Source organism: Hemiscyllium ocellatum, chromosome 6 (genome assembly GCF_020745735.1).
Source record: "Hemiscyllium ocellatum isolate sHemOce1 chromosome 6, sHemOce1.pat.X.cur, whole genome shotgun sequence".
Taxonomy (NCBI): Eukaryota; Metazoa; Chordata; class Chondrichthyes; order Orectolobiformes; family Hemiscylliidae; genus Hemiscyllium; species Hemiscyllium ocellatum.
In genome coordinates, this window is record NC_083406.1 from 7,504,282 (window position 1) to 8,657,714 (window position 1,153,433).

General features: G+C 40.9%; 2 protein-coding genes across 5 annotated transcripts; both read right to left on the reverse strand.

The window, feature by feature from the left end:
• Positions 1 to 47,781: 47,781 nt before the first annotated feature.
• LOC132816355 (ETS-related transcription factor Elf-1-like) lies at positions 47,782 to 188,958 on the reverse strand. 4 transcript variants are annotated; one of them, XM_060825812.1, is made up of 9 exons: positions 188,875 to 188,958; positions 143,598 to 143,969; positions 123,981 to 124,152; positions 73,574 to 73,681; positions 62,936 to 63,112; positions 61,481 to 61,564; positions 56,537 to 56,729; positions 52,884 to 53,402; positions 47,784 to 49,306 (listed from the first exon to the last, which is right to left on the reverse strand). In XM_060825812.1, the coding sequence occupies exons 2-9, from the start codon at positions 143,667 to 143,669 to the stop codon at positions 48,712 to 48,714; spliced, it is 1,920 nt and encodes a 639-aa protein (XP_060681795.1). In that variant the 5' UTR covers positions 143,670 to 143,969; positions 188,875 to 188,958; the 3' UTR covers positions 47,784 to 48,711. The 4 variants fall into 4 exon arrangements, with proteins under 4 accessions (XP_060681796.1, XP_060681795.1, XP_060681793.1 ...); XM_060825810.1 differs by lacking the exon at positions 188,875 to 188,958 and adding an exon at positions 160,119 to 160,223; XM_060825811.1 differs by lacking the exon at positions 188,875 to 188,958 and adding an exon at positions 144,244 to 144,325.
• A 16,658-nt stretch (positions 188,959 to 205,616) lies between these two features.
• Positions 205,617 to 731,589, reverse strand: LOC132816633 (NALCN channel auxiliary factor 1). Its single transcript, XM_060826457.1, has 3 exons — positions 730,864 to 731,589; positions 211,118 to 211,289; positions 205,617 to 205,921 (listed from the first exon to the last, which is right to left on the reverse strand). Exons 1-3 carry the CDS (start codon positions 731,587 to 731,589, stop codon positions 205,617 to 205,619), a joined length of 1,203 nt encoding a protein of 400 aa, XP_060682440.1.
• Positions 731,590 to 1,153,433: the final 421,844 nt, after the last annotated feature.

Below are 1,153,433 nucleotides of genomic sequence, written 5' to 3' on the forward strand. Positions count from 1 at the left end.
AATTTTGGTAACAAGCTGCTGCAGCCAGGTATTTGGCTGTTCTGTTTGCAATCGAGTCATCGGACTGTGATATCAGAGATTGCAACTTCAATTTCTCATTCGCCACAAGCAACACATTTTACTTTCCCACTGCTACTGACCAGCATAGTATTGCCTTGGCCACAATGCTGAATAGAAGCCACAATAAAACAATGAACTTCGCAGTTTAAGCCACCCACTATTTCACTAGACAGTCAATTGATTATCTAATCCCTTGGAGCCTGTCCCTTGTGGGGTTTTGTCTGCCCCCAGTAATCATTTTAGTATCCATTGGTTTCAGAGTGGTTGGTGGAAGACTTCTGGGGAGAAACTGGTGATGGCCTTGCACAATGACCTTTAGAATGCTCTCAGTCCGAAGGCCCAGTTTAGATTGCATCACTTTGGTATTCCTCTGAATGTCAAATTGACAGCGACCAACAAGGACGTACGTCAAGTGACAGGATAAATGCTGTAATCCTAAGAGAGCACAGGAGGTGCATGCTCCTCAGAGCCACTGTCACTCTCATTGGACAGTTCCTCATTAACCTGAGCACCATATCAGAGGACAGATTGTTGCACTGCTGAGATCCTGCAGATTTCTTTGAACGTTGGTATCCTCAGCTCAAGTCTGATCTTCTGTGACAGCATGTTGAATTTGCAAAACTTTCCATATGCCACTGCAACAGCCAGGGACTGGATAGGTTTTGCTTGCATTACAGTGGAAATTGACACATTAACCATCTAAAGCTGAATCAGAATTGGACTCCAATTGTTCTCATGTAGTTGCCCATTTCTTCCTTGATGGGCATCAATCTTTGCACTAAGCCTTCTGCCATGTTAGTGACAGACTCCTCAGTGCTTCTTGAACAGGGATCGTCAGCTTTCTGATTGGCCGGCTAGTGCATCATGTTTCTCCATCCCACCTTGTTGAGCCCCTCATGGGTATTTTGTAGCAGAATGTGTGCATGATCTGACCTTCCAGCAAGCTGGCACCTGCACTAAACTGATTCCCTGCTCTGACTGCAAGTTGGTGTGTAGCCACCACCTCCAAGTATGTGCTGACGGTGACAGAGTTCAACAAGGAGTCACACCAATCCTTACTGTCGCTCTGCAATTCCATTTCTTGTTGTTCTACCAGTGCCTCATCAGGTCGCAGCTCTTGGCTATCTCAAAAAGGTCACAGTTGTAGAGCTTTAGTGAGGGAGGGGATAAGAGCGGAGGAAGGTAAAGTTCTTTATGCAGAAGGTGGTGGGTGCCTGGAACACATTGCCAGCAGAGGATATGGGCCTTATTTAAGATGTATCCAGACAGATACCTGAATGGGCTGTGAGCAGAGGGATACAGATCCTTAGAAAGTAGGTGACAGGTTTAGAAAGAGGATCTAGATCAGTGCATGCTTGGAGGGTTGAGGGGCCTGTTCCTGTGCTGTAATTTTCTTTGTTCTAAATAAAAACAGCATGCTTTTCTGATGCACAACTGGCAAATCAGGTCACATTGTGGGACTAGGAGGAAATTGGCTCCATGAAAGGGAATTGAATAGGAGAATGCAATCATTTTCATTTCAGTCCGTTCATTAGCCACAGCAATGATGAAGAATATTGTCTTCCCCATGGGTGATGACTCCATGCACCTGTGCCTAGCTCCCACCAGTTTGCCCCTGTTGCCTTTGACATGCAACACTTTCTCCTGCAAAAGAGTGTTGTGCAATCTACTTGGGTGATGTGCCATGGTTAACTAGATGTATTTGCTACTGTTGAAGTCTATGCACATGGCAGTAAATTGTGTGTGCAAATATGAAGTAAAGCTCCAAACACAAGAGAGGAGATGGGTTAGATGGAGATTGATGGCAGGTAACTCAGAGAGTGATCATGGTTGAGCAAGGTGCTGGTGAAGCCACACCTGGAGTACTGTGTGCAGATTTGGTCTTCTTTCTAGGTTGAACCTCCTCTGCACCCCCTCCAGTGCCAGTACATCTGAGTTGAGGGGGTGGCCTTATGAAGACAGGCTGAGTAGATTGGGATTATATTTATTGGAAATCAGAAGAATGGGTGTGATCTTACAGAAACATATAAAATTATGAAGGGAATTGATAAAATAGAAATAGATTGGATGTTTCTGCTGGTAGGTGAGACTAGGACAAGAGGGCATGGCCTCTAGATTAGAGGAAGCACATTTAGAACTGAATTGAGAAGGAGCTTCTTCACCTAGAGAGTTGTTAATCTACGGATTCCTTACCCTGGGAAGTTGTTGGCACTACTTCAGTAATTGCTTTTAAAGCTAAGCTAGGTACTTTATTTGAAAAAAAAGGAATTAAGGGATATGGTGAAAACACGGATAAGTGGAGCTGAGTCCAGGAAAAGATCAGCCATGATCTTATTGAATGGTGGAGCAGGCTCAAAGGGCCAGACAGCCAACTCCTGCTCCTAGTTGTTATGTTCCTAAGCATCTTGAATTTGCCTTCCTAACTGCCAACTGAACCTATATATAAACCTTAAGAATTCTGAACTAGAACTCTCAAATCCCTTGCTGATGTCTTTCCACATTCAACAAATAATCTATGCCTCTATTCTACCCACCAAAGTGCATAACCTTAGAGTTTCCCACATTGTATTTGATCTCCTGCTTCTTTTCCCATTCTCCTAGCATGTCCAAGTCCTTCTGTTTTCTTCCCACTTCCTCAACACTTACTGCCTCTCCATCTAACCTTGCATCATCTGCCAACTTAGCAATACCTTCAGTTCTTTCATTCAGATTGTTAATGTATAATGTGAATAATTGTGGTCCCAATCCTTTATTCATGCCAGTACATTGCCCCTAACACCATGGGTTCTTATCTTTTTTGGCAGCCTTCTGTGTGACACCTTCTCAAAGGCCCTCTGGAAATTCAAATAGATCATGTCCACGAGCTCACCTTTATGAAACTTGCTTGTAACCTCCTCAAAGAATCCTAAAAAGATTTCTCAAGTGTGACCTCCTCTTAAAAGACCATGCTGACGCAGTCCTATTTTACAGTGCACTCTAAGATCTCATCCTAAATAACGGACTCTGAAATCTTACCAGTGACTGACGTCAGGTTCACCAGCCTATAGTTTCCTGTCTTCAGCCTCCATCCCTTCTAAAACAGGGATTTACATTGGCCATTTTGCAGTCCTCTGGCACCCTCCCTGACTTACGATCTTATTACATCTTCAAGATCTTCCTTGGAAATTAAAATGTAGAAGTACTCATGACTGAGAAAAGGAAGGTCTGATCACCTAATTACCCTTCAAGTCTCCCTGTCTGACCAAACTCCAGTTATGCTCTAATACAACAAAGCAACACTCTAGAGCAAACTATAGATCAGGTCACTTTATTGTCAGTAAAGTTCTGGGGACAGATAATGACAGACAATTTCCCCACATCTACTTTCACCAGCGGGATAAAATAACTTGTAGGAGAGCCATCATCACCTGGTCCTCCAGTAGTTTACCTGCAACCCCCTGATGTAAACCCATAGCCTTCTGACTCAGAGGTACTGGTGCTGTCCTTGAGCCAAGGAACCTAATAAGTATAAATTTTATATTCAGAATAGTTGACATGTATGCTAATGAGATTAGGGCCTTGAAATATTTTACTGAATGCAAATTCATAGATGTTGAATTGTCAGCTTTCTTCACATTTAACATTCAAAAACTGTCTTTTTTTAAATTTTAGTTGGAAGATATTTCTGTCATCCAAAGAAAAGGTTTGTGCCACTGTGCAGCTTGCATATTCATTCAAAAAAAGTTAAAATATAATGATAGTGAAGACTGCAGATGCTGGAGAAGTCAAAGTTGATCATGTGTGGCACTGAAAAAAGCACAGAAAGCTCAGGCAGCATCTGAGAAGCACGAGTCAGCATTTCAGGCTGAACCCTTCATCAGGGCCTGATGTCCTGGTGAAAGTTTAAGCCCAACATGTCTACTCTCTTGCTCCAGAAAGGCTACCTGACCTGCTGTGCTCTTTGCAGTGCCACGCTTTATCAACTCTAAAATATAATGATCCATATCTGTAAATTAAGATTTAGGTTGTGTGTATTGAACATTATGCACAAATGTAGAGGGGGGTAGGGAGAAGCAGTGTGTTCAGTTTTGGTAATCTTACCTGAGCAAGGATGTATTAACCTTGGAGAAAATCCAATTGTGATTGTATGTGGTGTAACTGAAGGGAGATGTGATTGTGGTATTTAAAGCATTGAAGTATTGTATCTTTGTGATATGGGTTAGATAATTTATCTAGGGACATGAATTTAAATTACACAAGCATTCAATTAGATTAGTTGACAAAAGAAGATTTTTGTGTTTTTATTGGAATCGGTTGCCAGCTTTCTCAGTGAATATATCAATGCTGCAAACACTCCGAGAGGTGTTGATGTAAAGGTGAACGGGATGTTTGCTGTGCCTCATGGACTGGAATTTAATGTTCTCCCTCAAGATGAGAAAACAATCTTTGATTGAAGAAAAGACTTTCGATGGTAATTTAGGGAAACATTTCTCAAAGGTAAGTTTTTTCTGACCCCTGAATGAATGTGTAGCCAGGGCTCCGGAAATGGATTCCGATACTGAAGCGGAATTAACTAAATCTCAACCCACATTTTAATCATCAAATTTAACACAGGTTCATAAACTGAGGAACGTTTAATGCTACTACACTTTTAATAACATTGCAAAATTTACAAATAACTTCGATCAGAAGCCCATAAATCTTGACACTATACATTCCAAACCATTGACCCATAAAGTTAAAAATCACACAACACCAGGTTATAGTTGTCTGTTGAGTCTTTCATCTGTTCAAACACCATACTAGTTTCACTTCTTTCATGTGTAAATCACAAAACCTTTTTTTAAAAGTTGCATTCTCGGGTTAGCTGTAACAATGGGCATTAGCTATAGTTCTCTGTCTATGCCATGATGTTTACATCGATTCTAATCTAAAAACTGAGAAAACAGGGTTTTACATGAATTCATGCAGTTTTTGAGCTCAGAGTTTTATATGGATTCATGCAGTTTTTGAGCAAAGTACAATGTAACTCTGCAAGTACAAATTAACCCCACAAAATATATGTGTGCATGTGGGTCTTTGTCTGTCTGTATGTGCGGGTCTGGGGTGGGGGATTGTGAATGTCTGTGAGAGAGAGTGTATATGTGCATGCATGATTGTAGAATGGTCTAAGTCTCTGAGAGGATGCCTGTGTGGGTGTGGGAGTGTGTGTGTCTGTAAGGGTGTGTGTGAGTGTCTGTGTATATGTGTGTCCGTGTGTGTGCCTGTGTGTGTGTGTAGTGCAATGGTGGTCAACTGTAATGTGACATGAACCCAAGGTCCTGGTTGAGGCCCTCCCTATGGGTACCGAACTTAGCTATCAGCCTCTGCTCGGCCACTTTCCTCTGCTGCCTGTCCCGAAGTTCACCTTGGAGGATGGTAACCCGAAGGTCCGAGGTCGAATGTCCTGGACCCCTGAAGTGTTCCCCAACCGGGAGGGAACCCTCCTGTCTGTTGATTGTTGTGCGGTGCCCATTCATCTGTTGTCGTAGCTTTTGCTCGGTTTCCCCAATATATCAAGCCTCAGGGCATCCTTGCCTGCGATGTATAAGATAGACAATGTTGCACACACAGATAGACAAAGATCCACATGCACACATATATTTTGTGGGGTGAATTTGTACTTGCAGAGTTACATTGTACTTTGCTCAAAAACTGCATGAATTCATGTAAAACCCTGTTTTCTCACTTTTTAGATTAGAATCAATCTAAACATCATGGCATAGACAGAGAACACAGGGGGCTAACACCTTCAACATATTGTCTAGCTAACACCCATTGTTACAGCTAACCAGAGAATGCAACTTTTAAAAAAAAGGTTTTGTGATTTACACGTGGAAGAAGTGAAACTATCATGGTTTTTGAACAGATGAAAGGGTCAACAGACAATCAAGATACTTTTCAAATGTATAATTTCAGTTACATCACAATGTAAATTTTTGCTATAAATTCTGTGTTACGATCGAGCCCTCCACGATCACCCGATGAAGGAGCGACGCTCCGAAAGCTAGTGTGCTTCCAATTGAACCTGTTGGACTATAACCTGGTGTTGTGTGATTTTTAACTTTGTACACCCCATTCCAACACCAGCATCTCCAAATCATTGACCTACAAGATGCTATTAGTTGTGCTGATTACAACACAGTGGTAACAGCAATCAACAAATTCAGTTTCCAGTAAGTTTTTTTTATTCATTTGTGGGACTTGGGCTTTGCTTCCTGGCCAGCATTGATAGACAGTAAGTCGGTTTGGGTTCCATTATAAAATAAATGATCTATGATGAATGTCAAAAGTTATGATTACAGGAAATTCAAGGCCACAGTGGGAGAACATGCTATATTTATGAAAGTAGAATATTCATCTTCCCCATATCCTGTTAGGCCCAATTAGAAGTAACATATTATCCATTCCAAAAGTGATAATATATAGATTGGGGATCAATTTAGTTCAGTTAGACAGCTGGTCCCTGATACAGAGTGATGCCAATAGTGTGGGTTAAATTCCCTCATTGGCTGAGGTTATCATGAAGGACTCTCCTTCTCTACCTCTCCAGTCACCTGAGGCATGGTGACCCTCAGGTAAATAACCATCAGTCATCTCTCTGTAATGAGAGAGCAACCCTATGGTTTGGAAAGACTATGGTGACTTTACCTTTTTTATATGCAGGTTTAAATGCTTGCTGTGCATTGCCTGGTAATTATTGAAAATCTCTTCACTGTCCTAAATTTGACAACAACCATACAAAATAAATAATACCACTGTACAACTCAGCATTTGGGTTACAATTGGGTTATTTTGTTTCTTTAGTCTTTAACTTATCTGAAATGATGATCAGATCCTACCAAATGCTGAAAGTTTTCACTGACACTTTTAGTATCCTTATGTGGAAATAGAATCATAATGTTTAATGGAAAACTCCTAACTGCTCCCCACCCTCCAGTGACCCTGGAGAGAATCAAAAGTAAGAAATCTACATGTACTGATTTTAAGGTGAAGAACTGGTGTCTATTGTAATTGTGCCACCCAACAACATTCCTGTCTAGGTACAGATATAAATAATTAACATTTTCTTGATGTTTCAGAGGACTATTTATTGTTAATTAAATGGATCCCAAACAAATAGGTTCATGGGGTGATGAGACAAAATTGGGCAGTGGAAAATTTAGTTAATACCTGAAAGCAAGAAAGCAAACACAAGTAGAATTCCTCTGTAATCCATTTTCATTGATATTTCATAGTAAGTAACTTGTGTCACAAAGCTCGTCCCTTTCTTTTTACTAAAAGCTATTCCTTGGCTCAAGGAGACACTGTCCTTGATGTTTTTTCAGTGGGGTAATAAACCGAGCCGGGCTCCGATCAGTCTGGTTTGGTACAGAGATGAAAAGAATTGTGAGAGGCCTTTTGTTCATATTTAAACTAATGAGACCTCTGGCCAAAGTGGTCAAGTTTGAGAAAGGTACTGTATAATGAAAGGGGAGTGGTCAGCTCTCTAGTTAGCTGAGTTGAGCAGTTTAGTTCAGTCTTGAACTGGGAAGTCCAACAGGGAGTTGTGTGAAAACTCTCCCTTTCTTTTCTGCACTTCAACTTCAACCTGTAAGCACGTGTTCCATTTATACTGGTTTTTAAAGGGAATTTGCTTATTGGGACTTTTGTGTGCATTCAGAACAGCATAATTAAGTCTAGTTTGGAGAGACTGGGTTCTGTAGGGGTTCTTTATTCTGTTCTTTGTGTTTCATTGTGTGATTTTGTGAATAATTTTTGTCTGTTTTAAAATTTAGTAATCAACTTAGCTCTCTTACTCTGGGTAATTTTCACTATACACTTATCAAAACAAATTGCTAAGTTATGGTCTAGAGCTGCCTCCTTAAGAATGTTTTGAGTGGTCTGGCCTAGTCCATAACATTTGACCAATAGAGAGGGGCTGAATAGGTTGGGGCTATTTTCCCTGGGGCTTTGGAGGCTGGGGAGTAATCTTATAGAGCTTTATTTAATCATGAGGGGCATGGATAGGGTAAATAGACAAGGTTCTGGATCAGTGGTGCTGGAAGAGCACAGCAGTTCAGGCAGCATCCAATGTTGGATGCTGCCTGAACTGCTGTGCTCTTCCAGCACCACTGATCCAGAATCTGGTTTCGAGCATTTGCAGTCATTGTTTTTACCTAAATAGACAAGGTCTTTTTCTTAGGGTGGGGGATTTCAAAACTAAGGGGCATAGGTTTAAGGGAAAAGGGGCAAGATTTAAAAGGACTTGAGGGGTAACCTTTTCATGCAGTGTGTTTATGGAATGAGCTGCCAGAGGAGATGTTGAGGCTGGTACAATTACAACATTTAGAAGACATTTGGATGGGTTTATAAATAGGAAGGGGTTAGAGGAACTACATTAGGTTAGGATATCTGGTCAGCATAGGTGAGCTGAACTGTTTTCATGCTATACATCTCTATGACATCTCTCTGACATTGTATAACCCATGGTTTCTTATTTCACAGACTTGAGAAATTAGTACTGATTCCAAGATCCCTTGAAGTCCACCTGTTCCAAATTAAATTATTTAAATTATTAATATTATGCTCTATCTATTCTGTAATACATGCTTCTTTTTAAATGAATTGTCAAAAAGTAGTAGTTTATAGCAAATATTTGCTTTAACAGACTCTGAAATGGTGGAAATATTTAGAAATCTAGAACATATATTGGGATAAGGTTGGATTAGGCATGCAACACACCCATTTGTTGTGACACACGCAGCATTACCACTTCATGTTGCTTGCAAATCTGGGTGACAGTAACACACAGTCCAGTGCTATTATACTTGAGTGGCTATGCACTTCCACAAGGGGTCCCAATTGTCAGTTAAAGCTAGCCTGTATATGATATAACAAAAGCTCACCTGCACCTCAGGAAGAGAAGGTGCATTCTGGCTACAATATGTACTTAAAGTGGTTGAGGAAGAATGTACAACCTGCAAGAAGAGTCAATACAATGCAACAAGGAGAATGATTTGCTCCAATATTCCTCTGATGCAGCACTGGGAATCTTGGTGTTGTCAGTGAACAGGAGAGTTATCCTTTGTCCACAATTAATCTATTGGCCTTCAGACAGAACTAGACAGCAGTAGGAGGAGTAACCTTGAAGGTCAATACTTGACATTGAGTAATCGAATATTAGAAAGGACCTGAATGTAATACTACAAGATTAGAAACAGGCCCTTTGGTCCAACTAGTCCACACCGACCCTCCGAAGAGTAACCCACCTAGACCCATTTCTCTCTCACGAATGTACCTAACACTATGAGCAACTTAGCATGGCCAATTCACCTGACCTGCAAATCTTTGGATTTGTTTAACTATTTTTTGTGATTAGTCAAAGTCAGTGCGTGTATCTTCAAATGCTACATTCTAGCAAATGAACCACTGACCTCTGACATTCCATTATCTACCATCAGCTGCCCTCACTCATCTGTTAACATTATCAGTTATTACTCAAAATTCACATTAATAGCTTCAACTGATCCCCATACTAAATAGCATTAATAGCTTCAACTGATCCCCATACTAAGCAAGCCACACACCTACATAGTTGAATTTGAACATCTTTTCAGCTATAAACCATGACATGCACATAATACAAGTACAATGCAGAATACTCAGTGAACAATTTATTCACTCTTGCAGAATAAGGAGGTGCACAAATGCCACAATAGCACCTACCCTTGAAGTGATATGTAGCTTACTTACAGCCAATTCAGATCAGGATCATTTTCCAAATAACTTCTGTCCTCTAAATTCAACCCAGTCAATTCCACAAATGCTTGGTCTTCAGTCCATAGGGTTCATAAATCCATCCCACAGGCGAAGAAGCTGACCAAGAATCTTATCTTGCTTCAAGTAGCCTGCTTCATCCCAGATATTTTAAAGGCCTGGGATTTCTCTCTTCAGAATATTTATTTCCCCAATTAAGGAGTAAATAGGGAGTAGGATACGTCTTCTGTCAGACAGAAGATACAGAAGCTTGAACACAAGCACTAACAAATTCAAGAATAGTTTTTTCCCTGCTGTTATTTAGCTACTGAACGAACCTCTCCAGTTTCAAATCCAGTATTGACCTTGCTTTTGTGTACCTCCTGTGCAGTTGTAACCTTGAATGTCTGGCTCTGTCTGAACACCCTATGATTTGTGTGTCCTTTTATGTTATAATTTGCATGTACTGCTCACAAAACAAAACTTTTCACTGCACGTAGATACCTGTGACAACAATGAATCAAATCAAATCAATGACTGAAATCAAACAGAAAAAACTGAAATAAATAAACAGTGTACTTCATGTAGCTAAGTACAGTATACTGATATTCACAAAGTATCAAAAGAGGTAATAAATAATCTAAGGGAAACTGGTGTGATGTTATTTATTTCAAGAATAGGAATATCTAAGAATAACTAACAATAGAATGTCAAAGAATTGAATATCCATCAACATTTACAGTAATGTTTTACATTCAATTCCTGAGCAAGTAAAATCTATTCTAGAAATTTGAATAGCTGTCAACATAACTCTATTAATACGTAACTACTTTCCACAAAACATTTTCACACTGCGCAGTTGAAAGATCACAGTTTAATTGACAGTTTGAAGAGGATTAGCTGTCTTTGATATGGGATTATAAGTACATATGTTTGTTTTTCTTTAATTGGAATAAGCACTTGATATAATTTAAATATGTTGGATAGGGTTTCAAATAGTATTGCTTAAATTGAAATCTGTAATTGTTGTTAATAAATTTATTTCAGAATTGATATTTCAGAGATGTAAATGAAATACACAAAATAGAATAAAGGGGGAAGCATGAAGAATCATAAGATCCCTTCAGAAAGATGTCATTTAGCCTCCCAAGTCTGCATCAATCCTCCAAAGAACTTCCAACACAGAACCACCAACCCATCCCATGCCCTGAATGAGGTTTTTACCATGGCTAACCCACCTAAACTGCATTTCTCTGGATTCTACAGGGGCATTCTTTTTTAAAGCATGGCCAACCTACCAACTGTGAAACCTGCCTACTGTGAGAGGAAACTAGAGCACCTGGAAGAAATTCATGTGGACACATGGAGAACATGCAAACTCCACACAACAATCACCCGAGGCTGGAATTGAACCTGAGTTCCTGGCGCTACAAAAATGAAAATGTTTGCAGTGATCTGGGCTCACAGATGTTGACTGAAATAACAAGAAAAAGTGCTGGAGAAACTCAGAAGATCTGAAAGCATCTGTGGAGAGAGAAACACAGAGTTAACGTGACTCATCTTCGGATACTGGACTCGAAATGTTAACTCTCTGTCTCTCACTGCAGATCCTTCCAGACCTGATGAGTTTCTTCAGTATTTTGTGTTTTATTTCAGGTTTTCAGTATCTGGAATATTTTATTTTCATTTGATTGATATTGACTGACTTGCTGAGTGCTCCAGGATTTTCTGTTTTGATTTCATATTTCCAGTGTTCACAGTAACTCATTTGAAGAATAAAAAAACATATTTATACATGAATCAGATGGCTAGCACACCAAATCGTAAAATTGGGCAGGACGAAAGAGTTGTACTTCATAAAGAAATTAATTCTCAAGATCTTGAACACTGGGAATAACAGAATAATGTGTGTTGGTTTTCAGCATATATATCATTTCATTAAGAATCATATCTGTGGGAGAAGAAAAAGAGTGAGATAATTTTTCAGAGATTTTTAAGCACTGTTGGCCAGTAATCCATCATATTAATACATGTGCCCGAGGAATGTGTTTGGGCCATCAATAATTCACTGCCATGAAATTATATTTCTGTCAAATATTAAGAAGAGTGGAATTCTTTGTGTATGCTACCAGGAAGGAGTCAGGAAAGTGCAGATTGTTTGAAGGAGACAGTTATAATAATGAATTCCTGTTTGGATGTCTAAGCAGAATACAACTATTAAAAGTCCATTAATGTCTGAGAAGAAAGATAAGTGTTAATGTCTGGGTCAAGGTGGAAGTAGCATCTCTGAAAGGAAAACAAAAGATTTCTGTGTTGGTAATGCCGAGTTGAATACTGACAGATGAAAATACTGATTTAAAGCTGGCAGAAATGATGGACTGTCAGCAACTGAGGCTTTTCAATTTTATGAGGAGAACAGTTCTAGTTCAGGGATTTCAGTGTTTGTCTTGTGTGATCCTAACCAGTGGATAGGTTAAGGAAATGTAATGTCTTTCATGATACTCACAGACATGTCAAAGTGTTTCATCACATTTGCAGGACTGTGGGGAAATAAAAACAGTGCAGTGGGACTAATTGGAAAGCTTCCTCAAAGACCTGTCATAATGAGCTGAAAGAATCATAAAGGTGGAGATAGAATGATGAGCATTTCTATGTTTACCTTTAATATTTGGAATTTGAACTATGTTTAACAAAAACAGATGAGATGGAAGAAATTGCTGATTGTACACTAATTTGCAGGAAATCTTCTACAAATTTTGTGATAATTGGTAAATTTTGTGATATTGGTACTGCTCATATGACATAACCACTTTTCATAATAGTGATTGAATAAGCTTTCACCTTTGCAAACGTTGGACAGAGAGAATTGCCATATACAATATTCAATAAAGTTAACAGGAATTTGAAGGGGTTCAGGTGCAATTCAAAGCACTGCATTTATACCTCAAAAGGTAAGGGAGAGACAAGTCAGGCTGCTAAATCCCTGGAGGATTCTTACAGATACATACCCAGAATCTGACATGCTGTTTTCCAAGTTATGGTCCCTTTCATTGCAGAAGATAGGGTAGGACGGTGGCTCAGTGGTTAGCACTGCTGCCTCACAGCACCAGAATCCCAGTTCGATTCCACCCTCAGGCGACTGTCTGTGTGGAGTTTGTACATTCTCCCTGTGTCTGCATGGGTTTCCTCCGGGTGCTCTGGTTTCCTCCCACAGTCCAAAAATGAGCAGGCCAGGTGAATTGGCCATACTAAATTGTCCATAGTGTTAGGTGCATTAGATAAGAGAAAAGGGGTTTGGGTGGGTTACTCTTCAGAGGGTCGGTATGGACTTGTTGGACCGAAGGGCCTGGTTCCACATTGTAGGGAATCTAATCTAAAAAAGATTGTCATCCAGGAAACTTAGAGATAATTGAAGGGATGAATACTGTTCACGAGATCACAGGATGAAAATACACATATTAAAGAAAACAGCAGGACAACAGAACACTGCCTAGCTAAGGATATTGAGGAGTTTCTTGCTTCAGAAATTGTTGCTCCAATTAAATTTGCCACAAAGTGCTTCCTCAATCACATGGATGTTTTATCTTATCCAAAACACTCAGTTCATTGTGTTAGGCTTCATTTGAACCAGACTGTGATCAATAACCTGGTGAACCATGCACCAAGGGCTGCAGATAGGGCTTTAACCTGAAAAGGCAGGAAGACCAATCACACAAAGGGACATTCTGAAACCTAAAGAGAAATGTTGAGAAAGAGAAAGCAGAAGAGTACTGTTGCAATTTATGCAAGGATAGACTAATTAGGACAGAAATGGACAACTAATATCGCTCAATAAAAAATTACAGTGTGTCAATAAAAAAACCTTCATGCAAAAAATAGTAGTTAAAAAATAAAAGCTTCACTATGAATTCTTTGTGCATTCAGATAATAAGAATCGATGAATTAGCAGCACAAATAGAGCTAAATACTTTAGACCTAATTGTCGTTACAGTAACATTGTTACAAGGTCACCAAGATGGGAATAAATATTCTCGGGTACTTAACATTTGGAAAAGACAGACAGAAATTAAAAGGAATCATAGCCTGGATAGTAAAACATAACATAAGGAATTTATGGGATTTTCCTGGTTATATACCTGAATGTTTACAGAGAGTCCTTGGATGCATCATATGAACAGAACTAATGACCATTTTCTGCTGAAGCTTTTTTGGAATTTTAAGGAAAGTTCCTAGGAAAGATGATCGATATTGTTGGTAATTTACAGACTTTTCATTGTCATTGGAAACTTGTCAAACAATGTTCCATAGTTCTTCAAAAGGTGAACAATTCAGTGTCACTTATCCCTGTTTACAACCACTGTGTAGTAATACGTGAGTATATATCAAGCATTGTGTATTGCATGTGGTTGATGGATTGCACTTTTGTTTCTAAAATTATTGTTCATGGGATGTGTGGACTTCATGTTTTTTGTCTCACTAGCCCTTCAGACAGCGAGTCCTGATCCCTATCACCCTCTGGATGCAAAATATTTTCAACTCTTCTGAATCCTTCTGTCAATTACTCTTAACCTACATGCATGGTTATTAACTTTTCTTTAAAGGAAAATATGTCCTTCCAATTCCCGTTAGACCCCTTCTATTTTGATGCACCTCAACTATCTCTCCCTTTAGTCTGGTCATGGAGATAGAAACATGATTGAGACTGGCGGTGTCTCTTTATCTTGGATGTACTCCATGAGTGTAGCATTTGCATGGACCCCCTCCTTCCTCCCCACCCCTCCCCCCCCCAAATGCTGGGTGAATCTGCCAAAAGCAGTTCACTCACACTTTACCAGTCTTCCTCCCCGTTGCCCCACCCTCAGTCCTACCACCAAAATCTTATCCCAAATCTTGTGTACTATTGCATTAGATCTTACAGTCATCAAACAATACAATATTCCAATATTTCTTTAAGAGTCATGTTCATGATATAGTCACTATTATAATGCACTACCTGCACCACTTGGAGTTTAACATGTTAGTAGAAGCCTGCTCTTTGGCTCTCATTATAAGGGAAAGCATTGACTTGGCTAGATAAAGGTACCAGGTAGAAGCAAAACCCACAGCAGAAGTGGCTATCCCCTGTAAAGTACTCCAAGATCTCAATGGCCAATGTCTGGACAACTACTGAAGATAACAGCGCTGGGCAGCAGGCAATTCAGACAATCAGCAGTATTAATTTCTGAGAGTAGAAACAGTCTTGTAGATGGAGCATTAGCTTTCGATGAAAAGCTAAAGTTGGAAGAAGTTTCTCATGGTGCCTTTTTAAAAATAAAGTCGAGACATTACAATGCAATCAAAATCAAACACCACAAACCTTTCCCAATGAATACTTTGTTGCTTCTTTATAAAAATAAACTTCAAAAGCCCGCAGTTCCCAACTTAAAAAAAGATGTTTAGTAGTCCTGTCAGCATACTTATGAGGTCTCCTAAAACAGAATATAATGTTCAAAACACACAAACCTGGTATTCTTCATTAAGGCAGTTTATCTCTGTCAAGATGTCTTTTGTGTTAATTAGTTTCTTTCTTCAAACCAGCAGCAAGCTATAAAAAGCCTGTAATGCCCTAACTCATTATTAGTGCTAACATTACCTAAAGGCTGACACTGCAACAACAAACCTATAGTTTTAAATGCCAAGTCTCCACTTCTTACAGGACGCTGTGAAAAAGCAAGAGCTAGTAAAAGAGCAGTAACTGGCAGAAATAAAGAGAAACAGTAGAAATAAAAGGAATAATACAAAGGTAAAAGTAGAAAACTCAATTAAAATGCAAAGAGAATGGAAGGCAAGATCTCTACAGATTGGGCAGCCAATGATCTCTTTACTGAATTACAACTTTGCAAACAAAAGGTGCAGCTTATTTAACTGGTCAAGTAAAAAATGATCTTGAGAAGTCAGCTTTGAAAATCTAGTTTGCCATCAGCAAGGAGGAACTTTACAGAAGTATGATATCTGGACTTTCCAATCACAATTTAAAAGATCCAAAGAAAACTGGAAAGTTCTCAAAGACCAGCTAAAAGGAAATTGATTTCAAGATTAACAAACTCATATCACACAGACAGCAATTATAGTGCATCAATAAAAATGCCACTATTATAGAGCATCAATAAAAAAAACCTTCATGCAAAAAATTGTATTGGACGGCACAGTGGCTCAATGGTTAGCACTGCTGCTTCATAGCACCAGGGTCCCAGGTTCGATTTCAGCCTCGGTTGACTGTATGTGTGGAGTTTGCACATTCTCCCCGTGCCTGCGTGGGTTTCCTCCAGGTGCTCCAGTTTCCTCCCATAATCCAAGGATGTGCAGGTTAGGTGAATTGGCTATGCTAAATTGCCCATAGTGTTAGGTGCATTAGTCAGAGGAAAATGGGTCTGGGTGGGTTACCCTTCGGAGGATCAGTGTGGACTGGTTGGGCCAAAGGGTGTGTTTCCACACTGTAGACAATCTAATCTAATCAATTTGTCAGAAGAAAAGCACAAGTGTTATCTCTCTAAAGAGGAGAAAGTGAAGATAGCGGATGCTGGAGATCAGAGTCAAAACGTATGGTGATTGAAAAGCACAGCTGGCCAGGCAGCATCCTAGGAGCAGGAGAGTCAACGTTTCTAGCATAAGCCTTTCATCAAGAATGTGTGATGAAAAGCTTATGCTCAAAATGTTGACTCTCCTAATCCTTGGATGTTGCCTGGCTAGCTGTGCTTATCCAGCCCCACACTTTTCTCTCTGGAGATGAACTGACCAAGGGGTTAATTTAATTAGTTAGCATCTTTACACCAACAAAAGCCTTTCAGAAAGATTGTCTGGGCAAGGAAAAAAGATCATTTAATTGATGCATTACTTAAGAATAAGTGCAAAAATGAAGCCATAGTGACAGTTCAACACTATTGCTATGTCACCAAAGCATATACATTCGTAACAAATGTGGTTTGTTGCACTTATCCAAAAGCAGTCCAGTCTTTCTTTATATCTGTGAATCATGTGATACCAAGGGACACTGGACATAGACGTGCAGGAAATCTTGATCCAAAGGCCATGCCAGACCCCAGAACAAAATACAAGTGACAAAGAAGATGGTACAACATCACAATACTGGCAGAAACAAAAGTATTGAGAAGATTTACAAATGTAAACACATCAATGAAGCTTAGAGTCAATCTGGTGATGAGAAAGTTTAGAAGATGAGCAAGCTTTTCATATTTAAACCTCAAGCACCATGTTGACTGTATATGAGCAATCACTTTTATGACCATTCATATTATATGTCCTGAAAAGGCAGGTGGACAAACGCTAAAATTGACACAGACGTTAGTGCCAACATATTACTACAATACATCCTGAAATAAATATATCTCAGCCAGAGGCACTCCATGGCATAAACTCAAAAAGATTGTCACACAGTGTCTAACATGTCACCATCCTTTACATTAGTACAGCAATGTCAATACACAAGCTCATCTTGATTTCTCCAAATCTTCAACGAGGTAGAAATTAATGCTCCAACAGTGGTAGGCCTAACAGTATACATAGATCTCAGTACGCCACAATTTACCAGATTTAAACTGCGGTGAAATAGACTACACCTGACAAAACATTGTTAAAAACATGCCCCTGGAGTGATTTGACTTGATTAGCAACTTTAAAGGTGATGTAATATTACAATATTGAACAGAGAGGACAGCTAACATGTGAATCCATGAAGTGACTAAAGATGTCTAACTGAGACTATTTTCAACATAACTTGCTACTTTCCTTGGATTCCATGAGTTTTAAATTTTCTGACCAATTTACTTAATGGGACCTTATAAAAAGCTTTGCTGCTATCTGTTTAGAATATATTAAGTACATGATCCTTGTCAGTCATAAAAAACAAAAAGAAAAAGCTGGAAATACTCAGGCAGCACCTGTGAAGAGAAAAACAGCTAATGTTCCAGGACAATGACTTTTCATCCAAACTTTCCTTGACAAATCCGTGCTGACAGTCATCGATTTTTTTTAATGCCTTTGTCACAAAGCTAGTCCCTTTTACTTTAAAAGCTGTTCCTTGGCTCAAGGAGACTCTGTCCTTGATTTTTTTCAGAGCGGTAATAATGGACTCTGATCAGTCAGAGATGAAAAGGATTTTGCAAGGCCTTTTGCTTATATGTAAACAGGTGAGACTTCAGGCCAAAGTGCTCATGTTTCAGAAGTGACCTGTATAAAGATAGGGGTGTGGTCAACTCTTTAGCTAGCTGAACTGAGCAGTTTTAGTTCAGTCTTGAACTGGGAAGTTCAACAGGGAGCTGTGTGGAAACACTCTCTCTTTTCTGTCCTTCAACTTCAACCTGTAAGCATGTGTTCCATTTATACTGGGTATTAAAAGGGGTTTGCTCATTGGGATTGTTGTGTGTATTGGGAACAGCATAATTAAGTCTAGCTGGATAGGTTGAGTTCTGTAGGGGTTCTTTATTCTGTTCTTTGTGTTTCATTGTGCAATTTTGTGAATTTTTTTTTTGTCTGTCTTAAAATTTAGTAGTCAACCTAGCTATCTTACTCTGGGTAATTTTCCCTGTACACACACCAAAACAAATTGCAAAGTTAGGTCTAGGGCTACCTGCTTAAGAATGTTTTGGGTGGTCTGGTCTAGTCCATAACAGACTGGGGGTTCTTTGCGGGATTTTAAACAGTGAGTGGTAGGTGCTAGTGCCTTTATTTCGGCTGTTGGTTTGGTTGGGTAGACAAAGCTTCGGATAAGAATGGTTCTTTCAGTCGCTAATATTTTCTGGATGTGGATGTGATGACTTTGGAAGTTTTGCAAACAATGAATAAGACCAAGTTGCAAGAATTAGCAGAGAAGTTGGAATTGGAACTGCCTGCTTCTGTGAGGGAAGGAGTGATAATTACAGCAGTAGCTCAGCATTTAAACCTGCTGGACAAACCATCATAATCTATAGAGATGGCAAGGATTCAATTGCAAATGAAGCAGCTTGAATTAGGGGTGAGAGATAAGGAAAGGGCAGCAGAAATGAAACTATTTGAGTTATGATTAAAAGCAGAAGAGAGGGAAAAAGACAGAGCAGCAGAAGAGAGGGGGAAAGAGAGAGCAAATAAAGAAAAAGAGAGAGTGTTTGAACTTCAAAAACTGACACTTAAACTCAGCTTAAAAGGCTGGAGATAAAGGCTGAGGGTAGGCTCAATGAGGAAGAGAGTGAGGAGGAGCAAGCCCCTGGTGGTCAGAAGCCTAGTCAGAAACTGTTTAAGTATGTTCAAGCACTGCCCAAGTTTGATGAGAAGGATGTGGAAGCCTTTTTCATCTCATTTGAAAAGATGGCTAAACAATTGCAGTGGCTAGAGGCAATGTGGGTTTTGTTGATCCAAACAAAACTTGTATGTCGAGCTAGTGAGGTATTCACATCACTATCAGAGGAGGCATCTGAGGGATATGAGGAGGTGAAAAAAGCCATTTTAAGTGCAGATGAGCCTGTACCAGAAATCTTTAGCCATCATTTTAGGAATCTAAGGAGGGACCCAGGTCAAACTGACATTGAGTTTGAAAGGATCAAACAGAGTAATTTTGATGGATAGGTAAGAACTCTAAAAATCAAGCCCTTCGAGAGGTCATTATTTTGGAGGAACTCAAAAATTTACTGCCTGAAGTAGTGTGAACTCATGTGGAAGAGCAGCGAGTTAAAACAGGAAGGTTAGCAGCTGAAGTGGCTGATGATTATGAGCTGGTCCATAAAACTCAGTCTGACATCCAGAATCAATTTCAGTCCATGAGGGATAGAAACTGGGGCAAAGAGAAATCCTCATGGGGAAAGGGAAAGGTAGAGCTCAGTGAAGATCATAAGGATAACTTACCACAGGGTAAAAAAGAAACAAAGGGAACAAAGAAGTTAAAAGTCTCCAGTGTTTTCATTGTAATAAATCGGGCCACACGAAATCACAGAGTTGGTGGGCTAGGAGAAAGCCAGATGTAGGAAAACTAGACAAGCCTGGGAGTTTTGTTGGACTAGTAACAAAAAGCACAAGGGAAGTTAGACAACTGCCTCAGAGTGTACAAGATGTTCAGAAGTTGTTTAAGGAGGAAGTATTAAAAAATCTGCTTAAAATATTAACATGCAAGGGTAAAGTTTATTCACATAGGGCAGGAGTAACAGGTAAAGAGGTTAGAATATTGAGGGACACCGGATCCTCGCTGTCTGTGATGCTGAAGGATGAGGAGGTATGCACTCCTGAGGGACTATTGCCAGAAAAGGTACTGGTAACAGGAATTCATGGTGAGACAAAAAGTGCTCCATTATATAAGGTGAGGCTAGAGAGTCCAGAGAAGAGTGGGGAATTTGTGGTAGGAGTTCTGGACAAACTCTCAGCTCCAGGAATACAATTTGTCCTTGTAAATGATATCGCTCACTCACTGGTAGGTATGCTGCCTACTCTAGTTGAAAAGCCAATGGAGACACAGGCAACTGAAGACCTGGAGAATATTTATCCAGGAATTTTCCCAGATTGTGTGATCACAAGATCACAGAGGCACAAGCTGAAGCAGGAGAGATCAAAAGGGACAGATAAGGAAGCTGACATAGCTCTATTCGAAACGTCCTTTGATCAGGTAAGCGGGACAGAGAAGGAGCAAATAGGTAAACATGCAAGTATATTTAGCTCTGCTAAGCTGATTGATTTACAGCAGAAAGATGAGTTAGAACAGCTACATCAAAAAGTATTTACTGAGAAAGAAATTGAATGCATTCCTGTGTGTGATTACTTAACAAATTATGTCTTAATGAGGAAACGGAGACCATCACACATTCAAGCAGATGAGAAATGGGCAGAGATTCATCAAATTGTTTTGCCTATGGGATATAGACAGGAGGTGCTGGGAGTGGCACATGAGCTAACACTTGGAGGTCATTTAGGGGTGAGGAAAACGCAGGCTAAAATACAAAGACATTTTTACTGGCCTGGACTATACAAAGATATGGTTGAAGTTTGTCAGACATGTCATGCATGTCAGCTAATTGAAAAACTACAGTAATAAAACCTGCACCTTTAATACCTATTCTAGCATTTGAGGAACTTTTCACAAGAGCCTTGATTGATTGCGTTGGTCCCCTATCTCAAACAAGAAGTGGGAATAAGTGCTTATTAATAATAACAGATGTGCCAACTAGATTTCCAGAGGCAATCCCATTCCGCAACATCACAGCTAAAAGGGGTGTAGAAAAATTTCTTAATTTGTTGCTAGATATAGATCCAGTCAGATCAAGAATCAAGCTTCATTTCCAAACTATTTAAGGAGGTTATGGATAACTTGGGAATAATGTAATTCAAATTTATTGCATACCATCCAGAATCACAGGGAGCACTACAGAGATGGCATCAAACACGGAAAACCATGTGAAGGGTTTACAGACAGGATTATCCAAATGATTGGGATAAGGGAGTTCCATTTGTACTTTTTTGTGATCAGAGATGCACTGAATAAATCAACCAAATTCAGTCCATTTGAATTAATTTTTAGGCATGAAGTAAGTGGACTGTTAAAATTGATTAAGGAGAAATTAATAAGTCAGAACTCAGAGACCACTCATTTGGACGATGTGTCAAATTTTAGAGAATGGTTAAATAAAGCTGGAGAGTTGACTAGACAGCATTTGAAAGTATCACAGCACACAATGAAACAGGAAGTGGATAAGAAATCATAAATTTGCAATTTGGCAATTGGGGAGAAGGTGTTGGTGTTACTTCCAGTCACAGGTCAGCCTTTAAATCAAAGTTTAGTGGAGCTTATCATATTGTGAAGAAATTGAGTGAACTACTTGATCAGGTCTCCAGAACGTAAGAAATCTCACAGAGTGTGTCATGTGAATATGCTCAAAAGGTATTTTGATATGGAAGGAAAGCAAGAGGAGAAGCAAGAGGCATGGTGGCACAGTGGTTAGCACTGCTGCCTCACAGCGCCAGGGACCTGGGTTCGATTCCCACCTCAGGCGACTGACTGTGTGGAGTTTGCACGTTCTCCCCGTGTCTGCGTGGGTTTCCTCCGGGTGCTCCGGTTTCCTCCCACAGTCCAAAGATGTGTGGGTCAGGTGAATTGGCCATGCTAAATTGCCCGTAGTGTTAGGTAAGGGGTATGGGTGGGTTGCGCTTCGGCGGGTCGGTGTGGACTTGTTGGGCCGAAGGGCCTGTTTCCACACTGTAAGTAATCTAATCTAATTTAGAAGGTGTTAATGATTACAGCACAGAAGGAAGAAACAATACTCCTCAGATGCTGCCTGAACTGCTGTGCTTTTCCAGCACCACTAATCCAGAATCGTAGTCACCTCTTGTTCCAGTCTACAGAATAGAACATGAAGACTCCACTGTCTGGGGGAGAACTCCCTGCTCGAAATGTAATGAGTTCTGTTGGGGTGTTATTACAGTTGAATAGCCACATTTAGGACAATTTCTTTCCAGTGAGCTCATTGTCCTTTACATTCAGGAATGAGAGCAGCAGTCTCTGTTAATGATGTTATCACAATAGGAAAACAGTCAGCCACCTAACTAGATAACATGTTCCATCCATCTTGTTGTTTGCCAATGACTTGAACCATGGAAATATTGTATAACTCCAGAGAGTACCATTTCTGGTATGATGTGATGCAAGACATTTGATTCCATGCACGTAAAGAGCTGGTGAATATGTGTTGTCAACGATTTTACAACCAGCTGTTTTATGCTACAACTATAAATGAATGACACCAACACTTGCAGTGCTCTCTGCTGGCACCAGTTACAAAGAAATGGTTCAGCTGAGCACTTCGAAATAAGGATCAGGCAATTGAGATTACAAGGTCTTCCTCCAGATTCTCTGTTAACCTGACATATTCATCAGATGTTCTCTTCAGCTTTCTTTCTGTCCATCATTCAGACACTTGCTCATGTCCTGCCAGTAAGATGGCCCTGGATGTGTTGTGCTTAAAATGTGTTGCTGGAAAAGAGGAGCAGGTCAGGCAGCATCCAAGGAACAGGAAATTCGACGTTAACCATGATTTTCTCATCAAGCTTGCTGGATGCCAGTCAGTTTTACTACTTCACAAAGAGTAGGTTTTCTTTCCCAGAACAGTTCGTTCTGCTATAATGTGTGTGTTTCGTCAGTGCTAATTGGCAATAAGGGGTAAGATTAAGGAGCTTTGGATGACAAGAACAGAGGAGCTTCTCATCAAAAGGAAGAAGGCAGCTTACATAAGGTGGAGGCAGCAAGGATCAAGCACAGTTTTAGAGGATTACAGGCTTACTGGAAAGGAGCTCAGAAATGGACTGAGGAGAGGCAGGAGGGGGCACAAAAAAGGCTTGATAGGAAGTATTAGGGAGAACCCAAAAGCATTTTACTCATACGTGAGGAATAAGAAAATAATCAGGGGGAAGGTTGGGCCAATCAGAGATAGCGGAGGGAACTTGTGTGTGGAGACTGAGCAGATAAGGGAAGCCCTAAGGGAAGTTTTTTCCTTCAGTTTTCACTAAGGAAATGAGAACTTCGAGGAACTGGGAAACAGGCTTGAACAGATCAAGGTTGATTAAGTTGATGTGCTGGAAATTCTGGCAAACATTAGGATTGATAAATCCCCAGAGACCAACCAGATTTATCCTAGGCTGCTCCGGGAAGCGAGAAAGGAGGTTGCTAAGCCCCTGGTGAAGATCTTTGCTTCCTCACTCTCCACAGGAGTCATACCGGAGGATTGGAGGGAGTTGTTCCTCTTTTCAAGAAGGGGAATAAGGAAATACTTGGCAATTACAGACTAGTTAGTCTTACGTCTGTGGTCAGTAAGGTTTTGGAAAGAATTCTGAGGGATAGGATTTATGACTATTTGGAAAAACATACAGTGATTAAAAGCCATCTGACTGCCTTGTGAGGGGCACGTCGTGCCTCACAAACCTTATTGAATTCTTTGAGTAGGTGACGAGACAGGTCGACAAAGGTCGAGCAGTGGATGTGGTGTATATGTACTTCAGGAAGGCATTTGATAAGGTTCCCCATGGTAGGCTCATTCACACAGTCAGGAGGTGTGGGATACAGGGAGATTTGGCTGTCTGGATTCAGAACTGGTTGGCTGACAGAAGGTAGAGAGTTGTTGTACATGGAACGTGTTCTGCCTGGAGGTCGGTGGTGAAGGAATGTCATTGTTCTCACCCGGAATATGTAAGAAGAAAAAATAAAAATAATGAAATGTTTATGCGTTGACTTGTGTAAATGAATATGTTAATGTCACAGTTTGTTTAATATCTATATAAATCACCATGGAGTGTACGCGAAGGACAATTTTATTATTTGGTAAAGAGCACCATCTACTGGATTGTAATGTTTCCTCTATTGAAGTTCCTGATCTGTTTCATGAAATGTGAAAGCATTTGTAGCATAAAATAAAATTCAGAAATTACCAATGGTTTGATCTATAATATTAAAATTTTTACTGTAAATTCTTATGTAAACATTTTCAATTGAAATTGCATTGTTAAAATGTCAGCACGTACCTCTTACCTGTAATGCCATTTAAATTGCACTCCAAATTGAATTCCAAAGTTAATGTGCTGAGGGTTTAAAAGTTATTTTGTAGTGCACTATCTTCTCCAAAGCAATTGATTTTCATCAGTTCCACTCAGCCTCACTGCAACATCTGTCCCTTTGAGATTTCCACCTGTAGTTTTGTACTTCAAGGTTTGTGCTAATGAATATTGATGATTCCTTGTTCAAACTAACTTATTCCCTCTGCTCCGTACATGCTTTTGCCAAAGGCACAGGTCGAAGACAACCACAGCCTGGAGATTTCCCATGGTATTGCTACAATTTGCCATCTATTAGTGACGAGCAAAATCTAAGCTGTCAGTGTAAGTGATTTAGAAGGAAGAGTTTGCATTTAAAAACCTAGAACGTGTACAGCACAGAAGGAAATTTTCAGCCCAGAAAATAAGCTATCCAGCTTAATCCCACTTGTTAGCTCTTGATTCTTCATCCTGCAGGTTATGGCACATACACTGCACATCCAACTACCTGTTTTAAAAGGCCAGAAAGGTTAATCCCCTAGCACTCTTTTGGACACTCGGTATTTGGATGAAAAGTCTCAATTTCCCTTTAACCTTTATGTTAATTTCCTTATATCTATTCTCCTGATTACTGGCATCTATGCTTTTGGAAAATATATTCTTCCCATCCACCCTCTCATCAGTAAGAAGTATAAAAATACATCTCTCCTCAGTCTCTTTTTCTCCAAAGAAAACAACCTTAAATGTTTCAATCTTGTCTCATAACTAAGATTCTCCGTTCCTGGTAACATATTCATAAATGTTCTCTGCAACATTCATTCTATTATCTATCCTATTATCCTTCTCACTGTGTTCTTACCGATGTTTAATACAGTATTAGCATGACCCTGTCTGCTCTTATGCTCTATGCCTCAATCATTAAAGAGACGCATCCCAGCTGCCTTCATAAATGTATGTGGATTCTAGTGTTCCCTTTGTTGGTTCACTTATCTCATCATTCTACCATTTCTTGAGAACAGCTAACTAGGAAAGTACAGAGTGTTTTAAACTAAAACCTTCTAACCCTCATACTGAAAAGAAACTGTTACCTTAAGGGGGAATGGGAGAAAGAGATCGGGACAAAGAATATGAATGAGAGCAAGAAAAGAGATGATTAGGAATATATATGCAGTGAAAACTCAGATTAAGGTAGATCATCCATACAATTTGAGAAAAGTTGAAGGACTGCTTCATCAAAAACTATTCAAAAGATTATCATGAAATTTCATGCCTTGGAGAACAGCTGGAACATGGAGATGAACCTAAAGTGAATCACAGGGAGCTATGGCATATTTAGATTGAACTCCAAACTGTGAAGTGAATGATCTCTATGGATCTCAATTAATACTTTTGGTAGAATTAGGAAATAAAAAAAAGCTCAAAGCTTTTACATGCCAAATATTAACAAACTATATTGTTAAATTAGTTTATTTAATTTGTTTTATGCACCCACAGTATGTGGTATCTCTGGCCAGGTCAGCATCTATTGCCCATCCATAATAGTCCAAAGGACAGTTAAAAAGTATATGGAATTCACTATAACAGGATTTAATTGAAATAAATGCAATAGATGTAGTTAAAGGTAGATTGGATATGTGTATGATGGATAAATTAGAAAGGATTATTTTGATATTGTTAGATGTTAAAGGACAGCAGGAAGCTCAACTGGACCATAAAGACCAGATGGGGACAGGTTGCACAGAATGGCCGATCATGTATATTTCTTTGCAATAAGAGAACATGCTTTCAAATAGCCTCATGCTTAAGTGACATAGTGAACTTTATGAAAGATATTCCACACATTAAAAATATTTCCTGGTATTGCATTGCGCAAATGCTGTAAAGTTCCTTTAAAATTTCCAATGAATCCTTGGGGTGTAAGTGTTGATTGTACCAGTCTGATGGATATTGAATATAATGGCACGTCGTATGTGTCTATGAATAAAGGTTATTAATCAGGTGACTCTCTAAATCTTGGGTCCTCATGTGTCTCTATGGCAGCAAATGAACAGGAGCAGGCAATTTAGCTGGTCGTGCACACCCCACCATTCAATGGTCTCATCGAACATGGCCGTTTACCCACCCGTTCCCATAATGCATTCGGATGCATTGGGAATCAGAAACCTATCAATGTCGATCCTAACCAAACTCAAAGACTGAGCTTCCACAGCCCTTTGTGATGCAGAATTCTAAAGGATTACAACCAGAGTATAACAACAGCTAAGGGCACATGTGGCTTGTAAAGAGGAAAACACTTGCTTGATGTCGTTAATGTGCAAGGACAGTTGGCTCACCCACAATCGTCATTACCAGATGAATACTCTGGAATCGGATTATCAGAACTGAAACATCCTTCTCACAACAGGAGCTGTGTGATAGGATTCCATCAGCTCATCAGCAGCTGCTACTGTCAGGTGTCCAAACACATCAAGCTTCCTCTGTGACTTGCTGGTGAACCACATATCTTGATTACCCAAGTGGCATATTGGAATAAGTGTATTGTACTATTGTGGTGAGTAATTAATCAGTGGTTGTTGGGACAGAGCTACTGTATTTCAATGGTATGTGATTAACTTCCTCAGTCTTCTTAGAAATGAATTATTTTAGAGTTGTTACCTTCATCTGATTTGATGGTAATTTCAGAATCAATATATGGCGCTCACTTCCAACTAGTCTTTATTGACTCCCCATAAACTGTAGGAGGATAAAACAATACTCTGTTCAAAGTTCAATAGTTTATTTCTTGCGAGTTTGGCTGTAGGTCAGGGGAGGTACTGGTATAGCTGTAAGATCACTGGGAATCTCGAACCCCAGGCTTGTGCTGTGGGGACATGGATTCAAATCCTGCCATGGCCGTAAAAAAATGGCAGATGGCGACATTTACATTCAGTGAAAACCTTGAATAAAAGAAAGCCAGTCTATTGGTGGCCATGTAGCTATTGTCAATTGTTGTAAAAGCTCATCTAGTTCATTAATAACCTTCAGGGAAGGTCTGCCATCCTTACCTGGTCTGGCCTCCACATGACTTGACATCCACAGCAATGAGGTTGACTGTTATCTCCCTCTGGGCCGTTAGGGATGGACCAACACTGCCCACAACATGAACAAATTAGAAAAAGGTGACTGTGACTCTGAGCTTCAGTGTCCAAACACATCAAGCTTCCTCTGCGACTCACTGGTGAACCACATATCTTGATTACCCAAGTGGCAGTTTGGAATAAGTGCATTGTACTATTGTTGTGAGTAATTAATTAGTGGCTGATGGGACAGAGCTACTGCAATACCATTATTGTTGCTCACCACTCTCTGTTCTTTGAATCTGCAGACGGCAACAGCTAAGAGGAAAGTCAGCCATGACTAGTTGTAAATGGTCATGAACGTGAGGAGGATGATTTGCAGACATCAGGGACATGGATGGCCTAAGGTAATGGATGGACACACGGAAGGTGAGGATAGTAAACACTGTCAATCCCACAGTACAAACCTGCCACACCGACTTGAATACATCACTGCTCCTTCACATTAATAAGCTGTCAGGCTAGAAAAGGAAGTTGAACTCAATATGTTCAGCATTGAAATGAAATGCTGAACATATTTTTGCTCTATGTAGTAGCTGATGTCCCTGGCTCCTTCACATGCAGGAAGCATGTCCAGTTGCAGCTCTTGCTAGACGACATGATGGCTCTGGAGCTGCGGATGGACTCACTTTGGAACATACGCGATGCTGAGGAGGCAGTGGCTAGCACATTTCGTGAATCGCAGATTATGATTACGGAGAGAGAAAGGGAGTGGGTGACTGAAAGGCAGTGCAGGTATCACCTGCGGTCATCTCCCTCCAAAACGGGTATACCATTTTGGATACTGCTGGGGAAAATGGCTCACTAGGGGAAGGCAGAAGTAGCCAGATTCATGGCACCATGGCTGGCTCTGCTGTTCAAAAAGGCAGGATAATAAAGAGTGGAAGGGCTATAGTCATAGGGGATTCAATTGTAATGGGAGTGGACAGGCGGTTCTGTGGTTGGAAATGACACTCCGATATGGTATGTTGCCTCCCAGGTGTACGGGTCGGGGAGGTCTCAGTTCGGGTGCAGAACATTCTCAAGGGAGAGGGTGAACAGCTAGTTGTCATGGTGTACATAGGCACAAACAATATCGGTAAAAAAACAGGAAGAGGTCCTACAAGTAGAGTTTAGGGAGTTAGGAGCCAAGTTAAAAAGTAGGACCTCAGAGGTAGTAGTCTCAGGATTGCTACCAGTGCCATGTGCTAGTCAGAGAAGGAATGATAGAATAGAGAGGATGAATGCGTGGCTTGGGAGATGGTGCAGGAGGGAGAGGTTCAGATTTTGGTACATCGGGACTGGTTCTGGGGGAGGTGGGATGATTACAAATTGGACGATCTCCGCTTGGGCTGGACTGGAACCAATGGGGACACTTTTGCTAATGCTGTTGGGAACAGTTTAAACTAATGTGGCAGGGGGTTGGGAACCAAATGGTGTTAGAGGACAGTAAGGAAGCAGTAACTAAAGCCTGCAAGGAAGGCTTTAGTTACTGAATAATGACCTCATACTAAATAATGATGTCAGCATGCCTATGGGGAAGAGAGGGCAGGGAGCAGATGATGAATGCAAAGGGATTGATGGTCTGAAGTATTTGCTTTAATACAAGAAGTATAGTAGGTAAGACAGATGAACTTAGGACTTGGATTAGTACCTGGGAGCCTGTGTTATTGCTATTACTGAGACTTGGTTGAGGGAAGGGTGTGGTTGGCAGCTAAACATCCCAGGATATCGATGCTTCAGGCAGGATAGAGAGGGAGGTAAAAGGGTTGCAGGAGTTGCATTACTGGTCAAAGAAAATATCACAGAGGGCACTCGGGAGGACTCGAGCAGTCAGGCATTATGGGGAGAGCTCAGAAACAGGAAGGGTACAGTAACAATGTTGGGGCTCCCAAGAGCAAGCATGACATAGAGGTACAAATATGTAAACAGATCATGGAAAGATGTAGGGTAGTAGTGAAAGGAGATATTAATTTTCCCAACATTGACTGGGATTCACTTAGTCTTAGAGGTGTGATGGAGCAGAATTTGTACGGAGCATTCAGGAGGGTTTTCTAGAGCAGTATGTAAATAGTCCACCTCGGGAAGGGGCCATACTGAACCTGGTGTTGGGGAATGAGCCCAGCCAGGTGGTTGATGTTTCTATAGGGGATTACTTTCTGAATAGTGATCACAATTCTGTACGTTTTAGAATACACCTGATCAAAAACAAGAGACGTCCTAAAGGAAGAGTGCTAAATTGGGGGAAGTCCAACTATACCACAATTCAGCAGTATCTGGGGAAAAAGATTGGAAGCAGCTGTTTGAAGGTAAATCCACATTTGATACGTGGGAGGCTTTTAAAGAGAAATTGATTAGAGTTCAGAAGAGGTATGTTCCTGTGAAAATGAGGGATCAAAATGACAAAGTTAGGGAACCATGGATGACAGGTGAAATTGTGAGACAAGCTAAGAGGAAAAAGGATGCATACATAAGGTCTAGGCTACTAAAGACAGAAAAGATATTGGAAGAATGTCAGGAATGTAGGACCAATCTGAAATGAGGAATTAAGAGGGCTAAAAGTGGTCATGAAATATTTTGAGCAAACAGGGTTAAGGAAAATCCCAAAGCCTTTTCTTTCATATATAAGGGCAAGAGGGTGACTGGACAAAGGAGGAACGTTATGTGTGGAGTCAGAGAAAATGAGTGAGATTCTTAATGAGTACTCTGCATTGATATTCACAGCGGAGAAGACATGACGGATGTTGAGGTTAGGGAAAGATTTTTGAGTACTCTAGATCGAGTTGGCATTAGGAAGGAGGAGGGTTTGGGTATTTTAAAAGGTATTAAGGTAGTCAAGTCCCCAGGTTACTAAGGGAAGCGAGAGAGGAAATAGTTAGAGCTTGAACAGATATCTTTGCAGTATCCTTGAACACAGGTGAGGTCCCAGAGATCTGGAGAATTGCAAATGTTGTCTCCTTGTTTAAGAAGGGTAGCAGGAATAATCTAGGTAATTATAGACTGGTGAGCCTGATATCAGCGGTAGGAAAGCTGCTGGAGAAGATACTGAGAGATAGGATCTTTTCCCATTTGGAAGAAAATGGGCTTATCAGTGATGGGCAACATGGTTTTGTGTGGAGAAGGTCATGTCTTACGAACCTAATAGAATTCTTTGAGGAGGTGATAAAGTTGATTGATGAGGGAAGGGATGTAGATGTCATACACATGGACTTCAAGTGAGGTATTTGATAAGATTCTCCATGGTAGGCTGACAGAGAAGGTGAAGTTGCATGGGGTCCAGGTGTTCTAGCTAAATGGATAGAGATCTGGCTGGGCAACAGGGGACAGAGAGTAGTAGTGGAAGGGAGTTTCTCAAAATGGAGACCTGTGACCAGTGGTGTCCCACAGGGATCTGTTGTCTGTTGTTTGTGACATACATAAATGATTTGGAGGAAGGTGTAGGTTGCCTCATTAGCAAATTTGCAGATGATACTAAGATTGGTGGAGTAGCAGAAAGTGAAGGGGACTGCCAGAGGATACAGCAGAATATAGATAGATAGGAGGGATGGGTTGAGAAATAGCAGATGGATTTCAATACGGGCAAATACGAGGTGGTGCATTTTGGAAGATCCAATTCAAGAGTGAACTATACAGTTAATTGAAAAGTCTTGGGGAAAATTGACATACAGACAGACTGGGTGTTCAGGTCCATTGTTCCCTGAAGGTGGAAATGCAGATCAGTAGAGTGGTCTAGAAGGCATACGGCATGCTTTCCTTCATCAGTGTTGAGTACAAGAATTGGCAGGTCATGTTACAGTTGTATAGGACTTTGGTTTGGTCGCATTTGAAATACTGCCACTTTACCAAAAGGAAGTGGATGCTTTGGAGAAGGTATGGAGGGCAAATCTATGAAGAGAGGTTCAGCAGATTAGGATTATTTTCATTAGAAAGATGGAGGTTGGGGGACCTGATTGAGGTCTACAAAATCTTAAGAGGTATAGACAGGGTGGATAGCTAGAAGCTGTTCCCCAGAGTGGGGGTCTCAATTACTAGGGGTCACGAGTTCAAAGAGAGAAGGAAAAGATTTGGGGAGACATTTGTGGGAAGTTGTTTATGCAGAGGATGGTGGATGCCTGCAATGTGTTGCTAGTGGAGGTGGTAGGGGTGGGAACGATAGTGTCATTTAAGATATATCTAGACAGATACCTGAATGGGTAGGGAGCAGAGGGATGCAGATCCTTAGAAAATTGGTGGCAGGTTTAGATAGAGGATCTGGAGGGCCGAAGGGCCTGTTCCTGTGCAGGAATTTTCTTTATTCTTTGAAATACAAGAAAGTGCAAGTATGTTCATTATACTTAAGTACAGGAATCATCAGTTTATTCAGTTTATATTCAATTCCCATGAACAGACTTTTCTCGAAGTTTTTAACACAGTCATCAACATGAGTGGATTGAAGACTTGCATGAGATGATGCCAATTAAGTACAGCTGTTCAGAATTATAAAGTTTTACTAGACCAAAACAAATCATAATCAAATATTTTGCAACAGACTTCCTTTCAGCACCTGTGCATATATTGAGAGCTAATTATGAGAATTGCCTCACAAAATCCTACGCTAGCCACTTCCAAGAGAACATAGCATTACCTAATTTAATCCTTAATATATAAACAAGTGTATTTAATATTGTTATTGAATGATGACTAGATACTTGAGAATTCTTCCTGGATCCTAAAACTTATGAATTTATAATGTAGAGTACAGCTGGCCAAGTTGTATGAGTGTTTATGTACTGAACTGCCTACAATGCTTTAGCAACAAGAACAAATGTGGAGAGAGAACCAGCTCTCATTTTGAGTCAAATGTGACATTTCTTTGGAACTCATCAGATTTGACTCGAAACATGAACTCACTTTCTCCTTCTGCCTTTGCTGCCAGTACTGATGAGTTTTTTCCAGAACATTGGTTATAACGTCAATAACATAAACCTTTCCTACAATATATGGTCAAACTGTTCGTACGTAAGAGTTCAGATATCTTGATTAGCCACTATAAGGAAAAAGCTTCAGGAGAAATAGCTTCAGCACATCTAAAGGGATAAAATAGTCATGTATAAATTGAAGCAAAGACAGCAAAACATGTTAAAATGGTGATAGGTCACTTCAGAAAGTCTCAGAGCTATCAGAACCAAGTTACACTAACTACCGTCGAATAAAAGTCAATACTCAGTGAGGCAGGATTCCAGGCTTATCTCCTGAGGTAATGCTGGGATCATTAATTACAGTCCATGCCATATGCTGGAATGCATAATGAAGATAAGAGCAGAGCACTCAAAATCTCAATGCAATCAGGCAGAGTTCACTGGATTTTGTGAAAGGAAAATTATGCTTTCAAAATCTGTGATCACTGATGATGGCAGCTCATCATGAAGGGAGTGTTTGTAGTTCTATTTATCCACTTTGCGGGATCCAGCCCAGCTCTGGCAAAGTCAGAGATGTACAACAATGCCCACTCCTTAAGCCAGAGACAACCTTTAGACTTTTTTTTGAAAGTTCATTAACAACATATATATCAAATTATTTTAATAAAGCTTCATCATTGAGAGAAGTCTTAAAGGGTTTGAGTCAAACAATTATAGCAGAAATTTGTATCCTACTGGGGTGTAACCTAAGGAAGAGGACAATTCAAGAAGCCAATGCATCATGAAAGCTGACAAACTAATTTTAATTGGATCCAAAGTTCTATCACAATCCAAATGTTCCAAGTTTGAACATGAAACACTGGCTGTAGTAAGCAGTATCAGAGGAGTTTATGTATATACAGAATTGTTCTGGAAACAGAACATAAATCACTTCAAATGATTAACAATTCCTGGATGGCAATTGCTTCTGGGATGTTTCTTCTAGGTGCTCCAGTTTCCTCCCACTGTCCAAAGTTGTGCAGGTTAAGTGAACTGACCATGCTAAATTGCTCATAGTGTTCAGGGATGAGTCGGTTAGGTGCATTAGTCAGGGGAAACATAAAGTAAGAGGGTAGGGAAATGGGTCAGTGTGGACTGGTTGGGCCAAATGGCCTGTTTGCACACTGTTGGTTTTCTATTATTCTATGATTCTAGACAGTACAGACATTAAGGTGAGAGTTGTGGGTACAGTTGATTTGATGAATCTTGATCAACACAAACATGACCAAGCTCAGGAAGAATCAATGATCCATAACAAAAGGCATTTGAGAACGTCATTATAAGAACAGTCTGACACAACATCAGAGGGGGCAAACATTCTGATGCTTTTGGGCATATAAAGATTAACACAACATCTCTTTTAAGCTGGTGTGCTCTCAGGCTGACAGCATCATTCTGTCTATGTACATTTTGTCTTTTATCTTTTCTTTATCACCTTCAGGGCAGGTGTGTTAATGGGACTGTGGCTACAGCATTGGCGGTGTGGACCAGGACACCTGGCCGTGGTGGCAGTGCCCAGAGTAAAGCATTCTGACAGCAGTAGGCCCAAAGCCTGGACTCTTGGCAGTGTCTGCAAGGCAGCAGCAGAGCTGGGATCTCCTGGGACATCGGTGTCATCCTTACTGTTCCCCGAGCAGGACGTCTCGAGGACCAAGACACTTTGCAGAAACTTCAAAGCCATGCTTGAGACCCAATTTGAAGGGAAGATGTACTTTTATTTAAGTAATTTCTCCTTCTCATTGTAATTCAAAATGGCACCAGGTGACAAAACACTGTATCCTGAAGATATGTGCGACAATAAATTGTCTGTCAATCTATCCATCCATCTATCAGGAACTGCGTGCTTATGTGGAAAGATTTCTATCTGGACATGTCATCACAGCCACGTCAGCAACATATTGGGATGGAGTGAATACCACACCTAGTACAGGATACTGTACCTTGACCAGGGATCAATGGCTAAGTCAGCATGATGAGAATCCTGGGCAAGAATTGTCAATTTGTTATGCTTCTTGATGGGACACCCCCAAATGGGTAAACTCTTGGGTGAAGACGGACGCACTATTTCCCCTCTTTATTCAATCCCTCCCTCATTGTTTGCAGCAAAGCTAAATTTAAAAAGTGTCCCTTTCCTTGGCGATACCATTTCCAATTCAAATATATTTATAGTTTACAAAAAGCCAAGTCAAAGGACAAGTCAGCTGATTAGCTTCCAAAACACAACTAAAGATAATAAAACATATGTATTCAGGTTAAGAAGAAAATGTGACAGCCCAATAAGTAAAAATAGAAGCTAATTTGCAAATTAGAGTTTGCTTTGCCTATGATGGATAGATTATGAAATGTTGTGATTGTTAATATGGTCACCTCCGGTAGTGCTACCTTTGAGTAGTTGTTTGGAACTAGATAACTGAAGAACCAAGAATATCCATTCAGCAGTAGCTTTGTTGACTTGCTTTCAGCAGAGAGAAACTTTACTTTGTTTTATCTGCACACCCAGATGTGTCTTGTAGATATTCTCTTCACAGCACACTTTAGCCCAATGGAAGGCTCACCTGAGCTAGTACCTTGTCAGAAGTCACATGACACCAAGTTATAGTCCAACAGGTTTATTTGAAATCACAAGCTTTTGGAGCACTGATCCTTCATCCTGGACTATAACCTGGAGTCATGTGATTTCTGACTTTGTCCACCCCAGTCCAACACTGGCACCTCCACATTAAAGCTAATGCTTTGGTAAGACAGCACTTTAGCACACAGATACCAGGTGTTGTAATTCAGCTTTTAAACCCTGGTTTTGCTGTATTCCTGAATGGGTAAACATTTATGTCTTTGACCTAGAATCACCTTTCTTTTAACTCATATAATCTTATTGCACAACCCAGCAGATGGATTTCTGTTGACAGCAGTCAATCAGCCTTGCATTTTCTGTGGCCACAGGAGATAACAGTGGTTTTTTGATGGTATCTCTCCCACTGAAGTGTTGCTATCTGACATTTCCTTGACACTCTTCAGGTGCAATATCAAGTATAAACCACATGGTGGTCTTCCAGACAGCCACTGAAGCTATATACCTAAATATGGCAAGGAATATGGGTCCTTCTTTCTTTGGGGTGTCATGCTGGCTCAGTGGTAAGCACTGCTTCCTCACAATGCCAGGGACCTGGGTTTAATTCCAGCCTCGGGTGACTGTGTGGAGTATGCATATTCTCCCTGTGTCTGTGTGGGTTTCTTCCAGGTGCTCTGGTTTCCTCCCACAATCCAAAGGTATGCAAGTTTGGTGAATTGGTTGTGCCAAATTGAACCTTAGTGTTCAGGGATTGTAGGTTAGGTACATTAATCAGGGGTAATTTAGAGTAATAGGGTAGGGGAATGAGTCTGGGTGGGTTACTCTTCGGAGGGTTGGTGTGGATTTGTTGGGCCTGTTTCCACACTGCCGGGATTCTATTCTATTCTAAAACACATGTCGTATTAAAATGTTTAACATATTGGAGTGTTATTTGGGGTTTTAATCTATTGCCATGACACACCGAGGATGTGCAGTGTCCTCACATGAGGCTACAGCCTCAGTTTAATCAGTCCCTTCATCCAAAATTCAAACAGTTTTATTCCCTAATGCCCTCCTAGTCACTTCCAAATTTTCAGTTGTCACAGTGAAAAAACACTTCAAATGTGTTTCTGGCAAACATAGGAAAACAGTAGTGGTTGATGAAGCTCAGTCAGCTTCAGGATATCTCTGCAGGAATTCCTCAGGGTAGTGTCCTAGGCCCAACCATCTTCAGATGCTTCATCAATAACCTTCCCTCCATCATAAGGGGATGTTTGCCAATAATTGTACAACATTCAGCACCATTTGTGACTCCCTAGTTACCGAAGCAGTTCACGTTTAAATGTAACAAGATCTGGACAATATCCAGGCTTGGATTGAAAAGTGGCAAATAGCACTTGTATTTTGCAAATGCCAAGCAATGACTACTTCCAATAATCAAACCATGATCCCTTAACATTCAATGGCATAACCATCACTGAATCTCCAACTATCAACACCCTGGGGTTTTTACCAGAACCATTTAGCAGAAACTGATCTCACCATATAAATACAGTGGCTACAAGAGCTGACTCAAAAAGTGTGGTGCTGGAAAAGCATAGCAGGTTAGGCAGCATCTGAGGAGAAGGAGATTGATGTTTCAGGTATAAGCCCTTCATCAAGATTGTGATGGAATATTTCCTGCTTGCCTGGATGGGTGGAGCTCCAACAACACTCAGGAGGATTCCTGATGAAGGGGGTTTGGCCAGAACATTGACTCTCTTACTCCTTGGGTGTTGCCTGACCTACTGTGCTTTTCAATGCCATATTTTTCGACTCTGACTCTCCAGCATCTGCAGTCCTCACTCTGTACAAGAGCAGGTCAGAGGCTATAAATATTACAGTGAGTAACTCACTTTCTGACTCTCCAAAGCCCATTCACTAGACATAAGACACCAGGAGTGTGATGGAATACTCCCCACATGCCTGGATGGCCTATCTCCAGCAACACTTAAGAAGCCTGTGATAATTACTGAAAACCTGATCTGCCTTCTGTTAGTCAGCCAATCCTCTATCCATGGCAGCACCTTGTCCCTATACCAGGTTGTCTTATTTAGCAGCCTCTTGTGCAGCAACTTGTCAAAGGCCTTTTGGGAATCCAAGTATCCTTTGTCAAATTTGCTTGTTATCTCCTGAAAGAATTCCAACAGATTTGTGAAGCATGAGCGCTCCTAGATGAAGCTGACGTCTCCATTAGAATAAGCATTAATTGTTATCAAAAAAGTCTAATACATTGAAATTGCTTCAACTAATCCCTGATGTAAACAAATGCGTCCATTCTAACTGTAGTTGGAGCTGTCCATCAAAATGCTCACTTGACAACCGTGCCGTTGAGAATCGGATAGCTTGTGAAATCAGCACAAAGGCTACAATGGCTTCCAACAACTGGAATGCTGAAATACTGAGCACTTGTTTTTCTAATTTCACATATATCTTGGACAGTTACTCAGTAGTTTTGCCCATCCAATCGTCAGTGCTAGCATCAGCATAGTGAGGGAAGGAGTTATTGAAAAGTCGCTTCAGGAGGCATTGCTCAGCAATTACTGCTGAGTTTGGGTTTGCTCCACAGCCATATGGCTCCTGATCACATTGTAACCATGATCCAAAAGTGGACTGAAGAGCTGAACTCCAAAAATAAGGTGAGATCAATTCCCCTTGACATTTGACAGAGTACGACATCAAGAAGACTGAGCAAAAATGGTGTCAATGGGTATTGGAGAAAACTCTCAAGTAGTTTCAATCGGATTTAATACAAAGGAACCTAGTTTGGGTTGTTGGAAACTAAGCATCTCAGCTCAGGACATCTCTGCAGGACTTACTCAGAGTAGCGTCCTAGGCTCAGTGCATCACCAATAACTTTCCCCCTATCATAAGGTCAGAAGTGGGGATGTTTGCTGATAATTGCACAATGTTCAGCACCATTCGCAACGCCTCAGATATTGAAGTAGCCTGCATTCATACAGAGCAAGGCCTGGACACATGTTGGCTTCAACTGACAAGTGGCAAGTAACATTTGAACCACACAGGATCCAGGTAATGATCATCTCCAACAAGAGAGAATCTAATCATCACCTCTTGATATTCAACGGCATTACAATTTCTAAATCCCCCATAATCAGTATCCTGTGAGTTAACATTGACCAGAAACTGATTAGAAACAATTATATAAATACTGTGGCTACAAGAGCAGATCAGAAGTTGGAAATTCTGTGCCATGTCACTTTTCTCTCATTTCCCTAAAGTGTGTCCATCGTCTACAGAACACTCCAGGAGTCCTGGAGCACTGGGCAAATGCAGCTACAACAACTCAAGATGCTGGACGAAGCATTCCAACTGATTGGCACTCCAAATCCCATCTTCTGTACCCATTCCTTTCACCATATTGACTCCCTGGCAGCACCGTGTGTGCAGCTACACTCAATGTACTGCAGGAGTTCAGGTATATAACCAAATTCCGCAACGCACTTAGAGATCAGTAGGAAATGTTGAGCCACCTGGTAACACCCAGGTCCATGAAAGAACAAGAGATTTATGCACATCATACCATCTTGCCTAATTTTTACAATCCCCAAGAGTGTCTTATCTCCAAAGATGTCCTGGGATCAAAGTCTACCTTGCCTCTTCACAAGTGTCCTCTGGCAATTGAAAAGAAATGCTCTGCGAATGGATCTAGTATTGTATGGTCTAATCTCCACACGCTATGGACTCTCAAAATCTGATTTCAGTGGAGGAAGCTGATCAGTTAAATGGCCAGCTTCCACCAATAGCTGCGCGCACACAAATTATGGACCACTCCCTATCCTGCTTCTGCTAAATGTGGGCAATGCTAGATCCAGGGGCAAGGCTTGGGTTTCCTGGCTCCTGGAAGCATTCTCACCATGGCATGGAGGCTCTCCCTCCCAGTGAATACCTGGATCTTGGCAACAAGCACAAATCCCACCTACAATCTGCTAACATTTGTAGTAACCTCCAACATGCCCTTGCTAAAATAACATTCAGTACAACTAACTGGAACACCTCTGTAACAGGCCTGGTTGGCATTTTAGAGAAACCAAGTGTTAAGAAGTTGGAATTTGTGGCAATGATTTCCTACAATCGACCAACAGCTGCACTTCAAAGAGTGTTCTATTGCCTGAGGTCATAAAAATGTTACGCCAATGCAAACTTTTTTTTCTCATGCATAGCCCCAGATTTGGGTACATAGCCTTTTATACTTATCCAAATAATTGTAAGGAATCAAGAGGTATGTCTCAAGATTGTAAAAAATTCATGAAGGTGGAAGCTGACAATCCATTTGCTCAATTGTCCTCATTCTTGAAATTAGGACTTAGCCAACTAACAACAAACTAAAGTCATACATTGTCTGCACAATGAAGGATAATAATGTCTGCATTGCTCTCCCCCAAGTTATTGAAAGTTGGAGAAAGTTTGAGTGGGTAAATAGCCTCCTCCTGATTCTGTTTTAAGATGTTTGATTATAACAAAGCATGGTATGAAAGGAAAATATGATATAAGCTTTAAAGTTAAAATATTGAACAGAGGTTTTTGTCTCAAGTATTTCTCTCAATCTTACCTGATGATAGGTGCCACTGAGTTTGAAATATGACTGTTGGATTTCTAAACTATTTCTCGCTCACTCCTCACCCCTTATCTGCTTATTTTTGACAATAGGTTTTTGAATAGACTGAACATTGTTGGCAGAGGTACAATGTACTATTTGCATTGACAGCTTTTGTCTGATTAACTTAATATCTGGAAGGCTGCAACTCTCAACATCCAGAACAAATTTCATTGACCACAAAGACAATTGAGTGACACCAAGATAGCAAGACAATGTGTGCCTCAGGTAAAGTACGCAGCATCAGTAAAGTTGCTAAGGCAGCTTTTCCAGTAATTTCCAACAGAAAAGACTTCTAATATTTACCAGAAACAATGGAGCTTAATAACACTTCTTTCCAAGGAAATGAAATAAAAAAGATCAACTTGATCTTTACTAAAAGTATTATTGAAAATGGATAACAGAATATTTGGAAAGTGATCATTCCGTATGTTAGTTAAAAATCACAACACCAGGTTATAGTCCAACAGGTTTAATTGGAAGCACCAACTTTCGGAGTGCTGCTCCTTCATCAGGAGCCACACTCCAAAAGCTAGTGCACTTCCAATTAAACCTGTTGGACTATAACCTGGTGTTGTGTGATTTTTAATTTTGTACAGCCCAGTCCAACACCAGCATCTCCAAATCATGCCGTATGTTAGTGAGAGTTTCTTGACTTTGGTTCCAACTTTTCCTTTCATTAGTTTGAAACTGTTCAATATTCAAGTTAATTCACAGATTGCCTGGATTTCCCTTTTGTGTTTCTTTAACAACCATGTATATATATATATACACACACACACACACACACACACACACACACACACACACACACACAAAGTAAGAACAGCCATCTCAGTTTATTCACTAACTCAGGTTATGGGCATGACGAATCAGGCTCATGATGTCGCCCTATACATTTTGTTTTGCTTATACATTAATAATTTTAATTGGGCACAGCATTCAAGACTTTGTTCTATTTGAACATTACACAATCCAAAGATGTGCAGAATAGGTGAATTGGCCATGCTAAATTGCCCATAGCGTTCAGGGATGTGTCGGTTAGGTGCATTAGTCAGGGGTAAATATAAGGTAGGGGAATGGGTCTGGTTGGGTTACTCTTCATGGGTCAGTGTGGACTTGTTGGGCCAAAGGGCCTGTTTCCACACTGAAGGGATTCTGTAGGGATACTAAGATTAAACTGTAACACCAATTCCTCACATTCTATTCGCTTCTACGGTTATTGGGTCTATTAGTGGCTAATCTACCAAGACTGATTTTTGCCTGATGATCCATCTGTAGTTACCTTAATAGCATACACAGGAGGATACGTCACTTCCCTTTCGTGAAATTCATTGCCTGTAAATATATTTGGATATTGACCTGGTGACACAGTTACATCTGGAGCAACATGATGAGCCAAATAGCTTCCTGCTGTGTGATAAATCTTTGTCTTTGACTTGAGCAGGGATGTCCTGTTCAACATTGCTCTCTCAAACAACAGATCAGGTCATTATCACATTGGATGCCATCAACATGGGTTTAATTTCCGCATTGGTTGAGGCTATCGTGATGTTCCTACCTTCTCAACCTCGTCTCTGGTCTGGTTAAACCATCACCAGTTCATTTCTGACTCTAATGAGAGAGCAACCCAATGGTCCTCTGGGACTATGGTGACTTCAACTTTATCAAAGCACGTGGTGGATGGCATAGTGACTCAGTGGTTTGCACTACTGCCTCCAGGCACCAGAGTCGCTTCCACCCTCGGGCGACTGCCTGAGTGGAGTTCGCATGTTATTTCCGTGTGTGCATAGGTTTCTGGTGGGTGCTCCTGTTTCCTCCCACAATGCAAAGGGTTGTAGGTTAGGTAGATTAGCTGTGCTAAATTGCCTCAGTATCCACGGATCAGTAGGCTAGGTGGATTATATCAGGATAAATGCAGAGTTACAAGAATAGAATGGGGGGAGCGGTGTCTGGGTGGATGCTCTTCAGAAGGTCAGTGCAGATTTGATGGGCTGCATGACCTCTTTCTCCACTGTAAGGATTCTATGAATACTCAAGCACACACTCCTGCTGGTAGAGTTCACCAGGCCAGGGCAGTCTGTTTGAGATTGATACTGTTACCCATTGGTGTGAGGTATTCAAACATATGTACTGGAAAGGACTCGATTCCTTTCTCAAACACAAAACAAATATTAGACACAAGAAAATAATTTTTTATGTAACTAACTAGCCCATTCAAATCACAAGAATTACATGAAGTGCAAAAATATGTACTTATTTTTCCAAAATATTGAAGACAGTTTTTATTAAAAAATATCATTTGTTGTCCATTTATCTCAGCTGAGTCATTAGGGGCATTTAAGCAACTGCCACACATGCACATGGATAGCAGTGGGTTGAGGGGTGCGTACGATAAATTATTATATTTTATACTAGGATTAAATCTCAACACAACATCGTGGGGCAAAGGGCCTGTTCTGTGCTGTACTTTTCTATGTTCTAGTGTTTTTGTTAATTCATACTAGAAAAGGTTTACATAACTATGATCTTCTCCCTCAGCTGGCTACATTTCATGTGAAAATTAAGTAGTTCAAGATAGATAGCTCCTTGAGACCTAACATCGCCAAAACAGACCTGATCCTCTACCACATTCATATATAAATGGTGTTTCTAATAAGAGTCTAGCTATTTATTGGATAAATTCATTATATCATCAGTTGAAGCAATGGGATTTCTTGATGAAGCTTTAAGCGGAAGTCTGTTTGGCAGGCATCAACACAAATAAGTAACATTAATGCACAATGACCAAAGAGAGCCAGGGAATTAAATGAACAAGTGGGTCATTCATTGAAGGCCTTTCTGAACAATACATACATTGCTTTCCATTTGTTTTTTCTACTAACATCCTCTTTTCAAGCAGCGTCCATTCAGACTTGGCTACATCCTTTCAGGTATCAGCTGCTTGATCCCCAAAATGGCCATCAAAACGAGAGGCTAATCACAGATCATCAACAAACTATACATTTCAAGAAAGCATTGTGGCAGAGTCAATTCTGCTTGTATTAAATAACCACACACTAATTTCTTGCTGGGGTCACTGGACAGGAAACATCAATAGTTCGTTCACCTTCTTTGACAGTATTAGCGATTAATTATTTTGTAGGGACCCAACATTGATAATTTGTCCTCCTTTTACAGTATTAATTAGTAAATAGGGGCACAGACTCATTGAACTAATTATTTATGCCAATTGCATCTTATTGGTAGCACTCCCCTCCTTGAGATGTTAGCATCATGGCTAGCCCAGCATTTGTTGCTCATGCCTCATTATCCATAAGGTGGTGATGAGCTGTTCTTTTGAATCACTCTAGTCTGCCTGATATACCCAGTGCTCTTAGGGAGTGAGTTCCAGGATTGTTATTGAGTGATAGGGAAGGAACAGCAATATTATTTCACGTCAGGATGTGGAAAAGTCTTGGAGTGAAACTCGCAGATGCTGCTGTTCCCTTTCGACTGCTGACCCTGTTCTTCAGAGGGTACCTATGGGTGTGGAAGGCAGCTTTCCATGATACCGCAATACACCTTGTACATGGGACCCATTACTACAGCTTTGTCTTGGTGGTGGAACCAGTCAATCTTTAAGATACGGGGCGGTGTGCCAATCAAAGACCCTGCATTTAACATGGATGGTGTAGAGTTTGTTGGAACCATACCCTTCAGGGGGTTATTTCTTTATAATTCTGACTTGTGCTTTGGGGCTAGTGAACAGAATTGATGGATACAGATGGTGAGTTACCACTACAATATTTCCAGTCTCTGACTTACTCTTATAGAGACAATATTTATAAAGGCTGATCTGATTCAGTTTCTGGTCAATGGTAATCCCCACAATGTTAACAGTGGGCGTTTCAGTAATGGGCAATAGCTAGATTCCTACCTTATGAAGGGTCATTATTCGTGGGGGTCAAATGTTATTTGCCATTGGTCAGGCCAAGCCCGAATGCTGTCCAGCACTCACTGCAAATGGACATGGCTGCTTCAGTGAGTCAGGAGTTGCAAATGGTACTGAATAATGTGTAACCATCAGTGAACATCCCCACTTATGAGTTTATGATAGCGGGAAGCTCACTGCTGATCAGTTGAAGATGGTTGAGTGAAGGACACTACTCAGAAGTACTCATGCACAGATGCCTGGGGATCTAAGATAACTGATCTCCAACAACTACAACCAGCTTTCTTTATGCTAGAAATGACTCCAATCAATAGTGAACTACCCTCCCTGCCCCCCACCTGATTCTCATTGACTTTGCTGAAAATGTGTTGCTGGTTAAAGCGCAGCAGGTCAGGCAGCATCCAAGGAACAGGAAATTCGATGTTTCGGGCAGTCGAATTTCCTGTTCCTTGGATGCTGCCTAACCTGCTGCGCTTTAACCAGCAACACATTTTCAGCTCTGATCTCCAGCATCGGCAGACCTCACTTTTTACTCTCATTGACTTTGATTTTGTTAAGGCTCTTTGATGTCACCTTACTTCTTCAGGTATTCATATCCTCCATCCATGTTTGAACCAAATCTGTAGTGAGTTTCAGGGGCTATGACCCTGGCAGAACCCAAACTGAATGTCTGTGAGCAAGCTATTGATCAGCAAGTGTTTGCTTGACAGCTCCTTCAATGATGCCTTTCAACATTTTTCCGATGATTGAGAGGATACTGATGTGGTCCAGCTTCAATTTACCCTGCTTGTTGGACACAGGACATATCCAGACCATTACTGGATAGCTGCCAGTATTGTAGCTGTACTGGAACCAGCTTGGCTAGCGGTATAGCTAGTTCAGGAGCACTGCTAGGAGCCATAGATTTGCAGTATCCAATGCCTTCAGCCATTTCTTATTATAATGACGTGTACCTGAGTGGAGTGAAAAGTTCTGTTTTGCGTGAAGGCAGATCGTAACATACAAAGGTCGTAGGGTGATTGAACACCTGCAAGGAAGGTGCACAAAAAGCAAGATCAACATTACATTTGAAATTAGAGAGAGGTCCATTCAGAAACCTAGTAACAGCAGGGAAGAAGCTTTGCTTCAACCTGTTGGTATGTGTATTTAAGCTTCTGTACCCTCTACTGGATGGAAGAGGTCAGAAGAGGTTGCAACGAGAGTGGGGAGGGGGGGTGGGGGCATCTCTAACAATGTTGGCTGCCTTCCAAAGCAGCGAGAAGTGTTGACGGAGTCAATAGGTAGAAGGCTGGTTTTGCATGATGGACTGGGATGTGTTCACAACTCTCTAGTTTCTTATTGTCCTGTGCAGAGCAGTTGCCGTACCAAGCTGTGATGCATCTGTATAGAATGCTGTCTATGATGCATCTGTAAAATTTGGAGAGAGTTGCTATCACATGGAGTGAACAAAATTTACTGAAGACTGGCACTTGTAATGCTGGGCACATCAGCAGGAAGACAGGATGGGTCATCTGCACAGCATTCTGGCTGAAGTTGGATGCAAATACTTTGGCCTTATCTGAAGTAAGTCATAGCTGGTTCAGTGCTGTCTCTGGTCAATGGTAAATCCAGTGAATATTGGTAGTGGGGGAATTCAATGTTAACAGTGTCGAATGTCAAGGAGAGGTAGTTAGATTTTCATATTGGAAATGGCCATTGACTGACACTCATGTGGTTTGAGTGTATAGTTGTGCATTCAGGAAGTTGTGGAACTTGATTCCCATGTTAGAGGTTTAAACTTTTCTCTGTAAATCTGAGGGGGAAGCTGCTTGTCATTGGAGCTGTCACTCAAATGATACACGATAGTGCTTTGGGCTGTCTTCGTGATGAAATTCAGGAGACCCTATGACACAGTGTTCTAATCAATACTTAGCCCTTAAGTATCCACAAAACAGATTACTTGTCATTATCAGTTTGTTGTTTTGTGTGCTGTTGCTGTGTTTATAAGTGAAAGACACTTGGCTGTGAATTAGCTTATCCTAAGGTCACAAACCTGTAAATACATGACTTCCTGTTCTGAAATGCAGTGTTGATCCAGCAGTCATCAAACAACAAAAAGGGATTAAGCTTTGGACTTTGCTAATCAATCTAGTTCAGCAATACACAAAGCTGCATCTTTCTAGAAGAACCGACACTGGAGTTTGTCATGGTTTGACAGAATTGTGCAACCAAAAAAGTTTAGACAGTAAAGGATTTCAGTTAGAGCAGAAGCAAAGTATTGGCAATTGTGTTCCATTACTAAAGTTAAAAATCACACAACACCAGGTTATAGTCCAACGGGTTTATTGGGAAGTTCTAGCTGCTCCTTCATCAAGTGGTTGTGGAGTGTAAGATTGTAGGACACAGAATTTACAGCAAACATTTACAGTGCGATATAAATGAAATTATATATTGAAAAAGACCTGGATTGTTTGTTAAGTCTCTCATTTTTAGAATGGGCATGTTGGTTTCTGTTCTTTCATATGCAAATGCCAGAACTTTCTTAAAGTTACATTCTCAAGTGAACTTTAACAATAGGTGCCATGTTAGCCCAGATAATGCATTGAAGGTATGAGATGCATGTGTGAGGCTGTATGTGCCCCAATGTTCAGACTGATTCGAACCTAAAAACGTGTTTTACAGAATTTTACATGGATTCATGCAGTTTTTGAGCAAAATAACATGTAATTCAGCAAGTTCAAATTCACTCCACAAACTTGTGTCTGTGTGCACGCTGTGTTAGGGGGGTTATGAGTGGGGGGGGGTCTGTGAGAGAGGGGGTGTGTGTGTGTGTGTGTGAAGGGGTATAAGTCTGTGAGAGGATGTATGAGAGAGTGTGGGAGTGTATGTGTGAGCGCATGAGAGACCGTCTCCGTGAGTTTATGGGTCTGTAGGAGTGTATGCGTTTACGCATGCACGTGTGTGTGTGTGTGTGTGTGTGTGTGTGTGTGTGTGTGTCCCTATAGGAGTGTCTGTCGGTGTGTGTGCACGTACGTGTGGTGCAGTGGGATCACCTGTAGTGTGACATGAACCCAAGGTCCTGGTTGAAGCCATCCCCATGGGTACCAGACTTGGCCATCAGCCTCGGCTCAGCCACTTTGCGTTGTTGCCTGTCCCGAAGTCTGCTTGGAGATGGTCACCCGAAGGTCCGAAGTCAAATGTCCCTGATTGCTGAAGTGTTTTTTTTCAGGTAGATTAGATTAGATTACTTAGTGTGGAAACAGGTCCTTCGGCCCAACAAGTCCACACCGACCCTCCAAAGAGCAACCCACTCAGACCCATTCACCTACATTTACCCCTTCACCTAACATTATGGTCAATTTAGCATGGCCAATTCACCTAACCTGCACATTTTGGACTACGGAAGGAAACCGGAGCACCCAAAGGAAACCCATGCAAACATGGGGAGAATGTGCAAACTCCACACAGAAGTTGCCTGAAGCGGGAATTGAACCCGGGTCTCTGGCGCTGTGAGGCAGCAGTGCTAACCACTGTACAGCCCACCATATTCTTCATTTGGGAGAGGAATTCTCCTGTCTGTTGATTTTTGTGCGGTGCCCATTCATCTGTTGCCGTAGCATCTGTTCAGTCTCACCAATGTACTATGCCTAAAGGTATCCTTGCCTGCAGTGTATAAGATAGACACCATTGGCTTCGTCATATGAGTACCTGCCACGTACATGGTGTAATGGTGGTATCTGTGTCAACACTGTGAACATCTTGCAGCATCTATCGTGACAAGGTTGTATGGTGTAGAACTGAAACCAACATGCCCATTCTAAAAGATGAGACACTTAAACAATTCAGGTCTTTTTCAATATATAATTTCAGTTACATCATACTGTAAACTTTTGCTATAAATTCTATGCCCTACGATCTTATGCTCCACAACCACCTCATGAAGGAGCAATACTCCTAAAGCTAGTGCTTCCAAATAAACCTGTTGTACTATAACCTGGTATTGTGTGATTTTTAACTTTGTACACCCCAGTCCAACACCAGCTCCTCCAAATCATGTGTTCCATTGTAACAACCAAGCTTGTAATAGCAAATAATTAATTAGTTAGTACACCTTTGAATAGGATTTAGAATTCAATGAAAAAGGCCCTTGATTTGGCATCAATCAATCACACACAAGCTGAAATTATAAACACACTAATATGTAGCAACTAAAATGGTTTATTTTTTACTTCTGAACTTGGAGCTAGTGAAAATGTCAGTGGTTTTCCTTTAATCAAATCAAAAACAATATAAAATGTACCTCAATTTGTTTTTTAAAAAGCTGGCAGAGTTTTCAAATATTGTTTCAACCTCAAAAATAGAACACGATATACATTATTTACAAAAGCAAAGAAATAAAATGTTTCCTAATATTTACACAATTGAGCTGAAGGTTTCTGCTACAAAAAGAAAACAAAAGCCCTTTAAGAATGAAGTAGGAATAAATGCTTTTCTAAGTAAATACTATCTCCTTCAATTACCCATTAGACTCCCAGTGAAGACTGTACAACAAACAATGAAGAATGAAGATCACAACAAAACAACTTCAGTCTTCTAGCACTTCAGTTTCATTTTAAATTCATCAGGTTAACAAAACATTATTTTGACTTTGTTTAAAATTGAGCAAAAACGAAGCTTATTCATCAGTATCAAGGTACGTAACAGCGCTAACTTTTAAGTTTCATTGAAGCTCTCTTGAGCCTTACCGACAGACCCCATATTTACAATGCAATAAAATTTAACACAAACAATTCCAGTGCGAACAAAGTGGAACTTCCCAAACAAAGGCCATGCTGTGGCAATGCAGAATGACTACAGACATGCAATTAAAGTTTGGCAGGATCAAATTATAGCCTAGATGCAGGGTAGTGTGCTTGATAAGTGTAAGAAATTCAGTTTTTACCACTCCAAACTTCCCTAATAAGAAATTCATACAAAACAGGTAACCAAAACATTGAATGGTTGTCCTAAGATAATGTTTCTCACGTCATCCACTGCCACCTCCTCCAGTTTAGTAGCACCTTTTACCTGCAAACCCTTTATTTACAACGTTAAACTACACACGTTGAGTTGAATCTAGTCAACCAACATGAAATTACATTTTTTTCTAGATCTAGCTTTACTTTAAAGAAAAAAGGTGGGAATGGGGCACGAGAAAGGGAATCCTAACAAAGTCACTGTGTGTCCACCACTCTGTTCTCACCTGCTCTAAATACCATGTGGCTGGGAAGCATACCCGCATTTGTGAGCACTATGACATGGGATTGCTGGGTTCCATGCTCGACTTGCTGGCTGGTTGCTTCCTGGCTCTCCTGCCTGGTCGAAACTTGTTTCGTCTCTGGTGCTTTGATGACCGATGCAAAGACAGTGCCTTGTGGCTGGCTCACCACGTGCTGACTGGTAGCTGCAAAGGTCACGACTGGAGTGGCAGCACTCAGTGCACCAGGTGATGGCAGAGCTTGTGTCTCATTATTTGATATCTGCGAACTGGTTGGAAGAACTTGCTGATCACTGGTGCCACCCAGAGCGAGAGATGTTGGAGTAACTAGCTTGGCAGAGACCGAACTCCCTTGCAAAGCAATGTTTTCTTTCAGCACAGTGACCGGATGAGACGATGGAACTGTTTGGAAAACAAACTTGGGCGAGGACATGGCTAAATCAGTGCTCGTGATCACAGTTGTTAGGGGGACAGTTTGTAACGTGACTGTACCAACTCGCTGAGTTCCTGGTGACACAACCACGGGAACCTGTGATGACAGCTTTATTGTTCTGGGGAAAGAAGAAAGTTAACAGATCAGGATGATATTCAGTATCTTGTGCGACTATACTTTTGTCTTAAAGGAATATTTTTGGCATTTTGGACCATTTAAAGCAGCCTATCAAAAAGACATTATCCTCCTTCTCATTTATTTGTTACTATTTGTGGGAATCTGTGCACATGTGTGCGCGCAACAAATGGATCTATTCTGCTGTCATTCCCCCCAAAAAAACTACTGCTACAAGTCATCTTGTAGCATCAGATGCTCAATGGCCAAAGTCATCACTTGATGTGTGACTTTATCTAATAAAATAAACTTCTTCTAAAATACACTGTATCTGGAAATTTTTCTCTTGCTTCTCCCTGGTTTCCAAATGGCTATTTTTCAAATACTTCGAGTTTGAACCTTTGTTGACTTGCTCACCTCAGACGAGGAACTCGAACACTTTCTGACAGTGTTTAAGTGTTATACATTCAGCGGTAAAGGGGCAGTGGAACTTAGTACCATTTGGGTGTCTTGTTTAAAAAAAATCATAAAACAAGATCATTATATTGTGTCAAACAACTTTTTTGCATAGTTCCATTTCCCTTGAATATCTGGTCCAGAGCATGAACCAACTTGCATACTCTCCTTCGATATCCTGATCACTTCATTTGCAGAATGAATTGTTTCTGTATGAGAAAAATCAAAAAATCCAAAACAGACCTTAATTTCTGGTGGCCCAATCCCAGCTAATGTGCAGTTAGGACACAACATTCAGCCTTTGTTATACCTGGACATTTGCAGCCGGATGGTTCTGAACCAACAGAGGCTAATTTGTCGATTCTCCTGCCCTGCTTCCAGAGAGCTCAATGTAACGAAGTATCATATGGAAGGCTAGTGAAAATACTCTCTCTCTTAACTGCCTCAGAACAAATCAATCTCATGGAGGCATCTTATTCTCATGATTAACTCATGTCTGCATACATCAATACCATCCACCTTTCTAAAAAGACTCTGCAAGTAACAAGTGAGAAATTCAGGGCGAGTTTTCATCTAATTGCGATACACAGTCAAATCACAATCATCCGGCCCGCAAAGTTGGAGATAGTGAGGGCTGCAGATGCTGGAGAGTTAGCTTTGATAAAGCGCAGAGCTGGAAAAAGCCCAGCAGGTTGAGCTGCTCTTGGGGAAGTGTTCCGATCCGAAACCTCGACTCCCCTGCTCCTCTGATACTGCTTGACCTGCCGTGCTTCTCCAGCTCTGCACTTTATTGACCCTGCCCATTAACTAAAAAAAATGCTGGCAATAAATATCCAAGAAATTTCAATCATGTAGGGACACTGCTAACTTTAGAAAAAAATTGTTGTGGTTCTGTTCGCCGAGCTGGGAGGTTTTGTTGCAAACGTTTCATCCCCTTTCTAGGTGACATCTTCAGTGCTTGGGAGCCTCCTGTGAAGCGCTGCTGTGCTGATTCCTCCGGCATTTATAGTGGTTTGAATCTGCTGGTTCTGGTTGATAGAATTTGTTGATATGGCACTCATCCACAAATTCTATCAACAGACACATCGACCTAGACCCTATATACCGGCCACTGCAGCAGACAGCAAAAAACTCCCAGCTCGGTGAACAGAACACAACAACGAGTACCCGAGCTACAAATCTTCTCCCAAACTTAGAAAAAAAAGTGGTATCAAATTGATATGCATTTTGACCACATTAACTACCAATACACTGGCATATTGGGATATATATAAAAGTGTGAGAATCACCAGTCACTAGTGAAGGTCTACATTTCTGGATCCACCTATGGGTAAGGTTGGTTGGTTAACTGTCACTATTCTGAAGTAGAATATAGGAGCTAATTACTGCAGATGCTGGAATCTATAATGAAAACAACAAGTGCTGGAGATCTCAATGGGCTGGACAACGTCTAAGGAGAGGAAGCAAGTTAATGTTTCAGATCTAGCTGACTCTGTATAAGAACGCTAATAAATCAATCACAGGGGAAGAATTATATTTTGATCACGTTCGAAGAATTCAGTAAAACCTACACAATCAATTTTTCTTTTTAAGTACAATTAGTTGCGATGCAATTTAGCACAGCCAATTCACCTAACCTGTACATCTTTTAACTGTGGGAGGAAACCGGAGCACCTGGAGGAAACCCATCAGACCTGGGGAGAATGTGCAAACTCCACACAGACACTCACCCAAGGCTGGAATTGAACCCGGGTCCCTGGTGCTGTGAGGCAGCAGTGCTAACCACCGAGCCACCTCTAGTTTTGGAATTCAGGTTTCATGAGTTCAATTTAGTCCAGAAATCGTTTTAAAGAATCACAGAATCACATAATCTCCAAGATGTGGAAACAATCCATTTGGCTCATCAGGTCCACAGCGACACTCCAAAGAGCATGCTACCCAGACCCATCCCCGTACATTATCACTGAATTTTCTGTGGATAATCCACATAGCCAATCCACCTAACCTACACATCTATGTGACTATGGGAGGAAACCAGAACACCCAGAGGAAACCCACGCAGATACAGAAGAATGTGCAAACTCCACACAGACAGACAGTTACCCAAGGCAGGAATCGAACTCAGGTCCCTGGCACTGTGAGGCACACTTGCTAACCTCTGAGCCACCTGACATTCCTATTAGCCTTTGCGAGTTTGAAGTGATGGATAGCAACACTAATATACGGACAGCAGGCCATTCATCTCCTCAAGCCTGATCCATCATTCTGTTCTATCTTTATTTATTCAGCTTTGCCCATATCCCGCAATAACTTTATCAATCTCAACCTCGAACTAATTGGCTGAGCGTCCAGAGTCTTTTGGAAGAGGTGTTCAAAATTTCATTAAACATTGTGTGAAACATGTTGAAAAACTGAAAGAAAAGCAGGGAACCTTAGAAATGGTCAGGTCAGGCAGCGTGTGTGAACAGAGGCTGGAGTTTCAATTCACTGAGCTGCCTTTCAGAATGAGGAAATGTGAGGTGTAATGTGGGACAGGACGAAGGGAAGCTCTGCAAAAGACAGGGAGAAGACAGGACAAACTAAGTGACATCTCTCCACCCTGCAGGCACCTTGCCTCTATTCCTGATGAAGGGCTTTTGCCCGAAACATCAATTTTCCTGCTCCTCGGATGCTGTGTGACCTGCTGTGCTTTTCCAGCACCACTCTGATCTAGACTCTGGTTTCCAGCATCTGCAGTCCTTGTTTTTACCTAGTTGAAACTAAATGACAGAAGAGTCACGTCTCACAGGGCAATGAGGTGATAAGGAAAGAAAATAAACAAAAGATACATTTCGAGCAGCTATGCTGCTGTCTGAAAAATTAAAGGAAGTGAAAAATTATAGCAAAGAAAAAGAAACAAAATGTGAGGAATGAATTTATGGTCTGAAAACGAACTCAGTATTATGTTTTCATTCTCATTTTCTCCAGGATACTCTGTTTCTAATTTTAAGCTTCTCCCTCTTGGTTTGGAATATGCTCTGCCAGATGACCTTAGGATTTCTTTGTTATTTCATCTAATCAAGAAATGGTGTTCGACCTTTTGTTCTCTTAAGGAACTTCGTTTTAGAGCAATGACTTGTCTTTACCTCACTGACTGAGGAGCTGACACATTCATTGGTGCGGAGACGGGTACGTTTCTGGTGATGACCTTTTGGCCTTCGTGGCGAGGCGATGCTGACTGTACAACCTGTACGGTCTTGAGGACGCTGGTTGGCTGCAGCTTCTGAGTGGGTTGTACACCCTTCACCATTTCCGGTGGCAGTAGGTGTGCTGACCGCTCCTCAACTGCTGCCTTCACAGGCGTGACCACGGGAGTGGGCTGCGGTAAAGCTTTCTTAACACCTGACATCACACACGAAGTAACCCTGGGTTGCTGGGTTTGGACACTACTCATGACGACTGAGGACAGGACAGTTGGAGATGAACAGGATGCTGAAGCTGATGGAAGCACGTAAGCTGCAAGATTAGGAGGGTTCTCTTGGGTTTCCGAAGTGAAGCTGGGGTCATCATCATCGATGTTCACCAGGTTCTTGGGCATCTCTTTGAACTGGTAGACCAACCGCTGTCCCTCCACCTTAGCAAGGATTCCTCGTTGATAATAATACCTGCAAACAAAGCACAGAAGTATTCAAATTTGGAAATATATGCAAATGCATCATACTTAAAATAATTCTAAACTAAGACAAGATTTCTAGAGCTTCTGGACTAAATAGTAAAGGTGACGAAGATACTTAGAGCCATAGAGCTTGGAAACAGACCCTTTCGTCCAACTCCATCATGCCAACTAAGTTTCCTAAATGAACCTAGCCCCACTTGGTGTTTGGCCCATTTCCCTCGAACCCTTTTCTCTTCATGTACTTGTCTAAATGTCTTTTAAATGTACCTGCACTCATCACTTCTTCTGGCAGTTCATTCCACATACGAACACCCCTCTGTGTGAAAGCATTGGCTCTATCGCAGGTACCTTTTATATCTCTCTCCTCTCACCTTAAAACTATGCCCTCTAGCTATAAGCTCCCCTCCTGAATGAAAAGATCTTTGCTCTCTATGACTCTATTCACCCTATCTATGCTCCTCATTATTATATAGAGTCATAGAGAGGTACAGCATGGAAACTGACCCTTTGGTCCAACCTGTCCATGTCGACCAGATATCCCAACCCAATCTAGTCCCATCTTCCAGCACCCAGCCCATATCCCTCCAAACCCTTCCTATTCATATACCCATCCAAATGCCTCTTAAATGTTGTAATTGTACCAGCCTCCACCACTTCCTCTGGCAGCTAATTCCATTCACGTACCACTCTCTGCGTGAAAATGTTGTCCCGTGGGTCTCTTTTGTATGTTTCCCCTCTCACCCTAAACCTCTGCCCTCTCATTCTGGACTCCCCGACCCCAGGGAAAAGACTTTGTCTATTTACCCTCTCCATGCCCCTCATAATTTTGTAAACTACATAAACCTCTAAGGTCACCCCTCAACCTCCTACGCTCCAGTGAACAAACTCCCAGCCCTATCCAGTTTATCCTATTAACTCAAACTTCTAACTTTTTCCACCACAGTCATTCTGTCAATCATTCAGAAATGCAACGCAAATAAAATCCATAAGATACAGAACACAAATTACACCACAGTGAGAAAAATCCTCAAACTCTAAAACTTATTCATACAGCAAATCCTGCCCTCTAATCTACACATTATGCTACAGCATAGAAGACCATTTAGCATGTCACACCCTTGCTAGCTCCAGGCAAGCGCAACTTAGCTAGCCCTATGACTGTCTCCTTCCTCACAGATATGCAATGTTATCCAATGGTACTTGGATAAATATCCAGTTCTTGTTTGAAAGTCAGATTGAATCGGCCTCTGTTACACTCAAGCAGAGCATCACAGATCCTAACCTTTACCGTTAAACGTTTCCTCTTGCTGTCTCTGCTTTTTTTGCCCATCACCTCGAATTGGAGTCCTCTACATCTCAACTTTTTACCATGAACAGTTACTCCTGATCTACTCTGTCCAGTCCTCTCATGATTTTAACACCTCCATAGAAGTTTTCTTTTAATCTTCTCTATGGAGACCAACACCAACTTTCCCAAGCTATCCACAACGACAAAAATACGTGAACAGTAATTAAGGAATGGATTAATTCTGGTTTGGAAGAAATGCAGATGAGTATGGTGTAGTAAGAAAAGTACCATTGAAGCTGAACTGACAAGAAAATGCTGAGAGCTGCCTTGTAATACAGTGTAGGGACTTACAACAACATTGAGAAGAGAGGGGAACAGCGACTGGATGCTCACTGACAGAGATTCTGAGATGGATATGTGGAATAATGAGAGCTCAAAGTTAGGATCTGGTACATCAGGGGACCTATGAAGACTATGGAAGCAATCAACCAAGTAACCAAGAAGGGAGAAGGGACTAAAATGGTATAAGCATCTGTTGCAAATAGAGGCCAAGTGATGCGATGAGTACTGGAGATGGGACAGCCAGCAGGAGATTGAAAAGCAAGGCTTTAACTCCAGATAGATAGATACTGCCATGACAGTAAAATGCAGATGGGTTGGAAGAATGTCTAATCGGCAAGAAGAGATAAAGGAGGAGAATTAACCAGCAGAAGAATTTACTGTACCTGGAATAGGAAACTAGTCTTAATAATTAACCATAAACTACCAGATTATCATAAAAGCCTGTCAGCTTTACCATGTCCTTCAGCGAAGTAGGTCTACCATTCCTATCCTGTCTGAGGCTTACGTGAGACCCATAACGCCCCCTGAAATGGCTGAGCAAACCACTCAAGTTGGATTAAACTGCTCTGAAAATGTCAAAATGTAAAGCCAGGTGGACCACCCAGCATTGAAAACCCAGCTTACACTTGAGGACTTGTGCAGAAACTAGGAGAGCCACCACAACAATAAGGCATGCAACAGCCTGAAGGTTACCCCATACTCAGAATCATATGATTCATCCAACATCCTAGACTCCGTTTCCATCAACACCTCTCAGGCAATGACACATCAGCAGCCCTGACAGTACTATATACAATAGAGTTCAGTGAAGTCTCACAGCATCAGATTAAGCAATATGTTGGTCACCACCTTTATAACGGTCAGCTACCCGCAACGATGCATACCCATGGAATAAACCATTAAATGTGCAACGAGCACAGAAAACACTCGGAATGGAGCACTTCACTGCTCATCACTGAAAGTAGTTTGTAACATAATTTACTGACCGAGCTGACAGAGTAATAGCCTGGGCCTACATCCAGCTGGTTCCATGGAGGAAATGTGCTGCTAGGGGCTTGGAGAGGCAGGTTCTGCAGGCTCAGAACAGGAAGCCCTCAGGAGCAACAGGGCATTTGGTCCATCCTGTAAAAAGCTAGGTCTTACACTTCCTCCTGAGTTTTGGGAGAACCAAGTACATTTTGTTTCATGAAAACCTTTTTCTTAAATGCTTCATGATTTCTCAAATTTTCTCTTCCAGCCTTGGTTTTCAAACCCAGCACAGCAGTTGGTTTTCGGAATGAATACGGCTACATCGCCCACTTTGGGTGTAAAGACCACTTCTCAACATTTCAGAATGCTGCCCCTTCTGAATTTTGCAGGTCAAATTCAGGAAAAGTGAAAATCTAAAATGGCTGCTGGCTACATTCCTCCTGTATACCTACCAGTAACAGACTTGACCCTTCCCTGATATGTGCTGGATTATCACACTCTATCAGTACAACAGAGTAACTTACCGGAGAGCTCGACCCATCGTCTCGTAGTTCATGTCTGGCTTATTTTTGTGTTTTCCCCAAAGTCTGGACACAGCTTTTGAGTCAACTAGCTTGAAGATGCCCTTTTCTCTCTGAGTCCATTTGATGTATCGCGGACATGTACTCTTGTCCTGAAGCAATGCCAGCAAAAATTCCCAGAGGTAGATTGTGTTTCCTGCAATTTTATAATAATGCTGTTAGAGGTTGAGATTGAAGGTGAATGTACATTTGATGAAGGACAGCCAAGTGTAGCAAATGTGGCAATTATTATGTACAAAAGACCAAACCATAAAGCAAAGACAGAGCTGCTTTTTTGATGAAAAGGTTACCTTTTCACAATGTCACGATTCCCCTAAAATGCTTTACAACCAATGAAATAGAACAACTATGGTAGCCAATTTGTGCAAAGCAGACATCCAACCAAGCAATAATAAAACAACCTGATTACCAAAACAGATTATGTTGATTGGGAACAAAATACCAGTCAACACATTGAGGAGAGCTGTTTTCTTCTTTGGATAGCACCTTTGACATCCATCTCAGAGGAAGTCAGAGTATCACATTAACATCTCATCTGAAAAGAAGCATCATTGACATTGAGGCATACCCTGAGTAATGCACAGGAGAGTCAGTCTGCTCCAGAGTAGGACTTGCCGCTATGTCTTCCTGACTCAGAGAAAACAGTGCTATCACTGGGCCAAGAGTGATGATATTGACAGAGGGATAAATGCTGGTAGATGAGAAGAACTGTAGATAGTACGACATGATCTATAATGTTGCCCAAAGGTAGGCCATCGGTTTCAAAGAGGATACCTGTGGCTATGCAACGTTCCTCCCGCCCCAATGCACATGTGCAAAGTATAGGACTGAACATACAATCCTTCAGTTTCCCAAGAAACATCAGTTTTTTAGGACCAAAAACATTTTTGGAATACATAAGAAGAACTGAAGCCACAACCACACTATTAGCCTTTGCAAAAGGCTGGACATCTTACAATTTTCACTGATGGAGAGTTAAAGGGAATGAGAGCAACAGGGCATGTACATTGTCCAAGGGCAGTATTACTGCCTCCAGCAAATCCTCAAAACCTTCTGCAGTAACCTAGTGACCACCCTCCATACTGTTATGGCCAGGAAAGGAAGGTCAATTTGCTCTCCTCTTTTAAATCCTTGGTTGCAATAAACATTTCTATTTTTTAAACATGCAGTATAATACTCAAATGACAAACCCTGCCAACTAGGTTACATGAAAGCCAATTACAAGGTTTTGAGTAAAGCAAAGAAGAATTTTATTACCTGCTCACTCAGAGGAAAAACAAATAATAAAAACACATCAAACACAGACACAAACAAATACAGGTAATATGTTTATCAGCTCAGAGTGTGTATGGTACAGACAGGGAGGATGGAGGCTGCCCAGGTTAAAAGGCTTTGAATACCTTGAGGTTAGTTTTCTTTTAACCCACCAGTCAGTTATTTAATTATTGGCTGCGTTCCTCAGTAGTGACAAAGTTTGAGCGACTGGGTGAACAGTTGTTTATTTTAATTTACATTTCCACTGGCTGCTATAGAGGCTGAAATAGGGGGAATGAATGATTTCACAGCCTTGCTGTTATCAGTCCATGTTTTCCCAGTGTGTGCTGCTGCTCAAACGCAGTTGCTGAAAGATAGTGGTCTCTGTATTGCCGTGTCTGATACTAATGTCCTTCCAAGCTCGCTAGCTCACAAGGCATGCCTTTCATTTCCCCCTATGTGAAAATATGTGATTCAACACAAATGCAGAGGAATTCTTGACACTGACTCAGTTGTGCAGTTTAACTGTCTTCAGATAAAAATGGTAATTTACGTGCAGACAGTTTCCTTTGTTGGATAGTAATCTCCAGGAGCTTGTCCCAATCTGTGGTCAAATGATCACTGAAGCCATCCTAAACCCATGTATCATCCCTTTTTAAAAAACAGCTTCATCAATGAAAGCTATCGGGTGAAACAGTGGCATAATTAAAGTTAAATTTGACCATCTATATTTACCACGTTAAAAATCACTCAACACCAGGCTATAGTCCAACAGGTTTTATTGGAAGCACTAGCTTACAGAGCACTGCTCCTTCATCAGGTGAAGGAGCGTCGCTCCGAAAGCTAGTGTGCTTCCAATTAAACCTGCTGGACTATAGCCTGGTGTTGTGTGATTTTTAACTTTGTGCACCCCAGTCCAACAACGGTATCTCCAAATCATATATTTGCCACCACTGTAACAATATTAATAACACTTTGATTTTCTTTTAGTACTAGGGTGTACTTGAGGGCACTTACAGATTGAGTTCTATAACAGAGGAAACTGTCACCTCCAATCCAGAGGAAAATAAAGGAAAAACCAGGCAATGAAAAATGAGAAAGATGTACATTCTGAGCTGCATCTGTATGGGAAGAAACTTAATTCAGTAAAGCCATTTGTGCAAGCCATTAATGAGGAGTGCATCGGTTGAACTAAGCATTAAAAAGGTTATGAAACACAGCCCAATCTTCTTCATAGGAATTTCCCTCCAGTCAGCTTTTGTATTTGGTATTGCACCCATGTGTTTGAGGAGCAGGGAGCATGCTAACCTTCCCAGAAATTGGTTGAAAACAAAAATGAGGTCTGACTAATTTGAAAGAAGCACGGGGTGTGTCAACCATAAGAGTCACCTTCCTTCTCATTTCAATGCTTAAGCCAAAAAAAAAACTGAAGTGTGAAAATACATCACGAATTCTACTCAGGTACTACGAAATAAAGCAATGTTAGCGATTCTACGGATGAAGAATACATGAGTTATTATTGTTTCAGATTGACATCTAGGCTGTAAGTTTGGTGTCTTCAATCATTACTACCATGGTCATGTAGATGTAAAAACACCATTGCACTGCTCTCCTCAATGTTTAAAGTTTATGATCCATGCTGATGGCCTTTAAAAGCCATGAATTAAAACAATTGCTGGGCACCAGGAAGTCTGATAGAACAAAGAATATTACAGCGCAGTACAGGCCCTTCAGCCCTCGATGTTGCGCCACCTGGTAGAACCAATCTGAAGCCCATTTAACCTACGTTATTCCATTCTCATCCATATGCCTATCCAATAACCGTTTAAATGCCCTTAAAATTGTCAAGTCGACAACTATTGTAGGCAGGCCCTTTCACGCCCCTACCACTCTCTAAGTAAAGAAACTACTTCTGACATCTGTCCTATATCTATCATCCCTCAGTTTAAGGGAATGCCTCCTCATGCTAGACATCGCCATCCGAGGGAAAAGGTTCTCACTGTCCACCCAATCTAGCCCTCGGATTATCTTAGATGTCTCAATTAAGTCACCTCTCAACCTTCTTCTCCTTAATGAAAACAGCTTCAAGTCTCTCAGCATTTCCTTGGAAGACCTTGCTTCCATATCGGATATCCCAGTAAATCTCCTCTGAACCCTTTGCAAAGTTTCCACATCCTTCCTGTAATGCAATGGTCAGAAATGTATGTAATACTCAAGTGTGGCTGCATCAGAGTTTTGTACAGCTGCAGCATAACCTCATGGTTCTGAAACTCAATCCCTCCACTAATAAAAGCTAACACACTGTATGCCTTCTTAACAGCTCTATCAACTTGGTGGCAACTTTGAGGGATGTATGTATATGTACACCGAGATGTCTCTATTCATCTACGCTACCAAGAATCTTACCATTCACCCAGTACTCTGTTTTCCTGTTACTCCTTCCAAAGTGAATCACCTCACACTTTTCTGCATTAAAAGTCATTTGCCACCTCTCAGCTCAGCTCTGAGCTTATTTATGTCCCTCTGTAACTTACAACATCATTCGTCACTTTCCACAACTCTACCGGCCTTAATGTTGTCCGCAACTTTACGAACTCATCCTACTCTGCCCTCATCCAGGTCATTTATAAAGATGACAAACAGCAGTGGACCCAAAACAGATCCTTGCGCTACACTATAGTAACTTCACTCCAGGAAGAACATTTCTCTTCAGGTAGCCAATTTCTGATCCAAACCTTTAAATCACCCTCAATCCCAGTAGCCTACCATGGGGAACCTTACCAAACACCTCACTGAAATCCATATACACCACATCAACTGCTTTACCCTCATCCACCTATTTGGTCACCTTCTCAAAGAACTCAACAAGGTTTGTGAGGCACAATCTACACTTTACAAAACCATGTTGACAATCCCTAATCAAATTATTCCTCTCAAGATGATTATACATCTTATCTCTTATAACCTTTCCAATGCTTTACCCACAACCAAAGTAAGGCTCACTAGTCTATAATTACCAGGGTTGTCTCTACTACCCTTCTTGAACAAGGGAACATTTGCTATCCTCTAGTCTTCTGAGTATTCCTATAGATAATGATGACATGAAGATCAAAGCCAAAGGCTTGGCAACCCCCTCCGTGGCTTCCCAGAGAATTCAAGGATAAATCCCATCTGGCCCAGGGACTTATCTATTTGTACACTTTCCAGAATTGCTAACATCTCCTCCTTGTGAACTTCAATCCCATCTTGTCTAGTAGACTGTTTCTCACTATTCTCCTCGACAATATTGTCTTTCCATCTGGAAACCCTCAACTTCGCTCAAGTGCTTACGTGAGAATCACAAGAATATCTACACTCATTCCTGATGAAGGGCTTTTGCCTGAAACGTCAATTTTCCTGCTCCTCGGATGCTAACTGACCTGCTGTGCTTTTCCAGCACCACTCTAATCTTGACCCTTTTCTCCAGCAAATGCAGTCCTCACTTTCACCTCGCAAGTATATCTACACAACGTCAATAAAACTGGGTTCCAGATTCAATGATGCGCCATCTAGAGGCTGCTTTACAGATTTATTATCTTCAGTTGGAATCCTTACAAACATTGACTCGATGTTTCTGAGACTATACCGGATTACCTTTGCCATCTTTGTTTTTTCTTTTCGCAGGCAGGTCTGGATTTGTCACCGGTGAGGCTGGACGCAAAGTTTTGGGTTTCCTTCCTGGAAGCCAAGTATTGGAAGTTTCAATTAATTTTACACGTGAACAGAAATGAATTAGGAGCAAGAGCAATGGAACTGCAGCGAGTAAAATTTTAAAGGGTTGAACAAAATTACTCCAGAACCACTTCACACATGCACAAAAGTAAAACCATATGTCACTCCGATAACCGAATGTAGCCCCTTGAAATTGCCCTGGATTTGTACAGTACTAAACATGACACAATTAAAAACTGAAAGGCCTGTGGATGCTGTAACCAGAAACAGAAATTGCTGGAAAAGCTCAGCAGGTCTGGCATTATTAGATTAGATTAGATTACTTACAGTGTGGAAACAGGCCCTTCAGCCCAACAAGTCCACACCGACCCGCAACCCACCCATACCCCTACATTTACCCCTTACCTAACACTACGGACAATTTAGCATGGCCAATTCACCTGACCTGCACATCTTTGGACTGTGGGAGGAAACCGGAGCACCCGGAGGAAACCCACGCAGACACGGGGAGAATGTGCAAACTCCACACAGTCTGTCGCCTGAGTCGGGAACTGAACCCGGGTCTCAGGCGCTGTGAGGCAGCAGTGCTAACCGCTGTGCCACCGTGCCGCCCTATGGGGAGAAATCAGGGTTATGTTTCAGGTCGAGTAACACTTCCTCAGAAAGCAGCACTATCCTGATTTCCACTGAACAACTTGCCATAACTCATTTAAAAATAAACATATCCCACATGTTCAAATTGGCTTGCTTACTGCAATGATCTGCTACTGATACGTTCTACTCTAAACATTCCCCCAGGGTTGGAACGATTACAACAAAGCTATCAATTCACGACCAGGCAACTGAAACAATTGTTGATTAAATTCCAACTTCAAAATGGATCAATATTTTATACTTCCATGATGATTTCAGAGAATCCTCTAACGCACCAATTCAAAAGCAAGACAATTCCATCGTGATAATTTATCGCTGGGGATTGAAGTTTGAATCCCACCATGGCAGATGGTGGAACTTGAATTCAATACAAAGAAAATCCGGAATTAGGAGTCTAATCAAATTTTTGCCAATTGTCAGAAAATTACATTTGGCTCATGAATGAAACTGAAGTCTTTACCTGGTCTGGCCTACACGTGACTCCAGGCCCACTGCAATGTGGCTGACACACAATTACCTTCCGTGCAATTGTGGTTTGGTAATTATAGCCTAGCCAATAATACCCGCAACCCCGTGAACAAATTTTTAAAATTCTCATTTTACACTTATGCTCGGAGGCAGTGCCATCATCGGCTCAGTGTATGCCCACCAACTGACCAATCCGACTCATTTGAAAATGCACGTGGAAGGTGACCTCCTCCTTGGTCTGTGCCAAAGACTGACCTTTCCTTTTTTTGGTTTGCTCCAATGATTCGCTGACCACTTCCTGATGGGCAGCTTCCTGCATCAGGATAATCTCTTGTGTGTTCTCCACCACTTCAGGAACTCCATCGTCCCGCACAGAGATGTGTGTGATGGGAGCCGGGTCCACCCCACTTGTTGAAGGCATGAACACATGAGCTGAGGAAGGAGAGATAGGCGGGAAAAGAAAAATCAGTGGGTCTAGTTACCACAGCAAAGCCTGAGCAACAAGCAGAATTTGTGACTGGTCAGTAATTATTGGATTGTTATTTGTCAATTGCTCCAAATACTTATGAGGAAATCAACAACTAATTTGTGGCTCAAAACATAACTGGCATATGACTAGAAGATGCCAATAATTTGTTCCATTTTTAACCCAGAGATGCATAGGGCACATTGTATCTGTACTTAGTTACCCTCTCTGACAATAGGTGCCCTCCAATGGCTAAGGTTACACAGGTTAACTTTAGTCACTGAACAGCCATAGTTCCCTGCACTTTTGCTTATCAAATAAACCAAACCCTCAGAATACAGACACTCAATTGTTACAAGGATCTCGACTACTTCTTTGGAACCAGGTATTTAGTTGTCTTAAGGTAATACTGTGATGTGAATGGGAAAGAGGAGGCAAGCTTTAGTGAGGATAAAACGAGACATAATCGAGAATTGCAAGAGTGTTGTAACTAATAACAAAAAAATGCAAACAATTAAAAGTTGAAAGGATGACAATGAAGATTTTAAATTTCTTACTTAAAAAGTTGCACTTAAAAATTATGAAAGACACCATTAAGTAATAGAGAGACAACTTTATTTTAAAACACAGAACACAAAAGCCCTATTTTTGTTTTGGCACAACTGAGATAATGCACTTCACAGCTGAACATGACCATGTTTTTTATGTGGACATTCAACTCTCCTGACTTCCTAGCCCAATGAAACACCTGGATAAAGTAGCATTAGGGGAACATCCAGGAGAAAATGATCATAGTATAGTTTCTTTTAGAGTAGTTGTGGAAAAGATCGAAGAGTGATCCGGAGTAAGAATAATTAATGAGGGGGACACCCAATTTCAACTGGGTGAGAACTCTGGCTTAGTAAAACTGCAATTAACATTTGGCAGGGAAAACTGGAACAGAGCAATGGTTGTCTTTAAAGAGGTACAGGGACAGTCAAAGTACAATCGTAAGAGAAGCACTTAACACGTGACAAATTGGTAATGCAACTGAACACAAGCAAGAAACTTTAGAGGGGAACTGGAAAAAGAAATATAAGTAGCAAAGACAGAAAGAATAGAACAGGAAATGGATAGCACAATGGAAAAGGGAGTCCCACGTTCTTCCACAGTGACACAAACAATAAAAATATAATTAAAAAGAAGAGGAGGATCAAGTAAGGGATTTACTTTTGGAGGTACAGGTAGTTCTTCTATAACATGCAGTTCACCAGCGTAAATTGGCTGTAATGCAATTGATAAATTGTGGTTGTTGTTTGCAATAACACAAACTTTCTGCTAAATGCTACATCAGGTTTTCCGCAGTGCGAGTTTCTAAGGCAGGAGGTAATGGGTAACTACTTTGTATTTCTGAAAACAAGAAATGCTGGAAATAACAGCGGGACAGGCAAGAGAGCAAGCTAATGCTTCAATGAGGAGTCATCTAGACTTGAAACAATAGCTTGTTCTCTGTCCACAGATGCTGCTTGACCCACTGTGATTTCCAGTATTTTCTTGTTTTCAGTACAGATACCAGCATCTACAGTTTCTTGCTCCTACTTCCTATTTCTCACTGGCTTCAATAACACTTCACCTGAAGAAGGAGCAGTGCTTTGACAGTTTGTGATTTCAAATAAACCTGTTGGACTATAACCTGGTGTCCTGTAACTTCCGACCTTCCACCCAGTCCAACACTGGCATCTCCACATCATCACTTGGTTTGACGAAGGAAAAACTCAGATTCGGGATGGGTTAAAGCTTGAAGAAGGAGAGGTATCCGAAAGATTAGACCCTTGAGGCGAAACCTGGCATGGCCTGGAGTCAAGGTCCAGTGCAGACTGGAGCCAGGTGCCAGAGTGGCCTGGGTTGGAAGGACTGCTGCTCTGAACATTTTATTTCACTACTTCCTAATTTATTCCTACAATCTGTAATGCTGGACTTGTTATTTCTTTATTTCTCTAATTATTTTTCTTAAGAACTTACACTGAAGAATCTGTACCTAGGTACCTTGTACCTAAGATGGCACCGTAAATGGAAACTTGTAAACGTTTCACTGTATCCATTTGAATACATGTGACAACAAAGCTAATTCGATTCAATTCAATGACAGGTCACCAAACAGAATCAGATCAGATTCAGACAATAATGCAAGGATAAGCTCAGCATTGATAAACCAGTCAGTTTAAACTCAGTGGTGGGAATGATCTAGGAACAACAGAATGGAACAAAACTTTATAACCACTTGGACTCAGGTAGATTAATTATGGAAAATATCACGGGATTGTTGAAATCAAAAGGTGTTTAAATAATTTGTGGTTTTTGACAATGTTGCAGATAGGGTTATTGAGGATAGCACAGGTAATACAGACAAAAGTGGACAGCAAAAGGTGCCACATGGACAGCCAAAAAGTGCTTCATAGAACGCTACAAAGCAATAAAATTAAACCCAGTGGAATAACAGCAAACAGAGTGCTGTAAACTGGATTTGTTCCACACTAAACCGAATGTTGTATCTTTGTAATCCACAGCCTCAGAATTGGGCCATTGCCGGACAAGATAATTCGTTGAACCAAGAGAGGTCACCTGTCTAATAAACAGCGCAAGCTCACTGCCTGTGCCATACCATCACAAAATCAGACACACGGCCTGTCTGTCGACATTCCCGAAGAGAGGGAGGTCTCGTTGCTAACAACAGAAAACATTGAGGACTATTTCAGAATATTACCATCTCTTGTCCGGGGTGTGATCACGAGTGGAGGCAGGGGAATTTAACCAGGACACTAAACTAAGTAACCATGGTCCATAACTAGCAGGAAACTCTGGTGACAAAACTTAATCTCTTAGGAACAAGGAGTTACCGTGTGCTGACTTTTTAAAATGGTAGTCACACCTCAGGTAAAAGAAGAAGGTAATGGGTTACTGTCAGGGAACGGAAAGGCAGGCAATGCAGGGGGAAGAGGAGCAGAGCATTAGTCATTGGGGACTCCATAGTTAGGGGGACAGATAGGAGGTTCTGTGGGAACGAGAGACACTCACAGTTGGTGTGTTAGCTCCCAGGTTCTAGGGTTCGTGATGTCTCTGATTGTGTTTTTGGGATCCTTGAGGGGGGAGGACACCAACACATGGGTAGGAAAAGGAAGGGAGATTTAAAGCAGAAATTCAGAGAGCCAGGGTGGAAGCTTTAAGCTAGAACAAATAGAGTTGTTATCTCTGGTTTGTTGCCCATACCAGGAGTTGAACACGTGGCTACACGGATGGTGCAGGAGGGAGGGTTGTGGATTCCTTGATAATTGGGGCTCTTTCTGGGGTAGGTGGGATCCCTACAAACAGGATGATCTTCACTTGAACCAGAGGGGTACCAATATCCTGGGGAGGAGTTTTGCTAATGCTCTTCAGGTGGGTTTAAACTTATTCAGCAGGGGGATGGGAACCAATATTGTAGTTCAAGTATATGGGAGGTTGAGAGTAGTGAAATCAGAACTAAGATTTCAAGATTGCAAGAAAGCACTGGCAAACAAGAAGTTGGTTTGAAGTGTGTCTATTTCAACAGCAGGAGCATCCGGAATAAGGTGGGTGAACTTGCACCATGGGTTGGTACTTGGGATTTCAATGTTGTGGCCATTTCAGAGACAAGGGTAAAGCAGGGACAGGAATGGTTATTGCAGGTTCCGAGATTCGGATGTTTCATTAAGAACAGGGAAGATGGTAACAGAGGGGGTGCTGTGGCATTGTTCGTCAAGGTCAGTATTATAGTTGCAAAAAGGACGTTTGAGGAGTTCTCTACTGAGGTAGTATGGGCTGAGATTAGAAACAGAAAAGGAGAGGTCACCCTGTAGGGAGTTTTCTGTAGGCCTCCAAATAGTTCCAGAGATGTAGAGGAAGGGATAGCAAAGGTGATCCTTGATGTGAGCGGGAGTGACAGGATAATTGTTATGGGAGACTTTATCTTTCCAAATATTGTCTGGGAATATTATAGTTCAAGTACTTCAGGTGGGTTAGTTTTTGTCCAATGTGTGCAGAATTTCCTGACACAGTATGTAGACAGGTCGACAAGAGGAGAGGCCATATTAGATTTGGTTCTGGGTAATTAACCCGGCCAGGTGTTAGATTTGGAGGTAGGCGAGCACTTTGCTGGTAGTGACCAAAATTTGATTATGTTTACTTTAGTGATGGAAAGTGATAGGTTAAAAACCACAGGGCAAGAGTTATAGCTGGGGAAAAGACAATTATGATGCAATTAGGCAAGATTTAGGATGCATAGGATGGGAAAGGAAACTGCAGGGGATGGGCACAATTGAAATATGAAACTTATTCAAGGAACAACCACTGTGTGTCTGTGATAAGTACCTGTCAGGCAGGGAGGAAGTTGTTGAGTGCGGTAGGCATGATTTTATAAGGAAGTTGAATCTCTGGTCAAGAGGAAGGCGGCGGCTTATGTTAGGGTGAAATGTGATGGCTCAGATAGGGCACTTAAGAGTTACAGGTTAGCCAGGAAAGACCTAAAGAGAGAGCTAAGAAGAGCCAGGAGGGGACAGGAGAAATCGTTGGCAGACAGGATCAAGGAAAACCCTAAGGCTTTCTACAGGTATGTCAGGAATAAAAGAATGATGAGAGTAAGATTACAGCCAATTAAGCACATTAGTGGGAAGTTGTGCGTGGAGTCAGAGGAGATAGGGATAGCATGAAATGAATACTTTTCATCAGTATTCACACTAGAAAATGACAATGTGGTCGAGGAGAATACGGAGATACAGGCTACCAGACTGGATGGGATTGTGGTTCACAAAGAGGTAGTGCTAGCAATTCTGGGAAGTGTAAAAATAGATAGGTCCCCCGGGCCAGATGGGATTTATCCTAGGATTCTCTGGGAAGCCAGGGAAGAGATTGTTGAGTCCTTGGCTTTGATCTTTACGTCATCATTGTCTACAGGAATAGTGCCAGAAACTGGAGGTTAGCCATTTGGATACAGAACTGGCTCAAAGGTGGAAGACAGAGGATGGTGGCGGAGGGTTGTTTTTCAGACTGGTGGCCTGTGACCAATGGAGTGCCACAAGGATCAGTGCTGGATCCTCTACTTTTCATCATTTATAGAAATTATTTGGATGTGGGCATAAGAGGTATAGTTAGTAAGTTTGCAGACGACACCAAAATTGGAGGTGTAGTGGACAGCGAAGGTTACCTCGGATTACAACAGGATCTTGATCAGATGGACCAATGGGCTGATAAATGGCAGCTGGAGTTTAATTTAGATAAATGTGAGGTGCTGCATTTTGGGAAAGCAAATCTTAGCAGGAGTTATACACTTAATGGTAAGGTCCTAGGGAGTGTTGCTGAACAAAGACGTTGGAATGCAGGTTCATACTTCCTTGAAAGTGGAGTCACAGGTAGATAGGATAGTGAAGGCGGCTTTTGGTATGCTTTCCTTTATTGGTCAGAGTATTGAGTACAGGTTAAAACAATGACTGCAGATGTTGGAAACCAGATTCTAGATTAGTGGTGCTGGATGAAGGGCTTTTGCCCGAAACATCGATTTCGCTGCACTTTGAATGCTGCCTGAACTGCTGTGCTCTTCCAGCACCACTAATCCAGAATATTGAGTACAGGTGTTGGGAGGTCATGTTGCAGCTGTACAGGACATTGGTTCAGCCACTTTTGGAATATTATGTGCAATTCTGGTCTCCTTCGCATCAGAAGCATCTTGTAAAACTTGAAAAGGCTCAGAAAAGACTTACAAGGATATTGCCAGGATTGGAGGATTTGAGCAAGAGAGCGGGTGAATAGGCTGGGGCTGTTTTCCCCAGAGCGTCAGAGGCTGAGGGGGTGACCTTACAGAGGTTTATAAAATCATGAGGTGTATAGATAAGGTAAAGAGACAAGGTATTTTCCTTGGGGTGGGGGAGTCCAGAACTAGAGGACATAGCTTAGGGTGAGAAGGGAAAGATAAAAAAGAGAATTAAGGGGCAACTTCTTCGAATAGAGGCTGAAGCATGTGTGAAATGAGCTACCAGAGGAAGTGGTGGAGGCTGGTACAATTGCAACATTTAAAAGGCACCTGGATGGGTATACGAATAGGAAGGGTTTGGAGGGATATGGGCCAAATGCTAACAGGTGGGACTAGTTTGGGTTGGGATATCTGGTCAGCATGGATGAGTTGGACTGAAGGGTCAGTTTCCATGCTGTACATCTCTCTGACTCTATGGCTTTAATTGTTGTTCCCTTGTTCAAGAAGGAGAGTAGAGACACCCCTAGAAATTACAATCCCGTGAGCCTTACTTCGATTGTGGGTAAAGTGTTGGAAAGGGTTATAAGAGATAGGATTTATAATCATCTAGAAAGGAATAAGCTGATTAGGGATAGTCACACGGTTTTCTAAAGGGTAGGCTGTGCCTCAGAAACCTGATTGAGTTCTTTGTGAAGGTGACCAAACAGGTGGATGAGGGTGAAGTGGTTGATGTGGTGTATTTGGATTTCAGTGAAGTGTTTGATAAGGTTCCCCACAGTAGGCTATTGCACAAAATACAGTGACATGGGATTGAGAGTGATATAGCAGTTTGGATCAGAAAGTGGCTAGCTGAAAGAAGACAGAGGGTGGTGATTGATGGGAAATGGGAAGCAGCAAGGATCTGTTTTGGGGTCCACCGTTGTTTGTCATTTTTATAAATGACCTGGATGAGGACACAGAAGGATGGGTTAGTAAATTTGAGGATGACACTAAGGTTGGTAGAGTTGTGGATTATGACAAAGGAAGTTGTAGGTTACAGAGAGACATGGATAAGAGCTGGGCTGAGTGTGGCAAATGGGAGCTTAATGAAGAAAAGTGTGAGGTGATTCACTTTTGAAGGACTAACAGGAATGTAAAGTACTGGGCTAATGGTAAGATTCTTGGTAGCGTGGATGAGCAGAGAGATCTCGGCGTCCAGGTACATAGATCCTTAAAAGTTGCCACCCAGGTTGATAGGATTGTTAAGAAGGCATACAATGTGTTAGCTTTTGTTAGTAGAGGCACTGAGTTTCGGAACCAGGAGATCATGCAGCAGCTGCATAAAACACTGGTGTGGTGGCATTTGGAGTATTGTGTATAGATCTGGTCACCGCATCACAGGAAGGATGTGGAAGCTTTGGAAAGGGTTCAGAAGAGATTTACTGGGATGTTGTCCGATATGGAGAGAAGGTCTTCCAAGGAAAGGCTGAGGGATCTGAGGTTCTTTTCATTAGAGAGAAGAAGGTTGAGAGGTGACATAATTGAGACATATAAGATAATCAGAGGGTTAGATAGTGTGAACAGTGAGAGCCTTTTTCCTCAGGCGGTGATGGCTAGCATGAAGGGACACAGCTTTAAATTGAGGGGTGATAGATGTCGGATAGATGTCAGAAGTCATTTCTTTACTCCAAGAGTAATGGGGCCTGGAACACACTGCCTGCAACAGTAGTAGACTCATCAGTTTGAAGGGCATTTAAATGGTCATTGGATAGGCATATGGACGAGAATGGAATAGTGTAGGTTAGATGGGATTCAGATTAGTACCACAGGTCAGCGCAACATCAAGGGCCGAAGGGCCTGTACTGCGCTGTAATGTTCTATGTTCTATAACCTCAAAACCATACTGCTGGGAGTCAGATAGGACAGTAGGAATCCTTTAAGTGGGAAGACTTGCGGTATTGGACTACCGGCAGAGATTGCTGGAATACCAAGTATGCTGGACAGCGGGTTGCCTAGGGCTTGGTTTTAGGACAGCTGCTTCTGTTAATCTAAGTTATTCACCAGATTTGGGTGTATACAGTACAATTTTAAACCTTACCTATGACAAAAAAAAACCCCAAAAGTATTGTGAAGTGCGGAGAATAGTAGTGATAAGAGCTCATGAGGACACAAGCCAGCTGATGGAAAAAGTGTGGATTCATTTCAGATCAAGTTTAATTCAGAGAATCATGAACTGGTGCATCTTGTTAGGAAAAACAGGAAAGGAAAATCATGAGGGGCATGGAGAGGGTAAATAGACATGGTCTTACCCATGGGTTGGGGGAGTCCAGAACTCGAGGGCATAGGTTTAGGGTGAGAGTGGAAAGATATGAAAGAGACCTAAGGGGCAACCTTTTCACACAGAGGGTGGTACTTGTATGGAATGAGCTGCCAGAAGAAATGGTGGAGGCTGGTACAATTACAACATGTAAAAGACATGTGGATGGTATATGAATAGGAAGGGTTTGGAGGGATATGGGACAAGTGCTGGCAAATTGGACTGGGTTAGGATATGTAATGGACCAATTGAACCGAAGGGTCTGTTTCCATGTTGCACATCTCTACGACAGTATCAAAGAAAGGGATCTAAGTTTAAAAGAAACAGAAGGGTCTGTTCACAAATCACTGAAGATGGGATGGCAGCTTGAATGTGTTGTTAGTGCCTTCCAGATTATGGGCGGCACAGTGGCACAGTGGTTAGCACTGCTGCCTCACAGCGCCAGGGACCTGGGTTCAATTCCCGACTCAGGCGACTGACTGTGTGGAGTTTGCACGTTCTCCCCGTGTCTGCGTGGGTTTCCTCCGGGTGCTCCGGTTTCCTCCCACGGTCACAAAGATGTGCGGGTCAGGTGAATTGGCCATGCTAAATTGCCCATAGTGTTAGGTAAGGGGTAAATGTAGGGGTATGGGTGGGTTGCGCTTCGGCGGGTCGGTGTGGACTTGTTGGGCCGAAGGGCCTGTTTCCATACTGTAAGTAATCTAATCTAATTAAAAAAAAATTAAAAAAATAGAGGGGCAGAATGAGTACAAAAGCAGGTCTTTCATGGTCAGCCTTTCTAACATGCAGGCCAGCTTCAAGTGGATGATCATGTCCACTTCTGGGCACCACACTTTATGAAGAATTTGAAGGCTTTAGGGTGAGTTTGTAAAAGATTTAGGAGAAGGATTCGAAGGATAAAACTTCAGTCACACAGATATTTCGGAGATAACGAAGTTGTTGCATTTGGGAAGAAGGAGAAAGTTGAAATGAGATATTCAAATTCATGTGGAGTCTAGAAAGAGCGGGAAGAAAATATTCCCATTGGCAGAAGAGACAAGAACCAAAAGGCAGTGATTTCAAGTGACTGGTTAAAAAATTCAAATGCGACAGGAGGAAAAATCTTTTTAACCAGCAAACGTTTTAACTGCCTTCTTTGCCTGATCACGTGGGGTTAGACACTACTGACTTGAATACTGATGAATGCAACAAGTGAAGTTCATAACATTGAGATGGTGTATCTGCAGGTCTGGATGTTGCCTGAGTTCTATCTACGGGTAAAAAATGAGGTCTGCAGATGCTGGAGATCACAGTTGAAAATGTGTTGCTGGTTCAAGCACAGCAGGTTAGGCAGCATCCAAGGAATAGGACATTCGACGTTTCGGGCATAAGCCCTGACAAAGGGCTTATGCCCGAAACGTCGAATTTCCTATTCCTTGGATGCTGCCTAACCTGCTGTGCTTGAACCAGCAACACATTTTCAACTGAGTTCTATCTACACCTGCTTGGTCTTTGAGGCAACCTACATATGGAAGCAGTGCACCAATGTTCTCATTCTACCACCCAGAAAACAATCCAGATGTGTACCTTGGTGAACCAAGCATCAGCCAAGGTACAATGATGCAATGTAATGTCCCCTCTGATAGCCCGAAGGAGTTTCAGGATGGGAAAAACTCAAGTCAGTGGGGAACCAGAGGGCAGACTGCAGGAAATGCCACCAACTCTGTTCCTGTTAAAACTCTGGCCTGAAAAGGCACATATCTGAAGCCATTTGAAGATGGACATATCTGTAACAGAACTGAGAAAATTATCACAGATGCAGTATATTGGATCTCGATAAAGGGACCTCATTTGTTGCATTTCTTAAAGTAACCAGGCTCCCAGATGAATGAACAATGATTATTCCTTAACAGGTTGATTGAGGGGGGGGGGGGGGGCTGCAATGGCAGAAGGGTAAGTGCAATAGGAACTATCCAGATTTAGCCATCAAACACAGAGGACTGTCGCATTTACAAACTTCCTAGGTGGTAATTGGAAAAGGAACACAACTAAAACTATGCAGCTGAGGTCACCAAGCCAAGAGAGTTGGAGATCAATAAATTCTTGAATGGGCAGGGAATTGAGGATCATTGGGAAAGGGCAGGAATGTGGATGCAAGGAATGCCAGATCAGCCACGATCTTAGTGAATGGCAAAGCAGGCTCGAGGGCCTGAATGGCCTACTCCTGGTCCCATCTCTAATGGAACACAGTAAACTATTGTCATAACACCAAGCATTGGTAACGCACGTGTTACTGATTCCAACTTACCTGCAATCTGCAAGTTACTGATTCCAACTTGTAATATGTTCCGTAATTAAACTGTTGTTAATTTTATTTTAAACATGTATAAAGTGTTTTGGTATAGTACTCACTTATCCTTTTCTCTTCAAAGGCAGGGCCAGGTGAGTCCATATTGAGCAGCGCCTCAGCAGCTTCAATAGTTTCCATCGTCTCATCTCCATTTTGACAGGAAGCCTCCACTGCAACATCAGAAACAAAGATAATTAATGGAGACACATCATAGCATGATGGAACAATGATAGCATAATTACACAGTGGCTGAGAAAGGGAAATGAAATCCCTGCCCTCAACTCACCCCAGCTTCTTCAAGTCACACATTCCTGCGCCTTTCTAACTCTAGCCTCTTATACATTCTGCTTGTCTCTGGATCAGTGTCATCTTAAGCTGCTCTGTCTGCCTACACAAAAGATACTTCAAAACCACATTTAGTGACCCAGCCTTCTATCCCATCACTGCTTAACAGGTATGTACTGCAACAAACTGAAACAGAACATCCAAAGGACACCACAGTAACTGATATGCTTGCGGAGGTACATAGGCTAAAACTAAAGAGTTAAATTGCAAGTACACCTTGGAAAAATGAACAATTTAACCACAGAATCCCTCACATTTTTCACTTAAGTATTACAAAATATTTTCTCCCTTCAAGGGGCTGTACTAACATTCGTTGCTCTTGTGGGTTAACTGTCTTAGTTATGACCTGCCAGGGCTGCTAATTGGTGTCAGAATGATGAACATGGATTGAACAGGTCCCAATACATGGACTCACAAGAGGAAGGCAAAATAGAAAAGTCTTAATGATAGTATGATAAGTAAATCAATAAGAATGAATGGGGAAATGCAGGCATGTCTGGGGAAATGCGGGAATGGCTGGGGAGATGTGGGAATGACAGGGGGATGCGGGAATGACCTGGGGGATGCAGGAATGACCTGGGGGACATGGGAGATGGGGGATGCGGGAATGACTGGGAATGTTTGAGGAGACGTGGGAATGATTGGGGAGATGTGAGACCAGAGCCAGCAGCAAACAGAAGAGAAGCCAAGTGCTTGGAAAGTGACTGATTAGACGAGATATTGACCATGAGTCTTCACAGTTCTCATCTCTCTGTGAAAATCTCTGAGGTAGTATTATCACTTGGAACACTGCACCTCAATAAATACCAATTTTCTATTACCTGAACAGTTGATGATTAAGAAAAGCTTAGGTTAGATTCCCTACACTGTGGAAACAGGCCCTTTGGCCCAACAAGTCCACACTGACCCTCTGAACAGCAACCTACTCAGACCCATTCCTCTACCCTATATTTACTCCTGTCCAATGCAGCTAACACTATGGGCAGTTTAGCATGGCCAATTCACTTGGCCTGCACATCTTTGGACTGTGGGATGACACCGGAGCACCCAGAGGAAACCCACACAGACACGGGGAGAATGTGCAAACTCCACACAGACAATCACTGGATGGAACTCGGGTCCCTGGTGCTGTGAGGCAGCAGTGCTAACCACAGAGCCACTGTGCCACCTCAAAATTACATATTTACTGTCCACATTAGACCTAATAACTCTGTTCAAGAAACCACTGCTCACAGTTTTTATTGGGGATTGGTGCTGACTGGGGAGCTGAGCTGGATTAGAGCCAGCAAGAAGATGGAGGTGGAGTTGGAAAGGATTTCCAACTCTTACACAAAGCTCTCAGTGACCTGCAATATTTAGATGAAAATAAAAAGCAAGCTTGTATTTATGGGATACTTCTGGGCTTTCCAAAATGCTTTCCAGCCAGTTCATTATTTCGAGGTAAGGTTAATGTTGTAAGAAACAGACAGAGAAGTCCAACAAACTGCAGTGACATCATAACCAAATACTATTTGCGAAATTATTTAGTGGGTTCTTGAAGAATAACTGTTGTCTAGGGCTTAAAAGAAAACCCCTCAATTACTCTTCAAAAAAATTACCATGAGTTCTTTTAAACAGACCAAAGTGAATTGGTTTACCAGCTCATCTAAAAAATAAACCTCCAAACCCTTAGCATTTCCCTTCAGTACGTCACCAGAGGGTCAGAGTTGGAGGTACATTCTTTCCATTCAGCCACAACTCATACATTCAATAGTAAAGGGATCAATTTGCACTTAATCCATTTTAAAAACCAGAGGACTACAATATCTCATACCCTTTTGCTTCTTTAAAGAAGTCAAATGTTTTGCAACATCTGAACAACTATTGAAAGTTGCATGTAAACCTTTTGCAAAGCTGCAGCCAGTAGAGTAAATTACTGTAGACTGCTACAACCAGTATTGAAAACAAATGCATAAATGCTACTCCCTCCACACTTCACATCAGCTCTGAAGTAGAGTCATCTAGACTTGAAAAATTAGTTTGCTCTCTCTCTCCATGGATGCTGCCTGACCCGCTGTGATCTCCAGCATTTGTTGTTTTCACTGCAGTCAATAGAGTTTTGTTGGGTAAAGGCAAGGGAGCTAAGGTGAGTAAATGGAATAGTTTACAGAACAGCCATGATTTACCCAACTGGTGTACCAACAACGGATAAAATGGTCGACCGATCAGCTCTTCAATACAGCGGCTGTTCTGCAGTCATCAGTAATTTTTAGAATTGAGTCAGTTCTGTTTTGAGGCTACTGGTTAGAATTCAATAACTCTCTTTGTTAGGGATGTGCACCTCCACTATTGTTCTGCTTAGGAAGTGACGCAGATACATGAAATACGTTAAACAGTTCACATCTGTAACCCAGTTATTTAGTGTGTTTTTTAAAAAATGAATTAAATTAGACATTTTGAATTAATAGAACTTAAGTACATTTGGTGTTCAAATACAGCAGTTAATAGTAGTTGCCTTTATTAGAATATGCAAAACCCATGACTTGTTACCAAAAATCCATCACCAGCTGGTCAGTTTTTAAAATTCTCCCGGCAAACACCATCTGGGTAAATTTTGTGCAACATCTGTTGTTACAGATGCTCCTTACTGATTTGTTATTTAATAATAAACGTCAAAGAGTGGAACTGCCAGATTCATACGTACACAGAGCAATGTCATGATATGCCAAAGCGTTCCCCACTGCTGTCAGAGAGAGAGAGAGAGAGAGAGAGAGAGAGAGAGAGAGAGAGAGAGAGAGAAGGAAACAGAGGAATTGGTGGTGGTGCAGTACACTTTGATACATTCCAGACGTGGATCCTGGCACAGAATAACACATGATAGATCACAGCAACGATTCTCCTGATTTCCCAGTCAGTCATGTCGTCGGACTGGAACATCAAAAACACTGAGCATCTCTAATCAGTCTCTCCATTCGACACTCCTGCCAAGTGTCACCCAAGACCCTGAACATTTACCTTCCATGAATACCTGTTTAACACCGTAGTCAAGTAATAATGATGAAAGAAATCGGGAGATAAAGGACAAAATCACAGAATCCCTACAGTGTGAAAGCAGGCCATTCGGCCCATCGAGTCACACTGACCCTCCAAAGTCATTCCACCCATACCCACCCCCTTCCCCATCCCTGTAATCCTTCATTTCCCATGGCTACTCCACCTAGCCTACACATCCCTGGGCACTACGGACAATTTAGCTTTGTCAATCCATCTAACCTGCACATCTTTGGACCGTGGGGGGAAACTGGAGCACCCGGAGGAAGCCCAGGCAGACACGAGGTGAATGTGCAAACTCCACACGGACAGTCACCCGAGGGTGGAACTGAACCCAAGTCCCTGACGCTGTCAGGCAGCAGTGCTGACCACTCACCCACTGTGCCACCCCATTGCTATCAGTGCACAGCAAAACTTGAAAGCATATTCCTCAAGTGCAAACACATCTCACTCAGACAGTACTGCCTTTACTCTGAACAGAGTAGACAAGCAGGAGACTGGAAGAACACAGCAAACCAGGCACCATCAAGAGGTGGAAAAGTCAACGTTTTGGGATTCCTGAAGAAAGGTTACACCCAAAATGGCGACTTCTCCACTTCCTGATGCTGCCTGGCTTGCTGTGTTTGTCTACTTTGGATTCCAGCATCTGTAATTGTTTTGTCTTTATTCTGAACAAACCTGACAGAGAGCAGAATACCTCTTCACTTCTAAAGTGCAGTTACCGGTTGTAGATTGTGCTCAGCAACTGCATCTTTCAACTCCACATAGTAAACTGAATCCTCCAAAGGCTAAACTTGGTCTACACCAGGGTAGTTCACACGATGGTAGCTCAGTGACGTTTGACAATACGTACATTAACACACTGTGTGATAATACCAGATTTAGCTTTGTACGAGAGATGGGGCTGAGTGCCAAAAGGAACTGGTGAGCAGAAAAAACGTGGAGATGCTGGAAATCAGAAGCTGTTGGGGAAACATAGCAGGTCAGACAGTATCTGTGGAGAGAAAGCAGAGTTAATATTTTGGATCCAGTGACCTTTAATCAATACTGATTTTAGTTAGGAACAGGCACACATGCCAACCTTTTCTTAGCTGAAACCAGTTCTGAAAGAGGAGCCAATGAATCTGAAACATTAACTCTGCTTTCTCTCCACAGATGCTGGCAGACCTATTGAGCGTTTCAAGCTATTTGTTTTCTTTTTGATCTGTTGAGCAAATTCCTTTCTTTCAACACTTACTCCTGCAGCTATGATCTAAATTGATTTTGACAACTGTTTGCATTTTTGGTGAGTCAGAAAGTTATGAATCTAAGCCAGCCCCATTAAGAATTGAGCATGACATTTGAGCAGTAAATGTTGGCAAAGACTAGTCCCCAAGCAAGGACTACATTTGCTGTTTCTACTCGTACACAGGGGGGAGAGAAAAAAAAAGAGTGTCTTGGGGAAATAAAGGGGTCATATTCTCGCCTGAAACAATCCACATGACCAGTGTTTCAAAAATGTTCCAGTTGAAGCTTTTTTCTCCTCCAGCTCTCAGAATTCCTTTTCTGTGAATGTGTTGAATTGAACTCAAAGTGGAACTAATGGCAGAGCTTTGTTAAGTCAGAGGAAAACGTGTGGGAGCACTGATGTCCTTTGTGAAGCTTATGAACAACCATTTAATAAGAAACCTTATAAAATCCTGAGGAGCATAGATAAGGCACAGAGCAAGGGTCTTTTCCTTAGAGTGGGGGGGGTACAAAACTAGGGGGCATATTTTTAAGGCAAGAGGAGAAAGATTTTAAAAGGACACGGGGGCTACTTTTTTGTTTTAAACACGGAGATACTTAGTGTGTGGAATGAACTGCCAGAGGAAGTGGTGGTTGCAGATACAGTTACAACATTGAAAAGATATTTGGGCAGGTACATGACCATGGAAAAGGTTTGGAGGGATAGAGGCCAAATGCAGGAAACAAGGACTAGTTTGGTTTGGGAACATGGTCAGTGTGGTTTTAATTGAACCAGGGTCTGTTTCTGTACTTTAGGACTCAGATTCATCCTAGTGTAAGACCATAAGACATCGGAGTGGAAGTAAGGCCATTCGGCCCAGCGAGTCCACTCCGCCATTCAATCATGGCTGATGGGCATAGTGTAGAAGCAATATGTGAATACAGGTCACTTATTGCAAATAATCCAAATGTGAATTTTATTCTGCAGCTGTTCAATCCGATGGTATTGCAGGGTTCTGAAGCAGAAAACAAAAAAGATAATGCTTTGAATCCATTACATTCAACAAGGAAATATTGAAAGAGATGGTGGAAGAAACATCCAAATCTATTCCACAAGCTGACAATCTGTTTCATTTCTCTACGCCTTGAATCAGTTAACAGAAGATTGAAATTTTCCATCTCTACTTCTTTGGAATAAATCAGAAGCCATCTCAATTTTGCAGCAGCATTGTTTGACACAACTGGTCACTTCAGATTCTGGCATCAACAGCATGTATTTGTTTTCCATGAGATGAGGTGGTAAGGTATGTCCAACTCAGCACAAAGATAAGCTTCAACTCTTCTTGGTTTGTAATGACAGTTTAAATGGTTCCAAACTACTTTGCATGTAGCTAGATAACGCTTTTCTGAATAAATGAATAATTCATTATCGAGCCAAAGCCAGACTGACTATTTAGAGGGCAGTAGTTCCGTTCCACAGATTCAGGATTTGCGCTACCTACCAGTTTCACAACAAGGAGCCAATCATTTTCATTTTGAGGTGCCTGTTTAATGATCAGATGGCAGGAAAACATGCTGTGCCAAATACCAGAGCTGGCATCAATGCCATATTGAGGCTGTCACATCACCTGAATGTCAGTCACTCAACTTGGCAAAGCGAAGCTTCTGTGGAGAGCATGGGTCTGGAATGCACTCCCATGGTGGTCAGAGGGAGCATGACACACACACACCCTGAAGGCAAAACTTAGGACGAGTTCCGATAGCGACTCAAATCTATAGAACAATCTAATTTACAAAACATGTGATATCCTTCGAAGGCAAACACATATGACAGCAAGGAGTGGGGACCTTACTCAGAAACCCCACTGCAAAATCTCATCTTCTTTGCAGCAAAATCTTCCAGGTGCAGTCATCTGTGTCTCAAAAGGATGAGCAAGAAAATGCTAAACTGGGCAGCAAGTTCAATATCACAAGGATTTTCAGTAGAAATAGTGTGTACGTGTGCGCGCATACACACACAGTCAACTAGAAGTATCAAGGACAGAAGAAAGCCATTCACTGTTATGAACCAGACCAAACCCCCTTCAAGTATATCCAGGAGATAACCTGCACCCTAACTTTTCCTATTTAAAGGAAAGTGTTCCAGATGTAATTTGATTGGTTACACTTATTTGGATTTAAGCAAAACTTTATTCTTACTCTTAAAGTACAAAGAAAAGATTAATATAACTTGAACTCAAATGGAAAACTTGGCAGAATCATAGATTAGTAGACAACAACTGCTCCAATACAGTAACATCCCATAAACACACCCTTAGCAAAGGCAAATTCAGTAAAATAGATGGCCTTGCATAGGCCGTTTCTCCAGTCCAGGAGGAAAAGAACACCAAGATAAAACACCAGTAGAGAGGGAGATATGGTAGCTTCCATAATCAACTTCAAAACCCCAACAACTATTGAAAAATAAACTAAAACCCTAGTTCTGTGGGAGCCTGACTCCACCCATTCATGCTGCTTCTATTGTTTCAACTTAAAACACCCCAAAGGCCTCACAGGCTGGTTACTTTATTGGCCTGGAGCAGACCGCTCAGCATCTCTTTCTCAACCTCTCATCAACAAAAAACAGGCAAAATAAAGCCATTGTCGAGTCACATCACACCATTGTGACTGTGTTGGTGCTCAAATGTTACCTATTGAATGTACTCCCTTGTTTTGTCACCATGGCCATATAGAAGTGTTTTTATAAACGATCTAATTTCCTTTTAAAAAGTTACTACCGAATCTGCTTCCACCACCATTACAGGCAGTTTGCTGAATTTAAAGTTCATCTTATTTAATGCCAATTATTTAATGTCTACGTTCGCTGGTTAGCAAGCTACCAGCTAGTAGAGAGTACTCTGTCCCCTGCCTATCTGCTCCACTTACTTTTATACAATGAATACAAATCCCCCGAGTAAAGCAATTGTCTGCTCATTTCAGCGTTTAAAGTGATTGTTGTGCTATTTAGTCTGTAGAGGTGCACTCTTCAGTAATATGTAGGTAGGTGTGTGTGTCTGTCTGTGTGTGTGATCAAGGCTTTACATTGCGACTCCAATGAGGGATGTTGGCTGTACAGGATTCCTGGTTTGGCCCAAGACTATTTAGCAAGGACTACTTTCATCATGGTCATCAAAGCCTGCCCATCAGTGAATGCTTGGGGTTTCTCCCTTAATTGACCCAAAGAATATTTGCAGTGGACTTTGCTCCATACAGGGTGCACGGAGATGGAAGACAGGCAGTAGACAAATTGAACATATCATTATACGACTATCAGAAATAGGAATAGTAAGTCATTCGGCCCCTCAAACCTGCTCTGGTTCCTGGCTGATTTGACACTCATGTTCACTTTACTGCATGATCAAGAATCTATCTCAGCCTTAAATATACACAATGATTCTACCCCCACAACTATGGCAATGCGTTCCAAAGACCCTCAACCCTCCGACTCAGCCTCCAGGAAACCAGTTCAAGGAAAGAACAATGTATGATGGGTAGTCACTTGGCTCCCCTCTCTCTGCCTTTGTGAACAAGGGTATAACCTTTGCAACTCTGTTCTTTGCACCATTCACATATCAAAGCATGCTTGAATGATTTGGACCAAAGTCCACATTAGGTCCAAACTTATCCCCTTCAGAAACCTACGATCCATTTAATCTGGACCGGATGACTTTCATATTTCAAGTGCCGCTATAACTACAAATTTTATAAAACAAAAAATCATGTCCAATTATTTGGCTTCCTTCTACATGACTGAAGAAGCATTCACTGAAAAAGCACAAACAACTTCAGCAAATTCTTAACCTCAACAAGATTTACTTTTTGTACCTTAATCAGTCCAGTCAGTTCTTTTGACTACCCTTTTAACCTTTATTGTATCAAGATTTTTCTAATTACGACTAACCTTCTCATACTTTCTCTTTGCTCATTTCCTTTCTGAGTTCTCCTTTGCACTGTGAAATTAGTTTCGTTTTGTAGCTTCTTATTAACCTGATGTCGATCATGAGCTTTCTGTTCCTGTTAGATTTAAATCTCAACTTCTTCAGATCTGCAATGGGGTGCTTGGTTTGGATACTTTTCCTTTCTCTCCAGGAAAAGAGATTAATGGGAGGGTGGAAGTAAGAAGCCGGTTAGCTGAGCATGAAACTAGTCACATCTGCAAGCGACAAAGACATGGAAGAAAGTGTCAACAGCGGATGGGCTCGGGAAGGTGAGGGGGACACAGGGCGAGGTTATAGGCAGTCGAAACAGCTTCATGATGGAGAAGAACGAGGGGTGAGAAACTTAGCTCAAGGTGAAATTCTTTGCAACTCAGGTAACTTAATCCAAGCTAGGCAGCGGCTAGGAAGGGGATGGAATCAGGAGGGAATGTGGGGGTGTGGGCAGTTCAAGGGGTAAGTGAGCAGTTCAATGGGAAGTGAAGGTAACATTTGTCTTCTTCTCCATGTTTAAGTGCAGGTAACAGCCACTGGATGCCAGGCAGACAGCAGGGTCAACAGCATAGAGGAAGAGGAGCTGGAAGATACCATGGTAATTAGGGAGGTTGGCACAATGTCTTCATCTGCCACAGATGAGGAATGAAGCAAATCAACAATTGATCCAGGAGGCATTCCAGGCAGGGGTTCTCGTCCCCTCGGTCTGTGAAATGGTTTGAAAGGGTCTGCCAAAAATAACCAATTAAATGTCAGAAGAAAAGGTTGAATTCATAACAACTTTCTACCTAGAAGATAAACATAAGTGTCGCAGGGTTAATTTGTCTACTTAGGTGTAGTTGCTGTCTAGCTTTACTCACCTTTCTCTCTAAGTTTCTCTATTCCCAAGAACCCTAACATATCAGTTTTTCCTCCAAAACCGACGTTTTACATTTTAATCATTCCACTATAATTAGCCAGCTGCCTCGATCCTAGGCTTGAGAGTTTCCTCTCAACATCTCTCTAACTTTCCTTTCTGCCTTCTTCTGTAGACACTCGCTTCGAAATCATAACTTTGACCAAACATGGATGCTGAAAATGTGTTGCTGGTTAAAGCGCAGCAGGTCAGGCAGCATCCAAGGAACAGGAAATGCGACGTTTCGGGCCAGAGCCCGTCATCAGGAAAAACATGGATGCATGCATCCAAACATGGATGCACCTGCATTAAGGTCTGAAGTGATACAATCAAAAAGCTTTGTTTGACAATATTCCTATAAAAGCACTTTAAGATGTTCTTCTACATTTATGTTGCTATGTAAGTGCATGCTATTGTTACTGTATTTTAGAATATGACAATCAGTGACTTTTACCATCAGCAGTGACCTTACTGGGATTGTCCCCTTTTCACCAATAATTCCAGTTTGTAAATTATAATTAAATTTATGCTGTTGACTATTCACTACGAGAAAACAATTCATATACAGGGTCAATAGAATCTCAGCTGGACCAGAAACAAATAATGAGAAACAATGAAGTGACATTATTAAGGCACAGAACTTTCCAGGATTTTTGTATAATCAAAGTAAAAGTAAATAAATGCCTACGTGACATTTCTTGTGAAATCAAGTCAGCTTTGTCAAGCAATCATACTAGCAGAAAGTAAGGACTACAGATGCTGGAGATCAGAGCTGAAAATGTGTTGCTGGAAAAGCGCAGCAGGTCAGGCAGCATCCAAGGAGCAGGAGATTCAGGAAGAATGGCTCATGCCCGAAACGTCGATTCTCCTGCTCCTTGGATGCTGCCTGACCTGCTGCGCTTTTCCAGCAACACATTTTCAGCAAACAATCATACTACCAAAGCAATGAAGACAAAAGTAATCCATGACTGTCTGGAGTAATCAATCCTCACTTATTTACTTTGTTTAAAAAAATGTGTTCGATTGAGGTGGTTAACAGAATAGTAGTTAACAGAAACCCCACTTACAGCTGGTACTTCCTACAAATCTATGAGATAACTCACAGATGTTTGAACCATAAATTGCTTGCAGTCAAAACAACAAAAGCAAATTAGAAACTCACAAGGCTTATCAACAAGGTGCAAACATGTACTTTTTCCTGCCCCCCAACCCCAACTGAATGATCATAGGAGAACTGAGTTGCTTTCATGGCAAACTTTAGTGCAGCTACCATTTTGCTGCAGCTCAATTCAAAGCTCAACCCTCAAAATAATTCTATTGTGAATTTCTTGCTTGTACTGAGCTTAAGAATCAAGAGATGCTTCTTACTCTGCTGGGTTCTAAGAATACAAGGGAACAGAAAGTTCCATTTCAAAGCAACAAGTGAGTTTTTGATCATTGATCAGTGTTCAAAACCTCTTTGTTGAAGATATGATGATGAGGTAAGAAGGGGTCCATTGGCTATCCTCTGTTCAACTTCCTACATTTATTAGAACAAAGGTTCAAGCTATTTTTGCATGAGGAAAAATCTCTCTCCAAATTAAATAGTTTAAATAAAAAGTTAACTATTTCCACTATGAGCAATAAGGAGTCAATTATCAATAATTCCTGAGTTAAAAAAATATCAATTTATTGCTATTACATTTAAGAAAAAATAAACTAGCATGTAACTTTCATACAGTAACTTGAACCTTACACCACATACACAAAGTTCACAGTTAAAGGGGAGTGGGTGACCAAAATAATTTAGATGTTTTTTGATGTGGACTTTTTTTTTTGAGGCACAAGGTTTTAACTTGAGCCTGAAGTTGTTCATGACCGGTTCCTTGGATGCTCTCAGTTGTAGAAACGTTGCGGCTATTGAAAAATTTCAGTCCCTTGATAACTTTTCTTTCTAGCTGTTTCCACAGGAACCAGGTGTTAACTTTTTTTTAAAAACAGAGAAGCAATTGGAGACACCAGTTTCTCTTCAAATATCTGCCTGAAATCCTCATGGAAGGTCTACTGAAATGCACCTCTCAGCGTACGTTTCCAAGAGGATTTTTAGTTGGTGGTAGCAATCTTGTTACTAATACTCTGCATTTGTTAATATCCTTTTGAGATCATGATAGGTTTCAATGGGTGAAATCCTGGTTGTTGAACCACAAGGTGACAATCCAGTTTTACAGAGTTTTGACAGTCAGAGTTTCAATGTTAACTGAAAATAACAAACGCTAGAGATCACAGTGGGTCAGGCAGTATCCGCAGAGACACAAGACAGCAAGCTGGGGTAAGTTGGAGTCATGGGTGGTTGCTGAGAAAGGAAACATGAGTGTGGAAGCCAGTTTTGGCAAACACCTTGTTGCGGTGAAATGAAAAGCAACAAAGACGTACACAGTGAAAGAGACAACCAGAATTGCTGTCAGAGGTAAGAGCAAAATATCTTCAGGGTAGGCATTCCTCCAAGAGACGTAGCAGTCAATTAAATCCAAAGTAGGAACAGATTACTGCAGATGTTGGCATTTGTTTTGAAAACACCAAATGCTGGAGATGACAGCAGGTCAGACAGCATCCACGGAGAGAGAGCAAGCTAATGTTTCAACACTAGATGACTCTTCATCAAAGCTGAGTTGCAATGTTAACCTCTGATTTGGGCAGGATGGTAGTGGCAGGGTTGAAATCGCCTCGTTATACAACAAATTTAAGGTTTAAGTCTATATTGCAGCAATCCCTATTGTTAAGAAGTCTTGTCCTATGCAAGACAGTTCAAGGTCTCATGAGCTATAGATTCCAGATGATGAACGTTAATGTCCAGATAATTTGACGGGCTTTTCTGGATATGGTAGTTGGACCCTGCTATCAGACATAGATTTCTACATTCCTGAGAGTTCGGCTACTTTCAGGTCAAATGAGTTCAATGACTACCTTAACGTTTTCCAGCTCATTTTTACCGGTTTTTCTCTCAACCACAAAGTTCCAGAGAAAGGATTTACAGATTCCGATCACAGCCGAATGGAACGGTGCAAGAGACTGAAATGGACAAATGGTTCCTACTCCTAAACTCGATGTTCCAATGTAACTTAGAATAAGGACTTGGATGGGATGGGTTCAATAACTGAACTAGGGAACAGAATGAATCACTACTTTAATTTGATTAATCTGATGAACACGCCACTGGATGACAGAAATGATGTGCATTTATATAACACCTTTAATATCGAAACAGAAATGTGACAAGACACTACAGGGTTGCAGCGGGCGGGGCAAATTTTGTTTTAACTGGCACCTTATCAACCTGCACACTTAATAAACTGGCAAAAATTCTATTCCATGCTGTCTGAGTATTTATGCTCAAAATAAAGTGTATACCCCCTGCGTTAGATTTCTGCTACTGACTGTGTGTTTTTACATTGTGATATGCTGATGTTGTTGCACTGATATTTTGAGGGATGTTGATATCTCAAAGCTTCGTTTGGTCAGGGTTTCCCTGTAGTAATGTGCACCTCTTGCTTATCAAGGACGTTTGATGGAGTAGTGCAGTCCTGGCTGTATAAGGCACTGATTAATATAAAGCTTGCTACATTAGCAAGGGTCAATATGGCAGATTTTGAAAGAAGTAGTCAGTGGAGATGTTCCACCCGGGAAATAAAAACACTCATCGAGCGTCGTTCGTCCCGATCTTAAGAGGATTTCAGATCGACAAAACTTAAGAGAAAATATTGAAGGTCACTGATCCATCTACAGGTCATTACATCCAGAGAAATAGACAAAAGGAAATAAACTCCAGTGTAAAGTTTCTTGAACAGCTACAATTGGATCATAAAGTATACCAAATGCTGACAAGCTTGACCATCACTTCCCACATTGACCACAGACATAGTGTACTGCTTTAGCAATCAATTATGAGTTGATAAAGCCAAATGTTGGCACAAATTAAAATTTTTTCAATATCTAATTGATTTATCTTCATTCACTTGAATGGACTGTACAATAAGAATCTCAACACTTCCTACTTTTACAAGTGGTTTCAAACTTCTTCCTTTATTATTCAGTACACACTCACATCCCTCTCTAAACAAATCAGCCAGAGGATTTATTGCAATGCTAGTTTATGCAATGTTGTATTGTCCCTCACAACCAGGGTAAGCACGTTGCAATCTTCCCAAACAAGGATATCGGCCATTGCTGACCAAGTGACAATGTTCATTTGAAAAACAGACAAGAACAGGAATAGCTGAAAATGTGTTGCTGGTTAAAGCACAGCAGGTCAGGCAGCACCTCAGGAATAGGGAATTCGACGTTTCGAGCATAAGCCCTTCATCAGGAATGGGTCCATTCCTGATGAGGGGCTTATGCTCGAAACGTCAAATTCCCTATTCCTGAGATGCTGCCTGACCTGCTGTGCTTTAACCAGCAACACATTTTCAGCTGTGATCTCCAGCATCTGCAGACCTCATTTTTTACTCGAAGAACAGGAATAGGCCAATTGGCCCTTCGAACTGCCTGATATTTCAATATGATCATGGCAGATCATCAAGCTTAAAACCTTAATCTTGCCCTCCCTAGCCCCCCACCCAACCAATATCCCTTGATCTCCTTGGCCACAAGAACTATATTTACCCCATTCTTAAAAAACACATTTATATTTTCGCCTCAACCACTCTGAAGCAGTGAATTCCAAAGGCTCAGTACTCTCTGGGTGAAGTCAATTCTCCTCATTTCAGTCCTAAAATGTGTACCCCTTAAACTACAACCAGAGTTCTGGACTCCCCTGCCATCAAGAACATCCTTGCTGCATCTACTCCGTCCAGTCCTTTCAGAATTTTATAGGTTTCTAAGAGAAATCCAACACCCCCCTTCATTATTCTAAACTCCAGCAAATACAACTGACTCAATCTCTCATCCCAGAAAGCAATGTGGTAAACCTTCTTGCACTCCCTGTACAGAAAGAACATCCTTCCCCAGATATGGAGACTAAAACTGCCCTCAATATTCCAGGTGCAGCCTTACCAGTGTCCAGTATAATTGCAGCAAGACGTCCTTACTATCTTTTTATCACAAGGCATTGGTATGTAGAGAGTTAAATGGATATTAAGTTATGAGGCAAAGATGGGTTGAAGGAAACCTTAGTTAGAAATAATGCTATATAATTAACCGTACAGCAGCACAATAAAGTCTTCAGTTGCCAAAGTTTTTGAAATCAGTTTATAAAGTTAAGGAGAGTCAGTCAAAACCCAAAAGTATTTTTTCTGCAACAATCTACTGCAGTTCTTTTAGGATAATGTCAGAAAATGCTAGAAATACATAGATTAGGCATCCATTTATACAGAGAGAAATAGAGTTAACATTTCAACTCTTCATGCTCTTACAGTTAAAACAGCTTTTAAGCCGGACAGAGCAAAGGGGACAGGGAACAAAAAGAATAAAAGGTACAGGAGTAATAGAGTGTAGGATAAAGTTAAACAACTTTATATATAACATTGTTAATGTTATAAAAAGGTGCCTCAAAAACATCAAATGACAAAATGACCCAAGATGATTTATGAAACAAAATATCAGACCAAGCCACATTAGCAGATATTAGGGATTATCAGAAGCTTGGTCAAAGAGGGACATCTTAAATAGCATTCTAAAGGAGAGTAATGGAGAGGTTATAGAGAAAGAATTCCAGGAATTGTGAATGCACAAGACCCCAGAATTTGAAGAGCACAGGTCTCTCAGAGAGTTGTGGTGCTGGAAGGAAACGGTGAAGCCATACAGGGATTTGAAAAAGAAGATGAGGATTCTAAAATCAAGCCCTTGCTTGACTCGGGGTCCATGTAAGTCAGTGAACATCTAGTGATGAATGAAAGTTGTTGAAAGATAGAGACAGAAGTTTGGATGACCTCCTCAGGTTTATGGAGGGTGAAATGCAGGAGATAAGCCAGGAGTGCATTGGAGTAGAGGCAGCCAAGGCATGGATGAGGGATACAGAACAAAATATAGCAATGTCACAGAGGTGGACATTGCAATGGCATGAATGTGTGGTAAGAAGCCGAGGTCAGTGTCAAATATCACACCCAAGACTGGAAACAGTCTGTTTTAGGGTCAGATTGTTGTCAGGTAAGGAATATAATCAGAAGCTTGAAAATGTAGGGATAAAAACAATGGCTTTGGACTTCTCAAAAGTTAATTAAGAAAATTTCTGCTCACTCTCAGTCCTCAACAGTCAAGAGGTGGTGGTAAGGTAGAGCTAGAAGTTGTCAGCAGATCTATGAAAACTGAGCCTCTTTTGGATAACGTCACCATGGGGTAAAATGTAGGTGAGAAATAGGAGGGGTTAAGACCAGACCGTTGGGTAACGCTCAGGGGTAATGGTGCAGCAGCAAGAGGAGATGACAATGTAAGTGATACACTGTCTAGGATTACGTAAAAACGGAACCAGCTAGACAGCTGGAATGTCAGCAGAAAAGCAGTGGTCCTGTGGTCAACAGGCAAAGACAAGTTAATAAATGTCAGGTATGACAGTATGCCTTTGTCACAGTCACCTTACAGCTTATTTGTTATTATGATTACAGCTATTTTCATTTTTGGTCATTTTGAAAATGGGTATGAAAAGGTGATTTTTTTTTTGATTCCCCAGCTCACCCAAACGACTTCCGAGTTTTTAATGATGGCAGCAGGGACCATAGTCACATACTGGCCTCTCAAACACAGAACGAGCAGTAAGTAGATTTGTTAGACAACTGGACAGATTTCATACCCGTACTGACTTAAATCAGGACCTTACAGACTAAAACCTGTTTCTTGAAACAATGAAGAGGGACAGGTCTAAATCCAGTGTTCTACTGGGAGAGGAGTAGTCTTTAGACATCGTTGTAGTCTTGTAACTCTGTTACCATGGTACACTGTCAATTGGTCCAAGAGTAAGCAGAAGAGTGGAAATAGTTTAGAAGTATATTAGATGGCTATACAGGTAGTTCTCCTATAATGTGGTAACTGTGTTCCTGACAAACACCATGTTATAGAAAATCACACAATATAAATAACATGGCCCAAGGGAAAAACAGGGTTAAGGCAAACCACCAAATATATCAGTAAACATCAAAACAACTATAGCAATTAGCCTAACACAAACGATAGCACAGACTATATATCAGTATATATATATCAGTTAATATCAAAACAACTACAGTAATTAGCCTACACAAATTATAACACAGACTAAATAAATCTTTAAATCATAGCGTAATAACACAGCAAATGTAATGATGTAACAATACAAATCACTGACCACAGCACTGAACCTTTCACCAAGCTTTTCACCAGAAAGCGTGCGAACTGATTGACCATGTGATCCCAACACAGAATTCCAGCCCTCCCCAAGATTCTCCCCCCAGTTTGAAGTAAAGTTCCTTCTAAATGTAAACTCCAATCCCCTGTTTCAGGCTCAGATCCAAGACTTGCTGAGCTGATTGCATTCCTGCTTTAGCTGAACACACTGAATTTGCATTTTGCAGACAGAGGATCCTGAGGCTGGGTTTTGCTGTTCAGGTAAGTGCTGGAGATGGAATCACGTAACAGCGAACAGGAGTTCACTTTATATATAAAAGAAAAAAGTCTGCAATTCACTAATCGCGTTACAGCCAAATCACATTTAATAAATGTGCTTTAAAGGAGAACTACCTGTAATTTGAGGACTGTTTGCATCCAGTTGGCTTATTTGGGTAAATCTAAGAATAAATGATTTCAATGATAAATCTATGAAGAAAAGCAACTTTATGATTGGCAGGAAGGGTTCATTTTAATAATGAATAACAATAAATGGTTTCTCCAGTACATTCTACACACTGTCACCTATCCTGCCCCACTTTGATGGTTTGCCTGGACAAAGTTTCTTTCTCCTCAAACAAACAAAATCTCCTAAAGATCACAGTGAAGAGTCAATAAAAATGATTGGAGATCTTATCCTTTAGAAAACAGCACCACAGCTGTTGCTGTATTTTTGAGACTCAGAACTGTAGAGAGGGTGCCCGAGTCATTTGGGTATTCAAGCTCATCGATGACTAAAACCTTGAGCACAGTGGCAAAATCAATGCTGGTCTTTATCTCAAGACAGCAGAAATATAAAAGAGGAGGAAGTCTTGGTCAGGCCTCATCTGGACTGTTGCATTTAGCTCTAAGCATGGTACCGCAAGAGATCTCTCTCATCTTTGAAGGCTATTAACTAGAATTATACCAGGACTTAATTAATAAATAGGAACAATACATAAAATTGCTTTGCTTTCCCTGGAGTTTGGAAGTTGATGGGTGACCAAATGATTCGATACAGGAGACACAGGAGACACAAACTTATTGCTAATTCTGATGGTAAATTCAAGACCAAGAAGAGACCATGTCAAAATTAGCCTAAAGGCCATTCCAAAAAAATGGCAATACATTTTCACATGGAGAGAGGGAATTTTGACAACCCTCTAATGCTGCTGAAGCTCATACACTGGAGTTGATACAAGAATGAGGTTAAAACATTTGTGTTAAGTAGAGTTTCACGTCTCAACGTTGGGGAAAGGGTTAAATGGAGATGATATAAGAAAGAAACAAACAGCAGGAGAAGGCCATATGGGCTCCTTGAAACTACTCCACCACTCAACAAGATCATGGCTGAACTTTTACTTCAACTCCACTTTTCTACCAGATCACCATTTCCCCCGGTTCTTTCCAATCCTTTAATCTTTTGCGCATGCTCAACTATTGAGGATCCACAGCTCTTGGTGATCAAAAATTCCTAAGATTCTCTCTCTCCAACTGTGCCCAGTAGCCCACTCCTTAACTTCAGACTAAGACCCTAGTTCTAGTTTCACCAGCCAAGCAAAACCAGGTCTCTGCTCTGTTAAATTCCCTCAACTGTTTTTATTTTAATGGGAGCACCTCTCATCATTCTCAACTTCATAATAAAGGCCTAATTTACTCAACATCTCATCCAGAAACCATTCCAGAAACCTTCAATCCACTGCCTCCACATCAAGTGAAGCCCAAAACACAATCGCCACGGCTCACTGACTTTAGCTCTTGAAAGTTAATACATTTCTTCAAAACCAATAATAGCATTTTACTCAACAAATATTAGACTACCTGGCTTGGTGTTATCTTGCCTTCTCCTTTTAAGTGTTACATTCAGTACCTGCTCATTCACTAAATATACTTCAGTATCTAGCAATATTTGAAGATCACAATCGGTGTGTGCATTATCTCTGCAGCATATTCTCTGATGTGGATCTTCAATACTAAGGGAATTTCTTCTTAGACTTTTTCATTTCATCGATTGTTTCAGTTTTTTTATTGAAAGGGTTCGGAAAAGATTTACAAGGCTATTGCCAGAGTTGGAGGATCTGAGCTACAGGGAGAGGCTGAACAGGCTGGGGCTGTTTGCCCTGGAGCGTCGGAGGCTGAGGGGTGATCTTATAGAGGTTTACAAAATTATGAGGGGCATGGATAGGATAAATAGACAAAGTCTTTTCCCTGGGGTGGGGGATCCAGAACTAGAACGCATAGGTTTAGGGTGAGAAGGGAAAGATATAAAAGGGATCTACGGGGCAACTTTTTCATACAGACATTGGTACGTGTATGGAATGAGCTGCTGGAGGAAGTGGTGGGAGGCAGGTACAATGGCAACATTTAAAAGGTATTTGGATGGGTATATGAATAGGAAAGGTTTGGAGGGATACAGGCCGGGGGCTGGCAGGTGGGACTAGATGGGTTGGGATATCTGTTTGGCATGGACGGGTTGGACTGAAGGGACTGTTTCCATGTTGTGCATCTCTATGACTATATTAAGTACAGCACATTTCTCTCATTAGACACATGGCTTTTCTCAATTGTTGGGTTATTTTTTTTCCTCTCTGTGATCTATCGTTGAAAGACAGATTCAACATTTCACACTTGTGCCATACACTTACTGCCGATCAGAATTTGCCTCAACATTTGGGATAATATTTACTTGCACTGCTTTTAGATTCACAACACAGAAGCAGATCCTTCAGTCCAAACAGTTTCATAACCATAATCCCAAACTAAGTAGTCCCACCTGGCTGCGCATGGCCCATATCCCTCCAAACATTTCTTATTCATGCATTTGCCGAAATGTCTTTTAAATGTTGCAACTGTACCTGCACGCACCACTTCCTCTGGAAGTTGGATAAGGATTCTGGGTAATCTAAGATGAAGGACAGGAAAAAATTCTGGCTGTAACAGCTGCTCCTTTTTTGAGGTATTTTAGGTGTTGGAGGTGATTTCCTCGAATCCCAGGAGCAGTAATTACTGTTTTATATGCTGTTGCATTGTTTTGGAACTTTGGGGAAAAAAAGTCAAAACAGCAGCAGTTTTGAAAGGGAGAAGAACAAACAAAGGAAACACATGGTGAGGTCAGTGCAGGAGAGAGAGAGAAAGAAACTGACACAGCAGGGAACCTGCACAGTTACTGCCTTTGCTGTTTGAATTCATGTATCGCTGGACATTGTTAATTTTCCCAGACGCATTCCAAACAGTGAAATTCACAACTGATCTTGGAGGAACTGATTGGGCGAAGTTCACAGCACAGAAGCAGATAAGTGTATTGGTTTTAAGTGGAACCTACAGAACGTCTGCAGTAGTGAGTAGAGTGGGTTCTTTTTTGATTATATGCTTTTTGAGATATCTCTCTTGATTAAACTTAAAATATAAGCCATAACTATTAACTTAACGTGGGGCAACGTTTTGTAGTGGAATAAGACAATGTTATTTTCTGGGTCTGTAGATTGTGAAGGAGCAAAAATGACCTTTAGTAGAGTGATATGAGCATCTTGTCAGATGTGGGAGTTTAAAGAGAGTTGAAGGGTTACTGCGGATTATATCTGCAATAAATGCTGTTGGTTGTGAATCTTATCACATCGAATGGATCGGTTGGAGAGACAGTTAGAAGCTATGAGGAATTTGCAACAGCAACAGTATGTAATGTGTGGCAGTTATAGGAAGGGGCAAAAAGTCTCAGATATAGTCACGTAGATGGATTAACTCCAGAAAAGGTAAGAAAGGTAGGCAGCCTTCTGTGGCTATCCCCATTTCAAGCAAATATGCTGTTTTGGAAAATGTAGAGGGTGATGGATTCTCAGGGAAACGTAGTACAAACAACCAAGTTTCTGGTATTGAGACTGGCTCTAATGCAACAAGGGGTATGTCAGATTCCAAGAGATCAATTGTGTTAGGGGATTCTGTAGTTAGAGGTACAGACAGACATTTCTGTGGCCAGCAGAGAAAAAGCAGAATGGTGTGTTATTTCCCTGGTGCCAGGATCAAGGATGTCTCAGAGAGGATGCAGAATATTCTCACGGGGGAGAAGGGCCAGCAAGAGGTCATTGTCCACATTGGAACTAACAACACAGGAAGGGAAAAAGTTGAGATTCTGAAGGGTGATTACAGAGAGTCAGGCAGGAATTTAAAAAGGAGGTCCTCAAGAGTGGTAATATTTGGATTACTCCCGGTGCTACAAGCTAGTGAGGGCAGGAATAGGAGGACAGAGCAGATGAATGCATGGCTGAGGAGCTGGTGTATGGGAGAAGGATTCACATTTTTGGACCATTGGAATCTCTTTTGGAATAGAAGTGACCTGTACAAGAAGGACAGATTGCACTTAAATTGGAAAGGGACTAATATAATGGCAGGGAAATTTGCAAGAGCTGCTCGGGAGGATTTAAACTAGTAAGGTGGGGGGGGACCCAGGGAGGAATCTGAGACTGGTACAGTTGAGAACAGAAGCAAGTCAAAGAGTCAGGGCAGGCAGGGACAAGGTAGGACAGATAAATTAAACTGCATTTATTTCAATGCAAGGAGCCTAACAGGGAAGGCAGATGAACTCAGAGCATAGTTAGGAACATGGGACTGGGATATCATAGCGGAAACATGGCTCAAGGATGGACAGGACTGGCAGCTAAATGTTCCAGGATACAAATGCTATAGGAAGGATAGAAAGGGAGGCAAGAGAGGAGGGGAGTGGAGTTTTTGATAAGGGATAGCATTACAGTTGTGCTGAGGGAGGATATTCCTGGATATCCAGGGAAATTATTCGGGTGGAACTGAGAAATAGGAAAGGGATGATCACCTTATTGGGATTGTATTATAGACCCCCCCTAATAGTCAGAAGGAAATTGAGAAACAAACTTGTAAGGAGATCTCGGCTATCTGTAAGAACAATAGGGTAGTTATGGTCGGGGATTTTAACTTTCCGAACATAGACTGGGACTGCCATAATGTTAAGGGCTTAAATGGAGAGGATTTTTTTTAAGTGCGTACAATAAAACTTTCTGATTCAGTATGTGAATGTACCTACTAGAGAAGGTGCAAAACTTGGCCTGCTCTTGGGAAACAAGGCAGGGCAGGTGACTGAGGTGTCGGGGGGAGCACTTTGGGGCCAGCGACCATAATTCTATTAGATTTAAAATAATGATGGAAAAGGATAGACCCGATCTAAAAGTTGAAGTTCTAAATTGGAGAAAAGCCAATTTTGACAGTATTAGGCAAGAACTTTCGAAAGCTGTTTGGGGGCAGATGTTCGCAGGTAAAGGGATGGCTGGAAAATGGGAAGCCTTCAGAAATGAGAATCCAGAGAAAGTATATTCCTGTTAGGATGAAAGGAAAGGCTGGTAGGCATAGGGAATGCTGGATGACTAAAGAAATTGAGGGTTCGGTTAAGAAAAAGAAGGAAGTATATGTCAGGTACAGACAGGATAGATCGAGTGAATGCTTAAAAGAGTATAAAGGCAGTAGGAGTATACTTAAGAGGGAAATCAGGAGGGCAAAAATGGGACATGAAATAGCTTTGGAAAATAGAGTTAATGAGAATCCAAAGAGTTTTTTACAAATATATTAAGGACAAAAGGGTAACTAGGAAGAGAATAGGGCCCCTCAAAGATCAGCAAGGTGGCTTTTGTGTGGAGCCACAGAAAATGGGGGAGATACCAAATGAGTACTTTGTATCAGTATTTACAGTGCAAAAGGATATGGAAGATATAGAAAGTAGAGAAATAGATGGTGACACCTTGCCAAATGTCCATATTACAGAGGAGGAAGTGCTGGATGTCTTGAAGTGCATAAGGGTGGATTAATCCCTAGGACCTGATCAGGCGTACCATAGAACTTTCTTGGAAGCTGGAGAAGTGATTGCTGGGCCTCTTGCTGAGATGTTTGTATCAGTGATAAGTCACAGGTGAGGTGCCGGAAGACTAGAGGTTGGCAAATGTGGTGCCACTGTTAAAGATGGGTGGTAAGGACAAGCCAGAGATCTATAGACTAGTGAGCCTGACGTAGGTGGTGGGCAAGTTGTTGGAGGGAACCCTGAGGGACAGGATGTACATGTATTTGGAAAGGCAAGGATTGATTAGGGATAGTCAGCACTGCTTTGTGTGCGGGAAATCATGTCTCAAAACTGGTTGAGTTTTTTGAAGAAGTAACAAAGGATTGATGAGGGCAGAACAGTAGATGTGATCTATATGGACTTTAGTAAGGCGTTCGACGAGGTTCCCTGTGTGAGACTGATTAGCAAGGTTAGATCTCATGGAATACAGGGAGAACTAGCCATTTGGATACAGAATTGGCTCAAAGGTAGAAGACAGAGGGTGATGGTGGAGGGCTATTTTTCAGACTGGATGCCTGTGACCAGTGGAGTGCCACAAGGATCGGTCCTGGGTCCTCTACTTTTTGTCATTTACATAAATGATTTGGATGCGAGCATAAGAGGTACAGTTAGTAAGTTTGCAGATAACACCAAAATTGGAGGTGTAGTGGACAGCGAAGAGGGTTACCTCAGATTACAACAGGATCTTGATCAGATGGGCCAATGGGCTGAGAAGTGGCAGATGGAGTTCAATTCAGATAAATGCGAGGTGCTGCATTTTGGGAAAGCAAATCTTAACAGGACTTATACACTTAATGGTAAGGTCCGAGGGAGTGTTGCTGAACAAAGAGACCTTGGAGTGCAGGTTCATAGCTCCTTGAAAGTGAAGTCGCAGGTAGATAGGATAGTGAAGGTGGCGTTTGGTATGCTTTCCTTTATTGGTCAGAGTATTGAGTACAGGGGTTGGGACGTCATGTTGCGGCTGTACAGGACATTGGTTAGACCACTGTTGGAATATTGCGTGCAATTCTGGTCTCCCTCCTATCAGAAAGATGTTGTGAAACTTGAAAGGGTTCAGAAAAGATTTACAAGGATGTTGCCAGGGATGGAGGATTTGAGCTACAGGGAGAGGCTGAACAGGCTGGGACTGTTTTTCATGGAGCGTTGGAGGCAGAGGGGTGACCTTATAGAGGTTTACAAAATTATGAGGGGCATGGATAGGATAAATACACAAAGTATCTTCCCTGGGGTGGGGGAGTCCAGAACTAGAACGCATAGGTTTAGGGTGAGAGTGGAAAGATATAAAAAGGGACCGAAGGAGCAACCTTTTCATGCAGAGGGTGGTACGTGTATGGAATGAGTTGCCAGATGAATTGGTGGAGGCTGGTACAATTGCAACATTTAAGAGATATTTGGATGGGTATATGAATAGGAAGGGTTTGGAGAGGTATGGGCCGGGTGTTGGCAGGTGGTACTAGATTGGGTTGGGATATCTGATCGGCGTGGACAAGTTGAACCGAAGGGTCTGTTTCCATGCTGCACATCTCTAGGACTCTAAGTTCATTCCACACTCTCAATGTAAAGAAATTGCCCCCATGACCTTTTTAAATCTTTCCCCTCTCAACTTAAAAATACGCCCCCAGTCTTGAGATCCTCCATCCTTGGGGGGGGGGGGGAATCAAAACATATATGCCGTTCACTTTGCCTACACCTCTTATGATTTATAAACCTCTGTTAAGTCGCCTCTCAAACTCCGATGCTCCAATGATAAAAGACTCAGCCTATCCAGCCTCTCCCTCTAACTCAAAACCTCAATTTCCTGCAACATCCTCGTAAATCTCTTTTGAACGTTTTCCGACTTAATAATACTCTTTCTAATAATACAACTGAAGAACCTTCCAACTTCTTTAAAATCTTCTTGCTAATTCGATGTCATACTTTATTAGACTGATTTTCTATCTGGTTTCCCGTCCCCCTTGACTGTTTAGCTCAGTCAGCTGGATCCAGGACACTGCAGAATGTGAGGTGTGCAGATGCTGGAGAAATCAGAGTCGATAAAGTGTGGTGCTGGAAAAAGCACAGCTGGTCAGGCAGCATCTGAGGAGGGGGAGAGTTGACGTTTTGGGCTTAACCCTCCATCAGCACTATTTTCTATCAATTTTTTGGCAAACCTTTAAAAAACTCAATCTTCAGGCTCACTACCCATCATGACAACATTATAATCCTTTTTTTAAACCTCACGTTAACACTGAGTTAATCACTGATGAATGGATGGATAACTTTTCCTGTTGATTTTTTCTTTCATGCCAGAACATAGTCTCTATTTGTTGAGAATAATGCAATGTTTCTTTAATTTGTTCTTAAAACCAAGATCAGCAATGATTTGATTGAATGGCAGAACAATTTTTTAAGTATGAATGGCTTTTTCCTGTTTCTGCACCGAAATTTTGTTTACTTCTTTAAAAGACAAGACAAATTGTAAAGAAATATTGTTTTCTAAATACTTGTTCCCACTTTACCAACCAAAGCTACACTGATCTTGGTAACAGAACATTCCACCCCACCCTGTCAGATGATTTCTGAGGAATCTACTTAATAAACCAGTAATGCGACATGTATCAGAGAATGAATATTTGCTCACTGAGTCATCAATGTCCTGGAAACATGAAGCCATTTCTCAACAATTCTGTTGCAAGTCTTTCAGTTTTGTTCAGAATAGATGAACTGTGTTTACACAGTCCCCATAATTCCAGAGGAATTATTTAAAACTGACTGATTTTCAGGTCTCGATTATAACAGACCATTATTAGAGTTTAGGGCTTTATGAGTCTGCCTGTAATGAGCAAATATCAGAATGAGTTGTTCTTTGGAACTAATGCCAAATGCACAGCTGAGCAAAAGCAGCAGCAAAATTTTGAGCTAAAATTAGCTGCAAATAAGCAAGTTGGATTAACTATACTTTCTCTGAATAGCTATCTGCATGGTTCTAATAAATTGAGCTGCCAAACATGCACTAGGTGCTAAAGAGCTGAAAGGCATTTATTTTCTCTTTCTCACCAACCTCTGCCCCTCCCCAGCTCTCATTAATCCTTTAGACGTTACAGTTGGTCAAACACAACACTGATTTCGTTGGTTGTACCAAACAGTACGCAGATCATCGAGTCATAGTCCAGTATTGCGCCAACTGCATGTGAAAAACACAATGCTCTTGCCATGAGTCAAGTTTAACCTAAGATCCAGTATGATTGTATTAGTAGGATCAAAGTATGAAGGAAAAATAAGCTTCCAATCTCACCACTCTCACATTTGGATTCCCTTTCCTGCCCCAGTAGCCACGGTTTCACTGGCCACAAATTCTGCATCACCAATAATTAAAATCACACCCTCCAGCTGTTCTGTCAATCTGACAGTTTCCAATTTTGCATAATCTTTAACCTTCAGCTACCAACTGCTTATCTATGCCAAGTTACTCCCCGTAAATACCCAAACTCCTCTTGTCTGATGCTGAAACCCCCAGCATTAACTTTATTATCGATGCTCTCGAGATAGCTTTCCATCCTGAAATTTAGCTCATCCAAAGCTCTGCTGCCCAGGTCTTATCCCTACACCAAGTTTCACTCACCTACCACACTTCTGTCCTTATGAATACCAACTCAACATCCATCAATCAGACCAATTTCAATCTGTGCTTAAATCCTCTCAAGGCTTTGCCTCATCATATTTCAGCAACTTCCTGCTATTGACCAGAAACTGAACTGAACCAGTGATATGAACAGTTATGCTACAACAGTAGGTCAGAGGCTATGACTTATAGGTGGTGAGTAACTCACCTCAACTCCTCACTACCTGCACCCCATCTATATGGCACAAGTCAGGAGTGTATAAAACATTCTCCACTTGCCTGGATGTGCATCTCCAACAACACTCAAGAACCGTGACACCATCCAGCACAAAGCAGGGCATTTGATTAAAAAACAAAAGAACTGCAGATGCTGTAAAATCAGAGACAAAAACAGAAATTGCTGGAAAAGCTCAGCATCTGTGGAGAGAAGTCAGAGTTAGTGTTTTGGGTTGAGCGACCCCTCCTCAGAGCCCATTTGACTGGTATCCCATCCACTCCCTACATCTGTCAATACATAGTAACAATAGTGTGTCCCAGCTAAAAAGATGCATTGCACCATCATCCTCTACAGGCGTGTGATGAAACAATCTCCCCATTTGCCAGAACACTCAAGAAACTCAATACAATCCATGGAAATTTCATTGGTAGCCCATCCAGCACCATAAATTTTCACTCCTTCTATCCCTGATGTACAGAGGCAGCAGGGAGTAGCAACTGTAAGATGCACAGCAGCAATTTTCCAAAAAAATCCTTCAACAGCACTTTTCAAACTCATGATCACTACCTGGAAGAACAAAGGGAGCACCTCCAGCTACATGGTCCCCTCCAAACAACCCAAATCCTAACTTGGAAATACATCACTGTCCATCCTAACACCACTATGGATGTACCTACCTCCACTGTATGGCCAGCTGTTGTTATGAAAAACATGTCACCAGCATATACCATTCAAGGAACTCTCTTCTAAATAGCATTATGGGTGCCCCTCCAACACAGACTACAGCATTTCACCACTATCTTCTCCAGGACAATTAAGGATGGACAATAAAAGGTAGCCCAGCTAGCAATGTCTATGTCATGAGTGAATAAAATAAAACCCTGTACTACCCCCTACTCCACCATTCCCAAATGACCTCTCCTCTAAACTGACTGCGTGTCATTATTGTTCAACCACCAACATCCCATCCATCCTCTGAAATTCTTTCTTTGAACTGCTCCCCCTCCTCTAAACACTCTACTTAAATGCTACATCTTTGACCAAGCCTATTGTCACATGCCATATTAACATCTCCTTCAACTCTGCTAGTCTTAAAAGAAGTGCACCCTATGAAAGCAGCCTGGGACATAATGTTATCTAAACACAGGTTTCTGTTCAATAATCAAAAACATTTATGGACAAAAATAAATGCTAAGTTCTCATTTCCTGTGAGCAATATTTTCATGCTGCATTACTTCAATATTAATGATGACTTATTTAAATTTGAAATTTAGATCAGTAGCTGAGGCTACCAGTAATGGAAATATTGCTGAATTAACACTGAGTAGATCAGGACCCTTTAAAATTACAAATTCCGCAATTCCTCCAAGTTGGTTACCTTTAGTATCAACACCGCTGACTAGGTTTTGAGAAGTTATAAATTACAATGCAAATTTTAAAACAATGTTGATGACTGGGTTGTCTCTAAAAAATAGCAGTGCATTGAAATTCTGTCAATATCTGAGGTACCAGCAATGAAAGGTGCTTACTTCAAAACATCCATTCTGCATATTTACAAGGGGTTGAGAAAACAAGGCTTGCTTTTGCTGAATTCAATCTGCTTTCCCAACTCAAAACAAGTCTGCATGTAAACGGTAGCACTCTCTGCTTTGATCAACTGCCCGTTATTTTGGCAGACTGCAGCCACTCTGCTGCCTGTGCTAACTTTGGAAACTATCATGTTGACATTAGTTCAGTGTACATAAATGGATATGGGCTACCGGAGAAGCTTAGCAAAAATGCCAACACATCATTATCGTTCTCCTCCATAGGGAAGTCAAAAAAAAAATTCCCTGACCTCTCAACTCAGGTCAACATTTAGAAAAGCACAGTATATTAATGGGAGCAGCTCTTATATGTGGGTTGTTGAAGGGATAAGAATTCAGCTCTCACCTGAAATGGGTGGGAATTTTATTTTTTCCTTTAAAAGTGCACATTTTTTGCAGTGAACTTGAGCTCCAATCCAGATTTATGAAAAATTGAATTGATATTGCACCTTCCAGGATTCCCCAAACTGATTTACAACCAATGGAGTCATTCTGAAGCATTGCTATAATGTAGGAAATGTGTCAGCCACCTTGTAAAGAGCAAACGCCCACCAATAGTGTGATAATGACCAGATACCCTGCTTGTGAAGTGCCACAGCAAACGCTCCTCTTTTTCTTTGAAATAACTGGAAATCTTTTTCATCCACCCAACAAGGTACATCGGCCTCAGTTTAACAGTTCATTCAAACACCTTCACAACTGCAGTTCTTGCTCAGTGCTGCACTGTCAGCTTATATTTTGTGTCCAAGTCTAAGCAGTGGGAAGTAACTCTACAGCTGAAAATGTGTTGCTGGTTAAAGCACAGCAGGTTAGGCAGCATCTCAGGAATAGGGAATTCGACATTTCGAGCATAAGCCCTTCATCAGGAATGAGGGCTTATGCTCGAAACGTCGAATTCCCTATTCCTGAGATGCTGCCTAACCTGCTGTGCTTTAACCAGCAACACATTTTCAGCTGTGATCTCCAGCATCTGCAGACCTCATTTTTTACTCGAAGTAACTCTACAGCCTTCTGACTTGCAAGGAACAATACAATCACTGAGCCACAGCTGGGAAAAAAATTGCTTAATTTAAAATCTCACTCTCCATACTGTGAGAGAGTGAGTGCGTGTCTGGGCTGGTAAGATCTATTATTAGAAGCTTGAGAGAAACTTGGGTAACTTGAACATAGGATATATATGTAACAACCATAGAACATGTAAATCCACACCCCATCTAATAAAGGTCCAACCATTAAACATAAAGGTTTCATATACATAGGTTGATGAAATAATTCAAGAATAAAACAGGAATAATTAAATAATATTCAGCACACACTGCAGATGATCGTTTGACAAACCATTTGCAAGAATAATTATTAACCACTGAAAGGCATGAAGCCTGCAAATCTGGCCTTGGATTTTGCAATAGTGCTGACAACATCAACAGGTCACAGACTGAGTATTGATATCCAGTGCATCAAACTCAAGCTAACATTTACTAGAAAATTTAATTTTGACTATCATAAATTCTACTGGACTGTTCACTTTCTACGTTTAAATAGCTTCCACCAGCATCCCGTACACTTTACTTCTGTTTTTGAAACGAGTGAATGTGTTATTTTTTTTCCACCTGTTACAATGTGTCTTCAATATAAAACTTATTGCGAGACATCATTTTGTTTTTAAAAAGTAAAACCAATAACTTGCATTTAGATAGTGCCCTTAACTTTATAACATTTCCCAAGGTACCTTACACTAAATGTAATCTGATCAAGTTGGGCACCATTCCACATAAACAGAGCTCAGGAGAGTACTATAAGCAGTTTAAGGAGGAAGATTACAAAGTGCAGGAGATTTCGAGAAAGAATTCACGAGTTTAGGCTAAATAGTTCATAAAAGCAGTATGCCAGTAATATTTGATTAAATTATATATTGATTTTTCTACATGTGGAACTGGAAGCAAATTAAGTACAACAAAATCCAATAAAAAAATCACAAAGCAATGGCATAGAGTAACTGTCCAACACACCATACAGAATAAGTCCTCTTAATGAACTACACATGCAACACCTGAAAATAGCACTGAATGGGGGAATTCACAAGTCAAAACTCTTGCTTACGGAGAGAAGGACTAAATCTGCAAATGCACTGCACTAAATTTAGTCTTACCCATCACACACCAAGTCATGCAGATACAGAAATCAATTTATACTCTCATCTCTTCCTGTTTGAATCCTGCACAGTGACATTACATGTTCATGCAAACGTGTCTCAAATCCCATTTCCCTTTAACTTCCTGATCTCAAAATTCCCAGCTGGCCTCCCCAAATCCTACCCCCCCCCCCACGTCCGCTCCCAACCTTGTGCACAGTTTCAAACTGCATTTCAGCCCCCATCCCCACACTCTAAGTTCTTACCTGCTTTTATTAACAGATCCAGCTGGTTCCGTCCCTCATAAAGGGCTGTGGCCATTTTATTGCCAGCTCTCCCACCCCCCCCTCCCCTCCCACCCAACCTCTAAAGCAAAACCTAACAGGAACGTAGAGATTTTTTTTATTGCCAGGCTCCAGATAATTTTGTTTTTTTGCAGTCTTCCTCGGTCAAAGTAAGAATTAGAGGAGGGAGGAGTGGGAGGGGAGGGGGGTGAAAGAGAGAGAAGAGAAACAATCCGGAAATTAACTGCACTCCGAAGCTTTGGAACAAGGAGGAAGGGGTAGGGGAAGAGAGGAATAGGCTTTCACTCGTCCTGAAAAAGCGTGTGTAGCCTCAGGAGGAGCAGATACCCCTATCCTGCGGGGATCCCACTGCAGCTTCATCGCTGCATTGATAAGCCGGACCGTCCGCCTGCAGCAGCTCAAGTACAGGCTCCAAGTGGAGAATACCTCCAGCGCTTGGTGCAATGGTTGAAGCCAATGTTTTGCTAGACTTCCTGGATAAAAGGTCGATCCATGTGCAGAAACAGTCGGTACATCGGCACTTCCTGGAGAGGCGGGGTCTGGCAATACTTTCATAGGCTGCCACAGCACCCGGACTTCAAATAAAAACTTGCCTCTCCCAGCTGCTGTATATTCCACCTTGATGGTCCCTGCAGCGACAGGAATGAATTAAAACGAAAACACCCCAAAATGAGTGAGGGCTCCGCCGGCGCTTGCAATCTCACCAGTGTACAGGAGAAAGCAGCACTTTCCTCCCCCCGTTTGCAGTGTTCCACCATCCCACAAATGGTGTGTGGCTGGAGGAGAGCCTCCTCACATGATTTTAGCACTGTGCCTGGTTAATCGGAGAATTATTTCAAGACGCCGCGACCACATTTTTCATCATTTGAGCCATTTCCTCCCCCTACAAAAAGGAATGCTTATTGGAGGAAAAAAAATCTCGCCCATAAACAGTTGTAACACGCTACACTGACCAAGCTGGAGATTTATTTTGATCCAAAGATGATCATGCATTATTTAGACAACACCTACCCTGACCTTCAAATGCTCCAGAATTCTCTTTTGGGTTACTTTTGAGGACCCATTTTTATAATGCAGGCAAAACAGCTAATTCAACATAGCACATTCCTGATGAAGGACTCTCCTGCTCCTCGGATGCTGCCTGACCTGCTGTGCTCTTCCAGCACCACATTTCCTGACTCAATATCGCAAAAACCTCACCCAAAGATGTGGCAAAGACCAAGCAGGTTATTTTATTGATGCAGATAGACGTTCAGATCACCATGGAAACCTCTCCGGAGTTTCTTTTTAGGTATTTTTATATCTATCTAATGTGAAAAGGTAGTCAATGTTTCCTTTAAGTTCTCCTCTGAAAGAATTCTCCTTCAGAGTTGCACTGAAATGTTAGCTTAGATTATGTGCTCAAATTAGATTTGTCTTCCTTCAAGCAAGATGTTAAACTGTGGCCTCCGCTTCCTAAATTCAATACAAAATATAGCCTCATGGAGTTGTACAGCACAGAAACAAACTCTTTGGTCCATACTGACCAGTTATCCTGAATTAATCTAACCCCATTTGTTAGCATTTGGCTTATATCCCTCCAAACCATTCCTATCGTCTAAGTTTTGGACTTACACCAAAGAATTCGAAGGCTGACTGCCTATACACAAGGAGCGTGATGGACAGTTGTCAAAGACATTCATCCTTTGGAGTGCAAAGGTAGGGTTCCCAGATCGAACGTAATGTTGAATCTCCACATCAATGTCAGCCTTAGAGAAGACCATAAGACATAGGAGTGGAAGTAAGGCCATTCAGCCCATCGAGTCCACTCTGCCATTCAATCATGGCTGATGGGCATTTCAACTCCACTTACCAGCATTCTCCCCGTAGCCCTTAATTCCTTGTGACATCAAGAATTTAGCAATCTCTGCCTTGAAGACATTTAGCGTCCCGGCCTCCACTGCACTCTGCGGCAATGAATTCCACAGGCCCACCACTCTCTGGCTGAAGAAATGTCTCCGCATTTCTGTTCTGAATTGACCCCCTCTATCTAATTCTACATCTGTGTCCACGGTTCCTAGTCTCCTCACCTAACGGAAACAATTTCCTAGCGTCCACCCTTTCCAAGCCATGTATTATCTTGTAAGTTTCTATTAGATCTCCCCTTAATCTTCTAAACTCCAATGAATACAATCCTAGGATCCTCAGCCGTTCCTCGTATGTTAGACCTACCATTCCAGGGATCATCCGTGTGAATCTCTGCTAGACACGCTCCAGTGCCAGTATGTCCTTCCTGAGGTGTGGGGACCAAAACTGGACACAGTACTCCAAATGGGGCCTAACTAGAGCTTTATAAAGTCTCAGTAGCACAACGGTGCTTTTGTATTCCAGCCCTCTTGAGATAAGTGACAACATTGCATTCGCTTTCTTAATCACGGACTCAACCTGCATGTTTACCTTCAGAGAATCCTCGACTAGCACTCCCAGATCCCTTTGTACTTTGGCTTTATGAATTTTCTCACCATTTAGAAAGTAGTCTATGCTTTTATTCTTTTTTCCAAAGTGCAAGACCTCGCATTTGCTCACGTTGAATTCCATCAGTCATTTCCTGGACCACTCTCCCAAACTGTCTAGATCCTTCTGCAGCCTCTCCACTTCCTGCCTGTCTGCCTAACTTTGTATCATTGGCAAACTTCGCTAGAATGCCCCCAGTCCCTTCATCCAGATCATTAATATATAATGTGAACAGCTGCGGCCTCAACACTGAACCCTGCGGGACACCGCTTGTCACCAGCTGCCATTCTGAAAAAGAACCTTTTATCCCAACTCTCTGCCTTCTGTCAGACAGCCAATCCTCAATCCATCCCAGTCGCTCACTTCCAATACCATGGGCCCTCACCTTGCTCAGCAGCCTCCCGTGTGTGGCACCTTATCAAAGGCCTTTTGGAAGTCTAGGTAGACCACATCCATTGGGTTTCCCTGGTCTAACCTACTTGTCACCTCTTCAAAGAATTCCAACAGGTTTGTCAGACACGACCTCCCCTTACTAAATCCATGTTGACTTGTTCTAATCAGACTCTGGTCTTCCAAGAATTTAGAAACCTCATCCTTAATGATGGATTCTAGAATTTTACCAACAACCGAGGTAAGGCTAATTGACCTATAATTTTCCATCTTTTGTCTTGATCCTTTCTTGAACAAGGGGCATTTTGGAAATAGATCACCATGCCTTCAGTGTCTCTGGATCAAAATCCTGGAATTCCTTCACTAATGGCATTATGGGACTACCTACTGCTGTGGTTCAAGAAGGCACCTCACCATTAAGGGCAATGAGGGATTGGATTTAAGTGCTGTCCCAGACAGCAGGTGCCACATTCCGTCAATGAATAAGAAACAAAACATTCAATTCTTGCATGCCAAATATGCGACAACAATTTAGATTCAGATTGTGTCTTCAATGCAATGAAACATCCCAAAGTCACCTAAATACACAACAGCACCATAAAACAGACTACACCAATCATAAAATCTAGTCAAAGAGGTGGGCGTGAAGGATGTCTGAAATAAGGAAAGCAAGGTAGTGGAGCTGAGGTGTGAGCAGTTTATTCAAGAACTTGAGGCCAACACAGCTGAAGGCACAGCCATGCAGGGTAGTACCATTGAAACAAAACACCAGATTTAGAATGCTGCAGATACAGAGAGTTATGAAGCTGGAGGGTAGGGGAAATATAGAGAAAGCAGAGTTAATGTTTTAGGTCCAGTGAGCCTTCTTCAGAACTGATGAAGAGTCACAGGACTGGAAATGTTAATTCTGTTTTCTCCCCACATATGCTGACAGATCTGCTGAGATTCTTCAGCAATTCTTAGTTTTGTTTCAGATCTTCAGCATCCACAGTCCATTGTTTTATTTTATCACAATATATCCTGTGGTTGCATGGAAACATGAAAAGCAGGAGATTTCACTTCAGTCTTTGGTCAATTTAATCCTCCGCCTACATCATCAAAAAGAGTATTTAGCCACTAACATTGCTGTTTCCTTAATGCAATTTCAGCACCATGGACTCTGCAGTACAGCAATGACTTCACTCAAACTGTATTGCTGGTGGCAAGGGGTTTTTGGAATCCTATAGTAGTGAAAGGCATGAGATAAATGCATGTTTTTTTCCTTTCTTAGTTATTTCTTCTCATACTCATTTCTTTTCACCAGATTGCTTTTTCCCATTTTCACTATTAAATTGTTTCACACTTACACCATCAATTTAAACTTAAGACTTTAAATAGACAAAAAATTATTAATCGTCCTTACAGTGACTCCACAAATCTGACTAGTTTACCTCAGCTGGTCCACACTTTTTAAAAAGATAGTATCTGCTCCAAAGTCTCTTATTTCCAGCCAATTAAATTTCATAGCACTAACAATAGCCTTCTCATCAAACTGAAGCCAAGCTTATGGGAAAATATTTTTAACATACTTATATCATATATTCCAATTCCCAATGAGTCGTCTCATTGAGATTCGGGGGAGCAAGGACTTTGTGTATTATTTACACCTTAGCTTTATATCATCTATCCATCTGTAACACCAGAAGGCAGCACTGTTAAATTGTACCAAGTATTGTCATACCCTGATGCAAATATAATTTGTTTAGTCAGAGGCGGTGATTATTTGGAATGCTGTAAATCGTCAGTGCTCGAGTATATTCGACACTAGTATCAACAGATTCCCCCATAAAAGCATCAACCAAGGGACTTACAAATAGGGCAAAAAAAAAGCAGAGTTGATACAGATAATCATTTTTCTTGAGCTTTATTTGATTTTTATTGAGTGGCAGAGTAGACTCAAAGGGTTATATGGCCCATTCCTGTTTTATTTCTTAGCTCCCTATGATCTGTTTCCAATTGCACCTTCAACTATTAGAACCTAGAACAGTACAGCACAGGAACAGGCCCTTCAGCTCATGATGTTGTGCTGAACATGACACCAAATTAAACTGATCCCTTCTGCTTGCCCTTGGTCCATATCCCACTATGAGAAAGTGAGGACTGCAGATGCTGGAGATCAGAGCTGAAAACGTGTTGCTGGAAAAGTGCAGCAGGTCAGGCAGCATCCAAGGAGCGGGAGAATCGATGTTTCGGGCATGAGCCCTTCTTCAGGAATGAGGAAAGACTCATTTCTGAAGAAGGGCTCATGCCCGAAACGTCGATTCTCCTGCTCTTTAGATGCTGCCTGACCTACTGCACTTTTCCAGCAACACATTTTCAGCCATATCCCTATATCCCTTGCATATTCATGTGCTTATCTAAAAGACTCTTAAATGCCCCTATCATATCTGCCTTCACCACGCCTAGGAGCTCATCCCACACTCCTACCATTCTCTGTGTAAAACAAAAGGTCTCTGACATCTCCTTTGAACTTTCTCCCTCTCATCTGAAATGCATGTCTCCTAGTCTTAGACATTTCAGCTATGGGAAAAATGTGACCATCAACCCAATCTATGCATCTCAATTTTATAAACTTACAGTATGTCTCCCCTCAGCATCTGTCGCTCCAGAGAAAATAACCCAAGTGTTTTCTAGCCTCTCTATATAGTTCATACTCTAATTCAGGGCAGCGTCTTGCTTAATCTCTTCTGCACCCTTTCCACAGCTTCCACATCCTTCCTGTAATGTGGTGATCAGAATTGAACGCAGTATACTTAGTGTGGTCTCACCAAAGTCTTATAAAGCTGTTAAAAAAAACTGATCACTGTCTCATTTGCAAGTGTTGTTTTACCTGCTCTATGTACCTAAAACTGTGGTGACACATCAGAGAGGTTTATGTGTGAAATGCTTAATAAATGATTAGAATCAATGTCAAATTTAAGCCCGTGTGCCTAATGCTTTCTAGGAAAAGCTTTTGGGATGTTGTTATCACATCAATACGTTGCCAGGGAAGAAGATTTAGACCTTGTAGGTTTTCCACATTTTTCAATGTTGGGAATTTCCTAAACCAGTGATCCAAAACGCACTTATTAAAAATAAGAGGAGATAAATGTTGAAATGCTCTTGTAAATCAGTGGTATTGTCTCTATATCTGGACCAGTAGACCTAAGTTCAAGCCCGATCTGTTTCAGAATATGTCACGACATAAAACAAAAAAAAACCTAAAAGAACTGCAGATTTTGGAAATCAGGAACAAATTCAGAAATTGCTGGTAAAACACAGCAGATCTGACAGCATATGTGGACAGAAATCAGAGTTAACATTTCGAATCCAGTGACCTTTCTTCAGAACTGATGGTGGCTAGGAATACATTGGTATTTATGCAGTTTTGGGGAGGGGGTGGGGGTGCAGTGAGAATAAACAATAAGGAGATGAAGCCTAAAGAGAGTCAACAAAAAAATAGTTGGGCAATCAAAGTAATAGTAAAGGTCAGCCTGGGCCAATCAATAGCTGTTAATAGAGGCTGTTACTGGCTAACACTAGGTTGTGTGAGGCAGCAGCCCATATGATGCCAAGGCCTGGCATGTGGGGTTGGGGTAAGGACATGGGAGAACATGCTTTGGCCCTAAAATTGTTGAACTCGTAACTGGATTCAGAAGGTTGCAGGGTGCCCAAACAGATGTCGAAGTGCTGTTCTTCCAGCTTGCACTAAGCTTCATGGTGTTCCCTGAGACATAGATGTTGGAAACTGGTAACTTAGGCGTTCTGTAAAGCTTCCACCCAAGTCTGTGCTTCATTTTCCCAATGTCGAAAAGGCCACATTGTGAGAAATAGGAATGAAGTTCTATAAATGACTAACTTATGAGAAAATTAAATTTCAACTCTGAGTAACCAACATCACAGAACCATGGAAGGACACCATTTGGCTGCTCTAACTATGCTAGTTCTTTGAAAGATTTCTCCAATTTAGAATCCAATTATCCTACTCCCCTGTTCTTTCCCTATCTCTCTGAAATCTAAACTACGTTATGACATTCGAAGGATTAATTTGAAGAACAAAAATGTTTGCACCTCTCGCTTCTTTTAGCTCACATTCCTTCCTCCATAAATTTGAGTCTTCCAAACTTGCACCTGAACCTCTCCCTTGTCCTGCGTGGTGTACACTGGCTGGTGGTCAAGCAAGACCTTGATTTTTAAACTCTCATCCTTGTGTTTAGATCACTCCCTATTCTGTTGCTGCCTATAGTCTTACAATCTCTGAGCTCACGGCATTTCTCTGACTTTCACCTCTTATGAAAGTCTTGCTTCTCTTAGACCACTATTGACTGCCTTCAGATCACAAGCCCTCAAGCAGGGAAACGCGCTGCGACAATCTTGTGGTTTCTGAATCCATTTCTCCTCCTGTAAGACACTCATTAATACCGACCTCTTTGATCAAAATATTTAATCATTTGTCTCAATAATCGCCTTCTTTGCGTGAATGAGAAACTTAGCTTTTCTTATTATCCCATAAAATACCTCGAAACATTTTACTACATCTAAAGCTCTGTATATAAATACAAGTTGCTGTTGTTTTTAAAAATAGGTCATTTCTAAACAACACGAAATTGTGTGCGCTGTGATAATTGGGTAGTTGCATTAATAAAAAATGATGCTGGGCTCTTCATTCTTCACAATCAAATAATTCTTTGGGGATGTGTAACTTTCCTTTCATGCAGTATGTTCAAAATTACTCAAAGCATCTTTTAACTTCTAGGTTATCACCCAGATTGCATTACAATCCAACTCTCCCACTTTTAGTGATGCATAACAAATGAGAAACAGAGGTTCAAATTCAGAACCATTCTTGAAATTCCTCACAATTACGCATCTGAAAAAGATACACATGAGCCTTCAATGTGCACCTCAGATTACCTTTCTTTCAATATCATTTTACTGTCCAGCTGCAGGCTACTAAAAGTTCAATATATAGATCATGTTACCTGCAACAAAAGATTCTGACTCAGTCTAATAGCTGCAAATGTCCGCAATCCTTTGATGCACAATGGGAAAATAGCTAACTAATGCACTCACCTGAGAGGCATTGTAGTGCACCAGCTATAAATCCTACCTATTACCAAGATGCTCGATTAATTGGAAATGCTGAGGGGTGGAGCACAGCGTTAAGAAAACTAAATTAAATCAGCTAATACTCTCTGGCTTTCACTGATACCCCACAGTCTCACATTGCAGTACCAACTGACTAACATCAGGCAAATCTCTCCTAAGGTAGAACAGAAAGAGAGTGCAATGGATCACTAACAATTCAATTCAAGAGAAGCATCAAGGTTCAAGAAGAATGGTTCACAGGTGGAGAGTGCAAAGCTTAGGAAGCTCACACCACCAACCCACGACAGGTTATTATTATGGCTGAAAATGTGTTGCTGGAAAAGCGCAGCAGGTCAGGCAGCATCCAAGGAGCAGGAGAATTGACGTTTCGGCCATGAGCCATTCGTCAGGATTCCTGAAGGGCTCATGCCCGAAACGTCGAATCTCCTGCTCCATGGATGCTGCCTGACCTGCTGCCCTTTTCCCGCAACGCATTTTCAGCTCTGATCTCCAGCATCTGCAGTCCTCACTTTCTCCTAGAAAGTTATTATTATTACTACCTTATTAAAAGCGAGCTTATGAGGTTGCCTGGGATTTTGCTGTTTCCGAATGTACAGGGGACAAGACAAAGTGGCTGCAGATGGACACCTAGCAGCAAGGCAGGGTGGCAGCATACCTGCCAGGCCTACTATAACAGGCTACCCTGCACATGGACTCCTCCCAACTCCCTCCAAATTATTGATCTAGCTGCACAAAGTCACCAAGTCCCCCTTTATTTACACGTGAAGAGTCCTTAACACTGATCCAGCTCCCTCAGAGCCAGCTCTCAGAATGAACAGAACCTCTGACACTCCTGCTTCTGTCAGCCAGGACTCCCTGATTGGGGCCATTAACCTGATTCAACCAGGGAACTCATTCTGAGAAATCCTCTTGGCTGACCTCATTACAATCACTATGCCCCAATGCTCAAGTCTGAGGATATAGGCTAGTTCTTTCTTTTGTAGCTCCTCTTGGAGGTATTTCAGCAACAGGTTGCGTTGGTGATTATTTTCCAGAGTTCGATAGATTCGGTATCAATTCCTGCGGATTGGAGGGTGGCGAATGTTGTACCATTTTTTAAGAAAGGTGGGAGAGAGAAAGCAGGAAATTATAGACCAGTTAGTCTGACCTCAGTGGGGAGAAAGATGCTGGAGTCTATTATAAAGGATGAATTTATGACACATCTGGATAGTAGTAACAGGATAGGTCAAAGTCAGCATGGATTTATGAAGGGGAAATCATGCTTGACTAATCTTCAGGAATTTTTTGAGGATGTAACTCTGAAGATGGACGAGGGAGATGCAGTAGATGTAGTGTATCTGGACTTTCAGAAAGCTTTTGATAAAGTCCCACATAGGGCTTAGTGAGCAAAATTAGGGCGCATGGTATTGGGGGCAAAGTACTAATTTGGATTGAAAGTTGGTTGACTGACAGGGAACAAAGAGTAGTGATAAATGGCTCCATTTCGGAATGGCAGGCAATGGCAGGCAGTGACCAGTGGGGTACCGCAGGGATCAGTGCTGGAACTGCAGCTTTTTACAATATATGTTAATGATATAGAAGATGGTATTACTAATAACATTAGCAAATTTGCTGATGATACAAAGCTGGGTGGCAGGGTGAAATGTGAGGAGAATGTTAGGAGATTACAGGGTGACCTGGACAGGTTCGGTGAGTGGTCAGATGCATAGCAGATGCAGTTTAATGTGAATAAATGTAAGGTTATCCACTTTGGTGGCAAGAACAGGAAGGCAGATTACTACCTAAATGGAATCAATTTAGGTAAAGGGGCAGTACAAAGAGATCTGGGTGTTCTTATACACCAGTCAATGAAGGTAAGCATGCAGGTACAGTAGGTAGTGAAGAAGGCTAATAGCATGCTGGCCTTCATAACAAGAGGGATTGAGTATAGAAGCAAAGAGGTTCTTCTGCAGCTGTACAGGGCCCTGGTGAGACCACACCTGGAGTACTGTGTGCAGTTCTGGTGTCCAAATTTGAGGAAAGACATTCTGGCTATTGAGGGAGTGCAGCGTAGGTTCACGAGGTCAATTCCTGGAATGGAGGGATTACCTTACACTGAAAGACTGGAGCGACTGGGCTTGTGTACCCTTGAGTTTAGAAGACTGAGAGGGGATCTGATTGAGACATAAGATAATTAAAGGATTGAACACTCTGGAGGCAGGAAACATGTTTCCGCTGATGGGCGAGTGCCAAACTAGAGGACACAGCTTAAAAATATGGGGTAGACCATTTAGGACAGAGATGAGGAGAAACTTCTTCACCCAGAGAGTGGTGGCTGTGTGAAATACTCTGCCCCAGAGGGCAGTGGAGGCCCAGACTCTGGATTCATTTAAGAAAGAGTTGGATAGAGCTCTCAAGGATTGTGGAATCATGGGTTATGGAGATAAGGCAGGAACAGGATACTGATTAAGGATGATCAGCCATGATCATATTGAATGGTGATGTAGGCTCGAAGGGCAGAATGGCCTACTCCTGCACCTACTGTCTATTGTCTATTGTTAGGTTCATCCAGCTCTGCCTCTGATACAGGCACAGGGTATAATATTTGGTACCTCACTCTTGTGCCTGGAGGGTCTCGGAAGAAATTCATTCTCCTCTTCAAGAGGCAAAGGCATTGACATCTGCTGTGCCCATCTCAGATTCTGAGGCATTTTCATCACTTGACAGGAAGGGAGAACCTATGGGTTCTGGAAGAGTCGGAAAGGCTGTCGAGGATCTGGGCATGATTTGCTCCCTCACCATTTGTGAGTTTGTAGCTTTCATATGGTCCACGTGCCTGTTCAGGACATGGCACCGACCCGAACTTCATACATCACTGGGCATGACCTCACACTAACCATCCTCTTACCCATGCAGGGACATTCCCATGGTTGCTACACCAAACATCACCGCCTGAAGTAAACTGTCTGAGTTAGAGGAGTCTTGTGTCCAACATTGGTGTTCCAGATGCCATTTCACTTCCTCCCCCGCCAGGTCTGGGAAGATCAGATCTAGCCTGGTGTGGAGTCTTCTCCCCATTAGCAGGAGCTATCCCTGTCATTGCAGGAGGGATGGTCCTATAATCAAACAGGAACAGGTACAGTTTGGTGTCCAGTGAAGCTGTTGGCTGTTTAAGCCTGCCTTCAAAGTTTGGACTGCTCTTCCTGCCACACCATTGGATGATGGATGGTACAGGGCTGTTCTTGGAGCTCTGACGAAAGGTCATTAGACTCAAAATGTTAGCGTGCGTTCTCTCCATGGATGCTGTCTGACCTGCTGTGATCTCGAGCATTTGTTGTTTTCAGTACAGATTCTAGCTTCTGCAGTAATTTGCTCCTACACAGTATGGAGCTGTTCTTCTATATGGAATGCCATTTGACTTTGGGAAAGACTAATTCCCTGCTGGTAAATGATGGCCCGTTTCCTGTGACTAAAATGTCTGGAGCCTGTGTATTGCAAAACATGCTCACAGCTTTTCCATAATCGTCCCCATGTTTGACAAATTAACTCTATGCATGTCCAGTCACTGAGTGAATGTCCACATCATTAAGAATATATAGCCCATGAAATGACCTGCGAAGTCGATGTTTAACTGAGTCCAAGGTTCACCCAGCCATTCCCACAAACATGAGGGAGCTGCTGAAGGTAATGTCTGTCCATATTGGCACTCTGGGTACTGCTCCACCCACATGGCTATGTCTGTTTCCAATCCTGGCCACCAGTCAAAACTTCTCACCAACATCTCCATTTTGGAGACCCCTGGATGTTGTTGGTGTAGTTCAGCCAGTATCTGGGTGGCAACATTTGCTCAGGCCAATCACTCTTGCTCCCCAAAATAATTTGCCATCCTCTACTGTGGTCTGGTCTCCCCGGGTCCAAAAAGGTTTCAATTCTGGTTATGGCGGCCCTTTGGGTTCCCCCATCATCACCAGCTGTCTCAGTTTAATCAGGATTGGATAGTTCTGTGTGCAAAGTCTGATATTGTCAGCTGTGACTGGACGGATGTCCGGGAAATTTAAAACCATTATGGACTCTTCCAGTTGTGGTACCACTGGTGGTGTATCTGCCAGGGGGAGGCAGCTCAATGCATCCGCATTAACTGGTTGGCGTCGTGGATGGTGTTCCAATGTGTAGTCAAACACCATTAGTATTAGAGCCCACTGCTGAATTCAGCCTGAAACTATGGGCAGCACTGCCTTGTCCGCTTGAAGTAGATCCAGCAGGGGTTTATGGTCCGTTATTATTACAAATTTGCCCTTAAAGACTTTGGTGGAACTTCCTGATTCAGCCAAGCCTTCCTTCTCTATTTGGGTATATTACGCTCTGCATTAGCCAAACTCCTGGATGTGTACGCTACTGACTGTCCCTCTCCGTTGGGCCACCTACCCTGATGCTGTACAGGGAAGCATTGCCCTGTCAATGCCAAGTCTCGCTTGGGATTATTGTGTGTCAACACCTCCACCATTTGATTTGATTTGATTCAATTCATTGCTGTCACGTGTAAGTACAGGAAAAGTTTTGTTTTGTGAGCAGTGCAAGTAGACCATAACAAACAAGGACATGCAGATCATAGGGTGCTTGGACAGAGCGAGGTGTGCAAGGTTATGGCTGCACAGGAGGTGCACAAAAGGTGAGCATCACATTTGAAATTAGAGAGTCCGTTCAACAGGGAAGAAGCTGTTCTTCAACCCGTTGGAACAGGTGTTCAGGATTCTGGATCTTCTACCTGATGGAAGAGTTGGAGGAGTGTATAACCAGAGTGGGAGGGGTTTCTGATGATGTTGGCAGCCCTTCCATGGCAACTAGTAGTATAGATGGAGTCCATGTCTGGAAGGTTGGCTTCTGTGATGGTCTGGGCTGTGGTTTCTAAGGGTCCTGGGCAGAGCAGTTGCCATATCAGGGCATGATGCACCCAGATAGAATGCTGTCTGTGGTGTACCTTAAAAGTTGGCGAGGGTCCTTATGGCCATGCCGAATTTCCTTAGCCTCCCGAGGAAGAAGAGGCGTTGTTGTGGCTTCTTGACTGTCGCTGTATGCAGGAAGTCTAGGATATATTGTTGGTGATCGTCACCACAGAAACTTGATGCTCTCAACCCTCACCACCCCAGCTACATTGCATTTTTTGCAGGAGGTAGGGTGGGAAGAGGTGCAATCCAAGTAGCTGTGAGAGTCGGTAAGTTTGTAAAAAATGTCAGTGTCAAGTCGGTCATCATTAATGGAGATGGAGAGGTCCAGGAAGGGGAGGGAGGTGTCAGAGATGGTCCAGGTAAATTTAAGGTCAGGGTGGAATGTGTTGGTGAAGTTGATGAATTGCTCAACCTCCTCGCGGGAGCATGAGGTGGCGCCAATGCAGTCATCAATGTAGCGGAGGACGAAGTGGGGAGTGGTGCCGGTGTAATTACGGAAGATCAACTGTTCTACGTAGCCAACAAAGAGACAGGCATAGCTGGGGCCCATACGTGTGCCCATGGCTACCCCTTTGGTCTGGAGGAAGTGGGAGGATTCAAAGGAGAAATTGTTAAGGGTGACCAGGGCCTCCAACCCCCCCTGTTTTTTCCTCTCCAGACGCCCCCAACAGTGCCCTTCCACCGACACTCTCATTCGTTTGGCCGAACTGGTCCTCACCCTTAACAATTTCTCCTTTGAACCCTCCCACTTCCTCCAGACCAAAGGGGTAGCCATGGGCACACGTATGGGCCCCAGCTATGCCTGTCTCTTTGTTGGCTACGTAGAACAGTTGATCTTCCGTAATTACACCGGCACCACTCCCCACCTCTTCCTCCGCTACATTGATGACTGCATTGGCGCTACCTCATGCTCCCGGGAGGAGGTTGAGCAATTCATCAACTTCACCAACACATTCCACCCTGACCTTAAATTTACCTGGACCATCTCTGACACCTTCCTCCCCTTCCTGGACCTCTCCATCTCCATTAATGATGACCAACTTGACACTGACATTTTTTACAAACTCACCGACTCCCACAGCTACCTGGATTACACCTCTTCCCACCCTACTTCTTGCAAAAAATGCCATCCCGTATTCCCAATTCTTCTGCCACCGCCGTATCTGCTCCCAGGAGGACCAGTTCCACCATAGAACACACCAGATGGCCTCCTTCTTTAGAGACCGCAATTTCTCTTCCCACATGGTTAAAGATGCCCTCCAATGCATCTCATCCACATCCCGCACCTCCGCCCTCAGACCCCACCCCTCCAACCACAAGGACAGAACGTCCCTGGTGCTCACCTTCCACCCTACCAACCTTCGCATAAACCAAATTATCCGCCAACATTTCCGCCACCTCCAAAAAGACCCCACCACCAAGGATATATTTCCCTCCCCACCCCTTTCTGCCTTCCGCAAAGACCGTTCCCTCCGTGACTACCTGGTCAGGTCCACGTCCCCCTACAACCCACCCTCCCATCCTGGCACTTTCCCCTGCCACCGCAGGAACTGTAAAACCTGTACCCACACCTCCTCCCTCACCTCTATCCAAGGCCCTAAAAGAGCCTTCCTCATACATCAAAGTTTTACCTGCACATCCACTAATATCATTTATTGTATCTGTTGCTCCCGATGTGGTCTCCTCTACATTGGGGAGACTGGGCGCCTCCTAGCAGAGCGCTTTAGGGAACATCTCTGGGACACCCACACCAATCACCCGCCCTGTGGCCCAACATTTCAACTCCCCCTCCCATTCTGCCGAGGACATGGAGGTCCTGGGCCTCCTTCACCGCTGTTCCCTCACCACCAGACGCCTGGAGGAAGAACGCCTCATCTTCCGCTTCGGAACACCTCAACCCCAGGGCATCAATGTGGACTTCAACAGCTTCCTCATTTCCCCTTCCCTCACCTCACCCTAGTTCCAAACTTCCAGCTCAGCACTGTCCCCATGACTTGTCCGGACTTATTCTACCTGCCTATCTCCTTTTCCACCTATCCACTCCACCTTCTCCTCCCTGACCTATCACCTTCATCCCTTCCTCCACTCACCCATTGTACTCTATGCTACTCTCTCCCCACCCCCACCCTCCTCTAGCTTAACTCTCCACGCTTCAGGCTCACTGCCTTTATTCCTGATGAAGGTCTTTTGCCCGAAACGTCGATTTCGCTGCACTTTGGATGCTGCCTGAACTGCTGTGCTCTTCCAGCACCACTAATCCAGAATCCATATAGATCACATCTACCGCTCTGCCCTCATCATTCTTCAAAAAACTCAATCAAGTTTGTGAGACATAATTCCCCAAAAACAAAGCCATGTTGACTATCCCTAGTCAGTTCTTGCCTTTCCAAATCCATGTACATCTTGTCCCTCAGGATTTCCTCCAACAACTTGCCCACCACCGACGTCAGGCTCACTGGTCTATAATTCCATGGCCTGTCCTTAATACCTTTCTTAGACAGTGGCACCATGTTAGCCAACCTCCAGTCTTCCGGCACCTCACCTATGACTATCAATGATACAAATATCTCAACAAGAGGGCCAGCAATCATTTCTCTAGCTTCCCAGAGTTCTAGGGTACACCTGATCAGGTCCTGGGGATTTATCCACCTTTAACCGTTTCAAGACATTTAGCACTTCCTCCTCTGTAATATGGACATTTTGCAAGGTATCACCATCTATTTCCCGACAGTATATGTCTTCCATGTCCTTTTCCACAGTAAATACTGATGCAAAATACTCATTTAGTATCTGCTCCATCTCCTGCGGCTCCACACAAAGACCAACTTGTTAATCTTTGAGGGGCCCTATTCTCTCCCTCGCTGTCCTTTTGTCCTTAATGTATTTGTAAAAACCCTTTGGATTTTCCTTAATTCTATTTGCCAAAGCTATCTTATGTCCCCTTTTTGCCCTCCTGATTTCCCTCTTAAGTGTATTCCTACTGCCTTTATACTCTTCTAAGGATTCACTTGATCTATCCTGTCTGTTCCTGACATATGTTTCCTTCTTTTTCTTAACCAAACCCTCAAATTCTTTAGTCATCCAGCATTCCTTATACCTACCAGCCTTTCCTTTCACCCTGACAGGAATATATTTTCTCTGGATTCTCGTTATCTCATTTCTGAAGGCTTTCCATTTTCCAGCCGTCCCTTTACCTGCGAACATCTGCCCCCCAGTCAGATTTTGAAAGTTCTTGCCTAATACCATCAAAATTGGCCTTTCTCCAATTTAGAACTTCAACTTTTAGATCTGGTCTATTCTTTTCCATCACTATTTTAAGTATTTATAGTCCAACAGGTTTAATTGAAAACACTAGCTTTGGGAGCGCTGCTCCTTCATCAACCACCTAAAGAGCGACACTCCAAAATCTAGTGCTTCCAATTAAACCTGTTGGACTGTAACCTGGCCGTGTGTGATCTTTAACTTCGTACACCCCAGTCCAACACTGGCAACCCCATATTATGACCAGAAAAACAACATGTTCTTTCCACATCCTGGACCCAGTTTTCGATGGCAGGATCGAATGAGTCAAGCATGATACCAGAAATGCTGACCCAAATGCAATGACTGTTGACAGTAAATTTCTTCAGGAATGTGCTTTTTTCTCATCGTCACCGAAATATTTGTACAGAGGCTGGTATCCCATCACCGAGTCACCCTGTATTTACCGAAGGAGAGTTACTGACACTGATCCAGCTCCCTCAGAGCTAGCTCTCAGAGTGAACAGAACCCTGACACTCCTGTTTATAGTTTTCAGCCAAGGCTCCCTAATTGCCCCAGTCCAATCAGAGAACTCATATTCTGAGGTCCATCTGGCTGACATCATGACAATCACGACACTATAATTTTTTCTTAAATATGGGTTTTCTTAAATGTTTTAAGTTGAGTCTGAAAAACATTGACACATTCAACCTTGTACTGTCCTTGGGTGATCTTCTGAAACTGGGCAATCTCTGATCCTCCAGCTTTCACTGGAAGCTACTGATTGGCCTTAATTAGAGACAGAACCTGTCTCAATACCAATTAAGGGGTCACCTCACTTGAAAATTATAACTTTAATTAGTTTCCCAGGGAGTATGTTTCTGACAACTCATATTCCTGTTGCTGTCGAGAAAATTCAGCATCTTTCTCCTCCATTTGGCATGCCGCACTTCCCCCCAACCCTATCACATTCGAAAAAACTGCCAATAAGAAGAAAACTACAATGCCTTCACAGTAAACCTGGCAAACAAAGTGGTCACTGTCTCTGGCAGCACTCTTCATATGGCTGTCTGTGGTGATCCTGTTAATGTTCCTGCCTTATATAAAGAAATAACTTTTGGCACTTTTTTTTGTCAGTCCAGACAGCTGGCCAGCCTATTAATAAAGTAGGTTGTAAAGTGTAGACAGTACAGCATTGAAAACACGGTAGCCAATTCTCAGAGCTCGATTTTATAAACTGCAATGTTATGATCCACAAAAAGAAAAGGAACCCTCACTGTACCAATGGAAATAATGCCGCTGGACAAGATTTCTCTTATGAAAACTTTTACTGCAATAAACAAACTAAAATCAATATTTTTCAGTTACTAATGAACAGGTGAAGTGTATTCTAAAAAGGATACATTTAATTCTAAATAGTTTATAACAAGGTGCACTTGACATAGTTACAAGCATTCACTGTTTTCTGTATGAATTTATCATCGGTATTCTCTATATTTTTCCAAATTGGTTTTAACTTTGTTGAATTTTTCATTTTCCATGGAACCATTCCAGCTTAAGTTGCATTAATCAACAAAATGTTCCATCCAAAGTCCCATGTAATGGCTACCAACAAGATGCACATCTAATGGACAGTCTCTCATTGGATCATGACAGTCCTTATGGAACAGAATCTCCAGAGACTCACTTCTATGACCCCTTTGATTGGTTTGCTGTGCTTAGCTATCCCTTCAACATTTATAACAATCTTCATAAAGACTGAAACGTGAAAAAAATTAATTCAAAATTCCATCTAATAGCTGAATGCATGTCACAAGGGATCGTGCCTTCGGGCCTTTAATGTCACAAAGATGAAAAACATCAGTTTTAAATCAGGTAACAAACATAATCCTCCTTTTCTTTTGCACAATTAAAACAAAAGTTCACAGATAAACTCTACATTGTCCTCTAAAGAAACATGAAAATGTTTCCAGAGTCTATCCAAGGTAGTCTTCCTGTTTTCTTCTATTGTATTTCCTTTTCAGCCTGGAAACTCAATGTCAGAACTGTCACAGAGCATAGAAACAGGCCCTTTAGCCTACCATGTCTATGCTGACCAACAAACTACAACTACATTAATTGCATTTTACCTACCCTTAGCCCACAGTCTACTATGCCCTAGCATTTTAAGCATTCATCCACATACTTTAAAGATGTTGTAAGCGAACTACCTCGACCACCTTCTCAGGCAGCACGTTCCATATTTCTACAATCGTCTAGCTGAAAATATTCCCTCATTTCCACTTTAGACCACCTCCTCCTCATATCAAAATTAAGCCGTCTGGTCTTAACATGCCTGCCATGGGGAAGACATTCGCCCGATCTACTTTGTTGAGACCTCTCATAATTTTGAATACCTCAATCAGATCCCTCCTCAGCTTCCTAGGTTCCACAGAAAACAAACCCAGTCTCTCTTCATATTTGAGGTTTTTCATTTGTGGCACCACCCTGGTAAATCACCTCTGCACCGTCTCCAGTTCAATCACATCCTCCCAACAGTAAGGCAACCAGTTCTTGATTCTAGTCAATAGGCTTCCACCTGTTTAAGATCTTGACATTATTTCTCATGTAAGATGCCAGAAATTATCACAATTTTTCAGCTTGGCATCAGCAATTGATTCATAAAACTTTAGTTTAATCTTTTTTTATACTATGTGCCTTTATTGATAAAGCTCTGACTTCTATATTTTTCTTCAACAGGTTTATGAACTTGACAGAACTGTTTTATTCCTGAAAGCCAATTAGTGAAGGATATAACTGGAATCAATATTTTCACAGTTATGTTTATTTACAGAAGTACATTGTACAAGCATAGGATTCCAGTCCAAGATGGCGGCAGGTTAGAATGCTCCAGCTGGAACTCCTCTGCTCCAACCATTCTTTTGCTGCTTTCTTTCCATCTTCCAACTGTCTACTTACTCGGAGGGGAATGGAGAAAGTGATTCCCGCTTCAGAGGCTGATACAGGAGGCAGGGCCCAGAGGAGAGTCACGGACCGGAGGGTGTAGCGGAGAGGGAAGTCCCTGCCCAGAGGGCACAGTGGAGAGGGCGTAGCAGTGAGGGGCGTACCGGCCCGGAGGGCGTAGTGGGGAGGGCATCCCAGACCGGAGGGCGTAGCGGGGAGGGAGCCCCTTACAGACTGGAGGTGAGACCTCGAGTTTTGAAGTCCAGTGCGGTGTGGAGGCTCAGTGCTGGCACAGACGGGGGCGAAAGGACTGTCAATAGAGTACTTTTTTTCCCCTCTATGTTATACTTTTATTTATTACTTTTTCAATTCTGTACCAATTACTTAACTACCTGTACCTAGGTATCTTGTACCTCAGATGGCACAATTAGCAGTGATATTGCAAACTTTTCACTGCACACATTCAAGTCTGTGACAACAAAGCTAACTCTAACCTCTGTACCTAATGACCAAAGTTCAGTATCTACCTACCTATCAGCAGGGGCTCAAGTCAGTCACCAGTTAATGCCCACCACTTGCATATTGTTAAATATAATTAATATGCAACTGACAATGGCATATTCAAAGTTTTGTGCATGCACCTCATAAGCCTCTTTAATTCCAAACTCTTTAACATTGTATTGTTGATTTTATATCATCTCTGCTCATTCTTGCTCAGACGAAGGGGACAATTTATTTTGTCTTGTCACATTTTTCATTGAAGTAACTTCATTCATTTCCTTGTATTCCAAGGTTATCTTTTCAACCTCTTGTTTTTGTTACCTTTCTTGCTATTGGTGCAGGACGTCTTGCTGTTGATTGCAATGGTACGAAAGAGAATGAGTACAAAAAGAGAACAAACCAACCTGAAAGTGTGATGTCCGTTCCAATAACTTGCTCTTCGGCAACATCCAGTGAGCTGTCATTAATCATTCCATTAGTTTCCTCATCACAAGCAAGACCAGAATAGTCTTGCAGCAGGTTTGCATTGGGTACTTGCTCCACAATGACAGCAGGGAAAATACAAGAACCACCAAGCTGCAGGGAAGAAAATTACAAATGAGTTGTATAGTTAGAAGTTTAAATCCATCCTTATCATTATGGAAAAGGCTGTAGGAATGCACAGGCTGCCTAAAAATAGTTCCAATAAAAATTGCTCATAGTGGGCTAGCAGGGTCAGCCAGTGTAATACAATCCTACCAATACTACAGCTCCAGTAAGAGGTCATTTGTCCTCAGATTTATGGTTCTGCTGTCTCCACAATAGAAAATCCAGGCACTAAAGATCCCTTCTACTAAAAAGTTAAACAGTTACAGTCTAAAATATAGTGCACACTCTAAACATTGTGCTGTAATACTAGTCACTGTTACCACGTGAACTTCAATGTCAAATGACTATATCTATGAAGCCAACTGTTGTTAAGATAAGAAACATTCCTACTTTAGAGCCAATGGGGACTCAAACACCCATTCAGTCTTTAGTTAAGAGGTCAGAAATATATTCCAGTTTCAGAACCATTCCTTCTCCTAATGTATCATATTAGGTCTTAAAACAAATTGCTTTCTAACTTGTAAGGCTGAACTGAAGAGTCATTTTTAAAAACTTTTGCAGTGGAAATAAAATAATTATGCTCCTCTGTAAAAATGTTTTAGTCTATTGTAATCACACTCTAACATTCAAATTTGATAACTAATTAACATCTTATCTCTGCTATGAAATCAATATTTATTTGAGAATGTGTACACAGTAATAAAATGTCAAAGAGGATACATACCCTGAAGTCAGAAATAAAATTCAGACTAAAGTTCCATTTAATGAATGGTCAGAAAAACAGACAACAATACTTTGGGAGAAATAAGATTTCAGGAGAGGGGGCAGGTGCACTTCAGCTTCTCTTGTTTATGGTTTGAAACAAGAGAGCTTATTGAAGTTGTTTCAACTGTGGCACATGTCAGAAGGGAGAGCATTTATTTCCCACTACAGAGATTTGAGTGCCAAGTCTAGGCTTACATTCCTTGATACTAGACTGGAGTGTCAGCCCAGATTACATCTTCAACTTGCTGCTTCAAAAGGTTGTTATAACGTTGGAATTGCTATGTTTTGGAGGAGGTTTAAACCAGGATTTCATCTCAATTGGATACAACAAATCCTATGAACACTCCAGCTGACATCACTGAACAGATATTCTGGTCATTATCTGTTGTTTCTGGGGGCTTCCTGTGCACGAATTGGTGAATGTTACACAGACAATTAAAGCTTAAAAGTAATTGTGGCTGTAAAACATTCGAGGCATCTCGGAGATTATGAAAGGGCTAATATAATTGCAATAGAAATGAAAAAAGGCTGGAAAAACTCAACATTTGCAGCGAGAAACAGAAAATGTGTTTCAGGTCAATAATCTTTCATCAGGACTGCAAGTCTTTGATTTAGAAAATTGTCCCAACAACACTGTCATGTCAACTGTTTGTGTTCAGCAAAAGAAATACTGCTGACTTGGCATTCTGTTTGTGGCGTTGCTTTCACATTGCTGACTACCAACTTGGTACTAAAATTGCCAGAAATCATGGCATACAAAGTTTTATTTTTCTAAACAATGCCACAAACTATAATACTTCCACAAGAACACCAATACAACCTGAATGCACACGCACTTGAACAAAGGCTTCTGCAATACATCAACAAAGGATATTTGTATTCATTTAAAAACTCTTTAAAATGGAGGTTCAAGAACACTCCCAGTTCCATCATTCCAATACTGACGTCAAAAATGGGTATATTCTCAGGTAGAATGTGATTCTTCATCAAATTTTGTTTGGATGACAAAAATATCATCTCCCAAATCATACTTTACTCTCTAAAATCTATATCTGATTCTGTTTGGAAGAGTTTTCCAAAAAGCTGCTTTTTAAAAAATATGTTGTAGTTACCTGTGACTATACAAATACAAACATTATGTGGACTTACCAGTGTTGAATTGGGATGGACAAGCTCAGAAGTCACACAACACCAGGTTATAATCCAATGGTTTATTTGAAATCTCAAGATTTCGGAGCGCTATTCCTTAATCAGATGGAGTGCTGACTTGTGATTTCAAATAAACCCACTGGACTATAACTAGTGTCATGTGACTTCTGACCAAATGCAAAAATGATGAATACAAAACCAAAGACAAATTTAAAAACAAATTTAAGGAAAAATAATACTGGTTGAAGAGATTTGATGTTAAAATTGCTAAACAAACTCTTCATAGCTCACTGAAGATGAATAAAGAATAAGTTAGAACACCAAACTATTACAATGCTACGAGTGTCAGCAAATGAAGTCACCTTTGAAACACTGAAAATCTGTCCCCCAAGAACAGCGTTCAACTTATATACATGGTATAAAATGAAACCTCAGAATGGCTGTGGGTGAAAATGTAATGTTTAAAAAAAATGGGCATAGCTTAATCCAAGTAATATTACCTCTAATACCTGGGTCGATCCTTAACATTCAGTTATAATGTAGCGCAAAAGCTGCATTAGTGAGGCTGCCTTCTCCTGTATGTTTAGCATATCAAGGCTGACAAAGGGGCCATTTGTAAGCTTGGTATATCTAAAAAAAAATGACTATGGGGCCAGAGAAATCTTAGATGTGGCAATTTAAAATCATACCCATAAGAAATGTATAATACAGTGTCTTTATAACAGTTAATTTCTCCACTAGCTTACAAATAAAGCTGTCAAGATTCATTTCAATTCTTTGAAAGTTCAATTGTGCCCAAAAGGGATTGCAATGTACAATTATTGTCCCATCTGTTCAAAGCATTCCAAGCAGAACACAAATTTTGTACTGCCTGCTCGTTTATATTGTATGTCGATGTAGCACAGTGTTAAGCACAACACTGAGTGACTACATACCTGCCACCACTTACAGCTAGTGTGCACCACTTAAATCAGCTTGTACCTGGTCAAGTTTACGTGGAGCAACCACTGGAAGTAGCTGGGGACGATTCACTTACAAAAGAGTACAAACAGCACCTCAAAGCAAATTCTGATACAGCACAGAAGGGGGAAAAACAGGAGGAGTTAGGTCATCTTACCAGAAGGCTCTCCAGCAATAAGTACGAGAACACAGATAGCCATGGAGATTAACACTAACAGTATCACCTGAAGGACTTTTTGAATGCAGCGTCAACAGAAGGTCAATAACTTAATCAGTGATCAGCGAATAAGTCTTCAAATGGCATTATCTTACAATTAAGCCATTAGTTTCACACACTGTTCGACGATCTTGATCAATCATAACCCCTTATTTAATACTCATTGCTTTTCTGGGAAATGATAAATGGGCAGTTGGTCACATTGGTAATGCTCACATCCCATGGATGAAGAAAAACAAATCTCATCCAGTTGGCACTGTTTCTAGCCTCATGCATGAACACAATTAGTTATGTGACCATCACAGCTAGACCACCCAAACAAATTGCGCGCCACTCAATGACACATTCCAGCTCTTTCACAGGACCATGGGGCACATAATCAGAGGTAGTATGAGTGGCTTACTGGTGGGAAATGAGCTTGCCAGCATGCCTTCACTCTCCAATAGAAGACAGCGTAGTCACCACAATTAGTGAAGCCATTGCTGATGTTGGCATTGGAAGTTTGATGTGTTATGTCCCTGCCTAACCCAACTTCCTACATTCCATTTTCCTCTCATCCCAAAGTTGTTGATGATGTAACAATGCAAATGATGTCAGCATGCAATTCTTATTTCCACCAGCCTGTCACCATCAGCCTCCCCTTGGCATTTCTCCTTTCAGTTATCAAAAATCTCCCCTCGGGTCAGGTGGTGATGCAGCAGAGTGAACACTAAGAGGATACTGTCACTCTATTTCACACTGTACAGTAATCAGCTCACCTACAGACAACGTACATACTTCACAATTTGGTGCAGAAACAGGAACCAAATGTGCAGATATCAGTACCCACCGAACAAAGCAGGAGAAAAGGATGGGTTTCCTCCCATAATCCAAAGATGTGCAGGTTAGGTGAATTGGCCATGCTAAATTGCCCGTAGTGTTTACGGATGTGTAGGTTAGGTGCATTAGTCAGGGGTACATGTAGAGTAACAGGGTAGGGGAATGGGTTTGGGTGGGATACTCTTGTTGGTCTGAAGGGCCTGTTTCCACACTGTAGGGATTCTATGGATTCCGTGAATATGTCAGCTCCTTAGAGAGTGCAGCTATCTGTGATGTTAGATGCAGAGGACTGAGATGGGGTTGTAGTGGGATGGTGTTCAGAAGAATGTTGATGAGCACGTACACACAGAAATATTTGACGTGTTGAACAAACAAAGCCCAAAGAATTGCAGATGTTGGAAATCAGAAATAAAGACAGAAGCAATTGCTGGGAAAACTCAGCAGATTTGGCAGTACCTGTGTAGAGAAAGCAAAGTTAACATTTCAGTTCCAGTGACCCTTCTTCAGAAACATTCAGAGCCAGGTGTGAGACTTTTCTTTAAGAGGGATTTGGAGTGGGGTACATAGAAATTGGAGTCCAATGAGATGCTTACAGACAGTCTGGCTGGATCCTTACTGTACCATGCCACCAGAATTGTCGAGATTTTCCAGTAATTGCTGTTTTGGTTTCAGATTTAGGGCGGCCCTGTGGCTTGGTGCAAAAAAACTGCTGCCTCACAGCACTGAGGACTTGGGTTCAATTCCAGCCTCGGGCAACTGTCCGTGTGGATTTTGTACATTCTCCCCGTGTCTGTGTGGGTTTCCTCCGAGTGCTCCGGTTTCCTCCCACAGTCCAGAGATGTGCAGGTTAGGTGAATTGGCCATGCTAAATTGCTTGCAGTGCTCACGGATGTGTCGGTTTGGGGCATTAGTCAGGGATAAATACAGGTGATAGGGTAGGGAATTGGGTCTGGGTGGGTTATTCTCCAGAGGGTCGATATGGACTTATTGGTCCGAAGTATCCCTACAGTCTGGAAACAGGTCCTAATTCCAATTTCCAGCAACTACAGTTCTCTCAGATATTTTTCCTTACTTCCCGTCCCTTCTTCATGATCCATTCCACCCCCTTCTCCTTTTCCTAAGGTTCTAACTAAGTTTATCATGAAACCTCATGATGGTCAGGTTGTGGAGGGTGTGACAGATCAGCGTGAAGAGACGCACATACTCCAGCGACCATAGGAGAACTCATTCAGAAAGACTGTAGCTTCAGCATTCTAGTCACATACTAAACAATATTTCTCAGAACAACATGGCTCTCATTGTCTCAAAGCTAGGAGCAGAAGTAGACCAATTGGCTTTTTGAGTCGATCCTGCCATTCAATATGATCACGATTGAGGCTGTGTGTCAACACCACATTCCCGCTTTCTCTCCATTGCCCTTGGTGCCTTTTATATCTAATCATTCTTAATCTCTTGAATATATTCAGTGACTTGGCCTCCACGGCTTTCTGTGATGGAAAATTCCACAGGTTCATCACCTTCTGAGTGAATAAAGGATTCCTCTTCTCAGTCCTAAATGGCCTACCTCATATCCTGAGACTGTGACAGCTGGCTCTAGACTCCCTATTTTCGGGAGAAAAATCCTTCCTGCATCTCATCTGTCTAATCCTGTTTGAAACATAGAATATTCTATTAGATCTCCTCTCGTTCTTCTAAACCCAAGACTCAGTCAAACCAATCTCTTCTCAAAGCTGGGTTAGCAGGACTGGACTAACCACTGCTGCACTCCTTCGATGGCAAGCAGAATCTTTCTTGCATCGGGAAGCCAAAACTGCACACAATACTCCAGATGTGTTCTGACCAAGGCCCTGTATAATTCCAGCAAGGAATCCCTGCTGTAAACTCAAGTCCTCCTGCAATGAAGGTCAGTTTACCATGTGCTTCCCTAATTACTTGCTGCACCTGCTTACCTTCACTGACTGGGATACAAGGACATTCCTGATGAAGGGCTTATGCCCAAAACGTCGACTCTCCTATTCCTCGGATGCTGCCTGATTTGCTGTGCTTTTCTAGCGCCACTCCCTTCGACTCTGATCTCCAGCATCTGCAGTCCTCACTTTCTCCTGGTACACAATGACATCCGGGTCACTTTGTATATCTACATTTCCTCCTTGTAATCACCAGTTCAGTAATACTGTCTTGTTGCTTTCCCAGACCATTGTGTATAACTTCATATTTATCCATATTATACTTTATCTGTAAAAAAAAACACACAACACTGGGTTACAGTCCAACAGGTTTATTTGGAGGCACTAACTTTCAAAGCATGCAAGCTGCTGCCTCCAAAAGACCCATTGGACTATAACCTGGTGATGTGAGATTTTTAACTTTGTCCACCCAAGTCCAACCCTGGCTCCTCCAAATCATATTTCATTTACCATCTGGTTGCCCACTCACAGATTGTCTAAATCACCCTGAAACTGCCTCACAACCTCAATTAATTTTGTGTTGTCAGCAAATTTGGAAATGTTACCTTTGGTGCATCATGAACAGCTAGGGCCCAACAAACAATCTCTGCAGTATATTATTAATTGTAAAAACAGAAATTGCTGGAGAAATTCAGCAGGTTTGGCAGCATTTTTGGAGAGAAAGCAGAGTTAATGTTTCAGATCCAGTGACCTTTTATTTCAGAACAATTTGTAGTGAGGAGAAGGTTGGTACTTATGCAGAAGATAGGGAGGGCAGGATGGGAGGAGATGAAGCCCAGAGACAGAGAGAGAAACAGCCGGGCAAACAAAGGAATGGGTGAAGGTCAGCCAGGGAGAATCAGTAGCTGCTAATGGCGACCATTATTAGCTGACAATGGGTTGTGTGTGGTAGCTGCCCATGTGATGTCAAGGCCTGGTGTGTGGAGTTGGGTTAAGGACATGGGAGGTGTTCAGATCCTGAAGTTACGGAACTTGATAGAGTCCAGAAGGTTGCAGGGTCCCCAAGTGGCAAATGAGGAAGCTGTTCTTCCTGCAGAAAGCTTTACTGCAGCACTGTAACGAGCCTAAGACAGAGATGTTGGCCAGGAAACAGGGTGAGGTGTTAAAGTAGCAGGCAACTGGAAGCTCAGGGTTATATTTGTGGGCATTGCGGAGTTGTTCTGTGAAGTGGTCTCCCAGTCTACGCTTCATTTCCCCAGTGCAGAGGAGACCACATTGTGAGCAGCGAATGCAACAGCCCAGATTGTATGAAGCGCAGGTAAAGTGCTGCTTCACCTGGAAGGTAAGTTTGGGCCATTTGGATTCTGAGGAGGGAGGAGGGAAATGGGCAAGTGTTACACCTTTGGCAGTTGTAGGGGATGGTGGCATGGGGCTGTGGAGGGGGTGTTGGGATGAAGGAGGAGTGGACCAGGGTGTCCCAAAAGGAATAAACACTACAGATATATAGGTATTTTTGGCTGGTATTAGCATCTTGCTGGAGGTAGCAGTAAGCAGTGGCTAATGCTCCATTAGATATAGATGTTTTTGGGGTGAAAAGTGAAAACTAGGGGTCCCTATTGCTGTTATGGAAGGGAAAGAGGGGTGAAGGCTGAAGTGTGGCTCATGGAGAGGCATGAGGGCTCTGTCAACCATTGTGGGGAATCTTCAGCTGAGGAAGAAGGTGGACATTTCAGAGGGGGCATCACCAGAATACAGATGTGATAGAGACGGAGGAACCGAGAGGACGGAACAGAGTCTTTACAGGAAGCAGAGTGAGGATGTATCGTCAAGGTAACTGTAGGAGTCAGGTTTGTAGTGGATAGTGGTGGCCAGCCTATCCCAGAAATAGAAACAGAGATGTTGAGGAAGGGAAGGGAGGAGTTGAGTCAAAAGACGGACCAGACAAAGGTGACAGCAGGGTGGAAATTGGAAGTGAAAAATCAATAAACTTTTCCAATTACAGATGAGAGAGGGAAGCACCACCGATCATATCATCAATATACCAGACACAGAATTATGGGTGGGGGCTAGAATAGCACTGGAACAAGGAATGTTGCATGTACTCCACAAAGAGACAAGCACAATGGGGACCGATGTTGGTACCCATGGCCACCCCTTTGACCTGAAGAAAGTGGGAGAAGTTAAAAGAGAAGTTGTTCAGAGGGAGGATAACTTGGACCAGGTGGAGGAGGGTAATGGTGAGTGGGGACTGCGTGACCCTGAACTGAGTTCTGAGGAAGGGTCACCGGATCCAAAATATTAACTCTGATTTCTCTTCACAGATGCTGCCAGACCTGCTGAGCTTTTCCAACAATTTCTGTTTTTGGTTTATGATTTACAGCATCCAGTTCTTTCAGTTTACACTTATTCTCACATTCTGCTGCCTATCTGCCAACTAATTCTCAATCCATGTATGTATTACCCCCTATACTGTGTGCTTTAATTACACCCACTAGTTTCTTCTGGCACCAAGAAACACGGTCACCGCTTTGAGGTAGAAATCAATTTTGAACTGGGCTAAGTTACATACAACACCTGCTCCAGCTGGGAAAGGTCCAAACACACAGAACCATGTTCATAGACACTGGTAGCGCTGGGTGTCTTTCACCTGCACTGAGGCTGTGCATCTGTTTTTGAGGCGACAGTGTGCTTCCTTCCGAAAATGCAGGTCATGATGTACACAGTGCTCAGGTCTTAGAAGGGACTAACAGCAGTGTTCCCAAAAAACACACCTTCAGGCAAAGTCTTGTTCAGAGAGAGTTCTTTTTTTCTCTCTTCTCCTCCTCCTCCCTCTGCAAGCAACTTGGTCGCTTCTCTGCAGCCCACGTTCCATCTGCCTCTCAATCCAATTGCAACTACGAATGTGCTGATAGAAAACAAGTACAACCCAAACAACCAGTCACAACTGGGGCATGGTTCAGGTTCAGCATGACTCCCTCATCTTCACGATCTTTAAAGCACTCAGCGCTACCACAAGCTCAAACACAGCCAGTGGAGAACAATTCCTCACTAACCTGGGAGTTGTTCATGGGGAGTCCTCCCTGCTTTTTTTTCCCAAGAGCAGAAAAGTAGCTCTGTTGATGGTTCAACTATCTTTACACACATGAACGGTAAGTCTGTCCAGTCAAGGTTGTCAGCTGAAAGCCTCAACTAAGGATCTCCTGTGGGACAGTGGTAATGTCCCTATCCCTGGGCTAGGAAGCCTTGGTTCAAGTCCCAGCTGCTCCAGAAGTGAGTCATAACACGCCTGAACAGGTCGATTATAAATAGGTAAAGCCTCCACCAAGGGAACATTTAGGAAGATGAATTAAAGTATTTAGTCAGCTACTTTGGAATGGGTTTTGTAATGAAATGTCCTTTCCCCCAGTATGTTTTAAACCAGCAAAAGTCTTCTCAGCATATAGCATCTATGATAGCAGATCCAACTTTGTTTTCAAAAAGTTTACCAATATCAGCACTCCGAATATTAACTTAAAAATTTTAAAATATAGTTAACTTCGTGCAGTCTATTGAGGACAAAGTTAGAAGATTATTCCTTTTTAAAATTGTTTCTGAATATTTTATTGAAATAAACAATTCATAATTACGTATTGATACATGCTATGTTATAGAACAAAGACAGTTATAACATGAACAGCCACATTAAATATATACACAATGTTTAAAATCCATCTTAAAAACAATTGCTATTTAATAAAACAGGTTCAAAGAAAGCTATATTCACAACCAAGTATAAATGTGTGTGTGTGTGTGTGTGTTGTCCATTAAACCTTATGATTTTTCCTTCGTCTTACACTTTTCTACAAACTTAATTTTATTAGTTTCTTAACAGGTGCCTTCATTATCATTAAAGGTGTTAATTAACTTAATATGAATGAATCTTTTCATGAAATTGATCTCTTCCTATGCAGCTGCAGCTTCAAGGTTCAAACAAAATGAATGCTGGCATCATCTCAGTGTTACACATGAACGTTATAATCTATCCACGCTGCATACTTTCAGCACGTAATCCTCAAATAAATACGAACACCCCCACCCCCCCAACCCCACCCCCACAAAGATGACATTTGGTGCAAGCCACGATGGGAAGAAATGTCGAGCAAAGGACACTTACAGCACCAAAACAGTGAGTACTGCGGAGACCAATTTTACAACAATTATACTTTATGACATTTGTTGAATGGCTGGCTTTGGTATTCTTCCATTAACTTTAGGCAGCATGGTGGCTCAGTGCTACCTCATAACGCCAGGGACACGGGTTCAATTCCAGCCTCGGGCGACTATCTGCATGGAGATTGCACATTCTCCCCGTGTCTGCATGGGTTTCCTCTGGGTACTCTGCTTTTCTCCCACAATCCAAAGATGTGCAGGTTAGATGAATTGGCCACGCTAAAATGCCTACAGTGTTCAGAGATGAGTAGGTTAGGTGCATTAGTCAGGGGTAAATATAGAATAATAAGGTAAGGGAATGGGTCTGCGTGAGTTATTCTTTGGAGGGTCAGTGTGGACTTGTTGGGCCGAAGGGCCTGTTTCCACACTGTAGGGATTCTAAATGGAACTCTCTCTCCCAGCAGCACTACTTAATGAAATCAACCCTTAGAAAGTGAACTGAAATAATCTTAAGATATTATAACAGAGCTATCAAATCTAAAAATTGCTTAACAGTATTTTCCCTTCTCCAAATTGCAAGTTTCAAAGTACCCAGGAGGAAGTGAGGACTGCAGATATTGGAGATCAGAGCTGAAAATGTGTTGCTGGAAAAGCGCAGCAGGTCAGGCTGCGTCAAAGGAACAGGAGATTCGACGTTTCGGGCATCAGCCCTTCTTCAGGATTCCTGGAGAAGGGCTGATGCCCGAAACGTCGATTCTCCTGCTCCTTTGATGCTGCCTGACCTGCTGCACTTTTCCAGCAACACATTTTTCAGCTCAAAGTACCCAGCACCATATTAACCTTCATATCAAGATATAACAAAAAAGTTCGCATATTACAAGTAATGTATCCAATTAATTTTGACGTATCAAAGTTCATTCCATTTTTTGAGATTTTTTTCACCAAATGCGTATACAACATCTTAGAGTAGCGATTTCACTAATATTATTTAGCACCACAAACATATCCTTGTTGATCTCACTCACAAGGGTAGAAGGGCACCGCAACTTGACTTCCGAAAACCCCTTATGCAGAGAAATTCCCCAGAATCATTTGAAAGATAACAGCCAGTTATGTGCAGAATATCTGTAATTATGTTCCTTACAGAAAAGAAGCTTCAAGGGCAGTTAACGGAGGTGTTCAAACTTCTGAAGAGGTTTGTTGGAAAAGTGAAGGAAAAATCACTAGCAGGTTTGGGAGGGGATGTTGGTAATACTAACAGAGTCATAGAGATGTACAGGACGGAAACCGATCCTTCAGTCCTACTCGTCCATGCCGACCAGATATACCAAACCAATCTAGTCCCACCTGCCAGCACCCAGCCCCTATCCCTCCAAACCCTTCCTATTCCAAATGCCTCTTAAATGTTGCAATTGCACCAGCCTCCACCACTTCCTCTGGAAGGTCATTCCATACAGTTATCACTCTCTGGCATATGCATGGTTGGCTAAATGGTCTCCTGCTAGATGGCACGATTCCACTTCTAATGTGTCAGTTAAATCTTGCTTAATGCCTCCTCCACTGCTTCACAATTATAAAGAAAAGGATAGTTATTAGCTAGTAAAAGATCAACTAGCAACTTCTGTGTAAGTTATTTCAAGCCAGCTGTTCTGGAATGATAGGTCACATCTCTCAGGAGATGGACTACGGCCCAGAGTTAGGAACACTACCACTGCACCACAAAAGCCCTCAGCAGCTCTCTGTCATGCTGTGTACGTTTCTGCTTTCGAATCACAGAATCCCCACAGTGTGGAAGCAGGCCATTCAGCCAATTAGTCCACACCAAGCCTCCAAAGAGCATTTTAAACAGAGCAATCATATTTTTCAGGTTTATTAGACAGTAAAATAATGTCCAAATTACTTCTTGCCTACAGTCTCTCAGATAATGAGCTAAATGCTCACAACTGTTATACTGCAAGAAAACAAGCAAAAATAAAATAAAGGAAAAACATAAGGTGATATTGGATCTGCATATGATGATATACACCCACACATCACACAGAATAATATTGTCTAGCATAAGGTCCAAAAACAATGAAACATCTAAGGTTATGATGACGCTGACAGATCAGCTAAACCTCCACTAACAGTTTGCGAGGTCAGCACAGTTTATCAATATATTCCAGACTAATGTTAAAAAAGTGCAAGACAATATCAAACACAAAAGTACCATTTATCACAAGATTATTTCTTGAACAATGGCATACAATCCAGTCTATCACAAGCATGTTTGGAAATTTAAACTCCAAACTGAAATTTTTGCATTAATTAGCCTTGTCCCCAGTGAAAAGCAGAATTAACCATTCTGAATCAGCACTATTAATCCCTAGCTGGGTGTCCTCCGCATTTTACAAAATTCTCTTTTTATGGCAGGCTAGTTGAGCATCATTTTATTATTGTTAACCAGTTCAGACACATTAGGACACACCTCTGGGGCAGGTGAGACTTAAACTTGGATCATCTGGTAAGAACGTATAAAGGGTATGAGTAGGTCGGGAAAGAGTTAAGTTCTGAGTTTTGTGAAACAAGAGGTTCAGCTGAGCATGACTCAGATCAGAGAAGAACTTAGAGTGCTGGAGGCAAGGGGAATGGGTTAACAAGGGTGGAAAAGCATTCATTATGTAGAGCCATTTAACAATATTAGAAGTGTTCAGTATATAAGGTCAGTTTAACAAGGTGAAAAGTATTCATTAGGTGAAGCCAGTTAAGGTTAAGAACATTCATAGCATAATAGCAGATGACTTAATCTTTGCTCTTGACACACTCTGATTGTAAAGGTCACCCAATCAATATGTATATTGCCTTATATGTGTGTGTTCCTCCCTGTATAGTCACTGCTATTCCAGAGAAGACAGAGAACTCATGTCTCTGAGCACATGGCTGATCATTCTCTCTCCTTCCAGGGCCTGGAATAAAGATGAAGGAGGTAAAACTACAACGTGTTTCTGAGCATTTTGTTTCAACTGAGGGCGAAAATGGGATGACACTGGTTCAGAGATAGGAACATTGCTAGTATGTCAAAAGCCCCTGTTTGGAGTGCTGTTTGTACATAATATGGTCTAGTCAATTACTAGGAAAAGATTAATTATTTAACAATAGCTATTGATTTAAATTAACAAAACACTTACTTTCATTTAATGTTACATCATCAGGTATTGAACATTAACAGGAAATAATAGATGGATACTGCATTGGCTGTACCTACATATTAATCCTAGATGACAGATTACTTAATAACTTCTATTTAACCATTAATGGCTTTATCAGTATTATTCAAGACTTAGTATTCATTTTTTGGTACATGAAAGTTGAACCCTATGGATTAAGTTTACAAAACATTAGCATGCTTGAGCAAAAAAAAATTACAGATGACTGCCAGGAACTAATTTATACCTAATATGTTGTACAGTCTGTTATTCTCACTAAATTATACACCTGATTAATTTCAACTGTTTGTTAATCAGGAGTTATGAGCTGCTGAAATTAATGTGCTACTGACACTTGTGTTGTGCAAGAGCTTTCAAGTGAAAAATTCAAATCTTGTCAAGTCTTCTAGACTGAACAGTTTTATGGCCATAACAGACAGGAGGTACTTTGTACACTAGAGAGAGGAGGAGATTAGGCTGAGAATGCAACGTGAACATGTGGTGAAAGTGGAGGTAGGTCGGAGATTTGGAGGAGGGTGGAGCAGATAGTTTGCCTTTCCTTTTGTTTACTCTGATCTTTATTAATGCGTTCAAGTTTGTGCATCCTCTTAACACTTTGCTTGTTTCCTGTGTTGTGATGTATTGCTTTGTTGGTTACTTATGTTTTGTTTTGTGTTCGCTGTTGGCCTTCGGAATCGGGACTACCTGTACATGCAAATCCAATGTCTCCCGGTACCACATGCTTGATCATGAAAAGATGGGCATCAATTGGGTAGGTATGACCAATCTTGTTAAAGATTTTGTTGATTTGATGTACTGTGCTGTCCGTAGCTTTCGTGTTGGCAATACCCAAGGCATCCAATTGTTGGTCAAGCTGTCACTATGGCTTCATACGTATGCCTTTCCCCAAGTAATGTCCTTTCTCTTGCCCAAAAGATTCTTCCAAAAGGCTTTAATTGCAACAACTAACTTAATGACCCTCTCTTACAGTCCCTCTCTGAAAAGTTCCTCTCTTGACCTTTTGCTGCATCATCTTTTAATAATTTAGTCAAGCATTCTTAGAATTACTGTCTGTGTAACAAGTTAGAGTCTGGTGATCCTGAGTTAGTTGTAACTTTGGGTTGGTTTTTGAACACCTTCCAAATCTTTTCTGGATTTCTCTCATCCATAGAAAAAAGTAAGATTTTTTTAGATTAGATTCGATTCCCTACAGTGTGGAAACAGGCCCTGCGGTCCAACAAGTCCACACCGACCCTCTGACGAGTAACCCACTCAGACCTCATTTCACTTATTTACCCCTGACTAATGCACCTAACACTATGGGCAATTTAGCGTGGCAATTCACCAACCTGCACATCTTTTGGAATGTGGGAAGAATGTGGGAAGCACCCAGAGGAAACCCATGCAGCCATGGGGAGAATATGCAAACTATATTGAGGTTTCTGCTGTGCTTGAATCCACCTTCAAGATTCTGCATTGTACCACTATAAGCCACGTGTAAATTAAAACTGCTATTCCACTTGGTCCCTTTAAAAGATTCCTTTTTTTAAAAACTATTGTCGACTTGTCATTTATGAATTGCCTCTGGCAGTAACAGGTTTCTGCCTGTAGTTGGTATTCACACTAAAGATGAAATGATGACATCATATAGGTCTGGACACAACTTTTTATAAATGTAGAAAACCAATTTTTTTTGTGTATATAAGCTGTATTCTCTTTCTGAAAGATTTTGGAGCCTTGCTTTCAGGATTATATAGCTACTGTTTTTATTTTAACTTCGATTAGCAGACTCTCAGGTGAATTTTTTCAGAGAGAGAGCAAGGTAAGAGTATTTACTGTGCTTCAGTGCAGATCTAAAACCTTTAGATGTGATTGCATTTGTAACTTCAGGCTTTTTATTTTAAAGTAAAGCATTCTTAATAATTTCTGTTATCTTTAAATAAACTGATACTGTAACAAAAATAAAATTAAGTTCTGTTTTCTCAGTTTTTAATGGTCTATCTGCACATTTGTACAGTCATCTGTATTCAGAGAAGCTGCCACTGCTGATTGTTCAAATTCTCTGATCCTAAGGCTACTGTTTCATTGGCCTTTGATTAGTTTTCCAACTATCAACCATCCAGTTTTGAAGGTCAAATAAATATGGCTGTTGCTACTAATCATCATGTAAGTTTACCACCATTGGGGTGTATTACCTGAATGGTCAAAGTTTTCTAAGCCTAAAGTAACCTATGAAACTGGGCATGCATATCATGATATTGAAAAATCCAGATGTTTGTTTAGGCTAGATATGCTATACAAAAATTACAACCACAGGTACATAGGTCTCTGAGCTAACATTAAGGCATTAGATTAAAACTGAGCAGAATACTTCAAGTAGCGTGTTGTGCATCTCCGAACCAATGCCATCTACAAGCTTACTGATGACACCACCATGAGAGGACAGATATCAAACAAAGAGGAGTTAGAATACAGGAAGGAGATCGAGGGCTTAGTGTCCTGGTACAGTGATAATAATCCCTCTTAATATCAGCAAAACAAAAGAAATGGTCACTGAGTTCAGGAGGAAAGGAGGAGGGCATGCCCCTATTTACATCAACAGAGCTGAGGTAGAGGGGTTCCAAAGGGTCAAATTCCCAGAAGTGACAATAACTGACAATCTGCCCTGGGCTCCCCAAGTGGATGCAATGGTCAGGAAGGCACAACAACACCTCTTCTTCCTCAGGCAGCTCAGTAAATTTGGCATGTCCAAAAGGACCCTCACCACCTTTTACAGATGCACCATTGAAAACATACTGTCCGGGTGCATAACGGCCTGGTGTGGCAACTGCTCTACCCAGACCATAGGAAACTACAGAAAGTTGTGCACAGTCCAAACCATCATGAAAGCCAACTTTCCATCCATGGACTCCATTTTCACTTCCCATTGCCATGGAAAGGCTGCCATCAAAGACCTTTTCCACCCTGGGAATACTCTCTTACAACCTCTTCCATCAGGCACAAGATACAGAAGACTGAACATGCACACCAATGGTTCAAGAACAGCTTCTTTCCTGCTGTTGTTATTAGACTTCTGAATGGACAGGGAGGAAGTAAGGACTGCAGATGCTGGAGACCACTATTCACTCCACCCTTCTCTCTGACCTATTACCTTCACCACCCACTTTCATCTATCTATCTATCTATCTATCTATCTATCTATCGCATTCCCAGCTACGTTCCCCCCAGCCTCATACCCCCCACCACCCAATGAAGGGCTAATGCTCGAAACGTCGATTCTCCTGCTCCTTGGATGCTGCCTGACCAGCTGTGCTTTTCCAGCTCTGAACGAACCTCTCTAACTTCAAAGATTGCTGATCTTGCTTTGTGCACATCCTGTACAGCTGTAACCTGCATGCTCTGATCTGTCTAAGCACCCTATATCTGTATGCCCTTATTTGTTATGGTCTGCCTGTACTGCTCACAAAGAAAACAAAACTTTTCACTGTACTTTATACATGTGACCACAATAAATCAAATTAAACTGATCCAGATGCAAAATGGAGTATGATCCATTTATTCCCTCAGATCAGATATTCTGACACACAGTGATGACATCACACAATGTCCCTTAAAGATACACTAGTATGCTGATAATGAGACAGAACTTAACACAGACTCAGCAAGTACAGTCTTGAAATAATTTAATTTAGAGGTAATAAATACATCTATGATGATTTCAGCAGCAGTTGAGTTAAGGCAGGGTCGGATTCTCAGCACCATCTCAACATGGATCAAATATATATTGTAGCTTTAGCCATTCAGAAGCTATAGCAACCTGGTCAGTTTCAAAACATATTTCAATTCAGAAACTTGATCTAATCTAAGCTGACACTCCTCGTACAGTACCATGGCAATGTTGATCACAGGGTTTGACCACGATAACAATGGAACTTATGTTCATTTTGCATCTTAAAGTAGTTCAGCATCACAAGACAATTTTTTTTTTAAAGAAGTTCAGTCACTAAAGGAATTTACTATGAGCCAGAGGAGGAAACATTATGATAGTGAGCAAAAATTTATTCAAAGAGGGACCTTTAAGGGGCACCTTTAAAAGGAATAGTAAGAGATGGAGAGGTTGAGTGAATTCCAGAGCCTTGGCTCGAGTCTTGAAAGTAGATGCTCTCACAGAAACATAATACAAAAAGATTAACCAAACATATTTCAATTATTGACAAACTCTTGTACACCAAACACAAGACCTTTAAGTAGTTCTGGACTCAATTAGGGCTCACTCAGTCTGGTGCAGCCGAAGTAAATGCCGTGCACACTTTCACAGCTCTGACCTGCATGTGACTTTACAGGGATTTCTGCTTTTTCACATGGTCTCATGTTCACAGTGCAATGTGCAAACTGCAACTGAGTCAGAGGGGAGTGAAGGCAGGCCAGTTAAGGGAGTGTTGTTGCTCTGACACACCCCCAGCTCCCAACATTGTCTAAAGGTCCCATAAACTTCACTCAACCTCTGCACTTCACACACCACCCCACCACTATTTCACATCCTCAACAAGTCCACTTCTGTGAGCCCCATATATCCTCTATGACCACTCACCCAGTAGATACAATCTCCAGAGCCATGAAACATAATGGTAATTACTGCAAAGTAATGGGAATAGGATTTGTGCACTGAAACACACTTCTGTGTGGAGAGGAGGGGAAAAAACAAAATGCAGGATCTCTCAGAAGCCTGGATAGGCTGGGACGTTTTCACTGGAGTGTAGGGAGGTTGAGAGGCGACCTGGTAGCAGTTTATAAAATAATGAGGGGAATAGATAGAGTTAATGGTTGCTGTTTTTTTTTCCCTTGGATGGGGATTCCAAGACTAGGGGGCACACTTTTAAAAGGTGAGAGGAGAGAGATTTTAAAAAGACGTAAGAGGCTTTTTTTTTACAGAGGGGGTGGTTCGCGTGTGAAATGAACTTCCTGAGAAAGTACTGAATGTGAGTACAATTACATTTAAAAGATATTTGAATAGCTACATTAGGAAATATTTGGAGGAATATGCGCCAGGAACAGGCAGGTGGGACTAGTTTAGTTTGGAATTATGTTCGGCATTGACTGGTTGGAATGAAGGGTCTATTTCCATGCTGTATCACTCTATGATTCTAAAAACCATAAACCCTTAGACATGATACAGCACAGAAGAGGGCCATTTAGCCCATCTTGTCCATGCTGACCAAAGACATCTGGATGCCCTTTCTAATCCCATTTTCCTATCCTTAGCTTTGCAGCTTAAAGCACTTAAAGTGCAGATCCAGGTCCTTTGTGAAAAAGAGAGTTTAGAGTCTCTCCCTCCACAGACAGCAAATTCCAGACATCTGCCAGTTTCTGCATGGAAAGAGTCTTTTCTCATGTCCCCTCTAATCCTTCTGCCACTTAGATTCAAGCTATGCACCTAGTTTTTGAAGTCCTTACCAAGGGAAACTCATGTCTACTCTATCTCTGCCCCACAGTTTTGTATACTTCAATCACGTTACCTTTCAGCCTTCTCTGTTCCAAGGAAAACAACTCCAACTTCTGCCATCTCTCCTCGAAGTTACAATTCTCCAGCCCTCGCAACATTCTAATAAATCTGCTCTGCACTCTCTCCAGAGTGATTACCTTCTTCCTTTATAGTATGGTGACTAGAACTGCCCACAATATTTCAGTTGTAGCCTTATCGTTGTCTTACAAGTTAATACATAAATAATGCATAGCACATGTTAGTAAATTTAAGACCAGGATTTTTTTTCTATGCTGAAAAGATATAGCTCTGGCTGTTCTCTCTGGTGCCCTGTCCCCTGAGGAAACTGGCAAACCAACACTGAAGTCAGCACATAAGACTGTTCTGGTTGAGAAGTCCAAGCATACAGCTACACAAAAACTGACAGAGCAAGAAAGTGCTCAGGGAACTACAAGCAGCCAATGTTATTTTCAGATACTTCGGATTTCAGCCAATTCACTGAAATAAAATGAGATTCAATGCAAGGGTTGGGAACCATTGAACATCATTGGTATTTCAAGACTCAGTATAACATTGACACAAACTGACTCATTAAAATGAAGTTTGCTTCACATCGGCCTTCTGTCAGGATTCCGGATCTCAGGTGCTGCTTCATCCTTCCTTGTAAATTTTGGACAACGAGCACAAATAAAATTTTACACAGCTGCACTTATTCTCCTTTATGAATAACCAACTATTTTAATGGCGCTCAAAGAGTCCCTGAGAAAATCTTTGCTATGAGTGTGAAATGATCATCTTACCTCGTGTGTGTCTTCCATGCCATTATTTGTAAATTCAAATACAACTTCATTTTGTCCAACTGCGGTCGCCATGGCAGTGCATTCCTTGTGCTTTAGCAAGTAAGGTGTTCCACTTAATACTGGACAAAATGCAAGGGAGGTCTTTCTCCTCAAAAGGTGTCAGCTTCCATCACAATTAAAACATTTCAGTTCATCGCTACTTTGGAAGAGGTGGCGCACAAATGGAAGCCTTTGGGTTCAATACAAGATCCAAAGAAATGGGGGATTCCCACAATGGCAAAAGGACCGTCAAACTTCAGGAGGAGGGAGCAGCAAATCCTTAACCTGGATCAAATTTCCGCATTTAACCTTTGTTTTGAAGACCAAGTTGTCCTGAAAATAAAAAGTATCATTTAAAACAAATTTCAAATGGAGGAAAGCTTAACAAGAGTCAAATGAATCATGTCGATCTGGTAGTTTCCTTCGTTTCTTGTAAATCAGCAGCGACATATAGCATGGCTAGAGTTTGAAGACCACTGCTTGTTCCAAGTTGAATTAACACAACCAAAACAAAGACAATAATCACATTGTTTTTACACTAAGCAGAGAGAGTTGCCTTGCTCATCAAATGCTGTCAGGGTAACTTTATAAACGTTGTTTTACTAACCTTCTCAGAAGAGTCTTGGTGAGTTTTGTTTGTGCAAAGCAAGCTTGAGCTGTTGTTTCCTTATCTCTGTTCCAACCTTGCAAGAAGCAGGAAGGAAGCAGCACTAGCTACGTCATGGCAAAGCCAAAACTGCAAACAAATTCTCTCTGGGCCCACGTGAGAAATAAAAAGCTGCAGTTCAGGCAGAGTGGAAAATAAGTCATTGGCTAGTTTAACGTTCAACATTTCATAATTTTCCTCTGGGCAGAAGCACGTGGTTAGGTTTGACCAGAATTATACTCTGCAAAGAGAGGTCCAACTGTTAACCTCTCTGGTATCAGCAGTTATTTTTGTAAATTGGCCATGATGTACCACACAGTATGATAAATCCATAACTAAAATAATTTATTTAACAATTTATTCAGTCGTGGGATGTGGACATCACTGGGGTGGCCAGCATTTATTCCCTATCTCCCAGCTGCTCAAGAAAATGTGACAGATTGTCTTAAACCAACTCAGCTCATTTGTGTAGATACTCCCAAAATGTTGTTATTATGGAGGGAGTCCACAATTTTGAACCTGTAGGAACAGTGATAAATTTCCAAATCAGGATGGTATACAAGCTTTGGGGAGACGGGGTGGATGAGGAAATGAGTTACTCACTGCCGTATTCTTAGCCTCTGATCTTGCAGCCACAGTATTGTTATAACTAGTCCAGTTCAGTTTTTAGTTACTGGTAACCTGCAGCATATTATCAGTGGGGTAATTCAGCAATTATGTTACCATTGAATATCAAGAGAAAATGGTTATATTCTCTCTTGTTGGAAATGGTCATTGCCTCACACTTGTAGAACACAGAAAAGTACAGCACAGAACAGGGCCTTCAGCCCACAATGCTGTGCCGCGATTACCCCTAATCTAAGGTAACATAACCTAACCTACGCACCCCTCAATTCACTATTGTCCACGTGCATGTCCAGCAGTATCTTAAATATCCATGATGACTCTGCTTCCACCACCACCACATTCCATGCATTCACAACTCTCTGCGTAAAGAATCTACCTCTGATGTCTTCTCTATACCTTCCTCCTAACTCCTTAAAACCAAGACCCCTTGTGGCAGTCAATCCTGCCCTGGGGAAAAATCTCTGGCTATTGCCTCTCATTACTTTGCACACCTCGAGCAGGTCACCTCTCTTCCTCCTCCTCTCCAGAGAGAGAAAAAAGTCTTAGTCAGCCTCTTTTCATAAGACAAACCCTTCAGTCCAAGCAGCATCCTGGTGAACCTTCTTTGCACCCTCTCTAAAGCCTCCACATCTTTCGTATAATAGGGCGACTAGAATTGGACTAATATTCCAAGTATGGTCTCACCAGGGACTTGCAGAGCTGTAGCAAAACCTCGCGGCTCTTAAACCCGATCCCCATGTTAATGAAAGCCAAAAAACAGCATATACTTTCTTAACAACCCTATCCTCTTGGGTGGGAATTTTGAGGGATCTATGCACTTGAACATCAAGATCCTGCTGTTCCTCCACACTGCCAAGAATCCTGTATTTAATCCTATATTCAGCATTCGAGTTCTACCTTCCAGTATGCATCACTTTGCATTTATCCAGGTTGAACTCCATCTGCCATTTCTCAGCCCAGCTCTGCATCCTATGTTGCGCTGCAGCCTGCAGTAGCCCTCTATACTATCAACAACATCTCCAACCTTTGTGTCATCTGCAATTTTACTAACCCACCCCTCAACCTCCTCATCCAAATCAATTTTAAAAAAACTACAAAGAGCAGAGGCCAAAGGACAGAGCCCTGCGGGACGCCACTCACACTGACCTCCAGGCAGAATACTTCCCATCTCCAACTACTCTGACTTCTGGCAGCCAAACAATTCTGAATCCAGATAGCCAAATCTCTCTATCTCATACCTCCTGAATTTATGAATGAGCCTACCATGGGAACCGTATCAAATGCCATGCTGAAGTCCATGTACACCACATCTACTGTCTAACCTTTGTCAACCTGTCTCTTCACCTCCTCAAAGAAATCAATAAGATTTGTGAGGCATGACTTCCCCCTCACAAAGCCACGCTGACTGCTTTTAATCATGCTATGCTTTTCCAAACAGTCATAAATCCTTTCCCTCAGAATTCTTTCCAAAACCTTGTGTGCTGTTTGTGTTGCTTGCCACTTGTCAGTTAAACATGGATATTGTCTAGATCTTGCTGCCTTTGGACACGAATGGCCTTGATAGCTGACAAGTTGTAAATGGTGCTGAACATTGACTGTACAATGAATTTTGCCACTTCTGACCTGATGATAAAAGGTCATTAATGAAGCAGCTGAAGATAGTTGGCCCTGGGACACTACCTTCAGGCAGTCCTGTAGAGATGTCCTGGAGCTGAGGTGACTGACCTCCAACAACCATCTTCACATGTGCCTGATTTGAATCCAAACAGTGGAGAGTTTTACCTCACTGATTCCCACTGAGTCCAGTTTTGCTCGAACTTCTTCATGCCACACTCAACAAAACACTGACATGGGCATTGATATCAAGGGCTGTCACTCTCCCCTCCCCTGTGAGATTCAGCTCTTTGGTCTAATGTTTGAACCAAGGCTGTAATGAGGTCTGGAACCAAGTGACTTTGGTGGAGCCCAAACTGGGTATCACTGAGCAGGTTATTGCTGAAGAGGTGCTGCTTGATAGTACTGTTACTGACACCTTCCATCACCTTACTGATAACTGATGGTGAGGTAACTGGATAATTTTACATATTGCTGGGTAGTTAGAACTATGCTGTTAGTGTTAGAACTATGAGAACAGCTTGGCTAGACCCTTCAATACTATTGTCGAAATGTTGTCAGTATTCCCTTGAAGTTGCATAAATAGTTAATAAACGTTCATTAGATCCGATCTTTTGTTGTGGGATCACTTAGCTCTCTCCTTTCCTGCTTGTGCTGTTTGACAAACAAGTAGTCTTATTGTATAGTTTCACCAAATTGGCATGCCTGTTTTAGATAAGGCCAGTACTGTTCCTGGCATGCCCTCCCCTCCTGCACTCGGCTATTAATGAAAATGTGACTGGCTTGGATCATCCCTCCCGTTTTAGAAATTATCAATCAGGCAAATTCCCAACTTTGGAAACCAATGCTCAACACATCCTGCCATTTGCACCTTATTCTTGTCTCAGAGATGGGGTAGGCTTGGAAAACATCAGCCTATGTGAAACACCAGCTCCTGGTGCTCTTTGCAATGACTCTGGAGTGAGCTGTGGAAGACAACTCTGAAGATTTGCAGTGCAACGATCAATGTTGATATCACTGATGGACAAAAAAAAAGATTGTTCTGTAAAAGACAGTCCATTAAGAAAACTAGCCTTGGTGTAATCACTAACCCATTGCTGTGTCTGTTGTTTACAACCCGAGGATAGAGATTACCCTGGAAGAAGGTACTCCAGTTAAACCAATTTATTCACTTTAGCACAAAGAGTTAATCACTTATGTTAATATCTAGAGATTCATCATGTCAGATGATCTACATCAACTGGAAAGGAGACCTTCGGGAACACGTTTCTAATTGAATTCTATTGAAGTATTCCCTTGAAGTTGCATAAATAGTTAATAAACGTTCATTAGTATTCACTACTCTGGTTTTTGTAGTAGTAATGATTATACACTGATTCCCGACCAACCCATTGCATCAGTCTCTCCCTGCTCAGTCTGGCAAGTCCCACCATATTTTAAAAAAAAACCATCACAGCTCTCTGCCAGTTGACAAGTTAGCACACAGTTCGAATGCAGTGCCCCTCATCAGAACTCAAACCCTCCACCATTTACCAGCAACCGTGATTTGAATGCAATCTGCCTCAAGGAGACAGCATACTGAACACTCCTGTAGTTACACTGAACTGCACCTCCTCACAGTCCTCTGGCTCTACCAACACTGCCAATGTGGGACATTGCTAGCCACCCTGCCACATGGCATGTAATCCTCAGGCCATCAATCCAGGTCCAAAGCAAACCCTCATCATTTAACACACCATCCCCTTGATAACATTCCACCTCACAAAAGCTAAATGATACAAGGGACAGCAATTGCTCAGATATGAAACGGACTAAGAGAGTGCAGAAAGTAGTTGTCTTTTCCAGACAGGATAAAATTGTAACAGTGTCAGACCACACCTCTGAGATAAATGAATAGGACTGGGATACAGAATGCTCGTATTCAGAGGTCACAATGATTTACACATAGAAACAGTGAGAAGGATAATACCGGGCAGCACCTGCTGAAATTAGCAGACACATGGGCAGATGAAAAATGATGTAATGAAGTGATGTACTTTGGAAGAGAAAATAAGGAATGGTAATATTAACGAAATGATGAAAACAGAATGCAGGAACTCAGACACTCAAGGGCTCATATTGACAGTGTTTGAGGTGGAAGAGGAAGTGAAGTGAATAATGATGTTATATATAAGGATCCTTGTTTTATTTTCCAAAGTAGAGATATCAATTGAAAATGCTTCAAAGTTACAGTAAGTGCTTACAAATTACCATCCAGGCCTCAGCCAGCTTTTGAGCACTGCATTTTGGGAAGAACATCCTGACGTGGAAAATGTGCAGCATTGTATGAGGCACAAATTTACATAGGTGAAAGTGAGGACTGCAATGCTGGAGATCAGAGACGAGAGCGTGGTGCTGGAAAAGCACAGCATGTCAGGCAGCATTTGAGGAGCAGGACAATCGGCGTTTTGGGCAAAAGCACTTCATCAGGGAATGTCGATTCTCCTGTTCCTCAGTTGCTGCCTGACCTGCTGTGCTTTTCCAGCACAAATTTACATGGCCAGCTCTACCGAGAGTTCAAACTTTTAGAGAAGATTTAAACACAGATGCTGAGAGTTATCAGATTTTTCACAGGTAGCAGGATGGTCAATAAACAGAGGACACATGTTTATGATTATTAGCTAACACACTTGGGGTTCAGGGAGTAGATTCTTTTTCATAAGAGATGTATTATATTGTTAAATGCACTGCCTGGAAGCAGATTAAATAGTAATTTTCAAAAGGCTATTGAATACATCTTTGAAAAAGAAAAAATAGGCAATAGCTCCAGGGAAAAAAAGATAGGGGAATGGAATTAGGTTGATATATTTTTCAAAGACACAGAGGGATAATGAATCAAAAGGCCTCGTCAGTGCCATATAACTCCACAATTCTCTAAATGTGCATCAAAGATATTGTCCAATAAAACTGCTTCTGCAAAGAGTAGTCTGTTTCTTGGCATATCTTAGAGAATGAATCAATGCCTCATAAGCACGTTAATTTCTAGCTTCTGCAACACTGTTCTCTGCATGTAATAGATTAAGCAATACAGTCAGCGACAATAGGTTGTATGTAATGAAAGCAAATAATCATTATTAGAGAAGCTCACTGGTGTGGTGTCAATGGATTAATGGGTGTAACATCCCCTGAGGTGATCTGTGGTAGATTCACATCTACTTTTAATACAAGTAAATCCACTAGACTTCAAAATTAAACATTTAACCCTTAATGGGGGAAGTGCAAAATTAAATATGGTTATTCTGTAAACTCTATATGAGAGAGAAAATAAGTTTACACTGTGGCTCAAGTCTGGGCAATGGGCAAGGGGTTGGAAGGGTCCCCGGCTGATTTCAGAATTAAGGCTGTTCATTCTCTACTTCCAGATACAATTCCAGAGCTTATTTTCATTCGGTCAAGTCATCCTAAAACAGAATGATGGGATCAACAGATTTTCCAAAATTTCATGCTGGCATAGACTGCCGCCATTTTAAAATTTTGCATGGTATACTGCCTGACCTTTTAGGTAGTAGGCTTCTGCACATGTAAATCATGATTATAATAGGACATTTAGAAACTTCAATTTCAAGGTCACATGGGTGGATCTCAGGTCTTGTTAAAAGAGGCTGCTGTTGGCCACAAGAAAAACGATCTCAAAAATTCTCTGGAATACATTGTTGTGGAGCGAGGAGCAGCAAATGAGTCCGGGTTTTACCTTCTCGGAATTTGCATCATCTCATTTTGCCAAGTTTTTAGTATCCACTGCGATGACGCTGTGGCTTTAAGAGGCATGTTTTGTCCTGGTTTATTTCAGGGAGGTTGGGGAACAGGTGCTAAGCAGTCTGTGAGAAGATAAACAACTAGGGTGTGATCAGGCTCTCACTCGCAGAACCAGGGATTTCGAGGTTTTAGCTTTCAGCACCAATTGCTGTTGGGGCCGTGAAGTGAAAGCTATTTTTCCCCTCTCTCAATTAGAGCTAAAAGTTGATAGTCTCTTCCTCGGCTGTTGGATTGCATGTCTGACAAATCTGTTTTCTGAATCTGCCTTTTGCTCAGGGTATTTATGTGAAGTTACTATAATGGAACAGTTAATTAGTTAATAGTTACTGTATTCTGTTATGTTTTCCAATAGATTAAGTTATACCAAGTTCCTCTTTCTTTTGTTGTACTTTAACTCTAGTATTTGAACAAAACATGTATTTCTTATCGTCCAGTAAGTTAACATAAATTGCATTGCATTTGGAACACAGCACCTGAAATGTGTCTTTAAATTATGAGAGTTAGGGTCTAGGCTACCTTCTTAATAATATTTTGAAGGGGTCTGGTCTGGCCCATAATAATACTCTTTAACAAATCCACCAGGTAACAGATCATTGTTGACTATTAATTGAACACTGTGATGGAGAAATTGTTTATTGATAACTCAGATGAGCACAAATACTTCTGAAAGTTTTGACAGCAGCAAACCAAATCAGTAGAATTGGATGTTATACTTTTCCCGAACAAGAGAGAGTCACATGAGAAATTTCTAAAATCAGAATAATTAATTGTTAAATGATTGACAAACCAATATAAATATAATGGTGAATAATATACTCTTACTACCTGTGAAATTTAAATATAGGCTTAAACATAGCAAGGCCAAAAATTTGACATTTCTCATTTTTAAATTACAATTGAAGTCCATACACCATTGCACAATATTAAAGATATGATCCCAAAGACTGGGAAGCCTGATATTAGACCATAAGACAATAAGATATAGAGCAGGAGTAGGCCAAATCAGTCCAATGGGTCTGCTCTACCATTGACTGAAATCGTGACTGATCTGATAATCCTCAGCTCCACGTTCCTACCCTTACCTCGTCACTATTGATCACCTTACTGATCCGAAATCAGCCTCTCTGCCATGACTATAGTTAATATGATTAAAATCTGTTGCAATTTTTAATATGATGACCCAGCCGTGACGGCACCCCTGATAGAGAATGACACAGATTGACCATACTCAGAAAAGAGAAATTTCTCTGCGTAGCACGGTGGCACAGTGGTTAGCACTGCTGCCTCACAGCGCCAGAGACCCGGGTTCAATTCCCGCCTCAAGCAACTGTCTGTGTGGAGTTTGCACATTCTCCCTGTGTCTGTGTGGGTTTCCTCCGGGTGCTCCGGTTTCCTCCCACAGTCCAAAAATGTGCAGATTAGGTGAATTGGCCATGCTAAATCTTCCGTAGGGTTAGGTGTAGGGGAATGAGTCTGGGTGGGTTGCTCTTCGGAGGGTCGGTGTGGACTTGTTGGGCCGAAGGGCCTATTTCCACACTATAGGGAATCTAATCTAATCTAAATTCATAATTTGTACTGACTGGAATGTCCCTAACTCTGAGAATAAGCCATCTGGTCCTAGTCTCTGCCCACGAGGGAAACAATCCCTACACATCCTTTCAAGTCTCCTAAGCAGCTGATATCCTAAGAAAGTCTCCAATCAGTACAGACCCATTCAACTCAACCTCTCATTGGAGGACACCCACTTAGATGGCAGTAAAATGAAGCTGCTGAGCCTGGGCACAGCATTTCTGTTTGTTTTTTTTCTTTTTTTCTACCCCACCCTCTCTTCTCTCACTTCTCTTTCCCTCTTCCATTTTAATTTTACTGACGTCCTGTGGAAGAGCTCGGTCAGGGTGGCAGCGAGAGGGCTCCAGGGTGAGCCAGCTGTACGGGAGGCAGGGTCTCCAGAGCGGCCCAGCGAGGGTGGGGGTGGCTCGGCGGTTGTGGAGGAGATGCGTTTAGCTTCCCCAGCGTCTGCGCCCAGTGCAGATTCACAATGATGGCAGCCGGGGGGGGGGGGGGGGGGGGGGGGGGAAAGATAATTTGGGCTCAGTACGAGTTCCCGATAGAAATCAGCAGCTGCTGCATCAGCGAGGTTGGCACAGAATTGACTCCTGGTGGGTTCGGTGTGGCACCCGGTGGTGTCTGCATTGGTGAGGTCCAACGATGTTTCACTGGAGGGGGGACTGATGGAGGCAAGATGGCACAGAAGTGTGGGCAACTTCTATTCCAGTGTTGGCAACACAACGAGGGGGACTCATGCCTGCCCACCAAGCCCATGACAGAGCACTTCACAAGATGGACTATAATGATGGAGAATTACTTCACTTTTCTCCCTTTACATTCTGTGTTTTGGTTTATTTTTCTGTGCTTTAAGATGGCACCAGAGAGGGGCGACATTACACAACACTTCACTGTATTTTGTAATAAAATACATGTGACAATAAAGAAATCAAATAAATCATAAGACCATCCATCCATAGCTTGTATCAGCCCAATGAATATTTTCTAGACTGTCTCCATTGCCAGTCTAGATTTCCTTTGATAAAGTTTCTGAAACTGTTCACAGTATTCCAGCTGTGGTCTGACCAGTGCTTGGTACAGTTTTAGCAAAACCTCATTCCTTTTATTCTCTATTCCCTTTGAAATAAAGGCCAAGATCCCAGTTCCCTATTACCTGCTGAACCTGGATGATATCTTTGCTAGAGTTGATCAGTTTGGTAACTATGTATCTGGAAGCAAGTGCAACAAGGCAGTGAGATATGAATTACTTGAAGCTACAGCCTGGAACAAGAATGGTGCATGTGTGTGAAAGTGCACAGATCATCACAAGTACAATTAAGTAAACCGCTAACTAGTGATTATCGAAATGTTGTGGCCCAACATAACAATGGCATTGAATCATTTTGCCAGCAAGTAACAAAAGCAGTAATTATAACATTTTATTGCTTCAGCTGCCACCAACAATAGATCAGGTTGGCAGACAATAAGTGATGGTTAATTCTGCAAACTAAATGTCTGAAAATGAATAGTGCTCCAGCCAGCAGCCCAAATGGAAGGAAGGAAGGAAGTTTAAGAGGAAGAAGCCCTTTGTAGACAATAACGTTGTCAGTCTGACAATGAAGAATTGGGTTTACAATAATTCAAGGCCATTTGGCATCTTATTCTGTGAAAACTGGGCGTGGACCAGAGGCCCACATTCTGCTAGCGGTGAACAGAGGCACCCCTCACCTGTACACAGACTCTACTCTCGGTATATTCACGTTTTAACTTGAATGCAAGAGAGATAGCTATAGTCATATTACAACGATGCCAATATTTTCAAAGCCCACTATTTTCTGTTAAATACTTTGGGACATGCTGAACTTGTAAGAAAAGGTGCTACCTAAGTGTGAACTATTACTGTGTACTTTTTAAAAATAAAAACATAGCCTACAGTTTACTGATTGGCTGTCCAAATTTAATTCCAATGATTCAGTTCCAGTTCTTGTTGAGTCTCGGTTACGCTCCGAGTGAACCCTTCAGCTGGAAGGTTGGGAACTGGGACACAGTCTCCAAGAATAGTAAACAGGAACTCCTGACGACAGTGTGATTTTAAACTTGCGATCACTCACTGGAAAATATCTCAAACCGGAAATGAATAAAGTATGCACCATTTCTTTGCAGTTCCTCTGTTGAATTCCAGAGCAAAGACCACATTCCCTCAGCAGTTTCGTCCACTCCACTTAACTATTTCATCTCAATTAATGTTGCTTTGTTTTATGCATTAACTGACATTTCAAAAACCCACTTCCCATTGCAGGCAGTGCCCATATGGTGTAATTTTGTAGTAGCTGAAACACATCAATAGGAGAAGTTCTTTCTCATCTATGATGCATAGGCAGAAAGGCTTGCATTTTCACAAACACCTTTCCTGAATTCTAGTTACCATGAATTATGGGGTGCACAATGAAATTATTTCAAAAAGTGTAGTCAATGTAGGAATTGCAATATTCCATAAACACCATTGAGATAATGACCAGATAATCTACATTCCTGATGTTGGTAAAGAGTAACTATTGGTCAAGACACTTGTTGATGTTTTTGTAGAGTGCTGTGGGATAGTTTGTGTTGAAATGTGTGAGAACAGAGAGATCAATCACCTTCATGATGTTCCTACTCATAAATCAGATGACTTATTCAAATCAAACTATAGAATACTAGAATACTAACATCACAAGGGGCGCTCTTTCGGCCTATTATATCCAGAATAACTCTTTGCAAGAGCAACTCAACTGATTCCACTTCCTAGATCTTTCCCCTTAGCCTTGAAATCAGTTTCTCTTCAGATAATTATCCAATGCCGTATTGAATTCACTGCCACAGAAGGCTGTGGAGGCCAGGTCATTGAGTATATTTAAGATGGCGATAGATAGATTCTTGATTGTCAAGGGGGGTCAAGGGTTATGTGGAGAAAGCAAGAGAATGGGATGGAGAAACTTATCAGTCATGATTGAATGGCAGGGCAGACTGGATAGGCTGAATGACCTAATTCCTGCTATGTCTTATGAAAGTCACGAGGCATGAAACTGTCCCCAACCTGCTCCCAGGTGGTGCATTCAAGACCAAACTTCTCTCAGAGTCAAAAGATTTTCTCCCAAGTCAGTATTTGTTCACTTGTCATCATCTGAGTCCTCCGGTTCTTGACTCTTTCCCTCACGGTAAAAGTACTCTCTGTTCACATCACTATTTCAACTCCTTATGATCTTGAACATTTCTAGGAATTCCTAGATTTATATAACTTTCCTCTCAGCCTTCTTTCTGAGGAAAATCATGATTGTTTCTCCTTTCTATCCACATAATAATCCCTTGTCCCTGAAAATTATTTTCTCAAGTCTCCTCTGGAACCTCGATAAGAATGTCACATCCCGCCACAATAGAAGTGCCCAGAGTTCGACACAATACTTCAGTTGAGGACTAACCAGTGTTTTTTAAAGATTCACCACAGCTTCCTAGCATTTATATTCCAAGCACTAAATTGTAGGTTTTCGCAAGGTTTGTGAAGGTTTGTAGCTCAGGTTGAGGTTTAGGGTGTAGGTTTGCTCACTGAGTTGTAGGTTTGATATCCAGATGTTTCATTACCTGGCTAGGTAACATCAGTGGCGACCTCCAAGTGAAGCGAAGCCATTGTCTCCTGCTTTCTATTTATATCTTTCTCCTGAATGGGGTTCCTGGGGGTTGTGACGATGTCATTTCCTGTTCGTTTTCTGAGGGGTTGATAGATGGCATCTAGATTTATGTGCTTGTTTATGGCGTTGTGGTTGGAGTGCCAGGCCTCTAGGAATTCTCTGGCATGTCTTTGCTTAGCCTGTCCCAGGATAGATCTGTTGTCATTTCCTGTTTGTTTTGTGGGACATCACCACAACCCCCAGGAACCCCATCCAGGAGAAAGATATAAATAGAAAGCAGGAGACAACAGCTTCGCTTCACTTGGAGGTCGCCACTGATGATGTTACCTAGTCAGGCAATGAAACGTCTGGATATCAAACCTATAACTCAGTGAGTAAACCTACACCCCTAAATTGTAGTTTTTTTTAGTGAATTATGGATTGCACAGAGTTTATTTGGAGGGATTGCTGCTGCGAGGCCTTAAGTTTCTTGCCGTGCCTTAAAACATGACTCATTAACAACCTCTCTCATCCCATCCCATGGTATCCCTCATGTCCCATTCTATTCCCCTTTTGTCTTCACCATTCCAGGAACAACTCATCACATAGGAGATATCTCCTAAAAGACCAGCATCTTCAAACTGCCATTCTGCGTCCAGACTAGCTCCATCAGAGTGCATCAGGTCTGCATGGCTCCTCAGATTTACGCTGGACATGGGAAAAACTGATACCCTGCTCTGCAGGAAAGGTCCGAGTAGATTGGGTGGGGCAGGCACAGAACATCCACATCATCTCCACTATGCCAGCCTTGCCCCCATACCATTGCAGTCTCAGCTATCTGGGGATTGACCTTCCTCCACACTGCTGGATAATGATCTTCTTCACTCCACCAGCACTCACTTCGCTCAGGAATCTTATACTTTAACATTAACCACTGCACCCAGATTTATGCTCTACCACTCTCGCTGTTACATGCATTATCTCTCCAACTTCTCACCTCAACACCATTAGCTCACATGCCTTCTGCTGTCTCACTTGGAACTCCTTTGCACCTCCACTAAAAGTAACAATGAAACCAACATTCTTTTCCTGTAATACCTTCCTCACTCTCAATCCAGGGGAGAACCGATCGCTAATAGAGTGGGAAAAGTTTTAAAAGGTAGAGGGGCTGCATGACATTCAGCACCAAACTCCATACATGGACAGCATCCCAACCCAGATGGTTCCGAGTTCCTGACTGGCTGTGTCCAAGTCTCTGGACTGATATCAAAGGCTGTTATTGATTTACTGTGTGCTGGGACTCCCTGACTGACGGCTATATCCCTTGACTTGAAAGAGGGTTGCTGACAACCACATCCAGTTTTGTATCTGCCCTAAACAGCAAGGCGTCTCTGTCAGAGGAGTCAAGACCCAAAAAAGACATGCAAAGTGATGCAAGATGGAGATACTGTGAACATTCAGGTATGCTCAGCATAAGCGAGTGTGCACTATGATCGTGAGTGCAGAGGGGACGCAGCCTGATCTAGTCCCTTAGCTGGCTGTATGACCGTCCCCCATCTCTCAGTGTGAAAGGTATCCTTGCAACAGCATGACAATGATGGTACAGCAATCAAGTGCAGAAGCAAATTGTAAATGAATCAAAGATGCAAGGAGACACTTCAGCCAGGCAGAAGAGAATCAATGGAATTCACTGTCACAGAAGATGGTCATGGAGACCAGGTTGTTGATTATAATTAAGAGAGATAGATATGTTCTTGATTGTCAAAGGGACCAAGAGTTACGAGAAGAAAGCGGGAGAATGGGGTTGAGAAATTTATCCATCATAGTGAGCTGAAGCCACCAGGTACCTGCTCCAACTTCCACATTGAGAATTATTGAGATTGCAAACACACCACAGAAGTTCAAAGAGTGGACGGTGAATATTAATGAGGCAGGGTGTAGCATTAATAAAAAGAAAAGGTGTTTAACAAGCGATACTGTCCTCGACTGTGCACTCACCACTGTTAAAGTAGGAAACTCTCCTCACTGCTTAGCATGTGCAGGAAGATGCTCCTGACATCAAGAGATTGCTGGATGTCCTGTCCCATTCTGCCACAAATTCCGCCACAGACCACATCGTAACGCCTTGGCATTTGAAGCTGAGAATCCCATCAGCCTTTGTACCACATTTAGCAGTTTTGGATATATTCCCTCAAGTTGCTTGTCTAGTGCCTGGCTGACAGCTATCACCCCACATCCCTCAGACACCTGCTTGCGATATCTGTGCTCAGACTCAGATGGTGTTGGTATAGGATGCTACTTTGTGCCTAACCCAGTCTCCTTTGAGCTGGACCTAACAGTGCAACAGAGCCACATTTTAAACTCATGCTTATATTTTACACCTTCACGTTGGTGATTTTTAAACTAGGCCTTGGTCTGGGTTCAGTGCAATCGTGATGGTATAAATGATAACCCTTTCTTCCAAGTTGTCTTAGATCCTTACCTACACATAACAGTGCCCTTGTCAGACAAACAGGGATGTTTGTAGTGTCCTCCAAAGAGTATGGCGGCTGTTTGCAATTAATGCTTTAGGCGTAAAACTTATTTTGAATAAGGCATCTATCAATTAACCTGAATGAAATGATGCTCCTTTCTTTTGCCAGTAATTTTTAAAAATTCATTGACAGGATCAGGGCATCACTGGTGAGGCCAGCATTTATTGTCCATCCCACAGGGCAGTTAAGCATCAACTGTTTTGGATATGCAGTCAAGTGTTGCCCTGACCAGGTAATGATGGCAGGTTCCTTCCCCAAAGAATAATTTTGTTTTGAACAAAAGTCAAGATTGCATGAACGCGACCATCGCCTGACAGAGTAGAATCTTGTTTGTACATCTGAGTTATGTTTGTATCAGAGGCAGGCAAATCTCATTGACTGAAATAGGGAAAAAAAAGTGGGCCAAATTTTCCACTCAGCAGTGCTGCTTTGTGCATTGCCATTCCCTGTGGAGATTTCAGCAGCCAACCTATTTGCCATTTTTCAGCCAAGAGTCCAACGGCAGTAACCACCTTAGTCAGTGTAGCCATTTCCCTTGTTGGGGGGAGGAGAGGAGAAAGACACACCTGTTTTTTCCATCATCAACCTCTATATTCAAGTATGATTTTAAAAGACACATCTTTTCATCTTGCACTTACTAAGACAATTAGCAAGAAAGGAAAAGGCCATTTTGTACTGTTTGGTATAGGAACAGGCCATTTAGCCCCATGAGCCTGTTCCACCATTCAATGAGATCCTGGTTGATCCGTGGTCTACCTTCATAGCTCTGCCTTTGGCGCCTCTCATTGGTACAGATGCTGTCATGGAGAATGCACCAGCCAGACGAGAGGTGCCAAACAAAACCCTTCAAGAAACTCTGCCTTTTATCAGCAAGTTATCCTCATGTGATGACACAAACCTTACATTTCTATGCCCTTCGGGTTCTTCAGTGTGTTGGAGTGGATGAGTGGGTGATGACGTAGAGCAGTGGGTGAGGGAACAGTGGTTAAATAGTTGGGGACTATTGGAAGGTTCAAGGTGAGTATGATGCATGAGTAAGACAGAGGCAGGCAGAGGGGATATCAGGAAAGTGGATGGTTTGGGGATGTTATAGTCAGGTTGGGATGGAGTCAATATCAAAACCAGTCACATTGCAAACTCAAAAAAAGAGTGATGAAACTTTTAATTTGTGAGACTTGACATGTCATGTCTAGATTGAATACCACACATAAATCTGGGATGACCCAGGTGTCATTATTGTGGTTAAAACAATATTACAACATGATAGCAATGTGTTTGCAGCTCTCCACTGAATAAAGACACTCCCAGAAGCATGAGGCAAGAGAAGCAGTGAGGTGGCTTAATTCTGCAACCTCATGGATAAAAAGCATGGTGAGGTCATGCAGGTGAGAATTCTAAAGTAGGAGAGTTGGACAAGGGATGCAAATTAGGTACAGGAAGAAGAAATAAAGAAATTGTGATGATGATAAGAAGAAAAAAAAATATAGTTGCAAGCTTCGCTCAGTGCTTTAAATGACTTGTCTTCCTGCTTAGAGGGTGAATGCACAGAATTTACTGAGTTTGGTCACTGCTCAATTCAAAAGCTGATTCATCTTGTGGATCAAAAAGAAAAGAAAAATGCAAACAACAGCATCAGGAAAGAATAAATAAAGCAAGGTCCAGGATCACATATCAAATCAAACTAAAGCTTGATTAAAATTGCTCTTTGACATTGTAACCTTAACTGTATAGTTTGCAACATGCAAGGTTGTGAAATTTTCTGCTTCTTTATTTCCAAATGTTGCTGTTACCCTCATGTCGATCCCAGTCATTCGCTGCCAATACAATATGTCATATGGCAAACATTAATCCAAAAACTACTCCACAAGGATAAATTAGAACATGAAATTGTTACTATCTTGACTCCATTCCTATTACACAATTTAAATATGTAGTTGATTTGTACTGACATGCTACTACCTGACACAGCCCTAGGTTACAGACTAACACTGGTATCAAACACCTAACTGTCGACATAATCAAAATGCTTGCTCCCAAGTGAACAGGAAAATTCTCTAGTGGCGCCAGTATATCTTACCTTCGCAGTACTATATACTCCCCAGCAAGTATTCAAGAAGTTGTTGCGGGATTTCGCACATCTTGCTTATGTTGCCATCTTGTACTTGCAGGTGACGGTTTGAATCTAAGGAACAACAAGCAGTTGTTTGACAGGACTGGAAAATCCAGTTCTCTCACATTGCTTTCTTACCTCCCCTCATTAGCTTACCATTCTGTAGGGGATCCAATTACAGTGCAAGCACAATGCCAGTTTGTCAAACATATCACATACCAACGGCACCTATGTCTGTTTGTGCCTGTCTGCTGGACGACTCAGCCCTCATAACCTGATCTCCTTTACCACTGCACCTTAAATATTACGATTCAATCAGGTAGCTCTTCAAATACCGCATTATAAAAAGTATGATATCGAAAAGTATCGAATACAAAGGCTTTAGACTTATTCTCCAGGTTTCTTACAGATTTAGGTGCCACATTTTTATAAATGCTCCTTTTACTTTCTCAGTTTAATTGTTCAGGTGGGGGTATTATTGAAAGGAAAAAGTGAGGACTGCAGATGCTGGAAATCGGGAGTTGAGAGTTTGGGGTGCTGGAAAAGCACAGCAGGTCAGGCAGCATCTGAGGAGCAGGAGAATCAACATTTCAGGCAAAAGCCCTTCATCAGGAAATTATTGAATATTGTGCAAGCACAACACCAGTTTGCCAACATATCCCATGTCAGCAGCACTTAGATTGGTTTGTGCCTGTCTGTTTGACAGCTCAGCCTTCACAACAAGATCTCCATTACCACTGCACCTTAATGTGAATTATTGAATTGCTCCTCAATATTATTGAAAGGGCCCAGCAATGAGGTGGCGGTTTCATCAAGGGAAACTAGGGATGAGATTGTGTTTTGCTAATTGTAGGAACAAATTACTGCAGATGCTGAAATCTGCACTGCAAACAACAAATGCTGGAGATCACAGCAGGTTATGCAGTATCCATGGAGAGAGAGCACACTAATGTTTCGAGTCTAGATTTCATTGCAACCGGTTTTCAGGAAGGGCCAGACTGATCCCATTTGGAGAGGTGTGTCATATCAAAACCAGCCTTTTCCAAACAGCAATAATCGTGAAATAAATTTATTCCTCAGTCACCTGTTCACACAAGGATTTCGCTGACTTGCTGTTCACTGTTCGTGCCTTTAGTAAAAGATTAAATGTTAGTCAGCACTGTGCTTAATCTTCTCAAATGTTTCAAGAACATCAATAACATTCCAATTTGTTCTGTAGCTGTGTATCCATTGCTATGTCAGTTAAGGCTTCATTTATTTGCTTTTAGAAAATTCACTCAGTTTTCCTTCAGGCGCTAACACAAGTCAATTTTCCCAAATTTGAAAAAAAAAGTGAACAATATTGGAGGTTCATTCACACTTGCTGCTATGCTCTGTCCTCCCACACACAGATGTTTGAAATCATCACTTTTTAAAACATTAATTCGTTTGTGGGATCTGCGTGTCACTGGCTGGCCTGCGTTTTATGGCCCGTCCCTAGTTGCCCCTTGAGAAGGTGGGGGTGAGCTGCCTTCTTGAACCTCTGTAGTCTACCTGCTGTGGGTTGACCCACAATGTCCTGAGGGAGGGAGCTGCAGGATTTTGACCCAGTGACGGTGAAAGAACGGCGATATAATTCCAAGTCAGGATGATAAGAGGCTGGGAGGGGAACTTGCAGTTGGTGGTGTTCCCATACATTTGCTGCCCTTGTGCTTCTAGATGGAAGTGGTTGTGGGTTTGGACGATGCTGAGGATCTTTGGCGAATTTCTGCGGTGCATCTTGTAGATAGTAAATGCTCCTGCTACTGAGCGTCAGTGGTTGAGGGAGTGGATGTAGTGCCAATCAAGTGGGCTGCTTTGTCCTGGATAGTGTCAAGCTTCTTGTGTTTTTGAAGCTGCAACCATCCAGGCAAGTGGGGAGCATCTCATCACCACCACCGCAACAGAAAGTGAGGACTGCAGATGCTGGAGAGTCAGAATCAAGAGAGTGTGGTGCTGCAAAAGCACAATAGGTCAGGCAGCTCAAGGGCAACTAGGGATGCACAATAAATGCTGGCCAACCAGCGACACCCACATCTCAGGAGTGAGTTAAAGCAAAAAGACTGATGATTTCAGTGCAGTCTCAAATGTGGTTCACTAGAAATCTTCCACGTAATAATCAGTTCCAAGCTCTTTAGAGATAATACAATATATAACAATTACCAATATAATTTGAGGACAAACAGCATGACACAAGTATCACAGAGCTATCCAAGATCTTGTTATTGAAATCAATAACTTGATTCTCACCAGAAGATGAAACCTATCTGGTGTTCTTGACACTTCCACCTCCTACAGCACAGATTGCGATCCTGACCACTTTGCTCTCAGCAGCAGAGTAAAGGGGCAGACATTACAGCTCCAAACATAATGTCCAATCATACATCAAGATCCCTGGTACAAACAATATGCCTAATAGTAGCATTCCTGCCTGGTCCATCCACATGAATGTAATGGTCAGGAAAGCACAACTCCTCTACTTTCTCAAACAGCTAAGAAAATTTGGCATGTCCATAAAGACTGTTATCAATTTCTTTAGATGCATCATAGAAAGAATTCTATTTGGATGCATCGCGGCTTAGTAAGGCATCTACTCCGCCCAAGACTGTAAGGAACTGCATGCAAGCCAACCTTCCGTCCACTGACTCCTTTTACCCTTCTCACTGCCTCGTAAAGGCAGCCAAAATCATCAAAGGCCCTCCCACCCCGGTTTGAACCTGTTCCAACCTCTTCCATCGGGTAGGAGATACGTAAGCTTAAACACGCATACCAAAAGATTGAAGAACAGCTTTTTAACCAGTGTCATTAGGCTCCTGAATGGTCCTCTCAAATTTAACGTTGATCTCGCTCTCTGTGCACCTTCTCTGTAGCTGTATTCATCATTCTGTTCTATTACCCTAATGCACTGTGTGTGGTATGATCTACCTGTACTGTGCACAAAATAAAAAACGTTTCACTGTACCTAATCGCTCCATATCAGTCTGAACCAATTGTTTCAGCAAACGCTTATTAAGAAATGACAGAAAGTGAGGACAGCAGATGTTGGACAGTCAGAGTCAAAAAGTGTGGCATTGGAAAAGCACAGCAGGTCAGGCAGCATTCCTGATGAAAGGCTTATGTCTGAAACGTTGACTCTCCTGTTCTTCGGATGCTGCCTGACCTGCTGTGCTTTTCTAGTACCACACTTTTAAATGCTTATCAAGGAATGCCAATATTATTAATGATGTTTGGAAGATGCTGTTTCACAATCAATCAATAGCATTACAATGTGACAAACTTGACATCTTTTCATCAGTGATGACATCTGTTTCTGAAGCAAAACAAAAAGCTGTTTGTGTCCAACCACTAGAACACTATGATCTGAAAATAGCCAAGACAATTGTGAAAAGAGAAAAAGAGGTATTGCACAAATCAATCCTGGATTGACCGCACACCATGAAATTGAAACTGCCCGCGACAATGGAAATCTACTTGATCATGGGATCAAGTAGTTGGTTGGTTCTACCATCAGCAAAGGCTGTTCTCCACCATGAGGTTAACAGATGACACGGCACTTACTGACAGAAGTAAACAGAGGGCACATAAGGTTAAATACCAACCTGTAAAGAGTTAATTGTAACAATTCTTTAACAATTGCTACTGAGCGAATGTATAAGGAGACGTCATGACCACCTCCAGTCATAATACTCTGTGATCTAATGGAAGAGGCACGAGCAAAGACCTGGTCTCCCATACCTCTATCATTTTTATTTATTTTTGAATATCCTAGTCCAGAGGTAGGAACATTACCACCATCCCATAACAGCCCATCTGTACAGTTGTTGCAGCCAGGACGTGTCAGTGGTTTGCGCTTGATCAGTGCCTGGTTCTCATCTGGCTTTGGCTCCATGAAGCTCTACTCCTACACAGTGACAAGCAATGACAAGGGAGTGTGTCGGAAAAACAGCAATGGTCAACAAGGAAAGGTCTGAAGAGGACTTCAGCAACAGCACCAGCAGACAATGAGTCCCTGTCTGACCAAGCATGTGAATTGCTGAGGAAAGCCACAAGCACTACAATAACCAGCAACAAGCACAGACAGCACCACAGGAGACATGAACTTCACCTTGGGTAATGAACTCCAGGCTCCCACAGCCTGGACTATTAAAGATGCTGACTGTCAATGTCTTCATGGTGCGATGGAGAAGATCCACAGGCCAGAAGGCAGCCCTGCCCAAAGTGCCAATAGCTACGGCTGCAGCAATGTTATAAACCAGTGGCTTGCTAACAAACGTGGGTGTGTTTATGAAGCACAGAACAAGTGCATATAAAAGGAAGCCCTACACAGGAAACCACTTTTCTTGAAGAAATCGCAGACATGATTCACCAACACGCATTAGCTAACATTGCAGTTGTTGGATGTCAAACAGACTTCAAATTGGACTTAAAGATTACTCTGTAGCTCTCATTTGTCAACTGTCAAGACTGTATCTTCTTATTTTATTTTTTAACTGAACTGAACTGTAAAAAGGCTCCAAAAAGGACTAGGAAAAGGAACTGCTATACTTCCACAAGGCAAATTACTGAAATTGCATGTGCTGTTTATACCACTGCTTTCATGAAGTTGTTGGGGAAGATTGGTTTCGACAGGCGGCTCCAGGGCTTTGTATAACAAGGTGAGATTCAGCTGGCAACAGGTTGCTGATTGGTGTTTGGCATCCAGAACTGGACACTAATCCACAAACCAATCAACCTGACAACGACTCAGATTGACTCCTGGGTAACTGAAGAACTTGTGGATGCGAACAATACTGGCAGATAACACCGGCCTTTTCAACTGCCCCAAAAGGCATCTCTGTCTCGCTCTTTCTCCAGGAGATTACCTAAAGCCTGAAAAGAACCAGTTTGTTTTGTTTCCTCCGAGCTGGCACTTTTAGTCAGTAAGCCAGAGATTGTACCATTTGTGAACCAGTCACTCTGCACCTCTAGTGAAGAAGTGAGAGAACCTGATGGAGAACATTAGAAAACTGAAGGACTTGTGAAACCAAAAAGAACACTCCATTGAATCCTGAGATACTACAGAACTGTTTATCCAGATCTCGTTCTTCCCCTCCATGCACAAGATCATTTTCTTATGTCTGCCCCTCTCTGGATGTGTGTGTAGAGGAGTTTTTGAAGGGGGTTAGAGTTTTTACTAGTAAAATTACTTGTCAACATTCAAGTTGTTTACCTATGGTTAAGATTATTTAAAAATAAATAACAGTTTTGTTAAGTAGAGAGATCTGGTCCATATTTCCATTTAACCTAGGCCCCTTTAATAGAAAAATGGGGATTATGTGTACTTCCAATATAGACATTTTTAAATTCTCTGATGACTCAATATCAAGTGAGGATTGAGCACCAGCTTGCTCACCCCAGTGAGGCGTGACCAAACGTCGGACATTTTGAAACAAGTGGGAGGTTTGGGTGTGGTAGAACACAAGTGAAGAAAACCACCAGGTTCTGCACCATAGTTAGGAAATGGCACTGGAAATGCAAAGGATTTCCTGCAGATGGCAGAGTTGAGCCAGATAGTCTGAAGTGAGCTTTCAAAACCCAAGCTGATTAAATTGGCAGGTAAACTTGAGGTAATGTTGCCTGACAGAGCTTGGAAGAATGAACCAACTAAACTTAACTGGTACTTGGGTTTAGTACAAACATAAGGAGTAGCGACGTAATGAAATTAAGTAGGACTTAACTTGAGCGTGAAGAAAAGATAAAACTGATAAAATAGTTGAGTATGGAGACACAGAAAAAAAAGGAAGAGAAGGAATTCCAAGCAACCGAAAGAGACAAAGGAAAAGGGAAGAGCATTGAGAAAACAAAAATTCAAATCACAAAAAGAAAGAGTGAGGAAACATGAATATAAGCTTAAAATAATGCAGTTTGAAAAAAATCTTGATACAGGTTCCGCTGGGGAGAATTTGAAACTTGAAGTCCAATAGGGAAATGTTTACATTTATACAGGCACAAAATTTGAGGAAGAGATCCCAGAGGCATTCTGCAGATTCTTTGTGAAAACAATGAGACAAAAGAAACACAAATCACTGGAGAAACTCAGCAGATCCGGCAGTAGCTGTGGGAAGAAAGCAGAGTTAGTGGTTTGAATTGGTGAGTTTCTCCTGCGATTTCTGGTTTGTTTCAGATCTCCAGCATCTGCTTTACTGAGACAAGTGAATGAGGTAAAAGGCAGCGGCTAGCCAAACACATCCAGAGTAACTTGGGTAAAGCACAGTAAATTTACACTTCATTGTCAGCAGACTTGCCTCGGGAGAATGGCTTAAAAATAAACTACACTAGCTGCATAGAAGTTAGTGCCAAGGCATATTGGCAAAAGTTCAGAAACATAAGGAAACAGGCTGGGCAAACCTACGTAGAATTTGAAGAGGTAATTTTGACAGAGTGGATGATTTTCAGAAGCTGAAAAGACACATGAAGCTCTTAAAGGGATTATTCTTCGGTGATAAGTATCCACGTTGAAGTCCAAAGGCATGCAGGGTTGATGGTTTTGAACTGATCCATAAAACTAAACCCTTCTTTTACACCACCATCACAAAGTTAATGAAAAATGGGAGCGTGAAAGGAAATCAAGGAACCAGGGTAAGAAGTGTATCGCTGGGAATTCCCCAAGATCCCCTCCTTAGAACAGGGAAGGAAACAAGGAGGGGAAATAAAAAAAAATCAGACTGTAACAAGGCAAGATGGATTCATTCAGAATGATGGAAGATTTGAAGGAAACCGATGGGACTTGGTGGAGCTTTTAAGGAAGAGTCTGAAAAGGGAACTCAACAAAGAACGTGCCAAGGACCACATTGTCATCAGGCACCTGAACAGGAGGACAAACTGCTGCCATGTCAGTTGCGCCAAGTTATAGATTTAGCTGCCCATGAGGGAAAAACTGATGGCAATGTTTGAAAACCCTTGGAGATAGCAATTCTCATTATGGAGCTGTGGTTTGTCTGTTATTCATGTAAAAAACATGCAGCTGAATGATGATATCTGGGAAGTTATCTCCAAAGAAAGGTAAGAACATCCCGAGGTCTTGTCTGCTGAATGAGGTCAGGGGCTGGGAGCAGTAAATGGAGGAAGGAGATATTAAAAAAAGAAAATCCCTTGAATCATCTTCAACAAAAAGAGAAGCTCTTTCTCCCTGCATTCCAAATCAACTTTCATCCCTCCATCAATACCATCAAAAAGTAATTAGCTAACAATTTTCATCATTTGGAAGAATTTAGAGTTTCCAAGTTGCTGGGTTTGCCTAGCCATCTGCTTTTCTTTTCCCCTTTTTTCTCTCTCTCTCTTTTTCATCCTGTACTTATCTCCTGTGAAGAGCTCAATTGCAGCAACAGTGCCCAGCACTGACTCGTGATGGAAGATTCCAGTAAGGTGGCAACAGAGGGGTGAGCACAGGACCTGGCATTGGCAGTGGCACTGTCGCTGAGGTAGGCCCAGTGGTGAAAGATGGGGCCTGAGGATTGGTGACTTGAACATTGGTTGGGTCCAGTGTCAGTGGCTGTGAAGTGGTGGTAGAATGGGCATCTCAGTGAGGAGGGCAGAGAAGGCAACATCTACGGTCGGGATTGGAAATATTGGGCTTCAGCTGCAGCAATGTATTGGTGTACCAATGCGGAATTGGTATTCGTGGAACGGACTGTGGAGGCACTGGTGGGTCTGGGCCCGCTGTGCAGACCCCTCTGTTTTTGCTTACATTTAAGTCTTATAGCTTAATTAAAATCTCATCTTAATATCTTGTATAAATAAAATTGTGCACGAGCATGATGATATATGACACTTTTCACCGCAATTATTTGTTAATTGCAAGTGACAATAAAACCATTCAATTCAATATACAGTCACAGGGCTTACACCTTAAGACCACCCAGTGGCCGTGAATGGCTTTGGAATTTAATAAGAACAAGACAAATGACAATAAAAGTTAGTCCTTTCTGCTGGGAATCTTTAATGAGAACATTTCCAGTACAGATTTTGTTTAAACAGGGCAACATTGCCATGATAAAGAATGTTACTGCATATAACAGTACCACATTGATGAAATTTTCCAACATGCATGAGAAGAAAATATTGAATTGTACGGCTACTTACACATAGTAATTTATACAGAGTACTTGTGTACAAACTTGATATAGTAGCTATTATGACGGACCGTACCATGTTGTCTAGTAGCAACAGGGCCAACGCTGTTCTCGGATTAGTAAAAGCTATAGCAGCTGAAGATCACATTGTAAGCGATCAACAGGAGGGGTTTAACAGTTCCTAAATATAGCAAGCTGCATTTTCAAAAGTGTAAATGCTGGGAGTACATGTTTGCCACTCATATTACCTCTATGCTTTCACTTCCTGTCAGTTAGACCACCAACAGTATCTGTGCTGCTTTTGGTGAAGAACAGTTTTCACAGCTTCTATATTCACCACAAGAAACAATTTGACATTTTCAGGCTCTGTACATGCTCAAGTAAATAAACCTCTAATCAGGAAATCTTGCCAGATACTAATTACCCTCCACACTGTTTTGCAAAAAGCCTAGAAATCAAAGTAAATCTTCACGTACTTCTGGCATAGTTTTCAAACAGTAATTTGTTGACAGTTACATGTGTACCCCTTTCAGCAGCTGCAGATGTAATTGGATGTGAAAAGACAATTTTAAAATATTCAGTCTGAAACACCTCTTAAAAACTTGTATATTATTCCCCTCTTAAATTCCCTCGTGAGAAGTAACCTGGGCAACTGGAAACAACAAGGATAGCTAATAAGTCACAGAGGTTACTCTTGTTTACTTATTAGACATATTTGAATGATTAATGAGTTGTACACAATGAGTTAAAAGGAGTTCCTCGACTGCTGTACAGAAGTATAGCACGTTCAGCTTTAGATTTCTTCCTTGGAATTTACATACTGTGCAAAAAGCAAGGGAGGCTAAAAAAAAACTCTGCTGTGCTAACACAACCGAAATTATAACCATGAAACTCCCAGGGGAGATAGGGGAAGACGGGCATCCCTTCTTTGCTCACCCACCCCCTTGGATAGTCACAGTAAAGTTCATGTGGAACAGGATTCCTTCCCCTCAGGCCAGATTCAATTATATTTTAAAAGAAATCAATTAAATCAGGATTTCTTGAGCCAAGAGAGTTCATTTAATATTGAACACAAAAATTAATAATAAACGCAACACACATACACACAGGATAGGACTAAGAAATGTAAACATTAATAGATATATCGACGAGTCTCTGTGAATGGTGTGAAGAGTAAATGGTGGAACATTGATCATTGCTGTTGGGATTCTTGGCTTGAGTTAATCAAAATCATTGTCTTCTTTGTGGTGGATGGTTCACAGTATTTGGAGTGAGACAGTTTTTCTGTTTGCTGTTAGCTATTGTCCTGTTAGTTTGCTGGCTCCGAGCACTCAATGAGAATCCTTTTATTGATAGCAAAATGGATGGCTCATCTTTGATTGTGACCTTCCCTGATACAGGGAGCATTTGTTAAATTTGAAAAGGTGCAGAAAAGATTTGCAAGGATGTTGCCAAGACTGGGGAGGTTGAGCTATAGAGAAAGGTTGAACAGGCTGAGGCTTTTATCCCTGGACCGTCAGAGGCTGAAGGGTGACCTTATAGAGCTTTATAAGATCATGAGATTCATGCACAGAATGAATAGCCAAGGTCTTTTCCCCAGGGTGGGGCTGTCCAAAACTAGACAGCATAGGTTTGAAGTGAGAGAAGATTTAAAAGGGACCAGAGAGGCAATTTTTTCACCCAGAAGGTGGTGCTTGTATGGAATGAGCCACCAGAGGAAGTGGTGGAGGCTGGCACAATTATAACGTTTAAAAGGCAGCTGAATGAGTACTTGAATAGCAAGATTTTAGAGGGGTACGGGCCAAATGCAGGCAAATGGGACTAGTTCAGTTAAGTATACCAGGTCAGCACAGACAGCTCTGTGTCCATGTCGTATAACTCCATAATACATTTACACCTTATTCTCTTACCTGTAAATGTGTTGCTGGAAAAGCACAGCAGGTCAGGCAGCATCCAAGGAGCAGGAGAATTGACGTTTCCTGAAGAAGGGCTCATGCCCAAAACGGTCGATTCTCCTGCTCCTTGGATACTGCCTGACCTGCTGCGCTTTTCCAGCAACACATTTTCAGCTCTGATCTCCAGCATCAGCAGTCCTCATTTTCACTTTATTCTCTTAGCAAGATATGTGGCTCAGGTTGAGGTTCTGGATATAGGTTTGCTCACTGAGCAGGAAGGTTCATGAAATGAACCAATCTACATCCAGATCCTTATTCTCTTCACTGAGATGACATTGTTTTATGATATTCATGACAGAAGCAATTCTTTTTCCGGTGATCAGGATTATCTATCAAATAAGTCGCTTTACAGTCCAACAATGGGCTACTGAATCTCGCTTCCAAATCATCAGCCTGCAAAGCCAATATTTCCTCAGCCACTTGAAACATTCTTGCTACGTTCCTTGCTCCCAAGAGTCTTCTTAGAAAGATGGATATGTCCTTTGGCATGGAGGATTCACATAATTTTGTGTTCAGAAGGTTTTCCTCAGTTGATTTGAATGGATCTCTTATCTCAAGACTGCAAGTTAATTCAACTGGAGTATACCCAGGCAGCAAGTACTCAGAAATTTAATCTTGTGTCCCAATGATACGAAGTTAGGTGGACAGGCAGCTAGTACTGAGGAAGTGGGGAGGCTGCAGAAGGATCTAGACAGTTTGGGAGAGTGGTTCAGGAAATGGCTGATGAAATTCAATGTGAGGTCTTGCACTTTGGAAAAAAAGAATACAAGCCTGGACTACTTTCTAAACAGTGAGAAAGTTCATAAAGCAAAAGTACAAAGGGATCTGGGAGTGCTAGTCAAGGATTCTCTAAAGGTAAACATGCAGGTTGAATCCGTGATTAAGAAAGCAAATGCAATGTTGTCACTTATCTCAAGAGGGTTGGAATATAAAAGCAGCGATGCGCTGCTGAGCCTTTATAAAACTCTGGTTAGGCCCCATTTGGAGTACTGTGTCCAGTTTTGGGCCCCACACCTCAGGAGGGATATACTGGCACGGGAGCGTGTCCAGCAGAGATCCACACGGATGATCCCTGGAATGGCAGGTCTAACAAACGAGGAACGGCTGAGGATCCTGGGATTGTATTCATTGGAGTTTAGAAGGTGAAGGGGAGATCTAATAGAAACTTACAAGATAATACATGGCTTGGAAAGGGTGGACGCTAAGAAATTGTTTCCATTAGGCGAAAAAACTAGGACCCCTAGGCACAGCCTTAGAATTAGAGGGGGTAAATTGAGAACAGAAATGCGGAGACATTTCTTCAGCCAGAGGGTGGTGGGCCTGTGGAATTCATGGTCACGGAGTGCAGTGGAGGCCGGGACGCTAAATGTCTTCAAGGCTGAGATTGATAAATTCTTGATGTCACAAGGAATTAAGGGCTATAGGGAGAATGCTGGTAAGGGAGTTGAAATGCCCATCAGCCATGATTAAATGGCCGAGTGGACTCGATGGGCCAAATGACCTACTTCCATTCCTATGTCTTATGGTCTTAATCCTCTGGGTATTTTTGACAAACACCTTAGTCATGGTTTTGGGTGTTGGATGGTATCTCTCCAAAGTTCTGAGTTTGTGGATAATATCCAGTTAACTTCAATTGCTTTTTAACAAACTGCTGATAATGTCTTGAAAAACATGAAGTTACAATCTGGTCAAGGTTCTGTTTCAATTGGTAGGCCATAGTGAGCAATAAAAACAACTAGTTATTGTTACTGCTGCAACCTTAGCTGAAATCGTCATTAAAAGGTATAGTTTCTGAAAACATATGGTTATATCCATAATTGTCAGGATTTGCTGATGTCCTGCTTTCCCTCAGTAATAATCTGACAAAATCTACTAACGCTGAGCTGAAAAATGTGCTATGGGTGTCAAAGGTGCCAGTTTAATTACGTCAATACTTTCTTACTACCTAACATGCTTTACAGAATTGCACTTCACAAAATTTTGGTTCCGTAAAATACCTATTTATCAATGCTTGTGTTTTCCATATTCCTACAATGTCCCAGTGTAGGAATTTGACATGCCACTCACAAATGTCTCCTTACAGTACCTGGGTGGTGCCATTATTCAGTGAACAATCATCCATTCTTCATCTGCAGATCCTTGGGAGTCTCCAATTCCTTATTAGTTTTTACATGTAATGACATTCTGGGCTCACTGAGCCTGAACTTCAGAGTGAGCAGTCTGTGCTAACACATATAAATCTGGTTCTGCTTCTTAAGCCTCAATTAAGAAAACCATTCCCAATATTTCTTTTGAATTATCCTCATTCATAAAGAGGGCTTTGGCCACGTTAACATCTGCTGGTGATATTATTGTAATGTCCCTCTGGTGGTAGACAGTTTGTTCCTGTCACCACACAATGGAAAAATAACTGCTACCCATGTTTACAAACGGTTTGGTGTCTTTACTCAGAGTTGGACTTTGTAATTACAGATTAAGCTATAAACTTTCAATCCAGTGAGAACATTCCCCTGAAATAAATCAACTCTGTCCACAGCTAAGTTCTTAACTACTCTGGCCACTGCTAGTCCAGACAAGATGTAACTCTTCAGTTTGACTTTAATCCAACAGAACTGCAATATACTCTCCATTTATCAACACCTTGGCTTTCAATGCGGAGGGAAAGTTAAATTCTTCTTCAGCAAAGTAGCCTCTGAATATTTTTGTATAGTTATGGGTTTGGTTGCATCAATGGAAACAAAGATTATCATTAATTTAGACAAAAGCTTTAATCCCTCTCACCTAACCAACTGTACCTACACTTACAGCAGCGTTCACCTTCAGTTTCTCTTACAGACAAAGCTACCATTTAATCCATGGTATTTCATTTTTATGTTCCCTTTTCAGATTCATTCTTCCAAATCCCAATGAATTCCATGGACTTACTTCACAATTTGCAGCATGTGTTTCACTTAGGTTTCCATGAAAACGTTTAGGTCGTCAATTCTCACCTCCACCTTCAGGACTTTCCCTTCCCAACAGAGGGGCATTCTCAGCTGCACAAGTCACTTTCAAATTTATCACGGTGAGAGAAGAATGGTTCAATTTTCTGAATCAGTTCGCAATCACCAGCCATTACTTCTGCACATCTAGTAGTTGCAACACTTTGCTATTCAACCTTGGCTCTCATCGCAGAAATGCTTCCAAGTCAGCCAGTCCTCATTATCTCAGCAAAGCTGGAGTAACCACAGGCAGATTATCTTAAATTATGTCACCTGTGGGCCACAATTCCCAAAGACAATCCAAGACTCTGAGGCTAAACAAGGGGGTGGAGCGGATTTTCAATCACCTTGAGTTGTAAATATTTGCAAATACACAAAGCGATGCTACCTGTGTTTGATGATATGTTAGAGGGAGGCATGCTTTTCGTAATCCTGGATCACTTACAATCTCCACTATATTTGAGCAGCATGATTGATGCAAATTCCCCCGAACAACATCAACAATGGCAAAGGTCCTTGTAAAAGGCATTCCAAGTCCTTCCTGCTCAGACCACGTATTCCACCATATTAAGAACCACACTAAACTCTTAGTGGTGATCCATGCAGATTCTGAAAGGTCACATTACTGAAGGGATCGTTTTGTTTTCTGATATTTCCCACACAGGTTCATTGAGGACCGTAACTAATGGCTCAAGCCACAGCAGAGGTTATTGTCACTGTGGTCAGGATGCAGGGAAGGCCTAAAGAAATCACTGAAGATCAAGTACAATCAATCAGCAACCCCAGGAGCAGCATGAACAGCCTCAACATGAAGAAATCGCTGCTGATGATCCGTTCATGAAGTGGTGGCAGAGGAGGCCTAGTATAGATGAGTGAAGTGCATTGCGACCACAGCCTGAAGAATTCCTGGGACATTGTTACAAAGCTGTCATCTGCTGCAGCAAGGCATGCTGGGTTACCACACACTCCCATTGCTATCAAAGGTGAGAGCTGTAACTATAGGTAATGGCTGTTTCCAAGGACACACTGGGCACGTGTATCAGCTCTCTCAAACATCAAGTCCCAGAAATGTCAGATCAGATTGTTGTATCTCGTTTCCCCAGGACAAGTGCAGTACTGTAGCCCAGGAGCGAGCTGGTTTCTCCCAGAGCAAAGCTTAGAAAATACTATTTTATAACCTGCCTGAAAAGAGTTTCAGTCTATCACTTTACATCACTACCACGTCACAGGTCTGCAGCATAGAGCTTGGAACCCACCCAGATGCCTATATCCTTGAGTGTCATGAACACAGCTCAGTCCATCACACAAACCAGCCTCCCATCCACTGATTCCATCTACACTTCCCACTGCCTCAGGAAAGCAGCCAACATCATCAACAACCCCTCCCAGCTTATACTCTCTTTCACCCTCTTTCATAAGGCTGAAGATACAAAACTTTGTACACACATATGAATAAATTCAAGAACAGCTTCCTTCCTGCTGTTATCAGACTTTTGAAGAGACCTCTCAAATATTAATGTTGATCTCTCTCTCTCTCTCTCTGTATGCACCATTTCTGCAGGTGAAAGACTATATTCTGCACTCTGTTCTGCTACCCTGATATACTTTTTATCGTTCGATCTGCCTGTAGAGCACACATACAACACTTTTCATTGTATTTCAGCATATGTGACAACGATGAATCAAATCATTTTAAGGGTGGGATGACTTACAAGGTTGGTTAGTGGGACACAAGGGCTACTCTCTGCAACCATGGTCGATGACTTCAATACACAACCCCCCACAATGGACTGAGGCCAAGTGTAGATACAATACAGCCTAGTCTTCCACCAGGCCCACTATGGAGAAGTTGATATGCTACACGTTGAGAACATGCTGATGTTTGGATCAGCCTCAGTGGGTGGGGGGGTGGAAGGGAAACTCGCAGTAAAGTCCAGGAGAATGCATGTCGCATAATCCTTTTATTTGTGCACAACTGGAGTAAGCAAAGGGAAGGGTGTGATGGATGTTGAAGTGCTGGGAGAACAGCTTCCAAGGAGGAAGATGAGGACATTGATCAGGAAGAACATCACCTTCACCATGACAGTGTGGTGCAGAGCAATGCATCAAAACCAGGTAGGACTTCACTGATGCCTGGTTCCTATTGATCAGAATTAAATGATCAGTTATTGACTGTAAGTTATAGCATCAAAAAGCAAGTAGCCCCTGTTCATTCCTACAAACAAATGAAGGGTTTTTCCCCCTGTTTTTAATAGAAGTTAACACTTTCAGCTTTTGTAAGCTTTGAAAGACAATGCTCCCGCATTGAACAACTAGGCCTTACATAATAGTCATGATGTGGAGGAGCTGGTGTTGGACTGGAGTGGACAAGAGTTAAAAATCACACAACACCAGGTTATAGTCCAACAGGTTTAATTGGGAGTACTAGCTTTCAGAGTGCTGTTTCTTCATCAGGTAACTAGGGGGCAGCATCATAAGTCACAGAATTTATAATAAAAGATTTATAATGTTTTGGATGTACTTGCTTTCGGAGTGCTATGATCTTTTGCTATAAATTCTGTGTCTTATGATCCTGCCCCACTAGTTACCTGATGAAGGAGCAGCGCTCCAAAGGCTAGTACTCCCAAATAAACCTGTTGGACAATAACCTGGTGTTGTGTGATTTTTAACTTACATTATCGTGGGTGTGAAGGAAAGAGTAGCATTCTCTGAGACAAGGTTCGAATATAGTTTGGCAATGAGCACAGCGGAGCTGGATCTTTTAGCTGTAATTATGACAGTCAGAAAACCAGGTGATTAATGTAAGGTAATAAAAATACATTTACAAGTGTGAACTTCTGTTCGCAATAAAGTGTCACTTGAGCCCTCAGTAGGTTTTCTCTTCTGTTACACTCAGACCATTTGCACTGGGAAAGGCCGCTTGTGGTTGTCAGCTTGTGCTGGTGCATAGCTAGGGTTTAAATCAGTGATGGAAGCCCAGGAAGTCCCTGCAGTGGTGAGTAATACTGGCTAGCACAAGATAGAGCAAATGCAGCACTATAGACATGCAGTGCATACATAATGAGGTGAGCAGCAGAGAACTAAGACAACATGCTCCAGCTCATGGAGAGAAACCCACCACAAAACTCCCAGAGATGGATACCTGTTGATTTTTGGTAAAATTCAGCTCATTATGCTTAATCCTTCTTCATAAACAGTCAGTATTGATGAGAAGATAATGCACCCATAAATTAATTAAAACATTATTAATGGAGATGCTTAAGAATTTCCCATTACATTTATAAAAGAATAACTGGAATGGGATATAGTGCATAAATTAATTTACTCAACCACTGCTCCATCCTGACAGCGAATCATTAATCTTATTCCTTACTAATCAATGAATCTAATTTAAGACTTTACCAGATGATACCATAAAGCATTGCTCAGGGAACTTGCTGATTCACTTGTACTTTAGGTTAAAGCCCAGCTCTAAACAAATTACATAATTCTGAAAGGAAGACAGATAGAGCAGTATTCCAGCTCAAACAGGAACATTAATCAAGAGCAGTAGCCCATTCAATCACTCAAGTCTGTTCTACCATTTAAACAGCTTGTATCTTACCTGCACTCGAATCACTCTTCCTTGTTATAGATTTGAAATTGCTTCAGAATTCACATTTCATACAATCTACAATGTGGAAGCGAAGCGCATCCCACCTCCCCCACCCTATCCCTGCATTTCCCATGGCTAATTCACCTCGTCTACACATCCCTGAACACTACGGGCAATTTAGCATGGCCTATTCACCTAACCTGCACATCTTTAGACTGCGGGAGGAAACCGGAGCACCTGGAGGAAACCCTTGTAGCCAAAGAGGAAAATGTCTTTGTTCAGTTTGCACTGTCACGCAAGGGTAGGATTGAACTCAAGTCCCTGGTGCTGTGAGGCAGCAGTGCTGAGCCACTGTGGCACCCTATTTGGGGGAAAAGAGACTTCTTAATTTCTGATTGACTCTTTGTTTATAAAAGAAATTCCTGATTTTGTTTACTTGATAAGTTTACACTCCGCCTCCGCCACCAAGAGAAATAATTTCTGCCTACTTTAACATTTTAAACCGAGCAATGTGCCCTGACATCAGTGGGATCCAAAAAAAAATCAGGTCATATCCCTGCAGCTAAAAGCACTAATGGCAAATGACTCTGGGTTACAGAGACAGAGTGGCCACTGGCCCCTGCAAATTGTGAAATTCTGCAGCAAGCTAAAATTTACCCCAAAACATTGGAATTGTTGTTAACACAAGTGGAAGGATCACAGGGCTTGTGAAGCACCAACTAGTAGTGGAGGCATGCAATAATAGGTCTCTCCCATAATAGGAAGAAAGTGAGGGCTGCAGATGCTGGAAATTAGAGTCAAATAGTGTGGTGCTGGAAAAGCACAGCCAGTCAGGCAGCATCCGAGGAGCGGAAGAATCGACGTTTCAGTCATGAGCTCTTTGTCAGGAAGATGAAGAGCTTATGCTCGAAACGTCAACTCTCCTGCTCCTCGGATGCTGCCTGACCGGCTGTGCTTTTACCACACTCTTCCACTCTGTCCCACAACAGCATGGTTCAAATAAGAGAAAGGATAACATTGATCTTGTGCATCGCCATCACAATAGCAAAAATCTAGCAAGTGCAAAGAAACACTCTACCGAGTCATACAACATTCTCTTGACTGTTACTTTAGACAAGTTATTAAACCATTTAAAAATCAGTGGATGTGGATACCTACATTAAAATTGCAGATTGACATTGGTCTCAGAAATTGGACCTGAAAAAATGCAGAAGCATAGTAATTTGGCAATGGAATAGCTGATCTGGGCAGACGTTGGTTGCACTGCTAAATTAGTGGGGTTCTTTATTGTTGTGTCTGGGGCAGGTGGAGGGTAGGTCCCTTCAGTATGAAAACAAGATGTCTATTCGAAGGAGTGTATCTAGATATTATGTTGATTCTTTGGCAGCAGCTGCCCATTAGAGAAAAAGAAAATCCCTGCTGTGGAGCAGGAGTTCTGTGACTTCACAATTATATACATTTTGTTAAGCATGCCCCAACCTCCCCAGATTAATCCACATTTCTCCCTGGAGGTGTGCCCTTTTCCCCAGCACTGTGCTGACATATTACTCAAGGTGCATTGTCCAGAAGTGTGCGTGTGTGTGTCTGTGTGCCGTGAGAGTGTAATGGGGGCATGAGGTAGGGGTGGGGGTGGGGGCAAGCTCGTCATGTTGATGTCACTGGAGAAGCCATCCAGAATCCGGGCTAATATTGTGGGTGCATGGATGCAAGTCTCGGCACGGTAGATGAATTGAATAAAAAAACTGGAATAATAGTCTGATCTAATGGTGACTGTATAAGTACTTAACAAGTTTTGAGAAGATTTGTAGCTCAGGTTGATGAGAAGCCTGTAAGTTAGCTCTCTGAACTGCAAGGTTTGTTTTCAGATATTTTGTCACAATGACGAGGCAACATCATCAGTGAGTGTCTCTGGTGAAGTGCTGGTGGTATGTCCCGCCTTATAGGTCTTGGTTTCTTTAGGTGGGTGATGTCATTTCCGTTTTTGTTCCCCAAGGGAAGGTAGATGAGATCCAAGTTGATGTGTTTTTTGGAGTTCTGATTAGAATGCCATGCCTCCAAGAATTCTCATGCATGTCTCTGTTTTGCCTGTCCTAGGTTGTGTATGTTGTCCTTCTTTGTATGTATGTGTGGAAACTAGTGTTAGTGTGTAACCACGATAGATTTAGCAGATGTGTTTTTAACAGCAATGTATTTTAGGGAAGGAAATCAGTAGCCTGTAACTAGAAATGGGCAATAAAATGGACTCAACCAGCAATGTACACATCCCATGAGTGAATAAAAAATATGATTGAGCCAGCATTTGTCAAGCTGAACTGAAGATGTGTTGCTGAAAAAGCGCAGCAGGTCATGCAGCATCCAGGGAACAGGAGATTCGATGTTTCGGGCATAAGCCCTTCTTCAGGAAAGTTCTGAAAGCCCTTCTTCAGCTAAACGCCAGTGCGCGGACACCTCCTCCTACTGCCCCGTTGACCATGACCCCACCTCCCACCACCAAAATCTCCTGTTCCCTGGATGCTGCCTGACCTGCTGTGCTTTTTCAGCTCTGATCTCCAGCATCTGCAGACCTCACTTTCTCCTCCTTTGTCAAGCTGAAACCAGACATCATCTCTTTTATGTTAATCCTATAGATAATAAAGCCTAGTGCCTCCTCATAACATTTGAACGATCTCTTAGTTGTCATCATTTCGAAAGTTTTATAATTTTCTGTCCAAAGTGGTGATCTTACATTTGATATATTGATTTCAATTTGCCATCACTTTACCCATTCATTTAATCCACAATAATTAGTTTGTAATCTTGTGTTTCCAAGAGTACCGCTTATAATACTACCTTTGTATCATCAGCAAATGTGCATTTTACAGCTTTATATTGCATCTTTTAATTTATTAATGAATAACTAATATTGGAGAACAAAATCAAGTATTTTGTGGGACACCACATGAAATTTTGCCAATTGGAGTCACTGCCCATTATCCAGTTCTATTTCCTATTGTTAAACCAGTATTCTAAACAGTTCAATTATCTATCTTCAATTCCAGGAGCTTCAATCTTACCCAACAGTCTCTGATTAAATTTCTCCCAGTGATCCATATAAACAGCATCCATTGACATTCCCTATCCACTACTTCAGTCAGCTTTTCAAAACCGTCACAACATGACGTGCCTGTTACAAATCCACACTGGCTCTTTTGGATTACTGTTCATTTCATGGATTCCCAGAATCTGGGGGGTCACTAACAAGTTCTCTAACATTGATCACCCAGGCTGTGGTGAGCCACGTTCTTGAACTGCTGCTGTGCATGCAGTCCATTTGGTACTCAGGCTGCTGTTGGGAACAAGGCCCAGGACTTTGAGCCAGCAACAATGAAATGGCAACGAGATATTTCCAAATCAGATAGTTTATGATAGGGAGGGAAATATTCAGGTGAGCAGAGTTCCTCAGTACCTGCTACTCTGTTCTTAAATGTGTTCAATCACCCTACCCTTCATTACGAACTTCAGCAATTCTGCAAACAATACATTTTAAGTTAACCAATCTATAATTCCTTAGTTACTCTTTGTCACCTTTGTAAAATTCCACATATCACTGTGCTACTAAAGAAAGCTTCTAAATTAAGAGAATTTTGGAAGATTATAGTCAGGGCACTACAATGTTCTCATCTACCACCATCCTGCCCTCTGTATTTTGACACTCTTTAGGATTATTACTTTTATTCATTAGGATAATTTTGCTTACATCGGTTTGGAACGTTTCTGTTCTGATTTAATATGATTTTTCTTATGATGTTGAACATACTAAATTCTTCCTCCCCTCGAAATATTAACACTAAGTAATTATTCAGCAGGCGGAATCTTATAGTGAGGCCCATCTTGACAGTTGAAGCATCTTTCTAACAAGTGGTATGGCGAGTTTCTCCCACAGCAGTGAGCTGCCATTTAAGGGGGATTGTTGCATGTTAAATATCTCGATAGCGGCCCATCATGCTTCATCAATGTTCAGCCTTCTCTCTTACTTTCCAAACAAGCTAAAGGCCAAGACAAGTCATTATGGAACCCAGAGTGCGTACCTGGTGAATTCAGCCCACCGTTCACTCCAAGGGACTTCCATTTTGGATACCAGGCAGCAACATCGCAGGGCACACTCCATGGGCACTGGCCACACAAACCCACAGCAACAGACAATGGCATTCGATATGTGGCATCCTCTCAGAACCTTCATGACACATCTCTTGGTTGAACTCATCTGCACTAATCAGACAGCCCAATCTGACATAGCCTCATTTGCCAGCACTTGTTTCAAATTCCTCTAAACCCTTCCTAATCATGTATCCACCCAGGTGCCTTTTAAATGTTGTATTTGTACCAGCCACTTCCTCTAGCAGCTCATACACCGCCCTCTGTGCAAAGTCGCCGCCTCTCAGATCCCTTTTAAATCTTTCCCCTCTCACCCGAAACCTACTCCCTCTAGGTTTGGACTCCCCCACCCCAGGAAAAAGATCTTGGCTATTCATCTATCTGGTACGTTCATGATTTTACAAACCGGTATAAGGTCACACTTCAGCCTCCAACGTTCCAGGGAAAATAGTCCCACCCTATCGCTCAAACCCTCCAATCCCTGTAAATGTTTTCTGCCCTCTTCAGTAAATATTTTTGTAATCTCTACAACAAGGATCCAGTTCGGTCAGACAGATACATCCAGTTTACGGATTGGACTAGCCTGCATTTCCAGGCTCTTCAACACACACACACACACACTCGGGATTTGGATATAGAGCTCAATGAGCAGCCATGATCATACTAAATGATGGAGCAGGCCTGAGGTGGTTGAATGGCCTGCTCTTCAAGTCTATATTGCTATAAGTGCCCTTGATGGTCCCAAACCTCCATGTAAGCTGCCATTCTCTTGCTCAATTACTTTGACAACTGCTAAAGGCCACCTTTAAATCAATCTGAATTCTTTGCCACTGCTGACTTTAACCTTAAAGATACGATACAATGAAACAAAAGTATTGTATTACTGAGTGTTCGTGGTGTGTAAAGAACTGTGATCCTGCACAGGACATTGAGAGACGGGAAACAGTAAGGACAAGCTGCCGATCTAACCTCGATGTCTCAACCTGCCAGCAGGAAACTGAAACTTGGACTTCTGCCTGATTCGGGTATAATTTTGCATGTTGCACTTGCAGGCTCCAAAACAGTTATCCCAGAATTACCAAGTCAACGTTCCATCATCCAGAACTGGAAATGATGGAAATCTAACAATTTTTATGCAATATGAAGGCAGAGAATTTAGGAACAGTCCACGATAGGATGGAAGATGGGAGCAATTAAATCACAAAATGGTCGATGGTGTAATGTAAAAAGGGAATGGTAATAGAACAGGTAAAGAAACAAAAGATGGGTCTAAGTGGGTGGAAATTGTGGTAACAGAATCATCATCAAACAGGAACAAAAAAATGGGACAAATAAGTTATGGTGTGAAATTATTGCATTCAGTAATGAGTCTGGAAAGTAGTAAAACTTCTAAATGAAATATCAGGTATGATTCCATGAGCTTTTCAGTTCCATTCAAATGAGTGTAGGATGCTGTGGATACGCATCTCAGAATGGATAGGGAATTAGAAACACAGCTGATTGGAAGTTCAGGGTCATGTTAGCAGTATGAACGTAAATGCTTCACTAAGCAATCACCCGACTCGCCTTTGGCCCCTCTGGTGTAGTTCAGAGTAAATCATGAACAAACAACACAATCTCACTGGAAGAAGAGCAAATAAATTGCTGTTTCACCTGGACGGACTGTCTGGACCCGTGGGATATGGGAAGGGTGGAGGCTTAAAGGTTTGTGTAGAGAAGGTGCTCCCACAAGAAAGGAGGGTGAAGGCAGAATTGCAGAAATATGATTCACAATATTGCTGAGTATGGGTGAATCTTCACAGGAGAATAATGGAAGCACATCAGAAACAATACAACAGAAACATGGGAACAGATTAGACCAATCAGCCTTTTGAGGCTGCCCTGCCATCAATAAGATTTGATAAATTAATCAGATTGTAGTCTCAACTCCATTTTTATGTCCACCCACCCATAATCCATCAGTCTATTATTTATCAAAAATTTAACTAATTCAGCCTTGAACAATTTAATTCACCTAGCATTCACTGCTTTTGATGGAAATGGATTCTGCAGAGCCATGGTCCTTGGGGAAAAAAAATCTCCTTAATCTCGAAGTTGGAAAAAGAGAGACCTCATTCTTAAACTAGCTCATCTTCACCATAAGAGGAAACTTTATATTCTCCCCTCCAAGTTCCCTCACAATCTTACATGTTTTAAATAAGATTGTGTCTCATTGTTATAAACTTGAATAGTGGGGGTTCAAAAAGACAAATGATAGATAACTTCCAGTGTGGAAACAGGCCCTTCAGCCCAACAAGTTCACACCAACCCTCTGAAGAGCAACCCACCCAGACTAACACTATGGGCAATTTAGCATGGCCAATTCACCTGACCTGCACATTTTTGGACTGTGGGAGAAAACCGGAGCACCCGGAAGAAACCCACGCAGACACAGGGAGGATGTGCAAACTCCACACAGACAGTTGCCTGAGGTGGGAATTGAACCAGGTCTCTGGCACTGTGAGGCAGCAGTGCTAACCACTGTGTCACCGTGCCTCCCATGTTCTTCACAAGATCAGCCCTTTATCCCAGCAACGAGCCGAATAAACTTTCTCTGAACTGCTTCTAACACAATTAAATAAGGAGATCACAAATGTGCACATTTATGTCTCACTGATGCATTAATATAATAGTAGCAATATTTCTCTACTTTTATATGCCATTCCCTAGCAAGAAAGTCAACATCCCATTCATCTTCGCATCACTTGCTGTGTCTGCACACTGACCTATTCTGATTCATGAGGGCTTGAAATATGAAAGAGTGTATGTGGGTGTGCATGCACGTGCGCGTGTGTATTGGAGTGGAGAGGGAAAAGAATGCTTTCAGAAAGATGTGGAGGTGCCGGTGTCAGACTGGGGTGGAAAAGGTTAACAATCACACAACACCAGGATGATAACCTGCTGTTTTCTAAAATATTTTCAGAAGGAGACATAGATATAGGTAGGCAGGTAGATAGAAAATTAGACAAGTGAGGGCAAAAATAAAGCCATAAGATTGAAGGGTAAGTTGCATGAGACAGGAAAAGACTGAAACAAAGTCAGTCTATGAGAAGCATGTTTGTGGATATTTGGAAGGAAGCAGAACTAGACTGAGATTTTCAGGAACTACGAGTAGGAGACCATGATTGGAAGATCTCCAGAGAAGATGACATTATTGACAGTCTATGTCCATGGGCAGCAGAAGGTGTTGTCCGAGCACTGACATTCAGTATCTGCATCACAAGAGGTCCATTCATTCAGTAGAATGAAGTCCAATGATAATACTTACATTGGACTCAAAAGAATGGAGCGTGGCAGGTTAGGCTTGGCTCAGTATAAAGATTTTTGGACAGTATGGGACTGTTTTTAAACAGAAAGACTCCAGCACCAATCTCTAATTTTCCTTGAATACATTTTTAAGCTCAAAGTGAAACTCTGTGACAACTAGTCAATTAATTCAATTTCCCAGCTCTTCCATCACAGCCCTGTAAATTTTTCCTTTAAGTACAGATGGAATTTCCTTCTGAAAATTGCTGTCAAATCCGTTTCCATCATTCTTTCAGGCAGTGCCCACCCAGCTCATCACAACTCACTGTGTAACAAAACGAAATCCACATTTCCCCTACAGTTCTTTGTTAATTGTCTTAATTCTATGCCCTCTGTTACTGACTACCCGTCATTGTGTTTTGGGTCTTTGTGAGATCTACTCTAATGCTTACAGCTTCTTACTTCAATATAATATCTTGTTCTCTCTGCAAATCCATTCAGGCTTGACTAATAGCACAAAATAATTAAACAACTATTGAACAACTGAAAATTCCACATTGCAAACGGATTGTCCTTACTTATACCATTAGAAGGGCTCATTAGATTTTGTTAATCTCAGCTAGGGTAGTAACAAAGGCATCACAATTTGCCTCAGCAAATAGCTAAGAGGGAGAATACTTACATACCTCTGATTACTGTCCTCTGTGGAATGAAAAAACAAATACATCACAGATTCCGAAGAACATTGGAAGTACGCAGGAGACCGGTCATATTATGGCAAAGACAAGGTACAAAGTAAGCTGAAAGCATGTAATATGCAAATATAGAGAAGCAACTAAAGATCATACCACGAATCCGGAAAAAAAATCTCAAGATCCTTCACAGGAGTAAATTCAGATCAACTAGGACAGACACACAGATATCCTGCTGAAGACGACCTTGGGTATCTGTGGTATGGAGTCCAGCACCTTAAAAGGAGTGCTTTATCTAGAATACAGCTGCATTTTCTGAAAATGACCTAAGTAGAACACAGTTACAGAAAAAGCAAGACAACAAACAGCTACTCATGCAAGAGGCTACAAGGTAAAACAGTCTTTAATTTAAAAAGTTTAAAATCCCACAACACCAGGTTATAATCCAACAGGTTTATTTGGAAGCACTAGCTTTCAGAGCACTGCTCCTTAATCAGGTGATCATTTAAAATTTAAAAACAAAATTGCACAAAGTGGAAGGTGTTCCCGGGGGGAAAACCAAGTGTTTCTGAAGTAGCCTTTTGGTGAGAGAATACAGAAATTATCATTTTAAAATTGCAGCCAGTTTTTCTGGACCTAGACATTGCTTTAGGGGAGAGGTCTTTTCTACATCTTCATGATGGTGGTCCAGCCTGTCTTATCTCTGCACAATGGGTACCAGGAGTTGTCTTGTTAAATCTGCTTGCTGCTTTGCACAGATGTAACTTCCTATCCTGGACTTTCTACTCTTCCTCTTGCTGCTCTTTGCTGGCACTCACTTCACTGCTTTCTTAGTGCCCTTCTTCGGAACTTGTCCTTTCTTTTCCTCAACTGTGGTGACAGTCAACTTCAGGCTATCTTTGTCATCAAAAGAAGTCACAGGCTGGTCTGTTTTGACTTACCTCAGCCTGTGTTAAGGGTTTTTCCTTGTAGCGCTCTTCCCATTTCTCAATGTGGCATTCTATGGGTCTGTCTCCCTCTCCAAACAGCCACTTAAATTTACATTTGCAACTATTTTATGGGTGGCACAGTGGTTAGCACTGCTGCCTCACAGTGCCGAGACCCGGATTCAATTCCCACCTCAGGCAACTGACTGTGTGGAATTTGCACATTCTCCACATGCCTGCGTGGGTTTCCTCCGGGTATTCTGGTTTCCTCCCACAGTCCAAAAACGTGCAGGTTAGGTGAATTGGCCATACTAAATTGCCCGTAGTTTTAGGTGTAAGGGGAATGGTTCTGGGTGGGTTGCTCTTCAGAGGGTCGGTGTTGACTTGTTGGGCTGAAGGGCCTGGTTCCACACTGTAGGGAATCTAATCTAATCTAATCTAATCATTTTTGATTGTATCAGCCCTCTTTTGAAAACAGATTTTTGAGTTTCACTTTGGGGTTCTCACCCCTGGTCAGATCACTGGACTATTCAACACACTGTCTATAGTCAACAGTGCAAATACATGGCCCAGGAAGTGTAGGACTTAAGATAAAAGGTATGCTGCAAGTAACTCTCCAACTCAAGGAATGTCAGAGAACCTACATTTGTACTCCTAAATCATAAAATTCCCACTTTGAGTATGAATGATGTCCTTAATCCCAATCTTAATTTAGAAGGATTCAAATTCATTAAATTCAACAAAAAAAAAGCAGCCCTGGAACAGTTAGTTATGGATCAGCAAACCACAGGAACATTCCATTAAGGAACAGCCAGTTGTGAAATTCCCAAAGACAGACATGCTGGCACAATGGTGAGCATTGTTGGTTCACAGTGCCTGAGACCTGTTCGATTTCAGCCTCAGCTGGCTGACTGTGTGGAGCTTGCATATTCTCCCCGTGTCTGCATATATCTCCATGGAAACCACAGGTCAATATCCAAAGAGCCAGGGTACATCTAAACAAATTTACCTGGTTCTGACATAGAGGAAACTACACACACACACACACACAAAAAAACAGGACAGCGGTTATCTACAAACAGGAGTTCAAAAGCCTTCAAGGTGGAGCAACTGCCACCATTTCTAACATTAATAATTCTAATGGGATGGGAAAAGAAGCTTGAGGAAGATGTTGTATAAGAGTGTAATGCTCTGGGAAGGTCGATACTGAGGAGTACCTCAAATATCACCAATAATGTAGTCACACACATTTACTAGAGAACAGGTTAGGATCTCAAGACAATACGGACCACCATCAAGTCCCCCTCTGTAACAGCGTCTATCATTTCAGTGTAATTTGTACTTAGTTTCTAACATGTAATTAATTAGTTTCTTGAAGACAGTCAAATGGATGACCTCTACCACCCCGGACCACCTGGCTTTTGTAGATCTCTGCTGAAAAAGAAGATGGTGACAACAAAACTAACCACATGGCAAGCAATAATGTAGCCAGCCTTAGATAACAACATGTGGATTGCTTAAAAAGAAACTGGAGAATTCAAAAGATGAACCTCCAAATTAAAGCTTCAGGATGATGTTAGGAAGCACTCTTAGAAAGGCCAGGATAAAGCTAGAGCTCTGTCTGCTTATACAAGCTGAAAGAATGGAAAACAAAAACAGACTGATGAATTTCTGAAAGCAAGAGTGTGAAGGGTGACAAGAGTTAATAATGGAAAATGAAGGTAAGACACAGATCAGCGATGATCAAATGGAATGCTACGGTCGGCAAAAGGGGTGGTTAATGTGATTCTGTGGTTATGCTCCATAATTCTTGCAATTCTTTTAACTCATTCACAGGATGTGGGCGTCACTAGCTAGGTCAGCATTTATTGCCCATCCCTAATCGCCCAGAAGGCAATTAAGAGTCAAACACATTAGTGTGGTTCTGCAGTCACATGGAGGCCAGACCAGGTAAGGATGGCAGATTTCCTTTACTGAAGGACATTAGTGGACAAGATTTATTTTTCCAAACAATTGAGAAAGGTTTTATGGTCATCATTAGACTCTTAATCCAGATTTATAATCAAATTCAAATCCAACCATCTGTCAAGGGGGATGCGAATGGGTGGATCTAGCATTTACCCAGGAGGGACACACACTCTCCAAATGAAAAATGTAACTCAGTGACTCTTTGCATGTGGTGCAATTGAACAGGATGAAATCCATTCATAAATGGCAGAGGTATATACAGACAGAGAAGTAGCTGCCTTTCTGTGCAGTATGTTGGTTCATTGACATTGAGATTCTAGTAGGACAATAATGTGGAATGTTGTGTTGATGAAACATCAGAGTAATCACATCTACTTGACTATGCCACTGGGCTACATCCACCATCTAGAGATACTTTAAGTAAAAAAGCAAAAATCCAAAACACAACAAAACAAAAATCAAGTTCTGCGAGAGCAATCCTTCCCAAGTCAGAAACATTCAACAATGATTCGAGTGCCAAGATTAACTTTTGGTCCCAGTTAGTGATTAAAGCAAACATTAAATTATTCAGGCAATGTTTTACTGCCACACCCTTTATATTCAAGTCCAACCTCTCTCACAATTATTTGAAATAGAAAGATTCGCTGCCCACATTTCCACATAGAACCAGTAGCACACAGTATTGAAAACCTTGATTTCTGCAACAGTACTTAATTCCCAAATACATTCATAGGTTGCACAAATGAATGCCCAATGATGTCAGTTACCTGAGAGGTTATTCCTTCTTGTCATGTTTTAGTATCATTTCTCTTTTCACTTTGTACTGCCTCCCATAACTGCATATGATTTTGATAAGCAACAACAAATCTGAAACTCGATACCATATACTTTTCTCTGACAACTGATAATCACAGACTAACATGGCACAGCGATGTTCTATTAGAGATCAAGGTGTGTTAAACTCACCCAGTTCATATTGCCATTTGCACAATAGGTATAGAGCAGCCCCCTCAATATTTCCACCTCTGAATCAGCTAATTTAATGCAATGTTACTTACATTATCCTCTACATATATCAACTTGTAAAAATCCAAACGAAAATGTGAATTTTCTTGCTGTGAAATATGGCCACTGGAGATTAGGGAAGTACTGATTCTGAGTCACAATCTGTACCAAAGTGTTTCTGGGAGTGTCACACCCATGTTGTTGCAGGCCAATGATTGCACCCAATTGCACACATGCAAATTTTGTAGGTAAGCAATTGGTTTCATGAAACTGCAAATAGGTAAGAAAACAGCAGGGAGCATATCCACAAAGCAAAGAGTAAAAGGCTGGAGCAAGCCAGACAATTCCAGTTACTGACAGCCTGCTGCTCCAGATGTTCCTGTCTGGACATGCAGAAGGTCTGAAAGCTGCCTGATCAGGACATTTTTCAACACTGTGAAAAAAGCAAAGGAGCATGGAACGGACTGGACTTTGAGGTCTCAATGCCTTCTTGAGTTATGAAGTAATAAGTGCCCCTAAACATTTTTCACTTTCAGTTTCCTTTGGTCACAATAACTGTCATGTGAAAGCCTTTTTTTGAGTAAATGTGGTAAATCATAAATTAGAAAAAAAAGACATGGTTTCGTGTTATTAAAATATATAATTATGATTAGGTAGCACCTTTCATAATTTTAGAACCACCCAAACTGCTTCACAGCTGATAAATAGCTTTTGAAGAGTTTTGTGTTGCAATTTCAGAAACATGACAAACAGTAAGATCCCACAAATGCCAACTGAATAATGTCTGGGCACTTTTCAGTGTCTAAGGTGCATCTTGATTCCAAACTCCTGTTGACTTCAAGATGAAGGTGTTGTGTTGAGCCACTGTTGACATTGATTTATAGATAAATGATTAGAAAGTGTAATTTTAGAATTGATATTTATAATCAGTTTGGCTCAGCGACAGACATCACAAAGTCTGTGTTATATAAGGACACAGCTCCGTGATCTGTGGGGAACTAGACCTTGGATCATTGCCATGTGATTAGATCTGGGCCAGTGGAGCAGAAACCTGAACTCACTGGATTAGAATAATGTTTTTGTGCTCTAGGCTGTAATATTTGAGAAAACTGTCTTCCATCATGGAGTAATCAATAACGTCCTGAACGCCTTCAGAATCTGACTGGCGACAGAGAGCTAAAGCACTGATGCAGTAAAAGCAGAAACCTGGGTGAAAACAAAACACGGGCCTGAGGGAAAAACAGAGTTCATGCTGAATTTTCATCTGGGAGGTGGGAATCCAGAGTTGGGGAATCTCCACTCTGGCAGTGCTGGGCAAGAATGGTGACATGGATAAGTCCAAACTCTCGCAAAATATTCTAAAAAGGTAGCCTAGATCCTAACTTATTCTTATTTTGAAGGCAAATGTAAAATGCCATGTTCCAGATGCAGCGCAACTGGTCAAACTACTCGACGTTAAGCAAAACACAATTTATATTAACACTGTCATTAAAAATACAACCAAAGAAAGAGGAATTTAGAATAACCTAACTGTTGGAAAACTTAACAGATTATTAGATACATTAACTATTTCTATTTAACTGTCCCATTTTAGTAACATCTCAAAAACTCACCCCCTGGCAAAAAGGGAATTTCAGACACAGATTCTCACATGCGGTTCTCCAATCCAGGAGGAAAACAATCAAGAGAAAATTCAGAGAGAGTAGCAGCCTGGCGACATTCACTGAAGCTTCCAACTCTGAAGCTCCTGAAAAAAAGCCAAAACCCAGAAATTGGGACTGGTGGGAGCTAGCCACACCCACTAATAAACAAAAACCCAAGACAACCCAAGCTGTTTACTCAAGTGGTCTTCTGTAGCCAGCTCGGTACCTCTGCCTTACAACCTCTCTTCAAACTAAAACCAGGACAAAATACACCTCTTAAAATGATAACATCATCACAATAGAGTGCAATGGAATTGGTTCCTCCCATGCCAAAACAGAGATAAAAATTATAGCATAAACAAAGGTGGATCAAACCATCTTTGGGAATCATGGCAGATAAAATGTCCACTTCTGCTACCATCTTTGTGTCTCAAGAAATGCAAGGTTTCCAGTGAAGGAAATACGACTCTGTACAATGTAGAAACAGGCCATTCAGCCCATTGAGTCTACACTGCCCTTCTAAAGAGCATCCCACATAGATCCCTATAACCCTGTATTTCCCATGGCTAATCCATCTAATTTACGTATCCATGGACACTATGCACAACTTAGCATGGCCAACACACCTAACCTGCACATCTTTGGACCAGGGAGAAAACTGGAGCACCTGGGGAAAACGCATGCAGACACGAGCAGTACACGTAAACTCCATACAGAGAGTTGGCCGAGGTTGGGACCGAACCTGGGTCCATGGTGCTGTGAGGTTGGAAGTGTTGGCTGAACATCCAACCTGAAGTGGTTAGTGAAATAACTCCACGAAGCCCTATATCTCATGGGCTTTATTCACACATGCATTATAAATGACACTCATCCAGCTCCCTCAGAGCCAGCTTTTGGGGGGGTGGAACCAGGATGTCTGACACACCTACCTATCTAAATCTGTCAGCCAGGGCTCCCTGATTGGACCATATTCTTTGAGGTCCACTTGGCTGACTGTGTTAAAATCAGTATAGTTAGTCTATCATTTTTGTCATCAGTTTAATGTTGCTGTGTAAGTCGGCACAGTGTGACCTCACACTCCATTGCATGTCACTTGACTATATGTTCTGATGCCTGAGGAAACACAATTCTGAGTGACTGAACTTGCTTCTGCACTCCCTTGCAAGGAGCTGAACACTCCCATCTGAACTTGTAGCAGTTCACAGCACCTCCAAATGTGCACGATAATTCAGGCAGCTGCCCACTTTATGCCCTCAACTGAACTGCCCTTCCCACCCGCCCTCACCCTACAGAGGAGGCCAGTCACTGAGCACTTCCATCACCAGCACCAATTCATCCCAGGCTATGTGTGTCCCTTTAAGGAGTTCTGGCCCCTGAGAACATTAAGATACAATATTGAAATATGCCACATTACACAGTAGCTCAAAACAGTGACTCAGTGGTTAGCATCTCTGCCTCACAGTGCCAGGGACCCAGGTTCGATTTCAGCCTCGGGTGACTGTCTGTGTGGAGATTGCACATTCTCCTCACCTCTACATGGATTTTCTCCCTCAGTCCAAAGGTGTGCAGGTTAGGTGATTTGGCCAAGCTAAATTGCCTATAGTGTTCAGGGATGTGTAGGTTATGTGGATTAGTCAGGGAGTAAATGTAGAGGAATGGGTTTGCGTGGGATATTCTTCGGTGGGTTGGTGTGGACTTGTTAGGCTGAAAGGCCTGTTTCCACACTGTAGGAAGTTTAGTTAAGCTGAGGCCACTATGCCTGGAAGTAGTGAACACTTGTAACTGGGTGGTATGTTACTACCCTCTCTCCCTATCATATAAGGATGTCCAACAAATGGTGCAACATTAGAGATTCATTGAGTAACTTTGAATGTCTCCAGGGCAATCTCTTAAGATCTTCTCTGGTGTCCTTGTAAGATGTGTCTATCTTTAGGAGCTAAGGAATCACTCATTTATCAGGAGGAGGAGTGCAAAAACTACATGGAGGTCAGAGACTGTGGGTGATAGTCATGAAGGCACATTGCATGTGCTTTCTTAGGTACAGGGATGATGGTGGTCATCTTGAAGCAGGTGAAGACTTTGGATTGTAGGAGTTTATAAAATTCCTTAGGGTGGGGGATTTCAAGACTGGGGGCACATTTTTAAGGTGAGAGGAGAGATGTGGGCAAATCTTTTACACAGAGGGCTGTTCGCGTATAAAATGAACTTCCTGAGAAAGCGGATGATATGGGTACAATTACAGCATTTAAAAGACATTTGGATTAATACATGCATAGGAAAGAGATATGGGCCAGGAGCAGGCAGGTGGAACTAGTTTAGTTTGGGATTATGTTCGGCCTGGACTGATTGGACTGAAGGATCAGTTTCTGTACTGTATAACGCTATGACTGATGACTTTCTGTGGGAGAGAAAACAAAATCTCCTTTTGTCTATCTTAAATGGATGACCACTGAATTTTAGACAATGGTGCCTGGTTCTAGAAGAATGGACCTCCTTCCCACATCCACTCTGCTATTGCCCCCCAGAACCTTATATGTTTCAATCAGGTCACTCTTGACTCTTCTAAACTCCAAAGGTCTGAGCCATTTCGGGGACACAGTGTTTCAGGTTTAATTAGAACTGGAAAAGGTGAGAGATTTTACAGATTTTAGTCAAGGTTAGAGAGAGGGAAACGTGACAGAGAAAAAATGAACTTGGAATGGATAGATTAGGGAGGACAAAATACAAATATTGCTCCTAATGGAGAACAAAACTGGATGAAATATTTACCTCAGGAATTCATAGATTTTATCTCAGAGGATACAAAGATGTAAAACGTGTGCAGTCCTGGTGATGATGTGGATAAGTGGCTGAACTTACTGATGGCAAACACAGTGCCAAAGTTGTGACAATTCGTTTGAATCTCAAATGGTGGCAAGAGAGAGTACTAGGTTTAGTAACTAGAAATTGGAGTTCTGGAAGGGGTCTAAAGAAAATGGCTTTGCTCTTCTGAGCAGTTAGTTGAAGGAAATTGTTGCTCAATTGTTTTTGAATCAATAGTCTACCCTGGCTCTTGGTCATGCAGGCTAGACGACACTTGGTCTACTCTTGGTTTGAGCCCCGATTTAAAAGTCTGAAGAATTTAATAAATTCTTGTCAATTTCTTCATCAATCCTCAGGCTAGTCAGAACTGGTTGGGTACAGGATAAACTCACCTGATTCCTTGTTTGACTTCTGAGCAAGTCTGAAATGGACTGGAACCTGTCGTCATGGTGACACCAGTTCATCTGGTGTATGCGGTGTGGTTGAGGTTCTTTGTGTGGTCCAAGGGGTCAGGAAGTGGGTAAGGCTTTTTTTTATCACTTTGCTTATGTCTTGGGACTCCAGTCATGATTAGTTGCTTCAGTTATTTGCTGTGGGCATTTTCGTGAATGTACTCTGCTGTAGAATCAGCTTTTCACACACCCAACTTTGTTCAGGCTCAGGTAGGACCCTTGGGGTAAACACTGATAATCTGCTATTGCCAAGAATTAAGAGTACATCCAAGTCTTGGATGATTTTGACAGATGAGGACTGAAACCTATTCTAATGCAAACTAATGATGATTTACTAACTATTTACTTAATGATAGCAATATGGTTTTGCGAGACTCCATCAGAAACATCTTCACTCAGTTCCATGTGATGTAACACAATCTGACACCACGAACAAGGCACTCTTGATATTAACGTAACAGTTATTACAAATCACAAGCAGGTGATTGCTGAATTGGTCCATCTCCTTCAAAAGACCCAACTGTCTCACAGCACAATGGGGATGCTGCCACCAGTGAATGTCAAGGCGACTGTCACTCTCAGCTTTGATTATGGTTCAAGCCTTCGGACTAGCAGAAGTTAACATTGCTGACAAATCCCCAACCTGCTGTGGACACCATTGCATCAGGGAGGTGATGCCCGGGCCTGCGTGTGAGGAGAGGAGAGCTCTAACCTGATACTAGCTATTATTCATTTCAGATGTATTTACTAAGTTAACATAGATTCTATAGCATTTGAACTAATGTCTCTGATCATTATTCCAATTAGGCAATTCCTTGGCATCTGGAACCTTCTGAGAGAATCCATAAAATGCCCAGTCCAAAGATATGGATTGACCATGCTAAATTGCCCATAGCGTGCAAGTTAAGTGGATCGGTCATGAGAAGTGCAGAGTTATTGAGAGCGCTCTTTAGAGGGTTGGTGTGAACTTGATGGGCCGAATGATCTGCTTTCATATTCAAGGGGGTCTATGATTTTATGAAATGTAGATAATTCAATCAGTTCTGCTGCAGAAATAGTTGCCCAAGAAAATTCGGATGATAAAACAAAATTTTGTCTAACTCCGCATCTCCCCTGCCCTTCAACTACACCTCTCCCTCATCTACACCATGCCCCCATCTACACCTCCTCCCCTAACTACATTCACCCCCAATGATGTCCCCCCAACTACGTCTGTTCCCCAACTACACTTCCCCCAAACCCTTACATGCCCCGGACCCTGAAAACTATTCCATGCTCCCCTCCACCATCTCCTCACCTCCCCCCACTCCCCCAGTCTACAGCAGGCACCACCTCCCGCATACAACTCAACATGATTCCAAAGCGAATGGGATCTGATACCTATCCCTTGCTACTGCCCCAACATTTCCCCAATGCCCACCAGCTTTAACCTGCCATCAGTGGTCCTGATGCCATCAGTACCCATTAACAGGACACACTAACTCCTCCTCCCCACTCTGTCTGGCACCTGGCAGACGAAGCATGCTATTTATTACTCTTTACCTTGTATTATCCCACCTGGCATCCTAATTCCTGAAGCAACTGCCATGCTTACCTCATGACTACCTTCAACATGTATCCTTCAGCAGCTGTCAAAATGTCTGGATGTGTTGCTGAACGTTTAAATCTCAGAACACAGCAAACTGGCTGCTGCCAGAGGGGTTGTGGTTTGACTTCCCCTGACTATCCTGTACCATCGTGTTGGTTTCAGCTCTGCTCCCTATTTCAAAAGCATTCAGCATCAGAATTCCTGGCTCAAAAGGCAGAACTCAGCTACAGAAAGGAAAGGAAAGTGAATGAAAAGAAAAAAAAGGACTAACAGGGAAATGCAAGGAAGACATTGAAATAAAATAAATTTAAAAAGTTTAAAACTTTGAGGAACAATTTATTATTGTTGTTAATTTGATTTGATTTGTTGTTGTCACATGTCCCAAGGTACAGTGAAAAGTGTTGTTTCGTTGAATCTATTTGTAAATGTATTCAAGCTTTTATATCTTTTACCTGATGGAAAAGGGTGGAAGTGAGTATAACCAGGGTGGGAGGGGAATTTGATTATGTTAGTTGCTTTCCCAAGGTAGTTGGACGTATAAATGAAGTTAATGGATGGAAGGCTGGTTTGCATGATGGACTGAGCTGTGTTCATGACTCTCTGTAGTTTCTTGTGGTTTTGGGAAGATCAGTTGAGATAACATGCTGTGATGCATCCAGGTAGGATGCTTTCTATGGTGAATTTGTAAAACCTGGTGCAAGTCTTTGAGGACATGCCAAATTTCCTTAGCCTTCTGAGGAAGTAGAGGTGTGCTTTCTTGACCATTGTTTTGACGTGGATGGACCAGGAGAGATTGTTGGTGATCATCTGTCCCAAGAAATTGATGCTGTCAACCACTTCCACCCCGGCACCACAGGGATGTACTATTCACTTTATTCGTGAAGTTGATGATCAGCTTCTTCGTTTTGCTGCTGTTAATGGAGAGACTATTGTCTTCACACCACACCACGAAGCAGTTAATCTCTTACCTGTACTCTATTTCATCATTGTTTGTGATCCGACTTAGAACAATGGTGTCATCAGCAAACTTGTAAATGGAGTTGGAACAGAATTCGGCCACACAGTCATGAGTGTGTAAGGAGTATAGTGGGGGCTGAGTACACAGCCTTGCTGGACACCAGCATTAATGATTATTGTGGAGGAGGTGTTGTCGCCTACTTTGACTGATTGCAGCATGTGGATCAGGAAGTTGAGAATCCAGTTACCGAATGGGAAGCAGAATTGGAATTTAGAGATGAGTTTGTTTGGAAAGATGGTGTTGAAGGCTGAGCTGTACTCAATAGGTACGAACCTGACATAGGTATCCTTGTCGTCTAGATGATCTAGGGACGAATGTAGTGCCAGGAAGATGGCATCTACTGGTGGGTGAATTGCAAAGGAAGATGGCAGGCTGTGGGGCTGGAGCTGATGTGAGCCATTATTAACCTCTCGAAGCACTTCATAATTATGGGGTTCAGCGCCATCAGGCAGTAGTCATTGAGGCATGCTGCATGATTTTTCTTTGGCACTGGGATGATAATGGTCTTCTTGAAGCAGGTGGGGACTTCAGATCAAAATGAGGAGAAATTAATGATGTCAGTGAATACTCCCACCCGCTGCTCCACACAGAGTCTGAATGCTTTCCCATTTGGGCCAGTCACTTTCTGTTGGTGCACTCTCAAGAAGGACGATCTGATGTGTGCCATGGTAACCATGTGCACAGGCACATTCAAGGCTGTTGGGATAGGTGACATGGTATCACTGACCTCCTGTTCAAAGTGACTGTAGAATATTTTCAGCTTGTTGGGGAAGGATGTACTTTTGCCTGTGATTCTGTTTTGTAGCCCATTGTGTGATGTCACTGTGCCACAAACAATGGGCATCCGTGTGGTTAGTATGGGACTCTAACTTAGCTTGGTATTGCCTCTTGACATCTTGAATGGCTTTGTGAAGGTTGTACTTGGATTTCCTGTAGAGGTCAGTGTTACCTGACTCGAACACCTCAGACCAGGACTTCAGTAGGAAGTGGATCTCCCAGTTCATCCATGGTTTCCAGTTGGGGAATATTCGGATTAAATTATTTGACCTGCAGTCTTTTACATACTTAATAATGAAATCTGTAACAGTATTGGAATACTCATTTAGGTTGGTCGCTGATTTCTTGAATATGGACCAGTCCATTGACGCTAAGCAGTGCCATAGAATCCCTTCATTGCCTCAGACCAACACTGAAATTCTTTCTGAACTGGGTCCTCATGCTTCAATCTCTGCTCGTAAACCAGGAGGAGGAACACACGGATCTGATTTTTCAAAATTATGAGATTACATAGTTTAATTGTTCTCCTATTTAATTCCAAAGTGGACTGTCACATCCACAGCATAGATCCCATCATTAACCAGGTGGCGAAAAATAATTTGTACTCATAGTGTAAAATCTCATAACTTGTGAGATGTCATTTTAAAAATATTTTGTGATGTTAACAGTGGCCTGGGGGCAAAGCGTTCAGTGATTTGTGGTGAACCTGAATTCGTAGCTTCTTTTTCCTTAGCTAGGAACTGCTTGTAATATTGTGCACGTTACAATGTGACTCACAGCATTCTCTGAAATTTCTGTGAGATAATACTGCATGATAATGTTGCCTTTACCAGTTATGTACACTTTATTTTCTCAAGTAATCCCCTCCTTTTAACATGTTTATGAATTAATAATAGCCAAGGACTTTTCTCCCGGGTAGGGGAGTCCTAAAGTAGAGGGCATAAGTTTAAGGTGGGGGGGGGAAGATTTAAAAGGGACTTAAAGGGCAAAATTTTCACTCAGAGGGTATGCACGTACGGAACGAGCTACCGGGGATGTGGTGGAGGCCACGCAATTACAATATTTAGAAGACATCTGCATGGGAACATGAATGGGAAGGGTTTAGAGCAATTTGGCTGACTGCTGGCAAATGGGACTAGATTAATTTGGGACATCTGGTTGGCATGGATGAGTTGGACTGAAGGGTCTGTTTCCATGCTGAACATCTCCATGACTCTATGACTCTAAAACATATTAAGGAATTGGCGGACTGTTTAAAGGATTTATTTTGGACATAAAAATGTAAATGGTTATGATTGCAAGAGATATATTTAAATTATGATACACAGGAACAAAAAAGGCGGTAGTTCATCTGAAATCACTCTCGGAGGACAGTTTTGATTTGGCTTGATTTTTCTGAAATGCAGAAAATGACATCTTAGTGGTTGTCAGTTAATCAACTAAATCTCAACATTCCAAAATCATTTGGTTTTCTGAAAAAATAGGTATGCACTCCATAACATACTACAGATATTTTAAGAAAAAAAAAATGGAGAAACAAAATTGAGTAGAAAAGGAAGGAAAAGTGAGAGGCAGAGACAGACAGTGTTATTAACACAGAATTATTCATTTCTCAAATATCTGAAAATGCTTCACATTTCAAATTATTTTGAAATCTCATCTTAAACACATTTGACAAAATGTGTACAACAAGCTTCTATGGGAAGTATTGAGTTTTCATGTTTGGTTAAATTGGTTTGTTGCTAATGGATAAATGTCAGTTATAACATTTAAAGAACTCACTTCCATGCCAATAGCATCACCTAAAGAGTCAGAAAAGGCCTTCGTTTAGTCTCTCATCCAATAGGCAGTAGCTCTGACAATCCAGTGTTCTTACAACAGTGCATTACTGTTAAGGTTTGTTGATTCTGTGACTTGAACAAAGTCTGGAATGGCCCAAATTTGAACTTGTATTTGTGATACAGGGACAAAAAGACGGTTTTCATTGCAATGTCAGCAATTTCAACCCCCTTTCAGATTTCAACCCTCATTTACAAATTCAAAGGTTGAATTTCCTGGAAGCTGGTGAGGGTGAGGATATGTCTAGTGATGGGGAAGGGGACTTGGGGAAGCATAAGGATGATATGGGAAATACAAATGAATGGACCTTGACGCTAAGACAAGGCCCAAAACAGCGGACTAACCCAGGTCAGAGGAGAGATGATAGAGAGCTTCTCCAGAGAGTGTGGGATTATTGGTGAGTGACACTATTTGTGTTTTGCTTTCATAACACATTGCCTCACCACAAGCTGTTTGTTTTTTACACATTAAAACAATGTGTTCTGCAGATTTGCAAATTCTGCATCAACCTTAAACTGCAGCCTGTACCATTATAATGACAGGTCATATTACAATACAGGATGCGGGATTGGTACAACTCAAACTGCAGCCCTTAGCAGTTACCTTTTAATGATGAGTGATCATGGATTCTATCAACATGTAACATTAGAATAAAGTCACATTCAAACATTACTAAAGAATACATGATTTTGTGAAAACTGTTTATTACTGTATTAGTCAGAACAAAATGCAAAACCTTTGCTGCATTGTTATGGGGCAGGAAGGCAATTCCTTTTAAAATATACAAAATCTTATTTCATCTTTATCGAATAGCTTAAAAAAAACAACAATATTGTGTTTTCCTGTCCCCTTGTCATATTTTTTATCTAATAGTTTTCATTCATAACCTCTTGAAATTTCAACTTAATTTTGGTACGCACAAAACACCAGCTTTCGACAAGTTTACAGAATGTTCCCCAAACCCAGAAAAACAAATGACCAGGACAGTGATCATTCTGTTTTGCGTCCAACAAGGTCCAGTAATGACATTTACAAAAATACCAACAGAGACTGCATTTGGAAATCTCTTGATTTGATCAGAGGTTCATTCAGTCTAATATAAAACCCTAAAAAAAGGACTCTCTATCTCTGAGCTATTACCACAACATGCCTTGATGATGTCTCATTATTTATTTTCAGTGTTAGCTGAGGAATACATTCCTTGCTTTATAAAGGATGTCACCATTTTGTTTACACCATACAGAATAAACTTGAATTTTTTATTGATAGTTGTCACAGACTTTGTAAAAGATTTTGTTCTAGCTTACATCATTCTTAGGACAAGAAATCGAATAGAACACTATTCTAATAAATTCTAAGGACAAGTGACCTGTTTGCATATTTAGGGTACAAATTTTCAATGCAACATTTATGTTATTGTTTATGTGTTTTGTTCTAACTTGAAATAAATATATATCTACATTTGTTTTTTTTGCAAACATTGTACTTATCTGCAACATTTCTAGTGGATTTAACATTTTCACATGTAGATAATTTAACTTCATGCAAAGAAAAATAGGTTTCAAGGAAATCAAATGAACCATGACCATGAATGACAATCCTGCCCTGGTCTGATCAAATGCTGGGCAACTTTAAAGGAGGAGGTTATATGATACAATTTTCTAGGAGAAAGTGAGGACTGCAGATGCTGGAGATCAGAGCTGAAAATGTGTTGCTGGAAAAGCGCAGCAGGTCAGGCAGCATCCAAGGAGGAGGAGAGTCGACGTTTCGGGCATGACCCCTTCTTCAGGAATGAGGAAAGTGTGTCTAGCAGGCTAAGATAAAAGGTAGGGAGGAGGGACTTGGGGGAGGGGCGTTGAAAATGCTATAGGTGGAAGGAGGTCAAGGTGAGGGTGATAGGCCGGAGAGGTCAGGGAGAAGATTGCAGGTTTGGAAGGTAGTGCTGAGTTCGAGGGATTTGACTGAGACAAGGTGGAGGGAGGGGAAATGAGGAAACTGGAGAAATCTGAGTTCATCCCTTGTGGTCGGAGGGTTCTTAGGCGGAAAATGAGGCGCTCTTCCTCCAGCCGTCGTGTTGCTATGGTCTGGCGATGGAGGAGTCCAAGGACCTGCATGTCCTTGGTGGAGTGGGAGGGGGGAATTGAAGTGTTGAGCACAGGGTGGTTGGGTTGGTTGGTCCGGGTATCCCAGAGGTGTTCTCTGAAAAGTCAATTGTATAACACAGAAAGAGTCCTTTCAGTACTGTGTGTTTGTGCCATCTAATGGAAAAACCTTTCCAGTAAGACACACCCCCCGCCCTTTCCCTTTATTTTGCCAGTATATAACGTATTCCTTTTACAAAGTTGCTGTTGAATTTGCATGTACTTTTTCAGTCAGTGCATTGCAGATCATACTACTGGCTACTTAAAAAAATGCCTACTCTTCTCCCCTTTGGTTTTTTTTTCCCAATTATTTTAAATCTCTGCCTTCTGTTTATTGAGAATTGGAAACAGTTTCTGGTGGAACTGAATCATCCTTAACTGATTGAGTGTAAACAGGATGTCTAATTTGTCCCTCATGTGACATGGCAAGAGAGGCAATATTCATGAAATGTGGTTGTTCATATTTTGGAAAATAGCCCTTGATTGTGTTCTTTGTCAAAGTACATTATCACAAATAGATCAAGTGATTGATTTGACACAAAAGGGAGAATAAAAGACAAACAGCCCCAATATATTTAGCACAGTGCAATAGCTGATGAGAACAAGGTAACAAACTGGTTAAAGGCTTTCTTTATAGCAAAATTTGCAAACACTACAGAATAAATCAATGTCCATTGCTGCAAACACATGGGATCATCTCTGAGAGGAAATGACAAGGAATTGAAAACTCCATCATAGACTGTGAATATCACAGACCATGTAAAAAATACATATTTGTTGCACAGATTGAATAGTCGTCAATCTATCTTTTGAAGTTTCTTTTTATTTGATTACCAAGCATGCTTCGTTACTTTTCAATCAGCTTCTTCTTCCTTTTAAATAGCAAATAAATTTGTAATTGCAAGTTTTGCAAAGTCCTTTCCATTCATTAAAAAAGATTGGGAATAAGAACAGACCATGTCTATTGTTTAGTTTTGGTCTTTCACCCACTATAATTTAGTCCTTTTTAATGATAGTTCTCATGGATGTTCACAGTCATTTAATAAAAATAATTGAGTGAAATTGTATACAATGTTTCCATATTGTTGCTGATCATATAGTGCCATCGTGTTAGTTTATTTAATTATAAATTGACATTATCTTTCTTGTGTACTTATACGAATTGACTTCGGAAGGCATCGATAAACCTTCACGTCCCAGCTATAACTCACACCCTTGCCTGGTAATGTCATATACAGATTCCTAGTTGTGAACTGTCTTACAAGCCTATTTAAGAAGATGATATGACATTACAAACAAAGAAGCTTTGTTTATTAGTAACAACTTACATCTCAGGTTGTATTGGGTTGGTTTGCATCTTTACCCATTCGGCATTAAACATGAACTGCTGGGGGCCCAAAGGGACCTTATGTCTGAAGGATTGTATACTGTTCATTGACAGTGCCTTATTTCCCCTCTGTTGAAATTTAACAGGTTCTGTTATCACTGGAACTCTCTAAGCATATTCTTTCTTACTGATGTTATTGACTGATTGAACCAAAGTTGTGGAAAGACCAACAAATGGATTTATTTCCATTTGCTCCACATTCTTGATTATATTTCCCATCTGGGGCCAAGCACAGCCTCACAAGGCAATGAAGAAATTCCAAGAAGGAATGATCTGTCATTATCTTTGGTGGATGAGTGGCTCGGGGAAAGAAAATTGTGCTGGTGCTGAACATTGTTCTGTTCTGAGACATACGCAATCCTGACTGATTTTGATCTTCATGACTAAACTAAGGCATTGGAGGGAAGTGATGTTTGTTGCCAATTTACAATTCAATTTATACTTGCTAATGAAAAAGAAATGTCACTTCCTTAACTAGCTTGGACTTCATTGACTAATCAACATCAGTTAATGTTCCTGAAATTCTGATGGAGCAAGTGCTGCTGGATACAAGACAAATTACTTTATAAAACAAAAGGGCAGCCTCAAAAGGAATGATATTTAGTGACTTTCTCTGTTAAAACCATTAATGATTTCACCGTTATTTCACATTCTACAAATCCATTTCCAATAAATGAGAAAAATCAAGAAAAAATTCCTATTAGGGTAATTTACAAGTTGTTTAAAATTAGTTGACATGAAAAGAATCTCTCAGTATTATGATTAATGTTTCTGAACTTCTATTTAGTCACATCAAATGTCCAGTATCCACTTGGATTGAGTGGGTCAATGATCCTGAGATTTAGTGTGGTTTAGGAGATAGCTCTGGAATAATATTTTATCGTTGGATGTATTTGCTTTCCTTGCTCTGCTCATGTGCACTGGGTGCTTAACATCAATTGCAAATGGTCATGACTGATAGTTTTCCATGTGCAATGTTTAATGCCACTGTTCAGTGCAAACTCTGGAGGAACATTATGTGTAAGCAACATTGTTTTAGAGAAAAAGCATGGATAGGAAACAAAGACATCAAGACATCCATCATCACTGGTGTCTATAGTAAGAAGTCAGAACACATGGAAAATGAGCATTTCAGTTAACCATCAAGAACCAGAAGAGTACTGACTTAACAATAGTTTCATTTCATCTGTTTGTATTGCAAGTGTTTATGTAACTTAACACTCATTTATTTATGACTTTTCATCCATTTGAAATTGTGAATGGAAAGATAGGAAAAACATCCCTGTCTTGAGTCACCATGTCTACATAACAGCAAGGAACGAAGATAAAGGGATAATAAAGCTACTGTCATTTATTGTGCCCTAAAGATGTTCAGTCCCGACATTAATCAGTGATAAGTTATTTATAATGAATCAGAATTAGGATCCAAAAATTGAATTAAATGATAATTGGACTGAAACCTGTAAGTCAATTTTCTTGATCAGGATAACACAAAATTGTAACATTTATTTGTGAAAAGAATCAAATTACAGACAATTCAAGTAAGACATGGACACCCCCACCCTAACCAGAGAAAAGAAACTGGCTAGTATTTGAATACAAAATTTAAGGTTGCTCAATTTAAATATTCAGGCCTAAAATCGGCGTGCTTGAGGCAAGTGATATACATTTTGAATGTGGTGTCAGCACAAGAAGTTTAATCACTCCAGAAATACTGAAGTCTTCTCCTTCCATTCCACAGTGTATGATAACGACTTGTGTTGTATCACTCCTATTCTTTACACAGCAGTTACCTAGTGGACTGCAAAACAACTGAACATCTTTGTAACCAAGGTCAACCATCACTTTTTAAGCGGTGCCTCAATGGAAGTGAGGTTAAAGAACTGCATGGAAAATTCTCGAGCTTTTAGCTGGTCATAAGATTATAGAAAACATAAATATTAGTTAATTTACTTTTATTTTAATTGAATTTCTAAAGAATGATACAAAATAATACTTTGCATTCTTCATTTGAAATTTTGCAAAGTGAAACAAGTTGTCATTCTTTGTATGCATAGGATAACGTTTTTGGCTTCTGAGGTTAACTGCCTATAGTGACTAAATTTGTGTACTCAACTTAGAATGAAAAAGTACTGGCTTTTTAAAAAAGTTTAATTGTTCAAAATGTCATTTAACCTTCTTGTCTTGATTAGGATGTCTATTGAGGTCCTCAGCATTTCACCTTCAATTGTAACAAAATGATTCCCAGAGGGTCTAGAATGATCAATTTGCCTTCGATTGAGAGAATTGTCTATCATATAAAGATAGACAAAATCCAGTTAAATTAAGTTTGATTTGTGCAGTAAGATCAAAACTCTCAACTGGTCAAGGAAACTAAATCGGATATATCTGGATTGGGGATTAGGGTTAAAGATTTAAATATTCTCTGAAAATTGAAGAAGCTGTTAAACGTCCAAAATCATCTTCTCACAGCAGCTGTGTCCTTCTGCATGATGAATTTAGGAGGAGGCCAAGTGTCCCACGGCTTACCTTTGTTCATTCAGTTTGTTTGTGCAACAGTTGTGCATAGCATGGGGCCTCAGTACATGCTTGTATGCTTTTTGTTCTTAATATTGGCTGCAGCCAACCACATGTCCCTTCCTCATATAAAATGGGAACAATAAACTGGGAACAATAAACTTTTCTATGGAGAGAGAGGACAGTTAACGTTCAGCTCTACCATGATGCAGTTTTTTTGCCTTACTGCAAACCCACAGGATGTAACAGCTGAAAAGAAAAAGGACTGGGTGGGGGTACGCTCTGACTAAAAATACAGAAAGTACAGACAATGTAACAACTCATTTAGTGTTGAGAAACTGTTCCAGGAAACAAAAGTTCTGCAGCAACTAGTGCAAAAAGCAAAAGTCTAAACATTAAAACACAGTGTATAAAATAGCATGAGAAATCAGTCTTGTCTTGCAAAGTCTTTCAATCAGTAAAAGTTGTATCTTTGTTGATTTGAGGCTGGCTCCCAACTTCTGTTGTTTCATAACCTAGATGACCTGGTAAGCTGTGATTTGGAAGCTAGTACAACCAGTTCTGATCAGGTGTGACCGTCATCCTTGAATAGTACGCCTGTAGTGTGCAAATCAAACAGCGGCATAAGTCCTTACTCATCACTGGTTGAGTTATCTTCCCAAGTTGCAAGCCCTCCAAAGTCCAATCCAGTACTAGTCTGTGTTGCAGAGACTGTCACTACAGTATGCAACAGGATGAGTACCAGGACACATAACTTGAGTCTACTATTACACAGTTTTGACGCCACAGATGAGGCAAGTGAGGACCTGTGACACAGCGGTGGATTGGTTGTTTCTCTTGTCCCTTTGGATTGTTTATTTGAAACTGAACTATGCAACTCCCACCTGACATCACAACACTCTTGTTCAGGAGTGGTTGGGTGACTGTTGGGCAGCTCTGTGTGACAAAGAAATCAAACAATTAAACATGCAAATATTGACACACTTTCTTGTAATAACACATAAGACTATTTCACACATTTTTAGATTAACCTTTTGTATTCACACAGTTTAGCAGTACAATTATCCCATGAACTTAGTATTTTTTGGAAGTTCTCAACATATGCATTTCAAAGGTAATGCCAGGCATAAGAGATAAGGCAAATAAATAATTACATGTTTGATATGTAGTACTGTTTGCACTGGCAGTCAAAGACAGCTTAACTGGTGCATGGAGAGATATTCTTAAATTATGTCCCATGTTCCCACTAAGTTGTGCAGCCACTGAGATGGTCTGCGCATGCTGATCAGATTGACGATGTATTGATATCCACTTCTAGAAGTTGCGGCTGTACGTGGACCTCCGAGGTTCCCTGTAACAGCAGGAAAGATTAGACGGAACAAGGAGAGGAACATATGAGTTAGGAGGAGGCCACTCAGCCCCTTGAGCCTTCTCCACCATTCTGTACAATAATACTGAATCTAGTTGTGCTTTCCACTACAAGGACAGTGTCCTTTTTATTTTTGTGTCTTCAAAAAGTGTGCGCCATGATAAGAAAAAATTGTTTCTACGTATAGTGATTTACCAGGATGTCTGCATAATTCCCCAACAAGGAATTTGATCCCTATTCTGAACTCTGTTGGTGTGGGGTTCCCACAGAATGCAGATGATCAGGAGCCAAGAAGGAGTTTGCAAGAGAAGCTGACTGGTTTTCAGCTAACTAACTGAGAAAATTGGAACTGGAAACAAATCACAGAAAGAGTCAAAAAGAGGCACAGAGATGTTTGCAGTTGTTCTGCCCAGCAGAAGCTGCCAGTTCTCTGCAGTAAAAAATAATTCAGTTTGAACCATTACCTTTCCTGCAGAAGTTGTTATGAGATGTAACTTTTGAATTGATAAATCAGAGACATTTAACAAGTGAACCCTTCACTCTGTTTCTCTTGTAGTCCAGGGGAAGTATTTAGAATCAGGCAACTGAACACCAGGGGTCTGGGTAACCAAATAAGTGTCATCTCAACATCAGAACCAGGAAGCACAGAGCACAGAGCTCACTTTCCACTTTTTCTACCTCCACCAATTATTTACATTCCCTATTTGTTTTTCTGTGCATGTAAGAGGAATTATATAAGAGGATTAAAACTTCAATTAGTAGTCTTACATGCCAGTGGTTTATATCCACGTAGCGGCATGGTGGCTCAGTGTTTAGCACTGTTGCCTCACAGCACCAGAGTCCTGGGTTTGATTCCAACCTCGGGTGACTATCTGTGTGGAGTTTGCACGTTCTCCCTGTGTCTTCATGGGTTTCCTCCGGGTGCTCCAGTTCCCTCCCATAGTCCAAAGATGTGCAGGTCAGGTAAATTGGCCATGCTTAAATTGTCAATTAGGTGCATTAGTCAGAGGGAAAAGGGGTTTGGGTGGGTTACTCTTCAGGGGGTCGGTGTGGACCTGTTGGGCAAAGGGCCTATTTCCACAATGTAGGGAATCTAATCTACTTATAATAAATAATTATTATTATTCACTCCAGAACCCTATTCCCAATTTCTGTCAACCTTGGTCTGTATACTGTAAAAATGATTCTGGAAGTATTGGCTTGATTATAGAAGCCCTACAATGTGGAAGCAGGCAATTCAGTCCATCTTGATCCTCTGAGGAATATGCCACCCAGGCTTAAATACCCTTCCTTATCCCTAAATTCTTCATTTCCCGTGGCTAATCCAGCTAACTTACACATCTCTGGACGGTATGAGCAATTCACCTAACCTGCACACATTTGGATTGTGGGAGGAAACTGGATCACCCAGAGGAAACTCACACAAACACGGGGAGAATGTGCAAACTCCACACAGGCAGTCACCCGAGGGTAGAATCGAACCCAGGTCCCTGGCGCTGTGATGCAGCAGTGCCGCCCAGTTTTGGCAAACTGCCTCAGTAAGGGTGACACAACTCTGCTTGATTTTGTCCTTTAAGCCAATTCTGCTTTCTGCACATTGAGATACCGGTCCAGAGTATCTCTGGGTGAGTGACCATGAATACACCGTTCTGGAGGCTGCTTCCTCCTTCTCACTCATAGTCTTCAATTTCTCATCTACTGTCACATTTCTTTATTTAACATCTGTACATAGTAAGTTCTTAAATGTTGTTCTGTAGTATTATGTCGAAGACCGCTCACCACATGCTCATTATTGTTGGGTATTTTCTCTCTTATTGATGTCAGAGTCCATCTGATCAGTTTCATCATCATAATTTACATGAAATTTATTACACCACATATTCCATTTTCCCAAGCCCACCCTGCCCATAACTCTTGAACCCCTTGTCTGTCCAGGAAGTCAATCTAACCCAACTTTGAATCAATAATCCAGTCATCTTTGCCTCCTGGAGAAGAGAATTGGAACCAAGGTCAGTCCTATCCTCATGTTCTTGATTGGCAATTGTGTTAACATCGACCATTTGTGGAACTATCAATCTCCCAGAAAACAATTGACTTAATTCCAACTGTTTCACAACTCAATCAGTAAGCTGTTTGCAAACAAGCCATTTTTTAAAATACAGCTAAATCCTTAATTACCTCATTTAGTTTCACTGGCACAAGATTTAACAGATTGCAAGATGTGTGTGATACATTATCTGTCTTCTCCGCTCTGATAAATAGCCATCAACAACTGTCTTTGAATAAGGCACAAGTGTGGAATTTGGTTTAGGTTATCTGGTGAAAGCAGATATCTGATGTTTAGGGGCTAGTGCAGACGGCGTGGAGCTAGGGTAATGAATGGCTGCAAGCTAGCAGTTGGGAAACCTGGAAATATGAATTTAAAATCAGGATGTGATCACCATATTTGGAATTCCACTGATAGGCTGGTAGCCTTTGGGAAGACAGACCCAGCACCATAACTGGGAGGTGGAGGGAAATCTTTAGAAAGGTCAGTGAAGCTGAAATAACTCCACAGAGCCTGGCATCTCATCACCAAGTCCCCTTTTATTTACATGTGGAGTGTCTTTGAAACTGATCCAGCTCCCTAAGAGCCTGCTGTCAGAGTGAACAGAACCCCCAACACTCCTGTTTATATCTGTCAGCCAGGGCTCCCTGATTGGACCAGATTAACAGCCCCAATCAGAGAACTCATATCCTGTGAGGTCCAACTGGGTGACTTTGTCACAATCACAACACAGGCCAGAGACGAAGAGTAATCACGGTCATGTTTATGTTGCTGAGAGCAGACTTGGCAATGGCCTGAAAGGATTTGAGCAAGGAGTTATAAGAATGATAAACCTATACCTTGGAGGAAATGTCAGATACAGGAACTGAAACAAAAAGGAAGACTAGAGACACAGAGTCAGGAAACATCGAGCAAATCCTTGTGAAAATTAAACATTGCATCAATCAGTCAGATTCATTGATTTAAACAGCAGCCAGGATAATGATACATCATGAGATTTATTGCTTGCTTTGTGTCAAATTCAGTTTTCTTGACTCATGGCTTCACACTGTGCTGTTGTTTTTGAATCAGCCAACAAAGATCAACAAATTTGTTTTTGTCTCATTGCTAATTAATGGTGAAGAGGATAGAATAATGATTTATTCCATTCATTGTCTCAGTTCAATTCAATCAGTCAAGATACTGACACTTCAATAAATTAAGCAGTGGACATCACCATTTTATGTTTATATCCCTTGATATACCAATCTTTTTCCCCTTTAACTTTATCTTCTGAGCCTAAGCAGGTACAAACCCAAGATGGCCTTTCATTTCAAGAGGTGCTTATTTGTGAGAGGCCTTGTCAGCTTGTAGAGCAAGACAGTTGAGATCAGAAGTAATAGAATATTTGCCAAATGTATCCAACCCTCTTTAACAGTCAACTAAAAAAAAACAAGTTGAAGGGCAAGTCATACACTTAACACCATTCACCTCATTTCATTCAATTATCCTACCACAGTTTGGCACAGCATCTAAAACCTGAGCAACTAATGGTGTTCCTTTGCCAATGACATAATTATTGGACTGATTAGAATTCATTTCAGCAAACTATTGATAAAAAGATATGAATTTGATCAGACATTTTGCACAGTCAAAAGTAAACAGTCATAGAGAAACAAAGATGTATAGCATGGAAACAAACCCTTTGGTCCCAACTCGTCCATGCCAATCAGATATCCTAACCTCATTTTGTCGCATTTGCCAGCACTTGGCCCATATCTCTCTAAATGATTTCTATTCATATACCCATCTAGATGCCTTTTAAATGCTGTAATTGTACCAGCCTCCACCACTTCCTCTGGCAGCTCATCCCATACACGCACCACCCTCTGTGTGAAAAAGTTGCCCCATAGGTCTCTTTTAAATCCTTCCCCTCTCACCCTAAACCTATACCCTCTAGTTCTGGACTCCCCCACCCCAGGGAAAAGATATTTCCTGTTTACCCTATCCATGCCCCTCATAATTTTATAAACCTCTATAAGGTCACCCCTCAGCCTCCGATGCTCCAGCTAAAACAGCTGCAGCCTATTCAGCATCTCCCTACAGCTCAAATCCTCCAACCCTTGCAACATCCTTGTAAATCTTTTCTAAACCCTTTCAAACTTCACTATATCCTTCTGATAGGAAGGAGACCACAATTGCATGCAATATTCCAAAAGTGGCCTAATCAATGTCTTGTACTATCGTGTCATGACCTCCCAACTCCTGTACTCAATACTCTGACCAATAAAGGAAAACATATCAAAAACCTTCTTCACTATCCCTTTCTACCTCAACTCTTGTTTCAAGGAACTATAAACCTGACTCCAAGGTCTCTTTGTTTAGCAACATTCGCCAGGACCTTTCCATTAAATGTATAAGTCCTGCTCTGATTTGCTTTTCCAAAATACAGCATCTCGCGTTTCTCTAACTTAAACTTCATCTGCCACTCCTCAGTCCATTGGCCCATCTGATCAAGATCCCGAGGTAACCTTCTTTGTTGTCCACTGTATCTCCAATTTGGGTGTCATCTGCAAACTTACTAATTATACCTCCTATGTTCACATCCAATTCAATATATAAATGACAAATACATGGAGAATATTCTTTTCTAGTTGTAATGGGGTGACAAGCATCAAAGAAAAATTCACTGAAATATTTCACCATTAGATGCAATATTTCACATACAATAGCTTACCTGTACAAAGGAAACTTGGCAGTCCACCATAGACAAGGTCCTCATTGTCTGGTAAAACAAATGGACATCTGGTCTGGACCTCCAAACAGTATTGCTTGCAAGGAATTCTGGAACTACAGTGAAACTGTGTGGCCTCGAAATACTGGGAACAGAGCCAGGCTTTGTAGACAGCCTATAAAGAAAATACATGGAGTGAGTATGTGTGGGATTTGAGTTCAATAATTGAAGTAAATTTGAAGGGGTAAAACAGGTTACATATGACAGTAAAGTGGCTTTAAATGCTAAATAAATCAGGTTAAAAGTTTCCATGTATGTCGAGATTTGCTGATACTGACATTGCAACTGCAGCACTTGTGTTGATTGAGCTCACTATGCACAGGTATTGATGTTAAACTGTCAGTGCAAGCCTTAAAATGATGAGCCGAACCCAGAGAAAAGCAGATTGAGACTTCTGGGAGGACAGAGTTTTACATCCTTTAATTCTGACCTGTTTAATATCCAAATTACACTGTGAGGTAAGTGTTGGCAAGATAATTACTGTGTTTCGAGAGCATTTTCAGGTCTGTCTCACACTATAAGTGTAGCACTGCTGGGGTTCTCATTATCGATAGGATCTATTTGTGAATAATCTTTGAATGACTTGTCAAACAATTTCCCTGCATTTGTTATAAAATGAAATGAATTTCAAATTCATCTTATGTCCCAATAGCAAATTAAGTTGAAGATAGAAAACAATGAGCGCACGAGTTTAAACAGTACAGAAATGTTACAATTTACCTCTGTCCATTCCACTTCACTGTAAAGCACCCCATTTCATCAACATAGCTTATTATTTGTGTTAAGTTAAAAATCACACAACACCAGGTTTTTTAACTTTGTACATCCCAGTCCAACACTGGCATCTCCAAATCATTATTACTTGTGTAAAGCTCCATGTCTTCTCATCATTTGTTCGTTACTGTATTATCCATTTTCTCAGTCACCATTCACTCTGTTTGACCTCTGAAGGTGTTGATCCCTTATTAGAGTATAATTTCCTTAAATCTGGTAGAACCTTGAGTATGTCATCCATGTGAGCCATGATTGGTTTATGAACCATAACAGTGAGTGTTGTTAGTAAACTATTCCATCACAGGCATCATCATACCAGAGCCTGATGTGATCTTTATGTGATATCCTGTACGTGTTTATGATCAACAGAAGACACTTGATTGTGACCTCTAGAATGTCGCCGAACTGCCCCCTCCTAGCTACTGGCTGCTGAAGGAACTTTTGCTGCTCCAGTTGATTGATGGAGCATAACCTAGGACCTTCTTTCTATAGACCTCAAATATTCTTTTGATAAAATAACTGAGGCATCATTCAGGTATTATTCTCTTTCATATTTTAAACAGACATTTGCCCCAATCTTAACTGGAGTGGGTTTATCCTGCATGGAAAGGAGAGTCTAAAATGCCAGCAAGACTGAATTAGCTTCCTCACTGCAGAGTGTTCACTTCACCACATGTGTGACTACAAGGAAGCCAACTTGATAGAGTGGAATAGTTCCAGATTGGGCGGGGAATGCTGTCGGAGACTTCCATTCAACAACAGATTAGGAGTTTACTGTTGAGGTAGTTATAACCATGGTTGTGTTTTGCTACATCCCTGGCAGTGGCTGGTGTGGTGGTGAGGGCAGAACTCCTAGTCTTCAGGAGTCTACAATCCTGAAGCATTGCCTGCAATTGATCCAGCATGAGAAGTAAGTAGGGGGAAAAGATCCTACAAGCACTCTTATAAAATCACCTCACTTTCCCATGCTGACACCTATCAAAACATATTATTTGTCAAATTTCCAAAATCCAGAGAACTAAACCAGCCAGGTAAAACATGGAATTAGATATGTGGGAGATGGATCTCACTTGAAGGTTTTACAACTTTTGCATCCCATCTAATCCAAACTCACTTGTTTTTCCGAGATTAAAAGTCCCCCAAACACTTTCTGTGAAACCATGTACCAAATGGCTGAGGAAAAGTCATCTCAACTCGAACTGTGAGCGTGGTCTCTCTCCATGGATGCTGTCTGACCCGTTGTGATAACCAGCATTTGCTGTTTTCAGAAATTTGCTCCTACACTTTCATCTCACCTCTGAAATTCAGCTCTTTGCTCGATTTTTGAATGTTTTGATCAATTTAGTAATGAGGTTTGGAGTCAAAGGTCTATGGCAGTGTTCAGACTGATCATTGATGAACAGACTGTAACTCTGTAAGGGTTGCTTCAGAGTACTGTTCCAATATCAACTATTACCTTGTGGATGATTGAGAGCAGAAGAAAGGGGGAACATTGTATTTTTCTAAATTTTGTACAAACTTGGGTATTAGCAGGTGGATGAAAGTGATGACCAAGTGATATTATCGCTAGACTGGCCTACATGTGACTCCAGACCCACATCAATGTGGAACAACCACCTGACGAAGGAGCAGTGCTCTGAAAGCCAGTACTTCCAAATAAACCTGTTGGACTATAACCTGGTGTTGTGTGATTTTGAAGTTAACACAGCAATGTGCTTAGCCGGTGAGGGCAGAATCCAGTACGTTATTCTCTTTGTCATTTCTGTCATCAGCAACTGTAAGCCCAGTCAAGTAAATCTGACTTAATTAGCAATGGCATCATTGTGACAGTGACAGACATTGAAGCCACCTGCCCACCTCAGTTGTACACTTTGTGCTGCTCTTACTCTCGATGCTTCTTCCAAGTTGTGTTGAGGATTGTTCATCAGCTGAATGGGGACAGACGGCAGTAATGAGTTTACTTGAAAGGTTTGCTTCTCCATTTTTGAACTGATGCATGAAACATCAGCTGGTCATGATGATGGATGGGTTTGTGACAAGGACTGTAAGGTGTATTTTGGTGCATGTGACTATGTCAAGTTTGTCTCATCTGTAGATGGGTTTTTCCAGAGAAGGGCTTTTGCCTGAAATATCAATTTTCCTGCTCCTCAGATGCTGCTTGACCTGCTGTGCTTTTCCAGCACCACTGATCTAGACTCTGATTTCCAGCATCTTTACTCAGTGGGTTGTGAGTTCATGGAATGCCCTGCCAGTAGCAGTGGTGAACTCTCCCTCTTTATGGTCATTTAAGCGGGCATTGGATAAGCATATGGAGGTTATTGGGCTAGTGTAGGTTAGGTAGACTTTGGTCGGCGCAACATCGAGGGCCGAAGGGCCTGTACTGTGCTGTATTTTCTATGTTCTATCTGCAGTCCTCACTTTTGCCGGGCTTTTCCAGATGTTAGTGACGAGGATATGGCAGAACATGCATTTGTCATTTCCAATGTCCTTGTGACGCTGGCTGCTCCATTTGGCTTTATCCTTATTCAACTCTTTTGTAGCATTTTGACTCAATAACTTCAGTAACCTGTTCGACTATTTCAGGGAGCACTTAAGGAACCAACATTATTGTTTCAGGGATGAACATTAGTGTTGATCTGGAGTTATTCTTAGGCTGGACTGAGTTAAAACAGTAGATTTTCTCTCATAAAAGACATCTGTGAACCAGAGCAATTTTTACAACAATCCAGTAGTTCTATGAACAATTGCTGATAGCTAGCTTTTTTGGTTCCATTTCCGCATAAATTGAATTTAAATTCAAGCTGCTGTGTTAACCTCTCTGGAACCATTCACATTGGGGATTGGATTTCTAGCCCAGTAACATCACCACCGTGCTAACAATCCCCACAAAAGCTACATAATGCACTGTAACACCCAGCAAAGGTCAGTTGACAACAGCTTCCAATTCCCAAATCTCTAGCGTCTTGAACATCAATGCAACATACATCATTAAAATCTCCTTCTGAGGATGTACCTAAGCACATGGACTGCATGATAATGAAGCCAGCTCGCCACTATCTCTTCAAGGGAAATTAAGAAGAGTAACAAATGTTAGCTTTATCAGTGTTGCTTACACTCATTGAACAAGGGTGTGATGATGTGATGGGGTTGTTAGCCCAACAGACTGTCAACTAGAATGGCAAAGTCAGAACAGCCTGCTCTAAACTGAAAGAATGACCAGTAAGGGCAACAGAAAAGCTTACAATTAACGAATCTAGGGTTGTGTCCAGCAAATGTGAAATGAGTTCCATTCCACTTTTCCTTTGTCTGCATTAAATATTAATAACAATTTAGCCAATCATCTGAGATGTAGTGTTTTTCATGTAATATGGTGAATATAAGGTCAGGCTGAGGGCCATTTCCTGTTAGATTTTGAACCCAAAATTAAGTCATCTTTCTGTGCAAAAAGAAGATGCAATACATTTATTCACCATTAGATGGTGGCATATATCCTCCATATGCCCCATCGCACTCCAAAATAAAGCTAAATGTAACAAGGCAGATACTGAACTCCCTGCCTAACAATACAACTGCTGAGAAATCAGTTCGAATTAAGCTGCTATTAAAGACATTAAGATGCTAAGTTAATGGAGCAATATGGACTGTCATGTCAAGATTATTCATTTGGAAACTTAACAATGACATGTCTCCTGTTGGTTATAAATACGCAAAAACAAAACAGCAATGTGATTGTCCAGTTTGGAGAAAACACTGCATCTTACTTTCAAACTTAGAGTTCCACAAAACTACCATCTACCCACACCATTTCTACCACTGTGAATATGTAATGAATGTGGGTATGTGTTAATTGTGGCTCAGCCTTGTAGTAACTTTACTTCTGAGTTGCAAAAAGTTGCTAATGGCAACGATCAAGATTTACATTCCAGCAGCGTACTGAGGAATTGATGTGCTTTTGGTAGTGACACCTTTCAGATGAGATTTTAAACTAAGGCCCCATTTCCTCCCTGATGGATGCCAAATATTGCACAGTGTCTTCTTGAAGAAGGAAGGTTATTCCCAGAGCACTGGGCCTGCATGAGAGTCAATTATTTTTTCCTTAAACTGAAACTAATTCAAGGACCAAGACTTTAGAATGCTGGGGTTTCACTTCCCATTCACTCAAAGGATTGCTGGCAAATGTATCACCACCAAAACGTATCTTCCTGCAGCTGTTTGCATGCCAACATAGCAATGATTGGCTGGAGGTGACACGTCATCAGCCCTCACTCAGCAAGATATCCTCCTTCAGAGAACCATCAGCCAACATGATTGGTAGTTGGCACGTTGTAGCATTGCCAGAAGGTGCAGTGTACAGGAATGGTGCAGGAGGCCATTCAACCCACTGTGTCTGCACCAGCTGTCTGAAAGAGCATCATGATTTAGTCCAATTCTCCTGCCATTTCCCATAATCCTCAACACTGTCACTCTTTAAATAATCATTGAAAGCCATCTTGAATGTCTCAGATGAATAGCCTCCCACATACATTCAGGCAGTGCATTCCAGACCCTGACCACCTGCTGAGAAAATGTTTTTTTCTCACATCACATTCTTTTGCAAATGACCTATACCTGTGCCCTCTCATTCTTGATCGTTTTATGAGTTGGAATAATTTCCACCTATCTACTTTGTTCAATCCCCATATGATATTGAAAACTTCTATCAAAGCTACTCTTAACCTTCTTCTCTTTAGGAACACATTCCTAACTTCTCCAAGTTGTTTTCATATTGAAGTTTATTATCGCTGAAAACATTCTTATAAACTTGCAATCTCTCCAATATGCTTAGATTGTTCCTAAAGTGTGGTGTACACAGCAGACCAGCTGAGATCTAACTTGTACTTTTTACAAGTTTAACTTAAATTCCTTGCTCTATGGCCCCATGAAGAAAGCCTATAGTTCTGTATATTTTAATAACTGCTTGATCTACTTGTCCTGCCACCTTTAGTGACTTATGCACTTGATCATCCAGGTCTCTTTGCTCCTGTACACACTCCTGCATCTCCATTGTCTTCTAACCAAATTCTATCATGTCACCATTCTCTGCATTAACTTCATCTGCCCACATCACCAACTTGTCAAAGACCCTTTATGGTTTTCCACTGTTTCACGGTTTACAATGTTTCCAAGTTTTTTTTTAACCATCTGCAAACTTGGACATTGTCTCTACACACTAAGATTGAAATTAATGCATATCAGGAAAAGTAGGGATCCCAATACAAACCTTCCTCCAGCTTAAAATATCCATTGTCTTTTACTCTTCATTTCCAATCCCTCAGCCAACTATGTCGCCATATTGCTACTGTCCTGTAAATTCTATGAGTTACCAGTCTGTTTGGTGTCACTGCATCAATTTGCTTTTGTAAGTCTATGAAGACAATACATGAACAGCATTCTAATGATCATTTCCCTGTTACCTCTTCAAAAATCAAGTAAGTTAGTTAAACATGATTGCCTTTGAGAAATCTGTATTGGGGATCTGAATTAACCCACGTTTTTCATATGACTATCCTGGATTATTATTTCAAGGAGGTTCAGGCCAATTGATTGGACTGTAATTGCTGAGTTTTTCTCACTAGTTTTTTTTCAAATGGTGTTATTTTTGTAGTTCTCATCTGGCACCACTCCTGAATCGAGAGAACAGTGGAAGGATATTGCCAGTGGCTCTACAATTTCCGTCTCATATCCTCCAATATTCTTGGATTTATCTCATCCGGTCCTGGCACTTTATCAGTTTTAAGTATTGACAACCTTCCAGTGCCTCTTCTTTATTAATTTTTAACTCTTCTGGTGACAGAATTTTCTCCTCTGTATCCTCCGATGTATCCTCTCTCACTTTCTGCCTGCCTTCCAAAAGCTTATGGTTTCAAATAAAGCTGTTGGACCATAACTTTGTGTCGTGTGATTTTTGACTTTGTCTACCCCAGTCCAGCACCGGCTCCTCCACATCATCTTTGCTAAAGAGGGAGGTGCTGCCCAGTCAAAGACATTTAATACTTGAGCCATGCTCTCTGTCTCCATCTGTAAACCTCTTGTTTGTTCTATAATCAATTCTACCCTTTCCCTTACCATTATATTACGGTTTAAATGCCTATCGAAGACTTTGAATTCGCTTTTATGTTTGCTGCTGGACTTTTTTCCTACTCCTTCTTTGCTTTTCTTATTGGCTTTCTTGCCTTCCTTCTGAACTTCCAGTGTTCAGCCTCAAATGTAGTTTCCACCTGAAACTTGTCACAAACACACTTTATTTTTCTGTAATTTGAATTCTGTCTGCTTTTGCGTGGAGGGTTCATTGTCCCACCTTTCCTTCCCTCAACTGTGCTTGGACCATCTCTTCTTTGAAGGTACACCATTGTCCAGTGACAGCTTTTCCTGGCGGGCCTTGGTCCAACTCTATGGAGCCCAGCTCTGATCTTTTCTGAATGAAGTCAGCTCTTCCCAGTTACATATTCCTATTTGCATTGTTCTTTGTCCTTTTTCAACAGTATCCTAAATCTTAGTATATAATTATTGCCATGTCTTAAATGCTCTCCCATTGACATGTCCTGTACTCGACCTGCCTTGTTCACAAGACCCGGGGCTAGTTTGGACTCCTTCTTTATTGGACTGGACATGGCTTGCTTTAAAAAAAAAATTCTTCTGAACACAATCAAGGAAGCATTTCCTCTTTCTGTCCTTTACACGACAACTATCACAGGTTATATTTGAAAAATTAATGGTCCCCCATTATAACCACTGTATGCCTCTGGAACTATATGTAATTTCCTTGCAGATTTCCCTTGCAGGCCTGGGATTACAAGCTATTCCCAGAACCGAAGTCAGGGGAGTCTGGGTCTAGGGAAGTGTTGGGCTCTCAGCCTGGGAAAGGAGATGAGGCCAAGAGGGAGGAGGCAAAATGGCTTGAAGTGGGAGAGATGGGGATGAGGATATTTGTGGAAAGGCCAGGGACAAAGGCGAATCTTTTAGGTCGGCTGCTCAATGTTGATGGAAGTACTCACTCCTTTACTTACCGGCCGAGGTCAGAGTAAGGTCGTATTTCTGGCTCCTATCCCATAGTAAGATGTACTCCACACTCGGGGGTATAAGCATTAACAGGTTAAATTGAATGTATGCATTATAACAAAGGATAACTCTGGTACACAAAAGACTCAAGTTCTCATGCAATCTGATGTGCATGCTCAGTCGCTATTATTAAAGATAAAGTTAACTCTTTATTCAATGCCAATGTTCTTGAACTCCTTGTGCCAGACTGAAGATTAGGGGAATTAGTGGGAAGGGAACCAGTGATTAATGGTCATTAATTGGCCTCAACTAGTGGAAACGTAGGCTGCTGTAGGCCTTGTGGGTCCCATATAATTAACTGGGCATTTCAGGGACAAGTTGGGAGTTAACTGTATTTGTATGGCTTGTATTTCCCTCTATGGTTGGATCTTGAGGAGGCAACCTTTGCCTTGTCTTAGTTGGAGACTCCTCACCACCTCTTTATTGCAAAGGTCCACTGCACCTTGTGCCATTCCAGTATATTATAATAGTGTTATTATTTATTACTATATTTTGAAGAATGAAAGGTGACCTCATTGAAATGCACAAAATAATTAGGTTTCCCAGTTGCAGAGTCCAGAATCAAGGTCCAAATTAAAAAAAAATGTGGATGCCAAGATGAGTAGCAATTCTTTTATTCTCAGGATTGTGACCATGTGAAGCTTTGAAAGTCTCTGCCACTGAGGGCTGTAGATTAATGGACCTCAGCTTACCAATGGCTTACAGGGTTTTGGTGATGGGATCGATAAAGGGCAATAAAGTGTTCGATCAGCCACGATAGTATTGATTGATGGAGCAGGCTCAGTGGGCTGAATGGCCTGTTCTTGTTCCTATTCAACAATGTCGCTGGTGGACCATTAGATCGCAAGAAACAAGAGCAGAAGTTGGCCATTCTGCCCATTGAGTCTGCTCTGACATTTGATTGTTACTGAGCCCTATTCTTTTGCCTTCTCCTTGATCTGATGCATTAGCCAGACCGCTGTCAGTCTGATATCTCCCTGATGCCTAGGATCAAGGAGGAATGCAGGGGCTGGAGGGGCTTGGTGGGAAAGGGTTGAACAGCAAGGACAAGGTGGGGCTCTGAGAAGCTCCCTTTGGGAGACTAGGCAATGAGGACCTTTGAACGAGGGACATCTCCCACCCACTTTGCCCACATAGGGTCCCATAAGTAAATACACCAGAATTTGATGGTTATGGTTCTTCATGACAAAAGCCCACTCAAGTAATAACAGCGAGAATAAGATGAAACCCTTAGGTGGACATCAAGGACCGTAGTTTCTGGCAAAGTGAAAAAAGCATCCACTTCTTTTCACCTGAACCTTGTTGGGGTAGAGGGAGGAAGATGGAAAAGCCTTTTCCGACTCGCCTCCCAGCTGATTGAATGTTCCCGGCTTCCAAACCCTCCTGAGGGAAGCTCCTACCCAGTGTTAGCACAAAAACAATGTGTGTGCTTGTGTCGGGAAAAATCAAATGTCAGCCAGGATTTTCAAATTCTTATACTGAACCTAAGCCCTGAATGGAAGATACAACACAATTTATAACCACTCTATTGATTGCTATTTGTCTGAAGAGGTTGAAGGTGAACTTATAGAGGTTTAAATAATCATGAGGGGTAAAGATTAAGCAAATGGCAGGCATCTTGTTCGGGGGGGGTGTGTGGATTTCAATACTAGGGGGCATTTTTTAAGGTGAGAGGAGAAAGATTTTAATAAAGACATGAAGGGCAAGTTTTTCACACAGCGTGGTTCTGTGGAATGAACTTCCAGAGGACTAATTGGACCAAAACACCTGTTTCCGTGCTGTATGACTCTATGACTCAAAGGACATCATGTTTTCTCACTCTAAGGCTAGAGAGCAACACATATACACCAGAATCAACAGTAGGAATGAAAGAGTTAAATTAAGAAGGCGGGTTGTAGAGAACTGGCTTGTAGGAGCTCTTGTGGTACTAAGGTAGCGTCCTGACTTCTGAGCCAGGACGCCCAGTTTCAAGTCCTATCTGTTCTAGAGGAGTAAAATAATATTTCTGAACAGGTTGATTGGAAATGTAAAACTAGTCCCTGTATTGAAAATTAAACCATGATTGAATCCATGTGCTTAGGATAATTAAGAGAGTGAATGGAATAGACAGAGAAATAGATTCTCTCTGCTAAGTATAAAAGGTTCAGAGAGGAGTAAGGGTATGGAATGCTTTGCCTGCAATGGTAGTAGTTTAAGTGCATTTAAGTCGTAATTGGACAGGCATATGGACATACATGGAATAGTGTAGGTGGGATGGGTTTCAGATTAGTATGACAGGGTGGCGCAACATTGAGGGCCGAAGGGCCTGTTCTGGGCTGTAATGTTCTATGTTCTAGGTTGCAAATGTGTTGCTGGTCAAAGCACAGCAGGTTAGGCAACATCTCAGGAATAGAGAATTCGACGTTTCGAGCATAAGCCCTTCATCAGGAAGGACTATGTTCTAGGTTCACTTGTTTGCACAAAGTGTGGTGAAATCTGGAACTGCCTTCCACAGAAAGCTGGTGACATTCAGCAAATTGAAAACTGAGGCTGACAGATTTTTATTAGGCAAGGTTTATGAAACCAAGGTGGGTACAAGCACATGGAACTGTGGTAGAAATCAATGTTGATTTAATTAAGTGATAACATAGAAGACTTCTTCCTGTTATGTTCCAGAGGGTTGTATCACATTGTTAATTAATTTGAAGACATCATGTGGCAAGGGCAGACCAACATTAGAAGAGAATTTCATGAATAATCAGGAACAAGGTCTCCAAAGAAAAATACTAAATGCTGGAAAAATTGACTATTTATCAATTTGGCACTGACATGTCCAATTTGCAACCAACACAAGTCTACTATCATTTAGTCTGGAGCATAAAATCCAACAGCAAAGATGATATGAGAAGTAAAACAACACTGAATAGAACAATTACAGGGTCATTACAGGTTTGACAGGAATGATACAAACACAATATAAACTCAATAATAGTAAAATGGAGAAAAGTTCACTTTCATTGTAAGGGATCAAAGATAAGGATGCAATCTTCTTCACTAAAGGGATAAAACAAGGATACATTTCTCTTTAAAAGGGAATTAGATATCGACTTTAAAAGGGGGACAAAAATGGAGGGTTGCAGGAATAGATCTAAGCCAGAAAACTAATTAGGTAGCAGTTTTGAAAGTGCTGGAACAGGCATGATGAGTCAAATAGTCTCTTTCTGTGATTTAAGATTTTATGATCACCACATAGCATACAGCAGACATTAAAGTCCCAAGTTACAAATTATTTCATACGCCTTTTGTGCTGCTGTTGTCATTATAGCATTGAGTTTTGAAAAAAAGCATGAATATTGCATGGATATACTTTGAATCTCAAATCAGGAAAGGGCACAGAATATGATTAATGCCAATGGGAATGTGTTGCCTTTGGGTAAATCATTTGGTGGTTGGAACTGAATCTTATATTCAGTTAGGTTAGGTGGGAGTTGCATTGATTTTTCGGAGGGATTCTCAACATGAAGCCTCGCAAGATTTCTTGCAATGCCATACCAAAAGCACCTTATTGTGCCGCTGTTTGAGATTCTTCACACCTGATTCTATCTCCATCTTACCATATGCTGTTCCTGAAACAACTGAACTTTAATACGCCAAAAGGCCAGCATCCCTGAACTACAGCATTATATGTAAAAGGTCACTGTGCACATGGACAAGAACTGGCATTCCGAAGCTGCCTGGTTAGTGACAGAATCTGAACAGTTGGGGAAGGGGAAGATGATGCTATGTTTCTCCAACAGGGACCTGGAGATCCTAGTGAGGGGGTGGTGCAAAAGTGGGCTGTTCTTTGCTTGGAGGACTGTCAGTGGAGGCCTGGACACTTGAACCTGGCAGCCTGGTCTGAGGTAGCCACCTGAGTCAATGCCCTTTCAGTGGTGGAGAGGAATGGTCAGCAGTGTCACAATAAGGTCAATGACCTTCCCTACCTTTCCAGGAAAGATCCCACTTGTCTCTCTCTCTCTCTGCAATTTTCACACTCACTTTCACACTCACCGCTACTGCACCCATCTCCTACCAAGGTTCAGGATTTACAACTCTCACTATTGCCTGTTACATCTTCTCTCACTCACTGTCATTACCATCCTCAACCCCCTCACAAACTGCATGCCAGCTGACTCAAATACCCAGGGAACCTCACTGCTTCCTGACCAGCCATACCAGCACTAACCACTGTGCCACCATTCTCACTTCATTCAATGTCTCTCTTTCTCTCATCCTACAGTTGTACAGAGAGGAGCTGGACTGGTAGAGGTGTGCTTTGCCATATGACTTGCCTGTAAATATGGCTGTCCCCTGTCCTTCACAATTGCAATCCACCCATCTCCCCAGCCTGCCAGCTCCCAGTCCCAAAGAATAAGCAAGTAAGTCAGCACAAAGTGTGCAAGTAGTCAGAAAGCAGTGAGTCGCCTTGAAATACAGCTTAGTGCAATTCATGAGCTGAATGCCTGTCCCTGCACACAATGTCCTTGCAGCAGCCTGACAGTGCTAATGGCTGATGTGCCCTGCAATGTAAATCAGTGCTTCCTTAAGCTGAATAGAAACAGTTTCCATTCTTATTTCACCCCCATTGAAGGAATTGCTGCCTGAAGCAAAGTTATTGGAGATTGAAGCTTCAGATACCTTCAACAGTGAACGTTTTGTGATTTTGCTTTATTTTGAGATATAATTAATCCTAAGCTGTGGTTGCTAGGCAACAAGATGAAAACAATGTCATCTTCACAAGAAGTCTGCCCATTGTTCCTGAAGATAAACTTAAGCTATTGTACTATTTTCATTCATAATGTCAGTCATCAAATTGCTATCAAAGAAAACTGATCTGTGAGATTGATAATGCAGAAAAGGGATAAGAAGGATCCTTGTGTGGTATTATTCTCTGGACTTGAATATTTATACAGATAGGAAATAATTTCTTATCGGTTTACTTTCAAAGTCTATTCACAACTGACAAGTCAATCAGAATTGAAACCCACAACTATTTGCAATTACATACCACTTATAATGTCAAAACAATCCCCACTCAATGAATAGAGATGAACTCAGATGAAAAATGTACACTGAGTCAAAGACAGAGGTGTGACCTTCAGTAACAGATGGATTTTGAAACAGAGGAGAGAGAAGGTGAGGCTTCGAGAGACTATTGGAGATGGTCAGAGTTAAAGTAGACCTCAAGTTTGTTATCAGTCTGATACAATAGCCAGAGAAAGTTCAGAAACTATTGTTAAGTTGTGGCAGGGATGAAAGATGTTCACATCAATGTTCATCTGTAAACATTTCTCATCTGTGACAAACTACCAGACATAATTTGACAGCTCTGGGTCAGTGGAGAGATTGAGAAGGCTGTTACATGTAGAAGCTGATGTCAGCTTGCAAGGAAGATGAGGTGACCAAGGATAAATCCATGAGGAATTTCAGGAGTAAACTGAGATAGAAAGATAAGCTACTGCTGAAGATGCTTTGGTTCTGATTTAGAGAGGCATAATATGAAAATATCCAAACTGAGTTGGACTATGGGCAGCATTGAAATGGTGAGTAGACGTGGAGTTGTTTAGGAATGAGCTGATGTTGGTTTTGCAAGGAAAAGATCAATAATTGAGGTGAGGGAGCAATTTACAATGTCAGTTGCAGGGGAGATAAGGAAGGGAAACTGAATGGTCAGTGTTTCAGAATGGGATTTTGTTTCAAATCACTGGTGGAATGTGGGAATCACTGGCTGGGCCAACATTTATTGCCCATCCCTAGTTGCCCTTGAGAAGGTGGGGGTGAGCTACCTTCATGAATCACTGCTGAGGCTGAAAGAGTTAGGACATAAGAACTGGGTCACCAGACAGGATGAGCTCAATGGGGATTACAGAAAAGACACTACAGGGAAATGCCTGAGCAGTAAAAACCAGGCGTGAGAAAAGGTTGGCCTGATGGACCTGGAGTAGCAGCGCCTCCTGACAAATTAGCAAAACCGTAATGAGTAGTTAAATAGCAGCAACTGTTAAATACTTGGAGTTATAAAAGATAGGACCTGGATCTATTACAAATCAAAAAGAAAATCTGCTTCTAAAGGAGAGGGCATGGCTGAGGTACGAGATTTATCTGTCATTACTGGAAGAGAGTCGAGACTGTGGAGCTGGAAAAGCGCAGCAGGTCAGGTGGCATCTGAGGAGCAGGAGAATTGATGTTTTAAGCAAAAGCCCTTCATCAGGAATAAGCAGTGCCCCACCCCCTCCCATTTATCTCTCCAACCCCACGATCTCAGCCTCATGCTTAATGAAGGGCTTTTTCCCGAAACATCGATTCTCCTGCTCCTTGGATGCTGCCTGACCTGCTGTGCTTTTCCAGCACCATCCTCTTGACTCTCATCTCCCAGCATCTGCAGTCCTCACTTGTGCTGAGTTCCAGGAATCTGATCCAGTGATGATGAAAGAATGATATGAAAAACATGTTTCCAAATCAGGGTGGTGTGAGATTTGGAGGGGAAATCGGAGATGAATTGCCTGTTTCCTGCATTCTTCCCGGCTGCTGACTTTGTAGATTTAGGAGAAGCCTGAGACAGTTGCTTAGTGTGCTTTGTAGGTGGTACATACAGCTGCCAAGTTGCACAATGAAGTGAGTGAATGTTTAAAGATAATGGTTGGTGCCAGTCAAGCAGACTGCTTTAATGAGATTGGTGCTGAGCTTATCTGAATGCTGTCAGAGTTGCACTCTCCAAGGCAGATGCACGATCATCACCTATTGACCAATGCTGGCATTTTACCAAGGGCAAAGGAGATGTTGGGTAGCTCATCCACCCATGTACCAATTCAGCCTCTTAAATATCCATTAATTGGAGGCCACCCCAGCCAGAGTATTACCTGATCTCACATGTTGGCCCTCCTGATCCTGACCATTTACCAGGCTCACTGGGGGCCTGCCAAACCGCACATTGTCAAAGTACCCTACCTCCGTGGACCCTCTAATCCGGCTTCAGTGTACATCACCACTGGGGAATAGGACAGTCCCAACACTTGGCAGCACTCCCCATTTGATTAGCCAGCAATCTTGCAGGCAGCACCTCCTCCAGATGAGGAGGAGTTATCACCCTGACCTGACCAGTACCTCAATGGCCGTGGAATGGGGTCTGGTCTTCCCAGCCAGACGGAGGTTGGACTGCAGCTGACTTTGAAGTGAGGTAATTGCATCCGTGCAAAGGCTCCACCCACGGCTTTCCCCGACAACTGACATCCTGCAATATGTTGATGGATATAACTTCTTAACTTAATTCTGGTCATCCTTCTCCATTATCACAGAAAATGTAGGTTGTGATGCAACAAGGAAGTGAAAAGCAGCATGAACAGTCCTTATGTATTTTGCATGATCTTTCTGAATCCATTATTGTGACAGCTACAACTGTGAGAAGTGACATAAAACAGCCTCCCACATTCCAGATGGGATGACAGGGTTGTTCCTATCTTCTGAATAATACTCTAATCTGATTTACATTAGAGGAGACGTAAGTTTGAGCTGAGTCATATCAATACCTTGCAGACAGTATTTTCAAATTTCCGAGATAATATGGGTGGGAGGCTTTTATCACAAACTATTCTCGCAAGCAGCTTCATTTGCTGGGGTTTGATATTTGATGAGTGAAACACACTGTCATCAGTGACTGGAAAGTGAATGTTATTACCCAGAAAATCTTATGTGCAGGAAAATTCTGTTTCTACTTAATTAAGGCAATAAAAAATACATTTTTTTTTAAATGGAGGAAGGCTGTTTAAAAATAAAATGGGCAGTGCAGAGTGTCAGGAATCCTTGAGTCACTGTCTGTGTGGAGTTTGCACATTCTGCCCACATGTGTTTCCTCAGGGTGCTCCAGTTTCCTCACAGTACAAAGATGTGCAGTCTAGGTGGATTAGCCATGCTAAGTTGGCTTGTAATGTCCAAGGATATGCAGGTTAAGTGAATTGGCTATACTCAATTGCCCCATGGTATCCAGGGATATGCAGGGTGGATGGGTTAGCCATAGGAAATGCACGGCTACAGGGTTGCAGTAAGGACGTAGGTCTGGGTGGGATGCTGTTTGAAGAGGTTGGTATGGACTCAATGGGCCAAATGGCCTGTTCCCACACTGTAGGGATTCTATCATTCTATGAAAATGAATGAAGCCATATTTGCGTTAATGGATGATCACTTCTATCAATACTCTCATGCTACATGTCAGAGGAAGTTATAAATGGGTATGTTTTGGATTTTCCGTGCACTTGACTATCTTCCAATCATTCATTTTCTGGACCCACGTACATCAAAATACAATGACTACTACTCCTACTTCTAACTTTCACCAAATTTTGATGCAAGTCAATGAGACAATGAAGTCATGATCTAATTGAAGGGTTGAAGATGACTGAAACAGTGAGTTTAAAATGGTTGCCTTTGATATCCCAAAAAAAATCACTGAGTTTAGCACCAAAGAAATCTAGAACAATTGAAGAGGTCAGGAATCAAGAGGTTAACTCTCCATAAGTTGCAGATTTTTAGCCCAAAGGAAAATAGTTGTGTTGTTGAAGACCTTTCCATTATAAGGGATTGTTTGCTGATAATTGCTCCAAGTTCAACTCCACTTACGAATCCTCAAATACATAACCTGCATTCATATGCAGCAAGCCCAGGTCAAAATTCGGGCTTGTGCTGGTAAATCATAGTATTGTTGTCATGCAAATGCACAAATGCCACAAAAAGTTCTCCCTAACCAGAGTGAATCTAATTACCTCCACTTGACATGCATGGTGTACTATTGCTGAATCCCCCACTTGTAACATTCTGAATGTTCCAATCACATGGGAGTTTAACTGGCCCAGCCATATAAATATCTTCCCTGGATGCATTCAATTGGCCTGCTGTCTCCCTAACACTGTCCTCAAGCTACCGTGCACAAGTCAGCAGTGAGACAGAATTCACTCTATTTGTCTGGATAGCAGCACTTCAACAACTTTTGTGTAAGCTGACACCATTCTGAGTGGCAGCCCATCTATCACCTCAAACATTCAGTCTCTCCACTAATGATGTACAGTGGTAACAGTACATACAAGGTGTAGTACAGCAACTCAACTTTCCTCCCAGGATGGCATGCAGGGTGAGCAGGAAGTAATGAGTGGCATGGCAAACATCCAGAAATGTGATGGTAGGCATCTGTATGAATAAGATGGGATTTCACAATAGACAATAGACAATAGGTGCAGGAGTAGGCCATTCTGCCCTTCGAGCCTGCACCACCATTCAATATGATCATGGCTGATCATCCTTAATCAGTATCCTGTTCCTGCCTTATCTCCATTTGTGTCCATGCCTCAGAGAATTATTCTGGATTACCAGTCCAATGACAACATCAATGTGCCAGCACTTCTCCATAAAATAAGAGGAAACTAATCCGGCTTTTTATTCAGGCATGAATTAATACAACATTTATTCAATAAAGTATAATTATGAAAGAATTATGAACATAGATTGCAATAGAAAATCTTAAAATTAGCACCAATTTAATTATTTCAGAACTGAATTTGTTCATTTAGAACAAATCCTAAATGTTTTGTTCAGCAAGAAAACTAAAAATGAGCAATTGAGAGAGTATTATCAAACATAACAGGACAATCCATTTCTTTTACCTGGATGGAAAATGTTCCTCAAAGCCACAGTAAATAAAGTCAACCATGGATGGTCAAAGATCGAAATGAAATGTTGGCAATTTTGAGATGAAACTGACAGTGAAAACACCTTGAGAAACTATTGTCACAAAGCTGGTCCCTGTTTTCTAAAAGCTGTTCCTTTTCTCAAGGAGGGGAGGGGGTGGTCATAAAACTCTCCTGGTTCCAATTAGACTGGTTTGGTTACAGAGATTAAAGGGTATTGAGAGTCCTTTTTGTTTATGTGTAAACAGGTGAGAATTCAGGCCAAAGTGGTCATGTTTTAGAAGTGACCTGTAGAACAAAAGGGGAGTGGTCAGCTCTTTAGCTGAGCAATTCAGTCCAGAACTAGTCAGAAGTTCAGCAATGGACTGTGTGAACAGGCTGCAAAAACTCTCTCTCCTTCTGCCCTTCCAACTTCAATCTGTAAACATCTGTTCCATTTTTTTACTGTTGTTTAAGGGAGTTTGCTTATTGGGACTGTTGGGTATATTTGGAACAGCATAATTAAATCCAGCTTGGATAGACTGAGTTCTGTAGAGGTTCTTTATTCTGCTCTTTCTGTTTCATTGTGTAATTTTGGGAATAAATTTTTGTCTGTTTTAAAACCTAATAGTCAACCTAACTAACTTACTCAGGGTAATTCTCACTGTACACTTACCAAACCAAATTGCAAAGTTACGGTCTGGGCTGCCTGCTTTAGAATGTTCTGAGTGGCCCGGCCTAGTCCATAACACTATCCCATCTCATCTTTCTGGATTTTGTACATCTGAAGAAATGTTAATAATGCTGGCAGCACTCCAGGCGGAGAAGTCCATAGAAATCTGACAATGGACCAGATGGGATCCATCCCAGATTGCTGAGAGAGTCAAGGGAACAAATCACTGAGCTATAGACAGAAATTTTCCAAGTCCCTCCGAACATAATCCAATCATCTCTGAGAGAATTAGTGTGGGAGGACTGGAGAATTGCAAATACAGCATTGTTGTTTAAGATAGGAGCAAAGGATAACCCAGGAAACTACTCATTGTCAGCTTGACATGAGTAGTGGGAAAACTGATGGAGGCCATAATGCATGTCAAGGTAAATATACACTTCAAGAAGAATAAATTGGATAGTCAACATGGCTTTGTCAATGTCAGGCCAGATCTGACAAATTCATTTGAGTGCTTTGACCAGGTGACACAGGCAGTGAATGAAGGCTGTGCTGTGGATGTTGTATATTTGGACTTTCAGAAAGCATTTGATAAGGTGCCACATGGCAGGTTGATTAACAAATGAGAAAGGCTTGGGATTGATTGGTCGCTGGCAGCATGGATTAGAAGTTGGTTAAAGGATTAGAAACAGAGGGTAGTTATAGATGAGCATTTCTTACATTAGCGATGAGCTGAAAGTGGTGTTCTCCAGTGTTGGGACCCTTGCTTTTTATGACTTATATAAATGATTTGGAGATGGGTGTTGATGATAAAATCTCCAAATTTGCAGATGACACTAAGCTATGGAGAATAGTGAATTGTGACCAAAAAGAATGATGAGGGCAGAACAGTAAATGTTGTCTACATGGAGTTCAGTAAAGCCTTTGACAAGATTGTGCACAGAGGCTAATTAATAAACTTAGATCACATGGGATTCAGGGACAGCTTGACAACTGGAAACAAAATTTCCTGACGTTAGAAGACAAAGAGTACTAGTACATAAATGCTGTCCCTCTATATTTCACTTCAGCTCTGATGAAGAGTCATCTAAACTCGAAATGTTAAAGTGCTCTCTCTCCATGGATGCTGTCTGACCTGCTGTGAATTCCAGTAGTTTTTGTTTTCAGTGCATCAATGTGAGTTGTATTGTTGATGAGAAGGTAGGTAAAGTCAAGATTTCAAGAAGTTCAAAAACATTCAAATAGTAATAGAGGTTGGTGCAAACAAAGGAGATTGTGGATGTTCAAGTTACAGGAAAAATAGTTTCAACAATGCTCTGCATTCAATAATATTGTCAAAAATAAAGTTCTCCTAGCTACCTGATGATACAAAGTAAATGGCTCCCTTTCTATGTTACAATTGGTTTGGAACGCTACATGTTGAAAGAGTTGAGGCATGCAGACCACCAGAAAAAGTGAATGTGCTGCCAAAATCGAGCAAGCGACCCAGGTATCCGATGGGGGGGAGGGGGGGTGGTGGGGGGGGTGGAGCGGGGGGAGCAGCGTGCTATTTGGACTGAAGTGTGGACCTGACTAACACCAGGGGTTGGCTGTTCTAGCGTTCAGCTCCAAATTTATATTATTCAGATAAAAGGTGATAACAAATGTTTCTTTTCAAAAAGCCGACACACTTCTATTCATAAAAAGACAACATCTTAGGCATATTTTCTGCGAACTGTCTTTTTATTATTAAATGGTTGAGTGTTATTTCTAACACAATCACTGTAAGATGTTTGGAGCTGTGATAATATATAAATACAAATCTAAACAAAATAAAATTGTTCAGTAGTAAAAAAATGCAACTGATACAACAGCATTCATTACATTTTCTCCCCATATTGTGGTTCTTTATATTTGCCATCACTTCAATAACTTCAAATTTTCCTAGCTCACACTTAGATGATATTCCGTTGCTCAAAGTGTTAAAACTGCTTTCTCTGCCCCCTTTATGGACTCACTCCTCCCTTTGCAACCCCTGTTCCTTCTTCGCAGCTCCTCACTTTTCCTTCCTGACTCTGTCCCACTCCGTGGCATCTTTGCAGCTACTCTTCTCCCATCACCATCCTCTTCTGTCCATACTGCTGCTCCCATTTCCCTTTGCAGTTCCTCTTCCCTGTTTTGCAGCTACACCTGTTCATTTCAATGTCCATTTATGGCAAGTTGCAAATTCTCAGTTTTCTTTGAGTTAAAGACATTTCTTTTAGATTCCGACTGAAATATTCCATGACCAACATGCACCTATGTCCTCTCGTGCTCTTTCCCTCCACAAGAGGGAACATTCCTTCTGTTCCATTTTGCCAAAACCTTTCATAAGTCTTGAATACTTCTCTTAGTTCACCTTTTACCCTTCCTTTTCCATGAGAAAAGAGATCCTGAATTGCAAAACCTTTCTGATTTATATTTATGGAATTATCCTTGTAAATCTTCCCAACACCCTTTCCAGTTATAGAATCATAGAGATGTACAGCATGGAAACAAACCCTTCGGTCCAACCTGTCCATGTCAATCAGATATCCCAACCCAATCAAGTCCTACCTGCCAGCACCCAGCCCATATCTCTCCAAACCCTTCCTATTCATACACCCATCCAAATGCCTCTTAAATGTTGCAATTGTACCAGCCTCCACTACATCCTCTGGCAGCTCATTCCATACACGTACCACCCTCTGTGTGAAAAAGTTGCCCCTTAGGTTTCTTTTGTATCTTTCCCCCCTCACCCTAAACCTATACTCTCTAGTTTTGGACTCCCCCAGCCCAGGGAAAAGACTTTGTCTATTTACCCTATCCATGCCCCTCATAATTTTGTAAACCTCTATAAGGTCACCCCTCAGCCTCCGACACTCCAGGGAAAACAGCCCCAGCTTGTTCAGCCTCTCCCTGTAGCTCAAATCCTCCAATCCTGGCAACATCCTTGTAAGTCTTTTCTGAACCCTTTCAAGTTTCACAACATTTTCCGATAGGAAGGAGACCAGAATTGCACACAATATTCCAACAGTGGCCTAACCAATGTCCTGTACAGCTGCAACATGACCTCCCAACTCCTGTACTCAATACTCTGACCAATAAAGGAAACCATACCAAATGCCTTCTTCATTATCCTATCTATCTGCGACTCCACTTTCAAGGAGCTATGAACTTGCACTCCAAGGTCACTTTGTTCAACAACACTCCCTAGGACCTTACCATTAAGTGTATAAGTCCTGCTATGATTTGCTTTCCCAAAATGCAGCACCTCGCATTTATCTGAATTAAACTCCATCTGTCACTTCTCAGCCCATTGACCCATCAGGTCCAGATCCTGTTGTAATCTGAGGTAACCCACTTTATTGTTCACTATACCTCCAATTTTGGTGTCATCTGCAAACTTACTAACTGTACCTTTTATGCTCGCATCCAAATCATTTATGTAAATGACAAAAAGTAGAGGGCCCAGCACCGATCCTTGTGGCACTCCACTGATTACAGGCATCCAGTCTGAAAAACAATCCTCCACCCCCAGCCTCTGTCTTCTACCTTTGAGCCAGTTCTGTATCCATATGGCTAGTTCTCCCTGTATTCCATGAGATCTAACCTTGCTAATCAGTCTCCCATGGAGAACCATATCGAACGCCTTACTGAAGTCCATATAGATCATATTTACTGCTCTGCCCTCATCAATCTTCTTTGTTACTTCTTCAAAAAACTCAATCAAGTTTGTGAGACAGATTTCCCATGTACAAAGCCATGTTGACTATCCCTAATCAGTCCTTGCCTTTCCAAATACATGTATCCTGTCCCTCAGGATTCCCTCCAACAACTTGCACACCACTGAGGTCAGGCTCACCGGTCTATAGTTCCCTGGCATGTCTTTACCTCCCTTCCTAAGCAGTGGCACCATGTTTGCCATCCTCTAGTCTTCCGGCACCTCATCTGTGACTATTGATGATACAAATATCTCAGCAAGAGGCCCAGCAATCTATTTGCCAAAGTTATCTCATGTCCCCGTTTTGTCTCCCAATTTCCCTCGTAAGTATACTCCTACTTCCTTTATACTCTTCTAAGGATTCACTCGATCTATCCTGTCTATACCTGACATATGCTTCCTTCTTTTTCTTAACCAAACTCTCAATTTCTTTAGTTATCCATCATTCCCTATGCCTACCAGCCTTTCTTTTCACCCTGATAGGAATATACTTTCTCTGGATTCTTGTTATCTCATTTCTGAAGGCTTCCCATTTTCCAGCCGTCCCTTTACCTGCGAACATCTGCCTCCAATCAGCTTTCGAAAGTTCTTGCCTAATACCATTAAAATTGGCCTTTCTCCAATTTAGAACTTCAACTTTTAGATTTGGTCTATCCTTTTCCATCGCTATTTTAAAACAAATAGAATTATGGTCGCTGGCCCCAAAGTGCTCCCCCACTGACACCACAGTCACCTGCACTGCCTTATTTCCCAAGAGTAGGTCAAGTTTTGCACCTTCTCTAGTAGGTACATCCACATACTGAATCAGAAAATTGTCTTGTACGCATTTAAGAAATTCCTCTCCATCTAAACTTTTAACACTATGGCAGTCCCAGTTGATGTTTGGAAAGTTAAAATCCCCTTCCATAACTACCCTATTATTCTTACAGATAGCTGAGATCCCCTTATAAGTTTGTTTTTCAATTTCCCTCTGACTATTGGGGGATCTATAATGCAATCCCAATAAGGTGATCATCCCTTTCTTATTTCTCTGTTCCACCCAAATAACTTTCCTGGATGTATTTCTGAGAATATCCTCCCACAGCACAGCTGTAATGCTAATCCTTATCAGAAACTCCACTCCCCCCCTCTCTTGCCTCCCTTTTTATCCTTCCTATCGCATTTATATCCTGGAACATTAAGCTGCCAGTCCTGCCCATCCCTGAGCCATGTTTCTGTAATTGCTATAATATCCCAGTCCCATGTTCCTAGCCATGCCCTGAGTTCATCTGCCTTCCCTGTTAGGCCCCTTGCATTGAAATAAATGCAGTTTAATTTATTAGTCCTACCTTGTCCCTGCCTGCCCTGACTGTTTGACTCACTTCTGTTCTCAGCTGTACCCGTCTCAGATCAATCTCTTTCCTCACTATCTCCCTGGGTCCCACCCACCAAACCCCACCTTACTAGTTTAAATCCTCCTAACCAGTTCTAGCAAATTTCCCTGTCATTATATTAGTCCCCTTCCAATTTAGGTGCAATCTGTCCTCCTTGTACAGGTCACTTCTACCCCAAAAGAGATTCCAATAATCCAAAAATGTGAATCCTTCTCCCATACACCAGCTCCTCAGCCATGCATTCATCTGCTCTATTCTCCTATTCCTGCCCTCACTAGCTCGTAGCACTGGGAGTACTCCAGAGATTACTACCCTTGAGGACCTCCTTTTTAAATTTCTGCCTAACTCTTTGTAAACTCCCTTCAGAATCTCAACCTTTTCCCTTCCTATGTCGCTTCTATTTCTTTGGATAATAAAATGGAAAGTTTAGACCATGAACTGCATGGTCTAATCAAGGTTCAATAAAGACTAAGCAGAAGTTCCCTACTTTTCAATAATATCCCTCCAGAAACAGTGTTTGGTTGGTTTTCTCTTTGTCCTTGCTAAACTCTGTTGCAGTGCTCAGTGATTGCTGAACTTGTACTGTCGATCTCTTTGCTCTTCTACCCCATCTAGACTTTCATCTTCCAAATAATAAGTGACCTCCTATTTTTACAATCAAAATGTAATACATTGCATTTATCTGTTGAACTTAATTTGCTAAATATTTGCCCGTTCTAGTAAGTTTATTAATGTTTATCAGCAATATATTAATTTAAGCAAAGCACAATTAGCATAATTATGGAAGCTTCTCATTCCAATGCAGCAAATGCTGATGCTATAAAAATATTCAACAACATAAAAAATGCATCACCTACATTGAGAAGAATATATATTTTTTAAATCGCTATGTTTGGGATCATGCTTGGCATGGACTCGTTGGGCTGAAGGGTCTATTTCCATGCTGTATGACTGTATGATTCTATCACTATGAAATAGCAGAAATATTGATTTTGACTCCTGCTATACTAAAATGTAAATTTACACCAGTTCAGAACAGTGTCTATACAAGAAACTTGTATTATTTAATGTTTTACATGGGGAACAAAGCTATTTCAATGAGATAGGTAAGTGTTCAGCAGACATGGCATAAAATTGACACAAAGTTAGCATGAAGTAACATTCTGGTGTGAAAACAGTGCAGTTGGGTAAAGTGGAAATTTCTTTAGAGCAAAACAATAATCTTACACGGTAGCAAACAGAAAATTTTCACAAAATCCCTGTTATGTTCTGACTGGAGTTGATGCTTTAGTCATGTGTAACAAGCAACTAAGTTACCTCACCTTGTACAAACTCAAGGAAATATAAATTTACAGCATTTTACAATTGTGAGTCATGTTGAGAATTAGTAAATCATTGGAAAAGAAGAATTTTGTGATAATGTGCTGAAATCCTTTGGTCAAATTGGAACCTGGTCTGTGATATGTGCAGTTGATGTCTGCAGTCTATAAAATGTGCCTGAATTTCACACATGAAGTATCTAGTTGAATACATTATAGTGTAAGGTATTTTATCAAAATTTAGTGATGAAGGTGAAAGAAATGTAGTGCGAGAAGAACCATCATCAGGGTGTCTCAAAGCTTTACAAATGGTGAATCAGTTTTGAAATATAATCATTGTTGACATAAAGGAGAATACAGCAAATAATTTCAATAAAGCAAGAAAAGAGCCCTATTTTTGCAGTTCCATTGTTTAAGGGATGAATGTTGGCCAGGAAAATAGGGAGAAATCTCCTGATCTTCTATGAATGATAGGAAGGGATCTTTTGTGTCCACCTGAGAGGTCAGACAGAATTTTAGTTTAAAGTCTGTTCTGAAACATAATATCGATAGAGGTGCAGCACACTGTATTAAAGTGCTGGCTTTGATTATGTGCTTCAACTCTTTACATCATGACTCAGTAGTGAAAATTTTGTTACCATTAAGCCTTTTCTCAAGCCTCCTCTTTAAACTAATCTGACCATAGCTACATCCATCTCAATTCAATTTAAGATTACCACCAAAGTACAGCTTTGATGTGGTCATGAAAAAAATCAAAGTACTTTCAGAGGAATTCTTATTGCATTTAGAATTTCCTGAAATGTAGCAAAAAATACATGAGAGCTGCAGCACCTGTTGGAAATGGTTAACAAAGTGATCTGGCTTGTATCTCTTGAAACAATAAGCCTCATATAAACAAAACAGAAGTTAGCAAATTATTGACTGATATATCTCCATTTAAGGAAAGTAAACAATGTGTTATCTGCAAATCAGTCTGTGATACATTGTTAAGGATTAGGAAGAGTTAAGAAATTAGTTTCATGGCAAAAAATTATTTTTTGTCAAGTTTAATTTTCTATTCTACGGTTAACTAACCACAGTAAATGCTACTTAACATGTCAGGAGCGTAAATTGCTTCAGTATTTAAAAATGTACACAGTGCATATCACATTAAATGGCCTGAAGAAGTATTTGTTAAAATCATAGAACTCCTATAATGCAGAAAGAAGCCATTCGGCCCATCAAGAGTGCAGCAACCCTCTGAAGAGCATTCCACTCAGACCCAGCCCCCCATCCTATCCCCATAACTGCACGTTTCCCAATGGCTAACCCACATAGCCTACACACTACAGTGCAATTTAACAAGGCCAACCCACCTGACTTGCATACCAGGTGGGAGGAAACCAGAGCACATGGTGGAAATCCAAACAGCCCAAGGCTGGAATCGAACTCAGCTCCCTAACATTGTGAGGCAGCAATGCTATCCATTGATCCACTGTACCACCCTTGGAATAAAGGCCAAGTACCGGAAAACGGGACTAAAATCCTACAACAAGCTGAAAAGGTTGCTGTTCAATTTTAACTAGTACACATCCACAATTAATAAAATTGGAAGAAGAAATCAAACCATTATCTCCCGTTTCCTCAGGGCAGAGAGAGACCCCCATCACCTCCTCATCAAAAATATATACTTTATTTATAAAAAAAATCTTTATCTCTTGCTCTCTCTGTTTATAATGTATATATATGTCTGGTCACAATTGCTGGTTCTGCGCAATTGCATGTGAAGAAAACAAGCAAATATTGGAGTTTGACTCTATCCAATCAAACCAAAGGCATCTCTTACTTGAACCAGACTATATTTATATGCATTTGAGGCACTAGGAGGGTCCGTTAACTGAACTTACCCCCATTTAACTTCCACAGGCAGACCACAGACAGTGGTCTTTGCCCACTGCATCTTGGCGGCAACTGCCTCACTTTTCTTTATTTCAAAAATATCCTTTATTCATAATGGATTAAGTAGCAGGAGTTACCTTTGCCATGGATTAGAATTTTAAATGGCCAAAGTGCATATCATTTAAAATCAATGTCATAGTCCGACATGACTTGAACTGGATGTCATACAGACCCAGCAACTAGCAAAATTCATCTCACCTTGACATGTACATGGGGGAATAGAGTACAGGCATTCATGATGATCAAGCTAGATGAAGAAAGATGGGAAAAATCTTGAACAAAGTATAATCACTGGCATATACCGATTGGTCTGTTTCTGTGCATATAACCTCTCCAATCCTATATAAGTCTTAGAATTAAATGCTATAATGAATAGCACAATATCTGTACAAAAAACATTCTTGGGGGTAAATTGCAGATGCTTACATTTAGATTCATTTTCTCATTTCTAAACTGGTGATTAATAATGATTGTTTTAGTGGGTGAGTCCTTTGTTGGCCTGACCTTATAAAACAATATTTTTGATCATTTCAACACTATAAGACACTAAAATAGAGATTGCGTAAAGTATAAAGTCATGAAATTCAGATCTATGTAGAACATGCTGAGTAAATGGATTATAATTGTGACCATAGGCTGTGAGGAAAAGAAGAGGGATACCTGAAGTGTTGAGTAATAACATGTCTATCTTCTAGCAAAATATCCTGATAACAGAGATGTTGGTTCTCAACATCTGCAATATTAACTACTGAAGAATCTAATAGTGTAGCACATTGGGATGCAAACATGACACCAGTTGAGGCCATAATCCTGCACTCTGTAGGAAGCAGTCATTTACCAGTTTACAATCAACTGATGAAGGAACTGCACTCCGAAAGTTAGTGCTTCCAAATAAACCTGTTGGACTATAACCTGGTGTTGTGTGATTTTTAACTTACCAGTGATTGTCCTTGAATTGGCCAATGGCCAGAGGGTTTGCTCACCATCCAATTCAGGAAGGTATGGGGGCTCTATCTGGAGTCCTTCAGCCTGCAGTTCAGGTAAGAAAGAATGTGCCTCCATCTCAAGGTCCCAAATTGTTAACTTGATAAACCTTTAGGGGATCAGCAGCAGCAGATAAGAAGGGCCTTGAAGCCTATTATTTCTGCTGGCCTGGGTTGACTCCTCCTTGGAGGCTACAACTGGCCAGCTGGCCAATCCTATTCAGCCCCTGGCGATAGGCATCTGATTCCCTTAAATAGGCTACCTTCACCTTGCAGGCTACTTTATTTTCTGATCTCCTATTCTGCCTCTGGGAAAATGGCTTGGGACTGGGTGGTGTCAGCAAATTAGCAAATACTAGTGTCCACCTTCCCACTTTGCTCATCTAAGGGTGACATTTCAGTTTCCAATATTTGAATGCATATTGAATTGATCCTTGGTATACCATACTAATATGAACAATTCTCCATCATCTTTGCATATATCATCTTCCGTCAACAAAGACGCATCAGAGGTGGTGGAAGAGTGGTACGCTGTGAGATGGAGTTACCCTGGGAGTCCTGAACTTTGACTCTGAACCCTATAAAGTTTCACAGCATCATGTCAAACATGGGTAAGGAAACCTCTTACTGATTGTTACCTAGCTCTATCCTCCTCTACTGATGAATAAGTTCTCTTGTATAACGCGATTGGAAAGGGCACAGAATGCATTCTGGGTGACGGAACTACAGTATCCATGAGTCGTTTGGACCACCTGCTGACTGAGGGACTGAGTCCAAAATGGAATGAATAAGAGGGAAGAAATGTACAAGACCTCGACCTCACCAAAACACCTGTAACATGTGCATTACCCAAAATATTATCAGTAGGAATGACCACCACTTTGTTCTTGCAAAGATAAAGCTCTGCCTTCCCATTAAAGATACATTTCACTGTATTGTACAACACCATCTGCTGAATAGGATAGATTTCAAATAGATTGAGCAACTCAGGAAGGACATCTAGCAGTGTCAGCAATAGACATTGCATTCAACTGCAGATTGCAAACACATAGTCCAGCATGCACATTATTTTATCAGTAGCAGCAAACCAGTGGATCAGACCTGGGTCAATGGAAACTTTGGGAGGGTATATCAGGATCAGAACCAGACAGAACTAAAAAACGAGGCCTCATCCAGTGGAGCACCAACACAGGACAGCAGGGTGCAGCAGAGTAAGCAGCATGTGATAGACAAAGGGAAGCTATCCCACAGCCAACACTGATCACATCTAACTTCCAGTGCCCTTCCAGTTGCAAATGGTGGGAGACAATTAAAATATTTATTGGAAGAGAAGTCTCAAGAAAATAACACTGGTCCTCATAATGTGTTCCTTTTAGCCCTGGTGAACCAATGTGGGTGTATCTGCTTTTTAGGAGAAAGTGAGGACTGCAGATGCTGGAGATCAGAGCTGAAAATGTGTTGCTGGAAAAGTGCAGCAGGTCAGGCAGCATCCAAGGAGCAGGAGAATCGACGTTTCGGGCATGAACCCTTTTTCAGGATCTGCTTTGTATCCCATTAAAGCCAATAAATTAATCCTGAAGTGTTATGCCCAGAACTCAGCCTGATATGATCTGTCCCAGGCACTATGCAACTGCAGTATAATTTCCTTCCATATACATCCCAAACAATTTAATAGCCTTACATTTGTGATGTAACATCTTTTGTACCCTTACTTTGCATTGTTTCACTCAAGGTATAATCTAAAATAATATCAATCACGTTGAATGACCAGATACAACCCTAATAAGATTCTGACCTTAACTTTTGACAACTCAGATATTTTCCCTGAAATCCTCATTTTAGATTTTGGCACTTTCTTCATATAATTAAGAAGGATGACCTCCGAATTTTCATCAGAGTCTGAGTACATAGGAAGCACTTTCAAGTTACAGGTCATAGAGTCATAGAGGTGTTCAGCATGGAAACAGACCCTTCGGTCCAACCTGTCCATGCCAACCAGCTATCCCAACCCAATCTAGTCCCACCTGCCAGCACCTGATCCATATCCCTCCAAACCCTTCCTATTCATATACCCATCCAAATGCCTCTTAAATGTTGCAATTGTCCCAGCCTCCACCACATCCTCTGGCAGCTCATTCCATACACATACCACCCTTTGCGTGAAAAAGTTGCCCCTTAGGCCTCTTTTGGATCGTTCCCCTCTCACCCTAAACTTATGTCCTCTAGTTCTGGATTTCCTGACCCCAGGGAAAAGACTTTGTCTATTTATCCATTCTATGCCCCTCATAATTTTGTAAATCTCTGTAAGGTCACCCCTCAAGGTCGATGCTCCATTTCTGGAGTCTGTTATCAGGAGAACTGGGGGAGGCATGTTACTGTGCTTATGTTACAGTCCTCCAGATGCTCTGGTCATGCCTATCTGGAATTTTTACATATTTCCTGTGTCTCTCATAAACAAATCGATTAACCTTGAAATGTTTTGTGCTTTGCCTTCCAAAACAATCAATGGAAATAATTTACTCCTTTCTAGAAATGTTGAAAGAGTTGGTGAAAATGGGAAATAATGGGTTGTGTTAACCCTGGATAGAAACTCACTATGGGATAATTGCTGGATAGAAGGTCTATTGATAACCGACTTGACTCACCAGAAATTCATGTCCTTAAGTGGCCAATTAACAATCAATCCACCACCTATCCTATCACCTCATCCCTGGCAGGCAAGAAAACATTGTTCATTTCCTGATTGGGAAATTGCAGTGAGATGCTTCTTGGGTTAGGGTAGAAAACCTCCAATGAAGGGCCATTAGAGTTGTAGATTAGATTCCCTACAGTGTGGAAACAGGCCTTCAGCCCAACCAGTCCACACCAACCCTGCGAAGAGCAACCACCCAGACCCATTTCCCTCTGACTATTGCTCCTGACACTATGGGCAATTTATCATGGCCAATTCACCTGGCCTGTACATCTTTGGATTGTGGGAAGAAACCCACACAGACATGAGGAGAATGTGCAAACTCCGCACAGACAGTCGCCCAAAGCCGTAATTGAACCTGAGACCCTGGTGCTGTGAGGCAACAGTGCTAATGACTGAGCCACCGTGCTGCCCAGATGATCAAATTTTCTCAAAGCATATTCAGTTATTTTTCAAACACCACTGAATTATGTCAATGTATTGCCAAACATGCATGTTGTCTTTTCTTGTGGTACTGGGTGAACAATGCACAGTTCACAAAAACATTTGCAAACTCTGCACTTGTTATATTTCTTGTGTAGGGAAAAGTCTGGACAAGATCCAAACTGTGGATGAATGCGTTAGCTTTCGCAAAAGATTTCCCTTGTTTGCCTGAAACAATAAATATTCTCATAAAGAAATGACGAGTTGTTATAAATCTGATTTAGAAGTAATACGAATAACTGTTATCAACTGAATATTGGTGCAAATATTATTTTATGTTTTACTGAATGATCTGTCTAGTTCCCAAGACATCTACATTTGCTGATTTTTTTTTCATTAATATTACTGATATCTCAAAAATGTTGCCATGATTAGCTATTAAATATCTATTTTATAATCTGTGTCACAGTGTTCAAATATCAATCAGGGCACTAATTGCTCAGTCTCACTGCTGCAGCCTCCATACATTCCCCAGTCAGGTCGCTTTAGTTTGATAATATCCTGTGACCATCTGCCCCACATAAGCTGACACCACTGTCTCAGCACTTCAGGAGGTTTATTTTCAATTCATCTCTATCTGGATGATGTCCTGTGCTGTGCTTAGAATCTGAGAGATATTTTACATGAAGAAAGGAGAGTCCTAGATTAGATTACCTACAGTGTGGAAATAGGCCCTTCGGCCCAACAAGTCCACACCGACCCATACCCCATACGGGCAATTTTAGCATGGCCAATTCACCTGACCTGCACATCTTTGGACTGTGGGAGGAAACCGGAGCACCCGGAGGAAACCCACGCAAACACAGGGAGAATGTGCAAACTCCACACAGTCAGTCCCCTGAGGCGGGAATTGAACCCGGGTCTCTGGCACTGTGAGACAGCAGTGCTAACCACTGTGCCACCGTGCCGCCATCCTGTGTGAGTTCTGAGGAGAGTGCTTGGGCCCGTACGACAGATTCTATCAGGACTAAGTCACTTGTGATTTTAATTCAATGGATCACTTTGTAACTTGTCTGTTATACAGAATGTCATTCTGTATTTTTGCAATGGAACATGCATCTCAGGATGACTTCAGGGTCGTGAGCCATCACAATTGGCAGCCTAATCTTTTACAGAGAATTAACAGCAGTTGCATTCTTGCTGCATTCACATCTGTGCATCATGATGCCTTCTGGAGACTGTTAACAGAAGTGAATGAAAATATGAATATGAACAGTTAAGGTTTTTTTTCTACTGGGCAATGTGACCTCTTTTTCTTCATTCACTCATGAAATGTGGGCATCGCTGGCTGGCCAGCATTTAGTGCCTGTCCCTAGCTGCCCTTGAGAAGGTGGTGGTTAGCTGTCTTTTTGAACCACTCCACTCCATGTGCTGCAAGTAGACTTAAGGATGGAATCCCAGGATTCTGCGTCTAGATTAGAGTAGTGCTGGAAGAGCACAGCAGGTCAGGCAGCATCGGAGGAGCAGGAAAATCGACGTTTCAGGCAAAAGCCCTTCATCAGGAATAGAAGCAGGGTGCCTGCAGAGTGTAGAGCTAAATGAGAGGGGGGGTTAGGGTTGAGGAGAAAGTAGCATAGAGTACAATAGGTGAATGGTGGTGGGGATGGAGGTGATAGGTCAGAGAGGAGGGTGGGGGAAGGTAGCAAAGAGTACAATAGGTGACTGGGGTGGGGATGGAGGTGATAGGATTTGGACTTTGATTTATGAGGAGGCAATGGCTTAGTGATGTGTGACTAGACTATTAATCTAGAAACTCAGTTCAAATCCCATCATAGCAGATGGTAGAATTTAAATTCAATTTAAAAAATCTGGAATTAAGAATCCACAGATGACCATGAAACCATGGTCAATTGTTGGAAAAGCCCATCTGGTTCATGAATGATCTTCAGTGAAGGAAATCTGCCACTCTCACCTGGTGTGACCTATATGTGACTTCATACCCATAGAATCAAATTTATACAATCCATTATAACATTTTTGAGTTTATAAAATCCATTAAGTTGTTGGATTGCTGGCCCATTGAATCCACACCGTCCCTCCAAAGAACATCTCACCATTCCCACCCTATCCGGTCCCAGAGTAACATAATTTAGAGAATGAATGATCAATATATTCAGATACACAGAACAGCTGATTGGATCGATCATGTCCCATCAAGCCTGAGCTAACAAGAAGGAAGGAACTTAGGGAACTTATCAGCCCTGTATGATAAATACTGGAAATATGACTAATCAAGGCCAGTAACATTCATACTCTCCCACGTTGTTGTTGAGTTTGTGTTGTGCATTAATATTTAATACTGGTGTTCATAAAAAATAATGGCTTTCCCATAACAAGCTGCTCCCACTGAATCTTCTATTGCTGTGTTACAGTGGTCATAAATGAAATAAAAAAAGAAAAGCAAGTATTTAAGTCTTTAAAAATGCATTTGTCCCTTGAGAATTGCAGATATTGATGCCCAAAGCACAAATAATGTAATATATTAATTTATAGAGAAAGTGCACACGAGCCATGAAGTCTCCCTTACAAGTGAAATAAATTCAATAAACCAGCCTAATGTTGCAATATGTGATATGTTTTCAATTACTGAGTGTTGGGCCAAGTATCCCAGCTGATTTCTTAATGTGAATCATAGAAACATTGGTAAATTTTTCAGCGTGATAGCACCACAACAAAAGAAGGGAAAGAAATGATTGTTACTCACTAGTACGATTTTTACACCAAATTTACAGTTATTTGAAACTCACTTTAACAGAACATAAAGGCATCACCTTGTACTTCTTATCTGGCATTGGCTTTAAGCTCTTGGAAATTATGATTTGGGTAATGCTGCAAGTATGAATTGTAACAGAGTGTGTGAAATTGAGTGTGAGAGTATAATAAAAAAAGAGTCCACTTCATCTGACAAAGGGACAACGCTGAGCTTTTGATTTCAAATCAACCTGTTGGACTAGAACCTAAATTCTAATCATAGAAAAACCTTGGCTGCAAGATTTATATCTAAATTATGTTTTACAATGCTTTCAGATTTCCTTTAGATCTGTGATATCTATTCAGAAAATACAATAATTTACAATCTTGTGAGAGTAAAGAATGAGACCAGTGAACAATCTTTAAGCAGTTCTTCTGCCCAACCGTTCAAACCATTACCTCACTCACCTCAACTGACCCTTTTCTCTCTTGGTCTACCTTCCTAATTCATCAGAACACTTTGTCTGGGAGGTCCTGGCTCATCTAACCACAAAGTGATAAACCCAGTGGTAGTTTAAGTGGTTATGAACAGTGACTCATTGAGAAATAATGAATTCTTACCCACATACATGAGAAGCCAGGAGGGGGGATAAAGTTGGGGTGTGATTTTGGATCGTGTGGCCTACAATAAGTTCAGACTTGTACCTAAAGTTCTTAGACATCCCAACTGCCGTGACTACTCTCCCTCTGTTTGAACAGTACCTGAAGTATCAGGATGCAGCATTTTTATGGTGCTCAGGGATTAACCTGTTGGCTTCTGATGTCTCCCCATCCCCAATTAATTGCAATGGGAGCAGGGGTGCATTGCTAAGTGGCAAGCATTGTGCTCACTGAATTGAACATTCCTCCACCTTCAAATCCATCAATGGGGAGCGTATAATCCAACCTGATGATCTTCATATTCTTCTTCTCCAGGAAGTGTTGACTTACACTGGACTACAGTTCCATAGGCACTGGAATGGTATTGACAACTTTTTTGCCTATTGACTGCTTTCAGAAGATCCATCTTCAGTCCCATGTTGTTACTCGTGTGATTAGTGATTAATAAACCCAGTCAGGATTTCAGAAGAAAATTGGATATTCAGAGAGCGGTAAGATTATGGAGCATGCTCCCTGATATAACTCCATGAAGGCTGGCATCCCATCACCAAGTTACCCTTTATTTAAATGTACACAGTACAGGTCAGTGCCAGCTCCGAGAGTGAGCGGAACCCCTGATATTCCTGTTTATATCTGTCATCCAGGGCTCCCTTATTGGATCAGGTTAACAGCCCCCAGCAGAGATCCACCTGGCTGACCTCGTTCCAATCACTACATCCCTTCCCCTCTCAGTTCTAGGACCGAGACCCGTTTCTTTTCCTGTAGCTTCACCAGATCAAGTTCCTCTGACTCTGCCTCAGATATGGCGCAGTGTACTCTGCCTCTTGAGCCCAGACCATCTTGGGCCAAAACTCATCCTCTTTTTTCTAGTGCTAACAACGTTGAGGTGGCGACATCTAGGCAGAGGGGGAGAACCCCTAGGTTCTGACAGCCTTGTGAGATGTTCTGAAGGGCTGGATATGTTTTGCTGTTGTCCTGCTTGTAAGGTTGATGTTTTCATGTGGTCCACATGTTTGTTCAGGACTGTCTCACCTACCTGATCTTTGTAGGCCAAGGGACCTGACCTCACCTTGTACCCATGCAGGGCAATTTCCGTGGTTTTGAGACTAAACCTCATCCGTTGAAGTGAACTGTCTCTCTTGCTTAGAGGAGTCTTGTGTCTGGCATTTAGCAACAGTGATGTCATTTCACCCCCACCCCCCCTCCAGGTCTGAGAAGATCAGATTGAACCTGGTGTGGAGTCTTCTTCCCACTAGCAACTCTGCTGGAGCTGTCTCGGTGATTATGTGAGGGATGATCCTCAGTTTGGTATCGAGTGAAGCTGTAGGCTGTTTCTTTAAGCCTGCCTTCAAGTTTGGACTGTTCTTTCCACCTGATCATTGGACAATGGATGATATGGAATTGTACTTCCATGCCATTCAACTTGAGGAAATAGTCAAATTCTCTACCAGTAAATGGTGGCTCATTGTCTGTGACCAATATCTCCGGGAGTCCAAAAGATGTTCACAACCTTTCAATCGTTGTGCCCATATTTGATGAATGGACTCTATGCACATCCAACCACTTTGAATGGGGATCTACAATGACTAATAACATACAGTCCATGAAAGGACTGGCATAGTCAATGCATAACTGAGTCCAGGGTTTATCCAGCCATTCCCACACATGTAGGGAGCTGCTGGTGGTAATTTTTGTCCTTGTTGACATACTGGGCACTGGCCCACCAATGTGGCTCTGTCAGCGTCCAATCCTGGCCACCAGACATGACTTCTCGCCAACCACCTTCACTCTACAACACCATCTTGGAGGTCAAGTAACAAATGCAGTTGCCTTGAGCTACCTCCCGCTGGCAGATTCTCCACCAGTGGTGCCACCACTGGGAGGGCCTGCTCTGGTTTTAAACTGTTCTGGACACCCTTCCAGTCACCACTGACAATATCTGATTGCGGACTCAAAAAGATTCTTCCTGGCAAAACTGAAAGAGCTGGTGGTGCTGGGGGAAACTGAAGAGCCATCACAACCAGAATTGAAACCTTTTTGGATGTGCTGAGGCTAGATTATCATAGATGACAGCATTTTATTACAGGGAGCAAGAGTGATTGTCCCTGAGTCAAAGTTGCCGCCAGCTACTAGCTGAACTCCATGAAGGCTCGTATCCCATCATAAAGTCAGCCTTTATTACATTCTGCATGGTACATGACACTACTAATGAAAAAAGAGTTCTTTTCAGTCTTTGCTATTACCTAGAACCAAAAAACTACTGGATTTAACTATTCATGAATGTAAAGTACTTTGTTACCAGGATATATTTATTTTTGAAGCAATACTATTAGGTTAATACTATATTATGTGGTACAGTATCAGTTGTTAGGACTGCTGCCTCACAGTGCCAGATACCCAGGTGACTGTCCGTGTGGTGTTTGTATGTTCTCCTCGTGTCTGTATGGGTTTCCTCCAGGCTTCAGTTTCCTTCCACAATCCAAAGATGTGCAGGTTAGGGGGATTGGTCATGCTTAATTACCCATGATGGCATAGACAGAGTAAACATCATGGCATAGACAGAGTACACAGGGGGCTAACACCTTCAACATATTGTCTAGCTATCACCATTGTTAACAGCTAACCTGAGAATGCAACTTTTAAAAAAAGTCTGATTGAAGATTTGTAGCTCGGGTATCCGTTGTTGTGGTTCTGCTCGCCGAGCTGGAGGTTTTTGCTGCAAACGTTTCGTTCCCTGGCTAGGGAACATCATCAGTGCTGTTGGAGCCTCGTGTGAAGCGCTGCTTTGATGTTTCTTCCGGTATTTATATTGGTTTGTTCTTGCCGCTTCCGGGTGTCAGTTTCAGCTGCAGTGATTTGTATGTGGGGTCCAGGTCGATGTGTCTGTTGATGGATGTTCTTGCCGTTTCCGGGTGTCAGTTTCAGCTGTAGTGGTTTGTATATGGTGTCCAGGTCAATGTGTCTGTTGATGGAGTTTGGGGATGAATGCCATGCTTTAAAAAAAGGTTTTGTAATTTACACATGAAAGAAGTGAAACTATCACTGTATTCTAACAGATGAAAGGCTTAACAGACAATCAATTTTTCAATGTATAATTTCAGTTACATCACATTGTAAATTTTTGCTATAAATTCTGTGTTACGATCGAGCCCTCCACAATCACCTGATGAAGAAGCATCGCTCCGAAAGCTAGTGTGCTTCCAATTAAACCTGTTGGACTATAACCTGGTGTTGTGTGATTTTTAACTTTGTACACCCCAGTCCAACACCGGCATCTCCAAATAAAGGAAAGCATGGCTGGGAAAACTGAAATGTCTGAATTGATGTTCTTGATGTAGGAAAAGAGAATTGAGATATTGATCAAATTCAGGCAAGGGATCTACTTTAGTTTGGGAATGTGGTGAGCTGACCAGTTGGGCTGAAGGGTCTATTTCCGTATTGTATGACTCTCTGTCTCTAATAATGGCTGTGCCCATTAAGTCCTTTCCTGCCCAGGTTGGGCAGGTCTCAGCGTTTTGGGGGGGGAGTGTGTTCTGTCTTAGCCAACTGTAGACACGTGCCAGTGACCTTCTCACTAGAATGGGCTCATGAATGTAATCTGATGACAATATCCACCAAAGGTGTCAGCTTTTGAGCTGGTCGGAGACAGTTTTCTAAGTGCTGCCTCTGAGGGAACTGGAAATATTCCCTTTCAGGTGGAGGAGGAGTTGATGTTTGGAGGGGTTAGCCTTTGTGGGAAGAGGCTGTGTGCAGCTGCAGATGACAAGAAAGGGTGGAAACATTACAGCTGGAAGCTCAGGTATTGTGGGTAGAATGTGGTGGCAGTGAGGGACCAGTGCAACAGCACATTGAATTGCACTCAGAAGTTGGAGGCCCACACCAGGCCTCTCTGTGAGCAAGGTCTTTCTCCTAGCTCCTGATAAGCCAACAAATGTTGGCCAGCTGGTGGCCCTGAAACTCTATTGCAGACCTTTTTTTCTCTGGTGGGAGATAAAGAGAGGAACTGAGTACAAAGGAAGTGCCTGAACGAGCTGTCAGTGTTATTGACACATTGCAGAAAAGGTGTTGAGGTGTTCCGGGCGTGGAAGTATAAGCCACAAAGGGCATGAAGAGTTCATTGTTTGAGGGTTAGGGTGAACGAGAACCATTGAAAGAGAGTGCTGCATGCAACATGAAAGTGGTAGATCACAGGCCTTTGTGGGACATGGATGAATTTTGAGCAGAGTGAGGGAGCAGAGAGACAATGGTGGCACTAATCCTGGTGGGCCTGAGAAGATCATTACCTTCTTGCAGCATTGCAGCATGTTTTGCCATGCCATGGACAGTGCATTGACCTGAGAAGCTACTTTGTACCAAGGTGCCAAGCTGTGGCCTCCTCTCCTAGGCCTGGGGGAAGAAGATGTCTTCCCTCTCCATCACCATGCCCACCAAGACCTCTAGGTTCTTGTCAATGAAGTGGGGTTTCAGCTTGCCTCTGACAAACATGTCATTTGCAGTTGAGCATGGACACATCAGGACATTTCCTGGCCTGGAATTGGATCTATTGCCAATAGTAGAATTCCTTGAGAAAGAAAACAGGAAAAGGAATTACAAATGTCACGAATGAAGGTGGTAATCTCTCCGTGTCTGTGTGGGTTTCCTCTGGCTGGTCTAGTTTCCTCCCACAGTCCAAAAGATGTGCAGATCAGGTGAATTGGCCAGGCTAAATTGCCCATTGTGTTCGGTGCATTAGTCAGAGGGAAACGGGACTGGGTGGGTTTCTCTTTGGAGGGTCGGTATGGACTTGTTGGGCCGAAGGGCCTGTTTCCACACTGTCGGGAATCTAATCTAATCTAAACAAAAAGACTTAAATGAAGGCATCGCAAAAAATGTGGTCTTTATATTCCTCATAGCTGCAAGACACTGAGGTTCAGAAGAAACATTCTTCAATGACGGATTTAAGGCCCAATCTAAAGTTTATTTTTCCACTTTTTTATTCATTAATTTCCCATTGTGTGTAAAATATAGTTGGGAGACTTTATGGTCAATACTTGCTCTGTCTTCCTGGAAGTAATGTGGCCCAAGGGAGAATTGCCCCAATTTCCTGATAAAATAACCATGAATAGGTCAAATTGTCCACCTGTCTCCAGTTGGCCATCAGCTGAGACCTGCCTTTGGAAATAACCCAGGGAGAAGAGATGTTGCCTTCTGCTACATTTTACCACCATCACTGACCAATGGACTAGTAAAATCCATCCCAAAGAGACAGAACCTCCATATAGCACTTAACACTCCACTAAGAAATGTATCATTTGCACCATATGTCATCATGATGATTTCAGAATATGATGTAGAATTGCCTTGATAAAGAATGTCATGTTGATTTGTGTGCAGCCAGAATGATGAGCTGAATAGAAAATTCAAAACAAAAGTCTGCTTTCTTAACGTACCATCAATGTAAAGAAAATTGTTATTAGCAACTTCACAAAAATAAATTGGCATGAAAAATGATGCAGGCTGGGTCAGACCAAACTCCTTCAAATATATCCAGGAGATAGCTTCTACCCGAACTTTTCTTATTTAAAAGCAAATGAAAAGTGCTGTGGTCCAGATGTAATTCGATTGGTTACAGTACTCAACCTTCAGCGAGACAAACATTATTCTTAATCTATATTTAAAAACATACAAAAGAAATAAGAATTGATGTAAGTTTAACTCTCTTGGAAAACTTTACAAAATATTCCATTATTTAATGACTAAACTGCAACATCCCCAAAACACATCCCTGGTCAAGGTAAATTCCATAAAATAGATTGTCTCACATATAATACAACAGTAGGAAGAGAATCCCAGCTTTTAGCTGTAACAAAGAGAGGATTAAGGACTTCCACATAAAGCTTCAAGATCCCAGCGACGACTGAAAGCTAAACTAAAACCCTGCTTCTGTGGGAGCCTGACCCCGACCCATTCAGGCTGCTTCTGTTGTTCCAATGTTTTGAAAAAAAACCCAAGGCCTCACAAGTTGTTTACTTTATTATCTAGGAGCAGACTGCCTGCTACCTCTGACTCAATGTTTTTTCATTTAAGAAGAGGACGAAATACACCTCTTAAACTCATAGTATCGTCACAAGAGAAAGACCAGTCAATTTTGGCCAAATTGTAATAAATAAAACTGCTGTATTCAGCGGATTGCACATTCTCTGCAGTCATAGACTCTTTCTGGTTCATATCCTGTCTGACTTACTTGCATGTAATTTATCATAAGAGAAAGGTTACTGTCATTCAGCCATAAAAATCTTAAAGTGTGCCACTGGTGCATTAAGTAAACCTGTTTTGCAATTTAATTAGAACATACCTAACCTGTACAGAATCATAGAGGTATTGAAATTACAGTACAGAAGGCAATTCAGTCAATCAGGTTAATACAATCAGTCTAATTAAAATTACTAGCTGTTGGTACTTGTCCTTGTAGGTTATGACTTTATAAATTGGTTTATAGGATTTGGACATCATGAACAAAACCAGCATTTTTATCTTTGCAAACAGTGGCATGGTGGTTCAGTGGTTAGCAATGCTGCCTCACAGCACCAGGGACCCGGGTTTGATTCCATCCTTGGGCAACTGTCTGTGTAGGGTTTGCACATTCTCCCCATGTCTGCGCACATTTCCCCTGGGTGCTCTGATTTCCTCCCACTGTCCAAAGATGTGCAGGTTAGGTGGATTAGCTATGGGAATTATGGAGTTATAGGGAGGGGGGAGGGGGGAGGTGGGTCTGAATGTGATGGGATGCTCTGCAGAGAGTCAATGTGGACTCAATGGGCTGAATGGCCTGCTTCCAAAGTGTAGGGAGTCCAAGAATGTGGTGGTAAGCTTCCTCCTTGAACCACTACAGCATGTGTGGTGTAACTTAGTGAGTTGCATGACTTTGACACATCAGTGACGGAAAAGTGATCTACAGGCTAGGGTCGTATGTGGCTTGGAGACAAATTTGTAAGTGCACTCCTTGTTTTTCCAGATGATACTTGTCCTGGATTTGGAAGATGCTGTCAAAGGACCATTGGTGTATTACTCTAGTGAATATTATGCATGATACACACTACTGAAACTGTGCATCAATGCTGGAGAGAATTAATGTTTAAAGTGTGGATAAACTATTAATAAATACATGCTTGTAACTGGGTGGTGTGAAGCTTCTTAAGCAAGTGGAAGGATTTCACCACTGACTTTTGCCTTGCAGATGGGAGACAGGCTTTCAGGTTCACGAGGTGAGTTATTCACCCAGAATTATTCACCTCTGATCAGATCTTGTAACCACAGTATTTACATGGCAGATTAGTTCAGATTCTGGTTAATGGTAATGTCTGAAATGCTGATAGTGGGGGAATCAATGATATTAATTCCATTGAATGTCAAGGGGTGTTGGTTAACCTTTCTCTTGTTGGAGATAATCATTGCCTTCCACTTGCGCGCATGAATGCTACTTGACACTTACCAACATGTGTCTGAATGTTGTCCAGATCTTGCTGTGTATGGACATGGAGCGGCTCAGCATCTGAGGAATTGTAAATATCAACTTCGTGCAATCATTTAACCGACAAACTGGACCTGAATCCATTTTCATCACTGTGTTTACTTGTTCTTTAATCTATGAAGAATATTGCTGGCCAATTAAATTTAAGCTGAAAATGTGTTGCTGGAAAAATGCAGCAGGTCAGGCAGCATCCAAAGAGCAGGAGATCTCCAGCATCTGCAGTCCTCACTTTCTCCCCAATTAAATTTAAGAATAAATACCACTGGAGAACTCCAAGTGCTTTGATAAGGTTGAGTCAAGTGATTTTCTAACATGCATTGAACCTCTATCTTTATCTGTTTCTCCAGATGTAAGCAATACAGAGATGGTTTTATTGGTGCAGGCTACTCTATATCTGCATCATGCCTGGGTAAAGTCGTACACCCTGCTTTATCTCTACAGATATCCTTGGGTACAAGAGAATAAAAAATGTTGGAGTTCACAGAGGGTCAGGCAGTATCCATGACGAGACACAGCAAGCTAACGTTTTGAGTGCAGATGACTCTTCATCAGAGCTCTGACTGATCAGAGTCATCTCGACTTGAAACGTTAGTTTGCTTTCTCTCCATGGGTGCTGCCTGACCCATTATGATCTCCAGCATTTTTTGTTCTCAATACAGATTCCATAATCTGCAGTAATTTGTTCCTTCCTCGAATATAAGTAACCTTTATATTTCTTCCGATTATCTTTGCTTAGATTAAAATATGGTGACTAACTGTAGACAGTATTGGCTAAATGAACGGTCTCCCTCATTTTCACTGTCTCTGTTGCCCTCCTCTATTCTTACCACCTGGTATACTTACTCCTTCTTAATTTTCTTTCTATGATGATATTACTTCCACAAGTAAACATGATAACCAATTTTTCTTCCCGCAATCTGGAGTGTCTACCAGTTAATTCATTTCATTTAACTTCCTAATTACCTTGTACAGAACACAGAACCTTGCTTTTCAAGGTTCTATCAGGAAAGATAACAATATTAACACATTATCTCCTGTATGAAATGTTCTGCTTATAGTATGCATATTTGCTCATTCGTTCTTTTCCTATGTAGTTTTTAAATATTCCTATGCTCCTTTGCATGCTCCGGTGAGTTTCTCTAGGAACAAGGACTTACAACCTAACATATCTTTATGTCTTGAAGAGTTTTATCTGATCAAGTTTAAAAGATCTCATGCAAGACCATTGCTTGCCTCAAATGCCTAAACCAATAGATTCATATGATGCAGCCTTCATGCTACAGAACAGAAAATCCAAACCTTTGTCCCAACCTTGTAATGTTATTCTTAGCAAGTTGCTTTATTTGTTATCTTAAGTGTGAGATGGTATTCCTCCAAATTTCTCAATGGCATAGACTTCAGCTGTCTTTAGTCCAACTTACACATTGATTGTATTTCAGTTGGTAGTCCAGAACAGATAAAAAGAATTGAGTTAATTTTTCTTACTTTAGCTGTGATTGTTCTGAAAGAAATGACCTCTTCAAACCAAGTTGCCCTACATATAATAGAGTCAAGTTTATGCTGGAGGTAAATTTGGGGGAGAGGGCCATTTATCAACCTTGTCATCAGCATAAATACCATTTTTCTTTGGAGCTGCTATTAGGTCTGGTAAGCAGGCACGAAATGTTAACTCTGTTTTCCCCTCACAGGTGCTGCCAGACCTGCTGTGTTCTGCCAGCAATTCCTGTTCATAATCACTCTGTTGAGGAAAATTGCTCTGTCTGATCCATTCTGTCTTGGCTTCAATATCCTCTCTTCAAACAAAAATGACCCAATCTATCATATCATTCTCCATTGATAAAATTCTCTGGTCATTGCAACACCAGCACAAATCTCTGTAATTTCTCTCGTGAAATAAGCTGCTTTGTGCACTGTGGTGATGAGGTTAACAATCACACAGCACCAGGCTATAATCCAACAGGTTTAATTAGAAGCGCTAGCTTTTGGAGCACCACTCCTTCATCAGGTTGTTGTCCCAAGGATTGTATGAAACACTTTAGCTGCAACTTAACTCATGTTTTATACAGCCTTTTTATAACTTCGTTGCTGTTGTATTCTAAGTTTCTGCTATTAAAGCATCATGGTTGTTCAGTGATTTTTTAAAAAAAAGGTCCTTGACAATGTTTGTAAATGAACAAAATCCAAAATTTAAAACTACTGAATGCATCTGGGTATTAGACCCCAACTAAGCAGGCTGGTGATCTTAAACCATGTTTCAAAATGTCCTTTTTAAAAAAAAAATGTCTTTCAGCTATCGTTTCATCACTTCTGATCCCATCTCTCCCCATCTTTGTCACTTTCTTTACAGAAGCTGTACAGTTACCAAAAGCTGTCTTCGACAAAATTTGAGAGTTTTTCCATTTCCTGACCCTGGTTCCATCACATCACTAACCTTTGTCATGCCTACAATTGACTTGGACCTAGGCTTTGTAATTCTATTACACAATTCTTTTATCTTTCTCCTTTTTAAGACATTCCTTAAAGTACACATATTTGATCATGCATTTAGCCACTTGTCACAATATGGTATTCTGAGGTTTGTTGTTCATTTTGGGTTGATTACATGCCTTGATCTACCTTACTGTCTTAAAAGGTATTATATAAATTCAAATTGAAAATCTCTTTTACCTTAGAAATATTCACAAGCAACAGCAGGAAACTGCAAAATTCTCCCGATAGTGCCAGATCCTGCAATGTTATAGAAGCTTGCTGTTCTCCTGCTGGGTGCAACACATTGCTAGCTACGTTCTGCATGACCCATTTTACCCCTGTTTGAATTGGATTAACATTATTGTCACATGCACTCACATCAGTCAAATGAAAAGTTTACAAGTCGTTACTAATGGCACCATCTTAGCTCCTAAGGTACCTGGGTACAGATACAGGATTACAAATTCCTAAGCGGAAAAATAAAAAAAAGTCCACCATTACAGATCTTCAAAGTAACAAAATCAGAGCAATAAATTAGAAAAATAAAGAAATAAAAAGTTCAGAGCAACAGTTCTTCCACGATAATACAATAACGAAGAAAATAAAATTAAAAAGAAAGAAAATTTAAGGCAAAGTTTCCTTAGTCCATTTCATGGCTCTGGGCTTGAGGATTTGGAATCCATTTGGAATCCCGGGCCGGGCTTCCCAAGACGTCAGATGGAGTCACAGGCTGACTGAAGCTGCTCCAAGGAGACCCAGACTTATACCACAAAGCTGCCAATAGGAGTCCCAGGCGGGGCCATGTCAACCATGCTGCTGGAAAGATACTGCAGAAGCCTGAAGGAAAACACAGACCATTGGAGACTCAGGCCTGGACCCACCTCATCTTCAGCCACCCCTGAAATAGCTTAGCTGAAGGATGCACCAGGACACAGCCATGAGGAATGGCCAGATCCACATAGAATCTTCACTGCAGCTGCCTCTCTGAACCTCCTCCCAACCCTGAATTACTCCTTTGCCCTCATTGATACTGGTTTGGTCTTTTGATCTGGGCATCCCCACCATCTGCTCCATTTTCTCCTCCTCCCCCTCTATCCGCAGTGTAAAAACCATTACCTTCCAGCCTCATTCAGTTCTGAAGAACTCCTGCCAGAATCAAAACTGCAGACATACTGCCAGACCTGCTGAGTTTCTCCAGCACTTCCACTTTCTAATTTAGAAACTGCAGGAAATCAGGAGAGATGGTGCAATACCATACTGTTAATAGAACAATATTTTAATCTAGTTTTACTAAATTAAGTCAGGAATATCTGTAAGACACCTGTGCCATTTGCTTGTACAGATGATGTGAATTATACCATGTTCTCCTGAACACAGCATGCTCCTGTTGAAAATGTTAGCAAGTAGAACATGTGACTTTAACACCAGCCAGAATCCTATACAAGTGAGAGGAGACAGACAGTGATACTTCACACATACTTTGATTAAAATGGGTAGCATGACTGAAGCAGTAATGTCATCCAAGTTTAGTGATAGACAGGGATACTTAGATTGTAATGAACAATATTATCAAATGTCATCTTCAAACTGTTTACGTTTTCAGACTAGTAATCCCCATTTCTGGACAGAAAATCTAGAAAGAGAGTTCAAATCCTGTTATGTAATTTGAGAATCTGAATTCAGTTGAATTGGGACAGATAAATGTTTCAAACGCAGCCACCCCAAAAAAGTATAGGCATTACTGAATACAAGAGCATCAAATATTGCAAAGGCCTCTCAGTTTGTACCTTAACTTTTCTAAAATAATGGGAGTGAAGGAAGAACAATGCAGTAAACCCAATGCAGCTGAAACAGGGAATGGTTACATCTCCAAGGTGATGGTGTCCCAAGACATCCGCATTCGGTGACCCACTATCCTTCACTCACTCGGAGGAGGTCCCATTGAATACAAATGACTGTGCGCCTCTTGTACTTTCTCTGCACGATGAGGGCAAATAGCTTTTCTTTTCCAATTTGTTCATAGGATGTGGGCATTGCTGGTAAGGCCAGGATTTGATGCCCATTCTTAACTGGCCAATCAGCTGCAGGAAAAGCAGGCAGGTTTGTCAGGCAAAGTTGATACAAAGACTGCAGGGTTACAATCATGTGGTTGGGGTCCTGCTGGTTCCAATATGTGCGTTTCTGGTTGGTTCCTATCTTGGAGACTGAAGTCCAGCAGATTTAGTGTCTGCTGTATATATGCACAACCTGTAGGCCATTACTTCCCCCACTGGTGCTCAGCACTGATGGCAAGGGGACAGGAGAACATGGGATCATAATCTCACCGCAGGTGCCCTTCTTCACAAGGTCAAAGGGTGGTGCTAGTGAGCACCCAGCCAGAGAAGGGACCACACACTGGGCTCCTGTGATAGGATTTAGGTTAACCCTTAGCCCTCTTCGGACATTTCAGAGGTACCTAGCACCTATACCTCCACGCTGCCCGCAGTCCCCAACCCTGTTGGAGTTCAACCTAAAGCAAGTCATCCTACATCCAGGCAGGATGGACACAGCATGTCTGTACCTTCTCGACACAAACATCCCCTGGGTCACATGCCCTAAAACCCCATTGTCATCAGGCCCCATTATAGGATAAAATTCTAGTGAATCATTGACTCACTACAGTGTGGAAGCACGCCATTCAGCCCAAAAATCCACACCGGTCCTCCGAAGAACATCCAACTTCTGTACCCCCACATTTCCCATGGCTAATCCATCAAACCTGCATGTCTTTGGACACTATGAGCAATTTAGCATGGTTGATCCACCCTAACCTGTACATCTTTGGACCGTGGGAGGAAATTGGAGCACCCGGAGGAAGCCCACACAGACAGAGGGAGAATGTGCAAAGTTCACAGAGATAGGTTCCCAAGGCTAGAATCAAACCCGGGTACCTGGCACTGTGAGGCAGCAGTACTGACCAATGAGCCATTGTGATGCCCAAGGGGCAGTGTCAAGTTGATAGACAGTAGGAAGACCACTCACTGGATCATGTAATGCGCTTCCAGACTTCAGCTTGCAGGCATCAAATCAAGACCAAAATCAACTTTTCAAGTCAATGATCTTTCAAAGATTGGCTGGCTGTTTCTCTGAGCATTTGCATTGCTTTTGCTTTTATTTCAAAAGCTAAATTTGTCTTTTTGCGCTTTTGATGCTTGAGTTAGAACTGCTGAGCCCACCGCCTCCATTTTTCCCTTACCTTTCCAAATTGGCCTCACATTTTGTAGTGGTCTCCCTTGATACCTCAACTTTAAACTGAGGAATGAAGTCAGGGAAAATCGAAATGATCTGATTTCAAAGTCGTGAAGAACTGAGAGACAGAGGGAAAAATTAAATGATGGCCAGGCTACTGACTCTGTAGCATTAAAAGAACAGAATAAACAAAATAATTTTAAAAGAGATCATGTTGAAGTTAGAAGACACATTAAGGGGTGAACCGGACAGTCTGAAATAAAAAATATATAATGGAAACAGAACTTGCAAACTCAAAACAGGAAAGTATTGGAAGGATTGAGAATCTACTCTATCATCCAATTAAAATTGAAAAAGGATAAGCTTAATCAAAGGCTTTATGGACTCTTTAAATTTACTTATTTGGAGAATGAGTTGAAGCTGAAATATTTCCATTGAATTTATCACAATTAATTAGGTTCTGCAAGGATTGATATTCTTTATGGAGCTATGGTTTATCATAGCCTCAGTTGTACTTAAATTTGATTTTCTCATTGTGTTGAGCAATTAATGTAATCTTAGGAGAGAAGTTAATAATGTTAATTTATTAGAAAATTAACACTGGGAAATGAATGAATGAGTTTGATGGTAAACAATTGAGTGTCGACTAAATGCATTTTATTAATGCATTTCAATTCACTTAGATGTTTTAGTGCTGCTCATTTTAGTTAATTTTCTTTTAGCATTTATAGTCTACAAAGAAAAATTACAATTTTATTTTATAAATCCCATAAGAAAAATTCACTTTAAGATATAGGCCAACAATACTCAGTAAGCTCACAAGGAGAAGAGGTTAGAAGAATAGACTAATTAAATTTTAACAAAATTTGTGAATTGGGAATTGGAAATACAATTGAATTGAATTGTATTTATTATCACATGCACCGAGGCACAGTGAAAAGCTTTGTTTTGCGAGTGCGTCTTCAGATCTGAAGGCCTCGCACCTGGTTTTTAGCAGGTTCTATATGTCCTGCTACATCCAGGATTTCCTGTTGGGGAACACCCAGATTGAATTCCTTGGTGTGCAGTCCTCCACACACTTACTGATGAAGTCTGTGATGGTGGTGGCATACTCGTCCAAAGTACCTACAGCAATGACTTCTATAATAACATTCATTGTCCTGAAATGGGAGGGTGGCACAATGGCTCAGTAATTAGCACTGCTCCCTCACAATGCCAGGGTTCTGAGGTCGATTCCAACCTCGCACAACTGTCTGTGTGGAGTCTGCACATTCCCCCTGTGTCTGGGTGGGTTTCCTTTGGGCACTTCCTCTGGATTCCTTATACAATCCAAAGATGTTCAGGTAGGTGAATTGGTCATGCTAAATTGCCCATAGTGTTTAGGGATGTGTAGGTTATATGCATTAGCCAGTGTTAAATATAAGATATAAGTGTTGGGGAATGGGCCTGGGTGGGTTGCTCTTCGGAGGATCGGTGTGGACTTTTGGGCTAAAAGGCCTATTTCCACACTGAAGGGATGCAATGTAAAATATCTTTACCATGAGTCAGTCATGCGATACATTGCCCCACCAGTAACACCTATTACACATTGATCCTATACATACCTATTTATATTAGATAAATCTTACTAACCATCTGCATTAATAAATGAATCAATTACAAAGGGTGCTGCTTATAACTAGACATAATTTCAGGTATTTCAGTAGTATTTCTGCATCTCGTATTTATGGTAATCTTTAAATTCCTTCAGTTGCAGTTTATTTATTTGGGAACTTGTAATATTGGAAATTTTTTGACTTAAATTCAAGATCAAACCATCTGTCCAAATTTTTACAAAAATCTGTAACCACGGGTATGTAACTGGAATACTGTCAACCGTTTGTTTCCTTCCCGGTCCCTGCTCTGACTTGGTTTCTTGGTTTGTACTCAGACACTCAGCTGACTGCAATCTGGAATTAACCTGCTGTGATTCCCTAAAGTCTGTGGGCTGGAAAAACTCAATGGATAGTTGTTGCAAACTGTGGCAAGTTTATTTGTCAATTGTAGCTGCTGCACAATAGCTAGGTGTTAAAAGCTGATGCACAGTGGACACATACAGCATGTAGTTCTACAATTTAATAAGTGCCACATATTTATGTTTCATTTTTCTGATGGGGGTCTATGCATGGACAAACTTAATATATTTACACAGGCTTTCCTTATGGTGAACTTTGCCATAGAGGTGGAGGCTGGAGAAAACAACATAGTCAAATATTGTGTGGCTCCCTGATGCTAGCCAAGGACTTGGAAGTTTCTCCATTTGAAGACTACCACAAGATTGTACAACTAACGTCTCACTTAGATCTCCAGAATCTGTCAATATTGTGCTTTGTATAGAGATTGCTCTCTCACCAAGTTCCTTGTGATCAAGGCCACATTACAAATGCCTTTTCAAAATTGTGTCTTGTCATAAGTTTCCTGTCAAATTCTCTTCTTGTCATCCTACTCACAGGTTTGATTAATAGCACAGAAAACTGTTAACAGACATGCATAATTATACAATTCAACACAACCTCTTCTTGTTTTTGAAAATAGCAAAAAGCTTTGGGTTGAGTTTTTAATTGATCTCTTCACTGGAGTGATCTGTTGCCTACCACCAGACTGGACCACAACACTGTTACTTTATCTCAACACCACTTGGATGTGTAGATGGGTAAGATGTCATTTTCTAAAGTGCCTTTGGGGTAATCGCTTGAGTTCTATTTACATATTCTGTAAAACAGAACCATTCTTCCATAGTTTTCATAAGGCCATTCAGATTTTAAATATTGGCTAACTATCTGCTGTGCACCATCTCCAATTCAATTTTCAATTCCACTATATAACAGGATTTGCAGATGTGGATGAAATTATCATAATCATGTAGCCTTCAATGTCACAAGCAGCTTTGCTGTCATTAATGTTGTCTCCAGTACTAATGCAGCTAAACGCATCATTTAGTTTGTTGCCTGAACGTGTTTGATGTTGACAAGTACATTCTAACCATCTGTAGAATTGCAGAGGTAAAGGGGCAGAACTTGACAAGGTTCAAACAGCATTTACTGATCAATGTGGAGAGCAACCTTTTGACCCAAAAATACATACGCCAGTGTTCACAAGTGAGGATACAGGTTCATGATTCCTGCTGTCCAGTAAAGTATATGTCTTCAATTTCTAGTAATGGATATGACATGTAAATAATTGCTCATTTATTTTTTTCATTGTGTAGAGAGTACAACTCCAATCACATTTCCTTCATATTTATCACAATTTTTTTAATTGATTGATTAAAGATAGATGCATGGTTTCAGTTCATTATTACTCTGATGTGTCATATGGTCAGTATACTTTTAAAAGACGTGCTCACAGAGTCATAGTCGTACAGTCACAGAGTCATACAACACAGAAACAGACTCTTCAGGTACAATCAGTCCATGCCAAATATAATACCAGACTAAACTAATTCTACTTGCTTGTTCTAGGCCCATGTCCCTCTGAACCTTTCCTTTTAATGTATCTATCCTCATGTCTTTTAAATGTTAACTCCTCAGGAAGTTCATTCCAGTTTACCCAATCCACACAAAGCCCAAGATATTAGAACAAAGAAGAACAAAGAACAATACAGCACAAGGACAGGCCTTTCGGCCCTCTAACCCTGCGGCAACACATTTTGCCATTCCATACTAAAACTGTCTTCACTTATAGGATCCTCATGCCTCATTAATGATCATTAACTGCCGATCAACAAAGTGAGATCTTTGCTTTGTACTTCTGCATTCTTCTGCAACAGCAACAGAGAAGGGCTTACCATCTCCTGAACAAATTTTACTCAGAGGTAAATGCAAATTACCTTTACCAGCAACTGACTTTCCAACCATTGTGAAACACAGAATATTCTCCTTCAAAAATAGAGTGAAAGAGATGAACAAGGAGTGAGCAGGTAGAGAATTATCGAAACTGGATTGTGGACGCATTGTGAAACTTAGAAATACAAACACAAGTACTTGGATACCAACAAAGGTTCTGAAAATTTGCCAGCACTCCAGATCATATGAAGACCTAACAGACCATGGTTTCATCTGCAAAGGAGCAGAACCAGCTAACTCCAACATAAGACACACCAATCATGCACAAAAATAGTCAGGAAGAATATTATAAGGACGTTGAAATGTTAATCTTGTAAACTCTGTTTTAACTGCTTGTATAATTATCAAATTGACAAGAAGTGCAGATGTACAACCATGTATCTCCATTTGAGTTTTTAAAAATCTTGTGATAAAGAGCTGTTATCTGATACCCACAGTCTGTATACCTTTCATTGTATGAGAAGATACCTTTAAAAGACTCACTCAGCATATCACTGTATTATAGACTATCACTGTATAAAAGTATGTGACTTAAATATATAAAGGATTCCAACATTTTACTGGGGATCACTTGAAGCATGACACATTATTGGAAGCAAATTAGGCTTTGTAACTAAATAGTTTAGTGTGAGTCCAGATATCGATGAGGCTGTGAATGTAATATTTATTACAACTCATTAATATATGTTTGTTGGATCCTGCATTTCCATATTAGCAATAGCTAGTTTCTTATGATACAAAGAATAAAATTAAAAATCACACAACATCAGGTTATAGTCCAATGAGTTTATTTGGAAGCACTAGCTTTTGGAGCACTGCTCCTTCATCAGGTTGTTGTCCATACAGCCAGACTCTAACCTCACATCTTTAATGCGATGTCTGAGCTGAGATGTTCACCTTTTTGTTATAAAACCTTAAGTTATCTGGAGTTAGTGACTTAAAAGAAGTTCTGGGATTTACATATTAATGAACCAAAACATTCTAAAACATGAAAGACTTAACAACAATCCAGGTTTGTTCAATGCATCAGTTCAGTTGTATGACACTCTAATCTTTTGCTATAAATTCTGTGTCTTATGGTCTTATTCTCCATAACCACCTGGTGAAGGAGCAGTGCTCTGAAAGCTGTTGGACTATAATCTGGAGTTGTGTGATTTTTAACATTGTCCATCCCAGCCCTACATGGGCTCCTACACAACAGAGAATAAAATAAGTACTGCTGCATCAGGTAAAATACCCTGCTGCAGGCAAATCAGCCATTTTTGAATCTCACATTGGGTAGACTTGATATACTAGAGGATGGAAAGATTTACTCAATGATACAGCGTGCTTTATAACATTTTATTTCCTCTGACACTCTTGTTTACAAACTACAACCACCTCAAATTTTGCAAAACTGATGACTTTGACACGTTGATATGAGGATCACAACAATATCAATTAATCTTCCCAAATTTAATAAATAATGAAGGGTACCATTGTACAAACTGTGCCATCAATCACAGTAATATCAGTGCCAGAGGTCTTCATGTTTGAAGATAATTTCTTGAACATGTTTACTTGCATATGATTTCTGCCTTTAGCTCTGCATAGCATGATCCTTTCTTGGTTGACATTTTTATTAAGTACTGAAATGGTAATCATTACCAAACACCAGAAGCATAGAGTAATCAAAAGCTTGAAGATTGTTGCAGGAGAGGGAGAAATTTGCAAAAAGTTACATTTGTCTCTCAATATACCTTTGCACCAACATCAATGAGGAGTTACATTGAGATGCTTGCAATAATAATGGAACACTCCTAAAAACAATCCAGTGCTTTTCCAGTTGTGATGGTATACACAGGTTGCATTTCACTTTTGGGAATTCCATGTATTGAACTAGGGTAATCTCTGATGACCTGCATAGCTTTGTACAGCAATTTTCAAGGGCACATAACCATGATGGGGCAAGTGTTGATGACACTGCTAAGATGTCTTTTTGTGAAATAGTTTGTACTATTTTGCAAACCATGTCTTCAGGAATCATTCCTGAAGAAGGGCTTATGCCTGAAATGTCAATTCCCCTGCTCTTTGGATGCTGCCTGACCTGCTGTGCTTTTCCAGCAACACGTTTATCAGATCTGATCTCCAGCATCTGCAGTCCTCACTTTCTCCTATAACCTCTATGAAACCTAGTGCATTTGATTCTGACTGTCGAACTCACAGCTTTCTTCAACGTTAAATCAACTTCCTTTATAACTTGGTGTTCCCTAATTTCATGAAATTAAGGTTTTTGTGATCAGCTAGTTACTAACTAAAGTGGTTTCTTCATTTGGGTACTAAACTTACATATAGAAGCCAATTGGAGGGCTCTCATGATACACTGGCAGTGTCCCTACCTCTGAGCCAAGTGGTCTGGGTTCAAGTTTCACCTGCTCCAGAGGTGTGTCATAACATCTCTGAATAGACTGATTGAAAAATATTTACACATTGAAGCCAAATGGTGCAAAGTTGTCTTGTGTTATTAGATTAGATTAGATTCACTACAGTGTGGAAACAGGCCCTTCGGCCCAACAAGTCCACACCGACCCTCCGAAGAGCAACCCACCCAGACCCATTCCCCTACATTCACCCCTGACTAATACACCTAACACAACGGGCAATTTAGCATGGCCAATTCACCTAACCTGCACATTTTTGGACTGTGGGAGGAAACCGGAGCACTCGGAGGAAACCCACGCGGACACTGGGAGAATGTGCAAACTCCAAACAGTCAGTTGCCTGAAGTGGGAATTGAACCTGAGTCCCAGGCGCTGCCAGGCAGCAGTGCTAACCACTGAGCCACTGTGCTGCCCCAACCTTATGGGGCTCACCATTTCACTTGAAACTCAGGTGTATGTATACCATCCAATCAAAAGACTTACCTTTGGGCCAAAGAGCTTTTGAAAAGCACTCTCCATTCTGCCAAATGTAGCTGCGGCTTCTGTGATTTGCTTACATACTTGCAGACTGTCTTCCCCAAGGCAGTGCAGAAGTATTCCCTCTCCTGAAGATTTCAGCTACCTCAGGGCTAGCTGTACCCATGGAGAACAAACAGATCAAAATCCATTAATCCCATGATAGGTTCCATCTCCCGTGAAGAAAGAAAATGTATTGAAGTGGTCAATGTGCAGGAGACTGTAGCAGATTGAGACTCAGGCTGAGTGAGTATACTGCTGAAAATTTGTTCAAGGTAGAAATTCAGTTCAAAATGGGAAAGTGGTACATTAACTAGCGTTAAGTCCAAGAACTGAACTATCTGGAGAGAAAGGTCAGTGAAAGAGGATAAAAGGTGTGGATCAAGAGGCCGACCAGCAGTAAGACCAATTGCTGAGTGACATCTCAAACCACAGTATGACATGAGTGTAAGGATAGAAGCTGATTTGTGAATAGGATTAGTGAATATTTCTAGTTTTTAAAGTAGATGTCAGATCTTCAGTTGTGATTGCTTAGATCAGAGTGGTGTTGGAAACGCACAGCAGGTCAGGCAGCATCAGAGGAGCAGGAAAATCAATGTTTCGTGCAAAAACCCTTCATCAGGCATTCCTGATTCCTGATGAAGGGCTTTTGCCCTAAATATCAATTTTCCTGCTCCTTGGATGCTGCCTGACCTGCTGTGCTTTTCCAGCACCACTCTGATCTAAACACCGGTTTCCAGCATCTGCAGTCCTCACTTTTGCCTACTTCAGTTGTGATTGTGTCTCCTGTGTTTATCTTCTCCCTTTTTTCTTAAAAATAGTTGATTAATTACATGATTGATGCTGCAGATTTTGTTTTAATAAAAAATAAATATCATTCCAATAAAGTGTAATGTGCAGGAAATCTAAAAAAAAACTAATTGATAAATTTAAATCAATGTGATAGTGATGGCAGGATGGGCATGGTGCTGCTACTACAACATATGGTAGCTGCTGGACACCAATGTTATCCAGAGCGAACAGTACTACAGTGAATGCTTGCAGCTTGAGGAAATTTGGATCAGAGTTGAAAAGCCAAAGTCTAAGCTGCAGACTGTGGGCTACATCAGGGAAGGGCTAACTTATCTAAACACTTTGGTTCAGAGGTGGTCATTCCAAATTGGTCAGTGATCATGGACAGGAGGGTGTGGACGAGACAAGCATGAGGGTTCTGGGGAAGGGGGGTTGTAATTGAGGAGCGTTGGCTGCAGTAACTCTCTAACACTTTACAAAGCTCTTGTCTGCTCTGTGGCTGAGAGTAGGGGTTGTAGGGAAGATGAGTGAACTGACGCCATGTCCATTTAGTTCATGGAGCCATTCAAGTGGAGGGAGGAAAGAGGAATATAACTGTGGTAGGGAACAGGTGATAAATATATTCTCTGCAGCTGTGGGGGAGACTCCTGACAGCTCTGTTTCATGCCAGGTCCAAGGGTTAAGGACATCTTTTCGGAGCGGGATGAGAATTATGGAGTGGGAGGGGAGGAATCTAGTTGTCATCCTCCATGTTGGCACCAGTGATATTGATTGGTCAAGAAAGGAGATTTATACTGAAAGATTTTGAACAGTTAAAGTAAAAAAGCAGAATCTCCAAAATAATACTCACACCCTCAGTCATTGGAAAACTGGCAAATGATAAATAAAGTAAATGTGTGGGTAGATTGGGTTTCAGCTCATTGGGTACTGACACCAGTACTGGGGTAATAGGGAATATTTCAGTAGGACAGCCTTCACTTTACCCATGCTGGGTCAAGTGTCTGAGTAAATCCACTAACTGCAGCTGTAGAGAGAACTTTTAAATTATGGGTGAGGGGGCAGAGAAGGAAGGGTTTGGGAGAGTCTATTGGTAATAGGCCAGAGGTCATTGCTTTATTCTCTCAATGAGTTACAAAGATTTCCTACTGTGTTAACAAAAGTTATAACTGCTGAACAGTTTGATGTCAGTTTAGCAAAGTAATCTTTATTCACTTGTGTTCATCAACCCGAATGCAATTTTTAACATTTAGAAGTTTAGTCAATCAGCTGGATGGATATGGGTTTACCATGGTGCAAATAACTATCCTATTCTTTCTGAAGCATTATAATTTTCACTGTCAGTCTGATCTTGCGTAATTAGAACAATTGCTCCTTCCAGTGAATTGGAAACCATGATACAGAGGAAGCTTGATTATCCGAATATTGGGTTATCCAAAGGGTAACGTCAAAGAGCTGTTTCGTCCTTGATCATGCCTTTTGATTAAAAACGAACTCGGCTGACTGAAATGCTGCCGAGAACAGTCCTGGACAGTCCAGGCATCATCTCTAAATGACTGACCACACTCCCTCTCTCTTAACCCCCAGCCCCCACCCTCCATTTTCCCTTGGGTTCTACACATGGGTGAACTTTAAATCGCCCCTCCCTGGATAATCTCTCCAACATTGTCATATACAGGGCAAAAGTGGAATCTGTCAAAATGTTGCAGCATAACGTTGTGTGTGTGAGCAGCCGCAGTTTTACTGTTGGTGTACAGTCCGGCTGCCTCCAGGGGAGGCGGGGGGTGTGGGGTCAGCCAGGGGCACGGACAGTGTTTGGACGGAGGGTAGGGGTAGACGGTAGGGTGGTGTTGGAGGCAGACAAGGGGGGGGTCAGGGTTGGATGGTGTTGGGGGCGGATGGGGATGGACAGGGTTGGAACAGGTGGAGGTGGGGGTAGGTGTGGTTGGGGGGTGGGGTGGGAGCGGATGGAATTGGGGGGCGGGTTGGGGGTAGATGTGGTTTGGGGTGGGGTGATGGCGGACGGTGTTGGGGTTGGGCCGGTGTGGGGGGGGTGAATGAGGTTTGGGGGGGCAGGCAGGGGGTGGGGTCTCACACGCAGTGTGCTGCTGTCTCGTCTCCTGAACAAGGAGCAGATTTCACAGTAAACTCTGAGCCCCAGAGCAAATCAATTAACAGAATAATCAAGGATCTGGACAAAATAGTGCCCGTCCATCTCGTTCAGATAATCGAGGTTCTTCTGTAATCAACTTAGAAAACTGCGGATGCTGGAAATTAGAAACCAAAACAGAAATTACTGGAAAAGCTCAGCAGATCTGGCAGTATTCGTGGAGAGAAATCAGTGTTAATGTTTTAGATCCAGAGGCCCTTCTTCAGAAACATAACTCTTGCATCCTTGCTTTCTAGTATTTTAGATATAAAGGCCAACACTCCATTAGCTTTCTGATTATTTGCTACATGTATTTGTGACATTTTCCAGCAATTTCTGGTTTTGCAATCAAGTTAGTAATATGCCTCACCCCTATCACCTGACAATATGTGACAAGAATGACACCTGGACTCCAGGGGTTAAGTTATGAGGTGGGATCATCCAAGTTAGGCCCATTTTCTCTCTAACTTAGAAGGTAAGGGTTGACCTGATCAATGTCTTTAAGGTATTAACAGGAAAACAAAGGATTGATAAAAATATACATGACAATAAAATCTAATGCTAATTCTCAATTCTAATTCCATTTTTTTTTTGTTGTGATATTATGTGACTTATACAGCAAAAAGTACTGAACAATTAATAAATATGATGAACCTTTATAAAGACCCCTCCTTAATTTTCCTTGGGCCCTTCATATACTTACATCACTTAATAGAATGGAACTTCTGCTCTTGAGACCAGTTCTTTGAAAATATCTACCATAAATGAGGATAGTGTAACTTTGTAAAAAAGTGCTTTCTGTGGCTTGTATAATTTATTATTATATTCCTAAACCATCTGGGAAGAGGAATTGACCTTTCAGTCCCTCAAGCCTGTCCCACCATTCCATGAGTTCATGGCTGATCTATGGTCTAACTCTATCCACTTGCCTTTGACCCATTTCCCTTAACACCTTTTCTCAACATTTATCTATCTAAGGTTTAAAATGAACAACTGATCCAGCATCCAGTTCCTTTGTGATGAGAGTTCCAAACCTCTACCATGTTTTGTGTGGAGTTGTCTCCTAACATCTCTCCGGAAAGGTCTGGCCCTAATTCGCAGGCTGTACCCCCAGTTCTAGCATCCACAAATATTGGAAATAGTTTGTTTTATCTATTCTGTCTTTTCCTATGTATATCCTGAAGACTTTGATCAGGTCACCTCTTAACCTTCTAAATTCTGGTGTTATCAGACTTAATTTGTATCATCTCTCCTCATAACCCAATCCCTGAATTCCAGTTTTATTCTTGTAAACCCACACTTAACAAGTCTAAGGCAATTTTAAAAAAAGTTACTCATGGGATGTGCACATCACCAGTCAGGCCAGCATTTATTGCCCATCCAGAGGGCAGTTAAGAGTCAACCAGATTGCTGTGTGTCTAGAGTCACATGTGGGCCAGACCAGGAAAGGATGGCAGAAACTCTTAATTCCAGACTTTTATTGAATTCAAATTCCACCAGGTCCCCAGAATATTCATGGCTTTCTGGATTAATAGCCTAACGAAAAGATCATGAGGCCATTGCCTGCTCCCCTACAGATCTTTCCTAATGTGTGGTGCCCCAATCTGTTCACATTGGGATCTAACCAGAGTCTTGTATAACTGTAGCATAACTTCTGCATCTTGTACTCCAGTCCTTAGATATAAAGGCCAACATTCTATTAGCTTTCTTGATTATTTCTGCACCCACATGTGATTTTTTAAAGATCTATACACCTGGATCTCCCAAGTCTATTTGGATATCCACTGTATTTAACTTCATACCATCTAGTGAGTACCTTGTTTTGGTCCAAAATGGATAAGCTCACACTTGCTTACATTGAATTCTGTCTGCCAAAGTTTTTCCCATTCACTTTGTCTGTCAATATCACTTTGTAATTTTAGGCTATCATCCACATTGTCGACAATGCCGCCTAACATTGTGACATCAGTATGACTTTCAATGCCATTATCCAAGTCTTTAATAAATAATGTGAATAATCGAGGCCATCACGCACAACTTCGTGGTACCCAACCGGTCAGATCCGGTCAGTTTGAGTACCAATTCAATATCCCCATTTTCCATCACCTGTCACTTAAACAGTTTTCCAGCCATGTCCTGGGGATTGGTCACCCTTTAATTCCATTAATTTCCTCATTCCCAATGTTTTACTTACATTAATTTTGAGAAAGAATGAATGAAAGAACAAACAAAAGAAATAAAGTTGAAGTATTGAACTATTGTCATTGTTACAATGTACGGAATGAGACAGCTAATTTACCTGTTGCAACCTCCCACAGTTCAATGTGATGATGACCTGATGGCATTTTCAATGACCCTGCTTGAGGAATGAACGTTGACCAGCCAAGCTGGTGGTCTGCTTTGAATTGAGCAATGAGATGCTTTTCATCCATCTGAGACCAGATTAGGGTCTCTGCTTATTTTAGATTAGATTAGATTAGATTAGATTACTTACAGTGTGGAAACAGCCCTTTGGCCCAACAAGTCCACACCGACCCACCGAAGCGTAACTCACTCAGACCTATTCTCCTACATTTACCCCTTCACCGAACACTATGGGCAATTTAGCATGGCCAATTCACCTAACCTGCATATTTTTGGATTGTGGGAGGAAACCGGAGCACCCAGAGGAAACCCACGCAGACACGGGGAGAATGTGCAAACTCCACACAGAGAGTTGCCTGAGGCGGGAATTGAACCTGGTCTCGTCGAAAGGCTGGTAACTCCAAAAACATAACCCTTCCTCAACATTGCACTGAACTGCTTGCTTCGAATTGGTGCTCGATTATAGTCTATTGAGTTATACTTAAAACCACAATCTTCAAAATAATCTGTTTGATGATGTAATTGCAAAAAAAGAGGATTGTCAAAATCAGTTCGTCACAGTAGTCACAATGACAGGTTTTAGGTCAATATATGCAACTCTGTTCTCATCTGCAAAATGTATATTCTGACATTTACGCGCAGCAGTTTGACAACTGCCATTTTGTCTGCTGCTGCTTTGATTTTCCCAGCAAGTGCAACATTTGAGAATTCCAGTTAAGATTAGTGCCACTTAAAAGGGAAACCTTGTTTTTTTGACTGACAAGTTTACCCAAAAAGGTCTTGATGTAATGAGAAATCCCAAGAGATTACATAGAATGACAAGAAGCTCAATGCCTTTTTCACAAAAGAGAAAATTCTTGCCTCTGTCCTATTAAACAAGGGTGACAGAAATTAGTAGCAATTTGTTGAATATATTCAGATTTACAGACTTATGGTTTATTAGACTCGATAGGTCACCATGGTGCTCAGGAATCTATCGTTGTAATGAGTAGGCCACTGTATGAGCCCCTCTGTTCTGTTTTACATGCTGATAAATACTCTGTCACTTATTAAAAATTCTAGAATAAGTTCCCACAGTCATTTTATCATTGCATTTAATTTGCCTTATCCTTGATTATTTTGTGATAATTTATGACCTGTTCATAGCTTTTTCATTGCCATCTTTTCATTGCCAGAATCCTGACTGAAATTGTTCATTTCCTACGGTATATAAACTAGATGGTCACAGTAGTTGTGTTCTCAACAAACAGGCTTGTTAACTAGATGAGAGTGGTGCTGGAAAAGCACAGCAGGTCAGGTGGCATCTGAGGAGCAGGAAAATTGATGTTTTGGACCATTCCTGATGAAGGGCTTTTGCCCGAAACATCGATTTTCCTGTTCCTTGGATGCTGCCTGACCTGCTGTGCTTTTCCAGCGCCACTCTAATGTAGACTCTGGTTTCCAACATCTGCGGTCCTTACTTTTGCCTAGGCTTGTTAACTACCTGAGGATCCTTCCAATGTACTTATGGCACATGCTTAGTGCAGAAAAGTCTCCTGGTCATCCAGAACTAGGTGCAGTGTAATGGCTTCTTTGCAATAAAAGACACACCTCACTGAGCTTCTAACTATGGGCTGTTCTCCTCATCTCAGGCCTAATTGCAATTGCTAACTTGAATCTATGATTCATAATTCCAGATTTATGTCAGAAGAAAGACAGGTCAGCATTAGCTGTATGTCAAAGAATTAAAACATTTTGATGTAATTATTCATTTAAACTCCAGAATACATTGATCTGTTTTACACAATTTCTCCTCATTGATTCCTGCATTGAAAGCCTGCCAATCAAGTAAACCTGCTTGTACACTCCTTTAGGTAATTCCTCATTCCTGATGAAGGGCTTATGCCCGAAACGTCGAATTTCCTATTCCTTGGATGCTGCCTGACCTGCTGTGCTTTAACCAGCAACGCATTTTCAACTGTACACTCCTTTAATCTATTTCCTTATGTAAATAGACCAATGTGTACATGGTGCTCTGGGTGTGAAGCCTATATAATTGTAATAAGTCTTCCATAGCCTAACTCTCCAAACACCTTGAATTAGGCTATTAACCTCCAGAGAGTGGAAAATCCCACTTCTAGTCTGACCTATATTGCTAATTCCAGACGGTGGGATCCTCAGCTTTTCTGTCCAGCTGGGAACTTTGATATCCTTAAACCTAGCACTGGCAAGGCAGCTGAGAATGTGGGACTCCGTGAGTTTTAAAATATTCTTTCATTGGGTTTGGCTTGGCATTTGTTGCCTCTTTCTCATTTCTTTTGAAATGAGTTGTTTGCTCAGCCATTTCAGGGTGCAGTTAAGAGTGAACCAGTTTTTGCCAGTTCAGTTGTAATTTCTATCTGCATTACTCATTACATCATCAATCTTTATAACGTTAGAAAATTATGGCTCTCTATTACTTTATCTAAGCCAATACTTTTTTTAAAAGATACCTTAAATCTCAGCGCGGAACATCTCAACTAATTTCCCTTTCAATTTGTGAGCATATCCATTTACCTTAACTCTGCAATTCACCGCCTAACCAGATTAATAAGTTACCTTCAGTTTCATGGTGTTTGAATTAACATAAAACTCAAAATACAACTTTGACCAAAGTTTAAGGGGGTGGGAAGGTTTAGACATGAAATTCCGGGGGATGAGATCTAAGTGATTGAAAATACAGCCATTAATATTGGGAAAAATTATGGAATTGCAACTGTTGGCTGGAGTGAGAGGTACAAAGAATTTGGTGTTGGGTAGTTGATAAGGAATTTAACGTAAAAGTCCACCACAGGTCAAATTTTGTCCTGAAGCCATATGGTCCTTAGAGATTTTATCCTTGATACAACAGCTTTCGAGCCATACTATCAGATGTGTGGCACTTGATGCAAGACTTTTAATTATATCAATCAACAAAAAGCACACATAATCAGCATCAATTAACAACAATTGAACTAATAAGAATAAGTGCTTAGCTAATAAGTATATTTAGTTGAATTAGGTTTAATTATAACAATTATTAGAGGAAGGAATCCTGTCTAAGTAATACTTAAACTGGATTGAGAATCAAGTTTTATTTCCAAGTGTGCAGTGTTGGAAGTTTTATTCAACTGCCTTTTAGTGCCGTGTGTTTCTTCAGTCTTTGTCATCTGGATTGCAATGATATATTACGTTGTCTTTCAGTATTACCACTTTTCTGGTCTATTTGAGATTGAAAAGAAACGGTGAAAGGAATTGCTGCCATAAACTTGCATTCTACCACTCCATAATGCAGTGTGTTAATTCAACACACATCTTCCATGGCTCATGGTTACGTATGATGAGGCATAAAATTAGAAAGAGGAAAAACATTTCAATGTATCAAATTTATTCTTTCAGTATGGAAACTCTACACGATAGATCCTGAACTAGAAATCTAAAGGGAAGCTTGACAAAACTTCTCAACCTCCTGTTTGCGGAAGGATTTTATTAAACTGGAGAGGTTCAGAAGAGATTGACCAATATGTTGCCATGAATGGAGGATTTGAGTTATAACGAGGGGCTGGATAGGCTGGGACTCTTTTCACTGGAACATAGCAGGTTCAAAGGTGACCTTATAGAAGTTTATAATATAATGAGGGGTATGGATAAGGTAAATAGCAAGTTCTTTTCCCCAGGATGGCTAGGGGACACATTTTTAGGGTAAAAGGAGAAAGATAGAAAAAAGACATGAGAAGAAATTGTTTTACACAGAGTGGTTCATGTGTGGAATGAACTTCTTGAAGAAGTAGTGGATGTGACTACATTTACATTTAAAGGTCATTTGGATAAGTACATGAATAAGAAAAGTTTGGAGGGATGTGGGCCAAGCACAGGCAAGTGGGACTTGTTTAGTTTGGGATTATGGTCAGCATGGATTAGTTGGATCGAAGGGTCTGCTTCTGTGTTGTATGACTCTATCCTCTAATGATATTTGAGTAAAGTTCATTTATCCTTACATTTTTACTAGTTGAGCATAGTGTTATGGACCAGGCCAGACCCCCTCAAAACATTTCAAGAAGGTAGCCAGGACCCTAAGATTGCTAGTTGTTTTAAGCAGGTGTAAGTGGATATTCGAGGAGAGATGCAGCTGGTCAAAATATTTGGTTTGAAACAAAACAGAATGTATTTACAAGATTACTGAATGAACCACAAAGAACAGGAAACAAAATACCAAGTAACTTATCCTTTCTGAAAACTCTACAGATTAACCCAACTTAATGATGCTGTTCCACAATTACTTGCAACAATCTCCATTTAACATCCCTTGGCACATAAGGAAAAATTAAACAAGTTCTTATAGGAGAGAAGTGAGAGAGACAGTGGGTCCAGTAGCCTTTCTTCACACATGCCCTGCTGCATAAAAACCCAAACCAAAGACAAAACTGAACTGGGAGAACCGGTCACTCCCCTTTCCTTATAAAAGTGTTTTTTTTAAGCTTGAAAGTCTGTCTGAGGCAGTATCTGTTAGCTGTAAACAAATTCCCCAAAACCCATCCAAGCTCAGACTTTATGGAACCTGTGTCATTTACGAACTCTCTTAAAAAAAAAACCAAGGACTGCATAACCTTGTTAGAGGAACTGCTTTGTCACACCTCCCCCCTTGAAAAAAACAATCAATATCCAAAATGGCTTCACTTTAAACCCCTTAAAAATTGGTTGGTACTCTGTAACACACATATACGTTACATTGACTATAAACGCAAACATGTACAACTACATTCTGTCTGAGTCTGTTGTATTCCCTCCACCAAACGCCTCTGTTTCTGATTCAAGTCTCAACATTGCATTGGCAATCACATTTTCTTACCCAGCCACATTCACAATTTTTACACTGAATGGCTGCAGCAACAAGCTCCACCTAAACAGTTTTGCAATTTTGTCCTTAAATTTCTCCACAAACTTCAGTGGGTTATGATCAGTGTATACAATTGTCTCAGATGTGTCACTGGTTAGATAAACACTGAAATGCCAACACCAAGCTCAAAGTCTCCTTATCAGTCATTGAATATTTCTGCTGATAAATGTTCAAATTCCTGGAGAAATACCCAATAGGTCTTTCTATTGTTTTGCCATCTTCTTGCAAGAGCACAGCACCGACACCTACATCACTTGCGTTGATACCCACCTTGAATGGCTTTGTGTAATTAGGTGTGGCTAATACTGGGACAGTAGTTAACACCGTTTTCGGGCTGTCAAATGCCTTCTGACAGTCCGCTGCCCATTGAAGCTTCTTGCCTTTCTTCAGCAATCCAGTGAGTAGAGCAGCCACACTGCTAAAGTTTGGTACAAATTTTTGATAAAATCCACTCAATCCCAGGAACTGTAATACTGCTCTTTTTGTCAATGGTATGGGAAACTCCCTAATTACCTTTGTTTTTGTATCCTGTGGGGCCATTTGTCTGTGTCCAATAACATGACCCAGGAAGGTGACTTGGGCTTTGGCAAATTCACTTTTAGCCAGGTCTACCACCAAGACAAATGTGAGAACTGCAGATGGTGGAAACTAGAGTCTAGATTAGAGTGGTGCTGGAAAAGCACAGCAGGTCAGGCAGCATGCGAGGAGCAGGAAAATTGGCATTTCAGGCAAAAGCCCTTCATCAGCCCTTTATCACTAAGCCTGCATTCTGAAGTCAATCAAACATGTCTGATAAATGTTGTGAACTTTCCATGTGTGACTAAAATTCACCAGGTCATCTATAGAAATGAGAGTTGGGTAATCCAACAATGACTTTATTGGTTAGTCTCTGAAATGTGGCTGAAGCCTATTTCATGCCAAATGGCATGACTTTAAACTGATACAGTCTATTTGGCATTATCACAACTGAAATTACCTTTGCTCTTTCTGACATAGGTTTCTGACATAGGTACTTGCCGGTATCCTGTGAGCAAGTCCAACTCAAAAATATAAGTTGCTTGTCCCACCTTCTCAACAGTCTTCCAAATATGGAATTGGATATGCATCATCTTTGTAATGACATTTACTTTACAATAGTTCACACATAACCGTTGGGTGCCATCTGGCTTTGGCACCATGACTATAGGTGAGCTCCAGTCACTGTAACTCACTTCGATTATGCCATCTTGGAGCATGCATTCTATCTCCTTTTGAACCTTTGCCAACTTTAGAGGTCTACGCCAATAAGGGTATTGCTTAATTGGAACAGCATCTCCTAAATCTACATCATGCACAATTAGGTTAGTACTCCCCAGCTTATTTCTACATGACTCCCCATGTGATAACAATAACTCTTTCAGGTCATTTTGATTTTCTTCTGGAAGGTTACTCAATAATTTATCCCAAATTTTTGACAACTTCCTCATTGTCCAATTTGATTTGAGGAATGTCCAATTCAGAATCCTCTGATCATGGTTCTTCCTCCTGTGCTGTAATCGTGAACACCTTCTCCTCTTGCTTTCCTTCCCAATCAAAATACCTTTTGAGCATTTTCAGAGGACACACTCTGTTAGATGTCTTGCTGTCTTGAGTCCCTATCAAATAATTCACATCCCTCAATTTCCTTTCAAAAGATAAAGTCCACTAAACCTTGCTTTTGAAGGTTCACTTGCTACTGGAAGTAATACTAATGCCTTATCCCCAATAGCAAAATTGTGAATTTGTGATTTCTTGTTTGCTTCCTGTTTCATTGTTTGCTGCAATACTTTTAAATGCAGTCTCGCCAACTCCCCAGTTCTATTTAATCATTCCTTAAAATTTGACACATTGTCCAAATTTGTGATCTCTGACTAATTTCTCCTTAATCAATTTTAATGGTCGTCTCACTCCATGCCCAAACACTAATTCAAATAGACTGAATTTGGTTGATTCATTTGGTGCATCTTTGATTACAACAATCAGGAACAGAATTCTCTTATCCCAATCATCTGGACAATCTTGACTATAAGCCCTCAACATGGTCATTAATGTCTGATGCCACCTGTCCAGCGTTCCCTGCGATTCTGGATAGTTGACAGTGAATTTGAATTGTTTTGTTCCTAAGCTGTCCATAACTAACTTGAATAATTTTGATGTGAAGTTTGACCCTTGATTTAATTGTATCTCTGTGGGTAGTCTGTATCTATTGAAAAATTTGAATAATTCCTTGATAACCCTTTTAGCTGTGATATTGCGTAATGGGTCGAACTCTGGAAATCTAGTTGATGCATCCATTATTGTTAACAAATACTGATTCCCATTTTTTGTTTGAGGTAGCTGACCTACACAACCAATAAGACTCTTGTAAAAGGTTCCTCAAATACAGAGATAGGTATGAAAGATGTGGGTTTTATTAACACTTATGGTTTTCCAATTATCTGAAATGTATGACATATCTAGAAAAATTCAATTACGTCCCTGTGCAGTCCAGGTCAGTAAAAAAGTCTTTGTATTTTAGCCTGTGTTGTACTCGCTCCTAAATGACCTCCAAGTGGTAGCTTATGTGCCACTTGCAACACCTCCTTTCTATAATCCACAGGCAAGACAATTTGATGAATTTCTGCCCACTTCTCATCTGCCTGAATATTTGAGTGTCTCCGTTTCCTCATTAAGACATCATTTTTAAGGTAATAACATTCAGGGATATATTCGGATCTTTTACTGTGTATGCCTTTTAAATTTTCATTTTTCTGCTGTAACTCAGTTAATTTATCTGAGCTAAGGATGTCTGCACTGCCAGCTATTTGCTCCTGGCAAATAGGGTCTCAGCTAATTTCACTTCAACTTTCTTATCTGTACTCTTCAATGTGCCCTATTTCAACTGGTGACTTTGTGACCTCATTAGCACACAGTCAGGAAAAGTCCTAGGATGTGTGTGTTGCAATTATTCAGTTGCCTGATTTTCCACTGGCTTTTCATCCATAGTGGCAGCACTCCTAATGGTGAATCAGCTATATCATTAGTGAGGACAAATTGTATTTCTGGAGCTGAGAGTTTGTCCAGTATTCCTACCACAAATTCTCCACTCTTCTCTGGACACTCTAATCTCACTTTACATAATTGAGCACTTTTGTCTTGCTGTAAATTCTCATTCCGAGTACCTTCTCTGGCAATAGTCCTTCAGAAGTACATATCTCCTCATCCTTCAGCATCACAGACTGACAGGATCCTGTGTCTCTCAAAATTGTAACCTCTTTACCTGTTGCTCCTGGCCTATGTGAATAAACTTTACTTGTGCATATGTATGGTTTAAGAAGATCTGGCACTTCCTCTTTACCAATCTCTGACCAGCTTATACATTCTGGTGCAGCTTTCTAGCCTCCACTGTGCTTTCTGTTATTACTTCAACAGAATTCACTGGCTCATCCTGTTTTCCTACATCTGGTTTCCTAGTGCTTCTCCTAAACCACAAACACTGATATCATGTGGCTTACTTTATTGCAATGAAAACACCAGAGCTTTTTATCTGTTCTGTGCCCTTCAAGGGTTTCTGTTTTACCCCGTGGTATGTTATCCTTATGATCTTCACCGAGGTCTACCTTTCCCTTTCCACGTGAGCATTTCTCTTTTCCCAATTTCTATCTCTCATGGATTGAAATTGATGTTGGAAGCCAAACTTTGCTTTCTGGACCAACTCACTTCAGCCATTTCAGCAGCTAATCATGCCGTTTTAACTCACTGCTCTTCCACATGCGGTCTCGTTACTTCAGGCCGTGAATTTTTGAACTCCTCCAAAATAATTGTCTAAGACTGTTATAGGTAAAAACAATGACTGCAGATGCTGGAAACCAGATTCTGGATTAGTGGTGCTGGAAGAGCACAGCAGTTCAGGCAGCATCCGAGGAGCAGTAAAATCGATGTTTCGGGCAAAAGCCCTTCATCAGGAATAAGGGCAGAGAACCTGAAGCGTGGAGAGATAAGCTAGAGGGGGGTGGGGTTGGGGAGAAAGTAACATAGAGTACAACAGGTGAGTGGGGGAAGGGGATGAAGGTGATAGGTCAGGGACGGGGGGAGGGTGGAGTGGATAGGTGGAAAAGAAGATAGGCAGGTAGGACAAGTCATGGGGACAGTGCTGAACTGGAAGTTTGGAACTAGGGTGAGGTGGGGGAAGGAGAAATGAGGAAACTGTTGAAGTCCACATTGATGCCCTGGGTTGAAGTATTCCAAGGCAGAAAATGAGGCGTTCTTCCTCCAGGAGTCTGGTGGTGAGGAAGCGGTGGCGAAGGAGGCCCAGGACCTCCATGTCCTTGGCAGAGTGGTAGGGGGAGTTGAAATGTTGGGCCACAGGGCGGTGTGGTTGATTGGTGCGGGTGTTCCGGAGATGTTCCCTAAAGCACTCTGCTAGGAGGTGTCCAGTCTCTCCAATGTAGATGAGACCGCATCAGGAGCAATGGTTACAATAAATGATATTAGTGGATGTGCAGGTAAAACTTTGATGGATGTGGAAGGCTCCTTTTGGGCCTTGGATGGAGGTGAGGGAGGAGGGGTGGCCACAGGTTTTGCAGTTCCTGCGATGGCAGGGAAAGGTGCCAGGAAGGGAGGGTGGGTTGTAGGGGAGTGTGGACCTGACCAGGTAGTCACGGAGGGAACGGTCTTTGCGGAAGGCGGAAAGGGGTGGGGAGGGAAATATATCCCTGGTGGTGGGGTCTTTTTGGAGGTGGCAGAAATGTCAGCGGATGATTTGGCTTATGCAAAGGTTGGTAGGGTGGAAGGCTAGCACCAGGGATGTTCTGTCCTTGTTACGGTTGGAGGGGTGGGGTCTGAGGGCGGAAGTGCGGGATGTGGATGAGATGCGTTGGAGGGCATCTTTAATCACGTGGGAAGGGAAATTGCGGTCTCTAAAGAAGGAGGCCATCTGGTGTGTTCTGTGGTGGAACTGGTCCTCCTGGAGCAGATACAGTGGAGGCAGAGGAATTGGGAATAGGGGAAGGCATTTTTGCAAGAGGTAGAGTGAGAAGAGGTGTAATCCAGGTAGCTGTGGGAGTCGGTGGGTTTGTAAAAAATGTCAGTGTCATAGGTGTTATAGTGTTAGAGTGTTCTAGGTTTGCTCTATTTTTAATGCTCTTATCCACCTATCAAAATTACTCTGTTTGATTCTTTCAAACTCAGTGTAGATTTGACCAGGGTACCTCTTTAGATTCATTGACTGTGGACTCTAGCACAAGCTCATATGCACTTAAAATGGCTTTCTTCACCTCCTCATTCGCCCCAGATACCTCCTCTCATAGTGATGCAAAGACACCACCAGCTCTACCTATAGGTTTTGTTTGGATCAACAAAACCCACATGGTCACTAGTCACAGCATTTGTTTAGCCACTTTTTCAAATGAGATGAAAAAAGGCTTCCAAATCCATCTCATCAAATTTAGGCAGTGCTTGAAAATATTTAAACAGATCTCCACCAAGCCTTTGGCTACCGTGGGTCTGCTCAGCCTCACTCTCTTCCTTACTCAGCTTACCTTCAGTCTACATATCCAACCTCTTAAGTTGACTTTCCTTTCTAAGTGCCAATTTCTGAAGTCCAAACACCCTATTTCTCTTTCCTCTGTTTTTAATTGTAATTCAAACTGTTTCATTTCTGTTGCCCTTTCCTTGTCTTTTGCCTCTAACCCAAACTGCTTCATTTTCGATTCAACTTCATCCATCTCTAAAGATTCTGATGGTGTTTTCAGCAAATGTAAATGCTGAGCTGCTGCTGTAATTATCTCTCCTTTCCACATGGAAGGAGGCAGCTTCAGCTCTAGCTTGTCTGCAAATCCCGCAGCCTGGCCTTAATCACCTTTTGCAATACCCCCAAAGTCACTTCTTCCACCCCCAGAAAACTCCTGGTGACTGAAAGAGCCATTGCTATCCCAAGCACTGTTTAAACCAACCAAATCAACACCCAGAACAAGACACTAACACCTACCACCACTGCCTTTGATTCCAATTTGGAACTACAAAACAAATCCTGTAAAGAGCCCCTGATCTGTTATGGACCAGGTCAGACCCCTCAAAACAGTTCAAGAAGGTAGCTCAGACTCTAACATTGCTAGTCGTTTTAAGCAGGTGTAAAGTAGATAGTCCAGGAGAGAATCAACTGGTCAAACGACTTAGTTTTAAACAAAACATAATTGATTTACAAGATTACTGAATCAAACACAAAGAATAGAAAACAGAATACCAAATAACTTATCCTTTCTGAAAACCCTACGGACTATCCCAACTTCATGACGCTGTTCCAGAAATACTTGCAACAATCCCTATAAACATCCCTTGCAACATATTGAAAAATTAAACAAGTTCTTATTGAGTGAAGTCAGAGAATGAGGGTACAGCAAACTTTCTTCACACACACACACACACACACACACACACACACACACACCCTGCTGCATTAAAACCCAAGCCAAAGAAACAAAACTCAGCTGGGAGAACCAGCCACTGCCCTTTCATTATTCAAATGTTTTATTTTAAAGCTTGAAAATCTTCTGCCTGAGGCAGTACCTGTTAGCTGCAAACAAAATGGCTCTAAACTCCATCCAAACTCAGACTTTCCAGGACCTGTGTTGTTTATAACCTCTCCAAAAAAAGCCAAGGACAGCAGAACTTTGTGAAAGGAACAGTTTTGTCACAATAGCCTTTCAATGATAAATGAAGGAGCTATGCTAAATTCATGAGTTGATCTCAACTGGAGTATAATCCTCTATGAGTACCACATTTAGGAAGGATATCAAAGCCTAGGAGAGGGTACAGAAGAAATTTATCAGAACGGTATCTGTAGTGATTGGAACCAGGGCCAGGTACATCTCATTGACCATGAGGTCCTTGATTAGGGTCGTTAAACTGAGCCACTCAGGGAGCCCTGACTGATAGATATAAACAGAAGATTCAGACAGTCTCCTCAGTCTAGGGTAAAAAATGAGGTCTGCAGATGCTGGAGATCACAGCTGAAAATGTGATGCTGGTTAAAGCACAGCAGGTCAGGCAGCGTCCAAGGAATAGGAAATTCGACGTTTCGGGCATAAGCCCTTCATCAGGAATGAGGAGAGTGTGCCAAGCAGGCTAAGATAAAAGGTAGGGAGGCTCAGTCTAGGGACTGGCTCTGAGCTGGTTGGTCAAAGCCCATGTACTATGCATATATAAATAAATGTCATGATTTGGAGATACCGGTGTTGGACTGGGGTGTACAAAGTTAAAAAATCACACAACACCAGGTTATAGTCCAACAGGTTTAATTGGAAGCACACTAGCTTTTGGAGTGATGCTTCTTCATCAGGTGATAAACCTGATGAAGAAGCGTCGCTCCAAAAGCTAGTGTGCTTCCAATTAAACCTGTTGGACTGTAACCTGGTGTTGTGTGATTTTTAACTATATAATTAAAGGGTGACTTGGTGATAGGATACCAGTCTCTCTGCAATTATTACAGTATCCAAGTGAAGGAATGCAATTGCCCGGACACACATGAAACATCAGATTACTTTCCTTAATACCCTACTTAACATCACCTGTTTCAACATTTTAAAAGTAATATTTTAATAGGATGGTAAAGACATATATTATCCCACTGTCAGGAAGAATAGTATATCCTGAGGATACAGATTTAAGATAAACAGTAAAAGAACCAGAGTGGGGAGATGAGAAATAAATTAGTCCGTGAATTGTTATGATCTGCAAAGCAGTGTCTGAAAGCTTAGTGGAAACTACTCCAAAGGTAACTTGCAAAAAGCATTCAGATAGATAATTGAAAAGGAAGGAGAAATGGCAAGACTATGGTGCAGGAGGTTTGATGGCCTGAAGAGCCTGTTGTTTCCATAACGATTACATATTTCTGACTGCATGGGAATTCATGGAATCCCCTCTATCACATGATTCCTAATCTGATGATTAACCATTTCTTAATGTGGTTATCGGATATAATTAACACAGCACTTCCTACTCTCTAGCTTTGCTAAAGGCTGATTAATTTTATAATTAATTTATTTGGTTCAGCAACATTTTCACGCAGAGGGTGGTACGTGTATGGAATGAGCTACCAGAGGAAGTGGTGGAGGCTGGTACAATTGCAACATTTAAAAGGCGTCTGGATGGGTATGTGAATAAGAAGGGTTTGGAAGGATATGGGCTGGCTGCTGGCAGGTGGAACTAGTTTGGATTGGGATATCTGGTCGGCATGGATTGTTTGGACTGAAGGGTCTGTTTCCCTGCTGTACAGCTCTATGACTCTATGACTCTATTTCCAATACTTCAGAAACCAGAATGAACTCTGCTTTCAATCTATTCCTCACCTATCAGTCAAAGCAGCTCAGCTTCCTGGTTGATTAAACAATATATGGGTGGAAAATACTGAAAGTGAAGCAATACAGAGAGAGAAAAATCATGACAATAACATTTCGACTTTTAAAGCTTCTTGTTATTAAAAACATATTTATGATGTACTTGTGGGCACTGTATCATATTCTGATCAATACACCACAATCCCGTTCCTCACCTCAGAACAATTTCTTCTACTATGATTGAGACCTGACTCCTGCACGTTCAACACTACAGCAAGACTCAAACCCATATCTTTTCAACCCTAAGTTACATTATCCAAACACATTACACCACTCACAGATACACATTATCATCTCTTGCTAGACAAGGCGGCATACATTTAGCGTTAGTAGGAGCAAACTGTAAGGGCACAGACATACACTGGAATACTGTGTCCAGTTCTGGTTGGCCTGTTGTAGGAAGGATATTATTAAGATAGAGAGGGTTTAGAAAAGATTTACCGGAATGTTGCTGAGTACTGAAGATTTGAGAAAGCTTCGATAGGCTGGAATTTTTATCACTGGAGTGGAGGAGTTTGAGAGGCAACCTTATACAAATTTATAAGATAATGAGGGGCATAAATAGAGTTACTGATAGTTGTCTTTTCCCTGGGATGGGGGAATTTCAAGACTAAGGGCACAGTTTTAAGGTGAGAGGAGAGAAATTTAAAAAAGACAGGGGGCAAATATTTACACAGTTATTCGCTGGTGGATTGAACTTTCTGAGGAAGTTGTGGATGTGGGTACAATTACAACATTTAAAATACACTTGGATAAATACATGAATAGGATGGGTTTGGAAGGAGTTGAAAATGTGTTGCTGGTTAAAGCACAGCATGTTAGGCAGCATCCAAGGAATAGGAAATTCAACGTTTCGGGCATAAGCCCTTCATCAGGAATGAGGAGAGTGTGCCAAGCAGGCTAAGATAAAAGGTAGGGAGGAGGGACTTGGGGGAGGGGCGATGGAGATGTGATAGGTAGAAGGAGGTCAAGGTGAGGGTGATAGGCCGGAGTGGGGTGGGGGCGGAGAGGTCAGGAAGAAGGTTGCAGGTTAGGAGGGCGGGTTTGGAAGGATATGGGCCAGGAGTGGGCAGATGCGACTAGTTGAGTTTGGGATTATGGTCGGCATGGACTGGTTAGACCGAAGGGTCCACCTTCCGTGCTGTATAACTCCATTACTCCACATCTGCATGTCCTCCCCCTGATGAAGTAATTGGTGATTGCCATCTTTGGTTGACTTTATGACTAATAGTGAAGCAGAATCCATTGAATCTATGTGGCTTCCTCACAGTCTTCCCTAACTTTAGATGTTTGTCGGCAGTTCGTGCTTTCCCCTAGCATGTTACTCACTCCCCACCCCCAACTTATTCACTGCATTCCTGCTGTTGTGCTTTTTTTTCTATCTTTCAGATACCCAAGAGCCTCTACTCACCATGCAGTAGGTGAGGTATGAGTTGAAGAGTAGGAAGGGAACAATGAAGAAGATACACTGTCAATCACTCTCACTGTGCATACTTGAGAGGGAATTTGAAAAGCAGAATTTGCTTGTGTTGAAACACTAGGCACGAATCATCTGCAACAAGGTCAAGCAACAAGGGTAGTGCAGCTTATTATGGAATGAGTGCACACAAGTCCTTTTCCAGAGGATTCAGATGGCGACTTCAAAAGAACTTCAATACAGAAGAAAATTCATGAGTATGTTCAATGAAATGCTTGAGGCACTGCAGGATGTCTACCCTTCAACACTTTACCAGGATGGGAGAGGAATGGCAGTGGCTCCCATGGGGCCTTCAAATGTCACAGGACATCTACAATCACCCCAACCTTCCATCAGTAATGCCACAACCACAGGGTAACTCTTTGCAAGAACACTAGGAAAGGGAAAAAAAGCACAAAAAAGGCAGGTGCTAAGGGAATGCAGAAGGCAGATCAGTTGCTATTTCATTTCATTGAGGCATGGATGATTTATAACTTGAATCTGGAATGGCTATTTTGTGTTTTTTTACATACTTTGACCAAGTTGACAATGTGATAATCAATAGCAGACCAAAGGTGAATTGGGAGACAATTGGGTGAGTATAGATTTGGCTTGTGTTTACTGGTACCTTACTGATTGAGTCAGAAATGGACAGCTTGATCTAAAAGGGGCTGCACTAAGTGCTTTCTCCTTCTTTCTACTCCTCTTCCTCAGTTGATAGCTGTGGTAAGAGCTGTTGAATCTTGTTGGCAATTTTTTATGGCAGTCAACAGATCACAATAATTGTTTTTCCTTAATATATTTTATCATAGGATATGGGCATTGCTAGTTAGGCCAGTATTTAATACAACTCCTTAATTGCTCTGGAGATGTGATGGTGAGGTGCCTTTTTGAACAACTATAATCGTTTGGTGATGGTATATCCACAGTGTTGTAAAAAGAGGCAGCTGTGGGGTTTTGACCTAGCAATAGTGAAGGAACAGAGATATAGTTCCAGATTAGGATGTCATGTGTGGCTTCTCAGGAACTGAAGTAAACCAACCCATGTAAGTGGTCAGTCAAAGAGAACAGGTTGCAGATGGGGGATTCTGTGGTGAGTAATTCACCTCCTGACTCCACAGAACCTGTCCACGACTCACAAGGTGCAAAGTTAAAAATCACACAACACCAGGTTATTGTCCAACAGGTTTCTTTGGAAGCACTAGCTTTCAGAGTGCTGCAACAACCACCTGATGAAGGAGCGGTGCTCTGAAAGCTAGTGCTTCCAAAGAAACCTGTGGGACTATAACCTGGTGTTGTGTGATTTTAAACTTTGCACCTTGTAGTTTGTGGACAGGTTCTGTGAAGTCAGGAGGTGAATTACTCACCACAGAATCCCCCATCTGCAACCTGTTCTCTTTGACTGACCACTTACATGGGTTGGTTTAGTTCAGCTCCTGATAATCTCCAGGATATTGAACATTGGAGTTCAGTAATGGTAAAACCAATATATGTCAAGAGGAAATGGCTGCATTCATGCCTGTAGGAGATGCCATTGTCTGTTTCTTGTGTGAGGGTAATGTTATTTGCCACTTGTCAGCCAAAATCTGGATGTTATCCAGGTTTTGCTGCTTAGGGACATGGACCGTATCACTATCAAGAGAGACAACTGAACTTTGTGCAATCATCAGCAACCATCCCTATTTCCAACCTTATGATGGATACAAGTTCATTGTTGAAGCTGCTGGAAATGATTTGGTCTCAAACATGATGCTGATGGATTCCTCTGAGCCAGGAGGACAGGGTTTACTCCCACCCTGCTCCAAAGATATATCATAATAACCCTGAACAAGTTGATTAGAAAATGCTTCTGTTGATGAACTTCTACAGCAATGACCTGGGGCTAAACTGTTGACCTCCAACAATCACAACCTTCTTGTTCTAGGCCAGGTGTGAACAGTGGAGGATTTTCTCCCAGATTTTCTTTGACAAGTCCAGTTTTACAGGATACCCTTATGCCATGCGGAGCCAAATGTTGCCTTGGTATCAAGGACAATAATTCTCATCTCACTTTATATGTTCAACTCTTTCATCCATATTTAAATCAAATCTGTAATGAGATCAGGAGCCAAGTGGTCCTGGCAGAATAACAATTGAGCATCACTAATTAGGTTATTGCAAAGTAAGTGCCACTTGATTGTATTGCTGACAGACCCCTAACCACTTTGCTGTTTATCACACATAGATTGATGGAGCAGCAATTGGCTGGGTTGGATTTGCCCTGCTTTTGTGGACAGGACATACCTTGGCATTTTTAACATCATCAGGTAAATACTAGTGTTCTAACTGCACTGGAACAGTTTGCTTAAAAGCACTTTTGGCTAGTTCTGGAGAACAAATCTGCAGTCGTATTGCCTGAATATTGACAGCCTTTGCAATGTCCATTGCCTTTAGCTGAATTTTGATATCACAGTGATAAGTTGAATTGGCTGAAGACTGGTATCTGCGATGCTGGAGATCTCTGGAAGAAGCTGAGATGGATTTTTTTCCCCCATATGTCTAGCTGAAGATGTTTATGAATGTTTCAGCCCTGCCTTTTGCACTGATGTGCTGGAATCCACGATCATTGGTAACTGGGACATTTGTGGAGCCTCCTCCTCCAGTTAATGTTTTAATTATTCCTCACTATTATAAGTGGATGTTGCAGGTCTGCAGAGCTTAAGTCTCATCTAACGATAGTGCTACTGATTAGCACCATCTATTACATGCTGCTTCCATCATTTGGCTTTACTAGATTGATACCGAATATTTAGATATGCTCAGTGCTGTGCCTAACACACCCACCTCCATTTTTCATTGACCAAGGGTTGATGGGGTTGCAAATTGCGTACAATTCTGCTGCTGTCAATCACCCACAACACCTCATGGTTGCCCAGTTTGGAAAGTTAGATCTGTCCCTCAGCATCTTGGGATGGACATGTCCTACCGCTAACTGCTCTCCCCCCACCTTTTTTCTCCTCATCCTTTGAGCAGTAACTTGTTGGCTCTGGTCATTCTCTCTGTCAGGTTGTACTGCATGGTGTGAGGGCTAGGGTGTGGTCACAGAAATTCAAATTATTGCACCAATGTGCGCGAGCAAATTGAATAGAATCCACAGATTCAGGTCAAGGTCCTTCAACATCCGTCACATCGAAACTTATAATAACCCACAAATCACAAAATGATTCTTTAATTGTAATAAGTGCTGGAGAAGGTAATGAACAACTACTCTGACAGTAATTGATGATTCTTTATAAATAATGCTGATGATGCAGCCCTTCCTTCAGCTAAACACATGTTCATCCCTGTTGGATTAAGAATTGTTGATAGCTTGGCATTCCAAAATGGCAGTGCTTGTGGAAAACTGCATTATTTTCGATGTGTCCTGCATTTGTGCAAATCTAGTGATTATAACAAGACTGGCCAGGTGGATCTCATTGAGTATGAAATGCCTGATTGGGACTGTTAACCTGTGACCATCAGGGATCCCTAGCTGACAGGACAGTCAGAGTCTCATGACGGTCATGACTGTCTGGTCAAAGTCCATGCCCTGTGCTCATGTAACTAAAGGGTGACTTGTTGACGGGATAGCAGCCTCGGTTCTCACAAAACAACATCTATGTGTGTGCTACCAATGCTACTTTAGATGCAAACACTTGCAGCACTGAGAAACCAACAGACAAGGAGCTGAATCTGATGGCCTGCCTTCATTTGTATCTCATTTTTTTTCTGACAAAACTGGTTTGAGTCACAACTTATGGCGTTGATTCACTATCCAATATTAAGGAGTGAACAAGCCTGTCAATTACTGGACTTTTTTTTATCAAGGGTATTAAAATAAACAGCTGTCCCAGTATTAAAATGGCAGGGGTAATACGTTGGAGCAAATGAATAAATATTTACAGGTGTTACACTAAATTTTCATTTATGAACCAATTGCACAAAAACGGGTTTCCCATCACCAAGTTACCCTTTATTTACAGGTGCACAGGACATGGGTTCTGTCCAGCCAGCTCAGAGCTAGTGCCTAGACTGAGGAGACCTTTTGACTCTCCTATTTATATCTGTCAGCCAGGGCTCCCTAATTGGCCCAGGTTACCAACTCCATCAAGGATTTCAAAGTTAATGAGACCTACATTCTCTTCACTACTATGTACCACACAAAAAGAGCTTTGTTGTATAAAATAACAAGCGTATGAGGACCTAGGAACAATAAGCTATTCATCCAATCAGGTCAAGATCAATGTGCACTGCTACACCAATAACTTGCTTTTGCTCATTTAGATCCTTGCCAAAGGGGCGGCACTGTGACTCAGTGGTAAGCACTTAAGCCTCACAGCACCAGGGTCCCAGGTTCAATTCCAGCCCATTGGGTAATGGTCTGTGTGGAGTTTTCACATTCTTCCCATGTCTGCATCGGTTTCCTCCAAGTGCTCCGGTTTCGTCCCACAGTCCAAGATGTGCAGGTCAGGTTAATTTGTCCGTGCTAAGTTGCCCATAGTGTTAGGTGCATTAGTCAGAGGGAAATGGGTCTGGGTGGGGTACTCTTCAGAGGGTCAGGGTGGACTTGATGGGCCTGTTCCCACACTGTAGGGAATCTAATCCAAAAACAAAAAGTCTAATTTCAGACTTGGTTGTCCCAGTATCCATTATCTTTTGGAGAGATGGGGATAGGCAAGTTCCAAGCTTTAATGTTCTTTGTCTGATAAGGTACTTTCAAATTTTGTACCTGAATTGGCTGGCTCTGACATTAACATTACATATTCTTCAGTGATATATCTACAGAGTCTTGGGTTTGTATTTTTGGTTACTTTTTATTGGACGTGATTTGTGCTGGAAGGCAGCACCCTGGGACCATTTTAACACCAGGGCACATTTGGTTTCAAGGGTTAGCATGTTTGGTCCAATCTAGCAATAGGGGGTGGTGAATGTTGCAAGGTTTTCAATAGGTCACTCAAAAACAGTTCAATGGTCACTTAGAGCAGTTCAAAGCTTGCAGGCAGTTAGAGTAGGAACAGATAGAGGCAACAGCAATGTCCATGTTAGAAACTAAGCATTTAGCTGAACTCCTGAAAATGCAACTGAACTACACTGAAGTTAAAAGCAGTTGGAAATCTTTTGTTTCATTAGAACATGTGTTCTAGGCCTTAGTAGGCAGCTAAGGATTGGAATCAAGGCTTTGAAGAGGTCTATGACAAATGTCAGAAGACACAGTTTGAGTACATCAGAAAGGAAGCTGAAAAACAATATTTGTTTTATATAATTGAAAAAGATCAGAGCTTAGAGAAATGTTGGAACAGTACCTGCTTAATGAATCTAAGTGCTAGGCTTCAAAATTTTTTTTCTATGTTATACGAAATATTTAAGTATGTGTACTTCAGATAATGCTGTAAGTGATGACTCGTCACTTTTCACTAAATTCATTCGAGTAGTGTGTGATAATACAGATAATTCTAATTCTAAACTGAAATTATGTCTAAGTAGGTTCTGCAGTGCAATTTCCAGCATCCAGGGAGTTGGAGTCTGTCATTGAGGTAGCCCATGACAGAGCAGTTTTTGAATGGGTTGCAAAAGATAGGAAATTGGAATCCCTTGTTAAGTTTAATGAGATGTGATGATTCCAAGTGTCTCTAATGTATGGGGTATTGCTGAGAAATTCACAGGAGCTGTCTTGACGGTGTTTGCTGCTTGATATTCTCCACAGGATAACGTATCTGTCAGCATATAACTTCAAATTAATTCTGGATGTTAGAACACAAATTGTGTATTTTAAATTGTCTTACTGCTCTAACCTTGGAGAGTAATGCTCAAAGTTGTTTGTTCAAAACCATCAAATCTTGTGGATTTATGCTGAGTGCAGAGGGCTCCAATCTTTCAAGTGCTAGATCATGGTTTGAACTGAAGTGCATCCCATAATCTACCCAGAAGAAAATATAAAATGAACAGTTTAGTTTCAGTGTTATATAAATCCAAAATCAAGTACACATAATTATTATTTATTTTAACCTCTCCTCACCAAGTCGCAGTATGACACTTTTGACTGCACATTATCTGCACAATGAAGTTTGGAACTGCCAGTTGTATACAGTCCATCAAATGGCTGTGTATGAGATGGGTGTGCTACATGGATTTGCTTATCTTCATTTTGGCAAAAAGCTCACACACAGAGGTATGAGCAGTCTAAATAGGATTACATTTTGAATTCACAAAATGAAAGAAGTGATTTTTCTTTCTGTTTATAAGACCCCTCCAATATAACATCACTGTCCCTTGATCTGACTTCCAGCTCCATGCCATTTTTCACAGTAATTATCTCCAAATCAAGTCCACCAATTTGTAAATCAAATGGCTAATGGAATTTCATAGCCAATACACCAATATCTGTCTGAAGAAATGGATTTGAGACAAACATGTTCAGAATGGGTTTTTGAATAGGAAGGGTTTAGAGGGATGTGGGCCAAGTGATAGCAAATGGGACTAGATTGATTTAGGATATTTGGTTGGCACAGACGAGTTGGATGGAAAAGTCTTTTTCCGTACTGTACATCTCTATGACTCTATGACTCTATAACTCTATAATTCCTGTAACTGCCTATTGAATTGCTTCGCTAGCACCCTCGGGATATTAATTTTCTGGGTTAAACCACTTTTCTTTGTCTTTTATTTCTTTTTTCTCACACTTTCTCCAGACTCAGGAAATATTGTAGTGTTTTACTTTTTAATTGGAAGGGCCACAGACCAGGTTTCAACTTGAATGCATTCACAGCATGGATTGCGTGCACTAAGTCTCTGTCTTTTCCTTGCAGTTCACAAATCAGCCTTTCAGTTTTGATGTTATGTCTGGAAGGATCCCAAAGTTGAGCAACTGTGCACAGTCCGACAGCTCAATGCACACTTCATTTTTTGATTTATGGAAAGTGACAATTTCAGACACTAGCTATAATAACTTTTGCAAGATCTTCCCAGGACCTTCCCTCAACTTAACCACCTGACATCTGCATGAAGGATTAGCTCATTGTAGGCAACGACAAGTTTGTTGTGTTAGGATTTAAACAAACAATGCTGAAGATCTCTTGTTTGAATCAGTGTTACAATCTTAAACAACTTTACATGAGAAAAGTCCATAACTTTACTTATTAATGTTTTCTCATGGAATAGACAGAAGGGATTGACAAAGAGAGGGGAATTCAGGATCATTACTGCAGAATGTTAACCAGGCCAGTATTTGCACCATCAGTGTGATGGAAACCAGTTTCTAAATTTTTTTCTCAAGCATGTGCCTTTTGAATTTGTTGTCACTCCTTGTTCTCTCTTGAAGGGGCAAAGAGTTGAGAAGATCCTCTTTAGTTCTTATGTCCTTAAGAACCAAGCATACAAAACCTAATCAGCTGGGCTGCATTGGTCTTGTCGATGGATTTATTGAACTGCAGTGAAAAGGATTCACAGTCCTCCTTCAACTCCTGCCATCATTGTTGAAGGATGTCTTCAGTCAATGATTCCTTTTGTTTGTTAATGTAGAAGCTGCAAGTGAAACACTCAGGCGTGCTGTTTTCTGAAAATCTTTGAATAATTAGTGAATAGCCACAGTCATTGCTTCTTGAACTATTTCACCATCTTGTGCTTTGCCAGGAAATAGCAACTGTGAGATAGTGCTCTAGTGCAGGCCTTAGCTTTTACTGCTGGTTGAGAGGTAAAAATACTTTCAAATTGACCTTCAACTCATCAAGTTTCTTTATCTAGAGCGTGCTGTTTTTAGGACAATTATGCTTGAATTTGCTCTGCATCATTGTGTGGTGCTTTTCCCAATTCTCCTTTCTAGTTATCGATTGACTTTGGTAACATATAAGGGGGAAGCTCTTATCTTTTACAACTGTGAACAGAATTTTATTTTTCCATTTCATGTAGAAGTTGTACATTTTATTTTTTCTTTAAGATGATCAAGGCTTTATCACTCATTATGCTTGCCTTTGCTTGGAGTTCAGGATATCACTCTGCCATTGGTCACACTGCTGTTTGGCCTCAGGAGTAATGCCTCTGGAACATCCAGAATGTTGCTGGCTGCTTTTGAGTGTCAGGCGTTGGCAAGAAGGGGGTCACCGCTGAGGCAGTAATTTGATCTGCAGGGACTCTGGTCAGTTTGTGTTGCTCGGGTATTGGATGTGGGTGTGGCAGAGTTCTCTGCCATTTTTCTTCATCTTACATGGACCTATTGGACAAGCAACTGAAGAAGAAGAAAACCTCCTGCTCTACAGAGGAGTGGGACTGGCTGAGCTGCTCTTGCAAGGAGTCCACACGGTCATGATGAGTTGAATATCCTGCTATATTTCTGATACTGAAATATCCTGGCTTCACACTCCAGTTCCTGGTATATTTCTTATTCATTTGTTGGCATTGCCAACACAAAACCCTGCCATAAATGTCCGTCTTGACCAATGCGAATCACCATGTAACAAGCTGGTAAAGCTTGTTGAGAACATTGAGCACTTTTCACTAGTCAGATGACTTCCAGAAGGAGATGGCATGCAGCTTCACATGGTGAGAGAATGACAGCATGCAGACAGATCAACGTTCAGAGACTCTGTGATCGACAGTCAATCTGATCTACATGTTCGAGATCGTGGTATTAATCAGAACATGGATGTCAAACCTTTATCTGTCTTTTAAAAAAATATAGTGGCCCCGAGCCAGATTGTAATATAAACTTAATGGCCCAGTCTGGGACCAGAACAGTAAATAGGTACAATTGTAGACAAGCTAATTGCTTATATTGGTCTATGCAAGCAGACTTAGACTTGAGTGCAATGACTTTGTGAGTGCAGAGATGTAGAATGAAGTGCTGGAGCATCACCACTCATGGGAGTACGTAATTATAACATAATAAATTCAGCTATGCAGGTTTGATTAAATGGAAAGGATGGAAGAATTCTTAATGCCAAAAAAACCTTCCTATAAATGGAAGACAATAATGTGAGGCTGCAAGTGTAAATGAAAAGATTTATAATATTTCAATTATCAGGAGATGGTATAGATGTCAACCAAAATACATTTTTACCCATTGGATCCAAACTTCAGTTATACAAGTACAGAAGGAACTTAAAAAGTCAACACTTGTTAAGAAGTAAAATCACTTTCTTCAGGGCAAGAAAAATATATGTATTCTAAATTGACAGGCTGAAGCAGGTTAGAATGTTTTTCTTTCAAACATACTTTGAAATTCTGGCCTCTGGCATTATTTAAAAAAAATTAGGTTATTTCTTACAAAAAATGTATTTTCATTTATAAAAAAAATGATCTTTTTCACCTCCATTTGCCATCCTAATTTGATTGTCACTGATGGTAAATGAGTACAATTGCTGTCATCATAGAAACACCAGTGACATCTTGTGGTCATCTTTTGTACAGACCAGGAAATGACTGAAGTGGCCATATTTTCATGGTTCCAAAGAGGGTGTCCACTACACGTCAGAGCCCCAAAGTAACCTGGGAATCCTGGGATAAATAGAGGATGGAGTTCTTTCATTTTCCTGGGTCAAAATCCCGGAATTTCCTCCTTAAAGTCATAATCAGGGTACCTACACCATATGGACTGTAGTATTTCAAGAAGGCAGCTCATCACCACCTTCAAGAGGGACTAGGGATGGTGGTGTTTGTTGTAGTACTAATTAGTTATTGTCGACTACTTTAAATAGGAATGGCTACCTCTCCTCTCTGGAGAGGACTAGTAAACCTATTTTACGTTTACATCAATCAGCCATCTTTTATAACAGTAATCTTTAGAATACCAGCTCACCAATGACTAACTTTATGCAGTTAAAAATGACCAGATTCCAGTGCAACAGATTTATTAGGAAGTACAAGCTTTCAAAGCTAGATAGCTATTTACCTGACAAAGGAGCAGTGCTCCGAAAGCTTGTACTTTCAAGTAAACCTGTTGGATTATAACCTGGTATTGTGTATTTTTTAACTTTGTCCACCCCAATCCAACACCGTCACCTCCACATCATAACTTTATGTAATTTAACTTCATAACTTCAAGTTGTAACACATAAAGCAGGGTTTTTGAAGATGATGGGATTTCCTCTCCATCACAGCCACCCCATAGCCAGTCATTGCTCTGAGAAATATTAATTGGTTGGAACCTGGATTTCCATCCCTCACTCATGAAGAATACTGGCCTCAGAGAGCTGTTGGACATCCTGAATGGCTGGCTGTTCAGCACATTCTAGTAACACAATCAACGACCAGATTAGATTAGATTAATTACAGTGTGGAAACAGGCCCTTCGGCCCAACAAGTCCACACCGACCCGCCGAAGCGCAACCCACCCATACCCTTTCCCCTACATTTACCCCTTCACCTAACACTACGGGCAATTCACCTAACCTGCAAATTTTTGGATTGTGGGAGGAAACCAGAGTACCCAGAGAAAACTCACACAGACACCGGGAGAATGTGCAAACTCCACATAGAGAGTCGCCTGAGGGGGGAATTGAACCTCGGTCTCTGGCGCTGTGAGGCAGCAGTGCTAACCACTGTGACACCGCGCCGCCCCAGATGTGATGACAATCAGCAATCAATATTCCAGAGTCTAGGACCAGGAGGAGGGCTACCAGAGGTGTTCTGAGTACACCACTGAGGGGTCCTGGAGGGAGGCACTCACATATTTTCTTGCCTCAGATCTGAGCATGGTGGCCTATTAGACTTCCAACCCCACACCAAATATTTCCTGCCAGCCTCAAGACTGTGTTTGGATGGGAAATGGTCCATGAGTGGGCAGTAATTGGCCACTTAAAGACCCAGATTAATGCAAAGACCAGGCTCTCTCTCCTCCAATGTAAAGTTAGGGATAGGGATGAAGCCGGTAGATAGGAAGGACATTGAGTGAATTTCAGTCACCACCCACTCCTATTCTCCATTCACAAATGTACCCGTGGGTGTCTGTAAGGGAATCTGCATCTTGTATAATATTCTCCCTGCCAGCTCCGTGCTTTTGGAATAGAAGATTTCCCTCATAAATCTAAATTGCATTTATTTAGTGAAAATTATGCTGTGTGTGTATTCCTGAATTGCTCAACTGATCTTATTTTTTGTTAACTCCTGAAAGATTTTGAAGGATTGGGAGCTGCGGCCCTAGATTTTTTTGAGCTGATCATCATATACTGCTCACGAAGTCAATAAAGTACTATTCTATTTCAATTAATGAGGCATGCTCTTCTTTCTTGATAGTCTAGACGTTAAAGTTCATGTTGGGTATCAAAATTACACAATGATTACTTCACCCAGGCACCTCTTGTAAATAGCTTAGGTTTGATTTTGGTCGGCTTCAAAGAGTTGGACCAAAAGGTCTGTTTCCATACCGTACAACTCTATAACTCTGAGACATGATATCACGATATCTCATAAGGTGGTAAAGGGCTGGTGATGGCACTGGCCTACCTACTTATCTATCCTCGACTTATTAAAGCCCTTAAGTGACCAAGTAACAACTCGTTGTGGGCCTCAGCTGACCAGTGGCAGTATTTTATCTCGAGTAAGAGGAGCATGATGCTGATGATGAGAGCCTGGTTTAGCTGCTAGGGCTGGTATTGACAAGTGGAGGTGGAGGACAACCTCCTTCCTAGGTCACCCGGACCAATCGGATGTTACCCTAAATGTCATCCCTTTGATTATTCCTTTCCATAGTCTCTTAAATCCAGACCGCATCCCCCCGCAATCCACACCACCATCACCAGTTTCATCCCTATGCCTCATTGCGACTTTGGCTTTACTGGGTTCCTCAGCATAGTGGAATCGCTGGCTCTTGAGGGGCTGGCATTACAGAGTTGTTCTCTGTCTGATTGACCAACTACTCCCACAAGTGGGACTTTGAAACAGGGCGAGATAATTAACATTGATTAGATTAGATTTCCTACAGTGTGGAAAACAGGCTCTTCAGCCCAACCAGTCCACACTGGCCCTCTGAAGAGTAACCCACCCAGACCCATTTCCCCTCTGAATAATGCACCTAACACTATGGGCAATTTCACATGGCCAATTTACCTGACCTGCACATCTTTGGATTGTGGGAGGAAACCAGAGCACCCGGAGGAAACCCACGCAGACATGGGGAGAATGTGCAAACTACACACAGAGAGTTGCCCGAAGCTGGAATCGAATCTGTGAACCCTGGTGCTGTGAGGCAACAATGCTAACCACTGAGCCACCGTGCTGCCCTGAACATTATTCCAGTATTAAGTTGCTGTAAGTCAACTGTAATTGTGGTGGGCTCCCGCTCACCAGTTTAACTGGGATTGGCAACAGAAACAGCACAGACAGCTTGGACACAGATTTCTGACATAGTTCAAAGGAAGTCTTTCTTTGGAGCCTTTGAGTCCTGTATCAAAGGAAACTGTTCAGACAAACAATGCACATCGCGTAAATTTAACCTGAGTTGTAAATTTGCTGGAAGAAAAATGAGAAAGGGAAGGATACGTTTGATGTGTCTGAAAACTGTCTTCATATTACTTTGTGTTTCAGTAAGGATCCTCCAGTAAACATCAGCAGATCAGCCTGGGACTCCCTGTCTTTTGTAATTAGAATATGACACAGCACCATGAAACACCCACCATTTATGTACCATTGTTCAATGTGATAAACAAAACTTACTGGATTCATACTAAAATTTGTTAAAAGCACAAAATCATCAAGAAAGAATTTTTTTTGCCATTTTCAGAACAAATATTTCGAGGCAAATTAGTAGGCTGATCTGTCCATTACAATATCAGTAGGAATGGCCACTGTGCACTTTGTGCAGACAAAGTTCCACCTTCAGACTTAAAGTACCTTCCATTATGCTCTGTGGCATCTCCACCATGTTGAATGTGAAAGGTTCAATCAAGATTGGGCATCGAAGAGACATGGTGGGCCATTAGCAACATTAACCACACAGTATTACAGACCAGCATAATAACCATTCTACCATAACCACTGAGCCAAAGGATTAATCACTGGTTCAGTGAAGAGTGCAGGATACAGGCCAGGTGCAGCACTAGGAATATTAAAGAAAAATGAGGTGTTGACCTGATGAAGTTACAACTGGGGAGTACTTGCATGCTTAAGAGTGGGAGCAGCTTGCAATCTACAGAGCTATGTAATCCAGCAACGAGCAAATAAGATTGAGGTGCTGCAGTCATGCCACATCCAGTCACAAATGGAGGTGGATGAGTAATAATTAACACGATGAAAAGGCTTCACAAATATCCCCATCTTCAAGAACAGGGAAGCTGAGTAAAAGACCAAGGCTGAAGCATTTTCAGTCTGAAGTGCTGAATGGAAGATCCATCTCAGCCTCCTGCTGTCTTCAGCTCAAATTTAAGTTGCATGATATCAAAACATGACTGAAGGCACTGGATGCTGCAAAAGCCATGGGTCCTGACACTATTCTGGAAAGAGTACTGAAGTCTTGTGCTCTAGACAAGCTGTTCCAATACAGCTACAACACAGGCATCAAGCCAGCAATGCAGAAAATTACCTGAGTATTCAAGGTTTGTGCGAAGATTTGTAGCTCGGGTGCTCGTTGTTGTGGTTCTGTTCGCCGAGCTGGAAGTTTTTGTTGCAAACGTTTCGTCCCCTGGCTAGGCGACATCATCAGTGCTCTGGAGCCTCCTGCGAAGCGCTTCTTTGATGTTTCTTCCGGTATTTATAGTGGTCTGTCCTTGCCGCTTCCGGGTGTCAGTTTCAGCTGTCTGCTGTAGTGGTTGGTATATTGGGTCCAGGTCGATGTGTTTGTTGATGGAGTTTGTGGATGAATGCCATGCCTCTAGGAATTCCCTGGCTGTTCTCTGTCTGGCTTGCCCTATGATAGTAGTGTTTTCCCAGTCGAATTCATGTTGCTTGTTGTCTGAGTCTGTGGCTACTAGGGATAGCTGGTCGTGTCATTTCGTGGCTAGTTGATGTTCATGTATGCGGATTGTTAGCTGTCTTCCTGTTTGTCCTGAACGTGACGGCACTGTTCACTTCGATTGACAAAACCCTAGCCAGAGAAACAATAGCCAACCTACTGGACATACAGAACAGAAAACAGGAGGCGGAAACTATCAACAAAGACGGCATACTTAAACTACTGGACTTGTGCCTCACTACACACTTTACATTCAACAATCAGATATACGAACAAATCAACGGAACACCCATGGGATCACCAATCTCGGGACTCATAGCAGAGGCAGTTATGCAAAGGTTAGAACAAACAGCCCTACCACAAATTCAACCCAAACTCTGGGTCAGATATATCGATGACACGTTTGTAATCATCAAAAACACGGAAATAGAAAAAACACACCGGATCATCAACGCCACACTCACAGGAATCCGATTCACGAGAGAAGAAGAAAAGGTTAGCCAACTCCCATTCCTAGACGTGATAGTACAGAGAACACCGAACGGAGAATTCACCACAAGGGTACACAGGAAAACAACACACACAGACCAAGTCCTAAACTATGAAAGTAACCACCCCAACACACACAAACGAAGCTGCATCAGGACACTATTCAAAAGAGCCACAACACACTGCAGTACACCAGAACTGCGAAAAGAGGAAGAGGAACACCTATACAAGGTATTCGCCAAAAACGGATACCCGCGCAACTTTATCAACAGATGCCTAAGAGACAGACCACGGGAACGAGGACATGCCAAAACCAAAAGGACTAGCCACACTACCATACATCAGGAGCATTTCAGAACTTACAGCCAGACTACTGCGACCCTTAGGACTCATAACGGCACACAAACCAACAGCCACGCTCAGACAACAACTTACTAGAACAAAGGACCCGATACCCAACACGAGCAAAACTAATGTAGTTTACAAAATACCATGCAAGGACTGCACAAAACACTATATAGGACAAACAGGAAGACAGCTAACAATCCGCATACATGAACATCAACTAGCCACGAAACGACACGACCAGCTATCCCTAGTAGCCACAGACTCAGACAACAAGCAACATGAATTCGACTGGGAAAACACTACTATCATAGGGCAAGCCAAACAGAGAACAGCCAGGGAATTCCTAGAGGCATGGCATTCATCCACAAACTCCATCAACAAACACATCGACCTGGACCCAATATACCAACCACTACAGCGGACAGCTGAAACCAACACCCGGAAGCGGCAAGGACAGACCACTATAAATAGCAGAAGAAACATCAAAGAAGCGCTTCGCAGGAGGCTCCAGAGTACTGATGATGTCGCCTAGCCAGGGGACGAAACGTTTGCAACAAAAACCTCCAGCTCGGCGAACAGAACCACAGCAATTACCTGAGTACGTCCTGTCTACAAAAAGTGGGCCTATCCAACCTGGCTAATTATTGCCCATCAGTCGCCCCTGAAATAATGTGTAAAGAGTAGTGCAGTGATACCAACTGGCACTTCATGATATCCTGCTCACTGAGACTCAGTTTGGGTTCCTCCAATCAGCATTTGACCTGAGTCCAGCCTTGGTCCAAACATGGAGGGAAGAGTTGAACTCAAGATGGGAAGTGAGCATAGATACCTTTGACATAAAAGAAGCTTTTGGCACAATTTGAGTACATTCCAACAACACTCAAGAATCTCAACACCATTCAAGATTAAGCATTGCCTTGATTGGCACTTCATTATACACCTTAAATATTCACTTTCTCCATGACTGATGTACAGTGGCAGCAGTATATACCATTTACAAGTTGCGCTGCAACAGCTCACTGAGGTTCCTTCCAAACAGTTCCTGATAAACCCTGACTTATATCATCTAGAAGGACAAGGGTGGATGATTCACGGAAACATTATCACTTGCAGGTTCCTCTCCAAGCCGCATGCCCTCCTGATTTGGACCTATTGTTGGATAAAATAAATTGGAGTTCCCATGCCTTAACAGCTGTGGGTCAGTTTAACTCCAAGGATTGCAGTAGAATCATAGAATTTTACAGTGCAGAAAGAGGCCATTCAACCCATCATGTCTGTACCAGCTCCTGAAAGAGCTAGCCAGCGAGTCCCACTCTGTAGTCCAAACTTCATAGCTTCATCACTTTCAAATATATATCCAGCTCTCTTTTGAAACCTGTCATGGAATGTACCACTATCATTCTCCCAGGTAAAGCATTCTAAATCCCAGTAACTCTCTGAGTAAAGAGGTTTCTCCTCATCTCACTCCTAGCTCAATTGCTGACAATCTTGAATTTTTGACCCCTAATTACTGACATACCAAGTAGCGGAAATGGAATATCCTTTAGGTGTGGGTTTGCTCGCTGAGCTGTAGGTTTGATATCCAAACGTTTCATTACCTGGCTCGGTAACATCATCAGTGGCAACCTCCAAGAGAGCGAAGCTGTTGTCTCCTGCTTTCTATTTATATCTTTCTCCTGGATGGTGTTCCTGGGGTTTGTGGTGATGTCATTTCCTGTTTGTTTTCTGAGGGGTTGATAGATGGCATCTAGATATATGTGTTTGTTTATGGAGTTGTGGTTGGAGTGCCAGGCCTCTAGGAATTCTCTGGCATGTCTTTGCTTAGCCTGTCCCAGGATAGATCTGTTGTCCCAGTCGAAATGGTGTTTTTTGTCATCCGTGTGTAGAGCTACGAGGGAGAGAGGGCCGTGTCTTTTTGTGGCTAACTGGTGTTCGTGTATCTTGGGACAGAGTCTTAGTAGTCTGGCTGGCAAAAAACCCCCCACAAAAAACAGTGTGCAGATTCCTCAAGAACAAACCACGACAAGCAGACTAAACACAGCTAAAAACCCTAACCACCTTACCATATATCAAAAAAGTTACAGAAATGACAGCCAGACTACTAAGACCCCTCAGAATCCTAGTAGCACACAAACCCACCAACACTCTCAAACAAAAACTAACAAACTTAAAAGACCCAGTACAACCCACGGACAAAACCAATGTCATCTACAAAATTCCATGCAAGGACTGCCACAAACACTACGTAGGACAAACAGGAAGAAAGTTAGCTACCAGGATATACGAACACCAGTTAGCCACAAAAAGACATGACCCTCTCTCCCTCGTAGCCCTACACACGGATGAAAAAAACACCATTTCGACTGGGACAGCACATCTATCCTGGGACAGGCTAAGCAAAGACATGCCAGAGAATTCCTAGAGGCCTGGCACTCCAACCACAACGCCATAAACAAACACATAGATCTAGATGCCATCTATCAACCCCTCAGAAAATGAACAGGAAATGACATCACCACAAACCCCAGGAAACCCATCCAGGAGAAAGATATAAATAGAAAGCAGGAGACAACAGCTTCGCTTCACTTGGAGGTCGCCACTGATGATGTTACATAGCCAGGTAATGAAATGTCTGGATATCAAACTTACAGCTCAGCGAGCAAACCTACACTCTAAATCTCAACCTGAGCTTCAAACCTTCACAAACCTTTCAATGGAACATCCTTCTTTACCCTATCAAAATTATTCATAATTTTGAACACCTCAACAAGTTCGCCTCTTAATCATCTCTATTCGAAGGAGAGTAAGCCCAACTTCTCTGATTGTTCCTTGCATCTAAAATACCACATTGCTGATATCATTCTTATTAAACTTGCAGATAGCTTTTTCCATTAAGAGTCTGTTTCCTTCACACTCTGCACAGTGCCTTAAGCCATCCTTAAGTCAGACTGTGACCTCCTAGAGGTGAGATCAGCTGATCTCATGAAATGGAGGAACAGGATGGAGGGGCAATTTGATCAAACCTGCTTCTGAATTGCCTCATAAGGACTGTATTTCTTTCACTCTAAACAAGGTTTCATTGCCATAATGATAATGTTTTTAAAAAATTCACTCACAGGATGAGGAAGTCACTGGCTAGGCAAACATTTATTGCCCATCTCTAAATGCCCAGAAGGTAGTTAAGAGTCAACCAGTTAAGAGTTAAGAGTTAAGAGGTGGAGGAAGCTAGGGTCAAGCTCAGTTCTACAGGAGTACAGGCAGGCGAGGAAGGAGCTTAAAAATGGTCTGAGGAAAGCCAGGAGGGGGCACGAGAAAGGCTTGGCAAAACGGATTTGGGAGAACACAAAGGTATTTTACACTTATGTGAGGAATAAGAGAATGGTCAAAGAAAGAGTAGGGCCGATCAGGGATAGCATAGGGAATTTGTGTGTGGAGTCTTGGGAGGTAGGAGAAGCCCTAAATGAGTTTTTTGCTTCTGTCTTTACAAAATAAACTTTGTAGTGAATGAAACCTTTGAAGAGCAGGTGTGCATGCTGGAATGGATAGAGATAAAGGAAGCTGATGCGCTGAAAATTTTGTCAAACATTAAGATTGACAAGTCGCCAGGCCCAGACCAGATTTGTCCTCGGCTGCTTTGGGAAATGAGAAATGTAATTGCTTCATCACTTGCGAAGATCCTTTCATCCTCGCTCTCCACTGGAGTCGTACCTGAGGACTGGAGAGAGGTAAATGTAATTCCTCTCTTCAAGAAAGGAAATAGGGAAATCCCCGGCAATTACAGACCAGTAAGTCTCACGTCTGTCGTCTGCAAGGTGTTAGAAAGGATTCTGAGGGATAGGATTTATGACCATCTGGAAGAGCATGGCTTGGTTAAATGCAGTCAACACGGCTTTGTGAGGGGCAGGTCGTGCCTCACAAACCTTATCGAGCTCTTTGAGGATGTGACTAGAAAAGTTGATGAGGGTCAAGCTGTGGATGTGGTGTATATGGACTTCAGCAAGGCATTTGATAAGGTTCCCCATGGTAGGCTCATTCAAGGACGAATGGGATTCATGGGAACATAGCTGTCTGGATACAGAATTGGCTGGCCAACAGAAGACAGCGAGTGGTAGGAGAAGGAAAATATTCTGCCTGGAAGTCTGTGGTGAGTGGTGTTCCACAGGGCTCTGTCCTTGGGCCTCTATTGTTTGTGATTTTTATTAATGACTTGGATGAGGGGATTGAAGGATGGATTGGCAAGTCTGCAAATGACACAAAGGTTGGAGGTGTCGTTGACAGTATCGAGGGCTGTTGTAGGCTGCAGCAGGACATTGACAGAATGCAGAGATGGGCTGAGAGATGGCAGATGGAGTTCAACCTGGATAAATGTGAGGTGATGCATTTTGGAAGATCGAATTTGAAAGCTGAGTACAGGATTAAAGATAGGATTCTTGGCAGTGTGGAGGAACAGAGGGATCTTGGGGTGCAGATACATAGATCCCCTAAAATGGCCACCCAAGTGGACAGGGCTGTTAAGAAAGCATATGGTGTTTTGGCTTTCATTAACAGGGGGATTGAGTTTAAGAGTCGTGAGATCTCGTTGCAGCTCTATAAAACTTTGGTTAGATCGCACTTGGAATACTGCTTCCAGTTCTGGTCGCCCTATTATAAGAAAGATGTGGATACTTTGGAGAGGGCTCAGAGGAGGTTTACCAGGACACTGCCTGGACTAGAGGGCTTATCTTATGAAGTGAGGTTGACTGAGCTAGGACTTTTTTCATTGGAGAAAAAGAGAAGAGGGGACCTAATTGAGGTATATAAGATAATGAGAGGCATAGATAGAGTCAATAGCCAGAGACTATTTCCCAGGGCAGAAATGGCTAACACGAGGGGTCATAGTTTTAAGCTGGGTCAGAGGCGGGTTCTTTACACAGAGAGCTGTGAGAGCATGGAATGCGTTGCCAGCAGCAGTTGTGGAGGCAAGGTCATTGGGAACATTCAAGAGACTTCTGGACATGCATATGGTCACAGATATTTGAGGGTGCATACATGAGGATCAGTGGTCGGCACAACATCGTGGGCTGAAGGGCCTGTTCTGTGCTGTACTGTTCTATGTTCTATATTCTATTGCTGTGGGTCTGGAGTCAAATGTAGTCCAGACCAGGTAAGGATGGCAGTTTCCTCCCCTAAAGGACATTAGTGAACTAGATTGGCTTTTTCAACAATTGACAATGGATTCATGGTCATCTGTAGAGTCTTAATTCTAGATTTTTTTGAATTCACATTCCACCACCTGCCATTGTGAAATTCAAGTAAAAAATGAGGTCTGCAGATGCTGGAGATCACAACTGCAAATGTGTTGCTGGTCAAAGCACAGCAGGCCAGGCAGCATCTCAGGAATAGAGAATTCGACGTTTCGAGCATAAGCCCTTCATCAGGAATGAGAGAGAGTAGCCAAGCAGGCTAAGATAAAAGGTAGGGAGGAGGGACTAGGGGGAGGGGCAATGGAGGTGGGATAGGTGGAAGGAGGTCAAGGTGAGGGTGATAGGCCGGAGTGGGGTGGGGGCGGAGAGGTCAGGAAGAGGATTGCAGGTTAGGAGGGCGGTGCTGAGTTGAGGGAACCGACTGAGACAAGGTGGGGGGAGGGGAAATGAGATTCAAACCCAGGTCCCCAGAAACTATGTGAATCTCTGGATTAACAGTCTAGCCCATCTGAAATAAAACTAAAAAGAGTGCTTTGGTAAAAACTCTGAGGATGAGACTTTTTTTGTTGTTCGTCTGACCATGACATACGCTGTTACTAACAGGAAAAACTGAAATTTTTAAAACTGACAGCTAAGTAGTGCTCCTGACCTTTTTTTTTTATCTCCAGCCCCCGCCCCCACGTTTCACTGAAGAATGATAGCCATTCCCCATTGTCATGTCTTGAGAATAATGGAAAATAGTGGATTTTAAAGAGATTTTTAAAATTTACTCTCAGGATGTGCAAGACCATTAGAATACCAGCATTTAATATCTGCTCTGAACTACCTAGAACAGGTGGTTGTGAGTCACAGCTGAAAATGTGTTGCTGGAAAAGTGCAGCAGGTCAGGCAGCATCCAAGGAACAGGAGATTTGACGTTTCAGGCATAAGCCCTTCTTCAGCCTTCCTGTTTCTTGGATGCTGCCTGACTTGCTGCACTTTTCCAGCAACACATTTTCAGCTCTGATCTCCAGCATCTGCAGACCTCACTTTCTCCTCGGTTGTGAGTCATAGTTTTGAACTGTGGAGTCCAGTTCTTATTTATTAGAACAGTATACATGGCACTTCAGAGAACAGTTAAGAGTCAACTGCATTGAGTCAGGACTGGTGTCACTGAAAGTAGAGACTTTAACTGCATTTAATTACAATTTAGAATATATTGCTTGAAGTAGTGGTGATTTTCAAAGGGAATTGGATATATACTTGCAAAGGGATACAATTGTGCATCTGTAAAAACTGAAGAATGGGTCCAATTGTATCACACATGCAGGTACAATGTCAAGGTGCCTTCCATACTGCAAGATATATAAGATGCTATAATAAGCCTTCAATATAATCTGTCTTTCACTTTTTCCCCTAGTTGTCTATGTTACATAGTGCAATGCAACAGTGGTCTGTATTCTGTGTTTTTGTTTTAATCCCATGACATAGATAAAGAAAGTGGGATTACTGTCAACTTAGAAGGAAAGAGGCTTTCATTTTGAAATTACTGTCTCCCTCGAGGTTAGTCAGATTTTAACTCAGTGACAAGGAAATAGTCATATCTGTCACTGTACTTCTGAATATGTGAAAAAAGCAGTGGAAACATTTCAAATGAGGCCAACACAGCCTGGATTTAGGTCATTTAGTAAAGTTCTGAAGGTTGAACCATTGCTGCTTTTAAGCGAGAATCTAACCTTGGTGGGTTGAGTTGATCTGTCAGTCAAATGGGAAATTACAATATTCATGCAATCAAATCAAACATCCTGATTAAGTGAATAAATTTTGATAACCAATGTTAGCACAATGGTAGTTTAGAAGCATGCAAAATGTTTCACTGTAAAGATATCTATCATTCTATTGGTGACAGCAGCATTGTGTACTTTTAAAACAGAGGCTTTTCATCATCACAAGATACACCAGTGTTTTTTGCAAACTAATTAGTTGAAGGATTCTACTGAACAATTTTCAATACAACACATAACCATTGGAGGCCAGACAGTTACAATATAAAAGCAGCTTGTTCTGGTTTCCAGCAACGCATTGGGAAAAGGAGCTACATAGGAATTACGAGGTGAGAAAAGACCAAGGGTCATCTGGTTGAAAAAACAGCATCACCTTTCATTATTCTGAAAATGAGCACAGAAATTGTGTGAATAATCATATTCAAACTAGCTTTAGGACTGAGTCAAACACTGATCAGGAATAACACTTTATTATAAAGTATATTTCCCCAATGATGACAGTCTTTTAAAAATATTATCATGAGATTGGCATTATTAATTGAAATATTATTCAAATTGTGACCTAAATTGCAAAGACACCTTTTCATAGTGAAAAATATTTTGTCAACTCATTTTGGAAACTGCTTTATTGAAATGCATACGCAAGATTTATCTGTTATCGTTTTCACTTCCTTATCCGAGAACAAAAACATGAAGAGACTGAATTTGTACCAGTCTACAACATTTGTTTGTCACGGTATCGGGAGAGTCACTAAAAGTGACATCAGTGACACATTTATACATCACCTTTATATTAATTAAGCATTCAAAGGCATTTTTTCAGAGCATTATCAAACATAAGCAGATTTTAAATCAAAGAAGCAAACATTTAATGAAAGGCAGATATTTTAAGAACAGTCTTAAAGGATATTGTAAGATAGAGAAGTGCAGAAGTGTAGGTCGGGATTTTTTTAAGCTGGGGTCCAACAGTTGAAGGCACATTATCAAGGGTGGAATGATTATGATGGGGAATGGACATTAGAGAGTGCTGATATCATGGAGCGTTCTAAGGTTGGAAGAGATTACAATGATATGTAATCATAGCTGCTTACATATATGTGCGTTCTGTGAGCTATCATTCTCTTTAAATTTTCCAAATAACAAAACAAAAATATTGGCACTGTTATTCTGCCCTCTTTATACTATGAGGAAAGAAACAAAGAAAATGTTCCTGTTTTTCACCTGTTTTAAAGTTCATGCTGCCATTCATTTTGAAATTGAGAGACTCTCAATATAAGTAAAAGCATGCTATAAAACACTATTTTAGAAATCTTTCAAAACTGCATAAAATATTTAGACATGGTTTATTTCCCTGAGATGTGGGATCCAGAACTAGAGGGCATAGGTTTAAGGTGAGAGTGGAACAATATAAAAGGGGCCTAAGGGGCACCTTTTTCATGCAGAGAATGGTGAGCTGGAATGAGCTGCCAGAGGAAGTGGTGGAGGCCGCTACAATTACAACATTTAAAAGGCATCTAGTTGAGTATATGAATAGGAAGTACTAGAGGGATTTGGGCCAAATTTTGATAAATGGGACTAGATACAACATGGACATATTGTTCAAAGGGTCTATTTCCATGTTGCACATCTCTATGACTCTATTTCACTAAAACATTGCACTAGACGTTTATTACTGCCATGTTTCCTGACCTTTCCCATCCTTGTAGCACCTTTGTTCTCATATGCACACAATGCCAGGTTGACACTCACACCTCAGTTACTCAAACATATCATTAGCTATCCCATTTCCCCCTTCCTTGCAGGTAATAAGAAAGAAACCTAGAACTCACCTTATTAATCTCCGAAGCCAGTCCAACATCTACAAGACACAAATCAGGAATGTGATGGAATGTCTCCCCAACTTACCTGAATAAGAGGTAAGAATAATGAAATACCATAACACATGACATTGGTCAAGCTAACACACCTCTTTATTCAGGTAAGTTTGGGGGTCGTCATCCTGGTCAAAATAGCCCACTTCATTGTTACTACATGCACAACCTTCATTCTGTCTACCACTAACACACAGCTGCATCGTGTACCATCTACACGATGTATTGCAGAATTTCTTCAAGATACCTTAGACAGCATCTTCCAATCACAATGATTGTCATCCAAAAGGACAAAGGCAGCAGATACATCAGAACACCATCATCTGCAAGTTCTCATCAAGCCACTCGCCATCCTGATTTGGAAATATATTGCCGTTCCTTCACTGTTGCTAGGAAAATATCCTGGAGTTCCCCTCAAACAGCATTGTGTGTATACCTACACCAACCAGACTACAGTGGTTCAAAATGGCAACTCATCACCGCTTTAAAGGACAGTTAGAGATAAGTAATAAATGCCAGCTGAGCCAGGGAAGCCCACAGCCCCTGAATGAGCAAACAAAAGGACTCCAGTGGAGGCTACAGCCATTGGTTCTACTGGCAAAGGAATGACACAGTGTTGGTGATGAGGAGCTAGGTGGCCATGCACAGCAAGGTAATTGGGGATCTTCCACTGCCCTTGCTTTCTTCTCACTAACCTATTTATGCAGATAAAGAGCATGAACATGAAAACTGCATTCAACCACAATGTGGAACCTGATGGCCCAGTATATATCATACCTTACCAAGCTTCATTTAGCTTTCACCAGGGCAATGAAGTTCCTGAATGCATTGCCAACTGGTGCAAACACAGGCAAAGGAGCTGAACTCCAAATGTGAGGTGAGAGTGACTGCCTTTGATATCAAGGCAGCATTTGACCAAGTGTGGTATCAAGGAGGCAGCAAAACTGGAATCAATGGGATTCAGGAGAAAACTCTCCACTAGCTGGAGTCACACCTGGTACAAAAGAAGTTTTTGGACGTCAATCATCTCATCTCCAAGACATAGCTGCAGGAGTTCCTCAAGATAGTGTGCTAGGCCAAAGCATCTTCAGCTGCTTCATCAATGGTCTTCCTTCTATCTTGAGATCAGAGTCACGATGTTCGCTGAATATTATACAATGACTAGCATCATTTGCAACTCCTCAAATACTGAAGCAGTCGTTGTCCATATGTAGTAAAATCTGGACAATGTCCAAACTTGGGCTGATAGGTGACAAGTAATATTTTTGCCATAAAAGTGCCAAGTAAGGACCTTTTCAGACAAGAGAGGATCCAATGTCTACTTGTATATGCAATGGTATTACCTGTGCTGAATTCACACTACCAACATCTTGGATATTGCCATTGACCATAAACTAATTTTGTCTATCTATTTCACCACGATGACAAAAAGATACGTGCGAGTAGAGACTGGGAATTCAGTGGCAAGTATATCAGCTCACAACTACACAAAATCTGTGTCAAAATGTGTGGCACTGAAAAAGCAGTGGTCAGGCAGCATCCAAGGAGCAGGAGAGTCGACGTTTCGAGCATAAGCTTTTCATCAGGAATGTGTACTTGAATCTGTCGACTGCCTTCCAGGCACAAATTAGAAGTATTATGGAATAGTGTACAGGAAGACCAATTTTGTAAAAGGGGCTCAAAAAGGGATCCAAAATTTTGTTGTGAATGCAATAGGATAAATACTTGTTTTAGGCACATTCCTGTTCTGTCTTAAATAATATACAGCCTGTTATATATTTTTTTCCAGTAGATTGTGAGTGCTTGTGCCCATGGCTACTCTTTTGGAAATTTTGATGCATATTTAATGCCTGAAAAGTGGCATGACTTCAACTTCTAGGTCCACATTTTGTTAAGTTAGAAATTTCTCCAAGTCAACATTGCATTCTTTTGTGGTAGAAATGACACATGTAAATGGCACAATGGTATATTTCATGCAATTTACAGCTTGCTATTAAATTATATGTTTCTTTTGCATCAAAGATCTTTCAAGCCACTACAGGTACATCGGAAAGATTGGCCTAAAGGTAACTTCCTTCTGATCATTAACAATTTGTTGTGTAAAACTGCTTAAGAAACAGACGAGGGCCCCACCTCTTGAAAACTGTTGGAACATTATTGTTGGTGATCTTTTTTCTTGTCCTCCTAGAAGACTGAATATGGTGAATTTGCAAATATTTGCTAATTTGGATTATCAAGTGTTGCAAAATCAAACAATACAAATAAATATTTGCCTTCTTTTGCACAAATCAACAAATCCCTTTTGCACATCACTTACGTATTCAATCTTCAGGAGATTATTCAGTACATTCTGCAGACCACTGTTAACCATCAGACATATTCCATTTTGCATACGCTTAATAATTCTGCTTGACATGTTATATTAATAAACAGCAAAAAGCTTTGGGTGGGAGAGTAGGGGTGGTAAGGAAATAAAAAACAAATCATAAGTTTCCACTGTTAAAAGATTAGTTTGTTACTATGAACCAGATAGTAACTTGTGTGATTTGGAAGACGTGTGGGTCCTTCCAAATATTCAGGGGTTCAGATGTATGATATTCATTTGTCATGTCCAATGCAGATAGAGCGGTATTTTAAAAAGTGAACACAAAAGCTGTGAAAACAAAGTGTCACTGAAGAAGTGTCATTAGACCCAAAACATCAAACCTGCTTTCTCTCCACAGATACTGCTAGATCTGCTGAGCTTCCCCAGCAATTTCCGTTTTAGATACAAAAGTTAAGTATGCTGCAAAATACTATGTGACCTTTTGCTCCTGGAGTGAGTTTGGAAATATACCTGATTGAATAGGGATCTGAGCGAAGGAACTGACTTGTCTTTTTTTTTGTCCAGAAAGACAAGCTCAACGACGTGTTAGACAAGTATGGAATGAATTCTATTGATCATTCGTTGCACTGTGTTGGGTCCCTCATCTAAATACAAAGACATTGGTTGTCTCAAACTCACAATAATGAAATACCACAACACATGACATTGGCCAAGCCAACACACCTCTTTATTTGGAAAATGAAATTGGACTTGCAACAGGTCATATGGATAAAACATAACCAGCTTTACAGAGAGAGAGACCACAAAAACACCAGCAAACCAATTACATTCACTTAAGCAGCCAAGGCAATAAACAGCAATGTCTAGAAAGTGGGAGAAGGATTCTATTCAATCTGTTCCTACTTCAGGTTCACTTGAGAACCAACCGTCTGACCATTCAACAAAACAAAGCATCACGGCTCACTAACAATCCTTTGCGTTTCAAGATCTTTACTTTCAAAGTTTGTGCGAAGATTTGTAGCTCGGGTGCTTGTTGTAGTGGTTCTGTTCGCCGAGCTGGAAGTTTTTGTTGCAAACGTTTCGTCCCCTGGCTAGGAGACATCATCAGTGTCTCCTAGCCAGGGGACGAAACGTTTGCAACAAAAACTTCCAGCTCGGCGAACAGAACCACTACAACCTTTACTTTAGAACATAGAACATAGTACAGTATTGCAATGACAAAGAACGAAATAACCACAAAGTCAAAATTTACTTCTTGTTTGCTTTTTCTACGTCATCTAAGAATTTCAACCTTTTTTGCTGCTTCTTTATTATGGGGATGTGATGTCTCATGGTATTTTCACTCCACTATTAATCCAGAGATCCAGGTAATATTCTATGAACCTTGGTGGGATTTGAATTTTCTTAAAGTCTGGAATTAAGAAGCTAATAATGAACATGAAACCACTGCTGATTGTCAGAAAAACCAGTTGGTTCATTAATGTCTTTAAGGGAAGGAATTTGCCCTCCTTACATGGTCTAAACTAAATGTGACTCCAGACCCACAGTAATTTCATAACTCTTCACTTCCCTTTGACCGTGAACGTTTATGGAGAATAAATAATAGCCAGTGCATGCCCATATCCCGTGAAGGAATTAAAAACAAACTGTGTGAAAAAGACTCCATGCCAAGTGTGGGATAATAAATATACTTCATTTTTAAAAAAATCATAAGACAGCTTCCTGAAGAAATCATTTAAATTTGGGAACAATGACTCTAAGAGTAAGAAAACACTCACAAAATACATGGTTAATTTCTGTCTGTGACAGATTGGTTGCTATATTGAGGGGTGTAGGGTCTGGAGGAAGTTACAGAGCAGAAGAGCCAAATCTGATTGTAAAGTAAATGGAAGTAGAGGAAATAGGAACAAGTGCAAAACTGTTGTAATAGACGCAAAGGGCTCACATAGTGAGCTTCTGAACACTGATAGTAGTAAATGAAATGGTTACTTATGACTTTACAAAACAAAATAGCATCTCAAGATATACAGCAGCTGAAAACTGTAGCTAACCAGTGTGAAATGAAAAATGGACACTTGCAATGCTAAAGACGTTGACTAAACATTTGGGTTTCACCCCAACTTTGGAACAAGGAATCTGAGACAGAACTCTCTTCCTGGAAATGTGGAGGCTACGTTTATAATTTTAGGCACGAGAGATTTCTGTTTCATGTTTATGAATCACGATGTTTGTCCGAAAACTCTGTTGCCCCTCTTCTCTTGTTTAATCTGATGGCCTCCATTGGTAGGGCATCTTGGTAGGTCAGGTGTCATCAACATCTTTAGAGAATAGTCCTTGTTGACGATGACTGATCTGTTGTTTCAGTTTGAGTAAAAGGCAAAATAGATTCCATTCTAACAGAAATGATCTGAAAGCCAGTACAATGTATCTCAAAATCAGTGACAATACGAGAATGCTCCAGACTAAAGGTTGAAGTTAGCAGGCTCCAGTCAGACATGCTGGGAGTTTCAGATCTTGTTATCTGCCTTTTGCATGGAAACACTGCACTGAGTTAAAGCTGCCTCCGCCACCCACCACAGCCCCTTGCTAAAGAATGAATCGTAGACATATTACTCATTCCAGACCAGGCATATTATCAGAAGGCATTTGATCAGGCTTTTCATGACTGGCTTGTCAGAAGTATGAAGTGTGTGGGAGGAAATGTGGTTTCCTGGATGGAAAGCTGGCTGCAGACCATGAAACCAAGATTTAAGAGAATTGGGTAATTGGGTATGTACAAAAATAGTGTATTTGTAACTTGAAAGTTGCAACTTCAAAGAATAGAAAAGTTCTGATAAGCAATAGTTTCTAAAAGTACAGATTGTCTTTGACCCCCATCCAATTACAACTTGCCAAAAGCTCCTGTTGGAAATATGTTTCTGTCTCATCAGTGTCACAGCAAGCAGAAGACAGTGTTTTGTTCTTGCAATGGGTCACCATGACATAATTAATTGAGGGATTAGGGCAAAGCTCGATTAATCTATGGTTCATTCGTGACATTGAATGTTCATTGATATACCAGGGCTAGCACATTTATCAGCTACAATGTGCAGTGCTGTGCTCACTTAAGCTTCTTCAACACCATTACAAAAACCAGTGATTATCATAGAGAAAGACCAGGGTGACAGATTTATGAGAGCGTGACACCTACAGGATCCTGCTCCAAGTAACATAAGACCACTAGCATGTACTTATATCACCATTCCTCTATCTTTCAAACTGTAGAGCTTCCTCCTTGACAGCATAGTCAAAGGGAATAAATTGAGGACTCAACTGAAGTGTACAATAACAAGGCTCACCAGTCCTATATTCAACCATCTTCAATGGTTGGAAGATCCCTGCTGATCTTAAGAGAAACATGTAAAATGAACAATCAGGAAACCAGACAATGGCGAGGGATTTTTTTTTGACAGGGGACAAAGCGGGGGGGGTGGGGGGGGGGGGTGTGGGGAGGGATTGGATTGGGTGATGTGAGGTGACAGCGGCATTGGAATTGTTTAGTGTGCTGGCAGAATTTAGGTGGAGTACGTCACCTGTGTGCTACAGTGACCTCTGGTCAGCAGAAGTGTGATTCTACTGCACAAACCTATGCACTGTGTGAAAAGTCAGATAGCCAGATGACAGCAAATCCAACTTGTTAATTTGAGTTCAGTTTAGAAAGAGAAGGGAGAAGCAGAATAGATGGTCCATGGTCGGGTAGACAGGTACAACCAAGAGCGATTGTCAGGATGCTCAGTTGGAACAACTTTCAAACCTCCCTAAGAGAAATTGTATTATCTTTCCTTTTAGCCCCAGATCACTTGATGCTCTACATTTTCACTACTGGTTCTATACATATGCATCCAACACTTAATTTCAGAAGTACCTTAATGCAAACAAAATCACATTCAAACATTCCAGAGACGTACAACCAAGTTGTTTTCCTTCTGCATATATATTGCTACATTAATGTCTGCTTCCCATCTGTTTCTCTGGGTAAGCAGTGCAAAATATTTGTCATATATATTCTAATCTCATGCCAACTTTCCAGGACCACTGAGATGTGCAAGAATAATTTCACACCATTGCTTCTCAATGGGTTACCTGTGACTTGCCTCTGTGACTGCCAGTTTCTACTGTGAAGTAACATTACCCTACTACCACCCTCAATAATTTATGTCTCTACTTTTTGGCTTTTTAAAAGCAAAGTCATGTTCATGTGACATGGGCATCACTAGTTAGACCAGCATTTATTGCCCATCCCTGATAGCCCTGGAGAAGGTGGCAGTGAGCTCGCTTTTTGAATTGCTGCTGTCCTTGGGATACAGGATTTCCTCAGGGTCCTAAGGGAAAGGGATTTCCAGAAATTTGACCCAGCTACAGTGAATAAATGGTAATATAGTTGCAAGTCAGAATGCTGCATAACTTGGAGACAAATTTGCAGTTGGTGGCATTCCCTGAATCTGCTGTATTGTCTTTCTAGATGGAGGTCACTTGTTTGGAAAGCCCTGCTGGAGGAGACTGGACATATTATACAGTGTATTTTGCGGATGATATACACTGCTGCAACTGAGCATCAGTAGTGAAGGGAGTAAATGTTGATGGCTCTGGATGGGGTGCAGATTAAGAAGGCTGCCACCATCCAGGACAAAAATACCTTCTGCAGTATTTTTGGAGCTGCACTCATCTGGTCAAAGGGTTAATCTATTATACTCGTAACTTATGCCCTGCAGATGAGGCAGCATCAGGTGTATTAATGTCCTCAGGAGTCCTAACTTCAGACCTGGTTTTGTAGCCACAGTATTTGTAAGGCTGGTCCATTTCAATTTCTTATCCCCATAACCCCAAGGATAGGTGAAGAATTCAGTGATGGTAATGCCATTGAAAGTCAAGGGTGATGGATGGGTTCTCTCTTGATGGAGTTGGTCATTGCCTGGTATTAGTGATGAAAATGTCACTCGCCACTTGTCAGTCCAAGCTGGATGTGGTTCAGGTCTTGTTGCATATGGTCAGTGAGTACTTTAGTATCTGAGGACTCAGAAATGGTGCTGAAGATTGTACAATTCTCACTTATGACCTTATGATGCAGGAAAGGTCATTGATAAAACAGCTAAAGAGAAGTGAGCCAAGGACTCTACCCTGGGCAACTCCTGTAGAGATATCCCAAGAGTGAGATGATTCACATCAAATCACCACAACTCTCATTTTTGTGTTACTTATGATTTGAAACAAAGTAGAATTTTGCACCTGAGCCCCATTGGTTCCAGTTTTAGTAGGGATTCCTTGATGCCATATTCTGTCAAATGCTACCTTGATGTCAAGGCTAGTCGCTCTCGCTCACCTCTGGAATACAGCTGTTCATCCATGTTGGGATCAAGGCTGTCATGTAGTCAGGAGATGAGTGGTCCTGGTAATGCCAAAAATTAGCACCAATAAGCTGACTATTCCTTTCTATAGCACTTCAGATGACCTTTCCATCACTTCACTTAACCAGTGCCTTGTCTAATTTCTGAGTCGCCCTATTTGATTTCCCTTGAGTTGATGTGTCTGGTGCTGGTGTTTGTAAGATCTGCAGTGCATGATGGGTATTTGTGCCATAGGCCTGCTTCTTGCTCCTCTCTGTGGCCAGATTCCTCATCTTGGGTGGGCCCTACATGAAGAGAAAGGGAACACAGGTGAATAGGTCGTATGCAGCCTATAGCTCTGTACACATAAACAAGGTCAAGATGAAGCTGTGAAACAGGTTGGCAAATATATCTGCTGGTTAGTTACTAAATAAGTGTTAAGTGTTACCAGAAAGACAGAATTGAGATAACACCTACCTTACAGAGTTGGCATGAAGTCACTTGGTTTTCCCTCACCCACTCCTACAGCTTTCTCCTACAAAAATAGAGCAAATAGATGCTTTCAGCATTAGAATTGAGGAAGGGTTGCTAGTCTCTACTAAGTCAAAAGAATTAACCGAGAGTAAAAGAAATGGAAAGCATGCAAGATGTTTCAGGAACTATACTAGGTCAGTCATCAATCATACAATAATTATGCAAAGGAAAGGATACCTAAATTCTCACCTGATGTCAATCTGGAGCTGCAACTTTTCTCAGAATAGTGTTATAGTGATACGATGTCAAGGGCAGTGCTAGGGTCAGTGCTGGTGCTATGTATTATTGTCCTAGTATCATGCTAAGGTTAGATTGTATGATATTTTCATACTACATTTCTTCCCATTCAGTGTTTGCACCTTATTAATCCCACCAGAGATTTTCTCCTGGTGCTTGAGAAAGTTTGTGTTTGAATATACACAATACTTCATTCTCCCTGTTACTTTGTATGACTGCTGAGGATCACACAAAAAAATGGCAGTGACCAAGCATCATCTCTTAAAACACAATCTCTAGGCTTTCCTTGGTGAAAAAGATATTAATTCTTCCAGTTCCTCAAAATGTCCATCACAGAACTGCTGGACTACAACAGAAACAAAGTAATGCTTCATATTTTTAGTGTGGTTGCACTTCCTTCTCACTTCCAAGGTGAGGCAGGGAGTTTGTCAAGGAGATTATATTAAACGGTTCTCAAGAATTTGGAAATCCATCAACTAGCATTGGTAGAGCTGAGAATATTACATGCAAAGTTTTGGCTCATTTGCTCAATTATCCCTAAAGAACCAAACTGACTTTATAAATAAGAGCATTCACACGTCCGAACAAACTAATGGCAACTCCAAAATATTAATAGAAATATTAGAATAGAGCAACAACAGCTGCTGTAAACGAGCATTAATGTCTGAACAGTTCAGCATTGCCTCCAAAATAACTGCATTGACAAACAAAGAGAGAAAATCCAATGCAAGAATAGAGACCTTCACATGCCAACAAAATATAGCCTGTGGAGTTAACAGAATTCTCGCATCATTGGAGCAAAACCAACTCTTGGACTAAGAGTACTCATGGAGAAACAGAGCAATGACAGCTCTGGAATATTTCACAGAGCAGTATCTATTCCAAAATTTGATGTGGATGTGCCGGTGTTGGACTGGAATGGACAAAGTTAAAAATCACACAACACTAAGTTATAGTCCAACTGGTTTATTTGAAAGTACTGGCTTTTGGAGTGCTGCTCCGAAAGCTACCTGATTAAGAAGCAACGGTCCAAAAACTAGTGCTTCCAAATAAACATGTTGGACTATAACCTGGTGTTGTGTAATTTTTAACCTTATTCCAAAATATTACAACAATTATATTGAGGGATACTTCCTTCACACACACAATTATACAGAGGAACGCCAACTCAAAATTAATAGCACACCCCAACAAAGAGTTACAACTTCAGAATATTAGCACTGAAAGGCAAACAGAATAATGCCAACCCCAAAGTAATGCACACAACTGACCACAGCAATATTAATTAGTTCCAGAATACTGTACATAGACATATAAAAGTTAAATTTTTAGAGCAAAACTTTGGAGAAAAGTTGAGAGTTTGATTTTCTCATGGGTAATGTTTTTGAGGAGTTGGTGTGCATACTCGACTTGAGCTCAAACAAACAATAATACAGTAAAAGAAAGTTAAAAGCAACAACAATAAAAGAACTCATATTACTTTTCCAACATACATTTACCTAATGACATTACAAGCTCTGTACTTTTATTGAACACAAATAAATATATAATATGTTGACCACACCACTTCATGTTGAAATCTTTCAATCATTCTGATCACCTTTTATAGCATTTCATTCCAATAGATTGGTTGTATAACATCAAGTCAATTTTAAATTGTATTTATGTATCACATCATCATCAGTAGAAACATAATGTAGTCATTATAATTTCAACCTTTGTAATATTGGCTGCACTTAAAATGCCACAGTTTTGGATTGCAGGTATATAGTAGTATTTTTGATTGACTGAAATATTAATGTATAAATTGATGGAGAGAAAATCTAAAGATTCATGCATGAACCTTCAGAGTAATGCAGTAATTAAAAAACAGTGTATGATTCCTGCCCATTTTTACATAAAATAAAGGAGGATTTCTATTTTATAAGTCAGTCATGAAGTCATAAAATAGCTGCATACACAGAACTAAGCAAAACAAATTCTGGAATCACATTGTTCACAACTCAACCTGATGACTCAAATTCAATAACAACTGATAACCCAGATTCAATAACAACCTGATAACCCAGATTCAATAACAACCTGATTACTCAGATTCAATAACAACCTGTTAAACAAGGTTCAATAACAACCTAATATCTCAGACTCAATAACAACTGATGATTCAGATTCACTAATAACTGATGACCCAGATTCAGCAATAGCTGATGTAGTCATGGCCGAGTGCTTAAGGTGATGGGTTAGAAATCCATTGGGGTTACCCAGTGAAGGGTCGAATCCTGCCAACGATGTTGCCTGCTGCGTTCCATGGGTGGCATGGTGGCTCAATGGGCGGCAGGGTGGCTCAGTGGTTAGCACTGCAGCCTCATAGCACCAGGGTTCACAGGTTCAATTCCAGCCTCGGGCGACTGTCTATGTGGGGTTTGCACATTCTCCCCGTGTCTGCGTGGGTTTCCTCTGGGTGCTCCGGTTTTCTCCCACAGTCCAAAGATGTGCAGGTTAGGTGAATTAGCCATGCTAAATTGCACGTAGCGTTAGGTGCATTAGTCAGAGGGAGGTGGATCTGGGTGGGTTACTCTTCAGAGGGTCAGTATGGATTTGTTGGGCCAAAGGGCCTGTTTCCACACTGTAGGAAATCTAATCTAATCTAATCGATGATCCAGACTCAATCACAACTGATAACCCAGATTCAATAACGACCTGCTAAACCAGGTTCTATAACAACCTGATAACTCAGATTCATTAACATCTGATGATCCAGATTCAATAGCAACCTGATGACCCAGACTCAATAATAACTGACAACCCAGTTTCAACAACAGCTTGATGACCCAGATTCAATAATAACCTGATAACCCAGACTCAATAACAACCTGATAAGCCAGAGTCAATAACAACCTGATAACTCAGACTCAATAACAGCTGATAACCCAGATTCAATAACAGCCTGATAACCCAGATTCAATAACAAATGATGACCCAGATTCAATAACAACCTGATAACCCAGATTCAATAACAACTGATGACCCAGACTAAATAACATCCTTATAACCCAGATTCAATAACAAATGATGACCCAGACTCAATAACAGCCTGATAACCCAGATTCAATAACAACTGATAACCCAGATTCAATAACAACCTGATAACCCAGATTCAATAACAAATGATGACCCAGATTCAATAACAAGTGATGACCCAGATTCAGTAACAGCCTGATAACCCAGATTCAATAACAAATGATGACCCTGATGAAGGGCTCTGGTCCGAAACGTCGAATTTCCTGTTCCTTGGATGCTGCCTGACCTGCTGTGCTTTAACCAGCAACACATTTTCAGCCCAGATTCAATAACAACTGATAACCCAGATTCAATAACAGCCTGATAACCTAGATTCAATAACAACTGATGACCCAGATTCAATAACAAGTGATGACCCAGATTCAATAACAACTGATAACCCAGATTCAATAACAACTGATGACCCAGATTCAATAACAACCTGATAACCCAGATTCAATAACAACTGATAACCCAGATTCAATAACAACTGATGGCCCAGATTCAATAACAGCCTGATAACCCAGACTCAATAACAACCTGATAATCCAGATTCAATAACAACTGATGACCCAGACTCAATAACAACCTGATAATCCAGATTCAATAACAACTGATGACCCAGACTCAATAACAACCTGATAACCCAGATTCAATAATAACTGATGACCCAGATTCAGCAATAGCTGATGTAGTCATGGCCGAGTGCTTAAGGTGATGAGTTAGAAATTCATTGGGGTTACCCAGTGTAGGGTCGAATCCTGCCAACTACAATGCAGGTTGCATTTTATGGGTGGCATGGTGGCTCAATGGGCGGCGCAGTGGCTCTGTAGTTAGCACTGCAGCCTCATAGCACCAGGGTTCACAGGTTCAATTCCTGCCTCAGGCGACTGTCTATGTGGAGTTTGCACATCCTCCCTGTGTCTGCGTGGGTTCCTCCGGGTTCTTCAGTTTCCTCCCACAGTCCAAAGATGTGCAGGTCAGGTGAATTGGCCATGCTAAATTGCCCACAGTGTTAGGTGCATTAGTCAGAGGGAGGTGGGTCTGGGTGGATCTGGGTGGGTTACTCTTCAGAGAGTCGGTGTGGACCGGTTGGGCCGAAGAGCCTGTTTCCACACTGTAGGAAATCTAATCTAATCGAATCTAATCTAATTTAATCTAACTGATGACCCAGATTCAATAACGACCTGATGATCCAGATTCAATAACAAACTCAGAACCCAGATTCAATCACAACTGATGACCCAGATTTTGTAACAACCTGATATCTCAGACTCAATAACAACCTGATAATCCAGATTCAATAACAACAAACAGAGGAATCAAACAAAACCTAAAGCGATACAACAGCTTTCACAACCAAGCAGCAACTCCAACTCCAACAGAACCATGTTCTCTCTCCAGCAAAACAACACATACTCCTGATTAAATTCATTTCAAACCAACAGCAGAACGATGGTATTCACTCCTTCAAGGAAAGGAATCAAATCCTTAACTTTTAACGAAACAAATCTCTACAAACTCATGGATATCAACACACAACCCTATGTGCAAATCATACATGATGCATGGAAACAAAGCAGGTTCAGCACATGTGGGAGAAGTAAGTAAGGAAAGATGAGGATGCTTGAGCAGAACATAAATTCCAGAATGTTCTGCTGCAGTCTGATTCTGCTCTGTTTATTTTATGCAATCCAATACAACCCCAGAAAAACTCCAGAGTAACACAAATGGTTCAACAGAGTAATAGGTCCAGCTGTAAAACAATATTCATGTTGAAATAGCAGTATCAATTCCATAATAACATTTACAACTGAACATAGAATCACCTACTCCAGAATATGAAGATTCACACTTAGATAGAGCTTAATCTAATGTCGAATCACACATCCACCCCCAAACAGACCAGCAACTCCAAAATAACAGGACACCTGAATATCACAACATCACATTCAAAATGAAAGTGTTTAGTTAAAAGGAGTAAAGCAAAGGTCAACATAATATCACTCACAAACAAAGCAACATCTACTTTGGTGTAATCTACATAACCGAAGAGTACACAATGAACTCTAACATAACACTCTGATGAAACCAAACCAACTTCAGAATTCTGAACATCACAAAAGCAACTAAACAAAAAATACAGAATCCTTTCAGTGTGGAAGCAGGTCACCCAGCCCATCAAGACCATACTGACCCTCCTAACAGCATCCGATACAGGCCCACATCGTCTACCATATCTCAGACTAATCCAGCTAGTCTGCATATCACTCAAGTCTATGGGGCAATTTACCTTACCTACACACATTTGGACTGTGGGAGGAGGCCACAGCACTAGAAAGGAACCCATGCGGACCAGAGGAGAATGTGCAAACTCCATGCAGGCCAGTGCCCCTGGCTGAATTGAACACAGCTCCCTCGCACTGTAAGGCAGCAGTGCTAACCACCGAGCCACTTTGCTGCACATTCAATTGTACAATGTACACACACATCCCTGAAAAAACACACCCACACATGCACACCCACAATGCACTCCAGAACAAAAGCACTTTGCAAGAAAAGGCTGATCGTGACTCCAGAATAATAATACCAAACTTAATTTGAACACCAAATCAAAAACAATCACAGTTCATATAAAATCCAGGAAAAGACCAAGTGAACCTGAGTGGAGAGCCAGCAACCTCCAGAAATGCACTTCACACCTATACACACAGCATAAACTCCAGAACAAAAAATACCAACAATGGAACAATGCAGACAATCAAACTGGGGCACACCTCTCCTGGAATAATTAACATTCTCAAACAGAACACATACTTCAGAATAATTCACACAGTCAAACAAACCTACACCTGACTATAGCAGTATAATCAACATAATCACAGGGAGCAACACTTCAGACTAATTGTGTTGCCACCCTGGCAGAGCAATTTCTACTCCACATAACGCCAGTCACTGAAGCAGAGGCACACTGACCACTAAACATAGGGTGATTCTACCAGATCAATAATAACTTGCAAAATAAAAACCTAAAGAATTGTGAATGTTGGAAATGGAACAGCACTAAGTCCACAACAACATGGAATTCAATATTGTAAAATGCACATCAAAATAGTACCAAACAGAACAGTATTTTTAAATAATACAGATAAGTGAACAAAGCATTTTTAGTATAGAATAATAAATAACACCAAAGAGAACATCACCACCTCTAGGATAACAGCAATCCCAATCCAAAGAGAACAAGTGCAACTTTGGAATAAAACTCTCTTTCTCTCTCACACATTGCACAACAATGGTTTCAAAATATTAGAGCCACACTGACAGCACATACAGCCAAGCCCAGGAACGTTTTCTGAAGAACAGAATTCACCCAATTAGGTCCAACAGCAACCCCACACAAAATGCTCACACTCTGAGGAACAAAACATCTCAGAATGAAAGGACAGACATGCAACCAGAGCAGCAAGATGCACAAGAATACAGAGTAACACACGCTCCAGAATAAAAGCATTCAGAGCTGGAACAATGAATCAACAACTCCAGAATAATGCTCACATTCAAATAAATCAGCAATGTATCCTCCCAGATTAAGTGCCCCCATACATCCAGGACTGATTCATCAATGACCTTCCCTCTTTCCTAAGGTGAGATTCAGGAATGTTCGCTGAAGACTGGCACAATCTTCAGAACTGTTAGTGACTCCTCAGATGCTGTTCAAATGCAGCGAGACAATATTCAGACTTGGGCTGAAAAGAAACAAGGAACATTCACACCATGTGAATGCCAGGTAATGACAATCTCTAATAAGGATTAATCATTGCCCTGGACACTCAATGGTGTTACCATCGCTGAGTTCCCCACTATTAGCATTCTGGGGTTTGCCATTGACCAAAAACTCAACTGGACTCACTGAGTAAACACAGTGACTGCAACAGGGTTGAGCAATATTACGTGAATTTCCCACCTTCTGATTTCCCAAAGCCTGTCCACCATCTACAAGGCACAAGTGAGGATTGTGATGGAACACTCCCCAGTTGCCTGGATCAGTGCAATCCCAACAACTTTGAAGAAGTTCGACACCATTCAGGACAAAGCAGCTCGCTTCATTGGCACCACATCCAGAAACATCCACTCCCTTTACCACTGATGCACAGTAGCAGTAGAGTGTATCACCTTTAACATGCACAGAAATTGACCAAAGATCATTAGACATCACCTTCCAAGCCTTCAATCTCTTTCACTTAGAAGAACAAAGAGGACACCCAACCCCTGCAAATTTTCCTCCATGCCACTCACCTTCCTGAATTGTAAATATATCACTGTTCCTTCACTGTCACTGGGTCAAAATACTGGAATTCCCAAAGAGCATTGTGAGTCTATCGTGTTTCAAGAAGGCAGCTCATTATCACCTTCTCAAGGGCAACCAGGGAAGGGTAATACATGCTGGCCCAGTCAGCAATGACTACATCTCACAGGAAGATAAAAAAAACTTACTTCATGCACATAACAAGGCAATGAAATTACAGACTAGCTCACAGCCAAACACAGCAACATCAATTCCAGATCAGTATCATTCATGTTTGAACAGAGAAACTCCACAAAAAAAGAACACACATTGACAAGGCAAATAGAATAAAAAGACTTGAGAATAGCACACACATTGCAGGCAGGAATGATAGCATGTGCACCCCGCAGAGAGCAATATTAATTCACTCAATCAACTGACAATACTGAGAGGAATTCAAAAATAACACCGTGCATCAAACATAACAGCACTAACTTCCCAATTACAGATTTCATTCAAACTAAATGAAAAACACCAACTCTAGGAAAATAGCCTGCACATCAAAAGCTCAACAAATTCCAGGGTAACAATACACCTAAATGGAGCAACGACTTCAGAATTACACCGTGCCCATTCAAACAAACAACACGCATACCCAGGTAACAATAATGGGAACTGTCTCTTATCTCGTCGATTTAAAGGAAGAATATGCTCCAGGAGTGGGGTAACAAGAGTGAAATCAATACAAACATTTGATATTTTTGTCATAGAAGTAGAAATTAGGACAAAAGTTCAAAAACCTGAACAAAGAATCAGGTTTTAAGGTACACCTTAAAAGAGGAGATCAAGGTAGAAAGGTTTAGTGAAGGAATTGCAGAATCCAGGCAAAGGCAGCTGAAAGGATGCCTCAAGAATGTACCAAACGTTAGAGTTGGGAGAGGGAATACACATTGAAGGCTTATGTGGCTGAAAGAGGTTGCAGAGATAAACAGGAGCAAAAAAACTTAGAAGTTTAGACGTGCTAATGTTTTACGAACATGTTGCTCAATGGGAACTATATAAATACATTATTAACAATAATTGATATATTAGTATAAATATAAACTAGAAATGAACACATTTCTGTAAATTATAATGTTGTTTAGAGGTTTATCTTTCCTGCCAATGGACCCTGAATCATTTCTACAACTGGAAAAGTCTTGACAAAGTCATTAAAAATGCAAACCAACTTTCTGGATGTTTACTTGGCAAGTTATCAAAATGCACATGACACTTTCTGTGGATAATGGCTGCACTTTGCCCAACTGACTAAAAGACTGATTTCAGGATGCTATTTACAGACCTTCACTCACAGCAAAGTTGAAATCTTCAAAACAGATGTGAAAATATCTCACTAGAATGGTATGTTGGATGAGTTATCCCCACATTAATAGATTAAAATTCAGAATCTGTTTATGCAGGCAATGGAAAGAGATGCTCTTGCTACACAACAATGAAAATTTGAAATAAGTCAAGATATATGCAGCACAGTATTTTGTACAAACAGTGGAAGATGGGATTCCAGCTGGGAAAACACTAGAATAATCAAGCCTTGAGCTGACAAAGGCACGGATGGGTCTTTCAGTGGCAGATGAATTGGGGTAGAGTGAAAGCTGGATGGTGTTATGTTGGTAAAGTAGGCAATCTTGACAGTTCAGGTATGTGGTTATAAATTTATTTTATGGTCAACACCACACAAATGTTTGGGAAATGTTTTTCTCATATTATGACAAAGATTGAAAAAGACGTCAAACAATTAGAGATTTTGGTGGAAATCAAAGACATTGGGCTGCAGTCTTCCAAATATTTTGCTGAAAGATACTTCAGTTCATCAACTACTGAATATTAAACAAGGAGAGTTGGAGGCCATGGAGTGAACCAAAAATTGGTGGTGAAATACTGAGTGTCATTGGCCTATATGTGGAACCTCAGGTTGTAGTTATGGATTATGTGATTGAGAGACAATGTGGAGATAGGAAATGGTTGGCTGAGAGAAAGCAAAGATAGATCACTGGGATATTCCACGGATACAGAAAAAGAGAAGTCATTGCAGCTGATTCCCAAACTATGACTAAATAAATAAAGATTCATATACACTAACACAGGACCACCTAACTGCCTTTGTATGTTTGGTTGGGCTGGAAATCAGATTGGAAAGATCTAAGCATAGAATTGTGTGGTTATCAAACAAATAGCATGTTCAAGAAATGGAGAGGACAAGAAATGAAAGTTGGAAATGTGGTAGTATTTTACAGATGCAGAGAGGTTAAAATCAAGTTTTCTGATCAGGCGCTATGATGATAGGAAAAGAATGTGCACCTGTAGAGCAGGAACGAGTCAACAAGAATGAGCTGACATGGAACCCATGTAGTCAACTGTTTTGCTTGGAATATGGTTGAGGGAGCAAGAGGTGAACATAATGGACAAGTTAAAGTTGGAGAGAGCTTTACAGAAGATGGGATAACATTTAGAGGAAAATGCAAGATCAGGACAGTTGCAATGGGAACATCTTTGAGATATTTATTCTGGTGGACTAAGGAAAGGGAGGAAGCAGACATAACCAATGAAATAGATGAATTTATCCTTGTGACAAAAAAGGTCATGAGCTCCTAACGTTTATAATTTGGGTTGAGGGTGATAGAGGCAGGGGAGAGTGATCCAAGAAGATGGTTTGTGATGGAAATAAGGAGGTCAGGGTTATCTTTGCATTCTCGATAAACTTTGAATAGAGAGCAATTTTAGTGATGGAGAGCAAATTCTGATAATGCTTTAATTAGTCTAAGCAGATCTGGAAATGGATCATTAAACCAGATGTTCACCAAAGATGTCCTTATTTCCACTGGACTTAAGAGAGCAGAACTGCGGATACATCACAGGTTAGTTGGGAGGCGAGAAAGGAATAGTTCCAATGGAGACTAACTTATCATAGGTCATTCAAACAGTGTGATTTGAAAAAAAATTTGTAGGTGTAAAATTATCATGTTGGATTGTAGTCCAAATATTGAATATTTGGGAATTTGAAAATGCAACGTGGAGTGACTTGAGGAAAAGATTTTCATGGGATGCTAAGAAATAAGGACAAGAGGAGGAGTGCAGTGAAACAAAATGATCAGGGATTGTCAGCTAATGAAAATATGTTTCAGTGAAAACAAGGTAGAACATTTGGTTGGATGGCTGGTTTGTGATGCAGACTGACACCAACAGCATTGTTTCTACTCTTGTACCAGCTGAGGTTAGCAATTTGGATTGTTCTTCTCAACCTCTCTTCTCGCCTGAGGTGTGGTGACCCTCAGGGTTAAACTACTTCCTGTCATCCCTGTCTCTCATGAGAGAGCAGCCTTGTGGTCTGGTCAGACTGTGGTGAATTTACTTTTACTTCAGTGAAAACCTCATGTTACATTTAAATGAGCAGTTCGGTGCAAAGACATTAAATAAGAAGCATGACTAGTATTTCAAGGCAATAAACTCAAAGAAGGAAATGTTACTGGAGGGGTTGGGAAATAGATGATGTTGTGATTTAGAGAAGAGAGCAAGATGACATGATGACCACTTTGAGGAGGGGAAGTTGTGGAAGGTACTGGCAATGAGACTTCATTGAAAGGAAAGTTCTCGCCTCTTAGCCATATTGTTATGATTGGAATGGCAATATAATCATTTCTACTGAGTTCCTGCATTATGTGAGTTTTATCCATTAGTAAGTGTACATAGTTCAGGGAGAGGAAAGGACCAGTGTAGCCAATCTACTGGCAGGGTTCACAGGATCAGAACTGACAGTAGTGAGAGGATTATGAAGGAGATTGCCATGGACTTGCTCACAACAGGAGAGAACGGCATAAAAAAGATCGGGCAATTGGACTGGTTCTCTTGGTGATCCTTTCAGAGGATGTCCAGAGGTGTATAGATGGAAGTTGCAGGATTATTAAAGTTTGAATTAATCGTGTGTCAATCACACGAGAATAGAGGAGGCGATAACTGTGGAAGAACTTCATGATGGTAGGCTACCCAAGGAGAGTGAAAAGAAGGGAATTGTAATGATGGAGCAGGGAGTCAAAATGGGCAGATGTTGTAGGGTCAGGTTTGGATCAGTTCCAAAATGCACACATAAATTAAATAATTTGTAGCCAGGATATATGCTAGATCAAGATAACAAGACGTTTGAAATATGTTTTCAAAGCGAGGTGAAAACACATGAATTAAAGCAAGATTTAAAATCAGAAGTTTTCAGAAAACATTTCCAAAATAAAATGAATACTTTCTGCATTAAAGATGGCTGTTGTTGAAGCCAAAAATTCCACTGATATACACAAACGAATTCCTCAGGGATCAGGGTGGTTAGGTCTAACAGCTGAAATAACAGTATGCTACTTCTGCAACTGTTCAATCAGAAGATTAAAATTTTGTTCAAATCACTGGTTGAATTGTGAAAATGAATCTCCTTGAGATTTGAGCAATTTTTTCAAAGATAATTTCTTCTGCTTAACCAACACAAGACCATAAGAAATAGGAGTGGAAGTAAGGCCATTCAGCCCATCGAGTCCACTCCACCATTCAATCATGGCTGATGGGCATTTCAACTCCACTTACCCGCCCTCTCCCCATATCCCTTAATTCCTTGTGAGGTTAAGAATTTATCAATCTCTACCTTGAAGACATTTAACGTCCCGGCCTCCACTGCGCTCCATGGCAATGAATTCCACAGGCCCACCACCCTCTGGCTAAAGAAATGTCTCCTCATTTTCATTCTAAATTGACCCCCTTTAATTCTAAGGCAGTGCCCACGAGTCTGAGTATCCCTGCCTGTTGGAAACAATTCCCAATGTCCACCCTTTCTAAGCTATGCATTATCTTAGAAGTTTCTATTACATCTCCTCTCAACCTTCTAAACTCTATTCATCGTGTTAGGCCTACCATTCCAGGGATCATCCATGTGAATCGCTGCTGGACACGGTCCAGTGCCAATACGTCCTTCCTGAGGTGTGGGACCCAAAATTGGACACAGTATTCTAACCCTCTTGAGATAAATGACAACATTACATTTGCTTCCTTAACCACAGACTCAAATTGCAAGTTAACCTTAACACAATCCCGTACTAGCATGCCCAGATCCCTTTGTACTTTGGTTTTATGAATTTTCTCACCATTTATAAAATAGTCCATGTTAGTGTTCTTTTTTCCAAAGATGAACGATGGTAAATTCTTTGAAATTGACCGAAGCTCCTAGGTATCTTTTTCAATATCATTGTTTTTATGTTCAGTTACTGTTCTGGTTGAAGTGATTAAATTATGACTGTGTTACATCTAAAGGGGAGATCTGGTCTAAAAAGTTTTTGCTGGCCATGGTCATTATACTGGACAGCACCACCTCCACAATGCTGTGAGATCTGAGATTCCTGGTCTCTCTTTGACCCAGTACCCAGGATACAATTTTAATGCAAAGTTGCTGAGGAGCACCATAGTAGATCACTGTTATGGTAGCCACGTTCAAGTTGCTTTGAATCAATCTGAACGTTTAGACTAAGAACAAACAAACCCATTGGATCAAGACCACATTCAGACAAATATCACTCCCAACAAAAGGTTCACCTGAAAAATAAATTTTAGGAAATGAAAGCACAGAGCACCAAACAGAACAACATGAATTATTGTTCAATAGCATCTACACACAAAAACGTAGAGTGAGACAAACTACTAACAAGGTTAACGTTGAAATATTAAATTTCACATGCAATGACACCAACCTCAGAATAACAGTATTCTGACCTGAACAATGCAATAGTTACATGAACAGACAACTTAGAAAGAGTCACATATACACTAAAACACACACACTATTGAACAGAGCAGTACCTATCCAGAAAATGATGCAATCTCCAGAGTAACAGCATGCATGTTGGACATAAAATAACATTAATTCCAGAACATTCATCCCCCAACTTCAGAACAACTGCATGCATACCAAAAATAACAGTCATAGATTCCAGAATGAGCGTTCACACACCAAAACAGAACAGTGCCAAATCTAAAATGACAGCAACACACATCCAATGAACAATGTCAACTCCAGACTAACACACACAGGGACTCCCACAAAAATGGAACAGAGCAACACCACCTTCAGAATAACAACATTCATTAATAAAAAACAGAAAGACAAATTCAAGGCTAACACACACTCCCAAAGAACAGAGAAAGCAACTCATAATGTTGTGTAACACAGGCACACAGGACAGAACTGGACAACACACACACAAATATCCAACTCCATAATAACTCATACATAGAGCAGTGCAGCACCACTATGCTACTCAAAAACACACGGTCAAATGAAACAGGCATGCATATGAAGTCAACACACATGCATATGAAGTCCATGAGAATAAATCATTCACACTTGATCAGAGCTAGAGAGAATTCAGATTAGCAACATTCATGCCCCAGATGTGAATACAAAGCAAAAACTCAACAAAAGCAGCATTCGGTCCAAACAACTTCAACAAATTTTGACTGAACATGAACAACACCTTCAGAGTAACATCCTAGCCTTGAACAGGCCCATGCCAATGGCAGATAATAAACATGTACCAACACGGCAAAGCTACTCCAAAATAACATTGTTCACATGTGAACAAGACTACAACCCCCAATTAACAATATTCATGCATCATCAATCAGACAATAACATCGCAACAACAGCATCAACATGAACTGAATGATAACAGCTTCAAAGTAACAATTCCTGCACCCAAACAGAGCAACACACCCACTGGACCAACTGTACTCACACCAAATAATTGAACACGCACTCCAAATTGATGCCATACACAAACCCAGAGTGACAATAACATCAGGATGAGGGCATAGAATGACTCTAGAAAAACAGTTTTTGTACCAGGGAAATAAAATCAACTCCAGAAAAACAGCACTCACACCCAATTTGCTAGAGCACATCTATCCAAAAATATTGTAAACTCCAGATTAACAGCACTCTCAACCAAACAATAAAATTACCATCAAAACAGTAATCTCTGCACAACTAAATTGACCAAAACTAACTATAGGATAGCAGGAGCTAGGCTATAAATAGTGTCAAACTGCCTGTGATATAAATGACTTTAATTGAGCTGTAAAATGTCAAAACATTCTCTCAAATAACAGCATTCACACCATGAAGAGTAATATAGGCTTCACAATAACAGCAGTCATACAATCAGATGGAGCAAAGCACACTCTAATAAGACAGCACACACACACACACACACACACACACACGAACAGAACAATCAAAAGGCCAAGTCATATACTCAGATGTACACTTGTTCCAAATTCACATCACTCACACCAAAGTGGAGTGAAACAGAATCTAAATACTGACACTCAGACTTTAATACAGCAACACCAACCCAAAATCATATCACTCACACACCCAAGCACAACAAAATGGAAATAAAATCATAAAAAAGATAGTCAAATATGGATTCATGAAGGGAAAGTCTTTGCAATCTAACTTACTGGTTTTCTTTGAGGATGTGACAAAAGAGCTTGATCGGGGTAAGACTGTGGTTGAAGTATACTTGGAATTCAGTAAGGCCTTGGATACTGGTCTTCTGGCCAGGCTGGTACTGAAAATAAAGAAAGCGGGTATCAGTGGAAATATTTTACAATGGATACGTAATTGGTTGACCGATAGAACCCAGAATGTACTGGTACATGGATTATAAGCAGTTTAGGAGAATTATATCAGTGCGTTCCCACAATGGTCTGTTTTGGAAACTCTTTTTAAAATATCTTCATTAAAATCTGGAGCTAGGAGCCTCAAGCACACTGGTTAAATTTGCAAATGATACAAATCTAATGGAGGTGGTAGACTCAAAAACTAAACAGGATAAGCTACAGGTGGATTAAATATAGTTTGAAATTGGGCAGAAAATGTCAGATGGAATTGAACGATGAGAGATGCAAATTGTTTCATGTGGGGATAAAATATGTAGCTGCATTATTTAAATGGGAATAAAAATTCAGGATGGAAAATGAGACAAAAAATAAACGTCTGGAAATTACTGATTCAGAACAAAGTCAAGGGATCATAACAATGCTCTGAGATAATGTATAAAATAGATGATGAAAATACTGAAAATTTAAATATGGAGCCAAAGAAGTGTCATAATTCTGTCCCTTTATAAATCATTGATGTGACTGTGCTTAGGTTAGCGTGCACAGTTCTGATCACAGTTGAAAAAAAATCCATACAATAGCAATTGAAAAGGACACAACCAAAATGGTGAATCAAAGGAAACAAAGTGTGCTCGTATAAACTGAATGTTTTCTGATAGATAAGGAGGATTATGATAGGTGACATGCTTGCTGGTTTTTAAAAATAATTCTGAAGGGTCTAGATAAGGTACATCATTGCGATAGTCCAAAACAGAAAACAAAAAATTGAGAAAATGGCACTTGAAGTTGTTCAAAGTTATCTGTGAAAACCTGGAGAAACCTGTAGAGGGATGATGGGGGCAGTTGGTAGTAATTAATTCAAAGAGAAATTAAATAGACTCCTTTCAAAAACAATTCTGTGGTACAGTATATGAGCAAGGTGAGGAAGAACAAATAGATGTGACATAGTTTCTGCTGTCTTTGTCTGCTTGGATTGACCTGAACTCCTGTTTGGCTCTGCTGTATATTAATGAGGGGATGGATTGTTAGAAATCATCAACAAGCCCATTACCATTGTATCATGCAACTACCAGGGTGCTGGAAGATGAGCTAGATGTTTGGTGGCCTTTCTTTCACCCCTCAATCCTTGTGTACCTAACAGAAACACTGTAATAACAGAATTCCTACACCCAAATAATTCTAAAATGGTTAGAAAACCTAAATAGTGCAACACCAAACTGAAAGTAGAACTCATAAATGTAAACTGAGCAATACTGACTAGAAAGAAACTTATGTGCTAAGCTAGAGTTAATGTTGACTCAAAAGTACCATTACTCACTAACACTGACTCTAAAAATCACACACATTGAATAAAACTGACTCTAAATTGAAACTTACACACCTTTAAGAGTAATAGTATCATTCACTGTAAAGCCACTGAACATACTCCACAACCAACTAATGAAGGAGAAGTGCTCCAAAAGCTAATGCATCCCATTAAGCTTGTTGGATTATAACCTGGTGCTGTCTGATTTTTAACTTTGACCTATATACAGTAACATTAAAAGCACAATAACAGAACACATTCACCAAGCAGACCAGGAATGAGTGTCAAATGATGCTCATCCAGATCAACACCAACTCTAAAGGGTCATCTCTTGCACTCTAAGAAGGCAACACAGACTCTAGCAAGATTTACACATTCAAACCAAGCAAATCAATATAAAAGTAATTCATTAGGTGGAAAAGGTTTACACCAACTCATAATCAAAATCCTGAATAGAACAGCAAATCTACAGTAACATCACTGACAAACACTGACACCAACTCTACAACAACAGGAATCAAACACCCAAATTCAGTGAACAATGCAAGACATCTTCTCAAACAGTAGTCCTCATGCACCTGAAGAGTGCAACATGACCCTAAAATGACACCATCCATTGGCCCAAACCATTTTTGTAACAATAGCACTCACACATCTGAAGTTACCAATACCCCCAAGTGTCAAAGTGCATCACTCACATCAAAAATAGAGGAAAATGAATTGTGAAATGTTAGTGCTGAAACACCCTAACAAAGCAACTGTGACAGCATTGAATAAACAAACCAGTAGGACAGCCTTTAATGCACCACCACAAACAACTGAACGAACAATTTCAATTCTAAAGAAAACATGCACATACCCGAACAGAGAAACATCCAGTTTTTTTTTAATTCCTTAGTGGAGTGTGGGCTTTGCTGGCTGTTATTTATTGCCCATTCCTACTTGCCCTCGGGAAGGTGGTGGTAGCTACTCTTTTGAATTGCTGTAGTATGTGAAGGTGGACCCACAATGCTGTTAGATACAGTAGTTCCAGAACGTTGACCCAATGAAAGAATGGTGGTATATTTTTGAGCCAGTCAAGAGCAGATTTGAGGGGAACTTGCCCTAGATTATGGCATTCCCATGTATCTATTGCCCTTCTATTTCTAGATGGTAGTGGTTGTTGTGTTGGAATTTGCTGTTTAAAGGATCATTGGTGAATTCCTGCAGTGCATCTCATAGATGTTACATATTGTTGCTACTAAGCATCGTAGTGAATATTTGTGGATGTGGTGCCAATGAAGTGTTCTGTTTTATCCTGGATGTTGCTGAACTCCACTCATTCAGTCAAGTTTGGGAATTCCATCACATTCCTGACATGAGCCTTGTAGATGATGGACAGGATTGGAGGTGTCAGGAGGCAAATTATGCATTGCAGGATTCCTAGCCTCTGACCCGCTCAAAATTTACATGTTCATTTTCCAATTAATGATAACCCTCAGCTTGCTGATAGTGGTGATGGCTAAATTCTCTTGTTAGATATGGTCATTTCCTGGTACTCATGTGGCATGAAGGTTACTTGTCACTTGTCAGCCCAAGCCTGGATAATGTCTAGGTCTTGCTTTATTTGGACTTGGACTGCTTCAGTACCTGAGGAGTCATGAATGGTGCTGAACATTGTGCAATCATCGGCAAACATCCCCACTTCTGACCCTGTGTTGGAAGGAAGGTCATTGATGGAGTTGTTGATGATTGGGCCTTGGTCACTATGCTGAGGAACTGAGCTGAAATGATTGGCCTTCAATAACGTCAACCATCTTCCTGTCAGCTTGACATGACTCCAACCAGCAGTGCTTTTTCCCCTTGTTTCCATTGACTCTAGTTTTGTTAGATCTCCTCAGTGTCACAGTTGGTCAAATGTGGCATTAATGTCAAGGGAAGTCACTCTCACTTCATCGCTGGAATTCAGCTCTTTTGTCCACGTTTGGACCAAGGCTGGAATGAGGCCAAGAGCTGAGTGGCCCTGCAGAACCCAAACCGAGCACTAGCAAGCAAGTTATTGCTAAGCAAGTGCTGCTTAATGGCACTGTTACTGATTTTTTCCATAATTTTATTGATGATCAAAGGTAGACTGATCAGACAGTAATTAGATCAGTTAAACTTATCCTGATTTTATGTGTAGGACATACGAGGCAATTCTCTGCATTGTTGGGTGGATATCAGTTTTATAGCTCTATTGGAATGGATTGTCAAAAAGATTTGAGAGTGTATGTTGGTGGGGATACATTCTAATGGGAAGAATTAAGAGATCAGAAAAATATGACTAAGTTGGTAGGGAAGTACATGTCGTTTTGCTATACCGCGTGTTTCGTTAATGCAAATTCTCTATAACATGGTTGATGAATTGGAGACTCTGTTTCTAAAGTGCAAACTTTTAAAGCATGTATTGGTTATACCATGATCCCAGCCGCATTAGTTTAAATGGTGCTGCTATTATGCGATTTTCTTATAGCACGGGGTTGTGCGAGAACGGAACTAATGCGTCATAGCAAAACTGACTGGAGAAGGATCTTGAGGAATTTATTCACAAATTACTGAAAGTAGTGATGTAGGAAATGAGACCTTATAAAAGCAGTTTACAAAAACACCTTTACTCATTTTATGATTAGATTTTAGATTAGACTTACAGTGTGGAAACAGGCCCTTCGGCCCAACAAGTCCACACCGACCCGCCGAAGCGCAACCCACCCATACCCCTACCCCTACATTTACCCCTTACCTAACACTACGGGCAATTTAGCATGGCCAATTCACCTAACCCGCACATCTTTGGACTGTGGGAGGAAACCGGAGCACCCGGAGGAAACCCACGCAGACACGGGGAGAACGTGCAAACTCCACACAGTCAGTCGCCTGAGTCGGGAATTGAACCCGGGTCAACAGGCGCTGTGAGGCAGCAGTGCTAACCACTGTGCCACCGTGCCGCCCTGAAAGACAGTGAAATACGGTAAACATGAGATGAACTTTGGTGATATCCAATGTGCAGCACTGTGAATTTTTCAAGTCTCCTTAATATTAAAAAGGTATGGTGTCATTAGAGCAGGTGCTTAAAGTTTGATAAAAATGATCCAAAACTGAGAGATTACACATTTGAGGAAAGGCTATGGCTCTTTGCTATAGATAAGACAAGGTTACAGGAAGACTTAAAGAACAGATTCCTAATTGTGGGAGAGAACAAAATTAGGGATCATAAACATAAGATAGCTGCCAATAAATCGAGTAGGAAATTCCAGAGAAACCTGTTTCCAGGGTCTACACTTCATACTTCATTGGTTACAAAGTGCTTTGAGAACACAGCACCATAATGAAGATTTGTTAAAGGGAGATTACAGGAGATAGGAAGGAACAGAATGTGTTAGATGGAGGAGGTTTGAGGGAGTGGTGTATGGAGAATAAATGCCAACATGGACATTTTAAAATGGATGATCAAACACACTCTCCATTCACACACCCAAACAGAGCAAAACCAGCTCTAAAATAGCAGCACTCAACCACTAACAAAATAAGACTGTATCTAAAATAGCAGCTCTGACATTGCCAATACATCAAGACTGAATCCAAAATAACACAACTCCTATTCTCAAACACCAAGACTGAATCGCAAATAACAGCATTCACACCCAAACAGCGGAACACCAATCCTAAAGTAAAACCACTCACACAACTGAATCAAGCATACCGTTAAATAACAGCAAACAAACATCCAAATAGAGCAAACTTAGCAGTAAAATAACAGCATTAACACAATAGACTAAAACAAAACAAACTATAAAATAGCAGCAGACACATTCCTATATAGAACCAGTGACCCGAAAAAGCAGGGGAATTATCTCCTGTGTTCTGGTAATCTAGTCATTTGTCCTTCAATCAATATCACAAGGAAACAGAATAGTTGGGTAAATTTTTAATCTGATTTGAGCTGGAAGTAGCGTTTCTGACCCTGGCTGGAATATTGCGGAGCCATTATCCTGTTGCTGTTTGTCGGAATTTGCTGGGCGCAAAGTATTTCTTATATTCCACCAGGGTCTACACTTCGTACTTCATTGGTTACAAAGTGCTTTGAGAAGAGCCACTGTAATGAATAGTTCCATATAAATGCAGGTTTCCTTTCTGAAATAATAGCACACTAGTACATAATCAAACAAATCCAAATGAATTGGAAATAAAACCACTCTGGAAGCTGAGCACCACCAATGCCAAAATTAAATTATATATTTTACAATCTCAAACAGAACATTAGCCACTTCAATGTAAACAATGGGGAGGCTGTATAATTTGATATAAAGGATGAGGAGAAGACATTACTTTGAGGAATATTGTCTTGAATTAGGATCAGTAGGGTTGGAAGTGCCTGAAATTCAGATTCAAGCTTATGTCATAGAATTTGAACTCCACAGCGCAGTGTTGCTAGAGGTCTAGGTCAGAGCATCAGGAGTAACTGGATCAATGGACTCACTGAAGAAAACTTCCAACCAGATGGACCTGGTTGATATGTGCTTCTGGGGGCTTTAAAATTGACTACCACAGTCAGATTCAACCCATGTAGGGATCTGTCAGGGTCAATGCTAGCGGTATCCAGTTCATGGTACACAAAAGTATTGGCACTAAAGACTTACTAGCTTGGTCAGGAAACTTACCTGTAAAATCACGTATCAGAATGATTTACTTCCCTTAATTGCACACTACTAGTTGCCAGATACATGTGGGAAACAAGGTATCTCCAAAATTATCCAGGAGTAATTTTTTTATTTGTTGATGGGATGTAGACGTTAGTGGCTAAGCCAGTATTTCTTTCCCAGCTCTGATTGCGCAGAGCACGGCTTTGGTGTCACACAAAGATCAGACCATTTACAATCAATAGATCACCTTCACTGAAAAAGGATAATAGTGAATCAGATGGGCTTTTTCATTTGATTCCATGAAGCTTGAATTCTAATTTCAGATATGTAAAAAAAAATTATGGAATCCAAATTTCACCCCATGTGCAATGGTGGATTCAAATCCATGCCTCCAACAAGTTGGCTGGGAATTCTGGATGACTAGCCCATTATCATTTTGCCACATGATGTGTAAACTGCAAAGGTTTTCACTCACACAATAAGCAGCAGGTGTTTAATACTCTGCAAGCTGCAGCTGCTTTGGTCCTGCCTTAATCCAAACTCACGAAGATCTTAAGATTAGCAAGTCAGCTTTCAGTGTGCCTGCTAAGAGTCAAAGGCATAACCATTTCAAATTTCACTGTAACTGCCTGATTCCTGACCATCGAAGCGGAGCACAGTTATAGCAACATGATCACCAGATACATGACTGAACAAACTATCAACATGCTGAAGACACGGATTGGGTGCTACGATAACCAGAATGACCATGGTGCATTGCTTTCTGCCCAACATCACACCTACTACAGCAGGAACAAGGTACTGAGTACACCTCTGAGGAAGAGGGTGTGGAGGATGATGGGGAAGAGGATGGCAAAGTCAATGAAGTTCTTGTTGCTCATATTTAGCCTGGATCCTGCTTTACCTTCATTAATACATGGTTCACTTGGTAACGACACTGGGTCAGAATGACAGTCATTCCCAATGCCACTGACATAAAGCAATCCTGCAATCACCCAAGCAGACAATGCACATCTTCCATTGGTTATGTCATGTTTTCCTGTTCATCATCAGGCAAGTGAAAAGGTGAGTTATCACCCAGCAACCATGAGTGGGAAAGTGTTAATAAATGTCAAAACATTATAAGCAATTCTACTGAAGAGCATCAACAACTTCACAACATAACATTTTCTCAGTGACTAGGAGTCAGTGAGGACTGCAGATACTGGGAGCCAGAGTCAATAGATGCGAAGCTGGAAAAGCACAGCAGGTCAGACAGCATCTGAGGAGCAGGAAAGTAAATATTTTGGGCTGAAGAGTCCTGAAGAAGGGTTTCAGCCCAAAATTTGATTTTCGTGCTCCTCGGATGCTTTTCCAGTTTCTCATCTAATGAAATTTTCTCATGTAGCTTTCCACACCCTTCCTGCAGCAGAGGGGGAGCAGCTAATCATTGAGATGCTCTGGGAAAACAATCATTATACCTTGGCATAAACATCCTCTGATGATCCTGCTGATACAGCTGAGTGATGTCAGAACTCTGGCAGATTTGTCTTTATTTTTATTCTTTTATCAAACTAATATACAAGGCTGGTGTCTGGAAATTAATTATTCATAAACACTGGGATTGCTTATTCAAAGTCTGGTTAGAAACCATAGGAGTGGCTCTTTGGGGGTCTTTGATTGTTTACTTTGCCTGTGCTTCGATGACAGATGTAGAAAGACTGATTTGATTCAACTGCCTCTTGTAACAGCTGTGACAGGATTGACCACACCTGCTGGAAACAGGTGGGGACAACCTGCGAAACGTTGAAGCACTTTGAGGGGAATCCATACTTTCACATTCCTTTTGTTATCATCTTCGTGTGCATCAACTGTGTTTCATTGGTTGGTTGTCCGTTGCACGGAGCTGTGGTGCAAAGTGATCAGAGCTGTTTATCGAGCGGGAACAGAAGGATCTGGTCTGTGATTGAGGAGCTAAAGATTCATGCTTTGATTAAGAGAGCAAAGCTGGTGAGGCTTGAGGATGGCTAAAGTTTTCCACATTTATCCAGGGATGAAAATTCCTGCTCCTTCTGGTCCTTTTGTACTAAACATGCCCAACTTCAGATTTTCTGTCAGTCACACACCCATATCTCTGTGCAACTTTGTAATATGGTTCAAAATCAGTCAGCTCCCAAATACATAACACACATTCTCAAGTGATACTGTTAACAAAGCTTCAGATATATGTCAACATTGCATAATAAGCCGTTGTCTGATTGCTATCCTAACTAAATGCACTGAATCTGTCAGTTACTCACGCACCTTATAGACACTCAGAGTATTCCTGTATCAGTCTTGAGGAGAACTCAGCACAGGGTACAAAGGACAGTTTGAACACCAGTGACTGAACTGTGTGGAATTTGCACATTTTCCCCGTCTCTGTGTGGGTTTTCTCTGGGTCCTCCCGCAGTCCAAAGATGTGCCGATTAGGTGGATTGGCCATGCTAAATTGCCCCATAGTGTCCAAGGATGTTCAGGCTAGGTGGATTAACCATGAGAGATGCAGGGTTACAGGGACAGGGTAGATAGGGTCTGGTGGGATGCACTCCGGAGGGTCGGTGTGGACTCAATGGGCTAAATGGCCTGCTTCCACACTGGAGAGATTTTATGATTCTATGACCTCCACAGATTTGTAGTTTGTCCCAGCCTGACAGGAGACATTGCTAACATCTCTGCTTCCTCAAACCCTTGAGGTGACAAGATTGGGTAAGGTGTTCTTGGGTGACAGGATCTACATTTCAGACCCACTAGAAGTCAATGTCACCATGAGTTAATGTCATGACTTACTGAAACATCATCGTAATCATATAGCCTGTAGCATTTCTCTGCTTTATGATATTCAACGAAGAGGTACAGCCCTTGCGTCCAGGTGATGAGCATTCTACAGAGGAGCTCATGCCTGCTAAAGATGGTAACCTTGGACAGTTCACTGGATGTCACCAGGTAAACCAGACTCACAAGTGACTACAGTAGAGAGTTGTGGCAGCGAAGTGGTGTCAGAGGGCACAGTTCTCCCTAAACTCTACTCTGTTGATGTGGAACCTGGAAGAGATCATTGTAAGACAGCTGCATGATCTCATGCATTCCTTGCTGCAGGCTGACTTCTCTTCTACTCACACACGTGTCCCTCTTCATAGCTTCAGATGGAGCCATCCACGTTGGGCTGTCAACTGAGAATCTCAAGTATCAGAGTATGGAACAGAGAAGGAGTTACATGGCTTCCAGTGAAAGAGAAAAGAACAGGTCTTCAAAATTCACCAAGCATATGGCAGTTATTGAATATTTGTTAACTTAATTTCTTGAATCACACTAGATGTACTACAACTAAATCCCATTTTCCCGTTTTTCTCTCTGTTAAACGTTGAGTACCAACTCTGTTTTTCATTCATTATGTACTGAATGGGAAGAACTGAGACGGAAAGTAATTGATGGATTTGCTACAGATTTCTGGTAATGACCAGATGACATGTCCATGTGGGTATGCAATGGCAAGGAATTTGAGAATTGCTCCAGTCTGGTTTTAACAATGAACTGAATTTTCCATCAAGCATTCCTGACCATCCTGAGCAGCTATATGACCAACTAGTCAGGAATGGGGGACACCAACTTCCTCCTTATCATCATTGTAATCCTGATCAGGTGAAGTGTGTTCATCCTGCACCTTTAGTCCTCACTGTACTCTATAGAGCTCAGCACATCACAATTATTCTGGAAATGTTCTCCTGTTGATGAACGAATGATCCCTCCAGAATGCAACTTGAAGAGAAAAATTATCTATTAGATGACATATTTGGTTCTCATGTGGGTTCTGATGGCCTTTCACTCCTGTTTGAAATGGGAATCGTTTTATTCCTGTTTAAGTTTGGTTCCAAGGTCTGACCACCTTGTGGATGATGAACAGATGTACTATTATGAGTGTTCCTGGGCATGTGCTGCATGAATCCTTTCTTGTGGTTGTCCAGCAGCTAAACACAGATGGAATAAAATCCTCTGCAGTTAATGAATGCTTGGTCATGTAACAATCAGATGACCATCTGTTTCCAGCCAATGGCACCCTGAATGGATGGGAAGCCATCCAGTAACAAAAGCCAAATCATTCCATTTAATATCTTCACAGGGAAATTTTATAACTTCCAGCCCTGGCAAATCTTTGGCATCATTCATTTATATACCAACTCTGGCATCCTTGTTAGGTTTCTGGTCATGGCCTGGAAGCTCAATAAAATGTATATTAATCTCACGTCAGTTACACTGCCAGTATCCCCAGCCGCAGAAAACAGCCAACATTCATTGCACAAAATGGGTTCTAAATTACGTTACTAAACAAGCACATTAATAAGACTATAAGAGCATAATACATAACAGCAGAAATTAGGCCATTCAGCTCATCGAATCTGCTCAGACCTCTCCGCCACCTGATGCTGCCTGGCTTGCTGTGTTCTTCTAGCCTCCTGCTTGCCTACCTTGGACTCCAGTATCTGCAGTCTTTTTGTCTCCTGCCATTCAATCATGGTTGATAAGTTTCTCATACCCATTTTGCTGCTGTCTTGCCATGACCATTGATTCCCTTCCTACTCAAGAACCTATCTCTCTCAGTGTTAAATATTCTCAATGACCTGGTCTCCATAGCCTCCTGTGGCAATGAATTCCATAGATTCACCACTCTCTGGCTCAAGAAATTTCTCCTTGTCTCGGTTTTAAAAGGTTTTTCCTTTAATCTAAGGCTGTGCCCTCAGGTCCCAGCCTCTCCCACCAATGGAAACATCTTCCCTACACCTACTCTGTCCAGGCTAATGAATATTCTGTATGTTTCAATTAGATACCCTCCCCCATCCTTCTAAACTCCATCGCGTATAAACCCAGAGTTCTCAAACGTTCATCATACATTAAGCTTTTCATTCCTGGGACCATTTTCATGAACCCCTTCTGAACACACTTTAAGACCAGTACATCCTTCCTGAGGAAAAGAGTCCAAAACTGCGCACAATACTCCAAATGTGGTCTGACCAGAGCCTTATGGAGCCTCAGAAGTTATGTCCCTGCTTTTATGTTCAAGTCCTCTGAAGGTAAATGCCATCATTGCATTTGTCTTCTTAACTTCTGACCCAACCTGCAAGTTTCCCTTGAGAGAGTCTTGGATTAGAACTCTCTTTCTTTGCACTTCAGATTTCTGAATTTTCTCCCCATTTAGAAAATAGTCTATGTCTTTATTCTTCCCATGAAAGTGCATAACCTCAGACTTTCCCACATTGTACTCCATCTGCCAACTCTTTGCCCACTCTCCAAATCTATCTGAATCTTTCTGCAGCCTCCCTGCCTCCTCAGTATTACCTGTCCCTCTACCTATCTTTGTATCGTCTACAAGTTTAGCCAGAATGCTCTCAGTTCCTTCATCTATAACGTTAATAAAGTCGAAGAGTCATAGAGATGTACAGCATGGAAACAGACCCTTCAGTCCATCCCATCCATGCCGACCAGATATCCCACCCAATCTAGTCCCACCTGCCAGCACCCAGCCAATATCCCCTCAAACCCTTCCTATTCATATACCCATCCAAATGCCTCTTAAATGTTGCAATTGTACCAGCCTCCACTATATCCTCTGGCAGCTCATTCCATAGACATACCACCCTCAGTGTGAAAAAGTAGCCCCTGAGGTTTCTTTTATATCTGTCCCCTCTCATCCTAAACCTGTGCCCTCTAGTTCTGGACTCCTCGACCCCAGGGAAAAGACTTTGCTTATTTATCCTAACCATGCCCCTCATAATTTTGTAAACCTCTATAAGGTCACCCCTCAGCCTCCGCCCCTCCAGGGAAAACAGCCCCAGCCTGTTCAGCCTCTCCCAACGCTGACTCTTGTGGAACATCACTTGCACTAGCTGCCATCCTGAGAAGGCATCCTGAGAACCCTTTTATCCCCTACTCTCTGCTTTCTGCCAGACAGCCAAGCCTTTATCCATGCTAGCACATTGCCAGTAACATAATGGATCCTTATTTCACTCAGTAGCTTCCTGTTCGGCATCCTGTCAAAAGGATGAGTGTGTCAGCTCCACAAGTAGATTATTTGGACAATCTAATAAACCAGACTATAAATTAGGTGGTATTCATGATAAGTTTTGATTAAGGAATTAAATGTTTAATTAACCTTGCCTACTTCTGGACAGTTGGCAGTTGGGGAGTTGTCATAAGCCTAATATTCATGGTTCTAACACAACAATGTCCACACACCCAAAAGAAATACAGAATGTATATAAATTCATGCATATTCACAAGTTTACACAAAGTTGTCAGTGAAATAAAATCACTGACACCTGCACAGCAAGACCAACTCTTCAGTAAAATCTAACATCCGCAAACCGATCAAACCTGCCAACAAGATGAAATCATTCACAGCCCTGAGCAATGCAGCTGCAAAATAACTATTTGATTCTATTTATATTTCAGATTCCCAGCAGGGAAATATTTTGTATCTGTTTACTATTTAATACACTGCTATTTGACATTAAGGAATGTCCATCGTTAGGACATCTTTCTGATGGTATTACTGTTTAACAACTTTCACCTTATTCACCTTTATTGATGTCTTTTACCCTTCTTTTAGTTGACTCTGTGTCCCTGAAAGATTGCTTTCACAGTGATATCTCATTCCTCAGCCACTGCCTTATACTTATCTCTGCGAGACTCAGTGTTCCTTGAATCACTGCACTCACTAGATCCTGAGCTACATTCATGCTGTCAATTTCTCTCTATGGCAGTCTGATAACCCAACCAAGTTCTATGACGAAACACAAATTAATCTCTTCATGGAATCACAGAGCTGAGTACCCTTGGTAACAAACAATGGCTTCCCTTGCTGGAACTCATCACCTGAGCCCTTTATAAAGCAGCCCTAAGGTGTCATTGGAGAGGGAACACATGTTGTCCACCAATGTTCTTGGTATTTTGTGGGACACAGGCACCATGGGGGTGGTGAGGGGGATGCCTGGATACAGTGCTTTATTTCCTGCTACAACTCCATTTTGATTTTGTCCCCACCTTCTCTCCCTACCCCCACCCCTCACTCGTTTTGTTGATGTCACCATTGCCCTCAACAGGTTTTGCTCGTGAATATACAATTGGTCACATGGGTGTTTTTCTCCACACAATGGTGTCGTTTTCCTGTCTCATGACATACAAAATTAAAAATCATGGATGATTTTGAGGAAAGAAGAAACATACAAGACTGAAGGCCTCTTTTGGAGCAGCGCAAATTAAAAAAAAAGATATCTTTTGTGGGGAAACCATATAAAGCAGACCTTCTGTAGCTGAGTGGCAGTGTTCATATCTCTGAACCAGACGACACAGTTTTGAGAGCTACCTCCTGCAGAATTGTGATCTTACATCCCTAAGTAGGTTGTTTATATATATAAAGCAGACTCACTTTTCGGCTCTCCCTACCTCGCTCTCTTCCTTCATGAATTAAATCGTCCTTAACAGGCATGTAATTTATTCAATTGGAAACATAGGTGATTTACTCTTCAATAGGAAGAAAAGTGCTACAATAATTTAGTAACGGGGAGGGGGGGGAAGCATATTCAATTGTGTCTGACAACACTTCTGGATGCAAAATATAAAGCAGACAAAGGGACTGGTCTACAGATCTGTCTGCCCCCAGGTCAAGGCTAGCCTTTACGTGCCATCAGTAGTGGTTCTGTTTATTGTTAAACAGCAAAAAGCATTTCTTTCCAACTGAGCTTCCTGAGTTATTACAGGCAACATCATGTTAATTAATATCAAAGCTATTCCGACATTAAGTTACGTTTCATTCTTCACCTCATCTGCTGCTTTAAGAAAAAAAAAGTTTTCTTCCTCTCAGATGTCACAGATTCCAACTTCTCTTCCTGAGATAAACAGAACATTCTTGATCCTTCTTTCAATTCTCTTTCTTTGGCCCATGTCTCCTTCCAGTCTCTTCCTTTAGACATTTTCACCCTACTGTTGGTCTTGGCTTCTCGGTATCCCACCCTTATTCCCGCCCAATGAACATCAAGCTCAAATAATGCCGAGCTCGTCTGTCTGCCCATTTCTTTGGTCATTCAGGTGTTCAGGTTAAGTTTAGTAAATCTTAACTTTCATCATTGCTTTAAAAACGTCAAGACAGATCAACATATTAAAAGTGGATTGGAGAGTGGCAAATGAAGAGGTCGACAAAGCTGGAGAGGATAAAATGTTTGGTTTGAATGAATTGAAACTACTATGATGTTACTGTGTCTTTAGGAGAATTATGCTCTGTGTTGTTTCTCTTGCAGAATGGTTTTTGACAGTGATGCTAGATTGCCTGCTCCAGATAGGCAGTTGGTAAACTGCTTCTAAATTCTCCCTGTGTTTTTCTTCCCAATATATAAAAGATTCATGAGTGTGTGAGATAAGGGTTCACATGGACTGTCGTGATTGGAACCAGTGCCAAATGGATCTCATTGACTATGAGATCCTTGCTTGGGTTTGTTAACCTGGGCCACTCAAGGAGTCCCGGCCGACAGATGTAAACAGGACTCTCAGAGAGTCTCCTCAGTCTAAGGACTGGCTCTGAGGTGGGTGGGCAAAACCCATGTACTGTACACTTGTAAATAAAGGGTGACTTGGTAATGGTGTGCAATTATTTCACAGACCAAGGAAGGTTTTTAGTTTTGATTTCAATTAGTGGGCATGTCTGTTGGCTGCTGAGCAAAAAACTTGAATTCTTTTCTGGAGTGAAGTCTTTTCTAGCAAGGCTTCCTCTTGAAAACCAAAAGTTCCAGATTGTTTCTTTCTTTTGGGACTGGAGAGAGTCAGCAGGGGAGAATCACAGCTGCTATGCTGGATTGCATTATTGCCAAAGGTGTTTTTATGGGATACTGCCTATATTGGAAAGGTTGACAATTAGTGGTTAAGTAATACATTATCTTGTTAAGCATTTCAATGGAGTTAAAATTATGCCTCTTTTTCTATTTTATTTGTGTTGTATGAATAAAGTGTGTTTTGACTAAAGTGTGTTTTGACGCCACAATGGTTCAGTGGTTAGCAGTTCTGTCTCACAATGCTAGGGACCTGGGTTCAATTCCACCTTCAGGCAACTGTCTGTGTGGAGTTTGCACATTCTCCCCGTGTCTGTGTGGGCTTCTGTTGGCTATATGGTTTCCTCCCATAGTCCAAAGATTTGTAGGTTAGGTGGCTTGGCCATGCTAAATTATCCATAGTGTCCAGTGATCTGTAGGCTAGGTACATTGGCCGTGAGAAATGCAGGATTACAGGGATAGAGTAAGGGATAGGTCTGGGTGAGATGATGTTCAGAGGTCTGGTATGGACTTGTTGAGCTGAATAGCCTGTTTCAACACTGTGGGGATTCTATTCTACAAAGCTTAGTGGAGGACTGATCAAATCATATTTAGAACACAACTATACTTGTTTTTAATACACATTAAAGTTAGGGTCTAGGCTGCCTCCTTACAATATTTTGGTTAGGACTCATCTGGTTTTTATTCATAACACTAAGATTTCAATAAAAAAAGGAATAGTGCCAGATAATTAACATTATTGATATATTCAAAACCAGATGTAGAATATTTATAAACCAGTAGCTTAATTCAGTGGGAAGAATTATATGGAATACTTAATAAAGGAGGTAATAGTAAAAAGTCTAAAACGTGAGAATATAATAAAGATTCCTCAGTTAAGATTTCAAAATGGAGGCTTTGATACTTGATCAACCTTATTGAATTCTCTGAAGAAATAACAGACAAATGCTTAGAGAACATAGAACAGGACAACCCAGGAACCGGCCCTCCAGCCCATGGTTTTGTGCTGAACATGACACCAAGTTAAACTAATCCCTTCTGCCTGCCCATATTCCATATTCCTCCATTCCTTGCTCATTCATGTGCTTATCTATAAGCCCCTATCTTAATCTGCCTCCACCACTGGAAATGCATTCTAGGCACACACTGTGTAAAAAGCTTGCCCCTCTCATTGTAAATGAAAACCCCCTAGTATTAAATATTTCAACTCTGGGAAAAAGATTCTGATTATCTACCCTATCTATGCCTCTCATAATTTTATATTTTCTTATCAGGTCTCCTTTCAACCTCCAGAAAAAAACAACCTTAGTTTGTGCAGCCTCTCCTTATAGCACATACTCTGTAATCCAGGCGGCATCCTGGTAAACATCTTCTGCACCCTGTCCAAAGCCTCCACATACTTCCCATGATGTGCTGACCAGAATTAAATGCAGTACTCTAAGTGTGGTGGAAACAAACTTTTATAAAGCTGTAACATCACTTCCTGACTAACAAAGAGGTAACGTTGAGAGACCAAAACAATGGCAAGATATCTATAATGTTGGTTTAGAAAAATTTGCTATCTTTACTGGTTGTCCCTTACCTCTTTTGACTTGGGAGAGCTCTTGGCGCTTAGAATCATCTGTTGGTTTTGTATCATTTTACTTTAGAATACTTCCTGCAAATCTTCTTCCATTTTACCCATTCACAGATTTCCCAATTTACTGCAGTTTTTCTCTCATCGCGTTGAATTCAGCCTCACCTGTAACAAACCTTTAGCAGCTGTTTTCACAGACATGTCACAGTTCAGAAGGAGACCAATCAATTCACTGTGTCTGCACCAATTTTCTGAAAGAGCAGTTCATTTGGTGCCATTCTCAACCATTGTTTCTATAACTCGCTTTTGCATTTTTCTCTTACAAAGACTGTATTGAATTTAACTGCACTCTGTTTACTATTGAACAAATGTCCACTGTTAATTAACTCTAATTCAAAGCTTATTGCTAAATTTAATATGGCTTGTCCTATTGTTGGAGCTTGAAAACACTATAGCAAAAATTGTAAGCATGAAGGGTAAGAAGAGGATGTTTGTATTAATGATTGATTTTAAATATGTCAGAAGAATTTAGGGACTTTAAACTTGTAAACGTAGGAGAAATTAATGAGTTTTGAGAAGATTTGTAGCTCAGGTTGAGGTTCTGGATGTAAGTTAGCTCGCTGAAGACTTGTTTTCAGATGTTTCGTCATCATATTAGGTATCATCTTCAGCGAGCCTTTGGTGAAGGCTTCACTGGATGCTCACTGATGAGGTTACCTAGTATGGTGATGATACATCTCAAAACGAACCTTCCAGCTCAGCAAGAAAACTTACATCCAACAGGAGGAATCATGGACAAATCTCGAAACAATAAAACTGAGGCAATGTTTAACAAGTCTACGTGTAATGCCATACCGATGAGAAAGTGAGGACTTCAGATACTGGGGAGTTAGAGTGGTAAAGTGTGGTGCCAGAAAAGCACAGCAAGTCAGGCAGCATCCAAGGGGCAGGAGAATTGATGTTTCAGGCATAAGCCCTTCATCAGGAATGTCAATGGGGGAAGGGGGCTGAGAGATAAATAGGACGGTGGGGGTGAGGCTGGTGGGAAGGTAGCTGGGAAAGCAATAGGTAGGTACAGGTGGGGGTGATAAGTCAGAGGGGAGGGTGGAACAATAGCTGGGAAGGAAGATGGACAGGTAGGACAGTTCAAGAGGGCAGTGCCAAGTTTGACGGTCGGATCTGGGATAAGATGTGAGGATGGGAGATGAGGAAGCTGGCGAAATTGATGTTGATACCGTGTGATTGGAGGGTCCCAAGGCATTCTTCCTCTAGGCATTGGATGGGTTATATTTGGCAGTGGAATGTCAAACCGATGCTAATTTTAGATATAACTTGCAATCCTTTTAAAATATGAGAGAAATGGCACGAAAACTTATGCCAAACTACTCCTTATCAATGACAACAACAGAAATTTCAGGAGAAGCTCAGCAGGTCTGGCAATACCTGTGGATAAAAAGCAGAGTTAACTTTTCAGGTGCAATGACCCTTCTTCAGAAGGTCTGCTTTCAGACTTCACAGTGTCATAGAGATATACAGCACAGAAACAGACCCTTCGGTCCAACTTGTCCATGTCAACCAAATATCCCAAAGAAATCAAGTCCCATTTGTGAGCATTTGCTCCATTTTCCTCTGAACTTTTCTGATTCATGTACTCATCCAGATACCTCTGAATTTCTCCAACGATTTCTGGCTTTGTTTCAGATTTCCAGCATCCACTCTTCTTTGTTATGTTATACTCCTTACCAATATCTGGGTTTCCACTGTTTTTGGATATGGCTTTAAAATGGGTCAGCAAAATACCTTTCTGAGATATTAAGAAACTCATTGGATGCTAAAAGTTGGAACCCATGACATATATGGATTCTGATACAGTTTTGAAATACCATTATGTACTTACCATTAAAAAATGCTTGATCATGATTGGCCAAACCAACTGCCCACAAACTTATTAGATTCCCTACAGTGTGTATAAACAGGCCCTTCAGCCCAACAAGTCCACACCGACCCTCTGAAGAGTAACCCACCCAGACCCATTCCCCTCTGACTAATGCACCTCACACTACGGGCAATTTAGCATGGCCAATTCATTCACCTGCACATCTTTGGACTGTGAGAGGAAACTGGAGCACCCAGAGGAAACCAGGCAGACATGGGGAGAATGTGCAAACTCCACACAGACAGTTACCTGAGGCTGGAATCAAACCTGGGACCCTGGTGCTATGAGGCAGCAGTGCTAACTACTGAGCCACTGTGCCACCCCAGACTGTTCCAAAAGTATTAACAAACATGTTTACTCAAGGCTCAGGATGAATTTAATAACATTGGGCTTCAGATCACTTCCATCAGACAAGTAGTGGCCTCACTTACTGCAACCCAATGGACATGGTTACCTGAAGATCCAACTCATTGTCATGTGAAAGAAGTTCATTGGAGGGAAGGAATCATGGACACTAAGAGACTCCCAAAATACTTTGTAGCGAATTAATACTTTATCAAGTGAGCATAGTGTTACAATATAGGAAAGATAGCAGTGAACTTATGCACTGCAAAATTTCATAAACAGCAAATAAATAAATGACTAGATCACTTATTTTAGTAATGTTAGATGAAAGGATTTGTATTATGCGGGCTTTGGGGAGATAAGATCATAAGATCCAAAGATATAGAAGTGGAATTAGGCTATTTGGCCCATCGAACCTGCTCCACTATCCTATCATAGCTGATATGTTTCTCAACCTCATTCTCCTGCCTTCTGTCCATGACCTTTGATCCCTTTACCAATCAAGTGATACCCTTTCACCTTCTTGAAGCAAGATGGGATCTTTGTCTTAAGAACTCATCAGAAAGATGGCAGCTCTAATATTACAGGACATCCCCAAGCACTGGAACCAAAATTTCAACCTAGATTGTGTGCTCTTGTGTTTGGAGTGTGGCTTGAAGAAGTAACCTCTTATTCAGAGATACCACCAGACCAGACCTGATACTCTCACTGTTCAATGAGGTCTCATTTCTGCACCCCACTATGGGTTTCTGGCATAGCAGCCAGAATCATTTTCCTAGTTGGCAAAAAGCCTTTGAGCACAGGCCTAGCATTTACAGTTTCAGCATCTGCCGTCCTCACTTTTGCCTAGCATTTACAGTTTGTTGGATGCACATAAGTGGATTCACAGCTCTTGAATCGATTGGTTCTGAGAGTAATAACAACAAGAAAGCGACCAGTACATCTCTCCCACTGATAACAGTTGTGCACATCACATAGAAGTACCGCCCCACTCCGCCTCATATAACCAGAGAACGCAACTCCAGCTCTACAATAAGCTCACTCCAAAACAAATATTGCGCGTTAACCTGAACAAGTAAAACTGAGTGTAAAAGCAAAGCACGCACCATATCAAAACTGGTCAAACTCTGAGACTTAAAATAACATAGCAGAGAGCAATATTGGCTCTCTAAAAACACTGGGAAACAGGATGTGTAAAATAATATAGTGACACTGAATCTAAAAGTTTATAAGATAACACTCAAGCTACATAAGAGAAAGAAACATTGGATCAAAAGTAATACAGATGAATATGGATCTAAAAAAATAGATTAACACTATATATAAAATAACAGAGGATTGATGAGATTAAAAAGTTAAAGTATTCCAGATGTGAAATAATAAGATAAAATGGTGGAAAATCTCAGCAGGTCTGTCAGTCTCTGTAAGGAGAGAAAAGAGCAGAAAAGAGTCGAAACGTCAGCTCTTTTCTCTCCTTAAAGATGCTGCCAGACGTGCTGATATTTTCCAGCATTTTCTCTTTTGGTTTCAGATTCCAGCATCAGCAGTAATTTGCTTTTATCTAAAATAATAAGACTCTGGTCTTTGGTCTGAGTTTGTCAGTGTCCTGATCCAGGTATATATTAGAATACATCACAATCCAATCCGGTGCTCCAACGCAATTCACCCAGGAGTCTTTACCAGTTTACCTAACTCCAAAGCTCAAAGTAGCGAGTAAGTGAGAGAATTGTTTGAGATGATGAGGCTAGAATGGATTGGGATCCTGATTTCTACCTTGAAAAGAAGCATCCTTTGTTCTTCAAAAGGTCTTTTCTTGAACAGCCTTTGCTCGTCTTTTTGAGGATCACTAGCTAGAATGCTCAAGACTTAGAAATGCCAGTAAGTAGCCTGAAGCCTCTTAGGTATGAAGGAAGCTTAAGAATCCCATTTGAACACGCTGTGTTAAACATTCCATTTTGAGAAGGCTGTGTTTATTTGTGTCACCACACTAGGGGGAGCACTTTCTGCATATGCACAGATGTAGTGTGAGGAAAGTGAGAGAATCTTATAAACAGAGCTCTGCTTCCGTCACTGAACTACACATTTTTTTTTTGCAAGCTGATATCTAATAGCTGTCTTCTTTCCAACACAAGGTTAAATAAAATGTAACTAAGAGAAAACAACCATTCTGATAGTCATGTTCTTGTACTGGCAAAAATAAGTTTGTTTCAGCGTCGCTTTACCTTGATATTTTGTTATTGTGATACTTTGAACAGTTGTGAGTTCCCATGCCTGGCCAAAACTGAGGCAATATATGCAGTGAACTGCTGGAAATGATAATTTACTTTTGGTGCAAGAATGTGTGTTTCCTTCGATACTGTAAATTCTACTAACATATCTTTCTTCAATGTTGACTGATGATGAGTGGAACTCTACCTGCACTGGAGAGTTTTATCTAAGGTAAAGACTTGCAAATTATTAAGTACTGCAATGTTGATTAACAAATAATTCATGTTGTGAAAACAAGCTGCCTGACAGTGATGGGTAGATATTTAACCTCTCAGGTACCACCTAGTCTGGGAAAAAAAGTTTTGGATAGCAAAACTATGTTCTTAATTGTGGCTTCTAACATTGGTTTAAAAAAAATCAATTAAAAACTATTTTGAATAATTTTTTTAAAGAAACATATTACTCAGTTTAGGACTTCAAATGGCAACTGCTCTGCCCAGGACTGTAATGTTGTGAACACAGCCCAGCCCATCACGCAAGCCAACCTTCTGTCCATTTACTCTGCCAACACTTCTCACTCCCCCAGGAAGGCAGCCAACATAATCAAAAACCTGTCCCACCCAGCTGTAATCTGTTCCAACCTCTTCCATCAAGCAGAAGATACAAAAGCTTAAACACACATCCCAACAGTTTCAAGAACAGCTTCTTCACCACTGTTACTAGATTCTGAATGGTCCCCTCAAATTTCAAATCTAGTGCTGATCTTGCTTTTTGGGTACCTTCTCTGGAGCTGTAACTTTGTATTCCTTGCTGTGTTCAACCATCCTATGATCTTTGTATGGTTTGATCTGCCTGTACTGCATGCAAAACAAAACATTTCACTGTACTTAGGTACATGTGACAATAATAAATCAAATCATAACCATACTCTGGGATTACCAATTGTACTAGCCAGACTGTGCAGACATTCCCTGCACAAGACCTTTCCACCCTCTTCACTTATAAAACAAACACTACCGAATCCAAAGAGAAATATTATGAAATGATTCAAGTATAAAATCATGAGGGGCGTGCACAGGGTAAATAGACATGGTCTTTTTCCTGGGATCGGGGAGTCCAGAACTAGATGACATAGGATTAGGGTGAAAGGGGAAAGATTTAAAGGCGAGCTAAGGAGCAATTTTTTCACGCAGAGGGTAGTGCATATATGGAACGAGTTGCCAGAGGAAATGCTGAAGGTTGGTACAATTGCAACATTTAAAAAGTATCCGGATGGGTATATGAATAGCAAGGGTTTAGCAGGATATGGGCCAAGTGCTGGCAAATGGGACAAGATTAATTTAGGATAACTGGTTGGCATGGATAAGTTGGATTAAAGGGTCTGTTTCTGTTCTGTACATCTCTATGACTCGAACAGTCTTAAACCGTCCTTCTCTTATGTTGGTAAATGGGCCAGGAGCAAAACAGCACACGTCTACCATTTTGATTGGAAAATCTGTGCATGAGCTGATGGTCACAGTATGGCTGAGTGTATAGGGTGATGGTTTCTGATGCCTTTATGTGCAACTGCAGAGTATTTTAATGGTGAACTGTGTCCTGCACTAATTTTGTGTACAATCTGGGGAACCATGCGATAAAAGAGACATCAGTCAATTTCAAATGGGTTCAAAGCATATGAGGATTGGATGTTAGCCTCTACACTATTGAAATCAAAATGGTTATCATTGTCACACTCATTTTATTAGCAAGACCAAAAACAATGTTAAATTTAGACCTCATTAACTTTCAAATAAGGGTATTTATAGAGTTTTTTTTCATTTTCACAGTTATCAACTATTCCTAACCAGATTGTGTTTTATTACCTGGATTCAGATTCTCAAATTGCAATGATGGGTTTCAGGTTTATTAGTCCAATTTTCACAAATCCAATGGCATGACTAATATATCATCTTTTGGAAGACTACAGTAAGGTGGTAAGGTGAAACACAACAAATTGACTATTGTAAGCAATTGCCAAACAGGGTTTGCTGTTGATTTTTACAGGAACTTTATCAAAGACTATATCCTACCTTGCGACAAGATAGACAACAGAAAAGTTGGGGCCTGCCTGTGTAATGTCAGAAAATGGGTGCTAATGGAAGTCAATATGGTTAGGTTAGGGGCTCCTTCAGGATTGTTAGGGCATAGTTGAACGGTTCGGGGGGTAATTGGGTCAGTTTGGCAGATAGAGTTGAAAAGGGTGGTGCTGGTAAAGCACAGCCAGTCAGACAGCATCAGAGGAGCAAGAGAATCGACATGTCAAACATAATCTCTTCATCTTCCTGACAAAGAGTTCATGATTGAAACCTCAATTCTCCTGCTCCTCGATGCTGCAGGACCGGCTGTGCTTTTCCAGCACCACACTTTTCGACTCTCATCTCCAGCAACTGCAGTACTCACTTTCTACTAGTTTGACAGGATAGGCAAGTTGCTGGGGATTGAGCTGGCTCAGGTTGGAGGTTAGTCAGATTGGTCAAACAATAATCACCAACTCAGAGGGTGTAGTCAACATTGTTGATGGAGTGGGGGGATAGTTCAGTGACTGTGGGCTAGTCAGGTCAGATTGGGAGAACACTCAGTTTTGTTCAGATCTGTTTCAGGGTGAGGAATCCAATTATTTTTTCTTTATTCTATCACAGGATGAGGGCATCGCTGGCTAGGCAGTATTTATTGCCCATCCTTAAATGCCAATGGGGCAGTTCAGAGTCAGCCACATTTTTGTGGGTCTGGAGTCATATGTAGGCTGGAACAGGTAAGGATGGCAGTCTCCTTCCCAAAAGGATATTAGTCAACCAGATGGGTTTTTTTCTGACAACCGAACAATGGATTTATGGTCATCATTAGATTCCTAATTCCAGATATTTATTTAATTCAAATTCTATCTTCTGCCTTGGCGGGATTTGCATCCGGGTCCCTGGAATGCTATCTGGGTCAACAGTTCCCAGCGATAATACCACTCGGCCATCACCTCTCGGTGTTGGGAGAGATGGTTGGGTAATCAGAGGACATATAGCAATTGGAGGAGTTGGTGGTGGAGTTATTTATTTCTTAGACCAGGCTTTTCCCAGGGAAAAGTGCACAGGTGTATGTATAAATTTGGCTCATGTCCCACTTGGTGCACAGAGTTGGAGTCATAGGTAGAGGATCCTCCTTTCAGCATGGAATCAGCCTATCAGAAGTTACCTTTCCCAAGCAAGTCTGATGTATGTCCATGCCTCAGGATTTCCACAGGGTCTGAATGCACATCTTCCAATGTACTCCCCCTGAGTTGACAATTCAGAAACAGGAAGGTCTGGACTCTTGTATAAACAAATCGGTAACACTAATTCTGAACTGAAAGCACATGATCCAAGTCAACGAAGAATATAACATTTGTTATTCATTTTGACACAAGTTATTCAAAGGCTGCAGCTGTGCCTGTACATGTACCAACACTCTGAAGAGATATACAATAATGAAGAACTCTTGAGTCTAATTAACAGCTACTTTCTAATCATGACACAAGCAGAGTGACATGTTTGATCATGAATCCAAAACAATCATCAGCACTACTGGACTAAACCAATTACCGGAGAAGGACTGGAATGAAAATTCAAAAATACAACCCGAAACTCTGGAAAAACACAAGAGATCTGGCAGCACACATGGGGAGAGGAACAGAGTTAACATTTTGAGTAAAATGTAAGTTCTTTTGAGAATGATGGATCTGAAAACTTGCCTTACATATTTTATTCTGTAAAATGTAATTAGACAATGTTCTTCCTTTAAAAATAATTGCAGGGCAGGACTATTTTAATCTCCCTGGCAGAAGTGGGTCCTGCAGATGCTGGGGATTAGAGTCAAGATGAGAGTGGTGCTGGAAAGGCACAGCAGGTCAGGCAACATCCTGAATGAGTCCTGATGAAGGGCTTTTGCCCAAAATATTGATTTTCCTGCTCCTTGGATGTTGCCTGACCTGCTGTGCTTTTCCAGCACACTCTAATCTTGACTCCATTTTATCTCGCAGTCACACACACTGGCTGTTGTGTGGTCCCCTGCTGGGTGGATCTTCAGAGGGGTGTACCTCCTTTGGCTTCACTGAATTAGATTAAAAAAAAAACTACAGATGCTGGAATCCAAAGTAGGCAAACAGTCCTGAAGAAGGGTTACACCCGAAACGTTGACTTCTCCACCTCCTAACTCTGCTTGGCTTGCTGTGTTCTTCCAGCCTCCTGCTTGTCTATCTTAAGATTTACTGTCCAATCCAAGGAAGTTTCAAGGATAGCAGTAACAGCACAAGGGATGAGCATAGTTAGAGCAGATTATGAATCACAAGAGGTATCTCCATCTCGTGGAGGTCTCTGAAAAGGTATCCACTTCAATAAGCTAAGAGGTGGATGAAGTTTCAGAGTAATCTACTCTGGAATTAAAACCCTCCACAGGATGGGTCCAGTGATCACAGATGTGGTCAATTGATGACTCTACAGGGGCTTTGGGAGTAAGTTGGAGCCATGGGCTCCCCAGCCAGCCATTGGCAAGGCCATTCTTTGTTTTCATTCATTCATAGGATGAGGGTATCACTGACTAGGCCAGTGTCCATTATCTATCCTCCATCTAACTTGTCCACTCGCATCAGAATTTTATATGTTTCTATGAGATTACCTCTCATTTTTCTAAATTCCAGCGAGTATAGCCCAGTCGATCCAATCTTTCCTCATATGTCAGTCCTGCCATCACTGGACTCCTTCAATAGCAAGAATGTTTTTCCTCAGACTAGGAGACCAAAGCTACACAAAATACTCAAGGTGTGTCCTCACCGAGGCCCTGTATAACTGCAGTAAGATATTCCTAATCCTATACTCCAATCCTCTCATTATCAAGGCCAGCATACCATTAGCTTTCCTCACCGCCTACTGTATCTGCATACCTACCTTCAGTGACTATTCCACCATAGCACCCATGTCTCATTGCACCTCACCTTTTCATAAACTGCCACCATTCAGATAATAATCTGCCTTCCTGATTTTGCTACCATCATGGCTAACCTCACATTTATCCACAGTATGTTGCATTTGCCAAGTATTTGTCCACTGAGCCAGTCTGACCAGGTTAGGATGGCAGTTTCCTTCCCTAATTAGTGAAGTAGTTGTGTTTTTTTCCAACAATCAACAATTGTTTCATCGTCATCTTTATTCCAGACTCTTTATTCCAGATCTCTATTGAGTTCAAATTCCACTATCTGCTGTGGCGAGATTTGAACACAAGTCCCTAGAAATTTATCGGGGTCTCTGAATGAACAGTCCAGTGATAATACCACAAGATCATCAACTCCCCGTGGCAGGTGCTTACCAGGAACGTCCCTCAGTGGAAGTGGAGGAGGGAGGAAAGGCAGTTTGTCACGGAAAATATACCAGCCATGCCCTGAATACCCATAAATGAAGAGTTAATTATGAGAAAGATCACCCATTGTTTGGACCACTGAGCTGACACTACGTTTTCTGAATTTTGTTGCTGTTCTGCCTTCAAGCTCACCTTGAAGTAGCAAGAGGCTACAACATATTGTAGGTGTATTTATCGTGTTAATGTTTCATTTTCAGGATATCAGTATCACGGGATATTTATTACTCTTTCCCAGTCATCTTTCAGAAGGTGGTGGTGCATTCTAAGAGTGGCTTTCTAGGCAATGTCATTAAAAGCCATTTAGAGTCAGGGGGTAAATTGGGACTGGAGTTACATATAGACCAAACAGGGAAAGAACAGCAGGATATTTTCCATAATGGATACTCATGAACGATTTACAATCTCATGAGCGCTTCATGTTCACTTTATTTGACAGAAATTTCTGTTCCTACACTTTATAATGTCCATTGGCATGCTGGAATTTTAGTTCACCATGTCAGGTCTCTAGATTAGAAACACTAGTCGATCAAATTAGTGCATTTTCATGGGAGTCCGACTGGACTGTTATAAAATTTACAACGTGTTATATGATGGAAATGAAACTTGTCAATCTTGAAAGGAGACACGCAACAAGCAAGATAATTAAGTCAATAAAAATATAAATCTAGGCAATTCATCTAAAATAGAGTTGGAATGGGGCCACATTAGGTTGAAATTAGTAATGAGAAAATTCAAGACTGATATCATGAAATTGGTGTTAATATTTATCTTTTGTTGGTTTTAATGCTTGTAATTGCAGAAAAACTGTGAATTTGACCTACATAAACCTTCACTATGTCACAATAATGTAAGTGATTTACATGAATTAACAACTGAATGAGAAAGTGGGGTGGATTTGCTCAGATCTATACAATATTCTTCAGGATGTCATCATAAAATGTTTTCACTTCTTGCTCACTCTAAGATTACACATTTATATGACAACTAGATCAAAAGAAATAAAAACAGAAACTCAGTTGGAGAAACTCAGCAGGTCTGGCAGTAACTGTGAGAAAGAAATGGAATTAATGTTTCAAGTCTAATCTGGCTCATTTTTGGAATTTTTCTAGAATATTAGGCATGATCACTCCTTTTATCACTGGCCAATAACTTATAATCGTATATTTTCTAAGATTCCTACTCCATCCCTATGTTTCTTATCACCTGAGAAAGAAAGCATATAATTCCTCTTTTCTCTCTAATCAGATTCTAAACGTTATGTCTTTCAGTCTGATTGCATTTATACAACATGTACCCATGATGTGGATGCATTTATCAAGCTTTCTTGCCTGATATAAAATCTTCACATTATTCCACATTTTTTCGAAGCTTCCTCTTTTATTGTCTGTAATGGTTTCGGAAGCTGAGCTCAGTTATGCGTTTAGGTTAACTTTATCATTCATTTAGTGGAGAAATAAATGTAATGCACTGGGTTAATGATCCAGAATATAACATCCTGCAAAAAGAATATTACCAAAACAGAAAAGAAAGTGAGACAAGGTGTGGATAACAGATGAAATACCAATAAGGATGTAATGACAAACAATGTATTAAATATCTCTATAGCTGTCCCTTCTAGGTTGTGAGCCATCAGGGACAGGGGACCTCTTTGCCTCACAGTTCCATTAGTTTGTCTAATATTACTGCTGTAGTGATGGCATTTAATTCCTCCCCATACACTTTAGTGTGAATGGGATTTTTGAAATATCTCCCATTGTAAAGACTGATGCAAAATTTCTGTTTGACTTCTGTCATTCCCTTGTTGCCCATAACTATCTCCACAGATTCATTTTCTAAGGGGTCAACATTCACTTTGACCTCTTGCTTCCTTTTTATATTTTAAAGTTGTTCTTATTGTTAGTTTTTATAATCCTTACCACTTGTCATCTGAGCTTTCTCCTTGTTACAAACTTGGACTTTCCTGTTGTTGATGTATCCTTCATCTTCACAGAATTACTTTTGGCTATCTTTATTCTTTTAATTTCTGCCTCATGTCTGCCATCTTTTGTTAACATTTGTCCTAAGTGGACATACATTCAAACTTGTTCTGGATTGGACAATCCACTTCAATCTTCAACCTACTTAATCCTAATGTATTCCTTCTAACTCACACTGGGTCTTGCTTATCTGGTGTTCACACTCAGTCCAGATTTTACTTGATCTATGACATTGAACCTGCAAATAATTCTGTGCCAGCTCTTTTAGCCTGATTCTCCCCTCCAGGAGGTTCTGGATAAATCTCATATTTTTATTCCCACATCACATTTTGGCAACATGTCTGTTCAACTTTGATAATAAACATGTTGTCTTTTTCATCATTTTTGAAGATAAGCAATTTTTCTTGTTCTGTTCTTATGTTAAATTCCCACTTTTCTTCCTAATCCAGATCTAAATGCAGATTGTGTTTCACCAATTTATGATACAAGAGTGCTATAATTTATTTCCATTATGATTTTCAAAATCACTTTAATGAGATAACTCACACACATTGTTCTAAAATGATTGCACTTGATCGCTTTAGCTTTCTGAGGTAACTTAACCAGCTATGAATGTCTTAACCCACTTGGAATGAATCCTTTGGTATATATTTGATCGCAATTTCTGTCAGCAATTCAGACTTGTATCATACTGGACTTTTAGCTGTTCTATTGTTACTTTGTCTAAGGTTCTTTTCCAGATTAGCAACCTGTAACCAAGTTTGTGACAAGTGGGCCTCTCAAATTTTACATTTAATGTTGATCTCGTTGATGGTGTACCTTTTCTGAAGTCTTAACATTGTATTCTTTGCTGTGTTCTGTTACCCCAATGCACTTTGTATGGTATGATCTGCCTGTACTGCATGCAAAACAAAACTTTTCACTGTACCTAGGTCCATGTGACAATAATAATAAACCAAATCAAATCTATAACCAGTGTGGTTCTATAGGGATCAGTGCTGGATTGCAAATATTTACAATTTATATGAATAACTTGGAGGAAGAAAGCAAATGTTCTGTAAACAAATTTGCAGATGACACAAAAGTAGGTGGAACGTCAGGTTGTGAGGGAGATACAAACATTTTACAAAGGCGTATTGATCAGTTACCTGGGTTCAATTCCTGCCTCAGGCGACTGACTGTGCAGAGTTTGGACATTCTCCCCGTGACTGCGTGGGTTTCCTTTGGGTGCTCTGATTTCCTCCCACAGTCCTAAAATGTACGGGTTAGATGAATCGGCCATTCTAAATTACCCATAGTGTTAGGCGAAGGGGTAAATGTTGGGGCATGGGTCTGGGTGGGTTGTGCTTCGGTGGGTCGGTGTGGACTTGTTGGGCCGAAGGGCCTGTTTCCACACTGTAAGTAATCTAAAAAAAGTACATAAGTGGGCAAAAAGGTCTCAAATTGAATACAATGTGGGAAGGGACAACAAAAGAACCAGGTATTACTTATATGAAGAAAAACTGAGAAAGGTGCAACACAAAGAGACCTGTGAACAAAATACAGAAATCTAGCGCACAAGCTGAGCAGGTATTCAGAAAGACTATTGGAATATTGGTCCATTTTCATGGAGGTTGGAGTATTAGAGTACAAGATGCTGTTGAGATCACATCTGGAGAACTGTGAGCAGTATTACTCCCCTCATTTTAGGAAAAATATCATTTCATTGAATATTGTTGAGAAAAGGTTCACTCGGATGAACCCTAGTATGAAAGGCTTGTCTCATGAGCAAAGTCTGAGCAACATGGGAACTCTATTCCCTGGAGATTAGGAGAATGTCAGATGATCTTATTGAAACACACAGTATTCTAAAGGGACTTGACAGAGTAAATGCTAAGAGGATGTTTCCCCTTATGGAAGACTCTAGGACTAGCAGGCATAGTTTCAGGATAAAGGAGCAGCAATTTATGACTGAGATGAGGTGGAATTCCTTTCTCAGAGAGTTGACAGCCTTTGGAACTCCTTGCCATAGACAGCAGTGGGGCAGACTCCTTCTGTATATTTATGGCTGAGATAGATAGATACTTGATCAGTCGGGGAATCAAGGGTTAGGGGGAAAGTGCAGGAAAGTGGACGAGATGAATGTCAGAGTAAAAAATGAGGTCTGCAGATGCTGGAGATCACAGCTGCAAATGTGTTGCTGGTCAAAGCACAGCAGGCCAGGCAGCATCTCAGGAGTAGAGAATTCGACGCTTCATCAGGAATAAGAGAGAGAGCCAAGCAGGCTAAGATAAAAGGTAGGGAGGAGGGACTAGGGGGAGGGGCGATGGAGGTGGGATAGGTGGAAGGAGGTCAAGGTGAGGGTGATAGGCCGGAGTGGGGTGGGGGCGGAGAGGTCAGGAAGAGGATTGCAGGTTAGGAGGGCGGTGCTGAGTTGAGGGAACCGACTGAGACAAGGTGGGGGGAGGGGAAATGAGGAAACTGGAGAAATCTGAATTCATACCTTGTGGTTGGAGGGTTCCCAGGCGGAAGATGAGGCGCTCCTCCTCCAGCCGTCGTGTTGTTGTGTTCTGCCGGTGGAGGAGTCCAAGGACCTGCATGTCCTCGGTGGAGTGGGAGGGAGAGTTAAAGTGTTGAGCCACGGGGTGATTGGGTTGGTTGGTTCGGGCGGCCCGGAGGTGTTCTCTGAAGCGTTCCGCACGTAAGCGGCCTGTCTCCCCAATATAGAGGAGGCCACATCGGGTGCAGCGGATGCAATAGATGATGTGTGTGGAGGTACAGGTGAACTTGTGGCGGATATGGAAGGATCCCTTGGGGCCTTGGAGGGAAGTGAGTGTGGAGGTGTGGGCGCAAGTTTTACATTTCCTGCGGTTGCAGGGGAAGGTGCCGGGGTGGAGGTTGGGTTGGTGGGGAGTGTGGATCTGACGAGGGAGTCACGAAGGGAGTGGTCCTTGCTGAACACTGATAGGGGAGGGGAGGGAAATATATCCTTGGTGGTGGGGTCCGTTTGGAGGTGGCGGAAATGGCGGCGGATGATACGTTGTATGCGGAGGTTGGTGGGGTGGTAGGTGAGAACCAGTGGGGTTCTGTCTTGGTGGCGGTTGGAGGAGCGGGGCTCAAGGGCGGAGGAGCGGGAAGTGGAGGAGATGCGGTGGAGGGCATCGTCGATCACGTCTGGGGGGAATCTGCGGTCCTTGAAGAAGGATGCCATCTGGGCTGTGCGGTGTTGGAACTGGTCCTCCTGGGAGCAGATGCGGCGGAGACGAAGGAATTGGGAATATGGGATGGCGTTTTTACAGGGGGCAGGGTGGGAGGAGGTGTAGTCCAGGTAGCTGTGGGAGTCAGTCAGTTTATAATAGATGTCTGTGTTGAGTCGGTCGCCCGAGATAGAAATGGAAAGGTCTAGGAAGGGGAGGGAGGAGTCTGAGATGAATGTCAGATCAGCCTTGATCCTATTGAATGGGAAAGCAGGCTCAAGGGGCCGAATGGTTTACTCCTACTTCTTATGGCCTTGTTTTATCCATGTTTCAGAATGCCCCAGTAACCTATACAACAAAACCTGTGGAAAAGGAAGAAGTGGCTTTTGAAATGTGGATGATAAGGTATATGTTGTATAGACCATAAAATAAAAAAGGGATACGTGAAATTGCAAGGACATCCAGAAAAGAAGATTTCAGTATTTCACCCATTTGATTAAGAGCTGAAAGACTGGAGACATCTCTCCCAGGGGATGATGTAGAGCGTAGCAGAAAGAGGGATCGTTCTAGGCATGGTTAGATGACAGCTGCCACCAAGTGGTTGCAGATGAACTACGGTCCATGACACAAGATGGAGAAGTGTATCTGACATACATGACAGCAGCTTTCCCAGCACAAGTAGCTCCAAACAGCAGCTGTTCAAAGCTGACAAGAATGCAATAATCAAGTAAGTATGCCACTTCAGAAAAGGAGAGAAGGAATTACATATAAATAGTGATCAGCAGAATGTAAATGTTTAAATAATGTGGCATTGCTGCCAATACTGATTTGGCCAACAACTATTTGGTTTGGATATGTTCAGTGAACTGATTGTTTATTAATGTTACACATACACAATCTTGAATTACATCAAATGTAGGTCAATGGGTTCTAGCTTGTATTAGCATTTACTTTTCATCTCTAACTTGCCTCATCACAATCTACCTCAGTGAGCTAGTCCACAAATTGTTGCTGGAAGTAATTATTTGAAATTGCTTAAGAATGTTATCAAAAAACATTCTTCACATACAGCACTTACTCATAAGGAAAATTAAATTCTTATAACTCAGTCAGTGTCTCTAATGACTTCCCTATTTGAAAAAGGCATCTGCAAACAAAGAGTTTGTGAACCATTGAAAGATTTGGCACAAAGAATACTGAATCAGACAGAACAGCTTAGAATTTCCTCAAAAGAATGGCAAAATTTGTTTAGATAAGCAGACATGGTTGTATGAAATAATTCTAATACCTAGAGGAGTATCACAAATGAAATTGTAATGTAAGGAGAGAGAAGATCATAGGAAGAGACCTGTGAGATCGAGCTCAATTGACTAAGTGTGTTCTTTTCTATGGCTGCATCCTCTGTCATATCAGTGCCGTGAGGATCTGTTCGTTTATTTAATTCTTTAATAAGCAACAAGTGTTAGGTATGTTAGGCATATTAATGCAATGTTTGTCTACTTTATTACACAGATTCTAACAATGTTTGGGAAAGATTTACTAAGGTGCTATGAATTCAGGCCTGCTTTCACTATCTCCTTGTATTCTGTCAGATTTTATTGAATCAGCTGTTCTAAAAATTGATATAAATACATAGCATTAACAGGAGTTGACTTTCAATGCTCCGGGTTCAGCTGCAGGGTACCATGACAGAAGAATGCAAGAAAACCATTCTTTTATGGTTTGAACCAAATTTTTTTTTCTTCCACTCACATGTTCCTTCAATCTTTCTGAAAGTGGATCAGGAAAAGGTGAGATGAACGGAAGCTGGGTATCAACAAACCGCGTTCTTTCTCATTTTGGACCATTGCCAGATTTTCCAAATCGGATCGTTACAACTTCTCTCCACATAATAACACAAAACTAAAACAGGAAGAGTGACAACATTTTGTATTAATGTACAGCACCCTTAGTGTGGCAAAATGTTCCAATGTGCTTCCCAGGAGCATCATGAAACAAAATTGAACCGAGAGCCATGTACAGTCTGTGAGAGAAGGGGGTCCTGCCTTACAGCCTGACATTTAACATGGCCACATTCTGTTCAGCCAGGTTCAGTGTGAGCTTTCTTAAAAGAACTGACTTGGTCTGCTTCCTGAAAACAAAACAACCGACTGTATCTGACTCAATTAAAACTGGAAGGAAGAGGATTGCACTGAAGTTTCAGAATTTTTTAATTTGCAAAATAGCCATCTTTGGGTTAAAATATTCCCCAAGAGCACTGTCTAAATTACCTGATAGAATGATTAAAACTGTAGTAGGCACAATAACATGAAAAATTATGTTGTTGAATTTCTGTTGGGTTTCTCCTTATTTCCCCTAAGATTTCAAAAGATCTATCATTGAGGTGATCGACGCACATACATATGAACATCCAAATTTGGATCAGGAGTCGATTATGTGGCTCCTGGGACTTCCTTCACTGTTCAATAAAGTCACGACTGTCAGCTCAACTTCACATTCCTGTTAACTTAGCTCATCTTGGTGACTCTCTTGGTAATCAACATTCCATCTATTTCTCTCTTGAAAAGGTTCAATGACTCTTACTGTTTTGCTTTCGAGTGACGGGAGTTCATATCGACTCTAAAGACTCATGATAAGATGCGATTCTAAATTTTGTCTTCAGATTGTGATCAGTGGTGTGCCACAAGGATTGGTACTGGGTCCACTGCTTTTCAGCATTTATATAAATTATTTGGATGTGAACACAGGAGGTATAGTTAGTAAGTTTGCAAATGACACCAAAATCGGAGGTGTAATGGACAGCGAAGAAGGTTACCTTACAGTACTACGGGATCTTGATCAAGTGGGCCAATGGGCTGACAAGTGGCAGATGGAGTTTAATTTTGATAAATGCAAGATGCTGCATTTTGGGAAAGGCAGTGCAGGTTCATAGCTCCTTGAAAGTAGAGTCACAGGTAGATAGGAAAGTGAAGAAGGCGTTTGGTATGCTTTCCTTAACTGGTCAGAGCATTGAGTATAGGAGTTGGGAGGTCATGTTGCAGCTGTACAGGACATTGGTTAGGCAACTTTTGGAATATTCGGTGCAATTCTGGTCTCCCTCCTATTGAAAGGACGTTGTGAGGCTTGAAAGGGTTCAGAAAAGATTTACAAGGATTGGGGGATTTGAGCCATAGGGAGAGGCTGAATAGGCTGGGGCTGTTTTCCTTGGTGTGTCAGAGGCTGAGGGGTGACCTTATAGAGGTTTAAAATCATGAGGGGTATGGAGAGGGTAAATAGACAAGGTCTTTCCCTTGGGTTGGGGGAGTCCAGAACTAGAGGGCATAGGTTTAGGGTGAGAGGAGAAACATTTAAAAGGGACCTAAAGGGCAACGTTTTCACGCAGAGGGTGGTACGTGTATGGAATGAGCTGCCAGAAGAAGTGATGGAGGCTGGTATAATTACAACATTTAAAAGTTTTCTGGATGGGCATATGAATAGGAAGGGTTTGGAGAGATATGGGCCAAGTGCTGGCAATTGGCTCTAGATTAGGTTCAGGTATCTGGTCAGCATGGACCAGGGAAATGTTTCTATGCTGTATGCAATCTCTATGACTCTATAACCTCTCATCCTGAATGGACAATTAACAGAATCTTACACAGAGAACACCAACATTTATTACTGAAAGTTTTTATAACTTTTTAAAAGCACCAAGCAATGGGTGACAAGAACTTTGTGCTCTTAATTGAAGCATTAAATATGAAAATGTTATCCACCCATTTGCTTTGAAAAATAATTCTTAAAGTGTTCATTGCTTTCCTTGTTTTGAGAGAGCCTGCATTGTTCCATTTATTATTTGGTCCATATGTGGTCTCCTGTTCTAGCTTGGGCTACATAAAATTTGTAAGGACATTTCTCTGCTAAATTGACCTTGCACATTTTAATCTGTCAATTGTTTTATCATCCAAGAAATTGGGATAATTCAGAATCATGATGCAAACAACATTATAGCAGTGTAGAGTAGGCTTGATGAATCAAGTGCTTTTTTGTCTGTTCAGCATCCTCAGAGACTCATGTGTTAATTCAATATAACAAAACCTGAAAAAGTGATGCCACTTCAACTTAAATCAATATCAGTTGAACTTTACTTGGCTAATACTCAATACAAACCCATTTGCAAGTCTGTGTTAAGTGGTTTGTATTTGTCTTTCCAATTAAAGTTATTTGTATTTGAATAGTGCGGAGACTGCCAAGTGGGTATATAAATCAATAAATGACACCGTGTTGTTGACACATATCAACTGAGCAATCTGTTGCAGTGAGCAAAATTTACAGTGGGTTTCACAAATACATTAGAAATGGGGATATCTTTAATCTGTAATGCTATAGATCTTCCTATCCATGACCAAATGCATTCAATTCACCTCAACTTTCTAAGCACAAATTAGTTCATGTTAAGTGGAGGATGTTCAATTCTTCTGTCGCTACACTGCAAGGGTGGACAAACATGGTGTTTTATGACCCACTGATGACAAAAGATTAGATGCTAGAGAACCATAAGCCCTATTACTTCCAGACACAGGGACTCAGTCACAAGTTGACTCACACACATTCTTGCACTAATGCCTGTGCACAAAATTCCCCATGCAGAGCAATCCAGAAGTATGTACAGGTATAAAAAATGAGGTCTGCCATTGCTGGAGATCACAGCTGAAAATGTGTTGCTGGTTAAAGCACAGCAGGTTAGGCAGCATCCAAGGAATAGGAAATTCGATGTTTCTGGCATAAGCCCTTCATCAGGAATCACAGGTATGTACAGGTATACCTTGTCTGAAGAGAGTTCACTTCTAATACTTCATGTGCTATGTTTATACAATGTTACAACTGAGACTGGCTTTGATCTTGCAAGCTGTATGTGTGTGTGTGTATACACACACGCACACACACACATATATACACACACACAATTTTGGACTACTTGCTTTACAATTTATAATGAGTTTAATGTTTTCAATAAAATAACCAACAGAATTAATCAATTGCCGATTATTATTGATTGTTAGATCATTGGTATGGACAGCAATGAGAAACGTTGTGCTGATGAGGTCTGTCATGCTTGAAAATGGCAAGCAATTTAATGTCCAGGTGAAACAAATAGGTAGTACTGAGTCATGCTAAATTAACTGAAACAAACCTCAATATTCCTGTTCAAAATAGAGGAGACTGAACTCTCCATTGTTTGCCAGTGAGCAAATATCTGTTTGGAAAGACCAGCATAAGTCACGTGAGGAAGGTAAATAATCAGGTACCCGATTATCATAGAATCCTTACAGCATGAAAACAGGCCATTTGGCCCCACTCTGAAGAGTATCCCCCCAGACCCATTGCCCTACCCTATTACTCTACATTTTCCCTGACTAATGGACCTAACCTATACATCCTTGAGCACTTTGAGCAATCTAGCTTGCTCAGTTGAACTAACCCACACAGACACAGGGAGAATGTGCAAACTCCACACAGACAGTTGCCAGACACTGGAATCAAACCTGGGTCCCTGGTGCTGTGAGGCCATGAACCAGCCTGCCAGCCAGCATGGGAAAGTCAAAGGTATATCAACAATGAAGGAACAGTGGTAAAGTTTCAAATCAGAAGGTTATACGACTCAGAAGAGAATTTGCAGGTGGTAGTGTTCCCATGCATTTGCTGGCTTTGTCTTTCTAGGTATTGGAGGTCACAGCTTTGGAAGTTGCTGTTAAAAGGAGCATTAGTAACATACTGCAGAGCAACTTGTAGACAGTAAACATTGCTGTCACTATCAAAAAGTGGTGAAGGGAGTGAATGTTGAAGGTGGTGGATGGGGTGCTGATCAGCCCAAGCTCATGAAAATTCATCAATGGCTGTATCCCAAATGGTGTCCTTAAACCATGGCAAATTCTGCATTGCCTGTGACCGTCAAAGTGGCTGTGCTTATCCATGCATCTGCTTCTTTTTAATCTGCTGTTGGAGATGTCAGCAATATCTGACAGTTATGCATCAAATGGATTGATGCCTGACATTCTGGTGGTGGTGGTTAAAAGTCCTTCATTCTGTGGCAAATTGTTGTACCAGCTTGACTTGACCCACCATGGGTGACAAGGATATTCACAGATGACATGGTTCATGGTTCTGAGTCTAAAACTCTTGTGCACATGCACGGTAGGGCTACAATAAGATCTCAGCTGCCAAAAAGCACAATCTAGAACCCAGTATTGATGGTCTTCATGCATGCAATATGCGTGATTGTGGAGGAGCTCTTTGTAATGCAGCTGAGTGGATCTCAAGTACACTGCAGTCCACACAACCTCACCACTGAGGGAACAATCACTCATGAGTTTAGAAGCTGAGGAGCAAGTGCATGAGGAAGTAGAACAGGAATGGAGGAACAGGAAGTGGAGAAAAGATGCAACACCATCAGTCCCTTTCTGTCCAGGTTACATGTAATGAAATATTTAAGTAGAAACATCAAGAACATGAGCTGCACCTCCACATTTACCCATGCTCCTTATCTTTCTTCCATCACTGACCATCACATCATCCATTTTTAATCAACATAAAAATAAAAGAAATTAGAATCTGCACATTCCAATCCAATTTCAGATATTCAATTAAATGATGTTATAAAAACAAACCAATTAACCTTGCGTATTCTCGTTTGAGTCTTTTATTTTCTCGAGCTTCTTCAAAGTGTTGCTCTGGTCTAGGCTGCAAAATGGAGAAATGTGTTTCAGCATTACGTCTTCTTGTTCCTGATCTATTTACAAGAATCACTATTAGTCTCAAATGCTAGAGCTTTACTGAATACATTTCTTGCATTTTTCCATGTGACTGGTGGATTGATGCATCAGTAATGCAACAGTAAACTTGGCACCCAGAGACATAAAATTACTTAAGGATTAATTCCTAACCCTTTACAAATAATAAATGAAAATAACATTTGAACTGAAACATCTCAGTCTGGGCTGCAGGAGTGTGGAATGATGACTGACAAACAAAAGTGATGGCATTTGGTAGCGTGGTATTAGTTATAGCAGGAATGGTCTCACTGCATCTTTTCCATTGCAGTGCTTCAGCAATCAACAACAACAAAATCTCATCATCTTGCTCTTCCTTCACTGACCCCAAAGCCTCCTTTCTCAGGTTCGTGAATTAAGACAAGACGAGAGGGTTCTAATTGAAGACAGGAGAGTGAAAAGAAATAAAGGATTTGTTTCCATCATCGGCACTATTAAATCATAAACAATGAGAGTAAGGGATAGGCGAGATGTGATAAAGTATGATACATTTAGATAATTTTTTTTGAATTTCTTCACTGCCTCTGGTAATCATGGCCTCAGCAGTGGTCTTTCCCATCATGGTCAACTCTGCCTCCTCAATGGCAATAAAAATATTCAATTACATGACACTGTAATCTTTTGCTATAAATTCTGTGTCTTATGATCCTGCACCACAACTACCTGATGATGAAGGAGCAGCGCTCCGAAAGCTAGTGCTTCCAAATAAACCTGTTGTGTTGTGTGATTTTTAACTTTGTCCACCCCAGTCCAACACTAGCTCCTCCACATCAATAAAAACATGCAAACATGCCTCCCTTCCTGCTGCTTTCTACTGTGCTTAATTTTACTCTGCAAGCGAGGGGGCTACGCAATATGTTTGGGTGATGGGGCCTGTTATGGTGAATAGCTGTCATTGAGTATCAGATTTCAGATGTTGATGGAGCATATGACAGTGAGATAAGGTACATGAATGTTAGATACAAGACTGGATGCAGGGAGATTGTTGATAGGTGAGTGACCAGACTTTCATGAATTGAGCAAGGGATGACTCAAGTACTGGTGCTGCTAGAATGGGCTATTGGAGGCAATTGCAGCTGCTCATGAGAGATCATCCTGTAAATAGGAACACAGGATCATAGAAACAGGAGTAGGCCATTCAAAACCCCCTCTCCTGTTCCACCATTCAGTGAGCTCATTGCTTAGCTGTGGCCTAACTCCATAAAACTGCCTTTGGCCCACATCCCTTAAGGTCTGTGCTTAACAAAAAATCATCCATTTTAGATTTAAAATTAACAACTGATCAAGCATTCACTGCCATTTGTGGAAGAGAGTTCCAGATGTCTGCCACCTTTGTGTGTCGAAGTCCTTCCAAATATCTATCCTGAACAGTTGGCCTTAATTCTCAGACCATGTCCGCTAGTTCTAGAATCCCTAACCAGTGGAAACTGTTTATCTTTATCTAACATGACTTTTCCTGTTAGTAACATAAATACTTCAATCAGATCACCCCTTAACTTTCTAAGTCTAAAAAAAACAGGCCTAATTTGTATAATCTCTCCTCACAACTTAACTGCTGAAGTCTAGGGTTTATTCTTGGAAGGGCTACAACGGAGGCTTCCAAGACCTTCCTGAAGTCTGGTATCCAGATCTGCTCAATGAGCTAATTCATCTATGTTGTTGGAGCAGCACCCCTATCATTAATTGTTGACACAACCTCAATCTTCTGTCTGGAAGGGCAGCAATCCCTTTCTGGATACCAGTCACCCCTCCTCCTCGTTGCCATTAAGACATTAGAGAGTCTGAAAACCTTGATGCCCATGCTCTCCCATGTCACGCTATTGTCGAAAGTATCAAAGCACATGTTCAGAATTCAAATGACACTGACTGCTTCTTACAGGGAAGTAACTATCCTGACAATCTGAGCAGCATTTGACTGAAGGTGTCATCAAGGAACCACAACAAAACCGGAATCAGTGGGAATCAGAGCTATGTCTCTGTTAGTTGAAGTCATGTTGAGTATCAAGAATAGTTGTGCTCGTTAGAGATCAAGCATCTCAGTCATGGAGTATCATTGCATGAGTTGGTTCATTTCTCTTCTGGAGTTAACTAAAGAAAAGTGTACATCTGAAGTTTTGGCTAATGTTTTCCTCTTAAGGATTGAGAAATGCTGTCGACCCCATTTTCAGTATTTTAGAAACATAACGATAAGAACAAAATACTTTCATTCAGTATGTTATTCATGCATTTTAAAAAGAACATAAAGTTCATATCAAAAATCCTCAATCAATTTCTCAGCAAGTGCTTTTTCATACCCTTGTTAAAATTAATTAGTATTGTTCGAACTGAATTATAAATCATCACAGTCCTTGCTGAGTTAACTGAGTTGAGCAGCAGAGGAAATAGGAACAGTACAATTCATAACAGAATACTTGAGTATTGTGGCAGAAAATCGACCGGCGTTAGCATGCCTGAGCATTAATGGGAATGCAGTTCAGGGTGTGCAGGGTTTGTCACAATCAGATTTAGCTATAATGACCACACAGTTGAATAGATTCCCAATGCCAACTGTCAATCTCACTTAAGGCTAATTGACAGTAACAAAAGCTTCAGGTTTCATAAGAGAAAATGGAGAAATGTAATTAAGCTATCATTGCAATGTTCTCATAGAAGGCTCTGCTGACATTAAGTGTGATCAACCACTCTATATTAATTCTTTTTAAAAACATTCTTCGTAGACCCATTAAAGTCCATCATTTATGCATGAGCCCATCATAAATCAAATATCTTAATACTAGTGAACCTCTTTGCCAGAATATTTCCACCTTAATTCATCATAAAGACTGAAATGTCTCAATTGCATTAATAAGAAAAATAAAGAAATGCAGATGTGAATTCAAATACCCAATTTAGTCCTCAGAAAATATTGAAATGAGCATTCTCACTTCTGATCTGTCTTAAAAGAACTTGTATAAGTGCTGCCTTGTATGAGCCTGTGCTTTCAAAGTTACTCTCATCAGGATAATGGTTATCATCTTGAGGCACTAATAAAATTCAGCATCTCATTGTCCTCCACAACGCAAAGGACAGTGAATACTCTGACTCCCTCAAGGACACATTTGAAAATGCTAACAGACATTGCAGTAACAACATTGCAGTCACAGCTGGAAACTTGCTGGTTCAAAGCTTGTTTTTAAAGCATGGATAATCAGTTGGAGCGATCCTAAGTATTTATTGACAGGCTCAGAGAGAGAGAAAAAGACAAAAGAGTGGAGTATGTCAAAAAGATTAAGGATTTGACTGATGGGGTTGAGTTCTGAAATATCTTGAAAGTGCTGGTAATTTACAAAGCGAGAGAAAAAAGCAAGGCAACTTTTTAAAATGTTGGTCTAACATTTGAACTCCTAATTACACTTCATCTTCATTACCTGTCAGTGCCAATTGGTGCAGGTGCTTCATTTTAACAGAGGCATCACTCACAACTCATGACTTATTCAAATAAGCTGAGATTAACATTAACAAAAGATTGCAAAAGGAATTTTCGCTGATGTGGATTTTGGTGACAAGTAAGGTTCCTAGTGTTGCATTTATCACACTTGGGAGGAAATGATCTTCTTAACCCTTTTTTGACACACCTTTTCTATCTACCTCTTCAATTTGAGGAGACATAATAGTAAAGCCCTCTGCTCCTTTATAAACTTTGATCATGTTCCACATTAATCAAGGATGAGGCCATCATATATAATAGTTTACATTTCTCATACTTGTTTGTTAAAAAAAGGCTTCTTTTAAGTCATGCAACAGCATAGCATTTCAGCATTGAAACAAGAAATCTATCAGCTTCAGAACCCATTTGGACATCAGCAGTTCAAGAAGGCACCTCACCACCATCTTCTCAAGGGAAGCTAAGGGTGGGCAATAAATGCTGACACAGCCATTGTAATGCATGGATTACTACAATTTATTTTGTTGCTTATTCATTCTTGAAATGTAGGCTTTGCTGGCTGGGTCAGCATTTACTGATGAAGGCTTTTGCCTGAAACATCGATTCTCCTGCTCCTTGGATGCTGCCTGACCTGCTGTGCATCTCAGCATTTACTGCCCATCTCTAATTTCCCGAGAAGACGGTGCTGAAGTCGCTTTGGTGTAGGTATATCCAGAATGCTGTGAGGGAAAGAGTTCTAGGATTTTGACCAAGTGACACTGGAAGAATGGCAATATATTTCCAAGTTAAGATGGTGAGTGGCTTGGAGAGGAACTTTTGGGTGGTGACATTCCCATGTATCTGCTGCCCTTGTCTATCTAAATGGTAGTGGTCATGCGTTGGGAAAGTGATGTCTAAGGAACCTTGGTGAATTTCTGCCTCTTGTAGATCGTGCAGAATGTCAGTGGTGGAGAGACTGAATGCTTTTGGAGGTGGTGCCAAACGGAGTTTAATTCAGATAAATGCAAGGTGCTGCATTTTGGGAAAGCAAATCTTAGCAGGACTTATACACTTAATGGTAATGTCCTAGGGAGTGTTGCTGAATAAAGAGACCTTGGAGTGCAGGTTCATAGCTCCTTGAAAGTGGAGTGCAGGTAAATAGGATAGTGAAGAAGGTGTTTGGTATGCTTTCCTTTATTGGTCAGAGTATTGAGTACAGGAGTTGGGAGGTCATGTTGTGGCTGTACAGGACATTGGTTAGGCCACTGTTGGAATATTGTGTGCAATTCTGATCTCCTTCCTATCAGACAGATGTTGTGAAACTTGAAAGGGCTCAGAAAAGATTTACAAGGATGTTGCCAGGGTTGGAGGATTTGAACTATAGGGAGAGGCTGAACAGGCTGGGTCTGTTTTCCCTGGAGCGTTAGAGGCTGAGGGGTGACCTTATAGAGGTTTACAAAATTATGAGGGGCATGGATAGGGTGAATAGGCAAAGTCTTTTCCCTGGGGTTGGGGAGTCCAGAACTAGAGGGCATAACTTTAGAGTGAGAGGGGAAAGATGTAAAAGGGACCTAAGGGGCAACTTTTTCATGCAGAGGGTGGTGTGTGTATGGAATGAGCTGCCAGAGGATGTGGTGGAGGCTGGTACAATTGCAACATTTAAGAAGCATTTGGATGGGTATATGAATAGGAAGGGTTTGGAGGCATATGGGCCGGGTACTCGCAGGTGGGACTAGATTGGGTTGGGATATCTGGTTGACATGGGCAGATTGGACTGAAGGGTCTGTTTCCATGCTGTACATCTCTATGACTCTAAGTGGGCCGTTCTGTCCTGGATGGTATCAAGCTTCTTGGATGTTGTTGGAGCCGACATCATCCAGGCAATCAGGGAATATTTCCTCACATTCCCCACTTGTGCCTTATAGATGATAGGCCGGCTGGAGGGGAGGGGAGGAGATAAGTTTCTTTCTGCAAGATTCCAAGCCTCTGACCTACTTTTGCAGTCAATGTAAATATCTGGCTAATCTAGGCTCGCCAGTTCAGTTTTTGATCGATTGTTACCCTAAGGTGTTGATAGTCCTGGATTCAGCAGCAATGATAATGCCCTTGAATGTCAAAGGGTGATGATTAGATTCTCCCTTATTGGAGATGGTCCTTGCCTGGCATTTGTGCTGCAGAAGTGCCATTTGCCACTGCTAAGCCCAAGCCTAGATACTTTTCAGGTCTTGCAGCTTTTAGACAAGGACTGCTCCAGTGTCTGCGTCAAATGGTTCAATTCATTGCGCAAAGTACTTGCGCACTTGTGACCTTATGAAAGAAGGAAGTTCATTTATAAAGTTGTTGAAAATGTCATTTGTGCCTACAGTACTCCCCTGACTTAATATTCAGTTCCAATTGGATGCAAGGACTGCAATGGGACTCATGTTACAAGAAGTCATGAAAGATGGTGTACACTTTCTCATTCCTGAAGAAGGGCTCATGCCCGAAACGTTGATTCTCCTGCTCCTTGGATGCTACGCTTTTCCAGCAACACATTTTCAGCTCTGATCTCCAGCATCTGCAGTCCTCACTTTCTCCTACAATTAAAATAACCAAGAGAAGAAGGGTGCTCCACAAATATTTTCAAACTCAATATTGGGGAGCCCAGTACCTCTGTGCAAAAGGTTCTACAGAAAGGATACTGCAATGCACTTGGTGTGTGCTACTAAATTTCTGTGGTTTCATGAGCAGCCACAGTCTCCTGAAATTTGCTTAATGGAGACAACGAGCCCAAAATACAATAGTCCAAATTTCATATTCAGTGACAGCTGAATACTATGTGTCACTGACCACAACAAAAAATGTCCACAAGCACCTAAATGATCTCTGTGGTATGGATTCCCACTTTGCAATGTTATGATTCCAGCATCAACTCAAGGGCCCTCTAGTGACCAGAGACAGTACTGCTGCCAAGTAGGTCAGCATCACATTGAACTGAATTGAATTAGCTTTATTGTCACATATGTTCAAAAGAGAGCAGTGAAAAGTTTACAATCATCACATTACAGTGCTATCTTTGGTACAAGGTTACCGAGGTACAGATACCTAACACCAAATTGTTAGGAAACAAAATAAATTAGAAGAGTAAATAAATGATGAAGGGCTTTTGCCCAAAACGTCGATTTCGCTGCTCCTGAACTAGTGCTCTTCCAGCACCACTAATCCAGAAATAAATAAATGAATAGTCCAGCATTATAGATCACAGGAATAAAATAAGACAAATAAAGAAGTGAGAAGTGCAGAACATCAGTCTTGCCAGCCCAGTGGAGAAAGTGAGGTCTGCAGATGCTGGAGAGCTGAAAATATGTTGCTGGAAAAGCGCAGCAGGTCAGGCAGCATCCAAAGAGCGAGGAAGAGAGCTTCTTCAAGGAAGGCATCCTTGCAAGAGGATCTGCAGTAGGTTAAAATCTTCGAGGAGAAAGTGAGGACTGCAGATGCTGGAGATCAGAGCTGAAAATATGTTGCTGGAAAAGCACAGCAGGTCAGGCAACATCCAAAGAGCCAGCCCAGTCCCTGGCAGCCCTGAGAATCACAGGAGACTGCCACAATCTCACCACTGTCTGTGCCAGACCTACTAACTGTAGGAGTCACCCCACTATAGGTACCATCTCTTCACCGCTAGGCCCTCTTTGCTGATGCTACCGAGCCCACACTCACACTGTAACCAAGAGTCCCTGGCTCTGGGGCCTGGCCAGGCCATCACAGAGCCATGGGTCCCAGTTCAGCTGCAGATGCTGCTGTGCCAACGCCACCATCTTGAAAAGTATGTTGTTGCCGATCTTTCAGCCAAGCCCTGAGCACCAGGGGAACACACTCCCTGCCATTGTCCCAAGCCCTGAGCACCAGGGGAACACACTCCCTGCCACTGCCCCAAGCTCCGAACACCAGGGGAACACACTCCCTGCCACTGCCCCAAGCCCTGAACACCAGGGGAACACACTCCCTGCCATTGCCCCAAGCCCTGAACACCAGGGGAACACACTCCCTGCCATTGCCCCAAGCCCCGAACACCAGGGGAACACACACCCTGCCATTGTCCCAAGCCCCGAACACCAGGGGAACACACTCCCTGCCATTGTCCCAAGCCCCGAACACCAGGGGAACACACACCCTGCCATTGCCCCAAGCCCCGAACACCAGGGGAACACACTCCCTGCCATTGCCCCAAGCTCCGAACACCAGGGGAACACACACCCTGCCATTGTCCCAAGCCCTGAACACCAGGGGAACACACTCCCTGCCATTGTCCCAAGCCCCGAACACCAGGGGAACACACTCCCTGCCATTGCCCCAAGCCCTGAACACCAGGGGAACACACTCCCTGCCATTGCCCCAAGCCCTGAACACCAGGGGAACACACTCCCTGCCACTGCCCCAAGCCCTGAACACCAGGGGAACACACTCCCTGCCATTGTCCCAAGCCCTGAACACCAGGGGAACACACTCCCTGCCATTGCTCCAAGCCCTGAACACCAGGGGAACACACTCCCTGCCACTGCCCCAAGCCCTGAACACCAGGGGAACACACTCCCTGCCATTGTCCCAAGCCCTGAACACCAGGGGAACACACTCCCTGCCACTGCCCCAAGCCCTGAACACCAGGGGAACACACTCCCTGCCATTGTCCCAAGCCCTGAACACCAGGGGAACACACTCCCTGCCATTGCCCCAAGCTCCGAACACCAGGGGAACACACTCCCTGCCATTGTCCCAAGCCCCGAACACCAGGGGAACACACTCCCTGCCATTGCCCCAAGCCCCGAACACCAGGGGAACACACTCCCTGCCAATGTCCCAAGCCCCGAACACCAGGGGAACACACTCCCTGCCATTGCCCCAAGCTCCGAACACCAGGGGAACACACACCCTGCCATTGTCCCAAGACCCGAACACCAGGGTAACACACTCCCTGCCATTGTCCCAAGCCCTGAACACCAGGGGAACACACACCCTGCCATTGCCCCAAGCCCTGAGCACCAGGGGAACACACTCCCTGCCATTGTCCCAAGCCCCGAACACCAGGGGAACACACACCCTGCCATTGTCCCAAGACCCGAACACCAGGGGAACACACTCCCTGCCATTGTCCCAAGCCCCGAACACCAGGGGAACACACTCCCCTATGGCAGACTATGAGTATCGGCATGAGACACATGCTTGCTTAAGAAAAATAATTTGTTTTAATCTGTGAATATTATGCAAGGTAGGTAGAAAGGCAATATATATTGTGAAATTTCCACTTATAATTAATTCAGTTGTTATACGACTAAAAGCACAATTCAGATGCAGGGATTCTCAAGGAGGTATATGACATGTTACACTAGTACAAATTTCTTGATAGCATGAAACATGGCTGTTACCAATACATTATTCATAAATGATCTCCTCATTCATCCAGATTTTTAGCTTGTTCAAAATGCATTTTACTGTCCATATTAATTATTAATAAAAAATGTATTTGTGTTATCAGATATCATGGCTTACTTTGCTTTCAAAGTGAAAATGCATGATCAGATTGTACCGGGTGCCTCTTAGATTTTCAATCCTTCAAAATTCATTTATTTTTAAAAGACTGTACTGCTGATTGGCACAAAAGCTCAGCTAAAGCATCACTTCTTTGAAAGTATATTTCAAATTTCTACAGCACTGGCTAAAATCAAAAATATACTTTGATTTACCTTTGCAGTTTGTTTTTACTGAGTTATAATGTTTGTTTTGCTATTCTCCTGTACAATACAATGAAAATAATTGCATATATTCACAGTATAAATTACAAGTCACAATAGCACTTCAGCTCCCATTATGCAACTAAACCAGACTGCTGTCACGTCTTACTCATTCTGACAACTATTACCAAATACAAAGCATTGTTCAATAAAGCCTAAAACCACTCAATAAGCTACCATTGATTAAATCAAATTAATCGAGACATAACGAAGATACGCAGGTTCCTTTTTCAAAGAGGATCCATGGAATTCACCAGTAAGGAACCTTTAATGCAGTATAGGAGAAAGTGAGGACTGCAGATGCCTCATCACCTCAGGGGATTTCCCAACCACCGCCTCCAACCTCATAGTCCCACACCCCGCACCGCCCGTTTCTACCTCCTGCCTAAAATCCACAAACCGCCCCCGGCCGACCCATTGTCTCAGTTTGCTCCTGCCCCACTGAACACATCTCTGCATACCTCGACACAGGTCCTGTCCCCCTTAGTCCAAGAACTCCCCAACTACGTTCGGGACACCACCCACGCCGTCCACCTCCTCCATGATTTTCGCTTCCCCGGTCCCCAACGCCTTATCTTCACCATGGACATCCAGTCCCTGTACACCTCCATCCCCCAATCACGAAGGACTCAAAGCCCTCCGCTTCTTCCTTTCCCGCCGTACCAACCAGTACCCTTCCACTGACACCCTCCTTCGACTGACTGAACTGGTCCTCACTCTGAACAACTTCTCTTTCCAATCCTCCCACTTCCTCCAAACTAAAGGAGTTGCCATGGGCACCTGCATGGGCCCCAGCTATGCCTGCCTTTTCGTAGGATATGTGGAACAGTCCATCTTCTGCAACTACACTGGCACCACACCCCACCTTTTCCTCCGCTACATCGATGACTGTATCGGCGCTGCCTCGTGCTCTCACGAGGAGATTGAACAGTTCATCCACTTTACCAACACCTTCCACCCCGACCTCAAATTCACCTGGACCGTCTCCCTCCCCTTCCTAGACCTTTCCATTTCTATCTCGGGTGACCGAATCAACACGGACATTTACTATAAACCGACTGACTCCCACAGCTTCCTAGACTACACCTCCTCCCACCCTGCCCCCTGTAAAAACACCATCCCATATTCCCAATTCCTTCGTCTCCGCCGCACCTGCTCCCAGGAGGACCAGTTCCAATACCGTACAGCCTAGATGGCCTCCTTCTTCAAGGACCGCAGTTTCCCCCCAGACGTGGTCGACGATGCCCTCCACCGCAACTCCTCCACTTCCCGCTCCTCCGCCCTTGAGCCCCGCGCCCCCCAACCGCCACCAGGACAGAACCCCACTGGCCCTCACCTACCACCCCACCAACCTCCATATACAGCGTATCATCCGCCGTCATTTCCGCCACCTCCAAACGGACCCCACCACCAGGAATATATTTCTTTCCCCTCCCCTATCAGCGTTCTGAAAAGACCACTCCCTCCGTGACTCTCTCGTCAGGTCCACACCCCCCACCAACACAACTCCACTCGCGACACCTTCCACTGCAACTGCAAAAAATGCAAAACTTGTGCCCACACCTCCTCCCTTACTTCTCTCCAAGGCCCCAAGGGATCCTTCCACGTCTGCCACAAATTCACCTGCACCTCCACACACATCATCTATTGCATTCGCTGCACCCGATGTGGCCTCCTCTATATTGGGGAGACAGGCCACCTACTTGCGGAACGTTTCAGAGAACACCTCTGGGACACCCAGACCAACCAACCCAACCACCCCGTGGCTCAAAACTTCAACTCCCCCTCCCACCCCACCAAGGACATGCATGTCCTTGGACTCCTCCATCGCCAGACCATAACAACACGACGGTTGGAGAAAGAGCGCCTCATCTTCCGCCTGGGAACCCTCCAACCACAAGGGATGAACTCAGATTTCTCCAGTTTCCTCATTTCCCCTCCCCCCCACCTTGTCTCAGTCAAACCCCTCGAACTCAGCACTGCCTTCCTAACCTGCAATCTTCTTCCTGACCTCTCCGCCCCCACCCCAATCCGGCCTATCACCCTCACCTTGACCTCCTTCCACCTATCGCATCTCCAACGCCCCTCTCCCAAGTCCCTCCTCCTTAACTTTTATCTTAGCCTGCTGGACACACTTTCCTCATTCCTGATGAAGGGCTTATGCCCGAAACGTCGAATCTCCTGTTCCTTAGATGCTGCCTGACCTGCTGCGCATTTCCAGCAACATATTTCCAGCTTTCAGTATAGGTTGGCATGTCATTATAACACGGAGAAAGATGCTGGAGATCAGAGTCAAGAGTGTGGCACTGGAAAAGTACGGCCAGTCAGGCAGCGGTCGAGGAGCAGGACAATCGAATGAAGAGCTTATTCCTGATGAAGAGCTTATGCTTGAAACATCGATTCTTCTGCTTCTCAGATGCTGCCTGGCCAGCTGTGCTTTTCTAGCATCACACTCTCGGCATGTAATTTTAACACTATAATATGAAAAGATTGTGCAGTGGGGAATGAGGGTGGAAAGGACAAAATAAATTTAAAAGATTCAGAAGCTAAGGGCCATTATGCAAACATTCAGTTCAGGATTTATTGAACCTATGAATGGAGTAGCACAGAACAATCTAACCGAGACCAGTTCCTGAAACAGTTATCAGTGACAGAGAATGGAGATTAAACATTGACACTCACTGTGCAGCCAAGGCTTTCTTTGCATTTGATGCATCAACAAAGGAGATGTGTTGAAAATAATGGAAGCATAAATCAGACAAAGCAAAAGAAATTCTACTGCTCTTGTCTACCTTTCCTTAAGAATAGTCTACCCAATAAAACTGCTGATTAATCACAATTATGACCACAAAGACACCATAAATAACATATCCAAATCTCAATAGACTGTTTTATGTGCACCCAAGTAGGAAAATAATTACTCTTTATGCATATGGTTACTTAGCATTGGCAGTTGGTGAGCAACCAATGAAGCACTGAAATGTACATTCTGCTCTTTCTAGTACCAGTATTAATGGCCAACAGCTTGATGTAGGACTGATGGCAGAATATTCCAGTCATCAACCTTCCACCACCTTTCCCGTTTTGTTGCCTCATTATTTTTTAAATTTCAGCCTTTATATGCATTGTACATTTTGTGTTTAAAAAATAAATGATTTGTATCTATTCTTTACCAATGGCACAATTCTGTGCAACATTCTTTTTTTCTCACATTACTCACTTTCCATTTCCTTGTCATGGTCTCAAATCAAGAAGCAAAATATTATCTTCACCTTCATTTCGGTATAAGTCACTGTTCAATGCAAGTCAGTCAGGGAATACATTGCAAAATGATTCACTTGCACACAGCAGTTCCAATAAAAGGTTATTGACCTGGAACATTTCCCTTTTCCACTAATGCTGCCTGACCTTTTGACTGTTTGAATTTTTTTGAATTTATTTTAGGCTGGCAGTATTTTGCTCTGTCAGTACTGAAGGAGCACTATACTATCAGAGTTGTCAACGTTTAGATGAAATGTCAAACCGGGATCTATCTGCCTTTTCTGTTACATAAAAGCACTGTTCCAAAAAAGATCGGGATAACTCTGTTGGATACCCTATTATCTTTTGGTCAACATTTCTGAAACAGATTTTATTGTCATTACCACATTACTGTTATCAGATATAGTCTATGCAAATTGGTTATCCATTTCATACATTAAAACAGTCACTAATTGGGTCATTTTTCTGTCCTGTCATTGAGCTTTGAATCAATTGATAAATATTACACCACTGTGAAGAATTTTAAATGAATCGAACCTCCAAATCTTTGTATTTGCAGTGAATTCCAATAGCCATACACTGAGTAATTCATTCCTGTTTCTATTTTTCTTCTGTATATAAGTGAAAGGCAATATTTACCCTAAACATTTCATTGTAAGAATTCATTCCATGTCCATTATTAAAGCTTTAATGAGTTGTACTGTATTGTAAGATTTTTGATATTTCAAAATTTCAATAACTTCTTGAAGATCAAAATCTGCATCATAAAGTATTAATCTAAGAATGCAGCATTGGAATTTATATTGATGACTTCCTTTTTCCCCAGTCCAGCTTATTGGATAAACAATTATTTTTGAATGCTTAGTAAAATCTGAATATTCTGATTGCTTAGTACTGCTAATGCTGGAAATCATAAATAAGAGCAGGACATGCTGGTTCTTACCACAATGTTTGTAGATACACCATAGAAAGCATCCTATCTAGATGCATCGCAGCATGGTATGGCAACTGCTCTGCCCAAGATCGCCAAAAACTACAGAGAGTTGTGAACACATCCCAGTCCATCATGCAAATCAGCCTCCCATTCATTGACTCCATCCATAATTGCCGCTGCCTCAGGAAAGCAGCCAACATGATAAAATACCCCTCCCACTCCAGTCACACTCTCTTCCACCCTCTTCTACTGGGCAGAAGATATAAAAGTGTGCATACACATACAAAAACAGCTCCTTCCCTGCTGTTACCAGACTTTTGAGTGGACTCCAAATATTAATGTTGGTCTCTCTCTCTCTCTCTGCACCTTTTCTGCAGCTGTAACACTGTATTGTGCACTCTGTTCTGCTACCCTAATGTACTTTGTATGGCATAGTCTGTCTGTATAGTACACAAGACGACACTTTTCTCAGTACATGTGACAGCAATAAATCAATCAAAACCCTTTATCTACTGCGATAGAGGAAAACTTCTTATTGGTTTAACTTGAAGAGGTTTGTGTGTCAAACAAGAAGTAATTTATTGCATGAGAGGAACTAGTAACTGGTGACATTGACATGACGGCCATTGTTATCGAGTTTGTGAAAAAGATCTGAATGCTAGGTCTTATTCCTTTGAGATCCAAAGTTATTTTGTTCGCAAACCCACATGACATCATCATAGTGGATGATAATTAAGACACTCCTCACTGTTAACCCTTTCCCATTCTTCTGCAATAGACTATGCCAAAACATTTAATGAAGAGAGGTCAAGCCTCCCAATCACATGGAACTGGCATTCTCATAACTGTTTCACAATAATGAGGAAAAATTGACTAACATTAGAAGCTACCCTCTCTATATTCTGAAATGAAGGATAACAGGTTGATTGGGTTCTCAGCAACAACATATCTATCAACCAAGCCACCTGATGGTATGGGTGGTGAACAGCAATGGATACTTAGTACAATGCAGCATAGTGTTATCAGAGTTGGATTAAACTCTGTAATGAGAAGATGTCAGTTTCTATGAATTCGGTGGATGTATTTACTGAGAAACTACTAGGTGACAGCAGCAAAGAAATTCCCCAATCAATATTTGGCTTGAAATTTGAGCTGTTCAGTGACAGCAAATTGTTTCTACCCTCCTGCTGAAATTCAGTTCTTGTCTCAGCAAAGTATTCATTGCAGAGAGTCAATTTGTGAATGCCTTCATTGATTCAGCCAAAGATGTTATGAAGTGTCAGTGAAAACGCATTAAGCATGACAAGCCTAACCACTAACTTAATGCTCAAAAGTGCCTGTAGATGTCATTACTTGTATAAGGAATACCAGGAGTACCCACCTCAGATTCTGAATGCAATCTCCTCAATTCACCCTTGAGGAGAAAGCCAGAACTCTAGATTAAATATATTCATATAACCATAGATGATGCAGTACAGAAGGAAAACTTCCCACTCATTTTTGATGAAAGAATCCAATTAATCCCATTTCTCTTTCCATATAGCCTGCAAGCGTTTGTTTTTCAAATATTTCTGGCTGCATTTCACTTTGTGAGGGATGCAATTGGGCTGATTTCAAACATTAATAGCGAAGCTAACTTTCAGAAGTTCAAGCTTTTACAGAAATCTCTTGACTTACGATAATAAATAAAATTTAAAACAAGGAATTTAAGATCTGTGTTAGTTGATTCATGGAATGGGGTGGATACCTTTGACTTTTCGGAAGCTAGAAAGGAGTGAGGAAACTTGAAATCGTGGAGTCTTTCACAGCAGAAGCAAGTTGCCTCTCCCTTCGCAAATCTACTCCAATTGTTTGTGGATTTTTGATGGGTTATAAAGGACTTAGGTTGGAAACCTTTGTGCACGTCTTGGGTTTCCTCCCCCAAAACTCCAAAACCACTACTTTCCTCTGGTATTACTGATTCTGGAAGACGTAAACAACCCACCTCACCGGAGAGCTTGTCATCACTGTGAAAATCCTATTCAGGAATCAAAAATTTTGATTAGATTGGATTCCCTATAATGCGGAATTTGGTCCAACCAGTCCACACTGACCCTCCGAAGAGTTAACCCACCCAGACCCATTTCCTCCTGACTAATGCACCTAACACTATGGGCAATTTACCTGACCGGCACATCTTTGAACTATGGGAGGAAACCGGAGCACCCGGAGGAAACCCACATAGACACGGGGAGAATGTGCAAACTCCACACAGACTGTCACCCGTGGCTGGAATTGAACCTGGGACTCTGGTGCTGTGAAGCAGCAGTGTTAACCATTGAACCACCGTGCCACCTGCTTAGGCAGATAAGTTTTGAATGTTTTGACAATTGTAAATGTAATTATTAGCTACTGATCTGTCATATAGAGGTACATTAAATGCAATAATTCATCACAGAGATCTGTCAAGAAAGGATATGTTGCTTATTACATCGACTATCTTTTTGCAAATGTTGAGATGCATTAGCATGCTTTACTCATTGAGAGAAGTCTAAATGAGCATTCACTGAGGAATGCATCACAAGATCTCTGGAAAAACAACCTGAGAACCTTAAATTCTCCCAAGCATTCATTCAATTGAAAACAAAACCTTCAACAGTTATATTTAAGAGACAGAAAAAGTCACCACCTGCTCCTCAATTGTTTTGATTAACAGGGTATTGGCTGTAGCCGAGAGAAAAAGGACTATCTGCTTTTTTCAGTTTCAATACATTCCATTATTTAATTTCCAGGGTCTGATTTGGCAACTGGACCTATTTTGAATGCATGGCTGACTTTCAAAAGCTATTGAATCACTGACTTCAGTTTGTTTTTATACTTCGGCAACTTTAAGAGGTTATTAAAGAATTTCTTTTGATCATATGTAAAGTAAATAGCTGTCATTTTGTACGTATAACAGATTGGCCACTTTTGAAAGGTTTCAATCTTTTTATAATACCTTTTATGAATAAGAGGCTTGCTTTCAGTATGAATGAGTTTGAATGACAGCTTTATTACACTAGTGGATTTTAAAAAAATGTTCACTTCAAAGACCTTCTGAGATCTGTCCATACTGAGTGAGTGGATGTGAAGGATACATGGGAGACAAATAAGTGGTATGTAATGTATCAGGGTTTAGATTACTTACAGTGTGGAAACAGGCCCTTCGGCCCAACAAGTCTACACCAACCCGCCGAAGCGCAAACCACCCAGACCTCTACATTTACCCCATCACCTAACACTATGGGCAATTTAGCATGGCCAATACACCTGGCCTGCACATTTTTGGATAGTGGGAGGAAACCGGAGCACCCGGAGGAAACCCACGCAGACACAGGGAGAACGTGCAAACTCCACACAGTCAGGAACTGAACTTGGGTCTCTGGCGCTGTGAGGCAGCAATGTTAACCACTGTGCCACTGTGCCGCCCATCGGACATTTAAAGGATTATGGTACATGAAGGCGAATGGGTGAAATGATGTTGAGTCATGAGGTTTAGGATGTGGAAGAACAATGCTATGAGCTGAATTACTAATGAAAAGAACTGAAGTGAGCCTGTTAATGAGTCTGCACGTGAAACCACATTCCTCATGCATTGTATCATTACCTACAGGAACAAAATTATGGGACGAATGATATTCAGGAGCAGGATTAGATTTCAGAAGCTGCAAAAGAGACTGAATCACGTTTCTTTCCCAATGCTACACAATAATGCAGGCCATCCTATCCATAATTCCTATGGTATCTTATATACCATCAGCACTATTTTAAACTTGAAAAAGAGGAATAATATTGGTTTGCTGAAACTCCTAATCAATTTTTCTCTGCTATGTGTAACAAGATTACTACAAAGTTAAAAATTACACAACACTAGGTTATAGTCAACAGGTTGTTTTGGAAGTAATAGCTTTCAGAACACTGCTCCTTCATCAGATAAATAGTGGAGCAGGATCTGAAGACACAGAATTTAAAGCAAAGGATCATAGTATCATGCAACTGATATGATAAATTAAACACATCTAGATTGCTGTTAAGTTTTTCATCTTTTAGAATGGATTGCAGGTTTCACTTCATTAATATGTAAATCCCAGAATTTCTTTTAAGTCACATTCCCAGGAGAACATAAGGTTTTATCAACAAAGGTAATCTTAGGAATGTGACTTGAAAGAAGTCCCCAAAATTTGCTAATGCAATTTCCAGAGGGGAACTGAGCACTGGGGAAAAAAAGTGGTACAATTGGGAATTGAATTAGCTAAAGCAGAATTTGAAACAAAAAGTGCACACAGATCCATTCTTTGTTTATGAAAGTAGAATGTAATAATGTTTCCTGAAACCCCAGAGGATCGTGAAATGAGGGTGAAAATTTGACAGTGCAAGAAGTACAACTTCAATATGGTGAAAGTTCTCATTGATAATGTAATTGCGGTAAAGGTAAATACATCTACGTTTTCTGTACAAGATATTCATGAACACACAATGAAATATACAGCATTTACTGCGTGCACATGCAGCAAAAATTCATAATTGAATTTGTGGAGTGCCTTAACTTTGACATATAGAGAGAGTTCCTGAATTAAATGCACAAATCGTGTTTTTTTAATGTTTTGACAGTAGATGAAACTGTAGTAATTTCCGTACATTAATTGATTTTGTAGATCAAGTTTTGATCAGATGCAGAATGTGTTGACTAAACATGTATTTGGAAGAATTTCAAAAATGACTGCTTGTGACAGCGTCTCCATTGTGACAGTAATCAGGCAACTTCATGTTAACAGTGACCTTGACTTAGGGGATGGTGATGTTTACGAAGCTTCTGTCACACACACAGAGCAAAATGGAATAGCGGCAGTGTTGTAGTGTGAAATCAAACTTTTGTCCAAACAGCATTATGTTGTTCACAGAAAATATCTTGGAATAGATGATGCTTGGAAGCAGGTCTCAATCATGCTAAATGATATTAAAATGCTTCTAAGAACAGTGTTCAGCAGGTAAACTGTGAAGAAAGGACAATACAAAGAACTTGCCAAAGTCAAAGGGTGTGACGTAGTGAAATAAAGTGAGATGGCCGTCAGGACATTTTGTAGTAAATGCATTAATGTGAAACTTTGGAAAGAGTTTGCACAATAATGCCAGCTCATCCAGAACATTATTCTGCGATATCAATGTAGCATTACATTGTAACTTAGTGGGTATTTTGAGGGAACATTTATTTATTGAATCATTGTACTTATTTATTTGCTGTGTGCAGTGGTTAAGACATTGATGCTGAAAGTGTTGTTGACTCTGAGCATGCATTTGGTCTAACAAACTTCACAAAATCTAAATCTCAAAATAGATTAGAAATAGATCATTTGGACAACTTGATGTGAATTAAGTCACATATTTCATCTGGACAAGAAAACATCAATTTGGATGCAATATGCAATCATTAGGCCGCATATAAAGAGAGACATGAAAAACTGCCAAAGGACTGAAGAAATCATTAGTGTCATATGTTATACTTGGGTTATACAGTGCCACCATTAACTAGGTACCCAGCTTTGCAAGCAAACAGTTTTGTTTATTTTCAAAGGTAAAATATCTGTAACTATAAAACATTAGGGTACATTTTAGTAGTTAACAAGCCTGCTGCTGCTACAAAACAAAATGCTGGATGACTTCCACTCAATAATTGCTCTCTAGCAGGGCGGCAGGGCCCCACAAGCTGAGCTGCCTCCAGAATTTTAGTTTTGTCCCCTTCAGAGATGTATCACAGCGGGCCCTGTATCGACTGCGGCTGCACAGCATCCACCACTTCTCCCTCATCCACCATCCGGACAAGGCTCGGCATGCTCATTTGCCACCAGGCAGTGGGGAACCTCAGTGGAGGGCACTCTATGCAGGAGTCTTCCCCTTTCTTCTCAGGATCCGGGGTGGAGGGTGCTGCATGCGGCAATCCTCTGCAACTGCAGATTGTGGTGGATCATGGACTCCCAGTCCAGCTGATTTTTCTGTGGTGCTGTGGAGTCCATGAACCATGTATATATTGGGTGTGTGTGTTTGCACTCCCTTTTTAATTTCCTTAAAGATCTTCTTTTATGTTTTTGGTTACACTTCAGCGCCATGTTCCTGATCTTTGGGCACCCTGTGCAGAGTGGGGAGGACAGGCTAGAGGATCTCCTCATGGGCCTACTCCTGGGCCTGGTGAGGCTGACTATAACCTGGTCTGGGCAGTGGGCAGTGGAGGGGGTCATTATGGCCGATTGCCTGCCCCTCTTCCGTGGTTACGTTAAGGCCCAAGTGTCCTTGGAAGAGGAGCACGTGGTGTCCACTAACACCCTCGAGGTTTTCAGGGAGAGGTGGGCACTGCCAGGTGTTGAATGCTTTATTTCCTGCTCCATCTCTATTTTGAGATAATCCCTCCCCTCCCCTTTCACTGTTTGATCATGCAGCATTGGTCTTTGTTGAGAAGGGCACTGCTGGTCACTGGTCACTTGTATGTTTCCTTTCTTCCTGGTAGTGGAACATGAATAAAGTTTTATGCATTTGCTGTTCTTCACTGTGGCCTACGCCTGCACACACACACACAACGTGGGTGCTGGGGAATAAATCAGCACTTGTTAGGTGGTAGTGTAGGGACTAGAAAAGGAACAAAAGAAAAAAAAATGCTCTCATTTAAACACCCCACCCCTGTCTACTCAGAGGTCAGCACAACATCACAGAAATTAGATGGAACATTATAACGGCATCATAAACTTTTTGGGGAATTCACATTTACAGATTTAGGGCTCATGTGAACTCAAATAGCTCATCCTGTCTGGAAGGGAAAGCAGCATCATACATAAGGCCATAAGACAGGAAGCAGAATTAGGCCATTCGCTCCATCGAGTCTGCTCTGCTGTATGATCATGGCTGATATGTTTCTCCACTCCATTATCCCTGTAACCCTTGATTTCCTTACCAATCAAGGACCTGTCTATCTCTGTCTTAAATGCTCAGCCTTCTGTAGCAACGGGTTCCATAGATGCACCACGCTCTGGCTGAAGAACTTCCTTATCTTAGTTCTAAAGGGTCAGCTTTTCACTCTCAGGCTGTGCCCTATATATTAATTATCACAGGGCAAACAGGAATGGTGTAGCAATGTCTACTCTACTGATCTTTTGTTTTAATTCTTTCAGGACACATGAACGTTCCAAATAAAACTAGCATTTATTCTAGCCCTTTTAGCTCAAGAAACTGATGGTGAGCTGCCTTATTGAACTGTTGACAGTCCACTATGTAAGTACACCCACAGGGCTGTTTGTGAGGCAGTCTCAGGCTTTTCTTCCAATGACAGTGAAGAAATTACAAAATAGTTCCAAGTCAGAAGGGGGCAGGAGTTGGAGTGACAACTACAAATCGTGGTGATCCCACATATCTACTGCTTTTCTACTTCTAGGTGAAGGTCAAGGAGTTGGAGGAGTTGGTTGTGGTGTAGATAGTACACACACTTGTATCGGTGTTGGAGGGAGGTGAATGATTAAGCTGGTAATGGAGTGTAGATCAAGTGGTCTGCTTTACCTCGAATGATGTGAGATTTTTGAGAGTTGTTGCAGAATGTCCCATCACAATTGTATAATTTGTAGATGGTGGAGAGGTTACAGGGAAAAAGGAGATATGTTATTCATCAAAAGGAGTCCCAGCCTCTGACCAGCTCTTGAAGCCGAGGTATTTGTATGGCTAGTTCACTACACTTTCTCATCAATGGTAAACCCTAGGATCTTGATAATGGGGGAATTCAGATGTTCGACATCTGGTTGGAATTCATAAATTGAAGTGTAAGATGTAATGTTCTCATGGGACAATCACCCTTTTGTTCCAGTACCTCGTTGACCAACCCTTTAGAATTTTTGATACCTTTCCTGTACATGTCAACAAATGCACCAAGGAATGTAAAAAAAGACAAGGAATGATGAGAGTGTGATGACAATTCGCCAGATCATAGATAAACAACCCATTGGTAAGTTTTAGTTATTTATTGAATGAGATCAGGTTATCACACTGCTTAACGGGTGTAAATTGGAATGCTTCCTGACATTTCAGAAACAGTAAGAAACTGTTTTATAAACTTTATTTTGAAAACAAACACTATTTATTTATTTAGTTATTTTACGATTTTATCGCTGTATAAAACTTTCTTTGTAGGTTGATTAAAGATCCAAGAATACTGTATTTTCTCATGACCAAATCTATTAACAAATACAGATTCTGCTAAGTAAGTAAAGAGCAGCACGGTGGCTCAGTGATTAGCATTGCTGCCTCAGTGCCATGGACTGGGGTTCAATTCCAGTCTCTGTGTGGAGTTCGTCCATTGCTTCCATGTCTGTGTGGGTTTCCTCTGGGTAGTCCGCCCACAGTCCAAAGATGTGCAGGTTAGGTGGATTACCCATGGTGTCTGGGCTACATGGGTTAGCCATGGGAAAGGCGAGGTACAGGACCTGGGGATGGGTCTGGGTGGAATACTCTTCAGAGGGTCAGTGTAGACTTGATGGTTTGAGTGGCTTGCTTCCACACTGGAGGGATTCTATGACAGTCGTACATTAAATGCGTTGACCTGCACAAGCTTTGATCTTTGATCCACTTGTCTGTTCATCAAGATTACTCAGTGAAAGCTGGCTCACAAAATGTACCCTCTGGTGGTAAAAATTCACAAACACATTGGCCTGTTTTACCAACAATTCTTACAGATTAAAAACAAATCTCAGCTTATTTATTTGAGGTTTGAACTTCAATTAAAGTTGAAAGCTCAAAGCACAATGTCCACCGTGGACAACTTCTTATACCCTCCACCCACCCACATACCCTGCATTCACCCACCCTTCCCTACATACCCATCCCACCCCCAACATTTGATCTGGATTTAGGAGGCAGAAAGCAGCAGGTCTTACTGCAGGAAACTCTCTCAAAAACAAATATTAAGCTTATTAATCTTCACAAAACACAGCAACATGGAACATACATGAAACTAACATGATGCTGCAGTGAGGTATATGTTGATGTTAGGATGGGTATTATCTTTTATTGGCAAGGAAGGACAATATTCATTTTTTCATGCTGGTCCAGTCCTGTTACGATCACTGCTATTTCAGCAAAAGCCAAGTATCAATAGAGACAAAATTATTTGGCCCAACACCCCCAATACCAACACCACCTGAAATACAATCAGTATCGATAACAATGCAAATACCTCCAACAGGAAAATTACATCTCACATTACTAGCATTCTCTAACAATATTAGTATTTTCAACATTAATCAACTGTACCAGTGTTTACAACTGCATGAAACCTTTAACAATGCCACCAATTTCAACAGTACCAGTATCATAAACAGTACCAGTTTCTCCTGCAACACCTCACTGCCAACATTGCAGATTTTCATCAGTGGAGGTATATTTTCCTTGTTACACTAATAGACTTAAATGACCACTCATGACAAATGAAGTGCCCCACACCACATTGCTTTGTGAGCATGGTTTAATTGTATGATGTTTGCCTGTGCAGATCTTCCATGATCAAGACATGAACTGCGTAAGACAACTGTGCACATTTTCTCAACTCATTGTGGTCAAAAGCCTAACTTACATTGCCAGTGAAGTGGATTCCAAAGTAGCAGGAGTCAAACTGTTTTCGTTTGAAGCAATCTATAAAAGAATCCTCAGACCCGCAGAAGATTATTCCTGAATGCAACAGTCCATTTCTTTGGCCACTTACCTTGTGAATTTTGTTTCATTCTTGTATCATCTTTAGCTGCTGTATGGAGAAATAAATAAATAAAAACTGGCAGCTAAGGGAAATATGATTTGTAAAAACACAGAATTTCACAGCCATGTTCATATGAAGAAATGTGAGCTCTTTGGCAAATGTCTTTTACTGTGTGCAAGTCTGCACTTTGGGTTCTATTGGTGAGATTCAGCTTGGGCTTTACTTTCAGGGACTAAGGAATGTTACTGCAAAGAGCTTCACATTTGGATTGCATTGAGACCAGGACATGCAACTCTGAATAACTAAGTGGTAACTCAACTGTCAATACTTACCTATTGTCACTTCAAATCTTCGCAAGGCTCTTGAAGACCATACTTAAATGGAAGAAGTGTTAACAGTCATTCCACAATATACACTAATAAACAGTCTACTACTTAACACTCATTTACCACTGAGCTAAACTTTATATTGTCCAAAATTGATTTACCTGAAGAGATTCAACTTTTGCAATATTTGTAGGTATTTTTCTTTTGTGTGCTTACTGATAGTGAGAAGCATTGAGGTGAGAAAACGTAAAAATTTGCAGCTTATTTTTCTTGCGAGAACCAAACCTTTTCGATAATTTATTGATGTGAAACAGGATGGCTGGTCTCCAAAGTGATTTACTATCCATAAGCTTGAAGCTCAATGGTTTACTGAGAATGATTCATGAAGGGTCATCTTCTACCTTATTGTTGCCTTCAGTGTTATGAAGCAATTTCCACATTCCTCTGAAGAATAATGTCCATTTATTTAAAAAGGCACGACAAAGGTTGCCATCTACTTGTAAAGTAAATATTCAGGTTTTGTCATTAAAATTTAGCTTTCAGCAATAAATTAATTGCATTGAACTTTTAGTTACAATATGCTAAATATAAAATAGATCTTTTGGTATGATTTCAAATTGCAACAGGAAAATTTTCATATAGGTTTTATGGTTCAGAAAGTACATGAGACATTCATTCCCATGGAAGCTTGTCAACATTGTAAAATTAGAAAGTGCTTAATAGAATTGTTACCATTTAGAAGGCCATTTGGCCCATTCTACCTCTGCCAGCTCTTCAGCCAAGCATCATTACTCACTGCCAACTTTCTGCTTTCTCCCCATACTCTCACACACGATTTCTATTGAATAATCATCCAGTGCTTTTCTGTATGTTTCAACTGAAACTGCCTCTATAACTTTTCTAGATGGTGTATTCCAAACCCAAATTATTTACTAAGTGAAAAATCTCACATCACTCTTGCTGCTTTTGCAGATCACTGCAAATCTATGCCCTTTCTGTTTTGCTCATTTCATGAGTGGGAACAGCTTCTCCCTATTTACTTTGTTTAGCCCATTCACAACTTTGAAAACCTCAATCAGATCTCCTCTCAGCTGCCTTCTCTCTAATGAGAACAATCCCAACTCCTTCAGTCTATCCTCATAACAGGGCTTCTCATTCCTAGATCAATTCTAGTAAATCACGCTTATACTCTCTCTGACACATACACATTTTTCTTTTCATATGGCTGTACTCAATACTCCAGTTGAGGTCTAAGAAGAGTCTTATACAAATATAACACCTTCTTGCGGAATACTCCGGACCCCTATTGACAAACCAAGGATGCTCTATGCTTTATTAACTACTCTGTCCAGTTGTTCTGCCATCTTCAATTATCTGTGCACACATCCTGGTCACTTTGCTCCTACACCCCCTTTAGAATTGTACCTCCTTGTTTATATTGCCTTTTGTTGTTCTTCCGAACAAAATGTACCACCTCACAGTTCTCAGTATTGAATTTCATTGCCACCTATCCACCCACTTCTCAATGTCCTTTCTGAGTTCGACACTGTCCATCTCACAGTTTATATTCTTGCAAGTTTTTGTGTCAAATACAAGCTTTGAAATTATCCCCTGCACACCAACATACAATAATTATCTGGATGTCAGGAAAAGTAAGAACCCCAATACTAATCACTAGGGAACTCCACAACAAACCTCCCTCTGGCCCAGAAAATACCAATTTATCACTGCTCTGTATTCCTTAACTTGGACAATTTTGTATCCACACAGACTGGTCCTTTTCCAGCATAACTTATAACTTTCTTCACAGTTTGTTGTGTGGCACTATATTAAATGCCTTTGGTAATCCATGTTTACCACATCAACAGCATTACTCTCATCGAGCCTTTCCGTTATCACTTCAAAAAACTCCAGTAAGTTAGTTAAACACCATTTCCCCTTTAGAAAACCATCCTGACTCGTCCTAATCAACCTGTCTTTTTCAATATGACTACTAATTCTATCACTTGTAATTGTTTCTAGAAGCTTCCCCATCACTGAAGTTAAAGTGACTGGCCTATAATTGCTAGGATTATCCTTACAACCTTCCCTTAACAAGGCAGTCATATGTTTGCAAATCTCCAGGCTTTTGGCACCTCTCCCAACTCCAGGGAAGATTGAAAGGTTGTGCCTCTGCAATTTTTATTCTCACTTCATTCCAAATCCTTCGATGCATCTCATCTGATGCTGGAGGCTTATCAGCTTTAAGTAATAAGGGTCTATCTAACCCTTGTTACTTATTAATTTTGAACCTTTCTAGTGACAGAATTTCCTTCTCTGCCACTACGGCCAGAGCAGCATCCTCTTTGTTTGTGAAGACAGATGGAAAATGTTCATTTGACACCTCAGTCATGCCCCCACATTCATATAGAAATCCCCATTTTGGTACTTAATAGTCCTTCTGTAGCCACACTTCTACTATTTATTTGCCTATTGGAGATGTTAGAAATTCCCTTAATATTGGCTGAGGTTCCCTTCATATTGGAGTTATACAACATTGAAACAGGCCCTTCAGCCCACCATGACTGTGCTGACGAAAACAATAAAATATATTAATCCCATTTACCCGCACTTGGGCCATAGTGTACAATGTCCTGGTAATATAAAGTCCTCGTCCGAATGCTTCTTAAATGTTGTGAGAGTATCTGCTTCCAACAATCTGACAGGTAGCAAGTTCTATGTATCTACCATCCTGTAGGTGAAAAACATCATTCTCAGATCTCCTCTAAGCCACCTGCTTCTCACCTTAAACTTATGCCCTCTGGTCTTAGACATGTCTGCCATGGGGAAGACATTCTCATAATCTACCGTCTATATCATTAATAATTTTGTATCTCAGTCAGATTCCCCCTCCAGTTTCCTCTGTTCCAAGGAAAACAAACCCAGTCTATCCTGTTTCTCCTCATAACAGTGCCATTTTACCCCAGGCAACATCCTGGTGACTCTGCACCTTCTCCAGTGCATTCCAACAGTATCATGGCCAGAATTGCACACAGTATTCCACCTGTGGCCTAACCAAGATTTGATCAAGTTGTAACAAGACCTCATAGATTGTATATTTTCCACTCTGACAAATGAAAGCAGCATCCTGTGTGCCTTTTTCACTAGCCTGTCTACCTGCGCTGATACCTTTAGTGATCTATGGAATTGTATACTATGGTCCCTTTGTTCCTCAGTATTCCATAGGGACCATCCATTGTTTATATCCTTCCCTTATTAGACACCTTGTACTTATAGGGATTAAACTACATCTGCAATTGCTCTGACCAATTTAACATCTGATCAATATCAGACTGAAGCCTGAGACCATCCTCTTCACCATCAACAATACCACCAATTGTGGTGCCATCTGCAAACTTACTTATTTGAAGCCTTGGGTAACCATATCACCTGCACTACCCTCATCAATATATTGATAACTATTACAAACACCTCCATTAAATTGATCAGACTGGATCTCCTTCTAATAAATCCATGCTCAGTACCCTTGATCAATCCCTACTTTTTCAAGTATCGAATAATCTTGGTCTTCAGAATTTTTTCCAATAATTTCCCTCCCACTGATGTCAGACAAACTGGAGTGTAATTACCTGACCTATCCCTACTGCCCTTCTTGAACAGAGGAACAACATTAGTTTTCCTATTCTTGTCTCATAATTCCTTTTTGATTTTCTTAATTGCTTTTCACTTCTGTTCCGAACCTTCAGCATTCCCTTTGGTATTTTCTGTCTTACCTTTTATTTGCAATATCAACTCCTACCTCTTTTGTCATTCAGGAAGCTCTGGACTTGTTTGTTCCACATTTGCGGAATATACTGTGACTGTTCCTGAATCATCCTCATTCACTCTGGATTAGATTAGATTCCCTAAAGTATGGAAACAGGCCTTTCAGCCCAACAAGTCCATACAGACACACCGAAGAGTAACTCCACCCAGATGCGTTCCCCTACTCTATATTTCCTCCTGACTAATGCATCTAACACTATGGGCAATTTTGGCTGGCCAATTCACCTGACCTGCACATCTTTGGAGTGTAAAGGAAACCAGAGCACCCAGAGGAAACCACACAGACATGGGGAGAACGTCAAACTCCACAGAGACAGTCACCCAAGGCGGGAATTGAACCCAGATCCCTGGCACTGTGAGGCAGCAGTGCTAATCACTGAGCCAGCATCCCTCAACTATTGCTGTACTTCATTTTCCATTAACACCCTGAACCTACACTATGCCGATCACTATTGCTTATTTGTTCCCCATTGACTCTTTAATCAGCTGTGAAGTATTCTGGAAGATCTCAAGACATGGAAGTTATTTGATGAAGTCAATGAAGTGAGTTAACATTGCGTTCTTGGTCTAACAAAAACTCGGTAGATATTATGCCACATAAGAGTCACGTTAACAAAAGTGAAATCCATAGAACAAAACTGGCTAAGAGATGAAAACCAGGGTAATTAGTTGCTGTTTCATTGTTTCAGAGGTCTGTAGTCATGCCTCCCATGGATTAGGCTAAGGACCACTGCTCTTTTAGGTATGTGTGAATGATCTGAAGTGGGGTTTAAAGGTAAAATTTCACCATTTGCAGCCAACACAAAATTTAGCCAGGTAGTAAAAATGAGAAGGATAGTAACAGACTTCAGAAGTACATAGTCTATTAAAAGTGGCAAACACATGATGTGAAATTTCACTCAGAAAACTTGAAAAGAAGTGTGTTAGATGGAAGAATGAGTTGAGGTAATATGAAATTTTTCTTTGGAAGATAATGCAGGAACTGAATATTTACCTGCTGCTTCAATGCTGGTAAGGCTCTGTACAACTCTTAACTGTGCATGTAAAATGGGCTCTTGCCTGAAATGTCGGCTCTCCTGCTCCTTGGATGCTGCCTGACCTGCTGTGTTTTTCCAGCACCACACTCTTAACTCTTAACTGTGCGTCCACCTGAGTTGAAATGCTGATCTTTCACAATTCCAACCAAAGGTTGCTCTCTTACTCAGTATGAATACATCCAGAAGGCATTTTTCCTCTGACCTCAAGTGAATTTCCAACAACCCTTCCATTGTTAAAGCTGTGCCTACTAACCTTGATCTCTTTTGCTTTTGCTGAACTCTTTTTTTTCCCATTCATCACCTTCAAACACATATACATCTATTCAAACCTGCAATCTACTTGCATACTTGAGCTAATCTTTGGGAAAATAGGGATTCATTCTGGTCATGGTGTAATACAGTGATGAAACGGAATTATTGATTGGGGCATAATCAGACTTTATTTAATAGCAGCTTCTGCCACCTCTATACACAACCTCACACTTTATATTGCAATACCTTTGTCATGTTATTCACCTCACTGTAAATGCTTCCTATTTCAGATTGCAAATCAGCCATCTGCCATGTTCTTCCTTCTTTGGTGATGTTTCCATTTGTTTAGAATGCATTTGCTTTTATGTAAGATGTTAATCAACTGTGATATTCTGTCTTACCTCCATTTTGTTTGAACCCTTCACCACATTGACAATTTGTCATACTACAGCCCTAGATTCTTCACCTTGATTTCTCAATTTGAAACAAGAGTACGATGTTAAATTTGTGATTAAAAATAACCTTCCAAAGTGCATGCAACTACTGGCTAGAGTAATATTTGAAATGCCACATTAAAACGTTGGTTGCGTGAGATATTGTGTCATAGACTATCTTTATTGACTCACTCACCAGCTCACTATATTCATCGTTACTGGGTTCCAGTTCATTCATTCATAACCCTTTACTAACCCGTTATTTACTATAAGATCATTTCATCCATTTATTTATAAAACTGTGGTTCTGTAGTATATTTTATTATTACAATATAAACCAAATTAAAGCAACCCTTTCAACCATTACTACTTTTTCACACCTTCAATTCTTATCAACTTTTACTACAAGCAGTGTTCAGGCCTATTTACCTCTGAATAAATATAGCATAGTCAAATCAAAACCACCCCGGCCATCATGTCTCCACAAAAGATGATTAATATTAATCAGCCCTTACCAGAGTCTCAGCTCTGAATAGATTACAAAACACCAAACGTTTTTGCTAACTAGTACATACTCTCGAGTCGTGAGTTCATGGAATGCCCTGCCAGGAGCAGTGGTGCACTCTCCCTCTTTATGGGCATTTAAACGGGCATTGGATAGGCATATGGAGGATAGTGGGCTAGTGTAGGTTAGGTGGGCTTGGATCGGCGCAACATCAAGGGCCAAAGGGCCTGTACTGTGCTGACTTTTTCTATGTTTTTCTATGTTTTATATACTTGTTAAATACCTTTTAACTGGGCTGTTATCCCTTTACGAAACTAATTGTCCAACTAGCGCTTACGTGACATTGCTTAAATAAATGAAACTCGCACCAGTAATTAGTAAACAAATCTCACAATCCAGCTGCAGTAATCAGTTTAACATCCTTTATTCTTGTATTAAGTACAGGTATAATTTCTAGCTTATTTAGAGCATATAGGCCTAGTAGTTTTTTTGACTAATATTTACTAAGTTAAAAGCCAAAAGGACTGAGACCTCTTAATTACACAAGCAAACAGGACAGATACTCTTAATCCAATCGGGATTACTTAGCAGACATTTTAACCCTTCTCCTGTCTCCCAGGACAGAAGCCCCTCAAAACTTTGAGTACTTTCAATGAAGTTAAAAATCGCACAACACCAAGTTATAGTCCAATAGGTTTATTTGGAACTTCTAGCTTTCAGAGCATTGCTCCTTCATCAGGTAGCTGTGGAGCTAGATCATAAGACACAGAATTTATAGCAAAAAGATTACAATGCAAATTGACTGCCACTTTTGCATATGTAACAGCTGTGAAACAGCAGGAAGATATTGTAGAGCTATAGTTGAAAGGCCACATGGCTTTCATTCATGTCCCATTGCATTGTGAAATGAATGCATATGCAGTGATTCAAATTATTCAACCAATGAGGAATTACATTGAAATCATTGACACAGGAATCCTGCTGTACTTGCAGCAAAACAATGTTGGTAAAGTGGGAATCGCTCCTTTGAACTGTATTTATAAAAGCAGGACTTGCATATATTGAGCTGGGAAAATTATCCTAAAACACATTATTGACAGTTACTGTTGAACTGTAGTCCTTTCTGTATTTAATGAAATATAGCGCAATTTACACATAGCCATCTCCCATAAATAGCAAAGTGACAATCAAACTAGTTAATTTATTTAAAATGAGAGATGAACAAATATCAATAAGTACACTGCGAAGAAATCTTCTACTCTTCTGCAAAATTCTGTTATGAGATCTTAGATATCCACATGGGAGCACAGATATGCCTTGGTGAGTGAAGGAACCTTCCCTTAGGTCTATATTGCACTATCGTTTCTTTTCCATTCACTCATGGGATGTGGATGTCTCTGGCTAGACCAGCGTTTATTGCCCATCCGTAGTTGCCTAGAGGAGAGTTGGGAGTCAACCACATTGTTGCAGGTGTGGAGTCACAGGAAGGCCAACCCAGGTGAGGATGGAAGGTATCCAGCACCACGGTCAAACAGGAATGGGATGCAGCAAAATCAGTCATCAGCTTCTTAATATTTTAATCATCATTACTTTACACTCATGCTATCTTTTACTCTTTGTTGTAATTTCCTGTAATAATAACATCGCAATACTTATGTGATAATGCAGCTGTGATGAGTCATAACAGAGTGTATACAATCCAATGTTATATTTGATGTAACTACTGTCATGTTGTGGGAATACAGCATTTGTTGAAAGGAAACTTTAGCTTTCAAGGCAATCAGATCTCAATTAGTATTCCAGTCCACCATTACTATGAAATATTACAAGGCTATATTAAAGGCACAAGACATGAAAATGGTTTGGAAATTTTTTATTATGTTGTTGCATGTACACTGAAATGACCTGTCACCACAAAATAAATAGTTAATCAACTGACTGTGATGCCAATGATATGCTGCAGGTTCTCTCACCAAATAAATGTCTTGCTAAAAGAAAAATTTACAAACCTGGATTGATACAATTTAAAATATATAACAATCTAAAGAATTTCTCAGAATGGGACTGACAACGCTAAATGAGATCTCCTTATCTTTTTTGGCCGGACTACAGTTTTTGAAACAATCGACAATAGGTGCAGGAATAGGCCATTCTGCCCTTCGAGCCTGCACCACCATTCATTATGATCATGGCTGACCATCCACAATCAGTATCCTGTTCCTGCCTTATCTCCATAACCCTTGATCCCACTATCCTTGAGAGCTCTATCCAACTCTTTCTTAAACGAATCCAGAGACTGGGCCTCCACTGCCTTCTGGGGCAGAGCATTCCACACACCCACCACTCTCTGGGTGAAGAAGTTTCTCCTCATCTCTGTCCTAAATGGCCTACCCCGTATTTTTATTCCAGGTTCTGGACTTACCCATCAGTGGAAAAATGTTTCCTGCCTCCAGAGTGTCCAATCCTTTAATAATCTTATACGTCTTAATCAGATCCCCTCTCAGTCTTCTAAACTCTAGGGTATACAAGCCCAGTCACTTCAATCTTTCAACATAAGATAGTCCTTCCATTCCAGGAATTGACCTCGTGAACCTACGCTGCACTCCCTCAATAGCCAGAATGTCTTTCCTCCAATTTGGAGACCAGAACTGCACACAATATTCCAGGTACGGTCTCACCAGGGCCCTGTACAGCTGCAGAAGAACCTCTTTGCTTCTATATTCAATCCCTCTTGTTATGAAGGCCAGCATGCTATTAGCTTTCTTCACTACCTGCTGTATCTGCATGCTTGCCTTCATTAACTGGTGTACAAGAACACCCAGATGTTTTTGTACTGCCCCTTTACCTAACTTGACTCCATTTAGGTAGTAGGAGAAAGTGAGGACTGCAGATGCTGGAGATCAGAGCTGAAAATGTGTTGCTGGAAAAGCGCAGCAGGTCAGGCAACATCCAAGGAGAAGGACAATCGACGTTTCGGGCATGAGCTCTTCCTTGGATGCTGCCTGACCTGCTGCGCTTTTCCAGCAACACATTTTCAGCTCCATTTAGGTAGTAATCTGCCTTCCTCTTCTTGCCACCAAAGTGGATAAGCATACATTTATCCACATTAAACTGCATCTGCCTTGCATCTGACCACTCACCTAACCTGTCCAGGTCACCCTGTAATCTCCCAACATCCTCCTCACATTTCACCCTGTCACCCAGCTTTGTATCATCAGTAAATTTGCTGATGTTACTATTAATACCATATTCTATATCAATAATATATATTGTAAAAAGCTGCAGTCCTAGCACTGATCCTTGCTGTACCCCACTGGTCACTGCCTGCCATTCTGAAAGGGAGCTGTGTGTCACTACCCTTTGTTTCCTGTCATCCAACCAATTTTCAATCCACATGCCCGAAACATCGATTCTCCTTCTCCTTCGATGCTGCCTGACCTGCTGCGCTTTTCCAGCAAAACATTTTCAGCTCTGATCTCCAACATCTGCAGTCCTCACTTTCTCCTACTACCTAAATGGAGTCAAGTTAGGTAAAGGGGCAGTACAAAAACATCTTTGCCCCCAATACCATGCATCCTAATTTTGCTCACTAACCTCATATGTGGGACTTTATCAAAGGCTTTCTGAAAGTCCAGGTACACTATATCCACTGGATCTCCCTCGTCCATCTTCAGAGTTACATCCTCAAAAAATTCCAGAAGATTAGTCAAGCATGATTTCCCCTTCATAAATCCATGCTGACTCTGACCTAACCTGTTACTACTAGCCAGATGTGTCGTAATTTCATCCTTTATAATTGACTCCAGCATCTTTCCCATCACTGAGTTCAGACTAACTGGTCTATAATTTCCTGCTTTCTCTCTCGCTCCTTTCTTAAGTAGTGGTACAACATTAGCCACCCTCCAATCTGCAAGAACTGATCCTGAGTCTATCGAACTCTGGAAAATAATCACCAACGCATCCATGATTTCTAGAACCACCTCCTTCAGTACTCTGGGATATAGACCATCAGGCCCAGGGGACTTATCAGCCTTCAGACCTAACGGTCTCTCCAATACCAATTCCTGGCAAATATAAATTCCCTTCAGTTCAGGTCCTTCAACCACTGTTACGTCTGGGAGATTGCTTGTGTCTTCCCCAGTGAACACAGATCTGAAGTTCCAATTCAACTCTTCTGCCATTTCTTTATTCCCTGTAATATGTTCTCCTTTTTCTGTCTTCAAGGGCCCAATTTTAGTCTTAACCGTTTATTTGCCTTTCACATACCTAAAAAAGCTTTTACTATCCTCCTTTATGTTTTCGGCCAGTTTACCTTCGTACCTCGTTTTCTCTCTGAGTATTTCCTTCTTAGTAATCCCCTGTTGTTCTTTAAAAGCTTCCCAGTCCTCCATTTCCCACTCATCTTTGCTTTATTATACTTTTTCTCTTTTTATGTTTCTTAACTTCCCTCATCAGCTATGGCCACCCCTGCCTCCTCCTAGGATCTTTCTTTCTTTTTGGAATGAACTAATCCTGCATTTTCTGCATCATACCCAGAAATATCTGCCATTGTTCCTCCACTGTCATCCCTGCTAAGGTATTGCACCATTGAACTTTGGCCAGCTCCTCGCTCATAGCTCCATAGTTCCCTTTATTCAACTGAAATATTGTCACTTCCAATTGTACCCTCTCCCTTTCAAATTGCAGATTGAAGCTTATTGTACTATGGTCACTACCTCCCAATGGCTCCTTCACTTCGAGGTCCCTGATCAATTCTGGTTCGTTGCACAATACCAGATCCAGAATTGCTTTTTCCCTGGTAGGCTTCAGCATCAGTTGTTCTAAGAATCCATCTCTGAGGCACTCCACAAAGTCTCTTTCTTGAGGTCCAATACCATCCTGATTCTCCCAGTCTACCTGCATGTTGAAACCCCCATAACAACTGTAGTAACATCTTTGCGACAGGCCAATTTCAGCTCCTGATTCAACTTACACTCTGCATCCATAATACTGTTTGGGGGCCTGTAGATAACTCCCAAGAGGGTCTTTCTACCCTTAGAATTTCTCAGCTCTATCCATACTGACTCTACATCCCCTGATTCTAGGTCCCCCCCGTGCATGAGACTGAATATCATCCCTTACCAACAGGGCCACCCCACCCCCTCTGACCATCAGTCTGTCCTTACGATAGCACGTATAGCCTTGAATATACATTTCCCAAGCCCTATCCACTTGAAGCCACGTCTCTGTTATCCCCACAATATCGTAGCTGCCAATTTCCAAAAGAGCCTCAAGCTCATCCATCTTATTTCTAATACTTCGTGCATTCATATATAGTATTTTTAATTTGTTACTGCCCTCACCCGCCTATCAATCCCTATTTCACTCAACCTTACAGCATGATCCCTTTCTGAGTTTTCTGCCTCATTGATACCGTTGTCTTTCTTGACTTCCCTTGTTCTAACTTTCCCTTCAATTTCCTTCAGAGAATCAAAACCATTGGGCAAATATCTAACAGGGGCCTGAGAAATATGATTATGGTGAGAAATGTGTCAGGAGTCCAATGAGGTCTAGCTCACTGTCCAGAGTCAAGTGTATGGTGCTGGAAAAGCACAGCAGGTCAGGCAGAATCCGAGGAGCAGGAGAATCAACATTTCTGGTACAAGCCCCTCATCAGGAATGAGACTGTCCTGAACATCTCACTATATCTTTTAATGGAATTCTGGGCATCAAGGCAAATTTTAACTGGGGCAACAGTGTGTTGCTAATTAAATGGATTATTCCTTGTTAACAATCTTATTAACTGTAAATCTCACCTTATTAATATGCGGCTTCCTATTCTACCACCTGCCATAAGCGAACTGTATGCTGAGATTTCTCAACGTGGAAGTCAAAATGGGTACCCAACAGTCTCAGCTCACTGATTGCTCCAAAGGATCTCAATCATGGACATCTCAGGGAATGGTCCATGGACACTAGCCACAGACACCCCACTTTCAATGGCATTGGCAAAGCACATGTTCCATTCAAAAAACTCTGGGCAATCGCCTCTCACTGTTTTACAAATTGGATATTTCTAATACCCCTTGGGATTTGAAAGTTGACAGTCTGCCCACGATCAGTAAAACTGCTTTGTTACTGCCAGTAGTGGTGAACATCTTACACTTGGTTCCTTGTCAACAGAAATAAAAATAGGTCACATGACCCTCTTCACTCAAGTTACCCTAAACAGAGACAGTCTGGAACCTCAACAATCTTAGAAAGCACATAATTGTAACAGTTCAAATATGAGAAAGATTTACAATACTTAGAAATTACGCAACCAGTTGTGAATCAGACAGAAAGGCAAAACTCTACATGAAAGAACCATCATGTCAGTGAGAAAATGGTGAATATATTTCTATTCATAAACTCGCAAAGACTTTAAATGCATTCTGTCAAAATCTAATTTTATGCTAGCAATGCACATTGACACTTTAAGTGTAATGCTGAGGAGCATTCCAAGGAGGGTAATGCTCTCTTAAACAAGACAGGTTAAAACTTCCCCTCTTGTTCTTCTACATCCAACAAGGTTAAATGCAGAACAGTTCCAGAAATTAAAGAGGCAGCCCTGCCTCATTTCCTTTCAAATCTGTTCAGTCAGTGAGCATATGGCTAGTACAACAGTGACAAAATGAAATAATAAACAGAGAGGTCAGAAAAAGAGCGTTCTTGTGGAACCACAGCCTGACAGCATATTCCCAAAGCACAGCGTTACATTGCATCTCTTGAATGGGAAGTGACTTGAGGAAGTATAAAGCCAAGGCTGAGTACATCACGTGTTGCTCAAACAGCAAGAAGATTCCTTGCCACTTCTGTGCACAGCTGTCCAGAACTAAACCTTGCTCCAAAAATGAAAGTTCAACTGATATGAACCAGAACCTCCTGTCTCTGGAGAGAGAGATCTTTCTGATGCACAGCTATTGTAATAGGTTTGCTCGAAGAGTAATTATTCACTGATTACGCAGCTGCCTCTCCTTGTTATTTCCTTGAAAAGAAACAGTGCAGTTTTATTAGACTTTTAACGAGAGGGCATTGATCTGAAACATTAATTTTCTCTCTCTCTACATCTGTAGCAAGACCTGTTCATTATTTCCAATTGTTTCATTATTTCATTTTAGATTTCTGATAGCTGTAATGTTTTGTAAGTTTACAATTGCCTTGCAAATTCCCGGAATCTCTTCTTTTGACCCAGTATCGAAATTAGAAGTTGAAATTTTTTGAGACCATGGAAAGATAGCAATTTGCAGAATATCACTGTGAGGGGTATGTGTGACAATAAGATGATAAATGCTCAGGGATCCTGAGGTTCCTTGAGAGAGAGAAGAAGGAGGTCCGTTTTCAAGACTTGGTCTAAGGTGTGCTTGCAGGAGAAGATTGAGAAAGTTAGTGTGAGGGCTTTGCACTTAAAGGTTACTTGCCACTCATCTTTTCAGTCACACTGATATGATTCAACTCCTCCTCCTTCTATTTCTTATGGAGGATAACAGGATTTTTTAAAAAAATGTAATCATTACAAAGTAAAATCTGATATCCCGACAACGTCCAAGTTATCAAAGTGATACTTATTGGTTTTCACCGTTATTAATACATCATCCAGATAAATGGCAACCTGGGGTTGACCTTGTAAAATGTTCTCCGTCTTCTGCTAAAAGATTGCTTAGGCTGATGATACGCCAACTGGCATCTCACATTGGTACAAACCCTTAAGGGTATTAACTGCAGCATACCTCTGGGAATCCTCACCCAACCATAATTGCAGGTACACATGGCTACGTTTCCCAAAGAGGCAAACCCACAAAAAAACGGCAGCTGCCAGTCAGCCAATCGCGGTGGCTGTCGTTGTTGCTCAACTTTTACTGTTCTCCCAATGCTGCTTAGGGCCGGGCTGAGCTTTTTACTTTGTTATTGTCCTTGAATCGCGATAACCATCAGCAAAAACAAGGCTGCGTTATGCAGTCTGAATTTGGAACACTCCAACTTCGTGAAAGACAGCCCCCTCAGTCAGATTGGGTATTTATTCAGCTGGGAGAAGTGGTTTACTGTTTGTTTAAAATTCCCACAAAGGCGAACTGACCAGTCAAGCTTCACTATCAGTCCAGCCAGTGTTGCCATTCTGCAAACTGGACTGTTTTGGTGATTCCTTCCCTTTCCAGCTTCCTAACGTCTGCCACTACTTTTGTCCATAAGGCGAATGGCACTGGGCAGCCTTGCAGAATCATGGGATTGCTTTCTGGTCAACATGCAAGGTGGCCTTGGCTTTTATGATAGTTCCTAGATCCTCCTACAACATCCAGGTGTTTAATTATGACTTCACTCAGGGTGCCATTTTCTAAATCGAAAAATGTTGAGTCAATCTAGGTGAATCATTCTCAACCAATTTCAGCCTCTTCAAGCTTGGGCCCAAGTCTTTTACTACAATCAGTGGGAACTGAACCACCTGCTTCTCATATGAGATTGCAACTGAAGTCATGCCCTTAACCTGTATAGGTTCTCAGACTGACTGACGCTTTAAGCAAACCTAAAGGTCTCAGAGTCCAGAGCGAAATGTATTAAAGACTGGTTCTGCGATCACCAATATGGCTGCACCAATACAACCTCCATTGGAACCAATTGACTATTTAATCAGACATTTATTTTGATTGGTTCTGATCTGGATGTTGCTAAGCAACTTAACTGTTCCAAACAAGATATAACTGGACTTTCCAGGGTGTGCACTCTCCCGGATACTGGCCCAAGAGTTTTTTAACTCAATTCAGGCCTAGTGGGACTTTTGTTGTCTCAAGCCCTCATACCGCTTACCATCCCAGATCCTGAAGAAAATGCTAACCAGTTGGCCGAGGCTTGGCCTTGTTTTGGGGTTTTACTGTGGGCTGACCTAGAGTCCCTCTGTTCAGGGTATATCCTGAGTGAGGCTGTGGGGTGGGGGGGGGAGGGTTCACTACAGGTCCTCTTTGTTCTCATTTTCTACCCTACCATTATCCATAATCAAAGGACCATCCTCCATCCTTTCTAACCCTTCCACGAAGAGACCACCTCCAAATACATCGAGGTATATGTAATTGGTGCAGCACGGAAACAGATTCTGTTCCAACTCTTACATGCTGACTAGATATCCTAAACTAATCTAGTCCTATTTGCCTGCACTTGGCCCATATTCCTTTAAACCCTTCTTATTCATATACCCATTTGGATGCCCTTTAAATGCTGTAATTGTACCAGCCTCCACCACTTCCTCTGGCAGCTCATTCCATATACACACCACTTTCAACACCCTTTTTCTCCACTGTCAGCATTTCACAAGGACTGTTCCCTCTGCAATTCCTGGTCTATTCTGCCATCACTCCTAACACTTCCACATCTTCTCTATGGCACTTTCGCATACAATTGGAGAACTTCCAGCTTTTCACCCTTCATTGTCCAAGGATCCATTTACACCTTCTTGGTCAAGCAACATTTTACTTGTACTTCTTTCAATTGAGTTGAATGCATTCACTTCTCATAATTCCAGCTCTTTACATTGGTGAGACCAAATACAAACTGTGCGAGTGGTTTGTAGAAAATCTTTGCTCTGATAACAAGGATGGCTCCAATATTTCAATTTCTTGCCATTTCAATGAACCATCTTGCTTCTATATTGAGATTTCTGTTCTTTGCTTCAGTGTTCCAACAAAGTTCAACACATGCTTGCAGTATACCACCTCAGTATATGCTTAGGCATTTTACAGCCTTTTGGATTCAACATTGTGTTTGATAACTTCAGAGCATTAACTCAGTCCTCCAAATTGTTTACAAAAACAGACAAAGCAACAGAACAGATCAAAAAATGTCAAGTGCAAATTGCATTCAGTTTGAATTAGTTTTCTGCAATCTTTTGCACAATGTTTGATGAAACTGTAATGGAAAAGGTCCTGTACCACGAATAAGTCATAGTTTCAGATTAACTAGTATTGCCACTATCTAATAAATGTGGAACTTTATGATATATTTTAAATAACACTTCATTACAACTATACCATAAGGAACTTGTAAAGAAGCTAATGGGAATGCAGAAAAAGAAACCATTTTCACAGAGTAATTAGGACATGCAATGTGTGGTGGAATAGGTTCAATTGAGACATTCAAGAAGGCATTGGATTACTATTCAAATAGAGACTGTACTCAGGACAATGAGAAAAAGGCACGAGAATGGTATAAGTTTATAATAACCATTCAGAGGGATATGATGGGCTTAATAACCTCCTTCTACACCATAACAGTTCTGTGACTCTCTGATACTGAAAACAAACCTAATATATGCCATTTTAATTAAGTATACCTTATAGTTCTCTCAAAGTCAGTTTTTTTTAAAGAAACTGGATTATCTGAAGACTATTGACTAAGGTGATTTAGATATGCTTATATATAATAAATCCATTTTCAGAAATTGCACTAGTTTTTAAGTTTGAATGTATTAAAAAGTATTTTTAAAAATTCATCGTATTGGTTGACTTCCAAAATACTGTACAAATCCATTAATGATTCTACGTTTTGGCTTTGTTTATGAGTTTGAATAGAACTTGAATATCAAATCAATTCAGGAAGGATGTACGCATTGTTCCCAGATTGGCATTTGGTTAAAACTGCCGAATGAAGCCTGATGAAGGGCTTATGCCCGAAACGTTGAATTTCCTGTTCCTTGGATGCTGCCTGACCTGCTGCGCTTTTCCAGCAACACACTTTCGGCTCTGATCTCCAGCATCTGCAGACCTCACTTTCTCCATTTGGTTTAAACTGTAAACTCTACCTACCTTGCTACCTCTGACAACAGAGCACTGCACAGAAAGGTCATCCTAGATTTGGGCTCAAAACTCTGGATTCGGATTTGAACTTTCAACCGTGCGAGTCAGAGATGGAGTTACTTCCACTGAGCTGCAACTGATATTGTGGATGTTATTAACACTTCAGCAAGATTCTGTTCTTTCTTTCTACTTCCTGAATGTAACTGAACAAAACTTTAAAAAAATTATATCATTTCAAGCTTACCTTTGCTCAAATTGGAAGAATAGTAGTACAGTGTAAAAAGCGAGTTCTGCAGATGCTGGAGATCAGAGCTGAAAATGTGTTGCTGGTTAAAGCGCAGCAGGTCAGGCAGCATCCAAGGAACAGGAAATTCGACGTTTCGGGCATAAACCCTTCATCAGGAATGAATAGTACAGAACAATCTTGATTATCCGAAAGAGATAGGTAAGGAGTATTCTGCTTAGAAAACCGATTGTTTGGACAACTGATTGTTTGGATAACTGATAACATTTTTACGGGACCTTGAAATCTTGTTCAGATAATCAGAAGTTCAGATAACTGATGTTCAGACAATTAAGGTTGTTCGGTGGTCGAATTGACAGTTCCATTGTTTCAATAGCTGAGGGACCATCACGTTCTGCAGAGTATTCGATTATCTCTGTTGTTATAACTTTCATTACCTTCAATATCATCCATGACCACATACAGATCATGTTCTCGAGGCATTAACATAACTTAATTGCTTTAGCTGAGTGCCTGGTCCTTTTCTGAGTGAATAAAAGATGGGAGAATTCTAATATTTATGTTCAATTATTTTTTAATGTCCTTTAATTTTGTCCTTATATGTCAAGTTAAGTAAGATCTCGGGCAGTGAGAGACAGAGAAAGTTATGATAATTGTTGTACTTTTTGTGGCTGGTGCTAAAATATAGTGCTTCAGAGCCATCTGTGTCATGTGAAATAAGGAAGAAAATTTATATTCTGGCAGAGAGAGGCATGGATGATAACAAAGATTATTTGTAATGGAAATTGTTCCATAACGGTTTAAGCTAAAGAGTTTGCTTATTATTTTGTCACTGTTTCTGTGCAGACTACCATTTATAACAGAGTCAGTAAGGAATGATTGTAAAGCCCTTTAATGCTCATCTCTCATGTCCACATCAAACTAAAACATGCCTTATGTCCTTCTCAATGAAAACTTATCCACAGAGTAATTCTTGGGACAGAAATGAATTAGACACTAACAACAGCCTGGGAAGAATGACAAATCCACTAGAAACAAAGTTCAGAATCCAAATTAACTTCAGAATTAACTTTCCCAGCAATTGCCTATTTACTGCAGGGTTGAGTGTACATGAAAGAGGAAATTAAAGTATAAGCTGTTGCATCTGCAACCATCAAACATGAAGATCAACATCAGAAAGGCTTAAATGTCATTAAGTGTTCTGGAGGCAAGGTGTTGAAATTAAAGTCATTTGCTAATCTTTCTGCTTTCGGCTGACCCTGAATCACTGCTGCTAAATGAGTCATGGAAGATAAAATTAAGTGCCATCACTTAGTTTCCTACCCTGTTTCCGGGTCCCAATTGGAAACTGATGTAAGATACAGACACTCCTCTCATTTGGAATCATTTGGACGTAGATCTTGTTACTTTACCTTTAGGAAAGCTCCAGAACTTTTGAGGCATTATAAATACGTGGAAATTTGACCAAACATGGTTCTGATCCATTTACCTACCCTCAATATTAAGAGAAATGGAAATTACTGTTCACAAAGATCAAAAACATTGTGTCTCCATTTTTTAAAATCACATCAAGCTCCGAAAAAAAAAAGCATTTTGGGAAAGGAAGTGTAGGGAAGTAACAATTCAAAGTACATATTTGCCAAACTATACTGCAGTGCACCATAGACAGTGGGAATATAAAAAACATATTACTTAATTATTTAACAGAAGAGGAGATTGTAGAGAACAAGATTGCTCGAGTCATAATCAAATTTTATAAATTGGTCAGTTCAACTGTTCTAAATCCATTTGTGAAATCTATATTTTGTTAAATTAATGATGTTATTCATATATTTCTCCAGTCAATATGCTCAATTATTAAGTTGAGCAAATAATTATCATGCTTGGAGATTCGAGAGGACAATGGCAAACTGGATTAAAAGGTAAAAGCAAGGACTGCAGATGCTGAAAACAAGAGTCTAGATTAGAGTGGTGCTGGGAAAGCGCAGCAGGTCAGGCAGCATCCGAGGAGTAGGAAAAATGGCGTTTTGGGCAAAAGCCCTTCATCAGGAATACAGGCAGGGTGCCTGAAGGGTCGAGAGATAAGTGAGAGGGGGATGGGAGTGGGGAGAAAGTAGCATAGAGTATAATAGGTGAATGAGGGTGGGGATGGAGGTGATAGGTCAGAGAAGAGGGTGGAGTGGATGGTAGAAAGTAAGATAGGCAGATAGGACAGGTCACGAGTGCGGTACTGAGCTAGAAGGCTGGAGCTGGGGTGAGGTGGGGGAAGGGAAAATGAGGAAACTGTTGAAATCCACATTGATGCCCTGGGGTTGAAGTGTTCCGAGGCAGAAGGTGAGGCATTCTTCCTCCAGGCATCGGGTGGTGAGGGGGCGGTGGTGGAGGAGGCCCAGGACCTGCATGTCCTTGGCAGAGTGGGAGGGGGAGTTGAAATGTTGGGCCACAGGGCGGGAGGGTTGATAGGTGCGGGTGTCCCGGAGATATTCCTTAAAGCACTCTGCTAGGGGGTGTCCAGTCTCCCCAATGTAGAGGAGACCACATCGGGAGCAACGGATACAATAAATGATATGAGTGGATGAGCAGGTAAAACTTGGATGGATGTGGAAGGCTCCTTTAGGGCCTTGGATGGAGGTAAGGGAGGAGGTGTGGGCGCAGGTTTTGCAATTTCTGCGGTGGTGGGGAGGGTGCCAGGGCCGTACTTATTGGATAATCAGTGGAAAGCTGCCAATTATGATTTAATAGTAGTCCGATGAGCTACTTGGAGAGAATTTCAATCAGAATATTTGAAGAAAAGGAGCAAAAGGCACGTCTAACTTATATTGAAACACAGGCACAAGAATTGGCAGCTAACTCGGTCCATGTACTGCTGTAATTAGCAACCATCTCTTCCAGTACCATATTGTATTGTATTGTTGTCTTATCTTAGCTTGTATTACAATAAACCAGCTCAGTCATATATGAAATCTGTTGTCAGACATGCCAAATAAATAAGGCACATGAAATTTATGTAGGAATATATATCATGCCTCTCTGATCTACCTTTTGTATGAGGTTACAAATGGAAATTAATTAGTTAAAAGTGAAACCTCCAACCCCTTTTTACAGCATTAGACACCCCCCACTCCTCTCTTGCCTCTCTTTCTTTCCTTCCTGTAGTATTTGTATCCTGGAACATTAAGCTGCCAGTCTTGCCCAGCCCTGAGCCATGTTTCCATAATTGCTGTGATATCCCAGTCCCATGTTCCTAGCCATGCCCTGAGTTCATCTGCCTTCCCTGTTAGGCCCAAGCATTGAAATAAATGCAGTTTAATTTATTAGTCCTACCTTGTCCCTGCCTGCCCTGACTGTTTGACTCACTTCTGTTCTCAACTGTACCCGTCTCAGAACAATCTCTTTCCTCACTATCTCCCTGGGTCCTATCCCCCCACCTTACTAGTTTAAATCCTCCCAAGCTGTTCTAGCAAATTTCCCTGCCAGTATATTAGTCCCCTTCCAATTTAGGTGCAATCCGTCCTTCTTGTACAGGTCACTTCTACCCCAAAAGATATTCCAATGATCCAAAAATGTGAATCCTTTTCCCATACATCAGCTCCTAAGCCATGCATTCATATGCTCTATTCTCCTATTCCTGCCCTCCCTAGCTCATAGCACTGGGAGTAATCCAGATATTACTACCCTTGAGGATATCCTTTTCAAATGTCTGCCTAACTCTCTGTAATCTCCCTTCAGAGTGTCAACCTTTTCCCTTCCAATGTCATTGGTTCTAATGTGGACAATGACCTCCTGTTGGCCCCTATCCCCCGTGAGAGCATTCTGCACCCTCTCTGAGACATCTTTGATCCTAGCACCAGGGAAACAACACACATTCTGCTTTTTCTCTGCTGGACACAGAAACGTCTGTCTGTACCTCTGACTACAGAATCCCCTAACACAATTGATCTCTTGGAAGCCGACGTACTCCTCGTTGCATTAGAGCCAGTCTCAATACCAGAAGCTTGGCTGTTCGTGCTACGTTCCCCTGAGAATCCATTATCCCCTACATTTTCAAAAACAGCATCGCTTCTATCTGTTTCTCCAACCGTTTCACTCGATCTGATAAGATTCGCATCCAACAGCATTTATGACAAATATAATCCGCAGTAACCCTTAAACTGTCTTTAAACTCCCATATCTGACAAAAAGTACTTATCACTGCAAAGGCCATTTTGCTCCTTCACAATCTACAGACCCAAAAAATAACACCGTCTTATTCCTCTACAAACACTGCCCTATGTTAAGTTAATAGCTATGGCTTATATTTAAGTTTAATCAAGAGGCCTATCTCCAAAAACAAGAAAGAATCCACTGTACTCACTGCTGTAACCTTTCTCTTGGACAGACTTAAAACAACAATTAACTTCTCTGATTCTGTGCTGTGAACTTCACCCAACAGTTCCTCCAAGATTAGTTGTTTGTTAATTTTCTCGGATGCACTCCGATGTCCAGCGATACACGAATTCAAACAGCAAATGCGGTAACTGTGCAGGTTCTCTCTCTCTCTCTCTCTCCCTCCTGCGCTGTCCTCACCATGTGCTTCCTTTGTCTGCTCTTCTCCCTTTTAAACTGCTGTTGTTTCGACTTTTTTTTCCAAAGTTCCAAAACAATGCAACAGCGTATAAAACGGTAATTGCTGAAGGGCGGTAAAGACAAGCCCGGGAACTATAGACTGGTGAGCCTGACCTCAGTGGTGGGCAAGTTATTGGAGGGAATCCAGAGGGACAGGATGTACATGTATTTGGAAAGGCAAGGAATGATTAGGGAAGTTAACATGGCTTTGTGCGTGGGAAATCATGTCTCACAAACTTGATTGAGTTTTTTGAAGAAGTAATAAAGAAGATTAATGAGGGCAGAGCAGTAGATGTGATCTATATAAACTTCAGTAAGGTGTTCGACAAGGTTCCCCATGGGAGACTGATTAACAAGGTTAGATCTCATGGAATACAGGGAGAACTAGCCATTTGGATACAGAACTGGCTCAAAAGGTAGAAGACAGAGGGTGGTGGTGGAGGGTTGCTTTTCAGACTGGAGCCTGTGACCAGTGGAGTGCCACAAGGATCAGTGCTAGGCCCTCTACTTTTTGTCATTTACATAAATGATTTGAATGCGAGCAGAAGAGGTACAGTTAGTAAGTTGCAGATGACACCAAAATTGGAGGTGTTGTGGACAGCAAAGAGGGTTCCCTCAGATTATAACAGGATCTGGACCAGATGGGCCAATGGGCTGAGAAGTGGCAGATAGAGTTCAATTCAGATAAATGCGAAGTGCTGCACTTTGGGAAAGCAAATCTTAGCAGAACTTATACACTTAATGGTAACGTCCTAGGGAGTGTTGCTGAACAAAGAGACCTTGGAGTGCAGGTTCATAGCTCCTTGAAAGTGGAATCACAGGAAGAAAGGATAGTGAAGAAGGTGTTTGGTATGCTTTCCTTTACTGGTCAAAGTATTGAGTACAGGAGTTGGGAGGTCATGTTGCAGCTGTACAGGACATTGGTTAGGCCACTGTTGGAATATTGTGTGCAATTCTGGTCTCCTTCCTGTCGGAAAGATGTTGTGAAACTTGAAAGGGTTCAGAAAGGATTTACAAGGATGTTGCCAGGATTGGTGGATCTGAGCTACAGGGAGAGGCTGAACAGGCTGGGGCTGTTTTCCCTGGAGTGTCGGAGGCTGAGCGGCGACCTTATAGAGGTTTACAAAATTATGAGGGGCATAGATAGTATAAATAGATAAAGTCTTTTCCCTGGGGTTGTGGAGTCCAGAACTAGAGGGTATAGGTTTGGGTGAGAGGGGAAAGATGTAATAGAGACCTAAGGGGCAACTTTTTCACGCAGAGGATGGTACGTGTATGGAATGAGCTGCTAGAGGATGTGGTGCAGGCTGGTACAATTGCAACATTTAAGAGGCATTTGGATGGATATATGAATAGGAAGGGTTTGGAGGGATATGTGTCGGGTGCTGGCAGGTGGGAATAGATTGGGTTGGGAAATCTGGTCGGCATGGATGGGTTGGACACTCTGTACACTCTATGACTCTATAATTTTCTAGACTCCTTCAGTTTGAGAAAGAATCATATTGGACTTGATCATTAACTATTTCTGTTTCCACAAATGTCACCAAGCCTTTTGAAGTACAGCTACACTTATAATGGAGGAAATGTAGTGGTTAATACTCCCAGCAAACTCCTACAAACAGCAATGATGACAACCAGATCATCTGTTTTTGTTGTTTATTAAGTGATAGATATTGGCAGGACCTGGGCACAAAGCCTGAGGCTGAAACTCTTATTTAATTACGGAGAGATGCTTGCTCTGTTGGATATTGCATCTCTCAGATGAAGTGTTAAATGGATGTCCCAACTTGCTTTCTGGAGGTTTTTAAACATCTCCTGGTTCCCAATTCAAAAAAAGAGCAAAGAATTTTTCCCTGGATTCCTGGTCAATACAGAAAAATGAATACAGACCCAATTACTCAACTTCTCACTGTAATTAGTCCTTTCATAATTGGCATCAGCCAAGTGAATCTTCTCTGGATTATCCCCATTACCAGTGTATCTTTTATTAGGTAAAGGGTCTAAAACTGTTCACAGTATTCCAGGTGAGGTCTGATGAGTTTCTTTACAACTTTACCAAGCCCTCCCTCCCTTTTATACTCTTTTCCCTTTGAAGTAAAGGCCAACCTTTCATTTGCCTTCCTTACTATCTGCTGATCTCGGATGCTAACTTTTGTGATTCATGGATGAGGACTCCCAAATCCCTCTGTTCTGCAGTCTTTCACCATTTAAATAATATTCAACCCGTCTACTCTTCCTGCCTAAAATGCATTATCTCACACTATATTCCATCTCTCAAACTTTTATTCACTCACTCATGTGAGAGGCTGCACAGTGGCTCAGTGGTTAGCATACTGTTTAGGGTGTAGGTTTGCTCGCTGAGTTATAGGTTTGATATCCAGGTTTCATTACCTGGCTAGGTAACATCATCCGTGGCGACCTCCAGGTGAAGCTGGATATCAAACCTACAACTCAGTGAGCAAACCTACACTCTAAACCTCAACCTGAGCTACAAACCTTCACAAACCTTGCAAAAATTAGCATGCTGTCTCACAGCACCAGGGTCCCAGGTTCGTTTCCAGTCTCAGACAAGTGTTTGTGTGGAGTTTGCACATTCTCCCAGTGTCTGCGTGGGTTTCCTCCAGGTGCTCCAGTTTCCTCCTACAGTCCAAAGATGTGCAGGTCAGGTGAATTGGCTATGCTAAACTGCCCATAGTGCTAGACGCATTAGTCAGAGGGAAATGGGTCTGGGTGGGTTACTCTTCAGAGGGTTGGTGTGGATTTGTTGCTCTGAATGGCCTGTTTCCAAACTCTAGGGAATCTAATCTAATTTTAAACTGCCTAAAGCCTAGTGTCGACTCTTATGTTATCTCCATCACTTGCCTTCCCTGTTATTATTATGTCATCGTCACACATGGCTGAGGTACATTCACTTTTCTCATCCAAGTCATTAATGTATACTATAAATAATTACGGTCCCAGCACTGATCTTGGAGGCATACCACAAGTTACAGGCTGACATCCTGAAAATGCTACCGTTATCTCCACTCTTTGCCTTCTATTTATTAGCTAACCCTCCATCCATGCTAATATACTACCTTCAGTATGAAGTCTTATCTTATTAAATAGCCTAATATGTGACAACTTATAAAACATCTTCTGAAAATCCAAACATCCACTGCATCCCTTTTATCTTCTGGCCTCCTCAAAGAATTCTAATGATTTTGTCAGGTTTGATTTCCTCTTCATAAAGCAATGCTGACTCTGTTTGTTCCGATTATGCATTTTGAAATGTGCCATTATTACATCCTTTATAATAGACAAATATTTCCCAATGAAATACATGAGCTTCAGTAATAGAGACTGTGTATTTATTTTTTCTTGATTCTGTTTCAAAAGCAAGTAACTAACTGCTTGTCTTGACTTTTTTTGCAAACATCTGCCTTTTTTTAATAAACATGAAGCAATTTTCTGTTGTTGGGAATTCTCAATTGCTCAAACACTAGAAAAGAATGAATTCCCTCCACTAATATAAGTATCTGAGGATAATATACCAAACAGGCAAAAATCAATCCAACAATATTTCTTTGTAAACTCTAAAACATATTGATGTGCAACTGTCAGTGATTGCTGATGGTGGGGATTATATGACACAAATTTGGAAGTCAAGTGAAGAATTCCTGGTACAGAACATTGACTTGGAGCAAATGCTTCCAATTCTATAATCCGGCTTCAAGATTAAAAACAAAACATAACACAGATGTAGAAAATTGATTTGGTTTGCAAATATATCTGAACTAACTGTCCAAGATCTAGTATCCATAAAGAACATGTTCTTTCAGATAGATTTTAATGTTACATAATGTTTCCACTTCTAAGACCAAAGTTTGTTGTTTCACGAACATTAGGTCATTCCTTTTCCAATGAAACTTTGAAACATGTTGGCATTATCTGGTGTGGTTGACCTGAATAGACCTATTGTCCAATCTTTACTCTGCCTACTCAACTAACTTAGTGTGAGTGATTGTTCTGCAGCTAGAATCCTTCCAAGAAATGTTGAAGGAAAGGAAGTTGAGGTAAACACCATTCTGAAACATCCCAACATTCAAAGGAAGTTTGCTAGCAGCAGTAGGAATACTAATTCCAAGTTAGCCTGGGACCATTAACTTCCAGTTAACTTAATAAACTGAATTTCTAACTTAATAACATGAAAGACATTCAATATTCCAATTTTTCACTTTGAATTAACATAGTAGAATGGAAGAAATCAAAACCAGGACTCCAAGTTAACGCAGGAAACATGATAAACTTCATTGAGGCCAGATATTGTTCAAGAGGTATTACCATATATACTCATTTTTAGGTTGAATTTTGAAGATTTTTTTTCAAAGCTGAAATTAGGGGGCAACTTATACACGAGGTATTCTTTTTGAGGAGCTAAAATTCATGCTACAGTTCAAATACCATATTATTAGCACAAGTTGATTTGATTGCACAATAAATCCCGGGCAAAGAAGAATCCTAAATACTTAATGAAGTCTAATCTTCTCCTTCCATCTTCCTGCTGGGTCTAGGTCAGGAACACACTTTCCTCAGTTTGTTACTTTCTCTGATACAGAACATGGAGTTCCAATTTCTGTGACATTTGGGTCGGTGATTTAGTTCCTTACCCAAAGGCCACAGCTCTGATAGGCTTGTGGCCTGCCCATCAACCAGGCAGGTGTTCTGATTGGCGGGCAGTGATTCCATTGGAGACAGGTGACTGGCGGCTGACACCTCCTCCTCACTGTACTCCTACGTGTGGCTATGCTGAACGAAGGTGCTGGAGGTTCTTACCCTAGCGCCAAATGGGGGCACGGGGAGGAGAAGAAGAGGGGAGAGGTTAGCTACATGGGGAGTGGGGGTGGGTGGGAAGGTTCTGTTACACAGCGGTTCGCTCAGCTGATTAATGAGTGACACTTGTCAGCATCTTAGATCCTCCAGCCGGTAACATTTCAACCCGCAGAAAGGCAATGAGGAGTCTCAATCTGCCTCTCACTCTTGTTCCCCAACTCCCCCACCCCATGTGGGCATGGGTTGGGGAGAACTGTCATTTTTCCCCCAATAATGTTCATTTCAAATAGTTTGACATGTTTTATTCCATTAAAAGGTGGAATATAAAGTCGAATCATCATGGTTAGAAACAATCATGCACAGTTTTTCTCTTCCAGGCCCTAAACCACAATAATTATTTCCTTCTAATTTCATATGATAATGTAGTAACTTGTCATTTTTAAAGTTGATAAATACTGATAGACTTAGTTATGGTCGGAATTAATGAATCAAAATGTACCGTAGATAACCAAGTGCGGTAATTAGAGTTAGGAATGAATGAATGAATGAATGAATAGAGATATGATATGGTAAACATAGAGCGATAATAGAGTTACTGGTCTGAATGAATGAATGAATGAATGAATCAAAACATGCTGTAGTAAACTAAGTGCAGTAAGTAATGTTATGAATCAGTGGAGATGCTATTTAATAAAACAAAGAGCAATGAGTAGAGTTACTAGTATGGATGAATGAATGCGATTTCACTTATGTGGGTTAATGGGAACATTGACTTATTTTCTTCATTAAGCAGATATTTTCTGAAATATCTATGAAATTTCAGCAATATAAGTTAATGGGAACATGCAGTTTCCTTTGTAAGGCATTTATAATGCGACATAGTAGGGTTGACTTATACACAAGATACATTGAAAATACAAAATTCTTTGGCCTAAAATAAGGGATCATCATTGATATGAGATCGACTTATACATGAGTATATATGGTAAATCACTAACTCGAACATTTTCTTGAAGATTTAAGAGGTTAGCTATATAATTTTGCTTTGCCTCCTGTAGCCCAGAGCATAACATTTAAGTCATATTTCATTCACATAATTTGTTTTTTATTCAAAACCTATTTCACAATTGATAATCTCAGATGCTGTCAAGAGACAGCATAGTGATTTATTAATTTCTTAAATGTGACTGCAGCAGCGAGCCTTTTAAGATGCCTTGCTGAAATGGCACAGTAGTTAACACTGCTGCCTCACAGCGACAGGGACCTGGGTTAGATTCCAGCCTTGGATGACTGTCTGTATGGAGCTTGCACATTCTTCCTGAGTCTGTGCAGGCTTCCTCCCACAGTTCAAAGATGTGCAGGTTAGGTGGATTGGTTATACTAAATTTCCCATAGTGTCCAAGGATGTGCAGACTAGGTGAAGCCTGGGAAAAAGGATTGGGTGGGTCCGTGTGGGATGATCTTCAGAGGTTTAGTGTGGACTCAATGGGCCAAATGACTTGTTTCCACACTGTAGAGATTCTATGATTTGGCAATCCAATTACTCTGTTCACAAGAAATAAAAAAAGAGAGAGTAAATGCTGTGATCTAGATAGACATTTTATAATATCTAGATTTTCTGCCAACTAAGGAGCAACAAGTCTTTCAAGAGGCAGCTCTAAGTCAAATATTTACCTGAAGTTGTCTTTTTAATTTTCCTCTGTGATCAGTTATTTTCCATTATTCTATGATATGTTTCTGTGCATCTTACAAACATACTCACTCTTGAGATAGTCTTTGTTATCTTAAAGAAACAAGACATTTCCTTTTGGCAAGAGAAATTTGGAATCATGAAGAACTATACTTGGGAACTGATTAAGGTGGTATTTCTAATTATACAAACTGAAATCTAAACACAACAGAATAAATTAATATCTTAGATTGTACTGAAGTCATTTCACAAAGATGTTTATGAGAGACTATGAGATAAGCTCAACAGTATTGGGATTCAGGATAAACCTAAGAAATCATAAGCTTAAATTTACTAGAGCACAATTCCTCTCTATCCCTTCTTAGCTATTATAAGAAACAATAGCACCCACATGAATTGCAACAAATATATGATACGGTGTCATTCATTATCCAAATAGCTTTTGATATATTTCACACAAAAGGCCATTGACTAATTCAATTCGATAGAGATTTTGGATAAATCCTGGTACGTGAATACTCAATGCATATTTAAAGTATAATCAACCTCAGCTGTGGTGAGAGCAGAGGTAGTCCTTTGAGTTGTATATTACTCTGTAAAGATGCTAGAACAGACACAGAGGGCTGTAATGTACATGGATATGAATTACTGGAAAGAAAACGACAAGTAAGAATGTATGAACATGATTTGGAGATACCGGTGTTGGATTGGGATGTACAAAGTTAAAAATCACACAATACAAGGTTATAGCCCAACAGGTTTAATTGGGAGTACACTAGCTTTCGGAGCATTGCTCCTTCATCAGGTGATGGTGGAGGGCTCGATCGTAACACAGAATTTATAGCAAAAACTTGCAGTGTGATGTAATTGAAATTATACATTGAAAAATGTATAATTGTAACAGACAATCAATTTTTCAATGTATAATTTCAGAATACGGATCTTGTAAATGAAATCAGTTTTAGGGTAGAAGGACGAAATGTGGCTTCAAGGGCCGTACAACCTGTTTGGTCTTGTTCTACGCAACCTAAGAACTAATCCAAGATTCCCTCTTATTTCATATCTCCATTCTGCCTTTACCAAATAGAGTTAGATTTCACATGTGATAACACCCAGCACTACGTTACCACCACTTCTCTTGACATCTCCTTTGCTACTACATTAGGCTGCTTATCTGACCTCCAATGCTGAATGAACAGAAACTTTCACCATAAAATATTGGCCATTGTTTTCGATCCCCATTCCAAACTACATTCTCTAACTACAAGTTCCATTCTGTTGCTGAGCAACAGTCTGTTTGAAATAACATTTGATTCCAGGATGAACTTCCGATCTAATCATTGCTTTAAACTTTCCTATTTCCATAATATCACTCAAATGTTACCCATACCTCTGCATATGTGCTGCTGAAACCCCCATCATGTCTAAATGATCTATGTATTTAATTATTCCAACTAGTTCCTGGCTAGTCCTCAATATTCTACACTTTGTAAATGTAGAGTCACGTGACATCTGCTACCTATATCTTGTTGATAGTAAACCTTAGTTCTCTTTGTGCTTCCTGACCAATATTATCTCCTGGTCAATCAGTGTCTCATCTGCGTAGTCAAATCCCTCCCAATGCCTTTTATCCTTGACTTAGTCATTACAGATTTATTTTAACCTCATCCACAGACATTTCAATATTATGGTGGAATGCTTGAGTTCCCTCCTGCTGTGCAACTGCATGTTGACATTGAATGATGACAGTTTCCCAGCATGAGGAAGTGTCATTGCATAGTCTCACCTTGTGCTCACACAACTTACACCAATACTAGGGAATAGTACTCCAGAGTGGAATATTTTGGTGGATGCTCTCATCTCTCATTCAAGGGAAACAGTGACCAATTGCAGCAATACTGTCACAACTCTAGACAAGATCAGTGAACACAGTCCTGATCCTGACAAATGCTGCCTGTAGTGGAAGAGAGCAAGGTCCCTTTAGGCAATCAATGTAGTCGGTGTAGCATCCTTATGGCTCTGTATGAGTGAAGATCTCTCCCAGGATGTTTTAGGGCAATGGGCAATGCAGTCAGGTTTTATTAGCAAGAAGAAAAAGGAAAAATACATGATGTTGGAGAGAAAAAAGTGATTTCAATATTCTGAAAAAGCAGCGCCAGATTGGTGAGCAGCTGAAATGTAAAAAAACCCAAGTTTTTGATTACTTAGAGAGATAAGCATTTAGATTTTCATATTACCAATGGTGCGTGTTCACTAACTCTGCATCATTTGTAATAAGTTCTGTTTTACAATAAAGTCAATATTATTATATTCATTAAAGAAGCAAGTTACTCTGTTAATAACAATCAGGAAGGAGTGCTAAAAGCTCTAATTCACCCTTGACTTCAACAAGAGTAGAATAGCAGAATGTATGATAATTTGGAAGCCTTGAATACTCACTTTGAATCTTTTACTCATGCAATTTATGATGGTATGCATTTAATGGATCAATTAATTAATCAACTTGTGACCATACTGAGATACCAAATTGAATCATTTGAGTTGAGGCATTTGAAAACCAATTTCATGAGCAACTGGATTGCCGAGGTACAAGAGATTCTGTTGTAAGAGGTCATCTACTGAGAGAAAAGATATAGACTTTCAAGAAAGCTATTGACATCTACAGAATCTCTAAGTGGCCAATCAAGTGAAGAGCATTGAAAGGAGAATCAATGAGGTTTTTCCAATATGTTGAATACTGTGGAAGATACCACAAGATTGAAAGCATATCCAGAGTGGTTGTAATAAGATATTTTAGTCCCTCAGTTGTAAGGATCAATGGCTTCTCGCTATGATTTGACCATCTTGACCTTGAGGATTTCCCTAAAGATTGGGAAATTGGCTGTTAAAGCCAGAATTCTGAGTTGAAACACTAAATTAATTGAAAAATTGAATATTTAGGTGACTTATCCAGCATCTCCATGTTGATGTTACCCATTCATCTCAAAATGCACCCTGCCAAAGCTTGGATTTGAGGGGGTTTCTGAACCGCGAGCATTTATTTTGCGAAATAAACACACCAGTGACCCTTGTTGAAAATGCGTTGCTGGTTAAAGCACAGCAGGTCAGGCAGCATCCAAGGAATAGGAAATTCGACGTTTCGGGCATAAGCCCTTCATCAGCTTATGCCTGAAACGTCGAATTTCCTATTCCTTGGATGCTGCCTGACCTGCTGTGCTTTAACCAGCAACGCATTTTCAACTGTGATCTCCAGCATCTGCAGACCTCATTTTTTACACCTCTGACCCTTCCCAAACATGTGCAACATTGCTCCCCCCCAACTTGACAGGTAAAATTCTGCACAAGCAGTGCTTATAGAGCCAACATTTGGTAAATCAACTCGTAATTTGTCAATCGTTGCTTGCTATAAGGAGAGGCTGAATAGGCAAAGCCTGGAGGATGGGAGGCTGAGGGGTAACCTTATAGAGGTTTATAAAATCGTGAGGGGAATGTATAGAGTAAATTGACAAGGCCTTTTCCCTTATCTTTCTCCCTGGTGTGTCCAAAACTAGAGGCCATAGGTTCAGGGTGAGAGGAGAAAGATACTGAAGTGACCCAAGGGGCAACTTTTTCCTCGGAGAGGGTGGTACATGTATGGAATGAGCTACCAGGGGGAGTGGTGGAGGCTGGTACAATTACAGCATTTAAAAGGCATCTGGATGGGATTATGAATAGGAAGTGTTAAGAAGGATCTGGGCAAAGTGCTGACAAATGGGATTAGATTAGTTTAGGTTATCTGGTTGGCATGGACAGTTGGACCAATAAGTCTGTTTCCATGCTCTACATCTCCATAACTATGTATAAGGCCCATTAATAATACACTTGTTTTTAAAACATGCACTACACACCACATAAAACCTTAATATTTCCTATGGGTATTAGTTGTGACTGTCATTTCAGATAAATGATATTAAAAAAAAGCCTTGTTTTGTTTTTGTTATCACCTTTAGTGACCACACTTCCTATGAAACATGCTGAATGGGAGTTAGAGCCAAATTGTGTCTGTATTGTTCATGAGTTGTCTGATTTTATCCAGCCAGGAAGATATGCCTTACTATTATAGTTGTACAACCTTACTCTAACCTCAGCGCCTTCACTTGCTGATTATCTTCATCCTTACTTTCATTGACAAGGACAATAATATTCCTCGGGTAACTTTGTGGTCCTTGGGAAACATTTTGAAAAATTACCACCTTCTTTTGAGCCAGTAAAAAAATAATTCATTCTGACATAATGCATTATTTAATGCTGTGCTGGATACAAATGAGGATAACAACACGGTTTATGAATAATTCTCAGTGGAAATGGAACTCCTAAGTATATAGCGAATGCAATTTATAAAGAATTATCCTTTCTTTATGATTTCTGAGATTATGTCACTCAAGAATACAGAAGGATAAGTTATGTTGGGCCCTATCATCCAGAGGCTTGTATTCTCCTTGTATGAATTCCAATAGTTTATTCCAACTTTATTGAAAGCAAAATTTCAAAAGGAGCACTTGTACAGTTAGCTACGCAAGACGAGACCATTGTTAACCTTCACTTTGTTAAGGACAAAAGGGAGAGGCGAACTGAATTATTTTATTGTTCTCCTCTTATGTTTGTAACAGAGGTGTTTTTTTTAAAAAAAATCTATTTCTTTTCTTTCGGATATGTAATCCGAAAACTTGTTCCAAACCCTTTGTGGTTTATTTTATAATGAACAGAAACAAATTCTCTACAGAATGAAAAAGAAAGAAAGGTTTCTTCTTGCATTCAAAATTTGGAGAATGTCATTGCCACTCCCTTGATAGGGGTGAGGCAAATCACTAACTTGATTGCAAAACCAGAAATTGCTGGAAAATGTCACAAATACATGTAGCAAATAATCAGGGAGCTAATGGAGTGTTGGCCTTTATATCTAGAATACTAAAAAGCAAGGATGCAAAAAAGTTATGTTTCTGAAGAAGGGCCTCTGGACCTAAAACATGAACACTGATTTCTCTCCATGGTTGCTGCCAGACCTACTGAGCTTTTCCAGCAATTCCTGTTTTGGTTTCTGATTTCCAGCATCCGCAGTTTTCGAAGTTGATTATGAGGAACCTTGATTATCCAAACGAGATGGGCGGGCACTATTTCGTTCAGATACTTGATTATTCTGTTAATTGATTTGCTCTGGGGCTCAGAGTTTTCTGTGAAGTCTGCTCCTTGTTCAGGAGATGAGGCAGCAGCACACTGCGTGAGAGACCCCACCCCTTGCCTGCCCCCGAAACCTCATCCACCCCCCCCCACTCCGGCCCCCAACCTCGGCCACCTCCACCCCAAACCCCGCCCAACCCTGTCTACCATCACCCCACCCCAAATCACATCTGCCCCCAACCCACCCCCAATTCTATCTGCTCCAACCTCATCTACCCCCACCCAAACCCAACCCTGTCCATCTCCACCCCCTGCCTGCCCCCCCAGACCTCATCCACCCCCCACTCCGGCCCCCAACCTCGTCCGCCCACACCCCGTCCCCAAGCCCCATCCAACCCCAACCCTGTCCGTACCCACTCCTCCCACCCCACAAAGCCTGTCTGCCCACAGCTTGCCCCCAACCACATCTGTCCCCAACCCGCCCCCCAAATCCATCCGGTCCCATCCCGCCCCACCCGCCCCAAACCTGTCCATCGCTGCCCCCACTCGCCCCCAACACCCCCCTTGTCTGCCCCCAACACTACCCTACCGCCCACCCCCACCCTCCGTCCAAACACTGTCTGTGCCCCTGGCTGACCCCACACCCCCCGCCTCCCCTGGAGGCAGCCGGACTGTACACCAACAGTAAAACTGCGGCTGCTCACACACACAACTTTACGCTGCAACATTTTGACAGATTCCACTTTTGCCCTGTACATGACAATGTTGGAGAGATTATCCAGGGAAGGGCGATTTAAAGTTCACCCATGTGTAGAACCCCAGGGAAGTGGAGGGTGGGGTCTGGGGGTTAAGAGAGAGGGAGTGTGGTCAGTCATTTAGAGATGGTGCCTGGACTGTCCAGGACTGTTCTCGGCAGCATTTCAGTCAGCCGAGTTCGTTTTTAATCATTGTACCTGTAACCAAAAGGCATGATCAAGGACGAAACAGCTCTTTGACGTTACCCTTTGGATAACCCAATATTCGGATAATCAAGCTTCCTCTGTATCATGGTTTTCAATTCACTGGAAGGAGCAATTGTTCTAATTACGCAAGATCAGACTGACAGTGAAAATTATAATGCTTCAGAAAGAATAGGATAGTTATTTGCACCATGGTAAACCCATATCCATCCAGCTGATTGACTAAATTTCTAAATGTTAAAAATTGCATTTGGGTTGATGAACACAAGTGAATAAAGATTACTTTGCCAAACTGACATCAAACTGTCCAGCAGTTATAATTTTTGTTAACACAGTAGGGAACCTTTGTAACTCATTGAGAGAATAAAGCAATGACCTCTGGCCTATTACCAACAGACTCTCCCAAACCCTTCCTTCTCTGCCCCCTCACTCATAATTTAAAAGCTCTCTCTACAGCTGCAGTTAGTGGATTTACTCAGACACTTGACCCAGCATGGGTAAAGTGAAGGCTGTCCTACTGAAATATTCCCTATTACCCCAGTACTGGTGTCAGTACCCAATGAGCTGAAACCCAATCTACCCACACATTTACTTTATTTATCATTTGCCAGTTTTCCAATGACTGAGGGTGTGAGTATTATTTTGGAGATTCTGCTTTTTTACTTTAACTGTTCAAAATCTTTCAGTAAAATCTCCTTTCTTGACCAATCAATATCATTGGTGCCAACATGGAGGATGACAACTAGATTCCTCCCCTCCCACTCCATAATTCTCATCCTGCTCCAAAAAGATGTCCTTAACCCTTGGACCTGGCATGAAACAGAGCTGTCAGGAGTCTCCCCCACAGCTGCAGAGAATATATTTATCACCTGTTCCCTACCACAGTTATATTCCTCTTTCTTCCCCCACTCGAATGGCTCCATGAACTAAGTGGACATGGCGTCAGTTCACTCATCTTCCCTACAGCCCCTACTCTCAGCCACAGAGCTGACAAGAGCTTTGTAACGTATTAGAGAGTTACTGCAGCCAACGCTCCTCAATTGCAACCCCCCTTCCCCAGAACCCTCATGCTTGTCTCGTCCACACCCTCCTGTCCATGATCACTGACCAATTTGGAATGACCACCTCTGAACCAAAAAGTGTCTAGATAACTTAGCCCTTCCCTGATGTGGCCCACGGTCTGCAGCTTAGATTTCGGCTTTTCAACTCTGATCCAATGTTCCTCAAGCTGCAAGCATTCACTGTAGTACTGTTCGCTCTGGATAACATTGATGTCCAGCAGCTTCCATATGTTGTAGTAGCAGCACTATGCCCATCCTGCCATCACTATCACATTGATTTTAATTTATCAATTAGTTTTTTTTTGAGATTTCCTGCTCGTTACACTTTATTGGAATGATATTTCTTTTTTATTAAGACAAAGTCTGCAGCATCAATCATGTAATTAATCAACTATTTTTAAGAAAAAAGGGAGAAGATAAACACAGGAGACACAATCACAACTGAAGTAGGCAAAAGTGAGGACTGCAGATGCTGGAAACCGGTGTTTAGATTAGAGTGGTGCTGGAAAAGCACAGCAGGTCAGGCAGCATCCAAGGAGCAGGAAAATTGATGTTTCGGGCAAAAGGCCTTCATCAGGAATCAGGAATGCCTGATGAAGGGTTTTTGCACGAAACATTGATTTTCCTGCTCCTCTGATGCTGCCTGACCTGTTGTGCTTTTCCAACACCACTCTGATCTAAACAATCACAACTGAAGACCTGACATCTACTTTAAAGACTAGAAATATTCACTAATCCTATTCACAAATCAGCTTCTATTCTTACACTCATGTCATACTGTGGTTTGAGATGTCACTCAGCAATTGGTCTTACTGCGAGTTAGCCTCTTAATCCACACCTTTTATCCTCTTTCACTGACCTTTCTCTCCAGATAGTTCAGTTCTTGCACTTAACGCTAGTTAATGTACCACTTTCCCATTTTGTATTGGATTTCTACCTTGAACAAATTTCCAGCAGTATACTCACTCAGCCTGAGTCTCAATCTGCTACAGTCTCCTGCACATTGACCACTTCAATACATTTTCTTTCTTCACGGGAGATGGAACCTATCATGGGATTAATGGATTTTGATCTGTTTGTTCTCCATGGGTACAGCTAGCCCTGAGGTAGCTGAAATCTTCAGGAGAGGGAATACTTCTGCACTGCCTTGGGGAAGACAGTCTGCAAGTATGTAAGCAAATCACAGAAGCCGCAGCTACATTTGGCAGAATGGAGAGTGCTTTTCAAAAGCTCTTTGGCCCAAAGGTAAGTCTTTTGATTGGATGGTATACATACTCCTGAGTTTCAAGTGAAATGGTGAGCCCCATAAGGTTGGGGCAGCACGGTGGCTCAGTGGTTAGCACTGCTGCCTGGCAGCGCCTGGGACTCAGGTTCAATTCCCACCTCAGGCAACTGACTGTTTGGAGTTTGCACATTCTCCCAGTGTCTGCGTGGGTTTCCTCCCATAGTCCAAAAATGTGCAGCTTAGGTGAACTGGCCATGCTAAATTGCCCGTAGTTTTAGGTGCAGGGTTAAATGGATCTGGGTAGGTGCACTTTGGTGGGTCGGTGTGGACTTGTTGGGCCGAAGGGCCTGTTTCCACACTAAGTAATCTAATCTAATCATAAACGTACGCATATATAAATGTAAACACAAGTATACACACACACGGCAGAAAGAAGGAAAAAAAAGTAAAGAAAACAGGTTAAAATTAGGAATACTTTAAAACTCAAAAGTATGAGCATAATTCCAATTATTTCAGTGTGTCAATGTCCAGTGAAGGTCCTTACTGTTGGATGCTCCAGCAGGTTTCCTTTGCATAGCAGATCAATGCAATTGAAGGTTTAACAAGGTAATTCTTGTAGAATGGGAATTAATTCACTTTTCAGATGAATGAAAGATATCTTACTGGAAATCAGATTTCAACCCTCCCTCTGCTGTCAGTTCAGGTTCAGATACAGAATGTCTGTACATTAATATTTATTATTGTGTTTGCAGTGCCCTTGCAATTATAGGCTTGAAATCCTACAAGAGTGATGAATTAGCTCAATTGACTGGAAGTTTCTGAAATTTATAGACCTTGGTCAATTTGCACATTCCACCTTCAGTAACAGCCATTCTCAGTCTAACAAGATTCAATTTTAAACATGAAAAGGAAAATATAAATGGCTGAAAGAAAAACAAATTTAGGGTCTCCCTTCATGCTTTGTGGGCATGATCTTCAAGTACACAAATAATGGACTAGACCTTGCTGGGATCATCATGACATATTTACACTGACAACCAATATTAATTCATTAATAAAAGCAATTTGTTAAGTAATAAAGATATGCCATGATTCAGAACTTCTGATCAGTGCTTGACAATTGTACCATTTGTTATGCTAAAGCAGATAGAAGACCACTCTGCCAAAGGCTCCCCACAAAATTGATAGATCCATGACATTTTGATGAATTATTCCTGCCACAACCATACCGTTGGTCAAAAGAATGCCCTCATGGGCTCTGTTACTGATGAGACTTTTAATCCTTAGATAATAGTTAATCTTAGAGGAACAGAAGTACTGCAGATTTCATTGTAACAAGTCATGAGCTCTTCCCAGAGATTCTACATTTAATTATTTACTGGTACATAAAATTGGTGGCAATCTTGTAATCCATTTTCATACCAGAGTCAAATGTAACAAATTTCCAAGACACAAAACTGTTTCAATAACAATCGTTATGTTTCTACGAAAACAATACAATGGTATACCATCCAATGGGTACTTTGCTGTATTGATGGACAGATTAGCTGGTTTATATTAATGAATCAAGAATGTTCAAACATGTTTTATACCTACCTCTTTTGTTCATATATTAATATCACAAAGGATCACAAACACAACTGGGGATACAATGTTCCTTTTTTCTGTGCATTCCTTTTACTTTGTTTTGTATATGTCCTTGCTATCATCTTTTCCTCTCTCTCAATTTGCTTTCTTCCTATCTGTTCATTTATCTAAGTTTTGTTCAATTCCTTTCTCCATTCTTTAATCTTTCTCTAGGCCTTTCCTTCATACGGATAAACCATTAAGCAGAATGTTTGCAAAGTTGTTGATGTGACTACAATGATTTGTTAATGATTAGGTATTGCAGCAATTTGTAGCACAAACATAACGCATTGCCAATGATAAGCATTAAAGTCCAACCATCCAACAACAAGGTGGCCATTTCTAGAGTTCACTTGGTATTCTTCTTGCAATAATGTCCCAATTTTCTGAATACAGAAACTAGTTTATATCTATTTTTCCTCGACAGACAATTGTAAAAATGTATAAGAAACGCAAATTACCTTAAGCCGACTTTACTTTGGTTTCAATCCTTTTGTAGAATACACAAGGTGAATATTATAAATTGTGGAACTGGACTAGTCAACATCTTGAATATTGTTTGCTTTCCTTAATTATCGGAAAATACTCGTGTGTTATATCTTAAAATTAACAGGGTTGTTGGTGACTTATAAAGCTTCAACTTTGCACAGTTTGTCAGGAGGAACTGGTTCAATGAGCCACGTGATGATTTTTATTAATTGTTTCGTGTCTTTCTGAGGCACATTTTTCAAAGTTATAATTAAATCATTTCAACACTATCATTTTTCTACCTTCTCCAATTCCAACATTAGTCCCCATTTAAGCAGCTAACTGAGTCCACAGCATCAACAACATTAGTTGGGAATAGTTTGATCAGATTCCACTGGAAACTTTTACTCCACCTTCAAATTTTTCTATTTTCTTCTCTTCCTACACTTCATACCTGACAGATGAAACTAAATATCAGTGGTTCCACTTTAATGGTGTTACTTGCATCTTTATCTTCACCATTAATTTGTACCTTCTACCAGCAAGTGCCTACAGTCTGTTTGCTATGAAGCTAATTTTGTGAGAATTCCGTCTGATTGTTTTTAATGGTCGTTCTTCCAGCCTTGCTGCTGAGTTCTGTATGATCAAAAGTGCCCTGTGTAATATAAGGTCTGAAAATTAAGAAGATGGGACTCAGACCCCAGTTTTTCATTTCCACACAAAGATATTAAAATTTAATGATTTTATATGAGCTTTACAGAAAGAATTCAATATCGTATCTGAAGGTGTGTATCTGAAAGACATAAAAACAATGGCAACGTCCTCTGTTTGTCCCAGAAAGGATGTGTTTTAATTGCAACCTGCCACCTTGTTATCACTAATTTTTTTCAGTTCATAGCAGAATGACATTGAGACTTCAATGGATAACAGTCGGCTAACGTATTTCAGTGTGCAAAGCTCTACCTTCCTCAGCATTGCTATGATGTAAGTAAACTGTTAAAATTATTTGTATTACTATGAAATTTGGTCTAACACCATATCTTTTGGCTGGTTGCAAATATAATTCTCTTGTTATCTTGTTACTTTTTTGGAGGCAATTTTTTCTCATGCTTTGAATGATATGGTAACAAAAAAGTGGGAGAATGCAGCAAAAATGGGAAAATCTGATTCTTAATGTCAAGAAAATATGCTACATTTCCCCTCAAGTTTTCAACTGCAAGATTAGAGGCTATGAATTTGTCCATTCTCATGTAGATGGTTGTACTTTTTATGAACACATTGGGCCCCCCAGAAATGGTGAGGAGGGAGGAGTACAGTCACTTTGCCAAGAGTATTCCTGTCCACGTGCACCTAAGACCTGCCACATCGGGGATAAGGAGAGCAGGCAGGGTGGTGTGGCCTGAAAGCTTAACACCTTTGTCTTATTGATCAACTTTCCAGAGAATAAAACAAGGACACAATTCAATCATCCACTTCAGATGTTACAAATAAACAGTAATAATGTCATGCGGGATCATCTATATTTTAGACAAATTGTTATAAAAATGCTGTTGCCTGATTTCATACTGACTATTCTATCAGGCCTTTCATTACAATTCTGGGTTGCAGTTGCCACAACATTGGCCCCCAGTTTTGGGGAAGTTTGATTAATGATTCCAGTTGGGAATAGATTGGAGAAGTTGGAGATAATATGGGGGTCTGGCATAGGAACAGGGTAAATTTGTGAAACCCTGCAGGAGCAATCCTGCTCTTCTCTATGCTGTGAAAACATAGAAAAGAGGTAGGTTTTCAGTCAGGCTTTCAGATGATTCTTCGCCTCCATAGGGAATATTGGTGCAGCCAAAACTAATGTAGAGATTTTCTTTCTGTTAAAAACAATTGTTTCAAATAACACATTCTTTAAATTTAGAAAAGAAGTAATGACTTGCTTTACTCTGAACAAGGCAGGAGCAATCTGAAACACCCATTCATTGATTTTTATTCTTGCTATGGACCAGACTAAATCCCCTTAAGATATTCAGAAGGTAGTTTCAGCCCTAACATTTTCTTATTTTCAAGGTAAGTGTAAGGTATGGCATTCCAGATGCAATTCAATTGGTTATACTACTGGATTTAAAGCAAAATATACTTTATTAATCCACCATCGTTAAAAAGCAGAAGGAAGGAAGGAATCGGAATAAATTTACTCTATTGGAAAGCTTGACAGAACAATAGCTCCAGTACCTGTCACTAATTAACTCTTCTGATGAAGTAAAATCTCATTAACATGCCCTTGGCAAAAGGTAAATTCTGAAAATAGATTGTCTTACAACAGCTCCCATAGCAAGAAGAGAGCCCTCAGCTTTTGGCTATTACCGACAGAGGTCCCACTTCTTCAAGTAGCAACTGCTGAAAGCCAAAACTAAAAATCCCTGGTTCTATGGCTGGGACCTTGACTACACCCATTCAAGCTGTTTCTATCACGTCAGCTTTGAAAAAACAAACACCAAAGGCTTCACAAGTTGTTTATGTTCTCATAGATTGCTCAGTACTTGTCTCCCAATCTCCCTTTAAAAAGAAAGTAGGACAAGATGGGGAGGTGTCGGTGTTGTACTGGGGTGGACGAAGTTAAAAATCACACACTAGGTTATCAGCCAAAAGGTCTATTTGGAAGTACAAGCTTTCAATGTGCAAAACCTTTGTCAGGTAGGTATTGGGACAGATCATAGGACACAGAATTTATAGTAAAAGATCAAAGTGTCATACATTGCATCAGCTTTATGACTATGATCTTTTGCTATAAATTCTGTGTGCTATGATCCTGCTCCACTAGCTACCTGATGAAGGAGCAACACTTCTAAATCTAGTGTTTCCAAATAAACCTGTTGGACTATAGCCTGGCATTGTGTGATTTTTAACTTAAACCATGCCAAAACACATCTCGCCGCATCTTGTGTACGGCACGGTGGTTAGCACTGCTGTCTCACAGTGCCTGAGACCCGAGTTCAATTCCCGACTCAGGCGACTGACTGTGTGGAGTTTGCACATTCTCCCCGTGTCTGCGTGGGTTTCCTCCGGGTGCTCCGGTTTCCTCCCACAGTCCAAAGATGTGCGGGTCAGGTGAATTGGCCATGCTAAATTGCCCGTAGTGTTAGGTAGTGGGTAGGAGTGGGTGGGTTGCGTGTCGGCGGGTCGGTGTGGACTTGTTGGGCCGAAGGGCCTGTTTCCACACTGTAAGTAATCTAATCTAAAAGTCAAAGCATCATCATGATACTCAAGACCGTACAATGGAAATAAGAGGCTCTGTTACAAATTGTAGTATTTTTTGGGAATGTTTGTCTTTTCACTGCGCAATGGGTTTACACAAGACACCCTGAAGTTGCATTTCTTTCAGAGTCAGTTCCCACAGTCACACACTCCAGAGGATTGTCAGTGACCCTATTCATTCAAAATCGGTCTGTTGCATTTGAAATTTAAAAAAAAACAATTAACATCCTATTTAACTAAAGTTCAAACACTCACCTGACTCTGTATAAAAGCATAAAGATTACTAAAAGGTAATAGAGCCCCAACATTGCAATGTGTGCACAGGTGTCACCACTGACACAATAACCAAGACATCCGAAAATTAATGAGTAGCTATATTAAGTCAACTCTTGATTCTTCGAAAATAAGGAAGAAGATTAAATTTAACATTGCAAGTTAAACCAGTTTGATGAGTCAAATATTGAAGTCCTAGAGAAAACATTAGGGCAGGAGTCAAGGTTCTTTGAATGATAAAAGAGTTCAATAAACTACAATGATGAACTTGCTGCATATTTTAGTAGTATGAGTAGTTCAGGGTGAGCTAAATGGGCTCTTCCTATCTTTGAGTGGTGAAGAGTCGCCATATTGGATTCAATACATTAATAATGGCTTTGTGCATGGGAAATCATGTCTTGATTGAGATTTTTGAAGAAGTAATGAAAAGTATTGATGAAGGCAGAGCAGTGGATGTGATCTGTACAGACTTCAGTGAGGCGTTCGACAAAGTTCCTCATGGGAGACTGGTTAGCAAGGTTGGATCTCATGGAATACAGGAGAACTAGCCATTTAGATACAGAACTAGCTCAAAGGCAGAAGACAGAGGGTGGTGGTGGTGGAGGGTTACTTTTCAGACTAGAGGCCTGTGACTAATGGAGTATCATAACGATTGGTGTTGGGTCCACTGCTTTTTGCTACTTATATAAATGGTTTGGATGTGAACAAATCTAAAGTAAGTTTGCAGATGACGCCAAAATTGGAGGATGTGTAATGGACAGCAAAGAAGGTTACTTCAGAGCACAACAAGATCTTGACCAGATGGGCCAAGGGGCTGAGGAGTGGGTGATGGGGTTTAATTTAGATAAATCTGAGGTGCTGAGTTTTGGAAAAGCAAATCTTTGCAGGACTTAGACTTAATGGTAAGGTCCTGGGGAGTTTTGCTGAACAAGGATACCTTGGAGTGCAGGTTCATAGCTTCTTGAAAGTGGGGTCGCAGGTTGATAGGATAGTGAAGAAGGCATTTTGTATGCTTTCCTTTATTGGTCAGAGTATTGAGTACAGGAGTTGGGAGGTCATGTTCTGACTAAACAGGACGTGGATTAGGCCACTTTTGGAATACGGTGTGCAATTCTTGTAGCCTTCTTATTGGAAGGATGACACCACAATTGGAAGTGTAGTAGACAGCAAAGAAAGTTACCTCAAGAGTGCAAAGGGATCTTGATCAGATGGGCCAAAGGGCTGAGGAGTGATGGTGTGAAACTTGAAAGGGTTCAGAAAGGATTTACAAGGAAGTTACCAGGGTTGGATGATTTGAGCTATAGGGAGCGGCTGAATAGGCTAGGTCTGTTTTATCTGGAGTGTCGGAGGCTGAGGACTGACCTTATAGAAGTTCATAAAATCATGAGGGGCACGGATAGGATAAATAGACAAGGTCTTTCCTCTGGGTATGGGTGTCCACGACTAGTGAGGGCATAGCTTTAGGTCAGAGGGAAAACATTTAAAAAGGGACCTTAGGGGCAACGTTTTCACAGAGCATGACGAATATCATGAATAAGCTGCCAGAGGAAGTGGTGGAGGCTGGTACAATATCAAGATTTAAAAGGCATCTGCATAGGTACATGAATAAGAATGATTTAGCGGGATATGGGCCAAGGGCTAGCAAATGGGACAAGATTAGGTTAGCAGTTGGACCAAGGGTCTGTTTCCATGTTGTACATCTCTATGACTCTCATTCTGTTTGTCCTTCTACAGACACTGCCCAAACTGCTGAACTTTTCCAGCACTGTTTTTATTTTGAGCTCATTTTTTTCATATTTTCCTCTTTAAGCGCGCATAATATATTAATTCCTCAGAGATTCTGTGACTGCTGTCCGAAATCACCAGGGGACCCAACATGATTTCAGCAACACCTTTGAAATTGAAGCCTTTGGTAAAGGCAAATGGTTATTGATAGATGCTATCCTGTATAAGGGGGGCAGATGGTGTAAATGATAAGGTTAGTAAAATTACATAAATCACATCTGCAATAAGCAATGTCTTATTAATTATCCTTTTCAGTAACTTCCTCTACAGTTATTAATAAATTGCACAAATTGTTCATAAATCATTTCAAGTTCAGCCTATTTAATTGGTAAGTGGAAATTTACTTAATCATCCATCAGCTTTCGGAAGTTACAAACACTTCCTGGACTAAAAAAAAATGTGAATCATCCATTAAGACTCCTTTGAGGTATGAAGCCAACTTAATCATCTTAAGATTTATTGTACAATTCAAATCAGTCATCACTGTCTCTGCAGGCCAACTCACATCACAAGTTTTTCAAGTATTTTTAATGGACAGCCAATGAGCATGTTCAGAATGAGTACAGCTCCTAGATGTAACACCATAATCATTAGCCGTTCTACATTTAATCAGCCAATTTGCTCTGATAAAGCTGGATTCACACAACGACTATATTAATGGAACATGAGATTTTCCTCACAAAAGTGTAGCCACACTGTAAATACTACCACAATCCCTTGTCAAGACTCAATCAAGATTTGGAATTTGGTGCTTTGACGATCCCTGGCCTCTTCAAGTTAGTTCAGGCCTTCACCCCAATTTACACTGCATGCTAAGTACCACTATAATGAATGTGCTAACTTCACATTCAAAGATGAACATGAGCAATGTGAATGCACTATTACATCATTTTGGTCCACTGCATTAATGGGTCATTGTAGGGTGATGACATGTTTAAAAAGGGTGGTTACTAAGTGATTGCTGCATTCATAAGTTAGCTCAGTTCAAACCTTGCTGCCATTATATTGCTGCATCAGTACCAAGTGGTTTCTGACCTCATTGAGTCCTGATGCCTAACAACTACTAGTTTAAAATTTCAGCCCTTCAACTTAAAATCCATGACTCTTCTCAGTCTCTGTAATGCCCATCACCTGATAGTCACACTCATTCTCCATTGCTTTGACACCAGCCTGTGATCTATCTCACCTGTCCCATCCTCATGTCCATCGATATTATATAAAGCAAGAGTCCAAAACCTAAGTAATAAAGCCAGGAGATAAAAAATATTCAAAAGGAAAGGAGAGGCTGACAAAATGGAGGATAAGGGAAATTAGAAAAGGTAGAGTTTTAATAAAGTAGTATTATTTCAGTGGGGTAATTTTTATGGTTCAGCAATCTTCATGTAATAGGAGCCCACACTTGTGCATTTATGATTTACATGACTTTCCATTCATTAGTTGATAGATTTGTTGTGCTAATCTCAGTGTTTAGATTACCGATTGCTTACTCTTGCCATTCAAACTTGCTACAGTGTTACTGCTGAGTGCTACAATATAAACTTACTTTACTCCTTTTGTATTATAATTGGATTAAAGTTGCATGATGCAATTGCAGCAAAGCAACATAAGTATTTATGTTTATGTTATAAGGGAGGAAGTAAGTAGACAATGTTTTCTTTAAAACTGCTGTTTGCAATGGTATAATTCATTCCAGCACTGATGGGTGCAGTTTTAATCCTTAGTCTACCTGAACAACCACTGGCAGTGTATGCCTACTATGTTCAATAGGAAGAATGTCATGGTCCAGGGAGCTGCAGGAGGGTATCAGCAACGATCTTCCACAAAAAGCCTAATCTCACGCACTGATCCTTCATTGGATATTTCACATCCTTGGATTGGAGTGTTCATTCTTTCTGCCTGCAGACGGGCATCCATCTGAGGAGCTGGTGTCATCGGTCTGCTTAATGCTGGAGGTTTTATCGATGGTGCTGCAACACTACCTGTTCCCCTATGCTGTAGTGCCTTCTGCACCTCCTGATGCTGTCTGGCTTACTGTGTTCTTCCAGCCTACTGCCCGTCTACTTTAGTGAAAGCTGACAGCAGGGAATTGCAACCTATGGTGAGTGAAGTCAACTTAACTCTGGGGAACAGACTTCAAAGAAGCTAGGAATTGCCTGTCATGCAGTGCAAGCACCATTTCAGGAGCAGTGCTGTGAACACCTAATACCCAAGCTTTGCAGTTTCACTGTTTAAAGCTTTCACAACCTGTAGATTCACTGAGAAAAACATGAGTGACAGCTGACAGCTTGGGAAATGCTGCTTTGACTTTAATAACCAAAATGGTTGGTCCAAATCATAGTTAATTGCAATCTCATTGTCATACACCAAATCATTATCATGTACCAATGACACCAGAGTTGAAAAATGTGGTGCTGGAAAAACACAGCAGGCCAAGCAGCATCCGAGGAGCAGGAGAATCGATGTTTCAGGCATAAGCCCTTCTTCAGTCTTATGCCCGAAACGTCAATTCTCCTGCTCCTTGGATGCTGCCTGGCCGGCTGTGTTTTTTTTCCAGCACCACATTTTTCAACTCTGGTACTCCAGCATCTGCAGTCCAATGACACCAGAGACCACCATTTGGGTTCCCTACCAATCTGAAAACCTTCTTGGGTGTAACTCGGAACTGGGCAGGGATCCTGAACTAATCTCACTAATAGGGGGTTTGAATGCCCCTCACACACCTGAGTAAAAAATGAGGTCTGCAGATGCTGGAGATCACAGCTGAAAATGTGTTGCTGGTCAAAGCACAGCAGGCCAGGCAGCATCTTGGGAATAGAGAATTCGACGTTTCGAGCATAAGCCCTTCATCAGGAATGAGCTCATTCCTGATGAGGGGCTTATGCTCGAAACGTCGAATTCTCTATTCCTGAGATGCTGCCTGGCCTGCTGTGCTTTGACCTCACACACCTGAGCCCACCTCTCCATATTTGATTAAAATGTCAAGTTTCTTCATTATTTTAGCCTTTCTGCTGATTTATTTTGACCAAACATTTTTAAAATTTCTAATAAAGTTTAAATTGTTGAGGTGTAAATTGTTCATAACATGTAAACTTTTCATGGTATGCACAATCAAGTAACAATAATCATACTAGATCGGGTCTTAGTGGTTTAAAGACAGTGCAGATTAAGGCACACCACAGCAAGCTGTATGACAGGAATAATTTATAAAATACAGGACAAATATGAAAGTTGCTCAATTCCCATATCCCCCCTACAAAATCCTCAGGAAGCTTCTCCACTCAGTTTTAATTCAACATGACTCCAATTGCACATAACGTACCTAACCCATTTAACATCTATTGATGTGAAAAGGTAATAAATATTGACTTTTTAAAATGCTGAGCATTGCCATCTGTGACAAGTTATATTGTTGAAACAATTTTTAAAATTACATTGTTTTCTGTGAAATACCAAAATTGAGAAAATATTCCTTCCAATACCGTATGATGCAATAATACTAATATTACAAAAAATATAAAAAGAACCCTCAGAATAAATTTTGGTTGATCAGATTTCCAATCAATTATTTCAACCATTGTAGCTTTCAACATGTTTTGTGGCTGCCAAATTCATTAACTCAAATAATCTTTTATGCAGATTTGCTAAACACAGGACCCAGTGTCGTAAGATTGCACTTCAGTTACATATATTTCTTTCCACATTGGTGAGGAAGAATGCTTTAGGCAGATGGCTAGGAATTTTTTTAATTAGTGCAGGGTTTTGATTGGAGTTAGGGAGGTGTGCAGTTTGCCAACATTCATAGCCAATGCTCCTCACTCAGTATTAATGAAACATGGATCAACTGACTGCCACTTTGTGGTGTTCAGTCAAGTAGAGACCACTGACTGAAATTTATGGAGTCCATTGATAGGCCATTCCCTTAAGTACTCAGATGTTCAGTCGATAATTTGAGTAGCACATGTTGACCTGGACCAAGTACTAACAGACCACCTTGGCTCATAACAGCTGCATTGTTACTGATACAATCAATGGCCATCCCAGAGATTAGATTAGATTACTTAGATTACTTACAGTGTGGAAACAGGCCCTTTGGCCCAACAAGTCCACACCGACCCGCCGAAGTGCAACCCACCCATACCCCTACATTTACCCCTTACCTAACACTACGGGCAATTTAGCATGGCCAATTCACCTGACCTGCACATCTTTGGACTGTGGGAGGAAACCGGAGCACCCGGAGGAAACCCACGCAGACACGGGGAGAACGTGCAAATTCCACACAGTCAGTCGCCTGAGTCGGGAATTGAACCCGGATCTCAGGCTCTGTGAGGCAGCAGTGCTAACCACTGTGCCATCGTGCCGCCCACTGTGCCATCGTGCCGCATGGCCAAGCACTTCTGGCTTTTCTAAACAGTTCAAAATACTTATGCAGCTCCCACTTCAGATGATGGGACTTCTTATTTTGAAGTGTTTTGTCTCCTACCTTAAGCTCTCCAGCATTCATACCCTTCTCAACATCCCTGACTTCTCCACCTCCTGATGCTGCCTGGCTTGCTGTATTCTTTCAGCCTCCTGCTTGTCTACTTTGGATTCCAGCAACTGCAGTTTTTTTGCCTCTAACTTGGTGCAGCTGGCCTTTAACACGTAGAAAATGTCTCTGGCCTGTCTAAAACTCAGAGTGAGGGGTTGGGCAGCATTGCATTTCAGTGTATGTGGCAAATAGATGGAGTTGAAGATGGGAGGAAAATCAACTGCACACTCTTGTGCAGCACGTGAGACCTGAGATTGTCTTTGTGAACGGTGGCCTGCAGGTGAGACATTTATAGTTGCCTATCATTAATCTGTTTCACAGAGGTAAATGTGTTTGATTTGTAATGACCAGTGAATGGCTGGTCAATATGACTACGTGGGATACAAATCCTAGTCATAAGAAATCTCGGATTCATGGTCGTCGTTAGGGTCTTTAATTGCATGTTTATTAAATCCAAATTTCACCAGCTGCTGTGGCAGGGTTCAAACCCAAGTCCCCAGGACATTGCAGAGGAGTTAGGATTAATAGCTTGATGATAATAGCACAAGGCCATTGCCTCCTCGATAGACACAATGGTACAATCCCTAAGATGGCCAGCATGTATTATTCTTCTTTGCAGAGGGATATAAGGTTGTCCAGGTGAGTCCCTCTGTCAAATTATCAGAAGTAACAGATTCTTAACGTAACAGTTATTCCCCAGCATTATTTTCCAGCTATTTATTGAAGTGGATAATTTCTTACTAATTTACTGGTTGCAAGACAAGCTGATACTTAGGTAAGTCTAAAGAAGCAAGTGTCACTTATAACTGTAAATTAATCTTTGCCAGAGAAGTACAGTTAATGTTATTTATTGAGAGAAAGAACAAACAGTTCTTCCGTGGTTTCATTCCATTCCGTAGAAGCTTTCAATGTTCTCACAAGCCCAGGTGGCCAAGAAGCCCTAGCAGAAAAGAACTGAAATCCATCTTCTTGATCCAGATTTCATAATTGCTTTGTCACTTATCAATTCATTCTGGCATGGGCTGCTATTAAACAAGAAGTGAAGGCAAAATTGACGTCTGCTATCCAGTTACATACTGAACAAGAACTCTCTCACTGGAACCAAATAATCACCATTATGCTTTCAAATTTGTCATTAATTGATGTAGAAATCACTGAGTGCAGAATCTTAGATCTTCTATATCACGATTTGTTATAATACCCCAGTGATGGAAAAGTATGTTATAAACAGTATGAGTTGAAATTTAATTTTTGAAAGCTCTACTTCAGCATTTGAATCATTCATTTTTATGGTATACACCAATAAATATATTTTTGTCAACTATAGATACACAAGTTTTAGAATTATGAATGCATTGAAACCAAACATTGAGGTGAAACAGGAGTGGCCGAAGTGGTGAAGATGACATTAGTTTGGTTAAAGGGCAGAGAAAAAAAAAAGTTAGAAAATGTCAAAATAAAAGGAGGACAGGAGAAAAAGAAGCATCTTACTGCTCTATTTCTTCATCTTTGTTTCTATCCCCAGCATTAATTCCTTATTCTTGATCTGTCATTATAATCTCCATCTGACTTCTAAGTAGTTCATCATTGCTTGTAAAATCTGCAGAACTGTTTCACTAAAAGCTGCTTTTTTGTGATCCAGCAACATGAGACCCAGAATATCAAAACTGGTACCAGTAATCTTGAAACCCATAAACTAATGTTTACTTGGTCGATGCATTAAAGGGAAGCAATGACAGTGAAAGGCCGTAATTAGTAATGAATTAGTTGGAGGCAAAATAAACTATGACAGATGTTTGGGATGGAATGTTAAATTACAAGGGCAAGTTGTGTGTGTTCTTTTCAGTATGGAAGATTTGGGGGTGAGCTGATTGAAGTGTATCAATGTTAAACCAGCTGTATAAGTTAGAGAGCAAGGCATGAAGGAACAAAAGCAGAATGTTTTGTTTTATTCTTTCATGAGATGTGGGCATCATTAGTAATGCCATCATCTATTGCCTATCCTAACATCCCTTCCTGGAGGCACTTTCCAAGTCATTGCAAAGGGCAGTGTGGAGTCATAGCTCCTCCCAAAACAAATGATAACAGAAATTTAGGAACTTCTCCAAAAATGGTGATGCATGCTGAGACAAGTGGAACTTTCAAGACTGAAATAGATTTAAGTTGAAGAAATTCAGTTAGCTGTGTTATCTAAACAGTGTATGGGTACTAAATATGACAAAAAAAAGCATGATATTCAATCGCTGATCTGGCTGTAGTAAACTTGGTGACCTGTCTTCTCTCTCTGTCTCTCTCTCTGTCTCTCTCTCTCTCTGTCGTAGTAAAAGTTCTCGCATAAGTGTAAGCCATACAATCCTGGAACAATTGAAAAATGTTACCTGAAGAAGGGAGTCGAAACATATAGAACAACAGTCAAAGAATGGAGTTGGAGTAAAGTTCAGCTAAAGTTGAAAAGAATAGTATAGCAGACTCAAGGGACTAAATGGCTGATTCTTGTTCTCAATTTGTCATTTTTTCTCTTCCTTGGTTAAGGTACAAACTATAATCTCAGTTGAAGTGTCTAAAGAACAGCCAAAAACAGTTCAATTTCATGACTGCAAATCAGCTCAAACCACTTCAGGTCAGCTTAGTAAAGCACTGTAGTGAGCTGGGACCTGGTTCATACATGCTGACAGTCCATTTTTTAATGTCAGAGGATTTTTGAGAATAAGTCATCAAATGAACTTAGTTGAATTTGTAAAATTTTGAACAAATTTATCAGAATTGCATCGAAGTGATGGGAGAAACATTTAACTTTGACATTCTAAGAATGGATCATAGATATAATTCAGCAGATTATGCATTAAGGCATTAGGAGTAGAAATTAAAATCAAAAGCTGAGAATTCCAGAATCTCAACTGATGTCAGTGCTGAAGGAGAAAATCTCTCCTATTAATGGAGAGCCACTCTTTGTATTTCAGCATTTTCTTTTTGGTTAGGCAAAGATATTAAATAGTATGCAGTCAACTTAAGTGTTAAGAACTGGTTAGAATGCATCTCTTGTTCTATGATGAATTAATTGAATGGCTGAAGAGGCCAGAGGTAGTGAATGATCCACTGTTGTTGCAACATTCCCATTAGCTGTAAAGGAACAAGATGCTTGTGCATACTACATCACAAGATCTTTGAAAGGGGAATGGTAATTTTCCATTGCTTCTACTGAAAGACACAAAATATTCTCATACAATAATAGATTATACAATATCATTATATGCATTATACAATAAAATACAGTTTAAAAAAGCTTTTGTCAGCATAAAACAACACTGTTTTGAATAATTTAAAGGAAAAGATAGAGCTTGAAGAGAATCTCAGTCTTGAGCCAGTTCGTCATCAATGACTCCCACACTGTCTTCCCTCCTCTACTGCTTCACCACCATCTACACTGGACCTAACCAGCATCAGAGTCACGTTTCTCATTCCTGGGCCCAACTAATTAATATTACCATGATGCCCTTCCACAAGCACTGGACCCAACTAACAAAGTCTCTGATCCTTGGGCACCATCTTTTGCTGCTAGGCCTCCCTCGCCAATGCCACCTTGGTCGATGTAGCAGCCGTCAATTCTAGGTCCTGTACTTGCTCCAAAAAGAGTAACTAGGGGCTCACTCGCCTCCTGGCTGGGCCTACTCTATGTCCATGGTAGGCCTGCTCAAGGTCTGCACTCTGGACCTGACTTGAGACTGCTTGAGGTCATCATGCTCTGCTCTCGCTACTGATGATGGCATCCAAGCGAAGGATAAAAGAAATTTTAAAAATGAAGGGGAGGAGAAAAGGCAGTCAGAGCAGGAGATCTACTCCACTGCCATCTTATATCCATTTTCACAATGTTACTTACAAAATCGAGAAATAGTGCATAATAGAGAAACAGGTTGGAGTATACTTGCTGCTTGATTGTCTGTTATACATTCAAAAAGGTCTACAATGACAGAAATAGCAGAAAATTAGACAACTTTGAGCACTTAGAATCTGAATAGTGAGGGGGTATGAAATCTGGTTCAGATAATAAGACTCAACTCATGTGACTGTACCCAAGCATGGCAACCAATAATGGATCAAGTGATCATGTGACAGGTGAAACAATATTTTCCATCTAATACAGATAGAAATAAATGTACGTAATTTTGATTGTTTGAAAGAAAAAGTACCAAGAAAAGTAATGTGCTTGCTGCAATATGCTTTCTCTGTCATGTATAGACACCCAAAAGGAAGTTGCAAACATCAGATTAGCTTGCAAATAATTTCACAAAGGAACATTTTTAATGCAAAATGTGTCCATCACATGCTGGGTGGGGGTGTTGGAGGCAATGAAGATAACGCTGAAATATTGGAATGCACTCTTACAACAAAAGAAATGAAACTGTAGGCAAGAAATATTGATTATTTAAGCGCGTGAAAGAAAATACAAAATATATCGGTTGTCACTCAATCAAGGATCAACAACTACAACCTATGTGTATGCAATACATTTTGCATGATCAAATAACAGAAGGCACTTTTTAAAAAAAAAAAAATTTGACAGCAAGCCATATTAGGAAGTATCAGAGTAGCTGAACCATTGACTCAGATGATTAGGTTTTAAGACACATCTTAAAAAGGGAAGAATAGAAAGGTTTAAGAAGGAAATTCAAGTGTTTAGGTCAAAGTATTGTACTATAAGCTAGTTACAATGTGAAATGATACCTGACATTGAGAGGTAAGTTTGGCCCAACAAGATGTAAAGGACTATTACTGTGGGCAGTGCTGTTATTGGAGTTCTGAGCTTGCTACCAATACAAATGTAAAATATTTTAGTAGCTATAACGTGACTGATATCTCAATAACGAATCATGTATCTTAAATGCAATGTATCTAATGATTATGTAATATATTATAAATCTATTTGTTGTTCAGGATTGAGATCACATTCTGCCTGAGACATTGCGTGGGCAACGATAGCACAGAATATCAGGAGCCAAGACTAATACAAACCAGAAGGATTGGTGGTAGCCAATCCACTCATGAAATCCTATGCTTCAGAAGACAGTCTGTAACATGAGACAATGCTCAAGGACTGGTTTCGGATTCATCATATATAAGACCCAAAGGATGCCAAAGGTAGTTAGCGAGTTCTGATTAGGAATCAGTATGAGAAAAATGTTGCCATAATGAGGAGTTTCAAGAGAAAAATATTTATTTTCCTATAAATAAGAACTTAAAGAATTAAAAGGTCTTTAAAAAAAATGACTGTGTAGTTAGGCACTGAGAAAAAAAACAAAATCTGGCATGTACAATTGGACTATTTTATAGTGGTAAAAGACACACGACCAAACTCTGCACACCAACATATTCAATTGGGCACTGTCAGGATAACAATAACAGACATAAAATTAGTTGATACTGATAATCCTAGACGACAACTGTTAACATTCTCTAACCTTAAAACTAATGACTTTTGTTGAATGTAAATGAGCCTTTATGAGAATTTGCAAGTTTAGGTTTTCTTAGAGAGAAAGAGAAAGATCTGGATCTTACATAGAATTTGACAGCTGAGTGAATGTCCTTATGGTCAAAATGAGCTGTCTCTGAGCAAAACTCCAGATTGATCAAAACCAAATTTGAAACGAAAATGAACAGGATTCTAACTAAAACCCTGTATAGAAGAAGTTAGTTATGCAACCTCAAAGAGATATCATAAACATTGAAGAGCAAGTAGGAGGACAGAAACAAAAACAGAACTGGTTAGAAAAGCAGAACAGGCCTGGCAGCATCCGTGGAGAGAAATCAAAGTTAACATTTTGTGTCCAGTGACCCTTCCTCTGAGCATCTTCAGGAGGTGAGATTTGTTTCACTGGTTTGGGCTCAACTGATGAGAAATACAAGGAAAATAATGACTCAGACATTCCAAAAGTAGGTTATCATAATCAGATTGCCAATCCACTCCTATCTTTTTCCATGTGGGCTGAGCTCTGCAATTCTAACCAGGAATTCTGATCCTGACTCTTTCAGCGATGTCCCACATTTCTGAAGTCAATAGTTTCCTTGTAATACAGGATAGTTGAGGAATGTCAAACCTAGATTCCTTTGCAGCAGTGTGTCACATTCTGAGACTTAAATAACCAGCAACATGATCAGTAACTTTGACAGTTCTTGTGAATGGATAAGAACATAAGGTAAGTGTAGCTTTCTGGTTGCAGTTGGTTCAGGGGCTAAATGGGTGTCAGGTGGTTAGGGTTCTAGGTATGCAGAGGGCCAGATAGATACCATCTCAGGGTTTCAGGTAATTGATGGTGTGTAAGTCAGTGTTGGGAAGGATTGGCTATTTCTGTTCTGGCTGTGGAAAGAGTTAAGGGGAGGGGGGAATAGAAAAAGAGGGGGCAGGGTCACTGCAATATCCAGCAGCAAGTGACAGAAGGACGTTGAGTCCAATGGCTAGGAAAGCCAGGAATTGGGTTCAGATGCAAGTATGCTTGAGTCCAATGGTTGGGGGTGGATTGTGTTGTTTAGTGTGGTGTCAGTCTGGCAGGGAGGATTCTATTGGGTCCAGTGACAGGTGGGGGTATCAAGTCTGGTGACTTTGATCCATCTCACTAAGTTCTAAATGAGGTGTGACAGGTTTGTGTCAAAAAAATAAATTTTAAACATTACCATGTCGAAAAGATATGGATCAACACAGAATTCTCCTGTCCCTTAAATGCAGTGGAGTTAAAATCCTGGAATTTCCTCTCCAACGGCATTGTGGTTTATGTATAACACATGATGCACTCCAAAAAAGCAGTGCATCATCACCTTCTCAAGGGCAACTTGGGATGGGCAATAAATGCTGGTCCAGAGATGTGCTGAGCTTGAGATGACCAACATCCAATAACTACAACCATATACTTTTGTTGTAGGTTTGATTGCAACTAGTAGAGAGCATTTCCCTCTAAATTCTCATTGACTTCTGCTGTATAAATATTACAAAGCTAGTCCTCTTTTTTTTCCCTAAAAGCTCTTCCTTGGCTCAAGGAGACTCTGTCCTTGATTTTTTTTCCAGAGAGGTAACAAACCAGGCCTATCTCCGATCTCCTGTATTCCTGATGAAGGGCTTTTGCCCAAAACGTCGATCTTACTGCTTCTCGGATGCTGCCTGAACTGCTGTGCTTTTCCAGCAACACTAATCCTATCTCTGATCAGTCTGGTTTGGTAGAGAGATGAAAAGGATTTTGAGAGGTCTTTTGTTTATATGTAAACAGATGAGACTTCAGGCCAAAGTGGTTATGCTTTAGAAGTGACCTGTATAATGAGGGGGGAAATGATTAGCTCTCTAGCTGAGCTGAGCAATTTTAGATCAGTCTTGAATTGGGAAGTTCAACAGGGATCTGTGTGGAAACATTCTTTTCTGCCCTTCAGTTTCAATCTGTAAGCATGTGTCCCATTTATACTGGTTGAAAGGGAGTTTGCTTATTGGGACTGTTGTGTCAATTTGGAACAGCATAATTATGGCTGAGTTCTGGAGGGATTCTTTATTCTGTTCTTTGTGTTTCATTGTGTAATTTTGTGAATAAATATTTTGTCCGTTTTAAAACTAGTAGTCTACCAATTTATCTTGCTCCAGTTAACAATCAGTTGAAAATGTGTTGCTGGTTAAAGCACAGCAGGTTAGGCAGCATTCAAGGAATAGGAAATTCGACGTTTCGGGCATAAGCCCTTCATCAGGAATCTAAGGGCTTATACCCGAAACGTCGAATTTCCTATTCCTTGGATGCTGCCTAACCTGCTGTGCTTTAACCAGCAACACATTTTCACCAGTTAACAATCATACAACATTAGGTTATAGTCCAACTAAACCTGTTGGACTATAACCTGGTGTTGTGAGATTTTTAGTTTTGTACACCCCAGTCCAACACCTGCATCTCCAAATCATATCTTACTCCAGGTAATTTTTACTATACACTTACCAAAACAGATTGCAAAGTTATGGTCTGGGGCTGCCTGCTTAAGAATGTTGAGTGGTCTGGCATAATCCACTACAGCAAGGGCCTTTTGAAATCATTTTTGGTAAAATGCTGCTTCAATATCAAATATAGTCACTCTCACCTCATCTCTGGACTTCAGCTCTTTTGTCTGTGTTTTGCCCAAACTGTAGTGAGATCAGTTTGGCCCTGACCAAACTGAAACAGAGCATCAGTGGGTAGGTTATTGTTCAGCAAGTGCTCCTTCATAGCACTGTTGTTGACCCCTTCATCGCTTTCCTGATGCTTGAGAGCAGACTGACGGGTCAAAGACCAGGTTGAATTTATATTTGCTCATCTCTTTAGCTTGTGCTGGGCTTTATCACCTTCATTATAATTTGAAGGTACTGAAAAGTTGCCTGCATCCTATTGGAAATTACAAGCTTGAAATCTAAAGTTGCTTAATTCTCCTTTATTACATACAGATACTGTAAGCTTTTAGTTGTCATCTTCGCTGACTTTCAGTGATGATATTACAGCAATAAAAAAGTGCAAAACTGAGGTTCCTATTACATTTACCTTTTCCTGCTGTATGCCATGGTTCAAGAATAGGAGTGTAAACTTTGGCTCTGGGTAGTAACGTGAAACAGTCAATATCGATTTAGCCACCCATTATATACTAGAGTAAAAGACAAAGTCAATCTTGTGTAAAAATTGTCTTTAGATATTCATAGATAACAGATCAACATTGACTGTCAAGATATTATCGTGTCCATAAAAGTTACGTTGAACATTACAGCACAGTACAGGCCCTTCAGCCCTCAATATTGTGCCGACCTGAGGAACCAATCTGAAGCCCATCTAACCTACACTATTCCATTCTCATTTATATGCCTATCCAATGACCGTTTGAATGCCCTTAAAGTTGGCGAGACCACTACTGTTGCAGGTAGTGTTGAACGCCCCTACCCCACTCTGAATAAAGAAACAACTCTGACATCTGTCCTGTATCTATCACCCCTCAATTTAAAGCTACGTCCCCTCGTGCTAGCCATTGCCATCCGAGGAAGAATGCTCTCCCTGTCCAACCTATCTAACCCTCTAATTATCTTGTATGCCTCAAATTACAATGAGGAAATAAAATACTTTTTTCATGCTATTATTCGTCTAATGTATAATTCACACCAATTTGGTGCAAAAGTTTAAGATGCAACAGGTCAGAGTCAGGTGACAACCTTCCTCAGCCCCCCTGTAGCACTCATGTCATATTATCATAATTCGTTGTTGTTTTTGCATTATTCATTTAGAGATCAATTGGACTTCTGTTAATGATATGGCATTTTAAACTGTAGCATGAATTTCAGTCCCTCAGAAGTAGTATTCATGTAATTAAAAACCCTACAAATTTTAACCTTAAATCTAAAAAAAAATCACTTTTTACATCAGTATATATGGAATCTCAATTTTCATTCAAAATCTGGAAATGACCAGAGAGTTCTATAAGGAACAGTTGAATTGATATTGCCCATTTTACCAAAGTTACAATTACTCCAACTGTAACCACAAGACCCTAAATTATCTCAATCCGTAGGAAACATATTTGCCACAAATTCCAGGTTTTGTTTTAATTGGACAGGTAATCTGTCCTAATGTCAATTAAGGCAGCAGCTCTGAAAAGTCAGTAGCTGTTTCTACTCAGATGGGTTTGGGATTTGGGAATAATCCTGGTTCCTGTTTCCCAGCTCTAAATTCAACCCTCAACACACAGGAGACTGGCAATGTAGGTTTCAGATGAAAAATACAATGTACCACACATCAAACAATTGTGTGACTATCTTAAATGGGTTATTGCTTTCAGAACTGTCTGACCACCTCTAAATTTATTTAGCTGATAAACCTAGAGAGTGTTATCAGATAAAGTTTTCTTGGAGCAACCTTCCCGATCTAACAGCTATCCATATCCTGAAATTTATCCATTGGGTCCCTCAAAAATCCTGAGACAATGATTAATCGTCTGCACTGTTTAATTTCCAGTGGCATGATATCTGGCACCTGAAACCCTCTGGAAATGTCCCCAATTCTAGTTTAGTCAAGGACTGGAGATTTCTGACTTACATAATTTAACAGTTAGCCAGGAAACATTAAAGTAAGTAGAACTTGTTGTGATTCCTGATTAACTTTATAAGTGATCACCATCCCAATCACTTTGACTGACCCTCCCTGAACACCTGAATCCTTGGTTACACAGCACACTTACTTGATGCCTAGCTGCCACAGTATCCTCACACCTATCAGCTGCCACCCATCCCCTTTCAACCACAACCTTACCCCTTAACCCAGTTACCAAACACCTTTCTCCCTTATCTAACTACCTGCCATCTTTCTTCCCTCATGCACTTACCTGCCTTTTTACCATCTCTCAGTCATTTATCAAAAAAAAATTGCTTTGGGACCTTTAAACATTTTACTGACTGGAATACAGCAGCTAATGCTGTAAAAAGGAGACGTGGCTTCTGCAAAGGTTCATTTATAAGCCATCTGCAAGGTTTGCTAATACATATTGGGATGGATTCCGCTTTAAATGTCGGACTGGAAAAGTCTTGGGAATGCAAATTAACTTTTGCCTGATTGGTCTTGGAAATAGTGACTTCAATACAGATCAAGTTATTTAGCACATACAATTTAGCCAATTTTATAAAAAATATTTGAAGCTGAAACAATTTTTCTGCAGTCACACTGTTAAACAACAGTGTGAGATGAATGGAAATAATTATGATAAACAAATTCAATTAATTAGAGCTTAACAAAAGAGCATGTCAGGAGTAATCAGCTGAAGTTTAGCAACATTTACGAAAGTCATGCAGACTCAATCAGGTACTAATTTACAATGTAGAAACAGCACAAAAAATTGATTTTACACTTCAAAAACTAACAATCACCTCTCTCCCTAAAAGAAAGCTATTTTGGGCTTTTGCTGGTGCTGCTACATAGTAAGGCTGGCGTTGAAGGGACATAAGACAATGCCAACTGAGGCAAGCTCTCCAAAGCAGGAAGGAAGGCTGTTCGAGGACTGGTAGGAGTCAGTCTTACAGTTGCACAGCATGGAAACAGACCTTTCGGTTCAATCAGTCCACACCAACCATGCTGTCTAACTAAACTAGTCCCACCTGCCTGCATTTCGCCCATATTCCTCCAAAGCTTTCCTACTCATGTCCCTGTCCAGATGTCTTTTAAATATTGTAACTGTACCTGCATACACTTCATCTGGCAGTTCATTCCATACATGAAACACCAAAAAAAGTTGTTTCTTGAAACATTTTAAAATTTTTCTCCTCACCTTAAAAATATACTCTCTAGTTTTGATTTCCTCCATCCTAGGTGGAAAATCCTTATCCATGCCCCTCATGATTATAAGCCTCAATAAGGTCACCCCTCAACCTCCTATTCTTCAGTGAGAACATTCCAGCCAATAGAAGCTGAGGAAGGAAAGAGTGAAGAGAAGAGCGTAGCTATGAGGTGAAGGGGCCTCTGGGCAGTGATAGTCAGACAGTTCTGCCAGTGGTAAGTTCAAGCCTGTTGAATTGAGGGTACTTGGCAGTGGAAGGAACAATCATGGTCAGAGGGAGGCCTTGCAGATGTTATAGGATGAACATTCCAGGGTCACAGAGATAGTAACAAGGTGAGGAGAAGAGTCTCAGAATCCAAACAAACAGGTGACACAGATGATGGGAACGGTCAGAATCAGGGTGGGCATGAAGACAGTGAGGGGCTGGCTCAGAGAGGAGAGAAGGCATTTTGAAAGTGATGGCTGTAGGCTCATAGGTATATAATGGACGAGACCAAACTCCCTTCAAATATTTTAAGAAACCATTAGGGCCTAGGCTACCATATTTTAAGAGTAAGTGCCTGGTGTTGCATTCTCAATGCAGTTTGATAGATCAAACTACCAACCGTGAAGCAAAAGACTTTATTCATACATATAGATAAAATACAATAAAAGTAAGAGGAAATTGGACTAAGTTAACTCTATAGAGAGAGAACAAAGGAAAGATGTGCTGTAACTTTCAAGCCCAGAAACTGCTACTGAAAATTAAGACCGAAAAAGTGATTCTGTGGGAGCTTGATCCCCCTCATTCAGGCTGTTTCTATTGCTTTGAATTTAGAAAAAAAAATCCCAAAATCCCAAGCTGTTTAATGTATGGGCTCTGAAGCAGACCACCTGTCACCTCTATCCCAACTTTGTTATTACAAAAAATTCTAGGAAAAAATACCTCTTAATGCCATACTATCATCGCAGGTGATAGAAGTTCAAGGGTAACAGGGGAGAGAAGAATGGCATCAAATGATTTCTTGTCTTGCTACATTCTTTGCTCAACTATGCAAAACTAATTGGCTGGCTCCCATTTGGTTACAAGTGATCAACTGTCCCTCCCACAAGTGGCTGTGTCACTCATTTCCTATCTTTCTGCTACCAGAAAATTCCACTACACATTCCAGTCTTTCCTAGTAATGCTGTCAAGAGTGGTTAAGAAACTACCCTATTAAGAGACAATCTAAGATGGTTGGCTGATTGTCCTCTCTTCCTTGGGAGAGGACAGAGAAAACAAAAAGGCAATAAACAAAAGGAGAAAGAAAGTAACTCAGAAAGACATACACAAGCAGCAGGGACTAGTGCAGGCCAGATCTCTGATATAATATGGATGTTTAATCCCATTCCTTAGTATCTTTAACTGACAAAATTTAATAATGATAATGTTGAAAATTTCAGTTAACTAAATATCCACTGCATTTTGTCATAGATAACAATTTTCTCCTTATCTTGAAGAGATATAATTTTATTTTGAACAGCTCAGCTTTAAAATGAAAACTTCTCTTATTCTTGTTTCGTTTACAAGAGAAACTAATTCCCCTGTATCTCCCATTTGCATGTTTTTAACAATATTAAAACATCTGGATTTGATCAGCTCCCATCCCTTCTGTACTTGGAGTGTTGTGGTATTAGTGGCACAGGAGTGGTCTCCATACATCAGAGCCAGGGGGTCAGGGTTCAAGTCCCAGCTGCTCCAAAGAGGTGAAATAAAATGTCTGAACAGGCTGATTAGAAAATAGCTCTGTCCTCGAAAGAATAAGCACTGAGCTATGCAAAGAAAACACACTCCAATTCTGCTCATATAGAATATGATCAGAACTCTCCCTTATATACTAGCCTTCAAATCTGCCAGTCAGATTAATGGTGATAAAATACACAGGAAGCCATCTGCACACCCACCTGTAATCCCTGACATGGTTGGATAGGCAGACCCATAGCTTATCAATGGCTTCTGAAAATGTGTTGCTGGTTAAAGCACAGCAAGTTAGGCAGCATCCAAGGAACAGGAAATTCGACATTTCGGGCATAAGCCCTTCATCAGGCTTATGCCTGAAACGTCGAATTTCCTGTTCCTTGGATGCTGCCTAACTTGCTGTGCTTTAACCAGCAACACATTTTCAGCTGTGATCTCCAGCATCTGCAGACCTCATTTTTTACCCTTATCAATGGCTTAACAGGATGAATAAGCTTGAGTAATTAATAGGACTCAGAAGGTGAAGTTTGCTTTAAATTAGTACTTTTAAATCAGTAGTATAGCAGTAAGGTCACCTGTCTTCAATAAGTGACAATGATAATCAGTTTAAGCATGCACACCATTTACAAGCACTGCAAATCAAACTTTCCAATGAATGAATGATTTAACACTTGTAATTACAATGAGTTTGCCACTGTTTAATAATTGGTACAGCTTTCTTTGCAGAAAGAAAAAAGGAAAGTCTAACAAAAAAAATCTCAACAATACCCTCAGCACACTAAGGATTGCACAAACTTTAATAATTGAATAGTTTTCTAACCTTGTTAGAATATGTGCAAGTGAGTAGTCAGTCATGTACTAAGATTTAGATTTTGAAGCTTTCACAGCATAGGATAATTTTCAGACATACTGAAATTTATTTCTAGTCTATGTGTATTATTTCTGACTGCTATGAATAAATTTATTGCACTGGAATTATACTAACATCAAAGGACCTTACCTGGATCTTGACAAGGTGACCGCTGTGACAGAGATACAGGGGCAAACAAAATGTGAAAGCTGTGTAAGGATTATGTGAACTTTTTAGCAAAATTTCTGTTTAATTCCTCTCATTGGGGTTTGAGCTTCTACCCACAGCTTCACTGGAAAGGATGAGACCAAGATCTCAGCTCTACCTTCTCAACTGGATCCTCAGCTTCCTGACCCACAGACAGGCAACCGATGAAGATAGACAACTGCACCTCCTCTGCGATCACCTTCAACACTGGCACCGTGCAAGGATGAGTATTCAGTCTCTTACTGTATTCTATGTGCACCCACAACTATGTGGCCAAACTGAGTATAAACACAATCCACAGGTTCACCAATAACACTACCATTGTAGGCCAGATCTCAAACAATGATGAGTCAGGATAGAGAAAGGAGATAGAGACCTTGGTGCCATGGTACAGTGATAATAATCTCTCTCTTATTGTCAGCAAAAGAAAAGAACTGATCATTGACTTCAGGAAGAAAGGAGGACGATGCGCCCCTATCTACATTGACGGAGCTGAGGTGGAGACCTATGGACAAAACCAACGTCATCTACAAAATTCCATGCAAGGACAGCCACAAACACTATGTTGGACAAACAGGAAGAAAGTTAGCCACCAGGATACACGAACACTAGCTAGTCACAAAAAGACACGACCCTCTCTCCCTTGTAGCCCTACAAACGGATGAAAAAAAATACCATTTCGACTGGGACAACAGATCTATCCTGGGACAGGCTAAGCAAAGACATGCCAGAGAATTCCTAGAGGCCTGGCACTCCAACCACAACACCATAAACAAACACATAGATAGATGCCATCTATCAACCCCTCAGAAAATGAACAGGAAATGACATCACCACAAACCCCAGGAACCCCATCCAGGAGAAAGATATGAATAGAAAGCAGAAGACAACAGCTTCGCTTCACTTGGAGGTCACCACTGATGATGTTACTTAGCCAGGTAATGAAATGTCTGGATATTAAACCTATAGCTCAGCGAGCAAACCTACACCCTAAACCTCAACCTGAGCTACAAACCTTCACAAACCTTGTAGGGTGGAGACCATCAATTTTCTAGGATTGACGATAACCAACAATCTGCCCTGGACTTCCCACATAGAGCAACAGTCAAGAAGGCACAACAACATCTCTCCTTCCTCAGGTGGCTCTGGAAATTCAGCATGGCCATAAAGGCCCTCACCAATTTTGACAGATGCACCACAGAAAGCATTCTATCTCGGTGCATAATGGTCTGGTATGGCAATTGCTCTGCTCAGGCCCCTAAGAAATGACAGAAAGTTGTGGGCACAGCCCAGACCATCACGAAAGCTACCCTCTCATCCATGCATTCAAATTCGACTTCTCATTGCTGCAGCAAGGCTGCCAACATCATCAAAGACGCCTGCCACCCCAATAATACTCTCTTCCACCTTCTTCTATCAGGCAGGAGATACAGAAGCTTGAACACCTGTACTCACTGGTTCAAGAACAGCTTCTTCCTCGCTGTTATCCGACTGCCGAACAGACCTCTCTAATTACAAGTGTAATGTTGACCTTGCTTTTGTACACCTCCTGTCTAGCCATAACCTTGTATGCCTCGCTCTGACTAAACACACTATCTGTATGCCTTTGTTTGTTGTGATCTGCCTGTACTGCTTGCAAAACAAAAGTTTTCACTGTACTCAGGTACACGTGATAACAACAAATCAAAATAAAATCAAATGTACAGTGGAATTGGGAGATAAGACAAAAAGCTGTTTTCACTAGAATCAAACAACTTGGTATGATAATACTATGGTGAGCACTTTGATGCTACTGCTGATCTTATCTTGCAGTGAAGTACCAGTGGGATAATACATTGACAGGGATTTTACACACCAAGGTCAAACAGTTATAGTTGCATTCAGGGTATTAACGCAAATCGAATGAGGTTACATACAGATAGAGAGAATTCCTGTAATTGTTCTTTTAATCAATTCTTGTTTGGGAGAGACAAAATGATGGTGTAGTCTCACCACAAGTCACTTCAAAGTATTACCTTCCAACCACATCTACCTGCTCTGAAGATTGTGTCTGCAAAGAGTTATCATCTTGATGTCAGATATAAAAAATGAAATTAGATGTAGCTTTCTGGCATGCTGTCAAGAGCAGCACTCTTCCTGAAGAAAGTTAAGGATAGCAAGATAGGGTGTGAGATCTTTCAGGTTCAATGAAAAAGCAAAATTTTTTTGAGAGAATTATTCAATGAACGGAAGAAGAGCCTTGGGAAAAGTTGATGGTCAGAGAGATCTGGGAGTGCAGGTTCATTGCACCCTGAAGGTTGCTGCACAGGTGGATAGAGTGGTCAAGAAGGCATATAGTATGCTTGCCTTCATTGGATGGGGTATTGAGTATAAGAGCTGGCAAATCATATTAACATTGTTCAAGACATTGGTTTGACCGCATTTAGAATACTGTGTACAGTTCTGGTCGCCACATTACCAAAAGGATGTGGATGCTTTGGAGAGAGGGCAGAGATGGCTTACAAGGATGTTGCCTGGTATGGAAAGTGCTAGCTATGAAGAAAGGTTGAATAGGTTAGGTTTATTTTCATTAGAAAAAAGGAGATTGAAGGGGTACCTCATTGAGGTTTATAAGATCATGAAGGGTATCAACAGGGTGGATCAAGACAAGCTTTTTCCCAGGGTGAAGGATTCAGTACCAAGAGGTCACACTTTCAAGGTGAGAGGTGGAAAGTTTAAGGGGTATACACACAGTAAGTACTTCACACAGAGGGTGGTGGGCATTTGGAATGCATTGCTAGCAGAGGTGGTAAAGGCAGGCACGGTGGATTCATTTAAGATGCGTCTGGATAAATGCATGAGTAGGTGGGGAGCAGAGGGATACAGATGCTTAGGGACTGACCGACAGGTTTAGACAGTACATTTGAATCGGCTCAGGCTTGGAGGGTCGATGGGCCTCTTCCTGGGCTGTAAACTTTCTTTGTTCTTTGTTCTAAAAACAATAGCTTGACATACTCTGGAAGTCATCATTCTTGTGAAAGTATTGAAATCAAAAGCAGTGCCATGTTCAAATCCAGGAAATTATACAATACAAGACCATAAGGTGTAGAATCAGTAATAGACCTGTTGGCCCATTAGGAGAAAGTGAGGACTGCAAATGCTGGAGATCAGGGCTGAAAAATGTGTTGCTGGAAAAGTGCAGCAGGTCAGGCAGCATCAAAGGAGCAGGAGAATCGACGTTGCGGGCATAAGCCCTTCTTCAGTTTCCTTTGATGCTGCCTGACCTGCTGCGCTTTTTCAGCAACACATTTTACAGCTCTGATGGCCCATTAGGTCTGTTCTGCCATTTGATTAAGCATCATTTGTCAACCACATTCTCCCCATAATCCTTGATCCCCTTATTAATTAAGAACCTAACTCCGTCTGCGAAGCACTCAATGATTTGGCCACAGAAGGCTGGTGGAAGCCATGAGTAACAATCAACATCCCTGGAGAAATTGGCAGCTGACTGGACAGCTAGTATAGGTGTCAGCTCATTGTTAAGACTCTGCAGTAAAATTCAAACTAAAATTGATATTGTAGTTCTCTGTGAGCCATCCCATAATCTAAGGCAAACACTGGTTTTCAACATAAAAGCCTGACTGAGAGTCATAGAGATGTACAGCATGGAAACAGACCCTTCGGTCCAACCCATCCATGCCGACCAGATATCCCAACCCAATCTAGTCCCAACTGCCAGCACCCAGCCCATATCCCTCCAAACCCTTCCTATTCATATACCCATCCAAATGCCTTTTAAATATTGCAATTGTACCAGCCTCCACCACTTCCTCTGGCAGCTCATTTGCAAGGAAAGAAAACCTCGCCACTTTTCAACAGGTTAACACATAAGGACAGAAAGAATGTGAACAACATATTCTCATTAACATTACAATATTTTTCAACTTGGTTTCCATCCCCACCTTGCACCACTTAACCTGTACTGCCACAGACTAAAGGAAATGAAAGTTGAATTTGAAGTTAAGTAGCTGACCCAATTCAATCAACTGCAAAGCAAGTTCCTGCAGCTAGATGGATTTTCATGATCACATGGAGCATCTGCACTTGAATTGTTAATCCATTAAGGTTTGGCTTTCTGCCTTAACTAAATGTCAGAAATAAGCCAGATTAAATGCAATTTTGATAGCCTTTAAAGTAAGGATTAAAATTGTTCCATTTGCAGCCATTATCTTGTTTGGGTTACATTAGCACATTGGATGAGTAATTGTGGGTAATGAATGTGCAATTTTAGACACAGCCATGGAATACCATCATTAAATATTGATACAGAAAAGGCAGGGAAAATTTCCTCACATACTGTCTATATTGAAACACAGTTTAAAAAAAAATGTTCATCTTTAATATTTGTTGACTTGTGAAAGATCATTTGTCTTGCAGCATTTTCTATTTTTGTCCCTGCACATGTTGCCCTTTGCTATTCTACTGTGCATTTGGCTTTCTATTAAATTTCATATCATAGAAACCCTACCATGTGGAAGCAGCCCATTGGGTCTGGACCGACCCTCCGAAGAGCATCCCACCCAGACCCACCCCACGATATTATCCCTGTAACTCTGCATTTCCCATACACCTAGCCTTCACATCCCTGAACAGTGGAAGGTAGACAGGAGAATCTGTCAGTCAGAACAGAGCGGAAAGTCACCCGAGGCTGCAATTGAACCCAGATCCCTGGCGCTGTGAGGCAGCAGTGCTAACCACTGAGCCGCTTTACTGGCTGATAATTTATTATAAAACATATGTGCAGGGACAACTAGTTAAAGACTTTGAAGGACCAATCATGAATCACAGTGCTGGAAAAGATTAAGAAATCAGCTGAACAAAGAGAAATGTTTCCCCAAGAACCATGTGTAATGACACTCAGAACTGATAGAAGAATTTAAAGACATCCTTTTACAATTCTAACCAGAGAAAATAAAATGAAAAAATAAACCCTACATATCTAAAAGCCTGATATCTGAGCTACAAATTGAACCAGAATTTTTTGATTCAATTTTAACATTTTATCATTTATCATTAAGGAAAGGTGATGGCCTGATGATATTGTCGGTTACCTGTACTGTAGATCCAGGTAACGTTCTGGGGAACCTAGTTTCAAACCTCACCATGGCAGATGGTGGAATTTGAATTCAATAAAAATCTGGAATTAAGAATCTAAGGATGATCATGTGTCAATTATCAGGGAAAGAAAAACTCATCTGGTTCACTAATGTCTTTTAGGGAAGGAAAGTGCCATCCTTCCCTGGTCATGTGCATGTTTGACAATGTGGTTGACTCAAATGCCCTCTGGGCAATTAGGGATGGGTAATGAAAGCTATCCCAGCCAGTGACACTTTCATCCCATTAATAAACTTTGAAAAAGCAGAAAAAAATGTTGAGTAACTTTGCTGGCTGGTTGATGATTATTACCATTGTTTTAGAAATATTAGGGGCTAGATTTGTCCCTTTGAGATGGGATAGAAAAATAATGGTATTCAGAAACAAGCTTTCTGATGGGAACTGGACTGAAGTTCAGATTTTCATAGGTTTGAGTGCTTAATTAAATGGAGCTGAGCTTCTTGCAACTAAACTGATGGTTCAGGAGAAGAAGTGGTCAGCTGAAGTATTCAGCCACCATGGCAAGCATTACGAAGGCTGCAGATTGTGGCTCAGGGAGAACCTTCATGCCGAAGACCTTCACTGCACCACGCAGAGTTAAGATGTCACAAGTCTGGTATCCATTGGCAAGGGATGCTAGGATGAGGCTGTCTTATCATGCAGCAGGGCACTATTCTGTTCAAAATCATCACTGTCTTACTCTGTTAACTGCTCCACGCTTAGCTTCTGCTGCTTCTATCCTCCAATTTTATAGCAACTTGAACTAAGCTTTCTACTTTAGTACTGAGTGGGTGTTCAGATAAGTGGGGTATGGATGCTAGGGCAGTTGCTTGCTCCTCCTGCAGATTATGGCAGATGGGAGACATGGCACACGTCTCCTCTGGCTACATCTGCGGGAAGTGCACCCAAATCCAGCTCCTGAAAATCGTGTTAGGGAATTGGAGCTGGAGCTGGATGAACTACGGATCGTTTGGGAGGCTGAGGGGGTAATTGAGAGGAGTTACCAGGAGTTGGTCACTCCTAAGGCTCAGGACAAGGATAGATGAGTTACAGTCAGGGCGAGGAAAGGGGACAGACAGTGCAGACATCCCCTGTAGACATTCCCCTCAGCAATAAGTATTTTTTTTAGGTACTGCTGGGGGGATGACCTACCAGAGGAAAGCCATAGCCGTCAGTTCTCTGGCACTGAGCCTGACACTGTGGCAAAGAAGGGAAGGGGACAGAATAGAAAAGTACTCATGTTAGGGGACTCGATAGTTATGGGAATCGACAGGAGATTTTGTGGTCAGGATCAGGATTCCCGGAAGGTATGTTGCCTCCCTGGTGCCAGGGTCCAGGATGTCTCCGATCGAGAGTATAAGGTTCTAAAAAGGGAGGGCGAATAGCCAGAAATCATGTTACATATTGGCACTAATGATATAGGCAGAAAAAAGATTGAGGATATAAAGAGTGATCTCAGGGAGTTAGGATGGAAACTGCAGAGCAGGACGAACAGAGTAGTGTTCTCTAGTTTACTACCGGTGCCACGAGATAGCGAGGCAAGGAACAGGGAGCGGGCAGAGCTTAACAATGGCTGCGCAGTTGGTGTAGGAGGGAGGGTTTCAGATATGCAGGTAATTGGGATGCCTTCTGGGGAAGGTGAGACCTGTACAAGAAGGACGGGTTGCATCTGGACTAGAAGGGGACCAATGTCCTGGGTGGAAGGTTTGCTTGAGTAGTTCGATAGGGTTTAAACCAGTATGGCAGGGGGGTGGGAACCTGAGCTGTATACTGGAGGTGAAAGTTGATGCACATGAGGCAATAGCAAGAGGTATACCAGCTAGTGGGAAGGATTTTCCTGGGAAGGACCCAAGGGATCAGTTAAAGTGTGTTTGCTTTAACACAAGGAGTATCAGGAATAAAAGTGATGAACTTAGAGCATGGATCAGTACCTGGTTCTATGATGTTGTGGCCATAACAGAGACATGGGTTTCTCAGGGGTAGGAATGTTTGCTGGATGTTCCAGGGTTTAGAGCATTTAAAAATAGGGAGGGGGTAAAAAGAGGAAGGGGTGTAGCACTACTAATCAGAGAGGGTATCACAGCTACAGAAGCTTCCATTGTCGAGGAAGATCTGCCTACTGAGTCAGTATGGATGGAAATTAGGAACAGCAAGGGAGCAGTCACCTCATTAGGGGTTTACTACAGGCCCCCCCAATAGCAGCAGGGAGATGGAAGAAAGCGTGGGTCGGCAGATTTTGGAAAAGTGTGGACGTAGTAGGGTTGTTGTAATGGGTGACTTTAACTTTCCCAATAATGCTTGGAACCTCCTTCGAGCAGAAGATTTGAGTGGAGCTGTTTTTGTAAGGTGTGTTCAGGAGGGTTTCCTAACTCAGTACATTGACAGGCCGACAAGGGGAGAGGCCATTCTAGACTTAGTGCTCGGAAACGAGCCGGGACAGGTACCAGATCTCGTGGTGGTACAGCATTTTGGTGATATTGACCACAACTGTCTCACATTCTACATAGCTATGGAGAAGGAGAGGATTAAGCAAAATGGGAGGATATTTAAGTGGGGAAGAGGAAACTATGATGCGATTAGACATGAGTTAGGAAGCATGGATTGGGAGCAATTGTTCTATGGTAAAGGCACTATCGACATGTGGAGACTGTTTAAAGAACAGTTGTTGCGAGTGATGAATAAATATGTCCCTTTGAGACAGGCAAGAAGTGGTAAGATAAAGGAACTTTGGATGACGAGAGCGGTGGAGCTTCTCGTCAAAAGGGAGAAAGTAGCTTACATAAGGTGAAGGGAACTAGGGTCAAGCTCAGCTCTAGAGGATTACAGGCAGGTGAGGAAGGAGCTCAAAAATGGTCTTAGGAGAGCCAGGAGGGGGCATGAGAAAGGCTTGGCAGAACAGATTAGGGAGAACACAAAGGCATTTTACACTTATGTGAGGAATAAGAGAATGGTCAAAGAAAGAGTAGGGCTGATCAGGGATAGCATGGGGAACTTGTGTGTGGAGTCTTGGGAGGTAGGGGAAGCCCTAAATGAGTTTTTTGCTTCTGTCTTTACAAAAGAAACAAACTTTGTAGTGAATGAAACCTTTGAAGAGCAGATGTGCAAGCTGGAATGGATCGAGATAGAGGAAGTTGATGTGCTGAAAACTTTGTCAAACATTAAGATTGACAAGTCGCCAGGCCCAGACCAGATTTGTCCTCGGCTGCTTTGGGAAATGAGAAATGCAATTGCTTTGCCACATGCAAAGATCTTTTCATCCTCGCTCTCCACTGGAGTCGTACCTGAGGACTGGAGAGAGGCAAATGTAATTCCTCTCTTCAAGAAAGGAAATAGGGGAATCCCTGGCAATTACAGACCACTAAGTCTCACGTCTGTCATCTGCAAGGTGTTAGAAAGGATTCGAGGGATAGGATTTATGACCATCTGGAAGAGCATGGCTTGATTAAATGCAGTCAACACGGCTTTGTGAGGGGCAGGTCATGCCTCACAAACCTTATCGAGTTCTTTGAGGATGTGACTAGAAAAGTTGATGAGGGTCGAGCTGTGGATGTGGTGCATATGGACTTCAGCAAGGTATTTGATAAGGTTCCCCATGGTAGGCTCATTCAGAAGGTCAGAAGGAATGCGATACAGGGGAACTTAGCTGTCTGGATACAGAATTGGCTGGCCAACAGAAGACAGTAGAAGGAAAATATTCTGCCTGGAAGTCAGTGGTAAGTGGTGTTCCACAGGGCTCTGTCCTTGGGCCTCTACAGTTTGTAATTTTTATTAATGACTTGGATGAGGGGTTTGAAGGATGGGTCAGCAAGTTTGCAGACGACACAAAGGTTGGAGGTGTTGCTGACAGTATAGAGGGCTGTTGTAGGCTGCAGCGGGACATTGACAGGATGCAGAGATGGGCTGAGAGGTGGCAGATGGAGTTCTGCCTGGATAAATGCAAGGTGATGCATTTTGGAAGGTCGAATTTGAAAGCTGAGTACAGGATTAAGGATAGGATTCTTGGCAGTGTTGAGGAACAGCGGGATCTTGGTGTGCAGGCTTTCGATACCTTAAAATGGCCACCCAAGTGGACAGGGTTGTTAAGAAAGCATATGGTATTTTGGCTTTCATTAACAGGGGGATTGAGTTTAAGAGCCGTGAGATCTTGTTGCAACTCTATAAAACTTTGATTAGACTGCACTTGGAATACTGCGTCCAGTTCTGGTCACCCTATTATAGGAAAGATGTGGATGCTTTGGAGAGGGTTCAGAGGAGGTTTACCAGGATGCTGCCTGGACTGGAGGGCTTATCTTATGAGGAGAGGTTGACTGAGCTCGGACTTTTTCATTGGAGAAAAGGAGGAGAGGGAACCTAATTGAGGTATACAACATAATGAGAGGCATAGATTGAGTCGATAGCCAGAGACTATTTCCCAGGGCAGAAATGGCTAACACGAGGGAATGCATTGCCAGCTGCAGTTGTGGAAGCAAGGTCATTGTGGACATTTAAGAGACTGCTGGACATGCATATGGTCACAGAAATTTGAGGGTGCATACATGAGGATCAATGGTCGGCACAACATCGTGGGCAGAAGGGCCTGTTCTGTGCTGTACTGTTCTATGTTCTTTGTTCTATAGTAAGCTGTTCTCTTTCAGGCCCTCACTGTCCACTTCATCCACATGGAAGGCCATGTTATGAAGAGTAGAATATATCACTATAATAACTAAGGCCCATGCAATAGGACATTTCAGGGCACTATTTTACTTTTCCTACCATTGGATCCAGTGCCCTTTGAACTTGCAATGAACTTGTATGTTATCTAGGTTTGGTCAAGAGATCATCATCACGTACATCAACACTATGGTCAAGAAAGCTCAACCACACCTCTAATTTCCTCAGAGTGCTCAGGAAATCTGGCCTGTCCTTAAAGACTCTTACCAATTTTTTATAAATGCACCATAGAAAGCACTATAGGTTTGTATGGCAACAGCTCTGCCCAAGACTGCAAGAAATAATAGAAAATCATGAATACAGCTCAGTCCATCAAGCGACTCAGCCTTCTATCCACTGACTCCACCGATACATCCCACTGCCTTAAGAAAGCAACCAAAATAATCAAAGACAACTCTCATCTCAGTTATACTCTCTTCCATCCTCTTCCATTGGGTAGAATATAAAGAAGTTTGAATACACAGGCTAACAGATTCAAGAACAGCTTCTTCCCTGCCATATCAGACGTTTGAACAAACCTCTTAGAAGCTGATTGTTTCTGAATACCATTATTTTTAGTATCCCATCTCAAAGGGACACATCCAGCCCCTAACATTTCTGATCAATGGGTCTCAGGTGAAGCACTGCTGAAAATTCCTGCTTTCTATTTATATGTTTGGGTTTCTTTGAGTTAGTGATGTCATTTCCTGTGGTGATGTTACTTCCTGTGGTGAAGTCACAAATCATCTCAAAACCCACAGTATGTAAGGATATTAGTGAGAGAGGGTCATGTCATTTTGTGGCTAGTTGATATTCATGTATCCTGGTGACTAGTTTTCTGCCTGTCTGTCCAATGTCATGTTTGTTACAGTCCTCGCACAGTATTTTGTAAATGATATTAAATTTGCCTGTTGCCTGTATAGGGTCTTTCAAGTTAATTAGCTGCTGTTTTAGTGTGTTAGTAGGTTTGTGGGCTACCATGATGCCAAGGTGTCTGAGTAGTCTGGCAGTCATTTCTGAGATGTCTTTGATGTAGGGGAGAGTGGCTAGGGTTTCTGGACGTGTTCCTAGAAGTATGGCATTCTGACTGGAACTCTATCAACAAACACCTTGACTTGGGCCCAATTTATCACCCTCCTAAGAAAAGGAACAGGAAATGACATCACCACCAGAAGTGACATCACCAATCCAAAGAAACCCAAACATATAAATAGAAAGCAGGAATCATCAGCAATGCTTCGTCCAGAAGCTCACTGAAGATGCTACCTACTAGGTTGACGAAACATCTGAACACGATCCTTCCAGCTCAGCGAGCAAACCTACATTCAGAATGAAAAAGGATTTTGAGAGGCCTTTTGTTTATATGTAAACAGATGAGACTTCAGGCCAAAGTGGTCATGATTTAGAAGTGACCTGTATAATGAAAGGGCAGTGATCACCTCTCTATCTGAGCAGTTCAGTCCAGAACTAGTTAGGAGTTCAGCTGCATGGAAACAGGCTCTCTCTCTCTCCTTCTGCCCTTCAAACTTCAACCTGTAAGTATTTGTTCCATTTTTATTTTTTTTAAGGGGGTTTGCCTATTGGGGCTGTTGTTTATAATCGGAACAGCATATTTAAGTCTAGTTTGGGTAGGCTGAGTTCTGTAGGGGTTCTTTATTCTGTTCTTTGTGTTTCATTGTGTAATTTTGTGAATTCTTTTTGTCTGCTTTAAAATCTGGTAGTCAACCTAGTTAATTTACTCCGGGTAATTTCATTGTACACTTACCGAAACAAATTGCAAAGTTATGATCTGGGTTGCCTGCTTGAGAATGTTTTGAGCAGTCTGGTCTAGTCCATAACAGGTGCAATAAAAATACAAACTCTTTATTTTCATTTAATACATTTCTTCTTGCAGTAGGTTGCCAATATGAAACTGAGAAAGTAAAGAAAGTAAAGTGCTTTATTAGAAAAATAAAGGATGGGGGTTGGGGTGGGAGCGATAAAATGTGGATCTGGAAAAAGCACAAGAGGTCAAGAGGAACAGGAGAGTCGATGGGTAAGACTACCTTAAATTAGAAAAATGGCAATTTTTGTTTCCTCCCAATTGCCTAAAATTTTACTGAAATCTTGACCCACAGGTCTCACATTTCTCCAATACTCTTTTTCATGAACAATCAACAAAAAGGAGCAGCTTAAGCATGGGATGCAGGAATGCCACAGTTCATTTCAATCCAGCAAGAGCCATTGGTTCGTGATTAAGTGTAGGATTTGAGGCTGAGTTTTGCAATTCCAAAAAACATGAACCACTAAAAATCGTATTGAGAATCCCTGGGCAAATTTAAGAGGTCTGTTTAGATTTGTAATTCTCTGAGTGAGCTGATACTTTTGGAAGGATTGTGTTCAGATGTTTCGTCAACCTAGTAGGTAGCATCTTCAGTGAGCTTCTGGACGAAGCATTGCTGATGATTCCTGCTTTCTATTTATATGTTTGGGTTTCTTTGGGTTGGTGATGTCACTTCCGGTGGTGATGTCATTTCCTGTTCCTTTTCTCAGGAGGGTGATAAATTGGGCCCAAGTCAAGGTGTTTGTTGATAGAGTTCCAGTCAGAATGCCATACTTCTAGGAACACGTCCAGAAACCCTAGCCACTCTCCCCTACATCAAAGACATCTCAGAAATGACTGCCAGACTACTCAGACACCTTGGCATCATGGTAGCCCACAAACAATAGAAGTGAAATCAAACAATTCCTGTTTGGCTTTTGTCTCCATGATGTGGAATCTAGAAGTAACAAAGATTAGTAAAGTATCGCAATGATAAATGCAGCAATAATGTTATATGCTAACTCATTACGACCATTTTGCTTGCATAGAATTGTCTGAGGATCAAACAAGCTAACAAGACTTACAATATACTTACAATAAACGGCAATATCCAAGTCATTATGTTATAAAGTTAATAAAATGTGCATTTACCATGGCTACCTAATTAATTAGCATAATTCAATTCAAATAATGCTGACAACTGAATGTTTAACAATTTAGGAATTCATTAATTTCATCTCCAATAACACACTGGGTTGCATATTTATTAAGAAGGCCTGCAATGAAAAGGGATCTCAATATTTCATGTTGAAGAGGCCATATCATTCTGTCAAAAATAAGCATCTTCAGTGATACTGGAAGACTGTCAGTCCCCATAGAATCAAACTTCCATTTACAGACTCAATTTAGCACATTTTCATCACATCCAAATCATTTATATAAATGTCAAAAAGCAGTGGACTCAGCACTGATCCTTGTGGTACTCCACGAGTCACAGGCCTTCAGTCTGAAATGCAACCCTCCACCACCATCCTCTGTCTTCTACCTCTGAGACATTTCTGTATGCAAATCTCTAGCTCTCCCTGTATACCATGTAATTTAATTTTGATAACCACTCTCTGGTGAGAAACCTTGTCGAACACCTTACTAAAGTCCATATAGATCACGTCTACTACTCTGCCTTCATCAATCCTCTTTGTTACTTCTTCAAAAAACTCAATCAAGTTTATTAGCCATGATTTTCAATGTACAGAGCCATGTTGATTATCCCTAATCAGTCCTAGTATTTCAGCGTAAATTCTGTCCCTCAGAATTCCCTCCAGCAGCTTGCCCACCACCGACATCAGGCTCACTGGTCTATAGTTCCCTGGCTTGTCCTTAACACCTTTCTTAAATAGTGGCACCACGTTAGCCAAACTCCACTCTTCCAATACCTCACCTGTTTATATTGATGATACAAATATCTCAGCAAGGGGCCCAGCAATCACTTCCCTAGCTTCCCACAGAGTTCTAGGGTACATCTAGGGTGTGGATGAGCAGAGGGATCTTGGTGTCTATGTACACAGATCTCTGAAAGTTGCCACCCAGGTAAATAGTGCTGTGAAGAAGGCATATGGTGTACTGGCTTTTATTGTTAGAGGAATTGAGTTCCGGAGTCCTGAGGTCATGTTGCAGTTGTATAAGACTCTGGTGCGGCTGCATCTGGAGTATTGTGTGCAGTTTTGGTCGCCATCCTATAGGAAGGATGTGGAGGCACTGGAACGGGTACAGAGGACGTTTACCAGGATTTTGCCTGGTATGGTAGGAAGATAGTATGAGGAAAGGCTGAGGCACTTGGGGCTGTTTTCATTGGAGAAAAGAAGGTTTAGGGGTGACTTGATAGAGGTGTACAAGATGATTAGGGGTTTAGATAGGGTAGACACTGAGAACCTTTTTCCACGTATGGAGTCAGATATTACGAGGGGGCATTGCATTAAATTAATGGGTGCTAGGTATAGGACTGCCGTTCGGGGTAGATTCTTTAGTCAGCGAGTCGTGAGTTCATGGAATGCCCTGCCAGTAGCAGTGGTGGACTCTCCCTCTTTATGGGCATTTAAACGGGCATTGGATAGGCGTATGGAGGATAGTGGGCTAGTATAGGTAAGGTGGGCTTGGATTGGAGCAACATCGAGGGCCAAAGGGCCTGTACTGCGCTGTATTTTACTATGTTCTATGTTCTATCTGATCATTCCTGGGGATTTATCCACTTTTATGTGTTTCAAACATCCAGCATTTCCTCCTCTGTTATATTAATACTTTTCAAGATGCCACCATCTATTTCCCCCCATTCTATATCTTCTATGTCCTTTCCCACTGTAAACACTGATGCAAAATACTCGTTTAGTATCTTCCCCATCTCCTGCAGCTCCACACGTAGGCTGCCTTGCTGATCTTTGAGGGTCCCTATTCTCTCCCAAGTTACCCTTTTGTCCTTATTATTTTGGAAAAACCCTTTAGATTCTCCTTAATCCCATTTGCCAAAGTTAAAAATTACACATTACCAAGTTTTAATCCAACAGATTTATTTGGAAACACTAGCTTTCGAAGCACTGCTCCTTCATCAGGTGCCCAAAGCTATCTCATATCCTCCTGATTTTTGCCCTCCTGATTTCCCTCTTAAATATACTCCTACTGCCTTTATACTCTTTTAAGGACTCATTCGATCTCTCCTGTCTACACCTGACATATGTTTCCTTCTTTTTCTTAACCAATATCTTAATTCTTGAGTCATCCAGCTTTCCCTACACCTAACAGCCTTTCCTTTCACCCTACCAGGAATATATTGTCTCTGGACTCTTGTTATCTCATTTTTGAAGGCTTCCCATTTTCCAGCCATCCAAACATCTGCCATAATCAGCTTTTGAAAGTTCTTGCCCAATACTGTCAAAATGAGCCTTCCTCCAATTTAGAACTTCAAGTTTTGGATCCAGTCACTGGCCCCAAAGTGCTGCCGCACTGACACCTCAGTCACCTGCCCTGCCTTATTTCCCAAGAGTAGGTCAAGTTTTGCACCTTCTCTAATAGGTACATCCACATACTGAATCAGAAAATTTTCTTATACACACTTTACAAATTCCTCTTCATTTAAACCCTTAACACTATGGTAGTGCCAGTCTATGTTTGGAAAGTTAAAACCCCTTACCATAACTTCCCTATTATTCTTACAGATAACTGAGATTTCCTCACAAATTTGTTTCTCATTTTCCTGCTGATCATCAGGGATCCGTAATTCAATCTCAAAAAGGTGATCAACCCTTTCTTATTTCTCAGTTCTGCCCAAATAATTTCCCTGGATGTATTCCCAGGAATATCCTCCCTAAGTACAGGGGTAAGGCTATCCCTTATCAAAAACACAGCTCCCCCTCCTCTCTTACCCCCCATTTGTGTCCTGGAACATTAAGCCAGTTTTGTCCATCTCTGAGCCACATTTCTGTAATTGCTATGATATCCCAGTTTCATGTTTCCAACCATGGCCTGAATTCATCTGCCTTCCCTGTTCGGGCTTGTGCATTGAAGTAAATGCAGATTTATTTATCAGTCCTATCTTGTTCTCTGCTTTATTCCTGTCTGCCCTGAATGTTTGTTTGACTCGCTCCTTTTCCCAATTTTAGTCTCAGTTTAATCTATTTCCCTGGTCTTACTCCACCACTTTACTAGTTTGTACCCTCTCCAGCATGGCTAGCAAATCTCCCTGCCAGTATTTTAGTCCCCTTCCAATTCAGGTGCAATCTGTCCTTCTTGTACAGGTAACTTCTACCTCAGAAGAGATTATAATGATTCAAAAATGTAAACCCTTCTCCCCATCACTAGCTCCTCAGCCACCCATTCATCCGCTCTATCCTCCTATTCCTACCCTCATAGCTTGTAGCACTGGGAATAATCAGATATTCCTACCTTTTTAAATTCCTTTCTATCTTTCTATATTCTCCCTTCAGAATCTCAACCTTTCCCCTTCCTATGTCATTGGTTCCAATGTGTACAACGATCTCCGGCTGGGCCTTTTCCCCCTTGAGAACATTCTGCACCCTCTCTGAGATAAACTTGATCCTGACACCAGGGAAGCAGTATACCATTCTGATTTTTTGCCACTTGCTGCAGAAACGTCTGTTGTGCCTCTGACTAGAAAGTCCCCAATCACAATCGATCGTTTGTGGAACCTGACGTCCCTTTCATTGCATTAGAGTCAGTCTCATTACCAGAAACTTGGCTGTTTGTGCTACTTTCCCCTAAGAGTCCATCACCCCTACATTTTCCAAAACAGCCTACTTGTTTGAAAAGGGGATAGTCACAGACGTCTCCTGCACTAACTGCCTACCTCTCCTATTTTTCCTGGAGCTAACCCATCTACCTGACTGTATCTGCAGCCTTTCTTCCTTCCTATAACTGCTCCCCATCACACCCCGTAGCTCTTGTAACTTCCTTATTGCCTCTACCTGTCGGTCCAACTGATCTATGTAATATGATAGGATTCACAACCAAAGACACTTCCTGCAGACATAATCATGTTAACTCTATTACTTTCTACAAATGAAGCCTAACCTGCTGAGTGAAGCATTTTTTTGTTCTATTTCAGATTGCCAATAATTAATCTTATTATTTTCTCTAAGAAAAGTGTCATACATTTCGGCAAAACTATTCTATTTGAATGTTAATGAATTAACCTGATTACACACAGAACGCGGCTCACTTATAATGAATGATCAGAGCGACTGTTTGTGACAGGCTTCAGAAACCTATCTGGAAAATAGAATTATGTGCTTTTGTTTTATTGTAAATTCCTTTAGAATGGATTAATAATCGCTTTTGGAAAAATGTCAAGATGAGAAAATAAATGCTTTTGAAATTTAAGTTATTTGTATACATTAAACATTTTTTCTAAAACTAAAAGCCCCCGCCAATTGTTACCCCTCATTTTAACCCTAAAAGATATTTTAAATGCCTCTTGATAAATTTGATACGTGACCATACAAAAACTACAGGTAGGAAATAACCAATGGGCTTGTCAAACCTGCCCCACAATATGCAGGCTGGACCATCATTGTTAAATATTTTGCCCATCCTATTTCTTGGCCCTTTTCTACCCAGCCTTCAGCCACCCCACCCGCAGATAATTTTCTGGAAAAGGTCAAAAAGAAATAAGTAATAACAAGGATCAACACAAAAAAAGATAAACAGTAAAACTTCTCACTAACCAAAGGTGATTGTTATCAGTTCAGGAGATCACACAGATCATTTGTTTTCTAAAAAGACAACAAAGGAAAGATTTTTTGTTGTGGTGGAGAAAATCTCACTCAGCAGACCTTTCACCATGGAAATGACCACCTTATGCAAAGTTTTTGAGGGTGTGGGGTTGTGATCAGGTTAGGTCTCTTGCCTCTGGAGGTAACTATGGAAGTAACTATGGAGGTAACTATGGAGATAGGTGAAACCTGTGGCTGGCAGGTTAGAAGGCCCAACTCAGGTCTCTTAAACTTTGCCCCAGTTTTACTCCCCATGCCCCCTCATATCCTCACCTTCATATGCTACTGGAAGTTTGAAGGAGAATTTTGAACTCACTGGGAAGCCTTCTTGGACATTATCAAGATTCACCAAGAATGTATCAATATTTATTCTGTAAATTCACTGATGACTTCACCAAAAAAGAGTAAGTGCTACAAATTATTGCATACAGGATATTTACATAAGACATTTACAAAGAAGGAAGCATATGTCAGGTATAGACAGGATAGATCGAGTGAACCCTTAGAAGAGTATAAAGGAAGTAGGAGTATACTTAAGAGAGAAATCAGGAAGGCAAAAAGGAGACATGAGGTAGCTTTGGCAAATAGAGTTAAGGAGAATCCAAAGGGTTTTTACAAATACATTAAGGACAAAAGGGTAACTAAGGAGAGAATAGGACCCAATAGGATTCCTGAAGAACGGCTTATGCCCGAAAAGTCGATTCTCCTGCTCCTTGGATGCTGCCTGACCTGCTGTGCTTTTCCAGCAACCCCTTTTTTTCAGAGAATAGGACCCATCAAAGATCAGCAAGGCGGCCTTTATGTCGACCCGCAGGAGATGGAATAGATACTAAACGAGAATTTTGCATCAGTATTTACTGTGGTAAAGGACATGGAAGATATAGAATGAAGGAAAATAGATGGTGACACCTTGAAAAATTTCAATATTACAAAGGAGGAAGTGTTGGATGTCTTGAAATGCATAAAAGTGGATAAATTCCCTGGACCAGATCAGGCGTACCCTAAAACTCTGTGAGAGGCTAGAGAAGTGATTGCTGAGCCTCTTACTAAGATATTTGTATCATCAATAGTCACAGGTGAGGTGCCAGAAGATTGGAGGTTGACTAACATGGTGCCACTGTTTAAGAAAGGTGGTAAGGACAAGCCAGGGAACTATAGACTAGTGAGCCTGATGTCGGTGGTGGGCAAACTGTTGGAGGGAATCCTGAGGGACAGGATGTACATGTACTTGGAAAGGCAAGGACTGACTAGAGATATTCAACATGGCTTTGTGCGTGGGAAATCATGTCTCATGAACTTGATTGAGTTTTTTGAAGAAGTAACAAAGAGGATTGATGAGGGCAGAGTGGTAGATGTGATCTATATGGATTTCAGTAAGGCATTCAACAAGGTTCCCCATAGGAGACTGGTTAGCAAGGTTAGATCTCATGGAATATAGGGATAACTCATCATTTGGATATAAAACTGGCTCAAAGGTAGAAGACAGAGTGTAGTGGTGGAGGGTTGTTTTTCAGACTGGAGGCCTGTGACCAGTGGAGTATCTCAAGGATCGGTGCTGGGTCCACTACTTTTCATTATTTACATAAATGATTTGGATGTGAGCATAAGAGAAATAGTGAGTAAGTTTGCTGATGATGCCAAAATTGGAGATATAGTGGACAGCGAAGAAGGTTACCTCAGATTACAATGGGTTCTTGAATGGATGGGTCAATGGCTGAAAAATGGCAGATGAAGTTTAATTTAGATAAAAGTGAACTGCTGCATTTTGGGAAAGCAAACCTTAGCAGGACTTATACACTTAATGGTAAGGTCCGAGGGTGTGTTGCTGAACAAAGACACCTTGGAGTGCGGGTTCATAGCTCCTTGAAAGTGGAGTCACAAGTAGATAGGATAGTGAAGAAGCCACTTGGCATGTTTTCCTTTATTGGTCAGAGTACTGAGTACAGGAGTTCGGAGGTCATATTGCGGCTGTACTGGACATTGGTTAGGCCACTGCTGAAATATTGCATACAATTCTGGTCTTTCTATCGGAAAGATGTTGTGAAACTTGAAGAGTTCAGAAAAGATTTAGAAGTATGTTGCCAGGGTTGAGGATTTGAGCTATATGGAGAAGCTGAACAGGCTGGGGCTGTTTTCCCTGGAGCATCGGAAGCTGAGGGGTGACCTTATAGAGGTTGATAAAATCACAAGGGGCATGGATAGGATAAATAGACAAAGTTTTTCCCCTGGTGTGAGGGAAGCCAGAACTAGAGGACATAGGTTTAGGGTGAGAGGGAAAAGATATAAAAGAGACGTAAGGGGCAACTTTTTCACTCAGAGGGATGTACGTGTATGGAATGAGCTGCCAGAGGAAGTGGTGGAGGCTAGTACAATTACAATATTTAAAAGGTATCTGGATGTGTATATGAATAGGAAGGGTTTGGAGGGATATGGGTCAGGTGTTGGCAGGTGGGACTAGATTGGGTTGGGATATCTGGTCAATATGGACAAGTTGGACTAAGGGGTCTGTTTCCATGCTGTACATCTCTATGACTCTATAAGTCTTTCCATGCTTTTGTGTGTTAAAATACACAAATTACATTGATATCTAGTAACTTGCAATTTAATTTTATGCTTTTCAGTGGTTTCTCAGATAAGAGACTAGAAAGATAAATTTGACACTTTACAGCCTAAGTCAAATTTCCCAGTTTCGGCTAAGTGAAGTCGGAGTAGCTATCAGTTGTGAAATCATAGCCAAAAGATAGCAAGGTCTTAAATAACCTTTGATTCCTTCTTTTCTATTTTGTTTGTAGATATGTAGGGATGACAATAATTGGATATAGTATCATAGAATCAAACAGAATGCAGAGGGCATCTTATTTAACCCAGCAGGCCTGGATGGAAGTGGTCAAGGAAATCAACATCAATGTGGCCCATAACCTGGAGACCATGCACCAAGGAATACAGGATCTCCGGGAGCCAAGACAGGTGAGTAGTGCCAAGTCCCACCCTTTAACCTGTACAATGTTCTTCTGCACAGAACCTCTCTGGTCAAGACCTTTTGCAGGTCCACTCATTTCTCTCTCCATAGACATTTCCTATTCCCACCTGATGAAGGAGCAGTGCTCCCAAAGCTAGTGCTTCCAAATAAACCTGTTTGCCAATATCCTGGTGTTGTGTGATTTTCCCATCTGAGCAGCCAACATTCACAATGACCATAGCATGTCGCCGTATTACAAACAGACCTCACAGTAACCAAAATTGTCCTCAATATCTTACAAACCAGTTCTAACATGCTGACGTCCTCACTTTCTTGGTTTGTCTCCTTGCAGGAGAAAAGATAACATAAGTTGTCAAGAGTCAGAATTGTATTGTTGTGGGATGCATGGTGCTCATGGAACATTGATGCTGTACAAGTTGGGATACCTGTTCCTCCCTACCGTGGACCCTATCTTTCCACTTGCTTCCTGTCTGCCCTGTTGTGGGACATATGGCTGCAAAGGTAATTAAGCCTTAACAAGATGGGATGACAGAGTTAGTAATGTCTCAGCCTGACCATTTCTGTCATGCTACAGTGTAATTAATCGATACCTTCACATCTAGTCAATTTCACTGGTCTAGTCACTCCTGCTTCTTCAACTTGCTGGTTTGAAGACAACATGAAGCTCCTTACTATAGAGAGAGTGTATTTTGATCGGAAAATCCATTTTAACAATGTCCTTAAATGGCATTAATTGCCTTTCTACATCATCCACAGAGATGTCTAACTTTTCCATCAACTTGTCCCAGAAAAGAGGCTGGAGTTGGAAATAGGAGAAATTGAGGACTGCAGATGCTGGAGATCAGAGTAGAGAGAGTGGTGCTGGAAAAGCATGGCAGGTCAGGCAGGTACTGATAAAGGGCTTATGCCCAAAACTTTGATTCCCCTGCTCCTCGGTTCCTGATGAAGGGCTTATGCCCGAAATGTAGATTCTCCTCCTCCTCGGATGCTGCCTGACCTGCTGTGCTTTTCCAGCACCACACTCTGGAGTTGGAAATTTGCTGGTAGATCAACACAAAAGTCTTTTCTTTCTAATTTTCTCAAGATAGTCCAGAGACCATGAGATTTGGCAATATAACTCAGTGAAATATGTAGAAATTACTAAATAGTTCATTATTTATTTTGTCTAAGACTAAAACAGATGGCATGAAAAGATCTCCTTATGAGTTTACAGGCTATAATTGAATGCTGATTTTAAGTAAGAGTTTAACAATTGCAGGAAATACAATTATGAGGATTCATTAACCAGATCCATAAATGTACAAGTCATGTTTGACAGCTGAATCAAGGGACAACAATTACCTAATTGGAGAGCAAATACTGGATATTGGTAGATGAATAAAACCGTGGAATATAAGCCTGATGCAGAGTTTGATGGGGACAGCAATAAAAATCACTCATTTCTTGCACTTGGCTTATTGTCCTTTTCCATAAATGACCAATCATTATTGTGCTGCTTCTATGAGTCTATTGCAAGATGGTTTATCTGTGGTGATCGAATAAATAATGTTGCACAACTACAACTGCTCATTATATGTGCAATATTGGATAAAAAATCAACAAGATGCATCTTTAAGAAAACAAAATACGCAGAACAATACTGCACTGTTTCTTAAGCTTAGCTAGCTCTTCAGTAAGTAATCATCAAATAATATACCATTGACTGAGTACAGCAAGAATGAAGTTCAAATAATCACATTTCTAGACCAACAGTTCTTGCCACAAGGTCAGATTGCTCCAGTAAATGAAGAAACTACACTTCTATCTGATGTGATTCTGTGCTGTGACTCCTTCTTCTTGGTTTTTAAAATCTAACTGAAGTCCTTAGATGCTTTAACTCATCACTGAAAATAATACTGAAAATACTGTTTCAGAAACAGAAAATACTTCTTTATTATTTCAATCTGAAGATTGTAAATAGAGTAGCGGTTACTCCTTCACAAATACCACAAGTATAGTTGTTAATTGATTTGTTAATTGGATGAATCGTTACTCTGCCATCTGATTTTGATGCCATTCTTGATGATGGTGGGTTGAACTTGACTCTGTCATCCAGTGGCTCACCCCTGTTTCACAAAGTTTGTGGTTTCAATCCTTACTCCTGAGATTTGATCAGCTAAATCTCAGCTGGCTCATTGGTGCACTAGTGAGGGGGTGTTGCATTGTCCAAATGTGATCATTCAAGTTAAATACTCAACTGAGGGATTGATATGAAAAGATCACAGGAAACCTCAAGGACAGGGGTAGAGCTCTCCCCAGTGTCCCGGCCAATATTTGTCCTTCAACCAACATCATTTTTTAAAAAAGGCTGTTGAGGTCCCCTCTTTGCTATTTTGCATAATTGGGTTGTTATTTGTCCTACATTGCAGGAATACTGAATACTTGAATGCTGCCTCACTAGCTGTAAGCATTATCATGAAGGGCAGTCTGCAAACGTGCATGCTATTGGAACTTTGCCTCATTATTGTGCACCAGCAGAATTCAAAGAACAAAAAATACCAACTCAACTCAATGGTGGCCATCTGCAGACGGTCTTTCATTGTTTGAACCACAGTTTCTCAAAGTGGGCTCTCCAAGATAATCTAAAATTTTGGAAGGGAGGCTTCCTTCAGTTGACAGGCTGCATCCAAAACATAATTACACTTTACTGAAAGGTTTAACTCTTCGTCAGCATTATATGCTCCTTTGTCAAATTAGTTCCCATGGCAGGTTTTACATGGCGGTAAGTACATCACAAGGTCACATGCATTGAAAACCAGCATGAGAGAGGTGCAATTTTTAAGGAATCAAATATTTCCACACCCTTTCCATTTAAGTTTGTTTTATTTACCCCTGTCAACTTCTTCCATGCATTTAGCTCACAACACCAGTACCTGTTATATCACAACTAATAGGCATTATCAAAATAAAAATTACTTTTCTCCTGCTTCCACTACTTTTTATTTCAAACAGTGAGCATCAAATTTCATGGCAATTGAAATAAAAACTGCTTATGTTTTCGAAAAAGTTGCAGTTAATGAAAGGTTAGACATCACACTTAAGAACGGAAGAAATTTTAAAATAGCATGACAATAATATGAAGACAGGATTGAAAAATGTCACTGTATCTGCACCATATGTGCATGAAACAAAGCAGACAAGTTAATTTTGCTTAGAATATTTTGAGGTATCAACAATGGTAACTTAAGGATTTAGACAGGAGAACTGTGAATGAAATAATTTCAATTTGCATAGCGTGCTTGATATCCTTTGGATATCCAAAGTATTTCATCCCTATTCTATGTATTTTCTATTGCACTAACTTGCATTTTGCACACAAATACAGCAAGCAATTTGCACAGAGTAAGTGTCATACACAACAATAAGATTATTGACCAGCTAGTCTAGTTTTGAGCATGTCATGGAGATCAGACCTTTATGACATAAATGTACAAGAATCATTCATAAACTCAATAAAACATTTAGGAGAAACCTCTTTATCTTGGGGATGGATAGAATGTGGAATTCATTACCAGAAGGGATATTTGAGATAAATAGACTTGAAGCATTTAAAGGGATAAGCTGGAAAAAGAAATAGAATGATATATCGATGAGGTAAGGATGAATGAAGAATCATGTGTGGTAAAAATGTGGCATGGATCTGCCAAGTTATACCGCCTATTACTATACTCCAGATACTTCCTGAATTTTTGAGGGAAAGAAGAGGTCCAAGACTCAACTAAAATGGTGCTGGTGTTCTCACACCATAAGTTCCACATGAAATCTGGTACCCAATATTTTCTCTAGGTCTTGGGGGGAGGAGGTTGGGAAAATTCAAAGGCAGTTTATAGTTTGCATAACCTTGGTGTAAGTAGACAGGTTGAAGGCAATTAGGAACGTAGTAGAAAGGCCTACTGGGGATTTTTGTGAGCCACCAGCTGGACTGTAAAATTCTCTCCGTGTTCCATAACATGCAATGCAGTTTGAATTTCCTTAGCAAAAATATGAGCATATGGGTTGATAACAGTCTGGTGGTTCATTTATTCAGCTAGTTAATGGAAAGTAGCAACAAGCAATCTTAAAACTGGGCAAAGTTTGTCAGAAGATTTTGTAGCTCGGGTGCTCGTTGTTGTGGTTCTGTTCGCCAAGCTGGGAATTTGTGTTGCAGACATTTCATCCCCAGTCGAGGTGATACCCTCAGTGCTTGGGGGCCTCCTGTGAAGCGTTTCTGTGATCTTTCTTCCGGCATTTGTAGTGGTTTGAATCTGCTGCTTCCGGTTGCCAGTTCCAGCTGTCCGTTGCAGTGGTCGGTATATTGGGTCCAGGTCGATGTGCTTATTGATTGAATCTGTGGATGAGTGCCATACCTCTAGGAATGCCCTGGCTGTTCTCTGTTTGGCTTGTCCTATAATAGTAGTGTTGTCCCAGTCGAATTCATGTTGCTTATCATCTGCGTGTGTGGCTACAAAGGATAGCTGGTCGTGTCGTTTCGTGGATAGTTGGTGTTCATGGATGTGGATCGTTAGCTGTCTTCCTGTTTGTCCTATGCAGTGTTTTGTGCAGTCCTTGCATGGGACTTTGTACACTACATTGGTTTTGCTCATGCTGGGTATCGGGTCCTTCGTTCTGGTGAGTTGTTGTCTGAGAGTGGCTGTTGATTTGTGTGCTGTTATGAGTCCTAGTGGTCGCAGTAGTCTGGCTGTCAGTTCAGAAATGCTTTTGATGTATGGTAGTGTGGCTAGTCCTTTGGGTTGCGGCATGTCCTCGTTCCATTGTCTTTCCCTTAGGCATCTGTTGATGAAGTTGAGCGGGTATCCGTTTTTGGCGAATACATTGTATAGGTGTTTTTCTTCCTCTTTTTGCAGTTCTGGTGTACTGCAGTGTGTTGTGGCCCTTTTGAAAAGTGTCTTGATGCAACTTCTTTGTATGTTGGGATGGTTGCTTTCGTAGTTCAGGACTTGGTCTGTGTGTGGCTTTCCTGTGTACCTTTGTGGTGAATTCTCCATTAGGTGTGCTCTGTACCATCACGTCTAGGAATGGGAGTTGGTTGTCCTTTTCTTCCTCTCTAGTGAATCGGATTCCTGTGAGTGTGGCATTGATGATCCGGTGTGTGTTCTCTATTTCTGTGTTTTTAATGATTACAAAGGTGTTATCCACATATCTGACCCAGAGTTTGGGTTGAATTTGTGGTAAGGCTGTTTGTTCTAATCTTTGCATTACCGCTTCTGCTATGAGCCCAGAGATGGGTGAGCCCATGGGTGTGCTGTTGATTTGTTTATATATTTGGTTGTTGAATGTGAAGTGTGTTGTGAGGCACAGGTCCAGTAGTTTGGGTATGCAGTCTTTGTTGATAGGTTCAATGTCCTGTTGTCTGTTATGTATGTCCAGCAGGTTGGTTATTGTTTCTCTGGCTAGGGTTTTGTTGATAGAGGCGAACAATGCCGTTACATCGAATAAGACCATGGTTTCTTCCTTGTCTATGTGTATATTTTTGATGATGTCCAAGAATTCCTGTGTTGATTTTACAGAGTGTCTGGATCTGCTGATCAGGTGTTTCAGTTTCTGCTGTAGTTCTTTAGCCAGTTTGAGTGATGGTGTCCCTGGTAGTGATACTATGGGTCTGAGTGGGATGTCTGGTTTGTGCACTTTAGGTAGTCCGTAGAATCTGGGGGTGTTGTTGCTTTCAGGTTTCATTCTGTGTAGGTCAAACCTTGTTATCTGTCCATTTTTTTGTAGGTTCCCCAGTGTGTTGTTTATCCTATTGGTGAGCTGTGGGGTGGGGTCAAACTCCCTCTTTTGGTAGGCGCAATTTCATCAATAGATGCCTAAGGGAAAGACAATGGAATGAGGACATGCTGCAATCCAAAGGACTAGCCACATTACCATACATCAAAAGCATTTCCAAACTGACAGCCAGACTACTGTGACCATTAGGACTCATAACAGCACACAAACCAACAGCCACTCTCAGACAACAACTCACCAGAACAAAGGACCCGATACCCAGCATGAGCAAAACCAATGTAGTGTACAAAACACTATATAAGACAAACAGGAAGACAGCTAACGATCCGCATCCATGACCACCAACTAGCCACGAAACGACACGACCAGCTATCCTTAGTAGCCACACATTCGCATGACAAGCAACATGAGTTCGACTGGGACAACACTACTATTACAGGACAAGCCAAACAGAGAACAGCCAGGGAATTCCTAGAGGCATGGCACTCACCCACAGATTCAATCAATAAGCACATCGACCTGGACCCAATATACCGACCACTGCAACGGACAGCTGGAACTGACAACCGGAAGCGGCAGATTCAAACCACTACAAATGCCGGAGGAAAGATCACAGAAGCGCTTCACAGGAGGCTCCCAAGCACTGAGGATGCCACCTAGACAGGGGAGGAAACGTCTGCAACACAAATTCCCAGCTTAAAACTGGACGGCTGGTCTGACTGTATTCATTTCCCACCAATGCTTTAGGACAACATTATACCTCTAGTGTATGAGTTGATTTATTTCATATCTGCATTGAACCTTTTTTTAATTATTACTTTTTCAGATGTATAATATACAAATTCAATTGATAGCCTTGAATTTCTAACTTTGTTTCAACAAAACAAGTTAAAACAATTGAGCAGTATGGGGCTTATGTCAAGAGGATGCAGTAAGTTGTCAGATTACACAACTGTCGATAATTACTAGTCACTTATCATCATACAACTCTTGTATTTAGGTACAGAATAATCTTGTTAAGGTCTTACCATCTGTTCATCTCATTTAGTCAAACAGAATAAAACTCCAGTCAACACCTCTCCCACTGTCTTCTGTGAACCTTGTCTGCTTTTCATTAGCAAATGTTTTGCCAATCAATTATTTGGACATCAACTCTTCAACAATGCTTTCTCCCCTCATAAAAGTCCCATTACATGATACACATCTGTCTGCAGATTGTCAGGAGAATGGGTTTCTTTGCCTTCTCCCCCCATATTCACAAAGCCACATTGCTCACTTGTTGCCATTTAAATTACACTGTTCGAGGCTGGTGGGAAAGAAACAAATCTCTGTGAGCTATAGCTACCTACTATTACAACATTTACCAGCTTATAGGCTCTAGGCCTCAAAATTTATTTTCTTATTCAGGGCAACTCTGCCCCACATTTCTAATTTATGTGAGAGATGAGGGCAATTTGCATCAAAAAAGTATGCTGTTTTCCAGCACACTAGTGCTACAGTTTTTATACTTACAGGAGAAGGAAGTTATTGATTTAAATTGCTGTAAAATAGTATAAGGCAGCAGCTATCGATTGGATAAGTTATGATATAATTTGAGATAATGATCCTGTGACATGCAGTGTATTGAAGGGCTTACTCATTAGGACAGCTGTTCTGAACTTATTATTTTTCTATTTTCCAATTTATTCTGACAATCTGCAAAGCTGGACTTTTTATTTCTCTATTTTCTAATCTTTTTCCTAAGAACTTCTACTGAAGCATCTGTAAGTAGGTACCGTTGTACTTAAGATGGTGCCATAATTGGCTATTTGTAAACCTCTCACGTATTCATGTGGGGACATGTGACAATAAAGATGATTCAATTCAATTCAATTTCTGGGTAGTCATGAAGGTATTTCTCCCTGTGGCAGCAGTGGACTGGCCTGGTAACAGAGCCAGGCACTGCTAATTGCAGTAGGCCCAGGGAATGGACTCCTGGTGTTACCGAGGCGACAAATGAGCCAGTGACTCCTGGTGGTGGCAATGTGGTAGGCCCGGAGCAAGGACTCTAGGTTATCGAGGACACAGGTCCTGGTTGTGATAGGCCCACAGCCAGGGACTTCTGGTTACCAGTGGGATGTTGGTGCCAGTGGAGCCGGGGACTCCTTGTTGTAGGGCAGCAGGAGACTGAGCATTGGTATCAGATGTGGCATCAGCAAGGTGGGCCCAGCAGTGGAGAGATGGTGTCTGAAAAGTGGTAACTTCTATATTGGAGGGTCTGGCACAGGTGGAGAAGAGATGGCAGTGTGCGTATTGTTGATGAGCCAGCACAGAGCTCAGAACGGATGTGGCAAAATGAAGATCAACCCTGTTTCAGTTATATCTTTTAATTCTTAACATATTCAAAATGGTGCTGGATTGTGGTGACAGTTGAAGCTTTTCTTTGTATTCCACTGCATTATTCACTGTAAAATACCTGAATGACAATAAACCAATCAAATCAAACCATTCTTGGCACAATGGCACATATTGTCTACTAGTTAGATAATAATTTCTGAAGCATAGGGGTCTCCAAAATGAAGATGATGGTAAGAAGCTATGTCTAATGTCCAGGATGGGACCCAGACATAGACAGTGCCCAGCGCGCTAACAAGGACAAAGATGACCACAAGCAGCTCTTCTATATTTATGGGACTGGCTGAGTAAACCCTGGACTCAGTTAAACGTGAACTTTGCTAGCCCTTTCATGGGCTCAGTGTTCTTAGACATTATGGACGCCCACTCAAAATGGTTAGATGTGTACAGAGCTCATTCGTCAAACACGGCAACGATGATAGAAAAATTGAGGCACCTTTTGAATTACGCTGACTCCTGAAAGTGCTGTTCACAGATAATGGGCTACCATTTACCAGGAGGGAATTCAAGTACTTTCTAAATGGGAATCGACAAATAAGGATAGCTCCATAACACCCATAATCCAATGGTCAGGCAGAAGGAGCTGTCCAAACTTTGAAGGCAGTCTTGAAGAAACAGCTTACAGTTTTGCTAGACACCAGTTCCTATTCGATTATAGAACCATCCCTTATGCAATTACAGGGATAGCTCCAGTGGAGTGGCTAATGGAGAGGTGACTCTGCACCAAGTTAAATTTGATCTTTCCTGACCTGGGGGGTGTGAGTAGTGAAACGGCATCAGGAACGGCGATGCTGGACACAAGACTCCACCGAGTGAGACAGATCATTTACTTCAAAGGACAAAGTCTGGTGTAGCAATTGCAGGAATGGCCCTGCATGGATAAGAGACTGGTTGACGCCAGGTCAGTATCAGTGACGTATGAAGTTCAGGTCAGTGTGATGGTCCTGAACAAGCACATGGACCGTATGAAAGCCACAAACGCATAAACGCTGTGAGAGAAAAACACATCTTGTCCCTCGGAACGGTCAAAAAGTCTGTCGGAACACATGGTTTGTTCCTCTTCATCAAGCATTGACAAGACTTCTGAATCTTAGATGGACATAGCTAATCTCGCTGCAATGATACCGTTGTGCTGGAAAGGGAATGAATTTCTCCCAAGACTCTCTGGGTGCAAGAGGTGCACTCCTCTGGTAATATGGCCCAGGAGCTATTACAAGAAAAAGGACTGGCCTGTGTCCTCAGTCTCAGAGCAGGTGGGATGTAGTGATTGTAACAAGGTCAGCCAGGGTGGATCTCATAGAATATGAATTCTTTGATTGGGGCAGTTAATCTGGTCCAATCATGGAGTCCTGGCTAACAGATATAAACAGAAGTTCTGGAGTGGAGTGCATTATTTCCCCCTCCAACTCTATTTTGATTTAGTCCCTGCCCTCCCCTTCACTGTTTGTTCACACAGCATTGCCCTTTGATGTGAAGGGCACTGCTTGTCACAGGCCACTCGGGTGTTTTCCTACTTTTCCTGGTGGTGGAAATTGAATAAAGATTTGTACACCTTGTCTCTCACTGTGTCTCACACCTGCGCACACACACCATGGGTGCTGGGGTTAAAAATAATAAGCACTACCGCAGTTAGGCGGTAGTGTGGGGGTTAATAAAAAAAAATAAACAGAAGTTCTGGAGTGGAGTGCATTATTTCCCCCTCCAACTCTATTTTGATTTAGTCCCTGCCCTCCCCTTCACTGTTTGATCACACAGCATTGCCCTTTGATGTGAAGGGCACTGCTTGTCACTGGCCACTTGGGTGTTTCCTTTCTTCCTGGTGGTGGAACCTGAATAAAGATTTGTGCACCATGTGTCTTTCACTGTGTCCCACACCTGCACACACAACATGGGTGCTGGGGAAAGAATAAGTACTACTGCAGTTAGGCGGTAGTGTGGGGGTTAAAAATAAAAGAAACAAAAATTAAACAGGAAAGTCAGTGGTTCTGAAATAAAAAAAATAAACAGAAGTTCTGTTCACTCTGAGAGCTGGCTCTGAGGAAGCTGGGTCAGTGTTAAAGACTCTTCATATGTAAATAAAGGATGACTTGGTGACGGGATACTGACCTCTGTGCAGTTATTTCAGGTTAGACAAAAAAAAATCCATCTCAATTGAACACAGGTCAGTATACGAAGGATAATCACATACACTGCCTAATATAAACAAAATATCCAGTAGTCTGTGCTACTAAGGGTCGGACAGACATTCTTACCATTCAAATATGTGGGCAAAATAATTTAAAAAAACAATTAAAATGACATTAATTTTGATGAGTCACAACTGAGTCAGTGTACACTGAAATCAGTCTCAGACAAACAATCCCTGCACTCTTACTGATGTGAATTGATAAGAAAGATTTTGTAATACATTTCAACAAGAAACACAGATTATGCACATTTTGAAGATATAGGCAAATAACTGCTTGGATACTAAATAATCATTGAGTTGATGGTGCTGTCCATGTAACTATCACATCAGACAAGGCTGCACAGTCTAGATATCAGGACCACAGGACATTTAAATGTCAGGAAATCAAAAATGATATACATTATCTAATGCGAGGTACAATCAAAGGTAGCCTTGAGTGACGTTTAAAGCCAGGAGAAAGTGAGGACTGCAGATGCTGGAGATCAGAGCTGAAAATGAGCAGGAAGAAGGGCTCATGCCCGAAATGCCGATTCTCCTGCTCCCTGGATGCTGCCTGACCTGCTGTGCTTTTCCAGCAACACATTTTGACCTTTAAAGCCAAACAACAATCTTTCTGCAATGAGTGATCTGATCATTATTCAGAACATGACATGGGGGGGGGGGGGATCATTTTAATAGCAAATTCAAAGTGATGACCTACTCAAATGGGTACTCCATAAGTTACTTTCATCTCCCTTACGCTTCCAAAAACTGACCCACATATTCTATTTTAAATGCATTTCTCTTTGCTATGGTTTATCCCCCCAACCCCTTTACCCAATTGTAGATCATTTCTAGCTAATACTGAATCAATGCTAAATATTAAAACTACTCTCCAGTATACCTATGAACAAAAGCAAATAAATCTGTGAGACCTTCATTTCCACAGTAGAATCTATCACCTTGAGTCCGTCCTGTGAATTATTTTCAGCATTGTCTGATTAAATTATAGATTCTCAGTTTTCACTGTATCTTTATACCTAAATTTATTCCTCTGGTTAACAATTTGATTAAAAAAATCAAATCCATAATATCAGATGTTGATTTATTGGATCCCGCAGATTAATTTCCCACAAAAATGGAACCATTATGTTATATCTTCTTTGTTATAAATGGGACTATATCATGAAAAAGGTACAATCAGATATTCACCCATTTAAATCGAGGATTATTGTAATAATTAACATCGCATAAGACTGTCAAGTAATCTGACAGGAATAAAAGGCTTCCTGAATCTACTTTAATCTTCCAGTTTTGTTCTGGTGCCATTTTCTGATCCAGCTGTAATTTAATTTAAAAGTTGGGTGATAAGCCCATTATCCACATCTTTCAGCATTACAAGATGTGAATCATGCGATTAGCTGCGTCACTGTTTTATGACAGACCTTAACCTTTTCACTTTAAAGCAGTTATTCATTGAAGTACCAGACTCTTATTCAAAAATACTATTTGCAATCCTTTCAAAATAATTCTTTTGAAGCAAATCTGTATTTAAGTTATTCTGAGCCACATGATTAAAACTTATCAGTTTAATTTGCAAAATAATTGAAAATGAATGTTTGTGCTTTCCCTATCAATTCTTGCCCCCATAAATGTAGGCTATCAGTGTAATTTAATTGCGCAAGAATAATCTTGATAATAAGGCAACTCTAAGTTATGATCAAAAGTATTATTCAGCCATTTTGCAATAGTCTGCAGTGTCAAAACACTTGTGACTTTTCCCTTTGAACAGCAATAATAACTGTTACTCTGGCATACAGCTCAGTTCTTGTCAGTCATAAGATGTGTATCACCATTAATCAGACAGACTGCCCACTCTAATTTATGATCTTTGCTGGAAAGACATCCAAATATGCTCTCAATTATATCAGAAATGACTTACCTATCCAACGATATTTTGTTTTATTTTGTTTGTTCTCAGCTTTTCAGATAACACTGACAGAGCAGAATGTGATGCGCGAGCAGCATGGTGTATCATTGATTAGCACTGCTGCCTCACAGCACCAGGGAACCAGGTTCGATTCCAGCCTTGGGTGACTGTCTGCGTGGAGTTTGCATGTTCACCCCATGTCTACGTGGGTTTCCTCTGAGTGCTCCGGTTTCCTCCCACATTCCAAAAGGCGTGAAGGTCAGGTGAATTGGCCATGTTAAATTACTCACAATGTTAGGTGCACCAGTCAGAGGTAAATGTAGGGAAATGAGTCTGGGTGGGTTACTCTTTGGAGGGTCACTGCGGACCTGTTCGGCCAAAGGGCCTGTTTCCATGCTGTAGGGAATCTAATCATACAAGTTTTGCTCGGAATTATAAAGAAATAACAATGAGACTAAAGTTGGATAAATTAGAGGGAGATTTAGTGAACCAGTGAAATTTTTGTGACAATTCTGCAGTTTCCATAATCTCTGATTTTTGTTGTCTCAGCACGAATTGCCAGATCCATTGAAGTAATTTTTGCAGCACACCATAATGATGGAGCAAATCCTTGGTTTAGACAGAGCATTCCTCCCTCTGAGTGAAATGATTTATCATGCTGCAGCCAATCCTAGTGAATGGAGATTGGCGTTCTGAGCGTAAATATTGGGTTGGATATGGGTGGCCTTATCCTGGTGGATGTGGGTGCAATTACAATGTTTAAAAGATATTTGGATAAGTACATGAAAAAGAAAGGTTTGGAGGGATATGGGCCAAGCGCAGGGGGACTTGTTTAGTTTGGGATTATTATCAGCATGGACTGGATGGACCGAAGAGTCTGTTTCCATGTTGTATGAATCTATGACTCTATCTTTGTTGTAGGAGCAGTATAAAGCCAACAAAACAATTTGCAAAGAGGAATTTTGATGTCATGAATATCAATTAATTAATCAATCAATGAGTGCTTCCAATACACTACACCACATTTCAGGAAAACACTGCGAAGAGGAAAACACAGCAACCATGACTGGTTTTAAATTTGTAATCACAGTAGCTTATATAATAGATCATGTAATGCTGTTGATCATAGAAATATCATTTGGAGACTTGGGTGTTAAAGAGCTAAGGAAAAATCATGAATGTGCATTCAAATTGGTACAATGTCAAAAGTTGAAGGGCCTGCACTGCGCAATGTTCTGTGTTCTAATAGAAGACATCTGAATCTCCAGATTGTTTAGACTTTACATTGAATTAGGAAAACAGTCTCTCTAGTACACACACTCTATGGGAACCAGGTTAGACAATAACCTGGAGACAATGTAACCATAAATAAGTTGTAAATTTTAAAACAATTATTATGCTTTTTTAGTGGTGAGCACTGCTGCCTCGCAGCACAGGGACCCAGGTTCAATTCCAACCTCGGGTGACAGTTTGGAGTTTGTAAATTCTCCCTGTGTCTGCGTGGGTTTGCTCCAGGTGTTCTGGTTTTCTCCCACAGTCCGAAGATATGCAGGTTAAGTGGATTGGTGATAACCCTGGATGTTTAGTTCTCATCTCTAGTCACTTTGCAGTCCTATGTCCAGGATCCCAACTATATCATACACATTTACATTTATTTGCATAATTAATTCAAGCACTTTATTTTGAATGCACCATGCATTGAGGCACAAAGCCTTGAGTAGTCATGATTTGGAGATGCCAGTGTTGGACTGGGGTGTACAAAGTTAAAAATCACACAACACCAGGTCATAGTCCAACAGGTTTAATTGGAAGCTAGTGTGCTTCCAATTAAACCTGTTGGACTATAACCTGGTGTTGTGTGATTTTTAACAAAGCCTTAAGGCTTGTCTTTTAATGTTCCTTGTCCCATTTCCAATATTTTTAATGCGGCCTTGTTTGATTCTGATCTTTGATTTCTCTATCTATCACCTTTCTTATTCCCCTTTTTGCTTTTTGCTCTTGTCTTTGATTCCCTTTCCTCTGACTCCTTACTCAGGTCCTACTTTCCAGCGTGCTTCCCTACTCCCTATATTCTGCTTTTAGGACTAATTCTACTCTTAAATCTTTTGTGTTGTGTTTTTCCATATTTGACCAATTGGATCAATGGGAGCACATTGCTGTGTCTCAACCACACCCTTCTCTCCAACTAATATATTGTGACCATCTCTTCACTAAATTTAGTCTCCAGCCACTTCTTCTAACTTTGTATTTGACCACTCCCAGTCTGGTACTAGAGTTACAAACGACCACTCTGCAGCCTCCCTCAGTCACCTTTCAGCTTCCCTCCATCACCCTTGACCCTCCCTCCATCCATCTAGTCCTACCTGTCACCCTTGAGCCATCCCCCGTCACCTTTGTGTTAACCTAGAGCAGGCCCCTGATAACCTAGCCGTACATCCTCACACCCCGATGCCTGAACCTACCCCTCAATACCCTCAACCTGTCAATCGTCAACCTGATCACTCTTGACTAGCTCTCAGCTGTAAAAAAATGAGGTCTGCAGATGCTGGAGATCACAGCTGAAAATGTGTTGCTGGTTAAAGCACGGTGGGCGGCACGGTGGCACAGTGGTTAGCACTGCTGCCTCACAGCGCCTGAGACCCGGGTTCAATTCCGGACTCAGGCGACTGACTGTGTGGAGTTTGCACGTTCTCCCCGTGTCTGCGTGGGTTTCCTCCGGGTGCTCCGGTTTCCTCCCACAGTCCAAAGATGTGCGGGTCAGGTGAATTGGCCATGCTAAATTGCCCGTAGTGTTAGGTAAGGGGTAAATGTAGGGGTATGGGTGGGTTGCGCTTCGGCGGGTCGGTGTGGACTTGTTGGGCCGAAGGGCCTGTTTCCACACTGTAAGTAATCTAATCTAATCTAATTAAAAGAAGGTTAGGCAGCATCTCAGGAATAGGGAATTCGACGTTTCGAGCATAAGCCCTTCATCAGGAATGAGAGAGAGTAGCCAAGCAGGCTAAGATAAAAGGTAGGGAGGAGGGACTTGGGGGAGGGGCGATGGAGGTGGGATAGGTGGAAGGAGGTCAAGGTGAGGGTGATAGGCCGGAGTGGGGTGGGGGCGGAGAGGTCTGTAAGGAGATTGCAGGTTAGGAGGGCGGTGCTGAGTTGAGGGAACCGACTGAGACAAGGTGGGGGGAGGGGAAATGAGGAAACTGGAGAAATCTGAATTCATACCTTGTGGTTGGAGGGTTCCCAGGCGGAAGATGAGGCGCTCCTCCTCCAGCCGTCATATTGTTATGTTCTGCCGGTGGAGGAGTCCAAGGACCTGCATGTCCTCAGTGGAGTGGGAGGGAGAGTTAAAGTGTTGAGCCACGGGGTGGTTGGGTTGGTTGGTCCGGGCGGCCCAGAGGTGTTGCCACGGGGTGGTTGGGTTGGTTGGTCCGGGCGGCCCAGAGGTGTTGCCACGGGGTGGTTGGGTTGGTTGGTCTGGGCGGCCCAGAGGTGTTGTTGGGTTGGCCGCCCGGACCAACCAACCCAACCACCCCGTGGCTCAACACTTTAACTCTCCCTCCCACTCCACCGAGGACATGCAGGTCCTTGGACTCCTCCACCGGCAGAACATAACAACACGACGGCTGGAGGAGGAGCTCATCTTCCGCCTGGGAACCCTCCAACTACAAGGTATGAATTCAGACTTCTCCAGTTTCCTCATTTCCCCTCCCCCCCACCTTGTCTCAGTCGGTTCCCTCAACTCAGCACCGCCCTCCTAACCTGCAATCTTCTTACTGACCTCTCCGGCCTATCACCCTCACCTTGACCTCCTTCCACCTATCCCACCTCCATCGCCCCTCCCCCAAGTCCCTCCTCCCTACCTTTTATCTTAGCCTGCTTGGCTACTCTCTCTCATTCCTGATGAAGGGCTTATGCTCGAAACATCGAATTCCCTATTCCTGAGATGCTGCCTAACCTGCTGTGCTTTAACCAGCAACACATTTTCAGCTCTCAGCTGTCCCAACCTCACAGTTGACCTGCCTTTCACCACCCATCTTCGTGCTTGAGCTACCTTAGGCAAAGATTGACCTTTCCTCTGGTGTGCAGCTCTCTCCCTCTATCCCACAAAACGTTGCTTCAGGCCACCATGACCCACTCACCCTCCCATGAACATCAATGCCCCAGCTTCCTAGCTAAGCAAAAATGCCTTCTCTTGCTGGTCCAATGTCGCCCCATCTGAGGAAAGTGGTTCCTGCTCAGTTCAAAACCACCCGAAAAACTACTTCGCCTGCTTCACCAGTTGTGAAACTGAAATCAAATGTTTCTTGCATGCTGCTGACTTAATTACAAAGTTATAATTCAATCTGGCAAGAGTAACTTTTAATGAATATGCACAGCATGTACAATAGTAGCCTATTGGGAACCACAATCCACCACCAACTTACTTTCCAACTTTCACCCTGTCACCATTTTGCCTTCCTCATAATTAAGTGTATCCAACCTGTGCTTCTCCCTGCCCACTCCAATCTAGCCCCTAACTTTCCAATTCAGGAACATTCATTGGATTTTATTCCATTACTACATTTTCTCTTTCTACAGATTCTTCCTGATCTCCTGAGAACTGCCAGCATATTAATTTTTTTTTCAGATTTCCAATGTTTCCTGTATTTTGCTTTTGTATTAGTCAGCACCAAGTCACCCAACTTCACACAGCTATCTCTCAATGACTGAAACAAATCACTTCTTCCATCTTGGCAGAAATCCCAGTTGCAAAGTCAAGATCATCTGCAGCTAATTTGCAACATGATCGCCTTTAAAGATCAAACTGCCCTCAACTGTTATACCTCTGGTGCACTCTGGGCCAGAACTGTCGTACCAGCTAATTTGTTGTTCATGCAGCAAGCAACTGATGTTATAGCAAAAAAATCGCCAGTATTTGTTTCTTCCCAATTCCACAGAATAATGTCCAAAAATATCCCTGATGTTTTGAGGCATTTAAATACTCCTGCACTCTCAGTTTGAAGTCCACACAGAGAGAAAGCTGTTTACAAATTTGCTGAAAAGATTTCACTTGTGAAGCCTTTAAAAAAAATCTTTAAGGGTTGTGAGGATCATTGGCAAGGCTCAATATTACCAACCCCTAATTTCCCTTGATTCATGTTCTTGAGGTCCGTGTGGTAAAGATATATTCACAGCACTGTTAAAGAGAGAGTTCCAGGATTTTGTACTGACTATCAAGGAGCAGTGATATAGTTCCAGGTCAGGATGGAATGTGGACGTGGGTGAGACTTGCAGTTCGTGGTGTTCCAATGTGTCTGCTGCTTTTGACCTTCTGGGTGGTTGAGGGTACATGTTTATACTTGGCAATTCTGTTTCAGTACATTTAACAGGTGGGGCATTCAACAGCCTTGGTGTGCTGAGGTGGACAAAGTGAATGTATAAGGTGATGGATGGGATGCCAAGCCAGTGGAAGGTATCTGGAAGCTGTAAATGTAAGGAAGCGTTTGCATGGGATATTACAAGGTATACAATGTAAGAGCTGTAATGAGAGAAAGTCTGCAAGGGGTGAACTATAAAATCAGAGCAGGGTGCTGAACAACACAATTTTGAAACACATCCAAAACAATAGGCTGTATTTTTACCACAGTGACAGATAGCTCAAGTTGGGAAATTTCTGAACTTAGACGATCAACTTCAGTGTAAAATGCTCTGTCATACTCTAATTTTGTTCCATGGAGGCAGTGGTAGGTCATCCCCAGGAGCAAACTGTCTTCTAACCCTTATCCCTCATTCACTCCCCAGGAACTCTTATCTCTCATTCACTCCCCAGGAACCCTTGTCCCTCATTCACTCCCCAGGAAACTTTATCCCTCACTCACTTCCCAGGAAACCTTCTCCCTCATTCACTCCCCAGGAACCCATATTCTCCATTCACTCCCCAGGTACACTTATCCCTCATTCACTCCCCAGGAACTCTTATCCCTCATTCACTTCCCAGGAACCCTTGTCCCTCATTCACTTCCCAGGAAACTTTATCCCTCACTCACTTCCCAGGAAACCTTCTCCCTCATTCACTCCCCAGGAACCCCTACCCCTCATTCACTTCCCAGGAACCCTTCTCCCTCATTCACTCCCCAGGAACCCTTATCTTCATTCACTCCTTAGGAACCCTTATTCCTCATTCACTCCCCAGGAACACTTATCCCTCATTCATTCCCCAGGAATCCTTATCCCTCATTCACTTCCCAGGAACCCTTATCTTCATTCACTTCCCAGGAAACTTTATCGCTCATTCACTTCCCAAGAACCCTTATCCCTCATTCACTCCCCAGGAACTTTCATCCCTTAGTCACTCCCCAGGAACTTTATTCCCCATTCACTCCCCAGGTATACTTATCTCTTATTCACTCCACAGGAACGCTTATCCCTCATTCACTCCTCAGGAACCCTTATCCCTTAGTCACTCCCCAGGAATCCTTGTCCCTTATTCACTCCACAGGAAATCTTATCCCTTATTCATTCCCCAGGAACACTTATACCCCATTCACTCCCCAGGAATTCTTATTTCCCCACTCCCTCCCCAGGGACACTTATCCCTCATTCACTCCAAAGGAATCCTTATTCCCTATAGGTTCCTGATGAAGGGCTTTTGCCTGAAACGTTGATTTTCCTGCTCCTCAGATGTTGCCTGACCTGCTGTACTTTTCCAGCACCTCTCTGAACTAAACCCTTCTTCCCCAATCACTCCCGAGAAACCCTTATCCCACATTCACTCCTCAGGAACCCTTATTCCCCATTCACTCCCCAGGAAACTTTATCCTTCATTTACTCCCCAGGAATCCTTATTCCCCATTCATTCCCCAGGAACCCTTATCCCTCATTCATTCCCTAGGATACTCTTATCCCACTTTCACTTCCCAGGTACCCTTAGTCCTCATTCATTCTCTAGGAACCCGTATCCCTCATTCACTTCCCAGGAAACTTCATCCCTCACTCACTCCCCAGGAACCCTTATCCCTCATTCACTCCCCTGGAATCCTTATTCCCCATTCACTCCCCAGGTCCCTTATCCCTCATTCACCTCCCAGGAAACTTTATCCCTCACTCACTTCCCAGGAACTCTTATCCCTTACTCACTCCCCAGGAACCCTTATCCCCCATTCACTCCCCAGGTACACCTATCCCTTATTCACTCCCCAGGAACCCTTATCCCTCATTCACTCCCCAGGAACCCTTATCCCTCATTCACTCCCCAGGTACATGTATCCATTATTCACTCCCTGGAATCCTTATTCCCCATTCACTGCCCAGGAACTCTTATCCCTCATTCACTCCCCAGGAACTCTTATTCCCCATAGGTTCCTGATGAAGGGCTTTTGCCTGAATTGTCAATTTTCCTGCTCCTCGGATGCTGCCTGACCTGCTGTGCTTTACCAGCACCACTCTGGTCCAAACCCTTATTCCCCATTCACTCCCCAGGAACCCTTATCCCACATTCACTCCTCAGGAATCTTTATTCCCCATTCACTTCCCAGGAACCCTTATCCCTCATTCACTCCCCAAGAACCCTTACCCCTCATTCACTCCCAAGGATCCCTTATTCACCATTCACCCCTCAGGAACGCTTATCCTCCATTCACTCCCCAAGAACTCATGTTCCCCATTAACTCCCCTGTTCCCTCATTCCCCATTCATTCCTTGGGAACCCTTATCCTCCATTCACTCCCCAGGAACACTTATACCATATTCACTTCCCAGGAACCCTTATCCCTCATTCACTCCCCAGGAACCCTTATCCTCCATTCACTCCCCAGGAACACTTATACCATATTCACTCCCCAGGAACCCTTATCCCTCATTCACTCCCCAGGAACCCTTATCTTCCATTCACTCCCCAGGAATCCTTTATTCCCCATTCACATCCCAAGAACCCTTATTTCTCATTCACTTCCCAGGAACCTTTATTCCTCTTTCGCTCCCCAAGAACCCTTATCCCTCATTCACTCACCAGGAATACTTATACCCCATTCACTCCCCAGGAACACTTATTCTGCATTCACTCCTCAAGAATCCTTATGCCCCGTTCACTCCCTAGGAGCCGTTATCCCTCATTCCCTCCCCAGGAACCCTTATTCCTCATTCACTCCTCAGGAATCCTTATCACTCATTCACTTCCCAGGAATATTTATCTCCCATTCACTTCCCAGGAACCATTATTCACCATTCACTCCTCAGGAACCCTTATTCCTCATTCACTCCCCAGGAACCCTTATCCCCCATTTACCCCCCAGGAACACTTATACCCCATTCGCTCCCAGGGACCCTTATTCCCCATTCATTCCCCAGGAATACTTATACCGTATTCACTCCCCAGGAATCCTGATCCTTCATTCGCTCCCCAGGAGCACTTATCCCTCAACCACTCCCCAGGAACCCTTATTGCTCATTCATTCCCCAGGAACCCTCATTCCCCATTCACTCCCCAGGAATCCTTATTTCCTATTCACTCTCCAGGAACCCTTATTCCCTATTCACTCTCCAGGCTGTTGATATCCTCATTACACTTCCATTTCTACTCATCCTGTTCAGAACACATGGACCTATCATTACAATAGCATGTGGAGCTGCTTTAAAACACTCATTCAATATTTTCTTGGGGATATAAAAAATTGCAGTTGCTAACACCTAATATACCCAGATGTTTACAGTATCAATAATAGAAGCCAGAAACACATAGCAGCGCTTCATTTTGTGCAAACACTGAGTCATTGACAAACATGATCGCTACAAATATTGTCACATTATAAAGCTGGTTCCCAAAATTTTCACTGTATCCCGGGTGATTCTATCACATTCTTCCTTTTAAGGGTGTCTGAATTCTCAAAACAGCGTGCATAATTTCAGTCAGAACATGTGAGTGTGTCCCACTCTCATTCCTGTGTTTTATGTTCCTCTCCTTTGCTTGACTATACTCCATGAAAAGTGTTGAAGTACTTAATAATGCTAAAAGCACTGAATAAATAAATGTCATTACTTGGATATGTTGGACATACGTAAACTTATAATCACAGAACTTTTTAGGCACAAGAGCAGCTCATTCAACTCATCATGCTTGCACCAGCTCTGTGATCATTCTGACCTGGTGCCAATCTCGATAACCCTGCACAGTATTCCCATTTAAATAGTAAGGGTTTAGCTTGGTAGACTGGGGCAAGATCCACTAGTGACAAGGACAACTGAATGCTTAATCTCAATCTTGTCATAAAAGAGAAATTCTTGCTTGGAATTGTGGTTTGAGGATGGAGGGGAAAAGGGTTGAAGGGTTTAAGTTGTTGTGGTGTGTACTCTTTGGTTCGTGCGGAGAAGACTGAACAAATACTTAATTCAGTGTGCAAAGACATATTCGATATTAAAATGTACTCGGATAGAAATAATGGAATTAATCTGTTCTGCAATTTGGGGAACTTGCTGGAGTACTGTTAATTTTGCTGAAGGTGGAAACTAATTACTGAATTTTACGAGCCATAATCGTGAAATCAGGCAGTGCACAGGGTGGACTCCTGGAGACACATGGATGGTACAACTGTGATTAAACAGATTTTCACAAGACATTTATTAAAAAAAGGCAACTGCTGAAAAACTAAATAATTCAGTTCATGTCCTCAGAACTTTCCATTTAACTTCATGAAACAATTCCCAGAGGAGCCTCATGCAGAATTCTACATCTTAATAATTTAGAATGCAATCTATTCAGTAATTCAAAACTTTTAAGTCATCATTCGTTCTTGTCTATTATTAAGCAGCAACTTATTTGATATATTTCCTACTTCAATATTTAATGGTTACAGAACTGTTTGTTCAGCTAGTATCCAGAGGATTGACCCCTCAATGGCACTTCAACCAGTAGGAGGTGTTCAATAGCTCCTTGTAATAAATAAAGTTTTTTCTCCTGAAATTTCTTTGAAGCCAAGAATTAGTAATAAATTAATCTGAGAGCTGCATTCCTAAGGATTCAGGGTCCTCTTGTAGGAATTGCAACATTCAATTTGGAGTCTTGCTCATCAACTTCACCTTCCAGCTGGGTGGCTTCTCTTCAAATTATTCAGAAATTATTAGAATAGATGATAGATAATTTTGGCTGTTGAACCATTTTAATGAAAGCTAGAGCTACCTATACCATTGTACTTGCTGCACAAGATGGCTGGAAAGGTTAAATTATTTTTATTTAACGCACACCTTGTAGCATCTTTAGGAGTGATGCAATAAACTGTCAGGACTCTAAGATATGGAATGCCTTTCCTACATCACATTTCTCTCTTTATTTCTTTCCTTCTGGTAATGTCCCTTACACAGGTGGGATGGTGGCGTAGTGGTTAGCACTGCTGCTTCATAGCACCAGTGTCTCATGTTCAATTCCAGCCTTGGGCAAGTGTCTAAGGGGCATTTGCACGTTCTCCCCATGTCTTCATGGGTTTCTTCCCACAGTCCAAAGATGTATAGGTCTTGTGAATTGACCACGCTAAATTGCCCATTGTGTTAGGACCATTGGTCTGGGGAGTTACTCTTCAGAGGGTCAGGTTGGACTGAAGGGCCTGTTTCCACACTGTAGGGAGTTGGGAAAAAAAATCCAGTTGCCTTATTCTAGTTTTGATCAGCTGTCTTCGTGTTTCCTTCTTTGGCTCAGTGTCGTTTTCTCGTTTATCTGATTATGGTCCTGTGAAGTATACTGATATGTTTTACTGTAGTAAAAACCATACACCATTACCAGCAATGGTGGCTGAATTCCTGTCTGTCTCGAGTACTACAGAAAACAGTGGATGACTGCTACCTCACAGATTGCAGCACTTGGCCTCCATGCATTTTAAAGCAGGAGGCTTGTTTAACTTGTATCCAAGGAATGTCAGATAATTCAAACAGCGCAGGTTAAACAAAAGATTTAAATGATTTGGAACAATCTCCAATATTTTTGTTTCCAAAATTGTCGGAGGCAGGTTAACATTTTCCAAAAAGAACTGGCTACATGGATATTCCATTGACTGCACGAGGTTGAGAAAATTCAAAATTTTATATCCTGGAAAAAGCTCCAGAAATAATGTTGTTCCTCTGGGGAGTGGAACTGACTTAACAAGTCAACTTGATGACTGTTCATCAGAACACAGTAATAGTTCACAACACAATAAGTTTTAAGCATCTAAAATAGGGGAGGGTGTAAAATGAATATAGACTGAGCTCTATGTTAAAGGGGGAGGCAAGAGGGATTATACAACACAAGACTAAATAATAGAATCGATAACCAGACAGGTAAAGAAACAAAAGACAAGTCGACAGGAGATGTGAATGACAGATCGAAGAATAGTTGCCATCAAAAAAATTTAAAAATGGGAATATTCAAGAAATAAAAATTCAACAGCTGCAAAGGGAAATGAAATAAAGTAGTGGTAGAGTTTGCAGTCTGAATCTGCTGAACGCAGCATTCAATAGTGAAGACTAAAAATTAAGTCCCATTTTAGAAACTTCCATTGACCTTCCTTCGTTGGTTGCGAGAGACCAAGTAAAAGCTACTTCTGAAGGAAATTTATATTGGACTTTGATTTTCTCGTCACAGATGCTGCCAGGACTGTTGAGTCTCTTCAGCATTTTCTGTGTTTGTTGTAGGAGACCAAGGTTAGGGAAGTCAGCGTGTAAACAAGTTGAAGAATTATAATGACAAACGACTGGAGGTTTGATGTCACACTTGTAAATCAGGATGCTCTGCAAAGTAGTCACTCTGTCCACATTTTCATTCCCTCAGTTTAATAGACTGCACAAGGAGGAGCACATTCAATTGAAAGTAGGGCATATCAATTACTGTTCCACCTGAAAGGGTATTTTAAACAGTGATAGAAGTCATAGAGTCATAGAGATGTACAGCATGGAAACAGACCCTTCGGTCCAACCTGTCCATGTCGACCAGATATCCCAACCCAATCTAGTCCCACCTGCCAGCACCCGGCCCATATCCCTCCAAACACTTCCTATTCATATACCCATCCAAATGCCTTTCAAAAGTTGCAATTGTACCAGCCTTCACTACTTCCTCTGACAGCTCATTCCATACACATACCACACTCTGCGTGAAAAAGTTGCCCCTTCGGTCTCTTTTATACCTTTCCCCTCTCACCCTAAATCTATGCCCTCTAGTTCTGGACTTCCTGACCCCAGGGAAAAGACTTTGTCTATTTACCCTATCCATGTATCTCATAATTTTGTAAACCTCTATAAGGTCACCCCTCAGCCTCCGACACTCCAGGGAAAACAGCCCCAGCCTGTTCAGCCTCTCCCTATAGCTCAAACCCTCCAACCCTGGCAACATCCTTGTCAATCTTTTCTGAACCCTTTCAGGTTTCACAATATCTTTCTGATAGGAAGGAGACCAGAATTGCATGCAATATTCCAACAGTGGCCAAACCAATGTCCTGTACCGCCGCAACATGGCCTACCAACATCTGTACTCAATACTCTGACCTATAAAGGAAACCATACCAAACACCTTCTTCACTATCCTATCTACTTCACTATCCTATCCACTTTCAAGGAGCTATGAACCTGCATTCCAAGGTCTCTTTGTTCAGCAACACTCCCTAGGACCTTACCATTAAGTGTATAAACCCTGCTAAGATTTGCTTTCCCAAAATGCAGCACCTTGCATTTATCTGAATTAAACTCCATCTGCCACTTCTCGGCCCATTGGCCCATCTGGTCCAGATCCTGTTGTAATCTGAGTTAACCCTCTTCGCTGTCCACTACACCTCCAATTTTGGGTGTCATCTCCAAACTTACTAACTGTATCTCTTATGCTCGCATCCAAATCATTTATGTAAATGACAAAAAGCAGAGGGCCCAGCACCGATTCCTGTGGCACTCCACTCGTCACAGGTTGGAAAAACAACCTTCCATCACCACCCTCTTCTGAGCCAGTTCTGTATCCAAATGGCTAGTTCTCCCTGTATTCCTTGAGTTCTAACCTTGCTAATCAGTCGCCCCTGGGGAACCTTGTTGAATGCCTTACTGGTCCATATAGATCACATCTACTACTCTGCCCTCATCAATCCTCTTCGTTACTTCTTCAAAAAACTCAATCAAATTTGTGAGACATGATTTCCCACGCACAAAGCCATGTTGACTATCTCTAATCAGTCCTTGCCTTTCCAAATACATGTACATCCTGTCCCTCAGGATTCCCTCCAACAACTTGCTCACTACCAAGGTCAGGCTCACTGGTCTATAATTCCTTGGCTTGTCCTTACCGCCTTTCTTAAACCGTTGCACCACGTTTGCCAACCTCCAGTCTTCCGGCACCTCCCCTGTGACTATCGATGATACAAATATCTCAGCAAGAGGCCCAGCAATCACTTCTCTAGCTTCCCACAGACTTCTGGGGTACACCTGATCAGGTCCTGGGGATGTATCCACCTTTATCTGTTTCAAGACATCCAGCACTTCCTCCTCTATAATATGGACATTTTACAAGATGTCACCATCTATTTCCCTACAGTCTATATCTTCCATATCCTTTTCCATAGTAAATACTGATGCAAAATACTCATTTAGTATCTCCCCCATCTATGTTTGGAAAGTTAAAATCCCCTATTATTCTTACAGATCGCTGAGATCTCCTTACAAATTTGTTTCTCGATTTCCCTCTGACTATTAGGGGGTCTATAATACAACCCCAATAAGGTAATTATCCCTTTCTTATTTCCCATTTCCACCCAAATAACTTCCCTGGATGTATTTCTGAGAATATCCTCCCTCAGCACAGCTGTAATGCTATTCCTTATCAAAAATGCTACTCCCCCTCCTCTCTTGCCTACCTTTCTATCCTTCCTGTAGCATTTGTGTCCTGGAACATTAAGCTGCCTGTCCTGCCCATCCCTGTGCCATGTTTCTGTAATTGCTGTGATATCCCAGTCTGTTGTTGAAAGGGGTGAAAGTGTTTCAGATGACAAAGGTTTACATGAGGATATTACAAATGGGGTGGTCCTTTTGAAATGCTGAAAGGGAGAGGAGGAAATTTGACCAGTGGTATAATTATGCTCAAGATGTTGGCCTTAGTAGAGAATGATCCATTGAATATGGAAGTTGGTGATGTGCAAGGTGAAGGTAAGGGAAACATTAAAGTTTTTCAGGGAGGGAGAGGAAGGAAAAAAAGGTAGAAATATGGGACATGGATCATGAACAATAAAGATCATCGTGAACCATTGCAAGGTTAAGGGGAAAATCCTCCACTGAGTGTTAAGGAAGACATCAAAAGCACTGGTGTAGCAGATCACATCATTTGCAAAAATGCAATATAGATAGAGAAACTGGGAGAATGGAATGGGATCCTTACATGAAGATGAGTATGAGGAAATGTAGGTGAGGTAGCTGTGCAAGTTAGTAATTACAGTAAATATTCACAAATAACTTATGCTCAGAAATGAAGACCAAGAAATCAACGGGGTGCAAGGAAAAAATTGCAAAGAATCATGAGGAAATAAAGAAATTGGAAGCAAATTCTTTGACATTTTCCAATTCAGAACATAAGTAGAAAATAGGTAGGGGTTGGACGGGAGTCTGGATGGGAGACAGCAGGGAGAAGCGAAATATGGGAGAGGGTTGTTTTGGTGTTTGTTGGTCAGTATAGCCTGAAGGACCAGTTTCTATGCTCTATAACTCTATGACTCTAAATGTTCCTATTAATGGATTGTTAAGGGCATCCCCTCAAATACCACACTTATACATCAAAGTAATGCGGAAACCTTATGTTGTGAAATAAAACCTCCTGTCTACAGTGTGAATCCTCAGCAAGTATACTGCTTCAGGGTGAATCATGATTTGATCAATGTAGCATACTGTCAGCTTAAACAGAACTCCTTCCTTTCTTCCAGAGATTTAAGCTCATGAAACAGTAATTATTAAATCACTGCATCGAGAAATAAAATTTGTGGTAATGTGTTTAAATCAATAAATGTCTTTGAGAGTTCGATTGAGAATTCTGAGTTTTAATGCAACATCTTGGCTCCACATTGTGACAATATCTACATCAAACTGTACATTATTCTTCATGTGAAGAAGATTTTGTGAGTCATCTCTAATCAGACACTGTTTTGAAAGATATATATGAGATTTGATTCTATGTGCATCAAAGAGGGATCTGTGTGCTCCACAGTTTAATTAGCATCACATCACTGTTGGCTCAAATTTACAATGACACAGTTCCTTTTGATGCACTCCAGTGCCTGCTCCAGTGACCTTTAACCTTGTGTTATGGTACTAGGCATGCAAACAGGCATGAGTACAAGCACATAGGAACCATCAGTCTATACATAAAATTGACTTCAAATGTTGACTTTAATGTAGTAGGTTGGCGAAGGCAGAAGATTTGCTTTGAACTCTTTATACCAGTATGTACCCTTTCAGAAGAAAAGCTATTGGCTCTAATTGGCCTCAGCACCCATATACTGGGGAGGCATAAGAAACATTCAGGTAGTCTTTATGTTCCTGATGATTGTTAAGAGACCTATAGAGAGAATACCATAAAGAGAGTCAATTGAAATTCCTCCGACATTCGACTGTTCTTCCTGCCGTCAGCATCAGGGCTCTGGTCTAACAAATGGCTACTGAGGGAAGGCAGTGTAAGGAGAAAACACATGAGAGATTTGAACAGTGAGTAAGCTATTCAACTACAGAAAGCATTGCAATCACAACTGCAATATCCTTAAAGGTGACTGGACTGAGGTCAGCTATCTTGGCATAGAGCAGAAATTCAATCGGGATCTGATTTGATCCACGTAACCAAGCTGCATGAAGCCAGGAAGGTGATTTCTTTTGATAATATTTTGAAAAAAAATTGAGAAAAGAATACAAAACTTATTAGTCTAAATATTCTGATGACCAGATAGTCTTTGGAACAGTGTCAACAGGGGTTGTGCTTTGGAACCATGAGTAATCCCCAACACAGCAGCCTCCATGGAAATTGCTTGGGAAATCAAAATTCCCAATGGGCAATTCCTCTATAATCTCCATGGCGGCTATTATGTTGGGGTCCTGCATGGTTCCAGTGCACAATCCCAGTTTAAGCTGTCCCTGTATAATATCTGTAGATGAACAGTTTACTCACTATTCAAATCTCACATGTGCTTTCTCCTTCCACTGACTTACCCCCAGTCACCATTTGACACACCAGAGCCATGACACTGAAAGCAGGAAGAATATTTGAACGTCAGAGAAATTCCAATTGATTCTGTTTGTAGTCTTCTTTCTCTGGGTCTCTTAACAATCATCGAGAACATAAAAAGTGAACATTTGAAGTCAATTTTACGTATAGACTGATGGTCCCTCTGTGCTTGTATCCATGTCTGTCTGCATGCCTAGTACCATAACCTAAGGTTAAAAGTCACTGAACAGGCACTGGAGTGCATCAAAGGGAACTGTATCATTGTAAATTTGAGCCAACAGTGGTGTAATACTAATTAAACTCTGGAGCACACAGATCCCTGTTTGTGCTCTCAGCTACACACAGAATCAAAACTCATGTACATTTTTCAAAACAGTGTGTGATGGAGATGACCCACAAAATCTTCTTCACATGAAGAATAATGTACAATTTGATGTAGGTACTGTCATACTGGGGAGCCGAGATGTTACATTAAAACTCAGAATTCATTAATTGAACTCTCAAGGACATTTATTGGTTTAAACACATTACCACGAATTTTATTTCTCGATGCAGTGATTTAATAATTACTGTTTCATGAGCTTAAATCTCTGGAAGAAAGGAAGGAGTTCTATTTAAGCTGACAGTATGCTACATTGATCGAATCATGATTCACCCTGAAGCAATATACTTGCTGAGGATTCACACTGTAGACAGCAGGTTTATTTCACAACATAAGGTTTCCGCATTACTTTGATGTATAAGCATGGCATTTGAGGGGATGCCCTTAACAATCCATTAATAGGAACATTTTGAGTCATAGAGTCATACTGCATAGCAACCAGCCCTTGGGCTCACTGTGTCTATACTGACCAACAAAGACCAAGCTATACTAATCCTATTTACCTGCACTTGGTCCATAGCCTCCTATGCCCTGGCATTTTAAGTGCTCACCCAATTCTCTATTCTTCAGGTGTACTGAGTTATCGATTAATCCCCACAAAGTTCAAATGGTAGAATGGCTGAAGCGAGAGAACTTTCAAGGCCTCAGGAATGCTCAAAGTGCTCTACAGTCAATAAAATATTTCTGAAGAAGAGTCATTGTTGTAATGTAAATAAAAGAATTAAGAATAAAGAAACCAGGCAGTTGATTTACCTAAAGAATGATCCTACAAATACATGGTGCTAATGTCCAGATAATGTGGGCGGCACGGTGGCACAGTGGTTAGCACTGCTGCCTCACAGCGCCTGTAGACCCGGGTTCAATTCCCGACTCAGGCGACTGACTGTGTGGAGTTTGCACGTTCTCCCCGTGTCAGCGTGGGTTTCCTCCGGGTGCTCCGGTTTCCTCCCACAGTCACAAAGATGTGCGGGTCAGGTGAATTGGCCAAGCTAAATTGCCCATAGTGTTAGGTAAAGGGGTAAATGTAGGGGTATGGGTGGGTTGCGCTTCGGCAGGTCGGTGTGGACTTGTTGGGCCGAAGGGCCTGTTTCCACACTGTAAGTCTAATCTAATCTAATCTGTTTTGAACAAAGGTGGTTAAGATATTGATTAGGGCACCAGGGAAAGCTTTATTACTTTCGATTGGAGTTGATGCTTCGGGTATCACCCATAATTCACATTCTAGCCCTGTTCAGAATGAAATGATAGGCAGAACAACTTCAAAATTCATACAAGTACTTTAATCTTGTAAAATAGTGAATTAAACTGAAGATTTTCATAAATAAATTGGGGAAGAAGCAGACTATTCATGAAACCTCCTCCTCTTGGTTTCAATTAAGCCTAGCTCAAAGGAGCTGAGAGTTAATTTTGTCTTAACATAATGAGAATATGGTTCAGAAAATCCATTGACGTGGGCTGCAGATTGCTCACCTCACACTCCCAGTTTGGGGTGACGAGGATAGACTTGGAAGTATGGGCAGGTAGGATGTAAGGGAGAGGAGAATACTGTCACCTGGGAGATCCTTGATCAGTAAATTGTACTGTCCAAAAATACCATCTGATTCATCTCTTACTGTCATTTTACAACTATTTAAAAGAAAATGGATAGCCAACTTAAACTGGTGTACAGGGTGTAGGAATAGTGGAGTTAACTGAGCTTTTAATAAACCTCAATTAACCTTCAATTGCTTACTTATACATGGTGTTGGGGATGGTGATGGGTTTGAGTCATAGAGTCACAGAGTCACAGCATGGAAACAGACCCTTCAGCCCAACCAGCCCATGCTGAACATAATCCCAAACTAAACTAGTCCCACCTGCCTGCTTCTGGCCCATATTCCCCCAAAACCTTCTTATTCATGTACTTATCTTAGGTGTTTTAAATATTGTAACTGTATCTGCATCCATCACTTCCTCAGAATGTCATTCCACACATGATCCACCCTCTGAGTAAAACATTTGTCTTTCATGTTTTTTTTATATCTCTCTCCTCTCACCTTAAAAATATACCCCCTCGTCTTGATCTTCCTTATCTAAAGGAAAAAACAACTACCATCAGCTTATCTATACCCCAATGAATCTCAATAAGCTCACCTCTCAACCTCCTATGCTCCAGTGAAAAGTCACAGCCTATCCAGCCTTTCTTTATAACTCAAACTTTCTATAACCAGCAACATCCTGGTAACTCTCTTTGGAACCCTCTATAGCATTATAATATCCTTCTTATAACTTGAGAATGGGTTGGAAACTGGTAGGTTAATGAGCTGACCTATCTTAGATGTTCCAATATTGAAAACATACCTAGAGAATGCATATAATATCCAGCTCATAGTTTAATCATTTGAAATCTTGTCTATATCTTTCTTTACCTGCTAAGGTTGGTGCACTTGGGTATCATTGTACCAAGTGAAAAGAAACAATTGGATGAATAGAACATTTCCATAAATGTATTCCCACTCAGGCAGTAATCACTATGCAATAAAGCTGCATACATATTTCAGACCTAATTTGACATAGGTGTGGGGAGCCAGGAGGTAATGTTAGACAGGAGAACAAGAAAGGATTTTGAGAAATAGATAACACTGGAGTTGGAAATTATAAGTTATTAAGTAGAATCAGAGTACAACTGCATGTAATATGTCTCAATTAGGATTACTGCACATTTAAATGAATGCACCAAGAATGCACTAAATAAGCTTCACAAGCTGAGGGTACAGGTGGCCTTGTGGGACTATGACAGTGATGAGATTGCAGACTTGGCTTATTAAAAATATTCCTGGATACAAAGAATTTACAAAAGGTATGGAAGGAAAATTAGGAGAGGGTAGTCCTATTGATTAAGGACTTATTAGCGCTGGGACATGTCAACATAGAAACAAAGATAATGGGTGCAAGAATATATCATTCAGCCCTTTGAGCCTTCACTACCATTCAGGACCATCATGGCTGATCATGCAATCTCAGTTTCCCATTCCCACCCTCTCCCACACCCCTCATTCCTTCAGCTGTAAGGGCCAGTTCCAGCTCACTCTCGCATACATCGAATGAACTGGCCCCACCACCTTTCTGTGGAAGAGAATTCCACAGGTTCCAATCTCTCTGACTGAAGAAATTCTTCCTCACCTCAGTCCTGAATGGCTTACCCCTTATTGCTCGAGAGAGTTCAAGGACAGTGTCTATTTGATTGAAGCCTAGAAAAATAAAAATAATTGCATTATTCCATAACAGAGTGTATTCAATAGGGCATCAACAAATGGGAAGATATAGAGGAGCAAATTTGCAAGGTAATTGAAGAGACATGAAATAATTATAGAGTGGATATAATGAGGGGCATTAATTTGCTGATTGGAGATTGGGATAGCGTAAAGAATAGACGGGGCAAAAAGTTTCTACAGTGTTTTCAGGGGAATGTTTTCATATATTTCCAGTCTCGTGAAGAAGACAGTTTAGCTGGATCTTATCCTGGAGACTGTTTATGGGAATCAAGCATGAGTAAATACTTCAGGGGTCAGTGATCATGGATTGCCTATAGAAATGGATAAGGAGCAATTCAGATTAAAAATAATACTTTTTTAAGAAGGATTCATTATTCATTCACAGGGTGTAGGTGAGCTCATGGGTCCAGCATTTATTGCCCATCCCAAGATATGATTGAGGAAGTGCTAGTGGGCTACCTAGCATCCCCACAAGGGCTAAGACAGGTGGATAATAAATGCTGGACCAGTCAGCAATGCTCACACCTTGTGAGCGATAAAAAAAAAACACTGTGTAGGTCAACCTTAAAGACATGAGAACGAATTGGGCCCCGGTAAATTAGCAATAATTGTTGTGCAATAATGGGTTGCTTTTGAAAAGGGACATTTCAGTGGGTCCGGGTGGGGCAAACAACTACAGAGCTCCATATTTGATGAGAAATGGTAGTGTAACATAAAGGAGAAAAAGTGTACATATTAGCTATGTGAGGTGGATAATATAACTGAGTACGAGAGAGAGGTGGTATCAAAAGAGATGGCGATGAACAGAAAATGAGTCTGAAAGTCTCACATAAAGATATAAAAAGTAAAAAGATTTTAAAGGAGATATCATTTTCATAAAGAATGAAGAGAGATTGTATTTTTTTTAAGAGAAGAATATCACACTTTATTGATTACACTTTAAACTGAATGTCACCAAACACATATTGACCACATGATTCTAGGTAGCCACAGTTTCTGAAGTTTCAGTCAGCTGTGCTGGAGTGGAGCTCAGTTCTCAGTCTCACATTAATCAATCTTTCACTTCCCATTGTGTGAGCTCTGTAGTTAAAAATGAGCAGGAGACACAATGAACAAAGTGGAATAATGTTGATTAGGAATAACTAGTCTTTTTTTGGATTAATGGGATCTCCACTGATCCCGAAAGGGATCAGTTCTTGGGTCCCAGCTATTCTTAAAAAAAGTATTGATCTGAATAAGAGAATGAAATGTAATATTTAAAGTTCACCGATGACACAAAATTAGTTGGATTAAAATGACGAGGGGAAGCTTATTCAAAACTAAGTGTAGACGTTAAAAATGCAAATTATTTGTATCATAAATTTCATGTATAAATTAATTGATCTTCAATGTGTACTATGGCCCTGCACATCACGTCAGTAAAGTGTGGAGCTCATTGGTGAGAATTTGGAGATGACAATATTATCAGATATCAAATCGGCAAAGCTTTTGTCATTTGGATTAAAAAAAAGTAAATGATAGAAATTAGGAATGCAGCTGCATATGCTCTGCTTGGTAGTTTCCATGAAATCCTGATTTCAGAACTTTATTTATATTCTGACAGGACAGAAATCTTCCCATGGTTAAAATATCAGAAAGAAATATATAGGATCGAACTACTTAAATGTATGAATGGCTGAAATTACATTTTGTTAAAATCACAGTTCCTCACAAGCAGCAACAGAATATTTATGAAATTGAAATTTTCCTCAATGCTTCAAATTTTAGTGCTTGTAAATTCAATATGGAATGCGCTACAGCTTTTACATAAACATTAGTTTACAATTATTAACATTGACACAAATGTCAAGTTGTGATGTGATATCTGCGATCTGGGACTTATTTCTTTATAAATAGCCATCACAACTAACCCAGAATTGTTCTGCTGTAACATTACGCAATCGATTCAGTGATGGGTTTATGCGTTTAACATATTTGTTTTTCATGAAATGGCACTTATGTTAGCTCTCATCACATAAGAATTAAACATAAGTAATGCAGTATTGAAACATTCAATAAGCTTTATTACTGCATCTAGCATTTACCCCTGTATGTACATATATTTCAATCATAGATGCCTTTGTATTTGGGGTGAGGCTAAGCAATTTGACTGGTAAATCTATCACAGTTGCATCAGTATATCTTGTTGTAAGAAAGTTGATGCAGTCGATGGAGGCCAAGACCATTATACAATCAGCACTCACACCACAAAACCATGATGCCGACACGAGCATATCTCTGAAAGCAATATTGCGTGCTAGATGTGACGCATAAAATGTTGGGACTGGGGGAGAACTCAAATGAAAACATGAACTTGCTCAAATCCAAATTCACATGAGCCTTTTAGTCAAAGTTCACAAGGATGAAATGTCCCTTTAAATGCACACGATTTGCTTGATCAAGCTTTCTTCCCTCCTGCTGCCCTTAATTGGACAAGGAAACAGTCTCCATATCAATTAAGGCACCTCCATGAGAGTCCCAAAGAATGACTACTTTCCCTCAAGGGTTATGGATCAGACCAAACCCCTATAAACTATATCAAGGAGAAAACCTAGATACTAGCTTTTTCTCTTGTTTAAAGGCAAGTGTAAGATACTGCATTTCAGATGGGATTTGACTGGTCCACCACTAGGCTTTAAGCAAAATATACTTTATTCCTCCAACACAGTGAAAACACAAAAAGAGAAGATTTGGCAGAACTTTATTGAAATGTTTCATAAAAAATGTTATTTAAGTATTAATCATCATTTTTTTCCTATAAAGCAGCATCCAATAAACATGACCTTGGTAAAGGCAAATTCAGCAAAACAGATTTCCCTCACATGCTGACTCCTTCAGTTCAGGAGAAGGGAACACCAAATGAAACAATTGAGCAGCAGAGAGAGAACGCCAGATGTTTGCAGCAACAGAGAGAAAGAGAGAGAGAGCTGTATCTATCAGCTTCAACAGCCAACTCCAAACCCCAACTGAAAGCAAAACTAAAACACAGGGTATTTTGGAAGCATAACTATGTTAGAATTGCTGTGTTTTTGCCAAAACATGCAACTGCGCCACTGGATCTGTGGGAACCTGACTCCACCCACTCATACTTTATTTGACTAATTTTTAAAAAAAGCACTGAGGCAGCTCAAAATTCAAAGAGTGAGAGGGGATAAATTTAAAAGGGACCTAAGGGGCAACTTTTTCACACAAAGGGTGGTGCTTGTATGGAATGAGCTGTCAGAGGAAGTGGTAGAGACTGGTACAATTACAATACTTTAAAGGCATCTGGATGGGTATATGGATAGGAAGGTTTAAAGGGATATGAGCCAAGTGCTGGCAAATAGAACAAGATTAAGTTGGGATATCTGGTCAGCATGGATGAGTTGGACCGAAGGGTCTGTTTCCGTGCTGTACATCTCTATGACTCTATAATGTGTGCAGAAGACTGCAGAAAACATGAAGAGGACATCAATTTGTGAAGCTAGGTGCATATTAAATCATGATGTAGTTAAACCAGTTTTCTTATTGAGTTGGAGATGCAGCAAACGTCCTCTTTGGATTCACTGGAAAGGTACCTTCTCCATCCAGCAGTCTCTCTCTCCTTTCAACTGCTGTACTTCCTGAAGCTCAGGAAATCCAGGTGGCTATTTTTTATGCTGAAAGTGAGACAAAATCTCATGCACGTTGCCTCAATAGAATACATACCTGAGAGGCCCATCCTTTGCTAAATAGTTTGAGGTAGGTTGAGTTCATGTTTGCAATTTTTTAATAAACATTTTATCTTAGCACCTGACTCCCATGTCGAATTTTCTGGTTAAACTTAAAATTTGGAAATCATCACTATATTTCAATCAAGCAAAAGGTGCCTCAGTTTCACAATATTTAAATATTTTTAAAATGTGTAAAATCTTGTGTCCCTTCCAACTTTAAGTATGCAATACATCAAAAATATACAATTCTGGGACTGTCACAAAATATTGCACTAAAATATCCCCGGGGAATTGGATACTGAGGGGTGATGTTATAGAGATCTATAGAATCCGAACAGGCATACATATGATAGGTAGCCAACAGTTTCTTCCCATGATAGGGGAGTCTAAAACTAGAAGGCATAGGTTTATGGTGGGGGGGGGGGGAATACAAAAGGTTCTAGGGGGACAATTTTTTTTCACACAGCAGGCAGTGAGTGTCTGGAATGGGCTGCTAAAGGTAATGGTGGAGATGAGCATACATTCATCATTTAAGATGTTTAGACAGGTACATGGATGGGATAGGTGTGGGGGGATATGGGCCAAACACAGGCGAGTGGGACTAGATTAATGATGAAAACTGGACTAGATGGGCCAAAGGTTCTGTTTCCATCCTGTAAACTTCTATGCCTCTATGACTCCTCGTCAAAACAGCTGCAGCAGTTATTATCAGAAACCAGGCAGATTTTCACAATAGAACCTTGTTTGAATAGTACTAGTCAGCTGCTTGCTTCAAATTAAATATATTGGTGAGATTGTCAGATGAGAAAATTGCTTTTGCCATTTTGCATTGCCTCCCAAGACTAATTTACATCCCAGGGATCACATTATATGAGCCATTTAGAAATCTGCAGAAATCTTTAAGTGTACAATCTTTCATTGATTCAAACTAAAACCTAATGTGAAACGTAGATTAAAATATTTTTGAAATGAGTAGCAAAGGAGTAATAGGGTTGTATATCTTGTGTTAAGCATTTTTAAAAAAAAACACTCAACTAAATAATGTGAATGAAGAACAGAAGCTGCAATGGGTGATTAGGAATTCTTATGTCCTTATGAAAATTTTAATTGACCTAGCATCAAAACTGCTTTGGAAGAGTAGCAGAATTGGTCAAAGAGACAAGGTTTTGGTAATGTCCTAAGAGAGGAGAGAGGTAACAAGACAGATAGGTTAGGAAGGGAATTAGAGATTTTGACTCTTGTTCCTAGGGATTTGAAAGTATGGCCATCACTGGGGAACAACGAGAATCACAAATGGGCAAGAGGCTGGAATTGGAGAAGTGTTCTTGGATTATTTCAGAATTACTGGAGTTTACAAAATGAGGGAGCTACCAGGTATCTATGAAATGCAAAGATTTGATGAAAAAAATGTGCAGGTCAAGCCAACTTGAATATGGAACAGCAAATTACTGCAGATGCTGGAATCTATATTGAAAAAAAAAGCTGGAGATCACAATGGGTCAGGCAGCATCCATGGAGACAGAGAGAGCAAGCTAATGTTTCATGTCTAGATGACTCTTTATCACAGCTTCATTAGGCTGAAACTTGAGTATGGTGTTGGTGGCAATAGTAAGTGGAGAATGTATAGGGAATTAAAGGTGTAACAGTATGATAGGGAAAGTGAAACAAGGTTGAGAAATAGTATTAATGAGATAGGATGGACAAGAGGCAGTGGAAAGAGATCTTTGATAGGTGATGGGAAAAGAAAGATGTGTTCAACCTTTCCTTACCCCATCAGAGCTTTGAAATAATTCCAGCTCTGAGTTGAGGTCTTTAATATCATGTTCCTGGCTTGTTTGCTCAGCCACCAGAATTTGGTGGGGATTGGCAGCAGATTTCTTCTCCCCTCTTGTCAGGAAAACACATCCCTCCATCATGTGTCATTGCTGACATGAACACATCAAAGAAAACGCGTGCCATTCGTATTAGCAATTGGCAACAATCCTTCATAGTCATTGTGCGACTGAATGCACAATCAGGAATTTGATTCAGTCTTTTGTTACAGCATGGGGCAAACCCTCCTGCTTAATTTAAAACCAGCAGCTCAGAAAAGATTTATCCCAAAATTCGAGTGGCCAAGAACTATTTAAAGTAAAAGTTAATAGCTTTATTTCTTAAAGTATAACAGAGAATAATTATCTCACAACTGCGTATAAGCCCTTATTCTAACCTATCCTTTACTTTCCCTTCTATAATACTCGTCCGATAAACCTCTAAGTTAAGATTTACAAAACAACACTTCTTATCTGAAAAACAGGCAGCTTTTGGTATTTCTATTTGGATCTTCCTGTGTATTCTTTTCTTCTAAGGAATTTTTGCATCACATGTTACTAATCAAAACAGGTACTTTAAAAGAGCTATTTTTCAGGCAGTCTTTTACCTGCTGACACTTGGCAGTTCTCCTCCCAACTCTTCAACTTTTCCCTGGTCTTTTACCCCCAAAGCACGGGATTGTATCATTGGCTTTTAAGATTGTCAATACACTCAATTCAAACTAGATTGGAATTTGGTATTTCCTGAGGTGTAACTTAAACTGAATGGCTGAATTCAAATTTGTTTTTGTCTCAAGGCAATGAGCTAATCAAGTTGTTCAATCAAGTATTATATTGTTACCTTATTGAGAACTCTTGGCGCTGTGTCCGGTAGTTCTGCTGCTTTTAACTCTCTTAAAATACTACCACATTTTCATAACACTTTAAATTGTATTGGGACTCAGACTGAAATTATGAATAAATTAGGTGAATGGATGGGCTGTACTGTAGCTTGATGTGCTGATGATACAAAGACAGATAGGAAAGCTGTAAGGTGAATCCAAAAAAAATCACCAAAGGGCAAGATTAACAGAGTGAGAAAAATGGAGAGGTTGCATATAATGGGACAAACGTCAGACTCTTCCTTTTGACAGACTAGAAAAGCAGAATATTATTTAAGTGGTAACAGATTGCAGAATGCAAGGATCTGGGTGTTCTTCTACATGAGAATGTTAGCATACAGACATAGCAATTAGGAAGTCAAGCAAAACTTTTTTTTTAATGCAAAAGAGATAGTATATAAAATGATCAAGTCCCATACAACTGTAAAGAGCATTGATGAAACCAATCCTGGAATACTGTGTATAGTTCTGGTCTTAAGTAAGGAACTACTTGCATTGAAAGCCATTCACAGAAGGTTCATTAAACTAATTCCAAGGAAAGATCAAACATTTTGTGCTTGTTCTCACTGGGGCTGAAGCATCTATGGTTTTGAGGAGGTTTGGTGAGAGAAATGCTGACAGGGTGTTTCCTGTCATGGGGGAATCTAGAAATAGGGGCACAATTTCAAAATATGTTATCTCCTATTTAAATTGGAGATGAGGAACTGATTTTCATAGAACAGAATCTTAGAATCTTATAGTGCGGAAGCAGGCCATTTGGCCCATTAAGTCTGCACTGAACCTCAGAAAAGCATCCCATGCAGACCCACACCCTTACCCTATCCCTATAGCCCTGCATTTCCCATGGTTAACCCTCATAATTTATACATCCCTGTACACAAAGGACAATTTAGCATGGCCAATCCACCTAAGCTGCACATCTTTGGACAGTGGAAGGAAACCACAGCGCTTGGTGGAAACCAACGCAAATGAGGTAGTAATGTGCAAACTCCACCCAGACAATTCCCCAAGGCTGGAATCGAGCCCAGGTCCCTGGCACTGTGAGGCAATAGTGTTAATTTTCTAAGAGGGTAATCATGCTTTGAATTTTGGAATTCCCTTCCACAGACAGCAGTAAAGGTTGTACCACTGAGTATATTAAAGAATATATTCGATAGATTTTGACCAACAGTTAAGAGTGATGGTGGGGAAAGAGAGGAAAGTGGAATTAACAGCAAAATAGATCATTCATGATCTTATAAAATAGTGGAGAAAGCATGATTGGCTGAGTGACCTGTTCTTACTATGGTCTTTGTTAAGATATTATGATCTTATGAAAATCTTGCCTTGTGAGTAGGCAGTGTAACCAAGAATACAAACATATGCTGAGAAACCCAAAAGCAAGATGTAATTGGACATTGTGGAAATGAGGTCAGGTTGTTGCATTTCTCATGAAATTGTGAGTTTGTCACCACCTCTCACTCTCTCTATTCTGTTCCCAATCCCTGGTTAAAATCATGGTCTTCCTATCTGCATGGACTCTGCTGTAGTTAGAACCTTGCCTCACTGGTGTAACAGAAACAGCTCCAACCTCTCAGCCTGTGCTCCAGAGAAACATTTATGTCCCAACCAATTTTATTTTTATAGGTTTCTATTTTATTACTATAGATTTAATTAGTTAGAATATAGATCAATACAGCATAGTAAAGGCCCTTCGGCCCTTGATGTTGTGCCACCCGCGTATCCTACTCTAGGATTACGTGAAAGTAGCAGCATCAGATCAAATGTTATATAAAAGTAAGCAGAAAATGAAAAATAGTGACTGAATTATATTTTCACAAACTGATCCAATTGTCACTAGCTTCACTTGGGTGATACTTTTGATCTTGATTCCAGGAATCTAGTACAGTTTTAATATTCAGTCATTCATGAATTACAATGCCAAGAAGTGGAACTATTTGAATTTTACAAGTACAACATAAATTATCAAGTCATACCAAACTGGAATAAAGGGCATATTTTATGTTATCAGCATAATTGCTTAATTTTGGCACTGAAAAATAATTGGAAATCCCATAAATTTATAATAAGTTGTCCAATGTTCTAATTTCTGTAATTGGCAATGATAAGGAGAATTACAGGATTCTGAATACACATCAAGACACATTAGTATTTGAGAAGAATCTTCTGAATGATATTATCATCATCCTCTTTGGTTCTATTGTCACTTCCCAGGGTTTAGCGAAATGGTGTATAAGTAACTTTAATAACATACTGAGGAGGTGCTGGTGTTGGACTGGGGTGGACAAAGTTAAAAAATCACACAACACCAGGTTATAGTCCAACAGGTTTATTTGGAAGTACATGCTTTCAGAGCGCTCTAAAAGCTTGAACTACCAAATAAACCTATTGGTGTATAACCTGTTGTTGTATGATTTTTAACTTTAATAACACGGCCATTGATGGTCAAAAAAGCATATCTGGTTCACCAGCATCCTGAAAAGAAACAAAACATGCTGTCATAATGTCTAGCCTTCATGAGAACCCAGACCCAGAGCAATGTGACTGACTCCTAACTGCTATCTAAAATGGTCTAATCAAACCACTCAGCTCAAGGGCAATTAGGGATGGTCAAAAGACTCTCCAGAGTGCCACCACATCCCAGGAAAAAGAACAAAGAAAGGAAAAGAAAAACAGTGTTTGGTTTTATGTCACATCTGAGAAACAACACCTTGCCTGAGGCGGCTCATGGTTGAAGTTCTCAACTAACACTCATTCCTGTTTTAATATGTTGGCTTGCTTGCTAATATTCTTGTTGTCTGGAAACAAAAATAAAAGGTGGATATTTGAGGTCTATCTTATATCACAGCTGATATGTATGTTTATAAAGCCTAATATTGAACTGCTATTTATATAACAAAAGAAACACTGGCATTTAGCCGATTGCATTAAAAATATATATCACACAATGTATTCTTATTCAGAAACCCCCATTTTTCAGGATTAAAACATAAATGTCTCTAGCTGCTATTTAATATTGTATGTGGATATGACTAAGTGATATTAAAATCTTGACTTGAAATTAATAAGTATAAAGTTTATAGCAGATCCAAAGCTGTTGAATTGCTTGCGAACTAATTACATCCAGCAACAATAATAAACATTTTTTGCAAGTTGCATGGTTTTAAGTATATAGAAAAGAGCGAGGCTTAGAGGAAATAGTGGAGGAATACTTTGCATTAGTTTTCCAGGGGGAAGACATTCTAAAAATACCAAATAATTACAAGCAAAAAAAAGGGAAAAGGAATACATACAATAATTTTCACTATAGAACATGCACTAGGAAAATGGGGCTAAATTCCCCTAAATACAATGCGATGCACCATAGGATGTTAAAAGTAGCAGCTATAGATATAGAGGATGTTCAGATAGTTATCTTTCAAGAATCCTTAGAGTTTTGAAAACTGCTAGCAGCTTGGAAAATTACCAATGCAATATTTTTCAAGAAGGGAAGGGGACAAGAAAAATACAGAGATACAGGACAGTTAGCTTAAATTTTGTTTTTGAGAAGTGTTAGAGTCTATTATAAAGAATGCAATAGCAAAGCATTTAGAATTATATAAAGCAGAGCTAACACAGCTTCATGCAGGGGAAATCAAGCCTAACAAATTTATTAGAATCCTTTGAGATAATAAGCAGGATAGTTAAAGGGGAAGTTGGAATGTTCTATATTTGAATTTCCAGAAGGTATTCGATAAGATTCTGCAAATTAAGTACTTTGTAAGAAAACATGGTGTTGGAGATAACATATTAGTATGGATTCAGCACGGATAAGTAATAGAAGACAGGGTTGAATTTTCAGGATGGCAAGCTGTAATCAAAGGCGTTTCATAGGAATTAGTACTAAGGTCACAATTATTTCTAATATAGATTCTCGATTTGGATGAGGAAAGTAACTATAGCCAAATTCGCAGATAATATAAGTAAGCGGAATGCGATTGATAAAAATTACCCAAAGAGTCTATAGAGGATAAGGCAGATAAAGTGAGTGGGTAAAAAGTTGGCACATGGAACCTAATGTGAGAAAAACGTGAGGGTTATGCATTTTGCTGGAGGAATATTCGAGCTGAAAATCATAATAGAAGAAAGGCTATAGAAAGCAATAGCAGAGATGGATTTGAGAGTCTTTGTGCATAAAACACAAAAAGTTAATATAGAAATTTAACAGGTAAGAGGGAAGGCAAATAAAATGCTGGCTTTTAATTTAAAACAAATAAAATATACAAATAGGGAGGTCTCACTAAATCAAAACAAAGCATGAGTTAGAACATACCCAGAAAATGTTTTGACCCACTTGTCCAAGGTAAGATATGCTGGATTGGAGGCAGTTGGGTGGCACAGTGGCTCAGTACTTAGCACTGCTGCCTCACAGCGCTTGGCACCCGGGTTCAATTCCAGCCTTGGGCAATTGTCTGCGTGGAGTTTGCACATTCTCCCCGTGTCTGCATGGGTTTCCACCAGGTGCTCCGGTTTCCTCCTACAGTCCAAAAGATGTGCAGGTTAGGTGAATTGGCCATACTAAATTGCCCATGGTGTTCAAGGAAGTGTAGGCTAGGTGCATTAGTCAGTGGTAGATGTAGGAGGGTGGGTCTGGGTGGGTTGCTCTTTGGTAGGTCAGTGTGGACCTGTTGGGCCAAATGGCCTGTTTCTACACTGTAGGGATTCTATGATTCTAAGTGTGTTTGAAAAGACAAACATAGAGCTGCTACTAATGAAACAAATTCTGATACTCACATGAAAACAAAATTACAAAATATTAATTATCATTCAGCAAGTCCCATTTTTGAGGATTAAAGCATTAATCTCTCTAGGCTGATTGCCAGGAATGGAGGAACAGTCTTATGAAGAGATATTAAGTAGTCTGGGCCTTCGTTTATAGAGTCATAGAGTCATAGGGATGTACAGCATGGAAACAGACCCTTCGGTCCAACCTGCCCATGCCAGCCAGATAGCCCAACCCAATCTAGTCCCACCTGCCAGCACCCGGCCCATATCCCTTCCTATTCATATACCCAGTCTTCAGAAGAATGAGAGATGACCTTACTGAAACTTGCAAGATTCTCAGGACACTTGACAGGGTAGAGGGTAGAGGAAGAGAGGTTGTTTCCATTTGTGGGAATGTTGAATAACAGGGTGCATAACATCAGAAGGGGTTACTTATATAACACAGAGATGAGAAGGAATTTCTTCTCTCAGAGGCTAATGAATTTGTTGCAGGTGAAAATAGTACCAAAATATGAATTTAGCAATGAATCAGAATAAGTTTTGTTTAACAAAAGCTTTTGGGAGAAGCAAGGCACCTAAACACAGTTCCAACAGCCTTCCCTTTCGATACAGATTACTGTCGTCTTTTATACCCTTGATTGCATGTCGTGTCATGTTCGTCTTCCTCTGGAAGGACCACAGAGCAATTGTCTGGCACAAGATGGTTGCATTGTTTCTGGGTGTGTTGCTTCATTTGGTAGCATCCCACACTTATGCTTTGCACAATAACAGGAACAGCCTTTCTGCAGTTGCTGGCAGAATCTAGTTTTGCCCAGTAACAAACAGCCTTTCTGCAGTTGTTTGCAAAATCTAAAGGTCACTCTACAGTTAGCATAGCATATGTTCATTTAATCCTTTAATTTCATGCCTTCAGGTGTGTGGAATTCTTTACCCACAAAGGCTGTAGAGGCGGGCTCATTAAATATATTTAAGGTTGCAATTGAAAGATTTTTTAGTCAGCTCGGGAATCAAAAGTTATGGAGTCATAGAGTCATGCAGCACGGACACAGATCCTTCGGTATAACCAGTCCATGCTGATCATAATCCCAAACTAAACTAGTTCCACCTGCCTGATACAGGCCCATACCTCTCCAAACCCTTCCTATTCATGTATCTATCCAAATGTCTTTTAAATAGTGTAATTGTACCCACATCCACCACTTCTCAGGAAGTTCATTCCACACACAAAATACACTCTCCGTAAAAAATTACCTCATGTCTTTTTAAACTTCTCTCCTCTTACTTTAAGATGTGCCCCCGAATCTTGCAAGTCTCCATCTTGGGAGAAAGACAACTGCCATCAACTCTATCTGCACCTCTCATTATTATATAAAATTTCTATCAGGTCACCTCCTGTGCGCCAGTGAAATGAGCCCCAACCTGTCCCAGCCTTTCTTTATAACTCAAGCCTGCCGTGCCTGGCAACATCCTGGTAAATCTCTTCTGAAGAAAAGGCAGGAAACTGGAGTTGAAGATAATCAGTTGAGTCATGGTCTCATTGAATAGCAGACCCAATAGGCTGAATGACCATTCTGTTCCTACGTCTTCTAAAATCTGAATGGATTTAAAATTTTAAGGATTAAATAATCGATTTGTTAATAGTCAGCATTATTCAGGTACACAAGCACGGGGTCAGAGATTCAGAGAGGTCTCCAGCACAGGAAAAAAAGGCTCTAACCATTCTAATCTCACTTTCCAGCGCTTGGCCCAAGCCCACGCCTTGGCATTTCAAGTGCACATTTAAATTCTTCTTAAACAAAATGAGGATTTTTACCTCAACCATCCTTACAGACAGTGACTTCCAGATTCCCACACCCTCTGGGTGAAAATCTTTTCCTCACATCATCTCTAATCCTCCAGCCCCAGATCTTTAATTTATTCCCTCTGGTCATTGATTCCTTCATCAAGGGAAAGTTCCTTCTGCATACCTAGCTATGCCCTTCATAGTTTTACACAGCTCAATCGCTCTCTACTCGATCTTCTCTGCTCCAAGGAAGACAATCCCAGTCGATTCAATAAAAAAAACAAACATTGTGGATTCTGAAAATTAGAAACAAAATTGCTAGAAAAACTCAACAGGTCAGGCAGTACCTGTGAAGAGAAAGCAAAGTTAACGTTTTGGGTCTAGTGACTATTCTTTTGAACTCATTGCAGTGAGGAAAAGGGTGTACAAATCCTGTTTGCCCTCAGTGCAGTCTACTCACTTACTTGGGACACTTTCCTACATTTTTTTTTATTTCAAAAATATACTTTATTCATAAAATATGCATAGAATAATTTGATACACTGTACATTAGGTAATGCCATTCATATTTCCACATTTACATACACAGCTCCGAATTATCATTATTCCATACAGATCTGTGCATCTCTCACTCATGTATTGAGCTGAGGCGTCAGCAGAGCCCAAATGACTGCATGGGCCCCCTGCTTTTCTTTAGACAGGCAGATGTTAAACGGTGGTCTTTCCCCACCGCGCCTTGGCGGCAGCTGCCCCAAGCTTCAGCGCGTCCCTCAACACGTAGTCCTGGACCTTGGAATGTGCCAGTCTGCAACACTCAGTCGGGGTCAACTCCTTCAGCTGGAAGGTCAACAGGTTTCGGACCACCCAGAGAGCGGGACACTTTCCTACATGTGCTACCTACTTTCATCTCCCAATATATCTGCCTCCCTCTCATTCCATGAGGAAAACAGCCTACTGTGGGATCAAATACATCAAGGTGGGGGTGAGGTGCTACCTGTATTAATTGTTGTTGATGCATTCATTTCCATCATCCAGGTCAATATATATTATAAATAGCTGTGACTTCAGGATCGATCCCTGTGGCACACCACTAGTTACTGTTGTTATCCTGAAAATATCCTCTTTATCCTAATCCTTTCGGCTATTTGTTCACTAATCCACTAACCGTCCTAATACACCAGCCTGAACAACATAGGTTCTTGCCTTATTAAGTAGCCTTATGTGCAGTATCTTATTGAATGAATTTTGGAAATCCAAATATATTATATCAACTGATTCTTCTTCACGTATTCCTCTTACTACCTTCTCAGAGAATTCTAATAAAGTTATCAGGTATGATTTCCCTTCATGAAACTATGTTTACTCTGCTTGATTATACGATCACAAAATACCAGGTTATTGTCCAACAGATTTATTTGAAACCACAAGCTTTCAGAGCCCCTGCTCCTTCCTCAAGCTGTTTAACCTGTTGAACTATAACCTTGGTGTCGTGTGATTTTTGACTTTGTCCACCCCAGTCCAACAATGGCACCTCCACGTCATGTTTATGTGATGTAATTCTAAATACTCTACTTTTAACACTACCATTCACACATCTCTTCATCTATATCATTTCACTATAACAATTAACACTCCTTTTATCTTTTGTTTAGGGACATTTTACCATTTATTCCACTTGGTCATCCTCTTTTGATGACTGCACAAACCATTACATATCTATATAGAATAGAATATATAGAATCCCTACAGTGTGAGAATTAGGCCCTTTGGTCCAGCAAGTCCACACCGACCCGCCGAAGAATAACCCACCAAGACCCTATTGCTCTACATTTACTCCTGACTAATGCACCTAACCTACACATCCCCTCAACACTACGGGCAATTTAGCACAGCCAATTCACCTAACCTGCATATCTTTGGATTTGGGAGGAAATCAGACGACCTGGAGGAAAATCACGCAGGCACGTGGAGAATGTGTAAACTCCACACAGATAGTCACCCAAAGCTGGAATTGAACCCAGGTTCCTAGCACTGTGACTGTGCCACCACAATGCAGGCACTTTCATTTCCAAAGAAGAATCATACTGGACTTGAAGTGTGAACTCTGTTTTTCTCTCCACAGATGCTGCCAGATCTGTTGAGTTTCTCCAGCAACTTTCTGGTTTCATTTCATTTCTTAGGTGTGCATGGTATTGCTCCTGATATACCCTCCTAAGCTCTTCATTGAACCAATAATGAATTCACTGCTTGACGGTCATGGTAGATTGAAGGATATTCAAGGCCATAAGAGTTCAGACTATGGTGGAATGTAATTCTGCTACTGATGGTCATTGACTATATTTCAGGGATGTACAGTTGAGTTGCTTGAACGTTGAAAGTCTGTCACATTTGGGTATGCCATACAACACAATGGAATGCATCTCAATGGGATGATGGAATTTTGATTCCAAAAGGAATGCGCGATGGTCACACCTACCAATACTGTCATGAATGGTTGCATCTCTGACAGATAGATTGGTGAGAATGAATGAGGTCAAGTAGATGTTTTCCCACTTGTTGGAACTCTCACCATTTTCTGCAGATCCGGTCCTTTAGGACTGACTTGTTCTGTCAATATTGATGGCGTTACTGAACCACTCCTGGTGATAGACATTGAAGTCCCCCGCAAGGAGTATGTTCTGTCCTTTTGCCACCTTCAGTACTTCCTTCAAATGAAATTCAAAATGTAGGAAAACTGATATGTCAGGTGAAAGGGTGCAGTATATGGTAATCAATGGGAATTTTTCTTGCATGTTTGACCTGATACTAAGAGATTTCATGGGGTAAGGAGTCAAGTTTGAAGACTCACAGGGCAACTCCTTCTCAATGACTGCATGCCAGTTTACCACCACCTCTGGTGGGTCTATCTTGCCAGTGGGACAGGACATACCCAAGAATGATATTGGTGGTGTTAATGACGATTTAGCAACTCAACTATCACACATTATAAAACCTGGAATCAAAACCTAGAAATGAAATTTTAAAATAAGAAACAACCAAACTTGAAAGCTATTTTTTCCCTCTCACTTCACTATTTTTAGTGAAAAAAGTTGATGGAGATTCAATGTAGGAAACATTACTTCATAGTCCTGTCTGACTTTTGACTAAAGTAGTAAAAAGAAGAAAAATTAGCTGTTGTTCTTCACAATTACTTCATCATTAAACACTGTCTGTACCTGAGAAAGTATTTTTAGTGTCACATGGTTTCTTCATATAGAGAAGGCTAAAGCAGACTAAAATCCCTTTTCCTGTACAAATGCCACATAACTGATGCAGACAAACATGTTTTACATTAATTATAGCAAGATAACTTGAAGATAATGTGATTGATGATGAGAGTTTGTAAGAATTGGTCAGTGGTAGACAGTTTATATCAGAGTGAGGTTGTTTTATCATTGGCACATCTTCAGCCCCTTGATCAACAAAGCAAAAAGAAACTTCTTTATTTCCAAAAAAAGACTTCTTTCACATTTAACTACTGCTTTGAGAGCAAGTTTTTCTAATGGTATCCAACTATCAAATGCAATTATTGCAGAATTATTGCTTGTTTGAATCCCACATGATACATGGTGATATTTTCACAAATACCAATATACACATTCTACTTACAGGGGGGAAGAAGACGCTTTGCTGCACTATTAGACAATATTTCAAGAAATTATCCTCTGATTAATTGGTGAAGTTAACACTTTAAAATGATACAAACCTTCCAAATAGTCTCAGACAGTATAACCTGGATTTTACTTTCCCAACCATTGGAGAGTGAGGTTGGATAGGTGACAAAGTCATATAGGAACCAAAAAAATTGGGATTCACCTACAAATTGTGGGATTTCAATTCCACTGTGTGTGCTTGATGGCATTGATTGGTCTGCTTTCTAAAAGAGTGGCTTCCAAGGACCAGGTGAATGGATGCAGCAAGGAAAGGTAGATCCACACCAGGTTGGATGAGTGAGGTTATTTTAACACTGTTGGGATGGCAGTCAATCACTTGATAGAGGTGCAGCAAACCTCAGGATGGCCCCCATTCTCTCTAAATAAAGAATAGCAATATATTCCCACAAAACAGTCAAGGCATTGGAAATACTAATCTCATTTAAAGACACAGGTCCAGAGTTGGATAGAATAACAGAATAACGGCACGGTGGCTCAGTGGTTAGCACTGCTGCCTCACAGCACCAGCGTCCCAGGTTCAATTCCCACTTCGGACAGCTGTCTGTGTGGAGTTTGCACATTCTCCCCATGTCTGCGTGGGTTTCCTCTGGGTGCTCTGGTTTCCTCCCACAGTCCAAAAATGTGCAGGTTAAGTGAATTGGCCATGCTAAATTGCCCGTAGTGTTAGGTGAATGGGGTAAATGTAAGGGAATGGGTCTGGGTGAGTTGCTCTTCGGAGGGTCGGTGTGGACTTGTTGGGCTGAAGGGCCTGTTTCCACAGTGTAAGGAATCTAAGTAAAGATGAGTTCTGACAAAGCCAAACTATGGTAAACAGGATACAGATAAGAACGTAAGCAGGCCATTCAGCCTATTGAGTCTGCTCTGCCATTCAATGAGATCACAGCTGATCAAATCATTCTCAACTCCACTTCCCAGTCTTTTCCCATTACAGTTTTAAAATCTGTCTCTCTCAGCCATGAATAAGGTTAATGACCCAGTCTCACCAGCCCTCTACAATAACGAATTCCATAGATCCACTGCCCTGTGGGAGAAGAAACTCATCTATCTGAAACCTGAAATCTGAGATGATGCCCTCAGGTCCTGGACTGTCCCACTAGGAGAAAGCAATCTTTCCACTTCTAACCTCTCAGACCCTTTAAGAATCTCACAAAAGAACATAATTATTTTTACACTAACCATGCCAAAAATAAAGTTTATTTTACTCATTCACAGGATGAGGTTGTCACTAACCAGACCAACATTTATTGCCCATCTCTAATTGCCCAGACGACAGTTCAAAATCATCCATATTACTGGGGGTGTGGAGTCACACATAGGTCAGACCAGGTGAGGGTGACAATTTCTTTTACAATTTGTGTACATTTCTACTTTCTGCAAATTATTTTAAATGGAAAGCATCACAATTACATCATGTAATGTTGTCTTGATGCTGTATATTTTATGCTGCTCTATCCTTTTGCCTGCTTCTTAGTGCCAGTAGAGATTTTTAATCTTTTGTGGTCTGTTCTTGCATGTTTAAGGCTGTTAGTGTTTAGTGTGTGAAATTTCTTTGTATAAAGTGTAGAAACACTTGGTCTAAAAATAATTAATGATAAAATGCACGTTTTATTATTCAAAAACAATTGCTTTGATGAATGTGTATGGCATTTTTAGGAGTTTCCTTCTGGCATCAGACCAACACAAGGGGCAGAAACAACGTGAGGCCTATCAATGAAAACCTGGAGACCCTTTTTGCTCATGGATAGTTGTTGGTTAGCAACTTTTTTTTAAAAAAAACTTTCTTTGAAGCAAAACAAATTTACTAAATTGAATGAATATAATGGAGATTTGTACACAAGTGCGAGGAAGCTTCCAATTGTGATATACAGTCAGTTCTGCAATGACGCAGTAGTTCCGTTCTCATGCAATCCAATGTTATAAGCGTATTAGCAGCACCATTTAAACTAATGAGGCCAGAATCACACTATAACCAACACATGCTTTAAATGTTTGCATTACAGAAACAGTGTCCCCAATTCGTCAACTGTGTCACAGCAAATTGGTATTAACGAAATGCGTGTTATAGCAGAATGACCTGTATAAGTTTGATCATTGGAAGTAAAGCTATAGATCTGTTAGATTTTCTGTTGAAGTTTACAAGCTTTCTTTAATTTGAGTCAAATAGGTTAAGAATCCCCTTGGGAGTTAACCTGAAGCCTTTCAGAAGTTTGAAGAATGGATAACAAGTAGGAAGGCTAAACCTTCCAGAGAGTAGCAATCTCATGCAGATTTATATTTAGAAAGAAGGGAACTCCACCATTCTGAAAGGAGGTTCTACTGTGGAGCCACACTTCCATTCTGACAGTTCTTTCATGGCACAGAAACATAGCATAACCAGCAAAAACATCCCATACCCATCTTTCATTGATGCAGGTTGCAAAGCCGTCCACCTATCTTCAGACTCCCACCTCTCTGTCCTCCTCTGCAGGGTCTGAAATCACCTCGACTTCCTCTAGTAGTGCTACCAGCATCATTGCCAGGCTTCTCCACACCCCCCTCACTGCTGCTAGATGGTCCTGATATGCCCCTCACCCAGCACAGCCATTAGTCCCACTACCCCTACTCCCCTCTCTCTGACAGATTAAATATTCTATCACTTACTAGGTACCCTCTACTACTTCACAGCAGCTGGCAGAGAGTCTAGCTGCAATACTGAGTCTTTTAAATCATACCATACTGACCATTGCAAATATGGTCATAGTTTTACTTCTCCTGCACTCTGAGTGAAACTGTAGATTTATTTTCTGCTCTTTGCTTCTGAAGCGCTGGAATTGGACTTGCCACTTGCAGTCTTAACAAAAAAAGGAAGACCAACTGTGAGCGCCACTTCTCAGAATTCCTCGGATAACAAGATCATGAAAAACAAACAAAATCAAATAGAAATGTTTGATTTTACTTTTTAAAGGTATCATTTTGACAACTATCTGCAGAGCATCCAAGACCATCATGCATAGGAACAGAAGGAGGCCATTTAGCGCATCAAGACTGCACCATCATTCAACGAGATTATGACTGATCGGGTAACCCTCAATTCGACTTCCCTGCCATTTCCCCTTAGCCCTAGATTTCCCTGACTAATTAAAAATCTCTCTATCCGAGCCTGGAATATTTTTAGTAACCTAACTTCAATAGCCCTCCACAACAAATAATTCAACTGATTCACCGTCCTCTGAGAAGATATTTCTCCTCATCTATGTCTTAATTGTGTGTATCCCTTATTCTGACATTATAGCATCTGGTCCTAGACACTCAACAAGAGTGGATAGCCTTTCTGCATCTGCCCTGTCAAGTCCTCTAAGAAACTTGTGTATTTTAATAAGGCTGCTTCTCATTTTCCTATATTCCAACAAGAGCACCCCAGATCCTATCTACTCAACTTCTTTGCAAATGACAGACCTTCCATACTTAGTAAACCTTCTCTGGACTGCCTCTAAAGCCAGTGCATCTTTCCTCAGATAAAGGACCCAAAACTGTTCACAGCATTCCAACTGTCATTTAATAAGTCCTTTCTATAGTTTTATCAAAATCTTTCTATTTGCATATTCCATTTCCTTTGAAATAAAGAAAAACACTCCATTTTCCTTCACTAATGTGCACTGAACCTGGATGCTAATTTGTCTCTATTCACAGATGAGGTCTCCTAAATTCCTCTGTTCCGTATCTTTTGGCAATCTTTCCCCATTTAAATAATGCCCAGCTCATCTGCCCTCTGTCAAAATACATGACCACATATTTCCTCACATTATATTCTATCTGCCAAGACTTTTCCCCACTTGATTTTGATTTGATTACATTTTTTTTGTTTGCAAGGTTTGTGAAGGTTTGTAGCTCAGGTTGAGGTTTAGGGTGTAGGTTTGCTCGCTGAGCTGTAGGTTTGATATCCAGACATTTCATTACCTGGCTAGGTAACATCATCAGTGGCGACCTCCAAGTGAAGTGAAGCTGTTGTCTTCTGCTTTCTATTTATATCTTTCTCCTGGATGGAGTTCCTAGGGTTTGTGGTGATGTCATTTCCTGTTCATTTTCTGAGGGGTTGATAGATCTAGATCTATGTGCTTGTTTATGGCGTTGTGGTTGGAATGCCAGACCTCTAGGAGTTCTCTGGCATGTCTTTGCTTAGCCTGTCCTAGGAGAGATGTGTTATCCCAGTCGAAATGGTGTTTTTTTTCATCCATGTGTAGGGCTACGAGGGAGAGGGGGTCGTGTCTTTTTGTGGCTAGCTGGTGTTCATGTATCCTGGTGGCTAACTTTCTTCCTGTTTGTCCTACATAGTGTTTGTGGCAGTCCTTGCATGGAATTTTATGGATGACGTTGGTTTTGTCCATGGGTTGTACTGGGTCTTTTAAGTTTGTTAGTTTTTGTTTGAGAGTATTGGTGTTATTGTCACAAGTACCAAGATACAGTGAAAAGTATTGTTTTGTGTTTTAACAAGACAAATCAGCCTTACGAATATATTAGGGCAATAGAACAGAATGCAATTACAGTGAAGGCGCAGAGAAAGATCAACTCTGATACGTGAGAGATCTGTTTGTGAGTCTGATTTACCCATCTATATCCTTCTACAGACTCTATGTCATCCTCATCACTTGTGTTATCTGCAAACTGGGCCATGGTATATTCATTTTCTTTATCCAAGTCATTTTTATATATTGTATATAATTGTGCCCCCAGCACTGACACCTGTGGCAGTCCACTGGTTACTGGTTGCCACATGCCACCATATTCCCCCAACTCTGCCTTCTATTAGTTAACCAAAGCTTTCTGAAAATCCCAAATATGATATTTGCTGCTTCCCCTTTACCTATCCTGCTCATTACCTCCTCAAAGTTCGAGTAAATTTGTCCAACATGAAGCTATGATGGCTCTCCTTGATCATATTATGTATTTCCAAATACTCTGCTTGAACGTTATTTATGACAGACTATATAATACAATTACAAAAGAACATTTTCCCAATGACAGATGGGTCTAAACATACCTTTTCTTTGTCTGTTACCCTTCCGAAAACAAAGGATTACATTGGCAGTTTTCCAATCCTCTGAGACTTTTCCAGAATTAAAGGTTTCCTGGATGGTTATTCACTATCTCTTCAACAACTTTGTTGAATATCCTAGGATGCATCCCATTGGGTCCAGGGGATGTATTTGTCCTTTTCCTCATTACCGAGCAGATATTTAGAGCAAAGTTATTTGTAAACAGAAAGCAAAGAGCTCTCAATCATGCAGTAACCTGAAACGTTTTCATATCTATTTAAATGGAAGCAAATTTGAAGTCATCATTGATCAGAGACAACTATTACCTTTGTCCAAAAATTCACATAGAAACTCAAATATGAATGGCACATTGGATATTTGAACTGCAATGAAATGAATTCAAAGTTGAGCATCAGCCAGGCAACCTTAATGCAACATTTTGTTTTCCTTATTATCCATTTACTGGTCACAAGGGAAAGATTATCAAACAACGAGTGAACTGCATAAGAATATATGGTGACTCAATTTGGTAAAACTGATAACATCAAAACCACAGCAAAAAAGATGAGGCACTACAAATATGGAAACGGAAAGAGGAATGATGTGGTCAAATGATCATGAACAAACAAATTCACTCACTTTATAAAATCTTTCACAAGGTTTGAAATGAGCTCACTATTCCAACTGCATCTGATATTGTGTTACACAACTTCATTGTCATTCCATAGTCATAGAGTTGTACAGCACAGAAGCAGAACCTTACTGGGCCAATATTGTTATGAAGATTTGTGTCAGAGAAACAGACAAGTGCAGTAGAGGTAGTAAAACTGAAATTACAGTTGAGGAAAATGGAGTTAGAAGATAAACAAAGGGACAGAGAAAGGAAAAGAAAGAGAGAAGAGAGGGAGAGAGAGGAAAAAAAGAGAGAGAGAAGGTTCTTGGCTGAGCAAAGAGAGAGAGAGGATTTGAACTTGAGAAGTTGCAACTTAGTCAGCAAAGTCAAGTTAACAGCATGGAGATTAAAAGAGAAGATAGTGGTATATATATAAATATGTCAAAATTCTGCCACATTTTGATGGGAAAGATATTGAAGCTTTCTTTATTTCATTTGAAAAATTAGCTGGGCATATGGAGTGGTCTGAGGATTTATGGGTAATGCTAGTTTAGACTAAACTGATAGGCAGAGCTAGTGAGGAACATGCTGCGCTGTCAGATGAGGTGTTAAGAGATTATGAAGAGGTTAAACAGGCTATTTTAAGTGCTTATGAACTGGTACCAGAAGCATACAGACAGCGGTTCAGAAACACAAAAAAGGAACCCGGTCAGACTTATGTTGAGTTTGAAAGAATTGAACATAGTCATTTTGATCAATGGGTGCGTGTTTTGAAAATAGATAGGACGTTTGAAGCTCTCAAAGAGATTATTCTGCTGGAGAAGTTTAAAAACTTACTTCCAGAGATGGTAAGAATTCATGTGGAGGAACAGAAATTCATTGGGCGGCACGGTGGCACAGTGGTTAGCACTGCTGCCTCACAGCACCTGAGACCCAGGTTCAATTCCCGACTCAGGCGACTGTCTGTGTGGAGTTTGCACGTTCTCCCCGTGTCTGCGTGGGTTTCCTCCGGGTGCTCTGGTTTCCTCCCACAGTCCAAAGATGTGCGGGTCAGGTGAATTGGCCATGCCAAATTGCCCGTAGTGTTAGGTAAGGGGTAAATGTAGGGGTGTGGGTGGGTTGCGCTTCGGCGGGTCGGTGTGGACTTGTTGGGCCGAAGGGTCTGTTTCCACACTGTAAGTAATCTAATCTAATTAAAAAAAAAGAAAGTTCAGGAAGTGAGAAGGGCAACAGAATTAGTAGATGAGTGCATAAGACATACTTCTGGCCAGAATTTTGTCCTGTGAGGGATAGACGGAGGGAGAAGGGGAGATCCTACAATACTAAACCAAGAGTCGAACACACTGGTAAGATTTCACCACAGGATTAAAATAAAGGCCTACGAGGGTGGAAAGGAGGTGAAAGGGCTCAGGTGTTTTCACTGTAATAGAGTTTCCCACAGAAAATTACAGTGCTGGTGGTTTCAGAAGGGTACTGGGCAAAAGGTGTTTTCACTGCCAGAAGGTGGGACACGTAAAGACACAGTGCTGGTTATTAAGGAAAGGTGTTGTGGGAAAAGATGTGGTAAAAGAAGCTAAGCCAGTGGCATTAGTGAAGGCAATAAAGGAGAGCCCAAGAAGAGCCAAGGAGCTGCAGGAGAGTGCACAGCCTAGGCAGGGGCTGGGTATGGAGATAGAACCTGATGTCTACAAAAAAATTGCCTCTGTGGGAAAAGTTTACTCAGAAAAAAAACAGGGGAGGAGGACAAGAAGTTATAATTTTGAGAGATACAGGATCTAACCAGTTGCTGATAGTAAGGGATGAGCGAATATGCACTCTTTCTGATCTGTTACCCAAGAGTTGGTAATTTGTGGGATAGATGGATGGAAATTTAGCGTTCCACTATGTAAGATCAGGTTGGAGTGCCAACTCAAGACTGGGGAAGTTACAGTGGGTGTGATTGACAGAGTGTCAGTTCCAGGAATTCAGTTTGTTCTTTGGAATGATTTAGCAGGATCCAAGGTGGGAGTGACATCCCTTGTTGTGGAGAAGCCCAAGGAAGACCTAGAAACTGAGGATTTAAAACAGAAATATCCTGGTATTTTCCCAGACTATCAGGGAACCAGATCCCACTATCATAAGTCACAGCATGAAGCAAAAAGTAAAGAGAAAGATGAAGGAGTTGAGATTCAGTTAGCAGAAACTCTGTTTGATGTAATGGTACAGGAAAAACTTGAACAGGCAGAGGATTAGCCAAAAGCGTTTAGTCCTAAAAAGCCAAGAGACTTGCAACAGCAAGACAAGACGATAAATATGTGTATGTGGATGCGTACTTTGAAATGAGGCAGAGTATATTCCGGAGGATTATTATCTTAAAGATTAAATTCTCAGACAGAAATGGAGACCATGGCAGGTTAGTGCAGAAGAGAAATGGGTCGATATTCACCAGATTGTGTTGCTGGTAGCATACAGACATGAAGTGTTACAGGTAGCACATGAACTACCTGTAGGAGGTCACGTAGAGGTATGAAAGACTCAGGCTAAGGTAGAAAAACATTTTTATTGGCCTCGAATGCACAAGGATGTGGTTAACGTTTGCTCTATACAAGCCAAATGGTAGGTAGGCTACAGGCAGTAATAAAACCAACCCCTTTGTTACCAATTCCCACAATGAAGAACCTTTCACGCGGATTATAACTGACTGTGTAGGTGCCCTCCTGAAAACTAAAAGTGGTAACCAGTACTTGTTAACCATAATGGATGTGTCTACCTGATTTCTGGAGGCATTTCCATTATGGAGTATCAAGGCAAAAAAGGTGGTAGAGGAGTTTGTAGCTTTCTTCACACGGTATGGGCTACCCAGAGAGATTCAGTTGGACCAAGGGTACATTTTATTGCTAGGCTGTTTAGGGAGGTTATGGAGAGCTTAGGTATACAGCACGTTAAATCCAGTGGGTATCATCCTGAATCCCAGGGAGCTTTGGAAAGGTGGCATCAGACCTTGAAGAACACACTGAGAGCATACTGTCAGGATTACCCGAATGATTGGGATAAAGGTATCCCATTCGTAGTCCTTGCCATTAGATATGCCCCAAATGAATCTACTCAGTTTATTCCCTTTGAGTAAATATTCAGTCATGAAATGAGAGGCCCTTTGAAATTAGTTAAAGAAAAAATGACAGGGCCAAAATCGGAGATCTCATAATTAGATTATGCATTGGAGGTGAAGGAATAGACTAAGTTGAGTCGGTGGGTTAGCTAAACAGCACCTAAAGAGGGCACAATATAGAATGAAGCAGGTGGCAGATAAAAGCTCGGACTTGGGCATTTTCCCACAGGAATAACGTGTTAGCACTGTTACCAATAATAAGAGATCGCTTCAAAGCCAGGTTTAGTGGTCCCTATCAAATTGAGAAAAAGTTGAGTCAGGTGAACTATTTAGTAAAGATGCCAGATAGAAAAAAAGTGTATTGGGTATGTCATATGAACATGTTGAAACTATTATACTGGAGAGAAAGAACTGGAGAAAGGGGTACTACTTACTGCCTGCAGAGTGAGGAATCAAATCCAGATGATATGGATTTTGAGGTGCCTCAAAATGGATTAAAAATGAAGAAGTCATTTTGGCGGCACGGTGACATAGTGGTTAGCATTGTTGCCTCACAGCGCCAGAGACCCAGGTTCAATTCCCGCCTCAGGCGACTGACTGTGTGGAGTTTGCACATTCTCCCAGTGTCTGCGTGGGTTTCCTCCGGGTGCTCTGGTTTCCTCCCACACTCCAAAAATGTGCAGGTTAGGTGAATTGGCCACGCTAAATTGCCTGTAGTGTTAGGTTCGGGGTGAATGGGTCTGGGTGGGTGCGCTTCGGCGGGTCGGTGTGAACTTGTTGGGCCGAAGGGCCTGTTTCCACACTGTAAGTAATCTAATCTAATCTAATAAATCCTTGAGGAGTGGGATAAATTAGTAAACTATGTCTCAGGAGCATAGAACAGAGTTGAAAATTTATTGCTACAGTATAAGGACATGTGTAAGAATCAGATGGGAGGACTAATGCTGATAAAACAACACCCCTATCGGTTTAATCCTTTCAAAACCAGACAGATCCAGATGGTGGTGGGGGCCATGCCCAATTAGGAGATAATTGATCCAAGCCAGAGTGAGGGGAGTTCACCGATCTTCTTAGTTCCCAAACCCGACAGGTATCAATTACTCTGCGTGGATTAGCGGAAGGTCAATGCCATTACAAAATTCTAAATTGGAGGAACGTACCAAGAAAGTCGGACAAGCCAGTTACATATCCAAGTTGGACTTAATGCCTGGTTACTGGCAGGTACCTTTATTAGAAACGGCAAAAGAAATTTCTAGGTTTGCAACCCCAAGTGGGCTATATCAGTTTAAAGTGATGTCCTTTGGAATGAAGAATGAACCCGCCCATTCTTCAGACTCATGAACAGAGTTGTGGCTGGGTTAACAAACTGTGCAGTCTATTTGGATGATATAGTGACCTTTAGTAAGTCTTGAAAAGATCACATAGTACAGTTGGCAGAGCTCTTTTAACAACTATGAGAAGCAAAACTGGTGATAAACTTAAATGAAAGAGAATTTGCAAAAGCAGAGATGATGTTTTTGGGACATAACATTGGTCATGGAAGGTTGACCCCACGGAATGCAAAGACACAGGTTATCAAGGAATTTCCAAGGCCAACCTCGAAGAAAGAGATGCTTCAATTCTTAGGAGTCAGCAGATTCTATCAGAAGTTTGTTCCAAACTTCAGCGGTGTCATAGCACTGTCAACCGAGTTGCTGAAGAAGAACAGAGTTTCAGTGGACAGAACAATACCAAGAGGCATTCAACCATTTGAAATCCATATTAACCATCAAACCAGTTTTAGCTACACCAAACTTTTCAAAACCTTTTAAAGTCGCCGTTGATGCTGGTGACATAGGAGTTGGAGCTGTACTCCTACAGGAAAATGAAGATGGGATTGAACTGCCAGTTGGTTACTTTTCGAACAAGATCAGCATCCACCAGAGGAAATACTCCATAATCGAAAAGGAACCATTGAATTCGGTCCTGGCCTTACAGCATTTTAATGTGTATGTCATGAACAATGAGTCGGAGATGATTGTGCACAGTGACCACAATCCACTTACATTCTTAGAACATTTTAAAGATAAGAATGAGAGTATTTCATTGGAGTCTTACATGAGACATTTAATTTGAAAATCATACATGTTGTGGGTCGAGAGAATGTAATCACAGATGCGTTATCGCGAATTTAACTGGTAGAGTTTAGATGAGATTTGTCCTTATTTAATGTTATATGGATATATATAGGAATATGGGAAGAAGTTAAGGTGAACCTATATGAAAGTTATCGGTATGTTAGGATAATGTGTTTAAAAGGTAGAAAAAAAATGAAGTCATCTTTTCATTATGTTGGTTCATTTTTTCTTAAGGGGGGGAGGTGTTATGGAGATGTGGGTGTACTTAAAGAGAGTTAAAAGCAGCAGAACTACTGGATACAGCACCAAGTGTTCTCAATAAGGCAATAATTTATGTAACATTTGGTCGAACAACTTGATTAACACGTTGCCTAGAGACAAAAGCAAATTTGAATTTGGCCAATCAGTTTAAATTATCTCCCCCCAAAAATACCAATTTCCAATCAAGTTTGAATTGAGTATATTGACAATCTTAAAAGCCAATGACACAATCCGATACTCTGGGATATATGGCCAGGGGAAATTGAACAGTTGAGAGGAGAACTGCCAAGTCTTAGCATGTAATAGACTGCTTGAAAAAAAACTCTCTTAAAAAGGTACCTTTTCGATCAGTAGCCTGTGATGCAGAAATTCCTAACAAGGAGAAAAGAAGACACAGGAAGACAAGAATCTACAGCTGCCTGGTTTTGAGATAAGAAGCCTTATTTAGTAAATCTTAATTGGGAGTTTTATTGGACTAGTGTTATAGAAGGGAAGGTAAAAGACAGGTTAGAGAAAGAAATTCTAAATAGTGGTTAGTTAATTATTCTCTGTTATACTTGAAGCAATAAACTTGTTAAGTTTTACTCTATAAAGTTCTTGGCCACTCGGATTTTTACAGATTACCGCATGGGATAAATCTTTTGTGTTGCTGGTTTTAAATTAGGCAGGAGAGTTTAACCCATGTTGTAACAATATCCTCGATTAATCTAGTGCCATTTGCCAGCACTTGACCCATATCCCTCTAAACTCTTCTTATTCACATACCCATCCAGATATCTTTTGCATGTTGTAATTGTACCAATCTTTACTTCCTCTAGCAGCTCATTCCATACATACACCGCCCTTTGCATGAAAATATTGCCCATTAGTTCCCTTTTAAATCTTTCCCTTCTCACCCTAAACATATGCTCTCTAGTTTTGGACTCTCTCCAAACCCAGGGAAAATATCTTACTCTAGCAATGCCCCTCATGATTTTATAAACCTCTATAAGGTCACCCTTCAACCTCCGACATTCCAGAGAAAACCGCCCCAGCCTAATTCAGCCTCTTCCTGTAGCTCAAACCCTCCAATCCTAGCAACATCCTTGTAAATCTTCGAGGGAGTATGTTATTGATGTTATATATGAAGGTCGTCAGGGAAGTATCAAAACCAAATAACCTTTTAGACAAAAGGTATTGTTCTCAGATTTTTCATAGTGTAACAAAATCATGATTACTTCCCATGTCAAGCAACACAATGCTAACTTTTGGTGATCCTCTTGATGTCTGGATCACTTCCAGGACTTTGGATTGTGGTCAGCATTAATTCTGCAGATAAGCATACTGGTGAATACCTGTTCTTATCATTAATGACAACAGGAAATTTAAAGATGTTGCATTTACTTCAATAGGATTAATCATCTTAAAACTTTACCACTTGCTTAGATCCTCTCTAATAGTGAAGAGTAACCATTCAATAGCAATTAATTTAGTCAGCTCATGAACCACCCAAGGTTTCATTTGTGAAAGAATCACACCCTGTTACAGAGAACATAAAACAGTACAGCTGCAATATGACTTTTCTGCTCAGTGCCTAAACCAATGAAGGCAAGTGTGACTTCTTGACCACCTTATCCACTTGTACTGTCACTTCCAGGGAGCTGTGGATTGTATCCCAACATCCCTCTGTATATCAATGCTCCTAAGGGTCAGTCATTTACTGAATACTTTCCACTTGCATTTGACCTCCCAAAATGCATCAGCTCACACTTGCCCAGATTAAACTCCATTTGCTATTTCTCCACTCAACTTTCCAACTGGTCTATAACCTGCCATGTCCTTTGACAACCTTCCTCACTATCCACAGCTCTACCAATTTTTATGTCATCTGCAAACTTACTCATCAGACCACCTACACTCCATCCAAATCATATTCACACAAATCATTTCCCTGCCTCCAAGTCCATAGATATCCCAGTACTCATTCCACCTTTTGTTAAAGTAAAGTTGGTGAGTTTGAGGAATCTTATTTTGTTTTCCAGATGTTTTGTAGTTTATTGTCCAAATTGACTGCAAAGCATACATTTTTGAGAGTTAAAGCTCCTCTTTATAGTTCAATGAAGCCATTTAGAATCTTGAGGAGGTCATTCAGTCAATCATTCCTCGTTAAAACTGATATCGATTAATCTCACATCCCCTTTTCCTGAGAAATTGTTCCTCACCAATTAAATATTGAATTCCCAATTTACTTTTGAATCTGCTCAATCACCTTTTTTTCCTTTTACCAGCTCTTGTGAAAGATGACCTTCTTCTACTGAGCCCTGCCTGTGGAAACACTTCTGATTTATTTACTTTGCCAAGCCCCAGATGAATTTGTTTGCCTCTATTAACTGGTCCACTTAAAAATCCAGCACTTCCAATGGCTAGTCCCTTCACTGGCAGTCAATTGTAAATTACTTTGAATTGCCTTTATTCAATTATTTTCTTTGACAACTGCAGCAAAGTGACAACAACAGGAGGAAAAAGGTAAAGCATTTAGATAAACAATACAAAAATCTCCTTAATATATTTCCTTAAAGGCAAACTGCAGCAGTCTTTTCACAGTAAATCCAAATCTTAATTTAGTGAAGCAATCTGACACCTATGTACAAAACAACATCTTGTGAATAACAGAATCATAGAATCAAACAGGCCAGCTGCAAGGTTAACACTGTCACTCAATCTAAGATCATTTTCTTATCTGCAACATATTCTACTTAACCAGTAATTTTTACAATGTCATCTTTTCCTGTCAAAAGCCATAGGAGAGAACTGTTACCTAAGTTTTCTGTTTGCAACATTTCACTCTGGTTAAACTGTATGATTGATGATGTGAAAAGCAGTCAAAATTGTGAAATACAGCCAGCAGGAGTCTGTATAGTGGCTTTGAAATGCTTCTGACATAGGCAGCACTGTGTTTATAATGGTCACAGTTGAAACGTAACACCAGACTTGTCCTTGCAGTTGAGATCTAAAGAACACTCCATGAGAATGATGGTCCGAACATAAAAAAAATCAAGAACTCTGGATGCTGGATATCAGAAATAAAAATAAAAAAATCAGAAAATGCTGGAAAACCTCTGTAGGTCTGGCAGCTGATCTGTGGAGAGAAATCAGTTAATGTTTTGGGTCCAGTGACTCTTTTGCAGAGCTAATATCAGCTTTATTCAGCTTGTGACCTGGCTACAAGATGATGATAATCACAACATTGATAGAGATTTACTGTTTTTAATGTCAGTGGAGGGACGCTTTACTCAGCTGCTTTGGAACACTTATTAATGCAAAACGGTGGTGTTCCCATCTGAATTGATATTATTCAGCCTATGACCTCAGTCATATGTATGTATTTGACATGATTTAAAAGGTGACCATGTTCATAAATATAAGGTGTGACCAATGAATTCATGTTACCCATTTCATCACAAATATCCCTTTTTATTTTAACATTTTAAAAAAAACTGTTTTCCCCCTCTGTCCCTCCAAGCTACAGTTTACCTCCAACAATACAGTATTCTACCTGCGTGGGGATAATGGGAAGCTGGAAGCTGTCTTTTTGACAGTAGAGGGCATCATAGCCATGCCTGATTCTGCATTTATCTAACATTTCAGTGCAGTCGGGAGTGCTGCACTGTCAGCGGCTACACTTGCCCATTTGGGCAAAGACATAAGAAGATCCAATGACCCTATTTGAAGAGGCGTTGGGAGATTATCCTCATTATCCCAGCCAATAGTGATCTCACAATCAACATTAGAAAAAAATGTATTTTCTGTTCATTATCCCATTAGCAAGTTAGCTGTAGCATTTCCTACAATTGTTGCTGTACATGAAAAAGTATTTTGGAAACTATAAAAAAATTTTGAAAGCTCCATTGGACACAAAACATGAAAAAATGTCTTCCATTTCTCTCTTATTTTAAAATGTCTTTTCTCATCTAATGTGCACACTGGTGTATCTGACTGGTTTTATGCACTCTGGCAGGGCAACTTTGTCTGATTTTCCGTCTCCCTTATCCAGGTGAGCAGAGATCTCCCAGCCTGGACTAAAATTAATTATTTCAGTGTTAACCAGTTACAGAATATAAGATAGGCAAAAGTGAGGACTGCAGATGCTGGAGATCAGAGTCGAGAGTGTGATGCTAGAAAAGCACAGTAGGTCAGGCAGAGCAGAAGAGTCGACGTTTAGGGCAAAAGCCCTTCACCAGGAATCTTTTCCAGCACCACACTCTCAACACAATATGAAATATTTAACTCTAGAATACTCTGAAAAAGTTTCCATTTTGGACGCAACTACCAACTCCAGAGCAAACTGGGAAGTTCAAAACTAGAGGGCCTATTTTCTAGGGTGAGAGGAGAAAGATTTAAAAGGGATCTGCAGGACAACATTTTCACACAAAGTGTGCTGCGTGTGTGGAATGAACTGCCAGAGGAAGTGGCAGATGCAGGTACAGTTACAGCGTTTAAAAGCCATTTTGGATAGGTACATGAATAGGAAAGATTTAGAGGGAGATAAGCCAAACATAGGCAAATGGAACTAGTTTAGTTTGGGGAACATGGTCATATGGACAAATTGGATTGAAGAGTTTGTTTCCGTGCTGTAATATTCTATTTTGAAAACATTTTTTCTTCTCCCAGAGTTTACTTTCAAACTAATTTGTATGTCATCAAATATAAAATCTGCCATGACTCGTTACAAATAGCTTCACTAAATTTCAGTGAAGAAATTCCTTCCCCCATCTCAATCCTAAATGGCCTACCCCTTAGACGGTGATCCCTTGTTTTAGAATGCCCCTTCCAACATTCCTATTGCATGTCCCCTGTACAAACATTAAGCTGTAAAGAATACAGTGTTAACCTCCACACTGTCTACTCAAGACCATCCAGGACAAAATAGACATCTTGTTGGCAGCTCATACACCACCTTCAACATTTATTCCCTCCATTGTGCTATGGTTTAAATGCACTGCAGGATTTTATATGACTCCTTTGACAGCATCTTTCAAGCCTATGGCGACACCAGTTAGAAGGCCAAGGGTAGCAGATGCATAGAAACATCACCATTTGCAAGATTCCTTCCAAGCCATTTATCTTAACTTGGAACTGTATCACTGGTCCTTCCAGGTCTCTGGATCAAAGCCCTATAGATCTTTTCCAACAGCATTGACAACATACCTGCTTCCCATGGACTGCAATGGTTCAAGGAAGTAACTCACAACCGGCTTCTCACATACAACAAGGAATAGACAATAAATGCTATGCCTGCATTGCATGACCACGCACAAAAGAAAACAACTCAACAAGTCCAACAATATTCAGGACAAAGTAGGCCACTTGATTATACACAATCTGTCATCTTAAATATTCACTCACTCCACAACAAGTATACTGCTGGAGCAGTGTGTACCATCTAAATGTGTACTGAGAAGCTTGTCAAGGGTCCTTTAACAGCATCTTCTAAATTCATCACCTTTATCACCTAGGAGACAGAAAAGGTGCAGGGGTGTACCACCATATGCAGGTCTCCCTTCAATCCACACACCAACTTGGCTTGGAACCCTATCATTGTTCCTTCTTTGCTGCTAGCCTCACTTTAACAATTTTCCTCTGTGAGACTTTGATGTCTCAATGTGAGGTGTCCCCAGTTGAGACATTACCTTGAGCGTTCATTGATAAGGATAGAGAATTTCTGAAAACAAAACTTATTAACTTGCTCAGCTGCCTTGAAAAAAGTGTGTACATAAGCTCCCAGATCTCATTTCTTGTATCCTTTAAAAAATAGATACAGGCTGGAATTCGCATGTTAGTACACTGGAAATTTGTGGAATCCTGATAGTTTAAAGGGAATTCAACCTTGGAGGAATAGCTGCCAGAATAGAATGGCAACCACCTCTCATGCAACGTGACAAACAAATCAACTATAAAACAAATGATTCAACAATATTCTCATTTGCATCAGTTCCAGACAGGTTTGTAGAAGCCCTGTATGTTTTGTCGCAGAGACGAATTACACAATGAATAGGGCTAATTTCTAAATTATAGCTACTGAGCTGTGTAGGGCTTGGCAAATCCCGAGTCTGTCACCAGCTCTGAAGTGTGATTAAGTCAGAAGATGCAGTACCAGCCAGAGCCTTCTAAATTAAATCTTTTACTCACACCTCTAAAGTGTCTATTCAAACCTTTCAACTCAAGGAATTGAGATCCTCTCCTAAAGTTTAACAACTGAGCAACAGATTGAGGTCTAGGATCCCTACAGTGTGGAAACAGGCCATTCAGCCCATGGAGTCCACACTGACTCTTCAAAGAGTATTCCACCCAGACCCACCCCTCCTACTGTCTCTTTGTATCTCCCTCCAAATTCACCAAGCCTACACTTTCCTGGACATTATGGACAAATTTAGCACAGCCAATCCACCTAATCTCCACATCTTTGGACTGTAGGCAGGAAAATCGGAGCATCTGGAGGAAACCCATGTAGACACAGGGAAAATGTGCAAACTCCACACCGACAGCCACCCAGTGCTGCATTTGCAGCCAGGTCCCTGATGTTCTGAGGCAGCAAAGCTAATCACTGAGCCACTGTGCCACCCTGACTGAATCACTGTGCTGTCCATTCTGAAACAGAAAAATTGACAACTATTCAATCCAAACCGTTAACCAAATTATGCAATTTCTAAGATAAAATCATTGAATATGCTTTACATTGAAGAGAAGTCTGATGGCCTTCAAGAGGTAGACAAAAAATAACAATCAAATAGTAATTCCATACCTGCCAATTAGTTTGCTTATGAAAGTGGGGGTTATCTATTTTGTAATCATTTACCATGTTACTGTTACTTCAACGTGAACAATAATCGAAATCATTTATTCCTGCCATGAAATGAAATAATATGCACCAATGGTTATTTGTGTAAATTGTTTCTTGATAGATAGCAAAGCAATTTTCTATTTTCTATTGCTGAGTAACATTCCTTTCATTGATCTAACTTTAGTGATTTACCAGTGTCATTGCTGTATAGGACTAAGATGAAGTAAAGAAATTATAACGTAAAAGCAAATTTTCTGATCAGTAATAGCATTTCTTAAATCAATCTTTTGCAGCTGCTGCAAATCATTATTCATTTCACTCCCAAAAAATGACCTCCTTTCAATTCTGCACTTGAGCTTTACAATTTTGGAGTGAGAGATTTAACTACATGAACAACCTAAAAAAAATTCATTCTACTGGCATCAGACGTGGTGGGACATTAAAATTAAACCATAAAAACTGAGTATATACTTCAGTTAAGTTTGAAGTTCACATCTGGATGAGGGCATACATTGTCTGTTTCTCCCTCTCTCCAGAAGCTCTCCTTCTGTCAAAGACACCCTTTCCTTCAGAGTAACTGCTCAAGCTCCCCTGCTCAGTACCTTTCCTTACAATCACCACCTGCTGCTTGACATTTTAATTTCAAGTTAACAATTTTACATTTATAACGGCAATTACAATTTTACCATTGCAATTTTAATTTTCTCCTCCAGACCCAACTCAGTTGGCCACACATTCTAACATTTCCATTCCCTCCAGGCTTTTGGAAAGTGATGTGGGTATTTAACCAATCAGGTTCCATTGGATTTTTCAGTATCTGTTCTTGGTATTCACAACTCTCAATACATTTGAACAATTAGGCAATCTTCTAACACCAGGAATCAATCTACTGAGGATTCAGTGCATTTCTCTTGAGGCAAGTCCTGAGGTAGTGGAGAGAAATTGGACCCCAGTTGTAGTTTCAACAATCCATGTGCAATTTCAACAAACACTTGCATCCCAATCTTGTTATATTAAAGGCCAACACATAATTTGGCTTTTTAAATGATCTTGCACCTTGTTAACTTTGTGCTTCTTGTAGGACAGATTAATTCCTCTAAACACTGATACTTAGTAGTTTCTCACTACTTAAATGACATTCCACTAGTAACAGCTCATAAGTTTGAAAATGATTTATCTACTGTGCATTTATTGATCTTTTCTCCATTTCCATAAGACCATAAGACATAGGAGTGGAAGTAAGGCCATTTGGCCCATCGAGTCCACTCCGCCATTCAATCATGGCTGATGGGCATTTCATATCCACTTACCAGCGTTCTCCCCGTAGCCCTTAATTCCTCGAGACAACAAGAATCTATCAATCTCTGCCTTGAAGACATTTAGCGTCCCGGCCTTCACTGCACTCCGTGGCAATGAATTCCACAGGCCCACCACTCTCTGGCTGAAGAAATGTCTCCGCATTTCTGTTCTGAATTGACCCCCTCTAATTCTAAGGCTGTGTCCATGGGTCCTAGTCTCAATATATTTCAATATATTTTTTTCTAACACTATGAATTTTTATCACATACAACAACCTTTCATGTGGCATTTTATGAAATACCTTTTGAAAATCCAAATTTATTATCTGGCTTTTCTCTAAACTGATTAGATTAGATTACTTACAGAGTGGAAACAGGCTCTTCGGCCCAACAAATCCACACCGACCCGCAACCCACCTATAACATTACATTTACCTCTTACCTAACACTACAGGCAATTTAGCATGGCCAATTCACCTGACCCGCACATCTTTGGACTGTGGGAGGAAACCCATGCAGACACGGGGAGAACATGCAAACTCCACACAGTCAGTCGCCTGAGGCGGGAATTGAACCCGGGTCTCTGGCGCTGTGAAGCAGCAGTGCTAACCACTGTACCACCATCCCGCCCAGCTGGGGCTAAATCCTCAAATGTCTTAATAAATTTGTCAAACACTATTTTTCTTTCATATTTTTGCCTAAGCAAACAATGATTTTCTAGGTGCTCTGTTACTGTTCAGTTAGTAATAAATCACAGCATTTTTACAATGATTTATGTTTGGTTGACTAATATATCATTCCCTTCTTTCTTGACTAATGCAGTTACTTTTACTACTGTCCAATTTACTGGGATTATTCCAAAATCTAAAGGAGTTTGGTAAATTACATTTGATACACCCACTATCTTGGTGGCTTCCCATTTTAAGCAATGCAATGAAAGCCATCACGTCCAGGGAATTTGTTGACTTTGTGTCCCATTAACTCCTCGAGTAGATTTTTTAATATAATATTGTATACTGTTCGTCCCTTACTCTCATTAGTCCTGTGATTATCTTGTTGTTCTGATATTGTTTCTATGTCTTTTACTTTGAAAACAAACAAAGTATTTGGTTAATGACTGTGCTTTCACTCTGCCATTAAAATGTCTCCTCAGCCCCTAATGGACCTACCTTTATTTTGCTACTCTCTCCTTTTGTACATACATGTTTGATTTGATTTGATTTATTGTTGACACATGTACCTAAGCCCAGTAAAAAGTTTTTTTTTTGCCAGCAGTACAGGCAGATCACAACAAATAAGGATATACAGATCATAGTGTACTTAGACACAGCATTAAATTTACACTGCACGGGAGCGTTACAAAAGCAGGATCAACATTAGAGTTGAAATTTGAGAGGTCCATTCAGCAGCGTAATAACAGCAGGGAAGAAGGTGTTCTTGAATCTGTTTGTGTTTGTTTGTGTGTGTGTGTGTGTGTGTGTGTGTGTAACTTCTGCCTGATGGAAGAGGTTGGGAGAGCATACCGATCTAGCAGTCTTGCTGCGACAATGAAGATTGTAAACAGAGTCCACGGGTGGAAGGTTGGCTTCCCTGATGGTCTGGGCTGTGCACACCACCTTCTCTAGTTTCTTATGGTCCTGGGCAGAGCAGTTGCTGTACCAAGTCTTTAAACATCCAGATAGAAACTTTTGCAATATATGTTTATTTCTTCTTGTGCAAGTTTACTCAGATATTCTGTTTTCACCACTTTATCAATTTAAATATCGTTCGATAGTAATACTTAAAACTCTCCAAATTGACAAGCATTGCTGATATTTTCAGCAACACTATAAGCCACCCCTTTAATTCCAACACTGCCCTTCACCATGTAGTGAACATGAATGGATCACTTTTCCCAGCATAATATTTATTTGCTCATGTAAAATTGGGAATTACACAAAGCTCCGATAGTTTCTTTTTCTTTATTAGTTCACGGGACGAGGGTATTATTGGCTAGGGCAACGTTTATTGCCCATTACAAATTACCCAGAGTGCAGTTAAGAGTCAACCACATTGCTGTGAGTTTGGAGTCACATGTAGGCCAGACCAAGTAAGGATGGCAGTTTCCTTCCCTAAAAAAGACATTAGTGAACCAGATGGCTTTTCCCAGACAATTGACAATGATTCATAGTCATCAATTAGACTCTTAATTCCCAATATTTATTGAATTCATATTTGCCCAACTGCCATGGCAGGGTTCAAACCCCGGTTCCCAGAACATTATCTGGGTTTGTGCTTTAACAGTCCAGCGACAATACCACTTGGCTATTCCTGCCCCCGATAGTTGTAGTAGTTAGTATGGTAAAAACAATGACTGCAGATGCTGGAAACCAGATTCTGGATCAGTGGTGCTGGAAGGGCACAGCAGTTCAGGCAGCATCCAACGAGCAGTGAAATCGACGTTTCGGGCAAAAGCCCTTCATCAGGAAGCTTTTGCCCGAAACATCGATTTCGCTGCTCGTAGGATGCTGCCTCAACTGCTGTGCTTTTCCAGCATCACTGATCCAGAATCCAGTAGTAGTCAGTATGTCAAGTTGTCCTTGAAACTCCCTCAAGAGGCACTCTGCCATGGATTTCCCAAGTTCTGGTAGATCACATTCCTTTCCTGGGATGAGAATTGCATGGATTCAGAGAAACTTCACTTGAGCATTTACAAGCACAACTCCAGTTTCTAGCAAGCAGCAAGATTCAGCAAGTTAGGTTTGCCCTGTTTCCTGTGCTTTAATCTGGCCAAAGCAAATTCTTCTTGTGGCTTCCCTTCACACTCCAGTCACAGTTGCACAGAATTATTAACAGCACACTGCTTCTTCTGGAGAACATCCATAAACAAATATTCTCTGTTTTCCATCATTCAGCCAATAATCATATTGCTACTGTTCCCTTTGTCCCATAAGCTCTGGTTTTGTTCAGAAATCTGTTGTACAGCATTATATCAAATACCTTTCAGAAGTCCATATAGATCACATCTCCGTATTATCCTCATCCGTGTCTGCGTGGGTTTCCTCCGGGTGCTCCGGTTTCCTCCCACAGTCCAAAGATGTGCGGGTCAAGTGAATTGGCCAAGCTAAATTGCCCGTAGTGTTAGGTAAGGGGTAAATGTAGGGGTATGGGTGGGTTGCGCTTCGGCGGGTCGGTGTGGACTTGTTGGGCCGAAGGGCCTGTTTCCACACTGTAAGTCTAATCTAAGTCTAATCTAATCTAATCTAATCAACTTTCTCTGTTGTAACAAAATTCCACCAAGTAAATGTGAATTGCCCTTGACAAATATTTCATCTTCCTGAAATAAATCTGCATTTGCCCAAGTGACAATTAATTTTGTCCGAACATATTATTTTTTAGCAGTCCCTCCACTACTGGGCTTAATCTTATTGGCCTGACTGGCTTATCTTTACACTTTTATTGAATAAGTTAGACTCGGACAGCGAGGCAGTCAGACAGTGCAAGCAAAAGATAGAGAGAGCACAAGATGGTTAGAGAGAAAGAGCAAGTGAGAGGGCAAGGGAGCAAATGAGAGAGCACATGAGAGAGTGGGAGAGATCAAGAGACGCAAAATAAGAAGAGATGTAGAATTCCAAAATAAGATTTGAATTCTGCAGCAAGAACTTTTAAGCCACCATGGTGATGCTAGTTCTTTGAGAACATAGAAGCTGTAATGAAGTGGTCAGAGATAATTACAACTTTTACGGTGACCCTAAACTGGAAATGCATAGCAACAGGGAAAACAAAATAACTATAGCTATCAGACAAACACTGAGCAGTTTGAAGCCACTTTGGTATAAGGATTAAATTCTACCCCCTTAACAACATGGTATAATGTTATACTTGTCACAAAGACAACAGACTGCATTGAAGCCCAAATAAACATAAACCCATTCAAGTCTGCACAACAGATTATAGTGCAGAAATTGGAAAAGTTCAAATGTACACCTTTTGAGTTACTAACTTAGAACCAATGACGAATAAATCCCAATCTTTCACAATAACTTTGTGTCGCTACCACCAAGTCCATCCAGCATGTGGTCGGTAAATTGTAGATTAAAATAGCTCTGCAGACTGCTTTTAGTTTGTTATGCTTCGAATTAAAGCAAACAAACAAAGAAAATGTCTGATTTGAAGAGCTGAAAGTTTAGTTCATTACAAAATAATTACTGAAGGTCCTACAGGAATAGAGAGGTGAATGTATTCACAAAATTTGTAGGTACCACGATTGAAACTAGTGCAGATAAAACAACAAAAAATATTTAAGAAGGAAGTTGCAACTCGGTATACTGTTGATGCCATCGTTTGCATTCCTTCTTGTTGCAATAAGGACATAAACATTTGAAACCGGGTCCAGCAGCTCTGTTGACTTCTACAGTTGAAGGGGTTGTGTTTTCTTGTAATGGTAGGCTTCTCTGAACAACAGATTTTGGGATTGAAAAATAGTTTTGGAATGGTGCTTAACTTTCCCTCCACAGAACAGTGTTTGGTTCCTGTATTGTTGTTCCTCTTTGCCCACCATTCATTAAAACTCACCTCTGATGGTGGATCTCCTTGAAGTTCTGCACACGAGGAGTAATTGGCCAGATTCCTTTATGGAGTATAAAACCTCAAGATGGTGGTATACATGAGCAATCAAGGGTTCCACTGAGCAAAGTTAATATGTTGAGCCACTGAGAAGTTATTTCTTGAATCTGTTATATCTCTTTCTCACAATTCTATGATTTTCAAACTGTTCATGTGTCAAGAGTATTTATTTGCTTGACATATCCCTCTGATCCACTTCAAACTGTCAGTTGTACAAGCAATGTTCTCTTAACCTCATGTTTGTTTGGAGTCAGATTAGTCTTTGTTTACAAAGAAAGCTGTAATTTCTTAACTTTTTTGTTCATTACACCAGCTAATGCATCTTCTCATGACTAAAGGATCTTGGAAGTTGTCTTACATTGAATCTCTTCCAGAATTCCAGGATTTTGTCATCCTGCTTGGGCCTTACAATCCGCAAAATGAAACAATTCTGAATGATTCAGTGGTAATTCCATGATTTATATTTTAAGTGTAAACATGCACTATTTGTTATATCTCTATCTCATTGGGTGTTTGTATGGAAGCAGCAACCCTAGATTATAATGTTCAAAAGTAGGCATCGATGACAACAGAAGAAAGTTACTACACTGATGAAGAGTCTTGAAGCATGAGCTTGCTCTGTCTCCATGGATGCTGCCTGACCTGTTGTGATCTCCAGCATTTGTTGTTTTCAGTACCACTGACGACAGGAGTAAGCAGGACAGCAGAGAACCAACAGTGTCACGGTGCATACACGTGACCATGCACTTACGTGCTAGAGTCTCTGTTTGAATATCCAAACTTTTCCATTACCTTCATTCATCAGTTACACAATTCCGCTCCACCTAGCTACTGAGAGCCGAGTCTTTTACGTGAATCAGATGTTTGGCTTTTCTCAGTCTCTGCTTTGAAAATCTCATTCTGGCCCTCCCCAGCCAATTAACAAGCTCTTAAAGCCATTGCTTGGAGATGATGCCATCACTAGCTCCTACCACCCATCTCATCCTTACTTTAAAATTATCGTGTCAGATATTCACAGAGATTGCCCCCTGGCCATTCTCATTTTACAAAAGAAGGGAGCTCCGTATTTCTGAGAGAGATTCTGCTCAGGTCTCACTCAGAAATGTGAAGCAGAATCTCCGTCATTTTATGGCACAGAACTGCTGGAGGAAGGAAAACCCTTAGCCCCTTTTCCCAGCAATCAGCTGGTGTATTCTGATATTTCAATACGCTGACGATTACGCTGAGAGCTACTAAATGGTCAGTATAAATGGTAAATGTGGTGTTCAGAGGCTGGGAGGGAGAGTGCCAGATGGGTATGGATAGGTGACAGGTAGAATGCCAGGTTGCATATTTAGAGTGCTGGTGGAGCAGGGTACCAAATAGGGTGTAGATTGGCCGAATGCCAGGAAAGTAGGGTGCCAGGTTGGAATGTGGGAAGGCAAGTGATGTGGTGTTTATGCTTGGTCAAGGTGAGTGGGAGAGATTGGGTCCTTTGTAGGTGGGGAAAAGGCATTCAGAATTGTTCCAGTCTGGCCAGTGGAGGGCACTGGGTGGCTGCTCCTACCAGTAGGTGGGGGTTAGGTCTGATGGTAGGGGTGGAGTGAGGGGTCAGGGATTGGGTCCGGAGGATGGAGAGATTGTCAGGTCAGGATATGGATTTTTTAAAAGTGGTCTGGCATAGGTGTAGTGGGGATGTGTGGAGTAAACACAGAGTTAGTTGAATAGATACTCAGGAATTGGACGATGTATTTAAATATTCCAAATTTTCCTGACTTAATTTTAATCTCTGATTTAAATGGAGCCTTTGAGGTTTCCAGGTGTAAGGATTTGCCCTGCGGAATATGCAATATCCCGGGAAATTCCTTGAGAGTGCACTGTGATCGGCATTCTGCAGGGTTCCCATTTGCACTTCGGATCTATGCTGAAATAACGACTGTCTGACTAGCAGTAAATCTGGGCCAAAGATGCATTGCAGAGGCATCAGAAGACCGACACCCAGAATTACTTTTTCAAAATTTACCTGCACTCAACCTTGTCTTCACAAGGTTTGCAAATCAAATCGTAGGTATCTGTCCCAGTTCAGGATCCTTTCCAGCCAGATTGTAGATAGCAGCAGGAAATAACGAGGCTGCTCATGAATTAACTTGAAGAATTTTTCTTGAAAGGCTCACAGTCCAAACCATGAAAGATAGAGCAGGAAATATAAATTAGACTCCAATTATGTAAGAAGCGATAAATAATGATTGATAGGAATGAGGTCGCAAATACATAAACTGTAAATCTTTTCGGGTGACTTTAGAGTGAAACTAACAGGGAAATATCCAGTTCATGTCTTTATTATGATTTTAATCGTGTCCCTTTTAGCAAGGACATCAACAACAGACCATCTAGAAAAGCAGGGTATCTCGCAAAGCAATTACTGCATTTCCATATTAAACAGTGCAAACTATCAGATTTATAATGGTAAGCAATGATATTAATGGTAAGCAATGATAGCTTCAGAACTTTATTCTGGGAAGATTTGTGCATATTTCTCTGAATGTGGTATGCTTCTCTATCTATACATTTATTTATGCATTTTATCTAACTGGATAAAAAAAACCCACGTTGTATGCAATTGATTTAATGTGGCAAGATCAGTTGTATAGGAAAAGGAAAAACTATATATTTTGTAATAAAAATGTATTGAATTGTTAGTGGCAGGAGGACATAATCAATATAAAACAATGCATTTTGACATATTGAAGTAAATGGAAGTCTATCATGTTCAGATGTAAATATGAGTTATAAATTCATATCAATAAAAATTAATTTTTAAAAATATAACACTTGCAGGAGTATGGTATGCTTTTGCTATATGGTATAAAAGCATGCAGAATGATCATTTGCAGCAAACCGAGATTTTATTTTTGCCAGGACATGGTTTCTCATGAAGAATCACTTCATCTCCGGAAATCTATTGCATCAATAAGAAGATTCCTGCAGCCCAAGTGTGCTCCAATCCCTTGACAAACTTGAAATGTGACATATGTTGTATGGGTGTTAATTATATATTTATCAGTCTGTTCTTTCTTCTGTTTGCTCAATCAAGAAATAAACCAGAGAAATATACCCATTGGGAGTTATGCACGCTACCCAGCTTAGAAGGTGAATTTAGAAATTTCACAGATCAGATATTTTCTTGGAAGTACGAAGAGAGTCAGATTGCTCAATCAGTGCCATTGAACAGCACTTACTAAATATCCGACAATTCAAACATGCAGGGCTGCACCTCCAATTTCACTCCTATTACTTCAAATTCAGATTATACTGGGATACCTCATCCCCAGTGGAAAACAATGAAATCATTTAGAATATTCAAAACATATTTCACTTTTGAAAGCTAAACACACTGCGGTGAAATGTAACTCCCAAAATGAATCGGGCTTAGTGAAATGTTCATCTTTAAAACTTTACAACACCTGCAATTCCTGGGTTTTTTTTCAGGCAGGACAGTTTAATGATTGAATATTTAGTTCTGTTTCTTCAAAGGTGCTGTCTGAACTGTAACGGATTTCCAGTAGCCACGAAACGACACGACCAGCTATCCCTAGTAGCCATACACTTAGATGACAAACAACACGAATTCGATTGGGACAACACCATTATTATAGGGCAGGCCAAACAGAGAACAGCCAGGGAATTCCTAGAGGCATGGCACTCATCCACAAATTCTATGAACAGACACATTGAACTAGATCCTATATACCGACCACTGCAGCGGACAGCAACTGACAACCGGAAGCGGCAGATTCAAACCAGTATAAATGCCGGAGGAATCAGCACAGAAGCGCTTCACAGGAGGCTCCCAAGCACTGAAGATGTCACCTAGAAAGGGGACGAAACATTTGCAACAGAAACTCCCAGCTCGGCAAACAGACCCACAACAATATGCTACTTAACTATGTGATCTGCAGTACAGTTAGTAAGTTTGCAGATGACACCAAAATTGGAGGTGCAGTGGATAACGAAGAGGGTTACCTTCAGATTACAACAGGATCTTGATCAGATGGGCCAATGGGCTAAGAAGTGGCAGATGGAGTTTAATTCAGTTAACTGCGAAGTGATGCTGCATTTTGGGAAAGCAAATCTTAGCAGGACTTATACACTTAATGGTAAGGTCCTGAACAAAGGAGTGTTGCTGAACAAAGAGACCTTGGAGTGAAGGTTCAGAGTTCCTTGAAAGTGGAGTCGCAGGTAGATAGGATAGTGAAGAAGGCATTTGGTTTGCTTTCCTTTTATTGGTCAGTGTATTGAGTATAGGAGTTGGGAGGTCATGTTAAGGCTGTACAGGACATTGGTTAGGCCACTGTTGGAATATTGTGTGCAATTCTGGTCTCCTTCCTATCGAAAAGATGTTGTGAAACTTGAAAGGGTTCAGAAAAGATTTACAAGGATGTTGCCAGGTTGGAGGATTTGAGCTATAGGGAGAGGCTGAACTGACTGGGTCTGTTTTACCTGGAGCGTCAGAGGCTGAGGGGTGACCTTATAGAGATTTACAAAATTATGAGGGGCATGGATAGGGTAAATAGACAAAGTCATTTCCCTGGGGTCAGGGAGGCCAGAACTAGAGGGCCTAGGTTTAGGGTGAGAGGGGAAAGATACAACAGAGACCTAAGGGGCAACTTTTTCACACAGAGGGTGGTACATCTGTAGAATGAGCTGCCAAAGGAAGTGGGGGAGGCTGATACAATTGCAACATTTAAGAGGCATTTGGATGGGCGTATGAATAGGAAGGGTTTGGAGGAATATGGGCCAGGTGCTGGCAGGTGGGACTAGATTGGGTTGGGATATCCTGTTGGCATGGATGGGTTGGACTGAAAGGTATGTTTCCATGCTGTACATCTCTATGACTCCATGACTCTAGGTTAGTCTTGCAATGGGCTGAATTCTAAAGGCACTGTATTCCTTGTACTCCCTTGCAAAAAGGTTGAGAGGTGGGCTGGGGGTAGCAGGGTAAGGGTGAATCCCACCAAAGGAAATACCTGCTGCTCTTTAGCAATTTGCTGAATATAATGAACCTTCCACTACATCCCTGTCTTTGATCCACTTGACAAGGTCCCTAAAATCCAGGTCAATATCTCTAATTTACAAAGGCATCATAACGTTTGAGAGTGAAGCACAATATTTCTTTATAATTTCTCTTCCAGCTAACCTCCTGGTTAAATAGCCAAAAATGACTGCTATTATCAATGATAGAGCCATTCTGTTCTCATATTGGTTAACTGCTGGCTTACTCCACGTGAATTATGAACAAGAATACCTCTATCCTTTTAGACATCAACACTTTCCAAATCTCTCAACATTTACAAAATATTTTGCTCTTTTGTTTCCCCTATCAAAGTAGATAGCTTCTTATTTATCCATTAGCTTTCCTCTTGTCAATTCATTCAGCATAGCTAAATCCCCCAGAAGCCTCTTTTCATAATTCTCACAAAGTATACTCCCACCAAGTGTTTGATCCTCTGTACACTTGAAAATATTTCAATTCATCCACAATTACAAATCATTGATACAGATTGTGAACAATTGGGGCCTAAACTCTGATCCTTGTGATGTTCCAATTATCACAGCCTTCCAGCCTGAAAATGACTTATTTATTCCTCCCATTTCTTGTTAATGACCGTTTACATTAGCTTGTTATAGGCCAGATACAATTAGAAGAATGCCACATGGTAGAGTCTGAAATCTTATCATCTTTGGCTGCTTCATCAATAGTCTTCCCACTATTGTGAGGCCAGAGTCAGGGTGTTGCTGATGAGAGAACTTTCTTCTGTATCATTCAGATACCAAGGTAGTCTACGTTCATATTCAGCAAGATCTGGACAATGTGGAGACTTGCATCACGGATCAAGCAATATGGACTTGGCAATGACAAGCTCCAACTGGAGAAAATCCAATTATCTTCCCTTGACAGTCAAGATATTATTCTTGGTGAATTTCCCAACATCTAGCTCCTAGGAGGCCTCCTATTGCATAGAGACTACATTGCTCTAGCCACATAAATTCTATGGCCACTTGAGCAGATCAGAGGCTGGGAATTTTTAGTTATGTTTTCCTCAACTCTGTGTAAAGAAAGTGTTATTTTGTTTTGGTTCTGTAGTTTTAATTAGAGACTGAAATAACAAAAAAAAGAGCTTCACAAACCTTGCAGCTGTTTTAATATCAAGGATTACTATAAGATCATTACATGCTTTAGAATAAAGTATCCTGTTATTCATGGTAACCATTGTTTACACAGCTGTTTCTTCAAGTAGAGGTTAAAGTGTGGCTACAGATGCAAGGGTGTGTGTAAAGCTGGAGCCTTGGTTGGTTAAAGTCATTGATTGGCTGGTGGATGAGTGATTAGATGTCAATGACAAAGGCCTTCCACTTGCCAACTCTTGTGATTGGTTCTCCAATAGTTGGACAGTTTGAGATTATGATCTACAGCAGCTCAGAAGCTATCTGTTCTCTGCAGACAAAGCCACTGTAAGCCTGAAGAAAACCAATTCCTTCAGCAGTTGCTGAAAGTTGTAACTTTTAAATTGACAAGCCATCCATTCTGTGTGTCTTACAAACCAGAGAAGGACAACTAGGAAATCATGTTCTGAGCAACAAATACATAGATGTGCAGGTCAGGTGAATTAGCCATGCTAAATTGCCCGTAGTGTTAGATGCATTAGTCAGGGGTGAATGTAGGGGAATGGATCTGGGTGGGTTGGTCTTTGGACGGTCAGTGTGGACTTGTTGGACCGAAGGGCGTCTTTCCACACTGTAGGGAATCTAATCTAATCCAGTCTAATCTAATCTAATCTAATCTAATCTAAATAACTCTTGTGAACTGTAACCACTGAACTGTTTACCCAGCCTTTCCCAGTGAATTTTTCTTCCATTTGCATGTGTGTATGGGGGCATGTATATGGGGATTAGAGTTCTAAATAGAAGGGAATTCTTTGCTGATGGTCCATAGCTGTTTCCTTGTAGTTAGATGTTAATTACTAAAAGATAATAAGTTTTGTTAAGTACAGAAACCCATTCTGTGCTTTTTTGTCAACCTAGGTCAACAAAACAATTAAATTATGGAATTTTGCATATTTTTAAAACTTTTAATTTTCATATGACTCAAGGAATAGGAGAAACTGATTTCCCCTGCTCTACCTCAATGAGGCATAACATCAGTTCACCTTGTCCCTGAAAATCACAAGTTAAGACTGTATTAAAATATACTTGACGTTCCTGAGTGAGTGTTGCTTCAACATAATTTTAGCTGCTCTACGCAGTCCAGAACAAAGCAGGCAATTTCTTTCACAGCCTATCTGTCCTTCAAATTCATTCTCTCCACTATAATGTCAGTGTGTCAATGTACACCAATTACAAGATGCATTGCAAGAATTTGCCAAGGAGCTTTGATAGCATCTTCTGAATCCACAACCTCGAGAATGACAAATGCAAAGACAGTTGCATTGATACACAATCATCTACATGTGCTTCTCATAGCCACATGCAAACCTGACTTGGAACTAATTTACCATTCCTTCACTGTTGTTGGATCAATGCCTGAAACTCTGTTGCTAACAGCATTATGAGTTTACTGAGACCAGATGAATTGTCAAGATTCAAGAAGGCAGTTCACCTGTACCTTGTCAAGGATAATCAGGGATGAGTGACAAACACTGATCTTACCAGTGACACTCACATAGCAAGAAAGAACAAAAAAAGTTGATACATTGCTTTGCCAAAGCTGACAGTTAGATCTAAGGAATAAAATTACCCAATTCTTTATGTACAAATGTGCTGTGTTTATAACTGGGGAATAAATGTTCTTTGTTACCAACCAACATTCTGGCTTTTCTGGTTCTATCAATTATAGGTCATAATTACATTAGTAAGTCAGTTGATACTACACGTTCAGACAATGTGTGGCTGATATGGAAAAAGGGAATTACTTTAAATGGGACACTGGCTCCTGGGCCTAGAGCGATATGTATTGATATAATAGGGTACATCGGAATTAGAATGGTTCTTGTGTTTCAGTAGTTGGGAAAATTAAAGAGCTGGAAAAAGTTTTAAACTCTGGAGTGATGGTGGGAGGTTTGTTTTTTTGCAATAATTGCAATGAATCTAAATATAAATGAGGAGAACAGAGGTGCTGAAGGGCATAAATAACCAGGGAATATATTAAGTTGTAGAACAGGAGTGAAAAATGATTAAAAATAAAGTGAGAATAACTGCTGTTAAAAACTGTCTGTGCAGGGATATGTAACCTGCTCATAATATGCTGCAAGAAACCAGATATAATCAAAATGACTGAGAAAAGTGCCAAAATTAATGAATGATCAGTGGGACCTCCTGACCTGTGCAAAATCCCTATTTAGAATGGTATCTTCCTCCCAGGAGCTGCATGCTCATTAGATCTCTCCAGAACTGTTAGCAATGCATACCATTGCTGGGCCAGTGGTTGAGACAGCAATTTTGGATGTGATTCAGCTACTGGTCACATGGAGACAAGAAGCCACTTTACATCATTATGAGTTACCATTATCACCCAGATTAGGGGCAATTTTGCAACTTCAGCTATTACTTTGTCAGCAGCAATACAACACTACCACCCCTAGCTTCACATGTTGAATAGGATGTAGAAAGGATCAAGGTACCTTGGTGTGTATGACACAGATCTTTAAGTGCAGTAGATAATGTGATGAGGAAGACATATGGGATACATGCCTTTATTAGTCAAGGCATGAAATACAAGAGGAAGGAGGTTATTATGGAGCTGTACATAGCATTCATTAGCTCACAGATGGACCATTGCGCACTGTTCTGATTGCCACACTGTAGAACAGATATGATTACACTAGAGAAGGTGCAGAAGATTCACCAAGGTGTTGTTTGGGCTGGAGTAACTCTGTATTGAAGAGACACTAAACAGCCTGGAGTTATTTTGCTTACAGCAGAGAAGGCAGAAGGGACTCCTGATTGAGGTGTACAATGTTGTAAGGGGTATAAGGACGTAGGACCAGGCATAGACAATTCAACCCCTCAAGCTTGCTCCATCACTGAATGCAATCATGGCTGATCTCATCTCAGCCTCAACTTCACTTTCCTGCCCACTCCCCATTATTAATAAAAAATCAGCCTATCTCCTCAAATTTATTTAGTGTTCTACATTCACTGCATTCCGGGGTAGTGAATCCTGTAGGTTCACAACCCTTTGAGAGAAGCAATTTCTCCTCACCTCTGTTTTAAATCTGCCACCACTAGCCTAAAACTGTGACCTCTCATTCTAGATTGCCTCACATGAAGAAACGTTCTTTCTATGTCTACTTTGTCAATTCTCTTTAGCATCCTGTATAGCTCAATTAGATCTCCACTCATTCTTTTAAACTCCAGAGAATATAGGCCTCAACTGCACAATTTCTCCTGAGAGAAGTCTTTCATCTCTGGAATTAATCAGAATTAGTCTTCTCTGAACTGCTTGCAATGCAATTATATCCTTCCTCATGTAAGGGGAGCAGAACTGTGTGCAGTACACCAGATGCAGCCTCACCAATACCTTGTACAGTTGTTACACCACTTTTTTACTGTTAAATTCATTCCTTTAACATTAAATGCCAAAATTCCATGTGCCTTCCTTATTGCCTGCTGTACCTGCATACAGAGGAACCTCGATTATCCGAATGACATGAGTGGGTGTATTTTGTTCGGATAATTGAATACCGAATAACACAGTTTAAAAAGCATTGGGATGTTGCAATCTTGTTCAGATAATCGAATGGCAGATAATCGAGGTTCCTCTGTACTCAGTTACTGTGATTGATGCACTAAGACACCCAGATCCTTCTGCACTAAAGCCTTTAGAAGTTTCTCTCCATTTAAATAACAAAGTTGCCGTGTTATTCAGCTGACTAAATATAGATAATTCCATACTTAAAAACATAACCTCCAACTGCCAAAATTTGGCCTACTTAACCTATCTCTATATATTTATGCATTTCTTACTTCTTTATTCCAACTTACTTGCCAACCTCCTTTTGTATCATCTGCAAATTTGACTAGAGTACATTCCATGCCTAGATTCAAGTCATTAATATACATTTTAATTGGCTTTGGCACGAAGATCCATTCCTGTCACATACCACTACTTACAGCTTGCCAACCAGAAAGACAGTCTATTATTCAAAGTCTCTGCTTTCTGTTGGTGAGTCAATCCTGTATCCAGCTGTGTGATCTTGCCTTGTGCAGTACCTATTTATATGGCACCTTGTTAAATTCTTTCTTAAAGCCTAGGTATGAACTACATCTACAGGATTCCAATTTCAATTGGGCATGTTATTATAGATCAGACCAAACCACCAACAAATATATCAAGGAACTAACTTCGAACCTAACATTTTACCTTGTTGAAAGGCAAGTGTAAGATGCTGCGTTCCTGATGTAATTTGATTGTTTACACTATTCAGCTTTAAGCAAAATACACTTTATTTTTACCCTCAATGAAGATTGAAACAAAAGAAAGAAGAATTTGTATAACTTTATCTCGACTGGAAAAATTTACAGAATAATAGATTTTTTTAGACTACTAAACAATAACTATCCCAATATAGCAACATCCCATTAACACCTCCTTGGCACAGGAAAATTCTGTAAAATAAATTATCTCACATACAATGTTGCACCAATCCAGGAGGAAAGAACACCAAGAGAAACCTTGGGTAGAGAGGGAGAACTCCAGCTCTTTTGCTGTCACAAGGAAAAATATAAAACAGCTTCCACACCCAATTTCAATACCCCAACTACTGAAACTCTGGGTTTCTGACTCCACCCATCCATGCTGCTTCAGATGGGACTAGTTTAAAATGTGAAAACTGGATGGAATGGGCAAGTTGGGCCGAAGGGTCTGTTTTCAGGCTGTAGACTTCTATGACGCTATGAATAGAACTAGGAATTTCTATAAATAGTTAAAAATGAATTAACAAGGTAATTGTGCATCCTGCAGTGAAGGGAAATTGAGAATGGAAAATAAAGTGTTGGTCGACAAATTGATTAAATATTTTCAATCAGCCTTGACCACATAGGATATAAATAACATGCCAGAATCAGCTATTTAATCAGGAAATGGAAGAGGGAGCAATTCAAGAAAATTGTCAGAAAAATGGTACTGAGTAAATTGTTGCAGCTGTCGAGCATCCAGATCCTGCAGAATTGGAGTCAATATCATAAAAGAAGAAATACTCAATGCATTGATTTTAATCTTAATTTTATAAAACCCACTGGATTCAGTAATTTCCAATTCAATTTGGAGATAGCAAATATAACTATTTATTCAAAAAAATATAGGGAGACAGAAAACAAAAATACATAGGCCAGTCTGCTTAACATATAGAAAATACTAAACATGTCAGATCAGCAGACTCACATCTCAGCCATACATCTCTGCCCTTGTATTCTAGCCCTTTTGAAATGAATGTGAACATTGAATTTGGCTTTCTAACTCCCAACTGAACCTGCATGTTAACCTTGAGAATCCTAAACTAAGACACCTACGTGCCTTTGTGCCACAGATTTCCAAAGTCTTTAATCTTTTTTAAAAATAGTCCATGGCTCTATTCTTCCTACCAAAGTGCATAACTCACACTTTCCCATATTGTATTCCATGTGCCACTTCTCCCAGCCTGTCTAAGTTCTGCAGCTTCCCCAAATCCTCAACAGCACCTGCCCCTCCACTCAACTTTGTGTTATCTGTGAACATAGCAATAATGCCCTCAGCTCCTTCATCCAGGTCATGAATGCATAATGTGAATAGTTGTGGTCCCAACATGGACCCATGCAGAATTCCACTAGTCACTGGCTGCCATCCTGAAAAAGACCCCTTTCTCCCTACTTTGCCACAGTTTCAATCCTCTATCCATGCCAATACCTTGCTCCTGATACCGTGGGTTCTTATTTAATAGCCTCCTGAGCAGCACATTGTTAAAGACCTTCTGGAAATTTAAATAGATCATTTCCACTGCCTCTCCTTTAACTCGCTCATTATGTCTTGAAAGAATCCTAGCAAATTTGTCAGGCATGATCTTCCCTAGATCAAACTGAACTGACTCAACCAAACTTTACCATGCACATCCAAGTACTAAGTAATCTCATCCCTAATAAAGAACTCTCTAACTTTGCCAGTGACTGATTTAGCTGCCTCCCGGCTGCTACTGCAAATAGAGATTGCTAATATGGCCAAAGTGTAAGGGATTCTGGGTACATTGGCCAAGTAAAACTCTGAAATCACAAAACCCACATACCAGACACAGTGCAAACACAGCAGCCAAGTAGTAATTACATTAGCGTAATGTAAAAGGCGCCAGTTATCCTGGACAGACGTACCCCAAAGCTTATCCACTAAACAGAGGGCCCAGATAGAAAATCACTGGCTGCTGCTACACAAAGAAACTAACAGTAGCATGCTATCTAAATGATTAACTCTGTTACAAACTATTATACCGAGATGTTATATTATCTCTCTGATTGGCCAGAGAACATCTAAAAGGGGTCATCTGCAGACTGCTCTCTTGGAATCTCTAGGAATTTCTCTTGAATTGTCTGAGACCTCCCGAGGAGACCAGCGTGTAAAAATACAGAGACCAGATGACCATCCAGAGAGAGAGAGAGAGAGAGAGAGAGAGAGAGAAAGCAGCTTCACAGACCCAGAGACAGAGTCAGAGAGGCAGCAAGCAATGGTATAAATCTACAAGAGACTCAGGAAGTATTGTAATCTTAAGGAGCCGAATAGAATTAGAGATAATGTTTTGTCTTAAAGATTATTGAAACTTTGTTTTGAATAAAGGTGGGATTGTTTTGATTGACTTGACAGCTTTGGCATTGTGGGACATTCTGGTTGGAGTTGTCTAAATTGTTTTAAGGAGAGATTAGACAATATTTGGAATGCCTGAGTGGCTTTCAATAAAGCTGACTATCAAGTCCTCTGAAATCAAACCCTCCAGCCCAGCATCCTCAGAATTCAGAATCCTGAGTTGTAATTATGATGGTAAATGGCTCGCATGAAAGCCAGGATTCAAGTTAGTAACCGAGGAGGAACGAGCCCATCAGCCAGGTGTTCCACAGCCAGAGTGAACAAAACATGAGCTGGAAAAGGATAGTCGGGTACAGAGGGATTTTGAGGAAGTCAGCCAAGGTGCTTTCCTTTTGCATAGAAATCCTAGGGACATGTTGGACTCCTTGAACAAACCAAGGGAGCTTTTAATTTATCCCTTTGTTGTCCCTGCACCAGAAGTGGGGTCAGTGTGAGGGGAGTTTTATTTTGTTTATTTTCAGTTCCAATGAGCAGAAGAAATTGTCCCCTGTATTTTAAGCCTTTGTCCTGAGAGTGTTTGATGGACTTCTTATAGTTCCTTCCAAATTGTAGGAATGAAAGAAGGGGCAAGAATACACCAAAGAGTCCCAGATAGATGCCCCCTCCATGTAAGTCCCCTCCCCCAGAAGAGGGGAAAACAAATGAATCCCAAACCCAATCTGTGCTATAACTGTGGCCAAAAGGATCATTACATTTGGGACTGCCAGGCACCTAAAATTCCAACCTGGCAACAGGAAGTTTGGAAAGAGGGACCAATACCCAGGGTACCATCCTGGCAGCAACAGCTGGAGCAAAAACAAGTTGTGGCTTATAGATTGACAATGACAAGTGTTGCAAAACACCAGTGAATCCTTTTGTTAATTAAACCAAACACCCAGAAGACTCACCTCACTTCATAATCTGTTAAAAGTTGATTGACAGAGAACTCTCAAATTCCACTATTTAAAGAAAATAACATCAATTTACTCTTTAGCTCTATAAATGAACATTAAACAACTATTCACAACTTTAAACCACCCTTTATCTGAACTGCTTATTATCGGCCTCCATAATAATATACTGCTCCAATAAAACACTTATTAAAATTATATCGACTTAATTTCAAAACCATACAGCAAACAAAATTTTCAACTTTGGTGCCTTTCTTCTTCCAGCTGAAAATCTCCCTGGGTCATCATCTTTCTTTTACTGCAAGTGTGTTTCATGTAAAAAGGTACCTTTGATAGCAAGTGTTTCAATCTTTTGGGTCTCTCTCTCTCTCTCTCTTTCTCTGTCTGTCTGTCTCTCTCTCTCTCAGTGACAGTTACTCTGCCTGACTTTCAAACTGCCTGCTTTTTTTTACACCCCCAACATCAGATCGTCTCATTGGTTTGATGTTGGCAAAATAATAAATTTAAACCTGATTGGGTTTAGTATCCTGAGGCAAAATTTAAACTGACTGTTTAAATTCAAATTTTATCAAAACAGCAACCAACTCAGATGTACATTTCACATATTTTCAATTTTCCAGTACATTCTGAGACTGCTAGCTAGTGATATAGCAGGTGCTTGTCAGCTCTCAGTGCAAAACAGCATTCATTTTCTCTTAAAGGTACAGTGCATATCTTAAACAGCATAATACGGGGCAACCCTGTAATGGAAATAGCTTTAATGATTCCCAGCTTTGTGAGTGCACAATCTGCCATCCATATGCCAGGCACACTTTTTCTGTTGCCCTTTTTGTTTTCTAAATAATTGGGAGTCCAGGAATGGGTGACAATTGGACAATTTGAGAATATTATAATGCTGTGTAGAACACAGTGTCACATATTAACAAAAGATATTTTCAGAAATTACTCTTGTTCTCCTTTCAGGAAGCACACCAGAGCGGCGAATCGAAGACAGCGAAGCAATCCTTACAGAATGTTTATTGTCCATTATGCATAGCTATTACAATGACTATCCAAAAACATAGAATGCACACAGGGAAAACAATGTACCCAGGATACCTGTGGTCGTCTGACCCATTAGATGTTGCAGAGTGTGCAGACGGGACCCTCTCAGTCTACCCTATGAAATTAGTAGTATTTTGTTGTAAGAATTGGAACTTCATGTTGTGTTTTGTGAGCATGAGGATCATTGATGAATGGTTTATCTGATGTATTGTAATGGAATGCTGAGTACATAGTTCTGTATTCATACCAATCATAATAGATGCATCAGGGATATAGTTACTTGAATGGTATCCTACCCCATTTTAATCCCATTTGAGCTGCAGAATCATGGAGCAAGGGACATGGAAATAGGAGGGAAAACTCAAACCAGCACATAGAAGAAAATGTGAGTTCCTTAATGATCTAGCCACAGCATACCGGGCAGGGGTGTCAATGGTCAAAACCCTTGATTTGGCTAAGTTGGAAAATAAACTCAGAATCTAGATCCAACAAGTCAAACAAGCCCTGAAAGGATTGAATACAGTCAATCAATGGGAGACCATGGGACAACTAATGGAGAATCAGGCTAGGCACCACTTTTTGACCATATAAAGGGTCACACCAAAACAATTAACTCAGATCATCGAGCACCAACTCAGGGATGATGGTGAGCAGCAAAGTTGTACCCTGTGCAGTATGTATGGTAAGTAGATGCTTGAATAGCTGAGGAAGACCCTCAGGCAGGCTAGCCATGGGCAAGTCCCTTCCTTAGTCAGTGATGAACAACTCAAACATTTTTCCAGAAGAGAACCGACACTATCTGCAGCTGTCAATTCCAGGGGCTCACCAAGAACATCATGACAGCTGCAAGGACACTTTTGGCAAGGTGCTGGGCATGGTGCTAGGGATTCCAATTATTCCTAATGACAAAGTTGGGTTGAGGACCTTTGAAGTTAAGAATATTGGAGCTATTAAAAAAAAGGGGATTTGGACTGGTAACCATGACACTCTCCCATATGCTGTGAAGAGACAGGGGACAATTGATAGGGACAACTCACACCAACAGACCTTACCATCGTGCCCATATGCTGCCAACATTGAAGTCAGCTCTTCTCATATCGAGCTGTGGACTTAGTTGCAGTCCCCTTGATATATCTCAGGAAATGAGTGGTTAAGATTGCTGGCTGGGAAAGATAGATATCCCAAGAGATTGGCACACCAACAATGTCTCTTCTTCCTCAGGCAGCTGAGGCAATTTGGCATGACAGCGAATATCCTTGCCAACTCTCATAGGTGCACCATCAAGAGTATTCTGTCCGGATTCATCATTACTTGGTATGACAACTGCATCATTCAAGGTTGGAGACAGTTACAGAGAGTGGCTAACTCAGCCCAGACAATCACAAAGACCAACCTCCCATCTATAGAATCCACCTACCAGGCCTGCTGTCAAAGAAACGCTGCCAGCATTCTTAAAGATCAATGCCATCCTAGCAATTTTCTTTACAACCTCAACCATCAGGTAGAAGGTACAGAGGCCTGAACGCACGCACCAGCCAGTTTTGTAACAGTTTCTACTCTACTGTTGTCAGAATACTGAATGGACTCACAAACTCTTAAAATTCGCCTGTACCTGTGCTTTTGTTTTTGCCACTGTTTACCTATTATTTACTTGCCTATGCTACTTAAAAATCACACAACACCAGGTTATAGTCCAACAGGTTTAATTGGAAGCACTAGCTTTCAGAGCACTGCTCCTTCATCAGGTAGTTGAGCAGCACTCCAAAAGTTAGTGCTTTCAATTAAACCTGTTGGACTATAACCTGGTGTTGTGCGATTTTTAACTTTGTACACCCCAGTCCAACACCGACACCTCCAAATTATGCTACTTATCTATGTGATCTGCATGTATTGCTTGCAAGACAAAGCTTGCCTCGGTACACATGACAATAAATTCAATCCAATTAAATTCAATTCACTCTGAATAAGACTGTACTCACACACAGGGGCTTTAAAGTGGATGGAACTCTCGGGATTAGCACTGTTGTCACTTCTATTTATTCTGATAATGAATGTTGTCTATCTACTGCAATCCTGTATGGATTACCATGATGGGAATTTTCATTATTTTGTACATATAATTATATGAAAGACTTGACAAATGGTTTTCAGACAATGATGTAGGCTTCCCCGAAAATAAACATAACCAATTTTTACAATTAGATTTGAACTTCATTTGCATAAGCTTCTATCCGAATTGAATACACAAATAGGAATTTCAATTTCAACTCTAAAGGGCATTGGTGAGACTACATTTGGAGACTTGCCTACAGTGTTGGTCATTTTATTAAAGGAAGGATTTAAATGTTTTTGAAACAGTTAAGAGCAGGCTAATGAAACAACAAAAGGTTTACCTAAGAAACAAAAACAAGATATTGTGAACGTTGGGGATCTGACATAAAAACTGAAAGTTCCTCAGCGGTCAGTTAGAACATAGAACATAGAACACTGAAAAATACAGCGCAGTACAGGCCCTTTGGCCCTCAATGTTGCGCCGACCGAATCCTACTTAACCTACACTAGCCCAATAACTTCCAAATGCCTATCCAATGCCCGCGTAAATGACCATAAAGAGGGAGAGTTCACCACTGCTACTGGCAGGGCATTCCATGAACTAACAACCCGCTGTGTAAAGAATCTACCCCTAACATCTGTCCTATACCTTCCACCCCTTAATTTAAAGCTGTGTCCCCTTGTAACAGCTGACTCCATTAGCAGTAAAAGGTTCTCAGTGTCTACCCTATCTAAACCCCTAATCATCTTGTACACCTCTATCAAATCTCCCCTAAACCTTCATTTCTCCAATGAGAACAGCCCCAAGTGCCTCAGTCTTTCCTCATACGATTTTCCTACATACCAGGCAACATCCTGGTAAACCTCCTCTGCACTCGTTCCAATGCCTCCACATCCTTCCTATAGTATGGCGACCAAAACTGCACACAATACTCCAGATGAGGCCGCACCAGAGTCTTATACAACTGCAACATGACCTCAGGACTCCGGAACTCAATTCCTCTGCCAATAAAGCCCAGTACACCATATGCCTTCCTCACAGCACTATTTACCTGGGTGGCAACTTTCAGAGATCTGTGTACATGGACACCAAGATCCCTCTGCTCATCCACACTACCAAGTAGCCTACCATTAGCCCAGTAATCCATCTTCTTGTTATTCCTACCAAAGTGAATGACTTCACACTTAGCTACATTGAATTCCATTTGCCACCTTTCTGCCCAGCTTTGCAACTTGTCTATATCCCGCTGTAACCTGCCACATCCTTCCTCACTATCCACAACTCCACCGACTTTTGTGTCATCCGCAAACTTACTCACCCAGCTTTCAAGCCCCTCCTCTAGATCATTTATAAAGATAACAAAAAGCAATGGTCCCAAAACAGATCCTTGAGGTACACCGCTAGTAACTGCACTCCAAGATGAACCTATACCATCAACTACTACCCTCTGTCTCCTTCCAGCCAGCCAATTTCTAATCCAAACCTCTAATGCACCCTCAATGCCATACCTCCGTAGTTTTTGCATTAGCCTACCATGGGGTACCTTATCGAACGCCTTACTAAAATCCATATACACAACATCTACTGCTTTACCCTCGTCCACTTCCTTAGTCACCTGCTCAAAGAACTCAATAAGGTTTGTGAGGCACGATCTGCCCTTCACAAAACCATGCTGACTATCCTTGATCACGCTATTCCTATCCAGATGTTCATAAATCTTATCCCTTACAATTCTCTCTAAGACTTTGCCCACCACAGAAGTCAGACTCACTGGCCTATAGTTACTCGGGCTATCCCTACTCCCCTTCTTGAACAAGGGGACCACATTCGCCATCCTCCAGTCTTCTGGTACTATTCCCGTTGACAATGACAACATAAAAATTCAGGCCAATGGCTCTGCTATCTCCTCCCTAGCTTCCCAGAGGATCCTAGGATAAATGCCATCAGGCCCAGGAGACTTATCTATTTTCATCCTTTCCAGTATTCCCAAAACCTCTTCCCTACATACTTCAATGCCATCCATTCTAATCACTTGTGACTCAATATTCACACCAGCAACAGTGTCCTGTTCCTGAGTGAATACTGACGAAAAGTATTGATTTAGTGTCTCTCCAATCTCCTCCGCCTCCACGCACAACTTCCCACTACTTTCCTTGACTGGACCGATACCTACCCTAGTCATCCTTTTATTCCTGACATACCTATAGAAAGCCTTTGGATTTTCCCTAATCCTACCAGCTAAGGACTTTTCATGTCCCCTTCTCGCTGCTCTTAGCTCTCTCTTTAGATCCTTCCTGGCTACCTTATAACTCTCAATCGCCCCAACTGAACCTTCACGCCTCATCTTTACATATGCCGCCTTCTTCCCTTTCACAAGGGATTCCAATTCCTTATTAAACCACGGCTCCCTCACAAGACCCTTAACTCCATGCCTGACTGGCACATACTTATCAAGGACACTCAGTAGCTGTTCCTTGAACAATCTCCACATATCATTAGTATTCTTCTCTTGAAGACTGTTTTTCCAATCCACACATCCTAAGTCATGCCTCACCGCATCATAATTTCCCTGCCCCCAGCTATAGCTCTTGCCCTGCAGTGCACACTTATCCCTCTCCATCACTAAAGTAAAAGTCACCGAGTTGTGGTCACTGTCCCCGAAGTGCTCACCTACCTCCAAGTCTAACACCTGGCCTGGTTCATTACCTAGAACCAAATCCAATATAGCCTCCCCTCTTGTTGGCCTGTCGACATATTGTGTCAGGAAACCCTCCTGCACACATTGTACAAACACCGACCCATCTAACGACCTCGAGCTATAGCTTTCCCAGTCAATATCTGGGAAGTTAAAGTCCCCCATAACAACCACCCTGCTACTTTCACTCTTCTCCTGAATCATCCTCGCAATACTATCCTCTACTTCTCTCGGACTATTAGGGGGCCTGTAGAAAACACCTAACAGGGTGACCTCACCTTTCCTATTTCTAACCTCAGCCCAAACTACCTCAGATGGCAAGTCTTCCTCCATCGTCCTTTCCACCACTGTAATACTATCCTTGACAAGTAATGCCACACCTCCCCCTCTTTTACCCCCATGTCTGACCCTACTAAAACATTTAAACCCTGGAACCTGCAACAGCCATTCTTGCCCCTGTTCTACCCACGTCTCTGTAATGGCCACAACATCGAAGTCCCAGGTACCAACCCACGCTGCAAGTTCACCTACCTTATTTCTTATACTTCTGGCATTGAAGTATACACACTTCAAGCCACCCTTCTGTTTACAGGCACCCTCCTTCGAGATTGCTGCCTTGTTCATAACCTCCCTACACTCAAGGTCCTGTACCCTAAAGCTACAGTCCAGGTTCCCATGCCCCGGCGGAGTTAGATTAAACCCTCCCAAAGAGCACTAGCAAACCTGCCCCCAAGGACACTGGTGCCCCTCAGGTTCAGGTGTAGACCATCCTGTTTATAGAGGTCCCACCTTCCCCAGAAAGAACCCCAGTTGTCCAGAAACCGGAATCCCTCCCTCCTGCACCATCCCTGTAGCCACGCGTTTAACTGCTCTCTCTCCCTGTTCCTCGACTCTCTATCACGTGGCACGGGTAACAAACCAGAGACAACAACTCTGTTTGTTCTAACTCTGAGCTTCCAATCTAGCTCCCTGAAAGCCTGCCTGACATCCTCACCCCTCTTCCTACCTATATCGTTGGTGCCAACGTGGACCATGATCTGGGGCTGCTCCCCCTCCCCCTTAAGGACCCGGAAAACACGATCAGAGACATCACGTACCCTTGCACCTGGGAGGCAACATACCAATCGTGAGTCTCTGTCGCCCCCACAAAACCGCCTATCTGTACCCCTCACTATTGAGTCCCCAAGAACTATCACTCTACCTTTCTCCACACTTCCCTTCTGAGCAACGGGGCCAGGCTCCATGCCAGAGGCCTGAACCTCGTTGCTTGCCCCTGGTTAGTCATCCCCCCCACAAGTATCCAAAACGGTATACTTGTTCTTGAGGGGAATGACCGCAGGGGGTCCCTGCACTGGCTGCTTCCTCCCACTCCCCCTCACTGTCACCCATCTGTCTAAAACTTTCGGAGTAACTACTTCCCTAAAGCTCCGATCTATGACCTCCTCTGCCTCCCGAATGATCCGCAGTTCATCCAACTCCAGCTCCAGTTCCCTAACACGGGTTTGGAGGAGCTGGAGATGGGTGCACTTCTTGCAAGTGTAATCAGCAGGGACGCTAATGGCTTCCCTCACCTCATACATGTTGCAAGAGGAACATTGCACTGTCTGCACTGCCATCCCTCTAAAAAGTAAGCTTTCTTTTTTTAAAAAAAAACAACTAAATCTAAAGAAACAAACAAGCAAAATGCAGCACTTACCTGCTAGTCACAACTGGTCTTATTATTAGGTTAGAGGAGGAGGACGGGTGGGAGTTCTGAAGAAGAGTTCTGTGGCTTGAAATGTTAATCCTGTTTCTCATTTTCACAAATGCTGTCAGACAGGCTGAACTTCTCCGCACATTCAGGTTTTATTTACTAAACTAATAGCCATAATGAACAACTTGTCCTATGAGGAATGTTGGTTATTCAAGCTTAGAAGAGCGGTGTGAAATAATTCCAAGGGGGCTGGTATCCCATCACCGATTCACCCTGGTAAGTTATTAACACTAATCTGGCTCCCTCAGAGCCAGCTCTCAGAGTCAGAAAGTCTGACACTGTTGTTTTCATCTGTCAGCCAGGGCTCTCTGATTGGACTACACTAACAGCCCCAATCAGGGAACTCATGTTCTATGATGTCCACCTAACTGATCTCATTACAAACACTATGTCCCTCCCACTTTGAATCCTAGGACATAGGCTAGTTCTTTTTCTTGTAGATCCCATAGTCTTGAGGTTTGTGTTCAGCAGTACAATCAGTCCTTACTCTGAGTTCTGTTGCCATACATGTGGGAGAGGCCAGAGACTGTTCTGATTCTAGCTTTCACATCGGGCCCAGTTGTCCTCTTAATTAGGGCTCAGATTGGTGGAGGCATCAATGACAACCTGATTGCCTCAGTTGAATACAGCATTTTTACACATTTTACATTACAATAATTACATGCATCATGCATGCATTGATGTCATTATTCCTTCCCACCCCTCCACCTACCCCCTTCCCCCATCTATACATCCAATCCTGTAAACACACGTTCAATGATGGACATTTGTATGGAGAGCCCTAGGTTCCCATTGATCTCATAATGTTTACCAGCCATCATTATCATGAGGCCATGGAATCTTATAACATACCCCATTATTTACACTCCAATATTAACAGTTATACTCATTCTCAGAAATGGTAAGGCCCAGCTGCGGTTCAGTTCCTGCAGTTGAGGCCTCAGGAGGGAAAATGTCCAAGGCTGGTCCAGGATCCCAGCCTGGATTAGTAACTGGGGCTAGTTCTGGATCAGGATTGGGAATTTGGATCTTGGATTTGGATCTGTTTTCTTTGGAGCATCAGAGGCTGAGGGGTGACCTTATAGAGGTTTACAAAATCATGAGGGGCATCGATAGGGTACATAGACAAAGTCTTTTTCCTGGGATTGGGGAGTCCAGAACTAGAGGGCATAGGTTTAGGGTGAGAGTGGGAAGATATAAAAGAGGCATATGGGGCAACTTTTTCACACAGAGGGTGGTGGGTATATGGAATGAACTGCCAGAGGAAGTGGTGGAGGCTGGTATAATTGCAACATTTAAGAGGCATTTGGATGGGTATATGAATAGGAAGGGTTTGGAGGGATATGGACTGGGTGCTGGCAGGTGGGACTCGATTAGGTTGGGATATCTGGTCGGCATGGATGGGTTGGACCGAAGGGTCTGTTTCCGTGCTGTACATCTCTACGACTCAATGACTCTGTGACTTGCATATCTCTAAGGATTGTTCAAATTCAGTTATTCATTGTATTCATTGTTATCCCTATCAAATTCTTTTATTTATCTTATATTTCCCACCATCTTAATCACAGGAGATTCAAAAAGAATTTAATTCCTAATAATTGCTGCAAAATTCATAGTATACGTTCTAATATAAGGTTAGTATTAAATAAAAGTACATAGTTACACTGTATGCTAATATTCTTCAGCCAACAAGCTGTGGGCAGGTTCTGTCACATGTGGCCTTGGAAGATCAAGTAAACCCTGCCCCTCTGTCTGCTGTGGCTATGACTCCTTCTATTTACATGCTGTCTGTAAGTATGTTTTACATAGGAAATTACCTCTAATGTAAAATGTACTGTCCCTATTCTAAAGCATTTCCATACTAACTCTTTTACCTAACCAGACAACATCTATGCAAATTCCATTAATAAGGCTGGAACTCAATCACTTTCACAGCTCAATAAGCTTGTCTGAACACTTTACCATTTGTCTCTGCCCTTGGATGAATTCATTTGAGCTGTCCTCCATCATTATTAATTAGGTTCACTTCTTTAGGTTGTGAAAGTCCCATTGTTTATTTTCTGGAAGTCAAGTTGGTACCCTTTAGAGGTTGAGCTGAAAATGTGTTGCTGGAAAAGCGCAGCAGGTCAGGCAGCATCCAAGGAGCAGGAGAGTCGACATTTCGGGCATAAACCCTTCTTCTCCTGCTCCTTGGATGCTCCCTGACCTGCTGAGTTTTTCCAGCAAACACATTTTCAGCTCTGATCTCCAGCATCTGTAGTCCTCACTTTCTCCTAGAAGATTTAACCCTTTAGAGGTTACCTGTTTTCCTTATTTGTTGTTCAATCCCTGTCACTGATGGGATGGGGACCTCCCTCCATTATGAATAGCCCTTTGTTTAAAGGAATTCAGCCAGGATATTTACTGAGGAAGCTGATGGGAGTGACATTTGTGGCCATATTGGAAATGACAAAGATAATGGACTGAATGTGCTCTTGAAACAAATAGGCACCTCCTTCATTCCTGCTACTTCTCAGCAGTTGTGCTAAAACATCTGCCAGCCTGCCCGTGCTAGTTGCATTAAGGTACCTCTGCATGATATTTGCAAGAGTTGGCTCATTAAAAGTTCAATTGGCCATTTTCAACTCAATGACCCTTACCAATTTCTGCAGATATACCATTGAAAGTATCCTATCTGGTATGGTATCTGCTCTGTCCAAGACCGCAAGAAATTACAGACAGATGTGAATACAGCCCAGTTCATTAGGAAAAGCAGTCTTCCTCCATCTATGCTTCCCGCTGCATCAAAAAAGAGGCCAACATAATCAAAGACTCTCCTACCCTGTTATACTGTCTTCCACTCCCATCCATCAGCCAGAAGATACAAAAGTTTAAAAACATGTATGAATGGACTTAAGAACAGCTTATTCCCCATTGGGATTGGACATCTGAAGGAGCTCTCATATGTTAGAGTTGATCTTTCTCTGTACCTTCTTTGTAGCTGTTACTCAATATCCTGTATTCTGTTCTATTATTCTAATGAATTTATATAAGGTCTGATTTTTCTGAATAGCACACAAACAATACTTTTCACTCTACCTCGATACATGAGACCATCATAAATCAAATTAAATCAAATCTAATCTTGGTCCCATCTACAAACTCATACAGCACATCCTTGTCGATGGAGGGATCTTCAATTCTATGTTTAAGCTAACAAAGCCTTCTTTGCTTGATGAATGCTTCTCCAGTCAACATTCAGGGCTTCTCTAATCAGGAAATGTCACACTTCTGTCTAAGTTTTCATTCTTGTTCGGTTGAGATGTTTCCTAGCTGATAATACATGGAAGAACACTCCTTCGAGGAAAGGCATTGCTAAAGAGAGTGAAAAAATGCAGAACTGAGCAGGGGGCTAGGAAGCAGCCCTTTATCCCTCCATTCTTTATCTCAGAATTAAAACCGTCAAACTGAACAATGCCACATATAACATCATGGAGGGACAGCATCAGTTCACTGAGGTAAGTGTTATGAAGATGTGGGTGTACTGTCCCTTTAAGAGAGTTAAAAGCTAGCAGTGACAGCACCAAGTGTTCTCAATAAGATACAATGTAAACAGGTGGTCCTGATACTGGTGTGGTTAGGATACTTAGTTGCATGGAGACAAAAAAAATTCAAATTCAGCTAATCAGTTTAAATTATACCCCCCGAAAAACACCAAACTCCAATCCAATTTGGATTGAGTATATTGACAATCTTAAAAGCCAATGACACAATCTGACACTTTGAGTGTATAAGACCAGGAAAAATTGAATGGTTGGAAGGAGAACTGCCAAACTAGCATGTAGAGACTGCCTGAAAAATAGCTCCCTTAAAGGTACCTTTATTTATCAGTAATCGGTGAAGCAGAATCCCCAAGATGAATAAAAAAGACAGGAGTATAGAGAAGGATCAAATGCTGCCTGGTTTTGAGATAGGAAATTTTGTTTTGTAAATTATAATTGGGATTTCTATTGGACTAGCACTGTAGAGGGGAAAGTAAAAAGTAGGTGAGAGGAAGGAGTTGTAAATAGTAGGTAGTTAATTATTCTCTGTTATGCTTTAAGAATTAAAGTTGTTCATTTTTACTTTAAATAGCTCTTGATTTTCTGATTTTCACAGATTACTGCATGGGATAAATCTTTGCTGTGTTGCTGGTTTAAATTAAACTGGACAGTTTACCCCATGTCACAACAGTAAGGTACATCATATGGGAAATGTTGGAAAAAGCTTATCACCTACACCTAACTTTATTTTGGAAGAATTTACCCAGATTTCCCTTCAATAAAAGGATATCCCTACGTAAAATGGCCTCTTTCACTTGAGGTTCCCATGGAATGATTGCATATATGCTGCAAATAAAAAGGACAATAATTTGAGTACTTTTGAAATGTATTTTTATTCTTATTCTGGACTTTGAGTAAGTTGAGTTTAGATTAGATTACTTACAGTGTGGAAACAGGCCCTTCGGCCCAACAAGTCCACACCGACCCGCCGAAGCGCAACCCACCCATACCCCTACATTTACCTCTTACCTAACACTACGGGCAATTTAGCATGGCCAATTCACCTGACCCGCACATCTTTGGACTGTGGGAGGAAACCGGAGCACCCAGAGGAAACCCACGCAGACACGGGGAGAACGTGCAAACTCCACACAGTCAGTCGCCTGAGTCGGGAATTGAACCCGGGTCTCAGGTGCTGTGAGACAGCAGTGCTAATCACTGCGCCACCGTGCCGCCAAAGTTTTTTAAAACTTTGTATTCCAATGCCCATTGTTTTTTACTTGTTCAATTCTGTAACAAACACTGTATCTGTATGTGGGTAACTTGTACATAACATGGTACCAAAGCGGTGACATGACAAACTTTTCACCACATTCATTCCTGTGCACATGACAATAAAGGCTATTCTATTCTATGAGATAAATACAAAAATGATTGGATGCCTATCAAAAACAGGCCTCAATTTCTGTTCCCCTCTCACATTACTAGAACATAATTATGTTGAACTAGACAAAGAAATGAAGACGTCTAGAATGTAGTGCAGGAGAGGCACAGCAGATCAGGCAGCATCCAAGGAGCAGGAGAATTGATGGTTCAGACATGAGCCCTTCATCAGGAATGAGGCTTGTGGGCTGGGGGCTGAGAGATAAATGGGAGGGGGTAGGCTTGGGGGGAAGTGAGCTGAGAAAGCGATAGGTAGATGAAGTTGAAGGGAAGATGATAGGCTGGAGAGAAGGGTGGAGGAGATAGATGGGAAAGGTGATGGACAGGTCAGGAGGAGGGTAAATGAAGAAACTAGTGAAATCAACATTGATCCCCTGCGATTGCAGGGCCCCAAGATGGAATATGAAACGTTCTTCCTTCAGGCATCGGATGGCTTGGCAATGGAGGACACCCAGGACCTGCATGTCCTTGGCAGAGTGGGAGGGGGTGTTGAAGTGTTCAGCCATGGGGTGATGGGTTGGTTGTTGCAGGTGTCTCAGATATGTTCTCTAAAATGATCCACAAGTAGGCGTCTTGTCTCCCCAATGTAGAGGAGATCACATCGGGAGCAATGGATACAGTAGTTGACATGGGTGGGGGTACAGGTAAATTTCTGTTCGATGTGGAAGATCCTTTGGGGCCTTGGACGAAGATGAGGGGAATGGTGTGGGCGCAGAGAAAGGTGCCAGGAGTGGGTGTAGGCTGGTGGGGGGGGTGCATGGATCTGACAAGTCAGTTGCGGAGGGAATAGTCTCTCCGGAACGCTGATAAGGAAGGGAAGGGAAAAATATCACTGGTGGTGGGGTCCGTTTGTAGATGGCGGAAGTGGCGGAGAGTGATGTGACGTATGCGGAGGTTGGTGTGGTGGGAGGTGTGAAGAAGTGAAGAATTTTGGTTTTGCAGTTATTGATACAATTAATTGTGCAAAGTTGTAATTATAATGCCAAAAACAGTTTGATCAGAAAGAGGACATACACCAGAATCCAACAGTGTTCCAGACAGTTTGATGACACGATTACAGCTTCTCTTTTCAGTAGATTGTAAGAAAAATCAGTTATTTTGTAATAGTGTAACAGATTGCTCTCTATGCATCAAATAAAAATGTAATAAATTGATTAATTTGCTTCTCTAATCAAAAGCCAGTGAAAGAACACCTTGTAATGCAGAGGGGCAAATTTCTTGACATATTCACATATTGTGCTTAATTTTAATGCTTTACAAAAGTTGATTAATGGCACACTCAGTCGTTTAGACTTCTCGTGGTGTGAATGGATTGGAGCAGCAGCCAGCTCTTGTTCGACCTTTATTAATACTGACAGCTCAACTGCATTAGGGAAAAAAACCCAAAATATATTGAAGATTCAGCATTGGTTCAGTTACCTTTTGGTTTGTTTCCTTGTTTATGATGTAGTTATAATCAACAATATTTAGATTAATTCTCTCACCTCAATTACCAATTTTCCTTTATTGTGGATTTGATGTTATACCTACTCCAATCTTCCCTTCTGTTATTTATTATTAAGTCTTCTGTCAGTAGTTTATACCTGACTCTTGCACCGTTGTATTCTGTTCCTGCAAATGGTATGGGAACATATTTTGTTCAATATGCATTCCCGACTTTTTACTTTTGTGATTTTTTTTAAGTCTTACATAGAAGTAGGTCTGATCTATCATTTAAAAATAGAGTCATAGAGTCACAGAGATGTACAGCATGGAAACAGACCCTTCAGTCCAACCCGTCCACACCGACCAGATATCCCAACCCAATCTAGTCCCACCAGCCAGCACCCAGCCCATATCCCTCCAAACCCTTCCTATTCATATACCCATCCAAATGCCTCTTAAATGTTGCAATTATACCAGCCTCCACCACATCCTCTGGTAGCTCATTCCATACACGTATCACCCTCTGTGTGAAAAATTTGCCCCTTTAGGTCTCTTTTATATCTTTCACCTCTCGCCCTAAACCTATGCCCTCTAGTTCTGGACTCCACGACCCCAGGGAAAAGACTTTGTCTATTTACCCTATCCATGCCCCTCATAATTTTGTAAACCTCTATAAGGTCACCCCTCAGCCTCCGATGCTCCAGGGAAAACAGCCCCAGCCTATTCAGCCTCTCCCTATAGCTCAAATCCTCCAACCCTGGCAACATCCTTGTAAAACTTTACTGAACCTTTTCAAGTTTCACGACATCTTTCTGATAAGAAGGATGCCAGAATTGCGTGCAATATTCCAACAGTGTTCGAACCAATGTCCTGTACAACCGCAAAATGACCTCCCAACTCTTGTACTCAATACTCTGACTAATAAAGGAAAGCATACCAAATGCTTTCTTCACTACCCTATATACCTGTGACTCCACTTTCAAAGAGCTGTGAACCTGCACTCCAAGGTCTCTTTGTTCAGCAACATTCCCTAGGACCTTACCATTAAGTGTATAAGTCCTACTAAAATTTGCTTTCCCAAAATACAGCACCTTGCAATTGTCTGAGTTAAACTCCATCTGCCACTTCTCGGCCCATTGGCCTACCCAGTCAAGATCCTGTTGTAATCTGAGGTAACCCTCTTCGCTGTCCACTACACCTTCAATTTTGGTGTCATCTGCAAACTTACTAACTGTACTTCTTATGCTCGCATCCAAATCATTTATGTAAATGACAAAAAGTAGAGGGCCCAGCACCGATCCTTGTTGCACTCCACTGGTCACAGGCCTCCAGTCTGAAAAACAACCCTCCACCACCACCTGTGTCTTCTACCTTAGAGCCAGTTCTGTATTCAAATGGCTAGATTTCCCTATATTCTGTGAGACCTAACCTTGCTAACCAGGCTTCCATGGGGAACCTTGTTGAAAGCCTTACTGAAGTCCATATAGATCACGTCTACCACTCTGTCCTCATCAATCCTCTTTGTAACTTCTTCAAAAAACTCAATCAAGTTTGTGAAACATGATTTCCCACGCACAAAGCCATGTTGACTATCCCAAATCAGTTCTTACCTTTCCAAATACATGTACATCCTGTCCCTCAGGATTCCCTCCAACAACGTGCCCACTACCGATGTCAGGTTTAATGGTCTATAGTTCCCTGGCTTGTCCTTACTACCCTTCTTAAAGAGCGGCACCACGTTAGCCAATCTCCAGTCTTCCGGCACCTCACCTGTGACTATCGATGATACAAATATCTCAGCAAACGGCCCAGCAATCAATTCTCTAGCTTCCCACATAGTTCTAGTGTACACCTGATCAGGTCATGGTGAGTTATCCTCCTTTATGCATTTCAAGACATCCAGCACTTCCTCCTCTGTAATATGGACATTTTGCAAGAATGAAAGCTATGACAAAAGATGTTTTTTTTCCCTGGGCCAAGAAGACCAGTAAGTAAAGAGGAAATTAAGTGTTAATATTTGGGATCGAGTGACCCTTCTTCAGAATTGAACTGAGGAAGGATTACTGGAGCTGAAATGGTAACTCTGATTTCTCTCCACAGATGCTGCCAGACCTGCTAAGCTTTTCCATCAATTTCTGTTTTGTTTCTGATTTACAGCATCTGCAGTTCTTTCTGTTTTCATTTAGGAAATTACGTGTACCCAGCAAATTTCAGAAAAGGTTAATTTTAATGGCACTAATACTTTTCTAATTAATAGCTCCAATTTCATTAGAATGTAGTTAACAGTTATAAAAATATATTATTTTCATCTTCTATGTTTTCAAGAATTTATTAAACTGAACAAATAAATTTCTATTGTAATTCATTTTTTTTGCTATAGAGGACAACTTTCAAAACAATTTCAAACTTCCAGTTGACAGCTGTAAGAATTACATGTCAATACTTTAATGCCTTTTCATCCCCCTCTCCCTCAAATTTGCATTGCCCTTAACCAACTTTGCTCATAAATTACTCAATTGGAAACACAGTTGATTTACTGGCAGTGGTTGTTCAATGAAAAAAAATGATTTGGTGATGGGATAAAGAAGGTTCAGTTGTACATAAGAGTACGTCTGGGTGTAGAAGAAAAAAAACAAATTAGGTAAATGTTCTAGCTTCTTCTAAAGCTTCATGTGCTCTCTTCAATCTGAGACTAAGCTTTCACTCTCATGCTGCATCTAATCATTCCAGTTAGTATTTTCTCTGCTTAACACGCAGACCTTACTGCTTCTATTTCTTCTCCTTGACCCCTCACGTGGCTGCCAACCATACAAGATAAAACTGCAAACATGTTTTCATCTGTGATATCCATGGGTCTCATGAGAGGTCTGTAATCTAATCTCAAAGACAGCTCCTTCAACCTTTCTGTCCATCGAAATTGGAAACACATTATGTTTGAATCTTGTTGACCCAGCCCCATTTGATCATATAAGTAATCTGATGGTTTACAACACCACTGTGATGATGAGGATGAATTTCTTCAGCCAGAGGGTAGTGAATCTGTGGAGTTCATTGCCGCAGGAGGCTGTGGAGGCCAAGTCACACAGTCATTGAGTCACACAGCTCAGAAACAGATCCTTTAGTCCAACTCATCTGCACCGACCAGATATCTCAATCTGATCTAGTCCCACTGGTTAGCATTTGGCTTATATCACTCTAAACCCTTACTATTTATATACCCATCCAGAGGCCTTTTAAATGTTGTAATTGTACCAGCCTCTACCACTTCCTCTGGTAGCTCATTCCATACATGCACCACCCTCTATCCCTCAGGTACTTTTAAACCTTTCTCCTCTCACCTCAAACCTATACCCTCTCATTCTGGACTCCCTTATCTGAGGAAAATGGCCTTAGTTATTCACCCGATCCATGCCCCTTATGGTTTCATAAATTTCAATAAGGAGATGGCAGGAGAAAGACGTTGAGAATCATATCAACCATGATGGAATGGCTGAGCAGACTCCAGGGGTTGAATGGTCCAATTATGTGCCAATATCCTTTGGTCTTATGGTCAATACTCTTTTAAAGATGGTGCCGGCACCCCACTCTTTGCCCTGTAGACCGTTCTATCACAGTCTGGATTAGGATAATTTAAGTTCCTCACTACAACTACTCTGTCATTCCTTAACCTCTTTGCAAATTGAATCCTCTGTATACTTTGCAAATATTAGTACTCATGGAAGGCACTGGTACCTCAATTCAATTCTAAATCTAACTAAGCAAATTCTACCCTTGGCTCCACTAGAACATCCCTCTTCTCTATCACTGGAATGTCGTCTTTAATCCGTACTGTCACTCTTCCCTGAAAACCTTGTGTTCTGATTAGGTGCTTCATAAAAAACTTGCTAATGCCACATGAAGATTTGTAAAATAGATACATGTAGAGTTGGTTTCAAGATATATTACAAGGTGAATTGGCCAAGCTAAATTGCCCGTAGTGTTAGGTAAGGGGTAAATGTAGGGGTATGGGTGGGTTGCGCTTCGGCGGGTCGGTGTGGACTTGTTGGGCCGAAGGGCCTGTTTCCACACTGTAAGTCTAATCTAAAAATCTAAAAAAAATGTTCAGTAGACAGATTCATGATAAATGTTAAGAAATTAGTGTTACAGGAATGTAGTTAGAACTCTGTCACACTACAAATTGCAAAGTGGAGTGTGCAATAATAACAAGTCATGTGCTCTAAATGTGAATTAGTTGCTTATTAGCATGTTGTTTGTCCTGAACAACATTTCCCTTCCCATTTTTGTCTTAAATCTATGAAGTGAAAAATACATTGGTGTAGTGAAAATTACTTACACAAAGTGTTTCAGAATTTAGGACTTGAAGAAATTAAATAGTTAAAGAGTCTATATAACAAATAGTTGATATTGTTAGTGATCCTCATGTAGAGTCATGTTGAATTCCTGATATACCTGTAACCCTGTTATTGATGCTCTGCTTGTTTTACAAGGTAGAGTACTTGTAGAAACCATGCAAACATGCTGTAACTCCATATCAATGTAGAGGGCAAGGAAATGATTATCTGTTAATATAAACATTTAATTTGACTGTTGAAGTTTGTATTGTTGTCTTCAATGATCAATTATACATCCTCCAGGATTCTGACAGGTAAGATGGTTGTGCTCTCTCCAGTATTCACTTTGTGAGTGCGCTACTTTTCTTTGGGTATATGAAGTCAATGCTGAAAATGTGTTGCTGGAAAAGCGCAGCAGGTCAGGCAGCATCCAAGGAACAGGAAATTCGACGTTTCGGGCATAAGCCGATGAAGGGCTTATGCCCAAAACGTCGAATTTCCTGTTCCTTGGATGCTGCCTGACCTGCTGCGCTTTTCCAGCAACACATTTTCAGCTCTGATCTCCAGCATCTGCAGACCTCATTTTCTCCTCCTATATGAAGTCAATACCAGTAAAAACATTAAACTGTTTGATTTCATTCATTCATTTGTTTCAAATTCATAATGTGGAGAGTCTGTTTGAATTCCAGTTGAAGACATTTCCACTCTGAGTTTACATCTTGATCTGTCTGGTCACTAACCTTGCATACAAATCTGTACCTATGCCAGTCTCTGGTGCACTTACTCAGTTGACAATATGCTGTGCAGACATTTTATTGGTTGAGAGTTATGGCTTTTGATTCTATTCTCATATTCTCAGGTAGGTGAGTCCAAAGTCCTTTCCTACTGCATGTCTTGTAAAGATCTTGGTGCACAGGAGAGTATTTCAGTGAATACAGCAGACTGCACTTCTCACATAATTGGCTTGCTTTCTATATCCTGGTTACTATCCTGGTCAATAAATGGTAATAATAACTGCACATTATGCTGCCAGATGTTGCTGGCCAGCTACAACATTTCACATTTTATGCAATTTTTTAGCTGTGTGTTGTCATTGAGAGTCTTTTCTTTCTCCAAAAGGATTTGTTTGGAATGTTTTGATCAGTGCTGCAGTTTTAACCAGGTCCATTATCCCCTCAATCAACTCAGATTCTGAGAAGTCACAGTCCTTGTCTTTGTCTTATCACCTGCTGACAAACTGATCAATTGATTCTTGTGACTGTATCCAAATGGCAAATTCTCGAGTTCACGTTGACATGAAGCTGCTCCTCAGCGTGTTCCTTTGTTTAACAAGGTATTTCTGATTCCTCTCAGGTAGCCTTGAATTGTTGACTCTGAGCAATTCCTTAATTGCCATCAGCGATCTTTATTTCAGAGCTTGTTTGCCTAGCTCTGTGACAGATAAATCTGAAAAGCCCATCTCCATCCTTTGTTTACAAAGTTTAAATCGAATAGGACATCAAATTATCCTGGGGAATTTGGTGGTCATTTTCTTGTTAATCCTTGTATTTTGTGAACAGTTCTGATGTGCAGGAAATTTGTAACCTTGAGACTTTATTGCAAGATTTAGTCCATGTTCATTTGCTTTACAACTTTGTATGCTTTTTATCTTTTTGTACATGAAAGGCAGTACCCACAGCCTAACGTAAAGCTCATTTGCCGCTCCTCATACTCACTGTTCAACCAGCAATCTTGTTCGAGGAATGCTATTTCTTGGAATTTCAACATGTAAATCACTTCTACATTGTTTAAAATATCCTTCTGTGGCCTTCAACCTCACATCACTGCCTGACTTGAGAAAGGATGTACTGGCACTGGAAGGGGGTGAAGAGGAGCTTCACTAGGTTGATTCTGGAGTTGAGAGGGTTGGCTCATAAGGAGGGATTGAGTAGACTGGGACCATGCTCATTGGAATTTTGAAGAATGAGGGGGAATCTTAGAGAAACATGTAACATTTTTGAAGAAAATAGATAAGATAGAAGAAGGGAGGTTGTTTCCACTGGCGGGAGAAACTAAACTAGGGGGCATAGCCTCAAAATAGGTGTGTGTGTGTGCGTGTGTGTGTGTGGGGGGGGGGGGGCTGCAGATTTAGGACTGAGTTCAGGAGGAACTTCTTCACCCAAAGGGTTGTGAATCTGTGGAATTCCCTGCTCAGTGAAGCAGTTGAGGCCACCTCATTAAATGTCTTTAAGACAAAGGGGTAGAAAGATCTGCCATGATCTTACTGAATGGTGGAACAGGCTCCATAGCCCATTCCTGCTCCTCTTTCTTATGCTCTTATCATGTTGTCTAGGAGAAAACACCACTTGTCACAATATTGTGGTTCTATGTTTATTTAACACAAATATACCAATCTCACACCAGGTCAAAATGAGGACTGCAGATACTGGAGATCAGAGTTGAAGAGTGTGGTGCTGGAAAAGCACATAAGGTCAGGCAGCAACCAAGAGGCAGGAGGATTGTGTTTTGGGCAAAAGCCTGATGAAGATCTAATGCCTAAACTGTTGATACTCCTGCTCCTTGGATGGTGCCTGATCTGCTGTGTTTTTCCTGCACCACATTTTTCAACTCCAATCTCACACCAGGTCTGGTAAACTAGATTTGGTTTAGTTTACTTAAAGATGTTTGCTCAATGGATAGATTCACTATAAAGATTAAGCAAAAATTATTACAGGATACACAGCTGCAACCAATTCACTCTATAAGCACCAAATTGTTCAATGGCTCCTGGTCACATGATCGACATCCTTGTTACTCAGTATCATGATTTCTTCGGTCATTATCACAATATCCAGGAACATTCAATACCCAGAGCTGCCCTTTATCAACCTACTCTTCAACTTTCTTTTATTGCCACAGCACCATCATGTTACTTGACAGTTATCTTTGCCTGTAGCTCACCAAATACACTCAGCAGATTTGGATATGTATATGCACAGCAAACCTGAGAGATAATCTACCTGTTTCCTCTTGACACTCAATGGTTGCAGCACCATTGGTTTTCCCAAGCTCAACATCCTCTGTATCATACAAAAAAAACTGAAAGAACAGCAGATGCTGGAAACCTGAAACAAAGACAGAAATTGCTGGAAAAGCTTAGCAGGTCTGGCAGCATCTGTGGAGAGAAATCAGAGTTAATATTTCGGGTCCAGTCACTGTTCTTCAGAACTGATGTATTGTGTCAGCATTGATCAGAAATTTAACTGGACTAGGCCTATAAGTATCTGGATTATTGGTGCTGGAAGAGCACAGCAGTTCAGGCAGCATCCGAGGAGCAGTAGTGTGGCCACAATAAAAGGCTGGATGCTGGGAACTCTGTGGTGAGTGATTAATCTCCTTTTCAATATGTTTAATCTCCTGCAGTGGGTGGTAATAGAAGTAACCACATTAGGTGAAAGTCATTGACAATGTTTTATGAGCAGTTGTCTCTTTCTGAATGTGTACCTCAGGCCATCAGTGGACTATGCAGATCAAGCAGCAGCTCGGACCTCTCCATCTCTGTGGGACCATTAAGTTAGATAGTTGGGTTTTTACTGAACAACTCAATTTTACAAGTGAACAAAATCAAATGGTGATTGCAGAAACAGCAGTGGTGAGTCCACACTGGGATGGGTTGGAAGTCTCCACTTAGCTCAACAGGAATACTTGGGGCCTGTAAATGAAAAGGAGAATCATTGAGCTGTAGTAGACAATGAGCTATGGGTTGCCATGACATTGCCATGAATATAACTTATATAATTGGAATAATACAGTGCTTGGAAGGATATTATAGGGTTCAGAAAAGATTTACCAGGATGATGCTGGAGATTGAGCGTTTGAGTTATAAGAATAGGCTGGATATGCTGGGAGTTTTTTCACTGGAGTTTAGGAGGTTAAGGGAGAACATTATAGAAATTTATAAAATCATAAAGGACACAGTAAGGTGAATAGCAAGGATCTTTTTCTGAGGGTGGGTGAGTTCAAAACTAGGGGGCTTATTTTTAAGGTAAGAGAAGAAAGATTTAAAAAGGACATGAGGGGTAACTTTTTTTACACAGTGAGTGGTTAATGTGTGGAGTGAACTTCCAGATGGAATGAGGGATGCAGGTGCAGTTACAACATTTAAAAGACATTTGGTTAAGTACATGAATAGGAAAGACTTTGGGAGGAATATATTTCAAATGCAGGCAAGTTGGAGTAGTTTAGTTTGGGAATAGTTTAGAATGGACTAAAGGGTCTGTTTCTGTGCTGAATGATTCTATGACTTGAAACCAAATGGAAGTATTGAATATTCATCGGTATCTTTTCTTGATAGTTACTTAATTGCAGCTATGCTTTCACTTTGGTTTCTCTGGCAAGCTTTAGAAAGCCAAGGAAAAATGTGGACTCAATATAAACGGAAAACAATGTGACAGTATCACTGCAATCGATGGCTGAGTCTAAAGAAGTTGACCCCTGTCTCTTTAGAGGGATTATATGCACACAGCCAATGCAGACTCCAGCAAAATGTAGATGTTAGACAGTTCGAGTCTCCTTCCTAACATGCTGTGATAAATGATGCCCCACAATCATCACATCCAAATCTACACGATTACCAAGATTAATATTCAAGAGCAAGGATCTGGAAGAGGTAGATACACCATAGAAAGTTCATGTGGGTTACAAACATTTGTATCAACCAATTGGTCTAAATCTGTTTGAAGTAACATGCAAATAAGTGACCTAAAGAATTATTATCTCAATGAATGTTGGAGATCAGAAATGAAGTTTAATGGAAAATAATTGAATAAACACCACAACTGATCATTTTACTTATCAAGTGATAAATGGGCTGAACAAGCAAATCAACAACAAGAAAATCTTAACATAAATTTAGATGAAATAATTAGCACAAGTTTAAGTTTTGTTGTATTAGATATGCTCATTGCTAATACCTTAAATTTTAATTGATATTAGACTTTTCCTGCTAAATTGCAATGAACAAAACTAGAAAATACAATGCTTAAAATTATGGTGTCAGCCTCTGCACAACTATTTCAGATCGATATCCAAAGCATCACACCTAGATTTCCTGAGCTGAGGAATTTTCTTAGTCCACTTGCCTTCTTTGCTGCCAATGTAAACTTTAACAAGCAAGCAATTATATTTTAATGTTAAAACAGTGCAAGGTATTGTAGGTCACCGTTGATAATCTTGTTACCGTCGGTAATATTTGTACCTGTGAATCTGAAGGCTGTGGATTCAAGTCCCACTGTAGCATATGAGCACAGATCAAGACTATTACTCCAGTTCAAAACTGAGAGAGTGCTGCTTTGTCAGAAGTGCTGCCATTGCATAATAATACAGAGGATTTAAAGATTCTGTTCTACTATGTAAAGAGAACATTATTCATCCCTCAATCAATATCAGAAACCTGTTTCTCCCATTTCATCAATGTGTTGTTTGTGTGAACCTGCTGTGTGGAAATTCATTGATTCTTGTCTTATATTTCAGCTGTATAAGACAAGCAGTAGTCCATTGGCTGCAAAACATTTCAGGATTTCCTCTGTTCAGTCAAAGAATTACAGAATCCCTACAGTGTGGAAACAGGCCATTTGGCCCAACAAGTCTACACTGCCCCTCCAAGGAATATCCCACCCAGACCAATTCTCTTACATTTACCCCTGACTAATGCACCTAACATACACATCTCTGAACCCTGAGCAATTTCGCACAGCTAATTTACCTGACCTGCACATCTTTGAACTGTGGAAGGAAGTCCATGCAGACACAGGAAGAATGTGCAAATCCCACACAGGCAGTCACCCAAGGCTGGAATCAAACCTGGGTCCTTGGTGCTGTGAGGCAGCAGTGCTAACCATTGAGCCACTATGCCAGCTGTTTGTGATAGGCTCGATTATAAAATGTAGAAAAACCTCACACGTTGTGTCTATCTTGGTGATGAAATCTGATTTATGGGGTTTTCAGAAAGAAAATAGATAAAACATTCAGAATATTTTATTTCCAATTTTCAGGTGTGTCAACTGATGCTGAGTTCACTAGGAACATAGACGCTAAGATGCATCAGGCTGAAAGACCAAGTTAGGACATCTCTTAGAAAATGTCTCCTATCCCAGGCTTCCTACTTTCCCAATTAACATCCCATGTGTCCTTTTACCCTGAACCAGAGAGTTTTCACAAGACCATCGGAATTTCCCAATGCATAATCACAGGCATCTTTATACGTTATAGAAAGAAAGAACTTACACATTTATGATCACAATGATCAGTATTTGGAACAAAACAGAGAAATCCTGTCATTCCAAGAAGCACAGATTATACAAAATGAGATGCAATTAGGTATATCCCTGTGGTGAAATGAGGTAAAACAACACAAAAAACAACTGGTCTTCATGGCTTTCTGAAAATTCTGTCTGAAAGATTTTGCAATTTCAATAATCCTTTAGTGTAAGCCGTAAAAAAGGTTCATCAGGCATAATTGCATCTATTTATCATCCTACAATAGAAGAATGTTAATGGGCTTGCAATAGGTTTAAAGACTGTCTTGGATATTCTCTTGAGTACAGGGAGATTAAATTTTTGATGAAGGGCTCTTGCCCGAAACATCGATTCTCCTGCTCCTCGGTTGCTGCCTGACATGCTGAGCTTTTCAACACCACACTCTTGACCCTGCCCCACATTAAAATTTCTGTTATCGTGGTGAATTAGAGCAACAAATTGGAATTTCAAATAAATGAGAAGATCTCCAAGAGGGCAAGAGGAATATCGGAGAGGGGGATGGTGGTGGTGGTGGTGTTGCTGATGGTGGTGTGTGTGGCTGTGTGGTTGGAATTGTAGGGAGGTGTTGGGAAGTAATTATTATTCACTGAATGCAGGTATCCCTGGCAAGATTACATTTATTGCTCATCTTTAAATGCCCTTGAGAAGATGGTGTTGAACTGTCTTCTTGGACTGTTGTGAGACTTGTTTTTTAATCCACATATGAGGTGAGGGTGTCACTGGCTAGGACAGTAGTTATTATCCATCCCTAATTACGCAGAGGACAATGGAGTGTCAACCATATTGCTGTGGGTCTGGGGTCAGTGGATCTGTGGGTCTAGTCCTCCAGGGCTAAGGGGGCACAGGAAGAATGAAAGAAAGAAAAAAGAAAGAAAAAGAGCAGGAGCTCCTGCAGGACTGTCTTATTCTGCTACCATATTGCATAAATTCTGCCGCCATCTTGCATAAAGCCCAGGCAAGATCACATCCACTGTCCCTTGTCATTTCTAGGCTGCACACCTTAGAACATAAACTTGGCCTTAGAGTAATTGCACTACAGAATTATTTTAATAATATGGGGATTGCAAGTTTAAAGTTGTTGGGATAGATCCTACAAGCTGCTGTATATTCTGAAGTTAGAAGCTTAAAGTGTGAATTAGTTGAAGTTTACAAGACGTTAAGGAGATTATAAACCATTAAAAAGAAATGGTTATTTCTGAAGAAGGGTGTCTGACTTGAATTGTTAACTCTATTTTCTCTCCACAGATAGACCTAATGTGGCACAAGAAACATGGAGAGAGAATAGAGCCTCAATAGCACAACTGTGTGTGTGTGTGTGTGTGTGTGTGTGTGTGTGTTGGGGGGGGGGGGAGGGGGTGTACAGGAACAGAGGAACTTGAGGTTCAGGTACATTATTCTCTGAAGATAGCCAGGTGAGTTTAAACTGTTGTTAAGAAGTGGGATTCTCGGGTTTATAACTAGAGGTATAGAATTTAAAAGCAAGGAAGCGATGCTACACCTCTCCAGATCATTGGTCAGCCCACATTTGAAATATTGTGTTCAGTTCTGAACAAAATGTTAAAGCCATTGAGAGAGTGCAAAAGAGAATTACTACAATGATACCAGGAATGAGGGATTGCAGATACAGGGAAAGATTTTTTAAAATGGGCTTATTCTCCTTGGAGCAGAAAAATTACATAGTGATCTTATTGAGTTGTTCCAATTTCTGAATAATTTTGATGGGGTAAGGAAGGACATTCTGTGTCCATTAGATATTATATCAGTAAGTAGAGGTCACAATTTCACGAGTGTCAGCAAAAGAGCTCGGGGTGAGATGAAGGGAAGCTTCTTTAGTTGTAGTTGGAATACACTGCCTGGGAGAATGGTGGAGGCAGATTCCATAGGAGGCTACAAAACAGAGCTGGATATATATTTGAAAGCGATGAACTTCGAGGGCATATAGCGATAGGGTCGGAGAATGCGACTAGCTGGGTAGCTCTTTGGGAGCTGGTACAGAGACAATGGGTCAAATGAACTACCATCGTATTCAAAAATTCTGATTCTATGTTGCCAGACTTACTGAGTTTCTGATTAAATTTCTGTTTTTGTGTGCTTCTGGTCTCTGACATTGCAGTTCTTTGTTTTATATTAGAAAGAAGTAGTTTCTATGAGGTTTAGTCTTTACCAGGGAACTAATCTAAATATTGGAGCCAGGAATCAAATAGGGAAATAATGTTACACACAAAGGATAGCACAAGTTTCTACAAGTGCTGCATGAACTGTAAATGTTAAAGCTAAGATTGATAAGATTTTTATTATTCACAGGTATTAAGGGACATGGGGCAAAGACAATTTGCAGATCAATCATGATCTCATTGAATGATAGAACTGGCTTAAGAGCAAATTCCTGTTCCTAAGTTCAAATTTGAGAAGCAGAAGACCTGGGTATACTCTGCAATCAATTCACAGAAAGCAGCATATATGATTAAGTTCAATTTTATTGCATTCTAATATACAATCTGAATGTTCACACACAAAAATTATAGATATATATTGGGAGCTATGGACATAAACTTGCAGTGTCACCAAACTTTAAATGTTGCATAAGACATGAACTTACAATATAAACAAACTGGTACATGTTATCCTCCTACACTCAAATCATTAATTGTTGCATATGTTATAATAAACCTCTTCAATTACCTGTTGCAATGTGTGAGCATTGCAAAGGCTGAAAGATAACAAGAAGAAACAAATAAAATCTCTGGTAAACTGAAACACAGATGCAGTTGAATGCACATTGTTATTAAGAACTAAACAGGTATCGTTTTCAACATTGATCAAACTCTCACATTAATTCTAGTGAAAGCAGCATTGTTTTAAATTCAAATTAAGATTATCCTGATATATTTAATCTAGGTGATACCAGGTAATCAGGAAATGTGGGTTTCTAATTCATTTACTGATCGTGTCCTTTCTCCCTTGAGATATTTTGGAGAGAATCATTAGCATACTGAAGGCAAAGCCAAGATACAAAGACAAAATCAGGAAACAAAATCAAAAGATAAAACTGTATTGATGAAGATATATTTAAGGTGATTTTTTTTTTAACTGTTTAAGGGAGTCATAGAATTTTCACCCAAAATGTCAATTATGGATAAAACAAAAATACGTATTTCGATTTTTGGAGTGGTGGAGGGAGTAGGCAGGGTGCTGGGATCCTTTAAAATATCGAGTGACTTTAGGGTGTGGAGGCTATTGTAATCTAAAGGATAAGGATTCATTTGGAATGACTAGGTGCACAGCTCTGCTGAACATCAGATTACTTGATTACCTGGCTGGTTGGCTGAGTGAGATTCTGATTGTTTCCAGGCTTTTTGACAAGAGGATTAGACACAGATTTCCTCTTTTCAGAGCATGTGGCACAGAGATACAGTAGGGGTGAAGGTTTAATGGGGATATAGCCTGAGATATTGCATTATATTGCACATTATTGCCCAACTGTAGCATCTCTACTGGCTTTTTGAAAGATTTATCAACTTCATTCAATCCTGCATTCTTTCCTCATAGCTCCACTTTATTTTTACCTAGTTTCATTTTAAAAATTACTATTAAATCTGTTTTGACCACACTTTTCGAATGAGAGAAACTTACTATTACCTATATGTATTGAATGAAATGGTTAGAATGGTACAACACAAGGATGGGTTCTTTGGCCCATTATGTTGTGTTGAACATGACACCAAATTAAACTACTCCCTTCTGCCTGCCCTAGGTCCATTCTTTACATACTTATGTCTTTATCTAAAAGTCTTTTAAACACCTTTATTGTATCCGTCTCCACCAGTATCCCTGGCAGCGTGTTCCAAGCACCTCCCACTCTCTGTGTAAAAAAAAATGCCCTTCACATTTCCTTTAAACTGTCACCTTAAATGCATGCCCCCCCCCCCGCCCAGTATTAGGCATTTCAAGTTTGGGAGGAAGATTCTGTCCATCAACTCTATCTATTTATCTCATAATGTCGTTGTACAGAATGAGAAGTACCTTTTGCCAAAAAGGTACTTCTCATTGGATGGTGAATTACACTAATTTGTTAACGAACCTGTGGATGGTAGCTATGCAGGGCCTTCGTGTCAATTATAGTTTAGATGGTAATTTCCTTATCAACAACAGCATACTTCAACTTTATGAGGAAAGTCCAGAAATTTTCTTATCTGCAGAGAAAATGCCAGGCTATCCCACCTGCCTCTATTCCTGATGAAGGGCTTTTGCCCGAAACATCGATTTTCCTGCTCCTCGGATGCTGCCTGACCTGCTGTGCTTTTCCAGCACCACTCTGATCTCAACTCTGATTTCTGACTGTGTACAGTATTCAGGAGGAAAGGTTAGATCTAATCAATTCAGGCACTGTTATATGTTAGCCCATAACAGGAGAACGAATGCCTGTTTTTCATAATTTCCATGGTATGAGGAGTGATACAAAATCAATATAACTGAGTGGTTATATACACTTTTGTATATTTGTATTTATTTGTGAAAAAATCGTTTGTTAGTTGAAATATCAAGCTATTCACTTGAGTATTTTCTGTAAGCTCTGTCAAGGTAAGATCAGATGGAGCACAAAATAAGTTAACAGCAGTGACTGGGAGGTAAAATATCACTGTATCTCATTCAGACTTGTGCATTTGTTACATGAGTTCAATACTTAAGTAATGATGGTCACACAACATGCTATGCATCCTCTATTTAATATATAATGTAAATAATGCAATCAATATTCAAGAAATAACGATCTGAGGTAATCGTACTTCCTTTCATATTGAAAGCTGTTTTAACATAAAATCTAGAATTATATTCTGTTTTGTTGGTGTCTCTTTATTCTTAAGCTATATCAAGTTTATATAGTACATACAATGGCAGTCATTTTATTCCACAAATTAGATTTTTTTTACAGCTAGCTTTTTAGCAATGTAAATTCCCACAATAACCCACTTTGAAATCTGCTTATTAAACAGGACCACATTATTCTATGCAACTCCCCTCTAACAGTTTTACACTTAGTTTAATTGGATGGTCACAGTGCTGTACAATACATTACTCATATGTGCCAAATTGGGAATCCAAATGTAGCTAACCACATCTCTAATTAGTGAATGAGAAAAGAGGAAAAGGGAGAATCATTTGAGCATTTGATCACAGAGTTCGTAATTTACACCATTATGCAGAAGTACTTTAAACATCCTGAATGTTTGTTGGAAAAATGAATAAAATCAAGCGATATAAAAGCAAATTAAAAGCAAAATACATGACCACACAATTTTAATTATTGATATATTTTTCTTTAGGACATTTGTTTAAATAAGCAAATACACACATTGGATGCATGTATCTTATAGTTGAGAGTTTGAGAGCCTTTTATGACTAAAATGAGTGCATGGTGAGGTCCTATTATGGGCAGTACCTGTTAGCCATTTATATTAGACATGCAGATGTTTATCATAGGAATAAAGGGTTGAGCCCTTACCAAGCTGTTAATCAGAAGTTTTTCTCATACTGCATTGTACTAAGGATCAGAAGCAAGAACAAATATATATGTAGCCTGAGTTCTGCATCAATTATTTCGAGCAATGTGATACATCCCCAACAGTATAACTACAGCTTGTCAGAGTCTTGTTGATCTTAAATAATTAATTAGAACAGTGGATATTTTCCCTCCAAGACATTGGCAATCTTTGCAAACATTTGTCATACCACAGGCATTTTTATGAGGTACCCTGACCTGATAGCTAACTAATTCCGCTTGGTAGAGTAGGATCAGTGATTTTTATGAAGCAAATGAAGTCTTATAGATTGCTCAGAGCTTGATGACTTCTGAAGTTGTAATGGTTCAACATTTATGCTTAGTCACTGAGTCAGCCTGAGTAGACGATTCCCTTAAGAGCACTTCAATGATCTTCTCTACTTCCTCCTTAATGTGCAGTTATTTGAGTAGAAGTTTAAATTCAATTGACCTAGTTCTGAAGCAGCAAATGAAGTTCTTTGTAACTTTGGAACAGCAGGGGGTAAATGTTCAAGATGATCTAAAAAAAGTGATTTACTGATTGTATTGTAGGAAGACAGCAAAAAAGGCTGTCTGCAAGGAGAATGGATCAGCATTGGGAATGAGTGAAAATAAAAAACAATGTTTAAACATTTTATTATTAAAATTAATGGTGGAGTTTCTCAGCTAATAATCTCCCAGAAAAATAAGAACATTTTTTTGCAAAGGATCCCTTTTGCAAAGACTAATGTAAGAGAAGGGACATGAGATGTAGGCATGTCGCAACATACTATGTTGACCCATAGCGAGGAGTCACTGATAAAACTACAGTGACATCAACAAGTTTCATCCCACCATCAAACTCACCATGGACTACTCTCGACTGTCTGTCTCATTCTTGGACACGTGCGTCTCCATCAAGCATGGGCACCTCAGCACCACACTCTACCACAAACCCACAGACAACCTCACAATGCTATACTTCTCCAGCTTCCACCCAAACCATATCAAAACAGCCATCCCCTATGGACAAGCCCTACGCGTACACCGGAGGAATGTGACGGACATCTGGAAGTACTCAAGGATGCCCTCACAAGAACGGGGTATGATGCTCAATTCATCGACCGCCAGTTCCGACGTGCCACAGCAAGGAACTGTAATGACATCCTCAGGAGACAGACATGTGCTGCAACTGACAGGGTACCCTTCGTTGTTCAGTACTTCCCAGGGGTTGAAAAATTATGCTATGTTCTTCATGACCTGCAACACATTATCAATGAGGATGAGCACCTCACCAAGACCTTCCCCACACCTCCATTACTTGCCTTTAAACAACCGCCAAACCTCAAACAGATCATTGTTCGTAGCAAACTGCCCGGCTCTCAGCACAACTCCATACAACACTGTCACGGTGGACGCTGCAAGACGTGTCAGATTGTGGACATAGATACCACTATTACGCGTGGGAACACCTCCCACCTTGTACATGGCAGGTACTCATGTGACTAAGCCAACATTGTCTATCGTATACATTGCAGGCAAGGATGCCCGGAGGCATGGTATATTGGGGAAACCGAGCAAAGGCTACGACAACGGATGAAATGGCACCACACAACAATCAACAGACAGAAGGATTCCCTCCCAGTTGGGGAACACTTCAGTGGTCCAGGATATTCAGCCTCAGACCTTCGGGTGACCATCCTCCAAGGTGGACTTTGGGACAGGCAGCAGAGGAAAATGGCCGAGCAGAGGCTGATAGCTAAGTTCAGTACCCATAGGGAGGGCCTCAACCGGGACCTTGGGTTCATGTCACATTACAGGTGATCACAATTGCACTACACACACACACTCTCACATACACGTGGACATAGCTACACACAGACGCGCACACAGACCCCCACACACACCCTTATAGACACACACATTCCCACACTCACACATGCACCCCGTCACAGACTTAAGACACTCTGCACTCATTACACACACACACACACACTCTCACACTCACAATTAAGTAATCTAATCTAATCAACAGTAAGTAATCTAATATTATTTACAATATACTACAGTGTTTCTGGTTAACTGTGATGAAAGTTGTTTCTCTTTATTTCAAATGAATAGATAGTTTCAAACTAATGTGAATTTGATATAATGTTTTCCTAGTGTACCATATAATTCAGAAACAAATGGATATCTTGTTGGCATTGAAATTGTGTTTGACAGGCATCTAAATCAGTGGCAATTGATACCCAACTGAATATGGATTAATGTCAGTAGGGCAGCAATAATTAAACTACATTCAGCCACTGATTAAATTCTTCCTCACATGTTGAACAGTCCCCAAGCACTTTCCCTGGAGGGCTTTCCATTCTCCAATAATAAAATGTCTGCTTCAATGGAGGATATGTGTCTTATTAGCTGAACGTGCTTAACCTCTGTGACCCTGGTAAACTCACATTTCAGGCTGCATAAACCAGCCAGACTGTTCAAATGGTGAGAGGTCAGCCTCATCCGCCACTCAAACAAAACTCATAAGAGAATGAACAAAAATGTACAGAGAATCAAATGATATTAAAGGTGAATTAAAATGGTGATATTTAACTCCATTGTAAAAATATTGGTGGCTAAAATTTGGCCTTTGAGGAACAGGAACATCAGGCTGCAGAATTATAAGAAAGGACAGATCAATATCAATTGCATTTAGCCTGATATCTCTGAACAACAGAGGTGGAAAAAAACATTTGCATTTTTATGGAGCAAAGCAGAGAAAAATAAACTTGAATGTATACAATTTTAACATTGGAGAAGGAAACCTATTAATTTGAGGAGGAATATTCAAATAAAAATTGATAGTACACCGAAGAAGGGATAGATGGGATTCATTTCTGGTCTACTTCATCTAGGCATCAAAGTAATGAGAAAATGATTTTCGCAAGTTGACCTGTTTTTGATTATGTAGATCAACAAACTACTCTAGTGAAGGAGAAAGCCCATCTCCTCTTTGTAAATAACTCAGTGTTGAAGGCCTCCTACTTTCCAACCATCCCTTTACCTGCAAATATCCACCTCCACTCAACTTTTGAAAGTTCTTGCCTAATAGCGTCAAAATTGGCTTTACTTCAATTTAAAACTTTACCTTTTAGATCGGGTCTATCTTTTTCCATAACTGTTTTAAAACTAATAGGATTATGATCACTTGCTGCAAAGTTTTCCCTCCTGACACTTCAGTCACTTACCCTGCCTTATTTCCTAACAGAAGGTCACAGTTTGCTCCTTCTCCAACAGGTACATCCACATATTGAATGAGAAAGTTTTCTTGTATACAATTAAATTTCTCTTCATCCATGGCAATCCCAGTTCTATACACTGTATTTTGAAAGTTAATATCCTTTACCATTACAATCCTATTATTATCTGAGATCTCCTTACATATTTGCTTGTCACATCCTCTCACTCGGCCCCGTGCTCCTCTACATTTTTGGGTGTTGTGTCCTCCATTGTGAAGATAGAAACAAAATATTATTTATTTGTTCTGCCATATGTCAGAAACAGAATGTTCCTCTTATTGCAAATGGCAAGGCTGGCAGATGAAAGGAATGCTGGATGACTACAAAGTTCTGGTCAAGAAAAAAGAAATAGGCATACATCATATATAGGAGACAGTGAGATCTGCCGATGCTGGAGATCAGAGTTGAGAGTGTGTTGCTGGAAAAGCACAGAAGGTCAGGCAGTATCCGAGGAGCTTCTGGGATGCTGCCAGCCCTGCTGTGCTTTTCCAGGAACACACGTACATCATATATAGACAGTTGGGATGGAGTGAATCCCTTGAGGAGTGTAAAGGCAATAGGAATCCACTTAACAGGGAAATCAGGAGGGCAAAAAGAGAGCATGAGATATCTTTGGCAATTAGGATTAAAGCGAATCCAAGAGATTCTACAAATATATAAAGGACAAAAGAGTAACTAATAAGAGAACAGGACCCCTTAAAAATCAACAAGGCTGTCTAAGTGTGGAACCATAGGAGTTAGTGGAAATATTAAACGTCAGTATTTACTGGCATGTATTTAACGGGGGAAATAAATAGTGATGTCTTGAAATGTATCTATATTTCAGAAGAGGAGGTGTTGAAGGTCTTAAAGTGCATAAATGTAGATAAATTACCAGGACCTGATCAGGTGTATCCCTGAACTTTGCGGAAAGCTAGGAAAAAGATTGCCGAGCCTCTTGCTGAGATATTTGTATCATTGATAGCCACAGTGAGGTTCTGGAGTAATGGAGAATGGCTCATGTGTTGTCATTATTTAAGATAGGTGGTAAGAAAAAGCCAGAGAATATAGCCAGGGTGAGCTTGATATCAGTGGTGGGTAAGTTGTTGGAGGGGATGCTGAGGGACAGGATTGACATGCAGTTGGAGAGGCAAATACTGATGAAGATTGGTCAATATTGCTTTGTATTTTGGAAATCATGTCTCATGAAATTGATTGAGTATTTTGATGAGGTGACAAAGAAGATTGATGAAGGCAGAATAGTTGTCTATATGGACTTCAGCAAGGACGTCAGAGAGAGCTAGCCAACTGGATACAAAATTGACTTGGAGACAGAAGGTGGTTGTAGAAGTTTGGTTTTCTGGCTGGAGGCCTGTGACCACCAGTGTGCTGCAAGGATTGATGCTGACTCCACTGCTTTTCATCATTAATATAAGTGATTTGGATGCGAATATAGGAGGTACAGTTAATAAGTTTGCAGATGACACCAAAATTGGTGGTGTAATGCACAGTAAAGAAGTTTTCACAGAATACAACTTGACCTTGATCAGATGGGCCAATGGGCTGCAAAATGACAGATGGAATTCAATTTAAATAAGTGTGTGAAATCTTGCATTTTAGTAAAGCAAACCAGGGCAGACTTACACAGTTAGATGGTAGGGCCCTGGGGATTGTTGCTGAACAAAGAGATCTATAGGTGCAGGTTTATATTTCCAAGAAAGCAGAGTCACAGGTAGACAGGGTGGTGAAAAAGGTGTTTGGTATGTTTGCCTTCATTGGTCAGTGCATTGATTAAAGGAGTTGGGATATAACATTGTTGAGGACACGTTTACAATGTTGTGTTCAATTCTGGCCTCCCTGCTACAAAATAAAATGTTAATCTTGAAAGGGTTGAGAAAGAATTTACAAGGATTTTGTATTGGAGGGCTTATGCTATATGGAGAGGCTAAATGGGCTGGGGCTGTATTCCTTGGAGTGTCAGAGGCTGAGGGGTGCTCTTTATAGAGGTTTATAAAATCATGAGGTGCGTGGATAGATGAATAGGCAGTGTCTTTTTCCTCAGGGCAGGAGAGTCCAAAACTAGAGGGCATAGGTTTAGGGTGAGAGAGGATGGATTCAAAAGGGACCTGAGGGGTAACCTTTTCATGTACAAGGTGATGATGTATAAAATGAGCTGCCAGAGGAAGTGATGGAGGCTGGTACAAGTACAATATTTAAAAGGCACGAATGAGTACATGAATAGGAAGGATTTAAAGGGATAATGGCCAAATGTGGGCAAATGGGACTGGATTAATTTAGGATATCAGATCAGCATGGATGAGTTGGACTGAAGGGTTTGTTTCCGTACTGTATGACTCTATGACTAAATATACACAGATCAGTCTTTCCATGCAGAGTAATCAGTGAATCATTCTTAAATATGCTGAGATATGTTTTTCTGGTGGTATTGGCTCTGGCAGCTGAACAATTGGTTTGTAGTGACAGAGTTCTTCAAATGAGCTGAAATGAGCTCTCAAGTTTCCTGTATGATTGTAGATTTTGTCTAGCAATTTGCTTCCAGCAACTGGAGAGACACAGATTCTTCCTTTTTAACTTTCAAGTGCAGTGGTGTCAAAAAAGGTGTTCTCGGGTGTAACCTTCTCAATACTTTCTAGCCCAGTATCATTCGAACATGAGACAGCTCACACATACCAGAAGTATAGTTCTTTGTTTAACCCCTTCTCTTGTATATTCCTTTCAAGGGTTAAATGTCTTTCACCAGGACTGCTTTCTTGCACCTCACATTGACTCCGATTTTCTGATGGTCAGACAAGTTATTCAGTGCAGATGACAGATGCACAAGGGGACTCTGCTGGATCTCCACAGAGAAGATTCTGTTGAAAAATTCTCGTGCCCCCCTTCTTCCACCACAGGACCCAATCCAATACTCTTGCTCACATCACTGCTTCCTGATACACTGGCCCTACTCTCCACTCAACTCCAACAATTCTCCCACCTGCCTTGATCCAACCCAACTGCTTCCCATCCAGAAACCTGTCATCCCCACCCTCCCACCACCATCACATCCCACATCCAGCTGCTCCCATCTTTCTTCCTATAGCCAATTTCTCTTTCAATATTTCAGCAATCCCTTCAAGTCAATGTACACTCAGGTTCAAACAAAGTTTCATGTTCCGTCCTTCTAATAATATGCCACACAAAGGACCTGCTTGCCTTCCAGGTGGATGTAAGAAATTCCATGGCAATTTTTAAAAAAGATTTTCTTCATTTTCCTGACCCATATTTACCTCTGAAGCAATACTACTAAGAAACAAATTATCTGGTGATTTTCACAACGCTATTTGTGGGTGTGAGCCGTGTGTAAATGATTGCTGCAGTTCCTACATTACAACCATGAAGGCTGTCCAGCAGTATTCCATTGACTATCACAAGTTGTAATGAAATGCATTGACTGAAAGAATAGTGAGAACAAATTCAAACTGTAACTCTTAAAAAGAAAAGTTTTCTGAAATTTATGAAGAAATCAGGAGAATGGTACTCACTGGAAATCTTAGCAGTCCAGCACAGCATACTTAATGGAGAAATCAAAGGCTGGAAGGAATACTCTCATTCAACCATTTGTGATTCTAAGTATCTGACTGTGTTACAACATGGTGTAAACCGTCCTGCAAAATTTAATCCAGCAACACAGAAAAGATTTATCTCATGCAGTAATCTGTAAAAGTTTAAGTGGCCAAGAACTATTTAAAGTTAAAATTAGTAACTTTTTTTAGATTAGATTCCCTACAGTGTTGAAACAGACCCTTCGGCCCAACAAGTCCATACCGACCCTCCGAAAATTAACCCACCCCACTCTGAGTAATGCACCTAACAACTATGGACAATTTAGCATGGCCAATTCACCTGGCCTGCACATCTTTGGACTGTGGGAGAAAACCGGAGTACCCAGAGAAAACACACACAGACACGGGAAGAATGTGCAAACTCCACACAGACAGTTGCCCGAGGCTAAAATCAAACCTGGGACCCTGGTGCTGTGAGGCAGCAGTGTTAACCACTGAGCCACCGTGCCTCTGTATAGCAGGGAATAATTACCTAACAACTATTTACTATTCCTTATTTTAATCTATCACCTTCCTTTCTATAACACTAGTCTGATAAAACTCCCATTTAAGACTTACAAAACAACACTTCTTATCTCAAAACTAGACAACTTTTGGTTCTTGTCATCAGATCTTCCCATGTCTTCTTTTCCCCTGGTTAGGAATTTATGCTTTACAGGCTACTGATCAAAAAGAGAGCTATTTTTCAGGCAGTCTGTTTACATGTTAGGCTGAGGCAGTTCTCCTCTCAACTGTTCAGTTTTCCCAGGTCTAGTACTCCAGAGCATCGGATTGTGTCATTGACCCTTAAGATTGTCAATATACTCAATTCAAACTTGATTGGAGTTTAATGTGTTTCGGGTATAATTTAAACTGATTGGCCAATTTTGAATTTGTTTTTGTCTCCAAGCAATGAACTAATTGAGTTGTTTGACCAAGTGTTACATTGTTACATTTTTGAATACGTTTGGTGCTGTGTCTGGTTGTTCTGCTGCTTTTAACTCTCTTAAAGTACCCCAAATCTTCATAACACCTTCCCCCTTAAGAAAAAAATGAACCATCTTAATGAAAAGATGGCTTCTTTTTTTATACTTTTTAAACAAATTACCCTGATACACTGATAACTTTCATATATGTTCACCTTAACTTCTTCCCATACACACACACACACTCATATATATAAAACATTAAATAAAGATAAATTTCATCTAAACATTTATCTGCTAGAGCTTTTATCTGCCACCTGCTTCATTCTAAACTGTGCCCTCTTTAGGTGCTGTTTAGCTAATTCACCTACTCAACTTAGTGTCTCCCTTAGCTCTGATACATAATCTAAGTGTGAAATCTCCGACTTTGGTCATGACCAAATGTTAACTCAAAGGGAGTAAACTGAGTAAATTCATTTGGGGAATCTCTAATGGCAAGGACTATGAATGGGATACCTTTATCCCAGTCATTCGGGTAATCCTGTCAGTATGCTCTCAACATGATCTTTAAGATCTGATGCTACATTTCTAAAGCTTCCTGGGATTCAAGATGACATACACTGGATTTAAAGTGCTGTATACCTAAGCTCTCCATAACCTCCTTAAACTGCCTAGCAGTAAAATGTGACCCTTGGTCCAACTGAATCTCTCTGGGTAGCCCATACCGTGTGAAGAAAGCTACAAACTCCTCTACCACCTTTTTTGCCTTGATACTCCATAATGGAATTGTCTCCAGAAATCTGGTCGACACATCCATTATGGTTAACAAGTACTGGTTCCCACTTTTAGTTCTCAGGAGGGGACCTACACAATCAATTATAACCCGCGTAAAAGGTTCTTCATTGCAGGAATTGGTAACAAAGGTGCTGGTTTTATTGCCGCCTGTGGTCTACCTACCATTTGGCATGTGTGACACATACGGTAAACGTTAACCACATCCTTGTTCATTCCAGGCCAATAAACATGTTTTTGAACCTACCCTGGGTCTTTCATGCCCCTAGGTGACCTCCTACAGGTAGTTCATGTGCTACCATAACACCTCCTGTCTGTATGCTACTGACAACACAATCTGATGAACATCGACCCATTTCTCCTCTGCACTAACCTGCCGTGGTCTCCATTTCTGTCTGAGGATTCTATCTTTCAGATAATAACCCTCCAGAATATTATCTGCCTCCTTTTCAGAGTAGGCATCCACATATATATCTTTTATCATTTTGTCTTGCTGTTGTAGGTCTCTTAGCCTTTCAGGACTAAACACTTCTGTCTGACTCTCTGCCTCTTCAGGTTTTTCCTGCACCATTATGTCAAACAGGGTATCTGCTAACTGAACCTCAACTCCTTCATCTTTCTATTTACTTCTTGCTTCGTGCTGTGACTTATGATAGTGGGATCAGGTTACCACACAGTCCGGGAAAATACCAGGATGCTTCTGTTTTAACTTCTCAGTTTCTCCATAACAAGGGAATAGGTCTGGGTGGGTTGCTCTTTGGAGGGTCAGTGTGGACTTGTTGGGCCAAAGGGCCTGTTTCCTCACTGTAGGAATCTAATCTAAGTTGCAGGTATCTGTCTTTTAGTTTTGTCTACTCCAGTCTCCACATCATGGAAAGAAAACCTGATGCAAAAATGCTTTTAAGTAGAATTGTGAGTGTAAGGGGAAGGGAAGAACATAAATGAATGAGCATACACAGACAGGAAGAATCAGTACAATTATTGTTGACCAATATAACAGGTTAGTGCAACCAAGCGATGCCTGGAGAGCATGAAAAGAAGCTGAAGTGGATTTAAAAAACCATCTACAACACCTGAAGATCTAGATAAAGAAAAGGTCAGAAATTGAGAGGGGTAACTGCTATATATTATGCATTCTGCATCATGGTATCATGGTAACTAGTTATAGTCTCATACTTCTTCCGGATGTATTAAACTTTTAAATAAGAGAAGCTTTTTTATTTATTCATTGAATATCACCCACACCCTTCACCTACTCCATGACTTTTGTTTCTTCGGCCCTCACTGCCACATCTGCACCATGGGCACCCCTATACACCTCCATTCGTCATGAAGAAGGCCTTCAAGCCCTCCGTTTCTTCCTCTCCTGACGTCCCCAACAGTACCCTTCCACTGATACTCTCATTCATTTGGCTGAACTGGTCCTCACCCTCAATAATTTCTCTTTTGTATCTTTCCACTTCCTCCAGACCCATATGGGCACCAGCTATGCCCGTCTCTTTGTCGGTTACATGGAACAGTCCATCTTCCATTGTTACACCGGCACCATTCCCCACCTTTTCCTCTGCTATATTAATGACTGTATTGGTGCCACCTCACGTTCCCGCGAGGAGGTTGAGCAGTTCATCAACTTCACCAACACATTCCACCCCAACCTTAAGTTCACCTGGACCATCTTGGACACCGCCCTCCCCTTCCTGGACCTCTCTATCTCTATTTCCAGTGACTGAATCAACACAGACATCTTCTACAAACCCACCGACTCCCACAGCTACCTGGACTACACCTCCTCCTATCTTGCCTCCTGTAAAAACACCATCCCTTATTTCCAATTCCTCCGCCTCCATCGCATCCGCACCCAGGAGGACCAGTTCCACTACAGAACACTACAGAAGGATGGCCTCCTTCTTCAAAGATTGCATTTTTCCCACCCACGTGATCGATGATGCCCTCCAGCACATCTCATCCATTTCCCGCACCTCCGACCTGAAACCCCACCCCTCCAACTGCAACAAGGACAGAAACTCCCAGTCCTCACCTTCCACTCCACCAACCTTCATTACATTGCATCATCCTCCACCATTTCCGCCACCTACAAATAGACTCCATCAGCAGATATATATTTTCCTCTCCACCCTTATCTGCATTTCGTAAAGACCTTCCCTCCACAACTCACTTGTCAAATCCATGCCTCCCAGCAATCCACCCTCCCCTCCTGGCACCTTCCCCTACCACCACAGGAATTGTAAAACCTGTGCCCACATCTCATCATCACCTCTGTCCAAGGCCCCAAAGGAACATTCCACTTCCATCAGAGTTTTACCAGCACTTCCACACATGTTATTTATTGTATCCATTGCTCCCGATGAAGTTTCCTCTCCACTGCGGAGACAGGACAGTTACTTGCAGAACGTTTCAGAGAATATTTCCCGGACACCCGCAACAACCAACCCCACCACCCTGTGGCCGAACACGTCAACTCCCCCTCCCACTCCGCCAAGGACGTGGAGATCCTGGGCCTTCTCCATCACCAAACCTAACCACTCGACAACTGGAGGAAGAATGTCTCATCTTCTGCCTTGGGACCATCCAACCACTTGGAACCAATGTGGATTTCACCAGTTTCCTCATTTCCCCTCCCACCACCTTCTCCCAGATTCAACCTTCCAACTCGGCAATGCCCTTATGACTTGTCCTAGCTGTTCAACTTCCTTCCTACCTATCTGCTCCACCCTCCTCTCCAACCTATCACTATTGCCCCCATCTTCATCTACCTATTGCATTCTCACCTACCTTCCCCCCCCCCCCAGCCCCATCCCCTCCCATTTATGTCTCCATCCCTTCAGCTCACAAGCCTCATTCCTGATGAAGGGCTTTTGCCCGAAACTTCGATTCTCCTGCTCCTTGGATGCTGCCTGACCTGCTATGCTTTTCCAGCACCACACTCTTGACTCTGACCCCCAGCATCTGCAATCCTCACTTTCTCCTCTTCAATTTGTATCCCGTCTTACTTCAAATAAATACCTCACATCATAGTTAATGTCAAAGTGTGACAGAAGTGCTGCGGGTATGTTCACTCACTTGGTCTACACCATCCTGAAAAATCTATTTGTATCAAGAAAAAAAAAATCACACGGATCATTAGACTAATATTTAACCCAACACCTCACTTCTGATCTGCTTTCGCCCACAAATATTTTGTCTCAATTTATGCATTTCAAATTATGAGAATATTCCTGTCATAAAAATCAACATCATATCATGCAAATATTTTCTCTTTTAACAACAGTATCTTGAAAAATGTTGATCTGAAAACAGGTTGATAAGTCTCCAGCAGTCCTCCTTCGACTAAATTACTTTTGAACCAAATAAATCTAACTCCAATTGCCCATTGATTAACCTTAGCTCCATGCACCCTGAAGAGCAGATACTGCACTGATTAGGCAGAATCTTTTCAATGTGGAAAAGCACTTTTTACAATCGAAAAATGCCAAAGATATTTTTGTATTTTGTTATGACAAAGACTACTGTTTGATAAAACTCATTATGTACTGAGAGTAGTTCATTGGACAATATTACTAACCAATAATGTTTGCCACGACATTTCCTTGCACTGTTGAAAACAATTAGGAAAGACTCTTTTTCAGCTCCAATAATGTGCAGCTTATGACTAATTAATATGTACAATCCCTAATCTTTGGAATATGACAACTATTTATTAACCTTCAGGGTGAATATCCACAAAAGCATAATGACTACAGTTAATTACAGCTATTCTTTCAGTTAACTATTATTTTAATGAGAGAAGAAAATATAAATTTGGTGGAATTGTCACACCATTTCAAACATATTTCTAAACTGAGTTCATGATTTATGGCTAACAATCTTTTATTCTCAAGTAATTATAGTGGAGTTTCTAATCAGCAATGAGATGCCTAAAACATGTCACTGAGCTCAATAGAGACAGCGGCCTGAATTTAATGGCGGTGACAGTCACCCCAGTAGTGAACCTGAATGCTAGAGGCAATTACCAGGAGAACAACAAATCTATATCCATTGGCCAATTAATTACCTGGTATCAGGTCTTCTGTCCATTCAAGAGTGAACACCCTTGTTGATAACAAGGGTATATTTCAGCAGGATTCCTCCCATTGCTACCAATGACCTCTGTGGGCAAAATGGTACTCAATCAGGAGCCCACCCTGAGGCCTTGAGCCAGCCATTAGCTATTACTGAGTGATCTTTCCACATGGCATAACCATTCTGCCAATGCCAGTAAAATATGAATTATATTAATTATCATGTTATTACAATCCATGGCAAGATGGCAGCTGGGTAAGACACTCCAGTTAGAGCTGCTCTGCTCGCTTGTTCCTTTTCCTTCCTTTTTGTCTCCTCCTCTCTGCAGCAATTCTTTTTCTCTTGTTTCTTCTTCTGCCCCTCCCCAACTTTTAACAATCCCTGTGACTAAGACTGGACGTGAGTATGTCCCTCAGCAGCAGCAGAACGAACACAGGCCAAATCGTGGATCGAAACCCGAAGCAATGGCAGCAGGGGAATCCCAAATCCTGGAGCGGCTCATGGGGAATCCCAAGTCTTGGAGTGGCACGTGGGGAATCCCGAATCCTGGAGTGGTGGCACGAGGTGAATCCAGATTACCAGAGTGGCACGTGGGGAACCCAAGTCCCAGAATGGCACGTGGGGAATCCCGTATCCTGGAATGGCACAATATGAATCTCAAGTCCCGGCGCGGCACAAGGTGAATCCTGAGTACTGGAACGGCACATGGAAAATCCCAAGTCTCGGAGTGGCGTGTGGGGAATCCTGAGTCCCGCAGCGGCGTGTGGGGAATCCTGAGTCCTGGAGCAACGGCACATGGTGAATCCCGAGTCCCAGAGCAACACATGGGAAGTTCTGAGTTCCGGAGCAGCACGAGGTGATTCCCGAGTCCCAGAGCGGAACTGGGGGAATCCTGAATCCTGGAGTAACACTTGGGGAATCCTGACTCCCAGAGCAGCATGTGGGAAACCTGACTCCTGGAGTGGCACGTGAGGAATTCTGAGTCCCGGAGCAGTATGTGGGGAATCTTGAGTCCTGGAGTAACACTTGGGGAATACCGAATCCTGGAGTGGCACTGGGGGACTCCTGAATCTTGGAGCGACATGTGGGGAATCCTGACTCTCAGAGCAGCACGTGAGGAATCCCGAGTCCCAGAGCAGCAGGTGGTGAAGCGAATCCCAATGCAGCGTGACTTACCTTGTTGCTGCTGAGTACCGATGAGCAGTGGGCTGGAGGCTGGAGCAACGAGGGACAGTTGTTGGACTTGGGCCTGGCGCCATGTGCAGAGCTGCTGCCGTTAGGAACTCTTTACTGGACTGTCACATAAATCCTCTTCAGTAATGTTATAACTACTCCACTTTAACTCATTCTCAAACATTGTATGTAATATTACTGCTCTCCTTTTAATCCTCTTTTGTATATTAACTCCTTTTTTATCATTCTGTAAGATTTGTACCTAGGTACTTGTACCTAAGATGGGAAACACAGTGGCTCAGTGGTTAGCATTACTGCCCCACACAGCACTAGGGACCCTGGTTTTCTTCCAGCCTCAGGGGACTACCTGTGTGGAGTTTGCACATCCTCCTTGTGTCTGCATGGGTTTGCTCCTGTTTCCTCCCACAATCCAAAGATGTGCGGGTTAGGTGAATTTGCCATGTTAAATTGTCCATAGTGTTCAGGGATGTGTAGGCTAGGTACATTAGCCAGGGGAAATTTAGAGTATTAGGGTAGGGAAATGGGTCTGGGTGGGATATTCTTCAGAGGGTTGGTGTGGGCTTGTTGGGCCAAATGGCCTGTTTCCACGTCATAGGGATTCTATGAGATGAGATTAAAATGCAGCCATTGTAAAAACTTTTCACTGTACTTCTGTACTGGAGTACATGCAACAATAAAGGATATTCTATTCTATTCTATATGAAAGGAGTCAGGCTAAATCTTTAAACAGCCCACTATTGGGTAGATAAAGACTCCAGTGGGCCACTGGATGATAAAACTGTCCTTGAACTTCCCCAGCCCTAACCAAATCTGAGGAGTGATTTCTTTCCCCATCTACTTCTCAACCTGAGGATTTGTAAGTGGGTGTTACCGAACACTGTGCAAACAGCCTCACTTCTCACCTGAAATTTGGTGAAAGGTCATTGATGAAGCAGCTGGAGATGGTTGAACCTAAATCACTATCCTGAGGGACTGCTGTCCTGGGGCAATGACAGCTGCTTGTGTCAGGTACAACTCCAACCTATGGTGAGTTTCTTCCTAATAAATGTTGCTCAGGCTTCTTAATACCATATTCAGCTAAATGCTGCCTTGATGACAAAGTCATGCTCACTACATCTCTGGAAATCAGCTCATATGTTCATGTTTGAACCAGCCCTGTATTGAGGTCTAAGGCCAATTGGCCTTGATGGAATCCAAAGTGAGCATCAAAGAAAAGCTATTGTTGAGTCAGTGTCATTCGTGGAGCATCCAAGGAACAGGAAATTTGACGTTTCGGGCTAAAGCCCTTCATCAAGAAGGGCTTTAGCCCGAAACGTCAAATTTCCTGCTCCTTGGATGCTGCCTAACCTGCTGTGCTTTAACCAGCAACACATTTTCAGCTCTGATCTCCAGCATCTGCAGTCCTCACTTTTTACTCAGTGTCATTCATGAGCAGCATTGAGAAAGCCTCCCATCACTTTGCTTATGATTGGGATAGTCACTGGCCGGATCGGATTTGTTCTGCTTTTTTTGGGGATAGAACATAACCAGACAATTTTTCATTTTGTTGGGTGAATGTCGAATGATGTATTTGTACCTGAAATGCTTTGCCCTATATAGAACAATTCTGCAGGACATGGGTTAAGGACTACAGTCAGGATATTGCTGAGGCCATTGTGTTCAGTGCCTTCAGCAATCTCATGACATCATGTGGAGTGAACTGTATTGTCTGACGAGGAACATTTATGAAGCTAGGGGCTTCAGGAAGATAGCTGGATAGGCCAGTCACTTCATACTTCCTTGCTAAAATGGTCACCTTTATCCAATGTATTGGCTTGTTCAAATAAACACAACCCTTTACTAAACCAGAAAAGTTGACACTGGATCTGATGACAGCTCCAGACAGGACGCCTCTTAAATATTTCGGTAGAACATAGAAAAATACAGCGCAGTACAGCCCCTTTTGCCCTCGATATTGCGCCGATCCAAGCCCACCTAACTACACTAGCCCACTATCCTCCATATGCCTATCCAATACCCGTTTAAATGCCCATAAAGAGGGGGAGTTCACCACTGTTACTGGCAGGGCATTCCATGAACTCACGACTCACTGAGTAAAGAATCTACCCCTAACATCTGTCCTATACCTACGACCCTTTAGTTTAAAGCTATGCCCTCTCATAATAGCTAACTCCATACGTGGAAAAAGGTTCTCATTGTCAACCCTATCTAAACCCCTAATCATCTTGTACACCTCCATCAAGTCACCCCTAAACCTTCTTTTCTCCAATGAAAACAGCCCCAAGTGCCTTAGCCTTTCCTCATACAATCTTCCTACCATACCAGGCAACATCCTGGTAAACCTCCTCTGCACCCGTTCCAGTGCCTCCACATCCTTCCTATAGTATGGCGACCAAAACTGCACACAATACTCCAGATGCGGCCGCACCAGAGTCTTATACAACTGCAATATGACCTCAGGTCTCCGGAACTCAATTCCTCTACCAATAAAAACCAGTACACCATATGCCTTCTTCACAGCACTATTTACCTGGGTGCCAACTTTCAGAAATCTGTGTACATGGACACCAAGATCCCTCATCTCATCCACACTACCAAGTATCCGACCATTAGCCCAGTACCCCATCTTCTTGTTACTCTTACCAAAGTGAATCACTTCACACTTAGCTACATTGAACTCCATTTGCCACCTTTCTGCCCAGCTCTGCAGCTTATCTATATCCCACTGTAACCTGCCACATCCTTCCTCACTGTCAACAACTCCACCAACTTTTGTACCATCCACAAACTTACTCACCCAACCTTCTAGCCCCTCCTCCAGGTCATTTATAAAAATGACAAACAGCAATGGTCCCAAAACAAATCCTTGCCGAACACCGCTAGTAACTGCACTCCAAGATGAACCTTTATCATCAACTACTACCCTCTGTCTTCTTCCAGCCAGCCAATTCCTAATCCAAACTTCCAACGCACCCTCAATGCCATACCTCCGTATTTTTTGCAGTAGCCTTCTATGAGGAACCTTATCAAACGCCTTACTAAAATCCATATACACAACATCTACTGCCTTACTGTCGTCCACCTCCTTAGTTACCTTCTCAAAGAATTCAATAAGGTTTGTGAGGCACGACCTGCCCTTCACAAAACCATGCTGACTATCCTTGATCACATTATTCCTGTCCAGATGTTCATAAATCCTATTCCTTACAATTCTCTCTAAGACTTTGCCCACAACAGAAGTGAGACTCACCAAACTATAGTTACTAGGGTTATCCCTACTCCCCTTCTTGAACAAGGAAACCACATTTGCTATCCTCCAGTCTTCTGGCGCGATTCCTGTAGACAACAATGACATAAAAATCAAGGCCAATGGCTCTGCAATCTCCTCCCATGCTTCCCAGAGAATCCTAGGATAAATGCCATCAGGCCCAGGGGACCTATCTATTTTTACTCTTTCCAGAATTTCCCACACCTCTTCCCTACATACCTCAAAGCCATCCATTCTAATTAATTGTGACTCAATATTCACATCGGCAACAATGTCCTGTTCTTGAATGAATACTGACAAAAAATATTCATTCAGTATCTCCCCAATCTCTTCAGCCTCCACGCGCAACTTCCCACTACTATCCTTGACTGGACCTATTCCTACCCTAGTCATTCTTTTATTCCTGACATACCTATAGAAAGCCTTTGGGTTTTCCCTAATCCTACAAACCAAGGACTTTTCATGTCCCCTCCTTGCTGCTCTTAGCTCTCTCTTCAGATCCTTCCTGGCTACCTTATAACTCTCAATCGCCCCAATTGAACCTTCACGCCTCATCTTTACATAGGCCGCCCTCTTCCCTTTAACAAGGGATTCCAATTCCTTATTAAACCACGGCTCCCTCACATGACCCTTTCCTCCCTGCCTGACAGGTACATACTCATCAAGGACACTCAATAGTTGCTCCTTGAACAAGCTCCACATATCGATTTTGCCCTTCCCTTGAAGCATCCTTTTCCAAGCCACGCATCCTAAGCCACGTCTCACTGCATCATAATTTCCCTGCCCCCAGCTATAACTCTTGCCCTGCAGTGCACACTTATCCCTCTCCATCACTAGAGTAAAAGTCACCGAATTGTGGTCATTGTCCCCAAAGTGCTCACCAACCTCCAATTCTAACACCTGGCCTGGTTCATTACCCAGCACAAAATCCTTTTGTTGGCCTCACCTCTTGTTGGCCTGTCTACATATTGTGTCAGGAAACCCTCCTGCACACATTGGACAAACACCAACCCATCTAACGTACTCGAGCTATAGCTTTCCCAGTCAATATCTGGAAAGTTAAAGTCCCCCATAACAACCACCCTATTACTTTCACTCTTCTCCTGAATCATCCTCGCAATCCTTTCTTCTACATCTCTAAGACTATTAAGAGGCCTGTAGAAAACTCCTAACAGGGTGACCTCACCTTTCCTATTGCTAATCTCAGCCCAAACTACCTCAGATGGCGAGTCTTCATCCATCGTCCTTTCCACTGCTGTAATACTATCATTGACAAGCAATGCCACAACTCCCCTCTTTTACCCCCACCTCTCACCCTACTAAAACATTTAAACCCTGGAACCTGCAACAGCCAATCCTGTCCCTGTTCTACCCATGTCTCCGTAATAGCCACAACATCGAAATCCCAGGTACCAACCCACACTACAAGTTCACCTACCTTATTTCGTATATTTCTCGCATTGAAGTATACACACTTCAAGCCACCTTCCTGTTTACAGGCACCCTCCTTCGAGATTGATGCCATGTTACTAACCTCCTACACTCAAGGTCCTGCACCCTAAAGCTACAGTCTAGCTTCCCATGGCCCTGCAGGGTTAGTTTAAACCCCCCCAAAGACCACTAGCAAACCTCCCCCCCAAGGATACTGGTGCCCCTCAGGTTCAGGTGTAGACCATCCTGTTTATAGAAGTCCCACCTTCCCCATAAAGAACCCCAGTTATTCAGATACCGGAATCCCTCCCTCTTGCACCATCCCTGTAGCCACGCATTTAACTGCTCTCTCTCTCTCCCTATTCCTCGACTCTCTATCAAGTGGCACGGGTAACAAACCAGAGACAACAACTCTGTTTGTTCTAACTCTGAGCTTCCAACCTAGCTCCCTGAAAGCCTGCCTAACATCCTCATCCCTCTTCTATGTCGTTGGTAGAAGTGAGAGTGATGTTAAGATTTCTATAGAATGCTTGACAAGAAAGTTTCAATGAAAATCCTTACTATTACTGTAACTTGTGCTGCCTGCTGACCAGAAAGTGTGAGGAATAATCGTGCATGTGCTGGCAGCCACTGTGGGGGACACGTGTACAACTGTTCTGATGCCTTTCTAGTCTGCTGCAAGAGTTATGACTGGGATATATTTGGAGCCACCTCCTCCAGATAAGTGTTTAATTATCCACTGTAACTGGTGACTGGATGTGGCAGGACTGCAAAGCTTTAATCTTTTATGGCGACAGTAGTATTGCTTACCAAATCTGTAGCATGCTGTTCCTGCTGTTTAGTATACATACCATTGCTGGCATTCTCTCTTGCACTTTGTATTGAGGCAGGGTTACTTTCTTGGCTTAATGGTTAGGGTAGAATGAGGAATAGTCTCGGTTATGGATTCAATACTGCTGCCTCTGAGAGCCCATAATGCGTCACAGTTTTGAGCAATAAGATCTGCCGAAGTCTCTTCCATTTCACCACTGTAGGAGTGTTCTACTGTCAAAATATGTCACTGTTGACAATGCTGTTGGAGAGAATATTTTTCAAGCATAGAATTCTTGAATTCACTACTTGTTTGAACAAAAGCTGTAATAAAGTCAGGAGCTGAGTGGCTCTGGTGAAACCCAAATGGAGAGTCAGCCAGCAGCTTATTGTTACCCAATGCTACTTAAGAGCACTATTGATGACCCCTTTGCTGATGCTCAAGAATAGATTGGTGGGGCAGTAATTGATTGGGTTGGATTCACAGGGGTTTCGGTGTACAGGACACATATTGGCCATCGTTCTAGCTGTACTAGAATGGCTTGGTTAAGGACACTATAAGTTTTGGAACACAAGTGTTCAGTACTCTTGCTGGAATATTGCCAGGGCTCATAGATTTTGCAGTATCTAATGGCTCCAGCCATTATTTGATATCACGTAGAGTGAATCAACTTGGATGACAATGGCATCTTTGATGCTGGGGACCTCTGAAAAAGTTTAAGTTGGATCATCCACTTACCACCTCTGACTGAAGATTGTTGGAAATGCTTCAGACACATCATTTGCCTTGATTTGCTGGTCATTGGGGAAAGGGATATTTGTACAGCATTCTCCTCTAGTGAGAATTAGGATATTGGGACCTCAAAAGCCTATCTATAAACATTTCACATTTTAGGTAAGAATTGTTTGAACCATGTGATCCTTGAAAATTTGATCCGTTCCATGGGCAGTGAAAAAGAAGAAGACCTCTCAAGATGTATGAAATTATTGTTATAGTCCCCGGAGAAGCATGGTAGGATTCACAGCCTCTGGCATAGTGACGTTCCCAAAGTAACCTCCCTCTCAGGCGTGGCACCATTCTTCAAACTGGTGAGCTACATCAGGATACCTGTTCAGGACCTGGACACTCATGTAGCGAACACAAATAAAATGGAGCCCCAATATCACAAGGACCTCTTTGACATCAAAATGAGTGCAATCATCTAACTTATTGGACAAATATCAAATCTTACTTTGATCTGTTTGTTACTTAATCCTGGTTTCACTTAAGACATCACTAACCAGTACTATTTACTTTGGTTGTAAACCAATCTGGAATGTACTTTGTCAGCTCAACATCTCGCAAATCTCTTGTTGCTATTATGGGAAAACTATTAATTCAGCAAGTGTCACAATGGCATAAACATTCCATTGTCTCTTCCCTAGCAGAGTAAAAGATGGAGTATGAGCCAACAAATCAGTTTATTTTATTTGAAAGATAAGAAATGACAGAATATCATTTGTATAATCTTGGAATCCCCACAGCATGGAAACAAGCCATTTGGCCCAACAAATCCACACAGACCCTCTGAAGAGTAACCCATGTAGAGTCATTTCCCTATTATTCTGCATTTACCCCCTGACTAATGTACCTAACCTACACATCCCTGAAAACTATGGTCAATTTAACATGGCTAATGCATTGAACCTGCACATCTTTGGATTGTGGGAGGAAACTCATGCAAATACAAGGAGAATGTGCAAACTCCACTCAGTCAGTCACCCAAGGCTGGAATCAAGCCCGGGTCCCTGGTGCTATGAGACAGTAGTGCTAACCACTGAGCCACAGTGCCACCCCATATGAGCAACCATGCTACCCCCATAACAGTTCAAATAACAACAACTTCAGAACACTTTTCTAAAGAAAAGGACATAATGTTGTTCTTCTAATGTCTTAACATTTGGGCCTCAACCAACATCATCAAACAATCTGGTTATTTATTTAATTACTATTTATGGGATTGATAGATCCACAGATTAGCCATCAAATCTCCAACAAACAAAACTATCTGCACATCAGCGTAACCAATTAGCCGAGTGGAATTTTGCCCTAGTCCAAGATGTGAAAGTGGCTGAATATATGTAAGTCCTTACCTATAATTGACTATACAGTGATGGCATGCATTTTAAATCAGGTGGAAATATTTTTGCACATTACATATGATACAGTGCTCATACTCAGATTATTTATTATTGATGTTATGAGAAGTAATAAGCTGTACTTGACATTTTTGGAGTTACAATAAAATATGCCTTCATTTCATTCTTCACTTCAAAGAACAAAGGTTCATCCTGTTGACATTCTAAGTAATTAGTTCTTCAGATCCGATCTGATTTAAAACCTTTACAATAATTGTAAATAATTTGTTTTTCCACAGCCAAGTTGGATGTTAATAGTACAATTTCCATTCTGATGCATTAAAGACACCAGAAGACGTGTAGTAGAAAATTACTCAACATTATGCAACAAGATATGATAGCTATTAAGAAGGCTGCTTAAACTTTCTTTATCTAACCAACGTTTAACTTACGGTTGCAAGAATGAAGAGATATCTCCTCATCTTAATCCTGAATCCTCAACCTCTTGGTCCAAAATTGACCTCATATTCTAGATTTCCAAGGGAAACCTACCTTGTTAATGCCCCGTTTTGTTTCAAATACATTGTCTGCATTTCCTCTAATTCAGGGAAAATAGATCCTGCCTACTCAATTGCTCCTCATAGACCAAGCTCTCATCCTCGGAACTAACCCAATAAAACTTTATTGCACTTCCTTGAAGAACAAATACATCCTTTCTCAGGTAATATGATCGAAAATGAAGACAGTGCTTCACTTGCAGTTTCACTGATTAGTACAATTTTAATATGTCTTTGTTACTCTGAAATATACAAACCTCTTTGTAACAAACACTAACATAACTTCTTAACTGCCTGCTTTATTTGCATGATGACTTACCCTAATTTTTGTGGAGAATACCTAGATCCCCATAGCATAATGGAATTGGATTGTGTAAGGATGATATTATATTGACATAACATGGAGAGATCTAAGCAGAAGGCAAAGAAGTCATTTAAAGAGAGGTCTTAGGGAATATACCAGTGAGCTGTATTCAGTAACCTGTAACATATAAATGTAAAATAAAGGGTGCTTAGGTAGTGAAAACAGTGAGAGAATATTATTCTAAGGACAAACCAGAAATGCTAACAACCAGATAAGAGGTAACCTATTAAACGGAAGCAGACTATAATATATGTGTAGACACACACAGTGCAGAGAAGATAAAGAGAAAAACTAAAAATGCTCGCAGAGGAGTTTATATCAAACATTGTATAAAGCATAAATATTTCTCTGTTTTTCACTATTTGGCAATGGGGAACTATCCAGAAATAGAGACAAGGAAAGAACAGCCAGAAGTTAATCATCTTGCACTCTAATCACAACTGTTGAAAAATGTGGTGCTGGATAAACACAGCGGGCCAGGCAGCATCCGAGCAGCAGGAGAATCGACATTTCAGGCATAAGCCCTTCTTCAGGAATTCCTGAAAAAGGGCTTATGCCCGAAACGTCGATTCTCCTGCTCCTCAGATGCTGCCTGGCCTGCTGTGTTTATCCAGCACCACATTTTTCAACTCTGGTCTCCAGCATCTGCAGTCCTCACTTTCTCCTACTCCTCTAATCACAACTTGCAACAGCCTACAAAGACTTTGGAGCATGATGCCCTATCAATGGTGCTGCAGGAGGATTAATTTGATTGTTGGTAATTAAATATCTAAATCGAGTCTTATTAGTGCAGTACTTGTTAATTTACATCCTCCGAAATGGTGTCAGATCCAGGCTTAATTAAGCCATTTATTTTGTTCACAAACTAATTTTGGATACTTTTTGGCCACATCTATTAATCAGCACAAGCAACAAAAACATTGTGATTCAACATTAAAAAAGAAACCTGGAAATGCTAGAAGTCTCAAACTGAAAGCAAAGTTATGGAATGCATCTGTTAAAATGGTAAACAGGAGTTAACATGAGGGCACAGATGTGGAACGCAGCAAGTCAGAAAGAGTTTGGTTGCAGCTAGATGAGGTGGTAATTGGTTATGATGGTGGGTGGGTGAGGTGTCCAGTTGGAAGGGTGATAGCTGGGTGAAGTGGGTAGGCTCAGGGGCTAGTCCCACTTTGCTGTGGTCATGGTTGGGAAAGGTAGTCAGGTCAGTTTAGAAGGCGTGGGATAGTTGGGAGATCAAGCTAAATATGGGAGTATGGAAGAGGTCATTGGCATTGTGTACTCAAGATATGGGGGAATTGTTGGGATTCAGGAATGTAGTCTGGGTGGCTCAAGTGAACGTTCATGCAGTTCAGTGTGAGTGATTGGCAGGTCAGTCTGTAGCTATCCAGGAGGTAGACAAGATTTTTATGTCTAACATTTCCTGTGTAACTCTCAGTCTTAGATTACTTACAGTGTGAAAACAGGCCCTTCGGCCCAACAAGTCCACACGGACCCTCAGAAGAGCAACCCACCCAGACCCATTCCCCTACATTTACCCCTGCATGGCCAATTCACCTAACCTGCACATTTTTTGGACTGTGGGAGAATGTACAAACTCCGCACAGACAGTCGCCCAAGGCAGGAATTGAACCTGGGTCTCTGGCGCTGTGAGGCAGCAGTGCTAACCACTGTGCCACCGTGCCGCCCATAATGTACCTCTTCAGGTATATTAGATTAGATTAGACTAGATTAGACTTACAGTGTGGAAACAGGCCCTACGGCCCAACAAGTCCACACCAGCCCGCCGAAGCGCAACCCACCCATACCCCTACATTTACCCTTACCTAACACTACGGGCAATTTAGCATGGCCAATTCACCTGACCCGCACATCTTTGGACTGTGGGAGGAAACCGGAGCACCTGGAGGAAACCCACGCAGACACGGGAAGAACGTGCAAACTCCACACAGTCTGTCGCCTGAATCGGGAATTGAACCCGGGTCTCAGGCGCTGTGAGGCAGCAGTGCTAACCACTGTGCCACCGTGCCGCCCATTATTTGAAACCTTACAAAGAATCCAACTCTAACTAAAAGTTGGAGAGATTTTGGAGGCTGCTGGGAACAGGGAATTGCCCGTCAGAAGTTCAGACATCCTGGGAAAGCCCTATGAAAGTCAGCATGTCAGGACTTCTGTGGGGTCGTAAAACATACATTGTGTCACTTGTATGGTTTCCAATGACTCAGAGGCAAAAAGATCTGGGCCTCGGTTACAATTGCATCATAATGGCAATTGTTCTCTTCCTGGATCTTTGAGGTTGGTGCTGCTACAACCTGGTGAAAGCAGTAGCCAATTGTGGCTGATTTCACCATCTACTATTCCAACTTCATCAGAAACATGGTCTCTGGATCAGTTAGGCTGCACTCCTGCTTCTTGATGAGGACCTAAATACAGTGTGTGATTAGCTGAAGATTCCAATCTGGATGTTAGCCGTGGTTTTAACATACAAGAACATTAGATCTTTGTTGCTCTCCAGTCCAGCATTGTCGGAGCACATAGTGGCAGTTGTCTGTAATGACCATGATATTCCTTTGCTTTCATTGGTATGTTTTACCTGTTTTACTGGTCCACTAATCCATGCCTCAAAGATGCTGGAGGTTAACCAGGTGGTTTTGTTAGACATATGTTGCTTGGGTGGTTCTAGAAATGCAACCATTCTGCTTGGTTTTTGCTATCACTAGAAATGGCAGCTTTTCAGTATCATGCATGCTGGTATAGATCATAAAGCTGGCACATTCCCTGTTCCAATTCCCACCAATATATACTTTATCTTCGAACATCAAAGAAAAGTTCACTGAAAGACAACAAAACCAGACTGGTTCTATCTTTTTGGAGTCTACTCTTCCAGAGTTATTTCATTTGAGGCAGTTCAGAGAAGGTACACAGGATGATCACTGGTGTGGAAGGATTGTCTTGTGAGCAAATGTTAGACAGTTAGTAGGGGTGTGGAACGTACTGCTTGTAACAGTAGTAGACTTGCCAACTTTAAGGTTGTTTCAATGATCATCGGATAGGCATATAGATGAGAATGGAATAGTGTAGGTTGAATGGGCTTCAGGTTGGTTCCTCAGGTCAGCGCAACATCGAGGGCCGAAGGGCCTGTATTGCATTATAATGTTCGATGTTCTATGTTCTAGGTTGTGACTCTACTCACCAGAGTTTAGAAGAATAAGAGGTGGTGTTATTGAAACCTATCGGATTCTTAAGCGGCTGAACAGGGTAAATGCCAAGGGAATATTTCCCTTCATGGGAGAGTCTAAGACCAGAGGTGACAATCTTAAAATTAAGGGGTGTCAGTTCAAGACTAAGATGAGGAGGACTTTCTTCTTTCAGAGCATTGTGAGTCTTTGGAACACCTTGCCACTAAGAACAATTGGACAGACCCCTTCCCTTTGTCTTTTAAAGTTGTGATAGCTAGCTTTGTGATCAGTAGGGGAATCAAGGGTTGTGGGCAGAGGGCAGGAAAGTGGACATGAGGGGTGTCAGATCAGCCATGATCCTTTTGAATCGTAGATCATGATTGAGGGGCTGAACAGCCTACACCTGATCCTATTTCTTATGGTCTGATGGTCCTTTAGAATATGGTCAAGACTATTGTGGAGCTAAACATCAATTGCCGTAATAACTACTGCACCTTCACTGTTTATGCTGTGAAAGACATTGCCATGCCTTGTCTTGAATTGGTCCAGCCATCTGTCACTACAGGTGAACTCCCTGTAGTGCAACTTCTTTTCTAGGCAACTCATCTTTCCTGCAGGATTGGACTGGAGATAGAAACATTCTCTCTTGAAGTACATTACTGGAGCTTCTTCAACATGGGGATAGGCAACTGTTCTCATTCTCTTCCATGCTGGAGTGAGTGCCTACTTGTTGAATTGTTCCAAGGTGTTTCATTTGTGGGAAAAAGCTCAATGTCAGAATTTCCTAATCCTTCAGAATGTCTGTTCTCCACATCAACTCATGGTGTTCCATTTTCCACATCAACATGACTACCTTTCCAATCGTCAATATTTAAAACTTTCTCATGGGTGTAGCCATCATTGCAGGCTTTGGCCATTCTTTACAGGGCGATCCTGGTGTCAATTGATGGCTTGCCCAGCATTTCATGATCTTGTGGCCTAATTCTGTTCATATTGGTCATATTGTAAATTTGGAGATTTCCAGCAAATATTGACTTATTAATGTGGAACTTCAATTTATCACAGACTTTGTTCTGTGTAATTTGCTATCCTGTTGGTGGGAATGCTGTAACTGGAATTTTGTATCATCTAGGTTTGACTCATTCACTGCATTGTCAAGTGACTGTGAATAGTGCTATTTAAAGGCAAGGCTTTCCTCTTTCATAATTGACATAATTTTGCTTACATCGATTAGTAAGTCTTAATTCTTCCTAGTTTACTAGCAAAGTGTGCTCCAATGTACAGTGCTCTTTGATTCATAGTCTAATTAACCCAGACTTTATCAGCCAAAACTTGGAAAGGATCAAAATGACTAGATACAACAGGAAACCAAGTGACATATTTTCCTCCTAAACAAACAAATATTCCGTTGCCAAGGAACACTGCAAGTCAGGAACAGAGGGGTCATCTGGAACACTACTAATTCATCAAGAAAGCTTACTTACACTTCGGATGGGGTGGGGGTGCGTGGGGAGGGGGGAGATGTTCAGAGGTCTGTAAAACATGAATCTATCCCTTTGGCTGAGGCAAGAAGAACACACCTTCTTATAAATTGCTTGGTCTTCTTGGGTATGAAGTTCTATGTAGGAGATCATTAGAAGAAAGCAACCATTTCTGCCCTACACTGATTTTTTTCCCCCCATTTTGAAGGCCCCTGGGCTGAACAGAAATAGCTCAGAAAATGTTACTGCCTCAATAGAAGAGCAGATAATTGATAATTTAGCACATTAAGAATTTTGCACAAAGGTTACAGATTGTCAGTAAAGACACAAACTCTCTGGAAATACCAGTCTCGGCGATACATATATCCTGTACAAATGATCAATAACTGGATAAGAAACTGTCCCGGAGTTGCTACATCGTTGATTCCCATGTACAAATATAAGCTAGATGAATTGCAATTTACAAGTTAAACAAACAGCCCGTTGTTTAGCTCATGTAACAGAACAGGAGAGTTATTATCCTATTTAGTTGCTGGTTGCACTGCAATTTTAGCTTACAAGCAATTTAAATTTTGATAAGAAATAATAAATTACCATTTCAAATTTCAAGATTTACCGTGTTAAAATCTAAGGTAAAACGGCTTCTTCTAGTGTTAGATTTCACATTTGTATGCTTGTGTTTTACTTCAGCATTATTTCAGTTTGACTCAGATTGAGTCTGTAGGTCTTATTGGCAGCAGAATCAATAATAGTAATTAAATGGATACATTCATTATAAAAGCCATTTGGAAAGGTAGTTGTTGGTAAGAAATAATGAGGCGAGGCAATATAAAATAAAGGCTGTAATTCTAAAGTAGGTGCAGGAACAACAAAAGAAATTTGTGCACAAATCTTGGAAGTATGGCAGGTGGAGTCAAGAAAGTGGTCCAAAAGGCATACAGGATCCCAGTATTTTATAAATAGAGACACAAAGTACAAAAATAAGGAAGTTATTACAAATAGTTATAAGACACGAGTTCATTCTTAATCAGAACATTATGTTGAATTCTATGCAGTACACTTGAGGAAGATTGTGAAAGCTTTGCAGTCAGTTCAGAACAGATTCATGAAGAATGTCGCAGGGATGAGTGACTTCAGTTTCATGGATAGACTAGGGAAGCTGGGATTGTTCTCCTTCAGGAAGTGAAGGTCGTGAGGACATTTGGCATGCTTCAAAATTATGAGGGGACTAAACAGGGTAGATCGGGAAAAAAGTCCTATCGTAGGAAAAATTGAGAACCAAAGGACATTGGCAAAAGACACTATGGCCGCAGAAGGAAATATATTTTAACACAGTTAGTGGACAGGCTTTGGAATGTATTGCCAAAGAATGTTGTGTTGTCACATTCACTTGCCCTTTTAAAAGGGAATTGGTGCAGCATCTGAAGATGCTACAGGGAGAGGGTGTGGGAGTGGAATGAACCTAAATGCTTTCGCAGAGAACAGGTATGGGAGGACAGGCTGCAAGACCTTCTGTGCTGTAACCATTTCACAATTCTGTAGGCTAGCTTAATCGGCTGGTGGGGTTTCTAACTGTGCTGTTGAAAATGTCAGCAGGAGCTACAACTCCACTGCTGATGACTCTGTGGAGCAGAACTTACATCCTGGTCTGGGAGAAAGTCCTGCCTTACTGAGTTGCAGGTTAATCAGTTTATGATGTAATCTAGTTTTAAGTGGAGCACAATAGTGTTATGGACAAGGCCAGAACCCTTCAAATTATTTCAAGAAGGTAGCCCAGACCCCATCTTTTCTAGTTGTTTTAAGCAAGTGTAGAGGGGATATTCCAGGAGTGATGTAGCTGGCTCTACTACTCAGTTTTAAACAAAGTTAAAAATCACACAACACCAGGTTATAGTCCAACAGGTCCAATTGGAAGCACTAGTTTTCAGAGCACCGTTCCTTCATCAGGTGGTTGTCAACCTGGTGTTGTAATATTTTTAACTTTATATACCCCAATCCAATACCGGCATCTCCAAACCAGTTTTAAACAAAACAGGGTTTCATGGTACAAGAACAAAACAGAACCACACATAGATTGACATATCTGAAAACCCAATCGACTCCATTGCAACTTAATGGTGCCATTCCAAATACTTGCAACACCCCCATGAACATGCCCTTGGGGAAAAAAAGGTAAAATCCAACACAGGTTCTTACAGGAGAGGTGACAGAGAGACAGAGGATCAGCATCGATCTATTTATTTGACCAGCAGCCTCAACAAACTGACTGTTTTCTAAAACCAAATCAAAAACTGAACTGGGAGAACTGGCCATTCCCCTTTCATTGCACAAGTGTTTTAAAAGAAAGACGAAACAACATTCTTGAGTAGATATATGCAGACATTTTGGAACCTCTGACTTTATAACCCCTCTGAGAAAAATCCATAACCTCGGTAAAGGAGCAGCATTGTCACAATAGATTTATGTACTTCTATCGTTATACGATCCCTGCCAAGAGGTTCAGCTCTTCAGCAACACACTTAGTGCTGTTCACATGCTTCAATCAAAGCAGGAGGCAACACATTGACTTCAGAAACTTTAGACATTGGTCAATTATACATGTAATCCCATGGCTCATTTTTAAAGGTGTTATTGAATTTTATCTTCAAGGACCACTTTTGTTTGGTCAACAAACAGCTCTTTTCAAATGTCTACAGATATTTTATTAATAAATGTTCAGAATTCTTTGAGGAGGAAACAACATACAGTATCACAAAAGTACAATGGATCAACTGCCATCACTGACTACACCGTTCACATTTGGAATGGCTTTTTTTTCCCTAAGCTGCCCTTGAGAAGGTGGTGATGAGCTGCCTTCTTGAATCACTGCAGTCCTCCAGCTGTAGGTTGTCCCACAATACCCTTAGAGAGGGAATTCCAGGAGTTTGAACCTAGCAACAGTGCAGTAATGGTGATATATTTCCAAGTCAGGATGGTGAGTGGCTTGGAAGGGAGTTTGTAGATGGTGGTGTTATCATGTATCTGCTGCCTTTCTCCTTTTAGGTGAAAGTGGTTGTGGAATTGGAAGATGCTGTCTAAGGATCATTGGTGAATTTCTGCAGTGAATCTTATAGCTACTACACACTGCTGCTGTTGAGTGTTGGTGGTGGAAGCAGCGAGTACTTGTGGAGGTAATGCCAATCGAGTGGACTGTTTTGTCCTGAATGGCGCCTGCACTCATCCAGGCAAGTGGGGAGTATTCCATTGCACTCCTGACTTGTTCCTTGTAGATGGTGTATTGGCTTTGGGGAGACAGGAGGTAAGTTGTTTGCCACAATATTTCTTGCTTCTGACCTGCTCTTCAAGCCAGTGTTTATGTAACGTATCCAGTTCAGTTTCTAGTCAACAGTAATCCCCAGGATGTTGATACTGGGGGATTCAGTGATGGCAACACCATTGAATGTCAAAGGACAATAATTAGATTGTCTAGATCCAGCTAATGTTCATGGAATTCTAATTCAATTAAGATCTGGAATTAAGAGTCTAATGATGAACATGAAACCACTGTCAGATTGTTGTACACACCCATCTGCTTCAATAGTGCCTTTTATGTAAGAAAAGTGGTGTCCCTATCTGGTCTGGTCTACATGTGACTCCAAACCCACTGCCATGTGGTTCACTCCAAATTAACCTCTGAGTGATTAAGATTGGGTAATAGATGTTGGCCTAACCAGTAAGACCTACATTTCATGAATGAGTTAAAAAAAATCGAAACAAACACTAATTTTTACAACATGAGAAGAGGGTGCTGATGAGTTCATAGAGAGATATAGCTGTTAATTGTCATTCTTAATTTTCAAATCAGGCAGATAAACTCTGATTGGGCAGGGTGTTGTCACAGATATGCAACTGAGATTGGCAGCCCCCAAGACTGTTTTTTTACCTAACGAAAAATGTACAATTGTGGGCATGAATATCTTTTGTCAGCATCAAAGTTAGCTTCTTCCATGCTTAAATACATCATGCCATGAGTCTGCCTGATAATCTTAAATTAGTTTCTGGTATAATTCTTAGCACAATATTTAATAAATGTTATACAATAACAGAACCACGTTAATTCTGTTCTGAGTTTACCAGCACAGGTAGAGTAGGCTCAATCACCTGTCTACTTCCTGTAAATAGTCAATGGGATGATCTATTTGATATGGCCGTTCATTTGTTGGAATGTATGGCCGACACTTGGCATCACGCTGACACTGAGATTTATACATCACATCACTCAGCAAAGCATGTGTCTGGATTGATAGTAACATCCTATCAGTAAAAGGAAAGAAACAGTTCTGGGAACCTGAGGAAGGAAAATGGCCTTTGCAATCCTTGTTTAAACCAGTACAGGTGTTTTACTTAATAATATGCTGCTATCTTCTTGATTCCCTGCAGTTACAATGTAGAATAAAAACAGAAATTACTGGAAATACTCAGCAGGGCAGGCAGCATCAGAAAGATCGAAATAGAGTCACTCGACACAATATTTAAATAGCATTAGAAGTATGTTACATCTCACTGTGGTAGCGCACTGGAAATTAAACCTGATTATTCCTGGAGTTGTAAAACCAACGATTTTATTAAATTTCCTGATTTGTGTGTCTTTTACAGTCAGGTTGATAGAAAAATATGGAATGGGTTTCTGTACTGAATAAGAGTTACTATTTATTACAAACAAATAGATTCTAGCTTCTGGGTCATTTAAATACTTACTTTCACTGGATAAAACTCTAATCCTGTTATAAATCTTCCCCAATAGATACATACAGAGTGATTCTGACAAACACACAAAAAAAAGGCCGTCATGGGGCAAATGGAGGACTGGGAAGGTAGTGCAATAGTCTCTCCAGAGTTCACAGAGATGATCACGTTTCCTTGGTAGGAACTTGCTTCACCCGGTACTTTCACTTCTTACGATTGGGTGCAGTGCAATTGGTTCTCACTTATACTGCTTCTGATATATTATGAAAGAACCCCAGCTTTTAGCAACTGATGAGGGAAATATACTGGCTTTCTTCAGGCCGGAGATGGGTTACATTGCAGAGAAAGGACTTCACCTTCCTTTCCAGAGCTTCTGACACCCACAAGCGGTTCAGCTACCTGGGATCCAATCACATTGCTGTTAATATTTATGACATTTTCAGCATCAAAAACTAGTCACTATTTCCCAGAACAATCAGCTACCTGTAGCCAGTTGCACCTCCATCCAAGTATCTCTTCATTCTAGTTCATTTGCAACTAGAAACACTAGCCTCCACAACAATTGGCAGTGTAAACATTATTTACAATCAGTGTCAGGCAACTTGCTTTTTAAAAAAATGCAGCAATCCTTTCCATAATCGTTGGCTTTTAAAATAATCCTTTACCCATTTCAGTCCATAATAAAATATAATAAGAAATAAAAAGATGCAGTAGGACGAGAAGCTACAGGTATAAACACTACCTTCCTTGCCATTCTCTATAGTTAACCATTCTACATTCTAACACTCTCCAGTTAAACAGGTTTCTCATGAATTTCCTATTAGATTTATCAGTGACTATATGATGTTTATAGCCCTTCATTTTGAAAGCCTTACAAGCTGAAATATCTTTTCTTCATCGACCCTGTCGAGCATCTTCATCATTTTAAAGACTTCTGTCAAGCCACCTCTGAATATTTTCATGCAAAAGCTAATCCATTAGCTACAACTCTGTTGTTTGAATTTCTTCCTTAACATCACATGCCTCCCTTTCATTTATGCCTCTTCCTGACTCAAACATTATTTTAACCTTGTCTTTCTTCTTCCTCCAGCTTTGCAGCACTGAATGCACTCCCATCCATTGTAAATGCCTGGAGATGTCTTTCTACGTGAGAGACTCCATTGATAAACACTAGCTGCATCTTTTGAAAACGCGAAGTTTTTTTTCAAAACTTATCTGTGTTAGCTATTTTCCACACCTAATTACAAAATAGATGGTGTTCATCCAAGCAGCTAGATCTGCATAACATTACAGATAACCTTTAACTAGGAAAGTCACATTGCACCTACATTGTAGAGTGAAGATAGAAGTGGGGTAAGGCTTCAATGACAAGTCTCTATAACAACAGTCTTTGTAAAAAATAATTAATGGGATGCACGTGTTGCTCACTGGGCTTTCATTTGTTGTCCATTTCTTGTTGCATTTGAGAAATTAGTGGTGAGCTACCTTCTCAAACCGTTGTTGTCCATGCTTTGCCATTATAGAGGGAGTTCCAGGATTTTTCAATGCAACACTGAAGAAATGACAATGTGGATGGTGAGTGACTTGGAGGCAATCTTGCAAGTATGGGTTTCCCATCAATCTACTGCCCTTGTAATTCTAGGTGGTCATGGCCATGAGTTTGAAAGGTGATGTCTAAGGAACCTTGATGATTTTTTGTAGTGCATCTTATGGATGGGACACTCTACTGCTGCTGAGCATCAGTAGAGGAGGGAGTGAATATCTGTGAATGTGATGCCAATCAAGCTTCTTGAGTGTTGTTGGAGCTGCACTTTCCAGGTAAGTGGGGAATATCCCTTCACACTCCTGACTTTTGCCTTGTAAATGGTGATCAGATTTTGTGGAGTAAGGAGACGAGTAATGTTTTGCAGGATTCCTAACCTCTGACCTATTCTTGTAGCCACTGTATTTATATGGCTAGTGCAGTTCAGTTTCTGGTCAATGGTAACTCCAATGATGTTGGTAATGAGGGATTCCACTGAAAGTCAAGCTACACTATTTAGAGGTCCTCCTGTTGGAGATTATCATTAATGAGGTTTGAGATTTGTAGCTCAGGTTGAGGTTCTGGATGTAGGTTTGTTCACTGAGCTGGAAGATTCATTTCCAGATGTTTCATCACCATACTAGGTAACATCTTCAGTGGGCCTCAGGAAAAGCACTGTACATGATTCCTGCTTTCTATTTATATGTTTGGGTTTCTTTGGGTTGGTGATGTCATATCCTGTTTCCTGGGGAGAAGGCCCCACACCCGTCCTATTTTTCTCTCCACCCCGGAGGGTCCCTGCCTTCATTCCTGTCAAAGGGCTTTTGCCCGAAACACCGATTTTCCTGCTCCTCGGATGCTGCCTGAGCCGCTGTGCTTTTCCAGCACCACTCTAATCTAGAGAAGGAGGTAGGAGAGCATACCAGAGCAGGGAGTTTAAGCAACTGAAAGCCAACAGTGGGGGAATAATTTAAATTGGGCACCTGAAAGAAAGACTAGGTTTAGAGGAACACGGATACCTTAGAGCATGGTAAAGCTGGAGGAGATGGGGAGCCTTGAGGCCAGAGAGGACTTTGAAAATACGATGTAGAATCTTGTTGTGGCATTGTAGGCCTTTCCCACTGGCTGGAGAGCTGGCCAGAGACCCACAGTGGAAAGGTCAAATCAGGCAGCAGTGAGGTCATGAGCAGGTGATCCTCGGATATCTAGACTTTGTAACAAAAGTTCCACCTAGCGAGAAGTGCTGGTCAATCAGAAGTTGGGAGGTCTAGTAAAATCCAAGGTAGCTAAGGAGGCTGTGGCAGCTGCTGGAAAGACATCACTTCCTCCAGTGAAGTCCTAGGGTGGTGGAGGATCCTGATCACAGGGAAATGTGCAAGGGTCAGGGAAATTTCAAGGAGTGGGATTTGTGGGAAGGGAGTAGCTAGTAGTGAACAGCACAGGAGAAGAGTAACTCTCCTTCACCACTCCCTTTCCCATTACCAAGTCCTCAATCAGCTACTGATTTCCTTTTTTCAAGGCACATCCCCTTAGCTGAGAGGTATTCCATCCAAGTTGATTTGTTATACATGCCTCATGGTGACAAGTCCATTTCCAGCGGGGTTAATCCTAGTGGCAGCTGAAGCTCTTAAGTGGTCCTTAATTGGCAACCTAATTCCCAGATATGGTGCAGGAAAAGTCAACCATGGATTTTGCAGCCAAGAACTTAATTCACATGAAGGTGGGGTTCAGGTATGACACCACCCCATCTATTTAAATGCACTTTACACCCATATAAACAACACTAGTGAGAGCAGAAAGATCCACCCAACAGGTGAGATTTTGCCAATTATGACTTTGCTTGACCGGAAACCAATGCAGGTCAGAGATCACGGGGTGGGGGGGGGGGGGGGAGGAATTGGTGATGGAGAAATAGAACTTGGAGTGCGTTAAATCAGACAGCAGAATTTGGATGATCTCAAAATTACAGAAAACTGTATATCAGCTAAGGATGCTTTGCAATAGTCAAGTCTAAAAGTAAATGGCAGGTATGAATGTTTTAGCAGCAAAAAAGATGAGATATGGCTTAGATTAGTAAATTTACAGAAGTGGACATATGTGGTCTTAGTGATAGCATAAACATGAGGTCAGAAACTTATCTCAGGGTTATGTCTGCCATCAAAATTGTGAACAGACTGACTAATCTCAAGCATTCGGCCATGGAAAGTGATGTACTCTGTCATTAGGGAATGGAGTTTAACGCATGCTTAACCTAAAACTGAACAGAAAATCAAAACAGAAGTAAATCAGGAAAGGGAAGTATTTTAATAGTACAATTAATTTCCGTGAGGTTTGAAACATAATTCTGTTTTTGAAATGATATTAAGGATTAATTCATGTTTTGATTGGTTAATTAATTCCTTTTTTGAAATTTTTTTTATCAGCAAAGACTAAAAGAGCTGGGATTCGAGATTTGAAAGCAACATAGACGTGGGAGTGATTCAATTATGATATACAAGATATTGAAAATAATTCACTGTATTCAAGTTTATTCAGAGTGTATAGTAAAGGGTTATCAATTTTATGACTTTATTGCTTCAGAAATATGACATTTCATTTTGGGAATTGAGTTTTTGAATGTAAGATAAATGGACTTGAGAAACTGGTAAAAATCCCAGACTGGTAAAATACAAGTAATGGTCAATGATTAAAGGAAATTGAGCTAGAGACATGTAAGTAATAAATAAATAGGAGGAAATCCCAGCTTAGTTTTGCAATGGAGCTAGATTGCAGCCTGGGATAATTGGTGGGACATATAGTGGAACCTTCTCAGATCCAAAATGATGTGGCTGTGGAGAGAAATTTGAGAGAATCCTTTGTGAAGGCCTTTCTTGATGTTGGGAGCAAATAGTTGCATTTTCCAACTAAATTCCAGACATCTAGATGACATTACCACCATTGAGAACTGAGAGACCTATTAACAGGGATTGTTGCTCACTATCACCCTCAATACTATCTAATTTCACCTCAATAAGGTGCCGTCTCCTATCCTATCACCTACCAGTTAAAAACTCAAAGCCAAAAATGACAAACATAAAAGTCAGAGTGGGTACTTGCTGAGTCCAACTTACCACTTGCTCCTCCATCTTTGCCACCCAGCACCAGTTTACCCATGGTAGGACAGTCAACACCACATAGAACTGGAGGGTGTTCTTTGAGTAAGGGTCACTCAATTAGGACAGAGACTAGGATGAATTTCTTCTCTCATTGGGTCATGAAGCTGTGGAATTCTTTATTGCAGAGGGCTATTGATGTCGTGTTGTTAATTGTATTCAAGACTGCGATAGGCAGCTTTTTAATCAGTAACGGAATCAAGGGTTATGGAGAAATGTGGAGTTGAGGATTATCTGATCAACCATGATCTCATTGAATGGCAGAATAGATTCAATGGACTAAATGATCTACATCTGCTCCAATGATCTTATGAGTGTGAAGTAGCAGCAAAAATGTAGTGGCACTTTCGTGGACAGATCACTGCAGGTTATTGACCTTCTCCCTACTTTGCTGGGCATTCCTTCAGAAGGCTGAAGGCATCTTCATATCAGGCTATCAGGGCCTAGTGTCGCGGCCTTCTATACCAGTCCTGTGGAAAAAGGGATCTTCCTCGTCAGCACTACCCCAACCAGCAGAATCTATAGGTTAGGGTCAGGATTAAATCTTCAGGTCCCTGTCCACAAAGTTGGGCAACAATTTCAATAATCTGCCATTCCTGGGGCAGATGTCATGAACAATGGTCTGAACTGACACTGTTTGACCAAGTTGCAAAACACCTACTTAACTATGGCACCAGGAATGCCTGCAGCGCTGAATACATCTGGCTATGGTGAATGCGAGAATGGGGCTGGCATCCGACAAGAGGGGGATTTCAGTTGTGTTTGGGATAATGGTGCGTGAAAACTCACATCCCCTCTCATAGAGAAACCCCCCAAGAAACTTGCTGAAAATGACTATTTACTAAAATATGCTAAGATTCAACCCGTAAGTTACTCATGTGGGTCCCCGAACCAAATAAATGTTTCAAAGGTAAAGGTTAATTATTGTGATGCATTACTGGGACAGTCTGGGTTGCTATGGGGATAGAATATAGAGAGATCATTTTTGTTTCTTTCTTCTTTCTGAACAGGCAATTGAAATCAAGGCAGTCGGCTGAGTGGTGACTTTGACACAGGCAGAAAGAAATGGGTTCTCTGACTTGGTGTCAGTGGCGATGAGTGCAGTGAGATCCATGCTTGAATATGGGTAGCCATATTCATAATGTAGTGGAGGAGATTCAGAAGGTTCACCAGCTCGATTCTGCTGGAAGAACCCCAAAACAACCTCGTAGCTCAGAAAATCGTGGGACCACTGAGGAGAATCAAAGTGAATTCTTAGAGCTCTGTCACACCTGTGTTTAGTCACGAGAGAAATGAAGAAAAGCACAATATCCTGTTACCCATGGGCAAATACATGGTCAGAAATAAATGTGGAACAGGAGGCGCTTTGTTAAAAGTTTTGTGTTTAAAATCCAAGTATTTATGAAATGCAATCTTACATTAGTCATACAGCCTTGTTTAATTCGCGTACAGTAATGTTTCTTTTTTTAACAATGTGACATCTTGTGTTCATGATGTGGAGGTGCCGATGTTGGACTGGGATGAACAAAATTAAAAGTCACACAACACTAGGTTATAGTCCAACAGGTTTGGAAGTACTAGCTTTCAGAGCACTGCTCTTTCATCAGGTATCTGTGGAGCAGGATCATAGGACACAGAATTTATAGCAAAAGATCACAGTGTCATGTAACTGAAACAATATATTGTATAAACTTAGATTGTTATTAAGTCTTTCATCTTTTAGAATGGGTTGCAAGTTTCAGTTCATTAACATGTAAATTCAAGATCATCTTTGAAATCACATTCTTGAGAAAACTTAAGCTTTTATTTAAAAAAAGGGTGACATCTCAACTCAGATAAGGCATTAAAGGCATAAGGAGAAACTAAGTAATGCTCTTTGCAGCCTGCAATACATTATCAATGAGGATGAGCACCTTACCAAGATCTTCTAGTGGCAAGTAGGTTTGTTCAATATATCGTATCAGTTGCATATGTGACACTGTGATCTTTTGCTATAAATTCTGTGGCTTATGATCCTGCTCCACAGCTACCAGATGAGGGAGCAGCACTACGAAAGCTAGTGCTTCGAAATAAACCTGTCGGACTATAACCTGGTGTTGTGCAATTTTTAATATCTTGTGTAATCATTTCAGTGAAGAACTAGGAATTCAAATTACATTTTAAAATTGCTAGTTTCCAGATAATGGTCTTCCAGGTTAGTTTTAATTACTGAAGTGGGCTAAGGAGGACGTTCCCAGATCCATTACCTCCCAGGTTGATTCAGATTTTTATCTGCGTTCTTCACCTGGCAATGATTTGGTGCCTTGGTGGATTAGAAAACTCACTTCCCCTCTCATAGAGAAACCCCCCAGGAAACTTGCTGAAAATGACTATTTATTAAAATATGCTAAGATTCAACCCATAAGTTACTCATTTGGGTCCCCGAACCAAATAAATGTTTCAAAGGTAAAGGTTAATTATTGTGATGCATTACTGGGACAGTCTGGGTTGCTATGGGGATAGAATATAGAGAGATCATTTTTGTTTCTTTCTTCTTTCTGAACAGGCAATTGAAATCAAGGCAGTCGGCTGAATGGTGACTTTGTGGTACCAAGTGCCTTGGTACACATGTCTTACACAAGACATCCCATCATTCTGTGGGGTAGGAGATGGATTAGAGAATCATGTCTTGCCCATCATCTTTCTTATATTTGTTTGTATTTACATAATACTGATAACCGAATGTGCACAGGTTCTGATATTAAAGAAATCAAGCAACAACTGAATGCCAAGTGGCTCTCCAGAGATTCATATTTACATAGTAATAACTTGACGACAGAAAACAAAACAGTGAAGACAGATTAGCTCAATGTTCAAGTGACAGGCTCCTGTTGTACAATGTAGGGCAATTTGTTTTTAGCAAGTAGTCTTGACAAACTACTAAATGAAATATCAGCACAAATCAAAGGAGTGTGAAATTGCAAGTGATCTTGCATCTGTAGGAAAAATTAGGCATTACTCCCAGTTGAGCCTTCTGTGAAGAATCTGGTATTTTAATTTGACAGTGACAAAAGACAAGCTGTCAATGAATGTACAAGCCATATTCCATCTGCACCTATTCCCTCTTTTCCAATGTCTGTTTTATAGACAATGCAACATGCTGATATATAGCAAATCTGATCATTGCCTGATCTGAACATCTTTCAGCTTGTTGAAAGTGCAAGAGGTGCCAATTTCTGAGTAACTATCACACTTGCCAAATCAATAATAGTTGAGTATGCAATGAGCTGTCAGTGATGACACAGTTTCTACTCCACCTGATAAATCCATTTCAGGACAGTGTTCAGGAATTCAAAGCCATCAAATACTATCTGGACTAAGAATGTATCCTTCAATGCTCAGACAGAGGGTAAATTGTTTTGATACAGAACTCTCACAACAGTGCACAGTTAATCTGTACCCATTGGATATAATGCATGTAGCATGCTATCTTTGTGCTGTCTACACACTGACGTGATTTTTACATGCAGCCATATGAACCATGTTGTTGATCTGCTGCATACATCTGAAAATAGCTACAGAGGCCAACGACAGGAACTTTGTCCCAGGAATTCAGATCCTGTGCTTCAATAATCTTAGTCAGAATTCACACGACACCAGGTTATAGTCCAACAGGTTTGATTTAAAACCATAAGCTTTCAGTGTGCTGCTCCTTCATCAGGAGGATCTCCTGATTTTCATGGATGTCAGCTTACTTACTTTGGTCCATATTTCCAATTGGGCAGGTCCTACGAAGATATTTAATGAATTGTTCCCTCTAACAGAGAATGCAGCTCTCTATTTTTTTAAAAAATATGGCTAATTATCTTTCAACTTCAAGCCGGTGGCTTTTTGGAAGTCAAAGTCAATTCATTAGATTAACAGTGAGCAAGTTTGCAGATCGCTCACTCTCTGGTAAGGCCCAATTTGGTCTCCCTCCAATTTTCAAAACATCCATGCTCCCCGCAACACCATTCCACCACCACCTCACACCACCTCCCCCCACCTCCCCACCGGCCCCCCCCCCCCCCACCCACTCCACCCCAACCCCAACCACCCACCTTTTCTATTCTGGATTCTTCTAATAGAGGCAAGAGATTTTCTAAATCCAACCTATTAAATTCCTTTAATATTTTAAATGCACCAATGTGATCACCCGTCACCCTGCTAAACTGAAGAGAATGAAAATTTATCATATTTTAAGGCCTGACAGAATTTTAGTGAATCTTCACTGTATCCAGTCCAGGGACAATATTCTATTCCTGAGAGGGGTGTGATGATGCTGGCTTTAAGATTTTATTTTGTCCTGTCTTTGTTTGAAGAGAGGTTTTAAGACAGAGGTGCTGAGCAATCTGCCAGAGTCATTAGAGTAAACAGCTTGTGAGGCTTTGGGTTTAGTTTAAAGCTGGAACAGTAGAGGCTACCTGAATGGGTGTGGTCAAACTCCCACAGAATCTGGATCTTTAGTTTAGAAGCTGCAGGGTTTGTGAAAAAGTTTCCACATCTCTATTTGCTCCATCTGAAAGCTGGAATTCTCTCTCTCTCTCTCTCTCTCTCTCTCAGAATTATCTTTCAAAGTCTTTTGTCTTTTTTTAATCCGGGATTGGAGAATTACATGTGAGACAATCTGTTTTCTCAATTTGCCTTTTACCATGGATGTGTTTGTGGGATGTTAGTATATTAGAAATGTTAATTAATAATAGTTACTGCATTTATTGTTCTGTTAAATTTTAAGTCGAGTTAAGTTATTTCATTTCAATCTTTCGTTTGTTACATTTTAACTGTAGTGGATGAGTAAACTTTGTTATGCTTTAAATCCAGTAGTTTGACCAATTGAATTGCATCTGGAATGCAACATCTTATATTTACATTTAAAATAAAAATAATTAAGAGTCTAAACAATCTTCTGAATAGTTTGAGGGGGGTTGTTCTGGTCCATAACAGGGGTATATTAACTTGATGGTGAGAGTGTGATGCAGAATAACACCAAGAGTATATGTTCAATCTCCATACTTATTATGGCAATTCTTAGAGACCTTGTCATCTTGCCTTGCCCCTTGTTGATTAATGCTTCTTAAATTAGGAGTAGCCAAATTGATCTTCTCTAACAGGAGGAGACAACAATGGTGCTTTGGGACTATGGTTAAATGATGATGATATTATTTCTGGGATGCAGTATCAACACTGAAAGCAATGCTCTAAATGACTCTTCATAACTGAAGCATTAATTCTGCTCTTGTGTATTCCACACCCCTTGAAATAAAGGTCACCATTCCATTAACCTATTGATTAATTTTTCCAAGTTAAGACAAACAATGCCGTGGTTCTGCATCACTGTCATGCTTTTCGATGATGAGATTCACCTGTGGCAAAAGATTTAGTTTTGCTATGATTCTGCTGAGTAAAAGTATTAAAGCCATTCATTTTTTCTGAATTCAGAACAGAAGGGTCAATTTTCTCACTTCACTTTAGAATAAATTAGAATTGAGTTCAGAAGCAAGTTTTGATTTTCTTCTAGATGGTGAACAGAAATTTTCAGGGCAGTCGGGGAAACCAGTCACCTCATCAGAGGTCTATGGAATCTCCAAGTGAGGAGAGCTTATGTAGAAACCTTCAGGTTGTCAGGACTGTGAAACTTTAGGCCGTCAGAATTGTGAAAGGTTTAAACTCTTAGATCCAGCAAGGAATCATAACAGTGTATCTACTGTCTATGGAAACAAAACTGGAAGGTATCACTGAAGTCAAAACTTAAAGCATTGAGATGGGAGGATAAGTTCTCAAACCTGAGATTCGGTGAAGCTTTGTTTTTATGTCTTGTGTTACTATTTCTACACCATCTTCGATATCTATACTGGTGGGTTTGGCTTTTCTTCCTTTCTGCTTTTGTATTTAAGAACAGCTCCAGTCTCATGTGAAGTTGTCACAGTGAATAGCCACAACATCGTCAAAAACAAACAAATTACATGTGTGGTCTACCAAGCCAAGTTCCATTCTGGGATGTGATTTGTGCAGTATTACACCATTAAAACAATGTGTGGTTAAAAACAAACATAACATTTCAAAAGTACATCCATGGTTAGAAATTGCTTAAGATATCTTAAGATATAGAAAGGAACTATATAATTTCATGGGATGGATTAGATTGATCATAGGGGTTGCAGGCATACCCACCTGTGCTTGGCTGGTCATTAAACAACAAACAAAGCCTTTAATTAGCTTTAGGTGGAAAGAGGATTAAAGCAGCCAGAGGAGAAGGTGCATAAATGATCATCAACTGGTCAGTCAAAGGCCTTAATTGACCTGTGGGTAAGTGCACTGCCTGACATCTCCTGCACTGTTGGGGTTTGGAACTCACAAATGAAGAATTAATGCCTCAGTTGTAAAAAGCCATTTAGAGCACAACTTTCAGTGTTGACACTGCATCCCAGAAATAATATCATCATCATTTAGGCAGAGTCCCAAAGAGTATTATCTTTTCCTGCTTGAGAGGATCAATTTGGCTACTCCTACTTTGAGAAGCATTGATCAACAGGTCAAGCGGGCATTGGATAGGCATTTGGAAGTTATTGGGCTAGTATAGGTTAGGTAGGATTCGGTCGGCGCAACATCGAGGGCCGAAGGGCCTGTACTGCGCTGTATCCTTCTATGTTCTATGTTCTATGTTCTAGGTGTGGGGCAAGGCAAAATGGCAAGAATTAGCAATGCAAGCCTGGTGATTGAATCCAAACTCTTGGTGTTATTCTGCGTTATAGGGCACTGTGATGCTGAATAACACTGTCATGGTGTTCAATGTCAGACATTCGCGGTTGCCTTCCCATATCGGTGGAAAGTTTAGCCATTCATTTCTCATTCTCTCCCAAATGGTAATCCAATAATGCTGACAGAGAAGCATGAATGAAACAAGATGAAGCCTTACACTTTACTATTCTTCTCACAAGCCAAATTAGGGTTTTATTCTCTTTCTGGGAATTGAATCATCTAATAACAGTGAATTGGAAAATAAACTGACAGAAGGATGGCTTTCTTATCTCTTGACTGAGTTGCTATATTTTCAATTGACATCAAACCTAGTATTTATGAATTTAATTCAAAACAACCTACATCACTGAGTGGCCTTAAACTTTCTAACCAAGATTTTTTTTCCTGAGATGACATCAAGTTGACCAATTCCCACAGAAAACAGTAACTCTAAATTTTATCGCAGCTGATTAAATTAGGCAGAATTTTCTGTTACACTCTGCAGAGAAAATGTTACAGGACTTAAGATTGACAGAAATTGTTTTATTAAACATCACAATAATTTAGAGGTTTACAAAATTATGAGGGCCACAGATAGGATAAATAGACAAAGTCTTTTCCCTGGGGTGGGGGAGTCCAGAACTAGAGGGCATAGGTTTAGGGTGAGAGGGGAAAGATATAAAAGGGATCTAAGGGGCAACTTTTTCATGCAGAGGGTGGTACGTGTATGGAATGAGCTGCCAGAGGAAGTGGTGGAGGTTGGTACAATTGCAACACTTAAAAGGCATTTGGATGGATGTATGAATAGGGAGGGTCTGGAGGGCCAGGTGCTGGCAGGTGGGACTAGATTGAGTTGGGATATCTGGTCGGCATGGACAGGTTGGACCTAAGGGTCTGTTTCTATGCTGTACATCTCTATGACTCTATGTCTCTATAAAAAAGAATTTGAAAATTGCTGCAATGTTTGGATTTAGAGCATCAGCAGAGCATAGAATTCATATTATGACTGCAGCCAATAATCTTGGTGATTAAACTCTTAATTATGCCAAGATTGTAGAATGTTAAGCTAATTCTAAAAAAAATCTAGAATACAGGAGCAGAACAGTACTGGTGAAGCTATATGAAGAGTGGTTGAAGATGCTGAGTCTGTACTCCATGGAGTTTGGAAGGATGAGAAGGGGATCTGATTGAAACTGACAGAATACTGAGAGGTCTATACAGAGTGGATGTGGAGAAGATGTATCCACTGGTGCACAAAAGTCAGACCCAAGGGCACAGCCTCAGAGTGAAGGGACAATCCTTGAGAACTGAGATGTGGACAAATTTCTTCAGCCAGAGGGTGGTGAATCTATGGAACTCATTGCCACAGAAGGCTGTGAAGGCCAAGTCATTGAGTGTGTGTTCTTGATTAGTAAAGGGATCAAGGGTGAAGGGGAGAAGGCAGAAGAATGAGGTTGAAATACTTAGCAGCTGTGATAGAATGGCAGAGCATACTCAATGGGCTGAATGGCCTAATTCTGTTCCTGTGTGTTATGGCCTTACAACACAAGGTTCCATTCCAACAATACTGGTATCCCATCCAAATATAATGAATACAATTGTCACATTCCTCATGTTTGGAAATCTCATCATGTAAAATAGATTTTGACTGAATAAATCAAGTTTCAAAATGGAGTTATTGCAGATTCACCAGGGCAATGTCAAGGCTTTAGAGTTAAAACATGATGAGGGGATGCATACATTATTTTTCATATTTCATTGAGTTTAGAAGGGTGAGGAATGCTCAAATCAGTGCATTTCAATTAATATAGAATTTTGATGGTGCAAAGCTCCACATAATGCTGCACGAAGTGGTAGTAAATAGAGTAATCCTCAAAAGAATCTGAAAAAGGAAATGTTGATGTGGGAAATGGAAAAATCACACAGCTATATTAGATCCTATTCCTTTGACGCTAGCAACAGATGTACTAGGAAAGGTGTGAAGCAGATGCTATATTGAATATCCATCATCTGCTATCCTCGTACTGGACACACTTGATCTTCCAACTACTGTTAAAGAAAATTGGAATTGTGCCCCCACAAGGGACTCCACCACTTTGATTAAGACTGAAAAAAGAAATAATTATCAATATATCTTTTTCTAGGTCTAGACCAGTGAATATTTTGCAGGGCATCTCGCAAAGCAATATTACGTCAATTCACCTCGTTCACATCAAATCCTTTCATGTCAGTAGTGTGACCTCATCATGTTAAATGCATTAAGGCTGCACCTTGAACAATTACCTGGAGAATTCGTTAAACCCAACTTTAATTGCCACTTTAACTCCTTGGTTGTTTTTCTTCTCTGAAACAGTGATCAATGTCAACTTCTCAGTTCACCCAGGCAAAGGCAGCAATATTTCTAACTCAGCTGTCTACTCCTTGGCTGTCCAGAAGCTGGTGTATCTGGTTAGGCAGGGAGCTAATAAATCTTCATGCTGTTTCACCAGCAGCCCAGAATCATCCCTCAGAAAACATAGTTAAAAAAGAAACTTCAATTCTGGTTCCACCCTGAGAGACTGATCAACTCTTCCTTAGTCCTCATTCAACATCTGCCATCTGCCTCTTCCAAGTCTCTTCCAGACTTGACAGAACCTGTTCCCAGGTACTGACCTCATAAGAATATCATACAAATAATGAAAAATCAACAAGAGTCCTAACATTACGGGCATCTCATTAGTGTTGCTTTGGTTTGGCTGAGCACAGGCGAGAGGAGATGTGGCTAGGCAGATCAACATCAGCTGTCGCAGGACAAAGGGAAAGGAGCAGCCTGCACTCAGCTCACCTTTAGAAGGAAAGGAATGCCTTTCCCTCTAAAGATGAGCTGAGTGCAGACTGCTTAGTTATAGGACATGTCTGTGGAAGACATTCATTCAAGATTGGAGCCTGTGAAGAATTCAGTAAACATTGCCCACCTGCAAACACAAAGAGGTAGACTGCTCATCAAGTTGGAGGCAGCATGCATAGCTTTGTTTGAAGTGGGGACCAAGGATGAGAGTCGGAGTAGCTTGAGAAGAGAACACGTGCCCTTTCTCCACCTTCTATTTTAGAAACCAACAGCAAAGAAGTGGAGAATCTAGGTTGCTTGTCAATAAGGAATTGGTGGAGTCATCAATCCAAGAGTTTGCTCTGTCCTGTGTAAAGTAGCAGCTAGAGAATTCAGAGCCCTGGTCTGAACAAGCATGTACTCAGTGGACAGCTGTGTCTGATTCTCCAAGCAGGTAACCACTACATCAAGGTGGTTGTCAGCACTAATAATCGAGACATCATGACACACATACCAGTGGTAGATTCCCAAAATTTCTCTTTCCAAATGTGCGCACTACATATGAAAACATCAACTGAAGCACACAAGCTTCTGATTACATCTCCCCAGGCTCCCTTTTGGGAGGATGGTTCCCTCTGACCAGCTAAGCAGAATTCGAGTATATTCTGCACCATCGGGCAGTGACTGTCACTGCTGTCTCTGTACCCAGCACTTGGCCCTGCTCAAATCTGAAATGCTGCTCACTTTGCGGTAGGGTAGTTACCAATAATTCAATAACTACTGAGACCTGTACTTTTGCTCTGGTGGGTGGTGTGTATGAGTACACTCAGACAGTTTTCTCCCACCTTTGAAAACTCCTTTGACTGGTTTAACAGCAGCTGTTTATTGAAGGTTCTGTGGAAGATGAAAAACAGGCTTGAGCTGACGTTGGGAAAAGCTACAAACCTCACCTCACACAATCAGGATGGTTCAGCTGTTGGATACATCAGTTCAACATAACTGACCATCAAATGCTCCAAAACCAAACCTACCTCCTGATTACTTGGTCATAGAGATGGGTGGTTGACTGATAAATATTGACCAGGACATAGTGAAGATCTTACCTATTCTTCTTCTCTTTGTGCCATGTAAGATCTTGTACATTCACCAAGAGACAGGCAGGGCCTACGTTTAATATTTTATCTGAAAGTCAGCAATTCCAAGGCTGAAACTTCATTCAGTATCGTTCTGGAATCATAATGTGCTCAAGTCTTGGGAAAGGGATCTGCCTTCTGAAACTTTGACAAATTAATGACAGTGCTGACAACTGACACCATATTCTATCAGTTAATAGAATCCCTATTATGTGGAAACAGGCCATTTGGCCCAATAAGTCCACACTGACCCTCTGAAGAGTAATCCACCCAGACCTATTATCCTACATTTACTCCTGACTAATGCACCTAACTGACACATCCCTGAATACTATGGGCTATTTAGCATAGTTAATTCTCCTAACCTGCACATCTTTGGATTGTGGGAGGAAACCAGAGCACCCGGAGGAAACCCACGCAGACACGGGGAAAATGTGCAAAATCCACACAATTGCCTGAGGCAGGAATAGAACATGGGTCTCTGACGCTGTGAGGCAGCAGTGCTAACCACTGAGCGACCACACTGCCCTATTATGTATATTAAAATAATAGAGAAAGGGATTTCTCATCCAATTCTGCCAAAATTTGTACCAGAATCCATGTCTGAGAGACATAGATTCATACAGTTTGGAAATGTGGCCTTTGGCTAAACTCATTCATGTCAACCAGTTTTCTAATCTGAACTATCAATCTAAACCTTTCCTATCCATGTGCCTGTCCAAATGTCTTTTCGGTATTGTGATTGGACCTGCCTCTATCACTTGCTCTGGCAATTTGTTCCATATAGTAAGAGAGTGGCATTGTGGCTCAGTGGTTAGCACTGCTGCCTCATGGCACCAGGGACCTGGGTTCAATCCCTCCCTCAGGTAACTGTTTGTGTGGAGTTTACACATTCTCCCCATGTCTGTGTGGGTTTCTTTCTGGTGCTCTGGTTTCATCCCATAGTCCAAAGATGTGCAGTTTAGGTGAATTGGCTATTCTTAATTGCCTATAGTATCCAGGGATATGCAGGATAGGTGGGTTAGCCATGGGAAATGCAGGGTTACGGGATAGGACTGGGAGGTTGATCTGGGTCGGATGTTCTTTGGAGGGTCAGTGTGGATTTGATGGGCTGAATGGCCTGCTTCCACACTGTAGGGGTTCTGTGATATATGGACCACCTTCTGGGTGAAAAAGTTGCCCCTCAGGTCCCTGTTAAATCTTTTGCCTTTCATTTGTCTATTCCCTATAAGATTGCAACCTCCCTTCAGATAAGGGATTGTGAATATTTCGCAATTAATTCTTTCTCTTCTCAATTCTAGCTACTTAGTGGCCAGAATACCAGAAGAAAATGATGAGGCATTAGCTCCCAAGATTCTCCACAGAGTTGTTCTCAGTCCCAAGCTTTGCCACCACAGAATTCTGAGGGTGAAGTGTCACCTCAAACGATGCACCCTCTCAGTATTCACCTGCACCCTCCACCAGCATAGAGACATTTACCTCAATAGGGGCACTTTCTAGCTTTGGCTCAGGGTCACAAATGAGTGAGCTCCCTGGCACAGTTCCCTCATTGGCAGATGAAGTGACGCCAAAGGTCTCTAACATTTGAAGGCCCGCAGGAGACCATTCCCCTGACAACCATCATGAGCGCCTCAACCCATCTTTAAGTGTTGACTTGTCAATTAAATTGGTGTTCTTGCAGACTGTCCTGCTGAGTCCAAGACAAAAAGCATTGCCAAAATGTGTATTTTACTAAATTTCGTTTAATGTTTCTGCAGGGTCACAGTATCTGCAATGTTAAAATAAAAGGAGATGCTTTATTTAATGGAACAGAGAACAATGTAACTTAAATAACTCAATGTTAATTATCTAAAATAGGAAGCAGCAGACTCCCAGTGAACAGGTTTTAAAAAGCATAATGGAAGGCCCAGTTATTTGAAACTTATTCAGACCGGACTCTGTTCACAATAAGGGCCTGTCAACCTTATTTGATCAGATCCCTGGCTTTTTCCCATCCCTAAGCAAAATCACAGATATCACCTCCTCCTTCTCAGAGAAAACCTCTTGGTCCTTCCTCTACTGTTCTTCTTTTTCACTGAGTGAGGTTATGATGATGCAGGGCACTCTTTATTTGGGGTATAATATCGCAGTGTATGGCTCGAATAGTCCAGGAGGCTGATTCTCATTTTAGATTAGATTTCCTACGATGTGGAAACAGGCCCTTCAACCCAACAAATCTACACCAACCCTCCAAAGAGTAACCCACCCAGACCCATTCCCTATATTTACCCTTGACTAATGGCACCAAATGCTGTGGGCAACTTAGCACGGCCAATTCACCTAACACTGTGGGCAACTTAGCATGGCCAATTCACCTAACACGGTGGGCAACTTAGCATGGCCAATTCACCGACCAGCACATCTTTGAATTGTGGGAGAAAACTGGAGTACCGGGAAGAAACTCACGCTGACACACGGAAAACGCGCAAACTCCACACAGACAGTCGTCCGAGGCAGGCATCGAACCCAGGTCGCTGGTGCTGTGAGTCAATAGTCATTAGTGTTTCCCTACATATACATTGAAAAGTCCAAAACTTGTTGGTTTGTTCACATCTGTTACATGGACAACATTTGGTATCTCCTTTCTGAACTGACTCATCTGCCAATGTTTCCTTCATGTGTCAGTGCTTAGTATATGAGCTGAAACAGGAATCTGAAAGATTCACAACTGTGATGTACTACCCAGAAGTTCATTAACTAATCATCCTACAAGATTAATGAGAAACAAGGCAGTCAATACATCATAAAATGATTAAGAGATATTCTTCATCTGTGAATGAATGTGATAATGTTTCATCTCTCATATATAATCATACATGATTATTTGAGGACAGCACATTCATATCACTAACACATTCTGCCAATGATGAGAAGCTCTAGTTAGGATATCTCTCATTCAAAAACCTCAACGCAACTTGTTCAAGCAAAAAGCATGTATGAGTTATAGAACTTTCACAGTTATGAAGGAATCACACAAGTCACCAACACCTAGTGATATTCTTCATTGTGAATTCCTCAGCAATATCATTGCTAAGGAGACTTGTTTCAACCTGAGGCATTTGTCAACTTTAATAAAGTACTCATGCAAAATACATAGTTTTAACACTTATTTCATTGCTAAAGAGGCATTAAATGCAGCCTGATGTGCATTTACATATTCATTTTTATGGTGATATTATAAATCTTTGAATATCTTATAATCTGGCTATATAATACATTTCTGATGAATTAAAAATTCTAAATATTATAGAATATAATGATATGACATATAAAATACTTGATAACTTATAAAGCATGGTTAGCTAGTTAGCATCATTTAGCAAACAAATGTTTAATGTACTTTCTTCACAGGATGTGGGAATTGCTGGATAGGATAGCATTTATTAACCTGAACAAAGTCCCGCCTCTTGAATCTTGGAGAGTCCTTAGAGATGTTAGGATATTCACAGTGTTGTGAGGAAAGGAGTTCCTAATGTATCCAGGTGAGCTCGGACTAAAGAGGATCTTGCCTTACAATGCATTTGAGAAATTCTGATATGTGGAAGTGAAGTTCAGTCTTGGATTACAGAGCTCTTTCATTGACAGAACAAACATAGTATGCATAAAAATAAAAGTAAAATATCATAGATTATGGAAATCTCAAATAATAGCAGCAAGTGCTGAAAAATTCAGCTTAATGCTGTCAGATCTGCTGAGTATTTTCAGCACTTTGTTTTCACATTCATGAGGTTCCTTCGGGAATTTTCCATTCAGTAGATGTAGGCGTGGTTACTCTAACAACTTCTCTATGGGTAGAATTCTTCCTGCATCAATTATTCCTGCTGTAATTAAGCCCCCACTTATGTACACAAAGACTTCCAACATATTTCCAACAGATGAAGTATGGGAACAGAGAAATGGGACTGACCTGAGGAAATTCCCATTGTGTGAATGGTAGGAAGTCTAAGTCTTGTATTTTAAACTAGAACTAATGTGACGGAAGAATAACAGAATACTACAATGGCGATATTGCAACGTGAAGCATTTGTGACTCATACACAATATTCTCACTCCTCTCTCAGGGTGCAGCTAATCACCTCCTAATATGAACTGTTAAAATTAATTTGACAGCTTTGAGGGATCGTTGAACATGAAGTGTCTAAGCAAAACTCTTTACCTGCTTTGCTCTTTCTTTTTGCTGGTGTAGAATTTGATATTCATGGAAATAAAAATTAACAACAAACGAATAAAATTGAAGCTAAATAAAATAAAATTGTCGATCAGTGGTGAGCACTGCTGCCTCACAATGGCAGGGTTTGATTCCACCCTCAGGCTGGAATTGTGTCTGTGTAGAGTTTGCACATTCTCCCATGTCTGTGTGGGTTTCCTCTAGGTGCTCTGGTTTCTTCCCACAATCCAAAGATGTGCAGGTTAGGTGAATTGGCCATACTAACTTGCTCATAGTGTTCAGGGATGTGTAGGTTAAGTACATTAGTCAAGGATAGGGGAATTGGTCTGGGTGGGTTACTCTTTAAAGGGTCGGTGTGGACTTGTTGGGCTGAAGGGCCTGTTTCCACACTGTAGGGATTCTAATTCTAAAAAAAAGGTGAGAACTAAAACTTACTAAGTTAATTGGTCACAGAGACAAATGCTTTAGGAATCAACAAGCAATGTGTGATGCTATAACTCAAGCACGCTATAGTCTGGTTTTGATTTTCTTAATGGTCATACTATTGCAATAAGCTTTAGAACATAGAACACAGAACATAGAAAAGTAAAGCACAGAACAGGCCCTTAGGCCCACGATGTTGTGCTGAGACTTAATCCAAATGTGAAATATAATAACTTAATCTACGCATCCCTCAACTCACTGTTATCCATGTGCATGTCTAGCAGTCACTTAAATGTTTTTTAGTCCAGGTTTAGGTAAAGACAGAAATCAAAATTGTGATTTACCAAGTATAGATGGAAATGTTATGTATTTTTCACTTTTAGTTTTGAAGTAATGAGCAAGGATCTTCCTCATATATAATTTATCCTTGTGAATGCTGTTATTGCAAAAAGTCTGAGACTAAACCTGTATTGAAAAGATCTGATGTTGTCAATATCCCTTGGGAATTATTGATTAGGAAAGGACATCAGTCCCTGGAGATGTGGTTGGTGACCATGGAGTTGGAAAAGGGGAAATCTATTAATTGTACCATCTAAAGAATTACAAGCCTTCTGCTTGTTCTGATTTGAGGCTATGTTGTAGCTTGGGGGGGTAAGTATTGTTCTTTTTCTTTGTTCATTCTTGGGATGCTAACATTAATGTCATTGTTATTGTCCATTTCCAGTTGCTGGAAGTATCTTAGGCACATCCTACATTCATTGTTGGAAGGCAGGAAAGAGGCTAAGGCTGGAATAAGGAAGGCTAAGAGGAAGCATGAGGAAGGGATGGCAGGCGGCAGTATGAGACAGAGTAAAATATTTTTAAAACATCTTACTAGCAAAGGATTAGTGAAGGACAGAGAGGGACAAAGAAGGAACGAGCATGGTAAGCTGCTCACTGAAGCAAAAAGGTGTGACAAAGTTACTAAATGAATCCTTTGCTTCTGTCTTTACCAAATTAGAAGATGGTGATAACGACGTTGTTGAAAATGTGGAGATTGAGCAACTGAGCAGTACAGTGATAGATAAAAAAGAGGTGCTAAAAAGGCTGGCCGCACTCCAGGTAGAGAAGTTACTAGGCTCAGGTGGGATACATCCTAGATTACTAAGGAAGGGAAAGAAGCAAATCGCAGACTCCTTGAATTAAAAACTGAAGTCTACAGATAAAACCAAAATTTCAAAACAAATCAAACCCCTTCCATATTTTGTGTAAATCATTTCACTGTATTGCTTAGTGCCAACATCTCAACACTACATTCTAGATTGGTTTGAGGGTCCAACCAATTCAACTGAGCAGCCAAGCTTCACACTAGCTCTGGCTCGGCTTTAGATTTAACATCATCCTTCTGTGATGACCTAGTAAAATTAACCAGGATTGAGGTAACAACATTTAACTAAGACGGGTGATTGAAAGTTATTTCAGACCTTGGTTATTTATTATTGAAACTAATGTATTAATAGATTCCACAAGTCTCACTGTCTACTTTAAATCTTTTTCAATCTCATTAATAATACATTTATGAAATTCTACTGGATTAAAAAATGCAAAGTTTTCCTTTATGACACCAATAAAACAGAGTCGGACCTGTCTTCAAGAAGCATCAGTAAGGCTGCAGATTCAGTTGTTTAGTTTCCATGGCTTTCCTTCTACATTTACTGTCTCTCTCTGGCAGTTTCAGGTACTTTTCTTTCTGAAAAATATCACCCTGCAGCTATTCAGTTGATTTGCATGCACTCCCATGAATCTATATCATTCACTCTTCAAAACCCCCTAGCAGTCAGTCTCAGTGCAGCATTACGAATCTCATTTGAATCCCTATAGTGTAGAAGCAGGCCATTTAGCCCATTCAGTCCACACCAACCCTCCAAACAGCATCCCATCCAGATCCTCCATGACCCTTTCCCTGCATTTCCCATGGTTAATCCACCTATGCACATCTTTGGACCTGGGAGCACCAGGAAGAAACCCACACAGGGGAGAGTGTATAAATTCCACAAAGACAATTGCCTAAAGGTGGAATCAAACTCAGGTCCCTGGCACTGTGAGGCAGCAGTGCTAACCACTGAGCCACCATGCCACCCCAAGGCCTTTCATTATAAACGTACCAATATGACAAAGCCGACTGCCCCTTAATTTAGTACCTCTGCATAAAATGCTAACTTTCTCCATCTAACTCCCTTTGTTTTGTTTCTTATTTATTGTATCTTTGATTTATTGTCAGAGACCAAAACACTTTGATGATGAAGACTTCTAATTCATCCTCTGTTAAGAGGAACTGTCTACTGTCCTTTACGTCATTGTTGAATACATTCCAGCTCCAGCTTCTACTTCCACTTCTATGCTGTGACTAATATCAGGAGATTTTCTCCTCAAGCTACAAAGAGTTATTGTCAGGTGTACAATCCTTTCTGAGGTAAGAGTCACTTCTTGATTGACTATCAGTACTTTTACTGTTCTTTCATACCTGCAGTTCTTTCACAAGATTCTGTAAATTTATGAGGTCTTGTTGATTGCTTTGAACATTCAACTGATATTTTCGTCCAACAAATATCACATCCCTCCATCACTACACGTGCCTACACTTTGACCCCCCTCTTCTGTACAATGGAGCTATCACTGATATGGCTGCTGGTGCTGCTTTCTCCTGAAAGGCCACCCCATTCCCCCACCAAAAGCATCCAAAACAGTATATCTGTTTGACAGGGAATAGCCACGAGGGACTCCTGCACTTCCTACCCATGCTTACTAGCCTTCCTGATGGTTACCCAGCTCTTTTCCATGTAGGTCTTACAGATGGGCATGAAGAGCGTGTTAAACATGCTATCCACGATGCTCATGAATACTCTATGGTGAGTCCATCTGCAGCCCCGTGAGTCCATGTGGTAAATCAGGAACTGCAGCTAAACACTCTTCCCACATACATAGTCACCAGTGTCCATGGTTTCTCACATATCGCAAGAGTCTCAAATCCTGAACCATCCACAGAGTATAGGCATGGTAGAACGAATGACCAAATATGAAAAATGGCTAAAGCAGATATCCTATATAGACAGGGTGAAGATAGGTGAATGTTCTCTCCAATATACACACATAACTAAGAGCAAGCCGAAAGCAGACAAGTAGACTAACACCATTTGAATTGAGGACTGGAATGGCTATGTGGCTCCTGGAGGGAACTGCAGAAGAATGAAGCAAATGAAGCATTGGCATTATGTGTGAACAATTAACAGAGTTAAGATCTTAGGGAAGGAAGCAGCAGGAGGTAGCTGAGCAAGGGCTGGCTCACTCCTATTGTGACAAGAGGAGAAGAGAAGACTATGTTGAAGAAGTCTCTTGACAGCACTGAGTCAAGATGGCAGCAGCTGTATGAGATGATAATAATGAGTGATTCTTATGTGTCTGGATATAACAGAGAAAGGAAGATGGAAGCATAGGTTGTAGGTGAAGCATAGATCCCACAATCTGTTTCTGTCCGCAGAAAAGCAACTAGAGGTTTGCTTCATGTCTCTGTTTCAGATTATTCATCAGAATGATGGGAGTCTGAAGGAGAGCAGTGGCAGCGATCATTTTCCTGACCACTGCAACAGTACAGGAGGTACCCACATCAATAACTGCAGCAGTCTGCATCCCACCCACATGCAACCACCAAAAGCAGCAGGCACAGAATGGATAAAGAAGTAAAATGCATGATTTTGTGAGGAAAAGTGTACAGATGTAGTTGATCATTTTGACTTTACCAGCAAACACAGCACAGTATCAAAAACCCACAAAGTCACCCCCCCCCCCCCACCCCCACCCCCACTCCATCCCATGAAGGTATTTATCAAGCATAACCGTCAGGTAATGATGAGAGATTGGGTAGCAGTGGTCTCAGCCCAATGGTGTAGGTAGGGTAATAGAGAACACAGCTAGTAATCAATCCAAAATGGCAAAAATATAGTTTAACTGGTGGGAAGGCTGGCAGAGGCTGTTGGATCCACTGTGATCTTGTTGGTCAGACTCTGCATTTAGTGCTTCCAGATACTGATGGCATCCCAAGCAGCGTACATAATAATGTGCAACAGGACTAAAGGCGAGCAGACTGCTTCATGCTGATGTTGGTTTCAGATTCAGGGTGAAAGAGCTTGGATCCAAGCCCATACCTAAGCACTTAACAAGGTCTGTAAAGTTGAACTCAACTTTATTTCCTTATTTTCTACATTTTATTCTATGACTTGGTTTATTTCCTGTGTCCTGTGGTCGGCACGGTGGCACAGTGGTTAGCACTGTTGCCTCACAGCGCCAGAGACCCGGGTTCAGTTCCCGCCTCTGGCGACTGACTGTGTGGAGTTTGCATGTTCTCTACATGGGTTTCCTCCGGGTGCTCCGGTTTCCTCCCACAGTCCAAAGATGTGCGGGTCAGGTGAAGTGCCCATGCTAAATTGCCCGTAGTGTTAGGTAAGGGGGTGAAAGTAGGGGTATGGGTGGACTGTGCTTCGGCAGGTCGGTGTGGACTTGTTGGGCCGAAGGGCCTGTTTCCACACTGTAGGTAATCTAATCTAATCTAAAGTGGCACTGGAGAGCGGTGACATTATACAACACGTTTCACTGTATGTGTAAGAAGTACATGTGACAAGTGCACATGACAATAAACAGATCACCTTGGTGGGAACACCAAAGGAATATTGTGAACAGTTTGGTGCCCTTTTCTGAGAAAGGATGTACTGGTATTGGAAGCAGCCCAGAGAAGATTCACTCCATTGATCCTGGAAATGGAGAAATTCTTGTGTGGGGAGATGTTGAGTTGGTTGGACTTGTACTTATTTTTTAAAAAAAGTTTACAAGACTGAGAGGAGACGTTATGGAACATAGGAAACATTAGAAAACTTGAGGAGGTAGATGCAAAGAGATGTTTTCCCCTTGTGAGAGAGTCTAGGATCAGAAAGCATAATTTTAGAGTCAGTGGCCAACCATTTAAGTTAGCAATGTGGAAGAACATTTCCCCCCCCAGAGGTAAAGTTGGGAATAACTTCTTCACCCAGAGAGTGGTGGCTGTGTGGAATGCTCTGCGCCAGAGGGCTGTGGAGGCCCAGTCTCAGGATTAATTTAAGAAAGAGTTGGATAGAGCTCTCAAAGGATAGTGGAATCAAGGTTTATGGAGATAAGGCAGCAACATGATACTGATCAAGGATGATCAGCCATGATCATATTGAATGGTGGTGCAGGCTCGAAGGGCAGAATGGCCTACTCCTGCACCTATTGTCTATTGCCTATTGAATTCTTTACTGCAGAGAACTGTTGGAGGTTGACTGTTTGGAATATTCAAGGTGGAGATAACTATTATTTTAAATGGTGAGGGAATAATAGGTTAAGGTAGGAAAGTGAATTGCGGATTACCAGAATGGCCAAGATCACATTGAGATCACAATGCTTCTACGTCTTCTCGTCTTTTGGACTGTTCCAGCTGAGATCTTTAAGACTTTTGCGAAACTGTAAAACTGTGGATTTGAAGATCTGAAGTCCATTGAGGGCCCCTGAAACAATTGATGAATAGAGGATCATGTCGTACTTGACAAGGTGCTAAAGTAAGGTAATGAAGTAGGAACAAAGTAGTTAACATTGGTATGGTTAAAGTGTCTTGAAATAAATGATGTAGTTATTCTCGATTTCTTCAATAACTAACTAAGTCACCATGTAATTAATTGCTACACAAAGCAAGAAGATATTGGAACTGAAGGCCAGGCAGGATGGCCTTAGTGGGCGGCACGGTGACACATTGGTTAGCACTGCCGTCTCACAGCGCCAGAGACCCGGGTTCATTTCCTGCCTCAGGCGACTGACTGTGTGGAGTTTGCACATCCTCCCCGTGTCTGCCTGGGTTTCCTCCGGGTGCTCCGGTTTTCTCCCACAGTCCAAAGATGTGCGGGTCAGGTGAATTGGCCATGCTAAATTGCCCGTAGTGTTAGGTAAGGGGTTAATTGAGGGGTATGGGTGGGTTGCGCTTCGGCGGGTCGATGTGGACTTGTTGGGCTGAAGGGCCTGTTTCCACACTGTAAGTAATCTAATCTAATCTAAGGATGATCGTATTACCATGGAAGCTATCAGATTCAAATCTGATGACAAGATCACAGGGTTTGCATGATGTTGCCCTAGTCATAATCAGAATAATAAACATGTACTAAAAACTCTAATTTAAGAAGTTCTTTGGGAAGTGCTCCCTTGATTAAATATTTGCTTGCCTCATTCATGCAATGGCCATTTTGCACCACAACAGAATTTATAGAACTAGGGAGAGTCAATGTCATGGCTAAAATGGAGCACAGAATGAGCATTTTAAAATCGAGGCATTGCTGTGCTTGGAGACAACACAGGTCAGCGAGTAGAGGGATGATGTGTGAGACAGTAAGTGATAAGTTGGATGTCAAAGACATTCTGTAAATCAAATTAGCACAATACTGTGCACAGTACTATTTCATGCTTAGAAACTGAAAGTAGAAATTAAATGTTAGTCTCGCAAGTAACGCAATAATTTAACATGTACATTCCAAATAATGAAATGCGCAAGAATACTTTTTAAACACTGGCAGAGGAACAATTTACTCTTGATGACAAGATATTGACCTTGCGACAGCTCAATCTCATGCTTGAAGCTTAATTCACAGAATGTCATCATATTATTATTTATGTAGTGGCACCAATTTTAATAGAATCAGACAGATAGCTCTGAATCATATTATTAGGCTGAAATAAGCCAAATGAAATGAATGTTATCTGATCTTCAGTCTACTTAGCTATTTTCAAAATGCTCAAGAACAGCACCAAAGGAAACAGTAGATTTGACAGCACTGTATACTACAACTTTAATAAGCAGATTTAAATTCCAGTCTTGCTCACAGTGACAAATCATGTAAAGGGTACTTACACTCCTCAAGCTTTATAAATTACTTCTGAAAGAGGTCAGCTTGCCTTTACTGATCTGCAAGGCAATTGAAATGCCAACTCTGGGTCATGGACACTTCGAATAAACAACATAAAGAATGTAATTCCACTGTGATAGGTCAGCAAGGAGGAGAGGTTACTTATGTTGTGACGTTCATTCATTATCCTTGTAAAAGCCTTCTCATAGAATCATACTGTACAGAAGGAGGTGGCTCATCTCATTCTGCCTATGTTGGCTCTTTGAAAGGGTTATCCAATGAATTCCACTCCCCTGTGCTTTCTACAGAAGCCTGTGTGCTATGCTTTTTGAAATGTTTCTGGATATATTTCTAAAATCCACTGTAAAAAATTAGGCAGAGCTTCCCAACATATGGGTCATTTCTCCCTTCAGAGTTACCAACCGAGATGTTATCATTGTGAGGTCCAACAGGGTGGCACAGTGACCCAGTGATTAGCACTGCTGCCTCACAGCGCCAGGAACCTGGGTTTGATTCCACCTTCAGGTGACTATCTGTGTGGAGTTTGCACATTTTCCCTGTGTCTGTGTGGGTTTCCTTCAGGTGCTATGGTTTCATCCCACAGTCAATGATGTGCAGGTTAGGTGGATTGGCCTTGCTAGATTTCCCACAGCATCCAGGGAATGTGCAGATTAGGGGGATAAACCATGGGAAATGCAGGGTTATAAGGTGTGGGTGGGATGCTCTTCAATGGGTTGAATTGCCTGCTTCCACATTCGAGGGATTCTCACAGACATGTGGCCTCCTTAAATCCTCATTTCTTATAAACAGGACATGGCTCAACTGGTTAATCCATGAGGTCTGAGAGCAGTCTTGAAAAAGCTCATAGAGAAATATCAGGGAAAATATAAATAATAAACTAACTTTTACATAAAATCTCTGTATTATACTTTCAGAAGGTCCTTACTCCCTCCCCAATTGCAACTTCTTCCCTACTGGCACATGCCACTACTACATCCCTATATAACATCCCAGCCCTTCCCCTGACCCCTGATTCATAGTATAATCATAGAATAAAATCATAAAACTGTGACTAATTGTTTCATAAATCCATTGAGTTTATTAGTGGTCTGGAAGAAAGGAAGAAAGGAAGGAAGGAAATCCAACACCCTAACCTGGTCTGGCCTATGTGTGAAACCAGATGCTCAACAATGTACTTGACTGTTAAATGTTCTCTACAATGGCCCAGCAAGCCATTCAATTGAAGGGTAATTTTAGGCAGGCAATAAATGTGGGACTTGCTGCAACATTTATATTCCACGATAGTGAAAATAAACTTTTACAAACTTCATTACTTGACTGTTTGTTGTCTCTTTTCTATCGATGTTTAAACTCCATTTTCTTTCAGTCCAAAAGCCTTGGAATTGGCTCCCCTTCATTTTTAATCTGGTTTAATTGCTGTGCAACAGCTACATGCCAAAATAAATTTAAAATATTTGTGGTGGCTGACCAAGAGAGGGTGAAAATAAAGAGGAGCAATGGTTTTCCTCACTCGGTTTAACGGGTCTCTCTGAAAGGACAGGTAGGTTTTTTTTTAATTTTAACGCTAGAGAGTTCGGATCCTGATCTTTTGAGAAGCTGCACTTTTTCGAAGCAAAGCCATAGTCACATGGGAGACTATTACCTCTGAGAGTCAAAGAGCAACCATGAAGAATGCCCCCTGCTAGAAATGCAGTGTGATGGTGCCATGATCTACCTGGTGACACCTACTCCTGTTGGTACACGTAAAATGCTGTATGGGATAAAGGATGGCCAAAGTTGGCTAACTAAATGGTGACTTTGGTGAACACCCCCAAACAGACCTCACTACCGGGGATGTATTTCCCTCCCCTCCCCTATCAGCGTTCCAGAGAGACCACTCTCTCCGTGACTCCCTCGTCAGGTCCAACCCCCCCACCAACCCAACCTCCACTCCCGGCACCTTCCCCTGCAACCGCAAGAAGTGTAAAACTTGCGGCCACATCTCCCTCCTCACCTCCCTCCAAGGCCCCAATGGATCCTTCCATATCCATCGCAAATTCACCTGCACTTCCACACACATCATTTACTGCATCCGCTGCACCCGATGTGGCCTCCTATACATTGGGAGACAGGCTGCCTACTTGCGGAACATTTCAGGGAACACCTCTGGGACACCCGCACCAACCAACCCAACCGCCCCGTGGCTGAACACTTTAACTCCCCCTTCCACTCCGCCAATGACGTGCAGGTCCTTGGCCTCCTCCATTGCCAGATCCTGACCACACGATGCCTGGAGGAAGAGCGGCTCATCTTCCACCTAGGAACCCTCCAACCACACGGAGATTTCTCCAGCTTCCTCATTTCCCCTCCTCCCATCTTATCTCAGTCCCAGCCCCCGGATTCAGCATCACCCTCTTGACCTGCAATCTTCTTCCCGATCTCTCCGCCCCCACCCCCTCTCCGGCCTATCACCCTCACCCTCACCTTCCCCCAAATTCCCTCCCCCTACCTTTTATCTCAGCCCGCTTGGCACATCAGCCTCATTCCTGAAAAAAGGGCTTATGCCCGAAAAGTCAATTCTCCTGCTCCTCGGATGCTGCCTGGCCTGCTGCGTTTTTCCAGCACTACATTTTTCAACTCCAGCATCTGCAGTCCTCACTTTCTCCTTTGGCTGAATACCCTCAGTCAGCAGGGAGCCATGCTGCTGAGTTTCCCATCTGTTATGATGGAAACTTTCTAATCAACATGTTTAGAGATATTACTACATACCTTTAGACCAGAAGAGACCTGAACCTGGGCCTCCAGGCTCAGAGTTAGGGACATGACCACCGAAGCACAAGAACCTTTAAGCCATTAGGTTGGGTGTTCTGTGTTGCCAATCCATGATATTACAGCTGCACAGGCTTTTTGTGGTGTGGTGGTAATGTCTTTACCTCTGAACCAGGAGATCTGGGCTTAGGTCCCACCTGTTCCTGAGCTGCATAATTACATCTCTGAACAAGATGACTCAGACAATCTCTATTTCTGCTGAGCTGTTAGCTCCCCACAAATATTTTAAAAGAAGTTTTATGGCCGCCCTATGATATGTTGGGCACAGGTGGGACTTGAACCAAGATTCCCCAACCCACTCGGAGATCCTGTGGTGTGGAAAGACATCAGGATCCCCTGCATTCTGCCAACCATTGTGGCATTGCAACCGTACCCAAGAGAGGAGATAAAACCCAGGTTTACGTCACACCTACACCAGAGGTATGTCAGAACATCTCTGAAAAAAGTTATTTTAAGCTCTATTTCTTTCAGTTATTGATTTCATCATCCCATTAAAACAAACAACAGCTCATTAAATAAATTTATTTGAAAAGTTAAATAAAGCCTGAAGTACTTTTAAATTGTTTTAAAAAAGTGAATTTTAAATGCAATAATTTTGTTGGTGGCTGAATGACGTGGGCCATGGCAAAATTTGTGTCAGAATTGGCCAAGAATTCTGTGTCGATGTCAAGACCATCTTTTCCGCTTTTCCGAAGTGCCGTGATACAATTATTAGCAGGCAGCAGCTAGTTGCTAAAGGACAATGATTAGCACTTGGTAAAATCCTTGTTGATGTACAAATTGCCTCAGTGACATTCCAGTTGCGACCTTACCAAACCCCTCATACAAACGAGCTGTCAGGAAAACCCAACATGGAATCCAGGGCAGGTGCTCGACAGGTTGAAGTTGCTGCTTGCTCTGAACAACACTGCGTACCACCATTCCAGGGCAAGCCCCACTGGCAGCAGCCACATGCACCCCATATCCACGAACACTGGCACCCAATACGACCAGACTCTATGAAGGCTCCTGGCACATCACAAGGGGCGACACAGTGGCTCAGTGGTTAGCACTGCTGCCTCACAGTGCCAGGGACCTGGGTTCGATTCCCACCTCGGGTGACTGTTTGTGTGACCCGTTTTCATGTTGTAGTGAATCTAATCTCTGATTTACTTAGGCCATGCTTCTGCACGTTGGAGCTGCATACTTCCATTGTAATGCTGCAGCAAGTCTACTGTGCACTCAGGAACACACAACCAGCACATGGACCAGATTGGGCTGCATCCCTGGGATCTTTGCTTACTGTCATGGGCTCACTCAATCTGAGCCTGCCTGAGATGCCTTTAGTATCTGTGTGCTGCCTTAGAACATAGAACATTACAGCGCAGCACAGGCTCTTTGCCCCCTCAATGTTGCGCCAACTTGTGGAACCAATCTGAAGCTTGTCTATCCTACACTATTCCATTCTCAACCCTATGCCGATCAGTGACCATTTAAATGCCCTTAAAGTTGACAAGGTTTCTACTGTTGCAGGCAGGGCACTCCATGCCCCTACTACTCTGAGTTAAAGGAACTACCTCTGACTCTATCCTATATCTATCACTCCTCAATTTAAAGCGAAATCCCCTTGTGCTGGCCGTCACCATTTGAGACAAAAGGTTCTCACTGTCCACCTTATCTAACACACTGATTATCTTATATGTCTCAATTAAGTCACCTCTCAACCTTCCTTTCTAATGAAAACAGCCTCAAGTCCCTTCAGTCTTTCCTCATAACATGTCCCCACCATACCAGGCAACATCCTAGTAAATCTCTGAACTCTCTCCAAAGCTTCCACATATTACCCATAATGTGATGACCAGAACTGTACGCAATACTCCAAGTGCAACCGCACCAGAGTTTTGTACAACCCTATCAACCTGGGTGACAACTAAAAAGGATCTATGTACCTAGACACCGAGATCTCTCTGCTCATCTTCACTGCCTATAATCTTACCGTTAGCCCAGTACTCTCTTTATTCCTGTTGCTCCTTCCAAAGTGAATTGCCTCACACTTTTCTGCATTAAACTCCATCTGTCACCTCTCAGCCCAGCTCTGCAGCTTATTTATGTCCTTCTGTAACCTGCAAGATCTTTCAGCACTAGCCACAATTCCACCAACCTTCGTATCACCTGCAAATTTGCAAACCAATTCTTCCATGCCCACAACCAGGTCATTTATAAAAATGACAAACAGCAGTGGACCTTGTATTGTCTTTTTTTTCTTTGACCCCCAGCCAAAGATACCAGGCTCGTATGACTACCATCTCTCTTGTCACTGAGCCACTGACACAAAGCAACAAAGTTTATCATATTGGTCAACAGGTCACCATCAGGTCAAGGGGGCAATAGCCTTCCCTCAGGGCATCCGAGCACAATAATGCAAGGGTCCAACCCTGTTTGGCACAGGCAAATTCAGAATGGTCTTTTCCCAGGGAGTGAGGGACCTGGATGACAAACAATAGATCAACCGTTTTAGCCCTATTGTTGGCTGCTTCCTTTCTGGAATGAGAGAGGGGGCAGGTGTTGAGGGAAATGAAAGTGGGCGGCACAGCTGTCACTGTTGGTGCAGGTGGGGAGGTGTGCTGAATAAGTGGACAGTGGTGTCAGGGATTGTGGCAGATGAGAGCGAGTGAGGGAAAATGTTGCAGGCAACAGTCACAGTGATACAGCATTAGCCTTGATTGAGTGGGGAAGGTGTCTGACCTGCTTTTCAAAGGACTGGTCATTCCTACGGTCAGCTGAGGCTCCTTTCACCTGGATGGCAACCTTGGACCAGGCTGGCATGATCTGTTCTCATGGTTTCTCCTGCTGGTCCTGGAGGAAGAGGAAATCCAGCCTGTGCAAGAACCCTGAGCTCCAAAACCCTTTCTGCAAAGTTAGATTCTCCCTGTCTTGCACATCGGGGTGGGGGTGGGGGTGAGGATACTGTAGACTGACTGTGGATGTTTGTGTGAATAACAAGTCTTTAAAATGATGCATGTGCCACAGGTATCCAGTGAGTGGGGAGTTCCTAACCTGATTGGTGTGCTGCAAGGGGAGTGGAAATTGGACATGATGCATACTGCTTTGGCAGAGGCAGCAATTAAAATGACTAGTTGGGTAAGATAGAGTTAGACAACATGACCTACCCTTCAACAAAAGGTTCAGTCATCTAGTTGATTTTTTGGGGATCTCCCTGCAAGATTTATATATTGATCTGAAGCTATAAACAACATCTGATCAATAAACAGATGCTGTTTCTCCATCTGCCAATCCACATATCATACAATAATCTTTGGTTGCGAAAAGTCATGTTGCACTTATTCTTTAGACCAGAAAGCCTTCAATATACCAACTACAAGCATGTTCATAGGATGACTACATAAATTAAGTATCATGTTGACACAACCAAAGTAGATGTAAAAGTAGAATGTTTTATATCGAAGAACCTAAAGAGATCAAAATGGAATCAGAATGCTACTCAAAGAATACAATGCTTGGTTGCATTGTGGTAAAAGTCCATGTTTTAACAATGATTAAACTTCATTGTCTGCAGATTATTTGTAAGTCTGAGCTAAGGGCATGGAATTGTAATGTAAAACTATGTGATTTATTTCATTCTCTTGATCTTCAAACACAATTGGCAGAATCTTCTAACTGCCTGGACTAAGTCAGCTATGATGAAATTTGTGGCAAAATCGAGCAAGGAGTCTAATGATGTCTGCCTTGATGTTGAGAACAACTCACTGTATCTTTATGTGTCTGCCAGATGGCAAGGCCAGTTACTGACAAGGCAGCAGTGGTGAATGATCAATTAAAGCTATAAGTCTCCTCATTAACAGAATCACAGAGTCAGAGATGTACAGCGCAGAAACAGATTTTTCAGTCCAACTCATCCACGCTGACAAGATAACCAAACCTAAATCTGGTCCATTTAGAGTCATAGAGATGTACAGCACGGAAACAGATCCTTTGGTTCAACTGGTCCATGCCAAACAGGTATCCTAACCCAAGTTAGTCCCACCTGCCAGCACTTGGCCCATATCTCTCCAAATCCTTCCTATTCATATTACCATCCAGATGCCTTTTAAATGTTGTCATTGTACCAGCCTCCACCACTTCCTCTGGCAGTTCATTCCATACATGCACCACCCTCTGATGAAAAAGTTGCCCCTTAGGTCCCTTTTTAAATCTTACCCCTCTCACCTTAAACCTATACCCTCTAGCTTTTGACTTCCCCACCCCGGGGAAAGGACCTTGTCTATTTAATCTACCCATGCCCCTCATGATTTTATAAACCGTTATAAGGTCACCCCTCAGCCTCCAATGCTCCAAAGAAATCTTTTCCAGCCTATTCAGCCTCTTCCTATAGCTCAAAACCTTTAACCCTGGCAACATCCTTGTAAACCTTTTCATAACTCTTTCAAGTTTCACAGCATCTTTCCTATAGCAGGGAGACAAGAATTAAATTCAGTTTTCCAGAAGTGGCCTAACTAATGTTCTGTACAGCCACAACATGACCTTTCAACTCCTATACTCAATGCACTGACCAATAAAGACAAGCATACCAAATGTCTTCTTCACTTTCCTACTTATCTGTGACTCCAATGAACTATGAAACTAAATTCCAGGGTCTCTTTGTTCTACAACACTCCCCAGGACCCTACTATTAAATGTATATGTCCCGCCCTGATTTGCTTTCCCAAAATGCAGCACCTTGCATTTATCTAAATTAAACTCCATCTGCCACTCCTTGGCCCATTGGCCTATTTTGTCAAGATCCTGTTGTAATCTGAGGTAACCTTCTTCACTGTCCACTGCACCTCCTCCAATTTTGGTGTAATCTGCAAACTTACTAACTTACTGTACCTCCTATGTTCACAACCAAATGACTTATATAAATGATGAAAAGCAGCCGATCTAGCACTGATCCTTGTGGCACTCCACTGGTCACAGGCCTCCAGTCTGAAAAACAACCTTCCACCACCACCCTCTGCCTTCTACCTTCGAGGCAATTCTGTATCCAAGTAGCTAGATCTCCCTGTATTCCATGAGATCTAACCTTGCTAACCAGTCTACCGTGAGGAACCTTGTCGAACACTTTACTGAAGACCATATAGATCATATCTACTGCTCTGTCCTCATCAATCCTCTTTGTTACTTCTTCAAAAACCTCAATCAAGTTAGTGAGACATAAAATTCCCATACACAAAGCCATGTTGCCTATCCCTAATCAGTCCCTTCCTTTCCAAATACTTGTAAATCCTATTCCTCAGGATTTCCTCCAACAACTTGCCCACCATCGATGTCAGGCTGACCGGTCTATAGTTCTTTGACTTTTCCTTACCACCTTTCTTAAATGGTGGCACCACGTTAGCCAACCTCCAGTCTTCCAGCACCTCATCTGTAGCTATCAATGATACAAATGTCTCAGCAAGAGGCCCAGCAATCACTTCTCTAGCTTCCCACAGAGTTCTAGGGTACACCTGATCAGGTCCTGAGAATTTATCCGCCTTAATACATTTTAAGATGGCCAGTACCTCCTCTTCTGTAATATGAACATTTTTCAAGATGCTGTTATTTATTTCCACACGTTCTCTATCTTCCGTGTCCTCTCCACAGTAAACACTGATGCGAAATGCCATTAGTACCTCCCCCATTTCCTGTTGTTCCATGCATGGGTGACCTTGCTGATTTTGACATGATAACTAAACAGCATCAAGGGTGAGAGAATGGGGTTGTACATACAAGGAAGTTTTATCCATGATGGGTACGTATTGTGAGCAGAGTTGCTTAGTGGCTACACAGAGCCATGACATTGCTGGTGAGGTGCAAAGCCAAACTGCCAATGGTTATCTGGGAGCACTGCAAACTTTTAAAGATGATGTGACCACAAGTTTTACTGGCATTTTATAGGATGTTACTTCATGGTGTGGTAAGATGTGAATAGAACCAGGTGAGTAGGAGTCTTAAGTGGGTGAGGTGACTATGATACAATACGGTAAAAAATATCATTGCGTCATGCAGGGAAAATCTTTCAAAAACTTGCAATTGGCATTGAGCCAAAAGAGTAAGCTTCTGTATTGTCAGTTTTATACTTTCAGGTATTCTATAGTGTTTTCTCATCATTTGATGCTGAATCACAACAGTTGACACACCAGTGTTCCCATGTATTGATTCTGGAAATGTCAATTCCAGCACCGATCACAGTGGATAAAGCATGAATTTGAGTATTTCATCTGGTGAATTAAGCACACAATATTCTTAGGAGTGACAGATTCACAATGCATGAGGTCTAACAGCTAATGGGTTCTATCCAATGTCAGCGCTGTATTGTATTTTGCAAGCTGCACTGAATTTAAAGACATTTCCCTGACCTCACGCTCTGCATGCTATTGCACTGCAGTTTATGTATTGAATTTAGGTTGCAGCTTTGTGGCCATTGTTGAATTAAGGTTGGAATAAAACAGAGCAGAACTGTTGTTCCATTTTTCAGCAGCTTGCGACCTACTGAATCTTTGTCAAATACTCTCCCAAGGATCTCTAAGAATTTATGTGATGAATGTATATTGTTATGGAAAGACCCGAGCTGAGATTCCCCAAGTTATTACAGTTTCAGGTGGGATGCCTATAAATTGGTAGCTCTTCTTCATTCACCTAACCCCTCAGTTGGTCACAACATGGTTAACTTACAAATGACCCACTCCCTTTATCCCTAAGAAAATGGATTAATGTTTGAAAAGAAATCAATTTAACTAGGTTCTCAGAGAATTTATTAGTGACTAAACTCAAGAAAAAACAATAATGCATAACATTTGCACATATTGAAAATGAGAATTGAATTAAAAATAAAGATAGAAGATGGCTGAATTAGTTGGTAGCAAAGTTGAACATTCAATTGTGGGGTTCTTGAAGAGTAGTAGATATCCCTTTGTCCTATTTCCTTTTGACTGCCTTGCTAGCTAATTGATCTCTAGCACCCAGAGTGAGAGAATCCTTTACCTGCAACATGGGGGTGGCAGTGGGTTGCTCTTTGACTGTTATCCTCACAACACTCTAGTACTTGAATCCAGGCCAGTACACACAAATACCTCTGCCTATTGGAACATCTGGGACCTTCAGTTAACCAGCATGCCTTCTTCCACTTGCTTACATGGACCAGAGCTGAACTGGACCCAAAGTGTGCTCCCACAAGGGGAAGGCACAAACATTCACCCAGATTTTCCACCCTAAGATGCTCATCGTCTGTAACAACCTCCAGGACATCAAAGACTAAACTGTTGTGAACCTCACCCAGTGCCACTTGTCCCCTTGAAATCTCCTTGACACTCACCAGGCATGGCTCTCCAGGGTCTTTACCCCTTTACTGAATCCACATCTACACCCATCTCTTCATGTATTCCCCCCTTTAAAACAAAAGCACATGATGTAATTAAAAGTTCAACCTACCATTAAATACTTTAGATTCCTTCATTGCCATTAACTATTTTAAACATTATACTCAGACTATTAATTGGAGATATGATTCTCCTAATTAGTTTCTGTAAAAAATGGTTGGACATCTAAATGGTGTTTCTGCTGATTGAGAAACCCCGTACCTCCACCCTCCTCTCTGAGATGTATATTTTTACTTATTCAAGATCACAAGTGAGGTACAGATTATAAGGGCTAAATAGTATTCAATATGACTGAAATTTGCTTACAAAAATGCTGACTTTTTCACTTATTAAACAATGACTGACTAAATACTCTCTTATACAACAGACCCATGCATGCAAATTCACCCACAGACACCTGAGCTTAAATGAGCCACGTCTGCCCCTTTGCATGTACCAGCTTACAAACATATTATTCTGATGCAGATAGCTAATTGTTAGCGACATAATTCTGGGCGAACAGCAGATCACAGAAATATTCTTTTTACTCTCGGCCTATAAAACCCTTTAATAGATACAGCACTATCTACGAACCTTAGTGTCTAATCTTTAATTAAAATGTAATGAGCAGCACACAAAGAAAGGAGCTTGGTGCTTGAGCAGAATTCTCCTTTTGTCCTCAGATGGCCAAGTCCACTGCAGAGAGTCTAATCATAATTCAGTCAGGCCTGCAGGACACTGAATAAGTTTCAGCTCTACAGCTAAGAGAGCTCCATTCATCAATCCCAATGAAAGTAATAACATAAAGAATACGTTTTAGATTAAGACATGGTAACTTTAAGAAACACTGCTATCAAAGATATTTTATCATGTGTTGAACATAAAAATGCACAACAGGACTCTATAATGTCTTTCGAATCAAATGTAATTACATCAGTTCTTAGTTTACCATCTATTGTCGATGATAGTGAGTCTCTACCAGGCTTTTGCTCCCAGCAGGATTCCTGTGCTGTAAATGAAAAGCCAGGTAAGTGCTATAACTTGCTCAATGGAAAGATAAATTGAGCTTCTGCAGTAGGAGGCATGATTGCACAGTAGAACAAGATGGACATGCAGAACACCAAGTAAAACATGTGCCTGTAATTCATTTTTCTCCCCAACTCATGCTTTCATTTTCCAACTCCATTTTCAGTTTTCTAATCAATAGTTCTAATCTTGCATCAATTCATTGGGCTGCAAGAACAGAGGAAAGGAGCGGGATTAATTGAATAGTCCTTTCAACAAGCTAAACATCACAAATAGCCTCTTTTTGTATTACAAAATAAGAGGACATCTTATTGTCTTTCCAAACTCAGTGTGATCAATTTAATTGAATTTGTACCCTGGGCACCTCACAATTAGATCAACATGAAAGCAGCAAGAATACTTTATTCCTTCTTGACCTTTTGCTATTAATTTTCCTTTCACTTACAGTCATTTTCTTTTAATGTTGTTTGCACTCTCTCATTGCTTCAGTTAACTCGTTTCACTTGTTCTTTATTGTCAACTATTGTTTCATTTAGCATCCTGATTCCACTTTTTTTTTTAACTTCTTTCTCCCTTATAGGTCACAACTGCTGTTTGAGAGAGCTGAACCAAGATTCTGAATTCTCTACCTAACATATTTGGTAGGGACATCGGCATTGCAAGGATTAATGCACTTCAAGATAAAAGCCCAATTCCACCTTCTCAAGACAACTATGGGTGGGACAACAAATATATTCCATGTCTCAAAATCAAGTGAATTGGACATCAATATCTGTGATGCTGATGTTTTTTTTTCCCTCATGCTTTCCTTTAAAATGAAGGCGATTGACAATCATAGAACTAATAGGAAAAATAAAAGAAATTGGCTGATTTGAGAACTGGTAGAAGCCAAAGCAAAAATATATATAATAGAAGAGCTGAGAGAATAGAGAAACAAAAAGAGGTCAAAGAAAATCTACAGCAGCAAGCATTCCTATTGAAGTAGTGGCTTTAAGGGGTGGCACAGTGGTGAATACTGCTCCTCACAGCACTAGGGACCTGGGTTCAGTTCCACCCTCAGATGCTTGTTCCTGTGGAATTTGCACATTCTCCCTGGTTTTCTTCCTCAGTCCAAAGATGTACAGGAAAGGTGTGTTGCCCATGGGAAGTGGATGATTGGTGTGAACTCATTGGGCTGAATGGTCTGCTTCTACACTGTAGGGATTCCATGTCTGCAGTTTGTGATGTAATTCACAATGAGTGGCTTGATATTGAGTAGAGGTCATCAACTCCTTATTTGGGAACATTTTAGAGAATTCCAGGCCATAGAACTAACCCTCATTGCCTTACCATTGAATGATGCATGATGAAAAGGAAGGTTTAACAGTAAATTATTTTGGGTGTTACAAAAAATTACATATCGATGCAAGCATAAAACAGCAATTTATTGTGAATTGAAATTTTTTTATGTTGCTTAAATTAATTCACAATCTAAAATTTGCCTTTCCTTTTGGATATACATATTCACATGCACCTCACAGATAATACAGCTTATGTCTCTCCCTTATAGTGGTGTGCATTATCTGGTGATCTGTTCAAACCATGGCACAGCTTATGCCAAAGTAGTTTGGGCCATGAATTATTAACATTTGGTTGTGATGTTAAGAGCATGTTAAGGTTATGTGGAATATTCTGTCCAAAACTTAGCTCTTGAGATTTCCTTTATTAATCCACGGTATATGGATAACACTGACTCGGCCAACATTTGTTGCCTATCACTTATTGCTCTTGAGCAAGTGAATAAAGTTAATCATTCAATCTCCTCAGTGTGGAATGAGACTGTTTAGCCCATCAATTTGCACCAATTTTCTAAAGAGCACCTCACACAAACCCAGCCCCCATCTTATTCTCGTAACCCTGCATTTTCCATGGCTAACCCGCCTAACCTGCACACTATGGGGCAATTTAGCTTGGCCAAACCACCTAACCTACTCATCTTTGGACTGTGGGAGGAAACTTACATAGCCATGGGGAAAAAGTGCAAATTCCACACAAAGGTTGGAATCAAATCCAGAACTTTGGCTCTGTGGATTGGAAATAGTGGCAACCACTGAGCCACTATACCACCCAATATATTTGCATGTTACAGTAAAATTCAAACAATCATTTTCCTAATCTTGTGTTCTTCTTATTACCTGATACTTTCAGACCGATTTACATTTATAAAGATCTTTATCATGTCTTCCAGCAATGCCCTCGAAACAATACAGCAAATGAGCTACTTTGAACAAGCCATGATCACTTTGATTTGCAAACAGAGTCATGTTTCTCAAAGTCAAGACAGAAATAACAAGAATGATCAGTAAATTGGATCTTGCCCTTGTTAAAGGAGCCATTTGTTATCATGGCACATAACAACATGCCTAGGCTAACTCATTTGAACTAAAAATAGGGAACTGTCAGGCTTGCAAGTATTTTCAATCATAAGTTTTTTTTGCTGAAATGTTTAGTGAGGGATGGGAAATGGGCTCTGAGTGGGATCAATTTGTAACATAGCTCATTGAATTCTGGAGTGCTGACGAGCTGCTTCCATTTCACAATCCCCGAAACAGGCATTGCAACCTGTAAGAGCCCAGAACTGCCAGGAGATATGAGCTGGAGGACAGATATTTTACATCAGACAGAGAAACACTGGAGAAAATCGACTAATGTTAGACTGACCTGTAAATGGCTACTTCTCTCATGCTCTGCTGTTCGCTATGTTGCTGTTGTGCTCAGCTCTGCACAAAAGTATCAATCCTTCCAGACTTACTAGTCAGTCTTCTTGTCTTCCCCAATTCATCAGATTCCAGCAAATCACTTGTCCAACCCCTTAATCCCATTCACTCCCCCAAAACTTCCCAGTTCTCTTCTCTTCTGCCAAATCCCCATTCATAGTCTCCCTCTCTTGCCAGTGCACAGCCAGTTCCACTCTCTCCAAATCCCAACTGTTCAATTTCTTTCATTATTGCAACTCTCCCCGTCCCCTCCAAAGATGAAGGCCCCTAGTTCCCATAACAAATTTAGTCCATTAAAGTACACAGCTCTCTGAGGGCAAAACAAAACAATGTACCACCTTTTATCTTTGTCATAGCAGTGCTACAGTCATAAAATATGAATTCAGTTTTGAAACTTGATATTCCATTTGTGTGAAACAGCTTAAGTATTAATCATTTCAAACTATTACTAGCTCTTCCATACAAGTTGAATTGTAGAACAATTGGTAAATCCTAGTTTGGCAGACACCATCTTCCCAAAATGATGTAGAACATGTTCAACCAAGTGGAATATCAATCTCTGCCTTTTTCTGACGTCTCCAGTTTCACAGATGTCAATCTTCAGCCAGCTTAATTCACTTCACATGTTGTTATCAAAAAAATGGAGGAACGCACTACATACTATGGGTTCAAACAACATTGTATTAATTGTATTAAGCACTTGTGCTCCAATCTCCCAGCCAAGTTATTCCAGCCTAACCTCAAAATTGGCAAGATGAAAAATTGTCCACATATCTCCGTCTGTTTGAGTACACATTCTTTATGCAAACACAGGCTATAATTTTCCATTTAAAACAATTATGTTTGTTAATAATACTGGCATGATATGCCATCATGATGTGTTACGCAAGTTGCCATACTGAGGATCTTAACCATCATGCTGTGATACTTACGTCAACTTCTGTAAGATAAGGTTGAGATGTGCACCACGTAATACTGAAGAATGCAGGAAACCTCGAATTTAGCATTTGGTACCTACAGATGTAGATTACAGTCACAGGTACTTGCAAGTCTGAGCTCAAGCTAAACAATTTGGCATCCAGTTACAATTGCTTCTCTCTGTGCGTCATGCTGCAAAAAGTCAGAGCTCAGTAAGGTGAAGACTGCAAGCATAATGTCATTGAGTCACATGCCACGATATGGTGATAACCTCATGCTCATATCATTTAAAAAGGTATACTGCACATCAACTACAATGACACAACATCTCCCTTTTTTGAAAAAGAAATTCCAAAAAGGTAGGCAAATATCATCAATGCAACAATTACACATTAATATTAAAACACAGCAAACAAGGTGAATAGTTCAATCTTCAATACAATGTTTGACAAGTCAACTATATTTGATGCAAGAAAAAAATCACAAGAATGATTTCAAGCTGAAGGGATGTCAGTCACATGGTTAGATTGGAGGTTTGGGGGCTCTTCTCTCTAGAAAGGTTTTAAAAACAGATTTGGGAGTGATCTTCAAGATCATGAGGATGTTGACAAAGCAGCAAGGGAATATAAAGACCACTGTCTTTGGAAAGAAAAATATGGTGCAGTGGTTCTGTGCTTAGCACTGCTGCCTCACAGTGCTAAGGACCCAGGTTCAATTCCAGTTGAGATCCAGAAAATGTTAACTGGAGGAGAATAGGTAACAGCAAAAGGCTTGGGACTTCAGCAGGAGGCCAAGTTGGAATATTCCCTCAGAACTTTTAGCTGAAGATAAATGGAAATGCTTTCATGTTGTTTCCAGCACATCAGCATAAGGCTACCCCACAGTTAAAAATGGGGATTTGTGAAGCCTCCTTCTCTCATTAGTTTTTTTTTTAACTGTCCACCAGCATTTAGGACTGGATGTGACAATACTGCAGAGCTTAAAGTCTGCACTGTATTGTGGAATACACAAAACACAGAGGGTGTCTGGTCACCTCATCCAGATTTAAGTCTAACTATCTCAACAGATCTTGCCATTGGATTAAAAAATAGATCACGTCTCGAGAGTGAGACTTATGATGTGCGCTATTCCCTTTATACAATCCAATTCATGTGCAAGTCTAATACTTCCTATCATCTGTCATCCATCATCTGTCTGTCACTAGTCCCATGGCATTGAATGAGTGATGAAATGACAGGTGGATTGGACATTGGAGATGCATGGGCTCCTCATTCCTGGTATTCATCTTGCCATAATGATGTTTGCTTATTATTAGCACACTCAGCCCATAAAAGTAATAGCAACAAAAAGGGAATTGGAGAAACACCTGAAGAGATAAGATTTGCAGACCCAGGGGGAAAGTGGTGGGAAAGTGGACTAGGGGAATTGTTCATGCAGAAAACCAAACAGAAACAACAAGTTCCTGATGAAGGGCTTTTGCCCGAAACGTCGATTCTCCTGCTCCTCAGATGCTGCCTGACCTGCTGTGCTTTTCTAGGACCACAATCTCGACAACAAGTCAATGGCCTATATTTAAATATCCTATTACATTGCTATCACTTACTATAATTTAATCAAGTTCCATTGTTTTAGTCATACTCAGTTCCCCATTTTTACTTGATATTCTGGTAACGATTTCCCTTAGAGTCACTTTTACTTTTGAAGTTCGCCTATTTTTCCATCCCATAATGCTGTTCTGAGTCATGAAGTCTTCCCTACCTTGTGGCAATATAAAACTCTCCCTCTTCTTAGAGACACTCTCATTACAGATGCATTGCACACTAGATATTATTTTCAAGTGGTTGACCCTCCATGACAATAGCTTTCCTGTTAATATAGCTGGGATGAAGGTAATTTTGAAGAAACAGTGCCTTTGGGAATCCAAAACTCCAAGAAGCTGCAAACAGGTTAAGGGTTGGCAGAAAAGCAGAAAAGTAATCTAAGTTTTTAACATAATAGAATTTGTCTGAATTGCAAATCCTGAGTTAATCTCTATAATATCTGCATTATAGCATGTTTATTTGCTCACGAGTTGCCAAGTTTCATTTCTGCTTCAGTCGAGTGAAAAAGGCCTCAGTGTCCTGAGCTGCCTGAATTCAAGCTCATGGCTCCAGCTCCCTCAGAATCACACCTGTCACTTCATCACTCATTCAATGCCATGGGACTAGACAGATAATGGATGGCAGATGATAGGAAGTATTAGACTCGCACATGAATTGGATTGTATAAAGGGAGTAGTGCACATCATAAGTCTCACTCTCGAGACGTGATCTATTTTTTAATCCAATGGCAAGATCTGTTGAGATGGTTAGACATAGAGGTGACCAGACACCCTTTGTGTGTTGTGTATCCCACAATGCAGTGCAGACTTGATGTCAAAATTCTTGGACAATAAATTGAAACAACTCTACAGAGGCTAGTATCCAATCACCAAGTCAATATTTACATATGAACAGTCCTTGACTATAGTACTCCCTCATACAGAGTTAGGCACTGGAGTGTCAGTATCCCCAATACTCAATGTTTTTCTGTCAGCCAAGACTCCCTGACTGTGGCTATTAACCTGGTCCAGAGAATTCATATTGTGAAGTGCAGCTGACTGACCTCATTACAGTAACTACAAAATTGTTTTTATCTCCCTAAACCTCGCCTCTTTACCTTGCTTTTGTTGTTTAAAATACGCTTTAACACTAATATCTAACTAAACCTCTGTTTATCTGTCCTAGTATCTCCCTGTATAGTTTTATGTCACATTTTGATTCATAATGCCCCAAAAAGTACCTCAATACATTTTATATTTAAAATGTCATGATAAATATTAACAGCAGTAACTTTTGAAAGCTGAAATTCAATGTTCTTACACTAAAAAATGAAGATTAAGATGCTTTGAAGGGCCATAAACAGGTGTTGTGAGTAGAAGTGCATTGAGGTAGACCATTCCAGTTGGGGTGTGACCACTTTGAGAATGAGTCCAATCTTCAGCGTTATTCACAGAACAGGGACGAATTACAATTGATCAATCAACAGCCACTTTCTATACTGAATATCTGTAGTTCAAACCTTCCACGGACACCCACAAATCTATGGTTCAATCATCACAGTGGTCTGGTATACCTGAAGTAGATTAGAAAACACAGAGGACTGAAGGAAAAAATTATAAACCACTGAAGAAACTGAATAATTTATTAGAATATAGAGTTCACATTGCCATTGCTGTCTCTTGAAAGGAATGGATCAATGATTATTACTCCACCTCTCTCCAATTTGCTTTTTGTTAAGTTGGCATTTATTTGAAAATGATCCACCACTATTATTATGTTTCAGTTAGATGTATCTTGAAAGATGACAAAAACAGGCTTTGCAAAAAGATGTAAATAAATCAGTTTTATATACTCCTGAAGACAATTTGTTTAGTGCAAATATCCAGCTAGATTTATTCCATTGCTTAGTGAGGTTGCTATGACATGACCATGGTTTATTAAGCAGACTAATGATCCAGCCTTTGTAATGGCCATCTGCACCTGTTGGGATGCCTCAAATTTATTCACAGTAGAGTGACAACTAGTCATCCTTACAAATCAATTTACAAAACCTGATTAAACTTCAGTTCTTTTACTGTGTTCATCATCCCTGAAGGAATGTGCTCATCCTTAAAACACAGACTTGCATATATTACAGGTTCATGGCTGAGAATCCTCAGAGTGAATGGACATGGCATATGGAAATGTATGCAGGTTACATGATAGATCATTGCTACAATGCAAGCAACACATTTGCAATATGAATAAAGATGCAGAAACATCTTCGCAGTTGGCACTATCACTTAGTCAGACTCTATGCATCATGATACCATTGTCCAAAGTTGTGTTAATTATTAATAATTTATCTGTATTTTCTTTCCCTAGTGCACAAAATCAGAAAGGTACATAAGGAAATGCTGTGAGAGACCTGACATTCATGTTTTCATACCTGACTTATATTTTCCCCACTTAGTCCATTTGTTTTGGGTTATTTTGCTCTCCACTCATTTCCTCTACTGTCACTTTTCAAAGAACCTGATTGTCCCCTCATTATCCTTTCCAACTGCACCTCAATTTATTTTCTGTGTCTCCCACACTACAAATTAATTTTATTTTTTGGTAGGTTCTTTATATAAGGTAGGTTCTTTATATATACTGGCTGTTTAAACCATGCTTATATTTAAACAACTTCTTCCCACCTTAGTTTTTGAAGTACAGTAGAGGAGTAAAGTTTCCAAAACTTCCTTAGATCCTTTAGGGAGCTGCAGCTATTTAAACCAGAAGTCATAGCAAAGATATTCAGTGAATCTCATGCTCATATTTCAAAATATAGTCATATCTGGTAATACCTTTTTAGCTGGAAGACTGGAGTCAGCAATCGAAGAAGACCCCAAAAGCAGTGAAAGCCAGAACACAAAGGAACCAGTGTACACAAGTATGAAAGAGTGGCAATGAATGAACAGTGTAGTAGAAGTACCAAACAACCTCTATTATCCATAACAGATGAGCGAGGAGTATAATATTTTGTTCGGTCAACTGATTTTTCGGATAACTGATGTGATTGTAAACAAAGGAAGCCATACTAAGAGTCAAGCTGAACTTTCTGTCCACTCAGTAGTTCTGTGCCAACTCCTGAGCAGTGACTGATGTCAGATGTCTTTAATCTCACAACATTTTGGATTGGGATGAGAGTGAACTAAAGGTTCATTAAAGGTGTGTGTGTGTGTGTGTACGCGCGCGCAGAGGTAGAGGACAACGCGAGTGGGTTCCTTTAGCGAGGATAAAACAACTTTTTTTCAGTTGCAATGAGCAAATTTCAGCCCCGGCCCCACTCTCCAGTTGAAAGTCACCAACAGAGAGAGAGAGAAAGTGGGAGAGAGAGTGGTAGAGGGAGAGGAAGAGAGAGAGACTGGGAGAGTGTGTGTGTGTGTGTGTGTGTGTGTGTGTGTGTGTGTGTGTGTGTGTGTGAGAGAGAGAGAGAGAGAGAGGACAGTACAGACAACCCAGGGGAAAAAAAATCCAACATTAGTTGGTGTGGCATTGCAATTCTGGACAGGTACTTAAGATTCTAGAAGAACTGGAAATTCAGATTGCAGCCCAGATTTTTTTGTGTGTTGTTCGTTGATGTTGTTAATGTGCAATGACAAAAGAATTGTTTTCGTCCTGGTGGATGTCCTGTGTGTGATTGTGGGTAAGTGTCTCTCTCATAATTGATAATTTTTTGATGTCACAAGGAATTAAGGGCTACGGGGAGAATGCGGGTAAGTGGAGTTGAAATGCCCATCAGCCATGTTTGAATGGCGGAGTGGACTCGATGGGCCGAATGGCCTTACTTCCACTCCTATGTCTTATGGTCTTATGGTCTTATGGTCTTATGGTCATAGGGTATGTTTTTATATAGAGCTCATAACATTTTACTGGACATTGAGATCTTGTTTGGATAATACAAAATTCAGATAATTGATGTTTGGATAACAGAGGTTATTCTGTATGCAGATCATTTCGCAAATTATTTTGAAACACTGAGCATATTTTGTTTTGATTTTGCTGTGGATAGACAAGCATCAACTAGAGGCATGAAATCTATCATTAAATGATGTCAGTGACGTATGTCATTATATCATAAATTTTGGGATGCTTGCTTTCATAGAATTGATTTTACATACTGTAAAGCAAGAAATGTGAGAAGTGAAATAATATCATGACCACAAGTCTGAAAAATAATTAGCAATATTAGTATATTTATCTGAACATATCTAAACAAATTTAATGGGATTCGAGTAACTGAATACTGGTCTCTTGCTGAAAAAGATCAAGAATATCTTGCATCAATGTGACAATCTCAATGAATCAACATTAAAAAAAAGGAACAGTTGTGTTAAAAGACAAGAACTTAACATTTTATTAATATTTATATGTCAAAAATTCTCCACCTGTGCACGTCTTTAGTAAATGTGATTGTTGAGGTTTTTTGCCTTATGTGTGTTACAAACCAGACCAAACCCCCCAAAATATATTAAGAAGATAGCCTAGACCCTAAACGTTCCTTATTTTAAAGACAAGTGCCAGGTGTTGCATTCCAGTTGCAATTTGATTGCTACCAGTCTTGAAGCAAAACACCCTTTATTTATACATTATCGTTAAAACACAGCCAAGGAAAGGAGAAATTGGGATAATGTAACTCTACTGAAAAAGTTAACAGAATAAAGAACAGTAACTGTTCCAATATAGTAGCATCCCATAAACACACCCTTGGCAAAGGCAAATTCAGTAAAATAGATTGACTGACATGCAATTCTCTAGTCCAGGAGGAAAGCATCAAGAGAAAAGAGAGGAAATTGCAGGGAGAGATTGCTACAGCATCTAAATTCAGCTTCAACACCCCAGCAGCAACTGCTACTGAAAACTAAATCTAACAATCCTGGTTCTGTACAACCTTGACCCCACCCATTCAGGCTGCTTCTGTTATCCCAACTTTTAACAAAGCCCAAGACCTATTTACAAACTATTTACTTTAATGGCTCTGAGTAGACTGATCACCACCTCTGCCTCAACTTTCCTTCGTAAAAGATATAAGCCAGAATAAAATGCACCTCTTAAAGCCATAGTATCATCACAGGTGGGGAGTTTTTGCATTGTAAACTCCTCAGACTACATTTAAAATGAAAAGTTCCTTCTTAAACTTGTTACTCTGTAATTAAACCCTCTTTTCCAAATTGGTGTGTGTAGCTTCTTAGTTTTGAATCATGTTGACCATTCTGCTACCCATGATTCCTAAACTGCTTTAATTTTTGCAATTCAGTTCAAAGCCAGTAACTCTAATCTTAAAATGCTCAATCTGATTTTCAAATCCTTCCATGTCCGCGGTCCCTCTCTAAGTCTACAAGTTCCTGGACTAGTACATACTCAGTGATACCTGCACTCATCCCATCACTGCCAGACATGCTTTAGACCTTATGCTCCAAAATTCCTTCTCATAATCTTTCCACCTTGTATGATATAATGTATGATTAAAATAAATGACATTAAAGCTTCAAAAAGGGTTTGGAATTTTCACATGTGGCATGAGATTTCTGGTTGATGTGCATGGTTGAGTTTAATGATTAACTTGTCAATATTTCTGGAGCTATGACTGTTAAATAAAACAGTATGAGAGACAAAGCTCCTGGAAAGATCCTTTATTCATTCACAGGATGAAGGCATCACTGCCCATACATTACCCAATCTATAATGAGCCAGAGAGCAGTTAAGAGTCAATCACATTGCAGTGGGTCTGGAGTCACATGTAGGCTGGATCAGGTAAGGATGGCAGTTACCTTCCCTGAAGGACGTCAGTGAACCAGATGGGTTTTTCTGACAATTGACAATGAATCATCATTGGACCAATTTATATTAAATTGGCCTCAAATTTCACCATCTACTACGGTGGGATTCAAACCCAGGTCATCAGAATATTACCTCGGTCTTTGGGTTAACAGTCCAGCGATAATACCACTCGGCCGTTGTCTCTCCTAAGATAAAATCATTTGTTGCATTGAGATACCTTTAAAAGGGGCTAGAATAAACATTGAAGTGTATTACCTTGCTTTCAATGAAAAAACAGCTTTTTTGGCTTTGGAGGAAGAAATCCATGGCTTGGAAAGCTTTTGGTTAGCAGTTTATAAAAAATATATTACCTCAGTTTAACAACTTTAGTTTGAAAATACCAGAGCAAAAATGTTGATTAGAACTCTGAGGTGTTTATTTGAAATTAAGAAAAGATTTCACTCAGTTGCATGAATATTCAAGAAAGAACCTGTCAAACTCAAGACCAGAATTTAAAAGAAACAACTAAATGAGAACAACAGAGAAGAGAACTCTCTCTGATATTGAGGTATTGTAAATTGTGTACAGATAAATAGATTATAGATTAGATCAGATTACTTACAGTGTGGAAACAGGCCCTTTGGCCCAACAAGTACACACCGACCCGCCGAAGTGCAACCCACCCATACCCCTACATTTACCCCTTACCTAACACTACGGGCAATTTAGCATGGCCAATTCACCTGACCCGCACATCTTTGGACTGTGGGAGGAAACCGGAGCACCCGGAGGAAACCCACGCAGACACGGGGAGAACGTGCAAACTCCACAGTCAGTTATATTTTACCATGTGTTGCAAAATCTTTTAAATTAGGTTATATGCAAATAGTTTGACTTATTCTATTTTATCTTAATTTCCATTGCACAATACACTTATGTATTACTAAAACAAGCATGCAATGCTGCAGATTTGTCATTTCAGTGAAAGATCACCATTAGTAACAAAATCTGATCTATCAGGCCAGTTTTCAGTCTGAGATCAAGCTCATTTGGGAGTAAGATCAACTGAGATCAGCTGCCGTTTCTGAGATGCTCTTTAAAACTTTTTTTTAATATTGTAAGTAAAATACAATAGAGATAGCTCACAAATATCCACAATCTGAATGATGGTGCATCCAGCACATCAGTGCAGATGTTGAGGCTGAACATTCATAAGCATCTCAGTGCAGTGTTCCAATTTCCCTCTCAAGTGGTCATTTCAATAATACATTACAGTCCCCTTTTTTACTACAGCCTCTTCACTGTATGACAAGGCAATTACAATTTTTAAAATTCATTTATATATCTATATAGTATTTCATCCATAGTTAAGGTAATAATAAAAAAGATAAAGATTAAAAAATAAATTGTAAAGCACTCTTTAAACAGGAGAAGATTATTGTAATGCTTCGACTTATGATGGCTACTCCTGTTTCAGATGCCTCCTGGTCAGAATCTACTTGGACTGGAAAACTGAAAAAATATCCAACAATGTGAGAGCTGACCTTCAGATAAGACACTAAATGGACAATGCATCAGAAGAACAGCAAGAATCACAGAAACAATTTGAAATGGAATTAATGGATAAATGAATACAATGGTATTGTCTTGAGTAATAGTCCCCTTTCAATTATTATGATAAAATAGATTACTCCATCTTCTACCACATTTCTGTCTGCAAATACCTGCAATGGATTGTGCTTGTCTAGACAACAACTACACCATCCAAATGAGTTGGCTGTGCTGTATTTAGGTGCCAAATGAATGAAATGTGTATTTTCTTACAAATGCAAGTTCTCCTTTTCCATTTGATTTCTCTTCCAGTGTCCTGCGTCACCACCACCACCACCACCCCCATCACACCCCCACCACCACCACCACCCCCATCACGCCCCCACCACCACCACCACCCCCATCACGCCCCCACCACCACCACCACCCCCATCACGCCCCCACCACCACCTCCACCCATTGTAGTTTGATTTTCTGTCTTTATTTTCATTTCAATTCTCTCTTCCATTCTGCTTCCTGGTCTCAGAGCCAGAATTAGAAAAAAGCAACACTTCAAATTGGGACTACACAATAATGCAAATCTGATTGGCATATCGTTGACTATTTACGGAAATAGAGAATTGACATATGTTGGATCAGTCTCAACAACACAACCCTGTTCCACTCAGGTTTTGCAGAAATGTCTCAGAGAACTGGTATTAGTTTAGGATAATTTATTTAAAATCCATTCATTCACAGTGCATGGACATCATTGGCTAAGTTAGCATTTATTGCCTATTCCTAATTACCCAGAAGGCTGTTAAGATTGACGCACATTTCTGTGGGTTTGAAGTCACATCTGGGCCAGGCCAGCTAAAGATGATTATTATCTTCCCTAGAAGACATTAGGGAACCAGACTGTTTTTTTTCCCTGACAATTGGCAATGTTTTTGTGGTCATCATTAAAATCTTAAGACCAGATTTATTTTTATTATTAAAATCAAATTCCACCATCTGCCAAGGTAGGATTTGAACCCAGACCCCCAGAATGTTACTGGGATCTCTTGGTCAATAATTAAGAAGTATGGCACTGGAAAAGCATAGCAAGTCAGGCAGCATCCGAGGAGCAGGAGAGTTGACATTTCGGGCTTAAGCCCTTCACCAGGAATGTTGAGGGGGTGAGGGGTGCATATGGCAAGGGGGTTGAGAGGAAAGGGGTGGGGGGATAATGGTGGTAGTCAGAGCAGAGAGTGGACTGGATAGGCAGGAAGGAAGATGGACAGGTAGGACAGTTCAAAAAGGGGGTGCCAAGTTGGAGGGTTGGATCTGGCATAAGGTGGGAGGAGGGGAGATTAGGAAATTGGTGAATTAGTTGCTGTTGCCATGTGATTGGAGATGAGGCAGAAGATGAGGTGTTCTTCCTCCAAGTGTCAGGTGGCTAGCATTTGGCAGTGGAGGAGGCCCAGGACTTGCATGTCCTTGGTGGAGTGGGAGGGGGAGTTGAAGTGGTTGACCAAAGGGTGGTGAGGTTGTTTGGTGCGTGTGCCCCAGAGATGTGATCCACCTCAGCCCCGCCCTCATGACCTGTCCTACCTGTCCATCTTCCTTGCCACCTATTCGCTCCACTTTCCACTTTGACCTATCACCATCACCCCTCCATTTGCATCCACTTATTACCTTCCTAGCTACATCCCACCCCACCACACCAATGCCAATGCCAACCCCGGTGTATTTATCTCTCAGCATCCTTGGGCCCCATCCCCTACATTCCTGATGAAGGGCTTATGTCTGAAACGCCGATTCTCCTGCTCCTCGGATGCTGCCTGACCTGTGCTTTTCCAGCATCTCAACTCTGATCTCCAGCATCAGCAATCCTCACTTTCTCTTGATCACTAGTCTAACAATAATACCACTAGGCCTTTGCCTACTCTAAGCTGATTTTTTTAAACAGATCCTTGCAATCATATTAAAGGCTTTGAAAACAGTGCAGGATCTCATCAGCCCAGTTCCATTTCCATGAATTTTATATTGATTTAAATAGAACAGTACTTTAAATCTGGGAAAGAGAGAGGCAAGATTCCCTCGATCGTGATCATCCAGCCACTAAAATTTAACAGGAAACTGTGAAAGATGATGACACAGAATCAGAGCCACAGTATTGTTTCAATTTGAGATATGTCACTCTTCACTTTGAAACTGACAGATTTGGTCAGCTTTTGCTGGAAGAGTACTAACATGTCACTGATGCTTGCTATCATTGAAACGCAAATCAGCAAACAAGTTCAGAAGATCAAGAGATATGAATTGTTAAACTTGGATGACTTACACTATTTCATTATATACTTCAGAAAAAAAACAGCATTTTGTCCTCAGCCTCCATATTTTTATCAACTTGTTAGATTTCATATCAGTCGTTCATTAATTGCAGAATGTTATGTATAGCAATGAAGAGCATAATTAACTGTTAAAGAATATGATCGTTATTAATACAATGCTGGCCAAATTCTCAGGTTCAGAGTGGGAACAATTTACTTCCAGCTTGTTGTTAATTGCTACTAGGGATTTTAAAATTGATAGGTTTTACTTTTATCATTCCTTTTCTGATCTCTCTTTTGCTCAGGTTTCCATCTCTTCCTGTTCAGGAATGGAGTCTAATTCACATTTTTATTCCATTGTTCCTCTATTCAAACCTGCTACCCCCACCCGCGCCCTCCCCCCAACCCCAATATTACAATTTGGTCCTTATTCATTAATTAAGTGGAAATCAGCACTGGTCTTAATCACCAAAGGTCTCATGATTTGTCCTAATTTCAGCTCCTACAAATCAGCAATCCATGGCATTGAAAGATAGTGTAAAAAAGAAGGAAATTGTATGCCATAAGGTACAATACAATACAACACAGGAACAGTATGTTTAGTCCACCAAGTCTTCATTGATTCCAATCCGTACTCCCCATGTATTCCCTCTGTTCACCTCCCGTTCATTTGTCTGTCAAGATATACCTTAAAATGTTGCTAATGTACCCACTTCCACCACCTCTGGCAGTGCATTTCAGGCACCCACCACCCCCTCACCTTGACCTTTCCACCCTGGTAAAAAGCCTCTGACTATCCACCCTATCTATGCCTCTCAGTTTTGTCAACCTCCATCAGGTCACCTCTCAGCCTCCGTCTTTTCAGTGAAAACAATAAAAGTTTATCCAGATGCTCCTCATAACTAAAACCCTCCAGACTAGGCAATATGCCGGTAAACCTATTCTGCACCCTCTCCAAAGCATTCATGTCGTTCTAGTAATTTGGCGATCAGAACTGCACACAATATTCCAAATGTAACCTAACTAAAGTTTTGTACTACAAAGATGCTCCAGTGCAGCAAAACATGGCTCACTATACACAAAAGAAAAGTCAAGAGTCTGATGCACTGGTGATTAAATTTGCTTATGGTTTCTTCTATTATTGCTAATGTAATTTCAGACTATAAATGTAAGAAATGTCACTTACTTTGGAACTTCTGTTGAACTTATGTAATCCAGATGTTCACAAGGAATTAGCCCCTAAACCAAATTGCAACTTCCCAGGGTAGTGGATTTCAATCTCGACAGCATAGATGTAAGGTGAGGGGAAAGATTTAAAAGGGACCTAAGTGGCAACTTTTTCATGCAAAAGGTGGTACATGCATGGAATGAGCTGCCAGAGGAAGTGGTAGCGACTGGTACAATTGCAACATTTAAAAGGTATCCGGATAGGTTTATATGAATAGGTTCGGTTTAAAGGGTTATGGGCCAAATGCTGGCAAATGGGACTAGATTAATGGGCAGCATGGACAAGTTGGACCACAGTGTCCATCTTTATTTTTATTTTTAAATAAAAATAAGGAAAGCAAGAGTTAATAATGAATACTATGGTTCATAACCACAGATACTAGGAATCTAATTGCATTTATACTTTGCTCACAAGTTTTTTTAGAATTAGAATCCCTGCAGTCCGGAAACAGGCCCTACAGCCCAACAAGTCCACACTGACCCTCAAAGTGCAACCCACCCAAAACCATTCCCCCACCTCATATTTATCCCTGACTAATGCACCTAGCCTCTGCATCTCTGAACACTATGGGCAATTTAGCATGGCCAATTCAACTAATCCGCACAGCTTCGGATTGTGGAAGGAAACCAGAGCACCCGGAGGAAACCCACACAGACACTTGGAGAATGGTGCAGACTCCACACAGACAGTCACCTGGTTCGCTGGTGCTAACCACTGAGCCACCGTATCACCTTTACCTTAGGGAATCTTGAAGGTTCATACAGTTTTTCATGTACTACCTTGAGCGATTCATTCAGGTTCCTCCTAAGTTTCCCAGTTTGGCATTTAGATTTGCTAGAGCTCTTTCTTCTGTAATGATTCTGCTGCCTTCTTGGACAAATGGAATGCTTTCTCCCTGTCTTCTCCCATAACTTAGAAAAATCAGTGAAGGAGCTAACAGTTCAAGCTGACTACTTTCTGTAACACAGGGTAAAGAATGGTTCCTTATTTTCTGGAACTGGCTGGCAATTTTCTAATCTGACCCATGTCCTATACTTCTACAGGCAATAACTTCATTAGCTGCTGCCTGAATATCTTTGGGGTCTGTACAGATACACCGTACTGCTGTGAAATCACAGCACATTTAGGCCACTCATCCATGACAACCAGGAAAACACTAGACCGCCCTCTCTGAGAAAGATAAAGAAAACAAAGGAAGCAGAACTGTGTCAGTCACCAGTCTTGATATGTTGACTCTGCTTTCTCCCCAGAGATGTTGCCAGACTTGCTGAGGCCCTCTCTGAAATTTGCCCGGTTCAGTTGATGGTTGTTTGGGCACATTCTAGAGTCTTCTGACATGTCCACCTTGGGCAGGAAAAGTCCTAGAGGTGCACTGCCCTCCAACCTCAAAGATTGAATGAGTAAATAGGAGACAGTTGTTTCTTTTTCTTCCAATCAGAAAAGTAATGACGGTCATCATCGCTGGGTTGGTTTAAATCTAGAAGCAAAGTGACCCATGAGTTGCTCCTGGCACTCCGCATTTGGGCAGCATCAACAGCTGGTTCAAGTTCAGTGGTAAGTTGAAGCACAATGAGAACCAAGATGTAGCAATGGTGTGGTGTCTGGCATCAGTGCTGCCAGTAGGCCTGAGATGGGCTACAGTGTGTAAAAATGTTGCCCCTTATGTCCTTTTCAAAACTTTCACCTCTCACCTTAAAACTAAGTCTCTTAATTTTGAACTCCCCTACTCCAGGGAAAAGACCCTTGCTATTCATCATGTCTATGCCCCTCATGATTTTATTAACCTCAATAATGTCACCCCTCGAACTCCTGTGCTCCAGTTAAAAAAAGTCATTATAACTCAAACCTTCCATTCCCAGCAACATCCTGAGAAATCTTTTCTGAAACCCTCCCTAACTTAATACGATCTTTCCTATAGCAGGCCAACCCCTACAGGGTGAGGTTGTGGAGAAAGGCCTCTTAGCATATTTTTTCAAAAAGGCAAGTTGGGTTGAAAAGTGTATAGTATCAACAGGGTAAATGAGATAAAGTCTAAGGACTTTTGCATTTGGGCAAGTCTTCTGGGCCTCAGTAATGTCAACTCTGCACATTGCTCCCAACACTGCCTTAATTCCCCACCATTCTCTTTTTAAACAATCTCACTAACACCCCTCCCACAAATCCCACCCCTGAGTAGAAATGAAAGCACAAGGGGATAGTTCAGAACTGTTCACCCTGCTGCCTTTCACTGTAAGGGTCATGAGTCAGGTTTTCCTAGGAGCTCTCAGGTAGGCAAATCATCCGGCTTCCCTTTCCAAATGAGCTGCGATCTACACCTAAAGCAAATCTAAAAGCACACTCTACAAGAAACACCAAGATAAAATTAGCCAAAAGAATCTCCGGGCCCCCATCCTCATGGCCACGTGCCATGCTTGGACATATTTCAAACAGAAATGTAGACTAATTACCTTCAGAACCATCACTTTGATACCGTGACCTATGTGAATGATACATATTTCTAATAGAGTGTATAACTCTCTTTCCCAGAACTGTTGGTCCAATCAGAGAATGACCTTACTTACCAACTGACTTTAGCTTGTTTTCATCTAGAAACTACATAAATAATTTAAATAGTCTATTGAGCTGTGTGAAAATATCCTGATCCTATTACAAATCTAGAGATGGGTCACGCATTGAATGACAGTTCTCTCACTAACTCTGACCTAAAACATAATAAACAAGTTACACTTTAGCTGTAATTAATCCTAGATTGTTTGATTTGCATTTACAATGTTACTTATAGTTTTTGAATTAGGTTTTTCCATTGACCTATACTGAAAAAAAACCTCCTTAAAACAAAATGTTATTTCTCAAGGCAAAAAAGGATTATGAAATAGACATTGGTAACAGGGTGGAAATTAAAGTTCACTCACTTAAATATTCTGATTAATACAATAGCCACAAAGTTGCAACATTTTGTCGAAAGCACTTTCAGATATAGGACCAAACGACATAGGGACAGAAGTAGGCCATTTAGCACATCGTGTCTACACTGCTGTCAAATGCGATCGTGTTTACAAGGATGTTGGCAGGGTCGGATGATTTGAGCTATAGGGAGAAGCTGAATAGGCTGGGACTGTTTTCCCTGAAGAATGTTTTATTGTAAATTCCTGAGAACGCCAAGCCCTAAAGAGAGTATAGGTGACAACAGAGAGTAATTGCAACTGAATGTGGTAATGAACAAGAAGAATAGGAAGGTAGATGAAGGGGTAGCCCTGTTAATAAAGGATAGTATTTACACAATGATTAGAGAAGACTTTGTTTCAGGAACAGGATGTAGAATCAGTTTATGAGGATATGAGAAATAATAGAGGAAAGAAGGCTGAATGGGCTTAGGCTGTTTTCCCTGGAGCATCGGAGGCTGTGGGGTGGCGTTATAGAGGTTTATAAAATCATGAGGAGCGTGGATAGGATAAATTGACAAAGTCTTTTCCCTACCATGGGGGAGTCCAGAACTAGAGGGCATAGGTTTAGAGTGAGAGGGAAAAATATAAAAGAGACATCGGGGCAACTTTTTAATGCAGAGGATTGTACATGTATGGAATGAGTTGCCAGAGGAAGTGGTGGAGGCTGGTACAATTACAGCATTTAAAAGGTATCTGGATAGCTACATGAATAGGAAGAATTTGGAGGGATATGGGCCGGGTGCTTGCAGGTGGGACTAGATTGGGTTGGACAGGTCAGCATGGACGGGTTGGACCGTAGGGTCTGTTTCCATGCTGTCATCTCTATGACTCTATGACTGATCTGAATAATTCTCAACTCCACCTTCCCGCCTATCCCCATAATCACCAATTCCTTTCCTGATTAAGCCAAGTTACCCATAACGATCCTCAACTGGGATCCTATCATACTATAATTGATCCCACTTCACTACAACACATACAGACTCAAACACACTCACACACACACACACACACACACACACCCTCACTCCCTCTCACAGGCTTATTCTCCCACACACTCACAGACACTATCAAGCATGAAAACACACAGTCTTCACACGCACTCATGCTGACACACACTCACGTGCACACTCTCTCTCACTGTCTGGCATGCACATACACATATAAGTCTATGGGTGAATTTGTGATTGCAGAATTGTACTTGCAGATACATTTTATTTTGCTCAAAAACATACAATCTGCAGGTAGTCAATGCAGGCAGGCAGTCCATGTAACATTTTGTAAATTCCTATTTTGGAAATAGAAGCAGTCTAACTCAAGATTGGGATACAGACAGACTCGAGCCTCACATCTTCTAACACATTGTCTGAGCTGAGATTTAACTTTATTTTAAAATTAAACTTTAAGTTATCTTAATAATGTAACTTAAAAAATGTTCTGGGATTTGCATATTAATGAACCGAAACCTGCAACCCATTCTGGAATACGAAAGACTTCACAGCAATCTAGGTTTGTTCGATATGTCAATTCAGTTGTATGACACTGTAATCTTTTGCTATAAATTCTTTGTACTATGATCCTGCCCCACTCGCGACCTGATGAAGGAACAGCACTCTGAAAGCTTGTCCTTCCAAATAAACCTGCCGGACTAGAAGCTGATGTCTTGTGATTTTTAATTTCCTGATTAAGGTATTGCTCTATGTCAGCTTTAAATATACTCAACGACACAACCTTGACAGTTCTCCATGGTAAAGAATTCCCCAAAAAATAAATTCCTCATCTTCCTTAAATGGGTGATCCTTTATTTTGAGATTACTCATCCAGGTCTGAGACTCTCCCACAAGGAGAAACAACCTTTCTGCAGCTATTCTGTCAAGCCTCATAAGAATCCTGTAAATGTCAATAAAGTCATTTTTCTCAATTCTGACAAGTACAGCCTTAACATACTTAACCTCTTCTCACAAGAGTGCCCCTCCACACCTGAGATCAGCTGAATGAAACATTTCCTTAGAAAAACGAGCCAAAAACTATTCACAGGATCCCAGCTGTGGTCAGACTAGTGTCTTATATAGTGAGCACAAAACCTCCATCTGCTTGCACACTATTCCCTTTAAAATAAAGGTCAACATTCCATTGGTTTTCCTTGTTACTCACTGAACTTGAAGCTGGCTTTTTTTTGATGATTCATGCACGAGGTCTCCCAAATCCCTGTGTTATGTCTTTCTGTAGCTTTTCCATTTTAATATAATTCAGTTCATCTATTCTACCTAGCAAAAGGAAGTCACATTTTATGTCATTACATTTCATCTGCCAAGTTTTTGCCCATTCGTTTGATCCGCTTTTATCCTTCACCTCCTATCAGTATTATCTGCATCATAGTGTCATCTGCAAACTTTGCAATAGTGCATTCACTTTCCTCATTCAAGTCATAAATTTGCATTATAAATAATTGTAGCTCAGCACTGACCCCTGTGGCACTCCACTAGGTACAGGTTGCCATCCGGAGAATGACCCCCCCGCCCCTTATCCCAACTCTGTCTTCCACTAGTCAATCCTCTACCATGCTATCTTTCTCTGTTCTGCTTATCACCTTGAATTCTGTTAAATTTGTCAATGTCCTTGAATGCAGTCCATCACATCCTGGGGATCCATCAGTCTTTGACTCGTTTAGTTTCCTTTTTTCTCTATCCATAATTATTTTGGATATTTCCTCTCCACCTTGATTTTCCAATTTTGGAATGCTATTTGTGTCTTCTGCTGTGAAGACTGATGCAAAGTCATTATTAAACTCTTCTGCCTTTATTATTTCCCCAGCCTTATTCTCTCAGGGCACCTACATTCATTTCTACCTTTTTTAAAAATATATTTAAGAACCCCTTGCTGTCTAACTTGATATTTCATACAAAGTTATCAAAGGTTTATCTTCTCTGTTTATGTTTTCTTTTTGGTTGTCTTTTTAAAATATTTTCCAATCCTTTGGATTACCATTCTCTTTTACTGTATTGTGTGCCTTTTTTCTTTCAATGTGATACTATTGTTAACTTCCTTGATAAACTATAGTTGGAAAATCCCCATTCTAGACTCCTTCTTCCTCACTAGAAACAACTCTTTGTTGTGAGCTATGAACTACTTTGTTAAAACACCTGCCTTTGTCTCACAATCTTTAGCTGCTAAACCCATTCCACAGACCATTCCAGCTTGCTCAGCCCTCATCTCTTTGTAATTATCCTTATTTAAGCTTAACACTCACTGGTTTCTGACCCAAGTTTCAACCCTCTCACTGCAGTCAGTCCCTTAAAGTGGCCATTTATCGCCTTAAAAAAAAAGCAAGTTCCACCTTTTGGTAAGAAAATTAAGGAGCATTGCAGCCAAGATGCTTTGTTGAATAAAGGACCTAAAAATATTTTATAACCTCAGTCAACATATATCGTGGATCAGAAGAAATTAGTTTGTCAATACACAGTTTTAAAATATTGATGGTCCTTATATTTGGTTCTATTTTCTCTGCCACAAGCCCACACAGCCGGAATTAATTAACTCTTTGATCGGAAACTTGTTGAGTTGCTAAGGAACAAAAAGTTGACCAAGTTCAGACAGATGGCCAGATTGAACCACAGATTGTGCTAACAGGAAATAATTGCACATCTCAAAGACTAGTCTCCGTTTCTGATCTTTAATCACAGGCGTCTGATCTAAACATGGCTTTCCAGGAGCAGAGCAGTAAAAAGCTATTTGGCAACCTGTGATAAAGCAGTGTTTCGTTGCTTTTCTACATCAAATCACCTGAAGTCTTGCATATAATTTTATTTAATTTGCTGAAATTCCAAGCTACTAAAACTGTACATTCTGAACATAGAATAGTATTTCTATCATGGAACATTACAATCACAAAAGTCCTTATGTGGAGTAACATCAAGTGAGCAAATATTTGAATGATCATATTATTCTTCCAGATTGGAGTTGGCCACAGAAATACTGAGAGTAAAGTTGAAAGGTGGAAGTCGGAGGGTGATGTTGCTTTCACTGAGGGATTGAATTTAACTGAGAAGCTTGGCTCAGTGCCAAATATTTATGAGGATGGGATGGAAAAGGTAATTTATGTAATATGAGAAGGTAGCTGGAGAAACAATGCAGTCAAGAGTGTTTTGGTCCTTTAATGACACAGAGAGTTTTGACAGGTACAACTATGACTGTGTATGCTAGTTTATCTGAAGAATCAAACTGTCATACTATGAAACTATCAAAGCAACAGGACGCAATGTTTATCAGCTTGTGCCTAAAGTCTATCTGCAGATGGCAGAGTTCCTCGTTTTAGAGGCCAGACAAAAGGATTCAAAAGAAATGTCCTAAAAGGATCAGCTGCAAATGTGTTGCTGGTCAAAGCACAGCAGGCCAGGCAGCATCTCAGGAATAGAGAATTCGACGTTTCGAGCATAAGCCCTTCATCAGGATGAAGGGCTTATGCTCGAAACGTCGAATTCTCTATTCCTGAGATGCTGCCTGGCCTGCTGTGCTTTGACCAGCAACACATTTGCAGCTGTGATCTCCAGCATCTGCAGACCTCATTTTTCACTCCTAAAAGGATCAGCCCCAGGTTTTTTAAACAATGCCCTTCACCCATAACAGCATCCGGCTATTGTAAGACTGGGTAACAATGGTATACAGTACAATCATGGCATCCTCATTTTCTAAACTCTTATGGAAACACGCCCAGCCTAATAAACCAATCCACGTAAGATACCCAGTCATTCTAGGTATCAACCTAATAAACCACCTCTGGACTCCCTCCAAAGCTTTTACAGCTTTGCTTATGATGACCAATACTGGGTGCAGTTTGAGATATGATCTTACTAATACTTTACAAAATGTAGCATGGTATTATTGTTTTTATGTTCATCAAATAGAATCCATACAGTGTGGAAACAGGCCCTTCGGCGCAACAACTCCACACCAACCCTCCAAAGAGTAACCCATCCAGACCCATTCCCCTACTACTCTTCATTTTACCCCAAACTAATGCACCTAACCTACACATTCCTGAACACAATGGGTAATTTAGCACAGCCAATTCACCTAACATGCACATCTTTGGATTGTGGGAGGATACCAGAGCATGCGGAGGAAACCCATGCAGACATGGGGAGAATGTGCAAACTCCACACAGTCACCCAAGGGGGGATTCAAACCCAGGTCCCTGGCATTGTGAGGCAGCAGTGTTAACCACATAGCCACTGTGCCACTCAATTCCTCTCCAGATAAAGGACATCACCGTATTAGCCTTCTTGATTATGTGCTGTACCTGCACCCTAAAATTCTTCAATCAGTCATTCTCCATTTATATAATACTCCACTTTTTAAAAACATTCCTGCCAAAGCACACACATTATCGATATTATAGTCAATCAGACAGATTTTCAATCCCTTATTTAACCTACTTATCTCCATCTGCAACTTCATTATGTGTTATTCGCATGATCTTTTCCTATCTGGTTTAACTTGTGATTTTACCTACCATGAAATTGCTCCCTTTATCTAAGTCATGGACGTAATATCGTGAAATGTTGAGGCAGGCTCAAGCTCTTGTGGGACTCTGCTCATCACATCCTGCCCCAGCCAGAAAAGGTCCCACTTATGCAAAGACCATTATGTACCAATCAATTAATCATTCATCAGTGTTAGTATGTTACTCCTGAGACCACTGTCATGGCAATGGATCAAAACATGTGCTCAGAATAATATCAAACTTTTAATTTCAAAAACAGTGTAATATTTGAACAGGTGACAACTGCAGCTTAAAACAAAGCTGACAGTTATAAATTCAGTGCTGTCCGGAAAAGTCCTGTGTGATAAGAAGAAGGTGCTAATTATCTGCTCCATTTTGCTCAGCAGAAAACCATCTAGAGCAGACATTTATTTTGCCCTCCCAGACATACAGAAAAAATAAGAAAGCTTTAAAACTGACTGATTCCCCAGTCTGTGTGCACTAGGAGAAGTAGGCATGCTAGTGGATGAATGTGTGCTAGCCAGGATTCAAGCATTAATGTGCTTTGAAGGTCATAGTAGAAGAACCATGTAGTAGTTTCCCAGTATTATGAGTTGAAAGGGCTCTCTTGCTTCAAGTGCTGGAAGCCAATCATTGACAAAAGGAAGCAGGATGGAAGGATTTGTTATGAAATTGAAGATGTGTACTGTACCTTTAAGAGAGTGTGAATGCTGTTTTGCACTGAGAGCTTGCAGGCACCTGACATGTGACTGACTAGCAGTCTCAGAGCGTACTGGCAGACTGAAAATATGTAACAATTGGCTGTGAAACAATTACCTGAGTTTTTTGGTTGCTGTTTTCACAACAATTCAAATTTAACCAATCTGTTTAAATTGTGACCCATGATACTAAAACCGAACTGAGTTTGATTTTATTGGCTTTGCCAACCTCGAACCAATGAGATGATCCAATGTTAAGGGTATAAAGAAGCAGACATTTTGAAAGCTAGCCAGAGAGTAATAGCCATCTAGAGAGAGACTACCATTCCAAAACACTCTCCGTCAAAGGTACCTTTTCATATGAAACAACTTTGCAGCAAAAACCTGAAGACCATCCAGGGAAATCTTCAGCCAGAGGAAGACAGACACCAATGACAACAGCCGCTTATGGTTTTGAAATTAAGTTGTTGTAATTTTAATTTTTTTAATGGGAACAGTATATTGTCATAGAATTAGAGGCAGATAACAAGCATTTAAGAGAAAGGAGGTGTAGAGCTGTAAATAGTTGTTGTTTAATGTTCACTTTTAAAGATAAAGAATAAATTGACATTTTTTTCTTTCAATAATAGAATTTGGGGAGTTCTTTGTCACTCATATTTTAACAGGTTATGAGGCGAGGTGAGCTTTTCAGGATGTCTGGATTAATTAACAGAAGGATTTGCTGCTATGTCTTAACAAATCTCAATAACCTACATAAGCCCTAAATCCCAGAATCAATTGTTTCGCTAACAATGTTCCATACCGCTAGAACAGATGGTTCCATATAGGATTTCACTGTTTTTGGACTTACTCCTTCTGCCTGCTCGATGTGTATATGTTTTGCATTATTAATTCTTATGGCATTTACTAAACTAATAAAATTGATCTTTTATTATCTCGAAAACCTGGTGAAATTGGATCCTTTAAAAACAAATTCTTGCGATTTAGGAGAAAGGCACACGAAAGGAGGGGGTATTTTAAATTAATCCTGTTCTTACCAACTGAGTGGATGGGTTAACAACAAGAGAATTCAGTTCATCTCACATTAGAATCTAGTGTATCCAACGCAAAATGCAATATTTTGAGGAGCCTTTGTCAATCGCAACCTCTTTTCAGACCATAGGCTGAAGACAGTCAGTACCCAGAGATTTGTAAGCCTGAAATTATCATTCTGCTTTGTATCATTTTTCTTGTGACTATAATATCCCTCATTCCCTCTTTTCTTTTACTTCCTGATTTACAGCTATTGTTGGAATGCTTTCTCCACACACTCTGTAGTCAAGCCGAAAGCAAAATGCCATTTTTGAGCCACCATTTCCTTATTGTTAATCCTGTCTAAATCTCCATTCTCATTGTCCAGGGCATCAATACTCGTGTCATTTTTTTTTTCCTTTTTGAGTAATTGTGGAAACTCTTCCTATCCATTTTTACATCCTTAAGTAGTTTCTTGCCATTCTCTAATTTCTTCTTTGTGTTCAACTTTTAAGTCATTCTCTGCCTCTCTTTATGTTTTGAACAATCATGATCTGTCACTCATCTTTCTACAGCTCGCTCCAGCCTACATGCCCAAATAGTTGCCCTTAATTAACATACTAATGGGAGACTCTTTCCTTCCTTTTGAACTGAATATAAAATTCAATCATATTATGGTTGCTGCTACTGAGGAGTGTCTGTACTTTAAAATAATTAAATCAATCCTGTCACATTACATAATGCCACAAAGTAATGTGACCTGATATTTGATTGGTTCCATAGTACATTGCTGTAAGAAACCATTTCAAAAGCATTCTATGAGCTCATCACGAAGGCTACAACTACCATTTTTCCCCCCAGTTTATGCTTAAATTAAAGTTCTATATCATTATTGCCATCCTTTATCACAAGCACCCAATATTTCTACATGTATACGTTGTTCCATATTGTGCTCACCTTTTGGAGGCCTGCAGACCATTCCAACTCTGGTCTTAGAGTCATAGAGATGTACAACATGGAAACAGATACTTCAACCCAACTTGTCCGTACTGACCTGATATCCTAAATTAACTTAGTCCTGCTTCCAAGCATTTGGCCCATATCCCTCCAAGCCCTTTCTATTCATGTACCCATCCAGATGCTTTTTAAAAGTTGTAATGTACCAGCCTGCACCACTTCCTCTGGCAGCTCATTCCATACATGCATCATCCTCTGCATGGCAAAACTGCCCTAAGGTTCTTTTTAAATCTTTCCCCTCTCACGTTAAACCTATGCTGTCTAGTTTGGATTTCCCCGCCCTGGGGAACAGTCTTTGTCAATTACTCTATCCATGCTCTTCATAATTTTACAAACCTCTATAACGTCACCCCTCAGCCTCAGATGCTCCAGGGAAAACAGCCCAAGCCCATTCAGCCTTCTTTCCTCTATTATTCCTCATACCCTCACAAACTGATTCTACATCCTGTTCCTGAACTAAAGTCATCTCTAATCATTGTGTAAAAACCATCCTTTATTAATAGGGCTACACCTTCATCTACCTTCCTATTCTTTTTGTTTGTTACCACATTCAGTTCCATTTGTTCTCTGTTGTTACCTATTCTCTTTTTAGCTCTTGGCGTTCTCAGGAATTTACAACAAAATATTCTTCAGGGCTTATTACAGTTAATAGCTTAAACTTTCCATTTGGTCAGGGATTCTGGGTGATACTGGTAAGACCAGATTTATTACCCAGCTTTGATTGCATTGAAATATTTTGGTTGTTTTCTCCTTGATCAGCAGTATCTTTGCTGATGGTGCTCTAAACATGGTATTAGAGATGGACTTACAGGATCTTATAAGATGGCAGGTGATGGCCTAGTGGTATTATCTGGACTGTTAATCCAGATACCCGGCCAATGATCTGGGGACCTGAACAGGCTTCAATTCTATTGAATTGAATTCAATTTTTTTAAAAATCCAGAATTGAGAGTCTAATGATGATCATGAATCCATTGTTTGAGAAACAAATCTTGTCCACTAATGTCCTTGAGGGAAGGAAACTGCCATCCTTACCTGGTCTGGCCTACATGTGACTCCAGGTCCACAGCAATGTGGTTGATTCTTAACAGCCCTCTGGGCAATTAGGGATGGGCAATTAATGCTGCCTGGCCAGTGGCACCCACATCCCCTGATTGAATAAAAAAAACTGGCATGATATCAATGTACAAAAAGTTGAATGTTGAGACAATTTTGAAATATATTGTTACAGTCTAACTTATAATCTCTCAGTGTCTAAATCAAACTTGTTTCAAGATGGAAAGATTACAAGATGACATTTATGGTATATTTTAAGTTCATTTTATGTTCATCTTGTCCTGCTCTGTGGTTTAGCCTTTGCACCTTTTGTCCTTTCCAACACCTTCTCATTTTGCTCAACAGTCTGCTTAATTGATTGACAGACTCAGTTACTCATTTTCTAACTCAGTTAATCTTCCCAGAAGCCAACATAATAACAGCCACTCATACCAACCACCATACAGTGATATATATTTAACACTTTGTAAAACGGTAAGTGAAGTCAATAAAATGGTCAGGATATGTTGCATTAGCATGCTAAGTATACACCACAAATGCAAAAGGTCTCTAAGATTTACATTGAACACCCGAAATCATTAGACTAGATTCACAAATCTCAGTTAATCCAGTGTCACGTCAATTTGTACTTGATGTCACTTTGTGTTTCAATTTTCATTAGACTCTACTCTGCTCATGTAATCTATCTGCCAATAATGATTATTATGGCTATTTAAGAGAAAATTGAACTACACAGATTTTAACTGAAAAGTGCCTTTGTTTTTCAGTCAATTAAACTGCATTTCATAAATGAAGAGTGACAGTAACTGAGCCCATTGGGTTATTCTGACCAAAGGTTGAAAACAGGCACTAAATGGATAATGAGTTTATAAGGCTCACGAGTTTGAAAGTCTAAATTTAATCACAATTTTCGGGTTAGTTTATGACAATTATGTTTGAAAATGCCAATAGATGTTAATCTAGTAGCTTGATAGTTTAACACTGAAGTGCTCATGAGACTCAGATTTCCAAGAGCAGTGTTTGCGACTATCTCACACCTTCTAATGAAAATGTGCAATGCTCTGGCTGTTAGACAATGATGGGTTTCAGGTTCTGGTTCAGACATCAAAAGGACAGACCACACAGCTCCTTATATGTGATCCAGGAGGATCTTACAGATGGGCAAGTGAAACTTCAGAGAGGAACAGTGTCTTTAACTCAAGTGGAGTAAAGACTCCACCTACACATTGTTAATTTTCTGCCCCTGTTGTAGCATCAGGTGTTGTCCTGCTTGAGTCCATGGTTAAGAAAACAAATGTAATGTTATCACTTTTCTCAAGAGGGTTGGAATGTAAAGGCAGCGATGTGCTACTGAGACATTATAAAGCTCTAGTTATGCATCATTTAGAATGCTGCATCCAATCTTGGGCCCCACACCTCAGGAAGGACATACCAGCAAAGGAGCGTGTCCAGCAGAGATTCACATGGGTGATCCCTGGAATGGTAAACCTAACATACGATGAATGGCTGACAATCCTGGGATTGCATTCATTAGTGTTTAGAAGGTTGAGGGGAGAAATAATAGAAACTTTCAAGATAATGCATGGCTTAGAAAGGGTGGATGCTGGGAATTTATTTCCATTATCCAGGAAGGCTAGGTCCCATGGGCACAGCCTTAGAATTAGAGGGGGTCAGTTTAGAATGGAAATGAGGAGACATTTCTTCAGCCAGAGAGAGAGGTGGGCCTGTGGAATTCATTGCTACGGAGCGCAGTGGAGGCCGGGACGTTAAATGTCTTCAAGGCATAGATTGATAAATTCTTATTCTCTCAAGGAGTTAAGGGATACGGGGAGAGTGCAGGTAAGTGGAGTTGAAATACCCATCAGCCATGATTGAATGACGGCGTGGACTCAATGGGCTGAATGGCCTTACTTCCACTCCTATGTCTTATGGTCTTAAATATATTGTGATAGTTACAATTTCCTTTTAACTTTTATAATACATTTGGTGTTTGTTAAAAGTTTAAATTGCAGAACTCATTATCTTAACTCCGTATTTTTGGTTGGTTTCAAGATTGAGTTTTTTTTAGACTGGGCCATTCTTCTATTGAGGACAACTGCAGAGTCAGACTTTGAAAGCAATGTGAATGGTTTAATTGGTCATGCCTCATTGAGTGTACATCTTGGATGGGAGCTCCTTCATTGTGACCCTAAATGATGTTTCAGATGACCTATCTCATTAAGTACTACATTGACTTGAGGGCTGCAGTCACAATTCGGACATAAAATATTCAACTGACTCGAATCTGAGAACAATACCAAGTAAATTTGCTAATAAAGTTCCCCTTTGACAAAAAGATGTAGGTCTGTCTTAATCTGACAAGATGTGGAGGTGTTGGACTGGAGTGGACAAAGTCCAAGGTCACATAACATCAGGTTATAGTCCATCAGGTATGTTTGAAATCACAAGCTTTTGGGGCTGTGCACTCACCATTTCTATGATCTTTTGATCTCTCTGCTTATAAATTCAATATCTGCGCTTCTCTTCACCTCTTTATCTCTCACTTCACCTGACAAAGGTGTTATGCTCTGAAAGCTTGTGATTTCAAATAAATCTGTTGGACTATAATCTGACAGTGTGATTTCTGACTTAATCTGACAAGTAACTCTCCTCCACAGTTACCATTTGCATGTCTCCTTTAGTCAGGAATTGCACAACTTGTCCTCACTCATTCTACAGACACTCCCCTATTTACCAACATCTGACTTACAAATGACTGTATCTATGACTGCACTCTCACTCAGTGATGTGTTTTTATTTTCAGATCCATAGGATCTCTACCTCCTTGTTTGTTTAGATCTGCCTGCTCTGCTCGCAAAACAAAACCTCTCACAGTACTTAGGTACATGTGACTACAATAAATCAAATCAAATTGAAAAATCAAGTAAAGACCTGACATCAGAACATTTCCTGTATTTACAAACATAGCCCTGAATTGTGTTCTGACTTGTATACAAATTGACCTGAGAACAGACTCCAAAGTGGAACCCGTTCACAATCTTTATTCATTGCTCAACAATGAAAACAAAAATTAGTTAAAATAAATTTAACAACTTTCCTACTAGAAGAAGATGATATGCCCTAGCCTTTCCCTAGTTTCCTAATTCCTGTCCAGGGTCAGCAAACTCTGAGCTAGTTGGCTGATGATTTTAGCAGGAGTTTAGGGCTTTGACGTGATACATTCTTGTCTTTAAAATGCTAATCATTTCTCCTTTAAGAACAAAGTAGAGAGAATGGAGACATTCTGCATGTCATTCTATGCAATTTAGCCCTTGTAACAGAAGACATTCTTTAGTAAGGGTGAGAACAGGTGGTGGAAATGAAATGTTGATCATGTGAGTCTTCTGATTTCCTCTGTGTTCATCTGTGAATAAAGGAACATTTGTAGGAAGGGGAAGTGGTTCTGAAGGGTGTTATGGAACCTGCTGTATGTAGCTGGTAGTTGTTGAGCACATTGGGAGGACCAGGTGGCTGCGATGAGGTAACATGTTTAATAAACAGCAATATTTTAAGGTCTGATCAGCTTTGGTGGCATGCAGAGGTCAGTGAATTTGTCACAGTATTAAGTACACGTTCTAAAACATAGGGTTTTGTCCCAAAGTGAATTCTGTCTATAGACCTCAATACAAACAGTAATAAGATACAGACAGTAATAACAGTAAGATTCCGGATGAAGGGCTTTTGCCCGAAACGTTGATTTCGCTGCTCGTTGGATGCTGCCTGAACTGCTGTGCTCTTCCAGCATCACTGATCCAGAATCTGGTTTCCAGCATCTTGGGGGTCATTGTAAAACAAGCAGTCATTGTTTTTACCCCACAAACAGTAATAAGTCATTTGAACTTCAGCACACAGCCAATGGTCCCTTAGATAACCATGTTGTTCCAGATACAAAATGGTTCTCATGGCCCTATCAGCTACAGGGGAGATTTCCACTCTGCCCACTGACATGTTTATTTATTCAAAGGCCTGCGAATATAGGGAAATATGCTAAGAATGTTGAAACAGGAGTCATCTATTTACCTCCCTCTAACCTATTTCACCATTGAATGAGATCTTAGCTAACACTGTGTTCCTAACTTTACCCGCATCCCTTAATATTTTCTAGACTTCCATTCAGGCAGTAAAAACTATTTTACTTTTTCCCTAGTACTTTGAATGTTTTAATTACGATCACCTCTTCTAAATACTGAAGAATACACTGTTTGATTTTTCTTATTAATTTAACTTTGATTTCAGCACCATTGCAATAAACACATGCTGCAGTCCTTCAAATGCAGGTGCATCTATCCTATGTTATTTAGCAGATACATAACATCGGTCATTTTCGTAGATATCGTGTGAGTAAGTATCATCCTGGGAGTCCTTAATGTCGACCATGAATGCAATGAATTATCATGGCATTAGTTCAAACATGGACAAGAAAGCCTCCTGCCCATGTTCACCTGCTGCACCTCATTTCCTTGGCATAGGCTCATGCTTTAGTATATCTCTATGTTTAACATCAAGTGCAGGAAGCACTAAGGATGGCAAGGGCCCAGAATGTATTGTGGGATGGGGTTTCAACGTCTATCATGACAGTGGCTCAGTAGCAGTATTACAGACTGGGCTATCCAGGTCCCAAAGGACTTTGTTTCTAAGTTGGGTCTGCAGCAGACAAGAGAAAACCAATAAAGGACAAACAAGTACATGTCTTTACCATCACCAATCTAACAAGATTGCATCTGCACTTGGCATTATAGGAAAGTGACCACTGCAGACAAAGTTGTGTCAATACAAGGAGGATTCCCTCCACTGTGTTGGGTAGCATTGCCACTGTACTAAATAGGACAGATTGGGAAAGAATTTAATAATTCAAAACTGAACATTCATCAGGCACTGTGTGCACCTGCAGCAGAGTTGTATTTAAACATAATCCACAACCTCCTGACCCAGCATCTGTCCCACTTTACCATTACCATCAGCTGGGAGATCAACCCTGATTCCATAAACAATGTAGGATGGCATGCCAAGAGCAGAATAGGCATACTTAAAAACCATGGCAAAGCCACAAAACAAGACTACTTCTGTGGCAAACAGCAGAAGCAGCAAGCCATGGATGGAGCTAAATAATCCGGCGACCAATGGATTAAACCTAAGCTCTGCAGTTTTTCTACATCCAGTTGTGAATGATGATATATAATTTAACAAATAACAGATGAAGAAGATTTCACAAATATTTCCATCTTCAATGATAGGAAAGCCCAGCACATCGCTGAAAAAGACATGGCTGAAGTATTTGCAACCATTTTTATTCAGAAGTACTGAATGGACGATCCATCTCTGCTTCTCCTGAGGACCCTATGACAGCATGGACTGCTGGTCAAAATGAAGTTAATGGGAATCTGAAAGAAACCTTTCCATTGGTTGGAGTCATATTGATAACTGATTTTTCTGATATCAATTTTAAAATCACAATGCTTTACAGTTTTGGTTGTCTCAATATTAGGATAACACATGCAGACGTTCCTCAGGGTCAATCATCTTCAACTTCAGTTATGAACAACCTATTCTCTAAAATAACGTCAGAAGTGGGGATGTTTATGCTTGCTTGCAAAGGGTTCAGTGTCAGTTGGAAGTCCTGAGATAATGGAAATGCCTATAACCTCAGCAAAAGCTGGGCAGATTCAGGCATGAAAATACATCAACCAAGAGGGAATTTAACTATGTCTCCCCATGACATTAAGTGGTATCACCAATGCTGAATCCTCCACTATTAACACCTATAGGTTACTATCAACTAGAAATCAATCTGAACCTCCTGCAGGTACAGAAATTCAATCATGAATAATTTTTCTCCTGACTTCCGAAGGTCTGTTCTATGGGGCACAAGTCAGGAGTGTGATGGAATACTTTACGCAAGCTTGGGTGAGTGAAGCTTCACGACTTGAGACAAGACCAAAGTCTACTTCCTCGGAATTCCATCCACAACTTTAAACATTCACTGTATTGACCAAAGTACAGTGATAGCAGTGAGCATCACCCACAAGATGCATTGCAGCAACTTGCCAACTCTCCCTTAGCAATTTTCAAGTTCCTGACCTTTATCACTTGGAAGAGAAAAGCAGCAGTTGCAGGGAAAAGCAAGGTACCTTCCATGTTACACATTATTCTGATATGGTATTATTTTGCCACTCCCTGCCAGGACAATTCAATTTTAGAAAGGTTCTTAAAATTTAAACTGCATTTGATACATCTTTCTTAGAATGTTGACCTAAATTGACTTGACAGAAGAACATTGATTGCAGCAATCTGCTTGGATCTTGATCGATTTTCTGACTGACAGTGGAACTAGTAATGAATTTGTGGATTTACTGAATGTTTATAGTCATGTTGAACACATCTATACTGTATATTCAAAAGCAATTAGTTAAGTGTTCTCCCCTGACAGCACACGGCAAAACATCAACGATGCAATAAAGCCACAGCTAAAGACATTGAGGGCTGCTATACTGAATTGCCTGCATGTCCAGGCAGGTTCTTTTTTCACAAGATTGCTTTCTTTATGTTGAAACTTTACATCAACTAAATTCCTTTCTCATCTGTATGCAAAAACTCAACTTTCTTTTTAGGGTTCAGTGAAATAAACTTTTATGAAGACCTACTACACAAGAAAATCAGAATTAGCTTCTATCAAGCAGTGCTGTCATAAAGTCACAGAGATATTCAGCATGGAAATAGACCTTTCAGTCCCACTTGTCTATGCTGACTAGATGTTCTAAATTAGTTAGTCCCATTCGAAACTCTTCCTATTGATATAGCTATCCAGATGCCTTTTAAATGTTGTAATTATACCAGCCTCCCTCACTTTCATTCCATATAAGTTCCACCGCTGCATGAAACTTTGCCCCTTAGGTCCCTTTTAAATCTTTCCCCTCCCGTTTTAAACCTAGTTAAAAACCACACAACACCAGGTTATAGTCCAACAGGTTTAATTGAAAGCATTAGCTTTCGGAGCGCCGCACCTTCATCAGGTGGTAGTGACCTATGTCCTCTTGTTTTGGATTCCCCTACCACGGGGAAAAGACATTGATAATTCACCCTATCCATGTCCCTCATGATTTTATAAACCTCTAATAAGGTCACCCCTCAGCCTCTGACACTCCAGGGAAAATAGCCCCCGCTTACTCAGCCTCTTCCATTAGCCCAAATCCTCCAATCCCGGCAACATCCTTATAAATTTTTCTGAACCATTTCATGAACAAGTTTTCTTTTTCCATTCAACCTGACAAAGCGCCAACATAACTTGTCTAGCTGCAGGCTTACAAAGAACTCCATAATCACACAAAATAGCTATTCAATTATTAAGAATCAAGCAGCCTGTTGCTGTACATTTTTCAGTATTTGATCTGAGCAGTAGCCCAATTTTATTAATGTTCTTGTTTTGTTGCAATGAAATTATCAAGATTAGATTTGCCTTGATTTGATTTGATTAATTGTAGTCACGTGTACCTAAGTACAGTGAAAAGCTTTGACTGAAAGTAGAACAGGCAGATGATAGAAATCAAGGACAGATGGATCATAGGGTGTTTAGACAGAGTGAGGCATCCAGGTTGCACAGCACAAGAAGTGTGCTAAACAAGATCAACATTAACAAGACAGAATTTAGGTTTAAAATTGTGTAATGGTTATTGGAAATGTTAGAGTAAGATCTGCTGTAGATGTTTGTAAGGAATTGCCCAGTGTCCACGCCATCTTTAATAGTGACCCATTCCAACTGATTACAGCAGTTTTCAGTAGCTGATTAACTAGTGAATCAAGCAACATACTTGAGTAGGAGTTACACTAATGCACAATCTTTATTTTGCTGCCATTTTAGCCATTGTGGGGTTCCCCGAGAAATAGAGCATAATGGTAGCCAGACCCATGAGGCAAAGTGAAGAAACAATGACAGATTGTGGGGACCAATCATTTTGGCCTCAAGGTTTTAGGTCTCCACATATCTAACTTAAATTGTATAATCAACAAATGTTTTTTTTTCGAAAATTCTTTTATTCTCATCTATCTGTGAAAGACGAAATTTGAGAAAATTCATATCAAATCATCTCTGTACCGAAGTGGCAAAATTCTGTTGCAGTCAGGTTGTAATGCTAATTAATGACTGAAATATCTTCGCACTCAGTAAACATTCCTGCACCACTATGTGAAAATTAACTTTGAATTTCAGTGAGCAATTGCTGCACAATCACTGCCTGATTCTGGGTTACAGTGCGTGATAGATTTTCACAGTTGAAAGAACTCCAAGAAGGGATGGAAATTGCAACCAGGCCTCAATTTCTGGATTTCTAACCTCATTCTTCAGTTTCTCATTTGCACGAGGCTGTTACAAGAATCTAGGTAACAAAACTGTAAACTTACACTGCTCTACTGGTGGGAACCACAGCTGCATGACCTGAACATCCAGAATTTTCATGCAGCCAAGTGAACTTCTAAAGGCTTTGCCCTTCTAAAGGACCCAAACACTTCAGAGGTGTCATAAATCATAATCTGGATGATAGAATCATTTTTGAAAAGTAATTCAAAATATCACACTCATAACTGACATGCAAAGCTATGGCATCTCACGGGTAAAGGTGAAGTTACCACAGTCTGCAAGGACCACAGGGCTGCACTCTCACTGCAGAGGGAGAGACGACTGATCTAAGGGCCACCAAACTTCAGGTGAGGAGTAAGGTTGCACAGAAGAGTTCTTCACAGGAATCTCAGCCAGTGTAGGGATTTACTTCACGATGCTAGTATCACAATGCAGTATAAGCCAGTTATCCAACCAACTGACCTAGTTGACCCCTTTAAGCCCCATCTTTCCCCGAGACTGTCCACCTTAAGTTCTGTCACTTTGATGACCATTCACTCTGTATAGAGAAAAATGAACCATACATCAATAATAAGATATGTTCTTTTTAATACTTTTACAAAGACATTCATTCACACCATTCTAATTCTGTCAATTGCACACTAACCTTAATCCAGTTATAGACAATACAATAGAGATGGCAGGTTGGGTGATGTGCTGCAGCATTTGGGAGCTGTCAGACATCAAAATGATCCAGAATGATCACATCTACAGTGAGGCTTTGTAGTTCAAGAAACTTTCAATCCAAGTTGAGGAGCTGGAATCTGAGCTGCTGACATTGCACCATGTTAGAGAGGGTAAGGTTACTGGAACACTTTACTCCAGGAGGCAGTTCCATCCCTTAAACTATGATCAAGGAAATGAAGTTGTGATTGTAGGTGAAGCAGGAATGAGTCCTGAAGAACTGCCCTCACAAAGCCTGTGTCCCTTACAAACGGTATGGATGAGTGTGGGGACTTCAGGGGAGATCTGCAACAGTTAGGAACGAAATGAAAAAGCACAACCTCAGAAGGTAATCATCTCAGGAATACTTCCTGAGCCACAGGCTCTCTAGCATTAAATGCAGTCAAGGAGTAAATGAGGTCAAGGTAAATTAAGTCAAAGAATTAAACAAGTGGCTGAAAGATTAATGTTAGTGGAATGAATTCCACTTCCTGGGCACTGGCCCAATTTCCTGGGGTAGAAGGGTGCTGTTCCAGTCAGAGAGACTTTGTTGGTCAATGGTTCCAGCAAATTGAATAACTAGGGCTACAAAGAGGGCTTCAAGCTAATTGGTCGGGGGGGAGGGGAAGATTTGGTAAGTGATACAGTTGGGTTTATGAATGGTATGGTGGCATTACAGGGAAGCTATTTTGGTGATACCCAGGGTGGGTAAGAATTGGACAGGATGTACAAGCCTAAAAGAAAGCAAGAAATAGGGTCAAAGGGGACATGTTTGGCAAGAAGGCAAAATTATTTTTTACTTAAATGCATGCTGTAACCAGAACAAAAAAAGAATTAATGGTGATGGAGTCCAAACCTAGAAGGCATAGGTTTAAGGTATGAGGGGAAATATTTAAAAGAGACCTGAGGGGAAACTTCTAATGATTAAGGAAATCAAAGGCTTTGGGGAAAAGATAGGAAAAGGGTGTGAGGAGTTATTGGATCAGCCATGATCTTACTGAATGGGTGATCAGACATCATGTCAGAAAGAGCTGTTAATGTTATTTTTTTCCAAATGGAGTTCAACAGTTTCAGTATTCTAATGGATGTCTTGGTTCTTAAACAGAAGTGGATAATTGGCCTGTAAAGAGGTAAAGGGGGTCTCATCCTTTGTTTGGTGAAATGGCAATATCCTTTTGCTGATTCCTGTACAGGAGCCCAGATCGATTTCTTCCAAATGTCTCATGCAGAAGTGATACAAGATTCCTATGCATGACACGACATATAATATTTAGTTTCTTAATATGGTAAAGTGAAAAGTTAAAGTGAAACAAGTGAAAATATGTGATTCAGAGCAGAGGGGAAATCTAAAGCCCTAATCAGATCTATTTAGATTTCTTTCAGAAATCTTACATATCAAAATTTAATAAACTATGTAAATGATTGGTCAATTTTCATCCTCAGAGGTCCATGTAAAGCCATACACCAGAGCATAATGTAGTGACAGCATTAATCTGACAACAACATTTAATCTTATCAGTTAATAACAGATGAATACCTAACTTTATAATCCTCTCATACTTTTAATATACTGACATTATCATTAAATCTAAAGTAAATCAATCTTGAAAACTGCAGTTATCTTTCAACATTATTACAAAACACACTTCATCATGGTTCATCTGCAGTAATTCAATTTTACAAATGATCAATTAAATAAATATGCTACACTTCCAACAGTAGAAAGTATTTTCAAAACTACAATTTTATTCCAATATTACAATATATGGACAACTGACTACCTAATGTGCTCAAATTTAACAGCAAGTACTTCCAATGCCCTCCCATGTACTTTCACATGTGAATACTCCTTACATTTGCTCAATATAGATATCATTACATGTTTTTGACAAGTAACTACCAACATTTCAGAAAGTTGTATGCCACAAGGATGTAAAAATTATGTATGCTCTATAGGTGGTCTCACCAAATTTAAAAAAAAACTCAAATATTAAAATCACACATTGTACAACAGTGTGTATTAGCTGTCATTTATTCAGAAAGGCAGATGTGGATTGTTAATATGCCACATGTAGCTAACCAAGTAATGTTAGACACCCAGTATTAGGGTGTCATAGTGTCCTAGAGTCACAGAGTCATACAGCATGGAAACAAACCCTTCATTGCATGCTGACCAGTTATCCCAAACTTAATTAGTCCCATTTGCCTGCATTTGGTCCATATCCCTCTAAACCTTTCCTATTCATGCACCTATCCAAATGCTCTTTAAATTTTGTAATTGTGTCCACTTCCATACTGATGGAGTATTCCATCAGACTCCTGACTTGTGCCTTGTAGAGCTGAACATTCTGATGAAAGTTTACCTGAAACGATTTTTGTCATTCTCTTTCTCTCTTTCTCTGTAATGTTGTCTGATCCATTGAATATTTCCACTTTTTTTTTCAATTCCAAATGTCTCCATGGCATTTTTCTTTTGTCGTATGAATCTTTTTGTGAGCTTGTACAGAAGTAAGTTCCTTGTGGATGAAATGGAACCTCAGTAGTGGAACAAAGCAGTTAGTAGCACGTTCGTTATCCTTGATTAACTGTGTGTCTGTATGCGTGTGTATACACCTGAACCCATGGTCACCACTGCAGATGTTAGATCTGCCTTCATGACTGTGAACCCACAGAAAGTGACTGGTTTGAATGGAGTCCCCAGCGTTGCACTCAGATCCTGCAGTGAGAGTATTCACTAACATCTTTAACCTCTCCTGACTTGGATCCAAAGTCCCCACCTGTTTCACGAAGACCATTATCATCCCAGTACCCAAGAAAAATCATGCATCATGCCTCAATGACTCCTCCCCAATGGCTCTGATCTCCATAATTATGAAGTGCTTCAAGAGGTTAATAATGGCTCATATCAGCTCCAGGCCCACAGCCTTCCTTGATTTTTTGCAATTCACCCACCGGGGCAACAGGTCCACAACAGATACCATCTACCGAGCCCTACATTCATCACTGGATCATCTCGATAATAAGGATAACTACGTAAAGCTTTTACTTATTGATGACCACTCCATCTTCAACACTTTAATCCCGAACAAACTGATCTCCAAACTCCGAGGTCTGGACGTCTCCTCTGTAACTGGATCCTTGACTTCCTGACCTATAGATTGCAATACCTCCTCTACAATAATCCTCAACACTGATGCCCCACAAGGCTGCTTAATCAATGCCCTACTGTACTCTTTGTACACTCACATCTGTGTGGTCAAATTCTTCCCCAACTTCATTTACAAGTTTACTGATGACACCTTAGCAGCGAGGTAAAGATAATTATCTCACCATCAATGTCAGCAAAATGAAGGAGCTGGTCATTCACATCAGGAAGCAGAGTGGAGGGTATGCCCCTGTCTGCATCAAAGGTGCTGAGCTGGAGCTTGTCCAGCGTGTCACGTTACTGGGAGTGATGATCACCAACAACCTGTGCTGCTTCACCCACATCAAAGCTATGGTCAATAAAACACAAAAAAACTGTAACAGCAGTAAATCAAATCAAATCAAATCAAATCAAACAGAAGATTTGCTTACTTGCACAAGTGTGTATAAGGTTGGTAGTTGGTTCTGTGACCTTGAAAATATGTGCAGTTCAAAAAAAGTTAATTGATAAAAGGAATGAGAAGGTAGACAATTTGCTTTAATTTTGCATTTTGAGATCCTGAGAAAAGGTTGGTGAGATTGAGGAAGTTAACTGAACAAGCAATTGTCCTCACCAGGAAAGGTTTATTCAGAGCTATATTCAGTTTTACCTCACTTGCACAAACAATGACAGCACAATAGCCTGCTATTTGTTGGGTCTGTGTGCTGTCATTCATTGATGTCACTCATAAATCTGTTTGGGATTGACACATATCACTTATAATCACACTGGACTTAAGGATAAGTAATGAATCGTACGTGATAAAGACAAAGTTAATTTTAGAATTGCACAGAATAAGTGTATTTCTATTAGGTGTCAGTGTCGGGAGTTTGATTTTAGGCCAACTATGTCTACTCAACTTGTCAACCAAGAGCCCTTTAATTGTTATGGGACAATAATCCACCATTTTCCAGAAAGAAGTCCTGCCTCTGAGTAGCTTTGCAAACAGTAGCTCTTCAGCACTAGCAGCATCACCAGACAAAGTTGTGAGATTGACTGTGCAGGAACTGAAATGAAGATTGGCTATTCTGAAAGTAATCTGAGATCTGGAAGATCTCAGACTAATTGCCTCTAGCGGGAGTGAGGCGTGTTAGGCAGGAAAGAAGGATGGTTAGAAAACTGTGGAGCTGGAAAAACACAGCAGGCCAGGCAGCCTCCGGGGAACAGGAGAATTGATGTTTCGGGCATAAGCCTTTCTTCAGGCTTTATGGCTTATCCCCAAGACGTCGATTCTCCTGCTCCTCAGATGCTGCCTGGCCTGCTGTGTTTTTCCAGCACCACATTTTTCAACTCTGATACTCCAGCATCTGCAGTTCTCACTTTCTCCAAGAAGGATGGTTAATCAGGGAGTGAAAGGAAATGGGAAGGGAACAGGGGAAAAGAAACATTGTAAACTGAGGCTGTATGCAAGTGGCTTGGAAACTCTAATCCCCCTTTCCCATGCTAACAACCACTGCACCAAACAATATGGCTACATTTCCAAAGGTTTCATCACATGACCATCCACCCTGCACTGTCACCCCACCTACACAATCCTGTCCCTGGTCCTTTTGTTTTCCCACATGCATTGCCTTCCCAAGCCAATTGGAAAGCTACAGACTTCTTGTTACCTGATTTAATAGTTTTTTTTAAAAATGACAACAATAACAAGCCATCTAATCCTCCCACAATGTGCCTCCTGCATTGCTCATTGTTGTGATTCAAAGATTAGTCTTTGATTCCTGTAGATTTCATGATAGTACTGGAGAGGTGAAAACACAAACTGGAGGTCCCTTAGCCAAAATTTCTGAATTCCTCATATGAAGTTCAGCAGGATGTGCTTCAGTATAACTCATTTCTTTCCTAATTTTAATTTGATGCAGAAATTCAAGGGGATATTTAAATTTGTTCTTCAGCAATACATTTTTATACAATTTTGTGGCAGTTTGAGCAATGGACAGAGATTTTTTTTATTAAAAATACACAATGTGCACATGCATCAAGCTGATGACCATCTTTTGGAATGAAATAAATTAATGGAGCAAAGTCGAAGAGATAAAGCCTGGGGAAGAATTTGAAATGGCAACAAATGCACCAATTAAGATGTGATCTTGTTATCATTCGGGTTTGGGCACTCAGGAGGGAAATTAGGAAGCATTTTTCATACCTGAAGTATTGGAAAATATATGGCCTTCCTTTTGAAAGAAAGACTGTGGGTGCTGGTTTAATCAGAGTTGTTAAGACACATTTTTTTTTATGAGATAAGTGTTTGAAGATCCAAGTTTCAAAGGTTAGGGAACAAAGGCAAGCAATATTGTTGAGATATAGATTGGCCAGTTCCTCCTGTGCCAATGTTTGATCATCTGACTTACAAATTGTTTGCAAGTACAAATGTTTATTACTGAACAATGAAGCTAATTGAGATGCTGGAGCATATCTACCATGCAAAAAGAATGCAGATGTATCATTTGATGTCTTGCTATCACTCCAGGTATTACAGCCAATATTTTCGTGTTAGGGCCTTCAGGACCTATGAGATGGAAGGATGGTCACCAGAGAGGACAAAGCAGTCTGTTTGATTTGCAACCCATCCTCTAAGCATCACTTAAGAATTCACTCCCTCCATCTGGAGATGGTTGTGCTCTGTAGTATCCATAGAATGAACTGCACCATTCACCAAAGCATCTTTGGCAGCACTATTTAAATGTGTGTCCTCAATCTTTTAGAAGAACAAGAGCAGCAAGTGGCTGGGAAGGCTATCATTTCTAAGTTCTCTCTCAGATCAGACCATTCTGACTTTGAATATATCACCACTGCTTCAGTATTGTGGCTTCACCAGATTGACCGTAATAGTTCAACAAGAAGGTTCAACAAGAAGGAAGTGAGGATGTGTAATGAATGTTTTTTGGTATCTATCCTTGAAAATCCTTACTAACAATATCCATATCTTGATAATTAAAAGAAAAGGATAATTAATAGTATTGAACAAATGTTTACCTTGAGGAATAGATTCATATAGAGTAATATTCCAATAATATTGAGTCACAATTCTTTTCAGAAAATAGTTCACAAAAGAAGAAAGTAAAGTAGGTTTCACATTTTTGGACCTGTTTGAAATCCTACTTACAATTAATTTTCAACAGATATATGCAATAATGCAAACAGATGAAGAAACCTATGTATCTAAGTCCAAGTTCTTCTGTTTGCAATCTTCATGCTAGCTATTCCATCGATCAGAAAAAAGTGAAACCTTCACGTAAAGAATTCATCTAAGCAGTAGCAACTGAGATATTAAAATTCCATAAGAATTGTGTAATTAAATTTATAATGAAACATTAAACAAAACAGTAAAATATTTTGCAGATGCATCAATTTAAAACAAAATGACAGCAATAGGACTAGTTCCACTCAGGATAGAAATCATGCCACCACAGATAACAATGGAGAGACTGCTGAGCAATTAAATAATTATTCCACTTTACCAAATACATCTAATTCTACAATGAGATGAGTTCTAAGTTAAATATAGTTTAAATTAAACTGGGATACATTAAATAAACTTTCATTAGAACTCTGAAAGGGCAAAAGCTTGGACTGGATGAATTGTATCTACCCATTTCAAAATAATATAGTAAATAAATAATATTACTAGACATACAAAATTGTTCATCAGAAGAAAATGCAATGCTAGATGGGCAATTGGTACCTACAGTAATATCTCTATTTAAAAGGGGAAGGAATAAGACATGTGCAGGTGATTACAGACCAGTTAGGTAACATTCATGATAGGAAAAAGTAATGGAATCCCTTCTAAAGGAGAGAACAGATGAGAATATAGAAACCAAAAATATAGTACTTCATAAATCTGTGTATTTCAAAACAAATAAAATTTGCTTGTCTAATCTTATTGAATGTTTTGAGGATGTCAATGAAATGGTATAAAATGTCTAAAAAGTATACATAATATCTCTGAATTTTTCAAAAGCTCCTGTAAAATACCCCACTATGAGATTATGGATAATGTCAAAGAATGTGGAGTCAGGGATACGTTTGCTTCTGTTAGTGTTGTTGGTGAAGGTTCCTGGGACTTTTTTAATGCTTTTCAGCAGAGGTCCATGCTATAGTTGTGTAAGCTGATCCTATGCTGCAATAAAGATTGACTGCAGGGAAGTTCAGATAAAAATGTAGTTCAGTCTGAGGTGGATGAGCTTAGTCACTGGTAAAGAAGTGAAATTTGGCTCTCACAACAAGTGCTGCTAGCATAACTTTTTCATAAAGGCAGGCAAACAAAATGCAATTTCACTGCTTAGATGCTTTCAAGCCTGTCAGTTTCATCAGTCAATTAATTCTCACTATGCCTCTACTTTTGATCACTGTGCTGTCTATTGTGAGTGCTACATATCACCTCCCCCTCCCAGAGAATCAACAAAAATATAAATATGTTCTAAATTCTAATAAAATTAACAAAAGACTTGCATTTATTTGCATTTTTCACAATCTCAAGTTACCCCAAACCACTTTACTGTCAATGATGTATTTTTGAAATATAATCATTGTTGAAATTCTGAAAACCTAGCAGCTATTATGCGTACAGCAAGATCTCACACAGCAATACGATAATGACAACATTATCTCTTCTTTGGTAGTTTTGATTGAGGGATAAATTATGCCAAGTCACCAGCAATAGCTCAACTTTTCATATTTAAAATGATGCCATGGGATTTTTTACACATACCTTGGACAGCAGATAGAACCTGATTTGAACTTAAATTTGAACCATTAGTACAACACTCCACTTGAGTGCCAGATTTCATTTTTTGTAATAATCTCTGATTCCTCTGAAATAATAGTGCTACCAACCGAGCTACAGCTAACAAGGTTTAACAATAGCTGTCCTGTTACCACTGCATCTTTGCAGGATAAATATTCTAATGTTTAATAACATGTTTATTACTGATCTTAGTTACTCTCAATTGTTTGTTTTACTCATTCTCTAGTCAATGGTTATCTGGTATGTAATATTTGAATATTGTCTGAATGGTACTAACACATTCTGATGGTAATCTTCAAGTAGTTAATGGGTCACACTCTTGAACACACATCATCCGTTACATTAGCCCACTCACTGTAAATCTGGATGTAATCAAGGTCTGTGTCAGCAAAGCTGCAGTTCCCCCACCTAATGAATATATCAAACACAATTGCACTTCCAACATGATGAACTTGTCACTTAATTGTGATGAAAGCTTTGTCATGGCGTCTGTTGTTAGTCAATGCTAATAAAAGACTCAGGGATGAATGAAAAAGAGTCTGTCATAAAGTCAGCAGACTAATTAAACCTCTTGATTTTCATGTTAACTTGAACAAATGCACTCAATGGTCTTGAGATCATAATTCTTTACTGGAAGCAAACAATCAATTGTTAATGTGGTATTTCAATACATTCAATCAATCAGATCCATACAGCATTAACAAGTTGAGCTTACTTAGAGATCATTTAAACAATGCTTTCTTTTTATATTTCGGGATAAAAATATATAGTTAATGCAAAGTTATCATAGTCTTACCAGGCCATTGGGCTGCTACTTTGTGCTTGGTGAGAGATGGTGTTTTAACCTGACGGAATGGCTTCAAGCAAGGGATGAGGTTGAGAAGGAGAGTCCTTCATGGTAATCACAGCTGGTGGGGGAATCAAATCCACACTGTTGGCATAACTCTGTATCTGAAACCAGCTGCCAACCAAATGATGCTGCTAGTTAACATACTGTTACATAAACCAATTCCTGAAGCCAGTAAGTTTTCTGTAACACACTGCTATTAAATAGAGTTATACAACAGATTTTGATGTTAGACTTTGTTTACTTAGTTTACACGCCATGATTTGGAGGTACTGGTGCTGGACTGGGATGGACAAAGTCAGAAGTCACACCAAAGTAGGTTATAGTCCAATAGACTGCTTTGAAATCACAAGCTTTCAGAGCACTGCTACTTCACCAAGATGAGGGAACTGTGCTCCAAATGCTTATGATTTCACATAAACCCGTTGGACTATAACCTGGTGTCATGTGATGTCTGACTGGCTTTGCATGCAAATTTGACAGTTAAGAATTTTTCTGCTTTTAGAAACAGAAACTCTCAAAGATCTTTCACAGAAGAAACATCCAAAAATTAATGCCATTTTGGCTGAATAACATTTGCAATTTGAATGGTTGGTACATAACATTATTCCTTCCTGAAATTGACAGTAGCTAGTAGAACAAATGTTTCCATTCAGATTGTTAGATGTCAGTTTATTTATGAACTTCCGCTTGCAAACATAATTACTACAATTTGCTGGTCTTGGACTCATGTAATTATATTTTACATTGTTTTGATTAAAGAATGAATGCAACCAATTTGTAATGAAATATAACTAGAAATAAATACAGCAATTAAAGAGTCAAATAGAATTATTAATGAAAAAGAATAGATCACTATTCCAATATAATCTAAATGCTCATTTCCTTTGAAACATCACTTGAGAAAATCATCCCAGAATAAAATGCCAGTATGTCTAACTATCAAACAGTTGATATGCAGATTGAAAAGTGGAATTGACAACTGCAAAGAGGTCTCACTTTCAGGAACATTCAGGACAGAATGTTTGCAAGGACCATTTGTATCTGTTGTTTGAAATGGAGATGAGTTTCACTCAAATAATAGTGGCAAAATTTCTCCCTGCAGCCATCTCTCATTCTCTGACAGATTTTCTGTTTTGAATACTGCTAGGAGACTTGGTTTCTCAGAGGATTGCAGTTACAACCAAGTCTTTCGCACCGGGAGTTGCTTCCTACATGGGGTGAGAGAAAACAAAGGATCAAAATAGTAACAGGAGATTTTACTACAAGGGCAACAAAACCATTTCTGTGGCATCAGGATGTGTGTTGCCTCCCTGATGCCAGGGTCAAGAGCAGGGTCAGGAGCTGTAGGACATACTGAAGGGACAGGGAGTGCAACCTAAGGTTGTGGTTCATGTTTGGTGCCAACAACATAGTTAAAAACATAAATATGGAATATGAGCTAGGAAATAAATTAGAAAGCAGGATCTCAAAGGAAGTGATTTCCGGATTACTCTCACTGCTACATGTTAGAATGGACTAAATGAATGTGTGGCTGGAGGAATGGTGTAGGAGGGAGGAATTTAGATTCTTAAAGTATTGGGACCAGTTCTGGGGAAGATGTAATCTGTCCATGTTGGGTGGGTTATACCCTAGGATCAGAACCAGTATCCTCACAGGAGCATTCATATCTACACTGGATATTCAAATTCGAATTGCAGGGGAATGGGAAGGGAGTTTAAAGATAGGAGTGAGGGAAACAAAGATATAAATAGAAAAAAAAAGTGGGGGATAAAGGAATCAAGGGCTGAGCAGCAAATAAGGCTGACGTACAAAAAAAGTGTAAAAATGTCAAAAAGATAAGTCTAAAAGGTACAATATCTGAATGCACAAAGCATTTGCAATAACTTAAATTAATTAAAAAGTGCAAACAGGTGTTCAGGCACAACATGTTTGCAAATATTAAGACATGTCTACAAAGGGACCGAAGCTAGTAACTGAAAACCCAAGAGTGTTCAATCTTTAGGAAGGAAAAGCAAAACTGAAAAAAAGGTGAGGTGGAGGTATTAATGAAAGATGAAACCAGTGCAGTTGTGAGAAAGGACATAGGTGGTGAAAATCAAAAAATGCAACCATTCTGAGTGCAGCTAAGAAAAATGGGAGATAGAAAATATTATTGTGAGCTGTCTAAAGGTCTACAAATAATAATAGTAAAATACAGAATAACATTAAACAGGAAATTAAACAGGGGTGTTATGATAATCACTGCTGATTTTAATACTCATATAGACTGGGACAGTCAGCAATAACCAGAATTGCAATAATACTGTGGCAGCTGGGATGAGGACGTTTTTATTTGCAACCAGAATGATGAAGAGTCAAATATTGTATAGATTATCCTAGAATTTTGATTGTGCAATGAGAATGAGATGCCCTTTAGGAAAAAGTGACCATAATACAATTGAATCTTCCATCAGGATAGAAAGCAAAGTAGGATCCAAGATCCAAACAAAGGAACTTTGAAGGTATGAGGTGTGGGTTAGCTATGATAAATTGGGTAACATCATTACAGGGTAAGACAGAGTATATGTGAGAAAATAATGCATGCAATGCAGCAGTTATAGATTCTGTTTTGGTGAAATAGATATTGGCTAAGAATACTGCAGTGAGTAACTCACCTCCTGACTCCCCAAAGCCTACCCATGATCTACAAGCCACAAGTCAGGAGTGTGATGGAATACTCCCCACTTGCCTGGATGTATGTAGCTCCATAAACACTCAAGAAGGTTGACATAATCGAGGACAAATCAGTGCACTTGACTCGCACCACATCCACAAACATCCATTCCCTCCACCACTGATACCCAGGGTAACAAGATGCATTGCCAAATTCAAAGATTCTCAAACAGCACCTTCCAAACCCATGACCCCTTCCATCTTGAAGGACAGGGGCAGCAGATACAAGGGAATGCAACAATTGTAAGTTGCCCACTAAGCCATCCACCATCCTGCCTTGGAAATATATCACCATTCCTTCGCTGTCACTGGATCAGAATCATGGAAATCCCCCCAATACGGAACTACCTCCAGCTCATGAACTGCAGCTGTGCAATAAGGCAGCTCACCATTACCTTCTCAATGGCAACCAGGAAGGGCTATTAATGCTGGCCTAGCCAGCAACACCCAGATCCCACGAATAAACAAAAATAACTGGAAAAGTGACCCAAACACAGATTATGAAAGGAAAATGATAGCATTAGAGATAAAGTGAACTCATACAAAGTTCCTAAAAAATGTAGCAAGTTCGAGGACTGAGAACAATTTAGAATTCAGAAAAGGAAGGTGAGGAGTTTGTTTAATTTGGGGAAAAATAGAATATGAAAGTAAACTCGCATGGGACACAGAAAAGGACTATAAGAGCTTCTACAAGGATGTGATAAGAATAAAAAGACGTTAGTGATACCTATGAGAAATTTACCAAACGCCCCTCAAACAACTTCCTCATTGCTGCTGTTTCTTCAATGAAGGACAAGGTATATTCCCATGCCAATTCCTCGTTTTTGTAATCTTCTACTCAGTGTTATGAGCAATGTTCTTCTCCAAGGAACTGAGAGATCATTAGGAAATATGGCTGTCATTGTTGAACATCTGCCATTTTGTACCCAAGAGGTGAATTGCATACAGGAACTTTGTGATAATGCTAAGTGTTTGAGGATGAAGGAAGGAGTAACGTGAAACGTAATGTGATGATTAGAGTGGTGAATGAATTGGGGGGTACTGGTCCGATTATTACTATGAATGTAATTGATGCAATTGTTGATGATATGGAATTTGAGAAGTGATCTCACTTCACAATTCTAGCTAAATCATTGAACTTCTAACAGCACTGCATCTACAAGCTGGGAGCAATACTCCTGGCATTTACCTCAGTGACAATTTCCTCATGACAACCTGGAGGGAGGGCTGATAGCTGGAGGTGTATTAAATCCATGCTTCTCTCTGGCTTTTTGTATCAAGGTCCTTATTGCAGCATCTCAATCATTGGTGTCCACACTTCCCCCAGTTTCACCCAGTTCAGTCTTTCATAGGGCAGCACTTCTTGCAGCCACAGTACGCAACCCGCTTCCTTTTTAAGAGATATCATATTTTCTTCAACAACTACAGACAGTAACCTCTTTTACATCCCAAACAGTTGCGCAGTTAATTGACAATGTGGATCATACAGAGTGGGTGCACAGATCATGAAGATTGGTGTTCAGCATATAGTTCAGATGGGGGTGGGAGGGGGTGGTTGGGGGCAATACATTTGTTTAATCATATTATTGTACCAATAAATGTATTGGACACTGGTGTCAAATAAAGATAACCTTCATAAAAGAGTCAACACATAAAGCTTCTAAAAACTGTCATCATCATGCAAAGGCAATTTGCTTTTGGGCACAAAATAAAACTATTTTAACTTGGAGCGATGGTCCCTTTAAAAAACAGATTTATTTCAGATTTTATTGCTGATCTAAAAAAAAGGTAGTTTCCAGTAAATAATTGTGTGATCAGATTGCCTGATAGAACATACAACAATAGAGTGCAGGAACAGGCCCTTTGGCCCACCATGTCTGTGATGACCACGATGCCATTTGAAACTAGCCCCATCAGCTGCCAGATTGTCCATATCTATCTATTTCCAGTCTGTTCATGTGTCTATGTAAATTCCTCTTAAATGTTGCTATCATATTTGCTTCTATCACCTCCCCTGGCAGTGCCTTCCAGGCATCTACCATCCTCTGGGTAAAAAGATCTTGACATGCACATCTGCTTTTCACTTTTCCCCCTCTCACCTTGAGCCTGTTCCCCTTTAATATGTCATGATGTGGAGGTGCCGGTGTTGGACTGGGGTGCACATCAGGTACCTGCTGAAGGAGCAGCGCTCCAAAAGCCAGTACTTCCACATAACCCATAGTATGTGGCAGTTCCATCCCAGGTGAGATAGACACTGACTATCAGCACTATCTATTTCTCAGATAACTTCATATTCTCCTATCAGGTAGTCCCTCAGCCGCCAACATTCTCATGGAAATAATCCAAAATTATCCAACCTCTTCTTATAGCTAATACACTCCAATCCAGGCAACACCCTGGTAAACCTCTTTGCACCTTCTCGAAAGCTTCCACATATTTCCTATAGTGTGGTGACCAATACTCCAAACAATACTCCACATGTGGCCTCACTAAAGTTTTATACATCGGCAACATGACATGCCAATTTTAATTCTCAATGCCTTGACCAACGACAGCAAACATGTTGTATGCCTTCTTAACCACCTCTTTCAGGGTGCTATGGCCTTGCACACCAAGATCAATATGAAGACAGTTTGTTAGTAATATGCATGATCATCGATTTGGCTTGCTTTTTAAAAATTTAAATGGTGAACCTTGCCACGTGATTATTTAAGCAAATATCTAGATTTCCAAACAAACAAAGCAAAACCATTTCTCATCACTTTTAAGTTCATAACAATGGGAAGCACTCAAGATAAGCATTCTGGTCATTCATGAACTGAAAAAAGTCCTTTGATAATGTACAGTTCCAGCAAGAAGTCATTGGAGGAGAAAGTGAGGACTGCAGATGCTGGAGATCAGAGCTGAAAATGTGTTGCTGGAAAAACGCAGCAGGTCAGGCAGCATCCAAGGAGCAGGAGAGTCGACATTTCAGGAATCCTGAAGAAGGGCTTATGCCCGAAACGTCGAATCTCCTACTCCTTGGATGCTGCCTGACCTGCTGCGCTTTTCCAGCAAGAATTCATTGGAGCGTAACTTCAAATGCAGTTGTAATAAGCTTTTATTTGTTTTAGTTATCCAGTAAACAGACATAAATTCTATATAATTGTCAGTCTTCAACTGAAGAATCGGATGAAGGCAATGGAATAAATTTAAATTTTTGAGGTATTTGCCTCTGTTACCATAGCTTTTATTTGGGACTTAGTAGGCTAGCAGCAGATATATTTCCCAAATTCAACAAAACTGATGAGGTGCACATGTAAATTTATCTTGAATTTTAATTGCTTTAAACAAGCAATAAAACATAAATAAATTGGAAGGAGCTTCAAACCATACTGGTTTAAGGCAAACCTTCTTGATGAATCTTGCAACAATTGAAATTTCCACAGGCATTGTACCAGCGTTTTGTTTGGACTAACATTTCTGCTGAGCCAAAGGAGGAGGTAGGAGGGAAGGCATGCAGACAGGCTTAATGAAAGAAGACAACAAAACTGGCAATAGGTTGTTTTGGCAAGGCAGAAACAGAATGAAGGGTCTCAGAAAGGGAATGCTCCATTGTCTCCAGTGCTTCAAGAAGGTGGCTCAGTAACAGCTTCTCAAAGACAATGAACTATAGGTGATGAGTTTTGGCCCTGCCAGTGATGCACAAATCCTGTGAATGCAGAACCATTTATAAGTGACATGTTTCCACATCAGGATGGTGAGTATTTTGGATGGAAAACTCGCAGGTGGTGATGTCCCATATGTCTGCTGCCCTTGTCTTTCTAAATAGCGAGTGATCATGGATTTGGAAGGTGCTGTGAAAGGAGCCTTGGTGAATTCCTACAGTGCTTTCTATAAATGGTACACACTGCAGCTACTGAGAGTCATTGGGAGAGGGAGTGAATGCATTTGTGGATCTCATGCTGGTCAAGTGGTCCCTTGATGGTCCCAACTTTCTTGAGTGTTTTTGGAGCCTGCACACAGATAGGCAAATCTGAGTTAATAAAGGAAAGTCAGTACAAATCTATGAAGGGCTTATCATGACCCATTAACTCACTTGAGATTTTCAATAAGCTTACATAGACAATTAGTGGAAATTATGATGTTGATGGGGGTACATGGATTTCAAAAAGAAATTTGATAAAGTGCTGTACGACAGACTATTGTGCAAATAGATCGCTCATTGAGTAAGGTGAGTATATGGTGTTCTGGAATAACACATGTTTCTTCAATGTAAATTGGTAATAACACGATTGATGACTCTCTACTGAACAGGTATCTTGATTTTCTATAGCCATCTTCTACAGTGTGATTTTCTACAGTGACTTTCCATAGCGAGATTTTCTATAGCACAGGGTTGCAGAGAAACACAACTGCCACCTTATAGCAGAACAACCTGTATGAAATTGTCAGAGTGAGGAGAAACATGAGTAGTTAATTGATAGTTTTAGACCAGAGGGAGGTTTATGTTATTTTATTGATATTGCTCTAATAATCAAACACTCATTAGGGATTAACGCCATGGTTTATTTTATTGAAACAGTAAAATGCATTAGTTAGGAAGACAGCGGAGAAAACCAATTGACTTCTGTGTGTGCAGCTTGCAAACACACAGCAGACTGAATTTCAGGCAGAGTCTCAACATTGTCTATTTGCAACCAATCAAATCCTGTAATGTGAACTTTCTTAAAGATAAGAAACAGATACAATGTTTTATAGAGCACTTTAAAATTGGTTGGTGCTAGGACTCCTCCAATTCCTGATACAAATAAATGACCTATGCATGGTAATAAAAACATAATTTCAAAATTTGTGGATTGTATAATACTTTGATGAAATCTGAACTGTAAGAGGATAATGTTGAACTTCAAAAATGATATGAGCAGGGTGTTGTAATGGGTGGACAAATGGCAGATGAAATTTAATGTGGAGAATTGTGAAGTGAATCATTTTGGTAGAAATATTCCTGACAAGTTATATAAAAAGAGTATAATTCCAAATAGGGTTCAGGAGAAGGAGCACCTGGATTTATGTGTACATACATCAGTAAACATGACCAGACATGTTGAGAAATGAGTTAATAAAGCAGCACCATTGGCTTTATTACAGTATAGAACATTGGCATAGAGTTAAGAAGCAAGGAAATTGTGCCAAACTTGTACAAACTAATGGTTTGGTCCCAACTGGTATGTCTTCAATTGTGGGCACCACACTTAGGAATGATGTGCAGACAGAATTCAAAAGGAATGAGCAACTTCAGTTACATAGATACATTAGAGAAGCTGACAAGAAGAAATAATGAAAAGAAAATGCACAAGAGGATTTGATGCTGGGGTTCAAAGTCATGAAAAGTTTGGGCAGAATGTGTAAAAAGGAACAGCAAGATGGATCAAGAACTAGAGAACACCTGCAGACTTTGGCAAATGATGGTGAGGAAAATCCTTTCTCTTATTGCAGCTGGTTAAGATCTGGAATGCTCTGCCTGTGAGCTTTGTGGAGGCAGGTTCAACAGAGACCTTCAAAAGGACCTTGGATTATTATATGGAGAGGAAGAATGCACAGGGTGCAAGGACAGGGTGGGCGAATGATATTAAACCTGCAGCGCTTTCAACAAACCAGCATGATATGCCAAATGGCTTCCTTCTGAGTTGTTATCAATTCTGACAATCCCATGCTGTTATAAGGGAATGCTGTGAGGTTGCAACTGCAGTCTTTCAAATGAGATGTTAAAGTAAACTTAGCTTTCCAGGTAGATTTTAAATATCCTGTGTGTTATTATGTCAAAGAAGAACAGTCAAGTTCTTTGTGAAGTCTTGATCTATATTTATCCACAAACCAATGATTAAAACTGATAGTCTAACATGACCACACAGCTGTTTGTGCAATTTTGTTTAGCACAATTTTGTGGGCGGCACGGTGGCACAGTGGTTAGCACTGCTGCCTCACAGCGCCAGAGACCCGGGTTCAATTCCTGCCTCAGGCGACTGACTGTGTCGGGTTTGCACATTCTCCCCGTGTCTGCGTGGATTTCCTCTGAGTGCTCTGGTTTCCTCCCACAGTCCAAAAACATGCAGGTTAGGTAAATTGGCCATGTTAAATTGCCCGCAGTGTTAGAGGCAGGGGTAAAATGTAGGGGAATGGATCTGGATGGGTTGCGCTTCGGAGGGTCGGTGTGGACTTGTTTCCACACTGTAAGTAATCTAATCTAATTTGGTACCTGACTTCAAAAAGTACCAAATGCTTTGATACGTTCTGAGATCCTTAAAGGCAGAACATAAACATAGGTATGTCTTTCTTTCCTAGATTTTCCTGACATTTAATATGTATTTAATACCCATTGTCTAAGAGAACTGCCCTACAGCAGATAATCAAGAACTAATCTGAAAAAGCTCTGTGTATGAAGAAGGGTCACTGGATGCAAAATGTTAATTCTGTTCTCTGTCCACAGATGGTATCAGATCGGCTGAGTTTCTCCAGCAATTTCTGTTTTTATTTCACATTCTCAGCATCTGTATTTCTTTATTTTATTTTTGTGTCTAATTTGTTGAGGAGTGGGAACAGTTTCTGACACTTTAAATTACCAAAGCAGCAAGACTTCTACGATTCTTGACATGATAACTCAGCACAGGTCTCACAAAGCTCCTAAAGTCAATTAGATGATTAACATTACAGAAACCTAATTATCCTGCTATACGAAGGATCTTATTAAATTAGAAATGGTGCAGAATAAGATTTGCAAGGATGTTACTGAAACTAGTGAGTTTGATATGGAAGGAGAGGCTGGGACGTTTTTAAATGGAGCGTAGGAGGTTGACTTTACAGAGGTTTATAAAATCATGAAGGGCATAAATAAAATGAATGGGAAAGATGCTTTTTTCCTGACTGGGGAAATCAAAACTAGAGGGCATGGGTTTAAGGTGAAAGGGGAAACATTTAAAAAGGACTTGCAGGCAACTTTTTCACACAGTAGCGTGTATATGGAATGAATTGCCAGAGAAAATTGTAGGTACAGGAATAGTTACGACATTTAAAAGACATTTGGAGAGGATTAGAGGGGTATGGGCCAAATACAGGCAATGGGACTAGTTTAGTTTGAGAAAGGTGATCAGTAACGACAAGTCAGACCAAAGGGTCCGTTTCTGTGCTGTATGATACTATAATTCCGTTAAGGTCAGTTAGAAGTACTAAGCCTCATTATGAAATAGAAAACAATGGTTACATTCTCTAATTTTAAAGTATGAGAGAAGACCAATGAAAATTAATAATAGGAACATTAATCTAGCATTTAATAAATTAGATATATTGCAAGATTAGTTTTCTGTATTCAGTATTCATGATTGCACTAAATACATAAATCACAATAATTAAACAAAATGAAACCTGAAAAAGGGCTTTTGCCTGAAGAGTTGATTCTCCTGCTCCTCGGATGCTGTTTGACCAGCTGTGTTTTTGCAGCACCACTCTAATCTTGACTCTAATCTCCAGTCTGCAGTACCCACTTCCACCCTGTATTTATATATATTTGAGGCATTGGGAATGTCCAATAACTGAATGGACACCTATTTAACTTCAGCAGAAAGATCTTAGATAGTGGTCTTTCCCCACTGTACCTTGGCGGCAGCTGCTCCAAGCTTTATTCTCAGCAATTATAATTCTATAGGGGTTCCTTAATATTTCACCCTATCAAATGCCAAGGGCAATTGTCATCACCTAAGCTCTGGGATTCAGCTCTTTTGTCATGTCCATGTTTGGATCAAGGTTGTATTGAGTCTTGGAGCAAAGTAATCACTGGCATGTGAATACTGTCTTTTTTCCTGCATTATTTAGTATTTATATCATGATGTTAGTGTGAAACAGAACCATGATAAATCAGCATCCTTACTGCTTTGCTGAATAATAATGCACTGACCGTTTAAAATCAATGTCCCTCAGTGCAGACATTTATCTTAGGAATTATGTTTGCCAACAACATTCATCAATGGAAAATCAGATCAACAGATGTTTAAATATTTCCCTCATCAACATCTTATAATTGGGAATAAAAGGGAAAATCTCATTGAATGGGTGGTTCAAATGATGGCTATTCCCTGTTGCAAAGTTGCTGTCATGGCCTCTGTTTAATGAGCTCAGTGCTTTGTAATCACTCATTGTCTTGTGTAATATTCACAAAGACAAATTATTTTCTTTTCCCGTTAGATTCTGTACTGGTGGAATCATAGGTTGTTGATTTGGACTTTTGGGCACCTAACAGGTAGGGTGCACTGATAGCTTCCCTGTTCAACCAATGAAGAAGTAAAAGTCATTTTTAGGTCTGTGCTTCAGGCCTCCTAAAACCTGCTCATCATAAAAAAGCTATGATGCACTTCCATATTCAGGCTAGGGGAGATGTAACTCCAAATAAGGGAAGGGAGAAGATCATGACTGCTGAGGAGTCAAAGGTCCGGTGATGTAATTTAAAATAAAAATGGACCTACCACCCAAAGCTAAACAATAGCTCCATTATCCCCCTACCCCCACAACTCCATGGCACCTTCCCCTGCAACAGCAGAGAGCACAACACCTGCCCATTTACTTCCTCTCTCCTCAGTATTCAAAAATCCAAACACTCCTTCCATGTGATGCAGCACTTTCCTGCACTTCATGCAATCGATTGCATTCGCTGCTCACAATGTGGTCTCATAGAAACATAGAAGATAGGAGCAGGAGGATGTCATTCAGCCCTTTGAGTCTGCTCTGCCATTCATCACAATCATTGCCAATCATCCAACTCAGAAGCCTGCTTTCTCCTCATAACCTGTGAACCCATTCGCCCCAAGTACAGTATCTAGCTGCGTCTTGAATACATTCAATGTTATGGCACCAACTACTTCCTGTGGTAATGAATTCCACTGGCTCACCACTCTTATGGTGAAGAGATGTCTCTTCATCTCCATCCTAAATGGTCAACCCCAAATCCTCAGACTATGACCATTCGTTCAGGATGCATCCATCATTGGGAACATCCTCCCTGCATCTACTCTGCCTAGTAATGTTAGAATTTTAAAAGTCTCTATTAGATCCCCCTCACTCTGAACCCCACTGCAGAAATGAAGTGTAGACTGGGTGACAGTTTTGCGGAATATCCACCTTCTGTCTGCAAAAAAGACCCTGAGCTTCTAGTTGCCTGCCACTTGAACATACCATCGTGCTACCCGACCAACATCTCTGTCTCACACTTGCTGCAGTACTCCAGAGGAACTCGGTGCAAGCCGGAAGAACAGCACCTCATTTTCCATTTGGAAAATCTACAGCTTCTGGCAACAATTTTAGGATTTGAGGTGCTTACTCCCATATCCTTATCCCAAACCCCACAACAGGCATATTCAATAGATGAATCCTGTTTTTTTGTGTGACAAATACAGCATTAGAACGTCCACATAACTGCATTAATAAATGTTGTGAATGCTTTTTAAAAGGCTTTTTAAAAAACCCAATCTGTTACTACTATCTTTCTCCAATATCTATCTATAATCTATTACCTATTGCTTAGGCTACATCTCATCAATGAACCAACATGAAATCTAGTCTGTAGTTAAGTATGGAATCAGTAAGGTTTCTTACATAGCTTCCATGAGGTGGTTGATTGAGTATGAAGCACAAATATATCCAATTAACATGATTCTGACTTCAAGTGCCAAGAATCTATTTCAGCAACTTTCAAACTAACAATCAATAATTTATTGTTATTGCAATTTATCCCGTGTGGTCTGTTATTACACACAACCAATTGTTAGCCTCTAATTATCCCTATTAGTTGCTGTTCATTCTTCCAGGCTGATTATCATCCATTTCTTTTTCTGTTCAACTGCTCTTCTCTCTCTCTCTCTCTGGGTTCTATTTCCACTTATCATTTACTTCTTATTCCATTCCCCACCCTAGCTTCTGCATAAAAAATATCTTTTTCTTCGCTAGCATCAGTTCTGAGAAAGGGTCACTGCACCGAAAACATTAACTCTGATTTCTCTCCACAGGTGCTGCCAGAGCTGCTGAGCATCTCCAGCCATTTCTGTTTTGGTTCTATTACTCAAAACAGGTTCATTTAACTATCGGTGAAAATGTGTTGCTGGTTAAAGCACAGCAGGTTAGGCAGCATCCTAGGAACAGGAAATTCGATGTTTTGGGCCAAAGCCCTTCATCAGGGCTCATTTAACTATAGGGTAATGCATTGCACTGGCATCAACAAGATGATATATCCACCATCATTTTCAGATTGTCAATAACTGCTCCATAAATACAAATAGTCAGTTAGCCAAAGTATGGGTTAATGCCTCACATTTGATTAATGTTTCATTTCTAGTCAACACAATATGGATGAATAATGCATGGCCTAAGAAAAACTAATGAAATAGTACTGTAGTGGTTGAAATAAGGTCAGCCAGATGGACCTCAGTGAATGTGAATTCCATTATTGGGGCAGTTAATCTGGTTCAATCAAGGAGTCCTGGCTGACAGACATAAACAGTGTGTCAGAGGTTCTCTTCGTTCTGGGAGCTGGCTCTGTGCTAATGGGATCAGTGTCATATATGATGCACGTGTAAATAAAGGGTGTCTTGGTGACAGGTTACCGGCCTTTATGGACCCATCTCTACCTTTATGCTGTGATTCATCAGATACATAAATCAAGTGGATTTACTATCAGCGACAACTATCCATGAAGATTACTTTCTAATTAAAAATATTCTGAATAAATTATTATTTGTTTGTTTAAAAGTTGCTGAAAAAGATTCTTGGCACTTGAAGTCATAATCATGTTAATTGGATGCATCTGTGATTCATACGCAATCAACCACCTCATGGCAGTTATGTAAGAAATCTTACTGATTCTATACTACAGACTAAATTAATGATTTGTAGCCTAAGCAATAGGTAATAGATTGTCAATAGATATTGAAGAAAGATAGTAGCTACAGATTGGACGTTAAACAAAAAGTCTGTAAAGGTGTATTCATGATATTTGTTAATGCAGGTACATGGAAGTTCTGTTATATCTGTCCAAACAAATTAGATTAGATTACTTACAGTGTGGAAACAGGCCCTTCGGCCCAACAAGTCCACATTGACCCACCGAAGCGCAACCCACCTATACTCCTATATTTACCCCTTACCTAACACTAAGGGCAATTTAGCATGGCCAATTCACCTGACCCGCACATCTTTGGACTGTGGGAGGAAACCGGAGCACCCAGAGGAAACCCACGCAGACATGGGGAGAATGTGCAAACTCCACACAGTCAGTCGCCTGAGTCGGGAATTGAACCCGGCTCTCAGGCTCTGTGAGACAGCAGTGCTAACCACTGTGCCACCGTGCTGCCCAATAGGATTCATCTATTGAGTATGCTAATTGAGACTGCATTAACATTCCCATTCTGAATTAATATAAAATAGTTTTCAGTGTTTGTGCAACAATAACCAAATAATTCAAGTATTAAGAATGCAAAAGAAGAAAAAAAATGCAAATGTTTTGTGCTGATTGCAACCGCCCAAAGTGTTTCATGTCCAAAACTACAATTTCAATTGTAGTTACTGTTGTCATCTTGGAAAATATTGCAGCCAAATGACATTCAATCAAGTCCCACAAACAGCCATGAGACATGAACCAGGTAATCTAGGGGATAAATACTAGCCAGAAGTCTTCTGGTATTCAAAGAGTGAGCTGCACCCTTACATCCATCTGAGAGGATAGCTAAGGTCTTGATTTAATGCCACTTTCAAAAATGCAACACTTCATCCACACTACACAAGAATGTCAGCCTAGATTTGTTGCTCAATGCTCTGAAATGGGATTGAACCCAGAACCAGAGGCATGACTATTATCAGCTGCATGATCGTTGAGTGCCTAGTCTAACTGCCTAGGTTTATAATACTCTTACCCAGTAGCTTAACCAGTGTCTGTTTCTGGATTTCTCACGTTGAATATTTTGTGTGCGTAATTGAATTAATATTGAATCCTTTTTAGATTAAGGAAATAACCTTACTGCTTAATGTTTTCAAAATGACACTTTTAGATACTTTGAAAGCAATATGTGTTGTACATGTGCAAAGCTCTCTCCTGGGAGCCAAGTTCAAACGGCAATCTGCAATACCACTCAGATCATGTCAGTTACATTTCACATTGTACTCATTGATGTGTGCCCGAATAGTATCAATTGGAGTTAACCTTACAACCACTGAGCATTTTAAGAACATAATGACAAGTTTACTCATCTGTCAGATGATTCCCAATTTAATATCTATGTTGTGCATTTAGGTAGTTTAAAAATATCCTTTATTGGAGGTTGTTAAAGGCATATCAGTTGCCACTCTTCAGTACTTTTCTGAAAATTTACAAGAGTATTAAATTTATTTTCTCATTTCTAATTTTTTATTTCAATCTGGGACAGGTTCTAACATGAGTATGGACTGCGGGTTTCAAGATGTTAGAAACAGATATTTTTAAAAAGTTGATCAATAGACACCTACCTGCATCAGACAAAGACGTAGCATCTCATTTTAAATAGTAACCCAGGTGTACAGGTATAAAGTGAAAGAGAGAAGAAGAGTTCACATCACTGTATCAGCTAATTTCAGCCAAGTTAAAGGGTGATATTTTCCAAAGTAAAAACACTTATTATACATCTCAGCAGGAGACTGGGATATGATTGTCAGCTAATGAAAATTGAACACTGCACAACTTAAATAATTAAAAAAAGAGTTCCTTACAAAGTGTACAAAATAATGTTTAAGATTATAAGATTTAGGTATACAAGATAATTAAAAAGTAAGATTTCAATAAAACTTTTTAAAATCAAATGCATTTAATTGTATTCAATAACTACCTTTATGATGGGATCTGACCCTCAAATTTCCCCTCCAGAGTTAGCTTTCTAGACTGTTCTATGAGAATTAATAAAAGTTACATTATTTAACCCGGTACTGTACTAAGAATTATATTTTACAGTTGTCATGAGGCTAACTCCATGATCAAATAGGATTTTATAAATATAGTCAACAAATAAATGTGCATGAAACCTTCAGAGGTGTTATGAGATGCAGGATAAGAGGTTTGGAGGTGAGTAAAATCATTACTCTGTTCTTATCTGCAATTAAAATTGAAATTAGTATAATTAAAATGAAATATATTTTCTTTTCAAATGTTCTGTACAAAACTAGTTAACCTTGAGGATAAAAAAACAAAGTTATGAGAGGAGCAATGCAGAATATACCAGAATAAAGATTTAAAAAATCTAAGTACATATGGAGAATAATCACTCCTGAATCCAATTTATTAGGGATAATCAGCTATTATTTTAGTCATAAAAACATGGATTCATTTATGCTGATTTATGAGACGAACAAAATAGATTTTTATTTACTTTTGAAGGTAAAATAAAAGGCAGCACTTAAGTTGAAAGCAAACATAACGTCAAATAGCTGCATAAAATTCAACTTTACACAAAATAGAAGCATATATTTTTCACCTGTCCAAGGCAGTTCATTGACAAAACTTCACAAGTACATAATGGGGGTGTAATTGAACACTTAGTGGTGTCACAACATATAATTAATGACTGTTCTATGATAAGTTACTGAAAACTTATTTCTATTTGATACCAGAAATCACAGGTCAACAAATCAGCCAATTAGATGAATAAAGGAAACGATGCTTCATATTATGCCACTTGATATATTTCAAAACTGAATAGAATTATGTACTGTATCAATTACATTCCAATAAAGAAACCATACAAAAGAAATTCCACAATTCAAAGCAAACTCTCATGCATGAACTTTTCTTTTGAACAATCATCAGTTAGCTGGCCAGTGAAGTGGACAATTGTTGAAAGACTCTGGTGTATCTTAAAGTTGGTGTGTTATTTGTAGGATCGTTGCCTGGAGTAGGAATTATGCTTGGCCTCCAAAATTCAACTATTCTAATCCAATGCAATTATGAAGAATATAAATCCATTGAGTCGTTGGGAGAATGTAATTGCTAGATATGTGAAGCAGCATTGACCAAGGTTGCATTTATGGAGCTTGGAGCCTGAAATGCTGAAATCCCTTGACTTTTCTGAGGAAGAGTACCTTCCTCAGAAAAGTCAAGGGATGTCAGAATTTCATTCCACTAACCTGGAAATTGATATATATTCTGCAAAATTCAGTTTTCAATCATGGTTCTACTGGCATCAGGAAGACAATTTCTAATTTGAGGGCTGACGTACCAAGAAGCTTTATATCCTAATGAATATTGTCTTGCCACTAGCGTTAAATGGTTGCAAATCTACCCTTTGTTTTCCTTCTCTAAATTGCTATGAATTTTTCTTTCCATTGTCTTGAACACTGTGTTGTATTCAAGAGCAGAGAAAAACCATCATTCAACAAAAAAAAATGAAAAATTGAAATAAAAGAGAAAATGTTGGAAGCAGGTCAAGTTAACGTTTTAGCCCAATGACCTTTCAACTGAGGAAGTTGGAGACTGATAGTTTAATAGCAAGCACAAGTTTAAGGACATGGGATCAGAAAAAGGACAAAATTGAGAGAAATGTGATAAGGTACAGTGCAGATGTGATTAAGTAACATCAGTGATTATGGCCCATGCTAAAGAAAGTGGTAATGAGGAAAGCATTGAAATAAAAATGGTCCATAAATATAGTTTGCTGTGGTGTATGAATGGAGAAGTTGGGGGGGGGGGGGGGGGAGGGGCAGGCAACAATGAAAAATGTATCAAAAAGGCGCCCACACCAAAATCTGTAATGTAGGAAAGCCAGATCATTACACATCATTACTGCTAATTATGTTCCAAGAGTTCTCTTTCAATGCTCCTCTTGGAGTTCTAAGTTTTATACTCTGTAAAATGAATCATTTCTATATTACAATGGAACTGTGTGTGTAGAGAGTGCTGAAGACTTCTTCAACCTTCTTATTTATTCCTGTCACTTTTAAAAGTATTTGAACTGATGTTGGAATATACAAGCATAGGTCCTAAATTCCATAACCAATTGGTAATTCTTCCTGCATGATGTAATTGACAATGAATGACAATATATATATTTTGACTATGGGAGATCAATACATGAAGTATCATCCTGGAAATACCCTTTGTTCATACTTCCATTAAGATTGTGTAAAAATAATTCTAAGTGTGTAGGAATAGACACAAAGGACTACAATTATTTGTTTTTACATTAGAAAAAATCATGTAATATGTTATGTTGGCAGAAAATCAAATGGACATATTTGTACAAGAAATGAAAATGAAAATTCACTTTCAAGTCTGAAATCCATAAATGATGCATACATGTAGCCAATTCTACTGATCATTTGTGTTGCATGTGCACAAAATATTGATCAAGTGCTCAGTTATATATTTATATATAATATATTTTAGATATGAAAGAGGAAAAAAAGATAAGCATTGCTCTGGATTACCCAAATGTGATTGCTAAATCACATTTTACTGTTGATTTTTAGATGGAACTGACCTCCATGAAAATCAAGGGAACTGAGTCAAATAATAGACAGTAGGTAGAGAGAATCTTGATTCATTGCTGAAATGCATTTTACCATTAGTAACCAATAGCCGCAAAATTGTGATAGTAACCAATGAAACTATAAACAAGATGAAACTATAAACAAGGTGTGCCTCCCTGATGATTCTACCCTTCCACCTCCACTGTCCTTGTCCTCAAAGTGTGTACTGCTCCACTGCAAAAGGCTGAAGACATTTTCAAGGCCTGAAACTTCAAACCATGAGATAACCTCAAGTATACTTGAAACCATACCTTAGATGTTTAATTTAGAAGATGTTTTCTTTGACAATGATATAAAGTTTGGAGTGAAAAAGTTTATCCTTTTTCTTTTTAGAATAATCCTAAACATCTTACACTTCCTTAGCTCCTAATTAGATTTGGTTATTTTAAGGTCAATATTTTTATAGTACATAATGAACAATCTTTTATTATTACAAAAGTTACATTTAAATTCTGGATCTTCTTATTTGGTAAAATAGCCACAAATGTAATTGCATTTTCTAATTGTATGTAGATAACAATTTATTTTTCTCAAATGAGAGAATAAAAGCACACTATGTATTTCATCTCTACATCATTTTTATCAACTATTTTCATTTTACACCTCACTGATTCAACCAACTATAAAGAGCTTTCTCTGCTGAATCCAAATCTCTCCAATAATAATCATTGGTGAAATGAGTTTACTTGACTATATTGCTGATCTTGAAATGATTCATACTGAACATTTCTGCAAGCAAATCATTATTGTGTGTTGAAATAAGACCTTGGTAGTGATTTATGTTTATTGGCATTTTAACTCTCAAACATTGAGAAAACAAAGAATCTTGTATATACACAGACTACTAAGTACTTCCCAGTTTCCTGAAGACAAATATTGTTGGGTTTTTTTTTGCTGTCAATTGATGCAGCTATCATGGCAGCATGCAAATGTCATATCACTTTATTGTTAATGGATTATCAAAAATCTATTCACCAACTGTGACAAAACAGCAGCTGAGAAGATCAAAACAGCAAAACAAATATAGAATAAAACCACTTAAGAAATAATTCTAAAACATCTAGTCTACACATACTTAAAATTTTCTATGTACATAAATGGCAATCCTATGGCTACTGACCTTAGAAATACATTGAGTTCCCATTCCACTGTAAATAAACAGTAATTTTTCAAAGGTTTGATATTTCACAGACTGTTACTCAGCACCAAGCGTAAAATGAACTTGTTGATTTGAAGTGTGTATGTAATTCTACCTTTTCACAAAAGCCATAATCCATTCATCTATTGACATATACATTCCAATTAACACATTTTGACATCTTTTGAAAGCAAATAAATGACGACAGTAAACTCTGCAGTAAAATAATGCGAACATAAAATGCACTTTTTTGTTTCAAATTTCTATAACATAGATGTCACGAAATGCACAATATGGATCTAACATTCTTTGAGCTACAACAATATCTTCTAGAGAAAACCTATTTAATATACCATTCAAAACCATTCCAGATTATTATGAAAAATAATTGAACATATTTAAGAATCAAATTCGCAATAAAAGTAATTATCGCTAGAAAATAGATTATCGCTAGAAAATAGCGCGACAGTATCCAATCTAGATACTTCACAGGAAAATGTCCAACATGCCCATGATCATCTGCTCCTCGATCGCCTTGTGTTTTCAGCACCCTGGAGAGCAACTAATGTTGATTGGCTGTGGCGCCACTTCAAGCTTAGAATTTACGCCAAATGCTTTGTTTTATTACACAAAACGGATGGGAGTATGACTTTCGACCGTTCCAGTTTCTCTTCTGCCTTTCATTGGCACTGACCCATACACCTATTCCATTCGCTTCCAGCGCTTTACCCTCAACATCTCTGAAAATGCACTGCCTCTCGTAGCTCTTAGTGTTTGAACATTATTTTTTTAAATGTAGACAGCAATTTCTTCAATGGTGAAGGCTGATGCCCAATCAATATTAATGTCGAGTGATTTGTTGAGTGAATGCTAAGTGGAAATTGGGTGTGCAGTATATCCCGTTCCCTGAGCACCCGCCGAGTGTGCTGGGAAAGTTTCTGACTGATAGCTGCTCAACAGCGCTGTGAATACAGCTGGAATCTAACAGTTAGGATTCCTCTGTGTTGCATGTGAGGATGTGCAAGGAATAACGATGAGCCTAATTGAAATTCTGCCACGATGTTTGGACTGCTGAGGCTCCTGCTTCGACATTGCATGTGGGCCATCATTCTTATTGCTCTTAAATTATCCAACAGTGTGTTCGCATCTAGACTCTTCAAGCACAACTCAAGCAAAATAGGAAGAGACGTACAATGACCATCGGCTATTTCCCCAATGCGAGTCTCGGGAATTCACACACACACATACACACACACACACATTGAGAGAAGGCAACAAGTAACCCAACCGAAGCATTGAAACAGTAAGTTGAGAGCTGACAATTGCTTTATCTCAACTCCACTTTAAGAATCTGCCTGAGTTGCAGTTCAGGTTTTGTTTTGTATTCAACTAAAAAGGGCACACTTCCATTGTGGTTCCCTAGCGCACTGCTGACATCTACAACCACTGTAAGTCGGTTCCATGGCAAACAGCTGAGAAGCATGTGCTAATCTTTTGGGGGAAAAAAAACATATGAGCGCCGCAATCCTAAATCTCCACTTTCCCGCTATACTCTCCCTATCAGTAAAGATATACAGTCATTTACTTGCGCCGCTTGTCCGCACTTGATCACTGCGCAAAATCACCAGCACTTCACTCCGCCCCAGTTGGCTAAGAGACAATATTTTGGGAAGCAACGTTCTGCTTTCTTTTTGGCACCTCGCCAACAATTCCAAACAACAGTTCCCGAGGAATCCCGGGGCATCACTTGCCAGCAACCAACTGCTGTCGCCATGCCAACAGCAAGAATCTCCAACCCTCCAGGACTCAACAGACAGGAATAAAGTCTACGCCCTTACCTTGCAGTCTTGGATGCAACTTTTCACCGAGTACTCCCCCGAATGCAAATACTTCTGAAACAAGACCTGGAACTCTTCATACTTCTCCTGGGCGTGCTGGTCTAACCGCTGGTAAGTCTCAACACACCGAACGCAAACGATAGCATCTCCATCCATCACTACATTGAGATGGCAATTCGAGCCTTCTGGCGTAGGCATCCCAGCGAACAGTTCCGAAAGGGTATAAGATTCACAAAAGGCAAGGTGGAAATTACTAAAAGACCAGGCGCCCCTGCTTAATCGCTCACTCACGCGTCCACAGATAGACTCAGCATCTTCAACAATGAAACACTGGTCAGTTAGACAATGTGGGTAACAAGTTTCTAATTGCCAGCTCGGTCTGGCTGTGATATTACCTATAAAAATAGTATGTTTGCCACTGCTGCTGCTGGCTTCGCTTGGCTGCTCAGGTCTAGGGGAGACGGGGGAAGGTAAGTGATCTGTCCGCTCCCCGCCCATCTTTGCCAAGGTGCCCTGCTCCTGGTCTCTGATCCCGGTCAGATTCGCCTCTGCACACAGCCACAAGTGATCAGAGAGCAGGACGGTGAAAAACAAGAGAGACGCGAGAGACAGTCGCCATTTCTGGGCTCGTTCGGAATCTGTGCAGGGTTTGTCGCTCTGGCGGGGTACATACCAAATTTGTAAACCGTCCCCTTGCTGCCGACACATCCAGGCGCCCCTGGTCATCTTGCAAGCAAGAGCAACGCCGGCCGATTGCACAATGAATGCTCGCTCGCCCCAATAGACATGGACCGGGATTGTCTGCCTGGTGAGATTCGCCTGTTATTCCCCCGGACGGTGGATCCTCTTCAATCTGGCTCCGACCCTCAGCAGACGGTCAACTGCTGCCATCCAATCCCTGGGAGCGAGCACAGGAGGTCTGTCGCATCAGAGTCCCCCCAAACCCCAGCCCCCTCCTCCCAATGACTCCCCGGGGGAAAGCCTACTTCTCCGGTGACTGCATCCTGGTCAGGACACCAGATCTTGCAGTGCTCTCCTGCTCTCTCCTCAACACACTCTGCAAGATTCACAGCCTGCCACATTCCAGCCTCTCGCATCCAAACCCCATTAACCACCGAGTGTAAGCTCCAACTAAATGCGCGCAGAGAGAGAGGGAGAGAGAGAGAGAGAAAAAAGTTCAACTGTTTCTCCAGATCCAGGCAAAATGTCGCTGCCTCTAACGCTGGGATTGCCACCGATCTCTTCGCTGGATGTCAAGTTGCGGCCATCTTCGCCTCGAATCACCCATTATTATTTTTGGGGATGGGGAGGAGGGTGAAGGAGACGATGGTTTGCGTCATCTCTAGCTCTGAGATATCTCCATCCGTGAGACACAGCTGTCTGGTCTTCCAGTGGGAGAGAGTGGGGACCCAGCCAGACAGAAACCCCAAACTCAATCCTGTTATACATCAACAGCCCCCTGTCCACTCCTCATAGTCCACACCAACACCAAACGAGCAATGGTTTGGCATTTTTCAATCCCTGAAGTTTCCTTGAAGATAACACCGAAAAGTATACGTTTCCAAAAGATGCCAACAACAAAAAAAGGCGCAGGGTGTTTGTGGGGGGGACTCGACCGGGATTTGGAACCGAGGGTCCTATCCGATGGCACTGAGTCCCTCAGTGTTGCTCTGCGCAATTGACGGGAGGCAGGATTCCGGATGGTGAAGGGGCGAGAGAACACGAGCCACACTCAACCCTTTCTCCGAGGCTGCGGGCTGCTGTAGGGAACCGTGCTGCAGCCCATGGTCCCTGCTGCAGTCTGGGGCTGGGAAATCGCCCGGCTGATCCGTCCGGGCTGTGTCCCTGATGGGGGCTGGCGCTCGCTTCACTGAGTTGACCAAATGTCCTCAACCCCGAAGCAACAATTCTTGCGAAATGCCGTCTGACAGCGGAGCAACTTTGCGAAAGGAGGGGAAGGGGCCGGGTGGGTGGGCGAGATACATTCCAACGCCTTGGTGTGTGTTACTGAAAGCCGAGTGCTCTGACAGAGCTGCTCAATGTTGGCTTTCAACTTGAAACTGGCACCGTGGGCTGATTTGTATTCCTCTCGCCAGTCTGAAAGGCAGTGACGAGCGCATGCGAAAGCAACAATAACAAAAAAATAAACTATCATTTCGCTTCTTGCCCTACGACACCCGAAGCTGCACCGCACACGCCAGCGTTATCTTTGAGAGAGATGGTAGGAACGGCTTGACATTGAGGAACGCTGCTCCCTGAACGAATCACTTCATCAGCGGCAGGAAAACGCTGGGGAATCCTGAGCAATTAGACCACAGTCATGTGCAGTTGGAAACGTTAGTGATTACAACCGGGTGAGACTTTTATGATAAAATAATTCCTTCTTTCAAAAAAAAAGCTGTTGCATTTATATAGCACCGTTCACAGCGCAGGAAATATTTCAAACAGAATTTTGAAGCTGATTTGAAGGTCATTTACAATATGCGCCCTTTAATTAACCCACAAAAGAGTACCGAAAGCAACAGTGAGATAGAAGTAATTTTGGATTTGCTGTTTGTGGAATAAGTGTTGTACCAAGAACCATACTAGAATCTTTTTCCTTTCACCCGAGGGAAGAGATTGGACCTTCGTTCACCCTCTGGATCCAGAGACAGCATCATCACCGCTCCAACAATACTCCGCTGAAGAGTCTGCTGCATGTTGAGATCGATGCTCGAGAGGAGCATTTTAACGTCAGCACCCTCCAACTTCAGCACCAGGGGGACTGCAATGGAGCTGGACGGAGCTGCTGGAGCAAGTGGGTACTGCAGATGCTGGAGGTTAAAGTCAAGATTGGAGTGGTGCCGGAAGATCAGGCAGCATCCGAGCAGCAGGAGAATCAACGTTTCGGGCAAAAGTTCTTCATCAGGAATGCGGTTGATGAAGGGTTTTTCATTCCTGATGAAAGGCTTTTGCCCGAAACGTCGATTCTCCTGCCCCTCGGATGCTGCCTGACCTGCTGTGCTTTTCCAGCGCCACTCTAACCTTCACAGTTGGAAGAATGAAATCAGTGGTGAATGTAAGACCTGCCTTATTTACAACCCGTACATAAGTACCACAATCAGGCCATTACATTCCAGGCATAGTTGCGCCGTAATAGCAGACTAACCACCATTTTAATTCGATACAAACAGCTTGTAATAAATAAACGCACAGGGTTTATGGCACAGAAGTAATTTGACATAAGTACATGCCAATATATGGACTTCATTTAAACACGCTCTCATAATTTCTAAACAAAAAAAAAGTTTTCTTCTTTTCTTTCCTCCCCTTAAAAGTTTAAATATCTCGGCAGTGCAGGAGAGCCTTGAAAGCAGGCCTCCTGGTCTAGAGGCAGGGCTCTTACCACTGTCAAAAGCACTAGGCTCGGTCCTTACATTGTGGTCTGCTTTCCCCACAACTGCATCTTTACTATTTTCGACCCAAACCTTGTGGTAGCAAGTTCTACATTCTTAACACCCAGTACCTGATGCGGTATTCCAATTGTTTGTTGGATTTCTTTGTGACTATATGACACATTGAGGGCCTGGTACACTCTTCCAGAAATCATCTCTCTGTTTCAATTCCACTAAAACCTTTCAGATTTTTAAAGGTCCCTACTAGGTTAAATCTCCACTCTTTCTATCTCGCGCTGGTAATTCATTATTATATTTCTAATTTCTAAACGTTCTTCAGTCGGATCATTAAATCATTTTGACTTTTAAGTTAAAGAGGCAAACAATTCTGGTCACCCTGCTACAGGTAGGATGTTGTGAAACCTGTAAGAGTTCAGAAAAAGACTTACAAGGATTTTGTCAGGGTTGGAAGATTTGAACTATTCCGAGAGGTTGAATAGGCTGGGGCTGTTTTCCTTGGAGCTTCGGAGGCTGAGGGGTGACCTCATAGAGGTTTTTAAATTTCTGAGGGGCATGGATAGGGTAAGTAGACAAAGTCTTTACCCAGGGGTGGGGAAGTCCATAGCTAGAGGGCATAGGTTTAAGGTTAGAGGGGAAAGATATAAATGGGACCTGAGGGGCAATCTTTTCACGCAGAGGGTGGTACGTGTATGGAATGAGCTGCCAGAGGAAGTGGTGGAGGCTGGTACAATTGCAACATTTAAAAGGCATTTGGATGGGTATACGAATAGGAAGGGTTTGGAGGGGTATGGGCCAAAGCTTGCAAATCGGACTGGATTGATATAGGACATTTGGTTGGCATGGACGAATTGCACTGAAAGGTCTATTTCCATGCTGTACATCTCTATGACTCTATGAGTTCTGAATTTGCAGATAACATTAAACTGGGCTACTGGCGACGGATTTGATGATCAATACTGAAGATTGCTGTGATAAATTACAGAAAGATATTAATAAATTCACTGAATGGAAAATAATTGACTAATGGAGTACAGCCCACAGATAATAGATGTATTATCTTTTAGTTGGAAGAATAGGGAAAAAAAACACCAATTTGTCAGTTAAGTCGAGGTGGGGTAATGGAACAAAGATGCCGCGGAATACAATTCTTTTTAATAAATTCATTGCTTTCCTACCTCAGACTTTCAGCTGCCTGCTCTATAATTTGCTACACACGTTCTGCTCTCTCTCACACACACGTACAATAGCTGTACTTCTCTTGTAACATTTGTTAAAAAAACTTGGGGGTTTACAGCACTCACTCGCAAAGCGTCAGGTAGCTGAAAGAAATAGAACACTAAAGAGCTCGATGTGTATCCCAGAGAAACAGAGCGCCGCTGTGTACTTCAGGGAGGAAAACAGCAGAAAATGCGTTATTTATACAAACCAATGAGTCGTAAATTAAAACAATTGGTATGGGGAGCCAGGGTGAATCAGTCGCACAACAGTTCAATATTCTAGAAACATTTTATGCACAGTACTGAAGCTATTTTAAAATATCTTGAAATCTTAGAATTTTGTCACTGCGTTCACCGTGAAGAGACATTAGGATCCTCAGTCCAGTTTCGAAACTAGTGATAATGCCAGTGTTGAGTTTACCGTCAGTGTTATTATGGTTATGAGGTCAACAATAAACATAGAGGAGAAAGTGAGGACTGCAGATGCTGGAGATCAGAGCTGAAAATGTGTTGCTGGAAAAGCGCAGCAGGTCAGGCAGTATCTAAGGAGCAGGAAATTCGACGTTTCGGGTATAAGTCCTTCATCAGGAGGACAACTAACATCCAGAAAGAGAATGTATAGTACATAGTCTAACAAATAACTTGGCTCCTAACGTAGTGATCATTGAGAAATGACGAAGTCGCTGTAGGCTGAAGAACGAAGACAATTTTCATTTTTGAGTATTTTGATTCAAACAGGGTTCCGGTTAAAACTGAATTCAACAGTCAGTTATCACAAAGGTGTAGGGAAACAAGAATGTGGATACTACAAAGGTATTACATACATTTTCGAAATTGAATAAGACTCAGGCGATCAAACAATTTGCGGCTCGTGTACGAGACAAACTAAAAGTTTCCCAGAAAAAAAAGTTTGCTTAACATCACCCTCTAGTGGTTACAATCCTATAGAGAACAGTCAGTGAACATAAGTCATTACATATTTTGTGACTTCTTCCGAAAAAATGACATTCAAAAAATGTAATAAAGATTTTTTTTCAGGTATTTGTGCGTTGCAGTTGTGTGGAAAAATAAATAATCAGTATAGAAATCTTGTCTTGTAGTTAAAAAAATCAAATGAGCACAGTCTTCATCTAAGTGTCTGACTCTTGCCTCAAGGTGAAAGGTGTTTTGAAGAGTTAAGATCTAATCCACAGATTTACAGAAGGCTTTCAACAACATCCACATGCAAAAGTTGTAGCTAAAATTAATTTTAACTTTAAATTAACTTTCTGCTATTGACCACGTTAGTTTGTTTATGAAGAGACAGAAGGCAGAGAATAAGGACAGCAGCTATTTAATTTAATTGGAATAAGGTGATACATGATATCCCACAAGGATTGGAATTAGTTATCTCAATTGTAATTTATTCATGACTTTGATAAGAATGGAGAGCCATATATTCATTTTTGTCAACATTCCTAAGGTTCAGCATAATGAGTCATGTAAACAGGACTATAAAATTACGAACTGAGATTGATTAAGCAAGTTGTAAAAATGTGCAATGTGGAGTTCAATACAGGAATATGCAGTACACCCACTTTATTTGAAGAAGTGTTAGAGATAAGTATTATTTAAATTGTGAGAAGTTATAGACAAGAGAGAACCAAAGAGATTTGGGGTCCAAATGTCACTAAAATGTTGTATCTAGATACAAAAATAATGCTAAACTTTAACAGAAAGGCAACCTTCATAACTGGAGAGTTAGAATGAAAGGGGATAATGGTTCGATGATATGTCGAAGAATCATTGATCTGACCTCATCGGGAGAACAGTTTAAAATTCTTGCACCATACCAGCATATTTTTTCCTTGGAAGGAGTTCTTTGGAAATTAAACACAATGCTAACAGAGTCTTAATGCTTAGATTATAAGGAATAATACCTAGACATGTGTTCTATTGTTGGTTATTTTATTGACATCGGTTACATTTTGAAATAAGTTGATAGGGTCAATAAAGTGAAATAGCTTCTGCTGGTGGAGAGTCTAGGACAAGGGCACAAAATGTAGATGTGCTGTTTCATTCATATAATGCTGATTCTATAAGTTTTTGCTTTAAGTTGGGTTTCATTGTTAATGTTTACTAAACGTGGATTTCCCAGACGTCATCAAGAATCATTGAGTAGGTGATAGAAACCAAATAAGGTACTAACATTTCCTCATTTCCTTCTGCCCAGAATTGGAGAGAGGATACACAGTTTGAAGTGAGCTATAGAAGCACAGAATGGTTACAGCACAGCATGACAGGATTTAATCTGTTGGGTCTGTAGCAGCTCAGAAATGTAGACATTTGCAGTTCCCCAAGTTCCACAATAGACCTGAAATTTCTTTCTCTTCAGATAATTATACTATTACCTTTTGAAAGCCATAATTAAATCTGCACTACCACAGTCTCAGGGATTGCATTTCATGTCTTGCCCACTCTTAGTGTAAAATCATTTTTCTTCATCTTTCCTCTGGTTTTTCATCAATTAGCTTAACACAACATCCTGCTAATGTGAAAAGTTTCACCCCATCTACCCTACCCAAACCTTTTCTGATTTTGAATCTCTCTGTTAAAATTCTTTTTAACTTCCTATTTAAGGATAACAGACACAGCTCTGCCAATCGTTCCATATATCTGATTTCTCTCTTCCCCAAGAACATTCTTCTAAGTTTATGTGCACCGTCTCAATAGTTTCACAACCTTCTTAAAATGTGTTACCCTGAATTCCATCTAACACTGTACTACAGTTGAAGCTGAACTAGAGCTTTATAATGATTTATCATACTTTTCTTGCTTTTGCACTTTATGCTTCTAATTACTAAGTCCAGGATACTTTGTGCTCAATTAATTGCTTACTCAACCTTCTTTGCCACCTTCAATGCCTTGTGCATCTGTACACCCAGACTCCTCTGTTCCTGCACCTATTTTGAATCATGCCCTTTTTTTTATAATTTTCCTAATTGCTCACCAATATTCATCACTTCATACTTCTTGGCATTGAGTATCATCTGCTACTTGCCCACCTATTTCATCAACGTTCACAGATTCTCTTGAAGTCCATCATTATCCACCTCATGATTCACAATAAGGCACACGGGCAGAGAGGTAGGTCATTCAACCAATGCACTGCAATTCGATGAGATCATAGCTGATCTGAAAACCTTCCCTCCATATTCCTGCCTTTTCATCTTAACTCTTCACTTTTACTGACTAAAGATCAGCCTATCTCAGCCTTGATTGTATTTAATGGCGCAGTATCAGCAGCCCTCTGCTGTAAAGAATTTCACAGATTCACTACCCTCTAAGAGAAAAAAAATCTTCCTTAACTCTGTCTTACACGTACAACCCATGGGTGGCATGGTGGTTCAATGGTTAGCACAGCTCCTTCACAATGCCAGGATGTTGTCCAGATCTTGTTGCATTTGAGCACGGACTGCTTCAGTGTCTGAGGAGTCCTGTTTCGATTCTATCCTTGGGTGACTGTCTGCGTGGAGTTTGCACATTTTCCCTGTGTATGCATGAGTTTCTTTCGGGGTGCTCTGTTTCCTCCCACAGTCCCCAGATGTACAGGTCAGGTGAATTGGTCATGCTAAATTGCCCATAGTGTTAGGTGCATTAGTCAGAGGGAAATGTGTCTGGATGGGTTACTTTTGGAGAGTCGATGTTGACTTGGGCTGAATGGTCTGTTTCCACACTGTAAGGAATCTAATCTAATCTAAAAAACACTTATTATGAGTTTACATACTGTGGTCTTTGACTATTCCACAAGAGAAAACAACCTTTCTCTCTCTGCTCGATTTCAATAAGGTTGCGTCTCATTCTATATTCTCATGAGTACAAGTCCAATCTACTCAACCTTTCCTTATGTGACTGACCTTCCATACCTGCTATTAGTCTCGTGAATCTTCTCTGGACTGCCTCTAATGCAATACATTTTGTTATGGGCCAGGTCAGATCCCCTCAAAGCATTTTAAGATGATAGCCCAGATCTTAACTTTTCTAGTTGTTTCAGGCAGATGTAAGGTGGATATCACAGGATTGATGCAGCTGGTCAAACCACTTGGCTTCAAGTAAAACAGAATTTATTTACACACCATCGAAGGAAGCACAAACAAAAGAAAACAGAATTTAGAATAACAAAGGTTTAGAAACTCAACCAACATGATTGCAACTGAACAAAGGAGCTGTTCTGATTTCCTGCAACATCCCATAAACACACCCCTTGGCAATAAAAGGTAAATTCAAACACATGTTCTTACAGGAGAAACATCAGAGAGAGAGAGGATCAGCCAAGGATCATTTGCTGAAGCATGGAGTCTATTTTCGCTACAGCTGCTTCTCTGTTCCCAGCAGTTTCTTTGGGTCCCCAGCTAAAATTAAACCAAACTAGAAATAGCCTTGAACTGGGAGAACTGGCCACTCCCTTTTCATTGTACAGGGGTCTTAAAAAGAACTAAAAGCCTTTTTACCTGATTGTTGCCTTAGGCAGTATCTGTTAGCCACAATCAAATGGCCCAAGCTCAGACAACTAGGAACCTCTGCCTTGTACAACCCCCTTTGGAAAAATCCAAGGACAACAGAAGCAGCATCATCACAATATTTCCATATGTCAGGGATCTAAAACTATTTGGAGTATTCCTGCTGTGATTTGACTTGTGTCTTTTACATTTTAACAAGTCCTCTATACTTTTCAACTCTACATTCTTTTTTAAAAAAAACCTGACATTCACTTTACCTTCTTTATTTCCCACTTGGGTGCTACCTTTTTTCTGAGATTCATGTACGAGGACAGCAAAATCCCTCTGCTCAGCTGCTTTCCATATAAATAATATTCACCTCCTCTGTCTTTCCTGTCAAAGTGCCCTTGTTCCTATCATGCCTCTATCAAACAAATATTTTAAAAAATTCTGACACATTTCAGTTCTGAAGAAGAATCATACTGTGGTTTAAAATATTTTATATGTGTCTCTCTCCATCGATGGTACCACACTTACTAAGTTTCTCTAGCGTTCTTTCATGTTTGTCACATAAAAGATTCGCCATTTACAATGCACTCTCCTCTACTTTGTGGAGGCCAAATACATATTGGATGATAGCTTTACAGAATGCATTTCCTCAATCTCCAAGTTCCCATTTTAATGCTCCATCTTACTCTCATACTGACATCACTGTCCTTGGCATACTTGCACTGTACTAGTTAAGCTTAATGCAAACTTAAGAAGCAACATGGTGACTTTTGATTGGGTATGTTACAGCTTCTGTACATGGCATTGAGTTAAGCAATGGGTCATAAGGTCAGAAGTGGGGATGTTTGTTGATGATTGTACAGTGTTCTGCACCATTTGCGACTCCTCAGACACTGAAGCAGTCTGTGCTCAAATGCAACAAGATCTGGACAACATTCGAACTGGGCTGACAAATGACAAGTAGCATTTGCACCACACAAATGCTAGAAAATGACCATCACCAATAAGAGACAAGCTAACTACCATCCCTTGACAATCAACGGTATTGCCATCACTGAATCATCCACTGCCAACATCCCTGGGGTTATTATTGACCAGAAACTCAACTGGACTCACCTCACAAACACATTGGCTACAAAACCAGGTCAGAGGCTAGGGATTAGTGGTGAGTAACTTGTCCTGACACCCCAAAGTCTATGCACCATCTACAAGGCACATGTCAGGAGTGTGATGAAATACTCCACACTTGCCTAGATGGATGCAGCTCCAACAACACTCAAGAAGCTTGACACCTTCTGGACAAAGCAACCCGCTTCATTGGCACCACGTCTATAAACATTCAATCCCACCACCACCAGCACTCAGTAACAGTAGTGTGTACGATCTACAAGATGCAATGCAGAAATTCACCAAAGATCCTTAGACAGCACTTTCCAAATCCACAATCACTTCCACCTAGAAGGACAAAGGCAGCAGGTACTTGAAAAGACCACCACCTCCAAGTTCCCCTCCAAACCACTTACCACCTACAAAATATACCACTGTTCCTTCACTGTCGTTGGGTCAAAGTCCTGGAATTCCCTCCCTATTGGCATTGTGGGTCAACCCACAGCAAGCGGACTGCAGCGATTCAAGAAGGCAGCTCACCACCATCTTCTTAAGGGCAAATAGCGATGGGCTATCAATACTGGCCAGTCAGCGATACCCAAATCCTACAAGTGAGTAAAAAAAACTATCATAACTGAATCCCTGACACCAAATTTATCCCAGGAGAAAGTGAGAACTGCAGGTGCTAGAGATCTGGGTCGAAATTGCAGTGCTGAAAAAGCATAGCAGGTCAAACAGCATCTGAGGAGCAGGAGAATCATCGTTTTGGGCTAAAGCCCTTCATCCGGAATGAGGCTTGTGGGCTGAGAGATAAATGGGAGGAGGGTGGGGCTGGGGGAAGGTAGCTGAGAGTGTGATAGGTAGATGAAGGTGGTGATGAAGGTGATTGGTCAGAGAGGAGTTGGAGCAGGTAGGTGGGAAGGAAGATGGACAGGTAGGACAGTTCAAGAATGCAGTGTCAAGTTGGAAGGTTGGAACTGTGATAAGGTGGGGGGGGGGGGAAGATGAGGAAACTGGTGAAATCCACATTAATCCCATATGGTTGCAATGCCCCAAAGCGGAACCTGAAGCATTCTTCATCCAGGTAGTGGGTGGTTTGGGTTTGGCAATGGAGGACGCCCAGGACCTGCAGCATGTCCTTGGGAATGGGAGGGGAAGTTAAAATTTTTGGCCACAGGGTGATGGGGTTGTTTAGTGTGTGCATCCTGGAGATGTTCTGGCTTGTGTAACAAATTTACCAAAGTCTCCAACCCCACTCCCCTCATATTTGTGTAATTATTTTCTCTAGTTTTCAACTTTAATCTCCCTTTGACTATTCTCAATAAACCTTTTTGGAATGCAGTCTCTGTTTTCTGCTCTGTCATAGACCATTCTCTCATTTTTCATCATTCATCTCTTTAAAACTATTACATTTCTAATTAGAATCTGTTCTGATGAAAGGTCATGAATTGAAATATTAACTGGTTCTTTCTCCACAGAAGCTATCACACCTGTTCAATGTTTCCAGCATTTTCTGTTTCAATGGCAGGAATAGCAGGTGAGTCTTAGCACTACCAATAGATGTTGAAGTAGACCATTTTATATATTCACACCAAGAGACTAATGTAATAGGGGCATGAAGAGATTAATCTATTAAAATAAACTTGTGCAAATTTGGCCACAAATGGTTATACAACCTCACATTTCTTGAATCTGTCAGATCTATTTATTAGTTGTTGTTGACTGAATGCATCTCAAGTTAATAAAAACATGAGAATATAAGAACTGGGAGCAGGAGGAGGCCATCAGGCCCTTCGAGCCTGCTCCACCATTCAATACGATCATGGCTGATCTTTTCGTGGACTCAGCTCCACTTATCCACCCGCTCGCCATCACCCTTAGTTCCTTTACTGATCAAGAACCTATCCATCTTCACTTTAAAAACATTCAACAAGGTAGCCTCAACTGCTTCACTGGGCAGGGAATTCGACAGATTCACAACCCTTTGGGTGAGGAAGGTCCTCCTCAACTCAGTCCTAAATATGTTCCCCCTTATTTTGAGGCTATGTCTCCTAGTTTTCATTTCTCCTGCCAGTGGAGACAATCTTCCTGCTTTTATCTTACCTATTCCCTTCATAAGTCTATGTGTTTCTATAACAGCTTAATTGCTAGACTAAATCTGTGTTCATCTAGATTTGACACCTTGAGCAACACAATTTTGTTTCGCTATTAGTAGCTGTGCTTCAGATTGTCTAAGGCACTAAGCTCTGAATTTCCTTCTCAAATCCTTTCTCCATTTCTACTGCATATTCCTCTTCTAAAGGAACCAATAAAACCTACCAGTTTGAGCAAATCCCAACTTCAGCGTTTATGTTTGTAATGTTCCTGCGCAGTATTTTGGGAATGTCACATCACATGATAGGGGCTATACAAACGTATATTAGTATTGTAATTTGGGGTACAACTTTCTGAATGCTGTCACAGAAAATTCCACCCTTTAATTTTTGTTTTGCATAGGTTATTTGTTATAATTACATGAGTAGAACTTTATAAAACTCCATTACAAGCAGAGAGAATGGCCCAAAACATATTCAAGAAATGAAATAATTTAAGAAGGAAACAGATAATTAGCATTTATATCTACATTTTATTGCACCGAGCTATCCATATTTCAAAAAATAGACATTGTAATCCATTCCAAAAATCAGCACATCTGATTGGCATATCAACTTCAATTTTTGAGAAGATTTGTAACTCAGTATGTACGTTAGCTCGCTGAGCATGAAGGTTTGTGTTCAGATGTTTCGTCACCATGACTAGATAACAGCATCAGTGAGTGTTTCTGCTGAAGTGCTGGTTGTATGTCCCGCCTCTTTATTTATAGGTCTTGGTTTCTTAAGGTAGGTGATGTCATTTCAGGTTCTTTCTTTTCAAGGGAAGGTAGATGGGATCTAATTCGATGTGTTTATTGATAGAGTTCAGGTTAGAATGCTATGCCTCTAAGAATTCTCATGTGTGTCTTTATTTTACCTCTCCTAGGATGTGTCCCAGTCAAAGTGGTGTTCTTCTTTGTCTGTATGTATGGAAACTAGTGAGAGCGGGTCGTGTCGTTTGGTGGCCAATTGATGTTCATGTATCCTGATGGTAATTGTCCTGTTAGTTTGTCTGATGTAGTGTTTTCTTTTACAGCTGTTGCATGGTATCTTGTCAATGGTGTTAGTTTTGTTGATAGCATTTAATGGATCCTTTTCATTCATTGGTTGCTGTTTAACTGTGTTGGTAGGTTTGTGGGCTACCATGATGTTAAGGGGTCTGTGTGGTCTGGAAATCATTTCTGACATATTTCTTTGTTGATATGTTTGGGTTTGTTTCTGAGGAATCAGCGGATTGTGTTTATTGGTCACCCGTTTTTCCTGAAAACATTGTACAGACATTTTTCTTCTGCTTTTTGTAGTTCTTTGGTGCTGCAGTGTGATGTAGTTCATTGAAATAATGTTTTGGTGCAGCTCCTTTTGTGTGAATCTGCCAATTCCTCAGAAACGAAACCAAACAAGCAGACACAATGCAACCGAAAACTATAACCACATTACCTGACATCAAAGACATATCAGAAATGACATCCAGACTGCTCAGACCCCTTGGCATCATGGTAGCCACAAACCTACCAACAAACTTAAACAGCGACTGATGAACCTAAAGGATCCAATAGATACCACCAGCAAAACTAAAATTTTTTACAAGATACCATGCAAGAACTGTAATAACACTACATCAGACAAACTAGCAAGCAACTTGTCACCAGGATATATGAACACCAACTGGCCACCAAAAGATACGACCCATTCTCGCTAGTTTCCATATATACAGACAAAGAAAGACACCACTTTAACTGGGACAACACACACATACCCTAAGACAGGGAAAATAAAGACATGCATGAGAATTCTTAGAGGCATGGCATTCTTACCAGAACTCCATCAATAAACACATTGATTTAGATCCTATTTACCTTCCCTTGAAAGAACTAGAAATGACATCACCCACCTTAAGAAACCAAGACCTATAAATAGAGGTAGATCATACCACCAGTGCTTCAACAGAGACTCTCACAGATGATGTTACCTAGTATGGTGACGAAACATCTGAAAACAAACCTCCAAGCTCAGTGAGATAACTTACAGACTTATAATAACCTCAAATGCATAAGAAAACCTAGCTGCATTGTTATACTGTGTACATAGTACTCCTGAGTCTTCATAGCTAAAAGACTTCATGGAAAATTAAATTTTGTTCTTAAAAACCTTCATTAGCAGAGATTTGAATGCAATTTGTTTTCCAACATTTAGAATTAATTGCTTTTGATCGAAGTTTTATTACTCGCTCCATGCTATAAGCCCAAAATGTCTTTAATATGTGTATATTGGTGACAGGCAGGCAGGTAATATATTCATTTAAAAGCTAAGTGGAGTTTTGACAGAAATTTCAGCGTGTGCATTCTGCAGAAATTCTGGCACTCATTATCAAACACAAAAATAATTGCTTATGGAGGAATAAAATATACACTTGTGCTGGAATATGTATGGTGTTGACAGGGCAGAAGTAGCGAAGATAATCCTTCTTATGGCAGAGACACTTGCGACGAGATTGTTGTTTAAGAAATCAGTATTTGCTCATTTAAAACGTAAGGATAAACATATTCTCTCATACATCAGAGTCTTAAAAGAGTGGGTGCAAGCAGAGTTCTTGAGTATTTTTAAGGTAAGTTATATTGATTCTTGATTAGACAGGAGATGGAAGTTTGGTTGGGGTGGTGGGAATGCAAATCTGACATTACAATCAGACAAGCCATGACCTTCTGAAATGTAAAGCTGGCTCAAGGAGCTGAATGGTCAATTCCCACTCCTGGATTATTGGCTCTTGCACTTGACACCCATGACATTAATGATATTGTCTCATTTTTCTGGTTGCATGATCTGGTGGTACTATGAAATTCATCTATCTATAGATTCTTCTGTTTTATAAACTTGTGTAGAGCTGGATGCACTATGGTTGTAAATACTCAAGAGAACCAATATACAGTTTAAAGTAACTAACATCAGGATGTCCAAACTATTAGCAGAAAACAGTCAATTTCATAGTATCAATATTATTAGACTTTAATGGACTTCCCATGTCTAGTGATGCATGAGGCAAATAAAGGATGTGCTTTTGTCTCTTTCCAAGATTATCATTTCCTGAAGCAAGTTACCGGAGACTATGAGCTGTATGATGCATTACTCTTAGTTAACTAAGCAATTCTCACTTTTATTATCTGCTGTATATACAAGCTGTTATTCAATCAGTTTTGGCCATATTATGAACATACTGGTCCTAGACATTGAACCCTGGAGAAGGACATGAACCCAGAGTTTCTGGCTTGATGTAATGTCACAAAGCTGGTCCTTTTACAAGGTTACTGTACCCTTGAGAGATTTTCAGAGAAGGGATAATTGGCCAGGGTCCAATTGGGTGGGGTTTGAAAGGTTTATTGGGGCCCCTTTTGTTTACCCTAACAGATAATGCCTCTGTTAAAGATAAAGGGTTTCATGTCTTTAAAAAATGTATAATCAAAGGGGCATGGTCAGCTAGTTGTGCAGCAATCCTTCGTTTAGATTAGATTAGATTATTACAGTGTGGAAACAGGCCCTTCGGCCCAACAAGTCCACACTGACCCACCGAAGCGCCACCCACCCATACCCCTACATTTACCCCTTACCTAACACTACGGGCAATTTAGCATGGCCAATTCACCTGACCCGCACATCTTTGTGACTGTGGGAGGAAACCGGAGCAAACCCACGCAGACACGGGGAGAACGTGCAAACTCCACACAGTCAGTCACCTGAGGCGGGAATTGAACCCAGGTCCCTGGCGCTGTGAGGCAGCAGTGCTAACCACTGTGCCACCATGCCTTCTCAGACTCTTAGACTAGAGTTAATTCAGCAGCAGTGTCTGAGAAGAAAGGCTGCTAGTAGTCTCTCTCTTTCTGCCCTTCTGACTTCGTAACCTGGAAGCTTTTTGTGTCATTTTTACTCTTCGGGCTAAGGGGTCTGTTTATTGGGACAATTGCAAGTATTTTGAAACAGCATCATTAAGTCAGGGCAACCTGTCGGGATCAGGTAGGATACATTATTTGGGTCTTCTATTTTCAGTTTGTTGTGTTTCATTCTGTAATTTTGTGACTATATTCTGTTTGCTTGAAACTCAGCAGTCTGTCCAACTAATTCACTCCAGAAATCTTCACTATACACTTACTTAAAACAAATGGCAAAGTTACAGTCTGGGCCACCTGTTTGAAAACATTTTGAGGGTTTGGGCCTGGTCCATAACAGCAGGGCACTACCCATAGAACCACATGATCTCCCACTACGAGAAAAGCAGAGCAATATGAACAGAACAACTGGAGCTGCTGTTTGAAATGCAGCAATAGTAACCCGCCCCAATGGTTGAGGGCAAAAGCTTAATAAGAGATTGAAAATATCGATGGTTTGGACGTTGTTGTTGATTTTAAATCTGAGATAGATCATTGTTTTCTTAAACAAAGAATATGGACAGTATGTGGCACATGGAGTTAGGCCACAGACCAACTATGATCCTGTTAAATAGTGGAACAGGCTCAAAGAGATGAATGGCCTACACTTGTTTCAATGGTGCATCTGGAAACAAATATTTTAAGGTTGTAATTCATCAAATTCTGTTTAACATAAACGCATGCATAAATTTAATTTCTGAAGCCTGTCTGTATAAAAAGCTGTTCTTCAAGTTCACTTTTGCATTATTGGAATCAGTAGCAAGGCCAAAATTTCTTACCCAATGTAGTAAGTAAATTTAGGTATCATCAACTTTGCAACTGTCAGTAAACATAACAACTTCAAATCATCAACATCTTACAAAAGACCTATGATATGGAAGATCCTTTTTTTTTAGAAAGGATGGTATAGTGAGGATGGAATATTGGACTGGATAACAGGAGAGTGTACTTGGTTCTTAGATAGAGCAAAAGGATTTTTGACATAGAATTAATCAGGTGGTTGAGGCCTTTGCTTCATCCAAAACAGAGGCAGTAAGCTCAAAAGAGGAAGAGTTAGTGAGAGGTATAAAATTAAATAGTGGGGAGGGATGGATGGGAAGATGCAGAGAAGGCAGGTAAAGATCAGATGGCCTCACAGCCTTGTATTCCCAGGCATCTTGATGACAGCTGCTAATCCACGCCCACCTGGACCATATGGAGTGAAAGCTTGTTCTAGAAGGCTGTAGATGTTAGCAGTATCAGCCAAAAAGTATGATCCTCTAGAAGTATTAGTGCTTACACATGTTGAGATCTGCTCATCAGCCCAATCCCCATGTCCTATTGTACCTCCTATGCCAACCACTACCCCTACAACCAACTCCCAAGGCCCCTTATTTATACAAGTAAGCCTAGGTTTATCCTCCCATGCCCAAACTGTCTCATAGCCAATTACTAACCTGTGCCCCTATTTCAAGATCCCTTTTACCCATTTGCCACAATCAAACTTGTGGTGCTTTACAGTCCCTATGCCAATTCAGTGCTAACTCAACACCCACCACCATGCTTTGCTTTTTCCATTGCATCCATTATCTGTATGCGCATTAATCAAGACAGAATAATAAATTCATGAAACTATTGGTTATATCACTATTGAAAATTATATGCTGTCATTGATACAATTTCACAGTGTTAGATGTTTGTTCTGTCAAAACAAATTCGTCATTAAAACAAATTTTTCTTAACCTGATTTTAAAAAATGTTTTGGAATGGAGTATAAATAAATGTCTACCTCAAGTGGTCAAAGGCATCATATTATGAAATTGATAGTTTTGGAAGTGAGGTAAGAAGCACAAATCCAATGATTATTTTTCATAACCAAGCACTCTCAAGTGTTTTTTCTATATATTATTTTAGGACAATTTCCTGACAACTCTGCAATTCCCAATAAGCTTATACACAAGCATGCCTTTGTACATTCCCAAAGCTCAACTTATCTTCATCAATGGTGTTCAACACCCAGATCCAAGGGATAACATCATTCTGGAAAAAGTGAGGAATCGAAAAGATTTTTCCTGCATTCACTTCTTGCACTCACTTACCCACATATTTTGCATGCCCAAGCATGCCATCTCATACAATCTAATTCCCTCTGACCATCTCCTTTATACTCTTATACCAACTTAATGACAACTTCCTTTCATCCAACATAGCCCTTTCCCCTTCAACTATCATGCCAACTCAGTGACAATCTTGGAAAAGTCTGGCACCCACAACACTTAAGCCAAATGCCATCCAGGATAAGCAGCTTGCTTGAGAGGCATCCTATCCAACACTCCTTAGCCACTGACACACCATGATAGCAGTGCGTATTACCTGCAAGATGCTCTACAGCAATTCACTAATGCTCACTAATCATCAGTACGTTTCAAAGCCGTGACCTCTACCATCTAGAAAGACAAGGACAGCAGATGCATGGAAACCACCATGTGCACATTACCCACCAAACCAGGCACTATGCTGGTGAGGAATTATGTCACTGCTCCAGGACTTTGAGAGTACAATGAGGACTCCCTCCCTGACAGTACTGTGGATGTCACTCCACAGCAGGTCAAGAAAGCATTTCACTATCACCTTCTCAAGGTATTTAATGTTGACTTAGCCAGTGATGCCTATATTCCATGAATGATTTTTTCAAAAATCTACACAAGATCCAATCACACAAGAGAAAAAGAAAATATTGATTAAATTTCTGTATTGCAGACTACATTCTATTGAGAAAAGCATTGGTTTTATTCATTTACAGAATAGGTTGCTAAAACAGTCCTACACGCACATACATATATATATATGTACACACACACACACACACACACACACACACATATATATATTTATATAGACATTGACATTTTTGAAATATTCACAACTCATTACTATTGAAAGCAACTCGCATTTCTTAAACTTTAGGGAAAAAATCCAAGGCATTTCTTTTTTATTCATACATGAAGTGTAGTTCGGTGAACATTTATTGCTCAACTCTAATGGACCGGGAAGTGATGAAAGTGAACTGCATTTTTGTTGTTAATGTTGTTAATAAAAGAACACCAGGATTTTGCGTGACAATAATGGAAGAGCAGCAATGTAGCTCCAACTCAACATGACTTGGAGGTATTGCTGTCCCTTTCAAAGTTTTTTTTTAAATTAATTCACAGGATGGGGGCAATTATGAAGTCACATGTAAGGACTCTTTTTTTTCCCAATCAGCAAGGCATTTATGGTCACCATTCAATTCTTAATTCCAGATATTTGTTGAATTCAAATTCCACCATCTACTATGGAATGATTTGAACCCAGGTCTCAGGAACGTTATCGAGGTCTCTAGATTATCCTCATTCCTGATGAAGGGCTTATGCCCAAAACGTTGATTCTCCTGCTCCTCTGATGCTGTCTGACCCGCTATGCTTTTCCAGCACCACACTCTCAACTCTAGATTAGCAGTCTAGTGACAATGCCACTAGCCCATCGTCGCTGCTTAAGTGGTTGAGATTGTTGGTTAGAAGGTGCGGTCAGAGGAGCGTGAATGAGTTGCTAAAATTCATCTTATATATGCTGCCATTGTGCATCAGTTATGGCAGTGAATGCTGAAGGTGGGGAATGGGGACTTAATTAAGCAGACAACTTTATTCTAGTTAGTGTCAAGCTTCTTGGATGTTTGGGGAATTGAATTATGGTAAATAAATGGATGATAATTCAGTGAAGATGATATTAGTTGATGACCAAAAAAAAATTATTTGAAGAGATTAGCTTTAAGGGGATGCCTAATGCTGCTGGTGATGAGGAGGGAAAGGAAATAGGGGAGAGAGGGAAGACAAATGAAGAGGTTGGTGGGAGGGTAAAGAGGGTGGATTTGGCTGGTAGAAGTCAATGAGTAAAGCACAAGTAGCCAGAACTGGAGAAGATTTTTTTTTTTACAGTGGAAATTGTTGAAGAAGTGGAGGAGGTTACAGCTGGGAGGAAATGGGATCGTAAGGAATGTTGAGTCTGAGACTATCAATGGACTTGGACCGAATGAAAAGATTTTTAAAAATAAAAGTGATTGTGTATTTGGAACCAATGTGAATCAGTGAAAGCATTAGCATGATGAGTGAATGTGACAAACGACAGCTGATACAATAGGGACATAACGTCTTGGATGAGCTGTAGTTTATGGTGACAGATTGTGGTTTTCTTTTTGTTTTATTCATTCACAAGATATGAGCATCACCACCTGGGTCAATATTTATTGTCCATCCCTAGTTGACCTTGTGGAGATAATGGGAGCTGCCTTCTTGAATAATCTGCTATAGGTCGACCTATAATGCTGATAGGGATGGGGTTTCCATGATGTTGATCCAGGTTGGGCAAGATAACGTTTGACTGAAGATAAAACAATGTGGATCTGCCATTTGATGATAACAGAAAACTCTGATTGAATGTACATATGCCTCCTAATCAACAGAGGTCATTAACATCTGACTCAGGCTTTGTAGCACAGCTAATAACATTGTTCTGGTGGCGAGCCTATTCCAGAGGGCCATGGATTGAGTGAGAATAGTGAGAACTAGTGAGAGCTACTGCTACTTAACAGATCCCCAACAATCCCCATTGGAAGGCCAATTGCTTGTCTGCTATGATCGCCAGCAAGCTCCTATGAATCCTGGTATCTTTAGACATGATGAAAGCTGTCTGACCCTACTTTAAACTAAGTGTTGGGCTTGAAGTATGAATCTAGGGACCATAGCCTGAACTTTCACTGCAGCACTTGGTTGAGACATTGAGTAGCAGATGCTGCTTGTGTTCACAAGTTCTTTCATGAAGCTGTTATAAGGTTCCCAGCAAGATTGGTGTGAAGTCATGTACCAAGTCCATGCTTCTCGACAGCAACAATAAATTCTGTGGCAGCCCTGCCAATGCACTTAGAACCTCCTCATGCACATGTGAGTGTTACTGTTTAGTGAATGATGGAGGTAGTGCACTGAGCAGTGTGTGAAATTTGAGTTACAGTGGGAGTGACATTGTAGATACATTCAATGATCTCAGCCAGCTATGTGAGATCATTCAACGCTCTTTTGAGTGGAGTCAGGTCCATGGGCTGACTTCATGAATTGACATCTGTGCTTATTTGCAAGTTCTTTGATTCCCTTTTGTGTTGTATTCCTGAAGTCCCTCCTGGTCCCTTGCTGAAACATTCTCTTCTCCTTTTCACCACCGGTACACCATAGCAGAGAACCTGTGAGCTGTCTCACTACCTGCTGGTCTATTGGTAGTTTTATCCCTTTTCTAAACTTGCTTGGAGACGTTGCACTTGCTGTTGCACTGTTAATTAATTTTGTCTTTAGTTACTGCAAGGAATCCTTAAGAATTATATGTTAGCTGCAACTCATGCTAAAACATGAGCTTTCTACTGATCAGGAGCCAATTAGAAAAAAACACAATCAGTGTCTGACTGCATACAGCACCCATTTAGGGATACTTTAGCTCAGTTGGCTGGATGGTTCATTCATGAAGCAGTAGGATGCTAACCGTATGGTTTTATTCTTGCACTGGCTGAGTTTACCATAAAGGATTCTTCTTCGCACTCTCTCCCCATAGCTATGGTGTGATGCTGTCAGATTAAATCCCCATCAGTTGTCTCTCTTGAATGAGAGAGCAGACCTAGGGTCTGGTAAAATTATGGGATGTACATGCAGTACTGATTGAGATGTGTAGTCGTCATCACCTCGATCAAGATAAGAGTAATTGCTAGAACTGTCACAGAATCTTGTTATATTTTTAGCTTTAGTGGTATCTGATATGTCACTTGTAATTTTATGCTAGTTTTCTCTTTTTGCAAATTTTAGAATTCTTTAAATGTTCTTCAAATCTCTCCTACCCCACATCATCTTCACAATATGCTGGGCCTCACCACCTTTGGTGACTAAAGTTGTTTAATTGCTCTTCAGGGGTATGTAAAGTCTTGATTTTTACATCTTGATAACATTTCCCATTGTTCATCTATTGATTTCTCCATTTATTGCTTCTCCCTAGTTTAGCATGATTAATTTTAATTCCATCTCTTCAAAGAACTCAATTTAAAGTCTTGTCTAGTGATTCAATCTTCTTTTCCCTCCCAACCTTGATATTCAATAAAATTATGTTTGATCATGGTAGCCAGTTGTTTCTTTCATATTTATGGTTATTACACACTATTACATCACCCTCTTACCCATAATCTACTTACATCTTGAAAAATGCACCCAATCTCTTAGAAACAACTGGAGCATGTGCTAGTAAAAAGCTCGTGGATGTACAAACTCCTGTTAACTGTGAAAAAATATTTGCAACCAGTTTTAACAGCTCCACATGCAATTATTTTCTTTGCCTATCATGTTCAAAGAAAAATATTACATGTATCATCTGTACTGCTAAATAATTTATTATAACCTTAAGGCAAGCAAGTTCACACTCTTCATTGAATACTATCCGAAGGCCCACTGATGGTTTTTTAAACTGTATTTTCAGTTCTATGGAATTAGAATGTCTCACTAGAGAAAACAGTAAGGTAATAAACAGTCAGAGTGCATCCTTGAGCAGCTCCAATGATTAATAGAATCTGAAGCATTGAGCCAGCAAGGAGTTTTTTTTATCATTAGAGAAACCATTCCTTACTGAGAATACAACAGTCATCACATAATAATGACTTGTGTCAGCTGAGATGCCTCCAAGCTGATCTAGCGCCAGCTCCCATTACAGTCAATACCATGGTGGATTCTGCTCCAAATTTCTGGCTAGAAATTATTGGTCTTGAGATGGAAAATAAACTGGACAGAAAGACATCCAACCAAGTCCAACCTCTAAAGCCTCTGTCAAATTTCTGTATCTGTACAACTATGAGTAAGAGCAGTTTATAGCTCAGTGCACAGAGTTCAGAGGTCAGTGTACGGCAACATTTCAAAGAGGTTAAGAAGTTTACTCTGTAAATGAAGAAAAGGCCAGAAGGAAAGAGGTGGTGTGTGTGCTAGGAAGCAGGATTGTAAGTGTAGTGATTGTAACAAGGTCAACCAGGTGGACCTCAGAGAATATGAGTTCTCTAATTGGGGTTTTTAATCTGGGAGTGCTGGCTGATGGATAAGAACAGGAGGGCCAGTGGTTATGGCCACTCTGAGAGCTGGCTTTGAAGGAGCTGGATCAACATCAATGCGAAGGTCTCTCCACATGTAAAACAGGCTGACTTGATAATGGGATACTGACCTCTGTGGAGTTATTTCAGCAAAAACCCACATTTCGATAGAACGTTTTATGATCTCAGTATGTGTGAATTCACCAAATCTTCTAACAATTGCAAGAATACTTCCATATTCTTGTATTTCAGCACCCTTGCAATAAATACCAACCTCCTTATTTGCACCTGTATGTTAATTTACTGTGTTTTATGTACAAAGGCACCCAAATCACTCACACTAATGTTTAATAGTTCTCACTATTTCAATAATATTCTGTTTTATTTTTCTAGAAAATGGATAGCTTTATATTCCCTATCATTTTAATCCATCTGTTACTTTCATGTCCACTTATTTAACGTAACTATCCCTTTGTAGACACTGACTAAATCTTTGTAGCTTAACTTTCACATTGGATGTTGTGTTATTATCAATTTAACCAAACCTTACATTCAGTCCTTTCATTTAAGTGATGTGTATGGTTTGTAAGTCATCGAAAATCCTGCACTGATTGTACCACTGGTAACAGCTAGCCAACCTGGAAATTATCTTTTATATTCCAAGAAACCCCTTATGCTGTACAATAAGCTTTTGGGTGAAAGCTTGGCAAATGTTTTTCAAAAATCTAAATATATTACATGTATGAATTCTTCTTTCATCTACCTGCTAGTTACATACTCAATGAATTCTGAAAGGTTTGTCAAATACAGCTTTCCTCTGCTGAATCTATCTAATTATATAATTATTTTAAAAAGTTATCTATTGCCGCGTTTTCAATAATGGATTCCAGCATTTTCCAAATGACTGATATCAGACTATCATTAGTTCCTTGGTTTCTCTCACCTACATCCCTTGAGTAGGGGTACGACATTCAGATGTGCCAATCTGTTAGGTCATTTCAGAATCTAAAGACACGTAACAAATGCATCCATTAGAACTGCAGCCACTTTCAGAAGTGTAGCTTGCAGGCTCTCAAATCAGGAGATTAGTTGGCTTTTTGATAATTTAGATCATTAATATCTCCAGTACTTCTTCCTTTATAATAATGGTTAAATTCTGCATTTTTATTAGGAGCTTGAATTTCTATATTCCCGATATACTTATTATTTTCTCTACTGTGAAGGCAAGCATATAAAAAATATCTAATTTCTCAGCCCTTTCCTTATTCTCTATGATAATATCACCTGACCCGTCCTCTAAAGGATCCAGTTTTACATTTGTAGTTCTCATACAGGTTCTATTCTTGTAGAAGTTCATAGAGTAGAATGCCTACAGCGTGGAAATAGGCCACCTTGGCCCAACAAGTTCACACTGACCCTCCGAAGATACATTCCCCAATGCTATTACTCTACATTTACCCCGACTAATGTACCCAACATGACAGGCAATTTAACATGGCCAATTAACGTAACGTGCACATTTTTGGACTGTGTGAGGAAACCAGAGCACCCAGAGGAAACCCCACAGACACGGGGAGAATGTGCAAACTCCACACAGACAGTCACCCGAGGTGGGAATCTAACTCGGGTCCCTGGCACTGTGAGGCAGCATTGCTAACCACTGAGTCACCTACACAGTTCTCAAAGTTTCTTTTTATAATCCTGACTAGTTTACAATGTCATACCATTTTCCATTTATTCCCTCAATATTTGGCCATCATTTACTGGTACCTAAAATTTGTTACATCTTCAAGGTCATAACTCTTTAGCAACACGATGAGTCTCTATAATGATATCCTTAACCTCTTTGTTAGCCAAAGATGAATTAGCTTTCCCGTTAAATTTTTCTCTCTCATAGCAATCTATATTTATTGGGAAGTACAAAAATTGAATTATGCTCATCCAAAATCATTATTTTTAATCTAATTTCCCAATTTACCTTAGCCAACTTTTCCCTTGTATGCATGTAATTCTCATTATTCAAGTTCAGTGCTCTAGTTTCTGACTTATGTATGTCACTCTGCAACTCAGTGCAGAATTCTTTCATATTGTGTTCAGTCTTTCCCAGAGGATGTTTTACTGTGAGATTGCTAATTACTGTCTCATTACACAAAGCAAGATCTAAAATAGCTTCTGCTCTGATAATTTACAATGTGGAACCAGTCTTGAGTACTATCCACAAAACAGTTGACTAAAGCACTTTTACTGATTTGATTTGTTGAGTTTATGGAAGATTAAAGTCCCTCACTGTTGCCTTTGTTTCAAGTCCCTCTTGTTTATTAATAAATACTCTGCCCAATGATAAAGCTAATTCATTGGGGCCTATTAATTATCCCATCACTGCTTTTGGCCTTTCTTCTCAGTGTAAACTAATTCTGCTTCATTCTCTTCCAAGTAAATATCCTTCCTCAGCTTCACTATGAAAGCCACTCTGCCCATTCTCTTCTGAAGAACCTTTCTTTCAAAACTTCAAACATTCTGGAATATTTAATTTCCAGCCTTGATCGCCTCTCCAATCAGGGCAAGAACTGCCCCTTCCACCAGCCAGCTCTTCAGCGAGTGACAGCCCACATTGCTACATTTTCGCAAGATTAGTAACCCGATTGAATGACAGTGCCACTGGGAAATCAGCCACCCATGGCCTAGAATCAGCACTAGTTGCCAGGCTACATGTCAGTAATGACAAGAATAGAGTCATGGGGTGAGTAAAGGGATTTGATGAGCGGCAAGATGGTGAGGAGGAGGGAAGGGTCAAGACAGGGGCAGAAGGTGGCTTTCAGAAGGGAATCCCTTCACTTTGTCATAATCCTTTCATGTTAGATGTACACTTCTGAGCCAAGGTATAGACGTCTATGGGCCAAGTACTGTGAAATGGGATCAGAATATTAGGGTGGCAGTTTTTGACTGATGCCTAATGGGCTGATGATGCCTTTTTTGAGTTGTAGACCACTATGACTCTATGCTGAACCCTCCATCTAGGGAATGGAAAGATGAAGCCCTTTAATTGGGCAAAAAATGCCATGGATCTAATCAGGTTAGAGGGTGGGAAAGTGGTGAGGTCCTCAACTACTACCGCCCTTCCTGATTAAATGCCTCCCCCCCCCCCCACACTCAAATCAAACACACCATAGAATATTGGGACAGGGAGGTACAATATTCCATTCCATGTCCCTCTATTAGATGCAAGACAATCCCATTTATCCTAGTCTTATTAATTCAGTTATTTTGTTCTGTTATCATTTCGAATAAATTGCTTTTGTTTTTATTATGAGCATTTTATTTCCTGATTTGACCTTGCTCACTTGATAAGTTTTCAGAGCAGTGCCCCTTCCCTTCCTCAGGTGCAGTCTGGCTGGTGAAGAAGCAAAGCTCCGAAAGTTTATGATTTCAAATAAACCCATTGGACTATAACCTGGTGTCATGTGACTTCTGACCTAGTTTTACTTATAACACTGACTCCTACATGGTCTATATCTAGATCTAATTCCTCTCCAGGTTATCCTTGCAACTGCAAGGAGATGTCCTCAACCTTAATCCTGGGCAAGCAACAAAACCTCCAGAATTCCCAGCCTACATTGCAGGCAATCGTATCTATTTTCCTGACTGTTTCCTACTATTATCTCATTGTTCCTCACTGCTCCGTTCGAATAGGTTCCTATACTGCGGTCTCTTGGTCAGTTTATTCTTCCTCTCTGCAGTCTTTTCTGCATCGAGAGGCAACAAGCAAACTCACATGCCTTTGATAAGGACACTGCAGTCGTTGAATCCTCACAGCCTCACCTCCTATCCATGGCCACTAATACAAGTAGTACCACTTCCAAATAAAAGGGGAGTAACTACGCCTTGGATCAACGTGTCCTGATAACTCTCCCACCTCTAGGTGCTCCGTACATTTACAATTGGGGTCCTGTTCAATATCTCAGAGCTAAAGTTCCTTGAGGTGCAGGTGGCAGTTTTGGTTGTCCAGGATTGCAGTGTTTTTCACAATCTCCCACATGCTGCAAATGCAGCACTGCAGCTGCAACGTTATCCCTTTGTAAAATTAACTATTCACCTGTAAGAGCTGAAAATGTGTTGCTGGAAAAGCGCAGCAGGTCAGGCAGCATCCAAGGAACAGGAGATTCAATGTTTCGGGCATAAGCCCTTCATCAGGAAATGATGATTCCTGAAGAAGGGCTTATGCCTGAAACGTCGAATCTCCTGTTCCTTGGATGCTGCCTGACCTGCTGCGCTTTTCCAGCAACACATTTTCAGTTCTGATCTCCAGCATCTGCAGACCTCACTTTCTCCTATTCACCTGTAAGATAACATGTTACATATTAGAGGCAGTAGCATTAATCTTTCACTTTCTGTATTGAATTCTCACTGTCATCAAACTCAATGAATGCACTTTCCCTGCAGTGTGCTTTGTTGATAAACCTGTGCAGCCTGTGCAGTCTTTTTTGTTCTGTGTCATGGGTTTAGAGAACATGCTGAACTTGCCTTTCTATGTCTGAAAGCTTTTGACAGAGTCTGACAACATTAAACAAATTAGTTCCAATGGCCAATCACTGAAGCTAATTTTATGTTTATCTAATTTCCTCTCAACTGTCGGAACCATCTCACTTCCATCAATTGATTATCCTCTGACCTTTCTAAATCAAAGTGCTCAGTGACTTAAAGGCACTGCCATTATTTAATCTCGAAATCTGTTTTCACCATTAACCTCCTTGTTTCATCATAGATTTAAAATAGTTGATGAAAGAATCAGAGATTAGCAGAGTTGCTTTTCCACAATCAATTGGCAATATCATATAGATTTTGTACACACACTTGAAAAGATCAGCCAACAAAGGAATGGGGCTTGGGGATGGGTTTGACGTTTTATGATGATTTGAAGAGATGAAACCGAAAACGTAGGTCTGCTTGCTCCAGCCATTGTCATTTCAGCACATTGAATGAGATGGCCAATCACTGGTGGGCCAGCAGGTGTGGCTGCCGTTGGCATTGGGAAGGGGATTCTGTCCATCTGGCATCCAGGGTGGCTGCCTTGCAGCAGAGTGGTCAGAGTCGAAGAGCATGGTGCTGGAAAAGCACAGCTGGTCAGGCAGCTTCCAAGGAGCAGCAGGATCGAGCATAAGCCCTTCATCAGGAATGTCCTCACTTTCTCCTAGAAGAGGGGTTAGGATATGATCTGAAAGTAAGTCACCTCTTATCAATTTAAGGACCTGTTTCCCTCTCAACTCTCTTTCAGCTTTTAAAGGTTGCCATAAAAATTACATAAAATCCCCTAATAGCCAAATGATGCTATTTTAGCAGACTGTTCCATGATGCCTTTGCTGGTCTTTTCACTCTTCTGGTTTAAAGGGGCTCTATTCTCTTCCCAATTGTTCTTTGCTCTTTTAGATTCTCCTTAATCTAATCTGCCAAGACCATCTCAAACTCCATTTTTTTGCCCTCCTGATTTCCCTCTTAAGAATGCCATTACTCCCCTTATATACTGCAAGAAAATCACTTGATCTATTTTTGGCCAGAATCTCAATATTTTTATCCATTGTTCCTAACTTTTAGTAGCCTTAACCTTTCCTCTAAGTTAGACATATAATGTAACGCCTCTGAACTCTTATTATCTCACTTTTGAAAGCCTCCCACTTACCAGCCATTCTTTTCCTGCAACAGACTATCTGTGTCGTGCCTTCAAGATTTGCCTTAATCCAATTAAGAAATTTAATTTTATATAAGGCCTAGCCTTTTCCATAACTATTTCAAAACTAATAGAATTATGATTATTAGTCCCAAAGAGCTTCCCCAATAACACTCCAATCTGCCTTATTTCTCAAGAGGTCAGGTTTACTCCTTGTCTAGTATGACGTCTTCATGTTGATAAAGAAAACTTTCTTGAACACATTTAACAGGTTCCTCACCATCCAAGCTCTTAACACTATGGCAGTCCCGGTCTATGTTTGGGGAATTAAAATCCCCTACCATTACAACTATATTATTTTTACACATATATGAGATCGCTTTACACATTTGTTCCTCAGTTTCCTGCTGACTATTGGGGGACTATAATCCAATCTCATCAAGGTGATCATCTCCTTCTTATTTAAGAGCACCACCAACATAGCTTCATTGGATGATCCCTCAGGAATATCTCTCTAAGTACCACAGTAATATTTTCCTTAATCAAAAATGCCATGTCACTTCCTCTCTGGCCTCACTTCCAACCCTTCCTATAATATCTAAATGGGCGGCATGGTGGCTCAGTGGTTAGCACTGCTGCCTCACAGCACCAGAAATCCAGTTTCAATTCCTACCTCGGGCGACTGTCTGGAGTTTGCACATTCTCCCAGTGTCTGTGTGGGTTTCCTCCGGGTGCTCCAGTTTCCTCCCACAATCCAACTGATGTGTGGCTCAGGTGAATTGGCCATGCTAAATTGTCCATAGTGTTAGATACATTTATCAGGAGTAGATATAGGGTAGGGGAATGGGTCTGGGTTAGTTACACTTCAGGGGGTTGGTGTGGACATGCCAAAGGGCCTGTTTCCGTACTGTAGGGAGCCTAATCTAATCTAATCTAAACCCCAGACATTGAGCTGCCAGTCCCATCCTTCCCTCAGCCATGTTTCTGTAATAGCTATATATCCCTTCCCAGGTTCCCAAAACATGCCTTGAGATAATCTGCCTTACCAGTAAGACTACTCATATTGAAATAAATGCATTTTATTTCTTCAGTTACCTTGTTCTTTTCTAATTAACTTATGCTAGCCTTTTCTAATTAACTTGTTCTCTTTAACTTCAAACCATCCTCACTTGTCTCTCTATTTTCACTCCTAATTAAGATGCCCCCATATCGTCCCTCCCTACTAGTTTAAAGGCTTCCAAATATCACTAGCAAATCTCCCTGCGGGGATATTTGCACCTCCCCCCCCCCTCAGTTCAGGTGAAACCCCATCCCTTTTGAATAGATTTTTTCTGCCCCAGAAGAGATTCTATTGATCCAAATATTTGACTCCCCGCCCCCTGTATCAGTTCCTCAGTCATGCCTATCTTCCCATTCCTACTCTCACTAGTATGTGGCACTTGGAATAATCCAGAAATTATTATGTTTGAAGTTCTGCTTTTAAACCTCCATCCCAACGTCCTATAATCACTCAGCAAAGCCTTTTCCAAACTGTGTGGTTCTGAGCAATGTGTATGATAACTTCTGACTTCTGACTCCCCATTATGACGATATGGTACAACTGCTTTGAGATATCCTTGACCCTGGCACCTGGGAGGTGACAGATCATCTTGAATTCTCACTCATGGCTGCAGAATCTGTCTCTGCCCCTGACTGGAGATTTCCCTATACCATTGTACTTTTGAACCTTGACAAACCCTGCTTAACTGAAGATTCATTTTTGGTGCCCAAGATCTCGCTGTCACTTTTATGTTCCTCTCAGAGACTATCCACTCAATGATGCCCAAAATGGTATGTCTGTTGGAGAGAGGAATGGCCACAAGAGACTCCTGCACTACCTTCCTACCTCTCCTGACAATCACCTACCTACCTGACTGTTCTTGTGATGTGACCACCTCTCTAAGTCTACTAATTATCACACTTTTTGCAGGCGGCTTGTTGCTGACACACTCTGAACACAGAACTGTACAAGACAGGAATGGGCCCTTCGGCCTATGATGTTGTGCCAAACATGACACCAAGTTAAACTAATCCTTTCTGTCTGTCCTTGGTCCATATCCCTCCATTCCTTGCATGTTCATGTGCTTATCTAAAAGTCTCTGAAACACTGCTATCATATCTGTCCCCACTACCACCCCTGCCAGACTCCTACCACTCTATGTGCAAACAATTTGCCTTTCACATCTCCCTTGCACTTCCCCCCTCCCCCCCACCTTAAATTCATGCCCCTAGTTTTAGACATGTCAAATCTGGGAAAAAAATACTCTGATCATCAACCCTATCTATGTATCTCATAATTTTTATAAACTTCTATCAAGTCTCCTCTCAGCCTCCACTGCTCCAGAGAAAACAACTTGGGTTTTTCTAGCCTCTCCTTATAGCTCATACCCTCTAATTCAGGCAGTATCTTGGTAAACCTCTTCTGCACCCTTTCCAAAGCCTCCACATTACTTCCTGCATGTGGCAAGCAGAATTGAATGCATCGAAGTGTGGCCCAACCAAAGTTGTATAAAGTTGCAACAAGACACCCTGACTTTAGTTCTCAATTCCCCAACCAATAAAGGTAAGCATGCCAAACACATTCTTTACCACCCTCTACCTGTGTAGCCACTTTCAGGGAGCTATGAACTTGAACCCCAAGATTCCTCTGCACATCAATGTTGTTCAGGGTCCTGCCATTAACTATATAATTTTTCTTAACATTTGATATCCCAAAGTGCAGCACCTCAAACTTATCTGGATGAAACTCCTTCTCCTTTTTTTCTCCACCCCTATCTGCAACAGATCTATATCCTGCTGTATTCTTTGACAACCTTCCACACTATCCACAACTCTATGATCTTTGTATTATCTGCAAGCTTCCTCAATATCTACATATTTATCCAGGTCATTTATGTATATCACAAACAGCAGAGGTCCCAGTATGGATCCCTGCAGAACATCACTAGTTACAACCTCCAGGCTGAGAAACATCATTTCACCACTACCCTCTGCTTTCTATGGGCAATCCAATTCTGATACCACAAGGCCAAGTCACTGTTGACTCCATCTATCTTAATCTTCTAGATGAGCTTACCATGATGGACCTTGTTGAAAGCCTTACTAAAATCCATGTAGACAACATCCACTGCTCTACTCTCATCAATCATCTCGGTCACCTCCTTGAAAGTTAGTAAGACATGACCTACCCTGCACAATGCCATGCTGACTGTTAGGCCATGTTTCTCAAAATGCACATAAATCCTATCCCTAAGAATTTTCTCCAATAGCTTTCCAACCACCGATATGAGACTCACCAGTCTGTAGCTACCTGGATTATCCCTTTCTCCTATTTAACACCTATATTTTATATCATAAAGCCTAAAAGTATGCTGTGGCAAGTAATCCACCTCCTGCCTTCCCAGCATTTGGCCACTTTGAACAAGGTCCAAGTCAGGAGTGTGATGGAATACGCTTCATTTCCTGGATGAGTACAGCTCCAATGACACTCATAGCTTGGCGACATCCAAAGCAAAGCAACCCACTTCATCCAACACATTCAACATCCACTCAGCAATGTACACCACCAACAAGATGCACTGCAGTAACTCACCAAGCATCCTCCAATAGCATGTTCTAAACCCACACCCTTTGTTACCTAGAAAGACAGGGCAGGAGATGCATGAAAACACATTATCTGCAAGTTCCCCTCCAGGCCACAAACCATCCCGCCTCAAAACTATATCATCATTCCTTCACTGCATTGCATCAAAATCCAGAAAATCTCTTCCCAACAGCATTCTGGGCATTCTTGCACAGTTCAAAAAGGCAGCTCACCCCACCTTTTCCAAGGGAATTATTGATAGCCATTAAATACTGAAAGCCAGTGATGCTCATTTCGCATGAACAATTCACTTAAATAAATTATTTAAATTTTTATGAGAAAAATTTGATTCAATTCAATAGTGATGCATAATTAAAAGAAAAAGTTACAAAGACACTAGCAAACTTTACAGATTTTATAACAAAACTATGTTCCTGAATGTGAAATGACAAGTTTGTAGAACACCAAATTTAAAACAAGCATGAAATTATACATATTTAAAATACTTGCCTGCAGTAAGATTGATCAGTGCATTAAAGAAGAAATGGAAAAGGACATTATGCTTCCTAGTAGATTCAAACTCAGAGACAGTTTGAACAAAAGACAAGATTGGACCTCAGGGAAAACACAGTTTCAAAGATTTGGATCTGTTATAAAATAGTATATGGAAGCAGAACAAATTCATATGCTTTTAGCTTCAACAGGTCTGAGGGCTGATATCCTAAATTACCAAAAAACAATACACGATGTTACAAAAGTTTTTGACAATTACTTCAAATTAAAAACAAACACAATTTTGTATCAACTACATTTAACAGAAGAACTTATTTTCCAGGCGAATCTGTGAACATTCCCTTTAATGAAAACCGAAAGAACTGCAGATGCTGTAAATCAGAAACAAAAACAGAAGCTACTGGCAAAGCTCGGCAGGTCGGGCAGCATCTGTGAAGAAACATAAGAGTTCATGTTTCAGAACATGGTGACCCTTCCTCAGAACTGTGGGACTGTTGCCAGACCTGCTGAGCTTTTCCGGCAACTTCTATTTTTGATTCTCTTTAATAAATTCAACAGATTAGTTGAAGCCTGTGAAGATTGACCTATGCAATCAGCATTCATAATATATGGAACTGTAGACATTATTTATCAGTACCTATGAGAGTTTTCACAGTCCAAGGAAGAGTTAACATTAGAAAAAACTTATCCAACTTGTGTTGGGACAGTGAGAGTGAAATCCTGCACAATGAACAGCCTTACTACAGAAGACTAATAGAACCCATTAACTTCACAAGTACATGCACACTGAACAGATACCAGACAAGCCAACACGAAACATAAACAAATTATCAGATACCTAAGAATCAGTATCAATGCTGTGGAACAAAAAAGTGTCACAGGCAAAGTGAGTGCCCAGCAATGTCATGAAAATATATTTTTGTAAAACGATTAGCTACTTCCAAACGATATGCAGAGGACAGAGCAATTCTATAATAGTGGAAGTACTGGTAGCTACCAAAAACTCTTTACAATAGATAACCCACCTTCATTGGAAGACATGCCTGTGTTTCAAGGTATTCATCTTTAGGAGGAGATACCCAAGGTGTTCAGAGGGGAAGTAGGAGATCCATTGCAAAAAATAATGTTACGACACGGGGTAAACCTTTCCGCTAACTTAAAAGCAGCAACACAGAAAAGATTCATCCTGTGTAGTAATCGGTGAAAATTTGAGAGGTCAAGAACTATTTAAAGTAAAATTGTTACAACATAACGCAAACGCCTCTACTAATTTGAACTAGCAACATAGAAAAGATTTATCCCGTGCAGTAATTTATGAAAATTCGATAAGTCATGAACTATTTAAAGTAAAAATTAGTAACTTTATTTCTTAAAGTATAACAGAGAATAATTAACTGACGACTATTTATAACTCCTTCCTCCAACCTTGCTTTTATCTTCCTTTCTATAATACTAGCCCGATAAAACCTCAGATTAACATTTACAAAACAAAACTTCTTATCTCAAGACCAGGCAGCTTTCTGTTCTTCTCTGTATTCTGGTCTTCTTTCCTTCAAGATACTAACAAAATAACCTAATATTCTTGTCTTTAAAGCATTCTAAGAATGTAAGCAGATTGTGATCCGTGTGCACAACCATCTCTGACACATTGTTCGTGACATACACATTAAAATGTTGTAAGGCCAGGACCAAACTCATTGGTTCTTTTTCAATTGTGGAGTATTTCCTCTGGTGAATATTGATCTTCTTCAAAAAGTAACCAACTGGTAGTCCAATCCCATCCTCATCTTCCTATAGGTGTACGGCTCCAACTCCTATATCACTAACATCGATAATGACTTTGAAATATTTTGCAAAAGTTGGTGTAGCTAAAACTGGTTTGGTGGTTAATATGGATTTCAAATGGTCGAACGCCTCCTGGCATTGTTCTATGTTCTTCTTCAGCAAGTGGGTTAGCTGTGCCACTACACTGCTGACTTTTGGAACCACCCTCCAATAGAATCTGCTGAGACAAAGAATCGAAGAATCTCTTTCTTCAAAGTTAGTCATGGAAATTCCTCAATAGCTTTCATCTTTGTATTCCATGTGGTCAACTGTCTGTGACCAATGTCATCTCTACTTTCATGAATTTAGTTTTATTTAATTTTATCACCAGTTTTGCTTCTCGTAATCATTCAAAGAGCTCTGCCAACTGTACCATGTGATCTTTCCAGTATTTACTAAAGATCACAAATCCAAATAGACTGCACAGTTTGTTAACCCAGCCACAACTCTGTTCATGAGTCTTTGGAATGGGGCAGGTTTGTTCTTCATTACAAATGGCATCACTTTAAACTGATATTATCCATTTGGGGTTACAAATGCAGACATTTCTTTCACCGTCTCTGATAAAGGTATCTGCCAGTAACTACGCATTAAGTCCAACTTGGTGATGTAACTGGCTTGTCCGACTTTTTTGATACAGTCCTCCAATCTAGGAATTGGATATGACTGTGATTTTGTAACGGCTTTGACCTTCCGATGATCCACGCAGAATCGTTGAGTCTCATCCAGTTTGGGAACTAAGACGATCAGCGAACTCCACTCACTCTGGCTTAGTTCAATGCTATTCTCGTTGAGCATGGCCTCCACCTCAATCTGGACCTGTCTGGCTTTGAGAGGATTAAGCCGCTCGGGGTATTTTCTTATCGGAGCAGTATTCCTTACATCTACTTCATGTATAATAGCATTAGTCATCCCCATCTGATTCTGACAAATGTCCTTATACTGCAGTAACAATCTTTTAACTGTGTTCTATTCTCCTGAGACAGATAGCTTGCTAACATATCCCACTCCTCAAGGACTTCTTCATTTTTAATCTTTTTTGAGGCAACTCAAAATCTACGTCATTTGGAGTTGATTTCTCATTCTGCGGGCCTGTAACTAACGCCTGTGTCTCCAGTTCTTTCTCTCTAGTATCATACAGTTTTAACATGTTCACATGACATATCCAAAACCTTTTTCTCCTATCTGGCATTTTTACTAAGTAGTTCATCTGACTCAACTTTTTCTCAGTTTGATAAGGACCACTAAACTTGGCTTTGAAGCGATCGCCTGTCTCTGGTAACAGTGCTAACATGCTATCCCCTTGGGAAAATGTCCGAGTCTTAGAGCTTTTATCTCCTTCATTCTACGCTGTGCACTCTTTAGGTGCTGTATAGCTAACTCATCTACTCGATTTAGTCTCTCCCTCATCTCTGATACATAATCTAACGGTGAGATCTCTAACTTTGGTCCTGTCAATTTTTGTTTAATTGATTTCAAAGGGCCTCTCACTTCATGACTAAATATTAACTCAAAGGGAGTTAACTGAGTAGATTCATGTTTGGCATCTCTTTTGGCAAATAATACGAATGGGATACCTTTATCCCAATCATTCGGGTAATCCTGACAGTATGCTCTCAACGTGGTCTTCAAGGTTTGATGCCACCTTTCTCAAGCTCCCTAGGATTCAGGATGGTATGCATTGGATTTAAAATGCTGTATTCCTAAGCTCTCCATAACTAACCTAGCAGTAAAATGTGACCCTCGGTCTGACTGAATCTCTCTGGGTAGCCCGTACCGTGTGAAGAAAGCTACTAACTCCTCTACTACCTTTTTTACCTTGATACTCCATAATGGAATTGCCTCCAGAAATCAGGTAGACACATCCATTATGGTTGCTGAAAATGTGTTGCTGGAAAAGCGCAGCAGGTCAGGCAGCATCCAAAGGAACAGGAAATTCGACATTTCGGGCATAAGCCCATATCCATTATGGTTAACAAGTGCTGGTTACCACTTTTAGTTCTCAGGAGGGGACCTACACAATCAGTTATAACCCGTGTGAAAGGTTCTTCATTGTGGGAATTGTTAACAAAGGGGCTGGTTTTATTACTGCCTGTGGCCTACCTACCATTTGGCTTGTATGACACATACGGTAAAAGTTAGCCACATCCTTGTGCATTCCAGGCCAATAAAAATGTTTTTTTGAGTCTTTCATACACCTCAGTGACCTCCTACAGGTTGTTTATGTGCTACCGTGTCACCTCCTGTCTGTATGCTACCAGCAACACAACCTGGTGCACTTCAGCCCATTTCTCCTCTGCACTAACCTGCTGTGGTCTCTATTTCTGCCTGAGGATTCTTTCAGATAATAACCCTCCAGAATATTATCTGCCTCCTTTTCAGAGTAGGCATCCACATATATATTTTTTATTATCTTCTATTGCTGTTGCAAGTCCCTGAGCCTTTCAGGAGTAAACACTTCTGTCTGACCCTCTGCCTGTTCAGGTTTTTCCTGCATCGTTATGTTAAACAGCGTGTACGCTAACTGAACCTCAACTCCTTCATTTTTCTCTTTACTTCTCGCTTTGTGCTGTGAATTATGATCATGGAATCTGGTTACCATACAGTCTGGGAAAATACCAGGATATTTCTGCTTTAAATCCTCAGTTTCTTCATCTTCCTTGGTCTTCTCAAAAACCAGGGGTGTCACTCCCACCTTCGATACTGCCAAATCATTCCCAAGAACAAACTGAATTTCTGGAACTGACACTCTTTCAATCACTCCCACTGTAACTTCTCAAGTCTTGAGTTGGCACTCCAACCTCATCTTACATAGGAAAATGCTATTTTTTTGTCCAGCTGTCCCACAAATTACCATACTCTTGGGTAACAGATCAGAAATAGTTTGTATTTCCTTAGCCCTTACTATCAGTGGCTGGTTAGATCCTGTATCTCTCAAAATTATAACTTCTTGTCCTTCTCCCCCTGTTCTTTCCGAGTAAACTTTACCCACAAAGGCGAGTTCTTTGTAGAGATCAGGTACTAACTCCATACCCAGCCCCTGCCGAGGCTGTGCACTCTCCTGCAGCTCCTTAACTCTTCTTAGGCTCTCCTTTATTACCTTCACTAATGCCACTGGCTGAGCCTTCTTTTCCCACATCTTTTCCCACAATGCCTTTCATTAACGACCAGCAATGTGACTTTACGTGTCCCACCTTCCGGCAGTGAGAACACCTTTTCCCAGTGCCCTTCTGAAACCACCGGCTCTGTAATTTTCTGTGTTCCACTCCATTACAGTGAAAACACCTGAGGCCTTTCACCATCTGTCCACCCTCTTGGGCTTCTTTAATATATGGTAAATTCACACCGATGCTCTCGATTCTTGGTTTCGTAGTGAAGGATTTCCCCGTCTCCCAACTTCTATCCCTCACAGGATAATATTCTGGCCAGAAGCTTGTCTTATGCACCAACATGTACTCATCTGCTAATTCTGCTCCCCTTCTCACTTCCTGCACTTTCTGTTCCTCCACGTGAATTCTTACCATCTCTGGAAGTGAGTTTTTAAACTCCTCCAGTGGAATAATCTCTCTTAGAGCATCAAATGTCTTATCCATTTTCAAAACACGCATTCATTGATCAAAATGACTATGTTCAATTCTTTCAAACTCTACATAAGTCTGACCTGGTTCCTTCTTTGTTTTTCTAAACCACTGTCTATATGCTTCTGGTAACAATTCATTAGCACTTAAAATAACTTGTTTAACCTCTTCATAATCACTTGACACCTTATCTGACAGTGCAACAAATACCTCACTGCTCTGCCTAGCAATTTAGTCTGAATTAGCATTACCCATAAATCTTCAGACCACTCCATCTGCCTAGCCATTTTTTCAAATGAAATGAAGGAGGCTTCAATATCTCTTTCATCAAAATATGGCAGCGATTTGAAGTATATATCACTACCTTCTCTTTTAATCTCCATCCTGTTAACTTGACTTTGCTGACTAAGTCGCAACTTTTCAAGTTCCAATTCTCTCTCGCTTTCTCTCTCCCTTTCTTCTCTCTCTCTTTGCTCAGCGAAGAACCATCTCTTTCTCTCTCTCTTTCCCCCCTCTCTCTCTTCTCTCTCTCTTTCCCTTTCTCTCTCCCTTTGTTTATCTTCTAACTCCATTTTCTTCAATGGTAATTTCAGTTTTTCTACCTCTATTGCACTTATCCATTTCTCTGACACACCTAAAGTTTTGAGTAATTCCCTTACTATTTCAGCTTTAATTTTGTCCTTGGTTAAACCCAAATCTAACTTTGTTTGCTAATTCTATAAATATGACCTTTTTCTTTCCTTATAAACTTTCTTGGCAAATTTGAGAATCGTCTTCAAATCCTAGAACTTCTTCAGCAATTTTAAGAGCCATTTCTCTGACTTTTAATTTAATCAACCACAAGTCACTGAATATAAACAAATTGTCTTACCTATGTTTTATTTAATGATCTGGAACACTAACCTGCAAGTGTTTAAATCTGCTGGATTTTTCGTAACCCCAAATCTATTCAAATCTCTCTAAACCAGTTCAAACCCCAATGACAAAATCCCAAAACGTTACAACATGACGCAAACCCCTCTGCTAATTTGAACCAGCTACATAGCTGGTTATCCCATGCAGTAATTTATGAAAATTCGATAAGCCATGAACTATTTAAAGTAAAAATTAATAACTTTATTTCTTAAAGTATAACGGAGAATAATTAACTAACAACTATTTATAACTCCTTCCTCTAACCTATGTTTTACCTTCCCTTCTATAATACTAGCCCGACGAAACCTCATATTAAGATTTACAAAACAAAACTTCTTATCTCAAGACCAGACAACTTTTGATTCTTCTCTGTATTCCGGTCTTCTTTTCTTCTTCTTGGGGATTCTGTTTCCCAGGTTGCTGATTGATAACGATACCTTTAAGAGAGCTATTTTTTTCAAGCAGTTTTTACATGTTGGTTGCTTGGCAGTTCTCCTCTCAACTGTTCAATTTTCCCTGGTCGTTTACTCCCCCAAAGCATTGGATTTTGTCAGTGGCTTTTAAGATTGTTAATATATACTAAATTCAAACTAGATTAGAATTTGGCATTTTTGGGGTATAATTTAAACTGATTGGTCAAAGTTGAATTTGTTCTGGTGTCATAGCAACTCAGCCAGTGCTATCTGTTCTGAACTAAATGATACTTTGTAAATTCTCCAGCACTCAGTGTGCTTGCCAAGTCCTTCGCTCTCTTAAAGGTACAGTACACTTCTACACCTTCTTAATAATAATGACTGAATTTATTATATCAATAGACATAAGTTTGGGTGGCTTGTTGACAAAGTGGTTAGCACTGCTGCCTTACAGTGTCAGGGACTCAGATATGATTCCACCCTTGGGCAACAGTCTGTGTTGAGTTTGCACATTCTCCCCATGTCTGCATGGTTTGTCTACCTGGACTTCAAGAAGGCCTTTGACAGGGTGCCACACAGGAGGCTATTGAGTAAGATAAGGGCCAATGATGTAAAAGGCTACCATGGATAGAATATTAGCTCTCTGGCAGAAAGCAGAGAGTGCAGATAAAAAGGTCCTTCTCAAGATGACAGCTGGTGACAAGTGATATTTTGCAACGTTCAGTGTTGGGACCACAACTTTTCACCCGATACATTAATGATCTAGATTACGGAACTGAGGACATTTTGGCTAAGATAATACAAAGATAGGCAGAGGGACAGGTAGCATTAAGGAGGTGGGCAGACTGCAGAAGGATTTGGACAGGTTAGGAGAATGGTCAAAGAAGTGGCAGATGGAGTACAATGTGGGAAAGTGTGAGGTCATGCACTTTGGTAGGAAGAATAGAGGCATGGACTGTTTTCTAAATGGGGAGAAAATTCAGAAATCTGAAATGCAAAGAGATTTGGGAGTTCTAATCTACGATTGTCTCAAGGCAAACTTGCAGGTCGAGCCAGTAGTCAGGAAGGCAAATGCAATAATGAAATGCAAAAAGTTATTTTGAGAGGATTTGAATATAAAAGCGGAGATGTACTTCTGAGGCTCTACAAGGCTCTGGTCAGACCACATTTGGAATATTGTGCATATTTCTGGGCCCCATATCTCAGGAAGGATGTACTGGCCCTGGAAGGTGTTCAAAGGAGATTCACAAGAATGACCCCAGGAATGAACAGCTTTACATATGAGGAACGTTTGAAGACTCTGGGTCTATACTCGATGGAGTTTAGAATCATGAAGAGGGATCTAATTGAATGGTACAGAATACTGAATGGCCTGGACTGACTGGATGTTGGAAAGATGTTTCTGTTGGTAGGAGAGACTAGCACAAGAGGGTACAGCCTTAGAGTAAAGGAAAATTTCTTTTAGAACTGAGATATGGGGAAATTCTTCAGCCAGAGAGTGGCGAATCAATGGAATTCATTGCCACAGAAGTCTGTGGAGGGCAATTTATTGAGTATATTTAACACTGAGATAGATAGATTCTTGATTGTAGAGGAGATCAAAGATGACAGAGAGAAAGCAGGAGAATGGGGTTGAGCGACTGATCACCTATGATTGAATGGCAGAGCAGAATCGATGGGGTGATTGGACTAATTTTATATGGTTTAAGAGCATAGAACATACAACATAGTAAAGTACAGCACAGAACGGGCCCTTTGGCCCACGATGTTGTGCCGAAGTTTAATCCTAATGTAAAATATAATACCTTAACCTATGCACCCCTCAACTCACTGCTATCCATGTGCATGTCCAGCAGTCGCTTAAATGTCCCCAATGACTCTGCTTCCACCACCACCGCTGGCAATGCATTCCATGCATTCACAACTCTCTGCATAAAGAACCTACCTCTGATGTCTCCTTTATACCTTCCTCCTAATATCTTCAAACTATGACTCCTCATACCAGTCCAATCCTGCCCTGGGTAAAAGTCTCTGGCTATTGACTCTACCTATTCATCTCATTATCTTATTCACTCGATCAGGTGTCCTCTCTTCCTCCTTCTCTCCAGAGAGAAAAGTCCGAGCTTTTTCAACCTTTCTTCATAAGGCAAGCCCTCCAGTCCAGGCAGCACCCTGATAAACCTTCTTTGCTTTATCTCCAAAGCCTCTGTATCTTTCCTATATAAGGGTGACCAGACCTGGACACGATATTCCAAGGGTGGACTCACCAGGGACTTGTAGAGCTGCAGCAAAACCTCACAACTCTTAAACTCAATCTCCCTGTTAATGAAAGCCAAAACACCATATGCTTTCTTAACAACCTTATCCACTTGGGTAGCAACTTTGAGGGATCTAAGTACTTGCACACCCAGATCCCTCTGTTCCTCCACACTGCCAAGAATCCTGTCTTTAAACCTATATTCAGCATTTGAGTTCGACCTTCCAAAATGCATCACTTCGCATTTATCCAGGTTGAACTCCATCTGCCATTTCTCTGCCCAGCTCTGCATTCTGTCTATGTTGTGCTGCAGCCTGCAATAGCCCTCTATACTATTGACAACACCTCCAATCTTTGTGTCATCTGCAAATTTACTAATCCACCCCTCAACCTCCTCATCCAAGTCATTTATAAAAACTAAAAAGAGCAGAGGCCCAAGAACAGAGCCTTGTCCATCTATAACCACTCTCTGCCTTCTGTCAGCCAGTCAATTCTGAATCCAGATTTATTCCTGATGAAGGGCTTTCGCTGCTCCTTGGATGCTGCCTGAACTGCTGTGCTCTTCCAGCACCACTAATCCAGAATGTGGTTTCCAGCATCTGCAGTCATTGTTTTTACCTCTCTGAATCCAGATAGTCAAATCTCCCTGTATCCCATACTTCCTGACTTTATGAATGAGCCTACCATGGGGAATCTTATCAAATGCCTTCCTGAAATCCACATACACCACATCCACTGCTCGACCGTCGTCAACCTGTCTTGACACCTCCTCAAAGATAAGATTTGTGAGGCATGACCTGTCCCTCACAAAGCCATGCTGACTGCCTTTAATCACATTATGCTTTGCCAGATAGTAATAAATCCTATCCCTCAGAATACTTTCCAAAACGTTGCTGACCACACACGAAAGACTAACTGCTCTGCAATTGCCAGGGATTTCCCTGTTACCCTTCTTGAAAAGAAGAAAAACATTCACCTCTTTCCAATTCTCCGGTACGACTCCTGTGGAGAGTGAGGAGGCAAATATCCTCGCCAGTGGCTTAGCAACCTCCTTTCTCACTTCCCGGAGCAGCCTGGAATAAATCTTGTCTGGCCCTGGGGATTTATCAATCTTAATGTTTTCCAAAATGTCTAGCACAGCAACTTCATCAATTTTGATCTGGTCAAGACTGTAACCCAGCTCCACTAAGTTTTCATTTACAAGTTCCCTTTCCTTGGTGAAAACCGAAGCAAAAAACTCATTTTGGGGCTTCCCCATCTGCTCAGAGACCACGCACAAGTTCCCTCTGCTATACCTGATCGACCCTACCTTCTCCCTGATCATTCTCTCATTCCTCACGTATGAGTAAAATGCCTTTAGGTTCTCCCTAATCCTTCTTGCCAAGCCTTTTTCACACCCCCTCCTGCCTCTCCTCAGTCCATTTCTGAGCTCCTTTCTAGCAAGCCTGTAATCCTCTAAAGCTGTGCTCGATCCTTGCTTCCTCCACCTTATGTAAGCTGCCTTCTTCCTTTTGACAAGAAGTTCCTCTGTTCTCGTCATCCAAGGTTCCTTAATCTTGTCCCTTTTTACCTGTCTCAGAGGAACAAATTCATACAACCCTCACAACAACTGCTCCTTAAATAGTCTCCACATGTTTTGTGGTCTTATGGTCTTGTGGTTTCCTCTAGCTTCCTCCCATAGTCCAAAGATGTGCAAGGTAAGTGGATTGGCTATGCTAAATTGCCCATAGTGCCCAGGGTTGTGCAGGCTAGATGGGTTAGCCATGGGAAATGCTGGGGAATAGGGTAGGGGGTTGCGTCTGGAGGGTTGCTCTTTGGACGATCGATATGGGTTCGATGGGCCAAATGGCCTGCCTCCACATTGTAAGGATTCTATGAATTGCATGAACTTACCTCAAGTTTGAATCAGGTGCAATTGTCACTGTATTACCTGACAAAATTTGATGTTTGAAGAACATAAAAGCTGCATTCGCAGAAATGTCTAGAGTAGGGAGAATGACGCTATGTGACACTAACCAATACTGCATGCTAGAAAATGCAAATGATATCCATAATTAACAAATGTCACTTGTGAGCAAAGCTGTGTTTTTTTCTGTCTTTAAAACTGTGAAATTTGTTAATGAAATCTAACCAAATTAGAAGAAAAATATGTGGGTAATAGGAAAGAAGTCAGCCAGTGGAAAACAATATTAGTTTTCCAAGAATAATGCCTGGATCTAAAATGTTGACTGCATTTGATGAATACAGTTTATTAATATTCAAAACTTGTTTTATCTTCCCAGCTCAGAAGAAATTGCAGATTTCACAGGGTTGGAGAAAATGTTTCCTATCTCTGTTACTATTGAAGTATTGTAGGTAGACCCTTCTTTAGGGGTTACACCTGAAATGTTGACTTTTCCACCTCCTGATGCCATTTGGCTTGTTGTGTTCTTCCAGCCTCTTGCTTGTCTACCTTGGATTCCAGCATCTGCAGCTTTTTTTTGTCTCTGACCAACTATTGAATCATCATCAGAGGACCATCATCAACACAGCTTGGTGGAACAATCAAATGCAAGAATCAAAATTAAAAATTGCAATTTATCTATCTTATTGGTGAGCCTTTAACAGAACACATTGATAAAACAATCAACCAATAAAGAGATCAAACAACGTCAGCCACAAGAATTGAAACAGAGATGTCATACATTTACTACAAAGGCAAAAACAAAGAAATACTTCTTTCTGAGATCAAAGTTCTCTGGATAAGTGAATAGACTGATGGAGACATCTATAATCTATAGAATCTTATGTTAAGTTCAGCGATGAAGTGAAGAGGATCTTTCAGTGTGGAAAAAAGAGTAAAACCAAGTAAACAGCTTTTCTCAAGGCACAGTGCAGCCAATTGCCCAAAACCAAAACAATTACACTCTAAGCCCGTTGGTAAATCTTCAGAACAATTGAGTTTGCTAAGTAAGAGAATGATAAGGAGAAGTGCTAATGGTAAATACAATAAGCATGAACATATTTTTACAAAGGAGATATAATGTGTGAACAAAAGGCAAAAGCTTGGGAGTGGGTTTGAGGAGGGGAAAGAGGGTATTGGATAAGGTAATAGCTATAAACAGTAAATATGTGGGCTATGCTGAAGCTCCACCCAGTCTGCTATACATAATACAGCCACTAGCCAAAGACTGGGGTATATCAGAGTTCAAGAGCTGAAACTTAAGGGGTGCACATATCTCAGCAGCTGGTGTTGTGGAGGTGGATATAGAATTAAGGAGTAGTGAGCCATACAGGAATTTGAAAACAAGGCAGAAAGCCTTTGAATGAAGACATTGTTTAACTAAAGGCCAATGTAGATCATCAAGCACCGGGTGAAAGATGAAGAGCAATTGGCGCTAGTTAGGGCATAATCAGCAGAGTTTGGGATGACTTCAGATTTACAGAGGGCTGAAATTGAAAGGCCAGCCGGTGTTCCTTCAAATATTCTTTTCTGTTATGACCTGTTAATAGGTGCCAGTAATTTTTACTAAGGTAGGTGAGATTAGAAATCCCAGCTGCGAAAAGAAAAAAAGCTGTAAGAGTCTATGGTTATAAACAAGCACATTTCTCTTCTCTCCCCAAGCCTACTTCACCATAAACGTCCCTGTCTTTTCCATTTCAACCTTTGCCAGCCTCCTTTGCACTGAATTCCACTTGCTCATGGGATACACCAGACTTTCCGTGATTAATAAGAAATATTTAGAAATTGACACAAACTGCCTGAACTGAAGTATTTCTTCACCTTCAAAATGACTGCCACAACACAGCCTTAGGAGAAACGCTATTTAGAGAAGGGAATAATGGGTAACCTAAAGAACCTTAAAGTTATGGAAAGGTAGCTTATTACGGTTGGCATGGTAGCTCAGTAGCTAGCACTGCTGTCTCACAGCACCAGAGACCCGGGTTTGATTCCAGCCTTGGGTGACTGTCTGTGTGGAGTTTGCAATTCTCCTTGTGTCTGTGTGGGTTTCCTCTGGGTACTCCTGTTTCCTCCCACAACCCAAATATGTGCATGTTAGGTGAATCGACCATGCTAAATTGCCCATAGTGTTCAGGGGTGCGTAGATTAGGTGCTTTATTCAGGGCTAAATGTAGAGTCATAGGGTAGGAGAATGGTTTTGGATGGGATACTCTTCAGAGAGTCGGTGTAGACTTGTTGAGCCGAACGGCCTGTTTCCATACTGGAGCAATTCTATGATTGTATATTAACATAACTGTGTGGGATTGTTCAGCTCATTCTGAAGGATGACTGGTGAGCAATGCCAACAATATGGGTTCAATTCCTGCCAAGAAAGACTTGCCTTCTCAACCTCTCCCCTCTACGTACATAAGATCCTGTTATAACCAGTCATTGGCTGATGTTCCTGATGTATTATAGCTGTACGTGAGAGATGCCAATTTTCAATGTGCTGGGTGGGGAAGAATGAACTGAGTCACCTCACCCAGCCCTTGGTTGGTCACACCTTGTGGATGCCTTTCTCATGTACCAATTTAATTACGTTTTGAAAGGAGTCAATTTAACCAGGCTTTGAGTTAACCAAACATTAAGTTTGCTGGTTAGTAAATGCAGTAAACAATTACAATTCAACACACACATACGATTATAGTCTGGTTGAAGATTTGTAGCTCGGGTGTCCGTTGTTGTGGTTCTGTTCGCCGAGCTGGAAGTTTTTGCTGCAAACGTTTCGTTCCCTGGCTAGGGAACATCATCAGTGCTATTGGAGCCTCCTGTGAAGCGCTGCTTTGATGTTTCTTCCGGTATTTATAGTGGTTTGTTAGAGAACGGCACGGTGGCACAGTGGTTAGCACTGCTGCCTCACAGCGCCTGTAGACCCGGGTTCAATTCCCGACTCAGGCGACTGACTGTGTGGAGTTTGCATGTTCTCCCCGTGTCTGCGTGGGTTTCCTCCGGGTGCTCCGGTTTCCTCCCACAGTCACAAAGATGTGCGGGTCAGGTGAATTGGCCATGCTAAATTGCCCGTAGTGTTAGGCAAGGGGTAAATGTAGGGGAATGGGTGGGTTGCGCTTCGGCGGGTCGGTGTGGACTTGTTGGGCCGAAGGGCCTGTTTCCACACTGTAAGTCTAATCTAATCAAACACCCAACGGAGAATTCACCACAAGGGTACACAGGAAACCAACACACACAGACCAAGTCCTAAACTATGAAAGTAACCACCCCAACACACACAAACGAAGCTGCATCAGGACACTATTCAAAAGAGCCACAACACACTGCAGTACACCAGAACTGCGAAAAGAGGAAGAGGAACACCTATACAAGGTATTCGCCAAAAACGGATACCCACGCAACTTTATCACCAGATGCCTAAGAGATAGACCACAGAACGAGGACATGCCACAACCAAAAGGACTAGCCACACTACCATACATCAGGAGCGTCTCTGAACTGACAGCCAGACTACTGCGACCCTTAGGACTCATAACAGCACACAAGCCAACTTCCACACTCAGACAACAACTCACTAGAACAAAGGACCCAATAGCCAGCACGAGCCAAACTAACGTAGTTTACAAAATACCATGCAAGGACTGCACAAAACACTATATAGGACAAACAGGAAGACAGCTAACAATCCGCATCCACGAACATCAGCTAGCCACAAAACGACACGACCAGCTATCCCTGGTAGCCATACACTCAGACAACCAGGAACATGAATTTGACTGGGAAAACACTACCATCATAGGACAAGCCAGACAGAGAACAGCCAGGGAATTCCTAGAGGCATGGCATTCATCCACAAACTCCATTAACAGACACATGGACCTGGACCCCATATACAAATCACTACAGCTGAAACTGACACCCGGAAGCGGCAAGAACATCCATCAACAGACACATCGACCTGGACCCCACATACAAATCACTGCAGCTGAAACTGACACCCGGAAGCGGCAAGAACAAACCACTATAAATACTGGAAGAAACATCAAAGCAGCGCTTCACAAGAGGCTCCAATAGCAGTGATGATGTTCCCTAGCCAGGGAACGAAACGTTTGCAGCAAAAACTTCCAGCTCGGCGAACAGAACCACAACAACATACGATTATAAATGAGAAAAGAGTCCAAAAAAAAGTTGTCCTAAATCCTTCTCTATTGCACAAAGAGGAGATGAGAGGAGACTAGAGGCATTATATTAGGTGATACAGGTAACACCAATGTTGTCGGTAGTGAGCAGTTGATTAGGATATTTGGCTCTGCAGGACAGCTAGGCAAAAGTGAGGACTGCAGATGCTGGAAACCAGAGTCTAGATTAGAGTGGTGCTGGAAAAGCACAGCAGGTTAGGCAGCATGAGAGAAACAGGAAAATCGATGTTTCAGGCTAAAGCCCTTCATCAGGAATGGAAGCAGGGAGGCTGTTTTGAAGGGGGTGGGTGGGACGGGGTGTTGGGACTGGGGAGAAGGTAGCAAAGAGTACAATAGGTGACTGGGGGTGGGGATGGAGGTGATAGATCAGAGAGAAAGGTGGGGGAAGGTAGAAAAGAATACAACCGGTGAATGGAGGGGTGGGGATGAAGGTGATAGGTCAGAGGGGAGGGTGGAGTGGATATGTGGGAAGGGAGATTGGCAGGTGGGACAGGTCATGAAGACAGTGCTGAGCTGGAAGGTTGGAACTGGAGTAAGATGGGGGGGAGGGGAAATGAGGAAACTGGCGAAGTCCACGTTGATGCCTTGGGGTTGAAGTGTTCCGAGGCGGAAGATGAAGCGTTCTTCCTCCAGGCATCAGGTGGTGAGGGAGCAGCGGTGGAGGAGGCCCAGGACCTGCATGTCCTCGGCAGAGTGGGAGAGGGAGTTGAAATGTTGTGCCATGCGGCGGTGGGGTTGACTGGTGCGGGTATCTCGGCGATGTTCCCTAAAGCGCCCTGCTAGGAGGCGTCCAGTCTCCCCAATGTAGAGGAGACCGCATCGGGAGCAACGAATACAATAAATGACATTGGTGGATGTGCAGGTGAAACTTTGATGGATGTGGAAGGCTCCTTTGGGGCCTTGGATGGAGGTGAGGGAGGAGGTGTGGGCACAGGTTTTGCAATTCCTGCGGTGGCAGGGGAAGGTTCCATCACCACTCTAATCTAGATTCTGCAGGACAGCTAAAAGGCTGCACTTCAGCTTCCCTTTGCTGTCACTGATTTCCAGCAAAGAGGGACTTTGATTTTTTTTTAGCCCACAGCTCAGGTTATTCCCTGCCACAACCTTCACAGCTCACACTTTCACTCACTAGCACAAACAGATCAGGGTCAAAAGCGGCATTTGACCTGTTCTACTTACTCTTGAAAAGGGAAAACCATAACCATGCCTCTTGGCCGGACTCTTCTCTTTGCTCCCATCATGTTCAAAGTCTGAAATAATTCCTGGGAGATTGCAGTTAGGTTTATAGCACATTTCTCCCTTTGAAATTCTTCTCTTTTAAGGTTTTTTGACATGTGTAACTTTCCAGGTACTTCCTCAAAGCTGAAGACATCTTCTAGACAGATTAACACTGTCATTTTTATTTGGCTGTATGTCCTCTCTGTGAAAAAAAACATACACTTTAATTAAAAGTTCAGTACATCCTTTGGCGTTCTTAAGTTATAGCCCATCATCATGAAACCCCTCTGTCCTTGCATACTGGTTAAAATGCGCCATTTAATATAAAAATCATTTTTCTGTACCTTCTGTCAAAGGTGCCTTGTGTCTCACAAATACAATTTGCCACATGACTGCCTGTTCTGCTAGCCCCATGTCTTGCTGCAGTTGATGAGGACCATTTTCAGTCAGGTGCACCTGAAATTTGACATCATATGTTACTTTATATTCATATGACTATCTGAGTTAGGAGCAGGAGCCCAAGTGCACCCTGCCATTTCATAAGATCCTGGCTTATTAGATTGTCACCTGTACGCTACCGTCCTGCCTAATGGTGATACGTTATTAGATTATCACCTGTATTCTGCATTCCTGCCTAATGGTGATATCTTATTAGATTGTCATCTGTATGCTACATTCCTGCCTTATGGTGATACCTTATTAGATTAATACCTGTATTCTACCTTCTTGCCTTATGGTGATCTCTTTTGACACCCCTCTTAGTGGAGAATCTATCTGCCTCTGCCTTAAAAATATTCAATGATTCTGTTTCCTGTTTTCTCTGGAGAAAGGAGTGCCAGAGATTTAACTTCTTCATATTCCTATCTTATTGTGAAATTAAATTGTTTTAAATCATGTTTTAAATCACTTCCACAGGGGAAATATCTTTTCTGCACTAACCCTGACAAGTCACCTCTGGATTTTACTTTTCCATTCTTCTAAACTCCAATGGATTCAGGATCAAACTTTCCAAAATTCCTTAAAACACTCTACGCCAGACATCAGTCCAATTAATTTTCCCTGAACTGCTTCTAATGCAATTATATCCTTTCTTAAATAAGTAGGTCAACATTATATATAATATGATGTGGTTTAATCAATTCCTGCACAAATGTCGCAAAATTTTCGTACTGTTACCGGCATTCCACAAACAACAGTACTCTATTTCCCTACTTTATCACTTGCTTTCTGTCATCATGCCAACTTCTTGTGATTCATGCACCAAGACATGTTAATCTCTGTACCTTAGAGTTCTGTAATATCTCTCCATTTAAATAATGTGCTCTCCCACACTCCCCCCCCCCATTCCTTCTATTCTAAAATCCTAATCATTTGTATATAGAAAACAAAAAGAGATGATCCTGACACAGAGCATTGAGCGAATTTCACTGTCTAACATCCATCAGTCTGAAAAAAATAAATATTTACCATACTTCCAAATTAGAAAAAGATGGTTATGTGTACTCACATGAGCAGCAGTTATATCTGTCACTGTTATTAATTAGTAAAATGGATACAAAAGCCTGGTGAAATCACAGAGTAATGTTGGACCATATTCCCATGCAAAATATAGTGGGTGGTAAGTATGTAAGGAATGTGGAGGGCTCTTGCGTCACAACGTTAGTGCATTCGCTTTTAGTCCAGAAGATGCAAGTGCAAGTCCCACCTGACTCCAATGTATGTCATAACGTGTCTGAAAAGGTTGACTAAAATGACAACAAGGGAATGTCACCATCTATAGCTTACAGTATAATTTAACTACAAGCGTAAAATTGTGTCCAGTCACTAGTTTATTTTTAAGTCATTTGTTAGGTTAAAAGTTTTAAATACAAATTCTTGTTGGGTCATTCTTTCAACTAATAATCAGGGGATTCAGCTGTCCTTTTACAAATGACCAGTTTCTACCAAGATCATAACAATAGCCACTAAGGTCCATTTTTAATATAATTCCAATGTTTCATGAAATAAATGGTTGAGTTGGAAACAGTTCACAGAAGGTTCATGCGAGAAGTTCCTGAGGTGAATGGCTTGTCTTGAAGAGAAGTTGAGCAATTTAGGCCATTAATTACTCGAGTTTAGAAGAATGAGGGAAGATGTGATTTGAGGTACTTAAGATACTAAAGGGAACTCATTAAAGTAGACGTAGAGAGGATGGTTCCCTTGTGGGGCAATCTGGAACAAATGGTACAGTTTTAGATTAACAGACAGAAGTTTTAAAACAGATAAAGAGGAGGTATTACTTGTATCAAAGGGTTAGATGCCTGTGGAATTCACTACCTCATGGTGAGGTGGACACCAGGATACTGAATAAATTTAGGGATGTGAAAGACAGATTTTTAATGGGTTAAGGGGTTATGTGAAGTGGGCAGGAATGTGGATTTGAAGCTGAGATCAGTTATGATCTTATTAAATGGCAGAGCAGGCTGAATTGCCCACTCCTGTTTGTGATTCATATGTTCTATAAGTTGGTTATCTGGCAAGAAGAAGCGATTAAGAAGTTGTTAATTGTAGAGTTTAGTTCATCCAATTGACACCTGATATAATTTCCCAAATAATGGGCATGGTTTAGTGCCTGGAGCTGAATTCTGTACTTGAATTTTCAATAAGCATTTGGTCACGCTAAGTGCCGATATATTACATTGCTCCTCAAGATCTTCCACTTTGAAACCTCCTTGGATCCAGATATGTTTTCAAATGTGAAAATATTCCAGAGATTGATTTTTTTAAAAAAATAATCACACAAATAGTCTTTGTTTCATCCATCCATTCCTCCAATTTCACTTTCCTATTCCACATCTTTGCTACATCTCAAATATTATGAGAGTAATTAGCCATGTGAAAGAATCAGAAGAGTGGGAAATCAAATCAGAAAGTATAAAACTTATAATGGTATTCATCTTATTTACCCATGCCATTAATAGGTATTTTATAATTTGGTGTTAACACTGAATAAGTATATTTAAAAAATAATTGCTTTAGTGTGAAGTGTTAGCATTATAAATGATGCAATATAAATGAAAACCTTTCCTTTGTTATATTTATTTCCCACATCAAAATATTTTGCAGCTATCTTAAATGCTTCTTTTACCCCATGTTCTGCATCATGTTTCTGTGTTGTATTTTCACACAAATGCATAGTGTTTGACTGCTCTGAAGTCACTAACAAGGTTAATGGAAAAATGTGGTGCAGTTTTCAAGCTAAAACTGTGATTTTGTTTTCAGTGAACACCCTGGCTGTTGAACTTATTTCCAGCTATTTCCCATTGCCACCCTGCGGAGTAGCCTCTGTAACTGGAGGGTTAGGAATACCAACATTGGAACCCAACTGGTTTAGCCTTGACCTCCAGTGAAAAGAGACAGATGCACTCTCCTCCCTTGTTGGCATCAGATGCTGTGTCAAGCTGGGTGAAACCAGACAGACACTGTTAGTGACTGTCATTGCTACCTGTCATTAACAGCCTCAGGCTTCAAATGCTTGTCTTCCCTGAGATGTTCAATTGCATAGTGAACGCTGCTGAATGTCTGTCTTGACAGAACAGGGATCAATGCATATTAACATGGTCTTTGATCTTGACAGGCAGTGTTGCAAAGTGGACATTTTAGTTAAGTGAGAACAGCAAAGGTGCAAACAAGTCCCAATACAGCAGGAAAATTGTTGTCATGACAGAACATGTAGAACCTTGCCGTTAAAACAATGACATTGTTTAATGTCCAGCGAATGTAACAGATCAAACCATCGTTCTTAGTTAAGGAGATTGACTCAATTGCCAGACAGTCATTAATCAAATGGAGGTGGGCATGGGGCACAGCAGGCACCGAGAAAATTGCCTGGGACATTGTAGATCCCACTGAGCGTTTACTCAACACTAGGAACGATCCAAACTTTGCTATTTGAAATCAGAGAATTCAGAGGGTTCTGATGAAATTAAGTTATTCTGGTAAAATTTGATGGTTAAACATATTGTATAGTTACTTAGGAGTTAGACAACAGAAGCCCCATATTTAACTCAGCTGCTACAACTATGGCTCCCCTAGTTGACTTATACCATCAAGACCCAAATGTGACACAGCCCTACCTTCCTCCAGGGCACCCCAATCCAGTCCTTGTCCTCCCCACCCCAAATCCAAACCCACCCCACACACTCTTCTTCCCACTCTGACCCAAACTGCATTTGCCACACCAACCACCACACAACCACAGTCCCTTCCCCAGGACCTGACACCTACCTGTTATAGACTAGATCAAACTCCTTCAAAATGTATCAGGGAGATAGCCTTCACCATAACTTTTTAAAAAAATCTTACTTAGAGGCAACTGTAAGACACTATGTTCACGATGTGATTCAATTTGTCAATCTACTAGGCTTTAAGCAAAACATACTTGATTCTTACATCACAGTTAAAATACAAACAAAAAAAAGATATAAATTATCTGTATTGATATACTTGACAAAATAATATACATTTCAACCAATACTCATAAGCTGTTCCACTATCAAAGTCAAAAGGTGTGGTGCTGGAAAAGTACAGCCGGTCAGGCAGCATCTGAGGAGCAGGCATCAACATTTTGAGCATAAGCTAGTAAGTTTGCAGATGACACAAAAATTGGAGGTGAAGTGGACAGAGAAGAGGGTTACCTCAGATTGCAACAGGATCTTGATCAGATGGGCCAATGGGCTGAGAAGTGGCAGATGGAGTTTAATTCAGATAAATGCGAGGTGCTGCATTTTGGGAAAGCAAATCTTAGCAGGACTTATACACTTAATGGTAAGGTCCTAGGGAGTGTTGCTGAACAAAGAGACCTTGGAGTGCAGGTTCATAGCTCCTTGAAAGTGGAGTCACAGGTAGATAGGAGAGTGAAGAAGGCATTTGGTATGCTTTCTTTTATTGGTCAGAGTATTGAGTACAGGAGTTGGGAGGTCATGTTGTGGCTGTACAGGACATTGGTTAGGTCACTGTTGGAATATTGTGTAGAATACTGGTCTCCTTCCTATCGGAAAAAAGTTGTGAAACTTGAAAGAGTTCAGAAAGATTGACAAGGATGTTGCCAGGGTTGGAGGATTTGAGCTATTTGGAGAAGTTGAATAGGCTAGGGCTGATTTCCGTGGAATGCCAGAGGCTGAGGGGTAACCTTATAGAGGTTTATAAAATCATGAGGGGCAAGGATAGGGTAAATAGACAAAATCTTTTTCCTGGGATGGGGGAGTCCAGAACTAGAGGGCATAGCTTTAGAGTGAGAGGGGAAAGATGTAAAAGAGACCTATGGGGCAACCTTTTCAAGCAGTATGTGTGTATGGAATGAGCTGCCAGAGGAAGTGGTGGAGGCTGGTACAATTGCAACATTTAAGAGGCATTTGGATGGGTATATGAATAGGAAGGGTTTGGAAGGATATGGGCCAGGTGCTGGCAGGTGGGACTAGATTGGGTTGGGAGATCTGGTCAGCATGGATGGATTGGACGGAAGGGTCTGTTTTCATGCTGTACACCTTTATGACTCTATGGGTCTACGAGGAACAGCTCATGCACAAAACGTCAACTGTACTGGTCCATGGAAGCTGCCTGACTGGCTGTGCTTTTCCGGTACCACACTTTTTGACTCTGATCTTCTGCATCTGCAGTCCTCCCTTTCTCCCAGCTATTCCAATATGGCAGCATCCCATAAAAATACCCTTGGTAACGGAAAAACAGAGTCACCGATATGCTATCTCCTTCAGCCCAGAAGAAGGAACACTTCCAGAATGAATCTAGCAGTAGACAGAGCGCTGCATCTCGCAGCTTCAACTCCAAAAATGCCAACTTCTACAGCTGAAAGCAAAACTAAAACCCTGGATCTGTGTAAGCCTGACTCCACCCACTCATGCTTCCTTTATCTAATTTTTAAAAAAAACCCTAAAGCCATTGTTCTGCTTTCCACACAGCAGACACCTCAGCACCAGGTTTACCACACCCCTCTTCAAGATAAACACAATAGAACAAATCACTCTGAAAGGCACACATCATCACACACCAATCCCTGTCTCCCACCAGACTCAGCTTTTCCAACTCACTCTAAATGCAGCGTACCTAGCCCCATTGTACTTTACCCCCTGCCCATCTGGCACCTTACCCTCCTGCTGAATCTTTGATACCAGCTGTCAATGTGGCAGTCTGGACATTTAAACTGAAGAAGATAGCCTCTGAGTGTGGCGAACATGCGACATGATTTGCCTTTGTCCAACAGTTCTGTGTTGCATGAGATCCGTCAGAATGGAAGGATGCCTTCGCGTTTCTGAAGAGTCCCTGTCGGACTCATCTGCCAGAAATGCAGAGCTCTGCACTTCCTTAAAAAACGAGTTGGCAGAGTTGCAATCTGGATCAGAATGCCACTCCTCAGAACGACAGCACAAGCAAATAAAACTAGGAAGCTGTGAACCATCAAATAATCTCAAGCTAACCAAAAAAAAGTGAGAAAAAAGGTGTAATTTAAAAGAAGCGAAAACAGTATTGGTACTCAGGAAAATGCAGAACATATGCCAAATTTATTTTATAAATGCCTCTCTGGCTACGATAATTTAAAAGGCTGCATCCCCACACCATAAGTTATACACAGGAAGATACTTAAAATATAATAATTTGTGTTTCACAATTTTTGAATGCAAATCATTCCACGAAAAGAGAAAAAGCATGTATCAGCATATCAGCATAGAGCACCAGGTCAGATATCGGTTTATTACATACTTAACATTTTAGGCTTACATTTACAATTCATTCAGGCGTAAGTGGTATTAAGTTCAGGAAACTCCAGTGAGATGATTTTTTACATGGGGCTGGGGAAATGTTAATGAACAGCAGAGGTTTTGAAGAAAAGAAAAATTGGCCGGTCACTTCATAAAAATTGGCACAAGCCACTGATGTAACCTTTCCCCAAACATAATTTCTTATTCTTTTGTACTGGTGTTTATGCTGTTGGTTTGGAGTCAGTCTTTGGGAAACTCCAGACTGTTTTTAATGCAATGTGAATTTATTGCTCTCTTACAGCTGATCACAACTGCGACAGAAATGAGCCAATGCAGACTACTTGGGAACAGGAAGCAAGCAGGGATGAACATGAATGAAGAGATACTCCCCTTTTTCACAATTGCATCTCCCATATTTGGGTCTTAAATCTTTAATTAAGCATGTGAGTTAATGGGCAAGTGAAGGACAGGCAAGTGGAGATATTTGGGTTAGAACTTGTGGTAACTAGGCCAAGGGAATTTTAACAAAAACTGCTCACAGGATGAGGGTGTTGTTGGCTAAGCCAGCATTTATTACCCATCCCTACTTGCCCAGAGGGCAGTCTACAAGTTAACCGCTTTGCTGTGGATCTGGAGTCACATGTAGGCCAGACAAGGTAAGAATGGCAGTTTCCTTCCCTAAAGGACATCGCTGAACCAGATGGGTTTTTCCAACAATGGAGTCATCAGTCAACTCTTAATTCCAGACTGCTTATTGAACTCACATTCAATTTTCTGTCATGGCACTATTTGAAACCAGGTGCCCAGAACATTACCTAGATCTCTGGATTAATAGTCCAGCGATACTACCTCTAGGCCATTCGCTGCCCTAAGGAATGGAGTAGATAGGGGACAATGAATCAGTTCTGGCAGGGAGGGTGCTCTGTGTTGTAAAGTTGTGCTTAGCTCAGTTATACAGGCTAATTTTGCATTACACTACTAATTTCATGCGGAATATTTCCAGGGGAAGCATTCAGGAAGGATCAGTGGAATAGATTCTTATGCAGTGTTCCAAAAAGCGCACAGAGGCCTATTAGAAATGGAGTCTTTCTGGGCATAGATGCATGCCAGGGCATCCAAGGGATTGTAACAGCACCTTGAGTCTAGATATCATTACCCTGGATACTGGAAAATTCAGACCAGTGATTTCAGCTACAGGGAAGAGTCTGGAATGGGAACATGGCATCAAGTTCATCTCCTCCTTTTCCACTCCATTTCTATTCATATTCTAACAGATAACTATACAAATTCCCATGTTTTTTTTCATCCCAAGCAGTCGAGTTGTACCTTATTGTAATTCAGAAGGAGACAGCTCTCAATTGTGGGAAAATATGAAGAGGTGCATTTGAATGTTAAGTTATTTTGAAAACTGACCAGATGACATCTGAGTTAATGGTACTTCTTTGTGCTGTCTTACTTTAGGGCAGAGGCTAAGAACTCACCAGGAACAAGGCACAACCTCAGGAAACCCTGCCAGCTCTGGAGGGCTGAAGTTTCTGCAGCAGCATGTTGTGTACACTCAGGCTGTGTTACATCAGCGTCAGTAACAGACAGTGTACTCCCACACCACAAGAAATCAATAATGTAATTAAATGTCACATAGTAGTTCAGAAGATGCTTAAACGTTATTTGTAGGGCCAGAAGCAATGCAAATAAAAAGTCTCCTTGCATTTTGTTTCTGTAAAGACATTGATTTATGTTGAAATATAGGAAAAAGAATGGTATATTGTTTTAGAACCCATTTGTGTGATCCAATTGGTTAAATCCATGGTTAATTTATACCTCATTTGCCAAACGTTAACACACATTTCCTGATATCTTTAAGTAAAGCAAAATATCAATCTCAAGTTGTGAAGTCTTCAGTGGGTTCAACACTGTAACCTTCTGGAGGAGGGAATTCTCGATTTCTCCTGTTGTGATTTGAGGAAGAACTTCCTCATTCACCCTGAATAATATTCCATTTTTATTACGACTTCTAATGGGGAAATGTTCCCTTCATCAATCCCAATGGATCACTATCATTTTACGCACCTTGTGATCAGCCCCAAGTAGTTCTTCTACAGCTATAGTTCTTCTGTAACGTGGTAGTTGCATTCTTGTGCAATCCTGCATTACAGAAAAATCACGTTTTAGAAACAACACTTAAAGTGTTGGTGATGTTATTGCGTTACAGCCAACACACGTTTTAAAAGTTCCAACTTTAGGAACAGTGTCAATTGCGTTACAGCAAATTCATGTTAACAAAATGCGTGTTACAGCAGAACAACCTGTATTCAAGAGAACATTAGATTTGTTTAAACAACCTAACCTCAATGTATCATTCTGACAAACTCATGCTTTACTCTTCCAACATGAATACATTCTTCTTGAGATATAAACAAGACATAGCATCCTCCCTTCGTATCACAGATCCCTGAAATTATGTTCCTGACAATGAAACACTTCCTAATTTTACATTTTGATCAAGGTACCATGTGGCTAGCACAGATGCCTTGCAGCGCCACGGCCCCAGGTTCAATTCCAGCCTTGGGCGGCTGTCTGTGTGGAGTTTGCATATTCTCCCCATGTCTGTGTGGTTTTCCTTTGGGTGCTCCTGTTTCCTCCCACAATCTAAAGATGTGCAGGTCAGGTGGATTGGCCATGCTAAATTGCTCATAGTGTGAGATGCATTAGTCAGAGGGAATTGGGTCTGGGTGGGTTACTCTTCAGAGGGTCGATGTGGACTTGTTGGGCCAAATGGCCTTTTTCCACACTGTTGGTAACCTAATAATCTAAAAGGTCATCAGTTCAAGTTGCTCTGGATTTGCAAGAACACCCTTTTTCAAATTTGATTTCCTAAATGTTGGCATGATTGAATTGTCAATGTTTTTATTGCATTTCCTTCTCAAATTTCTATAGTAAATGCATTCATCCTAGGCATCTTTACTCTTCATGTAGATTGTGATAGTCAGATTGGCAGAGGAAGCCACGAGGAAAATGTATAATGTAATCAGGACAGTTTCCAAAATAGTATGTTGTGGATCCAACCAGGGTTCAGGCTATTTTGAGCTGATGATGTGAAATAAGGGGAGTTTAATAAATGATGTCAGAGTAAAACCCCTAGGAAACAATGATCATAATATTGTAAAATTTAGTATTCAGCTCAAGAGGTAGGAACGTGGATCAGAAGCAAATGCTCAACTAGAATAAGAGTAGTTACAAAGGAGTGAAGGTGGAAGTGGATTGGACTGGACTGGGAAAGGGGTTTAGCAGAAGAGACGATTGAGGACCTGTGCCAGATCTTTAACAATTATAATTGAAAAGTGTGGCGCTGGAAAAGGACAGCTGGTCAGGCAGCATCCGAGGAGCAGGAGAATCGACATTTCAGACATAAGCCCTTCAACAGGAATGTGGTGGGGCTAAAGAGGGCTGAGAGATAAATAGGAAGGTGGGGGTGGGGCAGAGAGGAAGGTAGCTGCTAAAATTATAGGTCAATGGAGGTGGGGGTTAATGTTGATAGGCCAGAGGGGAGGTTGGAGTGGCTAGGTGGGAAGGAAGATGGACAGGTAGGACAGTTCAACAGGGCAGTGCCGAGTGGAGAGCTGGATTTGGGATTAGATAAGAAGGAGGGTGATAAGAAACTGGTGAAATCTATACTGATGTCATGTAGTTGGAGGGTCCCAAGGTGGAAGTTGAGGCATTCTTCCTCCAGGTGTTGGATAGGTTTGTTACATCCGGGTGTCCCAGATATGTTCCCTGAAACGTTCTGCAGATTGGTGTCCTGTCTCCCCAATATGATCTCAGTCGGTGTGTTTATTGATGGAGTTGTGGTTAGAATGCCAGGCCTCTAGGAATTCTCATGCGTGTCTCTGTTTCGCCTGTCCTGGGATGTGTGTGTTGTCCCAGTCAAGGTGGTGTACATACAAAGAAGGACACCACTTTGATTGGGACAACACACACACATCCTAGGACAGGTGAAACAAAGACATGCACAAGAGTACTTAGAGGCGTGGCATTCTAACCATAACTCCATCAATAAACACATCGATTTAGACCTATCTACCTACTCTTGAAAAGGAAGATTCGGAAATGACATCACCCACCTTAAGAAACCAAGACCGATAAATAGGGAGGTGGGACATACCACCAGCACTTCACCAGAGACTCTCACTGATGATGTTACCTAATCAAGGTGACAAAACATCTGAAAACAAACCTTCTAGCTCAGCGAGCTAACTTACATCAACCTGAGCTACAAATCTTCTCAAAGACCGCAAGTGCACACTAATTTAAAAAATACTTTCACTTATTTTTCTAATTAGCCTGTTCAGTAAATTTATTGCCCACCTGTGGGCAAGGTAGACGTGAACCCATGCCTCCTGGTCTAGTATTAGGGACATGACCACTGCACCACAAGAAGGCTTCTTTTCTAATGACAGGAGCTAGGACAATAAACTGCAGGGGTTCTAAGCCTAACAATTCCTAAGCCATCGCATTAATCCCTCAATCAAGATTTCCGGGTCAATTTTTAAAAATTTAACCAATGTTTTAAACAACTTGTTCAGAGGTGTTATTACACACCTCTCACCATTTGGGACTTGAACGGACGCCTCCTGGCTCATTTGTTTTATTATTATTAACCTAATCAAGCTGTTCAGAGATGTTATTGCATATTTCTGGAGCAGGTCAAATTTGAGACTAGACGGCCTGGTCCAGGGATAGACACAATGCCACAAGGACCTTCACACCACGAAGTCCGATATTTTCAAAACAACTCATCCGGAGATGCGGTCAGACACCTCTGGAGCAGGTAGGCTGCCTGGTTCAGAGGTATGGACACTACTGCAGCACCACAAGAACCGCCCCCCCGCCCTACCCCCTTCCCCACCACCCCCCCCCCCCCAAGCTTCTTGGTCATAATGTGGAAGGAGATTGTCAGTGTCTGAAAGCTCCTTTATCTAATTAGTCCCTCAAGTGCAAAATTGCAACCAGCAACATTTCCAGAATTGCTAAAGTGTAAATCAGCATTTCAGCTTGGAGAGCTTGTGATCAGGTTTGCAACACAACTTGTGCATTGCGTAGTCACTGAAATGACCAAGACCACATTTATAAAATTAAAAATTGAAAGTCAACATTTACCAGACTCAGCGCCTCCAAAAAGGCAGAGCAATACTGAATATCTTAAAATTGCAAAACCTCACCCATGATTTTGTGAAGATTCTTGTTATTTTTCATTTTTTTTTGACAGAAATGTAACATCAGAAGGTATGGAATGAAAGGTGGCTATCTGATTTACAAAGCAAATGGCCCCAAGCAAATAAAAATTGCATTCAAACTTTACAAAACACGTAATCTTGTGAATAAAACTGATAATCGGGGGCACAAGTAACGCTTGGAAAACTTTTAATAAAAGAAATGTTAACTGACCCTGAAGATCACGCTTTGTTTTTTTTTGTGAATAAAAATGTTCATTTATTTTGCAGTCTTTATTTTGCCTGAAGAGCAGTTTGGTGAAATTAAAGCTGAATCAATTTCCACAGAATAGGAATTGATTCAGCCAGAGGCTCTCATGCACAGGACTAAGCTATAAATTCAGTCATAAAAAATTTTTATTCCTTCATCTGTGATATGAATGTGAATGATGAAAAGTTATGGTCCTAGTGCACATTTCTGGGTGACACCACTTATGACATTCACCAAAGTACATTCCTTTTGCTCTAATTGTCCTTCCTCCCGGTCAATCACCAATCCATGAGTTTGCTTATTTTTGCTAATAATATTAATAATGTTCTTCATCACACGTACACATCCTTTAGGGGATACAGCAATAATTATCCTGAGATCCTGCCTTTTATGTGCACTGATTCATATGTATCACAGAATCCCTACAGTGTGGAAACAGACTATATGGCCTAACAAGTCCACAATGACCCTCCAAAAAAACCCACCCATACTCCCCCCAAACCCCTCCGACCCTATAACAGTACATTTCCCTTGACTAAGTTATCCAACCCACACATCCCTGATCGCTACAGACAATTTAGTATGACCAATTCACCCGTGCTGCACATCTTTGAACAGTGGGAAGCAACCAGAGCACCTCCACACAGACACAGCAAGAATGTGAAATCACACACAGACAGTCACCCAAGGCTGGAATTGAACACAGGTCCCTGGCACTATGAGGCAGCAATGCAAATCACTGAGTTTTAATGCTGTGTCATAAATACCTAGCAATAGTCTATCTAGGTCTATCGCTCCATCCTATATGTCCCTGTGTTCTCCACATGTTTGACGTCCACTGGACACTTTCTCCACAAATTTGTTTTCTCACCAAAAGTATTCTATGAGAAAGGACATTGATTCATTCGTTTTCCAACAGGGAAAATTCTGAGATACAACTACAGGACTGTCCCTCTTGTCCTTGAAATAAAATCAAATCATGTCACACAAAGTCATTCCAAACAGTCAAAAGCAACCCATAAATTTTGGACTAAAGGTTTTGCTTCTTTATTCTTCAGAAGATACAGCTCAGACTTCTTTTAACCTTAATTAGTTGGGCATTGGTCTTGACTTCTAATAGATCATGCTTCCCTTAGGGACGGTAGGGATTGCCAAGGGCATTGTATCATGGTTACTCAACTATAGACAAGGAAGGGGGGAGAGGGGGAAGGCTGCTGATGTAGTAATGAGTGATGCATTAGTTTGAGAAATGGGCAGACATTTCTGTCAGATTAGCTGTCCATCTGGTGCAATGGTCAAGGATGACACTGAATAGTTGCAAACCCGTTTGACGCAGGAGGCTAAGTAGCTGAGTTTGTGCTCAATATGTGTCCCAAGGATTTATTTGCAAAGAGGCATGAGATCCTGCACTAATCAATATTTTAGGTTTTACCATTGACCAGAACTGGACTAGCCATATAAATGCGATGGTTACAACTGCAGGTTAGAGACTTGAAATTGATTTAGTCTGTTCTCCCCGCTTCCTCAGGAAAGCAGCCAATATAATCAAAGATCTTTCTACCCTGGTTCATTGGGAAGAAAATGTAAAAATATATATAAGCACATACCAACAGATTCAAGAAGAGCTTCTTCCCCACTGTTTATCATACTTTTGAACAGACATCTCACGTATTAATATTGATCTTTCTTAGCACCTTCTCTGTAACTGTAACAATATATTCTGCATTCTGTTCTATTACCCTGCTGCAATTATGTAAGGTATAATTTGCCTGGATTGCACACAAAACAATGCTTTGCACTGTAACTCGGTAAATGTGACAATAATAAATTCAAGCAAATCTTCTGTCTCCACAAAACCCTGCTTGCCATCTACAAGGCACAAATAGGAGATTGATGGAATACTCTCCAATTGCCTGATTGAGTGTAGCTCCAACAACACTCAGAAAGCTCCACATCACCCAGGACAAGGAGATCTCCCAACTTGAGCTTCCTACACACATGGTGAAAGTTCTTTGCATCTCTTTTCACAGTCAAGGAAATGATTCGGATGTTGTAGTTGAGGAAGTGAGATGTAAAAGTTTGAGTGGGTGAAATAAGTAATTATGAAGGGGGTTGGCATATTGTGAAAGTTGATAACAGCCAAGTCTGATAAGAAAAGCATGGGAAGTAATATCAGCGGGCCTGATCCTTATTTTGCAATTCTCTGTTTACCCCTTCCATCTACCATTGGAATTTCCCGCTGCTATACTAACTGCTATGTATATCCCACCACAAGCAAAGGTTGAGGAAGCTCTGGATGTGCTGTACTCCCCCACTAACACCCTGGAGACGGAACACTCCGCGGCCCTGTTTATTGTAACTGGTGACTTCAATCAAGCCAATCTAAGGAAGGTGTTGCCCAAGTACCACCAGAACATTACCTGCCCCACCAGGGACCCGAACATTTTAGACCACTGTTACACCACTGTGAAGGATGCCTACCGCTCCATTCCCCCGCCCTCATTTTGGGAACACCGACCACAGTGCCGTGTTTGTTCTCCCGGCATACAGGCAAAACCTCAAGCAGGAGACCCCCTCCCAGATACGGGTCCCATTCTGGTCAGAGAAGGCAGAGGATCAACTCCAGTGCTGTCTGGAATCGGCTGATTGGGCCGTGTTCAAAAAGGCCGCAGGTACCTTGGGTGAGTACGCCACCACCGTCACAGACATTATCAGCAAGTGTGTGGAGGACTGCATACCGAGGAAGTCAATCCGGGTGTTCCCCATTAGGAAACCCTGGATGAATCAGGACATACAGAGCCTGCTAAAAACCAGGTGTGAGGTCTTCAGATCAGGAGACCCACTCAAATATAAGGAATCCAAGTATGACCTTTGCAGAGCCATTAAGACAGCTAAGGACCAATACTGATCCAAACTGGGGACCCAGACAGACACCCGGCGATTATGGCAAGGACTGAATGACATCACAGGTACTAAAAAGAGACAGTGCGAGAAAGCAGATGATGACACATCCCTCCCAGATTGTCTCAACGCCTTCTATGCTCGCTTTTTGCAGAATTTTGGTGGAGGTAACACCTATTCTGACAAGTTCTGACGAATCTATCCCAATAGTCACTGCATCAGAGGTCAGATCAGTATACCTTCATGTGAATCCAAGGAAAGCAATGGGTCCAAGACGGAGTACCAGGCCGTGCACTCAGAGCATGTGCAGATCAACTGGCAAAGTCTTCTCAGACATCTTCAACCTCTCCCTGCAGCAGGCCACTGTCCCTGCCTGTTTCAAGAGGCCAACATCATCCCTGTGCCTAAGAAGGCTCATGCAGCATGTCTCAATGACTACCGCCCAGTGGCCCTAACTCCGGTATTCATGAAGTGCTTTGAAAAGCTGGTCATGGCATTAATCAACTCCAGCCTCCCCATTACTCTAGACCCACTCCAATTTGCTTATCAGACCAACAGATCTACATCAGGTGCTATATCACTTGCTCTTCACTCTTCTCTCCAACATCTTGACAGTAAGAACAGTGACATAAGAATCCTATACATTGTCTACAATTCAGCCTTCAGCATTATTATCCCCTTGAGTCTGATTACTAAACTTAGTGATCTCTAAGCCCCACTCTCTTCAACTAGATCCTCAGTTTTCTCACCCACAGGCCACAATCAGTGAAGATTGGGGACAATATTTCATCCTCACTAACACTCAACATGGAGCCCCCAGGGGTGTGTACTCAGCCCCCTAGTGTACTCACTGTAAATGTATGACGGCGTCACCAAATACTAGACTAATTCCATTTACAAGTTCACTGAAGACACCACCACAGTTGGTCAAGTCTAAGATGGTGATGAAACAGACTACAGGCCGGAAGTGGAAGACCTGGAAAAATGGTGCATTGAGAACAACCTAGCTCTCAATGCTGGCAAAACCAAGGAACTCATTATTGGTTTCCGGCAGGATGTTACTCATGCCCCGACACATTAACAGCAGAGAGGTGGAACGAGTGGAGAGTGTCAAGCCCCTGGGAGTGGTCATCCACAACAAGCTTTCTTGGACTCTTCATGTGGACGCACTGGTTACAAAGGCCCAATAACATCTCTTCTTCCTCAGGCAGCTGAGGAAATTTGGCATGATGGTGAACATCCTTGCCAACTTTTATTGGTGTGCCAGCAAGACCATTTTGTCTGGATGTATCACTGTCTGCTATGGCAACTGCACCATTCAAGATCAGTGATGGTTAAAGAGTGTGGTGAACTCAGTCCGGACAATCACAAAAGCCAACCTCCCGTTTATAGAATCCATCTATCAGGCCCGCTGTCAAGGAAAGGTCACCAGCATTCTCAAAGACTCATCCCACCCTGGCAATGCTTTTTTTAAAAAGGATTAGATTCCCTTCCGTTTGGAAACAGGCCCTTCGGCCTAACAAGTCCACACCGACCCTCCGAAGAATAACCCACGCAGACTCATTCCCCTATCCTATATTTACCCCTGACCAATTCACTTAACACCATGGGCAATTTAGCATGGCCAATTCATCTGGCTTGCACATCTTTGGATTGTGGGAGGAAACCAGAGCACCCGGAGGAAACCCACGCAGACACGGGGAGAATGTGCAAACTCCACACAGACCCGAGGTAGGGATCAAACACGGGTCGCTGGTGCTATGAGGCAGCAGAGCTAATCACTGAGCCACCATGCCACCTCTACAACCTCTACCATCAGTGAGAAGGTACAGAAGCCTGAACACATGCACTAGCCGGTTTCAAAGCAGTTTCTACCCTGTTGTTAGAATACTGAATGGACTCACAAACTCTTAACATTTGCCTGTACCTGTGTTTTTATTTCTGCCACTGTTTATCTATTATTTACATATCTATGCTATTTAACTCTGTGATCTGTCTGTATTGATTGCAAGACAAAACTTTTCACTGTGCCTCGGTACACATGACAATAAATTCAGTTCAATTCAATTCAATTCAATCAATTCAATTCAATTCATTAGGACTAGATGGCAGCTAACTTTGTAACATTGCTCAACATTATGAATCTTGCTTTTTGCATTAAAAATGAGTTTAAAATAATCAAATTATGTTTAGAAGTTTATAGATGATACAAAATTATATTTTTGGTTAATATTGAAGGATAAGCTATAGAGGGTCATAAGGTATCAATGGACTGATCAAAGTGGTAAATGAAGTTCAATCCAGAGAGCTCTGAGATACTGCATGTTGGGGTGATAAATAAGCCAAAAGAACACGCAACAATAGGTAAGATATTGATGACAATGACAGGAGATTGGTCTGATTTGTGATATGATAAATGAAGGGAGTAAAGAACATTTGCAGAATTTTGAAATAATTTTATAATTTCTCCTTTCATAGAGAAACAGGATTTTTTTTTAAATGGATTATTTCATACTGCAATTAATCTTCCAAAATCAAAGCAATGTTCCTTGGAATGGTACTGTTCTAAGTTGCCCTTTCCCATGAATTTGTTTGCAGGTTATTAATTACAATAAAGGCCAGCTCTTTCTGACCTGATCAGCTTAGCTACTTAATTTACGATCTTACTGAGCCCAGGGGTCCATCTAACCTTTAACTCCTGACAACTTGATGTAAAGCAAAAAAGAGACCTCCCCTTACTGTTAATAGTCCATTTCCTGCTAATGTCTTTCTTCATCATTCAATTCATGCCATTTCCAGTGTGCATCTTAAAGGTACAAAATATAACTTCCTGGTAGTATACCATCAAAAATGAAAGCAACAGCAGCTTTAGAAAAGCAGTGTTCCATGACAAGCAGCAGGTCTCCCCTTCCTGATAAAGGGCTTTTGCCCGAAATGTCGATTTTCCTGCTCCTCAGATGCTGCCTGAGCTGCTGTGCTTTTCCAGCACCACTCTAATCTTGACTCCGGTTTCCAGTATCTGCAGTCCTTGCTTTTACCTAGGTCTCCCATTCTCCCTAACACTGAAACAATAGCATGGCAGTGCTCCTTACATCTGTTGACATAATGATTCTCCATTCACGGGAGATTGACAATTAATGACCTATCAAAATCTTTATAAACTGTTGGCTTGCAAATTTGTTGTGACATTATTTTAATGTGTAATTAAATTAAGGCAAGATAATCATTCACTTGTCATTTCATATTGAGGAAGGCAGCCTCATTTTTGCAGTAAATTCTTTGTCTAATCTTGCTCAAAATTAAGGTCTATGAATTGCATGGTGGATCTAACAGATTTGAAATATTGATTTATAGACAAGACTTCCTGAGCTTGCATTTATATCTTATATCTACAATGTTATTGGCCTCATTTTAGCAACTATCGTTTTGGGATTTTTTGCAAAATCCCTTCTAAAGCCGATGATTCAGACCTATTGCATGTCTAGTTTACGGGGTTGTAGAGTTTCTTTTAGAGCTTTTATACCACTTTTTTTTCTGATTATGGCAAAATTACATTTAGTTAGATTTATTGGAATTCAGTAGATCAAAGTGAGATATATATATTGATCATTTACGTTAGGCATGGCACATTGTATTTATAACATACATAATAAATGTTTCTCTAAAACTCCTCTATAACTTAGATCAATGATCAATGAACAGTTTTAGTCTTGGACCAAACCCAAGAATGATTCAAACATCATCAAAAAAATAGAAACCAAATAGCTGTGACTTTGTCTAAAAAGAAATGCCCTCCCTCTTTTCAGATAATCAATATAATTTCTGGATAAATATATCTACGTGTTTAGTAGAAATAATTTCTCTGAGTTGACCAATATTACCACATTGAATCCTAAATTATCAATTCTCGACTATTACTTGTTTACTTTGGGTCCTCAAAGAATTAATTGTGAGACAACACTTTCAGTAAGTACTTAAGAATATTTATTACAAGAATAAATTCTGGATTACATTATAATAATTACAATATCATAGAATAAGGATCATTAAAAATAGTCATTTGTTTACGGTAACTGATCTACATGACTGTCAATATTCATTAATGTCACAAGGAGTGTAGGCAATATGATTTGGAGACACCGGTGTTGGACTGGGGTGTACAAAGTTAAAAATCTCACAACACCAGATTATAGTCCAACAGGTTTATTTGGAAGTACTAGCTTTCGGAGTGCTGCTCCTTCATCAGGTGGCTGTGGAGAATAAAATCATAAGGCACAGAATTTATAGAAAAGGTTTACAGAGTGATGCAACCGAAATGATATATTGAAAAAGACCTGGACTGTTTGTTAAGTCTCTGATCTTTTAGAATGACCATATTAGTTTCAGTTCTTTCATATGTAAACTCTGGGATTTAATAAATAACTATGTAAGATAATTCCATTCATGTCTACTATGACTTTTTCGTAGCTAAGTGGGTTTTGTCCCAATTTTTCCTTATGAGTGTTATAAGAATACATTCTAGTGACCTAACTCTGTGAATAGTCAAAGCATGTCTGCGCTCTTTTTATTTTTTGAGCAACATTCTGTTCAGTAATCTTCTGTCAGTCTGATGCCTTAAAAAAGTTAATTGACTGGATTTTATTGGACCCCGTAATGACCATATTTCCATTAAAAAGTTTGGGCAAGACAACAGCCTTGGTAGTTACGCAATAGCAGTTTGACGTTGGAAGTACAGACAGATGTCAGCATCAATCAATGTACAAATTTAAAAATAACAACAAAAGTTAAATCAAAATTTACCATCAGTTACCTTGCTTGACTCCAGAAATGGTTACTTGAATGTGAAACTTGACAAGGAATCTGCACCACAATCAGCATTCAGCACACCCTTTGGATGGTACAAAAATGCTCACCACTGAAACTGAGGATGCCTTTCAGCAGAAAATAGATGAGACATATAACAATTGCAAAAGGAACAATGGGCATAGCTAGTGATGTCCAGACCTAGGCATTGAGGCAAAAGACTATAACTGCAATCTACATGAACGCATTATGAAAAACAAAAATGTCAGGATCAGGGCAAACAGAGAAAAATACATTGTGAAAGTAAGACAATGTTACTGCTTCAGAATAAAGTCCACACCTGATGGAATCAAATGAGTCTTGAAACAATCAGAATTATCACTCAGATGAAAGTTACTGAGAGACATGAAATAGCTGTGAACATCCTCAACTTGAAGTATTAATGTCTAGGACAACCTCTGAGAGCTGCTGAATATGTTAAATATCAGTGATCAGAGTCATTGAAAGAATTTCAACAAACTCCAAGAGGGTTTGCTTATAGTGAAGTGGCAGTGCCCCTATCTCTGGACTGGGAGATATAGGTTTAAGTCCCAGCTGTTCCAGAAGTGTGTATTAACATCACTGAAGAGGTTGATTAGAAAAATAGGCTAAATTTAAAAAAAAGTGTTGATTTTTGGGATTCATGATCATAATTACATAATACAAGCAGTCAACGATTTGTAAATAATTTTCTGGTAGTCTATTGTATTGTTAAGAGACAGCAGTTCAGATGTGGGATGTGGAAGCACTGATAGCAGAGGGAAAACACGCTATCCAGATAGTCAAGAGGACCTTTATCACTTGCCGAGCAATAACGTTGAATACAAACTTTGCTCAGCTATGTGTCTCGGGATTGACATGAAACTACCTGTAAAACTATCGAACAGCAGAAAGTAAAAGGTGACTCACCCAAGGGGAGTGTATCCTCCAAGTGAACAAGACAAAGTACAAAACCAACCCACTGATGCACAGGAATGGAAGGAAGTCAATGCCAGAACAAATAAGAAAGACCTTTATCTGAGCTGTTAACAGGACAAACTGTACACATATAGGTTCCAACCCTGAAAAGCTGGAACCCAGCAAAGCTGTTGGTAAAGATTAGACTCCAGGACTTAAGTCATTGACATTGAAACTTGCCAGCAAAGTAGGTGAAAATGAATAGACTGGATATGAGACTGATGCTGGAATTGGTAAAACCGTCAACAATAAAATATCAACAAGTGAGACAACTCTCCTAATGCAAAGAACAAAGCATACATCAGCAAGGCACTTTCATTTTGGAGAATGGTGACTGAAAAATCTACATAACAGAGGCACAAGATTGCACCATCTGGGTGATTGTATGAATAATATTTTGAAAAGAAAGAAGAAAAACATGAACTTATTCCAAAACAAATGTTTAATGAATGTTTAATCTCTGGTGTTTCTTACCAAGACTTCAAGCGGTCGGCGCAACATCGAGGGCCGAAGGGCCTGTACTGTGCTGTATCCTTCTATGTTCTATGTTCTATGTTCTATGTTCTATGTTTGATTGCAGCTTTTTCAAAACAGTTGAGCCAACAAAACAAAAGGAATAGCAGTGGATTAGCAAGTAAAGCTAAAAAGGTTTTTTATTCACTCATGGAATATGGGTATCTGTGACTACACTGGCATTTAGTGTCCATCCGTAATTCCCCAGAGGGCAATTAGAAATCAATCACATTGCTGTGTGTCTGGAGTCATGCGTAGGCCAGACCAGGTTACATGTAAGGATGACAGTTTACTTCCCTAAAGGGCATTAATGAGATGGATGTTCTTCTGTCCTGACAATCAACAATGGTTTTGTGGTCATCATTAGACCCTTTACTTCAGATTATTTTGTTGAATTCAGATTCGACCATCTGCCATGGTGGAATTTGAATCTGGGTCCCCAGAATGAGAGCTGCGGTTCTGGATTAAAAGCCTTGGGATAATACTACCAGGCTTTTTCCTCCCCAAAATTGAAATGGTTATTTTGATATAAAGAGGCCTTACAATTTTTTAAGAAACAGAGAAGTTGTTAAGTTTTTAAAAGTGAGCCAGTGGCTGTAAATGTATTTGGATTTCAATAAGGTGCTGTACATAATGCTACTTAATTAAAGCACATGGCGTTGTAGATATTATAATAGCATGGATCAAGGATTGGCTAATTAATAGAAGATATAGAGGTGAGATAAAAGAGCATTTTCAGAATGGCCAACTGTAACTAGTAGAGTAACACAGGGATTAGTGGAGGGGCGACAATGATCAACAATAAATTGATAATTTCGATGAGGGAAATGACATTTGCAAATGACAGAAAACCAGTTGGGAAACCAAGTGATGAGAATGACACAAGGAATCCACAGAGGGATATAGATAGATTAAGTGAATGGGAAAAGTCTCGGCAGATGGAACATAATGTGGGAAAATATGCAGCTAGACTCGATGGCAAAAAAGATAGAGGAGTTGGATATTATTTAATTAACGAAAGGCTGAGAAAGCTACAGCGCAGAGGAGTTTGAGAGTTTTGATGCGTTAATCACAAAATGCTTGCATCCAAGTTCAGCAGGTAATAGAGAGGCAGATGGAAATTTGGCTTTTATTTTAAAGTGAATGGAATCTAAAAATAAGAAGGTCTTCTTAGAACTACACAAGGCATGAGTCAGACCACACCTAGAATACTGTCAACTGTTTTGGTTCCCTTAACGAGGGATGATGGCATTGGAGACAGTGCAGAGAATGCTCACTGGGTTGATGCTGTGTGCTGGAGGGATTTTATTATGATGAGAGGAGGAGCAGATTGGGCATGTATTCATTGGAGTTCAGAAGAATGAGAGGAGAACTTCTTGAAACATTTAAGATATTATGGGGCTTTGCTAGGCCAGTGGCGGGGATGTTATCTTCCTCCTTGTGGAAGAGTCCAGGACTGTAGAACATAATGTTAGAGTAAGGAGTCACCCAGTTAGGACAGAGATGAGGAGGAATGATTTTTCTGAGTGTTGTGAATCTGTGTAACTTGATATCAAAGAAGGCTATTAAGGGTGAGTCATTAAGCATATTTAAGCCTAAACTAGACATTTTTTAAATTAATAAGGGAATTTATGGAGATAAAGCAGAAAGTGGAATTGAGAATGATCAGGTCAGCAATGGTCTTATTGTTTTGAGTGCACAACATGGCAGTTTGTTCAACACTAAGATCTTACTGAAGTGAAGTTTAAAGTATCTGCCTACAGGGTATGTGGCTTAAGATAGAGGTCACATGAGAATGGCAGCCCTTGTTAGACATTTGTACATGACTGCAATTCAGTCCAGACATCTGCCCTTTTAAAATAAAAATGGAAACAAAAAGGCATGCGTTATGATGAACATTTTCAGTTACCAATTATATACACCATTGTCCTTCTATCTTTATGTTTCATTATTTCCATCAGTCTCTGTACATGTACACATTGCATATATAGTTTTTAAATTGTGCTACCTTTTAATAGTCCATTTGTATGTTGTTGTCATTTACTGTTAATCAGAGTGATGTTGTTGCACTGGGAGTGTCACGCCTGTGTCAATTGTTGTTGCCATTATGTTCTATTTCTGTTGTTGGGCTATTGCTGTCCTCTCAGTCTAAATATTAACACATGACTTGTGGAGGTGGTCTGGACATCTATTCCCGATCAGCCAACTGAAGTTTATGAACAGATTTTGCAGTTGGTGTATGTAGCCTTGGTTGCAATACTATAGCTGGTTGCTCACTTCCATCCATGTAGATCCCAAGTTGCCAACTGGGGCTTCACCTTGAATGTTAGTATCCAGACCGGTTCTGCAATAATCTTCTCTGACAATGGTTGGGCAGTCTGAAGATCATAAGACATAGGAGCAGCAATTAGGCCATTCAGCCCATCGAGTCTGTTCCACCATTCAATCATGGCTGATAAGTGTCTCAACCCCATTCTCTTGCTTTATCTTCATAACCCTTAATCCTCTTGATAATCAAGAACCTATCTATTTCCTTTTTAAATATACTCAATGGCATGGCCTTGTTGGGATCCATTATTAAGGTTAGGTAGTGTAAGAAACTTTATTGTTAGGTAGTGCTCACGTAAGGTAGTATTAGCAAGTCTGGAACTTGTTAGCTTCACTAGACAACAGTAAGCCATTATGTTACACTAAGAACAGACTGAAAAGCTGATGGCATAGCTTGAAGAGGCCCCAGGGAGGGTGAGAGATAACAGGACATTGGAGCCGTGTCTAAATGCACGTAGCTCAAACTGAGGTAATAGAATGTTATCAGGTGAGAACCAATGACATACTAAAATTCTGCATTTTACCAAATAAGGATGTAACTCTGGAATGTGAGAGAACAAAAGGATAGACAAATTTAAAAAATAGTCAGAATGCGCCTTCTCCAGTGAGCTAGACACCTCACTGTACTGTGTACGATTCTCTCTCATTAAACCTGTTTATACTTTTAATCAGACCCGGTGTCTCTCTCCTCCAAACGAACACGGGGACAGATCTGTCTCAACAGCCTCCACAGCCTTCTGTGGCAGTGAATTCAATAGATTCACCAATCTCTGGCTGAAGAAGTTTCTCCTTATCTATTTTCTGAAAGGTCTTGTCGAATTGAAATTTGACTTTCTGTCATTTGTCCTTGATTTTCTCACCCATCCCTTTTAATACTTTTGACTTTAGTAGCTGTTTGTTATTGGAAAAGCGGCTTGTAGACTTGGTTTGATTTGATTTATTGATGGTCGCATATGTTTTGGGATAAAATGCAGTGCAAAGTATTATTAACTGTCACCATTCTCTGGTGCCATCTTAAACCACAGAAAAATAAGCCAAAACAAAGAACATACAGGCAAAAGAATAAAATAATAAAGGATAAGTGTTCAGTTTTCCAAGTGCTTCTTGTTATGTGGAGAAAGTGAGGACTGCAGATGCTGGAGATCAGAGTCGAGAGTGTGTTGATGGAAAAGCACAGCAGATCAGGTGGCATTTAAGGAGCAGGAGAATTGACGTTTCGGGCATAAGGCCTTCATCAGGAATGAGGCTTGTGGGTTGGGAGGCTGAGAGATAAATGCGAGGGGGTGAGGTTAGGGGAGGAAGGAGCTGAGAATGCAATAGATAGATGAGGGTGAGGGAGAAGGTGATACATTGGAGAGGAGGGTGGAGCAGATAGATGGAAAGGTGATAGACAGGTCAGGAGGGCGGTGCCAAGTTGGAGGCTTTCGACTGGGATAATGTGAGGCGAGGGGAAATGAGGAAACTGGTGAAATCCACATTGATCCCATGAGGTTGGAGGGTCGCAAGGCGGAATATGAGGCGTTCTTCCGCCGAGGAAACCCATGTATTGAGGTAAGTACATGAAAGTTTGTTTAACTTATGTTCTTTTATATCTGATACAGTGGAGAAAGAATGTTTGTTGAGCGTGTGAATTCTTCTGAGGATGAAGAACAGCAGAGGTCCATTGCAGGTCTGGGACAGGGTGGCCCTGAGCTGAGGCAGGACTGACTGGAGGTAGAGTAGATGGTGGCTGATAGCGTGGAGTGGAGGTTCCAGACAGAGAATCACTGTGGAAGGTTTCAGATTTGTAGTGTGTACTAGGTATCCTGTTCAAGTCCAAATTGTGTTGGTCTGAATGTGGTCCGGAGGCCATGTGTGATCGGTCGGTTCCATAGGCAGACACTCAGGAAGGAGATGTGGTGTCGTAGCAAGTCTGAAAAGCCAAAAAGGTGACCTGGATGGTGGGGGTTGGGGGTGACTCACTGAGATCCTTGTAGAGAGAGGGGGGAGGCTGGTACAATTGCAACATTTAAAAGGCATTTGTTTGGGTATATGAATAGGAAGGGTTTATAGGGATATGAGCGAAGTTTTGGCAAATGGGACTAGATTAGGTGAGGATATCTGGTTGGCATGGACGAGTTGGACTGAAGAGTCTGTTTCCGTGCTATACATCTCTATGACTATGACTCTATGAGAGGAGGAGAAGACCTTCTTTAAAGGAGGCAGCCTTGAAAGAGGCTCACATAACAAGACAATGCCTTGGGACCCAGCAACCACATGGGACCAATGTGCATTTCAACAGTTTCCTCATTTCCCTTCCCCCCCACCCCCAGATATCCCAGTCTCAAGTCACCAACTTGGCACCATCCTCCTGCCCTGACAATCACCTTTCCCATCTATTCACTCCACCCTCCTCTCTAACCTATCACCTTCTCCCTCACCTTCATCATCCTATTGCTTTCTCAGCTACTTTTCCCCCAACTCCACCGCCTCCCATTTATCTCTCAGTTACCCCCCCTAGCCCACAAGTCTCATTTCTGATTAAGGGCCTTGTGCCTGAAATGTCGATTCTCCTGCACCTCAGATGCTGTCTGACCTGCTGTGCTTTTCCAGTACCACACTCTCGTCTTGTTATGTACTCCTCCATGGACCATGGGATTGGTCAGTGGAGCACTGTTGCTGCTGGAATGTAGATCATAGAATCCCTACTGTGTGGAAACAAACCCTTCAGCCCAACAAGTCCACACCGACCCTCTGACGAGTAACCCACCCAGTCCCATTCTCCTAATTTAACCCCTGACTAATGCACCCAACCTACACACCCTGAACACTGGACAATTTAGCATGGCCAGTTCACCTTACCTGCACATCTTTAGACTGTGGGAAGAAACCGGAGCAAACCCATGCAGACACGGGGGCAATGTGCAAACTCCACACAGACAGTCACCCGACGCTGGAATTGACCTGGGTCCTTGGCGCTGTGAAGCTGCAGTGCTAACCACTGAGCCACCGTGCTGTCACCTCCGTTCGGCACGATCTCACCTCCACTGTTACCCTCATCACTGTGAGTCCTTATTGGGCTTCGCCAGTGCAGATGCCACTAAAGCTGCCAGATATCTCATATCGAACCTGACTCCACTCAGTCACCATTGTTCCACTTTGGGCCCACCACGCTGATGAAACCACTGCCACCAGGTTTCATGTGGGCCCAAACACGCCTGCACCAATGCCTCTATGAATCTGTGCTGGATGCAGACACTGTTGGGAACCCAATTTCACTTCTGCTGCAGCAGCCATGAGTCGGTGCCAGGACGACCTGAACAATGCACCCAAACTCGCTCATGTCAATGCCACAACGCCCTGTCACGGGAGAGGCACAACGTTAGCCTTCGTACTGGATTCCTGAAGGATGGATTAGAAGCTGTGAAACAACCTGAGAAACAAGCTGAAAGAATGCATTGACCCGAAGTATCTAGGTAAAGACCTGAAGAGTTCTCACAGCCCCATGTCAACTTTAGCAGTAATCCAATCAGAATATGCGTAAATGAAAAAAACAACTGAAGGTCTGTTTCTCCACTTGCCTTGTGTACATTTATGTGGAATGTATTTGCCATATTCATGATTCGTTGGCAATTTTCAATCCTTAGTATTTTTATTTGAATGGGGATAGTGTGGAGATGATGAGTGGTGTTAGATTTCCCAATCTTTTATCAAGTGACTAAATTCTTCCCATGTGAACTGACCACTATTGTCAGCAATGTCATATTGGCTGAAGTGTGCTTTTTGTACTTAACAATCACAGCAGTGGTCATTGAAATCACAGGTCCACCTCACAATAATTAGGACAGTTGTCTGCTGTGACAAGATAATCAGTTCCTGCAAGTGTAAAGAAATTGGAAGAATCCAACAAATTACATCTGTTGGTCACTGCTTCACTGCTCCAGCTCTTACCCCTATGGGACCTGGACATGAAACAGCTGCTGCCAGTATGTGGCCTGTGTACTTGACTTGAGGCATCTTTTAATTACAGACATTTTCTTGATCAATTTCATGTTCACCTGCCAAGTTCTATCAAGCAGTTGCATTAGATTTTGTTTTTCATCTGCAATAGCTTATTTAATGGTGTCACTACAGCCTCCATCTCTGGAAGATCTCAAACTACTTCATGTTGACTACATTGATATTCTTCTGGTGCAGTGCAAAGGCAACATGGCATGCACAACTATCTGTATCTTCAAAATGTATTTAGAAAGCTACCACTTACAACTACCTTCATTCCCTAGTAACCATTTATTTACTGTTGGTGATTTTTTTTTTTGTTTCTGCACATTCTGATAAGATTACTGCAATGGTTGGCATGGGGCTGTGAGAACTCTTCAGGACTTTACCTAGATACTTCAGGTCAATGCATTCTTTCAGCTTGAGGGGTTTCATAGGTTCCTTCACAGCTTCTAATCCATCCTTCAGAAGTTGTAACTTCCTTGCAGATTCCCTTCTTTCCAAGCTCTTCCATTTTGTCTTTCAGGTTGGCCTTGAGAGCAACTCGATATTTCCTTGGCAGAGGCTGGAATGGTTTTGCATTCACATCTACTTTGAGGTAATATTCTGTAGGCAAACTTCCTCACCCTGTGAATACATCTTTGTGCGCATCTAAGTTGTATCCTACAGTCAATGGTTTAGTATGCTGTGCCACATTGCCTGTACGGTGGCTCAATGGTTAGCACTACAGCCTCACAGCGCGAGGGCCTGGGTTCAATTCTAGCCTCGGATGACTGTCTGTGTGGAGTTTGCACATTCTCCCCGTGTCTGCATGGGTTTCCTCTGGGTCTCTGGTTTCCTCCCACAGTCCAAAGATGTGCAGGTCAGGTAGATTGGCTATGCTAAATTTACCATTGTGTTAGGTGCATTAGCCAGAGGGAAATGGGTCTGGGTGGATTATTCTTCAGAGGGTCGGTGTGGACTGGTTGGGCCAAAGGACCTATTTCCACTCTGTATGGGAATCTAATCTTTAGACATGTTCTGGCTGAGATGAGTGGAATTTGTTTGCCATAAATACTCAGGAACTTCAGTCCACCATTTTGGTTATAATCTGTCTTCTCAGCATGACTATAGTGCCACCATGTAGTCTTTACTTTTGATCGTTTCATAGAGTCATAATCATACAGCATAGAAACAAACCTTTTGGTCCAACCAGGACATGCTGAGTATAACCCCAGGCTAAACTAGTCCCACCTGCCTGTTCCTGGCCATATCCCTCCAAACGTTTCCTATCCTTTTACTTATCCAAATGTCTTTTAAACATTGTAATTGAACTCACATCCAGCACTTCCTCAAGAAGTTCATCCCACAGGCGAACCATCCTTCATGTAAAAACATTTGCCCTTCATGTCATTTTAAAATCTTTTGCCTCTCCCCTTAAAAATGTGCCCGCTAGTATTTTGGGTCTCCACATTAAACTACTTTGCACAGGTCTATCATGGTCATGATGTTGCATGACGCATTAGTGAATGGCTATGATTAGATTAGATTAGATTCCCTACAGTATGGAAGCAGGCCTTTCGGCCCAACCACTCCACAACAACCCTCAGAAGAATAACCCACTCAGACCCACCTCCCTCTGACTAACACACTTAACACTATGGGCAACTTAGCATGGCCAGTTCACCTAACCTGCTCATCTTTGGATTGTGGGAAGGAACCGGATTACCCGGAGGAAACACATGCAGACACGAGGAGAATGCGCAAACTCCACACAGACAGTCACCCCGAGGCTGGAATTGAACCTGGGACCTGATGCTGTGAGGCAGCAGTGCTAACCACTGAGCATGTAATATTTTATGTTGACCTGATTTTCTCTTTCTACAGTCTTCACTTCAACAATCGCAAACCATATACCATCTATCGACTTGACTGAACCAACTTGTTACATGGTGTATCGTGATTTGTCAGCATCTTCAGCTGCTATCTCATAAGCGGCTATAGGCACCAGCTTATTGTGCTTTATTTTAGCTGCACACCTACAAACAAAATAATTCAACATATTTTCAGTGAGAACACTGCTTTCTCATGCTGGACATACCCTCTTTTTTGCATTGTGTCTTCCAATGTATTCACATCCTGCACTTTCTCTTTGTTTGTTCTGCCTGGAGGGTCTGTCAACATTATGCAAGACCTGGTCTGTTCTGCTATGAATATGCTCTGTCTTTTGATTCATAGTCTTGGCACTTCTGCACTTTTAATTGGTCTCTTAAGTGTGACTTTATCTTCTCTCAGTAGGCATGCTTTCACTTTTCCATCCCTAATTCCAAATACACTCCTGTCTCTAGTCGGTTCACCCTCTAATTGCATGAATTCACAGGTTTCCAAAAGCTGATTAATGCTATATATTGATCAAAAGACTCTTTTTCACTTTTTTCCATTGTTAAATTCATTGGGCTTCAAAGTGTACCTCCAATACTTTTAAAGTTTCTGACCTTGAGAGAAATTTCTGGTAAAATATATTTTGTAACAGTATCTTCCCAGCAATGAGAGAAAAGAAGCTATTGGTATTTGTCCTAGTTTGCTCAATAACTCTATTGCTATTGAATAACTCTGCCATTATTCATAGAAGAATCCCAGTTCTGCCTCATATCCCCATCCAAATGAACTGGAGTCGGGAGGGGAAAGGTTCCAGCTATTTTCTTTTAATTAGTGTTTTCACTGTAAACATCATATTTTGTTTTCCAGTGGGAGTTTATATTTTGTTTTTCACAGTTCTGTAGCTGTGCTTTGTTTGCTCATTTACCAGTGGACATTTACCACTTCTGACATCATCTTTTGTATGTAACTCACAGCAGTGTTTTCATCATGAGGACTTTACTGAAGTGAAGCTTAAGACAGAAGTCCACAGGGTATTCTCTTTATGGTAAAAGTCACCCAGTGTGGGGAGTCCAAAACTAGAGGTGATAGGTTTAGAGTGAGAGGGGAAAGATTTAAAAGGCACCCAAGGTGTAACTTTTTCACGCAGATGGTGATGTATGTACAGAATGAGTTGTCAGAAGAGGGGAGGAGGTGGGTACAATAAAAACATGTATAGGGCATCGGGAAGGGTTCATGAATAGGGAGAGTTTAGAGAGATATGGGCCAAGTGCTGACAAGTGGGAGTAGGTTAGTTTAAGATATCTGATCTGTTTCCGAGCTGTACATCTCTATGACTCTATGACATGACAATAGCAGACCAGGACACACATATGGAGAAAGTGAGGACTGCAGATGCTGGAGGTCAGAGTGAAAAAGTGTGGCATCGGAAAAGCACAGCCGGTCAGGCAGCATCCAAGGAGCAGGAGAATTGACATTTCGGGCATAAGCCCTTCATCAAGAATGGTGTCCCTATCTCAGAGATTCCATCTTTACTTTCAAGTGGATGTAAAAGAACCAGAATAATAATTTTGGAGAGTTTAATAGTTATTCTTCACTAATATTACAAAAAGAGGATGAAGAGCTTTTGCCCGAAATGTCAACTCTCCTGCTCCTCAGATGCTATCTGACCTACTGTGCTTTTCCAGCCCCACTTTTTGTTGACTACGGCAGATATATGCACAATCTGTTATATTGCTATTATTCCAAAAAGATTCAGGAACTGTACAGTTCTATTCAGTTTTATATACATTTGTACTTTATACACATGCGTACATCATGTATATTCAGAATGCCACATCATTCACTACTGCGTTACAGTCCACGTACCAAGCACACTGTATGTATTGGTTCAAAACACGTGTACAGCTGTGAGAAAATATACTTGACAAAAGTTCTAGGGGCTGTGCCACAAGAACCACAAGACATAACAGACACCATTATTGGATGTTGCAAAACACCTTGCAAAATTCACTTTGGAACAGCAGTCTTCGTTGTAGGAAACGTGAGAACTAACCTGCACAGAGCTAAAGTTTAGAAACAAAAATATCACTAATGAACAGATAATTCACTTTTTTGTAATATTGATGAAGAGTAACTATTGAACTCTTCAAAATTATTATTCTGGTTCTTTATTTCTACTTGAAAATAAAGATGGAATCTATAGAATAGGTCCTCTACCATTACTGCTTTGAAATACTATTCTATGAATTAAAGATTTCTCGAGGCACAGTTTATGGCAGTGATTGTTCTGCAACACGGCAATATATTGAGGAAATTTGGTTTGTGTGTTTGAGGTATTTTTCACACCACTTATGTTTCATATTCACATAAAGTAGGATAAACTGAAATTGCTGTGAATGGACAGTATTTGTAGAAAATGCAACTGTTTCTGGTATCCACTCTTAAATTTCATACTAAACTCAGTGCCTATACAAATTTAAATACAGAAGACTAATAAAACTGAGAAATACACTTTTCAGAATAGTGAATTATTGTAAACATTTATTTTTATGAATATTTTCAAAACTACTTTACAGAATATTTCTAAGTTTATTTAATAAATCAATTGCTTCCCTGCAGATTAGGAGAAGCCATTTACTGAGAAATAAGACATGCTATTATGTAATTCAGATAGTATTGTATTTACATGTTTTTTTACAATGTAGAATATTATTTGTGTGGCATAAATAAATAAATAGATAAAGGGTGTGATGATAAATTAGAACTGACAATTTAAGAACATAAACTTTAATCATTTTTTAAAAAATCATACCCTGTCCATAGTTGAATATGCTTCTCTAAAGCAACATTCGCCAAATGATTTCAATCCATTTCTACTGAAAGGTCTATTAATTTAATCAACAAGTTTGATCTTCAGTATTTAAATTGAAATCTGATCTCCTATTGGCTCTCAGGTTATCATCAGAGATGAAAAGACACATACTATTAGCACTTGCTTTTCCAGCAAGTTTTAAGAGCTGGTCAATCACTTCCATTATTTTTTATCCTATTCCATGGTCTCAATAAAAATTGTACAAGCAAAATTGAAAGAAAATTGTGGTTTATAAATTGCTTGGATGAGATGTTAATTTCAGAAAGATACCAATTATTAAAGACATAGCTTATGAAGTAAGTTTGTTTTAAATTAGCTTGCATCCCCACGAGTAAAGAAGATTGAGGGCCGATCTAATCAAATGCATGAAAAATTAAAGTCATTCAACAGGCTATATGGAGAGAAATTATTTTCTTTGATTAAGAAATCTGGAATATTGGACATAATCTTATAATTAAAAGTGGGCTAGTTAGAATGATACCCAGGAAGTAATTTTTCGCCATGATGTATACTGGAAATCTTGAATTTTGTCTGCCAAGTTGCTGTGGACGCTGGGTCAAATTGAGCTTTTGATGGAATTTGATTTGGTACCAACATTAAGGGATAATTAGCTAAGCCGAGTAAATGGATTTGTGGTTCAGATCAGCCATGATCTAATTTAATTGTGACTTGCATATGTAGCACTATAAAATGTTCTTCAACTTCTAATATCCTTTATTTGTGATTGATTGGTTTATTAGTGCTTTATGAGTGAATTTCAGAGTTACAAATTTCAGTCACTCATTAGAAAATAAGCTTGTTTAATGATACTGCTTCACTTTATAATAAGTCTTTATAATAAAAAAGAATACCAGTGAAGAACACTGTTTTCACAAGCAAAGGGGGTATTTAACCACTATGTATTAATTGTCATCAAAATTCAGCGTCTTTCCCCATAATGGCAAACGATTGTGAAAAGTTCCATACAGTTTTAGATTAGGTTACCCACAGCATGGAAATAGGCCCTTTGGCCCAGCAAGTCCACACCCAGACCGATTCCTCTACCCTATATTCACCCCTGACACTATGGGCAATTTACCTGACCTGCACATCTTTGGACTGTGGGAGGAAACCCACAGCTACCCAAGGCTGGAATCAAACCTAGGATCATGGTGCTGTGAGGCAACAGTGCTAACCACTGAGCTACTGCTTGTACAATGGAACTCAGCAGGAAATATAACTTAGGAAATACTAGGGACTTAAAGTGATCTAATTGATAAGGAAATATAAACAAATCATAAATCCCAAGAGATAAGTTAAAAGCCCTTTAATTAATTTATTAAGATCAGTGACTAAATATATTCACTTTTTGATTATGATGGAGTACAGAAGATTAATGTGAGATGAGTGTTTCAATAAATTCAGCTACAGGAAATTTCTGAAATTCTATCTGGAACAGTGAAGCGTTCTGGTGCTTTATCATTAGCATTCGCTTCATGCATCGTTTTTTTCCCTGCCTGCAAGTGTCACCTCAATTTCCCTCTGTTCACCATGGCAACCAGAGGAATTGTAACAGAGAAAGGAGGCAAGTCTCAGGCTGAAGGAGAGAGCATCTGAATAATCACTTCAGTACGAAAAACTGGTTCAATTTCCATATAATTTGAGCAATTTAGGGGAAACCCAATGTATTTCAGATAAATTTGCCAGAAGAATACTAAGTGAATCTCATGAGAAAGATAAAACAAATGCGTTTTTTTTTCTGAAAGCATTCAGTACTGATCAGATTTGTGTAGCTATCAGATATGAGAAATATTCAGCACTAGTTACTGCAAGCTGAGACTTGTGATCTTAAAAGAAATATAACACATTCTTACATTGCAACATAGCACACTGTTTAAAGTCAGCCTGATAATTGAATGTATTCATCTTCCTTAGGAGGTGCAATGCAAATTTAAGAATGGTAATATCTCAGCCCAGTATTCACTGATGGTTAAACTCCTCAGACCTCACAGACTAATTACACTGTGAAACTCATGTTGATGAGAGAATTAGCTAACTTTCATAAGTGTACATGGGAATCCATGAGATTATCTTGAAAATATGGCACAGAGGCAGGCCAAACCAGTCCCTGCTGGTGTTGATGTTCATTTCCTGCCTCTTTCTCTCCCTGTTCAATCTATGATCAAAACCTTCTGATCTCTTCGTCAGAAGCCAACAAGAATTCTTCTGCATTCTCTCTATCGAAATCGTTCATAATCTTAATGAACTCTTTAGGTCACAACCCAACTGTCTTTTTTTTCAAAAGAGAGAGCATTTATCTCTTCATCAATGTATTCCCACACACGGCAGGTATCCTTCTTGTAAAGTTCCTCAGGTTCTTCTCCACTGCTTCTCAACCTTTCTTTTGTATGATCTTCCACCAGGACAAGAGTTTTGCCTCCAGCATGTGGCAATTCTTATGTCCTGTCACCTCTCACACCCTGACACGAAAGATGAGCAAGTGGATTTGTTGAACATGGAGTGCATCACAGTCAGACAGAGCGGTCAGGAAGAAACAACCAAAAAAATCCATTCCTTTGTGAAGCAGAGGGAGAGGTTATTTTTGCGTTAACCAACAAGCAGGACATTCATAAGAATGCACTTACTGCTTGAAGATGTGGGCCATGTGATGATTTCAAGACACAGAAGTCGCCAGGAAGTCTCTAGCTACTGTGAGTCAATTTGATTCTACAGACGAAATCCACTGCAAGGACTTTTTAAAGGACATTGGAAGATATCTCCTGTTGGGTCAGAGAGAAGAGAGCCTTTTGAATTGTGAAAAAGGGTTAGAATTTTATCAGAAGATACATATGTGCTGAAACTGTGACTTTAAGTATAAATGTGTTGTGGGTATTTTGTTGTGTCAATTAGTTAGTGAGGATAATATTTTTCTGTAAGTTAGCATGTTAGTTGTCTTCAAAAAATAATTAGTGTTGATTCATTTTTGATTGTTGTAAGAATTTTGTAATTTGTTGTGTGATTCTTTGGGGCAGTCCCAAGGACATTAATATCTCTTTTTAAAAGTTGTCAGTTCCTGATTGTAACAGAGAGGGAATACCCAGTGGGAGGCGATGCTGCTTCCCTCAAGGCTGGATAGTCAATACACAAATGGACAGTGCAGTGGAGACAGTAAGCAACAAAGCTTGTATAGAGGTCAAGGATAACAAGGTTGAATACAAAGAACAAAATGAGAGATTTGGTGGTCTCTGTATCTTCCTTAGTTTAAGGCTGTGATCAAACTGAGAGCAACACAATTTGTTGTAGTACCACATAGTTCTCTTAGTGAATTAGAATGGAGGACGCAAAATAAAGTTATTTAAATATTTTTCAGATGACAGGCAATGCAGTTACTTTCAGAATATTACATTTCCACAATGTTCGCCTTCCAAATTCCAACATATGACATACATACTCCTGAATGAGCACCAAGGGATTCCGGATGGAAGGTCTTTTTCTACAGTGATGCTGTAAAATATTGAATTTGGTTTATTGCCAGGTGTATTCAAGTAACAAAAGAAGAGGACTACATTGAAAGGTGTACAATGTCATAAACACATGGTGCAATCTTAGATACAAATCTTAGATAGAAGAAGTAGAGAAAATAAAGAAAAATGTGACACTACATTACAACTTTATGGAGTATAATTGTAAGTTTGGAAAGCAGGAAATAAAGCAAAAAAGATTGGCACTACAGTGTTTGTAAAGCGCTTCCACATGGTCTGACTAGGCACCACAGAGATTTCAACCAGTATCCATGTTTGTTCTGGGACAGACCTCACTCTGCTCTGGGCCCACGGCCCATCCCCACTAAGCTCCATCCCATTGCCTATCTCCACCCCACTCCAGCCCACTGGCCAACCTCACTCTACTCCATCCCATTGCCCATCCCCATTTCACTTCATCCCACTGCCCATCTCCACCACAGTCCATCCTACTGCCCATCCCCACTGCCCATCTCCCGCTCCGCTCCATCCCACTGCCCGTCCCCACTCTGCTCCATCCCACTGCCCGTCCTCATTCCACTCTATCCCACTGCCCATCTCCACTCCACTCCACTCCATCCCACTGCCCATCCCCACTCCACTCCATCCCACTGGCCAGTCCCACTCCTCTCCATCCCACTACCCGTCCCCACTCGGCTCCAACCCTGTGTTTTGCAGGAGCACTGGCAAACAAGATCTGATGTTGAGTTACTTATGGACTCTTTAGTCAAAGAGGTAGATTTTAAGCAGTATCATAAAGAACAGAAAATTTGTTGAGTGATGCAGGAATTTATGAAAGAAATTATGTAGATTTAAATTCAGTGCAGCTTTGGTGGTCCAAACATAATGAGCTGAAGGGCCAGATTCTGGAGCTTTGACAGTTTTGGTAGTTGAAAGCACAACTGCAAAAGGTGGAGTGATTATAATTGGGTATGCACAACAGGCCACATATCTCCAATGGTCATAGGGCTAGGGGGAGTACTGAGATAGGCAGAAACAAGGACATGGGCGATTTAAAAATATTAAAATCAAGGTCCTGTTTAAATATCAGTCAATGTAGTCAATGAACACAATTTTGAGAGGTGAAAGGATTTCATGTGAGTTAGGAATGGAGCAGCTGAACTTTGCAGAACCTCTGCTAACAGAGGGTAAGTGATGAGAGCCCATCCAGGAGTGTTTTGGAATGATTAAATCCAGAGGTACAGAAAGACATGGATGAAGGTATCTCCAGCACACGAGTTGAATGGGGATTGTGTTGGATTATATCACAGATGGAGGCCTTTGCTGGAAGTGGACACCATGCTGCATGTTAATTAATGCTGAGTTGGAGAGAGTTTGGACTGCAAGCTGGGTACACAGATTCTCAGTATCCTTTCGCTAACAACAACAAGCAGCAGGTGCTCTGTTGGAACCATTTCAGGTTTGTTGTACTTTCTTGAACTGAACTGAATCAAGTGCCATAGGATTTGCATTTCCACTGAAAATACAAAGGGTCAATTGTGACAGAAATAAATGACCAATGCAACCAATGGCTCCATCCAGTTGGTCCATTAATTTATATTCAGTTTGCCTTGACCAAAACATGGTGCTTGAATACCTGCTCACGTTAAAGCAGTTACCCAGGAATGCCGAACCTTAACATACATTTAGTCATTGTCCATGAGACAGATAATTTTGGTTCAAAGCAGCGGACGAGTACTGCCTGCAGGATTTCCCTGCGGCAGGCTATTTCGACGTGACCTTCAGGAGCGTGAAGATTTGTGAGCAGCTCCTGAAGGTCTTCAAGGAGAAGGAAGGGGAGCCTCTGTTCTCCATCTTGCCGGTGGGTCCGTTGTATGTGCTTCCTGTGCAGAGGAGTCGGGTTGTAACAATCCACATGTACAACCCTCACGTCCCAGCAGCAGATGTCCTGACCTTCTTGAGAAGATACGTCCAGGTCGAGGGAGAGATTATCGATGTGGGCAAACCTTTCGGGATCTGGACCAGCAAACGACAGGTCAGGGTAACCCTGAAGGTCGATGCCAGTGGGAACATCCTCCACCCAGCCTCCAGCTTTGCCATCGGAGGAAGCAGAGGTTACCTGACATACGCAGGGCAGCCGAAAGTGTGACGAACCTGCTGGAGGACAGGCCACATGGCGGCGGATTGTAAGGTGACCATCTGTCGAAACTGCGAGCAGGAAGTCCACCTGACCAAAGAATGTAAGGAGGCCAAGAATTGTAATCTGTGTGGAGAGGCGGGCCACATGTACAAGGCCTGCCCAAGACGAGGGGCCGCCACCTACGCACAGATGGCTGGAGGCAGCAACACGAGCTGTGGACCGCCAAAGACCAGCAAGGTACCACAAAACACAGGGGAACGATGTCTGGAGGCATCCAGAAGGAAGGGCAGGCTGAGCAGAGCAGATGGCAGACAGCGGGGAGATGCAGCAGTCAATCCAAGCTCCTTCAAGACAGATGGAGGAAATGGAAGAGGAGGGATCAAAGGAGGCAGAGGATTGGATTACTATCAAAAGCAGGAAGAGGAAACCTCTCAAGGGTCCCAAAACCACCCAGCGAAGGGGAAAGCGACACCTACATGACGACGATACAGGCAGTTCTTCCGATGGTAAAGACGGGCGCAAGGAGGGTCGTCACCAGAGGAAGAGACAGAGCGCCACGGGGAAAAAGAAGGGCAGCACCGCCCAAACAGGAAAAGACAATCCCTCTGAGGGGATGGGTAAAGGCCTCCCCCCATCCAATGAGAACCAAGAGGTACCCACCGGCCCACAGCTCCAGGTAACTGGGAGCAACGGTCCTGTGACAGCCCCACTGTCAAATGGAGAACTGAACGGTGTGGACCCTGGGCCCAACCTGAAGACACCAGAGAGGGAAATGGCTCCAGTGTGGAGCCGGACAGCTACCTCAGCCCTGGGAAGGTCCAGCAGTTTGCCGTCATCACTGGGATGCACACAGCTACCCCAGAGGGGCAAGACCAGCAACAAATGGACACTGTTAACCTCGTAAACTGTTAAAATGGGGATAAGAAGTGCCAGCATCAATGTGCGTAGCATCAAATTGGATACGCGATGTGTTTCTACGATGGCCTTCCTGGCCAATGTTAAAGCCGACGTCCTGTTTCTGCAGGAGGGTGGGATACCGCACCTCAGCAGCTACAGGAGAGATGGTCGAGGTTGTGGGCCCATGGGCCGTCAGTTTGGTCGGGGGGCAATGATAGCCGCGCCTCCGGCCTGGGTATCCTGTTGTGAGGAAGCAACTTCACCATCTCTGAGGTTAAGGAGGTGGTGGGCGGGCACCTCCTTGTCACCGACGTCATGTACAGGAATGCTCCCCTGAGACTGATTAATGTGTACGCCCCAGTGGGTAAGAGTGAATGGTTGGCTGTCCTGCAGCAGCTTCCACTGTTGCTGGCTACGGCCAGGCTGGTCATTCTGGCTGGAGACTTCAACTGTATCATTGATGCAGATGGACAACCTGGCGGGGGGGGTCAGTAAACTGGATGCCACATCCAGAGCCCTGATGGACACGGTAAAAGATGCCAAGGTGCATCTTCAGCACTCCTGCAGACGGAGCGCAGCATAGATACACCTGGTCACAGGCAGACAGGTCTATCCGTTCAAGGATAGATTACCTGTTTGTGTCCCGAACGCTCTTGGTCAGATCCACCGATGTCAAGCCAACGTTCTTCTCTGACCACTGCCTCCTGCTGGCCGACTGTCACCTACAGGATGAGCGGCGGGCGGGTAAGGGAACGTGGAAGCTGAACACAAAGCTGTTGACCCTGGGAAACATTAAGGAGCTCAAGAGGGACTGCACAGGTTGGAGAACCGTGAAGCCCCTCTTTGAGTCCCCAGTGGACTGGTGGGAAACAGTAAAAAGGAACGTCAAGAGGTTCTTCATACTCAAAGGTGTTCAGGAGGCGAGAGAGAGGCAGGGAAAACTGTCCCAGCTCCAGGAAAGTATGCAGAACCTGCTCTTGCTGCAGACGATGGGGGTCGATGTCACGGAGGATCTCAAGGAGGTGAAGGGCCAGCTAGCCTCGCTTTTTGCCTCGGAGGCCTCCAAGATAATCTTCCGGTCCAAGGTCCACTCGGTGGAGCAGGACGAGACGTGCTCACATTTCGTCTTCCAGAAGGTGCACAAAGAGAGGTCTGTGCTCAGCAGCCTGAAGGAAGAAGATGGCTCGATAACGTCATCTCAGGCTGACATCATGAGGATCAGTAAATCCTTCTATGCCAGTCTGTATGACGCAAAGCCAACCGACAGCATGGCCTCCCAGTCATTCCTATCCTCTATCACGGAGGTCTTAGATGACAGGACACGCAAGAGGCTGGACCAGCTGCTATTTCTGGGCGAGTTGACCAAGGCCCTCGAGTCCTTCGAAAAGAATAAAACTCCCGGAAGCGACGGCTTGCTTGTTGAGCTCTATTCCACTCTGTGGGACTTGATTGGCCAGGACCTGCAGGAGGTATATGTCAGTATGCTTTGGGCAGGTACTGTGAGTGAATCCATGAGGAAAGGCATCATCACCCTCATCTACCAGCTGAAGGGGGAGAGGGAGGAACTCAAAAATTGGAGACCAATCTCACTGTTGAATGCGGATTACAAAGTTCTGTGAAAGGTAATTGCCAACTGGGTCAGGTCTGCTCTGGGGTCGGTGATTCACCTGGACCAAACCTGTGCTGTGCCAGGCAGGAAGATCGCTGATAGTCTCACACTCCTCAGGGATACGATTGCCTACGTGCAGGACAGAGGGTTGAACACCTGCCTGATCAGCCTGGACCAGGAGAAAGCCTTTGACAGGATATCATACAGGTATATGAGAGATGTTCTCTGCAAAATGGGCTTTGGGGAGGGAATCCGCAATTGGATCAGACTGCTCTACACCAACATTGTCAGTGCAGTCTCAATCAATGGATGGGAATCAGATAGCTTCCCAGTCAGATCTGGAGTCAGGCAGGGCTGCCCTCTCTCTCCTGCCTTGTTTGTGTGCTGCATAGAGCCTTTTGCCGAGTCCATTAGGAAAGATGCGAGCCTGAGAGGGGTGACTATTCCTGGCAGCGGGGGCCTGCAAGTTAAGGCCTCCCTGTACATGGATGACATCGCCGTTTTCTGCTTGGACCCACAGTCCGTGCGCAGACTCATGTGCATATGTGACCAGTTCGAACGGGCCTCGGGAGCAAGGTAAACCGAGGCAAGAGCGAGGCCATGCTCTTTGGGAACTGGGCCGACCAATCTTCAATCCCCTTCACCGTCAGAACCAACCACATGAAGGTGCTGGGTATTTGGTTCGGGGGGGCTGGGGCGTGTGCCAAGTCTTGGGAAGAGCGTATCAGCAAAGTGAGGCAGAAACTGGGCAGATGGAAGCTACGGTCACTCTCCATTGTGGAAAAAAATCTGGTCATCCAGGTTTGAGGCACTGTCATTGCTATTATACGTGGCACAGGTCTGGCCTATTCCCAAAACCTGTGCCGCTGCAGTCATCCGGGCCATCTTCCAGTTTATATAGAGGTCAAAGATGGACCAGATCCGAAGGGACTCGCTGTACAAAGATCTGGGGCAATGGGCGAAAAAATGCACCCAATGCCACCCTCACCCTGATGGCCACCTTTGTGTGTGGCTGCATCAAGCTGTGCGTGGACCCCCAGTACGCAAACACCAAGTGTCGCTACGTACTGAGGTTCTACCTGTCCCCGGTGTTGCAAAGGATTGGCCTGGCCTCGCTGCCGTGGAACGCTCCGAGTAGTTGGACCGTTCCGTATCATCTGTCCTTCATGGAGAAGTTTATGAAGAAAAACACCTTTGACCACAAGTCCATCAGGAAGTGGTCAGCATGTAGTGTCCTTGAGACCCTTCGGGAAAAAGAGAGGCCGGATCCTATCAAGCGGTTCCCTAAGCAGACTGTCAAAGCCATTTGGCAGAATGTCTCATCGCCAGAACTTTCCAACAAGCACCAAGACATGGCTTAGCTGGTGGTGAGAAGGGCTCTGCCTGTGAGATCTTTTATGCACGCCTGGACTCTCAGCCGCACTGCACGCTGCCCTCGAAGCGGCTGCGGGGAGGAAGAGACTGTCACACACATCCTTCTGGAATTTGCCTATGCAGAAGAAGTCTGGAGAGGAATGCAATGGTGTTTGTCTACGTTCTTCCCGAGCAGCGCCGTGATGTGGGACTCCGTGCTCTACGGCCTGTTCCCCAGGACGCCCAGCGAGGCGGACATCAACTGCGCCTGGAGGATCATCAACTTGGTGAAGGACACTCTCTGTGTGGTCCGAAACCTGTTGATCTTCCAGCTGAAGGAGTTGACCCCGACTGAGTGTTGCAGACTGGCACATTCCAAGGTCCAGGACTACGTGTTGAGGGACGCGCTGAAGCTTGGGGCAGCTGCCACCAAGGTGCAGTGGAGAAAGACCACCGTGTAATGTCTGCCTGCCTAAAGAAGAACAGGGGGCCCACGCAGTCATTTGGGCTCTGCTGATGCCTCAGCTAAAAATGTAATCATACAGACCTGTAAATAGGAATGATTACTCTGTTTCGGTATGCAAACAAATGAAATGTTTACATATGTATAGCATGTCCAACTGTACAGACAATCAAAGTATCTTGTGAATAGAGTATATTTTTGAAATATAAAAAAAATTATTATTTTGTCTTGTAGACCTGACAAAAATCCATCACTTGTATTCTGTGTACAGAAGTTAAATTGATGTTAATTGTATTCAGCCTCTTATCTGAGTCCTTGCAAGTTTTAAATGAAATCCCTTTTGCATTTCAGTAATTGTGAAAAGATTGTTCTATGCCCACCCTAGTATTTAAAGAATGGGAGAGGTGAAGTAGTTGGGAGGCAAAATACTTAGCTTCCTAAAATCAGAAAACCTTTTGCTATTAAATTCTCAAAATCATTCAGATGAGTTGATTTTTTTCCATCCTTCAGAGTCGGGAACATGTTTTGTATTTATCAGTACCTCAGGGATACTCATTAAAACTCCAATCCATTGGGATTATGTTCATGGACACAATGTTTACCTCTGAAAGTGAGTAATAGATGTGTTATAAAACCCAATTGTACTAGACATGTACCTGATGAGCAGGATTAGGTGCTTCCAAATTTGTCAAGTACAGCATTTGTCAGCCCCCAAACAGGCAGCAACACAGTTTGAAGTAATAGTTTCCATGTTCAAACTGGATTCACTGCAGATCTTGGAAGACATCGTCTGGTCAATCTGGGCCTTAGGGGCTTTGTCTTGTTGAGAGTTGACCTGACGGAAGCATTTAGGTCCCTGACAGAGGGAAGTGAGCAGCAGGTCTTCTAAGGAATGGCCTGAGTACCTATCTGTCACTCCTCCCCTTTGGTGTTGTGCAGCAAAACTCCCCTCACCAATGGGGCACCTAGGGTGTGATCAATGTCTCTCCACCCACTCTTGCTATTGAATGAATACTTTCATGGACTGAGTGATGGCAATCTTATCTGACTGATACTCCATGTTATGTCAGCACATCAGTGCTGAATCCAAAGGTCTATTATATGCCCTGGGCTCAACAGGTCTGTTCCAAAGCATTTCTCAGGTTATGAAAGACTTTGCCTCTTCCTTCTATAGCTGTGGGCCCATGACAGTGCTCCCACTGAGTATAGTCTAGATTGAATCCACTGAGGAGGGCATCTTTGAAGTGGTGGAGAGTGGGGATCAATGCCTTCCTCTGTGGGTGCTGCTTGAGGGTGTCTAGATGATGCATGCTGAGAAGGGTCAGAGGGATGGGGGTCTGCCTTACCTTCCATTGTGTGATCTGGATGTGGCAGAGGGAAACAGAGAAATGCCAGTGTTCACATTGAGAGCCGGCTCTGAGGAAGATGGATCAGTGTCAGGTACGATGCACATTTGAATAAAGAGTGACTTGATGACCGGATACCGGCCTCTGCGGAGTTATTTCAGCTAGAAATAGGGTTAGGAATCCAGAGACAGGGCTCACCTGTGATTTTCAAAGGATTCAGATTCAGTGAACCTTAGCAGAATTACACTGAAAAGTTGATTGCCACTGGGGCAAGAATATTTCATCCACATATCCGTAAAGAAGAAATCTAGATGGACCCTGAAGATTAATTTTTAAGCCTTAATCATGAACTAAAATGTTAAAAATGTAAAAATTATGTCCAAAGAACACATAGCTTAAATTATTGAAGCAGTGTGAAGACGACCTTATTGAGTACAACATGGGAATTAATGTAGCAGCCAAACCAGTCTCACATTTCCAAGATGTCTTTTCGGCATGAACAGGTTGGACCAAAGGGTCTGTTTCCATGCTGTACATCTCTATGACTCTATGTAGCAACCATGTAATTGAAAATTACAGCACGGTGGCTCAATGGTTGGGGTGGAATGGTGGCTCAGTGGCTAGCACTGCTGCCTCACAGCACCAGGTACCCCTGTTTGATTCCAGCCTCTAGCGACTGTGCAGAGTTTGCACATTCTCCCCATATCTGCGTGGGTTTTCTCCCACAGTCCAAAGATGTGTAGGTCTGGTGAATTGGCCATGCTAAGTTGCTCATAGTGTTAGGTGCATTAGTCAAAGGGAAATGGGTCTGGGTGGGTTACTCTTCAGAGGGTCAGCATGGACTTGCTGGACTGAAGGGCCTGTTTCCACACTGTAGGGAATCTAATGTTACAGAAAAAAGAATGTTAATAGATCCAAAATGCACACTCCTTCCAGATTTCCACTTCGTGGAGAAAAAACATGCTTCCTGATTTCATTCCTTATTGATTTAGTTCTAATTTTAAAATAATGTTCCCTTAGTGGTTTTATTGTTGAAATATCTAAAGTTGCAGTAACTTCACTATTTTGAAGTCAAAGCTGGAATTAGACCTGAATCATTTTATTTTAATATGGCAAATTCAGTGATTTCCTCAGAGCAGGATTTGATATGGTAATTCATTTGAACATTGACCTCCCCCCTTCAGATTGAATCCAATACAATTTAATGGAATGACTCTCCTCTCTCTGACAGTTGTAAGGGCATTCGACAAAATAAATGTTGATGACGTCAGCCTAATTCTGGCTGGTCATGGCCAAACTGTATATAAATGCTTTCAATTCAGCTCTGATTGGCAAGAAATTGCTTGTTATACTCAGGCAGCTCAATGCACTGATGTCTCTTATTTATGATTGAATTTATAACGTCTATTTTATGCCCTCAGCCTACTGTTGCTTTATTGTGAAACCATCAAGTCATGATTTTCTCCAGATAGTTTTGATGCAAAACAACCCACAAGATTGTGTCTTGAACTGAAAAATTAATAATAGCTGTTTATCACACATGGCTAAATTTTACCAAAAATCATCCAAGTGTCAATTCTGAGAAATTTCATTGAAGTGTCCTCTCTATGAGTTCGAGTGAGCTATCTCATGCAGTCTGCGGCTGGTCAACAGCACCATCCTTACATGATCATCCACTCACCAGCTGCAAGAGTACTTGCCATCACTTGGACCTTTTGATAATTCTCCTGCTGAAACCATATATAAAGCTCAGCTGTGCACCAGTTCCATTGCTAGCAGCCCTTCATTGTACAATGTCCTCAAGGAGGACAATGAGACTAACATAGGCAGTAAGGGTAACACTTTATTGGAAATAGAAACACACATTCATAAATCTATTGTTACTTTACATCAATACCTGACTGATCGACTGTCATTGTAACTCCAGGATAAGACTAGCCCTCTTGCCCAGGAGTGCTGCTCTCTCCCTGAGAATCAGCAAGACATGACATCTTGTCATTACACAATGTGATAGCATCACATGTTGGAAAGTCTTCAAACAGTTGAGGACATTAACTTGTATTGAACCATAGAAAATGATAAGAGAAAAAGAAACCTGCAATAAAAGCAAAATATTACAGATTCTAGAAATCTGAAATGAATGTAGAAATGCTGGAGAAATTCAGCTGATCGGGCAGCATCTGTGGAGAGAGAAAAACAGAATCAACATTTTGAGTCTAAGTTCCAAAGAAGAGTCGTACTAGACTTGGAAAATTAACATCATTTCTCTATTCACAGATCTATTTTCAAAAATGATGCATTTGTTTTTGGGAATAAACAGGGGCTGCAGACTTCTGTGCACCTACAACTTTGCAGTTGCTGAGTGATAACTTTAATTCACCCAATTCAGATCTCTGGGAACCAGGTTCTGCCTGGTTTGTTGTAACCCAGTGCTGCAGCACTCTATTGTGCTGAAGGTGATGTACCACCTGCTCTGTGTCCTCATCCTCCTCTGTGGAAGACTGTTACTTCTCTTTCAGCATTTCAACATCCATCAAATCTCCCCTGTGCCTACTCTGTTGGGCAAGGCATAATGAGTAAGGATATGCAATGCACTATATCTGCAGTGCAGTGTGAGACACCCCTCCCTCCCCCACCGATTAAGACTGATGGAAGAATTGGCACTTCATCTACAGGAAGCTAACTATCTGCTTTAGTTTTTGATTGGACAATGGGCTTAACTATATCTACATCCAGCATCATTCAGTGGGTTAATCAATTCATCAGCCATTGTTGCAGAAGGTTGCATTACCTTGTAGCATCATCACTTTGCAAAGTTGAACTTATCCTAACTTGTCACAAGTCCTATTACCCATCAGCCCCGTGTTCACTGCCCTACATTGATCTCTATTCCAGCCAAATGTCAATTAAACATATTTATCCCTGTTTTTAAATCTCTCTACAGCCTTGTCCTCCAAACCTTGGCCATCAAATCTGGCTCCGCAAGTTTATAGCTCTAATAAATTTAGTTAAAAAGAAGTCAGCTTTATTTAAGTGAGTGAAATGTTATCTAGTAGTAGTCATCATATGGTTGAGTTTCTTGTAATGTTTGAAAGGGAGAACAATGAAGCAGCAATTAAGATTCCAAATTTAGGTAAAATGGATACAAAGTCCAGTATCATTATGACAATGGATAAATGAATAAAGAAATGGAAGACAGATGGGAAATATTCAAAATATATTAAACTTCTAAATAGCAAAAACATTTTCTTGCTCAAATAAATGGCAGTTATGAAAGCTTTCATTAAGTGATTGATAATAATACAGGAAAAAATAACGTAAGCAATTTTTTTCAACAAAATGATAGGATGGAAGTGAAAAAAAGTCCCCAGGACCAGATGGGTTTAGTAAGGGAGAATATTGCAGATGTCTACATTATAATTTCCCAAAGCTGTCCCTGTTCAGTAAATCAGGAACTATTCCCTCAGATTGAAAGATTGTGAATGTCATTTAGTTATTAAAAGATTTGAAAGAGGGAAATCTGAGAATGATAGTCTCATATCTGATGTTTGTAAATTGGATAATTAAGGAGCGGTGACAGAAAATCTTGGTCAGTGACTCATGCAAAGGGATGGCGAGGAGCAATCAATTCTCCTGTCCCTCCCCCACCCAGCAGAATGAAAATTTGTCATGAGCCAACAGACCAGAGAGAAGCTCAGTCTGCAGCCAGAACAGAAGTGTTGGACATACAATTCACCACCCTTCACAGGAGATGATTTCCCATCAACTGCTGCAACATTGGTGCCATCATCAGAGCTCACTAGTAGTTTTGACTGGGGCTGGGGGCTGATCTATGAAGAACATCCAATGGATCCTGGATTAACATTTGGGATAATCAATGGTGAGTGTTGGCCCCACCTTTGGGGAAGTGGCCTGAGTGTGAATTGGGTTTGATGGTCGGAAGGAAGGAAGTCTTAACTTATGAGGCATCAATCCTGATGGGCTGAAAGTACCTTCAAAAGATAGTGACCCTTCCGCTCCATTTCCTTTACTGCCCTTCTAAAAAAATTTTCTTTTCATTTAAAAAAAATGCCTGCCCATTCTCGGTTGCACAATGTAACTTTGAACAAACTCAATTGACATGCAATTGGTCATTTCCATTTAGTGGGAAGACTGTTGATATTGGAGCCCACGCACCTTCCATATTATGGTGGTGAGCTGGAAGGTAATGGGTTGGGGTTAGGGGGATAGCGGTGTAACCAGTCTACCTCATTCATGTGCCCCCACATCTCAAACACACCCAACAAGGGCATATAACAAGCAGTCCCTTGAACGGTTTGAGCCAATCAGAGAGAGCCGGGATGGATCTTGCCTGAGCGATGTGGTCAAAGATTTTGAAGGAGTGACTAAATTAACAGGCAGGCAATGCATTTGGGTGTTATTTGTGCGAATTTACAGAATCTTTTGATAAAGCCCCTCGTAGGGATTTTTGATAAAGTTTAAGTTTGCAGAATTGAAGAAAAATGATTGACCTCATTAGGAAATTAGCTGAGCAGAAGGAAACAGAGAGTTTGGCCTAATTGAGCAGACACTCTAATTGTCACAGTGTGATGAGTAGTATCCTGTATGATCTATGCTGGGATTTGAACTTTTCACTGTAGTCATTAGTAATTTATATGATGCAGTAGTAACCCAAATTTTCAAATTTGTTGCAGCACAATGATGGGTAGACCTTAAGTGTGAATGGAAACACCAAACTATAATGCGATATTGACAGATAAAGTGAATAGGGAATGCTGTGATAAATGGATGTCAGTGTGACCGAATGCAAGATCATTCATTCTGAATCTGTGAAGGGGAGAAAAAGGTACTATCTGAATATGGAAGAGGTAAAATAGTGGAGATTCAAAGAGACTTTGAGATCCACGTACACAGATTATTAAAATGTCATGAACAGGTACAGGAAATAATCAACAATGGAATGCTGGTCTTTATACTTACCAAAGTTAATACTAAGGACCAAAAGTCCTCCTTCAACTATACAAAGTCTTGATTGGAACCCAGCTAGGTGTATAGTTCTGGGCATCATATCTGAGGTAGGATATCTTAGCCTTGAAGGGTGGATAGTGGTGTATATACATTCATGTACTTGGAAACATGTAGTGAATCCTATTGTAAGAACATTGTGCCAATTATTAATTTCACAGATTGAGGTCCATGATGCAGTGAGAAGTATACTCACTACCTGATTGAAATGGTCCAATTTTGTGGATACGTGGCAGGAATTCTTAGCTGTGATCTAACCGGTACACTGAATATATGTTTATGGTGAAAGGTTTATGTATAGAAATATGTGTGAGTCAGTTTAGAAAAAAAAAACTTTTGTTAAATTGTGTTTGTCATTTTGTGCCAATTTAAATACTATTGTGTCTAAGATATTAATGATTTTGTTGCGTTTTGTGGCTTTAAATTTAATGGAGGGCTGATCATTATGGAGGAAATTGATGAATTCTTCAAGTTCAATTATCTTTTCTGTAAACAAAAAGTACAAAAACTAATAAAAATCAAAAGAACTGCACATAATGTAAATCAGAGGCAAAAACAAATTGCTGGAAAAGCTCAGTAGGTCTGGCAGCATCGGTGAAGAGAAATCAGAGTTAATGTTTCAGGTCCAGTGAGAAAGGGTCACTGGACTTGAAATGTTAACTCTGATTTCTCTCCATGAATGCTACCAGACCTGCTGAGCTTTTTCAGCAATTTCTGTTTTTCTGCAAAAAATATTGCAATTTTATGACTGGATCACCAAATAAATGATTTTGTGAGAATGAAAATGAAAATGATTAGGTAGCTGGAAACCAAAAAGTAGCACTTGAGAAAATCTCAAGGAGGATCAATGGAAAAAAAAAATTTGATCCTCCAAAGGGGAGAAGCTTTAGACCAATATATAACTCAAACATGAAAGAAGGAAACATGGATCAGACTTTTCTTTTAGGTATTTGCTATATTGTTCTAACAGATAATCATTGTTCAATTAACACATTTACAGAGAGAAGATTGTATGGGAAGTGAAGAATATTACCATCACATGATTTGTTTTTCAATTCTTTTCCGTGATACTAGTGCTCATGGGGCAGAGCAAGGTAGGGAAAGTTCATTTAAAATAATCTCCTAAGTTCCCACACCCTGTATTTTCTGTTCTGATTCTATCCTTTTCATTGCAGTCTTGCTGATCCAGTGGATATCCAATAGAAAGTGACAAATGAAAATTTTTAAATATCATAGGAAAAAATCAAATTATCCAAGCCTTGAGTTATGTTAGCAATTTAAAAGTTGTCCATTGGACTTGTAAAATAGGCTTTCAGAGAAAGGTGTAGTTGCTGGGCAAGAGTTACTCCTGGGAGAAAGGCAATTACGATGCAATTAGGCAAGATTTAGGAATGATAGGATGGAGAAGGAAACTGCAGGGGATGGGCACATTGGAAATGTGGAGCTTATTCAAGAAAAAGCTCCTGTGTGTCTTAGATAAGCAGGGAGGAAGTTGTAGAGCGCGGGAGCCATGGTTTACGAAGGAAGTGGAATCTCTGGTCAAGAAGAAGAAAAAGGCTTATGTTAGGACAAGATGTGAAGCCTCAGGGCACTTGAGGATTACTAGGTAGCCAGGAAAGACCTAAAGAGAGAGCTCAGAAGAGTCAGGAGAAGGCATGAGAAGTTGTTAGCAGATAGGATCAGCGTAAACCCTAAAGCTTTCTGTAGGTATTTAAGGAATAAAAGAATGACGAGAGTAAGCTTAGGGGTAATCAAGGATAGTAGTGGGAAGTTGTATGTGGAGTCAGAAGAGATAGGGGAAGCACTAAATGAATATTTTTCGACAGTATTCACTCTAGAAAATGACAATGTTGTGGAGGAGAATACTGAGATACAGGCTACTAGACTAGGTGGGATTGAGGTTCACAAGGAAGAGGTATTAGAAATCCTACAGAGTGTGAAAATAAATAAGTCCCCTGGACCGCATGGGATTTATCCTAGGATCCTCTGGGAAGCCAGGGAGAAGATTGCCGAGCCTTTGACAATGATCTTTAAATCGTCATTGTCTCCAGAAATAGTGCCAGAAGACTGGAGGATAGCAAATGTGGTTCCCCTGTTCAAGAAGGAGAGTAGAGACAACCCTGGTAATTATAGACCAGTGAGCCTTACTTCAATTGTTGGTAAAGTGTTGGAAAAGGTTATAAGAGATAGGATTTATAATCATCTAGAAAAGAATAATTTGATTACGGGTGGTCAGCACGGTTTTGTGAAGGGTAGGTCATGCCTCACAAACCTTATTGAGTTCTTTGAGAAAGTGACCAAACAGGTGGATGAGAGTAAACTGGTTGATGTGGTGTATATGGATTTCAGCAAGGTGTTTGATAAGGTTCCCCACAGTATGCTATTGTACAAAATGCGGAGGAATGGGATTGTGGGAGATATAGCAGTTTGGATCAGTAATTGGCTTGCTGAAAGAAGGCAGAGGGTGGTGGTTGATGGGAAATGTTCATCCTGGAGTCCAGTTACTAGTGGTGTACCGCAAGGGTCAGTGTTGGGTCCACTGCTGTTCGTCATTTTTATAAATGACCTGGATGAGGACGTAGAAGGGTGGCTTAGTAAATTTGCAGACGACACTAAGGTAGGTAGAGTTGTGGATAGTGATGAAGGATGTTGTAGGTTACAGAGAGACATAGATAAGCTGCAGAGCTGGGCTGAGAGGTGGCAAATGGAGTTTAATGTGGACAAGTTTGAGGTGATTCATTTTGGTCGGAGTAACCGGAATGCAAAGTACTGGGCTAATGGTAAGATTCTTGGTAGTGTAGATGAGCAGAGACATCTCGGTGTCCACGTACACAGATCCTTGAAAGTTGCCACCCAGGTTGACAGGATTGTTAAGAAGACATATAGTGTTTTAACTTTTATTAATAGAGGGATCGAGTTCCGGAACTATGAGGTTATGTTGCAGCTGTACAAAACTCTGTTGCGGCCGCACTTTGAGTATTGTGTACAATTCTGGTCAACACATTGTAAGAAGGATGTGGAAGCTTTGGAAAGGGTGCAGAGGAGATTTACTAGGATGTTGCCTGGTATGGAGGCGAGGTCTTACAAGAAAAGTCTGAGGGACTTGAGGCTGGATAGAAGAAGGTTGAGAGGTGACTTAATGGAGACATATAAGATAATCAGACGGTTAGATAGGGTGGACAGGGAGAGCCTTTTTCCAAATATGGTGACAGCGAGCACGAGTGGACATAGCTTTAAATTGAGCCGTGATAGATATAGGAAAGATGTCAGAGATAGTTTCTTCACTCGGAGAGTAGTAAGGGTATGGAATGCTTTGCCTGCAACAGTAGTAGATTCGCCAACTTTAAGTGTATTCAAGTCGTCATTGGTCAAGCATATGGACGCAATTGGAATAGTGTAGGTTAGATGGGCTTCAGATTGATATCACTGGTCGGTGCAACATCGAGGGCCGAAGAGCCTGTACTGCACTGTAATGTTCTATGTTCTATGCTCTATGTTCATCTACAAATGATATCTCTCAGAGAGAACTGAAGCGATAAAAAAAGATTAATGGAGCTGTTTGATCTTTATTCCAAGGCATGTATTGTGTGAGGTACAGTTTTGGAAGAACAAAACAAACTTATTCCAATGCAGCCATATATTGGATATAAGTTGCAGATCTGCGATGCCAAATTTGTCCAGGCCACCCAATTTTCACAATTAATTTAGTCTCACTTGCCTGCATTTGGTCCATATCCCTCCAGGCCTATCCCATCTATGTACCTGTCCAAATGTTTCTTAAATGACAAAATTGTACTCACCTCCACCACTACCTCTGGCAGCCTGTTCCAGACACTCGCTGTCCTCTGTGTGAAAACATTGGCCCTCTGGATCCTTTCTATCTCTCCTCTCTGACCTTAAGAACAAAGAACAAGCAAAAAGGAAAATTACAGTACAGGAACATGCTTTTTGGCCCTCCAAGTCTGCGCCAATCTAGATCCTCTAATTAAACCTGTCACCTAGTTTCTAAGGGTTTGTATCCCTTTGCTCCCTGCCCATTCATGTATCTGTCTAGATGCATCTTAAATACACTATCGTGCCTGCGTCTAGGACCTCCATTGGCAACATGTTCCAAGCACCCACCACCCATTAAGAACTTTCTACACATATTTTCCTTAAGCTTTTCCCCTCTCACTTTTAACTTGTGACCTCTAGTAATTGAGTCCCCACTCTGAAAAAAAGTTTCTTGCTATCCACCCTGTCTTTAGCCCTCATGATTTTGTAGACCTCAATCAGATCCCCCTTCAACCTCTATCTTTCTAATGAAAACATTTCTAATCTACTCAACCTCTCTTCATAGCTAGTGCCCTCCACACCTACTTACTCCTACATAATGCAGAAGCAGCTCAAGGAGCTGAATGCCCTATTCGTCTTCCCATGTTCTTTTATAAACCATACTATACATGTTCCTGACAGCACCTGATTGTAACCTTCGAGAAACAAAATAAAAAATCATCAAAGTTCTTCAGACTTATATTCTTTACTATGAAGAGGACAGTAATTCGTTACAAAAGAAAATAAATTCTGTAGTAAGTATTAGAAAGCTAATGAGAAATTTCTTCACTGTAAGCTGTTAAATTTACCTCAGGATTCTTCTGCATAGATTACATTGTATTGATTAGTTTTTTTCTCAATAAACCCAAGATTCAGTAAATAATTGAAATCCCAGAGAAAGCTGGCTGAGAGTAGCTCTTTATGATTACAATAGAAAACAGAAATGTATTTAGGGCAAGGTAGGTTGTGGTGATGTTATTTAATTGTGACCTTGATACTTTTCTATTACAATAAGTATTATTAATGATTTGGAAAAAGGGTGCTTCTAAATACTCTTCTGACAAAATTAAATAAGCTGAAGCTTGCAAAGACAGACTTAAAAATAAGAAAGAGGAGAAATAGTTTTGTGCCAGTCAACCATGACATGATCTTTATGTGGATCTCATACACACAATAATCTATTTGCCTTTAACCAAGGCAATCTCTTAGTCATTGATGAGTGGTTTTGTCTAGGTTACACAGTTCATTGTCTGAGCCTAGTTATTTATCGTCACTTATTTATAATTCTGTTTTATTTAAACCAGTTTGAAAACTCTATCAGAAATGATCTATATAACATTGAAGTTCCACTCTAGAGACCAGTGCATATAATCCAGGCTGACATTTCAGTGCAAAACTGAGTGGCTGCTGTAATATTTGAGGTGGCATCTTCTAAATGATCCATTAGATCACGGCACTGGCTTCCCTCTCAGTTTAACATAAAATATTCCATGGGACTATCTGAAGAAGAAAAAGAGAATGCCCACAGTCTCCTACTTAACATCCATCCGTTATGCAGTCACTATCTCGCCGAGAGACATCTTGTTGGGCAGAAAATAGTTACCACCTTTCCTGACATTACAGCAGTTCAAAACTTAGAAATTTGCTGTCATTCCTTCATTCCAAATCTTTAATTTCCTATAATAACACAGTGTGGGAATATCTTCATTTTACAGAGTACAGTGGTTTAAGAAGGTCATTCTCTAAAATATCAAAATGCAATGGGGCATCCAGCAGTTATGGAAGAGCTACATGAAGTGAAATGCATAATTGCCACTCACATGACCTTCAGAATTTGGATTCCAATTCCCTCAAGTTGTTGCAATACCTTTATTCTGCTAAGTGCTGAACCAACATCTGGATTTATTCAGGAAGTAGACATTGCAGCAAAACCGACAGCCAAATACTAGTTGGTCTTGAGAAAAGAGTGGAGATGTGTCACCTTCTTGAATTGCAATCCCCCTAGTGCTCTTAGATAAGGGGCTACAGGATTTTGATTCTGGACAGGTGACATTAAAAGGCAGTGATACTGTTGTGGGAGTAATCCTGAATCTGAGTTCAACCAGTTAACCAACAAACATTAGAGATTCATAGAATCATACAGTACAGAAAAGGCCCTTTGGCCCATCAAATTTCATGACTCAAAATGAAGGAGACATGTTTAAAGGTGCCATCGTTCAAGCTGAAAGGGTAAGAATTCAAAAAATAAATTGCAAGTTGGATCACAATTGTTCATTGTTGTCATAGTGAGCAGATACCATGAAGCATGTCTTGATAAAATTGGACCTGATAACAAGATCAAGGGAGAAAGTGGCATAATTTGGGAGAGGAGAATCAGGTTAAAACACAATAAGTGTTGAGTAATTGAAGAAATGAGTGATTCTGTGAATTTTTCAGGAGGGCTGAATCTTGTAGGAGTCTGAGTGATGAGAACGATTATGAAATGTGTGACAGAATCAGAGGACAAGTGCAATGAAGCCCATGTCAATGTTGACATCATCTTGTTCCTTTTATATTTTTCCCAAGTCTTGTCAAAACCACAACTCACCTCATTCACATTCAGACTCCCATCTGATCAAACTCACCAAACAAGTCAGATGGCAAGGAAACCAGAGCAGGTTCACCTCAGTGTTTGAGCCAATCAGCCACCATGTTGAATACTGAGTATCAACATTTCAGGGAAAGGTACATGAACACAAGTACTCTTCCTCATAGACATTGGCACAAGGCACCAGCCATTAAATTTCAATTAATGTACTGGCAGTGTGCTCTGGAAGCACAGGCCTACATCAGAAGCTAGCATTGAAGGGCTGAAGTGGGTTGCCACTTTGTGCACAGGGATAGCCATCGACTACACTTCCTAGCTGTCTTTGGGCTTGTTTACTTAACACCTAGCCAGATCTCACAGCATCCTTGCTCTGCCTTGCCTTGCTGCTGTGCAGATGGACCTGGGTATTCCTCTGCATGAATCACAAAACATTGATTTGCAGATGCAGCAGGTAATTAAGAAGGAAAATGGAATATTGTCCTTCAGTGTTAGAGGGATAGAGTTTAAAAACAGGGAGGCTATGCTGCAGCTTTATAGGGTACTGGTGAGGACAAACTTAGAGTACTATGTACAGTTTTGGTCTCCTTACTTGAGAAAGGATGTACTGGCACTGGAGGGGCTGCAGGGGAAGTTCGCTAGGTTGATTCCCATTGCATTTTGATTTTTAAGAGAATGGCCTTCTTAAACCATTGTAGTTGAGGGGGTTGCCTTATGAGGACAGATTGAGTAGAGTTGAACTATACTCATAGATTCATAGAGATGTACAGCATGGAAACAGACCCATCAGTTCAACTCGGCCAAAACAACCAGATATCCTAGCCTAATCTAGTCCCATTTGCCAGGATTTGCCAATATCCATTGAACCATTCCTATTTATACACCCATCCAGATTCCTTTACAATGCTGTAATTGGATCAGACCCCACCACTTCTTCTGGTAGCTCATGAATGAAGGGGGATATTAGAGAAACATATAAAATTTGAAGGTTACAAATAAGATAGAAGCAGGGAGGGTGTTTCCACTGGCAGGTGAAACTAAATATTGGGAATATCGCCTCAAAATACGGGGGAGCAGATTTAGGTGAATTGAGGAAAAACTTCTTCACCCAAATGGTTGTGAATCTGTGGAATCCCCTGCTGGGTGAAATAGTTGAGACTACATCATTGAGTGTTTTTAAGGCAAAGATAGATAGAGTTTTGAACAGTAAAGGAATTAAAGGTGAATGTGATTAGACAGGTAGTTAGGGTTGAGTCCATGAAAAGATCAGCCATGACCTTATTGAATGGTGGAGCAGGATCGACGGGCCAGATAGCCTACTCCTGCTCCTAGTTCTTATGTTCTTATGTTGACAATTCTCATAGGCACACAATCAGATAATTTGTCCTTCTGATCAGCAGTCCTCAGGCAAGGGGGTGGATGGGCAGCATGCAACAATAGCCTTCCACTGGCACCATGTGCCAGCAGCTTACATATCAAACACACTGCATGTGCAGCAATGTGAGATGTGGACCTCAATCATGTCCAGAGATCAGGGAAAGAATAACAATGTAGTAGGATGAGATGCAATAGTGACTGCAACTCCTATTGTGATATTTACACCTTGCTCATCTTACTTACAATCTTACAGGTGCCTCTTAACACCAATGTCAATTCATGTACATCCTGTATGAACATGAAGTTAGGCATTATGCTAGCACAGTTACAACTGGGATTACACAGCAACAAATTCCAGAGATAACGAATAATTTTAATTTTTAAAAATGTACAAATTAACATATAGTTCAATGTCAATCATGTGACAAAGTACTCACAATATAGTTTCTTTTTCTCCCTCCTACTATGTCTTGGCATAATCCCAGGTTCTGCAGCTGGGGTGGAGGTTGTAAGCTCAGCCATGGTGACTGTTGGCTATGGAGTTTTGATGGTGTGATCCCTGGTATTTATTTTGTACGTAGATGTTTCTGAAGAGCTCAGATGCGCCAAAGGCCTTCTTGTTAGAGCAAGTGGACCCTCCTGGGCTAGAACTCCTAAGGGTTCATGGGGAGACAGGTAGAGTGGAAGTATAGGACCCAGTCATCTCTGAGATCCTTGAGGGAAGGCTTCTGAGAGGCCTGTGTGTGTGGTTCCTCTTCTGACTGTGTGCCTCCTGGCACTGCCCTGGACACAAATGTTTATGATTTTGCGTTACCTCTGTTTGTTTGAGTCCCTGTCAGGTTTCAAATGTAATAGTCCCACCATGATGCTGGACCTCATGACCATACAGGATACACCATGGATCAATGCCCCTGTTGAGAGCCATCTATGGCATGCAGAAGCAAGCTGAACAAGGTGTATGTAGGATAATGGGTTCTGCTGGCACCATTGCCCCTCAAGGTCAAACATCATTATTCTTTGCATAGCCTCTGTGTGCAAAAGTGATTTGTCTTGATTGAAGTGGTGAGCAGGGAGGTACATTGCACACATTATATTCACAAGGCATTGGGACCCCAAAGGTATGTATCCTCTACAAGACTGAGGTTGTGTGTAATGTTGTTACTTTTTGAAGGGTCTGTTAAGGACCAGACCAGAACCCCTCATAATATTTTAAGAAGATAGCCTAGACCCAAATGTGTTCTTATTTTAAAAGTAGATGTGAAGTGCTGTGTCAAAAAGTGTGGGCACAGCCGGTCAGGCAGCATCCAAGGAAGAGGAGAGTCGACATTTTGAATAGAAGCTCTTCATCAGAAATGTGCTGTGCTCCTGATGTGATGCATATTGTCAAACAGCCTGATGTTAAGCAAAACACAATTTATTGAAACACTGTTGTTCATATACAAACAAACCAAAGAAGAATTCAGAACAACTTAACTATTGGAAAACTTAACAAAATAATAGACACAGTAACTATTACTAATTAACTGTTCCAATGCAGTAGCATTACATAAATACACCCCTTGGCAAAAAGACAAATTCTGGCACACATTCGTACATACAGTTCTCTAAACCAGGACGAAAATAAAGTTCTGAGAAAATTCAGAGAGATTCATTGAAGCTGCTAACTTGATTGAGACCCCCAACATCTTCTGCAGCTACAGATGAAACCAAAAACCAGAAATCCTGATCTACAAGAGCTGGTCACACTCATTCAGGCTATAAAGCAAAGACCCAAAGGCCTCACAAGTCATTTACACAAGTCATCTTCAGTGGGCAGTTCCATACCTCTGCCTTACAACCTCTCATTGAAAAGAAAGGACAAAATAACCTGACAAAGTGACAGCATCATCACAGGTCTCACAATGATATGTCTTGCTGACCCTTTCTCACAAGTTGAGACACTTACTCCACCCACTCCTGGTGTGGATGTTGCCATTTTTCTTTCATAATCTGGAGGTGCCGATATTGGACTGGGGTGGACAAAGTTAAAAATCACACAACACCAGGTTATAGTCCAACAGGTTTATTTGGAACCACCAGCTTTCGGAGCGCTGCTCCTTCAAGTGGTTGAGATAACCATCTGGTGAGAGAACAGTGTTCCGAAAACTAGTATTTCCAAAATATTCCTGTTGTAATATAAACTTGGCGTTGTGTCATTTTTAACATTTTTCTTAGTTGCATAGTGTTGATAGCTAACACATTGGAAGGTGATAGTGAGCTCACCTCAGGTACTGGTTTCCAGCCTCCACCTCTATGTGTTGGCAAGCTCCCTGGACATCCAAATCCTCTTCCTGATAACACTTCACATGAACTTCCCCCCATCCCCACCCAATCCAACTCTATGACCCTGCATCTGCCCACTGCACCCGCCCTCCCCCCAACCCCAGCCACTAGCATTTGAAGTAACCATGCTAATTATGACCATATGATACCCGCACCTTGAAAATCAGAGAGCTCTGGATGAGGGACAAACTTCACTCCCACATGACCACTGTATCTCATCCATATTGTCATTTGAGTCCTCAGCAAATTCTCTCCAGGGATCCGGTTCATGTATTGTTTTTTTCACCTGGTCTGGCTACAGGCCACTCAATCCTATTGGCAAATTTCAAAGCCTGACTATATTTTCATATTTAAGCTATCCGCTAATGCCAATAAGTGTAACTGTGGCTGTGAGTTTCACATCAAATAAATTTCATCTGAGAACTGGGGCAGTTCTGGTCATCCCTTGTGACTTAGTGAAAGAATAAATGCAAAAGGGCAGAGTTCAGTGAGGCAGTGGGAGTGGGAGTTAAAAGCAAGAGGTTTGTGGTCCCACCAGTGGCAGTTTTCAATTCGTACTGATTTGGAAATGGGTATAATGAAACATAAAACATACTGAATGGCTTTATCAATGCCAAATGCCATGAGGGTCTGTCAAGTACATATTTGTGAAATGGAGGACTGGACCACACCGCCCCGTGGTCCAATATTTCAACTCCCACTCCCACTCTACCGAGGACATGGAGGTCCTGGGCCTCCTTCACCGCCGCTCCCTCCACCACCAGATGCCTGGAGGAAGAACGCCTCATCTTCCGCCTCGGAACACTTCAACCCCAGGGCATCAATGTGGACTTCAACAGTTTCCTCATTTCCCCTTCCCCTACCTCATCCTAGTTCCAAACTTCCAGCTCAGCACTGTCCCATGACTTGTCCGGACTTGTCCTACCTGCCTATCTCCTTTTCCACCTATCCACTCCACCCTCTCCTCCCTGACCCATCACCTTCATCCCCTCCCCCACTCACCTATTGTACTCTATGCTACTTTCTCCCCACCCCCACCCTCCTCTAGCTTATCTCTCCACCCTTCAGGCTCTCTGCCTTTATTCCTGATGAAGGGCTTCTGTGCAAAATGTCGATTTTGCTGCTTCTCGGATGCTGCCTGAACTGCTGTGCTCTTCCAGCACCACTAACCCAGAATATGGTTTCCAGCATCTGCAGTCATTGTTTTTACCTCTGTCTTGTTAAGAGGCCTTGTCTCCCCTCCCATTCTGATCTCTTTCCCCTCCCCCACTATAATGGTCTATTTTAATCTGCATAAGGAAAGGAAGAATGCTGGTGATTGTGTATGGTGTCAAAAAGTGTGGTGCTGGAAAGGCAGCATCTGAGGAGTACGAGAGTCAACATTTCAAGCATAAGCTCTTCATCAGGAATGTGGTGAAGAGCTTACGCTTAAAACATTGACTCACCTGCTCTTCAGATGCTGCCTGACCGGTGTGCTTTTCCAACACCACATTTTTTTACTCTAATTTCCAGCACTTTCTCCTGATTGTGCACAGTGCTGTAACTGTATGGAATGAATAGTTGGAGGCATGTGGAAGTGATAAGAGGTTATAGAGAGTCGAGCAGCATTGTAAAATGTTTGCAGGTGGAGCAGGTATACCTGAAGGCTTTGCCTGAGACCTGATTGATAAAGAGAGGGAGTAGGTAAGTGAGGGGCTGTGGGTACCTGTTTGTGTTGTGGGTAAGAGAAATATTCAAGATACACTGACTGACTGGGGTGAGGTAAATATGATTGCTTCTGACATCAAGGACATGATAGAACCTTGACATGAACTTATTACATGTACATTTATCCCCACTGGTGACAGAATTAATTCATAAGAGTATAAAAAAAGTCAAGGCCAAAAAGAGTCATTGTTCCTGTGCTATTAAAATTCCTATTTAATAAATTCCCATTGCTTTTTGAATATTACGAATGCTTGCTTCCAATCCACTCCCTGATATTCGTTTCAATGCTTGAGTCTTTGAATGAAATTATTCTGAATTTTAAATTTAAATTGTTTTAAATTTATTTGTTATCTATTTAACATATCCCTCGGCCCTAATTTCCTGGATTAATTTAAGATAATATTATGAGAATATCTTACCAATAGGAATTCATATTTCATGTGAATTTGAATTTTTTTTCCACATTACAACTTGAATAATTCTTCATCATTCGCTTTAACTTATGAATCCCTGAATTGAAGCATTTAAAACACTTGAAACAGACAGCACTCCATTGAGAGTATAATTTTTTTTGGGATAGCCTGACATAATGAAAAGTGCTGACAATGCAAGTCCTTTTTATTATTTTCTGATTGCCTATGCCATTTGGTAACCTGAATTGAATATCAGCTCCTAAATTCACCACACAGGTGCATTGATATGGTCTTCCAGAGCCACCTTGCTTCTGACTTTACTACAATATTGGTCCAATATTGGTCCAAATGTGGATTGGACAAAGTAACCAAATTTCCAGCAGTGAAGTTGGAATGACTGCTCATGACATCAAGGCAGACAAGCAGGAAGCTGGAAGAATACAGCAAGCCAGACAGCATCAGGAAGTGGAAAAGTTGACGTTTCGAGTCTAAGCCTTCTTGAGGAATGGAGGTGGGGGTAAGGGAAGCTGCAGATAAAGGTGGGGTGGGGGATTTAGGCGAAGAGAGGGGTGCAAAGGTGAGATGATAGGTATGATCTGGTTGATTGATGAGAGAAGTGAATCTGATTGGTAGCTGGAAGGAAGGGTCAGAAAGTGGAATGGAAGGGAGGAAGTGGGGCTGGAAAAGGAGCTAGGGGACAGGTGCGAAGGTTATTTGAAACTTGAGAACTCAATGTTAAGTCATCAGGGCTGTAAGCTGCCCAGGTGGAAGATAAGATTTTATTTCTCCAATTTGCGGTCTGATTCACTGTGGCAATGGAGGAGCCAAGGACAGACATGTTGGCGAGGGGGTGGGAAGGGGAAATGAAATGGGCGGTGACTGGGAGGTCAGCTTAGCCCTTACTGTCTCGGCTTGGCGAGATGCTCGGTGAACGGTTCCCTGGGTTTATGTTTGGTCTCTCCTACGTGGAGAAGGCCACATCAGGAGCATTGGATACAGTAAACTAGATTGAAAGACAGGCAGGTGAACCTCTATGTCACCTGGGGCGCTGGATGAAGGTGGGGTGGGGTAGTGTGCTGGCAGGTTTTGCACCTTTCCCATTTGCAGGGGTAGGTACCTCGGGGTGTGAGGGAGTCAGTGGGGAGAGTGGCATGAACCAAGGAGTGGCAAAGAGAAAACTCCTTGTGGAAGGCAGAGAGGAGTGGGGAGGGGGAGATGTTCTGGGTGGTGGGGTCCATTTGGAGTTGGCAGAAGTGTTTGAGGATTATATATTGGATGTAGAGGCTGGTGGTTTGGATAATAAAGACAAGGGGGCCCTGTCTTTATCATGTTTGGAGCAGAATGGGGTTTAGAATACTGGAGCGGGGAATGAGGGAGATGCATTGGAAGGCCGAATGGATGACAGAAGGGGAAAAATCTTTGTTTAAAATAAGTGGACATCTGGGATGCTTGGGCTTGGAACATCTCTTCATCAGAGCAGATGTGACGGAGATGGAGGAATTGGGAAAATGGGATTGAGTTTTAATAAAATACTGGCTGGGAGAAGGTGTAGCTCAGGTAATTATGGGAGTCTGTGGGTTTATAGCAAACGTCCGTCTTTAGATTGTCACTGGAGATGGAAATGGAGAGGTCAAAAAAATGGGAGGGAGGTGTCTGAGATAAACCAAGTGAATTTAAGGGCGGGGTGAAAGTTGTGGGCAAAGTTGATGAACTGCTCCAATTCAGCCTGGGTGTAGGGCGCTGCACTGATGCAGTCATCGATGTAATATAGAAGAGTTTGGGCACAGCGCCTGTGTAGTTACTGAAGAGGCACTGTTTATCACAGCTGGCAGAGAGGCAGGCGTAGCTAGGGCCCATCCAAGTGCCCATGGCCATCCCCTGGATTTGGAGAAAATGGGAAAAGTTGAAGGAAATGTTATTGAGTTATTGACATGATATAATGGCATTGTTTGATTAAGTGTAGCTGTGGGTATCCTTATTACAAATGAAATCAGTTGGAATCAGGCGTTAAATTCTTTACTAACTGCTGTCATACCTAGCACAAAAACATAGTGGTTATGTGTTGTTGGAGACCACTCACCTGAGTTCCAGGACATATCTGCAGGAGTACATCAGAGTTGTGCTCAAGGTCCAGTTCCACAAGGCATAAACCAAGAGTCTCCTCTTGCTTATTTGATTGTAACTCCAACAATGCACAAGAACCTCAACATTATCCAGTACAAAGTAACGTCACGGATTGGTACCCCAGATACAACCTTGAACATTTCCACCCCCCTCACCAACGTTGCACAGTGGTATCACTGCATGCTTACACATAATGGTCTATAGTGACCCATCAGTCCTTCTTCAACAAAATGTTCCAAACTTATGACTTTCATTATCTAAAAGACCAAATTTAGCAGATGCAAAGGAACGCCAATGGTTAAAGTTCACTGTCACATCGGAACATTGGACCAAGAATAGGTAATCCAGTCTCGGAAAACTGCATTGCCAATTCTAAAGCATGGCTGATCATCAACCTCAGTGCCTTCTTCATGCACTATTCATGATGTGATTAGTAACTGGAGATCAAGAGAATCTCTATTTTGATCTTACTCAATAACTGAACTTCCACAGCTTTTTGTCATTGACAGAATCATAGAGATGTATAGCACGGAAACAGACCCTTCGGTCCAACTTGTTCATGCTGACCAGATATCCCAACACAATCTTGTCCCACCTGCCAGCACCTGGCCCATATCTCTCCAAACCCTTCCTATTCATATACCCATCCAGATGCCTTTTAAATGTTGCAATTGTACCAGCCTCCATCACTTCCTCTGGCAGCTCATTCTATACATGCACAACCCTTTGCATGAAAAAGTTACCCCTTAGATCTCTTTTATATATTTCCCCTCTCAGACTAAACTTATCCCCTTAGTTCTGAACTCTACCACCCCAGGGAAAAGACTTTGTCTATTTATCTGATCCCTGCCCCTCATGAGTTTATAAAACTCTATAAGGTCACCCCTCAGCCTTCAACGTTCCTGGGAAAACAGCCTCAGCCTATTCAACCTCTCCCCACATCTCAAATCCTCTGACCCTGGCAACATCCTTGTTAATCTTTTCTGAACCCTTTCAAGTTTTACAACATCCTTCCAATGGGAAGGAGACCAAAATTGAACACAGTATTCCAAAAGTGGCCTAACCAATGTCCTGTATAGCTGCAACATGACCTCCCAACTCCTGTACTCAATATTCTGACCAATATAGGAAAGCATACCAAACACCTTCTTCACTATCCTATCTACCAGTGACTCCACTTTCAAGGAGCTATGAACCTGCACTCCACTGGTCATAGGCCTCCAGTCTGAAAAACAAACCTCTACCATCACCCTTTGTCTTCTACCTTTGAACCACTTCCGTATGCAAATGACTAGTTCTTCCTGTATTCCATGAAATCTAACTTTGCTCATCAGTTTCACATGGGGAACCTTGTTGAATGCCTTACTGAAGTCCATATAGATTACGTCTATCACTCTACCCTCATCAATCCTTTTGTGAGACATTATTTCCCAGGCACAAAGCCATGTTGACTATCTCTAATCAGTCCTTGCCTTTCCAAAAATATGTACATCTTGTCCCTTAAGATTCCCTCCAACAACTTGTCCATCCTCGCCGTCAGGCTCACTGGTCTATAGTTCCTTGGCTTGTCCTTACCACCTTTCTTAAATAGTTGTACCACATTAGCCAACCTCCAGTCTTCTGGCACTTCACCTGTGACTATCGATGATACAAATATCTCAGTAAGAGGTCCAGCAATCACTTTCCCAGCTTCCCATAGAGTTCTAGGATACACATGATCAGGCGCTGGGGATTTTTCCACTTTTATGCATTTCAAGACGTCCAGCATTTCCTCCATTGAAATATGGACATTTTTAAAGATGTCACCATCTATTTCTTTACATTCTATACCTTCCATGTCCTTTTCCACAGTAAACACTGATGCAAAGTACGTGTTCAGTATCTCCTCTGTCTCCTGTGATTCCACACAAAGGCTGCCTTGCTGATTTTTGAGGTGACCTATCCTCTCCCTAGTTATCCTTTTGTCCTTAATGTATTTGTAAAAACCCTTTGGATTCTCCTTATATTTATTTGCCAAAGCTATCTCATATTCCCTTTTTGCCCTCTTGATTTCCCTCTTAAGTATACTCCTACTGCCTTTATACGCTTCTGAGGATTCACTCTATCTATCCTGTCTATACCTGACATATGCTTCCTTCTTTTTCTTAACCAAACCCTCAATTTCTTTTGTCATCCAGCATTCCCTACCCTACTAGTTTTTCCTTTCACCCTAACAGGAATACATTGTCTCTGGACTCTTGTTATCTCTTTTCTGTAGGCTTCCTATTTTCCAGCCGTCCCTTTACCTGCGAACATCTGCCCCAATCAGCTTTTAAAAGTTCTTGCCTAATACCGTCAAAATTAACCTTCCCCCAAATTAGAATTTCAACTTTTAGATCTGGTCTATCCTTTTCCATCACTATTTTAAAACTAATAGAATTATAGCCACTGGCCCAGGGGTAGAGAATTCCGCAGATTCACCACCCTCTCTGAAGAATGCCCACCTCATCTCAATCTTAAATGGCTTGTATTTTATTCTGAGACTTTGTCCCTTGATTTTAACTACCCCTCCCCCCCCACACACACACACCCACACTTGGATGCGTCTTTTCTGTATCTACTCTATCAATCTCTTTAAGTGAAGCTTCTATGACGTTGTCCCTCATTCTTCTGAATTACATAGTATGCAGATCAAGTGCCCTCAATTCCACTAGCCAGGCATCCCCTACCAAAGCACATTGCCTCACACATTCATATTATATTTCATGCTCTCACTCACTCAACCTGTGTAAAACCTTCGGTAGCCTCTTTGAATCCTCCTCAAAACTCACAAACTCATAAAGTTTTATACCATCTACCAACTGCAAAATATTATAATTGGCCTCTACACCAAATCACTGATATAGAATGTGATCTGCTGGGGTTCAAGCACTGACCCCTGCAGTACACCAAGTCACAACCTACTAACTTGAGATTGACTCATTTAGTTTTACTCTCTGCTGTCTGCCTGTTAATCAATCCTCTTTGTATGCTAATATATAATTTGCAATCCAATTCACTATAATTTTGTTTGCTAAAACTTGCATGAGTCTTTGTCAAAAACTTTTTGAAAATCCAAATGCACTCCAATTTTCGGGTCTCCTGTATTGTCAAAAACTCTATCGCATATTTCAAATGTGCATCACCTTTCATAAATCCATGTTTATTCTGTCCAATCCGACAATTAAATTCTAAGTATTCAGTAATCACGTCCTTTATAATAGATTCTAATATCAAGAGGTCTTGCTTAGAATTTTCCCTACCTCTAGTCTAGGAGGCCTGGTCGACACTCGAGGCACATAATGACACCCCTGAGAAGAGTTTTAAAACAAAATCCAGATTTGAGTATATTTCCTTCTGGAAATCTAAGGCTAACATATGGATAATTTCTATTCCTTTCTAACAACATTGTGGGTGTCCATACATCAGATGCCCTGTAGCAGTTCAAGAAAGCAGCTCATCCCACATTCTCAAGCATTATTAGGGATGGGTAATAAATACTGGCCTTGCCATTGAAGCAGACATCTAATGGAAGAATAGGTAAAAATAAGCCAAATTTATCTTTTGGATCCTTTCACACATCTGCTAATACATTGACCATCTCCAGCAGACAGAAGGTAAACATCTACCCCTTGACCTTCAATTGCATTGTCATGGCTGAATCCCCCATTATCAACATCCTAGCAGTGATTCTTGACCAGAAACTGACCTGAGTCAACCAGTTAAATACTGTGGCAACAAAAGCAGGCCAAAGACTATAAATTCTGTAGTGAATAAAGTACCTCCTACGTCTCCAAAACCTAGATACCATCTGAAAGGCAGAAGCCAGGAGTGTAATGGAATATTGTCCAGTTGATTAGATGGGTCCTATGCTGACAATGTGCAAAACTTTCAGAACCACACAAGACAAAGTAGCCGACCTTATTGTCCATTTTCCAGTCCACAATCCAAAATTAATGACTACTCTTTACTTGAGGAGACTGAGAGATACCTGGTGCGCAGTGGTATGGGTGTTCAATACTGTAATGATCCATTGACAGGAATTACATTTGAGCAAATGGGTTTGATGTGAAGAAATCTGCTCAGCTTGTGTCAATCCCCATTGACTCCATAAGAGATGTTTGAGCGTTTGTCAGCATGGCTGTGGCCAGAGGACAACTTGCCGGAACTTGATTTATAGTTTAAATGCCTAACAATGTTGAAGGTGATTAAAGAAGATATAATTACAGCACTAGCTTCACAAAATGCTGTGTAGCTATCAAACACCCATCTTGAAGTTATCATCTTAAAGACGAAGATGTACGAGCATGACATCGAAAAGAAATATCCATCTGTTTTGCCTTTTCAGTTTTCCAGTCATGTCTCAATAATGATTTCACTTGTCTGATTTTGATTAATATAATATTTGATTTGTTAAGTTTCCATGTTAAGTTTCAAATCCAGGTGTTTGTTCTCTTCTGGGAAATAATGTATTACTTGTCATCTCTTCTAACTTTAAACCCCTACAGGTCTCTTCATTCTTGAATTCTTACTTCTGCATCATCAGCTTCTTTCATATGACCATTGATGGTCATACTTTCAACTGTCCAGGTTTATATATATATCTTCCTGAACCACTTATACTCACTCTCTTTCTCACCTCCCTTAAAGCATCCAATAAAGCCTAACTCTTTGGTTAAGAATTGTAACTTTGATAACCTGGGTGGCACGGTTCACAGCACCAGAGACCCAGGTTCAATTCCCGCCTCAGGCAACTGGCTGTGTGGAGTTTGCACATTCTCCCCATGTCTGTGTGGGTTTCCACCAGGTGCTCTGGTTTCCTCCCACAGTCCAAAAATGTTGGGCTGAAGGGCATGTTTCCACACTGAAAGTAATCTAATCTCTTTATAAAGACTGTGTCAAAGTTATCTGGTGTGCTCCTACAAAACACCACTGGAATTAAACTATGTTGAAAGTGCAATTTAAATGCAAGTTACATATATAAAATGCATATATAATGTGTGTGTGTGCGCAGATATATACCCACACCCCAAGATGTCAGGTTTGAAGACAGGTTCTTCCGTAGGGCTGAGGTTGCATTGCTGTTCAATATTGTATTTTTTAAATGTTCTGACATCTAAGACTGTTGTGTTTGAACAGCATTGGCCACCTGATTTCAATGAAACTTGAAGATCCTCAGTTGAATTTACAGTGAAGTGGATTTTGATAAGAAACCCATTATATATTAATTTTGAATAAGAACATAAATTGTTAATTCTTCTAGGTTTATAAAAAATGACTTTTAAAATAAATGATAAATAAAAGATATTCACTGACAATCTGGATACATTCAATTCTGTTGAAATCATATCTTGGTAATTTTTTTCACTCTAACTCTTCCTTTTCTAGCATTTTTAAAATATGGACCTTCTTGGTGTAGAGTTTTATCTTCATTTCCTGGATTTGAATTTGATGGAATGGATCCACCACACATTGTAAAACTTGCCCAACTTTCACTGCATTGGCATCACTGAAATAAAAATTAAGTTGGCTCTTTAGGAAACTGGCAATTTGCTCTACTTAATAATTACTAAGAAAAACTAAAATCAACATTTTTATCTCTTGGATCTTTTTTGCAAATTAAGAAGGAATATGGAATTTCAAAGGCCATTCCATCTAACTTGGCCACGTTCCCTTTTCTGCTCCAAATGACATAAGAACATTCATCCAATTGAAGCTGCCCCACCATTCGGTATGATTGTCACTGATTGAACACTTTAACACCTTGCTTTTGATCCCTCCATCACTATAAATGCTGTATAACCTGGTAATTAAACAGTTTCCAATCTCTACCTTGAACATACTCAAATATTACGTGTCCGCAGCCCTCTGGAATACCGAATTCCAAAGGTTCACAAGCCTCTGAGTAAAATGAATTCTCCTGACTTCAGATCAAAGTGGCATCCCCTCACTTATGAGACTGCTCAACCAGGAGAAACATTTTACCTACGTTCACACTGTCTATCCTTTTAAGTATTTTTGTAAGTTTCAATGAGATCACCTTCCATTCTTTGAATCTCTAGAAAATAAAAGCCAGTGCCCAATCCCACTTTGCAGGACAATCCTGCCAGCCATGAGTAAGCCTGGTGAGCCTTCATTATTGCACTCCCTGTATGGTAGCAATATTTATCTTTAAATAGTACGATCAAATGTGTGCACAATACTGCAGGTGCAGTTTTACCAAGCTCCTGTTCAACTGAAGTAAGATTTCACTACTCCTTATTTAAATCCTCTTGCAGTAAGGTTCTCATTCCATTAGCATTCCTAATAACTTAATGCAACTGCATATTAGGCTTCAGTCACTTATTGTCAAGAACACCTATGTCCCTTTGTCCATGTACAATTTCCATAGTCTTATCATTTAAGAAATTCCCTGAGCATCTGTTTCTCCCATCAAGATGGACAACCTCACATTTTGCCACATTATATTCTTGCTCATTTACTTGCTAAATTCTTGCTCATTTACTTCGCCAAATACTCCTGAAATCACTTTGTATCTCACATTATCACTTAGATTTGTAATATTTACAAATCTGGAAATATTACATTTAGAGTCATAGAGATGTACAGCATGGAAACAGACCCTTCGGTCCAACCTGTCCTTGCCGACCAGATATCCCAACCCAATCTAGTCCCACCTGCCAGCACCCGACCCATATCCCTCCAAAACCTTCCTATTCATATACCCATCCAACTGCCTCTGAAATGTTGCAACTGTACCAGCCTTAACCACATCCTCTGGCAGCTCATTCCATATACGTACCACCCTCCCCATGAAAAAGCTGCCCCTTAAGTCTCTTTTATATCTTTCCCCTCTCACCCTGAACCTATGCCCTCTAGTTCTGTACTCCTTGACCCCAGGTAAAAGACTTTGTTTATTTATCCTATCCATGCCCCTCATAATTTTGTAAACCTCCGTAAGGTCACCCCTCAGCCTCCGACGTTTCAGGGAAAACAGCCCCAACAATTTGATTCCCTATTCCAAATCATTCATATATATTATAAACAGGTGGGACCCAATTACTGATTCTTGCAGTACCCCATTAGTCACAGTCTGTCAATGTAGAAGGATCCATTTATTTCATCTCTATTTTCTCTCTGTTAGCCAATCATTAATCCATGTCAATACATTACCTCTTATCCCATGTGATTCAATTTTTCTAACCAGATTCCTGTTGGGAAGTTTATCAAAAGCCTTCAGAAAATCTAAATATATTATGCCAAGAGCTGTCTTTTATCATCTTTGTTCATAACATCTACAAAAAGCTCTGATGAGTTTACCACTCATTATTTCCCATTCACAAATCCATACCAACTATGCCCAATCATGTCATTATCAAGCAGATATTTATTTCATCTTCTATAAGCATTTTTCCTCCAATTGTTTCTGACATTCCCTTCTTAACTAATGAGGTGACATTTGCAACTATTGAATCTACAGGAATAATTCCAGAATTTAGAAGATAATCACCAATGCATTGATTATCTCTACAGCCACCTCTTTCCACGCTCTGGGATGTACAATCAATCTTCTTAACAAAGCTTGTTTTCCACAAATTCTCATTCCCTCTAGCTATTTGAATATTGAGTCCTGGGAGATTTTAAATATCTTCCTCAGTGAAAACAGAGTAATCATTTAGTTCTTCTGCCATTTCTCCATTCACTATTAATATATTTTCTCATTCTAAAATGGATCCGTGTTAATTTTAGCCTAACACTTTATTTTTACATATTAAAGAAGATTTTAGCTTGTTTGTTTGTTCCTTTTGGTCGATTGCATTCACATTCTGTTCTCCCCTTACCAGTTTCTTGGATCTTCTTTGTTGTATTCTATAATTTTCCCAATCCTCAGAATTGCTTCTATTTCTAGCTTTTTCTTTGAATCCTGTATAATCATGAAATGTCTTTCATTAGCCGTCGTTGACTGACCTTCTTTTCAGTTTTTGCATCTTGAAGGAATGGAAAATTGTTGTCTGCCCTGTTATATTATTTATAGACTTTTACTGCTATGATTCAAATTTAGTACTTTTGCTTCAGGTTTAACCTCCTCACTTTCAAAAGCAATGTCAAATTCTCTTATGTTACAGTCATTCATCCCTAAAGGTTCTTTTACAACAAATTGTCAATTAATCCATTTTCATTGCAAAATACTAGATCTACGATAACATGTGTTCCAGTTGTCCTCAGCATACTGCTCTGGTAAACTGTTTCCAACACACTCCAGAAACTCAAACCCATAGCATTAGTGCCAGAAAATATAAATAGTTGAAGAAACTCAGCAGGTCTGGTAGCATCTACATAGAGAAAACAGAGTTAACATTTTGGGTCAATTTTTTTTCTCTGGAGCTGGAGTTTCTCCAGCTATTTCTGCTTTTGTTTCAGATTTCCAATATTCACTGTTCTTTGTTTTATTCTAGAATTAGTACCCAGTTGGTTTACCGAGTGTATATGCAGACTGAATTCCCCCATTACAATGGTGCCACCCATGCTACAGCCTTCTCTCAACCTCTGATTGATATCATGCTGCACACAAAACTATCATTTGATTTTCTATAAATTACTCCAATCAATTTCTCCTGCCTCTTGCTGCTTTTTATTTCCACCCAATCAGACTCTACACATTATTCTTTCAATCTAAGACCGTCCCTTACTAATGTACTCATTCTGCACATGATGAGGTTCGCAACTTTGTCTCTTTTTCCTTTTTGTCTCTCCTTCGTAAACATGAATATCCTTGAATATTCAGTTCTCAGTTCTGGTACTACATAGCCAGGTTGCTGGAATTGTACTTAGATCATACCAATGTATTTCCATTTGTGGCTTTAGGTCATCAGTCTTGTTGCAGGTACTGCTTGCATTCAGGTAACATACCCTTAACGTTATCTTTTAGACAAAATCATACCTGACGCTTTCATTGTTTCCCCTGTCTTCTAATCTTACTGACATTTTTTGATTCCCTGTTGTCAAATTCTTCCTCATTTGCGTTTCCTCCATGTTCCCATCCTTCTGGCAAGTGAATATAAACCCACCCCTTCTTTTCATTGAATCCTATCAACATTACCCACTAAAGGTTTGTCCACGTGCATTTATTTAGGTTCATCTTGTTAGAATCCAAGTGTTTTGCAGCATTAATGAGATCATATTCTAAGTTTTATCTGGGTAAATACATTTTTGATAGCTCAAGGTTAGTTAATCAGAGAATTACACTGAAATTACAAAGATTCAGTCAGGCCAACCAATCCATATAAACCATCACTATTTCTTAATTTATCTTGTCTATTATACTTCAATTTCTAATCTTTGTGGTGTTGTAATGAGCTTTTCCATTTAACAGTGAAGTTGATTGCTTTGCAACATAAAATCATAGGGTGGCTATGGAACAGAAGGAGACCATTTGGCACATTATGTCCAGGCCAGCTCTCCTCAACGCCAACTCAGTTGATCCCACCCTGAGCCTTTCCTGTGATGCCGTAATGTGCTGTTTCTTCTCAATTGTTTATCTAATTCCCTTCAAGAGCCACAGTTGAATCTGCTTCCGCCAGACTCTCCAGCCATGCATCAGAGACCTAACCACACACAGCATTAAAAAAAAGTTTCTCCCGTTGGCTTTTCTCCAATCATCATAAACAACACAAAACCTTATAGGGCACAAGCAGGCCATTCAGCCTGCAAGAGCTTTTCAAATGAGCATAATTACCTAGTTCCATTGCCCTGTTTTTCAATTCCTTACCATGGCCTTTTCTTTTGCTGAAATAGCTGTCCAATGCTCTCTGAAATGTCTTAATTGAACCTGTCTCTACTGCACTTCCAGGCATAACCGCATTACTCACAGAGTGAAAAATTATTTTTCTCACATATACCTCATGCTTCTTTTGCAAATCATTTAAATCTATAGACTCTCATTTTTGTTACTTTGCAAGCAGGAACAGTTTTTCCATATCTGCTGTTTCCGGCCCACTTATGATGTTAAAAACCTCTATCAGATCACCTCTCTGTCTTCTTCTCTCTAAGGATAACAGCCCCAGTAGGAATTAAGAACTGGTCTGGAAACCAGCAACGTAAATTGGTGCCTTCAGGTTCTTGAATTCTTCACTAAGGGAACCAATTTCTCATTATCTGATTTTGAACATGTCTGTAAAATATCTAAGGAGAAGAATAATTCACCTCATTGATATTTCTCAGAAATGATCATGATCTCTGGAAGCATTCCTATAAATTTGTTCTGTATGTTCTCAAAATCCTCCACACTGTTCCTAAAGTGTGGTAAAGTGAGGTGATAAAGAAATACTTGTCATCTATCTTGACCAAGGAAGAAGATGCTGCTAAAGCCATATTGTAAGATAAGATGGTTAAGAGCCTGCATGTCCTAAAATTTGATGAGGTGATGTTTATTAGAAAGCACGACTGCATTTAAACTTGACAAGGACCAGATGGCATACACCTCAGAATGTGTGAGTGAAATTGCAGATGTGTTGGCCACGATCTTCCAACTCTTCTTGTTGGATATTGTCAGAGGTCAGGAAAACTGCAGATGTTGCACCATTGATCTTAGAAAGGAATAATGGTAAGCCAGGCATTTATGGACTAGTTGGCTTTAATCCAGTTGATGATAAAATTTCAGAAATAATGATTAGTGATCAAATTAACAATAATTTGAACAAATGAATTGCAAGATGATAATATTCAAGTGTATTTTTATCTTGAGAACAAAATTCCCTGGGTAAAACTCCAAGTAAATAGATCCCTCCCAACTTTTTAACTTTAACTCAGACTTAGAGCCATTCAAACAGACCTTTGGATCTTGGGAAATTGCCTTTTTGAAGGTTAAACTTCCCAAACAGAACAGTCAATGCTTTAGTGCCTCTATTGAGTCCTGTGTATCTAGAGGACACATCTAATTTTTGACTATCCAGAGAAGATCTAGGCTGTTTAAAGAAAAAAGCTAAATTCGAGGAATAATTGCAACTGGAATTAGAATATGATACTGTTCCCAATAAAATAGAACATAACATTATGTTCCAAACTCTACTTGATCCTGACACTGGCAGGAATAACTTGATTAACACTCTAATTGACTAAACAAATGCCCTTCAAGTTTGCCAGCAAAAGATAAAATATCCCTTTTGAGGAAATTGGAAATCCAAATGTAATTCATATTCTATATTTTAAATTAATTAATGGGTAACTGCATTGTTAGTTGTTTAGTCATCAACATAGAAACTGCTTGTTGCTTTGCCTATAGTAATTCAATTCATTGTGACTAAGTTGACTATCAGTTTCCCTACCTTGTCCAATTTCACCATTAAACTGAAACCATTAAACTCAACACTGGCACCATTACTGCAGAACTCTTCTACATCATCTCTGCAGCTCTGATTTTATGTTTAGAGAATGGTGCTGAGAACCAAACACAATATTTGGCAGGATTCTTGTGGAGGCTGTTGAGAAAGTTGAGTTGAGAAACATGGCTTCTGTGATAAATACTGTGACTCCAAACTTTTAGTATGATCAGATATGATGGGCCAGAGTAGACTGCAAGCAGACACTTTTAAGCAAATCTGTGTCAGAGCAGTGGGACACATTCAAGAAGGAAATAGGGAGAGTTCAGAGCCAACATGTACCAATAAAAGTAAAAGGAGAGGCCAAGAGATCAGTGATTCCTGGATATCAATGATATAAGAATGGATACTAAGAAAAAGGGAGGCTGATGGGAGACACCAAGGACTCAAACTGGCAAAAGCTCGAGGGGAGTAGAGAATATGCAAGGGAGAACTTATAAAGGAAAGGAGGAGAGCAAAAAGCAGCCTGAAAAAGTAATAGATAAAACAAAGGAAACTCTTAAGTTATTTTACAAGTACATTAAGGGTAAAGGCATAACTAAGGAAAGAGTCGGGTCCATTAAGGACCACAGTGGTAATTTGTATGTGGAACCAAAGGACACAGGTAGAATTCTAAATGAATGCTTTGATTCGCTGTTCACCTGTGAGAGTGATGTTAGACATCAGAGAGAAGCATAACTAGATGACAAGTTCTGAGTGGTCAGAAGGGCTGAAATCACTAGTGCTGGCTGAAACCTTTCCCAGAGTGCAGAAGGAAATAGGAGAGGTACTTAACTTTCAATTCATCTCTGGCCACAGGAAAGGTGCCAGATGACAGCTGATGTGATTCTAGTTGAGTTAAATATTAGTGTCTTGATTACTTGTTGGAGGTAAAGTGATATACTTGTGCAATCTGATGGTGTGTCCATGAACTGTTAATCTGCTCAGAGACAATGCTTTTAAAGCCTTTTTTCATCCAATTCAAATCAAAATAATCTTCTGCAACCATTTTAATTTTTCTATGATCATCTCAAAACAATCATTTCCCATGTTCAATTTGTAATCCTGAATGCAAATAAACTAGCCACATTAAACAGAACATTATTTTTGAGTGATTCAATTTATTATCTTGTAATTCATGAATAAACAATATGAATGATAAGTAGTGTTTTGTAGAAGATAAGAATTCCAGTTGGATGTCAATAAAGAAGAAAGGCTAATTGGTTGTTTGTTTGAATTGATTTTTGCTTGTAGGAAACATAGAGTTGGAAGAGCTGCATTTGTGCTGACCTGGGTCCACTGGTCCAACTCATCCTTAAAGTAAGGGCACCCCTAGTATTTTGGACATCAATATGAAGAGCTGGTGGTGCACTGTCCTGAGAATTTATTTCTCACCCCTCAGATTTTTTTGTTTCTAGGAGTATCAGGACTTTTCATCTTGTTCCTACTACCGTGCAATGTTTGCAGAATACAACATGCTACAGTAGTTCTGAAACCTCTACCTGGTCCATACAGAAAGGAGCCTTTCAGTCTGAAAAGGCATCCAGAACTCATCTGCAGGATGCATGCGGTTTATTCCATCTCATGCCTGTCTATCAGTCTGACATTCATTGTCATTACTTTTGGGCAGTTTCTGATGGATAGGTATTTGTCAAATTTGACATGGGTATCCCTTTCCTCTTAGCAGCCGCCTTTTAATTCTAATTTTATGTTTTAGTGATTCAGGAAGATTGGATTCTACATGATGATGGCATTTTTGCAGTTCTCTTGCTCACTTCTGCATGAATATCTTGTTGGCATTGCTCATCAGAGGTTGTCTGACAAAGTTGAAGTCCTTACAAATGTCATGCTGTCAGCATTAACCTAGAGTGCCCGGATTGCCAACTGGCTGTAGCCACCTGCGTTTGGAAGTCACTTATAGTTAAAACTAGAACACACATCCATTCAGACCAGTGCCAACTCCAGCGAAGTTCATATCATTTTCAGTTCTGGGAAGCAACCAATTGGGAGATCCTGGATGCATCTCCACAAAGTCAGAAGAAGATCCAGTGGTTAAAATTTGAATGTGATAATGACTTTATAGCTACTATTGATAACACATGCAGTGCATTTATTTTCACAGGAATCATCAAGCCATTTGCCAATACCTAATGCAATAAATTTATTTCCTGAAATGTATTTCCCATTCATGCACATCTCAGTATCCCCCTGTGTGTGTTGCACATTGTCTCATATGGAAGTTGCCTTCCTTTGCTTTTCCCTTTCTACTTATCCCCTCATTTCTGCTGCTCAGTCCATTGCTGTCCTCTCTGATGTCCATCTGTAAGTCTCTCTAGAACAGTCTACTACTGGTCTTGATCATCTAGATTCAGGTCCAAGGTCCAATCAAAACAATAACAATAACACCAACCAGTTTCAGTGACTTGAATGAGGACCAGGCGGATCTCATTCAATGTGAGATCCCTGATTGGGATAGTTAACTTTGGGCCAATCAGGGAGCCCCTGGCTGACAGATATAAACAGGATCTCAAACACTACCACAGTTAGGCGGTAGTGTGGGGGTTAAATTAAAAAAATAAATAATAATAGGGAAACAAAACAGAAAAAAAAAAGAAAAGAGGCATGTCAGCATTGCCCTTTACAAAAATAAAACAGGATCTCCGATTGCCTGCCTCTCTTCCATGGTTACGTTAGAGCCCTGGTGTCTCTGGAGAAGGAGCACACGGTGTCCACCAACACCCTGGAGTTGTTCAGGGAGAGGTGGGTGCCGCAGGGAGTGGAGTGCATCATTTCCCCCTCCAACGCTATTTTAATTTAGTCCTTGCCCTCCCCTTCACTGTTTTGATCACACAGCATTGCCCTTTGATGTGAAGGGCACTGCTTGTCACAGGCCACTCGGGTGTTTTCCTACTTTTTCTGGTGGTGGAAGTTGAATAAAGATTTGTACACCTTGTCTCTCACTGTGTCTCACAGCTGCACACACACACCATGGGTGCTGGGGATTAAAATAATAAGCACTACCACAGTTAGGTGGTAGTGTGGGGGTTAAAAGAAAAAAAATTTAAAAAAAGAAAAAAATATATAAACAGGATCTCAAACACTACCACAGTTAGGCGGTAGTGTGGGGGTTAAATTTAAAAAAATAATAATAATAGGGAAAAAAAACAGAAAAATAAAGAAAAGAGGCATGTCAGCATTGCCCTTTACAAAAAGAAAACAGGAGATCCAATTGCCTGCCTCTCTTCCGCGGTTACGTTAGAGCCCGGGTGTCTCTGGAGAAGGAGCACACGGTGTCCACCAACACCCTGGAGCTGTTCAGGGAGAGGTGGGCGCCGCAGGGAGTGGAGTGTATTATTTCCCCCTCCAACTCTATTTTGATTTAGTCCCTGCCCTCCCCTTCGCTGTTTGATCACACAGCATTGCCCTTTGATGAGAAGGGCACTGCTTGTCACTGGCCACCCGGGTGTTTCCCTATCTTCCTGGTGGTGGAAATTGAATAAAGATTCGTGCACCTTGTGTCTTTCATTGTGTCTTACACCTGCACACACACAACATGGGTGCGGGGGGAAAAATAAGCACTACAGCAGTTAGGCGGTAGTGTGGGGGAAAAAAAGATGAACAGGAGGGTCAGGGGTTCTGTTCACCCTGAGAGCTGACTCAGATGGAGTTGGATCAGTGTCAAGGATTCTCCACATGTAAATAAAGGGGGACTTGGTGACAGGATACCAGCCTCTGTGGAGTTATAAGAAAAAATAAACAGGATCTCCAATTGCCTGTCCCTCTTCCGCAGTTACATAAGAGCCCGGGTATCTCTGGAGAAGGAGCTCGCGGTGTCCACCAACTCCCTTGAGCTGTTCAGGGAGAGGTGGGAAGCGCAGGGAGTGGAGCGTATTATTTCCCCCTCCAACTCTATTTTGATTTAGTCCCTGGCCTCCCCATCACTGTTTGATCAGGCAGCATTGCCCTTTGATGTGAAGGGCACTGCTTGTCACTGGCCACTCGGGTGTTTCCTTTTTTCTTGGTGGTGGAAATTGAATAAGGATTCACACACCTTGTGTCTCACACCTGCACAAACACAACATGGGTGCGGGGGGGTGGGGGGCAGTGGAAATTAGCACTACCACAGTTAGGCAATAGTGCAAAAAAAGAAAAAAAGGAAGGAAAAAAATAAAATAAACAGGATCGCTGATTGCCCGCCCCTCTGCTGCAGTTATGTCAGAGCCTGGGTGTCCCTGGAAAAGGAGCACGGTGGCACAGTGGGACCTGGGTTCAATTCCTGCCTCAGGCGACTGACTGTGTGGAGTTTGCATGTTCTCCCCGTGTCTGCGTGGGTTTCCTCCGGGTGCTCCGGTTTCCTCCCACAGTCCAAAGATGTGCGGGTCAGGTGAATTGGCCATGCTAAATTGCCCGTAGTGTTAGGTAAGGGGTAAATGTAGGGGTATGGGTGGGTTGCGCTTCGGCGGGTCGGTGTGGACTTGTTGGGCCTAAGGGCCTGTTTCCACACTGTAAGTAATCTAATCTAAGTAATCTAATCTAATCTAATCTAATGATGTTCACCAACACCTTAGAGATTTTCAGGGAAAGTGGGCATGCAGTGAGTGAAGTGTATTATTTACCCCTCAAACTGTGCCTCCTCTTCACAGTGTGATCATGCAGCATTGCACTTGGAGAAGGGCACTGTTTGTCACTGGCCATGTGGGCATTTCCTTTCCTCCTGGTGGTGGAATATCAATGAAGATTTGCGCACTTGTTTTTTTTTTGACTGTGTCCGACACCTGGATGCACACAACATGGGTGCTGGGGAAACATACGCGATAAAAAAGAACAGGAGGATCAGACATCCTGTCACTCTGATAGCTGGCTCTGAGGGAGCTGGCTCAGTGACATAGAGTCATACAGCACGGAAAAAAATACAGGATCTCAAAGACTCTCCTCACTCTAGGGACTGACTCTGAGCTGGCTGGTCAGAGACCATGTATTGTGCAAGTGTGCACAAAGGGTGATTTGGTGAAAGGAAACATGCCTCCATGGAGTTATTTCACCAATCTGACATTATTTAGCAAACAACCACAGTGTAGAAAATAAACTTTCAGCAAAAGTATTGGGAACCCTTTGCCATAGTAGGAAATAAATTATGATTAGAGATTACTTAGTGCACTGCTAATAGTTTTACTTAGTTCAATCGATGGCTATTGTGTTCTTTCCTTGATTTGACTGACAAGTTTCAGGAGATCTGAGAAACCTGGAAGTTTGTCACTAAATTTAAAACTATGTTGAGCTATTATTCCAATTGAGAGTTTTGTTTATGTGAATAGACGCCTTATCTCTCTTTAATGATCTAAGCAGAAGAACCCGTTGGGATTGTGTTAAATGTGGAAATCAGTGAGTTGGAGATGGCTTCCCAACTACCTCCCACTTATACTCAAATATGTGCCTTTCTTTAGGCCAAAACTCCCCCCGTTGTATTTAGAGGAGCACTCCTTCTTACCCTAGCCTTAAGGACAATATACAAAAAAAAGGAACAAAGCTGAGATGACGGTGAGTCCAATGCTGCCTGCCTCAGGTTTCTTTGTGTCTGGTAATGAGTACAATTCTTAGGACTACTTTGATATTCTTACCTAATAAAAAAAAGACTCAAATTTCAGTTTTCTCAGTAATCACAGCCTGTTACTCTAATTTCATGTTTCCACAAGTTCATTTGAAAAAGAAAATTTTCAACTTTGCACCTGAATGGATTGATTCAAATGTTAAGGAAATGCTCTTCTGTTCTGGAGTCCCCTGTATCATCTGTATGACAACCAACAGAGGTATGTATACTTTTCTAAAAATGAAACTTCTTTTACTTACAAACTTTATTTAATGTAAAGACGTTACTCGATACTTTACTTAAAATTCCATCCACTGATCCAACTAGTTGAGTGCGTTCTTGACTGAAATAGACTGCATCCCGCAATTTTTGAAAGCTATGTGCTTATAAGCAACACATATGCTATTAATTAACCACCTTTCAGGGGTCATCGGCTTGAGATAGCCTCTGCTGCTTCAATTTATCACATATGACATTTGTGACCACATTTTCCGGGCAGCCCTCCTGGATTCATCCATATGCTTTGTTTAATTCGAGTTGCCTAAAAATTAAAAACAGCATAACAATGAGGACTATGGTGAGAAACTGGAAATTAGACAGTTTTTGCAAGCTGCTTCTTGACAATCCTGCCTGACACACCACCTGTTCTGTGATTCTTTAGCCAACAAGAAACTTCAGAATTTACATTTGCCTTGTGGTTACAAACAAATTGGGATTTTCCCTTGGCTGCCTTACCCTTCAGTTTTCAGATTATTTATGCTCAAGCACGGTTCCTGATGAAGAAATCTTTGTCAAGTGGTTATCAGTGAATGAGAACCTTGAGTGTTTGCAGTTTATTCAGCTGAGTTGGATTGGGAGAAGATTACTATTAGATCAATGCCCACATGATCATACAATATGAAAAGAAAACATTGTACATGAATAATACTTCATTGACTTAAAACTATTGACGTGGTGCAATTAAAATACCATCTATGCTTCACTGTAGTCCAAGAAAGGATATTAGTTACTAAAATGATAGAGAAGAAAACAAGAACCCTAAGCAATTCAGGATATGGAGTGATGTGGTAGAGGAGCCTTACTTCGGTTGTGGACAAACTGTTGGAAAAAGTTAACAAAGATAGGAATTATAATCATCTCAAGAGGAATAAGTTGATTAGGAATAGTCAACACGGTTTCGTGAAGGGTATGTTGTGCCTCACAAAGCTTAATGAGTATTTTGAGAATGTGACCAAACAGGTGGATGAGGGTAAAGTGGTTGATGTGGTTTATATGGATTTCAATAAGGCGCTTGATAGGATTCTCATTGGTAGGCTATTTTACAAAATACAGAGGCATGGGATTGAGGGTGATTTAGCTGTTTATATCGGAAATTGGCTAGGTGAAAGAAGACAGAGGATAGTGGTTGATGGGAAATGTTCATCCTGGGGTTCAGTTACTAGTGGGGTACTGCAAAGATCTGTTTTGATGCCACTGCTGTTTGTCATTTTTGGAAATGACCTCAATGAGGGTGTAGAAGGATGGGTTAGTAGATTTGAGGATGACACTAAGATCGGCAGAGTTGTGAATAGTGCTGAAGGATGGTGAAGGTTACAGAGGGACATAGATAAGCTGCAGAGCTGGGTTGAGAGGTAGCAAATGGAGTTGAATGTGGAAAAGCGTGAGGTGATTCACTTCGGAAGAAGCAACAGGAATGCAATGTACTGGGCTAATGGTAAGATTCTCGGTAGTGTAACTGAGCAGAGAGATCTTGGTGTCCACGTACATAGATCTCTGAAGGTTGCCACCCAGATTGACAAAGTTGTTTAGAAAGCATAGTGTGTTAGCTTTTATTGGTAGAGGGATTGGGTTTTGGAGCCACAAGGTCATGCTGCAGCTGCACAAAACTGGTGTGGCCGTTCTTGGAGTATTGCGTACAGTTCATTATAGGAAGGATGTGTAAGTTTTGGAAAGGGTTCAAAGAAGATTTACTAGGATATTGCCTACTATGGAGGGAAGGTCTTGTGGGGAAAGACTGAGAGACTTGAGGCAGTTTGCATTCGAGAGAAGAAGCTTGAGAGGTAACTTAATTGAGACATATAAGATAATCAAAGGGTTAAATTGGATGGAGAGTGAGAGCCTTTTTCCTCGGATGGTAATGGCTAATCATAGGGACCATAGCTTTAAATTGAGGGGTGATAAATATAAGTACAGATGTCAGAGGTACTTTCATTACTTAGAGTAGTAGGGGCATAGAATGCACTGCCTGCAACATTATTAGACTCGCCAGCTTTAAGGGCATTTAAATGTTCATTGGATAAACATATGGATGAAAGTGGAACAGTGTAGGATAGATGGGCTTCAGATTGGTTCTATAGGTCAGTGCAACATTGAGGGCCAAAGAGCCTGTGCTGTGCTGTAATATTCTGTATTCTATGTTCTAGGAGCACTGATGTAAATTGCGTATATTCTCAATGTAAAAGAGAAGATTCCGACTCTCAAGGAACTAGGTAATATAACAAGACAGTATCTTGTCCAAAATAGTAGAAACCCAATGGAAATGACAAGCAACTCAAGAGGTCAAAAGTAATTCATTACAGGTCTTTACCTTATTAGTAACACGGCCTGCACCTTAACATAGCCTGATTCTTACACCAGTAACAATATAGATAATTCTCTTTAGCCGCCACAACCAGTGTCTGACTGAACTTAAAGTTACATTTTTAAAGCGTTAGCTGTGCCCTTTAAATGGATTATAAGAGAAAGCTTACACGTACTTCATTCTGACTTATAACATAACAGATATTTCTTGACAGATGTGCTCTTAGACTTTCATAAAAATGGCAAAGTTCTTTAAAGAAAGAAAGAATTTATACTTATGAAATATGTTTTGACCTAGACAAATATAACCTCTTTATTGGCGAGCTGTTTGGTGTCAAGAAGTTTTTCACACTTCACCAATATCATTTTTCTCCTACTCTCTGCTTCTGTTTCTTGGCTCCTTTATTATACATTCTGCTACTTGTCCTGTTTCTCTGTGCTAGACCTTCGACATGCGTCTACCAGGCAGTACCGTTATCCTGAGCCTTTTGAAAATCCAAATGTAACAGATCTATGCATTACCTTAATCAGATCTTTCTATTAATTCTTCAAATAATTCAGCAGAGTTAGTCAAGCATGAGCTTCCATTTTGAAATCTGTGCTGACTGCTCTTTGATGCTTTTTTTTTTACATTTTTTACATTTCTAGGTATTTGCCTGTGGTATCTTTATATAAAGACTCCAATAGTTTTCTTTGTACCAATGTTAAGCTAACTGGTTTATGATTTTTCTGAATATGTTCTAATGCTGATTTTGAATATAATTATTTGTTTGTAACCTTCTTCCAACATAACTGTTTAATTGCAAAGCATTTGTAAGTCATAGCATTTGTAACTTTAGGAAACAAGCAATTGAGACAGTCTAGCATAGCTCTGCGAATCAAGATGAAGATAGCTGACAGCTCCAGTTGAAGTAGCTCATCTTCTGATGTCTCTCAGATTTGGTCATTCCTGACCTGTTTTGTTTAAATTCAGATCATTAGATGAAGACTTACTAAGTAACTCTAACATTACTTGAGTATTAGACTTGTTACTTTGTAAAAAAAACAGATATAATAGGTATTTTGTATGCACTTAATATATGAATTGGCTTCCTGTACAATCTACTTCTAAAAATAATAAAGTCTCAGGAATATTAAGCTGATGCATAGAATACTTCATTGAACATCTCAAGCCACAAATAGCAAAACGATAATTTACGACACTTTGTCCAACAACAGCGCACATTTAAGAAAGCAATCGTCTAATTGTCTATCCATTATACTCCAAAGTTCTAAAGACTCTCAACTCTTCTGGAGCTCACTAGAGAAATGTAGCTGAGATGGCTTTCCATTCCTTTCCTTATAGTTCTAGCCTTATTTGAAGAAGACACTGTGAAAGTTAAACAAAAATAAGGTTGAAGAACTCCAGATATCTTTTATAATGGGGAGACGTGCAACTGTATAATTGTTAGTCATTAATTCAGTAATTTTCACAGCTGACCCTCAGTTTTGAATGACTGAAATGACACCTGAGCTTATTATCTTTACCTGAGCTGGGAATGCTGTCAGTGAGGCAGTGATCACCTTCTCCAGACGTCAATATTTGACTTGATCCCAACTTAATATTTAGAGACCATCGTATCCACTCACAATGGCTGTCCACAGTAAGTTTTGAACACTTCTGCCTGCTACAAATTTTAAAGGTTATAAGGTTGATAATGTTTGGAGCTTTTCTTTATAATTCCAAATAAAGTCGAGGAATGTGGATAGGGCATATAATCTGATATCTTGGAGGCCAATAGAGTATAGGTAATTAATGTTTCCACCTGGAAATTAAGGACCATCTGATTCGCTGAACCAATGGACATGGTCTTGAGAGGGGAAGACTCCATAGCAAGCCATTGTAGCATCATTTTCAGGAATTATTAAACTATCAATGAATCTAACAGGACAGTCTTCAAGAATCTGAAAGAGCCCTGTTGATAACAAATCTCTATTGTGCATTGCACAGATTGAAGGTTCATGCTCACTCATAAAAGAGATCAGGGTCATGAGAATTTAAACGAAATTGGAAGATTTTCTTACCTTTGAGGGAGAAATATCTCCAGTATAAACATCATGAAAGTCACTTCAAAAATGAGAACTTATCTGTCTATAAAGAAAAAAGAAAACAAGCCATCAAGGATTGAGAATAGCTTGTAGACTTGTTGCTGGAAAATGAAGTGGCCACCTTAGCTGCAGAGTTAAGTGCAATATCAGGGGGAGATTCCTGGTTTTTTTCAAATCTTTGGCATCGTTCCATCCCACCGGCATGTAAATCCGAATGATCATAAACCACCATTTCTGGCACCTCCAGTGAGATGCCACCACCAGACGCATATTCCCCTCCCCTCCCTTGCAGGAACGATCCCCTCTGGACACACTGGTCCACTCCTCCTCCACACCCAGCACATCCCTACACCTCTACAGCCTCTTCCCCTGTAATCACAGAAGATGCAACAGCTGTTGCCTCCCTCTTCATGATTAAAGAACCCAGACACAGCTTTGAGGTGAAGCAATGCTTTACCTGCACTTCACTCGAGCTAGTATACTGCATTCTCTACTCACAATCTGGTCTCCTGTACTCAGGAGAGACAAGCCACAACGGATGACTGCCTTGTAGAACACCTGCAAAAATGACCCCAAGTTTGCAATTGCCTGTCACTTTAACGCACCATCATGGTCCCTGGCCAACATTTCTGTCTCAGGTTTGCTGTGATGCTCCAGTGAAACTCAGCGCAAGCTGGAAGAACAGCATCTCATTTTCCAATTGGAAACTCTGCAGCCTATAGGACTATATCAAGTTCAATAATTTTACAGCCTGAACATCTTCTTTCTTGTTCTTTACCCACCCCGATAACTCTGGCCCTGTCAATGATGTGGTTGTTATCAGCATAGCTAACACATTTTCACCTACTTATGATCACTATTATCAGCGGTTCTTTCTCGCTGACACACTATCATCCATGCCTTTGTCTCTATAATGGTTATTTTCTCTGTCTGGGCTCCATCTCTACCTATCCGCTCACTCCTTTCCTCCAAACCCCATGTCCTATCTTCAAATTATGTATCACCTTTTCCGACCTATCAAAACTGAAGAGGAGTCCCTGGACTCAATATTACCCTCGCTTTCTCTCCCCATCGATGCTGCCAGACCTGCTGAGTTTCTCTAGCAATGTCAGTTATTGTTTCAGAATTCCAGCATCAGCAATGCTTTGTTTTACATCACTTTTAGCTTGTTTACTAGTTGAACGTCTTAAAGTTTGAAGTTGTCTTGTGTGAGATTGGAAATGTAATATCTTTTTTAAAATTATCTGTCTTTATGAGGATTGGAACAAGCTTCTGACTTGCTTGTAAATGCTGTTACGAAGTTAAAGATATTATGCTATTAAAATGAAACATCAAATTCAGAAATATTATTTCATCCCATGTTCACAGATGGATTCTACACAGACGAGAGAAAGGTGCAAAAATATTGGGCTCTTGGTGATTTGCAGTCTGACGAACAGCAGTATGCTTTATATTTTTCCATTAGTTGGTAGACAAGAAATGGGGATTACAACATTGGAAAGAGAATAAACAGAGTATGCAGATGCACTGTGGCATATGCAAATAATTCGAACCCAGTGGAGGGTTCAGCAGAAATAGAATATTGTCAATGAGTTAGCATGTGAAGCTAATCTGACAGTTCAATGAAAGGATGATTGGCCCAAGCAGATAATCAACATTATCTAAAGAAAATGAAAAAACATAGTTAATTAGCATAACATCAAAAAATTAAAGCGATATAAAGCAAATAAGTCTCACACACAGACTTCTCGCAAAATCCTACTATAAATGATGTTGACACATAAAATAATTTTAAAGTAAGCATCCTTATTTTATGTATGAAACTATTAACTCTGTGGTGAAGCTGTAAACAAAACTATTCAATTTGAATTATCCTGGATGAAGAAATTAGAGTTTTTACTTTATCATAAATCAGAATCAATGCAAATTACATATGAATAAATTGGCAAATGATATCTTAAATAAGAAGATACATTTCACTTCATATGGTCAATGGGATAAAGATATATGTGAACATGAATACAGATAAGGAGAAGTGCCTCTTAATGTGAGCATGGCTGATCCAATTGTGCCTTAAAATCTACATTGTCACCTAGCCTGATAATCTTTTGCCCCTTTGTTTAGCAAAAACCTATCTACCTCCAAAATATGCAAGGACTCCTCTTCCATTACTTTCAAAGAAGAGAGCTCTGAAGACCCATGATTTTCTAAGACAAAAAAAAACATTCTTCTCTGTTTTAAATGGATGATTCCAATTTTTTTAACATTGACCCTTGGTTCTCCATTCTTCTAGAAGCATAGAATTTCTATAGTATAGAAGGAGGCCATTCAGCATTTCAAATCCACACCAACCCTCTGAGGAGCATCCCACCCGACCCAACTCCCTACCCTATATTTCCCACGGCTAATCCACCAACCAGCATATCCCTGGATACGATGCGCAATGTTGCATGTCCAATACATCTAACCTGAACATCTTTAGACTGTGGGAGGAAATCCATGGAGAATGTGCAAACTCCACACAGACAGCTACCCAAGGGTAGAATTGAGCCCAGGTCCCTGACTCTGTAAGGCAGCAGTGCTAACCAATGAGCCACTCTATTACCCTGTAAGAGGAAACATTCTGTCCACAGTCAACTTGTCAATATTCTCATGATCTTATACACTTCCATCAAGTCATTTCTTACTGTTATAAACTTCAGCAGATATAAGCCTGACTTATCCAACTTTTCCTCATAAAGCAACTCATCCATTCGAGTTATCCATCTACTAAACCTTCTCTGGACAGATTGTAATACACTTGCAAACAAATACTGAAATTGCTGGAGAAATTCAGCAGGTTTGGCAGCATCTGTGCAGACAAAACAGCATCAATGTTTTGAGTCAAGTGAACTGATAGCAGCTGGTCAAAAGCAATATTTAGAAACAGAGGAATAGCAAAAGACCATTCAGTCCCTCGAGATATTCAGTAAAATCATGGCTGCGCTGAGGTCTAACTCCATATACCTGTCTTTGGCCATATCCCTTAATACCCTGGATAGCACAGATGATGTACAGCACCAGGGACCTGGATCAATTCCAGCCTTGGGTGACTGTCTGTCTGTGTGGAGTTTGCATATTCTTCCTCTGTCTACCTGTCTGTGCTCTGGTTTCCTCCCATAGTTGTGATGGGTAGATGATGAGGATAAGGCAAAGTAGATGCTTCCTTTTGTTATTTTCCCTTTCCACCTGCAGCAGACTCAATTCAGCATCCACAGCCTTTAGGACTGGATCACCTTAGACAGTAATGGTGTTACCAATCCATTTTTGGTAATGGACATTGAAGACTCCCAATCAGAGTACATTCTGTGCTGTTGCCACCTTCAGTGACCTCTAGTGTTCAATACTGATCAACTTGCATTAGCCAAGACAAGAGTGGTGAGGTGGTGAACAGCATAACGTTGTCTTACTGATACTTTGAGTCTTTATGGGATCAGGAGTCATTTTGAAGGCTCCAAGGGCAACTCCGAACCAACTGTATATTACTGCTCTATCACCTCTGGTGAATTGGTTCAGCTGTGAGACAGTACATACCCAGGTGATTCTGTTGGAGATTCTGGAAAGACTTGAGTATCTTACAGAAGTGGTTCCCATTAGTGAATTCTGTAACAAATAGTACTACTGAAGGGAATATGGTGACCTTTGAGTTGAAATATCCTGGGGACATCATCAGGAAATCATGCAGATAGCTGCCCGGCTTTAGTCTGAGAAGTTGAAAGAGCAGAGATGGCAAATAACAGCTTGCTTAAGGATGAAAAGGAGTGATCAAAGGATTCTCAGCAATAAAACAAACAAAAACTACAGAACCTGGAAATTTGGAACAAAAGCCAAATTTGCTGGAGAAACACAGCAGCTCTGGCAGGATCTGTGGAGAGAGAGCAGGGTTAACATGTCAAGGCCAGCAATCCTTCTTTAGAACTGGATTGGAAATGTTAACTCTGCTTTCTCTGCCAGTCCTGCTGACGTCTTCCAGCAATTTCTGGTTTTCGACTCTCAGCAATGTTCTTTTGAAAATCTAAATGCTGTGCTCAGTCCATCTTTTTAAAAAAGTATATTAGTCTATTTTGTTCTTTAGACACATTTCATGAACAATGGGACTCATGAGATTCCATAGAATGACATAGAATGCAATCAGTCCAAACCTACTTTATGCACTGCTCCACTTTCTCTTCTAGATCTAAATCTACATTGTAACCATCTATTCCTTTGTCCCTGATATGCTTTCAAGTTTACCCTTAAGGCACCTCTATTATTTACTTCAATCATGTGAATTCCACATTCTTACCACTCTTTGGATGAACAAGCCTTTTTTTCTGAATTCCCTATTGGAATCTTAGTGATATTTAATATTGATAGCATCTTGTTATACTACTAAAGATTCCATTGAGGTCCAGCATTAATTCTCTACTTTTCATTTCTATACTTCAGGAAATAACAGTGAAAGCCTTTTTCCTTGGATGGTGGTGGCTAGCATGAGGGGACAGAGTTTTAAATTGGGGTGTGATAGATGCAGGTCAGATGTCAGAGGTGGTTTCTTTACTCAAAGAGTTGTAGGCGTGTGGAATGGCCTGCCTGCAACTGTAGTAGGCTTGACAACTTTAAGGGCATTTAAATGGCCTGTGGATAGACATATGGACGGACTTCAGATTGGTTTCATAGGTCAGCACAACATCGAGGGCCGAAGGGCCTGTTCTGCGTTGTCATGTTCTATGTTTTAAATAAAAACTTGTGCTTGATTTACATTGTGTTCAGCCTTGCTAACGTGTGGTGCAAACAAACAATTCCTATGTTTGTAGACTGAGGTTACTTTGTTCCTCTAACCCACCAAGATTTTCACTAACATCAAATGACATCCTTATACTTCCTACAAAAATATATCAGCATTCGACTTAATTGCTCATTATTTTCCCACACTGGAGTTTGCTAATATCCTAAATATAACCTGAAGGAACGGTGGTTGCTAGTGATCAGAAACAAAAAAACAACTTGCTGGAAAAGCTCAACAGGTCTGACAGCTTTGGTGGAGAGAAATCAGAGTTAACATTTCGGGTCCAGTGATCCTTCCTCAGAACTCTGGCCCTTCCGTTCTGAACTCTGATTTCTCTTCATAGATGTTACCAGACCTACTAAGCTTTTCCAGAAATTTCTGTTCTTGTTTACTGACATCCTCTTGTAATTGGAGTCCTTAATATTCTCGACTCTCCTTCCAATCTTTGTGTTATCTACAAGTTTAGAAATTGTGCATATGATTTCAAGGTGTACATTATTAATAGAGATTGTGAACAGCAGTGGTCATTGCACTGAGTATTGTGAAATTCTACTCCGCTGTGACTTCCCAACTGCTACTCTGAGTAACTACCCATTCATTCTCTGCTTTTGATCTTCAGGCAGATGGGCATCTGTATTCCCATTCTGCATTCACTGGCATTTTTTATTCATTTATATGGGACACATTATTTAAGTTCTTTTGAAATTCCAGATAAATAAGACCAAATGTATTATCATGTCTATCACGTGTTCAAAAAAAAGTAAAAGATTTGGTCAAGCACAAGTTTCTCTTCTTAAAATCTATGAATATCCATTTTTACATTTTTTCATTTCTGCAAGTTCTTTTATTCTGTCCTTTGGTAAGGATTCTATTCTTTCTCCGAACTGCGATATTAGGATAACAGGTCTATAATTCCCTGGAATTATTCTGTGCCCTTACTTAAATACAAGAATTACTGTAGCTATCTGTTCAGTACTCAGGCTCTGCATCTTTTTCTAATGAATTATTAAATATGAGTGGCAGTACCTCTGTTATCTCTTCTCGAAATTCTTTCAAAATACGTCAATACAGTCTATCTGGACCACACACTCTTTGAGATTATTGAATTTATTCAATGGGTTCCATTTTATTTGAAATATAGTGATCATATTACTTATCTCATCATTCAATGTCATATCTACCTGTCCTATCTCCCTGGTAAATGCTGCAGCAAAATAATTCTTTGACTTTTGTTGGGAGCACATGTATAGTTAGGATTACAAGAAAGGGGAAAATAAAGATCTGGACATTTTATATATTGCAAAAGATTTAGTATGTGAATGTTTGAAATAAAAATATCTGTAGGTTAGAAGAACTGGGACTTGATTGTGGTTAAGAAGAAAAGCAAGAGTCTTTGAAAGAAAAGCTATTAAAAGAGTGGTTAAATATTATTTTATTCCCTTAACTGCTAGATAAATAGATAATGTTTTGGAATGGACTTAGTGCTGAATGCTGCCTAGCAACAGCCTCTGGAATTTCAGTTTCTGTTTTGCTACAATCTTGAGAATTGTTCAGCTTTGAATTATTTTCTTCTATGCCTATCCAATGTCTCCTCTTCTGGGGGAGTAACAATGGTCTGGATAATCCAATAGCCGGATAACCATTGGAGCAGTTTTGAAAAAGAGTTACACCAGATTCAATGTTAGATGTGATTTTCTGTCCACAGGCTCTGCCAGACTTGCTGATTTCTGCCTGCATTCTCAGTATTTCTTTCAGATTTTCAGCATCTGCAGCATTTTGGCTTTATTGGTGCAATTCAGAATTATGTTGTGTATCGGGACCCTGTGTAAGCTTAGATGTGACAAACTCCATGGAAGTTGCCCAACACCTTGATCTAACTTTATATTCGAGGAGAAAGTGAGGACTGCAGATGCTGGAGATCAGAGCTGAAAATGTGTTGCTGGAAAAGCACAGCAGGTCAGGCAGCATCCAAAGAGCAGGAGAATCAATGTTTCTGGCATGAGCCCTTCTTCAGGAAATGGCTTCAGGAAATTCATTTCCTGAAGAAGGGCTTATGCCCGAAACATCGATTCTCCTGCTCTTTGGATGCTGCCTGACCTGTTGTGCTTTTCCAGCAACACATTTTCAGCTTTAACTTTATATTGCTTTGCCGTTGCTCCATAACCCTTAATAACTCTACTTAACAGAAATCTATCAATCTGTCTCAAGTATAACATTAACAAATGACCCATCACCAAGTGTCATTAAAGGAAGAGAACTCAACCTCAACAAACATTTGCAGATAGAAGTTTTACCTAACTTAATTCTTGAAAGGCCTGGTGCTCTTTCTCCATGCATTCTCATTTCTCTTTCATATCATGAAGATTTCTAACAAAGCATAACATCATCTTCTAACTTAAAGGAAACGTGGTTAAATAGTGGAGATGGCAACTGTACGATGGTAGGTTAGACTGCTGACAATCTTTGAGTTATATCTGATTCTGCAATATGCCTTGGGTCACATTTCTGTTGTATCAATAAGATTGCCTATTTTACACCTTCACTTGCCCAGCTTCAGCTTATCTGCTCTTGAAACCATCAATTAGAAATTTCTTACATCAAGACTTGACTATTCATAGCTTTCAATTGAGGGATGATAGATATAGGACAGATGTTGTGGTAAAATCTTTACTCAGAGAGTCGTAAGGGCATGGAACGCACAGCCTGTAACAGTAGTAGACCCGCCAACTTTAAGGGCATTTAAGTGGTCATTGGATAGTTGTATGGATGAAAATTGAATTGTGTAGGTCAGATGGTCTTCAGACCGGTTCCACAGGTCAGTGCAGCATCGAGAACCAACATTATTACTGTGCTGTAATGCTGTATGTTGTATGTTTTATTCCAACATACTCCTGATCAACCAGCCATTTTCTACCCTCAATAAATAATATCAACAACTCTGCTGTGTGTGTGTGCTGGCTCACTCTCCACCCTTCAGGCACTCTGCCTGTTTTCCTGATGAAGGGCTTTTGCCCGAAATGTCGATTTTCCTGCTCCTCAGATGCTGCCTGAATTGCTGTGCTTTTCCAGCACCTCTAATCCAGAATCCGGTTTCCAGCATCTGCAGTCATTGTTTTTACCTCACACGAAGTCCTATTCACTCGCCATATCTCTGCTCACTGATTGACAATGGCTTCTGATTAACATAGAAATTGGAGCAGAGATGGACCACATTGACCTGTCCAACCTGGATAGATAGGCTGGAAAGAGCATCCTATCGAGAGGTTCAAGGAGGAATTTGAAGTGCTTTGGCTGCAGACAACTGAAGCATGGCCATTAATTATGCATGCTTAATTCTATTAAAATTAAAATTATTCTATTATTTACTATTGATTTAAGATGCTCTGGAATTTTGTCCTTGAATCTCTCTGTCTAACTTCTTTCCTGCTTCTATATTAAATCTTTCATCAAGGTTTTGTCATCTATATTAATATCTCCTCTTAATGGTAGTGTCTTGGGAAGTGTTGGCGAACAGAGAGATCTTGGAGTGCAGGCCTCACAGTTCCTTGAAGCTGGAGTCACAAGCAGACAGGATAGTGAAGAAGGCATTTCATATGCTTGCCTTTATTGTTCAGTGTAGTGAGTCAGAAATTGGGAGGTCATTTTGAAGCCCTACAGGACATTGGTTTGGTGACTTTTGGAATAATGCATTCAATTCTGGTCTCCCTGCAATAGGAAAGATGTTATAAAACTTGAAAGAGTTCAGAAAATAGTTACAAGGATGTTACAAGCTATGGGGAGAGTTGAATAGACTGGGGCTATTTTCGCTGGAGCATTGGAGTGACCTTACAGGGATTTATAAAATCAAGAAGGGTATGGATAGTGTGAATTACGAAAGTCATTTTAACCAGGTAGGGGATTTTAGATAACATAGGTTTAAGGTGAGATTGGAAAGATTTAAAAGGGACCTGAGAGGTAACCTTTTCATGCAGAGGGTGGTGCGTGTATGGAATGAGCTGCCAGAGGAAGTGTTGGAGGCTAGTACAGTTTCAACACATAAAAGGCATCTCAACGGGTATATTGGAAGGATTTAGAGGGATATGGGCCAGGTGCTGGCAAATTGGACAAGATTAAGTTAGGATATCTGGTAGGCATAGCTGAGTTGGACCGAAGAGTCTGTTTCCATGCTGTATAACTCTCTAACTTGATGTGACTCATCCTAGTATTTTGTCCTATCATACTCTTGCAAAGTGGTGTGGACTTTTTTTAATGTCCAAGGCACTGCGTCCATACCAACTGTTGCTATTGTTGAAGTTTATGTGGTCCCTCCTCATAATCTAACTCTTGGTGTCCAGGAATTATTCTAATAAATATCCGTGGCAACACCTTCAAAAACAATAAAATAAAATTGCAACGGGTCAGCATTAAATATCCCAAAATTGGTTGTATCAAGGTTGTCAGTAATTTTGCCAGCAGTGTAATAGGACACTGCTTTAATAAGTCAAAGTTTTGGACCTGTTATCACTTAACCACACCAACACATCAGAATGGCTTTATGCTGTGCTACTTTGTGAAATCACTCCTCATCCTTGAAACCCTACATATATAACTCAAAATGAAAAGTGCCATCAACTGAAGATAAACTGAAGTTGCTATATCAATGGAAAGCTGTAGTGTGAAACAAAAAGTCAACCATTCTGAAGCAATGAGCAAAGTTTGACAAGCAAGCATTCTCTTCAGTGAGGAAGATGCTGAGAAAAACCAAAAATGTTAGGATTAAAAGCTGCTAACATTGTTAAAGACAGCTGAAGCACAGAATATTCTCAACCTTAGTTCAATCAGGTAGGAAACCAATGACAAGAGTTGTGGTCACATGAGTTCACATGCAGCAATGGATGGCTGGATCAATCCAAAGCAGGGCATGGCATTGTCTTCTGCGCAGTAACCAGTGAGGGTGCAGCAGAGACTGCAGCAATCACTTGGGAACTGACTCAAAATGGTCTTACCTACATCCTGAATGAGTATGCACCAAGGAACTTTAATTTAGCATGATGTAACTGTTTTAGCACCTTTGACCAGATTGCTTTTAAAGATAAAACATGTAATGGTGGAAAGTGAAACAAGGGTTGTGTCACTCTCTGGTACATGTCAATATGGAGGCTGCTGAAAAGCTGTGGCTTCCAATGAAAGGAACATCCAAGAAGTCATGTTAATCTTCAAGTATCGAGGCATGACCCAGGAAGTATGATGCCAATAAAACCACTTGAATCACATTCAATGTTTTTGAGGCACGGATCAGGAAAATGGATAAAATATTTCAATGTAAAATAAAGAATATTTTCATTATTGCAGAGATCTATCTCATGCACTTTGACACAGCTGGCCTCTAGGCAGTCAAGATGAGATTGCCATGAAAACTCATGCTCAAGTGGACAAAACCTGTATACAGCTTTCCAGAACAGATAGATGAAGCAATTATTGATGCAATCCATTCTTCTGTAAAGGCAGGAGGAGGGGTGATGACCCTAGAGAATACTTACCTGCTTATTCACTTGTTTCACTCACTGAAACTTCAAAGGTTATTGAGATACTTTTGGAGGTTGACTTGCAGCACAAAAACATCAAAAGGATGTTTGACTGCATTTTCAAGGAGGCAATGGCCTTGTGCAACTCAAGCTAGAAACTCAGCGAATGTTTTGGGGACCCGGGTTCAAATCCCACCATGGCAGATGGTGGAATTTGATTTTAATAAAGAGTCTGGAATTGAGGATCTAATGATGAGTTCCTGTAAACTCATGATGGCAAGTTTAGAGTTGCTGGATTTGTCTGAAGTCTGCGCTTTATTTACCACAGCATTAATGCTAAACAATGTGATGGAGAATTTCCTCCATGTGGACGGAGGACCTTATCTCCAAAAGGACTGCGTAGAGGTTATTCCTCCTGATGTCATGTCTTGCAGGCATTAATAAGGCAAAGAAGAAATTAGACCAGAAAACTTGATCAAAATGAGGAGAGGACACGGTGGAAGAGATAGCCAACAGTGTTTGCAAGCATCTGAATCCAGTGCAGGAATAGATAGAATGATCAAGTGTTGTCTGAAGAGGTGAATGGCGTTTAGAATTGGAAAATGGAATGTCTGTAGGAATGGAAGGGCGAGAAATTGAAGGGTGCTTGGTAGACTAATGCGTAAGGTAACTCCAGAGTGCAAAGTCTACATTGAGGTGCCCATCACGTTTGCACCCAAACTTCATGGTCAGGTGACAACTTCACTGAAATGGTTAAATAGCTGCATCAACATATCATCTGAATGGCATGGTGCTATATGTTTACAGTACCTTAAAATGACCAGCCACGATGGACCATGAGGCAGGAAGGGCATTGCATATTGGTGTGTTTTCAGGAGGTGTGCTAATCCCAGCATCAACACAGAGAAGATGGGGTGCTTTCATTACTGTGGTGTCACCAACAGAACAGAAGGCCGTGAACATCAGATGGATCTTTTCTGAGCAGCCTATCACTAAAGGCAAGTTCATAATGGAAGTGAAAGAGATTTAAAAAAAGGCATGGTCCCAAGCACTCAGCAATTCTATCTGCCTCTGTAGAGAGGCAGAGTTAACATTTTGAGTCAAAAAAGATATCTTTCCAGAACTGGAAGAAATATAGAATTAGTGATAGAACAGTTGAATCCCTCAAGCTTATGTGAGCTCTGGCACCTTTGTCTGTCCTTAACACTCAAAGGGATCTCTTGAGAAAGGGATACCATCAGGGTTTGGTTGAAGTTGTTTTAATGACATTGTATTTACTCAGTGGGTGGAACAACAGATAAGTAACACAGAAGTCTCGAGCTGCTCTGGAAAGCTCAGGCAGGCTGACTGGCCCGGAGTTACTCGGACTAATTTCCTTTTGGTGCAAGTACAATGTTAACATTCCTCTGGCCCTCCAACATTATGTCTGCAGCCAGAGAGAATTGGGAAATCATGGTCTAAGTTTCTGCTATTTTGTCTTGTTTTTTTTTCCCTTATCAACCATAGATACATGTTCTCTATATCTGCTGATTAATCAACTTTTGAAGATGTTAAACATTTCAAAATTTTCTCCCTCACTATGTTTACCTCACTGAATATTCCATAATACTCATTTTCAAGAACAATGTCTGTTTTGTTCATCTCCATTATGAAACAGGGGTAAAGTATTCATTAAAACCAGATTCTCATCTTTTGCTTCATCTCCTGAGTTATCTTTTCCTGCTTTCTGAGAATCCCTGTAGCATAAAAGCAGGTCTTTTGGCCCATCAAGTGCACACCACCTCTCCGAAGAGCACCCCACCCAGACTCAACCACCTAAACTATAACCCAGCATTTCCCATGGTCAATCCACCTAACCTGCATATTGCTGAGCACTATGGGCAATTTAGCATGGCCAATCCACACTAACCTGCACATCTTTGAACTGTGTGAGGAAACCAGAGCCACCAGAGGAAATTCAGACAGACACAGGAAAAATATACAAACTCTGCGCAGACAATCGCCCTAGGCTGAATTGAACTCAGTTCTCTGACACTGTGAGCGAGCAGGGCTAATCACTGACCCCCTGTGCTACATTAATTGTTCCTATTCTTGCCTCAGTTATCCTTTCATTTTTGATGCATTTTTAAAAAGTCTTTAGGATCTCCTGAATTATGTTTGCCAATATTTTCTCATCCCCCGTCTTTGCTTCCCCATTTGCTTTTTTGATTGTTTTAGTAATGCTCCTCTCAACTTTTTCTCAGTATTGAATTCACGGCCTCTGCTTTGTTTCACCTTATCTTAGAATCATAGAGATGCGCAGCACGGAAACAGACCTTTCAGTCCAACTCATTCATGCCGACCAGATATCCCAACCCAATCTACTCCATCTGCCAGCACCTGACCCATATCCCTCCAAACCCTTCCTATTCATATACCCATGCAGATGCCATCTAAATGTTGCAATTGTACCAGCCTCCACCACTTCCTCTGGCAGCTCACTCCATACACACACTACCCTGTGTGTGAAATAGTTGCCCCTTAGGTCTCTGTTTTATATTTCTCCTCTCACCTCAAACCTTATTCTATCTGCTTTGATATATGGAAGGGTCTAGATTTCTAAGTCCCACTCTTTATCTTCGTGGGAATGTATTCAGCATGAATACTTTTTAACTCTTCTTGAAGGATCTGCAGTGAAGCACATTTTAAATAATGTTTCTGAAAAATAATGATTCTATTTGATTTGATTTTGATTTGAGATGCGATTTGATATATTATTGTCGTGTGTACCTAGGTACAGTGACAAGTTTTGTTTTGTGTGTGGTACAGGCAGCTCATACCAAGGACCATAGGGTGATTGAACAGAGCAAGGAAGGCACAGTTATGGCTATAAAGAAGGTGCAGAAAGAGCAAGATTAACATTAAATTTAAAACTTGAAAGATCCATTCAGGAGTCTAATAACAGTGGAGAAGAAGTTGTTTTTAATCTGTAGGTACGTGTGTTTAAACTTTTGTACCTTCTGCCCAACAGAAGAGATTATAATTGGGGTAGGAGGGGTCTTAATGATATTAGCTTGCTTTCCAAGGCAGAGAGAAGTGTAAATAGAGTCAATGGATGGAAGGTTGGCTTGCATGAGGGTCTGGGCTGTGTTCACAACTTTCAGTAGTTTCTCATGGCCCTGTGCAGAGCGGTTTCTGAACCAAGCGCCAAGGTGCATCCAGATAGAAAGCATCCAGGTATAAAAGTCAGTGAGGGTCCTTACGAACATGCCAAATTTCATCAGCCTCCTGAGGAGGAAGAGGCGTGGCTGTGCCTTCTTAACCATCGCATCAACATAGGAGATCTTGGACAGAATGTTGGTGTTCGTCACTCCTAGGAACTCGATGGTCTTAACCATCTCTACCTCAGCTTCAGTGATATAGATAGGGGTGTGTCGTCCTCCCTTACTTCCTGAAGTTGATGACCAGCTCTTTAGTTTTGCTGACATTGAGGGAGAGATTATTATTCATACACCATGCCACTTAAACCTTTCCTTTTAAAGTACCCATCCAGATGACTTATACATGTTGTAATTGTACCAGCCTCCACCACTTCCTCTGGCAGCTCATTCCATACATGCACCAATTTCTGCATGAAAAAGCTACCCCCGAGGTCCCTTTTAAACTTTTCCCCTCTCATCTTAATCTTTTGTTTTGCACTCCCCAACCTGAGGAAAAGACCTTGGCGACTCATCCTATCCATGCCCCTCATGATTTTATAAACCTCTAAAAGGTCACCCCTCAGCCTAGATGGTCCAGGGAGTATAGCCCCAGCCTATACAGCCTCTCCCTATAGCTCAAACACACAAACCCAAGCAACATTGTAAATTTTTACATCCTTCTAAATTGTTTCTTTCAAGTTTCACAACATCTTTCCTATTGTAAGGAGACCAGAATTGAATGCAGTATTCCAAAAGTGGCCTAACTAATGTCCTGTACAGCTGCAACATAACCTCCCAACTCCTATACCTAATGCACTGACTAAAAAAGGCAAGCATACCAAACATTTCTCTGGAAAGCTAATTGACCAGATTCGACACAAAATGTCTGCGGAAGCCATTTTGTCACAAAGCAACCTTTGCAGTAAGATGCAGACTGCTAACCCTGCTGTTAGAAACTAAGCTGTGGAATTTGTTTTGGTAACATGACCTTGCAGCTGCAAACTGTTTCAGTTCAACAAGGACCTCTTAGACACAGTGCTGCTTTCATAGTTGATGTACTATCCATTAAGCTACTTATCTGTTCCTATGTAGCTCAAATGTGCAGTATGAGGTAACATTCAGTTTTGTAGACATTTAGAAATATATGTCTGTGCAATGTATGTCGCAGCTTTACGACTGACCATTTAGCTTGCGACTGCGCCTAAGTTGCTTAATTAATGTTCAATGGGCTTGTGGTATACTATAGGAGAAAGTGAGGACTGCAGATGCCAGAGATCAGAGCTGAAAATGTGTTGCCGGAAAAGCGCAGCAGGTCAGGCAGCGTCCAAGGAACAGGAGAATCGATGTTTCCTGAAGAAGGGCTCATGCCCGAAACGTCGATTCTTCTGCTCCTTGGATGCTGCCTGACCTGCTGCGCTTTTCCAGCAACACATTTTCAGTTGTGATATACTATATAATTGTAACACTCTGTACTTCATGGGAATACATCAGACTTCTCTGAACAAAAGTGTACTTTCCCATGGCCATGAATAAAGCTAATTAATTGCTGAAGGTTGCAACTCCTGACTATATTGTTATAAATGACCCGGTGTAAAATTTATTCCCCAACAGCCTCTTCACTAACCTGTCTGCCTGTGACTCCACCTTCGAAGAACTATGAACCTGCACCCCAAGGTCTCTTTGTTCGGAACACCACCCAGGTCTCTACCATTAAATGCATAAGTCCTGCCCTGATTTATCTTCCCAAAATGCAACACCTCTCATTTATCTAAATCAAACTCTATCTGTCACACCTCAGCCCATTGGCCCATCTGATCAAAGTCACTTTCCACTCTGAGATAACCTTCTTCATTGTCCATTACATCAGCAATTTTGGTGTCGTCTGAAAATTTACTAACCATTCCTCTTACATTCACATCCAAGTCATTTACTGATTCCATCGTTATCTTTACTTTACAAAACAGTACAAAAATGGTACAGAAGACATGTTCACTTTTTGCTTTTTGGTACAAACACCACCTACAGGCGCAAGTTCACAATTTTTCTCACAGAAACATCGCGCAATTAAAAAAAAATTACAAAGAAGCCACAAAAACAAAGTCAATCACTACACTGCAATATAAACTTTTATACTTTAATTTTAAAGAGCTAAAAGACAGAAATAAAACACATGTTCATTGATGTTCCATCAGAACTTCACAACTTAAAAAAGGAAATTTCCATACTTTGGATCAGCAGGTAAGTGGCAAAGATTGACAATATTCTTCTTTCTTCGGGAATCAAAGAGTGAAGGAATACAAATGCACTGGTATTTCTGATGATGGCTGTAACAATCCTGACACAATCTTTCAAGATATTAGAAGATCAACATTAAAGTTCAACTTAAATTCAGGCTACAAAGGTTTGAGTTCATGTCACACTGCAAACAACCGGATGAAATAAATCCACTAATTTTCAGGCAAGTGTTCATGCAATGAGACAGACTGTGATTTCAGCAAAGCTAACCTCAGGATTATAGAGTAAAAAATGAGGTCTGCAGATGCTGGAGATCACAGCTGCAAATGTGTTGCTGGTCAAAGCACAGCAGGTTAGGCAGCATCTCAGGAATAGAGAATTCGACGTTTCGAGCATAAGCCCTTCATCAGGAATAAGAGGCGACTCAACACAGACATTTCTATCTCGGACGACCGACTCAACACAGACATCTATTATAAACCGACTGACTCCCACAGCTACCTGGACTACACCTCCTCCCACCCTGCCCCCTGTAAAAACGCCATCCCATATTCCCAATTCCTTCGTCTCCGCCGCATCTGCTCCCAGGAGGACCAATTCCAACACCGCACAACCCAGATGGCCTCCTTCTTCAAGGACCGCAGATTCCCCCCAGACGTGATCGACGATGCCCTCCACCGCATCTCCTCCACTTCCCGCTCCTCCGCCCTTGAGCCCCGCTCCTCCAACCGCCACCAAGCCAGAACCCCACTGGTTCTCACCTACCACCCCACCAACCTGCGCATACAACGTATTATCCGCCGCCATTTCCGCCACCTCCAAACGGACCCCACCACCAAGGATATATTTCCCTCCCCTCCCCTATCAGCGTTCCGCAAGGACCACTCCCTTCGTGACTCCCTTGTCAGATCCACACCCCCCACCAACCCAACCTCCACCCCCGGCACCTTCCCCTGCAACCGCAGGAAATGTAAAACTTGCGCCCACACCTCCACACTCACTTCCCTCCAAGGCCCCAAGGGATCCTTCCATATCCGCCACAAGTTCACCTGTACCTCCACACACATCATCTATTGCATCCGCTGCACCCGATGTGGCCTCCTCTATATTGGTGAGACAGGCCGCTTACTTGCGGAACGCTTCAGAGAACACCTCTGGGCCGCCCGAACCAACCAACCCAATCACCCCGTGGCTCAACACTTTAACTCCCCCTCCCACTGCACCGAGGACATGCAGGTCCTTGGACTCCTCCACCGGCAGAACACAACTACACGACGGCTGGAGGAGGAGCGCCTCATCTTCCGCCTGGGAACCCTCCAACTACAAGGTATGAATTCAGATTTCTCCAGCTTCCTCATTTCCCCTCCCCCCACCTTGTCTCAGTCGGTTTCCTCAACTCAGCACCGCCCTCCTAACCTGCAATCCTCTTCCTGACCTCTCCGCCCCCACCCCACTCCGGCCTATCACCCTCACCTTGACCTCCTTCCACCTATCCCACCTCCATCGCCCCTCCCCCTAGTCCCTCCTCCCTACCTTTTATCTCAGCCGGCTTGGCTCTCTCTCTCTTATTCCTGATGAAGGGCTTATGCTCGAAACGTCGAATTCTCTATTCCTGAGATGCTGCCTAACCTGCTGTGCTTTGACCAGCAACACATTTGCAGCTCAGGATTATAGAACTGATCATTGTCTCCATATCTATTAAAGCTGGAAGCTTCATACGGTCAAGAAGGAAAGATCACACCAGTGTGAGACAATCCGAGTAAGGCTATAGCTATAGGAACTTGGAAGCATTGTGGTAAGTTGATGAGGGGGGAAGAGATGCTTGATTTTTATCTCACAGTTTGTAAGGTTTTTATTAAATGAAACCAGGGACCCAGCATAAAAGTGATGTCATGGTAACCTGTTTGTTCATTGGCTGGTAATAGCTATTAATTTGCCTACTGATTATAGTTTACGTTCAGATTGAAGGTCAGTACGAGAAATATTTACAGGCTACAAACAAAGATGAATACAAAATTTTTAAAAATCAAATTGAGAACTGGGTTATTACAATAGAGATGCCGAGACAGGTGTTGTGTTGCAACTGCGTGATGTGGGAGCTGATGGACCCCATTGTAGTTCATAGTGACCACATCTGCAGCAAATGCTGGTTGCTTGAAGAATTTTGGTTCAGAGTTGATGAGTTGGACTCTGACAAGGCCACATATCAGGAAAGGGGTGGGGGGAGGCATTACCTGAACTCTGTTTCAGGAGACGCCCATACCCCTTAGATTAACAACCTCAAATTTGGTCAGTGGTAGGGAACAGGAGGGTGAGACTATGTGTAAGGCAAGTAGAGGGATCCAGTAGGTAGTGTTGAAGGCATCTCAGCCCTTGGGCTTGTCTAACAGGTAGATGGGATAAGGTCTGGTAGTGCATGTGCTAGTAGACACAGGAGTGGGAGATTAATACCTTTGTCATGGTATTTAAAGGTCTAAGTAAGTGTCAGTGGTCAGAGGAGTATCAGAGTGGAGATTTAGGAATCATCGCATAAGGGTTTGGTCAGACCGCTGGGGCTTGATGTTAGAATGTTTTGTCTGATAGAAATATCTCAACTCCTGGCTCCATTGGAGTACTAATAAGTCACTTTTCCTTTATGGATGCATCCATCCTACCTCTTCATTCATCTGTCAGGATGTCTAAGGTCAGGAAAACACAACTGAGATGAGAAATAGAAAGTGTGTCAAAATGGAGGCTGACCACTGTCACAAGGTTTCAATGACTGTGAAGGTGTTTTAGTTGTCCACCCACTGCAAAATCTAGAATGGCTAAAAGTAAGATGGATTAGAGATGCCCATAGTTTATTCAGGGACAAAGTGTCAGAAAAGCTAAAGCTCAAGGAGATATATTTCAGATAGGTTTAAGGACTTGGTCTATTGACTTTACAGCAGTGTAGATTTAGCAGTAAATTAACTGAGATCTTTAAAATAGTTGAAGAGCTGAATTGTGTCCCTGTTGATAGATTATCCCAGTTTTACAGGTTGAGCAAGGTCAGTGGGCATAAGCTTAAATTTGATTGGATGTTAAGGTTTTAATTTATTTGAGCAGGAAGTAATGGACCCCTGGAATGTTTTGAAATCCTGTCGAAGGAGAAGCTGAATAGAAAATGCATTTTTAAGACAATATTTGGCCTAAAAAAATCTTCCTGAAGAAGGGCTTATCCCCGAAACGTCGATTCTCCTGCTCTTTGGATGCTGCATGACCTGCTGCGCTTTTCCAGCAACACATTTTTCAGCTCTGATCTCCAGCATCTGCAGTCCTCACTTTCTCCTAGAAAATACCTTAATCACCAGAGAAGTGATATTGTACTCAAAACCTAGCCTGCACATCTTTGGACTGTGGGAGGAAATCCACGCAGACACAGGGAGAATGTGCAAACTCCACCCAGTCAGTCGCCTGAGGCAGGAATTGAACCCAGGTTTCTGGTGCTGTGAGGCAGCAGTACTGACCACTGTGCCACTGGGCTGCCCACAGAGTACTGAATACTGTTCTGGGTACTGTTTTCACTTCTTGGCCCTGGGATTTCACTGCTGTTATGGCTCTCCAAGGAAACCACATGGCACTTGGTGGAAGAGGTTTGGGAGAGGATGCAAGGAGGTGTTTAGTCATGAGGCTGCACCTTTCATCATTGAAGACAAGCTTGTTTGACCAGTGAGCCTTTTCCTTATCCATGTGTTTGTGACCTGAGATGAGAAGCAATTTGAATAAAGTCTGGAGCATATTTATGATTAGAAGTTTTAGAGAAAGGATTATCTGAGGAAGAGGATATTGTGGAAAAGCAAATTCAAAATGTGAATCCAAAAACGAAGTTTAGCAATGTGGAATTTATTGCAGAGAATGCATAAAAGCAGAACACAGCAAGAGAGAGCAGGGATAATAAATCTAAATTAGAGATACTAATAAGTGAATAACTACAATCAAGACACTTGCTTTTTAAAAAAAATGTTTGAAACAATTATTGACAAAATATATGGAGTAAGTGTGGAAAACTTGAAAAGAACCAAAAAAAAAAGAGATTTTAAGCACGTTTTAATGTTAATATTTTTCGTTTAAAATCATGCAATCAATAAAACACCGAGGAAGGTTCTTCAGTTCATTTTCTTTCCAGGCAGCACTTTGAATGAGCTATTCACTTAACTTGACACCTCTAATCTTTTTGTATAAACCCGCAAAATATTTAGATGTTTGGATCTATCATGTTTAGATCTAATTAGGAAAACTACATTTGAATTTGGTTTCTCATTTTTTCACAAAGTGCAATCAAGATTTGAATAGTTTTTTGTATAAAAAAAGTATGGAAGTTGTTTTGGCCAAAGGTATAATTTGTCACCTAGTCTGCAGATTGTATTGTGGCTGAAATATCAACAGTGTGGGATCATGTTCAAATAACAACCCTTATCAGTGTGTGGTGAAAACAGCCTCTTTGATTCACTAGGAGAAAGTGAGGACTGGAGATCAGATTCATAAAGTGTGGTGCTGGGAAAGTACATTCGGGATGAAGGGCTTATGCCTGAAACATCTATTCTCCTGCTCCTCAGATGCTGCCTGACCTGCTGTGCTTTTCAACTCTTTAATTCAGCAATCGCTGCACAAGTTTGAGGCTGCAATAGAAATCCTGATATACAGTTCTTACAAAAGCCCCTTTATACACAGTTGTTACATATATTAAAATTCCATTACTATGGTGTCTCATTGTTTTATCTGTAGTACAGAGAGGCTTGAAGGACTTCTGTGCTGGGGAACAGAAGATGGGTTAAAATGTGCTAAATGCTTGCTGCGTTATGAGTTTCTGTCCGCTCTGCTAACACCATTAAGAGGCGTTACTCCTTTTGTCTTTTAAGTTGGTAAATGTTAGTAAAAATGCTAGGCAGAAACATTCTAAGTTAGGAATGGTACCTGTACTTAATAACAGAATAAAGGACATTAAAGAGATTACTGCAGCTTGATTACTGCCACTATTTGCTGATGTGAGTTTCATTCATTCATGCAATTTCATGGAAGCACTATTTTGTCAGTTAGTTTCTTTAAGGGATAATGGCTCAGTTAAAAAGTATTTAACAGGTACTTACTAATTGGGGAATCTATTCAGGTCCAGGAGATGGTTGGTAAGGGCTGATTAATATTATAATATTTCATGGAGACTTGATGGGATGGTGTTGTTCTGTATGCTACACTTATTCAGAGGTAAACCCTGCTTGTAGCAAGGGTTGATAATACAAAAATGGGTTTGAAAGGTTTCTTTTGATTAAACAGGGTTGTTTTTAAATTTGAATGGTCAAATATACTACAGAATCGCTGTTTTATGAATGAATCATGTTATAGTAAATAACATTAGTAGAGGGTTATGAATAAATGAACAGGAATCCAGTATTAATGAAAATAGTGAGCTGGTGAGTGAGTTAGCGAAGACACCCAACAACTCAATATCTCCTAATATCTTACATTAGGTTGAAGACTGTCTCATTGCAGCATTGTTGGAGAAGTTCTCAGAATTACAATCATTCACCTTTATGACACTCTGCTTGACATTGCAAAATTGACATTAATGACTGGGAGATGTTTGCTATGAATGTTCAAAATAATGACAAGATGTTGTGAGGGTAAAAACAAGGACTGCAGATGCTGGAAACCAGATTCTAGACTAGAGTGGTGCTGGAAAAGCGCAGCAGTTCAGGCAGCCTCCGATGAGCAAGAAAATCTATTTCTGATGAAGGGCTTTTGCCCGAGACATCAATTTTCCTGCTTCTCGGATGCTGCCTGAACTGCTGTGCTTTTCCAGCACCACTCTAGTCGAGAACAAGATGTTGTGACTCAATGTAACAGGCATTGAGTCACAACATCTTAATAATGAGGCACAGGCAGTAAGTTGTACACTCCAGATTCCACTGCATCATGGAACATTGTGCCCATGTGAGAAGAGACCATGATCCTTGGGTGAGTCTGAGCTGAACACCTTCTTCATTGTCATCATCATCACCATTGTCCAGAAAAGATCTTGAGATTGTCACTGGATTGTGATTGCAAATGGAAATTGGAGGATCAGTGATTGAGCTGAGCTCTTATTGGGGTACATTTTTTTGCTGGATTTGGCCTAATGCCAATTCATGACTGGCCAAGCAGAACTATGGCCATGGTTAATGTCTGCACTCCAGGCCAGGGAATCCGCAACACAGTCAAGGTGACTGTGAAGAAAGTGGAAGAATGATCACTGACCGATTGGACCTTCTTTGTGAAGAGAGTCCTCCTGGATTGGTGTGGGTTCCAAGCAGCAGATATCTTCTGTCTGCAGGATTTCCTCAGTGGGGTGTACTTCAACATGCCTTTCAGGGGTGTGAAGTAATGTAAATGTTTCCTGAAGGTATTTGAGGAGTAAAGAGGTGAAGATCCCCTCACCGTTCTGTCTGCAACATCATTGTTCATTCTCCCTGATCAGAGGAGTCAGGTTGTTATCATCCATACATACAAACCCCACATCCCAACACAAGATGTCCTGGTATGTACAGTTTGAAGGAGGCAGCACCCTTGTAGTGGACCCTTACATAAGTTCATAAGACATTGGATCAAACTTAGGTCATTTGGCCCATCGAGTCTGCTCTGCCAATTGATCATGGCTGATATGCTCTTCACCACCATTTTCTTGTCTTCTCCCCATAACCCTTCAACCCATTATCAATTAAATACCTGTCTAACTCCTCCTTAAATTTACTCACTAGCCCAGCATCCACATTTTGGGGTGGTGAATTCCACCAATTCAGAACCTTTTGGGAGAAGTAGTTTCTCCTCAAATCTGTTTTAAGGTTGCTTTTATCCTAAGACTATAACCTCTCATCCTAGAACGCCCCACAAGAGGAAGCATCTGCTCCCTGTCTATTTTATCCAAATTGTTTAGCATCTTGAAATCTGATTCGCAAATGGCAGTTCAAGGTGACCCTGAAGTAGTAGGAACATCCTCTTGCACCCTGCCCCCTTCAGCTTTGCAATTGAATGTACCCAGTGTCATCCTCATCCTGATGGCCATCTGTGTGTGCAGCTGCATCAAGCTAAGTGCAGATCCTCAGTACACGAATACCAAGCATCACTGCGTACCAAGATTCCACCTGTTCCCGGTGTTGTGAAGGATGAGACTATAGTGCCACAGAACACTCTGAGTAGCTCAATGTCCTTCATGGAGAAATTTGCAAGGAGGAACATCTTTGACCACAGATCCATCAGGAAGTGGTCAGCATATAATCTCCTAAAGACTCTGTGGGAAAAGGAGGGGCTTGTTCCCTGAGCAGACTGTTAAGGTCTCTTATTGGATTGCCTCATTAACAAATTTCCAACAAGCATCAAGACATGATGATGAAAAAGACCCTATCTGTGCCTTCCTTCATGTACACCCGGACTCTCTATGCTACCACACCCTGCCCTTGAAGTGGCTGCGGGGGTTGGGGTGTTAGAGACTGTCACATATTGCCCTCTGGAATGTCCCTTATCAAAGGAAGAGAGAATGATCAAAGTTTATCCAAAGCAACTTCACTTGGGACTCTGTGCTCTACGGTCTGTTCCTTGGGGACTCACACAGAGACAAACATCAACTGCGGCTGGAGAACCATCAATTAAGTGAGAGATGCTCATTGGTCTGCCCAAATATGGTTGGTCCTCCAGAGCAAGGAGTTGACCTCAACCGAGTATTGCAGACTGGAAAATTCCAAGGTCCAGGACTATGTGCTGCAGGATGCACTAAAGCTTGGGGCAGCTGCCGCCAAGGCGCAGTGGGGAAAGACCACCGTGTAAGGTCTTTCTACCCAAGTAGAATGGGGGCCTGATCAGTTAGCAGACCCTCCTGATGCCTCAAATATGTGTAAATATAAAATTGTATAAGTAAGAATGCCTTAGGTTTGTTTGTGGTCCATATGTAAAGACTACAGAATAAACTGCTCTCATGACCATGTTTAGAGTATGTCAAGATATGTTTATGAATAAAGCACATTTTTGAAACTAAAAAAAAACTTCAAATATATATCAATAGCATCTTACATAAGTAAGAAATGCCTTTGGGTATGTTTGTGGGAGAAAAAAAATGTGTATAAACACCTGTGGGTCAAGAATCTACCTATTCAATCACATGAATACCTAAGTCAGAAACCGATGACTTTGTGTTGATGTTATCCTTGAATCAGGGATCAGCCAACTTCCCTTTATTTTTGGGATAGTGAAGAGAGGTTACCAGTTTCAATGGTTTGTGGATGGGCGGGTGATCAAATAGTTACTTTATGCTGAATGGTACAAAATCTCTTGAATATTGTTGCAACTGCCACTATCATGGCAAACTGTTTGAATTAGGGATAATTATTAACCGAAGTTGAGTTTAAATATATTTGTATATAGAATTTAAACATCCAGCTGGGCTTGAGCTGAATAAAATAAAGACAGATGTTAAGTTAAGGTCAGAAATGAGACAACACCAGTTAAGAGTCCAAGAGGTTCATTTGAAATTAATTCACCTGATGAAGGGGAAGTGTTTTGAAAGTTTGTGATTTCAAATAAACCTGTTGTTCTATAACCTGATGTCATGTGATTTTTGATCTTGTCCACCCCAGTCCGACACCATAACCTCCACATTGATGTTAGATTATTAACTGCATAACAAATGCAATAATAGTCTAAATTAATTCATTCAGAAATGTTTCAAATGAGGATATAGAATATAGAACATAGAAAAGTACAGCCCAGAACAGGCTCTTCGGCCAACGATGTTGTGCCAAGGATTATTCTAAATCTAAAATAAAATAACCGCACCCCTCAACTTACTGCTGTCCATGTGCATGTCCAGCAGTCACTTAAATGTTTCTATTGACTCTGCTTCCATCACCACTGCTAGCAACTCATTCCATGCATTCACAACTCACTGAGTAAAGAACCTACCTCTGATGTCTCCTTTATGCCTGTCTCCTAATATATTTAAAATATGACCTGCCCTGGGCAAATGTCTCTGGCTATTGACGCTATCCATGCCTCTGAAGACCTCGTATACCTCGACCAGGTCACCTCTCTTTCTCCTTTTCTCCAGAGAGAAAAGTCCGTGCTCAGTCAACCTCTCTTCGTAAGACATGCTTTCCAGTCCAGGCAGCATTCTGGTAAACCTTCTTTGTACCCTTTCCAAAGTCTCCGTATCTTTCCTATAATCGGCCGACCAGAACTGGACACAATATTCCAAGTGTGGTCTCACCAGCGTTTTGTAGAGCTGCAGCAAAACCTCATCGCTCTTAAACTTGATCCCCCAGTTACTGAAAGCCAGAACACCACATATTTCCTAACAACTCTATCCACTTGGGACCGCCCATTTCTACCTCCTGTCCAAAATCCACAAACCTAACTGCCCCGGCCAACCCATTGTCTCAGCCTGCACCTGCCCCACCGAACTCATCTCTGCATACCTTGACACGGTCCTGTCCCTTTTAGTCCAAGAACTCCCCATCTATGTTCGGAACACCACCCACGCCCTCCACCTCCTCCATGATTTTCGCTTCCCCGGCCACCAACGCCTTATCTTCACCTGGACATCCAGTCCCTATACACCTCCATGCCCCATCACGAAGGACTCAAAGCCCTCCGTTTCTTCCTTTCCCGCCGACCCAACCAGTACCCTTCCACTGACACCCTCCTTCGACAGACTGAACTGGTCCTCTCTCTGAACAACTTCTCTTTCCAATCCTCCCACTTCCTCCAAACCAAAGGAGTAGCCATGGGCATGCGCATGGGCCCCAGCTATTCATTCAGAAATGTTTCAAATGAGGATATAGAATATAGAACATAGAAAAGTACAGCCCAGAACAGGCTCTTCGGCCAACGATGTTGTGCCAAGGATTATTCTAAATCTAAAATAAAATAACCGCACCCCTCAACTTACTGCTGTCCATGTGCATGTCCAGCAGTCCATAGGATATGTGGAACAGTCCATCTTCCGCAGCTACACTGGCACCACCCCCCATCTTTTCCTCTGCTACATCGATGACTGTATCGGCGCTACCTCGTGCTCCCACGAGGAGGTTGAACAGTTCATTCACTTTACTAACACCTTCCACCCCGACCTCAAATTTACCTGGACTGTCTCAGACTCCTCTCTCCTCTTCCTAGACCTCTCCATTTCTATCTTGGACGACCGCCTCAACCCGCACGTTTACTATAAACCGACTGACTTCCACAGCTACCTAGATTACACCTCCTCCCACCCTGCCTCCTGTAAAAACGCTATCCCATATTCCCAATTCCTTCGCCTCCCTGCCACATCTGCTCCCAGGAGGACCAATTCCAATACCGAACAATGCAGATAGCCTCCTTCTTCAAAGACCGCAATTTCCCCTCAGACATGGTTGACAATGCTCTCCACCGCATCTCCTCCACTTCCCGCTCCTCTGCCCTTAAACTCCGCCCCTCCAGTTGCCACCAGGACAGAATCCCACTGGTCCTCACCTACCACCCACCAACCTCCAGATACATCGTATCATCCTTCGTCATTTCCGCCACCTCCAAGCAGACCCCACCACTAAGGATATATTTCCCTCCCCTCCCCTATCAGCATTCCGGAAAGACCACTCCCTCCGCGACTCCCTCGTCAGGTCCACACCCCCCACCAACCCAACCTCCACTCCTGGCACCTTCCCCTGCAACCGCAAGAAATGCAAAACTTGTGTCCACACCTCCCCCCTCACTTCCCTCCAAGGCCCCAAGGTTTCCTTCCATATCTGTCACAAATTCACCTGCACTGCCACACACATCATTTACTGCATCCGCTGCACCCGATGTAGCCTCCTCTATATTGGGGAGACAGGCCGCCTACTTGCAGAACGTTTCAGAGAACACCTCTGGGACACCCACACCAACCAACCGCCCCATGGCTGAACAGTTTAACTCCCCCTCCCATTCCGCCAAGGACATGCAGGTCCTTGGCCCCCTCCATCGCCAGACCATGGCAACACGACCCTTGGAGGAAGAGTGCCTCATCTTCCAGCTAGAAACCCTCCAACCACAACCGGGATGAATGCAGATTTCTCCAGCTTCCTCATTTCCCCTCCCCCCACCTTTTCTCAGTCCCAACCCATAGATTCAGCACCGCCTTCTTGACATGCAATCTCCTTCCCTACCGCTCCGCCCCCACCCCCTCTCCGGCCTATCACCCACACCTTAACCTCCTTCCACCTATTGCATTCCCAATGCCCCTCCCCCAAGTCCCTCCTCCCTACCTTTTGTCTTAGCCTGCTTGGCACACCCTCCTCATTCCTGAAGAAGGGCTTATGCCGGAAACATTGATTCTCCTGCACCGTTGATGCTGCCTGACCTGCTGCACTTTTCCAGCAACACATTTTTCAGCTCTATCCACTTGGGTGGCAACTTTGAGGGATTTATGCACTTGAACATCAAGATCCCTCTCTTCCTTCACACTGCCAAGAATCCTGTCTTTAATCTTATATTTAGCATTCAAGTTCGACCTTCCAAAATGCGTCGTTTTGCATTTATCCACATTGAACTCCATCTGCCAATTCTCAGCCCAGCTCTGCATCCTACTTATGTCATGCTGCAGCCTGCAATAGCCCTCGATACTATCAATGACGCTTCCAACCTTTGTGTCATCTGCAAATTTACTAACCCACTCCTCAATCTCCCCATCCATGTCATTTATAAAAACTACAAAGAGCAGAGGCCCAAGAACAGAGCCCTGTGGCACACCATTCACGACTGACCTCCAGGCAGAATGCTTTCCATCTGCAACCACTCTTTGCCTTCTGTCAGACAACCAATTCTGAATCCTGACAGCCAAATTTCCCTGTGTCCCATACCTCTTAACTGTATGAATGAGCCTACCAAGGGGAACCTTATCAAATGTCTTCCTGAAGTCCATATACACCACATCGTCAACCTTTCTCGTCTCCTTCTCAAAGAACTCAATAAGTTTTGTGAGGCATGACCTGCCCCTCACAAAGCCATGCTGACTGCCTTTAATCATGCTGTGCTTTTTCAAATAGTCATAAATCCTATCCCTCAGAGTTCTTTCCAAAACCTTACTGACCACAGACGTAAGACTGACTGGTCTGTAATTGCCAAGGATTTCCCTATTCCCCTTCTTGAAAAGAGGAACAGCGTTTGACTCCCTCCAATATAACTTCGTTGGAGAGTGAGGAAGCATAGATCTTGACCAGCGACTTAGCAACCTTCTTTCTTACAGGTCCACACCATCCCTCGGAAGAGCAACCCATCCCCCTACATTGACCCTTTCACCTAACATAACAGGCAATTTAGCATGGCCAATTCACCTAACCTGCACATTGTTTGGACTGTGGGACGAAACTCACGCAGACACAGGAGAATGTGCAAACTCCAGGCAGGAATTGAACCCGGGTCTCTGGCGCTGCGAGGCAGCAGTGCTAACTACTGTGCCACCGTACCACATCAGTTTTCTGAACACAGTGCCTTTTACCCGTCACCCTGCACATTGCTCCTGTCTAAGCAATCACCCAATGCTCTCTTGGAAGCTGCTTGGAAGGAACTAAATCATATTTTCATTGACAAAACAATTGCACTTGGAACAAGAAACAGTGAGAATGGGGAGAAAAGAGGCTGTTGAGCCCGTATAAAATGCAAACACTTCAGTAAAAACTGAAACACAGTTCAGTCAGAACCAATTGCAGAAGATCAATTAAAGAAAATGAAGTTATTTCACAGTCAAATTTCAGCCTAAGGTGTTTTATATTGTACAGAATTGGAAATACAGTAAAATCTTTTCTCATTAACATAACATTTGTGAGGATGATAATAAATCTAGTGATAAAAGATGGAAAATGAAGGCAGACCATCAGTATCTTGTTAGTGGGTCTAGACAACTGCTGGGTACAAATGGAAACTAAGAAATAAAATCATAGAAGGGTTCAAAAGAAAGGCAATTCTGAAACTTTTTGTTTTGAAATCATCAGGATATGCACAGGATGACAAAATTGAAATAATCATCATTATTTATACCACAGAAGAAATGGTTGCAGATTGATTGACAAATTAGCTCATGGTGTTGTAGGGAGAAAATCTTGGCTAACTAGAAGTGCACAGGTAATTCAAACATATCCTTCTAATTCCAGAGAACAGATATTTGCATATAAATGTAAATTCCATCTTGTCTTATGTCAGCCTGAAAAAGTCTGTATGTGTTCGTACATGACTGAATACAATAAACATCACAAACTGTGATGATGTGATGAGGATTTGGTGGATGGTTAAAATCAAATCAAATGAGAGTCAGATCTAAAGCTGTGTCCTCCTCGAAGTGTTTGTAAATCATGTAGAACTTATAATCTGTACAAAGTTCCAGAAATGCAATATACTACATTTTGAGTGAAATGAGGAGAAACTTCATTACTCAAGAGATTGTTAGAATTTGGTCTAAACTGTCTGAGAGAGTGGCAGAGGCTGATGCCATAAGAGAATTCAAAAGACAGCTGGATAAACATTTGAAAGTGCCGAATTTACATGGCTCCAGAATAGGGCTGGAGAATGGGACTAGCTGGTTGAATCAAATGTTTGCAGAGTACAGACTATTATCAGTCAGCCTGCACTTTCAAAACGTCAAAAGAAGTCTGTTAGATATTCTTCATCAGGTGACCAGCACTTGTTGAACAATCCTAAGTGCTACGGTTTGGAGGAGTCAGTGTTGGATGAGGGTGGACAAAGTTAAAAATCACACAACACCAGGTTATAGTCCAACAGCTTTATTTGGAAGCACTAGCTTTCAGAGTGCTGCTCCTTCATCAGGTAGTTGTAGAGCAGGATCGTAAGACACAGACTTTATAGCAAGAGATTAGTGTCATGCAACTGAAATGATATATTGAACAAGCCTAGATTGTTGTTAAACCTTCCTTCTTCAAGAATGGGTTGCAGGTTTAGTTTCATTAATATGTAAATCCCAGAACTTCCTTTAAGTCACATTCTTACCGTTTTATAAAAAAGGTGATAGCACAGCTCAGAAAATGCATTAAAGGTGTGAGATTAGAGTCTGTCTGTATCCCAATCTTTAGTCAGAATGGTTCTATTTCCAAAGTGGAATTTACTAAATATTACATGGATTGACTGCCTGTAGGTTGTACATCTTCTGTACAAAATAGAATGTATCTGCAAATATAATTCTGCAAATACAAATTCACCCCATAGACTTATATGTGCGTGCTTGAGAGAGAGAGAGAGACAGAGACAGAGAGGGAGAGACAGAGAGAGAGAGAATGTGAGAGAGTGTGTGTGTGTATGTGTTTGGTTGTGAGTGTGAGTGCACACGAGGGAGAGTGTTTGCATGTATGCAAACTTAGTAGAGTGTGTGTGTGTGTGTGTGTGTATATATGAGAGGGAGCATATGTATAAGAGAGGGTCTGTGTGAGTATGCAAGACTGTGTGTGAGAGAGTGTATAGTGTAGTGCGGTCAGCTGTAGTGTGACATGAATGCAAAGTCCCAGTTGAGGCCATCCCCATGGGTACTGAACTTGGCTATCAGCCTCTGCTCAGTCACTTTGCGTTGTTGCCTATCCTGAAGTCCACCTTGAGGCCTGACTGCTGAAGTGTTCCCCCAACTGGGAGGGAACGCTCCTGTCTGGCGATTGTTGCACGGTTTCCATTCATTCATTGTCATAGTGTCTGTTTGGTCTCGCCAATGTACCATGCTTTGGGGGTTCCTTGCTGAAAATGTGTTGCTGGAAAAGCGCAGCAGGTCAGGCAGCATCCAAGGAACAGGAAATTCGATGTTTTGGGCATAAACCCTTCATCAGACTTATGCCCGAAACGTCGAATTTCCTGTTCCTTGGATGCTGCCTGACCTGCTGCGCTTTTCCAGCAACACATTTTCAGCTCTGAATCTCCAGCATCTGCAGTCCTCACTTTCCCCTCTTTGGGGGTTCCTTGCCTGCAGCTTATGAGATAGACAACATTGGCCGAGCCACATGAGTACCTGCCACATACCTGGTGGGTGATGTCTCCATAGGTAATCGTGGCATCCGTGTTGACTCTTTGACACGCCTTACAGTGGTTGCCATGGCAGGGTTGTACAGTGTTGTGGTTGGTGTTATCCTAAGGCTGGGCAGTTTGGTGCAAACAATGGTCTGTTTAAGTTTTGGCTGTCGTTTAAAAGCGAGAAGTGGAGTTGTGGGGAAGGCCTTGGCCAAGACATTGGCGAGACCGAGCAGACATTATGATAATGGACGAATGGACACGGCGCCACAATCAGAGTGTTCCCTCGCAGAGGGAGAACACTTCAGCAGTCAGGGACATTAGGCCTGAGATCTTTGGGTGACCATCCTTCAAGGTAGACTATGGGATAAGCAGCAACGCAAAGTGGCTGAGTGGAGGCTGACAGCCAAGAGCTGTACCCATGAGGATGGCCTCAACTGGGACCTTGGGTTGATGTCACATTACAGGTGACCCAATTGCATTATACACTCACTCTCACTCACACACACACTCTTACATACTCAAACACTCACACAGATGCTCTCTCATACAAACAATCCCTCTCATACACTGACACGTTTACTCACCACACTCACACCCATACACACCCTCTCACAGGATTATACTCCATCACACTCACATGCACACACTTTATCACGGATGCAAACACACACTCTCTCATGTACACTCACACTGTCTCTCTCTCTCTCGCTCTCTCTCTCTCTCACATGCACACACATATAAGTCTATGGGGTGAATTTGTGTTTGCAGAATTATATTTGCAGATACATTCTATTTTGCTCAAAAGATGCACAATCTACAGATAGTCAATGCAGACAGTCAATCCATGTAATATTTTGTAAATTCCACTTTGAAAATAGAATCAGTCTGACTAAAGCTTGGGATACAGACTGTAGTCTCACACATTTAATGCATTGTCTGAGCTAAGATGTTATAAAACATTGTTATCTCCAGAATGTGACTTAAAGGAAGTTCTGGGACTTTCATATTAATGAACTGAAACCTGCAATCCACTCAAAAAGGTGAAAGAATTAACAACAATGTAGGTTTGCTCAATATATCATTTCAGTTGCATGACACTGTAATATCTTGCTATAAATTCTGTGTCTTATGGTCCTGCTTTACAACCACCTGACGAAGGAGCAGCGCTCCGAATGCTACTGCTTCCAAATAAAGCTGCTGGACTATAACCTGGTGTTGTGTGATTTTTAACTTAAAGCTAAGTGCATTTGCAGCTACACTGACATATAGTTTAAGATAAACCGTTGACCCTGTAACATTGCTTGGAAGCAGCAAACATTTATAGGCAGGTAGATGCTCTTTATGAATAAAATGAGTATTTTAAATCCTTGCACCTTTTTTTTGAGCTAACTTGGAGCTTTGAGAGTCAAGGGATCACTGCTGTTTTCTCCATGGCAATATCTAGGCCAAGCAGAATTGACTTGTCAAAGAATCAATAACTTTTTCTCCCACAGCTTGAAATTTCTTCATCTATCCTGATGACTACAAGATGAAAAGCTTCAGCGATGTACATCTGTGTTCAGTCATATTCAAGTCCTGTACTACAAAGTGAAAGTTTCTGTAATACACAATATATGCATATATCCACAGACCAAACACCTATCCTGTCAGAGATGAAAACATGCAATTTTACACCCAGAGTATATTAAGCATTGTCTCACCACTGACAAGAAGTGTAGTAGGTAAATGAAAAAATCAGCAATGTATATGGAGGGAAATATGAATTAGATTATGCCATGACTGTGTTGGGAGGAGATAAAACATTGAAGGCTGTGAGATATCATAAGGGGGTACATCAGAATGTGGTATAAAACATAATTAATGAACATGTAAAACAAATCATAGTTGATAAATTTATCACCAAACAAGCTTACATTAGACACACAGTTATAACCACACATTGTACTCCCATTGGTCCTGTGTAAATTAACTTATTAGATATACAACAGTCTGGATTTCTCATGTAAGTGATTGAATTCGATCATTACTTCTATTAATTTAATAGTATAAAGTAGAGCTTACAGTATTTCCTCATCCTCAACTGTATTTGAGATTAAGCATGTTAGACAATATCCTTTAAAATCCTAACACACTGGTCCCGTGATGTTGTCTACTGAACACCGATCAGTATAAGCCTTGTGTAAGGACATTCTGCAATTGGAATCAATGAATTCCTACACTGTAAACGCAGGACATTCAGCCATTGAGTCCACGCCAAGCCTTTGAAAAGCATCCAACCCAGGCCCACCCTCCCTACCCTATAACACAGCATTTCCCATGGTTAATCCACCCAACCTGCAAATCTGGGAGGAAGCCCACACTGACCTATGGAAAATGTGCAAACTCCACGCAGACAGTCACCTGAGGATGGAATCAAATCCAGGTCCCTGGCATTGTTAGGCAGTAGTGTTAACCACTGAGCACCCCTCACCCCTCACCCCTCACCCCAACTGCCACACTTTCCTTCACCTGGTTCAGAATTAATTACAGAGTTGAATTGGATTAACCTTATTGTCACAAATATTCAAAAGAGTATAGCGAAGAGTTTACTGTCGCCTCATCACAGTGACATCTTTGGTACAAAGGTACTGAGGTACAAATACTCAGGATTACGTTTTTAAGAATAAAAGTATAAAAGTAAAGAAATAACCAGTCCAGCATTATAGGACATAAGAATAAATTAGAAAAATAAGGAAGTGAAAAGTTCAGAATGCCAGTCTTTCTGGCCCAGTCCATGCCAGCCCCCAGACTCAAGGGAGACCTCCACAGCCTCACCATTGCTTGTGCCAGACCTACTAACTGTAGGAGTCACCCCCCTATAGGTACCATCTTTTCACCGCTAGGCCATTTTTGCTGATGCCATCGAGCCCACACTCACACTGTAACCAAGAGTCCCTGGCTCTGGGGCCTGACCAGGCCATCACAGAGCCATGGGTCCCAGTTCAGCTGCAGATGCTGCCGTGCCGATGCCGCCATCTTGTCACCGATCATTCAGCTCTGATCGCTGCAGCAGCTTTGCTGCCACTACCACAGACCAAACACTGGGGTAACACACTCGTTGCTGCCAGCCTCTTATCGCTGGAAGAATATCCTCGCTGCCTCTGTCTCCAATCGCCGGGAAAAGTCTCACGCACCACTCTGCTCGCGGCCCTCTCTTGCCGCCACGGCAGTGTTGCTGACCAACCCGCCACACACAAAAACGTAAAAAACAAAGACCAAAAGGAAAGAGCAATAAAGCAAAAGAGAAGAGCAGAAGCAAAAATAAAAAGGAAAGCAGATGGGACTGGATAGGCCCCACACACGATCCCACACACTTGTTCCCATACTTATATGCTACACTGGTAGATGGCTGCACTCGATGTGCATCCCTTTTTTAACATCTGCATTGACAGGGTCCGAATTGCACTTGCCAAATTTTTCCTTTTGCAGGTTTCGCATGCAGAGATTTGAGGTAGAACTTGTTTTTTTTTCAGACTAAGGGCTCAGTTTTCATTCCTGATTTGGGTGCAAAAGAAGTCCTGGCTCAGTAAATCCAACATTTAAAAAGTAACACTTCATGAGTCTTGATGAAGGCTTCAGCCTGAAACGTTGACTCTCTTGCTCCGCAGATGCTGCCTGACCTGCTATGCTTTTTCCAGAAGCACACACGCGTATTTGATAATTTTTTTAAAAATTCTTTTTCCATTTGGGCCCTTGAAGACAGAAACAGGGGAATATATTATGGGAAACAAAGAAATGGCAGAAAAATTGAATTGGTACTTCAGATCTATGTTCACTGGGGAAGACACAAGCAATCTCCCTGAGGTAACAGTGGCTGAAGGACCTGAACTGAAGGGAATTTATATTTGCCAGGAATTGGTGTTGGAGAGACTGTTAGGTCTGAAGGTTGATAAGTCCCTGGGGCCTGATGGTCTACATCCCAGGGCACTGAAGGAGGTGGCTTGAGAAATCGTGGATGAATTGGTGATTAGTTTCCAGAGTTCGATAGATTCAGGATGAGTTCCTGCGAATTGGAGGGTGGCTAATGTTGTACCACTTTTTAAGAAAGGAGCCAGAGGGAAAGCAGGAAATTATAGATCAGTTAGTCTGAGCTCAGTGTGGGAAAGATGCTGGAGTCTATTTTAAAGAATGAGATTATGACACATCTGGATAGTAGTAACAGGATAGGGCAGAGTCAGCATGGATTTATGAAGGGGAAATCATGCTTGACTAATCTTCTGGAATTTTTTGAAGATGTAACTCTGAAGATGGACGAGGGAGATCCAGTAGATGTAGTGTACCTAGACTTTCAGAAAGCTTTTGATAAAGTCCCACATAGGGCTTATGAGCAAAATTAAGGCGCATGGTATTGGGGGCAAAGTACTAACTTGGGTTGAAAGTTGGTTGGCTGACCGGAAACAAAGAGTAGTGATAAACGGCTCCATTTCAGAATGGCAAGCAGTGACCAGTGGGGTACCACAGGGATCAGTGCTGGGACCGCAGCTTTTTACAATATATATTAATGATATAGAAGATGGTATTAGTAATAACATTAGCAAATTTGCTGATAATACTAAGCTGGGTGGCAGGGCGAAATGTGATGTGGATGTTAGGAGATTACAGGGTGACCTGGACAAGTTAGGTGAGTGGTCAGATGCATGGCAGATGCAGTTTAATGTGGATAAATATATGGTTATCCACTTTGGTAGCAAGAACAGGAAGACAGATTACTACCTAAATGGAATCAATTTAGGTAACGGGGCAGTACAAAGAGATTTGGGTGTTCTTGTACATCAGTCAATGAAGGTAAGTGTGCAGGTACGGCAAGTAGTGAAGAAGGCTAATAGCATGCTGGCCTTCATAACAAGAGGGATTGAGTATAGAAGCAAAGAGGTTCTTCTGCAGCTGTACAGGGCCCAGGTGAGAGCACACCTGGAGTATTGTGTGCAGTTCTGGTCTCCAAATTTGAGGAAAGACATTCTGGCTATTGAGGGAGTGCAGTGTAGGTTCACGAGGTCAATTCCTGGAATGGCAGTAATATTTTACGCTGAAAGACTGGAGCAACTGGGCTGATATACCCTTGAGTTTAGAAGACTGAGAGGGGATCTGATTGAGACATATAAGATTATTATTAAAGGATTGGACACTCTGGAGGCAGGAAACATGTTTCCGCTGATGGGTGAGTGCCGAAGCAGGGGACGCAGCTTAAAAATACGGGGTAGACCTTTTAGGACAGAGATGAGGAGAAACATCTTCACCCAAAGAGTGGTGGCTGTGTGGAATGCTCTGCCCCAGAGGGCAGTGGAGGCCTAGTCTCTGGATTCATTTAAGAAAGAGTTGGATAGAGCTCTCAAGGATAGTGGAATCATGGGTTATGGAGATAAGGCAGGAACAGGATACTGATTAAGGATGAGCAGCCATGATCATATTGAATGGTGGTGCAGGCTTGAAGGGCAGAATGGTCTACTCCTGCACCTATTGTCTATTGTCTATTTCTTTCTTTTTTCATTCCTACCTTCACCTCCTCCTCCCCCCCCCCACCACCCCATTACTGCCATACAGCAGCAGTGCTCATACTCCTCAGCCCCCATGTTTGTGTGTGTGGTGCAAGATAGAGCTAAAACCACCAAGTGAAAATAACTTTATTAACATTCCATTGCCAGAAAAGACCCCCTTGCAACCAACGAGCCAGTTGAAAATGTTTTATTGATTTACAACAATTTTAATTCTTTAACAACACTCAACCACCTTTCAATCTGAACCCATTAACTCATAACATTCCTCAACCACATTCTTCTTCATAGTGGCGCTTACAAATAATCACAGCTGTGGGGTTTGACAGCTCTATCTACATTGATGTATCTATCAATGTAGACATAGTACCCATGTACTGGTGAAAAATTCTCCTTATGCTTCACTCCTCCTGCAGAAAAGAATGTGAACTATGAGCCAAAACACACACACACACACACACACACACACACACTGACATTTTTAGGAGGGTGTGGTGTTGATGGAATAAAGTTGTTCTGCCATTTGAAGGAGCAGGTTATTGAATTGGCAGCACAGCAAGGGGAACATTGAATGGGAGATTGAATATTGTCAGCCATTTAGTGAGAAAATCTCCAAGCAGTTACCTCCAGTTGCACATCAAACAGAAGTGTCTTTGTGAAGTCTTGAATGCGGGTGATAGCTCATGACACGAACAAACTTTTGGGTTTTTCTATGCAGCATTGTGACTCCATTGTCATGTCAGGACCAAAAGAGGGGCTCAAGCCCTCAAATTCTACCAGTACCTCACAGCTCTGCTTGTAGGATGAACAGTCATGAGCCTCAGACGATGCACCATCTCAGTCTAAAGATGCTCAGGCTAGGTGAATTGGCCATGCTAAATTGCCCATACTGTTCAGGGTTGTTTAGGTAAGGAGCATGAGTCAAGAGAAATGAAATGTAATAGGATAGGGTGTGGGATATAGGTAAATTAGTGTTACTTCTGCAATCATAATTACTTATGCAAGGTAAATGCACTCACACCAGTGTATCACCAGAGCTGAGTCAACTAGAATGAAAACTATGTGAAGGAAATATATAATTGTTTTTGTATTAGCTAAAATGTGCATACAAGAAAGAAACGTGCCTGCAAACAATGGTAGATGTTACAGACAAATAGATAAGGTGCTGTGAGGATGTAGGATAAGCCAGGTATGCTTGTACAAACAGTAGTTATAAGCATCTGTTTCCCACTTCTGCAAAAACAAAAAACAACCCCAATTAAAAGGTCATAAGGATCAATATGGTTGGGGAAAGGGAGGAAATGTCACAAGTTGGGGAAATAGATAGCAGTGAAGGAGGATATACCTAATAATGACCACAGCAGGATGTGGTGAAATGGCCAAGTAAAACGTGTACTTTGTTATGCACAAGGCCGGATAAAGATAAACAATAGAAATGGGCACCGGGTTTGGACTAGTGAACCCTATAAAAGATATGTACTTGCTAAACTCTGGGTGTCTATTCTAGGCACCAGGCTTGCAAGCGTATAATAAACATACTGATTGCTTCAGATCTTGTCTCGGACTGAAATTATTGAAGTGAGTGAGCTTTGTTTCTCACAATTGGGGGCTGTCCAGGATATTTTTCCATCGCCAGGGGGGAGTGGTTGGCCCTGGACACTGGGAAGACGCGACCCGTTCCCGATTGAGGAGCGGTCTCGTGTCCCGGTTTGGTCCGTTCCCTTGGGCGACTGGTATGAATCCCACAAGAGAGACATCTGAATCAGGCAGTGAAAGGAGGTCAATAGAATATACGGCAAAAAGGGGCCATGCAACTCTGTGCACAGGCCAAGGTAAGAAAATTGACTTTTGAGTATTGCCTTGGTGGCCGGGAAGAGGGGTATTTAATCGCTGAGGGACTGGCGAGGGCCCCGAGAAATGGGGGGTAGGCAGAGTAAGTCAAACTGCGACGGAGTAAAGGAAAAAAAAGTCCCTGGTAACATTCCTCCAGAAAGTCTGTTGGGGAGGAAGTTGCGGGAATGGACAAGTAATACTTGTACAGGGTAAAAGATAAAAAGAAAATGATTAAATATTGTTGTTTAGTATGGACCAAAGAACCAATCTTTCGTCTGGCTGTCTTCTGGCCAAAGTATGGTTCGGACGAGGATTGGCTATGTCAGTATTTAGATTTGTATGTGAATGAAAAACAACCTTTTAGTCAAGAGGAAGGGACTATGCGTCCTGTTGGAAGGGCAGTTTGAGAATGATGGAGGTAAGGACAAGGGATTCCCCCTCTGCCCCACCCAGTCCCTGGGATCCCCTTGACTGCTTGACCCCCTCCCAACCGTACCATAAAATCAGTTTAGATGAAAATGGGGGAGGAGGAGAGACAGGGACAGGGAACGGATGACCCACAAGAGGAGGATGGAGGGGCGGTGGACGGGGATGTTGTTGTTCCTGACACTCAATCCTCAACAAAAGAAAGGGAAGATAAAGTAGACGTAGAGGAGGCCTCCAGAGTATCTAAACCAAAGCCGAAGGAGGAAAAACAAAAACAAAAAAAGGGAAGAACTTAAAGACTTATCCCCTTCGGGAGGTACCAATAGGGGACAAAGAGATTGGGTTTGAGTAACTGACTTTGAGTAACTGATTATACAGTGGTGACATGAGCACGGGATTATTTCTGTAGGATTGTATATTAAGTCTTTTTGTGCTTCGGCATGATTTTTAGAATCACACGTCATGCGTGTGTCGGTAAGGTACAAATCGGCCCAGCGACTTGGGGGAGTTGAAATTATGTACAGAGATTAAAATGTCATCGAAACGGAGAAGGGAGGGAACTCTTCAGCACTAAAAGTTCCCCGAGCGGATCTGTGGTGGTACTGTGGAGGCAAAATACTGAGACCCACCCTCCCTCCGGATTGGAGAGGGATATGTGCAATTGTAAAATTGGCATTCCATTTACCCTGGCATTTGAGAAGGAAAAGATAGTAGGGAAAAAGGGAAGGAGTGAGAGATCACTGTTAGACACTTCTTTCGATGACAGGAATTATCTCGATTCTGTAGGAGTCCCTGGGGGATACCTGATGAGTTCAAGGCTCATAACCAGATTGCAGCAGGCTTTGAGTCAGCTCTCTTTTGGTGGGTAACAATTAATAAAAATAAATTGGATGAATTACATTTTCTATAATCAACAGTGATTTATAAATTATACAAGAGATGCGGTTAAAGGAATATCAGAACAGCTTGATGTGACAAGTAGGATGGCATGGGAAAACAGAATGGCCCTTGATATGATTTTAGCGGAAAAAGGGTGTGTGTGTGTGTGTGTGTGATGTTAGGAGGAAGCTGATGTACCTTTATTCCAAATAACACTGCACCTGATGGTTCAATTATTTGGGCCTTAAGGGGATTGACTACTCAGCAGAGGAACTGGCTGAGAATTCAGGAGTAGACACATCTCTCACGGGATGGCTTGAATCATGGTTTGGAAAATGGAAGGGGGTGGTGGTTTCCATTCTTACTTCCTGATAGTAGTAGCCAGGGTATTGATAGCCATTGGCTGTTATATCATACCGTGTATACGAGGACTCACCCAAAGACTGATTGAGTCAGCCTTAATGAAACAGATACCCCTAAAAGGGAATCAGGCAGAGGAACTTTATTGATTAAATAATGAGGGGATGAGTGAGATCCAAATGGATGAAATCTCCAGAATGATGCTTGTGAATTTTGGGGGCAATGCTTAAAAGAAAAATGCAGAAGATAGCAAATGGTAATTAAAGAAAAAGGGGGAAATTGTGGGATGTAGGTAAAGTAGTGCTACTTCTGCAATCATAATTACTTATGCAAGGTAAATGTACTCACACCAGTGTATCATTGTTTCAACCAAGAGCTGAGTCAGCAAGAATGAAGACTATGTGAAGGAAATATATAATTGTTTTTGTATTAGCTAAAATGTGCATACAAGAATGAAACGTGCCTGCAAACAATGGTAGATGTTACAGACAAATAGATAAGGTGCTGTGACGATGTAGGATAAGCCAGGTATGCTTGTACAAACAGGAGTTATAAGCATCTGTTTCCCACTTCTGCAAAAACAAAAAAAAACAAACCCCAATTAAAAGGTCATAAGGATCAATGTGGTTGGGGAAAGGGAGGAAATGTCACAAGTTGGGGAAATAGATAGCAGTGAAGGAGGATATACCTAACAATGGACCACAGCAGGATGTGGTGAAATGGCCAAGTAAAACGTGTACTTTGTTATGCACAAGGCCGGATAAAGCAAGAGATAAACAATAGTAATGGGCACCGGGTTTGGAGTAGTGAATCCTATATAAGATATGTACTTGCTAAACTCTGGGTGTCTATTCTAGGCACCACGCTTGCAAGCATATAATAAACATACCGATTGCTTCAGATCTTGTCTCGGACTGAAATTATTGAAGTGAGTGAGCTTCGTTTCTCACATAGGGGAATGGGTCTGGGTGGGATACTCTCCAGAGGATCGGTGTGGATTTGTTGGGCCAAATGGCCTGAATCCCATCAGGATTCTATGATTCAAAAGCCTTTCTCCACAACACCCTCTTCCATGTGTCAGCGATTTTTAAGAAAGACTTGTAGTTCAGTTTGATGATAAGTATGTGAGTTGGCTTGCTGAGCTTGAGGGCCTTTTGTCACCACACTAGGTAACATAATCAGTGAGAGTCTCTGGTGAAGTGCTGGTGATGAGGTGTCTGAAAACAAGCCTTCGGGCTCAGCGAGCTGACTTACATTCTTACCCTCCTCCATGTTTGTTACTTACACCCAGGCCTTTCGGTCCTGTTTATATTTGTGTTGCTCCATTTTCAACAATTCACACTTCCCATTAGTACTCTATCATATTATCTCCAAGGTCAAGAGTCACACTCCAAAATTAAAGAAAGAGCACATGGCAGATTAGAGTAATGGATGAATAAAAATTTCAGAACCCACAGCAGAAATAAAGTTGGAGATTCACAACTTTCTTTCATCATTTATATAGTTGCAGCAGTGTCAGTTATCTCAGAAGCAGAGTACAAGTGCCTAAATCATAAATCATATTTCCTTTAGTCAGTTTAAAAACAGCTTTGCTAGTGATTCCAATAACAATATTCCATCATTAGATAAATTAATGTTATATGGAATATGATTGTACATTCTAATACTTATCATTTGTAGTATTACACGAATAGAACAAAGATTCCCTAATGTGAACAAATTGGCATTTGAAAATGCACTTGGATTTGTTATTTACAAATGGTACAGTAAGAGTACATTGCAGAAGAGCTAGGAGAGCACAAAGTGATCTTTGAGCAAAATAGATGCAATCCTAAAATTGGGTATCATGAGGCTGAAGTCTTGATAAAGACAATGAACAGCCAATATTTTAGAATACTGGGCCAGTCCCTTGTTCACAATTTGAAGCAATTTGTAAAGATGTTGTAAAGAAAGGCGGCATGGTGGCGCAATGGTTAGCACTGCTGCCTCACTGCGCCAGAGACCCGGGTTCAATTCCCACTTCAGGCAACAGTCGGTGTGGTTTGCACATTCTCCCTGTGTCTGCGTGGGTTTCCTCCCACAGTCCAAAAATGTACAGGTTAGGTGAATTGGCCATGCTCAATTGCCCGCAGTGTTAGGTGAAGGGGTAAATGTAGGGGAATGGGTCTGGGCGGGTTGCTCTTCAGAGGGTTGGTGTGGACTTGTTGGGCTGAAGAGCCTGTTTCCATTCTGTAAGTAATCTAATGTAGAGAATGAGACTGATGAAAAAGTAATTGGGCTGTATTATTGTGGTAGTTCATAAAACAGACTGGTCTGTTTGTATTTGTGGAGGTGATAAACTTGATTTCAGTCTCAGGTGACTGTCTGTGTAGAACTTCCACCAATGCAAAAGGCATGGGCTATTTTCTAAATGGGGAGAAAATTCAGAAGTCTGAAGTGCAAAGAGACTTGGGAATTCTAGTCCAGGATTCTCTCAAGGTAAACTTGCAGGTTGAGTCAGTAGTCAGGAAGGCAAATGCAATATTGGCATTTACTTTGAGATGACTTGAATATAAAAGTACTTCTGAAGTTCTATAAAGCTCTGATCAGATCACATTTGGAATATTGTGCAGTTTTGGGCTTATGCCCGAAACGTCGAATTTCCTGTTCCTTGGATGCTGCCTAACCTGCTGTGCTTTAACCAGCAACACATTTTCAGCTGTGATCTCCAGCTCATTTTTTACCCCATATCTCAGGAAGGATGTAGTGGCCCTCGAGTGTGTTCAGAGGAGGTTCACAAAAATGGCCCCAGGAATGAAAAGCTTAACATGTGAGGAATGTTTGAGGACTCCAAGACATTTAGAAGGATGAGTGAGGATCTAATTGAAACTTACAGAATACTGAGCATTCCGGACTGATTGGATGTTGGCAAGATGTTTCTATTGGTATGAGAGATTAGGACCCAAGGACAAAGGGAAGACCTTTTAGAATGGAGATAAGGAGAAACTTCTTCAGCCAGAGAGTGGTGAATCTATAGAATTCATTGCCACTGAAGGCTGTGGAAGCCCAGTCATTGAGTATATTTAAGACTGAGATAGATAGGTTCTTGTTTGTCAAGGAGTTCAAAGGTTATGGAGAGAAAGCAGGAGAATGGGGTTGAGAAACTTAGCAGAAACTTATGATTGAATGGCAGGGTAGACTTAATGAGTTGAATAGCTGAATTTCTGCTCCTATGTCTTATGGTCTTATGGTATTACATTCACCTCAGTGGGCAACCGATCGTGAGTGGACTTGGTATTAAATTCTGTCAAGCACAGTGCAGATGTGGTCTCAAACATTAGTGTAAATCAACATAATTCTAGTGTGCTAGGGTATTAATAAGAATTCATGGAAAATGAATTCATGCAAAAGTGTTCTGACCAACTTAAAACGTTTTATAACTTAACACCAAAACTCGAATTCACTGTTGATAAAATCATTTTTTGGCCACCACCAATTCAACTCACTCCGTCCAACCTTCTAGAAACTTCAGCAAGGCCTAGAAGATTCTGTCCATAAGAACACATTCACGGGCACAATCTCGTTCGAAAAAATGGTAGAGTTCAGTCTGCAGTTTGAAAAAGAGAAAGCAAAATCAGATGTAATGGTGTTACAGTTAAATAAAGGGTCATGAGAGAGGAGCTAACGAAAATTAGCTGGAAGCAGAGCCTAGTGGGGAAGACAGTACAGCAACAATGACAGGAGTTTCTGGGTGTAATTGAGGACACAGTACAGAGGTTCATCCCAAAGAAAAAAAAGGATTATCGGTGGGGGGGAGGGGGGAAGGATTAGATATATATGGCTGGCAAAGGAAGTCAGGAACTGTATCAAAGAAAAAGAAATAGCCTATAAAGTGGTCAAGAGCACTTCAGAAATCAGAAGATTGGGAAAACTACAAAAACAAACAAAGAGAGAATTTTTTTTAGATTAGATTACTTACAGCGTGGAAACAGGCCCGTCAGCCCAACAAGTCCATACCGACCCTCCGCAGAGCAACCCATCCAGACCCATTCCCCTACATTTACCCCTTCACCTAACATGGCCAATTCACCTGACCTGCACATTTTTGGACTGTTGGAGGAAACCGGAGCACCCTGAGAAAACCCACGCAGACACGGGGAGAATGTGCAAACTCCACACAGATAGTTGCCTGAGGCAGGAACTGAACCTAGCAGTGTGAGGTAGCAGCGCTAACCACTGAAATATGGAAGGAGAGGATCAAATATGAATGTAAGATAGCCAGTAATATTGGAAATGATAGTAAAAGTTTCTGTCAATACATAAGAAACAAATAAGAGGCAAAAGTAGACATCGGGCCATTCCAAATTGATGCTGGAAGGCTAGTGCTGGGAGATAAGGAAATAGCTGAAGAACCTAATTGGTACTTTGTGTCAGCCTTCAACCTGGAAGACATGAATGAGTAATATCCTAACAATTAAGGAGAGTCAGGGGCAGAGTCAAGTATAGTAGCCATTACAAAAAAGAAAATGGTAGAAAAGCTAAAAGGTCTGAAAAATTGATAAATCTTTTGGTCCCGATGGGCTACATCTTAGAGTTCTGAGAGAAGAGGCTGAGGAAATGGCGGAGGCACTGACTGATCTTTCAAAAATCACTGGAGTGAGGGAAAGTCCCAGATGATTGGAAAATCACTGTTGTAATCCCTTTGTTCAAGAAAGGATCAAGACAAAAGATGGAAAATTATAGGCAATTAGTCTAACCCTCAGTTGTAGGTAAAACTCTAGAATCCATTGTTAAGGATGAGATTTCTAAATTTGTGGAAGTGAAGGGTCGGATTAGAAAAAGTCAGCATTGATTTAGTCAGGGGAGGTTGTGCCTGACAAACCTGTTAGAATTCTTTGAAGAGGTAACAAGTAGGTTAGGCCAGGGAAACCCAATGGATGTTATCTATCTAGACTTCCAAAAGGCCTTTGATAAGGTGCCTCATGGGAGGCTGCTGTGTAAGGTGTTCGAGGTGAGCTACTGGGATGGATTGGAGATTGGTTGTCTGACAGAAGGCAGAGAGTTGGGATAAAAGGTTATTTTTCAGAATGGCACCTGGTGACAAGTGGTGTCCCGCAGGGTTCAGTGTTGGGGCCACAGCTGTTCACTTTATCTATTAATGATCTGGATGAAGGGACTGGGAGCATTCTGGTGAAGTTCACCGATGATACAAAGTTAGGTGGGCAGGCAGGTAGTACAGAGGAAGTGGGGAGGCTGCAAAAAAGATTTAGACAGTTTAAGAAAGTGGTCCAAGAAATGGCTGATGAAATTCAATGTGAGCAAGTGCAAGGTCTTGCACTTTGAAAAGAAATACAGGCATTGACTATTTTCTAAACGGTGAGAAAATTAATTAAGCCAAAGTACAAAGGGATCTGGGAGTGCTAGTCCAGGATTCTCTAAAGGTTGACTTGCAGGTTAAGTCAGTGATTATGAAAACAAATGTAATATTGTCATTTATATCAAGAGGGTTGGAATATAAAAGCAGCAATGTGCTTCTGAGACTTTATAAAGCTCTAGTTAGCCCCCATTTAGAATACTGCATCCAATTTTGGACCCCACACCTCAGGAAGGACATACTGGTACTGGAGCGTGCCCAGTGAAGATTCACACAGATGATCCCTGGAATGGTAAACCTAACATATGATGAATGACTGAGGATCCTGGGATTCCATTCATTAGTGTTTAGAATGTTGTGGGGAGATCTAATAGAAACTTACAAGATAATACATGGTTTAGAAAGGGTGAATGCTGGAAATTTGTTTCTTTTAGGTAGGGAGACTCAGACCTGTGGGTACAATCTTAAAGTTAGAGAGAGTCAATTTAGAATGGAAATGAGGAGGCATTTCTTCAGCCAGAGAGTGGTGGGCCTATGGAATTCATTGCCACGGAGCGCAGTGGACGCCGGGACATTAAATGTCTTCGAGGCAGAGATTGATAAATTCTTGGTCTTGCAGGGAATTAAGGGATATGGGGAGAGTGTGGGTAAGTGGAATTGAAATGCCCATCAGCCATGATTAAATGACAGAGAGGACTTGATGGGCCGAATGGCCTTGCTTCCACTCCTTGTCTTATGGTCTAAAAATGGAAAACAAGTATGTTCACAAATCTGACTAGATATACGAGGTGTCTAAATCATGAATTGGACTACTTTACCCAGGTGTTGGTGGGTAAAAATTTTCTGTTAATTGGATCCTTGATAACCAAGCTGTTCCCTTGTGTAAACACTGACAAAGTGACCAGGTTAGCAAGCACATTCGAATTCTCATTCATCTGCAGTTCTGCATCTTGTTGAATGCTGATGGTGTCAACAAAGCAAATTGGTTCATACCAGCAAGTTTAACTTGAACCTGCAAACAGGGCTGACCTGAAAAGGGTCTAAATTAAAAAGGAGTTCAATAGAAAAGGTTCTCAAAAAGTGCTCTGAGTGGAAAGAATATGATGTAAACAACCTGTACCTATGGCAAAGAACTAATTCAGAAATGAAAGGTAGAGAAAGAAAGCAACTCATAAAATCCTGCAGTACAGACTGGTCCAACTGAACTGTTTTTTTCCCTATCCTTTGTTTCCCTCAGTACTCATGTGTATCTATCTGTTTGTTAAGAAGTTGGAGTGATTTGGAGAATTTGAGAAGGGATATAGTTTATAGTTAGGGTTGATAGAGTTATAAGTTAACAATACATATTTCCTAATTGCCATTAGTTACATTTGATTAACATTAATCACATGAATAATAGAGATGGGTGAACTTTTAAATTAGTTGCGATCCAGATTTAGCTTGGAATGGGAAATATGACCAATAGACAGAGAGACATAAATAGCAACAAAATAGAAATATTGCAAAAAATATAGATATTAGATTGACAAAAATAGTCAAAGTGAAGTTGGAGGTGTTAAGCCGAATGTAGTCCGATGTCCTTAGTGTAATCAATTACTTGAATCTTCCAAGAGGCAATGATTAATGCAATTTGCTGGAGTGTGCCTTCATCTGTTCCTGTATTTATAGTTTAACAAGACCAACCCTGCTATGACCTGCCAAGGACCTTAACTCTTCTCTTCAAGCTCCTTCCAGATTGGGGCAAGGGTTCTTTCCAATACTTCACAAATCATCATGCATTGTTGCACAATGGAAATGGCAGAAATCCTCTACAGAGGGAAAGGGGCATTCCTCATCACTTCTTTAGTAGGGAGAAGAACACATGCCTTAAGGTACTATTGACTCTTCTACAAGCCTTGCATATTAACAGGGAGTTCAAGAATAGCTATCAGGACGACAATGCCATAAATGTACCATCGGTATGGAAGCATGATCAGAACATACTGGCAGTGAATGGCTACAATCCGGGCAGCAGTCATGGTGCCTTTTCCCTGTGCCAGACAGCTCTTCATGTTATTTTTGAGACACTATGAAGAATGTGAGGTTGACCTGTGATGACATGGGACATCTGTGTGGATTGGTTATGACAAAATCAAGAGTGTGGAACTGGAAAAGCACAGTCAGTCAGGCAGCATCCGAGGAGCAGGAGAAATGTCGTTTCAGGCACAAGCCCTTCATCAGGAGACAGCCCATTCCTGATGAAGGTCTTATACCAGAAACTTTGATTCTCCTGCTCCTCGGATGCTGTCTGACCTGCTGTGCTTTTCCAGCACCACACTCTCGACTCTGATCTCCAGCATCTGCAGTCTTCACTTTCTACTACTTAGTTATGACAAAATCAAGGGTGTATGAGACTGACCTGATGTGGCAAATACACAGTAACATTTCAGCAATAACACTAAATATTAGACACAATGCTGCATAATCTACAGAGATCAAATTACACCTGTTTCAGGGATTGCATCTGAGGATAGAAATAGCTAAATAAAGAGCTATTGACCCCTCAAAATATTTTAAGAAGGTAACCGAGACCCCGATGTTTTCTTATTTTAGAGGCACATGTGAAGTGCCGTGTTCCAGACGCAGTGTGACTGGTCAATCTGCTCGACGTAAAGCAAAAACACAATTTATTTAAACATTGTGGTTAAAATACAACCAAAGAAAGAGGCGTTTAGAATAATTTCAAAACTTAACAGAATAATAGATACAGTGCCTTTACTAATTAACTGTTCCAATGAGGTAACATCTTGTAAACACACCCCTCAGCAAAAAAAAAGAAAAATTCAAACACAGATTCTCCAATGCAGTTCTCCAATCTGGGATGACAAAAAAATCAAGAGAAAACTCAGAGAGAATAGTAGCCATTGGAGCTTCCAGCTCTTTTGAAAACCCAAGGGCTTCTGCTGAAAGCTCAACCTAAAAACAAAAATATAAACGAGAAGGCCTGGGCTGTGAGAGATGGCCACACCCAGGTTGCTTCCATTGCTCCTACTTTAAAAAAAAATAACCTCAAGGCCTCACAAGCTGTCTCTACAAGTGGTCTTCTGTAGACGGATCCTTCCCTCTGCTTTCCAACCTCTCTTTAAAAAAAAGGGTAAAAATAACCTCCTAAAAGCCGCAGCATCATCACAAAAGTCAGTGAATCAGGTCAAATTGTATACTTTTTAAACACCATCATTGGTGGAACTAACATTAATAACCGTGTTTAAATAAATGGAATTAGGCTGTTGTATGTATAGAGCTGAAAATGTGTTGCTGGAAAAGCGCAGCAGGTCAGGCAGCATCCAAGGAACAGGAAATTCGATGTTTTGGGCATAAGCCCTTCATCAGGAATCCTTCCTGATGAAGGGCTTATGCCCGAAACGTCGAATTTCCTGTTCCTTGGATGCTGCCTGACCTGCTGCGCTTTTCCAGCAACACATTTTCAGCTCTGATCTCCAGCATCTGCAGACCTCACTTTCTCCTGTTGTATATATAGAGCTGAATATGGCTCATGGTAGATCATAGTTTGTTGGGATTTGATGTATAAATCCATTTGGTATGAACAATGTGCACTACGCAATGAGAGCCTGATGGCTCAGATGGTTAGAAGATTCTGATGCTTCTGCAGAGGCCTGCTTCTCAATGGACAATATCAGGAGAACAAGCACATGTGAAGGCTTTATTGCTTGCTCAACAACTCAAGAGCATTGATGAAAAGTAACTTTTGCTGACTCGGAGTGGAGTGATTGTAACAAAGTAATGGGTGAATTAAACACACTCCGTGTGGCAAATATACCATAACATTCCAGAAAGACTTTTCACCAGATGAAGCAGACAGATGGAGAAATTATTGCACCATTTGTTACAAGATTGCACCAAGCAACTAAGGCATGTAATTTCAGAAATTATCACTTCAGGAATCAAATTGTACCAAATTGCAAATCAAACAACTAAAAGCTCAACTGGCTTAAAAAAAAAGGATATGTGCTAACTTTGGCAGAAATATTGTAGGTGGGAGCATTGGTTGATGTGGTGGAGGTTAAATTTCAGCTGATGAAATTGGGAGCAGATATTTCAGATTGAGTGTTCTAGATCAAACTCGTGCCAAGTGAACACGAGTAGATTCTCCAGAGTAGACAATCAGGAGGTTGGAAGAACACAACAAGCTGGCAGTGGCAGGAGGTGGAGAAGTCGACTTTCTTCAGTTCCCCAACACCCACCCTGAGTCCTAAAGAAGGGTTACACCCAAAATGTTGACTTCTCCACCTCCTGATGCTGCCTGGCTTGCTGTGTTCTTCCAGCCTCCTGCTGGTCTACTTTGGATTCCAGCATCTGTAGTTTTTTTTTGTGTCTAACCAAGATCCTCCAGAGAGCAAGATAGTAGTAAGACTGAGAAAAGGTGTTACCAATGTGAAAATATGGAACAGTTTAGAAAGGCATCTTGCTGCTCAGCTAAAGGCTAGACTGTGAAAAATGTGGAGAAAATCACACTGTTATGAAGAGCAGAAATGAAACAAGAAAACCTGGAAAGAGAAGCAAAGGACAGAGAAATCAAAAACAATGAAACTGTACAACAAATGGAAAATGAGGACAAGAATGGTGTTGAATGTGATGAGGGATTGATGTTTGCCATCAATGAAAGGAAACATGAAAAGTTCTAATGGTGACTGTGGGCTGGTTGACATTAATGTTGATTCCAGAAGCAATGGAAACGTAAATTACAGAGAATTGTGGGAAGAATTGAAGAAGAATAAGATGAGATGAATATTATGAAAATAAGGAAAGAAGGCATTTTCGTTGATGTCTAAGATAATTATTCGAAATGATGGATTAAGTACAAGTAGGAAACAGCAAAACCAATGCAGAGTCTGTAGTGGACATCAAATAGAAAAGGAAACACAGAAAGAGTTCAAGGCTTAGCAGTGTTACACATTAGATTGAAAGTGTATTCAGTGAAGTCATATGTTGATCTGAAAGAGATATTTAAGCATATTTTCAAAGGAACACCAAAGCTCTGTAAGCATTATGTTAAACTGACCATTCATGACAAGTATCAAACCAATAGCTCAGGCATGAAGAAGGACATCCTCTGGAGCAAGACTTTGGCAAGAACGTTGAGCTCATGGATCAAGATATCATTGAGCCGGCAGAAGGACCAAAACATTGGGTGTCACCGATCATACATAAGGACTGGTGAAACTATCATGTGACTTCTTCATTTGAAGATAAGACTATAACGATCAAGCCAATGAAGTATACATCAGACCTTGGCCACAGCTATTTCAGACTGCCTGAAAGCTATGGGACTGCTATATATGATCTTGTTGAAAGAATAAAGGTTGGCAATGGTTTGAGATATGCTCACTCAATAGTGCATCCATATCGTATCAAAATAGGCTAATCTTTAGCTTTTTTTAAAGTATTAAACTATTTTGCTGGAAGTGAAACAAAATATCATTGTGGCAGAAGGTAGTTTAACACTGAGAAATAAAATGAAAATGTTGCTGAAACATGTTGGCAGCTTGTTTATCTGAATAGTTTCATTTATGGTGATCTCTGGTGAACATTACTATTTTTTGTCAGAATGCTGGTTAGAGTTTCATTTTGTCACATCTTTATCCATGTTCTGGTCACAATAAGATTGCCTTGGTGTTTCTGACTCTGATAATTTTTCTGATTTGGCACTTTATTTGTTGCACTGTCATGCATGTATTGTTTAGACCCTGTACAATATTGGTTCTAGTTAGAAATAGCTTTAATTAAGTTGGCCAGGCATGTTAGGACACACATCTGGAGCAGGTGGGACTTGAACCCTTGCCTCCAGGCCCAGAGATATCACTGAACCACATGAGCATTCTAATTCTAGTTGTATGCTGATGATTCCTAGTGGATTCCACGTCGGGAATGGTTTTACTCAAACTTTCTATCCAATGTTAAGTTGGGGGATAATTCTTTACCAACATGCCAGTCTTTGAGAAAGGGCATCATATTCTCCTGGATGAGTGGTGACAGGGGAGTATTATCCATATTTGTCCGCAGAATAGCAATGCTACATTGACTTCATAGCATAACGTTTGCAGGTTCATAATAGGTGTATGCATTTGGTTCAATTTCTGTTTGCTGATGATCTGCAGTCCAGAATTAGGTAAACTTTTCTTATTGTGGAGAAAGGGTTTCCAAGGGTGCTTGTTGTGGTGTCTGGTCCTTATTATTTCCTTGGTGGTATGAATAGCCACCATGGATAAATTGTCACATGCTGAAATCACTGGACAGATATCTGAAATACCAAGGGTGAGATTATGCAGAGAAACCTCACTGTAATGGATCTCAGGAATAGAATCTCTGACTCATTGCATGTGGTGAGTTTGACAGTGGCTGTTGGACACGTCTGTTAGTATAGTCAGTCCCCTGGTTGTGAGCAGAATCCCTTCTGGAGTCCATTTGCAAGACGATTTGTATGCAGGCTAGAAGACAGTACAGGACAATATTAAGGAACCATTCCTAAGTACAGAAAATGTTCATATGTCAGGTCTTTAAAACTAAACACCTGTACGGGAACAATTTGTAAGTATCAGTGTCTGTAAGTCAGACCTTTGTAGATCATAGACACCTTGGACACCCTTCAATATTTGAAGTTGAAGGATGTTTGCACCTGCACCGATATCCAGTTCTGTGGTAAGTTATCTTGACAATGTATCTGTGTGCATATTATTTAGACAGAGGTAAATGAATCTGTTGGTAACACTGAGCTAATGCATGCCTTGATGTTCGCTATACTCAGCATTGGATCATTTTGTATCATTGCTGTGATTATCTGAGGATTTAGCTTGGCAAAACATTTCATGAGTCTTGTCTTGATTCTGTTTGGTAAGCTTGAGCCAATTAGAATACTGCACTCCTGTGGCTTCTCTGTGTGGCTTCTTAAACCACTGAATCCCTTGTTTTTGCTTTTACTTTCTATAATGACAATTGTGGGATTCGATGGTGTTGTGTGCATTGCATGCAGTATTAGAAATTTGGCACTCTTTGGAGCAAATCAGAGCCGGTATCACATTGTCTACCGTACTAATGGTAGAGATTTATGTAAAGCCTGTAGACATGTGAACATAGCTTTGTACTTCTGTCTACTTTGTAGTACTGTTTCCATATTGTAAGCTTTCAAGGTGTTCCAAGAAATCTTTTTTTGGAAACTTTCAACTCGATCAGTTGCTGTCACCAGCTTGATTATTCTGTTCACTAACTTCACTGCTATCAATCTTCAATAATGCCATTTGCCTTTGCATCTATCTATGAACTGATCAATAGTCTCCATTTTTTTTATCTAAATGGCGTGAATTCCTGAATTCCAGATGGTGTATGCTAAAAATGTGCTGCTGGAAAGGCGCAGCAGGTCAGACAGCATCCAAAAAGCAGGAGAATCGATGTTTTGGGCATGAGCCCTTCTTCTGCTCCTTGGACGCTGCCTGACCTGCTGGGCCTTTCCAGCAACACATCTTCAGCTCTGATTTCCAGCATCTGCAGTCCTCACTTTCTCCTTCCAGACGGTGTATTCCAACATTAAGCTTCATATGTAAATGATGTTCCATTGTTGATATTCCTGTGTTTATCTGGATTTTTCAGATGGTCATCAGACAAACCAGACATGTTCAATCTCCTGTGGCTTTCATTGTCTATTGTAATGTTAATTTGAATGACTTATTTATCTGATTTGGAAATGTTGAGGTTATTGTTTAGCTTTTTGCACAACTTTTAATACTTCGTGTCAGCTCGAAAGAAGAGTCACCTTAACTCGAAACATTAGCTCACTTTCTCTCCATGGATGCTGCCTGAACCACAGTGATCTCCAGCATTTGTTGCTTTCAGTACAGAATTTGCTCCAAATTTATTGCTGTTGCTCAGCTATTCAAACTTCCTATAGGTCAGTTAGAATTAACAGAACTCTGAGTTGCAGTATCATTTGTGGTTACTGCTTTAGCTAGTCATAGGTTATTGCTTGTCAGCGCTGGTGTTGCTGTTGAGTTATTTCTGAGTTTTCATGCTTTAATTATAAGGCCCACCCACAAAGCCATCAGAATTTGGAGAGAAAATGGTTTGCAGGACTTTCAAAGTGAAAAACAAGCAGGAAGTAATGTTTTTAGAGGGATCTTCTTGATGCTACTGACTGAATGTTTTGTTCTTAGCTCCATCTGGAGAAATTTAACTTGCCCCTGATCAGACAAAAGGGCAGCATCTTTTTCTGTCTGTCAAATTCTACTTCAAGCAGGATCACCTGAAGCCTGCTGATAAATCTTTGTTCCTACTTAAACTTCACCAGAGATATTTAAGCTCTCCTACATTTGAACAACATTACAGTGACCTGATGCTGCTCCATGGATTGACATGCAATCTCAAAATGAAAAGGAATTTGTGTACAGAAATGCTACATGCACAGAGATTTGATAGTTTATTCACACTCACACCACTGAGACTTCGACTGAGATTTGTACAGTGCAGACAAATCTTCAAAACTGTTCAGTTTCAATGTTACATTTTTTTCTGTTCAATATATGCTAATTCACAGATATTAGTCAAATAATGATGTGGGTTTTTTTGTATGAAGATAAGATGATATGCAAAGTACATTTACTGTAAGAATGTGAGACATTTGTCTGACTTCAACCATTGCTGCTTCAGACTCACACAGGTCCTGGAACATATATATATGTGGGGAGTATCACCTGCTAACCGGTGGCAGGGGAAGTTGGTGTCATTGAAATCATTGAGGTGTGCCGAATACTGATTCCATCCCTATGCACTTGTATAGTACTACTGTTGCTCAAAGAACTCTCACACCTCCCTCACTCCATGCACAGTTCTTCTCAACATCCCCCATGCATTGCTTCACTCAACATCCTACTTTCCCCAATTGGCACTCCTTCACCATCCTGTTTTCTGACTCCCTCATTGCCATTTTCCCACTCACTTCCTGCTCCGTCAGTCCCAGGGATGGAGAACAACAAAGCTGGCAATGAAGTGTCAGGAACAGAGTGGACAGGCATTTGGAGAGAGGCAGTGAGCAAATCAGAATCCTAGGATTGCAATTCAATTAAAATAAATCAATCAAAATGGAAACACTTTGAGGCCTTGAGCTTGTTCTTCAGTAAGATCCTTTGATTGGACTGGAAAGTTGAGATATGGTTGAATAGCTTGCAGGTTCTGCAAATGGTGAACTATGAGTGTGATGCTTATAGCAGCCTGTCAGATACGGATATGAATGCTAAGTAAGAGACTGACTGTTAGTGTTTGCTGGTAGGTGATTGATGTGATTGTGATGTGTTAAGCTATGTATTAAAATTCATTCATGGGATGTAGACATTGCTGGCTAGGCCAGCATATATTGTCCATCCCAAATTGCCCAGAGGGCAGTTAAGAGTCAATCAGATTGCTGTGGATCTGGAGTCACATGTAGACCAGAGCAGGTAAGGGATGGCAGTTTCCTTCCCTAAAGGACATTAGTGAACTAGATGGGTTTTCCCCAACAGTCAACAATGGTTTTATGAAAATCATTAGATTCTTAATTACAGATACAGCATTGATTTCAAATTCCATCATCTGCCATGGAAGGATTCAAATCTGGGACCCAAGAACATTATCTGAGTTTCTGGATTAATAGTCAAGAGATAATGCTATAGTGCTGAAAATGTGTTGCTGGTTAAAGCGCAGCAGGTCAGGCAGCATCCAAGGAACAGGAAATTCGACGTTTCGGGCACAAGCCCTTCATCAGGTCCAATGAACAGAAAATTCGATGTTTCGGTCACAAGCCCTTCATCAGGAATGAGCCCTTCCTCATTCCTGATGAAGGGCTTATGCCCAAAACGTTGAATTTCCTGTTCCTTGGATGCTGCCTGATCTGCTGCACTTTTCCAGCAACACATTTTCAGTTATGATGAGATCAACCATGATTGCACTAAATGGTGAAGTTGGCTTGAGGGACTGAATGATGAAGGGCTTATGCTCGAAACGTCGAATTCTCTATTCCTGAGATGCTGCCTAACCTGCTGTGCTTTGACCAGCAACACATTTGCAGCTGTGATCTCCAGCATCTGCAGACCTCATTTTTTACTTGAGGGACTGAATGGCCTACTCTTTATCCGTCTTCTTATGTTCTCATGTAGGAAACTTGGATCTCAACCAATCCTGTGTTGTACTGTATTCAGTCCTTTTCCCTTTCTAAATGAATTGTGTATGGACTGTAGCACTTGGTCCATCCACAAGGAACTTCGTCTTAGTGACAATGAGCAGTCCAGCTTAACTTCAAACCATGCTAGCTCTCAGGATCTTTGGAACCTGTTGTAGAATGCAGACACTCAACAGGACAGTTACTTGCTGCAATCATCTCAATTATCAATTAGTGTAAAGTCAGTACATTGCCAGCATTAACTGAATAGGTTAGAGAGTAATCCTGAAGAAGGGCTCATGCCCAAAACGTCGACTCTCCTGCTCCTTCGATGCTGCCTGACCTACTGTGCTTTTCCAGCAACACATTTTCAGCTAGAGAGTAATCATGCATCACAAGCCCCAACAGTTCACGTTTCTGTTTTCTTGCTGTTCCATAAAAAAAACCAACAGCATGATTTTTTAAAAAATAAAGAAAATGCATGTAAATTTCAACAGTATATGCTTTTGACAAATAGTGATTTAAATTCCAGCACACAGTGTTGTGAAGCAGCATGCAGTTTTTGAACTACATTTCAAGATGTAGTTCAAGATGTCTTTGCTACAAACCCTGTCCATTATGGGGTTTTGGACAAAATATTTTGCAAACTTGAAAATAAAAATCTGGATAGACTACATGCTCCAGTTCACAAGAAAAATAATTTGGATGCTTAATTGTTGAATTAGCTTTACAAATAAATACAGAACAAGACAAATAAGAATTATTTTAAATATCCTGGTGGACCTATGATAGCTTACAGCTATATATAGAAATAAATGTTGGCTATCTGGGTTTCAAACTGCCATTGCAGATTGATATGGAAACCAAATAACTTTTTTTTTATATCCATTGATTTAGATGTCTGGAAGGTATTAAATCTTTGAAGATGGCAGGAGTAATAGATAAAGCATGAAAAAAAGATATGCAGGATCCTTGGATTCAGAAATAGAGGCATATACAGCAGTACAAAAGCTACTACACAATGTCAAACATTTATAAATCAATGCTGAGGCTCCAGTTGTAGAATTGTGTCCCGTTCTGGGCACCACACGTTTGGAAAAATGTAAAGGTCTTGGGCATGATGCAGGGAATATTTATGAGAATGACAAAAGGAATGAAATGTTTCATTACAGTGAAGAAGCTAGAAATGTTGGAAGTGATTTCCTTGCAGCAGTGTAGGTTTCATAGAAATCTTCAAAAATTTGGGGTTTTTCAATATTGAAAATGAAAAGATACCACCAGCATAAGGTTGAGTGATCAGCAGGCACATGTTTGAAACAATGATCAAAAGGAATAATGTTGGAAATGTGGATTTATAAGGAATAAACTGCATGACAAGTGTGTTAAGATGGTTATGTTTTGATCTGTCTTATTATATCATTTTATCTTGAATTTAATGAAAATTAACTGGATAGGCTGGGATGTTTTTCATTGAAGCATAAGAGGTTGGCAGGTAACGTTATAGAGGTTTATAAAATCATGAGGGGTATAGATGAGGTGAATGACAGATGTCTTTTTCCTAGGGTGGGGGATTTAAAGACTGGGGGGCATATTTTTTAAGATGAGAGGAGAAAGATTTAAAAAAAATACGTGAAGGACTTTTTTTTTCAAGAAAGTGGTTCATGTGTGGATTGAACTTCCAGAGGAAATGACAGATGGAGATATATTTATAATATTTAAGGTACTGAGATAAGTCTGGTGTCCTTGAACTTTCAATAGTCTCTGTGGTTACCACAAATTTCAGAGTTTGATCTTTGACTGTAATTATTCGCGTGTCCACAAAAATGCAAATTCTGCATGGCCCCTCTCCTCATTTCTTTCAGTGTCTTCCCAATGGCTATTTATTTAAACACACAAAGTTATTGCTCCTGCTTTATGCTATCCCCCATCTCTTTTCCTGAGGAGCAAACAAACAGTAGTGGGCTTCAGAAGTCTCGTGCAAGGAATTGGCTTCATAGTCTTCCATATTCCATCTTGTCATCCATTCATCTCAGAGCTTTCACTTAAACCAACACGCTGATAGTTAGATGGACATTTCTTTCCCTGACAGGCCATCATAATCTGCTCTATTGAGCATCAGAGCCACCAGGATGAAATAGCCAAAAGGAATCAATTGTCTTATCTAGCTGCATCCCTGACAGCACACTGATGAGAGAGTTGTTATAGTGAATATTTTGTTTTGATCTGGGTTTATGCCAGTAGCATCGGGAGGGTGGGCTGGTAAACTACCAAATAAAGATGCTCAGGAAACAGATTGATGCTAGTTGTTTTCTTTTGTTGCTCACTCACTGAACAATCATCTAAATAACCCATTTTAACCTTTTCGCGTTGCTTCCAGTGCTTGCAAATCCAAAGAATGCACCTAATTTATCTCTGAGCATTTCTGTGATGCATCTTCTTCCCACCCACACCCATGAAACAGTTGTTAAATTACAACCTATGGAGCTAACACTGACCATTCCTTCTTCTCCCAGACTACACACTGTGGGTGGTAGGATCTTGCTGAGAGAAACCTGCCAGAAAGATTTAATAGCACTGCAATGAATCTCCTTGCTCATCCATCTGATCAATCTATATTCTGTTATTTCAGAGTTGAAAAGATACTCCAAAGGCTATTCATTTGGGCACTTTGCATAGTGAAACATCAACCTTTTCATTTCAGGTCATATATACATGCAAGTTACAATTGCATGTGAAATAAATATCACTGAATAGAGTATTGCCGTATTTCAAGTACTTTCTTTGCAGTGTTCAATGGTGATTATAACAAGATCATTCATTTTAAAGCTGCTAACTTATGCTGACCATTTTTTCCCTGGAACAGGGAATGCTGACTGCATGTTTTGTAAATAGTGCTTTTCTGCAGACACTGAAGAAGGAAGCTTCATCCTTTATTCTGCTAATTAGAGAGAATGTCTGCTACGGGTGACTAAAATCATCAACTAAAGCCTCCCAAAATTATAGAGCTGAACTTGGAGACATACAGATTCAGTTACTGTTTTCAACTGCAATATATCTAGAATGATAAAAGGATGGGAGAAAATACAGATATATTCCTTGCAGAGATCTAGAGATCTAGAATAATGACATATGGATATAATATTAAAATGGTAAAAAATTTAAGACAAAACGCAGCATAGAGCAACATGATATGTGGGATCATGACCGAGTGGAGAATATCCTGTTTCTATGGCACAATTTCTCCATAGTTCGGTATAAAATATCCAGCATTTTGGTCTTCTGCAGTACACTGAGACACACACTGACTTCAAGTCCTGCACATGCTGGAGAGATGAAACAGATAAACATTGCTGGAGAAACTCAGCAGATCCAACAGCATCCATGGAGAGAGAACAAAGTAAACTTTTCAGGTCCTGTAACCCTTCTTCAGAACTGTTTTGAACTGTAAGTTCCTCCTGTACATAACCCTTCAAACAGTCGCTCACTCATGCTGCCATCTTCCTCTTCTGTCACATTTTCAGAAGCCTGCCCATCATGGAAGAGGGCAGCTTCAGGATGCCAGTACTCATCTGGGTACACAGCTGCCTCTGTGTGTGGCATAGGGACTGGCATCACTGCTCCTTCAGCAGATATCTGTTGTCTGGTGAGTTCTTCTAGAAAAAGCACATAGTAAGATGAGAGTACAGTCACAGACATGAGGGATGTGAAGGGGCAAGATTACTAAGATAAGGTAAGAAATATCCTAGGCTTCTCACTGTAAGTACTTTAAAAACAAACTCATTACAACTTGCACTTTAAAAAAATAATCTGTAAGATTCAGTCAATGGTTCTGCTGAAGTCTCACTCAAATACCCTGGGGGGAAAAAACATGTCTATTTACCTCTGGTTGCCATATTTTATAAACCTTTATAAGTTCACTCCTCAGCCTCCCACACTACAGGGAAAAAGGTCCCATTCTCTTTATAACTCAAACCCTCCAATCTCTGTAACATCCTTGTAAATCTTTTTAGCACCCTTTCCAGTTTAGCAATATCCTTCCTATAGCAGGGCAACCAGAATTGTGCACAGTACTCCAAAAATGGCCTTACCAATATCTTGTATATTCATAACAATGTCCCAACTATTTTACTCAGTGCTCTGACTGATGAAGACCAGCCTTCCAAATGTTTTCTTCACTACCATGTCTACCAGTGACTATACAAGGAACTATGAATCTGAATACCCAGGTCATTCAGTTTGACAATACTCTTCAGGGCCATACTATTAACTGTGTAAATGTTGCCCTGGTTTATCTCACCAAAAATGCATTTGTCCTTATTACACTTCATCGGCCATTCGTTGGCCTACTGGCCCAGTTGATCCTGTTGTACTTTTAACTATTCTTCCTTACTGTCCATCAATTTGGTATCATCCACAAACTTACTAACCTCTATCCTCATCCAAATCATTGATATAAATGACTCAATAGTGGATCCTGCAGCAATCCTTGTGGCACACTGCTGGTCACAGACCTCCAATCTGAAGAGCAATCCTCTACCATCACCCTCTGTCTCCTTCTATCATACCAATTTTGTATCCAATTATCTACCTCTCCCTGGATCACATGATCTAATCTTACTAACCAATCTGCTGTGTGGAGCCTTCTTAAAGGCCTCGCAAAAGTCCATATAGACAAGGTCCAACACTCTTCATTCATTATCTTCTTGTCACCCCTTCACAAAGTTCAATCAAATTTGAGAGACAATTCCCCATCAAGCCATGCTTACTATCCCTAATTGTACCTTGCCTTTCTAGACCTTCTCTCTCAGAATTCCCTCCAGCAAATGACCCACCAATGACATAAGACTGTCCAGTCTGTTGTTCTCTGGCTTTTTCTTGCAACCTTTCTTAAATAATGGCAACACATTGAACTTTTAGCACCTTACCTGTAGCTGTCAGTGATACAAATATCTCTGCTAGGGGCCCTGCAAGTTTCATCCCTAGCTTTCTGCAAGGACCTGGGATACATTTGATCAGATCTAGTCATTTTATCTACCTTTATGCAAATTAAGATCCACAGCACCTCCTCTTCTGTGATGTGCACACTTTAAGACACCACTATTTATCTCCCCAGATTCCACAGATTTCATGTTTTTCTCCATCGTGAATATTGATGGGAAATATTTGTTTAGGATCTTACCCATCTCCTTTTATTCCACATAGACAACCTCATTAATCTTTAAGGGTTTCTATTCTCTCCATAGTTGCATTTTTGCAGTCATATACTTTTCAAATCTCTTTGGATTCTCCATTACCTTTTCTGCTAAAGCTATCTCATGTAATCTTTTTGTCTTCCTTATTTCCCTCTTAAGTGTACCAGTACATGCCATATCCTTACCAAGGGATATGGAGCAAACCTGGGCAAGTGGAACAGATTCAGTTTAGGAAACCTGATCAGCATGGTCAAGTTGAGTCAAAGGGCCTGTGTTCCATGCTTTATGGTACTCCCTGGAATTAGCAGATTGGTGAGGTGGGTGACGGTCTTACATGAAAGGGTTGGACATGGAAGCTAAGCTTTTATCTAGTGGAGTTGTGTAAGAAGTGACTTATTTGGAACAAAGAAGGTTGAGAAATCTTGTCAGGGTGGATGTACAGAAGTTATTTCTTCCAATAGGAACATCAAGAACTAGAACTGTTTAGAAATAGAGGTTGCCCACTTCAAACGGAGGTGAAGCACATTTGTTTTTCCTCACGAATTCTTGAGTAACTGGAACTCTCTTCCTGAAAAAAGGAGTACAAAAAATTAAAGTGCTCTGTTTTTAAGACAAATGTAGATTTTTGGCGAGGGCTTAAGAGATTAACAGGGACAGATCATGGATTGGAGGCAATAATCAGATCAGCCACAATCTTGTAAAATGACAGAGCAGGCGCAAGGGGCTGCTCTACTTGGACTTAATTATAGACTGGATGCTTGTGTACACTTGAAGACTGTTGCAAGTATTTTGAACTTTGTTCTGAGAGTATAATTGATTTACTGTTCAGAGTATTGATTTGTTCAATCACTTGAGTCAGTAAATGTTGAATCTTTATCAGTAACTCTAAATTTGTAATTTTTTTTACATTACAGGATTATAAAGAGCAACGGATAATAAAGCTTTACCCTTAGAGCTACTGTTGCAATTAATAATTTTAAAATTTATATTTTCTTACTATTTTTCAGAGGTTTCCATTAATTTCAGTTAGTCAAAAAAGTTCTATGATGATTCAGAAATATTGTAGTTTTGCTGTAAACATTAATTTTTAAACGATTATAATGCCTCAATTTGGGGAAAGAATGCATTTTATCATATGAAATAAACAAAAATCTGCTTTTGTGCACAATTTCTGCTTCTTTATCGTGTGATCCTGTGATATCTGTGCCCCTTTTTGTTCTCTAGAGGTTTTATGTCCTTTCTACTGTGTCCCTTGGCTTCTTGTGTTGTTTTTACATTGAGAAAATTGACATTGTCCTGATTTCACAACTTCTCGTCACAATTTCAATTGAACAAAAACAATTCCTTTTGAATCCCCTTCGAAGACTGGTTTTAATAAGCTTCCCTCCACACTTCAATCTTTCCATGTTTATTACTCAATTTATGCCAAAAGCAAGAACATTGTTTATACTAGAGATCTGGACTGAAAATAGCATGCTGGAGGAAATCACCAGGCTTGGCAACATTTTCAGTGCAAGAAACAAGGTTAACACAAGTCCAATTTCCCTCCTTTGGAACAATTTACTTTGCTAACTTCCCCAGTTTCCTTAATGTCATTTTCTCACCGTTTTTGACAACTTCTTTTCAGCAATTATGCCAATGGTCAATTCTTTAATATCGTGGTTTAACTCTTTTCTAGCTTTTCAGCTGTGGATGGTTTTAATTTTTATAAAACTAAATATTGTTTTAGTCTAGGGTGTAGGTTTGCTTGCTGAGTTGTAGATTTGATATCCAGACGTTTCATTACCTGGCTAGGTAACATCATCAGTGGTGACCTCCAAGTGAAGCGAAGCTGTTGTCTCCTGCTTTCTAGTTATATCTTTCTCCTGGATGGGGTTCCTGGGATTTGTGGTGATGTCATTTCCTGTTCGTTTTCTGAGGGGGTTGATAGATGGCACCTAGATCGATGTGTTTGTTTATGGAGATGTGATTGGAGTGCCAGGCCTCTAGGAATTCTCTGGCGTGTCTTTGCTTAGCCTGTCCCAGGATAGATGTGTTGCCCCGGTCGAAATGGTGGTTTGTTTTCATCCGTGTGTAGGGCTACGAGGGAGAGAGGGTCGTGTCTTTTTGTGGCTAGCTGGTGTTCGTGTATCCTGATTGTTTTAGTCTATCGTTATCTGTTAGTAGGAAAAGAATCTGCACCACTGCTACCATCTTATGGAGTTGTCTGCCAGTGTCTTGTATTCAAGTGCTGTCACCATTTGAGAGTGGTGGTTATGTTCTGGGATATTTTGGATCGATTTGCTGCCATGGTACTCTCTTGCTATCTAATCTACCATACCATGTGTGGTCAGCTAGCTGCACAATGTCTTACATGGAAGTATGCTCAACCTTGAGTAATTAGGCTAATTGCTCAAAACCTGACAGCCAGCTATATTACACCTAAGATACATGAATTTCTCTTATGAGACATCACATTCAATTAAGAGTCAATACACATTACAGATTCCAAAATATTTTCACAGAATTATGTCAATGTGGTGGTGGAGCAATCCCTGTTTCTTCAGGGCATTTTTCAGCTTAAAGTCTCAGCAGGTGCGTCTAGTACAGCTGTAACAAAGGATATAGTTACTTCTCCTTTAACACTGTAGCTGTGTTCTAGTGAAACCTCGTTTAATAGAAAACTGCTTAATAGAAATAAAGGGGCCTATGGGAAAAGTGGGGTTAGGGGAAAACCAGTAAAAAATATCAATGATCACTCAGAAATCACCAAAAAAAAGTCTACAAATATAGCACAGCCCTGAATGAAGGTTGAAATGACATTTATCAACAAAACAAAAGTAAATGTAACAGTACATTTAAAATGTAAGACAGCTGCTTTCTGTACAGTACCCTTGACACAAAGCTGCTCTGTTAGCAGCTAACATCGCGCATGCGCAGAACGTAGTGAGTGAACTGGAATCGCACTACCACTAATGGAGGTAAGTGTTTTCCAAAATACTGTTCCCTAATTCTTCAGCGACATTCCAGTCAAATTGCACTGCTGAAATGCTCATTTTTCCAGAACTACCTGTATTCCATTCAGTATTTAATTTTTGTGCTGATTTTTCTATCTAATCTGTCAGTGTCTCTTCAATGCCAACTCTTTCAATATTTGTTTAAAATTTGGTCAAAGAATGACAGAACAGTAGAAAAAGACCTTGACTTGTAATTGCCACAATCTGTTTGCTCTCCTCAGGGGGACATCTAGTGGTCAGCTGAGAATATACAAGTACCATAAATATTATGCTGTGCTGGAAAAGAGACAATATATTTTTCTTCAGAAACACAACATGCTGTTTACATTGAGAACTAAAGAACCTCTGCTCACAAACAAATTGACTCAGCTTGGGTTTTGATGGCGGTTTGTTCAGTTTGCAGATTTTTCAAGCTCTTGCAGTCATTTGTATTTCACGTTTCCAACCACGAAGCAACAATCCAGAATACAGAGGAACCTCTATTATCCAAATACCAATTATCTGAAAATCAGATTATCCGAATGAGATCTTGAGGTCCCGACAGAAACATTACATCAAAGACATGTGTCCAACACTGATCGCATCTTTCGTTTACAGTGATTAAAAATGCTGCCAAGAACAGTCCTGGGAGCGCAGGAACCATCTTTAAGTGACTGACCTCCTACTCTCTCTTTCTCTCTTCCCACACTTTCCCTGGAGCTCTACACAGGCGTGAATCCTAAACCCTTCTTCCCCAGGGAATGTCTCCAACGTTGTCCTGTACAAGGACTAGGTGGAACCAGTCAAAAAGTTGCAGTAAAAAGTTGTGTGCATGTGTGCGCTATTTGGAGACTCACCCCCAAAAGACAGTAGTAGCAGCAGCAGCTGCCGTCTTGTTGTTGGTGTCCAGTCCAGCTGCCCCGGAGAGGGGGTGGAGGTGGAACAGGGTGGGGGTGGGGATGTGGCAGGGGCCGGTGTCGGGGCGGGCGTTGGGGGCAGATAGCAGGTGGTGTTGGACGGGGTTTGGGGGATGGGGGGGTGGAAAAGAGGTTTTTGGGTTTGGGCGAGGGCTTGCGTGCGGTGTGCTGCTGCTAGTCTCCTGAACGGAGAGCAGACTTAATAGAAAGCTGAGCCCCAGAGGAAAGGCATTGTATCGATTAACCGGATAAATCAATTATCCGAACAAATTAGTGCCTGCCCATCTTGTTCGGATAATAGAGGTGCCTCTATACATAGAAAGATGTGAAATTGAAAATGCAACTTGCAATGAATGAGCACTCAAAATTTGGTATGTTTGCTATGAAGAACATTGTCTCCTTGTGTTTCAAACAACCTGTGGCAAACTGGCTTGTGTCAGTCATGTCTCAGTGGCAGTCACCACATATTAAAGATTATGGATCCATAGTCTCACTCCAGACCTTGAACACAGAACCTGGCAGACACATAGCTGCTGTACTAATGGAGCACCATGCCCCTGGGGGGTCTATAATTGGAGGAGTTTAAACCAAAGCAATATTGGCCTTAGATATGTACAAAATAACACCGGATATTGTTCAAAGAAGAGCAACACAGTTGTTTTGGCTCACATTTTACTTCGAACAAGTGCCTAAAGCAGACCATTTATCTATTCGATGTTTGGGGGACCTTTCAATGCACAAATTGATTTCTGCATTTCATATATTTTTAATTTTTGAACACTTGGAAACCACTTTAGGTGAGAGTGCTTTGGGATATCCCAAGCTTATGAAAATCAATATTTTAATGGATGCTGTTTCTTTATTGAGGGAATATTGTTGTAACCATATGTTATAGTCTTCATCAAAAAAATTTAAAACACAAGTTATATTGGCACAGATTCACACAATTAAAGAGGTAACTGTGTGGGCTCAAAGAGAAACCGGTTTGAATTCATGGCACAAGGAGGAAGATGGGAGCTGTTCCATGGGATTGGCTCCACCTGAATCCTGCTGGGATCAGAGTCATAGGGTATCACATAACTAGAGCTACAGATAGGGCTTTAAACTGAATAATGAGGCAGTAGTTTCAGTTTCATGGAAAACTAAAGGAGAAAAAGTTAGATGTGGTGAGGGTTCAGAGGTTATTAAGTTTCCAAAACAAGTAAAAGGACAAAGTACAGAAAAGGGTGTAGGTTTGCTCGCTGAGCTGTAGGTTTGATATCCAGACGTTTCATTACCTTCTAGGTAACATCATCAGTGGCAACCTCCAAGTGAAGCGAAGCTGTTCTCTCCTGCTTTCTATTTATATCTTTCTCCTGGATGGGGTTCTTGGGTTTGTGGTGATGTCATTTCCTGTTCGTTTTCTGAGGGGTTGATAGATGGTACCTAGATCTATGTATTTGTTTATGGCGTTGTGGTTGGAGTGCCAGGCCTCTAGGAATTCTCTGGCATGTTTTTGCTTAGCCAGCTATCAACGCCTCAAAAAACAAACAGGAAATGACATCACCACAAACCCCAGGAACCCCATCCAGGAGAAAGATATAAATAGAAAGCAGGAGACAACAGCTTTGCTTCACTTGGAGGTCGCCACTGATGATGTTACCTAGCCAGGTAATGAAACGTCTGGATATCAAACCTACAGCTCAGCGAGCAAACCTACACCCTAAACCTCAACCTGAGCTACAAACCTTCACTAACCTCGCAAAGTACAGAAAAGCTCAAGAATCTAATTTCAGGCACAGAAGATAAAAGGACAAATATAAAGAAAGGAGGAGTCAATGTTGGACTGAGGGTGTTGTACTTAAATGCACACAGTGTACAATACAAGGTAAACTAGCTAGCAGTGCAGATGGAAACAGGCAGGTATGATATTGTGGGGATTTCAGAGACCTTGGTCCAGACACTCCATTGATAACCATGATACTAACCATGTCCTCCATCTCTTCAGTAACTTCCAGTTCCCTGGACCCCCAACTCTTCATTTTTGCTATGAATGTGCATTCCTTATCCACACTGCACAAAGACAGCCTTCAGGCCCTCAGCTTCTTCCTCTCCAACAGACCCATCCACTCTCCCTCCACCGACTCACCAAACTAGTCCTCACCACAATAACTTTTCCTTTAACTGTTCCCCTTTCCTCCAAATCCAGAGGGTGGCCATGAACACTCGAATAGGCCCAGCTATACCATCCTCCTTGTTGGTTATGTCAAACAGTCCCTCTTCAGTAACTATACAGGCACTGTACCCCCTTCTGCCATTATATCAATGACTGCATCGATGCAGTGTCCTGCACCAGGCTGAACTGGAGCAATTCAGTTCATCAACTTTGCTCACAACTTCCACCTTGCCCTTAAATTCACTTAGTCTATCTCAGACACCTCCTTCCTCTTTCTTGACCTCTCCATTTCCAGCAGCAGTCTACAGACACAGACATTCACTATAAACTCTGACTCCCATAACTACCTGGACTACAACTCCTCCCTCCACCAGTATCCTGCAAGAACTCTATATTCTGTGTTCCCAATTCCTCCACCTCTGTCAGATCAGCTCAAACGAGGAGCCATTCCACTCCCAAGCATTCCAGATATCCACCTATTTCAAACAATGTGTTTTTCACCCCCTTCATCCAGACATCCCCCCACCACACCACCTCCATTCCCTACTCCACTGTTCTAAAATTCCCCTCCTCCAAATACAATAAAGACAGGGTCCCCTTGTCCTCGCCTACCACCAATCTCCACATCTTCTAAATTCCAACTTCCATCAATTCTAACTAGATACCTCCAGCAAGAACATCTCCCCCTCCCCACCGCTCTCTGCCTTCTGCAAGGATTGTACACCTCACCACTTCTTGCATCACGCCACTCTTCCCACCAACAAACCCCCCCTCCCTTCCCCGCAACTGGAAAAGATGTAAAACTAACTGGTACACTAGCCCCCCCTCATCTCTACCAGGGCCCCAAACAGTCCTTCCAGGTGAGACAGAGGTTCACCTGCCTTTTTTCCAACCTACTGTAACCAATGCTCCTGATGTGGTCTTCTCCATAATCAGGGAGACCCAAACAAACTTAGGACACGTCTCGTTGAGCATCTGAACCGGGCCCACAATGGCCGACCGAACCTCCCAGTCACCGCCCATTTTAATTCTCCTTCCCATTTCCTTTCTGACCTGACCATCCTTGGTCTCCTTCATTGCTACACAGTGAATCAGACTGCAAATTGAAGGAACACTATCTTCCATCTGGGCAGCCTACAGCCTGAAGGCCTCAACATAGAGCTCTCCAATTTCAAATAACCTCCCTTTTCAGCCTCAATTCCCTTCCTAGCCCCAGCCCTTCCCTTCTATTCCTCTGACAGATCATTTTTCCATCTACCAAACAGATTCATTCCTCCCATTGACCAACCAGGTTGTACCTTGTACCTGTGACCACCTATCCCTACCTCAACACCCCATCCCCTCCCCAACCAAACCCACCACCACCCCTCCTTTATCTGCAGCTCCCCTTACACCCACCTCTAGTCCTGAAGGGTTATACTTGAAGCATTGACTTCACCTCCTGATACTGCCTGGATTGTAGTTCTTCCAACCTCCTGCTTGTTGACCTTGGATTCCAGCATCTGCATTTTTCTTTGTGCTATCACAGAAGCCTGCATGCAAGAAGATCAGTGCTTGCAAGGGTACATGTCCTAATGAAAGAATAGGCACATGGACAGAGGGGGCAGAGTTGACTTGTTAGGAAGAAAAGAATTTAAATCTATAGCAAAAACGGATATAGAGTTGGAAGACAGAATCTGTGTGGGTAGAGTTGAGGAACCACAAACAACAAAAGACCCCAATAGTTGGAGCAATAGGCAAGATGTGGGGAAGAAAATAAAGTGCAAAATAGAAAAGGCATGTAGGAAAAACACTATTACAATAATCATGGGGAACTTCAATATGTATGTGGATTGGGAAAATCAGATTGATAGCAGACCCCAAGAAAAGGTAATTAAGAAAGGTTTGAGGTGGTTTTATGGTATAACCTACTAGGGATGGGCAATTCTGCATTCGGTCATGTGTAATGAGGCAGACTTCATGGTGGATTGTAATGTGAAGTCAGTCCTGGAGCAGTGATCACACTATGATAGAATTCACTTTGCATTTTAAGAGGGAGAAGCTGGAATCAAGTGTAATAGTATTAAAATTGAGTAAATGTAACTACAAAGATGTGAAGGAGGAGCTGGCTAGAGTTGATTGGAAGGATTAAGAACTAGCAGAGGGTAACTCAAAAAAAAACAATAACTGGCAGAGAAGATGAACTATGAAGATAAGATAGCTTATAAGATAAGATTGCAAGAGTTTTGTTTCGATGTCTGAAAGGTAGAGGGAAGTGGAAGTGGACATTGGCCTGCTGGAAGGTAAGGCTGGAGAAGTAGTAAATGGGGAATAAGGAAATGGTTGAGGAACTGAACAGGTACTATTCAGTGCTGGAAAACCTCTGCAGGTCTGGCAGCATCTGTAAGGAGAGAAAAGAGCTGACATTTCGAGTCTAACTGACCCTTTGTCTAACTGACCCAGCTCAGCTTTGACACATGGTCAGTTAGACTCAAAATGTCAGCTCTTCTCTCTTCTTACAGATGCTGCCAGACCTGCGGAGATTTTCCAGCATTTTCTCTGTTGGTTTCAGATTCCAGCATCTGCAGTAATTTGCTTTTATTAGGTATTATTCAGTTTTCAGTGAAATCACCAGCAACATACCAAAAATTCAAATGAGTAAAGGGCAGAGGTGAGTGTATTGGCCATCAGTAAGGAGAACATGTTGGGAAACTGAAAGGTCTGAAGATGGATCAATCATCCAGACCAGACTAGCTTTACCCCAGAGGCAGTGAGGAGATTGCAGATGCATTGGTGATGATCTTTCAGGATTCATTGGAATCAGGGAAGACTGGATAATGGCTAAATGTAACACCCTAGTTTTAGAAGGAGGGGGCCAGAAGACAGGAAACTACAGGCCAGTTAGCCTGACTTCAGTTGTTGGTAAGATTTTAGAGTCCACTATTGAGGATGAGATTGCAGAGTCAGGTGCATTTCCAAAAAATGACAACAGTTTCATGATCATAATTGGATTTAAATTTCAGATTTAAAAAAAATTGAATTCAATTTCCACCATCTGCTATGGCAAAACTCCAACCCAGGTCTCCAGAACATTGCCTGCGTCTCTGGATTAATAGACTAGTGATAATATCGCTGGATCACTGCCTCGCTCTTTTATGTTTCGCTGACACTGCAAGGCTCTGGTCAGACCACATTTAGAATATTGAGAGTTGTTCTCAGTCCCATATCAAGCAAGAATGGTGTTGGAGAGAGTCCAGAAGAGTTTTACAAGAATCATTCTGGAGATGAAGGGCTTGTCGTACAATAAGCAGTGGAGGACTCTGGATCTGGACTAAATAGAGTTTAGAAGGATGAGAGAGATCTGGTTAAAACTTACAGAATACTGAGAGGCAAAAGATAGAATGGATATGGAGCAAATGTTTCCGCTAGTATGAGATTAAGATCTGAGGGCACAGCCTCAGATTGAAGGGAAAACCCTTCAAAATTAAGGTGAGGAAGAATCTTTTTTCAGCCAGAGGGTGATGAATCTGTGAACTTATTATCACAGAGGGCTGTGGAGATCAATTTATTGAATGTATTTACAACAGAGATGGTTATGTTAATTGATTAGGGGATAAAGGTTTACAAGAGAAGGCAGGAGAATGGAGTTGTCAAGCATATCAGCCATGATCGAATGGCAGAACAGACTCTATGGACTGATTGGACTTCAATGTCTTATGGTCTTATATGCATCATATCATTATTTCCAAAACCAACTGTAATATTCATGGAAATGTGAACAAAAATCAAATCTATTTTTCCTTTTCTCCAAATCAGCCGATTTAGTTGTTGTCCCCACTAGTTTTAATACAATTGTGAATGTAATCTCAATTTATACAAGACTCAAGCACAATGGAGAAATTATAACATTAACTTTTTACAATGCACATCTAAAGTAACCTATTCATTGTGATGTACAAGTTAAGCTTGCATATATGGAATCCTCATCGTTCCAAACAAAAATTGCATGTTTTTTGTGTAAATTCATAACTATTTATAGCCACAACATGCTACACATGTCTTGACAGTCAGCATCATTTTTATGCACATGAATTCATGTTTTACTTATAACTAGGTGCAAGGGAAGAAACAAATGATAGGGGCTGCATTGCAAAGAATGCATAAAAGTTTAATACACACCCACGCAGAAAAGATATTGCCTGGTAAATGACCAAGAAAAATGAATCTTCCAATGAGGTGAGTGAAGTGTAGAACTGGTTTCATGCTAAAGCTAGTTTACTAACTTGCCAAATAACAATGTTAAAATGAAGCAATTCAGTAGTTGTGGAAAGTTGGTGCAAAACTGGAAGAATCAGGTCTTAAAATGCCAAGGAATGAATGCTCTGTGCAAATGTGGACATTCCATTCACCTGATTGTGAGAAGCTTGTGACAAAATGGATTTTCAAATCAGAATGGTTTAATTGTCACTAGAAAATGCTCTCAAACCCTAACTCTAGCAAATAAAAAAGTCAGACCAATAGTTAGTTAGTGTTGCCACTTTATAGAACAAAAAATGTCTAATGTGGCAGCAAAATCTTGATGCCAAAATTATCACCCCGAGCAATTCATTCACAAAATCGAGTACCCATTAGATCACAGTTACACCATCAAGTCGGAGTCACAGTTTGGAAACAAACTGTTAAGCCATACTAAGTTTCCTAGGAAACCTGGTTGGCTTGGATGAGTTGGGCTAATGTACCTGGTTGTGTTGTAGATGACAAGCCCATGAATTTCAACATGCTCAGTAACCAAACTGTGGAGCGGAAATGTTCAAAAACAGTTTGACTGAAAAGTTCAATGGAGAAAACTTAAAGCTTATGGCAATTTTCAAATGTAGGAACCATGCTGAACTATATTTCCAAGTCAGGATAGTGAGTGACTTGGAAGTGAACTTGCAGGTGGAGGAGACCCCATGTATTTGTTGCCTATGTTCTCTGAATGGCAGTGGTTTAGAAGGTGCTAACTTAGGAGCCTTGGTGAATTTCTGCAGTGCATCTTGTGCATGGTGCACACTGCTGTCTCTGTGCATCAATAGGGGAGACAGAGAGAATATTTGTGGAAGTGATGCCAGTTAAGTGGGCTGCTTTGCCATGGATGGTGTCCAGCTTCTTCATTGTATATTCTTCAACTTTAGAACAACAATTTAATTATTTATTGTGGAAGTTAATCCTTCGAGGAAAAAGGTGTGGGATCCTTCCAATGATGTCATAGCCAATATGAATATGGAATATGATACAAATGTTGGATTAGATGCTGAAGTCAGTGACACTTAAGTTTTAAAATGAGTAAAGATACTTTTGTACAATTTGTAGAGAATTCACAGTTTTAATAGTCAGTTGTCTGTGATAATGAAACCTTTTCACTGAGAATATTACAGTTATAATATTGCAATTAGAATCAAGTACTTCACTTTCGATACTTGCCTTTCTCTTCAATTTTATCATATCCCGCACTATTTGCTTCAAGGAATAACATGCACAATAAATTATCTTCTCTCCTTTCATTAAAATTGGATATTCTTCAACTTTCAAACAACTGATAAGAAGAATATGGGGAAAAAATGAATGCTGGCTAAGGGGTAGTGGGGCCATTGAGTAGTGCAGGAAATGTGGTGCTAAGTTTGACATCAGCAATGGAAGAACTGAAGTATCTCAGGCAAACGAGGGAATTGTAATGACACTGCCAATAGTGTGCTGCAGGAAGTTAATTTTAATGGGTTTACATGCACTGAATGCTCATTAAATGATATGCTTCAGTGATTAAATGCTACCATCACAATTAAGTTAGAGGGAAACTTGAAAGAAGTCTATAAAATTATGAGATGCATAGATAGGGTTGACAATCAATCTTTTTTTCCAGAGTAGAATGTCTAGTACTAGGGAGTATGTCTTTAAGGTCAGAGGGGGCAAGTCCAAATGAGATGTAGGGAACAAACTTTTTACACAGAGAGTGATAGGTGTCTGGAACCTGCTTCCAGGAGTGGTAGTGGTGGAGACAGACGACATGAGAGTTGAAGGGGCTTTTAGATAAGCACATGAATATGCCAGTAAAAGAGGGATATGGATCAAGGACAGGCAGAAGGGATTAGTTTAGTTTGGTGCCATGTTTGTGATGATATCATGGGCCAAAGGGCCCAATCCTGTGTTCTATGTCTATGTTTTATAGATCATGTACAAGGTTCACTTTCATGACTGTGTAAAGCTGGCAGTGAACAAACGAATCTCCCTGAGATTAAAGTGTGCGCGTTGGAGCTGCCTGTTACTAATTGGAGATTTTTTTGACTGAGTGGAGAAAAGACACACACATCTTATGAAGTGTTAAGTGCAGCAAAGGGAAAGTCAAGTGTAACTAATTGGAAGTCGAGGGTAACGGAGTGCCCAAGGCCACTGACTCAGTAAAGCATATGCCATTGAAATGATGGAAGAGTCCATGCTACTTTGAGAGCTGAAAAAGTGATATGTGACAGGAGTACAGTCAAATTGGAATTCAACTTAGGAACACTATCCATGATATTGTATTCCATTCCAGCCCAACTACCAAGAAATTCTGCCTTTTGATAAGCTCCAACACAGAGGGATAATAAATAAAATCAGTGAGCATGACATCAAGCTAATACATTGACATGGATTGAGGATTGGTTATTGGAAAGAAATTAGGATGTAGGGATATAAAAAGGTAGTTTACAGCTTAGCAGGCTGTGAAGAGTGGGATACTGCAAGCATCAATACTTGGACCTCATGTCTATAGATGATTTGGATGTGGGGAATAGGACTCTTGTGATGAAATTATAGTGTCCCTGCTTCTGAGCTAGGAAATCCAGGTTCAAATCCCAGTTAATAATATTTCTGAACAAGTTGATTCAAAAATCTCATTGCAGGGACCAAAATAATATTTCCAAGTTTAAGTGAAACTCAGTGGGAATTAGTATTGTTAGAATAACAGAGGCTTCAAACAGTTTTGGACAGGCTTAGTGAGGGAGCAGAAACATGGCAAATGGAATATAATTTGGATAAACATTAAGTTATCCACTTTGGGAGGAGGAATGAAAGTGCACAATTTCTTAAATTATGAGAGATTAAGAGTTGTTAAGAGCCAAAAGAATCTGGATGCTTGTTTAAGTCACTGAACATTAACAATGTTAAACCTCCAAAATGCTATTTCCAAGATTGAGCTGCCAAATTTGTAAACTCTGTTTTTACCTGTCTGAATAATTATTGAATTAATAACATGCACTTATGTGAAACTGTGCATATCTATTTGGAAAAGGGAGATGCTATGTTCACTCATAACTGGTATGTAATAAACCTTTAAGAGACATGCTTATGATATCATCACCCTTCCCCAGACATGTGACCTGACAGTAAAAATTCTCAACCTCAGTTTTACTGGGGTCAATTGACTGTTTCCCCCAAGCCTGTCTTATTGCAAACATTTGTTATCAAATTGCTCAGCAATAGTTCCAAAATAGCTTTGCTTGTGGATACAAGGAGGAGTAAAACAATAGTCTATTGAGTCTGTTACAACACAGCAGTGAACCCTTCTGTTCATTAAATCAAACACCCCCAAAAAAAACTCACCTCACCTCAAACTTAAAATAGATATGACAGAGAACTCCCAATTCTGCTATTTAAAAAGGAAAATAATATCAATTTATTCCTTAACTCTAAAAGTTAACATTAAACAGCCATTTACAACTCTAAACCTTCTTTCTCTTAACTGCTTATTATCTGCCTCCAACTCCATAACAAAATAGTGTTCCAATAAAAACACAATAAATTACATCAGCTTAAGCTCAAAACCATACAGTGGCTGTCGTCTCCAGTGTCTGTCTTCTTTTGGCTAAGATCTCCCTAGATCGTCTTCTTTCATATGAAAGAGACACATTTATAGAGTATTTCAATGGCAGTTACTCTGTCTGACTTTTAAACTTTATTTCCTTTATTTCCCCCCCACAATCAGATTGTCTCATTGGTTCAATAATAAATTCAAATTGACAGGGTTTTAGGATCCTGCGACATAATTTAAACTGATTGCTGTTTTGACAATTCGAATTTAACCAATCAACTCAGGTATCTATTTCACAGCCAAGTGTTACATATTTTCAATTTTCCAGTACACAAACTGCTAGTTAGCCATGTGACAGGTGCTTATAAACTCTATGCAAAATAGCATTCACTCTCTCAAAGGTACAGTACATGCCTCCAACTTCATAACAAATCTTGCATACCATTTTACGCATATCTAGTTCTCACTTTAGAGGAGCTAACACAAGTATTGCCCTCATTAGGTCAATACCATGTTGAACATAGACAGTCAATCACTGCATCTGCCATAAATCATTTAGGATGAAGGTGTATGTATGGGATGTCCTGTTCTCACATGCAGCCAGTGCAGACATAATAGATTGACTGGCCTCCTTCTGTACTGTGACATTTCTATGCGTTTAGCCATACCATTGTTCCATCCTGTAGAATATCCCACGCTCCTCTCCAATTTCCTTTTTCATTTATGTTTTGACATGTTTATGTGGCCTCAAGCGGATTTCTTAAAACATTTTAATGGAGCCAATTGATTTCCTCTGAAAGTGTAAGGTTGGATGCAGTGAATATTGATGCAGCTAGGATTGTTTTTCTTATCATTCCCCTGAACCACACGTTGCTTCAAAATCTGAGTGTTTAAGTTCAGTTCTGAATAAAATGAGTTTAAGTGTCGCAAGCTACTTTACACATTCAAGTAGTTTCAGCAGAAAAAAATTGCTTTAGAGAAATAAATTTTCATTTAGGCAGTGACTTATCCTGGATCAACCAAAATATTTTAAACTTTGAATTTATTTTAAACACATTCTAAATGACAGGGATGAATTGAATTTGGCCTTTAAATAATTTAACCAGATACAGATGGAAGGTTAAAAGAATATAATGTGCAGGGGAGAACTTCAAAAGGAAACTATGAAAGCTAAGAGAATGCACGAGAAGGCATTCATGGGTAGAATAAAGGAAAACTTAAAAGGACTTTAAGAGCAAGTGACTAACTCGGGAAAGAGCAGGACTCGTTAAGGACCCATAGAGGAAATCTATACATGGACCAGAAAGGCATGGGCATGTGTCTTCAATGAATAATTTATATTGTAAAAAGATGGTGTAAGTTTAGACATCAGAGTGAAGGATCATGAAATATTAGAAGAAATTAATGCAGAGAAAAAGGAGGTATCATGAATTGAGCAACTTTAAAAGTGGATAAATCTGTAGATTCATGTTACATATACCCAGGAAGATCATGTTGCGGCTGTACAGGACTTTGGTTCGGCCACTGTTGGAATATTGCATGCAATTCTGGTCTCCTTCCTATCGGAAAGATGTTGTGAAACTTGAAAGGGATCAGAAAAGATTTACAAGGATGTTGCCAGGATTGGAGGATTTGAGCTACAGAGATAGGCTGAACAAGCTGGGACTGTTTTCTCTGGAGCAGAGGTTGAGGGGTGACCTTATAGAGGTTTACAAAATCATGAGGGGCATGAATAGGATAAATAGACAAAGTCTTTTTCCTGGGCTGGGGGAGTCCAGAACTAGAGGGCAAAGGTTTAGAGTGAGAGGGGAAAGATATAAAAGAGACCTAAGGGGCAACTTTTTCATGCTGAGGGTGGTGAGTGTATGGAATGTGCTTCCAGAGGAAGTGGTAGAGGCCAGCACATTTGCAACATTTAAAAGGCATCTGGATGGATATATGAATAGGAAGGGTTTGGAGAGATATGGACCGGGTGCTGGCAAGTGGGACTAAATTGGGTTGGGATATCTTGTCAGCATGGACGGGTTGGACCGAAGGGTCTGTTTCCATGTTGTACATCTGTGGCTCTAACTTGAATTTAAAGTTCCTTGAACTGCAACCACTTACCGTTGATGTGTTAACTCTGGATCACATTGCAATCCAGTAGCTTCCACATGTTGCAGCAACGCCACTTCACCCATCCCACCATCACTATCATATTTGATTTAACTCCGACACTAATTACTCATGATTCCCTGCCCTTCCCAAGTCACCATATGAATATCATTTTATAATTAAAAAGAGGGAATAAAATCACAAGTATCAATTTAATACTCAAATAGCTTGTTAAGAAGTGGAAGAAAATACTGGTGACCTAAACAAGACATTACTTTTACTTTAAAGTCTAGATATATTCGTCAATATTGCTCCCTGTTATTGCATTTTGTTGATTCCTTTGCCAGTTGGCCCCTCAAACCCCACCTTTTATCCTTTCCATTTACCTTACAATGCAGAGAGAGTGGATTACTTCTCACATTTAACTCTAGTTAAAACACTTCTTCCCCCTTTGTCGAAAATTTCTATTATGGATCAAATTTCCATTTGTAGTCGGTCAGTCATTCACTCAGCTGCATTCTCACATTGCTGCAGTCCCAACACGGATTGGACCCTTGTAAGTAAGTTGGATAATTATCTTTTGGAACCCTTTCACACATTCTGAAAGCATATTCAAGTTTTTGGTAGCCTGACATTTTAATTTTCCATTAAATTTTAAAATAATCATTCCTTTAGTAATTTAATCCCTCTGGCCTTCCAATATCTTCGAGATAGTCTCTTTAATCTTTAGTCCTATTGTTCCTACATCTTGATTTGATTACATTTCACAGACAATTCCTCTTTCCGTGGGTATGACCAGACTGTCACTATTTCCAACTTCTTTGTTTTTACTCTTTTTGTTTGTATCTGTATTTTTCAAATAGAATTTAGATTCAAATCTCATGTTACATAAGGGATGATGTATTGCATTATCAAACTTAAATTAGTGAGCGGTACGGTGGCACAGCAGTTAGCACTGCTGCCTCACAGCGCTAGAGACCAGAGTTCAAATCCTGCCTCAGGTAACTCTGTGTGAGTTTGCACATTCTCCCTGTGTCTGCGTGGGTTTCCTCCGGTTTCCTCCCACAATCCAAAAATGTGCAGGTCAGGTGAATTGGCCATGCTAAATTGCCCGTAGTGTTAGGTGAAGGGGTAAATGTTGGGGAATAGGTCTGGGTGGGTTACGCTTCGGCGGGTCGGTGTGGACTTGTTGGGCCGAAGGGCCTGTTTCCACACCGTAAGTAATCTAATCTAAAGAACAAGAGTAGCTAAACTTCAAAAGTACTTCACTGGCAATAAAGCACTTTGAAATACTCTGAAGTTCTAAAATCTGCTGTATGCATCTCAGTCCATTTTCCTACATGGCATCAAGAACTAAAATGGTGATGAAGACTGTTCAACCACACCAGTCAAAGGAAATAAATATTTGTGCACACCGTGGAACTTTACATGATGGAATTTTACAGACATAATTTATAAATGTACACATGGGGTCTAAAAGTGTCTTTATTAGATCAATAGATTAAATTTCTGGTTTATTATTAGTGTGGATTAGTGAGGTTATCAATGTCTAAATGATTGGTAGTCCAAAAATACTAGCTGGCATTCAATTCCATATAAAAGCACAATAAGGATACAGTTAGAAAACCTGCAACAGCAACCTCAGCATTAGATTCAACCACAAAATGAAGTTGGTCAATTGGTCCTGTTAAGACTCCTTACACTAATATCAGTGTACATGTGCTAAAATTGGGAGAGTTGTCCCATGACTTTCTTAAACAACAGCCTGATGTATATCCCAGTGAGAAAGCAGCATTTCTGGAAGGGGTTAAGCCCAACTGTGGTTGACAAAAGGATGTTAAGAATGGTATCAAATTGAAAGAGCAAGCAGATTAATGTGAGGGCAGACGACTGGGGAAGTTTTTAAAAACTTGAGATGACAAAACAAAATAATAGTGGGAGAAAATAAGATGAGAATTATCTTGCAAGCAATATCAAGATGGACAGCAAGATTTTATTTGAATACATGTAAGGAAGAGAGAAGCCAAAGTGAATATGTGGCCTTTTGAGAATGAGACAGAGAAAAGAGCGGAGAACCAGAACATGGCCAAGGAGTTAAAAGGTACATTGCATCAGTTTTCACTGTAAGAGACATCAATAGCATTTTGAAAATACTAATTAGATTAGATTAGACTTACAGTGTGGAAACAGGCCCTTCGGCCCAACAAGTCCACACCGACCCGCCACCCACCCATACCCCTACATTTACCCCTTACCTAACACTACGGGCAATTTAGCTTGGCCAATTCACCTGACCCGCACACCTTTGGACTGTGGGAGGAAACCGGAGCACCCGGAGGAAACCCACGCAGACACGGGGAGAACGTGCAAACTCCACACAGTCAGTCGCCTGAGTCGAGAATTGAACCCGGGTCTACAGGCGCTGTGAGGCAGCAGTGCTAACCACTGTGCCACCGTGCCGTCCACAATTAGTCAAGGGAAAAAACATGCAGTAAGGCTTGGGGAAAAAGTATAGGGAAACTAACTGGCCAAATGACTGACAAGTTGTCTGGACCTGATGGGATATACCTTTGGAGATTAAAGGAAGAAATAACAGCGACATTAGATACAATGACAGCAATCTTCCAGAAATCTTTTGATTCAGGAAAAGTGTCAGACGATTGGAAGAATTCCAATATACACTTATTCAAAAGGAGACTGAGACAAAAGCAAAATCCAATAAGAGTGTGCCAACTGTCACTGGGAAATTGTTAGAATCTATAAAGGATTTAAAAACAAAATATGTCAGATTCAAAGCATCATGAAGCAGAGTCAGCAGGACACCATGAAGAGGAAATCATGACTGACAAATGCATTAGAATTCATGAGGAAGTAACAAGCAGGGTAGATAAATAGGGAACTATTAAATGTATGATGTTTGGTTTCCAGATCATGTTTGATAAGATAATGCATGTTGGGCTATTTAACAAGATAAGGACCCCAAGTGTTGAAGATAGCATATAGCATTGACAAAGGATCTCTAATAGAAAACAGAATTTGGATTGGGGGCTGGGACATTTTCAGGGTAGCAACTAATGGAGTGCCACGGGGATCAGAACCATGACTACAATTATTTAAAACATAAACAACATATATATTAATGAATGTGCGATAGCCAAGTTTACAAATTACACAAATGTAGGTAGGAAGACAAGTGGGGAGGATAATGCAAAGAGTTTGCAGAGGGAAATGGACATGATTAGTGAATGGGTAAAAATCTGACAGTTAGGATGATGGGAGAAAATTTGAGGTTATACAATTTGCCAGGAAGAATAGAAATGAATATTTCTTCATTCAAGAAAGACTGCAGAAATCTACAGCATAGAAGATTTTTGGGCATTCTCATGCTTAAAACACAGAAACCTAGCATGTAAGTTTAGCAGGTAATTGGAATGTTGGAGTTCATTTCAAAGGAAATGGAGTATAACAATAGCAAAATATTGCTAAAACTGTACAAGGCTCTAGTTAGACCATATCTGGCAAGTGACTGAGTTTTTGACCCACAAATCTTTTTCATCATCAATAAAATACAAGTCAAAAGTGTGATCGAGCACTCAATTCTCAGAATGAGTCAGTGTATTAACATCCAATGAGCCCAACACCATCCAGGACAAAGCAGCCCACTTAACTGGCACTCTATCACCACCTCAATATTCACTCCCTCTATCGTTGATGAAACATGCTGCATTGATTTCATTTAGAATATGTATTACATCAACTCTCTAGCTCCTTCTGAAACCTGTGACCACTACCATGTTAAAAGAAAAAGGTAGCGGATACATAGAAACTGTTTTTTGATTGTTTGAGTGAAAATTATTTTCCATACAATGGAATCCTGGTACCTTTACAGCAGAGGAGGTCAAAGTTTAAAAAAAAATCACAACACCGGGTTATAGTCCAACAGGTTGATTTAGAAAAAAACCTGCTGGACTATAACCTGATGTTGTACAATTTTTAACTTTGTACACCCCAGTCCAACACCGGTGTCTCCAAATCATGACAGAGGAGGTTATTCAGCTGTTTTGGTTCTTTGCAAGTGAATTCACTTATTTCCATTCCCCTGTATTTTCCTCATGGCCCTGCAACATTTTTCTCTTTGGATAATGGTCCAACTTGAATGAATTGAGCCTCCCCACACCCCCTCTCCATCATCTCCTTACTTACCGTGACACTGGAACATTGTAGCCCAGAACACAGGTAAATCTTCACACTACAAAAAAAAACATAATTTGAAATACAATGTCTTAGCCCTCCACTATGCTGCTGACCATAATATTTAGACTAAAAAAAAGAGCATTTATTGTCCATTGTTTGAAGTCCACATCAGTTCCATGTTTAGTCCCAAATAACTGGTCAGAGAAGGCATTAAAACAAGGCAAGATGTGTCTATTATGCTGTGCATTCTCTTTAATTAGTAACACGCTGGCAAGCACTCTGTAGTAATTAACCAGTTAACCATCCTCCAAATGGCCATTTTTCATGCAAGTTAACCTTAATTACAGAGAGAGCACCTTGTGTTAAATGTTGGCAGCATTTCAGCCATCTTGGTCTCCGGGTGGATCATTGTTTTATAAATACACTGCTAAAAATCATCACTGGGACTTTTCTGTCTATGAGTGATCACTCATTAACACCACCAATATTAATTTCTTGGCTGTGCTGCAAAGTTAATTGCCATTCAAGCAACCAAAACTATTTCTCTGATGCTCTAAACCAGTACATTTAAAATTATTTCTAGCTTTGTCGTCAAACAAACTCTTACTGAGGAAGGGTCACCGGACCCAAAACATTCACCCTGATTTCTCTCCACAGATGCTGCTAGACCTGCTGAGCTTTTCCAGCAATTTCTGTTTTTGTTTCTGAAAACTCTTATTGTCTAATTACTCACTACTCTGATCAGAGCTGCAGTATGAATGAAACTGAATTTGGCAATTCCTTTTCCTTTCATTGCAGTCTTCTCCTTGTCATGTCATTCTTTTCAGCTTTAGTAATTCATTACAATTCAGTCTTGAGTCTACATTCTTTCCTTTTTCCTGGTTAATAGTTCTTTCTCTCTCCTAGTTACCTTCAGCTCAATTCTCTCTTGAGAATTTCGTGAAAATGGAAAGCAGAACAAAGTTCAATTTGGAATTAGCTGAAAATGTGTTGCTGGAAATTAATTTGGAATTATCAAAGTGAGGAGCAGGAGAAGTGGCATTTCAGCCATAAGCCCTTCAGAACATTCCTGATGAGGGCTTATGCCCAAAATGTCAATTTTCCTGCTCCTCGGATGCTGCCTGACCTGCTGTGCTTTTCCAGCACCACATTTTCCAGCACCATCACTCCAGCATCTGCAGTCCTCACTTTCTCTCTGTTATCAAAATGTGCTTTGGAATTCATTGGCCTCTTATTTGAATTTCAACTGCTTTTGAATTTCTACTACTAAGGATTTGTGACTTCTTATTGAGCGACATAATGCACTAATTATTCCTCCCGAATTTTAATGGACATATGTGTTAAAGTAAAACAATACAGGATTGAGTGTTGTTCAACAGGGCTATGGTGGCAGTTATGGTATATTTGCAAATGTTAGAGCCACCAACTTTACAGTCTGAAGCATTTAAAGGAAAAAGTGCGATGTCATTCAATGTTGGAAATTAAAGAAAATCTACTACTTGAATTCTTTTGGTTTGATCAATAACTATTGATTTTCATCACTGATGTCAGAATGAAAGTTCTGACTTCAGGACAGATAAGGATTAGCTGTGCTGCATATAAATTACAAGGTAACTTATGTGATAAAGGTCAAAAGGCTGAGGGGAGCATGTTCATCTGCCAAACTCTGATTATGTGCTCTTAGTATTCACAAGAATGGTTTGTTGATTGGAAACTGTTGTATGTATGACATCCTTTACACCAATAATTCCACCACTAAGGGACATATTAATCAATACTTTGAACTTTCTATCCCCAAGGAGTCTCTCCTGCCAATCTCTTCATTGTAATATTTCAACTGACCTTGAATCAACTCATCCTCAGCTCTGCTAGGAATCATTCTGTGTGAAAATGAATTAAATTTTTCCTGAAATTAGAGGAACCAACATGAGATGAGATCTGATGAACAGTTTTGATTACTTTTCTATTTTTCATTTTTTTTATTCAAGTATCCAATTTGAAGAAAGAAGTGGATAGGTGGATGAATAATTTAATATTAAAATCTAACTTGAAAGAGCTACATATTGACCAGAGCATTTGCTGAAAACTATTGGTATGTTGGAACAATAAACCATTTTGTTGAATGAATGCATTTTCAAATTATTGCCCATTGGATGATTGTACTGTATGATTTGATTTGATTTATTGTTGTGTGCATTATTACAAATACAGTGAAAAGTGTTATTTGGTGTCGCCATTTTTCAGTGCCATCTTAAAACACGGAAAATAAAGTCCCAAATCTCAGTCTCCTCCACCCCAATGCCTTGAGTCTTCACTGCTAAACCATTTACACTGCTGTAATGGCACTTCACTATGCCGTCACCATGGGAACAAAGAGTGGCCTCTCTCTGGCATCATCTCACCTCCACCACTGTCAGCGCCATGAGTTCTCATTTGGGTCAACCTCACTGATGGAGCCACTGGCGGTGACACAGGGTTCTGCACACAGACCGAGCCCATCACCTCCACCATCCGGTACCCGGGCCTAGCCAGGATCCTGGAGCCTCGGGAGAGCCTACCAGTCTGGACTGGGGGATTAATTAACATTTGCAAATATACCATAAAAATCACCATACATTTGTTTTTAAGCAAGTGAGCTGTGGATGTAAAGAAGTCATGTGGACATGCTTTGCAACCATTTATTTCAGAAGGTGATAATCTTTGAATTCAGAAAGTCAATCTCAGAATTAATTTCCCAAACACAACATTGAGGATATAGGCTGAATTTTACCAAAAATGAGCCAAGTTCAATTTCAGGGAATTTCATGTACGATTTTGCTTGGTGAACTCTACTGAGTTATCGTAAAGAATTCTCTATGGCCCACCTTATTATATATGTAATAGCCCACTATAGCCCCCACCTTGTCCTATTGTGTGGTCAACAAAGGTGAAGGTGCTAACCTCTGCTAAGGCCTCTCAGGAATCCAAGCACAAACTGCATCAGATTCCACAATACCAGCCATGCGCTGGCATTAACAATGCACATAGTGGAAGATGAATAAGATAGAAATTTTTCTGAGGGGACAGAAAAGACATTGATGAAACCCGGGACACGCTCCTCGCTCACCCAGAGACCTTGGGGTGGGGTGGAGCCGCATCTGCCTCACCCAGGCCTTGCTACCTCTGTCATCAGATTCCTCCTCCTTCAGCATTTACTCAGCATCACCGCTCCCAGACCTTTGTCTACCGTTCCACGCAGGGCTCACTCTCTCTAATGCTGCTGCTACTGAGGTGAAAAGGGAAGAGAAAAGATCTTTAAAGAAATGAAAAGGCAAAAGTAAAAAGAAAAATAAGAAATAAAAGAGGAAAGTAGATGGAAGTCGAAAATCGCTGGGCTCAGTAGCTCAAACACTGCTATTCCACCGCCACCATAGAGTATGTCATAATCAAATACAGAAATTCTATAATTCAGATGCTGCTTTTACAAAAATACTATTTAGTTGGAAATATGATTGTAAAGAAGGAATGATTCCCGATGAAGGGCTTATGCCTGAAATGTTGATTCCCTTGCTCCTCGAATGTTGCCTGACCTGCTGTGCTTTTCCCGCATCACATTCTCGACTCTAATCTCCAGCATCAGCAGTCCTCACTTTCTTCAAGAAGAATGGCACTGAGTGAGATAGAGAGTTAGTAGAGGCATGATGAGCTGAATGGCCTCTTCTGTGCTATCATAATGCTATACTCCCTTTCAGTTAATCACTGGCAAAAGAGGGAGATCAAGCATAGGGCAACCAAAATCTCAAATGACATCTTTGCGTATCGCGGCTCGGCAATTTAAATCGCAAAAAACAGCTTAAAAAGCCTCTGTGTGTCTTTTGCAGCTCTAAATTCATGCTTCAATTTAAGATATTCCTTAAAACCACCTTTTTTAACAAAGATTTTGATTATCTGACTCCATCTCTTTTCCTGGCTTGTTTTATAAGCTCTGTGAAACACCTTGGAAATTTCATGCATGTTAAAGGTGCCATTTAAACATAAATTGTTGCTATTATTACAAGCCCCAATTCTTACTGAGATGGCATGTTTGTTAAACAGAGGCTATGCTGGCTCTTTAGCGTACGGCCCCCATCCTGGTCATCTGAGAAGCTCTTTCACAGAGTACATCTTTCAGACTGAAACATTTCTCAGTCTTTCACTGACATGCCAGAATAGATTATATGCTCAAGTTTCTGACAGGGCTCCCACATTGTTTAAAACAGAGACAAAAGTTGTTATTCAAGAATGTGAATCATTACTGATTTTTCTTTCTCGAATCCATGGTATTCAGGCTAAACCCCCATTTGATTCCAGAGAGGGTAAAATAGCTTAACACAAACTATAGTTGAAAATGGGTCCTCTTAGTCAATGTAGCCAGTGAATGAACTCACTGAGCCACTGAGAACCTTGAGTTGAATTAATTCTTAACACATATACTTTTCAGTAGTTTATATATACACAAACACTACAAACTCCACAAATGTAGAAATGTCAGAACAGATAATATGTTGACAATTACTCATCAATCTTTGTAATGGAGTACTTGTGGCAAGGAGATTAGTGTTTCCAAAGCAGCTTAAAGCAATTTTATCCTTTCAGATGTGTCCCACGCATTTTAAAAGGATGGTGAGAACATTTTCACCAAATGATTACATTTTAGTTGATTTACAGAGATGTCAATGTGACTCATCTGATCTGTGTAAATATGTAGAGAATGAATAAATTGAACTGTATGATTAATTTTACATCACATTTTACTATTTCACATTATTTGAAAACTCTGCTTTTGGAGAAGTAAATAAGAGAATATTTTATTCAGTAGACATTGTAAGATAGCTTCATGTTTACCTAGGATACTTTGAATTTCTCTCCCTAAACATTTTCATGCTTATTGTCTGTAGTCCCACAGCACACATTACCATTTTAAACTTCCCATCAGAAAATTGGAAATGTCCTCAGGTACATGTTGAATGTATAAATGTTTCAAGCCCTGGGTCTCTCCTGATTTCTTTGTTTATCGTGGGTTTCTTTGTTCGGAATGGTAAAAAAGCTGCACTGAGAAACTAGAAGGAGCTGAAACTTACTGTTCTGACAGTAAGTGTATTTGAGTGCCCAGTTAATCTGTTTGTAATGGTGCGGATGAAGGATAAATATTCATCAGGATATTAGGAATAACTCCCTTACGCTTCTTCGAAATAATCCCAAGAAATCTTTTACATCACTGAACAGGGCCTAAGTTTTAGACCTCAGCTGAAAAAAAGCAACTTCAAGAGGACAGAATTTCCACAGATAGCACAAGAAGGTCAACCTGGATAATGTGTTCAAGGCTGGAGTGAAACATGATAGCACACCCTTCCAACACACAGGTAAGAATGCTGCCACTTTCCACAAGGCAATGTGGTGTCCATCAAATTAAGCTGCTGTTTGTGATTCTGTTTGATTGAAATATCTTGACCAAGGAATTCCCTAAGAAACACATCAGATGTCTCCCTCGCATAATTGATTAAGTGAAAAGTGGAAGAACATGTACGAAAATCTGTCTTGGCCATGGTGGATTTGACGCTATTCCAACACCACACATGAAGTGCAGGTGGGACGATTCTGTCTGGGATGTTTGAAGGCGAGTTTGGGCCCAGTACAAGATTGGCAGTAGCTGATTCAGCAAGATGGGCACAAAGTGGTCTCATGGCAGTGGCGGAGTTGAGTTTGGTACCCAGTGGCATCAATGGTGTCTGCATTGGTGAGGTCTAGCGAGGACTCATAGTTGCGAGGGCATCAGTGGAAGCAAGATGGCACCAACGGGTGGTGACTGTCATTCCAAGAAGACCACCAGGCCAATGATGGAGCACTTAGCAAGGAGGGTTGTAACGTTGAACACTTTTTCTTCATTTCTTTATTTTTATGCCTTTATATTCTATGTTTTGGATTTTTCTTTGTGCTTTAAGATGGTGCCGGAGAGTGATGACATTATACAGCACTTCTCACTGCAATTTTGTCATAAAATACACGTGACAATAATTAAATCCAATCAAATATTTGTATTTCTAAGATTTCAAATTTTTGGTTAAGTTACCAATACAAGTTGTAGTCTTATATTGTCTTCATGAAGATTCTTGCAAAATTGTAACACCGGAATCTGTCTCATTCGTGCTGCTTATAACTACAGGCTGCTTTGCATTGATGAACAGAAGGGACTTGTTATCTTCTGAATTATTTTAATTCAGGGATTTGTTTTCCTTGCAATGTCAAAGATGGTGACATGTCTGTTACAAAAAGATCAGTTTGAATAATTTGTTTCAAAAAATAAGTCACGGTGGCTGAGTGGTTAGCACTGCTACCTCACAGCACCAGTGTCCCAGGTTCGATTCCAGCCTCAGGCAACTGCCTGTGTGGAGTTTGCATATTCTCATCATGTCTGCATGGGTTTCCTTTGGGTGTTCCAGTTTCCTCCCACAGCCCAAAGATGGGCAGGCCAGGTGAATTGACCGTGCTAAATTGCCCATAGAGTTAGGTATGTTAGTCAGAGGAAAATTACTCCGAAGGGCCTGTTTCCTAATCTAAGAAACAATTTCTTTTCTGGTGGTGTTGTAGATTATTAGGGAGCTGATTGCTGTGATGCTGAGCTTGCCATCTCATTAGCTTCACATGGCACCAATCCTCCAACTGGGTTTCTAGTTAACATCTAGGATGATGATCCAAGACATCTCAGGTTAATTGAGAGTTTTTTGCTATTCTGATTAGACTATTAACCGCATGGAAACAGGCCCTTCGGCCCAACAAGTCCACACCGACCCACTGAAGCGCAACCTACCCAGACGCACTCCCCTACATTTATCCCTTCACCTAACACTATGGGCAATTTAGCATGGCCAATTCACCTAACCTGCACATTTTTGGACTGTGGGAGGAAACCGGAGCACCCGGAGGAAACCCACACAGACACGGGGAGAACGTGCAAACTCCACACAGACCGTCGCCTGAGGCGGGAATTGAACCCGGGTCTCTGGCACTGTGAGGCGGCAGTGCTAACCACTGTGTCACCATGCCACCCTAAATTACAAGGATCTATGAATTGTCGAACTTCATTGCAAGGGGATTGCTGTATTAGAGTGAGATGATTTTGATGCAATTACGTGAAAATTCAATGAGGTCACAAATGAGAGTACTGTGTACTGTTTTGATCTCTTTACCCAAGGAAAAATAATTATCTTTGAACAAAAATTCAGTTGATTGAATCCTGTGTTGACAGGGCTATTTTTGAGGAGATGTTGAGCAGAACTAACTTACATTTTTTTTTAAATTTAGAAGAATGTGAGATTATTTTACCAAGATGTATGACATTTTTGGAGGACTGGGCAGGGTAGATGCTTAAGGCAATTTCCCATTGCTGCTGAGTCTGGAACCAGGGCAGTTGTTTCAGGACACTAGGTGGCTCCTGTAGGATTGAGATGAGAAAAAGAAATCTACTCAAAGGGTTGTGAATCTTTAAATTACCCTACCTCAGTGGGCTCTGAATATTGAGTGATTGAATATATTCAAGATGGAATTCTTTGAACATGAAGAGAATGATGTGATAATGGGTTAAGAAATGGAGTTGACGTAAAATATATCATTGAATAGACAGATCAATGGGCTGTATGCTCTCCTCCTGTTCCTACTTTTTAATTTCTTATGGTTTTTTTTCTGTATTTTTTTAAAATTTAGTTCTCCTAGTTCTGGATGAGTGATAACTTCAGTATAACCTTCAAGAATTGAACATTTCAAACTCAAGAGAATAAGGAGGGATAATTAAGGCTGTGGTAAATATCTGGGCAAAGTTAAAAATCACAGAATACAAGGTTATAGTCCAACAGGTTTATTTGGACTATAAGTCTTCTATCTTTTAGAATGTGTTGCAGGTTTTGATTAATGAATATGTAAATCCCAGAATTTTTTACAAGTCACATTCCCAAGATAACTTTAGGTTTTATAAAAATAAAGATGAAATCTCAGCTCAGACAATGCATTAAAGGTGTGAGGCTAGAGTCTTGAATTGTGAATCAGACTGATTCTATTTTCAAAGTAGGAATTTATAATCTGTCACATGGATTATAAAAGAATATTGACTGGCTACAGATTGTATGCTTTTTGAACAAAATAGAATATATCTGCAAATACAAATCTGCAAATGCAAACCCACCCCATAGACGTGTGTGTGTGTGTGTCTCTGTGTGTGTGTGTGTGTCTCTGTGTGTGTGTGTGTGTGTGTGTGTGTGTGTGCGTGCGTGTGTGTCTGTGTGTGTGTGTGTGTGAGAAAAAGAGCGTATATATGAGAGGGAGGGTTTGTGGGTACACTCTGCAAAGATTGGCACTGACCTCACGGCAAGCTGGCAAGGTTTGTTGGCATAACCTTCTCTACCAGGCCTCCAAGAAGAGGATGTATCTCCTTTGCAGCATGACATGCTGTACCAATTCCTTGACTTCAGAACAGTCTACAAAAACAGTGACAGAAGTCAGGCGTACTAACCGTAGCATCCCAATGAACATTATCTATAAATTATTTTATCTTCAAATATTATTATTTCACAAGTTTTGTGTGTGATTGGAACAATTACATCAAAAAAGAATGTAACAATTACCATTATAGTCAATACTGCAACCATTCATCAACTTCATGGACTTTGTTTTATTTAGTCCCTTTTCCTAAACGCACAGGCTCCCTTGCTGGTCGGTTCCATCCCTGTAATTGTGGTAAGCCTGGAGCTCATTGGTATGTTGCTACCTGGTTACTTTTCTGTTCTTGTTGCTTGGATACTACTTGCTTTCTTCACAAAGGCAAATTGTCTTTTTTTTTTCATTTCAGTACAAATGCATTTTCATTTCTGTACTCTTGTCCCTAATATTGGACCAATTCCATTTCTTCAAAATCAGAGGCATTATGTTCACAGTAGAGTGATGGGTAAGGCTGATAAAAGTACGGAAGAATGGATGAATAAAGATCTTGAGGTTCTGTTCAAAAATAGAAAGGAAGCATTTGTTAGGTATAGACAACTGGAATCAAATGAATCTCTTAAAGAGTAAAAGGGATGTTGGGGCATTCTTAAGAGGGAAATCATGAGGGTGAACAGGAGATTATGAGATCACCTTGGGAGATAAGGTTAAGGGTAATCCAAAGAGATTCTACAAGTACATTAAGAGCAACTAGAGAGAGAATAGATCCCCTTTGTAGATTATGTATGTGTGGAACCACCAGACTTGGGGGAGGCACTAAAAGGATGTTTAATGCCAGTTTATACTGTGGAGAAAAACATGAAAATGAGAAAACCCAGGGAAGTAAATATTGATATCTTGAAAATGGTTCACATTACAGGAGAAAAGATGCTGAAAGTCTTAAAAACAGAAAGTTGAATAAATCTCTGGGACCTGACCAAGTGTATCCCAGGGTGTTGTGGGAATTTAGGAAATAAATTGCAGGTCTCCTAGCAAAGATATTTGTATCATCTATAGCCACAGTGAAGTGCCAGAGGACTGGAAGTTGGCTAATGTTGTGTCTTTATTTATGAAAGGCTTGTAAGGAGAAGCCTGGGAACTGTAGACAGATGAGTTGAATGTCAGTGGTGGATAAGTTATTGGAGGCAATTCTGAAAGATAGCATTTGGAGTGACAAGGACTGATTAGTGATGAAGGGCTTATGCTCGAAACGTCGAATTCTCTATTCCTGAGATGCTGCCTGGCCTGCTGTGCTTTGACCAGCAACACATTTTCAGCTGATTAGTGATAGTCAGTATGGCTTTGTGCGTGGAAAATCATGTCTCACAAACTTGATTTCATGTTTTGAGTAAGTAACCAAAAAGATTGATGAGGGCAGAGCAGTAGATGTTCTCTCGATGGACATTAGTAAAGTCTTTGACAAGGTTTTGTAAGGCAACTGATCAGTAAAGTTAGATTACATGGGATTCAGGAGAACTTATTAATTGGATAAAAAATTGACTTGACAGTAGAAGACAGAGGGTCGTGTTGGAGGATTGTTTTTCAGACTGGAGACCTGTGACCAGTGATGTTCCACATGAATTGGTCCACAGATTTTAGTCACTTATATGAACAATTTGCATGAGAATGGTCAATAAGTTTGCAGATGACAGCAAAATTGGTGGTATTGTCGAAAGTGAGGAAAGTTTTCTAAGATTATAAGGGGATCTTGATCAATTAAGTCAATGGGCTGAGAGTAGCAGATGGAATTTAATTTGGATAAGTGTGAAGTATTGCATTTTGGTAAAACAAACAAGGACTGGACTTACCCAGTTAATAGTAGGACCCTGGGGAGTGTTGTCAAACAGAGACCTATGGGTTCAGGAACATAGTTCTTTAAAAGTTGTGTCAAAGGTAGGCAAGATGGTCAAGATGGTATTTAACACACTTGCCTTCATTGCTCAGACCATTAAGTAGAGGAGTTGGGGCATCATGTTGAGGTTATACCAGATGTTGGTGAGGCCACTTTTGGAATAGGTGCGTGTTTCTGGTCGCCCTGCTATATGAGGACATTACTAAATTTGGCAGGGTTCAGAAAAGATTTACCAGCATGTTGTCATGACTGGAGGGTTTCGGTTATAAGGAGAGGCTGGATAGTTTTGGACATTTTTCACAGGAGCATAGGAAGTTGAGGGGTGACCTTAGAGAGGTTTATAATATCATGAAGGGCAGAGATAAAGCGAATAGCCAAGGTCTTTTCCCTAGGTGGGGAAGAGTTCAAAACTAGGGGGCATAAGTTTAACACGAGAGGGGAAAGATTTAAAAAGGACCCGAGGGGCAATTCTTTCACAGATTAGGTGGTGCATTTATGAAATGAACTGCCAGAGAAAGTGGTAAATGCAGATACAGTTACAACATTTAAAAGGCATTCGGACAGGTACATGAATAGCAAACATTTAGAGGGATATGGGCAAAATGCAGCCAAATGGAACTAGTTTAGGAAACCAGGTCAACATGGATGAGTTGGATCGAAGGGTCTGTTTCCGTGCTGTATGACTTCATGACCCAAAAATAATTTATTTTATGTAACTTTTGAATGTTGATTGCCTAATTCTTTTTGCCAAAAATGTGTTGCTGGAAAAGCGCAGCAGGTCAGGCAGCATCCAAAGAGCAGGAGAATCGACGTTTCAGGCATGAGCCCTTCTTCAGGATTCCTGAAGAAGGGCTCATGCCCGAAACATCCGTTCTCCTGCTCTTTGGATGCTGCCTGACCTGCTGCGCTTTTCCAGCAACACATTTTCAGTTCTGATCTCCAGCATCTGCAGTCCTCACTTTCTCCTAATTCTTTTTGCCACAATGTATCCTATTTGGATATTTTGTGTATTATTTCAGGAGAAAACAATATTTTACTGTTGCTTTCAAAATCTGATTCCCACTTCACACTAATGCTGACAACAAAGGTTCTGTAACTCTTGAGCTATACTCATAACCATTAATCAATCTTAGATGTTTAGCTGGTAAAACGCATCACTGGCGATTATCATCTACCTTAGAATTTCCTACCTTGATCACCTCACACAGTGGACGATGTACTGCAATGATAGTGTTATTAATTTCTTAATACTAAACAGTATAGGTATTTCAACTTGTCTTCAGTAAAAGGACCAATGGGGTTGGTCGCTAGCATGTTCTAATGATAGTACAGATTTTAGAGAAGCTGTCTTGATTAGTATGCATGGAATAGGGGTTATTTTGCAAATATGGTAAACATAATTAGTTGGAATAAAGAATATCTTGTGCAGTATTAGGCATCATACCATAGGAATGCAGGATTTAGAAGCGGGAACAGGCAATTCAGCCATTCTCCTCCATATAACACGATCATGGCTGATCTTATCCTGGTCTCAACTCTACTTTCCTACCTGCTCTCATAGCCTTTTATCCCACTTTTCATCAAAAACATATCTACTTCTTCCTTGAATCTCTTGAGTTCCACACATTCACAACCTTTTGAGAGAAGTAGTTTCTCCTCATCTCAGTTTTGAACCTAACCCTTTTCACTCTGTATCTTTGGCCTCTTATTTGAGAATGGCCTACAACAGAAAATGTCTGCTCAACATCCACCTTACTAACTACCTTTAGCATCTCATTATCTCAATCCAATCCCCTCGTACTGGGTGAGAATTCTTAAGCCTTGGTAAGAAAACTGATGGACAAGGTTTCACCTAAAAAAAAGTTTACTCTCAACAATCAACTACAAATCTTCTCAAACCTCACTGCAATCAACTAAAATCAACATAATCAAATATTGACCAACAGTTGAATGATATTTCAAAGAAAAAGATAAATTTCACTTTAAGTATGATACTCAAACACTTGCATCCCTTCCCACACAAATGTGGCACCACAAGCAATCTTAAATTCTTTCCACTTCATAGGATCTCTCACTTCCCACACCGTGAACTTGGCCGTTGAGTCACTTTCAATGGCTGCTGTATTCTACTAAGCTAATTGAATATGATGAATATGATTAACATGGAAAAGGCACATATTGATGAACTCTCTGCATGTTCAACCCTCTTCAACACCATGCTGGAACCTCAAGGTATGCATCCTGATCAGTGTACCTTTACAACTCTCTACCTCTACGGATATTTCTGGGTTGCCTGAACTGACTTCCAAACCAGCTCATTCACCTCCCTCCTCCTCATTCACCCTACTGACAGAGAATGGGGAATATGGGTGGTCAGTTTAAGGCCATGTTGGCTGAACAGGGATTTCTCACACATCTGTACACCTGACCAGATCATGAAAATTGTGTCTTTATTTACAATTTGATCTGTACACACAAATGTCTCCACACTAGGTTAGAGTTAAGGCTCCCTTCCAGTTCTCTCTACTTGATGAGACTCCGACCTCATTCTTGGACTATTATATGCCACCATTATCCATACTTGTGATGTTATTCCTATTCTTATTACAAAACATACTGATAGATTTTTACATGTAGATTGACCTTCCTGAGGACTTCAAAATTATAGAATGACGTCTGTTGAGAATGTAATTATTTTCTCTGGATAAAACTGAGGAGTTGAGTGTATAAGATCAGCCATGATTGTTGCATTGAAATATCGGGATAAATGATCTATTCCTGCTCCAACTTCTTGCGTTCTTGTATAATACAATCCAGCTCTGCCGTCCATACAGATTTGTTCATTGTCACACAATAATAACATGCTGCTGTATTTCCTGGAATCTTGTCATGATAATTCATTTTATTCCAGTTGGCAGGAATTCTGAGGGAACTGGCAGCTTTTAGAATCGGCTGTCAGTTGAGTTTGTTTCCATCATACAAACTTGTATTCGTGGCCAGAATTAATCTTGTTTTTATATGTATAGATGAGAGTTGGTGCAACTTAAAACTCTAACAATTAATAAACTGCGCAGATGAAAAAAATATAGGAAAGGTTCTGCACTGCATGCTATGTTCAGTGAGTCTGTAGATGCTGCTATGAAAAATATTTTTTCATAATTTGTACAATGTTTACTAAAAGAGAAGGTGAAATATTTCCCTATCAAAAAAAGTCAGTGTGGTGTTTCATTGACCTGAGAATAGAATACATTACTGAGAGAGTAATTATTTTGCATGCAATGTGCTGCAAAATTTGCTACGTAATAGAGAAAAAGCAGTTGGCTATTCAGTCCCTCAATTGCCAAGACTGGCAATTAGTTAGATTATGTTCAAACTATATCACATCTCAATTTAGCAATTTTAGCTATGTATCTCTTCATACTTCTTATAAAAATCTTTCAGTCTCCACATTGAAAATATAATTGTTTTAGCATGTAATTGTTGGCAAAGAAAAATTGAGACATTTTGAGTGAAAAATTGATTCCTGATAAAATTTCAAGCTCTACGTTTGAGCTATTGGCCGAGATATTTTAAAAAAGACAGTGAGGATACTGTCAGCACTCAGTGTTGTTACTGAGCAAATTAACATGCAACTTACAATCGAGAGGGACCGTATTGTTGAAGAGGAGAGTGTGAAACGGACTGGTAAGCTAGAAGAGATACTTGTTAGGAAGGAAGATGTGTTGGACATTTTGAGCAACTTGAGGATAGACAAGCCCCCCGGGCCTGACGGGATATATCCTAGGATTATGTGGGAAGCAAGAGAGGAAATTGCAGTACCGTTGGCAATGATCTTTTCGTCTTCACTGTCAATGGGGGTGGTACCAGGGGACTGGAGAGTAGCGAATGTTGTGCCCCTGTTCAAAAAAGGGAATAGGGATAACCCCGGGAATTACAGGCCAGTTAGTCTTACTTCTGTGGTAGGCAAAGTAATGGAAAGGGTACTGAGGGATAGGATTTATGAGTATCTGGAAAGACACTGCTTGATTAGGGACAGCCAGCACGGATTTGTGAAGGGTAGGTCTTGCCTTACAAGTCTTATTGAATTCTTTGAGGAGGTGACCAAGCATGTGGATGAGAGTAGAGCAGTGGATGTAGTGTACATTGAATTTAGTAAGGCATTTGATAAGGTTCCCCATGGTAGGCTTATGTGGAAAGTCAAGAGGCATGGGATAGAGGGAAATGTGGCCAATTGGATAGAAAACTGGCTAACCGGTCGAAGTCAGAGAGTGGTGGTAGATGGTAAATATTCAGTCTGGAGCCCAGTTACAAGTGGAGTTCCGCAGGGATCAGTTCTGGGTCCTCTGCTGTTTGTAATTTTTATTAATGACTTGGATGAGGGAGTCGAAGGGTGGGTCAGTAAATTTGCAGATGATACGAAGATTGGTGGAGTTGTGGACAGTGAGGAGGGCTGTTGTCGGCTGCAAAGGGACTTAGATATGATGGAGAGCTGGGCTGAGGAGTGGCAGATGGAGTTCAACCCTGCCAAGTGTGAGGTTGTCCATTTTGGAAGAACAAATAAGAATGCGGAATACAGGGTTAACGGTAAGGTTCTTAGTCAGGTGGAGGAACAGAGGGATCTTGGGGTCTATGTACATAGATCTTTGAAAGTTGCCACTCAGGTGGATAGAGCTTGTAAGAAGGCCTATGGTGTATTAGCGTTCATTAGCAGAGGGATTGAATTCAAGAGTCGTGAAGTGATGTTGCAGCTGTACAGGACTTTGGTTAGGCCACATTTGGAGTACTGTGTGCAGTTCTGGTCGCCTCACTTTAGGAAAGATGTGGAAGCTTTGGAGAGGGTGCAGAGAAGATTTACCAGGATGTTGCCTGGAATGGAGAATAGGTCGTACGAGGATAGGTTGAGAGTTCTCGGCCTTTTCTCGTTGGAATGGCGAAGGATGAGGGGTGACTTGATAGAGGTTTATAAGATGATCAGAGGAATAGACAGAGTGGACAGTCAGAAATTTTTTCCCCGGGTACAACAGAGTGTTATAAGGGGGCATAAATTTAAGGTGAAGGGTAGAAGGTATAGGGGAGATGTCAGGGATGGGTTCTTTACCCAGAGAGTGGTGGGGGCATGGAATGCGCTGCCCGTGGGAGTGGTAGAGTCAGAATCATTGGCGCCCTTTAAGCGGCAATTGGATAGGTACATGGATGGGTGCTTAATCTAGGATAGATGTTCGGCACAACATCGTGGGCCGAAGGGCCTGTTCTGTGTTGTATTGTTCTGTGTTCTGGCTTCTGCATATGCGCAAGGATATATGGCTATCCAAGTGACACAGAATTTTAATAGGTGTAAAGACACGAATTTGCAGTGCATATCTGCTGGATATCCATGAGATAAACCAGAAGAATTAATAATAGATCGGTCTATAATATGTAAATTTTGACCCGTATGAAAAGTTCAAATTATCCCAAAACCGAGCGTGACTGAAGAAATGAAGAAGGTCCTTGTAGAGTCATTGGAATATGGAGAACATGGTTGGAAGAAGGATTTATTTGGTAGATTATGAGACTCTACTTTTCATCTAAGCCATCCTTAACTTTCTGAGTAAGTCATGGATACATCTGCTCTGAATTGGATTTGAAACCTTAACTCTGCTTTCTTCCCACAGACCTGCTGAGTTTCACCAGCAATGTTTGTTTTGTTGTAGATTTCCTGCATCTGCAGTTCTTCCTTTTATTATGGATAGATCTTACTGTGTTTTGATTTAAATTGTTTCTTAAAATGTATCCAATTGTATACTTGCTGCCTAATCTTTTATGCTTTTCACCCAATACACTTTCCCTTGTACGTGTATAATTGGATTTGGATTTGTGTCACTTCCAAAGTTAGAATGCAATTCAATTGCTTTATCACCACTATTTCCCACGAGAACAAGAATGATATTACTAATTAAACCTCCCCCATTGCACAATACTAGATTTAAAATTATTTTCCTCTTATTGGTTCCAGAACATTATTTTTCAGAAAGCTGTTGCAGAAACATTCTACAGACACATCCTCCAGTTTACCTTGGCTGATTTGATTGATTCAGTCTATATTAACTTGTAATTCCATCACGATTACTACATTGCTTTCATTACAAACTCCTCTAATGTCTATCAAAGGATAGAACTTTTGTTCAAGTGGTTATAAACAAATTGCACAAGGTTTTGTTTTCACCAATGTTGTTGTTATTTAACCTCCACCAATGCTGGTTATAATTCTTGATCGTGTGAGCCAAGATCTTTCTCACTGCTGTTGCTGTGTCATCCTTTACTTTCAGGGCCACTTGTCTTCTGTTCCATTTTTCTATTCATTTCAAAATATTGTGTAGCCCTGGAGAATTTCTTTTCCTGCTTTAGTCATCTTGTAACCTTGAATTGGACTTTACAGAATACTATGATTCCCAGCTCCCTCAATTAAAGACCAGGGGGAGATCATTCTGCAGAAGAGCTTCCACCATTCAGGCAGTGAAGCATGAGTAAACAAGGTGGGATTACCCTTCAGGAGAGATGATTCTGCCTCAGAATCTCACTGGTGTCATATTGGTCTAGTACACAGTGAAAAAGGTTACTTCAGAGTGCAACAGGACCTTGATCAGATGGGCTAAGCAGTGGCTGATGGAGTTCAACTTAGATAAATGTGAGGTGCTACATTTTGATAAGACAAATCAGGTTAGGACTTGTACATTTAATGGTAGGGTCCTGGGAAGTGTTGCCAAACAAAAAGACCTTTGAGTGCAGGCTCATGGTTCTTTGAAAGTGGAGTCACAGTTATGCAAGATAGTGAAGAAGATGTTTAGTATGCTTGCTTTCATTGGGTGGTGCTTTAAGTCTTGGCGTTAGGAGATCATGTTGCAGCTGTACAGGATGTCAGTTAATGCATTCAATTCTGACCTCCCTGCTATAGGAAAGATGTTGTGAAACTTGAAAAGAGTTCCAAAAAGATTTCTAAGGATGTTGCCAGGGTTGGAGGGTTTGAGCTCGAAGGAGAGTATGAATAGGCTGAGGCTATCTTCCCTGGAGTGTCAGAGGCTGAGGGGTGGCCTTATAGAAGTTTATAAAATCATGAGGGGCATGGATAGAATGAATATTCTCCATCTTTTTCCTAGGGTAGGAGAGTCCAAAACTAGAGGACATTGGTTTAAGGTGAGATGGGAAAGATTTAAAAGGATCCTAAGGGGCAATATGCAGAGGGTGGCAGATGTATGGAATGAGCTGTCAGAGGGAGTGATAAAGGCTGGTACAACTACAACATTTAAAAGGTATCTGGATAGGTATATGAAAAGGAAGGGTTTAGAGGGAAATGGGCCAAGTGCTGGGAAATGGGACTAGATTAATTTCGGATATCTAGTTGGCATGGACGAGTTGGACTGAAGGGTCTGTTTCCATGCTGTACTGCTCTGTGACTCCATGCTGCCAAGGCTCAATGAGTGACAATGGGCAGAAGGGTTGTGGGTACATAGGTAGTGGGAGAGTGAAATCCAACTGCTTATGGTGTGGGGATGGGAGCAATGGTAGCTGGTGAAATATCAAGAGATCGGTGAAAGAGGGACATCCATCTCAGCCTTGTCTACCACTTGTTGTTGCATTTGATGTGAGCCACTGTTTGAATATTTTAAATTTTTGGGAGCAGGTTTGAAGGAGTTGATGTGACATTCTACTTAGCCTCAGCATTACCTCCCATGTCACTGTTTGAAATTATTCCTTTCTGACTCTCCATTTGAGAGAATCTAATCCTTTGCACTTTAACAGTGGACTATGTGTCTGAGCTGTTTTAAAATATGACATACGTTATTTATCTTTTATGTACCCAGGAGCTGAAATATAAAGAAGACTGGATAGAAAGATAATATATGAAATGACATGCTTTCACTATTATTTTCATCGCACTTTTTAGACTGGAGAAAAATATCACAGTTCCCAGGGGAATTTTAGTATGCTGCTGTTCTGTCTACCTTCAAGTCTGGGTGGCTGTGTTGTGAAAATTACTATATTATGGTAATGGTGCTCACTCACATCAAATTGCAACTGAGTAGATGAAGAGTCTGCTTCTATCTATCTCAGTCCTTCTTCACTGTACCTAACCATCTTTATAATTCCCTGTAAGCTTTAATTACTCTGGAGGAAATTTGAGGATTATCTAATTTATTTTTCTTGTAGTTTCATCTCATCTGATTTGCCCAGTTTGGAAATTGCCGTTGCGCTCACCTACTTAAAGTTCTCTTAATTATTTTGTGCTTCAGTTCTCAGTTTTGTCAGCAACAATTGTGATTTAAAGAGCCCACAACATTATTCTTGGCCTCTGGATTAACAGTTCAGTGACATCACTACTGTGGCACCATTGTATTCCACTGCCCCAATAATGATGGGACTATATAAAAGCTGGTTGCTTTGTATTTCCTAGTGCCTGTTCACAGAGGCCACTTGTGGATTATTGCAGCATTACGGTTACTATGAGTTTCACAATGAATTGCCTATGAAGAGAGCATTTTGATGGATGGCTGAATCTACCACTTAAATGGTCATATTTGATCATAGAAGGGATTAAACAATTAAGGGACTAAGCACTTGTTGGTAACAAAGGGTATCTTGCCATTTTTTTTGTGGATTCACCATACAAAGCATTCTAACTGCTCTTCCCAGGACTGTAAGAAATTACAGAATCATGAACACAGCCCAGTCCTCACACAAACCAGCCTTCCATCCAGTAATTCTGTCTATACTTGCCACTGCCTCAGGAAAGCAGTCAATATAATCAAAGACCCCTCCCACCCCATCATACTCACTTCCACCCTCTTCTATCAGGCAGACAATGTGAAACTTTGAATACATGTATGAACAGATTCAAGAGCAGCTTCTTCCCTACTGTTATCAGACTTTGGAACAAACTACTCGGTTTCTGATTTTTCTCTCTGCACCTTCTCTGTGGCTGTAACACTGTATCCTGTGCTCTGTTCTGCTACCCTGAATACTTTGTTTGGCACGATCTGCCATATAGCATAAAAAAAACACTTTTCACTGAATCTCGATACATGTGACACTAATGAATCAATCGACCAAAATAAGTAAGCTGTTTGTTTTCAGCAGGGATTATTTGAAGGCATTTCTGCAGATTGAATGAATTTGTTCTGGACAAGAGCACTTTTTGCTCTCAATCATAATATTATCAATGGACACTGTCAGCATAAAAACCGAAAGAACTGCGGATCCTGTAAATCAGAAACAGAAATGGCTACAAAAGCTCAGCAGGTCTGGCAGCAGCTGTGGAGAGAAATCAGAGTTATTGTTTCAGGTCTTGTGACTCTTCCTCAGAATAGCTTCCTCAGAATTCTGTGCTTGACATTGTCAGCATGTCTCCTGAAGTTGGTCCATTTCGGATTCTCAATGGGTTGGCATTGAAACATTGCAAAGGGCAGTAGTTTGCAGTTATAAGTTGGCATAGGGACTGTAAAAAAACAAGGGAATGATTGAAGGTGGTGAGGGAGGGGGGGAGTATGCATGAAGGGCTGTGGGGGCTGGATAGGGCAGCAGAGAGTTGCTTGAGTAGGACATTAGGAGTTTGTGTGAGTGATGTGGAGTGATTGGGGGAATGTTCTATCATTTCCTCTGTTTATAAACCTAGCTCACAGTGCTAGAGACTTTCTGCTGAGCCAGCCTCAGCGAGTTGCAGCCTCTTACGTTCTTTTTGGGTCATTTCACGGAACAGGACCTTTCAGACTGCAAATGGCGATTGTGAGCGGTATTTTTGAAAGTGCGGATCGGGGAGCTGGGATTTATCCAGCAACCACCCATTTAACCCAGTAACAGTCATGAAGATCTATCCATGAGGTACTTTTTCATTTCCCAGTAAGCAGTTACAGTTCTTGAATGTGAGCCAGCTTCTATGTGCTTCATCTTGGTATCCCTCCCAAATTGGCCTGGAGCTGTTCCTAGCTGACTCAAGAATTATATTACATAAGAGGTAGTTTGTTAAATGGTGAATGTGCGCACAATGTAAACTTCTAGGCTGCTTTTGAACACCTGGTTAGAATAATATAAATGTCATTGATTGTTGCCTATTAAGGGTCCTTTTCCCTTTCCCTTTCAAGGGCCATAGCTTAAGAATAAGTGGGGAACACTTTTGTGGTGCAGTGGTAGTATCCCTACCTCTGAATGTGGAGACCTGCATTCAAGTCCTACATGCAGTAAAAGTGTGTAATAACATCTCTGACCTCACAGATTAAAAAATTTATTGGAAACCCATTTCCAAAAGAAGCCATTGGAAACACGTGTATAAAACCAGTGAGTTACTTGATCAATGTTTAACCCAGCCATTGTATTTTGATTTATCTTCTGGGCTTTCTGACCAGCTGAAGCGAGTAGGCTTGATTGCAAAATAAAAACTGCAGGAATTGTGGATGCTGTAAATCAGAGACAAAAACACAAATTGCTGGAAAAGCTCAGCAGGTCTGGTAACATCTGTGGAGAGAAATCAGTGTTAACATTTTGGGTCAAATGACCCTTCCCCAGGACATCGTAACTTTTTCTTGCAGCTCATGCCTTGAAGGGCCCCTCAGGAAATCACAGTTGAATAATGAGAATGGTGGAGGTGGGGCAGTGGGGGTGGGGTGGGGTGCGGGGTGCAGACAGAGCAATTTGTAAAATCAAAATTGTAAAAGGATTTTGAAAAAAATATTAGGTAAAGGAATCATCACCCAATATAACTCCAAACATTGGCCTTAAATCTCAGAGTCTTAGCTGAGCTAACCAAACTGTCTTGTAATTTCCTGCATAAATCCTTTCTAAGTTGTGCACTTGCTCAACATGCTCCAATAAAAAACAAAATTCTGTGATTAAATTTGTTAAAGTTTGATTGGCACTACATTTGATTGGGATCACATCCACAAACATTCACTCCCTAATGCTCAATAGCTGCAATGTGTACGATCGATAGGATGCACTGCAGAAATTCACCAAAGATCCTCAGACAGCATCTTCCAAACCCACGACAACTTCCATCTAGAAGGAGAAGGAAAGCAGATACATGGGAACACCACCAACTGCAAGTTCCCTTCCAAGCCTCTCACCATCCTGACTTGGAAATATATTGCTGTTCCTTCATTGTTGCTGGGTCAAAATCCTGGAATTCCCTCGCTAAGGGCATTGTGGGTCAAACCACAGCAGGTGGACTGCAGCGGTTCAAGAAGGCAGCTCATTCCCACCTTCTCAAGGGCAACTAGGGACAGGCAATAAATGTTGGTCACATTCAACAAATACATTAAAAAGTAAATTAAATTATTTATAGTTGCAATCACAGAAGCCAACCTTTTTGCAGTGGTTTACATTGCAAGATACAGAAGCCTGAACACCAGCAGGTTCAGGGACAGTTTCTTCCTAGCCGTTATTAGACTGATGAATGGACTCTCTAACCTCAATACGCAGGGACGTACAGGTTACATTGCTTAAGTCTTTTTGATCTGTACATCCTTGCTTATTATGATCTGCCTTTACTACTCATAAACAAAGTTTTTCACTGGACTTCAGTACACATGACAAGTAAATCAATCAAATGTTATGGTGACCATTTGCCTGGTGGAAGAATCTGTGCACCTATGAATGGCAAAGCAAGCATGTATGCTGTCCTGTTTCTGACACCTTGCTGGCCAATGACAGGAATTACAGCAATTTCTCTGAAATCATGATGAAAATTGATCAAAAGTTTTATGCTTTGTACTACACCAACTCAAAATGGAAGCGTTCACTGAAGAGTCAGAAGGGCATGAGAAAGACAAAGGCTCAGATTGTAATGGTGATTCCATCACCTCCAAACGGACCCCACTACCGGCCTTATATTTCCCTCCCCACTCATTTCCGCTTCCGTGACTACCTGGTCAGGTCCACGACCCCCCCAACAACCCACCCTCCCATCCTGGCACCTTCCCCTCCCACCGCAGGAACTGCAAAACCTGCGCCCACACCTCCTCCCTTACCTCCATCCAAGGCCCCAACGGAGCCTTCCACATCCATCAAAGTTTTACCTGCACACCCACCAATATCATTTATTGTATCCGTTGCTCCCAATGCGGTCTCCTCTACATTGGAGAGACTGGACGCCTCCTAGCAGAGCGCTTTAGGGAACATCTCCGAGACACCTGCACCAATCAACCACACCGCCCTGTGGCCCAACATTTCAATTCCCCCTCCCACTCTGCTGAGGATATGCAGGTCCTGGGTCTCCTCCACTGCCGCTCCCTCACCATCCGACGCCTGGAGGAAGAACGCCTCATCTTCTGCCTCGGAACACTTCAACACCATGGCATCATTGTGGATTTCACCAGTTTCCTCATTTCCCCTTCCGCCATCTTACCCCAGATCCAACCCCAGCACAGCACAACCTCTATGACCTGTCCTACCTACCTATCTTCCTTTCCATCTATCCACTCCACCCTCCTCTCTGACCTATCACCTTCATCCTCACCCCCATTCACCTATTGTACTCTTTGCAACTTTCCCCCACCCTCCTCTCTGACCTATCACCTCCATCCCCACACCCATTCACCTATTGTACTCTATTCTACTTTCTCACCACCCCCACCCCCTCTCATTTATCTCTCCACTCTGCAGGCACCCTGCCTCTATTCCTTATGAAGGGCTTTTGCCCGAAATGTCAATTTTCCTGCTTCTCAGATGCTGCCTGGCCTGTTGTGCTTTTCCAGCACCACTCTAATGTAGACCTTTGTAATGGTGATTGTTCAGAGTAACATTTTCAACAGGACAAATTACCATGAAAGCAAAACACTGTAGATGCTGGGGATCTGAAATAAAAACAGCAAGTGCAGGAGAAATTTAGCAATTGTAGCAATGTCAGTGGAAAGAAAAATGTAATTGTTTCAAATCCAATATGACTCTTCTTAGGAACCCCAAAACATTTATCCAATATAATGTCCAGAAATTGAGAGCCAGTAGAACTGCTCCTCATCATGTATCTTATGCACATAAATAGTAACAAAATGGATAGTAAAAGCCCATTAAACTAAGTTTAATGTTAACCAGTTCACCAGGATGTGAGGGCATAATGGAGGGTGCAGAACAGATTCATGAGAATAATTCCAGGAATAAGAACCACACTTAACATGGTTAGATTGTAGAAACTGGGCTACTCTCCTTGGGGGATTAGATGTAGATTTGATAGCAAGGTTCAAAATTGTTGGTAGTCTGGACAGAGTAAATAAGGGCAAACTGTTCCCATTGATAGAAAGAGGACACTAATTTGGGGTGATTGGCAAAAGTAGCAAAATGAATTGAAATTATTGTCACATGTATTGAGACACAGTGAAAAGTTTTGTCTTACAAGCAATACGGGCAGATCACTTGGAAGTATAGATAAGTAAATAATAGGTAAACAGCGGCAAAATCAAAAACACAGGTACAGGTGAATGTTTAAAATTTGTGAGTCTATTCAGTATTCTAACAACAGTAGGGTAGAAACTGTTACGAAACCAGCTGATGCCTACTCAGATTTCTATACCTTCTCCCCAATGGTAGAGGTTGTGGAAAAGCATTGCCAGGATGGGATGGATCTTTGAGATTGACAGAGGGCCTGCTGGATGGATTCTATAAATGGGAGGTTGGCCATTGTGATTGTCCAGGCCGAGTTCACCACTCTCTGTAACCATCTCCAATCTTGAATGGTACAGTTGCCTTGGTGGCAATGATGCCAATGATGACATGATAAGATCTTTTTTATGGAGCTAGGGGTTAGGATCTGGATTGGTAGCCTGAGATCATGATAAAGGCAGCTTAAATCACGTCTTTCAAAGGAAGTTGCATATAGTGATTATCTAAAGAGGAACATTTTGCAGGACTATGGTAAAATTGTGGGTTGTGGGATTAGTTCCTTTTGCAAAGTCAACATGGACACAACAGGCTGAATGGCCTCTTTCCTGATGTTCCTATTCAGTACATCCAACTTTCAGCTTATTCCTCAAGTTTTCATAGTTTTTTCATGGCTTGAACACCAACTTTTCTACTAAAATTTTCAAGATTTATTAAACATTGATTGTGCATTTCAGGCACCGAGGCATCATGAGAAGCCTTCAAAGTGACCTTGAGTATTTCAATAAATCTCTAAACAGTATAGCTTTGGGGATTCAAACATACTCGCGATCAGTTCTGATACTTCAGGCTAACCATTTTGCTGGAGCTGTCAATTACCATCATGGATTGTGCAGCATTTTTCTCTGGTAGTTCAGTGCTCAATATCCGACCTCTGACAAGCTGGTGATAAGCATGAGTGTAATTTGTCAAAACATGTGTACATTTACACTAGAGGCAAATTATCTATTTGATAGTGTCATTGAGAAGGATGATATTACATTCCAAAATCATCTAAGAAGGTTTGTTTTATTATTTGCACCTTTGCTCTATCCTGCAGTTGGATTGCTAAGTCTGTCCACTGTATGAATGAGTTACTCTGTTGGTGCATGAACTAGACAGATCAATCAATGTTTGCAAGCTGGTGAGCCATGGGTCATGGTAGCACCTTCACCTGAATACGAAGGTCATGAGTTCAAAGTCCATCATGGCACAAGATCAAAATCTAGGCAGGTGCTTTATTGCATGAGTGACAGAATGCTTCACTGACAATGATGAATGTCATTTTTCACAGCTAAGTTGTATTTGCCTCTCAGGTGGATGTAAACATTTAAAGAAGAACTGAGATATTGCATCAAAAAGGGTTAACAATTATAGTCAGTGGGAACTCAGCACAAAGGAAGATGGCTATCATAGTTGGAAATGAACCGACTCAGCATCAACACATTGCTTGCTGGAGTTCTTCAGAAAAGTGTCTTAGGTCCAACCACCATCATTGCTTCATCAATTACTTGTCCTCCATCATGTGGTCAGTAATGAAAGGAGTTTTTCCAGTTAAGATTAAACACTCATTTCTGTCATCTGGAATCACCTGTACTGCAGGCTGGATCAGGCAAGTAGAGTTTCTCACGTGAAAGACATTAATGAAACCAGGGAGGGCATTATGATAGTCCAATAGTATGGCACAGTGGTTGGTACTGCTGCCTCACAGTGCCAGGGACTGTGATTGAATGCCAGCCTTGCCTGTGTGGAGGTTTGTATGTTCTCCCCGTGTCTGTGTGAGTTTCTGCCAGGTCTGGTTTCCTCACACAGTCTAAAGGTGTGTGGGTTATGTGGAGTGTTCAAAGATGTGCAATATCGGTGGTTTAGCCAAGATAAATGCGAGGTTATGGGATAAGATGAGTGAGATGTTCTTTGGAGTATGGGTGCAGATCTAATTGGCTGAATGGCCTGTTGCCACACTGTTGGGATTCCATGATTCCCCATTGAGACAGAGCATATTTCCTCAACTGCCATGGTATGACTTGGACTTATACTGCCTCATTACTCTAGGCCTCTGAACTGCTTATCCAATAACATTACCACTATTCTTCCCACTCCCATAATAAAACAGAGTGGTTTTATAAGAAGATAAACCTAGAAGGAAAACATGCCATTATATTGTAGCAATCCCCAACCAACAACTTTTAAGCAAGGAAGTTGAGCTTTCAGTTAATAGTTGAAAGGTCAAGATTTTAATTATAAGAATCAAGCCAATCCTCAATGGGAGAGCACAGCATATCAGTGCAAACAATATGGTTGAAGGATTTTTAATTTAACTTCAGCCAGATGACTCAAGTAGTGATATATTTATGACTTCACCTCTGGTTCCTAGAATCATAGAAATCAGGGCTCAGCCAATTTGATTGATTCAATGTGTCATTAGGAAATGGATGAAGGCCATAGGTATGACTACATCCCAGTAATAGAACTGAAGACTTAAACACTAGTACAAACCATACCCTGAGCCAAACTATTCCAGAACATCAACACTGACATCTACCTGACAAATTCAGATTGCTCTATCTGTCTGTTATTATTCAGCAAAGTGACAAAAGGTACGACTAACAGAAGGTGCTATCAGATAGTACTTACGAAGCAATGACCTGTTCATATACACTCAGCTCAAGTTTTTCCAAGGCTATACAGTTCCAGAACTTGTTACAGCCTTGTTTTAAACATGGACAAAAGAGCTGAACTCAAGAAGTGAAACAAAGTGATTGCCTGTCAAGATAGCACATGACTGAGATATTGCATCAAAAAGGGTTAACAATTATAGTCAGTGGGAACTCAGCACAAAGGAAGATGGCTATCATTGTTGGAAATGAACCGACTCAGCATCAACACATTGCTTGCTGGAGTTCTTCAGAAAAAGTGTCTTAGGTCCAATCACCATCATTGCTTCATCAATTACTTGTCCTCCATCATGTGGTCAGTAATGAAACTGTTCACTGATGATTGTGCAGAGTTCAGTATTACATACAGTTCCTCAGATCCTCTAACAACTGATTTCCTCATGCAGTAGATTAGAATAACATTTAGACTTGGACTGATGAATGACAAGTAACATTTGTGCCACACATTATCAATCAATAACTATCTCCATCAAGAGAGAATATGATAAATTCCCTTGACATTCAATGAGATTACCATCACTGACATCCCCACCTGAACAGCGCAGGGTTTGCCGTTAATCAGAAATGTAACTGCACTATGCAAATCACTTGCATTGTTCAATTCTGTGGGATATAAATCCTGGTCACAGGCAATCTTGATCACGTCCTTGGTTATTACGGTTTGGTCAAAATCCTTTTTTCAAAATCTTTGTACAGAGAACTATGCTGAAAGATCATTTGTGAAAGTTGCAAGTGCTGACTGCTCACATTACGAAGTACCTGCTTTGGTTCTGATATTGCCATCAGGACTTCATTGGATCCTATGGAAGTTATTCCGGCAGTTATGTAGTTAATTTAGTGTCGCAATGTATGCCAGGGATCATATTACAGGGCTCCTGTAACAGATAATGGTCATGCATTGTGATAGGTTAGTTAAATCACTGGGAGATGAGCTAATGCTGAAGATGGTGGTGCTGTAATGTGATAGGTTTAATGCAATGGAAGGAACTAGTGTGGGAGATGATGATTAGTTTAAAAAGGCAAAGCAGGCCAGTATGATTGGGTATGTTAATACCATCAGATAAGCACGGGAAGAATAACTGTATAAATTGCAGGAGAACAAAGAGATTGTGGGGAGTCAGGAAAAGGTTTTGCTGGCTCCCACAGCTTTGATTTTGCAAGATTATATTTTAATTTCGTGAAGGATTTTGTGTGTCTCCTGGTAATTGTTTTGTAGAACATTGAGTGATTGTTCCACAATAATCCATGGCCAAAAAATCCAGTCACAGCAGTGGCATTGATGATGTTGCCTGTTGCAAAGAAGGATGCAGAGAAATGGAAGAGGAACGGATATGTCAGTCAGCCCAGGAAGAGCAGCAAACTCCAGCGGCTGCGGAATAATCTCCACGTGAAGACATTGCAGGTGAAGGACCCCTCAAGATGCGCAGAAGGAATGGGAGACCTGGGGTCTCTTGTCCTCTATGCCATTTCATGCTGATAAATGAAGCACAGTATTGGTAAAGACTGAGGATACCCCAGGATCCACTCACAGAATGATGCCAACTGTTGGAGCAGGACTTGCAACCTAAAGGGGCATTTGCCCATCCTATTCCTGTGGCTGAAAATGGGATAACTGCACAAAACACTCTACACAACTCTCTGCTTGCAATAATCTACTGGGGACATGTGTAGGATTTCTCAATTCTCAACCCACAGATGTATTTTTTAAAAATTCATTCATGGGATGCGGGCATTGTTGGCCATGTCAACATTTATTGCCTGTCCCTAATTGCCCAGAGGGCAGTAAAGTGTCAACCACATTGCCTTAGGTCTGGAGTCACATGTATGTCAGACCAATTAAGGATGGCAGTTTTCAATAAAGGACACCAGTGACCCAGATGGGTTTTTTCTGACAATCAACAGGAAATGGTTTCATGGTCATCTGTAGATCCTTGATTCCAGATTCTTTATTGAATTCAAATTCCACCATCTGCCCTGGCAGGATTTGAACCCAAGTCCTCAGAGAATTAGCTGAGTTTCTGGATTAATAACCTAGCACAAATGGCACAAGGTATTGCCTCCCAATCAAGGCTGTTACTAAGACAAGTTCTCCCAGACCACACTGAATTATTTCATTGCCCTGTGATGAGGTCAGCGCTGCACCAACATAACTGGCTTTCCCCAGGTGCAGGATATTATAAAGTGTATTCACATTGCTTTGATCATAACACAACAATCTCTATCAACAGAAAAGAGCTCATTCCATCAATGTACAAATCATCTATGATTGTCGGTACCACATTTTAGAAGTACACTGGGAGCTGCCATGGTTCCAATATTGTTGTGAATTCACACATTCCTGCTTCATTGCCTTATAAGGATGGTTACTGCCACCAAAGAGAAATCCTGTATGACCATGGCTGAGGCTTAGCGTAGATACAGTGCAGAGAAAAAGTGGGGTCTGCAGATGCTGGGGATCAGAGTCGAGAGTGTGTTGCTGGAAAAGCACAGCAGGTCAGTAGATGCAGTTCATTCTTTCACCACAGCTGTAATGGAGCAGACAGTAGGTTGGCTTGAAGATGAAGTATTGCTACTTGGATTAGTGTGGGTGAGAGAGGTTGCAGTATATCGTGTTGGATGTCTTGTTTTTGATGGTTGCATCCAATGAATGAATAATTTCCCATACTAAGAGATACACTTATCTTCTAGATTATTGATGGAGTTTTATAATACAGTCATAATGATTGAAGTCTGTAATGAACTTGTGCTGAGAATGAAACCCAAATATACAACATTAATATGTTCATTACCTTTGGAACATCCATCAGGGTGGCACGGTGGCACAGTGGTAGGGTGGCACGGTGGCACAGTGGTTAGGGTGGCACGGTGGCACAGTGGTTAGCACTGCTGCCTCACAGCGCCAGGGACCTGGGTTCAATTCCCACCTCAGGCAACTGACTGTGTGGAGTTTGCACGTTCTCCCCGTGTCTGCGTGGGTTTCCTCCGGGTGCTCCGGTTTCCTCCCACAGTCCAAAGATGTGCGGGTCAGGTGAATTGGCCATGCTAAATTGCCCGTAGTGTTAAGTAAGGGATATATGTAGGGGTATGGGTGGGTTGCACTTCGGCGGGTCGGTGTGGACTTGTTGGGCCGAAGGGCCTGTTTCCACACTGTAAGTAATCTAATCTAATCTAATCTAATCTAATCACAATGCTCAATTTCAATGACTTCTTCCTTCTTCCTCCAGTTCCATCCTTTCTCAACTTTGGTTTGTTCACATCCTACCATATACATTCTTCCACTATCTCACATGTTCATCATCATCATCATCATCCTCAAATCAGATGATTTTTCCCCAAGGTACATGTTTGTCCTTAACCTACTCCAACCTCTATAATGTCTCTATTGCCAGAGCTTGTCTACATTGGACATGTTCACTCTCTCTTTTCATTGGTGTGAGATTAGACAGTGAGCCTATCCAGCAACCTGGAATCTTTCCTGGATTTATTTCATCCTTTCTTAACTCTTTCACCTCCCACAGAACCTTTTGGTTAATTCTTCCAACATCGCTCTTACTTTAGATCAATAAATCTCCTTGGATACTTTGTTATGTAAAATGTTTTTTAATGTTTGTTAATAACTATTGGTTTCCAAAAGGATTCCGTGACCATCTGATATTTATTTATGTTTTCATCAGTCTGCAGTTTCTCAAAATGGAAGCTTATTAAAAGAAGAAGAAGAAGAAAGGAATATGTCACAAAAGCAATTAACACAATGGTAGTTTGGATTTATATTATGTCTTTAACAAAGTAAGGTCATCCAAAATACTTCAAGGTAGAGACAAATTGTCACCAATTAAGCCAAAGGAGGAGACATTGGGTTGGATTTTGCAATCAAAGTCAATGATCAGTTCCAGCCATTCATTAATTTGCACTTGCCTCCAGAGTTTCTTTCGATTTTTACACTTGAACATGTGATTATTAGTAAGCCAAAACAAGATTTGAAAGAATGCATTATTCTCAATGCGCTATAAACTTAGAGTAAGTTATGTTGATAGAAAGGGGTAAGAAGGTTTAGAGGGCTGAATACAGGAGGAAAGTTTTAAATTCCATTGAACCGGGGTGATGAGAAGGCTTAGCTATGTTTTGGATGAGCTCAAGTTTAGGGAACATGAAAACTAGACAAAAGCAGTGCAATAGACATGTTGGGGGCAATAAAAGTGTGGATAAGAAATTGAGCAGCAGACGGGTTGAGGCAGTGGAAACTAACATTGTGAAGGAGCTGGAAGTATACAGTCCTGATGATAAATAGGAAATGGGATTGGCACAATTTAAGGTCAAGTAGAACAGTAAGACTCCAAACAGACAGAAAGAACAATCAGCCTCAGAGTATGACTAGCTTAAAGGCCAGAAACCCCATGAAATTCATTTTATACATTATATATTTATTTGAAAATATGCCATGCTGCTTATTTCCCAAACTGTTCTCAATGGTTAAAACATTATTAACCACAATGCCATTCTTTTACAGATTTTAATGAACCTATTCCTTTCTTTGCTGAACCACACTGTCTTTTGAGATATGAAACATTAAAGTTACTTTTTAAAAACACAATTATTTATTCTGGACAGAATCCAGTTTTCTTTTCACAAGTTAAAATGCATAGAAATAATTTGAATAGTTCAAATAATCCAAAACTCGAATGGAATTAAACTTAATTGAAACTTCCATGTCAAGATGGTAAAATGCTTTAGAGGATTGGTCAGAATGCCTGAGGTCATGTTATCTTTGCGTGCTGAAAGTACACATAAATGATATTTAAAATGACAGAAAATATTTGGGAACAGGCTCTTTAGACAAATTTTAGTATTTGTCTAAAATAGACTATTGAGTGTTTAATTAGAAGTGACATATGATGTCATCTGTGTTGCAACTTATTGCTCTAAGTTTCAAATAATTTAGGACATTGCTAGTGTGTATTTTTGAAATATATAAATAAATTAGACTTCAGCTTTTAATAAATAATCCACAATACAGTGGGCCTTAATCTCCTCAACATTGTAATTTACGAAACTAAAGACAAAGTGCAAATCAAAGATGACATTTATATTTTTCATCAGCAGAGTGATAGTAAGGAAAATGAGCTCAGTTACCTGGAGAGATTTGAGAGGCTGGCATTGTTTACTTTATGTGGAGGGGTTGGTGACGATATGCCACGGCACATTTGCTACCACCGATTAGCCACTGCTGGTTCGCCACCAGCGTTTCTCCATGGGGTCATTTGACCTCTGGAGACTACTCACCACCGGAAAAATATATATATGTACTGATTGTTTCCACCCCCCACCTTTCATACTTCTCAGTCCCCTTTATTTATACAACAACATAGTACATATTGATTAAAAAAAAGGTGAAATGAGTATCATTTTATTTGTTTATACATAAAAATGAGTTACAAACACTTGCGGTGGCGAATCGTCCTCAGTGGCCAATGGGTAGCGGCTAGGCATCCTCAGAGATGAAAGTGCAGTGGCTAATAGGCTGCAGCGAATGGTCCCATCCCAGTGTGGAGAAAGTGAAGTGAGATTCAATCATGATGTTCCAAACTATAAAAGACATTGACAGTGAAGACAAGGAGAAACTGTTTCCAATTGCACAAATGTTGATGTGCAAAGGACATAGATTTAAGATCATTGGCCAAAGAACCAGAGAGGAGACTTAGAATGTTATGGAAAAGATTGAATGAAAGGTTGTTGGAACTAGATTCAATCATAAAATTTGAATGGTAATTGGATATGAAAATATAAAATTTTGCAGAGTGCTGGGATTAATGGGACTAACTTCATAGTTCTTTTAAAGAATCAAATAGCCTCCTTCTGAGCTGAATGAATGAAAATTTGATATTTCAAATTACTTGAAGTATACTGTGTGCTGCAACTGTGGAAAATGCTTGCCTCATGAATTGCAACATTTTACTGAAACACACTTGATGTAAGAGTGAAAAATCTCCCTTGATTTGGAAAGAGCATGTTGCAATAACAATTTTAATCGCATTTCTCAGTTACAGAAAAACACCCCACAGCACTTTATGTGCTGGAAGAAAAGAATTTGAACATGTCAGAGAAAGAAAAATACAAATTTGTGTGAGCAGAAAACATAATCAAAGAGATGCATGTTTTTTATTAAGCTTTGAAGGTTGAGGAAAGAAGTTATATGGGGACGTTCCAGAAAGAAGGACACAGTAAATAAAATTGATGCTAAAGCAAAGAATGATCAACAAAAAATAATCAATGGAGTTGAGAGTTCCTGCAGTGGAGCAATGAAACTGTGATTTAAATTAGCTCCCCATTGAAGCAAATTTTAAAAGTTTACAAATATTATTTGCACCATCTGCCTACAATCTTGGAACATAATATTTTGGTAAAATGGTTTAACAATATATTGTTATTTAGCACATAATATATTCATGAAAGCTGAGGTACATAATATAGTCTACAATGGCATTTGTCTTTTCCCAATGTTGGGGATTTCCAAACAAGGGGCCATATTTTTTAAGGTGAGATGGGAAAGATTTTAAAAAGACATGAGGGACAAGTTGTTTGCAGTGGGAGTGGTACCATAGGAAGTGGTGGCTGCAGGTACCATTACAAGATTTAAAATGCATTTAAATAAGTACATGAATAAGAAGTATTTGAAGAGAAAAGGGCCAAATGTAGGAAAGTGGCACTAATTTAGTTTGGGATTATGGTCGACATGGAGTGATCGGACCAAAGTGTCTGTTTCCGCACTGTATGACTCCATATCTCATACTTTCTCAAGAAGTGTCACTGGACCTGAAATTTTAACTCTGCTTTCTCTCCAATGATGCTGCTAGACCTGCTGAATTTCTCCAGCAATTTCTATTTTATCTCACACTATTGACTTTCATCACGTGCATCAATTCTGCTGAGAAGGAAACACATGAATTATCCTTTAGCATTTGTGAACATATGGGGATTAGAATATAACTGCTTTTAGTTTGTCGGAAGTGAAGGGAGTGCTTGGCATATCCATTTTTAACCACTGAAATAAAAAATAAATTAAATCATAACGGGAATATTGTGAACATCTTTTGCTAATATCACATAATCACAGCATTTTATATGACAATGAGAAGTTATAATAATTTGCTATAAAATAACAATTTAATTCTTGCCGTAATTTTAATTCACCCACAAACAGCTCCCTTCTTTGTTTCTTTAAGGCACTGATCAGCAATAAGCCACTCACAGTCATCCTGGATGGCAAATCCAACTTACAACTCTTAATTCTCAATGATAAACATTTAATATCAATAGTTTCTACATTCAGCTCTAACTGGAGATGCAATATTGAGACTTTCTACATGACTGCCTCAGCCATCACCTTCACTCCAAATGGGAGGACCCACCTCAGTATTTTTTTATAATCCAAATTCTGTCACATTGTACGTTCTCTCCCAATCTCATCTCCTATCCATGTGCAAAAGTCCACCAAACTCTAAACCAGGAGAAAATGAGGACTGCAGATGCTGGAGATCAGAGCTTAAAAATGTGTTGCTGGAAAAACGCAGCAGATCAGGCAGCATCAAAGGAGCAGGAGAATCGACGTTTCGAGCATAAGCCCTTCTTCAGGAAATGCTTATGCCTGAAACGTCGATTTTCCTGTTCCTTTGATGCTGCCTGACCTGCTGCGCTTTTCCAGCAACACATTTTCGAACTCTAAACCACTCAAATACCTTTCTTGTACTCATTGCCTGCTGACATTTAAGTGGCTGTTTTTTGAACTTGCCTTCTCCCTTTGAAAGCCATTGTCATCAATTCATTTCTCATAAATCCCTTGCTTAATGACTCCATCCTTTTGTCGACTTTTTTACTAGATTCCTTTTGTAAATCAAAATTTTCTGATGTCATCATTCCACAGCTTCAATATTTTTTACAACATCTTCTTGCTTAAATTGCCTCAGTCTTCAGTTTATTCAAAGCATTGATAGCAATGTATTCAAAGCAATAACCTTCACAACAACAACTTAGGCATGTTGTCACTCCTTGTTGCAGAACTTAGAATCACACCATTCTTCAAAGACCACCGACCCTCGCATATATCCCAATTCAGCTCTTTTCCAGCTATAAAACTGTAGCGTTTAGAGTTTCTTAATGGTAGCCTCTCTTCAAGCAGGTCATCCACTTGGTCGCTCCACCATCAACCTTTGTCTCATTGCAAACTTTGTGCTCCCATAGAGGAGGCAGATTTTCCATGAATCGAAAATGGGAAAGACTGAAACACTGAGCAAGCACTCAACCTCCTCACACCAGCTCATCATCTCACTGAGTCTGAATCAGGCTAAGGACAAATGTAACGTCTTTACCCTTTGATAAGTTCTAATCCTCATATCTTTCTTTGTATCTTGCTCATTTTATCAATCGGTGAAACATTCTCTTTTTACACATATACCTTAAAATTAATGCTGCAAAACCTTTCATCACATTTTCTGTTTTTGGTAACTTGACTTCTCCAATATTGTGTTTACATTAGCCAAATATTTAATTCCCAATGCTAGCAAAGTCTCACATTTTTACTCATATTGAGGAGCTCAATCCATTTGCAAGTCTGGGTTCCATGTTACATCCAAATGCAGAAATTCCAATTTAAGAAGGTTGTAAATGTTCTTGCAGGGCAGATAACATGACAGATCTTATGAAATCATTTCAGTGGTCAGGCCTTTACAAAGTTTAGAACCAACTGCATGGTTGTGTCTGCAACATAAACACTAAGTGCTATCTTTATCAATTTTGGCTTGCTTTCTACAACCAATCTTTACTACTGGAAGGGTGTTATAAGGTCACAATTTGATGGCTCAAAGGGATTACTAAAAGAATAATTGTTTTCCATGAAGGACAGTGATCAAATGTTTCATTTTTTTTTATCAAGGATAAAGTATTTGAGGAGATTCAAATATATTGAATAATGTTACAATCCCAGATTATGGTGATACTCTACCAGTCAAATCCCAGAGTGAAACATGGCCTAATAGAGTATCAGTTCATTATTTGCAGTTGGTTATTGTGATGAATAATAACTGAACATACTCACATGAGGGTGCTGATGTTCTTTAACAAAAAAATGAAAGTTTAAATTTATAATAATACAGATATAAACACAACAGTTTTGAAAGTTCTTAACATAAAAAATGGTTTCAATCTGTTTCCCAGCAATATACTTTATGGTACTCAATCTCAATGAAGAGTCATTACGATCATAACAATTTTATTCCTTACTTAATTGACTATTTTTATGGGTTTGATAGTCTTGGGATTTATTTCCTGTTCTAATAATCTGGATTCTTTCCCATTCTGGCTGCCAGAACATCTTTTCAGTTCTGACAGCTGAAAATCTTCAAGAAAATTTTCACAGTTTGGCCATTTCACAAACCTTCATAACCTAGAGATTCTACAAGGAAAGCTCTCACCATCTGCAGATTTCTACACATCTAAAGTACTGTTATTTTGCTAACAAGAAAGTGTTCTTTTGCACTGAAATCTAATTCTTCTCACTCAAAAAAACTATTAACTTTTGATCTATTTTTCTCTGTATCATGAAAGTTCAACTTTGTAATATATTAGATGTAGGTTTGCTCACTGAGCTGGAAGGTTTCTTATTCTGACGTTTCATCACCATGCTAGGTAACACCATCAGTGAACCTTTGGTGAAGCACTGGTGTGAATAACCCATTTTCTATTTATGCGTTTACGTTTCCTTGGGTTGATGATGCCATTTCCTATGGTGATGCCATTTCCTAGTAGCCCACAACTGGTTGCCCTGGTAACATTGTCATAGCCCACAAACCCACCAATACACTAATGCGAATGAATTTGAAAGACCCCATACAGACAACAAGCAAAACTAATATTATTTACAAAATACCTTGCAAGAACTGTAACAAGCACTACATTGGACAAACAGACAGAAAACTAGCCACCAGGATACATGAACATCAACTAGCCACAAAACGACATATCCCTCTCTCACTATTATCCTTACATACAGATGAGGAAGGACACCACTTCGACTGGGACAATGTATCCATCATAGGACAAGCCAAACAGAGACACACGAGAATTCATGGAAGTATGGCATTCCAACCAGAACTCTATTAAAAAACATATTGACTTGGATCCCATTTACCACTCTCCAAGAAATGAACAGGATATGGCAACACCACAGAAAATAGCATCAACACAGGAAATGACATCATCAACTCAAGGAAACCTAGAAACATAAATAAAAAATGGGTCACTTACACCAGTGCTTCACCAGAGGCTCACTGTTGATGTTACCTAGTATGGTGACGAAATGTCTGAAAACAAACATAAAGAACCTCAACCTAAGCTGAAAATCTTCTCAAAATGTGTAAATATATCATCAATTACCATCATAAGTAGCTAGCTAAAATCTTAATTTACATGTTTTTCTGGAAATGTTGTCTGAAATTCACTGTTCCAAATGACTTCCTGCCCTCTTAAAAAGGTTAATTTCATATATTTCACATCCATTTTCTCTTCAGTTAAAAATCCAAATTCACAAATTATAACTATACATTATAAACCTCTATGACAACAGCCTTTCTGGAATGGGATTGTTTAATTATATATTGAAATCAGTAAAAGCTATCTAGAATTTTATTTTACTTATTCCGAACATGGCCTCTGCAGTTTGCTGATATGAATACTAGGTAAGTTGACATGGAAATTATAAGAGCAAAGTGTGGTGGACAGATGAACATGGTTCAACATGATTTAGTATTAAGTTATCAGAGAGCTACAAGGGCCCATTGGGGAGGGGTGCAAGCATGGTTTGTTAAGATTTAGCATGAATGAGCAAAAGGGTATATGAAGAGGTGAGTAGGTATGAGGAGTGAGAGCTTAAGGGCCTAATGTTAAAAAGAAGCAATCCATGTTAAGTCTCAGAAATCCGAAGTGGGACTTTGAAACATCTACCAGTGCACTCAGCACCTCTGTGACCATTTCCAACCTACAAATGGAAGAATTGGACCCGACTCTACCACACATCTACCAACTTAGAGTGAAAACCACGGCATTCAGCTAACGTTTCCCCACAGAGGATGCACCATCCAGAAAACTTCCCGACTCGAGTTGCCTTTCTCACTGGTCACAGTGCTGGAGTGGAAGGTCAAACAAAGTTCAAATGATCTTTATTTACCATCATGCAGTCATTTTTGGTTCAGATCAGAGTGCTCAAAGGAATATCTGGAACAGAATTGTAGGACTGATGATGTGCAGTGGTTATGGCAATGTGTTCCATATGCTTGCTACCCAAACTCGGGACAATAGCATTTGCACTCCCACGCTGCCACTCTGACATTGGCCTTGCTGTTGCCTATTAATCAATCAACCAAAGGTACTAAGGCCACAGTTGCAGTCTGAAAACTTGACCTTAGCTCAATGGCATCCAGCAAGACCATTTACAGTGTCTTTAATGAAAGGCAGCCACATTCCATCAGCAGTCACTATGACAGGAATATGCTGAGGTGCCTGGAGCAGAAATGATTTCCTCTTGCTTAAGATGTAAGCTGAGTAGTAGCTCTTAAGCAGTTTCCTGCTTCCTAATCATAACAATATATCTTGGATGCAGCTATGTCAAACAGTCAGAGAGTCATAGAGAGGTACAGCATAGCAACAGATCCTTTAGTCCAAATCGTCTAAGCTGGCCCGATGTTTAAACCTAATCTAATCCCATTTGTCAGTACTTAGCCTATATCCCTCCAATCTCTTACTAATCATACACTATCCAGATGCCTTTTAAATGTTGTAATTGTGCCAGTTTTAACCACTTCCTCTGGCAGCTTATTCCATACATACACCACCCTCTGCATGAAAAAGTTGTCCCTTAGATCCCCTTTATATCATTCCACTCTCACCTTAAATCTATGTCCCTCTCATTCTGGATTCCACCACGCAAGGGAAAAGACCTTGTCTATTTACCCTGTCCATGCTCCTCATGATTGTGTCATGTGTTTGTATCGAATTCACTATGTCAAATAGAGGAACAGATAGGACTTGTGAAAACCTTGTTTGGTAGGAATGGTAGGAATGAACACTGTTGTATCATTTGAAAGTTAAACATCAAAATCTATCCACCAGGTAGATTATCCCAGAACATAAAGATCAGAGGTGTCTCAAGGCTCAAGCGGGCAGTTATGAAACAGTCTATCTCAGAGAAACTCTTGAAGCATCTGTGTACATCAACATTCAATGCATTGACACTGTCTGGGGCACCTTCAGAGTACAAATGAACTCCACTGCTCTACAGGCACTTGGCTTTAACACGTGTAAGCATCAGGATTTGTACAATGAAATAATCTAAACACGACTGGAGAAGAAATATCACCTTTACAAGAAAAGAACAAGGAACTACTGACTCAGTATTTGCAGTGAGACAACTCCAGGAGAAAGGCAGAGAACAGAACATGGATCTCTGTACTACCTCTACTGACCTGACGATCATGTTTGCCATAGTTAGCCCTTACAGTCTTGGAAGGTAATGAAAACCTTCAGCTGCTCTGAGACATTTATAACAATCAATTGATGTGAGTCCTGTACAATGAAAAGTCTTATGCTCCATTCTCAGTCACTAATGAAGTTAAACAGGACTGCGTGCTAATGTGTGCCAACTACCTTCAACCATTTTATTTTTAGCCACCAGACACTTCAAAGCCTTCTACGATTGTGATCCTGCCAGTTCCTTGATACAATGCAAGCAAAGCTCATCTTAAATCATTCATTTCAGCAGCACAGTCTCTCAGTTGATGACAAGACACATGGAAGAATTATCAAAACAAATACAGCCTTCAACCGACACAAGCAGTGTTGGAACGATGAAGATTAAGTTTTCATTCCAAATGAAAATCTGTATATCAATAATCTTGTCTTCTTTGCACTATGCAAACAAGACATGGATGGTGTGTTAGTGTCATGTCAAGATGCTCAAACAAGTTTACTTGAATGTGATTGATGTTGACCTATAGTGCACATGTACAAATCAAGTGTGTGAAATGTGAGTCTAATCATCCAGAATGGCTGACTAACATGAGGATCAGATGTGTTCTCACTACCCTGGCACTATGCTTTTCACTGTGAGGGACAATACAGGATGTGCCAAAATGGTTGGCACCACAGAATTACTAGGATCATTTTGTGCTACATCAATGCCAGAAGCACGTTGGAGCAAAAAAATGATGGTCAGTAGATACCGAAATGAATGACCGGTAGACCATGAAGTTGTGGATATCTTCCATTAATAAAAGTAGGGCAGAATTCTTCCTGACCCCCAAACAATGTGGGCAATAGCGTGTCAGTTCGGAAGTCAGAAAAATGCAATTTTCAACGTTGAAAGAAAAGGTCTGATTTTGCACCGAGGTTTGAAGAATGGAATGAGAATCTGATTAGCAAGTGGTGCCAGGCATGCATTTCCATTTCATTATTGCCTATTCAACTGTCGTTGATATGCAGTTTGCTTTTCTCACATATGGCAGAGAGAAACTAAATAGAGGGAGAAAGTGAGGACTGCAGATGCTGGAGATCAGAGCTGAAAATGTGTTGCTGGTAAAGTGCAGCAGGTCAGGCAGCATCCAAGGAACAGGAGAATCGACGTTTTGGGCATGAGCCCTTCTTCAGGAATGAGGAAAGTGTGCCAAGCAGGCTAAGATAAAAGGTAGGGAGGAGGGACTTGGGGGAGGGGCGTTGAAAATGCAATAGGTGGAAGGAGGTTAAGGTGAGGGTGATAGGCCGGAGTGGGGCTGGGGGCGGAGAGGTCAGGAAGAAGATTGCAGGTTAGGAAGGTGGTGCTGAGTTCGAGGGTTGGAACTGAGACAAGGTGGGGGAGGGGAAATGAGGAAACTGGAGAAATCTGAGTTCATCCCTTGTGGTTGGAGGGTTCCCAGGCGGAAGATGAGGCGCTCTTCCTCCAGCTGTCGTGTTGCTATGGTCTGGCGATGGAGGAGTCCAAGGACCTGCATGTCCTTGGTGGAGTGGGAGGGGGAGTTGAGGTGTTGAGCCACGGGGTGGTTGGGTTGGTTGGTCTGGGTGTCCCAGAGGTGTTCTCTGAAACGTTCTGCAAGTAGGCGGCCTGTCTCCCCAATATAGAGGACGCCACATCGGGTGCAGCAGATGCGGTAAATGATGTGTGTGGAGGTGCAGGTGAATTTGTGGTGGATATGAAAGGATCCCTTGGGGCTTTGGAGGGAAGTGATGGGGGAGGTGTGGGCGCAAGTTTTGCATTTCTTGCAGTTGCAGGGGAAGGTGCCAGGAGTGGAGGTTGGGTTGGTGGGGGGTGTGGACCTGACGAGGGAGACACGGAGGGAGTGATCTTTTCAGAACGTTGATAAGGGAGGGGAGGGAAATATATCCCTGGTGGTGGGGTCCATTTGGAGGTGGCGGAAATGACGACGGATGATATGATGTATATGGAGGTTGGTGGGGTGGTAGGTGAGGACCAGTGGGGTTCTGTCCTGGTGGAAATTGGAGGGGCGGGGCTCAAGGGCAGAGGAGCGGGAAATGGCAGAGATGTGGTGGAGAGCATCGTCGATCACATCTGGGGGGAAATTAAGGTCTTTGAAGAAGGAGGCCATTTGGGTTGTTCGGTATTGGAATTGGTCCTCCTGGGAGCAGATCCGGCGGAGACGAAGGAATTGGAAATAGTGGATGGCATTTTTACAGGGGGCAGGGTGGGAGGAGATGTAATCTAGGTAGCTGTGCGAGTCGGTCGGTTTATATTCAATATAAATGATTCGGTCGACCCAAGATAGGATGGAGAAGTCTAGGAAGAGGAGGGAGGAGTCTGAGACGTTCCAGGTAAATTTGAGGTCGGGGTGGAAGGTGTTGGTAAAGTGGATGAACTGTTCAACCTCCTTGTGGGAGCACGAGGCAGCGCCGATACAGTCATTGATGTTGTGGAGGAAAAGGTGGGGGGTGGTGCCAGTGTAGCTGCGGAAGATGGACTGTTCCACATATCCGACGAAGACACAGGCATAGCTGGGGCCCATGCGGGTGCCCATGGCTACTACTTTGGTTTGGAGGAAATGGGAGGATTGGAAAGAGAAGTTGTTCAGAGTGAGGACCAGTTCAGTCAGTCGAAGGAGAGTGTCAGTGGAAGGGTACTGGTTGGTGCGGTGGGAAAGGAAGAAGCAGAGGGTTTGAGTCCTTCATGATGGGGGATGGAGGTGTACAGGGACTGGAGGTCCATGGTGAAGATAAGGCGTTGGGACCCAGGAAGCGTAAATCATGGAGGAGGTGGACGGCGTGGGTGGTGTCCCGAACGTAGATGGGGAGTTCTTGGATTAAGGGGGACAGGACTGTGTCGAGGTGTGCAGAGATGAGTTCGGTAGGGCAGGAGCAGGCTGAGACAATGAGTCGGCCGGGGCAGTCAGGTTTGTGGATTTTGGGCAGGAGGTAGAAACGGACGGTACGGGTTGTGGGACTATGAGGCTGGAAGCGGTGGATGGGAGATCACCTGAGGTGATGAGGTTATGGCTGGTCTGGGAGATGATGGTTTGGTGGTGGGAGGTGGGATCATGGTCAAGGGGGCAGTAGGAGGAGGTGTCCGCGAGCTGGCATTTAGCCTCAGCGATGTAAAGATCGGTGTGCCAAACTACTACCGCGCCTCCCTTGTCTGCCGGTTTGATAGTGAGGTTGGGGTTGGAACGGAGGGAGTGGATGGCTGCATGTTCCAAGGGTGAAAGGTTGGAGTGGGTGAGAGAGGTGGAGAGGTTGAGGCGGTTAAAGTCGTGGCAGCAATTGGCTACGAAGAGATCAAGAGCAGGTAAGAGGCCAGCACGGCATGTCCAAGTGGATGGGGTGTGTTGGAGGCTGGAGAAGGGGTCGTCAGAGGATGGGCGAGAATCTTGGTTGAAGAAGTAGGCACGGAGGCGAAGGCGGCGGAAGAATTGTTCGATGTCTCGCCTCATGTTAAACTCATTAATCCGAGAGCGTAGGGGAATGCAGGTGAGGTCTCTGCCAAGGACTGATCTTTCATCCTCAGAGAGGGGTAGTTCTGGAGGGATGGTGAAAACACGGCAGGGCTGGGAGCTAGGACCTGGTGTGGGGCTGGAGCTGGGAGTAGAGGCGGGGTTAGGCGTGGAGACGGGAATTGGGGCGGGGAGGGAGATTGGGGCGGGGCGGGGTTAGGCATGCGAACAGAGATCGGCGTGGGAGCGGGGTTAGGTGTGCGAACTGAGATCGGCGTGGGGTGGGGTTAGGCATGGTCAGGAACCAGGGTCGACATGTTGCAGTTTGGCACCATGTTACATCAATGCCATACCTACAGAATGCCAACAGCTTAAATCTCCTTGGTCAAATCACAGGGGAGTGTTCATCAGTCAGGGAGCCTGCCACACTCAGCCGAAGGCAGCATCCATTCTCAGTTCAAGGTCCAGGACATGTTCAGTCACCCACTGACGCAGTCAGGGCAAAATTTCCAGTGCAAATAGATAAAGGATTCGTGGTAAGTCAGTCAATGAGCTACAGAGATCAGTGGTAGCCTAGTGATATTATTGCTGGACTGTTAACCCAGACACCTAGATAATGTTCTGGACACCTGAGTTCAAATCCCACCACAACTGATGTTGGAATTTGAATTCAATAAAAAAAAAGATCTGGAATTAAGAATACAGCGATGACCATGAATCCATTGTCGATTATTGGGGGGAAAATCCGTCTGGTTCACTAATGCCCCTTAGGGAAAGAAAGTGCCAGCCTTACGTGGTCTGGCCTTTGTGTGGCTCCAGACCCATAGCAATGTGGTTGACTCTTAACTGCACCCGGGGCAATAAATACTGCCTAGGTGACAGTGACACAGTCTTCCCCTGAATGAATAAAAAAAAGTCAGGGGTCTGATCATTCATCAGTCAGAGCCATCATTCCAAGTTGAGCCTGGATCGGGCCACGGTTAGACCTAGAGGTTTGTTTACTGAAAGTCAAGTTGAAAGTCACCTCTGACAGTCATTAGAGGCCACTACTGTGGCAGACATTGTAGCAGTTGACAGTGGGGATTGTGGGCAGAACACGGGGTTGCAATGGAAATAATAGTTGACAGGGGACAACTGAACATCTAAAGGTGGGAGACATTAGTGCTTGGAGAACATGGATGACTGCAGGTGGAAGAGCCGTTGATGATCACCACAGCTTTGGCTTCACTGGAGGGTCAGTGCATCATAATAGTTCTCACCATTAATCTGTAGGCCTGGGGCTCAGGGAATAATTTTGGAAGATGAAGACTTAAATGAAACAATTGTGTGAAAGTAAATGTAAGCTTAGAAATGATAAGGTTGACAGACAGTCCAAAGAGAAAGATTATATGAATGTTTGGTGGTGCCTTAGACTGATACACTGAGCCTAGGATTCACTGCATTAAGAGATTCCTGCATTGTCTTCCATCCTCCTTTGAATTATAAATGCACATGTAGAAATGAAAAATGGCAGCGATCACAGCTGGAATGGGTGATTTTGCCTGGCTAAGGATACTCTCCCTGTAATCATTATGAGGCAATTGTATTGATTGAGCACTTACACAGACCAGGTTAAAGATAGCTGTATTCACAGAATTCTGCAGGTGAAACATGTGCAGTAAACTACTATGTTGAATACAAATTTGGGTCAAAGGCATTTTTTACTGTGTTGTCAGTCATTACAGATTGCTCAGAGTCATCTCAGTGAAGCTGAAGTAGTCACAGCCAAACTTTGAAGTGTTACTTGAGGGCCTCAATTCACAAAGACAATCCAGAGTCTCATAAGTTACCAGAGTGTGGAGCTGATTTCCTCTCACCTTGAACTGTAAACATTCACACAATACTGCCTTTCTTAGGTAATGTTAGGGAATGACGTGGGAGTGTACAAGGTTTCAATAACATTACCATTCTTGCAATCTCCTCCTGTATTTGCAAGATACAGTTTGCATACATTGGAATAGGCATTCCATGGCCCTTCCTGTTGGAGTTCTCCATATCCCACTGTCGCAAGAACTATGTTAAACTGTGGTGTGAATCCTGACTGCTCACATTACTGAAGACCTGTTCCATTCCTGATATTCCTCACATAGGTTCAGTCAAATCACAACTAATAGATCCAGTCACAGCAGGGGATATTGTCAATTTGGCCACTATACAACAAAGGAGCTGGGAAATTGAGCAGGCACAGATATGTCAGCCTACCCTGAATAGACTCCATGTGAAAATATTGCAACTGAAGGCTCCCTCAGAATGAGGAGGTGGAATTGGCAACCCGGAGTTTAACTTGCTCAATTCCCTTTCCTTCCACATGAGCTGGGCACATTGTAACCACAGCCTGAAGATGTACCAAGTCACCAGCAAAGAACAATCATCTGGTTGATGGGGAGTTGTGACCATTGTCATTGTTCACTCTTATCCAGGATAAATTTTATTGTACCTGGCTGCTTCCAAATATCACTGTCCAGAAGGGAGTCTGTGACAATTCTCTCGATCCTCAACCCACAAATGTGTCCAGGCCATTACTGGAGAAACTTAATAATAGTTCAAACTGTTGCATCTTGTTTCATGTTCGTGAGCTCAGTGCTGCAGGCTGGGCTTTAGCTGGCTTCCTTCAGGTACAGAGCACAATAGACTATACAACACATCGTTTGAAAGTGCCATAACATCATGCAGCAACTGATAAAAATTTCATTTGATTTGTGATGATGTTGTAACTTTAGCAAGATTATTTTGCCCTTGTTTTTTCTTAAGAGAGCTTGTAAAAGCAGAGGTACTGAATTGTCTGGAGAGACCTTCTTAAACATTCACACGGGGGTGGCCAGTTTTCCCAGTTCAGGTATTTTTCTAGTTTGTTTTAGTTGAAATAGTGAGAAGTTGCTGCAGCGCAAAAAAAGTTCCAAATTCAGCAGATGGTTCCTGACTGACCTTTCTCTCTAAAATCTCTCCTGCCTGTAAGAATCTCTGTTTGAATTTACCTTTGGCCTAGGGGTGTACTTATGGGATGCTATGGGAATTGGAACAGTTCATTAATTACCTTGCTGTATCAGATAAGTTAAGCTTTCCAATAATTAAGTTATTCTAAATTTTATCTTCTTTTGTTTGTGTTTAAACTGTAGTGTTTAAATTAATTCTCTTTTGATTAAAGCCAAGAGGTTTGACCAGCTGCATCACACCTGGAACACCCACTTCACATCTGCCTTTAAAATAAGAAAAAGTTAGGGTCTAGGCTACCTTCTTAAAATATTTTGAAGGGGTCTGACCTGGTTCATAACACATAGCTGCACAAGTCATTTTGGTGGTCATCAGTTTCACATCTTACAAGGCTGGGCCAGGTACTTTGGAAAATGCTTTTATGTCTATATCCTTGAGAACTCATACTCCTGCTTTGTTTCAAGGTTCGGATGACTTATAAGGAAGGTTCCTGGGAGACAGGAGCTACGTTTTGCAATCATGGCTAATGGCTCCATGTGCATACCCCTATTTGATGCCATACATTGATCAAATGCAGCCCATTCTTCCACTGAGTAATCATGGATCAAACAACAGGCCTGCTGAAGACAAGCTACCAAGGTCTTGGGTTGCCATGCATTACCATCCAGACGCAGAGAGCTGTGTTGTTAGTGTATATGAGAGTAAGGAAAGAGAGGACGTGATGGACGTGGAAAAGCTAGGAGAATATCTACAGTCCTTTGAGGCCAAAGATGAGAACATTGAGCAGGAGGAACATCATCTTCAATGTGATAGGACAGTGTTGTGGAAGGCACTACAAACCAGACAGGACTTAATTGAAACCCACTTCCAAAGGTGTATGTTAAGTGAAGTGATCATTTATTAGATGTAAACTTGTCAATCGAAAGGCAATGTTGTTCCTTGAAAAAATAGGACATATTATGTTTTTCTTATCTTTGTTTTTACTGTTGTTGAACAGAATTTAATTTTAAAGCCCCCTACATCTGATGCTCCCACTCTGAGCAATGACAAGATATTATACCATTCTGGCGATGAGGGACAGAGTAACACTCCCTTAGACAGAGTTTTAAAACAAAGCTCAGCTGTGTAAGTTGATTCTTACAGCTGTTATTACAGTAACAGTCAACCAGACAGCTGTCATGATGTAAAGTAGCGATACATTTACAAATATGATCTTCTATTTCCAATGAAGAGTCACCCCTGTCTCTATGTGCCCCTCAGAGGCTGTGAACTTTGGTTCTATTCCATTACTTGACTGTGAAGGGCTATTCATTGTTCTCGACCAGGCTAGACCCCCTCAGAATATTTTAAGAAGGTCGCTTAAACCCTAACTTTTTCTTATTTTAAAAACAGATGTGAAGTGGGTGTTCCAGGTGTGATGTAGCTGGTCAAATCATTTGGCTTTAAGCAAAGCAGATTTAATTTAAATACACGGTTGAAGCATGAACAAAAGGAAGTGGAATTTAGAGTAACTTAACTTTCGGAAAACTTAACCGACCCGATACAGGAACTGTTACTAATTAACTGTTCCAATGCAGTAACATCTCATAAACAAACCCCTTGGCAAAGAGGTAAATTCAAACACAGATTCTTGCAGCCAGGAGGGATCAACATCCAGAGAGAGATTTCAGATAAAATAAGAGGAATTCTTTCCTGAAACTTGCAACTCTTCTGCACTCACGTGTCTTGTGGCTGCTACAGCTAAAACAAACGAGGACAGCTCTGAACTGGAAGAACTGGCCACTCCCCTTCCAGTGTTCAACTACACCCTTCATCACCTCTATCTTTACGATCTCTCTTCAAAAAGACCAAGGAAACAAAATAACCTTTTAAAGTGAAAGCATCGTCACATCAGAACTTGCAGTCAACCTGGTGCACTGCTGGACTTTACATATTGTGCCAGAAAGCAGAAAGTCCTGGTACTGGGAAGTATTTCCACTGCGGGCAAGCATATGACAGGACGAGTGTGGCGTTATAGAGATGCAATGCATGCATGAGAAGGTGTGCAGCAGATAACTCACTAGATTTAACCAAGAGAAACTCTCCATCGTACTGCCCGAAATTGACTCGTAACCGATGTTTAGGAAAATTCAGCCCTTTCTTATATTAAAGATTATTATGTTTGTTGGCTTTTTAAAAACATTTTAGCTTTCAGGGGCTGTACGTTGTTTTTTAATATTCTACCCTTTACTCTCTTTCTTGCTTTTCCCTCTTTTGCCTCTGTAATTTCTTTATTTCTAAGTTTCGTACATTCAATCAATTGTAGAGCTTTCCATGTCCCTTTTATTTCATAACTCTTTCATCATCCCCTCAATCATTTCTCTTGAAATAGCAAATTAGAGCCTTTGTCAAAATGATTGATGATTATATAGTCCCTCTGAAGACTGCGGATTCAAGGCATATGAAACATTGAACTGAGCAAAACCTCATATGCTGAGAATTTATTGAGTTGGAAGTTAAAGGTAGAAGATAGAATGCAATAAATGCTGCATGGCTTTGGTCAATTTAAGTAATCACCCCAAGGCAAAATATATAAGCAAGTGCTTTCAAAAGGTAAAACTCTGTGAAACTTCTCTTCAACTTGCAGTGATAATTGGATGAAAACTCCCTAAAATCAATCAACATGATTCGGCCTGACCAAATAGTAATTTATGCTTGCAATAAAGCTGGTGCCATGCTGGCTTTTAATCATGTCCTCTACAGGTTCTGATTTCGGCTCCTTTTTCATGGACATGAAAAAATTAGCATTAATGGGCATCTATTTCACATGTATACTCCCAGAATGAAATCCTAACTTCTAGTATGAATAGAATCAAAAATGTAATGGAGCTATCTGTACAGGGTTGCCTTTCTTTCTTATATTCATACTTAACTTGCTGCTTAATTATTGAATCCTCGAGGAGAAAGTGAGGACGACAGATGCTGGAGATCAGAACTGAAAATGTGTTGCTGGAAAAGTGCAGCAGGTCAGGCATCATCCAAAGAGCAGGAGAACTATTGAATCCGTATGGACCTGGGAACAAGTCAGTCATTTTGGTTTAAAATGTAGGTTTTGCTTTGTCTGAACCTTATCATCATGGAAACTATGGGTAAATGTAGAATCAGCAATAGTTATAGAATTTGTTACTGGGAACCAGGAGAATTTATCAAAATATTCATGGGCCACAAATGCCAAGCATTAGAAACTGTTGCTAGAACTACTGGCTGTTGTTATAACATTTCAGGTGATTACATTTCCCAAAGCAAACTAAAGGACAGCTGGAAAAATATAATCATCAAATGAATTCAACAGAAATCAATCAGAACTATGCTACACAAGCATTCAAATTAATACCAAGCTCATTAGTTATTTAAAAAAATAGCAGAATCTCACATTCTTTCTGCTAAGGCCAAGTCATAACAAATTATTTTTTGAAGAATTTTCACCATGAGTTCAGATAAGTTCACTCTCCATATCTTACCAAACTTGACCCACTGTGCATCTGTGATATTTGTCACATCTGATTCTGACTCCATCTTATTCTATATTATTCTCAGAACAACTTGCTACACTTCGGATATCCACCAAAAACCAATGCCACTTGCGTCCATGCCATCTGACAAGGTCTCCCGGTAATACTGTCACTCTAGTTCACATGGCTGGTTCAATGACTTTTGTAGAAGATGTTGAGGAAGATGAAGATAGTATCATGATCCTCCAACAGGGACCTGGAGGTCCTGGTCAAAGAAATGACGCAAACGAATGGTGCCCTTTTCCCAGAGGACAGTCAAAGGAGCCACAACACCAGCCAGGCATGCCTGATCAAAGATCATCACCTGGGTAAATGTCATCTCAACATGGTGGAGCAACAGCCAACAGTGCTATTAAAAGGTCAATGACTTTCTCCATTGCAAGAGAGTGAGTGCTACACTCTTCATGCCATCTCATACTCAATCTATCTTTGATACTGAACACGCTTCTCACGAAGAGTCATGCTCTGCCAACTCTCATAATTGCTTGCAATATCTTCCCCTACCTGTTCTAACCCACCATAAGGCCCCTCAACATTGACCTAGAATGTTCTCCGCTCCTCTTCACTGACGTGGAAGACAGCACCACATTTGGTACGATATGCTAGTGATGTTCTAGTCCAATGACTAAAAACAAATCACTACTTTGCTGTTTCTCAAGCAAGCTCAGTGTTCTAAATACAAAATACCCTTCCAGTTTTAGTGTAAAGAAGAATATCCCGATATATTTCTCAAAGGTGCCCTTCATTAATTTTCTTGCCTTAGAGAATGCCAGTATCACTTCGAAATTATTTTGTCTTTCTAATTAATTATTGCATGAATTTCTAGAAGGTTTTGAATTTTTGCTTATCAGATATTGCTAATATATAGGCATGGTGGCTCAGTAGTTAGCCCTACTACCTCACAGTGCCAGGGACCCAGGTTTGAACGCACCCTTGTGCAGTTTGCTCATTCTCCTCATATCTGTGTAGGTTTCCTCCGAGTGCTAGAGTTACCCCCCACACTCCAAAGATATGCAGATTAGGTGGATTGTCCATGGGAAATTGCCCATAGTGTCCAAGGATGTGTGGGTTAGGTGGATTAGATATGAGAAATGCAGGGTTACAAAGATTGGGTGGGGGATTCTAGGTAAGATGCTTGTTGGAGTAACATTGTGGCCTCAATGGATCAAATAGCCTGTTTCGAGATTCTATCCTATACTAACTCCCAAAGGCCAACGACAGCTACCTGAAGGATAAATGGTCCTTTTGATCCAGAAAACACTACCTTCAGTGACAGAAGTAGTGTAGTAATGAACTAGCAAAGAAAGTAATGTGTAGAGTATAAAATACATCGATAATTATGTTTGTTCTTAACTATGTTTGAATTCAGAATATATCTGAGGAATACATACACAGTCATAGAGTCATAAAGTCAAAGAGATATACAGCATGGAAACAGACCCTTCAGTCCAACCCATCCATGCCGCCCAGATATCCCAACCAAATCTAGTCCCAGCTATCAGCACCCGGCCGATATGCCTCCAAATCCTTCCTATTCATATACCCATCCAAATGCCTCTTAAATGTTGCAATTGTACCAGCCTCTACCACTTCCTCTGGCAGCTCATTCCATACACGTACCACCCTCTGTGTGAAAAGGTTGTCCCTTAGGTCTCTTTAATATCTTTCCCCTCTCACCCTAAACCTATGCCCTCTAGCTCTATACTCCCTGATGCCAGGGAAAAGACTTTGTCTCTTGATCGTATCCATGCCCCCCATGATTTTGTAAACCTCTATAAGGTCACCCCTCAGCCTCTGACGCTCCAGGGAAAACAGCCCCAGTCTGTTCAGCCTCTCCCTATAGCTCAAATCCTCCAACCCTGGCAACATCCTTGTAAATCTTTTCTGAACCCTTTCAAGTTTCACAACATCTTTCCAATAGGAAGGTGACCAGAATTGCATGCAATATCCCAACAGTGACCTAACCAATGTCCTGTACACTGCAACATGACCTCTCAACCTCTGTACTCAATACTCTGACCAATAAAAGAAAGCATACCAAACACCTTCTTCACTATCCTATCTACCTGCGACTCCACTTTAAAGGAGTATGAACCTGCATCCAAGGTCTCTTTGTTCAGCAACATTCCCTAAGACCTTACCAATAAGTGTATAAGTCCTGCTAAGATTTGCTTTCCCAAAATGTAGCATATCACATTTATCTGAATTAAACTGCATCTGTCACTTCTCGGCTCATTGGCCCACCTGGTCCAGATCCTGAGGTAATCTGAGGTAACCCTCATCGCTGTCCACTACACCTCCAATTTTGGTGTCATCTGCAAACTTACTAACTGTACCTCTTCTGCTCACATCCAAATCATTTATGTAAATGACAAAAAGTAATGGACCCAGCACTGATCCTTGGGGCACTCCACTGGTCACAGGCCACCAGTCTGAAAAACAACCCTCCATCACCACCCTCTGTCTTCTACCTTTGAGCCAGTTCTGTATTCAAATGGCTAGTTCTCCCTGTATTCTGTGAGATCTAACCTTGCTAACCAGTCTCCCATGGGGAACCTTGTCGAACGTCTTACTGAAGTCCATATAGATCACATCTACTGCTCTGCCCTCATCAATAACTTTGTTACTTCTTCAAAACACTCAACTAAATTTGTAAGACATGATTTCCCACGCACAAAGAGCAGGAGAATCGATGTTTCGGGCATGAGCCCTTCTTTAGGAAATTTCTGAAGAAGGGCTCATGCCCGAAAAGTCGATTCTCCTGCTCTTTGGATGCTGCCTGACCTGCTGTGCTTTAACCAGCAACACATTTTCAGCTCTGATCTCCAGCATCTGCAGTCCTCACTTTCTCCCATGCACAAAGCCATGTTGACTATCCCTAATCAGTTCTTCCCTTTCCAAATGCATGTACATTCTGTCCCTCAGGATTCCCTCCAACAACTTGCCCACCACCAATATCAGGCTTACTGGTGTATAGTCCCTGGCTTGTCCTTACCACCCTTAAACAGTGGCATCACGTTAGCCAACCTCCAGTCTTCCGGCACCTCACCTGTGACTATTGATGATACAAATATCTCAGCAAGAGGCCCAACAATCACTTCTCCAGCTTTCCACCGAGTTCTAGGGTACACCTGATCAGGTCCTAGTGAAACGGGGAAAAGACACTAATTGATGAGAGGTGGGATTAAACAATACCAAATAAGCAATGATGAATTGTCAACCTGTTTTGCAATCAACCGAATTTTCATTGAGGAAAATCAAGGTTGGAAAATGATTATTCATCTTTCAAGCTGACTTAGTGGATCATAAGGTTTCCCTGAAGAACCATCTCCATTGCTGGAAAGTGTGAAAGGAGCTGAAAATAGAACTATAAATTCCAAGTCAAATATATAGCCTACAAAGCAACAATTACTAGAATTCAAAAAACAATTGCATTAATATCAAAACCAATTGACTGCAGTCTCTTCTGCTTTTATGCATCTTTCGTTAATATGAATTGGCTGTAATGCAATGGGTGAATAGAGAACACTGTTTCTAAAGTGAAAACTTGGAAAATGATGGTTCTCTGTACCACAACTAGATTGGCACCACTTTAAATGTTATTGTTATTGCACGAGTTTTGTATAGTGCAGGGTCGCACAAGAACACGACTATCGCATTTTCGAAGAAATGTTGAAATTCAGAAAGATACTTTAAAGATGTAAGTTATTCTTTCAAATATGTTTGAAGTAATATTTGTCAGTGTGCATTCTTCATGACTCATATTTAAAGAGAAAGAAGATTTCTTTTTGAAATGTCAGTACATTGCTGGCTCTGAACAGCTGACATGAATGAAGAGTTGAAGCCTGGGGCAAATCAGCCTTGATCTTGTTGAATGACTGGACAAGATTGAAGGGCTGAATCACCAAGTCCTGCTCTTATTTCTTATATTCTAGTCACAACTAAAGATGTTACCACAACACATAAGATGTCAGTTAAACAAACTCAGGAAGCACAACAAATATTAAGAACATCATTTATTTTGTAAATTCACTGAAGTTGTTCCATCATCTGCCACTGTAAAGGTAAAGCTATTGAAGCTCAGTGACAGTAATTCTCTTCCCAGAGGGAGCGAATTATCTCATTATCTCTCTAATATTTTCAATGGGATTAAGTTAAATGTAACTTTAATAATCGGTGGATATTTTATCTAAAATGATTTAATATAACGATAATCAAATTTGAAAATTGAATCTTGGACTAGAAAAAGATCAACATGAACCATTTTCTCTCTTTTCCTCAAATGCTTTTTTCTAAGGACAGTGACAGTGAGCGCGAGGGGGCATAGCTTTAAATTGAGGGGTGATAGATATAGGACAGATGTCAGAGGTAGTTTCTTTACTCAGAGAGTATAAAGGTATGGAATGCTATGCCTGCAACAGTAGTAGATTCGCCAACTTTGAGTACATTTAAGTCATCATTGGACAAGCATATGGACATACATGTAATAGGGTAGGTTGGATGGGCTTCAGATAGGTATGATAGGTCGGCGCAACATCAAGGGCCAAAGGGCCTGTACTGCAATGTAATGTTCTATGTTCTATGTTTTAACATGATTGATTGTTTTCACCACCCTGCGAATTGTGTAGACAATTCTTCAATAAACATTCATATATTAGAATTTACATTGTCTCACATTACCTTCTATATCTCTGACTCATGAACCTGACTTCAAAACGTGACTGATATTATTGTCATTTTTTTTTGTGGATGGCACAGTGGTTAGCACTGCCACCTCACAGCACCAGGGACCCAGGTTTGATTCCACCCTCAGGTAACTGTCTGTGTGGAGTTTGCACATTCTCCGCATGTCTGCGTAGGTTTCCTCTGGGTGCTGCAGTTTCCTCCCAAAGTCCAACAATATGCGGGTTGGGTGAATTGGCCATGCTAAACTATCCATAGTGTCCAGGAATGTGCAGGCTAGATGCAACAGCAATAGAAAATGCAGGGTTACAGGGATAGACTAGGGAGGGGGAAGTGGAATGATCTTCGGAGGGTTGGTGTGGACCTGATGGGTTGAATGGCCTGCTTGCACACTGTGGGGATTCAATTATTTATTTTTTGTATCTTAACATCTGCGACGTTATAGTTTGGCTGAAACGTATTAAAGAAGCTGATCTAGATTTTTTTTGATGAAAATAAAGTGTTGTCGATTTTGGCGATCTAAAGTAGAAATAGAAATTGTTGAGAAACTCAACAGGTATGATAGTATTTGTGGAGAGAGAATCAAAATTAATAACCTGCAAGAACACTCACAACAGACTCAAAACAATAACCTTGTTTCTGTCTCCACCAGTGCTACCAGTGCAGCTGAGTTTCTCCAGCACTTCCTGTCTTTAATCCAGATTATGGTTCAGATCTCAGGTGGTGCCCTTTTTTCGAGGAGAGACAGATCAATCTTTCAGAACTATTTGTCATCTTTAGGATCTGTCTTTCTCAACATTAAGTGAGAGATATGCCTGAACTAGGATTGTTTGAAAAGGAGACTTGAAATATAACCTACCACAGAAGTAGTCATTGATTTTGAGTTAGAACTTCATGTAAATTCACTAACACATACTGACAATTCCCACTTGTTTCGGATTCTGTCTTTGCTCACACTTCAGCCAATCACTTTCAATTTAAATTACCAAGTGATGATACATGAAGTATGAGGTAATGATGTTACATTTGTGCACGTATTTTATTCAATTAGACAAGTTTATGTTGATTGCACAGTGATGCTTTGAATCAAAAACAGTTAAGCAGATGCACACAACACTCTAATGAGGGAAGTGCTAAAAGCATATAAATATTTAAATATTTTGTCTCACTGAAAAAAAAACAGGAGTGCCAAAACATGATAAGTCAAGTGTATACAAAACATACTATGCCATTGCAGCAACTTGAATTCATATCAGATTATAGTCCAAGAGGCTTAATTGAAATCTATATCAGGTAAAGTGAAGGGAGCAGTGCTCCAAAAGCTTGTCATTTTAAATTAAATCTGTTGGACTATAACCTGGTGTCACGTGTCTTCTGATTTTGTCCACCCTAGTCCAGCACCGGCACCTCCACGTTACTGAATATCAGATGGCAGACTTAATATACTGTGGAATGTGATCAAAAACTGAAATTGAATCAAAGAAAACATCATTGGGAGGGGTTGATCAAAAGGTTTGGTTTTGAGAAGAACCTTCAAAGAGGAAATAAAAATTGAGAGCTTTAGTGAGGGATTTCCAGAGCTAATAGCCTCAATAGTTGTAAATTGCTAATGTTTGAATGAGGAAATCAGGCCTTTACAAGTCAGAAATACAAGCCACCTTGGCTTACGTTGTTCAGTTCCATCCCTATGTTTTTTATTACTACCCCAGGAAAACTAAAATCTGCATCCATTGTCACTGGGATTTTCTTTTTGGTGTTTACCGATTTTTATAAGCAACCTATTTAGAGATATTGCAGACCTGTAGAGCAGATGGGTTTAGAGCCCAAGTCTCCTGGGCAGGGAAAGGGACACTACCACTGCACCTGTTCCTGTTCAACTCTCTTCCTAACATCAGTCACCTGTTCCTGGGTACCCCCTTGGTACAAGGCCTGGGGTAGGTGGAGTACGAGAAGCTGACACTCGTCTCTCATGGTGCTGCTGAGCACAGAACAGCTGACAGCCTCTGATTGGCTGGCTTTTTCCTTAGCAAGCAACACTTCGACCAGAAAAGTCCTTGGTCCCAGAGTCGGTCAATCATTGTCACCTAAGTGCCTGATTAGCACAAGGTGTCGTGGTCTTCTGACAAAAGGAGCAATGTGGATATCTTGCTCGCTCTCCAGCTTTCTCTGTTTAAGAAGGGCGGTAAAGACAAGCCAGGGAACTATAGACCGGTGAGCCTGACCTTGATGGTGGGCAAGTTGTTGGAGGGAATCCTGAGGGACAGGTTGTACATGTATTTGGAAAAGCAAGGACTGATTCAGGATAGTCAACATGGCTTTGTGTGTGGGAAATCATGTCTCACAAACTTGATTGAGTTTTTTGAAGAAGTAACAAAGAAGATTGATGAGGGCAGAGCAGTAAATGTGATCTATTTGGACTTCAGTAAGGCATTCGACAAGGTTCCCCATGGGAGACTGGTTAGCAAGGTTAGATCTTATGGAATAAAGGGAGAACTAGCCATTTGGATACAGAACTGGCTCAAAGGTAGAAGACAGAGGGTGATGGTGGAGGGTTGTTTTTCAGACTGGAGGCCTGTGACCAGTGGAGTGCCACAAGAATCAGTGCTGGGCCCTCTACTTTTTGTCATTTACATAAATGATTTGGATGTGAGCATAGGAGGTACAGTTAGTAAGTTTGTAGATGACACCAAAATTGGAGGTGTAGTGGACAGCAAAGAGGGTTACCTCAGATTACAACAGGATCTTGACCAGATGGGTCAATGGGCTAAGAAGTGATAGATGGAGTTTAATTCAGATAAATGCGAGGTGCTGCATTTTGGGAAAGCAAATTTTAGCAGGACTTATACACTTAATAGTAAGGTCCTAGGGAGTGTTGCTGAACAAAGAGACCTTGGAGTGCAGGTTCATAGCTCCTTCAAAGTGGAGTCTCAGGTAGATAGGATCATGAAGAAGGCGTTTGGTATGCTTTCTTTTATTGGTCAGAGTATTGAGTACAGGGGTTGGGAGGTCATGTTGAGGCTGTACAGGATATTAGTTAGGTCACTGTTGGAATATTGCATGCAATTCTGGTCTCCTTCCTATCGGAAAGATGTTGTGAAACTTGAAAGGATTCAGAAAAGATTTACAAGGATGTTGCCAGGGTTGGAGGATTTGAGCTATAGGGAGAGGCTGAACGGGCTGGGGCTGTTTTCCCTGGAGCGTCGGAGGCTGAGGGGTGACCTTATAGAGGTTTACAAAATTATGAGGGGCATGGATAGGATGAATAGACAAAGTCTTTTCCCTGGGGTGGGGTGTCCAGAACTAGAGGGAATAGGTTTAGGGTGAGAGGGGGAAGATATAAAAGAGACCTAAGGGGCAACTATTTCATGCAGAGGGTGGTACGTGTGTGGAATGAACTGCCAGAGGATGCGGTGGAAGCTGATACAATTGCAACATTTTAGAGGCATTTGGATGGGTATATGAATAGGAAGGGTTTGGAGGGGTATGGGCTGGGTGCTGGCAGGTGAGACTAGATTGGGTTGGGATATCTGGTTGGCATGAACAGGTTGGACCGAAGGGTCTGTTTCAATGTTGTACATCTCTATGACTCTATGAATCAATGGTGTTTACAATTCCTTTCTCCTCCACTAGGTTTGTCCCAGTATTCCATAAGATCAGTGTCTTTAATCTGTATTGTTAGCTTGTAAAGTAGAAAAGATTATAAGCGGGGGCAGGGTAGTGTGAACGGGTGGATGAGGGAGTAACATACTACTATCTTCAATTTCCTCAGTCCTGCTGTTGGCCGTATTCTCAGTCATGGCCAGTCCAGTGACAGCAAACACAACCTCTTTCAAACCTGCCTCTCACTGGTTAGTTATAGCTGTTTGTGGATCTGCACCACCCTTTCTGTAAGAGGAGATGGAAGTGTGTCAGTTACAGTAATTAGTCTGGTAGCTCACTGTAATAATTAGTTGATTTGCTAAGGAGAAGAAATACAGATTATGTATATTCATAACTCCATAAACAAGCATTCAGTATTCTTCTAGATGTATTAGCTCTTTTCATAACTGCATCATAAATTTGTCATTAAAATTTGCCAGCAAAAAAAAAATCAGTTATTTGGTCTTGATGAAACATGAAAGCAAATTGCTGAACAAATTGTAAGTTGTGTTTGTGGCAGATGCTAGTTATTACTTTTTATTTTGCCTTCCTGTATGCACCCAGATGTTAGAAAATAGAATTAATTGACATCTGAAGTTCATCAGCGAGGTGTGTCAAATCTTTTGTTCCTATAATGAGATGACAAAATATCAATTGTATGTAAATAAGTACTTATTTTCTATTAATTATTTTAATTTAAGTCATCTCATTACAGGTCTTCAAAGAACCTTAGCTTGTTTTAGGGGATAAGGAAGCCAGGTCTTGAGCTGAGGGCAAAAATAATGAAATACAAAATGCTGCCTTGGTCCATCACCATTGTGAAAATACATATCAGAGAAATAATCAAGTGAATCCAGCATAGCTTGAAATGCAGATGCCGCAGTGTTCACAATTTATTGTCATTGAAATTATTTTCAATATTAAAATATTCTCCATTGCGCTTCAATCAAATAAAGGGGAAATAAATGTGCTTTCAAAAATGAAAGAAGTGCCATCTAAAATACAAAGGCAGAATTATAATGTATCTTATATTCATTGTAAAGTGAAAAGATTCTGTTTCATGAGTACAGATACAAAACTGAAAGTGTGACAAGATGCTTGAGAAGTGGCTGTCGTCTTAGTTAGAAATTAACCCACATTCGTTCCCTTTCAATGTGTTATCAAATGTTGCAAACAATATTACATTTTCAAAGAGAAGAGGATAACTTTCATTTTGCCTTAACTGATTCTTTTAACAACAGAGGAGAAAAATCATAAGAAACAACATGAAAAATTTTCAAACTCTAATTTAATGTTATAATTAGATTCAAGTATAACACCATATTATTTATCCTTTCATTAATATTTGATAATCAAAATGTAAACAGGTAACCTCCATTGGGATAAGTGAAGAAAAATACCACTTGCTGTGGCACTTAGGGAGTAGAGACTAAGAATTTAAAAATCCTTAATTCCTCTAGTAAACTACAACATTTCAATAAATCATAATATCCTAAATGTCCAATTCTGATACACCATTAAATAACATGCTGTTTAATGGAACATAAAATGCGCTGCGTCTTTCAGCGTGTTATTCAGTATAATTGATTAATATATCAATTGAGTTAAGAACTATTGAGTGTTGTTCCTTCAGTTATAAACTGAATAATATGATTACTATATCCTTTAGACCTATTGTACAATATGATGAGAGTAGGAACTTTTTGAGTGGAACTATTCCTAGCATAGTGTTATTTTTCCAGTTTATAATTATTGACTACAAAAGTATATATATTTGATACTGTTATAAATTTGACCAGTTAAACCTCATTCTGATCTGTAGTAACACCTAGTTGATTTAACCCAATGGATGGTTTAAGGTTGTAGTCATTATGGTTGTCAAAGATTTTTCAATTGATTCCAAACAAATTGTTCTAGAATATTAGTTGAGCAAACTGTTTTATTGTGGAGTCTTAAGTATAATTTGAATCATGCAATGTAATTTAAGAATAATGTTACTTTGACAGCATCTCATATCAGAAACACAAATAGTCTTTAGTTAAAGACTAGTGTTCATGAGTAATGAGATAGTTAGATCAAGAAATCCAAATGCAATGCAGTCCTCATCTTAAAGTTGCGTATAGTATTGTTACTTTTGTATAATAATATTTTGATTTAGTCTTTTACCATTTCTAGTTAAATAGTAAAATGGACTTCAATTTATGCAGCATGAATTCAGATATGATTGAATTATAGGACTTTCTCTGCAATGAAGACTGGGAAATGAACAAAAAGCAACAGAGACAATATTCATGATAGGATTTACAATAGTAGTTACATTATTAAAAACATACACAGCTTATATTATAAATGTATTCGATGAAAAAAAGTGGCACAGAAGTGAAGCAACAATGTGATGAAGTCTCTGCATGCACTTGACTTATATATTTCCTAAAATTGCAACCGATTTTCATGTTATCAAATATCTATAAAGCACACTAACCAAAGTGCAGAAATGAACTTTAGAATTCAAAAACTCAAGTTATAAGTCAATTGCTTTAGTAACGTATATTTGTACAGTGACATCTTTGCCCTGGAAGTGAATGGAATTGTATCAAGTCTTTTCTCGAGCAAAAGTTCATGACACAATAATAATGAGAACACAGCTTCAACAATAATAGGAAAAATTATATCTCACCTTCAATGCCAATAACAATCTGAAGGTGCTTAGCAGAGACAAGATGCAAATTATACTCAAGTGAAAGGAGGAAATAAGAGAAGGGAAAAAATACTTGTGGTCAATAAAGGTTTCAAGTAAAAAGTAGGGAGTCCAGTAATGGGGTAAAACAATACAGTTGCTTGTGTAAGAGGCATGATTAGGCAAATTGAAAGCTTTGGAAGGTGGGAATAATTTTACATCTGGGTAGGATTTGACAATGGATCAGGAATGTCAAAGGATTTAATGACAAGCACAAAAATGTTACATTGGAGACATTAAGGGAACTAGAACTTAAATAATACAGTGATGGCAAGTGTTATGGATGAATTTGATCTGTTTCTAGCAAAGGTTAAGAAACAGGGTTTGAAGTTCAAGAACTTGAATCTCATGAAATGCTCCTTAAGTAGATTAGCTATGAGTCTAAACACAGCTCACCTTTTGTTTTATCTCATTTGGGTCTCTTTAATTTATTATTTGCATGGTAGTAAGAGACATTTGTTTCCATTTTATGCTGAATCACAATCTATTCTCATATCCTCTGCTTACCAGACCTATTTTCATCTTTACTTTCCCTCTTGAAGTATTGTATCTGGTCTAATTCTTGCTAGAGTAACTCACTTGACATGCATTATGCAGCCATTTTTTTCATAGAATCTCTACAGTATGGAAGTAGGCCACTCAGCCCATTGAGTCCACACTGACCCTCCAAAGAGCATCCAACCCGGACTCATTACTATCCTATCCCTGTAACCTTGTTATTACCATGGCCAATCCATCTAACCTGATCCATTTAATCTAATCCATCTTTGAACTGTGGGAGGAAACCAGAGCACCCAGAGGAAGATCCATGCAGACACAGGGAGAATGTGCAAACTCCACACAGACGGCTGCCAGAGGTGGAATTGAACCTGGGCCCCTGATGCTGTGAGGCAACAGTGCTAACCACTGAGCCACTGTGCCACCCTCATGATAACTGCAACACATGCAAGCCTAGTTTTGATTTGAGACGTGCTTCAATGAACACCATGATGAAGGAAACAAAGATGCATGGAGCAGAAATATTTATGGACTATATGAGTGAAATGAGCTTGCAATCATCTCTGAATTTTTCTTAAGATTTGTAAAATTTAAGGATTTGTAAGAGAGTACTGGTAATGAATTATTACTTAACACTTGTGCAGCATCTATATTGCCTAGTAGGATAGTTGTTAGATAATGACAATTGTATGCCAACAGGCATGTTGACCCGACACTTTGATGAACATTAATATTAAACAATCAGGCAGTTGTGCCAATGTTATATTTTCCTGATCTATCAAGTGACGCCGTGTCGAGAATCAAATTATACGAATTTGAAACTCATTCTGCTCAATTGCTCATGTAATTTTTACATTACTTTTTTGCTGATAATAATTCTCTTCCTTTACCTCACTATTCCCTGAGAGAAATATGACAAAATTATAAAGGATTACTTTAACACAATTCACTCAAAAGGATATATCATTTTCATTGATGCTGCAAATAAGGTCTGACCTAACTTTAATAGATACTTCTAGAAGATGTTCATCGCAAGTCATGTTTTGCATGTCAACTATATTTCTACTTGATCATATTTGGCTTCTATATCTTACCTATACTGAATTATATTGTCAATCTATTCTTCCTTGACAATTTCTCCCAGCTTCATTCATTTTTTTGTGTGATATCTATCAGTATTTGACTATCTTTACTTAATTTTTCATTTTTTAACTAAAACTAAAACAGGTTTGGAATCATGACTCTAATTGTCACCAGTAGCATCTCATGGCATCTCATCTCTGACAGTATGTGAATCATAGCAAGGTCTATTTAAGGTAGAATGCAGCCACAAATCCTCTTCTGTTTCTCCTTTTCTAAGGTCTGTCTAATGGTAGAGGATAATCTACTACAGAGTCTTTACGGAAAATACACTGTTCTTAGTTAGCAAGATGGTTCAATGAGTGATAACAGTAAATACAACTACATTACAAGTCAAACATGTATGCTAAGACATTCAGATGCTGCATCAAATACAACTGCCCCCTGTGAAGACGAGTGTAGAACTCACTTTGTGTCTTGACAGAAAGGCATCCTCAGATTCAGTGGAGTTTAATGCAATTTTTATATTATCATCCATTTGCAATGAACTATGCATTTCTTATTGACTTTTATTTTCATTTTGTGGAAAAAAGGCAAAGGGGTAATTAGCAACTCAAATACTGAAAAAAAATGTAGTACTATTAATGAATATTCAATAGGCATTGTGTTTACTGGCATAGATATTAGTTATTTCTTCATTTAGCACCCAGGCAGTAAAAGGCTGTCAAGATTGAAGTTTCTCTTCTTCTTCTCCTTCTCTTTTATTTTTCTCTTCTTCCATTTCCTCCTGCTCTTCATGTTCATACTCCTCAGCATCTCATCTGATAGGTGGTGGCAAGATTTCACCCTCATCCAGGCAATATTGCCACATTCTCAACATAAATCTCATGATCTACCGATTCAAGTGCTGGGAAGTTCCTCCAGGCAGTAGAATTATTGCTCTCAAATGCTCGTGATATTATCATGACCCTCATAGATGTCGTCCACTGGAAATCAAGCCCCATGATTTCACAACTCATCACAAGTGTGTAATATGGCCAATTTAATCTCCATGACCATTATTAAAAATTTAAAATAAGTCATACCAATTTTCATCAACAAACAAGAAAGCAAAAACTGTTTTTTTGGATAAACCTATCCTTTAGCCTGTGGCAAAAAAAAACATATTACTAATTATTAATATGTGTACTTAAACTATAATTAACAGACTCCAAGTCGTCACGTGGACAGCAATGCCAGTTTGATCAGTTTGCCTGCAGATACCACAACAAAAGATATGAGAGTGACTTTTCTGAAGAGAAACGCTTAGAGAGGCTACTCGTTGCAATCACTTTGATATGAATTAAATCCTTTGTGCAGGATTTTCTGGACAAGGAAAAGGGCCATACCTTTGACTCATTACTTGAGGGTAGATGCAAGGTCAACAGTTGCATGCTTATGCTATTGCTTTCGTCGTAAAAGGGCTTCAAAGCAACAAGATCTATATGAGATACAGTTTGTCATGCTTACCCAAAAGCTGTATAGCTGTTCTTCACATCTCTAAAGCATGTGGCTCCAAGGAACTTTGAGCAAACAAGTGCCTGAGATGATTTGCTCATTTTGGTCATATAGAGATGAATTTGGCCTATGACAACAAGTCATTTTTAAAGGATAGCAAGAGCAATACATCAGGATATCATCTCTATGCTACACCAGGGACATATGGGCATTGGATGTAAAAAAACTGCTGGCAAGTGAGTTCTGTACTGACCAGGGATGAACAGGGTTCAACAACTCATGAATGCATTTGAGGCATGACAAAGATATTAACACTAAAAGTGGACAGAGTTTCTAGTTAAAAATAAAACAACACCAGGTTATAGTCCAACAGGTTTAAGTGGAAGCATTAGGTTTCGGAGCACTGCTCCTTCATTGATGGAGCTAGTGCGTTCAATTAAACCTGTTGGACTATAACCTGGTGCTGTGTGATTTTTGAATCTGTACACCCCAGTCCAACACCGGCATCTCCAAATCATGACAGAGTTTCTACACTCTCATGAGATTTCATCCAGTGTTTCAATGAACGTGGCCTTGTGATGGATTACCTCTCCTACAAGATTCCAATACAAAACCAAACTGCTAAAACAGCTGGGGTCTACCACTTTTGTCGTGATGTCCTGCATTCACAAATACAGAGGGAAAAAAGAAATTGCAGAGCTTGAACTTTGTGAATGTTCCACATCATCAGATGAGGTTTCTGAAGAGAAGAAAGATGAGAATCATGAGTTTTCAGAACAGGCTGCTAAAGAACAACAGGGATTGGTTTTGATGGCACTCATGAGTTTCTTATGTTGATGGACTTTATCTAAGAATGGAGAAGTCATTGATCAATATTTACATTGTAATGTTCTCTGACAGGCAACCTGTCTGGAACAAAGCAGGTCACCATCAGCAGAATCTTTGTTAGAACTCTCACAGCTCATGATACCTCTGTGAAAAATATTAAACAGCAACCTCATCAGAAAGCCATGTTCTTTATTCTGATATACATTCCAATTTCAGTATCAGAGACCTTTCAACAACAGAGCATGAATTCTTGGTCAAACTTGTTTAATAAAGTACTCAACAAATTCTCTCACATCTCAAAGTGCTTTTGTGCTAAAGGTCACTATTGCAGCTTAGTGGCTGCATAGTCAGACAATTTAATTATAAATTTGCTGAGTGTTTAAAATACAATCAAAAACTATGTTTTGCAAATTAATTCAGGTTACGATACTTTCAAGGCTTGAGTTGTTACACAAGCCAGAGTACTCAGGTGAAGTTGTGTATTACATGTTAATTAGGCACACTAGGTGCTAGTGCATTTGAAATTAACTTTAAAAGCTCTGCCTCACTGATGTGTTCAAAAACATAAATATTACAAAATAAACCTGGAATACCATTTTAAAATAAACTGATAACATGAATGTCTATGTCTTTTCATTGATACATTTAAATAAGTACAATTTACAGATAAAATAGAAAAAGTTAATGGAGAGGAGCAAAACATGAAAGATTAGGAGAGAGAAGCTTCCATGGGATAAATTCATTTTCTTTTCATTAGCTTTTCTTGAGATGTTGTCTTGTTTTTCTCCTTGAAAATGCAAATTTACATTGGCATGAAGCAGTAAAAGCAATTATTTACTTCAAATATCATTACTTCAATTATCAATATGCTTTAAAACCAAGAAGGGGGAAGTTCACATTAGGTTTAATGATGAACAATGAGTCAGATTTAGTTAACAGCCTAATGCTGCATGAACTGATGGTATAAAAGTTTGAATACATGTACGAGCAGATTCAAGAGTAGTATCTTCTCCCACCGTTATCAGACTTTTGAATGGACCTCTTTCACATTAATGAATTGATATTTCAGGCAAAAGCCCTTCGTCAGGGCCATTCCAGTGACACTCTTTTCAATTCCAATCTTCCCGCACCTGCGATACTCATTTGCTCTCTCTTTAATGTTAATGTTGAACTCCGTCTCTCTGCACCTTCTCTGCAGCAATAACACTGTATTCTGTACTTTGCTCTACTACCCTGATGCACTTTGAATACTACAATCTGCCTGTATAGCATGCAAAACCACATTTTTCACCGTATCTTAGTACATGTGACAACAATAAATCAAATCAAATCAAATTAAACATTGAATTTAAGATGATTGAGATTAATGTATTTGAAGGAGACAAATGAGAAACAGATTTTCCTTCTGGGGGGACAATGATGTCCTTTGGTCCTGAACCCCTCCCTCTGGAAGGGTTCAGGTGGTAGTCCCAATTTTCACAGAGGCACATCTGGTTGAAGATGGATTTTGAGGTGAGTTGGTGACTGAAAATTGTGAAATTGTCCAGGACTGTGTCAGTATGGACCCACTTTAAGGAGGTCATGGTAGATATCACAGCGGTTAATCTTTCAGTATTTTATTTTCTCTTAAAAAGAGATCTCCAGACAGACAAAGGCCTGGAACTCAAAACTGGGTAGGTTCATGACTTGCAGGTGGAGATCTGGAGGTTCCTCCCTGCAGTGATTGTAACGAATTCAGCCAATTGGATGTCATAGAATATGAATTCCCTGTTTGGCACTGTTAATCTGATCCAATCAAAGACTCATAGCAGAATTAAAAAGTTTTGAGTATCAGAGACACTGACACACTGGTGCCTGAATTTTCAAATAATGACAAATATGTTTTATTGGTATCTAAAGGTGTTCAGTGACTAACTGCTTCGAACAAAGATTTCTTTTTAAACAATTTGAAAGTGATAGTCTCCAAGAACATACAGACTTTGTTTACATTGGGATAGTTTACAAACAAACAAAATGCACATTATAGTACAATAGCCTTTCTGATGGAAGGTTCTAGACTTGTCATTTTTTAAGCTTTGATGGAAATACTCATAGGTTGGAGAGAAGTCTTTCAGTCTTAGATTCAGTTCAGGGTGATTTTGCAGGACTCTAGATGAAGGTGGATGTGTAAAGCAGTTCCTTCTGAGAAAGGAATAATATTGTTAAGGGTTGTTAAAAATAGATTACCTCAGAATCAGGAGTGCAGTAATAATTCCAGAGCAGAAGTGTTTGGGTAAATCCCTGATGGAGTTGTTTGAGGCCGCAAAAGTTTAAACTTGGATGTATGTGGGCCCCAGGAAGAGAATATCAGTTTCTGCAGACTGAAGATTAAAGTCATAGTAAAATTTGACAAGCAGTGATAATAGCAAAGCAGATTCTCTCTGATATGAGTAATATGGAGGGGTGACTTTGCCATCAGTAAAGACTATTACCAGGTCACCACCATCTCATTAAATGATGAAATAGCCTTGATGGGCTGAAAGGCCTACTTCCACTCCTACATCTTATGGTCTTATGGAAGCTGTTGCTCACTTGAGGCAATGACAATCTCCTCTTCTTAGGATCTGTGTTTGTGTTCTTCTGGTTTCTGTTTTGAGATGCTTTGAACACAGGTCGTTCTGCTATAATGCACATTTCATTAAAGCAAATTTGCTTTAAGGTAATTGATGAAGTGGGGACACTGTTTCTATAATGTGAACCTTTGAAGTATGTATTGGTTACAATACAATTCTGGTCACATTAGTTTAAATGATGCTGCTATTATGCATTTTTCCTTTAACATAAAATTGCATGAGAGCAGAACTACTGCAGCATAGCAGAACTGACTGTAACTTTCTCCAACATTGTCTTCTTCCAATGGTAAGGAACCTGAAAAAACTTAATCAAGAATCCCAACAAAATTTTATCTTTTATTAGTTGTGACTTCAAAGATTTTAAATTCACAGTTGTCCTTTAACATGCAGAGTCTATTAATGAAATTGTCTGTGCATTCTCCCAAAGGTTGAACTCTTCTTGTAAATCTTGCTCATTCAAGAATTTAATTTATTTCTTAAATATAAGTAAGTATCATTTTTTTTAGATAAGCTTCAAAAGTGTCTTTAATCTCTGAGGTATTTTGTTCATTAATGACATCACCCTCATTTAGACACATTGACATTAATGGTGTGTTTACTTCCTCATTCTGTCCAAGAGGTTAATTTTGTGCAAACTTTGTGTTTTCAGAATCATTGCCTGAATACAGTAAAATCTTGTGTTCTGTATGGTTCTTCTGACATTGAATCTGCCAAACAGTATTACAATTAATGCCATTTCTTTTCTATGTGCTAATTCATTTTATTAATATAAAGGTGTTCTCAATTTATATATTTGCAATATTGTTATAAATCTGCTGTTCTTTAAGCTTGTACTTTAGATTTCATCAACATTTTTAATTACACTTGATCTGATTGATATTTGTGCTGCATTCCTTAACTTACCATGTTTTTGTTTTAAACTGTATTACTGAATACTTGTGTCAACTTCTTTAATAAAACTTTAAATTTATAACTGGATATTTTGTTGCAACTTACTACATTCAAGCTTTTTAATGTGTTTCATTGTAGGACAATTCTTGTTTTTTTTCTAAGTTTCAATCTTCTGCAGGCAAGAGGGTGTTTTCACACTTCTGCACTTTCCCAGTTTCCCCTCATTCCAAGACACTCAGCAGAAACTTGGTATTCAGTGTTATTGTCAATGTCTATACAAATGATTTTTGCTCACTTTTTCTGGTTGCAGCTTTCATAAATCTTGATACTAAAATCACGCTTATCTACTGACTCCCTGTCCTTCAAATAGTTATTGCTTTTCCTGACTTTTCTTCCAATGGACTCTTTCTTGAGAGTTCTTTAGAAAAAAATAGATTATTTTCAGCTTAAATAAATTCTGAGGCATTCCTGAAGCTGTTAACCACCTTCTAAATTTATTTTCCAACCATTCCATTGTTCCATGCATCTCTTAGAGTCTAACTTTGATGGTTGTGAAACTTATTGTGAAAGATGAGAATGCTCCTTTAGCACATCCTTGCCTTCCCTTTCTGAACTGTACACAACTTTCGTAAAGTTATTTCTTTTCCTTTGGGAATTCTAACTTTATTGTTTGGAAAGTTGGAAACCTTGCAATTCACAGCAATCTTTACTTATTATTTTATATTTATTGATTAAAACTGTGGACTGAGAATCATGAAGGGCCGATATTGTCATCAATGGATGAGAGGAAAACACTGTATTTCTTCAGTCTCATTACTCCAGTCACAAAATTACATACATTTAATTAGTTACAGTGGAAACTAAGTGAAACAATCATATGCCTTATCTGAGACTTAAATATAAAGAACCATCCATCAGACTTCTTTAGTAAAACAAAAAAAAATTGACTTTAAACAAAACTGACAAAACAAAACTGGTTAATGCTTAGCTTACAGTATAAAAATATAAATGACTAATCCATTATATAATCCAAAACACATAAAATAAAACTCACGCACACACTAGACATGGGAAAAATTGGATTTTTCTCTGCAGCGATCCACATGGTGAAAAAAAAATATTCTTGGCCAATGAGTCTTAATTCTTGACGGAAAAGATAAGGTATGGAATGTTCAGGCAGCTGTCAGCAGGATATTCTTGTGTTGTGATGATACAGTGGTTTTAAGAGATATGTTTTGTTCTGGTTTATTTTGCACAGAGATTAGGGAACAGATACCAGACAGCCTATGAGGAGATAAACAAATTGTGAGGCCTTGGAGTGCTTTTTTTAAATTGGTACAATAGAAGCAGCCTGAGTGGGTGCTGTCAAACTCTCATAGAACAAGAATTTTTAGTTAGCTTTAGGAAGTTATTGCTGGGGTCTCAGTGGGTTAAAAGGCAGTGAATCTCTCCCGGCTGTTACACTCTCTCTCGCTCTGGGGAGCTGCGACATGTATCTCTTCCTAACTGACAGGATTGCTTATGAGATAATCTGTTTCTCTGCATTTGCCTTTTTGCCAAGGGTGTCTTTGTGGAACAGGTACTGTTTAATAGTAAAATGATCTATTATTCTGTTTTCCAATATATTAAGTTATTCCAAGTTTCTCTTTCATTTGTTGGATTTTAACTACAGTGTTTGAATAAATTGTGTTTTGCTTAACGTCGAGTAGTTTGACCAATCGGATTGCATCTGGAAGGCAGCACCTCAAATTTATCTTTGAAATAAGAAACAGTTATGGTCTAGGCTACCTTCCTAATATGTCTTGAGTGAGTCTGGTCTGGCCCATAACAGTGTACAATGTCAGTTATTGCCAAACACAAGCAGATATCACTGGGATCTTTGCCAATGAAGCTTACTTTAGAAACACAATGTCAGAGAGTCTTCCAGATGTTCATCAGTAGGACAATCATATTTCAGGCTCAATAAGGCTCCAGATACTACTCTGCGCCCCAACAAGCAGTTTTAAGGAACAGGAGAGCTGAGCTCAGAGGCTTTGATAGGTTGATCACTGACTGAAAAATCCAAACAAACTCCAAAGCACAACTCCACAAAGCCAGGGAGGGGCCAGCAATAAACAAGTGGTTTTAACAAGTTGTGTGATTTTGAAAAATGCCTTGCTAAATAAAAATATTTCACTGTCCTTTCCAGGACCTCTTCAGAAAAAAAAAGTCCCAGTATCCACAACCTTTTCAAACTCAAGCCAATAAAAGGAGAATCATGAAGTCATGCAACAAAACAACAAAATATGCTGTTTCATATTAATTAGATTGTAGTTATTATGATCACATTAGTCGTACTCATTTCTCCACCGATATTAACAGAAGCTGCCTAAGTGGAATAATGTGGTACTCCAGAAATTACTGTCCACGGTCCTATGATTGTTCAAAGTGTGCTGTGTTGGGCCCCCTACCTACCAATCTCCCAGGGTTGCAATAAACAAGAAATTGACAAGACGTTTCACTCTAATTGCAGTTTGGTTCATCGCAAAGTCATTTGGAAAAATTACAAATTGTTGAGTAGGGCGTACATGCATTTTTAATAACAGACCAACTTCATTACCATTGGTAAACACCCCCACTTGCCTTGAAAACATGATATTATATTTTGGGAATGTGAAAGTCATCTGTGATGGCAAAAAGATTTCAATTATTTTTATTGTTTTAGGGGTTAGCTTAATCTGGCCCATGACATAATCTGACACTAACTATTTATTTAATTGTTTGAAAGGTTAAATGAAAGTCAAGTGATTGCGTCACTCTGATTGGTTCCTTGCCAACTTGCTGACATCAGCATTACTGCACAGTAATGCATCTTTTTGTCTTGGTGCCATGTTAAACAGATAAATGTTTTAATTACCATTAAAAGAAATTCTGCTAGGAGATGTAACTAACTGAGTGAGTTAGTTTCCAAAAGAAGATAAAGCAGCATTGAGCCACAGGGAGAGGCTGAATAGGCTGGGGCTCTTTTCCCTGGAGCATTGGAGGCTGAGGAGTGACCTGACAGAGATGCTCCCATACATTTGCCACCTTTTTTCAGGGGTGGCGATCATGATTTCAGCAGGTGTTGTAAATAAATAACTCGGCAATTTTGTAACTTGTGATCATACATATTGTATCCACAAAGTGCAAGTGATAGATGTTTAGGATGTTAAATGAAGTGTTTGTCTAAAGGACTCCTTTGTCCAGATTAGTGTCATAGCCCTGGGGTATTATTGACAGGTATTCAGACAATTCGAAAGTATTCAATCACACTCATGAGTTGTGGCTTTGGAAAGTTAGTCGATAAGTTACTCACTACAAAATGGTCAGCCTCCAAATTGTTCTTATACTCACAACACATATTTGTGACTGGTTTAATTACATACTTGATCAATAGTGACTCACAGGAAATTGATGGTAAGGATTTCATGTAACAATAGCTTTTCAACAAAATGTGTCTGTAACAGACTTGAAAGTATAAGCATCAAATATGGAAACTTGGATGCTGCCTAACCTGCTGTGCTTTAACTGACAACACATTTTCAGCTCTGATCTCCAGCATCTGCAGACCTCACTTTTTAATCAAATATGGAAAGCCAAGAGCACATTAATTTGCGTCAAAGTTTTGCCCCACATTGTGCTAAATGTCTTAGTCTCAATAGATAGCAGTCACAAAGGGTCATCTTAACCTAAAGTATTCACTTTTATTCCCTCCAGAGATGCTGCCCAACACACTGAGTATTTTCACCATTTTTTGGTTTCAGTGCAGAATTCGAACATCTGCATTATGTTGTTTTGAACAAACAGGATACCTCACTATTTATCTTACCATCTAAATGTAACAGAATAATGCACATCTCCTGGCATTAATTTTGTCCTCGTTCAAAATTCTCTTAAGATTAGCATGCAGGTTCATTTGGCAATTAGGAAGGCAAATGCAATGCTAGCATTCATTTTGAGATGTCTCTACATAACAGTATAGGATATACTGCTGAGGCTGTACATGGCTCAGGCCCAACCACATTTGGAATGCTGTGAGCAGTTTTCAGCCCTATATCCAAGCAAGGATGTGCTGGGAGGCTCATAAGAATGATTCAAGGAATGAAGGGCTTGTCGTATGAAGCGCTTAAAAATACGGGGTGTTCCGTTTAGGACAGAGATGAGGAGAAACTTCTTCACCCAGAGAGTGGTGGCTATGTGGAATGCTCTGCCCCAGAGGGCAGTGGAGGCCCAGTCTCTGGATTCATTTAAGAAAGAGTTGGATAGAGCTCTCAATGATAGTGGAATCAAGGGTTATGGAGATAAGGCAGGAAGAGGATACTAATTAGGAATGATCAGCCATGATTATATTGAATGGTGGTGCGGGCTCGAAGGGCTGAATGGCCTACTCCTGCACCTATTGTCTATCGTCTATTGTCTAAGAGCAGTTGAGAGCTCTGGATCTGTCCTCTATGGAATTTAGAAAGATGATGGTGGGATCTTAATGAAGCTTACAGGTTACTGAGAGACCCGAATAGAGTCTATGTTCTTGATTAGTGAGGGCTCAGAGGTTAGGGGAAGAAGGCAGCAGAATGGGGTTGAGAAATATACCAGCCATGACCAAATAGTGGAGTAGATTTAATGGGCTGGAGGAGAAAGTGAGGTCTGCAGATGCTGGAGATCAGAGCTGAAAATGTGTTGCTGGAAAAGCGCAGCAGGTCAGGCAACATCCAAGGAGCAGGAGATTCGACGTTTCAGGCATTAGGGCTTATACCTAAAACGTCCGAATTTCCTGTTCCTTTAATGGGTTGGAGGCCTAATTCTGCTCCTATAGCTTACGGTCTTATTAAGATATCTCAGTGACAATGCAGCATTTGTAAATCAACACATTTTGCTATACAGTCATCAAATTTGGGAGTAAAACTCTGCAACCAGTTCTTTTGAAAATAATTGAAAATTCAAAATGTTCCAACTCATTATGAATCCTAATGTACTGTAGTTCTGATTTATGGTATCAGCTGAAAATCTGACACCATGTGGCCAATGCTGAGCTATATGTATTTTTAATTTAACTTCCATTCATACATTACCATAGATGAAAATAAATGTCACGTTATTTACTTCAAATGAAGGTGCAGGATTTGCAATCTACCAGGACTCAAGTTACATCAATATGTTAATAGCCATACAACTGTTAAGAACTTTTATTGATTAAAATAATCAATGTCAAAGCCTAATGTTGCCATTATTTTCATCCTAGCCTTCTCTGAGTAATCTGGATTTTATTTATGTTGCTTCAACTACAGTCATTCTCCTTTCCTCCCAAATGACTATTCAAAACTTTTATAATGATGAAGAACATTGAGTGCTTATCATTCAACTGGACCCTCTGGGCTCCTCATCTTTGCCTTCAAACTCTTGGGTAAATTATTACACCTCTATTGACATGGCAGAACATATACCTTGCACATCAATATTTCGTTATGTGAAGTAAAATAAATTTCATGGTGTTTCCAAGCGTCACGGCTAATATTGATCATTAACATCCAAAACAAGATTCAGCGTTCTCTGTCTTCTTGTTTTTGTGTTGTGTGGGACATTTTGTGCAGAAATTGACTGCTGCACTACTTACATACAATGAGTGACTGTACTTTTAAATAATAATTCTTTAATCTGTGCACCGTCTTGAAGTTATCTTTAATAGTTGAATGGGGATACTTGCCCCTCCAAAATGATATAGGATTGCCATGAAAAGAAGATGCCAAGCATGAAATCATTCACAAGGCCACTCTTTCTTATAGCCGACCTCTGGAAGAATGCAACATAATTCAAGTATTCTTCTTATTTGTTTTTTATCATCTATTTTATCAGCTGCTTCCTTGTCATCTGCTCTTCTGCCTGGTTTTGCATCATCTGAGTATTTTCCACTCACCATCTGAATTCAAGATGGAAGTACAAATCAGAAATAGCAGGAGAGCAAACAGCACATCCTGAAGGACCATACATAACGTAACCTCTCAAACGTGGTTTGATTCTTCCAGACCACCAAGGTGAGTAGATTTTCAGAGGCTTGCTGCTGATAACCATCGAGGAACTTCAATTTAAAATGTTCAAATGATTCACCTCCAGCCTATTTATTCATTGAGAAACATAGAGAGCTATGAGCATTAACTTATTGAAAAATAGATTGAAGAAACATTTGGAAGCATTTAAGACCATAAGACCATAAGACATTGGAGTGGAAGTAAGGCCATTCGGCCCATCGAGTCCACTCCGCCATTCAATCATGGGCATTTCAACTCCACTTACCTGCATTCTCCCCGTAGCCCTTAATTCCTTGTGACATCAAGATTTTATCGATCTCTGCCTTGAAGATGTTTCGCGTCCCGGCCTCCGCTGCACTCTGTGGCAATGAATTCCACAGGCCCACCACTCTCTGGCTGAAGAAATGTCTCCACATTTCTGTCCTGAATTTACCCCCTCTAATTCTAAGGCTGTGTCCACAGGTCCTACTCTCCTCGCCTAACAAAATCAATTTCCTAGCGTCCACCCTTTCCAAGCCATGTATTATCTTGTAAGCTTCTATTAGATCTCCCCTTAATCTTCTAAACTCCAATGAAGACAATCCCAGGATCCTCAGCCATTCCTCGTATGTTAGACCAACCATCCCAGGGATCATCCTTGTGAATCTCCGCTGGACACGCTCCAGTGCCAGTATGCCCTTCTTGAGATGTGGGGACTAAAATTGGACACAGTACTCCAAATGGGGCCTAACCAGAGCTTTGTAAAGTCTCAGTAGCACAACGGTGATTCTATATTCCAACCTTCTTGAGATAAATGACAACATTGCATCCGCTTTCTTAATCACGGACTCAACCTGCCTGTTTACCTTTAGAGAATCCTCGACTAGCACTCCCAGATCCATTTGTACTTTGCCTTTATGAATTTTCTCACCGTTTAGAAAGCAGTCCATGCTTGTATTCTTTTTTCCAAATGCAAGACCTCGCATTTGCTCACATTGAATTCCATCAGCCATTTCCTGGACCACTCTCCCAAACTGTCTACATCCTTCTGCAGCCTCCCCACTTCCTCAGTACTGCCTGCCTGTCCACCTAACTTCGTATCATTGGCAAACTTCGCTAGAATGCCCCCAGTCTCTTCATCCAGATTATTAATATATAACATGAACAGCTGCGGCCCCAACACTGAACCCTGTGGGACACTGCTTGTCACCGGCTGCCATTCTGAAAAAGAACCTTTTATCCCAACTCTCTGCCTTCTGTCAGACAGCCAATCCTCAATCCATACGAGTAGCTCACCTCGAACACCATAGGCCCTCACCTTGCTCAGCAGCCTCCCATGTGGCACCTTATCAAAGGCCTTTTGGGAAGTCTAGATAGACCACATCCACTGGGTTTCCCTGGTCTAACCTACTTGTCACCTCTTCAAAGAATTCCAACAGGTTTGTCAGGCACGATCTCCCCTTACTAAATCCATGTTGACTTGTTCTAATCCGACCCTGCTCTTCCAAGAATTTAGAAACCTCATCCTTAATGATGGATTCTAGAATTTTACCAAAAACTGAGGTTGTTTTTGGGAGTCAGTTACATGACATTTAAATTTTGAAAGTTCTTAATGTAGGAAGGAGATGCTGGGGGTTAGAGTCCCACAGCTTTAGCAGCTTGACTCGTCTCAGTAGTAAAATTCCCACCTTTGAGTCAGAAGATTGTGAGACTTGAGCTCACACTTTTGGCTGATTCTTCAGTGCATAGCTGAGGGAAAGCTATACTATAGCATGCTCTGTCTTCTGAATCATGCATTGAACTCTAGCCATTTGGCTTTCCGGTGGGGATTAAAGTTCACAGGAAACTGAAGAAATGCAGAAGCATTTTCCCAAATGTTTTGGCCAATAGTAATCACTTAAACAGATCTCCTGAAGTGTTCCTGATGACTCCTGATGAAGGGCTTATGCCCGAAATGTCGACTTTCCTGTTCCTTGGATGCTGCCTGACCTGCTGCACTTTAACCAGCAACACATTTTCAGCTCTCCTGAAGTGTATCCCCCTGATGATTTTTAGTGGATCCTGCTGATCACGCATTGGCTGTTATGGTACCTGTCTTATAACAGTTTAAATGCACATTATTGACTGTGAAACATTTGAGAATATTCTGAGGTTATGGAAGGTGTTATATAAATGTTAATGCTTTTATTGTTACTTGAAACCCTGAAAAAGTACAGGTTGCAATGGGAGATAATGACAAATCATTGGCTTTCAAATTGCCCCTTCAAAATTAGATTCCTGTATGTATGGCACATTGCCACATTGGACAATAATACTTTTAGACCAGTTGGCCATTGTGATAACTGTTGTGATAGCCTGGGTAAATACACAAAATAATTTAAGTGGTCAATACTACAACTTTTCCAGGCATCTTTTTGATAGTTTAGCAGAAATTAGATTTCAATCTAATTCTTACATTTATGTTCAGACCTGCTGTAACCTTTGTGAACCAGAAAAAAAAAATGAGATTGAAAAATTTGAGGTTAGAAAACCCAGAAAAGTTACCTCTTCCTTCAGATGCTAAATAATAGTGAATTAAGTCAGGAACAAGTTTGAATCATTGTTCAGCACAGTTAGCGCAAAAGGAAGCTTTTATTGCAATAAAATGAATCTTAATAGGAAAATTATTTAATAGCATTAGGTACAGCTACACTGATGTAACATTAATGTGGGATGCTGATTGAGATAATGGATATGTACGGTGGTCTCACCAGGTACCAGGTTCATTCACAAAGCACATTTAAAAGGTGTCATATATAAAGCCATGTGAGCAAGGGTTATGTCATAGGAATGTAACTATCTTGAATTACAGTGAAAAGAGAAACAGGTTGCAAGTTGGAGACAGGATAGATATTGCTGAAGGACTTAGAACCAACTTAAACTATGCCAGGACTTTCATGTTCATTTCACAACTCTATAAGCAAAGCTATAAAGTTTGACCGGACCCGAAACATTAATTCTGATGTACCTGCACAGATGCTGCCAGATCTGCCAAGCAATTTCTGTTTCTGTTTGTGATTTATAGAGTCCCCTGTTCTTTCGGTTTCTATAAACTTCGATGTAGCGCAAAGACTTCTCACAACTCGGGAAGATCTAATTTGAATTTGGATAGTGAGATTTGCACTTCTCACTGTGCTTAATCCAATAGCTTTCCTGAATCATACTTATACTAATGAACACTTGCCTGTGGTTACTGATCTTGGATAATCATTCTGCAGCTTGGAGACTATAATGGTGAGACGTTGGAGATTTTTGTCCTGCACTCATCAGAACCAGGAAGCAAGAAACAGGCTTGAGAAAAGGAATACCATTTTATACAGCATCTTCTCATGTTATATAAAATGGTGTCCTCTTCTTCAAATCAGTTTCCTGCATCCCTGTTCTGATGAGTGCAACATCAAAGGCATCAACTTCCTCTCTCCTTTAAGTAATATTTAAGTTTTGTATTGCCAAACAATTATTTAGACACTACTCACATTATTCAAAAATCTGAAATTTTGCAAGCTTCAATAGAAAATAATCTTTTCAGAACATCAGAAAGGAGCATACAAGATAGATTGGTAATGTTATCCAAAGAAAGGATGCTTCGTTCCTCATGGACTTTATTAAAAGCAGGTTGTTATCAGATTGGACACAACAGATATCCTTCAGTATATCACAGAACTGCCTTTGAAAAACCTTCAGAAACCGTATGGGCTTTTGTCTAATCCAGTGCAGTAACTGTGCATTGTGCCAAGGTTGATCGATATGTGATTGAAGTCAAGCAAATGCTGTTTGAGAGTTATTATTCTAACTACAAAGAATTGAGGGCAATTTGCCAACATCAACCTCTTTCAAATGAATGTATTTCAAAAACATTTTCTGAATCTTTTGAAAGTAATGCAGTGATTGAATATAGATTTTGTGTTTGGAGTATTGCAGATCATCAGAGGACAAAAATAGAATGGAAGATGCATGTCGGGTAGGACCCTGCAGAAATCCAAACCCATGAATCAAAGTAGGAACTTCCCAGAAACTTTACGTTTCTGATACTTAGTTCTCCTGCTCCCAGTCTCTACATGAGTCTTATTGACTCTGAATGAGAACTGGGGACTTGGGACAGATCCAGGAACTTGCTTGAATATTTCCCAGGGAAATATTAGATAGTTTACAACCTGCTCTAGCACCAAAAGAACTCTACAGCTGACCAGTCAACCACATTCCTGGACCAACCAACTATCGTCATCACCCTGACTGCCTCCTCAACTAATTGACTATGCCACAACCCAATAGTTATTTTCCCCCTCAACCCCACACAATCACCCATTTCCTTCTTCTACTCAATCTGATTTTTCTATTAACCAAATTGCACCCCTACCCCAACCAGAGCAAACCACATCTGCCAACCACCTACCTCCCACCTTAGCCAAATACAACCCCAATCGTTGGACTACTTTCCACTAGCACAATATGATTATCCCTCACAAACATCTATCGACATTACAAACAACCTCATCATTAAACTAAGCCCACCATCCAACCCGGTCACCTTGTTGGATCTGATGAACCATTCAACCTGATCTAAATACCTATCCAACCCAACACAACCCAAATACCTCATTCATGTCCATGCCCCCTCAGAGAAGACGCAACTACCCATCTGAGCAGACCCAACCAGGACATCACACCTTAGGAAGGATGTATTGGCCTTGGAGAGAGCACAATTAGCTTTACAAGAATGATACCAGAGCTTCAGGGATTAGATTATGAGGAGAGATAATACAAGTTAGGTCTGTTTCCTCTAAAATGTAAAAGGTCAAAGGATGATCTGATTGAAGTCTTCAATCTATAAACAGGAAAAGATAGAGTAGATAAGGAAAACCTATTTCCATTGATTAGGGACTCTAGAACTAGAAAACTGAGAATTAGGACTGGGCCGTCCAAGTGAGACATTAAGAAGCACTTCTGTGCACAAAGGATGATCAATGCTTGGAACTCTCTTCCACAAATTGCAGTGAATGCTGGATCAGCTGTTAACTTTAAATCTGAAATAGTTTTTTTTGTTGAACAAAAGTATTAAGTGGTATGGGCTTAAGGCAGGTCTATGGAGTTTGGCCACGGAGCAGCCATGATCTCAGTGAGTGGTGGAACAGGCTTGACAGGCTGAATAGCCTACTCCTGTTCCTATGACTATACCCCACAACCATCTGGATGTATCCAGCCCAATGAACTGCATCCCTAAAAACCAGATTAGGCCTTTGACCCAATTGTATCACCTCAATACATGCCTACACCCCATGACCAGACATGACAACACCAATTAGAGCCAAATATTCACCCTAACTGACCCAACCACACCTCCGAATATGATTATGTCCTAATATTCCCAGCTATCCACCTGCACATCTTTCTACCCACCCTCCTACACATCACCCATCTACACTCACCCTCCTCCCCCAACTCCATTCGGAAGTGTAACAACTTCACCCACCTTCTCACAGTGATGGCACATCCTGAGATTATGACCTGGATTTTCAAATTTGGGAATTTTCCAGCTTGCCACATTGCCCGGGGCAACCATGCTCTGACAGCAGGCTCTCATTCTTGAGATTAGAGCGGTGCTGGAAAAGCACAGCAGGTCAGGTAGTATCCAAGGAGCAGGAAAATTGATGTTTCGGGCAAAAGCCCTTCATCAGGAATGAGGCAGGGAGCCTGCAGGGTGGAGAGATAAATGGGAGGGGTGTGGGGCTGGGGAGAAGGTAGCTAAGAGTGCAATAGGTGAATGGAGGTGGGGATGAAGGTGCTAGGTTGGAAAGAAGGGTGGAGTGGATAGATGGGAAGGAAGATTCTCCTTTTAGAGAGCCAGGGAAAGGACAGAGTTGGATGTAGCCACAAGGGCTGACAGGTGACAAGGAAGTTATCAATGTGAACAAAGAATGCACAGTTAGAAGTGGGAAGGTCCTTATATCTGGGCTAAATGTCTGCATTCAAGACCCACCTATCATGGATGTGTGTCATGACATGTTTGAATTGGGCTGTTTTAGATCACCATGGGCTATCCATAACTTCAGAAGTCCTGTGCTGGAACTTCATCCCTGTGGCTTTCTTAAACATTAAGTGTTGAATCCCTCACCTACTTCATCTTCCCCACACTACCCCTCTCCCCACTTACCTCCCTCCATCACCACATCGCCCATATCCCACACATACCCACACTGCCTCTTATAACCACAGTACCTACTTAGTGCCAATGCAGACTACCTCATGCCCTCACCTGCACCTGATCCCATTGCCCCTTATAGCCTCTATGTAGCACTGAAGTGAGAATATATAGTCCACAATAAGCACCAAAGCTGAATATGTTTGGTGCTTAAAAGTTACAAATGTGTCCATTAATTTGGTTTATTTAAATTTGTGTTGGTTTTCTGCAAATAACTGTAAAGCTCCAAATTTATTTAGCAGGCCGTAGAAGGTTGACATTAGTTTTGACAAGCACTATTGCTTTGTTACGCAAATAAGTGAAAGCCTAGTATTTTTAAAGGACTTTATATATCTATTGAGATACAACAGGCAAGGAAGTTTGGACGGATGCCAAGATTATCCTGTAAGATGAACAGTCCTTCTGAATGCATCTCGAGCAATTGTGAGTGTGTAGGTGTACGCAAGGTCATTCTCCAGTTCGTTGTTCAGAAGGACATTTCATTACATTAGCTTCATAATTTGCTGCATTATTAACAGCAGAGAAGCAAAGAACCATTCTATGTTATTGATCACTTCGTACTAGCCAGATTTTGAGGGTTATTTAGCTCAGTTGACTGACAAGCAATGTGGAGTGATGAAAACAGCACAGGTTCAATTCCTGCACTGGCTGAGATGACCATGAAAGTCCCACCTTCATCCCTTCCTGAAGTGTGGAGACCCTAATTAAACTACCACCAGTTTTCTCTCTCTCTCTCTCTCTCAAATGGGAAGGCAGTCCTCCATGACCATGGCAACTTTACCATTACTCTCAGATTCATACATTTGCAGACTTTGGGGAAGGGAAAGAATTTCCCAAACCAGCTCTTCTGTTTTTTTTTTGAAAAATATGACCAATGTGGTATCTGAAGCCTTCATCCTGTCTGAACCCAGATTGGCTTCCAGAAGAATATCTAGAGGATACTATGACACTTGACAAAGATCCATGAGATATGTACCTCTGTTTGGTAACATGCATCTTTAAACCCCTGAAGGTCAAACTGAAAATTTCATAGCTTATCCTTCCTTCCCCTGCCTTTAAGATCTAAGTCAGGAGTGTACTGCCTTGCACAAAGTGCAGACAGACATTCATTGTGTATATAAAATAAAACAAAGAACTGCAGATGCTGAAAATCTGAAGCAAAAACAGATGCAGAAATTGCTGGAGAAGCTCAGCAGAACTGGCAGCATCTGTAGAGAGTATATAGGTTAATGTTCTGAGTCCAGTGACCCTTCTTCAGAAACTCACTTCACCAGACTCGAAATATTAACTCTGTCCACGCCCCACAAATGTTGCCAGACCTGTTGAGTTACTTCAGCAATTTCTATTTTAGTTTCTTTGAATATACATTTGTTTGTGTGTTTGCTTCAGGTTAGATAGACATGTAAACATTTTTTGTAATAGAAACTACATTTGATAAACTTTCTGGCATTGTCATTGAATAAGTTTTGTTTATACTTAATCTTTTTTTTATTTATTGATGAAACCTGACTGATTGATCTGTTCATTTTAAGCTGATTATAAAGTAAGTATACAGCTGACCATGTCAGAAACCGGGTAAAAATAATTAAATTAATTAAATAATTAAATTCGATGTTCTGAGCATGGAACAAAAAAGATCAGTGCACTTGTCCCATCTCAGGCATAACATAGGAAACAGACCCCTTGTATGAAATAAAATTAGAAATCATCTAAACTCAATTCTTAAGAACTTTACATAATGACATTTCCTTCTTCAGAACAAAGTAAATAACAGTAACATATCCACAAAGCTGTGTGAGCTCTTTCATATAGTCATTACGAATGGATATGACTGTCACTTACCCTTCCTGCCATTTGACCAAAGTAGTGACTCTTCCCTTCAAATTATTTAATTGAATCGCAATTTCTTTAAAAAGAAACCTTTCACTCAGTTAGAACTGTAATCTTCAAGCATCATAAAACCAGCATTTGAAACAACATAGCTAAGCAAATACTTTTTATATTCTTTTCTAAATATATCTCTTGGACTTTGGCTCTGATACATTATAAATCTGACAGGTGCACTGATGTAAAATCTTGATCCAAAAATTTGTCATAAATTCAGTTAATTTAAAAGGGAAGTGGAACAATCGAGACAGCAGTACAAAATGGCAATATTGCAATGAGAAACATGTTCATGATATTTAACATTTTCTTTCCAAAATGTAGTAAATGCATTACAGAATCCCTCATGTTGAATACCAGCAAGCCATTTAGGATTTGTTGCTTTCAGCCAATGCTCAACTCAGTAAAAAGTCTACTTTGTTCCCTGCAGTGTGCCACATAGTTGCCTCCACAACATTCACAATGAACATAAAATCAAAAAAAATACAAGACAAGATAGCCCTATAAGGTCATTTCTCTACTCAATATGAACATTTTACGACCAGGTTCGGAGGGGGACACCGTTCCCCTCTTTCTTTAACCGACTCTCAATCAGTTGCAACAAATATTTCTTCCTTTTTTTTGTTTTAGCATGGAACTATCACACTTCAAACTTAGCTATCCAGCTCAAAAGTGAAAGCTAACCAACTCCAAGGTTTTTTTTTAATCAAAGAATACGGAGTTTTATGGCCTACCAACCCAAAAAAAACACAGCATCAAATGCAAACTAACACTGTCACAAAATCAGTCCTTCTTTCCCTAAAAGCTGTTCCTTAGCTCAAGGAAACTCTGTCCTTGATTTTTTTTCAAAGGAGTAATGAACCGAGCCAGGCTCCGATCAGTCTGGTTTGGTACAGAGAGGAAAAGGATTCTGAAAGGCCTTTTGTTTATATGTAAACAAATGAGACTTCAGGCCAAAGTGGTCATGTTTTAGAAGTGACCTGTAGAATGAAAGTGGCGTGGTCAGCTCTCCAGCTGAGCAGTTTAGTTCAGTCTTGAACTGGTGAGGAGTTCAACAGGGAGATGTGTGGAAACTCCTTCTCTCTTTCTACTCTTCAACTTCAACCTGTACGCATGTATTCCATTTATGCTGATTTTTAAAGGGAGTTTGCTTATTGGAACTGTTGTGTATATTCAGAACAGCATCATTAAGTCTATTTTGCATAGACTGAGTTCTGTAGGGATTCTTTATTCTGTTCTTTGTGTTTCATTGTGTAACATTGCAAACTATGAAAGTAACCACCCCAACACACACAAACGAAGCTGCATCAGGACACTATTCAAAAGAGCCACAACACACTGCAGTACACCAGAACTGCGAAAAGAGGAAGAGGAACACCTATACAAGGTATTCGCCAAAAACGGATACCCACGCAACTTTATCACCAGATGCCTAAGAGATAGACCACGGAACGAGGACATGCCACAACCAAAAGGACTAGCTGCACTACCATACGTCAGGAGCGTCTCAGAACTGACAGCCAAACTACTGCGACCCTTAGGACTCATAACAGCACACAAGCCAACTTCCACACTCAGACAACAACTCACTAGAACAAAGGACCCAATAGCCAGCACGAGCCCAACTAATGTAGTTTACAAAATACCATGCAAGGACTGCACAAAACACTATATAGGACAAACAGGAAGACAGCTAACAATCCGCATCCATGAACATCAGCTAGCCACAAAACGACACGACCAGCTATCCCTAGTCAGACAACCAGGAACATGAATTTGACTGGGAAAACACTACCATCATAGGACAAGCCAGACAGAGAACAGCCAGGGAATTCCTAGAGGCATGGCATTCATCCACAAACTCCATTAACAGACACATAGACCTGGACCCCATATACAAACCACTACAGCTGAAACTGACACCCGGAAACGGCAAGAACATCCATCAACAGACACACCGACCTGGACCCCACATACAAACTACTACAGCTGAAACTGACACCCGGAAGTGGCAAGAACAAACCACTATAAATACCGGAAGAAACATCAAAGCAGCGCTTCACAGGAGGCTCCAATAGCACTGATGATGTTCCCTAGCCAGGGAACAAAACGTTTGCAGCAAAAACTTCCAGCTCGGCGAACAGAACCACAACAACGGACACCCGAGCTACAAATCTTCAACCAGACTTTAAATTGTGAACAAATTTTTGTCTGTTTTAAAATCTAGTAGTCAATCTAGCTAACTTACGCCGGGTAATTTTCACTATACACTTATCAAAACAAATTGCAAAGTTATGGTCTGGGCTGCCTGCTTAAGAATTTTTTGAGTGGTCTGGCCTAGTCCATAACAACATGCAGCCCGCAAAGAAGGAGGGAAGTGTATCTGGGACAGATGGGGAGGTAAGTCAGTGCAGTTTAAGTTGCAAGTGTGAAACCTGAGTTCAGCTATATTGTCATTGTTCCTTATTTTGCTCCAGAACAGCATTTCTGCATGGATCCTGGAATTTTCAGTTTATCGTTAGTGTTGTCCCAATTTTTTTTTTACATTAACTAGTTACTCAGTTTGGGGAGATTGAGGTAGAGAGCGGGGAAGAACTTTCTGTGTTCTTGCCATTATCTGTCCATGTTGCTTTCTCTCTCTTTTTGCTCAAACCAAGTTACTGAAGTATGATTCATTTGGATTTTCCAATTTCAACTCCTAGTTTTTTTTTCAAAATGGCCACTTTGCACGTAAGCTCATATTCAGTTATCATGCAAGTGTGAGTAAAACAGAAGGTGCAAATTCCTTGATATCTGAAATAGCTGCACAGAGGACAGTATCCCATCACCTAGTCAACCTTTATTTATACTGGGGCTAGCCTGCTCAGAGTCAGTCCCTGAAGTGAGGAGATTCTGAATCCCCTTTTACATTGGTCAGCCAGGTCTACCCAATCAAAGATCTCATAATGACTAAGATCCACTTAGTTCCAATCACTACAATACCTCATTGAGTTTTATGACTTCTTGGTTAATGTGGTGATTCTGAGGCAGTTGTTAAAATATACTACATGTGGGTTTCCTGGGCCTCATAAGATAAGCATCTTATGTCGGCAGTACCTTTATTTTTCAAAACTATTTTGTAATCCACAGATGTCCTAGATGTTAACATGAAAGTTGAATGTTGACATTCCACTTTCACTACAAAACTGATCATCATTTCACTTTCCCCTCCATTCCCCATACCACCTCAATGCTTAAAAGGTCAAAAACCTCATTCTGTCATATAGTCAATTCTGGGTAGAAAATTCCATAGCTTTGCAACTCTTTGAGTGAAGAAATAGCTCCTTACATCAGTCCTAAATAATCATTTATTCTGATACTGTGCCCCAGCCGGAGAAAACAATCTCTCTTTGATGGTTTTAGTAGTTCCTTCAGAATCTTCTATATTTCCTGAGATTATCTTACTTTTTTAAAATTTCTGAAAAGCAGGCACCTTGCTTACTCATCAATGACTCATTATAGGGCTGCCCTTCCATCACAAATCTAATTACATCCTCCAATTAATTATATTATTCCTTAAATATGGAGACCAAAATTGTACACAGTTTTCCAGATAAGATCTGACCAAAGCCCTAAACAACTGCATCTTCATCTACAAGGATTTCAGTGAGTCCCTTCTACAAGAATTTCAGTGAGTCCCTCTCTCACTGCACACCCCAGGTCATCTCCTCTGCACAGAAGCCCCCCACCTTGTCTCAGTCAAATCCCTCGAACTCAGCACTGCCTTCCTAACCTGCAATCTTCTTCCTGACCTCTCCACCCCCACCCCACTCCGGCCTATCACCCTCACCTTGACCTCCTTCCACCTATCGCATCTCCATCGTCCCTCCCCCAAGTCCCTCCTCCCTACCTTTTATCTTATCTGCTGGATACACTTTCCTCATTCCTGAAGAAGGGCTTATGCCCGAAACGTCGATTCTCCTGTTCCTAGGATACCGTCTGGCCTGCTGCGCTTTTCCAGCAACACATTTTCAGCTCTGCATCTTCATCTATCCCACCTCACCACCCTATGCCCTATGAGAAAGTGAGATCTGCAGATGCTGGAGATCAGAGCTGAAAATGTGTTGCTGGAAAAACGCAGCAGGTCAGGCAGCATCCAAGGAACAGGAGATTCGATGTTTCGGGCATTAGCCCTTCATCAGGAATGAGGAAAGTGTGTCCAGCAGGCTAAGATAAAAGGTAGGGAGGAGGGACTTGGGGAAGGGGCGATGGAGATGTGATAGGTGGAAGGAGGTCAAGGTGAGGGTGATAGGCTGGAGTGGGGTGGGGGCGGAGAGGTAAGGAAGAAGATTGCAGGTTAGGAGGGCGGTGCTGAGTTCGAGAGAATCGACTGAGACAAGGTGGGGGGAGGGGAAATGAGGAAACTGGAGAAATCTGAGTTCATCTCTTGTGGTTGGAGGGTTCCCAGGTGGAAGATGAGAACTAGCCACTCCCCTTTCATGCATAAATTTTGAAAAGCTTTTTTAAATAGATATTTCCAGACACATCACAACCTCTGCCTGTACAACCCCTCTGAAAAAAATGTCAAAATAACTTTGTTAAAGGAGCACCATCATCATATTAGATTATGACACATACTTATTTTGACAGATTATAAAACTTGTGCCGAACTATGCATTTTTTTTAAAACAATGTATTAATTATTTAGTAATTATGATAGAATTCCCTTGAGTGATGTGAGATAATGGCAAGAAATGTGTGGAAATAAAAGAAAAAGATTCATTATCTCAAGGAAATGGTTTCTGACTTTCCCCACAAGACTTAAGTGACAAGTTCAGAAGCATACTGATGAATGGAAGCTATCTTATTTTCATGCAATTGCGTTGCTTTTAAAGCCCAATATACCTCATTTTTATACTGTTTCCAATTTCCTTCTCCTTCCCCAAGAAGCCAATTTCCTTCATGAAAGTCAGAGTGGTAACCCAGCAACAGCGGCTCACTGCTGGCTTTCTCAGGCCTTCATCTAACGTCACCCTCATCACAGTGTCTCTGCATGGTAATGGACACTGATCTCCTCCACGGAGAAGGTGAGGATTGCAGATGCTGGGGATCAGTGTCGAGAATGTGGTGCTGGAAAAGCACAGCAGGTCAGGCAGCATCTGAGGAGCAGGAGAATCAATGTTTCCATCAGGAGCCCTTCATCAGAAATGAGGCTCCTTCTGTGATCTCTTCACCCCCTGTCCCTGTAAATAAGCATTGGGAAACCACAAGCATCATTACATTGTCATGATCAACACCAACTCCCATATCACTTCAGTCTGTCTGGGCTTCATTTTGGGGTTCAGGGACACCAATGATGTGTAGGCTTCTGCCAGGTCACATTGCACGCAGAATGCACCTCATGCAAAAAACTAGGTTTCACCTCATGGCTCTCAGCCTTGTTTCTTAGTGTTCATGGTAAAGGACACATCATTTTTTTCCCTCATATTTTTGATTGTTACAGAACTGAAATAAAATGCTTTTTTTTCTAAAAACCGGGGATTGGAGAATGAATTGCTGTGCCTTTATCAAAAAAATTACCGAAACTCATTGTGCATAATATTTACATTGCTGCTTTTGTCAAGCAGATGGAGGAAACAACCACAATACCAGGGTGTGTATGCAGAATGTCCTTGAACAAGTCACTGACGGATCTTTTTATTTATTCCTGGGATGAGGGTGTCACTGACTAAGCCAGCATTAATTGCTCATCCCTAATTGCCCAGAGTGCAGTTATGAGTCAACCATATTGCTGTGGGTCTGGAGTCACATGTAGGCCAGACTACTTAAGGATGGCAGTTTCCTTCCTTAATGAACATTAGTGAACCAGGTGTTTTTTTCTGACAATTAACAATGGTTTCATGGTCATTATTAGATACTGAATTCCAGAATGTTATTGAATTCAAATTCCACCATCTCCTGTGGTGAGATTTGAACCCATATCCCTAGAACAAAACATGGGTCTGTGGAATAAAAGTCCAAAGACAATATCACAAGGATTTCCCCTCCCCTGCTGTATAATTGTGACCAGCTGTGAATGCCAAAGATCATTAGGCGAACAACAAATCTCTGATTTGTTCTTGGGTGTCTGAAGGTCTTGTGGGTGTGAACAGTACAGCATTTGGATCTCCGACAAGGCAGGACCTCCAACCTCACATTCCACACACCCCCAACCCTTTTCTGCAGTAAACAAAAACTGAAACTTGAAGAAAAATCAACAGAGTGTCAGAGATCTGGAACTTTCTTCTTTGGCCTACTGTGGTGAGAGGTGAGGGATGTACCCACCGGATATGCTCCCAAACCTAATCTAGATAGACTGTTCAATGTGGTGAGAGTCTGAGGTGGCGCAGGGTGCAGGTGAAAACGTTACTGGTGCATCCTTTGTGGGTTTAATAGCTTCTTCCTCGGAGTCCTATTTCAGGATGAGAGTTTACTGAGTGCTGCTAGAGCCTGCACAAAAGAAGAGAGGGAACTTGTTGTGTAAGAGGGATAAAAGCTTGCAATGATACAAAAGAAGGGATTGCATCTGATGAAAGTTGCCAGAAGGTATTATATCAGTGGCGCATGTACGAGGGAGGTGGTGAGGTTTCCCCAATGAGTGAGTAGGAAACACAGTGGTGATGCCAGATTGAGTATTTTGGTACATGATTAGACATGTTACATCCAATAGTGACAGTTGTAGTCTATGAGATGTGGTGAGAGGCATGTGCAGTTGCCCTGTGAGTGTAAAGGAGCAAAGAGAAGATAATGGCACTTACCTTTGTGCAGTGCAGATTATTAATTGTCATCCTGCACTGTTGGGCATTGCATTCCACACAAACCTGAGCTGCTATCTCCACCTAGCCTGGCTTGGTCTGCAGAATACAGCAATGTCCTGTTCTCTACCATCTGGCCCATCAGAATGTCCAGGTCCCTGTTGGTGAACAAGGAGTTAGTGTACCTTCTAGGTTATTTCCTCAGGGATAATACTGGAACATCATAATGTGAAGGGCAGTTGCTAGCTTGCAGTACCTGAAACCCTTTGGAGCTGGAATTTAAATATAGTGCCATGAATGTGAACTTCTACCCCTCCTGGAACACAATTCCAAGTGATGAGCACCAAAGCTGACATTTGGATAATTAATGAGATGAGGAATAGCAGATTGAGTGAGAAAAATAGCTATGAGACATGGCAGTATGGGCACCATGAATTTGATGATGGAATTTGGCGTGGAAAAAACATTACCTAAAGGTTGCAAACTTAAGCCTTTAATCTGATTAATGTATCTTATTTTTTATCTGTTAGATTTATACTGTGATAAACAAGCACTGCATTCAGGCATGTTTACTGTTGTTTGTACATTATTTGCTTGAACACAATACAATTTCATCTAGAAGCTTTGACACAATCTAATCCATAAAATATTTTTGAAATAAAACTTAAATAAACTACTGCTTAATGGTCTCATGTCTTCTACTAAGTTTAATGTAATTTTGGTTTAAAAAAACAAGACTGGAGGAATTCATTGTTGCTCTATTCCCACTACTCCATGGATCACAACAAAAAATTAAAATTAGTTTTCCCCAATTACCAAGATAGCCAGTTAAATATCTTTACCATAGTAGGTTTTAAAGAAAAATATCTATCAACCAGGTTTTGTTAATAAATGCAATTATTGATTTATTATCAAAATGAAACATTTTCAATGAGGATGCAATAACTGATCAATGCACACAATCAGTAATATGGAAACAAAAATTTTTATTCCTCTAGATAAACCAAACCAAACACACACGTGCATTTGCACACTTCAGGAAAAGAAAATTAAAAATCGATTTTTTTCTCTACAGAGGTTTAAGGATTAGTGTGGTCATGTCATTAATCATGAACAGTTGTCTCTGGAATCTTGGAAACACACTTTGCTCAGAAAATTCAATTTGAGAAGGCCCTGAAATCACTCTCCGAGAAAACATATAGGTTTCATCCTGAACTCAACAAGAGTTCCTTTTTTCTCTGAAGTAGGAGGGATTAGTTGGGCAGCCCATTTTTGTAGGCTTCCTCTTCCCCAACTCATTCTAGATATCAAAGTACCCTGCAGTCTGTTACTGTTCAAATGGCCACAACAATGATGGGCAGCAGAACACATCCCCATTCATGCTAATTTGAATAAACTCTACAATGTCCGCAGTGAACTTTTAATTACCTATTTTAAAGAAACCACTCCAAAAATAAATCTTATTTTGCAACATTCAAACATTAAGACCTCAGGTAAAATACTAAAGTTATAGTTTAGCTTTTGCCAGTGCTGCAAGACAGGAAGTCCTATCTTTTGCCAGAATTGACCCAGAGGTATCTTTACCTTTTCAAAGACAAAGTCAGAAGTGACGTGACACCAGGTTATAGTCTAACAGGTTTATTTGAAATCACACGCTTTCAGAGCACTGCCCCTTTGTCAGGTGAAGTGGAAGGAGCAGTGCTCCGGAAACTCGTGACTTCAAATAAACCTGTTGGACTATAACCTGGTGTCTTATGACTTCTGACTTTGTCCACTCAAGTCTACCACTGGCACCTCCACATCATCTTCAAAAACAGAAAGTTGTCGATTCAAAACTGACTCCAATTCAGAATATTCAGGTTTTCACTTGTGTGTAGTCCTGAGAGACAGCTGCAGAACCAGAATTATCAGCTTTTTAAAGAGGTCTTAAATCAAGGACATGTCTAAAAACTCTGATCAACAGGATTGATCCCATGAAAACACTTAAAGTGTAATGGAGTGCTACCAGTGTCCTGGTCAGGATTTATCCGACATTCAAAATGGTAAAAAAAATCTTTTTATATCACTGCTGGATGTGAAATGAGGCTGTGTACAAATTTACTGTTGCATTAATTATTCTAGCATTATATTATTTTAATTTTAACAGTAATTACACAAGCATTTGGAATGCTCCCAGATTACAAAAAGTATTTATCTGTATTCACAATCATACCACAAAAGCTTTCGCCTGTAATAATTTCCAAGAAACAATCACATACTAAGCTATACAAGAAAACCAGTTAACAATAAATTTATTCATTGAAAAGCAGCAAGCATTTAGAGTCATAGAGTTATGTACAGCGTGTAAACAGACCCTTCGGTCCAATTCATCCATGCCGACCAGATATCCCAACCCAATCTAGTCCCACCTACCAGCACCCGGCCCATATCCCTCCAAACCCTTCCTATTCATTACACATTCAGATGCCTTTTAAAGGTTACAATTGTACCAGCCTCCACCACTTCCTCTGGCAGCCCATTCCACACACGCACCAACCTCTGCGTGAAATAGTTGCCCCTTAGGTATCTTTTATATCTTTCCCCTCTCACCCTAAACCTATGTCCTCTAGTTCCAGACTCCCCCACCCCAGGGAAAACAAACCTTGTCTATTTACCCTATCTATGCCCCTCATGATTTTATAAACCTCTATAAGGTTACCCCTCAGCCTCTGACACACCAGGGAAAATCTATTCAACCTCTCCCTATAGCTAAAATCCTCCAACCCTGGCAACATCCTTGTAAATCTTTTCTGAACCCTCTCAAGTTTCACAACATCCTTCCAATAGGAAGGAGACCAGAATTGCACACAATATTCCAAAAGTGGTCTAACCAATGTCCTGTACAGCTGCAACATGATCTCCCAATTCCTGTACTCAATACTCTGACTAATAAAAGAAAGCACACCAAACACCTTCTTCACCATCTCATCTACCTGTGACTCTGGAGTCCCCAGAAAATTGTGAAAAATCAACTTATCTGCATTTTCACCCATCCAGGGATGCTGAAGAAGGGAGGAGGAGTGTCCGAGGCCGGGTCCAAGGCACAACCTGCAGGATCCTCGGAGTCGATTACCTATCAGGCCCTTGTGAAGGAGCCTGCAAAATCCCACGAGATGTTGGATCAGCAAATTGTGGAGAAGCTGGCATGCTGAAGACGCATGGACAGCAGCTGGGAGACCTGGAAAAAAGGATGGATGAAGTTGAGCACAGAGTCACAGTGGTGGAAGTTGATATCAGTTCCTCCAAGGATCGGATCCAAGCCTCGAAGACACAGGTCCGTAATTTGCGTGATCAAGTTGATGATCTTGAGAACAGGGGCAGGAGAAAAAATATTCAGATTGTCGGTCTGCCGGAGGGTAAGGAAGGTGAGCGACCTGCGGAATTTATTGAGCATTGGTTGTCGAAACTCCTTAACCTGGAGGCTGGAAAGAGAGGCTTGAAGATTGAGAGGGCTCACTGGGTCACGATGTGGAGATCAGGTCTGGGTCAACATCGACGTTCTCTCTTGGTGCAGTTTCAACATTATAGAAATAAAGAGAGAATCATGGAAGCTTCCAGATCCCAGGGGAAGGATCTGAAGTCCCTAATGTATGAGGGCTCTAAGATGGTGCTGTTCCAGGACTTCTCAGCGACGGTGATCCAGAAAAGAAAATTCTATGACAGTGTCAAGAGAAGACCGAGGGAGCTTGGGATCCAGTACTCTCTGAGGTATCCGGCGGTGTTTCAGATCACCTTAGATGGATCCGTACACCTCTTTGACATGTCAGAGAAGGCAAGAGATTTTATGGACAGATTAACCTAACATGAGCAATTTAGTATGTACAAGTAGTAGTGTTGTTTGGGTTTGTCTTTGTTTCTTTCTTTTAAAAAACAGAGCAAGTCTTTTCTTATTTTTTTCATTGGTAATAATCTGGTTTAAACTATGCTTGGCGGCAGGTGAAAGTCTACTCTCAAGTTAAGTTATACCAAAGGTTGGGTGAGGTATTTTCCCCCTTTTTCTAAAAAAGAAAATTCTTTATTTACATTGCTTTTCCATGGATCATTTTCTTCCTGTGTTTGGAGTGCAGCTCTAGCTAAGAGGAGGAAAAATAGTTGGGATGGCTGGATGCCTAATGATGGGCAGTTTATTAAAGGTTCAGGTATTTAAATGCCCAGGCTGCAGTCTTGGCAACGGGATGGGAAATTGGGTTTTGGGATGGGTAGTTGCCCACTTTGGGCAGAGGGTGAGCTCCCCATTTAGCACCATTGGCGCTTTATATGTTTGTTTGCTTTTTGGTTATTGTTGTATGTAATCTTTGACAGCTTTGTAGTTTTGTTAACTGTAGTGGTTTTACTTTATGTAGTTTTTATGATCGATGGATCTTGTGACACTAAGACTCGGTGATTTGTGGTTCAAGTTCCTCCTCTCTGGAATTTAAATGTTACTGCAGAAGGTTATGGCTAATGACTTGATTAAATAATGTACCTGGAATATCAAGGGGAGTCACTCAACAATTGACAACTGAAGAAGGTATTTTTGAATCTTTGAAAGGAGAAAGTGGATATTGCTTTGTTACAGGTGACACACTTGGATGGTAGGGAGTTTTTGAAACTACAGCAGAATGGGTTTGATCAGGTTTACTTTTCTTCTTTTAATAACCAAAGTAGGGGAGTGGTTATAATGGTTCGCAGGAATCTCCCATTTCATTTACTAGAGTGTGTTAAAGATGCATGGGAGGTTTGTAGTTCTCAAAGCCCTGATAAATGGGGAAGAACATGGTTTTTTTTTAATGTTTATTGCCCTCCTGCCCATCCCCTCAAATTTCTGGTAGATGTGTTCTCTAAACTGATAAGTCTTGAGTCCCGGCATATCATTATAAGGGGAGATTTCAACTGTCTCATGGATCTCACAGTAGACAGGTTGCCGAAAGGCTCCCCAATACACTCTATACAAACTAAACAACTAGTAGATCTGTGTGTGGAATTAGGGTTGGTGGACGTGTGGAGGCATCTCCACCTTACAGGGATTTTTACATTGTTTTCCAAACCACATAGATGTCACACCTGGATTGATATTGTTCTGGCCCCCATGGCAACCCTGGACTTGGTGGTATTTTGTATGATTGGTAATATTACCTTCTCCAATCATGCCCCTGTGTACCTGTTGGTTTAGATGAAGGGCATTACAGTGGGTCCGAGGCACTGGCGAATGGATCCCTTTATCTTCAAGGAAAATAAGTTTGTGAAATATTTCTCTAGGGAATTTCGGACATTCCTAGACATTAACTCAGTAGCCCGTCCATCCTTTGGGAAATTGCCAAAGCCTATGCCAGGGGATTAGTTATTTCCTACTCTGCCAGTAGGAAGAGGCAGAAAGATGAGCAGCAAAGTCTCCGTGAAGCACAGTTGAAGGCAGCCGAGAAGACTTACTATGACAGGCCCTCATTGGTCAGGCTACAGGGGATTACAGTGCTGTGTTCTGCATTGAATTACTTGCTCATGCAGACAGCAAAGAAGGAGCTTGCTTTTGCAAAGCAAAGGTTATTTGAGCATGGTAACAGGCCACGCAAATGCTTGGCCTATCTCACTAGGGAAAGGAGAGCCCCTCAAGCCATTACGGTGATTAGGGAAGGGTCTGGGAATCTAACATGTGACTCCAAAAAAGGTTAACGTGGCATTCCAGAGATTTTACTCTAAGTTATACCAATCTGAGGTCTGTGAGGAGGGGCGGGCCAAAACTGAATCCTTTTTCAAAGATCTGGAGCTTCCGGGCGTGACCCACAAACAAGAGTCTTTTCTCAATGCCCGCGTATCAGAGCAAGAGGTGCAGGAGGCTGTGAAGCAGCTTCAGAGTGGAAAGGCGTTCAGTCCTGATGGACTTCCCAGTGAATTCAATTGTCAGGCCCGATGCTCAACATGTTTAATTACTCATACGGCCATAATTGTCTCTTGCCATCTCTGAGAGAGGCTAATATTTAGCTTATTCTTAAAAAAGAAAGGTGTTGGATAACTATGCTTTGTATAGGCCAGTTTCACATTTAAACGTGGGCTTTAAAATCCTCTCTAAGACTTTTGCGTTTAGGCTGGAAACTGGGTTACCTTCTATTGTTAAAGAGGGTCTGACCTGCTTCATAAATAATGTTAGGAGGCTGCTTAATCTAATTCAAGCATGTCAACAGTAGTCAATACAGGGATTGGTGATTTCTCTGGATGCAGAGGAGGCATTTGACCAAGTTTAATAGGCGTACCTTTTTTATGCTCTGGAGTGGTTTGGCTTGGGCGAAGTCTTCATAAGATGGGTAACAGTTCTCTACAGTGAATCTCACTACAGCTATCACCAATGGGGCTCAATCAAGCAATTTTAACAGTTTTAGGAGCAGCCTGCAGGGCTGTCCCCTTTCACCATTGCTTTTCATGTTGGTGATTGAACCATTGGTGGAGGCCATTCGTAAGGATCCCAATATATCAGTCCAGAAGTGGGGTCAAAATTATATAAGATTTTGTTTTATAAGGGCAATGTCCTTTTTCTTATGAAATCCAGCAGTTTGAATGTAACGCCTGATGCAATGCATCAGTGCACTTGGTGCCTTTTTGATGTATGAGATTCATTTTGCAAAATCAGAGGCTATGCCTATAGATGGTCTTACAAAGGTGCTAGGGCTTGAGGGTGAATATTGATTCCCATTTAAGTCATCACGGGGCGTTTTGTGTATTGTGTATTTATTACTCCAGTTCTGGATTGCTGTCCAAAGCTAATTTTGTTCAATTATTTGACAAAATCAAACAAGACCTTCAAAGATGGGAGGCGCTTCCAGTCTCATGGTTGGTTTGGATAGCACTTATTAAGATGAATATTCTCCCTTGTTTGTTGTACCCTATATGGATTATCCCCCTGATTTTCCATAAACAAACATTTAGGAGACTGAACGGCTGGTTCAGCTCTTTTATTTGGCATTGTAAGTGGCCCCCTAATAAATTAGCTAAACCGCAATTGCCTCACAGATTGGTGGGGAGTGGATCTCCCAGACATTGTAAGCTATCAACTAAGCTTGCTTTTATCCTACGTGAGTGATTGGGCCTGTGGGGACCCTCTTTCAATATGGTTAGATATCGAAATCTCTCAGTCAAGCTGCCCCCTTGCTCGCTTGCTGTTTCTGGACAAAATGTGGACAGTTAGGGAATATTGCCACAACCCAATAATTATCAATACTGTTAAAGCATGGGGGGACAATTAGGCAGAGGGAGGCAATATTGGCAAAATATCTCCTCTTACACTTATAGTGGGTATGCTGGGTTTTCAACTGGAGCTAATAGAATCAGGATTGAAACATTGGACAGCTAGGGGTGTGTCTTACATGGGTGATTTATTTGAGGGAGACACAATGGTGTCCTTTGATCAGTTAGTATGGAAGTATGAGCTATCTAACAGGGGTCTCTTTCATTTTTTTCAAGTTAGGGATTTTATTCAAAAAAAGACTACACATTTGACTGATCCCTACAAATCCAACATAGAGAGGTGGGTGCTCAGAGTTAAGAGTAAACTTTCTGTCAGCAATTCTGTCTGCCCCATCAGATGAGTTCGATCAACTCTGGAGTGACAGACAGCAAGGCGTTGAGGTCTCCTCAGACGCATGGGAAGATATTTTGGAAAACGCAACAAAGATATCAATTTGAAACAGGTCCCATGCTTTACAGCTGAAGATTCTCCACAGGATCCACTTGGCTCTGGACAATTTGTCAAAATTTAAATCAGGAGTGTCCTTAATATGTCCCAAGTACAAGGTTTCTATAGGCACTCTCACCCATAGTCTCTGGTCCTGTGGTAGGCTTCAAACATAATGGAGTGCTGTGGCGGGTGCCATGGAGAGGATTTTGGGTGTAAGGGTGGAGAAGGACCCGATCACTCCGCTTCTTGGCCTGCCCAGTGTGTTCCCTGCAGATGCGCATAAGAAAAATGCTTTTAAACATCCTCACTTTCTGCGCAAAATAGAATATCTTACTTGGTTGGGTATCTGAAAAACCCCCGGACCTGTTCGGTTGGTGGAAGATTGTTATGGAGCATAACATTTGGATTTTCTCACAAGCATGGTACACCACAAAACTGAGAATTTATGTAAGACATGGTATAGCTGGACACAGATTTATCTGCCACATTAATAAGGGCTTTTATGTCACCATAACAATTGTGTTTTACGAGTCCAATGTCCAGGGAGGAGGAACTACAAACGTATGAGTGTCTTGTTTGGCTGAGTTGAGTTATTACTATTTATTAGTTTGTTGGTTATTATTTATTTAGCTAAATAGATTTTTTAATATATATTTTTCTACATATATTTATACATTTGTACGAGGGCGGATTTTTTTTTTGTTGCTTTTTTTGTGTTCCTTATCAGTACTCAATTAACAAATTCTTAACTGACTTGTCATGTACTGAAGGTACAAAATTTTGATTTGTTTTAGAGTCCCAGTCAGGATTAGAAGCTAGGGAGCCAAAGCATACACAGATAATAATGCCGAATGACTCAATGAAGAAATGGGGAAGGAGACAGTGAGGTCTGCAGATGCTGGAGATCAGAGTTAAGAGTGTGTTGCTGGAAAAGCACAGCAGGTCAGGCAGCATCCGAGGGGCAGAAAAATCAACATTTCGGGCAAAAGCCCTTCATCAGGAATGACAGGGGAAGGCCATTATCACACCATTTCAGCACTGCTGCCTCACAGTGCTGTGAGGACCTGGGTTCAATTCCCGCCTCAGGCGACTGACTGTGTGGAGTTTGCACGTTCTCCCTGTGTCTGCGTGGGTTTCCTCCGGGTGCTCCGGTTTCCTCTCACAGTCCAAAGATGTGCGGGTCAGGTGAATTGGCCATGCTAAATTGCCCGTAGTGTTAGGTAAGGGGTATGGGTGGGTTGTGCTTCGGCGGGTCGGTGTGGACTTGTTGGGCCGAAGGGCCTGTTTCCACACTGTAAGTAATCTAATCTAATCTAATCATTAATAGTCCCAAATCACATCAATTCACCCCATAAACCTTTCAGCAAAATACACATACATTGCAATGACTGTATAGGAATACAATTACAGCTATTGTGCTGTAACCTTTGTCCACTTCATACCATTAATTTGCAAGTGATAATGAAAATATTTGCAAACTGTGCTCATTTCATCTTCAGTGAAAAAGCACCTGGAGTGTCCAGCACTTGTTTCCCACAAATGTAATAAACACACTACCCAACACTGCAACTGGATTCCAAGAACAATAACATCAATACTACAAGCTGATGGTACGTAGACCTGTGGTGGTTCCCACCCTCCTACATGGCTCTGGGATATGGACTGTCTACATCAGCCACTTCAGAACACTGGAGCAATCCCACCAATGCTGCCTGTGCTGGATCCTGCAAATCCACTGGGAAGACAGATGCACCAACACCAGTGTCCCCAGCCAGGCTAACATCCCCAACCAGGCCAACATCCCCAGCATTAATGCACTGACCCACCCGGCCTTGATTGGCTGTGATGGGCCGGGCATGTCACCTGCATGGCCAACACGAGACTCCCAGTTCTGAAACAGCAGGCGAGCCCCAGGTGGACAGAGGAAGCGCTTTAGGGATAGCCTCAAGGCCTCACTGGGGAAGTGCAGCATTCCCACAGAGACCTGGGAATCACTGGCCTAAAACCATCCAAAGTGGAGGTGGAACATCTGAGAAGGTGTCGAGCATCTAAAGGCTTGCCATCAGGAGAAAGCTGAAGCCAGGAGAAAACAGCGAATGAAGTGTGCTTCCACACCAGTGCCCCATCTATCCCCTTTCCATGACCACCACTTGCCCCAAGTATAACAGAGCCTGTGGTAGCCCCATCAGTCTGTACAGCCACCTATGGACTCACCCTAAAATTTTGAAAGAGTCATCCTCGTCTGCAAGGGACCGCCAGTGATGCTGACATTTTATAACAGAGTATTTGTTGAACCTTTCTGTATTAATGAATGGGCCTTCATGTTAATTTAACTATTCAGGGGTTATGTGGTTTATTGCCCTTGAGCAGGTGGTGATAAGCTCCCTTCCTGAATTGTTTCTGTCTATTTAATACCCTTTTTCCATGTTGAATACTACCTGGAAGGCGCAGCGTGGGTAACAAATGTACATGATGTAGTCTGTGTGGGGCATCACTCACAGTGGCTTAGTAACACCACAGATGATCATGGACATAAGTGCCAGACTGGATATCCAGAAGATACAAAGAACAAAGAATAGCACTGAACAGGAACAGGCCCTATGGCCCACCAAACATCTCCTGACTGTATGCTTTCTGTATCCCACTATTCCCTGCCTATTTATATATCTGCCAAGATGCCTCTTATACACTGCTATTGCATCCATTTCCACCACATCCTCGGGCAGTGCAGTTCGGTCTCTCAGCACCTTCTGTATAAAATAATTGTCTCTTACATCTTCTTTAAACTTTCTCCCTTTTACCTTAAATTTATGCCCTCTCATAATTGACATTTAGGAAAAAGAGATTTAAACTAAGGATGACTTATCCTTGACCTTATTCATGTAAATCCACATGGCCATATCCATGACAGTACTAGTAAAAGCCATGATGTTCAACATTCACTCTCTCCACCACTCGTACAAAATGGCAGCTGTGTGTACCAATTATAGGACACATTGCAGCAACTCTCCAAGCCCACTTTAGCAGTATTCCCCAAACCTCCAAATTTTAATGCCTAGGAGATGTGCGGCACTTACAGGAAAAGACAACTTCCTGTACATTTTTTGCCAAGATATTTTCTTTTTGTTGCTGTTTCAAAAGTCTGTAACTCCCTAGATAACAACACTCAACAATGAGCTTTTTTTTTATTCATTTGTGGGATGTGGGTGTCCCTGGGTGGCCAGCATTTATCGCCCGTCCCTAGTTGCCCTTGAGAAGGTGGTGGTGAGCTGCCTTCTTGAACCGCTGCAGTCCACCTGCTGTGGGTTGACCCACAATGCCATGAGAGTAGGAATTCTAGGAGTTTGATCAAGCCACAGTGAAGGAACAGCGATATATTTCCAACTCAGGATGTTGAGAGGCTTGGACGTGAAATTGAAGATGGTGATGTTCCTATGTATTTGCTGCTCATGTCCATCTAGATGGAGGTAGATGTGGGTTTGTAAGGTGCTGTCTGAGGATCTTGTGTGAATTTCTGCGGTGCATCCTGTAGATAGTAGACATTGCTACTACAGAGTATCAGTGGTGGAGGGACGGCATGCTTGTGGATGTAATACCAATCAAACGGGCTGCTTTTTCCTGAACAGTGTCAAGCTTCTTGAGTGTTGTTGAAGCTGCACCCATTGAGACAATTGGGGAGTATGCCACCACACTGCTGACTTGGGGCTTGTAGATGGTGGATGACCTTTGGGTAATCAGAAGGTGTGTTACATGCTGCAGGATTCCTAGCCCCTGACCTGCTCTTATAGCCTCTGTTTGGTGAACCCAGTTGCATTTCTGGTCAATGATAACCTCCAGGATGTCAGCAGTGATACCATTCAGTGATGGTAACACCATTGAATGTCAAGGGACAGTGATTAGATTGTCTCTTTTTGGTGATGGTCATAGCCTAGCATTTATGTGGCATGTATGTTACTAGCCACTTGTCAGTCCAAGCCTGGATAGTGTCCAAATCTTATTGCATTTGGACACAAAATACTTCAATGCCTGAAGAGTCACAAATGGCGCTGAACATTGTGCAATCATCCACAAATGTTCTCCACTTCTGACCTATGATGGAGGGAAGTCATTGATGTAGCAGCTGAATTTGGTTGGGCCTGGGACACTACCCTGAGCAACTCCTGTAGCTATGTCCTGCAGCTGAGATGACTGTCCTCCAACAACCATAACCATATTCCTCTGTATGACTCTATCCACTAGAGAGTTTGTCCTCGGATTCCCATTAATTCCACACTTGCCACAGAAAGTACTGCAGTTAAAGAAGAGGTATGGCATAGTCTTTTTTGGGCAATTAGTGTTGACCAATAAATGCAAAACATTGTAATTTTAAAAATCTTCTAGTTGGACTTCTAGTTGTACAATTACAACAGTGCACCTCTGAGTTATACTAATTTTATGTTTATAAATGTATTGCACAGAGGAGACAAATCAGAAATAGTTTGCTGTCTGCTGCACCTTCTACCAGATAATTTGTCTAATAGATTTTGGAGAAGCACACATTGGTCATGTTGTTTGAAATTGTATGCTTTAATTTCTACACGAAAAAAAATCAAAAAATGTGCTTAACATTTGAAGAGTCTGTAGTTATTGCATGTTTTAAAATGATATATATTAAATTAAACATTTAAAACATTCTCAATCAAAAAAGTGTGATTACAATATATCTTTCTGATATGTCAAGTTGTCATTTACATTTATTTGCTTTTTGTTCAAATGTAACTATACTTAGATTTTTTGACATCAAACATTCCAAATTATTTATGTCTTCAATTTGCAGATAGAAATTATTCTTGTATCCTTTGGTAAGGCAATTGAATAAGAATATCAGAATCTATCCTTTGATAACCCATGATGAAAGGTCCTTTATTAGTATAGCTGAACTGGCTTGGTCTTAATTGAGATGTTACAATTGACCACATTTTTGTTTGGCTGACTGCTGAAAAGTGAGAATCCAGGAAGGGCTGCAATGTTAACTTTTAACTTTATTTCTTTATTTTACAACTTATACTAAGAACAACGGTGAAGCTTTACCTTTAGCCTTGTTTCTCTGTGTTACTATTTGTACCTAGGTACTTTGTACCTGAGATGGCTGCATGTGTAGCAACATTGTAAACTTTTCACTGTACTCCTATACATCTATCTTTGAGTACAGGTGACACTAAAGCTTAAATCAAACCTGAACACAGCACAGAAGAATGAGTGCAAAACTATTAGTGCAGAAACAGAGAAAATAAATCCAATCGAAATGAAATTTCAAACAATAATGTTTTTGAGACTTAGTGTGAGTGTGCAATGATGCGTTGAACAGTACACATGCAGACAACATAAAATTCCTTCTCTCAAACCAAAGAACAGCAAGTCTGCTAATTGAAACTATTGGCATAATAAAGACTAGCCCAAATTAAATGAGAAAGCAAACACCATGAAGATTTTATAATCGCTAAGAAATATCTCAAAATGCTTGGTTCAAGTGGTATTTTGACTTTACCCATAAAAAAAAATTCAATCAAGTTAAATCAATAATGAGAAAAACAGCTTGGCCCAAATAATACCAAGCCTATTCATTCCTCACTGTCATCACTCAGAATTAAATTCTAATGGTAAAATAAATCTAATGTGAAACAGCTGGACAATAGAACATGTGTACCCTGAAATGTTGCTTATTTAGGAAAATCAGCATGAGGGAGAGTATGCCCAGTGTGAGGGAGAGCGTACTCTCAGGGGAAAGCCCCGTCTGGAACAATTGCAGGCCTTAGACTTAAGAAGGGACTGTATTGTTTAACTGCTGGCTTAATTTCTTTATTTTTCTACTTTATATTTAAAAAGGATCACAGTGATGAACTTTTATACTTACTTCCTTATTTTTCTATCCTTGTACCTAAGATAGTGCCAGAAATGGTGACATTGTAGACTTTACACTGTACTGCTGTACTTGAGTACAGCTGACAATAAAACTTAAATCTACCTCTAAAATCTAAACTCATTTTGCATTATCAAGAAAAATAATAATCTCTCTACTGCTCAATAAAGCTGTTAGAATGCCTCTACTAAATTAGTGGTCTACGTTCAGTTAAATGTCTTGTGTTACTAAGAATTATGCAGTGACAAATTGCCTATTTAAATACATGTAAGAACCAAAGCATAGCTAAATTTAGATTTACAAATATGTTTTAGTAATGGAGGCAATTGTTAACTAATTTTCAAGTGACAAGTATCTGATGGGCTATTTTTCAAACATCCCAGGTCAACTTCATCAATTTTAAGTACTTTCCTATAAAGATCAAGAGAAAATATAATTCCAAACAAGTTTTACCCTGAATGAAATCATGCACAAAATTTTATTTTGAAAAATTTCATATGTGTTGAAACAAGAAGAAAGTTAAAAGGAAGAATTGTCGCACCCGAAAAATGGCCATGATTAACTGACTAATCAGTCACTCAAATGAAATGATGGGAAAATACCACTTTGCAATTTGACACAATGCAAATTCAAATCATTTTCAAAGCAGTAAATCATTTTCACAATTTATTTCAATGATATAGAAGATGCAAGAGTAAATGTTCAAAGTGAAATCCAGCATTTGCAGACAACAGGCTAATGTTAAGTGAAGGAGAAAGGAAGCCCAGCAATTCCTACAACATAACACCAAACAGGGCGGTGCCTGATAGCATAAGTACCAAGAGATGCAGCAATTACTACAAACAAACCTCACGTGAGAGATTACTATCCTCCAACAACCACAAGCAGCTTACTTTATGTTACGTATGTCTCAAATCAGTCGGTGTCAGCCATCATGCTGTTGGATCACTCACCTCTGAACCAGATAGCTAGTTCCATTTCATGATTGAGCACAAAATTTCAATCTGACATTCTAGCACAGGAATGAAGGAGTATTGTCAGAGGAACCATCTCCTTCAGGTGGATGCAGAAGATCCAACTCCACTATTCAAAGTGAGTAATGCTTGTGGCATGGCCAACATTAATCCATCAAATACTATCTCTAAGAACAAGTTATGGATCATTATCAAACTGCTGTCTCTCAGGCTTTGTGAATTCACTGCATTTTTCCTACTTTGCATTCAAATGTACTTTACTGATAGTAAAACATGTTGTTGGAGTGCCCAGAGGACATGAAAAGCGTGACATAAATTAAAGCCTTTTTCTTCCATCTCTGACAGAGTAGCCATGAGACCTCATTATTCAATCTCCTTCAGATATGATTTTATATTATGAATCAAATAATCCTTTGTCCTTGTCATGGAAAATTAACAAAATTAACATTTACTGTAAAATCTGAAAGAGAATACTTGGCTAAATCTAACATTCTGCTAAAACTAACACTTCGCTAAAATTTTAAGTAAACAACCTGGCTTTACTGGATTCTGCAAGCAAACAGCTTGGCCTTGCAAGGCCTGCAAAACAGCAAGTCATGCAAAAACAGTCAAATTCAGCATGAGTCAGGGAAAACATAAACTTCATATCAACAGTTGAATATTCCCAGTTCTTCACCTTCAGCGTGTGATAAGAGTAAGTGAAGTTTAGTATAAAGGGAATATGAGAAAGCTGATCAGGCACCCCTTACATGCAGCATCTTGCCAAGCCAATGTATTGGGTCAGCTCTGCAGAGTTTTCAAAATAAACTTTTTCTTTGCTCTTGCTAGCATTTGAGTCGAGTCGATTTAATTTCCACGACAGTAAACTTGGGGGCTCATCCGGGACCCTTCAACTGGGTAAGATTCTGAAGATTCCCAGGAGGCGTAGGTCCAGCACCTTGAAGGACTTTCACTTCATCTCGAGCGCTAAATTGGCCCCTTTTCATGAGAGGGCTGGGAATCTGTGGATCACCCCAGCATCAGGGTCCGAACCAAATAGCATCTGAGTAAGAGTCGTGGCTTAAGTAATCCTACATAGAGACTCATTCTAAGAGAATAAATAAAGCAAGAAGAGGGTCCAGTGAACTCTCGCATGGTATTTGATTAAACCCAAGGAAAGACGTCTCTAGAGTGTTTTAGACTTAGAGCTACCACTGGCCAAGTTGGACTCGCTAAAGACATACCGGGTACGTGTTTCTTGGTTTACGAAAACCAGGGCATTGAGGTGATGCGCCCAATGCGAGAGGGGACCACCAGAAGTAAAAGCAAGTCAGAGGGAAAAGTAACAGTACCGCGCGTGAGAGAGAGAGAGAGAGAGGTGAACACTTTTCCAATAACGCTGAAAATGGCTCCAGCAAGAGCAAATAAGAAAATGGTCCACAGAGGACTTGGAATGACCAACCAAAAATACAATACATGCTAAATAATTACAGCCCAGAGTCAGTACACCCAGATAGTCAATTCTGGTTTGCTTTCTCATTCAAAGGGAAACCGTATACCTTCATGCAACTTTGTCAAGGTTACTGTAAGTCCCACACCACATAGAATGAGGCTCTACGCAGGATTCTGGAGACTCCTGTTTTAACCCTAGGGTCAGAGCTTCTGCAGTATTTAGATGATTGCTTAATAGCAGCACCGACAGAGGAACAATGTGAGAGAGATACCCTTGCGTTGCTCTGCCATCTCGCAATGGAAGGGCACAAAGCCAGTCTTGCAAAGCTACAATTTGTGCAACAACTGGTGAAATTCTTAGGTCACTTAATATCTGAACAAGGAAAGGCCATTGGTTAAGACAGAGTTCAAGCAATCCAGCAAATTCCACAGGGTCACATGAAGAAACAATTATTATCCTTTTTGGCATGTGCTCCTACTGTGGAATGTTTATCCCACATTACGCAACTTTGAGGTACCCCAAGTGACATAGCCAATGGCAAAGGGTTGAAGAACCAAAGTCCATTGCCGAAAGTGCGTTTGTTGAATTGAAAAACTACACCTACACTGGGAATTCCGAATCCATTTGTATAAATGGTAGATGAAAAGCGTGGATGCATGACATCTGTGCTGTTGCAGGATCATGGGGGAAAATTGAGGCCGGTAGCATATTTTTTGGCTAAGCTAGACCCCGTAGTGGCAGGATTTGCCTAAATGCCTGCGAGCCGTGGCCGCAGCTGAAAAGACTGTTGTAGCATCCAGAAATATAGTCGGCTATGGTGAATTAACCCTTCTGGAACCACATTCATTATCCTTGCTGCTTTCCGAGCAAAAGACAGCGCGCATGTCGGCAGCACGTTGGCTCAGATATAATACTATACTATTAGAGGTGCCTAACACTACAATAAAGCGATGTAACGTCCTTAACCCTGCTAGCCATCTCCCCACAGGAGATGGAGACCCACATGATTGCGTCGCTGTAGCTAATGAAATTTGCAGTCCCAGACCAGATTTGCAGGATTCACCACTTCAGAATCCAGATATGGAATTTTTTGAGGACGGGTCAGCATTCAGGAGCAAGGAGACAGGCCAGAATTGTGTTGGGTATGTTGTAGTGACTACCTACGAGATAGTCAAAGCAGGATCACTCCCTTCTCAGCATAAGCAGCGGAGCTGATTGCCTTGACTGATGCATGTAAATTGGCTAAGGAAAGACAGTGAATATTTACACCGACGGCAGATATGCATTCAGGGTTGTACATGATTTTGGAACGCTGTGGAAACACAGAGGCTTCTTGACCTCCACCGGAAAACCCATCACAAACTGTGGCCTGATGTCTGACCTCCTGGAAGTGGTCCTATTGTCTAAATCAATCGCTGTGTGTAAATGTGAAGACCACACAAAAAATAATGATTCTATTTCTCAAGGTAATGCAAGGGCACACTCTGCAGCAGGAACGGCAGCCCAGCAGCCATCAAGTGAGCAATTTGACATGTGTATGACATGTCAAATTTGTACCCCAACAGCAGACGTACGGGAATTACAGTTGTAGGCCACATCGGAAGAAAAGTGTGAGTGGACAAAAGCTGGGTGCAGCATGAGGGAAGGAGTATGGTGTGGTCCCCAGTGGTAAACCTTGCCTACCACGATCGCTATTCCCATTCTATGTCAAACTGACACACGGAAAGGACCAGGTGTCAAAAGGGGGGATGTACAACAGTATTTCGGCACACTAGTACACTAAGGGATTTACTCATTACTCCCAGAAATATCGTGAGCATTGTGTTATCTGTGCCACTAATAATGTGGGGAGGGGAATACAGATGAGACAGGCAGCAAAACCCCCAACCCCCCAAAAAAACCCTTTGAACATTTACAGATGGATTTTATTGATCTAACACCCAGCAAAGGGAAAAGGTATTGTCTGGTAATGGTTGGTATGTTTTCCAAATGTGTGGAAGCGTTCCCCATGTCTAAACAGGATGCCAGTGCAGTAGCCAAGGCTCTGCTAACTGAGATAATCCCAAGATGGGGCATCCCTGAAAAGCCCAGTCGTGACAATGGGACACCATTTGTCAATAATGCCCTACAGCAGATCAGTGATTATTTGGAAATAAACATGAGACAACGCTGTGCCTACCACCCAGCGAGCAGTGGGGCAGTGGAAAGAGAAAATGCTACCCTAAAAAATAAATTGACAAAGTGTTGCGAGGAACTAGGGGTAACATGAACAAAGCCACTTCCGATTGTGCTAATGTATATGTGCTCTGGGAGGAGAGGAAGAGCTAATCTTCACCCATTTGAGATTTTGTTTGGTAGGCCGCCCAACACAGGAATTGGCTCAAAACCTAAGGTAAAATAGATAACAGGCCACTGTGAGGATGAGATGTTGTGTTACTGTATGAAACTCTCTACACTTTTGTCTGAGATACAGAATCAAGTGAAAGCAGCACCACTCCAACCAGCAGAAGGGAAGCTGCACAATCTCGAACCTGGAGACTGGATAGTGGTGAAAGACTTCAGGAGGAAAAGCTGGAAGGCAAAGAGGTTGCTGAGGCCGTTTCAAGTGCTCCTTACAACATGGACAGCTGTTAAGATCGCCGATGTATAGCTGTCTGGCTCTGTATATTTTTAAATCTGGTTCTGTATTTTTTTTTGTTTGTTTGTCATTGTTGTCATAAAATGCCAAAAAGGGGGAGATGTAATGAAAAATTAACAAAATTAACATTTACAGTGAAATCTGAAAGAGAATACTTTGCTAAATGTAACACTCTGCTAAAAATTAACACTTTGCTAAAATTTTAAGTAGACAGCTTGACCTTGCAAGGCTTGCAAAAACAGTCAAATTCAGCAAGAGTCAGGAAAAACATAAACTTCATATCAACAGCCAAATGTTCCCAGCTCTTGTCCTTGAGCGTGTGATAAGAGTAAGTGAAGTTTAGTATAAAGGGAATATGCAAAAGCTATTCAGGCACGCCTTACATGCGGCATCTTGCCAAGCCAATGTATTGAGTCAGCTCTGCAGAGTTTTCAAAATAAGCTTTTTCTTTGCTCTTGCAAGCATTTGAGTCGAGTCGATTTAATTTCCACGACGGTCCTCTTGAATTTTTTTTTAAGCAAACTGCATCTGCTGAGAACCTAGAGCCATCTACTAACATCTGGTGACATGCGCCAGGACACCAGGGTGGTAGCCCTCTGAACATTCCACATTTCTGCTTTTTTGCCTTCAAGACTTAAGACGTATTCATCAGGAGTGTCTTCCTTTCTCAAAGTGACAAATGGCAAGTCATAGCAGTGGACATTCTGAAATTTTAATTGTAATGTGTTTTTCAGAGAAGGAGAATATGGTCAAAAGATGATAGCACATATAAATACAGCAGCTGTCTGCAGAGGAATTCTGGAATGTCACACCTGATGATACCAGAAGAATATCAAACAGTAACTCTTCAAAGGCAGAGCAATAAGTCAAAACAAACTGGACTATGATCTGAGTGCAGAGATAATGAGAGGTTTGCTGTACTTGTTCCACACCCCATGCCTGTAGAAAACAGTCCAAATGGATTATATCTCCCAAGTGTAGGCATGCTCTGCTATATTCTAAGAATACACAAAACAGATGTAAAAAAAACAACAGCAACTTGTGATCTGGGTGTGTGCTGTGAGGGTCACAGCTGAGAAAATCCCTAGCCATCCTTGGACAGCAGGAAAAAGCAAAACGTTATCTTTTGGTCACTTTTTGCTGCATTGCCAGGAGGGAAGAGAGCCCACAATCAAAAGGAAATTGGACAAAGTCTGTTCAGCTGACCTGCAGAGCCAAGCACGTTGAAACAACTACTCACCTACCAACATCCATGCTACCAATATGTGAAGACAGATCCAAATGTGAAGCATATTTATTTTTCATATCACAGGTATGACAGAGAATGTATAATAGACAAAAGCATGACAATACAATACTTTATATCTGTCAGAGCAGACCTTCAGTACCACTGTTCATGATAAGTAGACACATGGTCTTTTCTATTTTTCTGAAATGATTCCTGTATTTACCTTTTTTTTCACTCTCCCTTCAAGTCCAGAATTATCACTTGGTGTAACAAACTTCCTGATAAAAAAGCAAAATTGCATTTCCCCAATTTGAAACCATGGCCACGGGTTCTATGATTTGAAGTTATTTTGAATTCCACGTTGAATGTGACATCTTCTCCAGCCTTTCCTCAGAACTGAGCACACTTGCATGAAAGATCAAGCTTAAAACTCATCTCTGAATTGTCTTGGAGCTTGAATTCTTCTTTTATTTTCATTTGGCCGTAAGAATTGCATGCAATATTAAGGTGCTGCCTGTAGTCAATGTAATCAGAGTTGAATCCTTCCTCTGTACTCTTCTCTTATGATTATATTAACCTGCATTTGATCAACTGATTTGCAATGCAGGCAATCCCTGGGTTGCAAATTGGTTCAGTCTGGAACCCATTTGCAAGTCAATTTGGATATAGGACAATGTACTGCAATGTACTGCAGTTGTTCATAAGTAGAAGAAATATTTGTATATCAGATCATTAAAATTACAATCATATATGGGATCGCGTTTGTAAGTAAGCACAAACGCCCATAAGTAAGACAATCATAAATCGGAGACCCTAGTAGTTAAGCATGTTGAACAGCTAATTTATTGAACAGCAATTCTGGTCTCTCTGTGATTGGAAAGAGGTAGTTAAACTTGAGAGGGTTCAGAAAAGGTTGGATGGCTTGAGCCATAGGGAGCAGCTGAATAAGCTAGCACTATTTTCCCTGGAGCATCAGAGGATGAGGGGTGACCTTATAGAGGTTTAGAAAATCATGAGGGGCATAGATAGGGTAAATAGACAAGGTATTTTCCTCGGGGTGGAGGGAGTCCAAGACTAGAGGGAATAAGTTTAAGTTCAGAGGGGAAAGATTTAAAAGAAACATGAGGGCACCTTTTTCACACAGAGGGTGGTGCACGTATAGAATGAGCTGCCAAAGGAGGTGGTAGAGGCACATACAATTACAACATTTAAAAGGCATCTGGACGGGTACATGAATCAGAAGAGTTTAGAGGGAAATGGGTCATATGCTGGCAAACGAGACGAGATCAGTTTAGGACATGTGGTCGGCATGCACGAGTTGGACCAAAGGAAGGATTCATTTCTGTGCTGTACATCTCTATGACTCTATAACTGATTTACTTTTACAAGGTAGGTCAGTGGACATTGACATGATAAGATATGTCCAGGCATTCAGCTTCAGCTTCAGCTTCTGCAAGAAGATTAATTCAAGAAGAATTTCAGAAGATGAAGCCACCTCACTCTTAAATGCAGTTCACTACTTCCCTATTATGTGAACAACATGATCAATCTCCAGGATTTTTTTCTCTCTGAGAGTCCCCTGATGCTTAATACAGTGCAGAAAAATGATTCTTTTCTCAGGGCCTTCTTCTCAATTAACTTTAGAAGCCTAGCATGTCACTCAGTTTAACTTTGCTGATCCATCTGTGATCATTTACACCATTTTATTCCAGGGGAACTCAGATGTTCCATGCAGTCAGACATCACCCTATATAATACGACCCCTTTGTTGGATTTAACATTGATACCATTAAAACAATCCTCTATGATTTCAAATTTGTCACTACTTTGTCTGAAAAAAAAGTGAGACCTGTGCTGTGTGATTGACATCAGTACTCCATAGACAGCTAACAAAGTATTGTGAAGCATTGCGCTTTCTTGTTGGACTCAAAAGCCTTTTTTTGATTCATTCAGGAGAACGGGGTCATCACTGACTGAGGAGAAAGTGAGGTCTGCAGATGCTGGAGATCAGAGCTGAAAATGTGTTGCTGGAAAAGCGCAGCAGGTCAGGCAGCATCCAAGGAAGAGGAAATTCGACGTTTCGTGATTCCTGATGAAGGGCTTATGCCCGAAACATCGAATTTCCTCTTCCTTGGATGCTGCTTGACCTGCTGCGCTTTTCCAGCAACACATTTTCAGCTCATCACTGACTGAGCCAACATTTATGGTTCATGCATAGGTTGACCTGCAGAAGGTGGTGATGAGCTGTCTTCTTGAACAGTGTAATCCAACAGCAGGCAATTCCAGAATTTTGACTCAGTGACAGTGAAGGAGCGGTGATAGGTATCCAAATCAGGATGGAGAGAATGTGTAGCAGGTGCTGTTCCCATGTATCTGATGCCCTTGTCCTTCCAGATGGAAATGGGGTTGGGTGGGAATGTTCATGGAGCCCTGGTGAATGTTTTACATTGTACACACTAATGGCTCTATGCATTGATGCTGAAGGGGGTGAATGCTTGTGGAAGTGGTGCCAGTCAAGCTTCTTGTACTATGTGGTGTCAAGCTTCTTGAGTGTTCCTGAAGCTGCAGTCACCCAGGCCAGTCGGGAGTGTGTTCTTACACTCCTGACTTGTTGTCCAGGTCTTGGTGCATTTTGCCATGGACCGCTTTGGTTTCTGAAGAATCATCAATGGAGCTGAACACTGCACAACCATTAGCAAACATCCACAATTCTGACCTCATGATGGAAGAAAGGTCATTGATGAAACAGCTGAAGACAGGAGCACCTATGACAATTCCACGAGTAATTCCTGCAGAGATGTCCTGGACTCCAGATGACTGATCTCCAACAACCACAGCCCTCTTCCTTTATGTTAAGTATGACTCCTCGATTTCAATTTACTTTAATTGCGTGACAGTTCCTTGATGCAGTTTTCTGTAAAATATATCCTGGATGAGGATGATGTGATGGCTCAGTGTTTAGCACTGCTACCTCACAGCACCAGGGACCTGGGTTTGATTCCATCCTCAGGGAATTATCTGTGCGAAGTTTGCACATTCGTCCCATCTCTCCGTGGGTTTCCTCCAGGTGCTCCAGTCTCCTCTCACAGACCAAAGATATGCAGATAAGATGGATTGGTTCATGCTAAATTGCCTATAATGTCCAGGAATGTGCAGACTAGGTGAGTTATCCATGGAGAGTGCAGGGTTACAGGGATTGAGTGGGATGCTCTTTGGAAGGTTTGTGTGGACTCAATGGGCCAAATGTCTAGATTAGAGTGGTGCTGGAAAAGCACAGCAGGTCTCCAGGTTTTCAGGTTTCCAGCACCACTCTAATCTAGACTCTGGTTTCCAGCATCTGCAGTCCTTGTTTTTACCTCAATGGGCCGAATGGCCTGCTTTCACACTATCAGAATTCTACGAAAAGAGCAGTCACTCTCGCCTCCTCTTGAATGTTCAACTCCATAACATCCTCACTAATCACTTCCACATAGCAAATGCTAGTTCTTTGTGATAAATTAATGTTCTCAATTCTTTTTCAATATTCCTGGCACATCATGCTAGCAATATCACATCTGCATTCTTTCAAAAACTGCCCTTCAGTAAAAAGCTCATTTGTTTCACAAATTTGAGTGAAAGAACACTATTAGTTTCTGTAACAGTTTCCTCAACTGTACGAAAAATACAGGTTAGCTGAGCTCTCACGTAAGTGACAATCATCTTAGTTTTTCTTGCCCTTTCCTCAGTTGTGAAGCTGGTGCCTTAATTAAGATGATTTGTGTAAAATAGTGATGGAAATTGTACTCTTTGAACACTGAGTTGCTGACAAATCAGGCCTATCACCATTGAGTCTATGGTATATAAGAACATAAACACTAGGAGCAGGAGTGGGCCCTCAAGCTGGCTCCACCATTCAATAAGATCATGGCTGATCTTTTTGTGCACTCAGCTCCACCAACCTGCCCGCTCACCATAACCCTTGATTTCTTTACTGTTCAAAAATCCATCTATCTTTGCTTTAAAAACATTCAACAAGGTAGCCTCAGCTGCTTCACTGGGCAGGCATTTCCATAGATTCACAACCCTTTGGGTGAAGAAGTTCCTCCTCAGCTCAGTCCTAAATCTGCTCCCCGTTATTTTGAAGCCATGCTCCCTACTTCTAGTCTCACCCTCCAGCGGAAATAACCTCCCTGCTTCTATCTTATCTATTCCCTTCATAATTTTAAATGGCTCTATAAGATCTCCCCTCATTCTTTGAAGTTCCAATGAGTATAATCCCAGAGTGTACAACTTCTCCTCATAAGCCAACCCTGTCAACTCCAGAATCAACCTAGTGAACCTCCTCTGCATCCGCTGCAATGCCAGTACATGCTTTTTCAAGTAAGGAGACCAACGCTGTACACATACTCTGGGTGTGGCCTCACCAGAACCCTATAGTGCTGCAGCATAACCTCCCTGTTTTTAAACTCCATCCCTCTAGCAATGAAGAGCAATATCCTATTTGCCTTCTTAAGTGTCTGCTGCACCTGCAAACCAACACTTTGTGATTCACGGAAAACAAAATTCCATAAAATTCTTTGTTGAAAATCCAACAATCACTCCCTATTTTCTCTCTTTTTTTGTTGCAGGCCCCACTTTGGGGGCATTGAAAAGCACTTTGTTTTGGCTGTATAACTATGAAAAGGTTAGGTTAGGTTTACTGATATTTTGTTCAAACTAAAATTAACCACGAACAAAGATCATACCACATCAAATGGATTCTGTTTCCAGTTGTTCTGGTATTTATTATGTATTCAACAAGATAGTCATTGACCTGCGAGTGTTTTGCTCACCGTCATTGTTTTCTGACCTCCTGTGATACTGAGAACAGTAGGTTGGGCTGATCAACATCAAATATCCTGTCTAAATTCACTGTCCTGTCTGCTCATCACACCCACAGTCCTTACTTGGACTTCATAGCCACAGAGAGTCATTGAGTTTTTACAGCAGAGAAAGAGACCGTTCGGCCCAAAGTGCATTGACCAGTCATCAAACATTCGTCAATTCTAAATCAAAACCAAAAGAACTGTGGACCCTGGAAATCAGAAACAAAAACAGAAATTGCTGGAAAAGCTCAACAGGTCTGGCAGCATCTGTGGGGAGACATCAGAGTTAACATTTCAAATCGAGTGACCCTCCCTCAGAACTGTTTTTGTTCCATCAATTCTAATTCCATTCGTAGTCTCTGGCCTGTAGCCTTGTCTATTATGGCATTTCATGTATCCATGTAAATACTTTTTAAATGTCTTGAGGGTTTTCTCAACCACCTGTTCAGGTGATGTGTTCCACAACTCTCATTGTGAATTTTTTTTCCCTCATATTACATGCAATTCTGGTCTCCTTCCAATTGGAAGGATGTGTGAAGCTTGAAACGGTTCAGAAAAGATTTTAAAAGGTGTTGGCAGAGTTGGAGGGTTTGAGTTACAGGGAGAGGCTGAATAGGCCGGGATGTTTTCCCTAGAGTGTCAGAGGCTGAGGGGTGACCATATTGAGGTTTTAAAATCATGATGGGCATGGATAGGTAAATGGATAGAAAAGGTCTTTTCCTTGGGGTGGGGGAGTCCAGAACTAGAGGGCATAGGTTTAGGATGAGAGGAGAAAGATATAAAAGAGACCTAAGGGACAACATTTTCACACAGAGGGTGGTGCATGTATGCGCTGCCAGAGGAAGTGGCCGAGGCTGGTACAATTACAGTATTTAAAAGACATCTGGATGGGTATATGAGTAGGAAGGGTTTAGAGGGATATGGGCTATGTGCTGGCAAATGAGACTATGACTCTATAGGCCTCTCTTCATAGCCGAATCCTTCCAACCCATGGAACTATGTGGCAAAACTCTTCTGCACCTTTTTGAGTGCAATCACATCCATCCTACAGTGTGATGACCAGAAATGCTCAGAGTACTCCAGCTGCGGCCTAACTAATGTTATACACAGCTTCATCACAACAAATGCTGGCTGAACCATCCACTGCTACATCACATGAATGATTAAACAAAACCTCAGGCATTAGATAGCTTCTGCCCTTGCTGCTCCATTATTGACCACCCGATATTATGTCGGAGCCGAATCTGGAAGTGCTGTTGTGGAGTTGGCCATTCCTTTCAGACTGGAAGGAATGAATTCTAATCTCGTTGCACAACCCTGTGTCAAATCAGAATTGGACCCTTCCATGTCCCTTGTGCAGTGGTAAGAGGCTCTGTGGTAGTACTACCTGTGTACCAAACATCTCTGGGTGCATGTCCATCAAACAAACAACTCATCTGAGCCCTCTCCAGCAGAATCCATCTGCAGTGTTAGTGGATTATCACACTACTCATTTCCCCAGACTTTTGGAATGCACTTCTGCCCATTTGCTTAACACATGCAAATCCCAGCTCCATGCCACCCTCTAAAGCTTACGTTGTATCAATAAATGAGGTAGTGACTATAATTGTCAGACGTGACTATAATTGTCATACAAAGTGGCAATCCTTCTTCATCACAGACCCATTGTTGCCTTCACACTACATAACAAGTTTGTACTGAATCAGGTCAGGCAGCATCCGAGGAGCAGGACAGTCAACGATTCAGACATAAGCCCTTCAGCTTGAAACGTCAACTCACGACCTTGTGTTAGATAGTAGGATGAGGACAATGTGAAAGTCAAGAAGGCTCATAGGCACAAACACACTGTCATTCTGAATGTTCTCAGCAAGCACTGATGTGACGTGCTTAGTCATTGTTGTCTCCATGATTAAGAGCACTGTCTCCTTCAAAGCATTCAGGAAATGAAGACATGCCTTTGCTATCCTGGTTTCCTTCTGCTGTCTGTAGTTCTAAGCAACCTTGTCTTGCAAAAAGGGTTAGAAGAATGTTTTGCAATGCGCTTGAATGCTGTACCTGTCACATTTGAATATGTGGTGCCATGTGGAAATAGGAGAGATAGACTTTGTGGCTGGCAACATTGGTACAGGTTTGAATGTTTCGCTTGAGTCCTGATTGTTGCAGGGTGAATAATGAGGATAGGGTGCATTGAGCACAGTGGGATGTTGGTCATTCAGGAGATATCTTTTGAAAATGTATTCACTGACCCAGACCAACTGTGATAGTTCATTTAACATTTCTGTCCTCAGGGCTACCCTCTATGAATTGAACTCCCTGTAGCCACCAAACCTTTGGTGCTTTTACATGACACGCTTTGAGAACCTTTGATCCCCTGTGGCAAGAAAAGGAAGTGTCCCTGCTCTTTTAGACTTCCATGAATAAAATCTCCAGAGCTGCATTCAAACCTAGGGCTCTCTTTCATGTCTTTTGCATGAGTTGTCCTAACTTTCACCAAACACTGAGCAATTATGGGCTACGGGAAGAATGCTGGTAAGTGGAGTTGAAATGCCCATCAGCCATGATTGAATGGCAGAGTGGACTCGATGGGTTGAATGGCCTTACTTCCACTCCTATGTCTTATGGTCTTATGGTCTTAAACCCTTCCTGAGATGGTTCGAGCAGCTCTTGTGTTATATGCTTTCTGAGGGCAGGCTGTCTTAGTTGGTGCAAGCTAACTGATGAATGTGCTAAATCTTCAGCCAGTGAGTAATTCACTTTGTACTGGGTTGCATACTGAAATCATACTTTGCATGTTATCTGACTCAACACAAATGGACACAGTATCATCACACATTGTGATCCACCCACTCAATATCAAGCCATATCTAATGTATCTCTCAAATCAATTAATGCCATGTTACATTACCTACAGAATGTTTAATTTACCTTGTATTATAAATTGCTACAATTAATATTGGAAATTGAATTTTACTATCATATTAAGTGAAAATCAATTATTAATATATCGCTTGATGATTGCTGCTGATTTACAGTGAGTGATTGAACAAGTTTCATTTTACTTTTTTTCTCTGAAATAGTTCTTGGATTTTTAGTGAGGTTCTAAGTTGTGTATTCATAGTTCCATCTCCTGTAGGAATCATTGAGGTAAAATGACCAAAATGTCAAAATCTGTGTCCATTAGATGGGATTCTAGGATTCTTTTATCAAGACATTATATTACAAATATTTATTTAAACCACAAGAAGTGAATTGATATGAAGTCACCTGAAAGGCAGGAGGCATTAAAGCACAGTGAGTAAAAACTCTGGCAGTCAAATAATGCCAAACTCTAGGGAAACACTTACAGAACAGAAAAGCATGCATTTGTTTTTTTTTTGAGGGACAAGACTAAATATATTTCTGGATGTTCACTCAATGTATTCAGCTTCATTGGTCGCTGCTGTGTATGTACCTACTTGTATGAGTAGATCCAGTGAAAAACTTAATGACCTTCAATTAAACAATCTTTGTCCCGTTAGCAATACGAGATCACAATTTGTAATGCAGATAAGATTAGAATTTGATGTGAGTTTCAGATGCAGCAGGGCTCTGTGCTTTATGGATCATCTAAGCAGGTGGAATTAGCTCTGAAAATAATCACATGCAGGATCACTCACTTAATCAGCAATCCCATTGCTTACATAATCACAGAAAATGCAAATATGGCACAACCTCTCTGATTTAAATGTCATGACATGGATGGAATGAACTACCAAGACAAAACCAGTGGGCTCCTTCTATTGGCTCTAAAAGGATAAACATTATCAGATTTAAATCCTCAGCCAGCACAAAAAAGAATTAATCGCACATTGTCCAGAATAGGAGCAGAGCGCAGTTGAACTTTCATCTCAGAAGTTGTGAATCATTTATCAAACTGTGACAGTGTATTCTCAGATGGAGTGCAGTGAGGACAGGCCAGCCTTCCTAGCCCCAGTGGTCAATGTCTTATCAGTATGTTTGCACCTCCACGGACCTGGATGCTTCACACAATTCATGAAACCAAAGCTCTAGTTATTGATTAGAACTCTGGATAAAAATAAGAATCAATTGCCAATTTGATTATTTAAAACTTGGAACTGACAGATGCATGGGACGTCTCTGCTCACCTTTATTCCCATCCAAAATTATTAAATGAGCTTGATTACGTAATGTCTCCACTCAACACAACTTTTCAAATCTTCACCCAACCACACACATCCACTCCTCAAGGTCAGCACCTAGTAGTTAAAACTCTTCTCAGTGTCTCTGTTTGATTTGTTAAATATCAACTGCAGTGGGGGAATTCTTCCCAGCCCCTTAATGATACAGGCAGTGGTGAGCCAGTTCGAAATATGTCACGAGATCTGCAGAAGTTGGAAGATGAACACTGCAAAGTCAGGTGCAACAAGTAAGATCGGACTTTTCACTCTTTACTGTTGTTAAATAAAAAGCAAAAGGAGGTAATAATGAGGCAACTTGGACTGAGGCATAAGCAGAATTGCAGAAACATGGAAACTTGCCAAATTTAGCAAATGAAGGAAGTTTGCCAACATAGTCTATTCTTCATTGGACATATCCTAACCAAAACTGACCTGATGCTTGTTTTTGTTTAAGTTAATAGAAATAAATATTGTAGTACCTTCCAACTCAAGTTGGTCAGGGAGACAGGTGAGGAGATGAGGTGGTTCCGGTTCCATTACAGTAATGTCTACAGCAGCAATATGGATTTGACAAAATAGGGAGGCTACTGTGGATCTGACAAAATAAGGAGGCTTTTCTGAAGTCCTCACATTATTGATAAGCATCTGAAGCCATTAGTGACAGTAACTATCCATTTATTTCTTTATTGGTGAATTATTCATTAAGATTTAAAAAAACATTAAATTGCCTACATGTTGCACATGTGATAGGGATGGCTCTCTCCTTAAATTTCTCTATTATTTCTTAAACAGTTTACTTCATATGAAATAGTTAGAATTGGTTTTGTTTTCAATGGTGCAATGAATGTCCATTTTTCATAATTAAGGAGTGTAGGAAAACTGATGGTGAAAACTGAAAATTACATTCAGATCAGTAAGGTATCAGACTGAAAGCCTAGGAATAATTAGACAGTACATTCCATCTTAGAGTGGAAACTGTTTGAGCTGTCATGGGCTTTTGGTCCTCTGTTAATAGTTATGTATGTCATTTAGGTCTGCTTATTCATTCATTTTATGTAAAATAAATCAATTATTGTGACTTATCTTGATGGAGGATTTTTCATTCAGTTGTAAAGAAAGGGATAACAATTTGTGCCATGTACCACATTTCTGTGGCTGATATGTATTGTATTAGAGTGCTGTAACATAGGCCAATGGCTATGCTATAACTTAATGAAATATAGGCTGACAGAGATATAGTCTTCCATGAAGCTCGCTTATGGGAATGATCCCAAATCTCAGGAAATGTCCCATGTGCTTTACTTGGTGTTCAGCATGTAAATACTGAAAAAAGTGCAATATCTACTTATCCATCAGTGGGTTTCAAGTGGATATCCATTGAATTTGAGTCAATTTTTGTATTAATCCGCTTATTGGTAGAATAAAATCTCTGTTGATTGAAACCAACCTATTTCTTATTTGTTAATTAAAATTTGCTTTGAAAATTAGAGGCAATTTTGAATCATTGCTCATTAATTGTGCCAATGTAAACACATGGAAATGTAGTCAGATGCTTTGCTAAGACCTAATTTATTGAATTTTGCCAGAAATTGGTTAAATACTTCCACATGTTTCACAGAGGGTTTCTCTTCATAGGTGTGAGTTGAGATCTCCCATATTGTTACTTTGCCATCCACATTTCCTCTACCTCAGTAATCATTTAAATGCTGTTCCATTTAGAGAAAAGTCTTTGACCCGAAATATTTCACCTGGTTCTCTTTCCACAGATTTAGTGTGACCTGCTAAGTACTTCCACATTTTATGTTTTTTTCCCACTTGCCAAGGAAATAATCTTTGCAAAAGAACTCTAGTGGGAAAGCAAAATATATTGCTTCAGGCCACGCTTGTAATTCAAATAGGTAAAACATCAAAGGCTGTCTACCAGTAACTTTTCAGTCAACTCCCAGACTGACTTATTGGGAGATCTACACTTCAACTGACCTGAAGAAAATGTCATAAATTTAACCCTGGGAATACTGCTGAGGGAAGTTTCAAAGCAGCTATAATTTTCAGCTTGCACAATGTGGTGGAATTCTATAATTCTATAATATTATGAAGGAGGCCTTTTCCAACAGACTGTGAGGCAGGAAGGTTGGGGTCATAGAATCAGGGTAAGTTGTGGACTGAAGTAGAATTCCACAGCGTGATGTTGAGTCTGTATTCTCCCAGCAGTGAGAAGCCTCCAGTGTTACATAGAACATAGAACATAGAAGGATACAGCGCAGTACAGGCCCTTCGGCCCTCGATGTTGCGCCGACCGAATCCTACCTAACCTATACTAGCCCAATAACTTCCAAATGCCTATCCAATGCCCGCTTAAATGACCATAAAGAAGGAGAGTTCACCACTGATACGGGCAGGGCATTCCATGAACTCACAACCCGCTGTGTGAAGAATCTACCCCTAACATCTGTCCTATACCTACCTCCCCTTAATTTAAAGCTATGTCGCCTAGTAACACCTGACTCCATTAGCGGTAAAAGGTTCTTAGTATCTACCCTATCTAAACCCCTAATCATCTTATACACTTCTATCAGATCTCCCCTAAACCTTCTCTTCTCCAATGAGAACAGCCCCAAGTGCCTCAGCCTTTCCTCATAAGATTTTCCTACCATTCCAGGCAACATCCTGGTAAACCTCCTCTGCACTCGTTCTAAAGCTTCCACATCCTTCCTATAGTATGGCGACCAAAACTGCACACAATACTCCAGATGAGGCCTCACCAGAGTCTTATACAACTGCAACATGACCTCAGGACTCCGGAACTCAATTCCTCTGCCAATAAAGCCCAGTACACCATATGCCTTCCTCACAGCACTATTTACCTGGGTGGCAACTTTCAGAGATCTGTGTACATGGACACCAAGATCCCTCTGCTCATCCACACTAACAAGTAGCCTACCATTAGTCCAGTAATCCATCATCTTGTTATTCCTACCAAAGTGAACGACTTCGCACTTAGCTACATTGAATTCCATTTGCCACATTTCCGCCCAGCTCTGCAACTTATCTATATCCCTCTGTAACCTACCACTTCCTTCCTCACTATCCACAACTCCACCGACTTTTGTGTCATCCGCAAACTTGCTTACCCAGCTTTCAAGTCCTTCCTCTAGATCATTTATAAAGATAACAAAAAGCAATGGTCCCAAAACAGATCCTTGTGGTACACCGCTAGTAACTGCGCTCCAAGATGAACATAATCCATCAACTACTACCCTCTGTCTCCTTCCAGCCAGCCAATTCCTAATCCAAACCTCTAATGTATCCTCAATGCCATACCACCGAAGTTTTAACATTAGCCTACCATGGGGAACCTTATCGAACGCCTTACTAAAATCCATATACACAACATCTACTGCTTTACCCTCGTCCACTTCCTTAGTCACCTTCTCAAAGAACTCAATAAGGTTTGTGAGGCACGACCTGCCCTTCACAAAACCATGCTGGCTATCCCTGATCACGTTATTCCTACCCAGATGTTCATAAATCTTATCCCTTACCATTCTCTCTAAGACTTTGCCCACCACTGAAGTCAGACTCACTGGCCTATAGTTACTAGGGCTATCCCTACTCCCTTTCTTGAACAATGGGACCACATTCGCTATCCTCCAGTCCTCTGGTACTATTCCCGTTGACAATGACGACATAAAAATCCAGGCCAATGGCTCTGCTATCTCCTCCCTAGCTTCCCATAGGATCCTGGGGTAAATGCCATCAGGCCCAGGAGACTTATCTATATTCATCCTTTCCAATATTCCCAAAACCTCTTCCCTGCATATTTCCACGGCATCCATTCTAATTATTTGTGATTCCATATTCACATCAGCAACAGTGTCCTGTTCCTGAGTGAATACTGATGAAAAGTACTGATTTAATGCCTCTCCAATCTCCTCCGCCTCCACACACAACTTCCCACTACTATCCTTGACTGGACCGATACCTACCCTAGTCATCCTTTTATTCTTGACATACCTATAGAAAGCCTTTGGGTTTTCCCTAATCCTACCAGCTAAAGACTTTTCATGTCCCCTTCTCGCTTCTCTTAGCTTCCTCTTTAGCTCCTTCCTGGCTACCTTATAACTCTCAATCGCCCCTACTGAACCTTCACGCCTCATCTTTACATATGCCGCCTTCTTCCCTTTCACAAGGGACTCCAATTCCTTACTAAACCATGGCTGCCTCACAAGGCCCTTTACACCATGCCTGACTGGTACATACCTATCGAGGACACGCAGTAGCTGCTCCTTGAACAATCCCCACATCTCATTAGTGTTCTTCTCTTGAAGCCTGTTTTTCCAATCCACACATCCTAAGTCATGCCTCACTGCATCATAATTTCCCTGCCCCCAGCTATAGCTCTTGCCCTGCGGCGCACGAATATCCCTCTCCATCACTAAAGTAAAAGTCGAGTAAAAAATGAGGTCTGCAGATGCTGGAGATCACAGCTGCAAATGTGTTGCTGGTCAAAGCACAGCAGGTTAGGCAGCATCTCAGGAATAGAGAATTCGACGTTTCGAGCATAAGCCCTTCATCTCTATTCCTGATGAAGGGCTTATGCTCGAAACGTCGAATTCTCTATTCCTGAGATGCTGCCTAACCTGCTGTGCTTTGACCAGCAACACATTTGCAGCTAAAGTAAAAGTCACCGAGTTGTGGTCACTGTCCCCGAAGTGCTCACCTACCTCCAAGTCTAACACCTGGCCTGGTTCATTACCTAGAACCAAATCCAATATAGCCTCCCCTCTTGTTGGCCTGTCGACATATTGTGTCAGGAAACCCTCCTGCACACATTGTACAAACACCGACCCATCTAATGAACTCGAGCTATAGCTCTCCCAGTCAATATCTGGGAAGTTAAAGTCCCCCATAACAACCACCCTGCTACCTTCACTCTTTTCCTGAATCATCCTCGCAATATTATCCTCTACTTCTCTAGGACTATTAGGAGGCCTGTAGAAAACACCTAACAGGGTGACCTCACCTTTCCTATTTCTAACCTCAGCCCAAACTACCTCAGATGGCAAGTCCTCTTCCATCGTCCATTCCACTGCTGTGATACTATCTTTGACAAGTAATGCCACGCCTCCCCCTTTTTTACCCCCATGTCTGATCCTACTAAAACATTTGAACCCTGGAACGTGCAACAGCCATTCTTGTCCCTGTTCTACCCACGTCTCTGTAATGGCCACAACATCGAAGTCCCAGGTACCAACCCACGCTGCAAGTTCACCTACCTTATTCCTTATACTTCTGGCATTGAAGTATACACACTTCAATCCACCCTTCTGGTTACAGGCACCCTCCTTAGAGATCGCTGCATTATTCCTAACCTCCCTACACTCAAGGTCCTGTACCCTAAAGCTACAGTCCTGGTTCCCATGCCCCCGCGGAGTTAGTTTAAACCCTCCCAAAGAGCACTAGCAAACCTCCCCCCAAGGATACTGGTGCCCCTCAGGTTCAGATGTAGCCCATCCTTTTTACAGAGGTCCCACCTTCCCCAGAAAGGACCCCAGTTGTCCAGAAACCGGAATCCCTCCCTCCTGCACCATCCCTGTAGCCACGCATTTAACTGCTCTCTCTCCCTATTCCTCGACTCTCTATCACGTGGCACGGGTCACAAACCAGAGATTACAACTCTGTTTGTTCTAACTCTGAGCTTCCAACCTAGCTTCCTGAAAGCCTGTCTGACATCCTCACCCTTCTTCCTACCTATATCGTTGGTGCCAACGTGGACCACGATCTGGGGCTGCTCCCCCTCCCCCTTAAGGACCCGGAAAACACGATCAGCGACATCACGTACCCTTGCACCTGGGAGGCAACATACCAAACGTGAGTCCCTGTCGCCCCCACAAAACCGTCTGTCTGTACCCCTCACTATCGAGTCCCCAAGAACTATTGCTCTACCTTTCTCCACCCTACCCTTCTGAGCAACGGGGCCAGGCTCCGTGCCAGAGGCCTGAACCTCGTTGCTTGCCCCTGGTAAGTCATCCCCCCCACAAGTATCCAAAACGGTATACTTGTTCTTGAGGGGAATGACCGCAGGGGGTCCCTGCACTGGCTGCTTCCTCCCACTCCCCCTCACTGTCACCCATCTATCTTGAACTTTCGGAGTAACTACTTGCCTAAAGCTCCGATCTATGACCTCCTCTGCCTCCCGAATGATCCGCAGTTCATCCAACTCCAGCTCCAGTTCCCTAACACGGGTTTGGAGGAGCTGGAGATGGGTGCACTTCTTGCAAGTGTACTCAGCAGGGACGCTAATGGCTTCCCTCACCTCATACATGTTGCAAGAGGAACATTGCCCTCTCTGCACTGCCATCCCTCTAAAAGTAAGCTTTCCTTAAAAAAAAACAACAACAAAACCAACTAAATCTAAAGAAACAAACAAGGAAAATGCAGCACTTACCCGCTAGTCACAATTGGTCTTATTATTAGGTTAGAGGAGGTGGAAGGGTGGGAGGCACTACTCGTGTAGTGCCTCGGGTGACTCGCCTACGCGTTTAAATAAGGGGAGAAAAAAAAACCTTACCCAAGTAACCTAGCGCGCCTTCCGGGTCTGCTACCACTTTTTTTGAAAGAAAACTTTAAATTTTTAACTATTAAATAAACGACCAAACTTACCCACCAGCCGTCGCGAAGTCTTCCGAGACATGAGAGGAAGATAATTATGCTATTAGTACAGGAAACAAATGATCATTAAATGTGGCTCCATGTGATTTAAGGGACGACTCCAAAGTGAAATAGCCATTGCACTGACATCAGGAGGCTTCAAGTACCCGACTGTATAAAGTGGGCAGCACTCTGGTGAACCTTCAGGTTAGCTTATGCAAGTTAACCAAGTTAAAGCTGCCTTTCGAGGCAACTGTACCTTTCACTGGAGAGGTGCAGACAGGACACTTTGCACAAAGGAACAGGCACCCATCTCATGGATTTGACCAGGGCGCATCTGAGGGACCCTCGCTTGCTCTTATAGCACTCACTCATTTTGTGCCTGCTTTATTCCTTCACCCCTTAACTGGAGCTGACAGGCCCACAGTACTTCTGTCTTATCTTGCTGTTCAGCGCAGACTCAAAACCAGGCAGCTTGTTGTGCGTGGTAATGGTGATTGGTCAAGAGATGGACATGTTACTGCACATAATCAATCCCACATTGCAACATGTGCCAACTGGATGTGAACCAGTTTGCATATGTCTTATATAAATGTCAATTCTTTAAGTCTAAAGGGAGTAGTCCTCTCTCAGGCCAAAGGCAACAAAGGGGTACTGACACATTATGTCAAAGGTAGCCTTTGATATCAGTCCAGGGTCTTGGACATGGTCAGTTGGCCATGGTCAGGGTCATGTGGTCAGTATCTCTCCAGTGCTAGAAGTGAGTCTTGGTGAGTCATATGGAGTTCGTCCTCTGAGTTACTGATCCTCAGAAGTCAGCTGGGGACCTGGACAGAGATCAGTCAGGGCTCTGGTCACTCATCAGCTAGGCTGTCTGTCGAGGTCAGTCAAGGATGGGGAGTGCCACAGTCTGTCCTGTGTTCTGACCACTAAAAGTCACATGGGGGAGGGGTGTTGGTTATCAGGTGGGGAACTCAATAGTAAGGATCAGAATCCTCAACATCAGCGACATCCTGGTTTCAATGGGGAGCAGTGGACTACTAAAACTGACAAAATCACTCAATGTGCCTGCAACTGGGAAGTGGGAGAAATAAAGTAACAAAATGAAGACTCACACTGATGGGTTTACTGGGAATGCAAGGAAGCTCAAAGCAGAAGGAGTTGATGGGGAACGCTATCAAGAATGGAATACGTACTTTTGGGAGTTCATGTGCACTAAGAGGCTGAGCCTTTGATTCATTCTGTGATGTGCGATCACTGTTTCCTTCAATTACAATGTAAATAACAATTGAGCAATGGAGATGTAACTGTGGACTGGGCAGGGTATATGTTTCATTCTGTGAGGGATGGGGCTGCCTTTTTGATGAGACTTTTAAAAGATGAGCAGAAGTACACAGACCCCCAAACCTGAAAGGTACCAGCAAGCACTGCATGATACACTAGGCATTAGTGTTCTGTGTGGAGTACATGGTCTAGTCCCAAGATCTCATGATTGCATCGTGCAACATGAGGAATCAATCCGATTAATAGCTGTGTTGCACACTCGGTGTATTGGTACCTGGAAAGATTGGCCTTAATTACTAAAGTAACAAACAGCTTCCAAGTTTCCGTAGCCTACACATGGTGCAGGACTTGCTATCATTGAACTTTGGACCATAAGACCTCATGCAGCACTAAAGTAGGCTAATCTGTGCACTCTCAGTCTGTTAGCTGCAGTTACACAGATGTTCACACTTACAGCTAATGATACAAAGTGAATATGTCACTCATGCCACCAAGCTCCTCTTCTTCTTATCCCTAATGCTACCTCTTGCTGCAATCCTGAGATCCACAGCTAAGGTGAATGGAGCCTCTCTTACAATGGAACCCATTGACCTTGGAGGTTTAATCAGATGATGCTAAGAACATTTGCGTCTAGAGGACCTAGTCTATCCAGCCCAGGGACGTATTCCTCATTTTCAAACCCCAAAGGCCTCAGGGTTTCAGGCAGGATGGATGTGGAAGGCTTGACTGCCAAAATATCCTGAAAGGAGATATTGGAAGAAGGAGACATGGTTTCCCTCCAGCTGGGTGACTAATGGCACAGCCCTGTCTCCTTGTGAAGATGGCATTTCTGGAGTGTGGTCAAGGTGCTTCATCCCCTTGTTGCTCCTGTGTTGCGGATTTTAATGAAGTGCTTCACTGTTGGCACCATGGCATCCTCCTGCCTGGAACTATACAGAAGCCTGTGCAGTGATGTGAGCCATTTCTTTCTCAGTCAACAGTGAAGTCACGGCAATGAGATGCTCATCAGCAAGTAACCACCAGCAAATTGTCCCGACTCACATCTGGTAAATATACCGAGCAAGGAGTCTGTCTCTAAGCTGGTGGAGAGCACAGGGCGCAGCATCTCCTGTGCACCCTCCGAGGGACTCATGATTTCCTTCACAGTGGTGGAGGAGAAAATAACCTGTGGGGCTATCCACTTGGACGCTAACACCATGCTGATGACACTGGTGTCTATAGGAAATAAAAGGGAGAGTACTCTTTCAGGAAAGAGTAGAGGTTCGGGCATGTTCACAGTACAATCTCTGTGGTGGCGAAAGGACAATCAGACAATGGATAAGGTTTTGTACTTAGTTACTGGGAAGAGGATGTTTCAGCATCGCCAAATGTCTGATCTTGATCTTCATCAGCCAGGAGGTCGAGAGGCAAATGTCAGATCTCCCATTATCTTCTCTTGACCCTCTCTGCCCAATGCTGGGTCAATTTCTCTTGGACTTGGACAAAGTAGGGCTTGAGAATGATGGGCATAGCTGACACGACTTGTGTATGTGGGAGGGAAGGTTTCCCATTGCAAGTGAAGAGGGGGCACATGGACCTCACAGGTATAGTCATGTAAGGATTGGCATGGGTGACATGGAATAACGGAAGATGTTGCAGTCAATCATGAGAATATTTACCTTGGTAGGAGATTGGTGCAGTAGCAGAGACAGAGTGAGTGTGAGGTAATGGAGAGATGTCTGGTCAAGTGGATTTCTCCAAGCTATGTAGACCACAATGGCCAGCTTGCCAAAAATGACATGCTCAATATTTGGTGAGATTCAACTGATTGTGACTGAAAAAGGAGGCTATCACCAACCTGTGGAGAAAGTGAGAACTGCAGATGTTGGAGGCCAGAGTCAAGAGTGTGGTGCTGGAAAAGCACAGCAGGTCAGCAGCATCTAAGGAGCAAGAAAATCAACCTTTCGGGCATAAGCCCTTCGTCAGGAATTTCCTGACGTGGGCCCTGGGAGAGGAAATGGGAGACAAAAGAGATGACAAACCAAGAGATTGCTGTTGATATGCCAAGAGAGAGAGAAATGCGAGGTACATGCGAATGAGAAGTTTAAATGAGTGAAACTGAATTAGCTGTGCTGAGTATAACCCAACTCAGCCTCACCCAGGGGTGTGAAAGGATAATGAACATAGAGGAAGTTGTTCAGGTTGTGAAAATATTAAATTCAATGTTAAACTCAATTTCTGCTGTGAGTTCAATAAATAATTATCATGCAAATCCAACAAGTTATTTTAAAAATTGGGGCAGTGAAAGGTGAAATTCAAATCTGACAGTGTTGAAAAAAAAATTAGGTTGTTCATGACATACATCATTATTAATGCACAATCAGCTTTTGAAGGGTGCAAAATGTGAGACCAGCCCGGAAAACATTAGAATAACTCCGTACAGAGATAGCAAAGATGTGGATCGGAGTTTCAGCATTAAATAAATTAAACTAACCAGTAGTGAGAGACTGATGACATTACTGAAAGTTTTTACTTTGTGGTGGAGTGGATATGGAGTTGAAAGCTTAACTTTGGTAAATAGGACAAAAAGATTGCAAACTGGTTTAGCTTCAGTTAGTCATCATTAAGTTTATCATCAGATCTGCTCAAGATCTATGGTTGACTTGAAGCCCCATGCAAATGGATGGATTAATGGTGTAAATAGTGTTAATATTGCTCTTGTAAATTGAATACTTTAATTTGACTCTTGGTTATGGGATCAGTTGGCTGGATGGTTGGTTTGCAATACATCATGATGCCAACAGTGTGGGTTCAACTCCCACACCACCTGAGGTTAGCATGAAGATTTTTATTCTCAATCTTGCTGCTTGTCGAAGGTGTGGTGACCCTCAGGTTAAACCATCACCAATCATCTGTCTGTCATTACAGAATAGATCAGAGTGGTGCTGGAAAAGCACAGCAGGTCAAGCAGCATCCGAGGAGCAGGAAAATCGACATTTCAGGCAAAAGCCCTTCATGAGGAAACAACCCTTCATGCTGCCTGACCTGCTGTGCTTTTCCAGCACCAGTCTGATGTAAATTTTGGTTTCCAGCATCTGCAGACCTTGCTTTTGCCCTGTCATGAGAGAACAGCCCTATGGTCTGGTAAGACTGTGGCGATTTTATGTCTTGGTTAAGCAATTGACTTTTTCAATTTCCCCAAGATGCAGAGCACCATAGACTGTAGGCGCATCATATCATAGCGCAATTGAGTTCATCAATAGAAAAGGGCTACATTGATGCACACATCAAATGTGATCATCAGTACCCTTAAAATTTACAATCAGAGCTGCCATGATGCTGCATTCCTTGATAATTTCTGCTTTTTTTGAGAAGCCAAATGCTATATATGTTGGTTACTGGCAGTCAAAGGTTAACTTCTGCAGCCATAGCTCAAGGTTCCATTATGTAACCCTGACCGCCTCGATATATTGCAAGCCATACTATGGATGTTGTCCTACAATAAAGGACAACTCTCCATTGCCAGTGTTTGACAGTGGTTCAAAGATGGGACCAGTGCAAGAATACTGCAACAGGAGTGAGTACTTCTGCCTCAGGTGAGTTTCAGAATCAGGCAAGCATCAGACAAGTGGGTATAGCACCTAATTAATAGTTGGGAGGATAGTGTGAGAAAATGCACAAGATCTCTCAGGATGGAACTGTCCATAAGACTCAGTAAAAGTGACACTTAACTGATTTCTGGTAAGATTCTGTCCAGCATATTAGTGCAGGTAACAATTGCTTCACTCCCTTGTTAAACCTAGTAACATGCATATCATTGTAACAAGTCTGTAAGAATGCCAGGTTAACCATATCTGAATATAAACCCAGAATTACTTACACCCAAATAGGAGCTTTTCCGCATTATATGCTACAAAACTGACAGGGTCAAAGTTGAGGTGCTGCAGAACTACCACTGGTGGAAGCTGGAAATTTGGAAAATTGATAAAAGAGGTGTCTATTATAATGTAGACATCGGCACTTGAAATTGAAGAAGATGATACAGAAGTACAATAAGAAATCAGATTATTGTATGTAGCAAATACAAGCAAATTTAAGATGTAGAACAGCTTTGACAAAAGGTCAGTTAGACTCGAAACGTCAGCTCTTTTCTCTCCTTACAGATGCTGCCAGACCTGCTGAGATTTTCCAGCATTTTCTCTTTTGGTTTCAGATTCCAGCATCTGCAGTAATTTGCTTTTATTAAGATGTAGAACATACTGATTTAGTCTAAGTCTTAACACAGTTTAATTAATTAACAATTTACATCCATATATGAGCTTTAATATAGCAAAAAGTCACAAATTACCTGACAAGAACATAATCAGACAAAAAAGTTATTGAGCTAAAGGATATGAGATGAGGCAATTAAAAGTTTGGTCAGGGAATTAATATTTAAAGTTATTGGAGTTAAGATAGCTGGAATGACAGACAGGATTAGGGAGGAATTTGAGAGTTTAAGGTCTCAATAGTTAAAGAACATATATTAACATGGAGCAAAGGAAGTAGAGTTTGTAGAAGAGAATAATGTTGGAGAAAGATAAATTTGAGAGTCTTACACTGAAACACCTTTCACCCTCTAATAGGGCAATTAGTTGATTTTGAGCAATGAATGTAACACACAGCAAAATATTTAAAATCTTTATTCATAGATATGCCTTTTCCATTTCCACTCACAGATAATATTTAACCAATGAAAAAAATAAGTTTTCTGGTTGTTACCATCTGCTTGTTGCATACAATGATATTTTTCTGCAATTAATTTTTCATTGTCGACAGTAATGACTGTACTTAATTATCTTTTGATCATTTTCTAAATGAGATCCCTCAGGCTTTTCCCAGGTCCCATGTTGCTCAAGAGGATTAATTGTCATGTATGTTCAATGGTTTTGTGCTCACTTTGTACATCTACATTGTTTTTAAATCTAAAAGAGAATTTTCATTTTTTAGAAAATGAATTTGAGGAAGAAGGCAGAAAGGGCTAATGCAATACATTAAATACAGGGCGACCGCCATATCCCGTGGAATCGTTTTCAGTGGTTTCAGTTACCCATGGATTACTGTGCTCTGAACATATTATAGGGAACCAGGGACCAAGAGGCTGCTGGGAAGGTACGTTTCCCATTGAAATGAATGCGTTCGCTCCTATCCACGGTTTTGGGCTTCTGTGGTAGGGTATGGGGGGGTGGGGGGGGGGTGGGGGCATCTGTAAAACAAATGAAAGAAGAGTTCCAAAATATGTATAAATCACATTCTAAGAAATAAACTTTACAATGCCTTACACAAAGTTTGGATTTCTTAAAGTTCAGGAGGCATTTATAAAATGTAATCACTGTCAAAAAATAGGAATTTCAGCAACCAACCTGTGCACAGCATCCACCTGCAAAGCTTCATTCAAAGACCCAAGGTATCGTCCCTTCCTACTGCAATAACTGCCTCCTTAATTAATAATACATCGCAACCTCCTCCCTCACACTCTCCCCTATTTATCCTGAGAATCATGTATTCCGGAATGTTGTGTTTCCATTCCTGCTCTTTCCTCAGTCACGTTTCTGAGATGGCAACAACATCACAATTCCACCGTCTCCATCTCACTGGGTCTACTTGCGGCTGAGCGAAGCATTCAACAGTTTGCATTGAATGCTCAGTACAAGCCTAGACATGGCTGTGCCTGTAATCATAGTATTTGTGGATACTAGAGACTTTAATGAACATCTAGTTAATCTTTCAGTTTTTCATTACACATATCCAGATTTTATATGGTAAGATCTAACACAAGCATTGCCTCTTGAGCAAATAACTTGCTAAAAATAAAAAGACCATCACTTCATCTGTGGTAGATCACTTCATCACTTCCAAATAAACCTGTTGGACGATAACCTGGTGTTGTGTGATTTTTAACTTCATCTGTGGTAGATCATGAGGATATAGATCAGATCACAATAAACCCTAAAGAGTAGCATGTTAACCAATCCAGATTATTTGAAAACTGTCTGTTCTCCTTATGATATTATTAAAAAATACTAATGGAAAATGGAGGAATGTAAATCTCAGGTGAAGTCTGCTTTTTGGCTTCTTTAATATACCCAATGTTTCTCCATCTGATATATTGGTGTCGTGTCTTAGTTCCTCAGGAATAATATCTTTTCATTGGAGTGGAGACAGTGTCAATTAACCCGAATTATTTCAGGGCAGATAGGATTAAATTATGAGGACAGGTTGCATAAACTTTGGCTGCTTTGCCTTGAGATTAGAGGCTCGACATTGAAAAAATAAACAATTTCAGAAAGGGAAATGATTTCATCCTGAGCAGAATAAGGTACACAACCTTACTTCAAAGCCAGTCTGTGACAGAATCCTTTTCCTCAGGAAATTGTTGATGGATAATCAACTAAAATGTCCAGATCTAAGATTTACAGCTTTATATTAGATAAAGGCAATGAAGAATATGAATCAAAAGTGGAAAAAATAAATTTGAGGGGCAGATAAGCAATGATTTAACAGAAAAGCAACACAAAATCATGAGGCTGATATGAAAATTCCTGTTTTCCTATATTGATCAATTAAATGAATAGAAATATATATATATATATTTAGTAGAGGCCAGGATAATATCAGCTGAATATTATAAGTTGCTAAATGATACATGGTTGTACTTATGAGCATAAGAAATTTTAATGGATGGGAAGTGAAGAGTTATTCCACATTTCAATGCAGTGTCAGCATTCAGCACTCTTAGATCAGATGTAACACTAAGCACATGATATTAAAAAAAATCCCAAATTCAGCCCAAACAGGAAAAGATGCTGCATTGGTTTAGGTGAGATTTTCCATTCCCACACCATCAGCCTTCAGAACATCAGACAAAAATAGAAAATGTTGGAAAAGCTGAGGGGTTCAGTGGTTAGCACTGCTACCTCACAGCGCCAGAGATCTGGTTCGATTCTCGCCTCGGGCGACTGTCTGTTTTGAGTTTGCACGTTCTCCCCATGTCTATGTGGTTTTCCTCCAGGTGCTCTGGTTTCCTCCCACAGTCCAAAGATGTGCAGGTTAGGTGAACTGGTCATGCTAAATTGCCCACATAGTTAGTTGCATTAGTCAGGGGTAAATATGGGGGTGGGTCACTCTTTGAAGGGCCTTATTCCACACAGTAGGGAATCTAATCTAAGGTCTGGCAGCTTCCATGGAGAGACTGATGGACTTGCTGAGCCTTTCCAGTAATTTCTATTTTTGTCTCTGATTTACAGCATCCATAGTTCCTTCGGTTTTTCTTTAGAACAACAGATTGCTGCAATATTCCAAATGATTCAGTGCTGTGAATCCATGCACACTGTGCAAATGTCGCTCACAGCAAGGAAACTTCAGAGTGAGGAGATAAAACCCAAGTCCCTGTGAAATAACTCCACAGAGGCTGCTATCCTATCACCAAGTCACCCTCTATTTACACATGAATATTCCTTGATGTTAGTACGGCCTCATTAAGAGTCAGATACCAGAGTGTCAGTATCTCTGACATTCACCCTTTTAATCTGTCAGCCAGGGCTCTCTGAATTAGACCAGATTAACAGCCCCAATCAGGAAACTCAGATTCTACACGGTTCAGCTGGCTGACCTTATTATAATCAGGGGCAGCATGGTGGCCCAGTGGTTAGCACTGCTGCCTCTCAGCACCAGGGACCCAGGTTCAATTCCAGCCTCGGGTGACTATGTGGAGCTTGCACACTCTCCTCATGTCTGCGTGGGTTTCCTCCGGGTGCTCCAGTTTCTTCCCACAATCCAAAGATGTGTCGGCCAGGTGGATTGGCCATGCTAAGTTGCCCATAGTGTCCAGGGATGTGCAGGTTAAGTGGATTAGCCATGGGAAATGCAGGGTTACAGGGAAGGGAGGGGGGTGAGATGGGTTTCTGGGAGGGATGCTGTTCAGAGGGTCAATGTGGACTTGATAGGCTGAATGGTCTGCTTCCAAACTGTAGGGATTCTATGATTCACTGCACCCTAAGTTGAAGCTCTAAGATACAGTTTGTTGTCCTCCTCACCACTGGAAATTTCAATTTCCTCCCTTCATTTAAACTGGCCTTAACTTTAGTATTCATCTCTCTGGAAGGACTTTAAAGTTGTAGAACATGCTGCACAAATAAATATTTAACACGTTTATTGGTACATTCAATAACTGGAAATAAATACAATAAAAGTGCAGTGGACTTTAACTGCCTTTAGGCATTTCCTTCTCTTACAACTGAGTATAAGTAATTACTTATCTGAAGAGGACTACATGAGAATTCATTCTGTTGTTGAATTTATTGCTTTAATATAAGAGGTACATGTGGTAGACTGATTGTGGTGAAAGACAAAGTGGTGTAAGTAAATTCCAGTTGTAACTTGGGTTTTACATGCATGAATTCAAATAAACTTGTCATCTAATGCTTCATTTCAGAATGTCATTATTCAAAATGAGCAAACATGGTTTCATCAATTGCACAATAGAAAAATTTTACTGACGCTTGCTGATGAAAATTAATATATTTTGATTTCCTGCATATCCTAGATAAAGCTGGGTGGCCATATAACCCTCCTTACATCACAGGTAAATGAATATTTTAACGCTATGATTGCTGTCAGTATTTTAGCTACCAATGACCAAATATGTGCTTTCATCAAATTAAATCTTCAAGCTGAATTTTCCAATTTATTAGCAAAGGGTTTTGATTAGCGAAATCTATGACAGACTGTTATTGTGGCCCATGAAGAAATGTTTTTTTCATTTTATCTTCCACTCAGTAATTTTGTAACTGACCTCTCTGGCACCTGCCTTTTAGAATCGTGTAGCAGAAGTGAGAAAAGATCATTTTCACGTCACGATATTTAAACAGCAATTCTACAAGTTCAACACTGCAAGCCAAGAACTGACTCTCACACTGTGGCCTGAACTGTGAACCTGAAGGAAATAACCTAGCAAGGCAGGTTAGTTCCTCAGTTCACCCCTAGGAATCAGGTGCTGCTAGCCAGGCTCATGGGAAGATTGGTAATGGTTTTACCCTTCTGAGCAGTGAAGGACGTCATACCACCAGACTCAGCCAGTCTGAATTAAATTTGATGCCTGTGTCTACTGTGGTGCCCTGGGTGAAACTCAACACAGTCAGGAATGTACTACAAAGAGGAGGGTCAAGATTTTCTGCACTCCACAAAGGTATGTTCCACCATCTTCTCTCTGCTGCCTTACAGTGACCGGGCCACTGCTCACTCGAACACTACCACAATATACATCTCTCACCTCTCAGCAAGGCTCATGAACTACAACCCTCATTAATCCACATATCTCATCCACTCAAAGGTTCTAACTTAATTCATCTTCCCAAAATATTAATCCTGCTTGCCCATTGTATTTCTGACTCACTCACTAGGGATGCTTTATATCCTCTCCTGCTCATGTATCACAACCATTCACAACTCTTCTATTCCCTTCCATCATACTAAATCATACTAAATTATTGCAGGAGCGTTATCATCTTTTTGACTGATGTCTCCATTGCATCCTGACTGATGTACCTGTGACCCACCTCATTTTATTTTCCATGGGCAAATTCTGAGGTCTATCCAATGCGGTGGCTTCCGCACTGGTGTGCACAAAACTCTCAGTGACTAGACGCCACTGTGCAACTTACAGGGAACATTGCTGGTAATCCCTAGGTTTACAGCACTGACGATGTCCAATGTCCCTGAGATGAGCCCTTAATGAACTGTAGTGGTGGTCCCTCCTGACTCACCTTGACCCAAATACACAGCCATTTGGTCGAAATACAGGCAGTTTATTTGCCATGTAAGCTCCTGGCCCATGGTGCAGGTGGTGGCATTGACAGAGCAGAGTGCCATACATCACCTTTGAGATTTTTGTGCTCTGAGCCGTGACAAGCTGCCTTCCTCTCTCCCCAGGTTGTATAGCAATGCAAACCACAGATGCTGGCAGCTGAAAGTAAGCAAAGTGAATGAGCACAAAGAAAGTAAGCCTAGACCCTAAGATACACCATTCGAAGGTGCATGAGATGCATATGTGTCCCTGTGTGCAAATTGACCCAGTTCCAATGTGAAGTGCTATAGGACTGAAATGCTGTGTGAGATGGTCTGACAGCAGGCAGGTGAGGCTGGTGATTGGCAATGCCAATTTGTGTAGATGAAGAATCGAAAAAGATAGTGTCCATGAAGTATGCAAGGAAGTATTGGTAACAATGAAGAAAGAAGCAAGCAACATATTGCTGCTATTGGATCACCACTCGAATCTTCATGTCAGGAATTGATGTGTTTAGGTTTTTTTAGGAATGGAGAGGATGATTGTCAACTAAATAGACCACCAGAGGCTAAATGGACTGCTCTTATTCCTGTTTATATTTCTATAGCCATATATTTTCCAATAGAAGCGGCACTCTTGTAGACCTCAACACAAAATAATCATCAATAAACTGATCAAATAGGACAGATTCCTACAATCAATACTGCAATTCAATTCATTTAACTTAAAATTCAACAACTAACGATTGAATAAAAAAGCTATTTTATTTGTTTCTCGTCACCAATTATTGAAAAACTTCGAAGAGCAGTTGGCTGTTTTTTTCTCTTGTTTTTGTTTCTGAGTACAGGCATATGACTCCTTTTGCTGACTGCAAACCATACAGTTTTTATAGAAGGCTTTCCACATCACAAAATGATATGCAATCCACAGCAGATACTGCCCATCAGGATATCTCCCCACAGTCATGTGTGATTAAGGAGTTGTTCAGAAAGGCTGCGAGTGAAGTGTATTAACTGGAATCTGTCAGGCACCATCAAATATCAGCTGTACAGCAGGACTGCCAAATGTATGTTTAAAATTATTTGCTAATCACTGTTTCCAGCTTCTTTTTAATGTGTGGCTTTTTATGAACATTTAGCTTGTATATAGTGAATTTCACTTTGTTTAGATATGCCTGGTCAACAAATGTGCAACCCTCCAGTAGAACTTATGGAGTGGTTTTAACTGCGGACAGTTTGTGTTAAATTAGCAATCAGACATCATCATCCTTGATTGGAAACAGAAGATTTGCCCCACGATACAACGGTTAGATTTTTATTCCTGGCTCCTGTGCAGAGACTGGAGAATTGAGTCATCAATGTGATGGACTGATTGTCAAGTTTGCTGACTCAGGAAGTACTGAGAAGGATTCCAGCTTCTGAAGTTGGGTGTGTGGGAAACCTGCCTCAGAACTGTAGCCAAAAATTAAAATGAAATAATAAAATATAAAGTATTCCTCACTGCTCACACCTCCTTTACCTCCTCCTCACCATTTCCACTCCCCATGACACCCCCACCCCTAGTACTCTCCACCTATTCCCCCAGCAAATCATACTTCCTAATATCCCCTCTACCAACCTAGTACGTACTTCCACCCACAACCCCTTCCCCTTTCAACAACCACTTTTGCAGTTCCATTTAGCTAAGTTGGTTGGATGGTTGGTTTGTGATGCTAATAGTGTGGGTTCAATTCTTGCACAAGCTGAGGTTTCCATAAGGATTCTCCTTCTCAGCTTCATCCATCCTCTGAGATGTTGTGGTAAACCACCACCAGTTGTCTGTGTGCAATGAGAGAGCAGCCCAATGATCTAGGAAGGCTATGGCAACTTTACCTTTACCTTTCCCACTTTTGGGGAAACTTCTGTCTCGGTCTATCAGCAAAAGAAAAGAATTATATACAAATCAGAGTCAGAGAAGACCCCTCATAAGTAACACTGCATGTACCCATCCAAACCAGCCAACACACACATCCTCCATAGACTCAACTACCTTCCTACAGCCATTGACATCTGTCATTCTGCTGAATCCTGTTTTGATTAGATTAGATTCCCTACAGTATGGAAACAGGCCCTTTGGCCCAACAAGTCCACACCGACTCTCCAAAAAGTAATCGACCCAGACCCAATCCCTGACCCTACATTTATCCCTGACTAATGCACTAATACTTTGGGCAATTTAGCATGGAGAATTCACCTAACCTGCACATCCTTGGATAGTAGGAGGAAACTGGAGCACCCGGAGGAAACCCACGCATTCTCCCCATGTCTCATTCTCAAAACAAAGAAAGTCGTCCTTTCAAGTGAAGCATAAAGTGATCCTTAGCTGCAGTTTAGAGAAGCTATTATTTAAACATTCAAGGTTCTTAAATTTAATTTATTTGCTGCCAAAGTTCTGCACACATTGTATCTGTACATGCTTCAAACCTATTGTTTATTGGCAACATCTGTCTTAGCAGCCAGCCTGTTAGTAAAAGGCAAGAATTATATATAAATCAGAGTCAGTTTAGCAGCTACACTACATGCACCCAACACACACTTCCTCCATCTATCCTGCAATTGCCATTTATGTCTGTAATTCTGCCATTTCCTGTTTTCAACATCAAAGCAAAGAAAGTGGCCATTTCAAAAATATTAAGTGATCCTGAGCTGCAGTGTGTAAAAACTGGATGATGCCTTAAAGACTCATTAATGTACTTGCTGCCATAGTTCTACACACATTGCCCATCAATATTATTTATTGATTTCCTCTCTGAGCTACTGCTTCAAATTTGGTGTCTACTCCAAACGTCCAGTTTCCTGCCTCAAGTGATATGAGCCACTTAAGTAGGGAAACTTAGGATAGCATCTCCCTGACTTAACTCTGTTCAAAAGACCTAAAGCTGAGATGGATTGGATCGCATGTCAATTTGTTGTGTAGTCTCCTACTCAAAATGAACTAGAAGAAATCCAGGTCTCACTATCACAACATGACTAATTACTTCTAATTTATTTGCAATTGTCAATCACTGAAACAAATGAGAATGATCTCACCTGACTGACAGAAATCTTGTCACCTGTAACTGCTCTATACATTCCTGCAATTGCTTCTAAAATGGCTGGCATAACTTCACAGAGAAGCTGCCACATTTACTGCCCTCTCTGACCTGTGTATGTGTGAGTGTGAGTGTGCGCATGTGCGTGCATGTGTGTAGGGGTATGGGTGTGCGAGTGCATAGGAGTGCATGTGTTTGGGGGAGTATGTATAGGAGTGTGCATGTGTAGGGGTGTGTAGATATGGCAGGTCCTCAAAATGTTTCAAGTCTCATGGTAAGAATGGGTGACTGGGACACAAATCCAATTTACCCTCATTAATACCTTTCTGAAATGGATTAACTGAACATTCAATATATTATATTTTTGAAAGAAATAACCATTAAACTTGACTGGTAATTAACTGGCCAAGAACATTATTTTCTCAAGGGTGAAAGTTTTGCTGTCTCATGTAAATATGAACAAATGTAGATAATTAATGATAATGTGGCTATTTGTGGTGGCTGCCCACATTTTCAAATATTTGTAAAACGTGGATGTACACAGGGAGAGCTGACCATTGCTTGAAAACTAAGTGGCCCCTGGTGGATATCTGTCATGAGGCACCAGTTTTTATATAACTTTGTGACTGATATTTCTTTGACTGTGAACAACATTACATCAGCAGCCAATTAAATTAATTTTTAAAAAATCAGTGGAGCATTCTGTGACCAAAATAACATAGTTCTGTTCTGTTTACAACATAATTCTTCACTGGAGAATATGCAATTGATGAGGTCACTAGCATTGTACAATGTGATATGTTACAGATTAACTTTTGACTTCTGGCAAAAGAAGTTAGCGGTTTGTTTGATTTTCAGTTTCATCAAACAGGGTACGTAACAGGTGATCTGCCCCACCAGAAGTGAAAGTTATTAGAACAAAAACAATACATCCCCTTCATGTAACAACAAAGAAAAACAAAATATGATACTGAGAAGATAATTTGGACAGATGACCAAAAGCTCGATCAAAGAAATCAGTTTTAAGTAACATCATAAACAAGAAAGTTGAGGTACAGAGAGGCAGACGTTCGCAGTCGGGAAATGGCACATTGAGCAAGAACAGAAGACAGTGGCTTCAGGCCTCATCCTGTTGGTAGTATAGATCGCAGATTTGGATGATGCTATTGGAGGAACTATACTGTAGTGCATCTTGCAATGATGAATGCTACTGCCGCTGTGCTTCTGTGGTGAAGGGAGTGTTGAAGGTGGGGAATGAATGGTGCCAATCAAATGGGTTGCTTTGACGTGGATGGATGTCAAGTTTCTTGATTGTCGTTGAAACTGCAGTCATCTGAACAAATGGAAAGTATTCCTTCATATACCTGACATGTGACTTGTGAATGATTACAGACAGTTGGAGACAGGAGCTGAGCTATGCCCCGTGTAGAATTCCTAGCCCCCAACCAGGTCCTGTTACCACACTATTATATGGCTAGTTTTTGGGCACTGGTGACCCCCAGGATGTTGCTTGTAGGGGATTCAGGAAAGATAATGTCAATTCTCTCTTTTTGGTGATGGTTATTGCCTGGCAATTGTGCGGGTGTAAATTCTACTGACAACTTTCAAGTCAAAACCTGAAGGTCGTCTGTGACTATAGATATGGGCTGCTTCAGTTCTAAGAAGTCATAAATGGTGCTGAACATTGTGCTGCCATTCACAAAAATTCTGACCTTAGGATAGAGGTGAGCTCATTGAAGAAGCAGCTGAAGATGGTTGTATTTTTGACATTACTTTGAGGAACTTCTGCAGTGATGCCTGGAGCTGATCTAATTAGCGTCCAATGACCACAACCAACTTCCTTGTGCCAAATATGACTCCACCAGCAGAGATTTTCCCCGATTCCCATTGACTTCAGTTCTGCTCGAACGCCTTGATGCTATACTCAAATAAATGTGGCCTTGATATCAAGGGCAGTCACTCTGGGGTCCCCCAAGGCTGTGTGCTCAGTCCACTTCTGTTCACCCTGCTGGCACACAACTGTGCAGCGATGCATAGGTCAAATCACATCATCAAGTTCGCTGATGATATGACTGTAGTGGGTCTCCTCAGCAGGAATGATGAGTCAGCATACAGAGAGGAGATGCAGCCGTTAATGGACTGGTGCAGATCCACCAATCTGTCTCTGAACGTGGCTAAGACAAAAGTGATGATTGTTGACTTCAGGAGAGCACAGAGCGACCACGCTCTGCAGGACATTGATGGCTCCCCTGTGGCGATCGTGAAGAGCACCAAATTTCTTGGCGCACGACTAGCGGAGAATCTCACGTGGACCCTCAATACCAGTTCCATAGCCAAGAAAGCCCTGCAGCATCCCTACGTCCTGCGCAAGCTGAGGAAAGCCCACCTCCCACCCCCCATCCTCATCACATTCTAAAGAGGGTTCAGTGATATTACCCTGAGCTGCTGCATCACTGCCTGGTTCAGGAATTGCACTGTCTCAGATTATAAGACCCTACCGCAGATAGCAAGGACAGTGAGACGATCATTGGGATTTCTCTTCCCTCCATTACACACTGCAGCCAATAGGCTAAAGCATTGTGGAAGACCCCACACATCCCTCACTCAAACTCTTCTCCCTCCTGCCATCTGACAGAAGATACCGGAGCATTTGGTCTCTCATGGCCAGACTGTGAAACAGTTTCTTCCCCCAAGCCATCAGACTCCTTAACACAGTACAACCACATTCTTTGCCATCTGAAATTCTTTTGCTGCTAGAAAAAAGTCTATTATTCATCATTCTTCTGTTAGACTGTAACTTGTGTGTTTTGCACTTTTTATGCACTTTGTGCTGTGTATAATTGTGTAGGTTGTCAATGCAGCACCCTCAGTCCTCGTGGAACACTGTCTCATTTTTATTGTATTAGTTGTTCATGGTAGAAATGACAAATAAAAGCTACGCTCTGCTCTCTCTCTCTGTCTCTCTCTCTCAACTCACATTGGGAAGTCAGGTCTTCGGGACTTCTTGCTTCCTCTAAATGGGCTTGACAAGCAAGAATATTGATTCATTAAATGAAGAGAGACCGTTGGTAGGCATAATCATCAGCTGACCAACCAAGGTTTCACATGAGCAGCCATGGTTGTCAGTCCACCCCTTCTCACCTAAGAGTTTATTAATATGGGTGTTGAATTGTGAGCTGGTGGTTTATTTTAACAGTTATTTAGGACTTAGACTTGGTTTTAATCTTTTAACTTCTCCTGAGTAACTACTAATTAGACTGCACTGGTACCCTCCAAAATCTCTAGTTTAAATAGATGTGTTCAAAGAGTTGCGGGTGCTGGGGACAGTCTATCGGAATCTTCAACTAAATGGGCAATTCCCTCAGAGAGCACAGCATCAGAAAAGGGTCTCTATAAGCAACTGCTAACTATGCTTCTATCTGGCCAGTAGAAAGTCTAGGTCACTGTCCTCTGTTTAATATCCCAAGCTCTTATTGACTCTTACAGAATCTCTTTCCCCACAATGACCAGTGTGAATCTTTCAGAATCAGTTTAAAAGTCCCTTCACTGAACCTTCAGAACACAATCAAACATTAAGCAAGGTGGTGACAACACACCCTCAGGGAACCCCTTTGATTTTTACACTCCAGAAGCTTCATTTTGCTAAATCAGTGATCTCTCTTCAACATCAATATTGCTGTATTGTGGATCTTTTCCGAAAAATCTTTTTGACTGATTCTCAGAGTCCTTAACATTATACCCAGCACAGTATCCCAAACTGCCTTAGAATTAGAAACCCTACAGTGTGGAAACAGGCCCTTTGGCCCAACAAGTCCACACTGACCCTCTGAAGAGCAACCCACCCAGACCCAGTCTCCCTATCCAACATTTACCCCTGACAAATAGCCAACACTATGTGCAATTTTAGCACGGTCAATTCACCTAACCTGCATATCTTTGGACTGATGGAAGAAACCAGAGCACCTGCAGACACGGGGAGAACATGCAAACTCCACTCAAACAGTCGCACAAGGTTGGAATTGAACCCGGGTCCCTGACGCTGGGAGACAGCAGTGCTAACCACCGAGCCACTATGCTACCCATGCCGTGTAATAGCTTAACTGTTCCTACAGCTTTAACAACACAGGAGGTCAGCTAGTTTAGTTGAAGTGATTTATATTTTGATAGCCGCAAGAAAATGATGTTGATTCTGTCTCAGTGGCAGAAGTCATATTTTTAAAATCAAAATCTTGATGATTTTCAGATTTACTTTGGGGATTTTGGCTCATGTGGCCTGGAGTTTGTGGGGATTTTTCACAATATTAGCTAGCCTCCTATGGTGCAAAGAGACTGCTGGCAAAATAACACACTCTCTCACAGGCACTCATAAACCACACACTCCGCCACCCCCCTCCCTAACCACACACACACACACACACACACACACACACTTGTGGCGTGAATCTGTACTTGCAGAATTATGTTTTATTTTGCTCAAAAACTCCATGAGTCCATGTAAGATTCTGTAAATCCCTTTTTTAAATTAGAATCAGTCTGAACATTATGGCACAGACAGTCTCATACAGCGCACCTCACACTTTAAGTGCATTATCTGGGCCAACATGACACCAATTGTTAAAGTTCACTTGAGAATGTAACTTTAAAAAAATTCTGTGATTTACATATGAAAGACGTTATTTGGGTGGAACTGAGAAATAAGAAAGGGATGATCACCTTATTGGGATTGTATTATAGACCCCCCCAATAGTCAGAGGGAAATTGAGAAACAAACTTGTAAGGAGATCTCAGCTATCTGTAAGAATAATAGGGTGGTTATGGTAGGGGATTTTAACTTTCCAAACATCGACTGGGACTGCCATGGTGTTAAAGGTTTAGATTGGAGAGGAATTTCTTAAGTGTGTACAAGACAATTTTCTGATTCAGTTTGTGGATGTACCTATGAGAGAAGGAGCAAAACTTGACCTACTCTTGGGAAATAAGGCAGGGCAGGTGACTGAGCTGTCAGTGGGGGACCACTTTGGGGCCAGTGACCATAATTCTATTCGTTTTAAAATAGTGATGGAAAAGGATAGACCAGATCTAAAAGTTGAAGTTCTAAACTGGAGAAAGGCCAATTTTGATGGTATTAGGCAAGAACTTTAGAAAGTTGATTGGAGGCAGATGTTCGCAGGTAAAGGGACGGCTGGAAAATGGGAAGCCTTCAGAAATGAGATAACAAGAATCCAGAGAAAGTATATTCCTGTCAGGGTGAAAGGAAAGGCTGGTAGGTATAGGGTTTGCTGGATGACTAAAGAAATGGAGGGTTTGGTTAAGAAAAAGAAGGAAGCATATGTCAGGTATAGACAGGATAGATCAAGTGAATTCTTAGAAGAGTATAAAGGAAGTAAGAGTATACTTAAGAGGGAAATCAGGAGGGCAAAAAGGGGACATGAGATAGCTTTGGCAAATAGAATTAAGGAGAATCCAAAGGGCTTTTACAAATATATTAAGGACAAAAGAGTAACTAGGGAGAGAATAGGGCCCCTCAAAGATCAGCAAGGCGGCCTATGTGTGGAGCCACAGAAAATTGGGGAGATACTAAATGAATATTTTGCATCAGTGTTCACTGTGGAAAAGGATATGGAAGATATAGACTGTAGGGACATAGATGGTGACATCTTGCAAAATGTCCAGATTACAGAGGAGGAAGTGCTGGATGTCTTGAAATGGTTAAAGGTGGATAATTCCCCAGGACCTCATCAGGTGTACCCTAGAACTCTGTGGAAAGCTAGGGAAGTGATTGATGGGCCTCTTGCTGAGATATTTGTATCATTGATAGTCACAGGTAAGGTGCCGGAAGACTGGAGGTTGGTAAATGTGGTGCCACTGTTTAAGGAGGGCAGTAAAGACAGGCCAGTGAACTATAGACTGGTGAGGCTGACCTCAGTGGTGGGAAAGTTGTTGGAGAGAATCCTGAGGGACAGGATGTACGTGTATTTGGAAAGGCAAAGAATGATTAGAGATAGTCAACATGGATTTGTGCATGGGAAATCATGTCTCACAAACTTGATTGTGTTTTTTGAAGAAGTAACAAAGAAGATTGATAAGGGCAGAGCAGCAGATGTGATCTATATGGTGTTCAGTAAAGCATTAGACAAGGTTCCCCATGGGAGACTGATTAGCAAGGTTAAATCTCATGGAATACAGGGAGAACTAGCCATTTGGATACAGAACTGGCTCAAAGGTAGGAGACAGAGGGTGGTGGTGGATGGTTGTTTTTCAGAATGGAGGCCTGTGACCAGTGGAGTGCCACAAGGATCGGTGCTGGGTCCTCTACTTTTTGTCATTTACATAAATGATTTGGATGCGAGCATAAGAGGTACAGTTAGTAAGTTTGCAGATGACATCAAAATTGGAGGTGTAGTGGAGAGCGAAGAGGGTTACCTCAGATTACAACAGGATCTTGACCAGATGGGCCAATGGGCCAAGAAGTGGCAGATGGAGTTTAATCAGATAGATGCGAGGTGCTGCTTTTTGGGAAAGCAAATCTTAGCAGGACTTATACACTTAATGGTAAGGTCCTAGAGAGTGTTGCTGAACAAAGAGACCTTGGAGTGCAGGTTCATAGCTCCTTGAAAGTGGAGTCGCAGGTAGATAGGAAAGTGAAGAAGGCGTTTGGTATGTTTTCCTTTATTAGTCAGAGCATTGAGTACAGGAGTTGGGAGGTCATGTTATGGCTGTAAAGGACATTGGTTAGACCACTTTTGGAATATTGCATGCAATTCTGGTCTCCTTCTTATTGGAAGGATGTTGTGAAACTTGAAAGGGTTCAGAAAAAATTGACAAGGATGTTGCCAGGTTTGGAGGATTTGAGCTATAGGGAGAGGCTGAACAGGCAGGGGCTGTTTTCCCTGGAGCGTCGGAGGCTGAGGGGTGACCTTATAGAGATTTACAAAATTATGAAGGACATGGATAGGCTAAATAGACAAAGTCTTTTCCCTGGGGTTGGGGAGTCCAGAACTAGAGGGCATAGGTTTAGGGTGAGAGAGGAAAGATATAAAAGTGACCTAAGAGGCAACTTTTTCACGCAGAGGGTGGTACATGTATGGAATGAGCTGCCAGAGGAAGTGGTGGAGGTTGGTACAATTGCAATATTTAAGATGCATTTGGATGGATATATGAATAGGAAGGGTTTGGAGGGATATGGGCCAGGTGCTGGCAGGTGGGACTAGATTGGGTTGGGATATTTGGTCGGCATGGGCGGGTTGGACCAAAGGGTCTGTTTCCGTGCTGTACATCTCTGTGACTCTCTGACTCTAATTGAAACCAACATGATCATTCTAAAAGACGAGAGACTTAACAAACAATCCAGGTCTTTTTCAAAATATTATTTTAGTTACAACATACTATAAACTTTTGCTATAAATTCTGTGTCTTATGATCTTATTCTCCACAACCACCTGATGAAGGAGTAGCGCTCCAAAAGCTAGTGCTCCAAATAAACCTGTTGGATTACAACCTGGTGTTGTGTAATTTTTAACTTTGTACATCCCAGTCCAACACCGGCATCTCCAAATCATGGCAAAATAACAGATGACCAGCTCAAGGAAGAAACCAGGTCCCCTCTGTCAGGACAAGACCTTAGTATACAAACGTTTTGTGCTCCCAATTCTCTTCTGACTGGTACAATCAGGATAGGAAACATGGCTCCCAAACAAAAGATACAGACAAATGAATTCCTGTTGCAATTAGGCCCTTTTTATGAGTTCACTCTCTCAGCTTGAGGCGATATGCAATTTGACTGCATATTGAGAATGTAAAAGTACAGTTCTATGATGTACTGTCCATTTTTAATTATGAGCTAGTGATATGCAATTAAGGGAGCTTGAATTTTTGAATATTATTCAATAGTATTCATAATAAAACACATTACAGGTTTCCCAACCACATAGATTAGCAATCTTGTGAATTTTAATATTTAAACAAATGAGTATTAAAAATGAATAAATTTGAAAGAGTACTGCATTAAATGTCAATCAAACTTTCTCTAAATTTCTAACATCTTTTGCTTTTGTGTCAGTTTGTCAGAGGCCTTGCTTTTTTCAATTCTGACAAGTAATTGCAATGATATTAAAACAAACTTGCAAATGTTCTTTAATGTATATTGGTCCAGTACTAACAAGTTATTACTCTGCATGCAAAGAGTAGCAACAAATAATGTAGATATATTCATGAAGAAATGCAATAATTCAGAGTGCAGACTGCATTAATATGTTAACAGTGGATGGAGTGACAAAAGAAAGGCCCACCTGGGAGAAATGATTCAAGATGCTCTTCAATTTCTCAATGAAAGTCTTGTGCAATGAGGATGGTGTATAAGGGTCATGATTGCAAAAAGGAGACACAGAACACAGAAGTGATGATTATTCCAATCAACACTTCTAAAATATTCCACAAGTAGCTAAAGCCATGTTTGCATTGGCAAGGTAATAGTAGTCAAGTTCACAACCTTAATGACAATTACAAAATGAAAGCAAATGCCAATACACCCAACACTTGAATAGTAATAACATAATTCTAAATTGAAAACATTGAAGAATGTATGTCAATTCAGTTTTAAAGTTAACTTATGTAAAAACAAACAAATCTGTCAAATGCTAACACATAGCTTAGTATTAGCAAGAAATGTGATCTAAATAAAAGAATTAGATTGGCACATGTAAATATCTACATGGATTTTCAAAGGACTTTCAAAGCAATTTTTCAAAGTACTCAGAAAAAATATATTTCAGTGAAAAGGAAAGACTGTAAGAAAAGGGGAATTCTGCCCTGGATATCTATGGAACTAAGGGAGGCTATCCAATTGAGAGAGAAGGCATACAAAGTGGCCTAGATCAGCAGGAAATTAGAAGATTGCAAGAACTTTAAAGGTCAACAGAAAAGTAAGATAGGCCATGTGAATAAAATAGCTCAGAATATAAAGACAGCTAGCAAAAATTTCTATCAATATTTAAAACAAAAGAGTTGCTAAAATAAATGTTAGAGGATGAGAAGGGAGATTTCGTAATGAAATATGATGAAATGGCCGAGACATTGAACAGGTATTTTGTATCGGTCTTCGCAGTGGAAGACACAAATAACATGGCAGCAATTGACAAAGAGATAAAGATAGGTGAGGACCTGGAAACAATCATTATCATGGAAGAGGTAGTGTTGGGCAAGATATTGAAGCTAAGGATAGACAAGTCTCCTGGCCCTTATGGACTGCATCCTATGGTACCAGAAGAGATGGCGGGAGATATAGCAAGTGCATTTTGTGGTACTCTTCTAAACTTCACTGGACTCTGGGGCAGTTCCAGCAGATCGGAATTCAGCAAATGTGACACCATTGTTTAAAAAGGGTGATAGACAAAAGATGGGGAATTATAGACCAGTTAGCTTAACTTCTGTAGTGGGGAAGATGCTTGAATCCATTATCAAGGAAGGAATAGCAAGGCATCTAGATAAAAATTGTCCCATTGGGCACACGCCATATGGGTTCATGAAGGGCAGGTTACGCGTAACTAATCTAGTGGAATTCTATGAAGACTTTACAAGCACGCTGGACAATGGGACCCAGTAGATGTTGTGTATTTATAATGCTAAAAGGCCTTTTACAAGGTGCCTTACGAGATGCTGCTGCATAAGATGAAGATGCATGGTGTTAAGGATAAAGTATTTGAATGGATGGAGAATTAGTTGACTAACAGGAAGCAAAGAGTGGGGATAAATAAGTACTATTCTGGTTGGTGATCAGTAACTAGTGGTGTGCCCCTGGAATCAGTGTCGGGACCGCAATTATTCACCATTTACGTAGATGATTTGGAGTTGGGGACCAGGTGTAGTGTGTCAAAGTTTGCAGACGACACTAAGATGGGTGGCAGAGCAATGTGAAATTTTGCAGAGGAATATAAATATTTTAAGTGAGTGGGCAAAGGTCTGGCAGATGGAATACAATGTTAATAACTGTGAGGTCATCCACTTTGGTAGGAGTAACAGTAAAAAGGGACGATGACTTGAATGGTAAAAGGTTGCAGCATTCTGCTGTGCTGAGCGATCTGGATGACCTTGTGTGCGAATCACAAACTGTGGTCTGCAGGCACAACAATTAATTAGGAAAGCAAATGGAATTTTGTACTTCATTGCTAAAGGGATCAAATTTAAAAGCAGAGAGGTTATGTTGCAGCTATACAAGATGCTGATGATGCCACACCTGGAGTACTGCATGCAGTTTTGGTTTCCTTACTTGCGAAAGGATGTACTGGCACTGGAGGGGGTGCAGAGGAGGTTCACTGGGTTGATTCCAGAGGATGCCTTATGAGAAGGAACCGAGTAAACTGGGATTACATTAATTGGAATTTAGAAGAATGAAGGGAGATCTTAATGAAATGTATGAAATTATGAAGGGAATAGATAAGATAGACACAGAGAGGATGTTTCCACAGGCAGGTGAAACTAGGACAAGAGGACATAGCCTCAAAATTAGGAGGAGCAATTTTAGGACTGAATTGAAAAGGAACTTCTTCATCCAGAGGGTCGTGAATCTATGCATATTCCCTGCCCAGTGAAGTAGTTGAGGCTTCTTCAGTTAATTTTTTTTTAAACTAAGATAGATAATTTTTTTAACAATGAAGGAATTAAAGGGTTACAATGAGAGGGTGGTTAAGTGGAGCTGAGGCCATGAAAAGATCAGCCATGATGTTACTGAACGGTGGAGCAGGCTCGAAGGGCCACAAGGCCTACTCCTGCTCTTAGTTCTTATGTTCTTATGTAACATACCTTGACCTTATGAACAACAGGTACTTTGCAAAGGTAAGCCACTGGCTGTTACAGCAGTGAAGTTGCATCAGCCAGGAGCAGAAAGCTCAATGGTGTCTTATGGTCTGGAGATCATTCAGAGGCTAGTCACATGGCCCAGTTTATGATTGGAACTAAACCAATGTATATTTGAATCAGTGAGAGAGAATCTGAGACTCACTGAAAAAGCCACAACTCTCTTTCTTTGCAACTGTGTTCAGCAGTGTGAACTGAAAACCTGCCGACGGTAATCTTTAATGATTCGAGGTGAGTTTCTGAACAGGATTTTTTTGGCGATTTTCTCCACAATGTGAAGCAAAGGGAATCAGTCAATTACCTCCATTCCAGGAAGCCACCAGCATGAGCAGCTTTTATGCAGAACAACTTCAGAATCTGAACACTACATTTAATTCATGACTTAACGTTTATTTCATGAGTTTGACAATTATTTAGCCAAAGTTCTTTGCAGTTAGCACTCTGCAGAGTTTTAATTGTGGGAGAAAGAGAGGACTGCAGATGCTGGGGATCAGAGCTTAAAAATGTGTTGCTGGAAAAGCGCAGCAGGTCAGGCAGCATCCAAGGAGAAGGAGAATCGACGTTTCGGGCATAAGCCCTTCTTCAGGAATGAGGAGGGTGTGCCAAGCAGGCTAAGATAAAAGGTAGGGAGGAGGGACGTGGGCGAGGGGCATTGGGAATGCGATAGGTGGAAGGAGGTTAAGGTGAGGGTGATAAGCCGGAGAGGGGGGCGGGGGCGGAGAGGTCAGGAAGAAGATTGCAGGTCAAGAAGGTGGTGTTGAGCCTGAGGGTTGGGACTGAGAAAAGGTGGGGAGGGGAAACGAGGAAGCTGGAGAAATCTGCATTCATCCCTTGTGGTTGGAGGGTTCCTAGGCGGAAGATGAGTCGCTCTTCCTCCAGGCGTCGTGTTGTCATGGTCTGGCAATGGAGGAGGCCAAGGATCTGCATGTCCTTGGCGGAGTGAGAGGGGGAGTTAAAGTGTTCAGCCACTAGGCAGTTGGGTTGGTTGGTGCGGGTGTCGTTGCTGATTGAAAAAATTAATAATGAACCTGATACAAACAGAGTCATGTATAATTGACCATACTTCCAAGCTGGTAAAAATTAATATTTGTTGTGATAAGTGGAGGGGTGTGACAATAGTCAACCTCTCCAATGATCTCAACAAATTTATAGCCATCATAGACATAATAATATGAAAGTCACAGGGGAAGTGGTGATGTAGTGTTAATGTCACTGGGCTAGCAATGTGGAGGCCATGGTAAATGGTGGAATTCAGAATATTAATTGGTATATCTGGATTACATATCTCATCACAGTAATGTTGACCATGAAACTACAATCATCAGCTCATTGACTTCTCAAACGGCCTGGCAAGCCGCTCGGCTCCAGGGCAATTCGGATTGGGCAACAAATGCTGGCCTCGTCAGTGATGCTCACATCTTATGAGACAACAAAATCAGGCTGTAAGAACTAATATATGGTTTTCGTATGGTTCACAGAGCATATTCAAGGAGAGTGAGAGCCAAAAATCCTACACCACCACCACAAGATGGTCTGCAGTCACCTCGTCAGAGAAACTATGGATGGATAATAAGTGTCAATTTTGCTAGTATCGGTGGACATCCTGAGATCAAATTAACTATTGGTGACACATTCAACACATTTCCCAGATATTGTGAACGTTTATAAACTATTACAATTTACATAGATATATTTGACCAAAGATCAGCAATATAATTTAAATTGTTCTTTGGTGTCTCTATCAGCTGACTATGCACGCTGTGGTCTTTTCCCTTTAGGATGTTTACTGCACCGCTTTGATTTCCAGGCCTTTCTTGGTGCCTCAGACTTCTTCATCTTGGGGACCAAGATCTCCACACCCTAATGGTTTGCAGACATTCTCAGAAACTCTCAGCATCTTCCAATTCGGTAATAATAATGGCAGGGTAATCTCAGAAGCGAAATAAAATGAAAAAAGACTCCCAAACCTTTGCTATCTTCCTATTTATAGCTTGATGGAACCTATTTCTGACTTATTAAGAGTATAGTTAAAGGAATGTGTCTGTACTGAGGCAATAGGATGGTTGTTGGAAGGTGCAAGTGGTTGCTGCCCATGGAGCCTGCCCTGTGATTTCAGAGAATGCTGACCAAGAGAGATTCCTGGAGAAGATGTTGGTGAGCCCCAACCACAAGGTTACAGCTCGGCCTTGAATATTGGTAATTGGTGCTGTCCAGTTTCTCTCCGCTTCCTGGGAAAATAGCAAGCTGGATCTAAATGAGGCAAGCTTCACTAATAATATAATGTTATATCACACAGAGAGGTTTCTTGTCGCTCACTAGCAAGATTCTCATCTCGTCACTCAACCCTTCCATACAACAAATATGGTCTCATGATTGCTCACGCCATTTTCCTTGCCAAACCAAATATGGCTTTCGTTGCTTTTAGAGTATTTTAAAAGTGTTGATTGGAACAATTATCACTTTTGTGTTCTGTCTCCTTTTTTGTGACCATGACCCTTATATGCCAATTCCTATTGCACAGAATTTTCATTTCGAAAATTCAGCCTATTGCCTCAGTACAGACACATTCTTTTAACTACACTCTTAATCAGTCAGAAATTGGTTCAGAAATAAGAAATAATCAGAAATAAGATGGCAAAAGTTTGGGATTCTTTTTTCATTTTATTTGGCTTCTGAGATTACCCTGCCATTAATATTACCAAATTGGAAGATGCTGAGAGTTTATCAGAACATCTACAAACCACTAGGATGTGGAGATCTCGGTCCCTAAATATCCAAATTATCAGCCTTGCCACATCATTATGATAAATCTCCCAACTCACAGTCATTCAGTGCTTCAAAATACTGCACTTGAGAGTGCACTGTCATCTCACAATGCAATGCTGCTACCAGGTTACATTGTCAGCAAGGATTGTGCCTACCTGTGTCACAACACAGAGACAGACAGCCAAATCAATTGGCCTGCCTTTCCACCTTTGTATTCACAACACCATTAAAATAAACCATTGAAGACTCACAAATCATCATTCCAATAGTTTCCAACCAGACCAATCCCAGACTTAGTCAATAATTAATTCCATGCATCAGTTTTATATCTAAAACAAAAGACTTAACAATTTATTAAATACACCACAATGTCAGGAAATAAAAAATTAAATAAAGTGATCTAATTAATGTCTGTGCTTTCAACCAAAATCATTTGTTTCAGCACCCATCCATACAAAAGATTGACAGGCAAACAGACTGAGTTAAAGAATAAATTGGGGAAAAAAACTGGCCAGAATGCTTATGCAATTTCATGATGCACTGTTTCAAAGACATGGATGTGGACTCAAAAATAGAAGTTGCTGGAAAGCTCGGGAGTGTTGCTGAACAAAGAGACCTTGCAGTGTAGGTTCATAGCTCTTTGAAAGTGGAATCGCAGGTAAATAGGATAGTGGAGAAGGTGTTTGGTATGCTTTCCTTTATTGGTCAGAGTATTTAGTACAGGAGTTGGGAGGTCATGTTGCAGCTGTACAGGACATTGGTTAGGCCACTGTTGGAATATTGTGTGCAATTTTGGTCTCCTTCTTATCAGAAAGATGTTGTGAAACTTGAAAGGGTTCAGAAAAGATTTACAAGGATGTTGCCAGGGTTGGAGGATTTGAGCTATAGGGAGAGGCTGAACGGGCAGGGGCTGTTTTCCCTGCAGCGTTGGAGGCTGAGGGGTGACCTTATTGAGGTTTAAAAAATTATGAGGGGCATGGCTAGTGTAAATAGGCAAAGTCTTATTCCTGGGGTCGGGAGTCCAGAACTAGAGGGCATAGGTTTAGGGTGAGAGGAGAAAGATATAAAAGAAACCTAAGGGGCAACTTTTTCACACAGAGGGTGGTACATGTATGGAATGAGCTGCCAGAGAAAGTGGTGGAGGCTGGTACAATTGCAACATTTAAGAGGCATTTGGATGGGTATATGAATAGGAAGGGTTTGGAGGGATATGGGCTGAGTGCTGGCAAGTGGGACTAGATTGGACTGGGATAACTGGTCAGCATGGATGGGTTGGACCAAAGGGTCTGTTTCCATGCTGTACATCTCTATGACTCTATGAATCTAAATTTGGCATCATTTGTGGAGAGAAATCAGAGTTAACATTTTGGGTCCAGTAACCCTTCTTCAGAACACTTCTTGAGGGAAAGGTTTCTAATGCATTAACTTGTGAACTGCCTATTTTGATGTTTAAACAATATCGGTTGGCTTTCTTTCATCTTGTTAACTTCATTAAAACATACAAGCAAATCTGCATGGTATTACCTCCTTTATTCAAAGCCATATTTTGTGTAACTATATTGTCTCTCTCTATCTCAATAGTTGAATATTTTGTCCCTAATGTGTCCTTCAAGCATCTTTCATATTAATGCTGTCAGTTTTCATTGGTCAGATTTGTCTACTTTTAAAAATTAAGAATTAAAGTGACCCCTTTCCAGGCTCACTGGCCAATCCCAGAGTGCAAGGAACTGTTAAGAATACAGTTAAAGAGTTAACACAATACATATTCCATCTTCCTGATGTCCTTTGTGCTGAAAATATCCAGGCTGGCTGCTCTTTCTAATTTCATGTTCTCCATTCTATCCAAAACAATATATTGCTCTGTTACTTCTCAAAACCATCGAGTAATATTAAGTAAATCTCTGAATATCATATAAATGATTAGTTTTCTTTCCTTTCAAAATGTTAGCTCTCCACAACTGACAGCACCTTTCACATCAGGAAGTTGAAGTTCCAAGAAGCACACTTATCCTGAAGCCAGTCGTTCAGGCTGGCATTTTGGAAATGACTGCACCATCAGAGTTTACTTTCTTACAATGCAATGTTAGACAGTCCTTGGGTTTGCTTGCTTAGCCGAGTATAAAGTAACACAAATGATGCTATTCAGCCAAAAGTATCTTGGCTAAAGGCTACCCGTCAGCTCGATGAACAAAATGAGATGAACTGTTTAGCTGTTTCGTTGTTCTCATAAATTGGTTGCAGTGCTTAATAGCTAAAAGGGCTGCATTGCAGAGCAAGTCCCTGTATGTGAAGCACTTGGTGTTGTTTCTCAGAGCAGTGTACAGACAACTATTCTATTTGCTTCTTAAAATAAAGAATTGTTTCAATTCCATTGTATTGAATCAATCAGAGGTGGTTTGGAAACAAAGCATTCTATACTTCAAAGAAAATTACATATTTTAAAAAACCTATGAAAGCAAACATTGGATTTTAATCCATAAGGGTTCGAGTCACAAGATGGAGGGTTAAATCCCAAAATATGTGTTTCCAAATGCAAACTCACCCCCAACCTGCCATTTACATTAAGCTGGAGGTTGGTAAGCAAGTAACATGCTCAAAAGAAGTGGGTGAAAATTGTAATGTGACAATGATTTTGAAAGTCTTATTGTTAGTTAAGTGTCAGTACTAAATCTAGTCGGCCCTGGTTCCTGAGCAGTTTCATCAAGATGAGGACTTGGTGGATTCAGAAGTCTTCACACCATCCATGTGAATCCAGGTTCCCACTGGAGAGTCTGCAACGGTCTGACAATTTCAGCCACCAAACACCCCTCTCTCACTTGTCCAAGTCCACCTCCATTCACCCAACCCACTCTGTACATCCCCAAGCAACCCACCCCATTCCCAACCCAACCGCTCCGTCCCCAACCCACCCTCTCCGTACCCAACCCACACTCTCCCCACCTCATCCAATCACACCAAACCTAATTTGAGGTTTAGGTAAAGCACCCAATGCAGCCTCCATCACCTTTAAACTCCGACATACTGCATCGCTGATCGGATCTTTTTGACTGACCCAATCTTCTTCCATTGCCAATCAGCAGTTTTGTAGCAAACATCTTTAAAATAATCATGCCGTTGGTGTAATGATGCCTACATAAAGCTTAAATTCAAAGCCACCTTGAAGGTCCATCAATGTGCATAATTACTGGGAACTCACAATAGTAATTAATTTCATCTAAGGATATGGGCAGAATGTTTTTCAGATCACTGTTCTTTTAAAAAAGCGCAAGAGTTTGCAAGCAGTCATTCTACATTTGACGCAATTTGGATTTGAAGTGTTCTTCGTCCGGATCATCCAGTCTGTGGGTATTCAGAGACCGATCATACTCCAAAAGATGTCGCCAAGGTCTCTCAGAAATCCCAGTGTGAATAATATAAGATAATTATCCGGGAAGCTTAAATTTGCCATGGGCAATTACCATGCATTTGGGCCCTCTGAAAATGTCTTTCGCCCTGAGCTAAAGTCAAAGACTTCTGAGGGCTCCAACATATTCCCCTGTTGGTTACTCAGGAAATGTTAGAGGAATAAAACTTCCTCTAACTTCTGGCTAGCAATACAACTTGTCTAAATCATTCGTACTGATTTCTCAGTCACTCTCACTGATTTCCCAGATTCCCAAAATTGACCATCCCCTCTCCCCATTTTGACCTTTCTCAACATGACTACCCAATCTCCCACCCTGTCACCTTCTACCCTATCTACATACCAACCCTCTCTCACCCTGTCTCATCCCCAATCATTTGACGCCCCAACTCCTCCCTCAGGCATCTCCCGCACCTACGTTATTAAGCACTCAAAATTCACCCTACAACCTCACCCCTCCCCCACTTACCAGTGGAGGGGTGGAGGAAAGGGTGCATCTTTTACAAAACATTTCCACACTGCTGCCTACAAAGAGTATTGTGAAGGATCTTACATTGGCAGACAGGCCCAAAGAAATTGTGGGAGAAATGTAAATAACCTTTTTAATTGTAATGTAGAAATAGACACAGATCAAAATGGTTCCCATGGTTTTGGATAAATTAACTGGAAAGGTTGACTCTGCAATGCCAAAGCATTTGCTCTTATCCTTTATCTCAGCCAGTTTATTTAGGCACAGTATCACAAGTGGACAGTAGATGGGGATATTGCTTCGACATAATGACAGTATGCTGTCGGGCATAATACTGAATACAAAGGAAAGGATTAAATAACAGTCACTTCTTTTGTCTAAACAACTAAATCAGAGAATGCAACACACACAGCAGTTTTTTTGTGTGTGTGGTCCCAGAAACATAGTTAATAGCTTTATAATTTAGTTTTAAGTCTGCCCACTATTTGCATTTTCAAACACAATGCTACACTGCTACAGTTTCATCTTCCTTTAAAGTTATAAAGACAGCACACGTATTCTCATTGGTTAAAGAATGTTTAATACATTAAATTTCATTTCTGACAAAATGTCCATTAAATCCTCAGCTAGAAGATGAAAAAAGCCAATGAAGTTAACAACAATTAACTTAATGTCAACTGATATTTATTTGTAATGGCTTAGATTGCTATATTAAGTTATATGTTGGAAGTCATTTAATGTCATTTCTTGTAACTGAATGTTGCAATGACAAACACAGCCTTGGGTCTGAGGAAGGGTCAATAGACCTGAAATATTAACTCTGCTTTGTCTTCACAGAGTCTAGATTAGAGTGGTGTCGGAAAAGCACAGCTGGTCAGGTAGCATCCGAGGAGCAGGAAAATCGACGTTTCAGGCAAAAGTCCTTCATTAGGATCTGACCTGACCAGCTGTGCTTTTCCAGCACCACTCTAATCTAGACTCTGATTTCCAGCATCTGCAGTCCTCACTTTTGCCTAGTTTCTCTTCACAGATGCTACCAGAGCTGCTGAGCTTTTCCAGAAATTTCTGTTTTTGTTTCTGATTTACAGCATCCACAGTTCTTCCAGTTTTTATGTAGCCTTGGATCTGATTGGTGACAATTGTCATCTGTTAATTGTTTTATCCTGTCATCAGATTCTCCCAGTAATAAACAAAGCAAATCATAAATTAGGTGTTTGCAATTACTATCAGAGATTCTGTGTTTGATGTTTCAATTATATTATACAAATTACTGGATGGCATTGGAATATCTTGCAACTATTATATGAGAATATTTTCACATGTGAAATAATCCACTGAAGGGAAATTTCATAACATTACAAAACTTATTTTCTTTTGATATGAATGGACCCTCTCCAATGTTTTCTCACAATTTGCAAATAATTCCATGGACAAGATGTAAAAAATATTCTGAAAAATCTCCAGTTAGTAAAACAAAGAAATTCAGAAATCTCCATTTAAAGGAGCTGTTTGTAAAGGGATCCTGCGTTAATTTGTACAAGATGTGATGTTAAAGAAGAAAGAAATAATGCTGGAGATCTCAGCTTGTCAGGCAGCATCCATGGAGAGAGAGCAAAAAGTAATGTTTGAATCTAGATGACTCTTTATCAGAGTTGAAGTGAAGTGTGGAGAGAGCAGCATGAATACAATAGCTGGGGAGGGGATGGAGTACTGGGGGAGAAAGGATGTTGATAGCTTATATTAAGTGACCGGAATGTGAGAATGGCATAACAATGGTGTGTCTGACTGTCAGACTGGGAAGAACAGACAGTCCCACAGGGATAGGGGGAGGGGAGAGAGGACATGGTGACAAAAAACTGTAACAGATAAAGCTAAAAGAAAAGTAAGGAATGGGAGTGGGTTCACAATTTAAAGGTGTTGAACTCAATAGTGAGTTCAGGATGTTGTAAAATGTCATATTATAGCCAAGACTAACATTGAGCAATTTCACTCAGTGAGCCTCAATGCTAGAGCCTAGGGTTACCTGATTCAGATGTGAACAAATAATTCTTTTATACAATCAGCTTCAACAATAAAAATGTACTTTATGTGTAGTGTGATTTTTACAGTCAATTGTTATTTTAAGTTTTATTTTGTTACGTTGTTAATCAATTATGAAGTAGTGCTATTTCTGCAAACTGCTGTCTATAAGGACAGTTCTTCTACACTTTATTGGGAGGCAAAGCAGATAGTAACTACCCCTATGGCTGGCTTCAGCCATTAATATGAATGCACTCTTTGAAAGTTATCTGAGAGCACGCAGCGAAAATCCTCTGAAAAGTCATTTTGTTTTCAAAGTTGTTCAGAATAAGTGACTCAGTTGAGCATCACTGTGCAGAATCTCATTTAAAACAAAGCATGATGCAGACAGAGTTTGCAAGAACTGCCCTTGCAAGAATCTAGTTGTGTGGCAAGGCATGAAGATGAGTTGGACTTCTATGATTCTATCCCATCAACAAGGTTAGAAAATGCCAAGATGTTCATATGAGGCCCTGTTTCCACTTTCACCTGGACCATCTCAGACACCTTCCCCCACCTTCCTGTTCACCTGGACCATCTCGGACGCATCCCTCCCCTTCCTGGACCTCTCCATCTCCATTTCTGGCAACTGACTCAACACAGACATCTACTACAAACTCACCGACTCCCATCTAGTAAACACCTCCTCCCACACCGCTCCCCCCCCCCATAAAAATGTTATCCCTTATTCCCGACTCCTCCGCGTCTGCCATATCTGCTCCCAGGAGGATCAATTCGACTCCAGAACGTACTCCTCTACATCCCGCATCTCCACCCTTGAACGTCACCCCTCCAACCACAACAAGGATCTAATCCCTCCTCTACCCCGGTCCCCACCCTACTAATCTCCAGATACAATGTATCACCCTCCGTCATTTCCGCTACCTACAATCAGACCCCACCACCAGAGATATATTTCCCTCCCCACTCCTTTCACCATTCTGCAGAAACCATTCTCTCCACAACTCCCTCGTTAGGTCCATGCCCCTCCACTCCCATCCCCTTCCCCTACCACTACAATAGGTGTAAAAGCTGTGCCCATACTCCCACGCTCCCCCCCCCCCTCACCTCCATTCAAGGCCCCAAAATATCCTACCACATCCGGCAGAGATTTACCTGCACCTACAAACACCTTATCTACTGTGTTCATTGCTCTCGATGTGGTCTCCTCTACTTTGGGGAGACAGAATGCCAACTTGCGGAACATTTCAGAGAACATCTTCAGGACACATGCACTAAACAACCCCAGCGCCCTGTCGCTGAACACTTCAACTCCCCCTCCCACTCCACCAAGGACATGCAAGTCATCGGCCTCCTCCACCTCCATATTCTAGCCATTCAATGGCTAGAGGAAGAACGCCTAATCTTCTGCGTTGGGACCCTCCAACTACATGGGATCAATGTTAATTTCACCAGTTTCCTCATCTCCCCCCTACCATCATCTTATCACAGATCCAACTCTCCAATTCAGCACTGCCCTCTTGAACTGTCTTACCAGTCTGTATTCCTTCCCACTTATCTGCTCTGTCCTCTGCTCTGACCTATCACCATCACTCTCCACCTTCATCCACCTAGTGTGTTCTTCACTACCTTCCTCCCAGCCCCACTCACCTCCCATTCATCTCTCAGCTCCTTTGGGCCCCTTGCCCACATTCCTGATGAAGAGCTTATGCTTGAAACATTGACTCTCCTGCTCCTCGGATGTTGCCTGACCAGCTGTGCTTTTCCAGCATCGCACTTTTGGCTCCCATTCATCAGCCAGCTTGCCTAATAGCAGAGGCTTGAGACTTAGTTACCTCTCTCTGTACATAGCAATAGGACGCTATAGATGGAGCAAGCAGAGGCTAACGTAAATAAGGATTACTTTCCATGGCCCTTCCTCTAGGTTAGTAGAAAAACCTTCACAGTAAAAGCAACCAGTAGCCTTGGAATATGAGATATGCTTTCTGAAATTTTTGAACATAACAAGGCAATATTTCATTGACATTTTATTTTAGTTAGCTGATGGCAAAATAACGAATCGCAAAGTGGGAATCTATGTAGCCACACAAATCTAGTAGTGGTCTTCCTTCCCTGAAAGAGATTTGTGGTTTAATTGTGTGGTTATTTTTCCTGATGGCAGACCAAATCATACTGAATGGTTATGTTTCATTCAGTTTTACAACTTATTATGAGACTATGTTACATAAACATGGTTCCTATTGATCTTGGAGAATTGAATGGTGATGCATCATATAGCTTGGAAACAGGCCCTTTGGCCCAACTCATCCATGCCACCCAGGTTTCTTAAATTGAACTGGTCCTATTTGCCTGTGTTTGACCCATATAATACTGGCTGTGTACTCCTGAGTATCTATTGTTTCACTGTTTCATGGGATGTGAGCATCACTGGCAAGACCATCGTTAATTGTCCATCGCCTAATTGTTGTTGGTGAACCATTTTGTGATGTGCTTCTTGAAGGTTGCTGTTCACTGGATGTAGATACACCCACAGTAGTGTTGAGGTCATCTCCCAAATTTGACCCAGCAACAGTGAAGGGATAGCAATATAGTTTCAAGTTAGGCTGGTGAGTGATTTGGAAGGGAAATTGCAATTGGTGGTGTTCCCATGTATCTGCTGCTTTTGCCCTTAAAGCTGGTGGAGGTCATGGGTTTGAAGACTGTTATCAGAGGAGATTGTGATTTCAAATAAAACTGATAGACTATAAACTAGTGTTGTGTGACCTCTGACTTTGTCTTACATGTTAAACTACCTTGATTACACCACCACTCAATTCTCCAAGATCAATAGGAGCCATGTTTATGTAACATAGTCTCATAATTTAATCATTTATTCTCATTTCTTAATTCATTCCAAGGATTTGGGAATCATTTGCTGGACCAACATTTATTGCCTTTCACTAATTGTCCTTAGATGGTAGTTAAATGTTAGCCACATTTCTGTCAATCTGGATTCACATGTAGGCCAGACCAGATACAGATGGCAGAATTCCTTCCCTAAACAGCATGAGTGAAACAGATGGGATTTTCCTGACAATTGACAAATAGACTCTTATTTCCAGATTATTATTGAATTCAAATTCCACCACACTGAGCCAGGATTTGAACCAGAACATTATCTGGGTCTGTAGATGAATAGTCTAGCATTAAGACTACTAGGTCATCACCTAACCATTACATGGGGTTGATTCAACAAGTTTAACAAAAGTTGTTTTTGTTTTAATTAGCGATTTCTTAATGTTCACTTTGGAAATCTAGTTTGTCTCATTTACTTAATTGCTAATATACCTTCTATTGCTAGATTTTCCTCTCAGCTTTCTGGCAATATTATCATAGTTTTCCATTCCCTAAGAAAAATGGGTGGCACGGTGGCTCAGTTGTTAGTATTGCTGCCTCACAGCGCCAGGGATGCAGGCGCGATTCCAACCTCGGGCAACTGTCTGTGGGAAGTTTGCACATTCTCCCCGTGTCTGTGGGTTTCCGCTGGGTGCTTCAGTTTCCTCCAATAATCCAAAGATGTGCAGGTCAGGTGAATTGGCCAAGCTAAATTTCCTAACAATTTAATGTAGCTATGGAATTGTAAACGCAAAGGAGTAAACAGATTGAGGAATTAAAGAAAACCCTATTTTCACACTCTCTGGTGCAGACCATCATTGCAGCAGATCATTACACATGTAACCATTAATGTGTTCTCAAAGGCATTTACAGCACCAAACCCGTAACAAATTTGATTTACCTTCCCTTCATTTTGTCAGTGAAATGTTTGGCAGCTCAGGTGTTCCATTAGGTTGGACTTTATTGCAGCATTTTCACCTCTACAGGGTTCTCTGTGTCTCTTTATTTCCTTTTCTTTTGGTGTTTCTTCACAGCCTCAGCATGGATTCAGTGAGATGCATTTGATGGGTGTTTGCCTGCTCTCTCAACCGGTGTGGCGGTGTCTCAGCCTGGTGTGGCGGTGTCTCAGCCTGGCGTGGTGATGTCTCAGCCTGGCGTGGTGATGTTTCAGCCCAGCATGATGGTGTTACCGTCTGCTCTCTCGGCCTGCATGGTGGTGTCTTGGTCTGCCCTATCAGCAGACATGGCAATGTCTCGGCCCAGCGTGATGGTGTCTCAGCCTGCTCTCTCGGCCCAGCATGGCGGTGTCTTGGCCCCACGTGGTGGCACCTCAGCCCTGCCTGGCATGACGGTGTCTTGGCATGGGAGAGGGTCCTGCTCAGGAATGTTCCAGAAGCAGCAGGTGGAGATCAGAAACAGCAGCATCAACGGTGATAGCACTGTGTCCCAAAATGGGAAGAGTGACTGGTGAGGGATGTCACTGATATCTACGGTGGCGGGGTTAAGAACTGTGGTCTCCCGGGAGGCGAACAAAGCAGAGGACTCTTCAAAGACTGTTGAACTTTTAATTTTATTCCATTACTTCCCTAGTTTATATTAAGAAGGACTTTAATGTTAACTATTACATTATTTTTCTGATTATTCCATGAAGGCAACGCTTACATTTTTAATTTGTTTTTCATTACTTTGTACATAAGTTTTTTGTACCTAGGTACACTTGTACATAGAACATAGAACATAGAAGGATACAGCGCAGTACAGGCCCTTCGGCCCTCGATGTTGCGCCGACCGAGTCCTACCTAACCTATACTAGCCCAATAACTTCCAAATGCCTATCCAATGCCCGCTTAAATGAACATAAAGAAGGAGAGTTCACCACTGATACAGGCAGGGCATTCCATGAACTCACAACCCGCTGTGTGAAGAATCTACCCCTAACATCTGTCCTATACCTACCACCCCTTAATTTAAAGCTATGTCCCCTAGTAACACCTGACTCCATTAGCGGTAAAAGGTTCTTAGTATCTACCCTATCTAAACCCCTAATCATCTTATACACTTCTATCAGATCTCCCCTAAACCTTCTCTTCTCCAATGAGAACAGCCCCAAGTGCCTCAGCCTTTCCTCATAAGATTTTCCTACCATTCCAGGCAACATCCTGGTAAACCTCCTCTGCACTCGTTCTAAAGCTTCCACATCCTTCCTATAGTATGGCGACCAAAACTGCACACAATACTCCAGATGAGGCCTCACCAGAGTCTTATACAACTGCAACATGACCTCAGGACTCCGGAACTCAATTCCTCTGCCAATAAAGCCCAGTACACCATATGCCTTCCTCACAGCACTATTTACCTGGGTGGCAACTTTCAGAGATCTGTGTACATAGACACCAAGATCCCTCTGCTCATCCACACTACCAAGTAGCCTACCATTAGCCCAGTCATCCATCATCTTGTTATTCCTACCAAAGTGAACGACTTCGCACTTAGCTACATTGAATTCCATTTGCCACATTTCCGCCCAGCTCTGCAACTTATCTATATCCCGCTGTAACCTACCACTTCCTTCCTCACTATCCACAACTCCACCGACTTTTGTGTCATCCGCAAACTTGCTTACCCAGCTTTCAAGTCCTTCCTCTAGATCATTTATAAAGATAACAAAAAGCAATGGTCCCAAAACAGATCCTTGTGGTACACCGCTAGTAACTGCGCTCCAAGATGAACATAATCCATCAACTACTACCCTCTGTCTCCTTCCAGCCAGCCAATTCCTAATCCAAACCTCTAATGTGTCCTCAATGCCATACCTCCGAAGTTTTAGCATTAGCCTACTTGTACCTAAGATGGTGCTGTGTGTGACGACACTAAAGTCTAAAATCTAAATCTAAATTCTGAGCAAGTGTGACCAAATCAAAGTGGAACTGCACTTTACAATAAAATGCTTCCCTGTGGAGAAGAAAAGTCACATAAAGGATGCTACTGTTTGCAATAAGCTCAATTCACCTGCGAATCTTTCAGATACTTTGCATTAAGAGTGCTAACACTGTTTCCTTTCCTATCATGCAGCATTCAAGGAACAGGAAATTCGACGTTTCAGGCATAAGCCCTTCATCAGGAATGATTCCTGAAGAAGGACTTATGCCTGAAACGTTGATTCTCCTTCTCCTTGGATGCTACCTGACCTGCTGCGCTTTTCCAGCAACACATTTTCAGCTCTGATCTCCAGCATCTGCAGACCTCACTTTCTCCTCCTTTCCTATCATCTCAGTTCAGTTGAAAACCTGCCTGTTGAGCCACACTGAGGGTCATCTTCAGGCCCTGTGCATTGATACTTGAAACAATTTCACCTCTTTTCACACATCCATATGACTTGAGAGCTAGTCTCATTGTTTGAGAATTACTATTTTATAAACTAAAAAATTATATTACAGACTGTATCAACAGTACATTCAGAAGCTCTAAAAATGCTGAGCAATCTCTTCGCAATACAATAAAATGTGTTTTATAAAATCCAGCTCGATTTATTTTTTTTATTGGCTGGCATTTCTGCTTTATTTTCATTACATGTTCGTTCTGCCTCATAGCATGGCCAGTTTGTAACTCTGCTAGAAAACAAAATTGGTGCATGAGCCAGTTAACAGCAAGAAAATTCCCAGCCATTTCAAACTATGCTTGGGTAAATTATTTGATTTGGTCACACTTGCTCAGAATTTAGATTTAGGTTTTAGACTTTAATGTCGTCACACACAGCACCATCTTAGGCTCTCTAATCAGATTGCAAGTCCTCTTTCACCAGGGAAACCAATTCAGAGGCTCCTCAGTATCTAAATTATTTGAGTTCTTTGTTCAACTATCTTCAGGCAACACATGGGGGAGGTGCATATTTTGTATTTGCTTCAGTTCTTGAAAAACAGTTAAGAGAACTACCATTCAAGACCACAGTGGGTGCAAAGGGAAACACACATACACCGTTTTTTGAAGGGAGGAGGTTGCCTGATCCATAAGAGGAACGTATTCGTGTGCTTTTTCTGTTAGTTAGGATGCTAAAAAAAAACTATAAATCTATCTGAGAATGTTCTGATTTACAATATTTCATCCAATTAATTGTAAGTATAAAAATAATTTGCAATGTGCATGCAAAGTATCACAACAATTTAAGCAATATCTGTCTTCATCATCAATTGCACTGCAAATTCTACTTTCTCCATAAACTGTTCACCTCTTAACTTCCTTTCTTGACCCTTTTAACTTCCTTTCTTGACCCTTTGCTACCTGGTACTATGAATGAATCTGTTTCCTCAGGTACAGCACCCCTACCTTTTAAAACTGCTGTTATTACCGCATCTTCAAATAACTCACTTTTGACCCTTCTATCCTTGAAAGCTACTGTCTGAGTTACAACTCTTAGAAGATATTTGGGCAGGTAGATGAATAGGAAAGGTTTTGAGGGACTTGAGCCATGTACAGGCAAATGGGAAACCTGATCTGTGCAGAAGAGTTGGACCAAAGGGTCAATTTCTATGCTATATGAGTCTATGCCTCTATGACTCTATGACCTCCAAGCTCACTTTCCGACCTATAGAAATTAAACACTTTGTTAAATCTTTTCCTCTTTTACCTGGTTAAATCACTCAAAATCAAATTTGCATCTCTACCAGAATATTAAACTGATTGTAATCAAAATCATGAATAATGTAATGTATAACTGAGATTGCTGCTTTCTTATCCTTCATCCTCCATGATGCCTTTGCATCAACAATCACACCATCCTCCTACGATGTCTCTCTTCCATTGTCACCCTCAGTAAAATTGCCCTTCCATTATTTCATGCCTGCCTATCATAGTGTAGTCAGAGCTTGTTCCTATCTGCCAAAACCAATCACTATTCCCAAATCACGTTAGAATGCAAAATTAATTCCTGGTTTATTTTCTCCATGGCAAAGTAAAATCACTCTTGACTTTCTGCCATTACTAACAATAGGTACAAAGAGTTCATTCATCTGTCAGTAAAATCAATACCATCCAATCAGTTGCCTCAATTGCATCCATCATTGTTCCTCACCCATAACACCAAACTTCTTCACATGTTCCTCCAGCATCACCTTGAACTTGTTACTTTCTTTCGAGTCTCTCTCATGTCCCTTCATTCCTTCTCTGAGCTCTTCGTTTTCATGAAGCACACAAATTGCTCCCTTAGCCCTGTGCCCACTAAAGACTGACCACCCAACTTCTCTTTATGGCTCCCATTTTACCCAATATTACTGATCTTTCTCTCGCATCAGGAACTGATTTCACTCTTTCAAACCTACCATTACTAATTTGATTCGCAAAAGTCCAACTCTTAATCCCCCAGTCCTTGTAAACCATCCGGCCATCTCTGATGTTTCTTCCCTCTCCAAATCCTAGATCTCCAAATCTGTTGTCATCTCCCTAGTCCATGCTCATCTTTCCTAGAACTCTGAGCTTGAATCTCTGCAATTAGGTTACTATCCCTGTCAAAATTACAAAAATTCCTCTTACCAAAAGTTATAAGTGGCACGCCATGTGACTGTCCAAAGCAAATGATCACATCTTGACCTTCTCAACCTGCATGCACAAAACCATCTTCTCCAATACCTCTCCATTGTTGTCCAGTTATTTTACACTCTACTCAACTGAATTCATTTTTATCCCTCCAGTTACAGACAGAGAATTAGTTTGTCTTTCTGCTTCTGCACTCATACCTCTGATATCCTTCACGGATCTATCCTTTTCTATTTTTCATCTATGTGCTACACTTAAGAGAATTCATCAGAAAATATAGGGCTAGATTTTCACCACCAAGATGGGGAGCTCAAGTTGAGAGATTTGTCAATGCGCTGGATCTACCGTCGTGAAGAGTGCACCGAAACGTGATTTTTTTTTTCTCCAGGACGTAGGAGTGCCAGCTCCAGAAGCCAGAGGTGGAGACAGACCCTGATGATAAGGATGTCCCTCAGTGGGCATAAGTAGCACATTGTGGATAGAGTTGAGAAAAGAAGAAGGAAGAATATGCAGAGAAGCAAGTGGAATAGACTGACTAGCATGAGTCAATAGAAATCATGGAATTGTTTCCAATATTAGAATGTAAAACTCAAACCTAGTTTATCTCTGAATGCCATGCATTGTTGTATTAATCTTAATACATAATAAACAGTGTTATAAAGATCTCAAAGACTGAAAATAGTTCTTGATTTAGGTTTCTTTTTGACCAAACTGTCTTGCACCCAAGCTAATAGGTGTGAGCATAAGACCAGAACACAGAAGGCATCTGCCACAGATGTGCACCTATCGAGCAGAGTTCACTGAGCAGAGGTAATCCAAGTTCATACTTTTTGAGTGAAGGAATCCATCACAGTGATCATCACAACTACCTCTCAAGATCTCCGTAAAACCCTAATGTCATAAGATGCAGGAGTAGAAGGGCATACGGCCCATCAAATCTGCTCTGCCATTCAGTGGGATCATGTTTGAACTAATAATCCCCAAATGCACTTTCCTGCCTTACTCTATATAACTTGATATTTTTACTGATTAAAAATCTGTTTACCTCTGCCCTGAATATATTTAACAACCCAACCTTGATAACTCTCTGCTGAAAAGAATTTCACAGATTGCTCTCTTAGGGAATGAATTCTCTATATTTCCATCTGAAATGGGTGTCTCAATACTCTGAGATTAGGCCCGTTGGTTCCGGATTCGCCAGTAAAGTAAAACTAACTCCCAGCATCTACCCTCTCATTCATCTAAACTCCAGAGATTTCAAGACTCAACCTCATGAGATCCATTCATGAGAGAATGGCTAATATGGAGAGGTATATGCAACATCACAATGAGTGCATGAAAGGATCACATGACATCCTGAACTCAAGCCTCACTCAGTATAATCTGCAAAGGGGCATTTAGAATATGAGAGCTGACCTCCATGGAGTAGGTGAGGAGCTGTGTTCCCTTAAAAGGATATTTGTGCTCATAGCACAACAGTTACACATAACACAGCCCAGGTGACAGCCACATGCTTGACAGCCTATCCACAGCTGCGGACATTAGTGAGGAAACTCATCTTAAACTCCTTTCCTTGCCCCATTGCTAAAGCCCTCCGCTGTGATATATATTCCAGTGACAATGGCTGTCCCTGTAGAAATAGAGAACCTAGTCTTAGAGAGGTTCAACAGGTGCCTGGTAAACAAAGCCAACTATAACAGTTCTCAGATTATAAATAAAAACCCGAGCACTTTGCCTCCACATCCTTTACAGCAACACAGCAAACACTATTTAGGAGTGTTGATGAACATGGTGTATCGTGTTACCTCTATCACTAATAGATTTACAGCCATTATGTTAAATGTGACTTTCATGCATTTTGTAAATATATTGTATTTCTGCAATGGGTTTGGTGGCCTGTCATTGTACAATAATAGCTACAATTACCAGGTAAACAGAAAACGTTTGGTTTTAGCAGTGGCAATGGAGACAATAGAAAATACACAATACACAATAGACAATAGGTGCAGGAGTAGGCCTTTCTGTCCTTCAAGCCTGCACCACCATTCATTATGATCATGGCTGATCATCCTCAATCAGTATCCTGTTCCTGCCTTATCCCCATAACCCTTGATTCCACTATCTTTAAGAGCTCTATCCAACTCTTTCTTGAAAGTATCCAGAGACTTGGCCTCCACAACTTTCTGGGGCAGACCATTCCATACACCCACCACGCTCTGGATGAAGAAGTTTCTCCTCAACTCTGTTCTAAGTGGCCTACCCCTTATTTTTAAACTGTGTCCTCTGGTTCGAGACTCACCCACCAGCGGAAACATGCTTCCTGCCTCCAGAGTGTCCAATCCTTTAATAATCTTATACGTCTCAATCAGATCCCCTCTCAGCCTTCTAAACTCAAGCGTATACAAGCCAATCTTTCAGCGTGAGATAGTCCCTCCATTCCGGGAATTGACCTCGTGAATGTACGCTGCACTTCCTAGACTGCAGCCATTGGTCCATCTCTTAATGATGGTTTGAATGTGAAGGTTATGGTCAACATGCTTGTTCAGCAGTAGAAAGTAAGATCACTGTCCATTCATTCAGAGATAATAGCAGTTTAAAAAAGGACCTTACTTCGTAGGTTAGCATGTTATGTATCTCTAAGCGAAGCATCTCTCCTCCATTCAAAGCCTTTGCCCTTCTAGATGGTCAAGACTGTGGAACCTCACTGAGTTGCAGTACTGCATGTTGCAGATGTTGCACACTGCTGTCAATCTGTTTCAGTGATGGGTGGAAAAATTGAAGGAAGTGAACTGTGTGGCAAGTACATGTCTGGCTTATCCTTACACAGTGTTCAGCTATCGCATTTCTGTTGCCTCATACATTTATATTTGCAGATCCAGAATCTACAGTCTGCTTTCATGACATGATCCATGTGCATTGGCCAAGTGTAACATGGGAACATTCAAACATAGGAACAGGAGTCGGCCAGTTAACCTGTTTGATCCTGCTTTGCCATTTAATTCAATCGTGGTTGATTGTACACTTCGATGCCTTTTATCCATCCCATCTTCATAACTCTTTAAAAAATTGTCAACATTTGCTTTAAATATACTCAAAGATTTTGCTTTCACAGCCCTCTGGGGGAGAGAATTCCAAAGATACACCCCTCTCCGACCGAGAGAAAAAAAACACCTTGATCCTTAGTAGCATCCCCCTTATATTTAAAAATGGTACCTCCCATGCTAGATGCCCTGACCAGGGGAAACATCTTACCTGCATATAATTTGTCTATTCATTTAAGTATTTTGTACTTTTCAATCAAATAACCTCTTATTCTTTAAGATTTCAGATAATAAGTTCCGAATTTTCCCAATCTCTTTTGGATGTAGGTTTGCTCGCTGAGCTCAAAGCTTCATTTACCGACGTTTTGTTACCTTACGAGGTAACATCTTCAGTGGACCTCATGCGAAGCAATGCTGAAAATTCCTGCTTTCTGTTTATATGTTTGGGTTTCAGTAGGTTGGTGATGTCATTTCCTGTGGTGAAGTCACTTCCTGTTCCTTTTCTGAGTGGGGTGGTAGATGGGGTCTAACTCAATGTGTTTGTGATCGAGTTCCGGTTGGAATGCCATGCTTCTAGGCCATCAATAATATCCTTACTGGCATCAAATTCACTAAAGAGGAGGAAAACAACAACAAACTGCCATTCCTAGATGTCACAGTAGAGTGAACAGCCAATGGGGCACTTCAAACCAGCCTCTACAGAAAAACGCTGGTTTGAAGCAAATGGTGTCCCCTTGTTCAAAAGGGGAGTAGAGACAACCCTGGTAATCATAGACCAGTGAGCCTTACTTTGGTTTGTGGATAAAGTGTTGGAAAGGATTATAAGAGATAGGATTTATAATCATCTAGAAAGGAATAAGTTGATTAGAGATAGTCAACACAGTTTTGTGAAGGGAAGGTCATACCTCTCAAACCTTATTGAGTTCTTTGAGAAGGTGACCAAATAGGTGGATGAGGGTAAAGTGGTTAGTGTGGTGTACATGGACTTCAGTAAAGCATTTGATAAGGATCCCCACGGTAGGCTATTGCAGAAAATACGGAGGTATGGGATTGAGGCTGATTTAACAGCTTGACTCAGAAATTGGCTAGAAGACAATGAAAGAAGACACAGAGTGCTGGTTGATGGGAAATATTCTTCTTGGAGTTCAGTTACGAGCGGTGTACCGCAAGGATCTGCTTTGGGGCCACTGTTGTTTGTCATATTTATAAATGACCTAGATGAGGGCATAAAAGGATGGGTAAGTAAATTTATGGATGACACAAAGGTTGGTGGAATTCTGGACAGTGCGGAAGGATGTTGTAGATTATAAAGGGAAATAGATAAACTGCAGAGCTGAGCTGAGAGATGGCAAATGCAGTTTATGTGGAACAGCATGAGGTGGTTCACTTTGGAAGGATTAACAGGAATATAGAGTACTGGGCTAATGGTAAGATTCTCGGTAGTGTGGATGAGCAGAGAGATCTTGGTGCCCATGTACATAGATCCCTGAAAGTTGCCACCCAGGTTAATAGGGTTGTGAAGAAGGCATACGGTGTGACAGCTTTTATTGGTAGACGGATTGAGTTTCGGAGTCATGAGGTCATGTTGCAGCTGTACCAAGCTCTGGTGTTGCCGCAGTTGGAGAGTTACATACAGTTCTGGTTGCTGCTTTATAAGAAAGATGTGGAAGCATTGGAAAGGGTGCACAGGAGTTTTACCAGGATGTTGCCTGGTCTGGAGGGAAGGTCTTATGAGAAAAGGCTGAGGGACCTGAGGCTGCTTTTGTCAGAGAGAAGAAAATTAAGAGATGACTTAATAGAGACATACAAGATGATCAAAGGATTAGATAGGGAAGAAAGTGAGAGCCTTTTTCCTCGGATGGTGATGGCTAGAATGAGGGGACATAGCTTTAAATGGCTAGGTCATTGTTGGAATATTGCGTGCCAATTCTAGTCTCCTTCCTATTGAAAAGATGTTGTGAAACTTGAATGGGTTCAGAAAACTTTACAAGGATGTTGCCAGGGTTGAAGGACTTGAGCTATAGGGAGAGGCTGAACAGGCTGGGGCTGTTTTCCCTGGAGCGTTGAAGGCTGAAGGGTGACCTTATAAAGGTTTACAAAACTATGAGGGGCATGGATAGGGTAAATAGGCAAAGTCTTTTCCCTGGTGTTGGGGAGTCCAGAACTAGAGGGCATAGGTTCAAGGTGAGAGGGGAAAGATATAATAGAGACCTTAGGGGCAATGTTTTCACGCAGAGGGTGATACGTGAATGGAATGAGATGCCAGAGGAAGTGGTGGAGGCTGGTACAATTGCAACATTTAAGAGGCATTTTGATGGATATATGAATAGGAAGGGTTTGGAGGGATATGGGCCAGGTGCTGGCAGGTGGGACTAGATTGGGTTGGGATATCTGGTCGGCATGGACGGGTTGGACCGAAGGGTCTGTTACCATGCTGTACATCTCTAAGACTCTAAGACTCTGTAGGACAGATGTCAGAGGTAGGGTCTTTATTCAGAGAGTAGTAAGGGTGTGGAATGCCCTGCCTGCAACAGGAGTGGACACACCAACTTAAAGGGCATTCAAATGATCAGTGGATAAATATATGGATGATAATGGAATACTGTAGGTTAGATAAGCTTCAGATCAGTTTCACAGGTCAGCGCAACAACGAGGGTCGAAGGGCCTGTACTGTGCTGTATTGTTCTATGATCCATGTTCTACTGCCCACCATCAGCCCTAAGCAGGAAAACCTGCCAGACTCGCCACTATGGCTGTGCAATAAGCCCCTTAAGTGGGAACCAATTATTCCCTGAAGGGAATTCTAAAGTTCCCAAATATCCCCAAACGGCACTTTGACAATGACTAGATATGCTAACATTGGTTGAGGGATAAATATTTGCTAGGACACTATGGATATCCCCTGTTCTTCTCTCCAATCATGCGGCTGGATTATATATGTTCTGTAGGGAGAGGAGTTGAAAAGATGCTTTGCTGCAGAAAGAAAATATCTTGAATCATGTGAGCAAAATCATTCTGAAGGACTTCCTCAAACTATAGACCCCCAGATATTCACACGGCAGAATGAAGTCATTTGGAGCATTATGTCTTTGTCAGTTCTCTGGTGGTGTCCCCAGTCTCATTGGTTCCACTGCCTTAAATATTTTTATTCTTATTCCTTAAAATATAAAATATTATTTTAAGTTATTCAATTAGAGACAGGGAAACTCTGGATATCACATTGAACAAAGGAAGCTTCAAATTGATAGACTTAAAAGGGAGAGATGTACTCCTATAACCTCCTGAGAGTTATCTCAGACTGTGGTAGGAGAAGAGACAGCATTCTGTGTGAAAAACATGCTTTTTGTCTTCACCTTTCAGGAATACACAGGAACAGTGATTCAAAGCTAGTTCAATCCTGCTCTATGTGCATTCATGGAAGAAGTTATGCTCATGAGCGGTGGTTCTCCTGTGTGCTGAGGTACGTATGTACTAGCCTGGGTTTGATCCTGAGTGTGCTACCTCTCCCAATTTGACTCTGCAATCTACTTAAATATTAATGTCAACCAGGAATAATGCACTGCCTTTCTGACATTCACTTAATAGCTCTTGATTTATTCTCTGCCCTACAGTATAGTGACTGTTAGGGGGCTTCCAGACAACTTCCAACAGTGTCTTCTTTCCCTTGTTATTTCTTCCCTCCACCCATGTGGATTCTACCTCTTCCAATCTAAAATCATTTTGTTGCTATCACAATTATTCTATCCCATACAATCAAAGATACCACATCCCTCTTTCCTTCCCGCTTGCATGTTCATATCCTTGAATGTTTAGTTTCTGACTTTAATCTCCTTGTAACCAAGCCTCCATAATAAGTTTATACTTACGCGTCTCTATTTGTGCCAGTTCATTTGTTTTGTTTTGAATTCTATCTACATTCAAAGTAAGAAAACATCAATTTTGTTTCTTTACAAATATTCTCCCCTTTGACCTTATTTGCTGTTATCTTCAATGTTAGTGCAGTCTGTCCCTTCACTTCCAACTTTTAATATCACTTTCCAAATATCTGCTCTGCAATGCTGCCATATCCTTTTGCATTACAAACTGGCGTTTCTCCCTGTCCAAACTCTCCCTCTCTCTAAACAGGTTAAAAGTCTCCCTTGTTATACAATTTGTCAATCTATCACCCATGAACTCAACCTTTTCCACCCACAGCAATCTTTGAACCACACTATTAACTCCAAGACTTCATTTACTTTATGCCAGTTTGCAAGTGGCAATAATCCAAAGTTTATGAACTATGAGGTCTGCTTTCTCATTTAGCTCCTAACTCTTCAGAGTCTTTTAGCAGAACCTTCTTTCTAACTCTGTCAATGTCATAAGTACTAACTTGGAGGATGACAATTGGCTCTCTCCCCTCCCATTCCAAGTTCTTGTGCAGTTTCAGCAAAAGGTACTTAACCCTAATCCCCAGCAGACAACATAACCTTCAGGACTTATGCTCATGGCCGAAGACAATATTATCTATCCCCTGGCTATACTGTACGCTACCATTACAATGTTCCTGTTACCTCCCACACATTGAACTGGCTGCCTGACACAGTTCATGGTCAGTTTGCTCAGCCTCCCTGCAGTTCCCACTCTCATTCACATGGTTTGCAAGAGCCTCTTAACTGTTGGGGCTGAAGCATCTCATATGCAACTTTTGGGTACCCATGCCTGCTTCATCTCTAGTCAGACCCTCCTGTCTCTGATTGCACACTAAACCTAAATTCCCCAATTATTTTATGTTTGTGACAGTCTCTGAAAGTCAAGTGCCCAAGTAACATTCCCCTTCCCTGTTGTGTCATAATGACTGCAGCTTGGATTTCCTCAAGGTGTATCATAACACTACCTGTATTAATTTGCCTATTCTGAACTTATTGAATGTCTTTTACTTGAAACATGAATAAAACTCTACAACTGAACATGGAAAAGATATATCCCTGTAATACTTAGTCAGCCTTTGTCTCACTCTGTCCAAGTTTATACTGACATTGACTGTGCTCCTTACTCATGTTGCATGTAATTTTCCACACACAAAAGCAGAAATATAGGTGAGGCACTTGAATCTCAAGTTCCCCAATCTCAACAATATTTCTTTGCTTGCAAACTTGAGTGGTGCATAACAGAGCAAAGAGAAAAGGAAGGAGAGTTTTGTAATTTTATTTATTTCCCTCCCTATGAATAGGCATTGATGTGAACTTGAAACTGAAGAATATTGGCAGAGTAGGGGCACATCATACTTTGTACCTACAGTATTTAATTTTTCTGAACATTGCTTGTAGAGATGACAGCAGCCAGCAGCTGTTCTACTTTTTTCAAATGACCAGCAACCCAAAGTGCCACAATGGGAGGCAATGGCTTTGTGGTAATATCACTAGATGGCTAATCCAGACCCCCGCATAATGTGCTGGGGACCTGGGTTCAAATCCCACTGGCAGATGGTGGAATTTAAATTCAATAACAATCTGGAAATAATAATCTCATGATGACCACGAATCCATTGTTGGAAAAACACATGTGGTTCACTAATGCCCCTTCAGGAAGGAAACAGCCGACATGTGAGTCCAGACCCACAGCTCTGTTGTTGACTCAACCTGTCTCTGAGCTGAAAACGTGTTGCTGTTGTTTCCTGATGAAGGGCTTATGCCCGAAACATTGAATTTCCTGTTCCTTGGATGCTGCCTGACCTGCTGCGCTTTTCCAGCAACACATTTTCAGCTCTGATACTCCAGCATTTGCAGACCTCACTTTCTCCTCAAACTGTGTCTGGTCAATAAATGTTGGCCCAGCCAGCAACACTCTCATCCCACAAATGAATAAGTAAAAAACCTAGTGTGAATTATTGTACCCCCAACAAGCTCCCACGTAGGTACATCCACATCAAAAGTTCCAGCCAAAGAATTAGTTGGGCGTAATGGGTGAATCACATTGTAAAAGAAGGAGCAGTAAAGGAACAAGAAAATATTGATGGGGTGGTCGGTCGCTCATGCCTTTCCTGATTTACCTGAGTGCTAATTGTAGGGAACTGTGTCAAATATCTTACAGGGTGTGACACTATAAAGAAATCTGTGCAATCTTGCTTGTTCTGTTACCAGAAATCAGTCACACAGATCACACAAAACTTCACCAGCAGCTACATTTCTGGAGTACAGACACAAGACCTTGCACCAAGATCTGTTCACTATCAGCTCTTTCATCTGGCTCCAATAATGTGAGCAATAATTGAATAGAGTCAGATGTTTTGCAGGACTTCACTGCTTAGAAATATGCTTCCACAGATATTGCTGGGCATTCTACAATAAAACTCAGCAATTGCCATTGTTCAGGGAAGCATAAGGAAGCACTCAGAAAGTTAGTATATCTGTACCATCCAGCACCCACTATAAACATAGGTAAGAGTACATGTACCAACCTCCAATCCAAATTCAGGCAAATTACTCAAGAACAGGCCAGGCATAGCTAGTTGTGTGCCTATCCCAAGGCCACACACAAAATCATAAAGGATTCCAGCATGAAGAGCTCCCATTGACAGCCAGCTAGATGATTTCCTCTTGCCCTGAGGACACATCTAGAAAGTCTACAGGTTATTAACCAAAGTGCACAAAACATACACTATTACCCAAGGGGAAACTCCAGCAACCAACTCCAAATTTAATGGACGTAACTTTGCACTTTCTTTCAACATTTTCAGGAGGTTGCTATTTATTGATGGTGCAGAATAAAGTCTCAGCAGATCAGAATGTTGGCATCCATGGTGATTGAGTTAGAGTAGAGAGGAAAATGTTGTCAAATATGTAGTTGATCCCAGAATGGTGTGCAAGAGGAAATGACTGTTAATGCTGTTTAGGTGTAGACATTATTTCTAAGATTCTCAGATATGGCTGCAGATTCCTAAACATGATTGTTATTTTTTCATGGAATGTGGGCATTGCTGGGTAAGGCCAACATTGTCCAATCCCTAATTACTCTTGACCTGAGTCACTTGCGATCCCCTTCCAGAAAACAGCTAAGAGATAATCCCATTACGACATCTGACCACACCAAGCAAGGATTGCAGATTTCATTCTCTAAAGGACAAAATGAACCAAATGGTCTTCATAACCCTGAGTTACTGGTCAGACCATCATCAGTCAAAACCCTTCCAGCTCATGGAAGCCATAGGATTGTTGTGGGTTATGACTTGGCTTCAGGAAAGAATATTGGTTCTTCCTATTTACTCTGAGTTATAGATGAATCTGCTTCATAGAGTGTGGTTCACTATTAGACACTCTGAAATGAACTGGCAAGACATTCTGTTGTATGAATGAACACTGCAATAAAGAAACATCATCACAAGGACTGTAGTATTCCAAAGAGAAAAAGACCCCTCACAATTTTGCAGAGACAATTAGCATTGAAGCATTGTCAGCAAAAGCCATATCTTCATTTTAAAATAGTAAGACCCTGGGGCTTGGGTCAACCTGACAGCAGGGAATTCTAATTTTCTAGCAGCTGTGAAGTGCAATTATTTAAATTATAACCTCACCACTTCCACCCCTATCCCCCATATCTAAGCAAGTTGAAGGGATTGTTGAATCAACATTTAACATTCATAACGTCACTCTATTCAGTTAGAGGAGAGCCAAATAGGCTATCTGAGCCACAAACAACAGAATGAATTAGCCAGCTGGTTATTCTATATGAATTACAACCCAATGCAGATCAGAATATGAAACAAATCCCAATTTAATATTCAGTCTTTTTAGTTTTCATTGTACAACTCCCAAAATGCCCAACATCCTTCTTTTCTCAAAGTTCTACAAAAAATTACAATAACTGAGATAAAAATATTCCTTGCCTTGTGAGTATGAATACTAATTAACCAAGGAAAGAATTAATTAAAAACTGAATACCAAATACAATTGTACAAAATACCTCTCCTGTACGCTTGGCAGTTTTGGAATTGTTCTATTTTAATAGATATTATTTTCCATCTTTCTCTTAATCCTTCAATGACACTTTCTCTACAGTACTACACTGAGCGCCTTTAACTTATGGGAGTTTGTCCAGACAGAATGGGGGGATTCCAAACAACATAGTGATACTAGTTTCAATTTGAGAAGATAATTTATAAAAGCCAAAGCATCAAAACAGTGTCTAAGATCAAATGTGAAAAACACCAACATTGTCACCAACAATGGCATTTTAGAGTTTAATATTCAAGTTAATTCTCCTTCTGAACTATATACACATATGCATGTGTTCAGCATCAGGAAAACAAACAGTGTGATAAAAAGTGATCCTTAATTACTTTCAGATTAATTCCCAATTAATTTTAATGGCCAATACTAAGATTGTAGAATTCTTGGTAATTTGAACGACTAATTTGAGTTGCCAAATTCAGTTGCCCCAATGTAAAAGAGTCCATTCAGTCCACATGTTCTAAGTTATCATTGGCATCCCCTTGGTGTGCATTTTGTCAGGAGCACAGTCAAGGAATAGCTGCTTGAAGATGGGAGAGGGGATGGGAGGAGGGCTCGGCCACAGATCACCCCCAGATTTTCAGGGAACAATTCCTTAACCTCAATCTCAGCAGCAGTAATGAACACTTATACTTTAGTCAGGATTTCCTGACTGAATTCTGCTTCTTACAATAGCAAGAACTGCAGCCAGAGAGCAGGACAATGGCAGCAGCACAGGTGACCATGTCTATTAAACAGACCATTGGATTACAAGATCACAATGATAGGAGCAGAATTAGGTAATTCATCCCATTGAGTCTGCTCCATTATTTGTTCATGGCTGATATGTTTCTCAACCATATGCTCCTGCCTTCTCCCTGTATTAGACACCAGGCTGTAAAAATATTAATTATGTTGGAGCAGAATCATAATTTTCAGTGGTTTAGACAGCTACATCACAGCTGCTGGCACAAGTGATCAAAGAGCCTTTCTGGAGATTACATTATTGCAATTTTGAGGCTCATAAGAGTATAATGTTTTGGGAGTTTAAATATAGGGCTAAATGAACAAAGTCATGTGGCCAGTGCTGAAGTCTGCCTGACACAGGTCTGGGTGATGGGTCTGCTAAAGGTTTGAAGTATTCATACTTGCAGATGGCAAAGGTAGCTGTCACACTGATGGACAGGCTGAGAGTCTCCACCTCTCAAGGAAGTGTCAAGAAAGTCAAGGTATAAAAAGATAAACTTTGCACTTCAATGTGGTTCCAGGATAGGATAGAGTTGGGCGTATAGAGCAACCAGTCAAGGATACAAGGCCCATGTGTTTCATGAAGCCAAGAGGGAGGATACAGAGAAAATCATTACAGGTTATAAGCTTTCTGAAAATGTCAGCAAGTATCATAGAGAGATGGGTTAGTTTGCCAGGGTTTGAGAGAGAGACATAGAGAGCAGCTAAAGGCCATATATGTAGTGGTTCACCATGCTGAAATCCAGTGGGAGGCTTTTGCTATATTCATCACCAAACGCCACTCCACCACCCTGCCCCCACCAACATCTTTTCTTGCAGCTCCCCCTACACTCACACCCAGTCCCTGAAGAAAGGTTACACTTGAAACGCAACTTCACCACCTGATGCTGCCTGGCTTGCTGTGTTCTTCCAGCCTCCTGCCTGTCTATTTTATCATTCCCCACTGATAAAATGGGCTTGTTTTTTTCCCCACTGACTGTATTGTGATCCTCATTACTTGGGTAGTCACACAGGCATAAAGTATCCCATAGATCAGAAAGCAATGTTGTCCAATGGGTGTGAAAAGAAAGAATGATTGTCATGTTATGACTGTCACCAGCAGAAAACAAATGACTCAGAGAGAATGATGCCAATGTACTGTTGTGGGTCCCTATCCCTCACTCCAGCCTTCCTGGAGTTATGTCTGTCTGGTTTTTACCAATTCCCTCTTGCACTGGCCTATCGGCTGGTGTTTTCCCTTTCCTTGAGCTGCTTATCCTGTCATACTTTCACCTCTGCTGCCTGTTTCAGTGTGTGTTTGTTACCACATTTTTCTCAAGTAACAAATTTTTCCTTCCTCATGAATTTTCCTGACTGCTAAACTATCTTTGAGCTAAGGAAGAGGAGCGTAGCAGTCATGAATGTCTGAACCCCATTAGCAATCTGCCAATGAGGTGGGATATGTATGCCCTCATGCTGGATCTCCTTTGATACATATGTTTTGGTTACTGCTATGGATGTCATATAAAGACTAGATAGCATAACTGACAACTCATACGAATGCCAATCTGTTCCATTGTTGTCCCATTACCCAACCTGAATGGAATATATGGGCAGCTATGAAGTCTTATCATTCTCCACATCCTTCCTCCTGTTAGTCGATATCAAGATTGGCGTTTAGGGAAAATTTTACCAGGTCATTGGACACAGACTTCAAGGTGGGAAGCAGGGTGGAAAATCAGAGAAAAATATGGCAGACCAACTTGTCATCATGTTCCCACCCCCAGCCATTTTCTCAATGGGCAAGTTGAATCTAAAGTCAGCAATTTGCCCAAATGTAGCAGTAAGTTAATTAATTTGAGTCACACTGTAATTAACTGCAATCTTCCATCAACATTGCAATTGTCACAGCCCTCATAAAAGTTTGATTAAGAATTACTGGGGCTGCTGTGGTACAATGGCAGTGTCCTTTCCTCTAGACCAGGAGGCCCGGATTCAAGTCCTCCTTGCTTCAGAGAGACATGTAATAGGTACCTCTGAACAAGTAAATGAGAAAATATCCATTTGAAGATCAGTAGTAGTGTTGACTCTCTCAGTCTCTTAAAATGTTCAGGTCTACAGGGGTTCTCCTTCACTGTATAAGCAGCTCAGCAGTTCAATGGGGAGGGTGGCTGCAAACTGAGAGGCCAGAGCAGCATGACAGTTCAAGGTTTGCTCACCTTCAGTGGTAAAAGTTAACACGTTTGATGCTCACCGGCAGAAAATTGTCATGGTGAGACAAGCTTCGAGAAATCAACGCATGTGATAGTGCTGATGATGGCACAGTTGTGGTCGCTTCCATTAAAGTGATCACACCTCCATCGTGTTCCTCCTAATCCCCTCTGCAGCACTCTCACTGCAAACATTATTTAGACTGCATTCCCAGAGATTAATTCTTAGTTGGCAGTCTCCAGGAAGACTGAGTTGAAGACTCATTGCTGCAGCCAATTGGGTCAGAACGCAAATATGTTCCAACCCCGAAAAATCTGTGGCTGATGTTTGTGCCCTAAAGCCCCTACAGCAGAACTGGGATATTCTTGAACAATGCTTCCTAAATTAGATCTCCATTCAAGCTGACTCCTCTTTTGTTAAAGTTTAACGGCAGCTATGGTAAACCATCTTCAAATGCAACATGCTTAACTACAAATAGCAAATTGTAGTAGTGATTTACTGTCACAAATTTAGCAATCCTGGGGCTAAATATTTTAATTTGGAGTTTTCAATGTAGAGATTTTCACCAAAACACCCAACAACACTCATTGTTGGACCGGTACTCTGCAACGGTCTCACTTTTCCAATGTTTTTGTTAGCTGTCAGATTACTGAATTTGTCACTATGTCTCGGCTTGATTTCTATGTTGATCAGAAATGCTATTTTGGAGCAGGCAATGATAATGACTTGTATACTGAAGTGATCTCTCACATAGTGTTTCACCCTCGGAAATGATGGAAGATAATCAAGAAGATGAGAAATAAGAGCGCAAAGATATTAGAGTTAATTAAAAAAAACAATTTCAAAGCCATGCAAAAGCCAGGTGACAATTTTTTTGAAGTTAGGCTCAATTATTGAAGATTTTTGCTGCTCTCTCAAATCTTTCAAACTAGTTGAAATAGTTAACTAATAAAGATAAAGTTATCTGTGTGGAATCATTCAGTTGCGTAATTTCAATAGGACAGGGTCATGGGTCGAACAAATAATTGCCTCCTCCGTTTGTGATGAAAAAAAGGTCCTGTTTAGCATACAATTCTTACTTCCTTTAGAGATTAGCTTATCACCTGACCAGCATGTGCTAATGCACAAAGGCTATATCTGGCACTGTTCAAACCTCATTCAAACAGAAAAGATTGATCAGTTCCCCCATTTACTTGAGATGTATCTGAATAAACACCATGAAAGATGTTTTGTTAAACACAACACAAATTGTTCGTAGTCATTGTTTCAAACTTCTTTCAAGTTGATGTTAAGATCACAAAAAAATCGGAAATTGCCCTTTGGAAATCTTCTGTTTTAGTTTTGAATAAAGGACTGTATTGTTTTAATGCATTGGAGCAATTATTCTTTTACAATCTCGAGAGCAAGAACACAGAGACAAGATAAGCCTTTTCACCCTGCACACCATTTCCACCATTCAATTATGGTTGATTTTCATTTACTTGTTTTTGCAAGACATTATAGTGTCATACAAGCAGGGAAACAGACCCTTCAGTCCAACTAGCCGATGCTGAACGTAATCCCAAACTGAGCTAGGCCCACCTGTCTGCTCCAAGCCCATATCTCTCCAAACCTTTCTTATTCATGTACTTATCCAAATGTCTTTTAAATGTTGTGGTTGTACCCACATCCAACACTTCCTCAGGAAGTTCATTCCACATGCAAACCACCCTCTGTCTAAAACAATATGCCCCTCATGGGGTAGCACAGTGGCACAGTGGTTACTGCTGCTACCTCACAGTGCTAGCGACTCAGTTCGATTCCAGCCTGAAGTGACTGTCTGTGTGGAGCTTGTACATTCTCCCTGCGTCTGCATGGGTTTCCTCTGGGAGCTCTCACAATCCAAAGCTGTGCAAGGTAGGGTGGATTGGCTGTGCTAAATTATCCCACAGTGTCCAGGAATGTGCAGGCTAGGTGGCTAGTGTCCACAAATGTGCAGGCTAGGTGGATTAGCCAAGGGAGAGGCAGGGTTATAGGGATGGGGTAGGGGGTGGGTGCTCTTTGGAGGGTCAGTCTGGACTCAATGGGCTGAATGTGGATTAGTGGTGTTGGAAGAGCACAGCAGTTCAGGCAGCACCCATTAATCCAGAATCTGGTTTCCTGCATCTGCAGTCATTGTTTTTACTTCAATGGGCTGAATGGCCTATTTTCACACTGTAGTGATCCTATGAATTTTAACTCGTAAAAGATATCAATCTCAACCTCAAAGATATTAGTAGTCTTCTATCTTTTAGGAGAGAGAATCCAAGATTTCATTAACTTTGGTCTAAAAAAAGCACCTAATTTACTTATAAAAATATAGTTTATTGGTTATATATAATCAACCCTGTTGAACAGCATCTTAAGGATGTCTTGGTTACATTATCCGATAATTTTCCAAATAGAAGGCAACATGTATGCAGTCTGCTCTCACAATTCAACATTTTAAGCCTTGCTACCACCTCCAAGCCTCAGTACCCAGCTTTGCAGGTTCCCAGCCTGTTTATTTAAACAACACCAGTATTAAACTGGCTGAGTAGAATTCTGTCTAATCCTCTGTCCTGGCTCTGTACCATGTCTGGTGATATATACAAAATATTATGAAGTCTTAGGTGCATACATCGTACTGGAAGGTAATGTGAACAATAAACAGAGGTGTTCTGTTTTAGGCCTTCCTTTTATCCCATCTGCAGTGATCCATTCATATTCTCAAATCTGTTCTCAAGGCTGACACAGGCCTGACGATGCATAAAATTCCTCTCCAATCACTTCTGCTCAAATGGACCCTGAGGGTGTTCAAGGTTCCTGCCTGTTAAGATGAGGCATACAGTACTAGTTTGTCTTATTAGTGTTAGAACACCTTTCTAAATGAAATCTTACTTAATTCCCACAATTTCAATGCAAGCCTGAATATTATCTAGGTCTCACTAAATTAGGACAGAAATTGCTGGAAAAAACTGAGTCCTGAAGAAGGATCACAGGACCCGAAATGTTAACACTCCTTTCCCTCCATGGATGCTGCCAAGTTTAACCAGCAATTTCTGTTTTTGCTTCTGATTTCCAGCATCTTCAATTTTTTTTTACTACATTAGGACATGGGTTGTTTCAGTATCTGAGGATTCATGAATGGTGCTGAATATTGTGCAATCATCAGCGAACATCCCACTTCTGACTTTACGATAGAGAGAAAGTCATTGATGAAACAATTGAAGATGGTTGAGCATTGGACACCATCCTGAGGAATTTCTGCAGAGACGTCCTGAAACTTTATCCTGCATCTGCTATGAATTTATCCACTCAACTTGTTTAAGTCATCTTGATGCCTCCTTACATTCTCATCACTCACACTCCCACCTAGTTTGTGACATCAGCAAACTTGGAAAAATCACAATTGCTTTCCTTATCCAAATTGTAGATATATATTGAGAATATCAGGTGTTATCACCATCTTCCACTACAAAGACAGATAATTTATTCTTACCCTCTATTACCTGTCTGCTAAACAATTGTCAGTCTGTGCCAGGATATTACAATTAATCCTGAGTGTTTTGATTTTGCACATAATCTCTCATCACAATTTATCAAATGCTTTCTGAAAATTCAAATCTTCATATATTCTACAAACTTCAGTAAGTTTATCAACCATGATCTCCCTTTCATAAATCCATGTTGACTTTGTGTAATACTTTTAGTATATTTCTTTAAATTGGACTCCAGCATTTTCCCTACTACTGATACTTTTAAAATTCAATCATGGGGTGAGGGCATTGCTGGTTGGCCAGCATTATTGGCCACTCCTAGTTACTTTTGAGAAGGTGGTGAGCTGCCTTCTTGAACCACTGCATACTTTGTGCTGCAGGTAGACCTGTTAATGCCCTTAAGAAGCAAATTCCAGAATTTTGGCCTAGTGACATTGAAGGAACGGTGGAATATTTCCAAGTCAGGATGGCGTGGAAGGGAACTTAAAGGTGGAGGGAATCCCATGTACCATCCCATGTAGCCTAGCCTGTCTGCAATTTACAGTTTTCTCACACCCTGTCTTTGTAAACGGTGGGGATATATTTACCTCCCTCCAATCTGCCAGGAATGTTCCAAAATCTACACTTTTTTTGGAAGCTGATAACTAATGCATTCACATCTTTCCATGGTCAACTCCTTGAGATGTGGATTCTCAAGCCCTGAGGATTTATCAGCATTCAGTCCTATTATTTTTTTGCAGCACTCTTTTGATTGTTACTAATAATAGTTTCTTTCAACACCTCCTTTCAAAAACTCCCTTACTTCTTGAGCATTCTGGGAAAGGTTTTTGTGTCTTATTCTGTGAAAACAAAATAAAGTTAGTTGTTTAATTGCTCTGTACTTTCCTTGTTCTTAATTATTATTTTTTCCTACTTTGACTCGAATGGGCCTACATTTGCCTTCGTTAATCTTTTCAGTTTAACATTCTTATTGATGCTGTTACAGTCATTTTTTAGTTCCTTGCAAGTTTGCTCTCATGTTGTATTTTTTCCTTCTTAATCAATGTCTTGGTCCTCCTTTGAACAAAGAAAAAGAAAATTTACAGCCCACGAACAGGCCCTTCAGCCCTCCAAGCTTGTGCTGATCAAAATCCACTGTCTAAACCTCTTGCCCAATTCCTAAGGATCTGTATGCCTCTGCTCTCTACCTACTCATGCATCTGTCCAGACACACCTTAAATGAATCTGCCATGCCTGTCTCTACTACCTCTGCTGGCAATGCATTCCAGGCACATACCACCCTCTGTGTAAAGTATTTTCCACGCGTATCGCCATTAAACTTTTCTCCTGTCACCTTTCGTTATTGAATCCCTCACTCTGGGAAAAAGTTTATCTGATTATACCCTTCATTATTTTGTAGACCTCAATCTCCTTTTTTTTAATGAAAACAATCCTAACCTACTCAACATCTCTTCATAGCAAGCACAATAGACAATAGACAATAGGTGCAGGAGTAGGTGCAGCGGAAACATGCTTCCTGCCTCCAGGGTGTCCAATTCTTAAATAATCTTAAGAATTAAGAACCTGCGGTTTGATCAGTTCACTAAACATGCTATCCACCATCTCCTCAGCATCTCGCATGCTCCACAGTGAGTCCATCAGCAGCTCCAGAGCCGTCATGCGGTCAAATAACAGCTGCAGCTGGACACACTTGCTGCACGTGCAAGAGTCAGGAACGTCAGAAACGTTCCTAAGCTCCCACATCAAGCAAGGGTCACATGCCACAGGTCTGGGGTCCCCTACCATTGTAAACCTTAGCTTTAAGTCAACTAATACCAAACAATGCACTTAAATATGTAAAAGAAAAGAAAAAAAGCCTTACCTTACAAAGTCCTTTTCTTCTAGTTAGAGGAAGGGGGTGGGAGGGAGATACTACACATGTAGTAGGGTTTAGCCACTGCACAAATATATGCTCAGTCTTTACCTTCCCAGCAACTTCCTGGTCCCAATGTTTCACTTATATCTCTGGCAACCTCCTGGTCCCAAAATTACTGTCAATCCTCAGGTTTGCTATACTTTCAAGCAACTTTATATGCCTCTCCTTCCGATCTAATTCTGTCCTTAATTTATTTTGTTCACCATAATTGTACCACCTCTCCTGTTGTGTTCTAGAATACCTGCATATACTTTGTGCAGTGCATTTATTCATCTTTTATCTATTAACAACAGCTCACTGAGCGTCATGCGTTTTAATGAAGTTTAACCAGTCTACCACAGCCAGCTCAGCCCTTATACCTTTGTAGTTTCTCTTATTTAGATTTAGGACACTAATTTGGGATTTCTATCGCAATGAAAAATTTATGGTATTTATGTTATGATCACTTTTTCCGAAAGGATTTCTCACAACAAGATTATTGATTAACCACTTCTCATTTCACAAAAAAAAAGCTAGGATAATGTGTTCCAAAGTTGGTTCCTCAATGCATTAGTCTAAATATTTATTTGTTATACATCCAGTAAGTCATCCACCACAGGATTATTGCAAACGGTTTGTCTAGATTAAGATCATCCATGATTGCTATAGGATCCTTGGTGCATACACAGTTAATTTCCTGTTTAATGCCATCCGTTCCTCACCATTATTGTTTGGCTATCTATAAAAAGCTCTCATCACTGCCTTCCACATTTGTTGCTTTTTAATTCTATCCAGACTAATTGCACTTCTTGATTTCCTGCATCAGATTTCAGCTTCTGCTAATGAAATGTCACCCTAAAACATGGACCACAAATTCTGGCTATTCCCCCTCTCCCTTCAGGATGCCCTATAGTAACTCAGTCACATCCTGGCACCAGACAGGAAACATACCATCTTGGTGTCACATCCATAGTTGTAGAAACATATATCTGCTCCCCATTCCGATAGAATCTCCTCTCACTATTGCTCTCACCCTTTTGTTTTCTGTAGCTGAAACCACATTTGGTGCCTGCACTTGGCTCTTGTTGCTTTCCCACCAAACCATCTCCTCTAGAAGGATGCAAACAGAAAACCTGTTAAAGAAAGAGATAGCCCCAGGGGACTCCTGTATTACCTGTCATTTCATTTACTGTCTGCTGGTCACCCATTGTCTTTATCTACGGTGACTATCTCAACGTATGCATTATTCACAAAAATCTCAACTTTGCAGATCCTCCACAGTGACTGCAGCCTCTAGTCAGGATCCAAAATCAGGATTTTCAGTAGCTGCAGCTGGATGTATTTTCTGCATGTGATCACCCAGGACATTGGAAGTGTCCCTGATTTTCCATTCCACTGAGCCCGATTTCCCTGCCATGACTTATCTTTAAATTATTCTCTTTCTATCTGCTTCCTCAAATTTAAATAATATTAAATATATGCAAGGGTCTTTATCTTACCTCTTGGCATAAGGTCCCCATTTTGCCCAGTCCTCTTAGTGAGACTGACAGCCTGTCCTGGGGTTCTCATCATATATACTCGTCTAGAATATAGCTGCCAAACTGGGCCTGTAGCCGAACCAATATGACTAACCAAGATTAGTTCTTAAAATAGGCGAAAGTGATAACTGCAGATGCTGGGGATCAGAGTCTAGATTAGAGTGGTGCTGGAAAAGCACAGCAGGTCAGGCAGCATCCGAGGAGCAGGAAAATCAATGTTTCAGGCAAAAGCTCTTCTTAAAATACCAAAGCACTGACTTCATTCTCAGAGTCCTGAGGTGAAAACCAGTATTCCTTAATGAGACAACACACAAATCATCTCATTAAATTGGAAGCATTTCCTTATTTTTTACAAAAATTGTCATCTATGCAGTATACATCTGGTATAAAATACACAGAGAAAGATCATTATCAAAGGAGCACAATGAGTTAACACAATGCATATGTGAGGTTCCAACCACTTTGATAAGGGGCCAAGGGATAAATAGGAGAGAGACAGGACACAAGATAAGACAAATCACAAACAAACAGTTCTGGTGTTGGTTGCAGCTTCTGTTAGGACTTGTTATAAGGCTAGAAATGTCACTGAGTTCAAACACACCGTCAACTGTTTGAAAACTGCTTTATTGATGAATACAATCACAAATTACAAACAGGTGACTTCAATCTTCTGCATGACTTCCTCCTTTCTCGATTTTTTCAAATCCACTGTGCAAAGGTTTTGCTTTTAAGCATAATTAAAAATAAATTATATTACCTCATTCATGACCTTATTTCTCTGAAGACCTATGATCTTGAATTGTAGTTTTTTAGGGCTAGTGTGGCACAAAAGGAATCTTGAGTCAATTTTCAAATTTAAATGGTATAAGTTTTAAGATGTAGTCACGGTTTCCCATACAATCTCTCAATGTTAATTTCTACTGGTGTCATGTGAAGAGAGTTTTCTGTGGCTCTCTTGCTCAAATAAAGAGAAGCTCAAGTGAAAAAGGGTGGCTCAATGGTTAGCTCACAGCGTCAGTGATCTATGTTCAATTCCAACCTCAGGCACCTATCTTATTGGGTTTCCTCTGACTTCCCAGTTTCCTCCCCCAGTCCAAAGATGTGCAGGTTAGGTAGAGTGGCTATGGTAAATTATTCACCGTGTCCAGGGATGTTCAAGTTAGGTAGATTAGTCATGGGGTATGCTGGGGATTAAGATCGGGGGAGTGGGACTTCAGAGGTTCAATGTGGACTTGATAGGCCAAATGCCTGCTTCCACAGGCATTTGGGATTTCATAAAAGAACTAAAGGCGAAGAGGAAGGAGGGTGGAAGGAGCACACAAGAAGGAGTTGTACATTTTGGTATTTAATTAGCAGAAGTTTCATGTTCGGTAGGCAACTGAACTGAATAATAATTAATGTTGAAAGAATCCGTAAAGTCAGCGGAGAGTAGAAAAGACCTTAATATGTGATTCCACTAAAAACCCAACACTAATAGCAGAACATGAAATAATTCTTAAAGATGTCAGTCACAGCGACAGTTAGGATGCTTGATTAATGTATAATTTTCTTTCAGACTAATGCTGTATTCAGTCTCTTCAATCTGTTCAAACGCTGTGAGCACAAATCTGTTTCTGTGTTTCACAAGTGGACCTTTTATAAAGTGCACTTGAAATCATGGTTACTAATGTCACAATCACACATGGCTATAATTGCCATTTTAGAGAAAACAAGAATCCTTATGTTTAGGCCTACATACTGCATTCAGCTTATTTGTAATTGTAACTCTGATATTTTGAGAAAGCTTTCAAAAGCAAGAAACATGTTTTTTTTTCAAAGTGCAAATACTTTAATCAAACAAATTCGCTATCAATTTTTAAAAAAGATTTCTACTAAGTTGTGCATTCAGAAACCAACTTTTAATTTTGTCCTAATAATTCACTTGACTGACCATAGAACATAGTCTTTGAACATGTGAATATAAAACATCACCATTATCTTCGCATTTTAGGATTAAAGCTTGGTTCAATATTTTTCAACCTCACTCTGAAAGGATTACACTTGGATAACGAGAAATCAGAAACCATTCAGTGTTTTATCCTGAAAGCAGCTTTTTCAGTTTAATTGGGCTGCTTGGATCATTTTATAATCTGAAACTCATGCAATGTGAATTTCTATTCTGTGCCTGGCTGATATCAATGAAGTATCACACCTATTTGGTGTCTTCAAAATGCACATGCATATCTTATGTCAAGCAGACGATCACAAAAATAATTGAAACGGTCGAAAGAATTATTCAAAATTTTACATTCAGCATAATGTTAAACACAGTGGCTCAGTGGTTAGCACTGTAGCCTCACAACACCAGGGTCCCAGGTTCAATCCCAGCCTTGGGTGACTGTCTGTGTAGAGTTTGCACATTCTCCCTGTGTCTGCGTGGGTTTCCTCCCACAGTCCAAAGATGTGCAGGTCAGGTGAATTGGCCATGTTAAATTGCCCATAGTGTTAGGTAGAGGGAAGTGGATCTGGGTGAGTTACTTTTCAGAGGGTCAGTGTGGACTTGTTGGGCTGAAGGGCCTGTTTCCATACTGTAGGGAATCGAATCTAATCAAAGGCAGGAATTCCTTTCAAAGTTCTTTTAGGAGTATGTGGTTTTCATACTATATGGATCATGTGCATCATTATTAACACATTAAATGACCAATAATTTTAAAATGTTCACATTAACTTTTTTTTCCCCAGGCTTCAGACCTGCCTTTTATGGGATTAATGAACCTTGTGATTTTTTTTTGCCCTAGGGACTATAGGCATGTGTTAGTTTCCTGCTTCTCTTGTCTAGCAAGATGTTTTGATCCACTGCACCAGTAACCACAGTCCCCATCCCATCCCATGCCCCCAGCCACTTTTGACTATGTCTGTTGTTCCAACATTAACTAAACACTATCCCCTACAGATGCACAAGTTTGACCATTTTACCCTCTACTTATCCATTAGTGCCTCTTCCCATCTTTTTGACATATTTTCCCTTGACCACCATCTTTTTAAAACATTACAAACATATACTATTGAAATGCTACACAATGATAAAGAAGCAGATATGAAACAAAAAAGAGGGTTTAAGAAACATTAAGAAAACATATAGCTTTGGAGAAATCCAAAATGGCCTGATCAATTCACAAAGTTCTTTAATCATCTATATTTGCAACATCTGGTGATATTTGGAACTCACATACTTATGAAACATAATTCATTGCACACATTCAACCAAAATGACAACTTGTATTTATATGTCATTATTGGCATAATAAAACATCCCAAGGAAGTTCACATGAATGTCATAAAGAATAATTTAACAATGAGATACATAAGGTGATATTAAGATAGACAGTGGTAAGTAGATCAAAAATAGTTTTTAAGAAATCCTTAAAGGACGAAACAGAGCAAAGAGATGTTAAAGGTTTGACAGGACCTATTACAAAGTTTGGAGCATAGGAAGCCGAAGACATGAACACCAATGCTGGAGCAATTAAAATGTGAATCTTCAGAGGTCAGAAAGAAATATATCCAGGTATTTTCAATTTTGTGGGGCAGGATGAGATGTAGAGATAGTAAGGGGTAGACTTAGGAAGGATTTGAAACCAAGAACAAACATTTTAACATTGAGAGGTTGCTTGACAGGAGCCAATGTTGGTTAATGAGCAGGGAGGTGATGGGTGAACTGAACTTGCTGTGAGTTGGGATATGGACAACAGAATTCTTAATCACATTACATTTATGGAGGAGAGCCAGGATTGCACTGAACTGGTCAAGTCCAACGGCGCAAAATGCAGCAAATTAGCTGGAATTGACCAGATTTGGAAAGGTTATGGAGATGAAAATGGTAGTAGAAATCAACCGTAGACCCAGAGGACCATGAGACTGCTCTCTTCACAGAGACAGAGACAGAGAAAGGTGACTGGTGGCGAATTTAATCCAAAGGACGCCTTGCCTCAGGCCAGAGGCAAGGTTGAGAAGACAGAGTTGGGTTGTTCAATTGGCTGGACAGCTGGTTTGCAATACAGAGTGATGCCAACAACTCACATTCAATTCCCACATTGGTTGAGATGGAAATAGTTAGTCATGGCTGATCATTCTCTGTCAAATTTGCCAGATATGATTCTTTTTCCTTATGAAATTAAATGTGTCTTTAATTTTCAGACTGGGCACAACTTCTGGAGAATAAGTTGCAGTGCAAATGTGAGAAATATACTTGGTCACATCTCTTTCCAAATGGCCATATTTCAAATAGAGTAACACCACTCATTTGCAGTTTGAAAACACTCAGAATCTGTTGCTGGATTTCAATGCAATTCTGCAATTCAAAGCATTGTTTCGGATCCAAGAAAGGTGACATATAAATATTCACCTTTTTTTTCTTGTCACTGTTAATCATTTGACACACAATGGTCTCATAATTCATCCAACAGCAGTACAAGTCAAAACTGTCATTTTCATCGTTTACTCCTGTGGTCCCTGCTAACACACATAGCCACAGCCATCCAGAATATCAAACAAGAGAAAAATTTCAGATAGGATCCTGAACTGTCAGCACATCAGTTGACAAAAGCCAAGCCAATTTTGTTTCATCCACGGTGGCACAGTGGTTAGCACTGCCACCTCACAGCACCTGAGACCTGGGTTCAATTCCCAACTCAGGTGACTGACTGTGTGGAGTTGGTATGCTCTCCCCATGTCTGCGTGGGTTTCCTACTGTGCTCTGGTTTCCTCCCACAGTCCAAAGATGTGCGGGTCAGGTGAATTGGCCATGCTAAATTGCCCATAGTGTTAGGTTAGGGGTATGGGTGGGTTGCGCTTCAGCCAGTCGGTGTGGACTTGTTGGGCCGAAGGGCCTGTTTCCACACTGTAAGTAATCTAATCTATACATAAAAGTTGGAAATCCCCTTTATACCATAAATGTTTAAGTATTCCATATTTGGTATTTCCTGTTTGGCAAGAGACCTAATTTAGTTATGTAACTGTCTTTCTCAAAGTATAAAGCAGATCTCTAGCACATGAAAACAAAGGAAAGGTCATAAGAATCAGCAAGGTCATGAAGTTGGATTGAACTTGTGCCAAGGATTTATCAGGTGCAGCACTACCTGACTCTAAATCCAGTGTTCAGGTGAATGGGACGTTTTGGTGTTAAAAGGAATATCGTCTTGTGGAGGTGTGCAAGGGTCATCCTGACATCATTTTTAACTGCCTATTGTTATGGTCTGAGAGGATTGAGACAAGTGGCTGACACCAGCATGGATTGCTCAATCCCACAATAAAGTCAGGTGTCAGTGGGAAGTGAGTTAGAGTGGACATCCAGGGCAACAAACCACCACCGTATTGGGAGAAGATCAGGAATTCCCTTATATCACCCTGTGGGGAGACCAATGAAGCACTGAAGAGATCAAGGACGAGCACTCCACTACTCCTCAGAGACTGGCTTCAGGATCATTAAAGCAGTAGATCACGTGTTTCCTTTATCTCATTAAATAATGCAACATACTTAAATTGCCGCTTCTTAAGAGACTCAATAAACTATCATGAAGCCCCAAATTCTAACACATGCCTTATGAACTGGAAACAGTAGATCATCTTATCCCTCAGTCATTTAGCATTGTCACATTGATATGTACTTCAATTCACCTTCCAGCAGGGGTCACTGCAGACCAACAAGGAGAGAGAAGCCTTTCTGCAGAGAGATGACCTCCTGGTAATGTGTGCTAACCTAGAGAGCCAAACGTGGGCCTTAAGTCTTTGGTTGCCTTCCATATGCACATATTTTTGATTAACTAAACAATAAAATATTGATAATGGACTGAGCTAATACTTATCTCTGAACAGCAGGACAAAATCTAGAGTTTTTAAAATGTCAGACAACTCTTAAGAAAGGTCTATTTATAAACAAAATGAGTGGGTTTTACACACAAGATGAAAATACCACATGCAATTATTTAAGAATGATAGGAAAATTGTATTAGTTTTTTTTAAATTTTAAGGTTAAATATAACTAGATGACGTAAATTCTCATTCCACCTGCAGTCTTACACTAGGAAGTAAGAAACATATTAATTAACTGGGAGTTTGTTATACACATTCAAAAGCCTGTGAATAAAAGAAGAACAAAAGTCATTGATTTGCAAAGCTGTGCCATTCACAGCAGTTATCATTTGTCCTCTGCCACCACTGTGTTTGTTTTTCTGAAAGAATGGTAGTCTGTCAGTGGAAGATATCAGGGTTACATCCTTGTCAAACTGCTATAGCAACGTAGGCATAATTAGCCTTATTTCAATCACAAGTGTGGTAGCTCTGAAATAACATTTTTCAGTTAGTGATCTTCATCATTCACCATTGCCCTCTAAACCCAACATCTACATTTCTTTTTCCTTGATATCTGCTTAACAGAACAGCTGTATAAATAGAGAATATCCAACACTATGAAAAGAAATGGGAGATGAAATGCATTTAAATCAAAATGACTTCATTTTGAGTTAAATGCATAATTCATTCACAACTATTAACATTCGAGCACAAGCAGGTCTAGATTAATAATGTCCAATTTAATTGAGTCAAACACTGAGAGTCATAGAGATGTACAGCATGGAAACAGACCCTTTGGTCCAACCCGTCCATGCCGACCAGATATCCCAACCCAATCTAATCCCACCTGCCAGCACCTGGCCCATATCCCTCCAAACCCTTCCAATTCATATACCCATCCAAATGCCTCTTAAATGTTGCAATTGTACCAGCCTCCACCACTTCCTCTGGCAGCTAATTCCACCGTCTGCATGAAAAAGTTGCCCCTTAGGTCACTTTTATATCTTTCCCCTCTCACCCTAAACCTTTGCCCTCTAGTTCTGGACTCCCCGACCCCAGGGAAAAGACTTTGTCTATTTAGCCTATCCATGTCCCTCATAATTTTGTAAACCTCTATAAGGTCACCCCTCAGCCTCCGACGCTCCAGGGAAAACAGCCCCAGCCTGTTCAGCCTCTCCTTATAGCTCAGATCTTCCAACTCTGGCAACATCCTTGTAAATCTTTTCTGAACCCTTTCAAGTTTCACAACATCTTTCCGATAGGAAGGAGACCAGAATTGCATGCAATATTCCAACAGTGGCCTAACCAATGCCCTGTACAGCTGCAACATGACCTCCCAACTCCTGTATAATACTCTGACCAATAAAGGAAAGCATGCCAAATGCCTTCTTCACTATCCTATCTACCTGCGACTCCACTTTCAAGGAGTATCAACCTACATTCCAAGGTCTGTTTGTTCAGCAACACTCCCTAGGACCTTACCATTAAGTGGATAAGTCCTGCTAAGATTTGCTTTCCCAAAATGCAGCACCTTGCATTTATCTGAATTAAACGCCATCTGCCACTTCTCAGCCCATTGGCCCATCTGGTCCAGATCCTGTTGTAATCTGAGGTAACCCTCTTCGCTGTCCACTACACCTCCAATTTTGGCATCATCTGCAAACTTACTAACTGTATCTCTTATGCTCGTATCCAAATCATTTACGTAAATGACAAAAATTAGAGGATCCAGCACCGATCCTTGTGGCACTCCACTGGTCACAGGCCTCCAGTCTAAAAAACAACCCTCCACCACCACCCTCTGTCTTCTATCTTTGAGCCAGTTCTGTATTCAAATGGCTAATTCTCCCTGTATTCCATGAGATCTAACCTTGCTAACCTTTGTGGGCAGCACAGTGGCACAGTGGTTAGCACTGCTGCCTCACAGCGCCAGAGACCCGGGTTCAATTCCTGCCTCAGACGACTGACTGTGTGGAGTTTGCACGTTCTCCCTGTGTCTGCGTGGGTTTCCTCCGGGTGCTCCGGTTTCCTCCCACAGTCCAGAGATGTGTGGGTCAGGTGAATTGGCCATGCTAAATTGCCTGTAGTGTTAGGTAAGGGGTGTGGGTGGGTTGTGCTTCGGCGGGTCGGTGTGGACTTGTTGGGCCGAAGGGCCTGTTTCCACACTGTAAGTAATCTAATCTAATCAGTCTCCCATGGGGAACCTTGTTGAATGCCTTACTGAAGTCCATTATAGATCACATCTACTGCTCTGCCCTCATTAATCTTCTTTGTTACTTCTTCAAAAAATTCAATCAAGTCTGTGAGACATGATTTCCCACACATAAAGCCATGTTGACTATTCCGAATCAGTCCTTGCCTTTCCAAATACATGTACATCCTGTCTCTCAGGATTCCTTCCAACAACTTGCCTCACCACTGAGGTCAGGCTCACCGGTCTATAGTTCCCTGGCTTGTCATTACCGCCTTTCTTAATCAGTGGCACCACATTTGCCAACCTCCAGTCTTCCGGCACCTCACCTGTGACTATTGATGATACAAGTATCTCAGCACTTCTTGTAAAGGGGAGGAGGTCTGATGTTAAAGTATTTGTTAGATCAGATTCTCACAAAGTTCAGAAATAAAATGAAACAAACCAAACAGCAGCAGTTGGATGTGGATTATTTTTCAAAGGGAAGCAACTGCATTGTCATGTCTTTAATGAGGGATTAAGGTTTGCATTTTGTTGAACTTGAAATCAGTTTACAACCTCGTTTGCTGCCGGGGAGGAGGAGTGAACTGAAAGGAATCTTTTCTACTGAAGCAAACCCAGTTCTTCACTGCCTAACATTTGGGATGGGCTTGAGATTGTACTCATTCCTGATGAAGAGCTCCTGCTCCTCGGATGCTCCCTGACCTGCTGTGCTTTTCCAGCACCACTCTAATCTAGACTCTGATCTCCAGCATCTGCAGTCCTCACTTTCGCCTAGTCAATAATGTGAAGTCTGTTCCACATTGATCTTGAATCAGCTGCCCATCATGCATCAATGTCACCACTCAGCAAGTGAGCTCAGTCACTTGCTTTACACTGACACAGAATGAACCGTACTTTGACATAGAGTTAATTGCAGGAAATGGCCTGCTGATTCAACATTTCCACTTTATGCCAGTGACCAAGATCAAATTCCCTCCTTTATTTCAGGGCAATCCTATCCAATAGATAATAGACATAAGCTAGAAGAAAGTGAGGACTACTCCTCAGAAGCTACCTGACCGGCTGTGCTTTTCCAGCACTACACTCTATAACATATAAAGCCTCAATATTGTAAGATTCAATTGGCAGAAATGCAGGCTAGGATACTGACCCCTGCACCATTGCAGTCCTGCATATTAAAGTTTTATGTTTCTCATAATTACAGGGACTGTATTTGAACTTTGAAAGCTCTTTATTAGAATATCAATAATGTTAATTTACATAACTATAGACGAAGACACAGTACACAAAACTGATTGAACTAAGCATGTGTTATTGAAACAAGTCAGTAATCATGCTTTGTAACTCCAGACTTTTTGAATTGTCAGAGATTCCATCCACTACACCGACCTATAGTACTGTTGAAGGAACATCAATGAAAATGCCCACATACATACACAATCCTCTTTGTTAATAACATTTTTTTTTATCCCACGCATGCTGAAGCAATGAAACATAATTTCCTGTGCTTTGGATTGAACCGAACTAGGTAGATTCATTCATCAGAGTGGACTCAGTCTGGACCTGCCTCAGAATCTATATTGGTCTTTCCTAGGTTGTCTGCCTCTCAAATTATTGTTGTGCTTGTTTGAACTCATATGGCACTTGACCTCCTGATTGCTTAGTTGTTGTTCTTGGTCATGAAATTTCCCTCTGATAGATGTTTCTGAAATCTGAAAATTTCAAAATGAGCAATCATCTATTCTAATACCACATGACTAAATTACGTGTGTTGATTAGATTATAAAACTGGCAAACACAGCTATTCAAATCCACTTGTTAAAATATTCATCTATGTTTATAAATGAACAAACACCAACTCACAAACTACTTCAATGAAATGTATGATGGAAGTTGTCCTAAATCTGGTAAGAATCAAAGTTCACCATCTCTTTGACAGCTTTAGAAACACTCTTGCTGAATCTAACAATGATGTTTGGAAGTAAGAGTTCATAGCTGTACAAAGAAACCCTCCAGAGCTTATATATAAAAGCTGCTTTGAAGTTGACTGAACAGATGTCTTGGAATCTGGACAGATCTTTTTAATAGCTAACCTGCTGGATTTTTATTTAAATGGCCAGACACTTAATCCATTTCCTTTTTTTCCTCAACAGCTCAACAAATATCTGGCCTTTGAATCAATTAGAAATCAAAATACAAAGCCCAGATGATAAGTTAAGATCCGAATCTCAATACGTTGAAACTACAATATCCAGTTAAGCACAGGAGAAAGCATTTGATGTATCAGAATGCTTACACAATGTTGGTTAACTGAATTATCATTTTCCTTAATTGACAGATGACACCAAAATTGGAGGTGTAGTGGAAAGCGAAGAAAGTTACCTCAGAGTACAATGGGATCTTGATAAGATGGGCCAATGGGCTGAGGAGTGGTAGGTAAATGTGAGGTGCTACACTTTGAAAAGCAAATCAAAGCAGCACTTAGACACTTAATGTTAAGGATCTGGGGAGTGTTGCTGAACAGAGACCTTGGAGTGCAGGTTCATAGCTTCTTGAAAGTTCCTTGAGTTGTAAGTAGATAGGATAGTGAAGAAGGCGTTTGGTATGCTTTTCTTTCATTGAGTACAGGAGTTGGGAGGTCATGTTGCAGCTGTACAGGAGATTCATTAGGCCACTGTTGGAATATTGTGTGCAATTCTGGTCTCCTTCCTATTGGAAGGATGTTGTGAAACTTGAAAGGGTTTAAAAAAGATTTACAAAGATGGTGCCAAGGTTGGAGGATTTGTGCTGCAGGGTGAGGCTGAATAGGCTGGGGCTGTTTTCCCTGGAAAGTTGGAGGCTGAGGAATGACTTCAGAGAGGTTTATAAAATCATGAAAGGTACCGATAGGATAAATAGACAAAGTCTTTTCCCTGGAGTGGGGAGTCCAGACCTAGAGGGTATTGGTTTAGGGTGAGAGTGGAAAGATATAAAAAGGACCTAAAGGGTGGCATGATGGCTCAGTGGTTAGCACTGCTGCCTCACAGTGCCAGGGACCCAGGTTCAATTCCACCCTTGAGTATTGTCTGTGTGGAGTTTACACATTCTCCCCGTGCCTTTGCGGGTTTCCTCTGGGTGCTCAGGTTTCCTCCCACAATCCAAAGATGTGCAGGTTGGGTGAATTAACTATGCTAAATTGCCCATAGTGTTCAGGGATGCCTAGATTAGGTGCATTAGTCAGGGATAAATGTAGGGGAATGTGTCTGGATGGGTTACTCTTCAGATGTTCAGTATAGACTTGTTGGGCTGAAAGACCTATTTTTACACTGTAAGGTTTCAACAAAGGGGGGTATATGTATGGAATGAGCTGCCAGAGGACCTGGTGGAGGTTGGTACAACTACAGCATTTAAAAGGCATCTGGACGGATATATGAATGGGTAGGGTATAGAGGGATATGGGACTAGATTAGGTTAAGATATCTGGTTGGCATGGATGAGTTGAACCGAAGGGTCTGTTTGCGTGCTGGACATCACTATGACTCTGGAACAGAGCTCTGTGATTGATCAGTCATTGAAAATATGCTTAACATACTATACAAACACTTAATTATGACATTTGAAGGTAACAACAATCTTTAAACTTATCTGTCAAAACATTCCTAACTTCATGACAGATTTGTCCCAAGGTCCATGAACTGACTGGCAACATGCTTCACACAAGTTTCAGAAAACCACTCACCTTATTGAAAACTCCAAACTCAGGAAGATTAAAATTTGAAGTAAGCATTTAAAAGGCTGGACCTGACAACAATTTGTATGCATGTTGCATCATGACCAGCAACATTTCCCACAATGACCAAAATAGTGCTCAGTGGAAATCAGCTGGGAATTTCAAATTCATCATGATTCCATCTTTGTTTTTGTCTGACTGATGCAGATTTGCCCAGTGTCTGGATGGAAAATATGGCCAAAAGAGCCCAAAAACCAGGGGGTTATGATGAATGTTTATAAAATACACCTTGTGTTCTAACTATTTTGTAATTGTCTTCCAAATCTGTGGTGGTAAATGATATATATAGTAAGGCCTGTATGTTTCATAAAGCTGTGCTATTAAACACATAGTGATGTGTAAATTGCAAGTGTTATAGAATACATACCACTTGCCTGGATAAGTGCAGATCTGACAATACTTCAGAAGCTTGTATTCCTTCACTGTCGCTGGGCGAAATATTGGAACTTCCTTTCTCATCATCTTCCTTTGGCATATCTCACAGATTAGCTTGACTCTCTTCCACTCTCAAGATGAGTCCATATGTAGCTGTAAAGACCAATACAGCTAACGCAGGTTCTGTTACACTTGGGGCCAGGAGTTGGTCGTGGAAAGAGGTGGTGGGGCGTTGGAGAGGCAGCATGTTCCTTTTGCTGTTTACCCCGACTTCCATTTTTTTCCCAACAGCAAGTCTCGAAGCACTCGATGCCTTCCTGAATGGTCTTCCTCCACGTTGGATGGTCTTGGGCCAATGATTCCCGGGTTTCTGTGGGAATGCTGCACTTCCCCAGTGAGGCCTTGAGGGTATCCCTGAAGCACTTCCTCTGTCCACCTGGGGCTCGCCTGCTGTTTCGGAGCTGGGAATAGATCACCTGCTTGGGGAATTGTTCTAACAACAATGTGGGTGCACCTACATCACAAGAGGGCAGCTCACCAGGGAGAGTAGGGATGATCAACAAATTCCAGCCTTATCTGTGATGTTCAAATCTCATAAACATTTTTTAAAAATAATTTATATTGAGGCAAATATGACAAAACATTCTTAAAACTAAATTACCTTTTGTATTATTATTGCAGCTAATGTTCCTTGCACTATTTTGCACACAAAAAACGCATATATGAACATTTTTAGATATTGTTGAGAGCAGAGAAAAATCAATTTAGAATTTTATTACCTCTATCAGAGTACCGAAAGAGCAAAACCATCTTCTTTGAAGGCCTGGCAAAATGCTTTGCTTGTGGCAACATTTCACATTATTTTAATAACGAATCAAGATTAAACTTATATCAAGAAATAATAGGAATAAATAGCATACACTGTGGTGGAAATGCCATTTGTACACTTTGGATATAGCCCATTTTAATTAGCCTTTTCATATCGGCTGTGTAGAATTACTTCCTGAAACAGTATCTGGAACCTTACAGACAATCTAATATTATCTTTTCTGTCCTCTCTTATTCTGATCCAAATTGTTACAACAAGGATGATCCTCAAATTGTTCCCTTACTTATTGTAAAGTGCTGTCACTAGGAGCTTGAAATTAATTCTTCAGTGGATTTATTTTTTCTTTATTCATTGACAGAGGGCTGTAGGTGTCACTGGCTAGGCCAGCATTTATTACCTACTCCTAATTGCCCAGAGGCAACATATTTCTGGAGGACTGGAGTCACATGTAGGTCAGACCAGGTAAGGATGACAGTTTCCTTCCCTAAAAGGCATTAGTGAACCAGATGGGTTTTTCCAACAATGCTCTTCTTGTTATCATTAGCTTCCTAATTCTACATACTTATTGAATTCAAATTCCACTATCTACCATGGTGAGATTTGAACCCAGATCTCCTAGAACATTATCAAGGTCTCTGGATTAATAGTCCAATGATAATAGTCCAGGCCATCCCCCACTTTGAGAGAGCAAATGGGTTACCTGACACTGGCAACAGGAAGACTCAGATAAGAATGGCTGGATTTTATTTGATTGTCGTGTTATGACTTTGTGACTAGAATATTTTCCAATCAACCTCTTCTGGGATGTTATGACACACTTGGAGCATTGGAGACTGAGGGGTAACCTTATGGAGTTCTATAAAATCAGGAAAGGCATAGTTAAAATAGAGAGCCAAGAACTTTTCCCCATATAGGGGAGTCTAAAACTAGAGGGCATAGGTTTAAGGTGAGAGGCGAGAGATACAAATGGGTCCACAGAGCCACTTCTTCACTTCAAGGGTGGTGACTGTCTGGAATGGGTGGTCAGAAATCATGGAAGTAAGTACAATATTGTAATTTCAGAAAGATTTAGACAGATCAATGGATGGGATAAGTATCAAAGAGTCATGGATCAAATGTTGGCAAATGGGATTAGTTTAAATTGTGAAAGCTTGGTGGAATAGGCAGATTGGACCAAAGGACCTGTTTCCATGCTGTAGGCCTCTATGATGCTATGAATTTATGACATCTGGAGCAGGTGGGAGTTTAAACAGGACCTCCTAGCTCAGAGAAATGTGCACTGCCATTGCCCACAAGGGCTCACTCCCTGATCAGAACAACTAGGAAGTCAATGGGAAGCAGCTGTCAGTCATCAGAAGAAGGTGGTGGTCACCAGGAATGGAGGAAATGTTCAGCAAGGCTGATATCCAGACTTTTAGATTAGATTACTTACAGTGTGGAAACAGGCCCTTTAGCCCAACAAGTCCACACTGACCCTCTGAAAAGCAACCCACCCAGACTTATTCCCCTAAATTTACCCCTTCACCTAACACTACGGGCAATTTGGCATGGCCAGTTCACCTAACCTGCACATTTTTGGACTGTGGGAGGAAACCGGAGTACCCGGAGGAAACCCACGCAGACACAGGGAGAATGTGCAAACTCCACACAGTCAGTTGCCTGAGACGGGAATTGAACCCAGGCCTCGGGCGCTGTGAGGCAGCACTGCTAACCACTGAGCCACCATGCCGCCCATTCTTTTGCAGACCTCCTCCGCTAGAGGCCCACACTTTCCATGGCCTAAGAGCTGTGGAATCTTTGACTAAGCCCTTCCTGTCAGCTTTGTACATCAGCCTGGATTCTGTCATGGCACTCTTATCTCAAAGTCAGAAAGTTATGGCCTCAAGATCCACTCCAGAGAACTTCAGTGTGTAATCTAGACTGACACATTAACATAGCCCTGAGGCAGCACATACTGTCAAGAATGTCCTTTTTCAGACTGACCCCTATCAGCTCTTTCAGGTGAATACAAAATATTCTATGAAATTATTTTAAAAGAAGAATAGAGGAGGTCACCTAATGCCCTAGGACAAGTTTCACTCTGGGACTGAAGTTTAAAAATCAGGAAATTTACTGAGTGAGCACTGTTAGAATTACTGTGTATCAGATGCGATGTTCAAAGGAGACCTTCCCCTTCTCTGGTTACATGCAAAAGAAAATCTCATGGTATCATTTAAAAAAGAAGATGGGGTGGAGTTGTGTCTCAAGTATTCAGTTCAATATTTATTCCTCAATCAACATCATTAAATGAAAAATGGACTATCTGGTCATTATTTGTATGATGTCTACAAATTGACCTTTTTTAATAAGTGAGCTCATGGGACGTAGACTGGGACAGCTTTTAAAAGCCATTGCTAGTTGCTTTTGACAAGGTGATGGTGAGCCTCTTTCTTGAATCACTGCAGTCCATGTGCTGTAGACCCATAAGCATTTAGGGAGACATTCCAAATATTGACCCAGCAATGGTGAAGGATTGGTGACATATTTCGAAGTCAAGATAGTGAGTGGCTTGGAGGGGAACTTGCAATTGGTAGAATTCCCACATATTTCCTGCCATTGCCCTTCTCTACAATAACAATCATGGGGTTAGTAAGTAATGCCCAACCTGCCTTGGTGCATTCCCACATGTCCAGCTCTTGCTTCATTCGGACATGGCTACCTCAGTATCTGAGGAGTCACAAATGGTGCTGAACATTGTGATTTCTGCATTCTTTACACTGCAACAGTGTACAATGTACTTCATTGGCTCTAAAGTGCTTTGAGATGTCCAGTCATGATTTTCCTGGCCTTAGTCCTTGTTGAAACATTTACCAGTATATATATCTTGATCCACCTTAAAATTATTCAGTAATGTTTACTTGTCATTTTTATATTTTTCATTCATACATGGGATTTAGATGTTGCTGACTAAGACAGGAGTCATGGCTCAGACCTAATTCCTGTGAAGAAGGTGATGGTGAGCTATCTTTTGAACTGCTGCAAACCTCATGGTATGGGGTCATCCATAATTAAAAAGGGAACTCCAAAACTTTGACCCAGTGATAGTGAAGGATACAATATAGTTCCAAGTCAGGATTGTGTGTGTGGTCTAGAGGGGAAACATGCAGATCTCAAGTTCACATACATCTCTATTTCTACACAGTCAAAGTTATGGATGTGGAAAGGTCTATCAGAGCACCTTTGGTGGATTACTGCAGTGCATCTTGAAGATAGCACTGTACATATTGGTGCCATGGTGTGCCAGTGGTGAAGTAACTAGTGTTGATGGTGGTGGATGAGGTACTATGTAGTTAGATTACTTCATCATAGATCTTAACAAGTTTGTTGAGTGCTGTGAGAGTTTCACTCATATGGGTAAGTGAAGAATATTCCATCACGCTCCAAATGCTTGCCTTGTAGTTGGTAGACAGGCACTGGGAAGACAGCAGGTGAGTTACTCCCCACAGAATTCCTCACCTTTGACCTGTTTTTATAACCACATCATTTATGCAGCTGGTCCACTTCAATTTCTGGTCAACAGTAATCCACAGGATGGTGATGGTGGTGGACTTGGGGATGGTAAGGCCATTAAACATCAAAAGTGAAACTTCGTGCTGTTGGGGATGGTCAATGTCTGGCTGAATGCTCAGTTCCATTTGTCAGCTTAGCCTGGATGTTGTCCAGGTTTTGCTGAATATGAACACAAGCTGCTTAGTATCTGATAAATCTCAAGTGGAGCTGAATATTGTATGTTAATTAGCAAACATCCCCATTTCTGTCCTCATAATAGAGGGAAGATCATTGATGAAGCAGCTGAAGATAGTTGAGCCTAGGCAATGGCCATAGGGAACACCAGTACCGATGTCTTGGAGCGAGTATGACTGGCCTCCAACTAACACAACATCTTCCTTTTTGCCAGATATGACTCTAACCATTGAAGAGTTTTCTGCCTGATTCCAGTTTTGGTAGGGCTTCATTGTTTCATACTCATTCAAATGTCACCTTGATATCAACAGCATTGAAAGTTGACTGCTGGTGCCAGGAAAGGTAGGACAATGGAATGAGGGAGGGATTGGCCTCATTGTCAGACATTCAGTGACTGATGGGGGGATGTGACACAGGGTAGGCTGAGACCTGCTAAATACCACTGCCATGTCCTTGCCGCCAAGCTTCCCCACCCACTCCCCAATTCTTGACATCTGCAAATGACCCCAGTACACCATCTGCCAACACTACGCAGTCCCAAGGCCTAGGATCACCAACAAGAAAACACTTAAATCACCAGAACTTTCCAAAAGGAGGTGACGTGGGGCTCTCATTTACTTGTCAGTGATAGGCACCCCTCATATCCATTAAGTACAGTCCAGAGCCTGCACCCAAAACATGCCCTGCTCATAGAGATGTGCAGCCCGGAAAAAGATCCTTCAGTCCAACCCATCCATGATGAGCAGTTATCCTAAATTAATCTAGTCCCATTTTCCAGCATCTACCCTGTATCCCTCTAAACCTTTCCTATTCATATACCTATCTAGATGACTTTTAAACATTGTAATTGTCCCAGCTTCCACCACTTCCTCTGGCAGCTCATTCCATGCTTGTTACATCCTCTGCATGAAAAAGCTGTCCTTTGGTCTCTTTTATATCTTTCCTCTCACCTTTTTAAATTTTACCCCTCTCACCCAAAAAACTATGCCCTCCAGATTTGCACTCCACAATCCTGGGAAAAAGACCTTAACTATTCATCCTAGCCATGTTCCTCATGATTTTATAGACCTCTATAAGGTCTCTTTTCTTTCTGTATCTTCAGTGGTTACTGTTATTGTATTTCCGTTTTCCTGTTGGTACAAGAGGAAAGCTTTAAGCTTGAGCACTAACTGGGACAAATTTTTACTTTGTATCTTGAACACAATGGAGACAATTATCATCAGAGATGTAGATCAGGGCAGCCAGTTCAGGACCATTGTTCCACACTATTGAATAAAGTCAAAGTCTACCCCGACAAACAAAGTTTGTGTGCTTCTGTACATATATACACACTTGAATGAAATTCAGAAAACCCAATTCCTAGCTAGCCAGTTGTTCAGTATTTCTGTAACAGCATATATTTTTCATTTAAGAGATTTTAAAATCAAAATCCCCAGATTGCTGGTTTCATGCGCAAAAGAAAATCCTTTTTTTTGTTCAAGGTCAATTCTGAATTCTAATTTTAATTTGTTGCAGATGAAAAATCATTTGCATGTTAACGTGCTTCGCTTTAAAAGAAGCTTCTCTTTTCCAACAATGTACATGATTTTTGAAAAGTATTTTTACGAACTCAGAGAATTCAGAATGCCATTGGCCTCTGCGAGCTAATCTTGAGAGGTCACCATTTTGAACTTTATGTGTGAAGAATGTAAAGCTTTTAGAATTAAGTATTATTTCGATTTACTTGGACTTATTCTCTGAACCAAATCTGAGATAATCCTCAAAAATCCTAGTTCACTGTAGGCGGAAAATGAAAAAAAAAGGACTGTTTCATATGACAGTGCCTTTGGAGTAGCTAGGAGATTAAGTAAAATTCAGCAATAAAAATAACAGACTTCTTGCTGCTCTGTTAAAAAAAAAGCAATTAAGTAGTTGGCTCTTGTGCAAGCATCATGACTTCCTTTAGGAATGTTGCCAGCACGGGTCTAGGACCAAATTAAGGTTGGAAACTGGGAATAGATTGTCTTTATATATTCACAGGGACTAAATGCCAATTCATAGAACATAGAACAAAGAAAAATACAGTGCAGTACAGGCCCTTCGGCCCCCGATGTTGTGCCGTCCGAAGCCTACCTAACCTACACTAGCCCAATAACCTCCATATGCTTATCCAATGCCCGCTTAAATGACCATAAAGAGGGAGAGTCCACCACTGCTACTGGCAGGGCATTCCATGAACTCACAACCCGCTGAGTAAAGAATCTACCCCTAACATCTGTCCTATACCTACCACCCCTTATTTTAGAGCTGTGTCCCCTAGTAACAGCTGACCCCATTAGCGGAAAAAGGTTCTCACTGTCAACCCTATCTAAACCCCTAATCATCTTGTACACCTCTATCAAATCTCCCCTAAACCTTCTTTTCTCCAATGAGAACAGCCCCAAGTGCCTCAGCCTTTCCTCCTCTTCCTTCCCCCTTCCTTTTTTACAGAATCCCCGCAATGTGACAGCAAGCCATTCAGCCCATCAGATCCATACCAACCTTCTGACCAGCATCTCACACCGCTCCCCTCCAGCCCCTGTAATTTTCATGGCTAACCCATCTACTCTACGTATCCCTGGACACTATGGGTAATTTACCATGGCAAATCCACCTAACCTGCACATTTTTGGGAGGAAACTGGAGGAAACCCACGCAGAAAGGGAGCGAATGTGCAAACTCCACACAGACAGACACCCAAGGGTGGAATTGAACCCAGATCCCTGGCACTGTGAGGCAGCATGCCACCCGATAGCACACAGCATGGTACACCTGATTCAGAATCAAAAACAGAAATTGCTGGAAAAGCTCAGCATCTCAGATTTAGGAGGTAAAAACAATGACTGCAGATGCTGGAAACCAGATTCTGGATCAGTGGTGCTGGAAGAGCACAGCAGTTCAGGCAGCATCCAACGAGCAGCGAAATTGACGTTTCAGGCAAAAGTCCTTCATCAGGAATAAAGGCAGTGAGCTGGAAGCATGGAGAGATAAGCTAGAGGAAGGTGGGGGTTGGGAGAGAGTAGCACAGAGTACAATGGGTGAGTGGGGGAGGAGATGAAGATGATAGGTCAGGGAGGAGAGGGTGGATAGGTGGAAAAGGAGCTAGGCAGGTGGGACAAGTCCGGACAAGTCATGGGGACAGTGCTGAGCTGGAAGTTTGGAACTAGGGTGAGGTGGGGAAGGGGAAATGAGGAAACTGTTGAAGTCACATTGATGCCCTGGGGTTGAAGTGTTCCAAGGCGGAAGATGAGGCGTTCTTCCTCCAGGCATCTGGTGGTACAATCTGCAACTGTCTCTAGTGTAAGATCTTTCATATAGACTGGAACATCTGGCTCATATAGTGGTTTGCCATTTGGGACAGGTTCACTCTTTGAATCAACCATAGAAAGCAAAAGACAGGTGCTGGTAACCAGAAACGAAGACCAAAAAAAATTCAACAAGTCAGGTAGCAGCTACAGAGAAGGTTAACACTACAGAACCTTCACTGGTAAAAATTAGAGATGGAACTGATTTTGATCAATTACATAAGCAAGAAATGGTGGGACGAGTGGAAAGAACAAATGGGAAGATCTGTGATGGGTTGATTAATGGAATGACGAAAGGGATTATGGTATAACACAAAACAGAGTAGCAATTGGACAAGTGACAAAATCTGAGCTTCGCAGAACAATCTCTAATAATAGGGGCAGTGAACATGATCTGAAGAGTTCATGTCGCAATGGAATTGGAAAGAGTGCTTTAATGATTGTCCCCATTAGCTGACACAAATGTCTAACTTTCCAATTAAACCACCAAGGTTTTCAATTTGCCACACAGACTGTTGTTCAAGACAAAGGTAATGCACACCAGGTTTCATCACTGACAGGACAAACTTATTCTTTAACAAATGTCAAAACTAAAAGGATTACTAATTTACTACTATACAACTTAGGTTTTACCTGTTTCAAAACCCCACTACCATTTTCTCAGGGTTAATTAAGGCAGTAAACGTCATGCAAACCCTCATCCCTTGGAGTGAATGTAAAACATTCCCCAGGGAATTAAACAACATAATGATGCTTCAGGTCTGTGATATTGAGAATTGTATCCCACTCACTCGCTTCCACCACAATGTGGAGTGTGTTAGGCAATTGACTGCTGCTTCCTGTAGTGAAGAAGTCTTTAGTACTTTTGTGAAAACCAGAGGGACTCGTTTATTCCCTCCAGCCATTTTACCAGGATCTGGCAGT

Excerpts from the sequence above, each read along its gene's own strand:
- LOC132816355 (XM_060825812.1), bottom strand. The coding sequence starts at position 143,669 with ATGGCGACCGCAGTTGGACAAAATGAAGTTGTATTTGAATTTACAAAT. Across the intron at positions 61,565-62,935 it reads GCAAACCAAAAAAAGGAAAG|GAAGGAAACCCAAAACTTTG; the intron begins GTCAGTCTTTGG and ends CTTGGCTTCCAG. Across the intron at positions 56,730-61,480 it reads AAAAAACAAAGATGGCAAAG|GAAACACAATCTACCTCTGG; the intron begins GTAATCCGGTAT and ends ATAAAATTGCAG.
- LOC132816633 (XM_060826457.1), bottom strand. The coding sequence starts at position 731,589 with ATGACCAGGGGCGCCTGGATGTGTCGGCAGCAAGGGGACGGTTTACAA. Across the intron at positions 211,290-730,863 it reads GTTGCATCCAAGACTGCAAG|GCTGTCTACAAAGCCTGGCT; the intron begins GTAAGGGCGTAG and ends TTTTCTTTATAG. Across the intron at positions 205,922-211,117 it reads GCCAAGTTTCCTTTGTACAG|AGCTGCCCAACAGTCACCCA; the intron begins GTAAGCTATTGT and ends TTTGTCACACAG.